Genomic DNA, 1153433 nt, shown 5'->3' on the forward strand with positions numbered 1-1153433 from the left:
TGGTTATTGAACAGAAGCAAATAGTTTTACATATTGGAGAATGTTTTAACTGTTGGAGTATCTCCAGATATTTTACTGAAGATATAGATAGTATATGTCATTCAGGTGCTGTCAGAGGAACAGAATTGTCCTCTTCTGGGAATGTATTGTTGACATATATCTGTCACTGGATGCCATCTGGTCCATCACAAAACAAACCATAATGCACTTCAGATACGTCTATTCATAGTTATTCCTAAGAACATAGCTGCTGACAGAATGGGACAATATGCAGGAGGAAAGGAACCCTTTGAATGCACAGATTACTCAAGGATACTTGAGTATCATCCTACTTCTCCAAAGGTAGTGTCCTATAGCTTTGTGAGTTAAATTACCCTAAAACACAATTTGTTTAATATTTGGAGCAAAGTGACAACAAAAGCTGTGTCTTCAAAGTGTCTTCTGACTTTGGAGATGTTTTATTTCAGCTATAAAACTAGAGAAGAACTTGTGAAAAGATATCAGGAGTCTCCCCTGACTGCAGTCCCCATGTTAGGACCAGCAACATTTATGGTCATTGTACCCTGTGAAATTAAGGAGCTGCTTTTTCAAATCGTTTTCAAAGGCTAATCATGATCCAAAGGGAATGGGTAGGGTATGGATGGGTCCTTCCCACCCTAGGCCACAGTGGTGACTGTGCATACTGATAACATTGTGATGACTTGGCAAAGAAAGTGTTGATGAAACTGTTTTCCATGAGAAAAATACCCTTTATTTGAAACTCAGAAGCTTAGAAAAATCATATTTATTTTGGCTTACAAATAATTTTAGATATTAAAAGGGGGAATATAATTTTCTGGCAATTAAAATGTATACAGTAATGAACAAAACATAAATAAAACAAGTTGTTTTGGCATAAGAAACCATTTTGACTGAAGTTGAGGTACTCTCAGTATTTTTTTCTGTAACAATTTCATAAGTTTTTATTTCCAGTCTGAATTAAGAAAAAAAATATAACAACTCTCTTTGAACAGAATTTGTTCCGCATTCAACTCTACTCAATTAAGATTTGAAAGTTCAGATTGCCTTTTTCTGCTTTGATCACAAATGTGTCTCCTGACAGCTAAAGAGACATCGGGACACCACAGAAGATGACCAGTTTTGGAGGACTGTTATTTGCATGACTGGAAGCCAGAATTCACCCAATCATTTTGAGCATGGAGTAACCTGGTCTAGTGGAAGGTGTCCCTGTTCATGGCATGCACATTGGACCGAGATTACTTTAAGATCCCTTTCAACACAAACCATTGTATGATTCTATGGTATTGTAAAAAGGAACTGGCTCCCTTGGACTCTTTCTGAAGTGACCAGGGTGACAGTTCAGTGTGCTAAGATAACTGACTCTATGCCAGACAGTCATTTCAGAAAAACATTTAGGCAGACAGTCAAGCCAATCCCTTGTTCAGCAATCCTTCAAGCAGAACATTGTAAGGGAGTCGAAGTTATCTCTGTGTTTCTTGCTGAATAAGGAGGTACTAGTGAGATGCAGAAGCCAGCTTCCAAACAGGATAAGTAAAGGGTTCACAATTGTTTCAGGGTTTGGTGAGTTTTGGTGGTTTGTTTTTGTTTGTTTTTTTTTTTTGTGCATTTTTGTCTTTATTTTTTACTTAATTTGTTAGGCTGTTATCAAAAATGATGGTTTCAGCTTTCACAGGGCAGTGAACTAGCTACAGTACTTCTAAAACAGAAAAAACCCCCAGAGATAGACCCAGAAAAACAACATTGCTAATGGGTGATGTGACACAACTAGAGGTCATGTGTCATAGCAACTAACACATCACCAATACAACTGACTGTTTTGTTTATTAGCCTCATCGTAATAGGTCTATCATTATTTCTTCCACTGCTAAGTATCTACATTATGATTTTTTGACAGTATCTAGAATTGGACTTTGTGACTCAATTAGTTCTTTCTAGCTTTCTACATTCATTATATAGCAGTAGCATTATAAATAATATATATATATATAATCCCCCAATTAAGATAATTAGTATTTTGTAGTAGATACATCTCAGCAAATGTATAAAATCACATTGTCTTCCCTGTATTTTATATGAAATTATGTATATATAAGAGATATATGGTTATAATATATCCAGATGTACTCTATTTTCATTTCATCCATTTTTGCATGTGCAATTCAGAAGCCTTCTTAATGTACTTTCTAAGAGAATTTTTGTTGTACTTTCTTTTCAGTGGCTTTGTTCATACCCTGTTCATTTCTAATGATAGCTTTAGACATAATTTTTTATACTTAAGTAGATATGGAAAATTACAATATCAGATCAATATCTGGAACCCACAATATGTGTACACCCACAAAAAAAAATAGATTAAAAAGATTAGAGAGAGAGAAAGAGCTGAAGAAAACAGATCTTTTGCCACATTTCTACTCTGTGAAATCCATAAAGTTCATGAAATAAGATATTCTGAGATAGACTCTAACGTTAGGATGTAAAATCAGCTTTTGCTAGTGCTTATACATCCTATTTTCCTGACAAGAAATTGGGTATTTTCATGATGAGGTTTCATTATATGGTTGTGGGGCAAATAATATCAGTTCTTGCTCCTGCATTCCAGCAGCACAGCAGTCTAACAGGCATTTAATGGATATTGCTACTTCTACTTGGCAAATGAAGCCCTGTGTGATAGAATTTCAATTTTGGTAAAGAGTTATAAAAAAGTACTGAATCTCTTGCTATGAAAGAAAAAATGTTTCAAGGTGGCTAATGCTATTACTGCCAGACAGAAAATCCAGTTTCTAAACTCTGTTTATTTCGTTGTGTCTGTGTGATGCGACAGGAGAAGGTGATGACTGCAGTTAAAGAGAGACATAAGTTACAGTGCTGTTCATAAACATAGTTTGTTCGACAATAATGTCTTATCTCTCTGCTTTTTCCTTTCTTCGAAGGGCAGCTTCTTTATGAGTTTCTGATTTTCAAATTTCTTTATTCTTTAAAGTACTCACATGATGGCAGGTAGGGTCTATAATGTCATTCTGAGAAATGGAGTATTTCAGGGAGGGTTGCCTACTTCAAAGCAAGATATTCCAAAGGGATTCTCACGATATCTAAAAGTACAAGCTCAGTTGAATAATGGGTTCAAATATTTAAAATAATGTTTTTTCCACTTTATTCCAAAGAAAATTTTAGTTGGAAACCCTGTGTGCAAAAATTAAAAATGCATGGAAGTCTTCACTGAGCTTTTTCCCTCAGTTTATTTCTATTTTCATTTTTGTAGATTATTGCTATTAAAACCTCATTATGCCAATACCTTGCCAAAGCTGCTGGGTCAAACTACATCAAACTGAATCTGCTGTGTACCAATTCCTCATGCATTGCTCATTGGCACCCAGAGGTTGCTCAGTGCTGCTGTAGATGCACTTAGTGTTCAAGCAAAAAATCCCACAACCTTCAAGTCTGAGTGTCTATTAAATACCAGTGTAAATGATTTACACAGGTGATGTAATCCATTTGAGTAAACTGGTGCTTAACTCGAGAGGATTTTTTTTTATTCTTTTAGTAAAAGTAGTTTTCAGGATAATTATATTATTTAATGTGTGAATTTCCTATACAAATACCTGTTTCAACTGTTCGCCCTTAATTTTGGCTTCTTCAGTTTCTGTCAAAGATGGTATTAAAGAATTGTTTTCTTTATAATAATTAACTAAGATTATACATCACATGTTGTTTACTTTGTGTTCCAAAACATGGAATTTCTTTATAATATAAACCTCTGACATTTACTGTGTAAATTAATCATATTTCTATATACTCTATATACAATAGCAATACTTGACAGGGAAGAATTAGGACGCCCTGGTTGGTTTTGGCTTGGCCAAATCACACTCTGTCAAATGACTTTCAGACAGTATTGGGAAATGTGAACAGAAAAGAATGATTCCTAGGATGCATTTTGGATGCAGGAGGCAGTAAGTTGTTTCATGCTAGCTGGCCTCTACCCAAGGCTGGTGCTGAACACGTTCAGATCACCAGTATAGATATTCATGGCCCTGGGGCTCATGCTTGCTGATTGCTGCAGTGGTACATAGCAGAGACCTTGGGGCTGACAAGCACATGCCTTCCGCTATCTGTGTTACAATTACTCTAATTAACCTGTGCACGAAGTTAGAGGCACAACCTTGTTACGTTCTGAACACCCTGGAGAATTGTTTTGTCAGCTATTCTGGAAGGGTCCACATTTTAGGACCTGACACAGCCATGGCAAAAGCTTCCTCACTATGATCAGAATGAGCTTTACTCCACAGAAGTAAAAGAGAGAAAAATATTTAGCCCAAAACATTGAATGAACAACTAATTGTATGAATAAAACATGAACTAACACTAAAATTTCTCCTTAGCTGTTCCAACATTTCACCAAGATTCTAAAACCACCCTGTAGGTTTTGTTATTTGCTCAAGGGACAGCATGGTCTAAAGAGTTTTTTCTGGTTTCTCTTTTCTGTGAGACAACTATTACATCTATCAAGAAAAATTACTTAGAAGAGTTTGTTTCCTCTGTAGTACAAGATACTTTCCCCTCGTGATACAACTGTCCATCATTTCCTGCAAGTGGATAGCAGGAGATCACATGAGACTGGGTGACTGTGTCACTTCCACTATTTCTCTAAAATTACTTGAGTATTATTTCTACCGTGTATTTATTACATTTCATTAGAATATTTTTGCCTTAAGGTTTCAGTCATCCTTCTTTTGCTTACAGCTTTGTCAACCCAAGTGATATGTATTTTTTATGAGCTCTGTGTTATGAGAAATAATGCATAATGTATGAAGTAAAACCTTTTAGGATTTATGTTTAACTCACTACAATTTTTGCCATGCTGCCTACATATAACGTGAATAATATTAAATGTTCTTCTGTGGAGAAAATTGAAAAAAATATACACTCCCTGTTTGATAATTTGAAGGAACTTTGTCACAAAGATAAATTTAATATGATGTCAAAATTCGTGTAATTAACCCATTCATAAGTAAGTGTACAAATCCAGTTTAGCAATCTACTGCAAAGCAAAACCACTGTGCAATTATGCTGCAATTACAAGTTAATTACATAGATATAAGAGCATCTGAATTTTACTTATACTGTCTTTTTTCAAATTATAGTAATTAACATTGCAGCTTCTAGGTTTTACCTTGCATAACAATAACACACATGACCTGGTTAACTGCAGTTTTTCTGCTCTTACGTTTAGTTCTTATGAAAGTCTTACTGACAAAGCACCATTCACTGGCCAATTTGAATTGAGAATTCTTTCAAAGCAATTTGTAAACAATGCCTAGCTGGAAATAAATACATACATATACGAATATTTATTTCTGAATTTGAAGTTTGGCCATAAAGTGTTAAGATATTGTTTGGATCTTGGGTTAGGATTTCTGGTGCAGTATTACAGACTTTCCCTCCTTTTGAAGTTAAAAACTAAGGTGGTTTTCATCTTTCCTAACTTTAGATACATAAGATGGATAAATTGCATTTCTTTTCCTCATTTTCTGTAGAGGGAACAACTCAACTTGCTTAAACTGACTTGTACCTGTCTGGGGTGTTTTTCCCAATGCCTGATGATTTCTTAAGCTTGTGGGTGCCAAAGCCAGCTTTTCCCTCTGCATCTGCCTCGGTGCTCTTCTTTCTCATGGCTATCGGCACCCATGAGCCAAGCAGTCTAACAAAGGTGCACAAGAAATATATAAGTACCAGGGGTGTAAAGCAGCACAGCCTTTTCATATTCTTAGTGCATACTGTCTATATCTTAGGATTTTAAACTGGTGATGTAATAACAGAATTTGAATATTTATTACTTTACCAATAATATGAAACATTGCCCTTTATTCAAAGGGTCGTGTTTAAACTTGTTTTGAAGCATTCTTTGTTTTCAGGTCTATAGGCACAAGGAAAAGGGAAGTCCAATGTCCTGTTATCAGAAAGATGTATCCTTATGTTTCCTGTTATTATTCCACAAAATTGTTAAGTGTTGTACATAAAACAAGCCTTGTCTAGAAAGTGTTTATAGCCAAAACAGGCAGGTGCATCAAGTGAAAAACATGCGTAGGAGAGGAGTTGAAAGTGAAGTAATCCTGATTAACATATTAAGTGGTATTTTCAAAATAAGCCTTACCTAAGTTTTACCTTTATGATTACCCAAAAACAGTAAATATCCCAAAATCTTGGTTTATGCTTTGTTTTCATGGATTTTCTTTTTTATGAAACTAACTTAAGACCCCTCTGTTAAGCATCTCTTAAGCCAGACTCCAGCAGAACTCCACTATATCTCTAAACGAGGAGTGTGCAAGATGTGAGAGGTTTTTAAACTTGCATGTTGCCAGGAGCATCTGGAAGTCTAATCATGACATTTTGTACATCCTTTCATTTCATGAGTCTATTTGTTCACACCTAATCAATGATGTAATTTTAAATAATCAGATCAGGACACTTTGCCTTAGGAACAGACAGTAATTCAAAGAATTGTAGACACAGTAACATCAGCAACAAAGAACCAGTGATTTCCTATTCCTCATTATGACAAACCTCAATTTAAAGTTAGCATATTTTATCATAAAAAGGGAAATAAAAAATCCTGATATGTGAGTTTCATATCCATACATCTACTGTGCTACCAAGAAAGCAAACAAAAAAATACTATGGCAAAAACGAGAAAAGAGTAATTTTATGAAAATGGAGAAGAGAACTGTATTAGGTATTTATGTTATAGGAGCACATTCATTACTTTTTTTCAACGGCTGTGTATGCTGCTGTTTTCTCAATGCCCATCATGTTGTTAACTAACCATGAAATAATGTCATACCAGAAGCGAATGTTTGTTCTTAAACCTTTATTCACTCATATCAATAAACTCAAGAAAGAGTTTTCCGGTGGTGAAAAGTACACTAAAGAATAAATGGCTTCATGTATTAATTTTTTTCTTTCTCCTTGAGTTTCAATTTAAGAGATGTATCTTTTTCTTCTAGAGTAAGCACATGAGATCTGACTAAAAATATTTTTATTTCTCTGTTCACTGGAAATGCCAATGATTACTCCCTCATGCATTAAAAACATTTAGAATAATTATATTTATTACAGTACACACATAAGTTTGAATTCAGGTAACTAAATAGTGGGATAGCCTTTTAAATACATCAAAACTGTGCTTATGCTAGGAAGGAAAAGGGACTATTTAACTGACACAAAAAATAACTCAGTATAAATTGATCATTAATAAATTTAAGCTGGTAATTAAAAGATTATGTCTAAATTTTAGAAGGATGAGGTTCCAGAGTAGTGTCATCACTGAGTGAAATTAAATTAAGTTCAGTATATTTCTGAAAGACATCAAAAGTAGGTTGTGCTTTTGATAGTAGGAGGATGAAGTCAGTGAAGTAGAAGTTGTCCTCTTCTACATCTCAGCAAGGTCAAAAGAGAAAAACTTTTGCATAAGAAGCAAATTGCTATTATTCAGGAAATAAGCTAAATACATTTAAATCTACCAACTGAAATAAATAGACTATCGAAAGGGTAGAAAATGCTGATGGAGGAACAATAACCTGAGTAACTCAACCACACCAGGAAAGAAACAATTTAGGGAGGTTTTTGTTTCATCTTTATAATTTTTTTTCCCTCAGGTAAATTCCCTAAAATTTCTTATTTTGTTAGCATTTCATGTCTAATCTGCTTCTTAAGCATATAATACAAAACCATTAACGCTCTTCTCTTGTTTTCTTGCACACAGATTGTTTTAGAAACAGGTATATCCTCATTCAAAGACCTCTGAAGCCAAAGGATAAACCTTCATTAAGTTTTGGCAAAAACACCCTCCCTGTGAATACTGCTCTTGCAGCATGAGATGATATCTTCATTCTATCAGGGCTTGTTTTTAGGGAGCTTGCTGCAATCTGAAGTCAACCTCTCTATATATTTTTATGTCTACACATTCATCTGTGTCCTATATACTTAAACATTTGAAAGGTGTAATTAAGGAATATCACTAAGAGAGTGTCATGGTTTGAGATAGCCTCAAAATCCAATTCCCTAGCTCCATTCCCCCTCCCACATCTCAACCTAATGTGAGATGGGTTTTTCCAGACAAAGCACACCAGACTCAAAGTGGGGGAAAAGGGAATATATTACAATGACTGTACAAATAAATACCATATCACATTATACACACGATCACAACTATCTCTACCATGACATATGTATTTGCAATGGATCAGATCTCTTCTCTCCTCCAATTAAAAGTCCAGGAGGGAAAGAAGGACAGATCCCTTCCAGTCTCTGAACAGCAGGAGTATCTTCTAAGGCAGCAGGTTTCTTCTTCTCATGCATGCAGCAGCTGTGGCTGGCTTTCTGCCAGCACTCACGAGGGAGGTATCCAAGCTCCCTCGGCCCCCTTGACTCAGGTAAAGGGGTCTTCCGTGGTCTTCGTAACCCCAGACAAGGTCGTTTCACCACGTCATATCACGAAGACATGGGGGGGTCTTCGTGACGGTCTGGTATCTCCAGGAGACTCAAGCTCCTTGCAGGGTCTCTGTGCCCTGCCTTCAGGCTGCCACTGTGGTAGCAGTGCGAGGGGGGGAGAAAACCAAGGTCACCCCCCTCTGCATTCCATCTGGCCATCCCGGTCCAGCTCCAGGACGTCTTTTGAGCTTCTTAGCTCCTCTCTCTCTCTCTGGTGCTGCATGTCTAAAACTCTTCTCCTTAATAGGAGTCCATCTCCCTCTTTTCTCAGAGGGATCTCAAAGGAGTTTTGGGGGGTCTGGTATCAGTCTTACCCCCAGAACTCTGTCTCTCAGCTACTGGCTCTCTCTCTCTCCCTTTCCAGGAGTCTTCTCTGCAGTGCTGCATGTTGTTTCTGCTGCTCCTCCGGTTCAGGTTCTTATCTGTCCTGGCTCTCTGCCACCGTTTCTCTGTGCCAGCTGCTGCTCTGTGCCCATGGAGAAGACATTTCCCAGCTTAACTACAGACACTTAGTCCAGTCTTGCACTGTTCCAAGTCTCTGCAGTTCCCCCCGAGCCAGGGGCTGGGAGGCCCCAGGGGCCCCGAGGGGCTCAGAGCCCCTTCCTCGTGGCTCTACAACATGGCCACCACTCCAACCAACAACCAAAACTACAACTCATCTCTTCCGGTGAACTCGTGATATGTTGACATTTTTGCAGGAGTGCCCATTGGGTAGAACTTCAAAACTTCCGGGGGTTTCCACCCCTTGGGGTCTACCACTTTTCTTAGCCTCTGGGGGAAAAAAAAGTCCAAACCACTACATATAGTTTGTATTTCTGATACTCTTGTCTTCTTATTCAGCATAACAGGAAGGAATGAAAGTAGAAAAATGCCATTTTGTAAAATCTGTCACTGCTATAGCCATATGTATCAGATCACAGTAAATTTGCCCATCAGTGTGCATATAGTAAATTACTTATATTCATAGACCACTGTGCATTTCCTGTAAGTATTCCTGGAAAACATTTCCTAGATACAGGTTTTCAATTAATCAATCAACTTTTGTTTTTATAGCACCGTTCTGGAAAATCCACTCATGGCGCTTTCAGTAACAGAGATAAGAAAAACAAATAAACAAATCCATACTCTCCATTTACATCCAAAGCATCTATCTTCTTGACTATTTTCACTGAATATGTTTCAACTGTGAAAGTTCCAACAGCTTACCTTTAAGAAACTTTCCTCTAGGAAAGTTAATTTTGACTACAAAATTAACAAATAGGCATAGGAAACAATACAGCTATCTCAGTCACAGAAAAGGAATATGGAGTCAGCTGAACTTTTGATTTGGCTCTACAAATCATGTCTGAAGTTAATAATTTGGGAAAATTAGACAATATTTTCCAGACAATACTGCAGGCCACAGTGTGGCTGCTGAAGGGCAGCTGTGGGATTACTCAGTTACTCATAGATGTCAACAATGTGGATGTCTACAGCTCAGTTAAGCTCTTTTCAGGGTCATGAACAAAAATTATGACTCAGGTCAGCTCACCTGTTTGGGACTTGACGAATCATGACCTTCAAGTGCCTGTTTCTCTCTCTTTCAATCATTAAAGGTGTTGAACATGATTAGCTCTGCCGCAGACATCTACAGAAACCTCTCCTGTTCACTAAATGAGTTTTGGCATGAACTATAGCCTGACATCATAGTGAAACTTCAGTTTAGAAGCCAACTAGAAGACAAATCTAATAATAAACACAGCAAATTCCACCTCAGACCTGCACAAGACATGAGTGGCATGAGTTCACGTATTTAATAGTAGTGTGCAAATACCATAAGACTTTTGGAAGAAAATAATGCCATGAAATTATGAAGCAGAGGCCATATTCACCAACTTAGATAAGATTTTGTAATTTTTTTAGAAAAACTAAAATATCAATATAATTATGGTTTCCAAATATATGACTATAAGCTGGAAACATACACAAAGTCCACATAGGTGCCTAAATACATTCAAAAGCTAGTACCTCAGTAAAATGAGGCACTAAATGAATGGAATGTAAACTACATGCCAGGTTTTATCAGATGGTTTGTTGACTCCTATTCCTGCAAGTCATCCAGAGAAAATGGTATAAGCACTTTGAACACATGTTGAGAGCAGAGCTAGAGCACCTGCCAAAGCAGGTGTACAACTGGGTAGACGCAGAAATATGCAGAAGGAAAAATGAAGGAATTTCTCATATGAGCAATGCTCAAAGAGAGTAAAATTTTGGGACCTGACTTGGAGTTCAAAACCTTGCCAAACTGGAGAGGAAGACTTCTCCTGACATACAACGTGAATTTTCTCCTTCTGTTCATCTTACTGCCTCATTGGATGTTTTACAAAACTTGTTCTTGTCCTGAGCTGTGTCTAACTTCTCCTCCAAGATCTTGCCCCCAGTTTTTTTGTGTTAGCTCTGTTTTATTTTGTGAACTTCCCTTGAGGCAATTCATTTTTGGGGGGATTGATCTATCTGCCTCTCCTCCATGTGTTAGCACATTTACATGGGATAGTTCAGTAGCATCATACATGTTCAACATTTTTTTGCAGGTGAAATGGTATCTTATCCTACAGAATAAGTTTTATTCTGAATGTAATTGAAAAGTGGTTTTGTTAGTGAAAAAATCAAAGAGTTACAAGGTCGCTTATCTCTTACTGTCAGGATACACCTACGCTTTTATTTGCACATTTGCTGACAAGCTCTTTCTTGCTCTGGCAAGCTTAAAACTTACCCCTTTCATCTGTTCTCAAGGTAAATGTAAGTCCTATATGTAAACAAGGGTTGGTTGAAACAGCCCTTCTCTTACACCATGCTCTCCTGACCTGAGTTTTCTCATTTGGTAACAGTGGGATTCCAGTCATGTAACTGTACCTAAAAATTAATCATCTAGTGCTATCAGTTAAGCCACCTATGGTCTTTTAGCAATCCAGGGATTTTTCAGACGGTGAAAGGAGACTTTCTTTCTTCTTTGTGAAAAGTAACACATATCCAAGGTGGACATGTCCCTGTAATTTTTTGTTTCCCAGCTTAACTGTAGAAGACATCAATGATGTAGCAATCAGAAAGTGTTAACTCACTCTGCTGCTCACTCTCTTGCAAAACCTCAAAAACTGAAGTTCCAGCCACTCTTGCCTTAGGAGAAGAGGGCAAGCTCTTTCCTGTTCCTCTTGGAGGAGTCTTGGAGGCATCACGGAGCTTGCCAGTTCCAAATTCCTGCCTTTCTCACTTTTTCCAACACTACACAGAACATCATTTTACCTCATTTCTTTATTTGGATCAACAAGCAAGAGTCATGAAGGGCTGTTGATGGGAAAGAAGATCATAATGTGATCAAAATTCATTTTAGTTCCATCAGAGAGCCAGCAAACTCTTTGTGTGGCTACCATAAGAACTATATCATGAACTGCTATAAAGGCTAAAGTAATGATTTGACTCAGGAAAATGAAATAAAGCCTTCAGAGCTCAATAAACAAAAATTTGCTTTCAGTCACTCATATGTACATTTAGAAACCCCAAGTTACATGGAAAAACAGAGACTGTAAAGATGTCAGTATTTTTAGTATGTGTGCAGTAAATCACCAAAAAACTATATAGATTAAAGTAGACTGTAGTTACCTGTATCACAATGAAGAAATAAGCTACTTACTTTTGACCAAGCATGGTGGGTTGACCTTGGCTGCCAGGTGCCCACCAAAGTTGCTATGTCCCTCTCCTCTTCACCTGGACTGGGAAGAAAAAATATAACGAAAGGTTTGTGGTCAGCACAAGGGCAGGGAGAGATCACTCACCAATTGCCAATTGTCCAAATGGACAAAAGAGACAGGCCCTCAGGATGATTAATGTACTGCCAATCAAACCAGAGAAGGTAATGAGAATTACAACCAAAAATGAAAACACCTTCTCTGCACCCCTCCCTTCCTCCTGGGCTCAACTTCATCTACAATTTTCTGTACCTCCTCCACCCATTCAGTGGTGCAGTAGGATGGGGAGTGGAAGCTGCGGTCAGTTCATCACACACTGTCTTTGATACTCCTTCCTCCTCAGAAGCAGGACTCTTCACACTCTTCCCCTGTTGTAGTGTGGGTTTCCTCCAGCAGGAGAAAGTCCTCTATGAACTTCTCTAATGTGATGCCTTCCCATGGGCTACAGTTCTTCACTAACTGGTCCAGCGTGGGTCCCTTCCACAGGGTGCAGTATTTCAGGAACAAAAGGCTCCCATATGGGTCCCCTTCAGGGCCACAAGTCCTGCCATCAAACCTGCTTAGCGCGGCTCTTCTCTTCACTGGACCACTGGAGTGAGTGCCAGGGCAGTGCCAGGAGTCTGTTTCAGCAGCTTTCCCATGGGTTCACAGCCTCCTTTGGGCATCCCCCTGCTCTGATGTAAGGTCCTCCTGGGTCTGTAGGTGGATCTCTGCTCCACCACGGACCTCCGTGGGCTCCAGGGGGATGACCTGCCTCACCATGGCCTGCACCACGGGCTGCAGGGGAATCTCTACCCAGTGCCCGGAGCACACCCCCCGCCTCCTTCTTCACTGACCTTCATGTCTGCAGAGCTGTTCTCAAATATTCTCATTCCTCTCCTCTGCAGTTTTTTGTGCAATTTTTTACCCCATTTTTATCCTCTCCTTAAGCGTGTTATCCCACAGGTGCTACCACGATTGATGATGGGTTCAGACTTGGCCAGAAGTGGGTCTGTCTTGGAGCTGGATGTCATTTGCTCTGTCGGAAATGGGAGAAGCTTCTGACAGCTTCTCATGGAAGCCAATCCCTGTAGATCCCTAACCACCAAAACCTTGTCACAAAAACCCAATAGAGCAACTTTAAAGGTATGACAGCACTATCAAAACAGCAAAATAAATTGTCATTGCAAGTACGTTTTATTGACAGAGAGAATTTTGGGTTAATTAGCTGATTTCTCAAAGCTGTTAGCTATCCACCTTCCAGCCAGTAGGTATTGAATGTTTGGTGATCTCTGACTTCTTACAGACTTGCTCTGCCATTCAGGTTGCTAGCCACTTAGTAGTGATTGTCCTGGGAATGCCCTGACTTTCAGAACAGCAGTGTGTTTTCTACTGCTTAAGGTTGTCAATAAATTTAACACTTCTAGCATGAAAAATACATCCTTGTTCATGAGGCACAGGGAATACAAGGACATCATCAGATTACGAGTATGGGATTTAATGTGTTGGATTGCCCTAATATGCACTAGCCTCATACCTCTAGCCCTCACCTCATAGAAAGCTGTTAGTTAAATGCTCCATAATACCTTAAAGGAATTTTAATGTTTGAGGAGACCTTATTTTTACAGGAAACCAGCAACATTTGTACAGAAAGGTAGGAGAATTCAGAGCAGCAAAAGTGTTGCTTAGATGCTGAGCTTTAATTATTTGCCTTTGATGAAGCATCAGATCTTTGGCAGTTTTTCTACGTATATTGTAAATACAGCTCTAGATCTTAGAATCATGGAATCATAAGATAATTAAGGTTGGAAAAGACCTCTTAGATGGAGTTCAACCATTAACCCAGCACTATCAAATCCACCACTAAACCGTGTCCCTAAGCACCACATCTACATGTATTTTGAACACTTCCAAGGATGGTGGTTCCACCACTTCCCTGGGCAGCCTGTTTCAGTGTTTGACTACCCTTTCAAAAAAATTTTTTTCTAATAACCGATCTAAACCTCTCCTAGTTCAACCTGAGGCCATTTCCTCCTGTCCTATTGCTTGTTACATGTGAGAAGACACTGACCCGCACCTGCTAACAACCTTCTTTTGGGTAGTTGTAGAGAGCAATAATGTCCCTCCTGAGTCTGCTTTTCTCCAGAATAAACAACCCCAGTTCTCTAGCGTAATCCTTCCTTATGTGCAGGGAATGGTTTTTATATAAAAATATACCTGTGCGCACACATGCTGCTGCAAACATGCACCTTCCATTCCTCCTGTATCTTGAGGTGATAGAAATGACCATGGGAAAATTCTCCATTTCCTTTGAGAACCCAGTCCTGGTCTTCTCCAGGAGAAACTGTTCAGCCCTGAGGCTCTCACCTTCTCAGCTTAGCGTAACTTCAACCTACATGAGAGCCCTTTGCCAAAGTTGTAGACGCCTTGTCCTGCTCTTTCCCTTTTGAAATTTTGATGCCAGAAAGGAACCATGTAGCCTGGTTTCTGCTGATTGAAATCATCAAAACCAGAACTTTTAACTATTTAAGTCAATTACTGCTTATTTTTTTTTAAGTGTTCAGTGTAGCATATAAACAACAATCAAAGACTTATTAACAAATAAAATGGATTAAATAAGAAAGAGAAAGAGGAGACTAAGGAGGATAGAGAGTAAATAAAGAGAAGTATAAAGAGCTTCTCAGTGTATTGGGATTCATTACTGGCTTCTATAGGGTTGATTTAGTCATCGTCAGTCTCTTCCCATTTATCTGCTATTTGTAATCCCACAAAAAAACCCAGAGTAGTTCTATTTCCAAATCATACATGATGACTTTTGAGGAAGGAGTTTAAAATTCATTACAGGCGTAAAAACAAATCAAGCTGACAGAATGCTCAAATATACTGTGCTGCCTGGATTTATAATTGAAAAACCCTCTGCTGCATAAAATGAGTGAAATAGAGCAGATGAACCAGCAGACAAGTAGGAGACCAAAATTAAACAAATTTTTGTAAAGAAATCCCACTTACTTATCAGATACCAGGAATTCATTTTCTCTATACTTGGTCTATCTGCCAGATAATGTGAGCAAATATTGATTGGGATTGGAGGGCAGAGGGCATCCAGATTGGTTTTCTGTTATTTATTTATTATCTTTCAGGTACATGGTGGCAAGTGCCTGTATTAAGTTTTGGGAAGAAAATAAAGACTGAAAAGATGTGTCTATTATGATACATAATGCTGTGGGCTCAATTCTCCTTTAGAATGTTTTAAATCCACTGTTTGGAAAGCAGATCGCTTTTCAGATATGGATTATCTGATGCAAAGTAGATGCTTGACTTTGCCGAAGCATCACTGTAAACATCACCAGAGGTTTTTGATTGGAAAAGTATTTACTCAGACATTAAACATTAGTTATATATCCAATCATAGCACAGTTTAGCAAAAGTTATAAATACTAGCTTAGTTTTGATCATATATTTAAAGGTACATTTTTTTCTGTTTAGCAGTTATGGATTAAACATTTAGTATTGTCTTCTCTTTTAACATGACCTCTGAAACTATTGGAGTGAGTTCTTCTCCAAGCCCCAAAAACCTCCTTGAGAATAAAAATGAGATAAACAGTTGAGCTGGCCAAACTGAGTGATTATCCTTGCTATTTGTGCATGTCACAGTGGCAATGTTTAGACTTGATCGGTAGCAGGAAGCCAGACTTAGTGTTGAGGCAGTGGTAATTGTGAACCATTGTTCATTGACAAGCTGAAAATCAAGAAATGCCAAGACACTGTGACTAATGAGCCAATAGCTACAGGTTATTCCCACAGTACATGTCATCTCTTCCAGCCTTATACCCTGTTAGTAGCATGATTAAACTCATACTGCATTAGGATCAATCAGTAAAACAAAGAAAGGAAGGTGGTTTGATTTTTTTTCCATTTGTTTTCCTCTCAGAATTATTTTGCCTGGTCATTTTTCCCAGGATCAAACTAGTCTACCATTTTTATAGCATCCACTCATTTCTAGAGCAATGGAAGTCAAACGAATTTTGTGAACTTGGCAACAAATTATCAGAACAACTTTGGAAGATGGTTAAAAATATGAAAGAAATCTATTTAGAGCCTGTTTCTGAGCTCTTGGACTCGGTGAAGGAAAAGCAGTTGTGAGGAGAACGACCCATGCACAGTTATGTCCTTCTGCTGAAAGATGCTATTTCAGAAGAAAATTTGACATTAAAAATGTGGATAAGTCTTTAAGTCAAAAAGAGTTTTATTTGTCTTTTTGCAATTGATGATGCACCAAGTACTGTCAGTGGAGTCTTTTATTTGGTGGTGTTTAGCCATAAGTAGTAGCTCTAACATTTATACTTAAGTGCCAGAGATAACCATGGAGAATTTTTTCATTTGCCCTGGTCATCTTGCCAGGAGGATGACAAAAGAACACACCAGTGCTTACATTACCAAGTGGTAATCATTCAATGCTGATTATTTTAGAAACAGAAATACTAGCTACCAGTGGCCATTAGAGTCCATATTTATTTCCTTTTATGCAGTACCATATCTGTGAGGTACAGAAAAACCTCAAGCTCAACTTGGATAAACATCCAAAAGCTCATTCAGAACTAAAGAGTCTGCAAAATAAAGCAGAAATTTTATGATTTCTGGTGGGTGCCTTCCTTAAAAACTGAAGAATGAAAGTTCAATGGATCTGACAAAATAATTTGTAAACTTTGTACCTTTTTGTCCTGAAACTTGAGCAAGGTTTTCAAGGACAAAGTTTTCATGCCCATAAATCTTTGTAACAATCCAAATTTGAAAGCTTATGCAGACGCAAAATGCATCTCATGCTTCTGCACTAAATTTCTCGAAGGATATCTGCACAGTGATCAGTAGTACTAACCTCAGAGAGGACTCAAAGCTTTCTGCTATTAAAGGGTTAAATTTTGTGTTATACTGAGATAGAAATGGATGTCGAGGGGTGAAATAAAGAAGAATAAATGTTAAAATCTTGTTAAATTGGGTATTATTTTTCTCCTTGTAAAACACTTGTTTAATAATCCAGGAAAATGCATTTTTTTTCCTGTAGATTCAGTCGCACTCAACAAATCTAAGCAGAGGATGAGACCTGAGGAACTTCCACTTTGCCATTAACTGTTACTCCCTGGGTGCTTTTCCCTAGTTCATCTTTCTACCCAACTTTTCCAAATTATCTGTTTGGGAAATTACTTAATTGCCCGTCTCCCAAGAGTTCTATGAGAACTATTTAATTAGTCTGTAAGGTGTTCTTGAAACTATCCATTTCTTTAATTTTATTTATAATATGTCTGATTAACAAGTGCTTGAAGTTCAAACTCTGTTCAAAGTCATTGGAATTATGTTGGGTTTTTTTCTTTCTTACTTTATTTCCAGCAGGCTAGGAAAAAACAGAGACAGTGACTAAAGAGTTCAAACTTTGGATTTAGCACCTTTTGATATTGTCAGTGCCTGCTTCAACTCCCAAGTCAACCATTCCCTTGACTAAATGACAGAAAAGGTCTATTTCCCAGTTCCAGAGCTAGATGTTGATGACTGTAATTTCATTATATTTTCTCCATTGCTTTCAACTTATCCTTTTAATTAAAATGTAAAGGAATGACAGAACCCCCATGCTCACTCTAAGACTTCACTGAAAGTTCAACATCCCAAGTGGGACTTGAACTCACATTATCACAGAGCAAAAGTTCAAAGCACTAAAACAGGAACCATTAATGTGTCAAGCAAGTAAGCTAGCACTTACCAGGATCAATTTTCCACTTAGGCAGCCTTTGCCCAATTGCGCTAACTCCCACTGAATCTATACCCACTAATGGATCAAAGCTGAGAGGCTAGATATTCTTAAATCATTAATTCCCAAAGCTCATTAATATAATATTACAATTGCACCCACTAGCATTGCTATGAGAGGGAGTTTTAGATTTGGTTTTTCTAGTTTTTGGTGGGGGAGATTTTTGACCCAGTATGAAAGCTTGCCATCTTAATACTTCAAATTGTCTTGCAGGTTGGCTGATCATTATTTATTCAATAAATTTGCATGAGTGTTCAATGAAATGCTAAGCTACTATAGTAGTAATAAAAACAAGGAAAAGAAAGTGTGAAAAGTAGTGATGTCAGATATTCTATTTGATTACTGCTGTAACTTCTGGATGAAAAGGATCATCACAATTCAGTCATTAATTTTTCTTTCTACTCCCACCCAGATAAGCAAAATCTTCTGAACATATGAACATACAACATTATGGGTTCAACATGTTCTTTTAAAATTAGTATTAACATTAGAAATACTGGAGAAAACTCTTAGTGAATGACATGAGGACAATGAAAAAAATAACATTGGATTATCAAGATATTTAAAAACAGTAACAACTGAAGATCCTCTTCAATTTTTCTTCTCTTGCTTGCTTTTCATTGCTTGGTTTTAAGAGGTGAGCCTAACGCATATTCTCTCAGTTCATCCACTGCAGTGTTTTCAGCCTCAAAATTCCTGCATAGATGCAATTAAGTTGTAACAAAATCAACAATTCATTGAATGTACAACAACATCAGCAGCAGATTTCTAGGTGAGGACTGTAAATCCCCTTGCTGTACTGATCCTCTTGAAGCATCGATCACTAACTGAAGTGATAGACTCCCACAGTGCTGTAGTGTAGAAGCCACTGTTTTACAAGAGAATCTTTCATATTTTGATATTATCTGGTAGTTGAATTGGGAAATGAAGGTGTGCAAACAACCTATGTTGCACAGTAAATAAAGGTAATTTTGCTATTGAACAGATGTTCTTTACATGTTTGGTTAATAAAACACAGTAAATAAAGGTAATTTTGCTATTGAACAGATGTTCTTTACATGTTTGGTTAACAAAACCCAAAACCCAAAAAATTTTAGTTTTCTTTAAAAGCTTTTTTTTAGCCTTGAGACAAAAGTCCCCATTGGGTGGAAAATGGCAATTCCAGGCAGAAGTCTACATGTAAGATACATTTAGTTTTGCAATAGCTACATACTTGTAGCCTGTGAAATGGAGAAAATATCAAATTACAAAATAAAACTGGGTGCTGGCATAACATCTGTAGCAAAGCTTCTCTTTATATATTAAAATATCAGACATACATTTTTACACACTATAAACTGCATTGCATTGCCATGGAAAATAGGAAATCTTGAAAAAAACTTGTAAGAAGCTCTCTGAGCAGAATTACATTGCTTAAAGTGTCTTTGGGAATAATATGGGTTATAGAGCAAACATTAGGAAACCACACTGTTGTTACTCAGTCCTGCATGGATGTACAGGGGAGACAGTATGATTTAATTATTCACACAAGAGTTTAAAAAATCCTGATAGGTATAAGCTCGATGTTCTGTAAATGACTGACAAAATAATAGAAGCAAGGATTTGATCTGCATGCATTGCAGTTGAATATCTCTCTATGTAATAATTCATAACATTCAGAGGTTAACTAAAGAGAACGTAACATCTTTCTGTTGTCGAGATTGAGCTGATTTCTCATTATAAGCCATATTTGTAACAATCTGACAAATATAATCAGTTGTAGAGGAAGCTGATAGCAGTCTGTACATTTAGGCTACCTAATGCATTTCATTCTGAGTTATTACAGTGACTGTTTTTATCTCTGAGAAGCAGTAAGGCCATTGTCAATTAACTGTCATATCGACATTTTTTACATGATCACAGGGCGTACCTGTGTCATTTAGTGAATTGAGAATAAGAATTAACATTGCAAGGGAAACAATTAATAGTTGCTCAGTTTTTCATCCTTAATAACATTTTTGTAACCTTGTTTATTTTCCCCCTAAGTAAAATTTAATGACCACCATTCTAGTCCCTATTATTCCTTTAAATAAAAATGGCAAGATTTTTTCCCTTTTAACACAAAAGGCAACCTCTTTCAAGACATTCTCCATTTTTCTGATACTATTCATTGTTCTCTTACCTTTTGACATTTTATCAAAACTGTGTATTAAAAAATGTCAAAGGAAATTTAAATCACAAAATCCATAAAGTTCTCTGTGAAAAGTCAAAATGAGAATCTAATGGTGGCTGTGTCAATGTGTGGCATTAGTTTCTCTGCAGGAGATGCTGAATTGACAATTGACAAATATCAGAATTCTATCTAAATCCTCTCTATATGCCCTTCATTTGATGTTCATGGGTGATGAGGGATAGTACAGGCAAAATACACTCAAGATGAGTCAGAATTAAGTCTTTTTCATGTCCTCATGGATGGAAGTCAGGGTTGTGCTCTTCACATGCCAGGCAGGAACTTATAATTTCATCCTCAAGAATATTTGCTCAGTATAGGGATGGGCTGAGTGAATGGTTAATTTGAAGGAAGAAGAGCACTGAAATACCCCCGAACACATCAGTGACTTCATAGAATCATAGAGTAATTTGGGTAGGAAGGGGCGTTAAAGATCATGTAGTTTCAATCCCCCTACCATGGGCAGAGACACCTTCCACTAAACCAAGCTGTTCAAATCCCCATCCAACCTGGTCTTGAACACTTTCAAGGATAGGGCTTCCACAACTTCTCTGGGCAACCCTCCATTGGTGTGCCATGCACACAAAAGCACAGACCATCCCAAGTCATTCTGGCTAGAGCATCAAACACTGCAGAACAGGACTCTTACCTGGGTCATCATATGCATTTAATGATCAATAAATGCTCTTGATATGCACAGCAGCATTTTGGATGATCATTTTGCATCACATGGCCTTTCTGCATTTTATTAAGGAACTTCCACACAAATAATAGTTCAAGATTTTTATGAAGCAGAATCAGGTGTCAATATATGAAATAAACCAAATTTTTATGTATATTTTAAATTTTATTCCAATCTATCAGCAAGTATTTTTTTTTCCATTTTCTGGCAGCATACTAATAAAACTAGTTTGTTTCAGATAAAGAAGTCTATCACCCTCAAACTAGGGAGATTTCTTCTTTCTTTTTGTTTCAAGGAATGCCCTGGAGATAATCATCATAAAATTAAAGTCAGTACAGATGTGTCTGTGGAGCAGGGATGGTGGTAGAACCTAATTTAAAAAAATGTCAGTAGGTTTTTAGCAATAAAATATTCATTTAACATATGCAACAATGCTTAACAGTGCAATGATAGGAAGATGAGGAGACTGATATGAAAAGGGATCTCAGGTTCGTGGATGCTAGGTTGTCTAGCTTTATCGTTACTTATTGTGTATTTATATACAACTTGACCAACATCCAAAGCATCTTTTTTGTATGCAAATAGAGAGTACAACAGTCCATCTCTGAAAAGATGTATCTCTTTTATGTCAAAAATCATTATCTTAAAGTTTGAATAAGTAATTTCAGATGGAGTTTCTGAATGTCAGTTCCTCCCTTTACCACATATACCTAATAAATATAAGACAATTGTCACAGAGTATAACCAAGCAGTCTCGCAATTAAATATGTCCAATCCTTAAAAAACAGAGATTGTATCAAGATTATTCAATTTATAGTCACTGTGGAAACCTAAGAAAACAAATGTAATTTAAACCATTCAAAATATCTTAAAAAAACACATTTGTTTTATTAATTTACAACTGAACCTGAGAAAGTCAATATCAAGGGAATTCGCCACAGACTTAAATGCATACGTCTGTCACAGTTTTTTATCCTGACTATAGATTCTGCTAATGGGTCTTTTCTTATATACCCTGCTGTTAACTCTAGAGCTGTGACTGGTAGCACAGTTAGGCAAATGTCAAATTAATCTCAGCATTGTGCATTGTGATAGGAAAGCAGTTAGGGTTAAAATTAAAAATTCAGGTCTGCAAGACAGTTTGTTGAACCTATGTGTAAAAGGCAAAATTTTTTCACAGAATCACAGAATCAATTAAGTTGGAAAAGATCTCTGAGATCATCAAGTGGCCAATCTTTGACCAAACATCATCTTGTCAACTAGACCATGACATTAAGTGCCTCATCCAGTTGTTTCTTGATCAACCCCAGGGATCGTGACTCCACCACCTCCCTGAGCAGCCCATTCTAATGTTTAACAACCCTTTCTGTGAAGAAATTCTCCCTCATGTCCAACCTGAACCTGCCTTGGTTCAGCTTGAGATTATGACTTCTTGTCCTATCTCTAGTTGCCTGGGAGGAGAGGTCAAGCCCCACCTTGCTACAACCTGTTCTCAGGTAGTTACAGGGAGCGATAAGTTCAGCCCTGAGCTTCCTTTTCTCCCAACTAAATAACCTCCGCTCCTTCAGCCGCTTCTCATGGGACTTACCCTCCAGACTCTTCACTAGCTCCGTTGTCCTTCTCTGGACTCACTCCAGCACCTCAACGTCTTTCTTACAGTGAAGGGCCCAGAACTGGACACAGTACCCAAGGTGTGGCCTCACCAGTGCCAAGTACAGAGGGGACAATCACTAGTGACCAGACTGGATGTGGCACCATTCAACACCACTCTCTGGGCCCACCCATTTTATTACCCAGAGAAGATTGCACCTGTCCAAGCTATGGATTGCTGGTTTTTGCTGGAGAATGCCATGGGGGACAATAGCAAAGGCTTTGCTGAAATCAAGGTAGACTACATCCACAGACTTTCCCTCATCCACTAAGCAGGTCACCTAGTTATTAAAGGAGATCAGGTTGTCAGGTGGGACCTGCCTTTTCTAAAGCCATGCTAGCTGAGCCTGACCCCTTGGTTGTCCTTTATGTGCTGTGTGATCTCACTCAAGATGTTTTTGCCTTGACAATTATGTTAAAAAACATGATACTAAAGCTCATCTAAGACATATTTTTTCTTTGCTAGTCCCTATGATTCATTAAGACCTGAATCCTGCTGAAACATGGATGCTATATGTGACAGCCCAGCTAGAAATTTGGCTACTCAGGCAGTATATAATGAGGGAAACAAGTGGTCTTATAGTTTGTGGAGTCCACAGTGCCTAGGAGAAGTTGAATCTCATTTACCTATAGAGGTTTTCAATATAGGTGCTAAAGTCCAGATGAAATGTCTTCAGTCCTCTGCAGCAGGAAAATAATCACTGCAGGGCACCATTCATCTTACATAGTCTAGAAGTTCAGAGAGAGATGAACTCTGATCCCAAATTGTTTGTTTCTCTTCAGAGACTTTAGAAGGACCCCGATGGCTAGCTCAGATGTCAGGATCTCCACTGTAAACGCCTGATTTAGGTGAGATAACTCTTACTCCACTCTTCATAAATTTCACATCATGTAGAACTAGTTTTTTATTGCATTATTAATATAGAGTAGATAAATAAAAAATGCGTAGCAAAACTCTGGATTTCAGTGTATTTCATGTTTTTTTGTTTTGTGTTGAAAGCTTTCTGTGAGCGTAAATTGCTATAAACCAACTATGAAAAACTGTAACAACTTGAGGGAATATTTAAAATATTTACCATTTAGTTGGTAGATATGTTTCCAACAAAATTGCTTGCACATTTCTGACACAGTTGAAAGAGAAAGTAAGGATCAGTCTAGCTTTTTATTCATACCACAGTACTTCAGTACCCTCCCCAATATCTTCCTTTTCCATTTATGTAACACTTACTCATTCACAAACCACATCTGAAAATATTTCTTGTTCACTGGTTCTCTCTTGCCATTTTGCTCTTTCTTTTCAATTGCTGTAGTTTGGATCTCTAAGGTGTATATTATGACTTCAAAAAGCATTTCAAGACACAATTTGAAAAATATTCTACTGCATGGAACATAATGATAGTACTGTATAGTGTTACTGTTAATAATTAACTTTTAAGTAATTCTTAATTCCTTTCAAGAGATGGAAGGTTTTGTTTTTACTTAAGCAGAGGTAAGCAGTTTCTCTTACAGTTGTTGGATACAAGGATGATAAGGTCCACCAAAATTCTTAGCTACTGAACAAATGCATCATTTACCTTAGTCAGCTAGATGGTGTGGCAAAGTAACATTCAAAGGAAGGGAGAGCATGTGGAAACATGAAAGCTTAAGTCAATTTTTGAGATGCTTTAGGACCAAATTTAGAGATTAACACAAATATATAGATAACCTACACTAGGCATGCTCTCCTGCCTGTGTCTCTATCTTGTTCATCTGGAGATTTAAATTCCTTATAGTAGCCTTAGGCTGATTTAGGCTGACATTTGCATGCTATGTGAATGAATTCCTTGGAAGGTTTCCAAGACTGAATGGACCATACATGGTAGATAAGAGCCCCAGATGTACATGCCTGACCTGGGGCGCTCAACCCACACAGTGCATCATAGCAAGAGGCGGATGAAACAACTGAGGAATGGGGTATGTGAATATAGACAGCACTCTGAGAATTTCACTATATCGCTGCCGGAAGCGAACTGACTCACTGACTCACTGAGCACTATGTCTGCTCTCCATATACACATTGCTATTTCACGTCTTTGAAGGATTTTGGGGAAGGTCTGAGGAGCCACTGAAGCATGAAGAGAGTTTCTCACTTCTGCAAGGGACAAACCACAACTGTGCGCCATGCCAAGTGTGTTAGCTTGGCATATACTAGGATAGGAGAAAACATAGAATCTCTCAAAAGGATGCAGGAGACAACACACAGAATGTATAATGTCTTTTTTGTCCATAGATCACATATGTTAGGAGAAAATCAAGTAGTACAATTTGAGTGCAACTGAAGTAACATTATCTTATACACCACCTCACTGTTAGATTATTGCCTTCTGTCAGTATCTAAAGCACAGAACTGATATAATTTTAAGTGATCATCAGTGGTATGCCATACCTGCCTCAGCAAACGCAGTACACTGCTAGTACACAGCTTAAAAGATGCCAGCATCAGACAGTCACACAAACATGCAGACATACAGGCAAGCACGCACAGGCGTGTACATAACCTATTAGGATTGCATAACTTTATGGAATCAGAACAAGAAATGCCTGATGTGAAACATTTTAAAATTAAGAGTTTGTTGCTGATGTAAATCTGTTTCAGTGAAGAGCAGTCTATTATTTGCAATCAGAAAATGCACAGGAATCACAGTACAATGAGAGCCTTGGGGTTTTTCCTTTTTTTTTTTTATCCCCCCCCGAAAACAAGGTTTTATGTTGAATACATGGTTATAGGATGTTTGAAAGAAAAGATCTGAAATTGAAGATTTATCCTTATCTGTTGAGAAACAAAAACCACATGAAAGAACTATAACACTGGAGAATCAATTGGATTGAGCTCACAGATAGTGCTTTAAAGCCTAATAGCAGAGGACTGCAAGAGATCAACATGACAGGAAAAGCAGGAGAAAGAAATACTGTATGATTAGATAAGGGAGACAGATAAGATTGTGGTTATGGGTGATTTTACTCTGCCTAATAATTATGGAGAAACCTTTGTGATACTTGCTGATGGCACGTGGAATGACTCACATACAAATGAATATTTCCTGAAGCGATATATGAAGGACTCTGTTAACAACAATTTATTTCTAGATTTGGTGCTATTCAGTCTACAATATATTAATAAGCATATATGACCCATTTGACCTATTGTAGAAAATATAAAATACTGGATATTTCCTGCATACTATCAACAGAATTTTGGTAGATTATGAAAGATGAAGTAAGATTTTAGGAAAAAAATAAATGGGAGAGTGTGACCTCTTCCATAGTTGACCTCCATCATAGTAAAAAACCCTGGAACCAAGCATACTCCTTTAAGACATAGGATTCAAAGGAATGGCATAAAGCTAGTTGGAGAATATCTATAATTTAAATAATTCTTAAAAAACTAATAGTGAGAACAAGAAAGGAAAATGAGATACTAAAGGAAATAATAATAGTAAAAAATTCCAAGATTCAAGTTGAAATGAAAAATGAACAAGGAAGTTCCAGAAAATGTCAATATAGTGGTGAAATTTTGAAAACTTAGTACAGGAAATGAGCCAAAAACCCCCGTAAGGTTTTCATAACAGGCTGTGTACCTGCAGAGCTAACAGTGCAATAGCCTACAGCAAGTCATTTATTCGTGCCACGGTGAAGTATTTCTCGTCTATTCACTCTTTTCTCCTTTTTTATTTTCTTTTTGTAAAGCAGTGACAACTTGCATCAGCTTATGTTTCACATGAATACAAAAAAAGTTTAAATGCTTTATCTCTGGTTTAATGTTAATTTGATTATTTCTTAGATATTTGTTAGTGTAATATCTACATTATGTGAATTTTCACATTAAACTTCAATGAGCTGATAATGCTAGAGTTAAGCATTTGTCTACTGCACTTGATGCTTATTCCCCACATAAGGTTTACTTTCCATCCAGCATCCTCTCATATCATAAAACTGTTGTTTCTGTCCAAATACATAACATAACACTTCATGGGGTATGAACAGACAATTAGTAAGGGGGAACAGCTGGAATGGGAGGTTTCGTTTCAATTCCGAGACTGCATACTGTTTGGAATGTACATATTTTCTCACAAACTTCGGTGGACTGGGATGCAACACACCTTGCTTACACCTCAAATAAGACAGAAATATCTAAGGCTACCAAGAGTCAGCAAACAGAATCACAGAATCTCAGAATGGGTCTGGTTGGAAGAGACTGCACTGAGTCATCTGGTCCAACCTCTCTACTCAAAGCAGGGTTATCTTACAGCACAGGGTACAGGATTGTGTTCAGATGGTTCTAGAACATCTCCAGTGAGAGACTCCACAACCTCTCTAGGCAACCTGTTCTAGTGTGCCATCATAAAAAAGCTTTTCCTCATATTCAGCAGCCAGGACTGAAGACAGGATAAAACAGAAAATGTTTGATTCACTTAAGGATTTTTGTAAAAAGGTTTGTGTCAAGTGAGTTCAGTGGTTACTGCGTGGGTGAAACCCTAAGGGGCTTTTCTAAGGTATTGTTCTTCTGATTATTTTACTATCTGTGAATCATAAATCTATAAAAGATTTGAACACCACTAATCCCAAAAATACAACTTGAAATAAATTTTAAAATCATGACATATATATGATGCTGTAAGTAAAATCTATATAATATTGAGACTTTTTAAATTTGCTAACTCCCCTTCCTCACTGTCATAATTACAAAATTATATGAGTCAGTTTTAATGAGCAATACTAATAATTAGAGAATGTATGGCACAATGTACATTATCCTCCTATCTAGTGCAACATGGTGTACTGCTCAGTGTTTGAGTTCTGTTAGTGCCTGTGCATGCTGGAAATTGTTTCCAGAAGGTAGACTAGAAATTGGAAGAGTTTTTTCCTTACTCTTGAGATGGAGTTTTCCTATATCACCACTGTAATATTTTACAATATTTACATTGTATGTTCATATGCATGTTTACAATATGATGCTGAGTTTAATTTAAGGAATATTCTTCTTTATATAACTACTTTTATTTCTTTACAATGACCATATGTGCATATCTATTTTTTTCATGTTAGCCTGTATCTCTATATACTTTGGTTATTCTCATAGGACATAGCAACTTTCACACACTGCTTTATCTGTCTTGCTTAGTTTGTCATCTTAAACACAGATGAAGGAAGAAAAACCCCAAAACCAAACATAGGGGTGAGACAGAAAAAGGAATATATAAAACAATAAAAGTGAAAAACTAGAAGAAAATAATGAAGCCTATAGGACAATAATGTCAGCCAACAGTTGCACTAAAATAGTTTGAAACTGAAACAGTCATGTTTTAATAATATTGTGTGACACACACCAAAAGCAATTGAAATATATTCTTATTAAAGAAAAACTATGTTTATATGCAGATGAATATGCCTATAAAACTAATGAATCATGAAGACATGATGACATGTATGAACTGATGCAAAGGTTGTGCAAAACTGATTGAGACTGTGGCAAGGTGGGGGTCAGCCTCTTCTTCCGGGCAGCTAGTGATAGGGCAAGGGGAAATGGCTTTAAATTGTACCAGGGGAGATTTAAGTTGGATATTAGGAAAAATTTCTTCACTGAAAGAGTGGTTAAGCATTGGAACAGGCCCCCAGGCAAGTGATGGAGTCACCTTCCCTGGAAGTGTTCAAAAAAACAAGTGAACGTGGCACTTCACAATATGGTTTAGTTGGCATGCTAATATTAAATCAAAGGTTGGACTTGATGATCTTGCAGGTCTTTTCCAACATGAATGATTCTGTGATTATACGAAAACATATAATGTCCTTGCTTTGTATTATTTCCTTCCCTTGTTTCTCCCCATTTCTAGTTTCTGTTTTAACATTGTCTTATTCTCAGTTTTCCAACATAAAGTAATTATTCGTTGAACTTGAAAACAGTCACATATGTACTGCATCTCAGCAGGGATACTAAGGACACAGAATATTAAGCATGTTCAGGTGTTTGTAATACTGTTGAATTTTGATTGAGTGATATTTACCTCTGAAAGGAATTATTTATCATGAGTCACTGGTGCATTTTTTCTCAGTGTAGTATATTCAACGGTGCTTTGACTGATACAATTTTTTGTAATCCTTGAGATAATCCCTATGATAATCCTTGTGACAGAACACCTATTATACCTGTTAATAGAGAGAATGCTACTGACTCACCAGTGTATCTATTTTCTCTTATTCAACCTAAATGTGAGTAAAGAAAAACCTCAAAGGGTAAGTTCAAGCTTCAAAAGTCTCAGATTACTTTACATCACTAGGGAAGTGTCCTTTTGTTTTAACAATATAAGAACACAGTACCTGATTTTCCCATTAAGGTATGCATCATCCTCAATAGATCATTTTCAATATGACATACTCATTCACATACTTCTTATTTCATTTCCCTTAATTATTCATTTTTTAAAAAATTATGCTCATCAAAATCTCTCTGGGTGTAAATTATTAAGAACAATGAGTAATGGATGACTGATGTAAAACTAAACTGAAAGAGACTCAGCTGCACAATACAATATAGCCCTTGCCCAATGCCCTGCTTCTGCCCTAAGGCAAAAACTTCAATCAAGAGGTTTTCAATGTGCCCAGAAGGTCAACTGGTTTAGCCTATACTGACCTTTATAGGGAAAAAAAATTAAAAAAAGAAGAACTTTCAGGTAAAATCTTCTCAGCCATTGTGATATTAAAATTAATATATGAAATGTGAAAATTATTTCACCTATGTTTGGATTCCCAAAGTAGAAGTGTCTGCAGAGAAAGTAGGAGTCTAAGTTCCTTTTATAGTCATTGGAGTTCTGGTCCATCAACTTCAGAAAGAAGTTTCTCTCTTCATAAACTAAACATGTAATTCTCAATTTTGCTGTTTAAATGTGGGCCCCTGATGATAATCTAGGCTATTCAAGGCATCTAGAGAGGTGACAACCATGATGTTAAGCTTACAGAAGATCCTGGCTTTCTGGACTTGCAGCCGGAGGTCAGATGGGACCCCATCTCAAATGGTGTCTCAAATGGTACCATGGCCTGTGATAAGGTAACCAAATCAAGCCCCTGTTAGTAGTTCAGCTGACTCTATTGATTTCACCACTGACTAAAATGTGAAATTAGAAATTAGGGGCTTAGGAATTGCCTAAGCAAGATGAGTTCCACCTCAACATTTAAAACAAATGCAGTCACATTAGAACTTGACCTGAAGTGACTGGAAGCAATAGTCTCCATGACGTTGTCAATAAGGAAAGAGATTTTGCATGCCATGGTTGAGCCTGAGTTGGTAAACTATTTACAATTCCTTGACAAGACATTGAAGCAAACTGCCAATGAATAGATATCTTTCATGTCTCTACTTATAGCCTGTTACACCCAAATAAATGTTTGAATTTTACATTTTAAAAGTCTGTGTATTGTATCTGAAAATCTGTTTCATCTTTAAAAGATGGATATAATATTTTTCCTCTGATGAATTACTCACATCAAGTGAGTTACATTCTGTGTCTCCTACAGTTGTTGACTGGTCAGCAGCAACCTTTAGTTGTTAATATCTTTTAGAATAATTTCCAACAACATGTGTCTTCATTAATTTATTATAGTGTCCTTGGTAAAAAGTTTGAATACCAATTTTTCAAGCAATAAATGCAAATTACAAAACTAGTAAGGAGTAATGCTGATGGCCTTGACTTCGGCATTTCTGAACAGTTTCTCTTCTTGGTGACTTTCCCTTCTCTAATGAGACCATCAGATAGTCTGCCCAGAGTTCATCAAATACGCTGCACAAATCTGCTGTTTTGCTGCACTTACCATTGCAGCATTCAGTTGTTTCTATAGAGAAAAAACAATGGAAAGATTATTTTCATTCTAATATCTTATCATGTCTATAAGTAGATCATCTTCTGTACAGCCACTGGCTGATGAATGGTTTCAAGACAAAAAACAAACATACATTCTGACTTTCTGTCTTTCCAGAATCCTAAGAAAATTGCAATACTACTACTGTCTACTGTGCTCTTATCTTTTTATCACTGCCTGAAGAGATTCAAACAAGGAGAATTTATTGTCTAGTTGTGTCTCAAAAATACATCAGCAACGGAAACAGGTTCATATCCTGTCTTTTGATTTTGTTCATGAACATCTTCACAAAAACTGATGCCTACAAAGTGGCAGAGGCAGTATCCTAGATTGGCAGAGTTCAGGTACATGTAGATAGGAACTCCAATAATCATTTTATCTGTCTGTGGCCCCAAGGTAGAGCCATACTGACATCATCTGATACCTTTTTATCCCTCTTTTGAAAACTCAAGTGTCAGCAATTCCACTGCCATCCTTGGGTATTCCAATGCTCAATTATTATTTTAATTACAAAGATTTCTTTCTTGTATCTGACCTAGATCTCCTCTACTGCAGTTCAGCCCCACTGCAACTGTTGTGTCCCCAGTAGGTATATGGAAAATTTTATTATTTCTCTCTCTGTGGAGCCTTTAAATTATTTGAAGATCTTTAGCATGTCTTTTTTCTCCAAGAGGTCTAAACTCTCTAGGCAGTTTTATTTACATAGACTCAACCATGCTGACTTCTGGAGACTTTTCTCATAAGTCAAGGTTTTTATTCCTTTAATTTATTTTTCTCTTCTGGATCCTAAGTGTTTTAGAGTTTATTTGGAACAGTGTTCACAAATGTCTGTCCCAGAGCAGTGTAACCTTAAGACAGTTGACTGGAACTAAACGTTGTTTCATGCTTAACTGTAACAATTCTGCTTATGAATTTGGTCTGAAGTTAGTCTTTGATGTGTGTGTGTCTGTGTGTATGACAGAATATCATTATAATTAAAAATCTTTCTTATTCTCTGGTTCCTTTTTTTTGGTGAGCTGCTCTCTACCCAAACTCTTTCCACTCTATATTTGTGCACGTGTTGACTAAATTAAAATGCACTGGTGATGCACAGGTAGTTAAATTCAAGACCCTGAAAAAGAAGACAAATCAAAGTGATTTTCTGTAACGTGTATTTGAGAGATAAAAGAAAGTAAATGCTGTGACCAAACTGCATATGAATAATGCATGTGTCTTTATCTTTAATACACTCAAAATATTTTCCTTTTCAAAAAATGAAGGAATTTTTATACCTTTTTTTCTTATTTATCTGATTGATTTCAGTGTCATTGTAATTGTACTATGTTCTTCCAAGTTTTCCTTTGATTTTTTGTAAATATTCAACATACATTCCTAGTAATAATGTATACAGTCGATGTGATAACCAGTGGACTACAGCTCCTTTCAGTGAACATTTGTTTCTTTCTTTCCCTGATTTTTAATGCTCTTCAAGCAAAATAGATGTATAAAGTGATAGGATTTCATGGAAATATACAATAATAAAGAATCCTTTCTGTTCTCTCAGGCAAGTATGTCAGTCTTCTTTTCAAATTAATACAAATACACTTTCAAGCAGTTCTCTCTTTTTTATGTTCCTGGAAGGAGAACTTTTAAAAAACTGTTGGCAACTCTTTCAACAATATCAGAATAAAATTACTAAACTCTTAACTACACCATTCTTGAGAATTTCAGTTTTCTCTCCCTCTTGTTTGCATTTTGAACTGGGAGATAATAATTTGCATAAATTTTATGAGTTTTAGAGGTCAATGACAGTCTTCAAATTTGAGATGGCTTAAATGTCACAAATGCTAATGATAATATAGGCAATTTTTTTCTAGGCCTAATTATTCTTACCATGAATGTGTAAAGCTGGCGGTATTGCTTATTGAAAAACAGGACTTCACTGCGTGTCTCAAATCCATAGGCTTCAATACTTCAGTAGTTTGTTTCAGAGAAAATTTATGTTTTGTATCTTTATTTAGAAATTATTTTGGGGTTTTTTTCCCACTGGAAGAACGACCATTGCAACTCCAACTGTATTTTTTGTTACTTTCATAATACTATCTCTTCTTTATGAGAAGCTGAGGACTGTAGAGTTAAGTGACTAGATTTTTTTAGCCTTAGATTTGCTGAGAAAAATCCTAAGCCAAATATTCCTGTGTCAACAGGTGGAGACAAAGAATGTAATTTCTTTTGAATTTCTTTTTTATTCCTTTTCTTTTAATAGTGAGCACTGACAATACTAAAGGAGAAGTAGTTAAAATAGACCATAAATATTTGCTCTTCAGATACCACAAATGGCCAAGTAAATATGGATAAATAAAAGTCATTTGAAGGGCCTCTGGCCAACCTTTTCATGCAGGTGAATTATACATAGTATTGTGACATACTGCATGAAATCCTTTATTTGACCGTTAATGGTTGGAATGGTTCCTGGAAAATATTTTTCTTGACCTTGACTATTATAAATGTAATTTTAAAAATAGCACTTTATTGACTAACCAAAAATATTGAGAGGAATTTCAGAGCTAGCAAATATCACTTTTTCAAATAACATAGTAAAAACTGCCTTGATTAAGGGTGAAATTTGCCCCCCTTACCTCTGAAGGCAAGTGCACCACTTGAGTCCCATTTAAATCTTCCAAATAGAAGTAAAGTGGTGAACTCCACTCCAAGTACACATTTTAAATATTCTTCATTATATAAAACCTCTAGTTCTTAAAGTTTGACTTTTAAAACTATTAGCAGTGTACAGGGCAGTATGTTTTTTGTTGTGTCTAAATATTATTTTCAAGCCTATATCTCCAATGGATTTTGTTAATAAAGAAAATAATAGAGCCTCAGGAAACGGTGATGTGACTGTAATAGACTTGGTTCAGCAAAGCTTCTGCTATTAATTAAGAAACTTTCATCTGTGAAGTGCAGTATAAAAAAAATTCTTATTAACTAAGGTATGTTAGGTCAGCAATAAAGATTTCCCTTTGAACATTATATCTAATCAATCCAGAGAGAATTAACACAATTATATTTTATCAGAAACATGCAGAGGCAAGATCAACAGGGGGGATGAAGTGCAGCTTTGGTATTAATTACAAAACTGTTTTAGGAAATAATCAATCCTTTGTTAATCAGGTCAGGTATATGAAATGACAAAGAAATTATTTATCAAGCCACAAGGGTGAAAGTCATAGGCAAGGGATTATAGTGATAAGTCTCTGAATTTTAAAGCAATCATATGAGCTTTTCTTTGCATTTTAGGTTGTATTTCTAATTTGTATTCTATTCCAAATATCACTAATTAACTTAGAAGGGAAACATTAAATGCTATAAACCATAAGAGACACATGAATTAGACCATTTCATTTTTCAGTGTTCCAGTTAGACTCTGAGAACACACGATTATTATTTTTTCAGTCTTAATTTCTGAATGTATTTGAGTTGATTTGAGGAAAAGGATATTTTTACTCTCTTCAGTCGTTCTTACAATAAATCCAAATTGCATTATTGAAACAAAAGCCACCTAAAAATTTATTGTAAACCTCATAAAAAACTCCAAACCAACCAGATCATGTTTTAAAATAAATCTGAATTACAGTACTTATTCACAGTCATTTAAATAATTTGTTTTCATTTCAATTGGATTTTGATAATATCCTGAGTTCATTGACCACAATAGCCAGCAGAGAGAAAATATAATGATAAAAAAACCCGTAAGAATCAGACTGAGTACTAAACAATCCAGTTGTTTATTCTTACATAGAACACTGTCATTTCCAAATGTGACAAGTTCCTTAGACCCTACACTTCTTCCCAGAATATGATTCAAGTAAATTGTTAAATAGGAAATAAATTTTGCTTTACTAGATTTTTGGGAATAACTAAGCAGCAAATTACTACTATTCTCTGTTGTACTACATCATAATATTTACCTTCTAATTTTTCATGTTTATTAAACTTCCTAGAAAAAAAAAAGTCAGAAGCATTAGTTTTTGTCTTACTTATTTTCAGTTAGTTCTCTGAATTTTTCTTTGATATTTTTTAGTTAGTGCTTGGAGCATGCATCAAAACCTCTGCATAATAGTGATAGGTGAAGTCCAAGCATGAATTCACCTCTTTTTCTATTTGATGCCAATCTTACAACTTTGTAACTATCTACATTTTTTTAAATTTGCATGTCATTGCTATTCTCTATGAGCTGCTGCTTATTTTACTTTCTCTGACATGTAGTAGTTCAGTGACCTTTTTATTACAGTATAGCCCACAAACCACCCGTGTTGTGCTACTTACCAAACACACATATAGTGAGAGGTGTTGTTACATGGAGTTTTTGTCCCTCAAAACAAAGAACAGCATCAGGATATGTTAATGGCTGGACTCGGTGGTCTTAGAGGTCTTTTCCAACCTTAACGATTCTGTGATTATGTGGTTTTGTGGTGGCTAGAATGAACCTGTCCATTTAATCTGTTGTTCAAAATGGAAATTTATTTGACCAACCAAGCAATAATGAGGATATTGACAGATGGAGTTCCGTTGATGTAGTGGGCACAGTGTTATTTGGTTGAAGATTTGACTTGATGATCTTGAAGGTCTTTTTCAACCTCAATGATTCTATGACCCTGTGATCAAAGACCTTTTTCCTAGGAATCTTCAAATTAAAGAAATTGTCTTCACCTGTTCCTCCCAGTTTGTTCATTCTTCAGTTGTTTCATTCTGTTGTTAATGTCCATCACTGTTGGAAAAACATCTCCGAGGTTTTTAGTTTGCCAGAGATCTGTTCTAGTGAAGCTTTCAAGTACTACCTCCTGAAAAAAAAAAAAAAGAAGGTATTCTATGCATACAGTGTTTCTCTTCAGGGGGGTACGGGGAAGATACTTTTTTTTTTTTTTTTTTTTTTGGCTGATAATTGTTCATCACTGTCCTTTATTTTTTTTCCAGATGCCGCTTTCATTAGTGAAATCTCTGTCCATTTAAAAAACTTTTCCCTCTTTCACACTCTTTCCTCTGTCAGAGATCTGTTATTGTGTTGCCTGTTGCAAGCATTTGCTGGATTTCTTAAATCGATCTCCGTCAGCTGCACAATGCCAATGCGAATTGGCACCCCGACAATTTTCACAGCCAAGCCAAAATCTTAGCAGTTAAACGTGGCTTTTCTTTATGCAGATCCTCCCAGCGTCATCTCTCACTGTGTTCTGACATACTGTCCGTAGAAAGGAAGGCTGATTATGAATGCTAGAAAAACCTCTGGCTGCTATACCTGATGTTAACTGAGTACATTTCCATTATTCAAAAAAATATACCTGTTTTTTTCTCCCTCAAGACCTTCATTCACCAGAGTGTCTCTAGGCTATTTTTGTCAAGGGTTGAAAAATGGCTTAGTGTTATTTTTTTGATGCAAGTTAATACAGTGATAAGCACAGTACAGTCTCCAGGAGTAACAAATCATTAATTTACCTCAGAAAATAAGACTTCAGTGATGAATAAGCCCCATAAGGATTCTACAGTTTTAAGCAGCTTCACTGACAGTGTATATCTGAACTGGCTAAAAGAAAATTAAAACATGCTACTAAATTTGTAATTATTTTATACAGTTAATCAGCAAATAATCTTTAAAATGGAGGGTCCTCTGCAAAAGGTGTTTGATATTAGACTTTACTAAAATGGATGATGTTTATTTTAAACACACTATACCCCACAACTATAGGAGCAGAGAACTAGGAGATGTAGCTAAGTAGAGTGCAGAAGAAAGTTTTAGGCAAAATAAATCATCTTGTACTGTCATTGCAATATAGGCAATATTTTGAGTCAGGTTCCAGTTTCACATGTGTTAATAAACTGAGTAAGCCTTGTTGATGGAAATTTTCACAGTAAAATAACTTGAGTTGCTGTGATGTTTCTGGTCTGGACTTCTTCAGCCCACAACTGCTACCTCTGTCATACCAGAAACAAGACAAAGACAACCTTTCCCTATATCCTTAGTGCTGCTCCATTTTGCCTATTATGCTTAAAGCAATTTTCCCAAATCTACCAATCATCTTTTAAATCCTATCTCAGTTAAGTTACTCTTAAAAGACTATTTAACTGAGAAGACTTTGCTCAGACAAATAAGTAATTCAATATCCTGAATTCACTAAGAATCCAGAATATTACACATGCAAGACTGTGAACATGACACCCTAATGTGGAGAGAGATCCTTAGAAAACTGCCAAATCTTTTCTGTTATTTGAGATTTTTATTACCCAAACCAAATCAGTCAGGACTTGTGAAGAAAGCATTTATAGCACTGTGTAAGGAACAGCAACACATGAAGGATATCAGTGAATTTTAAAAGGGAAAACTTCTAAATGGTCAAACAGCTACTTCTTATCACAACCCCAGGTTATCTGCCAATATATGACTTTTTATAAGGGCATGTAATGATAGAACAAGGGGCAATGGCTTCAAACTGAAGGACACTAGGCTTAGATTAGATATCAGGAAGGAATTGTTTATGGTGAGGGTGGTGAGGAAACATGTTGCCAAAAGAAATAGTCCCTGGAAGTGTTAAAGGACAGGTTAGATGAGGCTTTGAGCAACCTGGACTGGTGGAAGACCCCCATGGCAGAGGATTGGAACTAGATGAGCTTTGAGGTCCCTTCTAAGCCAAACCATCCTCCAATTCTGTGATATTCACATGACACTTCTAAGAAAGAAAATTTAAACATGCCTTCCTAAAAGATGGTGATTCCTCAATTTTAATTTCAAGTTACAGTTACATTTCCGGTGGAAATGTATTCTTCCTGGATTTTTGGACCCAACTGTATGTGCCATAATGTCATTTGACTCTGGTCCTAGTTTTGGGGCCAGAGGTGAAGAAGGAGCTTTGCATCTTTGCTTCTACACTCTCTCTCTGTTCAAATTTTTCTGATGAATGAAATAAAAAAAGATACGCAAAAATAAAAGGCAATTTTATCATGCCTTGGTAGCTGGGGTAATATTAGGCTTGTGCATTGAGTAGAATAAGATTTGTTTAAATTCTATGAGCTCTAACATTTGAATTTCAAAACTGATAGTCCATGCAGATTAGGAATGTGACATTTCTATGGTATTTATAAAATAAAATGAGAAAATCAGCACTATTTATCCTGGTTGTTCTACAAGTCATGTTATTCTGGAAACATTAAGATTCTGTGTTTAAGTTATCTGGGACCATACATCTGCAGAAAAATGTTAGATTCTTATGGATTTTCATTTACACGGAACCAGTAATCGCTCCGATGTCAGGAGGGAATTGAAATTGCATGTACAGGATTATGTGCACTAATACTGCTCCTCTGCACAAGGGCTCAGTCTGAATGGTCTCCTCAGGAACTTTACCACATCTTGAAATTCAAGAATGGCAGCAAATCAAAGAATTGATGGTTCAATCAAAGAATCAATGGTTCAAGCAGTTAAAAAAGGAGTTAAACTCTGCATAAATGCTAATGTACTGCTTATACATGCCATGAATGCATTGCACATCCTCATACACAGGGAGGTAGATTTTTTCAGAGTTCCTTCTTAAAAACCAGTTTTATTTGCAAAGGCAAGGAACCTCCATGCAGAATGATGCATCTTCCCAGCAGCTTGTTTTAACGGATGAAAAGATGAATTCATCCTTCCCTTGAAAACAACAAATGGAAGGTAAGTAACTGTGTCAGTGAAGAAGAAACAGTCTGCCCAATGGGGACATTCCCTCCTGCACTGTGAATTTCCCTGATGATCAATAAAATACATAATTTAATTCGTTTGAAGATCGTCTGGAGTACGATGGCTACAGAAAACCCCTATCCTGCTTTTCTTATTCCTATTTATTTCCTATGACATGTCCAGAGGAGCAATATGCAAGATTCAAAATTAATCCTGACATTTGGGGGTTTTTTTAGCACACAATTAAAACCCACTTTAGAATATAAAACTGAAATGAAAGCCCCTAGACTAAAAGTTAGAATTTCAGTGGTGGGTTTATTAACAAAGAGTTGGTTGACAATTAATTAATTGCAGCAATAATTTTCTGCATTGGAAATCACTCACATCTTAAACAGAGGGTCTCAAAGGAACAGGAACACTGAAATATCTTGGCCATGATACAAAGAAGAAAATGTAGCCAGGCAAACTGTAATACATAACAGATTGTGTGAACCTTGTTTCATGAATGAATCAGAGCCATGACATCCTTTTGGAGATAACCTACTGGTTCTGAGATGGTGAATTTAGTCCTGTTCTTCTCAGCTTAATGTCAACCTGAAAAAAAAGCTTTGACAATTTAAAATATAACACAGAAATCACTTGTACACATGAAATATGATCCAGGGCTCACCAAGTGTAATGGAAACCTTCATTCCCATTCATGTAAAATGATTCTATGTTTAGATTGTGAAACCTTGAGATATGACTTAAAATCAGATCCCAGTCATGACAGGGGTCTTAAGCTAAGATGTCCCTTTGGTCTCTCTTGATCTGTGTCTACTCTCACCTAGTCCACGAGAACAAGAACTCCAGGCTGCAGACGTGCCACATTGATGGGATGCCTGAGCCTTTCAGAGATAGGACAGCCATACGCCATATCTTTTGCTGACTGACTTTTCTCTTTGGGTTCGCCTTGAGTTCATCACATATACACTGGTTTGGGACCCACCTCAGAATGTCTGCATTGTAGTGCAGTGCATGTCTCAGCCACGTTTATTCAGTTAAAATCTGCTTGGGGCTCTCCATGCCATCCCACATTTCCTGACATTCACAAACATCTCCGTAATGAGAGTCGCTGGGTCTTGGAGTGAAACTCAATGACTTGCAATTTACCAAAGGCATGACCTTGTAACCTAATGACCTTAAATACCGTGCAATGATTAAGTAATTATTTTTCATATTTAATTTCTCCATATTCTTCATACTATAAAATTAATGGTGTTCATAGCAACAGAGATGGAAAATTAATATAAGTGCATTATATTTAAATGACTAGTCCAGATCTTGTGCCTTTATAACAGTTAATATATAGTCAATACAGAACGAATTAGAACCCAGCACCAGCCAAAACCCTGTAAGATTATTTCCAAGTTACTCTGGAATTTACACTTTTTTACTTAATATTTACTTCACTTTTACTGTAATGTTAATTATGTAAATTAATATATTCAGAAAGCAGGGAGTCCTCCTGAAAAACAAAGATAAGATTGAGGCTGTTTACTTCTTTTCAGATGAGTTCTACAGCTTAAAAACAAGGTACCTGCACCATTTGTACAAGGGAATTCACACCTTTTTTTTTGGTGTTACACTGCAGACAATTTTATCTGAATCATTAACAGCAGAGAAAAAGAAATCTTAAGATTTGAATAATTGGGGAGGGTGGCAATGAAAAAGAAATTGAAAGGCAAATTGAAGGAAGTGTGTACAGAAGTGGACAAAAAGGATGGTGAAGCAAAATAACCTGATTTTTCATTTGGATAGCTGAGAGAGTCTGTCAAATGTTTTCACCTTCAGGGCTTTTTTTGAATTAGCACTAGTTTGACAGTTGCTGCTGTGAGGTGCCTCAGGATTAAAAGTGTGGAGAATAGAGATGTCATTCTGACTTCAAGAGAAGATGACATTCAGTAGATTTGTATTGGATTGCATCTTTATCACAGTAAAAAGTATGTCTCACTTGTTCTAGTAAGTGTCTTACTTACTTTTCATTTTCTGGACACCAAAAAATGCAGACTGACAGTCTGATTAGCTCTCATAACCTCCATTAATGATTCTTCATTCAATCACATTTTAAAGGACATTTATCCTTTAAGATTGAGGATATAAAGGACAAGGCAATAATGCTGCACCAATTATTTTCTTCTTTCAGATGTCCCTATGAAATACTGAAATTATCATGTTATTCAACCAAAATGAGAAAATATTTATCAGAGTTATCAATGAATGTAAATGTTGTCTCCCATGAGAGTTGTACCTGTAATTGAACCATTTGGAAACCAGCATGCATAGTTGTATTTTCCACGTCTGTTTAATTCACATTTATAAATAAGTCTGAGAATTCATTAAAATGGAAACAAATGTACTGGTAGATTATTTTAAGAACTACTCCTAATGTTTCATTAAAAAAAAAAAAAGCAATGTCCTCACCTGTGTTTTGGAAGGAATGAATTAACTTTCAGGGAAATATCTACATCTGAAGTCCTCCTTTTTTATAAAGAAATTATAACAACCACATAATAATAATGGTTGAAGAGATTTTGAAAAAAAAAAAGTAATTTTAATATTAGTCCAGGATACATCTGAAAGGACCAAATCACAGGATATCATGCTCAGTGTTTCCTCCATGTAAAATTTTTAATATGTTCAATATTTTGCAGCTTAAAACAGGATCATCTTAAGTTGTGAACTCATGGTATCCCAATTTTTTCTGAGCTTCTTTTTTTATTTTTTTGCATATTTAGATTTCAATGCTAGTATGCATAAAATATTAGTAAACTAGAAGACTCTTCAAATTAGGTGTTTTAATTAAGTGGCATCTAGATGCTGGGAAATAAAGAGTCTTAAAACATGATGAATATGCAGTTCAGAGGCAGAAAAACCAATAGAATTTATATCTGCTGCAGTGTTAGTCTTAAAATTTGCCCTTAATAGTGTCCTTTCTGTAAGTATAAGGAAACCAACATAGAAATCTGAGTAGATTAAATTAAAACCAGAAATAAATCCAAACCAAAACAACAATGACAAAAACAACAGACCCTCCACCCCAAAAAATTCCCCCAAAACAAAACCAAAACAATCCCCCACCCTGAACTCACCCAATTTTGTGGGAAATTTGTATTTTTTTCTTTACCCAACCTCACCGATACATTTGTTTTCACTCATGATATCTTTTACAGAAAGAAATCATATTCCCTGTTCAGGCTGTACTTAACCTGATGAAATGAGACAAGCATTTTAGTCTCCTTTGGTAAAATAATCTGCTCTTTTCCTTAAACCATTGTTTTCTTTAAATTTATTTTCTGTTTTCTACTGAAAATGTATTGCTTAATGCACTTCTGTTCCACATTCACCTTTTTCGTAATGGTCTTATGATGTTTTTCAGATATCCTATGAGGAACCAGTATCTTTTTCCCTTAATATTTCTGAGCAAGAAGCCCAGCTCGCTTGAGAAATTTTGATTACTTTTTCCCAATTATTTCAGCTCCTAAACTTCTTTACATTTCCATTCTTTTCCTCTTTTGATCTAATAATTCCTCCATGATACTTAGATTTTTTTCCTGCAGTGCTGTCCTTTGAATCATCAGCAAATTCTGTGAATTCACATTTAACCTCCGTAGTCAAATCATTAAGAAAGCTTTCATAAGACTCTTATACAGATCAGTTCTTGATACTCTTTTCTGTTTTCTGTCTCTTTGCTGTTTATCAAGTCCTTTGTTCACCTTTATTTTTTTTTACTGGTCCTATTTTTTTCCAATTTCTACAATAATCATCCATATGAGACTTTATGAGGTACATCAGTGCAGCCTCAATTAAATCTATTGAATTTTCTTTGTTAAAAAAAGTATCATCTTGCAATGGACAGATCACATTAAACATTTTGTGTTTTATTACCCAATCTATTAATTCTCTAATACAATCAAAGTATACAGTTGTCATATATTCATAAAGTCAAGGTAAAACGAAGAGTTTATTTTTCATAGCTTGGTGACAGACAATTAGACATGGCCAAAGAACTGATTTCTGTTCACTAAAAAGACAGTAGGATGTCAAATATAGCTGAAACTAGAGTAAATTCCCTCTATAGCTTTATTAGATTGGTTTAATAGTTTTATTTATATATTTTATAATCTTAATATTTCTTCATTTGCTATGTAATATTCATCTTGGAACAAAAATATTTCAAAATTATAAAACATTTTCAAAGTGTTTTATTTTATATACCATACCATACAATGTAATTTAGTCCAATCTGATCTCATTTCACATTAAAAAAAAAATTGAACTGGTTTTATCTGAATAGCGCTGAATGAGCGAAAACTATTCTGCTGGAATTTTTCCAGCCAGCTCTTTTTGTACCATCCTTAATTTCCCGTGCTGGAGTTATTACTGTAATTAATTTTAAAAATTAACTTTCTATGATAAAATTCAAGTCATGCTGTGAACATGGCAAGGTGGGGACTTGTCACTTCTGGAACTTGTACACTGTATGGAGAGGCACTACCTAGAGGTATGGTCCCAGTTGTTCATGAGCATCTCACTGACCAAGGACCATGATTTGATACATGAAAATAATCTTAAGAGAGCACAGAGCTGAGTAAAAGGATATGAATTCTGAAATGGAGAAGATCCACAAAGAAAGAACATCTTATCCATCCCCTTTACTTCTGCAAATAAAAGTTGAAGCCCATAGTTGCTCTTTTAACTGAAAATTTGCTTAATTTCTATCAGCATGTGATGGTTCATTCATACACTCCATCCCAGGAGTGTAAGACTGAGGTTAGATAAATAGGTAGAAAAAGAGTTCCTCTCTCCTTCTACTGGAAAAATGAACTCAAATCCTAGTCTCGCTGGGATGGGAAAATTCAGAAAGGGAAGAAAAAATTCCCAGTGGTAGTTATAGCTAAACCACTGACATAATGTGTTTCTGTGATTCTCAGAAGATGTGAATCAGAAAAATTTACTTCACTCGCATTATTTAGCATTTTCATTCATGTGAAAACTTGACTTCAGTGAAAATCTGATGATACATCACAACTTCACATTTTTAAATGCTTGATTTTTGTGAGGATTTTTGTGATCTTTTAAAATGTAGACTTTTATGCAACATCCTGTGAAAGCAACTTAGAAGAGATTCTGCCACTGAGACATGTTCCGTTTTGTTTTCTCCTTTTGCTGAGTTTTAGCTACATGACATGCACAGTAAGAGTACAACACTGCTTTAGCAAATGAAGAATTTAACTCCTAGTAAGTCATCATTCTTACAAATGCAGAAAATGCTTCCATGACAAAGAATATATAAGGTATTGAATAATATGCCTTTATTCTCTTCAACAGTTTTATTCTATCTTTCATCTCATATAATCACATTTTTTTTCCTGTGAGGCTTTCTCTGATTATGTGTATAGTAGTCACACAGTAAAAAAAAGAAAAAAAAGACATATCTACCCATAGACTGAATTTGAATGACAGCTGATCTTGACTGCAGAACAGTGTCATTAAATTTAGAAGGTATTTCAGGTAAGAAAGTTTGATTAATATCAAACAAAGACCATTTAATGCTACACCCTTTTCAGAATGGAGTGGCACATTCAATAATTATATGAAATGGCTTTAATTTCGAACACCTATTCCATACCACTTTCATTTCCATAAGATTGACAGGATAAGAATACTTAATGCCCAAACAAGAAAAGCTAATACTCAGAACCATCAAACTTTTTGTATTTTCTTAGTGTAACTCCATAAGTGAAACAAAAATTGTTTCCTACATTATTTCCTCCATTGTGCTCCTTTCAGTATGGAAAAGAACAAACAAAAAACCCCAACCCTATTGTTTAAAGCTGTAGATTTTCTAGTCCTACCACTGAGGTATTAATCCAAAAGATACAAAAAAAGATTTATTGAAGATGCAAAATTCCATCTAGATAGAACTATTTTAAGAAGAAATTGCTTTGTATATTTCTTTTATTCATATTTATCCAACTATCTCTTGCAGTGAGGAATAACAAATGTATATATGCATAACAAATCTCCATGTGTCAAAGAGATGTCAACACACGGAACAAAAATATTACTCTATGCTACACTGTAAATGGATATCTGAAACTGAGTATGTTATTTAGTTTTTCTCTTATTTAAAAATCCAAACTGTAGACAGCATCCCTTGAATTGACTGAGATGGCCCAGAAACATTGCCTTGTAAAACAAGAAAGCCACACATTTTGATGATTGCTAGTGCCACTTCATACTCAGAAACAAAGCCCTGTTTAAAAAGATTTAAAAAAAAAATAAATATCTTTCTATTTTTAGATTCTTCCTAAAGATTTCCAAACTCTTTGTCCAGCACTGAGGTAATTGTCACATTGCAGTAAAAGTCACTAAGGCGTTTTATGGATTTAACAATCCATGTTGATTGAGTGTCACAAAGCCATCTGGTCTGAAGGATGGATGGATGTAATACTTCTCCTGGAGTTTAGTTTCCTGTATGTAGCCCTGAGAACATCAAGATACCTCTCTGTCTTCTTGGTGATCCCTTTACTTGCTCAGAATCCTTTCCAACCTATTGGAGGTGGAGGGCAGAATAATAAATATAAAATGAAAGGAAACGGGACAAAACAGGTTAAAGGACTCTTGAGCAAGCTCTTGTGCTAGCTCAAGTGTCACAGGGCATTCCCCAGCAGAGTGTTTTGCCTGTGTACTGAACTAAGGTCTATGCCACACAAGATGATGAAGGAATGTTTTTAAACCTCTTAAAAATGAGGCAGTTCAATGAAATTTCCACACACATCAATTCCCATATTCATTCATTTTCACTTGTTAAAAGGAATAGAACTCACTTCTAACTTCCCTATTGTCTTTTCAGTTCTTTGGGGGATAAATGGGTGTCATTCATACCGTCAAGAATGAAAAAACTTGAGCTGGATTAAACTCAGTGGCTGTGACGTCAATGGATTTCCAGAATTATTTTCTAATTGCATCCTTTTGAAAAACTATCTACTTGGTGTCTGTCTGATTCAAGCTATGTGTTCTGTTAAGTATTCTTGATTGACTCAAGCTATGTGTTCTGTTAAGTATTCTTGATTGATCCCTAAAAGCAATGCAGAGCACGTACTCTGTTTTTAACTATATTATAATAAATGGGAGTAAGGTGATTATAAGCAAAATATTATTTGGAAAAAGTAATGTTGCCAACATAGAAAATTCTTTTTTTCTGCAATGAATGACCTTACGTTGGTGTCAGGTGTCTCCTTCTCGAGATAAATTTGAAGTATACTTGCTGAAGACGTACACTGTTCTGTGGTTTAGCTGTACTGTTTTTTACACACCACAGTTAGATGACGTTATTGTTGTATATATATATGAATATATATAATTAGTTGTGCCCCGGCACAACTTTGGCAATTTCCTCTTGTCCTGTCATTTTTACCTGGGAGGAGACACTTCATTACAACCTCCTTTTGGGTACTTATAGAAAGTGATAAGGTCTCCCCGAGCCTCCTTTTCTCCAGGCTAAACATCACCAGCTCCCTCAGCTGCTCCCTATCACACTTCTGCTCCAGATCCTTCCACAGCTCCATTGCCCTTCTCTTGACACACTCAGCACCTCAAAGTCTTTCTTGCAGTGAGGGGCCCAAAACTGAACACAAGATTCAAGGTGCGGCCTCACCGGTGCCACGTACAGAGGATGGTCACTGCCCTGGTCTTGTTGGCCATGCTATTGCTGATACAGAGCTGGATGCCATTGTCTTCTTGGCCACCTGGGCACACGGCTGGCTCATGTTCAGCTGCTGTCAAGGAGCACCTCCATGTCCTTTTCCACCAGGTAGCTTTTGAGCCACTCTGCCCCCAGCCTGTATCAACGTATGGAGTTGTTTTGACCCAAGGGCAGGACCCAGCACTTGGCCTTGTTGAACTTCACACAGTCGGCCTCAATTCATCAATCCAGATCCCTCTGTAGAGCCTTCCTGACTTTCAGCAGATCAACATTGCCACCCAAATCAGTGTCATCTGCAAACATACTGAAGGTGCACTTGGTCCCCTCATCCAGGTCATTGATGAAGATGTTAAACAGGATGGGCTGAAATACTGAGCCTTGAAGAACACTATTTGAGACCAGCCACCAACTGCAATCAACTCTACTCACTCTCTGGGTCTGAATGTCCAACTGGTTTTTTACCAACCAAAGAGTACACCCATCCACGCTATGGGAAGTCAGTTTCTCCAGCAAGATACTGACCAATGATGAACTCAAACCTCTCAGAAAGACAGAGCTTTTTAATATCTAGTCTCTCAAGCTACATCTTTTGTCCATTCCACTTTGGTTTAGCATCTGTCACTAATAAGTAAATTACTGAGAGAACTATACTCTTTGAGAGAGATTGTAAATCTTGAAGAAATTTTAGGGTGTCATTAGACTTCTATCACTCAGTCACATTTAACAATCCCATCTCACTCAGTATCTCTACTTTCTGTGCTCCAGGACCTTAATCACACCCATCACTCTTTGCTGCCTCTGGTTTTGTGACGTGTTTCTTGAATTTGAGGAGTCCAAAACTGAACACTCTTCCAGGTGCAACTTCATCTGCACTGGTGAGAATAATATCCACTCTCAGTCTTTTGGCAGTGCTCCTCCTACTGTATACAAATATGGACCATGCCTTATTCACAGTGAGAGTGCTCCTGACTCCCATTAAATACAGTGTCCACCCACTTGCCCAGGTCCTTTTCAGCAGAACTCCTATTAAGTCTGTCGGTTGCCAGCTGTAATAAATGGCTTTATTCTGCTCATGTGCAGGACTTTGCTCTTCTCCTTGTCAAACTCCATGAAGTTTCTGCTCACTCAACCTTACAGTTTACCAAAGACCCTGTAGACTAAGGCTGTTTTATTTGTTTTGTCAGTCACTCAATAGTGTAGTATTGACTTTGCTCATTTAATGTCTAATTTGTCATGTCTAATTTGTCTGCCTAATTTCTCTAATCCTTTTTGAACCTCTTGCTACTCGGTGCCTTCACAATCTCTTCTGGCAACAAGCTCCATCATGTTATTACTTCACTCATATTGTTTCTAGTTTCAACAAAACTCAGAAATTTTAATATTCATAACAAAGTCTAAACCCTTCTAGGGATTATGATTATTTGCAAAGTTAAAACATATATTTCAGTTTCCTCAAAATCTACTTATTTTTCTTTTTTTTTTAATATGATGTTGTATATGATCATTAACATTTGAATTCCATGGGGACATGGTTCTTCAAATATGAACTGTTCAGCTCTACTGCTTGCCTTTCTTCATTAAGTCCTTAATTCAACATAACACCTAAGCACATCCATCAGCATGTTCATTACGTTTCCTTGAATAATGATGATGTATGCACTGCTGAATTAGTGTCTAAATGGAGAAACTGCTCATTTCAGAGGAACAGAAATTGTTCAGAGGAGCCTCTACACTGTGAGGAAGAGAGGATGCTTTGTGTCACTTACCCAAGTAGTCAGGTAGTATGTTATCTCAACATGAAGTGATTCATCAGGGAAGGAAAATATAACAAGTCAGAAATCTTTCCAAAAGGAGTTTCATTCTCCATGTTCTATCACAAGTGTTTTTGTATGATAGGAGGACGTTTTCTATAAATACTCTCTAATCTGATTCTTTTTTCTTTAAGAGTACTCATAAGTTCAAATATACTAATGAACAGTTCAGGTAAAAAAAGGCATAAATCACAACAAAGAAATGAGGTGAAGGGAAAGGCAAAGATGGGAGCCAGGGGACTTTGACTTCATCATTGTTTCCTAAGGTTGTTTTTTTAAATAAACCAGCAAGGGCAAATTCTTCTCATATTTGAACCCCTAACATCCTTAGAGGGTTCTGAGACATCAGCACAGACGGAAGTGCAAGGAATGGAAATAAAACAAATACATATTGAATTGTACTTAGTATCTAAACCTGTCAGTCCAGGTCTGTTTTTACAATGATAAACCAATCATGCAAATAAAGTATCTAAAATAAAATGTGTACAAATAATTTAAGAACTGCTTTAAAAAATACTTAAATTTCCATCAATTAAGGGGGGCATGACAAATTTCTTCAACCTTGCTGTAATCAACACATGAATTTATATTGATTTTATAAATTTTCTAGAAGTATTTAAGGCTGAAAGTGTCAAAAGCACAGGGGTAAATTAAACACTACTGAAAGCCAATAGAAATATATGTGGTCACAGATTCTTAGAATAATTCAGGCTACAAGAGACTTTTGGAAGCTGTGCATTCCGACCTTCTGATCAGATCAAGGTCTTCTAGATCAAGTTGTTAAAGGCCTTATTCTTGGGGATTAAGAACCCACAAATTTTTTGGGTTCATTTTCCAGTGTTTGTCTACCCTCCTGGTGAAAAGATGTTGCCTTCTGCATTGCCCCCTTTTCCTTCTGCATGCTTCTGAGAAGGTCCTGGATACATCTTCTCTAAACCCTCCCATTAGGTGGCTGAAGAACACAATAATATCTCACTTCAATTTCCCTTTCTAGGGCTGTCCAAAAACAATTCCTTCAGTGTCTGCTTGCTTGTACATCACACACATTTGGACTACCTTCATAAGTCTGCTGCTGGACTTGCATCAGTATGTGAATATCTGTGCACAACAGAGCACGGTACTGCACACGTGCTCATGCCAATTTAGGTAAATATCAGGAATAATATAGAGAATTAAAACCACAACAAAATCTGTGACAATTTTTTTATTGGAAACAGACACGTCATAAAGCCTAATTCAAGAACCATACCAGTACAACTTCATATTTAAATACATATTTGAGTTATCAATATCCTTAATAAGTTTCTGAATGGATACCTTGATTTGTAATTTTAATTTTTAGCCACAGAAAGAGTGAGAAATTAACCTAGTGGATCTCAGCATTTATTAAATTTAAATGATTGAGTCTTTATTTGCTTTTAACCTAGGGAAACAAAAAGCAGGCAATAAAAATGAAGTAACCTGAAATATATCTGTTTTACATTTTCTTACTCCATTTTCTCCATGCAAAGTCAAAAGAGCATTAAAAAGTAATATTGTGCTGAGCTCACAAATATGCAAACGCCTCTAGATATCTTGTCTCAATAAAGTTTATAGAATGCATTCCCAAAGGTCTGACAACAAACCAGAATAAATCACAAGGCTCATAAAAAGATAATGCATGCCATTTTTTTGCTTACATAAACACAAACAAATACAGCAAGAGGCAGGAGTGACTCTGAGAGGCCTCTTCTGTTGAAACTAATTTCTCTTATCATCACATATATTTATAATAAATTATCACTATCTAAAGCAAAGAAAAAAAGATTTTTTGAAGCCCATAGACATTGGAAAAAAAAAAATCTGCATTCTTGCAAGTTCTGTGGGAAATTGCTTTCTTTTCTCAGTTCAGATTTGCTGTTGAGTATCATATCCTATGGAGACCCCACTCCACAAAAGAAAGAGAAACAAAAGTGACAGAAGAAATGCCGGATATTACAGTACGTAGAAAACCCCCAGCAAAGTCCATTGTTAATTCATAAAAAAATGAAAATACAGAGAATGATGTTACGTAGAGCACAAATATCCCAGGCAAAGGATTTTCTACATCATAAATTGGGGAAGTTGCTTTCCTCTTCTGTGAGCAGGAGCTTTATCAAAGAAATGAGAGAAGTCAGGGCATGATTCTGGTCAAAAGTGAATCCTGAAAAAAACATATATAACATTTAAGCTTAATTAACTGAGTTACAGAAGTCTGACAGGAGTTGCTAGTGTATGATTATAGTCTATCTGGCTACAGATTTATACTTTCCAGTTATAGAGATTTTTAAATAAATAACACCTAATGAGAGAGTAGAAACACAGATTTATTTACATACAAACACATATACACATGGACAGATTTATTTTGTATTTTCAACCTCGATAGCATCAACTCTGTGCTCTTGGGGCTCTCAGGTTAACATTTCAAAAATTAAAAGGCTTGGTGTGGTGGTCTGGAAAAAAATTCCCAAAAGCTAGTTTCAAAGTTCTTCTACAATTTGTTCCAATCTGAGACAGAAGTTTTCAGACAGGTACAACTCAGTATGGGGGAAGGGAATTATATTATAATTTATTATTAACACAATAAATATTATAATAAATATATATACATATATATAATAATTTTAACTATCTCTCCTATAGTGAAACAATACATATGCATGGACCGTTCCTCCTTTCCTTCAAAAATGTCCAGAAAGAAAGAAGAAGTCTTCTTTCCACTTTCAGGTCACAGCTCTTTCAAATTAATTTCTGCAGCACTTGAAAGTGTCTCTTATCTTTAAGTCAGCAGTTTCATTTTGTCGTAGCTAGAATTCTTCTTTCTTCTAAGGGGTGGGGGGGGTCTGCCCCCACTTCTCACTCCTCGGCCACCTCATCCGAGGGCATTACCGTGGGTTTTGAGGGAACACCCTTATCTCCACGTCTGCAGCACGAAGTGCAAGGGGTTAAAGTCTTTATCCCCTGCTCTTGCTCTGTGAAGGTTCGGGCCCCCCGGGGACGAGCTCTCAGGAGACTGCTTTGGGGATTTCCACCCCTCCTCCCCAGGGTCAAAGAGTTCTAAGGGTTTTTAATTTAGTCTTTACCGTAGAACTGGTTCCATCCAACTCTCTCTCTCTTTCCGTCGGACATCCCCACGTCTCTTGGTCTGGCCCATGCCATATTTGCTGCTCGTCTGCTCTGTTCCATTCCTGGATTCAGGCACACTCTGGCTCGTCCGGCTCGCTGCTGCTGCTGCCCCTTCATCCCCGCTCCAAGCTGCTGTGGGCCGCTCCTCTGCGGAGGTTTGCTCCATGGCTACCTCCACCTCAGGGTCCTAGCTGCCACTCTGGACTGTCTTGGGTCACTCCGTGGCTGTGTGCTGCAGTCATCTCTCCAAGGGTCATGGCTAATCAGCCCGGCCCGCTCCGACCACCCCTCGACTTGCGCTGGCTCCACTCCAGTGCCGTGTCTGCCTGCCGGTTGCAGCCCTCTGGCTGGCCAATCGGGCACCGCACCGCCGCCTCTCCCTGGCAGTGGAGGGGGGTGATGCGGTCTTAACTTAGCATCCTGGCCCAGCTACAGAGCCATGCCAGGACCCACCAAGTTAGGGCCAGGGAAGGAAAGAAGCCCCCGGCCCCAATGGTCAGGACCAGGGGGAAACCCCTCACCAGCCCACTCCTCTAACATGTGGCGTCTCAACTCATGGACGCCTCTAAATTCCAGCTACGCAATTAAAACTAACCTCTTCTCTTCCAGTTCTGTGAGTATGTAATTTCCACAGGGCACACCAAGTTTTTAATTGGCCCAGTATCGAAAATGCTACCCCTGGGGCAAACTATCACCAGCCCCAGGGGGGAAAAGTTTTTTCCAAACCACCACACTTGGGCAGATTCAAGCTTTCTGTAAGCCTTTTCCACGGTTAAATTGTTTGTAAACCATCATGATGGGTCAAGATCCCCTGTATGTGTCTGTGTCACTGAAGCACAAAGTAGATGCCAACAAGATGAAGGAATTCATTGCGTATAACACTAGCGGCCATAAACCATGCATTTAGTCTGAGCTCCGCAGCAAGATTCATTGAACCTCCCTTAGTTACCTGGTTTGGATGAGATGAGTAATCTCTTTTATTGAACAGAATCTATTTAAGTGGTACAGACAAGTTCTCTGACTTTTAGACATCTAAAATAAAGATAGAAGAATTCAACTTCATTGTAAGCTTGAAAAGCTTCATTGCACACTCATAGCATGAATTCCAGAAATAGTGCATATTGCAGGAAGGCACAAGTGCAAATGTAGCTGCATTAGCAATGTGAGTAATATATCAGCAATGTGAGTTACCCCATTAATAGTGTGCAATACTGAATGTAAATAAATTTACTGGTAGTGTTGCTGTGTGTGAGATATTCTAAGATTGTAAGACAAGGTTTCTAGAAAGAAGTAATATCTTCTATTAGACTAACCAATAGCATCTTGTGGGCTGAGGCACAGGGATGGAGAGATTACTTTTTACATGCTTGGCTCCTACAAAGCTTTGTACTTAATCAGTTCATATTGCATAGAGGAGTAGATGACCATAACAAGGGATTGTGGTTTTGGAGGTGCTGTAAAATTTTGGAAAGACACCAGTGTAAAAAAATGCTGGAGCAGTCTCATTTAAAATGAATTTTTGAATTTTATTTTATTTTTGCTTGAATTATCTAAACTTCTACGACAAGACGACAGGCTTAGTGGACAAGAGACAGGCTGTGGATATGGTTTACCTGAGCTGTAGTAAAGCAATTGACACCACCTCCCACAGCATTCTCCTGGAGAAATTGGCTGATTATGGCTTGAGCAAGTGTACTTTTCACTGGGTAAAATCTGGATTGGATAGTGGAGCCCAATGAATGGTGTGGAATGGAGTTAATTCCAGTTTGTGGCTGGTCTCAAGTAGTGTTATCCAGGGCTCAGTATTCGGGCCAGCCTTGTTTAACATCTTCATCAGTGACCTGAATGAGGGGATCAAGTGCACTTTCAGTATGTTTGCAGATGACACTGAGTTAGGTGGCAGTTCCTCTGCTAAAGGTCAGGAAGGTTCTACAGAGGGATCTGGACAAGTCAAATTGATGGATTGAGGCCAACTGTATGAGGTTCAACAAGACCAAGTGCTGGGTCCTGCCCTTGGGTCAAAACAATTCCATACAGTGCTACAGTCTGGGGGAAGAGTGGCTGGAAAGCCACCCAGCAGCAAAGGACCTGGGGGTGCTGGTTGACAGCACCCAGATGAGCCAGCCGTGTGCCCAGGTGGCCGAGAAGGCAATGGCATCCAGGTCTGTGTAAGCAACAGTGCAGCCAGGAAAACCAGGACAGTGACAATCCTCCTGCACTGGTGAAGCCACACCTCAAATTCTGTGTTCAGTTTTGGGCCTCTCACTAAAAGAAAGACTGAGGTGCTGGAGTGAGTGCAGAGTAGGGTAACAGAGCTGGTGAAGGGACGAGCACAAGTGTGATGGGGAGCAGCTGAGAGAGCTAGTGATCTTTAGCCTGGAGAAAAGGCGGCTCAGGAGGCATTTCATTGCCTTCTACAACTACCTGAAAGAATGTCATAGGGAGGGGTGGTTGGTCTCTTTTCCCAAATAACAACTGATAGGACAAGAGTAAGTGGCCTCAGGTTGCACCAGGGAAGACTGAGGTTGGATATTAGGGAAAGTTTCTTCATGGGAAAGTTTCTTCACGGAAAAGTTTGTCGAGCACTGAAACAGGATGTCCAGAGCAGTGATGGAGTCACCATCTATGGAAGTATTGGAAAGACATGTAAACGTGGCTCTTGGGGACATGGTTTAGTGGTGGTCTTGGTAGTGTTCAATTAACGGTTGGATTCAATGGTCTTAAGGGCCTTTTTCAACCTAAATTATCCTATTCCACAATTCTATAGAAATAACATCTTCTCCTTACATACAAATATTAACTATGAATCTTTGAAACACATAGTAATCAAAGGAATTGGCTGAGACTGCAGTGAACTCAATATTTGAGTCATCATTCAGAGTGGTTCCATGGTCATCATCCAAACATCAAACTTGTCATCCCGTTGCACTTGGATACAGAAACCAAGATATCTCTGCTTTATTTATTTTCACTTGATCCTGAAACAGAAATGTTGTGAATACAAATCTCAGGCCAACATAATAAAAAAAGCTTCTCCTAATTTTTGCACACCCTAAAAATTATATTTAACTTCAAACGTATCAAATTAAAACAAGTGTTTTTAAACTATTGTATCTCTGGTTTTGCTTTTTCTTGAGTATACATACTGCTGACACTTAATTTAAAATCTTCTCCCTTGATCTGTGTTAACAATTTCATAAATCAAATGTTTATCTTTGTTGTTTCTTATGATCTCATCTTTCATTTATATCTTGATTTGAGATTCTATACCCAAAATGGGTACCAAATAGATGGCCTATTTTGGTCCATCTGTAAAGTTACCAAGCAGTCTTACATTCACTAAGGGGATGAAAGTGGAGTAAAATTGTTGAAAAAGAGTAAAGAGAGAAAGCAAAAAAAATCCATTCCAGGAATCATTTTGTCACAGATTAATGTAGGCAACACTATCAGAACTAGTTAGACCTAGATTATATGAATGTTTTCCCCCATCACCATTTTCTATAGCTTTGCTGCTATTAAGTATGAATTTTCATGACATGAACCGTATCACTGTATTTAATACTAACTACTGTATTTGTAGTTGTATTCATCAGGTCCTGAATAGATGGAGTGAAGATTTTAGTTATTTTGGTGGGTTTTTTCCTAAGAATAAACCTCTGAGAAATAACACTATCTCCAGAATGCTTTTCAATATCTTGCAATACGGCTGGTGTGTTGTGACTCTTCCATTCACATTGTAATAACTGCTGCAAAACAAAGTAATGTCAACCTGTTTTGCAGAGTTCCTATCTAACAAGAATAAGTACTCATGGACATGCAACTTCCATTATCATCAGTAATGGAACAATTACAATGTAAATCAATGTGATGTTTCAGAGTACCAATAATTTGCATATTATATGTGAGTTTAAACTTCCTGAATATATTTAAAATTGAATTATAAAAGAAGGAAAGGACATTCTGCATGGCAAGTTGAGGTTCTTTCCATACCTGAATTACAAGCAAGAAATTACAAGCATTCAATTTTTAAGACCTTATAGTATCCTATTACGAAGCATGTCTCATACATCTGTATAAATATTGATATGACATGTGAAAGAGATGTCTACTTTTTGTCCCTTTTTAGTTCCTATCCTGCTGTACATTGGTGGCAATGAAGCTCATTGAAATCATTCCACTGATTTTGGTTTTCTGGCTTATGTTCACCAATATTATTGTCTTGGTCCTACAGCTCCTGAGATTCTCATGTGGTCCCTATCCAGTTATCAACAGGGTCCAGGAGCCTCTGTGTTGGATGCATTTAGTTTGGAGTGACTGTGGGCTGAGAGATCTATAAACGGTAAAATAAAGGTGTCTGTGTATCCTGGTCGAACTGCTTTAACTGTCCCATATAGTTGAAGCCCGTCAGCCATGCGAGTGATGATATACTGGCAAAATACGCATGTACCAAAATGACCCCTTCCCCTTATAACAATGTAAGAAACACCATCACAAAGTGCTTCTGTAGCTCCATAACATGTCTGTTTCAGGGGTTGGATCAAAATGCAGGATTTGTCGGTCAAAAATCACACTTATCGATGACAAGATTATACTCAAACCAGCTGTGTAAGTGGAGGGAGCTGAGATTAGATTTTTGCTTCTGGAAAAGAAACCAAAGTTACTAATTTGTGTTCAGCTTGTACTCTGGGGCCACTTAAAGCATTCCTGCAGTCGAAAGTCTGAATCTCTGTTTCTCACAAGATTTTAGCTCCAAAGGATGAATGTCCTCCAAAGAACACACACAGATTCCAGAGAAGAAATAGATTATTTTAAGTCATGGTCACCTCTGCTTACTGTCTCTTCCTCTTAAATACTCAAATGTGACTGTTTCTGGAGACTAAATTAACAGAAAAGGCTCACTAAAGGACACTGCAAGGCAACCCAATGCTTGCAACCTGTCTTTAGCCCCTCTATGGCAGGAACATATCCTTCAAGAGACCACAAACCAAGTAATAACAAAGATCATACAATTATAGAGGAAGAAAAGCCTTTGACTCATTTCTTCAATAACATTTTATAAGATGACACGATCAGAGTCCTCTAAATGCTGTCCCTTCATTATTCTGCTCTCAGGGTTTATCATTCCTAACCCTTCCCTAAAGGACACTCAGTCCATAGTTGATGAGGAATATGGGCAACTGCTGGGGGACAGGAACAATCTGATTATTTTCCCCAGCCTCTGTTACAATTTGCTTTCACTTTCTAGACTCATAGACATGTAGGACCATGCCTCCCACTGATGGATTACTGGCAGGTTTGATTATATAAATAGCACTCTGCAATTCAACGGAGTTGCAGGCAACAATGAAGGATTTGCTGGAGATGTATTCTTTCTTTGCAGTCCCATTTATCAATGTACAGTTTCTCACTTGCCATTTATCATCTGCTTTTCTGTGCTTCCCTCGACATCTGGAGGATTTGTAGTCTGCTAAGTGGAGCAAGGCCTTGTCTTGAATACCTTACCATCCCTATCTAGGCAACATACTCCTGATTTTTCCCCAGTTTAACTTTTCTTTGAATAAACTTGACAGATTCAATATATCCTCACTGCAAAGAATATATTGAGAGGAGTAGTAAGCAATAGATAACAAACTAAAAACTACAACCGCAGGAAAAGAATGAGACAGAGAGAAATGCACCTCTAATGCATGTATGCATTTATAATAACAAGCAGTTGTGATAATTGCATGTCTTTTAACTCAAGAGGACCATAAAATATCTTGATGGAGTATACGCATGAGTGCCAGGTGGAAAGCAGGTCTTCCGCTTTGCAAGTACTTTTAGGATTTGGAGATGTAGAATGCAAAGAAGTTCCTTGCTCTCATTAGTTACGAAAGCAGTTATGCATCCTGGCATATTTGAAAATTCTATAAGATGTCTAAATCTCACTGCCTTACAGATGTTCCAGTACTGAATATCTGGGAAACAAGGAGGAAAAAATAAAAAAATAAAATAAATTAAAAAAAAAAATTGAGGGAAAATGGCAAAACAATAAGAAAGAACCCTTTCAAAGAAATTGAGTTAATAAATCACTTAAAAATTTGTAAGCATTTTGTTTTGATAGTGACCTTTCAAAGTTTCTTTTATTTTCATTTTCAAATGTCAAAACAGGGCATTTTGACAATTTCAAACGATGATATATTTTCTTTAAAATTGAAATGTGGTATTTTTTACAACCAGTTACTTTTTGCAAATGGTGTCATTTTGAAGAAAATCATTGTTTTTAATGTTGAAGAGGGAAGACAAAAGATAAAGAATTTCTGGAAGATTATGATATTCTTTACCAGTAAAGCACATGCTTGGCCAAATACAGGCTATGTGTCCAGTTCCAGAAACCAAAAAGTCAGGGCCCTTTGTGCGTAATAAACTTTAGGGTTTTACCTGATTGCCCAAGCTAAGCAGCACCTTAAACAAGAAAGATATGACTGAACTGGGAAGTGGTCTCCCCTGTGTCCAGTACCTGGTCTAGCCAAATCCCTGACCTGGCCACTAGGTGGAGGAATGATACAGAAGAAAGTGTTTTCCCTTTATAATAGCTACCATGTGCATTGACATTTATCTGAACTACTTCAATATCTTGTCTGCAGTCAATGTACCAAAAGTTGGCAAAAGTCTGATAGGTAATCTTGAACTGCATTATCATGGAAAGGCTATCTGGCACTGCTGGCTGAAGGGTTGGGGTGAGGCTTAGGAAAGATGAGCTCATTTTGTGGTTGTTACAGACTGATATGGTATTACGGGAACATCTTGGGACAGTTTCACAGGGTATCTTGCTGTGTTACTGGTGCTGCACCTGAACTCAGCAGAGCTTTCACAGAGTCAAGTTCATGTAGCTAAACCACACTGGGGAATGAGCTGACTCCCTTCTAGGCAGTAGGGTCCTCTTGTATCACAGCTCCTTCTGTGTTTGTTTTGCATCTCCAGACTTTTTGCAATACTTGTCAAAATTTTTTAAGACATCTCATCCATCTATCATTGGAACATGTCCCTATCCTGTACCTCTATGCCCAAAACAATCTCACATATGGGAGTGTAGCAACATCAAGCTCATGGATCAGGTTTAGGTATTATTGAGTCTTTTTGCAGTCAACAAGTTTTAACTAAAACATCTACCTTGCCTATTAGCTGCTTCCTTCTTCCAATTTCCCCATAAAAGTCAAAAGTAGATAATATTTTGAGATCTCTGTCCATCACCCAACCTCTCTATTTTGAGTTTTGTAATGCTGACTGTCATAGCAGTATTCGATCTCATTGCACACCAAATTAATAAAAGCCAGGGTCCCAATGGACCATGAGGAGGAACGACATGACAGAGCAGAGTCTTAAATGGTGACACTTACGACAACTCCATCCAAACTGATAGAAATGTGATGGTTTTCCTCAGCATCCAAGATTTCCATCCACCCAAAATGAAATCCCACATCTGTCACCCTATTATCTTCTCTTCAGAGAGTCCATGTATCTTTTCAATACATGCATTATGCTAAAAATTTTATATGTATTTAAAAGTACATGCAAATTCTTTCAAAATATTCTAGTGAGACAGAAGTACTCAATTAAAAAACAGGAAAAAACTATAATAGCAACAGAAAACCCAGTAATGGTTAAGATAAAAGAATTTCTTGCTTCTACAATAACAAATTTGTCAGTTTCTTAAAGGGATTTTCTGTCGATGGACAGTGGATTAATCTCAAAGCAACTGGCAAGGTTGTCTTTGAAATATTGCCATTCATGGGTTCTGATAAGAAAATTACAAAAGACAAAGAAAATAAACAAAAATAGTTTTAGTGGAAAGCTTTCTGTGAGCTGCTTCTGTCTTTCTTAATCAACTAAGAATAGGCTGTGATTACAGTAATCATTATGCAATTAATCACTATAATTACTTTTTATTGGAATAATAGTTTATAAAGCCACTAACATATTTTCTGTTCTTGCTTGAATGGAAGACATTAAGTGCTTGTCTAGAAGTTACTAAAATTATATCTTTGCAATTTATTTTTCTTTTTGTCATCTTATTAAGATTTAGGGTTTTTTTTAATGTAAAAGTAACAGTGTAAGTTTATGCACATCCTATACACAAACAAAATTCACACAAAACAGGGATGTACTAGTTCTTCAGCAGTAATAGGATGCTATTCTTGTGTACTTATCATGTCACATGTTTCTCTATATGGTGTGCTTTCATGTAGGTAACTATCGTATGGTCACGATTATAGGTGGGTTTGAATCCATTAAAAAAAACAACACCAAAATCAACAACAACAAATTAACTATTTAAAACCATTTCTCAATGTGAAATTCCTGAACTTGTCTTTTTGTGACTTCAGGTTGAGAGTAACTCTTAGCATCTGAAGGCTGAGCTATGTGTTTGTAGCTTCTTCTAAACTTGACCAGGAAACTTGGCCCTTGCAAATACTTCTCACTTCAAGTTTCAGTATAATGAAAACAAGGAAAGATATATATGCTTCATATAGGACTACAGTTAGGAACATTTTATACATTTATCCCTATTTCTGTATCAAGGCTGTGCTGAGAGGTGTACAGGCTGAATTGGACTTGTATTTGGTGTTCCTCCTTCACATCACCTCTTCTCTCTTGGGAACTCCTCACAGTCTTGAAATACTATCTCCCACTCTTTCTGCCACACCTGCCCCTAAGCCCCATAAATCTTCCAGAAGAGTCATCCAGGAGTACTCTATCTAATCCAGCCCATTAGCCTTCCTACCTTACACTGCTCTAGTTTACAGGCCCAGGATGTTTTTACTATTTCAAAGATCTTAATAAGATCTTTCTTACACAGTCTTTGCACATCTATGAACAGGTACAATCCTTTTCTGTCTAGTTACACTGTTGTTTTATACCACCTTTATTATGAACATATCCCAGACAAATATGTGCGCACACACAGGGGACTGTTTTGCTCTATAAAATACAGCCAGAACAATATAGTAGATACATGGAATTGTGTAATTAAGCAAAAAAACTTTTTCAAGTAGGCAACCAGCAAGCAATGCATGGCTGGATACACTGATAAACGATTTAAAACGAGACCTGTCTAGACAATGTCAAGACTTCCAAAATGCTGAGGCATTTTCATAAGTAATTTTATGTTTCTTTGAAATGTTTTATGTTACTTTGAATGATGCCTGGACCCCAAACTCCTGGAACACGTGCTGTCTGACTAGGGCAGGCAAGCAAGTTGTCAGCATTAGGACTTAAACACACAAGTCCTTCTTCATGATCACAATCAGTGCACAATGAAGAACTCCAAATCTATGCCTAATCCTGGCTTGTTAACATGTATGAAGCCATGCACCTAACAGTTAATGTATTAAACTTAACATACTCCTCCACATCTACAGTTGTCTATCCCAGTACATATCTGTACAGTTATATTTCTCAATAAGTTTCAAACACTGATTCTATCCAACAATTTTCAAATGTGGAAGTAAAAGATGCAGAAAGTATTTTACACCAACACTTTCTTATAAAAGCATTAGTCTGAAATGTTGATGTAGAGCATGGATTTAGTTGCTGAGAAATTACCCAATTTAAAAATAATCTTACCCCACCCACCTTTTAGAGATGTAACAGCAGTTGCTAATTTTGTTTCCCCAGAAGGTAAAAATGCTTTTATAAAAATGCTGATTCTCTTCTGATATTGGACTCTGTTGATCTACTACTAACAGGTAAACTCAGTGAAATGGCCATTAAATAGTAATTCCTCCCCATGCTTCTGTCTTTCCAAGCACCTCTCTCAGTGGCAGCTCAGGGGAAATGCTCTTAAATAGCATTCCCTGCCAGTGTGGGATCCTGCTGGTACATTTCAAAGAAGGAGTGAACAAACATAACACAAGTTTACCTTGCAGTAGAATTTTACAGGTGATTGCTGGAGCATTTAGGCATCTAGGGGACTTCAAACTGGAGCAGAGATACTTGTGCAAACATTGACACATTCTTGCAGAACATTTTTGTTTGAACAGATTAGTATTTTCTGACCTCTCAAAAATTTATGATTGTCCTAAAGGGAGTAAAAATGCTTTGTGTAGTGTAGGGTTTTAATAGACACAACTTAACATGTCCTAATAGTAGAACTTTTCTCTGTGGATGTCCGCGACATAGTTGGTGATATAAGAACTTTGGGTGAAGACTTGTCAGTAACTTCTTTTTTCTTTTCCATTTGTTAAGAATTCTTTTCGTAGAATCATAGAATTTACTGAATTGAATTGGACTCACAGGGATCATCAAGTCCAACTCTTGGCCCTTCACAGAATCACCCTAAGAATCACACCATGTGGCTGAGAGTGTTGCCCAAACACCTCCTGAACTCTGTCAGGCTTGGTGCTGTGACCACTTCCCTGGGGAGCCTGTTCCAATGCCCAGCTACCCTCTGGATGAAGAACCTTTTCCTAATATCCAACCTAAACTTCCCCTGACACAGTTTCATGCCATTCCCTAGAGGAATCCTGACAAAAAGTTAATCTCTGGGATTTGGAGAGTGATTTTTTGTTTTGATGAGTGAAGAAAACTTCAGAAATTTCGTTTCTCATTAATCATATGTACTGTGGATTTTGAGGCTATTTTGGACCGATTGTTTGCTTTTTTCTTTTAAAATAAATACAACTTGTCTTTGTTTTTTTAATTCCAAAATAAAATAAATGTTTTTGAAATGACTACTTCTTTATCATCAGTGTTCATAAAATATTTCATGAATTCACAAAGAATTTAAGCAGCTCTAAAACTAATTTTTTTCAATAATTTTTGGCAAGACATATGAGTCAGTTTTAGCCAAGTATGATGATTAATTTCCTGCTCTAGTCTTGAAACTGTTTCCTAAGCAGTTGCAAGGACACAGAGTTCCTGGGATGTTTGATATGTAAAAACAAAATGTGTCTCCATTTTGTTTTCTGCCAATTAGGCTGACAACTTTTATAATTAGTTACATCTGTAAAGGGGCATTTTCGATAGTCCATGGTATCAGTTTCCTTAACTTATCACATACAATTTCTCCTAGGAAAAAAGTTTAGGAAATTTAGGTCAGCTTAAATTGTCACTAAGATTGTTCATGTTTTATATAGCATTATTATCTGAGTTTGACAATTTGGGGCACAAAGCTTTACATCTCCACATTACCTTTACTGATTTACCAAAAACCACATTTTTGGGTGAAGTGAGCAAAACAGCACATGCTGGTTTTACTGAAAGCAACTGATGAACTTCCTTTTGGCCACACTAGCAACAACTTTTTTGGCATAAAGTTTTAAGGGTTTATTGTGTCAGCACCGCAACACAACAACAACACAGATTTGCCCATTTGGGGTATTATCACTGCCTATCCCTGAGGCATTGCCCGCTCATCCCTCACTGCTGGGCACCTGCATCCCTACAAAGGCTCACATGGAAAATAAATGAGCTTATTCTGCAGCAATGGGAACAGTGTCCTGTTTTCAGAGCAAAGCATGGAACAGTTGTCCCCTTTGCGCCCCCTTAGAGAAGCCCTTTGTTACCCAGTGCCTCCCACTGACGGTGGAAGCTGTTGCTGGAGTGAATTTAGAGCTGAAAATCACATTTTCCATTGAAAATACAGCTGACATGCCCAGCCAGCAGGGAACTGTCACACCCGCTTCTGTCTCTGTTTTGTATTTCATCAAACCAAAGATTCACCACTCTGATGCAGTAAAATTTGGGAATTTGTCTTCCATGTGACAAAGCAAGAATGTATTTTGCCTTTGAGCCATGCAGGTGAACACCTGTTCAATTTGGGTTTTGGCTTTGAAACAATGGTGAACCTCATAATACTGTCAGTCAAAAAGTATCCAGCTCCACCCAGTTTGGCCATACACCCCAGAATTTTGTCTCAGGTTAAGCTGAAACATATTTAATTGAAATGTTTGAAGAGCTTTTGCGTTCCTTTTTTTGAGTTTGTGTTGATTGGTAACAGAATCCAGTCCCATTAAGTTTGCATGACTTCTGGTTGCCTTAAGTGAATTTTTCAAAGATTAAATAATAATACTTTTCTGATCTCAAATCTGAAATGAAAAAAAAAAAACAAACTAAACCAAACCAAGCCAAAAAACAGAAAACAAAAAAAAAGAAAAAAACACAAAACAAACAAAAAAACCAACAAACAAACCAACAAACCAAAAAAACCCCCAACAACAAGAACACCACACAAACAAAAAAATGCAAACAAAAAAACCCACACAAAAAACCCCCACAAACAAACAAACAAAAAAGGCAAAAAAACCCGAAACAACAACAACAATAAAACAAACAAACAAAAAACAATTCTGTGGTTTTGTTTTGTTTGGTTGGTTGTTTTTTTTTAAATTCGTGGCAACTTAATTAGTCCTTGCAGAGCACCAAAATAAAGCAAGTCCTTTAAAAACGATTTGGGGTATGGTTCAGTCATTATAAGCTGGTATTTAGGAACAGAAATAGCATGTCTGGAAATTACAGACACAAGTCCCTGCACACCAGCAAGATAAAAGGAAATATGAGATATTGTCTTTGGCTGCAACTTCTTACACAAATATGCACCCTGGATTTTTGAAAGTTTTCTGTAGCATTTTCTTTCTGCTCAATTGACACCTGCTGATGAAAGGGATCTCTGAGTGATGATCTCAGATTACTTCAGATCAGAACAAAACTGACAGTCTTTCAGATTAGGTTAGAGAAAATAGTTTTTCTGCCAAGCTGAGCCATGCAGAAGGATGACTTTGACAAAAAGAAATAGGGAAAATAGAAGGAAATTAGGAAGGGCTGAGCATGCCCTGCTTGCAGTGCTATAAAGTCACTAAAACCTTGAATGTACCAAAAATATTTGATATTCATGCCACCATATCAAAAGGTTTGAACTCCTTTAAGTATTAGAATTCGTCATTTTAAATTGCTTTTTTGCCAGCATGAACAATATAGATATTGAAATTTCCTCGGAAAGTGCTTATCTCATCAAGAGTAAAATTATAGTATATGAAATACTAATTATAGTATTATGAAGAAAGGTGAACTTCCCGGTGACATTTTATCTATTAGTATTAGTAGAATACTGAGACTCTCCTTTCTTAAAGCCGAAGATGCCACACATGGTGGTTTCAGTTATTTTTTCATCGAAATCTCTTATAAAAATGTACATAAAAATGATTTTTTAAAATCTTAAGAATCCACGATTCCACAGAAGCAGCTGAGTTTTGATCACACCTGAGTCTGAGTTCATCAGTATACACTAAGAAATTCTTCATGATGTCTAGCCAGTAGGATAGTATGAGACACTCATCCTAGAGCTATGGGGAATCGTGTTAACAAAAAAAATAGTATTTTATTTATTTTATTTTATTTCATTTCATTTCATTCTATTTCATGATTTAATTTCTTTTTATTTTATTTCATTTTATTTTTAAATATATTATAGAATCTGTTGGAATAAAGTAGGGAATTCTTTTTATTATTTTTTGGTGGTTTTCTCCTATTCTCAGAGAATGATCTGATTTAAATGGTGCACAAAATTATTCCAATCTTTGTTAAGATCAGGCACCACCTTCTTTGAAATGTGATTATCATTGGCTGACATCTTCATCTAAATATTTGTCTTGTTTTCTGTGTATTCAAACAAAATCAATTGATAGGAAAACTACACTATTTTTACTTGCGGAACTTTTTCTCATTTCTTTAGTGCATTTTTGTCTTTCCTCTGTGTTTGTTCTTGCAGTCTTTGTCAAAGGCTGTCAGACTGATCTCATGAAATGTCATACTGGGACTATAAAATATTAAATAACTTTGTATAAGTTTTGGATATCCTTAGATATCCAAATGAAAGCCATTTCATTATATCTCAGTTGTACACAGTTCAGTTATGATCTGCTTTAGTCAGGCTGAAAAACAACGTTTTTAAAAAGTCTTAATAAATATTTTATCTGACAAATTTATCTTCTCTTTACATTCAAATAATAGTTTCTTCAAATAGATGAGTTTACTTACTTTTTTTTTTCACATATATTTGGTGGGGTTTTTTTCTCTGTGTACAAAGGCAAGCCTCAAATATCCTGTGTTCATTGTGTTAAATTCCAGCTAGATGCCTAGCAAAGATTTATTAACTCAGTCACAGGGTTTTGCTTTAGTGGTTGAGAGCAAAAAGGCACAATCTATTCAGACACAAACACATTTGCATGAGCGTTTATCACAATGATTCCACTTGCAGTTCATTTTTGGTAAATATTTGACCACTTATTATACATGCAATGCAAACAGAAATGTGCAGACAGGAAAAACCATAATCAGCGCATTGGAAAGTCACCTATTTTTTACACCAAAATTCTTTTCTTCTGTTGCACATATTCTGACATTTTCTGATAGATTTTAGAGTCTGTCTTTTGATTACACTATTCTCCAAAATTTTACTCTGTGTTCAGTCATTCCTGGAGTTGAGTAGGTAGATATTTTGGGGTGCAGATCCCTCACTTCTGGAGTTTATTTCATTGCATATCCCATGACTGCTAGAGTTCAATTGCATCTGAACAGGAAAGCACAGAACAGAACTGTTCAATGGGGCTTTTAGTTTGGCTACTGTCAAGGGATAAAATGGCACACAGAATTGGAATAAAGAAACATTAATTGATAAGGATTTTTGTTAGTGAGTTAAACAATTTATTTTAGTGGCTATGATAGAGGTTGCTTGCCTTTATGTGTTTGTTTATTTCAAAGCCATGGCCAGTTCTGTATGAGAACACAATCAAGTAAGGAACACCTATAAAAGCTGATTTATAAGTCTTGTTCCTGCAAACCTGACAAGTTAGACTCTTACTGATTTCAGTGGGTGGGCTGTACCTGTCCCAGCTGCAAGCCTCAACCTATGGATAAATCAGATGCTGTAAATTCCTCGTCTAAGAAGGAAGAATAGGAATCATATACTGCGTGAATGAGCTGCAAGCTGCTAATCATCATTCCACTGTAGTTCATCTCCACTTTTAGCACCTATTAATAAAAAACAAAACATTAGTTTCATTGACAGGAGTGGGAGAATAAAGAGTGACGATCATGAACATATCACCTTCCCAGGGTCTGACCACACCACCATCCTCCAAATCATTACACTGGTATTATGATCATGATTAGCTCCCTCTGACTGACGGTGAAACAGGTTCTTGTGTTGCAGGAGGACCTCCTGTTAAATAGAGAAACACTTCTAATAACTCTATAAATCAAGTGTCCTAAGATAATAGTTTTTATCTACAGATCTGAAGATTTTTTATGGTAGGCAAAGTACTCAAAAATACACAGTCTTATTTCTCCAAGTAACCCGTAGCCAATAGTTAAATCCTAATAAGATATTTTCCCAGAATCCGCTTGCTGTAAAGAAATGGCTATCTCAAGCGATAAATACAGACACCGAATTCTTCACCATCTAAGCAGAGTGTTTTCAGAGAATATATGTGCTAAAAGAATGATAAATATTCTCTGTTGTTCTAATGAGTGATCACTTTGTATACATCTAAGTAAAAAAACAATAGTACTGACACTTATATTTATGCCTTTCTGCAGAAATTTGAATCTGCAGACAACTCACTAGGTGATGTTTTCATGCATCAGATAGGCCTTTATTCAGATATTGAACATATTACTATTACACAATTTGTCTTACTGTGACTTTGAATTGTGTTTGTCTGCACATATTTAAAATGAAACATGGTCAATTGATTAAGTGGAGGAGAGATTGATTTTTAGACTAAAGTGTGATGACAATTAGTGATTTGGCTTTCAAAAATTTCAACCTCAAATATTTTTGACACCCCTGATTTCATGAAATCCATACTTTCTAAGTGCAAACCCTTCAGTGGTTACAGCAGTTGTAAATATGAAGTTTTCCTCAACCATGTTTTGTTTTCCTCCATTTATCCTCTTTCTCTGCCTATCTAGATGTCTTTGGGTTGTGGTATCTCAGTGTAGAGTGCTGTGGTTTGGGAATGGTACTCCTCAATTTAGTGTTCCCATTGAAACACCTCAGACTACATGCTGCTCTCTCACTCCTCCCCTTCCCCTGTGGCAGGATGGAAACAGCAGTGAAATAAGAAAATGAACATTAAAAACAACAATACTAAAAACAGAGGGTACAAGAGAAGCAAACAATTCATACGTGATTGGCCACTATGTGGAACCCACGCCACCCAACCGCACATACCTTGGTAAACCCTAGAAAACCCTAAAGAACTCCTGTTCCCCTGAACATAGCCCAAGATAGTATTGAATAATCCCAGAGTCCTGGCCATGCCACTCCTGGATGCTGCAAAAGTTAACCGTGTCCTGACCAGAACCAGGACACAGAGATTGGAGGGATTCGTAACTACTATTCCAAAAAAGATTTCCCGTCCAAAAATCTGCCTTAGCAGTAGTTTCCCAATGAGCAAAAAGTGGTCATTTTTCTGTTTGGTTTCCATTCCTGCACAACACATGGAGCAGTTTGAAAAATAATGTTTTTGTAACTCTGCTAGTAGTCTTTGGAAAACAATTGAAAGGAAAACATAGAACTGCTGAAATACTATTTTGTATAAAAGATTATCACTAAAAGTAAAACAAGAATTGATGCTTTCAGGCATGAATATATTATCTGATCATCCTTCTTATCATTACCTCCAAGATGTCTCCTTTTTTACAATTAATATTTTTTAATAGATCAAGACATTGTGAAATTTTGCTTTTTTATTTTTTCCTTAGAGATGTTGAATCTTCTGCTTTTATCAAATACTTTTTTAAACAGACAAGTACATTAAGAAGCATCATTTTGTGAATATTATAGTAAGAATTATTTGTTCATAGCACTCCAGAAGCACATGTGAAAAGCTGTAAAAAAAAAATAAAAAAGCATGCACAGTTGTAATTTTTTTCAGTTTGTGGTAAGAAGATTCACATATATGGAAGAGAGAGCTCCCATTTAGAAGAGAGCACCTATTATCTGTCCCATATAAAACCACCATAAAAGAGAATTCCCTACTCCAAAAAGTTTAAAGAGAATAGATTTAAAAAGTATAGAGGAGAAAATAGAAGAGTTAGACAAATGGTCTTTCAAATGTTCAGATTATATTTTTTATTTTAAAATATGAATAAATGGTCAACTTTTGTAGAAATCTTTCTGTATTGTGAGGGTTGTGCAAGATGGTGTATAAACACTTTGATCCTCAGAAAACAAACATTCGGGGTATTAGGAGAACTCTTTCTCTCTGGGTCTCTGAACAGTCAGGATTCCTAAAGTAAAATAAAGGTCTCTCGGGAATTAGAAATCAGTTTGTAGTCAAGTTTCCCAAAATAAGGATTGTGTTGTCTGACTGCATTTTTCAAGGCTTCAGGGGTGTTTGTGTGCAGAACATACAAGGACATGTAGTGACAGGACAAGGGGGAATGCCTTCAAAGTGAAAGAGGTAGGTTTAGATTGCATATTAGGAAGAAAAGTTTTACTGTGCAGGTGTTGAGGCAGTGAAACAGGTTACCCAGAGAAGCTGTGCATGCCCCACCCTGGAAGTGTTCAAGGCCAGGTTAGATGGGGCTCTGAGCAACCTGGTCTAGTGGAAAGTGTCCCTACCCATGGCAGGGGCATTGTAAGGTCTGTAAAAGGTCTGTAAGGTGTTTTCCAATCCAAACCATTCTATGATTCTATGATTTTATGGACATTAAGATGTACACAGACTACATTCCTAACCTCACTGTTCCTAAAACCATCGTCCAAAGCATCCACTGGTTGTAAAAAGTGTGAAAAACAGAGAAAAGCACTGTTTTGATAGATTGCCTTTCACTGCGTAAAACCCACACAACAACGTGCATTGCACTTTGAGGACACCACCGGCTGCTTGTGCAGCTGAGTGCAGGGCTATGCTCTCTGGATATGGTTATTCACTCAGAGCTGCATTAGAAAAAAACACTTGCAAGCAGGTATACAATATGTTGGACACCTCAGCAAAACATGAGAAAAGAGAACCTGTCAGGATGATACTCAATAGAGGATTTACAAAACAGCATACCACTAACTCACAAACCAAAACAAAGTCCTGGGGTAACGTTGGACTGTGCAGAATTCAAGAAGAAAAGTATGTGATTTCTTTCAGCTTTGAATGAGCATTTTGAGTCTAATCATGCAGTCCCATTTACCTCAGTGGGAGTATTCATATGCTTATATTTAAGCATATACTAAATATCTGGTACAATTGGGACACATTTACATCTTTAAGTAGGAGAAGCAGCATGGGTGATGGAGTAAGTAATTTCTGGATCTCAGGAAAGGATATCCATAAAATTAGAAATACGAAGAACAAATGAGTAAGTGGTGTATTAGAGTGGTAAATGTTTGCCTGTAAATTGTTAGCAAACTCGAGTCATTAATATCAAGTCACATGTTTCCAAAAAGGCAGTGTGGACAGTTACTGTTAATGCATATTATAAGCATCTCTAATTATGAACAGACATAAATGCCCTCAATATTAAAAAACAAAAACCCACAAACAAACCTTCAAAATGATTACGTGGCTATGCATGTATAATTTTCTCATGCTGTTAGTAGCAATTTTCTTTGATCCCTGCTCAGCAGGTTTGTATGTGAATATCAGAGTTCAGGAATGGTGGGAGGGAGGAACAAACACAATGAGGAAGTTTCATGTGTCATTGTGTTTCTACCATGTTCCACATACACTGCTTCTCTTATGGCCCCATCCCCTGGACACACTGAAGAGGAAACACCTCCTTCTCTCTCACACTCTGAGGGAAAAAAGGTAGAGACAAAAGAATCTGTAAGGCCAAGATAGCAGGGGAACAGTGAGGTTCATATAACTAGCACAAGTCACAGAGAAACACGTACTCAAATGACTTAAGGTATCTTCCATGTGCCTCTGATCTTATTCATCCCACATTTTAAACAACTCTACTGAAAAGCCTCTGACAGCACAAGAAAGTGTATTTTAGTCCATCTTTCTGAGATGGACCAGTATTTTCAAGCTGCTTTATGATTTTTATGCTCTTGAAGCAGCAAAAGGGCTTGCTTCATCCAGATATATTTTCAAGAATTAGTTACTGCTCGAGCTTGTTTGAGCAGCTAAAGAGGAGGATTCAGTAGCTACTTTCACTAGTCAAACTCTTCCCAGTCTTCTGCCCCTAAATAAATCTTAGTTGCAAGGGTTTGAACTCACCGTCTCAAGCTGAAGTATTGAATGAACAGTCTTTACTAAGCTCAGATGTAGGCACAAAGCAGCAGATCCCACAAGGATTAAATCTCTCAGCATAGTCACATTCCTGCTGCAAAAAATTTGACCCATATTCAATTATTTGTGGGCAAACAGGGTCATGCCTACAGATAATACAAAAAACTGAGCATAAGTGAGTTTTTGTGGACACATATGCAGTTTACTGTCTGCATGTAGATTTTCAGATGTAATTTAATAAGATTTTTGTGAATATTTGGCCTATTATCTTTGAAAACTAATTTTTGATTTATGTTTGCATTGTTCAAATATGATGCTGTTAGTTCTTCCACTACATCACAGAAAATTCACTAATAAAATTTATATTCATAAGTTTTTTGTCTTAAGGAACTGGAAGGAAAAATTATATACATAGGACATTTACCTATACATAGTCACTGAAGGTCTATCTCTTCCATTTTCCCTTTTCTTGGTTTATCAGAGCACAAGCATTTCTCTGTGTGAAAGCACACTTTGGACAAGGCAACCAGGAATGATAATAACAAATGTATAGCTTTTGTGTGTACTTTATTTATCTCTGCATTCCACAAGTATTCTGTGACAAAATGTGCATGAATGTACATATGTAATTGTCTTTATTTCTTTGAAAAGTCTATGACATTTTGGAACTTACAAGCTAGTTGACATCCATGCTTAGTCACGAGCAAAAAAGTGCAGAAAGGGAAAAATATAAAAAGGAAAAAGATATCAGATAAATAATAGATTTTTTTTTCCTGGATGCTTGAGTATTAGGAATTTCTTTAATTTAAAAGCTGTGTCATTGACTGAATATGAAACACAGGCAGACATATAAAACCAAAAAAATTGCAACAAAAAGTGTTCTGGATCTATCACTTTTATGTTGCACTCATCACCGTGTTATGAGTGCCAAGTCTGCACACAGTCTCATTGAAGGCACAAATAGGTAGTGTAAGCAATATCCCATAGGAAAACCATTCTCCTCAAACCAGCATCTGAGCAAATGTAAAAAATATGCCCTTGTATTTCTGGGCAGTAATAGAAGTGCCAGAATCAATTATCTCTAAGAGCTCTTGGGCAGTAGGAACAGACATGTCTGACAAAGCAAGGGTTGCTTGCCATGCCATTAATTGAGTCTAAGATATGTAGCACAGACAACAACTCCCTCTAACTGCAGGATCCGCTTCTCCTCTGATCCTTTAAGAGGCAAGCCCATTACTAGAGATGAAGAACCAGGAATTACGTGCCCAGACTGGATATTCCATATATACAAGGCAAGTTATTTTAAAATTTTTATTTACTAACATCATGCAGAGACATGCACTTGGGATACAAGATGAAAGAGAAGTGACAGGAAATGGGGTAGAGCTGCAGCTGCTGCTGCAAAATGTGGGAGATCAGTGTGAGGAGGTCATTTTTAGGGCTGCTGTATATATCCATTGCAAGCATACTAAGCCATATATCTGTGTATTGAAGAATTCATAAGCTGCCTGCTAACATCATCTGTGGGGTACAGGGTGCCTTCAACTTCTGATGGCTTTCCTGAACACAGATCTCCATCAGTAGCTCCTCAGTGAGGAAGCCAGATATGGTACTCAAGACTGTCAAGAGTTTCTACCCTAACTCATACTTCTCAGGACTAGTTTTGGAAGGAAGGAAGGAGGGAAGGAGGAAAGGAAACAAAATTTTCCACAAGAGGTGATGTGTTTGGTGGTTTTGGTTTTGTTGTCTGAGGGTTTTTTTAAATATAAACTCCCTTATAAAAGAAGCCCTGTTATGTAACAAATTTAAACAACTGAAGGAGAAAAATGTCTATTTGCGGTTATATAAATAGACTAATGGGGTATTTTATCAAGCTTGTATCTCTTTTCCCTTCTCTTTATTTTATTAATTGACATTCAAATAAAATGAATTTTCCTTATGACTCAGAGGAATGCTCGGATCTTACAAATTAATAGCTAAGTTGTTTTGGTGTGGTATTTCAGTGATTATGAAGAGGACCATTAGTCACTGATGAACTTGCTCAAGACAGATGATACACCCTCTTGTCAATCATTTTGCCAACAGTTGAAGCAATATGGAAAAGAATCTTTCTTTGGGCACCTCAGCATAACTCTTGTACCTGATCCACCTCAGATGTGACGCAGAAATGTGCCTAAGCACCCACATCAGTGGAACTGATCTTTTAGCATCTAGGTGTTTTGCAAAACTGTGGCTTCCAAGAGGGTAGGAAAACCCTTTAATTTCTGTTGGAATCCTATGGAAATCAAAAATTGCCATCAGAATACACCTGAGGTCATATTTACACACATTGTAGATATAGAATGTTTATTATGGAAAATGTCTTCCCTGAAAGACTTGTCAAGCACTGGAGCAGGCTGTTTAGGAAGTAGTGGAGTTGCCACTCCTGGAGGTCTTCAAAAGACATGTAGACATGGAACTTGGGGGCAGCACACTTCACTCCTGCATTGACCAACTTCTTTCTCCTACACTGTAGACTTACAATACAGAGCTGAGGCAGGGAGGCACAAACTCACTGAAGAGGTGGCTAAACTGAATGGAAATAACATTATATCTAGAACAAGCAATAGTTGCATTTATTCAGATTTAATTTTTTTCACAGTTATATGTAGGCAAAAAAGGTCACCTTGAATTCACTATTTTTCTGAAACAGAAGGAGTTAATGCCAAAAGTTTCCATTTCAGGGACCAGTTTTGGCCAGCTGAAGCCGAATGGGAAGTGTGCTTCATTCCTGCTCAAGCTGCATCTTAGTCAAGGAGGAATGCAAAGCCCTAGAGCCAGAATCCCAATCATACAGGGAGGGAGTTAAGGAGGGCACAATTTTATCATGCTGGGTTATGTTATCAATGCCACTGCATATTAGAGTAAAGAAGCTGCACAGAACTAGAAAGTATTGGAAAGAGATCCAGTGAAGCTTAACATTGTTAATATTCCCCAGTTTACAGAGGTAGTGGCCAGGATAAATTTAGCTCATGACATGCTTAAATTTTCATGATGTCTCAAGTCTAAGTCATAATATCAGATTATGCAGTAGCTAAACAAAGTTTCAGATAGAAACTGGTTTTCACAGTTTTTTTTATTTTAATGCAAAAAATTATTATTTTATCTATGTCATAGCAGTTCAGATTTTTAAAAAAATTAAAACAGGAATGATTAAGTGCTGAATTTAACAACCAAATATCCTATGCATCTGAAATAACCTTCCAAGGGACCCATACTTAAACTAGCTTTAAAATTACATTAAAAATTAGAGAAACACAATGTTTTGATAAGTACTGTAGTATTCTCCTATTACTCTTATTGTTTATTTAATGGTCAGCTACACAACTGAGCCAAGGTTATGTCTTTATAGTGCCAGATGCTTTATATGTATAAGGTTGTATGCACTGCTGGATCATTCAGCATTAAATTTGAAACTGTAATTTGGTTAAACCTCAAAAAGTTTTAGTTTAGTGAGAAGATCTACAGACTCAGTGCTTAAAAAAACCTAAATCTGATTATGTAACCCCATCCTAGCATGTCAGCTGTAGCTAAAAAGCTTGTATAAATAAGATCATATCTAACATGTTATCCATCTGTGTGAAACATCTATAACCCCTTTCTGCATCTCTAATGTTTTTTCTGACTTTCCATCAGGTTTATCAGAAGATCTGATTGTCAATTATTCTTTGCTGCTGGATATTGTTTGCTTCAGAAATCTCTGAAGGGAAATGGTGACATTATGTCACATATACATTGGCCTGGATGATCCCAAAAATATTGTATTCACTGTTCAGACATTGCAGAGTCACTCTATCAAATGCTCAATTCAGTATGGCTCAAACTGGTAAAGGTGAAATGTCCAAGACTCACTAAATTCCTATCCTTTTAGAAACCAGAAACGTAAGCACATATGCAGGATCCTTTAATGCTTTTCTTTCTGAGACTAGGAGTCAAAAAAGTGTAGTATATGCTGGGCTTTTTCCATGTTAATCATATGTATTAGGCCCTTTTTTTAACAATTTTATTTCTACTGTGGCTCTTATATCTAAAACTACAATTTATGTGAAGTTTTATTTTAAAAAATGCCTTAACTCTCCTATTTTCTTTGCAAGTTAAGCACATACTGAAGTGTTTCAAGAATCTTATTGTTCTTGAGTGTCAACTCAGAGTTGAGAATGGATTTAACCTCTCTAGACATAAGATTATCTTCAGTATTAAAGGCATAGAAGGGAACTGAGACATTTAAGATATTTTGATCTTTGTATCAGAAATATTGGTTCTGGGATGGACATATAAAGATGTACAGTTTGCTAAGAGTATCATCCTCTAAAAGGAAAAAAAAAAACAAACAGAAAAACCAAACAAAAACCAAACCAAACCAAACCAAACCAACCAACCAAACATAAAAACCTAAACAAAAACGCAACAAGCAAACCACTCAAAACCCAAACAAGATCCAACAATTCTGTTTTCCAACCTGTACATGGAATTTAAAACATGTCAGATGAGTGTGAAAATCTCAATGTATTTACAGCTACTCTTTTCATAAATGTCTTTTGCATCCAGCTTAATACAATTCTACTGATGAGACTCTGGTGAAGAACTGCTTCCTAAGTTAAAAGCCCTTAGAGTTATTGAACTTAAAAAGCTATCTGAGACAGTAATATTTTAAAAAATTCTCTCACAGCATAACATTCAAAAATATACTTATATATACATCTAAAACTAATATCTTTGCAATATGTAACCTAAATCTCCCTTTTGGTCATGAACTTTTCAGTATTACCACTTAAATTACATGTACTTAGACAAAACATTTCTATTTTTCTGAAAACTGCTGTGATCGTGTTGAGATACCAAACAGCTAATGAAGTCGATGAGAGCATGCAAATGAATTCTGATTTAGCTCCTGCTATCTGTATCTGGTGTGTCCCACCACATTACCATTTCCTTGACCTACAACATTAATATGATGTGACAACTCTTAATATCAAATGAAATGACACAATGTAATATGACAACAATGTAAAATAATACACTGCTTTCAGACCGGTTTTTTTACTCTTCATTTCCAAGGGGCTCTACATAAGTTTAGATAAAACAAAGTGATGAGAAGATAGTATACCACAACTGTTCTGAATGCCTAAGAAATAATGCAGTCTGCCATCTTAACAATGTGTTTTCAGGCAGTTCAGATTAAATATTACTTTGTAAGTAAGTGTTATGTAAGCTTATTAATGCATTAGGTTGCATATAGCTCCTGTGTAGCTTGAGCACATTACATTAACTAGAAATTTAACTTGGAGGGATTTTCTTGAGTTTGAGCATATGGGTAAAGGTTGTATGACCTAGGACACTTTCTTAATTCAAAATTTCTCTATCAACAGATATCATTGCTATTAAACTTTTGACTGTCAGGTACTGAGTTATTTGTACTTTCTACCTTCTTGACAAGCTTCTCTTCTATTATTTTGTCATCACAAGGGGTCACACAAGAGGACTGGTCTCTGTCCCAGAGCTACAATACACTATCACATGACCTTCTTGGACCTCTTTTGTTGTCCCAGTTAAAATTACTAGTACAAAAATTAAGGTTATAGTGTACATAAATGAGGGCTGTTTAATATATATATACATATTTCTGTGTTCATTCCTTTTGCTCTCTAAGATATTTTGACAGACCAGACTTTCTTTCTCAAGGGATTAAGGTAGATCTCACTGAGAGCAGAAGCAGCTTTAGATTTGAGCTTATTTTACTGAATTGTCTTGGAGCAAAGACATACAGACGTGCATAGCCTTGCAATAAAGCATGAGTTTGAATAACAAATGGTTTTGAAAAACTGCATGATCTTAATTCACATAAAGATGTATCAGGTTATCCACCACACATTACAACTCTTTGTCATGAGCTTGGAAGGATATCTGGCTCTCCTCAGGACTAATGGATGCACTGAAATAAATCTCTGGGGTTTTTTTGCAATGTAAAATCTTTGTTTCCTCTTGGAAGCACAAGAGTTTTGACCTCTCCAGTAAATAGGATTAAAGTTCTTAGAACCTTGCAGGCATTTGTTAGTTATTACTCACAGCATCCTGCTATGAAGATAAGAAATTGCTGTTGCTTCATTTTATATCTTGGTAAAAACATAAAAGCACAGAAAAGCTGAGGTATTTACCATACCTTTTGTCCGTGTCTCACCTAACACCAGGGGCTCTGGACAGCAGGTACTGAAGTTATGTGATTATATTGTACTTGAGGTAAATACAGAAAAACATTCTCTTTAAAAGACCACCAAAGTAGTGAAGCACTTTTTCATCTTAAATATGACTGGTTTTATTAATATTCTTAATATTCATTGCATTGTATTATTTCTTGAAGTAAATAGGAACATATTTTATGAACTGTTAGGAAAATCTGAAGTTTAAACTTGGAAAATAAAGTTCATAAATGTGTACAATCTTGCAGTGCTTTGAGCAGTGCTTAAGCTACTAAACATTAGAAGCAGAGTTAATGTTTCTCTGCCATTGCACAGCAGCTGAAAGTGTTTAGGAAATTTATTAGGAAATTTTCAATTTTTTGTTTTCCCTGAGAGGTTACTTTGGTTTCTACAATCATTTATAAAACCCATTCTTCCACGTTGAAATTAGGCAAGCATACCCCTCACTGCTGCCTGTTAACACTGGTGCTTGATTCTGATCAGATTCCCCTCATCCGCGAGATTCTTCCTTCTTGCCATTTACTAGAACCTGAATACATCTGATCAAACTTCTGATGAGAAACATGAGATTCTGAAGATCAGATATGAAAACATATGTTCTGCTTTCATCTGGGATAGAGTTAATTTTCTTCCTAAGTAGCTGTTACAATGCTGTGGGGTTTGGATTTAGTATGAGAACAGTGTTGATTACACACTGATATTTTAGTTGTGCTAACTCTAAATTCAGTTTCCCATGCACAGCTGCACAAGAAATCAGGAGGGAGCATAGCCAGGACAACTGACCTGAACTGGTCAAAGGGGTATTCCAAACCACAGAACATCATACTCAGTATATAAACTGGAGGGAGTTGGCCAGTCGCTGCTTGGGATGGGGTAGACACCAACGAGTGGGCAGTGAGCAATGGTATTGTGCATCACTTGTCTGTCTTGGGTTTTATTGCTCTCTTTTTTTTTTTTTTTTTGTCTCCCCATTTGTTGTATTATTATGTTGTTGTTTCATTATTATATTGCAATTATTAGCGCTATTATTTTTTATTTCAATATTAAACTGTTCTTAACTGATGGATTTTACCTTTTTTTCCAATTCTTTTTCCCATCTTAGAAGGATTGGGGGTAGAGAAAGTGGCTCCATGGTACGAAGTTTCCATCTGGGATTAAACCATGACAACGTAAAAAAAAGAAATAATGCAGAAATGTCCTTTCTCTTGTGATATGGAACATCTTTTTCTCCCTGTCAGATGGCTTCACATCTGTCATAGACTATTTGATACCCCTGCATTCATCACATACTGTATCTTAGATCAAATGCCAAGCAGTTCACATCATTTCAATTCATCACAAAGCCAAATATGAGTCTTTACATTGAGATTAGGAACGGGAGGCTAACAAGCCTAACAAAATATAGTGAAGTCTTTGACACTACTACTGTTTTGTGCTCCAGGAGCAGCCAGGGGCTTCACAAGTTTCTTGGTGTGGAAAACTTTCAAAGAAAACTTTACCCGAGTACAGAAAAATCCTAGTATCTGTGGTTATGTGAGGATGCTTTTGTCTTTGCATTCATCTAGTCTTTCCTTATAGCTAGCTTATAGCTCAGGTATCTCTGGGACAAACACTAAGTTGCCTCCTAAATTCTGCTGAAATTCCATATTGATAGGATTACCTGGAGTCTCTTAATCTGCATTTTGGATAGGCGAGTCAGGTTTTACAGTTACTCACACGGTGACTGTTTTTTTAACCATTATACAGGTATTTTACACTGCTATTATTTTCTTTGAATTCAATCATCATTGGCAGGAAAAGATAAGAAATTAGCATCTGCTGCCAGGTGAGATTAGGACAGTAGTATTCTAAAGGTCAATAATGTTAATGTAAAGGGCCAGACTTTTGAAATGAGCTGGAGTGCAGCTAGTGCTCTATAATCTTAACATGAAATGACATTCCCATCTCCTTCTTTCCCACAAAGAGGATGAAGCATTTATGGATCTTTGGCCCTGTGGAGGTATTCTGTGGATTTCATTCAAGGCATTACATGACACAAAGCCAGATATTATTTGATAATAAGCAAGGGGAAAGGGAGTAGAGGGTACAATGAGCAGGGAGGGGACTTGTAGTCAATTTATTTTTTTTATTTATTGTCTAAATTTGTCTGTTTCTAAACCTCACTGTTCTGCTATTTCTAAGGAGAACATGTAGCAGAGAGAACTGTGTCTGACTTAAGGTCTTCCCATACAGTACTTTAACACTCCTTTGTCTCAGACGTGAAAATCTGCACACATATAGGTAATGTGGGTCTGGAGATGTAGCAGCTGGATTTAGCCTATTTCTCCTGATATGCTTTAAATCACCTTCAACAACAACAACAATAAAAGGGTAAAACCCCAGAACTCAACACCTGTTAGGTGTTTTCAAGTGGTCTGAAAAAATGTGAAGCATGTAAATACTACTGTTATTACCAATGTCTCATGTTTATATTTCATTGTTTGTACAACAAAATGTTCATAGGCTTTTAAAATTGCCTGTACTGGGAGCCATTCCTCTGCAAGGTCATTCTATCATCACATCTAATTTTATCCATATGAAAGTCAGTAATTGAAGGTAATTATCTACAGCCAGCGCAGAGAATGTGGCACCACCACAGGCAATCCATCCTACATATCTCAGATATCTATCTTTGAAAGGAATTAATTGCTCAGTACTTATGCCTGTATCTCTTCATTACACTCATGAGGAATTCAAATAATTTGGTTATTTTAGCTGCCCAAATTTTTTATAAGCAAAGTTAAGCAGAATAAATAACCCATGAAGCAGTTTGTCTTTCAAGGAGAGATTGAGATTCCACCTGACCTATATGAAGTCTAGTGATTATCAAAAGACCTTAGCATCCTCTGTGGAATATGTTTTGTAGAAAGCCATGTCCATTTGGGCCACTGAAGGCTATAAGCTTCAGAGGGAGCCTTGTTGAAAAAAGCCTTCAGAATCTACAAGGAGGGAGGAATGGATTCATGCATGAACACATGGATGCTAAAGGCTGTTAAAAAAGGAAACACCCAATTGATACTGGAGGCTTTGAGGGTTTAATGGTAATAAACAGGCACCTAGAAATAGTGCAGTAATTTGAACATGCCAAATTTTGAAGGTTTCTTTGATGTGTGATAGAAAGTAATGTGAATCAGCATGAAAGGCTGAATCAAACAGCGTAAGCCCCACCATAACCCGCTGGGCCCAGCATTCTTCTGGCTTGATAAAAGGTTTCGGAAGGTATTAAGTTAATTCCATGGGGGGTGGGAACATAAACACAAACAGAAGACACTGAAATGTAAACTCCAGTTTTCCCTTCCATCTTGGCTCTCTTCCTTCTCCCCAGCATGAATTTGTCACGAGGAGCTTAGCATCTTAATGCATGTTAAAAAAAAAAAAAGAACAAATAATATATGTTGGACACCTTGGAAAGTTTCTAGGGTGGAGAACTTGTTAAGGTAATATTTCATCTGCTTTAACAAACTTGGACACAAATGTTTTAAGGGGAATAATCTCCTATTTAAACACTATGCTTTTGGTCACATCAGCGTAACTCAGGTTCAGCATTCTCAGATAAAGCAAAGGTTGTAGCTCATATCTGGCAGATTGAAGCTGAGGTGGAGGGAAGTTCATCCATCCCCCCTGCACAGACCTGGCATGTTCATCCAGATCAATGCGTTCCATTGCCAAGAGGTGTCTTTTAGGGTGGTTTTTTCCAGAAGTGCAGCTTTTGTCACACAAAATGTTGAGTTGGATCAGATGCAGCTGACATTTCGCACACAAAGATGATAGCTCAAGTGGAAAGTTTTAGCTGCTGAATGCAGCTTCAGAACAGCTCAGCTTTAAAGCCTTGAGATTATATAGAGCCACTGTGTTTAGAGCCTTTAGGGAAAGAATACCAGACAAGTTGGATCACTATGAAAAATGATCACTAGGGACTACAATACATAATAAGGTATATAAATAAGTGTCACACAAAACTGCCATAGAAAAATAAAAAACAAAGCCTGCAACATTCTTCCACATAATGATTTTATGGAAACATGGCAACATTACACAAAGCTCAGAGTACAATATGAACCCCTACAGACTCTGAAATGTGGTAAGCTGTAGGGTACAGGAGCCCACAGAGCAGTAAAAGCAAAGGTTTAATGGTATTTTAAATGTTATGACTATACAGATGGAGAAATCTGGAATATAATCCTTTTCAGAATTCTTTATGCATGGCAGAATAGACAGGAACTCTGATGCTGTCCTCTAAATCCAGCTGTGATTGAACAAATGCTGGTGAGGGCAATAGTTAAGGGAAATAGTTTGCAAAGGCAGAGTTTAGGATATCATCGAGGTCTGCACCACTCTTGTTCTCAGTGCACTTCTTACTGCTCATCACATGAGAGTGACATGCACGTGCATTTAATGTGTTAAAATTTCCATTCAACATACTTGTTCTTTTACAACTGACAGATAACCAAAACTGTTCTTGTTTTAATTTACATGACCTTTTGATTAGTTTTTTTCCCCCCCATCTTTGAAAATTTGTTTTCGAACACACATATTTCAGGACTGAAGAAAGAAAATTCAAATTAATGAAAACTATTCAACAAGCAAGAAAAGGAAAACAAAACAAAAGGAAACATCTTTGAGACAACGTTTATTTTATTGCCTTGAAACAAACTTTGTCTGTCATAAGTCCTCTTATTAGCCAGCCGTTTTGTTAAATGAAATATTGATCAAGCCTGTCACACTTTCTTTGTCTGTCAGGAACAAGAGACGGTGCTGACCCTTTGCAGGAAACTGTAGTGACAAGACTGTAATTTGATAATCTCTTATTCAGGAAAGATTTCACTCTATTCCCTGATGTAAACTCAGGCTACTTAGTTTCCTTTGATTTTTTTTTTAAGACTGTGAAGCTTAGCCTTCTCAAAACTTCAGAGTTAGATAAAGAAACACAATATGGTTATTTCTTTTGCAGAATGCATTTTATAGATTTTGTCTCTCTTTAGTTGAGGTGACTGTGCTTATTGATGAGAGACTATTTATCTTTTTTCTCCAATTTCTTATCATATGAGAAGAATGCCTACAGAAAAATCCTGCCAGATTGCTTTTTTTCAGACTGGAATTATAACTTGGTAACAATTTCCTAAACCTTTCTTACTGTTGGGTCTCAAAGGGTCATAAAATCATATGATTTGGGTTGGAAGATATATTAAAGATCATCTAGTTTCAGCTAGAATTGGGTATTTCCCATCTTGGAGTGGTTGGGAAGATAAAAAAGTACCTCCCATGGGCTTTTTAGATATCCATGAGGCCCTGATTCAGGTTCCTGTTTCTTAAGAACTTTAGGATAACCAAATCGCCGACTGGTGCAGCTTTGCTACCAGCACTTGGAAATCCTTGGGAATAGAACTGTGCATCATGCGGAGTAGAAAAGTTTCTCTCTCAAATTTTTGAATAGTCAAATAACTAAGTTAGGCAATCCTCCTGTAATTATTTTGTACCATTAAATGTTCTATCCATCAGAATTTAATTGTTGTAATTAACAATAGAAGTATTCTTCCTCTTCTCTCTGTGTCACTGAAATGATCCTCTATATGCCATTACTTGGCATCGTTAACTGAATTGAAGATTGTGTGTCTTCATCTGATGAACAAGGCTGTCACCTTCCCTGGATTTTTCTTTATTTTTAGTCTGATCAAAAGTAGTAAAATATTTTTCCCCACAGCTGAACTACAGCAGTCATGCTCAGAGGTTACACTCTCCTGAACCGCTACTTCTGCAACAAACTTTAGTTGCCTCTCATATGAGCTATATTTAAACCAATTGGCTGAAAATATATTTGATGTTGAGTCATCCTATTAACATAGCCCAAAACTGAAGGGGATATTAGCCCCAAAACTGAAGAGGATATTAATTTGCTATTCCGGTGTTTGGTGTCTGACCATGAGAAAAAATTTCAAAACAGTGTAAGAGAGCATTTTACCTGAATCCTGTAACATCTTGTGGAGTGGAGGTGTAGTTTTTTACAATCCTTTGCCAATCTTGAGATGCTGTTGCTTTTCAGTAACTCATGTTGTTTAAGCTTGGAGTTCCCACCTTGTCACTAATGACTTGATTCTGTCCTCAGACAGATCTGAGACCCATTTTGCTGTATTCCAGCCTTCAGAGTTTAAGCACCAACAAGGCTAATTAGTTCCCTCCCAAAATAAGGTGAAATGTGAAATCCATTTTACTTAAAATAGGACTATGTAAAATTAGATATGTAGGTCAATCTGGGGTTCCTTCTGTATGTACTCATCAGAGAAAAGCTACTTAGAAAAACATCCTAACCTGAATATTCATGATAATGAGTATGACCAGACCATCTGGGGATGTCTCTGTTTTCCTGCTGACCATAGGCGGGACTTGAATCGTGCCTAGCTTTAAAGAGCTAAGCCTTGATGAGGAAATCACAGACTAACAGACAAATATTTCCTTATCCAATTTAAGAGACATCAAAATAGCATTTTTCACATCTGGAAAATATCTGTAGTTCCATGGCAACCTCCTCTGCCAGAACCGCGGATTGACGTCTCATCTGTCTGTCTGATGTACACCCCATTGCAGTAGTTTGTTATTGGCTCTGTAGCATCTTGAGAAGGAGTTTAAAACTTCTTTCATTCACACTGAAGTAAAGCAGGTGTAACTCAGTGAACCGAGAAATAACTCTTTGTGCAAGAGCAGAATTGGGTCTTTTTAAAAACAAGTAACTACTACAGCAGGTGTATCAGGCGCGTCATGTATACATCCTCTTAAAGAGATGAATGAACAGCTTAAGGAGAAAAGGAAAAAGCGGAAGTGTGTCACATAAGAAGTTTCTCAAGAATATTATACGCATGTTTCAGTAACTGTTGCTTTTTAATTTCCTTTTTCAGTTAGGTAAAATAATTTTTACCACTTTTGAGTTTATTGCATATTAAGAACCTTTCTTCTAAGAAGTTAACGGTCAGACTGAAACCTCCAAATATCCAGAGGATCGCTGCTTGCAGCTAGACATGGCAAGGCATGCTGAAGCTGAACTTTTTTAAGGTGATACAATGTTATGATATCCTGACCCTGGTCATCTGTTGTAGCTACCAGACTCCGCATACTAGCATTCATTCTTCCCCTGTGTCAGTGTTTTCCTTCTCCTGTACTTTAAATAAACTTCACTTGGTTTCATTTTTTGTGAAGATTTATTCCCAAATGTGGCCGCAGCCACAGAGAATAATTTTGCAACCCAAGTTTTACATATGAGACACCCCTCAATTACTGCTACTTCAGCTCTTTTTTAATATTTTTTAAATAAAAGCTCACTTTCTCCTGAGCACAGCCCAGTGCCTCAATACTATGTTTCTGAGGAGTTTTAGCAACCATGGTGGTGCAATGCTATATTTCTTTGATTATTTTTAAAGTAGTTAAAAAGGCATAGAGACCAACAAGAAGGATTTAGTGGTTACAGTTTTCAGACAAAAAGAATAAAATAAAATAAAAATGGATGGGATTAGTTCAAAACAAACTCAGTGGGTGTAGAAAAGCATAATTGCGGAAGCTTTTGTTTATATTAATGTGTCTATCTTTTTGTTGATCTGTACTATTTATCTTGCACTCAATATATGCTTCTGAAGTTCAGCTGGAGACAAATTTTTAAATAATGCAGTACTGATTCAGAATCTGGTCTGAATTTCTCCATCTGGTAGGCCAGAGTGATTTACCAAACAGGAAATGCAGAAACTTACCTGAGCCCTTTGAAACTGAGAATTGCCTCTATGATGTTGAACTAGAAATGTCCTGGAAAAGCCCTTTCTGGGAGGCTCTCTGTATCAGTTTAGTTGAAAGGGTCTGGAAACATCTGGTCATAGTATCACTTTGAAAATTAGTTCATTTATTATAAATAATAATTAAAAAAATAAAAATTTTGTGTTTTTTCATCTGTCCCGCATGTTCCTTTTAGATTTGATCTTTGACCCAAGATTGGTTCATCATTATGCCTTACATCCAATGCCTCCTTTCCCATGTGTTGCAGGGAAAGACAACCCTGCTCAATTCACATGGTTTAAATCAAATCAGTGTCAAGGAGTATGTCCATTCATTCATGACACATCAGTATGTTGCAATCGGTGTTCAGATACAGTCAGGATCAATTCATGAATAAAACAAACCACAACACTTGACACTTGTAAAATGCTAATGAACACCTACGCATTTTGAGACATCCTCCTGTAACTATTTCCCAAAAATCGCAATCACACTCACATGCATCATGCAGATACAGAGTTATAAAATCATAGAATGACAGAATTGTTTAGCTTGAAAAGACCCTTAAGATTATTAAGTCAAACCACTAACATAGCATTTCCAAGTCCACCACTAAACCATGCCCCTAAGCAACACATCTCGCTAAGTGTCTTTTAAACACCTTTACAGGTGGTGGCTCCACCAGCTTCACTGGGTTGAGTGCACACATTTTCTCTCAGGACAGGGGCCTTATAAGCACACATCCCTCTTCTCAGAGCTGTTTCTCTCTTTTCACACCCCTCCTGTTGGAGATGTGATGCCTGTGCCCCTGTGTGTACCCACACCAGTATCTGCCGTCCCTTAATTCCCACCTCTGTGCACTGAGACCCACTGGCTGTGGGTCTCTCCTTGCTGTCCCTGCTCTGCGACATAGGAAAACAACTCTTGTCCTTACCTTACCCTTATCTTTCAATTTTATATTGAGTTGTAGGCAGCATGATCTGCTTTTACAACCCATTCTTGCAGACATCTGTGCACACTATTTGACCACTGTATGTTGCAGCACAATGCATTGCCTTGGGAATCCCACTAAATACTTGGCTGGGCTGTTTTGTGGCAGTGAGTTCCACATGATCATTACTTAGTAGTTATTTACTTTTTCATCTTTTTAGGTATAACCATACTATTTAGGTATAATCAAAGAAAATATACAGCACTTTGTTAAAATTCCCTGAAATTCCCTCCAATATAACCCCCTGAGACCTCAGTTTACAGAAAATGTCTTGGTTTAACAAAAAGGGAAAAAAATCTTTAAAAAACATATTTATTTTACTATGAGAATTTCTGAATTGCTTTTTCTTTTTCTTCCTACTTGGCTATATATCTTCATTCATTTTCATCTTGTAAACACAAGAAAAGGTCCAAGCAATTTTTTTAAAGGAAAAGCTTAATAAACACCAACTGGACTCCAATTAAGCCTTATTTTGATTTTAATAAATATCCATTTTGGACATCTCTGCAAATGTCATGGACTACAATAATACTTCTGTTCTTTCTGCCTAAAATAAAATGCACTGATCTGAAAAACAGAAAAACTGTGATTGGTAGAGTCTATACTATACTTCAGTGGTCACCATCATTAGGATATCTGAGTATTTGGCAGCTAATTCATGGGCAAAGTTCTGTTCCAGATAATTTTTATGTGGAGATAGTTGCCATTAATTCAATTCTATTTATTATGTAAAGTTTTAATCGAAACAGGAAACCTCTTGATGCTGTCAGTCAAAAACTAGTTTGATTCAGTGCTGAGATTTTCTGAAAGCTTAGTCAACCAGTTCATCTCCAATGCAAGGATTTTTTTCTCTGTCTGCTCTATGACTTATGTTTAAATAGTTGGAAATTATTCCAGCAGTTGCTGAGGCACCTAGAAGGAGAATCTTTAAGGTATTGCAACCTGATATATGAATTGCTTTGATGAGAAGAGTTCCCCGACAGCCAAATGAGCAACAGATATGTTTATGGCTCATCTTGATACATGGGGGAGGTCAGGAACCAGCTGAGACTGTACATTATTTTCTTCCATTCAGCAATATATTCAATGAAAAACAGCAGTGCAATGTAGAGATGAAAAATGCACATGTCACCATAACTACACTCTTCTGTGGAAAAGTGAGGAAAAGATTCTTAGGTGCTGGAAGAGCAAGAAGATAGGATGACTAATATGATACTTACAGAAAGGTATGTGTTGCAGTGGTAAGAAAGTATTTGTGCTACAGAAAAAGTCTTCAAGACCTCAGCTGGAAATACGAACTTGAGCAGGAGCATGCACATAGTCTGGTGCACAAGTGGTCTATTTAGAATGTCTAGAAAACGTGAAACTTTTCTCAAAGCAAGAAATCAATTTATGATTGCTCTTTATAAATACACTGAATGGAAAAATATCACAGAAGAAGAAAAAAATTTAGAACCACAAGATACAATAGTCATAAGTTGCCACAATTATGGTTTAATTAACAACTATGAAGAAAACCTAAATACTAGAACAAATCTAGATCCAGACAAGTAGGGGAGAAATAACTTCTGAGTCAGTTTCAGGATGTAACTTGAATTCAGAAAAGGAATCCTGTGAAAAAGAGTGTTCAGAGAACTGGATACAGTGACCAAAGAGATTTCTCTCTCTTGTGCGTTCCTAAACTTTTCTTCCAAATTTGCACTGAATGAAAGCCAAACATTTCAGCTTCATCTCTTGCTAGCAACTATCTCTGCAGGAAGACAGTGTGGAGGACAGGTTCATGTGAGCCTCTTGTAAGTGACAACTTTCACTTGCCTTCCTTATATTTTTTGGGATGTACTGGGATCAAAAATGTATGAATTATCACAGACTCCCAGTTTCGACATGTCTTGCTGCCCATCTTTTGCATTTCCAGGCACTAGACATCAAGCAAGACATGTAAACATAAACAATGGAGTGAAGGAAAATATAAGGGAAAGACTTAAAGATATAAGTCCCGCTTTTTATCCCAGTCTTCTACAACTTTGGGGCCTTGCAAGATGTGCAGAGTAGTAGAAACTTACAGTCTCAAGCCTTCCACTTTTATTCATATACATTTTTGTATTGCACTCTTTTCTGCTGAGCTGAAGGTTACTTTCCCCACTTTCAAATGCCTTTTTTAACACTCAATTCAAGCTATTCTTCTTTTCTTCTCTGTCCTCATTCTAAGTTTAAATGCTGAAATTTATATGCAATTACTACCTAATTGCCTTTACTTGTTATAATCCTTTTTGCCACCCACTTTCCTTCATCTCTTGTTATTATTCTTGTTTGAGGCAGAGATCATGTCTTTTTCATAATTTCTGAAGAGAACCTCACAAAGATAGAACAATATATAAATAGTTATTATTGAGGATGAAAAGGTGAGGTAAAATTCTGCAAAATAATTCTGTATTTTAGAGTACACTGGGATCATCTTTCGCAGTCATCTAGAAAAACTTATCCTCTATGGAACTTTGTGGAGAAAAAGAAGAAAAACAGGCATTAGATCAGCTTCTTTCAAATACAAAGTTCCAAATTCTGCTTATTGCTATGTTTACTGCCTTCCTTCCTTGGCCACTTCATAGCATATTTACCTACCTAGATGGTTGTTTATCTAATAGAAGATCACATCAGCTCCAGGAACATTTATATGATATTTATGTATGTATTAAAAATGAAGTCTCCAAATTGTACAAGACATGTAGAAATAATTTTTGATTTGCTTATGCAGTCAGCCAGCATACTGCAAATAACATAATCACATTGAACAGCATCTCTAAGCCTCCAATAAATTCAGCTTATGGAAGAGAAAGTGTACTAATAGATTGTTTTTCTTCACAGATTCATTCAATATAGAACAAAGAAATGCACAACGAATAGAATTCCTTCTTTAGGGGCTGTGGGATTCTTCTACATATCTAGGAAATTTACTATAGGTATCCAACTTATATGAAGATGGAACTTTACTAGGAAAATTTTTTTGTAGCATCTTAGATTTTCAGTGTTTGAATTTTTATTATTGAGTAAGAATTTTATTTAACTTTTGCCTTTTTTTTCTAAAAAAAAAAAAAAAATCTACTTATACCAACATTTCTCAAATATTTAGAAAACAACTGTTTTCAGTCATGAGCCATTACAGTTATATGCTTATATGCTTTGCATGTAAATTGGTAAGTATTATCTCGCAACTCTATACTCTACTGATACTCTTTCCACTTAGGACTATTTAATGCTTCTTTTTTTTCCCTCTTTACATACATGAATAATTTCTGAAAAATCCAATTCCACAGCACTTCAAGTTTTTATCTTTTTTCTTTTCTTTTCTTTATTAGGAAAGATATTTTAATCTTACTTTGGGGTCTTCTTCTAAGCACCTCTAATGCTGCTGCATCAGTGGCACTATGGAAACAAAAGCTAAACATTTCTATGATGATCTACTCTATAATGAGCTACCAGCAGAATCAGACATAGAATTGAAAGAAATCGTATTCTTAGTTTCCCCATTTCATGTGCAATTTTTTATAAAGTATTGAGTATAACACAACTCTCGTGTTTATCAACAACAGCATCTAGTTTTAAGCAGTTATTAGAACGTAAACTTCTCCTCAAACATGTCATCTGCCACTCTGTAAAACTATGCCAGCCTCTTTGCTGACATCTCAAAAGATATGCACAAATAAATTCAACGGATGCATCACGAGTTTATTATTCCTAATTTTAGAACAAGTGTAAGGAAAAAACATGTTAGTTTTACTTTGAAAAGTGTCTCTCACTCCAAGAGGCTGAAAATTACTATTTTTCTTTTTTTAGTAGATCAGAAAGAATCACAGGGGGAGAAAGGGCACAGAGCATAACTACGGTGTTCTAAAGTTCACTCAAAATTCTCTGATAGAAATCCACTCCTATTCCTCAGCTGTTCTTAAAGAACAAAGCAAACCCAATCACTCATACTTACCATCTCAGGACCCTGATTTCTCCACTGCTACAGAATTGCTGAACTGCCACAAGTTCACAGCAAACCAAGTCAGCACTTCAAACCCTTGAAACTCACAGGTCTCTTCACAGACCAACATTTGAGAAATGTTCAATTTAATAACAGTGACTGATCATGTGCCATTATGGCATCTTATACTCCAGGAAAATGCAAATACACAAGTCCCACATGGTGGGGAAGGGAGTATGAAAGGTAGGGCTACTAAGAAATGTAACATAATTGAATGCCCTTTAAAAGACAGAACTGCTTATAACATTACTTAGGCAGTAATTTTGATTCAAATAATGTCGCTAACATTATTTAAAATCCTTTTAGATAAGAACACCCACCCCCGCACACATCTCTTCATCAACTGACACCTGTCAAGAAGAAATTGTGGGGGGAAGGACTGTTCTTTAAAAGGAATTTGAATAATGTTAATACATTGCTTAACAGTATTTGGCAGACACTTTTCTTCCTAGCAGCTCTCTTCTTTGATCCCCATGTGCTCATGTAATACCCTTGAAGAAGAACAAGGAAAATATCTAATATTCCTGTTGAAGTTAATAATTTCATTTTATTTTAAGGGAAAGAGAAGAAGTAGTAAAATCATGTTTAATTATTTAACTTTCTTGAAAAATACAACTGTATGAATAATACAATGGATTATCTATTGCAAAAATGGTGCATTTAGAATCATAGAATTATAGAATTGATTAGATTGGAAAGGATCTTTAGTATCATCAAGCACAACTATTAACCCAGCAGCGTCAGGTCTACCACTAAAGCATATCAATTCCATATCTACATGTCTTTTAAATCTTTGAGCATATTTAGGGGTTTCAGATCAACTGGAACATATAGGCAGATGTTACCTGACCTTCTACACATTGTCCTGACATGCTCCCTCTGTTGCATAAGTTACAATACACCTCCTTTGTTTTCAGTATGTTTGGTAACAGCCATACTACATTCAGCTCCTGGCTTTGTTCACAGTAGATGGTGCCAATGGAGCAGAAATGTGCCAGGTGTATGGGAATGTGTTTTAGAGAAGAATGGTTTACATTCGTGCTGCTTCCCTTTCTCATTGCCCTCTTTTATAACAATGAATATATGAGTAGCCATTTCCTATTCCATCAATCTTTGCCAGTACACTGAAGTATCAAAATTGTAATGAGTCATGCAGTCTGGGAAAGATAAAGTGAACATATACTTCTTTGACTTTATCACTGCTCTATAATTCAATTGCCTATGGTTTTTTTCATTCTCTTTGGTTTTGACCTTCCTGATCTCATAGAAATATAAGCTTCCATTGTCCAAATGCAGGTGTCCGAAGTCCTTTCAGTCAGAAAAGATAAGGAAGCTGCTATTCAGTACTCCTAAGTGACCAGAATGGTTTAGTTTAATGTTCCAATGATTACAATCCTCTGTGGTGAATAAAGATCCCTGGGCTTGAATCTATATAAGCACTTAGAGAAAGGTTGTCCCTGTCTCTTGGTAGAGAAAATGTATAAAATTCAAGGGAAATGTTTAATAAACGTTTAGAGTTTGAGTTTCAACACAGAGAAATTTTGTCATACAAAGAAGCAGCCACCACACAAGATCTAAGTGGGATCATGGCTTGTCTCCTCAACTATGTTACTCTAGGATTCCCAAAATAAAAAAGGGGAAAACAGGGCATATCTAGAAGGAGGCTGATCTTAAGGTACCCTATATTCCTGAGATTGTTGGAGTGAACAGCCCTGTTTCTCTATAGTAATTGGAAGCAGATTCTAAAGAACTCACTGTAGATATGAGTATCTGCTCTGCAGGCATTTAAAAGTTGGGTAAGATAAACTTCTCTCATGAACATCAGCAACTTCCTGGTAGCTCTCCAAGGCTATGTACTTACACCATAGGAAATGTGTACAATTCAAGAACAATTACACTGCCAATGAATCCAATCCAATTATACTCCAAAGCAGAGGTAGACAAGTGCATGAACAAATAGCTCAGAACACTGCAAATCTTTCCACAGACTTTGAATGTGAAAGAGGGATAAATGTTTAAACCAAGAACAGGCATACAGCACAGTAAGAAAATTTGAACTGCTTCATATCACTTCTCTTAAAGAGATAAAATTGATATTGTCCTTATTAATAGAAGCAAAACCCAAGGAAAAAGACTGGAAACTGCTGAAGTAGGACAACCTTTTAACAGTGGAATCAATTAAATACATGCTGTTCTCTTAAAATGCACCACTTCATTTTAAGGAGCTTAAGGTATGAATAACAAGGCCATAAAATGTTAATAACTATAATAACTGTAGCTTCTATGATATTTTTTAACTGTGTGGAACTGTAATGTATAAGTAACAATAAAAGGCACTTGCGAAAATTACTTGGGTTAGGAAAGGTTGAGAGATTTTACTGAGAAAGCTCTGCTCTTTCACCTCTTTGACCTTGAATGAATAAAAGTCCAGACAAGTGAAATGATCAGGTAGTTTTTTAAAAGCCACATCTTAGGAATAGCCATCGTATTTATTTTGTTACTGCTGTTTATATTCGTGTAATGCCTAGAGGCCTCGTCACGAACTATTGTGCTAAACACTGAAAAATACAGATTAAAATGACAGTCTCTGTCTCTGAGAGCTTGTATGTAAAGTGTAGGGCAAGAGAAAACCGCCTCATGCAAAAAGATAGGACAACACAAAAACACAAGAAAACACTTTCTTTCTCGGTCAGTCTGATAAGCAATGACCAATATCTTGAGGATTTTTTCTTTCTCAGAAGGCTCAATAGTAAAGAGCTTCATAAAGGATTGATTTACAAGAAGGTAGAGTTTGTGGAAGAGTTTAGAGGGCTCTTATCAGCCAAAGAGGCTGTCTGGTATGGACAAACCTGTCTCTTACATGTCTGGAAGAGGGTTAAAGGAGATTGCATACTGAGTTCTAGATCTGAGCCAAACCAGAATAAGAAAGGTCCCTTTGGAGGATATATGGAAAGAAAAGAGTCAAAAGAATTGGGACTCATCAGAGCCAATGAATGGTAAAAAAAATCTTTATATATGCTGCAAGGAGAATGCAGTGTGGTGTCCAAGGCAGGTTCTGAAAGCTTGAAAAATGTTTAACATTCCCCCTCTGCTCCGCCTCTGCAAGCACACGTCTGATAGGAGGGGAGAGACATCTTAGGAAGCATCATCACTGCTTCAGTCAAAGTCATAGTAAATAAAGTAGACTCATTCTGCTTTTGAGAATTACGTGTCCGACACAAGGGAGGAGCATTGACACAAGGAAAATGTTCACTCTGGATGCTCATTTCATCCAAATTTATGTGCGTACTCAGAGGGTGATGAAATGAAAACCCGACTAAGGTGAGAAGCTGGACCTTCATGTCCCCAGGTCCAACCATGAGCAAGTCTGGGCATGTATTCCCAATAGTCACATGCTTGACCACATGGAACAGCACACTTAGGCAAACTCATGAACACAAACAGCATCAATGGCGTTATTCTGTTCTCTAGCAGGAGGAAAGTACATTAGTTGGAAAAAATCTTTATGTGATTTATGTGATATTGTGGACCTGTTCAGTAAGTGAACTCAGTCTGCCTAGCAGTTGCTACTGGATCACCTGTTTGCCACTTACCCCCTCTAGTGACATACACACACAAACCTCAGTCAACTCCTAAATGCTGCTGTCTCTTCAGCAGTGGCCTAGACCCCTAATCACCCAGTAGCCAAATCATAGAATGGAATCATGGAATCATAGAATGGTTTGGGTTGGAGGGGACCTTAAAGATCATCTAGTTCCAACCCTTCTGCTATGGGACACCTTACACTAGACCAGGTTGCTCAGAGCCCATCCAATTTGGCCTTGAACACTTCCAGGGATTGGGTATCCACAGCTTCTCTGGGCAAACTGTGCCAGGTCCCATCGCATTCAGCTGTTTCAGTTCCAGTTGCACACACAACCCATCAGCTTATGACCACCCTACTTACTAGTTAGACTGGCTTGATATTTACTGGTGATGACGCACTGCCATATGCACTTGCACTTTCTCCAGTTGCTGATGTGAAAGGCACAGGGAGCTCCAAAATTACCCGATGTTTCTGATGATGCTATACCTTGTTCTGCTCAGGGATGCTGCAAATCAACACTTACATGTACCTTTGCAGAGGCAATACTAGAAAAGCAATCCATTGATGTGTTCATTCTTCTTGGCAATGAGAAAAATAAATTACCTGTTATGTCAAAATTGCACATTTTGCCTGAGAAACAATGACACAGAAGAAGGAAACTGGTTTTTGTGCTTGTCCTCAGAAGCACCAAGACTGCCTCTCCCTTCATCAAGAAGAAAAAAGGGCAGCACAGAAGAATCATCTTCCATTTAGAGAACACAAGATGAGTAGTCAAAATACTGCTTGCACCACTACTTTTGTTAAATGTTGAGTTGATGTTGTTAAATGTTGAATCTGTGAGGCACAACTTTTCAGAAGAACAGGGCAATGGTGCCCTGCCTTAACCTGGGAAAGGTGTCTTCTGGGAAGCAAAAGGAAATGAAAGATATTATTATACTTTACCAGGTGCAACAGTAAGCAATGCTGTTTCCAATGTCACCTCCAATATTTAATTACTATTAATAAATTAATTACAGTCATTAGTAATAAATTAATATTATTAATTACTATTGGGCAAAGAAGTGGTCACAGGAAAAAAGGTACATCAGCAGAGCCAGAGGTTTTCCATGACTTATATTCAGTTCATAGAACTATAGAATCACAGAATGATTTGAATTGGAAGGGACCTTAAAGGTTGTCTTGTTCCAACCCCCCTGCCATGGGCAGAAACACCTTCCTCTAGACCAAGTTGCTCAAAGCCCCATCCAACCTGGCCTTGAACACTTCCAGGGATGGGACAATCACATTTTCATCAAGTGACCTGTTCCAGTGCCTCATCACTCTCACCCTCAACTTTGTGTAGGACAGCCTCTGGGCTAGTTCTTTTAAATGATCTTTACAATCACAGAATCGTTAAGGTCGCAAAAGACCTCCAAGGTCACCAAGTCCAACCTTTGTCTGAACACCACCATGTCAACTAAAACAGAGCACCACTTGTTTTTTGAACACTTACATTTCATATGCTTTGCAGCTTAGAGCATGGGTGAAGATGACCCAGGGCTGTGCTATCTCACCACAGAACTTAACAAGTATTTACTTGTTAATTGTGGCGAACACTGGAGTAATATTTTTATGTACAGCACAGGCAGATAAAAGTCATATCTTCACCGCTTTTGTCCATGTATCTTTTTAAGATTTTTAATCTGTCACAAATGAGTGCATGCTAAATATCTAGGCAGATAGATTAGATACATGACAACTCAAAGAGAAGCAATTGCCTCCTTCTGTAAGAATTTGTCAGCATGGGAGATTGCAGGAAGTTAATTCCAAATTAATTTGTAATGGTTTAATGAAGCAATGTAAATACATATTATTAGGAAATCAATGTTTATATGATTTAGCTTACTTTAAATCACTTTACATCCACATAGTTATGCAATTTGAATAAGTTTTCCTGATTTTTGCTGTAGACATGAGGATTGAACCTTTCAGAAGTGACAGACCTCTTTGGCACCATCAGAAGCCATGATCCAAAATCTTAAGAATAGACATAGTCAGAGATGTTTGCATTGAAAATTCCAGTTTGCATGTAAGAGCAAAATCCCCAAAAGCTCTTTTTGGATGAAAAATCTAAACACATAAAAATTCCAATTTTCAACAAAGTTTTTATATAAGGTTATAGCCCCTTAAAATAAGGTGTATTTTTCTTCTTTTTATTTTGGTTCATTTTTTCATGCCAGAAATTTGTACAAAGAGAAATTTAAATTAAAAAGAAAATATGGTAATTCTTAAGCTTTTTTTAAGCCACATAATATATAAATCAGAATCAAATTCTTTAGAAGACAAAAGTGTTTCTTTTTACTGCCATTCTACCAACTCTAGCATTCTTCGGACAGCTCAAGTCAGTGGCTCTGACAATTTAGAAGAGATTTCAGCACCAATTCTGAGATCTGTATCCAGATAAATTGCATTATTCAAGCAGCCTTGCCTCTAGGCTTTTGCTTTTTATTCTGTTTCTGATGTGCTTATTGCAGAATCAAGCAAAAAGGAAACATCTCCTTCCACTGTGCTGAAATTCACATCAGGCAAAAGAAAGCCTGAAGGATACGAATCCACATCTTCCCACTCTGAGTCCAGAGCTTTACCTTTAGGAAGTGAAATTTCAAAAAATAATTTACTAAATGTACTTTTGAAATCTTTGGCTCAGATTTTGGCATCGGGTTAACAAAAGCAGGAGGGACAGCCCTTACCTCTGAAGACACCAGGGAAAACGAAACAAACAGGAAAAACTGAGCATGCAAATCTGACACTAAAGAATGATGAAAAGGAAATAAAAGAAGACTTGTTCCTCTTTATCTCCAGACAAATCTATCTATTAAGGTAGTCTTGGGTCAGTTGTGACACTTGAGACCCCACAGTGGATTAAGAAACAGATGTGTCAACAAATTAAGTTATTACAAAAGGAGGAATTCACATGTCTGAGGCAGACACTCGGAGTGCGGGTGTATCCACCTACCTGGTGACATCGGGCTCATTTCACAGCATATGGACACTCCAAAGGTGCAATGCATCTCATCACATGCATCAAAAGAAAGGTCAGATGAATCACAGCAAAGATATACCTCTCTCCAGGGACAAAAAAGGGAACCTCAGTAACCAGCTAAGGTGGCAGACACACCTCAGGTAGATACAGATGACAGAAGTCTCAGCCTTTTATCTTCAACCATGCAAAACAAATTGTTCACTACATATGAAGTATATTGTAATACTTTTTTACAATACTTTCTGTCTTCCTATAGAAAGGAACACCTGCAATTGTGGTCTGTAAAACATCTCATTAACCTCCAAGGGTAATGATTTCTTATTGAGAAGGAATTAAGTGAGTTTATACTGTGGAAATCTTACAGATGGACATTGAGTATTTCTGCTGTGGGAACAAAAATATGAAGCAGGAAATATTTCCAGTTTCTGATTAGGATGGGTTTTAGGACAGACAAAAAAAAAAAAAAAGGCTCATGCTGCAGGGTCATCTATCCAAATTTTGTTTAGCGCAGGTAAGCTGTCACTAAGTACCAACTAAAATGAAATCATTTGCCATTATGATTCAGTTCTTAGTGACCCTGTATCAAAACTACCAATGCACTGCTGATGACATTATTTGCTAACCTGGACATGCCACCATTCTCTTCTGCCCGTAAATTAAAAGATCATGCAAAAGCTTGTGTTTGCACCTTGCACTATACCATGTGGACTGAGGACATAAGTCTCTAAAAGTAGTACGTGTTAAATCTGTAGAATAAATCTGTAGATTATTCTTACAAAGGATCATATTTTGCACCCAGGAAAAGTGGAAAAATCCCATAGCTGACAACAAGCATGTCATATGTCATAATAGCATATAATGATTGGACAAAGGGGCTAAAATCAAAAGACAGTAGGTTTATATTAGATACTAGGAAGAAATTCTTCCCTGTGAGGGTGCTGTGGCACCATGGTACTGTGACCATATGTAGCTGTGACATCCCTGGAAGTGTTCAAGGCCCTGTTCGATGGGGCTCGGAGTAACCTGGTCTTGTGGAAGGTGCCCCTGTCCATAGCGGGTTGGAATTAGATGATCTTTAAGGTCCCTTCCTACTCAACCATTTTTTAATTCTACAAATGAAATTGTTGTACCTGTACAGGTCAACTGCACAGTACCTATTACTGAATTCTGCTGTAACATTGATTATTTACCCATTCTGTGTATTGAAAAACAAAACTGATAAATTGCTACATAATGCCTTTTCACAGTGACCAGAATGGATGGAGTTTCTAATCAAAAAAATTATTGTTTGAGAAATCTGAGCATATTGTCTCCTAATGTCATATACAGGCTTGATCTGTGTTATAAAGATGATACAAAGGAATGTAAGAAGCTGTTTGGTATTCCTTACATGCTAAATAACATTTTAAAAAGTATAAAACAAAATCTCAGTAACAGTGCTGGATACATGCTTGTTCTGAGAAGGTGTTTTATGCACTAGGTGGTACATTTTTAACAGACATTTAGTAGTTCCTTTTAATATTATATCCTTTTTACATTTACCGCTGGCAAAAAGTATTACAATGGGAAAGAAAAATTAAATTGAACTTTCTACCCTGTCAGTGCCTTTGGTTGTAGTCAAAAACAAGTAGAGACAAGAAGGGTGAAAAGATGTTGTTCTGACTGTGTTGGCCCTTTACCAAAATATAATTAATCAAGTTGTTAAATGGAGATGATTTTTCTGTCTGAAACATTTAATTTCACTTGGATTTATACATACACAGAGGACAATTTTATAAAAACCATCTTTAATAGCAAAAGCAATCTCTTTAATAAAACTACCTGCAATTTGTCAACTAATAGTTTATTATTGCACCTGTTGCCCTCGGATGGTATGGGTGCATTACTGCCAGGTAAACTGTATAGTTACCTCCAGTTTCAGAAAAATCTAATCAGCCATACAATCAATTTTCATAGATTTGTCTTTTAATACCAGTGAAGCACTCCTGTCTCTCAATGTTTTCTTGGGAGATATTTTTCTTTCTGGAATTACTGAGATGTATTCCTGGGACACACGGAAAGGATGTAGAGAAGAGAGAGTGACTAAAATTAACTTATTTAATTGAAAGAAAAAAAAGACAGCAACTTTGAAATGAACAAAAACAACTATGAATTAAGTTCTTCAACACTCACTCTTTCAAAGTCTTCACTTTAAGAAGAGATACATACTTTAACTTCCTCAATACAATCCTATTTTTTTTAGGGAACCTTGGTGAAATATAAGTTTTAAATTCATACAATTTCATTGTTGGTATTGCCTGCAGCATTTTGTTTGGTAATATTGACGTCCTTGACACCCTTCAGAGGACAAATTAATTCTTAAACACACTGACTCACCTCCTGGAGGAGAGTGTCTCCTTCCATCAAGAATATATTTCAGCCTTTATTTTCCAGATGACATTAAAAGGAAAAAAAAAATCTTATATCTTTTCAGTATCAAATATGTTCCAAAAAAAAGTGTTAAGTTATTGTTTATGATAAAGAGAATTTCACAGGTAGTCAAAGCTGGTGCAGGATTTGAGGCATGCCTGATAAATCATTTTACATCTTTCTCACCCATGTCCCACAGGATGGCATTCTGTTGATTAAACTTAGCTGCCTAGTATTTTATAAAATTCCATAGGATATTTCATTTGGTCTTGAGTTGCTATTCCAGAAATTACTCAGTCATATCTGCCAGCTCCATGGCAATGTTTTGGATAACCTGGCATGTCTAAAGCACCACTTCAGTATTTAGGCAATTGAATTCTTCCCCTCTTTCCAATCCAGCACTGTAACAGCATTTTTATCAACAAGAAAATTTATGAACTGAATGATGAGAAGCATAAATTCACAGAGGGTGGGAAGAAGAAACTCTAAGATGTGTTAATCTCAATATTTATATACAAGCCCTAAAGCCTGGGTCAGCTACAGTCCCTCTGTCTACCTCCAAGCTATTTCAGAGCTTGGAGCACTCCCCATGAATGTGAAAGGAACTGATGTCTTTCTAATTATTTTTAAACAGTTCATCCATGCAACATGAAACTGCATGTTGTTGCTGTGTCTTTTCTTTTGAGGAGAGGCTTGAAATTAAAAAAAAAAAAATCTTATAAGGATTTTGTACCACCATACAAGCAACTTGCAGTCATACTTTACCTGTCATAGAAAATTCACTCCCATTTTTGTCCTTATCTTATGGCTGACTGTTCATGTACAAAGATTCTGAAAGAGCCATTTGAGATTTTTCATGCACTCATTTATATGCTACGGTGCGTACAGAGATCCAGGCTTTCAAAGCATCCTCAGTGATTACCTTCCTTTAAGAACAGAGGTCGAACCAGGTAGTTTTGTTCTTATAAGTGTTATAGTACTTCCAGTATAGCAAGAGTATTATCATGTGGTTTCGACCTCAGGTAAAAATGAGGAAGATAAAATTGTCCTACTCTCCTCCTATGCGATGGGCTGTATATGGATTATATTTGTCACAAACAACATATGGACTACTCGATGGATGACCATAAGAAGTGCACTAGGTGGCATTTTGTGGCCTGAGATGGATGGGAAATCTAACCTAGCAACAATGAATTTAGCAATTCTTTCTGACTGGGGCATATTCAAGGTAGTGAATGTTTTGAATATGACCATGCATTTTTTTTCTTTTTTTCCAGATGTAAAGTGGTGAAAATCCTTTATAATTATCTTAATTGTATCTAAATTTGGACAAACTACCAAACTGTCTGTCATGATTCAGTGCTGATAGGCTTTACTCCTGTGGTAAGAGACTTCTTGGTGCTAGACAGTCAGTACAACCAAATATCCTAGTCCAGAAAGTGAAAATTTCAAACTTTTCCTTTTGTTCCACTGCATGAGACAATGCAGGACACAATAAGAAAGATTTTTTTAATCCTTGTTTGATTTTATGTGCATGTGCTCTTATTTGCATTTAATATTTCCATGGCACTTTCATTTTTAATGAGTGCCTTCTAAAATAAATCATTGAGGTTTATACATACAGTTTCTTCTGTACAAATTACTGGCCTATCCAAAGTATGTAGGTAAAATATACAACTGGAGAAGTCCTTCCTGCCTTACAAATTGTGAAATTAGAGTATATAGAGACGGTCACAGCTCTGGGCATATTCTGCAACAGCACTTTCTCAAAATGTGTTAACTCTCAGAAAAACGCATGAGAAGGACAAAGAAGATAAAATCCACAGGCAGAAACTCTTTTTATTCAACTGTAATCAACTGAGTAGAGAAAATTTAGGGAAAGAAAATGCTATATTCATATTACTTAATCATTGAAGGAAGGGCAGGATTTGGGTATCTGCATATAAGTGTTGGGTGATACGTCAGCTGTGCAGCACATCCTAGCTGGACTCCAGTCCCTCCTCTGTGTCATGTCTTTCATGCAGAGAGCATCCATATGATGGATGGGAGGCATCTTCTGCCCAGTACCCTGCTGGGAATCCCTGCAGCACAGGAAGCAGATGCAGAAGGTGCTGGGACTGGTGTTTAATGTCTATGTTCTTTCACTGAATGTGGTTGAGAAGCAGGAGACAAGGATGCTGCATTCCACACTGGTACAAGGTTATTTATCCTACAAGAACAACAGAGCAGGATGGAGCAAACAGAAAGAGAGATGGGTTGCTGCATGGACTGGAAACCACTAGGGCAAACACAGAACTAGGGGCCAAAATGACAGAAAGAACAAGAAGACTCTTAACCCAGAGCTTGTAGAGGGAAAGCGGAAAGAAAGGGGGCTCTCCATGAGAGATTGACAGAAAGGGAATATGTTTCAAACTCTTTTACATTTTCCCAAACAAGTTCTGTGGCTTCTCTTTTTTACCAAATTTGAGGATGACCTTCATATTCTTGTAAAACTTAGGTCTAGATTTGTCATGACCCTTTGGCATTTTGGGGCCCCCTGTCTAAGAAGGAGGTGTTGACAGACCCAACTTTAGGCCCTGGCTGACTCTGGGAGTCATCAAAGACACTTTCCAGACCCCTAGAGAAAATTGCCCCCTGAAGCAGGAGGCTATAAAACCACTATAAATATTTCCATTTGCCACTCCTGTTCTTCTCCCTGCCTCCCCTTCCTTTACTTATCAGCTCTTGATCTCCTTCACCTTCCCAGTGTTGCTTCTTCTGTTCCCCAAGTCAGGTTTTCCTGGGAATGAAGATATAAGCAATAAAGCTCCTATCATATTTATTCTATAGCCTATCTCATAGTCTTATACCACTCTGAGATGAGGTGAATGATTACATAAAGAGAGGGGTTATTTCAAGTGAGTCTCTGAGGAGCCACGGATATTCCTGAACCAATCTGGGGTGGTTGCTATAGAGAATCATTAACCCGTCACTATAGAATAAATAACATGAGAGTCAGGAGAAGGTCATACCATTCCTCTCTCTTTTTGTAAACTATCTCTAAAGTGTCTGTCTGGTCAATGTCATGTCTCACCTGTTCACCTACAAAGCCATTTGCATTTCTCCTTTATCTGTTTATGATGCAGTGCAGTAAATCTGCAAAGAAATGCCATCCCTGTCATGCAGCTGTAGCATTGCCCTGTACCCTCACTGCCTCCCCAGACAACTATTCTGCGTAAGAAAAGTCTTCATTACTTCTTTTCTAAGGTAATTTAAATTTAAAGAAGAATAATATTATCATCACTATTTAAATTCTTTATTACCTCCCTTTTAATACAAACAAATGGGCACTAGCTACTGAGCTAAGACAATTTCAAGAGGATATTTAGACAAGGAAAATACATATTTGCAATAAAGAAATATTTTTCTTCCATTCTTGATCACTGCAATTTCCTTTCAGATTTTCCATCCTATTGTCCTGTTTGTATTACAGCATTTTATAACTAATGTCACTGTCAAGTTGTAAAGTGCTTGCATTTAAAATTGTCTCTGCTGTCAGATGTACCTGAAACAGATGCAAACTGTTCCTCAAAAGAACTAAATAACTTGGTCTTTACCCTTTATTTACACAGGGAATTGACTTTCTCCAGCCTTTTCTGGCATAAAGCTTATTTTATCCTTTTCTTTCAAAGGTCATATTAGTATAAAACTAAAGCAGTCCCTTAGGATAAGGCAGAGCAGCAGTTCCTGCCTGTCTAAACCTAGCCACTGAACAGAAATATCAGCCCAGAAAGCTAGTGTAGTTTGGAAACCTGATATGTCTGAACAACAAAAGGCTAGATTTAATTAAAACTAGACCAAGTTTAGTGGTTCACCTGGGAAGTAAAATTTCATTGCTATTTATAAAAAAATCCAAATCATGATGTGCATTGCGTTGTGCATCTGCCTGATGTCAAATGATCTGCACTCCATGGAAGTTTCCATCTTTTTTGCCCTGCAGATAGTTGCAGATAAACACAGGGTATGGGGGGGGGGGGGTTTGAGGTCAGAGAGAGATTTGGGAATGGGCAGTGATCATTTGTGAGGAATTGAGACTATTCACAAGATTCAGTTTGAGGGAATTGTAAATGGTTGGATTCAATGATCTTAGAGGTCCCTTCCAACATTAATGAATCTGATTCTACTCTATGAATAACCATAGTCCAAAACCAGAAGAGGAAAACCTTTAAAGCTCCAAAGACCAATGATCAATACTAGTCTTTTGATTCTTTCTCTTTCAACTGGAATTTTGTTTCAGAAGTTAACCATTTCCAAATAGTGATGGTATTTGAAATGGAGGAAAAATGCTAAAATGAAAGCATAATTTTCAGTTAATTCAAATGTTTTCTACTGGCCTGAATGCTATTTTCAAAGGACATGCATATTACCTGACACGAAAGTGTGCGTTTTGGTTTGGCCCTAAAAGAATACATAGTAAGTTTATATATATATATATATATAATATGTATATATAATATTTATTTATTTACAGCTGGGTATCAAGAATAATAGTCTCTCATTTCAGGGCTATGAGTCAATGCAAATGTCCTGAGCACATGAGATGGGGGGAAGGGAGCTGGGAATCTGGTTTGACTGTGTCAGCTCTGGGAAGGCATGAGCTCTGTTCAGAACAATATCCGCTTCTAACCCCTGGATGCACAGATATCTACAGAGCCAACTTGTTGAATCCATCACAACAATACTTCCATTTATCCTTTTGATGGGGAATTGTCACTGAAATAGATGCTTTGACTAAATAGTTACGTACAGCTGGTAACTAATGCATGGTTGTCTGCAGAAGCCTGAACAAGGTTTAATGGAGCTTTATTGCTTTTCATAGAGCTCTATTGTTTTCAGCTCTATTGTCCCATATTATCTACAAAGATTATTTTAAATACTTTTGACACTTTTGTTAAAAGAAAAACACATCTGCTGGTCTTTGAGACCTGAGGATTCCTCCTTTTCTGGACTGCTGGATGTAAGGCTGCTGTTTTTCCCATTTTGGGGTCCATCCATGAACAGTTCTGAATGTGTAATCCCACAGATGGTCATTCACATACACACAAACAGGGAACCATACCTTACCAACAACTGCAGAAATAGAATCAGTGTAATGTGACATGGACTTCAGTAGTGTTGAACGTCCTATCATACGCTTTCCTCTCCAGCTGGTCAGGCTTCAAGTTTATTCCTATTTCATATTCCCCTAATTCTCCATTCCTCTTTGCCAGTTCTTTCTCTGCTTTTCTCTCTTCACAAAAAAAACCAATCTGCACCTAATTGTTTTTCTTTGTTGGCCCCAGTTGTGTCAAGTCTGAACTCAAATATTGTATTTCTAGTATAGTTAATTATGTAATCTCAGCCTTATCCAGTCTTACTGCTGCTGCTACGTGTGCACCATGTGTAGCCCTAGCAAGACTCTGCTTCCCAAAAGGTCCTACCTCTGTCTATGTATTTGGGGAGTTTGGCTGCATCTCACATAACTCCTCTTCAGACACCCATGGAATCCATCCATCCCCACAAGCTTTGGCCAACTTCCCATGCAGTAATTTGTTACATCCTATGATTTCTTGTGTATATCCAATGGCTTTTTTCTTGTTCAACATTAGGTCAGAGCTTAATCACCTGTTTTGCATACCTAACAACTTCTTGTTCCTAAGTTTTTATTGCCTACTTTTAAGGCTAGATACAAAACCTACCAGTCTCAATAGATACCTTCCATGAGCCTTGGATGAAATCTTTAATGCTACTGCCTAGCTTTGAAAGATAATTGCGAACTTTTAATACTAAAAGAGCAGAATGAGCAATTTTTTGCCACCATCTGGGGACAAATAATTTTCTCTGACCAGTAGAAGTAATCTTCCATATGAAGCGACTCTAGTAATTGGGAATCAGATACCAAGTCCATCTGCTTAATGTGTTGATTCTTTGGTATGACCATCTGGCACTCAGGTAACAGTGGATTAAAAGCATGATCTTTACAATCAAATTGATTCCCCTTGGGGTGAATTCTGCAGGGAACTGTAGTATCATTGTTTTCCCTTTGCCTGTGCTTTTGACTTTCAGATTAGAAACTCCTGATTTAAAACTGTGTAAGATATATTTGTGTTTGTTACACTTGTATTTAATTCTTAACCAGAAAACAGCAGGAAATGCTTCTTTCTGACATTCCCTACCTCTTAAAATCATTGCAAGATTGCAATGGATGATATCAAGATATAGAAGCTCTCCAGAAATAAGAACTAATGGAATTAACATTTTATATTCTCAGGTCTGATTCTTTTTTAGTTGGCATTACTGTATCTGTAATGGTTCTACATATTTAACTCATTAATTCAGACATAAGGATGCTACTTAATTAAGTTCACAGAGTAGTCCCAGAGAATCTTTAGAAAAAGGTTTGCATTCAGTAGTCCCATTTTATAAGCTGCTATTCATTACAAATCAGTTAAATTAGGGGTTTGTTTTGTGTCAGAATAGTGTTTCCAGGATCAGGATTTGACTGAGATCAGAATCTATTTCTGGTGTCCACAAGAAAAATTGTAAAATGCATTGAGTGAACACTGATATATTGATTTTATTTTTTAATCTCTTGGCATTGCTGAATTACACAGCCCTATACTTTCTAAGAGCAGTCTCCTTTCCCCTTTTGCCCTACAAATATGTTAATGTATTTTTTAATATATTAACAAGGAAGAGAAGAACCACATCATTAAAAGCAAAGTTATTCTTTCTCTGTTGTGAAATATTATGCTCTGACATTTCTGACAATTTTCTCTTTAAACAAAGTTTGCAAATGCATTTCTTTGCTTGTATATGTATCAAGTTCCATGGATTTGTAGTGATTGGAATCTTGCCATAAAAATAAAAAGCCTATAAAACAATTAGGAAGTACACAAGCTAATAATAAACACTAGATTTTTAAATGGGCTTTAATTAAATTGTTGTTAACTGATTATGTATGTTCAAAGTAACTTTTTAGAAGTCAGCTTTTTCCTAGATATAGCTGTCCATGACAGGAAAAAATAAAAAAAAGCATCAGCTTTTATTTATTATGAAGGACTAAACAGTGCAGAGGAGGAATTTTCTCTTCCTGAAGAAAAATATTAAAATACACAAAAATAAAAAGCCTCTGAGGAAAAGTCCTTTGCAGACTTCTGGTGAAACACAAGTTTAAGCAAACATTGGCAAAGATGTGGTAGGTTCTGGAGTCCTGATATTTAACACTCTAACATGGATATCTTGGTTACAGAGCAAGGGTTATCATGAGTTCAAGAAAATACAGACAGAAAGAGATCAAATTTGAGATTGAGAGCTGTATAGCTTGTCCAGACTGGGATAAATCACTCTTAGTTAGCATGTGTTTCTAAGTCTAGACAAAGTCTCTTTGGAAGATGGTAGGGGGTGAAAGAAATACTCATCTAGATGATCTTAAGTAGGAATGTCAGCTTTTGTACAGACTGCAGCAATAGAGACCAGTTGAAAAACTGAAGAAGAAAATGCTGAAAAATTAACAGCAATTGGCTTGTGGGAAGTCCGAATATTAATTAATTCTCCAGTGTAAATATTGGACATTTACAATGGTCTAAATTATCCTGAATTCAACCAGGAGAAGAAGATGGGTTATTTATCTCCTACCACACATTATATACAGGAGTACCAGCTTTACCAATGAATTATGGCAGATGGTGTAAATAAGAGCAGTGCAGTTGAACTCTGCAGACAATCTTGAATTTGAATCTATAATGAAAATTTTTTAAGAAATAAATTCAACCCAGTTTTTGCTAACTCAGCCACAGCCTACACAGAGATTTTTCTGATTAGGCACAGCTGAGCAGATGTGTTTGGATGGTAGATCACTAGGCATGGGTGTTCACAAGCCTCACATGCTTCAGCAGAATTGGGACACAGTCAGTTCCTTGCTGGTTTCGTTACTCTTACGTGAAGAGCATAATCCCAGTTATCCATGGCCCTTAAGACTTCTACAGAGCTCAATGAAGTCCTATTAGTTTAAACTGCTTTTTGTAGGAGGAGTGTGGTTTCACAATGAATCCTGAAAAAAGGTTTACTCCACAGTAAATAACTCTCCAACCTTCAAAAGCCTTTCTTAGCAGAAAGGAAGTAATAATGATGACAATATAGATGTCATAATAAGTAGATTTATATGCATATCTCAGGCTTGGTTTCTTTACTCTCCTGTGTGTTACTGGGTAGTGGGTCTAAGAATTATCAGTATGGCCAGTATGGCCTAGTAGGCTGGTATGTCGCTGCAATTACAACCTTCTCCGAGCTGTGTGTTCTCTGTCTCCCTTCACCTTCTTCATAGCCACTCTATTCTTTCCTGGGTTTCTCCCTTAGGTACACCAAACTGTCCAAACTTTGACATTTTCTGGTTCCATCTTCCTTCTCACCTTATAGTCTAGCAACTTGTGGCTCCCCACCTATCCTCCCCTGTCATACTCCTGCCCCATCTCCCAAACACACACATAATTTCAGAGTCTTTGTATTTGCCAAGAGCTGTACCAATATTGTAGCTGGCTCTGCTTTGCTGAAATTTCACCAACCCCCACCTCACTGCAGTCTACTACCACCCAAAAGGAGAGTCATCCTGGCTCAGCAACATTTTTCCTGACAAGTTATCCAACTCATTGAACTCTTAAACACTCAAAAAAAAAAGAGAAAAATCTATAAAATGAATGAGGCCTGCAGTATATATGATAGAGTAATGAACTGTCAAGATTTATCAGTGCGTCTTTACAGAGAATTGTGTAACTCATAATTTTACTATTCCCAAGGATGCCATTGTCCCAAATTCGGGCCACTGAAAACCTTATGCTGTACCACACCATGCTTTCATACAATTTCCTCTCTCAAGAGGTATGATGACTTACTTCTCCAGATCCTGTAAATCCACTCTGGCTCATTTAATTCATTAGAACATCCAAAAACTGCCTGAAACCAACACTTAAAACATGAGTGTACATTTTTAAACGCAGAACAAAAAAGCCCTGCATATTAATTCAGTTCCCCAAGGCCTCCCTTCTAGACCAATGTTCCTAAACGGAATTCATTATTTGCAAAATATTTCACAGATCTACACAGATGAACTGTTCTGGTTCACAGTTTAAGATGAATGATTATGACTTGTTTTAACTTTTAATTGAGTATATGTGTACTACTAAACTTGCACATCTTCTCATTCAATAGAGGAAAAGACGGAAAATGCTAAATATGTAAATTAAGGGCATTTTTTTAAAATCAGACCTCACTCCCTTTCAGTAAAATAACATTGAATTTTTTAATAAAGGAAAGATTACCATTTTAATGCAACTCCTAAAGGACACTACTTTTAAAAAAAGTAACAAAACAAGCCAACTCCTCTTAATAGTCCTAATAATCCTATTCATGTTCTCAGATGAAATAATAAAGGATGTTAATTTTTATCACGATGTTCATTTTGTAATCAAAATTCTCACAGAGATGCTGCCATGTTTGTGAAATGTGGGCCTCATTGTATTAAGATAAAGGAGGTTCCTATTCATGCCACAGATTGCTTGTCTTTTGAGATATATTTTGTAGTCCATTTAGTCCATTTCCATAGCATGAAAAGAATGGAGAATTATAATTAAGTGCAGTAGCGTATACAACGCTATAATCATAATTGCTAGAATTATATTCACAATTTTCCTCACATATTTTGCAGATGCATTCTCTTTTATCCACATGCCATGTAGTTCATGTTTCCATTTTGTAGAAGTTGCCATTAATTTGTTGCCGCATGTTTTATGTGTCACTATGTTTTTTCCCCCTCCTCTTTTGTGGAGGAGAACAAGGGTCCAATTCACTAGAAATGTCCTGTGGATTCTATTGTTTCTCCACTTCTCCAAGCCCTGAGGGGCACCATCCACTCTGCATCTGGTTTGTCATTTGTTCAGCCATGATTATCCATTTGAAAAGAAGCTCCACCAATTGCATGCTCAGACCATCAGTCTGGAAGTTCAAAAAGTGCAAAGTACCTCTCCCTGGGAAAAAGCAGCACAATGCATTTGAGAACAGAGATTTTATTAATTGCAAGTGGCATTTATTAGCCTCCTGTTGAAACCTGCCAGAGTGCTGTAAGTGGCATCATTTGTACCAATTTATAAAGGAAAATGGAGGTCTAGGTGGGACTGTTATTCATAGTTCATTATATAACAGGATATTTTTCTTCCCTTGCAAAAACCAGTCCATTGTGAATTACAAATGATGAGATACTCTGAAATATGTGCTTGATTGTTAGTACTTGCTGCTCACCTTCTTGAAGGAGACAGAGAGCAGCCTTCAACATCTGTGAAATGATTGAGGGAAGAAGTGTAATAGGCACAGTGAAGCACTGGATGACATTAGATGATGGTCTTGGAGGTCTTACAATCTCTATAGGTATACAATTGATTCTATGATTCTATGATTAATATCTCACACTGGCACTAGACCTGGATTAAAAGTCTGGCTCTGTCATGCATCCAAAGAACTGGAAGTTTTCCATCAGATGGCCAAGAGCTTTTGTTAGGTCACAGGGAATGAAGAGCAGAGGCTACCGAGACCTTTCTGTACTGTTTCTCTCTTCCCTCCCTCTCCTCTTCCACATAAAGTGTTCTGTGTATATTCTACAGCTTTTATTTTCCTTTTTTTTCCCTTTATATTTGCAAAATCCCTCTGCCAAGAAATGTGGAGCTGCATAGATATCCTATTGCATCCAGAATAAAATCTTCAAATATACCAATGGTTTACTATTTTGAGACTTTTTCCGTATTTACTAGTTTCAGAGTACTTGAAGCATCTTGCACAAAAAATGAGACAAGTATATCCAGTGACTGTCTTCTGTCCCAGTCTCTGCATGGCTGATGATGTAATCCCATTTTCTTAACATCTTCTTCCTATCATCTCAAAGTCCTCTAAACAAAAGAAATCAAAGGTTACACGTGCATCTTTTAATGGATACATACCAGTCTTACTTTCGCTTCCCCAAGGTATATTTTGTTCAAAGTTAGTTAGAACTTTAAAACATTGCATGTTTTCTTGCTCTGTTTTTCATTTAAACTTTTGACTAGCAGACATTTCCTTAGGTACACCTTTTATTCTCTCAAGAAATAATTTATCAAATTCAAAGCAAACTAGAGGTTTCATAGTGCTACTTTGTCCTTCAGGAATGCATTCATTTTCCATGTTTATATTCTTTATTTATAACAGTTAAATGCATAAAATATTAACACTGAAATAGGATCCTTGAGGGACAGTGAGTTGAGAGAGCAGCTTGGGATAGAGAGAGGGAAAGCATCCAAGAACAGATATTTGATTTACTTTGTTAATATAGCAGCTGAAACACAGCAAACATTTTACAAGGAGCCACCAAAGTGGTTTCATGTTGAAGTCAGCAGAGTCCGTAACAGACGATTGGTAGAGCTGGTGCTCACCAGAGCTACGTGCTTCAAACACATACCAGAAACAGAGCATGTGGTCGGGTTTCCTGGAAAAGGTCCTAGTGGGATCCTGAGGTCTGAGAGTTGCTCTTCCTGGTCATCTTGAGTCCAGCTAAGGACATGGCTCAGCAGGGTGCCCTGACCATCAAAAGCAGCATGACCAGGTGGATCAGGGAGGTGATTCTGCATCTCTACTCTGTTCTTATGGGACCCCACCTGTAGTACTGCATCCAGCTCTGGGGCCCTCAGCACAAGAAGGATGTGAACCTGTTGGAGTGAGTCTAGAGGAGGGTTACAATCATGATCAGAGGACCAGAGCACTTCTATGGGGAAAGGCCGAGACAGTCGAGCTTGTTCAGCCTGGAGAAGAGAAGGCTCCAGGAACATCTTAGAATACTTTCTAGTACCTAAAAGGGGTTACAAGAGAACTGGAGAGGGATTTTTGACGAGGGTATGTGGTGAGGAGGCAAGGGGAAATGGCTTTAATCTGAAAAAGAGTAGGTTTAGATCAGGTATTATGAAGAAATTCTTTACTGTGAGGGTGGTGGGACACTGGAACAGGTTGCTCAGAGAAGCTGTGACTGCCCCATCCCTGGACATGTTCAAGGCTGGATGGGACCCTGAAAAATCTGACCTAGTGGAAGGTGTCCCTACCTAAGGCAGGAGAGTTGGAACTAGGTGGTCTTTATGATCCCTTCCAATACAAACCATTTTATGATTCTATGATTCTATGTTTGTATTAACTGTGACTTCAAATCTCAGCATCTCTTAGGATTGTATGGTGCAAAGGGCAGCCTGTGTTGAGATATGCACTTTGAACTGATCAAAAGTAATTTGCAAACATATAAAGAGTGGAATTGGATGCTTGAGGCAGGATAGTGGCATTTCTTGTTTCCATATCATCAGTCTCAGCTTCTCAGTCTTTGGTCTTAATCCTTAAATCTATACTCTAAAGCAGGAAAACCTTTTCATGCACATTTTATAAATAAGAATATTTAAGAAAAAAAAAATAAATCTTTTTCCTGCCTAGAGCTTCAAGGAAATCAGCACAACAGCAAGCCTACATTCCTTTACTCCCAGACTTACACAAAGATCACCTCACTCCCCTCCCCTTAACAGGGGATAAACAACATAGAACTTCTGCACTGCCATCCTCATGCTCCGTTCTAAGCATTTTCTGCAATGGAAATTGCAACAAAACATCTATTATAGCAGCTTGGAATTCACCCTATCTAAAATACATTTCTGTCTGTGTTTGCCCTAAATATGAAATAGAAATTTATGTATGGCAACTTTTGGCATCACAGTGCTGTTTCTTTAAAGATTGAAGGTAAACTTTTCTGAAATTACCCAGGTGTTTTGTGCTGCCACTGTAAGTTTGTATCTAATTTGCTCTTTGTAATCACCTGCCAACTAGAAAAGTGTTTCAAGTAAGGAAAGAAGGAAGGAAGGAAGCAAGCAAGAAAGCAAGAAAGTAAGGAAGCAAGGAAGGAAGGAGGATTAGTTGAAACTTAATATGAGTGAGTACACTGAATGTTCAGAGAAAAAAAAAAATTCCAGGAGGAAAAGATGCCCAAAATTATAGTGTTTTTTCTTTATTTCCTAGAGTTTGTTTCCCCCAAGAACAGGAGTTATCTACATAGAAAAGTATGTCTGCAAGAAGCCTTATTTCTGTACAGGTTTTTGGGCATCGTTGGCTTTGCTTTTTTTTAATTCCAGAATCTGAGTGTAGCCAATCATGAGACTACACTAAATAAAAAGGTGCTTCTGCTGCATTCTGCACTTAGTCAAAACAAGGAGGAAAGAGGTTGTATTTTCTCTGTGAAAAGTTCACTTATCTATTTTTATCCCATGGTACAGGACTGTGCACAAAATAATTTCATAGTATCCAATTCATTCATGAATGTTGAGAAATTTCAAAGCTAAAACTGTAATGCTTTGGTTTTGCTGCATTGAATAACCTCTATTTTTACAAGACATCAATAAAAAAATCCACTTTTACTGGCAGAATGCGGAGAGGTTGTCTAATGCAAAGAGGTCTGACTTGGGCTTCAGAAGATAGGTATTCATTTTCCCTTTCACCTACAGGTTTGGTGTGATTTCATCTAAAATACACCAGAAGATAGCACAAAAGTAGAAATATACACAGAGTTCATAGACTCAAAACAGAATTTGTAGCTGATACGTACATGGTTCCCAACAGAATGGCAAAATACACTCTTAAATTAAAAAAATACCCTCTCCAAGGGTGTTTAAGACTTGCAGCACAACCTAGGCTCCAATAGAAAGTTTCTCATTTCATTTTTGCTCTCAGACTTCATCTGGGATTAGAAAAAAAATTGTTGTATTATTTGAAGCTGGGATTCTCACAACTGCCAGGAATTTCACTATCTGCTGGATTTACACAAGCTTTGGAAGTTTGGATATGCTCCACTGGAAAGGCTCCGCTCTTGGAAGCTTATCACTTATCTGCAAATCACTGATTATTTGGCAACATAGCGAGCAAGAGTCTTCATGAGATGTCTAATAAGTCCTACTGACTGTGGACACCCTTTCATTCCTTGTGGCACCAGTCCACAAACACAGACCAAGACACAGTCAAAACACATTTTTGAAAGTTACATGTAACTTAAAACAAGAAATTTAAAAGTTACGTGATTCTTTGAAGAGCTAAGCAGCTTCCTTGGGTGTCTGATCATTCCCTGGGCTGATGTGATGTAGCTTATCCTCCACTGAATGGAGGGCAAATCTTAACACGATACCTGAGCAAGTTCAGAGTTACATGGCAGGAAAACAACTGTTGGAAAAAGTAGTTATATAGAGATAGTGCTGAGGCAGAAGGTGGCAATGCTCAAAGTCATCACCTTGTTGATGCTGTCATAGTGCTTTCAGTTCTAGAGTCAGCCTGAGGGATTCTTCATCATACCCATAACACAGAACAAGAGCACCCTGAATTTCCACAGCTGTTGAGGTATAAAGTAGGTAATCCTCTAAGGACATGTTCATCTTTTCCTAGCCTGCTATGATCCAGACTCTTAAATCAAGTGAAATCTTCTTTTCCTCTCTCTCTATACTGATAGTCAAGCTGGAAGGAAGAGACATTTATTTACATCAAAAACAGATCAGATATAGGACAGTTTAGGGAATTCAAGTACAAAGAGCAGTGGCCCTAGAAATGAGAGACTGAGAATATAGATTGAGAAAAGGTAAAAGGAAGCAAGCGAGACTGGTATTCTGTGTGCATCACAGAGGTATAGGACCCATGAGAAAGTCATAACAACACTGTGGGACTGGGGTCAATGAGGTCAAACTGAGGTCAGATAACAAGCAGGAGACAATAAAATGAACTGGAAGAAGAAATTTTGTTGGGTGGGATTAGGACTAATGAGGACTGTGTGAAAGCAAATCTGGAGTTATTGAGGGGAAACAAGAGGATTCAAGGGGAGATATTGAAATTGAGTAACAAAAGAAGAAACTGGAAGGTTGAGAATAAGAGGGAGGAGAGAGACTCTCTGGGTTAGAAGTTTGGAAGCAGCACTAGGAAAGACTGGAACAAGATTCTTCTATTAGCAGAGTCATAACAGGTTGGAAAAAATGAACAGAAGTTCAGAACGGCTGCTATTTTTGGTTATCCAGCCAATCCGCTTATACTGGTAGTGTGGTCTGAATGGGGCATCAGCCAGTACTATCAGCCCATACTGATAGTCTGCACACCTATCAGTACTTGGTTTACTGGCATGTTACTCCTTTTCACATCCTCCAGAGATTTAACCAGTGGGAACTCGGCAATTCACATTTGCAGCATAAAGTTTTATGGGGCTTGCAAAATGTGTCCTAACCATGCCTTAAGAGAAGCTCCCCTGCTGTTGCTGTTATCTCTTATTTTAGTGACAGGAGTCTGGGAAATCATAGAATCTTAGAATATTCTGAGTTGGAAGGGACCCACAAAGAACACTGAAGTCTAATTCCTGGCCCTGCACAGGACAGCCACAAGAATCACACCATGTGCCTGAGACCATTGTTCAAATGCTTCTTGAAGACCTGAAGAGCTGCCTGCTTTTTGGTTCCTATTTCCTTTGTGTTATGTGGTACGGAGAGAGTGCAGCAACGGCCCTTAAACAAAGGAACAGTTCATTATCAGGAGGTGATAGTTAGAAATTTAAAAAGAGGAACCCATAAGTCACTAAATGCTGTTCAATGGTTTTGTGTCCACCACAAATTAAAAATCCCATGGTCACCCTTGCCAGTGGAAACAGCAGAAACTCCTCCTGTGGATGACAAGCTTTGTCAGGAACTTGCAGAAACCGAGGAGAATGTTTTCCATCTCCCGTGGGCTGTGGATTGAGAATGCTAGTTAATAACAGAGAAAGACAGAGATTCAGCTTTACATGGCATTTGTGGCACGTACCTCAATTTAAGGATTATCAAAAAAAGCCTGTGCTTTCTGTGACCTGCTAACACTGAGCTGTAGTGTTCCTCTGCATCTATATGGATATGTTCTTATTACATTCAGTAAAAGCATCATCCTTATCTACACCTAATCTAGGTGAGAAAAAGCTACACACAAGGAAAGAAAGGTTAATGAGGAAAGCAAGGAAGAAGGAATCTTACAAGGAGAAAAGGGAGCACAAGAGTTATATAGCAACAACAAGAAAAGAAATATATTTAAGACATTTTAAAAGGCAAGTTGAAGAGGAAAAAATCACCACATAAAAAAAGGTAGTAAACCCAGAACAAAATACCTATAAAATATTTTTATTTGTTAAACCATCTGGTTTACCACTCAGAAGTTCTTATAATTTCACTAGATGTTACTAAAGTTTCCAATCCTTCCTATGAATCATGTAGGTTTTAATATTGTCAAGGAATGAGATTTGGCTTTTTTATTAATTTAATTTTTGAAAATCTGATAACCTACCTGCAAAAATTCTCCCTAAAAGCATAATTATAATAAGATTATAACAGTCAGGCATGAAATAGTTAAATGCATGAGAAACCTTAAATCATCCTATTCTTTTCTCGCCCTCTGTCCTGCACTAAAATACAGCTGGAGTTCATTAATATTTTTGAAGCATTTCAAATGACAGAAAATCTCATATGGAAATAAACAAAAAAGTTTGGCTAGATAGTGTTCAGAAAAAAAAACCAGCAACAACAAAAAAACCCCTAGCAAACTAACAAAACCAAAAAAGAACACAAAGAGACCCACACGCATATAAGAATGAGAAAACAGCATTCTGTATCATTGCATTTCTGGACCAAGTGAGACCAGAAAAATACTACATTAGCAATAAATAAAGGCCTACATATATACATATTTTTATGTTTGCTTAAGGGGGCGTAAGCAACTAAAATTCTCTGGGGAGCTTGACTTTCTGTTTGTTAATACTGTTCTTTCAGTGGAGCTTGGGATGCAAAGGGGGGTTAGTATCTCTGTGTGTGATTGTGTGTGTATGTATATTGCGAGTTGTCACTACATTCATCATTATTAGGTAATGTTTAAAACCTAGTAGCTTGTTTTCTATGTAATTTAGGACATATAACCTATTTCAACAAAGGAAAATGATTCCTTTGGCAGTCCTTTATGTCAGTTTTGGTATGTGAAGACAGATGCAACAGCTCAGTCTTGTGCTGAAAAGGTACCTCCACAACCACCTTGTTCTAAACCGAACACGGAAAACTGAGGCTTGTTTCCCTCTGTTATCTGAGTGAAATGGCATCATGATCTATCAAAAATAAAAATAAAATTAAGAAAACTATATTTCCTATTTCTAGGTCCACTCCATTTTCATAATCAAAGGCAAACAACTTTGCAGGTGTAAAAGTACCAAATAGTGAAGGACTTTGTTCTCTCTGTACAATTCAATTGCCTAAGGATGTAGCTGAAAAATATTCATATACAAAGGAAGAATTACCAAAAATCACACTATATAAATTTTTGTTAGTGTCCTCTTTACTACAGATTAATCCAAATGCATATATTTAAAAGATGCAAATAACGCCTTCATATGTATACAAAAACCTCTTCCAAGGTAATATTCTGCCTTATATTTCTTTGCATGAGGTCAAAATGAGAAAACAGGGCATCCATGACAGATGTTTCTTGCAAAGAATTTTATAGTATGAAGGCACTCAGCCTCTACAGAATAGATCTGCAACCTGAACACTTGAAATACAGGGTTGGTCTTCTTTCAAAAGGTTTTTCTGATTAATGTTGACAGATCACAGTGGTGCTGATGATCAATTAGTTAATGTTTGTACAGTACTTTGGAGATGTAAAACTCTTTAAGTACTGAGCATTGCTATTATTACGAGTACACTTCAAGATCCTTAGGTAACTGTTGGGAGTACAGTAGACACGATCTTAATCTATTAATAACACTCTATAAATGCAGTTGTTCACAGACTGCCAAAACATCACTATTGTAGTATAATTCTTTTTTCTTTTCTTTTTTTTTTTTTCCAGATAGCATGGGTGTCATGAATGTTAATAACAAGGAAGTAAAATTGCTCCTGTCATCTTCTTCCCATTTTTGTACAGTATATGAAAGAATCTGTTTCCTTAAAATGACAGGAGAGAATCACATTCCCCTAAGACTCCAATCCTCTGTATAAGATCTTTAATTTGGGATTTGAGTGCCAGATAATTAGTAGTTGAGGTAGAATCCACTGCTTTGTGAGTCCCATGGCCTAATTAGTAAATCAAATTGTAAAAGGTTACTAGAAAGGGCCTTTAATCTTACCAGCATTTTACTGTTATTGCATGTGGTAGACAGAGCATCCTGTATCAGGGACAGAAAGGAAAAATTTAGTGTCATAACAGATAATCTGCTGATGTAAATTGGTATAGCTCCTTATTTACGTCAGCTCAGAACTTGGCTCCTGGCCTTACAGACACTTTATGTAGTGTCTACAAATTAGTCTCCAGTAGCCACTAAGTGTAAGTGAAAAGTTACTAGGTAAGGACGTGTGTCCACCAATTAAAAGCAAAAAAAAATTATCCAAAATCAGAAGTAACAAGCTTTCCAAACGAAGCCAGTGTAAACTCAATTAAGGTTGGGGGAAAAGAGGAAGAAAACAATTAGGGCAATAAAAGCATATTTTTGAGTTGTTCTTTTATATTTGCACAGACAGACAGGCACAATGACATCCTCACACCCTCAAATGTGTGCCAGTGCTGGTAACTTCTGACAGGGGGTTTGTCAAAGGGGTGCATTCAGACACAAGGCAGAGCTGCAGGTAAAGGTCATCAAAAGCCTGATCTAAAGCTCCTTCTGTCCAACCTACCCTGAGAAAAACCCTACACCTGGAATGGCATCAGCAGGAGCTGGAAGGACTTGCTGCTAATCTACGCTGATGCTGGAGGGAAAGTGACTGTCAGAGGTATTCAGGGTGTCATCCAGGGTCGAGAAAGCGGAGCAGTGGGGATCAGGAGAGGGATCCCTTATCAATGCTGTGTTCCAGTTGTGCAAGAGGTGGGAGGGCTGAAGACAAGCTGGTAGAGATGGTTGAGCAGCCTTTACCCAGTGCATTGCTGCATGGTCTTGGGCAACCACTGATCCTCTTTTGTGTTCCTTCTGCAAAATGAAGGTAACAACTCTGCAAAATGCTTCATGAATATGAAGTATTAGCAATACCAATTCTGTTTATGGGAATATTTGTTCCTCTTAGTGTTACAGAAGTCTGGTATTAGTCTCCAAATCTCATTTATTTTTGCTCAACACTGTCCACACAATTACCAGTTCTCATTATGAAAATAATTGCTGCCTGTATCACCGTGTTTTTGTTTGATAATACATTTCATGTTCAGAAGGGCATATTAAAATTATCTAGCCTGACCTTCCACACAATACAAGCATTATATTCTCACTGAGACATTCTTACAGCAAATCTCACAGTGGAACTATTGAAAATACCAACATATGTTCATAAGCCAGGGTGCCACTGTACCGGACACATAACAAGAGATCACCCCTTCCCCGAAGAATTTATAATTTAACTGGATCCCACAGTAGAGTGAGAGGGAAGAAATGTGCCTGTTCTTGAGATTATTAATAAAATCTGTGGAAAGCCTAGAGAATAAATCTTCTAGCTCCCACTGTATTGTTTTCCCTCCACAGCCATCCTTTTCATGATGAATGCAAGAAAGACTTCCTTTGTTATGATAATTTTCTGCCATCTCTCTTTTTTAATCAGTGTAATTTTAAAAATAATATTCAATTGATTTCCTGAGGTAAGAGTCCTCTTCCCAACAGCTGAGGTCCTTAAGAACCTCTGCATTGGTGTCACAGAATTTCTGCCTGTGCCATGGTCTGATCTTTCTTGATATTACACACCACCCATCACTGTCATCGCCAGCAAAGCATCCTTATGAAGATGGAAAGCATACCATGTTAATCTTCAGAGTCAGTTCTCAACCTGCTACACAGGGCATTAGCCTCACAGCTCCCATTAACCCCCACTGTGTTGAGTCAAGAATCAAGTGCATAAAGGATGTCAGGCATTGTAAGCTGGCAGTAATCAGATTTGCTGGTCACTTAGCCCCAGCTGCACTTAAAAATGTGTGTTTGGAATAAAAATATTGGATAGTAGCAAAGCTGAAATACTTGACAACAGGATTTGTTTTTTCAGGTCATCTAAAATATACTTTAGATGCCAATATACAACGAAAATTGCCCTAGATTGTTAATGCAGTGTTGGAATTCAAGCAGACTTTTACCAGAGCAGACATTGGTACTGTCACAGCAATTAAAGTTTTCAGTGAGGCTTTCCTGCATCTGTGGAGTTATTTATATGATTGTTTGCACTATCCTGAGGCCACAGTCTCTCTCAAGTCTCCATTGTGCTGTGTTGAATGAGTCCAAATAACCAGACGGTTCTTGCCCTGCTGAGCTTCCAGTCTGCAAAATGACATCCTTACTCCTCAGCTTGTGTCACAGTTCAAGAAGAAGTACCCTGGCTGGGGGAGAAAGACCTGAAACTACAGGAGTTGATCCATCTTTGCCCTTTCATGGAGGAATGTAACACATAACAACAGCTGGCTCTTTCCTCTTCACCCCATGCTCTTGCTGTCAAATCCCTTTTACTACCGTGGCATCTGACAACCAAACCTTTCCTTCAGCTTCACCTTGGATTTTTTTTTTTACAGAAGCACATTATTAGCAACATAAATTATGGTCTGATAGCAATGTTATTGAGCACACAGGATTAAAATCGCATGCTTTAAAATAAAAATGTCAGTCCGACAGGTGCACGTAGCCAGATCTGGGGAATACTTATAACAAATATGAGATTTCTTTTAACATAGAAGTTTGGAAGGGAAAAGTATTTGAAAATTCAGTTCAAGTTTGGTTAAGTAAGGAGTTTTTAGGTATATTTTTTCTAGATATTCCAACATTTCTTTAAAAAAATCTATGTACATTAAATTACTAATTAATGAATGTTATGACAATAAAATAGAGCACTGAACCTGAATTACAAATTAAATATATCAAATTTTCTCAAAACAAAGCAAAATATTTGGCAGAAAAATACACATGGAAAATAATATTCTTTAAGCTATCCTCTTGTCTTAGTTTTTGATTTCTTTTAATAACCAAGCTTCAGAATTGCAGTAGTTATGCAACCCTGTTTATTACTTGAGTTTCAGGGCCATTTTTCTTTAAATGATGTGGGAAAAGAGTTCCAGGGAAAGGTCACTTGAAGTTGTCCAGACAAAAATTCCCAATACCAAAACAAAATTAGGAGGTCAGGTTTGGGTTCTTCTTCATCAGCAATTCAAACCTCATGGACTTGTGTAGTACATTAAAATTTGCAAATGTAACAGATAGAGAGCAGCTATTTAGATTATTTTAGATTGGTGGAGGGGTTGAAATGAATATTTCTCATCTGGTTTTGAAAGTATTGAACATGCTATAATTAGAGCTGTGATAAAAGTGGAGGTCATCATCCCTTCCAACTGGTATGGCATCTCTTTTAGCCCCTTATTAGCTGTGAAGTTTACACAAAAAATTTGCATTGGCCAAGACTATATGGAAACTTCAAAGCTCAAATGACAGCACAGGGGAAAAAGGGATATTCTTAAATCCCTTTTTTTTAGGAATGACACCACTGACAGTTGTAGGTCAGTCTGCTTTCTAAGTTCCTCATTTTACTTCCCCAGGGCCTTAGATGGCCAAGCAGAAATCAGAAACTAGACCAACCACTTCCTAATTATTGTAAGAAAGTTTAATGCTAGTGTTTCCTCTCATTCTTGTGTTTTCTTGATAACCCAGAAAAGATGTGCGAGAGTTACTGCGTGATGAGGGCCTGACCCCAAGGAGCAGGGGTAGAAATTTCCTTTTTGTTGGTATTTTTACTTTAATTTGCACATGCACATACTGGAGTAGGTCACAAAGAGGCAATAATCTGCTTTCTGGGTTCATCCAAGGGTTCTGGCAACTCTGTGGGGTGTCACCTCTGGGTTCTCTCAGCAGCCTTTGTTAGATTATCTCTACTAAATTCTTTGCAACATTTAGTTCTCACTTAGAACGTGGCACTACTTGTCTCTTAGCTTGTACCTGAGGATCCAGCCCTGAAGTGTATTATTTTTCCCCAGATGTATCGTTTGCTGCTGGCACAAACAGGTGAGTTCCAAAGACAGGACCCCAGAACGACAGAAAATTGCAGGCAGCTATTCATTTATGTTTGAATGTTGAGCAGGCAGCTTTCTGCAGGTCACTCTCTTCTGTTATTTCAAAAAAATTTAGGGAATATCACTTTTTTGCTGAAAATTTGGTCTATTTTTTTGTATCGGAAATATATATCACACCAATATTAAAGTGGAATATCAGACCACTTGGTTTCAGCTGGGGTCCTTTAGCTTTACCATCATGAAAAAAGAATTCTTGGTAGGACAGAGGGCCCCCAAGGCTGTGCAAAACCATTCATAAACATTAGTCTTAGATGAGAACAGCAGAGAAATTCCAGACAAACATTCTGGCTAAGATCAGACCACACATGTATTTTCTGATAGTGCAAGACACTCTTTACGAGAAGCTGTGATTGCAAGATTACAGCTGGATCTTGCTGACAGCGTTTTAGGCTTTTTTTCTTCCTTCTACAATCATTGCTAAATATGAACAAAAATTTGCTCCATTGTCCATAATTTGAGGCATACGAAATGAGATTATAACACATTAAGAAAAAAAACACAATGCTGTAGGGGTTGGAGTCTCTGTTCCAATAGCATGCTGTTTATTTGCTCCATCTATAACAACCCTTCTGCTCTGACTCTGAAACATTCATCTATTTTCCCCATGTTTCTTAACATTTACACCAAAAAATTCCAATTGACCTGTCAACACCCCAGGGCCCTGAGTTATTGGTTGTCCATGTAATGGACTTTTGCAGGCATGTCAGTAAGAGCTGACTATTGAGAACTTCATGTCTGTTTCTCCCGTGCTCCAAGCTAGTGCAGGAACTGTTCAAATACGTTTACATGGGTCTGTGACTTACTAATAAGTCTCACTGTGATCACACTTGTTTTTAATAATTCAGACTACTTACTCATCAACATACATTGTGCAATTACACTCCTAAGCTAAATCCAGATTTCTGCTACCTCACATTCCACCATTGATTGGAGGGTGCCGTACTAACCCCTTAGGGGCAGGCAGAGGTTTCCTTCACAGACATATTGCTGGGACCAGCTTTCACTCCTCAGTCATTAGAGTTTTGTTACTGGAAGCAATACAAAAATAATGAAATGGTCATTGCTTCATCTTGCAGGCCTGCGGGACCACTTATACACACCATCTTGCTTGCCTGAAGCTCCTAACAAAGTACAAATCCTACGTTATATGATTTAAGGTGAAATGAGAGTGGTTTTCTGGGTATGGGCTACCCCCATGAGATTCTGTCCTTCAATAAGCCTTGTGACTGTGAATTCATAGAATCATGCAATAGAATCATAGAATCATTAAGGTTGAAAAAGACCTGAGCTTCTCCTGATACAACTGGCATTTTGGTGTTTTTTTCTGTTTTTGTTTTTTACACAGACTCATATGGATGTTGCATTACTTTTAATACAGGTTTCTGGGCAGTGACAAACAAAGGAAAATTCCACTAATACACAATTATCTTCTCTGAAAAAAATATTCAAGAGTTGAAATGCCCTCTTTTGTAAGACCTTCTTTAGAAAATTTACCTTTGTGGATATATCATAAAATGGAAAGGCAATATATTTGAGAAAGCTGAGTTTGTCTTTAGGGAAAATTAGGCAATATAAAAATTCCTCTCTGAAATGTCTCTCTTGTTGAGAAATTGAAGCTGCCATAATTAACCACTGTTTTGTTCTTGCACAGGTTTGTTTATATTTGAGAAAATGCAATAGAACAATTAAAATTTAATAATATGGTAAAAAAGATCTGAGTAATTTATTCAGAGTAAATAAAATGAATGTTGAAGATCATTTTTTTTGAGACTAGAAGAAAAATTGACTTCTAAGATTGTATAGAAATTTTGTTCTCTTGTTTGGAACAAACATTTTTATATTGGATCCCTCATCAGAGAAGAAAATACAAGTATTTTTACTTAGCAACAGAAGTACATGTAAAGTATGAACTCATTCGAAATAAGATAAACTTGAATAATATAGAAATTATGAAATAGCAAATACTGATTTTGAAATGTCTTATGCCAACTTCTCCCTAAAATTAATTTTATATATGTCTACTCTGTTATGTAGTTATACATTTCCTTATACTTTTACAATTATTTTTTTTTTGCTATTAACAGTAATGGAATCTGTACCATTAGTTTCAATACTGTGTGACCAAGACTATTATTATCATAATTTGTTAGAACAATACCTATAAACCCCAAATAAATAAATAAATCAGTCACATTGTAGCTGTGTATAAAGGCTTACAATTTAACAGCATGTTTTGATATACAGATTCTAGAAAGCCTTTTTTCCAATAGTACGTGTTTATCTTTTTCTCTGAAATAAACTGTCAAATGATACATCTTCCATTCATATAGTATTTTATATCTTATAATTGCTTACTTATACAGTCAGTAAAGAAAGTAGTGTTTATTTTCCTTCACATTTATTTTTTTAAATATAGAGGAATATTCTAGATACAAAGGAGGAGTTCTGTGTGATTTGCAGCTCAAATTAGTACATTCAGAAACGTTGCTTAATGCTATAAGTCCTGGGCTCAGGTGGTTCCTGAGCCAAAAATAGGAAAGAAAAATTTTTTGGCCATTTTTAATATCAAAGAATACCAGCAGAGTGCCTCGCTGAAAAGCACATCCTTCAGAACTTTGCCTAATTCTCTCTTCAGCATCCAACAACCCAATACTCTACATTCAAAGAATAGCCATGGGTTTGAGAGGATGTCAAGTCCAACAGAATAAAATTATTGCTACAATACTAGGGAGTACAACAGAAAAAACTACTAAACCCATAAAATGCAGAGGCAGAACCATATGTGGACCATCTGAGGTTTAATGTCTCCTGCAACCTATGGAGAATGTGATACAATATAGAACCAGGTCCTGGTTCTATAGCAGCTTTCAAACAGCATAGCAGAATACCAAGATGCCTAAAAAATAATTCAGTGCACACAGTGTTTTTGAATCGAAGGGCTCAGACTGTCTCACATACAACCTGAATGTTGCACTGCTTATTTTTGTAGGTACATATATAATAAGAACGTAGAAAACTGAAGCCCATAGCACTGTTCCAAGCTAACAATAAAAACAGTGAGTCTCTCAAATTTTAGAATTATTTTCTGTTCTTGTAACAGGCTGTAATACTCTGTGACATGCACAGCAACATGTAGAGCTTGTCCTTTCCATGGCCCATGTCTTCTCCCTTCCTGTCCCGGCACAGTCCTCTAACCTGGTATTAATCTAGAGAGAGAAAAATAATGAAAAAAAATATTTAACCTGCTCCTTGGTTCTTCGGATTGTCCAGGTGCACAATGGTTAATGTTGAATATTGTGGTGCAAGTTTTCTCTTTTTAGTCTAATAAATGAAAGCCTCAATCTTGGGTCTGCAAATTCCTCCTCAGTGTGTTACTGGGGCTGGGGAAGTGTCTGGGAAGGGTATGAAGGATAAAGATATCAGGACAAATCTCAGAGAACTTGAAGAAAACACCAAGCTGATGGAAAACCTGAAGTCTGCAAGTCTCCTCTGGTCAGTGTTGAACTAGATTTCTGTCACTGTTGCAGTAAGTGAAAGGAACCTTTGACCGTGCATTATCTGTTTATAGCAAATGACACTTATCTGGTATGAGTCTTTTTTTTGCTTTGGTTGGGGAAAACGGGTTAAAGATTCATTCTCCAGCATTAAGGCTTAAGTAGTTTGAAGAACAGATATAAAATGGAGCAAGCGAGGGAGTCTCCACTCCACAGTTCCTCTGGGTATGGTGTGAACTCAGTACAAATGGGCCAGAATACAAGTGCCATGAACCTGTGCACGCTCATAACAGAGATGTGAGGCTGACATGCCTGCTTCTGCCAGGCTGGAAGAGATGCTTTCTGTTGTTACCCAAAACAATAACTTTGAAACTTGAAAGCATAAAACTGGTCTTCAGCTTAATAAAATGAATAGTATTAAGCCCTTCTGAAGTCTCCAAAACCTTGGAGTAGCCAAGACAATAGCTGGAGTGAACTTTGTGTTTCACTGCAAAACTCATGGTTTAACCTGTGGTGTCAAATTTAATCATATAAGACATTTAGTTTCAACTGCCTGAGAATGCTAAAGTTCATTAACTAACTTACAGTTTTTTTATTAATTGCTGTAAAGTTCATAAGTAAAAAGCTCCAGTCATTTACTAAGTATACAGCGTAAATCATTTGTATCTGCAGATTGTGTCTTTTGTAAAACAAGAAGTCATGTGTGCCAGTAATAAACACTGAAAAGCCAAAAAAATCTCACTAAGAAACTAGTCCTTTTGGCAGGTTTTATTCTTCCTCATCCTTCACCACTAACTCTCGTACTGTATTCTACAAAAGTTTCTCTTTTTTTGCTCTTTGTTATCAGTGAGTAAAAATGCCTCCTACAGATGAGCAGATATATTTTTTCTCCATCTGTTGAAGCATTTTCTTTACTGTGCTCTGGAAATTTGCCAAAAGGGAACAAGATAACATTTCTGAACACAGGATGGATGGCAGACATAAATCCAATGGAAAGATGGACTACAGCAGCTGACTGATGATTTGACAAAGGCTGTTTTGTTGATTGTCACTGAACCTGAGGTTTTCTTCTTCCATTTGTGTCAGTGAGAACAAGAATAGTTCAAATCATTCACTGGAAGTGCAGGGTATTTTTTAATTACATGACTTTTGTCCTTTTTGGATTTTTGGCACTCCAATTTAATGAAGTCAGACCCTGCAATTGCAAGTGGGAATTCACTGGGGAAGTAAGAAAGTGCTACACAAGTGTCTGCCTCTACTTCCTAGCAATAGCCAATTGTATCTTCACTTTCATTGTGTTTAAACTACACAGTTAAAGAACATGTTATTGAGATAAATGGTCTTTGAAAGTTGCTCAATGTTTACTGGTTTTAGTGGCCTTTGAAAAAAACCACAGATTCAGGATATTTTGCAAGACTGAAGTTTTTAGTCATCAATTACCCTGCTTTTAAGATATGGGAATTGTGGAAGACAGATTAATGATTTCAACCTATGTAGTAATTTTTCATGGAATGTTTGGATTACCCCTTCCAAATCAAGCAGGGTCCATGTCACTAAACCCAAACTGCTGGTTGACTCTGTCACATAAAATATCCATTCTAGCAGCAAACCTTCTTTGGCCGAACCAAGGGTTTGATACATACCTCAATGTTAATTATTATGCCTTTACTTTAAAGAGCAAATACAAGTACTAGTCCAACATGATGAGATTCATTGTGTGGTGGTTGCTATGGCTGGATAATACTCTTTGATTTACTGACCTGAGGATAAATCCGTCTCCCAGTTCCTAGTGGGAGTCAATGAAAAGGCTCCCACTCTATCAAAGGTTTCTGGATTAGGTTCTTCCCATACTTTTAGAAGCAGCTCCTTCTCAGAGAAAAAGTAGAAAGAAGAAAACAAGCTCTAAAACCAGTTAAGGATGCTCTTCATTTGTTTTCTGAGGGCTGCTTTAGGCATTGTATTGAGCAAGTATATACAAACAGCCTCTCAACCTCTTGTGAATTACAATTGTTATATGCTTCCTTTGAAATAAAGACTTGGCTCTCTGCCCTAAATAAAACAAGATTTTTTTTTCTTTTTCATTCCTTTTTTTTTTCTTTTCTTTTTATGATTTTTCTATTAAATTACTAGCAGAATTTTAAGTTTAAACACTGGCTTTCTTCCCTAGGGAAAAGAGTGATATATTCATGTCTAGGGTGGTACGTCTCTGTCAGACTTTTTTCCCCCATTTATGTTATGTTTAATTAGGCCTCATTTTTTTAATAGTGTTTAGATTGGGTAAATAAATATCTCTAACCCTTACTTAGCAATTTATGAGAAGGGGGCCTTTTACTGTCCACTTGCAAGTGTTCAGTGAGGCTACGTATCATTTTGCAGTTATCTTTGCCTTCTATAGTCCTCTTATATACAACATTGAAAGGGCTTCCTAGTTTACATGTAGTATTTCAACAGAGATCATATAATTTAACAGCAGAATTACGGCATGAATACACATTATTCAAACTAGGTCTAACAATGATGATTTACCAACACAGGCTGTAAGCCTGAGTCCTCTTCTTGTGGATGTATTGAGTACAATGCACTAGCCCTTTTACAATTTGTTTATGATAACATTGCAAATGTAGTATTGCAGCCTGAAGGAGTCAGATCCTTCATTCTAGTAGCTCCCACTTCATTTCAGTAATTACAGTGAGTGCAGTGGTTTGACAAACATCAAACTGGTGACTAAAAAAGAGCTAGGACAAGTATCACAGAATCATAGAATGGCCTGGGTCAGAAAGGACCTTAGAGATAACCTAGTTCCAACCACCCTGCCATGGGCAGGGAGACCTTTCACTAAACCAAGTTGCTCAAAGCCCCATTCAACCTGACCTTGAACACTCCCAGGGGCATCCACAGTCTCTCTGGGCAACCTGTTCCAGTGCCTCACCATCCTCACAGTATCGAATTTCTTAATATCTAATCTAAACCTAACCTCTTTCAGTCTGAAACCATTCCCCTATGTCCTGTTACTACATGCTTTAAGTATCGCAGTAACATTTGCCACATCCTTCTCCCAGATATGCCATGAAGTTCCTATTCTGGACAACCCTTTGTCTCTCAGGACCATTATTGACCACATCAGTCTTGTCCTGTTGAAGACTGGTCTAGCTGAGCCCAGATGATCATCTCCACAAACCCATATTCTTGCTGAATTTAGGTGCTGCTATTCTTGTCTGTTGTAGTTGCACAGCCTTTAACATGCTTTATATTCTCACTATGAGGCTCATAATATTTTCAAATATTTCTTCCATATTTTCACAATAGGTACAGGAAAATTGTGGCAGATTTTGAAGGTACGTGTGCCCTGGGATATGTTAGGTCTCTGCATTGCTTTTAACTCATGAACTGCTACACAGTCTTCTGCTTTACCTAACTCCAGACAGAAGATTTAGTCAAATATTCTCCTTGAAAGTGTCAAACTCTACTTTATCCAAAGCAAATACTCTTCTAGTTTCCACCTTCTTCCTCTTTCTTTCTTGCTTGCTTTCCTGATTTCTTTCTTTCTCTTTGTCTCTCTCTTCCTGTCTCTCTCTCTCTCTTACTTTCTCTCTTTTAATCTCTTTCTTCTCTCTCTTTTTTTTTTTATTCAGAAGTAAAGTTCTTAATGGAGCACTGCTGGGAAAACAAACAAACAAACAAACACACACACACCCACCAAAACCACAAAACAAACCAACCAAACAAACAAAACCCAACAAAAACATGTAATAATAAAGTCACCACAAGAGTTGTTAAAAAATTGACATCCTGATTTGAGACTTTATTATGCTGCCTATAAAGAGAAACAACTTGATTTAAGGAATTTAAGTCCATGAATTAATGGACCGCAGCTAAAAGTATCATGTCCTGTGAGCCCACTCAGCTTTCATTGTGGAATTAATCTGACTTTCCTCTCACAGCAGAGAGTGGCCTTCTCACCTCTCTCGGTCTGTATTTTGCTAATTACACAGATAGCATTATTGGAGCAACATCTCCAGCAGTGTTGAATTTGAGACATCACTTGGCTAGGAGGCTGAGCAGGGCAAGACAGTCCTGCAGTGCCATGGAGATGACATCAGAAATAGACAAGAGAAAAAAAATTACAGGTGAGAAGGAAGTTTAGCTTAATCCTGCTTGAGGAGATATTTTTATTAACTTCTATGTTATTCAGAGTAAATGATTTTCTAGAAATGGTGGACTGAGAACCACACTTTGTGGCAGTATGCTAAAGAATTATCTATTAATAAGGTACTGTTATGAAACACTGCATTAGCAGAGGTCAACAGTTGGATTGAGAAATCTCTTCTTAGCTGGGTGATCCTGAACCAAGCTGAAATCAGGGAGGAATCAGGTCTAAGAAGCAGGTTTTGGTAGTCTTGTAACATAACAGAAATGCTAGATATTATCATTTGAGGTACACAAACAAATCTTCCAAGAAACTCTATTATAATCCACTGAATTAGCTACATTAGTTGTGCTTAAGATTATTTTGAGCCTTAAATATGCAAGGAACATAATGAAGTGTTAACCTAAACTCTTTAATCATACATTTTTCCCTCATCAGATATGTTCTTGCAATATATGATGTGACTCTGCCCTTTTATGGTAGTGTTCATCCACCAGAAGAAAAATATAGGCACTTGGTAAAAACATCTGTGAAAGCTTTTCAATAATTGCTTTTTCAACTTGATCAGCTGCTAATAGGTTATAGTTTCTAAATGAAATCCATGTGGGAAGTTCTTCTTCCTTAAAGGAAGTCCTTATATAGTTTCTAAAGGAAATCACTAAATTAGTTTCTGATACCCTGATGCAGTAGTGAATTTGCCAGTGTTTTGATTCCAATTTTAAACAATACATCTTGTTTCAATCGATGTATCATCCACTCATGAATTAGCTAGATACAACAGCAGAATGACCCCAGTAACTGAAAAGAAGTAAATTTAGCAAGGAAATTGTCTCTGGACTGTTCTGGGGGCAAGCGGTGTCTGATTTTCCTGCCCCCTTCCAGCTTAAATATGTCTCAGATGGGCCAGGAATAACTCACCTTGGGCAGAGCAGGAAGCAATAATATCATAAGTTAAACCTCACTACATAAAACAGAGGCAGTCTTCATTACTGAGCCAATATCCACTTATTTGAAGCAAATCAAGAGTTACAAAGGAGTGTGAAGGCTTATCTTAGTGAGAAGTTTGTAACTGAGTCCTCAATGACACAGCAGTGATAGCATTATTCTGAATTGGGATGCTGTGGCTGAAGGTAGGTTAGAAAACTGAGGTAGGGGAAAGAATTATATATCACCATACAGCATAATTACTGAATTATTAAAGGTGTTTTGTATCAAAGATTTAAAGATGGGTTGCTTTTTCAAGTCACTCTCTGTCCCAGGACTCCTGTGGTTACTCCGTTTTCCAAAGTTTGGCATTTTCCTTTCATAGGACACTTCTCCAAAAGTCAGACTTACCCTACCTTCTCTACAAGCTGTAATCACCATCAGGTCAAAGCAATTAATTCACTTCAAAGAGTTGTAGCTGCACAGACCCATATGTCTGCTTCCCATGTGATTCTGTAAGCTAATTAAACTTGACTTTATTTTGCCCTCTTACATTTTCCTCTACCTGAGGAATCAGTTCTCCAGTGCCTCCAACTCTACACCCATGTGCAACCCCTTTGAAGTCAACTTGCCACTAGGAAGTTTTCCAATATATTCAACTGAATTCTTCCATACATTTAATTCAATTGCTTTGTTTTAATTGTGTCATTTTGCATCTCCTTAAGCAGCAGGTTTTGGCACGGGTACAAGAAGTTTATGGCTGAGTAGATTTAAAGGGATGACTGTGACTCCCTTTGTAGAGGAAAGGTCTATATTTATTAATGTCATATTGAGGAGCTGGGTTTAGGGCAGAGAAAGCAGGGCAGTTCTCCAGGATCCTAGACACTGAGGTCAGCAGGCCAAGTTATATGGTAATAGAAATTTTCCAATATAGAAACAGCTTCTGCTTAGGGCAAGCATGTTTCTATTGCAGTTATTTGTATGTCTTTAAACTAAAAGATGGTAGATTGAGATTGGATATTAGGAAGAGAATGAGGGTGGTGAGGCATTGGAACATGTTTGCCCACAGAAGCTATGGATGACCCATCCCTGGCAGTGTTCAAGGCCAGGTTGGATGGGGCTCTGAGAAACCTGTTCGAGTGGAAGGTGTCCCCGCCCAGGGTAGAGGGGGTTGGAACTAGATAGTTTGAGGTCCCTTCAAACCCAAACCACTCTGTGATTCTATGAAATTTATTTAGTGTGTGTATGGTTTAGAAAGCAGGGCTAGAAAAGTGTTTTATTTCATCCTCATGACCTCCTGGTGCAGGATTGGTCCCTATACAGTATTTTTCCAGTCCTTTGTGCATTTCAGTCTTAAATGTCATAGTGAAAAGTCACAGCATGCAAGATTTCTCAGAATATGAAGTTTTCCCTCAGGTCAGTTTAACAAAAAAATCAACAATCCCAGCCTTTGTGTAACCTCCTCCCCAAATACTTTCACTCACTCTTTCTGTCCTCCAGTGGGACACCAAATACTGCTAAATCCCACACTGAAGTCAATGGGCTATTACAGACCTTCTGTAACTTTCCAGAGTCAGTACTTTGATATTTACAGATTATACATTGTCTAGAGTAGATTTGTGTTTTAAAAAATGAAGATTTGATTCATTGGTGGATATAGCAACCTGAGAAAAACATTTCAGGTAGGAAAAAAAACTTTTTTGTTTGATCTGTCACATGGCCTTTTATTTCAAGCTCTCTGAACCCTTTCTTAAAATCTCTTTCAAAACTTGAACTGAATTTTCTCAAGAAACAGCTCTTTGAACTGGAAAGTCAAAACATATTGTTTTAATGTTGAAAAAACAAAGTAAAAAAAAATATAATTTTTTAAATTTTTACTCTGCATGAAGTTAGGCTGTAGCAGAAATGCGTAAGTAAATTTGGTCATGTTCTGACCATCCTGAATCTGTGCCCTTCAGACAAAAATATTATCAGCCACTTCTGTAGGCAGCTTTTATGTTCTAATCCATTAAAAATGTTATAATCTTGAAAGACTTTGGTATTAAATTTTTAATATAAGACAGTTCCTGTAGTACTATCTATCCTATATTCAGAAATATGTGTTGCAGGAGACAGATTCAACATGTTTTTGGTTAAACCTCATTCAGTCATAGCTCTAGGATCAGTGCGTTTAGTTTTACCCTTCTTACTGTCTATTCATTCAAAGGTCTTTCTCCCTCACCTCGCTCCCCCCCATAAAACCCCCTGTATGCAGAATCATGAAGTGGTTTTCATTGGAAGGGACCATAAAGCTCATTCAGTTTCAACCCCGCTGCTGTGGGCAGAGACACCTTCCACTAGACCAGGTTACTCAAAGCCCTGTCCAACCTGGCCTTGAACACTTCCCGGAAGCCACAGCTTCTCTGGGCAATATATCCAGCTATTGTTTTCTGTAATAAAGACAGTGAGGAGTGAAATGATATTGTCTTTGTACCATGTATGAAATAGTTAACGTTTTGAAGCCAAGATCGTCATTTGAATCCCAATATACCTCCCATTTAATCCATCTGCTGAAGAGGGATGCAATATCGTCAGTCATCAGGCAGGAGGATTTTAGCTATGCCCATAAAAATATTTGCATGAGTTCCCTTAGCTAAATGTTAATTAAAACACAGGCTTTGCAAGAAGTGGCCTGGGAAATCCAGTGGTTTCTCTAGATTTCCTATGTCAAGAAAATGACTCTCCATAAATGAGGTACCTAAAAAAGTTTGCTGTGCCTTAGAGCCACAGCATAGATAGGCGGTCAGTAGACCTGATCATCATCTTATCTGTGCCACAGAGAGCTTGTCCAACATATTTTCCTTCTGCTTCAGGTTCCCTTTGCACAAAACTTCTCTGCATCTGCCTGCTTACCCAACAACACTGACTGGGAGTGAGACGTGTGCAAAGTCTTCTTGAAATCCTTGGGCAAACAATAGATAAAAATATAACAATTAGGTTTATACATACTAAAAATACCATTTTAGACAACTCCTTGTCAGAGAACTTCCTGAATAAAAATCATTCTTAACTATTTTCCTTAAGCTGATAAAAAACAAACTATTATGTACACCCCCTGTAAACCAGCAAACAAGCAAATAATCTTGAGCGAATGAATCATAGAATCATTAAGGTTGGAAAAGACCTTCAAGATCATCAAGTCAAATCTTTGACCAAATACTACCATGCCCACTAAAGCATATCACAAAGTGCCACATCTAATAATTTTTTGAACACTTTCAGGGATGGTGACTCCATCACTTTCCTGGGGAGCCAGTTCTGAAGCTTAAACACACTTACAGTGAAAAATTTTTTCTTATTTAGTGCCAGAAAGCATGCAAAAATCCAAATAATGTCTTTTAGATCTCAAAAACAATTTGAATCTGAAACATCTAACTGGTAACATTCAGTAAATATGGTCATTCTTTTTTCATGAATTTTTGTGAATTTTATTTCTTCTGTTTCTTTCTGGAAGAATCCAGAAAGAAGAAAATTTCCGTAGATATTTTCATAATAGGTTTAATTCACTTTCATTTATTGAGTTAACAAGGTGATTTCAAATAGAATGTTTTCAGGGTATGCATGTACCAGCTGGCAGTTTTCCTCCTTTATGGTGTCACATATAGACAGAATTATAGAATTCTAAATGTATATATAGAATTCTAAATATATATATAACAACACTGTAAATCTTACAGGTTGGGTATTTCCTAACCACACCATTATTTTTTTAAAAAATTGCTTTCTAAATCTTCTAGTGACTCAAAGACTGATTTAGAAAAGTGCATCCAACCTTATTAAAAATGTACTCAGTTAATTATGCCATGCATAATTTATATAACAGAATAGTGTCACCAGAGTAGATCAAGCCAAATTAGTGAAAAAGAACAGTACCAAACCTTCTGGCCTAATGAGTTTTACTCACGACAAGAACAAGTGCTAAGTCTTCCCCCTGCCTTGCCCCGTGTATGTAATTGACCATAACATGTCATGGTTAATGATTTGAACATTTAACCTCAACATGAAAAAATACAGAATACATTACTACTTTCTTTTGACAACAGTTTTTGTAATTAATATTGAAGTATTAAAATAACTGATTATAGCTTACATTGCCATAGAGCTGTTGATACAAACTGTGAGATCATTAGTTTGAGTTGCATAAGTCCCTGCATATCCAACTCTGGTTTATGACTCTTAGTATGTTTTGACTGGTCATATGTCTTTTTATATAGAGAAAAATTTCCCCTTTCCTGTTTTTAGCTAATTTGACACTTGCAGTACTTTGTTTCAGATCCCCTTGGAGTGTAAGCAGAATGTGTGTCCTGGGAGATAAAATTTTTGTCTTAGGTTTAGAAGGCTGTGAGTTGAAACCTTAAAGGGTTTTCTTTATTACATATTCTGTGTGCCTGTTTCCCTCTCACTGTAATATTGATGGCTACATTTGCTCTACATAATTATTTTTATTGCCTATAAGCAGGTTGTATCTGACTTGAATATTTCAGCTTTTTTTTTTCTGGCAAAAAACCAAAACCTATAGTAAATTAAGTTTGATTTCCATGAAGTTCTGTGTACCTTTAAAGCCTGGTATGTGTTTTGTGTGAAGTCTATAATCCTTGAACAAAATGCTTAATTAACATCTTTTGAAACATTCATAATATATTTCCATTGAATTCATGAGGCTGTGTGGGTACCAAATGCTGGCTAATTCAGAAGAATATGTTTGCTTCCACTCCCCAAAATGCTGTGTGCAACCTAGTGGATAATCCTAGATGCAGATGATGCCATTACTAGTCTTGTTATTGTTATTTACATTACAAGGATTTATATATTTTTTCCTTTTTTATATTTTTCTTCTATTATGTTTTCTTCACATTTATTCAACACAGAGGAATAAAATGTCCGCTTTACCGTTGGAGTTTTTTTGTTCAATAGGTTGGAAAAGACCTCTAGAATCATTGAGTATAACCATAAGCCTAACCTCTTAGTGGCTATCCTTGCTGTGCACACAGGTAGAAGCATTTGGAAGAGCTTTTTACAAGTTACAACCTCTGAGATGTGCTCAAACCACATTCTTCAATGTGCTCCCCCAAATGGCCTCATGTTGTGCTAGGAGAAGTTTAGACTGGAAATTAGGAAATATTTCTTCACTGGAAGAGTGGCCAGGTGTTGGAATAGACTGCCCAGGGAAGTGGTGTAATTGCCATCCCTGGAAGATGTGTAGATTTGACCCGTGGGGATATGGCTTGTTGGTCAACATTGGTTTAACCATTGGATCTTGTAGATCTTTTACAACCTTAATGATTCCATGATTCTTTGATTCTATGGTCTTGGCTCTTGACTTCCTCAGAGGTAAGAGATATCATGTGTGGTTGGGGTTCAGAGAAAAATTCCCTTTTCTTTATCACCCTTGTGCATTTTTGTGCTAAAAGGAAGAACTTGGTAGAGGGATATTAATAGAGGAAAATACTTTCTTGTTTAGAAAATATGGGTGATCAGGAAAAGCAAAGATATGAAGAGGGGAAGAGATGCTATGAAGGAGCTCTGTTTGCAAGTTAAGCTGTGTTGACTGAGTACATGGAAAGTAGGGAAAGAAGTGATTGACATGGTATGACTAAGACGAGGCCTCTTAAAGGAGTGACCAATTTCCAAATGAAACAAAAAAATAAGCCCATGTTTGGGCCTTTTTGTGAAATTTATTGTTGCAGGGCTTCCCATCCACCAGCAAGTCACAAACCCATAGAACTCTAAATCTCAGTAATTAACTCCATTTGTGAAAGGGGAAAGGAGAGGAGTAAAGTGAAAAAGAAAAAAAATCGGTGCACAAACTTATAGAAAACATTTAGGAGAGAGATAGAAACTATAGGAGACTGAAATTCAACTGATACCAAAAATCCAGGATCATGTCTAAGCTTTTTAAGCTGAATGTCTGATCTGCATTACTGTGCTCTGAGAAGGGCTTCCCTTACCTTTTGGATAAGATTTAAAACTCAGAGCCCAAGATATTGACACTGAGCTGCAAGGAAAAGTCTTTCTGTAATGGATAACTTCCAAAATACCTAACACTGACTCTGTCCTTTTGATTGGCTCCAGGATCACCCTTAGGTAAGCATTTTCAGGAGAAGGTGGAGACAAGTAGTTGTGTACATGCTTTGAACTCTCTATGAGAGAGAGAGATATGTTGCTAAGGATTAAGGCTACATGTAATAGGGTGCAAGGGCACTACTGGCAGCTATTTCCAGTATGGGTTTCTCATATTCTTACACAGGGGAAAGTTTAAAATGGCTACCTATGAAAGAAAATCTTCACAGCACATGGCTTGGGGAGGCAGTGAAGAGCCTTTAGTGAATTACACTAACCTTAATGTTTCCTTTTAGAGGGATGATTATAGGTGTTACTCTGGAAATGCTACTACACAGATACTGTAATCCATTTATTGTCTCTCACATGTAACAACACCTGTGGAATAGGGATAATCTATATTATTGCTAATGAAAACAGGGAAAAATATTCCTGTGGTGCCAAACAGCTACAGAGGAAGCAACTGACCGCTGCTCAGTGGTCACCAGGGTAACAACGTGGGGATGCTTCTTACAAGTTATTTCAACTAGTGAAAGAGAGAGAAGAAAAAAAAAGGGTTGTTATGCCAGTGTCTTTTGAAACATTTCATCAAGAGCAATGTTGGAAGCACTATGGACATCATCTTTCAATCCCAGAAGGCTCCAGCCTCACTTTATATGACAGTCTCCACCAGTGCTCAGATAATGGGATAAAGCCTTTCTCAGATTTTATCCCATTATCAAGAGGTTATTTTCCCTCTAAATTTTCTTAGCCTGCTACACATCTGTCAATGTAACATTTTCTATATATCTTAATATAATATATATAAATATCGATGTAAAATTATTATTTTATAATTATTTTTTATTTTTCAATTGTTTATTATTTAGTGGGGAACACTGCTCTGGTACTGGATTTAGACCTGAGATGCTGTGTTATACAACGTTTCAAATCTATGTTGCCTCCCTTCCCTACGTTTCCAATCTCCCAAAGGAAATATCCTGCTAATACTTGAGAAAGGCTTAGTCTGGGACCAGCTGCAGATTGTTGGTTGCTGGTTCTGAGTACAAGGCAAACAGGAGAGGATTATGCAGCTGAATGAGCAGTAGTGATAAGAGAAATTCAGGATGAAAAAATGCCTTATTCCTGGAAAGCCAGGCAACATCTGAGGCTGCAGATAGACTGTTGGTATGAGAATCTGACTGAGCAGAGAGAAACAAGTAACAATAATTTGGAAACTGCCTGCTGTCCCTAACTGCTAATACATTCTTCCATGTCAACTTGACACAGAATAATCTTTAGCTACAGTGTTCTGCATGAATATGGTACTGGTATGAGAAATATGTGGGTGTCTGAATGAGAGCAAGAGAAATAGAACCTATTTGTGCATCCCAGTGAAAGCTGGTCCGAAAAAAGCAGTGTAATGTAAGGACTGTCTGCAATTTGATCATGTGTTTTGAAGAAAAATGAACACACAGTTACAGGAGATGGGTGATGTGAGCCTTCCACCAATGATGCCCTCACCCTGCCTGCTGCTTGCTCATAAAGCCTCAGCCAAGTGCTCTGATCGCAGGAATGAGCGCTTCAAACATTCGCTGAGCATCTGCAGGATGGTGTTTGCATGTACATTTCAGCACTTTGGGGCCCAGAGCACATACTTAATATTTGGCTTGAGAGACAGAGTGCTGTTACCTTTCCTGTATTGGGGTTGACAGCTGCATCTATAAAACTGCCCAGACAACTGATCAGTGGAGTGATTTAATCATCTAGGGACACAGTCAGCAGCAGGCAGGGAAAATTCATGCAGAGGCCTTGACCAGCCCTTTAGAAAAACATATGAATCCCAGAGCCTCAAGGAAACCGCCTGAATCTGGTCCACCTCAGAAAACTCTTAAGAGCTTCCTTAACTCTCTTCCATTTTCTTGTGAGCATTGACCAACAATTCTGTTCGGATAGGGTGGCCCAGAGGGGATTTTTACTTCTTTCTCTCTCTTACACTGGGAAATATCTCATAGAATCATAGAATGGCTTGGATTGGAAGGGACCATATAGATCCTCTAGTTTCAACCCTTCTGACCACGGGCAGGGACATCTTCCACTGTATCAGGTTGTTCAAAGCCCCATGCATCTTGACCTCGAACATTTTCAAGCATGGGGCAACCACAACTTCTCTGGGCAACCTGTACCAGCGTGTCACAACTGTCTGCGTAAAGAACTTCTTCCTAACATCTAATCTAAATCTCCCGTCTTTTAGTTTAAAATTGTTTCTCTTTATCCTATCTCATCATTATATGTTCAAGTTTCTGTTATATTGCAAAGAATTGAGGAGTTTTTTGATGTTCCTGGCTTGCAGACAGCAGCTAAAACATAGGAAACCTCATCAAATGAATATCACATAAAATGAAAAAAGAAACTGGCAGAAAATCTATAGAAGTGAAGTACCAAGCCATACAGATTCAGGCAGGAATTTAGGACTTAGTCATAAGGAAAGTGAAAGGCAGAAAGGACGTTAAAATTCAGCAAAACTGGAAATTGCCATGAGCGTCATGAAACAGAGTTCACTATTATTTTGATGTGAAAATATATCTGATCTGGACAACACATTGATGTTATTCTTATTTTTTGATTGTGATGCATCTGATCTAAAGCATGTGTTACTGGTATTATAACTGTTCAGCCTGCCTGGGTGATAAGCTAGCTGGCAGCAGACAGAGCTGATAGTTGTGGTCTAAAAGGCACTTCTGTTCGCTTCATTATGTCCAGTAGTTAGCAAACAAACCCTGACTCTGAGGCAGCTGATGGTACTGTCATTATTATGGTCCTTAAGCTACATTGTAACTATCTGGAAAGCAATCCCTGTAATCTGATAAGGCTTATATTCTAGCACCTATTTTACCTTTGTCTCTCCTCAAAATGGAAACAATTGAGACCTCTCCTGCACTCTAGTTTTGTATCACTGGTGAGCACCAAACACTTTCATTATGGAGATGATAGTGCGAGAGATGCAGGGAGGGTCCCAGAGACCACCACGCCAAAACTTCATTGGTGATGACCTGTGTCCCCAGCAGGGAGCTCAGGAAGGATGCTGAGGGATCCTGCTCAGACTATAAACCAGTGCCAAAAGGCTTTGGAGAGCCCCAGTTGCCCAATGCAATAATCTTAGGAGCCATAAGCAAAACCCCAAATGCAGTATTTGAAGGCAAGTCAGCTTTTGCCTGCCTTCCCCCAAGGATGGATTCCTGGTAGCTTGTCTTTACACAGCTTTTGAAATAGAAATGCTTTGCTTCTTATAATATGAACCATATCTGTGCCCAAGCATTCAATTACTGATCTGCTCACACACAGGTTGTGTGTGATGAAACAGAGTTGAAGCAGAGAGCCTGCTTTATCTTGCCCAGCTTACTTCTATGCATTGTAATTATTTCTGTATTTATTAATGTATTTATTTATATTTTTGAAAATACCCTGATGAATAAAAAGGTACATATTTGAGTTTTCTGCTGAATCGTTCTTTCCATCTCCCTTAAGACTCCCTTTGAAGCCTGCATTTATTTTTCCCAGTATACTATTCCCATGACTTGCCCATACACCTGTCCATGGCACTCCAGGCACCCCTGCTTGTGCAGTCTGTGGTTGCCCGTGCAAGATAATCCTATGCACAACAGCAGTCCTGTAAAATTATCCCAGTCTTTCCATATTTTATATTCCTTGTCAGTTGGCTTCTGCTCATGAGTCTTCTGGCTTCATGACTGCCAAAACAGAATAGTTTCAGCTTTTGGTTGCTATCTCTTCCCATTCTCTGGTTCAAGCAGAAGTAGTTTTGGAAGGATTTGTTAAACACAACTTATCTTTTTTTCTCAAATAGGCACAACAGATAATCCATCAAACACCAGACACAGATTGTGTGACTGACTCCCACAAGCTCATGTTTGTCTATAGCCGTTTTCTTTGAAAAGAAGCACACCCACACTAAATGGCTGTTTAATTATTTACAAGAGACAATTTCATATTCTTTCCAATACCACACAGAAATTTCTCCCATTTCACCTGGCTTGTGATTTAAAAGCACAGTATAAGCAAACTTTAACTTTTTGACTTCTATGTCAAAACTATAAGACTCATGGCAAGGCTTGGTAGGATATGTCTTCAGAAATCTACAATATAGGCTTCAAGCATAAAACAGGGAATGGCATAGGGAAGGTAAAATACATTTCAAAGTATTTTAGCACATACAAAAAAAAATAAGGAAGAAAACTTAAAAATTAAAAGGAGTCAGAGAGCATGTAGTATAAGGAGGATATGCAGCCTGTGAAATACATTGCAGAAAACTAGCTTTGGGAGTGGGGATAAAGATGGGCTCCCTGGCTGGGGGCATGCCTTAACCACCTTCTGAATGAGTACTAGGATGAGACTGATCTGTGTGCATACTTTCCTTCTTTTTGGATAAAAAGCTTCTGGTTTAGGGTATAATCTTAGGCATTAGCTGCTAGAATAAAATGAGTTTTACAGTCAGAGATTTCTGATATTTTTCTCAAAGGCAGCATGTGTCTGATACTGCCAGAGAATCCATTCTGGATATAATGAGTCACTGGTCTGACCCAGAGCAGAAACTTCTTTGTACCAAAAGCGATGTATTTATGTATGATTTCATAATTATTTCTCCTGCTCACCCTGTAGATCCTGCCTTCGTTTTGACTGTGCTTGATGAGGTATGGATACAGCCAGGCTTATCCTGGCTTGTGGCTCCGCTCACCAGATAACAACATGAGGAATTCCAGCACAGGGAAAAAAAGGAGAGTAATATTTTCAGAGAAACATAGAATCACAGAATGGTTTGGGAAGGAAAGGATCTTAAAGATCATCTAGCTCCACCCACTAGATCCAATTGCTCAAGGCCTCATCTGACCTGGCCTTGAACACTTCCAGGGATGGGGCATCCACATCTTCCCTGAGCAACCTGTTCCTTACTAAACAATTTTCTCCTAACATCTAGTCTAACCTCTGTCCTCTTTTAGTTTAAAACCATTCCTCCTTGTCCTATCACTATCTTCTCTGGTAAAAGTCACTCTCAATTTTTTTTAAGCCCCCTTTAATTACTGAAAGGACACAGTGAGTCCTAACATATATGCAGAAGTATACCCAGTTAAAGACTCCTTTCAGACTAATATCCAATCTTTAGTTGTGTCTTTCACAATCTAGATTGTTTGTCACAGAAAGTAGATGACACCTGACAAGACAAACAAACAAACAAAAAACCAACCAACTAAACAAAAAAACCCAAAAAAACCCACAAAAAAACCCAAAAGCAAAGCAAGTAAAACACAAACACAACACAAAAAAATAAAAAACAAACAAACAAACCCCCCAAAAGAACAAACAAAACCACAAAAAAACCCACAATTACAGAATTACCAGCTATTCCAGCTACAGATGCCAAAATCCACTAGCAAAATAAGGTTAATCCCTGAGTTCAGAGTGACAGGTTAAATTTCAGGAAAAACAAGCCCTCCTATGTTCTTTGACTAAAAAAAAACCTGCAATGATGTTCAGAAGAAATATTGCCAGCAATATGAAGTGTATGTTCCCCGCTCTTGCTAAGTCGGTGAAGCTGCCAGGCAGACATGTACAGATTCAACTGAGCATGGAAAATGGACACTGTCATGGTGATGGCTCAGTATCTGAAAAAAGAACTTTTTCCACTTAAAAGCTAGCTGTTTCATATTGATTTCAGCAGATTTAAGGAATATATCAAAAGAATTTAGTGGAGAAGAATGAATGACTTTTGAATATATTCTATTGCTAAGTCTCAGCCAAGACACCTTGTTGCCTTATGCCATTGCTTACATCCAGAGGGCACAGGAAGTGGAAAACACTCACAGACAGTAACAACAGCTTTTACACTTGTTTTGCAACATTTTAAACTATCTCCACAAAACCGAGTTTATGAGTAACAAAGCTCACATTCTGAATCTGTCTATTGATTTCACAGTAACTCATCTCTGAAAAAATAAGGAATTTACACAAGGTAATAGACTATATTTCTGCAAATGCCCACACCTCTGCTTTATGGGAGGAAGAAAGAAATTACTAGCAAGTAATGTGTGGTAATTAATGTACCTAAAGAAAGGGGAGGTTGTGCCTCATATGCACACATGAACCAGCAGTGTGTGGAGATCAGGACATAATTTTGTTTCACAGTGTTCTAAAGCATCATGCTGTGAAAACAGTTGTTTACATATCTAAAAGTTTCAACTTAGTTTTTCTTATAGTTTCTGTAGAATTCAGTCTATTCCTGCATGTAGTGACACTTAGCTACTTGACAGAGTGATAGGTATGCTGGGAAGCTTTGATGATACTGAAGTTTGTTGGTGGCAGTGGATCAGAGGAGATGCCCGGGCCCTGTTGCCTGATGTGCCCAGAGACCATCAGGCGCACAACGTTCAGGAAATGGGTGGCTCAGGGGGTGAGCTCACTGATTTTTAAGCTGTCTTTGGCATGTATTAAAGCAGCCTGAGGACTGTTTTAAACAACTCCAATTGGGAATAAGCCAAATGCAGTAGTATTCTGGCCAAGTCTCGGCACTCCTTTCTCCAGGGCCAGACAGGATTGATGGTATATTAACAGGGTTCATTGACTGCATGCCAGTAAGCGATGTTATAACGCCAAGAAAAATCTCAGCTGGTGAGATCTGAAGACCTTCCAGGCTTTAAGCATTGCTATATGAAGTTTATCTGAAAAACAAGTCCTGAATTTGTGAGGTTCTGGATATCATTTTAAAAATGAGAAAAAGAAGGCAGAAGCAAAAGAGAGCAAAGGGAAAGCACTAGGAAAGTTCAATAACAATAAGCCCTGACACTTGGAAAAAATAGAATCACAGAATCTTAGAATCATTTATGTTGGAAAAGACCTCTAAGACCATTGAATCCAACTGCTAACCTAGCACTGCCAAGCCCACCACTAAACTATGTCCCCAAGTGCCACATCTGCGTATCTTTTAAATACCTCCAGGGAAAATGACTCAACCATTTCCCTGGGAAGTCTCTTCCAATGCCTAACAACCCTTTTGATGAAGAATTTTTTCCTAATATCCAATATAAATCTTCCCTGGCATAGCTTGGTGCTGTTTCCTCTTGTTCTATCACTTGTTACTTGGGAGAAGAGACCCACCTGGCCACAACATCCTTTTAGATAGCTGTAGAACAATATGGTCCCCCTTGAGTCTCCTTTTCTTCTGGCTAAACACCCTCAGCCCTCTCAGCTGCTCACCATCAGACTTGTGCTTCCAGATCCTTCATCACCAGGAGAGCTTGTGAAGAGCTGTGAAGCCACTTTGGAATAGCACTGGCTTGGAAAGAAGACCAGTAAGGCCATCCAAAAGCCGACCAAGACAAAAAAGAAAATATGATTGAAAAGCTGAGCCTGCTCAGGTTCTTCAGGTCCCCATAATCTCTTAGCTGCTCTGTGGGGTTATGCTTAAAACTAGATCCTCTCCTTGCTTTAGATCAACCTCAAACCAGAATATTTCAAGCCAGAAAAGTTAATGCCTTGAAGATCTCAGATTTTAAAATATTTTGGCAGAATGCAGAAAGAGATACCTGGTCACAGTGGTCAAGTTCCATCCTAAAACTGCCTTGGATTTTGCAGTATATTCATTCCTAGAGATCTCCACTCCTTGCTAGTCTCTGTTTCCTTAGTCTTTTTATCGGAAAGCTATTATGTCACCCTGCCCCTAAATCAAGAAATATCTGACTAGTAGCAACTCCAACCACATTGATGATCAGTTTGTTTGTATCTAGCCTAAATAATTATAAAAAGCAAGAAGGGAAAAGGATATTTTGTATATGCTGCGATCATATCCCATATCTACCTTCAAGTTGTTAAGCAAATTAACTGGTTTAGTCCCTTCTAATAAAATATGTTCCCTGTTCTCTCTCTATCTGTCTTGCTCTTCTTTGTACCTGTGTCTGTCTTTGGGGAAATACAAGATTTCAGCAACTAAACATCCTATTATCTATCTTTGCAGATACTCCTATTATAGGTCATAGGATACAGGTTACTAGTGTCTGAGCACTTGTACCCTTACAGTCATTGATAGTTATACAATATTCTTTGTTTTAATTTTAATATTGCCTTGATGTTTTTGCCACTTAACTAGTTCCTATAGTTTCCTTTATTCATTATTGCTTTGGCAGACTTAATTATTTGAACTTTTTTCTGCAGTTTAGTACATTTCTCATCACCACCACCAGCATCACCACTTTGGTTATTATTACTGTTGTTGTCATTATTATTTCAAAAGGCCCTTCCTCTTACCAACTTTTGATTAATTATGACAGATGGCACTTATGGGAGCTGGTGCTGAAACTCTTCCTGGTAATGCCAGCACTGAACAGAGGATGGTTATTTTAAAAATCTGCAGCATGAAAAAGTAAGGGCATGTTACATCATCTAAAGGGTTTCTTCAAGGAACAGATTTTTAAGGACTGTGCTAACTAACATTGGCAATTGGCATTAGAGGTAAACAATTTCATTTAATTCTGAATGAGAAATGTCCTTTAAGAGTACCTTCTGGTGAAGACCATCATTATAATTGGTATTATTTCATATATATTTTGGCCATTAACACACTTTTTTTCCCAACACCAGACAATATCTCAAATAGATGTCCATTCCTTTACCACATTCTCTTTGAATTATCACTTTCTTTCTCCCTGTGCTCAGTGGGAGTTAAAACAGGACCTGGTTCAGCCCTGGAGGATTTAGTAGCTTTGTGATAATTTACTGAATAGTTTCTGGGAGCTTGGTGCAAATTGAAACCTGTGCCTCTCAGGAAAGAGATATCTGAGAGGCCACTGTGTTCCTTGGGTAACGAAAGAAGTCAAGCCTCAGTTTTATGTCAGAGAATTATTCTCATTTTTTGAGGTTTCATTTTCAAGTTCTGTGCTCCACCTTTTCACTTTCTTCATGTACTTTTTGTCACTGAGTGGAACTGATTTCCAAGCTAGAAGCCAGATCTTGAGTTGGTCTGCATGGCTGACTGATGCTGTATGTTTTATTAGACTTATCCCTAATAATTTTGCACCCACATGACCCTTGAAGGAATCCTCAGGAACAGTGTGGCCAACAGGTCCTGGGAAGTGATTCTTCCCCTGTACTCTGCACTGGTGAGGCCACACCTGGAGTACCATGTCCAGTTCTGGGCCCCTCAGTTCAGGAAGGATATTGAGGTGCTGGAGCAGGTCCAGAGAAGAACAAGGCTGATGAACGGACTTGAGCACAAGCCCTGTAAGGAGAGGCTGAGGGAGCTGGGGTTGTTCAGCCTGGAGAAGAGAAGACTCGGGGAGACCTCATCACTCTCTACAACTCCCTGAAAGGAGGTTGTAGCCAGGTGGGTGTTGGTCTCTTCTCCCAGGCAGCTATCAATAAGACAAGAGGGCATGGTCTTAAGCTCTGCCAGAGGAGGTTTAGGTTAGATATTAGGAAGAAATTCTTTACAGAGAGGGTAATCAGACATTGGAATGGGCTACCCAGGAAAGTGGTGGATTCTCCATCCCTGGAGGTTTTTAAGATGAGACTGGATGTGGCACTTAGTGCCATGGTCTAGTAACCATGGTGGTGGTGGATCAAGGGTTGAACTTGATGATCTCAGAGGTCCTTTCCAACCCGGCTGATTCTATGATTCTATGATTCTATGTTTCTATGATCATAACCTATAAAATGTCCTCCTGCATGTGCCTCCTGTCCATTTTCCCTTGTAAATATACTGCTAACAGTGTTTCATTAGTCTCTCCCACAAAGATGTTCAATCATGTTTAAAACTCCAAATCATAAAGAGTCAACTTCATTGCCTGTTTTTATGATGACTCAGTCTCCCAAACTCCCACTTTGCAGATCTAAGCTCCACACATCGGTATTTTGCAGTTCTCCAGTATTTTAAACTTGTTCAGGAGCACATGTAGTCTTCTCTTCACATGTTATTCATAAATGGTCCTCCCAATGGAACTAGTCAGGAATTCTCAGTAATTAAGTGGGTACTGTTGTCCCTGAAAGCTCTTTTGGCTTGACCCATATCTGGCAGGTAATTCAATAGTCATGTTATTGTGAGACTTTATGGCACAACAGCAAAGTACCCTTCCAACACATCAATGTTATGTGACAAAGTGGTGATTTAGAATAGTTTAAAAAATATCGGTCCTAAGGTTTTATAATTTTTCGCCCTTAATCAGCATTATTCTTACATGCAGATGTCTAGATCAGTCAACTTTCTCTGGTTTCCTGGAAAAGATGAACCACTGGCAGCAAAATAGCTACTTCTCTGTCTTCCTAGAAATGCTGGTTGAAGGAGATCTTTGGAGGTCATTTGTTGAACTTCTCACCCAGACTGGGACTATCACCAACACCAGATCAAGTCAGCCATGACTTTAGGCAAATGTAGAGAACTCTGAGGATTGGGATTCCATATCCACACTGGATAACTCCTTTTTTTCACCCACTTCTTTCAAAAAATTGTAGGCTGCTATGGAATATCTCTTTTGTCTTCTCTTTGTCAGATTAAACAAACCCAGTTCTCACAAACTCTCCCCATAAATCGCTTTCCCTGGCCAGTAATAATCTTGGCAGCTCTCTGCAGCGTCCGTTCCAATTTCTCCCCTTGAATTAGGGAGGTCCTAAAGTGGACCCATTATTCCAAGTGTGGCCTCATTGGGACTAAGTAAAAGAAGATACAAAATTCTTTTATTGTGCTGTCCTAATGGAGCAGTTTTGGTGTATTCCTGATGCAAATACACTGATCCATGTTCAGTCTGCTATCCACAACGACCCCTTAGAGTTTTTTAGCACCCTCCATTCATATTGCTTGAATTGTGCCTGCTGTAGTCTGGTCACAACTCAACTATTTGATTCATTATTTGATTTTTTTGATCTACTGGAGTACGATATGGTAACTTCTGTTTTCATTGTGGAGTACAATATGATATTTTCTGTTTTCATTATGGATGTTGCTTCCCTTAGCCTTCTCCTGATTTATTTTTTTCTGATAGTTTCAGTTCTCTTCTAGACACTCCTTTATTTGTTCCTGTATGGCATTAAACAAAGCCATCAGTCTTCAGATTTAAGGATTTTCATGACTTACCACTTACTAGGAGATGGTCTCAGTTACCAGCTAAAGAAGTCCACCCTCAGAAGTTCCATGCAATACTTTCAAAAAGACATCTTGGGGCTTTTCACCCGGTGTTTTGCATGAGTGGAAAGGTTTAATTGCAAACCTCTATGTTGTATAATAACTATTTTTATGTGTATACACAAGTACACTATAAAGATATAAATATATTTAATATGACAGCAATCTCAGATAGATTGACAGTTAGCTCATATACTGTCTATGATGACTGTTGAGGATGTCAGATTGAAAACCTTGTGTAGTTCTGGGTCTCACTCCTCTGTAGCTCCTCTCTGTCCGTATCTCAGCTTGATTTCTTGTTTCATCCTGAGACAATAAGCACTGTAGTCAGAAGGTGATTTTTTTTCTGTGTGTATTTAGACACTGACTAATACAATTGAACCTGCTTCTTGAGCAGGTGTCCAGTCATTATCATCATAATAATGATAATGATAATAATAAAACTAAACAAGTGTAATTTTATCAGACACCTGAGCTTGGTTATCTGAAAATTAATTGTTCAAAATACTTAATATCTAGCTTACATTCTGTCTGGTTTTTCTTTGCCATAGGTAAGCCAGGGATAAAATACTTATCTGCTTCCCTGTAGAGTAAATATATTAAATGGTGCTTTTATATACCATAAAGACAAGTTCTTATAACTAAGAATGCAAATGAGATAGCCTTTTGCACATTAAGAGATGTAGGCCAGCCAATTCTTCCGTAACATTAAGAGACAAAACTACTTCCAACTCTTCCTGAAGCTGAGCCACAGATGTAAAAATTTGCACACTCTTTAGAGAAGTTAAAAGAAGCAAAAACAGCACAGAGTATTCCAAATTTTTATTTAGATAATTCTGATTTTTATTTAGATTCTGCAAACAAGCCAAATACAGGACATGTTGCACCAGTTTTTCCAGCTCTGTTTAACTGAATGGGGCTTACAAGACATCTGGAGAGGAACTGTTTACAAGAGCATTTAGTGACAGGAAAAGGGGGAATAGCTTTAAAGTGACAGAGGGCATGTTTAGACTGGATAATAGTAATAAATCCTTTACTGTGAGTGTGGTGAGGCACTGGCAAAATTCTCCCAGAGAAGTTGTGAGTGTACCGTCCCCGAAAGTGTTCAAGAGCAGGTTGTATGTGGCCCTGAAAATTTGGTCTAGTTGGAGGAAAGGCAGGGAGTTTGGAGCTAGATGATCTTCAAGGTCCCTTCCAACCCAAACCATTCCAAGGTTCTATAACTGGTTCTAAACATTGGTTTTCCTTCATGAAACCCAAATTGCCCATCACAGTATATATACAATACTTTCAAAGCAAGCATGCAGCCTAAAGGGGATAGAAACCTGCTAGAAATGTCAAGAAAGCTAGAAGGGGGAATGTGGGTAACTGGTATTTAGTGGAGTTTGTAATAAAATACAGCCTTAACTCTTTAAAAGTTTTTTTTACCCAAAGTTTTCTTAATTTCTTTAGACTTAACTTCAGCCTTCAAACACCTCTGTAAAGTAAATAAACACTAGAGATCATAGAATCATAGAATATGTTGAGTTGGAGGGGACCCACGAGGATCATCAAGCCCAACTCCTGACCCTGTGCAGAACATTCCAAGAATCACACCATGTGCCTGAGAGTGTTGTCCAAACACTTATTTAACTTAGACAAGCTTGGTGCTGTGACCACTTCTCTGGGAAGCCTGTTCCAGTGCCCAATCACCCTCTGAGTGAAAATCCTTTTCCTTACATCTAACCTAAACCTTTCCCAATTCAACTTTGTGTCATTTCCTTGAGTCTTGTCACTGATCATGAGAGTACTTGTTCCTCTGCTTCCCCTCACAAGGGAGTTGTAGGCTGCATGAGGCCTCTTCTCAGTCTCCTCCAGGCTGAACAGACCAAATGACCTCAGCCCCTCCTCATGAGACTTCCCCTCCAGACCCCTCACCACCACTGTGGCCCTCCTCTGGATGCTGTCTAATAGCTTAATGTCTTTTTTTATATTGTTGTGCCCAAAACAGCAAACAATATTCACGGTGAGGCTGCACCAGTGCAGAGTAGAGTAGGACAATCACCCCCCTTGACCAGCTGGCAATGCTGTGCTTAATGCACTCCAGGACATGGTTGGCTCTCCTGGCTGCCAGGGCACTGATGACTCATATTCAACTTGCCATGCAAATAATATTTTAAAAACTGCCTTAAGGAAAATTTGGTATTTCAGTATTTGTTCACATCTTGAAATGTGAGCTGAGATAAACAAACAAAAAAACTATTCTCAAGGACCAGAAAGCTCAAAAAAAAAAAAATCACAGTTTGTAAATGTGTGATTTCCTGCCACATTTCCTTACCTGCTTTCAGAAGAATATGGTTGGACTCAATGAACTTAGAGGCCTTTACCAACTTAATGATTCTATAATTCCATAGAAATCATAAATTTTTCAGTCTGGGAGTCCAACACATTCCTTTTTAAGTCACAGTCTTTAAGTAAGAACTATGTCATGTCTAATACCAATTTTTTAATTACAAAAAGCTGTATTTTTTTAAGAAGAAAATAAAAATTCCAGCTCTAAATTCTCCCCTAGCTGTAATCAATAAACTACATCTACTCGGTAGATGAGTTAACTGAGACTGTAACGATATCCTGATTTCACTTTCATTGACATAAAGTGAAAGTGACTCCATTAGAATCAATTGAGTTACATCAGCATAAGGCACATTTAAAAAATGTTGGAACTGGGCTCAGATCTTACTTGCCAATAACCACGAAGTTGCTGATAAATCAGGATTGCAATTGAGGAACCCAGTCTCACAGGTTATTACTTTAACTGTTGATCCAAGGCAGAACTCTTCAGATCTATTTCTTAATTATAGTTATGAAGTTATATGTATCCAAGCACCTGCCTCCTGTGTAAAGAAGATAATTCCTTCTCAATCACACTGTTTAAAGATCTCTTCTACTCTCTTGTTACATAAACCTATTTCACAGATTTTTTTTTTTCTTACCACAATCAAAATGTTTTTCAGTCTTAATCAGCAAGTAACATTTGGGAAAGCAGAAGCACAGTGACAGTGTTTCATACATGCCCAGGACATAAGAGGTAATGTTTCAAAGTTTTGGAAAGCTAAAAACAAGCAGTGTAAAGCATGAGAAAGCAGCTGTAACTGTCAGTTTAACATCAGTGACCATATTGTATTATTTGCTGTCATGATAGATTAGTTCAGCAGTGATATTTAAAGGTTTGAAAGGAGAAAGTTCTTATTTGGAAAGAATAGTTGTTAATTGTTCATGTTTACAAACTGCCCACTGAAACTGTGGCCATCCACAGCAGGAGTTGGGGGCAGGAGTGTTAGTGACTCCTGGGGTGGCAGAAGACATGGGGATCCACTCAGGGAGAGCAAAGCAGAGTTTCACCAGCCAGGGTTCATCCCATCAACCCCAGCTTGTCTCAGCCTGGTGATGTCTGGGCAAGACTCACAAGCCCTAAAAATAAGCTGTTGATACCCAAATTACCTATCAGGAACAAACCTTGGACTGTACCTGACCATCTGGGGTTGGTTGGACCATGCAGGGCCCAGAGTGGGACTTAGTGATCCTTGTGGATCCCTTCCAACTCAGGATATTCTATGATTCTGTGAGCAATGTCCAGTTGTTGCCTGGGATGAAGAACATGCTGAGAACAGAAAAGATCATTGCATGCCAGGGTTCAAACCTGGATGTGGTGGAACAGTTGTATGCATGCAACCATGGTGTTTGCTGCCAGTCAGGTACAGGCTTAGGATTGAGCTTGCCTAGGGGACCTTCACCACCTGCAAGGATGGTGATAGCTCATTCACAGGCTCAGCTCTGGGCCACTCCAGTGTAAGTCCTCTTAAGGTGGTGCTCACCATGGGCAGATGGTCTCGAGATAGCATCAGTGGTGTAAATACATCCCTCTCTTTGGCTGTACCTGTACACTCATCCTGTGTGGTGCTCTATCACAAATGTTAGGGCATCCCTAAAAAGGGGAAGATCTTCTTTCTGATATCGTCTCCAAAATTTGTCCTGAATGACTAATGCGAAATATATAGCATGAGGGCAAACGATGCCCAGGTGTATGCCATAAGCAGTGATTTTGTTCTTTTAAAAAATTCAATACCAATTGCCAATTCAAATCAGTGTTGACATGCTTAATGCTGCTTTATTTAAAGATTATTTATCAAATTGATATGACTATGAAGTTTTTTTTCTTAAAGAACTGATCCCATAATCCAGCCAGCCCAGAACCTGTCCAGAAGTAAACCTTCAAAGCTCATTTTTACGATTGGCAAAAAAACTTGAAGTGCACTAGGAATAATTTAGCAGAAACTGTGATAAACATGTTCCAGACAGATGAGAAATCATATGAAATATCCAGAATTGTGGAACAGAATTCTGTTTCGATAAAAACTAAATAGTGTGTTCTTCTCTGCAGTATAGTTGTTAAGTAGGCTGTTTGACATTTTTTGATGTTTTACTTCTTCCCTGCTGTAGAAAACTACATTAACTTCCTTAGAACTCCATGAAAGGCAGTAGGAACTCATCCCTAAATGGAATGTTTTCCACTCTGAAGGCAGGGTCCCAAGTCTAACTGATGCAGCTACATCGTACTTCACGGGAGCCCTTAAACTGCCTCCCGATAATCACAGGCAGATATTCTGCCATGCATCCATCTTCATCCTTCCTAAAAAGGTAGTATTCATCCACAGAAAAAAAATCATATGGAGTTTTGGAGAGCTTTAAAATACTGCATTCCACATGGAGTCTGTTATTATTCCTTCTCATCTGGCTTCAAGGTTTATATGCATTTAAAACAACCTTTGTCCTTTGCAAGGAACCTATTTTTGCTAGTAATTCATTCTGCCACACTGACCTTATTTGCTGATGGCATAATTTGTCTTGTAACCTTACATAAATACACTACATCAATAACATTTTCTCAAGGCTATTTTGCCCTGAACCACACAAGAGCAAATTGGTTATTTTTGTTTTCAACAGAGAAACAGACACCATATAACTTCCTTTGTAAGGCTCTAATGTAAAGCAGGCATGCAGACAAGGTTTGTTTTGGTTTTATTGCTATATTTAAGATGAATACAAGGTGGTAAACTAGAGCATAAATTCAGGGGTTTTTTAAATCTACATTTGAACATGACCTTTTCCATTTTCATTCACTTTGCACAGAGGAATAATTTCCAAAGCAGTGTGGGAAGGAACAATTAAAGTTAAATGCTAATTTTCAAAAATGAGACCCAGCTTGCCTTCTAGTTTCTGAATTGCCTCTGGAATACTATTCAGGCTCAGCCTCCTGGGAAAAGATGTTGGGACAAACCACTGGTGTACAAAACAAGAAGGACAATAACAATTTGTAAAATCAGACTGGTCTTTCTAAATGGTCAAGGTTTAAGATAGGAGTGTTCTCCTTCAAACTATGTTTGCTATAATTTTCTTTATTGTAGACTGTGGATTCCTACAAAGGGGCCAGATTCTGTACCCCAAGTGGCAAGAGCAGAAGACATTGGAGTCAGTCCTAGTGTTTCTGTACAGTAAGGGGAACCAGGTGATAGTTTCCTGTGTAATGTCACCAGCTTCAGTGTCTCCCTTCTTTGCTCTTGAAGTCTGCACCATAAACTACCAACTGGCAATACCACACAGCAGTTTCCACTGTAATATTCTCGTTTTAAAAGTTCCTAGCTTAGTCAGAGTTGCACAAATTTTGCATCCTCTAAGCTGAGAGCATCTATCATGCAAATCTACCATGCTCTCAGTTTGATGTGTGCTTCCATGTGTGCAACATCAGTAAGATCAAGTCATGCCTGTGATTACTGTCTGTGGCTGAGAGACCTCAGTCTCCGTAATATCTTAAGTTAAGTATACATAAGCTGTAAACTGTAGTCTTTAATAAAAGTTCAAATGATTTTTTAGCCAGAAATTGCAAGTGTGTGGTGTCCTGTAAAACAAACATTCGGTTCTGGCTTTGCAGTTTCTAATGACGGAAACTTCACCATGAAATTTAGAAAGCGATTTCACTAATCGTCTTCATTAATTTCTCTTTTTTTTTCTGTGCTAAATTTAAGTCATAGAATCATAGAATGGTTTTGGTTGGAAGGGTTCTTAAAAATCATCTTGCTATGGGCAGAAATGCCACCTACTAGACGAGATTGCTCAAAATGCCATCCAGCCTAGCGCTGAACACTTCCAGGGATGGAGCATCCACAGCTTCTCTGGGAAACCTCTGCCGGTGTCTCCTCACCTCACAATAAATAACTTTTACCTAATATGAAATCTAAACTTGTCCTCTGTCAGCTTAAAGTCATTACTGTTGAGGAATATATTCAGTGCAGATAGCTCGGGGTGCAGCTGCAGTGCCAGCTGCAGGTTGAGTTCTGGGAGGCTGGAGCCCAAGACAATAGGCCATGAACAGCCTTTGGATAACAAAGGGCATGGGTACCTGTGTCATTGACCAGGTGACCGGACATCAGAGATGGGCAGGAGCCAAAGATTTGTGATGAGGAGCGAGACTTTCAACATGCTTGAACGGTGAGGGTACAAAAGCCCAGGGGTTCCTTTGTTCAGGGTCCCTCCTCTTTGGCACCAGCTTGGGCAGTTTCTGTGTTACTATGTCATGAATAATTTGCTTTATGGAACACGACATCAGGGACTGCACTATGGGAAACCTGAGATCGACCAAGTAAGGAAACTTGGTCTGCCTGCGAGTGTGGGGTGTGCAGAGATTCAGTGGGGCACCCATCAGGTCACTGGAGCCACCCACTGTGAAGGGGCTCCAGTCTCAGCAGTGAAAGTCTCTGGCGTTGGGAATGTAACTGCCAGAGAGTCTCATGAATGGTCAGACTGGAAAGTTTTCTTAACAATTTTCCTTGTCCCATCCCTACATGCCAGTCTTCTTGGCTTTGCAATATTGGTAATGTTTTGCCTTAGTATTCTAGATTGAAAAGACTTCTGTTGAATTTCTGTTGTCCACACAGATACATAGAGACACCATCAAGTGACCCTGTAGTTTTCTCCTTGGAAAGGTGAAATACCTCCTGCTTCCCAGGACACCAGAATGCTATCCAGGTTTTAGTTACTTCCTCTGCTCCACACTCAGTTCTTTGCAGGTTTATAGCATCTCACAATGCACTGATGGCAGAAACGGACAAATTATTCCATGAATGGCTTCATTATTGTCAAATACAGATATATTATAATCTCACAACTCCTACTCACTACTCCTATTTCTATGCATTATTTCTTTTTACTACAGTGTCACCTGGGATCTCATTATTAGTTGATTATCCACCATGGTCCTAAGTACTTTCCAGCGTCACTGTTTCCCAGGTTAGCAAACCTACATCATTACTGTAGCTTGCATTCTCTCTTCCTAAATACATGGTCCTTGGCCATAACGAAATAGATACTGTTTCACTGAAACCAAACTCTCTATAAGTTTTTCATTAACTGCTTCCACCTCTCTTCTGTCACAAACAGATTTTTCTCAGCACTAATGTAATTATCCCAGTCATTCTTAAAATTTCCAAATAACATAGAACAAGAAAGTCCTCTGATGAACTGAGGGGAAACAGAGGTACTCAGATACAATTTCTTATTAGTAATGATGTTTTCTTAATTATAGGTAAAGCATTTTTTAATATAATGTGCATATTTTTTTTTGGCTTTGAAGTTTTTGTCAATCGAATTCATGAAACAGGATTTCTCATGATACAGGCTCAAATGTCTTGTAGAAATACAATACATTGCATTAACAATATGTAAACCTATCAAAATCAACATCTAAGTATAATGACAAAATCCATTTGCTGTAACACATGCCAAGTAGTTGCTTGTTTGGGGCTGTGGGTTTTTAATAACTTATTTATTAGTTCAGTTCTACATCTGCCATTCAGTCTCTTTGTTCACTGCAATATAGTATTTTTTCCTGATTTGGATTTACATCTTTCCTTTTATAAGGAAAGAGCTGTTATTAGAAGATCTGTTGCATCCCAAGTGACATTTTGCTTTGTTTTTACTTAATTTCCAAACAAATGTGTCGATTAGATAAAATCATTATCGTTTTCAAATAATTCTTACAATAACTCTGGACATATTTAACCTAGGTATGCTACTGATCCTGTGAGAAAAAGTGTTTTCTTTTACTTGTCCATTGTTTTGTCTTGGAAAAAATACCTCAAAACCTAATTGCATAAAGTAACTCTGAAAAATTAATCCTAAAATGAAAATGAAATATTGAAAGAACCGAAAAGCAAAGAAAAACAAACTATAAATTATATAAGATTTTGATATGAGTTGTTTGTATCTAGCAAAAAGTTTGTACCTATGAAAAGAGATTTTCTGCAAGAAAATAGTGATTACTTTCAGAATCCTAAATAACTGAGTATTTTATCTATATTCATACCCCATTAAGTGAATCTAAATATTTTCAATGCTAAAGTGTCAAGTAAAGAATACTTATTAGAGGATTGATCACATTTTTAATAAATCTGATAACTCTATACAATTTCACCTAGAAAAAATATTTTTAGAACATCTAGTTATGTGAGCATTTTGACCCTTTATGTCATTATGAATTCCCTGTCTAAACACTGAGACGCCCCATTCTTCCCAACAAAATCTGTTGAGGAGCCAGGAATTTTGTTTCCTAAGGGAGCAGGGACTGTTCATTAAACATCCCTGTTCTCCGCACCAGAAAAAAGTTTTGAATTTGACATATTTTTTTTTTCTAAACCTATCTTTCTCTTCAAAAACAGTACAGTGAGGTTGGAATTAATTTAACTTAAGTGTATGTAACCCCTCTAAGTATGCCTCCATCCGAGATTATTGCCCTGGCTACCGCTTACAGCCAATGGAGGTCCTTTCAGGGCACAACTCATCTGGCTGAGTTCAGATGTCTGTTTTAGGAGAGAAAAATTGCACTTTAGCAAGGTCTGATTTTCCCTCTGATGGGAAAAGCTGTCTGGGGTTACTGGTTCAAATGCAGCTATATCCACTGCACATATCTCACATTAGGCAAGGTGTTACACAGAGACCTATGGCTACACATAGTGCTATTTTTCTGGGTCTCCTAAGCTTGGGAATGTCTTTCTGGCCTATGGGAGAAAAAAGGGCAATCTTACCTATCAAAATCCACTAAGAGTTTAATTAACATAGAAAACCAGTGTTTGTTATTAATTTTCTCTGGCTGTACCTATATCATAAAAGTATTTATTGTGTGAGGGTGACCATGAGGATACTCATTATCCTTAAAATCCCTTTGTGTTACTCAGCTGTTGAAAGGAGATATAGTGCAAATAGGAATCAGCCTTAAGGTGGAAAAGTAGCCGTGGAAAACCATATCCCTGTAACAAATATGTCCTAAAGAATATTAAAAGACAATAATTGTGGTGTAAGACTGTGGAAGGTTTCTCACAGCAAAAAAATATTAGGAGTGGACAAAGTGCCTGGAAGTTAAAAGTACGCAAATTCAAAGTAGAAAGAAATAAAATATATTTAGCATGGAATTCAATTTATAATTCTAACTATAATGCTATGCCCAAATTGGATTTAAAGGGCATACTCCAGTATAATGAGAAGTCACTCAGTGAAGATATTACTAGATTGATTTCTATGGCATGTTTATGCAGATTATGGTGGGTGACCATACAACGATGTCTTCCTTATGCAAAGTCCTATTCTTGCAGAAGTCATTCACAGAATGCCCATGGTGTTCATTAGAAGCAGAATTACGGTGTTAGTCTCTATTATGCTATAACTAAATGCCTTGTAATATCTGGTTTCTCAGTCTCTGTGAGTTTTTTCCAGACCATGTATAGTTTATGGATAGATTTATCTTATATTTTTGAGCTAATTTTGTATGCTGATACCTGAAGAGGGTGTTAGAATGTGAATACATAGAAATAGCTAATATTGCTAATAATACAGAATCTGAGTTGAAGGGAAAAATAAGAGTTACTGAGCAGTATATACTGCTTATTGCAAACAGTAAACTTACAGCATTATATAAAATGCAACTAACTGCATATAATCTAAGCAAATTAAAATTCATTATTTAGTCTTCTGTCCACCTACTGAATGCACCAGTTGCTGAACTGCACACTTCTGGGATAACCTGAGACCTATATTTATAATTTAAAAAACAGTATACATTTCTGTGGGTTTTTTTGAATATTCACCACTTTGGAAGAAGAGGGAATTAGAACACATTAGCATACAACAAAGCACGTGATTGTTTCTGCCTGTCATGTTGATTGGTATTTGTCTTCAAGCCCATGGAGATGGTTTCTCTTTTTGAACAGAACAAACATGTTTTATGTTATGTTAAAAAACATCAGGTGTCCAGGGTTGTACTAAATAATCAGTTTTAAAACTGTTTGTGAGGAACAGATTTTTGAAAATAAAGCAGAGGAATTTCTACTTTCTTTACCTAAGGTGGTTTTTTGTTTGGGTTTGATTGGTTATTGTTGTTTTTGTTTAAAAATGTTTTGTGGGTTCCTTTTTTCTTTTGTTGTGTTTTTTTTTCAGTATATAGATATTTGAAATTCTACCATAAAGGTAATGTCAGGATTCTCTGAATCAGGACAGAATAACAATAAGCCCCATCCATTTTAGTGAAGGAGCTGGTTTATTTCCATGTAAACATGGAAAGTGGATTCTCTATTAGCACAGTATTCATCATACCATTTGAACAGACTTTTTCTAAGTCCTTCATTATACCATATCTTGCAAGCCTTCCTTATGGAGGCAGGGGGAGAAAAGAATGCCACCATTCTCTTTTCGTTCAATGTAATATTCGTAATGTCATTTGAACAGGCTTTCTCCAAGTTGTGCATCACTAATGTATGTTGCAAGCTTTCCTACTGATGACAAGAAAAACAGAGTATTTTTTTTTACCTTGGTTTTCAAAGTAGTAGGTGGTTGTCCTTGAAATGTAGGCTCAACTCCTCTCTTTCTTTGTTTATGGATTATTGTTCCACATGGGAGCAATTTTAACAAGTTCTGATTGGACTGTAATCCAGAGTGAATTAAACCACGACTCCTACCCTGACTTTTGTAACATTAAGAAAAGAAATAGTGAACTCAAAGTAGCCAATCTGCTGTTCAATTGACTGTGTTTTTAACAGATTAATTCCATTTTGTTCTGCCATGGGAAAAGTCACATTGAAAAGCTATTGAGTTCGCATGCTGGGAGGACTGACAGGGTTCTCTGGCAGGTGATAACTAATAGGCAATATCAACAAATAGACAAAAGGGGATTTTAAAATAAATATAAAGGATAAATCAATGCAAAACCACCTCCATAAACCCCAAGATTTTAAATATGGGTCATTCCCACTCCTGTCAGAGCATCAGAGGGTCATAGAAAGGATGGTTGGAAGGGACTGCGGAAGGCATTTCCAAGCTCAGAGGGGACCATGGCCAGCACTGGACGAATGCAGCAAGGGTTTTGTTTAGCCATAATACTTCAGGTTCAGATAAGGGCAAATATTCTGGGCTCCAGGATGGTGGCACTGTGTTCTTTACTCTGGCTAACTAAACATAAATGAAACAAACAAACAAACAAACAAACAAACCCAAAAACAACAAAAAACAAACAAAAAAAAAACACAACAAATTAAAAAAAAAAAAAAAAAAAAAAAAAAAAAAAAAAAAAACAAAGATGAAAAAACCTTGTTCATGACATTTACCAGGTTGTGCTAAGTATCGATGCATTTTTTAAAGTAGGAGAATAAAACAAGAAAAAAAATCTCCCCAATGGTGGGGGGTTGGAATGAGATGATCTTGAAGGTCAATTCCAACCCAAACCTTTCTATAATTCTAAAAAAAAAAATAAATTAAATAATCTACGTAATAGAAATTATTGTAGTTGGTGCTTCATCTGATATTTGACTCATCTGTTTTGTTATTCTCTGCATTATGCTGGTGACTGAGAAGAATTTAGCTCTTATGCAGCACTCCATTAGTAATAATTATGGGTTTTTTTGTATAATGGTTTATAAACTTTATTGCTACGTAAGAATTTTAAGTCAATGTCATCTATCTAGCTGTGAAATGATGAGGTGTATTGCAGAGAATCTTTTCCAAGTTTTTGTTAATTACTGCATAATAAGGAACTGAAATATGACATTTTAAAATATTTAAAGTGTGCTCTACAATAACCAACAGTATTTCCTTTCAGATCCCACTTATTAGAGTGCTTTCCCTAAAATAGATAAAAAGTTAAGCTCTTCTGAGATATAGCCTTGATTCAATATAACCAATAATGGGAGATCTTGGAAGTGGTTGAAAGTGTAATGGAGTGCGAAAGAGCATAAAGCAAAATAGAGTATTTCAGAGTTTATTTCAAGAGAAATTCCTTATAAAACCTTACATATATGTAGAAATGCCTGTATCTCTTTGTCTTTTCCCTCCAGTCATAAAACTGAGGCTGCACAAATTAAAATACACTTTTACAATTTTTAAAATATTTTAACAGGGAATAGCAGAGCTAATTGAAATTGAAATAATGGTGGAGTTTGCATGAATACAAACGTGTTCTGTTATTATTGATAAAAATGCCATTTTATTACTGATTGGTGGTCTGCAGGAAAAATTAATGATTTTCTTTTGAAACTCCTCATATGCCTGGTGCAGAGCGAGCCTGCAGATGTTTCACCAGCAGTTTCAAATTTCTTGCTGCATGAGTCAGGGAGAAATACTAGCTGTGTGGTACAAGTCAGCTGTGGAATAATACAGTCAAAGAACATTTTAAGAACCCCAGCTGAGGCAAAAGTGGCTATTGTGGGACCTGTGAAAGGCACTATGGCTATGTTTATTGCTACAATTAACATCTCACTTCTAAGACAATTCAGTGAGCCACAACTTGAGCAAAAAAAAATCTGCTCCTTCGGTAAGTTGCAAATCCCATGAGATCAGCATTCCATCAGCCAGGGCTGCTCTGTTAAAAAGCCCTCCAAGAAATCAGCTACAAGAAACCTGAAAGATATATTATGATGCTACATATTAATTTAACAGGTTGCTTTATAAGCTTTAAATAAACAAAGTTATCATGTTAATTAGCATTTAGGGAAAAAGTATGTTCTTTGAATCTCTGAAGTTTTGAGACTGGTTAAAATTGCCTCAGACAAAGAAAAATATTTCACATTCAAACAATAGTGAATATTGTACTAGGAGGTAATCCAGCAGTCTAGAAAGCAGAATCCCAAGGTTAACTGATTTACCTAAGTTTTATGAAACAGTCTTAAAAAGAAAAACAAAAAACCAAAAGGGTTCAATTTTTTTAAACTTGTTAGGAAATCAGAGCTACAGAGAGAACCTTGGTGGATATTTTTTAAACAGCTCTGGTCTCTGTCATTGATGGTCATCACAAATTTAAACCAATGTAGTGGTTTCTGAAAATTCCTTCAAATTCAAACATGTATAGTTAGCTGTTCATATACCCTGATAACATAAGTCTCCACTTGCTCTTCTAGATCCTTACAGATGCAGATGCACAGAATTTAAACTGAGATGTAGATGTCTAAGTTGGAGGAACTGGGGCTGCTGATCCTCCTTTGTTACCTAAGTATAATAGCAGTGTTGTTTCCTTCTCCAGTCTTACCAAGATCTGCATTTCAGAGGGTTTTGAAGTCCCAAGGTATTACAGTAATTTTGTAAGTATGTAGAATAGATAAAAATTCAATATAAGCAGTAAAGTTGTTTATAAAGTACACTGTAATCTCTAAACAATCTATATAAACTTTTGTTTGAGAGATACAAAATAATTTATTACACCTATATATTACTTATATATTATTTGTCACTTGGTGTAGCCACACAGAAACTCGTTCAAATTTTTCATTTAACTAAAGAAAAGAAAGGAGAACTCTAATAATTTTCTGCACTAATATTTAGACATTTAAAAATTAAAAAGTAGTAATTTCTTGTTTTATGCAGTTATCAGATGCTGAGAAAGGATTTACCACTGAAAGTGGTTAGTGAGCATGGTGAGAAAGGAGCATAGGAGGAGAAAGAGTGAAGGGAACTTAGAGCTCCTTGGGAGAGATACTCTCACTTGAAAGCTAACAGTTGTGAAAATCTTTTCTTGCATTGAGTAACAGTGTAATGATATCGAGAAACTGTAAGTGCAGTGCAATCTTTCTTGGATTTCTTATATGGGATATTTGGTCTCTTACTGTGATCTGTGGGCAGACAGCACTACTTCCATGCTCTTCATCCTGTGCTCTTGGGTGTCTCCTGGGATCTCTTCACTCCTTCTACAACCCCCATGAAAGTCAATTAAAAAGCAAGCCTATTGGCACCAGTCTTACCTTTATGATAAGGTGACCCACGTCCCTGCTGGAAAAACGAGCAAGGTGCTGAAAACTGAAAGATGTTGAAATTCATATCTCTGGAGAGAAGGGAGTCATCAATAACCTTCCCATTTATTTTCTTACTTAAACACTTTTTTACTCTCTAGACACAAATTAGTTGTATTATGGCATGTATCACATTTCTGCTAGGCTCTTGTTTATTTTTACTAATGATGGCTTAGGATGCACCTCTTGGTCAGGCATTCAAAACAGGCTGACAAAGGGAGCTTAAAAAGTTTCCTTCTGACCCTGCTCCTTTTCTAACCCACATTCACATGTGTGCTTTATGTGCCTTTGAGAAGTCTATAAAGGGCAGTCAGCCTCATAACCAACAGGATTCCCAGTTTCACTTCAGAGGTGCCTTTATCAGCATCTGGTTGTAACTTGATGATTACTGCCTTGGTTCATCTGTCCATCCTTCCCTCCTCTTCCCTCCCTTTCCTTTCCCTTCCCTCCTCTTCCCTTCCCTTTTTGCTATTGCATGCAAATTACATTGCAATAAAAGATGCTTATGTACTGAAATCCCTAGAGTACATACTTCAGGAAAGAGGACTGCATTAACAGAACTGCATCATAGATTACATATAATTGACAATAAAAAAAAAAGAAAAAAAGAAAAAAAAGCAAATTATTTATTTTTATTACTTCACAAATTATTAAACTGATACTTGTATATTTGTCTTCCCACAAGTGACTACACTCCTTCTAATGCTACTTTGCTCCCTAAATCAAGCAATACTCATTAAATGGGACTAGGACTGTTGTTTCTTTCTGCCTGCCTGACATGAGAACTCCAAAGAGCTTTGTCCTGTTGCCTGAAGTAAACTAAATTATTTCTACATGATTCCTAAAGGAAAGCAAATCTAGTGGAACAACTTCTCAGATTATAACATCATTTCTGTGATACAACCTGCAGGAGGCATTCCTTGAAGTGTCTGAATGACCCAGAGAGATGAGAATTAACCCATTATAACTTAGATGTACCATTGACAAGACTCCCTGACTCTATCAGCCTGCAAGCAGATTTGAAGGGTAGCGTGAAAGCATGCAAATGACTAATATATTAACAAAAAGTTAAAGGACTGTTTTTCATGCAACATTAATTCTACAAAATTATGTGTAAAGGTTCAGATTATTCTTTGCCTTGAAATTTATTGTCCTTCAGAGCAATCTGTATCACTTAAGGAACATTAGTACTATAAGACTAATCATCTTCCCTTTAACATTTTTGCCATCCCCATTTAGCACAATTCCCAGCCATGAAACAGACACCAGCCTTGTGGAAGTTAGAGGTTATATGTACAAAAATAATTTTAAAAATTACATTTTTTTTCCTTTTATTGAGCCTGGACATCAAAGAAAGGGTCACAGCTATGTTTAGGGATACAGGTAGTGGAAGCTGGTTTCTGAGAGACCGCCATGAGGATCAAGTACCATCATTTCTGTTGAGCCGGGTCTCTATTTTAGACTGCTACTTTTGAGATTGCATCTCTCCAGAAAAACTGTATCACAGAATTTAAAAGCAAAGACTTATACACAGACTACTTTAAAGCAGTTATAGCAGATCAATCTAGGACTTCATTTCAGTATTTCGAAAACATACACACTGGCAGTGTCTAAATGGCACAGCAGAATGCAGTGCTGGTAGTAGAGCAGATGCTGCTACTTCTTACCCTTCAGCTATGCTTCTTTAAATTTTATTAGAACATAATAAGCTCGACTAAAAATAAGCATTAATATGTCTGCATTAGTTAACAGCCTGGTAGGAATTCTAATTATTATTGAGTTTATCATGGAGTACTACAATATGCCCTTTCTTTAAATTTCTAGAGACCAGTTAAGCTGCAGATTGTTAGCTGTATAAATATTTGTTGATATTTAAGATGCATAATTCATTTGTTTTCCCCAAAAAGCTGTATAGCCTTTTTCGAAACACTGTTCAAATTCTGCTACTTTATTGAAATCTATGCTACTTAGCCGATTCGAGTTCTTATAATAGATGAGGAGTTGTGAATTTGGGTAGATGAAGGTACATGATTAGGGAAGACAAATAGGGTAGACAAATAGTTGTGAATTTGGAGTTTGAAAGATAACTCTGATAATATTTTTAAAAATTATTCTGGGATATTCGTTTAAGTATTGTGACTTTAATTTATATTTTTTAACCCAGCCTGTTTTAAAATATAAGACACAGAATTTGTACTAGATTAAACAATGTAAAAGTATTAGTTGCAATGCTTGCTCATTCAGGGTTTTTTTCCTCATAGGACACAGCGGAGATCCTTATATTTACGTATTTTACTATGCAGGTACTGTCATAATTCAGTGAGTTATTACTGATGAGGATTAGATCAGAAACAAATAAATCATCCAAATTTCCACCTGGTTGACAAGCCAGGCAGTCTTTTTGCCTTCTATATTTTAACACATTCCACAGAAAAAAATGTGGCCATTAGCTACTGTTGCCTTATAAGTAATATTTGAATTAAAAACCATAAACAACACAACCTCAAATCACTGTTGGCGATTTTTTTTCTCTAATACTTTTAAGAGGTTTCCTTTTTCTTTTGGCCTTGGTTCATAAACTGTACTCTGTTTATAAAGATTAATTCAAAATATCATGTATATGTTGATTTTAATTTTATTCAAGCCTTACCACCCCTTTGACTAGTGCTACTACCTTAGTCTCCTAACCATTAGATTAGCTGCTGAGTTGCAATCTTCAGTGTGATCAGAGTCACTGTGCCCATGCCAGTATTTTCTGGTTTTCTCATGATGCCCTCTGAGGATTAGCTTTCTATCTTATACCTGGAAATGTGTGATATAAAGCCTGTGGAGAGAAAAAAGTAGACCCTGCAAAAAACCCTAAAAGCTCCCCAGGATTTGATCATGTACAGCATTGATATAAACATTACTTGTCAAAAATCTGAATATTTAATGTAGAAATAATATTAGTCTAGCTCTGACTTCTTAGCTTATTTGCTGTATTATCATGCCTCTCTGATTGCTGACCTTAATGGCTCTTTCCAGTTCAAGAACTATATTTTCATGTCTTTTACATCTTGTCTGGAAAAATATCAAATCATGACTTTTTTAAAAAATATATTTTAGCATATATGTCCTTTGCAAATAGAAACCATACAAAAGAACCCAAATCTAAATGAAACATCTCCCCATAACTGAGTAGAATACTTGTTTATTAGCTCTTGGACACTATTGGGCTTTCTTCTCTTTTGAGGGAAGTTTCATTAATACTTCTTTGCTCTTTCCCTCCATATTAGCAAAATATGGACCCAAAGCCTTACTCCTTTTATGATAAATAGGAAAATTCACCAAAGACAAAAATGGAATGTGACATGAGTGGGGATGAATTACCAAAGGGAGGGAGAGAAGAAAAAATATCACCAAATATCCCTCTAATGAAACTTGTCATTTCCCAATGAAAGGAGTTGAAGGAATTTCTCGTTAAAAATTGTTTCCTCTATGCATGAACATATGAACTGTTACTTAGGAGCAAAAGCATCTCCTCTGAATCTCACTTTTTAGACTCCATGTTTAATTGCAATGTATTCAGATTCCTTACTATAAGCCACCACTTGGATGTTATTTCTCTTTATTATGCTGCTCATTCCCCCTCACTGAAATACTCGTTCACTTGACAAATGGTTACTTATGTTTTTATCACAGTGCTGAGCTCTTCCTTTTTCTCTTCCTAACTTTTTCTTGTTTGTTTTTTTCCTTCTAGTCATCTGCAAAATTCTATTTTTTTGTCTCTACTTTTCTTCCACATTTTCTTCTGGGACATAACATTTAACATAAATTTGCTTCCCACTATGATGAGATATAACATACTCAGACTTCTGCCTGTTTATCTCGACAAAATCCCACCCTGTCTCTTGATCTTATCCTATGGTTGTGGGCACTTCCAAGATCAACATGACTAGAGCAGGGTACTCCGTGTTTTGTAGAATCATAGAATGGTTTGGATTACAAGGGGCCTTTAAAGACCATCTAGTTCCAATTCCCTGACCTGTGCAGGCACACCTTCCACTAGACCAGGTTGCTCAAAGCCCCATCCAACGTGATCTTGAATACTCCCAGGGATGGGGCATCCACAGCTTCTCTGGGTAACCTGTTCCAGTGCCTCACCACCCTCACAGTAAAGAATTTCTTCCTAACATCAATTTAAATCTCTCCTCTTTTAGTTTAAAACCTTTCCCCCTTGTCCTATAACTATCTTCCCACATAAAAAGTTGCTCACCCTCTTTTTATAAACTCCCTTTAAATACTGGAAGGTGCGCTAAGGCCTCCCTGGAGCCTCCTCTTCTCCAGGCTGAACAACCCCCACTCTCTTGAACAACCCCAGCTTCCTCTCTTCCATTTCTTCAAAAAGTATCTTGATACCTCTTTAACTGACTTCTGGAGAATACTTAAAGTAACTCAGTATGTATGGCCACTAACATCAGCCCAGCCAAAGGGACTAAACTTCTCAGCTTGGTAATTTAATGCACTAGGATATTAACGATAGACATCTAAAACTAATAAAGATACTGGTCTGGACTAGCTAGTGACAATTTGACCCAAGTGATAAAGTAACATTACAAAAAAAGGAGAGAAAGAAGGGTAAAAGACAGGTCTATTTTTTGTATCTTTGAATGTTTCTAAATTTTGTGAGTTTTAATGAAAAAAAGCAATATTTTCTTCCCTAAATAATTTCAGGTGGGTTTTAGTAAAATACTGTGTGCTGGTTTATTACTATGTGGACATGATCACCTAATTATAAAGGCAAATGGAAGTTTACAACTTGAGAATCAAGTCTTCCTTTGACAGTTCTTGGTGAATAGAAATTCTACATACATATTTATGGTAAAATTTTGCTCTGAGTTCTTAATTCCCTTTCATTCTATGAGAGCCAGGATATAAAATCAACAGAGATGTTACATTACACTTTCTTACCTCTTCGCATTTTCCAGGAAAAGCACAGTAAAATTTGAGTTGACCTTGCTTTAATACTGTACAAAAGTATGTACCTGTCAAAGAAATCGCATTAATCATTTCTTTGTCTTAAATTGCAGCCTGTGTAGCATTTTTCCCTCATGCAAAACAATTGTGTGCTGTTTTGTGTAATACATAGAAAAACAAGAATTTAAGAAAAAAATTAATATTTTACAATTGTACATATGCAAATAAATGTATAAAATTCCCAGTAAGAGCCTCCAACATGCCTTCCAAAAAGATCAGCAGAACTATTTCAGCCTTATTTTTCTAATCCATGAGCAGTTTCAGAGGGGAACAAGATAATAGAGCTTCATGCTTTCTAAACACAATAGATTCTGTTTCTTTGCATATACCATTAAACTCAGTATGGTAATCCCGCTTCCAAAATTCTGTGGAAATTACACACCCTCTTCACATTGCATCATGCCACATGGGCACAGGCACTCTAGTGGCTCTAGTTTCTGGCTATCTGCTTGCATTCCTCAGTTTAGTGAGCTTCACATATCGTGCAGATCACAGAGGTAGTCCAACAGAAATACAGAACTCCTTGGTATTAACCTTGCAAAGGTAGCTGTAGTTACCGGGCCCATGGTCAAACAAATGTGATTATTTTGCTTGACAATCTCTCAAAGTCTCTTTCACGCACATCTACGAACTGCAGAGCTTAAACTGTTAAGATTAATGTAATTTGAGCCAACTGATAGAATTGTTAGGGTGTCAAAATTGGCCATGTAACTGCCTTGTTCTATTTGGACGTGTGACCAGCTAAGGAGCTCATAAAATGCAAATGTATTTTAACGGTTGTCGATCAGGTCTCAAAGTCTCTCAGAGATCCATGTTAGTGCATAAGTTACTAAAACTTGTGCCCTGTCCTTTCTTCATAAAATGGATTCCTAATAGGGTTAATAGAAATATAAGGATTGGAGTCTAGGAGAAATTAATATCCTGGAGAGAAGAATAATGCTTATCATCTAGCCTGGAAACAAGAACACAAATAAAGCCCAAGCAGTTAAAGATTTATATTTATGCATCTTCATAGTAAGCAAAATGAACCCTCAGTTAGCAGAAACGGTGATGTGGATTTGCACGCTGTTCCTCAGCCAGGAATAATTTCCACAGAATAGTGACTTTTCCTGTAGCTAACAGATGGACCTTGTAATTGAGATCTCTTCCCTCCCTGCCTCCCTTTATGGCCTGTTTTCCCTAATGAAAGTTTCTATTCTATAGAAATCCAGCTTTAATATATTTTATTTATACATAGCATGTTTACATATAGCACCTTTTGCTTAAAGTGTAGCTGCTGTTGGAGAGCAAAATATTTTTAATAAAGAAGGAAAGGAAAGAGCAACAGCATAGATTATGCAATCCCACATACCAGTGATGTCCCATCTTGAGTGTAGAGTAGAGCACTAGTCTCAGACTGAATATTCCAGAAGCAGAGATTAAGAAGAGATAAGGAACATGGGAAAATTCAACAAAAGGTAGAATTTCCACCATAGAAAAAATACCACTGGGCCATAAAATCAATCAAAACTAATACCCATTTGAATATTTAATGAGATGTCAGATTAATCAGATTAGACATCTAGTGAAAACTTGTTCTTGACGTAAGCAGAATTATGTTATCGAGAGATTGGAGACAAGAGTTGTGCTGCATTTATGGCCTACAAGAATATCCAGAAATGAAAACTAAAGCAGAAAAAGAATTTGGGAGAAAAAAAAATGACAGTATGTTTTTTAGGCTTTAAATCAGTAAAATATTATTTCATAGACTAATTTAAAATGGAAGAGATCTCTGGAGACCATTTTGTCCAATCTACTCCTCAAAGCAGGGCCAACTTAAGTCAGATTTCTTGGAGTTTTTTCCAGTTGGATTTCCACTGTATTAGAGATTGCACAACCCCTTCATGCTACTTTATCCAATGTTTTATTACCTTTCTTATAAATATTTCTCCTAATATACAATCAGAATTTCCCATGATGCAGCTTGGCCTTTGCCTTTTTTTTTTTTCTGCTCTGTATTTCTAAGAAGTGTCTGGTTCGTCCACATTATATTTTCTGATTAGACAGTTATAAACAACAGTAAATTTTCTGTTCTCCAGATTGAAGAAATCCAGCTCTTTCAGTCTCCTACAACCAGGTCCCAGCCTGTGTTATTGCATGGGATCATTCCAGCTCAGTTCTAGGGCTGTGCATTTTCTTTTTGTGAACATTATGGTGTTCCTTTGAATCCATATCTCCAGCCCTCTGAGTATCCTCTGAATGGCAGATCTGACCTCAAGCTTATTGAGTACTCCCCAAATCAACTTGATTTCATCCAAAACCTTGCCAAGGTACACTCTGTCCCACTGCCCAGACCACTAACACTGACTTTAAGCAGAATTAGCTTCAAGTCTGATTCCAGAGAAACACCAATAGCAATCAGCAGTCTGTTTGACTTCATGCTGGTGATCAAGCTCCTTAATCCTACAACACCCATTAGTATGAGGTTTACTTATTTTTCTGTTGCATTCAGTGCTGGCCAGTTCAGAAGTCTCTGAGCATGAGCATTAACCAGTGACCAGGATGATCTACAAAATTCTTCTCCGTGGGTCATATGATTTAGTTGAGGATTCAATGGACTTTGATTTCTGGAAATTTATGTTTCCTAATCATAAAACTATTAAAACAGGCAGAGTAAAATGCTAGACTAAAAAGCCAGAGTAAAAAACTCTCCTTTGCTTTTTTCAAGCTACAGGTAGTGTTTACATTTGGTTTCTTCTTGCAGAATTCTGTGAAACTTGTTTTCACCATGAAGATTCAATTCCTGAGAGTATTTTTTCTTTTCTTTTTGTTCAAAATAATACAACTGGTGTCTGTCACAATTAAATTAGTGTGATTTGCTGCTCTGTCCCTGCTTGCTAGTGTACTACTGTGCAGTTAGCTCTTGACAAATCAAAGACCAGGGTGCGAGTATTGCAAATCAGATTTGGAAAGTGTTTACTTCAGGGAAATTTTTACAGTTACTATAGTATATTACATTCTAAGTAATGATTCATTCACTGTTCTCCAATGACAAAAAATGAAGCTAAGGTGATATTTTGACATGCTACCATAAAAATACAAACACTCTAAAGAAAAATTAAAGAGCTTTATTGTTTCTTGTAAGAGGTAAAAAGATTGGTTGGCCATTTTGTCTCTCTCTAGTTGTATAACTGCAGCAAGTAGGATGCCAGCTCGAGTATTCTAGTGTCATGATGGAGTAGGTATTTCTTCCCATAGTATCTGCTGCACAATTATGTCAGGTGGGATTTTTGGTATTTGGGGATTGGTTGTGGCTTGGGTTTTTTTGCTTATTTGGGGTTTTGTTTTTTAGGGGTTTTTGTTTTTTGTTTTTTTTTTTTTTAATTATTCCAAATAAGCAGATTGTTAGTATTTGAAGTGAATTCAAATCTGCTCAGTGTCATTGGCATGAATTATTTTCCTGCCATAAAAGTTTCACTTCAGTTTCTTTTAGTAATATTTGTTGTTGTTTTTTTATTAGCAAGCCTAGGATAGCGGGAGTAGAGATTATAAGAATTCTTAGCTGGAGTGTCAAATAAAGAAGATTCTACATCGACAACAGCTTTTCCAAGCTACAGGCCAGATGGTAGCTTTGGGACTGAGAGAAGTAGCTGGAGTTGTGTCAAGGGAAATAGTTTAAAAAAATAGGAGAAAAAAGGAAGCAAGAGAGATTGCCAAGTCAAATCAGTACAAGTAACTATTTGTGCTACCTTTCTCATATCCGCATGAATAGATGTATTACTCATATAATAACGTAGCAAACAACTCAAAAGCAAGGATGAGGAACAAGGTGAAAATACTTAATATTTGGATAACCCTATACAAATATAATTTATTCCATTTAGCTGTGGGATGTTGTCAACCCATGATATTTTAATACAAATTTGGAAACTGCCCTCAAATTTGAAGGAGAGATTGAAGCTGCTACTTATCTGAACCTGTGTTTTAGGAACCACATGTATATCAAAATGCCAAGACAACACAATGCATTGAAAAGCAAGTTCTTTCTCCCTGCGGACCTGGAAACTTCATACCCTGATGTGACTGCACCAGTCTGTAACCTGCACTGTACCATCCCCACTCCGGAGCCAAGGCAGGAGCTGGTGCAATTCCAGTTTCATATTTCAGCGCCATCTTAAAAAATACTGAATGATAATAAAGTGCTGAAATGAAAATACCTTGCAGATTACAGAACTTTTCTCTTTTTCTCAGACCTGGCATTTTCAACTCCACCCATAAAAGTCAACTAGGATTTCTCAAAATGAAGTTTCTCACCCAGATGTGCAACGTTAACAATAGAGTTATAGGTTTCTTACTTTCAGCAACAGCTAACAGGAGTCAAATCATGACTGCTGTAAGTCAGCTGTTATTGTGCTATGCTATCACAAAGGAAAAAGATATATTGATCCCTTCATTTCTTACAGAAAGTGGCACAAAGTGCTGCCATATATATATATATATAACAGTATATATATATATATACAAGATTTTTACAGTCCAAGCCAGATCGATCCAAACCAGGTGTATAACAAGCATTGAAAGCAGCAAGCATTGAAAGCAAGGGGTAACCTTAGCTGAACACCATTCAAAGCTGGAATATATTGTTGCTGCCATGAATTGACCTCAAAACTAGTGACAATTATTTTTCATTCTTAAAACATGTTCTTGCTGCGGGAGATATTCCAGAACAACAAGTTTTACAATTAATGGATAGAGAGAGAAATGGAGTCTGTAGGGCTTATTGAAGGTAAATGTAGCTTTTAGGTAATTGTTTAACACTGAGGTTCTGCCTAAGGTTTATATAGCAAATTTTTATATATATGACTTGCTTTGGATGACAAGAGAGGATAAAAAATTACAGAGTAAAGGACTTGGATTCTTTTCATATATAGATGTGTCAAACCTTTAGTATTTAGACTATGTGTTTCCTCTCTATAAAACTAGAAGGGGAAATTCCATTATTAACAGAAGATTCAGCATGGCTGGCTGGAAGGGAGCCACAGAATGGATTTTCCGAGCAGAATTTTTAAATTTTTTTGAGAGACCCTAACTGCTTCCATTCTCAAAAGACAAGAACTGGTACATTTTGGGGAATTTGGAAAATAAACTGTTAGGCTCAGAAGGCAGAAAGAGAGGAAGAATTTCACAGCCAAAAAATGTAATATCGTGCCTCTCTTTTATGAAATGTACTATGGGCTGAGAAATTCCCTGTATACACTGACAAGGTGTGTTTAAACAAAGAACTACCATTCTTGAATACTGGGTTTATGATGTGCTAGAGAGGTTATGAAAGTCTTTAGAGAACATAGCCGTATATTTGCTACCCAATAACTTCAAGAAGCAGTTAATGTCTTTTGAGTAGGTATAGTAAGAATTCTCAATCAATTTATTTTATAATGGAGTTTAAGAGGTGATTTCATCATGGTCTACAAGCACTTAAGTGAGGAAAGCCATCTGATGGTAATGACTTTTTAATTTACTGGAAATTCATAATGAGTGGGTAGAAACCGATGCTAGATAAACCCAGGCTAGAAACAAGGTACATATTCTAAGTAAAGCTATTTACACATTGGAGAAGCTTTCCTGGATGTATGATGGGTTCCTCATCACCTGAAGTCTAAAAGTTGAGGCCGGATATACTTGACTGAAGTTTGTGATAGTTCAAACAGAATCCATAATTTTGATACAGGAATTAGTGAGTAAAGTTCTTTGATACGTTCTTTACATTATTCAGAAACTCTCAAGATTTCTGCACATAATACGATTGAAACAACAGTTTTGTGTAAGACAAAGTGTACCAGACAAAAGAGGTGACGTATTTCTACCCTCCTGAGCTTGCTTTCTAAAACAGGTTTTAAGACAGTTATCTGGAACACTAGAATGAAATCTGTTCTGGCAATGACTCTCCAAACTGTAACAGAGATATATGAATCTTCATAATACAGAGGATGAATGGTGGAAATAATCAACACTTTCTTCCCACTCCCACTTTAGTCCTGGACACTAGTGTAATGTCTTAGATTGCCATATTTTCCTTTTTTCCCCTCTGAAGAAAAAAATGTTGTGATTGGAAACTGTAGATTTGACAGAGAAAGTAGTGATTGAGGTTCTTGTTACAAGGCCAGGATCAGTAAATATTTTTTCTTCTTTTTTTTCCTAATCTAGCCAATCTTAAAAGAAAATTAAAATACTCATGAGGTTAGTGTTGGAAATGCTGGATGAATATACAGTCTCAGACTGAAGACTGAATCAATGATCTTAAAAATCAGAAGCTTCCCTTGATTTTATTTACAGTGTTTGGGTTAAAGAGTAGAAGAGATAGTAGGTCTTTTCTTCCTGTGGGACTATTCATCAGAATCCCATCTAACCTGTCTGTTTAAAAATACAGTACAAGTTTTTTTTTTTTAGCTCAATTGATACATTAACATTATGCCCACTTAATCCCTCCTAATTTCTCTCAGAAAGTATAGAGAGTTTAGATACTCAGCAGCACATCGAAAAAAGCCATCTTTAGGCTCACTCTCTTGATAGAGGAACAGATACATCTAACTCAGTTCTTACAGATGCTATATAAAATGTTCAAGGATTTAACCTTTTTTTAACAATCGAATGTTAATTAAGGTTATTGATTCCACCTAATGAGTTATAAACATTTTTAAGAAGGTCAGACCTGAACTGGGTTAGGAAGAAATGTATAGAACTTCTAATATTTTTATTTCATTTCTATTTAAGTATGCACCTGAAGAACATCTGATGAAATCTTATACAGCAATGAATAACAATAATGTTTTCCAGCTAAATAAATGAGTTGGATTAGACCTGACAAGTGTTCTGTGTTATTCAGTCATCATTTCACATTGTACATCCTTAGCTGAGCTGGAGAGCCTGGGCGCATTTAGCATAATTCCTGTTCTCCAAGCAGTGGCTGCAAGCAGACTGCAGGAGAAAAGGATAAACCGAACTTGCAAATTTGCTAATACTTTTCCATCTCTGACCATCTTGTGGTGAGGGGATTTTCTGAATCTCTGTAGTTTAGTTGCTATCTAGTAAACCACAAAAGATGTTTTTCCAAATGCTTCTTCAAGTACAATTTTTCTTTTTTCTTGAAGGTATTTACAGAAGAAACAAACTTTTTTGTCTTATGTAGGTTTGAATGTAAAACAGCATTTCTTAAAAATAATTGTGAACAGTCTACATGCAGAACAACAGTATGCATAAGAAGTTAAAATAAGATATATTTTTAGAAGTCACGTGTTCTAAAGGGCTGAACCAACAAGGTCATGCAAAACACAGAGAAAGAAAATCTCGCTGGGAGTTAAAGATGTGAAAGTAGTTACTGAAGAATATATATTAGAAATCTTGATATTTATCTCCTGCTTAAAAGTATATATTTTTCTGGTCCATTATGAGACCTCTCAAAAAAAAAAAGAAACCAACTGTGAAATATTAAGTCCTCTAAGTGTCTATTCATCAGAATCATTATTGAATATGACAAGAAAAATGAATTTCATTTATTTAGCTATATATTATTCGTTCATGAAGCCTAGTCATGACATGACATTATTATTAAGCACACAGTAGCATTGAGCTCCAGCTCCTTGCTGTTCTTAAATACCGCGAGAGAGTTTAACTTCAGTGACACATTCGTATATACTCAGCGTGGCAGCTGATACTGAGGAATGTCTTATGCCCACTCTGGAATAGTAGTAGAGGGAGAATTTTGGATGCAATTTTAAACATCGGCTATCTGAGCTAGTTCAACAGACTACAGTTAAAATCAAAGATGAGAAACAATGGGGTTTAGGGTGAAAAACATGTCGTATTAAAGAAGAGGTCTAAAAGAGACAGATGTCTTGTACTGTAGCACTGCTGTTCACTCTTCTTGATTGGAAAAGAAGCCTAGGGTGACTAGCTCAGATGCAGATGTCTAACTTAGGTGTGATGAATCTCTCTCTAGGGTTTATCCTGTCCCTCCTTGTTAAATGTAGAAAAAATCCTTCTTCAGTTTGAAAACTTTTGGAAATAAGTCTTGTAGGAAACCAAATATTTTTATGGTTTTAAACCATTATAAAACTTTTGTCATTTCAAGTATTTACAGTGATTAAACAATTTTGAGATGGAAGCCACACAGCTGTGTGCTTTTACACTGTTGGCCTATTCAGGTATCCTGAGCTGTTTTTCATACCTTGGATATAATGCAATTTTGTAATATTACTCTTTTCTTCTTTTCACACTTTCAATGCTTGGTTTGCTAAAAACACACAAATATTCCCAGAGACAGATGTAAAATTGCCGAGATTTTCTTAGATCACAAAAAGCTTCAGTTCAGTTTCCACTCTTCACAGGCATCCTTCTCCCTCTACTAATACTTTCAAATATCTAAAATTAAAATCTTTATGTTACCATTTCCTCTAAGTCAAAACTTGGTCTCTGGGACTAATTTTGATGCAAATATAAACCACAGATATATCTACAGGAAAATAGTACAAAAAGAAACAATAAAAATATTATTATGAACTTAAGAAATGTAGGACTTTGGATTTCATTTTGTAAATATGTAGCACATAAGATAATAAGCTTGCTTACCTTCTCTTTGCAGCATGAGTGACAAATTTCTAACTATTGTAAACTAGAAACTAGCTACCAGTAAATACATTTTATGAATGAATTGGTCTCAACTAACATTAGCAGTTCCAGTTAGTAATACACAACTGAATCATTACAGTGACCAGATACATCACCACATGCAGTTTGTCAGTCTCTCTCTTCCCATAAAATCTCTACAACATTCACAAGAAGAACTGAACTGCTGACAAGAAGCTCAAGACTTTCCGTTTAAAGCACAGATGAATCCTGGAAAGGAACACGTGATTCTTCACATTACTAAATAACAGGCTTTGAGCTGTCTTAACAGAGCTGGCTTCACGAGCATTTTACCATGTTATATGAAACTGCAAGGAGAAAACTTATTTTCACGTAAGAAACCAGCAACACGGTGAAGTTGTTTAACAGATATACTACTGTTGCTCTTCACCCTCCCAAAAATCACGCTTCTTTTGATCTCCATGTGGATGTGCGAATGCAAGTGCTTGTTTCATAGAGTTGTTCAGCCCACTTTTCTCTATAGCTTTCTTCAGAACTTATCTTCCATGAAGTGTTAGCTCAGGAAGCATCATCCTTAACCTGGCCTTTGATCAGACATAGAGGTCTCTAAATCTGGACCACTTAGAAAATTAGGTGGTGCATGGTTGTTAAAAAAGGTGATGCAATGATAGTTCAAGTGCTGAGTGTTGTTTAACACAACAGCCCTGCTGTTAAAATGGTATTTTGCAACATAATTGTAATAACTTGAAAAGAATAAATACTACTCTGAAAAATCACTAAAAACTAAAGCAACAGACCGATTTTATGCTGTCTGTATGTTTGAGGTAGGGGCTTCTTTGCAAGAGAATTGAATGACAATGTCAATTAGTCATAAAATTATATTATTTGAGGGATCGTCAGGGAAACTAGCAAAAGTTAGTCTCCTAATCTGCCTCACTCTATGGAGGATCACTTCCCTGAACTGACTGTAGTGGAAGACTTGGGGAAATTAGTCTTAAACTGCCCAAAACTTAAGTTAGCCTTTGTGAATGTGCCTCTGTGAGATATATCAAAGCAATACGTGCAAATACCTATTGTTACAGTCTTTAAACTGACTGGCCCTTCACATCACACTTAAGGTAATACATAGGCAAAATGGATGTAAATATAAATTAGTTCTGAAGTACACAGAGTTCTAATATTCCCTTTGTCAGTCAAAAAATCTGAAGAGGAATCAAAGTGTGGATGACCTGGGTCCCTAAGGTAGCTTGAATGACAATAGACAGTTGTGTGGAAGAAGGGAATTCAAGGCCAGATTTTCATTTCATCACATCTACTTTAAAGCCCTGACATCTTTCATGTTGTGCTTCTAGTTGGTCTTCCTTTTATCTGTCTCCCATGTGTGGGATTTAATAGCAAAATGGATAAGAGAAATAAGAAGCCTAAGTGAGAAGGTGCAGTAAAATCCTGTGTATGTGTGTGTGTACATATATATATATATATATATATATATATGCACATTGATTTACCAGGTAATTATTTCAACAGCCTTTTAGTTTCATTAGAGATTTTGGTACAAGCCAGAATGTCACTTATTTTTTCACAAACATTACTGAAAGGAAAATGAGAACTGACAGCTTCTGCAAGCAGGTCTGATTTATCACATATCATCTGTATCTCAAATATTGCTCAAAGCTACATTGGCCGGACTTCTGTCATAGAAGAGGTCCTTCCAGCTTACTGAAGGACAATGACCACACATTTTGTTTTGCCCTGTTCTGCTTGCAATACTATTTCTGATTTTCAATTGTACTTCTCTAATTAAAGACTCTGACTATTTAAGTGTTACACATTGCAACAGCACCTGTGAATCCTGAGTCATCTTGATGCCTTAACCCCATCCTAGATAATTAAAAATCTTTAAAACTGATGATAAATTACTTTGCAGGTGTCAAAGACAGCACAGACAGCAAAGCCAACAGGCTTCTCCAAATTAAGGATCTCTGGAAAAAAATTTCATCAAATTGTAAACTCAGCATAACGAGGAATCTCACCATACATTGAGGTAGTAGATTGATCAGCATAGTCTTATTTATTTGAAATGCAGCATCTTCAACATCCAGTTTCTTCTAACAGATTGTTTGGATTTGGGGCTTTTTGGTTGGTTTTTGGTTTGGGTTGGGGTTTTTTCTGTGCTCAGGAGGGAGAAATACAGTCTGTGTGCCATCATGAAAGGCAGGTCAATCTCTGTTCAATAAATGCTTAAAATCTGAAAAAAGATGCCTTTTTAGCACACATCATCATTGACCGGTTGTGCAAAAGTAAATATGTTGCTCTTCTTTGTCTTTTAAGCTTAGTTGTTTGTTCAATAGGGGCTTTTCAAAGTAAGGAAATAATCTCCTTTGGTTTAAGTTACATCATTGACGTGGATGTGAAAGTTTGATGTAGTTACCTTAGGATGTCCCAACCATGTGACATGTCTTGGCTCTCGGCTAGCTGATGGAATGTTTTTCTATAGGTCTCATGTTGTATCTGCCCCTTCTGTGAGTTTACTAGATACTTTAAAATCTCTCAGTGTGTTCTAAGGGTTTTTATTAAGGCAAACATAAATCAAGTTCTCCAAGTGGGATTTAGTTTCCCTATATAGCAAACGCACGTGCCTACTTGTGAGTATCTGCTTGTGAGCTATATGTCTGAGCTCCAAACACAGTTCAGTTGCCTAAATTCAGTTTTCTGGTACCACTTGACTCCCGTACCTGTATCCAGGACATTCTCAGAAGGTTTATAGCCTTCTGAAGCAGCATCTGGAAGCCAAATATAACATACTTGGATATCTCATATCTACCTATGGCTGGGCATCTGGATCCTGCCTCTGATCAATGCAGTCATGTGATTCTAAACAACTATTTAGCTCTCCCTAAAACAGACATTTAAGGTATGATATAGGGGTTTGAACAAGGGAGTGTTCTGCCATTCCGGGGGCACTGCAGGTAAATCTAGACCATTTACATGATGCTGGGAGATACAATGCAAAACCTCTGAGACACATGCCCTTTAGGAACTGACGTACTCTCTAGAATCTGAAAGTGAGGTGAATTACCCTATTATATTTCTAGTGGCAGAAGCCAGTATTCTGCAGCAACTAGGCTGAGTCTTTACTGGCCAGTCAACTGAACTCTGGAAGTCATATGTTGTTGACTTTTTGGTTTAGGAAAAATCTCTATAGAATATACATTGCCTAACTCTAAGCTGACTTCCAGTCAAAATGACATTTCCAAGCAGCCACTTGTCACAGCAAGTCATAGAATAATACAGCATCATAGAATGGTTTCGGTTGAAAGGGACCTTAAAGGTCATCTAGTTTCAGCCTCTCTTGCCATGTTTCTTTTAGCAGTGATATCATGATGTGGACTTAGCTAATCTTCTTTCCAGTCCTGCTCTGCCTTCTATTCTTGTCCATGTGGCAAAACAAAACATCTTCAGTAGTGCACTGCAAGTCCTGAGAATTCAGCGCAAAATAATCAATAAACACATTCCATAAAACAAATCCTTATGTTTCTTGAAGTCATATTCCTGCAACTATTGAAATTCATGACGAAACATGATTTTATTGCTTAGTTTTGACTCAAAACTCACTTCTACCCCTTCTCAGATTCCAGCTGGCTGTATTAGTTTGTACTTTAGGCAGTTGGTGCAAATCTCCACTTTCTCTGAAGGTCAGAGGTACTATTTTAGGATGGTAGATTTGTATTCTTTTGTGAATGATTGTCATAGATAATGGAAAATGGCAGCTGGTTTTGTTCTCAGTGGGATGTGTCTGTAAGTAATTATTAAGAAAGACTAGAACTTGGTATGGCTGATTCTCTCCTCTTTTAAAACTATAAATAAAAACTGAGAGCAATTAGGACTAAAGGGCAATCTGGATGTAATTTGTGTTCAATGCCTAACACAGCAGGACTCTAATTCAAATGGTGTTATATACCATGATATGATATTTCCACAGTTCTGTGATTCCCAGATTTGAGCAAGCCTGAAAAAGCTCAAATGCTATAAAAAGTTATTTCTAACCAAAGTGAATATCTGGAAATGTTTGAATTGCATGAATCTATTCTTTTGCGATATGCAGTGCAGGTTCCCATATACAAGGCTTTCCCAAAGCTCTGGCAAACATGTTTTTGATATATCATTATCCCAAGTAAAATTCTATCTACTATAAATCTGACCCAACTATAAAATACGGTCATAAATACAAGGTCTAAGGGACAAGAGTAATGTATTCAGAAGTTAAGTTTTTTGGAAGAAAAAAGCTTTTAGAATGGCAAGAAAAATAGAATATAAAGAGGTAGAGAACCCTCTAGCAACAGTGGAAACACTAACAATAATTATTTATCATACATAAAAAGCATTCAAAATGACATGGTAAGGCATAATAGCCCCTAGTAGTGCAGGGACTGGGTTACCCAACTTATGCAATTCAGACTAGAAACAAATGATATCTTATAATGCTCATGACATGTCAGATACTGCAAAATGCCTGAAGTTTTTTTAATTAGAAATGCAGCTGTGCCAGTTAGATGCAGCTTATAATACTTACACTTTCTAGTAGTACAACTGGAAAAAAAACCTGCAAAAAATAAGATTGTCAGTATGAAAATGTAAAACAGCTGATAATTTGTGTACATTTGTGGCCTACAATTTATCTTCAATTTAAAAGGTAGAATAAGAACCAAAACAAAACAATCCAAAACCTTACAGGCATGCTTGCATTGCTCTGCAACTGCAGAGATCACTCTCTTGAGTCGCTCAGCATTCAGATTACTTAATACTCTTCATAGCTTGTTGAGGTGATTTTTATGTAAATATATAAAGCAAACAACAACTTTTTCAAGTTGGTAGATGTGGATCTGTTATTTTGGTCCAATAATGAAACTATGTATTTATATCTTTCTTCGAACTCTTACTTTCTCACCAGAAAGGCAAAAGGCTTTCAAAAAGTAACTTGGGGGTGCTGAAATTTGTGTTTGTTGTGACTAATTTCTACAAATGCAGAAGCAGATCATTTAGCTCAGCTGTGTCAGCAAAGCTTCAGGTGTTCTAACATACAGGATGAGGTATAACCCTAACATCCCATTTTTTTTCCTTAATGCCTGCCACAGATTGCCCGAACAAAAGCACATTCTAAGAAGTCCTTAGTTTGTCTCACTCCTTTGGGCTTGTGTTTGATGTACAAATGGGCTTAAGGAGGAGAGAAGAATGAGCTATCCTCATTCAATTTAAATCTTAATTTGTTTTACTTTTGCCTTCCTTTTTTCTCCTCCATCTAAAGCTGTCATTACTCCTTGCCTTATGAAGTCTTTTTTGACTTGAGCATAGACAGTAATTCACCCTGCACCATTGTAGTGAGTCTTTTCCACCACTCACTGTTGTAACCCTTTTTACCACCTTTCTTTTTTATCTTTCACATTCCCATCTGTGTATATGCTTCATCAATCATATGGTCAAAGTGAGGCACACTTGTTTTGTGCAAGGATTGTGAGAATTTTCTGCACTTTCTAGCCAGCCTGGGAGGGAACTTTTTTATTTTGAAAGAACTTCCTTAAATTTCTTAGTACTCATTATTTATTTTATATAATCTTTCACATATTCCTACTTAAGGAAAGAAGGCTTGTGTCTGAAGCGTAGAGAAGGCAGTATCTCAGGGAAGGCAGAACTGAATTCTTTAGTCAGTTCAGGAAGTTGGATTAATATGTATTTTGAAATGTTACATCCATCTAGTCATTCATTTGAATTTAGTCACAGGAAAGACCTGAATAATATTCTACTTGGTTCAAAGATACTGATCTAGAATTCCTGAACAAGACTTCTCCAGGTTCTGTTCAAGACTTCTGCTTGAACAGGTTCCTCCAAGAGGGTTCTCTTTTTTTGGTGAGGTAATCCTGTAGAGGATTTATTAGGATTGGGTGTCATTTTAGTGTTTGAGTCTTTTATTCCTCTCATGCAGGAAATTTTGCCCCTCTCCACTGTGCCTAAGTGTCTTCAAGTGTTTAGTCCATGATGCTGCGTTACAGTCTAGAATGACTGTCCATTAACGACATCACCATGGAGGGGCTGGAGCCATCATCATAAAACAAACAAAAAACCTAAACTTTAAATTACTCTCCTTTGGACTCCTTTTGATAAGTAACACAGACATCATGTTAGACATGTTATTCTGCTTATTCAGGGAAGGGCAGCAGAGCTGGTGAAGGGTCTGGGGCACAAGTCTCATGAGGAGTGGCTGAGGGAGTTGGGTGTGTTTAGTCTGGAGAAAAGGAGGCTTAGGGGGGCTTCTCACTCTCAACAAGTACTTAAAAGGAGGTTGCAGCAAGGCGATGGTTGATTTCCCAAGTAACAAGCAATAGGACAAGAGGAATTGGATCCAAGTTGTGACAGGGGAGTTTTAGATTGGATATTAAATAAATTCCTTCACCAAAAGGATTTGTGTATCCCCAGCCAGATTTCTGCTTCCTTCAGATCTGCAAACTGAGTACTCTGACAGCTGCAATGCCTCTCCAGTTTTGTTCCGGAAAGAGATAGAGGAAAAAAAGCACATATACTTCTCTTCCTAACTAGTGACTGGATGGTGATGCTGCTTAGATCTGCCAATGGTGATGATCTCAGGCAGGGCTGGTATGCTGTCTCTAATTTAGTTTGACCATCTGCCTTTCCTCCTTCTAATTGGTGTGTGTTAAGAGAGAAAATATTCTTAAAGAGCATTTAAGACGAGGATGCTCCTGGACTCACTAAAAGCAGATTGAAATGTAATATTTGTTTTTCACTGGGCAGATCAGGCTGTATCTCAGCAACCATTTAATATTTGGCAAGATTATTCCTTTTATATAAAGCGGTTAAATGTACTAAGGTTGTTATTGGTATGAAGGATGCATTAGTAAAAGTGAGAAAAGATCTTTTTTAGCAGGTTCTGCACACTTGTAAAATATTTATGTTGTACCCTGCATATACTGCAGTTTCTTTGTAAACATTGAGCTTTATGTGTCTTTCTAATGCTTAGGAGACAAAAAGCGTATTCAAGTAGGGGTCCTGTACAGGGATTTGTGCACTCTGATCCTTCACTCCGAAACGAGAGCCTTAAGGTTGCTCCATTGACATTTCTCATCATCTCAGGGGAGACCTTGAGAAAGGTGTCTGAAGTCTAATCTGCACTACTTTTCTGACCCTAACACCATGGTTTTGTTCAGAGAGACTTAATTTTATCAAAGCCTGAAATCTCATCTGAGAGAACTTCACAACCTTGAAGAAGTCTACCTTCCGAGCCAGTTTGCAGATTGCAGGAGCAGGAGACAGCTAAATATTGTTGAAATAAAAAGAGACAATTCTTGTTTCCCCTGCATTTTCTGGGTGAGATTTGTGTTGTCTAAGTGTACTAGCTGGTAGTGCAGGCTGAACTGACCATCTAAACAACCTGCGTGAAGAGAAGAACATCTGTACAGGCCCTTGGTCTCAGAGGTACTTGTCTTTTTCTACCAGCTTCAGAGGAGAGTCTAACTAGCTTAGACTAAGCTTTAAGGAGGTGAGGTAAAGCAAAGCAACAAAAACTTACACTTTTTTTTCAACAATTTTGTTTTCTAGTGAGATTGCCATTGGATTTTCAAGCAGCACCAGAAAAATCTCTTCACTTAAGTAGATGAACCCAATTTAGTTTTTATCCATTTTGTATCATGAATGGGTTTTTTACAATGTAGATTACCAACCTTTTTTGATGAAGCAAAACTTACCCATCTGTCAGTATTTTACTGTATTATTTTCAAATGTAATTTTTCTCAATAGTGATCTTAGTTAAAATGCCTTGTAATAATAACTTCACTCTCCTAGTAAATATGATATGAAATTTCAGTAGCATATGGTATTTCTTACTGACACTGTACTTGTATTTCTTATTTACAATATTCCTCAAAGAATTATGATTTTTTTTTTTGTCTTTATCATTTTACAGGACATTGGTAATAGTATATAGATTCTGAAGATAAAGTATCATACAAGTACTGGATGAAATATTTACCTAGCAAACAGCATTACTGGTAAGTAACTTGTGTATTCTTTCTTCTCTTTTACAACATTTCACGTCAAGCAATGAAGAGGAAGGCTTATATCATTTCCAGTTAGATGTTTACTAAAATAAAAAAAATACAGTCTAATAATATGGTTTAAATATTTACAGTCCCCTTTCCTTTTACCAAATAACTTCAGTATTAGTATATTAACTTTCCTCTCTCCCTTGAGAAAAGCTTTTTCAGTTTCCCCTTTATGCCATTGTGTATCATGAGGCTTTATAGGTTGTTTTATCTACAGGTACTCCCTCATCAAAAATGTGCAAAATTCAGTTTCATAGACTTATGCGGGAGTCATAGAGTTTTAATTATTTTTTTCCTCTGTTTGTTTTTTTTTTAATATTTGGATTGTTCTGATTGTATGTACTGTAGGTGTGCTTTTGGTTTATTGTTGATGCTAAAGAGTATTTGTGGGGCAATAAACATCAGAGTAGCTTTTATTCACAGCTGCTAAATATATGTCAGATATCAAAAGTATTTGAATAGAGAGTAACGAGAAAATCACACACCATGTAAAAAATTAGTGATAAGGTCACTAGCCAGAACCATCTGAGCTCTAGTCCTGTTGCTGCCTCTGGTTTATTGTATGACCTTGAGTGAGTCATTTCTGAAGAGGAGGAACTCCCTTTCTATGAGGGGATACAGTAGTGTATGTACAGTAGCGTGTGAACTGAATTACTCTTCTTTACATAACTGGAGAGCTCATTAGGTAGCTGTTAAGAATGACTAAACTCCATTAAGCCTGATAAGATTTATTTATTCCTAAAAACTTACCAAAAGTGAAATAATATAAAATATAACTTTTAGTTTCTAATGGAGTTTCTTTAACTCTTATGTTTCCAATACTATCCTCAATTCTGATTGCTACTTTCATCCACTGGGTGTCAAATCTTCATTTGAAATGTTGTCGGGGATTTTGTATCTACAATGTGCAAAATTTTTATGGATTTAAAGTAAAGAAACCAGAGGTAAAATCACCATATTTGAGTTGCTAGGTTGTTATATAAAGATATACCTGTTCTACAGACTAATGAAACATAAAGGACATATCATTTGTTGCTAACCACAGTAGCTGAAATATTTGTCATTTTGAAATGTCAATAGTTAAAAACAAATTGGTTTTCTCTGTTATGTCTTTATCAAGAAGAAAGAAAATATCTAGGAAATATATTTGTGCTGTATTTTCACACGTTATCTGGATATGTACCAGGAGGAGGGAATAAAAATCTTTCCTTGACAAAAAGGAGGTTATTTCCACAGGTAGTGTTGTCAACTGTACAAATTCCACAGCAACCTCATCCAGTTAGACTTGCTTTGGAGTAAGGATGGACTCGACATCCCGGAGTTCCTTCCAATCTAACTTATTCCAAGGGTCTGGGAATCTGTGTAGTTAAGTGAGACATGTGACACTCATAAAACTGTTATGTTATATTATATTATATAAATGCAGTAAGGTAGTCTACTTAATCTCCAAGAGAAATTACATGACTTAATATTCAATGGATGAGAGCAACTTTAAAGATGCTGAGGGAAGATGGGGAGCCAGAAAAGCGGAAGAAGGATTTCTTTAGTAAGGTTAGGATCCAACTGCGGGAGATAATTAGGTACCTAATACCATAGATGTGCACATAATTTGTCCTGTGGTTTTAAGATTTTCTTTTAAATGCTTTTGTTTTAGAGTATGACTTGTTCTTAGAAGTCTGTGTGATCACTAACTCCTTTGATCACTGGAGGGCACAGATTTTTACATGCTGGGCAAAACTTAAGCTCACTTTGGGAATTGTGACTGATTTTACAGAGGGAACTCTGTCCAGTCTCCCTAGCAGGGTGCTATTAAACACCACAGGGGAATATGAGTGAAGAATACTGCATTTCTGTAAAAAGGGAAAATGCCGTTTTGCAGCGTGGATAAAAGTACAGCCTGAAAAATGCAAAATAAACCTTCTGCTCTGCTCGGTTTACTATTGATACAATCCTGGGACACTTTAAAAAAAAGCTATGGACCTGATGGACATAGATCTCCAAGGAGAAACAAGGATGCGTATGAGAGGTTCATGAGCAAGAATGAAAAGAAAGGTGAAAGTTTGAGATGGCTTACAGTGATGAGTTTCAAATATACAACAGGCTCTTAAAAAAAAGAACTAGTGCTTTATTCTCTTCACTATATTCATACTAAAGAGAGAAAAAAGGTAGGGAAATTAAACTGAAGATAATTCAAGGCAGGTATGAGCAGAGAGCTTAGACAGGTTGGGAAAACAAAGTGCCAGAAAGTGGCACATCCAAAGTGCTTGGATGTGTTGTGGAGGATTTTCAGAATAGGTTGAAGAATCTTCTGTCAGATATAACTAATCCTTGTTGGGATAAAGATGTGGATTAAGTCATGTCCCAGGGTCTCTCCCAGCCTTGCTTGTCTCTAATAGGCTGCCCCTGGATCCAGAGCAGAAATTACCAGATGCAAAATTGCTCTTCCTCAAGGAAACAGTTGTGTAGAAAGAGGAAGGGGAGAGGGGAAGGGGGTAAATGAGGAGGAAAAGGAAAGTGTAGGTAAACTCACCTCTGTGAGTTCTGTACATTATAGTGGACCATGAAAGCAGTCTGCACCAGGTAAAACCTGTATTGTCTATATCAGGAGTAAACAGCACCAATTTCAGCTCAGTGGAAGCTGAATCCCTGACAGGAGACTTTCATCTGTAATCATCCCAAGTTGCACTCTAAATGTGTTGAAAAACATAAAGACAGTATCTGGTTGCCCTGTTTGCTTTAAGATGTGGTTTAGATACCCTATCTAAAATCAACAGCCCCTATATTCCATATCTGATCAGACTTGACACACCTACTGAAGGTTTTGACAGCAAACCACTGCAATATTGGGGATGTGAAGGCTTCAAAACACACCACAAAATAGCTATGATGGACATACACAGAAATTCTATCACATCTGTGGGCATAATATTGCTTGGAATGTACAAGAAATTAGTACTGTGGCTGGAAATAAAATTATTATGAACTCAATAGACAATTACAAGAAATAATAGCCCTGTTTCCAAACACTGGGAATTGTAACCTTTTTAGCAAACAATCATGTTGTTTATATGCCTTACTTTTGGGTATATGAATTGGTAGATGACACACTTCTCTGTATATCTTAACCGTATAGAGATATAAATAGTTATAATAGTCCTTTTCTGTATAACTAGTAGAATCTAAAATCTTTTGAAAAGGTCTCTTTAGAACTGAACTCCAGCTTTTCATGTTTTGTACTCTTTATCTGCACTTCACCAGCTTGAATAATGCCAATTAGAGCTGCTGCTGTATAGTCACCTTTTAATTTTCTGACTCTTATGCCTTAACATACTCAGAAATTTGGGTGTTGACTGTTCTGATGGATTGTTTGAATTAAAAAAAAATCAATTTAAGATAAAAACAAGTGTTCTTTTTGTCTGCAAAAATTTCTGGCCTTCATATCTTTGATACTCATCCAGCACAGGTGCTCTACTATGTAATTACTGGAAACAGCTTGAAATAAAACACTGAAATAGGACTGGTAACCTTGAAAATATTACCACTGCATTAGGTAAAGGCAGTTGCAAGATTGAACATGTATCCTGTTCTAGTCTGTCACTGTCTGATGACCAAAACAGTTGCTATAGTAATGAAAAAGACAATAAAATTTCAAATATCCATTCAAAAACGTTTTTTTGAGTTGCAAATTATTGGAGAGTGGAGTTAGAAGTAGAGATTCCCTCTGCAGAAATCATAGGAAACCACACCTGAAAGCCTTTTGGAACTGAATTCGTTGATCAAAAATGCTTTTATCATTCCCATTTCCTCATGGGTTAAATAATAATAAATATTGAACCAAGAGAGTCCAGCTGCAGCTGGAGCATTTTCAATAAATAAAGAGTTAAATACAACCCAGAGCAGAGTTTGGGAGCTCTCTCCAGTACTTGAACACTACAAGATATTTCCTGTTTTATTGCAGAACCCAGGTCAAGGAGAAGTAATTAATCCTGCTTTTGACTGAGAAAAACTTGTAGTTTACCTCTGGAAATGTTAAAAAAGGCAGTTTTACTTCAGAAAATTTACATTCATCAGCACTGCAGTTTTTCTGACATATATGGACATTTACTGTCTGGTGATAAACGATCTTTCTCCAGTCCGGGATCACCCGTAGATGTCAACTTTTATGTGAAAATTTGTTTGGGATTTGACTCTTCACAGCTCCCTTGCAGAACCATTGCAATTGTTTAGACCTCATGAGACCCTGCCTTGAGTACTGCATGCAGTTCTGGGGTACTCAGCACACTAAGAACACTGATCTGTTGGAGCAAGTCCAGAGGAGGGCCACCAAGATGACTTGATGAAAGTCCAAGTGAGTTGGGATTGTTCAGCCTGGAAAAGAGAAGGCTTAGGGGTGACCTAACAGGGGCATTCCAGTACCTGAAGGGACCCTACAAAAAGATGGGGAGAGACTTTTTAGTAGAGCAGGTAGTGACAGGAAAAGAGAGAATGGATTCAAACTGAAAAAGGGTAAATCTAGATTTTATATTAGGAAGAAATTCTGGCACTGGCACAGTTGCCCAGAGAAGCTGTGGCTGCTCCATCCCTGGAAATGTTCAAGACCGGGTTGGATGGGGCTCTGAGCGCCCTGGTCTACTGAAAGGTGTCTCTATCCATGGCAGGGGGTTGGAACTAGATGATTCTTAAAGGTCTCTTCCAATACATGTCATTCTATGATTCTATGATTCTAAATTATGTTCAAGTAAAGAGAGCTGGCAGTATCAATGTTGTATTCGAAACTGAGCAGTAATGTGGTTTCACCTTTTTTTCAAAGAAATGTTTCTTGTACCATCTATATTTTACCAGCTCCACATTTAATCACACAAATCCAGTTCATCAAAGACTTCTAATTCAAATTGCAGAAAATAGGCTTTTATATATTTCAGTGGAAACTTTTTTGCTAAGTGATTGTGAAGCTAACTGGTTTTGGACATATGTGTGGCAATGCATTTGCCATATACAGTATGGAAAAAGTCCTGCCAGAAATGGACTGGTGAGGAAAACAGCTCAAACCCTATGGAAACAGAAGCTTTTACTGTAGTTTAAACATGTCTCAACATGTTTGTGTATTTTCTGCAGTGTCACTGTATCCCCCTCCCAAACACCCCCTGTGAAGCTATTGTCTCCCATACAAGGTGTCCTGGGAAGATGTCCCGAGGCATCCCATTGGTCCTTTGTTTAACCCTTTCCTATTGGCTGTTGACCCCTTACCTGATGGTTTCTTTTGTGTGACCCTGAACTTGTGATTGGTCCCCTTTGACCTTCCTAAAAGCCTTATAAACCCCAACCCCACAACAAACTTCCTCTTTCGTCCGTCCCTCCCAGGTGGTCTGTGTGTGCTCCTTGCGGGGTCACCGGGCCACGTGCTGGGGTGGGGGGAAGGGCATTCACCTCGCAGGTAATGGGGCTAGCAGCTTAAGGCCTGGAGGTCTCCCCCTATCCCTCAATTCGCTGTAACATATGTACTAAAAAACCCCAGCTATCGTTAGTCTGAGATGATAGGTGTATGGTATAATTCCAGAATGCTTGCTTTTTTTAAAGGTGTGTTTTAATTTGCATTTGTTCTTCTTAAAAAGCTCATTCATCTCAAAGCAATACAGCAGTTAACCAGATACCTTCCAACAGAGTCTAGGAAGTTACATGTAAGGTGAGAGTCTGTAAATTTCTTAGTTTTCATAAAAAGAATTGGTCAGGTTTTGACAGAGTTGCAAGAAATCAGAGCATTCCTTAAAGTGAAATAACACAGCTTTAGGGTGTCTGTTAAGTGTTTTTTTTCCCATTTCAACCCTGTAGAAAGAAAAAGTAACCAAAGGAGTGGTGATTGTGTTACATAGTGGTTCACATCCATGCACATGTTTAGAAGAAATTCTTTGACTGCTCAAATTCATGCAAGACTGTGCTGGTTCAAATGCTACCATTGTGTGGATCATAGCCTACAGCTTGGTAATCTGAGAAGCAGAAGATTTCATTCAATACACACTCCATCTCCCCCTGAAGATTCTCTATTCAGAATGAGAGGGAGGAAATTAAAGAAAACAAAACAGAAACATACTTCAGATTAGATCTGATCTTCCTGGGAAAAAAACATATATTCTACGGTGGGGGGATTAATACAGAAAGTCAGAAGAATGTGCAGAAACTTATGAAAGAAAATAAAGTGGATTATTGGTGCATTGTTTTCCTGCATTATTTCAGAAGTCTGTAGGTATTAGCTGAGATTTTTGATTAGTTCATAAGCAAGGATGGTTCAGTCTCACAAGACATCTGTTTCTGAAATTAAAAAGCCAACAACTGCATGATTGCGCAGTTAGCAATCTTCACTTAACAGAGATCCATGATTCAAAGAGATATGTGACTTAAAATCTTCTAGGGAGCATGAAGCAATTAATAGTTGGAACTTTTTATAGTACCTTTTATCCAAGGATCTCAAAACACTTTACTGGCTTTAATTAGGCCTCACACCACGCAATAGAATAACCTGGAATAGAGAAATGATATTTTTTTATTCTGCATACAGAGAAACATTAGACACAGAGGTTAAATGACTTGACAATGATCATGTAAAAGCAAACAGTAATGATAAGAATTAATCCCAAATCTCCTACCTTCCGGTCCCACATCCTATCCATTAGCCAAATTTCTTTCCTCTACATTAAACTCAAGGCTTTTTCTTATCTGTTCTGTAAAATGTGTGATTTTTATTACAGGATCAAAACCCAGGCAATTAGAAAGACTTGCATTCTTTCCAGAAAAAAAATAAATTGAAAATATTAGTAAAAGACTACCTTCTGCTTCCAGGTAGAGGAGAAACTCTTACTATTTACTGCCTTGAGAGCTACAAAATATATGGAAGAGCAGACTCCAGAGGTAAACGTTGTCTTTGGAGATAATGAATAAGGGTTTGTATTTCTGCCTATGAGGAAGAATAAGTTGGGTTGGGTTTTTTTTGCAGGTAGTATAAAATGCAAAGAATGATGCCTGCAGTATACTCAGGAATTCAGCATCAGAAAAAAACTAATCTTAAGGCTGTGAAGGAGGTAATCTCCTGGGGACACATAATAAGGAATCATCTCACCCAGGTATTGCCCCTGAAGCTGGGAAGTGTTGCATAAGAGACACAGGCATCTATACTCCTGCAAACTCTTAAATGCTAGAGCCCTTGGCAAGAAGCTGGGGGAAAGAAGGTCAGTGGATTAAATTAGCAGATAATTGAGATAATCCTATTGTTGTGTCTCTAATAGCAACTTGACTGAGGATATTGGATACATAATATTATTTTTTTCTGATAATTTAAGGTACCTTTTGGAAATGGAGAAAAGGGAAATAACTAGGTTAACACTAGGAGTCTGAATAAAATCTGTTTTGATTTCATATCTCAGCAACATAATTAAAAGAACCTGATTTTTTTTATTTCTAGAATTGATTACTTGTGAGATGATAAAAATGATTATTAGTAAAAGACCCTTACATAGAGAAAAAACAGGTGATTCATGAAAACTTGATTCATTTCCCTTACTAGAGACATCTCTATGCTTAGTTTTTCATCAAAGCCTGGAAGTTTGAATCCATTGATTTTCTTCCTGTAACTGACCCCTGCTAATTTCACCATGATAAGCCACACTGAACACTGGAGCTGGACAATCAGTGCAAATATTTTTTACAATTTTTTAGCACCAGGAGATCTCAAGCTCTGTGTTGAGGTATCTTGGGAAGAAATGTTCAGTCAAATAGTGACTTTAGAATAAATAATGAAACACTAGCACTGATTGAAGTATTCACCATCCAAGTGATCCTGAGAACTATTATACAGTCAGTGTATAACAATGTTACTCAGGCAAAACAAGCCAGTACATTCTCATTTCAGAGGTGACGCTGTGAATTAATTCACAAGTTTTTGTTACCAAAAGTTATTTGCCAAACATTCTTTGGTAATAAGCTAAAATAACAAAGGTATAAGTTAAAAAATTAGAAATTGCTTGCATTCCACTTAGACACAGGAAAAGATGGCTCTGAAGTGCTCTCACTGTTCACACTTCACAGAATCTGCTGAACATAGACTTGACTTTTAAATAAATAACTAGTCTTTGGAGTTCTCATCATGGATTCTAAAGAGGCAGATGCAGCCATTGCAAATGATTTTGCTCTGTGTTACATTTGTCAAAAGCTGTCAAAATGTAGTAAAAAGGTGTTTATATAGAGTAATATGCTGCTTGAACTCCTGTATGTCTCCTAGGCTGGAGATTTTAGATTGCTGATTTGTAAGAGTAAAAGAGTTCCAAATGAGTCTGTTGTTTTCTGGCTTTACTAATTTATATATCATGCACTTCTACACATCTACATGTCTGCAAATTACAGTCAACAATCAAACCTGGAAAAGAAATCAAATCAGATAGAAAAAGACCAATCTGCTTCACACTGAGCTACATTTCTGTAGTTGAACAGTAGGACTTGTGTACAAAATAATCATTATTTTACACATAATTTTGCATGTCTTTAAGCATGTATAAAATAGTTTTGTTCAAAAATGTAGTTTGTGTCAAGACAATAAAGACTAGGGAGGAGAGGAGAATTTTGGCATATGCTGAACTAACAAAGTTTACAAAAGATTTTCATACACAGATATAAATGTGTTATTCTACTATCTTTTACATTGTGTCTCTGATCCATTCATAAAGTTTGCCTGACCGTAAGAAAATAAAAAAAAAACCAAAACCAACAAACCAAATCAAGGCTTTTAATTTAATGTGACCATTTCAAAAAACAGTATATTACAGTATTTTCATATGTATCAGGAATTGCTATATTTATCTGGAAAGAATATAAGACAGCTACATCTTACCAGTGAGCAGATACATGCTGGTTAGTCTGGTTGTTGACTAAATGAATGTTTTAGTCAATATAATATTACAAGTTTTATTTACTCTAATTCACTGTGAATATCTATGAATATACAAGAAAACATCTAAGGAAGAAAGAAATTGCCATGAAGAGAGCTCTTACTATTATATTTGGCCAGCTGGTTTAGTTACATTCATAAGCATGCTAAATAAGGAATTAACTGGTGAGAGAAAATGATGCCTTCAACACAATATATGAACCAGTCTTCATTAGTGTAAAAGTATTAAATATGTACCAATGCTTGAAACTAGTCTTTCTTATGATTTAAGGGATGAAGTATAGAAATGAAGATTTAAAAAAAACCCTAGAAGATGAATCTGCTAACACAAGTTTTTCTCTTTTAAAATTTGGAGCACAGGGAGAAAATTATCTTTGTCTCTTGATAACCTCCAAAGGAACTACTTGATTGTCCTAATTTTTCTAAGAATCCTTGACCATGTTGCAGGGGCAGAGAGGTCTCAAAAGTCCCTGAACAGCAAATTGCTGGAGATTAGAAGCTTATTGGGGGATGAGTCCAAAATATAAGATGAATCTGCTCTATTTTTATACCTCCAGTATAAGTATGGTATGATGGACACTCATTCTCCACTGTAGAAATTAATGCTGCCTTCCTTTTGAAACACTCACTATTATGTTCATTTACTGTTCCATTAGAAGAAATTGGCAAAGAACACATTCTCCAAAACTTTCTATTTATAAATAAATTTCAGAGGGAGAATTGTTTTCTGCCGTAAACATAGTTCAGAATTCTATAATTAGATTTGATTTGAATTTTAGGCTTCGAAATGTAAAAGATGTGGGAGAAATTAAAAATGTAGTGTATCTTCCCAAAGTGAAAAATGTTGTTGGGTTTTTTTTTCTATTCTGCTGGTTTTTACTAGAGTAAAGTTAATTTTCTTTGTAGTAGTTGATATGGGGCTAAGTTTTGAATTTGTGTTGGAAACAGTGTTGACAATACAGGTATGGTTTCATTATTGTTGAGCAGTGCTCACACAGAGTCAAGGCCTTTTCTGCTCCTATCCCACCCTGCCAGCAAGGAGGCTGGGGATACACAAGTAGTTTGCAGGGGACAGAGCTGAGAAAGCTGACCACAGCTGACTAAAGGAATATTCCTACCGTATGTTGTTATGATCAGCAATAAATTAGGGAAAGATTGGTCAAGAGGCTGCTGCCTGGGGACTGGTTGGGCATCGGTCAATTGATGGGTTTCATTTTCATCACTTGTCTTTCTTGGATTTTATTTATTTCTGTTATTTTCATCTTAATTTTCATTATAATAATAGTAGTAGTAGTAGCAGCAGTAGTAATAGTAGAAGTATTTTATTGTATTATTTCTTATTTAACTTTATTTCCATTATTAATCTGTTCTTATCTCAATGCGTGAGTTTTCTCTTTACGTTTTGAATTTTCTTCACCCTCCCTTCTACTGGAGTGGGGAGTGAGTAAGTGGCGGTAGGGTACTTAGTTGCCAGCTGGGGTTAAACCATGACAGTCTTCTTTTCTGACACCCAATGTGATTCTCAAAGGCTTCGAGATAATAACAGATTGACCAGAGTGTATTAGAAGGGATTTATACCTGTTAACAGTTTTGGGTCACAGCGTTGATTTTTCCGTTCTTGATATTACTTTGTATGATCTGTACCATGCTCTTTTTCTTGCTGCACATGTTAAAAGTTGGTGTTGGCTTTTGCACTTTGCTATGTTTTGTAGTGATTAGGGATGTTTTGCCAGGGAGATTCGTTATTAAAAGACTGACCTTGAGCTTAATCTGGTATTTGGGCTCTGAATTGTAGGTACAATCTCATGGAGAAAATTAACAATTATACCTTCTCCTTTATGAGTTTTTGTTTGTTTGTTTGTTTTTTATGGGGGAAATACAGAATGGAACCTTTGCTACCTTATTCTGCAAATGCCGCAGTAACTTCTCAGTATCTTGAACTACCTTCAGTAGTTAAAATACTTCTATTAATATTTTTTAGGAACATTGCTTTGCTTTTCTCTAACATGTGGGAGAATATGGGCAGATATCTAGAGAATTTCTTAGCTCAAATGGTCTGGAACTTCACTCCCAAAAGCTACAGGATCCTGGATGAAGTGATAGAATATTTGAAAACAGAATGCCATTGCTGTTCCAAAGAGGCACAACTTACCATAGTGTGCTCGGCCCTCTCCAGCATCTACGGACACTGCTCAATATTATGCATCACCCTCAGTTAGAAGAGAGGAAAAACAAACTAACAAACACTAGGGCTAAACCACATGCTAAATCAGTCACCCTTCTAACTAGACAAACACAATGGAATCAGAGAATGGGTAAGGCTGGAAAGGACCATGGTAGAATCATCTGGTCCAACCTCCTTGCTCAAGCAGGGCACCTGCAGCACACTGCACAAGATTGCTTCTGGATGGTTCTTGAATATCTCCTGTGAAGAAGAAGTGGAGGTTAACACATTTAATAAGACATGAAGAAGCTTTTTCTAAGAGGAAGCAGGAGAAAGAACCAGAAATGGCAGACAATTCTGCCGCAGAGCAGTCACAAGAACAGGAGGAAGAGACTGAAATCATGAATGTGACAGAAAACCCCTAATCCCTTTCCCTAAGTGAGCTGTGAGATGTGTAAAATGCTAGTTAGGGTTAATAACTGTAGGGTTTGGAGCCAAGGATGTAGGGGATCTGAAGCCTCTGTGCTATTTTTCTTTTCATCACAATTTATTATTATTATTATTATTATTATTATTATTATTATTATTATTATTACTATTCAATTATTAAACTGCTCTTATTTTAACTCAGGAGTTCTCTCCCTCTTGCCCTTTGAATTCTTTTCCCCCCATCCTATTGCAATGAGTAGTGAGCAAAAAGCTTAGTTGCAGACTGAAGTTAAACCACAAAATTCATATATAAAATAAGCCTTGAGAAAATCTGCAAATTAATCTTTACAAAGCACATCCATGTTTTATATCTTGTCTTCTATCATTGCAATAATGTGGGCCCTTTCAATTTCCCATGTAGCTAAAATACAGTACTTTGTGCGGCAATCGCATTTGAATAAATTGTTTTAAGGTGGATAGTATTTTTTTGCCATGACTCTTGGGCCTTTGACAGAGCATGATGGATAACATTGTTAGAGAGAATTTCATGATGAACAACTGCTTCAGAATTTCTGTTATTTTTTCTTATCTTTAATGGCTATGTTGCTGTTCATAGTCTAACTCCCTGTAGGGATGAGACCTGGATACACGAACTTTGTTTCATATTCCTACCTTCCTTTGAAAAAAAGTGAGTGCACATCTAGGAAATAAATTTAAGTGTGATCTGCAGACCAGAGAGTATAGGGATCAGGATCAAAAATTATATAGTAAATGAAGGCAACACAACTGAACACAAGACCCCACCTTCAAGATGGCCACTGCTCAGCTAAAATGATTTTTCTAAAAATGTGAAGTTCCTAAAATTCAATACAGTCTTCCAGCTTAGACTGTTCTATTTCACTGCCATCATCAAAGCAAATTTTGGAAAGTTCTGATGTCTTGCAAACTCTTGATGAATGTTCAGTTAAATCTGTCCTTGTGGAATCATTAACATATAATGATTGTGAATGATTGTTGTGAAGAGGCATCACTTCTAGTATCAATTTAAGTTTTCATACACTCACACCGTAAAGCAGGAAGGAGCAAGCAGTTATTTAGAGGATTTATATGTACATTTCCATACTTGCAAAATAACGAGATTCAAGTTGATTTTAATTTTGAATCCCAAAATCCAAACTTTTGTTAAGCCAAACCTGCAAATATAATTATGTTGCCATTTTCAACTGAAGGACTTGAAATCCTAGTTCCAGAGAGGGCTCTCTTGTCCCTTCAATGTAAGGAAAAATCTTGGGTAGTAGATCATGTACAAGTGACAGAAGTGGTGGGCTGAAAGCAATTCCATTGTAGGAAATTAGAGTTAATAAGGCTTAAAACTCCTCTGTCCTCTACAGAAGCTGGACTGGACAGTTAAGGAGCCACTAATGCACCTGTGCCTACTGTACCTCTGCTTCACATTTCTACAATGAATATCAATGAAATAGAAATATGATGGGATGATAATTTCCTGAGAATTGGAACTGTATGACCCCAAAGCTTGATGAACTTCAGAGTTTGCTACCAAACCTGTGATATCCATGTACAGTGATAGTTCCAAGTTCCCATCAGTCTTATTCATTTCCTATTTTCTTGAGCACGAGAGAAAGATACCCTGGGGTCTGAAACTGCTATTTCCAGGAAAACATACCACACCAGTTAGGGCAAGAACAGGTATGGCAAGAACAGCCTTCCAGTACCTAAAAGAGGCATACAAGGAAGGCTGGAGAGGGACTTCTGGCAAGGGCAAGCAGTGATAGCACAAGAGGGAATGACTTTAAGCTTAAAGAAGGTAGATTTAGACTAGGAAGAAATTCTTTACTGTGAGAGTGCTGAGACGCTGGCAGAGATTGTCAGAGAAGTTGGGGGTGTCCTATCCCTGAAACTGTTCAAGGCCATGCTGGATTGGGCTTTGAGAACCCTGGTCTGGTGGAAGATTCCCACGGCAAGGGGGTTGGAACTAGATGAGCTTTAAGGTCCCTTCCAACTCAAACAATCTGTGATTCTATGAGCATTGTCAAACACAATGCGGTAAATAATTCCTACAGATATACAGCACAGAAATCCACTAGCAATAAATTCAGCCTAAAATATCATTTCTAGTGCAGTCTGTGTGAACACCAGGTCCAGAAGGTAAAGCAGCCCTTTACAGTGTGACTGTATGATACAGCATTGTCCCCTTTGTCATGTGTTCACTGAACATATAGGCCCATTTAGCTCTACTGAAACACTGTTTATTCATTCCTTTGAAGCTTCAGTAGCAGATTCATCTCTAACACATGTTTGAAAAGTACAAAGCATTGTTGATAGAAGTAAAAGCATGATTAAAGAGGTAGTGCAGTAACTGTCAGTCACATTTTTTAAAGTCATTATCCTGTTGCAGACCTCTGTGTAAGAGGCCTGTCTCCTTACCAAAATATAGATAGTTATAATTATATGAGAAAACAAAAAAGGAGTTGTTTCATCTTTGACTCTAACTTGTGTGTGTGCATGTGTACACGTGTGAACACCTGTTTGTCTGTCTCTGAGATAACTTTTTTCCTTCCTCAAAATGTATTAAAAATGCAGGTCTCTAAACCAACCAAACCATTCCTAGACATGAAACAAATTTTACCAAAAACATCCCATTAAATCAGAATGATGTGACCATTTGTTATATATTTTGGGTATTCCAGATCATGGATGCAATAAGGAAAAAATTTTTGAAATCTCAAGAACTCAAGAAAATATTTCTTAAATAATAGTAAGAATGAAAAAAAATGTGGAAAGGCTATTCAGTGTGAGTATTGCCTTGAAATGTCACCCTCTGTCTTAGGAAGGGGTAAGGGTAGAAACTTAACTACATTGTCTGCAAAACTGCACACAAAACCTTATCTATTTAAACAAACACTGTTAACAAGAAAACTCTATTTTACTACCTTTTGTTTTTGTTCAAACTGTCTCAGATTCTGCCAAAAGTAGAGCAGAAAGGCTGCTTTGCTCTCTCTGTAGAAGAACACATGTCTAGAATACTGAATTTACCCATCTGCATTTCTCTGAGAGGACTGCAGAGGGGAAGAAGGCATATTTTACATAAAAATCTCCTACAAATTTCAGAACTCCACAAAGAGTAGCTCAAAATGACAACACTCTATAAAAGTCTTATAGTCATTTGCTATAAAAGTTAGAGCCACTTGCAGGGCAAAATGAAAGGAGAACTTCACACTTACCCTGGCTAATAACATTTTGACAGGAAACTTCCTTTCTCAACAGCACAGATGTGAATTATTTGAACCACAAAATCATGAATCACAGAACTGATGTTGTTGTTGATGATGTTATTCTGAGGAACCTGTGGAGATGGCATAATCCAGCCCACTTTCTCAAAGCAAGGATGGCCAGAGCAGGTCATCCGGGGACTGTGTCCAGTTCTGGTTTGAATATATCCAAGTTTGTACACCCCACAACTTCTCTGTTTCAATGTTTAACCATTGTCATAATAAAAATAGTGGTTTCTAGTGTTTAAATGGAATTATGTGTACTTCAGCCTCATCCAGGTCATTAATAAAGATGTTGAATGACCCTGGTGCCAGTATCAACATCTGGAACACACCAGTAGTGACTGGTCTCCAACTAGACTTTGCGCCTCTGATTTCAACCCTCTGAGCCTGGCCATTCAGCCAGTTTTTGATCCTTCTCAGTGTCCACTTACCTACACTATGCTTCATTAGCTTTTCCATGAGGTTTTTAATGGGATATAATGCCAAAAAATTTATTAAAATTAAGAGAACCAGCAACCACCATTCTCATCCATTGAGCCCATCATGACATTATGAAAAAATATTAGTCCTGTAAAGTAGGATTTCACTTTCATAAGTTAGTGTAGACTACCCCCAATCTCCTTATCCTGGAAATGGAAGCCAATCATCTCAGGTGTTTCTCCCTACAGAGTTGATTCCCTGTGTAATCCAGTGCCTCCTCACTGGAAGTCAACAGTATAAATTTTATGACCTAGCATATGAATACATGATTTGGTGTGCAAAATCCTGAAAGCCAATACAGATGCTTAAATACTAGTTTCTTGCTTTGGAGGCACTGTATCCAGCATCCAAGAGAATGCAGGATCTATAAAAAGAATTAAAAAACTGGTAATTAGCGTGATCATAGAGAAGTGGAGATAATGAAACAAGTTGTGTTTCCCAGTTTGAAACCGAGATGACTTCAGTTGGGGTACATCAAATGAATGATTCAGAATGTAAATCAAAGAATTTTTATTTTCCCTTTTTTTTTAAAAAAAAAGAAAATCGTATCAATATTTAGTTAATTTGGATTGAGTTTAAAAAACTTTGTGATTCATGAGACGATTTAATTTATCAAGATCTTTGTGAAGGATTGGACGTAATACCACATAGTAAACCATCACTTAAAGCAGTGAAGATGAGTTTAGTGTCAGTACTAAGGTGGGTAAGGAACAGGCTGCTGGCGTAGTTATAAGAGGTGTATTGGAGAAAGAGCTGTAGGTTGAGAGGAAAGATATTAAAGGAGCAGGTAGTTAAGGGGTTTTCATTTCATGAATAAATTGATTGCAAGACCAGTCATCAGGCAGAATATCATACAGGGTAAATTGGATCATTTTGAGGATGGAAAAAAAGGAAGACAGAGGACATTTAATAGTAAAAATTGAGATTCAGACCTTTAGGAACTTGGAACATAAAGTCCAGTTTAAACTGGATGTTATTATCTGGAATTGGTAAGGAGAGTTATGTTTCTACCAGTCAATGACAGAATACCCTTCAGCAATTTGTGCAATACTACTGTGAAAAATACCAAACGTGATTCTATAGCCACACTAAGGAAAGTACTAACACCACCATCATTTGAAAATATTCACACATTTGCATCAGGTATTCCTCTTCTAGAATATTGTGCCTAGTTCTCAGTTAGGAAATTCATATTTAATAATTTTCAATGCAAATTGGAACTGATGAAGAAATGGCTGAGCAAACAATATATGGAACTGAAAAAACATTAGTTAGATTCATTTGATCTACCAAAATGAAAGCTGACAGAGGGCGTGTTTTCTACCTACAAATATGTAAAAAGTACCAGAGAAAGATAAGAGAATATATTAATATCCTTTGCTTATGAAGAAACTTAGACTAAACTTTAGGAAAAAGATAGCTCTTAGAAGAGCGTCCAAACAGAGTAGGAAACCAAAATACTTAACTCAGTCTTCAATGGCACACTCTCTTCCCACACCTCCCAGTGGATGAACCACACATTTTATAAAAGGATAGAGAGGAAGACCCTTGGAAATACAAACCTGTCAGCCCCACCTCTGTGCCTTGGAAGATAGTGGAACAGATCCTCCTAGAAGTTCTGTTAAGGCACATTCAGAACAGGGGGGTGATTTGAGACAGCAAATGTGGCTTCGCCAAGGACAAGTCTGGCCTGACCCACATAGTGGCATTCTAGAATGGAGTGACTATATCAGTGGACAAGGAATGAGTTGTGGCTGTCATCTACCTGTACTTCTGTGAGGCCTTTGAAAAGGTCCCCCACAACATCCTTCTCTCTAAATTGGAGAGAGGGATTTGATGAAAGGACTGTTCGGTGAATGAGGGGTTGGTTGGATGATCACATCCAGACGGTTGTGGTCAATGGCTCAATGTCCAGATGGATGTCAGTGAAAATGATGTCCCTCACAGGTCTGTACTGGGACCACAAATGTTTAATATCTCCATCAGTTTGCAGATGACATGCAGCCAAGCTGTGTGGCTGACACACCTGAAGGATGTGATGTCATCCACAAGGACATCCACGAGCTTGAGAAGTGGGCCTATGGGAACCTTATGAGGTTTAACAAGGACAAGTGCAAGGTTTTGAACCTGAGTCAGGGCAACTCCAGTATCAATACATGCTGTGAGATGAAAAGCTGGACAATGTGTACTTAGAGCCCAAAAAGCCTGGGCTGCAGCAAAAGAAGTGTAGCCAGATCAAAGGGCTCCACTTTCATGAGGCCCCACCTGGAGTACTACATCCAGTTCTGGGAAAGGAAAGACATGCACTTGTTGGAGCAGATCCAGAGGAGGGCCACAAAAATGATCAGAAGGCTTGAAAGCCTCTACTGTAAAGACAAACTGAGAGAGTTGGGTTTATTCAGCCCAGAGAACAGAGCACTCTGAAAGAGACCTTATTGCAACCTTTCAGTACTTAGAGAAGGTTTATGAGAAAGATGGGGACACACTTTTTAGCAAGGTCTGGTGTGATAGGACAAGGAGTAATGGTTAAACTATAGGAGGGTTGGTTTAGCCTAAATATAAGGAAGAAGCTTTCGCAATGAAAGTGGAGAGTCACTGGAACTGTTTTCCCAGAGAGGTGGTAGATGCCGCATCCTCAGAAACATTCCAGATCAGGATGGACTGGAGTCTGAGGAACCTGGTCTACTGGAAGGCGTTCCATCTTATTGTAGGAGGGGTTGGACTAGATGACCTTTAAATGACCCTTCCAAAGATACCATTCTATGATTCTATGATACCATGAACTGTTTTATCTAAGAAGTTTGAGCAATTTACAATAATAATTGTACAGCAGCTTGATAGGGCAGGGAAAAAAAAAAAAAGAAATTGATAATCCAGTCCCATCTCTTATACTTTTGAGAACAATTGATCAAATATCTCACTGAAGATAATGTTACTTTTAGCAGTTCCTTGAAGATTTTGGTACCCTTCTTGTAAGATGTCCTGTCAGTTTATTTGAAGAATATAGCATAAATGGCCCATTCACTAAACTCACAAGATAATTCTTGTGAGATAAATATATTTACAAAGATTTTATTAGTAAGGTCATCAATGCTCCTTTACCGTCTGCATGGCCTCTTCTAGTTTTGAGCTCTGGTTATGATTTTGGGATTCACCAGAAGGATGGTTGGTGCTGTTGACTCCCCAGGGCTCTGGGCTCCCCTTTCTACCCGTGATACATTGCAATACAGCTCATGTCCTAACAGATAGAGGAAAGAGAGGAGTTGGAGAAAAGAACTGGGAGAAGGTTATAATATTTTTTCATTAAAATGACAGGTCTGTATCTCTGAACACAGATAAGAAAAGTCCTAACTGTCTTATATCTGCATGGAAAGAGATCATTCCGTAAGAGTTTACTGGTGTGTATCAGTGGACAGTCACTCAGGTAGCAAAGCTCTGTTAGATCACTCCATTAATCTCTTTGATAATGCAGTATTGTTCCCTAATGTACTTTTATTCACTTTTTGTTCAGTCTACTTTTAAATGTCAAGAAATAGGGCTTATATTATTCCCCTTTGGAGAGGACTCTACAGATTAATAGGTCTCACTCTCTTTCTTCATCTTCTTTTCCCACTTCTCCTTTCAACAGTCAGGCATTATTTTCCATTTCTCAGCTTTATCCAATAACTCACAGCCATATCCAGTATTACACTAAATTAATTCTTACTTTTTTTTTTAAACCAAAACCTTTCAAATAACTTCAGGCAGTTATCATTTTCCTCTCCACATCTCTAGGCATGTTGCTATTTTCTTAAAAACAGTGAATAGAATGGGAATGGAAAGGAGACATTTAATGACTATAGATCTCTGGTATTGGATTGGTTTTTTTAGGTTACTACATGTAAACAGGTGTTGTAAACAAGACATGGCTTATGCAAAAAATGAGAATAGAGATAATGAATTGCTTACAAAGGTGATTTATACTGTAACAGTATGAAAAATTGCATTTTGCACATTTTCTGCATAAAATTTGCACACATTCCAAAGAAACCAGCTAATATCTCTTAGCAATTTTGTCCTGACTTAAACGGCACACACTGCCTCAAACAAAGACTTCCTGAACTTTTACCCCTCTTCTTACTACCTGGTAATCATGGCATTTAAATTGCTTTGCTTCACAATCTACTGTTGCCACAAATTTCTTATTCCCCAGAACGAAATAAAAATCATTCAGTCTTAGCACATAAAATTCAAAATTAAGTAAGTAGAGAAAACAAGCTACTACAATTTTGCCTACAATGCAAGCAGTTTCTAAACACTCTGCAGGCACATTGCAGTAGATCCTAACCTGCTTTTCTTTCAAATGCAGAATGGGATGTATCATTGAAACCAATTGGAGAGTATTCCTTTTGCTTGCTTGGTGAGGGTGAATTTATAACATAATATATAATCTGATAAAAATACAATACCTACTGCTGCCTTTTGCAACTACTCTCTACTTTTTTTCTACAGAAATCCCTGCTAACATTCAGGGCCTCAGGTATTATAAACCATTAATAGGAAAGCCACATTATAGTCTTTTTTTTTTAAGGAAATATAGGGTTCTTGGCTTCTTGTCTTAACTGTCTTCTGTGGAAAGATGACCAGAAGCGCCAAAAGAGTAGAACCAGTGTCTGCCTATATATACATCTATAAACAAATATAGATGTGTATGTGCTTGTGCATGCATATGTATACATATATATAAGGTAATATAATATGCAATTTTAAAGTCTGATTCTGTTGATTCTGTATAGGCCAAATCAGTCTCCTCATTAAATCAATTTCAAAGGGAAATGAATATATTTAAAGAGTGAGACATGTCTAGCATTTCTCCTGATGAGCTAAATCCATTTTAAGTATACTAAAGTCATCAGAGTTACTGTGGGGAGACAGTCATCTGGGTGTTTGCACAGGATTATGAATGTACAGGTCATTTGTTAAGTATTGTTCTGACTAATTACGCTCACTACTTTTCACTTGCAAATGCTGGAATACTAAGCTGTGCTCCAGCTCTCAGAGATAACACTGACACTGGCTTGGACTCAGTTTTTGTGGATATATGTGCAGTAAGAGTAAAGCTCTGTGAGAAAAATGGCTATTTAGGAACTGAAACAAGCTTTGAACACTAGATTTTGAGTAGTGTATATACCAGGAGCAAGATTACCTTATCCCACCACATTCTTATTTAAGTTTGTAGGGAAGAAAGAGTCTTTTGTCCTTTACATGCCTCTACTTTATAGAATCATTGAATCATATAATGTTTTATGTTGGAAGAGACCCTAAAGATCACTTAGTGTCAACACCCTCTGCCATCAGCAGGGGACATCTTCCACTAGACCAGGCTTTCCTAAGCCCCATCCAACCTGTTCTTGAACACTTCCAGGGATGGGTCATCCGCAGCTTGTCTACACAACTGGTTGCTGTGTCTCACTACCCACAGAGTGAAGAATTTCTTCCTAATATCCAATCTAAACTTAACCTCTTTTAGTTTAAAATCGTTAACCCTTGTCCTATCACTACGTGCCTTGCTCAAAAGTCCCTCTCTAGCTCTCTTGTAGCCTCTTTAGATACTGGAAGGTGCTATAAGGTCTTTCCAGAGTCTTCTCTTCACCAGGCTGAATAACCCCGTCTCAGTCTTTCCTCATAGGAGATGTGTTTCATGCCTCTAACAATCTCTTTACTTCTCTTTACGTACAGACCCACAAAATTTGAAGACATTACATTGTACAGAAACCATATCATCATGCTTGCATTTTGGTGGAGGATGAGTGATAGTCTTAGTTTGTCAGCTGTTACATGCGAGGCAGCTTATTAAAATGGATGTGAGATCTACTAATGTTTGCACTTTAATAAAAGTTGCTGGAAAAAAACTAGTTTGGTCCCAGATACCTGGTCTTGGTATCTTTTTTTTCCTGTAAAATTGCATTCACCCTGAGAAAACTGGGTGAATTCACAGCATCCTGAAACAGGGATAACACAGTGGCCATGACTGAGACATCCTTTATAGAAATCTTGGTACCATTTAGGAGCAAGGTGGCCTAGCATATGAAGGGAGGATTCAGTGTTCAGCATAAGTAGTACTTTGTCCACTATTGCAGAAAATCCGAAATGGTGTCTGCCTGACTCACATATTAAGATTAAAGTTTCAAGGTCAGAGATACGGCCAAGAGAGCAAGCAAAGCATAATGTAAATATTTTTTATCTAGATTAGTGGATGTGACTCCTATGTTTAAGCAGAAGTTTGAATGGTTTGTATTAGGAGAAAAAAAAACAACCAAACAAACCCAAAGTGAAGACAATTTAGTCAATTGCTGTTTGTATTTTTGTGCAGCTTAAAAGTGTTTCACTGTGTTTACTTAGAAGAATAAGTTTTCTTGTATGCCCATATTTGTATTTCCCGCTACCCCCAGTCTCACCAGGCTAATTCCAAACCCAGTGATAAGTCTAGAGAGGAAGAAATAGATACCAAGTCTTAAGTTTCAGTGAAATCTAGTGACTGGGTATAGAAAGGAAACTTTAAAAAGGTCCTTATCAAAGAAAAGCTCTGAGATGACTTTGGTGAATGTCTGTTACATGTGCAGTGTGGACACCCATCTACAAACATATCTGAACTAGCCACAGCACTTTCCTCCTGCCCCAGCAGCATGGAAGGGGAAGGGAGTTTTGATCATAGTGAGAAGACACAAAGTGAGGAACTGAAACTCTGTATTCTGCAATACTTCTCTGAAAGTATAAGGAAGGTAGCTGAGGGGTTGGCATATTGAGAGTTTATGGGCACACATTCATAGCAATACATGTTTCATTAGACTCATTGTTCACAGAGAAACTTGTGTAAATCATCCCACGGGAGTCAGCACACAAGAAGAGCCCAAAATCTGTGGTGGCCAGGACCTGATTCTCACAAAGGAAAAAAAAAAAAGATTGTTCCGAGGTATTAAGCTGGGGAATGTAGTTAACGGTTTCCTGAGATAGAATAATGAAAAGAAATGTCAGCTATTGAGGTTTATAGGAAGTGATGCAAGGGAACTATCTTGTATTGAACTCTGTTTTATTTCAAGCAAGTCAAAAGCTTTCTCTGATGTTGTTTCCCACTGTATTTTCTTTTGGAGGCTAAGGAAATATAGGATGGATGAACAGATTGTAAGATGAGGAAAAAATTGGTTGGATCACTAGAGTTAAAAAATGGAGATCAATGGCTCACCATGCAGCTGGCTGACAGCAATGACTAGAGCCTCCCACAGTTCAGTACTAGGACCCATACTGTTCAACATCTTCATCAAAGACCTTGACAACAATGTACCTTCAACAAATTTGCTGGTGACTATAAAATTGAAGAGAGGGTTACAACAAATGTCAGAGCTTCCAGTCAGAGTGGCCTTACATCACTTAAGGGGTAATGCAACAAAAGTATTATTAGATTCAGCAAGAAAAAGAGGAAAGTTCTACATATATGGCAGAATAATCCTAAGCATCAGGACAGGATGGCAAGAGTCTGACAGAGTAGTAGCCCTACTGAAAAGAGTTTGGTGATTGCAGTGGTCTCCAAGGTGGAATATGAGCCACTGAATGTGTTTTCATCAGAAACTCTATATTCTGCGTACTGAAATGCATGACCAGCAGATCAAAGCAAGCTATCATTCTCTTCCCAGCACTGGTGAGATTCCACATTGATGGAATGTGGAGAGCGGTTGTAAAGTTCAGCAGAGGCCAAGGGCATATGGCTGGTCCACAGGTAGCAATACCCAGGCTTCTTTGGTCCAGAAAATAGAGGCAAAAAGGTGAATCTAATACTAGCCAAGAACTACGTGGAGGGGAGTTTCAGAGACCCAGACTCTTCTTGAAAGATGGCAAAACAAAGTAAAATGAAATCACAGCCACTCATTGTGGCTTACGAGGTTCAGATCAGATATTAGTTTGAAAAAAAAAAGTCACCGGGAAGGTAGTACATAATTGGGTAACATAAGTTACCCACAGAGGCTGTGGACTGTCCATTCTTGGAGGACTTCAAGAATCTACTAGACAAAGTCACAGGGTGTGTCGCACCTAGTGATGGGGACACTGGCACTGTTTCAAGCAGGAATGTGAACTCAGAAGTCTCCTTCAGATATCCTTTCTATGAATCTGTTGGTCTATGAATCTGGGGTCATGTTTCTCCAGTGAATACAGTGATTCTCAGTGGAAAAATTGCTTTTAAACTGGAATTTTTCTGCTGTGAAATTAGATCTTTTACATTTTTAATGCATATAAATTATGTCATATCTTTGAGTGAGGAAACGAAGGCGAACCACAAAGCTTGGTTAAATATTTGGAAATCCTACCTGCAAATACACTGGAACATAAACTACCTCAGCTAAGGCGCAAATTGGAAACAAGGAAATGACAGGGTCTTAATTAAGGAGAGAGTAGAACAGTATTTGGAGAATAGCCTCATAAGTTCGTAAAAGAAAAAAAAGTGCACCAAAGTGCACCTCTGACCTGTTCAGATTTCTTGAAAAAGTTAATAAAACAGTATATAAAGGTGACTCAGTGGACATAACTTACTTTGATACGTCTTCATAAGGAATTCTCAGAGAGAATAAATCTTCACAGGGTAGGGAGCATAGTCTTTTAGTGAATTAAAAATCACTTAAGTCAAATAAAACGTAATGAATGGTTGTGAAGGATTCTTCTGTCTCAGTCACCCTGGGTCACTTTCATAAGTCCAGGTGATGTGAGGAATGGAATAAGACTGAGAGAAAAATATTAGCATATGACACTAGGCTATCTTGATATGAAGAGAATAATATGGTACCCTTAAAAATATAAATGCATTAACACTCATCACCTATACTGCAGTAGCCTCTAGCAGCCTTTACTGTTGTTACCTTGCTGAGTTAGACTCTATGCAATATAATGTAAATACAGTGTTTTCTCCAAGGAGTTGTCTCCCAAAGGAGACAGTAGGTGAAACTCAGCAATAGCAAACATGGTCAACATTTGTTGAGATGAAAATAGAATGCCAAGACAGTTTTAATATAATTAACTTTGAACTTGTCTTCAATTCTGCATTCTCCTGTGTTTTCATTTTGTCTGTTCTTGTCCCTTCTGTTTTCTCCTTCTTTGGGAGGTCAGCATCTGCAGATTTCCCCCAGAGCTGCTCTCTTCCTTGGCTTAATTTTCAAGGTGCAGGCAGTTCAATTGACTTAAATGCATAAGTCCTGTCTGTTTTGTTGTCAGGCATCACTCCTGACAATCAAGTAGTTCTTTCTTCTGTGATCTTTTGCTTCTTTATATCTGTCATCCCAAACACAAAGACCTAAGTCACACTGAGCTTTCCTTTGCCTTCATCTTTTCAGCCTTAGATACAGCTTAATAACCTACCTGGTTCTACAGTTGTTGGCTTCCTGTAGAAGTAGCCATTTGCAAAGGAATTTTACAATTTATTTACTGCTCTTTCTTGTTTAAGGTAGTTGCAAGACACATTCTCTGCATTTCTGCTTCTTGCATCTCTCTTCCTATCCTTTATCTTTATCCTTTCCCCTGTTTAGAGGTTCAGCTGAACTTTAGATAACTCTTAATGCAAATGAAATAGGAATCAAATCTTCCTGTAGAGGTTAACTACTTTGAAAAGTCAATGGAAGCTAACATATACCTCTGAAAACTTCCATTTGCACTAGGCATCTCCCTCATTTCATTTTTGAAGAGTTTTCTATTTGTGTACTGAAGGTACACTGCTGTGAAAATCTTGCTGTAAATTCGTACCTGCACAAGCATGATAAAGGCAAGGGAAAATCTGTCTGTGTTTACCTGAAGCTTTTGACTTTGCCAGTGACAGTACACACAGCTCTTTCGATGGGGAAACTGTCCTTCCAGAAAGACTAAAGATGAAAATTTGAACTCCCAAGACCTCAGTGCAAATCCATGGCAGAAAAATGCCCATGTTGCACTACTAGACGCTTACCTCAATACATAATTAACACGAAAAAATTGCACTAAATTGTCCCAGCTTTAGAGCATCTGATTTACAGAGAACAAAAGGAACTTATGCACTTGCCCTTAAATGTAGCATGCAAATGGTAAATTTAAACCATCCACTAAGTAAACAGGGTAATTTAGACCATCTCCTATGTAAGGTTAAGTAAAGAGGCAAGCAAACAGAAGGTCAAATTTATTGATTAAAAAATGCTTTATGGAACTTCTATCAGGATGAATTTATTTGAGTGTTCCTTCTTCCCTTTGATTTTTTTTTTCTGATCAGAATTTTAAACATCAGTAAAAATATAACTTAAAATGTAGGCACAGTTTAGACTAGGTGAACCCAGTTGATTTTCAGAAGCAAATTTTATTTCTCATGATGAGTCTAATTACCGGTATAGATGTTGATCCGTTTTGCTGAAAAAAAATAAAATTCTCTTTGGCTGATAGATATTTATAATGCTAGCAAGGACAGGGTGGTTCTAGGTAATACTGTAAATTGGTTGTGGATGTTTTTTTTCCATATAATGTTATCTTCCCCTAATTTTTCCTTAAAAAATTAAAATACAAAGGAAGCATAGATGGCATATATCTCAACTAAAGAACATTCAGGCTGGAGCTCCTCACTTTGTCACATGAATAATCTTATCAATATTTCAACATTCACAGGCTGAAGAGGAAAATTTTTATTTTACTTGTAGTACAGTTGCAACAAATCAGGAAGTTAAAAGGGTTTTTTATTTGTTCACAATCAAGGAAATTTGCTGAAAAAAATGAACAACCCTTTGTAGCAAGGTACTGCTGGCTGACACCTCTTTTCCGTGTAGGATGATAGAGCTGTTTTGCATGAGGCTCCCTGACTGACATTTGAGTGGGTGCAATATTAAAAAAGCTGTGCTTTTACCTTATAGGTTGCAGTGTTGTGACAGACATTGGATGTCTTCACCTTAGAAAGTATCTGGGAAGAGAGGTAGCTTGTTATGCCTCTGGCCTGAAATTCAGGCCAAGATCCAATTCTGCTCTTCAGCACAGCATTCTCATCACTTTCAGCTTAGATCTTCCATGGAATTTGGCCGCTTAATTTTAATTTTCATTCATAAGTCCTAGTAGAAACATTTTTTTTAAGATTCCTAGGTCTACTAATTGTTTTAATACCTATAAACTTGGCTACTGGCTCTGATAAGATGATTTGGAGTGCCCATAATATCGTCTGAAGTGAAATTCTGGAATTCAGTGAAGTTTATTAGCTACTTTGAGTTATTCTGTAATGAGTCTTACATCCATTTGTTTGTTTAAATGTCTGAAGTTTAGGCAGTACACCTTCCTTCAGTCACTGCAAATTGAAAGCACCAAGTTTTCCAGTGATTCAGACACACAAACAAGAAACTTCTAGTAGCAGTCATTAGTGTCACTGTCATTGATGTCAGTAGTAGTAGTAGGGCGATATCAAGAAAAAGAGGTGTTTCTCATATTTTTCATTATGGCTTAGTGAATTCATTTGCAAAATATATCTCATATCCTTCCAGTCCAAAAGGGAGCATTAATTTTAGGTAAGTTAGAGATAAAACTGAGTTTAGACTGATGTGAGAAAAGAGGAACACCTTCTATCTCTGCTGTTTAAGCTGTACAACAGTGCAATCAGAAATGTAATAGGTCAAAAAAAGAAGTCAAGATGAAGCACAGCTTTGCATCCCAAAGATACGAAATACTTACCTGGGAAATGTCAGTCCTGAGGTTTTGTATCTACTCTCAGAATAGTTTGCTTGTTTTACTTTCAGGAGTCACTGGATGAAATGTAGAATTTGTATATTTAGCATGTTGCTAAAAACATCCTTACCACAATCCAGAAACTAAAAATGCCCTTGCCTCGAGCTGTATCTCTCTCATATCTGTATGGCTCACAATCAGCTACAAAACCTTTTTTTAGGCATAATGGAACATAGTAACTGGAGCCTGAAATCTCTAAGCCCCTCATCTGCCTGAAGGCCTGAATTCAACTTTTCAAGATGGAGCGTGACCTTCATTCTCAATAGATCTTCATCTTTACGCAGTATCTTTACATAGCAGTGCAATTGTTCACCACAATATTCACTGCAGAGCAAACACAGAAGAAAATATACCGCGTACACTGAAAGGAGCCTGCCCATTTTATGGAATAGAGCACAAACAAGGTGAACAGAGCTCAAATCAATAAGGACATAACACCCACTGTTGTCACAATTTAAACAGCCACAGGACAATCTGTTTTAAATTAGCACATGACAGATTTTATAGTAAGCCTAAAATGCAGTGACTGACTCGTGGAAACAAGCTCAATCCAGCTTTAAGACAACCCAGGCTTCAGGGTAGCAGTGGCACCATGAAGCCTACTGTGAGTAACCATCAGAGTTATCTTGTGCAGATTTCCCAGTCCGTGTTGTCACGCTGTGTCTGGAAGGGAATTCAGAAAGACAGTTCTAGCCTTTCTCAGCTAGTCAAGATCTAGCCTTTCCGGGTTGCACTGCACATGAAAAACTAGGGACTCTCCCAGAAATCCTGTAACCAACTCAATCGAGAGAAAAGTGCAATCAGAAAACCTTTCCACCAGGTGGCAGGTAGTGTCATATGCTGGGATGATCTCAACATCAGGCATTGCTATTTTTAACTCTCACATTTTCAACTTGCACAAGATTTTTGTTGTGGTTTTAAACTATGATATATGCATTCAAACTGAAAATGGCTTCTAGGAGGAGGTAGGGACCCAAACCTGGTGATCTTCAAGACAACTAATTTGTGGACAACGTAAGAAACTTATGGTTATGAAGGCATAAAGACCACTAGTTTAGTACTTGGTTGAAAAGTTCCTTTAATTTCCCCTGTTTAACTTTTGTGTCCTATTCCTGAATTCTAGTCAGTGGAGAGTCTGGTTATTATATGACAGCAAGAGAGTGGCTATAAGATCATGAGGATAGCATTGATGGTACTTATGGACTGGAAATGGATGTTCTTTGACAGTAGCTTGGCATTACTCTGTAAAGTGTGTGTATAAGAAATTAAAAGAGATTATAAATGACTGAATTGCAATTGGCGTATGAGTAAGGGTTTTGGCAACAGCAGGAGGGTGATGGGATAAAGATAACTTTTGGCAGCACTCCAGAGAAAGCTCTATGCATGGAAACAGGCTGAAAAGCTGTGAGAGGAAAAAAATAACCTCTGAGTCAAGGGCAAATCTTGGAATTTCTATTCCTGAAAACAAAGTAAAGATGACAATCACAGAGCTAGAGACATGGGACAGCAATAACTCTTTATCCATATTGTGTCTTCAGGCTTTGAAGGATTCAGGAGGAAAAAGTTATGGTGTAGCCAAGAACTGAGACAGGCAGATGAATGGGAAACTGAAGGATAGGAGAGTTAAGTCAAGGAAGACATAGAAAAGGTTGTCATCTAAGAAAAAGTGATGGCCTATATAAGCCATCTGTGGCCAGAAGCCTGTAAAATACTCAAAAAAAATGTCAGGATATATTATGTGGAGCCTTTTCAATAGTTCATTTAAATACAAAACTTAAATCTTAATGTTTCAAATTTTTGTGAAAGCATAATTATAACAGAAATCTCAAAGTCATTACATGTAATAGTCACCAAAATTCAGTTTGACACTTTTTTTTTTTTTTTTTTCATCTTTTGCAGTTGGGCAAAAGGTTGTAATTGGGCCAAGACATTCCTTGCTGTAACCAGGTTCGCTTGGCAGGCTTGTAGGCAGAGGGTCTTTGTAATGGTCTCGGACAATTATGCTCTCTTATTTTAAGCAGAATCAAAGAATTCTTATCTTCAAAAAGGTTTTTTGCAATGATTTAATCTTTACAAACACCCATAAAGAGAGAAACTGAGTCAGAGACTGATCAGAGGTTAGAAATGTATTTGTGTTGCACAGTGAGTTGAAGTTTGTAGTTCTCAGTGTCTTGGTCTGACGTCAGTAGATAACACTTTGCTCGTGACATAAAAAGGCTCTAAGGATATGGAAATCCACGTCAGTAGCTGGTTTGGAGCTACAGGAGTACCTGCTTTCAAAATTCATCTAAGGTCTTTCATGAGGGCTGATGATAATAACTATGTGTATACCAATAAACCGTAAAGGAGAAACAGGTACTGGATTTCATTTGTCCTATGGTACAACAGTTTGACTGGGATCTAAGTACACTGTTGTTCCCCAAATTGTTTCTGGGCATAGTTCAGGATTTATTATGCAACTGGGATCACAAGCAGCTTAGATATAGCTATTCTCCTCACAAACATGTTCTCTTATGCGTCAGTTGGCATCTGAAACAAGGATCACTCTTGGATATATATATATAGATGACTTCTGACGTGCGACTGGGGCAGTGCATATATCTCCACAGCTCGCTTTTTTTTTTTTCTGGCAATGACCATTAGGGTTCAGTCAACACAAGGAGAGTAACAGAACAGCTTTTCTCTGTCCTTGAAAGTACTTAGTTTCATCAGGACTTACAGTTGTGTAATTATGTGCATCTATACCTTTACCGAACAAATCTTCCTGCTTCCCTTAAGTCTCACCCTAGAACAGCCACCCATCTTGTTCTCCAGAGATTCTTCACCCATCTCCATCACCAGGACCACAATAAGAGGCAGCTCCCTGGACAACATGATTCAGTATCCTTTTACTCTAAAAAAGTCATGAACATACTCATTTGTTCCTATTCGTCCAGCTGTGGTCTGCTGGTCCTTGTTTTCTTTTTCTATAACAAGAAACACATCCATGGCCCTAGAGTGTACTGAAATTTTTTTATTTTTTTTTACTGTGAAGTGACCCATCTTCACTTCACCATCAACTACAACAAAACAAAACAAAACAAACCCAAAACTAAAACAAAAAAAAACACTAAACAAAGAAGTTGTAGTCTGGCATATTCCTTTAAGGCATTGCTGAAGAGTAGGAAAAAACTTGCAAAATTTTCCCCACCACAGAAATACCCTCCATAAACTAATTTAAAATAGAGCTGCCAGAAGTTCCTGTACAGGCTTTGTCTACACTTTCAGCTTCTCCATTCTGTCTTTAGCCCAGCCTTGTCATCCTTGGTAGTTCTGGTTTCTCCTCTGTCACCTGGAGCAATCAGTCTGTGTTCTGCTGCCTCGCAGATTCAGCAGCAGGCTTCAAATCTCTGTTTATGCCTCAGTTCTCTCTCTCCTGCTCCTCCTCACTTATTTATGATTGAAGCGTCTGATTGTATTGTTTACAGTAAGTCTGTAAAATGCTTGTGGAAACATTTTCCTGGACAGAATATCTGAACCAAATAATTGCATTTTAAGTACCTCTCAGATTCCTTGTGGGAGATGGAAATTAGCATAAATACGCAATTTACCTCATCTTCTTATTTCCTTACCTTTGTAATTTTAGACAGGAAAAAAAGAAGTCAAGTTTTGTCTGACTGCAAAACCAGAGGTCACACACCTCTGAATATTAACCATGTTTTTGCAGGGAACATTTCTATAGCATTTGACAAGACATTCAAACCTGGTGCCCAAAGTTCATCAGTAAATGGGACTATGATGATTTTCTACCTCAGAGGACTAAGCCTAAAGCACTGAGATGAGTAGCAGTATCTCTAAGTTAAGCCTTCTTAGTAGTAGAAACTGAGTAGCTAATAAAGATGAGCCTCCTGGAAAACACAGCCAAAGAGAGAGAACAATAGGAAGGGGAGAAATACTGTATTATTGTTGTCAGTAATAAGGCAGGCTATGAATTTACTCTCAAATATAAGAGTGAACCCCCTCATACACATCATTTTACACTCAAAATATAAGACAGAAATATTTACAAAGGGTCATTTAGTCCAGAGGAAAGTATCTACAGGGAAACAAAAGAGGAGGGAAAATGTCAGAAGGAAAATGGCAAGTGATGAGTGTGGGTCAGTCAAATGAGGAGAAAGGACAGAAATGTTACTCCAAGACATTATGAGTAGCACAGCCTGTGAAAGCATTTCTGTGGGTATAATGATTCTTTGTGAGAAGCAGGACAAGAGATCCTAATACTCTGAATCTTACTGGCAGGTGCAATACCCTGTTAGGGAGGGAATCCAGCATAAGTTGTCCATCAAATTTACTGTATCTGTGTGAGATTAAATTCTGCAAGGAAATGAAGGGGAATGCTAAGAGTGGGTGTTTGAAAATGTATCGCTGAGCATGTAAAAGGCAGGTTCAATATCTGTGAACACTATTTTGTTAATCTGTTAAAGTGACATTGGCATGTCAGTACATTAAAGCAGGGGCAGAGAAAGCACATTTTTTATCTTTGTCTTTTTAAAAATTCAGTGGTCCTGGCACTGTCATTCCTTCCTTCAAATAAAAGCCCTCCTCGACTCATTTACTGTTCCTCGTGCAGTGCATGTGGCAGAGAGAGTAGCTGGCCCTCACAAACTATGATGTCAGCCTTTCCAAAAATCCCTGTTGAGCTGATGGTCAGAGTCTGATTCTTTTGTTTTCAAAAAAACTGTCAAGTGCAGCTGAGCCATTTCCTCTATAAAAATGAGTTATCTTCCAAAACATCTCCCTTTTGACATTATTCTCATATATAAAGTTAGATTTATTTATAAATGAGTTTGTGTGGTGTATATTCTACCTCAACTGTCTGTATTATTTCTGGGTGCAGTTATTAATGCAGAACATAAAAAAGCAAAGGTTTATTTTCAAATCACAGAGAGTTTTTTCAGGAAAAACACATAAACCTGTTATTTTAAATTTAGCCATTTCTTATAAAGAAGTCATATTTCTAATATATCTGTTATCATTACTGAAATAAAAAAGATTTAAGTATTACTTATAATTTCTGGAGGTTGGGTTTACATTTGAAATATGAATATTCAGTGTCTTCTACTTGGTTAGTAATAAAAATAGCATAATTATAAGTAAATACTTTCTCCATTGTGGCCAGGAAGCACAGTAAAAAAAAACCACTAATATTACTAAAAGTGATTGCTGATTTGAACTGCTGATTTGAATATAACTTGGTACTGAAACCCAAGAAAAATCTTTCAAAATACTGAAAGACCTTTCTTTTTAATGTAAAAAATAATAATCTGATAATACCAGGCTTTATTCAAGTCTCCTCACTGTGGTTACCGAAATGAGTTGCTATTAAAAATAAATAAAAAAAAGCACACCAAATATACAACTATACCTGTGTGTCAAACCAGTGTCTTTGCAGCTAGCCATCACACATGGAAAAATAAATACAACCCTCTCCCAATCTCAAAAAGTACTGAAACAGTAAAAATACAATGGTATCATATATCATTGACTACTGTATACAGTAGCATAATCCACATGTAATTAATTACCATGATCCCTCCATATGCACCAACCACAAACTAGAGATTGAGATGGAGGAAGGTGACTTTAATCTCATTCCTTTTTGAGGGTACAGCTCTGTTGCTATCCTAAAAGCCTTCCAAGACTGAGGAAAAGAACAAAAATACAGTGCTGGGGGTTGATAATTCGCATTTTGTTCCATGTTATTAGTCAAAAAGGTAGAAAAACGGGAATTTGAGTACTTCCATGAGTCCTCTAAACTGAAGACTATGCTAGCAACATTTCTTATTGTCATGAGATAACCTGGGCAACCAAATTTTTGAGCACACTTTTCTTAATCTTTTTTTTTTCCCAGTCATAATGAAGAATTTCTTTCATACAGATTCTTTTATATTATATCAATGCCCACTTATCATCACTCTGTAACAAGTTCTTCTGTGCCAAAAGAAGTCATTCTGTAGGAATTTTGTCTGAGTGATTTGCATACCTATTTGTCATTGTAGAACTGAGGCCTAAAATAACAAATAGAAATGAATGAATGACTGGAAGAGACATTAAAAATATTATGTGATACTTGCTGTACTTACAGTTATGTGAAAATAATCTTGCACACCTGCTAGTCATTTTCTACAAGTATCATCATGGAAAGATCCTAAATTTCTACAAACACCTGAATCAATAAAACTTCATACATCAAATGGTTGAATATTTTGATCTTATCATCAGTGTTGGTGAAGAAATGCAGGTTCCAGAAGTGAAGAGAGCTGACAAATAATGAGTTGGAGTAATAGTCCTAAGTCATCTGCCCAAAATCTTACCTCAAAGCACAAGATCAAATAACCTTATAGCATATGGTACCCTATGATACCTTTCCACAGCTGTCAACAGGTCCTGTTTTTGCAGACTGGGCTTTTAGCTCCAGTCACTTTTGAGTGTACTTGCCATGAGGACATCTGTCACTCTGAAATCCCACTGATACCTCAGTGGTGACAAAATACTAGGTTGGTGTTAATCATGAGGCAAAGGCAGCAACTGATGAGAAAGGGGAGGCAACATTAATTGTATGCATAGATAGCCTGTTGAATACAAATGGGTGCAAAACCATTCTTAAATTCTCTTCCATTTGTTGTATGCAGTAAAAAAATTTCCCAGTCCATCTACCCATAACGATCAGACCAAAATACCTCTCTTCTGTAGTGCATTCAGTGCCTTTTGTAAGTCTTTCCACACAGTGGGTTTAAGATGGACTCATGTCACGCTTTGGTGTTGTATTATTCTGCACAAATATTTCAATAAAATAAAAGCTGACAGTAATAGAAATTCTAGTAGTCACTGACAAGCACCTGCAACACATCAAAAGGAGATAAAACATAAAATCAGCATGCACCTCAAATGCTTAGGAAGATATGCAAATGTCAGAGAAGCTACAATCAGAGCCATTGCAAAATCACAAGCAGCAGGATGAAAGGACGGGGTTTGTAATCTAGTCATCATGCAATCATTTTCTTCCTGCTGCATAGCTTTTTAATTACAAATCTATCAATTATGATGCTTGAAAAGCCCTACCTCCTACTCAATGAACATTTCACAGTCCTAATGCCACTCTTATCTCCTAGAGGTATAATCTTTGTTGCAGTTTGCAAGTTTAATACCACTCACCTTTTTTGGTGTCCTGATAGGACAAGGGGGAATTGGTAGAACAAAGGGTAATGTCTTCAAACAGAAAGAGGGTAGGTTTAGATTAGATATTAGGAATAACATTTTTTGTGAGGGTGGTGAGGCACTGGAACAGGTTGCCCAGAGAAGCTGTGGCTGACCCATCCCTGGAAATGTTCAAGGCCAGGTTGGATGGGGCTTTGAGCAACTGGTCTAGTGTAAGTCTAAGAGGAGCTGGAACTAGATGATCTGTAAGGTCCCTTAAACCCAAACCATTCTATGGTTCTATGATATGCAATGGGAGTTTTCTCAATACAGGACTTTGACCTGTATCTACTATTTGCACTCCCTATGAGACTTATCTATATATTTAATCTAGTTTCATAATCTCTCTGGGAGAATTCTTAAGACTGGAGAGATTAATGGCAACCTCACTGTTTTAGTTCCCAGCCTGAAGTATGGAGATGGCACACGAGGGTATTGTAAAAAGAAATTTGGGCTACACATGAACCTTAATTAACAGACGCAGAGCTACGGTGCAGAGATTGCTGCATTTAGTCATAAGTGAAAATGTTCCTGTATATGTTGCACAGCTCATAAAGTGCCTTGGGGTTTGGGAGGCAAAAGTTTGCATAAATCAATGTATTTTTATTGTGTAATACAGCCAAAATTACATACTCAAGGTCTGGAATGAGGGAAAAATTGTGTACGGTCTTTCCTTAATTCTCTTATTAAGACAGTGCTCCTTTGCTGGTAACATCGCATTTATGGGATGCTTTGAAAAAGTAGATCACTATTTTATTACCCTGTGTCAAGAACTCCATTATTGCTTGAGCATCCTCAGATTCAGCAAGCAGATGTGCACTTCCCATGAGCTGAGCACAGAGGTTTGACAGATTATGGTAAACATTCACTCAGTATGTGCATGGGAATCGTTCTGATAGATGGATGAAGAAAATGGGTAATGCTTATTCAAAAGGGACAGGAAATAGCAATTCTGCAAAGCACTGTAGAGACTCTTTGATTGTTCCTCCAGCAAGCATACAGTTTACAGTGGGATTTTACTAATGATTCTCTGTCTAATTACTGTCTGCGGTGAAATAATGTTTTATTTGTAACACTGAGGTCAGGAAGAATTCTCTATTTGTACAATGCTTTTGAGTGAACTTCATATTAAAGAGTAAAAGGAAATACTCTAAATTTCTAAGTAACTCAGAATCAAGCACTTGGCATTCAAGGATTTCCAGCCTAACAGTTTTTCCCTTGACTTGAATTTACCTATTCTCTAGAATGGACTTACAAAAGGGCTTATTGACTATGTCATGGACTTTTTCCCATTTTAAATTACTTTGACTTGGCCAACCAACATTAGATCGTGATGAGATATAGTAAATGTAAGTTCTCCCACTTCCTCTGTGATGCCCTCCACAGTCTGTGTTTGTGCATGTGTGTTTTCGTGTGTAAAACTGTAGTTTCTTCTTCACATACACAACACCCTTTTCCTTAGCTGTCCTCTGCTTTTGACATATTGCTGGTACAACTCCAAGGAGGCTTGTTTTCTTGTTTTACATTTAAGTAGGATTTTCAGCCAAAGATTTCACGACACACATAAGGTGTGTAAGAGCATAGTGCGTCATTTCTTAAATAACAAATAAACCAAGGTGAAACACACTAAAGTAGTTCCACAAGAAAATATATTAAGTCAGAGTAGAAGATGGGAATAAGAGAGCGTGTTTCCTCTCCTAATAATTAGGAATAGAAGAAATGTCATTTCTAACAGGGGAAGATTGATTCAAATCCTTTGAATTTTATCATTGTAGGCTTGGGAGTGAAAAGGCTAATTATCTTCCCATATTAATAAAAAAGTGGTATCTGAAGTCTACTCTTTCCTTGTCATGTGCTACCACTATATGTTCATTTAATAACTTTTAAAGTAATTGGAAGCTCTTTCTCATACTTCAGTCAGATCAGACGCTTACTTTCAATGAGAGGATTTACAATTAATGTCTAGTGTGGATAAAGTGGGACATCCAAAATTGTTCCTTCTTATTGCAAGTCATTTGCTATTTTAATCTTTTGATTCAAGGGTGCTGCGGAATGCAGGCTGGTCCTTAAAAAGCACTCTTAACTTAGAATTTCTTAATCCATTTCTACTGTGGGAAGGATTTGCCTGAAACTATATGAAGCTCTCCCAAAGAAAAACTAACATGACCCTTTCTTTCACTCTTCATTTTGTTTTTCTCTAAAGTAGGCAAATAATTTTTGTGTTTAGGTCTTGTTTTTTAGCTTTTTTTTTCCTTTGTAAACTATTTTTCATAAAATGGAAAAAAGGCTGAACACTGTACCTTGCTATATACCTGACCAAAGCACACAACATTTAGGTTGTATGACATATCCAGTGATGAAGAAAGGTCTCTTTAAGGACAATGTGCAACTGTGTGATAGGATGTCAAACGTCACTTGCTCTCACAATTACTAGCCAGCTTAATGACTAAACCAGAATTTAAATCAATCCCAAAAAAGTTTCCTGATAAGAAACATCATTTTAGGATGTTTTCCCACTCTAAATCTTGTTAATGGATCCTTACTATTTTAAGTTGACCGGATACTGAATTGTCAACCTACTCATCAGGTAAAAGTCAAAACAAAAGTAGGTCTTTTTGCATGACCACAGTAAGGTCTCATTTAGTTTCTTCAAATGGCTTTGGACAACAGCCATGCTCAAGAATTTCTCTTCCCTCTGGGGTAAATTGGTCTCCAGTCAGAAAATGTAGAATTGAACTGCTTTGTTCTTTTTTATATGTAAATCTATACTTGGAAAATCATCCACTAATATTAGTCTGTTTGGGCTGACATGATCTCTGTGCCAAAAGTTACATTTTGGCTTCCTCTTATCCATCAGAAAACTGATATATACATATATATATATATATGTATACATATGTATGCATTTCTGTTTAAAATATGTATGTGTATGTTTAACTCAATGTTGATTATTTTTCTCTAGAATATAGAGATTCCCACCACACAGAATTCATGTACAAAATACTTTAAAATGGGTATTTCATTAATAGCTATGGAATCTCATCACATCAGCATTAAAACACTCCATTGTTTATAGCTCTGAGTCACTTAGTGTCCATGTAATCAACAATCTTTTTAAGCTTTGCTTCCTGTTAAATATAACTAATTAACTTCTCCAAATACAGAAATTTTGGGTTATAGCAATTATAGGTGGACTTGGATTTGACACAAATGTGCTTCTATAAACCCTGGAAAATCTGTTACAACCAAGTGAAAAGTCCTTTGTTCTTTGGTAGCATACAATAAACACAAACTCTCTCCTTACTGCCTCAAACCTTTGTGGTCTATCTTCAGAACTTTAGAAATGTTTTAGTCACCATGACTCTCTGTATCTCATTGTTATAACAAATATTTCTATGAAATCAAGTTTTTATAATTTAATTATTTATACCAAAATAATCAGAGATTTCTATCGATATCTCCTCTGAAGAGCTTAAAAAACCGAAGTAAACATAAATAGAAGAAAAACAAAACACCTAAAGGTTTGCTGAACTGAATTTGATTCATTATCAGTAGGATTTATGCCCTTTTGAAAAAAGAAATTTTCACTCTGAGAGTTCATATCAAATGATCATGGTGTTTCCTAGCTGTTTACCCAATCTATAATCATTCTTTATCCCATCACCCAAAAACTCATCACTGGAAAAACATGCCTGGTTTGTTGGGGTTTTTTAAATGCTATTCTCAATTGCATTTTTCCTTCTAACAGTTAGCTTTCTTGAGAGATTTGGTGAAAAACTAAAGGTTGAAGAGGTGACTGGTGCCATTGCAGAAAACTATTGAATATTTTCAGTCACATGAAAAATAGCACTGAGAATAGAGTTTGATTAGGCTGGGTAGTTGTGTTGGGTTTTTCATTTAATGTGTTTTGGTTTGCTTATTAGTCTCAAACAGATCATTTGTAGCATTCTTTGGCAAAACATACTGTTTTAAAGACAGAATACTGAGAATAATGTTTCCAATGAAATCTGAGCTAAACTGATAACCACATTTCAGATATAATTACAAACTGATATCTCAGCTGCACATCTTCTGAAAACTGACAAATCTTTTTAATTTCATGAAATCCAGGTCATTTTATGAAAATATACCCTGAATGTAGAATTTTAGATAGATTTGACACGAAGCCAGAAAAAACAAAGGCTTTGATAAGCTTTTTTATTTTCTATTCCAAAACTCAAACAAAACAAAGGGAAAGGATCACCCACCCATGCAGATTAAAACCCTATAAAATATTCAGTTTACTCCTGAAAACAGAAATTTCTGAGCTGCCTAAAACCAACCCCCCGGAAATGATTGATTCCATGTAATGAAAGGAAATAGTGAGATAAAATTATCAACCCTAAGAAAATCTATACTATACATTTAAGGCAGCATTTTATAACTTTAGTGTTTTTTGTCAGGTACTGTACAATGTCTTCTTTACCACAAGCAGAAAACTACACAATTTCTATTGAATAAATTCACTGATAGGGGTAGTCAGCACCTGCAGGATACAGATTTCTTGATTTCAGTATTTAAATTATATAAAAATTTACTCTAGACTCGCAGAGCCTCATCCTGTCACTCGAAACTCAAGGGAGATGCTACCACACATCACAGAATGACTGAGGTTGAAAGGGACCACTAGAGGCTGTTTCGTCCGGTCCATGAAATGAAACATACTTTAGGTTTTCTAACACTCTTTCAGGAATACAAAAGAGTATTTCTGTTGAGTTCCATACACAGACTGAATAATCTTCAAAGAACTCCATTTGGGTTTATTAACTTTTTTAGCTTCCTGCTTTTACCCTGTAACCCACAGTGTCTGCCACAAAGAATTACAATATTTACATATGCTGCATGGAATTTTGCCCTGTCAATCTGAAGTAGGGTTACCTGATCCTGTTGTAATAAAAGAAAGGATAGCACACTGAAATCGAGTCTTGACCCAGGTTTTTGCTGCAGATAATTGACTCCATTTTTTTTCTTTGAGCAGCAGCCATAGCACATCACAGGAGAGGAGACAAGGAGAGAAAAGCAAATAACACATTTTGCTTCAACATTTTAGAGCTCCTTGTACATTTTTAACATGACAGTTCATGTATATATACTGTAATCAGAGGTGACTGGCCCATGGATAGCAACAGTATATTGCATCCTATGTATTCCAGATATGTGAGACACGGAGAGAGATTCATTGATTGAGTCTCTGTATTTTAAGTGTTACTATATTTACTAGATAACAAATTAAAGATTTGTTAGAGAGCAGGCTAAGTAGCTGTCTGTGAACCATGTATTTATTATGCATGGCACTTTCAGAGTCATTAGAAGTTGAAAAGAAAGAATCACTAGGATGTGAAGAGGAATTCAGCTTGGAGCTGCTTGAGGACCACAGTGATGTGACTAAGTAACAGCCAGTGCTAATAATAGACCCCAGGTTACAATCCTGGTGCTTAAATATGAAGGTTTCAGAGATATTTGCAAACACTAGTAGTATTATACAAATGGACAGAACAGGGCACAGAGAGTCTTAACAAAGTTTCCATCAGTATCTTCTACATCAGTGCTATTGGAATCATCAGAGAAAAGAGTAAATCTGATTTCTGTTCCTTTTACTCACCTGCTAGATAGTGCTGTCTAGAACTTCCTGAATGGAATGTAATGGTGTCTAGATGCAAAACTGTAGATCCTTTCATTTCCTTCACTTTCCATGTTGATATAACAGGGAGTCTCATTTCTTGTCTTGAGAAATTTTGGGGTCCTGCTCACATTGGTGGTGCTCAGCTCCAAAGATGGCAGCTGGCTACAAGCATACAATGATGCTGCTGTAAATGTTAGGGAGAAGTAGAAAAGGATATTGTGAGTCCAAAAGACACAGTTTTAGCTAAAAGGTAATTAGTGCCTCTGGAGCAGTGCCAGAATACTGAAGAAAAAGCCAAGAAAGAGCACAGGTTGATCTCCTTTCTTAAAACATAAACAATTCAAGCAAAACAATAGATCACAGTGAGTAGGTGAACACAGTAGTCTAGCTTGTTTTTCCTAAGCAGAAGCCACCAAGTATCTGATTTAGTGGAGCATTTGAAGGTTAGATCATCTGGTATTATCATTTACTGAAAGTTTTATATGAACAAATCTTAATGCTGGCTTTTTTCTTCTCATAAGTGAAGTTACTGTATTTAGAAGGAGCCAGATCAAATGTTAGGACTTGTGTTGTTACCTTAGAAGGAATAACAAATATAAGAAAAATGAGAAAATGATGGTTCCTTTCATTGTTCTCTGAGCCACACACATCCTAATTTAAAAAATCCTCATTGCATGCCAAATTAAGAATGCTTCAATTCTAAGAATGAAGGTCCCTCCTTCCCAGCATCCTGGCTCTGAAAGTGGCCAGGAGCAGATGCCTGGGGAAAGGTATAGGAAGAAAGTAAGCTGATACTCTTTCTAGGACACTGCCAGGCTCCAGCTCTTCATGGGAGATTTTATTTCACTCTGGATGACTTTGTCGGATCTGGAAGCTAAAATTGCCAATTCAAGTGTAAAATTGAGATTTTAAAGACAAGTCTAGCTCTGGAATCTCAGTAGAGGCCTCTGCAGCACTGTTGCTCCAGTAAAAGCAACCCATTTCTATTGAAATCAATTTGTTTTATGCATGACTGACTGAGGACAGAATATGCCCTTGTGAAATTTCCCCTCAATATATAAAGGCAGGTGTTTTCCCAGAAAAACAACTTCTTTGAGTTCTCTGGGATCATAGAATCATTTAGGTTGGAAAAGACCTCTAAGATCATCAAGTCCAACCGTTAACCAAGCCCACCACTAAACCATGCCACATCTAACCACCTTTTAAATGGGAGCCAACATCCAGGGATGGTGACTCCCCCACTTTCTTGGGCAGCCTTTTCCAATATTTCTGATTTAAGCCAGGATGCAACTGGCATTTTTGGCCACCTGGGTACACCACTGGCGCATGTTCAGCAGCTGTCAGCCAGCACTCCAGGTCCTTTCCCACAAGGCAGCTCTCCAGCCACTCTGCCCCAAGCCTGTAGCTCTGCATGAGATTGTTGTGACCCAAGTGCAGACCTGGCTCTTTGCCTTGTTGACCCTCATAAAATTGGCCTCAACCCATTTATCCAGCCCCTCTAGATTTCTCTGTAGAGCCTTCCTACCCTTCAGCAGATCAACACTTCTACCCAACTTGGTGTCATCTGCGAACTGACTGAGGGTGACCTTGTTTTCCTCATCCAGATCACTGATAAAGACACTAAATAACACTGGACCAAATACTGAGCCCTGGGGAATGCCATTAGGGACCAGCTGTTACCCGGTTTTAACTCCATTTACCACTACTCTCAGGACTCAACCAGCCAGCCAGTTTTTTTACCCAGCCAAAACACCTATTCAAGCCCCGAGCAGTCTCCAGCTTCTCCAGGAGAATGCTGTGGGAAATGGTGTCAGGCTCTTTACTAAAGTCCAGGCAGACAACATCCATAGCCTTTCCTTCATCTGCTTTGCGATTTAACCCCAGGCAGCCACCAAGTCCCACACAGCTACTCTCTCATTCCCCCACCAGCAGGATCAGGGAAGGAATCAGAAAGGTAAAAGCCAGAAAACTTGTAGGTTGAGATAAAGACAGTTTAATTTGGAAAGCAAAAGCTGTGCAGACAAGCAGAGCAAAACAAGGAATTCATTCACTGCTTCCCATGGGCAGGTATGTGTTCACCCATTTCCAGGACAGCAGGGTGCCATGGCCTCCATGGGCTGCAGGGGGACTGCTTTCTCCTTCTGTGTTGCTGATGTAGTTATAGAAACAGTTTTCATTGACTTTTACAGCAGTTAGGCTTTGGCCATTCTAAATTTCTCCCTGCACAGCATCACGACATCCTTATAGTCCTCCTGAGTTGCCTGTCTGTCTCTCACACTCCCTGATATTCCTCAACCTACTCATTTCCTCCCTGAGCTCTGTCACCAACTGTGGGAGTTCCTCTACCTGGGCACACTTCCCACAGGTGTTCCCAGTGCTGCCTCAGTACTGGCACAAGCACAGGGCACACCTGGCACCAGGATGGCAGCATGTTCCCCACTGGAGCTCACTCTGGGCAGTTGCCTCAGTCGTGGTGGGTGAAGAGTTCAGTCAGGCCATGGCTTTCTGCCAAGTGGATACCACCAGTCCCTGGTCAGGCTGGCAGAGCTTCAGCACCCTTCCTGCAAGAACTGCCATACCAAGTGCTGTTCCAAAGGTTATTTGTCCACCCTGGTCACTAGTGCTGTACAGAGGCTTCTTTTATCAGTGTGGGGTGTTTGGCTGCTGTTGCTACTGTCAGCTATTGCTGTGCAAGCTGTGGGCTCCAGTTTGAGAAACACCCCCAAGCCCTGCGCTGGAGCACTTCACTGCCACCCAGGCCGGGCCCACATCTACTCACCTCAGATCCTGTTATTGGTTTAATCTTTTCCGGAACACCATTATATTAAAAACCTTTTTAGTCGCACCTATGGTATTAATATTATCTGTCATCTACAAATATCTTGCTTTCATTACAAGTGATAAAATGCATAGTATTTTCTAGTATGCATATATTGCATTTAATTCAAGGTACTAAGGATATTTTTATAATAAAGCTTAAATGAAAGAATTACTTCACTCATCAATGAAATGTGCTTTTAGAGGTGAAACACAACAGCTGTTTAACATCACAAAGCAATATCATTGAATAATTTAGTTCACAAATTTGAGAAGAAAGGAATATTAATTCAAGGGAAACTCCAGATGGAACTTGGGAAGGCAGATTGTCTTTCCAAGACGGTGTTACAATTTTAACAAAAAAAAGAAAACAGTGTTTCCTGCAATACTTTTACTTTCATAATCTTCTGTAAAATGTTAGATAGCAACAAGACTTTGCTCATTACAAAACATATCACTATAACTCTGCCATTATAAGGCTAGGCATAATTGTCCCTTTTTAATAATACTCATAAGAGTGCCATGATTTATATCAGAAGACATAGGGATATAAGATTAAATACATTTGATCAGATCATTAATCTATTTAAGGCATTTTTTTTGTGCAGCAATGGTTAGTATCAAATGTTTTCATAGCTAATACTAACATTAAAAATATCGGCAGTATGTAATCTCCAAACATGGAATAAATTGTTAACCAGATTTAATCCTAATTCCCAATTAGTTACTGATTTAAATTTAGTGTATATCTGTTTTCTAGGTTATATCTCTCTGAAGTCAATATTTTTATAAACAGCCAAATATCCCTGGAGTTTGAATGTTTGTGGCCATCAAACATATTACACATATTTTTTTTTATATTACTGATGACTTTGTAGATATGTGCAAAAGATGAGAACTTCAGTAGGCAATTTCCTTGGATGCAGAATATGATCCTAGTAGGACATGTTTCAGTTTGATAAGCCTAAAATGAACTTTTACTGTGTCTAAAATTTGAATGGAAACATGCTCTGGAAAATCTGATGGTATATTAGGTCATCAATTAACGAGATCAGTTTTAGAGCGCTAAGAGCTTCAGCTGGTCATATCCAATTTTGCTGTTCTGACAGGAAACTACATCTTTTTAATTCCCAAACTTTCAGTAAGGAAGTCCATCACCAGAAAGTTATTTAAATAGAAGTCTTAAAAACCTTGAGGCATAGAAAATTGTTGTGCATTATGGATACTTACAAGAGATGACAGTAGCAAAAGAGCTTTAAATCAGACAGAAAAGGACAGTTTTAGAAAAATGACATGCAAAGTTTAGGGGACCAGAGTCCCCCATAAAGTAGGGACCAAAATAATGCCCAGAAAATTTTAAAGAACTTTATGTATATCTGGAAAAGGAAAAGGAAGAAGAGAGGGAAAGAAGTTCATAGTCCAGGAAAGAAGAAAGGAAAATGGAAGTGTAAGCTGTACACTCAAGAATGTGTTACAGAAATTCTTGTTGAATTTTTTGAATCCTGACTTTTGAAAGTGGTTCTTACATAAATGCACTTGAAATCTTTTTTGTTATGCAGTGTTGTACCTCGTTACAATGAATTGTTTAGATTCTCTGAGTTCCTTCTCTTCTCCCTTCTTTAAAATTGTTAGAAGGTGTGTGGGGCTTTTGGGTCATTCCACTTCAACCTGTTATTTATGCAGTCTGGAATTTCTGAGGGACTTTGTAAGATCAGGGTCTTACTCCCTGAAATATCCAAGGTCATAATAAAACATGCTTTAGGGAGAAAGGTCCTTCAGTAAATTATATAAGTAAATTTAAATTTTGAGGACAGCTAACATACAATGTTAAGTGCTAATATGATCACTTTTTTTCTGCTACATTAGCAGAGAGGGTAATTTCTGACACAAATTGGTTTGACATGATACAACAATACCTGAAATGTGCTTCATGCCCCAAAGAGCTTACAGTCCAGGGTAAACAGCTACCAGTGAATACAACAGCTGGGGAAGCAGAAGGTAGTAGGGAAATTATAATCAGTGAGATAAGCTGATGAGTCAGAGCTCATCAGCTCATAATCCAAAATATAAGATGCTATCTAACACTGTCACGACGAGACAATTCCTCATGTAGGCTCTGCATTGTGCCTAAAGTCTCGCAAATATGGACAATTGTGAGCTGTGGGAATTTTCATCTACTCCTATTGTTGAGTGAAATTTTAGTCATCAAAGGAAAAGCAAAAAAAAAATAAATATGCTAAATGTTATCCCAGATGACAGAAGGGGTATGAGGAACCTATGGTAGCTATAGCCCTGACCATTTTATCTCTAAAGGACTGCAATTATCACTTGGCTTTGCCATCATAACAGAGCATGGCACACTGTTACCAAGAGGCGATCTGATGCAATCAGCACTCTTTTAAAGTTTCTGAGAGCTGTTCCCAGACAGATCACATCAGTTGCTTCTGGACTACTGCTAACGAGTTCTAAAATGTGAAAAATATCTGTATCCCAGTAGAGGTGCTATGGCTACATGGATATCACTAAGAAAGATCAAAGCAAACTCATTTCCATAAGGGAACCTAAAGCAGCTGCCAAGGAGGTGTCTCCTGCAACATCAACTCTTACACCGCCAAATACATATATCATAGAATCATAGAATGGTTTGGGTTGGAAGTAACCTTAAAGATCATCTAGTTCCAACCCCCTGCCATGGGCAGGGACACCGATACACCCAGTAATTGATACAGGCAAAGCTGTGAAAGGGGGCCCAGAGGTACTGCTCAGGAGAGTGCTGAAATGTCAGAGGTCATGAGATGTCACTGGTAATAGCCCAATTGCCCCACCATTTTTGTGATATGATAATTGCATGAACCTGAACTGAAGTTGCCTAGAAATACAGTATCTTACAGAAATACACAAAATTTTTAGTCTGTAAACTTGTCTGTAAGGAATTATTGGCTACAGTAAAAAAATTTCAAAAGGTTTTGTTTTTCCAAATTGAATTTGCTGCCATCTAAGTCAGCTATTGACTATGAAAATGTGCTTCAGAAGTGAAAAGGATGCATCATACTCTATGTAAACACAAAATATTTTCAAAGGATTTAAAAAAAAGGATTGTGAGCATACTTACACAAAGAAGAAACAGAAGAGTCAATATTGCAGTTTGTTGATTGGCCTCTGAAAAATTGGATTATGGATGGAACAAAAACACTTAGAAACTGTTACAAGAGACTGAGTTAATTTTTCAAGAAAAAGAGGTAACGCAGTTCAGAAGAAAGCATATGGAGATTATTGATGATAATAGAATAAAGGTGGATTAGAATCCATAATGCTGAGAGTTGGAAAATCATGGAAAATGTAGAGGAAAACAAGAACAGCACATGAAGGAAATGCTGAGGACCAGCAAAAACTAAGACAATGTCAGGTGTATTGGAAAATGGAATGAGCTGCAATAGATTCTGCCACTTTTCAGAAGTTTCAAGCACCATCATTGTATTTGGCTGTGGATAGCACAGTGCTAAGGAAGTTCCCTGTAAGGAGGTGAAGAGAGATGTGACAAAATTTGAATCAACTACCAGAAATTAAATGAGACATTTAAAACTTTTAAGATGGATGTTAATGAAGAAGCCATGCTGTTGATAGAAGCATTCTGGAAATTTCAGTTAAAGAACTACAGATATTGGAAGGTAAAATAAACTAAATGTGAGTGAATATATGTGTCTTAGCTGTATGTGCAAATAAAAATAGAAAAGATGCAATTCGTAATAGCACTAGTACAGAGAAAAATCATTTTGGGTTGAAAGTGCATCCTACTCATGTTCGTAATAAAACCCTTGTTGAAGATGAGAATTGAGAAAAGTTTTAAAAGGTGTATTACTGGGAATAGATAGTCTGTTAGCATGATAGGCTATTAGCATGATAAACATACCTATAGGAGTCTAATCTTCATGCTGTGGAGACTTGTCCTTATATAAAAGTGAGAGTTAAAAGAGGAGATACATGGGCTTCTTTGCAGTAGGAATTGCAGGACAAGGCTGAGAAGATGCACCTGTGACTGTGCTTCACTAAAAGAATTAGATGAATATTAAAAATATTACTACTGTATCTGATGCATTATGTTTAGGAGGACTCTTGGTTGGTGCTCTCAGTAAAAAAGATTTCATGTCTGTGTAAATTTGACAATCTCTATGGGACATATGCTCTACCCAAAATGACATTTGGGTTTTCTGAGGTTCTCAAGGTATTTTTCTTTATGAAACTTCATCTTCTGAAAGATTGCACTTTATCACCAAGGGCTACAAAGTGATTTGATATGAGTTGGACACAAGAACAGAAAGCATAAGCAACATATCTTCATATATTTATGGTCACCACTTCTGTGACAGCATTATAGACAAAGTGAGAACACATATTCCTTGAAATACTGAACATTATAATAGACATTCACAGATAAACTGAATGCTTTTTGTCACCAGTCTAGTGAGTATTCACTGCACTGGATACCATCTCAGATTTTAACAAAAGCCCAAAATTAAAGATACATCAGCCATGAGGTACTGACATGGCACCAAACTAAGCTGCCTATGAATACCTCCAAAGATAATCTCTTCAACATGCAAGCATTGGTCTGTTTTCTTTGTTACAGAAAGTTGCAAAACCTGTATGACAATACCAACAAATAAAAAAGAAGTCGTTGACCTCATTTTATGGGAGTAAGGATGCTCTCAAGGCTTGCTGAAGAGGCTGGAAATATAGGCTGTGTTATGCTTAAGATCCTGACAGAGCAAGAGAAAGTGGTTATGAGGAGAAAAAGTATCTTAAATTTGCTTACAGGAGAAAAAAATTATTCTCAACTGTCCAAGGCAGTTGAACCCAGAAGATCCCACAGCAAAGCAAAAGACTGAAGTTTAGTTCTGCTGGATGTGATGTACTTCACAAAGTAACACCTACCAGTAAGACAGCAGGCACTGTTTTATGCAGTGTGACCTGTAGGTCATGTTCTGTTGGAGCCGTTGTGTTACTGCATGGCTTCATCCTCTCACTGTGTCAATTCTGCAGCAGGTTAGAAGTTGTTGGAGATCTGCAGTAGTACCACTCACTGTGCATTGAGATAGAAATAGTTAGGATCTAGAAACCCTGTTTTGAACTGACTTAGCTATTTGGTGAGATGCTGGAGGAGAGAGACTGGATGAAACCACGTTTTATTGCTTTCTAACTAAAATGTCAAAGGAATGGGACTTTCAGAGCGTGACTCAAAGTAGTTCCCAAATAGAGTTCCCAATTCCTCTGCTCCATGAAGTCAGCTTTCTCCTGCAGGGAAGCAGCTGGGTGGGGATGTGGTGACCAGGAACAAAGTGTCATCTTCTGGCAGTCTTGACTGTCTGTGACGAAGCTTGGTGCCTCACACATGGGCTTCTAAATACTGACAGCCCGTGACCTGACACCTCCCATTTCTAATGTGATGTGTCAAAACAGCTATCAGCACAGTAACTATCCAAACAGATGATGCTGAGAACTCTACATGAACCAGGAAGAAAAACAGACCAAAGAATGGGGAAGCAAAATCTGCCTGTGGTGCTCACCTCTTGTACCCCTTGCTCATTCTCTCTTTAGCTACACTGAAGCAGTGCTGAGACACAGCTATCAGCAAGAGTGACTCCTGTACAGATTTTCCAACATTACATTAAGGTAGGAACTGTCAGATATGGCACAACTCATGGCCACACATAGACAGCACTGCACAAAACTAGATCATCTTTTCTTCGTAAGTCATAGAGATTGACTTTCCCTATTTCTCTGATTCATTTTCCATCTGTATATCCTGGTTTTCAGTCAGTTTTATCATGCATGGTCCATCACTATTTTAATTAACTCCATTCATTACCGTAATCAGATGAGACTTATATTTTGGACCCAAAGGAAAATTAAGCTTGTTCACCTACCACATTTATCTTAGAAGTAAACTATCCATCTAGTTTTTTAAGGATTGTGTGATTAGAAAAAAAATACCATTTCAACCAGTAAGGTATAAAAAAGTCGCTAGACTGTAGACCTCAAGGCAGTAAATCAAACCCACAAACCTCAAGGAATCTGATATATCCTCTTGATTCAAAAGACTAATTTAAGGATTGGTGCTTCTTTACTACCCCAGGAGTAACTGTTTTCCTGGGATTTTGCTGAAAACATTACAAAGATAATGGGGAAACTGTAAAGTGCATTTCTCAGTGTTGCCATATGTAATCCTTCAAGTTCTCCTGTTAGGAGTTTGTTCATCCACTACAAGTCCTTCCCACCCATATAGGAAAAGGAAGAATCACATACAAAATGTATAAATAAAACAGAAAACAAACAAACAAAAATAAACCCAACCCACACCCAAAACTTTTTCTGTTACAAATCTAGAAGTCTCCCATCATGACTGAATCAGTTCCTGTTGTCATTTTCACATACCCAACAAGAAGTCTGTGGTTAGGGAGGATAATTGGATCAGTTTCCCCAAAAGAGATTTCAGTGAAAACAAGCAGATGGCTAACTCTTACATAAGCAGAAAGAAGATTATTACTGTTTGATCCTTTGTATATGATCCTTCCCTTTCCTTCTTCCACCATTTCTCAGCTCAACTTCTATTTGAGCCCTACATTTTGTGCAATGCCTGAAATTGGACTCAGCTTCAGTAAGGCCATGTCTTTCTGAATGAAGCATCTGGTATGTTGAAATCAATTGAAATGCTCTTGAATATATGAGATGTTGAGATATTATCCAAATGCTCTAGAGTTCACATAGCATCATAACTACAATGAAATACAAAACGGATCTGACAATTCACATCTGACATTTAGTTTGGGACGTCTTAGTGTCCATCTTTCAAAAGAATGTAGAACAGCAACATATCATCTCAATTTTAGATTCTTGTAAACGTATCAAGCTGGACACTCAAAATAGCCTTTTTTTTTCCAATGTTTTGGCCAGTGTTTTATATTCTTTATGCAGCTTAGTGCAGCTGCAGTAAAAGAGGTCTAATACGTTGGCTTGTCTGAATAGGACTTGGTTATATAAAACCACAGATATTCTGCTAGCAAAGGGTTTCTTGATTGCATGAAGAATAGGGTGGCCAAAGAACAGAATGTTTAAATAATAGGTACCAAGAAATTACTCAAATGCAATGATGAATATACTAGAACTTTTATGTGTGAGGAGGGAGTAATGTTGAGCCTGTTCTCTTTTAAGAGCTGTGATATCATGGCAAAAGTATTTAGACCAAAATGAAAAACGTTTTGAAAAACTTCATAATAGATTTGTGTTGTTGGACCAGACAGAAATGAGAGGAGATATCTTTATATCGTGCTAATTCCTCTTTTAAAAGCTGCAGAAATTTTGTCATTGATCTTAGTGGAATGGAATATGACGGGGTGAAAAAGAAAGTTGTAGGCTGCTTTTAAGGAGGTATTGTTTTACAGGAGCAGTGAATAAACAAGATATCCATTATAAGGATTTGAAGTCAGTTTTTATTGTCTAGGAACAGCCAAGAATCTTAGTGTTTAAAAGGAGCTCTTTACTGACTGAGCTTTCCTCCTTCCTGCTTGACTGCTTATCTCCATACAAGAGCCAGAACAAGACTCAGGCAATACTAAATCACATTTGGAATCCTTGATTCAAAGTTTTTAATGGGTTGAGACAGTAGTGCATAGGTCTTTTTCTGGCTTTTCTGGTACAGGAAATATCTTTCCCTGTACTTGTAGAGGAAGGATTTTGATCTGCCTCTTACACAAAAATAAAAAATAAAAACAAATGAACAAAATAAAACCTATAGTATATATATATACAAATAGTCACAAGTTTATCAAACTTGAAAATTGAAAACTTCAGGGACAAATTCAATATCACATGTGAAATAGAATGCATCTATTGTATGAGTATGTCCTAGTTTACAGCCTGGAGCTTTACCTTCTTTGAAGTTTCCTGGCATGATGTCTCTATATTTCAAAGTTAGGACCTAGCGTATCCTTTTATTTCATACATAGATATTTCCCTTGCAGATGTCTGGGGTGTGACTCTGCTTTAAAATAAATATACTTGTGGTGCTGCTTGAAAGTGTCTGTGTACACATTAGAGGCTTCATTCAGTTCCCCATGTAGAGATCTCACACTGTATGTGATGTTGTTTAGGGTCTCACTGGGCTTCCACCTGCTACTCCAGCAGACAGAACTCTTCCACAAGGTCTGTGTCATGTCCAGTACTTGGTTTACATTTTAGCTGCCCCAGGACAATTTAAATGGCACAAGAAAGCATGAGCAACCTAATTAAGTTCTACCTCTCCAGTGACTACTGTGAACTTAAGTTCCCAGTAAAACAGTAACAGTTTACAGTCAAGCATCCTAATCTGTACTGAATTTTAGTCCTGAAGTTGGAAGAGATTAATTCCCTGCTTTGTCTCTAAAACTGTGCTTGCAGGAGAGATCTGAATTCAAAGAGAGCACACACAAGCCCAAACATTGTAACTCTGGCTAACAAACATTGTCAGGATACCACTATAGGATAACTGAAAGTTGACAAACTCTACTTGACTCTTTGCTCTTCAGTTAACTGTGGTGATCACAGGCTCATGCCTGAATGAAGAGAGTCATTATGGAGTCAGAAGTTGAAGGCATGGGGTAGTTTTCAAGTAAAATTTATCCAGCCTTTTTAGTAATAAATGTATTATTTTCCATTATGTTTTAAGAGATAAACACAACTTTTACCCTGCTAAAGCTTAAATCTTTGGTTTTCTTTCATGAATTGGAAATCTTCTGGCAAGTTATAAAGCAGCTGGTGAATGTGGTTTTGGTTACAGAACTAAATGGGGTTGTTTAAGGATAGGTGTACATGCCAGGAGCCATTGTTTTACCTTGGAAAGGGTTTTGTGTCAGTAGAAGCTTAAAATATTCCCTGTCTACCCAGTGAGGCATGTCATCCCCTCAGCTGTGGCAAAACCACTGTGGGGCTGCTCTAAGTGGGAACAGAACTATGCTTCTCATTTAGTGGCAAACAAAAAATTTGCTTTTCAGTGGTTTGTTTTCCAAAAGGGGGATCATTTATCCATCCCAATTATCCTCACAGCTGGTGATGTATGGGAGAGAAGTGCTTTACCATAGTACAGAAACTCAGAGGTGTAGCACAGCTGGGATGGAGCAAGGCTATAATTTCTTGGCCATAAAGCATGTTATATGATGAAGCTGTGACTTAATGTTGAAGTTGCATGACATATTGCCACTGGAACCACAAATAGATTAAGATATTTCCATACCCTCACACCCTTACAGCTTCTGCCTCATCCCTTCATCACTGCTTATCCACCTCCCTCCAATGCTGCTTCTGCTGGCACAACAGCAGCAGGGGAGCAGGACTTGCTGATTCTGGCTCTATCAAAATCTGGCTGCACAAAGCAATAAACACACCAAAAGGAGATACAAGTGGACCTTTTCTACTCATGCTGGAAAAAATCCATCACATCCCTCACAAGACCCAGGTTAAAAGTAAACTTCCTCTATCCAGGATGGTTTACCGAAAAAGTTTCCAGCCAAGTTATGCTGTTTGTTAGAATGACCATATGGGATCAAACCACCTGTCCCTTTAGCCCTGTATCCTGTCTCTGGCAAGAGACAGTAGACAACAGCTCGGTAACCTCCTGCTCAAAAAAAATAGTGCTCATTTGCCCTAGCAGTACTTTAAGCACAGCTGTGGGAATGGCAAAACATAATTTATAAGTGGAAAAAAGATAATGCAGAAAGAGACAGGGCAAAACCACCAATCTCTTTATCACACCTTTAACTATTTGGCAAATTAGGACATTCCTAACTCACAGAAAAGAGTTGTGTAAACCGTCTACTATTGCTAGTATTTATTTCAGGTTAATTTTTATATATAAAAATATTTTATTTATAATAATATATCTGGAATTATGAAAATTAAAGGCATCCACGTCTTTCTCTTCAGCTAGACTAGAGCCTAGACACTAAATCATACTTTCCTACAGAAATTCTAGCCAAAATTCCTTGAGGTTTTTAGCCAAATCAGCTTCCCTACCTGAAAAATTCTTAAAATCCTTTATATGTGGGAACTGTATCATTTTTTGAGACAATTACAAACAATTTTCTTGAAAAATCTAACACTTTTCATCAACCTTGACTTTGAAAGCCTCTTGTTTGTGCATGTAGAGCAGAAGTTGCAGAAAAACAGAGGCAGGAAAGGTTAGGAATACAGTTTTGAAGGTAACAACTTCTCAAGTTCATGGGTCAAAGAAGAAGCCAGAGCAATGTAAATGCTATTAAATCTTCTGTACTGCAAGCAGTCTCCTAAATATGTATATATACATACAGAGTCTGGCTGCAACCCGGATGTATTATCATTCATTATTCGCCCATTGGGGACCATTGGGATAGTCTCAGAGAAAAGAAGAACAAGAATTGTAATAAGACTTTCTGACTATGATGCCAGGAGAACAGTACAAGCCTTGCTGAAAGTGCAAATAACAATTAGCTCTTCAGTCTCCAGGGAGACAGGGGGTAAAACTGATGGAACATTTGAGAAATGCTTCCCGAAGAGATAAAATCATTCAAAAACCTTAAAGAAATTTGCAAGAGCGAGATATTTCTGTGGCTGGTTCCATTTTTAGAAATTAAGAGGAAAGGTTACATTCAGATCCCGGGATGTACACTTAATTTATTTAAGCCAATAGCATTACTTTCTTAAAGGCAGCACTATTTAAGGTCAAAATTTTGACTCCTTGGTTTTGTTTCTCAGTTCTTTCACAGACCTTCTCTGTAAGGGAACAAGCAAGGGGAGATAAAAATATAAAAAAGAAAATATTTTTTCAGCTTTGAAAATTGAGGTCTTGTCATTGAAAAGTCAGTAAGTTCATGAAAAATAAATATTTCTAATGTGGTTTGTCAAAAACATGTAATACTCTCATTCAACTCCAGCAATTACCATCTACTGAGAAAGCCTGTAAATGCTGTGCTCTGATACACCTGGGGTGTGCTTCCATTTCTGCCATTGCATGAAGATCTGTGTAAAAAGTAACACCATTTTCTTTGCCACAATGAGAATGTGTTCCACATACTACAAGAAGTTAGAGGGAAAGGGGTCCTGTTGTCTCCCCAAGGCAAAAGTTCAGAGTATAGTATTCATTTCCTATTGCAGTAAATAAATTCATGGCAATGAAAATTACCACTATGGAAAATTAAAAAGGAATGCACTTAAATTAAAAGGGAACTCACTTAAGCTCAAAAAATCATTACAGTAAATAACAGAAATCACTGAAATACACATTATTAAGAACAGGTATGAATATAGATAAGCAGACATCACTAACTGATACAACAAAATCATGTAAAAATGTTGTAGTTTTTCTTCTGGTAATAGATACTGAAAACCAGAGTAACAAGGCTCTCACGCTTTGTTTAACATGAATAATGCAACTATTTCCTACGTATTCAGGAATATGCATTTGTACAATAAACAGCATAATTACCAATGAGACACATTAAGAGTTAAGGTTCTGAAATGTAAAGCAGCACAGGGACAGCACCTGTTACTGAACTAAGCTAACATTTTCTTTCATAGCTTTTCACCATCACGTGTTTGAAACATTGCTGTTTTCACTTGCTTTTTCCTATGTTTGGCATTTGCCTTATATGCTTATAGATGTAGATTTGAACAGATTGGTAGGAATAAGAGGATGATATGGTCTGCACTTGGTGTTTTCTTCCAGGCTAAGGATTTTTTATCAGCAGCATGAATTTTGAAATTTAACTTTGTGAGCTGAGCTTCAGTATCTTTTTGCCAGCACATTAACCAACACTTTACATAGTGTGTTTTGTTATGAGATTTGAAAAATTAAAGCCATGATTGGGAAGAGATGGGAAGAAAGGAAAGGGCAGAAGAACAAAGAATGATCTAGATAAATTCACCTACACCCAGGGAAAAATTAAAAAGTAATAAAAAAAGGATATAAAGGATATTTACTTATCATATAAATAAAAAATTGCCTGCAAAATCTATTTTATTTACCTGATGCTTTTGTTCAGTAAAAAATCCCAGTAGCATAGCTCAGCTAATGCAATTATCTCCTGCTGTAAATAACAAGAACCCCCCTGTTATTCCAATCTTGCTGTGTTGGCCAGTGTTGACTCTTTAAATACTGAGTTCAGTTTGTCAGGTGTTTCGTAGAAACCAACACCTCTTAAGTACTTAGCCGTGTGTGTCAAGATTCAGTCGAGAATTGATTTCCTTACAGCTATGTTATAAAATCCATCAAATAAGTTTTTCTGGGAGAAATGTTGACAGGGCCTTAACTAGATAGTGCTATTGAATGCCAATATAATTAGCTGGGCAGATGACACAAATTATGCAGACTGCAATTCATTTCTGGCACTACTCATTTTATCAGACCTTACTAATTTTGCACTTGTCCCTTTTGTCTTGTCAACTGAAGACTAATATTGTAGATACCTGGATTTACACAGCTGATAAGTCTGATTGCCAGGAGTTGATATGAAGTCCGTTCAGAAAAAAGTCCCATTGCCACAGTAATTGCTACTTTTGACATGTGATAAGACAAGGGGGAATGGCTTTAAGCTGAAGGAGGGGAGATTTAGATTAGGTATGGTGAAAAGATTCTTTCCTGTGAGAGTGGTGAGACACTGTCACAAGTTGGCCAGAGAAACTGGTTGCCCCATCTCTGGAAGTGTTGAAGGCCAAGTTGGATGGGGCTTTGAGCAACCTGGTCCAGTGGAAGGTGTCCCTATTCATGGCAGGGATGTTGGAACTAGATGATCTTTAAGGTTCCTTACAGTCCAGACCATTCTATGTTTATATGAAATTCTCTTAATATTTCTTTTCCTTATCAGTGTTTTAAAAGTCCTACTAATTTTTAAGGAACTAGAATGACAAATTCTGTAGATTATTAATATCCACTGGGGTTTTCTGGATACTTTTTCCTCTTACAAGTGACTCCAATATAATAATAATGAATACTGTTACAGCCAGCCAAATTCCCTTCCAGATTCAGAGAAATTTAAGTAGATGTTTAAAAATTAAGGTGTTAATGGTGGGTTATTCAACATGAAGAAAATAGATGAACCTGAAAGTAGTGAATGTGATATCTACTGAAATAGAGAAGTTACTCATACATCAAGGGAAATACAGATGTTAATGTAAGAAATCTAGTATCTCCTGAATTATTGTGATGTCTTAATTCAATAATTCTATAAATAATTGCTTCTACATCCTAAATTATTATTTCTGAGACACAAAGAGGAAAAGTATTTTGTAGCTTCAGAAACTTTTTCACACAGAGGGTGGTTGGGCACTGGAAGAGGCTCACCAGGGAACTGGTCACAGCACCAAGTCTGTCTGAGTTCAAGAAGCATTTAGACAATACTCTCAGGCACATGCTGTGATTCTTGGGGAGGGTACTGTGCAGGGCCAGGAGTCGGACTCGACGATCGTCATGGGTCCCTTCAAACTAAGCATATGCTATGATTCTTTGATTCTAAGGATGACTGGAATATAGCAAAGAATAAAAATAGCTTCCCCAGGAATATTTTTTGCTATCATAAAAGTGGTGGGCTTTTTTCCTACAACTGGGAAAAAATTTTAGGAAGCAAACACATATGCTACCATGAAAAGAAAAAAAAAATGGCTTCAATAGAGACACGGGAGAGTTGATTTATCTGACTTACTGAAATAGTGAACTGAAGCAATATTCATTCTATTTAATCTTGCAACCTTTCCTGTTTAATTTCTTCAACAGCCAAATCTTTGACTTTTTTCTATTTTCTGTGGTTATCTGCAACTGCCTGGGAATGCGGTAAAGGCACACAATATGATTTTGGTTTCTCTCTGTGTGTTCCGCAAATCCTGTACACACAAGGGTTTGCTTACAAAATGTAACTACATTGTATATGTGAGCTACATCAAACCACTTTGCAAAGCAAAACAATTCCATTTTCAGTTATTTGAACCATCATGTTCTGTTAACCCCTCTGAAAAGACAGTATGGATTATAAAACAGGACATTAACTTTCTTATAGAAAGTTAAGCTTCTCTACAGAAATCTTTCTTGAAGTATGTAATCTTTATTAAATTCCTTTGACCAACTTAAAATTGCAAAGAAAGGACCTCAGTCATTAAATATTTCATGTAAAGGGGATTATTCCATTTCTTTGTCTTAAAGTCTTCTGTCTTAATTTTGTCTTAAACTCTTCTAAAGACTTCTATCCATTCTAGTCCTATTAAATTTTGAGGGACTCTTTTCTTATGTGACAGAATGAGCTGTATAGACAGTTAGCTGCTCATCATGCAAATTTCCTTCTGTGGAAATGTTGCTCAGTAGGACACCACCAAAGTGGTTTCATTAATTTCACACCACTCCCCAAAAAGCCTCATATTAGTAAGGTTCAACAAGTACTTCCCGTTCTCCTCTCTTCACGGTTGATCACATCTGAATTTGCATCATCAGACATTGTCTTTCTATTATCTACACAGGAGTGAGGCACCAAACTTCAGAGTTAATGAATCCTGATTAACTTTATCTTCATTGGTTTGGAAGGAAATGTCTAATAATGGGATTTTTTTCCCTCTATATGCAACTAGTATTACTGGGTAGAAGACAGTTACCTGATCTTCTGATGAACATTTGTAGATCCTAAGTTCTGAATAAAATCCAAAGAATGATGATGTTATGTTCATTATGTTTTCCAGTGAAATATTTTTACAGTAAATAAACAGTTCTCAGTAAATTCTTCCAGACACCTGAATTTCTTTTATATTTTTCAAGAAAGCACTGTGAAGTTCAAAACTTTTGACTGTATCTTGTCTAAATGGATTAGGCATGACTCTTTTTGACCAGTAAACATCACTTGAATTAGCAGTGGGGGTTATGAAATAAACTGCTTATTTATTAAAAAGGGGCGTTTGTAAGGAGAGCAAAAGTTGTGCGGGAAGATTAAATCCAAGAATATCGTCTGATATTCTTGGATTTAGCAGATGAAGCTATTCCCATCTCGAAGCTGAATCTCTTGATAGTTCATCTAGACAATACCTATCCTCCTAGGAAGACTTTAACTGCATTTACAGCCCACTGAATCCAGTATAGATGCTCTGAGTGGTTAAAAAAATGAATGGAGAAGGGACTGAACTAGTGTTCATGGTAAGGGGTTGGAACTAGGTGATCAATCTTTAAGGTCTCCCCAACCCAAACCATTTTATGATTCCATGATCCTGAATTTGCCTCCTTCATGTCCCAAGGTGATTTTCCATTTAGAAAAAAAAACAACAAACAAAACCAAACAAACAAAAATCCAAATACTAAATATCTTCTTACAATATAGATCATCCTTTAGCTATAGAAAGTGTGGCTCTTATCTGCAGAAATTTTAAGCAGAGGTAAATGCATAGTGTGGGTCAGTAACACGTACATTCAATTAGTTAAGAGCTTGTGAAGACCAGAAAACTTATTTTGGTTTAACTAAATTAATTTGAAACTAAGCTAGCTAGTGCAGTCCAGATGCAATTTTTTATCCCTTACTTGAATTGCTTTGGTAAAGGTAAGCAAAAGCCTCAACTATGAAAAGCAAATGATAATGGTAGTTAATTCAATTGACATGCATCTACTTTAGAAGCTTGTGCTGCCTATACCACAATCATCCGAAAAAAAAAGTAAAAAAGAAAAAAGGTAGACATGACATGGTCTACCATGTCAGGTAGACCATGACACTGGGAAAACATTGCTGTTTACCCAGTTTTCTCTTATCCCTTTCCCTTTATGTTGTCTATTAGTGGTGTGATTCGTGGAGTTTGCTGGTGAAAGGAACAGTTAGATCACAGGCTGTGGACTTGCAGCTCCACAGCTGCATTACCATGGCTTAACAAATTATCCCTGACTGTGAGCCACTGGCACAGTTGTGGCGCATACTCATGGCCCACCCTAAAAGTGATGTAATGCACTGAAGCTTAAACTTCACTGAAAGAGTTTTAAGCTAAGTCCTGTTACCTTGCAGATGGGACAGATTAGGAGTAAGCATGTGGGCAGTTACCATCCAAAAATATATCTCATCCAAGAGACGGTAACCTATTCAGTTCCCATAACTCCTCCATGTTCCAAAGCCATAAATCTTGCCTCCTTTATAACATCAGCCATAAAATCTCAACGAGTAGCTCTTGTATTGGATCCACAGTAATCCATCTGGAGCAGAAAGCACCAGCTTAGCTGCAGGGCTGAGCTCGGTGTCACCACATATCACACGCTAATGAGCTAATTCAAAATATTGAAGTGCCTGCAAGTTAAGGGGGAGTTTTAGTCTGGCTTTTCAGGAAATGTAAGAAGTAGTCACACTGCATGTCAGCTTCTCCTTCCTTCAGTCTGCTTTCTAGGAGTCTCCAAAGAGGAGGGCTTAACTGAGACAAGTTTGGTACAGGTATAAAGGATTAACTTTATGTTTTCATAAGATTCATGCAAATAAACAGCTATGTAATGGAGTGCTGCCTCAAAAATCCCCCTGCTGAGAGGAAGACTGTGCTTTTAGGTCAACCCCATATTAGAAACTAGAAAATCCACTTGGGAGAATGAGTCAAAAATTATCTGATAAGGTGATTTTGCACCCTAAGACTTTGCATCTTATTACTTCAGTGAATATATGGAATCTTATCTCATGCTTGAGATAGCATAACAATATGAGTGAAACTTCTGTAATAGTTAGACTTTCACAGTATCTTTCTTCAATTTAGACTCTTTAATAACTAGCATGATCACAGGTATCACATTGTGGCTTAGTGTGTTTGCTGGCTCCCCCTGACTTAACTTACATGATACAGTGGCATCTACAGCAGAGAGTGAGTGGGAAAGCTACACTTAATCCATTTTGGGAGTCACAAAGCAGAGTCTGAAATCACTTGGAGCATAGTCTTGATGTATGAGATAAAACAGAATTTCCAAATTTTTGGGCAAAATTTTTGATACAAGAGATGATGCAGCCCGAGCTACAGCCCTGCTGCACTATGGCCCTGCCTATGCCTGGCTGCTAAAGTTGGATGAGTTGTTCCCCAGTTAGAGTGCCATGTCTTTTCCAACTTTACAATGCTCCATTTCCAGGGTGCTGCCTGGTAATGAATTTGTCATTCACCACAGATGCTGGAAACATCCCCCAGTAGAACAACCAGTCTCAACAATTACAGGCTACTCCATGAAACATGAGTAGGCAGTACAGATTTTGGCTAGATTGCATACTAAAAAAAAATCTGTGTAATGTTCTTACAGGAGCATTAATTTTTTCCTTCAATGAAATACATATGTGTTTCCATCCCTGGAAGTTTTCAAGGACAGGTTGGACGGGGTTCTGAGAAACCTGGTCTGGTAGAAGGTGTCACTGCCCAAGGCAGGGGGCATGGAACGAAATGATCTTTTGGGTCACTTCCAACACAAACCATTCTATGATACATGTATTAATTTCAAAGGATTGATGCATTGGAATTCTGTATCTTATCTTTTATTTTGAATAATTGAAATATTCTTATTTGTATTGTTTAATATTTTAATATTATGAACTAGGACTACAAGTGTCACTGCATGTGACCCCTGAAGGGGTATGATGACTCTGATAAAGAAGTTCTGAGCAGTTGCTTGTTCCTTACCTCTTTGTTTGCACTATTTTCAGATGCAGGGTTAAAATATGGCAGTTTGGAAGGGAAAAACATGACTTTGAGAAGAACTGTTTGTACGGATAGGACCATAAGGTCAGCTGGAAACTGCTGCAAGGAGCCTTCAAAATTCAAGTTACTTTAAGTAGGTGGTTCTTACTGTATATGTTAACCTCAAGGGGCAATTGTTGTGGAATACAACTGAAATCAGTAGCCTATAATAAGAAAAATACATTTAGCAAACTGTGTATCTGAGAAATGAATGGGGCTCTATATGACCTTCAGGCATCCTCCATGTGAGTGGACAGAAGGTAAAACACCCAAGTGCACACATAGATGTATTAGCATAGATTTAGTCCAAGTCTGTAAAACTTAGGAAAAAATAACTTTAATGTATTACTTGCTCCTGTCTCCAAAATGTACCAATTGTCCGATCTACTAAAGGAGTGGAAGGAAACTGCCTTCTGTAACTGGTGGTGTTTGACATGTTGCTATTTAAAACCCATTTAAGCACTTTTCCAAACGCCAAGGAAGAGTCCACTAGGCATCATTAGAATGAACAAATCCTTGTACGGTTGATGGTGTCAAGTCTCGTGTGCCACATCTGCTTCCAGGCCTATGGTAGTGATTTTTAGATTGATTTAGAGAGGTCCCTTTTGTAATAAGTTTTTTCATTCAGTATTCACAGAGGGGTGGCAGCTGCTGCTGGCTTTCATAGAATGAAGGACAACTCTTGTATTTAGATGGCGGTGTTAGCAGATGAGAGGTTTCTAGCTTTCTTGAGATTTGCTGCCAATCTGGGTCTTGTCTATCAGAAAGTATTTTTACTACTCCTTTTCCTCCTGCTTTCCAAATAGTCGTATCACAGCACAGTACATAAAATACCATCAAATGGGGTGAACAACTTCACTTATACTGAATTTTCAGTGAACTGGATACAGTTTTGATGATCTAAGTGTGCAGATCACTGTTGTCAGTGGCCACTTGCATCTGCATCTTTCTTTGATATTTATAATAAATGTATAGCCAGTACAAAAACTGCTTCAACAAAGGAGAAATTGAGATAAGTGGAGTCACATTTCTTCAAGAGTTCAGGAATATTTGAATTTCAGAGGGCACAGATTTTTTGTCCCAAACGCTGTAACAGCAAGAACACTACATGTCCCTGAGGTTACCTTGGTCTGGTCAGAAGATAATTTGAACAAAAGACAACATACCTGCAAAAAACATCAATTTTATTACATCAAAAAGCAAATATTGCAGATGTCTGGTAACCTAGGGGAATCCACCTTACAGCTGCAGTTCCTGCAGTCTTTGAGGGTTTCCTCCACTTTCTGCTCAGCAGTGTAGGCTACTGTCCACAGAGGGATCTCCCATTTCATCCATTTAGTTTTCCACTAAAAGCAGATTCATAAAACCTACTTACACTCTTTTTCCATTAGAGGCCAGACTTGGTACATAAGTCATACCAGTATCCATGCTAAAAAAATGCCCACTGCAGAGGGGTTGGAACAAATCCCTGGAAGCGTTCAAGGCAAGGTTGGTGGGGTTTTGAGCAACCTCATGTAGCAGAAGGTGTTCCTGCCCAAGGTAGGGTGATTGAACTAGAAGATCTTTAAAGTCCCTTCAACCCAAACCATTCTGTGATTCTAGCAGCTGTGCTGGATAAGCATTGGAAGTGTGGGGATCTTGAAATCAGGTCTTTGCATCTTGTGGAATTAAACCTTCAGCAAGAACAGGTCAGACTCCGACTGCTAGGTCCTGCAAGCAAATAGATGGGTAAGGAAGGAATTTGAAGCAGTGAAAATGGGTAGCCTGTGGGCAGGTGATGGACAATTAAAGCAGGTCAGGACATATAAAAACATATTTCCATTCAGTCTGAGGTTTCCCCATTTATCACACAGATCACATCCGTAATAATGAGGGCTTATTGAATCTATTTTCAATGTGCCTTTTGGAAGGTGGATTTACAGAGTAAACTTTTTCTGAACCTTACAAGGAAGAGGTAGTGGGCATGCAGCAACAGAGAGGAAAAGAGCTCTGAAATTAGTTGCTGTCATGTCCTCAGGAAACTCTCATGTAAGAGCTGCTTCATAACCTGGCACTCTAATGAAGCTCTTAGGTAGAAAGTGAAGGGCTTTTAATGTGTTTTATAGCTGCACATGCTCATTTCCAACAAAAATAAACTTTTTAAGACTTTTTGCCTAAGATCACAGCATACAGAGATGACTCGTGGCTTGAGTGTGCATTTACCTATTCCTCTGCCTTTTTAATTGTAGAACAAGTCTGTGCAGGCACTGAGGGGAAAGAATGATCTTCATATTCTTCATTACTCAGTTGTAGCTTCACCTCCCGTGAGTTATGACTCATTTTCTCACTTCTGGGACATCTCTCATATAAACTGATCATACAATAATTCACCAGAGGGGTGAAAAATTAACTTGTCTTCTTAATACACAAGTTAAGAAAATAGGCTAATATTTCAATTCCCAAGAAGAAACCGATGTAATAGGAGCAGGTAGGTCATACTCCTGAGTGTAACCTAAGTGAAAATATGCCTCAACTAGGTTGAGGGACTGATGATAGAAAACTAGGGTGTTTGCCGCATGCTCCTGAGTTGCCTTAATATTTATTTTTTACCCTGTTTTATTTCTTCCTTCCTTTTTTCACTGTACTTTTAGAAGTTATTTGGCTGTGGCAGCACTGTAAACTGAAGCCTCTTTCCAAGTATGTGTGTATGGAAAATGTAGTTGTTTGGCACTGAAAAGGTCCCACAAGAGACATTGTTTCTGCAGTGGAGACAGGTGCTCCATATTCCTTTTATTTTTCCTTTCTGTAATGTCTTGCATCATTCACCATGGGAGGGAGATATTCAATTGACCTGCTGTTGGTTTAGGATGACAAATTAATTTCATGTCAGCCTCCAAACAGCCTGTTAACAGGAATCACCTGGGACTACCTCAGCCAGCATGGAAAAGAAATTTAACTCTTGACTGACAGGTAAAAGTTTCTGAATCACGTTGCTGAGCCATCCAAGCCTCGTGGCTCCGTGCTCCACATTGTCAGGGAGTATGTCTGGTGACAGAACTCAGCTCTACCAAAACTTTAGATTAGCTTCTGAGTTGATATTTTCCACAAAGGGGAAATTCAAGAATGAGGCTTTATTGTGAATGCATACAGCCTTGTCTCTTCCTATTTATTATACGCTCTCCCTGGCGTGATTACATACAGTGACAAAAGTCTTGCTGCTTCACACCAAGGATTGCTGTGACAGAGGAGCACCACTCACCGGCACAAATCCATTAAGTTTTCATTAGACCCTCTTGCCCTCTTTTTCATCTTTCTTGTCACCTCCCTTCTCTGTTGTCTTTTATATTCTCACTTACTCCTATCTGGTAACGCTTCATTGCTCTCAAGCCGCTGCAAGTACCTCACTTCACCTTTGTCTTGGCAATCAGTTTGTTGCCCATTTCAAACTGCTTTTACAGGCCATGACCACTGAAGGTTATGGTCTGTCATGTCAAACCCTAACTGTTGGGCTGGCTTGAAAGGTAGCTGAACATAATAGTGAGCTGATGTTGGAAGAAGTTTGTGCTTTTGTTAACATGTGTAGAAAGTACAGGTGAAAGTAACCTTATTACTAACAAAACTGTTGCCCTGATTTTTTTTAATATATGTGCAGGAATTCTTATAAAAAATAAATTATCATAGGATCATGGAATGGTTTGAATTGGAACAGACCTTCAAGGTCATCTAGTTCTAACCCTCCTGCCATGGGCAGGGACACCTTCCACTAGACCAGGTTGCTCAGAGACCATCCAACTGCTCTTGAACATTTCTAGGGATTGGGTATCCACAGCTTCTTTGGGCAACTTGTTCCAGTGCCCCACCACCAAACAATTATATAACAATTTTTATACCAAAAAATACAGACTCTTCCTATTGTCATTTAAAAATATCAGTAATATGATTGCCCCCATAATGTAGAGTCCTGGGAGGTCCCAAAGACCCTTATATGGATTCTGACCACATTGTGCTGTACAGATATAACAAAAGACATTGTGGCTGAGAACGGTACAAAGCCATATGTCCAATCCTCATTGTTCTGTAGTTTATTGTAAGCTAATCACAGCTATTGGATGGTGTGTGCAGTGCCCACTCACCTCCTGGGTAGACCACAACAGCTGTTTGTCAATGCACAGCAATAATAAACTGTCGCAGAGACACAACCAGGAGGAAAACCTCATTCAGCTCACACTGCAAGGGAAATGTAGGTCAGTGGAATATCATTGCTGAAATTGGAATAAATCTGGGACACCGAGGCTAATAAAACTCTTCCTCTACAAGTACTAACGGCATCATTAGTGACCACGAGTTGTCATGCCAGTGTCTCCTGCCTTTGTACTGAGAAGTTGCCTTTCACGACTGGAAGGACACAGTTCAATACTGGGTTACATCACTTGGTCCATTTCCAATTTATTTACCAAATTACAGCCTTCTTCAACCCTCTGGCTGTATTCCATGCATATGCTGCCCGGACCTGAGCCTTCTTAGCTATGTGTTATCTAACAGGATCACAGCCCTGCTAGGAATGACCTATATTTGGCTTGTTCTCCAGCATTTAATTTTGAGCAGTAAAAGCTAATTTTCTTTTGTGCTGAAAGAACATATGGGTTCATTGTGAGGGAGAAGAATTGTTTGAGTGCTCTATTGAAGTTGGATATTTTTAGGTGTGTGTAAGATCAAAGCTCTGATATCTTTCAGTGCAGTAATACATGTACCAATATGTAACAGCAAAAGAATCTTTTTCCAAGTCTCCATTCAGAGTATTTTCATTACATTATGAAGCTGCCTTTGACATTTTTGTGCCATATACAGCTCTTTAATGCAGCATTAGCTGATGTGAAGTGTGCCAAGCCCATTTAAGCACAGAATGTGTAGATATGGAATGAAACAAGTTTTATCAAGAGACAGCAAACTTCAAAGTTTCCAGAGGCTGAACTTAGATAAACCTTATTATAACATGATAACTGTTGAAATAGAGTTCAGACTTTTCCAAGCAGTTTTTGGTAAAACTCATTTCTCAAAATTCTGCAATACTGGTTAATGGTATTTCACACATTAATTTGTTCTGTCTGCTTCAAGTCTTGGCTTCAAGTCAAAAGAAATGCATCCAAGCTGTCAAGTTTACATCTAGGCTTTGCCAGAGTGTGAAGTTGTTTATATCTGGAGTTCTGGAGCCAGCTGACATCTAGACACTTAGGAAAATTAATTCAAATTAATTGGAGGTGTGAACTTAGAGCATCTCAGTTCGAGTATCTTAAAACCCCATGTGGAAACTCTTATTCAGATGTAAAGTGTCCTCAGTTCTGAATATAATCTTCCTCTGAGATGAGCTATATCTAAATTCACAACTAATATCTAGTATCATCTTTTAAAGCAGAAACTGTTGACAAGGAAATTTCACAGGTGCACCAAATAAGTGATAAACAAACTACTTCAGATTTAGGACTGGTTTGGTTGTCATAAAATCATAAAAAACATCTCAATCTTTATCCAATCAAGGAGTTTTCAGCTACTACAAGAGAGATAAAGTAAAGGTCATGTTTTATGATTCATTAACGGTCATACTTTTAATCTGAAATTATTTGAAATAGCAGAGCTCTGTTTTGTGTCTAATAAATCTGAAATTTATTGGTTTTCAGTAAGGAGTTTGGAGTTTTTACATCTAAATTGCTAAAAGACCCAAATCATAATAAACAAATAATACTGCCATTCTTTCAGTGTGGTGTTATTTCTTTCATATCATAGTCTACCAGCCTGACTACTTTATCACCAATTCCTTTGTTTCCTCATGTCTTAAACACCTGAAGTGGATCTTTTTGTGTACTTTTTTTTGAACATTTACACTGTACATTTGATGTTAAACATACGCTTTTAGCCTGGAGTCTCAGCATTGTCCTTGGGTTGGAGTCTTGGGGATGTTTTTATGGTGAAGATTTCCTGCCTAGTACAGCAATATTCAATGATTTCTTGGGGAAAAGGGAGGAAAGCAGTTTTCCACCTTTATTTTTCCTTATTTTCCTTTTTCTCTTTTCCTTATTGCATATTTCTCTGTCCCATTCAGAGCATTCCTCCTGTCACTCACATAAAGAAACAAACATACATTGAATTAATAAGAAAAAGGGTACCTTAGACCAGTATCTCTTCTTGGATTAGCAGATCTCTTGAGTGCAGTCCTGGGACTGTCTGGCTGGAGAGAGACTGTAGTTTAGCAACATATTTATTTGATGTTGTGTGTATTTTGAACTCTTAAACATTACAGGTATTCATACCTTCTCCATGAAAGTCCATACTTTACAGAGTTCTATATCATTCCTCCATCTCAGTGAAAGCCAATGCTGGTTTCTCTTCCAGCACTGTAGATGTGGTGCTTTGGGTCATGGTTTAGTAGTCGACCTGGCAGTGTTATGTTAGTGGTTGAAATCAATGATCTTGGAAGTCTTTTCCAACCTTAATGATTCTATGATATGACTTTATGATCCACCTTCCAGCTGATGACCAAAGTACACCAGCTCTCTTCACAAGTAACTACAGTGAGACCTGTCTGCTGAGTAGCAAACATAGCACCCACGTGTACAAACAGATCTAGAGGAAATCCTGGAAACTACAGGTTGATAAGTCTGACCACTGACCCTAGTAAGATGATGTAAAAAACAGTAAAATCAGTGAGCATACAGATAAGCATTACCTGTTGGAAAAGGATGAGCTTAACTTTTGTAAAGGGAAATTCTCTTCCTACATGCAGTTTTACCATGAAGTTTTAAGCACTTCAGTAAAAAAAGGATGGGATGGTCATAATGTATTCAGATTTGAAAAGAAAAATATAAAAAATACCTTTGGTAAGACTTTATGTCAAATATTATTTAAGAAAGTAAGTTGCTATGGGAATGGAGAAAAGAATTTCTGAAAGGTAACAAAAGGATAAGTAAAAAAGGGTTATTAGTTGCTTTTCAGAATGAAGAATAGTCAGCACTGGGATACCCCAGGACTGGTGTAAGCATCACTTTTATTTGATATTGTCATCAATGCCCTCGAGGAAGCAAAGAACAGTGAAACCTTTATGATTAGAAATTATATTAAGATCTATCGGGTTGTCAAATGATGCAGCTTTATAGCCTAACAAAACTGAGCAAAGGGGCTGAAAGCCCATGAGTTCCTATGTAAAAAACATGAGTTCCTATGTGTAAAAAAATATAAGGCAATGAATTAATCTAGAGAAAATACTCTGAAGCACAGAAGCATGATGCTGAACTCAGAAAAGGCAGTTGCAAGAAAGATATATTGGAATCACTATGGAAGTTTTCCTGAAATAATAATGACAACAAGTCATGGCTAGGCTTCGCGAACGAAGATTTGGGAAGGGCTCTACCCACGTTTGTTACAAGCGCGCTGGTGGCTAAAAAGGCCAATACAAGACAGGCATGTCCGGTTGCAAAAGGCACAGCAGAAAGACTCCTTAGGTGGAATATTCTGCAAGGCACGGTTCTTTCTGCGTTGTGTTTTCTCCTTGAGAGTGATCCTGTGTGCTTTCTCAAAGGCATCAGCAGCGTTATAGATGGTGTGTCTCCAGGCCTCTTGACTGGAGGCCAGAGTAGACCAGTTATGTTGATCAATATGGCCAAGGCTGAGATGTTGTTTCAGGGAGTCCTTTTATCTTCTCTTCTGGGCTCCTCTGATGCAGCAGCCAGTGGCAAGTTCACCATAAAGCAAGATCTTGGGGAGGCGGTGGTCCTTCATCCTTGAGATGTGCCCTGCCCAGCGCAGCTGTGTTCTCAGCAACATGGCCTCTATACTTGTGATTGCTGCTTGTTCTAGAACAGATGTGTTAATCACATAATCTGACCAGTGGATGTTTAGGATGGTAAGGAGGCAGCATTGATGGAAGCGTTCTAGTTTTCACCTGCTGTATGGCCTTGAGGGTTTCTCCTAAAGTGGGGGCAGTATCCAATTCATACTTCACTGGTTGTTGTGTGATGGACTGAATAGCTGAGTCTTGGACTACATGGTTGGTACTGAATGTCAACAAGTAATGAAACCTGAAAAACTCAATGCCATTTCTGTGTTATCAGGAAGAGGACAGAAGAGAAGGCACAGGGCATTATTTCCCTGCTTTACAAAACTGGTGTACACCTACACTGTGGATACTACGTGCAGATGTCTTTTTTCTGCGTCAAGAAGGGTGTAGTGGATGTGGGGGGCATCCTTTAGAAAAGGGCAACTAAAATGTTCTGGGGATCAAGTAACTGCTTGAAGACAGAAGACAGTAAATGAATTTAAAAGCGCTGCCATGTAACAATGCAGGAACTAGGGGAACACTTAACCAGAGGATGAAGAAGATGGGTTTAACACAGGTAAAATCCCTTCTTGAGCCCTTGGGCAGGAAATTACAACCACTTTCCTCATTAGTGGCTGTGGAGGCAGGATCAAAAAAGAACTTGACAAATTAACATGAAGTCTGTGAACAGATATTAAGAGGAATAAGCATAAATATATCTTTTCTAGCACAGCCATTGCAGATGCCTGAGGAATGTAGGGGAAATGAACTGCCATGAGTGGTCTGTGTGCTCTCTCTATTCAGCATCACCTGTCACTCTTCAAGTTTCCTCATCAAAGGCATTTTAAAAAATTATGTCATCAGAATACCAAAAGCAGTAAGTATTATATGCCTATAGAGTACATACTTGTACAAGAGAAGATTGCTGGCTCCTCATCTCTACCAGCACATAACCCGTCTAGATACCTTTTGAAGTCCACTACCTATGCACCTCTCAGGCAAGTTAAGGACATCTTACTGGAGATCAGCAAGTGTGAACAATAACAAATAACACTCTGCCACTGCCTGCTTCTTCCTACCCCAGAAAGCCTCCAATGTTGTCTTCCTTTCTGTATCCTCCTCAGCAGGTGATTACTCTTCCCTCACTGTCCTCTACCATTATTAAGATAGCAGGAGGCAAAATATAACAAAAAATGTGTTTTAAAAACCCTTAGAAAACAACAAAAGCTCTGACAGATTTTGGAAGCACAACTTCCCTGAAAAAAATTGTCCTTTTCCATTATCTTCCATTTTCCATGTGCCTCCTGTTTCCATTCTTTATTATAACTTCCATCAAACTGACCAGTACAATTTTATTCATCTGTGGTTTCCAATACCTCCTCTAAAAACAAACAAACAAACAAATTCTTTTTTCTTTTTCTTTTTTTTTTCACATTGTCATCCCATTTTTGTACCGGGCACTCTGTTTTAGGCAAAAAAAAACCCGAAAAAAACAAAAACCATAAAATTACTCAACATAATGAATAGTTTAACAGTTTCATATTTGAGTTCTTCTGGAATTCTTGGGTGAATACCATCTGGTCCTGGAGATGCAATACTGTTAATTTTAGTGATTCACTCTAAAATTTTATACTGGTAGTCTAATTTGAAGCAGATATTCGAATTCACCTCTTTTTAGGGAAAGTTTCTGGTGTGACAATCTCCCTAAACACATCAACAATGATCATGGAGAAGATTTCTTTTTTTCTATAGTCCTATCTCCTCTGTATGATCTTTTTCCTTCTTGATCATCTCAGCTCTAAAAACTCTCTGACAGATTCCCTTAATCTGTTACTGGGGGAAAAAGTTTTCATTTTCATGGTTTTACCAATGCATTCTTGATTTTTTCCCCCCTTTGGCCTACTGTACTATACTTTTATATTTAACTAGTTCTTTTCTGTTTCCCTTTTCAGAAGGTTTCATTTTCTGAGGATTATCTTTTTAGTTCAAATAGGGGTTTTCACCTTAGTTGTTTTACACATCATCTTTGAGGGGTTGGCCGTTTTCTTTTTTTTTTTCTTAATCTTTCTTTTCTTTTTGATGGGTTAGCCCTTTCACAACAGTCTCTACAATTCACCCCCAACCATGATGTGAAAGGACAAAAAATCCCACATCCAAAATAGTGTCTGCGGTTTGACACAGATACATATAAAAAGCTCCCAATTTCAAACAGAACTCATGGGCTGTACAGAAATTGCCTGCTGAGATTTTAAAGTGATTCCTATACTTGCCTTACTATGGAAATCATCTTCTTCCGACGACCAAAATTAAACAGCAATAAGTTCCCTTTTTAGTTGTTTAGATATTTGATGGAGGTGCTGTTTCTATAAATACACACTGCAATTGCTTAAAATTGATTCCATTGTTTATTTAACAACTCTAATTTTCACTGAGTGCAGAGCTTAAAATGCTAGCACATGTCGTGTTCACCTAGGACAGTTTTAAGAAAAACTTGATCTGCTAGATTTGCTTCCTTTTTAGTTTAGCTTTCCTCGTGTAGGTTGAAACCTGCCCTTGAACGTGTGTATGGCTCCCATTAATATCAATGGGAACCATGTGTGTGCACTGAAGGACTAAATACTAAATTTACCCCCTAAGCACTTCCCCCATAATGACTGAGTGTCCTATTACAAAGTCGTTCTTTAACTACCATTTTTAGCACAAGCTTTTTCTTCTAATATATTCTAACTGATGCTACAACCAATTCTTTGAAATAAGTGTCATTGCAGAGTAATTGAAAATATCATTAGTATTTACTTGTGCTTTCCACAGTAAAACTGCTTCACTTACTTTTTCTCATAGCATTTTTTGGACTACAATGGTGTAGCTGGTGAACATTTCCCAATTTTGTATTTTAATAGTTGCCTACAGCTAGTGCTCCAGAAGTATGGTAGAATACATAATTTTACGTTGCCTGTAACTTTTTCCTGACTGAACTTGGTTTTACCTCTTTGTGTTTTACAGAGCTCCACCACAGCCACATCTGTGTTTTCATTCTGAATTGGATTCCTTCACAATCATAGACACTGCTTGCAATTAAACGCATAGAACCTGCTGCTTTAATTGAGTTCAGTCCAATTTGTCACTTCAAACTTCAGAAAATCGTATGTAAGGAAAGATTTACTTGCCAATTTGATTCAGCTAAAGTTGATGGAAAACCTTTTGATCACTCAGCCATTAAACACATTTCAAGATTGTGCCAAGCTAATTGCTTGAGCTGGCTGAAGTTTATTTGTATTTAAAACAATCTAAGTTTATATTTTCCAGGGCTGTGCAAACCATTGTCTTTCCATGCGCTTGTGTTTCCTTACTTAAGAATTTCAGGAGTCTGATTCTACTCTTAGACACCCAAGATCAAGAAAAATTTTGTTCTTTTTGGGAAGACAAGGGGGAAAATGGTGCAGTAGTGGGTGCCAACCCAAATTTGTACATCCGTCTGTTAACTGGTGCAATCAGAAATTGACAGAGCCACAGCAATGTTTATTCATTACAAAGCACCTGCTTCTGGTTGTGACAATAAATCTGAGGGTGTTTCAGCAGCTGAAGTGTTGACATGCCCTTTGGGATCCTGCTGGACCAGGGTGGAAGCATCTACTGGGAGCACAGCTGTAAATTGCCATTAACGAGGCCTCCAGCTTTAGGGAGTCATGGTCAGCAATGTTTATGCCTTGCTTCTAAGAAATATAGTGGGGGTTTTAATCCCTTAATTCCTGGATAAATCAGTAACAGGAAATGGAAATTGGTTTTGCTTTGGTCTCAGTGCTTGAAGGAAAAGCCTATGTTAAATTAAAAATGCAGGGCACAAAGGCTTCATCTTTAAGACATCATTGCAGGTCATGAAATGCCATCTTAGGGATATTTTGTTAAACAGTATAAAACATATTTATGTTGTCAGGCCAACTCCTCGAAAGATAGTCACAAAATAAAACTTTAATACTTAAACTGTGTCGATCTTACAAACAGATTGGAGCTCTGGGTGTTATAGAAATGCATATGATAATCCTCTGAGATATGGAGGTGTGAAATGAGTATGCAAGATATGGAGGTGGAGGGGACAGTCATTACTGTTCCTCATATTTCCATTAGATATATTTCTCAAAATAAGGACTAGAAACTACCATCACATTGTAAGGATGGGGATCTAGTCTGCTTCTTGTCTGGTAGTGGGATACAAGTCTTAAAGGAATTATAACAATTAAACTCTCACCAGATTCCCTTAGAGTCAGTTATTCCATTGGAAAAACCGATCTGCGCATTCAGAAATTGAGGGATGGATCAGTCTAGTGACATATGAAATACAGATTCTGTTCTCTTCTTGTGTGGTTTTTAGCTGATCAATGAATTTCTTTGTCATAGAGCCCTTTTATTTGAAGAAAGGAAATACACTGATTCATTACCTTGGAGGTTAGTTCATCAGGTATCAACAGATCATGGACAGTTTCTCAGGTATTTGATATTTCAGGTAACAATATTGCATAAGGTGATTCAGATTGCACTTTTCACCTCAAAATTCACTTCCCTTGTAAAATTGACAGTGATGACAAAGATTAGAACTCTGATGTTCAAGAGGAGATATGGTCTCGGCCTGCTTCACTTGAAAAGCTGTTTGCTCGCTAGTACAAATAGCCCATCTCATTGTCTTGTTGGTTCACAGCTGCTGTGAAAGCGTACTGATAGACACGTCAGATCTCAATAATTCAGCAACTGAACTGGTAATCCTCTCTCTGACCCTTAAAAATTCAACATAAAGATATCATGTAAAAAGAAAAATAATTCTTGACAATGACATTTCTGTGATTCTCTTCTCCTTCCTTGATGAAGTATGAAGGCGTTTCATTAGAATTGCAAGTAGTCACCCTTTGGCATGAATATTCTCCAGAGCAATGCTTTCTCTTCAGGGATCAGTGTTGTGGAACAGGCTGAGAGGAGCAGCACAGAAACACCCATTTAGTCAGTTCCTTACATTTGTCAGAAAATTGCAGTAGTTTCTAGATTGGACCTGCATACCCAAAGGTCTATGTAGACATCTCCTCTAATTTGTTTTTGTGGATGTAAAAGCACAACTAAAACAAGAATTAATTTTATATATTGTTTCAGGCTGTCATTTACACTGTGTTGTCAGTAATGTTCTCTTTATATTGTTTTAGATTACTGTATTTATATTTATAGTCTTGATTTCCTGGGCATGATCTCTTAGGATACACTTGACCTAGAGCATACCACTTAGAAGTGAGGTTTTGAGCATTTAACTGCTATCACATAGGTTGTCTAAATTACCATAAGCAGAATAAAAAGACCACGTGTGAGCTCCAAAGGCAATTGTGTTTTGAACCCAGGGAAGCATTTGGTAAAGTGTTCTTAACAATCTTTGCATTTTAACTAAATAAGCAAATGTTTACTAGGCACAAGAGAAGGAAAATAAAAATCTGGCTGCATCCCAGATTAGCAGCCAGCTCAAACTGATGAAGACAAAATAAAAATATCTTTGTTTGGAAGACTTATAATAAACAGCCTCTCATAGTATTTTTGCATTCCTCTGAATATTTCAGAGTCTCAAAACTGTCCTTGTCAGGATTTCTCAATGTCCTCTTTGGGTTTTCTCTATTCATCTTTCTTTTCTGTTACCCTTTATATAAAATCAACATTGACAGACTAGCAAAAAATTTCTTTCACTACACTACCGGTGCATTTACATGCATCTACATGCCATGACTAGCGTCATTTTCCTTTAGAATTTCCTTGGTGCAGCTCTGTTCTTAGCCACCTCAGTAAGCCTGTTTAGGTGGAAGAGTTGGTATCTCACCTAATCAGAGCACATCTAGATAGTTCAGTGGTTAAAATGTTGGTCTGTGTGCACAATATCTCACTCTTACAATTGTAAGTATACCTTGCGCTTTAGGAAGGTTATAACAAGAAGGTTGAGAAAAATGGTAGTTTGATAGGACAAGAGGGAATTACTTTAAACTGAAAGAGAGTAGGGTTAGAATAGACAGGATGAAATTCATTAGGATGCAATTCTTTCCTGTGAGGATGATGAGGCACTGGCACAGGATGGCCGGAGACATTGTGGTTGTCCGTCGCAAATGAGTGTTTTAAGGTCATTTAAAGAATCACAGTGCAGCCTAGGTGAGGGGGGGATTAGGGAGGGATGTACCACCACACTGCCCCATGCCTGAAAGTGTTCAAGGTCAGGTTGGATGGCACTTTGAGCCCCCTAGTTTAGTGGAAGATGTCCCTGTCCATGGTAGGTGGTTTGGAACTAGATGATTTTTAAGGTCCCTTCCAACCCAAAGCATTCTATGATTCTATGATAAAATATCAGCTGAGCAATATGGAGTTGAAGTGCTTAGCAAGATGAGTTTACCGGCACATCAGCTGAGGAACACCTCCTGTAGGGTCCCCTGTCTATAAGCAGAAAGACCTTCACATGGAAGACCTTGCTAGAGGAGCAGGCATTGACTTTGGAGTGTGGCTTGATCATCTTCTCCAGCAGTAAATGTGTCTCAAAACTAAGTGAGGTGAGTCTGTAGCTGCATAGGCCCTACATGACTCCACAGGAGCACATCCCTCACTGTATTTTATTTTTATGAGGTATTACAGGTTTATATTTTGTCTGTGTTTGTATACTAGGAGATATTTCATTGTATATTGAAGTGGAAGGAAGAGTTTTTTGTTTTGTATTATCGTGTTTTTATCCATGTTATGGGCCTCTACAGCAGGGTGTTATCTCCTACAATTCGACAGACACTTTTCTATATAAAGAAAAATAAAATACAGGATGAGAAAGCCAGACTAGGGATCTGATATGTCTGCTAAATTCTCAAAAAAAGTGATCTAATTCTTTATATGTGCATGTGTGTTTGCATAATTGCACACAGGAGTGGTCGTGGCTGCTTTAGAGTAAGGCTTTTAGAATGTCTTTTTGCTTTCATGTTTAAGAAGCAAAAATTAAAAATGGTCAGCTGAACCAATAACTGAGCCTACACTGGTACAGTTTCCTAGTTCCTGGTCTCCTTAGAGAATGAGGGTAGCTTTCATAGGAGCTTTCCTACCACTGATAGAAATTCCATGACCACATCTGTCAGCATTCATATCAATAAAAGTTTTTGTGGAGTCTGTACCTCAGACAGCCTTCAGTGCATCCCATATACCCCTGGGTGGATGGCAAGGACTTAAATGCAAGCTCTGAATACTTCCCTTCTTACAGCTCCTTCTTTCTGTTGGAAAAGCAGTTTTAGTGGCTTCTAGGTAAGTTTTTCTTAGAGATTCTATGACACAGACAGCTGTAACACTAGAAAAAGATGTCAAGATAACAGTCTTCCAAGATAAAACCTGTCACTAATCCTAAAGGTAGGTTCAAGGACAAGAAAAATCCTGATTTCCTCACACTGCTTCCTTAGCAGCACTAATCTACAGTAGAACAGATAGTCTGTGTTCTCCATAGTCCATACAATCTTGTGTGCTGAAAATTCACTGTATACTAAAACTATACTAGAGATGAAAGTTCCAACAGTACAGGAGATATAGAGGGGGGAAAAAAGTAAAGTTAGCAGTAACATCACGTGTTTTGTTTTCCTGGGTTTACGTTGTTTCGTGACATTCACATTTTGGTTCCATTAGGTTTTATATATACATATATTAATTTATATGTCTATGCAAATTAATTTGATGTTTATATATATGTCATGTGGAGTCATGAAAGGCCTAATTCCACAGCACAATTAAAGTTGCAAAGTTATTTCATGATCCATCAAGAATAACAGGAATAGGGTTAAAGACACCAAGTTAAACCTGTGACTTTCTTGTAGACATCCTGAAATGCCTGTTAATCTTGTCTGTTAATTCACATTTTAACATTTCTGTATTGAAGTGTTTCTGAAATATCATAATTTACATTTTCTATGTAGCTTTCTCACTGGGGAGGTTGAAGGCGTGTATCTGCTTCCCAAATTATTCTTTTTCATAAGAAGGCCATGGGCAGTCAGAGTTTATAATAGGAGTTGTATAATGGGAGTTATGAGTGCAAAAAATCACCACTAAACAAATGAGATCCTTGGAAAAAAAACCCCACAGAAACAAAAAAAAAAAAAATCCCAAACAACAAAGAAACAAAAGCCATTAGTCTCATTAATTTCAAAGCATTCCTGAAATAGCTGACAGTAGCAAAGGGACCAGCACTGATGAAGTATTGCCCTGATAAGAAGCCTAAAAGGCATGTTGCAGAGAGACATGGAAAATTAATTTATGACTTTCTTCTTTGCAGTAAGTGTGAAGCTGCACTCTTTGCACCTGTGGCTAATTACTGTAGCCCTAAATTGAGGTTACAAAGGAGGAATAAGGAAAAATATGCCCAAGAGGAGAGTCAGGACTGCAGAAAAGAGAGGATGAATGGTTGGATGGATGAGTAGATAGATAGACAGAGAGATACACTGCCTGAATGACAGATCTAGGAGAAGACATGGATGGAAATCCTGGCCCTCATGAAGTTTATTGTGTTTAAATGGAAAGGTTTTGATAGCAGTGAGGCTACAGGGGTGGGTTCCGTGGGAAAACACCAGAAGCTCCCATTTCAGCTAGCTCCGAGATGGACTCGCTGCTTTTCAAAGCTGAGCAAATAAGCAATGTTAGTGGTACCTCTGAGATAACATATGGAAGAAAGGGTTAAAAATGCTATTCGGTATCTGGGGGGTGGGGGGAGGGGTCTGTGGAATGTGAGAGAAACAACTCTGCAGACACTAAGGTCAGTGGAGAAGGAGGGGGAGGAGTTGCTCCAGGCACTGGACCTGAGATGCCCCTGCAGTCTGTGGTGAAGACCATGGAAAAGCAGCTGTGCCCTCGAAGCCCATGGATGTCCATGTGGAGCAGAGATCAACCTGCACCCCCTGGAGGGCCCACGGTGGAGAAGGCTCCTGGCAGGAACTGTTTTCCATGGAGAGGAGCCCAGCAGGATCAGGTTTTCTGACAGGATCTTTGACCCATGAAGGACCAACCCACGTTGGAGATGTCTGTTCCTAAAGGACTGCACCCTATGAAAAAAAAAAAGCACTCTGGAACAGTCCTTGAAGCCCATGGGAAGAACCCACATTGGAGAGGTTCATGAAGAACTGATTGTGTTCTCTGGGAGGGACACCATGCTGTAGCAGGGGAATAGCATGAGGAAGAAGGAGCAGCAGAGATGAAGTGTTATGGGCTGACGGCAACTCCCATCTACCCTCCTGCACTACTCAGGGAGGAAGAGATGGAAAAGTCAGGAGGGAAGTTGAGCCTGTGAAGAAGAGAGGAGTGGATAGATGGTGTTTTTAGATTTGTTTTATTTCTTACAATTCTACTTTGTTATTAATTAGCAAGAAATTAAATTAGTTTCCCTAAGGCAAGTCTGTTTTGCCTGTGAAGTTACATGGCAAGTGGTATCCCTGTCTGTACCTTGACCTGTGAGTTTTTATTCTATTTTCTTGTCTTAGTGAGGAAGAGTGAGAGGGCATCTGAATGGGCTCACGTGGTAAACCAAGGTTGATCCACAACAAAATGTCAGTTAAAACCTTACCATTTGGTTCCCAGAGATCTAGTCTTGGTGGACAGTGAAGAAACAATCTGACAGATAAATTGTCTGTTTGAGTTAAATCATTGGATTTAACTTCCTACCAGGTAGGTAGGAAGCCCCAACCTCCCTGTCCCTCTGAAGAGAACCTCCATGGAGACAGGTCTGCACACGCCCTTAGACTTTGTTTCCCACATAAGCAAAGTGATCACAGAGGATGTCTACACTGCTACACATCAAGACAACATTCTACAAGCAGATTTGCAGCTCTGGAAGGGTTATTGCTTCCTACCTTACCTGGACGTTGGGTATGTTTGAAGACTTTTTGAGAAGTTCCTGCCTTGCAGCAGGTGTCATGGATAGAGCCAAGGCTGAGAGTGCTCCAGAAGGGCTGTACAATTTCATAAAATTCGAGTTTCACTGAGGGATCATTTAGCCCATAACCAGCACTAGATGACTACTGAGGGAAAAGCAAAAGGACAAGGCAAACACAGAGCTATCTTTCCTCCAGCTACCAATGATCTGCAGCTTAGGAAATACCAGAGTAAGTTTCCGTATGTCTAGCAATCTTCAAGGTTCCCTTTATAGTCAACAGAAATAATTAGGCTTTTCTAAGGCCTAATTATCTCACCATAATGCAGCTATTTGAAATCAGTCAAATTAATCATTCCCTAGGAGGACTTATTTCTTTCCTGTGACTGTAAGGAGGGGAAGGTGAAAACGGGCTTGCATGCAGACATCAACCCTGCAGATGAGTGAATGGAGGTGAGATGACTCCCACAGCTGTAGGTGTGCAGGCAGCAGGGTGGAGGTAAAACCTCTTGGAAACTAAAATGTTCAAGTCAGAGCAGAACTTGCAGTATGCAGATTTCTGAGGGCCTCCCTACACAGCTGCAAATCATCAAGGAATATATTATAGCCATCCTTGCCCTAAGCATGTCAGAGAAAAACTGGTAAAAATAAGTATGTATTGTGTATGGAAAATATATAAAATATCCCTTTCTGTAAAGTAGGTAGAGAATGAATAGCAAATTGGCAGAGTACCCAGTAAGGAGTACACAACTGTGCTGCTCCTTGAACTTGCAGGGGGGCATGACAGGGCTCTATGTTTTATAATTCATCTGAGACTTCATCTGCAGTCATGACAGAGATCAGACATCTTCAAACTCTGCTGTTCCATTAGTAGTTTCTCTGATCAGCACTAGTTTCCCTGCAGTCCCTTCCTCCCTTTCTCTGTGTATTTCATGTGAATTAAAGAGTAAAATTTCCTCTTCCTTACCTCTGAGCTGAGGGGGTCTCACTTTCCCAACCAAAGGATGCACAGTATGGGGGTATGCTCTGTTGATCTTCTCCTTTTGAATGGCTTTTGAAAGCTGATGATGTGATTTGAGCAGATTTTCGCTCTAGGACCTTTCAGGGTCTGCTGTCTGGTGAGTTTTGTATTTGGGTGATTTAAAAACAAATATTTGGAGACAGGTGGCTTGCTGCAGAAAAGATGTTGATATAAAGGAGGAAAAAGAACAATAATTTTAAAGTTTGCTTTCTCTGGCTAATTCACCCAATTATAAGCTGATGACTGTTTGCTTGGTTCAGAAAATGGGTCAATGAAAGGTTTCTTACAGGCACAAAGAAAAACTTGCATTTACTTTAGATAAAGAAAAACAAGCAAAAGAAAAAGTATTTACCCACTGTTCTGCCAGCATATTCTCAACAGAGGGAAGTCCAGAAGGATCAGCATTGTTTCCTTCAGAAATCTCACTTGTAAAATAAGCTCTTGAAGTTTGAAACTAGTTTGGAAAATGCCTAGAACTCTGGATTCCCAACCCATGTATGAACTTTTAGATGATTGCAATGTGGGAATAATATTATAACAAATCAAGTATCTTCATTCTTGTTGGACAGCATAAGTGGGGTTCAATTTAATGAAGCTAGACTTTTGTTTGCCTTCAGTTTTGACTGGTAAAGCAAGACTAACTTGATTAGTCCAGAGGGAAATGCCACATCAGAGTGTGTCAATAGGACAAGTGGTTTTGAGTTGAATGCTTGTTCATATTTTCTTGGCTTAATTTAAACCTAAAAAATTCAAGGCAGTAAGAAAAAAATGAAAAAATCTAAAGAATATTTCTCGAGCGTGATTTAAAAAGCTTGGCTTGTTTTCAAGTGAATGCAAGAAAACAATCATTTAAGCCAAGACAGGAGCTGAACAGAGAAGGGATCAAATGTGAAGAGGCTGAGAAACAATGTGCTCCCCTCACCATGATTTCAGCTTCCACCTTTGCTCCCCACTGTGCCAACTCCCATTCCAGAGTTTCGTAGGTCACTCACAAGTCTGTCTCAAATCTGTTCACCTCTATAAAAGTCATGTGTACAGAATTAAACACTTGTAGTTCATTAAAGCACACCAAGGTGAAGACAACTGTAATTGTACATAATTAACTTCTTTTTCCCAGTTCCTTAATAGTTGAGATTATGGATGTGGCTTCCATAGTTTGCAGTAATGAGGCCTGAACTCTCACTTTCTTTAAAAAAATAAGGTATAATAAGGCAGCTGCTAGATGGTGCGTAAAAAAATCCAAACCTTTTAGATGTCTGTGTCTGTGCAGAAAATTCCACCTTGCAGTGGAGGTGGGAGGATTTCTTCTCCACAACTATGCAAGCTAGACCCAAGTAGACCTGAGCTGATCATGATGCAGCATCACAGAAATGGGTAGTTCAAGCAGGTGAATTTACTTAAAATTACTGAAAATCTACTGCATACACCTCAATGCATCAAGAAGTCATAACAAAATCCCATAGCTACTATGAAAAAAGAAGTAAGAAGAGGAACTTCTTTTAAAGGTATTATCCTACTGTTGCATCATTGTTTCAGGGTCCATCTAGACTAGATCTGTTGAGATAGTGCAAAGCACAGAAATTTTTATTGCCTCTAAGTGTAGGCACACTCTACATCAGTATGCCTGATGTAATTCAACCACCACTATCACAAGGTACCTGCTTCAGAGCAATAGGAGCTGTGGGAGATGTTCCTCTGAGCTCAGTGACTGGCCAATTTAGATAGCTTGGCCTCTTCCTGATCCTTCTCAAGGTCTTTTTAGTCTAAACAAGACAGTTAAACATATCATTTGCCATTTATTACTTCAAATATTCATAAGAAATTGAATATTAAAGACATATCTACCACAGAATTCAAGCCTGACTAAACCTCTTGTTGTATGCCTGTGAAAGCCAAGGTAAGAGCACCAGGCAGAGCTGTGGTGTGTTTTGTGCAAATTCCTTTTGTGACTAGAAGAAATGGACTTCCTGTCTTCTGAGGAGCTGATGGGGCAGCTGCAGTTGTGTCCTTCCCTAATGAGATCATCTTGTGGTATCCATCTAGGAGATCTCTCTGACCAAATGAGTTCATTTAAGTGCTACTAAAATCATAACATACTTTGCTATGTCGTTGGTGGGTTTCCAACACACAGGGGTCTTTTGGCCAGCACAGAATCTAAACCACAACATAGTCTGGAATCTGGGCATAGGAAGTTATGTAAAACTTGAGCAACCCTAAGGCTACTATAATTTATGCTAGGAAACAAATGAATTGCTGGAATACAAATGTTGCATAAAGCCTAATTTGCCAAGGAAGCTATACCAAATGCCATGATGAAATCAGGATGGAATCAAGGTCTCGCTGTTGAAATTATCTCTCTGGCTTTATTGCAACATTTTCTATGTGATTCTATTCATCTACTGTGTTTTCTTATTATCACTCTTTTAGTGCTCTCATATTATCTAGCTGATTAAGAAGTACTTTGCCTTCACCGTAAAACCAGCACTCACATGCCCAATAGCTTTTTCATTGCAATAATAAGAAAAAGGATAGTTGGAAAAAATATATGAAATAATATCACTTTTTTTTCCCCTGCTGAGCAGGAGACTGTTTAAGTGAGTGGAATGATATTCTCGAGATTAGGAAACGTAGGTTCTCAACAGTGGAGAAGGGGTTGGATGCATACTAGAGTGGGCATATAAAATGAAAACAATTAATCCTGAATGCTGAGTCTAACAACAACAGAAATCCAAAAATATTCCACTTTAAAAGTCGTCTTCTGTAATCATATTATAGAATTCTCTGTAAGATTTCAAAACCTTTTCAAAGCAATTCTGCAAATGAAGTTCCATAGAATGCTGGTAGGGAAGATCTTACAGGCAGCTATTTTGTTTCAGCACATAATTATATGTAGTTCATCTAAATATTTTGTTTAATTGTTTACATTCTTAACATATTGCAGTGTGTGCATTCTGTTCCAGTGCTTTCCCATTTGCTCTTCAAATAGGGCAGAAAATGTCATGTCTGAGTTCCTCTTGTAGATATAATCCTTTTATACATGATAACTTGATTCCCTTGGCTTAGAACACCTCAAATAACAAACTGTGTGCATTCTTCAGAGAACACATAGACCTCCACATGCAGAGTATATCAGATTAAATTGCTTTGAAATAATCCTCTAATTTTTCCTGAGCAATGACAGATTTTTATTTAAAAAAAAAATCAACAAAACAAACCAAAACTGTTCCCAGGAAACATTTTGATAAGAGCTTTAAGTTGATTACTTTTTATATCCTGTGTCCTGTTTGGCTGATAAGCTCCCAATCTCTATCCTTTCACATTGTTTTTATCTTCCTACACTGAACCCATCTACTCAATGTCATCTTTCAGTTGCCAGCATGAAGGTGGTGGTGGAGGGGGAGCAGAGAAAAAACATAAGGGTGGCACAGTCCAGCACCAAGTCAGAGATTAGGGGTCAGTCTACCCACACAGATAACTGCTACACTCTCAGGAATTAAATTTGTTAATCTTTGGAGTGCTGTTCATCTTTCATTAATCATATAAGCTATAACAGTGCCTTTGATCTAAATGCAGTGTAGCCAGGAACCTGCTGCTTCTTTTGGCTCTGATCTATGAGTCTGAGTTGTCAGGAGGAATGCTGTCCTCCCTTCTCTTAAGCCTGTCTCCTAACATTATCCTACTCTATTTGCAAAGAAGTAGGATGGTTTCATGGCTAAGTCATAGTGCTGGAGTTTCAGCAGTCTGGATTTGGTGCACAGCCCTTGGCAAATGCTGTCTGCCACTATCAGCAGGAAGGTGATTCTATTGACTGACAGATGTCTATTCTGTGCTGATTTCTGATGGACAGTAACTGAAGTGCTTTGTTTGGTAAGGTCAGCTCCATCAACCTGACTCTGACAAAAGCATGGTCTTCCCCAAAGAAGATAGAGTCCTGTCCTGGGTTACACCAATCCCAAAATGCTTTGATTCACAGAGTGACCTGATTAATTGGTGTTAGAGGTCACTGAGACATTTAGAAGAACCACACTGTATGACTAAGTTCTTAATTTCAGCAAGCTGGTTCTTTTTCTAACAAAAGATAGAGGGGATGGGGAGGGGTGGGAAGGGGGTGGAGCAGAAAGATGGTGATTGACTATCAGGTTTTACTATTTAATCTTTTGTAGATTAGTCCATCATCTAGCATGGGTTCCTTGGAACACAATTGGAATTGTTTTTGTAAATGTATTATTTGGAAGCACTGTGAAATTAAATCACAGGATGTCAAATAGCACTGGCACTCTGAAATACAGTCAGTACACTGTTATGAATTGGGTGTGGATTATCGACACAGAAATGCAGTTAAATTGGATAGCAAGTAAAAATCCCTGCAGGTAGTATTTTGGTAGAGCTTCACTGGCTTCTGAGGGACTCAAAACTTCTCTCAGGGGATCATTCACCTGGCTCCCCAGGCAAGCAGTCACAGCACCAAGCCTATCAGAGTTCAAGAAGCATTGGGACAATGCTCTCAGCTACATGATGTAATTCTGGGGGCTATGCTGTACTGGCCAGCAACTGGACTCAATGATCTTTGTGGGTTCCTTCCAACAGAGGATATTGTATGATTCTATAATTCTATAATTCTATGATTCTAGCCCCATCACTGATTCTGCTTTTTTGAAATGTGCAGTTCACAATATATACAGCAGGGTGATAGGGTCAAGAAGATGGAGTGACAGAGCAGGAAGAAAAAATAGAATAAAAATTAGAGGAAGAGGAAAAGTAGTACAGAGATATGTGACAGAGCACCACATGAACTGAGCCAGTGTCTTTCAACACAAATGCTGAGATGGAAAATGACCTGAGACTGACTCATCAAGTTCTGACACCCATAGGACCCTCCACTCCTGCTTGTGCACTGTCTGCCACCTTCATAAACTTGTCTCCTGTTCCACAAGAGGCAAACTCCCCAGTGTGAGAAAGGGTTTGCTACATGAGTATACCTTTAGAACAAATTTATTGAGTAAGTTTTCACCACCTCACTCTGAAGCAAAGATGAACTGTGAGATGTTATTTGCACTTGGCTAACTGAGAAGCAGAGACTCCATAATTTGCCCAGACTCACACAATTAGCAAAGATCTATTTTCAAAACTGTTCCCTTAACAGTGAGCTATTCTTATAAAAGATTTTCTCTGCAATCTTTCCTGTATAGGTAAAAGTGCCATTCATCTAGGAAGACTGAATCTTGATATTTAATTCCATATTTTGAACTATTTACTTTAAAGAGTCACTTCTTCGATCATATTCAACAACTATAATAAATAGATGTCCTTGTAAGAACACTGGTTAATGGAAAATATATATATATGTTCAGTCTCTTACATTTTCAAGTAATATAATCAATATTAATTGTTGTGCTGTAAAGTAGGATTTATTCTTCACTGTGAATGGAATGGAATATGAGTTTCACTAAATCTTCTCTAATTCAGTACAATACAACAAAAGCCAAGTTAAACTGCAGCTTTGAGAATTTCTACAGATGATATAAATGGAATATATAAGAACTCAGTAAAAAAAAAGTCATGTTTCAAAAGTGTCAAAACATAATTCAACATGTTTAGAGTGTCCTTGTAGAATGACAGATAAAGAGAAAATATAATCAATTGATTCATGAGACAGAATTGAGACCATCAAGTTTCCTCTTGGCTCTGATGCTGCTTTCTCTGAGTGACTCCTGGCCCAACCATTTAGTTTCCCCATGATCCAGTTTCCCAGTCATAAAACATGGAACAGTTGTGTGCCCAGCTGTTGCAAAGATCATTTCTACAAAATCCTTGGATAAACGCAGATGCATAAAAGTCCTGTAAGGTTGGCAGTGAGCTTTTTGCAGTTTGCCTGAATCAAGGAGAGACAAGATGATATGAAGAACAGAGGTGTTAAACATCCTTCCTGAGGGCTGATTCTGTTCTGCTTTGTATGTTTATGGCACCTTCAAATACGGAAGAATCTAAGGGATAGATTTGGTGGTTTTTTTAAATATCTGAAGTATATTCTTTAGTTGGGAAAAAAATTTCCAAACGTTCATATCCACTGACTTAGTATTTCTTTTACTGAATCAACAACCTAAAACAATTTGTATTTGGGATATGCTTATTTCTCACCTCTGTTTTCCTTAGGTTACTGTATCACAGTCTAAGATTTTCTCATGTAATCATTCATTATGAAATTATTGATCTTTTATGAGATAAAGGTAATGCCCAAGATGGGAAACTAACAGTTGCTATAATAAAGAAATGTGAAAGGACAAAGAAAGGGAGAGAGATGAATAAAGAGAACGAGAAGAAAGGCACAAAGAGAAAGATGAATCGATAAGTTGTGATTTTGAAGGTGAAAATGCTTTTGAAAATTGGGGTAATTGATAAGGTACATTTGCTATTTAATTAGATAATGATTTACTCTTGGTCTTTATACAAGCCTTTCATTGGCAACAGGGAATGACTGACTGTCAGCATCAGCATGATTAGTGTCAATGCTATGTCACCCTGGTTCACAGAATGGCACTAGAGAATTATTATTCACACTTCCCTAACAAATAGTTTAAAATTGCTGACAAAAGATAATAAGTTCCATGAGCCAGTGAAATGTATTAAATTCCATCACCATTTCCGTTTTGGAAGGACAGAATCCTGAATAAAATAATGAAAACTGTGACTGGGAAAAATATCTCATAGAATCATGGAATCATAGAATGGTTTCGGTTGGAAAGGACCTTAAAGATCATCTCATTCCAATCTCCTCCTTGCCTTGGGCAGGGACACCTTGCACTAGACCAGGCCGCTCAAAGCCCTATCCAACCTGGCTTTGAGTACTCAAGTATGAACGTTTTGGAATTGTCCATCAATCTAGGTTGAGATCTGAATTATCCACAAATCAGGGCAATGCATCTGAATATACTAATCTATTCCTTATATTTACAAAATCTTATTAATCTCTCATGGGTATTTATATATGCAAGAGAAAAAAATAAAATATTTTTAGTTTTGTAGCATAGTAGGTATATTTTTATTATAATTTTTGTTTTGAAATGAACAATGGCCTTTTTTTTTTGTTTCTGAATTTTCCATTTACCCTTTTTGCATACCACTTAGGCAGCTATGATGTAATTTTCAACTTCACAAAGAGATAGAGACGAGTAGTCTCTTAATGGACATGACAGACAGCAATGCTTAAATCTCTTCCTGCAGCAACCTCCTTGTTAGACAGTGGGAAATTCACTCAATCTCTCTCTCAGTATATTATAATATGTTAGGTGATCAGAGGTGAAGCCTAGGCGATTACATTCAGAAAATATTCAGATGCCTAATACCTACCTTACACTGAAAGTTAGTGCTGACATCCCTTTGAGCCATCTAGAACTCAAATCAAATAACAAGTTGTTGACGCTGCACAGAGGAGAGTGGTACAGGGAAACCTGGCTTGGAAAACTTCATGGAATCTGAAGTTTCTCTGACTGTTTCAACACTGTGCCTCACCCACAGTAATGTCTTTTTATACATATAGTACAGCCAAGATTGCATCCATGTGACTCATAGAACCAGAACAGAAACTGAAACTGAGGGCTACTCACTCCCACAAGGTGTTCATGTCCCTGAGTCACATGCTTAACCCCTGGCCATCCAAAACTTCATTTCATAGAATCATGTAGAGCCATGGAACCAGAATTCCTCAGCTGGAAGGGACACACAAGGATCATTGAGTCTAGCTCGTGGACCTGCACAGGACAACTACAGGAATCCACCATGCGATTTTTTCCTACCTGTTGGTGTACCTTCTGGACTGAGATATAGCACAGCCCAATCTGTACTCAGGGCACCCTACAGATCTATGAACTGTGTTTCAATAAGCTGGGAAAGTCATTTAACCCAAATTTCCCACTTGCTGAACCAGGCTGAAATTGGACATCTTCCTTGTTATCCACTTATCCACAGCCAAAGAAATAACTGAGGTGTTAAAGTGTTGGAAACAGTTTTGGAACCAAATCTCAGTCTCATAATTGGCCCAGGCCCGCAGTGACATGTTCAAGAGGCAGGAGTTGAAATCTTCCATCAGACTTTATTTTCAGCTCATGCAAGCCTCTTCTGGCCCAAAACTGTGCATTTTATTATTATGAGCTCAATTACACCTGGCATTGTTTAAGATTTTTTTCCCTGTAAGACTTTTAAGATAGATAGAAACTTTGAAAAACCCATAGCCAAAAAATAGCACAATCAGTTGTTAATTCTTCTTTAAGAACTTGCATTATTAGTGGTACTTGGCACTTAATGCTTCTTCTTATGCTGTTTATTTTTTTACTTCAGTAAAAGTAGTCATTGAGCTAAAGTACTGAATGAAGCATAAAACCAGAGGAATTCTGGTGGAAAACAAGAGTGTATGCAATGGGGGATAAAAACAGAGTCAAAAGTTGGTCCTTCCATATGTTGGATACACTTGAGAATAGTTGTTCGAAGAAGAATGAGTCACTTCCATTAAGTCTACAGACAATGGAGCTAGAGAAGTGCCTGACTAAATACGATGACGTGGCAAGCTATGTTGTGTGGAGACTGAGTAAACACAAAACCAAAGCAAAGTTCTGGGAAGTCATCTTAGAAAAATCCAGTGATCAAGAAAACAATTATCAGGAATGAAATATTGACATTACATGACTCTTGAAAGCTGGATGAGAAAGGGAGATAGGAGATATGTTCCTCATGTTATCAAACATATTAAAAGGGATTACCATTGTGAACTACAGCTGAATACAGACTTGTCCTCTAACATAACTGTGCAGACTTGTGGAAGTTAAACTGAAATGGCAGCAGGTTTATTACTTGAATGAGTAAAGAGTTTTCATGATACTACCCTTAAAAGAGCATATTAAAATTGGAGTGTGAACCATTGTAAAATGCTTTTCATTGCTTACCCCTAGCAAAACAAATGCAGCTTTGTTTTCTTGATTGATAAGTGATTTTTGATGAGAAGAAAAGTATCTCAGGCTGACAGAACTGAGACATTCTTGCATCAATATTCATCTGGCAGAAGGTGAAGGCAGGCTGAGAAGGAAGTGTAAGGGCAGTAGCAATTCTTTTGAAGCACAGTCTGTAAAATTATTATAAAGAATAATGCTTCTTATGACAGAAAGTGATGGCCTCTTGGGAGTGTGGCCCTATTTTATCCTCACATGTTAACATAGATTTAGCCCCATGTGAGATGCTAGACTTCTTCTGCTGATTTTATAATAAGTCAAAATCTGTCTCTCTCCTGCCTGATATTCTGAGAATATTTTTATAGAAGTTAAACATTCTGAGAAAAAAGTATGTGTTTAGGTAACTCAGGATATGGCCATGAGTTTGAAAATTGAATTATTTTGAAATATTGACATGCAACAGATAATAATTGAAACATTAATATATTTACATGGAGTTGTGATGTTTAATGTTGTTACAGTTTTTGGTAAGCAGTACTGATACTGGGGACTGCATTTCCAAAACAACTAGTTATTTTGACTACTTAGTCAAAAATAATTAATAAATGCCTCAATATTTTATCAGGGCCAAAGAAGAGTTCTGAAAATTTTTCTCTTCAGATATCCTGTGAATGTTGAACCATCTAAATTCATCAGTGTTTTGAAAATGTAATCTCACATAATGCAAGTCATAGTTTGAAATTCCCACTTTTTATCACTCATTGAGTTGCATCCTTTGTAAGAGAGTCAGGGTATAGCAAGGATAAAGCTAATCTCTTCCACATTCCTCATACATTTTGAGATAGAATGAAACTTAAATCAGCTGTTGGTTCATTGAACCATAGGAAGACGCTCAGCCTTGGGGGATTTTTTTTCTCCTGACTGTAGTCATGTGAAATTTAAGTATCTTATCTAGTCAGAGGAGATAGGGAGAGAAATGTAACTCCATAGGACAATATCTCAGGTTGGATGGAGAGGTTGCCTGTATGTAGTTATCTCTCTCCATTAGCCAGTTTGGATTAGATTATTTCTCTGATAAGTATTTCTAAAGACTTTGGATCTGTTACCTTGAGATGCTGCTGGGGAAGTATCATAAACTACCGGGCATAAGATTTGTCTCACCTAACTTTAGATAACTAGAGTGTGGGTACCTGTATGTAAGCTGGTTAACTGGATCTCTCCAGAGTGAGTCAAGAAAATCGAGATAAAATCCGTCTAATTTATTTTAAAAGTTTGTTTTAAGATGAAGTGATTCTGCTTCTGGAGGTGTATGTCCTCTACATGAAGTCAGAGAAGTTCAAAGGAAGCCCAAGTTGGTTAACTCAGATGAAGATATCCACACGTTGCAGAAGTTTGTGTTTGGCCAAATATTCCTCCTCTGTAACCGTATCTATATCCTTTGGATAACAGTTTGCAATAGCTTCCCTACCTTTAAATGCAGAATTTAAATAACTTGCAAACTGTATTTTTTTGGTAGAGCAATAAAGCTGTTATCCCTTGTGTAAATGCTTTATCATGTAATTTTAAATTCATGCCATTTGCTCAATAGATTGTAATATATCCTAGTACTGTCATTACAACCTGTGTCCATATTGAAGTACATGTAAGTACACAATACCCAACACACAGGCCTAGCTGTGGTTTAACATACAAACGATGTGGATTCTGCATGTCTCTGATTTGTAAAATGCAAAGTAATTAGGGCATTATTTAGCAATGAGAAATATTCTGAACACCTGTAACTGATGTCTCACAGAGATTTCTTCACTGCTTTCATGCCAATTTGACTGAAGAAATAGAGTCATGGTATTTCTTGTACATGGCACCAGAGCAGAACAAGGAAACATTGGATGGCATCTTAATTCAAAATTGGTTTTTTTTCTGTTGCTGTCACAAGCTCCCGAGGTAAATCAAATGTCCAGAACATTTATATGAAAACATCTCTAGTTGTTCTGCTTGACAAAGGGACCATGTAAACCAGGGCACTTGCTATCACCAGCGTAACAACAGTGGAAAACCACAAGAACGCTTCTTAGATGAGCTGTTTTCAGTGTAGTCTATAGAAATCCACTTTAGGGTGAAGTTCTGCCTTTACAAAAGTGATGCAACAATTGCTGAGGTCAACAGGGCCAAGTCTTCACCTTCTTTATCTCTTTCCCTGTCTCGGCAAGTGGAGGACCATAAATGAATGTGTTAATTAATGTTTGCTTAGGGCTTTGGAGAGGCAGTATACCTCCGAAGTGCTTACTTACAGCAGCAAACATCAGAGCTGGGGTCCTCACTCCTCAACTCGGGAAGCACAGCTGCTCTTCCTTCTCATCCATCAACTGTAGTCTTTCCACCATCCTCTGGGTCATCTGAGTTGTTCAGCAGTGGTACTTCCATCTAATAAAGTTCATTCTTCTGTGGCAGATATTAATCAAAATCCTCCTGCCACCTTTATTTCAAACTCCAGATATGTTTTAATCCGTTTTTTTTCTTATGCTGTAGTGGGAGGGAGGGATAATATTAAAGGGAAAATGCAAACTACATGGAAAAAGGGCACAAGCAAATAAAACTCTGTGATATTGGGTAATAATTATGGTAGTAAAATGAATTTCTAAATGAACTTTAATTTTAAATATTAGACTTGGGCATTAATATATGCCTCTGCAGCCATGCTCCTGAACCCTGAGCACAAGGCTGTTTGCAGAGGTGCTCAGGAAGTCCTTAGCTGGAGCAACGCTAGTGAAAGCTGCACAGTGTTCCTGCATTTCCCCCAGCACCTCCATCTCTTCTGATACCGCATAGACCCTCATCAGGTATTTGAGTGAAGAGTGCTGGGGATGGAGATGACACAGTAAAACAGAAAGGAGAGAGAGAGTATGCCAAGCTCAAGGGAGTATATAAATATATTATAAAGCTCTGAAACTCTCAATAATTAATCCTGAGTGAAGTCTCTCTCATTTTATATCTTTCTTTTTTTTTTTCCTTTTTTAACTGTGGAAAGAACAACAAAACAAAGGCTTAGGAGTTCCCTCCCCCCACTAAACTCAGTTGCTAAAGAAAACAGGGTTTGTTTTAACCCTTGACATACATACAGTTACCTGCTATTTGCTTGCATATCATAGACTAATAAAATAGTTTGGGTTTCAGGGGGCCTCAAAGATCATCTAGTTCCAACTTCACCACCATGGGCAGGGACACATTCCACTAGACCAAGTTACTCAAAGCCCCATTCAACCTGGCCTTGAAAAATTCCGGGGATGGGGCAGCCATAGCTTTTCTGGGCAACCTGTTCCAGTGCCTCACCACCCTCACAATAAAAAATTTCTTACTAATATCCAATCTGAACCTTCACTCTTTCAGTTTAAAGCCATTGCCCCTTGTCCTATCACTCCCTGTCCTTATAAAAAGTCCCTTTCCACCTCTATTTAGATCCTCAGCTTCTCCTTTGCAGCTTTTCTTAATCCAGAACAGGAGACCAACTCGGCTCCTAATTTTTGTTTTCCCTCACAGCGTGCTGTACAGGTTTTAATCAGAATTTCTGGAGCAGTCCCAAACACCACTTGCTCGGCTTTGTTTCCCCATGCACTTCAACGTCCTGCAGTGGCTTTTGCTTTCAGTCACACATGCAGCGGATGATGTCTGCTTCAGCCTTTTTTGCTACTGAACTGCCTGGGTTGTCTTATTTTCTGTTCTCTGTCTTGAGCTTTGTCCTCTTCATTTAACTGCAAGGTGATAAGACTGCAAGACATATCTTAATGTAGATGCTCCCAAGGCAGATCCAGACAAGCCGAAGGGGTTATGTGACACTGGGAAGTTTGTCAGCCATGATGCAGCAGCAAGATAGTGGCATTCAGTGTCTATGGGCTGGCCTGTCTTCTATTTTGCGGGTCCGTGCTGTCTAATAGGAGATGCAGACTTGGGTATTTAGTTAGTCTTGTAGAAATTTGTCTCTCGCTGAAATATAGCAACCCCTTCCTAGGAACTGCCTCTGAATTTTCCTTCAGTGTTGTTTCTCAATAGCATGTTTTCACACATGTGAGTCTGCAGAAAAAGTTGCTGATAGTTTAATTAAAAGAACAGATAAAGAAGCAGCTCTGTGAACTGTAAGTGCTTCCTCCTGAAAATAAGCTCCTCTTAACATTGGTCATGTTTACCTTTTTCTTTACACTAGAAAAATGCCCTGAATTGGGTTCCTCTTATGTTCAGCAATGAGAATAAAATGCAACCCTTGACCTGAAAAAAACAAAGATTTTTGCAGGATGAATAACTAAAAGGCAAAAGAGGCCGAAATGAGCAGAAAGTGGAATGTTTTCAAATGTCATGTTAGATTAAAAATGCTTATACCTCTCATTCTTGATCAGTCTTTGTTGAATATGCCTTTATTTTGTTTGTCCAGGGTAAACTCTATTGTGTGTACTTGGATGATTCAGGGTTTGGAGGGAAGGCTGAAGTCCGTGAAGTTATTTTAAGACACAGATTCGTGACAGTTAATGGAAAAGGATAACTAGGCTTTGGTTATTACTCAGTTCTGTTCTCGAGATGGCCCTATGGTATGGTTGTGTCAACGTTACATTTGCTAAGTAAAAGCCATTACAGCTGAAGTGGTTTAAACTCAATAATACCAAAATAAATTTTTAAAATAACAAAACAAAACAAAAACCCCAAACCAGATTAAAATAACATAAATAAAATTAAATGGAGAAAGAATAAACAAAATGAAACAAATATAAAATATAAAATAAAATAATAAAATACATACAGAATAGCCTATTACAAGACTCAGAGCAGGAGGTAGCACTCTTCTCTTACATCTCAAATTAACCTCTATCACTATCATCATAGCAATATCCAGTATCCTGTTAGTGATACTGAAATAAATACTTTTTTATTTTACTCGCATTACATGAATTTATACATAAAACTTTTTAATAACTGAAGATTTTCTTCCTTTTAGTGATATTAACACTTAGTATAATCATTACTTTTATTGTCAGACAGTGGAAAAGTTAAGAATAAGCTGATGCACTGGTTCATTCAAAACTAATCATAGCATAATGGTATTTATTATTACCTGAGATTTTACCATAGTTGATTTTTCTGAAAGATCCTATAGTGTAATGATCCTGGGGTTTATTTGGTTTACACCTTTGCACACACCTTCCCAACCATAAAACATGTCTAATGACTCTTAGAGACCTTTTGTGAAGTACTTCAGTACTTATTCGTGAGAAGCACTAATAAAAAAGAGGTAATAGGAAAAGAGCACAGGGCTTCAACGTAAAGAATTTCAGAGGAAAACCAAAAAATATTGCCATTGATCATCTTTACAACAAATCTTTCAGGAAATATATGCAGTGTGAAAGAAAGTTAAATCACTGAGTTGAAAATTCAACCTTATTAAATATGTTTATGTTGGTCTGAGGGTATTGGGGGGTTTCTCACAGTAATAGTATGGTCAGCCCTGTAAAGCATCCAGCATTGGTCAAAAAGTCTTTTTTAAACCATGTAATGATGCAACTAATGTTGCAAGTAGCACCTTGACGCCACTAATTATTCGGGACAGAAAAACAGAACTGTCATAAGTCAGAGGGAGAGCCAGAGTAATGTGTAATCCTTGCTTTTACCAAACTCTTTAGGGATTAGCGATTGTCATTACAGTTCTGTCTTGTTCAACTGAGTACCTTGACTGTGCTGAATAAATAAAAAAATAATTAAGAAGACCAAGCATCTAAAACATGAAGGAGAGCAGAAACAGCGAAGAAAGAAAAGGAGAGACTGTCTTGTTGTTCAGTCACATTTATCGCCTCATGAGAATTGTGAGTTTTTAGGGTTTTCCTATATGCCATCTAAAGTGAAAATGTTTGATTCGGATCACCAAAGGATGACTTTTCTAGTCCTGTGTATTCAGTCTAGTGAATGAGCGAAATCAATGCAGGCATGTTTGTCAAATTACATTTGTACCTAACAATAGAGAAAGCTCACCATGTTTGAGAGAGAGCAAAGGATGTAGACTCCAAAACAGGATGGGAATAGGAAGAATTATGTTCTGTTCTGCTTCATATCAAGCCTTTAGCACTGCACGATCTGAATGCTTTCTAGATGAGTATTAAGCACTATGACTAACAATTGTCACATCAAGATCTGTTCTCCCTGACACTTCTTCCATCACCACCACTCCCCTTGAAAAGTGGGAACACTTGATGTGCAGGAGATAGTTTAATTTTGGTAGGTTTGTGGAGAGGGTTTTGTGTCTCTATTTTTTTTTTTTTGCACAGACAGCTTTTTGTTTAGGTTAGAGTATGCAGTGGAGTCATATTGGACACAGATTAAAAGATCTGCAGTAGACCTGCAAAAGTTTGTTAAACTTTCATACATTCATCAGATCCTAAAATTAAAAGGTTTCTCTGTGGACTTTTAGAGGGGACAGATTTTGAGTCTGATCCAGGATTCTATGGGATGGTGCTAACTACAGACTGAGCCACAGAAGTGTTATAATCCTGAAAATCCCATTGACAATGTTGTGCAAGGAATCTGGGGACACTCCAAGGATGTGTCGAACCTAGAGATTCATACTCAGCCCTAAAGTGCCTCCAAGTAAGGAGGAGTTTTGCTGCAGCAGGAACAGAGTGAGGATTTCACAATAGCATAGATATTGATTCTGTTATACTCTGTTCTCCACAGATGACAGTGCTGATTCTGATTTGAACTGCATTGGCACTCATGTATTTGTTTCTCATTTCAACATTCAGATAACTGGGAGCAGGACCAGGACATCTGGGTTTCAGATTTATTCTGAAATGTAGTTGATGGGATTTGTGCTGTTGGTTTTTAAAAAAGAACAAAATATATTCAGTCAGTCTGTAAAATAGAAAATTATCGATTACAGTGATTTTTAACCTTATTTTATTTCTGAATCATTAAATCTCCAGTTGGAGATATTCCCCTCTAAGACATATCACCTCCATTTCACTTTTTTCTCTCAGTTTTCTTTTGCAGGTCTGTGAGAACTTGCCCCACTTAGAACTCATCCCATTGTTTTTGGCAGACTAGCGATGAAAATCCTTGAACTGTCTAAACTAAGAGTTGTATGGGCCATTCACTTAAAAGTTGGATTCAATGATCCTTGAGGATCCCTTCCAACTCAGGAATAATCTGTGAAATTTGTGAACTTTGTATAGAGATTTCACAAGCAAGAGATTCATTGTAATGATTCTACTGAAAATGCTGTTTTATTTTTGTGGGGTTTGTTGTTGTGTTTTTTGTTTTTTTTTTAATTTGTACCTCCAAAAGTGATGTCATGAAGACCTGAGCTTTGAGCTATGTATAGAATTAAATTTGAAAATATGACCCCAGTACAGCCTTTTAATTACTTGTTGGTATTTTCAGGAGAGCAATTAATGATTTTAGAATATTCAGAGTTTTAGAATATTCCAAATACTGCAGGTATTTGGATCAGTTTTAAGGAGGAGGATGCAGCTTCCCCTCTCTCTTTCCAGGACTGTCAGGAAGGTTTGGGATGAGTAAGTCAGAAAGAATAGGTGACAGTACTTGCACAGAAAAAGAGGCATGAGTTGGAGACAGCCAGGATCCCAGGATATATCCTATGGTTTTGGTCCTGCAACTCCTTCCAGGGTATGTGACTTAGCTCATTATTACTTATACAGGGTTTAAAATTGTTACAGTGAAGAATGGAAAGTTAATTGACACACTGAATGACGAAGGCTCAAACTGAAATTGTGGAGGGAAGCGGGATATACAGTGAGCTGCTGCAATATCAGTGGGCTGGCAGATAGTAGGCTAGAGAAGCACACAATTATTTCTCATTGGGCATTTTGGTTGGAGGGTGAAAGGTAGCTACACCATCTGGCAGCTTTTTGTGATTTAGTCCCAGCTGGTTCTTCTAGCGAGGGCTCCCAAAGAGACTAGAAAGCTGGCCCTGCTCACTTGAAACTGTTGTGAGTTGGCTCATATGCTCAAAGTCAAAAGAGACTCTGTTCAAAAAGCAAAATTTTGGAGGCTAACACAGAAAATTTTAATAACTTTCAGGATAAATCTCTGGGCTTTGGCAGTTTAGCTCATCAGTCCTGGAGTTCCTGAGATTGCTATTCTTCCTGCCCTGGAAAAGCTTAAGTACATGGTTACTGCTGTGCACTGAATGTCTACAGTGCCCCACATGTCTGTCTTTGCAGAACTGAAATCTTACACTATAATATCTTTAATAGAGGTGCCAAAAGTTCAAATGAGATCATTTATTTATATGTTTATATTGACAGAACACTGAAAAAAATACATTGTAGATCATCACCCTGATATTAGCGCAGTTGGTTAGAACATGGTGCTAATAATGCCAAGGTTGTGGGTTTGATCCCTGTACAGGCCATTCACTTAAGAGCTGTACTTGATGATCCTTGTAGGTCCCTTCCAACTCAGAATATTCTGTGATACTGTGATATTTTTCCACTATTTCTTTTGTTATGTTGTCCCTGTCCATGTCAGGGGCGTTGGAACTAGGTGATCTTTAAGATGTCTTCCAACCCAAATTATTGTATGATGTTAGGATTCTATGATTATTCTTTATGTAGAATTTTTCTATCCATGGCTGTGTCAAATTCTTGTCTTATCAATGTGTTATATCAATCCTTTGAAAAAGTAGTAACCAAGTTTCATTGCCTGTGTGGTTAACACTCAACCAGCATCTTTCCAGTTCATCCCCTGTCACTTCCACTTCACTTTTGGTCCCCCTTAGCTCTGTCCAAGCTGCTACTGATAAAGCAATCATCATTGCTGCTGGGTATTGACTATCCCCTTTTTCTCCCTCCTCTTTTCACCCTTATAATCATGTGCAGGATCCAGTTGCTTTGCACTGATTTCAAGCACATTGTTCCTGAGCCCACATAACCCTTCCTGGCAGCACCTCACTTCAGCTCATGTTATTCCATGCGTGCTGTCTCCTGCATCCAGTTTCACTCTCATCTCAGAGCAAGCTTCAAGCATTGCATCTCCCCCTCCTCTTTCATTTGTCTGCTTTTAGGCTCGCTGCTCCTCAGAAGCAATCAGCCTCCCTCTTAGCAATCCTCCCTCAGACACTGTTGAAGTGGTAATAACTCACTAGTGCAAAAGGTGAATATATTATAATATATATTATCTGGTAGCTATTATAAATTTCATAATATATATAATTTGTAAGTATATATTTATATATTATATATATCATAAATTGAAAATTAAAAAATACTAAGAACAACATTGTAATTAAATTAAACCTGTGGTCTCTCTTACCCTTTCCTTTCCCTTTTCTCCAAGAACCACTGAGACCTACTGCTGCATGGTGAGGCAGAACTCTGCATTAGAGAAATACAGATGTGTGTGGGGGCAGAGAGAAGCAGTATTGCAGGGGGACAACTGGAAACACAGCATGAAGCCCTAAGATTGGGAACCCGGAAGCTAAAAAAGTGTCCTTAAAAAATCTGAAAAAAATTCCATGTGCCATTTCACTTAAAGCACCCATATTCCTGCTGAATAAGAGTCATTGCTTGTCCATCTGTTTGCTTTTTTTTAATTAGTTAGACTGACAAGAAGCTGCCTGCCACATTTTTTTGTTGAATTCATTCTATTTAGCATGGGTTGGCTGCAAAGCAACTCCATGTTTCAGTCAGATGAAGAGACCTGGCAGATGGGACATCTTTCAAGGTCATTTTTGCATGTGTCTGTGGGTATATGTGGCCAGAATAACCTTCACTGTGTCACATTTATTTAAACACTTTTTTTCCCACCTTTGGCTATAATATATTGAAAATACTACAAATTAAAAATATTCTGCAAATATAAACTCATTTTCATAGCCTTGACATCTTTTAAATATGTCATCAGTTTATTTTGCTAGCAATAAAACTATAAAATGTGATAATTTATGGAAGCAGCAGTGTCAGCGTATGAAATTAAAGAATATGTGGTGAATGGAATCAACAAGAGAACCAAGCAGTAGCAAACACCCCAATTTTTATAATTTGCAACCCTGTCAGGCTTTGCCCTAAGGCTCTAACACAGCAGCTGTAGCTATTCAGTAATGCTGAGAATGGCCAGTCTGCCCAGAGGCTTTTGTCTTAGATTCCCCTATATTGGTAAATTTCTTCCTTTATATAAAATGTTTGTTCCACTTTACCTAGTTTTATGTCCTTGGTGTTGAACATGGGATACTTTACCATTGTGATTGAGAAATTCCTTCCCCTTCCTCCTTTAGTGACTGTCCAGACTTCTTTAAATTACACATGATCCTTTCAGGCAAGTGGCAGAAGAATCCTTTAGATACCTACAAGATACTTGAATGTGGTGGTGTACATATGTACACATCTACTCACTGTACCATCACATGTCTGTACATCCATGTTTTATAAAAAGGAATAAAGATAATAATTACTTGTAAAATATATAGCAGGTGCTGAAGCAAAACACCTTTTCCATTCAGAGCCAACTGTGAAAGAATGCAAACCTCATTCAGTTTATGTGGCTGAGCAGAAAGCTGATAGGTCATCATTTTTTGAACTGCAGATGTAGGTAAAAGTTACAAAGATAAAGATTATATCACCTTGAGTCTCTGAGAGGGAGTCCGGTTGCAGTTGACCTGGAAATCCCAGGGCAATTCTGTGTGTCCACTGAAAGGTCAAAATCTTTTGTGCTGTTTTCACCTTGTAAAATAATACAGTACTTGATTTTAATGTGGTCGGTTATGGCTGAAAGAAAAAAAAAAACATTAGCATATTTTTTAATTCTTAAAAGTGTTTTCAGTGGATCTTCTCAAAGCCTGTTTGCAGTATTTGAAACTCCTATATGAGGCTCTATATACACAACATCAGTCCTTTTTTTGCTATGCTGTTCTTAAAGGATACCTATCACTGTTAAATCTGGTTTTAACAAATCAAAACAAGGAAACAAAAATATAATCAAATTAATTACTGAGGATTAACTAAAGTAGATAAGGATTTTTTTGCATAATATACCTATTACACCATATCAAAATAATTTATTTATCCTTAGAAAGTTGTATAATCTTTGGTCTGAGCATTTTCATTCTATCCAACAAGAAAAAAGAATCACAGACTACTACTCAGTAAAACTTAGTTTTGTCACAATGGGTTAGTGGAGTAATGGATTATTTTATGATTACCAATAGTCAGATACAGGTAAAAAAAAAAGATCTGTGTAGGAGAGATATCATTTTAGGACATATAAGTAAAAAAATTAAATTATATTAGTGTACACATATATATTTATACACATGTACCTACAGATATACATATATAAGATAAATATTTATTTTTATTTTTATCTTCCAAACAAATAGTGGGGGAAAAAATACACATTTACACCTGAAATATTTCTGATAACAGCTATACTGTTCAAAGAAAATTTTAGCTACATTTACATTAAGTCAAGGACTTTTGAGCTTCTCACGTCATCCCACCAGTGAGGAGGCTGCAGGGGCACAAGCAGCTGGGAGGAGACTTGTCTGGGGCAGATGACCCCAACTAGCCAAAGCGATAAGAGGAAACATTTCTTCTCAGAAAGAGTTGTCAAGCATTGGAACAGGTTGCCCAGGGAAGTGGTGGAGTCACCATTCCTGGGGAGATTTAAAATATGTGTAGATGTGGCACTTGGGCACATGGTTTAGTGGTGGACTTGACAGTGCTGGGTAAACAGTTGGACTCAATGCTCTGAAAGGTCCTTTTTAACCTAAATGATTATGTGATTCTAAAACTGGAGTTGTTTTGAGTACCTCAGCCCATAGGAGTAATGGTAATATAAAGTCCGACATAATCTTTTTGCTTTCTAAAGTTCATTCTGTATAGCTTGAGATGGGCTTTCTTCAAGACTACAAAAACAAGGTGAGTGTAGCTGATAATTAACATATTTCTAATCACCACTTTTTATAGACTAAAGATGAAAATGGTATTATTTGAAAATGTGTTATCTGCTATGGTAAACATTTTCAAGATGTACTAATCCCTGTCAATGTTAAATGGATGATGATTTAAAAAAGTCAGCATCACATCAACACATCAGGCTGTTTTTTGAATAGAAGTGTTTTTGTAGTGTGGGCTAAATCTTTAAGGATAAACCTCTCTGTATTCAAGTAAAAGAGAAAGAATAGGAACTGTAATTTTTAATGATGCAAAATAGTTGTGAAGGAGTATCAGGATGATCCTCTGCTCTTACTTTCCAACAAGAGAATGTGACTACGTGGGGCAGTCATCCATCGTGTGACAGTGGGAGGGTTGAGCATCTCCTCCCTGAGCCTGTGTGACATGGGAGAACTCCAGCCAAGGCACTGGGACAGGCAACTGCCACTGCACAGAGACAGCAAAAGTGGGAATGGAAAGAGGCACAACTTCCTTGGCTTTTGCCCAGTGCAGAAGTCTCTCACCCATTGCAGGAGAACACAGATCAGGGCCAGCTGTTTTCTTGGATTATTAGCTGGATGTATCTGGAGCTCTGGGGTCAAGGACTTGGAGGAAATCCACAGTCTAGTGCTGGGGGAATGGATTGGCTGCCAGAGTTTTGGTAGCAGCAAGGACATCCTCCGTACCTCCCTGCTACATCATTCAGTGATACAGTTGTCCACAGGGAGCCTCATGTTCTGGTAGATCACTCCTTTGGTTTTGTGCTATCCTGTAGCACAGAACTTACTCAGTAATTTCTGTGTCAATTCTACAACCTCTGCTTTCATGTGCTTTGCTTTTCAAATGGGTGCACTGTAGCTTAAGCTTTAGTTAAATAGTTTAACTGATGAAGAGCTACCATGAAATCTAGATACACTCTTTGAGGAGCTAATGACACTAATGGTTTAACTTGAATTTATCTAGTTGCCAATTCCAAACACTGGCTAGTACACTTTTTTGGTTTTATTTCTTCTAAATAAGGTCTCTACAACTACCTGAAAGGAGGTTCTAGTGAGGTGGGGGTCAGTTTCTTCTTCCAAGTAAAAAGTGATAGGAAAGAGGAAACATCCTTAAGTTGTTCAGCTGGAGGTTTAAATTGGATATTAGGGAAAATTTCTTCACTAAAAGGTTTGTCAAGCACTGGAAAAAATCTACCCAGGGAAATGGTAGAGTCATCATCCCTGGAGGTCATTTAAACGTGTATATGTGGTACCTGGGGACATGTCTTAGCTTGGTAGTGCTGGGTTAATGATTGGGCTGGATGATCTTAAAGGTCTTTTTCAAACTAAATGTTTATATGATGCTAAGAAATTAAAGATCAAATTACAATCAGAAAACTCTTCCTTCTCAGTGCCTGTAACCCATGACCAAGTCAGTTCTCTGTCATCTACCAGTATACTAAACAGACTGGCAAATTCTGATTTCCCCTTAAAGCCATACTTCCCTACCCTCCAACATCTTTCTTAATTAATATCTTTTTTGGAAATGTGATTGCTGGAAATAGTCCAGGCAAAAAACCTCACTAGTCCTATCAACTTGATGCTTAAACACTCAAAGATTTTATTTCCATTCTTTATTATAGCAGTTTGTGTTTTTTACTCTTTTTTTTCAAGTTGGTTATTCACAAAAAAGCTTTAGATCTTACTTCAGCATAGCATCTCCATGCCTTTTATATATGGTCTGTACCTCTGGTTCCTAGATGGAGGAACTTGTGTTTGTCTGAATTAAAATGCACTTTTTATTAAATTAATAACTCTTAAAAAATACTTACCAGGGTCAGGGTTTCTGAGATCCTCCCTTTCCCCTAGTCTGTTGATTTTTATCCATAATGAAACTGAGTGGGAGATGAGTTCTAATGTTTTTTAGTAACTGCTTAAATTCATTTCACTGTGTTTAAACAAACGCTAGACTTCATTTCCTCTCCCAAAGATGATGTAATCAGCCTGTCGAGTCCACGACTTGCTTTGATGGTAGATAGCCTTGATTATTATTAATGCAAATGGTTTAATATCCCTCCGAGCCACAACCAACCTGCATGAAAAGAAACGTTCCCTGGCTATAATGTAAAGAAAGCAAACTGAACTGGCTTCCTCATTGTTAATTTGGAAAAAAAGAAAAAACATCACAAAAAGACTTGCAACCGACCACAAATTTCTCATTTGTACCCCAAGCACAGTCTGAAAGTTGCATTTCTTTTTCTTTTATAAAAGCATAAATGTGATCTCTTAAAACTCCACTCAAACTTCCTTTGAAACATATTTATCTTTTGAGAAAGGCTTTTTTTCATAATGAAAATATTATCCAGAGGAAACACAGTTACATGCATTCAACAAATTTACAAGGTGATATTGTTAACATAGATTTTACTACCACAGGTCTTGCCAAAGGCCATACTTTTTCTCCCTGATTATGTGATTTTCTCTTTGTTTGTTCAGCACACTCCAGTCCATTCTTCCTCCTAGTCTCTCTACAGCCCACTTCTTATGCTGTTGGGCTGCTGTGGGAGCTCCCATTTGAGGCAATATAAAGCCTGTCACAAGCCCTGTGCTCAGTACTTTCCTGCTCTATGGAGTGACCGTCAATACTGGCACCTGAGTCTAGAGGGATGTCAGTTTTTCTTTTTCCTCCTCAGTGCATATAGTTTCTGCACAGTTACTATGTTCAGAATAAAATCCCATCTTTTCTCATTCTGTCCTTACTCTCAGGAACAGAGGAATGCTCTTAGGATGATATACAAGAGTTCCCAGACCAGGATAGACACTGTGGCTGGTCATCATTTACAGTCTTCCACCTATTGTGTGGTAGAAGATTTCACCAGCACATGCAGAATTTTTTTCTGGGGAGTGCTTGGTGAATGTAGATGCTGTGGTGGATCCCAGTAGGACATGTAAGTACTGTATAGTGGGGTTAAGGACTTGCTGGCTTTAGAGAATCACACCCATAGAAGACCACTTCACAGGTTTGGAGTAGAGAGGTTGGTGCACCACTGGTGTGAACAAGACAATAAGTCTGTATTGTTTGGCTGACACGAAACAGAGAGAGATCTACGGTTTTTCTGCTAACTTGGTATGGGGTCTGTTACCTTACCAGATTCTAATTGCCTAATCGTGACTCCTGCTTGGGGACTGCTTCCATGCAAACCAAACAGATGAACTGCTTTGGTATCAGGAGGTGACTACCTCTTTTTTCCCTATAGAGTATTTTTTGCAGACTCTTGTAATTTATTTTTCAGTTCTCACTATTTTTCACGTCTCACTATTTTTCTCTTCCCTTCCTCATACATTCTGCTTCATGTCTGTCTTTGGAAAGAGCCTCCTCAATACATCACATACAGTATCCAGCACCTCCACAAAAACAAATGGAAGGCTAAGTGCTAAAAGGGAGAGGATGTATACAAAATGAGCTCAACATATTTCTATATTAAAATTAAAGGTATTAAAATATTTCTGTGTGGTGGGGGGAAACAGTTTTCCCCCTGAAGTTATAAAATGATAAAAACCCAGGGGGTGGTGACCCTTGAGGTTTTTACCCTGTGAGTGCTTCTGCAAAATATAAACATATCACAAGCAGAACGGAAGAGAAGGTGGTTGTAGTTGTTGTTGAAGAAGTAGCCATGTTGTAGAGCCACGAGGAGAGGGCAGGAGCCCCCCTGGTGGGCTCTACCCCCCCCCAGCCCCCGACTGGGGGCTGCAGGGACTTGGAACAGTGTTAGACTGGGCTAAGTGCCTGTAGTTAGAAAGCTGAGGGAGTTTTCTCCACCTTGAGTGGGCAGCAGGAGCAGTAGCAGAGACAGCAGTGAACGGAGGCTATGGCTGAAAGCCAACAGATAAGAACTGAATTGGAGAAGGAGCAGCAAACAGCATGCAGCCAAGGAAGACACAGAGCTGTCTGAGAGAGCCGAGAGAGAGCCAGCAGCAGAGAGAGAGAGAACTAGCTCAGACAGAGAAAAAGTTGGGGTAAGAACTGAACCAAAAGACCCCAAACTCCTCTGAGACCTCCGATAGAGAGGAGGATGATGGACTCTTACTTGAAAGAGCCTTAGAGTGCTACAGCACTGCAGAAAAGAGCTGAAAAACTCAAAAGGAATGTGGAGGGGGTGACCTTGCCCCCCTCCCCACTACTTGAGACAGAGCACAGGAGCTCTGCAAAGGGGCTTGAAACCCCTGAAGATACGGACCGTCACGAAGACGCCTGAGCTTCGTTGATATGACTGTGGTGAGACGACCTTGTGTGGGTGAACGTAGCCCACGGAAGATAAGCCCCTCGCTTGGAGACGAGTGGCCGAGAGGGCTTGGATACCCCCTCGTGTGTACTGGCAGAGATCCAGCTACAGCTGCTGCATGGAAGAGAGAAGAAGAGATGCCTGCTGCCTTAGAGACTGCTGCACTGAAAGTAGAGAAGATCTTTTCCTTCTTCCCTCCTGGACTTTTATTTGGAGGGGAGAAGAGATTTGATCCATTGTAAATACTTTTATGTCATGGTAGAGATAGCTAAGATCATATATAATGTACTGTAGTATTTATTTTGTACAGTCGTTGTAATATATATTCCCTTCCCCCCATTTTTGAGTCTCGTGTGGTGTCTGGAAAACCCACCTCACATTGGGTTGAGATGTGGGAGGGGGTTTGGACTAGGGAATTAGATTTTGGAACTCTCAAACCACGACACCAACACCAACATTCCATATCATGTACAGCAGCTTGAGAATTAGAAGAAAACTGGCTTTACTTACAGACTTCTGGGGAACAGCAGCTTCTCAAGGCCATAAATGCCTTATTGTCATCAACATGGTTTCTCCTGCTCTCAGTGTTTCTCTGAATTGTATAAATAAGGATCTATGCTGAGAAAGGTTGTATATCTTCAGTAGTCATTGACTCGTGTTGAACTAAAAGCCCTTGGGTCCTTGTAGGATCCAATTACTCACTGATCATTAAACTGATTACAACTGCTTCTTCTTAGAATTGGTGATTTTTCTTGTAGTACTGACCTTCCAGACAAGAAGAAATAAAAGTAACAACAATGAACAAACATCAAAAAAACCCAAACCAGAGAAAAATAAGGACAATTAATTGCAATGGAAAGAAATATTGAACTAGATTTCCTTCCTATGAGTCCTCATTATTCATAATTTAAATATCTGAATAGGAGTACATATACAATGGATAATAGGAAGTCAAAAGATGAGAACTGTTGTGGCACTTTTTCACTGAACAAGTCAGAAGTTTAGGTACTGTTCAGTAGACGCTGAATTCAACGCTATACATAGAAGACACACTTTCCCATATAAGACAATAAGACACAAACCTCTAAAACCTGATCTGTAACTATATATGTACATATTTGTATTCAGGGATATTATCAAGAAGTCATTCCCCTTTTTCTGCTGAATATAGTAGCAGGGTGTAGTCCATGGTAGGACCTAGCTATATGGTTTTGAGGTGAAAAATGTTTTCACCTTTCAGTATTTGCTCTGAAGCTTTGATGGGGAAAGAATTGGGAAAGAGGACTCTGTGGTTTTGAAAACTTCTTGTCTGAGATGGACTCAGGTCAGAGGGCCTTGACTTGCATTAGATATAACAGACTGGAATCTGGACTTGAACTCCCAGAATCAACTGAAAATTTCTCAAAGCCTTATCCAGGCTTATCATCCATGACTAGGAAATCTCTGTTTCCAGTCTAAGTCATGTCAACTCCTAATATTTTTTCCATTAATAAAGTTAGTTTGAAACTATAAAAATCATATTCTGTTCCATGGGATTGCTCCACCCATTGTCTCTTCATCATTGACCTGCTATAAATTTTTATATTTTAGAAAAGTTCACTTCTATTCTCTCCTTTCTAGTTCCACCTCATTTCTACTCTGTGTAGTAGCTAAATATCCTTTTCTTTCTCTTTTTCACACATTTTGAACATTTGCCATTGATTAGCATTTCTTTGTCCTTCGTCAAGTTCCCACGGAAACCTTTGCAAAACCTCCCATAAAAGTCACAAAGAGCCAACACAGCACTTTAATCATCACTTTCCCAAGTTATTCAGAAGCTGTTTCCTCACAGATCAGTCCCTCTACCTCTTTAATTGTTTGAGTCGATCCCTCTGAAGTGCCTCAAGCTCTTTCTGATTATGAGGTGTTTCCACTGAACACCTTTCCAGATGTTGGGTCACTGGCACTAGACACAAAGAAGAGGTTGTAACCACCTTGCATAGAAACATGGTGGTGATCCTTTTTATGCACTCTGGTATAAAGTTCAACAGGGTTTTTAGGGATAGGGGTTTTTTTATTTTTTTTTCCTGTTATGTATCAATTGTAAGTTTATGTTTAATTTATAGGCTAGAAATGAGCAAATGACTCAAGCACATTTTCAGCAGATATAACCTGCCATCTAAGGTGGTGATATTTCATTTCGATATTAGTTGTTTCCCTTCAAATTGTCACTTGAGTTGCTGTTTTAGAACCTCAGGTTGCCCTCAGCTCTCTGTTCATCATTTTGAGAACCTGGCTGAAGCCTTTCACAGAGTGAAGATCTCCACTTCCTGCCCCATGGTGGTGCTTGTATCTGCTTGTGTGGTATTTCATAAATGTTTGACCTATTATTTGACCTAGGTGACTAGTACAGATCACATCTGAAATAAATACTTCATAAATTTTAAGGCCAGAAGGGAACATTATGCTCATCTAATCTGACATTCTACAAGCAAAAGGCGATGGGGTTTGACAGGTAGCCCCCATCTTCTGTTTTAGTTGAAACATATATTTTAGAAAGTCTTTTATCAGAGATTTGCAGTGATAGGAAGTCTGCCTTATTTCTAGATAAGTTATCCCGATGACTAATTACCTTAACTGTACCCCCCCAAAAAATTAAAATTAAAAAATTATGCAGAGTCAATTAATCCAGCTTTAGAGTGTGGTCATTAGATCTTCTTGTTACTTGATTTATTAGCTTGCTATAATAAATCTCTTACCCATATAAGCAACTGCACTTACAAAGAAAATTACAAACTCAGAGGCTTAGATATATTGTTTACAGATGTTTGTTAAGGAATAAAAAGAAGATTTAAGCTGAGGAAAAAAGATAAATACTAACTTGTTGATCTGTTTGCAGAAAATGCATTTTCCCCATAAGACTATTAAAAAGATTGGATAAATTGTTCATCATAAATAATTGGAGAAGGCTGACTAATGGTCCAAATTGCCTTTGGCATTTCTGTCTTCCCCCTCCTTTTGGAAGATATTACTTCAAATTTTGGGGGGCTGTTTTTGGTGTTTTGTTGTTTTTGGTTTTTTGTTTGTTTGTTTTCCCCCAGATTCAATGATGACTTTCAAGTGAAAGTGTTTTTGTCCTGAAAAGAAATTGTGAAAGAGAAAAAGAAAACAAGTGCTAATTTCTGTTCACAGAAACTAACAACTTCAGTGATAAGCAAATTGGAATAGAAAGTAATTAATAAGTACAGCCTGGGTCTGGTTTTCCATCACTGTAGAATGTAATTAAAATGGAACTTCCATAGATATCACTCTGGAGTAATCAAAGTGTTCCATTTGTTATCGTACCCTTTTCTGACTGATTCCAGAGCTGTGGGATCTAGCTTCAAGACAACTCTTTATTTACTAAAGCAAGCTGCCCAAGCAGTGGTCATTTCAGTTCAAATGCAGACTACACAAAAATTATCAGTTACCTTGAGATGGATTGTCAGGGTAGGTCTCTTCTGCAATAAATGGGGGTGAGTGTGTGTGATGCGTTTCCTCACAGTATAAAGTTTCATATTTAATTCTAACTCTATAGAGCCCCTCGTATTTTGGCAAAAAGCAGAATGGTCAGCCTCCAATCTCCATGCCAGCACCCCATGGTGCTAGCAAAAAGCAAATGATTGCTCAAAGACCAGAAAAGTGATGTTGATCCAACTTTGTGATTCCTTTGTGCAGGAGGGAGGATTGCTTTGGATTCTCATTTGTGTTAGCTCAAACACATGCCTTACAGCCTTGTGTGAAAACATAAATATATGCTCCACTAGTCAGAATGGCTAATTAGTGATAAGCCTCCATCCATTTGGGCACTGGGTAAAGAGGGCAAGAGTGAGCAGCCTCTCCTCAAGAGCCCAGAGCAGCACTTAAAATAGCAGAATACAAACCCATCAGGAACTCAGGGACAGGATGAGGATTTCTGGAGAGGCTGGAGGTACAGAAGCTCACAAGATCAAGATCATTTACAGAACATAAAGACTCAGTTCTGGTGCTATAACAAGATTAGGTGTCTGTAGTTTAGATACACCTGCAATGAGTCATTAGCAATCCTCAGATAAAGCAGTGTTAATTTGATCCCATCACATTTTCCACCTTTCACCAGACCGTGCAATTAGCCAAGGATGAAGCACATGGAAAGAATCTTTGATGAAAGTGTGATGAAAATTCTTAATGGGTGGGATTTAAACCAAATGGATTATAAGCCGTTATTAACAGCTCACCTGTAAATCCTGATAATTTTTCTTTCTATGAGTTTCTAGTGTAATATTTGCACATCCTGATTATAAATTTTAAGAAAATAGCATATAACTGTGGTTAAAATGCAGCATTAAAGCAGTTAAACAGCCTCCTTATTAGCATCAGAACTATAGTCAAAACACATTATACTTGGCTAATAAATTTATTCTTTATGTAATGGAAATGCCATCAAAGCATAGTTAATCTGAATTGAATTAGATTATAATTGGAGCTCTTGTGCACAAGGAATGACAATGATTCTTTATTGTTGCAAACTGACAATGCAGCATTTGTTACTACCTCCTCACCACTCTTCTAGGTGGCAGCTGTAATATTCGTGTGAGCATCTCATAAGTTCTGCATATAATATTGCTGTGTGTCTGAGCATGGAGCTCAGCAGTAAGACAGAGGAAAATGGATTGCTCTGAATGCAATTCGTCACACTTTCAACCCATTCATTTAGAGGTTAAATGTATTTGAGAAACAGTCTTGTGCATAAGCATACTCCCACCTTTCAAAGCATGCACTCATCTTTAAAAAGGATAGAAATCAGGATGCTGGGAGCTATCAACCTGTCAGCCTCACCTCTATGCCTGGGAGGATCACAGAAGAGACCTTCCTACAAGCTCTGCTAAGGACACGTGGTGGACAGGGAGGTGATTCAAGACACTCAGTGTGGCTTCACCCAGGGAAAGTCCTGCCTGACCTACCTAGTGGCCTTCTACAATGGAGAAACTACATCACTGGACAAAGGAAGAGCTATGGATGTCACCCTATCTGGACTTCTGTAAAGTCTTTGACGTGGTCTGCCACAACATCCTTCTCTCAAAATTGGAGAGAGAAGGACTTGATGGGTGGATAAGGAATTGGCCAAATAATCACATCCAGAGAGTATTGGTCAATGTCTCAATGTCCAGGTGGATATCAGTGACAAGTGATGTCCGTCAGGGGTCTGTACCGGGACCAGTACTGTTTCATATCTCCATCAATGACAAAGACAGTGGCATCCAATACACCCTCAGCAAGTTTGCAGACAACACAAAGCTGAGTGGTGTGGTTCACACTCCAAAAGAACAGGATACCATCCACAGAGACCTAGACAAGCTCAAGAAGCAGGCCTATGGAGCGTCATGATGTTCAATAAGGCCAAGGGCAAAACCCTGCACCTGGGTAAGGGCAACTCTTATCAATAGAAGCTGAGGGATGGCTGGATTGAGAGCAGCCCTGCCGAGAAGGACTTGGGGGTGCTGGTGAAGAAAAAGCTGGACATGAGCCGGATCCCACTGTCTATATCATTGATGGAGATATTAAACAGTCAATGTGAATTGCAGCCCACAAAGTCAATGGTATCCTGGGCTGCATCAAAAGATGCATGATCAGCAGGTCAAGGGAGGTGATTTTTTTTCCCCTTTACTCTGGTAAGACCCCACTTGGACTACTACGTCCAGCTCTGGGGTCTCCAATATATCAGGACATGGACCTGCTGGAGCAAGTCCAGAGGAGACCACAAAGGTGCTCAGAGGGCTGGAGCACCTTTGGTATGGAGACAGGCTGAGAGAGTTGGGAGAAGTCTCTGGGGAGATCCTATCACAGTTTTTAGTACCTAAAGGGGTCATATAAGAAAGGTAGGGACAAACATTTTAGCAAGGTCTGTTGCAATAGGAGAAGGTGTATTAGTTTTGATCTAAAAGAGAGTAGATTTACAATAGATATAAGGAAGAAATTTTTTACTAAGTGGGTGGTGAAGCACTATCACAGGTTACACAGAGAGGTGGTAGATGTCCCATCCTTGGAAATGTTCAATATCGGGCTGGATGAGGCAACTTGATCTAGTTGAAGTTTTCCCTGTTCACTGTAGAGGGTTTCACTATTGTACCCCAGGGTTTAACCATACACATCCAACTTACTGACTGCTCACCCAATGAGCTGAACCAATTTCCCCAAGACTTTATGTGGGCAACTTACCTCTCTAGTGAACACCACATGATAAAAGAACGAACATGTCAGGGAGTTCTGTGTCTTTCCATCATCTGCAGGACATCAGAAAGTATCCACAAATGGTAATGTGCACAGGTCCTCTCTTACACTGCCACACTGGTAGATTCACTGCAGAGAGGGGTTGCAGTGAGGGCAGGATGTGCAGTGCTCTGCTAACAGCGATTTTTTTTTGCCTAAGAGCGTGTGTATGGTGAGGACAGAGATGTGTGTGTGCCATCAGCCACAAGGTCTGAGGTCCTATGTGGACTCTTGTCCCTGCTATAGGAGGAGAACTGTTGGCAGCAGCAAGAGGAAATCCAAAGTTAAAAGCAAGGGGTAGATGTCCCCAGTCAGGAAACAAGTAGCCTTACCACAATGTCATTTACGCACATCATCAAGGAAACAATGTTAGAATCATTCTAGCAAAAAGTATGTCTACTGACACTTGTGTCACTAATATAACTCTACTGTGGGTGTAAGGCCTGGGAAAAGAGAAGAGGGAAGATGCAAGGAGTGATTATCTTTTACTTCCTTTTTTTTTCCCCTCTTGTTTTCCTATTCTAAACCAAAACAAATGAGCAAAATACATGTCACCCACTCATAAAAGTGATCAGTGCTGTAAACAAAGAGAAAGTAGGGTATTAATAAAGTAAAACTGAGCTGAGAGTAAAGGGAACATTCCCTATAAGTCTGTCTGATTTGTGTCATCTATCCCAAATTTACAATGTGGCAATTTCTTGTTGCTTATAAACCATTAAAATTTGCAGCACAGTAAGCAGCTAATGTAATTTTGCCTGCAAGTGGTATAATATCTTGGATCCACAGGGAGATCAGCATACTCATGTCTTATCATTGCCTTCTGTGGTAGGTAAAAATGCCCAGTGCTACTGGGCTTAGGCCCAGTGTGAGTTAGTTGAAGTTCCTTACTGGCAACCTGGGGCTCAGTTCCACTTATCTGCAAGTTCTCATTCAGCTTGAATCATCACAGTATCAGAGCATCTTCCAAAAAAACACATTAAGCAATCAGATTAGTACTCAGCACATCTAGTTTTATCTCTCGTCTCTTTGTCTTCCTAACAGTAGCACAGGGCAAAGAGGACTTTACACAGAGAGATGACATTGCTACCAAAAACCAGAATACATCCCAAGCCAGCCTGGACAAATGCTATTAATGCTTCAAAGTCAAACACTGAAAAACATAGAAAATTCATAATGAAGATTGTCTGTGAAATGTTTATTGTCTCTTTTATTTAGTATTCATTAAATACACAGGTTTTGTTTTTAGGGGATTTTTTTTTTTTACTCCTTATTTCATGCAGTACCATAGATGGAGAGTTCTTAGATGTTTTTATCTTTTATTTTATTTTTTAGATGTATATATATAATTATAGGAAACATATTCTACATGTATACATCATTTCCACCTTTTTGCAGCTTATTGACTACAAGCAAAGAATTTAATTTACCTATGTTCTTTTTGAGGTGTTCAGCAATTTTTCCTGTTGCCCTTGAGGACAGTTAATTAACTGATATTTATATCTTTCTGAAAGGAAAGGGAGAGGTGTTAGCTCCCATTTTCCCTTCCTGGGCTGGTGTTTCAAATCATAATGACATATAATATGGTTCAGATTCACCCTCTCTACCTTTGCTAGTCCTTTTTTGCTCTTACCGTCACCAATCCCAGCCCCACCAGATCCCTCTTTCAGTTTTCTCCTTTACTTTAATTTTTGCATATCAGCATTACAGCTTTGATGGTGTCATGGCGTCAAGATCAACATAGTACCTGACTCTAACCCAAGGTAACTGGTGATAACCATTAAAACAGAAAGTCTGGCTTTACCCTGTAGACCTGTTTTTGCAACACTTAGTCAATTTTTCCCATGTCATGTTGAAAACCTACAGAGGAACAAAAACGGGGCAATGACAGAGAAAGTAAGATTAAAACAAGGGTCAAATCTTCCTTTTTCTGCTAAGAGCAAAAACAGTTACATTGACTTGAGCTGAAGCAGAATGGATCTATGGAAAACTGTATCATGCAAATCCTACCTCCAGCTTGCTCATGTATCCACAAGCTGCACAGCTGCCAAAAGCAAGAGGATGGCTCAAAAAACTCACAAAAGCAAGTCCTCCACATGTCACACTCGCAGCAGTTTTCCTGCATTTGCATCTCTGGCTACAGGCCTTTCAACTACTCAGCTTGAAAGCCTGTGCTGACAGAGATAACTTAAATGTTCCCAAAAACCTTTAAAGCTCAATTAGATCTGTAAAATATATTTCAAATCCTTCCTGTTGCAAAGAGCTGGAGTGAAAGAGTCTTAAAACCTGGGTGGTCACCCTGAAGCATGTGAGTAGAAAGGTGTGTTGGTAAGGAGACAGACAGAACTTCATTTATCTCCTCAGAGATAAATTTACCTTTGCCTGGTTTCTGGTCCTGTTGAACACTAACAGAGACAAAACTCAGACGCTGGAGAGTTAGACATTGTTTCCAGGAATGGCTGGGCACTAGTTTGGTCTTAGCCAAAACCATAAACAGTGCTTGTGCCTGGAAGAAGCTTTAGCAGGAAGCTTCATCTTGGTAATGCTCCTGCCCCTGGGACCTTCTGCAGCTCAGAGACCACCCATCCAAAGCACACTTCTGACAGAATATGTTTAACCTCCTGTGGGATATGGGTCGGACAGAACTGGTCAAATGATAGCAGCCCTGCACCTGCAGCCACGTGGGTTTGCACCGAAAAGGATGTTGAGATGGAGTCGTGTAGTGAGCATCAGCAAAACAAGTCTTATACTTTGATAAACTAGTGAGGGTCAGAAGGTTTGGGAAACCTCAAGCCTGTCTGTGGTCTTCATTTCTCAGTGTCTCCATTTAACCATCCACACACTACTACTGTCTGTCTTGTCTAATTTAGAGTGTAAATTCTTCAGAGCAGGGACTATCTCTCACTGTGTGCTTGCATGGTGAGGCCCTGATCCTGACTGGCAGCTCCAAGTACACTACAAATCCATTTTAATATATCCCCGAATTGAAAATTCTATGTCTCTGAGCCTTAGGGAATGTGGGACTGTATTCAGGGAAAGCAGAAGCTCTGAAAAAATACTGAAAGGTCATTGCAGACAGTGTACTAAATTTGAACTGTGAATGTGGAGCTGATGGCTAAGAGACAAAGCTAATTTTTCTCTTGGTCAAATGCAAGCAAGTCGAACAGGACAGTGGAGGCATCACTAACCATGTATTAGGATACTGGGGGGAGCCAGGGCTGACATGTGCCTCCATTTCTCATGTCTATCCTTCCAAAAAGTTGTGTAGAGAATAGAAAGGATGTAGAAAGAGACCAAAAAACATTTAAAGGCTGGAAACCTCAACAAACTTCAGTTACTTGAATGAGGCATCCAAGTGAGAGTCATATTTGCCCTAGAATAGTTAAATAGATACTGGAGACAGACACCTTCAGGAGATATTCACATTTGAAGTTAGTTAAAATGCCTTATGGAGGAGCATCCACTGATTAAAGAGGGATGCTCAGGCAAGTGGGTACAAGTAGTTGCCTGAGTTTGGTACCGTCAATCTTCCCACCCCAAGAAAGAATAATTTTGACACTGAGTGTATTTAGCTTGTGCAAAAAGGGTTAAGAGGAGACTTGCTGACCCTGTAAGTACCTACACAGGAAGACAGTTTTCAATGGAACAGGGTTCTTTCATCCCTCAGACAAAGGTATAACAAGATTCACTGACTGGAAGTCAAAGCCAGACAGATTCAAACTAAAGATAAGGTAGAACAATTTACAATGGAGGTGTTATATTTTCCGTGACTTGAAGGCTCTAAATCAAGATGTGGTGTCTCTCTAAAAGATATATTGTAGCTTAGCCATTAGTCATGAAGTTACAGAAATTGCTAGGTGATATGTAGGTTACATTAGATGGTCATAAAAGCACTGTCTAGTGATAAAATGCACTAATCTAAATAATGATATTAAATATTCCATCGTAACAAATTGATGTTGCATATACTGTACCATCTCAGTGTTACTCAGTTAAAATTGCCCACTCTTTTATTGTCTGATGGAAGTGGACAAAGTACATGGCTTCATCAGCACCACAAACAACAGACATATATTCATCCCTCCCTACAGACTGTTTATAGCCTAATCCATCATCTCCAAAAATCATCGGGTCTCAAGGTAAAGGCTGTAATATTGTTCATATATATATATGTACATATATACGTACATACATACATCAGGGGTGTCTTATGGAGTTTTTTAAGAAGCACGTTTAGGCTCCTGAGAATGATTTTTCAGAACTGAAGTCCCTCTGCTCTGGAGGAATTGCTTGTTTCCTGGAGATGTTGTAATTCTTCTGGACTGCACTCTCCACTCTTGATGGAGTGTACGAGGGCAAATAACTTACACATGGAAAGACTAAAGTGAGGAACATGGTTTCCTGAGCTTTTTTTAGTTGATATAGCTAAAGGAATTATAGGAATTACTGGACATATTTCCCCCTCCTACTGCTGCACAATCAATAGTTGTAGATGGTTTTCATTGTCCAGTGTCATGGTTTAACCCCAGTCAGCGACTCAGCCCCACCCAGCCACTCTCTCACTTTCCCCTGTGGGACCGGGGAAAGAATTAGAAGGGTAAAAGTGAGAAAACTCAAAGTTGAGATAAAGGCAGTTTAATAGGGAAAGCAAAAGCTGTGCACACATGCAAAACAAACCAAGGAATTCATTCCCCACTTCCCATGGGCAGGGAGGTCTTCAGCCATCTCCAGAACAGCAGGGTGTCATTACATTGACGTTGACTTCGGAAGACAAACGCCATCATTCCAAATGTCCCCTCTTCTTTCTTCTTCCCCCACCTCCATACACTGAGCATGATGCCATATGGTCTTGAATATCACTTGGGTCAGTAGGGGTCAGCTATCCTGGCTGTGTCTGCTCCCAGCTCCTGGTGCAGCTCAGGCCTCCTTGATGGTGTGGTGGGTGAGGAGCAGAAAAGGCCTTGGCTCTGTGTGAGCACTGCTCAGCAACAACTAAACCATCCCTGTGTTATCAACACTGTTTCCAGCACAAATCCAAAACACAGTCCCCTACCAGCTACCTTGAAAAAAATTAACTCCATTCCAGCCAAAACCAGCACACCCAGGTAGTTGCAAGTAAATCTGAAATGTCCACTGGATTTAAGACAAGGTGGTGTTTGCTCTAAAGAGTACCTGTTCTGGGTGAATGGCATGGTGAGCTGCTCAGCGTTGAGGCTGTCAAAGTACATTTGTCTGTGATATGGCGGACTAAACTTCGTTTTGCTATGCATGCAGGACAGCTGTCAATCATACAAGCCTGAAAGGTGTTCAAGGTGTTCAGATAGGAGAAAGCCACAGCCAGCTATGAAATGAGAACAGTGCTTCAAGTGCCAGGATACTCTGAATATTCATTACTGTAGTTTTGGATTTGGTTTTGTTTTTTAAGAAAATGATGAATTTGAGGAAAATTGAGCAAATAATTGCTGTCTGTGACAGCTGCAATTAATGTGCTAATAAGGGAAGGTTTCTGAAGCTCTTATTTTCCAGTAACTAAGAAATTTCAGATACTTACCCCACTGCTGCACGTTGTCAGTGATCATTCTGTAGGAAAAACAAATACTCTGAAAATGAAAACTAAACTACAAAGAAAAGTTTCCTGGCAAACCTATTATTATTCCAGAATGACATTAGGTAGACAGGATGTTCTTGTGGCTATTTCATTAACCTGAAGACCAGGAGACATGGGCTTCATCACAGCTTCTTAAACATATCCTCCCGACTTGGTGAGTCAACTCAACCTCTTGTTGCACTCAGTTCCTGTGAATAGCACTTGTTTTCCACTACCTTGTTTTGTCATCTCTGTAGTCTAATTTCAGTTGTGCGGCCCCTCATTGCTATGACGCTGTATATTACACAGCCCTTGAGATGGTTCAGTCTCAGATGTTGCACATCACATTAATGAAAAATTATAGGAAAGGACTCTACCAGCCATGCAAATGGAAACTTAAACTCTGCATCTAGCAGAAAATGTACTTGTTTTTACACTCCTGGGGGAAAAAAAAGCTTCTCTCCATGGAGAGAGTGAAAACAATTGGTAGTCACCATAATTTTCATCTCTAGATCACTGAAGTACTTTGTGAAGGCTGATAAGTACCATTAACCCCATTTTACAGATGGGTGGAAAACAGCATCATGGAGCTGCAAAGTGAGTTGCTCAAGGCCATAGAGGAACTCAGCAGAAGTTATGCAAATAGAAACCAGGTCTCCTGATGCCAAACCCTATTCCTTGTCCCACACAGCTTCTACACAGGAGACCTGACCTAATTCCAACATCCATGAAAGTGGCATCTTCCTTTGCAACAAGCCTAAGCATGTATATGGAATGGATGAATAAGCCTGCTTCTCCAGTGCTCACCATTCTTGTGCAATAATTGCTCTGCAGACGTTTTTGTGAGCTTGATGAATGTTTTATTTACATGGAAATGTCTCAGCTAACACTCACAGTAAACACAAGGTGGTAGTCAAAACGTTAGTACATCTATTATCACACAGAGTGGGCTGAAAGATATACCCATGTCCGCTGTGAGCAGCCTTATTCTATTAGCGCTGCAGTGCTTTACTATCCGTATGGAAGACAAGCCATTCACTTTCACATGATGGTGACTGTGATTTAAGGGCTCCCACTCCCTGAGGCTGCTTATTTCTCCTATATATATTTGAAATATCTGAAACCATTTTAAAATGATGTTTGCAATCAGGACTCTAAGGAGGATGCCCATTTGTAGAGCCAGTGCATAGTAAATTAGGTATCTGGGGTTTGCAGTGGTTTGGAGGTGTTGCGAGTACCCAGCACATGAGTCCTTGATGCAGGCTTTGTCTGCTAGAGACACATTACGATCATCACAATGGTGGGCAGGGAGCTGAGAGGTTGTTTCTAGTCGTGGCTTTGCTGCCATGTCTGCATGAGTCATGTACAGCTGGATCCACCCTGATTGACTTCAGGTGTTTCACTGAGCAAACTGATTTCACAGTCTCAGGGCTCTTCTGTAGTTGATGGATCCATAAGATCTCCATCTCCCATTGTAACTGCCAGTCTATACTGACCGACAATAAAATCCGTTTACACTCATAGTTAGTCTGTTCCTTACAGCTAATTGATTTGGTGCAATTCCAGTTTATAACAACTGCAGAGCATTAGATTACAAGGTCTCCCTCATTACATGTAAGGATCATCAATGACAAGGTTTCACCAACTGAATACTCACAAACTCAGGTCACTGGGACTATATTTTTGGGGGATTTCCTCTGTGTTTTGCATATGTAAAATGAGTATAATGACATTATACCTTATTCAGTGGAGACCAGCAACACAGAGGAACTGAAGCCTTCGTTACTGATATATTTGTTCTACCCCAGATATCATAGCCTGATTCACATGAACAGTATTTCTGTAGGATAACGGTGAGGCCAATAGTAGCTTATTTAATGATGACAAATACCACATGCTTCAGATGACCAAAGGACACTCAAAGTGTTTAGGATTAAAGGCATAGTGGTTTCCTGCATTGAAAAATTCTAGCAAGAAAAGCTATGGATGCACAGAAAGCTGCTACCAAAATACAAGTCTACGATGGATGGAAAGTGCTATGGAAATACTACATAAAATATTATCATTTGTTATTACAGCCGCAGTGTAATGTGGCCATTTTCTATAGCTGAACATGCCATCTTTTTTTAAATTCTTTTGCCTCATATAGTTGAGGAAACTATAGCTGATCTGCTCACTGTGAATCTGTGTCTGCGTATGTACATGCAGAAGTACAGGTACTGATTTGCAGGAAAGAATGCAATGGAAGCCTTTTATAATGTAGGAAATAAAGGGAGAGGTTGTTTTGTCAGCAGTTTGAAGTCCTCTGGAATTTGGCTATTCAAGTCAACTTGTAAACATATTCTCCAAGGCAAAAAAACCCTAAAACTATTCCCAAATAAAATATTACCTTGTCTTTTGATAGCCTAGGGTAGAGATAAGACATGGGGATGCTCTAACATCATTTTGAAAAATTAGCTGTTAATGAGAAATCATGTATATGACTCATTTCTAGTCTGTCTGATTTTTATTTGTGGATTATTTTTTCATTAATACCTATCTGTTTCAGTCATTCTTATTTTAACATTGTTAACAATCTTAACAATATTTCAGAAAATATCGTCCTTTGAAAAATGCAAATGCTTAAGAATATTTTAGTATCTTAATAGTGCAATATTTGAGTAATATAATTTATCTCATTATGGAAATGTATGGCCCCAGACTTTGCTTACCAGTTATAAATGTGTTTGATATAGATGCACTTAAATTCGTCAGAGGCAGGAGATTGTATACATAAAGGGACAAAGGGGAGATGAAAAGGAAACCACTGGGTCAATCTTCTGAACATTTTAAATGGTTATACACTATTGTAAACTGTACGGGGAATAAGCCACTGGAACTGGGAATCTTAATACATAATTAGAATTATGTCTTAATTGGCTTAGCAGAGGTTTGCTAGGCTAATTGATGTGACTGGAATATTGATGTAAAAAGGTATGGCTTGTTCAGAGAGGACAGTGGAAAAGAGAGAGCACATGGTTTATAGATGAAGGACATCATTGGCTCTGAAAGACTGAATTCAGTGTGAGACAGACTTGCTGAAACCATCTTGGTGAAATAGAAAGGAAGCCAACAGAGTGGTGGGAGGGGCTAGTCTAAATGACCATCAAATAGGCCAGTGATCAGTATAGTATGGCCAGTCTTCGCGAACGAAGATTTGGGAAAGGTCTTTACCCTTCGAGCCCGCGCAGTGGATTTTTTAGGTGAGACACAGTGTGCGCTGAACTGAGCCCACCCTTTAATCCTGAGGTTCAACTGCCGGGGCCAAGCGAGCTTGGACAGTGGCAGCGAGGTCCTCAGGACGTAGGTTTGTTTGGAGTGACCTTCTCTTAGATGGATGGCCTTACAGGGCTGACGAGCTCCATCTGCCCGGAGCGCTACCCTGACCGGGAATCGAACCCGGGCCACGGTGGTGAGAGCGCCGCATCCCAACCACTAGACCACCAGGGGGCTCTGTGATATGAATGCAGTGAATAGCTACCAGAATACTTCACACCCCAGGGGTTGTTGTCAGTGGGGCACATTGACACCAAACATCAGTCAGGACAGAAACACAGCAAGAATGGCAAATTCCTGGGTTTCTTTGGGAGCTACCTTTCTCACATCAATCACCCCAAATTTTGGATATAAAAGTCTTTGTAGGTACTCTTCTGATCAATAGATATGAATTGATTGAGAAAATAAAGTAGGAAGACAGAAGAAGGTGAATACTCTGATTCCTTTGAAATTAACAGAGAGAGAAACTCTCTGAAAATAAAAAGCAAAAAGGACTTAAGAAAAGACACGTTGATAAATTCAACTAATTGGTAGAGAAGATCTCTTGGGAACCAAATCTAGGGGGAAAGAGTTCCAAAAAGCTGACTGAGGCAGCCTCGAGGCTCAAATTATCATGTGGGAGATGTAGGAAGGTTAATAAGAGCTTATCTGATGCATTAGCCTCTCCATTCTATGAAATTTAGGAAACAATGAGAAAGATAGTGGAAGGTAGGTCAAGTCAGTGGAAAATAATATAAGTACAAGCACATAGAGACAAAGAAAGGACAAAATGTTACGCAAAAGATTTACAGCAATACAAAAGCATACTGGGTAGGTGCAGTAGTAATAATAAGAAGAGGAAGGAAAGACTGTGAAGAAGTAACCCAGCAAAACATATTTATTTTTAACTTGAGTCAGTTAATTTGTTCACCATGCGATCCTGCAAACTGTTATACTGGCACAAATGAGCAGTAATGCAAGAGAAAAAGAGATGGCAAAGGGAAAGGAGGAGGGGACTGGTAGCTGCCTAAAGCAGTTCTGTCACTAAAAGAAGTGTAAGTGCAGGACCATTACTCAACAGACAAAGAAAGAAGATAACTCATGATGGGGCTGAAGCATTAAATGCCTTTTTGCTTTAGTCTTCTCTAGAAAGATTAACTGCGATTGGATGACTAATAAAATTAATACCAGGGTTGAAAGAGTGAGAAACCAATAGTGAAATAAGAAAGGTATGGTAAGAAATTATTTGGACCAATTAGATGGTTTCAAATCAGCAGAGTCTGAAGTAGTTCCTCATATAATATTTAAGAAATTAAGTGTTTTGGTAAGAGTTATCTTCGATAATTCTTGGACCATGATAAAGTCCCAGTGCCAACCCTCTTCCTTGACTTCAATAAGGCTCTGAGACATCAGTCTTTTAATAAATCTGGGCTTTAGACGACGCTACAATAGAAGTGGATATGCTAGAAGAATTTCCTGATAGTGAAAAGAAGTTCCACATGAAGGCTGGCAGTGGTCAGTTCTTGGTCTGTTCAATATTTCACTGAAGACTGAGAGGATGGAATAAACTCCATTTCTTAGTACCGTAGATTACACCTAACAAGGAGATCTTGCAAACATGTATAAACAGTGCTATGTTTGAAGAATTAAAATAATTTTATTAGATATTTCTGCCTATCTATGTCTGAATAACATAGCCATTTTGTATCTTGTCTTGCCACTATATACTACAGTGAAAAATCCCCATCATGGTAATGGGTAACCAGACAGATGTGCATCTTAGGTGCAGGTATTACTCCTGATTAACTCATTAGCAGATGTAACATGACCAGTTTTGCACTCCACACATTTGTATGAGAAGCAAAAAACGTCCAATGAAAGGAAACGAAAATTATTAGAGACCAGAAAAAATGTGTCCATGGAAGGAAGGTTGAAGGTTTGAGGTTTGAGGCACACTGAGTTTATTAAAACTCTGCTGCAAAGAAGATGTGAATATGTACTGTAAATGATCACCATAAGCAACACAAGAAAATACCCAGATGAAAATGTCTAGTTTAATAAAACATTCAAAAGCTAAGTGTAGATAAACAATGGGAATTTTCCCTGAAGAGGCAAAATATGTTTCTAAGAACAGGCCAAGAAAGGATCTGTGGGAAATGGCATAAATTCAGCTCAGACAAGGAATTAATTAGATGGAATCTCAAAGTCTCTTCCACTCTAGTACTCTGTCACTCCATAATTTTTATCATCTGAGTTTAGAAAAATTTTCAACCCAATATATGGAGTTCAAAAGAATTATGAAAAGTTGCACCCTACAGACGGTGGGATTAAGTGCACCCTCAGCATGTGTGAAGACAACACCAAGCTGAGTGGTTATGGTTGACAAACCTGAAGGATGGAATGCCATGCAGAGGGACCTGGAAAAGTTCAAGACATGGGCCCATGTAACCTCATGAGGTTCAACAAAGTGCAAGATCCTGCACCTAGTTGAGGGGAATCCACTGTATCAAGAGAGGCTGAGGAATGAAGGGACTGAGAGCAGCATTTCCAAGAAGGACTTGGGGGAGCTGGTGGATGAAAAGCTGGACATGAGCTGGTAATGTGCACTTGCAGCCCACAAAGCCAACCACATCCTGGGCTTCAGCAAAAGAAGCATCACCAGCAGGTCAAGGGAGGTGATTTTCCCCCTCTGCTCTGGTGAGACCCCATCTGTAGTGTTGCATCCAGCTCTGGCATTCCCAACATAAGAATGATGTGGATCTGCTGGAGTGAGTCCAGAGGAGGACACAAAGGTGCTCAGAGGGCTGGAGCACTTCTGCTATGGAGACAGGCTGAGAGAGTTGGGGTTGTATAGCCTGGAGAAAAGAAGGCTCTGGGGAGACCTAACTGCATCTTCCAGGACTTAGAGTGGACTTAAGAAGGATGGGTACAAACATTTTAAAGGAGTGTCTCAGTTTGAAACAATTTGGAGGGGCAGAGACCTCAGACAGAAGTCTCCTCCCTTGGATTCAATACCCCTGGTTTATTCAAGAGAGAGAGAGAGAGAGATCAAATGCACCTGGATGTAAGTGAAAAAATAACTTTTCACCAAGAATAATCTAGTAACAATACTGATAAAACTGGGTTAAACCAACTGATGAGAAACTTCCCAAGCCCTGCCCACAAGACCAAACTGAAATGGCAGCCAGCCTCCCCTACTCGAAGAAAATACATGTGGCCACAGGACAGAGAAAAGATGGCCACCTTCCATGTGGTTCACCTCCTCAAATCTGGCAGGAATGGTTGGAGAATCAGTGCTGGCAGATAGCCGGGATCAGATACCGGCAGATGCTTGCATGGTGCTGGAGTGAGGCTGCAGTGCTGGTAGAGGTAGTTGGAGCAGGGCTGCAGACCCCCCAGGAGACTGGAGGGACCTGCAAGACACTCGCTGGATCCAGCGATGAGACTTGGTTGTTGCAATTCCGATGTTCAAGATGCTCAAAGTGGTTGTTTTAGTCCTGTCGAAGTGGTGGTCCCACTCCAGATCTATGGAGGTGGTGGTGGTGGAAGCCCTGGGTGATCAGGAAAGCCCCAAAACTCAGAGTTATATATGCTCAGGTTCAGGTGGGAATGCCTCCAGCACTTCCCCCAGGGGAGGGGAGTTTTACACTGGATGATGCAATACTGTGAGTCACAAGATACTTCAGGAGTCTTAGACACCTTCTAAGATGTTGCAGCTGTCTCTTGCACCAGTGCAGCTGAGTCCATTATGGTGCATTATGGCTCATCAACAAGAGATGGTATCACAGCTGAGTCACCTGTGTAAGGAATAAGAAACTACCCCATGTAGGATTTGCCTGTTTCCTTAACTTGTTTAACACTCAGCTTGTAGACTGAGGTGTGGGATGTGCACCTGGCCTGGGTGTCCACTCTGCGCGTTTTTAACGAAGCACACAGGTGATTGAGCCATGAGCACCAATAGTTCAGTCTCTTAAAACACCTGGGTGGTCACTGCAGGTAGTTTTGAGTCATTAATCACTAGCAGTTCAGTCTCCTTAAAGAAGGCAAAACATCAGGAAGTCAAAAAGGCATATTTAGAGGAAAGAGAAAAAGTGGATACCAGAATTTTTGTGTAACTCAGGACACAGGGCCTTTAGCAATAGGATAAGGGGTTGTGGTTTTAATATAAAGGAAAGTTGATTTAGGGTAGCTATAAGGCCGAAATTTTTTACAAAGAGCGTAGTGAAGCACTGGCACAGTGGGGCTCCATTTGTCCCATCCCTGTAAATAAGCATTCTATATTATGCTGTATTTTCCCTTGTTCATGTCCAAGCCCTTTACAAAAGAGACAAGTATTACTGTATTGCTGGGTATGGACAGAACAGAGTACTCTACCAAACAAGTAAAACTGGATTAAAGAAATATGGATCAAAATGTAAGTCCCTTAAATCTTCAAATACTTGAATCCACCACTGCTTCTGCCAGGAAAGAATCTCAGAATAATTGCTTGTTGGTGTTATCTCAGAGAGGAAAGGTCCATCTAACACATCCTGAGTCTACAAAACTTCCTAAGAAGTGGAATGTGTTTTCTGGTACATGCTGCTTTCAGGAGGATCCCTGAATAGTGCCCAAACCATCCTTCATAAGATACTTGGCAAACATCATCCCAAACCTGACAAGAAGCCAAACATGAAGATTATTTTTTATTATAATTTTTTTTACAAAATACTATGCTCTGATGATTTGAGCCAAATGACTTGATCTGTTTTTTGATGATAAAGTTTGCCTATCTCTGTAAGTAGCAGTATAGGTAGGGATTCTGGGAGAGGGGAGGGAGTGATTGTAAAGGTGAATACCTTTGCATTGCACAACAGCCAAGCTTGGTTGAAATCCACAATCATTGAGCTAGGTAGTGCAGGACTCACCTGGCCAGTGCATTATGGCATGGAGTCCTTTTTGTCAGCTATTCACAGCACGTTAACAGGCAGGCATCTGTAGCGCTACCTATCACAAGATAAGTGGTGTAAATTCCACCTTCCTCAACTCAACCTGGCTTACCAAAACCAATGCAAATGGCATTGCTGAAAAATGGCATTGCCTCTCTCTGTCTATACACAATCCAGTTGTTCAATTTGAAAAAGCCAAAGCTTTTTCAAGCAGAATATTTACACCTGCAAGACTAACTGCTGAGGCTCTGTTTACAGTCAATGGAAAAGGATAAACTGTTGAAAGTGAGGGGACACTTCTTTGAAGACAAGTACAGCTGGAAAGGTCATTTCCTCCTGTGTATAGCTGCGATATCTTTGTATATTTGTGTGTGCATGGGTGATGTCTCTTACCATAAGGAGAAGGAGCAAGTGGTAGATGTCTATGAATATATCTATCTTCAATAGAAGACTGGGAACAGAAAGACCTGGCAATCTGCAAAACAATCCATCTTCAGGTAATTTCTAACCCAGTTTTATCAAAAGTCTTCCACAAAGCAAAGAATCTTGAGTCTGAGTTAATTTGCACATATCTGAGACAAGTATGACCCTCTAAACAATAACACTATTGGTCCTTTTCAAAGCTCTGTTTTTGACATAGCTGTTACAGAAGCAGAGTAACACGCTGGTCCTGTGAGACTGCTGCAAATCCCAGAAGTTGGCAGCTTTCACAGCACATTGTAAGGCTTCTGTTGGTTTTTTTTTCTGAAGTTTTGGTCTATGATTAATTGGTTTAATTTTTCTTAGTAAAGTTCAATTTCTGCTTTACAGGCACCATTAGTATTTGAATGTCTGCTTCTGTAGTGATGGATGCCAGGTAGAGCTGGGTGGCTTTGGAAATGGTTTTCCTATCCCTACAAAACTCTTCAGTTTAAAAGAAACAAAAACAAATTTGAACTGAAGTCAAACTGAGCTCTCTTAAGAAGAGCAGGGAAAGAACATGTATGTGCTGTGCCATTAGTAATTACTTGGTTCAGGACATCAGAATCCTCCTGGCTCTCCCTAAGGCATGTCTCTTTCCCTCACCTTCAGGTGCCCAAGCTCTTTGGGCAAATAAATGCATGTTTATTCGAGCAAGGACTTCAGTGTGCAGATTTCTTGCATCCCAAATTATGTTTTAACCATGGGACTAAAGAGCTTGCCTCTTTTCTGGCTGAATGAACATTTCATTATTTATACAGCTGCAAGAGGATCTTACTGGTCATCCAGCAGCCAGGTCTTTTGGGGTGAGTGACTTTCGGCTTCACAACCACTTAGCTGCAGCCAGAAAGCCTTTTTCTGACAAAAGTTTAGGCTGAAGTTGATGTGGTTTTCTGTTACTGGCATCAGTTTTGACAAACCAGTATTTTCCACATGACAGAAAAGACACAAGACAGAAAAGGAGATTTCATTAAAAATTGCAGGCCAACAGTTGCGCTAGGCAGCGGGTCCCATACAAATCCATAGCCACCATGGTTTTGATTGTCAAGGTGTTATAATGTGGATTATCTAGAAGTATGATGAACATACACAAAGCTCCCAATAGCCAACTCTAGCTGTCCTGAGGCACTTGAGAATTGCTGGCCTAGAAAAACCTGAAGTAGATTGTATGTGGTAAGCCCCTGATTTGGCCCAGCCAGCTCTATGAGCTAAATCCTGTTCACAGAAGAGGAGAGCATTTACTCCTTAGCTAAGTGGTTTGAGATTATCACATCTCATAAATGTTTAGAATGCTCAAGTGGCAAGATGGCTGTGTGAAAATATGTTTTAAGCATATTATTGTGCTCCAGTGAAAAAATGTAAAATGCAGGATGGCAAAAATTTCAAGAGGATTTTTTAGAAAGAAGAACTAAGGACTGCTATTCACACCACTGCTAAATTCTTGTTTCTGTCCAAAACCACATGATCTGAACTGCGGTGGCGTTGTTCATTATTTATCTATTTATTTACTTGTCATGGGATTCTCAAAGCTTTTATTTTCACAAAATGATGACTTAACACAGTTGACTGCAAAGTTTTGATTGCAGAGTCTTTGCATTGCATTAGCACCTAGAGACATCAGTTGAGATCAGGACCGTATGTGCATACATGGCTATAGTGACAGAAAATGCTTGTCTGATGAACTAATGATTTATTTCAGCCAAAATTGCAAGAACATGTTTTGATACTCCTTTTTAAGGTGAGGAAACAGCTCGCTCAAGATCACATAGAAAACTGTCACAATAGACAGAAACCAAATCAAGGTTTCTGTTGCTAATTTAGGAGTATATTAGTTTTTCCATTTCTGATTCATCAATGAGCAGAAGAACAGATAGAAAAGTAGACACGGAATAACTGTTTCTTTCCCCTTTCCCTTTCCCTCCCCTTCTCCTTCCCTTTCCCCTTCCCCTTCCCTTTACCCTTCCCTTCCCCTTCCCTTTACCCTTCCCTTCCCCTTCCCTTTTCTCCCCTTCCCTCTGACTTTAAAAACAATGTCATTTTCTTTGCAGTTCCTTTTTTCACTTTTCCTTTTTTTCACTGGCAAAGCTACACATGAGAAATGAAGAAAAGATACATACAAAATATTTGTGGCTTATTAAAATGATCTGAGATGGTCTCAAGGCTATATTTTCTCAGGACATAATAAGAGGGAAAAAGTAGCAGCCACTTAATTTGATTAAAAATAATTAGACTCATAAGTGTAAACATGTTTCATATCATGAGGTGTAGGAAGATCTAAGCACTGTGGTTTAAAATACCAATAGCTGTGCAAATTACAGAGTCTTTCATGGGGTTCATTGAGTCCTTAATCATACAAACCCCCAGTGCTTTAAGAGCCATTTAGTCTGGGAAAACAAAGCTGAGTTTGAAGGACAGAGATTTCCCTTGTAAACATCCCTAAACTCTCCTTACCTCATAAAGAGGCCACCAAAGCAAATCAGGAAATAGAAACTGGGGGAGAGGGTCATGCCCAACAAATTAAAGGAATTTTAAGGTGTCTTAATATGCAACAAATCCAGGGAAATTCAGCTGAGACCTTGGTTTTTAGAACAAGTCGTGCAACTCCAGGCAAGGAAAGAGTCAAGGAATAAAAGTTTTGCTGAATTTTGATTTCACTGAGAGGCAGAATTTCATATTATGTCTCTTGAGGTTTATTACCTTTTCATCCAAGTTGCATGTCCCTTGGGTGCATTCTGCAGCAGGGAGCTCTCATCTGCTTCAAGGAGAAGAAGGGCCTAACAGAATAAGTTTGATCAAGAGGATGGATCTGAACTTGAGAAGAGATGGTGCAGGAGCAAACTGAGTTATAGGAGAAAACTAGATATGGCCTGTATCAATGCAGGAAAAACCTTGAGGAAAGAAAGGAACTGAGCCATGGGACGTGGCAGGATCCGAGGATGGGCAGCTGAGAACATGCAAGGCAAATGTGAGGATACAAGGGCTCACAAAATGGGCATCAGGAGCAGAAACTTTAACATTCAGAAGTCGAAATTTTAAGTTTCAGAAGTCTAGTGAGCCTGCAAATGACATCTGCGTTCTTTTTTGCTTTCTGCCCCTCTCCCCATGCAGCGATGGTGTCTCAAGTGATAGTATCTACTGCCTGTAAGAGGGATGGGTCAAGGATCCAATAAGTCAGGACATAGCTATCCCAAGAGATTCTCCATGGTTTGCACCTTTATTCCCAATCCTGCTTCATGACAAAGCCACACCTTTACTGAAGACCCAGTTGAGTACACAGTGGCCAGTCAAAAAAATATCCCAAGACCCATCACAGACTTGACCTAGGATCTTGAGAAGTCTCCTAACCTCTTCACACCTCTATTGACACACTTAAAAATTAAGGAACAGTAGTATTTGTCTCTCTGATGAGGTGATGTCATGAAGAAGAATTCATGAATAGATATCAAATCTCCTGAGATCCTGAGAGTACAAGCTTGGTGACAGTCTAGTTTTCACTCAGGGTTCCTGAAGCCTTATGCAGTTTCTCTGTCTGTCCATCTGCTTATCAGTCCCCTAACTAAAACCTGAAATCATTGTTGAATTAGTCATGTCGAACAAGAACTAGATATCTCCAAGAAAATACAATGAGATACTGATAAGTTTGATGAAAATCAATGAGAAAATAGGAGGAAAAGACTGAAATTGATACCCTCCAAATTTGGGAGCAGCTTGGAAAATTTGTGATGAGTCTCTTTCTGCGTGGTCTGACCCTGCACAATCAGCCTGTACGTGCTGACCATCAGTTATCACGTACATTTTGGAACCAGTCACAGCATGAGGTGCCTTTTGCCAGCTAGTAATTGCTAGAGTTAGAAGAGAGCCTGGAGGCATGCAGGGTACGAAGTAGAAATGATTATCTACAGGATATCTGCAGGCTTTAGAGGTGGGAACTGAGATCATAGGGGGGAAAAGAAAAAAAAAAACGAAAAATAATGGGGCTTCTGAGGTGGAGGGGGAATATAGATAGAGTAGAACAGAAACTCCTAGGTTTGCAGGCTTTGTTAGCTCTCCACTTGCAGAAATACTTGTTAATTGTTATTGGAACATCTGTTTACTATTTTAGATGTCTGATTTCAAGAGTTTACCAAATGAGAGGAAACAAAACAGAAATATGAAACAATTTCAAAAGCTTGTATTTAACTCAAAAGACCAAAGTACAGGAATAAAATCAGCTTCATCTTTGATACTGACATTCAACAGACAACCTTAAAACCTTGTCCTAGAATAAATCAGAAAAACTGAATAGCTGCTAGAGATTTTTCAAGGAATGAAACCATTGTAGCCATGAGATCAGGTACTGCTCCTGCTTTGACAAGGGAAGATTTGGGATGTCAAACATTCTGCATGCTGCAATGCGTATCATGTGCTCAAGTGATGTTCAGTCAGTAAGGAAAGGTATTTGTCAGCAGCTTTATAACTCTGTACCTTCCTCACCACAGTGACAAAAAAAGACCATCACTGATGTTGTCTTGAACTAACTCTACATGTTCACTATATAAGATGTGTTTGTTATGAAAAAAGATGAAGATAGATGGTGGTGGTGACTGGATGGCAAGGATTGGTTTTCATGATCATAAATGGTGTTTTATGTCCAAGACCACAATTGGAAAAGAATTTCTCTGTGTGTGTGGTCTCATTAACAATTTTAATCATTATTATTAAAATGTATAATTATGTTCTTAAGGTGTATAATTGTCATATGCCAGATCTGGCAGAGAGGGGATAACAAGTCAGAACTACCAAACCAACTGAGCTACTAGGAAGTGTGGTATGATGGTCAGATATCACAGATTAAATAGAATTTGGATAATCTAAATGTTTATGAAAAACTGAGTCTCCTATGCTTTCTTCACACATCTCTGTTCTGTGTTCAAATGCGGGTGTAATTCCAAGATAGATTTATCTTTTGTACATCTCTGAGTAAAGAGGAAGAGGAGGGAGAGAGACAGTGGTACAAATGCTGTCTGTTCATCCTTGGTTTCACTTTGGCACTGTAAGGAAAACATCCTCTAAAATATGCACTTTGCTCTTGTCTAACCTAACGTCATATCATTGACTGCACTCCTGCAGTGCATATAAGTTTATTTCTGGGACAAAGGCCACCACTAGTATCAGGAATTTTCTTTTTGTTTTGTTGGTGGTTTTTATTTTTGTTTTCCTTAATAAATGGAATCAACCAACTTACTGCCTATGTCACAAGGTGGGTGTAGGTGTAATTTATTTTACATTGTCAAATGGACAGACTAGCAGATTAAGATTAACCTGCTAGCAGGTGACCTGCTTGTTTTCCATTAAATTGCCTCATGCACATCATTTCCAGTTACTAGAGTCAGGTAATAGGACAGAAGTGGGATTGGAAACAATGACTCTACTACGTATGCAAAGGGGAAAAGGAAAGTTTTATGATTCAAATTCAATAGGAATAGGTGAAATATTTTTATGTCTTTAATGATTCAACATGTTCGAGACACAAGAAATGTGCAAAGTTTTGGTAAAATGGAAAAGAAGAGAAACTAGAATTTAACCTGCAAGAGTAGTACGGTGTTCTGTTTCAAAGTAAGAATTGCTACTGCACAGTTTTGTCCTAAATCTTTTAGAGTATCGTAGAATGGTTTGAATGGAAGGGAACTTCAAAGATTACCTAGTTCCAATGCCCCTGCCATGGGCAGGGATACCTTCCAGTAGACTAGGTTTCTGTAAGCCCATCCCACCTGACCTTGAACACTTCCAGGGATGGGGCATCCACAACTTCTCTGGGCAACCTGTTCCAGTGCCTCATCACCCTCACAGGGAAGAATTTCTTCCTAATATCCAATCTAAACCTACACTCAGTTTAAAGCCATTGTCCCTTGTCCTATCACTACACGCCCTGCCCAAAACTCCCTCTCCAGCACTCTTGTAGCCCTTTTAGGTATTGAAAGGTGCTCTAAGGTCTCCCTGGAGCCTTTGTTTGTCCAAACTGAACAACTCCAACTCTCTCAGCCTGTCTCCATAGCAGAGGTTCTCCAGCCCTCTGAGCATCTTTGTGGCCTCCTCTGAACTTGCTCCCTCAAGTCCATGTCCTTCCTATGCTAGAGACCCCACAGTTTAACACAGTATTCCAGGTGAAGTCTCATGAGAGAAGAGGTAGATAACATTGTCCTCTTTAGCCAACCACTAAACCTTTTTTTGTGTGTGTGTGTGTTTTTCCTTGTGTTTTTTTCCTTGTTTTTTGGGGTTTTTTTTGGTAGTGTGAGACAGACTCTGTGCATTCATAAGAGGCACCTTGCCTCTAGTGCTACAGATGCTTCTTCCTATCAAATTCACAGACACTCCTATATCTTAAATGCTTTTCATACTTATATTTGCCTGATTCTAAGACTATTTCTACTATCAACTTCTTGTACTTTTTCATTCAAATTCTTCCAGGCTCTTACAATCAAGGAAATTTATATGAGAATGTTACCAAAAGACCAGAGCCCTTCAGAGAGGTCCTCTGTCAAGAATTTCTCCTCTTCAAACCTTTCAGCATCCTCTATACATTCTGGAAAACACTAACTTCCAAAATACCTTATATCCTGGTCAAGAACAGGCTCTACCTTCCAGATCATTACTCAATTAAGATCTACACAAGCCCTCTATTTGCATGAGCAAGTGCAAGGGCAGCTTTTTGCACAGATTTTTCCATTCAGCCTTGCCAAGCAATTCAGCACTGCCATGCCCCGGAGGGATCTACGTAGGAACTTTTGTGTCATCAGGTCTTCCACATCTAAAAGCATTTCCATGCAGAAAAAGGCTGAGGTGTACTATCGGAGTAGTTTGGAGGATTTTCCTCTCACAGAGCTTATTCTTTCGAAGAGACAGCTTCCAGGACTATCATTCTAAGAAATTTTCAACATAGTAAATTTCAGTTAAAAAGAAAATGGGGAAAAGCAGTAAATCAGATACAAATGCAATCCAAAGAGGCAAATTGGAAATTAGATTGTTTAAAATTGACCAGTGAGTTTATCTTGAAATCCCGTGTGTATAGAATGCATGCGTGTACGTATATGTGTGCATTTGTATACATGTGTGTGTATACCTATGCAAAAATATATAGAAATTCTCAGGAGTTTATACAGGATTTTTATATTTTCTATCAAGGCTAGTTTTACCTTTGTATACTTAAGCTGAGTGTTTTAAGTTCATGATTCCAAGACACTCTCAGAAGTATCCGCATACGAACTTGAGCCAAGTCCTAGGGGAGACCTGCATGGCATTTGCACACCCTGTTGACATTTAGAACAAAAGTCAAGCCCTGAAAAAATAACAAAATTATGGGTTAGCTCTCTTTCTGGTGCCTGCATAAATCAGCAAGACTGTCATCCTTGTCATTTAACAGTATGGCTGCATCAGTGTAGAAATTCATATTAACAGCAGTGACCCAGTAGTCACTGAACCTTGAGAATGAGAAAAAGGTTTCACAATGGGCTGCAGTGACTTTTCTTTAGAAATCTTAGCAGAGATGCTGCAGATACCATGTATTATGGAGTTTTCAACCAGAAATCAGCGGTGATGGAAAGAAAGAAAAATTGCTGGACTGTTCTTCTGTGTAGGAACACATATTTACCCTTAATATTACTAGTGGCCCAAAATGTTTCTTGAATTTCTAGATCTCTGCTAGATGAAGAATACAGTCTTCTAATCATCTTATCTCTGATATATTACTTAACAAGTATATTCCTGATTTTACTGGCCAAAGAGAGCTTGACCAAAGCCATCTGCTTGTTAATAGTATTTCCTTCCTTCTGGAATTCTCTCACTAAATTCAATGTGGAAGATCTGGCAAGTTTTGAAAGTATTCTAGCTTAGATAGGGGAGCCTGAGATTTTCAGCATCCTTGTTTTGAAAAGGTACTTCTGAAAAAGCTTGGGTCCAGCCTCTTTAGTCATGCAAATTATGTTATAGTCACACTTGGCATCTACCCGACACAGATCTCAAGGTCGTTTTACGAATCACTGCTATCCTCAGTTTACAAAGAAGTTAAGAAGACTTGAGTGCCCAGTAGCAGTTGTCCAGATTACTGGTCTGAAGAGTCATACTCTGAACTACCATGTCCCTGCAATGTTAAAAACTATATAGTCTGGAACAAAACTAAACAAATCTATCTTGATTCAATCTGAATACTACTGTGGTAGGTCTAAAGAAAAAATAAAGTAGAAATATAAACGCAAGCTACTGATCCTATGGTTAGAATGTCAGTAAGGACACCTTAATGCTACATATAGAGAAAGTGTATATATAGTATTAAGGAGATGAGTGTATTTTATCTTCTGTCAAAATATAAAGCTGTCTGAGTGTAATAATAACTCTCAACTGCATCTGGACTGCTTATAAATCTTCACAAACATTTTTACAGAGCAAAGCACAAGACACTGATGAATTAAGAAAAAAATGATGGAAAAGCCCTGTCCTGAGCAGGGACACTTGTGGAGAGACCCTTACACTTACTACTATGAAAAGCCACAATCCACAAGAATGGTGAAGTCATATTTAACTCCATGATATTTCTTGTAGTTTGAGGTCTGATAGAGCTTTATAAAGCTGTTGGTCAAATGTTGCCATTCTTCTGAAAACACTCTTATACTAGGAAAACATTTTGCATTTAATATTTTAGCAGAATTAGCCTTATTTCTAGCACAGGATAGCCTCAAACTGTGAAAGGTTCAGAAAATGTTTATTATTTAACTTTTCTGGATGAGGAAACCTGAGGTTAAGCAGTACCTTGTCTAAGGGCTGAAACTTCACTGTGACACCCTCTGTTTAGACCCCTCTGAGCACTGTGGGGAAGAAAAAGGCCACTGAGGCTAGAACACCACTCTGACTGTTCATTAATATATACAGACCAGAATAGTTTTTACTTGTCTTTAAACTTACACTATCTTATTTTGTATTACACTTCTACGAAAACATATTGTATCTCTTTGGATTTGTTTTTTTTTTTGTTTTGTTTTGTTTGTTTGATTTTTTTTGTTTGGGGTTTTTTGTTTGTTAGTTTTGGTTTGGGTTTTTTTATTTGTTTATTGTATTTTATATTATTTTCAACTTAGGGAAGAAATAGCATCTTTGGAAACAAAATTGAAGTTGGTGTTTCCTCCCTCATCAGCCTCATGTCCTTGTTCTTTCCCCAGCATTATGATGGACTGGTTGCAGCCTTGCCAAACCACTCTGTCCTCAGCCAAATGTGACAATCCCTGGGAAACTCTTGGTCCACATCTTGCTTTGCCTCAGGTCTCTACCTCCATCACTGTCCTTGCTCAGGTTCACCCTACTGCAGGCAGTTGCTCTAATGAGAGGGAAGAATATTTTCTTTTTCGTTCCCTTTGCACAGGAAATCACCATCAAAGAGTATTCCCTTTCTGATTTTATTTATATGTCTGATTTTTTTTCCTCATGAAAGGAGAGTAATAATGACAGAGAATGCTTGAAAAATAGGATGGAAACAATTTTAAAAGTCAGTTAGAGAGATTCAAATGTTAATATCATATCCAGTACATTACCCTACCTGCAAGGGCATTTATTGCCAGATTACTGCATACAGTTGGAGATAATCAAGAATATTAGACACAGATCAAATGCTACTGGAAATAAAGCATCTGTAGTGCAATCAGTATGTTCACTCATTTAGTTATCTTTCCTTGCTTGAAGTAAGAAAATCAGAATTTCCTTATCAGAAAAAAGGACAGAAGAAAATCTTTTATTTCCTGTTCATTTGGACAGCAGTTCTTTTAATATAATCTTAAAACATTCTGTCTACATTTTTCTCTTTATTTTTTCTTTTTCCCTTGTTTTCCCTTTTCCTTTCACGTTTTCTTATTTTTCCTGTCCCTTATCTTTTTCCTTTTTCCCTTCCATCCTTTTATCTTCTTTTTCTTCTTTTTACCTTCTTCTTTCTTTTTCTTTTTTTTTTTAATATGAATGCAAAAACACATATGGAGTGTAATTGATTTGATACAAAACCAGAGATCTAGTTTTTATACTTCCAAAGAGATTTAAATCTCAAAGGTATGAATGGCCACTACAGATTAACCTCAGTTCTGTAATTTCTTTGGCTTTCACTACATGGAATAGATTTAGTAATTACTTTCCAATGGGAGCTAATAACCCATATTTTCTGTTTTACACAACTGTCATTATGCAATTTCTTGAAATTCAGGTGTAAAGCATTTAACTGGAGGGACAGTGCTTAGACAGATCACCACGTTCTTCCCTAATTTTTCCAATTAGATTTGATAACTTTTGTACAACAAGTCCTGTCCGTGTCATAGACCTTTAGGAGGAATTCTGCCTTGATGTCTAGGAATATCTTGATATACCATGGGTCTGTCCCTCTCAACTGTCTTTTCCCATGATCATAACAAGATCTGTCCTACCAGTTTAACCCTCTAATCCCTGTAGAAATGCTAGTGTGAACATAGCCTAGGATGCCTTGGTCTGACCTCAGCTGGATCACCTTTCCTATGTCTGTCAGGCTGTCATTTTGTTTTTCATTACATGACTTTCTTGATACTTGTACTTGAGTGAAGAAGGGCACTTCAAATACTGGTCTTTTGATCTACAGGTACCTGAGCAACACAGTACAGTGTAGCAGGCAAGAGCAGGTTCACAGACTGAAACTGTTTATTCTGAAGACATGACATTCACATGATAAATTATTTGGTGTGCTGCTTTGAGCTAGCTCTGCTCTAATCCCATAGAGTAAATGCTTATTATTGTCTGGAACATGTCAAGTGAGTTTCTGAAACCCATATTCCCCTTCACTTCTTTCTGAAAGTGGTCCAGTGTGCTCCAAGACAACTCCAAGATGCATATCCAATCACAGTAAGCAGAGACTTACAGATTGGGGTGCTCAATAGCACCCTTCTTACACAAAATATAATGCCAATGGAGATAAATAGATGGGGGATACAAAAATTTGGTTTGTTTTCAATTTCTTTTTATTTATATCTTCATTTGGCTGCTTATTTAACAATTTCACGTATTTTAATATCTGGAGATGATGCAAGAGCTAAGTAGGGAAGACAGTTTACAGACAGATTCCTCTTCTCTCCACTAATTTATTCAGTCCCTCACATTCCCTTGACCTGTGATCTTGCACAAGCTCCAAAACAAACTTGATCAGTGCATGGTTATATGGACACCATGTTATATCAAACAATCCCAAAGTACTCCTTGACTAGTGCTGCAGAGTGTTGGAGTTGGGGAGGCTGTGTGTGTCTGTGCAAAGCTGTGAGTGATCAGAAAGTTGATTCTTCTTTTAAGTGTTATATGTCCAGGCTGTGATATTCTGTATCCTTTCAAAATGTGTCAGCTTAAACAATCTCTGCAGCACACATCCCTTTCCTCTTGTCCTGTTTTTTCCCTGTGCTGGAAGAGCTGCTCTCTTCCACCTCCCGGTCAGCACCGAGATTTTTATATAAATGAAAGTTACTGAAATGATTTGTGGCCACTTCATTATCACTGCTGTGCCAGATGATAGGGGTTGGAGCATTTTTACTATCTACAGAAATATTGTGAGATAGAGGGAGGCAGGCAACAGTCTGAGCTGCCTCCAGCAGAGGGAAGTGGTACACACAGGCTTCCCAGCGTGCTCCATCCTGCCGCTGTGCAAAGCAGCCAGCAAAAATGTCAGGTCTAGTGTTCGAAGAGCTGAAATTTCCCCCCCACCAATACAAACACCTAATTTAATCCCCTTTGGTTCCCTGTTGCATTGATTTTACCCTCGATTTCCCCCAGACCAAGAAATACAGTGTCTTCCACCAGGCTCTCACGTACACACCAACCCCCCCTGCCCCCACCCCCCAATAACGCTTATGTAAGATGCTGGATTTTAAAACGCAAAGTGCTGGAAAACAGAGGTGTAGCCAGGGCTCCAAACACAGTTTTGGTTTTAAGTGTAAGGTTTTAATATTACACTCTAGAGGCTACTTTAAATGCAGGCTGCCTTTTCCCTGAAACTCATCAGGAGGTATGGCAGAAGGACGTCTTGGGCTCATACAGGTGGTCCCAATGCTGCCTGCCAGTGAGTCTATGTGCAGATGCACACTCATATCCCTGCACACTAACACACAGTTGAAGGCTACCCAGACACACAGTTGTGGTTTTTTTTCCTCTCTCCTTTTGCTTGTCACACTCATATTTATCTGTTACAGGGTCCCTTTCAGGTGTAGACAAACACACACATAGCCCTAGACAAGCTGAACAAGAATGCACTCACATTTCACATGGAAGAAATCCTTCGACCACTTCTCCTTAACAGTTATACACTTCAAAAATATATCTGACTGTTCCCTCATCTTCTCTGCTTTTGGAAAGAGCAGAAGCCTGCTGGAGATTAATTCATGGGGAAGAAAATGTCCTTTACCCACACTTCCTTGAACTATCTTAATGCTGTTTGCAAAGCAACCAGATGACTTTGTCTCATCCTCACCTCATCTAGAGCTGCAGGGAGGCAAGTTTTACCTCCAGCTTTCAACCTTTTGATGACAGGATTTTCCTCACTGAGATACAGTAGGTGGGTAACAAGAAGATTCTATTAAAGTGAAATGAAAAAAGTAGCAAAAGGACTGTCAGCTGAGCAAAACAGAAACATATAGTAGATATCCATCCTTCCCTGTATTCCTTCCTGCTCGCTATGAGTAAAAAGAAGGGGAAAAAAAGCTGGTGAAGGGGGAGAAAAGAGCAACAAGAGAGCAATAGCAGCAGCGACAACGTCTTGATTTTATATGTAGGAAATTAATTGTTGCTGCTAAAGACACAGCTGCTTTAATGAAGAGGCTGCTGCAATATCATCGCAACAACTAGCAACCCACATGTTAGATTACAACAGGTTGAGCCAGTGCATGCTCCCCTGTGCCACACACAGAAAAAAAATAAATCAAATGTCTATACCCGAGGCTCCTTCATTTCCCACGCAGAGTTCTCCTTTAATGCAGGCTTTTCACGGTACCTTTCTTTGCCAAGAAGGGGCTGACAATGGCTTATTTACCTACTTACCTGTCCTTGAGCTATGTGGCTTTTCTTTGAATAAATTAAACTGGCTGTTTCAAGTGATGCTTTTAGCCTCTTGAATCTGGATCTAATTCTCAGAAGAGTTTTTGCTTAAAACCTGTTTTTCAAGTTTTCAACCAAGTATCGTCTGTCTGCAAGATGCAGTTCTCTGAAAGGACCTTGGTGACTATGGGTAAGGAAAAATATCCTGTCTGGCTGCCTTGCCTGCTTTAGATTTCCTTTATACTTATGATAGACTAAAAGAGCATGAGGACTTGCTAAAACAAGGAAACCTGTCTTTTTCTGTTAAGTTGCTTTGCTTGTTTGCTGTTTGTGACTCTGGGACCAGATTTTCAGCTTCTGAGAGTTTCTTTAAATACACTGCTGGGAGATATGTTTATTTTTTAATGCTGTAATAGCATTTTTAATATTACAGAGTGGATACACACATTAACTTTGCTTTGTGTGACTGATTCTGTCTTCCAGGAAATGCTGATAAATACTTGAAAAACTCTCATAGTTAGGAAGTTTGATTTTAGTCTCTAAAGCAGAGCGAAATCTCAATTTCAGTGTTTGGCGATGTGGGTGTTTGTCATATATTTCCTAGGATCTCAGCAGGATCAATTTCAGAGGCCAAATGCTCATTTGTGTGAGCTGACTTATCTCTGAGGCAAGGAATTCTATGGTTCATCAGAAGAGCTGACTGTTGTTATGGACATGGGGTGATTTTTTTTTTTCCCTCGGGTGCCTAGGAGCAGAAATAAAAAATGAACCAGTGAGACATAGAAATATTATCCGAAGAAGATTTCTTTTCTTTTTAATACACTGTAGAAAGTTTCTAAGATGTTTTCCCAAGCACATTAAAACATACCATATACTAAATCTGGCATGCTGCTGGAGTGAACTGTTGTTTCTCTGTAGTTCAGTGTTGTTTGGTTTTTTTCTATGCATTATCACTGTATTCAAGCCTATCGTGTTTTTTACATATACATATACATTTGGAGGGGGCAGAGAGGAAACCTCAAGGATCATAGAGAGCAAAAAAAAATAGAGGTCCCTTTTCATTGCTGGAGTTGTCATCAGGACCAGGGTGCCATACATGCCATCAGAGCTCTCAGTGACGCTCAGGACAGAAATAAAGAGAAATATCCAATTTCAGTCCCTTCAGAAATATTTACTAGTTACTGTTGTGAGTTGCTAGAACTCATCGTATACCATACTGGGCTCTTCAGCACAATTCACTGTCAAGTAGTCCCAGACGAGAGATCTGCATGTTTCAATCTGAATAAAATCAGGATAATTCTGTTGCAGGCAAGAGGCCGTCCTAAATCTGGCCAGAGGCATCTGAAATCAGAATTTGGACCTAAATAGAGTAATTGTTATTAAATTATTATTATTATTATCTGCTCTGCTATTATCTCTGTAAACAAAATACCACATACCATGACGAAACTGCTGCTTTTACCTCTCTTTGTAATGCTCCAAATCCTGTAATCTAATTGTTACACATCCCTGCTCAAAAGAAAGGCTCAAATATTAGCTTAAGGTTGTAATAGTAATTAGCACTGCAGAAGATTAAGCTATCTGTGTAGATCACAGGGTTTGCTTACCACATACTTTATCAGTAGGTTAGCTTGGGTGCCTTGTCATCTGACACTGGGAATCCTGAATTCAACTGATTTTTAAGGTGTCTGTCCATCCTGCATGTTTTGCTTTATGTTTTGTGCAGTGGTTGAACGTGCATCAAACACAGAAAGGCATGTAGGGGGTGAGGGAGCAGGGGAATGGGGAAAACCAAGTGTTCTGGCAGTGGAATGGTACTAAATAATGCCAAAACATACTTGAAAGAGGAGTGGCAGTGGGATCTGTTTAACTGATGGTAGGACCTAGACAGAAGTAGGTTTTCATTCTCCGTTGACAGACCAAGGGTAGTAATTCACGTCTGAACATGGTGTCTGCCAGCTGAATGCAGAGATGAGCAGAGCAACTCTGCTGCCATGTACACTAGGGAAATTCCAGCACCAGAGATTTGGAGACTGGATGCTCTGGTTTCAATACTGTGGCAAATTTCTGCATGCCTTTACTAAGAACGTTTTAAATTGAAGTTTTGAAATGTAGTCCAGTTTGTCTTCTGGTGCCTCTGTTTATCGGCTATGGAGAGGGAATAATAAGACTCATTCCATAGGTTGTTTTCTGCTCATGTCCTCTTTTTCTGCTCTTTCCTTAACTGTAATCATTTCAAACAAGGTATAGAATTATAAGGACCTTTACTTTTAACAGTGGTTGTTCTTAAGCTCTGAAGACAAAAGAGAAAGGAAGTCTTCACTGGAGAAGCTGTCCAACCCTGCCCTTCACACAGGAGGAACAACCAAGTCACTCCATTAGCAATTTAAATTGCAAATCCCTTCGCCACAAAATAATACCCTCCATCTTTCCTTTTCTTCTCCACTTCAATAACACCATTTTCTCTTTGACCTCAGCCCTTGGCATGTCTTATTTTCCATTTTTTGTCTATCCCTGCACACACATATTCTCCGTACAAAGTTCTCCTCTCTTCTGCTGGCTGGCCAGTTTGCATTGTGTGAAGATCCAAGAAGTCACTAACAGGTAGCTGAGCCGGCCAGTTTGCATGTACTGACTGGCCAGCTGGCAGCCTGAGCCAAGCAATTAACTAACGAGCTTACACCGCCGCCTTTCACTCAGATGAGCTGTGCTTTGCCTTGTCTCCTACTCCACTGATTTTCATAATACACGTAGGATATTAATACATTTTAAGCTTTTACCCCTCTAGAGAATGGGGTGAAATTAGCCACCAGGTCCAGATTATATTGCTGGGTGCAGGATTGACAGATGGGGAGCCAGATGGACAGACAGCATTCCTATAAAAGCCTTATTTCCTTAGGAAAATAGGCCGTTGGGTCTACGCACTACTAGTATAGGGTTTTCGGGGGGAGAATTATAACCCTCATTAACAGATGTCATGTGTCAGACACTTCTGCAGAGAGATGTAGAGGAAGAGTTAGTGAAGTACCTTATTTTGCCTCAAAGGTGTGAGTTTAAGTCCTGTTCTGTCTCAGGTAGATTCACAGAGGACTGGCATAGCTACTCATTCAAAAGGGAAGGGGAAAGGAAAGCAGATTTCTCATCAGCTCCTTTAGTCCTTTGTGTATTGTCATTTAAAGACATTCATGGGGCTTTTCTTAATCCAAATCAATAGGCTCACAATAGGCTCACAAAAGCTCTTCCGATGGTTCTCTTTACCCAGTCCAATAGGATAAATAAATAGCATATTAAAATTGTAGTCCCTCACCCTGCAAATGATTTGAACCCATTCTCTGACCCACATGCACTCTGAAAGTGGCAAGATCAGGCATGACCAAGTCTAACAGGCAACATAGTCTGTATCTGGGGATTTCAAATAAGAAAAAAGACCAATTTTAAATGTACTGTTGACTGAATCCTAAACCCCACCACTTAACATCACTTTCTAGAGCTGTATTCACTATATGTGAAAATGCTACAGCAAAAATTCACAGAATTACAGAATAGTTTGGATTGGAACAGACCTTAAAGATCATCTAGTTTAAAACCTCTGCAACTGTTCTCTGGCATTTAGTACTAGCAGTGTGCACTAGCAGTTCAAGTTTTGATCTGTTTGGTCCCTGTTAGACTCATGGTTGAATAACAGTCTATAGGATCAACCACGTACTTTATTTAGCCTCTTAGACACGGATGGCAATTTTTATAGCACCTTTCCTTGGTAGTCTGGCCCCTGTGAGCTACCATGCGAGGTGGGGTATGTAAAGAAAGTGAAAGGTGAAATGCCTTAACTGGGAGGATTATCATGTGCAGTGTTGAAATCAGAACAAAATCTGGCTCCAGGGGTTATTGGATTCCCCCCAGGAAAATGGGTAGGAGCTCTTGGTTGAATCCAATTTCCTGCTTGAAGAACTGTTACTCAGTAAGCATGCTTTGAATCGTCCTCACTGCTGTGTTTACCTGAAGTCTGGATGCTGGGTTCTGGACCCCAGTGTAGGGCAGTCTTGGAATAGAAAGAATAAAAGGTTTCAGGAAGTAATGTCAATCACTGCATTTTGGAAAGAAATTGTGTTACTCGCAATTTTATTTAAATTTTTGAACAGCTATTGAAAGCATCTCATGCTTTTGATGCTGTTCATAAAGTCATCATAGCCAAGGGTATCCAGTACAATAAAATAAGCACAGATGTGCTGAAGCTTTCTAGAACAACTTTCACTCCCCATTTGCCAGTAATACTATGCACCTTCAGTATTACAAGCTTTGTAATCAACTCCTTTTCTTTCACCGCCAAAGCTCCTCTTAAAAAAATACCAGGTCCAATCTTCAAAAATATTTGCTGACTTCTGAGGCATGTTCTCATGCCTCTAAGTTTGAAGTTACTGTAGAAAATTTATTTATGTAGGATGGCAATCCAAACAATCTTATTTTTCCTGAAAGTATGTAAAGGTAGTATCAAAATTTCATTGGAGCTCTGTCCAAGGAAAAAGAAGTTTCTTGCTTATGAAATTCTGTTATAAATAAATTTTACATCTGGTCCCACAAATGTACATGATTGTTTCTTTGTGACTGCTTTCAATGAATAAAGGCAAGAGATGTGAGTAGAAATGTGCAGGATTCGATCTGTTGCTTTTTGGGTTGTTTTTTTTTTCCTATGGCATTTCAATGATAAAAGACCAATTTCTGCCCGTGTTTAACCTCCAACAATCCTACTGATTTTCTTGTTCATTCCAGATTGTAATGAATGACTTCACACACTCAAGTCCTTTTATTCTTTCTCTTCCAGATTGAGTGTCTCAGCCCAGACAATGGGCCCCTGCCTCCAGGAGTGTGCGACTCAAATAAATCCACTGACCTTAGCAGCCCTGCTTCATTGCGACTGAGAGCCAAAGCTGGTCTCTGATACACAAACTTTAATGGAGCATAAGGCAGGGAAGAACATACAAGTAAGCACCATTTTTAACTCCTTAGCATAGCTTGTGTTTGTATCAGCCCTGACTCATGGTTTATACACATAGAGTATGTATTAAATATCACTGTACTTGCACTATGTGTATCTATTTGAGATAATTATGGCTATTGTAGTGCTGGTGGGACTTGCAGTCTTCAATGCATTTATCCTCACAACATCTGATAAAAGGAGGAAGTATTTTTATCTATATATTATCCAGGGGAAACTGAAGCCTGGATCATTTTTTGCTACACCAGGGAACTGAATCTGGATTTTCCAAGTTGAAAGCTAGCACTCAGACTGTTGGTCTGCCTTGATATAAGCAGTACAAATAGGCACAGAGAATATTGCTTCTTGTAAACTGGGTATACTGAACTACTTGCTTGTGATACAGCAGACATGATAAATTGCTTACTGTTAAATAAAGTGTTAGGGAATTGTCATGTAGCTACGGAGAGACTACGCTGTTATTAATGATGCACAAGGCATATATTTCAGCTTATTCTTCCATATCCATATTGACTATGAAGTGCAAACAATAACACAAACTAGATTTTGCCAGTAAACTAACACAATTTATCTGGAGGACAGAGCAGAAAGCGGGAGCAGAGCTCAATTACTCCCTGTTCGTGTTGCGGTGTCGTGTCGGCTGACGGAGGCAGCCCAGACAGGGGGTAGAGGGAATGTTAGTGCTACTTACTGTTCTGGTGAGGATTCACTGAGACAGGCTCTGGGTTGAGTCCTAAAAGATTAACAAGTGTTGAAAATGTGTCTCAGAACCAGTACTGAGATCTGCTGTGCCAATACCACGAGATCACCTTCTCCCTCTGTTATCACACAATAACGTGGTTACTTTGCCATCTTAGAAGTCAATGTTTGGTTCAACGCATGGAAAGGAGATGCCTGAAGTGAAGGTATTGGTGAAGTGAGGGCTTTATTCTTCCGGCTTAGAGGCTGTTCTGTAAAGGAGAAAGAAGATGTCTCCAGATCTGTTCTTTTAGTAAGACCAGGACTATCTGTGAGTGAAATAACTGTCTTTTCATTTCCCAAGAGCATCTAGCATGTGAACAGGACTATTCATATGAATTTTGCTATTGCATAAGTGTGAATCTAGAGTGAGTCACAAAGTTAGTCGAGATAGGTGGCCTTTATTGGAGAACTAAATACCATACATGTGTCTAAACCAGAAGATTCCATCAGGAAAAAAGTTGTCTTCATGATGAGGTTATGACTTGAAAATGTGTGCAGATTGGCCTTCCAAGTTTTATTTGATTTGAAATATTATTTGATAGGCTCCGGTATTTCATTGCAATTTAACGGCAATTCCTATTCACACAGCTAATCTAAACAGGTTCTTATATGTACCTATTACCTTGGTAGCCAGGTTTCTATATCAAACCCTGAACATTTCATTATTATTAAAAATATAAAAGTCATCTATTCCATCCATTTTATACAGTGAGGTGAACAAAATTGGATGTGAAGTCACAGTGCAGTAATAGAGTAATTATTTTTGGAGGTTCTTCTAATATACTTATGGTCAATTCTACTGAAGATGTATTATATTAAAGTTGTTCATGGCTGTTTTATCATGTGCTGTGAATTGAGAAATATTCTATCCTATCCCATGGATTAAAAAAACCCCATGCTTTAAATTTTAAGAGAGGAAAAGTTGTCTATGAAAAGGTGTGGGCATAACTGAGCAATTTATACTATTCTTGACACTGTCTGCACTTTCTTGATGAAGATCTTTCTCCTTCTTAAGACATCAGTGGAATTTCTGGAGACAAAAGAGTCCTCATTGCACTTCATTAGAATGAATGAACCAGTATCTCATCTGAAGTTAACCACATATGTTTATATACAGTGTGTTTACACGATGCCAGAGCACTTATTTGAAGAATAAGTGTCTTCCATGAAAGTGGCCTCCTGAAATGTTTTCCTTAGTTTAAAAAAAAAAAAAAAAATAGGGACACGTTTACAGAGTTGAAATATAAACAATGCACAGGGAAAAAGAAAATAACAGGCTTAGGGAAAGGAGAATAGAGACCTATAGTCTTACAGAACCTTGCACTTAATTGCCTATAAATAATTTTCTTGTGCATATTAAACACAACAGAGCATGGTCTCTGATGGTGCTATAAGCCTGGATGTCAGCTGCCGAGCTCAGCTGCCATTTGTAAATCATATTAACCATGCTCTTGATTTGTCTGTGCTTAACTGTACATAGTTTTGTTTTATTGGCACTGTACCGTAAGCATATTCTACACTATGCAAATATAAGAACTGAGAAGCATATGGGCCGAATCCTGCAACACTCACTCAGGCAAATGTCCAATTCACTTGATGGGAACTTTTCTTGAGTAAGCAGTAGGAGCAGACTCTCATCTCCATCGATACCTTGGCTGGTTTCTCAGGTATGACAACAGACATTGTTCCTTCACAAGCAAGGAAAGGAAGGGTATAAGACCCAGTACTGTGGGTAGATGCTGAGTTCTGTTCTCCTTAAGTCCTAAGATCCACTGAGATGCTACAAAAGCCACTGTCCATACAGAATGACCTTCTCCAGCCTTTAGCATCCTGCTAAAAATAATAAAGATAATGAAAGGAAAGACCCTTACAAAAATAAAGAACCTCCAGGATGAGAGGAAATGGCCTCAAGTCGTGCCAGGAGAGGTTTAGATTAGGTATTAGGAAAAACTTCTCCCTGACAGGATGGTCAGGTATTGAAACAGGCTGCCCAGGGTGGAATGACCATCCCTGAAAATGTTCAAAAGACATGTGGATGTGGCACTCGGGGACATGGCTTAGTGGTGGGCTTGGCAGTGCCGTGTTTATGGTTGATCTTTTCCAACCTTAATGATTCTATGATTCAATATATGACAACACTTCTCCGTCCCCAATCTGGAGTTAATCTCATGATACCGGTAATGGAGACATCTCTCTGAGTCAATGCAGACAGATTTAGCTACAGCCATCCATGCAGTGAGGAGTAAGAGGAGGGAAATCCTGCTTTTTATAAAGAGTACCTGATTTCTGCTCCACCACCCCGCTCAAGAGCTTTGTCAGAGACGTAACTCAGACTGAGAACTTCAGGATTCAGCTCTGCATCCAGCTCTGGTTCAGCCCTGCCATCTGTCTTACAGAAATGGGTTTCCACCCCACAACTGTGTTAAGTGGCTAAAAGCTCTGTCCCATACCCTGATCTCTGTGTATTACATGGCAACAATTACAAGCAACACGGTGTGGACTTCAGGTCCAAGCCCTACAAAAGTTCACACAGATGTTTTTCTTAAATGACTCTAATTCTGTCTACACTGCTCCTCACAGCCTTATGTGTATCAGAGAAACTGGATTTCTTTGATCTAGCTACCATGGGAACCAGTGTAGCACTGATGCTGTAGCACAGATTTCAGCATGATCCCAACAGGCACCCTGGTTATACGCTTGGGGCTGCTAAAGTGTGTTGAACACTGGGCTGCATGTTTTCAGTGCTAATGTCATCCCTAATAGCTAGACTAACATTAGCAGCGGTACCCATATCTTTCTTTCTCCTGCAGTCATTTCTTTTCAGCTGTGCCTGATTAGAAATTTATGCTGCAGCCCTTACTCATGTTCTTCATCCTCATCCTCATGCACCTTTAAACCAAAATGACTAATTCAAATGGAAGCTTAGAGGTCGATCACTCTGGACCTAGTTTTGCAAACCCGTTTTTATATGGCTTTTCCCCTTGTAGTAAAAAAAAAAATAAAATTCTCATCAGGAAATGTTGGCAAAAAAGGTTTAATTACAGAAATCATTTTACTCCCTATGGAGAAAGCATGAAGAATGGCATATTTTCACATTTGAATTGCACATTCATCAAGAAAAGAGTGATTTCCCCTTAAGAATGTTCTGGAGGAGTAGAAAAGAGCATTGAACCCTGGGGTGTGTATTATTTTATAGTCTCTGAAAGGCAAATGGTTTCACTTCCATTGATTAAAATATATGAATTTTTCCCTCTGGATTATTCTCCTAGAAGTAGAAAAAAAAAATAAAATCTTTAGTAGTGTCTGTCAAGTATTGCAGCCCCTCTTAGCAAAGGGCTCATCAAACCAACTCCTGCTGAACTTGGTCAGCGACAAACCTTTGACCACACCATGTTGCTACTTTTTTTGCTTGGTGAACAGGGACTTTACAAAAGGTGTTTTCATTGTTTTGTTGGAGCAAATGTCAACATGGAAACACAGTCTGGCATCAGGACCATTAAGTGCTAATTTGAGCGGCAGTTCCAGGACTTGATGTCCTTGCTCTCCTGGTGCACAAGGTCTAACAGGCTCATGCATTAGTCTTGTCATTCACCTTCTTGTTTCACAGATGTAGCTTCTTTACAAACTCTGCAAAAGCACTGCTTAGGAGAGACTTTGACTTAATAATGGCTGTTCACAAGGAGCAAAGGGCAAAGTTGCAGGGGTGCAGGACACAGGCACAACATGGCAGGCTGCTGAACATTGACATTTTGAATGTACATCTTCATAAAATATGCTCCAAATTGGTATGCAGCACACTTCTGTGACCACAGGAATTCATTGTGAATTGAAGCAGGAGGGGGATTTTCCAAAGCAAAGTCACTTTTTCCCATTAAATTACTATTGGGTTTTTTTCCAGGAGCGTCATTATCTAGTTCAGTTAACAGAGAAAGACCAATTAGACAAACAGTGCTGACCTGTTAAACTTGAATTTACCAGCCAGAATTCAAACAAACAGCATTCTGCTCCCCACTTGGGTTTACTGATTTTCTCTTAATAATGTCACTGGAGTTTAAAAAAATAAAGAAATAAATGGCTGGAGAAAATGGGTGGATTGAACGAAAGTGTTGCAAACAGTAAAGGAAAGTAATGCAAACAGTAAGAGCACTAAGAACAAGAAAAAGTTCTATGTAATTGGAAGAGAAGATGTTCCATTTCCTTTCTAAAATCAAATGCAAACTGCTCATGTGACTGATTTAGTATTGAACAAGAGAGGAAAAATTGCTTCTTGGCATTTAAATGGAAATGTTTCTTGTTCCGAAATCTTGGAAGCTTGCATACTGTATGCTTTTTGAAAGGCTTATACAATTACCATTGAATTTGGATGAGATCTATTACTAACAATATATATATTTTTCTCAGTTAAACTTTTTCCTTCCAGAGACCTAAATTACCTTTGTCTAGAGTCTAAAATCCTGATGTGGAATATATTCCAGAGGTAATAAAGCCAATGCAAATATATTTCATTTTTAATATGTATGACTGAAAAAATAGTGAACAGCAGCAGCTATTTTACTAAGCAGACCTTTATGTGGAGGACTCTGCTGTTTCAAGATGATGTTCTGATTTGCTGTGTGCCTTTTTAGTCTGATTTCTGGGTTTGGAATAAAACATATGTCTTACATCTTGCTTTCCAGAAAGGCTGGAAATTTTGGGACAGGAGAAAAAGGCAGAACATAGACTTGCACCTGGCTGATTTAAAGATATGCCATCAAGAGGATAATTCCCATGTAGCTCAAAGCACTGCATGAAGTACTGCAGTCCATTATGTTCAGCACTCTTCTTACAATGCAGTTGTAGGGCTGAATCCAGTATCACTCCAAGATTTGTGATGCCAACACAAGCCACGCAGAGACCGTTGCTGAAAAGTTTTGTAAGAATAAATTTTGAGGACTGACTTGAAAGAGAAAAATGTGATTATTTGGTGAATGAGAAAATGATAGACTGAGTGTAAATTGCAATGGGTGATGTATCCTGGTAGGGACAAGTTATCGAGGTCTTGCCCAAGGTCAGGCAGTGAAGCAGTAGCAGGGCCTGACACTTAGCAACATCACAACCCTTTCCTGCTTCAGATGGGGTTGAATAGCAGCATCAAATAGCCCTAATTTCCTGTCACTACTGTTTAAAAACAAAACAAAACAAATAAAACCAAAACAAACCCCTCACAAATATTTAGAAGGCAGAAACTGGCAGGACTGATCTTCCCCCTAAAGAACAATTAACCTCAAATTACGCAACTGAAATATTGCAGGCCTTCTTCCTGAGAATTTGATTTTAATTCTCAAACAACACAATTGCATAAAAAAAAGTTAAGCTATAATAGTAATAATAATAACTGATAATGATAATAATGGCATCTCCTGACATCACTGTGGATAATGATCCCTGACCCCAAAAGCAATATATTACGCAAGTTGCCTAATTTGGGATAAGGGGCAAGGGAGGAACAGAGGTTTCCCGCTCCTCATATACATGTGCTGAAACTGGAGACCACCTGACTACAAGAAGAGAGGGAGGTTCACCAGGGCCGGGACATGAAGGCACCACCTGAGTCAGCTCTCCTTCCTATTCTTGTGCCCACCCGGATCCCCATCCCATCCACGTGCTGAAGTCAATGCCATTCCAAGTCATCCCCATGCCTATTCCATGCCCAAACCCAACCCATGCCTGTCATATGCCCAAGAACATTCTCTCTCCTACCTATTACCTTCTAATTCTTATGTCCACACTCAGTCCATCTCATCACCAAGCCTATACATCTGTACCTGTCAATGTCATGCCCATTCCCTCCTCATACCCCTGTCCATCCGGTCTCCATGCCATGCCTATGTCCATTACCCCACCATGCCCAGGTCGTACGCATCTCTTCCCCATGCCCATGTTATATCCACATGTATTCTGTGCCCATCTGCTCTGCATGCCCAACTCCCCTTCATGCTCATGCCATGCCTGTGCCCTGCTCCTTCCAATGTCCATGCCATGTCCATGTCTGTGTCCTCCTCTGATCCATGCCTATGCCAGGACTGTGTCACGCCCATCTCAGTGCCTATTCCTATCTCATGCCGATGCATACATCTTCCTGATGCCCATGCCATGTCCATGTCTATGTACACCCCTGACCCATGCCTATTCCATGATCACTTCATGCTCATGTCCATGTCTATATTTTCCTCTGCCCCTTGTTTATGACACACCCATGATATGCTCGTGCCATGCCCATGCCCGTATCCCACTCCTCTGCATGTCTATGCCACACCAATGTCTATGTGATCTCCGGCTCCATGCCTATGCCACGTCCATGCCCATTCTCATCTCCTCCCCATGTCCATGCCACCCCATACCCGTTCCCACCCAATGCCCCTTTCCACGTATCCGCACGCCGTGTCCGAGCAGTTCCCACGCCGCCGGGGTGGGCAGCCGCCAGCCGCATGTGCGCCTGTCATTCCAGTCGGGAGCGCCGGCTCCTGCCTCCCATTCATGTAACCTGTGTGTGTCTCTCTTTCTCTCTGTGTGTAACAGCGAGAGGGAGAGAGCGAGCGAGGCACGGAGAGGAGGAGGAGGAGGGGGGGAAGCTTTAAATAAAGCCTTTGGATTGCAGCTGCTTATTTTGGGCAGTCCTACCAGGACGATTCCTGCCAGGAAAGAAGCTGGACCAGTCGTTGTTTTGTTTGGGTTTGTTTTTTTGGGTTTTTGTTTTTGGTTTTTTTTAATTTATTTTGATTTTGATTTTTGGGGGTGGCAGAGGTGTATCTCCGATCTGCCTGCGGAGATGAGCTCCGGTGCCTGCCTGTAGTTTCCACTTTTGGATCGCTGGACACAGAAGTGGCATTTCGGTGGGGGGAAGCTGCAGACATGGTAAGCTTCGCTTTTTCCTGTGAAAAGTGTATTTATGACATCGGTTCCCTCCAGTTTTCCCTTCCCCCTTTCCTCTTCCCACTAAACAGCCGTGCACACGGATTGAGGCTGGGGAGAAGCTCCTTGAATCCTTGGTTTTCCCTCCCCAGCATCCATCCATGCCTGCTGCCCAGCTCCCTTCCCTCCCTCGCACAGTTTGCAGCAATTCGGGGAGGCAAAGATGCTGCGGGTGGCTCCGGGCTGGAGGGAAGGGGGGGGGGCGGGGAGGCGGATCAGGCACCCCCAGACTGCCAAAACCTTGCTTCAGGGTATGTTTGGAGTGGATTCTCCCATCCAACCTTCCCCCTCCCCGACCCTTCCCTCTGCACCCCGAGCGGTGCGGCTGTGCTGGAGGAAGGCAGCAGTGCAGATTGGGAGGCACGGGAGCAAGGATGCAGCTTTAAGATCAATCGATGTTATTTATGTAATAGTAAAAGCGGGGAGGAGAGGGGGGAGAAAAAAAAATTAAAAAAAGTGCCTTGATATTTCTCAGCTCACAAGGTACCTTTCACTCTGCCTGAAACCCCCATGCCCATGTCCTGCTGCAGGGTGGTGCGTAGTGGGAGTGTGTGTGTATGTTTACATTTGGATCTGTGCTAGAGTCAGGAATGGGGATGGGGTCTCCCATTTTCCAAGGAAAGGTGGGTTTACCTCCAACAAAAAACAGAAAAAAAGAAATGCGCTTGACTGCAAGTTGAGTGACAAGTCTGTTTCTTAGGCATTAAATGTTAAAGACTTGCTTCCAGCCATGCCCTGCTAGATTTAAAAGCTCCCCCAAATAGTGTGATGTTGGGGAAAAGATGCTGGAGTGACTGGGAGAAATGCAGTGGTTCAGACTCCCGCTTCTATTCTCAGCAGTTTGCATTCTCAAATACAAATTTTGGCTTTTGAACATAAAACCAGGATGCTACCAAAGGGCATTTATTTCTTGGGAGTTGTTTTGATTAAAAATCTAGATCTTTTCTTACTATAAAATATCTGAGCTCTTTTACATGTAAATAGGTAGTAGTTAAGGAATGCCAAATCTTTAAAAAAATAATAATTAACCCCCCCAAACTCTTAAAGTATTTGCAAGGCAGTATGTATTTACTTTCTTACTATGACCACGCTTAGAAATTCACAGCGGTTACAACCATGTAAGCACATGATTTGAGAAAAAAACCCAAAACAACCCCCCAGAAAAGCCCAAATAAAACCAAAAAACATATTTACGCCACAGTCTTGTTTTACGGGATACACAGTTCGATATACATTTTTTCATACAGCCAAAACAGAGATGAATAAATGTTTATTGAATAGACAGACAAAACCTTTTTGCATCTTGAATGTATTTGCTCATGACTTTTCCTGGAAAGTTCAATTATTTTTGATTTAAAAATGATAATTAAAAAAAGCAAAACAACACAACTTTGAATCTAGCTAAAAATTAATCTCTCCACCTCCACCCCATTTTCCTCCTTTTTGCAGTGAAGTCTCACCTTGAATTTATAGCTGCCTTTTTTTTTTTTTTTCCCCCTGAAAAAGGTCCTAGGTGACGGGAGGGCCATAAAATGAGAAAATGAGAGCAAAGCTTTGAAGTTGGAACTTGTCTGTATGCTTTATATTGGTAAACTTCTGCTGTAGCCTTGCAAGTTGTTAGAGTGCTGCTCCCTGCTCTGGGGCGCCGAGTTGGGCAGGAAAACTTGGCAGCTCCCAGCCTATCCCAATCCCATTTCTTTCTGCTTCGCTGACCCTAATAAAATTGCCTACTAGAAGGGTAGCCCCTCCCCTCCTATGGAAAGTGCTCTGCTCCCAACATGTTCACCATATGTGCCTGCAAAACCAAAGGCTTAATGTATACACCTATACTATGCCAGCAGCCTGCATATGCCACCCTCACTCTGGGTCTGCTAAGAGCTGAGGATCAGCCATTGGGAACCCCAGCCTCTCCCCTGATAGCTGGGGGAGGCTGGGGCTGAGCCAGTGATTTGTATTTAATTTATTTCATTGGCCTTTTCAGAGCCAGGCACCTCCCACTTAGTGCCTCAGCCTGTAGTACTTTTATAGGCTTGGGTGGAAAAAACAAGGAGTATATGTGTTCGTGTGTATATATTCAGTATTGGGGGGGCATAGAGGGAGGAAGACGCATCTCTTGCACTGTTTTGCAGTGAAACAAGACTTCACAGCAGCTTGATTGGCTCTGCCTGTGTTATAAGGCCGTAGGAATTTGCTGGTTTGTGGTCATCGTGAGCTGCCCTTCCCTGTGAAATTCCCAGCTCCCAGACTCTGCCACGCTGCTGGATCACTCCTTGCTGGAGTGGGCTGGTTTGTGGACAGCCAGATTCTCTGCTGCCATGATCCGTTGAGAATGTGATCCCCCAAGCCAGTGCATGGGCAAGGAAAATTAGGGTCTGTGCTGGTTTGCAGCAGGTCTGGGGTTAGGGAGGGGACTCTGAGGTCGCAGTGTGTGGCCAGGCTTTTCCCGGGCACGTGAAAATGTAACCTGTGTTGTTCTTCTCTTGAGAGCGGGGTCATTGCTCTGCACCACCCTGGGAAGGGGCTCTGCACAAACGACTGGGGCAGGGGAGGAGGGGAGGTGCCTTTGCAGACAACCTGTTTCAGGTTTTTTCCCCTTTTCCCCTCAAAACAAAACAAAACAAAACAAACAAACAACAAAACCCACCAAGACTGGGAATTACTACCACTGCACTGAGAAGCAATATATCCCTGCAGGGACTCTGCCTCTGTGCCTCACCTTCCCTTCCTGTCCATACGTGCATGCATGCGTACACATCTTCACACGGGGAGATTTTCAATGTATCTGTCATTTATGTGTGTGATCTGGAGAAGAAATGTCATGTTTTGGTGGAGAAAGATGGCCATTAGTGTGGAAAGAGGTCCTCAGGCTGCTCTTTGGCAGGAAAAGGGGGAAAAGGCAAAAGAAGATGCGTAAGTTAACTTCGTAGTTTCCTGTTCTTATTAGCAAGGGGTCTCGGTTTAAAAAAGGCTTTTGTGGGGAGAATTTGCCTCCTCTGATTTTAAAGGATAGGGAAAAATTGTGGAGAGATGAAAGTAAAACTGCTTGTCTGGTTTTGGTTGGCGGAGGAGATAGCCCCTCTCCCTCCCTTCCAATTTATTTTACTACATGAATGGAAAAAGAGAGACATTTCTCTGATTTTCGTGGGTCTGGGGAAGCAGTGAGATTTGGGCTGACAAGACACTGCATTTTTTAAGTCCTTGTAGCTTAATTATTTGACTCATTTAAATTAGATGCTTTCCTATCATTTTGGTGAGCAGATAGTACACAGGCAAGGGAAAATGCTGTTCTCTTTTGTTTTACAAAGTGAGAATTTTTTTGCTTTTATTTTATTTAATTGATTTCCTGGATTGTATAATAACTAAATGGTATTTCTTTCTCTCTACAACATGTACACTATTCCAATTAAGAGCCTACTCTGATTATTTTTAACCTGGTAGTTTACCATTTCTCTGCTTAGGAGAACAAATAGTTGAGTTCTTGCACTTTAAAATAGCTGTGATGCTTAAGCAAAACTACCTTTTCCCTGGGAAAGTCGTTTCCAGTTCTGTCGAGTTCCCACTTCAATGGTTCATTTTCTGACAGAATCACATCTTTGCAAGAAGCAGAACTATGATCTTACGTAACTTGATGTTTCCAGATCAAAAGTTACAAATATTGCAGTAATACCAGGATGAGAGAGATTTGACAGGAGGAATGTTGCGTGGCATATTTATTATTAGGATTTCAAATCAAGGAGGTTTTAAAAATTTATGGACGGGAAAAGTAGAATTAAAAAATATGAATAAACAAAAACTACTTTGATATATTCTTTAACATCACTTTTTCCTTTTATCTTACCTCTGTAGGCAGTTGAGACTATTTTTTCTTTTTTTAAAGCAAACCCTTCAATGTTTAAGAAATGTGTAATTGTAATTTCAAGAAGTGAAGTATCTTGAAACTTGATCTTTCTCTGATTTCATTCAAAGAAATGAAACCGTAAATCAATGTCAATTCAGATTTAAAGACTGGCTGTTACCTTCCCTGTTACAAGGTCTATCAGCATAGCTTATTGTAACTAAAAGCTAAAATACTCTATTTCTGCTTTGAACTGACAGGTTGGCATTGCTAGGCACTTTGACAAAGTAACTTGCACCACTTGCCAGCAAATTGGGTATTCATGGATCCTTGACCAATATGTTTCAGAGAAAAAAGTCTTGTAATTTTTTTTTTTTAAGTATAAGTACATGTATGCATTTCCTCTTTGCTGTAGAATAAAAGGAAAAAGAATAATTGAGAAATTTATATCCTAACTATATCGGTATAACCTGAGAAGTGCTGTAGTGTGGCTATAGGACTTATATTTTTAGTCAGGAATAAATATATGATTTGCATTCCTCTGTGCTATTTCGCCATCACTGCACTGATATTCATATAATTTACTTAGAAATATATACTTTTTTTGCCAGCTGTTCTACATCACTCTCCCTGAAACATCCTTAAAGACACAGTTGAAATATGAATAGGAGGGCACATTTCCTTGCCTGTGTGCATTTATAAACACTCTTTGTGGAAAGTTCTAATTTCTTGGAAAGTTTGAGCCTTACTCACAAACATCCTTTTGCCTTTATACCACATTGCTGAGAACAAAACTGTTTGTGCTGAAGGGGGATTCAAACTTTATCATAGGTTGTCCTGCTGGGTATCAGCAGAGGTGATCTTTTGAATGTGAAGATGTCCATGAAAGCAGACATAGAATTCTCTGTTCTTCTAGTGTGTTGGCAGAAGGAGGGAAAAGCATTATGAAATAGAAGGGCTGGCAGATAAGTTTCCTATTCCAAATTAGAGTTGCTCTCTAGGATTTGACACATCCTTGTTCTTATTTTAAGTGGGAGAAAGAGGGAAGAAAAAACGAAGAATTGCTGATGGTCGATTTAAGTGAAGGAGCTCACTGAACTGCATTTATCAGTCCATTTAAATGGGGATGATTCAATTAGATTTCACAGATATCTCTGCATGCTTTAGTGAAGTAGTATTTGCTACTGTCTAGAATAACCACTGCAGTCAAGAATGTTGCTTCACTACCACAATCACCGCTAAGGCACTGGTGGCAGATGTGCTACTCAGGCAGTAACAGCAAATGTGAAAACAGGAGATGTCTCGTTGCCCACTGATTTAGGTTTTGGGTGATTATTCAATGCAGTTTTCTCTTCAAACACTGAGTAGAAGGTGTAGCACTTGCCTGCACATGTGTTTGCACACACAGCCTTCAAAGTATTCTGGAGATTGTTTAGTTAAAGAGTCAAAAGTTAGAAAACAGAATATTAAATCCTAATTTACTGTTTTAATCCAACCCTGCATTATGTATGCAATAATGGCTCACTGACTTTGTTGCCTCCTTCTCAAACTCCATTAAGTGTAATGAAAATGTTAGAGTTGCTTAAAAAATCCAGCCTAGGCCTGTTCCTTCTGGGGAATATGGAGTCCATTCATAAAATCAATCTTCTTCATCAAGAGTTGGACCCAACGAACCTTGTGGGTACCTTTTGACTCAGGATATTCTATGCTTCTATGATACCATGCTGTATGGAGGATAAGAGAAGTCAGGATTCAATTCCTGGGCAGGAGTGTCATCAAATACTATCTATCTACATAAAATCAAAGTTATGGAGGTCAGCAATTCATAAACCATGTCTTCCAGTAGGTCACCTGGACTTAAATGCCCCAATCTTATAAATGAACCAAACTCCCAAATTTTATAATGGAAAGTTTTCAATATTCTGCTAAGTCCTTTTGAAATGCCTCTGTGCATTTGGATGCTGAAAACCATTTCATCCTCACCTCTGTAACATAAAGAAGAATAGGAAGGGAGAGTTTGGTTAGTCAAAAAGCCTTTAGAAATAGCTGCCCGAAGTGATTGGAAAAACTGATGGAGCATGAGAGACACTGGAATTTGCTTTCTGCCTGTTGATACAAACAGTGTTAGGTGGTTGGGCTGTGGGCAGCACAGGTCCCATCAGTCAGGAACAAACAAATACTGCTATTTCTCAAAAATTACCCTTTGCGCAGGCGGGCTTAAGGTGTGATCAGGTTTTTGACATTGGCACAGATTTTTGCGCTAGAAAGCAGAGAACAATCTCAAGAGCCAGCCTGCCGATGCACTCCTGCAGACAGAGCCATGATTGGGGGTTACTTACAGTTCTTCCTTACTGTGCTAAAACAATGCAGAGTTCACACGGCCTTTAATTGCTGTTGTGGATGTTTGACGTGTCAGCAGATCAGACCGAGCTGTCAAGATGATCATACAGATCTGACACAGTTACGAAATGTTGGGTTGAAGAAACTTGCCCAGCATTGCCCACAGTTCTGGGGCATCATTTGGCTGCCTTAATCTGAAACACATTTGACCTCATTCCTCGGTCCTCTGCTTAGTCACTACAAACCTTCCAGCTCTGCTACGGGTGAGATAGGGATCATAAACTTCCTCTTCTATTCCTCATCCTCACTGCTTCATCTCCAGGCTGGCTTGGATAAAACATTGTGTTGTGAATAATGACTTTCGTTATTCAGGACACTTAATTAAGGCAACTTTCATGGAGGTTTTTACTTAAATTCTGGGTCTCCAATATGTACATTTGAATCTTATTATTTGTCTCTTAGTCTGGTCTTTGTTGAATTTTTTTTTTTTTTAAGTCTTGCAAGAGCTAGTAGCTTTGTGGCATTGCCACATTTTAGTATCTGTATGTGCCTATGGCTTAAATTAATAGATCATCATCTCTTGATTTGAGTACTCTGCTCCTCTAAATAGATCCTTTAGTCCATCCTGCTCAGTCTGCTCCTCTCCTCATCTCCTGCCTCTTCCAGCTCTATTCTGCAATCCCATTTTCACCCCTCTAGCCCCTGCTCTTCAGGTCTGTCACCCCAACATCATTCAGCTCCTCTCAGCTTGGGATCATGCTGAGCACCAGAGACCATCTCCAACTGCAGTTGTGATACTTGGATGCAAACCTGGCACATCCTATAGCACCAAGTATCTTGTTTAGTCACACACAGGCAGAAATGTAAGCGATGAAAACTGGTAAATATGTACAAATTAACCCAGGAGCATGTAGCAACAGTTCTTTTATCAAAGATGTCTAAACTTGGCTTAATTCATACACATGCACACAAAATTCATTAGAAGAAAAACAGTTCTCTCCCAGGCAAATTTCAAGTCCTTCCTCTATAGTCCTAAAAATCCCAGAGGAGGTTCTAGAGAGAAGGCTAAAGCCTTTTTCTTTTTTTTTAACGTGAGTAAAACAACATATTTTTCCCTAGCCTTGTTCTCAGAATCTGCTGAACTGTTTTGACTGAAATTTTCCAAAAAAATTCAGCCTGAGGCAGACAGCTGGCATGGAAATTTTCAGGCCAAACAATTTGCTTAGTATAGTTATAAGAAACTGTGAATGCTGTTTTATTATTAAAGTTGCCTTGCTCTTCTCATAATTGACAGCACTACCAACTTTACCTTTCCCTAATAAACAGAGAACTGGAAATTGTGTTACAAACTAATTTCGTATTCGTGCATTTTATAGATATTTTTATACATTGGAAATTTATTATAAAACTGACACATGCATTTCAGCATATGTTAGCAGATGATGAAATCTCAAGCTTCCTGGAAACCAAAGTGAATACAAGTAATGAGAATCCCACCAAGTCACATCAAAGTGATACAACATTGCAGGATTTGTAAAATGGGATTAAACCCAAACAAATCTCAGGAGACCTTGAACTGCCAGAGCAATCACACAAATTCCCATATATCCCACCTTTGGGTTCATGGTCCTGCTGACAGAAGAATTCTGATTTAGTATAACAACATTCTATCGTAACAGCAACTGTTATTGTAAATCACAACTAAAAAAACAAGGGGGAAAAAAAAAGGAAAACCTAAAAACTGAAAGAACAGATAATTGCATTTTGATATGATCAGCTTTTTTTCTTTTGTTAACATCATTACAGGTGACCTCTCAGGCTGTAGTTTCACATCAGAGCTGACCTCAGGACCCATTGGCATAAAAGGAGAGGGGTCCTGCTCTATCTCTCTCCTCCCATCCCAATGTCCTCTCTCCTCAGCTCCTGTCCTTTCTCTCCTTCAGAATATGTCTGATGATTTATGCCCTTTTGACAAGGGTAGGACAGGGGGTAATGAGTTTAAGCTAAAAGAGGGCAGGTTTAGATTCGATGTTAGGAAGAAATTCTTTACTGGGAAGGTGGTGAGGCACTGGCACAAGTTGCCCAGAGAGTTGCCCATTGTTTGATGCCGGGTTGGATGGGACTTTGAACAACCTGATCTAGTGGAGGGTGTTCCTGTCCATAGCAGGGGGATTGGGACTAGATGATATTGAAGGTCTGTTCAAACCCATTCTATCATTCTATGATTCTATAAATTAATTAATCAATGCAGGAAGAAACAAGCTCCATCTTTTGCTTGGTTTTTTGTTTGTTTGTTTTGGGGTTTTGTTGTTGTTTTGTTTGTTTGTTTTCTGAGTTAGTGACTTGCACCAGTGTGGTGGAAGCATGTACCAAGGAGAAGGGAGTAAGAAAGGGGTATAAAGAGCTTTTTGGAGGTGATGAGTTTTTAGGCTAGTCCCATGACTCAAGAGCTTTGTTTTTTTTGATTGCCAACTGTTTACAGGATTTTTATTGTACTGATATAAAGCCTCATTTTATTATTAAAATACAGAGTGCACTTTTTCATTAGTCTTCTATCTTCAGGACAGTCTTTTGAACCATCCTGCTCAGTAGGCACTGAAGCAGTTGTCCTCTAACAATTTGCTGGATTCTCTTTGAAACCAGTGTACAGTTGTGATAGCCACAACAAAACCTTTCAAAATTTAAAATCATTCAAAGAGTGAATAAGCCTTCCTGTTTTTCTGCTTTAAACTCTCAATTTGGTAATTTCATTAGATGACTACTGCTTTGTGGGTTATACAGCAGGATCTAATAGAGGTCTATTCCTCCTAGTTTTTGTTTTTATTTTTCTATTCCAAGCTTAAAGTCCTCACCCTACTTCATCTATTCTTCAAAAGTCTTTCTGTATTTCCTGATAATCTCTGCAGACTTTTTCTCTGCCTTTGTTAATTCTACTCTATATTTGGTAGATGGGTAGACCCAAAATGGATGCATCATTAAAACAGAAATGTATCGTTAGCTTATACATCATCCCATATTCTACTGATATTTAGTCTGGAGAAAAGGAGGCTCAGGCACCTTATCACTCTCTACAACTACCTGAAAGAAGGGTGTACCCTGGTGGGGGTTTGTCTCCTTTCTCAAGCTGGAAGTGACAAGACGGAAAGAAATGACCTCAACTGGCACCAGGGGAAGTTTAGATTGGATATTAGGAAAAATTTCTTCACTGAAAGAGTAATCAGACATTGGAACAGGCTGCCAAGGAAGCGGTGGAATCACCATGCCTGAAAGCGTTCAAAAAGTGGTAGATGTGGTGCTTGGGGACATTGTTTAGGAGTGGACCTGGCAGTGTTAGATTAATGACTGGACTCTATGATCTTACAGGTCTTTTCCAAACTGAATGATTTTATTATTTTTCTCCTTTTGTTGTCTATTCTTTCCCTAACATATCCCAAGATTTTCCCTGCACTGCACATTTGACTGGCATGAACAGAGAGCAAGTATATGTGAGTGCATCCTGTGGAGGTTCCTCAGCCACCTTCATGTGTGGCACCAGTTAATTTGGAGTCCACATTGTGTATGTATTGTTAGAATTGTTTCTCCTTTTATGCATTATGCTGCTTTTATTGATACTGAATTTCATCTGATGTTTTCATAACCCAGCTTGTTAGTCAGTACTGTGAGAGTAGGTTGTTGGAGGCTTCATGAGAGAATCAGAAAGCCCAGCAATGAAACAGGCTCTCATTTTGACTTTTATTCTTGTCTTGGGGATAATCTGAGCAAAAATATAACCAACAAAATAACCTTAATACAAAGTAAGAACAACCAGCCTGCCTGTCTTGTGACATCTGACAGTGAAGTTGTCTGTGGCTCAAATGATTTTGCTTCTCATCAGCTTCGCATCTAACAGAGTCTTTTTTCTTATACATCTTTCTACTGATTGTTTGCTCTTCCCCCAAACAGCAAAGTACACCCTTCGCTTCATCCACACTGGAGCACCAGAGTCCTGAACCAAGGGAGAACCTAATGGTCGTCTTCTCACAGACTGACATGTTTCCCCTGTATCTCCATCTCCTTTCTATCCCAAAATCCATCTTGTGTTCATGATGCCCCACAAAGACACATGGGATTTAAAAACTTTTAGTACTCACTTGTTTTTGCTTCTATCTAACAAGAAAGTGTGAGCAGACACAGCCACCTGCCTGTGACTTAGAGCCCTGTTTGTTGACGAGCTTTTGGGTCTGCCTATACAGCGGTTTCTTTAGGACTTGGTTTTTATGGCTTATAATTGCTAGAGCTGTTCATAATAATATTTGGGATTTTAGAGATGCACAAATGACTCATATAGAAGCTACAAACTATTGCTCACAGCCCTGCATATCTCACATATGTTTGTGGCTCTTTGTGCCGAACAGTGCTGATCATGGGCTCTGGGGAGCAGCGTTATTGTACACCTGCATCACTCTGTTTTGTATTATTTTATACCTTTTGCATAATTAATGTTTAGTTGAATTTTATGTATTTATTTATTTTGGCTGATGTCTTCTCCAGAGATTATCAGACAGCAAACATCTAGTTGAGGACATGGTAACAGGGAAGAAGGGGATATCAGAAGTTGATAGTAGGGAAGAAAAGTGGGTCTTTTGGGGGGTGAGAAAATAAGGGAATACCAGAAACAGAGCTGGATTCCTTCAGCCAGTGCTCTGTTGTGCTCTGTGCACTGAAGACTGATTCTTTTTTTCCTTTGTTTTTGGGATTTTTTCCCTCCTCCCTTTCAGAGCATGGAAGGCTAAAAATTCTATAAAATCTCTTCTGTGCATGAAATATATACATCAATAAAATCAGGATGCCTAGCCCTGGCAAAGCTACCCAATCAAATGCGTGTGTGTGAGTGGGCATATATTCTTCATATGTGAATATTCCTGTTTGTTTCTCTCTCCTTCCCTCTGTTCAAATGAAAACACCTGGAGTTAATTTTAAACAAAATGTATGGTAGCTCACCTTGCATCATGTTTCCTTGAATACTTCATTAGAGCCTTTTTTTAAAATGTGCACTGTTTTATCAGACCGAGTATTTGGAAGTGGACATTCCCAGTGACAAAGATGTTTTCAGATAACAAAAGCCAGTCCCATCCAATCTTGTTTGAATCCCCAAAGCTCCACAACTCTTTAACCTAAACCAGGGCCAGATCCAAGGATCATTACTGTTAACTCAAAGGCTCCTGTTGGTTTTAATGGGCTCTGGATCAGGCTTTTTCACTCCTGCTGTGTAACAGTGCTGGCTCCCCCAGTGCAGAAACACAAAATGGCCATGAAAATTGAAGGCTGCTTTGGAAATGGATGTCATTTCCACTGCTGGACTAATTGAGCGTGCAAGGCTGGGAGTAGGGTAGGTTTGAGGTTTTCTTGATGTTTCCAAGTAAGTCAAAGTTCCTATAATGAAAACATGCAGAGTGGTATTTTGTAACTATTTTTATATCTACATCAGACTTGATGTTAGTGGCTTTGAATTATTTAACGTTTTTCTTCCTCAGCTGTCATCTCCAGTGAGCTCCCATTGCAGGGCTGCAGGAGTTGTGTAAGGAACAATGCAGGAGCCTGGCACTGGCTGCTGGTGATGGGGGGAGTTTGCCTGGTTTTGTTTTGTTTCATGTCTTTAATCCTATTTTATCCTTTCTTTTGCTGGTGAGAGGGACATCAGGCCAAGCTATTAAATCATACTGACCGGCGTGGGCTGAAAATGAAGTACATGCCAGCTAAGACACAAATAGGGAGTTTTCTGCTTAAACCACTGAGAACTAATGTCTGTCACATAGGAAGAGCCAACTATTTAACATTCAGTCTATTCAAAAAACATTATTATGTCCCAATGGTAATTTAAAACCACATCTGTTAGAACCATATGTGGGGAAAGTATGCCTTTTTTTTTAGCCTTTTTTTTTTAAGTCCCAAGTTACCCAGTTTATAGGGTTATCTTCAATGTGGGCCTCTTTTAAAATTTCAGACTGACAGCCATGAAATGCATGGAAGAAAAGAATTAAATGAATTGAACTCATCTTTTCCCCTTTGTAATTAATGTGCAGGCTTTTAGTGGATATCTGCTAGTACACATCCAGCTTTGAAAGGAAACCTATAGACTGGGATCATTCCTCATGCCTCTGTTGTCTATAACCTGATATTTGTTTTTTCGTCTGAGTTATTGGCTATTTCACAGGGTTTTTTTCCTTGCTGTAATTCTAGCTTTGCATTAACAATCCATATGACCTTTGAAAATAATTCTTTTGGGTAGTCAGAGCATCTCATTTTTACTTTGGGTAATTGCCATTGGATTATTCTGTCCTTAGAAACAGAAGATATAGTTTTGTTTTCAAAGCATCCCATCATTATTATGTGACCAGTACTAACTGGCATAAACTTGAGATTCTTGAACCTTAACAGCTAATAGCATATCTGACACGGCTAGTGAAGGTTGGCTCCACAGAACCCTCAGGTGAAAATATCTACTACAGGTCCCTCATGATGTGGTGGGAAAAGGGCTCTGTGTCACCCGTAAATTGAGTGAAACATACTTTGCCATGTCTTTGTGTACCTATTAATCCCAGCTAAAAGCAAGCACCTGAGTGAATTGGTTTGACAGATAGTAATTGGCGGCAAACACACTTAAAGCACAGAAGTCAAAGGAGCTCCTTATTCCCTCATCCTGTCACCTGCTTCTTCTTCTGCCTGAGAAGAGTCTTCAATAAAACCTGGACAAAACTGAATTCTCAAGTGACTGGCAAGCACTGACTCTTTCTGTGCTTGGTGAGACAACGCACTGTGTTGTGGCAGGGAACATTTCCATAATGCTGCCCCACTTCTCTGAAGTCCAGTTTAGGATGGTGATAGCAGGAAGAGCTGGGCTTCAGTTATGGTGGACAAGCTGGAACACCAAATACTGGTGTTCAGTCTGTGATCCCGTGTGGTTAACTAAAATCGTGCATATTACGTGATGAATTTAGAGCACTCTCAGACCTAAAGCTGACCACTCCAAATATCCCCCCACAATATACAACAAATTACTGCTCTGATGAGCCTTTCATATAAGTGCCAAAGTTTAGTCTTGTGTAGAGTCCCACTTCCTCGTGTAGTGGATTTTCCCATTAAGTGCATTCACATCATCAGACTTTCTACTGTTTCTCCATCAGAAATAGACCAAGTAACTCAGAGAAAATAATCAGAAAATAAATAAATTAGCATGCAAGTTGTATTCATAAAACCACCATTCATGAACTACATGTCTTTCCAATGGCATTTACAGCATAGCATAATGTGCATCCCCCTCCAGCTGTGTTTTAAGCACTAAGCAATGAATTTCTTAGCTAAATAGGATGTTAGTGATCCCAAAGTACAGAGCACCTGATGACCCAAGAGTTAAATATGCAGCTGTAAATAGCATGCTTACTTTGATGGGAAGCATTGTATTGTAATTTTAGCACTAATTAAAGTTTGGTTGTAGGCATGAAATATCACAGTCTTTCAGGAACATGTGTAAATCTCCAAAATTAATCTGGTTTTTGTTGTCTGAATGTTTTGGCAGAGTTGTGTCATTGCATATGAAGTTTTACGAGTAGCAATATAATAAAGACGGGTTTGCATGTCAATGAGCAGCATTTCTTGATTCATTTTTGTTAATCAAGTGCTGAAGTTAAATAGGAATGCGTTAATTTGTTCTTGGTTTAAAATGAAAATCCACTGAGTCCTGTAGTGAGTTTGATGTTCAAAAGGTTTTGTGGGGTTGATTGCTTCCAGATAAGTGGGAAAGGAGCTACGCTGAAAAAAACCACTGCAATTTGCATGATGTGCATGGAAAATGTGGGGGGAAAATGAAGAAAGCTAAAAGAGAAACAACACACTTCTGTTTTTGGCACAGCGTACTTCATATTCCTACTCCCTGTCCTTGTGTGATCCCTTAGCACTTGATAGATGAGAAAGATAATTGTTGATCATTTCATGAAGCTCTGCCAGTAACACATACCAAATATAATTAAACCTCCAATTTTATGTTTTTAAATACTTCTTTTCACCAAGTATAGCAACTAATCGCTTTCTGTCAGAGCAAGAGGAGGTAAGGTGTTTTGGGTTCTATTTTCTAGCCCCACTTAGTGCGAAATGTGGGGGTTTTAATTTTCAAAACAATTCCTCACTTCTGCTAGATCGCTTCACCTTTGAGGTCCCCTGAGAGTCATTCTGGAACTCCAGGAAAATTGCCACAACTGATGTTTTTGCTTCTTAGTCTTCTTTGCATGGTCGAGTTGGACCAGCTCCAGTAATTCCTTGTCTCACTAGGTAAATCACTGCAAGATTCTTGCAGCTGGGACAACGAACAAGGGAAGCTTAATGTCATTCATCTCTGATTTTAACCCTACGCCTCTGGTGTAGATTTCAGGTTAATTTCTTGGAAGAAGTCTTTTTAAAATGTGTGTTGTCAAGCTGATTCATTCCATCCAATGTTATTATTTTCTTGTCTATAATACAGACAATAAATTTGATTGTGATCAACTTTGGTGCAGTCATGATCCTGCTCAAAATGAGGACATTTATACCCTTTAATAAGTGAGAATATCCAAGAAAGTATCATTTTGGAATGACAACTCTAGACCTGACAAATCACCTTTAAGGAAAAACAAGGGGAAATGACAGATTGATATTGAAAGTTAACACCTGACAGACATTTTCAGCACAGCCTGTCTATGGCAGTCAGTCTCTGACTGTCCAGAGCCCAATTCCACCGGGACATGCAGCATAATGCACTTTGCTCTCTCCTTGAGCATGAGGGCATGCTCCATTAGCTGACACTTGTTTTTACAGCCTACATGCTAGACAGCTTGGGCGGAAGCTGAACAACTCCCAGTCTTGCAGATCGTGTCCAACAGGGCAAGTTAGATGATTGTCTCTTCTGTTACTGTTTCTTGGTCATTGTAGAGATGTTAATTAAAGGACATGCTTCCCAGTTCTGGTTCCTCCTTTTCCTGGGTGAACCTTAAATATGAAACACAAAGATAAAACAATTTCAAATGTCCTGATGTAGTTACATTGACTGGTTATTAAGGAGACACTTTGACCATAGTAAGTAGTTTAAAGGAAGGGACATGGGGACTTCTGATAGGTTTGCAGATCTCTTTTGTGACCCAGGAGAACTCATTGTATTTTTGTCTCAATTTATCTGTCCATAGAAAATGTTTTCTAATAACTTCCTAGTTATTTCCTCTTTGCCAAACCATTTTGGTATCCTGGCAGCTCTGTCTCTGATTCTCCCTTCCTTTAATATATCACTACTGTGTCCTGGCAACACTCGTTTTAAGATACAGAAATACAGTCAGTTCATCATTCTTCACTCAACATTGTTGAATGGGAATCACATTTGCAATCAAACTGTGAAGTAGAAAGCTAGTTGACCTGTCTTTTGGGACATTTGGTTTTATTAGGTTCCTACATGTGTTTACTTTGATTCCTTCAATGCTATCCTAGAAGACGATTCCAGGCAGATTGTAAAAATGTCAGTTTCTTCAAACACATGCACAAAATCCTTTCTAAATTTGTCAGATCTTCTCAATTACAATTCCAGTGTTCTGTATGAGGCAGAATTGCTACTTCCATGTTGAAAAGCTTATCTATTTAGCTCTCAGAAGCTCACAGGATCCAGCACTGTCCATAACTGGCTGTGTTCAGTATAGATGTATTTCCAAAACTACATTGTCTCAAATATCAGACTTCTTATTATTGAGCTGAATTCTGAATTACACCAAAAGAGCTGAATCCTGGGTCATTCTGGCAATAAGTATATATATTTCCTTCTGCAGATCCCATATGCATCAGAGATGGATAATTTCAGAGCATGCACTTGACCTGTGCTTCAATTGACCGTGGATAGACCTTTTCTTGTCTGGAGAGTGTCTTGTCCTTACTCTGCCTGGAGTCCCGCATTCATCTCTGGGGTCTTCAGCACAGGAAAGGCATGGACGTGCTAGAGCAGGTCCAGAGGAGGGACACAAAAATTATCAGAGGGCTGGTGTACCTCTCCTGTGAAGACAGGTTGAGAGAGATGGTGTTGTTCAGCCTGGAGAAGACAAGGCTCTGGGGAGACCTTATTGCAGTCTTTCTGTCTCCTGTTGCGACAGGGCAAGGGCTAATGGTTTTAAACTAAAAGAGAGTAGATTTAGACTAGATATAAGTAAGAAATTTTTTACCCCCTTTCCTGAAGGTGGAGAAACACTGACATAGGTTGCCCAGAAAGGTCATGGACACCCTATCCCTGGAAACATTCAAGGTCAGGCTGGAAGGGGGTCTGAACAAGCTGTTGCACTTCAAGATGTCCCTGCTCGTTGCAGGGGAGTTGGTCTAGATGAGCTTTAAAGGTCCTTTCCAATCCAAAGCATTCTATGATTCTATGCTTCTATGACTCTGTCTTCTAGGAAAGGGGGTAAAAAAAACATTAAGAAGGGAAAAAATAAGCAAACTAGACCTGGATGCAAAATCCATGTTACTGCTCTTGGTGACTGAATTTTCTCATTCCAAGCATAGTCTTAAGAGGAATAATGTTTCAAAACTATCTCAGATCCAACATTAGCAGAGTGTTAGATGACAACTCCAACCCCATTAAATCAGCTTAGATATAGTCTCCTCATAGAGAGGAAGTTGTTATGTGTTAACAATATAGTTAACTTTCTTCCTTGTTTTATCAGCAATGACTCAGTGTTTTCTACCCATGAAAATGGGTGAAAACAGAAAATGCCAAAGTAGACTAGCTGGAATACAAAATAGCTGGATTTATGAAAGAAATCAAGTTCCTTTGTTGCCTTAATTTATCCTCACTGGTTTTACAAAAGAAACATGTGAAGGACAAAGTCAAAACATACAGTTATCTCAACTGCTTGGCCAAGTACCACTTATGTCCAGGCTGCTTTCTGCCTTTCTGAATGAAGGTGTTGGGAGCAGTATGTGACTGGGAGGTGGAGAAAGCCTCCCGAAGTCTAAAAGTTTACTTTAACTTCTGATTGGTTGGAACAGCTGATGTATTAAAGCCACACAAAACAGATAACTTATAAAAAGGCCATGTGGGATGACTCAGATTCATTCATATGAAAAGAAAATCAGATCTTCAAACTGAAATAGATAGAAACATAGGAAAAGGAGGATCCCTAAACAAACTGATAAAGCCTAAATATTTTCAAACCTTGTTCATAACAATTACTGTTAGTTTAGACATCCTTTTGGGATCCAGAGAAGAAAAAAAGAGTAGGAAAATATTTTCTAGAACAGTTAATGCAAGAAATCTCCCTCTTTTCTTACAAGGCACAGGTGAAGAAATGATAAAGACAGATAACAAAACTCCCTGAGACAAATATGCCAATTTTGGTTTTAGTATTTGTCCACTTAAAATAACCTATCCAAAGCAGATGCTGCTTTTCTCTTTAATAAAGGACAGTGCAGGAGCTCTAAATGGTGACTTACCTTGTGGTCTCCAAATAGGTGCTTACTAATAGAAATTAAGGTAACCACCTCAGCCCAATTGATATGAAATCCGTTTTCTCCTCTCCTATTAACTTAGGGTGAACACAGTGAGGAAAGTTTCCTTACCAAAACCCATTGTGCTAAGAGTCAGAAAACCATGTGGGTTAGGTCCCTTTCTTCTTCAGATCTCCTTGGCAGGAATCTGCATTGGCCAAGGCTCAGGGAATTCTAGCTAATAAATTATTATTTTGGAAGGACTGCTTACCCTGTAGCCATACTAATTAGGTTCTTACCAGCAAATCAGGTCAGTTTATATTCTTGACTTAAATGTAGGACAGACATATGGGACCATGTATTGTAGGGTGTTTTTTTATTTGCAAAATTAGACAGAGTCATAGTTTTCTCAAATTTTAGGGTTTTTTCAATATTTCTTTGGTGCAACACTGGAATACCAGTAGCTCCTTGTCATTTCTTGTTATTGACTCTTCATCTTGATGGTCCTAATTAGAAACACTTTATGACTGATAGGACAGCTAACACCTAGGTAGGAAAGTATCAGAATGACCCAGATGTCCTTGGTATATATTCTTCATACCCACTACTCTTTGAAAAAGTTCCATATGATTATTAATAACTCCAAGGCATATTATTTCCCACTTGAGAAACAGTGACTGAAAGTCAGAGATAAAGACAGAGGCACTGCCAAATTTTGCAGGAGGATATTAAATATATTTCAAAAAAGAAAAAAGTCCACAAAAATGTTTTACAGTAAAGGGTGTAGTTTTTAGAATCACCACAGTATCCAGTATTGCCAAGGACTTATGATGACAGGAAAGCTGCTTTAGTAATCAAACTATGTAAAAAGAAAACTGGGAGGTTAAAAACCCCTTTGTGAGATGAGTAAGTATATAACGGTTTCAGTATTCCTGTTACTTGTCTGTAGTTATCTGCAGGTGTCAACTGACTCAATAACCCAAACACACTAATTCAAAATGGTTTTTATTCTTCGTAAAGTATATTGGATGCAGCAACACAGATTAACTAATCCGTATCTGTGTAAGAACTATTTCTGTCTAAAGTTTTATTCATAAAGGGAATTGTTCAGGTACAGCATCTCTCTCCATAAGTTATTATTTATATTTTTACTTTCTTATGTGTCTTTCCAATTAACTTTTTACAAGATTATGAGACTCCATTTCCTAGATTTATGTTCCTGCCCATGTTTATCGGTGACCTGGGATAAAAAATATGGCCATTGGCAATAATTTGCAGGTGATCTAAAAGTGGGGGAGTTAGCAATGAAAGAGTAGAAGATAGTGACAAAGATTTATGTGTCTTGGTAAGCTGTGTACAGACAAGCGATGTAATTTTTAGTGTAAGGAAACATAAAGTCTTACATTAAAGAAAAGTGTAAGTGCAAGTTAAGGACTGATGGGATCATTCTGACTACTTAAGAGAGGCAACAAAAATTCAGTGGCAGAGAGGCCCACTGGATATATGCAGCAAAGAGGCATCAGTAAGAAATGTCAGGAAGCTGACTCTAGGCAAAGAGACCTGAAACAAAATGGGTATTATTTGCTATGAAGGGAACAATCTGAGGAGAAGTATAACAATTCTCTAGATGAGGAATATATTTTGCTTTGTTGTACATTTTAGTAAATACTTTTGTTCAAGATGGATTTACCTACATCCTGCACTCTGTGTCTCATGAAAGATCTTCCTAGTGGTCCCTCTTGTCAGTATAACTTCTGAATACACAATATACACCTATTTTGATATTCAGCACCTCATTCTTGCGATCTCCCACGTGGATAGAGGTGATCTTTGCCCTTTGCATGTTTTAGAAATAGTGACAACTACACTTCCTGAGCAGAGCTTTGATTTCCAAACCATTCAGGGTGTTTTTGTTGGTTTTGCTCTTTTTTTTTTTTTTTGGCTTGTCATGGGCTTGCTCAGAGGTACTCTCCTGTCCTAAATCTGAATAAAAGGACACTGAACATGTAAGAAAGCAGGTTTTCTCATAATCATCTGGACTGATTGCCATTCTTCATGTTTTGCACTAATCTGCATATGTACAAAATGAATGTAAATCACTTATAATGCGATAGCAGTTTGCATGCTTGTATACCCCATATGTGACGAGAGAGAGAATGTGAAGCAGCAGAGATTCAAGTGTCTGCTACTGTGTCTAGATTGAACTGGAATTTATGAATAGATACAGAAGTGAAATAAATCTTCTAAAAATGGTCAACTCTGGAAACAGAAAATGGTTTTTTTCTGATTTTGAGGGGTTTGGAGTGGAGACAGCATGGATATGAATATATAGCATTTATTTAATCTCAAATTTGTTATTGTCTCTTGCTCATCTGGAGAGATCTCAGTACAAGCAGTTGGGTCCCATTCTGCACCAGATTTTCTTTTTTTGCATTTTCAAGTTCTCTCTTAGTTTTCTGGTTTAGCCCAGCTGCAATACTGCCTCCCCATCACACAGAATTGTGTTTTGTTTTAAGAAGAACACAATAACAAATTCATTGATCTTATTATCAAGCAAAGAAAAAAAGTAAGGAAAAAGGAAAACTATGTTCTCTCCTTTCTTTAGTGTTACTGAAATGGAAACTGAAACTCTGATCTGCCCTTAATATCAGTCTATATTGCCTATGTATGTGCCTCTTAGTGGGACTGTATGACTACATTGAAGTTGAGACATAAGCTCTTGGGAATGCCTGTGAATGAACATGTGGACAGATCTGGAGGCAGAGGTGGGTGCTGGCTTCTTAAAACTACTGTACCTTGATTCAATCTATATGTTCCCCCAAATTGCAACCAAAATAAGACAACTTCAAACCAAAATAATTTGATCCACCAAAGAGTTTCACTAACTTGGACATTTTAAAACAGCTGCAAACCTGATTAATATGGCCTCTGGATGGAAAAAAAAACACAGCATAGCTTGGATTTTAAGGTACTTAAAAGATTATATAGTCCTAGCTCCCTGACTTGAGCAGGGACACCTTCCACTAGCCAGGTTGCTCAAAGCCCCATTCACAGCCTGGTCTTGGATACTTCCAGGGATGTGGCAACCACAACTACTTAGGGCAACCTGTGTCAGTGCCTCACCACTCTCACAGTAAATAATTTCTTCCTAATAGCTAAACTGAACTTAGTTTGAAGCCATTCCCCCTTGTCCTATCATTCCATGCCCTTGTCAATAAGTCCCTCTCCAACTCTCTTGTAAGTAAATTATACAAAAGTTTCCTCCCTTTCTAAGGGATTTTCAAAAATTTGGACCCAAAATACCTAATATATTGATTTTAGAAACACCCTATTTTTTTTAAAACAGTGCCACTGGCAATTTAAAATGGGGATGGTTAAGCTGAAAAGCAATTGTTTCTCCGTGATACCTTTAGCCATATTTTTCATTGCTTTTATCTTTGTCAATTTCTGTTGTCCCAAGAATTGATTCTTCCACATGAAATTCAGCCTATCCTCCATGTGTAAAATTTCCCATGAGTAAAAATAATAGTAAAGGTTATTACACAACTTATTACCCAAGGCTGAGATAGTTATTCTGACTGTCTATTTTTATTTAATGCTATATGTGTTTTTATCCTTACCCATGGGATGGGTTTTCATTCCCATTAGTCCAGATATAGGCTAGTGTGACTACACTGACATCACTGGAATGATATGCTCACTATCAGTGGTATTATTGAGTGGTGGATCCCTATGCCCTGGAAAATTAGTTTTGATCCATACACTTGTTCATGTTAAACAATGCAATATAGTGTCTCGCACAGTGGTTTATGAATGTGCTATAGCAAATGAGAAACAGGCTTCAGATTATAGGTGCTCTTTTCATTTCTTCAAGGTGATTGAAAAGAGAGTTTCATTGAGCACGTTATCAAGTCGCTGACCATCCCTGTTCTCTGCCGTCTCTGTCCCCTGTTTGTAGGCAGATTTGTGAGAAACAGAAGTGTGCCACAATTTCTTTGCAGAGTGGCTCTGCCTCATGGAGACTGAAGGTCATTTAGTGGACCTGGCATTTATGTTTGGTTAAAGGGAGTCCTTTGATTAGCTCAATATTTGTACTGTAATGACCATAAGGGTTAAGGTAAGAAATGTTTTGCTATATGTAGTAGGTCTGTAGGACCTACTTACACAGGAAAAATAATTTTATCTATCAAGCTGTTGCGTGTTGACTGCAGGCAGCAGCTAACCCCCATCCAGCTGCTCGTTCACTCTGTCATGATGGGATGGGGAAGACAATTCTAAGGGTAAAAGGGGGAAAATGTGTGGGTTGAGATAAAGACAGTTTAATAGAGAAAGGAAAAGTTGTGCACTCAAGCAAAACAACTCAAGAAATTCATCCACCACTTCCCATAGGCAGGCAGGTGTTCAACCACCTCCAGGATAGCAGGTCTCCATCACGTGTAATGGTAACTTGGGAAAACAAATGCCATCACTCCAAACACCCCCCTTTCTTTTTCTCCCAGCTTTTATTTCTAAGCACATCATCATATGGTCTTGAATATGCCTTAGATCAGTTGGGGTCAGCTGTCCTAACTGTCCTCTCACAACTATTTGTGCACTCTCAGCATCCTCACTGGTTGCATGGGGTGAAGAGTAGACAAGTCTTTTACTCTCTCTAAGCACTGCTGAGCAATAACTAAACACTGTTTTTATCACAAATTTGAAATGAACTGCTATGAAGAAAACTGGCTCTATCTCAACCAAAACCAGTATACAAACCCAGAGATGAAATGAGCAGAGAAGGGAATGGAGGCTGGTGGAGGCTGTCTAAAAACCTGGATCTCAAGTGGTTTGAACCATGATATCTTCCATGCTTCTGAAAACTTCACTGGCTTCAGAAGAGTTATCTGATTTAAGTCCAGATAACAAATACTGTTGCTATCTTGAATAGTGTGTTTGTTGGGATATTCAGTAGATATTTGCTAGTTCAAGGAATAGAACAGCACAGTCCTGCAGCCCATGATGTTGTAAAGTTACTAAACCACTTTATCACCATAGAAATAGGAACTGAATTCTGCTATTACAATTCATTAAGTCCAGGGGTGACACTGAAATTTGCAGGGTTTCACCCAGTTCACGAAGAGTAGAATATATCCAAAAATATTTTTCATATTCAGCTCACTTCCAAAATCTCTCCAATACAATGTTGAATCCGCAGAGAAAAGTGCTGGGGCTCGTACCCTTCTTAAAGAGCATTGCACATCAGAGAACTGCAAGAAAGAGCCATTGATGCAGAATGTGCAATATATGTGTGTTTGAGTCACATCAACAGTGGAAGGTCACATTTAATTTTCTCCCAGAAGAGCACCCTCTGAGCTGACACACAAAGATAAAGATGCTACTCATTATAGCAGTTGTGATTTTTCTACCCAAATAGCTTGTGTGGGAAGATCAGCCTCCAGTCTCTTGAGTACAAACCAATCTATACGGCAGCCCCTCAGCTTGCTGAGCCAGCAGAGCAGCTCCTGTTTGCTGCCTAATTTCAGATAAGAGTTAAACATAAATAATAATAATACCAAAAAGTCTGATTATCTCGCAGAAAGGTTTAAGTGCTGCATATAATCTTTGGGGGGAAAAAATAACTATAAGAAGACAAAGAGGAAAAAAAACCACAACAAATAAAACTCCAAACTGAGTATTTAATTCCCTGGTACTAATGTATCCAGAATTTAGTCCTCTTTACATCTAAATTAAAGATATAAAATGCAAACCAGGGCATTTTGAAAATATATAGGATGACATTGTCTTTTTAGTTGTATTTTACATTTCTAGCTCCGAGACAGATTCTGGAGTGGCAAATACCAAAGTGGCAGATCCTAGACTATGTTCTGAAAGAAATTATATATTTTTATACCAGTTAGGGATCTCATCTCATTAGAAATCTCCTGATTCTCCTAAATGAGTCGTACAATTGTCTCATGATTTGCTATCAGGACTTCCCCAGTGTCTGCTCATTCAGGGCGCTTTCCCTTTGTCTGCAGGCTTGGCAATACATAATTACCTATCAGATTCCCAGCACGAATTCTGGAAGGGTTAAAAGGGTTTTGAAATATAGGTGGGGAGAAGAGGGAATAATTAATATGGGATTATTGAGAAAAAGAAAGAGAGCAGATAGGGAAAATGAGGCAACGGAACCAAAGAAAAGAGGGCGGGAGAGATGCTTCCATAAAGAGGAAACAAATAAGGAGAACTCCAGGATGGGAATAATATTTCCTTTATTGGCAGCAGAATCTGGGGGAGAAGAGGTAAGAAGATGGAGAGTAAAAGAGGAGAAGAAGAGACAGATTCCTGGAGGCAGTGAGGAAAACACTCAGCATACAGAGAAGGTGACAGAAAGACAGTTGAGGAGAATGATAGGGATCCAAAATCAGTGGGGAGAGACTGAAGATTGCACCTGTAAGAAAGCTGGTGTATTCTTGCTTCTGTTCCTTTTCAAATTGAAATACTTTTTCTGTTTGTTTTATTTTTAAATGTTTCTTTTCAAGATGCAGTTTTATTTGACTCATATGTATGCTATACTCATGATAGTAATCATTTGCTTTACATTTGCACATTTACTATGGGTAGTTCTGTGTCTACTTTCTTTTCCTATTTACACATATGAAAAACAGGTTTTAAAATTATAAATTCAATAGATTTGCACTTAGGAAACTTCAGGAAATGAAAACACTATAACGTAGAATAATTCTAGTTTAAGCTGTTCCCTGACATCCTATTGTCTAGAATTGACAATCATGGTCAGGGCATGTGTGATTAAAGAAGAACCAGTGAAGTCTGGAAAATAAAGAAAAAACAAAGGAAGAAATATTTAATTTGTGTGTGTGTGCGTATCTGTGAATATCCACATTAATGGGGAGATGAGAGTTTTTTCAAACCAGGATGTTTCTCAAAGTTTTTCTAGCTCTTTAAAACACAAGAACTAGGGAGGAGAATGTTAGTTCAAGAGATAAGAAGCCTGGAAAGTGAAAAGGATCAAATCAAAACCATCTTCAGTTTATTTTTGGAGATCATGGAGAGAAGAGATGCTTATCGAAAAAACAGAGTATTAGTAATCAGGGAAAAAGCAGTAAAAAAATTTTTATAGTTCTTTATTTTCCAAGTTAGAGCAAATGTATGTTGTATTCCCCTTGCAAAAGAGCAGTTGAAAGGTATTTTCTCCATTTTAATAGTTTCTGGTAGTAATTCCTTGACTCTTTAAACATGCTTTTTCATTGTGATTAATATCCTGCTGTTGTTTACTTATGGTCCATATTGGGTAAATGGATAAAGGTATTCAACCTTGAAATCAGTGTGCAAACATAGCCTTAAGTAGGTGTTTTGAAGTTCCAATTTGCCCTTTTTTTATTATTTTCCTGATAGAACTTTCCTGAAAGGTCAAGGGACGGTACTAGTAGTGTCATGTGTTTATGCTCTGTAAATAAATTTTGCTTCTGCTTTTTAACCAGAAAGCAAATAGAGGAACCCAAAGCATAAAGAATGGGTCTATCAATTGGCTTACTTATTAACAGTTATAATATGTCATTTCTGTGAAACAAAGGAAGGAAAGTAATCCTTATTGGAACATGCTGCCCAGAGAATATCTGAAGGCCCTGCCTGTTGCTCCTGACTAGCTCTCTTCACAGATTTCCCATGGGGAATGATGCTGAAAGTGCAGGGGGAGATACTGGGGCAGGGGGGCAATACTCATCGGTGTCACCAGCCTACGTGAAAGAAAAATGTATCATCTGCATGTCTGTAGGGTACGGATGGGATTTAACTGTGTCTGTTCTGTGTGCACTTCATGTTTATCATAAATCCTAATGCTTTGCTTCATCACTGAGCTCTTCTAAACCCAGAGACACTTACCTGTGTTTGTCTCACTGTTGCTCTTTTTTTCATCTTTTTTTTTCCAAGCTTTGTATCCACACATGGGGGAAGGACACCAATAACTTATTTCTCATCTTTCTCCCTCTATATGTTAAAATGAAGGCTGAGGAAAGAACTTGAAAAAAAGGAGAAAATGAATATATTACTCAGTTAAAGCTATGGTGAAATCAAATCACACACACATGTGTGATTCATTCAGACGTATTTTTGCTCTGTCTGCATGCTCCTGTTTTCTCATTTATAGGAAGAAAGATTATTTGCTGTTGTCCCCAATATTTTTTGAACAATAAGACTATAAGTATTGCTTTCCCTCATTACCTAGTGTACCATCTATAAGGCCTTTTTTTGATTAATTTTGATAAAACAAAAAAGCAACTCAGAATGCCCTTTTTCAGGGATGAGAATAGTTTTTTCAAATGTTGTACCATGCACTTATCATGTGTTTTTGCACGAGAGGACAGAATGCACACCGTTATACCCTCCACTCTTTAAAAAACAATAAAATAATAGTGAGATAATAATACAAAATAATTAACAAAAGAAAAATAAACAACAAAATAATAATAAAAAAATGCAATAAAATATATATATAAAAAAAAGTTTACTGGCTCAACCATTGACTTCAGACTTTGAGCAACCCAGTAGTCTGACTGTCTTCTACAGGCCATCTTCGCCGCCACGATGTAAAATAAAGTACTTGCCTAAAGAATTTGGGGCCACCAGAGAAAAAGTACCATGTGAACCTGTCATATTGTGAAGCAGGGGAATAATCATGAATGGCAAAAATCAGCTGGGAAAACAAATACCTTCATAGCTAAACCAGCAAAAAGAATAGCAGATCTTTGACACCAGTGATTTGGTGCCTCTTTCATGTTGAGTGATGAAAGTTTATAAAGATACAATGAAACATAAAAGCCCCATGGCTTCTTTTGTTTGGAGAACAATGACTTTTGGATGCAATTAAAGGCAGAGACCTGGAAATTGTGTACTGAGTTATCGTGGGATGGACTTTTGTGTCTTTTTGTGTCTCCTTCTGCTATTCTTTACAAATATTGTAGAAGTTCCCTTTTCATTTTTGTTTTCAAGTAATCATTAAAAATTGCTATTATTAATTCCCTTCTAATCACATATATTACAAGGCAAAGCCTGAAAAAAGATTGAAACATGATATAAAATGTGCTAATTTGATAATGAGCAGCAATGCAAAGTATGCCTTCTGTGCATTTTTCTTATATAATTCTTCTTGATCCCTTGGAATATCACATGCCAAATGAAGCAGCTGAGTTAATTTTAATTTCCTGTCTCCTTTTCTTGTAATATTTTTCTTTTTTTTTATATTCTCAGAAATTTTAACTGTGACTGGTTTTGATTCTGTGACAGTAAATGTTTCCTAGTGTCAGGTGTGGATCAGAACAGCAGTAGTGGCTGCATGCACTGTCCAGCTCATCACAAGAAATTTTGGGCCCTGGAGCTTTCAGTGATGTTTGAGCAAATCATGTAGACTATGTACCCCAGGAGGCAACATTTCCACTTTATTCAACTTCACAAGTACAAGATGAAGGTGGCTGTCAAATGGGGTACTGAAATTCAGCATCTCCAGCAAATCACCTCTGTATGGCTTAGAAGCAGATAATACTGTGTCCTGCTTTTTCTGTCACTATCTGGCTTCCGGCAATCTGTCAGCACTATCCACACTTGGGCAAAATTTGGAGCCTATAGAATAACTAAAATTCTTTAATAACCAGCTGCAATAAAGTGTAAGTGGAGGGAATCTCAAAAAAAGATTTTCTCCACTGCATCGAAGGCTCTATGTTCCTTTCCAGGTTACTTGAATCCCTAGAAATGACTGGCATGGAAAAATCTCAAAAAATGCAAATGGTCTCAAGGTGCTATCTTGTGGAGAGATCTTGAAATAAAAGTTATCAAAAATATGGTGGATATAAGGCTTAGCGTGGCAATTATTTCTGTCTCAGTAATGTGAGAGCTACTTGATTGTTGTACAAATATCACCTGATACCTCCAGTCTCTGATCACTTGTCCCTAAGTATACAGTGGCATCTTCTATCATCTTCTATCTACTTCTACCATTGCTTGGGATTATGGCCTTAAATTCAGTGGAAAAGCATGTCACTTAGACTACACTCTTCATCTCATCATCCTGCAAAACAAAGTACATAAAGTCTTACAGATGGTGGCAGGCCTGTGAATGCTCCACTATAGTTCCCTGTGGTCTTATTTGCTCATAATTAATACATTATTGGGAACTCATCAGTGAATACATAGGATTTTTTTTTAGGATTTTCTTTCTTGGGAAAAATACTTGAGATCATGTAAGACTACACAAAATTTAGAATTGTTCAGGAAGCTGATATGTTCTTCACTGTTAGAATTACAATTTGTTATTGCATATCATGGGAAGTATGACACTGTGATTCTCCATCCAAGAACAGGCCTCAAAATCATTGTCAAGGCATTGCAGGTTTTGGAAAGATCAAATCAGCTGCACAGAACTCAGGCATGTGAACTTATGGATGTTTTATTCAAGCCTGTCAATGGGTTCCTTTAAAAGTTCTCAAGCTTTCTCTGTGACGGTAATCTTTCTAATACATTCACTGTAAGTAACAAATGGCAATTAAAAGAAGGGCTAAGATGGAGCAGGATTCATGGTGTGGTCTGAGGAGGTGGCAGTGAAGAGTGGGAAGTACTATCTTTTGTTCCCGATTGCATTTCTTAGTTGTGTAGCAAAGCAACTGTAATGAAAAGTCTTGCAAAACAGCCTTGGCATCAAATTTAATGATTGAGTTTCTTTTCCAAGGAATGAAACTCCAGGACATCACTAAACCACTGAATACGCATAAAAGTCAACGCAAAAAAAAGTATCATAGCAATGTTATTTTGTAGAGCTGCTTCCATTTGGTGATGTATGTGAGCCATATTTCCTCCCTAAATGTCGAATAACTTGCTAAAATCCGGGCCTCAGCAAAGAGTGAAACCAAAGCTCCCTCTGCCCTCGGGAGTCCCAAGATTTTACTTATCCAGAACCTTGATCTACAAGTACTTCCCAAGGAGCAGCAAAACTTGATGAGTCAAGTGCAAACATTGAATAAGCAATCAGAATGTGACCCCAGTGCAAAGTGGACAATAACTTTTGCCTGTTACCAAACCAAAGTTTACAGCACTGACACCTCTAGTAACTCTGGCCTCTGCTAAGCAAGTACTGTGTTTGTAACCTACTTGTAACTTACTTGTAACCAACAAACTTCGGTTACAACCCATCCAATCATTTCAATTTCATATTCTTGTACATCTTGCAGTTTCTCTTATTACCCTTTTCACACAGAAAGAAGACTAATGGCAGGGCCTGAAGACGCAAGAGCCAGCATCAGTGTAGTATATATGCTCTTGACGATAAGGAGGATGACAACAAAAATGTTTCATCTTCATAAATTATTCCCGTTAAAATTGGTGTGAAAAGTATCCTAACTTGTTTCAAAATCAAATATAAAACAAAATTATTTGTGTAGGGTAGAAAGGAAAGCATTAAAATATATTCTGGAGAATCTATCCCTCCATGGTTATTCAGAAGGTGGAAACAAAGGAAAAACATGGGTATGATCTAGCCCACTTTTCACCTAACACTTTATTCTTTGCCCAAGAAAGAATAAATTCACAGATTATAATTCTGGCTAGTCTGACCTTCTTCTCCATACTTTTTTCCTTTGTTCATCTACTTGTTTCTTTTCCAAAGATTGATCTTAAATGCTGAAATATTTTAGCCTGTGTCTAGATTGTCCTGTATTTCAGCAGACACAGCTTTTCTCTCTGCCTTTTAGCCCTTAGGTCTCCTAAATTGCCCTATCTAAAATGTTTCTGCAAAGCTTTCTGAAAATTAGAGGGTCATGCAAGTAGGAAGGGACCTCAAGACATCTTCAGCCCAAGCTCCTGCTCACAGTTGGGTCAACACTGAATTGAGAACAGACTACTTAGGGCTTTCTCCAGTTGGGTCTTCAAAATCTCAAAGGATGTACGTCCTTTTTGGCCTTAAATATCTCATACTGGATTTTTTTCCCTTCTATCCAGATGGATCCTTCCCTGTCATGCACCACAACTTGCCTCTGTCTTCTTAATAACTTGCTCAGAAGTGCTGTAAGGCAACTATGAAGTCCCTGCTGAGCATCCGGGCTGAACAAACCCAGCTCTCTCAGCCTTTCCTTGTACATCATGTGCTCCAACCTCCTGATCACCTTGGTGGCCTATGTTGGACTCCCTGAAGTTTGTCAACAGCCTTCTTTTGTTGGGGGCCCAGCTGGATGCAGTATTCCAGATGTGGCTGGATGAAAGCCCAGTAATGGGAGAAAAGTACTTGTCTCGGAAATATTCCTTTTTCCCTTAGTCCAATCATATGGTTTTTTCCCTGGCTTCAAATCTGATTGATTTTTTTTTGTTAATTGTTTTTTCTTAAGAAAGTAACCCCCAAAACAATGTAGTAGACATTTGTCCTATGCTGCATGTTTGCTGCTATTCACTTTATTTGCTTTTTACATTAATTTTCTCTGATTTCTCTTGCCACTGTTTTTCTTCCCTTTTGTATTTTGCCTTTTCTTCCACTGTTTGTCAGATATTTTCTTCTGGGTTTTGTTGTTTTGTTCTTCTTAATATTATCATTATTATCATAATGATGTCTCTAAGCCTTTCTGTGTCGACCTTTGTACCTCTAAAATAGCCAGCTTTGGAGTAGTTGTAGGAACTGTTAAGCATGAACCGTCCTCTGCCTTCCAACAATCTTGTTTATTTCTGAGTATTTAACCTCTAAGATTAAATACTCTCAGTATCCTTCAACAAGCAGCAGCCAATTCACAACATTCTCAATATGTTAATAATATAATATAAATACTCAGTTGTATTTTCCTTTTCACATTCCTGGATCTCAAATGGTATCTTGTGGAAGGAGTTTCATGTGGAGCTGACTATGGAAAATGTCAAGTTTCTTGACGAAAGCAGGAGGCAGTCCAGTTGAGAAGAGAGAATTCCAGCTTTCTACTCAGCAGAAGGCTTGGGAATTGCAGTTCCTATGCAGATGTGGGATTTGAAGTACTGTGATTTCTCCCCACCAAAACACTGCCAAAGCAGGCAGGAAAGTAATTAGGCCTAGCATGCTTTAATTACTTTTTCCATTTTTTGTTGTTTTGTTGTTTGTTTTTTTTTTAACTTCAGAGGTGCTGGCAACCAGTGTAATAAAAGCAAGTATCTTTTCAGCAAGAGATCTTCTTCCATGTGTTCCCTCATGGTATACAGATGAGAAGGTAACCATATACTTGTTGGCATACTGCTTGTTATTTTGTTCTTAGCTAAATTAAACATGTAAAATATTTCCAAAGTTTAGATTAATGTGATTGTGGTAATGGTCTCAGGGTCAGAAGACTATCTCAGTAAGCAACAAGATTCTTCTATCTCCTATCATCTTTATAGATACATTTTTAGAATTGCAGCTTCTTAGTGAAAAGGACATCTGCAGATAAAAGATGTTTTTCATAGTAAAACTGAGTTTTGACCTGTCTTTTCCATGATTTGTTTGATCTCCAGAAGCTTAGCTCAACAGGAGTCAGTGGGAACACACTGGGGAGCAAAATGGCAAAACTCAAAGCTGAGTTTTGACTTATGTTTTCCAAACTTTGTATATCAGCTCTGAGGGAAGGAGGCTGAAGACACTTGCAGTGGCTACTTTCTGGTGATGAAATCGTGGTTGACATCTATTACTATAATACCGAATCTAAGATTGTTAATTGCCTTTTGGGTTCAGTGAAGGACACAGCCTGGAAGAAGTCTGTTTACCCATTTGTTATTCTATCACCATATGTTCTCAAATTCTCTGTCCCTTTGCTTTCCCATTTGGAAAACAACGATAAAGAACATGCCAATTCTTGAGATCTGCAGCTGAAAATCTTTGAATATTGGTTTGATTTTGCCTATCACATCCTACTGCCAAGGAAATGATCTAAGTAGAGAGGCAGCACCTTTGCATATGCTCTGAGCATGCTTTGCTTGAAAAGATTCCCAATTACTGGTAGTTAATCCCTCTGCCATTTTGTCTGGTCTACCACCATCTTGTCTCACAAAAGGTAACATTAGGAAACAGTACACTGAAGAGAAATGTCAACAGGGAAAGAAAAGAAGGTTAATTAACGAGTTGGAGAAGTGAGTGGATGTTTTTGTTGCTTTTTCTCTTTCAAAGTAGGACACTTGTTGAGCTGTGAAGCTTAACAACAAGCAAACCGGGAAAAAACCCCACCCCTGTTCCTTTGTTCTGGTTCTTTCAGTATTCAGCTTGAAATTCGAGTGCCTGCTGGAAAGAAGCACTTCACTCTGTTGTTCCATATTTCTTTGTGCCCCTGTTTGTCATCACTAGGGAAAGAGAGAATAAAGACTGAAAGAAAGGATGAAGAGCAATTGGAGATCACAGGGATGAAACCTTGAGACTGCACCTGCAAAACCAGACTGTGAACACTGGTTTTATCTTCCTCACCAGTCTGGGATAACAAAACACATATGGAGTAAGGTTATGTGCCTGCAAACCCTTTGATTAATTTTCTAGTGTTTCCTAGCCTGAAAATTGGTTCTTCCTCTTCCTTCCTCATGTTTGCAGCACCTTTGGTTCTAGGTGACCAAAATTGCTGCCAACATGCCTATATTTTACTTTTTTACCTGTCAAGAACTTGCCTGATGTATCCTTAAGAGAGGAGGTTGGCAGAGATTACAACGAAATTAAGAGAGCAAAGTGAAAGAAATTCGTGAAGACATGTTCTACAAAAAAGTCTTGCAAAGTCTTTTATTGATAGCAAGGGCAATAAACACCTTGAGGCTCAGGCATATGTGAGAACAGGGGCTGTGCATTCATTTCTCCCAGGCCCTTTTCCTCTCCACCTGTTCAGCCTCTCGCATACACATTTTCAATTTTTCCTGTGGCTGCAGGAGGATAACAGACTCTTGAATTTTCAGGATCTGAACACAGTGCTTGTTTCTTGCAGCAGCCATAGAAATTCTTTTTCACATCCATTATATCTTATTAGGGAAAGAGGCTCAGTCATTACTAGTATTAATGCCACAACAAAAGCATTTGGGAACCTGTGAAGTAGAGAAATACAAGATCCCCACAAAAGGCAGGTCAATGTCATCACGAATTGTTGCTTTTTAAAGGGTTTTAAAGTGGTTTTTTTTTTTATGGAGCAGAGCTAAATACTAATAATTGGAACTTCCCTGGGCAGCCTGTTCCAATATATTAGTATTTAGCTCTGCTTCATAAACAAAACAAAACAAAACAAAACAAAACAAAACAAAACAAGAAACAGTTTAGCTGCATTCTTTGAAGATACTCTGTGTCAGACTCCTGTTGGTATGCAGTTTATAGTAGAGATGAGCTGTACATTGAAAGCCCGTGGACTAAGAATATTAAGGAGAGCTCTCTAAGAATTAAAGGTCTTCCTGTCTTTCCCCATCAGTTTTACATTACTGAAATTTCACTGTTTTCAGTGAAACTGTTCATGATTTATGTCACTTGAGGAAAGGATGAGGCCAGTAATTTCTAGTTCTGTGCAAAGGTAAAGGTTCCAATGAAGTGTCCTGAATAGTAAAATAAGGTATAGATAGGTACCTGTGGGAAGATAATATATAGGCAGATACCGTTATGCTTCCTTATAATTAATAAAAGCTTGATACTACTGGTAAAATATTCAAATATCCATTTCCCTCTGAGAAAAGCTTGGTTAAGAGAAATGATCCCTCTTAGCTCCTTGGTCAGATCATCTGATGGCCCCTGAAGTTCTTGTGATAAGGGCATGATTCAGAGAGACACTAGCCTGTGCTTTTCAGCTGTAATTTCAGCAGAATTCTAAGGAGCTCAACTGCTTTTTTGGCTGGAGCAAGATAGATCAAACCATCAGGTGATGGATTCTGCTAAATCTAAATGTTCAGTATTGCATAAGATTTTGAGGAGATTAAAAAAAAAGAAGATATTGCTGCAGCTCAGTTTGAAACTGGATGTAGCCTTGCATTTGGCAGAGTTAATTTCTAGTTTTCTTTAGTGTTAACAAGATGACAGAAAATCTTGCTGACTGTGTCCCATGTAGCCCAGTCTTAAACCATAGACATAAGTGGCAGCCAAGATACCAATAAAAGATGTTTAGTGGGATGGTGTGAGTGAAGGAACTATAATAGTCTCAGGCTTGCTGATATCTGTATACGACCTAGACAGTATGTTGTACTGAATCAAAAAATTCCAGAGACTTGAAAATGGCTTGAAACTTAAATTTTATTAAGGTATTATTTCTATCTTAAAGATGAGGCATATAGACTAATTGTTTTGTCCAGCAGGGAGGAACACAACATAGGTGCCCACCTCCATATTCCTGTACTATAATTGTAAAGACACTACATATGTTGCAATTAGATTAGATGATGTGCAAAATAGACACCTTTACAATGTTCTTCAGCTGTGTTACCTTCTTTATGCTGCCATACCAAAACTACATTTATTGGGGAAAAAAAAAAAAAGATGCACTGACACAGTCTAAATATTCAAATTAAATCATGAGTTGCTGTCATGTGGAAACAAAAAACTAATGATACAGTGAAAGGCTACATTTCAATAACTCTGACTTTCATCTACATTTTCCCCATTTGAAAGTCAATGGGAACTGTGTGGCTAAGTGCTATGTGACTCTGAAAAACACAAAGGCAGCCTACCTCCTCCTTGGCAGCCACAGCTCTGTCCTCCCGCAGAGGGATCACCTATGTGATTTGCATCTGATTTTCTTGCTAACCTGCAAGAGAAGTGGTGCCAAGCAGGAGGAGATGCATCAATGGGATCTGAATATTTAGCAGCTCAAGAAGGAGGAGTAATTGATTCCTGTTTCGGGCATGCTGCTGTAGCTCCTCTTTGAATAGTCAGGAGGGAAATGGAGTTGAGTTGCACTAATATATTCATCAGCTGGTGGCTTCTCCAGAGGAGACTTTCAACCCAGTAAATATCTTAGAATCATGCAATTCTTGAGGTTGGAAAAGTCCAACCATTAACCCAGTACTGCCAATCCCACCACTACACCATGTCTCATCCAGACATCTTTTAAGTATCTCCAGGGATGGTGACTCCACCACTTCTCTGGGTAGCCAATTCCCATGCTTGACAATCCTTTTGGTGAAGAAATTTTTCCTAATAATTATAATCTAGTTCTGAGAAGTTTCAGGCCAACCCTTCACATATGGAAATCTATTTTTTCTGTCTATATTAAGTTGACCAAAAGTACACCACGACAGTGGGACAATGTTGTCTAAAAGTAGATGGTTAAATAGTAACATGGCTGCTTGCATGCATTTCTAGTGCCTATAGTTGGCTTTGTGCCATCAGAATTCCTTCATTTCTGTAAGGCATGAAGAAGAAGATGATCAAATATTCAAAGTATAGATAAACAAACTAATACCAGAATTTGGTTCTACTCTCTGCAATATCATTTTCAGTAATGTCAAGTTGGTTCCTTGAAGGTCCACTCTCAATTTGCTTATTTTTTTATTCATTAAAGGAAAATAAGTTTCTGACTGTGCACACTTTGCCCTGATTTCTTTAGTACCATTTGATTAAGAAAAAAAGCGAAAGTGTATAATGTTTTTTTCAGTTCTTTTGAAAGGTTTGTATAGCAAGGGAGAAATACATTAAATCTCTGCTGTTACAGGGAAGTCGAACCAGCTACAGACTTTCCCAATCACTAGAGTCCATTGCCAAGGACCTCATTCTAGTCTTACAGTCTATCTGGTTGCACCAGCAGTAAATAGAAAAATAAAAAATACCAAGATTTGTGAAATGCGTAAATGAAAAACAAAAAATCTAGGTTTAGGATTCTTTCATCAAAAATGAGGTTCACATGATCCCATGCTGTTCTTACATGAGTGATGTGGCACTCAAGGACTTGATTTACTGGTGGACTTGCAGTGCTGGCTTAATGGCTTGACTCGATGATCTTAGAAATCTTTTCCAACCCAATTGACTCTATGATTCTGTTTCTCTTTTTGTCGGTGCCCTTGCTACCATTTCTCAGTCAAATAACAGTCCCAAACGTTTTTTGGGACCTGCAGTTAACATGACTCTCTGGATAACCTAAGCCAATGGGGCTCAGGAACAGCTTACCACTTGCAAGACAGAGGAGTGGAATCTCAGGAGAGAGCTCTGAAACTCAGTTTCTCTCAGGAGAGAAACTCTGACTTCAGCTGGGGTCTGGTCCTTTCTAGACACACCAATAATTAATTACAAGACCCAGCTCCATGAAAAACTGGGTTTATATCAGTTTCTGTTGAAATCTGACCTTAATGCTGCAGTGGACCTGGTGGCAGAATACAAGCCATCGGGTTTCTGTTAATGCTGCAGTTTTAACTTCTGTGAAGCACAAACATCTGAATACTTCCCAGTGTTTTGAGTGATGAGGAGTTAATTTTTGGTAAATGTATTGTGATCACGGGAGTTACGCAGATGGGAAACCTTATGATTCATTATGTAGGGCCCTCTGACACAGAAAACCATTCTGCCCCCTCCATTTGGCTAATTCAGCATCATTACAATTTTAAAATCAACATGCATGTATAAAAAACTTGAATGACATTCAGGACTGTTATGGACCTTCAGTTTAGCAGTTAAGGAACTATTAGCAATGTGGATTTAGTAATTTGCGTTGTTTGTGGTTAGTGTTGGTTTTGTTGGGGTTTCTTCTATGTTTTAATTCAGCAGTTGTAAAACCAACAAGTGTTTAGCCATCAAAAAGGGAATTTGAGGTTCCTGCTTGAAAATCTAACACAGTGGATTCAGGTTTTACTGACTGATTAAGCTCAGCTGCTGGAGGAGGCTGGATTATCATGTCACAAGGCTGCCTCTTCTAAGGCTCCTTGTAGGGCCACAAAAGATTAAAAGAAAGATGAGGAGAGGGCAATTTCACTGCACTTAAACCAGTCTACTTTATTCATTATTCAAGTGTCTGTGTTGTCAGTGAAATTTCCAAGTAGTGATTTCCTGGGGAAAAAAAAATCATTCTTTTTAGACTTTCTATCTTATTTTTCATTTTAATATTCTATCATTATTTCCCTTGATTTTAAAGCATAAATACAGGCTTCTTTACTTCTTTGGGAATGAAGTGCACCTTAGTCTGAAACAGTCCTTTAGTGCATTTACAAATAATCAGATTTATCCTTAATGCTTCTACTATTGGAAGTGTCCCTGTCCATGGCAGGGAGGCTGGAACTAGGCAATCTTTAAGGTCTCTTCCAACCCAAACTATTCCATGATTCTGATTCTATTACTTTTACTTTATCACTGAAGCTCTTTGCTGGTGAATAAAGGATGTTAAGCAAGCAAGGAAGCTTGCCTTGTGGAGCAGGGAACCTGTCTTCTGAGCCAAGGAGAGAGTCTCCAGAGCAGCAAGGACAATGTAAATTGCAGCCTTGCGATCTGGGTGAGCACAGGTTGGTGGCCTTTGTGGCAAGTAATCCATTATTAATTAAAGTGGTATTGTCAATGAGGGTGCTGTGCTGCACTCAGACCCTGCCATGAGACAGGAAATTACCCAGCACCAATGAGAAAGATTGGGGGGGGGTTGGTTCCCTTGTGCAAACATGGGGTTCTGTAAAATTTGTCATTGCATGAATGCCACTCACATAAGGTTTTGGCAGCAAAGGGCAGGCTTTGCCTTTTGGCAGTGTCTTCAGAACACCAGAGAATTCATCTTTCTGATTATTACACAATCAAAATGTCCTCCTGAGGGAAGCAGGCAGTGAGAAAAGGCTGGCTTCCCTCATCACCCTTTTCTTTGATGAATTTCTTTCCACTTTGAAAGACATCACCTTTGGGTGAAATGACCAGTGAAAGCATAGAAATATACTTCCATGCTCAGCCCTCACTACAGTCCAGCAGCTCACCTGTGCATTTAATTAAATTGAATTTCAACTTAAACTTTAGAAGCAAAAAGAAATTGTTGAAAGAAAAGCAACAGGAACACCACCAATTCGGAAATCTTTGATTTTCTGCAGGCTTTATACAAAGAAAAGGTGAGGGTTGTTGCCTGCTCTGTGGACTTGAGGTCCATGGAGGTGGAGATGCTCATGGCAGGCTTCAGAGGGGAGGCTCCCCACGAGCCCCGATGCCTCCACGTCCTCTGTACAGAGGGAAAACTGGGAGAGCAGAAATCCCTGCACAGCTGGACATTGCAAACTCATAGCATTTGCAAAGTAGGTGATCTCCCATCCTGCTCAAATTCAGTAGTAAAACACACATCACTGCTGAAATCTCAAGAAAAGATGGTGAGAAATCAATCGAATGGGAAAGCACATCTGGAGGTCTGTAAGGATTGGAGATTTCCTGAAAGCCTCAATTGGGTTGTTGAACCCACTTCAGAAAGGATACAAAAGCACATGATTAACTATAAATGTGTGCTGAAATCCCACAGATATCTTTAGGGCTTTAAATTTGCCCTAACATCGAGAGATTTCCTTTGAAATCAGTATGACCATTCCTTTTTTGCCAAATCAGGACTCAGTAAGTATAAAGCTGCAAGCATAAGTGTGCAAGTATAAAGCTGCAAGGGCAAACACCACTATTTGCACTTTCCTATCAGAATTCAGACATTTAAGGGAGAATATTTACTAAGGAAAACCAAAATTTCAAGTAGACTCTAAAGTGCTTTGTAGACTTGCCTTGATTTAGGTTGCTCATGCTTTTTCTGGTTCTGAAAATCTCAGGAAGCACATGGTGGTACTTGCACTCCTCCTGTCCTCCTCCTCAGGCTGCAGGTCTAATGAGGGATGTTTTATTTGTTTCCCTCACTTTTCTTATTATATACAACCTACCATAGTACAAAAGGTAATTTTGGCTATGGTAATGTCTTATTTAACATTTGATTATGGGAAGCACTTTGTTCCATTAGGAATATTCCCATCTTTCCATTGACAACCACAGGGTCTTATCACCAATCTCTTTAGGCAGTCCAGAAACCATGTATCTGAAGAGTGAAGTATTTACCTTAAACATATATGTCTACCTTCAACCTGTGATCTCCACAGAGGTTCTCTGAAACTCATGAGATGGCTTCCAGACTATGAAATGAAGGGGGGGAAATATTGCGGAGGGTTTTTCTTTTATTTTATTCTCATTTTATTTATATGTGATATGTGCTACATACTCTATATGACATATTATATGCTATATATTATATTCTGAACATGCATGCAGTTAGGCAGATTCCAGCTGCTTTTGAAGGAGCACAGCCTACTAAAATTTACTGCAAGCAAGACTTTTTAAAATCTAACTTTAAAAACGTTAATTTACACATTTACTTTCTTTAGTTTTGACTGAACTTGGAAAAGAAAGATGTAAGAAATAAAAAATCAATTAAAGAACAGTTTCTTTGTGCTTTATAGTCAACTTATTTTTCAGATTTTTAGAACTGAGAAATCTGGCCTTCCTATATTCCAGGCAAAGACTGCTTAAATAACATCTGTGGATGTTTTCAGGGGAACGTTTGTTCTTTTTCTATTTGAATAATTTATTAATATTAGTAAATATGTCAAAAAAAGGTTTATTGAAACTGAAAGGTTCCATTTAGCAGCCCTTCAGAGCAGAGTAGAACTATACAGTACAGACTGTGTCTAACAGCGTCTTCTCTTTTCTCTTTTCCATTTCACAGGGTACCCTGTTACAGGAAATTGAAATGAAATTTTGTTATGTATAATTTCTTTCAGTGTAGGCATGTTGTAAGATGCAAGCAGAAATACGTTCTTTGCTATCTTATTCTCCAGATCTTGTTTACAAGATGGAAACAAAATAATTAGATGATGAGTCTATCCGTAACCTTTGACGGGAGAAACTAGAAAAGGTATAAAACCTTTCAGCAATTCTATGGTTTGGAAAAAAAATAATCACACACAAACAAGGCTAAAGCCAGAAAGACTGCAGCCAGAAATGCTGCAGACCAAATCTTCATTGAGCTCATCTTCATAAAACTTGAGATTGAATACAATTCCCTGAGAAGCTCTGGAGACAAGGGCAAAGCAATTCAGCAGCGGAACATACATTTTTAGAAGCTTATTACAGCCCTGGCCATTCTGACCTCTGCAATGGTCTTGCTGTTGCTTTAGAATAGCGGAGGTTTCTTTTTAATTTTTCCTGCTTCACATAGTTCTTTACGCGACATGCTCTCTCCCTCTGTTCTAGATCATCCTGTTCAAAGCATTTTCTTTGCCCTGCAGGAATTGTGGGGCTATGAAGGAAAAAACTTGCCAAAACCAAGTACGGCCACTTTCACAGGTCAGTTAAGTGGGTGCTGTCAGCTCACACAGTGCAGGCAAGTCCACACACTTCTTCTGAGGACACAGAAATACTTTGCAGCTATTATTTCTCATAGATGTTTTCCAGATACCAGAGCCTCCAAGATGAGATCCTTCGCACACAGGTAATGGAAGCCGTTTGCTGTCCTCAACATTTTGTGACCTAAGAGAGAAAAGCGGCACAAGGGTTAAGTAACATGAGAGAGGCTCTACTGGACATCAGTGGCAGAGCATGAAATAAAACCTGCATCTCAAAGCACTGGCTGCTCAGCAGCTTCCCTGCTGCATCTGGTGATGGTCACTGCAAGGGGGGGACGATAATGCTCATGGGACTAGCTCAGCTCTTCCCAAAACTTGCAGCTACACGTTGTGGTCTGAGACTTGGCACAACCACTCTGCCTGCTTGACTTATCTTTACTACTTAAGGAATAAGAATCTAACAGTAGGTGCAAGTGTCGGGGAGGCTTGAACCTTTTGTTTAGTTTAGTTAGACTGTAAAGTAGCCTGCATACTTTGGAGTACTATAGCTGAGGCTTCGAAAGGTGCCTGTGGCAATTAGTTATCCAGATGCCATTGAAAGTCAATGAAAACTGGGTGAAATCCTGAGTATGGGTGAGCAGCCAAATGCTACAGTATGGTCATAAGCTTTTCCTCAGTCTAGCACAGTGATCAGTTCAAAATGGCAGCCAAAAAGAGGCTTCAGACAGTGAATAGCAATTGAGATAACCATAACAAATACAAAAGCAAGCACCTTGGTCTAACTGATGTGTAGCACACATTAGCAGGGTAATGCAGTCCTGAAAGCTATGGGTTAACACTACACTGGAGCACAGGAATTTCCAGCATTTTTTTTTCCATTCGTTGCTTTTGTGTCAGTAAAGGGAAAAAGAAGGTCCAAGGGGGGCAGATAAGAACTTAGCTTGTGCTTCATCTTCTCCCTTCTAGGGATCATGAACCAAATCAAAGCAGAACAATTAGTTCCTATCACTTTCCTCTTTTCTCCTGGATGCAAAATTTGCCTTCCATTCAGATGATCCTGTTCCAAGCCAGGTTGGATGGGGCAATATGTTCTAGTGGGGGGGTGCAGGTTGAAACTGGGCTAACTTGTGCATTTTCCAAGTGTATAAAACATAGTTCTTCCTGTTCTGTTTATTCAGGGAGCACTTAGGAAAAACTCAGATGGGTTTAAGATGAAGAGGGACTACAAGAGATCTTATTTCTCCCTTCTCCTTGCACATATGAACCACAGCAGGGGAGAGATGCTTCAGTGCTCTATAAACACCTTGCTTTTGTCTTGCACTGTTCCTGTGAGGAGTTGCAACATGCCTTGTAAAAGCAACACTGCTGGAATTGTGCTGTGAAAGAACAAGAGAAAACAGAAACACAACCCCAAGCTTTAACTACACATGTCTGACAGCAGCTTATTAAACTCAGAGCAGTCATCAGAAAAGTGAGAGCAAGCACGGGGATGAAAAAAAAAGGTTGTTTCTCACAGCATGAAGGAAAAATGTTTTCTACCAAGGCAGGAAAAACAGTTTCTGAGTTGGGGGAGGTTCTTTTTTATGCAGTTTGGGATGTCAGTTGTTAATGTGGTCTCTACAACTTAAATCTCCATCAAGCTCATCAGCCCAAATATTTGCACATGCTAATTTGTTCAACTGAGGCCCCTTGATCTGTCATATTCCTGTGAATTGGGCTTTCTGTTGGCTCATTCTTTGGGACAGCTTGCCTCCTTTTGGATTTGTTATTAAAAGATAATATTGACTTAGTTTCCTTTACACTGAGCAACAGCCTTTTCTCCTAAAGCCTGCCTTGGATTGTGCCTGGGTGCATGCGTGCATATCTGTATATAAGACAAGCTGCTCTCAAAGACGCATTTCCTCCTGCTCTTAATGACAAGAGTAATTAACATTTTCCCAGGACTACTCAGTGTCCTGTGTCCCACTGGCATGTCCTGTCTGCCAAGACTTCAGCTTAGATTGGAGAGTCTACATGAACTTTGGGACCTCAATTTGCTTGCATTTCATCCTCCTCCCACCAGGTTCTGCTGGATGCCAATGAGGGTAACAGGACCCTCAGTGCTAAACCTCATTGCACCACAGACTCTCAGCCATTTAAATCCTGTGAACCCCCCTGAATCCAGCAACCCTCTGCATGCAAGGGTCTGCCTCTGTATCCAGCTTATTAAAACCACAACTCTGAGGAATGCTTTGCCTACCTCTCCCTGATTGCACTCAGCTGTCGTTCTGAAAATCCCTCACTGACCACCAAAATTGCTGCTAGCTGGTAGCTGCCCTTTCCCAGATCCAATGCAGGAGTGTTGCTGCTCTGAATTCCTTGCACATGGGTATGTGCAAGGGCAGCACTCCGAGAACTGAGTAGCATGAGTTTTCTCTGCCCTTCTCCCCATGATCTGCCTGCCCAGGGCTGGGCACTCAGGGAAGGTCATGCCTTAGATGAGAAGCAGCAGTGTCTGCTGCTGCACGTCCTCAGCTCCCAACCTCCCAGGCCTTGAAGACTGTAAATCTTAAGACTGATGAGTAATGACTTTTCTTTATTTTTTCCATTTCTATCCTTGTGCTGGTGCACTTAACATTTGTATGTACTCTATCTCAGAGATTTCTTTGCGATGTGGTGGAAAGCATTGTAGAGGAAAGAATCAGGATTGCCTCTCCCTCTGGAGCTGTGATGATGGATGGCAAGCCCTCCTTCTGTATAAAATACAAGCATGCACAGCATACTCCTTTCTACTAGTCCCTGTTGTTGCTGCCTTGTGCTTGGCAATGGGACCAGCTGAAACCAGGTGGGGCAAACAGGGATTTTTGAGGGATGTTAAGTTTGAGGGATGATAAGAAGCTTTGTTTTGAATTTCCGTGATCTGTTGTCATGTTTAATACTTTTTTTAAATTTAATTTCAACTACTTTGAGCCAAATTAATTTCAATTCTATTTCTTATTCCCTCCTGCTTATATATGGGAAAATGTACTGAAATACTCATCTAAACAATAGTACATAAAACTCTTTTTCAGAAATAATGTAGGTATGAAGAGGTAGGATTTTTTTTCTTTTTTTTTTTTTCCTATTAGCTTCTGGGACACTGAGAAAAGCACTTAGTTCATTTAGAGAGTGATCTCAGCATCCACAAAACCACACAGAGAACTTCAGTTGTCTCATAGGCTCACCTCTCCCTTCACACCCTCCCTTCTTTTCCTGGGGAAACCAGTATTGTCCATTGATTTAAAAGACAATTCAAAGGAATTTCACAATTTTATTCACTTACCAAAGAAATGTGATGAAGTTCACACTCCCTTCTCCTCTAAAGCACAAATCCTGAAATTGAGTTGTTTGGTTTGTGTAGGAGTGAATTTCATTAACCAAAACAGCATAGAAATTCCTTAATAAAAGTCAGACCTATCCACTTCAGCTATAAACCACTAATTCAGACAGAGAGCTCAGAGAGATTCTATTTACTTCTTTTCCTGGGGTACTGCAATATGTTTCCCACTTTGTAGAGATCATGCTCATTCTTCAGCTTTTTTCCCTTACTCTCAGACTCCGACAGAAAACCAGCCCACAAAAAAAGAGTACAATCCCTGTGCTTCATTGGATGTAGAAAACAAATAACGTGTCTCCTGCACTCATTACTTATACTTGCTGTGTGTTTTAGCCTACCTCCTATAAAAAGACAAAACTAATTTATAATCATGTTGTTTGTTGGGAGTGTTTGTTCACATCTGTCTGTCGGCAAGTTTTATAAATCAATTAGCCCCAGACAGACACACTCTGTAGCTTTCTGTGTTCCCACAGATGTCACTTACTCATGAGCAGAAATAACAGTAGCCTTCACTGCCTCCTAATTTGGGTGCACAGGAAAAACAATTGTGTCTTCTGCACATGTGTATCAAATGTGTTCCAGTTACTGGGCAACCAACAAAAAAACTATTCTGGAAAGCCAAGCACCTGAGTACAATACTGTACAGATTTGCATATATGTGCATATGTAAGCCTGAAGAGATATATGTGGAGTTATTTTAGTATTAAAGAGTAAGGACTTTGGGATTTTCTTAAAATAACTGAGTTAGTTTACTACCAGTTTTGCAAATGTGAACTTTGGGGTAAGGTGGAAGAAATTAAAGCTGAGTCTGAGATGGGGAGGGAGTTTGGGAAGCTGCAGTGGTATGCTGCAGTCAGAGGGATTTATGGGGAGTGTTGAAGTGGCAGGTAAAGTTTACAAGCACTGCACAGGAGATAATTGCACTCAGCTGGTGCTTTACCAGCCTACTAACTCCTCTAGTTTGCTTGAAGACTCGTAGCAATATATTCTGTTTTGCTCAGTACATATGGTCTCAAATTCTCATAGGAAAAAACCCTTAATACAATATCCTGAATTGGAAGAGACCCACAAGGATCATTGAATCCAGCTCCTGGTGCTGCACAGGACAACCCCAAGAATCACACCATGTGCCTGAGTGCATTGTCCAAATGCTTTAGAACTCTGTCAGGCTTGGTACTGTGAGCACTTCCCTGGAGAGCCTGTTCCAGCTACTCGCAGGGCGAAGAAATTTCCTAACATCTAACCTAAACTTGCTCCAACACAGTTCCATGAGGAGTGATCTCTCTTTGGTCGCAAAGCGCTTGCTTTGAAAAGCTTAGGCTTGTCAGTCCTTCAGCTTCATCTTCTCCTGGACGCAATAAAACAGGGGTGGACAAGGTTTGGGCAGAGATCTGTGTCCGTGCTAAGCATAGAAGGAAGATGATTGGATTAAAACACTGTTTTTCTTGACCGTGGATAAGTGTGTGGTTTGAGGGAATGGCAAAGAGTGGGATATGTGATGAAAAGGATGGAGAGAAGGTGAGATACCGCTGAGAGGAGGAATGGAGAAGTGTGGCAGAGGGGGAGAAAGAGGGACACTGGGGGACATGAAGAGAGGAGAGGCTGGCCACCAATAGGTGTGCACCTTCATCTTCTGCAACTCTTGCCCCTAGGCAGGTTTATAGAAGAGGAGATGGGTGCAATGGTGTGTGAGCACAGGTAAAGATCACCAGACCAGGCAATACAATCAGACTGTGAACCTTGGGCAACTACCACACGTTGTGTGATGGAATAAAACAGATGTAGTGGTCATTCCTGTCCAGTCTTTTCTCTGGTTTACTAAACCTTCTATTTCTTCACCTTGATTTTGCTTTATTTCCTATAGAACAGTGGAGGGCTTAGTCTTTAATACCTTCCAGTAATAAAACTGTTTTAATTAGCATTAGTTTGGAATGACAAGACTACAAGTAATTAAGTTACACTGGGATCTAGTTAGAACGAAATTGATACCAGGGGATAGCATAAACATAAATCAGCATTTAAATAAACTGAAATCAGATTGCTGTAATTAAAAGAAAAATCCATTGGCATTAAGATGTAAAAGTAACAAATACAGATTTAATAAACATAGTGAAGGAGAGGGAAAGAGCCTGGAAAAATGTAAATTGTCCCTCCCCACATATCCATTGTCAAAAAAAATGGAAAAGGAGATAAGAGATCATAGTTTGGTTAGTATTAAGGAAATACAATCATTGGGATGGGAGAGAAGTTGGAGAAGATTATGAGTGTCTGTACAGAATGCCATTAACATTAACCCGACGCATTGCAAGTGAGTTCTAGTTATAAAAGTAATTACTGGCTACCGAACCCATCTGGAATCTGCAATCAAAGGACAAAGAGAGAGGAACGAGTTGAGGAGAAAGTGATTACTTCTCTGAAGTAAAGACTGGCATGTGCAGTCAGGAGCCAGCAGCAGGCTGATGCATTTTTTTCATGCTACGGAAAGAGCAAGCCAGCCAGCATATGCCTACCAACTCCTCCTGTTTTCTTTAGGTTGCTTACTATTATAGGACATGACATCTTTGTATGATTAAAAATTATTCATTAGCCTTTTGGATTAGAGGAATCATGGAATCATGTATCTTCTTTAAATGTTATGGCAATTAAGATATACTAGATGAAGTGCCTTATTTGTTTGTTTGTTTGCAAGACAATAATCTCAAGGAATATAAAGGATTTGGAAAACTGATGTAGGAAGAAAGATTAAGAGAATTCTGTGTGAAGTGATTCCAGTTCTGTTGGGCCCTCTCAGGTAAGAAAACCCTACCAGAGCTGGGAGTACTCACCAAAAGCGCTTGGGCAGGTTATGGTGACAGTCATAACATAGTAAATATTGCTTTATGTTCTGGGTCCTTAGATTTTCTACAGACAGGTCTTACCTTTGACAGCAGGGTCATCCAATATGAAGTTGTAAAGGCCAGTGTGGATCAATGCAGACAGGGAATAGAAGCACAACATTGTTTATGTACTACGCAACAGAAAGTGTCAGGCAAGCTTTATAGGCAGAGCAAAGATGTGGCTGTGTTTAGAGCTTGCTGACTAATGTGAAAGTTTGCTCAAGACTGAGCTTGCTATCTGGTGTATTTTTAGTCTGTGCAGATGGCCTGCACACAATGTGGAAACTCAACCCATCCCTCTCACTTCAAACTTTTTGGTCATACCTGGTGGATATGAAAACAGGTTGAGAAAGTTGAGATTGTTCAGCATGAAGAGAAAGCTCCAGGGAGGCCTTAGAACCCCTTCCAGCATCTAAAGGGGCTGCAAGAGGACTGGAGAAGGACTTCTGGACAAGGGTATGGAGTGACAGGACGAGGGGAAAAGGCTTCAAATTGACAGAGGGCGGGATGATATTAGATATTAGGAAGATATTCTTCCCTGTGAGAATGATGAGGCACCAAAACAGGTTGTCCAGAGAAGTTGTGGCTGCCACATCCCTGAAAGTGTTCAAGGCCAGGAAAGTATCTCTATCCATGGCAGGGATGTTGGAACTAGATGGTTCTCTTTCAACCATATCATTCTATGATTTGATGTTATAGGAAGTCTACGTCTCATAGGACTGATGTATTTGGGAACCTTGAGATCTACCACACCTGTGCTGATGTGTAGATATGTCGAGTAAGTCTAATATCTACTGTATGTGTTAGACTTACTGTTAACATGTGAGTGGGTTATCCAAGGTACATAAAGAATGATAGGGGCATCTCATCTTAGTTATGTATGTAGTGCATCCAGCAGAGAGTTGACCTGCACTTGTGGAGAAGACATTCAGTTGGGATTTCAAAATATTTTATAGTCATAGAATGGCTTGAGTAAAAAAGGACCTGTGGAGGTGTTTTTATCCGACAATTTTTTCTAGCTAGACCTTTTTTCCCAGTCACAATAATGAATATTTTGAACATCAAATAAATGTCTTTGAATTACATATCTTAATAATCCAATTGGTTAGAAAGAGAAAGCATCTGCCTCTAAATTTTTGAGATTAGAGTGAAGACATTTATTTTAAGAAGTTGTAAAAGCATGAGTGCATTCTCCTATTCTGGTCCAATATTGACTTCATTCATTTATTATATTTAAAACAGTATAAAGTTTGGGAAGCAGGTGCAATTTCTGACTCGATCTAAGAACCTGAAGCAGAGTTTGTGTCACTTAAGTAACATGGTTACACATATGTCAAGTATCATGGCTCAGTGATGGTAAGATGGAGTGAGAAAGACATCTGATTTTTAAAATTGAGGACAGAGAAGACAAGAGTAAATAAACTCTTTGACAGTGGCACACTGACATTTCCTTTTGCTTACTCAAATATAAAAAATGTGGAAATTAGTGGATTTTTATGAAAGTGAATAATGCTCATCCCATTCTAATTACTGGGAGTTTTGCCATTAACTTAATGGGACTGAGGTTCCAGTTCCTGTGTTTAATAATCAGAAATATATTTTCATTGAGTAGTAACGGGGCAATATCACACCACATATTAGATGTTACTTGCATACATCAAATCTGTTCCTTTCACAATGATTGCATTACTTGGCCTAGGATAATTAGCATTAATAATAGTGTTGCCATTTGCAGGGAAAGAATCAGGATTAACCAAATAAATTAATAGAATAACTTTTTGACATAAGTCAAGCAGGCACTATTCAACCTTACTTGACCAGAAATTCACCTCCCCAGACGTAATGAGTGCTTTTAATACAGACTTGCCACTATAATATCAGAGCAGCAGGGCTAAATTGCTCTCTGCAGGTCAGTGGATTTTTCTAGACATGCTTGTGCCCCTGGATAGAAGGGCGCAGAGGAATAGTTTGATGAGGGTCTTCCACTTGTTCTTAAAATGACAACCCATGGAGCCATGAGCTGGAAAATGTTAAGTGGGATGGGGAACTGACTGATCATACCCTGGTTATGGTGACCGTGATCTCGCACCTGCACAACCCTGCCAGGAGCCTGTTTTACGGACACTGCCAGCTATGAGTGTATAATTGTACCCTCTGTAGTGTCTTCACCTTATGGGTGAAACTCAGCAACTGGTTTGACAGTCATGCTGCCTCATTACATGAGAAATCTGGGGACAGAAGGAGAAATTCTGCTGCCAAGTGAGAATGCAGGGAGAACTTTCCTGGGTCAGCTGTAACCGCCAAATGTAACATGAGACCAGGATGACTACATGAATATTGTGCTTTCACCTGGAATACTGCATCCAGGTGTGGAGTCCTCAGCACAGGAAGGGCATAGATCTGTTGGAGCAGGTCCAGAGGAGGCCACAGAGATGATCAGAGGATTGGAGCACCTGTTTTATGAAGACAGGTTGAGAGAGTTGGGGTTGTTCAGCCTGAAGAAGAGAAGACTCCAGGGAGACCTTATAGCACCTTCCAGTATCTAAAGCTGCAGAAGAGTTGGAAAGGTACTTTTGACAAGGGCATGTAGGGATAGAACAAGGAGTTATGGCTTCAAACTGATGCAGGGTAGATTTAGATTAATACTGGAAAGAAATTATTTACTGTGAGGGTGGTGAATACTGGCACAGGTTGCCAAGAAAAAGTGTGGAGCCCCATCCTTGGAAGTGTTAAGGTCAAGTTGGATGCAGCTCTAAGCAATCTCTTTTAGTAGGTGGCATCCCTGCCCATGGTAGAGTGGTTGGAACTGGATGATCTTTAATGTCCCTTCCAACCTAAACCATTTCTTATTTATTTTATGGAATAGTCTTCATCAGAAGGACCAAAAATGACAGAGAACAGGTCTTCATTTTCTTTCTTCACCTTCTGTTCCTTACTCACTCCATGTGAAACAAGAGATAACTCTTGTACATACCTCACAACATCCCTCTTCCCCTTATACAAATGCTTTGTTAAACCAACCATTGTTTTCTTGGGGAATTTCACAGAATAATGTCTTGCAACGAAAAAGTTGCAAAATGGACTGAATTATCTTTGCTGTGTTTTTCTAGCAGGGAAAAAAAAAATCACATGAAAGCTTTCTGCTAGGCCACTCCTGCACAAGACAGGCATTCGATGCAGCACTGCCATCTTGTCTGGACAAAGCTGCTATCTTCCTCTTCGTGTTGGGAGTTAGTAGCACAATTTTATCACTGTTTAGATGAAGAAATTCAAGGGAAGAAGTAAGAAACTAAATTTCATAGCAGAAGTTTCTAGAAAGCTGGGGACCCAGTTGCTTGCTAATACTGCTTTTTCACAGTATCAACTTCCCATTCTCCATGTTTCTCTTGCTGTTCATTTTTTAAAAATTTATATCTTGAGTCTATCAAAAATATAGAACACAGCTACCTTCTGAAATCAGTTACACTGACAAAGTGTCAGCAATCCTGGAATAGTGTTTTCATCCCCTGCTGTGCCAAAGAACAGAGTATGCCTAAATACAGTGGAAGATCCTGAAGTACACCCTGATGCATAGCAAGGACTTGTTACATGGAAAAGAAAATTTTTTGCTAAAATTGAGACTTGCTCATCTGAGAGCACCCTGCCTTATAATACATGAATCTAGAAGTTGTCTGCCAGTCCTAATTTTGGAGTAATACTGAAAGTAGGCAAGTGATCTTTTGTGTCACTAGAGCACAAAACATAATTCTAAGCAGCATGGAAATAGGGATCGAAATATCTCTGTGGAGTACTGGTTTATCTTGGTATATACATAAAATATTGCAAAGGAACGTGATCATTAGACTTCAGGGTCAGATGAAGTTTCTGGGCAAACTTTGGATATAGACCTAAAATGAGTGCAATGCAAGAATCTAGTCTGAAGAGCAGATAGGAATGACACCAGCAACAGACATACAGTAGAGTCAATTGGCACTTGGATAAAACTGGAGAACAGTAGATGGGATTTGCTATGTCAGATAAAAGCAACATGTCTGTGCTTTTGCAGAACCTTCCATTTGCTTTCTTCTTACTTGAACTTCTTTAGTAAGGTGGGCACACCTTTCCCACTCCCCATGCTCCAGTCTCAGCCTGCAAAATGATTGCCCCATCCAGGTCTAGTGAAATAAGCAATGTTGTCTTGTTACATCACATCCCATGTTTTCAGATAATTCTCTGTGTGTAGCAGGAAGAACAAGGGGTCCTCAAAATATCCCCTCTGTCTCGCAGATATGTTGTGAATGACAGCATTACAAAAATATGTGATTGTTGATGTCAACAAGGCAATGTGATGATTGCTGAGTGGGAGGTTTTTCTTCATTGTGTTGGCTATTCTGGGCTTTGCCATTGTTGCATGACCTTGATGAACTCACTTCACTTCAGCATGAATCAGCTGGTCAATATATAACATGGGGCTAACCATACTTAAAAACCTTTTTAAGTTTCCTGACGTTCATGCAGGACAAGTGCAATAGGCAAGCTGGATACTACTTAGCTGTGGTCTTATGGTTTCTTATCTCAGGATGCTGTATGGATGAAGCATGCTATAGCTCCTGTTTGCCTCCATTGCCTGTTTTAAATGAAGCTGGCACTGTGGTCTAGCCTCTGGAATCTTCCAGAGGATGGCAGAGCCGTCTCTGTTGTCACAGGGTTTTGCTGGAGGGTTACCATGGCTTTTGGACAAGGAAAATAGTAAGGACACACCATTCTTTCTCCTTCCTGCTATCTTTCCCACTATGTGAGTTTAAGCACAGGGCATAATTTTTTCCTGCATCTTGCAGATGTATGAGAAGTCAGTGTCTCATTAGAAAATGACCAAGCACACAGGAAAACAGGTTCAGTCTATGCTGTAGAGAGAGCACATGCCAGGGAGAGAGGGAAAAAGAGACTCCTACACCTTTTGGAAAACCAGATTAAGATTGCACGGAAATGTTGAGCTGTTCATGGAAACAGTCTGATTTAGGGGGAGGAGGAAGGGGAGAAGAGATTGTGGAAGGGATGGAGGGCAGGAATGAGCAAGAATTAAGAAATGATGTGTCAGAAAAGCCATTTCAGTTAAACCACAGAATTCTTTTGCCAGGTTGGAAAAATATGAAACCTAACCTTGCTCTGTTCTCGTAAATCTCTGGCTGTGGAGGCTATGATGGAGGATGAAGTGTTGTGTGGTGCTGGCTCAGAGTTGAATCAGTTTCTCCATGTGGAGCTTTATGTCCTGCTATGTGAAACTGAAAGATTATTTCTTTCAGATTTCAAGTTTTTTGGCGTCTTCTCTTGGAGTTATTTACGAAATCCAGTGCTACCTCCATGTCCCTGAGCTAGTCCCACCGTCAGGTGGATCTGGCTCTTCGCCCAGCTCTCAAGAAGTAAATCTCCCCAGTCAGACCTGCTGACGAGCTCTCGGTTTCTTTTTTGCGTGTTATTGTTTGCTTGTTGATCTGTGCCATGGGACAGAGCACAATTAAATGAAGAAAAATGAAAATGTGGTGCTACGCCAGACAGTTTTGCTGCTGTCTTGCTGATTATGAAAGATGAGTGTGTTTCTGGGCAAACAGACAAGAATGGATAATGCTGTGTCCTTGATATACTCCACCTCAGGCAGTTTCTTTGAAGATCGGTCCTTCCTCAGGACCTGTGGGAAGAATGGCAGCATTGATGTAACCAGGAGCTGCCCTTGTCCCTGGGCTTGTTTCCTGTAGAGCTTGCCACAACATAAAGTTTGTGATGGTTTGGTATTCCTAGACAGGCATTATTTTGAGATACGTTATTTTGTAGTGATAGGACAAGGGACAATGTCTTTAGACAGAAAGAAGGTAAGTTTAGATTAGATATTAGGAAGAAATTCTTCACTGTGAGGATGGTGAGTAATTGGCATAGGTTCCGCAGGGAAATTGTGTCTGCCCCATCCCTGGAAGTGTTCAAGGTCGGGTGGGGCCCTGAGCAACCTGGTATAGTGGAAGGTGTCCCTACATATGGCAAGAGGGTTGGAATGGGATGATCTTTAAGGTCCTTTCTAACCCAAACCATTCTGTAGTTCTATGATATCTTTGTATAGGATGTAAATCTAGGCTGTACTGAAAAAGCCTGCTGTTACTTCGCATGTGAATTTTCTGTTATAAGCCAGCCCATCTTCTACTTCTTGTTCCCTCAGCAAAAACACAAGATCTTACACAACATCTCAGTACTATTATTACCCATTACTATTTGCTCATTGGCTCAAAATTTATTCCAACACCTTTCCTTCTTCAAGGCCTCTATTTACTTCCTCTCTCCTCCTCACTTCTATTTCTATCCCTACACCTGCCCTCTAGTATTACCACATCATCAATTAAGAGGATCTACTAGCACCTTTTATTTCCCTAACACTGCCACTAGTACACCTTCTGAGAGAACTTCATTCAGCAGCTCTCTTCCTCTGGAAGTTTACTCTTCTGGGTCCTTGGTCTTCCACAGCCACGACACCCTTAATTCTCCATTCTGAGCCGATCACCCATGCACCCATAGAACCGTACACCCATGTCCTGACCTCCTGCTTGCCTGGGTTTATTGTCCCTGCTGCCCTGGAACAAATATCACTTACTTTTCACCTTGTCATTGACACCCATCGTCTTCTGGATGGTTCGTTAGGGAAGATGACCACAAGATAACTGGTGTTTAGTGGAGCTATCCCTGACTAACTCATTGCAATGTCCTCCTGACTTCAAGGTATAGGACTCTCACAGTGAAGCCAGGCTCTGGCAGATCTACCATCACAGAAATATTTGATGCAATGCCTAGCACCTTATTATGACAAGGGAGACTTTTTACAGACCAGACTGGAAGAATTTTTTGGCCACTATGTTATCTCATGTGAGTTGACTGTGGCCTCTGACCGCCCATTGACAAAGTGCCAAACAGCACACTTGTGGACTAGGTGCCTCGTGCAAAGATCTTGGACATAGAGTACTATTAGATTTAGAACTGGATCTTCTGGATACCACAGTAGAATCTCCAATTTGTTATCCAGGAGATCATGTTCTTTCTACCCTTGAAATGCATGAATTCCTTTGCTGCAGTGGTTCAAAAACATAAGGTACAATAGGGTTATTGCTTCTGCTGCTTCTTCAATACCTGTACTGTTTTATTAATTTTAAAATAATGCCTGGATGCTGAGCTTTCCTTCTAGAAGCCTAAATTATTTAACCCAGATAATTATTTAACTCACAACTCATTTCCTGTGTTGAGATGGAGAACTGAGGATGCTCATATGATAGTAAAGGGAGCCTGCATTAAGCTGGTAGTAAATTTGGAATAGAACCTTTGATAAGTGTCTGAGAACAGTCTCAATCCAAAAACTATCTTTACTGTCCTTGCAACCCAGAAAAGCCCAGCTCCAGCAGCAAACTACAGCCTGCATATAATTGTCAGCCCAAGGAGTGATCAGCCAGATGTCTTTTATGCTTTTGCTGTTGATTCCTGTGCTGATTTGGGGTCTCACCAGATTAAAGGCCTATCCTTGTCCTCCTCCCTGAATTTTTACTTGAAATTTTCATAGAAGTAGATTGTTTACCAAGACTTGGAATAGACTGCTCATTTTTCTTCTTTCTCCATATTGTACTTTTTGATTAATTTTGCTTCTAGACCTTGCTGTTTCATTGCACCCTACCTCCTGAAAGGCATTTTGTACTAGAAATCTCTATAGAAATGAGCATATCCTAAAATATGTTAGAGAAGAACTTATAAATTCCATTTTTAGCTAGGATTTAGTCTGAAATGAAGAAAACACTGGTGGAAGTCCAAGTGTAGAACAACTTTCTAGTGTGGACTGACAGCAAAACTTGCGAGATGTAGTTGGCCATCAGCGGGATGCAGTACCTGTTGGGCCTGAGTCTGCTGGAAATACATGCAGAACAGTCAGTTTTCTTTTTTTTGCAAGAAAGAAGAGAGATGGATTTCCTCAGCCCTGGGGGAATTAAATGCCCAGTTGGATTGACTGGATAACGTGGAGTGAACAGGGTCAAAACAACGACTTCAGATTTCAAATGATGGGTTTGTCTGCACTGCCATGAACAAATTCCTCATTGTATTCACCACAAACAGGCTTTTCTTCCCATATCAGTCTGCAAGGGCTTTTTGTTCCAAGGGTTTTTTTCACTACCATAGAACAAACATATTTATTGTCAACACTACAAAAAAAATACCACTTTCCTTATGTCTGAGTTCCCATGTGTCTCTCTCACACTATTCCAGGGCATTAATAGACTGTAGGATCTTGTTCCAGGTCCTTATCGGGTTTTCATTTCAGTAGTCCTTTTTGAGACTACTCCTATACAGCAACTTACTCATGTATCTGTCTGACCTTCTGCACCAAAAGCCACTCTGTCTTTTAAGCACTGAAATAGATTTCCCTTCTTTCATCAACCTGGCAGGCAAAGCCCCAGAATTTACCTCTAGCCCCACCACTGTGGAGTTTATATCAACATTGCCAGAAATGGATGTCAAGGCAATGGTTTTCTAGGTCTCAGCAGTGATATTATCAGACCATTAAGCTGAGGAAGCTGTATCTCTATACCTGCGTATTTTGACACCTCCGAGGTACTTTGCACTCTCTCTTGCAGCAGACAGCTTCTTCTTTGTAGCACTGGTTCCACATTTGCTTTTTAAGATGTGTAAAGTTTATCTCCTTCTCCTGTGCATGTATTTCGTATTTTCGGGTTGGTTTTTTTCCTCTTGAAGTCAATTTTTCAGTTGGTATAAATGAAGGCAGTGAACTGCAGTGAAATTTATGGGAGCTGGCTCCACAGTCCCTGTTTGGAGAGCTGTTAACCATTTGCTATTCTTGGGAAGCAATTAAGTATTCCAGGTAGTATGCAATTGCATAACACTTAGAGCAAACCATGCATTTAACAAGAGTGGGTTCATAGTAATGGGTGAACTTTAATAAGATTAAGAAAAAACATTTCTTCACGTGTCTGGGCATTTTAATTACTGTTTGTAGGTAGGTGAGAATATTGTCCCTGTGTCTGAGACACTGCATGGAACTGATTTCCTGTGTGTCTCTAGCTTAACCACTTCAGTCTATCATACACAGACAGGCTAAAAGAGTAGGGATTGTTCAGCCTGGAGAAAAGAATGCTCCAGGGAGACCTTATAGCACATTCCAGTATATAAAGAGGTTGCAAGAGAGCTGAAGAGGGTGTTTGACAAGGGCATGGAGTGACAGGACAAGGAAAAATGGCTTTAAGCTTACAGAGAGCAGGTTTAGATTAGATATTAAGTAGAAATCCTTTACTGGGTAGATGGTAAGGCGCTGGCACAGGTTGCCCAGAGAAGCTGTGGATGCCCCATCCCTGGAAGTGTTCAAGACCAGTTTGGGTGGGGTCATGGGTAACCTGGTCCAGTGGAAAGTGTCCCTGCCCATGGCAGGGTGGTTGGAACCAGATGATCTTTAATGTCCGTTCCAACCCAAAACCTTCTATGATTCCTTGATATGTCTAATATATATTGAGTTTAATATATTTTTCCAAATGGGTTCATTTTTTAGAGTTAAGGTGACCCATATAAAAGAACTTTTAATGGAGCTATGTGGTTAGGTGTTTAGTTTTGTTTTGTTGTTTTGTTTTTTTTCTTTCATAGCTTAAGCAAGAATGTGTTAATTCTTGCTCACAAATCAGGAAGTCATTTAAAATTATTTAAACTTGACACACTGGTATGAGGTCAGACAGCCACGTTTAAGTTGTGTGTCACGATTTTTTCTTTTAGCTGATAGTATGGTTTAGGATCTGGATGCCTTGAGTAGCAATAATCTGAATTGCTTACTGCTGAGGCATCAAAGAAATCACAACATACAAGAGAGGGATGTAGAGTAGCTGCTGCGCATATGGACTTTGACCTCAATTTTACAAATCAAGAAGGACATGAAACTGTCCTCTCTAGTAGACAATGTAGAGTCATCAATGTACAGCTTGTGTCTTTGTGGGCTTTTGCAGAGTGAGGAGCTGGAGGGTTCTCCGTTAGCTGTATCACAGAACTGCTGGCACATAGTGAGAAGGTGTCTTCTTTCACCTCCTGCTGGATGAATGTAAATCCCTCATCACTAGAGCCATGAGTCATTTTTGTCATGCCAAGAGTGTTCCTGGATATATGATGTCAGATCTCACAGATGACTCTGCTGTTTGATCTCAGCAGGTACATGGTCGATTAGAGAACACTGACTCCTTACTTAGGCAAGCAGCACTCATCATCTGATGATCAAAAGCAGGAGAACTGCTCAATCACCAAGTTAAATTCCAGAGAGCCGCAGAATTATTACAGAGAGATGTCTTACCGCAATCCAGCATTTTCTTTACTGATGCAATTCTGTGATGAAAATATTGCAGCACATATCAGGATCATAGAATCATTAGTGTTGGAAAAGATTGCACAGCATGGCTGGCCTTCGTGAACAAAGATTTGGGAAGGGCTTTACCCACGTTTGTTACAAGCGCGCTGGTGGCTAAAAAGGCCAATACAAGACAGGCACGTCCGGTTGCAAAAGGCACAGCAGAAGGACTCCTTAGGTGGTATATTCTTGCAAATGTGGGTAAGGCCTTTGAGCCTGCACAATGGGGCGTGGAAAAGATTGAGTCCAACTATTAAACCAGCACTGCCAATTCCACCACTAAACCACATCCCTAAGCACCACATCATCATGCTTTTTTGAAACACTTTCAGGGATGGTGTTTCCACCACTTCCCTGTGCAGCCTTGACCAGTCTTTCAGTGAAATTTTTTTTTCCTAACATCCAATCTCTCTCCAATTTTGATAATTTTGTAGTTCCATTACTCTTTATGTTATAAGCCATCTCTACTTGCAGCTGCAAGGATGCAAGGAAGGATCATGCTCATCACCAGTAGTTGAAAAACACAACTAAGCCAGCTGCTGAGCTGTTTACTTTAGCAATTATTCTTCTTCTCTGCCTGTGCTTAAACTTTATGGGATTGCAATACTTCATACACCCTAAAGCCAGTCACTTTCTTTTTAATGTCACTAAATGTTTAAAAACATGTTGATTGAATTTACGAATTGCTGTATTTCCTAACCATGGAACTGTATTCTTTTAAATCAGGCAGAATTTGCTTATATGAGATCAGTTACAACTGCTACAATTCTAGCATATGACTTCTGGGACACAAATAATTATTTAAAACCAGCATATTTTCTTGTGGATCCAGTTGCTGTAGAGGTTAGAACAGTCTGTGATTTTTTTAAACATATGCCTATTCATTGTGACATTCGGATCTGACAGCTGAAGGCAGCATTTTCCAACCACCCCCTACTCTGAATTTATGAGCTACTCAACCAGGCTGCTGCTTGAACACCTGAGAGGGTGGTCTCACAGCTTTCTTTAGCATTTTAATGTGGCCCAAGTGCAGCAGAGAATATCTGAAATAGAATCCAAACCCTTGGAAACTGAGAGAGTGTGAGGGTCTCTCTGTATTGATCTCCAGTATGAGATGTGGTCTGGCTCTCAGATGGCTTTTGGAAGTGTTTTGAATGTCACTGTTGTGATGTTAATGGAAAATTCCCTAAAAGAGCATCTGTTATAGCCACTTCATAGTACACTTAAAATTTCTGTGAGAAATTTCTGGACTCGTAAAAAACAATTCTGTGTAAAAAGTGCATTTTTGCCAGTCCATGGGGAAAATCTTTAAGATAAATTTTACTCCTCGCTGAATGCTGCAGCAGTCCAGATGTTTTTTCTCAGACAGATGTTGCTTTGCCCAATACCAGTCATCGTCACTCCTGAGCTACTACTCTGTGTGTACACAATGTCTGTAGCTGGAGCCGAAAAAGCTGCAAGTCAAAGATTTTTTTCTCTCACTTTTTGTCATTTATGCCTCCTACACAATTCAAATAAGCAAATGGCTTCCTATTTAAGAAGCCAGTAGTTAAATGATGAAATTTGTTTAAAAACTTCTGGAGGACAGAAGTCTTAGACAATAAACACTCCTTCTTTCATTTTATCAGGCTTCTGAGTTCCACAGCATAACTACACACTGTGCAGCATAACAATGCTCTCATGTTTAAACCCAAGACACACATGCACACAAATCCCTTCCCTTTGGGTCAATATGCCACCTGGCTTCATTTGCTGTTTGCGAACTCTGGTATTGAAAGGGATCATGAAAACACCCAGACTGTGTCTCAGTCACAGTCTCCCTCAGCTGCCTCCAGCAAGTTGAAAAACCTCTGTGTATTTAGTATTTCCTAATGGGAAAGCTTACCTATACTGTTGCATTTCCCTTAAAATTTCTAGTTTTCACATCTTTTTGGCATAAAAAATTCTTCATTTTATATGTGAGGATTGGGCACACATACTTTTGTTTCTGTTCTCTATTTATTTCTTAATTTCTCTGATGTTCTTTTGCTTTTGCCTTGTGAGTAGCCACAGGGCCATTTAAATTCCCAGGCATTTTTTACAAGTTTAAGTCCATCCTTGTGTACATGAGGAGTAGTTCTGCAAAGGACCACTAATATCCTGGTCCAATTTGCCCTCTTAAGCGGTTAGTTTTTTCCGTAGATTCTAGTCCACAAAGGATCAAAGATGGGCATTTCACTGGGTACCTTGTGTTATACAGGATGAATCTGGATCTACGCACTTTAGTCAAAGTGATTTTTTGAAATTAATATGGTGTAATGCTTAAATGTAATGGCTTGTGACATACACGCAGTCACACAAATGATCTCACAATTTCTTCTGTCTTTATCTGTGACTGCCACAGTAATTTTTAAACTGTGTTTTCAAACCCTGCTTTTGAAAGTGTAGGCAGATATCAGCTTGCATCAGTGAAAAGAGCAGTGCCTGAATCAGTGCCAGGCAAAACATATACTGAGTAGCCACGCTTGGATAACAAAGACTGTTTCTCTGAGGATAAAACTGAAGGGACTGAAAATACTATCAAGAAGCTGCCAGACTCCCATCCAGTCAATACATGACTTGTAGGTGTCCTTGAAGGGGTATAAAATTTTCATACAAAAAAAGTTAGAGGAATGGTTTACAAATGTAGTGTGCCAGCTGCTATAAGGAAATAAATTAGAGAGAACTTACCAATGTACAGTTCCATGCCAAGAAAGTCTCCACACCTGTCTCGTACTTCTCAGATTAAAGATGCAGAGCAATGTTGACTTGTTGTCATGAAGGAGATCAATCCTCAAGAACAGAAAACTTTCCCTCTAAGAAATATTTAAAAGAATGTTATGTTTCCAGCCCAGTTTACATTGTCACGTAATAGGAACAGGAGTACTGTTTGGAAAATATGAGAAATGTAAATATTTCCTTTTACTTATTAGACTAATGCATATGTAGAGCTTTAATTACTAAATCTAGTTAACAGAGAATATTTTCTGTAGCCCTACATTAAAAAAAAAAATCCTTGAGGAACATTTATATACCAATGGCATATATCTCTTCAGTTTCTAATTCCGTTATTCACCAGTTTTCCAGTCCTTAGACTGACAACTTCTTTATTATTAGGGTGTTTTAGTCCTCTTTTAAATAGTGTATTAGAAATATTCCATAGAATATTTCTGTAAATAATAATTGTGAAAATTGTATTCTGTAGAAAAAAAGTATCTATTGATATAAAGAAGCCATAAAAACAGAATGGCAGAGTCTTTATTATCTCACTCCAATGTTTTTGAGTCCTCTTTCACAATATGCTTGTTTTTAACTATGGCTCAAAGTCTCTAAGTACTTGAGTTAATAAATGGTTCCTTTCTTCAGTTCATCTTTGAATATGCAAGTGTGTTTCCAAGTGAAGTCTAAGTGAAGGGTTAGCTGTCATACAAAAAGGAAAAAAAAATGGATTTGGTCTTTCATAGAATACACCCAGTGTTGTTTTGAAATGAAAGATTAACATCTTGATAAAAAAATTAAATATATTAGGAGGATGAAAATAGTTGTTGTGTAGTGATACTTTAGGCAAGGACTTGACTTGTTGTGTAAAAAACTGATCAAAACAGAAAATGACAACTAAACCTCAAGATTGTGTATAATGCATTAAAAAGTGAAAGACTAAAAAGAAACAGTATCAAATGCATAGATTTTTGTAAACCCTAAATTCCCAGAAATTTAAGAAGAATAGAAGTCCATTAGGAACCAGTAATATCCACTTCAGCTCCAGGAAACCTTCTAATAACAAATTTCCAGGAATGGGCAGCTCAAGCATTTACTTGTTTAAATCTTCCTAGTAGCCCCTGGTGCCTCAAATATTTCAAATCTTCTAACACTCCATTGAGCAGGGAAGACTGCCCGATTCCCTCTTGGAAGCCAATAGATTATCATTCTCTTAACCATTAACATTAATTAATCCAGGCAATAAAACACTGCAAGCATCTTAGTGGACCAGCTATCTCCTGGCAGGCAACTACTAATTTCCACTGAACCAGTATGGCTTGATTCCAAGTTTAAGCCACAAATTCTTGTCTTTTGTAAACATTAAGTATCATTCATCATATTAGTGAAGCAGCCTTTTCCATGAACAAATACAAAAGCACATATATTCAAAGCGGGTTTCGGAATTCTGTTTTGAAGACAGACCATTGGGGCTGTGATTTCCAGCAAGCTGTTTAACAGTTTTTTAAGTGTTTTTCTTTGAGCAGCTTCAGATCAAGTATTTTCTCATTAAGGAACGATTGGGCACATTTTTAGTCACCTTTTTAATTGTTTTCAAGTTCTCTTACAGATCCTCAATGTCTTGTACCTTTTCAAGAACTAGAGCAGTTCACAGCCAAAAAGGGAATATTGCATCAGCTGTAAATATGATGCAGAGCTGGTATTCATTTAGGGAAGACATAGACCTGTTGGAGTGGGTCCAGAGGAGGGTCACAAAAATTATCAGAGGGCTGGAGCACCTCTCCTATGAAAAAAGGCTGAGAGAGTTGGGGTTGTTCAGCCTGTAGAAGAGAAGGCTTTGAGGGGACCTTGTTCCAGCCTTTCAATATTTAAAGGGAGCTTATAAGAAGGATGGGGACAGACTTTTTAAGAAGCCCTGTAGCAATAGGACAAAGGGTAATGTTTTTTAACTAGAAGATCATAGATTCAGACTATATTTAAGGAACATTTTTACAATAAGGGTGGAGAAACATTGGCAAGGTGTTGGATGGTGGTGGTGGCTGCCCTATTCCTGGAAACATTCAAGACTTGGTTGAACAGGGCTCTGAGCAATCTGGTCTAGTGGAAGGTGTCAGACTAGGTGAGCTTTACAGTTCCCTTCTAACTCAAACCATTCTGTGATTCCTACAGACCTCAGCCTCTGGGACTCTGTTTGCCCATATGAGCTACTTCATTGAAGTTAAGAGGTAGTAAACATTGATGTCAAACATTATCTCCTTTCTTCATACAAGTAACAGCTTAGGTGGGAATTATTTCCATAATGCTGGGCATGTAAAAGCGTACCTCTGCAAGTTATTGTTGATTACACCATCTTTTACTTTTGTTCTGTTCTTGTCCTACAATTTATGATGTTGGCCACATCCCAGTGAATGTCCCTTTCTTTATCTCTCAGGCATTAATGACCAAGGCACTGCACTTCCTCTTGAAGTCTAATTTGGTTTTTGTTTTTTCTCCCATGTTGATTAAATCAAAGGATGCACTCAAAGGTATTACTTCATATAACTTTTAGTGTTGAGGAATTTTCCTCTAAGCTCTCTTTTCCTTCAGATAGAGTTGAACATTTGCACACACCCTCTCACGATGTTCCCTTGCCTATATGACCTAAAATATTCTCCAAAATTATTTTAAAGTGCTGGATCAAAACTCTGCCATGGGCCATATCAGCAGTTTTACAGTGGGAACAATCATAGGTTAGTGGTCATACTTTTGGCGCTCTAGTTTATCCAGACTAACTCTTTCTGATAACCAAATCTACAAAGCTACTTTCTCAATACAGTTTTGCTGACTTAGATAAAACCCTCTGGGTTCAGTGAGCACTTTTTGTACCAGAATTGTGTTCAGTGACTGCATGTCAATATGTGTGTCACCTTTGGCCTTTTAAGTCAGAAATAGATCTTCATCTTGCAATGGTTTTCTTCTCTCTTGAACTAATAAAAGATTGCAGCCAGCAGATGCACTGTCAGAATAGAAGATTTCCTCTGGAACAATTGTAAACTGTTTTCTTGTTTATTCTAGGTACTTATAGCTCATCATTTAGAAAATAAGTAAGATTACTTTGTTTTTTACATAAAGGAGGGTAGTAAAAGTCACTTTCATGGATACCAAAGGTTAAAAAATAAGAAAGTAGTTAAATGAGCTTTCACTGCCATATGAGCTTCATTTCTCTCTAGAGTTTCCCAGACCTCTGCATTTCTCATTCAGGTGCTTCATGAAAGTGCTTACAATTCACAGAGAATCTGTGATTGTCTGTCTTGTCCAAGCATGAGGGAAATTAACAGATCAGGGGATCGTCACCAGATTGCTGGAGTGCTGAAAAGCACAGGATCCTGATCAATCTTTGCCATGTTATTTCCTCCTTAAAAGTTCCCTAGGAGATTAGGGAAGCTCCTCACTAACAGACACAGCTAGTGTTGATCTGCAACTACTGAAGCTCTTGCTCCAAGCCTGGCATTAGATGCTGATCACACAGAAAGACCTACAGATGCATGTTGTGTTTTGGTAACCTGTGTAGGGAGGATAGTCCTGATTACCAGTCTTTTGGGATCATAGAATCATTAAGGTTGAAAAAGACCTGTGAGATCATCAAGTCCAACATTTTACCAAATACCACCATACCCACAAAACTGTTTTACAAAGTGCCATGTCTTCTCTTTTTTTGAATACTTCCAGGGAGGATGACTTCACCACTTCCCTGGGGAACTTATTCCAAGCCTTAATCACTCTTGCAATGAAGAAATTTTTCCTAATATCCAATCCAAACCTCCCCTACCACCACTTGAGGCCGTTTCCCCTTGTCCTATCACTAGTTACCTCAGAGAGGAGACTGAACCCCACATGGCTACAACCTCCTTTCAGGTAGTTGTAGAGATTGATAAAGTCTTTCCTGAGCCTACTTTTCTCCAGACTAAGCATCCTCAGCTCCCTCAGCCTCATAAGACTTATGCTCCAGACCCTTCACCAGCTTTAATGCCCTTCTCTGGACAAACACTGTTGAGATCAGAAAAATGGAAGTTGGACAATATGCTTCTCCTAGCTAATCTGCATTTCAGCTAATTTGCATTTTTTATTTACCATTCTGTTCCTGATATTTTGCTATTTCAGCATTTCAAAGTCCACTGTGCAGCCTGCTTTTCCTCCTTTTTCCCCCCAGTTTGAGCAATAAAGCGCGGTGGGGGAAACCTGCTTTGAAGACACTGTATTCTGTAGGTGATTAAACAACTTTAATGTGCACTGCATCTTCCCTGATCGCTTTTTACTTGTCACAACTTGTAAATTTATCACTACTACCTGTAACTAAGGAGAGTCATCAAAGGCAAACAAATTACACATTGTTTTCTGCACCAGACAGGTTTCAAGTTTCCTGAGGGCTCTGAGCGTTTGTTTGTTCCCCAGAAAGAATTAGATAGTTAATTCCCCAGCATTTCTTGCTTGTCTTTTACATCAGCTTCTTTGATAAATCATTTGGGACATCACATAATCAAGTGTTGCCATAAAACATTTATACAGATCTATAAAGTAGATTACATTGTGTGGGAAATCATTAACCTCCTCTGCTTGAATTGTGCTTTTTGTATTAAAAAGATGCAGATAAGCATGGGTACAGAACAGTAGCTTTCATATGTATCCTCTGGCTCAAGAGTTAAACCCACTCAACAGCATCATCAGAGACAACATCTGGAAAGAAACACCTGGTGATTCCAAATTCCCTCTTGGTTTTCTGGTGGTGCAGGGGGTTTAATCTCATTTTTCTCTGCCAAGCCTTTGTCTTTTATCTGTGACTGTGGCAGAATGGTTCTAAATAATTAAAAAATTGTGCATTGCTGTTTGGCAACTACTTTAATATTCCCAGGACATCCTGCATTGGCATAGTTGGGCATATACTGAAAAATTTTTTGCTTTACAGTAGATGTTAACGCTCATCTCACAGATGAGAATATTAAGACTATAACCAAGAAGTAAATTAAACACTGTCTGGGAACAGTCCTAGGCACTACAATACAATAATTTCTCCTGTTGCACTGTTAAAAGCATCTGTGACACGGTGTTTGCCTGTGTCAACTGATGCTCTCCCAAGTAGTTATTGAGTCTGTATCAGGAACTAGGAAAAAAAAAAAAAAACAAAGATCCTTCCCACCAGTCTCTTTTTATGCATCTGTGTTGTTTTGGAAACTAAGACAGGTTACTGGCTTAGACACTCACTGCTCTGTGCCAGTTGGCCTCAGAGCTTGTGAATGTTTTTTGTGTATTTGAATTACCTCTGTAGGTGAAGTCGAATTTAGCGCAGCCTCTGTGAGAACAGCATCCTTGGGACCAGTCCTCACGAGTGCGATAAGCAGAGCTCAGGTATCACCCCTCTCCATCAGCACAGACAGGGCAACACCTTGGGCACACCTTCCCAACCTCATAGCAGAGGTTAGCACTGAGCAAGGGAACAAGAGGTTAGATTCAACCCTATTTTACACCTGGTTTACATCATTGTTTCTGGTGGAATGCCCTGCAATCTGTTCCATCTAATTTATTTGATCATTAATGTCTTCATCCTTTGGTTTTGCACTGCTATTGATAACTGTAACAATTTCTCGATCTACCAATGCAGAGTCTTGACTGATGGAAAATGACAGTTGCGTGGGTGTTATAAATGTCTAGTGCTCACTTGCAAACAATCCTTCCAACATAACATGAAGTTTGCTCCGAACACAGACATGCCCTCTATGCCTCAAAACTGTGACTTCAGTAAATCAAATAACAGCAAAATAAAATCAGTTACACAGAAAAATCAATCAACCATCAAAACCACAAATCAAAGCAAGAGCAAAAATGGAAAACTCTCCCTTCTAAAACCTAAGAATTATTACAAAAGAGAAAAGCCATAGCAGCACCAAGAAGTCACAGAACTTTTCTATTGCTCTTGGTTACTAATGAAATATTATAAGGTTTTGTTCTTTTTCAGATGTTGTGATGATGTAGAGTGGTATATGTCTTAAAGAAAGACAGATTATTGCTATGTTGAATCAAACCATTGATATTTATGTTCTTCATGAATAATTTCATGTACTCATTTGAAAACTTTACAAACTTTCACACCCTGTGGAAAAAAACAGCTGGTTCCCTCATTTAATAGAAGGGAACGGGGAGAAAGACTATGTGCCTTGCTCTTTGTCTCAAGATTAAGTGGAAGAGACTGTCTCCCAGTTCTGCATGCAGAAAGGCACTGGTTGAGCTTCTTGACAGACGGCATAATAACAGTCTAACCCAGCACCCCTTTTGATCTCAGATCTGCATGGAAATACTGGCCCGTAGAAAGTGAAACATGGCTTTGTTTATATAATAAAATATTTCACAGGTATGACATATGGGTAAGTGCAGAGCAAGGCTGACAATTTATATCCACATGTGGAATATAAAGATAGGATTGTACATTCATAACTGCAAACAACTGTTGCTGGAATTGTGTTTTCCAGTAGATTGGTTGTTTATTCCTATTCCCATGCAACTTGCATTGGAAAAACGTTATTCTGTCTCCTGAAGGTTCTTTTGTAGACAGTCCCTATGCAGCACCTAACACAGAAAACTCTCTATCACACAAGAGATTTCTAAATACCGTTTTTCCATAGTTGCTTTAATAGAGATCTGAAATTCAAATAAAAAAACTGTCTATTTGTTACCTGAATTATCAATTTTCATTATAAACAAATAAAAAGACATAAGTCAGTAGTTCCTTCACAAATAATTTTGGGCTCCTGTTGACAAAATGTCATTGGCACTATCATCTGCTCCTCAGGATCATATGGCTTTTGTGGAACTGGGAAATGATTAATCTGAACATTCACTTCACTTTTACTCGTATTTTCATTTTTTAAAAAGTAGGATTTTTTACGTCTGTTTTTTTTGATTTAATGATTATGACATGAAGTAGACCAGGTGGGAGTACTAAACATTTCCAAGAGATGGTTTCAGAAGTAGAGTTGTTGCTATCTTAGAGGAAATCCTGTCTTGCAAGAGGAAGAATCAGATTCTCTTCTGTTCTAATTTCTGGCTTATAACTGTGGCAATTATGCTTGAAGTTCAGTTGTTCTAGATTGCCCTTTTAGCCAGTGCACAGAAGCATCTTTATCTATTAGTGAGTTATTTCCATTCCACAAAAGGATTATGCTTTTAATTTAGCAGCTCAGTTAAGTGTTCAAAATCAGAGTGAGAAGATCTGTCCCCCAGAATCCTCCAATGCTAAGCTTTGGCTCAATGTTGAGTTATTCATTTTGGTAAATCATGTAGAACCACCAGAAAAGGCCTTTAAATGTGCAGAAGGCCTCTGGAAAGTGTTAACCATTCCTGGGATGAAAGAGTTCCACAGCTTGTGAATTTACTGTGATTTTCCTCTCAGCTAATGTAGACTCAGCTAATGCTGAAACATTTTCCAAGGATGAAAGAGAATGTTTGAGTACCAACATATCATAGAATTATTTAGGTTGGAAAAGACCAATAAAGTCATGAAATCCAACCATTAATCCAGCACTGTTGAGTCCACCACTAAACCATGCACTTCAAATATATCTTCTCTGGTGAGTCATAAAGCATTTGGGGACTTCCTACCTGCAAGCTGCTCTGTCGTTTCCAGTAGGATGCTAGCACTACTCTGTTCCTGGGATTTCTCAATGCAAATTCATCCCTTCATGCTTGACTAGAATAGGCTATTCCTCATTCTGCCAAAGTACCAGTTTTCCCAGTAATGGTGCTTTCATTGTTATATCCCTTTTATACGCAGGTATTTGCTGTTCAGGGAGTAAAGGAAGGAGTAGATGAAAACCCATAAAGCCACCATATATCCAGTCTTTCAAGGGTCATTATATTGTCCGCAAGGCATAATGCTCTTGCCATTTTCAGTTTGTCTCTAGTGTGCTGAGTTGTCATCAGGGTAAATAGCTACCTTTCTTCATAAATGAGTAGTGGCTTTGTATCAGACTCAGTCCAACCACAGACCAGTAAAGCTCTAAATAGCACTGGAACAAAACAGCTGCACAAATGTGAGAAGTTCATGTGATTTCTTCTGGTTAGGATTCACTTTCATGTTGTTTAGACATCCTTAAACACAAACAAGGAAGGTCTATTATTTGGTCAGACCGGACTCTCAGACATCTCATTATTGTGACTTTCAACAGCACAGTTGTGTTTTCAGGCTTTGAGAGGTGCAGTAGCTCTTCATTATTACCAAGACAGGAGCAGGAAAAAGAAATGGATGCTCATTTCATTAATGGCTGTTGAGAGACAAATCTCCCTTTCTTTGTTGTGCCTGATCAAAGACAAATCCAGAAAGATGCCTCACATCCCAACATGCGATCAGTGTGTGATTTCAGATATTTTGGCTGAACCCCATTTTTTATGAATCTATGTATCAGGGTTCTCATTGGAAATAGTGAAGAGGGAAGGCACCTGGCACTTTAATGAGCCTGAGAAGTCTACAGTCACAAACACCACCAATGTTTCCCAATTACTGCCTTAATTTTGTAAGCAATCATGTATAAATCCCATCCTCACAGACAAAATCTCTCTTTTCCACTCTTTCCTTTTTCTCCATTCCTAATTCACCCTTGCAGATGAGATTGGGGTCTTTGGGAATAGAATCTCATTTGAATTCTGAAACTAACTTTTAAGACTAACTCAGTACATCTAGTGAGACAACATCTGATCTATCCAATCTCTAATCGATTTAACAGGGGTAAGGGCATGGGCAGGCAGGACTTAGGATTTTCCTTCTTATTTCCACAGAGCCCTTCTGGGTATTTCACAGAGCTGCTAAAGTTCACGTTCCAGGACAAAGTAAAATGTCTTTGAGGCATCGAGTAGCACACATTTAATGAAGATAGAAAGCCAATCACTTAACATCAGATGAGGAACAGCAATTTCCTTCAGTCTGGCACTTTGTGTATTGAACAAAATTGCATGAGAGCTTTGAGCACTAGGAGAGCTGTCAAGCGGCCGTTTGTCTGGGAGCTGGAGCAGTCCCCTTGGAAACAGCTTAAACCTTTTAAATGAAAGCATTACAAAATGTACATCTGTGTGTAATATATTGGCCATAGCCTCAACTGTCAAGGGCCAGGCTATGCAATGTTGATATATATTTTTGCCTGATAGTCATTTTCATGCTTTCACATGTAAACACAACCTCCTTTAAGATTGCAGGGTACTTGGCTGCTCAATAAGCAAGCATCATAAAAAAAGCTTTGCCCTTAAAACTGATTCAGCTGGGTTATCTGACCATAACGTTTAACTCAAAAATTTTGATACTTCCTGGACCTCTCTATTGCAAATACGTTGAGATTTCTTGTTAGATAAGGCAAAATGAGAAATTTGACAGTCACCACATTATGGAGAGAATTACAGATTTTAGAGGGGACATATTAATAAACATACTGTTGCCATATGTCATCACCTGTATAAAACGTTAATCCAAATTCAGAAGTTTTTTATTATATCAGTCATTTGTGAATGTGAACTTTGAGGAAACGTGTTGTTTGTTTTATTTCTTTTTATATTTTTTTATAAAGCAATGTATTTACTCATTGTGTTTTTTCCTGTGAAAATGGCTAACAAAAAAGCCAGATAAAAGAATACATGGATGGCACATAATTTAAAATATATTCCCCAGGAATATACTTGGTCTTGTGTTCTCACACTGCTGAAAATATGGGGCAGCTCTTCTGAAATCAGATGAGTTTTAACAAGTAAAACTGCTTTAAGTGAGAGGAAAATCAAGCCTGTTTTTTTCTAGTCCTCTCTGTCTCTCAATCTGAGATTTCCTTGATTCTCTCCCTTCATCTTCTCCTCCAAAGCCTGCTTGCAACTTGTACTCCTAGCAGCCACTTTCTTTAATGAAAAGTAATGCTGAGCACTGAGCAGATTCCACTTCAGCTTTGACAGTGGGAAGTGGATTTAAAGTATCTGACAGAGCTGTGAACTACAACTGATTGGGCATTTTGGCAGTTTAAAAGTATTGCCTTTTTTTTTTTTTTTTTTTTTTTGCCTTTGGCATCTCACTTTTTTTCCTCCTCACTACTCCATGTATTACTTTTAGTCCCCACAGGGTGCCTTATCCTCGGTCTTGTCACCAGCTTGCTCCGGGAGTATTCGGCAACAGATATTCTTGGTCTTCAGCACTAAGACCCTTGCCATGCCCTACTCAGAATCCATTCCATCAAGCAAGTATTTGGCCTAAATCTGTGCAACAAGATCACGAGATCAATTTCAACCTTCACCATATGATTTAGTTAGTATGGTGGTATTTGGTCAAAGGTTGGACTTGCTGATCTTGAAGGTCTTTTCCAACCTTAATGGTTCTATGATTCTATTAACAAATGAGAAAACTATCTGAGAAGCATCGCAGTAAAGAGTGTACAGTGGAGACCTCATCTTCTGTTGATTTATTTTGAACTCAAGGTGAAATGAAAAAAAGGAAAAAGGAGCTTCTTGGAGAAAATCCCATTCTCTCTCTCTTCTCCCAGAATAACCATAGGAAATGCGTGTAGGAAGATGACATTTGTAATCTTCATCATGACATTTTGATTCCTCTTGTGGCTAAAGATCCAATCCTTCTCTCATTCTCCATCAAGGCCTTCCTATTGTTTTTTTTCTATGATCACAGGAAATTTGGAAATTTGAATTTGGGAGAAAACACAGTGAGAATTGATCCAATAGTTCACAGAAGGACAGGAGAAGTGTACTGCTGTTTTCCAAGAAGTTTTGTGATGAGAAATGGGATTGTGGTTGATGTTTTGACAATATTATTCATTCCATAACAGTGATCCATTGAAATCAAAATAAATCCACAGCAGCAAAATAAAAAAGCATAAAACAGGCCTATTGTAAGCAAGTGTGAGAGAAAACAGTAGTTATATGACAACTGGGTAGATTTTAGAAGTTGAAAATTGGGAAAGGCTCCAGCTCATGATTTAAAAGACAGCTACTGCAAGCAGTGGGAGTTTACAGATCAGCAGAACAAGCTATCAATTTTCAATAAAATATTAGGAGTAGTTTAATGCAATTAACCTCCTGGGAAGTGTGGTGGGCCAAGTTCAGAGGTGCACTTGAAACAAAGTCCTGGCTCCAAGCCACTTCTAGAGAGTATGGTTATTTGTTGAGTAGAAAGGACCTGCATCTTGTTTTCATTCCTCTTATCCCTCAATTCCTCCTCCAGCCTTTAATCTTCCTAGAATCATAGAATAGTATGGGTTGGAAGGGCCCTTAAAGATCATCTGGTTCCAATCCCCCTGCCATGGGAAGGGACACATACCACTAGACCAGGTTGTTCAAAGCCCCATCCAACCTGGTCTTGAACACTTCCACACATGGGGCATCCACAGCTTCTCTGGGATATGATCTTCACTTACACTGCTTTCTTTGACCACTTGATTTAGCCTGCCGCAGGGATATACCCCACATTCTGAATAGTGTTCAGGCTGACAGTTACTGTGACATCATGACTTTCTTTTCCTATGGAAAGAAAGGGGACAATACAATGCCATCAGGAGTAAAAATAAAAAATTGCTCTAGAACAGCAATAAAGTACAGGGTTTAGAGACTGAGCTGCTTGTTTCTAACTTTAGCCATCTACAGATTCATTATCTTGCTGGCTGTGGATGTTTCAAACAACTTCATGGAGAAACATCCTTTGAAAACTATTAATCACAGAATCTTCCTCTGACTGAAGAAGTCCCTGAGTCACAACATATGAGGGTCTGGGAGAATATTCAGCAGACATAGCTTTCAATATGCTTGCTTGTTCTTGCACTGTTTTCCTAGAAGTCCACGTTGATCACTTGAGTTGATGAGTCATTGGTCCAACCCAGGACAGTCATTCCTACAGGAATCATCTGGACATCTTGTATCATTAATAGAGTGAAAGAAAAACATTTTCTAGAGATGGTTCTCAATGCTCAAGTATAGAAGCAGCCCAGTGACTAACAGAGCTGGAACATCCATCTCTGAGAAAGTTATGTCTATTCCTGTTGTGAAAAAGAGGTGTTAAGTGAAGGACCTCTTCAGATGCTGGATGCTGGTAGGTCACAAAGGACTAGAGTAAAAAGGTTGAGGGATGAGTTTCTGAGAGCTGTGATCATTTCACCTGTAGATTGTAAAGCTCTTTTAACATCAAGAGTTTTCCAGGGGTGCAAGTTTCGAAGTAAGTGGTTGGATTCCTTTAGATCCTGCCAAAATAAAATGGGAGAAAAAAATGTAATAGAAGGTGGTATAAGATAAAGCATGTGAATATTATTAGAAAATACACCATTTCTGTATTATTTGCATTGTATCACGTGACAATAACATTACCTTGCAGGAATGACAAGCCTCATTCGGAGTTAGACCTTACTTTAAGACATTTAAGACTCTGAAAGAGACTCAAGAGAAAGTGAAATTGCTATGGTGAGCCAACTGAGGTTACAAAGGAAGTCAGTGGCAGAGCTGGGAAAATGTCTTCTGACTCCCAGGCCACTGCTTATGGCAGGAGATCACTTAGCTATCAAAAAAGACCGTGATCTTTTCTTTCCGTGCAGGACCATTTATTACTGAACAGCTGTTGTCAGTCCATTTAGTGTATTTGAAAAAATTCTGAAGAAAGTAAATATCTATTCTTCCCTTAGAAATGGTTTTAGAGTTTTCTGGATATGACTAGTTTAACTTTCTATATTTTTCCTTTTCTAATTTCACCCCATCACATTTAATACTCCACCTTCAGCAACCCTAAAAAATTCCTACATGAACTACTGTTCAGTAATCTAATAAGACAGTAAAGTGTGCCTTGACATCCTAACCAAGACAGTAAATATTTAATATAATGCACTCTATGAGAAGCAAAGTACAATTAAATGAAAAGTCAGATAAAATGAGCTTAAATGTAATAAATACCAATTACCATTCAGTGCCGAGAAGTTGTATGTATATTTATTTCCTCTCAGCACTACTGGCACCCTGTATTTTGTGGGTTTGAAATGGCAACAGACACCCACTTGCAAGCCTACTTCATAGTGTCTGTTAAAATAATTATTGATATTATTGGTTTATTGTTTGGCATCCCAATTTTTTTTTCAGTTAGCTGCAAAAGTCTGTGTTGCTGGGTTAATTATTTCTTATTTTTTTTCTTCCTTTTTGGTTCACGTGGAAAAAAAAAACATAGAAAAGTTGTAATAAATATTGAAAAATTACTCATTTTTTTAAAATATATTTGGAAAATAAAATGCAGATTTGATCCAAAACTATTTTTAGCCTGCAAGGTGAAAACATTCAAAAAGAAGCAAAAAACTGTCCTTACACTTTCATTTCCACCTTGAATAAGATATGGTGTTCTTTATTTATTGTTCCATACTTTTATGTTCTCACCAGATGCTGTGCTCCATCCAGAACCACCTATGCTTTGCCACTTCCTTTTAGGAAAATAGATAATTTTCTATCAACTCATCATCTAAAAGCTGAGACACCATTGTTTGGAAGAGGAATTTTCTTGCTAGCATATGGAGAAACCATGGTAGTTAAGATCCAAATTAATCCAAATTAAGGGTGGTTTCAAAGCTTCCTGGAACCACTCATAAAGATTACTGCAGGCCTCTAATCTTTAGTCTTCAAGAATTTTCTCTAATCTTGACTATTCAAGAACAACTATATTTAGAGTTTGTACTTAAAAGAAAAATATTGTCTACAGATACGTACATTTTTTAACAAGAATCTACAAATACTGAGCACATCCTGCTATCTAATAAAAGAGTGCAAGTAGAATCATAGAATTGCAGAATGGTTTGGGTTGAAAGGGACCTTAAAGATCATCTTATTCCAACTCCCCTGCCCTGGGCAGGGACACCTGCTATCCAACTGTGTGCAACCTGGCCTTGAACACTTCCAGGAACGGGAAAATACATTAAGTACACTAGTTAGTTTAATTATTCTAGTTTAAAAGCACTAACACATTTACATCTTTTATGTTTTATTCTGAAACATTCATTTGAAAACTGTCAGCTTCTTCTGTCAGAAATTTAATTCATATTGCGTTTTTCTGTGGGATGATATAGAATCATAGAATCTTTAAGGTTGGAAAATATCTCCAACATCACGAAGTTCAACCTTTGACCAAACACCTCTGTGCCCATTAAACTGTTTTGAAAAGTGTCACATCTACTCAGTTTTTGAATGCTTCCAGGGACGGTGACTCCTCCACTTCCCTGAGGAGTCTGTTCCTGATATCTCATGTACCATGCTGGTGATGGGAGTTTCTATCACACAAGACCACACACACTCCCTTATGCATATTCTTTCCATGTATCCAGCCTGATTCTTAGTCCTAGGGGACATCACAGCCTTTATTCTAGTCTCCAGTGAAGTTAGATCCTTGAGAAAAAGCCAAACTTTGGAAAAACTTGTCCCTTTAATAAAATTTTCATAAGGCAGACTGAGTGGTCTGAATACAAGCCAGCAGTGTGCCCAGGTAGCCAAGAAGGCCAATGTCATCCTGGCTTGGATCAGCAATAGTGTGGCCAGCAGGACCAGGCAGTGATTTTCCCTCCATGCTCAGCACTGGTGAGGCTTCACCTCAAATCCTGTGTCTGGTTTTGTGCTCCTCACAATAAGAAAGGCATTGAGATGCTGGAGTGTGTCCAGAGAAGGGTAACAGAGCTAGGGAAGGAGATGGAACACGTCTGATGAAGAAAGCCAGAGGTAGCTGGGGGTGTTTAGCCTGGAGGAAAGGAGGCTCAGGGGGGATCTTATCACTCTCTATAACTAGGTAGAGGAGATTATAGTGAAGTGGGTGTCAGTCTCTTCTCCCAGTTAGCAAGTGACAGGACAAGAGGAGATGACCTCAAGCTGTGCCAGGGGAGGTTTAGATTAGATATTAGGAAAAAATACTTCACAGAATATCTACATTCTGTGGAGTCACCTTCCCTGGAAGTGTTCAAAAAACATGTGGCTGTGGCACTTGGGACAAGGTTTTATGGTGAACATGGCAGTGGTGCTGGGTTGATGCTTGGACTTGATGACCTTAAAAGTCTTTTCCAACCTTAATGATTCTGTGATTCTATTCTATGACTGCCCACACCACCCAAAAGCAGATTCTGGGATTTGCTCTCACACAGAATATTTTGAACTATTAAGGTAGTTTACTACAGAGTGATCACTTCCATTAATAAAATCATTGTTCCTAAGATACTATCAGTAATTCTACTGTTAATTAATTCGAGGAGATTTGCTGACCTGCATTTGGATGCTGTTGTCTGTCATTAAAGCTGCTTTGCAGTTATAATTAAATACACAAAATGGACATCACTACTTTCACTTGGTTGTGTATCTTTCATTTTGAAGGTCACTCTAGCATAGACTCATACAGTGGTTTATATCAGGGATTTTTTTCAAACATTACAAGATGTCTCATAGTCAAACAGGTTACTTCCAACGTTTCTGAATGAGAGATGCTTTAAAAGAATAATTTTCCCCTGATTATCGCTGGGTAAATACTTCCTCTTGAAATGATGCACTCATTGATAGATATTCAACCTCTTGCACTGCAGACTGGTGCAGTGATTTGGAGCATAATAAACAGCTACTTTGAGGAGGTATGCACAGGAATGGAGTTTAGTTTGCATCCATGTTGAAACTGCAAAGGCAGCTATACAATAAAGATTATCATTGAAATCAATAGCAACGTGGTGGACGAGGAGGGAATAAACCCACTGAATTGCTACTGCATAGTCATTTTAGCACCACATATTAATAAGTTATTTGTGGCTATTACCAGAACATCTACGAAAACATTTCAAGTGTTAAAAAGATATGCAGCTTATATTGTAAATATAAAATTTTGAGATTAGTGAGAAAGAGGATCCCACTGGCTTGTAGTTACTTTATACATTGTATTTGACTCATTCTAAAAAGTAAGGGAAATAGCAATGGATAACAGAAGACCCATGTCTAAAAATGGGGAAAAAATGAGTTTAATATGCCATTCCAATTAATTCCCTGGAGGATTAGACAGAAGAATGTAATTAAGGTTTCGGATCTTTATGGAATGTTCCATGTTGTTAAACAAACAATAAAATTCATGGCTATTCCTATAATAAAACTTAAAGAGGTTTCTCTTGTTGAAATAAACTTAATGTACGTTATCATTTGGGGGAAAGTGTCTTCATATTTGGTAGGTTTGATAGGATTCAGGGACTATGTCGTGGCAGTGCTTGAGAAACCAGGTTATAATCAGAATTTAACTTTCAGTTCTTCAGTTTGTAATAGATTAATGAAGTTGAAAATTTGTGGAACTGTGGGCTGCTGCAGTTGTAGTTGTGGTAAACTATCTGATCTTTTCATAATGAAGTGATGCAAGAAACACTTGGAGACTCTTTTGTGTACCATTGAGAGAAATATGTCCTACAGAAGTTTTCAAGGTAGCAAATATGTGAGAGGGGTGGTTTATTTTTTTGTGTTGCTTTGTTTCCATTTTTTTTATATTACCGCTATACACTGAAATCATGAATAGGTTTATGTGTTTGTAATATCACTGAGATACAATTTGATAATGAATAGCAGAAAATGGAATACTTCAGATTACATTAACACAGGATGAAAGACATCTGTTGCAGACCTTGAAATGAAAGAAAGTATAAATTCCTTAGATCGGTTACTAAAAAATTGGATAAAGGATATAGCACTTGTGTGCTACTTTAACTGCCTAGACTCTTTTTACTGCTGGGTAAAACTCACAGTTAAACATGGATCATCACAAATGATCCTAATTTACATAGATGAAAAAATTTATGATGTGGAAAAAAGTGAACTAAATCTAAAGAAGGTCTTATGCTTTTACATTTGTCATGGTTTGAGGTGGCTGGGTTTTTGGTAGCATGGGGGGTTACATAGGGTGGCTTCAGTTAGAAGCTGCTAGAAGTCTCCCCCCCAGTGAAACCAATGACAGCTGGCTATAGGAGGGACTTCCTGCTCCTGGCTAAGGGGGAGCCAATAATCACGCCTCTGTGATAACATATTTAAGGACAGGCTGTTGCACAGAAGAATCTCTTGAGCCACGGCAGAGCTGACCGAAGCTTCCAGCCAGCCCTGCCGCCTCCCCTGCCATGGGGGGGAAGGGAAGGCGGCGGCATCCCAGCCCAGGCCTCTCGGCACCTAGCCCAGAGCAGGCACCGGCGGCCCCTGTGAAGGGGAGGCCAGGGCCGGGGCTGGGGCCAGAGCCGGGGCATGGGGCCCTGTGAAGAGCGGCCCTGCAGCCCCCGGGCCCACCCTGCGAGCAGCCTGTGCTGCAGCCTGTCCTGCCTGAGGAGCCACACAGCACCGACAGTGCCAAAGCCCCCAAGGTGAACTGTGAGGGCTGTGGGGGAGCGCCCTGCGGTCTAGGCCAGGACGACAGAGTGGCCCCTGCCAGCAGGCACTGCCCTCCCTTCCCCCCCGGCCGAGTCGAGCTGGGCCAGGGCTGGAGCAGCCCACTGCAGTCCAGCCAAGCCCATGCTGGAGCAGATGGATGCATGGAAGAAGGCCATTACCCCCTGTGGAAGGCCCAGGATGGAGCGGAGTCCTTCAAGAGACTTGTGGCCTGTGGAGAGGAAAATCCATGCTGGAGTACGTTATTCCCGGGTAGGACTCATGGCCCTGTGGGGGATCTACATCAGTATAGCTCACCCTATGAAGGACTGCATCCTAGGAAGGATGGAGAAGTGACTCTCGGGACAGTAGATATGGAAGAACTACTGCCTGAGGGATGGACCCATGTTGGAGAGGTCTGTGAAGGACTGTTACTTGTGGGAGGGACCCCACTGAGCAGGGGAAGGACTCAGAGTTATGCCCCTCCCTGTAACCCGTGGTGAGGACCATGGTGGAACAGGCTGTCCCCCTGTAGCCCATGGAAGAGTGACCTACGGGACAGCAGTCTTGGAAGACCTGTTACTCAAGGGTGTGGACTTGTCTCCCTGGCCCTCTGCAGGGGGGGGAGGGAGAACACGGAAGGAAGAAGGGATGGGTGGAAAGTGTGTTTAAGACTGTTTTATTTCTCACTTTTTAGATCTTATCCTGTTAGTAATAAATTTTAGTATTAACCCCACATTGAGTTTGTTTTGCCTGTGTGACCTCTCCCAACTCAGAGTGACTTTAGTAGGTGCCTAGAATCCAGCCAAGGTCAACCCATGACAACATTTTAGTAGTTAGAAAAAAATGAAAGAGTAAATCATGAAACCAGTCAAAGAAGATGTCTGCAGTTGTCTGCGACTGTTTACATATTTACAGCCAGGTCTACTGAACTCTCCCCATGTCCATTGAAACAAATATTTCCAGAGTGTAACCTGAACATGTCCATTTTTAAATTCCTTTGACTGTAGAAGACCTTATACTGGTTCAGGAGTGAATGAATTGTCTATACTGTAGATACCAAAAGTTAGGGTTGCATTTTTCTTACTGGACAACATACAAGGATAAGGATATCGGCAAATTTGCACATGACACTGAGTTGGGGAGGAGTGTCGATCAGCTGGAAGGCAGGAGGGCTCTGCAGAGGGACCTGGACAGACTGAAGAGTTCGGCTGATTCCAATGAGATGAGGTTCGACAAGGCCAAGTGCCAGGTCCTGCACTTTGGCCACAACAACCCCATGCAGCGCTACAGGCTGGGCACAGAGTGGCTGGAGAGCAGCCAGACAGAAAGGGACCTGGGAGTTTGGATTGACAGGAAGCTGAACAGGAGCCAGCAGTGTGCCCAGGTGGCCAAGAAGGCCAATGGCATCCTGACCTGTATCAGGAACAGTGCGGCCAACAGGTCCAGGGCAGTGATTCTTCCCCAGTACTCAGCACTGGTGAGGCCACACCTGGTCCAGTTCTGGTCCCCTCAGTTCAGGAAGGATAGTGAGGTGCTGAAGCAGGTCCAGAGAAGAGCAACAAGGCTGGTGAAGGAACTTGAGCACAAGTCCTATGAGGAAAAGCTGAGGGAGCCGTGGTTGTTTAGCCTGGAGAAGGGGAGACTCAGGGGAGACCTCATCACTCTCTACAACTACCTGAAAGGAGGTTGTAGCCAGGTGGGGGTCGGTCTCTTCTCCCAGGCAGCTATCAGCAACACAAGAGGGCATGGTCTTAAACTGTGCCAGGGGAGGTTTAGGTTAGATATTAGGAAGAAATTCTTTACAGAGGGAGTAATCAGACATTGGAATGGACTGCCCAGGGAAGTGGTGGATTCTCCATCCCTGGAGGTTTTTAAGATGAGACTGGATGTAGCACTTAGTACCATAGTCTAAGTAACCATGATGGTAGTGGATCAAGGGTTGGACTTGATGATCTCAGAAGTCCCTTCCAACCCAGCTGATTCTATGATTCTATGATAAGAGAGAGCTACAGGGCTGCCTTTTGGTACCTGCAGAGTCAATCACAATGATAAAAAAGTGTCCCAGCAGTGACCAAGAATGTAGCACACAGTAGAATCAGGGCAAGACAGACATAAAAGGATAAAATGAGTGAAATACTCTGATCAAATCTTATCCAAATCTTAATAAGGATCTTCCAACTTTTACCTCAAAATAACAAACTATATTTAATTACCAGAAAATAGTGCAAGGAGAATGGGACATGTCATAAATATGTGATTCAAGTAACAGGATGAGATTTGACCTAGAAAAATATAGGCTAATAAATCTTAGAGGGAAATAATCTAAAGCACAGTTATTAAGTCAGACAAAGATACCTGGAAAACAGAAATGTCAAAGGAGACCTTGGGGGTTTAGCAGACAGCAAATGATATATGCATGCTGGAATGCTAGAGGATGACAAAAAGGGATGTTGTGATTTCAGTCTGTACGTGCAGAGTCATCATTCCTTTGTCCATAGGGAGGTGAGTTTCTTGCTATACAGCAGTGATGAGATTGCACCTTGAATATAGTGATGGATGTTGACAAATTGAAGGGAATTCTGAGAACAGCAGCAAAAATCATTAAGGGGCTGAACAACCTGACTTGGTAGGAAACAGAAAGTCCTACTCTCAGAGGATAAAGGGAAAAGATTTTTTCTGTTATCCCAAGGTGATAAAGACAGGCATGATGGGATTATGTTAAACAAAAGAAAATTTGATCTGCAAAGCAGGAAGAAGTTCCTGCTGCAGTGTGACTTAAAGAATTTTCTCAAGTATACGGTGGAAGACATTTATGTTAATAAAAGGGGATGTCAGCAGCAAAAGTTAATCAGAACTTAATTTGTTCTGGCATTTGTACAAATACCTTTTTAAATTAAAATTAAATTAAATGAAATACAATAACCTGTGTTTTCAGATTGTGCATTTCATGCATCTGATGACCTGAGGCATCCCGTGAGTGTCACTGCTTTATTGCTGGCTGTATAACATATACAATAATGACCTTGCGCAAAGTTATTTTTCTGAACTTTTCTGGGGAATCAACATTATCACCTCATGATTTTCTGCCACCTTCTATTGGTGGTTTAACATAGAGGGTTTGGAATTGACTACAGGCTTTTAGCTGATGGGCAACATGTACACGTTTATCTATATTCAGCAGAATAAATTAATATTTATACTTTCATTGCACAGGCTTTTTTACTTTTACCCTGTTATATTTTTGTTAATGCAATAGTGATACAGTCTTTCAAAAAAAAATGAGTTTTAATACACAAAACACTTTGTGAATACCGGAACTCGTAATGTAGGCCAGGTTGAATGGGGCATTGAGCAACCTGGTCTAGTGGAAGGTTCCCAGCCCATGATAGGAGGGTTGGAACCAGATGATCCTTGTGGTCCCTTCCAACCCAAAGCATTCTGGGATTTAATGACTTCTTGAGACATCAAGATAAAAGTAGAAAAGGCTGATTTAGACTGCTTTCTTGTATGGAAAACACAGTAAGAAAAATATTCAACATACCTAAATTGGATATAACAAGAAGGTGGTTGTGAACAAGCTTCTCAGTGTTTACTGAACAAAACAGCTTCAATGTTAAAAATTGGAAGGAAGCAGTGAACTATTTGCATTGAAAAGAAATCATCATATCTGTGCCTTGCACTGAGCTCAAATGCTTTTCTAATGTATAATATATTTCTAATTGTGTAGGGATTTACAATATACAGTACTTACAGATTACTTGCTGAGAGGTTTCACTAAAAAACATAATTTAGTCAATTAACAACAGAAAATTCTAAATCACTGAATCACTTTTAAACCTTCTTGAGTAGGATAGTTCATTGGATGCTCCATAGAAGAGAGGAAATTGCAGTGGCAAGGGTATGGATTAGTAAACCTTTTCTAGCCATAATTTCAATTATCTTGTGATGAGACTTTTTCACCACATTTTTTTTACATTAGACTCCCTTCACAACTCGAGTGTATGGCAAATAATACAGGAATCTCATTTCTTTCGCTACTTAGCTTTGAAAAATTAATGGCAATTAACTTAAAATTAGTTGACAGGAAATAGAACCTTAATGCTATTAGAACCTTAAACTATGAAAGATTAATTTACTTTTTTATCTCATAATCTGTTAATCTGCTTTAATATTTGTGGATAACGATAGTTATTATTTTCTTGTTATTTTCGCTGCCTCCCTCCTTTCCCTTGTCAACTGAATCTCTTTCTTAAAGAATAAATAAACTCATTTGTGTAGGCATTTCTCAAATGTGTGTTTGACAGGATCATGCCATGCCATAAATTTTGGGTGTGAGCATCTCTGAGGAATTTCTTTAGCCCACTGCCTTAGGCAAGGGTGGAATCAGATGTGATCTGGAAGGAAGGCTGGAATCAGATGTGATCTGGAAGGAGAGGAGGCAAAGGATGAGGATCTGCTCCATGATTGCTCTGCAGTCACACAAACAATAACTAGGGCCCACTGCATGGGGCACTAAAAATGCTCTAAAATGTTTGCCGGCCTCCTACAATTTTGTAGTAAATCTGCTTTTTTATGAAGAGATCTCATAGTGAAAGGACTTTGAGTCAAGCTCATCAAGTTCTTCATGTAAATCTGGTCTGTAGTTTTCAGTGTACTGTCCCTATTATTTATTGGAGGATTTGCTGTAAAAAGGTGTTTCTCACATTCATTAGCTTATATTTTAACTGAAAATCTTTTACTTATCCTAATAGAGAACGAGAGTCTGCTCATAGAATGTGCAAAGGGGCTCTGCAGTCAAGCTGACTGGGACAAATTTAGTGGACTTCTTTCATTAGCTGCTAAGGTCATTGACTTCTGTGGCACTGCACCAACACAATTCAAAGCAGAATTTGTTCCAGTAAAGTTGGACTTGATCTCCTGTTGCAGTTGTTCTGTCTTTAAACCATTTAGTAGTGTGAAGTGAGTGTCAAAGTTTTCCTGGTGTGATTGGTTGTAATTTAAGATTCTTTGTGCATTTACTTTCTGGTTCATAAATTACTTTTCAAGGAATGCAACAAAGGAAAGGCTCTTTGATTTCATTCATTTGATCATTGCTTGATTCCATGTCATGTTAATTTCTAAAGGAATGTGCTCACATGTTCTAAATGTCTGAAAGTGTTTAACTTAAAAACATTTCCCCCATTTTATAATTTGAAAGATATTTTGTACTCAGTGATCTTGGAATTCTTTTCCAACCTAAATGGTTCTATAAATTTACATCTTGGATTGCTAAGCTTCCTCTGGATGCTGGTTAGATTTAACTCAGAAGTTACATTTCATATGTAAGGCAAACACCATCAGGTGGAATACAGGAGCAACATGGCTTTTCAAAGTTTTGGCCCAGTTTATTTAATTTTAGGTAATTCTATCTGAACTAATCTCCCATGGTTTATTCTAAAAAAGTGGGAGATAATTCTTTAATCCAGAAAAGGCAGTTTATGGAGTTGGTGAGTACTTCTGACAAGAAGAAGGGTAGTTTGGTGCTCTGGTCTCCTGTCTCCCAGGGCATATCTCTGCCCCATGGCTCTTCACGGTAGAACTCTAGGAATGCCAGCACCTTCTATACTCATATTCAAATACTATATGGGATTTTCTAACATTAATTGAAAAACTAATTAATAGACTTTTTCCGACATATGAATTCATCTGAATTCTCTTTTCTAGTCACTGCTGAAGAACTATAAGGCTTTGAAATACACCTAGTAGTCTAAAAAAAATCTAGTAACTGTAAGTTCAAAACACTTTGTTGTTATCAAGTGCCAGAACACCAGTGCTGTATGTTATATTCAGATACAAACAGATTGAATTCTTGTAGCTGAACTGTACCGCGTGGTTCAGTCAACCCTAGCTGAAGAGGTAGACCAGTTCCTTTTTTGTTGTTGTCATTTCAACATTAACCTCCAGGAGGTTTTTCTTTATTGCTGGCCTATTCTCCAGATGACTGTTTTCAAGTGGAAGGGGAGGTAAATCTGACAAAGAAGCAATAATTCGTAGAGAAAATGACAGCGATAAAGTAAGTGGTGAAAAGATTTCCCCGGCAGAAATGTGCAGCCTAGCTCACCTGCTGGAAGTTCATTGTCTTCACTGTGCCTCCTCCAGACTTGATTTTGGCACAATGCATTTTCTTAAGCATAAGAACACTTTGCTGTTTCAGAGCTCTCACTTACTGGTAACATTGACACAAATCTCAACAATTGTTATATGAATCAAATCATAATAACTTATTACCCAAGTGCTGTAGTATGAATGTGCTTCCTGGTGAATTGCATTGTGTATTCCTTGTTTGCATGAGCTGATCTTTTGGCAAAGTTACAGAAAAATGAGCACTTCCGTAACAAGGACCAAGGACTTAAAACCCCTTGTTTTTCCCTGTCAGGCCATTCATTCTAAGAGGTAAAGGACCGTAATTCTTCCATGAAACCAAGTAACAACCTTTTAATAAGCATCATTAAGTCTTTAGATTGAAATAAGAGGATATCTACCCTTTTATCCCATATTATATTGCCCAAATTCCTCTTTGCTGTCCTTGCTGTGGTTAGATGAAAGCCCCCTGTTTTCATATCGATCACTAAAAGCACTTTCCCCTCATACCAGTTCATTGCATCACTTCTAAATGCAGTTCATCTGATCCCTTTGACTGCTGCTCATTCAAGGCTACAAAAACTGTAGTTTCAGACAGGTCTTGGAACCAAATGATCATGTTTCTTACCTCATTCCAGTGGATAACATTAGGATCTTTGTTTAGGTGGGATTCAGAATAAAAATAAAGATCACTCTGCTTTCCCATGCATGCCCACACATGTGCACACCTCTCTATATAAACACCACTCTTTCTCCACAAGGGTTATTTGAAGCCAGAACAGTAGACATCTGTGTATGTTTGTGCTTATTTCTTTTCAGTAACACACTTTCCAAATGCTAGATTCTGGGGGAGTATAACTCCTCTGAAATGTTACCCTATGTTGAATCTAAGCTCTGCAGAGCTGTGGATAGAGTCGTTCTCAGAGTTCTTCTTTTTCACTGGCAAAAAAAAAGTTGCTCTTTGACAAGGAAGTTATTCAGGCAACTAAGTTATTGGCTTAGGGGTTATGAAGGATCTACTTGTAAACAGCTCTTAGTTTAATTGTCACTGTTTCCCTTCAGCTGGTTGCATGTGGCTGTAGATCTTTCTGCTTACAATTTTTGTATGCACGGAATTTTACAAGCATGAAACTCAATGGAGTGCTTCCATGTCTGTCTTCTCTTCGTCTCTTTTATCCCTGCCAGATCTGCACAAAAAAAATCCATATTCTAGCTTGAAGGAAAACCATCCACAATGATAAGAACCAACTTCGCATGGCAGATAGATTGGAAAATCAGACTAAGATTTTAGAGGATTGTTCCTATGCTAAAGTGAAATGACAGGCATAGGTTCACATAGCAGGCTGGATTTTATGAATGCACATCAGCAGGGTATCTGCTGTGTTCAAAGGAGTCTTCAAGCTGCAAAGTGAAAAAACCCAAACACACAGAAAAATTGGTTTTTAAATAATATGACCTTTCCATAGTCCAGGTCTTGTTAGTCTTAGGCAGTGATAGTCCCGATCTTGTTTACATTAATGTTCCCCACTTTAATGTTCTCCATCTTAATTTTATGATGACACAGGCAGCAGTTTCTCTTTTTTGCTCCTTGTGGACAAGTGAATTTTTGTATGTCTGATACCTGGGATTACATTGTCAGTAAATGAGAACACTAACTCCTGGCCAGACTTCACTCTCCCTTTCCTTCCCATAAGATTTAATTGATCAGTTTCATCATACGCAGCTTAACCTTATGCAAGAGCATGAAATAGCATATGGTTTTCATCCTGGAAAGATAATTAACCCCCAGGAGATTTCAAAATGGGAAGAAAAAAAGTATAGTGGGGTTGTTTTTGGAAAGGACAAGAAAAGGAGGAAGCAGGGAAATGATGTCACCTCTGGTAGCTTTTTGAACTTTGAGCCCTGAAATCTCAGTTTTGATGAATGCACTCAATCCACTCATTATGTGAAAACTGAAGCAGGTCTCAGGGCCTCCTGATCATGAAATCAATGCCCTAGGGCATCAGTGTGCACAGTGCTTTCCACACCAGCAAGCCCAGTCGCTTATTCAGCAAAGAACTCTCATTCTTGGCCTGATCACAGAAGCACCATCTCTCCTAAACAATATTTGCATTTATAGAGATGATGTTGTTCCTGGTTTCCTTCCTTCCTCTAGGGAGACTAGCTCCATGGTATTCCATTGGACCTTCCACATATATTGTTTCAGTTGGTCTCCTCTTCCCCACTGGCAAGTTATAAACTAATTTTTACATTTGTTCCCTCTATGCTTTTCTTTCTGTGACATTGCATCGATGCTGCACTGGCTGATGTATGGTAGGAGAAGGGCTGTTACATTTGTACATCAAATCCTATATCCGTAGTTTGCCCTACACAGTCAAAACATATTTGTAGGCTTTACATCTGATAAAGGTCATCTTCTGAAATGCAGAGGTGCGGAAGAATCTTCCTGAGTCTGAAGACAGATTAGCTGCAATGATCTTTGCTATGGTTCATTTCTTTTGTAGAAGGAAGAGGCTTCACATATTCTGGACAGGTTCACCATTGCTCAGTAAGAATTGTGGATCATGTTGATATGTTGTAGGTGCAGCATGGGAAATTCTGAGCAGGAGCTGGGGCAGGTACTGGAAAATTTTCAGGGAAGAGGATTTAACAAAATGAAATAATAGTGTGACGTGAAGTCCTGAATGCTTCCTCCTCAGTCTACCACCAGCTTGAGGAAGGAAAGTTGCAGGAAAAAAATATGGTTTTTGACAAGTTCAGATGGGAGACAGAACACCAGGTATGGCACTTGCCTACTAGAGGTAGAATGACATGAAATATGAAGTTGTCAAGCAGAGGGCAGAACTTATCCAAATCTGACAAGTCTAACATACTGAGCTCAACAATCTTGTCTCCCTCCTCCCCAGTCCCATCAGCCTGGGTTACAACTCAAATGTTTATGTAGCACTGAACCATCAACAACCACTCTCCCATAAGACGGTCTTCGCCAAATGCTGTGGAGTGGCGGATGCTGTGGTCCTGGAGATCTGTGCAGAAATGAGACCTATTCCGTAGCACATCTTCTCTTTGAGCTACCACTTCATTAGGCATTGTGTATTCTCATTGCTCCCACTTATTCTCACTGGCTGTCCTGCTTTGAGACCTGGAAGGGACAATTTTTTGATACATCTGTCCTCTTGCTATCAAAAAGTCACAGAGACAAAGTGCTAGATGCAGTCCTAAAGCAGGTGATTGCCCTTAGATCTCTTTGCAAGAGCATTCCATATCCTTTTGTCAGATTTATTCCATGTGAGAGACTAACCACTTTTGAATCAGTGAATCCTGGCAAATGCTTCAAGCACCTGCCTTGCTTCTGGCTGAATGCTGAGCAGTGCTACGGTTGGGCTGTTGCAGAGTGTCTTTCAGGCTCTGAAATCTAGGATCTGTTGAGATGGTTCTCCTGCAGCTCCATAGGATGCTCCTTTTGTCACCAACCATCTGCCAGTTCCTTTGGCTATGCAGGTATAAAGCATGCATGCCAGCCTGACATAGTGTCAGCTCTGAAAATTCCCCAGTACTGTGTGCAAACAAAATGCTCCGTTCCAAGTATGGAGGAAATATTCTATCATTCTGAGAAAAAAGTCCCCAATCCCCTTGGGGAGAAAGAAAAAGCAAATCTCCTTCTTATCAAGATCAAAAGGTGATAAAAGGAGGGGGGAAATATCATTATGATGGGATCAACAAACTATATGGAGGGGGTTTGATAACATCAAAATTTGTGTGTTATCAAGTGCAGCCATGGTAGCAATACGGGATCAATTAGAAATTGTGTTGGTAAGATGGATTTGACCCAAATGGTCCTTTCAGAGTCCCATGAAATACTACTAAAGTATTACTTTTGAGCTCTTCCTTCCATTAAATGAGTCACAGAACCACTTATAGCAACTCAAGTAAAAGTAGGTGAAAGCCACCATTGAAAGAAACACTGTGCTTCTGTTACTTATAATGTGTGATCAATACCGCAGTAAAATTATCGGTGTTTTACTTTCTCCATCCTGATGCAGTGGTATTGTTCTGTTTCACTGCTTCTGGACTAACCATGGTGAAAAATATGACCCAGTGTGCCTGGAATCATACATGGTATTTTGCAATATGGGGGTCAAACAGTTCCCATTTTGCAGACAAGTTCATTTAACTACAGGGAATTCTGTAGGTACAATATTAAACAATGGCCACTGGTTACTTTTTCACAGGCTTTGTGAGTATACAAAAAAAATTGGCATCAAGGGCTCTTAAAGTCCTCTTGGCATAGTGAAACAGATGGAAACAGGGGTCAATTATGAGTATTTTGGCTTTTGCGTGAGTACATGAAAGAGCCAGCAACAGAAACCTGGGAATCCACTTGTGTGACTTCATCTTATGGACTCAGAACTACAGAATATCACAGAGGCTGGAAGGGACCTTGGAGATCATCTAGTCCAACACACACTGCTCAAAGACAGGTCAGGTACAAGAACCCAGGATTGTATCCAGTCAGATTGCCACGGCTGGAGACTCCACAGCCTCTTGGTCAACCTGTCCCAGTGTTCAACCCCCCTCCCCCAGTCCAGAAAGTTTACGGGACTCATGCGTTTCTGTTCCTCTGTTGTTGGTTCTTTTATAAAGAAGATGTGTATGTGTAGAATAGTAACATTTAGTCAGTAGACCAAAAAACCCTCTTTGCAAGGCAAAGGCATCCTTAGTCAGGGACGTATTCATAAATAATTGAGCCTTCTTAGATGAAGCAGTGCAACCCTTGACCTGAGTATTATTTATCTTATTTAATAAAGGATGTTCTGGGGCTACATTGAGGATCAAGAAGAGTTTTGTTAATGCTGAAGGACGGTACTGGTATTGTAGCCAATTAATGTGCCTGTTCCTACTGATGATAAATGGGTCTGTCGTCTGATAGTCTGGCATTGTGCCTCCAGCCTTACATAACCATTTGTGGATACACCCAAGGGTTTCGATAGTTAACATTTCAGCTTTTACAGGTCATCAGAATTTTTCAAGAAAGATAGATTTGGTAAATAGTACTCTGCAGCAGAAAACTGGAGCTGAAAAGTAAACAGTGTTCAGGGGATGATAAGGTCTGCAAAAATGGGCCAAAACTTGTCTGAGGAGGAATCTTTTTGTTTCTAATTCAACTAAAGTTCAGGGATAGGAGAAAATAAAAGTGGGAGAAAAGAAAATGCATCAAAGGAATGCTAGTGAATCCAACCTGGCTTAGCCTTCATGGGTTAACAGCTCATTTGAAACTGCTGTTTTCAGTGGCTCTGAAATTGCAGGAAGTGGTCTGAAGCTGAGAGGGAATAATGACTCCAGGAGACATAATTTCTAGGGAGGAACTGAGGTCCTGCAGTTCTACTTTGGAGGAAACACAAGCCACAGAATGAATTCCCTAGCAGTTTCAAGGTTAGCAGAGAAGCTGATGGCTGGAAGAGAGAAATCTGAGGAGGGAAGGAGAAAATGTGAAACAATCTCCGTGTGTCTGTGTGTGCACAGAGTTGAGCCACATGGCCAACGCCTTTTGTCCTTTAGCCAAGAATCTGAGCTAAAAACCTCTTTTGCAAGGTCCTTGCAAGATGCACCACAGCTCTCTCCCACTCAGAGTAATTCACGTTCATTAATAATTTCATGTTAATTTAACATGAAATGTTGGGATCTGGGTTTTGAAATTTTTTAATGAATACTGTCCTCAGATAGATAATGGACAGGCAGAAGAGGGAGGTAGATAGGAAGAAACTCTGCTCACCTTGACGTTATCATTGACCAAATGATAAGACAGCGATGGCCATGCACAGCTTGCACCACTCTCATTGCTATTTCTGATGGTTTTCTATCAATAGACTCACATCTGAAAATTATGAACAAAGAGAAAAGCACACCATTACAAATTGATCCCATTGAATCGGCAGAGGCCCAAAAGTTAGCTGTAGCCTAAATTTAATCAGCGAGTCTCCCTGGAGTCAGTGAAGAGAGGCACCTTCAGAGGGCAATTCAGAGAAGGAATCTGACTGCAAGGGCAGCATTAACCTATATGGCTGTTCTCCCTTTGCCAAGAGTCAATGGGATCAATTCATAGCTGAGTGGAGAAGACTTATACTGGCTAAAAAGCAGTCCCAGTATCAATAAAACTACCACAGTGTGTTCTCTGTATCACAAAACTGCCATATGTCTCCACTTATGGGGATTGGGCATGGGGACTATGGAGGGAATTGATTTCCTGGGCAGGTTAATATAACAAAAAGCAAACCGCTCTGCAGCCCTAAATCTCCCTAAAGCCCACAGTCTCAGTCCTCCTGTGCTGTGCTCTGTGCTATGCTTCATTATGGAGTCTTTAAACACCTCAGCTAAAGACAGAGAAAGTAATTTAAAAAGAAAACACAACTTTGGCTCCTTTAGTTGGATTTTTAGAGAAGTAAGGTTCCTCCTGGGTTAAACTTATTAGAGTCTCCTAATTTTGTTTATATTTTATTACAAAGTCCAAGTGCTATTGAGTAGACACCCAAAATTAATGCCCAACTCTAGAATATTTAAAACCCAAGATAAATTAAGGTATTTAGAATTGTGAGTTTTAAATATTAGACCATTTTTGTTCCCTTTATTTTTCATTCCAAACCAGAACTCCTATTTCCAATTTAGTAACAAAATCTGATGGTCTTGCTCTTATTTTTAATAATAATCTAACTTACAGTACTCTAGGAACTGCAACTTCAAGAAGAAAACATAAATGAATGTGTATAGTATAAAAAACACTTTTATTTAATACCCTGGAGGCTTGAGCACTTTGTTTGGGTTTTTTTATCATCAAGAGGTATCCAATAACAATTTTCTTTATTTTAATTATGTCTGGAATATACTGCTTATTGTAAACAAAACATGTAGTTATTTAACATGCAGATTTCAGCTCAGGGATTTGAATCGGTTTAGTGAGCTAGGACACGTTTTATATTTCCATTAATTTGCTCATAGAAGTTTGTCAGGACTCCCCAGATACCTTTGAATAATCTCAACTTTTCTCTGTGTTCTGATTTTCCTTTTCCTTATTGAAATTGTATTATAAATACATTTATGGAGCTCTAGGTGGAGAAAAGATATACTGTTTCTGATAGTTGTTTCACTGCTGTAAATCAACATTGTGCCACTTACATCAGCTGAATGTTTATCCCAGCTGAATGTCTCCTCCTTCACTTCTAATATTAACTCAGTTAAAAATAAGAGTTTTATATTTAAACCTCTTTTTCCTGATGTGACAGTAGGTGGGCCAACTTGTAACATGATCAACATTTACAGCATTATCTCTACTGGAATCCATTTGTGTCAGCTCCTAACAATCAAAACATAACAGCTCTTTGGGATTCCCATTGCTTTAATTTTTACAAAATGGCAATATTAATTAAAGAATAAAAAAATGTGAGCCCTGATGCAGCATGCATGCATGTGCATAAATAGCATACAATACAAAAATATTGGGATCTTGTTATGCAACCCATTCCCTGAAGCAGTACTTGTGGAAAGGGGTGATGTGCTGGCATTATACATGGGGAGTAGCAATAGTGAGGTGGGGGATCACAGAGTCCTGTTGTCAATGTATAACTTGTGATTTAGTGTACAATTTAGTTTTAAAATAAACTTAGAGACATTTGGGATGCACAGAGCCATTTGAGATGCCCAAAGTTATTTAAGAGACTGGCAGAGAAGATGCAGGATTTGCAGGAAATCCATGTCTTTCTGGACAGTTGATGAAGGACAATCAGAATAACTAGGGCATCTCTAGTGACACTGGACAGTTTTATGTGGACAGCTGAGCTGGACTGCATCTTACATCTGCAGTCACAAATTTTCAAGCTATTTTTTGATAACACTTAGGGGCATGCTAATTGTGACCTATCAGAAACTGCTGGCCTTTAGCAAGATCATACACTAGCTCATTTTTACTGCTGTGCCACATATTATACCAGTGAGTGTTGTCACTAAACTGAGTGACATTGCCCAATATGTTTCACAGTAAACTTATATATAGATTTAAGTGCCTCTAAAATTTAGAGTTGTCTTCAAGTCCCCATTAAATATAGAGCTGCTAAAAAAGAAATACTCAGGACATTACTAAGTTAAAATGTCTAAACAATATGCATTATGGGACAGATAGTAATTTTGTTGATGCATGTTGAAACAATTGCACTTATCCAGGTGTCAGACACAGGAGCATACCTCCTAAATTTCTTCAAAAAGACCAATATAAGTCTGTAAAAGCTACAACGTTTTAGTGTTATCTTTAAAAAAGTAAATATACTTTATTATAAGCATTAAGCATGAAATACAGTAAAAAAGGGGAAAAACTGTAGTTAGGAGGTTTGTCTCATGAAAAACATATTTTCTCTTTCTCCAGGTTTAAATATGTGTACATACTAACTTAGGTCCAGTTTCATTCCATTCAGCTTGAAACACCTCACATTCAGTGTACTCCCTATCCAGCACTTGAGACCAAATCTGATGTGTGAAGACACCAATGGATGGTGGCATGTCCTGTGTATATTGGGTAGGAACGAGTCTGGAACATGCTATAACTCTGTTCCTAAGGAAGGCAGCATGGGCATCGCTGTCCTGTATTTATGAAGGTAGATATCCACTTGTCCATATCAATACAGATATAAAGACAGGTACCAGTTACTGTTTGATGTGATGGTAGCCTGGCTTCTGATGTAGGTACTTTGGTAGGTAAAGGGAATCTGGGTCTTGGAACTTACAAGGGATCCTTCATGTACAGTCCTGACAGCTGCAATGCAAACAACCTTTACAAATCCATGCCAGTCTTATCTGACACTCAACACCTGGCTCCTTTTCTGTAGTGAGAATGGCTGGACCATTGCAGTGGCGCACTGATTTTTATGGATGGTGAACAAAAAAAGGGGATTGAGAAGAGACCACACGAGTTATTCTGACACATGACTTGAGTGCTTTCTATTCTTAGACAGATGAGGATCTGAAATATGTAAGTACACTATCATTGTTTTTTTAGATTTATTTGTAAAGATGAGAGAAAGAAGTAAAACACCTAATCTATCATGAGTGTGGTATTTAGACACTTATAATTCTCTTTTGATGTGTGTTTATAATTAAGTGGAGTTGATAAATCAAGCTTTTCCTCGTGATAATTTAAGCATCGTTATTTATCTCCATCCTTGTTTTTTGTTAAAGAAATGAAAAAAGCAAAAACCATGAAATTATATTTGTAGTGTAATTTTAAATTTATTGTCTAATAAATAGGGATCACTTGGAAAATCCATTTTTTTTATGTATTGTTAACAAGAGGTTTAACCAAAGTGATTGAATCAAGATGAGAAATGGTCCCAGGTTCCTGAAACTTAAATAAATGATATTGTCAGTGTTAATGTGCTGGTCTGGAAGTTCATTTGAAGTATAAGAAATAACCTAAATATAATTTCATGGCAGCTCATATACTACCTAGCATAATTTATTCCTTACTACAGAACATCCATTCTCTGTATTTTACCAGCATTTCCAACTCACCACATACCTACCAACACTCAGCTTTTTACTCTTGCACACTCCCAGTACTAGTAAAGATAATGGTTCTTTTTTTGCACAACAAATAAAATGTATGTTGACTTTCAACTTTATCTTGAATGCCACCAACACTTTTGCTGAATGAGAGTAACCGCCACTGATTTTACAATATCATGTGGGTCTAGTACTTCTGACTCATCTAATGATGCTGCATAAGATCTCTTTTAAAAGTGTATTGTCCTCCATAAAACAATATTTGTGTGTAACAATTAATAAATAGAACTTGTCAGCTGCAGAATGCTGTACCCCTGTTTTACAAATGAGTGTCCACACCAAATTATTTCAAAGAGAATAAAAGAAAACCAATAGAAATTTGAAATGCTCTTATAGTGCTACATGCACCAAGACTTTAAATAGTCATGGATAAAGATTTAGAAACACGATTGAGTTTGTTTCTACAACTTGTAGAGACTGTACAGGAACACTGTACTTCAAAGTACAGAAACAAATCAACAATATCTGTAGTGGCTTGACTTGTAAGGATGGGGCTAAGAGTCCTATGACATTTCTGATTTTGAAATCCATCACAGGAGAATGTCTTTACTCAAATAGAGTTCAAAGTATAGCTTTATGTTTCAAGAATGTACTGATTCTCCTTTTGTTTTGAGCAACAAGCACATGCTTGTTTTCTTCCCTCATTCCAGGCTAAAAACATGTTTCAGATTATTGTGTTTATATAGTAATGAAACTAGCCTGAATTCTTGCTGCTTTGGGCAAGTTCTTGAAAATACACATTGTACCAGTGACAGGCAGATTGTTCTTCATATCTCTTTATTAAAATAAATACATTTAAAGGAATATTTAGATTTCTAACTGTAGCTGACTGATTTGGTAGAGATTGGTATAACAACAGTGTCATTATATCAAGGCTCTTTTTCTTTTGGAGATTCCTAGAGGTATTGCAATAAAAGAAACTATAGCCTAGGCTTCCTCACTGTGTTAGAGGGAGAAAACAAGGTTTTTCAGAAAAACTGAAAAGCATGGTGAGGCAATAATAGAGCACTCAGATTTCCTTTCAGAAAAGAAAATAAGTGAAAAACTACTGGAAAATGAAAGCATTGGACATTTTCTCAGATGTGCAGATATGCAAAGGATGCTGATACTGCCATGAAGTATCTGCATATCTCCAGATATAATATCATAATTTGTATCATAATTTGTTCAGTATCTATCAAAATATCTTATTCATGGAAGAAAAAGCCCTCGTAAGTATCAGGACTTTCTTAAAAAGAAGAATTATAATTCAATTGCCACAAACTGTACTTTTTAAGAGACCTATCAACGTAACCTAGACTTTTTGACAGCTATGGAAACAAGCCAAGATTATATTAAAAAGTGGTATTGTGCTGGAGGTAACCATTCCCTGTCAGATGTATTGCATATACCCTGCTGTGTGCATGGATATTTATGGATATATCTATAAAACATATCAAGTCAAGGAAGAAAAAAACTTAAATGAAAGTGTGATAGTGTCTGTTTGTCCATGGCTAAAAGATACAACATTAATGCATTGTGCTGGCAAAGGAAAGTGAAGGACATAAATGAAGGGTTATTCCCATAGTGATTCAGTAGTTCAAGGGTATTTGTCAGGACTACGTATCTGCTGGAAAAGAGTGGATGGGGGATTCATTCATCTTAGTTCCCTATGGTTACTATTTGCTAGTAAACCACATCCACTGATACCTGTATGGAGAACCTTGGCAACTGGGGAGAATTTGAGTTATTTAACCATGCATCTCTCTACATATCACTGGGATGGGGATTTACATTTGAAACTGGAATTAGTTTATAACCTGGCAGACATACACAAGAGTAATAAATGGATCTTATCAGTATGTCTGGTCAGTTTTGAGTTCCTGCAGAAACGTTGACACTTAAGGATCTCCTCTGAGGTACTCAAATATCAGTGTGATTAGCCTGGCAGACAGACTTCTGCATTGGGGAAGCAAGGTCGGTGCTCCTGGGACAATAGGAGATATAAAGATTCAATAATAATACCTTATTATTCTATCAGATGATGTCTGCAGAACACTCTAAAATCATTATGTGAAGGACAAAGGATGCTATATATACAGAGGGGTAAAGGCTGACATTTCTACAGTGCATTTAATTAAAGAATTCCATGTAAGTCTGGCCTTTGGAAGAAAAATAATCTTTGGTTGCTCACTGAGCACAGTGAGCTTCCATAATAAACACCAGGTAATCACTGTAAGGCATCTACAGAATCAAGGCTATTGTTTTGCTGGTGCCATGTCCTCAAAGATCCTGAGGTTCAAAGACCTGTTACTACAAGTAGGGGGTTGATAAAGACAAGAAACAGGTGGTGTAGTTGAACAATTTTATTAATGCTGAGTCTCAAGATGTTGGAGCTCTTGACATAGCTGAATTTTGGCGACCAAATAGAATATGTTCATATCTTCCCTGAGCCAATTCATGGGAGGTGTTGTGGTGTCTCTTGTTAAGGGGTGGTCAAATGTGCACTAATTAGCATGGCTTTTATTTGTTTCTACTAAGACATTGACATTTTATTCTGACACTTACATTTTATTCTGACACTTATGGCAGTGCTTCAACATGTTCAAACTGCAAATTAGCACACTACAAAATAAAGCCACTTATTGCTCCAAGTTCATCCCTATTTTTATGGAAAAGGGACACAGAAGATGATCAGAAATTATCATCAGACCATGCCCTTAGTTCACGCATTGTATCCCACATGGTTTGTTCTCTCTTTGATAATATTTCTCTGCTGTTAAAAATTAAGGGTGTTGGTATAGCCTAATGTGGATAACACAGGGTTGAGATGGGTAAAGTAATCTTACATTTACTCTTTATTTGCAAGGGTTTGATAGATTATATCAACCTATCCTGCCCTTTTATACAATGAAATTAATGAGATTGCCCAACACTCATAAAGGACATTGAGATAAATAGAAGAAATTAACTCTTAGCAGTTGTATGGTTTAATTATATTTTCCTTTTCTCTTAATGATATGTTCTTTCCAGAAAATGGGCCCAGGATGAGCATAGGGGATATGCTCAGACCCTTGCAGCCTCCACTGCAGAAATTAACTTCCAACACCCTATCCTTTAGTTGAAAACATAGGCATAGAATGACAGAAAACTGGCAAATAAAGCTGATTCTGGTTTTAGAGATGGGACAAGAAAAAAAGATATTTTCTTATGTGCACAGTAATTTTTACCTCAGACAACTCAGTTGGGAGAACTACAGTATGTGAAGTGAGGCATGGAGCTCTCCTAGAAATCACAAACATCTTTAGAGATGGAATATTTATAACGTAATTTAAAGACTACTACTGTGGTAGCTTCAGATTTGAAGTCACTAATCAGTGACGTCAGTTTATGAGAGAATAAATTGTATAGTGGGTGTAAAGTGGTTAAAAAAAGAAAAATGCCAAACAAATTTTTTAAAAATTTATCACATGAAGATAATCAGATGTTTGAACAGGTTGACCAGGAAAGTTGGATAATCTCAATCCTTGGTAACTTTCAAATAGAAGGGCAAGTTCTTGAGCCACCTAATCTAAGCACCTGCTTTTGAGAGAGCGGTTTGACTACAGGGCTCCAGAGGTGCTGGTCAAACCTGAATTATTTTCGGATTTTAGGAGAGGAGGCCATCAAAGATGAAAAATTCAAAGAAAAATCTGGAAATATCATCTTTGCCATGATCCAAAGGCATCTCTATAGCTATAGATGTCTTAGTGGGGCAGGGAGGTTTTCTGTTTATCTACTTTAAAGAGGGAAGAACAAGGTCATCTTCTCTGACAGCTCTTGGAAACAGTGTGAGGAGAGGTCAGCTGAATTTGCTACCACTCGTATTTAGCTTCAGCTAAACATTAGCTGAAGTTCCCTTTCTCCAAGTCATCACTTTTATAGTGGAGATTTAGCACTGCCTTTTTTGCACTAGATATCCCCATGTAAAGCCTGGCTGGAGGCTTTCCCATCCTTGCAGGTTCCCTTCATATGTGATGTCATTGCACTGTACGTGAACAATGAAGTGAACTGTTATCAGCCACTCCCTGCTAAGGAGGAGATTATTCATTCTGAGTCCTTGACTCAGGTTGCTCATAACAGCAATATCACAGACACCATAGACAAACCCAAACTGCCTGAAGGGTCAAGATATGGGCCAAATGACTTCTTCAGTTCTTGAGTTTTCCTCCTAAAGTGTGCTGTGATTTGCTTCAACATGAAGTGAGACTGCCAGCCAGCAGGTAGGTTATACAGACAACTCTCACAATAGCCTTTGGGATTCTCCTACCATCTGCTCCCCACTTTCTCATCTCCACTCAATCCCATCCCCTTATCCTTTCTTGCTTTTCCTACTTGCGATTTGAGGGGAGGAAGCACATTTTTTCTGCTTGTCTCCTTGTTTCTGCACTACAAGAAGGTAGGACTGTAGGTAGGAAATCACCAGTGTGCATATCGGGAGTGACGTTTTTGAGGAGGGCTCCACAATATCTATTATATCTACCTTAGCCTCATAGGTAACTCTGCACTGAGCCAGAATAGCAATTTCAGGCTTTTTAACCCTCACAACAGTAGGATTCCTACTGTGTGTTCTTCTCAGTTTTTGCTGCAATTGGATCTAGGTAGTGAAACTGGTCTTCTCTTGGCTGCTGCTCTGTTGCATTCTGAGCTGTCCTTCCTGTGTCTGGATCTGTGCCATTTTTGGTCGCTTCAGCTGCTGTGGCTGTGTGAGATGTTACTTGAAAGGTTTTCTCCTGTTTCTCCTAACCCACACTTGCTGCATGAGTCCCAGTTCACCATATTTTAGTAAAACATTCACAAACAGGGGGTGAAGGGTGTTTGCAGCAAAAGATTGTCTGAGCAACAATCTTCTGTTGTGTCAACTTCCACTGCACTTTGGTGGCCTTCAGCTCATAGGAGTGATTTGAAGTTTCGTACCATTAGAAGTAGTTAAGGAGGTTTTCACAGGGAAGAGGTTCACTGTGGAGCTTGCAAAACAGATCTTCTAAGTAGTATTCTGAGTACTCTTTTTAAGCTCCTGTGTGGTTAGATAGCACAATCCTCAGTGTATCAGCAGGAAAAGCTATTACGTATTTTAAATTGGTCCTTAAAAATGCACCCAGCCCTGTACAAACACATTTATCCTTTGCATATAATATGGATGCAAGATCTTTCCACCTGCCTCTTATCCTCCTATTGTAGATAGGGCAGGAGGGAAAGATGCCTTCTGCCATGAGAAGGTGAATTCTGAATTTGGTACATGATCTGCAGGACAGAAACAGTTAATTCCTCTGAATACATTCTTTTCAGTAGGGATGGCTTTTGAAAACAAAGTTTAATGAAATCCATTGTCCTTTTCATAAGATGTTGGAAGGAAATCTTGTTCAATAGCACTTGTCAATCAATCCTGCTACTTTAGTTTTTTCCCCCCTTTTCTGCGCTTTTTTTTTTTTAATTGGCATCTGTCTGGAAGGACACAAACAAATTACAAGCTGGTATTTTAACTGGGATATCATAGAATATTCTCTTTGAATTCTTAAATTTCTCTGCTGATAAAGATAAATAAATTGCAAAATCTATATTAATAGGGCCAAGGGGCAAAAGCTTGATAAAAGCTTCAAAATGCATATGCAAAAATGATTCTTGAGTATGTTGAGAGGATGCTTTTTGAAATCATATTTACCCTATTATTATTAAGTTTTCAAAATAGAGGCAAGATACTGCAAACTCTAAAATTATCAGACAATTAATTTGCCTTTTCTCTTCAAGAAGTCAAACTCAAAATAAGCAGATATTTACCCTTTCAACATTGGATGTTCCCTTTCCATTAAATAGTTATGATATTTCTAACAATTTCCAATGTTTTAGTAGAAATGTTTTAGTTATAAGCCAAGTACTTTTCAAAAATCAGGCTTAGAACATTGTCTTAGAACATATTGTCTGTAGCAGTATTTCCTAGTGTCTTTGCCATTTATTTCCATGTCACTGTAGAGTGAAATGTTAAGCTATTTTACATTTGCTGGTGTTCCTTTAATCAGTTGCACTGCACTTGCAGTTTAGTTATCTGGGAACTCTCATATATCATGCTCCATCCTTGGAAGCGTTCAAGGCCATGTGAAAAGAGCTTTGAGCAACACAGTCTAGTGGAATGTTTCCCTGCCCACGGTAGGGTCTTTGGGACTAGGTTTAAGGTCCCTTCCAACCCAAACCCTTCTGTCATTCTATGAGTTATCATTGTCAGTTAACCTCACGCCACTTCATACCTGTTTTCATTCCTGCTGTTTCAAACCATTGGTACACAACTTAAACAGGACTTCATGAAGAATCCAGCTTAAATACATCATGCAGGCTGTGTAACAATAGGTGAAAGTATATGTATTATGTGTAGGGCCAAAGGATTGCTAAGCACCTTTAGTAGAAGAATTATTATGTACAAGGGAACAAATTTCTTTCCAGCCAGTGCAACGGTATCTTTGATGGTGGCATTTTCTATCAATAGTCATATGAGGTAGAAGGATTCATTTTAAATTCAAACATTGCAGCCCACCAGATTAATAAACTATATTTGTGAAATAATAACTCCCTGAATGTGTTTTTTAGCTCAGGAGATTGGACACTGATATTGAACAGATGTCTTTTTTCAGGATCTCGTGGTGATATATGGCACACTATTTGCTGTGATATTGACGTACATGGAGCCAGACTGACGGATGGGTTCGGCATACATAAAGCCCACGAGTTTCTACTCCAATGTGTAGTTCTATAAGAGAGCATGGAGGGATATTTTGCTGGGAGATTCTTAAGTTCTTAGATTCGTGTCTCTCTTCTCTTTGTTCATGAGTGGAAATGTGAGTGAATGTGCAGTCTTCAGAAGGTCTTTAAAAATAAACAAAAATCAAGAACAGAGAAAGGCTTAAAATTTTCATCAGGTTTAAGCATCAGCAAGGACAGTTAACTAGGTATTATGAGTCTCTGTTTTGCTCAAGGGGCTCAAGAAGGTAGAAATTTTCACAGGAAAAAATGTGGCTTGAACCAAATTTTGTGATAAAATATCTTAAAAAAAATGGTTTCAGAGAGAAAACTAGAACACCTTTTTTTCCCCTGTCTCTCCCATGTTCAACTTTCTGACACCAAGATGGAATCGAGCGTGTGCACACTGTGTGTTCACAGTGCCCCTAACAATTTCTACTGATTTTTAGACTTTGTTGTAAAACAAATGGACTATTCTCTCGTGCTTCGAGCAGGAAAAATCTAGGCAAGACCAAGGTTAGTGCATCTTGACTGAGGCCTTCTCTGTCCTCCATATAGGTGCAGTGCTTCCATTGTACTACTGTAAAGGAAGCCATGCATCTCTTCCCAGTGGGAATAATTGGCTACTAGCCTAAGTATGCCTTATGCCACTGCTGCTGTTCTTCCCCTGTTGTAAGGAAAATAAGTTGCATAGAATTATGACACTTTTAAATGAGTTTAATTGAAAATTGAGTGCCATAAAAGTATAGCCATATGGTTAACTAGCTGCCCTCAGAATTGACCAAGGTATGTAGGTAAAGAAATGTGGTCTTGGGTTTTGAAAGCCTGAAACAATGGTTCTGCACAATGCGGGAAGGCAATGATGGTAAGATACAGCCCTGTCATCTCATCAGGGAGCTTCAGGTCCACATCCATTTTATAATAATTTAAAGCCACAGCTGTCTAATTGATTTAGAAAAAAAAAAAATACTAGGTCTTTCAGCATTCAGGATGAATATTTGGGCTACATTGAACACCATGATCTCTAGAGGTCTCCTAGCAGACCTCCAAGAGACCAAGATGCTTTTAGCAAGACAACCTTTATTTTACCATGGAAATACATATAGCCATGTGCCTATTCAGCTGTTGTTAAGTAGAGCACTACATAACTATGTCTAAAGGACAAAGTGACATTGGGATTTGATTGGTTGCAAAACATCACAAATGTGAATCTGAATTAGTAATTAATTGTATCAGACCACTGCCTGGCCAGGCCTGTAAGCAGGTGTGGTTTTATTTCATCAAGCTTCATACGTTAGTGTTGCTGACAGGCAGGGGACAAAGTGAAAGGCACCAGATCCCCAGCACTGTTGGTCACCAAAAAATGATAAAGGCAGACCTGAGAGAGCTGAATTTATTAAAAAAAAATAAAAATTACATTTTAGCAGGGGGGACAGCACAAAAAAGGTTAAGAGTGAAGGCAGTGAGCATACAAAAGAGAAGGAAACAGCAAGGAGGGCAAGACCAGTGCTAAAATGAGAGAGACAGTGAGGAGATGGTAGGACCTGTGGCAGCCTGGTTGTGGGGGCTGAACTAAAAGAGCAGCTGAATTTCTTCCCACATTCGGAAGCTACTTTTCAATAAATAAATTCAATAAATAAATATTTACAACCAAATTTGCCCTAAAGGTTCAGTAGATTATCTACAAATATAAGCTCATATCTAGTGTCTCTGAGATTCCTTAAAAAGTTGGTTTAGTTTGGTTTTCCTGCGTCATTATGAAACCTCTGTCCTCAAACCTGAACATTAAAGGATTTTGAATCATTGTGTTCACTGGGTTAGGGCACAAGGCATATATCTGCAAGAGTGCTCCACTTTTCCTTCATCTGCAAAACCCTTGGTTACAAAACAAGCACCAATTATTTTGCTGGATATATTGCAGAGAAGGAATTTAGCTTTAAAAAGACGAGCAAAATTAAAGTTACAGCTCTGGGAAGAATGCCAATCTTTAGTATTATTAATAATTCCATTGTTTTTAATTCACTTATAATTACCTAAGTTGATTTTTCTTTATTGCTAATTAACAAATATTTAATTGCTTTAGCAATTCACTAATGTTCTTGATGACAAAATATTTAAAAGAGGATGCACTGTAGAGAATGGCTTTAAGGGGTTTCGAAGGGTTTTTTTTTCACATTGCAGTTACTCAGTGCCAACCAGCATTTATGATCTAAAAAAATCCATTGTTTTTAGAGAAGCTGTGTCTTGAAAAATAACTAAAGGTTAATTATTGTATCTGTCCCAACTATAATAAGTCATAAGCAATATATTAAACTTAAAAGCCTGTATAAAAACCCCCACAACTCCAAGTGACCCAGACAATTAGATCAGCAACCTAATCTAATGGTTTCATAATTTCAAAGATTTTTGAGGTCACAGAAACCATTAGCTCCTCCACCTTGACCTCCTGTTTAATGGAGGTGATGGAATTTCATTCATTCCCAGTTGGAGCCTAACAACTTCTGTGGACAACTCTTATCATGGGAGATGCACTGAGCACACTAAGAGACTGAGATCCCACCATGCCTATTGCAACTGTGCTGTAAGTGGTTAAGTGCATTCATTGTTAAGCATCTGTACTTTTTGCTTGCTGTGAATTTGTTTAACTTTACCTTTTGATCCTTGTTTTGCACCTTTCAATACTAAATAGAGCGTGCTCCGATGTCTGCCTCATCCTCATGGATTTATTTGTGGAGCCAAAGAAGTTTTTCTCTTCATGTCTTTCCTAGTACTTCTACTTTGCATTTCATTTACCTGGGGCAGGGTAAGTTAGTTGATCAGTTCCTCTATTGATTTCAGTCAACTTCTTATTTCTAGCACACTGTCTGGCAAATTCTGAGGACTTAATTTTTTGAAACATTTTTCTTTATTCTAACATGGGAAAACCATTTTAGTTTCTCCCAACACTGCTCTTTTCTTTACTAAAAGCTGCAATTTAATTTTGAATTCCTGGACAATATCTTTATAAAGTTAAAATGAGACCCTTCATTGCGACACAGTCACAAACAAAAGCCTGTCAGTTAAAAAAATATATTTATTGGTCACCTGCTTTGCTCCTACAACTGCTGATAACAAGCAGATGGGAAGGAGCTTACTTTAGCCAACTTTTACCTTCAGCCCAACTGTTTCTCATTATTGTGTAGCTACTGATCCTATGTGAAAAGAATTCTTTTCTGGTATTTCTATGTTAGAACCACAAGAGCCATGATTTAATAGACGTGCTTATAGCACATTATACTTTACAGGAGTCTTTTCAAAGATTTCAAAGCCACATCTTGACAGTTTCATTTTTTTTAAGAGATGCCTTTAATAACCATTTCTTGCTGACTGAAGAAATGAGGGAGGAAAGTGTAACTTCAAAGTGTTGGCAAAATGATATGAATTATGCAAATGTGGTTGTAAAGTTGTTTCCAGTTACAGTAGTAGTAACTCAAGACTGATAGCTGGTTTACTCTTTCACAAGGGTTTCTAATTTAAAACACTATCTTTTGGAATTGTTCCTCACTACATTGTTACTCTAGAACAAACCAGTTCATTCAACTGTATTTTCTAAAAATATTGGGAGCAAAACAAGAAACAATTCAAAAAAATAATAATAAGTATACTAAGTAGGTAAGATACTTCATGCTCTTTCAGTAAAGTGCTGAAAGACATAATTAACACAAATGGAATTAAAGAGATTTATAAAAATTGAAATCTGAACATTAGGACCAATGTATCTTCCAATACAGAATTGAAAAATCCAACAGTAACTTTTACATACATGTTGCTATATGATGTTTTTGCCTGCTATGCATTATGGTAAAGTGAAAGAAAGTAATGAAAGATATTAATATTTAAGTAACCATACATTATTAATGGTATTTTAAGTGGCTTTAATTAAGACCCTTACATACCTTTTCCCATCCCTTCTCTATGTTTCTGATCAAACTAATCATGTAACCTTACTGTACCATTGACCTTTCACCAGATGCATAATTATTATTAATTATTATTCTCACTGCTGGCACCAGGACCACTAAACTTTTCTCTTCAGTGCTGCTTTCAGAATTGCAAAAGGTTGAACTAATGCAGATAAACCTAGGGACCCCTGTAGGTTTTTTCTTTTATTCGCCTTTTTCTCCTTTAGGTATTAATTTTTTTCCCACTTGTACATTTTCTTGCTGTTGATCTTTCCTTCTTCTTGTCTTCCAACAGCATGGGTAGATTTATAACACTGGGAAGGAAATATTTTTAGTGATGAGGACACTAAGGACCAAGCACAGATTATCTGCAGTGGTTGTGGAGTTTCCATCATTCTGAGAGCAAGTTAAACAAACATCTGTCAGGCCTGACCTCCCTGTAGTTAAGCCTACCTTGGGGCAAGGGGATGGACTAGATGACCCCTAGACATCTTTTATGGCCCTAGGTTTCTACAAGGGGAATAAAACAGGTTGGGCTCACCACCCATTCATTGCATGACCTGGTCTGTCCTGTGCTCACATACCTTGCAATGCTGTAGAAGTCTAGGGAGCATCCTGACCTTGCCTAAAATACAGCTCATACCTGACTGTAGATATGTGCTGTAGCACATATAACACAGTACTGTATGCTTGTAGATGTGGTGCTTAAGGACATGGTTTGGTGGTGAACTTGGCAGTTCTGGGTTAATGGCTGGTCACGATGATCTTAGAGGCCTTTTCAAACTTAAATTATTCTATGATTCTATGACTTCTCCCCTGATTCCTGTGAGTATATATTGTCAGAAAAAGGACCAAATGATGATTTTAAGTGATCTTCTGAGATCACTTTTCAGCATGCTTATTTTTCCTCTTGGTCATCTGCAGTAGAATTTATAAAGAGAAGTGGTTTGCTGGCATTCAAAGTGGTAGGATGCAAATAGAAACAGAAATCTCTTTGCACTGTTGTAAAGACTTTAAAAGGTGAGTTCCCACTAATTTTGAATGATGTGCAGAAAAGGACTATATGCTCTAGCAAGGCCTATTTGTTAGTCTTTTTGGGCTAGTAAATACTTGGTGTATTCAAAACAGTCCCCTTTCTTTCTCCAAAAGCAACACCTGATCCTGTTGCATGACCTGAGAATTTGTGTGTTTCTCATCTTTACACACTCTGTGATTGGTCATAGCCCTGACAAGTAATGGAAATAAAATCACCAGGTTCACTGTTGCAAGGTTACTTTTCCCTTACTCTCCCCTTTCGCTGCTTCCATCCTCTGTCCTGTAAGAAACTTTGATGAAGAGACTGAAGGGGTAAAGCTCAACTCCCCATCCCTGGTCTCTCACGACAGAGACAGGTGTTGCATTATGCAGGAGAAGTGTGTTCTTCAGTAATATTATCCTGGGAATTATCTTAGAGAGATTGACCTGTGAATAATAGCCAAGCCTCAGGGTTAGCCCCACAGTAATTATCTGCTAGACATTTTCACTAACCGTATCCCTTCAGGTCAGGAGGCAAACATGAGGACTCACATCCATACTTCACGGCAAATTATTATTCAATTACAGTAACTTTTCAGCCTCACCAAATCTAAATTGAATTGTCCTTCCTTTTGGATATTTATTTGTATGAAAAATTTCAGGGAATTTAAAATGCAAGATGCATAAGCAGCTCAGAGAGTATGCAGAGTCTGTGACTGTAATTAAATACTTTAAAAGTTTTGTATACAAGCATTTTTGGAGGTATCTGTGCTTCACCGAAAAAGGCTGTGTCTTCATAGCAACTTGAGTTATTTAGTGTCAGGCATTTTTGAGCAAGCCATTTCATTAAAAAGAAGTCACCCAGTATAAGCATCTTCTTGCACAGAGAGGATATATTAGGAGAACAAGATAGTCATGGAGCAGCAACTCGTGAGTTGTATTAGCTTGGCTCTATCCTAAGATGCACTCCCTGGCTGGGGTTCATCCCAGTCAGAGGGAGACAGCAGTAGAAGATTCTTTCCATCAACAATCACAGGAGATGCATGTGGCTAGCTCACGTGAAGCTGTACGCGATATCCAAAGTTTAATGAGATAAATCCTACCCATGTATGCATGGAGGAGTTCACAATAAGTGTCTCCTTGTACATCTCTGACCTACACTCTATTTAAATGGACATAATCCACTTCAAATCATAACTTGCAGGTATCTTTCTTAATCTGACTTATTGCAGGAATGCCTTAGACCACAGAGAGGGAATTAATTTGAAAATGCACTTGACTTGTTGTTAGTTATTGCTATTCTGTGTTTGATTTTGATTTTGCATGCAGCTTAGCCAGCATAGGGAAAAATCAATAAAATCTGTTTCAGTTTTGTTTATACTCTGCTTCTCCCTCTGGCTGCCCAGGTAGTGGTGGTTAAATATGAGGGTCTATTCCAGGACATGTATGGCTAAAAACAGGAGGGTTTAATTTGATTTTTTTTTTTTTCATCCTGGGTTTTATAAAGGTTTTGTTTTGAGATAGTATGAAAGAGGTTTCTTAACAAAATATAAGTTTATTTTGGAAAGGAAGATGACAGAAACTTAGCCAGGATTAGGTACATCTGATCAAATGAAAATATTCACAGCTGAGACAGTCATCACAGACTGTTTTTTGAGTCAGTGGAGAGAAACAAGCACATTCACGGTGAAAGATTTTGATTTCAAAAGGCACACCTAAAATAAAAACACATAATATGTGTCTAAAATTTTCTGCTTCTCCCTGGGGATTAAAAAGGAGCCTACATGTTTGGATAGACACTGGAGACAACTAAAATTATATGATTTTCCTTCCTGTATGCATGGGATCTCTATCAGTCATGCTGGAATTGCTCCATTGCACAGGAAAGACACCATTCCCTGAGTGAGAAAACAGGGCTAGAGATTAGTCTGTTAAAGACTCAGCTACATGGTAAAATTGCCTTCTGTAGAAACCTATTTCCACTCAGCTACATGGTAATGATCCCATTCTTGCTGGTAGCTTGGCTGCCTTGTGTTCTTGCCTGCAAAGGTGAAAAGCTTCAACAAGGGGGAAAGAGAGCATCCTTTAAATTGGTTCTGAGATCACTCAATAGGGAAGAGGTAAGGTCCTGTGTTAGCAGAAACTCTTTCTCACCTCTGCTTGCAGAGGAAGTTTGGAATGTAAATCTATATCCTTTGTGAAAGTTGAAGTCGATATATTTCTGCATAAAAGAGCAGGGAACAGTGCAATGTACCATTGTCCATGTCTTTGAAGAAAAAAGAGAGAGTTACCAAAGGGTTATAGATACTCAGGCTGAGGAGGGCTGGCCAACATATGAACCTCAAGTTGAGATCAGCCAAGTCATTTCAGTTTTTCAGCCATGAATGTGGGCAGAGCCAAAGGGACCTACTCTCTGTAGTGACATCCTCTGCTCTCTTTCTAGAGAGAACTGTGACTCTGTAAATTTTATGCACAATCTCAGCAGGTAGCAAAGAAAAAACAGAAATACATTTTTAGTATACTTTCAGACATGACACAGGGGTCCTCTCTGCAGTGGAAAATCCGTAAGAGAGGTTGCAGAGAGTAAAGCTTGAAAATGACTGTGCAGAGGAAGTGTTAAAAGGCAACTCTTACTGTAAGTTCATCCTTTCTCTGCCAGATAGAACAAATCCATGTGAACTTTAATTCCTTGCTGATGATATGTCCCAATCTTATAGTTAATGGTTGTACAAACATATAATATTTCGGATTTGTTTGTTTGTTGTATATTGTGGTGTGACATCCGTATATTTTAAGAGTTCTCTCCCCCAGAGAATAAAAACTGGAAACTAGAAAAACATTAATAAAATATTTCAGTGGCTTGGTAGAAACTGTTGGTTTAAGCCTGTTGGCCTAAAGAAATAAAAATGCAAAGGAACCAACGAAAACTCCAACCTCCACAAAGGAAAACATGATATAGCTGTCCAAGTAAAATGTTTCCTTGATCCCATTCCTTTTTTTTTTCCTGTTCAGTTTTGCAGCTGCTTTGTTAGTGAAAAGAAAAACAGTAAACAGGCTCACTCAAGTCAGTCCAGGCTATAGTTTCTCCTTTTTGAGTTTTAGGGATTCAGATTGTGACTCAAAAAGGGAAACAAAGACAGATTCTTGCAAAACTCCTTTAGTAGGATAAACCAATGGCTGTAGTATACGTTACTCATAATGATAGCATGTTGTATTTTAATCTTGCAGTGAAATATGTCATTACTTTATTTTAGACTTGAGGCAAAGTTTATCCTCATGATGAACTGGTTAGAGTGACTGCATGCATGAGGTCCTCTGTATGGGAATGTTGCCCTGAAAATATATAGGGAAAACTGGAAAATCAAAAGACGATGTCAGCAATGACAAAAAGCCAGCAGAACAAGAGTCAATAAAGTGTTGGCTAGGGAGTAAAATTTGATTATTAAATTCAATTAAGTAATGTAAGACTATAACTTTTTACATATGGATAAGGAAAATGCTTGCTGCAGCAGTGTTGAAGTAGTAATAATACTAATTCCCATATGAAATTTTGTATTCTACTGAAGCATAAATATTTTCTCCTAATAATAATAATTTTAAAAGCAGCCATCAGACACATATCCTGGCTAGATTTTTGTGAAGTGAGGTGATTTAATCAAATACCTATTGAAGTGATGTGAAATTGAGCTGAGCTTTTGAATCAGCATTTAACATTATGATTTAAAAGACAATTAAAAAAAGTTTTGGTTTTCAAGGAAAAAGTGAGTAGAACTATTTAAAATATTAGCCTTTAGGTATTTTAATTGTTTCTTTGTATTTCTGTGCCTCAATTAGAAAAACATAAAAATCAATTCTGATTATTTCAGCAAGGAAAAAAGTAAACAAAAGGTTAAACCTTACAAAGCAGTACATGAAAGCTAAGAAGGGAGGAAGAAGATGATAGCTCAGAGGTTAAAAAAGGCATCACTGTAAGCTTCACTGGTTAAAAAAAATGAATTTTTGTTATTCTTTTTCTATGATATCAGACAAGGTTATAGTAATCCTCACAGAAGGTACATGATCTATAAGTATTTAATATATTCATGAAAGTTGTTCAGGGTATTGGCAGAATTCAGAGCCTGGAGTAGGGAGTCCATGTGAGTGTTGCTGATCCAGAGCCCCCACTGATTTACAAATCCAGTATGCAGAAATATGTGCAAACCAGCACCTGTGCCAGGCAACTGCACTATGTATATCAACACATGTCAAAACCAGCCTCTCATTAGCTCCCACCTCGGGCTGTGTTGGATACACAAGGAAATGCATGTCCAAAAGTTGGACATGACTTATAAGAAAACAGGTGAACAACCCTGATGCTGTCACTGCCACATCTGGCAGCAACTTTATTCTGCCTGACACGTCTTGTGGCTGGATTCAAACTCCTTTTGCCCTCTGCATCAGAGTGAAGGCAACTACTCTGCCCCACCATGCCATTACAGCCAACTTTGCAGCAAAATAAGATAAGATTGCCTAGATTTATCAACTAATGGACTGGCATCTGTTTCTGTTTCTCTGCTGGCAACCTTTTTAACTTTGCTGTTCATAGGAGGGATGGCACTCTACATGCAGAGGGCAGGACCTCGGGTTGAGCATCAGGAGATGGAGGAACTGCTTTTCTTGATCAGGTTTCTCAAATCCCATGACTTCTTTGGCACCCAGCAGTCCCTGATTACTCAAAGGCTCTGAAAAGTTAAATATTTGACCTTACCCTGATGTCTAAATTACTATTTAATTGCTTTATTTGTAAGCCAAGAAGCTGTATACCTCTTCCATGTTCTCAATGAGTAGCTAATTAGAGATGTGAGGTTTTCTAGCCAGAAGTATATCGAAATGACTGTGCTGAGATCCATAACTGTGATACAAGTAAACTGTGCTTCTTTCATTGATACTAAGAGTGGTGAAACTGATGCAAACCAGCTGGGCCTGGTCTTACAGTTTATTTAACAGTAAACTGTCTAAAAATATTGATTTGCACTGTCTGTGCTTCTGCTCTCTGCCTCTGACCCGTGGCCTCCTCTTGTGTAAACACATATTCTTTGGTTCGTGAGAGACATAATGATGGTCTGATTCCATAAGCTGAAGTCAGGTTTGTTTAAAAAGCCTCTCCGAGGACACTTCACCCACTGATGGTCCTTATAAATCTGACACTAATAACAACATTGTGACCTGCATGGCAATGTGGTAGTACTAACCCAAAAAAGCACAGGTTCAAACAACATAAAGATCATTTTAACACATTAGTATTTATAAACCAAGAGATTTTAAAGTTTAAGTTGCAATGTAGAAAAGCTTCTTCAGTGCCATGGACCTGCAGTGGAAGGGACTGGTTCAGTACAGAGGATCAACCAGCACTTATCTTGGCCGAGTTGTGTCTCTTGCAGTGGTATTTGTGTACCAAAGAGGAAAGGATGTTGTTTGAATTTTGAGGGGCCTGTTCCTCTTCACCTAAAAAAAGTTAGGAAACCTGACTGCTCCAGTGGAGTGACTGTCCCTTTAGTGCCTAGGATCGAGTCCTGCCAAGAGACACAGAGAAGGACAGGATAACTGAGTGCCATATGTATGTCCTGGGGTACAGATATTTGGGAATATTTAGGAAATATTTATTTGCTACAAAGATGAATCTAGGTCTTGGTGAGACATTGTGCCATGGACTGAGGTTAGAACTGGGGCCTCCTATTGCTGCTGGTGGTAGGAAGCGAGGAGGAAGATCCTCAGTCACAGAAGTGCAACTTCCGTGCTCAGATGAACCTTTTCTAGCTAATTCTGTCAAAAACTTCCTTTCCCTTTTGTTTCTAGTAAAAAAGTGGAACTTGCTTTTATTGGACAAGGCCAGATGGCCGTTACAGAATGGATGAGGACTAGACTGTGGTAGGATCATCTCTTGCCCTTCAGCCTGGTGTCTCTGTAGAAGGGATGTAAATCATTTCAGTCCCACTAGCTTTACATTTTGAGCTAGACCGTGCATACATTTCAGTACTCACAGAAATAATCAGTCCCTCCAGATCTTAATGAAGGACTGTATATCAACCTCCTGCTGGAGCTGGTTTACAAAGGCTGCATGTCTCCTTCTACCTGTGAACCTGAATGTGCAGGAGGTTGTCAGAGGCACTCCACACTTTCTTGATCAAAGGCACATAGAGCCTAACATGTTGAGTAGGAGTTACTGCACAAACTCAGGCACTTGAAAGAGATTCATCTTAAGACAGACCAGATCCATTTCATATGTTGGAATAGGTTGCCCAGGCAAGTGGTCGAATCCCTGGAAGTCATCCCTGGAAGTGTTCAAAATACATGCGAATGTGACACTTGGGGATATGGCTTTGTGGTGAACATGGCAGTGCTGGGTTAACAGCTGGACTCAATGATCTTTTCCAACCTCGGCCATTCTGTGATTCTATTTCCCCTCCATGCCCTGATCTAATAAATTGCCTTCTGTAGAAACCTATTTCCACTGAGTTGAAAGAAAAGCCAAGTGAGACTAGCATATACAGAGAGGCCTAACATAACTTGATCAGCTGCCTATTCAAGAAACCAATATGAGTATATATTGTATTCAAAACTTTTTTAATGTCATGTGTTTGAATTTTAATGCTCAAAACCTTTGTATCTTTCTGAAAAGATTAGCTGGATTAAAAGATAAGTGAAAGAAATATGTAAAATTTCTGGCATTGAAGAAAGTTGGAGGGAAACGTCCACTGAGCCACATTTTTGGGTATTAGGAAAGCAGTGAAATTCTGCAGCTCTGGATGCAAATATACAGCTGGTTTCAAATGTGAATTTTAAACCGACCAGTAAAAAACAGAGCTAACATCCTTGTACCCTGCTACAGAGACGCTGAGATCCTTGTCACTTATTAAAGTTTTATTTTGTTCCCCCACGAACAAGACAATTAATTATTTAGAAAACCAATCGATCAAGGGTTAGATGTACTAATCAAACACATTTCAACTGCTAAGTATTGCTCACTTAAGACATTGATCAGCTGTAGGATGCTCTGTAGACCATTTAGATGAGTATTTTCTGACAATGTGCTTTAAACCCCCTTGAGGTCAAATCTTTGACACCGTCTGGTGGACCATGTGGAAGTTTGAATGCCAGACTGTCTGACAGACTGTAATTATTTTCTGTCCTGATGCCCTTTCTGCAGTCATTAGGGGATCAAATTTCTGAGAAAGCCAGAAAAGTTCCTTGTACTGCAAGCAGCTAATGGCCTGAAAATGAGCCTCTTTTGTTATGTTGATGATTTGCCACTGGATGTTGTTTGAAGCCCAGAATCGATTATTTAAGGCTAACTCCACTGGTATCATGTATTCTTGGTCTTGTGCAGCTCTTTGCTTTCTTGCCATTTCCCTTAGGCTGAAAGATGTGTGGTCTGTATTGAAGTGCATTTGGTGTGCTGGTGGTACCTTCAGCTGCTCTGGTAAGGAGAGATGTCGGTGGGAAGCCCCACAGGAGTGCTGATCCAGGTCTCTCCAGCAAGATGCTGAATGAGCATGAGGAAGTCAAGATTTTCTGTCTTTCAAGACAATGCCCTGCCTGTTCACAGAAATAGCTAAGAGAAATTAAGATGACATTTCCCAATAAATAATTGAAGAATGAGGCACATTGTTTGCAGTCCTAACATGACTGTGAATTTAGGCTATTGCCTAGCAAGTTGCTATACGAATTCCCCTTACGTTGACCCCTGTGGTAATTGGAATTTCAATTATTCATTTTCAATTACAAGCATAGCATGATGATCACAAATGTCATTAAGTATTAAATTACTTCTAATGATGGATGGATGGATAGAAGAATAGATAGATGCTTCTCCAGATCCTTTCTTTATTTAATGCTGGTAAAACAAGCCCATGGTTTCTACAGAAGATCTTTTTAAAATACGAAAAGAAGTGCCATTTATTTGCAGCAGACAAAGCCTCGTTAATACACATTACCTGAGCTCAGCATTAAGTTTTCATCATCTCTGTCATTAAGATGAGTGGTCCCCAGTGTGTGTGTACACAAAGGTGGGTACCTTGGCCTGCAACGAGTGGCAAGGCAGAGGGAGGCCATTTGCTTCCTGCCTTATTAGAGGTATATCCTGGTGTTCATAATTGGAATCTTAGTTTAACAGCCTGCTCGGTGCCCTTCCATCGTGCATTTGCACATAGAGTAAGCTCAGTCACACACCACATTTTATCAGCCTGGAATCGTAGAATCACAGAATGGTTTGGGTTGGAAAGGATATTAAAGATCATCTAGTTTCAACGCCCCTAACATGGGCAGGAACACCTTCTGCTGGACCAGGTTGCTCCAAGCCCAATCCAACCTGGTTTTGAACACTTTCAGGATGGGACAGCCACTCTGGACAACCTGTGACTGTGCCTCACCACTCTCACAATAAAGAATTTCTTCCTAATATCTGATCTAAATCTCTCTTCTTTTAGTTTAAAGCCGTTCCTCTTTGTCCTATCATTCCATGCCCTTAAAAGTCCCTCTCCAGCCGTTTTGTAGCCCATTTAGGTACTGGAAGGTGCTATAACATCTCCCTAGAGCATTCTCTTCACCAAGCTGAACAACCCTGTCTCAGCCTGTGTTCCTCACAGGAGTTGTGTTCCATCCTCTAATCATCTTTGTGGCCTTGTCTGGACTCTCTCCAACAGGTCTATGGAAGTCTTAGTGGGGAATTTATCAGGAAGAAGCAATGGTAGAACTACACTTGACCTGTGTTGGATGACACGCATTCACCTATGTGAAACCCTGTGAGCAATTTTTATGCCTATGAAGAAGAAAGAGGTTGAGGACAGGGTATTTAGGCCAGGTTTGGCCCTGAATTTGCTCTAGAGCTGCAGGATGTAGTAGGAGGCAGAAAAGCACAGGAGTGCTCTTACTTTGAAGCACAAGCAAAGGGGCACTTACCTCCTGCCTTAGCTACATTTCGCTGTTCTGCCTGTGGTATTCAGTCCACCCCAGCAGGAAAAATCTGTAAAAAGACTGAGCAGATGAGAGAACTCAGAACTGCCAATAGGAGAACAAGGATGCAGGTTGCAGCAGGGAAGAGTTCATGCTAGCTTTCAGGGAAATAGGGACATGAAGCACTGCCTTTTGGGGTCACTTAGGCCAGAGAGCTGTGGGAGCACTGAGGAGAGACTTGCTGAAGAAGCTAGTTTAGCTTCTGAAGAAAGCAATAGGTGTTGACAGTGCTAAGAAAGATGCACTGGCAGATTATGATCACTTACATTAGAACTAGAAATTCCTATTCTACATTTTTGGCTTTTATTTAAAGTAGAGTAGGAATCCCACCTTAGATAAATCCTGTTTCCACTCTGTTGCAATGAACTGCTGAACAATCAGGCACCCAGTCTAAATTAGTAGCCTTGAACTATTGATTTTAACATGTACATGAATGCCAAACTTCTGATCTCACATTTCTTGTGCCTACTTACCTTATTTCCAAAAATGATAATGATACAATTTATTCAAGTGCTGCTGTGATGCTTAATTATCCTATAACTGTAAGGTACTTTCAAAATTATAATGTCTGAACATAAATAATGTCTATAAACTGCTTGGTGTTCCTGACACAGTTATCTTTTATTCAAAACAGACATGAGACTAACAATATTAAAATAGCTTGCTCCCAGCTGCATAGCAGCAGACACATTCATTGTCAGAGTAAAGAGAGAACCTAGAGTTTTTTCTTAAGTATCTCTTTTTTACCAGTCCTTAGTTTCTTATTTTCCTGTGGAAATAAGATTATTCTTACCACATCTTCCTATACCAAATCTTCAATTTATGTTTGCCACTTCTACTGTTAACCCATGACCTTTGCACAGGGTTATATTTTTTCATGAACATCAACCTTTCTGCTGCCCAGGTATATTTCATTCCATTTCCACTGCCATCTTAATGTTTCCTCTCTTCCATCTTCGCCTCTTTCTCTTTTTTGCAGATATTTGCACATGTCATGACTAGGAAGCATTCTTTTGCCAGTTGCAACATGTAACCCCACTTGGCTATCAGTCCTTCAGCCTATCTTCCTCAGGATTTATTTATATAATTATGCACTGTCTCCTTTTTCATCCTGCCTTTCCAAAACTCTTTTTGCAGTGCCTGTAGCAGCGGTTGGTGAATCATCCACCACTGAGATCACGGTTTGCTTCTGCAAGGCACAGCATCTGTAGCTCTGTCCACAGAGTCATGAAACTGATTAGAATTGCAGGGTCCCAGTTGCAGGTTTGTGTTGCTGCCAGCACATCCCAGGAATTGCTACCTTGCAGGTTTTGCAGATGTGCTCTCATCTGAGCTGATAAATAATTCTTCAGGGATGTTTTTTTTTTTCCTTCCCCTTCCCATCCCCCGTTGCTCAGACCATAAAACGCTAGAATGGTCACTCCCTTCTTATGCAAAAAACTACCTTCTTCACACCTGAAAGAATCAGAGAATCACAGAATGTTTTGGATTGTGAGGGACCTTTAGAGATCATTCAGTTCAACCCCCCTGCCATGGGCAGAGACACCTTCCACTAGACCAGGTTGCTTTCTCAGTGTTCTATCCAACCTGGCCTTGAACATTTCTAGGGATGGGGTATCCACAGCTTTGCTGGGCAACCTATGTCCATGCCTCACCTTTACCTTACAGCAAAGAGTTTTGTCCTAATATCTAATCTAAATCTCTCCTCTTTTATTTTAAAACCATTCCCCTTTATCCCACCACACATGCCCTTGTCAAGTTCCTCTCCAGCTCTCTTGTAGACCACTTAAGTACTAGAAGGTGCTTCAAGGTCTCCCCAGAGTCTACTCCAGACTGAACAATCCCAAATCTCTCAGCCTGTCTTCATAGCAGAGGTGCTCCAGCCCTTGGATAGTCTTCATGGCCTCCTCTGGACTTGCTCCAACAGGTCCATGTCCTTCCTGTGCTGAGAATCCCAGAGCTGGATGCAGTACTCCAGGTTGGGTCTCATCAGAGTGGAGCAGAGGGGCAACACATACCAATATACACGCTAGGATGCATCATTGCTACAGCCCTGCTGCCACTCAGTTTCATGATTTTATTTGCAACCAAGGCTGAACTTCAATGTTATTAAACAACTTGAATCTGAGAAAGCTGGTTGCATTTTCTTCTGATGTATTACCTAATTGCTCAGTGTCTGCAAACCAGCAATCCCAGTAAAAGAAAAAAAAGTGGATTATAGTTGCACAAAGAAAATAGACTGAAAATTTCTCTACTACTAGGTCAATGGTAGCCAAAAATGCAGGGAAGCAAAATATTATATTGTATGTTTGCCAGCTATAAAAAAATATTTTAAATATTGTGCAGTGATTATATAACTTTGTATGTGTTTAGTATTAACTTCAGAGAGATGCAACGCAAGTAGCAGAAAAATTATGCAATTGCCTATAGTTAAGGAGAGACTTTCTATGTAAGAGGAAGTAGATTGAAACAGTAATTCAGACAGAAAAGACATATGATTAGTTAAACTTGTGTTGGAAAGGTTTTGTGCTCTGTACATATATTCCATTTAACCTATCAGGAACCATATTTAAAAGACAAGACAAGAAGTTACCCAATGAGAGTGTGTGGCAGCAGATTTAAGCTGAATAAATACTTAAAAAAAAAAAAAGACAAAACCATACAATATAGGAATTGCTCTCTTGATCTCATGGAGGGTGAAAAAAGCAAGTACAATTAAAATCTGAGAAAGAGGTAGTGAAAATTCAGAGATTTGTGTACAGACCATATTGTCTTATGTAAAACAGACAAAATTGTGTGATTCTACTAGAGAAGGGCTGGCCCTGATGAAGCTTGGATGAAGACAGGGGAGTTGTTAAGGTAGCAAGTGAAACGCAACAACTAAGCCAACCAAGAACCAAGCTTGATTCACATTCTGTGTGCAGAAGGTCAATTCTTACCAGATCCACATGATCCCCCCCCTGTGCACCAAACCCAGGGTGCCCTGCAGTCATCCTGTCTTATCTCTCCTCCACAGAGTTGGAGAGCAATGCAGGAAAACTTCAGAGAATTGAGAAGGAGCCCGAAACTAAGATGCAGGGAGAAAGACAGACTATGTGATTTAGAGGTTACGGAGTTCACCATCTGCTGTTCATCAAAGTGAAAATTGACAGGGGCTTGGCTTCAGTATGCAGGCACCAATGCCCAGATAAACTTTTACTTGGGGAGGTCTTTTTGGTCTTGCAAACTAAGGCATAACATAATTCATTGGCTGGAAGACAAAGTTGGACAAATTCAACCTTGAAAGAATGTGCAATTTTCTAGCAGTGAGGGTAATTAAGCATCACAACGCCTTAGAAGGAGAGGTGGCAGACTCATCGTGATTCTGGTTCTTTGAAACAAGATTAGCTATCTTTCAAAAGTTTTAATCCACCTCCTGGAAATAGCTGTTTTTCTGTTGGGAAGAGCTGGTGAGAGATCCCTCTGGCCTTACAGCCTGTGCATCTCTGAATCGTTTTGCAGATGATGAGCTGAGGCACCAAGGGTGAAACTCACCCTGCTGCAGAGTGATACAGCTACATTTGCGTACTGCCTAAATCCCTTCCTGTCCTCAAACTAAAATTGATTTTGCACTCATGGGACGCAGGAACCTTCCTCAGTACTTACCTCAGGAGATGTTCAAATCCCAAGAGTCTATCCTGTCCCTGGAGACTGTCTGAAAGGCAGATCCCAGAGGGTTATAGGTTATACCTTAGTATGCAAAATTGTTAGTAGGTCGGTTTAATAATCTTAGCGATAAACAGAACCCATTGAAACAGTGCTTTATATGATTTTTTAATACTGCTTATGAAGCTGTGACCACTGAGAGAGAAGTCACAGCCCAGGGCAGTTTGGCTCCCAAACTTAGGTACCTGGTGCATATGCAGTGCATCCTTTCACCCACCTTTTTGGTCAGGCCACATCTTATGTGGCTTTCATTCTCAAAGGCTCTGATTCATTTTGCTTAAACTTAGACGACTCCATCTAAGCTAAGCACCTTGGTCTATATTTATGCTCAGTGTTAAGGAAGAGGCCCTATTAAAAGAGAGATTGGTCACAACTATTGCAGATGTCACTTTTAAGATGTCATGAATCATACCACAGCAATGTTCCTGGTTCTCCAAAGGTAAAAGAGGGAATCTGAAGTATAAGTTTGGTGGTCTTTATTTGGTCATGCGAACCTATCGATAGTATCTCAACACTTTGGAAATTCAACTTTTACTTTATGTTTGGTTAGATAGTTATTATAGATTAACAATCATAATCAACCATGACCCACATTATTTATTCATTTTCCTGCTATGCTGCCTGCAACTAATTCCTGTCTGAAAAATGAAGCATTTGGATACTTAAGATTCTCTGCAAATACTTTGGCTTGGCTTTTAAGAAGGGTCTTAGTGACAGGTACAACTGTGCCAAAAATAAGTCTTAATCTTGTCTGTCTCTATATTTTGAGCCATTGTGTGGCATTGTTTACATCCAGTTATTTCCAGAACTTTAAAGGGAATCTGTCATTCATTGTTACCAATTAGATGCCTTTACAATATGACCTGGAAACTGTTTTCCCAACAACTTGGTGTTATTAATAACATGCATTACAGCTGGGGCGTGCCAGCAGTTCAGGAGTCACAGAGCAGCATGACACTTTAATTTGGTACCTTGATGAGATTTCTGCCTGCGAAGTTGCACAGAATATAAAAGACTCTGCCAGTACAACATTGGTGGGAGCACTTTAAGGGATTTCCAGACTGTCTTTACTTAGTTAAAAGCATTTTTGTTTAGTGATTTGAAAAAGCATATATTGCGGCTTAGAAAACTGGAAGGGACAATTCTGATCACCCTAATAATTAATAATATTATGTAAGTTTTTTGATTACTACCTAGACTTTCGTAGACCAGTCAAAACAGTTCCATCAAGACAGTAAGAACCATTATTTCTTGTGGTTAAATGCCATGTATTCCAGCACTGATGGAGTCCTCTTCATGAAGTTGTAGATTTATAGGCATGTCTTCAGCTTATCAAGTTTAGTATGTAGGGCTGAAGAGCTGCAGCAGTACCAAAGCACTGGTTTAAGTCCATCACTGGAGCAAAAGATGTTTCACATACTACTATAAGTCACTATATACAACACATCCTAAATTTGGCAGATAAATCACAGGTTTAGTCTTGCCACCCCAGACTGTCTGTTGCTCTGGTGTCAGTCCACATTAATCTGGCAGCAGTCAGTGGCTTTGCGGTGGGGAGCCCTGAGGCTGTGATCTTTACAGTGGTTATATTCTGAGACTGCATTCCCACTGTGATGAAGACTGAGTGAAGCAGAAAGCAAATCTCTGCTTCATCTAAGTGATTTGGCAACTTTCTAAAGGCTAGCCCCCCCAAAAAAAAAGTACACAAATCTCCCAACACTGCCATTTACATAATGAAATACCATTTCAATCCAGTTAATGACAAAATGAAAGAATATCTGGTCTGAACCATTTATGAAGACGCTGGGAAAAGCTGGACCTTCTCCAGATTTTTGTTTAACTATTCACCAGAGAATATAATTTAACAATGAGACTGTCTGTGTCTGCCCAAGTCTGCAAGAAACTCTGAAAGACTATGAGTGGCTCTCACTTTATTGCAATCTATGTCAAATTTGCAAACTAGTTCAGCACCAGGTTATTCCAAAAGCTTGAGGAGATAGAGGTGCCCAATTCCATACATCCATGTTATCACTACTAGATAGAGTAGCTGGAATACAGTTATGCAATGACTGTCACCTCTGAGTGTTATCTAGACATTTCTTTTAGCATTACAAGATAGCCAGGCACCCTAAGAGTTTACAAATGATGCTAAAGTGTCATTGTGTATTGGCATAGAAATTTTTGTGAAAGTTTGCAGCATATAGTACATCAGAGTTAACACAGGAAATGAGTGAACAAATGAATCAATGGGCAGATGAGTTCTTTTTCCTCTCTTTTCTGAATGAAAACAAGTACTGTAGTTATTTTCCAGCTGAGAAGTGAAATTAAATTGTCTGGGTACTTGATGACCTACTGTTTTTAGAAAGCTATTAAGATGCTGCTATCAAGTGGAGGACAGCTTTCTTGACCCTCTTTAGCTGGCTTATCTAGTGGCCACCTGATGACTTCATCACTGTGCAGAGGGAGGATCTCCAGTGGTGACCACGTTTAACAGCATCTTCCTCTAAGTGGCAATTTAGTGAGCAAGGGAACACACTGAACTGACACCTCAATCTGGTGGGGTAGACCTTAGGGAGGAAGGGAACATTCTGTGCCATTTATCTTGTCTCTAAGGAGAGCAGTGGTACAACAGCTTTCCAGTTACTCCGGCTCATAACTTTTTTGCTTGCTGTGAATTAGAAATGGGCGTGCTAAGGAGTCTATCTGGGATCAGAATAGCAAGCAAAAAGGTCCAACTCTTTCTTTTAGAGGTTCTGTAGTGAAAACATGGGTTTACATATTACTGGCTCTTCACAAAATGTCTAGCTCCTAGGTCATCATTCTTAGCTGATACTTGCAATATGATAGTGGACAAAACTTGATTTTGCTAGTGAGGTCAGTCATTAACACCAAATCCTACTCACTTTGCTTGTCGTTTTGTTAGCCTTCAGTCAAGGGAAACCCAATTGATTTTTCTATTTTTTTTGACTGAGAGAGGACCTTAGACAGTAATAACAAAGCAGATTTAGCACTCAATGCCTTTTTTTTTTTAATCACATCTTTGGTATCAACATTTTGACCCGAGCTCACTTCAAGATTCCTGTGGTCTGAGCCCCCTACATCCACATTAATCTTCTGCCGGGGTAGTGTTTTCCAATAAAGTGTTTGATCAAGGGAAAGTATCCAGGTGGGCACAGGGGCACAGACAACATCTTACCTTTTGGGTCAGCAACTCAGATACTCAGATGTCATGTGAGGTCTCTGCTCACAAAAAACCTGGTATCCAGAGATAGCTGCTTATTTGGTCACAAATGCATCACTGCCAAGGCAGCAACTATTCTGGCATCTTCCTCCACATGTTAGTCAGGCAGAGGTTAAATGTGATGCTTCAGGGGTGTTTAAGGCAAAGTCTTGTGGTTTTAGTAACTAAACAGTGAACAGGATACAGCTTTGCTCTCCTGGACATCCAACGTTTTCTGCCAGAGGTATTTTCCCTCTTCTTTCTTTTATTTTACTCTCTGGTCTTTAGCCAATGCTGTTTAAAGAGCATAAAGGTTCACCTAAAGGGGAGCAGTGACAGATAGCAATCATTCATCAAAAAAAAAAACTCTTTCAGAGACAGAGGGAAGCAGAAAAGGCAAATGGCAAAGAGACCCTCTAGGCAGATTTCTGGTTAAATACTTCTGGGGGCCCAAGTTCAGACACTTGCTCCAGGAGCAAGCAGCCCTTCTCACATCCTGGCTTTCAGTGTAACTGTTCACAAGCCACATAGGCGCCAGAATTTTGTGATCGCGGAACGGATGAACGATTGTCTTCTTCGTCCAGCTCTGAACCTTTCACTCCGGGTTTCTGAACCATTCTTTGCAAAGAGCAAAGCTGCCCATCAGACAATGTCAGCAAATGAACCAAAAGGAGAAGTGGTTTCACTCTGAAGTGAACCTATTGTGTGGGCACTTTAGAGTGTGGTGACAGCAGCTTAAGATGCTCCTTTATTTTTCCTTCTGCAGATTGTTCCTCTTAGAAAGCTAACCCTGAATCCGATTACTTTTTATGATCTGAGAAAAGGCAATGGCAACTGTTTATCTTTTTGTGTTTATATAAGTTCTCTAATCTAAATCTAACCACTCATCCATTCAAAAGCAAAAGAAACTTTTATGGTACTGTGACAAAGATCCTCTGCTTGCAAATCAGCATATCACCATTGAATTTCAGTTAATTTCACCGTTGGCTGAGTAGACTGCAAGGGATCTAGGTAGCTGAGTGATCTGGCCTTTTGGTTTAGTGGATTGTAATATACAAACTTGTAGGAAATAAAGGAATAGGTATAATTATAGGGCAGTACTCTGCGATAACATAGCTGTATATTTTACTTGAGCTCACCAAGTATATTGCTCCACAATACGAATTCTTCTTTCTTCCTTTCCCTCTTTTCTCTATTTTCGTAAAAGTCATTACAGACCAAATTTAAGGAAAGTAATAAAAATGAAGAAGAAAATTCTTTCCCTATAATTTTATAGGAATTTATCCTTTAGAGTATTCTTCAAACTTAGATGATTAACTTGCATTGACACAAGTTGCTTTCACAGTGGAAATATTCCTCAAATTCTTGGCCACAAAAGAAAATAATCAGCTTGTTGAAACCATGCCTTCTTGTTGTTGCACGAAATCTAACCACAAGTAGCTTTAATTACCCAGAAATAAAGTAGTAAGTCTTCTTAATACATGCACTCAAATGCAATTTCCAGTCCTACCTGTATCTCCATTGATGAACTGGTTGTAGGATCAGGCTTGAGAAGTCTGTGAGCTGTGTAGCTGAGTAAAAAGAAAATAATAACAATAAGAGGGGGAAAAGACTAAAAAAAATTATTAAAAAGAGTCCTGGTCCTATTTGTCATGGATCTGGTGGATTCTTTGATGTGAAGTGACACTTAACCCTGCCCAAACACTATCCCTGAATCCTCTCCTGCCTGGAAACAACAACTTTCTCTCATTTCTCCTTTACAAAAATTACCTCAAGGGGGAAAATATAACATTATAACTGAAGCCAAAGGGGAAAATTCATCCTTCCGTGCCATACAACATTCACACACATAGGTGCATTAGTGAGATTCTACTTCTAAAAATTATTAGCAATAATAGCAACAACAACAATAATGTGCAAGTGACTTGATCACATTCAGCTGAAAACTGAATAGTTTCCATGGCAGTTAATGGTGTTTTCTGTGGCTCATCATCCAAACAGTCTCAAGTTCAACATGGGAACAAGAAGAACCAGGAAAAAAAACAACAACAACAACAACAACAACAAACAACAACAACAAACAAAAAGACACAATGCTTTAAGACATTGCATACTGTGAGGATCTCAGGACTGGTCCTTCATCAACCCTGGCCACAAAACCAGAAGTCCAGCTGTAGTTGTCAATACCAGAATAATTTTCTAACAAATTTAGAAATGTGTCAGTAGTTTGAATTATTTCCTGCTACACATACTCATCTCACTGGGGTCAGTCTACAGCCCAACACTCCAACCCCACTGCAGTCTAGCAGAAATTTCACCGTGACTTAAGAGAAACCAAGATTTTTCTCTAGTCTTACTCCAGTCCTAGACTTGGCCTGGAAGTTGGCCTGTGCTGGCCACCAACATGCCACATTCAGGATGAACTTACTGAGGTCAGGATGACTATGAGCAGTTCCCAGGTATATTTTCTCCACCTAAATATAATTTTCCAACAATCTGGAGTCTGCTGTTACTATATTAGGGAAGCTCTGTTTCCTGTGTACATCTGCCTTACTATCTTCTTAAAAAAAAGATAGAGTATAGCCAAACATTTAATCAGCTTTAATTTTTTTTTTTTTAACTCCATGTTCACTCTCTTTTTCCTGGGAAGTCTTTTAAACCTTTCCTTGATAACTCCTCTCTGTTACTTCATTTACATTCAGGCCCACAATTTATAACTTTCCCCTTTCTTCTTTCTTTTGGTCAGATGTCCAAAGACCTACTCACTGTTTTTGCTGCCTTGCAAGTGCTGCCAGAGTCAAGAGAAAGAAAAGCAAAAGCAGGAAGACGAGGGCAGGAACTTGGGATCTGGGAACTTTAGATCAATTTCCCTCTCAATACTTTTCCACTACAGCTTTAAGCACATCCTTTTCTTTCTGAATACCTCTGTTTTACTGATTCAAAGCAAGGAATACCAGTGACTGCTCTATACACTGGAGTTCAGAAGCAGCTAGCTTGTCTAGGAGCAGGGAAGAAAGAAAATTAGAGATGTTTACATGCTATCACATTTGATAAGGCAAATCATACTTTTTTGCTGCTACTGAAGGATGAAATGAAATGCATTCCTGTTTTCTAATGAATAATCAGAGCCTGTTCACTTGGAGTTTCTAACTCTTGAAGCAATGGCACAGTGGATTTTTAATGACCCAGAGAGGAGGAAAATAACCAGAAATGCAGGCTGGGAGCACAGCCTTATTGTCTTTTTTATTTCAGACTCCTTAAATTCCTTTTTTTTTTTAATAATTTTAAATCTTTGTTCTCTGCTTTTCAACAGACAGTTCTGTTGTATGGTTATAAATAACTTTACAGGCTGCTTTTACTTACATACACAAACACTACATTCTGCAAAGTGTATGGCAACACCGAAATCCAGAACCATGCTTCTCCAGCTCCAAACAAAGGTGCTGCTACTTCTCAGCAGCACCAGGATTTGACCTGGGGGTCCTCTGGAGTAGGGACTACAAAAGATTAACATTTCAGTCTGCTGAGCCCACCAGTGCAGTCTTGCCTTATCTCATAAGCTCTGCCAGAGGAATGAATTACCCTAGTTCATTAGGACTCGTTTTGAATTGTGGTGAGAGGTCACCACATAAGTCACCTCCAGTCTATTTTGCGAATAATGTGGATTATGATAAAAGCCGTCTGGGAGGTTGAAGCCCAAGGATTTTGTTTTCTTTATCCTTCAAGGTGGGTAGAATACAGGGTGGGGAAACCCTGATCTGGACATTTCCTAGCACTGCATAGCAGACTATAGAAAAGTCCTTTTTGTTCTTTTTTTTTTTTTAACCCATGAATGGGTGACCTCTTGATCTCTCTGACCCCTTTATTTTTGCCATGAAAGAACCAAAACTAGCTGTGCCCCTACAAAACCTTCTTTCACTTCAGTTTTCTCATGATTAAATTCCCTGCTGTGTTTTTGTTTAAGTGCTCTGATGCTGCCCTTTGGAATTGGGCAGATGTTTGACTCTTTGCAGTGGTCCTTTTTTTTTTTTTTTAATTTGGCAATGGTCTACAGTTAAGGCATGTTCATCCACACCAGGAATTAATAAGAAATGTTTCTGCGGTGGCATTCGTGTCTTACCATCTAAAAGTACTTTGCAAGTGATACACTGGGATACAGTAATTGATAATTTGCATCAAAACATACTTTGATGCACAGAATGTTGTACATAATGAAACAAAGGCTGCCTCCATGTTGAGTAGATGACTGGGAATATATTAATTACAGTTGCATACCTCTTCAAACCTAAACATGTCAAACGTAGGTAATGGAGGGTAAGGTTGAAGGCAGATGGCTCATGATCTACTTTAATAAGTAATGTAAAAATAACTGGAAGCCAGTCATTGGGGAAAAGATGTGAAAATAATGTTGAAGAAAATGGATGTACTTCAATTATCAGTTAGTGCTGTACATGCATAATCCCACTAGCTTTTTGGGAACTGTGTTAATTCATTACTGTGTGGTCTTTAGGAGAGGAAAGGTAAACTTGGATAATGTTTAGACCTGGTGTTGGAAACACAGTTTTATCAGGATTGAACTAAATTCAGATTTTCTTTACCTGACCCTTTGTCAGGCCTCTATAGAACATGGTTATTAAAGATGAGCATTCACATTAGCAACTAATTGAGCTCAAGGCATCATTTTCCTCCTTGTTTTTCAAATAAACTAAATTTTGTCCCAAAGGAAAGATAAGCTTAAGATTTACCAGAAGTCAGTAATATACCAGCTGAGCTAATGATTGAATCTTCAAATTTTGCAATGCTGGACTTAGATTTGCTCTAAAAAGATGTATGAGTTGAATCCTGCTAGATCTGGGCAAAACTTCCTACATTCCTCACAGAAGCAAGCCAAGCCCTATGGCATCCCTCTTCTGGCTGCATTTCTGAAGTGCTCTGCATCACACTGCTGAACCTAATATCCAGGTGCAGCACCCGGCTGAATTTCAGAGTCCAGGATGTTTACTCCTCTGCCCCATCTTTCTCACTATCATGAGTAATCCAAGTCCATATAACTTTAGGTAATGCCTATTACCCCATCTACTTTCAATTCCGTGCAGTCTAATACAAACCAAATAAACCAGAAAGAAAAAACATACAATATATTAAATAGACTTCTACTGGCAATCAGCTTGCACTAAAGGCCACCCCCCATGGGGGCAGTCTGGTTTAATTATCCACTTGAAAACATGTCTAAGGTTTCCAGAACAATTTTTTCAACCTTTACTTAAAAGACAAATTCCACCAGAGGACTAATCTTGTTCTGATCCCTCAGGAGAGTACTTAGGATAGGTTTCAAAATGTAAATTTAGTCCAAATATTTTAACCAAGAAAAAGGAGATTTCATATAAAAAAAAAAAACGAAAAACAAATCCAACCAACCAAAAAAAAAAAAATCCAATCTAACCCCCCCCAAACAAACAACAAAAAACCCCAAAAAATCCAAACCCCACACAACAAAAAAAAAAAAAAAAAAAAACAAAACAAACACAACTTCTCAAGCTCCAGGCTTGGAATGTCTTGAATTCAGGCTCATCTTCCCATGAGATGCCATGAGTGGCAATATTGAGTGTGGGCAATGTGAAGCACAAGGAGGGTGCAGATCTCAGCCGACAAGGCACAGACAGTGGACAAGGCACTGCTTATACCTGGAAAATAATGTCAATGAGATGTGGATGTAGGTGACTTAAACAGATCTGTAATCTTCTTCTTCCTTCCCATACTTCTCAAGAAGAAAGATCATTGTCCTTTCCCCAGCCTTGACTTACAGAAGGCTGGATATAAGGAAGGGAGAGTGAGAGAGATTTAAAAATGTGTCAACTTTATTCTGGGGATTGCTGTGCTGAAGTAAATTATTGCCTAGCAGTGAATTATCATTTTTGTGAGATCTTAAAAACCAACAGCTGTGAAATTGACTTCTAACCGATTTTAATTGAGATGGACCAAAACTTAAAATACCAGAAATAAAAAGTCTGGATGCTGTATTGGGTCTGGCTGGGATAGAGTTACTTTTCTCCCTAGCAGCCCTCAGAGTGCTGTGCCTTGGTAGCTAGAAAGGTATTGATAACACGCCAATGCTTTGACTACTACTGAGCATCCAGGCTTCTCTCCAATATTCCCTGCTCACCAGTTGGCTGGGAGTGGGCAAAGTCCTGGAAGGGGACAGCTGATTCAGACTGACCAAAGTGATACTCCGTATCATGTGATATGAGTTGTTATGAAGAACATCATTGATCTTGAACTATGGCAGATATTTATGGTCTTGCAAAGCCTTGGAGATGACCACTAATGATGGTGGACACCACTGGGGCTTTAATAGCTGATGGGATCCCAGCAGAAGTGCTCCCTACCAGTAACTGCCCATCTAGCTTGAGATATCACTGGTCTGAGCTGTAGCTAAAGCTATACCTAAAGACTGGATATTGAATGCTCTCTTTCAAGCAGTTTTTGACTCCTTATACTTTCTATGTGTGGAAAGCAAGACTCATTTCTTTTTGGTGAGCTTTCTGATGTTTGGCTATTTGCCTCTTCCACACTCATAGTTGTTTGATCCACTTTCATGTGACAGGAACTGCTATGTCAGGCTCAGACTGTCTCGTTCCACATATTGGGTTGTGCATCATTACCTAATGCTTCTTTGGGAGTAACAGCACTATTAATATAGATTATTGTAGATTTACTTCTTTACAGGCAGAATTATTTTTAAACCCAAGACTATTAAAGGATTTTTATTAGCATCCCAAGCTCTTTTTTGGTGACAAGACTATGAATATACAACCACATTTTTTTTCTGAAATCTGTAAAATTTTAAAGCAGATAGTTAGTCTTAGCAAATGTGTTAGGACATCTGCTCTGTAGTTATTGAGTGCAAGTATGGAAAAAGAAGGATAAAAGCAGGGCAGTAAGTATAACAGGTTAATGATATAATGTAACTTCTTTAAGAAAATATATTCTAATTATTTTGTTTACTATTGTCTCTTCAGAAGACTTAGCTTTAGAAATCAGGTTTTCCTAAAATTATAAGGTTGGGTTTTTTTTTATTTTGAGTCCCTTTTTTTAACACTACCAAAAAACCCCACACCAACTCAGAAGCACGCTAAGTTGATTCTTCAGAAAGACAGCTGGATCACATTGTTCAGGAGTTAGTACGTTGAACTTAAGTTTGGATGGGATCCTCCATGGAGCTGTAGGCTTCCGTGCAATCACTTTAGGTTTGTTATTACATTCAAACTGAGTTGGCCATTCTTTCTATCAAAACAGCTCCTCCAGGGATCCAGATGGCTACTGCTACTCTCTGGGAGACACTTTCTGTTTTGGTCTCATAATCAGAACAAATGATAAGAGCATAATAGAACACAGACGGCAATTCAGAAATTATGAGCAATCTATTAATCTTTGGGGCTAATATCACAAAGTAAGGAGTGTAACACTAGTCCCAGTGTAATTGCAAACTCTCTGCATAAAGAACAATTAATGAGAAATGAACAATTTTGTGCTTCAGGAGAGATGAAATGATGGAACCTCAGGGTATATAAAAGATTTAAGCATTGTATTTGACTCTCTCATGTGACAAGTGGGAAATTATTTAGTCAAAAAACCATGATCAGTGCCTTGTACTCTGTCGTGCTGTTCTGGCAAACAGGCCTGACTTTGCCCACTTCTTGTTCTTTTTCACACCACCTCAGCATACACTGATGTCAGTGGAAAAACAACAAGGTTGTTACAACCATTGGAACTGATGCCATGAAGAAAGTTATATTTTTGCAAGTTGATGACTCAAGTTAACAATATCATTGCTGTTGTGATACAACTCACCAGGTTTAATAGGCTCCATGTCATACCAAAAGGGGTATATTTGACCTCCTTTGTGAAAGTACCTTGGAAGAAATAGGGCACAAAAATCATTGGCTGGGGAAAGTTTTTCTTTAGTGATTTTAATGCAGGTTTGTATGCAAGAACTCCTGAGATTTCATCTCTCCTCTCAATTGCTATATTTGTTCCCAGTCTATGTAACCATAGCTGGAGTTCATAGGAGCTACTTCTACTAGAACAAGGATGTGTGGGATTAATTTTTTAGCTTTGATTGTTACATAGAGTTTGGGACATCTCATGATTTTCATTGTCAACACAATGACCAAATTTGGGCCAAATTTTAGTCTTTTTTGTCTTCAGTAAAAATGCTACCTTTGATTACACATAATCAGTCTCCATTGGCCTGGAGACTCTACAGAAATAAACAATTGCATTGAGCATAATGTTTCCTTGTTAACACTTTGTTCAAGGACTGCATAAGCTTTTATGAAAAATAAAGACAATTTCCATTCATTTCCTCCTTATGTACTCTTCTAGAGAGGTCAAGCAATCTGTTTGGACATAATATTCTCTCACTTGAGATTTTTCTGATTCAAGGTGAGGAAAGATGAAAAGCTGCAAGTGCAGGTTATTTTGAATAACATTTGTTTTGTGGTGGTTGCTGCTTTTGGTCCTTTCAAAGAGATTTCTTTGGGGGGAAAAAAAAAGACAACTGAATAAAATAACCCTTAACATGCAATAAAAAGTGTTTACCTTGTTTTATTGATTGTGTTACAAATTTTGGAGAGGTACTTGTATTTCAGTACTCCACTTTCATTGCACTGGCCTTGGTTTACTATCTCAGATCTGTATATCTGTAAGTATGCATGGGAGGAATTTCATTAAAGTGTGATAAGCTAGAAGATGAGTATGAAGGAGAGAGTGAGCATTATCAGAATAAGGGGAATGTAGAAATACGTGAAATGTTTTCCAGTTTGGGAAAAATGTGTTGCTTATCATCATCCAAAAAATCTGCAGTTGCGAAGCAATCAAGGCAGTGTGCAGTTTTTTAGCTGCCTTGTAATAGCAACAGAGGTACCTCTAATATCACAGTGAGAATGCTGGTTTAGGTAAATCATAGAATCCTAGAATGGTTTGGGTTGTAAGGGACCTTAAAGATCATCTACTTTCAATCCCCTGCCATAGGCAGCGACACCTTCCACTAGACCAGGTTGCTCCAAGCCCTGTTCAGCCTGGCCTTGAACACCTCCAGGGATGGGGCATCCACTTTTCTGGGCAACCTGTGTCAGTGCCTCACCACTCTCACATTGAAGAATTTCTGCATAATATCTAATCTAAATCCACTCTAAACCCACCTTCTGTCAGTTTAAATCCATTAACCCCTGTCCTATCAGTCCATGCCCTTGTCAAAAGTCACTCTCCAAATGTCTTTTAGCCCCTCTAGGTACTGGAAGGTACTATATGGTTTCAGACATGCTGTGGCTGAGCTGTTTCACTGCTTCATCTTGATACACACATACATGCACATGACCTGGGAATTGCTACATCAAAATAAATAAAGATATTTAAAAAAAAAAGCATTGGGCAGGATTCATCTGCATGTTTAACCAGATGATTTTTAGTGTGTTGTGAATCGAATTATGAGCTAGATGGCAAAGCTCCTTTTAAATTTGATCTCTTCAATGCAAACAATGGAGTCCAGAGAGCTATTTATCTGACCCTGAGATAGACACCTGCATTTGACCAGCCAAACGGCTTTCTAGACTTCACTGACTGTGCTGATTAGGTCTCCTCTGACTGTAATTGAAGTGTAGACAGACACCTGTCTCTCCTGTAGAGATCTAATTTCAGGTGTCTGAATCTGGCCATTTACCCACCTTTTCTCTACCAGAGATGAAACAAAACCTACACACTTCAGAAGAAAAGAAAATTATTTATACTTCACAATGAATCCTGCTAGTTTTTCCTGACTACACCTGGTGGTCAGTGTCCCACTCAAGTGATGAAGAGTGTTGATTTTTAGCACTATTCTTATTGCTGGTTTATTTGAAAAATTATCTTTGCTCCTCTTAACCTTTCGTTGCTGCCTTTGCTCACATTCAGATTATCTGAGATGTACCATGCTTCTCTACAGCATCAGCAGATTTGGCAATAGGATTAGAGTACAAGCTGGGAATGGTCCAGCTATTAGCAGATAAAATATATGATCAGACTTTGATTACTGACTGTGATTGCCATAGCAAGTTGTTCTGGTGGCAGTTTTACAACAGACCTAAGTATTTTGCTTCATTTCTTCATGTTTGTATGTGTGCATTTGTGCACATATATACTTGCCAGTATCATTATCCAGGTTTTTATATGGTGGGCCGAAGAGATTGTGAATCATGCTTAGAACAATTAAGCTGTTTCTTAAAACCTTATCTCTGTCTCTGATACTTTTTACTTGCAGTCTCAAATTCTACCTACAACCCTATGTTAAGCAAAAATGTTACTGTCCATTGCTTCTGCAGTGCATCTGTTCCCTGCATCATTAATCCTAGATTTGCACAGGAAGACAGTTGACATTTTTCTTATGGTAGGATAGAGTTACTCAAAGACAAGAAACATGGAAATGATACAGACAACAGGATTTTAGAAAGCTGTTACTTTTAAACCAGAGTAGTTATTTGCATTTCTTGCTTGACAGCTGCAGTTGGGAGCTTTCTAAAGTGTGGCTGCTAATACAAACTGCATATTATTATAAAAAAAATTATTTGTTCCATACCATTTACAAGTCTGTTAACAGATTGGATGATTTTTTATATTAGGGTGGGAAGTATATGCCAGACAACACAAAAAATACCTACTGGGCTGACCTAGGCTCATTCTGATAACACCTTAGAAAGGTTTGGATTGGAAAGGACTTTAAAGATCATCCCAAATTCATTTCACTTGAACCACCTTAAAACATGATTACGGGTATCTGACTAGCTGATAAAAAGATTAGTATTGCCATGTTGGACTCATGATTTCTGTATCCATAGGTCCCCATGTCATAACACGGTTAAAAATTAGGTCATCTAATTAAATGAAACGCAGAAGGTTTTGACTAGTGCCTCTCTGCCAACCCAATACTGTGCAACAAACTTAGGGAAATGACACAGAAGACTCAATAACAGATATTGAGCTCATTTTTTTCTGGCAAGCAAAGCAGATGGATGTTCATGTAGCCAGTCTCCAAACACTTCCAAATGCAAAATGGGAGTTTGCATCCCAGAAGACACAAAAATGCTTTATCTTTTTAGCATGATTACTTGTTTTCAGCTAACTGAGCAGTTAGATGGAGACAGGAAATTTAGAAAGCTAGCTTAGAATGAGAAGTTAAGAGTCTATTTTAAGAGTTATTCCACAGAGTAAGCCCCCTACCCCAAGCATATACAGGGTTTTCTGAGTGTTATATATATTAGATAGTCATCTACTGGATATTAATGTCAACAAACGTGGTGTGTGCTAAAAAAGGGTATGGAAATGCTCACATGAGCTGCATGATGCTGTGGGTTGAAACTTGCTGTAGTCTGTGGCTGTCTGTGCTGGGTGCTATTGAGTCGTCAGCATAGCTTGCAGCAGGATTCAGGTTATTTGCATGTACACCCTAATGAAGTTGAGCCTACTAGCTCCCATTACCTCAAATGGATTATTAGTCATCAAGACCCTTCCCCTTTTAAGAATCATAACATATAAAAGTTAACCAAATGCAATGCACTCTTGGCTGTGAATACTGGTGTATAAAGCTTTTAGCTGTAACCTGATTCACATCTGCTCTCAGCACTTAAGCTGATGAAAAGTGACAAGCCTGAACCACTACCACTGACCCAGGTTCTTTCTGTCTTTTTGTTAAGTAAATGGAAAAAAAATCATACTAATTATTGATAACAATCTGTAATTTCCCAACTCTTTGCAGCATTATGCAGACCATTTTCTGTGCATTTCTAAGCACAAAGTACTGGCTTCAAGGGTCACAGTTCAGTTAGTCAACAAAAAGGACCAGGACTTGTCATAAGGATGTATGCCAGTTCAGAAAGTCATATTCATTCTCTCCTGGTAGCCCAAAAAAAAAACCAAAAATGACCCCTAACCTTCTGCTCAGGCTTGAGATGGTTATCTGTATAATTTACTAACTGATCATCGAAGAAGTTTGGGTTACTTGAAATGTGTACACAAAAAGCCTTTGAAATGCATGGATAAAAGTCTTGCAATGAAATCTATTAACACTGTTGGCAACGCATGTGCTCAGTGTTCAGAGACATGCCAGTTGGAAGTGTTGCAAAGCAGCACCATTTAAACCCCACAGTGGAGGCATAAACTCAACCATTTTTCTCTGGACTGTGAATCTGCAAGATCCCTTTTGCTTTTGCATTTCTCTTAATATTTTCTCTTGAGTTCCTCTTGATTTTGGAAACAACTCTTTTTCTCTTTTCCAAAGGGATGAGTACCCACCTCTGTGTGTTACTGTGTGCCTCCCGGTGTTCTCTGCATGTAGAAGAGACGACTCCTTTTCTGCCATTTGGGAATCATAAAACTTCCAAATATATTTTGGTGCCAGTTCCACATTCACAGGTGGAGAAGGCAGTAATTCTCTTTGCATTATGGTGTGCCGTGATGTGTGCTCCTGGGTCCACATTTCCAAGGCAAGCAGAAAGTGGTGTCACCATGTAACCTGTGGCCAAACCCATACTAATAGGCTTGGTATGAGGATATATGAGCTCAGAGTTATAACCTTGTTAACACAGTCGCACTTTTTGACCTGGAGCTGAGCTGAGTTCTGTAGACACAGCAGTGTCATATCTGCTCATAAGATATTGCCCAGACATATAAACACTATGGAAGTGAGTGACTGAAAGGCAAAAAAGAATCTTCTGTTATCCACATCCTTTTTTACCCACATATGTGCAAAAATTAAAAAAAAATATCCAAATCCTGCTACTGGAATATATCAAGGAGTGATTTCCAAAGATAATCCCTTTAACTATCCTGACACTAAAAGTGAAAAGCACAGGATGCTTCAAGGGAAACCCAAACTAATCAGCTGCCATGACTTTCACAGCTACAAAACTCAGAGGGCAAGTTTAGATTAGATATTAGGAAGAAATTGTTTACTATGAGGGTGGTGACACATTGGCATAGGTTGCCCAGAGAAGCTATGGCTGCCCCATCCCTGGAAGTGTTCCAGACCAGATTGGATGGGGCTTTGAGTAACCTAGTGTAATAGAAGTTGTCTCTGCTTACGACAAGGGGGATTGAAATTAGGTGATCTTTAGGATCCCTTCCAAACCAAACCATTCTATGATTCTATGAAATTTGTTGTCACTATTAGTTCTAATAGAGACAGAATATGCTACTGGACCTGAGTACAGGTGCAATGATTGAAAATCGAGATTGACGAAAATATTTATAAGACACTTGGGATATTTGAGGACGTACTTCTTGCTTTTCAGATGCTCAGACTTAAGGGGATGGTGGTGTTAGGAACCAGTTTCATGTAGAGTCAACAGAAGTTGACAACATTTTTAAAATACTTGATTTGAAGCTTTTTGTACTCCTGTAGCAATGAGCTCCACCAGAGATTCAAGGCTCCTTGATTCAAATGATATTTGAGATGAGTACTGGAAATTAGTCTGATGCTCTTTGCTTGTCTGCTAGGTCTTATCTTTCTAATATTCCTACTGACTAAAGATAACAGGATGGGAAGGGTAGGAAAGTTTTTTGTAGAGTCTGTGACACACCTTAGCATTCACAAGGGAGTGTTTAACTACTGCCATGTGGGTGTGCATCCAGCTCGCTGGGAGCACAGACAGCAAACAAATATGAACAAAGGTGGGGGAAAAATGACATCTTTGTAAACCCCCCTGGATGCCATAGCTGAATGACATTCTCTATGAGTTAAAGACAGAAAGGCAAATTTCCCTAATAAAGACAGTAAAGTTCTATTCTAACTAAATATACTTTGAGCAGTTGAATATACTGACAAGACATCTATTTTGATAAACCATTTTATCAGTATTTGATGGCTTCCTTCCCTAATAACCCGGTTATTTCCATTTCTTAAATACATCCCCATGCTCCAAGTGTTTTGTAACATTTTAAATAGCTGCCTCATCTCCAAGATGCTGACATCTCCCAAAGTCTCTGTGCTCTTCAGACACCTTCTTTGTCATTATATAACTGTATTGTGTATATTTACCTTCGGAAGTCATTCCTCATTAGTGAATCCTTCTGCATTCCTGTGAACAAAATGCTATGACAGTGACCACATTTAATGAGCCCCTGCAGTTTTGACATATCTTAGGCTTCTGAACCTTGTGGCTGTGAATGCAACTATAGTCCCAGAAAGCTGTGCTCCTCATGATCTTCTGTGGATTATCAGAGCAGGACTGAAAGTGGACAATGAAACATTTGACAAATATAGTCTTGGGAGAAGAGACTTCCTTCTTGCAGGAAATCTTTGAAGTTTTCCTTCCCTTACTCATTCAGATGTTAAGGATGAATGAATTCCTGCCACTGTTTGAGCCAATTATTCACTGATCCAGAAAGTAAAGATACATAATCAGTAAACTATCATACTCATAGTATATAATTTTGCACTTTAATCTTAGACGTGAAACATTTTCAGTGTAATTACAACAGGTTTATCATTCCAATTAAAAAAACCGGCAACTTTCATCATCATTAGAGGTTTCCAAATAATCCTTTTATTCCTGTCATTATTTCTTAAGCTTATTTGTTAGCATCTAATAGGAAGAGTTTTCCACTGTGATGTGCCCTGCATCCTGCAGTTCTTGGGTCTCTGTGGTACATAGTCATCTGCATGGCCAACATTGGAAAAGCTGTGAGTGGAACAGAATATCTACAGCAGAAGACACACTGCAGAAAAGGAGGTAGGGAGGAGATGTGTGCAGTGAAAACGTCTCACAAGAGATAACATTACATCAAACCTATAAATAATATAAAGAGTTTTATTTGTCTTCCTCTGTGAGTCAGTTTTTAGTGTTGCTCCACACATCTCTAAAACTCAGACTGTATATAAGTAAAGGGTCTCAAAGTACTTTATATATAAATAAGGAATATTTATATATTTAACTTTCATCTGAGAGGAAGGAGGTGATGCTAAGGTAAAATAATTAGATCAGTAAGTCAGTGGTGGAGAGTGCACAGACAAGCTCAGCATAAAACCTCACCCTCCAATACTTGAAATGTATTTTTGGACCATGTTAAGGTAGTTTGGGAGGGGGAATAAAACTCTGTCCCTTTTTATAGAAAATATGTTTGCATTTTTTCTCTGTATCTTCTGCCTATCACTGTATTGGTGGTAGGCAAAATGTTGGCTTTGTAATGGTGAATGGTCTTATGAGTTTTTGTGGTATTTGGGATTGAATTCTTTTCTCTTAGTGGGTGCACCAGACAGGAAAGAGAAGTTTTAATTTTACTCATAAAAGGAGGACAGAAAATATCCAACTTTTTACTCTCTTTAGAATAAAAGTCCTAAAAATGTGAGTTTCATGATGACTTGCCCATAGGACCTTCAAGTCAGAGATATAAAAGGCGTTGCTAAACGTACAAGGCTAGAAAGGATTTGTTCTTGTTGTTTCTATCTGCCTTTAGATAAGTCTTTAGACTCGGTCTTTGGATCAGTCATACTGGATTGCTATACATCTCCTTCTCCAAGCAACCATGTTGATTGCTCCCAAGCACTGTAGCCTGCCTGTTAATTGCTTCCTTTTGCGTCTTGTCTCTGTAAATTCTTTATGCCCTCTGGCTGAATGAGGCCCATGACTATATGACAAATGTCATTCTCCTGTAAGTGCAGAATAACTTCAGAATTATTTGGTTTTGCTGCTTTAGTACAAGACTTACACCACCATGGCAAAGAAGAATCAAGTCCATATTAAGCCCCATGGCAAGATATTGGCAAGAGCAGCAATGTCTTTGTAATATTATCTATCTTTTAAATCTAAGTCAGTAATATCTTTATTTCTCTTCAGGTACAATCATTTGGCGATTCATCCTCATACACATTTATAATTTAAACTTGCATGTATAGACCTTCATATATGATTACGACTGATTTATAAAAGCAAACAAGGTCCCATAATAACCAAGGTGCTCAGGGTATAAGCACAGTGCTGGAGATCTCACAGGAAACCTCTTCATATGAGATTGCACATAGCCCTAGAAAACAAAAATACAGATAACCTATCATTGGATGAAAATAGAGTAAAACATTTTTACAATAGTAAGTCTGATCGAAGACAAAGATTAATTTTGAATCAGGAGCATTTGAGGGTGGAAATATGATGTTATGCTCTTTTCAGACCACGGTTTCAGTGTTGATAATGCTAGCAATCCTATTGTTGGTCCAACCATATTTGGAATTCTTCAATTCTTGGAGTCAGTTAATTAGACAAAGATCTCAAAAAGGAAAAAATTCTCAGATTTTCCAGTGACAAAGAACTAGCTTGAAAGCATGTCCTAATTCTGCAATGAATTGCTAAAATCCAAGACAAAAAATTTTACCCTTTTTCTTTGTTTCTCCTCTGCCCCTTTTTAAAAAAAATTACTAATGGCACATAAAGATGCATGGCCTTAGCAAGACTGTGATGTGTAAGTAAAAGTGACATTTGTTTGGCCCAAAATTTGGGTTAGGGAATGTGTCACCCCTGTTGGATGGCAGCAACACCATGGCTGGTCTCTTCGTCTACTCCTCGTGTTTTCTCATCCTATATTCTCAGCTCTCCTATCCATTTTTTCTAAGAAGAAGATTACAGCAGATTATCATTAATGGATAACAATGAAGAAGTGTTGCCTGCTGGATTTCAAGCTGGCATGGCAGACTTGCTTCTTTGTCGGCTATTTAGCAAGTCACTTCCCTCTGTCCAATTTGGTTTCTTCACTTGTAAAATAATGGCCAGTCTTCGCGAGCGAAGATTTTTGGGAAAGGTCATTAACCCTTCCAGCCTGCGCAGTGGATTTTTTTTAGGTGAGACACAGCGTGCGCTGAACTGAGCCCACCCTTTAGTCCTGAGGTTCATCTGCCGGGGCCGAGCAAAGCTTGGACTAAAGGGTGGGCTCAGTTCAGCGCACGCTGTGTCTCACCTAAAAATCCACTGCGCAGGCTGGAAGGGTTAATGACCTTTCCCAAATCTTCGCTCGCGAAGACTGGCCATTACTTACTTGTAAAATAGCCTCCTTCCTAAAACACTTATGAGTTCCATGGATTGCTGAAAAAGGTGAATATGAAGAGTATAACTGACATGTTAGAGAGGGAGGGCAACCACTTACGCAAGGAAAAAAGAGGAAGCAGGGAGTTCTTATATATAACATAAGAAAAATAGAGGGAGTGACAATCTAGGGAAGGAAGTTGAAAGCAAAGAAAATGGACACATTTAGAAGGTAGTAGCTAAGTAACAGAGGAACCTGCTTTGGTCACCATTGAGGCTACAGAGGTTACATCCACACTGGCAATAAATAATAAAGAAATCATAGGATCATAAGTCTGGAAGGGATTCAAAAGACCCCAAGGCAGGATCAGCTATATCTCTGTCATTTCTGGTGCATGTTTCCATAATTTGTTTTGAAGACTTCCTTTGATGGAGACTTCACAACCTTCCTACACCATTTATCTCAGTGTTTGCCTTGCCCTTAGAAAGTTTCTCTTATGGAAATAGTCATGTAGGCAGAAAATTAATGTCATTTAGGACTGAAGGAATTTAAACATCCTTTCTTTTCCTTCCTTTCTTTCTTTCTTTGTTTTTCTTTCTTTCTTTTTTTCCTTCCTTCCTTCCTCCCTCCCTCCCTCCCTCTCTTCCTCTCTTTTTGGACTTTGTGAGCAGTTTACAAGAACAGAAGAGCAAGAAGGTGTTAAGGTACTTTCTACTTTTCTGATACTTATGCAAGACTGAACAGGACCCTCAAGAACAGGCATGTCCAGAGGAGACTAATTCACTCATCCTTCTCATACATCCCTTTGTTTTTCCAACTACAGAATTGTGATATTTAAAGGCATCAATACAAAACAAATGCCATCCACACCAGCATCTCATGCAGAGCAATCTCACCCACACTTACTGTGGCTTTAAAGTACTGCATGCTTCATGTTAGCAGGCTCTAACCACAAAGGACCAGTAAAAAAGCTCTTTCTGTCCGACGTGAATTAGGACGCTCAGTTAAAAATTCATAGGAAGGTTACATAAAACCATATGCTGCCTTCATTTTTCCCCTTTTGCATTAAAAATGTACAGCTGCTCTGCATTAGACATTCCATTAGCCTGCAAGTCTCACAATCTAGACTTTGTAGTTAATGATGGGGGAGGACTAAATAAGAGGGGAGAAGGGGTAGAATGAAAGTGTGAAAGTGTTTCAGGCACAGTATTCAGGGCTTCCCCCAAAAAAGACAGCATATAAGGTGGATGAAGAGTTTAGGTGTGGGAGTAGAAGGCTTGCTGAAGAGAAACTACATAAAAGAGGAGACCTGTTTTTGAAATTATTGTCTTGGTCTCAGAACCCCTGAGCAGCATCAGCAATAATTAAAATGATATAACCTGTTTCCTGTGGTCATTTGGGAAGAAAATAAAAAATCTATATTCCAAATGGAATCAGGAAATGTTTAGACTCCTCTAACAGTGTTAAGTCGCAGAGAGTTTTATGGCCACTCCGTTTTTCCTGCAAGAGACCCTTTAATTTAGTTGGAAGTCTTGAAGGGTACAGCTTTATTATTAGATAATTGACTGTGTTGGTCAGTTAATTGCCTGGGATTGAATATATGGCCACTTAATGTACTAACAAAGTGAATCATTTAGCAATAATCTTTCTATACCTTATAATGTATAGAGATGCATTCTAAAGAATCTTCTTGATGATGTTGTGTCAATAAGTGTCCTAGAAGGCTCTACAGGGAAGCTTGTAGAAATGCTGCTAGTTATAGATGTCCACAGTATGATGACAAGTTCAACAGCAGGCAAGCTAGCTACAGAATAGTCCACTTACTTTTACACACACCAGGCCTGAGTCTGTCTTTGCTCATGGGGCAGAAGCTAAGGGGAAAAAGAAGGTATGTCTCTTTTACGTTGTGAACTCATCTACGTGTATTCAGTCATTTCAGATGGCATGTGCCATCTCCATATGAAAAAAAACAAACAAACCACATCAGATAATCCAAACAGTATTTAAAATGTCCTCAGCAGACAAACAAAAGAAGCATTTTGTTCATCCTTTATGGATTATGAAGGGGATGTTTCATTTCCAACCAAGGCATATTTCAAAATTTCTTTTTTTTTAAATTTATTTCATATTATATACAAAAATGAGATACAGCACCAAAGTCTATTCTCTCCATACACAGGTGATCCTCAAAGAGACATCTTGCATTTTCTATATACGTTTATTTCTTCTTGGTCTTATCCAGTATTAAAAATCATAAACACTGCACCTTCCAGGATTGATTATAGTTCGTCGCTTACACAAGTTGAGAAAAATGAGCAAATAATTTGTGGGGGTTGAGTCACAAGTAAAATTTTAATACAAGACTTTGTGAAATGTGTGATGCAGTCACCATTACTAAGCTGCATGTTTAATTAACTGCTGCCTGAGTGCAGGTACTCAGCAACAGGAATACAGAAGCACATTAAAGTGTCTTAATTAAATTATATGCAGTATGGTCATATTTAATTGTACACAGGATGTGCTTTCTCTTTGTTTTTATTACTACATGTCTTTTGTTTCTACATCATCAAGTAAATGGAGTACTTTAGAGGTACACTTTATCCACAGGAAAATAAGGTGGGTTTTCCCATGTTTTTGGGAGGATGGATAAAATTTCATCTGGTGCTTTTTTTCCTTAAGCATGATGCAGGATGAGCATACTGATATAAGGAGAATCATAATAAGCAGCAGGAATGAATCTTCACTTCAAACCATACTATTTTTAAATTTAAACTGCATGTCATGCACCAAACACAGCTCTCTGCATTGTCTTCTTGGTCTAGGAAATAATTGGAATGGATGTAATGCTTATGAATTCATGACTTATGACCAGTCCTTTTGAAGCTTTACACAGACTGATTGGTTTCTAATAGTTTAAGCAAGTATTTTTTTTAATTATTAGTGCTGAAATATATTACTAAAATAAACACTGTGGATAAAATAAATATAAATAAAGCAGATATTTCAAAGTTTGCACTAATAATAGAGCAGAATAAAAAGAACCAATCTGGAAGGCCAAGATTTTGGTTACAACCCAGAGCAGATGTCATGGCCAGACATAATCTCTGCTCTCCCAGCGAGCACAGCTGATGTGCTGAAAAACTTCCAGCTGCAAGAGCTGTGAAAAATGGCCTGTTTCTGCAGGTTTTAAGGAAGCATCTTGACCCTTTGTCTCAGGAACACAGCTTTATGTGACTGTGAATCACCTTGAGCAAGTTGCTGTGTGCCAGAGAATGCAGCACAGCCACCCTCCCCCAGGTCAGTGCTGATGTGAATTTTGAGTAAACTGAGGTGTTGCAGTAGTGCCAAGCTTGAACTTGGCCACAGTCTTAAAATTGATCCTGATACAGCTGGATTTGGCCATGCTATTCTTAGCCAAATTTTCCCTCATGCTACAGGGAAACCTTTCCTTTTCTGCCAAAGCTTGTTGCTACCAATGGGGATATATCATAGTCTACACCTCAGCCTCATCTTTGTAGCAGCATCTTAGTCCCTTTAAAGCGACAGAAAAGATTAAAAAAAATAAATCAATCCTGTATTCATTGCAAATGTCACTTTAAATGCCGCTCAGAGGGCTTCTTAGAGTAGTCTGAGAGATATGATGTAATAACCCTTCTCTGTGCTCAGACTTGGTTTCTCTCCAACTAACCTCTCCCATGCTGAAGCTTGGCTTGACCAGTTGTGGCTTGACTGGCCTTCTTCAAAGGCAAAATAGCCCCAGCATTACAGAGCTGTAGGCTGCTGTTCACTGTGACTTCACACGCAACTATGTTATGGCTCATGGTCTAGCCAGAAATGGGGAGTACAGGGAGCGGAAAAGAGGACGGTACAGTGAGCTGTGTGTGCCTGCAGTGAAAGTGTTGGGACAGTGATGGAAGCATGTGAGGTAGTATCAGATCAACATAATTCTCAGTGCATGATATTTCGTATGCTCCTGAACTTCTCCTCGTATAGACTTTCTCAGGCTGGGGTTCTGGAGAGTAGCGCTGACCTTTTAATCTTTGCAAGCACGGAAGATGTAAAGTAATAATTATTGTAATGGGAACTTCACTCATAGAGGCATCAGTCTCTGTCATGGTCTCGAGATGTCAAAACGGGTGTGAAACCCACCATCCTTAACAAAGCTTAAAGAAATTTAACATTGTACCAATGTTTTAGAAGGGTAAATGGAACAACCCAGGTAATTACAGTCTTGTCAGATTGACATTGATCCCAGGCAAAATAATGGCATGGCTGGTGCAGCTCTCAAATAGTAAAGACATACAGGAGAATAATGTAATTAATGCCAATCAATGTAGTTTTCTACAAAAACTATATTTCTTGTCAAATAATCCTGATGTCTTTTTGATGAGATTGCAAGTTTGATATAGAAAGGTACTAGTTTTGATGCAATAGACCTAGACTTCTGTAAGACTTGACTTCTGTAAGACATATCGATTAAGAAACCAGAATGATACAAGCTCAAACCAGAACTTATTGAAATTATAAAACCTGGATGAATATTAGATGTTAAAATGTGTTTGTGAATTGGGGCTGTTTCTAGTGGGCCAAGCACATATCATTTGCTGAGCTTCAGCTGTCTGATAATTTTAGGAACAACATGGAAGAAGATGTACTCATTATTGATAAAGTTTTCAGATTTCACAGTTTGAGAGAGTGATAAATCATGAATAGGACTGATCAGTGATACAGAACAATCTGGATTGCTTGATAGCAATGAGACAAAAGTAAAGTCAAATGTGTAGGAACAAAGGCCACAGATTGATTCTATTTTCAGAGTTACTGATTCAGAGATATATTTGAGGGGTCCTGGTTTATTACTCACTGAACATTAGTGCCAAAAATATGTGACATAGGTTTTGGCAGATCTTCAGTAAAATTAACTGTAACACTTGTGATTTGTGCTGATGAGACCGTTATCAGAATATTGCATGTGACATCAACAGGGATGTTAAAAAACTGGGGATGGTTCAGGCAAAATTCCTGAGAATGATTAAGCAATTGCAAATCATGCACATAATGGAAGATTTCAGAATACCATAAATGCAGTTTGAGTTAAAGAAGCAGAAAGAGGCTTGATTAGGTCCTTAGATGTACTTCTGCAGAAAATAAACATTGCAAATGGCTCTTCAATCTGTTGAAAAGAGCTGAGAGAATCTTGATGCAGCCTGAACCTAGACAACCTCAACCTTGAAAATAGGCACCAGTTTCTCAAGGGTTGTATTCAATCCTGCAAATAACTGCGGATTTTAGAATCAAGATAGGATATCTTCTTAAGAGATAAGATCGAGTTCAAAGCCATTATGCAGAAATGAAGAATGGTGATTATGAAGGTCCTTTAAAATCCATGAATCTCTGAGTATCAGCATATAGCAATTGTGTGTATTCTTGTCAGAGTCTGTGGCAAAATTCAGATTAGCTTCATGGGTGAAAGACCCATGCTCTCTTATATATGTCTTTATATTAGCTCATTCCACTCCTCACACTGTGACCTTTTCTGTGGCCACCTTTGCAGTAGCACATCATTGCCTCCTTTTCTAGTGGGGGAAAAATTGACCTGTTCCAGAAGGCAGACCTTTGAAATATCTCATTTTCCAGAAAGACTGGGAAATATAAAGCATTAAATAAAAGCACTGTCAGATGCTTTTTGCTCTGGGTAAGAGCCTTGCCTTTGACTGCTGGAGATTAATTTTAGCCTGTGGTGGCTCTCCCTTTGGACCCTCTCTTGCTCCCTCCTTTATGGCCCAACTTCCACTGCATTTGAGCTGAACTCCCAGTCTGACTGTACCAGATAGAAAAGAAGTAGAATAAGAAGTGATCTAGAGTTGGTGTCTATTGCCCGTATTTAACAGTGTTTCTTTCACTGCCTAACAAAGACTGCTCCTCAGAGGACACAGAGATAGAAAACCCTAACTTCACATAGCAATGTTCATCCGTAATGAATTGGTTAACTATGATATGCTCCCACTAATAATGAGAGCTGTTGTGGAGAAGATTGCAGCTCATGTCATATCCCTAAGCCTTGATACATACCTGGCACTTAACAGGAAATCTTTTAACCTTGTACCTAGGGGAAAACAATCATTTGGCTATTGGGAGAGAGCTTCAGAATGAGTTACACTGAGTCTTTTTCTATAAGAGCATTCTTTGCTTCCCACCCTTGATGCTTCTCTTTCTGGGAACCTTTGCCCAAATGTATGAATCCAAGTTCAGTAATAATATGTAGCTCCCATGACATCAAGAGTTGCACACTTAATCTCCAAAGCACTTTCTGAGTATTAATTAATTGTCTCTCCTTCCTGACATGTGGTAAGGATTTGCAATCATCATCTCCTCACTTAGAGGACACAAAATGGTTGTGATTTACCAAAGGTCTCCTCAGTAACCAGTGTCAGACATAATTAATGTTGTGAGTCCCAGTTCACTGTCCTTTGTTTTGATCCTTTACTGTTTCAATGGGGTCATTCAGTAAAAAGGGTTTAGAAGGAACAAGTATCAAGGTAGTTAGCTGGTGACAAGACAGTGAAGTCAAGCTCTCTGTAGGTCTGCTATGCATTTTGTCATATCACATTATCACTGACTCTATTTGCCTGGATAGTATATCCCCCAAAACACATCTGGGCTTGTCTAAGAGATTGGTTGTTATTATGGACCAAACCCAAATCAGAGAGAGTTCTGATATTAAACAATGTGGGCAGTCACACTCGAGTTCTCCAGCCCAAACCCTGTCCCTGTATAAATTGGTGGAATAGTTGTAGCTTTTGAGTCTGAATTGACCGTTTATTAACTTGGGGAGTATTTTGGGTCTCATGTGATTTGATACCATAAGAAAACAAGGATCATGATAATAAATAAGCTGAATGATGAATAAAAGAAAGGATGTGCTTTTTTTTCCTTTTTTTTTTTTTTCTCTGCATGTGCTCTTTCAAGCCGAATTGTCCCTCTTTGGTGCCACAGTGCTTGCCCCTGTTATGACTTTGAGGCTGGATAGCAGCACTGTGCATGATAGTATCAAAGCCCAGGGACAGGTCTGGTAATTTGAGACTCATTTTCCTTCATCTGTGAACAGGAGCAGACTATTGTCGGCTTGATCCAGGGCTGTCTGTGTGCACCATGATGCCCATCAGCAGCAGGAGGGGATTCCGTGTGGATATTTCTCTTCATTTCTGGTTTGAATAACACAAGCACTTGTTCTGGGTGCTAGTTACCCTTGAAAAAAACAAAACTGCCTTTGCTAACAATGATCCCTGGGGTCCTTACTAGGTAAGAAGGTCATGACTCAAATTTCATTTTAGCCTACCTTTCTGCAGACAGGGAAGTCTGGGCAAGGGAGAGAAACATTTCTAATTCTGGTCCTTGTATCTCTTTCCTGTTGCTAGAGATAATACAGCAGATTCAATGACCTTTTTCATGAAAGAGAAGCTGAAGCTGATAGCAAGTGATGTGGGCTGATGGAGCCTGCTTGCTTGTTCCCTGCAAAGGTGGATGTGAAGAGCTGTCCCACTGCCTCTTCTACATCTCTTTATCTTTACCAAAGCTGCACAAAACTAATTTAACATCTTAGTGTTGAGCTCTTGCTAGTGTTATTACTGCTTTTATGCCTAAGGTTCAAGCTACTGTCTTTCCCATGTTGCTGCTAAATTTCCTTGGAAGCACAACCTGGTGTGTAGGGGCAAGGAGAAGTGTGGCATTATACGGCTGGTGATGAAAAGCTCATGGTGTGTCCATACATTTTCACAAGCTCTTTTTGGCCTTTGAGCTGGGGTGTTGTTCTTAAATCTGCTTGTATCCCGGGGCTTAGAAGTGGAGTAAGAGTGAAAGGAAGCAGTCAATAAAGATCTCTTCCATGGTCTGGGGGCCAAAAGGCATTTTCTAGAATAAAGGCTTGACTTTTGTGCTCAAAGATTCAGAATGTTGTTTTTTCTGGACAAGCAAGTGATCTTTATGCTTTCTTTACCTACGTCCCATGTGAGGGATGTATGATAGATGTATCTAAGCACCTGAACTTGGACTGAGATAGTCAATCCGTATCTCAGATAGCAGAGAGTGAGAAGTAAGTAATAACTTCTGGTTACGGTGATCCTGGAATGGATTTGACCTTCACATCTCCTTACAAACCCCAGACTATTATGGTTCCCTCCTGCAGTTATTCTAATGAACTGAAAAATAGTTTTAGACATACTTTTAGAGTGTTGTTGAGACATAAATACACTCTAAGTGAAGACTACATAATATTTTCCTGTTTGTGCATTAAAAATAGTAGAGCAGTAAGCTAGTGACCTAGAGGTGAAAGCCTGTGCATTCCATACTGCCAATTTATTACACATGCAAAATGTAAGCATATAACTTAATTCCAGTGCAGTTATAGAACTTCATTGTGATTCCTCTATTCTGTTTTTCAGTAATTTAGATTCCAAGCACTCCCTGTTCAGGTTGGTGATTTGCCATAGAACAGCCCTCCATGCTTCTTACTATTGCTGGAAGCTTCTTGCTCTATAATCCCCTGTGAATGGTCATTCCCACCTCTGTGTCCTAGCAGAGGTGGTGCAGTCAGTCTGCCCTGGTGGTTGGATACCTCAGAAATGTTTCTGCAGATCTGGATCACACGTATCATGACTGAGGCCAGATTCCCAGTGTTCACAGTTCTGAGTCCTTGAGCTATTCCTACAGGCATCAGTCATCACCTTTAAGGATCAGATGGAAACCAGTCCATGGCTTAGTTTTATTTGGATCAGAGGGTAAAGGAAAGCAGAAACTGAGCTGCAGTATTTCTTCCTGCCATTGTCCAGGCATGAATGCCTGTACCTGGCTACAAAGCGCACATGCAATAAGCCAAATGCTTCCTGAACACCTTGGGCTTGCAATGCACCTGACTGAACAACTTCCCAGGTAAGTCCTGTGTGTGCCTGGGGTTTGCTGCAAGAATTGGAAGTACAGCTTTTTGCAACCTGAAACCATGAAGCATATGTAAGTCTGGCATTTCCAGAGGGAAATGTTGTTTTCCATGCCTGCATCACAGAGCTGATCTGTTCAAGAAAAATGGAAATGTCTGTAATTTCCAGACCTGAGGCAGGTGACTGGGTCTCACATCTGGCTAGGACTGACACATATCAGAAATCTAGAAGAAATGTAAAAGTCCTTAAACTCTTTTTTCCAGAAGACAAAATAACTTATGTTAGACAGACTTTATCTCTAGCAGAGACAATATTTAGGAGGCTAAGGCCATTACTTTGCTCCCAATCAGCAACATGTTTTTACTGTGACCCTGAGAATAGGAGGCCATGCAGGTTTCTCTAAGCCACTGGCCTTTGCTTTTCTCCTCTCTTGGCTGACAAATTTGTCCCACTGCAGACTGGGAAACATAGACTTGGAGGTACAGTAAGTAAAACTCTACTGCAGGCTTGGGATTGAGGCAACTTTACCTTCAGAGCTTATGAAAGAGCATCACAGATGGACTTGAGGTGGGTTCACTGGACTAACTGAGAATTGGGTCACCTTGTAGGAAGGCAAGATACCAGATTTAACACACCAGTGATCTGTTTCTGTATGACAAATAGCCTCTGTTCTTGAACTACAGTAGTAGAATCAAGTCGATGCCTCTGCTAAAGAGAACAACTGAAAAAAATTATCATATCCACAACCTGTGGTTTGGTAGGTAGTTCATACCATGTCTCTGGGATAAATATTGCATTTATTTATCCAAATTCCATTGCATTTCTGACCTTTTGGAACCCTGTCTTACTTTAAAGATTGAAGGATAATAGAAGAGGAAAGAAACCAGGTCTTCCATTAATTAACTAGCTACTAGTTTCTTTTGTGTGAGTTTGCAAGGGATAAACTCTGTAATCACAGAGCCTCTTGGGCAACTTCTTGTTGTGGTTGATACAGCACCAGTGTGTGTACCTTGCGGAAAATTATGGCTCCTAGGTATTCAGATTTCAGTTTTATGTGGTCCAAACACTGTTGCTGTAAACAATATTACTTTAGTTGCTGTTAATAAAACACTCTAATGTAATCATTACTTACCTGTTTCATGTCCTCCCAGCAGCAGGTCTGGGTAGACATATCTATACAATTAGAATTAATGCAAACCACTTAAAACTTGAATGCCTAGTTTATTTTCGAATGGGAAGGTCAGCATCATTATCCTTGGTGGATTCAATTACCAAATCGTGCATAATCACAGACTGTGTTTCCTGTCTGCTAATCACAACTTGTTCTGCATACATTATGTGCAAATATAACCAAAACAAGAGATGGCATTTCCATATGTTTTGTGCCTGTAATTACTTCTTACAGGTTGTATTTAACTTTCTTAGTATAATGTAAAATCCTTTTATTGGCTTTGTTTTTAAAAAAACCACAGAAGAATAATAAAAAACAGTGGCAAGAAGAAATAGTAAAGCATCTGTATGCAATTAATCATTCTGCTTCGTTTAGACCCCACAGAATCTGTGAATGTAAGTCACAACAGTAGAACAAAGTTGTTAGAGACATCACATTTAGAAAAGCCTCTCATGGAGAACAGCATGTGTAATTAGTGGCTTTGGAATTACTTTGTTGGTTTTGGTTTAGTTTTGCTTAAGGAAGAGAAATCTGATAAACTTGTATTCAGCTTTTTTTTATTATTGACACATTCACCACTACTGTAAACAAAAATCCTAATGACAAGAACAGGGAGAACTAATACGTAATTAAAAATACAATCAGCTAATTAAATGTAAACATCCTCTAATGAGAGAAATTGCATTGTTGTATGGTGAGCTTGGTCTATAACCAGTGTGCAGTCAACAAGTGTCTTTCCCAGAGCTCAGTCACTTTTGAGTGATTCATTAAATATGTGCCTTCTCTGTGTTATATTTAGTGCTTTGATGGGTTAGAAACTGGTAATTTTTTATATTCTTGAAAATATAATTTTCCCCATGCAGCCTTTTTGGGTATGGGTGTGTATGTCCATGCACACACATGCACAGGTACACTTTGTTGAGCTTGGGACTCTGAAGTATAGAAGTTTACTTCATTTTCTGCCATAGATTTTGTTCCCCTGACATTCTCAGGGCATGTGAACACTCCATTGTTTAACACTGTGGTAATATACCATCTGGTTGGAAAATATCATATATTCATATTAGGGCACAGCAGATCACCAGTTTCTACCTTGCCACGACAGCTACTATGAAGCTGCTATCACACCTGGTTCTGTTCTTCAATGATGTGTGGAAGACCTATCACCCCACAAACAGTAGAGAAACCAGCTCCTTGTTTGACTAGCACGGAGAGGTGCTGCAGTGGTCCTCTCTGCCCAAAAAGTCCAAGTTATCTGAGAACTGCTCTGAAGCCACTCCAGAAATGAGGCTGTCTGAAAAAAAGTTCAACCCCACTAAAAGAACAAAAACTCCTCAAACAAAAAAAATAAAGAATTTTTTGCTAAAAGTACTTTAAATGTTTAAGCATTTGCATTCACTTTAGCTTTTATTAAATTCTCTCTCTGCATTTATCTAATCATTTTTTATTTATCTGTTCCTGGGATGAGGTTATGAGTATAAGCTAACAACGATTGGATCTTCTTTGGCAAGAGAATTTCACTATAGGGGCATTGAATATGTTTTAAATGTATGAATGATGGGTAGAGAGCAACAAATCACAATTAGTAGGATTAAATGAATATCAAAGATGACATTTTATAGGACTTTGCTCCTCCATGTCATCAATGTTTGAGCCATTTTGAGAGCTGAACATAGGGAAAACTTGGAAATCAATGTGGAATGGAATAGACCTGATTCTGGATTTGCTTTCTCTCAGATTTAGACCAATATAATTGGATAGAACTGGATATCTGGGGTGCCCTTTATGATTGCATTAGGGTAATTTAGATGAGAATCCAACTCATTAGCTATGGGATTTTGCAAATTGGAGAGTGGGACCATGTTTAGCAACAAGCCACAGATCATGTTCTTTTTTCATTCAAACAGGAATCATGTGGAACTCCCAGCAGGTAGTATCACTAGAGTGTCCAAAGACTTTCATTGAAACTGCTTCCAATATGTCAATAATTTTCCAAGCCTGCAGTAAGAGACCCCCTAAAGCTTTGCAGTCTAAATGACTCCTTGCCTCAAAGAGTTCCAGCGAAGAGCTTTGGCAGCTCTTGGGAGATGAATTCTAGGGTGGGATTTGTCTCCTCCAGATTCAGATGTTTCAGTGTAATTTTCTGTATGTGAGCTCCACAACTAAACTGCTGCAGTTAAAGGAGGGGCAAGATAGACAATCTTCAGGTGTGATTTCTCTGACCTGTTTTAGATGCCTACCTTGGGATGGGATAAATTCCACCCCAGAAACAGCTTTCTTTGCTCTAAAGTAAATATCAAAGGACCAGATCAGACAAGATGTACTTTGTAGACGTCTAAGGATGGGAGATATTAATCTTGTCAAAAAGCACAAAACTTGTAGTATTCTGAACGTTGCAACTAAATTGAAATGGATAATGTCATTTAAAACCTATACTTTAAAAAGGTCAGAAACCCCTTCTAAGGAGGGTGATGTAAGTTCCTGTAAGAAGTGAAATAAAAACAGAGTTCTGCTGCTCTGCTGAGTTCCACTGATCTGTGATTTTACTAGCTGGAGTAACACAGAATCATAAAATCATGGAATTAGATGATCTTTAATGTCCCTTCCAACCCAAACCATTCTATGATTCCAACACCTCTGCCATGGACAGGGACACTTTCAACTCGATCAGGTTGCTCAGTGTCCCATCCAACCTGTCCTTAAACACTTCCAGGAATGGGGCATACACAGATTCTCTGGGCAACTTGTGTCTGTGCGTCACCACCTCCACAGACAAGACTTTCATTCTAATATCTAATCTAAATCTCTCCTCTTTTAGTTTAAAACCATTCCCCTCTGTCTCATTACTCCATGCCTTTGTCAAAAGTCCTTCTCCAGGTCTCTTGGAACCCCTTTAGGTACTAGAAGGTGCTCTAAGATCTCCCTGGATACTTCTCTTCTCCGGGCTGAACACTTGCAGCTCTCTAAGCATCTTCATAGAAGATGTGCTCCAGTCCTCTGAACATCTTCATGGCCTCCTCTGGACTTACTCCAAAAGGTCCATGTCCTTCTTATGTTGGGGGCCCCAGAGCTGGACACAGGACTCTGGGTTGGGTCTCACTGGAGTGGAGTAGAAGGAGACGGTCACTTCCCTCAACTGCCAGCTATTGCTTTTGGGCACTTTTACACTGACTCCTGACGGGGCCATCTAATTCTCATCCTCGTGACTGAGGAGCTGCAGTATTAAATTCAGTGACAAACAGATGTTGCTACAGTGCCTTAAAAAGGTGAAAAATTCCCTGCAGTTACTTCATGGTGAGATCAGCAAAGCCCTCTTTCTTCTGGTGTCATCCTGCTCCCTCTGGCCCTTGGTGCTCAATGCAGTGTTGGGAATCCATCTGGTCTCACTCATCTCTCTTTCACAGTGAGGTCAGTTCTGTTTTTTTCTCGGCAGGGGGTTACTCTTGATCCTACACTGTTGTGAAAGGCAGGCAGGATGGGGCTTGCTTACAACTTAGTGTGTTTTTCCACCAGTAAGCAAACACCTAAAGAGAATGAGGTTGTTGTGGGAAGTTCAATCACGCAACTTCCCACAATGGGGTAAAAAAAGAGCAATTCAGCTGCTTTTACAAAGCATCTTGTGTATTAATTACAATTCATATTTTGGATTGTAATTAATACTGCACATATAGTTTAATTATATATAAATTCAAGTGTCAGGATACCTCTGCACATTTCAGGTACCTACCTGCTACCCTTGCCTCGGCAAGGGCACTTCTAGTTACTGACTAAATTTCACCAGCGGGTTTTCTGTTTGTGAATAGCTTAATGACACATGTCCCTCCACCACAGAAATCTCTCGTGGTGCTAAACCTCCATTTCCATATATCTCTTTACAAGCTGCATCTGTGCCCTTTCTCTTTCAATAAAGGTTTGTGCATAATTTTCTTTTAATGTGCACAATTTGGTGAAACACTGCATGTCGATAGGTAATTACAAAAAAACCTGACGAACAGATCATGCTGAAATTTCAGACTTAATTTCTCACCCTCTATCAACTTTACATCCCAGTACGATATGAATTTAAATATACTCCACCAGCCTATTGTGCTAGAGCACTATGTTGATTGGTCCTTGCTACCTAAATTAGGAAGATTGTTTCTGCATATATTTATTGGCGCTCAAGATTTACTTGTTTCTCTGACTTAAGGATCTGGGGCCCTTATGATTCATTTTAAACTACACAGAGCACAGTGGAACCATTCTAGCAAAAGGCACCAGCAACAGGGCATCTGTTCAATTCACTCATAACCTCTTTGATCACAAGCAGGAGCTAATGGCCTTAGTGCTGGTCACATACATGATAGAAACATGCAAGAGCTTGGTTTTTGAAGTATTCTGAGACATTGTGTCTTCATCAGCACAGTGTCCACAAACACTATGCTTGGATATTTGCTTCTGCTTCTCTAGGGAGGAAAGAGGCTATCCAATAGATAGGACAGACTTTTTAGTAGGACCTGCAGTGATAGGACTAGAGGTAATATTTTTAAGCTAAAAGGGTGTATATGTAGATTAGATATAAGAATTTTTTATCAAAGAGGGTAGTGAAACAGGATGCCCAGAGACGTGGTGGATGCCTCAGCCCTGGAAATGTTCAAGACCAAGTTGGATGGGGCTTTGAGCAACCTTATCTACTTGGAGTTGTCCCTGCTCATTGCAAGGTGGTTGGACTGGATGAATTTTAAAGGTCCCTTCCAATTCAAACCACTCTATGATTTTATGGAAATGCAGCAGGTTTCCTCTCAGGGCTTTTTGCTGCTGCTGTTTATTGGGATACTTTGAGTGGTTTTCTGCCTCTTTTTCCTGATTGTAAACTCCAGAGTTTAAGCTGTTTTCTTGACATACATTCCTGGGGTGGGTGGATGAGCAGAACAGAAGCATGGGTTAGTTTTGCTTCATTTGGTTTTCTACTTGTATACAACTTTCTCATTTTTGTAATTGAGCCATCTTTACTGGTTCTGCTGCTCTCACAACACTACAGGGAAGCTGTTGAGTTCCCTTAACATTAATTTGCTCATACAAGGCAAAAAAAGGGAAAAGATTCCTTTTTTTTTTTTTTTTTGTGCAAACTCTGCTGTCTTTCTGATCTGCACCAATAAGAAAACATTTGCAAATGCTCCTGTCTTGGTTGCTGAAAACTGCCTCCCCATATGTTTTCCTGATTAAGAAATTCAGTCCACCAAATGGCAGAGTTTGCTCAGCTGGAGTTGACTGTTTGGTTGGGATTAATAAGCAATTCTCCTCTTCCCATACATCTTCCTGTTTAGCATAAAAGAAAACAAATTACTTCAGGGCTTTCTTGCTTATTTGTTTTTACACAAAAAAGTATATTCTGGGAGCTTTTACAGTGTGTCTGCCTCCACACAATGCAACACAAGGCTGTCTCCATTGGCCACTGGTGCCTAACAAGGTCCATGCCTGGGCAGTGTGAGAGCCAGCTGGTTAAGCCATGAATGCTGAGAGAGAGAAAAATAACTGACTGATCTGGGTTACACAAACTCTTATGGGGATTTATTGGTAGATTTTCTTTAACAAAGACAAGAAGCGACAAATTTAGTGCTTGGATTGATTGCTCAGGTAGCTGAAAATCCTCCAAGGAGAGGACAAACACTGCCCAGGCCAAGCAAAGCCATCATTTCTCATGCTGTCTTATATGTGTGCCTGTTTCTTTTTTAACTTTTCCCATATGGTAGCTGCTTTATGGGCTACAAAATCTGTTGTTCTGATTCTATCCAGCTTTGAAAATGTTACTGAGTTTGACAAAAGGGTCACACAGGTTTCTAAAAGAGTAATAAGAGCTTAAGTTTCTAAAAGATCCAGAGCTTTTAGGTGCTGACACCTGCATTTGGACATTAAAAGATCTTATGGCTCTTGAGTGTCCCAAATCCAGACTAAACTCAACAGGCTTGGGGTACCTAACACCGATAGGCCTCCTGTCAGGTTTTGAACTTCCCAAAATTCTGTCTTTTGGGATTGCTGAACTGACTAAGTCCACCAACTGGCAATGGCACATGGTGATAGTTTTGAGAAATGATGGTTAGACGTAGATTGATGTATATTTCTGATTTTTTTCTTTCAGTACTTTAGAATAAAGTTCCTTCATTTTTCTTTATGTGTTGATCTTTTTATTTTCTGAGTAACTTTGACACATTATTACATATATGTGTGTATGTACATGTGCAAATATATAAGCCACATTTTTCCATCGGGACCTCTGTTACATTTCATGTTACAGAGGTACTCCTTAATAAGTCTTTACTTTTTCCTGTTGATGAAGTTTCTGGAAAGATCACTGCATCAAATTAAGCTTTCTGAGGTTTGCTTCTGCTCAAAGGTAGAGTTTTTCACTCCCGGATTGGAGAACAAATTATTTTTAGGCTTTTTCTCACATGTGGAAGAGCAAGGCAAGGAAATAGTGTTCTGCTGTCTAAATAATCTAGATCTGTTGTGTTTTCTTTTCTTTTCTGAACAGACTACAGGGACTTGGCTAAATGCTTGATTAAGTGTGGGCTTTGAGATGAGAACTGAGCCCTGAGTCCTCACAGCAAAAAAGATGGGTAACTTGTAAGCAGACGCTGACCTGAAAGAGATTTCTCTTCCTGACGTCCAAATACCTTTGCACTTTGAAAGATTTATTATAGGATCTGAATTTTTCAGTGGAATCCAGCCTATGGCTGTCTAACAATGTTTGATGGGGATTTAGTGTGGTAAAAGAGACAACAGCCTCTCTGTAAACCCTTGCAAAGGGTAAATTTCACTGACTGCTGAGGTGTTTTTTCCTAAATGCCACTTTAACTGGCCCAGATCATTCATGAAAGCATCTTTGGGAAACATCTGTTTCCAAATGTGCCTGTTGAATGAAATATAAGGAAGTGCTCATTTAACAGAGTAGTTTACAAAGAAATGTACTGGGTGGGGACAGAAGTTGCCATTCACGGTACCCAATCGCTGTCATACAGAGATGAGGGTGCAAGATGGACATGTGTTGCAATTCCCCTGGACCACCTCCTACCTCCCAGTAATATGCTATTCTAGGATTACTTGAACCAGAGGTGGTATCTTTGTGTTTAATAACCTTTGATGGATTTTTCAGCAGCTGTCTGCTCCTACCTTTGGCATATATTTATGCAAAAGAACAGCAACAGGGAGCAGACGTTGTGTCTCATTATACACCAGTCAGGAGAAACAGAAAATAGGTCTCAGCCTCCAAAGTTAGAAGGTTTCTAGACTTCTCCATTTCCAGTTCCCATTATAATTCTAGCATTTAAACAGCCACACTTATATTCTTTGCCAAGCAGGTGTGCAAAGCTGCCAGGTTTCATTCTTTTGACTTGAGAAACATTTATGTTTTGTTGTGTCTCTTTATCGAAGGTAGTGTTACATGGGTGTTTCCTAATATCATCTGCGTTCGGGAATCTCTGTTGTACAATCAAAGGATAATGTCCCTCTAAGAGTTACACTGGTCTTTTGAAAAGCTATGTTTCCCATTTCATCTGTCTGTAACCTGTGGCATTCTGCAGGGGGAGAAAAAGCAGCAGCAGCAGAGCCGGGTAGATTCTGATATATGGGCTATTTGGCAGACAGTGTGGATTTCATGCTGTTACCCATATGCAGAAACAAGCAGCAAAACCCTGCTGATGTTCTGGTGAATGACCTGGAACTATCTTGTGTCCTGTATCACCATATCCTTCACAAGTGAATAGTAGGAGTGTTTTCAGTAAAGTGCAATACAATCCTTAAACTAGTGCCTTGGATAACTAGATGAATTGCTGTTTCTTTTCCATTGAGGCAAACCATCTCTCTTTTGACCAGAAGCTCCCTCTGCTCCAAAGGCACTAGCAATCTTTTTTTCTCTTGGATTTTCTAATTGAGTAACAGAGATTAATTAAACTGAAGTGTGTAATAACCCAGTATGTTGCCTTTGGCACTAAAGCCACTTAAGAAATTCTTATCTCCATCTCTTTGCTTCTTCTGTAGAGTCTGTTCATACTGCTCAAACAACTCAGATAAAAAGAAAAAGAAACAACACTTTTAAATCAGCATCATTTAATACACTTATTTAAATCCCAGGCATGCAGATAGTGGTATTGGCCCAACTCAGTGAATGAAGAGTAGTGGGGATCCAGCAGGACTGAGTGCCCGGAAGTACAAAGTCTTGCACCAACTTTTCTGCCAAAGTATTGTAGGATGACAAATCTGGAACAATTATATTCAGTTTTGATTTAGTTTGGATTTTCCTACTTCAAGCCTGAACATGTGCCTAAAAGCTTATTCATTTCCTCCAAGTTTATCTCTTGGGCTAATAAAAGATAAAATCTCTTCTGACAAATGTTGCTTCTTTCAAAGGATATTTTCACTTCAGTATTTGTTTTTTTCCTCATAATAAGTAGAAAAACTTGAAGGCAACATGACTGTGAACTGTTTGAGAGTGGAGTTTTAAGAGCCAGTACTGAGCACCATTAGCACTGGATGAAGATTAATTTGTGGAATTCTAAACTGAGGATGCTTTAGAAGTGTAAGATCTTCAGTTCCTAGTGTTAGAAGAGACTAACTCGAGGCAGGCTCAAATCCTGTTTCATGGCAATGAATGTTTTGCATTATCAACCCCCTTTGGAAGCATCTCAGCTGGAGCAGCTAAACCCTGAGGCCCTATAAACAACCAGACACTTTTGCAAATCTTGGATTTCCTTTGGATCCTTCCTCATGACAGCTTTTTCCTTTCTGCTCTATTCTATACCACAGATGCATCTTCTCCCTATTTCTATTTGCCTTCAGGGTAAAGACTGTCTTTTATCTAGGTTTGTATGGTAGGCACCAATAATGCTGTTTAGAGTCTCTAGACACTACTGGAATGTGCATAAATAAAATGACAAACTACAGATTTACAGAACAAAATCATCTCAGGATTAAACAAACTGTAGAAAGAGGACATCTATCTAATCCAGCTGAAGATTTTTTTAAATCATCTGTAAAAGCATAAATAAGTGAATTTCCAAGGTCTTCTTTAGAGTACTGTTTACTTTTGTAGCTAGATTCTTCACTGTTTTTTCTTTGCAGGACTGTTTTTTCTTGCCCTGGAGTTACAGAAATAGAAATTGAAAGACCTTCATAAAACCCCCTGCATTTGTGTGTTCTGCCTAATTTGTGAATATCCTTATAGCAGTGCAGCAGGCATCTCCATGCTTTCTTTTTCTGCTGACAGTCAAGCTTAGGGGAGACTTTGCCCCTTAATACAAGTACAGCTTCATCACATACAGCTTTTAAAGATGTCCTTCACTGGATTGCTGAAGAAGTCCCAACCACCAGTCAGCTATGATAGGAGCACTGTACTAAGGTTTCAGCATTTTCTTGTGCTCTCCCTTCTCCTGCCTGTGTTCATGATCTAGAGGGTGGCATCCCTCCCCATGGTGGGTTGGTTGGAAATAGGGGATATGTAAGGTCCCTTCCAACGCAAGCCTCTCCATGATTCTATGATTTCTATGACTCGTACCTCTTGAATTATAATTTGTCAGCGGCAGGGTTCCTAGCTGAAAGGGATCTTTGTTTTTTGAAGATGTACCAGATGGAATACAGGTGTTTTAAGGTGTATCTCCTGCCTTTGTAGGAGTCCAGCAGCATCTGAGCTTTCCTCCTTGTAATGATAGTTGTGATGCAAAATTTATGAGATATCCACCACTATCTGGGGTGACAGATAGAAACCAAGCAGGATAATACATAAATGACTAAAATCCACCTGGGTGTCCAATCTGGAACCCTAAGAACATTAGTGATAAAAGTAATAGTTAATAATTGTGTCATGGGAATATTGGTAAGGTGATTTTTTTTTTTTGGTATTTTGACACAGCTTTTTGGCAGATCCACTATATGTATCATAGCACTTGCTTCCTTTCCCACACAAAGTTAGACTCTCTGGAGCAATCTTTTTTGTTTATGGTAGTGATTACACTGGGATAGGTGATTCCAGACATTTATACTTGCCCAGGGGGCAAAGGAAGTGTCCTTGTCTTCTTTGTTTGACTAAACGACTATGATTTTTTTATTAAATGGCTTACTCTGTGTGGGGTCTGACAAGAGAATGGAGCACTATGTGATGCTCTGTAAGAAGAGATGACCTGGGTGAAAATCTCAGAGGCAAATATCTCTAAGTATTGGGAGGAATTCCATGTGGGATCTGTATTTTGCATGGGGGAAGGGTAGTCTCTCCACCAATTCGAACTCAGACAAAGGACCACCAGTATTATGGCCCTCAGGCTCACAAGCAGAGGGTTTGTGGAGAAAACAAAACAAAGAAAAACGAAACCCAAGTTTTTGTTGCTGGCTTTTTTTTGTTTGTTTGTTTAGGGTTTTATTGTTTGTTTCAGGTTTTATTGTTTGTTTCTTTGGTTTAATGTGTGGGTTTTCTAAAAAACGCTTGAGAATGGACAAGGAGTGTGAAAGTACTTCGGATGAATCCAAAGTGGATCCTACCATCAGCAGCTGCATAGCAGAAGATGCAATTTCCAGCTCTGCTCTCAGCTCAGCAGCCACTTGGTGCATTGATTCAATTTGCAGTGGAAAATGATGCAATTGTTTTACTAGTTCCACAAAGATAAATGTCTGTATTTCATCAGAACAAGCACATAAATGAGCAGCAGCTCTATAATCCATTCTTCTTGATGACTGGCACTGAGCACATTTGGCTCTGAAGCTGGCAAGTCTCTCATTTGAACAGAAACAACTTTGAAAAGGAAAGTTTAATAAGCCAATGGAAACTTTCACATTCTTCTTCCTTCCCCCCCAATTCATCCTAAATCAAATACACATTTTTACTCCATTTGGTTTTCTGAAGCATGTTGCTATAGGTTAGGGATGAGCATTGTAAGCCTTCTTAGGGCCAAACACATCTGCATGAGTTGGCTTTCACATGGTCCTTTGTCGTACTGGAGTTCCAGATGTTGCCATTCCCCCTTTTCACAGTGTGGTGGGCACTTTATGTGTAAGATGTGGCTTTGGTAGCTATTTTTTTCTTTACACTTCTTATTTACCATAGGCCAGAGGGGTTTGGAAGCTGAGGTTGATTTATAAAAGTGATATGTCTAAGTACATGATATAAAGGGGGCGGGCATTAATATTTTTCATGCATCAGTACTCAGCAAGAGTTTATTCTCAGACAAGAACAGTCAGTATCTTAATTTTGCAAAGTGAGGAAACTTTCAACAGGATGAATATGGTCCAAAACCTCCATCAAGGTGAAGTTGCAACAACTCTAAGGAAATCAGAGCAAGTACTTCCCTTCTGCTTCTTCCAGAAATGTATATCTTGAAGAGGACAGCTTATCAGCACAGAGTTAGAGGATTGCAGAGTAACGAAGGAAAGAGAAGGGCAGGACAGGTCTTGTGAAAGAGAACAAGGCAAAGCTGTTGGAGGTCTGCAGTCCCTGATGCTCCCCAGACAAGTCTGCCAATTCTGCACGCTCAGCATATCTTCTTCATAATTTGTGTGTATACTGAATGACAACAGATTTTATCAAACTAGACCTGCAAGAGAAACAGAGGCTATATTTTACTTTTTTACTGCTGCCGTTTTTATTAAAGTCTTCAGACTATTGCTGACTTACTTCTCTGACACACTGTGTCTTTTGCAGAAGAAAACTAGTATTAAAATAAGCAGCAACCTCTCTGTTAGGTATGTGCATGAAGTAATTAGGGCACCACAAATGGGTTCACTGTGCTTTGAGACAGAATTAATCAAATTGTGTTGCCTGAGTTACTGATACAATGTGAAACTACAACCACGGTAGTATATTTAAAGACAGGTAGTAATGCACTGAGGTAGAATTTCTGTATAAAACAACATGATTTACACAGGAATAAAGATGGTGGTGATAGCTGAGGAAGGGAGAGCAAGGAAGGAAAAGTCACAAAGAAAGCTTCCTTAGGAAGATGCACAAGGGCAAGCTCTAAGATAACATCTCTGGACAATACCATCAGGTCTATGCAGAAACCCATGCACATGCCAGATGTCTGCTTTGTCACTAATCTTAGCAGAAAATCCAAGGAACTTTGTGAAAAATGACGCTTCCCTGGAGCTATATTTTGAAGTATTTGTCTCCCCTTGACTTCCGAATCAATCCCACATCAGCACCTAAATAGAAACACACTGACCATAATGTTCAAAGTCACTGATTTCCAGTGTGAACTCATCTCAAGACTTTTAAACGAGCTAAAGAGCAGAAGGAATTTTTGGCCTGTATGTCTTGGTATTTAGAAGCATGTATATTCAAGCTTAAGGGAAATCAAGTTCGTTTTAAAATCCAGTTCCCAGTGGGTGCACTGCTTTAGAATGCAATTTTCAAAAATTAAAAGAAAATAAGAAAAAAGGTTAAGAACTGGTCAGCTAAATTGTGTAAGCACCTTCAGAAATGTCTCTAGTGATGGAGTTTTGAGTGCTGGAATTGCTGGGGAAACTCCAGCCAGCAGCGCCTCCACCCTCATCCATCCTGTAGATAAGTAGAGGTCATTCTTCCCCAACCCTTTCACACTCGAGTCTTTCACTTGATTTTTCATTCCTTTGGGATGAAGGGCGTACTGTCATTTCCTGTCCTCTTAGATGCCATCTCGTACAGCATGGCCTGCAGGCAGCGCAATGGTGTGGGTGCCAAACACTCCAGGAGAAAAGAGCAAGTGAAATGAGGAGAGAAGATGGCATAAAGAGTAAATCTCAGTTAAGGTTAATTATTGGGACCATCATGGTAAAACCATGAGCCCTGAGACCTACTTACTAAATGACTACAGAATATTTCCTCCTTTTATAAGATGCAATGGAGGGTTTTTTACTCCAGAGATCTGGAAGAAGTACGTCTTGACCTTAACTGACAGCATCTGCATCTGTTTTGACTGTATTGATGAATAAGAAAACAGCAACGTGGTGGTGTGGAGAGCCCTGGGGAATATTTATAAGGCACATTAGTATGGCAAAGTAAAACAGCTATTGACAAGCATGAAGTTCAGAAGCTGTGATTTTGCCTGTAGCCATGACTGAAAACCCTTGTCAAGACCTATCATTACAACATAAGGAGGCAAGAACAAGGCACAATTTCCATGAAACAAACCCAGCAGTATGGGGAAGGATAGAAAAGGGCTTTGGGAACCCTAATGCTAATTCACTGGGGACATGTGCAACAGTGAAGAGAGGTTTCATGTCTGGATCCCTTCTCATGGGAGAGATTAGGAAGAAGGTCTCCTTGATTTTTGACAATCTGTCACATTTAGGAAATTTCACTTGAATTTAATAGGATGTTACTTGCTTTCTATGTTGTGACTTTTGTAGTTTATAATAAAGGTTTTTCTGGAGTATATAGAGAGTCATAATTCTCATATGGAATCTTATAAGATGCTTTAAAAAGTCCTGTAGTAAGGATTTTTTTAAATTAAAATAGTGGTTAGCAAAATTTCTAAAGAAACTGAATTACACTTCCGTAGACTTTCAATATGGGAATATTAGACTTTTAATCAAGACAAAAGCACTATATTGGTCCTCTGACTCTTTTGTCAGACATACAGCAGTCACTCATACTACTGAAAAATATTCCAGGGCACAAACCCCAAGGAAAATAATTAAGTAGGTTTTGGTTCTAGATTTGAAGGTGGGTTTTTTTTTTCCTTGAATAGGGGTTAATAGTTAATTGTTCTATTTCTGTTTCCTCTGTAAAATGAAGATGATACTCAAGCAGACCACAAGGATGTATTCTCAGCCACATTTAAATACTTCTTCAGTGATTCAGATGAAATTTTATTTTGTTGAAGCAAAAACCCCTGAGAACCACCACAGCACATTACATTGAATCTTTATTTGTGTCTTACAAAGTCTGCAAGTTAGCAAGTGAGTACATACACCTAAAACAGTCCCTCTGCTCTGCAAAATGTAGAGTGTCAATTGTTTTGGCAAGCATGACTGACTTTTAGTTGTTTAGGATAATTCCCTACTGGCTGTTTGTATATTTTCTGTGGTATTTTTTAAAGAAAGAAGATCTCCTATTATGAAGAACAAGCTTGAGCATAAGGCACTTGAATTCTGCTTTCACCACCATGTTCCCTATGTAGATCTGGCTAAATCACTTAATCATTGCATTTTCTTTGCATATTAAAAAAAATAATAATTACTGTAGTCTTTAGATACAGTGATACAATTTACACATTAGAAAATTATCAACTCCAAAGCAACAGAATTCAGGGTTATCCTTCACCTTAGGCTTGGAATTTCACTCAGACTTCTGTCTTTTCAGATTTAAGGTACCAACTGCATTTTTCAATGTGACAACCATCAGAGCACAGAGATTTTCATGCTTGTTAATAACATCTTTTCACATTAATGAAAGGAAAATTAAATTGAGACTCATTGTACCAGATAATTTTCTCATTTTGTGATCTCACTCTCTCATTTCCACCATTCATCTTCCTGTGTTTATTTAATCTCTTCTATGATCCAGACAGTACATATTGTTTGCAGAATATTTTTTTTAAATATTTACCTGTCCAAAATACCTTAATTCCATATTGCTCTTCCTGGCAGCTACTGGAGGATGAGGAATAAAAAATAACAACAAATAAATCTTAAAATTTGAAAAAAATATGAGAGAGGATGACTTTTAAAACTTCATATGAGAAAATGTTTTCTAACAAGGGAGGAAAACAGGTTAGAAAATGAAATTATTCTTACCAAATTGTAAGTTATCATAGAATTTTTATTGCTCTCTAACAAAAGATATGGTGTATTTCAGGGACAACATTGTCATTCTTATAATATGGTATGAGTCTTCTACTATACCTGCACATCTCATGTATCGACTCTACCAACCTGATGGTATAAGACAATTTTTAAGAGAATTTATCCTCCTACTCCAGAAAAGCGCTGCTGTGTACAACAGTATATTATGAAGCGCACACACCCCCCGTATAAAATGGTTTCATTAATCCTCTAGACGACAACAAGCAACCTGGTCTGCCCATTTCTCTGTAATTCTGTTTGGCAGGAATCGTATCTATTTTTACTCCATATTCAAACACTGTGCATCATGGCCATAAATTCATGTCTTTTTGAGTCAAATTCCCTTTGGCTTCAGTAGGAACTTATTGGGCCACAAGTGAGGAAGGATTAACAAAGGATTTGTCAGAGATTAGTAATAGATCAGTCCATGTTGACTAGAGGTTTTGAAAGGTTTGAGTTAGTAAGACTGAGGGAGGATGGTGGAGAGTGACATTGAGAACATGGGCAGCATGCTGTCTGAGCATATCCACAGTAGCAGATAGTATAATCTCATTTGCTACATTAACTAACACAGGAAAAGTTGCTGAGATACCCCTGAAAAGAGGAATAGGAAAACAAAAAGGTGTGACAAATGGTTTCCAGTGAAATTACAGTGATGCTTAGATACACCACTCCACAGAGGAGCACATCTCTGAGCTGTGGACTCTTATACAGACATAATGTCCCCAGAAGAGTCCTCAGCCTAAGGCTGAGAGATGGAAAGGAGTAGATGCATAAAGGTTTTCTAAAGTTCTAACAAATAGTGAGTGTGAGCTGGCGCTCTCTGTGTCATAGACTTGCGCAAGCCAAAGGACTCATATCAAGAAAGCCAGAATAGCCACACCATTGGCATCTATTTCATCACAAGGACTACAGCACTTCCCTGAGCAGTGCTCTTTTTTGAGTTGCGACATATTAGGTATTTGTGTGGTGGCAAATTTCTCATTCAATGGGAAAATATGGTATATTGGTCACTGAACTGGAACTTTTATCAAGTTTATAACTATTCTTACTGTTCTATGAGTTTAAAAAATTTTAGACTGAAGTTAACTAGCTTCTGCTTTCAGGCAGTAAATTTTGCTGTCTCTTCCTTTGATAGTTCCTCTGCTAATAGATTTATCTCACTTTGTACCATGGACATTTCTTTGTGATACAAGTTAACCCTGTAATGAAGGAACAGAATTTTGGAGTTGGCACTGAAGCAGGAACTCCTTATTTAGAACTCTTCCAGTGCTCAGTTCTTTCTTTTGATATTGAAAGAAATTTGCTGATTTAAGGGTGTCTGAGAACATGACAAAGAAGGTCTTCTTTAGTCTGTTGAGTGCAGCTCCCTCAGTAGTTCAGATGGCCATACCTGCTGCTTCCTGAGAGAGTCAATAGGTCCAGATTCTTCCAACTAACTTGTAATTAAGTTTCCACGTCTGGTATCCATTTTGGCTAAGTCTTCCAGTGCATGTAGCTAATAAGTGTATATTAGGCTAGATGCCAGTTTGGGTCCAAGTGTTTACATGTTAAGTCAAAAATACAATTCTCAAAATGTGACTATGCAAGATGCTGAAGATGGAGTTTCTTCAGTGGTGATCCAAACCTTAGTCCCATTTTTTCTTTCCTTGCTCAAGTTCTTTCAGTCGAGTTGATTTTTATTAAAGTACCTTCAGTTTAGTTAACTGCCTTGGGAACTTTCAATACAAACATGCCAAACACAGTCAGTCCTCTCTTTCATCTCGCGGTTCTGTAGATGGTGAAAGCTTGTGGGCTCTGCCCAAATGAAAATAAAGAGATTGATTTAGTGCATTTGGACACCTAGAAGAAGCTGCCTTTCCTAGAGGTGATTTACATTTGCATTTGTTTTTCATCTCAGAGCTGTGGAACATGTTTGACAGACTGTATATGAACCCCCTAAGAAATTGTTTGGTTTGGCTATTATGATGCTTAATCCTTCCCACATTATGAGTCTGTGAATTATTTACTAGAGGGTATTTGTTCAAGTTTTTTGTATTCTGTCAGGATAATGCAAGCTGACAAGTAAGCAGGGAGATGATAAATCTAGACTTGACATCTCATGGTAGGTGAAGAATGAGCTAGAACTGTTTTTGTGGAGAGGAGTAAATCTCAGTGGTAATTTTTTCAAGCATCAGACAGTGTTGTAGTCATGTGGTTGCCATGAAAAACAGTATAAAAGGGTCATGTGTCTAATAACTCCTACACTATGGCACTTCGAAAATGTACCTGTGGTTCGATGGTCTAAACATACGGGTTTCTAGAAAATGAAAAGGTTTAGGGCCTGCATTTTCTGTATTTGTTCCTAATGTCAGTGCTTAAGGGAATTCAGAAGATCCAGAGGCATGCAAGTAAGGTCTTAGGGCAAAATCCCATTGAAAAGGTATTATCAAAGTTTCATTGAACTGTATGTTCAGAATTAGTTTCTTGTAGGCTTGATAATTTTAAGAAAGTTGCTGTGAAGCTTCAGTATCTCCTTTCTTGATTACAGTAACCTCTTCCTTTACATATCATATACTTGTCTTCTCTGACTGTTCTAGAAATTTTTCTTTGGTGTTTTTTGACATCTTTCCCATTCTCCTTCGTCCACCTTTTTTGTCTTTTGACAGCTCCCTTTCACATCACGTGATGTTCAAACCTCTTGTGCTGTTCAAAGCCTCTGTCCTCCTCCCCCAAACACCTCAAATATTTGTCCTTCTCCAACTTCTCCCTGAAAACCCACTTCTGTCACTGTGCCCATAAGAAATGAATTGAGATCAGCCAGAGAGATGGCAAATAGGACCTGCTGATATTTCTGAAGTTGAAATGACTGACATGCAGAGATTTAGCTTAGATAACCCCCTGCTTTTATGACTCTGTCTTTCTCCACAAAGCTCCCTTGTATTTTATCTGCTTGAAAAAGTTATGATTCTGTTTTTCCTATGCAAACAAAAAACCTCTGAAACTGAGCCACAGGCTGATACAAATTTTTCTACTCTGGGAAAAAAACTTATTTTACCCTATCAGAATGTGTCCCTGCAAATATTCAAAGCTAAAGCATTTCAGCTCTGACTCTTAGATTCTCCTTCTGGCTGCAACACCAAATGAAGAACTTTGCTATAAATGAAAAACATATATATGTAGTAATATGCTGTAATACTTTCTTTCAGCCTCAAAAGCCACTGATTTTCTCCTTTTAGATTTCCTTTCTGTGTACCATGTCCCTAAACCACAAGGTTGCAGAACCACATTCTGGAGACTCAAGCAGCTATTGTGTTTTCACATCACCAAGAGTGGAGCTCCCATTGATGTCATGAGAGTTCCATGTAAGATTCCAGCAGAGGATGCAGAGGAGGAGAGATAAGAGGGCACCTGATAAGAGTTCACATGCCTGATAAGAGTTCTGCAGCATAGACAGGAGAGCAGCATTTTCACCTTAATTATCAGTTACCTTCTTTTGTGGCTCAGTGAAGGATGCTCTATTTATTAGAACATCACGACAGACACCTAGGAACTGCCTGAAGTCCCACAAAAAATGGCACTGATACCATATTTAAAGTATGCATCTCATCTCTGCTGTGAATTTTAAATAAAGCACTCAGCAAGCAAGGGAAGACTGAAAAACAATGATCAAACACAGTCCTTGGTGATAATCTCTAGCAAACTAGTTCAGTACTGAGCAACAAACCAGGAAGAGTCTTTGGAAAGGATTTACTTTTTTAGTACATGCCTTAAAAATAAATTGCAGTATTTCAGTTTGTATGACAGAAATGTGGAGGTTTTTTCGAAAGGCAGTGGTGATAACAATAGGCTTATTAGTACTAAAAATCGAGCTATATAATTATAATAAAACCGTTGAGTCTCATTTCTTTTATATAGACGGCAGTATGCAAATAGGGAGCCATCCGTCTTGATAGCTGCAGAAGCTATGAAATCCTTATTTGAAGAATTTCAATCCGTTTTTACTATAGCATTCAGTGCTCAAAGTTAGAAAAGAAGCTTCCCCCCTCCTCCCCTCTTCTTTCTCAATATAACAATGCATTTTAAACTGCTCCAAAATTGCAAAGCTATTTCACAGTTTCATAGAGAGAAAATGGCTTGAGGGAACCATTTGCTTTTTTATGCCTGGAACATCAAAATAAAATACCAAGTGGGGAAATGAATTCTGTTGTATAAAGGATGGGAGCAAGTCAGAAAGGGCTTTGTGGCAGAGGGTGAATTGTCTCAGGAGCCTGAGTGGGATTGCAGAGCTTAGCAAGGGACCTCAGAGGTACGCTTGGATATGTTGAGGCTGCCTGAGCATGGCAGGAGACCTTACAGGAACCCACAGCCCTTTGTTCCCTGTTCATCTAGGGACATGTCCTGCATGGGCCTCATCACAAGAGAAAGGAAGAGTATGTGGGATATTAGAGATCTCAGTGAGGTAAAAATCAGTAGATTTTTGTGGTTTCTCTGTGTCCGCTATTGTAAAATAGACGATCCTAGATAAATCCATTCACTTCTTTTGGGCTTTGTTACCCCTTAGTGACTTTTGTGAACGATGAACTCTGCTTAAAGCAACAAACAATCAGGAAATGCTAAACTTCATTTTGAACTTTAAGGGGTTCATTGTTCCAAATTAAAAAGTAGCTAATAAGCTTTTCTTTCAGTGTCTTCAATGGAAATAAGGATATGTTTAGATGTCTCAAGAATGGGGATGTTCTCAGGAAAGAGGAAATGAAATCAAAGAGGAAGTTAATTTCAGGAATAATGAAAAGTTTGATGAAGCATTCACTGGTGACCTGTTAATCATGCTTTAACCAGTGGGGAGGGCTCAGAGTTTGGCTGCATGTTGGCCAGGTTGATATTTTAACTGGAAACTGGGCTGTTCTTGTTGTTCTCTTGCTTAGCTAGAGGCTTCTTTCATGAAATTTGAATGCTGTACAGCACATGTAGTTCAACACTCTAATTTTGAGCCTCAACCTGCAGAGTGACCTTGGGCAAAGTACTTTTTCTCTCTACTTTTGCTTGCTCTTCTGCTCAGGCTGCAGGAGCCTTCTGCCTTTGAGCACTGAGGATTGTAGTCAAGGGCAATACATAACACTGAGTACCATGAACAACATGTAAGTGTCCTCTCCTGTGACAGCTGAAGAGAGTTGCTCAAAGGCTTATAGCATTTTCCTACTGATCTTCACCTCTTGATAGCCAAAGCCATCCTGGACAAGAGAAGGAAGTGTTCCCACTAAGGAGTAGAACCTTTTAACCTGCAGGGGGTTTTGCTACATTTCCAAAGATCTTGAATTGCCTTTCCTCGGGTTTATGATTTATCCTAAGGGAGAAGATTGATTTGCTTTATCATAAATTCATGGTGCTTTGGAAATGCAAGATAGAATTCTAGAGCTGAAATCTGAGTAGCAACCGAAGTGAAAGGGAATTGGGTATGTACAACCTCTAAAGTAGCTCTGAAAAGCTGTGACTGAGTTATTTCTATGTGGCTCCCCATCTAACAGGGAAAGAAATTACACTTGTACCTGACACAAATTTAGAGACATCCAGTGGGCTTGTTTTTCCTTTGAGGGCATAAGCCTGGTCTACACAGGGATGGATTTCTGGTGTAGCAGTTCCTATAAACCTGGTTTATGAAGACATATGTTTATACTGGCAAGAGATTTTGACCCTTTGGTTTAGCACTAACTCCCTGAATGCTGTTTTTCTGTGCTAGTGACAAAAGTGATTTGAAGTGTTGCAACCATATCATGGCAACAGGTCTTGGTGGTATAGATGAATAACATTAAATCATGCTCAATTTATGTATAGATATAAATGCATATTTCCATTCAAACATATTTCTGTACATTGACAACTGCTTGTACATACAGCAATATATATAAAAGTTTTTATGTATATCATTCTATATGTGTGAATACATATTCATATAAATCCATGCCAGCATGCATTAGAGAATGACATACTCAGTGTTCAGTGCCTTCCCTTGCCATTAGAACTCCCTATTAAATAGCTGTATTTTGTAAAAAAATCCAGTTAGAAATAAAAAGACTTTTCCACTCATGCATCCATAAATGTCCTTCAGATGTGCTTGAATTTAGGCCACCAGATCTTCAAAAGTGCTAGGCAGGAGTACTGTGTCCCAGAACAAAATGATTGTCACAGTTTGGTTCCCCTAAACAGAACAGACTTTCTCACACCATGTAGCGCTGGAAGACAAAGGACACATGAAAACAGAAAAATCGTAACTGTTTCCCTGTAGCAAGTGACATCCTGTCTAGAGAATTTTTTTCCTCTAAGTAAAGAAAAAAAAATAAAAAAAGACCCAACCAAACAAGTAATACATTTAAATTAAACAGATATATACTTAAGGACTTGCATAATGCAATGTTATTTAAGCTTCCTGTGAGTTATTTTTTGGAGTACAAGTGAGCAGAAAAATATCTCTGGAAGTCCATGAAACTTCTTGTTTTCTCCCAGTGAGCACTAGATCACATAAGAAAGCCCAAATTAGGTTTTGTAACTCCTCTTCTTAATGACTTATTGAGGAACCTCTCTTCAGAAACCCTGACTTAGTGCACCATTTGTCAGTACAAAAACATATCAATGCCTGAAAAGATTGAGGTAGGTAATAAAAACATGACTCTGTTTTGGATTCTCTGTGTAGAAGTATATGTTCCTAATTTTGGACTGCAAAAGTCAGAAATAATCTTTCCCACCGGTGGATTGAACCTGAATTCTGAAAAAACTTGAAAAGTAGAGTTTTGGCAGAAATGCTGTGTTTTGAGTGAGGGAAATTCTGAATTTAAACCAGAATGGACTAGGAAGAGAAACAGATAAAGTGAGACAGGTCATTTCCAAGGGGGAAGACATGAGGGAAAAAGAGGTTGAGTTTCAGGACTGTGGTATCTGATTTGATTGGAAAAAAGGGAATTGCCAAGATATAGCTCATACATATTTTACTTCAGATACATGAGGAAAAAGGGAAATAAAAGACTTGCACTGCAACACGTATCCTGGCTCCACATTGCCAGTGGGAGACTGACCTTGAAATCTGCTACTACATGATAAAGGGGGTCAATATTGATTGTTGCATTCAAGGTGACAGGATGTTTTTCAGTTTGGTATCATGATTTCGAATAGCTGCAGTTCTTCACAAGCATGTAAGAGTACCTAGTGCCAAGAAAACAGACATGATGGAGTTCAATAGAGGGTCAAAACCCATTTCTAGATACTTTTTGATTTGTTTTCTCCTTTGCGTACAGGAGTTCACATGGAGTCCTTCTAAACTACATTCAGATGCTCAAGTTTAGCTGTCTCTTAAGACTGAATTTTTACATTCACATGTATTTTACAGATATGTTTTCACTGGCTTATAGAAGACATGACTAATATTTATAATTTCATGGTCTAGTTCAGAACTGAGACTGACTAAAGACATTTTTTTACAGCTTGCTTTGGTGAAACTGGGTTTAGTAACAGCAAGTTAGAATAACAAAACTTACTGCTCTGGGATTCATCCCAAATGAGTTACCAGATAAAAATCAATGTTAGATCATTATTCAGTTAAAGAAACTAAAGAGGAATGAGAAAAAAGTGGGTCCATGTATCTACTGCATTTTAGCATTTTTTAATGTAGATTTTGCTGAATCTTCCCATTCCTTTCTTTCTCCTTCCCTTTCTGCCCTCCAAAAGAAAACACATCTAGTTTCCTTAGGAAGAGATGATGTATCAAATTTATAAAATAAACCAGAGCCAAATTTCCTGTGAGGTATGACTGGGGAAACTCTGTTGAAAACCACATACCATCACAACTTTCAAGTCTGTATCCAAAATATACACACTGAGGCAGGTGAGGATTACAGCACAAAGAAGGAATCACGGGTGGGACGTCCGTCATCAAGGCAGCAAAGGAGACTAAACCCAAGATTTCATCTATTCCTGCCTTTCCTAAACTGAGTAATGCTACTGGCCCATGTTCCTACAATGGTTCTACCTTTCTCCAAGATAGCAGTGAGCAGTACAGAAATACCCAGTTGTATTTTTTTCTTCTCAGCCTGCTCTGGTGCTTCTCCTTCCCTTCTTAAACCTCTACATCTGTAGAGGAGCAGCCTGCAGACTGTGCTTGTATCAGCAGTGCTGCCTTAAAGGCTGTCTCATCCCGCTGAGGTGAATATCAAACTTCACAAGTGGGATGTAACTGGAATACATATGAGAGCGCATCCCTGCTTGCTCTGAGCAGGTACATGCTGTTTGGTTCATTATCCATGTTAACCAGGTTGGCTTCTGCAGCTAGTCCTGCCTCTTTGAAATGTCAAATGTGCAGGAGCAGTGATGGCAACAGCCCAGGCACTTTGTCACTGTTCCTGCCTCAGTCTAGAAATCCCTTCCTAAAGAAAGCACATGCAAGTCTTATGAGGATCTCTCGGAGTCTGTGGAGATGGGAAGAAGAAAAGGAGCAGAAGGAGGAAGAGGAGGGAGACCTGTCTGAATGCTCTGAAGCAGTTCCCAGGCTGAGTTCTGGGTTGCAACCCCTGAGCTCTCTGCTCTGCTTGGCTGTTGACCTGGCTCTGGCTGAACACTTGAGTCCTTAGTGCATGGATTTTCTCCCGCTGTTCTTAATGCTCAGACCAGGCACATCAAAGGTCCATCTAGTCTCATGTCTGTCTCTGACAGTAGCCACGTGTCAGCACTTAGGGAGGTGTTTGAGAACAGGACACAAATGCTGTGGTATTTCCCAAATACTCTGCTAGTCCTTTGCCTAGTCAGATTATAAATTCTTCAGAATGGAGACAAAAATCCTACACTGTGCTTCTACAACAGGATCCTAGTCAATTTTAAGGCCAAGTAGTGTTTGTATCTTATAAAAAATGTTAATTAGTGGCCTGTGACTGAAAATTGGGATTGGGTTCTCAGCAACATGTTTGTTGCTGCTGCTTTCAGACATGATGGGAGAGTCATTTCCATGCTCTAAACAATTTACTGCTCCATCCCCATTACAGGGATTAACACAGACAGTGGTAGCAAGGACCTCCACTGAGCGACCAAAAGTGTTACAGAGGATAACCATATAACAGGAAAGTCAGTTAACAGCTAGTAGATGCTGGTGTTACCTTCCAAGGCACAGAATTATAGCCTGCCACTTGCCTTTTGTAGGTCACCTTTCACAGTGTTACAGACCCACATTAAAATGACTTGTGATTAACAATAGAGCAAGGCTTAGTGCCTCTTTATCACTCTTCAGTGAAAGGAGGGTCTTCTCTTTAATATTGTAGAAAAACCTTTGTGATTAAGATTTCAGAGTAGCTACAGAAGATTTGCATCACTGAAAAGAATTGCTCAGTTTATGTTTTGACACAATTCAGCTCACCGTTTGCATTATTCACAAACCTGACAAAGTCTATTTTTTATAAAATGTTTTTTGTTTTGTTTAGTTTTGTTTCACACACACTATAGTTAATGCTTCCTCTGGTCTGTTACCTGTCTGGGTTAACCTTTGCAGCATAAATGCTGTATTAAAACATCTGAAGAAGCAAGTATTTCTAAAATGCATTTTTAAAAGCAGGTCAGTGGTGTGGCTTCCATAGGATATACATTTTAAAAAATGTTAAGATAAAATAAATATGATCACAAAAAAGGAAGACACTGAGAAGTGAACACTTGGGAAAACTTCCCCTGGAAGTAGATGGCTTGTTTGGGATCTCTACAGCTGTGTTTATGCTGGTTAAAAAAAAGAAGGAGGGGAAAAAAAAGGCAAGGGGAGAAAAAAATGAGGGGGGGGGGAAGAGAAAAAAATGTTCTAGAGGCTTAAGTATCACCTAAAGGACAAGAATCTATAGCTTAAAGGATAAAAGCAAGAAACTCACATCCTCATTGCTACCCTCTCCAGAGCTGATTTGTTTTGTTGAGATCCAGCAGGAACAGTCAAAAACAAAACTTGGAGCACCAGAAGCCGAGCAGTGCCAGCTGTTGTCGAGTCACCTGAAACTCAGCTCCTGGCCCCTGGTAGTCCAAGAGTGTAGGTGTGTCCCGTGATACCTGAGACAAGACTTGAATTCATTTGGAGGAGTGGGAGTTTGGGGCATACTCCATCTTAGAATCATTGCATTGTTTAGGTCAGAAAAGACCTCTAAGATCATCGAGTCCAACCATTAACCCAGCACTGCCAATCCACCACTAATCCATGTCCCCAGGTGCCAGATCTGCATGTCTTTTAAATACCTCCTAGGATGGTGACTCAACCACTTCCCTGGGCAGCCTATTCCAATGCTTTACAATACTTCTGGTCAAGAAATTTTTCCTGATATTTAATCTAAACCTCCCCTGGCACAATTGGAGGCCACCTAGGCCTCTTGTCCTACCACTTTTTTGCCTAGGAGAAGAGACTAGTCCCTATCTGTCCAAAACCTCATTTCAGGCAGTTGTAGAGAGCGACAAGCTCCCCCTTAGCCTCCTTTTCTGCAAGTTAAACACCCCCAGCTCTTTCAGCTGCTTCTCATCAGACTTGTGCTCCAGACCTTTCATCAGCTCAGTTGCCCTTCTCTGGACACGCTCCAGCACCTCAATGTCTTTCCTGTAGTGAGGGGCCCAGAACTGAATGCAGGATTTAAGGTGCAGCCTCACCAGTGTTGAATATGGGGGAAAAGCCAGGTGCAAGTCATCATCCTGCATTGACTCACTGACTCAATGGAATTGTACCAACATCCGCCAAGTGTGAAAGCATCACCCAATTTAGTGCATAGCCTTCAGCAAGGGCTGCACATCATAAGACGGTTACAGCAGGCCTGAAAAAGCCAAGAAGTACTACAAACTGTTCATCTCTGAGTCACAATTTCCTCCATGCCTGGCTCTTTCCTACAGCTAAAGCAACAAATAATCCACATCTCAGGTGCCACATGTACGTACCAAGAAGTGTTGAAGGAGAGATCAGGCTGTGCTCCGGCATGTTACCCTCAGCCTGAAGCAAGTAGGAATGAAGCAGTGCAGCTGTGTAATAAGTTTGGGATTCACCTAATGTTCCAAAAAATAGAGGGCAAAAATATTGTGTCAGGCAGAGCTAAAGCAGACGTACAAACAACTGCTCTGGGGAAAAAAACCACAAATGTATGTATTTCATTAATGCCAATTAAAATGCCTCAATTCTTTTGGAGTATTTAAACATTTTGAAAAATAATATTACAAATAACCTAGAGCAAATTTATAATCTAAGATTTTCTTTGCGAGGAAAGTTTGAAATAATTTCATTTAGAAAGAATAACCAACTCGTGGAGCTGGTGATTATACATCACCATCTTTGATTGCTGCTTCTTTACTTACCAGTTATAAGGTTAAGGATCACAACTGAAACTGAACTTTTGAAGAAAATTGACCAAATTGTCAAGATTTGGGAAATCTATAAAAATTATGAAGGGTAATGATTTTTGATCTTCTAGAGAACTGAAAATTGCTTAATGGGACAAACTGAATGTTTAATCTATAAGTACATTAAAAAATTGTTTCTCCCTTACAGAGCACATTAAGATGACCTTTCTCATAGAATTCACAGTCTTGCTGCTCAGTGTTCACATGGAGTTGCTCAAGTTACCCAGATTGCTGTATGACATTTCTCCACAAATTTTAGTTTGCGAAGATCTTCAGAATCTTCTCAAAGTGAAGATACTGCAGTGATGAAAACTGTTAGTATCATTGCTTTCACAAAACTAAAATTGTATTCTTAAACTGCTTAATGGTGTTCTTTTAATTCATTGGATGTATTGCTCCTGTTCCTCAACTGAATACCAAATTAAGAATTATCTCTTTGTCTTCTTTTTTTCTGGAGTGCAGTTATTGTTTTATATCTGGGAAGAATGGAAAGAAAAGAAAAACCACAAACAGTGAAAAGCCAAATCAATTGCATAGTGTAGCATTTACAGGCTGGTCTTAGATCTTCAGATCAGTATTGGCAGTAGTTTATTTAGGAAGTACTTTCTGGACTTACTGACCTGGGGTATAAAATTTTAAAATCCTATCAGTGGACCATGTAGTAGGAATCATGAAGAAAGTGTATCCATAACAGAACTGTATGCATGTAATCTGTCTACAATCTGGAGATATTTTATTTATGTGCCTGCTCTTAAATGTCCAATTGATGAGTCTCTAGTGATCGAGATTACTGTAACTCATACCCAGCATGTAATTTATAGTGCAATCCGGTCCTGCTTGTTAAGTTCCCAGATCATGAAGGTTTCTTCCCCTTCTACCAGCTTGGCATTCAAAGCCTTGATCTGGGAAATGTTACTCCGCTGTTCTCATTACAATATTCTGTTGGCATGAACTGCCTTCTAATATGGGGGGAAAAGAAAGTCACCATTAGCAATCAAGCATATTAGCAATGGATTGGTAATGAGTTTATCCAATGTGATGGTCTTCCCTTCCTTCCATTTTGCCTAACTAAATACAAACATGAAGTGGACCCTCCAGTTATATGTAAGCAGTGGATGAAGACCATACCTTCCTTAGCCCTGGAATACACATCCAGCTCTGACCCTCCCTGAAGTGAATAATCAGTGAATCTTTTATGACTGAATGAGGAAGTGTCTTTAAAATGAACCCAAAGCCACTTGCCTTTCATGCCATTTTTCTCTTCGTCTAATATCAGACAAGTATCTCTCTAGACTTAGGAGTAACAGACGGATCTATCTGACTGCATCTTCATTTCTTCAAAGCAACCATTTACGGAAGCCTAATCAGATCTGATGACAAGATGAACTCTGGCTAATGCCCAAGTTCCCCACCTGCAGTACTGTATTGAGCTCTGGGGTCCCCAGCATAAGACAGTCATGGACCTGTTGGAGTGAGTCCAAAGAAGGCCATGAAGGTGCTCAGAGGGTTGGAACATCTCTGCTATGGAGACAGGCTGAGAGAGCTGAAGTTGTTCAGAGAAGAGAAGGCTCCAGGGAGACCTTTGAGCACCTTCCAGTACCTAAAAGGGCTACAAGAGAGATAGAGAGAGACTTTTGACGGGGGCATAGAGTGACAGGACAAGGAGTAATGGCAGTTTTAGATTAGATATTGGAAAGAAATTCTTTCCTGTGAGGGTGGTGAGGCACTGGCAGAGGTTGCCCAAAGAAGTTGTGACTGCCCCATCCCTGGAAGTGTTCAAGGCCAGGCTCGATGGGGCTTTATGCAACCTGCACATTGCAGGGGTGTTGGAACTAGATGATTCACAAGGGTACAAAAGCAAACAGTTATTTCTGTTTCTGTGTCCCTCATACACAAGAGAGGGATGAAGAAGATAATTTTCTGTAGCCTGATGAAGTCAGGTGAGTGAGGCTTCCACTCAGGGATAACAGAAAGTTGAAGAGGGCTTTCAACCACTTCAGGAAGTGGATCCAGTCATCCAGTGCAGTGACTCAAGGACCTAAGGAAGCAAAGAGGGCAGAGAACTGCATTTTGGTATGAACAAAGTCTGCACTCTGTTCTGCTACGGAGATGGCATGAGAAAATATGAACAGAAGTTGTGTTACAATTTTTTGTGAAAGCGGTTGGGTCACCTTCAGGAAAATCCTATGGAAAGGCCTCAGTCAGAGTTAAACTGAATCCTTTTCCATTTTCCTGACTGCTTTCTGAGGCTGTCGTTTTGCACTTCTGCAACATAGCCCAGGTGTTGTCACATCCATCACGCCTCTTCTTCTGCACTGTGAGTTGGCCAAAGACAGAAAAACAGTGCCAAGTAACCCTCCAGTGTAATTCCAGCCCTATAATATTAATTCGCTTGTGTAATGTGCAAAATAAACAGTCTGAATTGCTATTTACCATTTTTACATGGGTCATACAGCAGCTTCCCTCTCCCTAGAAAGCAGTCCTTGGTAAGTGGTAAGCCCTCATAATGATAAAAAAAAAGAATTCTTTTCATATGCATTGAGACTTGCATTGTGAAGAGACAGAAGAGTCAATTTGCCTTCAGTCATTTATTACCATAACTCATTGCAGAGCTCAAGTGGGTCAGCTAATGTTATCACTGAGCATTGTGATGGGTAGGAAAGTTAGTGCTGGCTTTGTGTCCCAAAGGCTTTTAGGAGACAAAAGCAAATCAGCTAAAGAAATAAAATAATATGCTGATGAAAATATCTTTTTTTAGCTGAGGGTCACTACATCTGGCAGATATTGTGGGGGCCATTTTTTTTCATGAGCAGTACAGTGAATTTTGCTTGGAGGAAGCCAAGTGAATCCAGGTCAATTTGATTACAACAAAATAAAATAGGCTTTGGGTATGCTGGAAAAAAAATTTGCCCCAGTCCCTAGTTGTAAAGGGCACAAAATTTCACAAGCTTGTGCAGGTTAAAGCCTGAAGAGCAAGGCTGCAGCCACTTCCAAGTTATTTAAATATCCCCAATTATTTAAAGTTATTTTTATCTCTGTTTCTGTGGCAGAATTCTGAAGCCATCACTGGAATCACTCAGTATTCACAGCAGTGTAAGAAGGATCCATAACCTGTCATGTTTGCAGCATGACTGGATGTAAAACACCATTGCCTGTCCAGATCAAACAAGGTCAGATTATTAAAATACAAATCAATCTGTTATTGTTTAATGTGCTGCTCCCTGTGACTTGCATACATGACTGACCAATAGAAGCACATCATATTGTGTGCAAGTCATTTTAGGTAAAGGTGGCTCATCAGCAATGAGATGGTTAAGGGGTCTGCACATTTTTCGGAGGATGGTAGAAAAAAGTAAAATGTGATTGACCTTCCTGGAAAGAATCGAAGTCAAAAATATAATGAGGTAATGAGGTATTTATTAAAAATACTCCTTCACACTTTCATAGCTCAGCTCATATGACAAATGACAGCCAGCTAATCCTCCTATGCACTTAGCAAAGCAGTTATGTAAGTGCTGTCCCCATTTAGTAGGTGGGGAAAGAAAGGCAGGAAAAAAAAAAAACAATCAATCTCATAACAACAGAGGGAATTCATGCAGGAACTGGAGTCTGCAGGAATTTCACTTTTCCCTTTACGTTACTCTTACATGTACAGGATGTTCTGTTAGTGGTGACTTCTGAGATCTGTTTTTGTCTCATTCTTTCTTCTCTGTCTTAAGTGACCTGATTTTATCTTTCTTAACATGAAGAGAGGCTCAGCAGCATCTCTTGTTTGTGTGCATACAGAGGCTTAGAGAAGCGCTTCAAATGTGGGGCATCTGTTGTTGTAACCCTTCCCTGGCCATGATGCTTCCTTCCAAAAAATGCCCAGATCCATCTGCCTGGCAAATCCATCAAAGGGGTCGGTCAGAAGGGGAAAATACAAAGTTGGGCAAACTGATCATATGTGAGCTCATCCTATATCAGGGGTTTCCTTAGAGGCTTGGAAGTTCTGTAATTTCTCAAAAATTACCTCCATAATTTCAATAAAAATCATAGTATCATTTTCTATCACATCTACGGTCAGCCTGTTTTCTCTCTTCCTCTTCATGTGATTATTTCATCCTGAAAATTTTCATGATCAAAACTCTGCTGCTCACTGCTCCTTGTAGCAAGGTGTAAACACCATGCTGGCATCTTTGAAGGGTTTAGGAGTCTTTATTCTGCAAGCGTGAGTGAGGCAGAGCAAAAGAGGTTGTTATACACTGCTGTCGTGGTGCAAATGAGGAATTCTCACCCAGGTCACATGCATTTGATTCTCCATCATAACTTTCAAAGAGGGGTTGTACCTCGTGCAGGGATTCACTTACCTGTTTGCATGTGCTTCACCACATTTTTAGATTACCCTTCACACATGGAATCATCCAGCTTGATGAAGTGTAAGCTCAAAGGAGCTTTCTAGACATAATGTGCCTTATCAACCAGCCAATTTTTGCCACATACATTCCCAAAATCCCCTTTTGCTTTATCAAGCATCTTTGGTTGTTAAACCAAAGGCGGTGGTTTAGCTTAGGAGCCTATTTGGAGAGGCATCATGTAAGGGAAAGGTGTCAGATGCACATTCCCTGCCAAAGTGCTTTTGAACTTATCTGTCCTGTGTAACTGATGGGACAGAGCTCTGGGTTGCTTCAGTTTTAAAGATAACGCTGGATCTCTTTTCCTAGAACAAGCATAGGAGGAGGTGCTTGGGAAGTTGCCATGAGTTCGACCAAGTCTAGGAGTCAAATGACTCCTAGGTAGTTGAACTTGGAGCTGGATGTGAAGAAAGTCCTGAGCAGAACCTGCCCGCCCAGCCTTCATGCAAAGCACAGGATCCTAATCTTTTCCATCCGTGTTATTTTACTGTTGAAAGACAAACGTAAAAAAGGTAGCTTGGGGTTGCATTGTCTTAATCAAGGACTTGGATGGATCTTCAAAGTCCCAAGTCTTGAAAGTACCTCTCTGCAGCTGGACCTAATGCTTGCAATGAAATTAATGTAGAACTGGTGCCCCAGTGTTGAAAATGTGGAATACCTGCCTTTCACTGTCACACAGATGTAGAACTGGTATTAGAGCAGAATTCAATGAAATTTATATAGGCATTAGGCAAATCCCTGTTTAATAGGTTACAGTTTTGAATTTACAGGCTACAAATAAGAAAAATCTTTAAGACCTGACATCTAGACCGGAGAGTTTTTCTTCTGACGTTTGCTGTGGATTGAGAGGCTTGATCCGCTCCCTGTGCTGCCAGCCAGAGAGGGCAAATGAGTTCTACACTGGCCAGATATTTTCATCCTGCCTCTGCAGTGTTTTGTTCTCCAAGGACTAATTGCTAGTGTGATCCAAGCAAGAAAAGGAAACTTTCTGCAAACACTGCTATCTCATCACGAACTAGCCTCAGGCTGAAATTGTAGCCCAGAATAGACAGAAGAGTGGTTTGGGTACCTGACACAGGCTTTCACTGCTTTATGAGATGCCACAAGGTGTTCCAAAGGATGGACATGAGATGGGCAACAAGCTGTGGGATACCCCAGGAGATCTCAAACAGGACTAGAAGCCCCTACTTAGGCAAGTGAGTAACTCTTTTGGAGTTTTGCTGTTGAACTCATCAAAGCTAAGATTTTTTTTCTCAGCATGTGAATCACATAAAAATATGGCATAAAATAAAAATATATGGCATAAAATCTGACTTTCAGATAGAAGCAAATTTATTTTAGACTCTGTAGTTTTGGAATAATTTCCTCATTATCCTCAGCCACTCTGGGAAAGGCAGGGTGGGGTCTGAGTGCATGGAGGGATGGTTTTGTGAAGCTGATGGAGGGTGTTGAGCTAACACCCCCAGTCTCCCCAGACTGCTGTCTGACACCTCATTCATCTGAAGACCTCTGAGCATATAAGGTCTGTAATAAACAAAGGGGGTCTGTCTCGTGCCTCTGGGTTTCCAGTGGCTTATTAAAGATTGGATTGTTTAATGTTATCTTTTAATGTAGAGATATTTCTGTGGATAGGGAGACTCCTGCTTCAATGTAAAAGAAAGAACAAGGCTTTCATGTTACTTGTTTAAACCATCGAGCAGTGATGTTTTGTTGTTTGACATGCCATTGCTTCTTGCTCTTTCTAACCAGTCCCATTTTTTCATTCCTTGTGGTTAATTATTGCTCTCATTCTCTTTCCGGCACATCTTCTGCTGTGTTACTGGATCCATAGGGGAAAAGTGACTGAGGGAAATAAGCACAGGACCAAGGAGCAGAGAATTAACTGTCCCCGTGGGAAGCTTGAGTTACTAGATGCCACATATGCACATTTTCATTGCTAACAGTGAAGGAAAAGTTGACAAAGAGCTCGTCACAAAGAGCAGAATACAGAGGAGCAGAAAAAAATTCAGCAAGTAATTTGTATTGCCTACCCATGACAGCCCAGTGCATGCAGTTCACATTCAATTATTACTTTTTATTATTCATTATTTGCATTACGGTAACATCCACATGTACCAGTCAGGACTGCAGCAGCATTGTGAGACATTCTACTCCAGCAAAGACTAGTAGTTTTTAGCAGTATAACTATGTCATCCAAGAATATAAATATTCTACTAAAATAACTATATACTGTTACAATCCAGAGTATTACATCACAGCAGACCTGCCTTTCATTTTTCAGCTTATTCCCCTTCACACACAGAAAAGATATGATGCAGGTGTAGACATTTTTCTGTTGTTTTGACTATAGCTGCAGCAGCTTAATGCTGTTATAGTTTCAGGCAACATCAGCCCACAGATAAATGCATGTAAGACAGACCCTGTCCCAGAAGGCATCATGCCTCAGCAGACAACAAGTGAGAAAGGAATCAGAGGCATAAAGGAGTCATTATTCTGTTTAATGGTGGCAGTGGGCAAGGTGCAGGTGTCATCCCTGAATCTGGACTGGCATTTGCCTGCTAGAGTAAGATCCAAACTATTGTTCACACTAATTCCATGCCAGTGTCAATGCAGGTCTCCTGAAGTTAATGAAAAGTGAGAGTAATACCATCTAGGCCCCACATGACTAAAGGTCTGGTTTGTTCTTTGCAGTTTTGGGGAGTAAATGTATGAGGAGCTTCTCAAAGAGTAGCTGGCTGGAACGTTAGTTTTGCAGCCTGAAGAACACTTATAGTCTGATCCACCTTGAAGAGTGTCTTGGGCATCTTCTTCCCAATCACCAAGTAAAACAGAAATAAGAAGGAATTCGGGTCCTGTTACAGTTTGATATAGTTTCTACCACATTTGACAACTTGGTTTCAACCTGTGACAAGAGATGCTCCAAATATTGTGAGACTCAATGCTCTTGCGGAATTTTCTTCAAGGCTCAGTGTGACAAATACTAAAGTAGACAACTTCTGATGACTTTTTCTTCAAGATTTTAATGCAATGACTCTGAGATAAGCTTTTGGGCAGCTCTAGAGCTTGTTGCTCTTTCAACTGGGATGGCAACTTTTTTGTAAAGCAGATTACTCAAGACTGGTAACATGGTCTTTGCAGCATGTGGCCTTTGTTAATGCTTCATATATCCACAAAGCTTTGTGCTTGAGATAAATTCCTTTATATCCATGTTCTCAGAATACTGTCTTTTAGGTTGGCACCAATGACACAGCACTTATTTGCAGTAGGTGTAGAAATATAGAAAAAGTCTGAACAAAGCAAATTATCCTATCAATTCCCAGCAAAGATGCCAGTTTGGAACACTGACCTCTAAATTTTGCTGAATTTTGGGGATGTTTTGTTCAAATACATTTATGAAAGCAGAAAATGCTGATTTATAAACTTTTGGTGGCTATGTAGAATATTTCTACGTATCTATATTTTTTAAATACAGATACTTCTGTCTGTACATAGAGATGCATCAAAGCATATCTATTATCTCATTTTGTCACTTCCTGATTGATTATGATCTCCATAGTCCTACTCAATACATTCTGTAGATTTAAGAAGCTTTCTGATCTGAACTGTAGTCTAAAGTAGAGATATAAATGTCAGAGCCAGTGGTAGCTGGTATTTGACAAATATGAGCGAGAAAATTTCTGCTATGGATTTAAAGCTGGGAAAGTAATGGGTTGAACTACTAAGGTATTGCATTGAGTTGAGCTAAATTGCTCCTCTGGTGAGACACTTGCATGTGATGTTTTAAAATATGTCAGGAATGCATGATAAAGACATGCTATTGGGTATAAGCAGTTACAGGACCAAAGAAAGGCAAATCATCGATGGGAGAACAATTGTCATGATGTCATGAAAATAAACAAATGACTGCAAAAAGAACTGGGATCATAATCTTCAGAGTGAACTGCTTGAGTACTGGAAACCTCCTGAGATGCCAATATGCTAGTGCTGCTCAGTATTATAGCTCGGGAAAGAAAAGCTTATATAGAAACATCTGATGAGCATCAGATTCATCACAAAAGTGTCCCTGGTCATGGGAAAAAGAGAGAAGTGCCGGAACAACTGCTTGTGACTAGTAGATGATCAACGGTATCCTTTATTAGCTGAACTGGAAAACTGTGGGCTAATGTGCCTGGAAATAATGTACAGTGTTCATTTAATGTAGACAGGAAACAAATCCATGTATCTATCCTGCTTCCCAGTTGGTGCTCTGTCTCTAGGCAAGATTGACCCTTTGCCTTCTTGTTTTGTCAGCAAAGTGGACAATCACTGGGCTATTCATGTCATCTGTTAGTTAAATATTAGTTTTGTACCTTAGTTTATCTGGAAATGTCTGCATTAACTAGCAGAGGATTTAGGCTCCCCATTTTAGGCGCTTTGTGTTGCTTGTAAGTAGGCATTAAAATATTCTGAAGTGTTTTATATGAATTCTCGCTGTGTTTGTTGTGATCACCTTCTGCATATGGCCATCCAACCAGGAAAAAGTTGCCTGAAATCTCCCCTTACTATGCTTTAAATTGCCTTGGTATGATGTGAGTATCTCCTAGTCTGCTTGCAAACGTCCTTGGTTGGTGTTTCTCACTGATGCTCTGATAACCATCATCGAATACTGGGCACTTTCAGGTCTATGACTATTATGAGAGCACTACTGTCAAGAAAGGAAATACTGTTTGAGTACCATTATTTGGCTATGGAAACACAACCAAGCAGCTGGACATTTGTAGAGACCCACCTACTGTTATGAAGATTACTTATATATGTATATATATATATATATATATATATAGTCTTTATCCTGGCTTCCCATTAACTTCCCTAACTGTGGGCTGTGGTGGGACCACAGGCAGTTGTTGATCTTTCTTTCCAGAGCACATGATATGACACTGTCAGCAGAACAGGACAAAACTTGTTACCCAGATCTGGATCCTTTCAAAGGATCTATATCACCAGCTCCTAGAAAAAGGGAAGGGGATGGAAAGGACTGAATATGGGCATTGCTGTATTAAGTAGAAGACAGTATCATTACAAAGTTTCATCTGTGTTTGGCGTCATCTATCGAGTCTGAACTTTGCACAACTGAGTTTTGAACTGATGTCTACTGAGTGGTGTATCTGTACTCACTAGACATAAGAACCCAAACCCTGTTTCAAGTACCAGGGTGCTAGATCAAAGAATGCCTTACTTACAATTTACTTTTAAAGTTAGTAGCAATTATGCTATCTTTCTCTTCCTTGGATAGTCTGTGCTGTACCACAGGTCAGAGCCGCTTTTCATCACATGCTAATTTAACTAAAAAGGTTTCTGCTGGATTAGGTGAGGTACAATGCACGTGGGAGGAGAGGTCATGTATCTATAAGTGCTGTGGTTAAGAAATATTTCTGGATTTCAGACTCATTTGGGGGCCACTTAATTTCCAAAATAAGCTTCTCAGAGTCTCCATACATAATCTGCACACTCTACAAGCAGACAGGGATCAGCTCTTCACTCCACAGCCTGAAACGCCTGAGGCTCTTGTCTCTGCTTATATCCATTAGAGGTAAACCAAGGCTGATTATAGGGAACACCATACTTCTGATCATGTCAATGAGCATAGCTAGCAAGTGTTCTGGGGGCAGATGCTCATCTCATTTGCATTGGTGCAAATCAAGAGTAATCGAGTTATTCCAGATTGAGAGCAGGCAAACTGCCTTAATAGGATTTTCTGTCTCAATAAAGATATTATTGAATTCAGCCAGTGACTCTGTTTTGACACTGTTTTTCTTGGTTTTTATGCTGATATACACTGTTTAGCATTGGTTCACAGCAAAGTCCACAGTGTGTGCGAAGACAAGGACACTTGAGAAGGAATTTGTTTGAGCCAGAGTTCTGAGACCACTTGTTTGCGGATAGGGTGTTCAGCAGTTGCTCCTAAAACAGACTGTTTCTAGCAAGTCACGTACCTGTCTGCTGGCTCTAATCAAACCGGGGCTCAGGGGAAACCAGTAGCCTCATGTGCTGTGGTCACTCATCAAAAAAATGGGTGGGGAGAAAAGCATCCCATGCTGCAGAATGACATTAAGCTTAGAGATAAAAGGCACTCTCTAAAAAAAAAGCCCAAAAAACAAAAAGAAAAGAAAACAAAACAAAATCAAACAAAGAAAAGGACCAGCTTGAAAAATTATTTAAAAACACAAAATGCTTCACATGACCCTTTAAGACAACAAGACAACATAAGCCTCCTTTTTATTTCCTGCCTATTTCAGCCTGTTCCTGGTCAAGAACGCCACAGCTAATAATTGTGTCAGAAAACTTTCCTGTCTGAAAATGATCTCTTCCTAATGGATAGATGATTCCATATGGTTTCATATGTCAGAGATGGAGAGAGAACATATTGGGCGACTGGCCACAGCTGGCAGTTCGTGTTAGTGCCATATGGATAAATATGCAAGCTCTCCTGCATTGTGTATTTCAAGCAAACCATTTATCTAAACAGGTGCTGACCCACTGGGAATGCTTTTTTATGGTCAAGCTTGCAGCATGCAGCGACACAAACTGCTCTGTTCACCCCTCCTATTTCTGCAGTGCAAACCCACATTTATGTATCGTTTACCTCCATTCTGTGTAACTCCATTGATGTCCATAAAAGCACACCTGGGCAGACCCTTTGTAAATGAGACCTGAATCTGGCTCACTGAACTGTGTGGATATTATAAGACCAGTCTCCTAAATCCTCTTTGGGAATCAGTCTGTGATATTCACTTCTAATATATATTACTATATCATATGCAGGGGATTAAAATCACCCCATTTATGAGGCTATATAAATAAAGAATTAGACTTTCCACCTCCTTCAGCTACTGTGCTCTGTCCCTGATTACAGCTGAAATTTTTACACTCCTTTCCTCTCCATGCTATAATTGCCTCTTTGTCTAAACATGCTTCATTTTGGAATTCCTCTCACTTACATTCCTAATATATGTGGTTCAAGGTACTTGCTGACTGATTTATGCTAGTCTTGTGTGGCTCCCTTGGAAATGGAGCAGAACACATTCCATCCACCTGCGTAATAAAACCAGCTGGTGCAGGGTGGAAGCACTCAAACTGCAGCAGAAATAAAATTCATCTAAGTTTTGACTCAGTTATCTGTCCATCCACCAACTCTTCTGATTGTCTGTGGTATTAAAATCATGCCTAGGGAGCAAACCCTTGTGAAAAAAAGTCACTAATTATGCTGTTTATTCTAGATTTCTGTGTCACGGCCAGAAACAAATACTGGGGTGAGGGAAAAGGCTTTGTCTGCATTTCTGAGCAAGTATTTTTATAAGAGTGCAGCCCTGTTAATATGGTTCTAACATCCAGAAAATTTTAATATCACATAAACCCTCTGGGCTGCTTCTAGAATCATTGAATCACAGAATGGTTTGTGTTGGAAGGGACCTTTAAAGGTCATCTAGTTCAACCCCCCTGCCATGGGCAGGGACACTTTCCACTAGATCGGGTTGGTCAGAGCCCTGTCAGCCTGACCTTGAATGTTTCCAGGAGTGGTGCATCCACCACCTATGTGGGCAACCTGTGCCAGTGTTTCACCATGCTCATTTCTTTCTATCTACTCTAAATGTACACTCTTTTAGTTTAGATCCATTGCCCCTTGTCCTATAACTACAGGTCTTACTAAACTGTCCCCATCTTTCTTATAAGCCCCCTTTAAGTACTGAAAGGTTGAAATAAGGTCTCTCCTTAGCCTCTTTCCATCTGCTTTACAAGCAATGTAAATTGTTACCTCTTTATCAGAGAAGGATACAATTCCTATGAGAGCAAATTTAGTCAGTTTGGGGTTAGACCAATCTATAGTCCAAAGCTCAGATAAGTAATTTCATTAATGAGGTTTGAGTTGGATTTTCCATTTACAGCTATACAAACCCCATGGTGGGCAAAGGGGCAGAGAGTTAGTTTGGACAGGAAATTCAGGAATTCAGAAGTGGTTGTAGGAATAAGCCTGAGAGTCACACCATGCTTTCCCCTGCTCAGCGCTTTCACATCAGTAAGAGTTCACTTGTCGTTCCTTGGGAAGTGAGAAAACAGGTAAGACTCAACCCAGCTCTTAATTCTTGTCTCCCATCATCTTCTTTGCTGTACCCACATCTGATGTGCCTGGTCTCTCACTTCAGTTCATTTGTGCTCATCTATTCCAAACAGTACTTAAGCTCTCATAGCATAACAGCAATAAGGCAGCCGAAATAGCAAGTTCTCAGCTGTGTTTGGTGCACACTGTGCCGCGGGAGATTGAAAAGAAAATCAGAAAGTACGTGATGAAGATTAATATGATTCTGAACTGCTGCGTAAAAGACTGAGTCCTCTTTGTGCCTCTTATCTGCTGTTTGAAGTACCATTACTTAAGCTTGGTGTTAGGGGGGGGATGAAAATAAAAAGTCTTTCTCAGGGGATGTGAGAAGCCATTTCAAAAGGCGATGCCTCTCCAGTAAATAAAGCACAAATGTTACAGGTCAGCACTGAAATGGTGAATGAGATGGAGTTTCACCCAAAAGAAAACTTATTCAACCAGGAGGCTTTCAAATCTCCTCGCTGAGATAAAGAAGATCAAAGTGTTTAAACACGTTGATCCACTACTAAGGAAAATTTAGTGCTGGCAACAGACAGCAGCTGCAGTATAGCTGGCGTGTCTAAACTCACAGCAGGGGACTAATTGCTCCTATGGATGTAGGTTTTCTTTACAAAACCAGGTCTGAAGGAATGTCATTGTCATTCACAGAATTATGGAGATCTATTGATAAGAAATAAAATGCCAATCTATACAGGAGGGACAGAGTGCTGGAAGCTGAGCACGGGGGATGCATGAGGATTCTTTGCTTTTATTCAACCTGTATTGTGCAGGGAAAGATCTCATCAATTTACTCAATATTATAACATTAGCTTCACACCTTCCTTGGTAATTAAATGAGGAAGAGTAGCTCAAAGTCAAACCATAATGCCATTTGTAAAACATATTGTTCTGAGAGGAAGCCTGGATAGAGGGGCTATTGCCATCAGAGAATTGCAAATTTTCCATGAAAATGGAAACATTTATATTTATATATAATATAAATATATTTTTTTAAACAAATTATTTTTATACAAATTATTAACTGGGCAGGGAGTATAGGATAATAAGTCTGGTTATAAAAAATCATTCATTGAACTATTCCTGAATTCAGTGAACTATTCCTGATACAAGCACAGCTGTAAAGATGCTTGTGACAAGTCGGGTAAAGAGGCTGTTATGGCATCTCATTAAACAGGCTCCTTCTTGCCATCCCAACACGTGACAGAGGGCATGTTCCTGTTTTATTAAGGGACTGAGTAGAAAGAAGGCCTGAAGCAAGGGTTAGTGATGAGGCTTTTCCCATGACACAGAAGTTGTTTCTATCAGAGATAGGAACTGAATGGAATTTTTGCATTTCATGGTGATTATTGAGGGATTTGAGTTCTTCTGTGTAGCTAATACCTGAGTGCCAATTTTTTATTTATTCTAGGAGAAATTAAGAAAAATACTGATCCATAGCATCTTCCTTATTAAAGTATCTTCATATGTACCCAGGAAAAAGCAATGGCAGCTCACTCACCCCAGTCTTTCCAGTTGAGAAGGAGACATTTTGACTATGTGAAGAAATTAAATAATCCTGTGCTGTCATTACAGTACAGTACAATATACCAATCTACCTCCAGCTGTTCAGCCGTCATATGCTACTTGTAGTTCTTTTGATAACAGCAAATTTCACTACATGCGTATGTATATGTTTATGTAGATACATTTTTCTGTTTTTATGTCCAGCCACATAAACAAAATGCACGCTTTGACCTTTCTTAATACCACCTCATTCTTGGGATTTTCCAGAAGTACCTAAATTATTCACCCCTGGATTCCAGAATAGGCAAAGGAGAGAGAGAAGGGCATTCAGAGGCCACAGACCTCTTCTCTCATCACAAATGAAAACTTTTTCATAACTCTACCCTTGATTTTTCCTTCGCAGTGGGGAGCCTTGTTAAATGTCAATACCCTGCCTAAATGTAGGAGGTAAATTCTTCCATGGTTTCCAGAAAGGACATCACAGCATGCCTACATTTGCTTCAACATGAGGGCCAGAAGAACAGGATACTACGCATGCAGCAACAGGGTAGATGTAGCATGTTGTGGGCTGAGGCGATAGAATACAGTTATGAATGTATTCTCTGATGGATTAAAGGGCTAATTCATTTGGGATGACCTAGACATCCAATCTGGCCTTTTTTTGCTGATTTGGAAAGGTGCAGGCCTTTCACTTGGTGCACCCAAGTGAACCACTGCCCATACCTCTTTGGACCTGTCATGTCTTGGGGTGTGATCTCATTGAACTGGAGGCAGAGGCAGTGGCAGAGGAACAATAGATGGAATAAGTTCCTACGTGATCCACCTTGAGTGTACCCCTTTCTCAACACCCTCCTCATCAGTATTATACCCCCAGGAAGTGAGGAGACAATGGTGAGGAGCACATCCTCCCAACACAGAAGCACTGAGATTTAGGAACAGTGTCCTTGCCCTCTGTCCTCTTAGTACTTTTCTCACTAATGCAACAACCAGTTGATTTACACCAGGAAATCAATTACAAATTAATGAATCGGCTCAGCAACACATTTAAGGCCCCCAAGCAGTGCAGAACTATCTAACCCTATCTACCTGTTGGTCCACTGCAGCAGCTACATAATATTTTAATGTCTAAGAAAACAGCTTTTAAAAATGTGTTAAAAGATTATTTAATGTCCATTTCATGTACCTGTAATTAGACAGTGATTATACTGGAACCTTTTGCTTTGTCATCTTCTTAATCATTGGTGTCTGGCATTTTTTATTCTACTCTTAAGAAATTTGCAAACACAGTGGAGTTTTTATGGAGAATGGCAATCTGTGGCAAGCAGGTTAAAAACACTGCAAGGAAGTCTCCATTCTCCTCAGTATTTCCAGGCCAGGGTATGTCAAAGTTCAGATGTACAAATAACTTACAAAATTACCAGATTGGATCTGTACGGTGAGATGCAGGAGTATTCACAGTCTGCAAGAAACATGGGGTCCATATAGCTTAGTCCACAATTGCCAGCCTTTATTAGGGTCGCGTTTTCCATCCTTGTACTCAATAGCTGTGCTCCTCTAAACTTCTCAATGTCAGCTTACCTGCTCAATGGCAAAAAAATAGGGCCAAAAAAATTACCCTTCATTTCAAAGGTATGGAAGGGTTATAGATCAGCATTGGATAAAAGGAAAGATTATTACTTCTATTTAACAGCTTTAACGAAAAGTGTATTGATGGTCAGATTATGTTTCATTGTTGGTCAAGGCTGTGCTGAAAGACCTGAAGCCATTACAGGACAACAATCGAGCAACAATTATAGAAACATCTGTTCTGAACTGGGAAACACACTGTGATACTTTTTCTAGGCAATACAGAAACTCTTTTACAATATACAGTTCAAATAGGCCAGGAGAAATTTTTTACTTATGAAATGAACCCAACAGAAAAAATATTTTTTTCCCAGAGATGAAGGAGTAGCTTAAAAAAATTATCCAGAAGCCAAAGAAGACTCTTTTTTTTTTTTTCCACAGTAGACTGGGAAAATATTTATTTTGGAGAAACTACTGCACAAAAGGCATATTTTTATGCTTTGAATTTTGAGATATGGATTATGAACATTTCAAAATGAATTTTACTGTAACATCCAAAGACATGTTTTACATATGGGGAAAGCTGCTTTGCCAGCCTTGATCAGATGGGTATAGAATCACAGAATCATCGAATATTTTAAGCTGGAAGGAACCTTAAAGATTCCTAGTTCCAATCCGCTCCAATGGGCAGGGATGCCACCCACTAGACCAGGTTGCTCAGAGCCCCATCTAACCTGGTTTTGAACACATCCAGGGAAGGAGAATCCCTTACTTCTCTGGGCAACCTGTTATAGTGCCTCACTAGGCTAATGTAATGTGGGTATGTTAATTTTAAACTCTGCAAGTATAGGACCAATTTCACTTTGAGACAGAAGCTGTTGCATTTTGGTACAATTTCTTCACCCACCTGAAATCTAAGTTCAATAAATCAAATTTCCACAAAAGAAGCAACTCATTTGGTGTTGCAGATTTTAGGCTGATGGAAATACCTTGTTTCTTTGTTCCAGCTGGCCAAAACTGGGTATTTTATCTTTGAGTTCTCCTGGCTTGATAAAATAAGTTATTTACCAGATTTATTATTGTGGTCAACTGCAATATTTTGAACAGTGTTATAACTGAAATGCTGCTTAGCTTTTGTCGAGGCAACATTAAAATTAATGGCTGAAGGACTGGTTATCCATTTGCACTGAGAAAACATGGCTTGAGGTGGTACCCATTGGCTGTTAACTCATGCAACTAAAAACTAGACATCTGAGTTAGTCTAGGTTAATAGCTCTTTAACTTCTATGATGTAGATGTCTAAAGGTAGTTGAGATAAATCTATGATGACTGAAGCATATGCAGGTAAATGAGACTTAAATATAGCACAATTAAAAGTAGAACATGAAAGCTAATTTTTGGTACAAAGCATATCTGGTGACCTTGTAATAAGTGAGAAGGAAGAGCTTGGTATGCAAAGGGCATGGGACTGCAATTCTTTGATGAACATTAAAATGTAATTCTGCCAAAACTCAACAGGACACATTCTACATCCTTTACTTGTGCTACCATTTCCTAGAAATGCAATTTTTCACTTGAAGTTATTAGACACTGAGAAAATGTGTCTCCACTGTGTAGCCTTTTTCCAACCTCCTCTATAAACCACTTAAAAGTCAGTCTCACCCTTCCTAAAAAAACCCCAAACAAACCCAGAAAAACATCAGAGACAAAATGACTTTAAATGGTCACAACACAACTAGAACAGACTGGGATGTGCAAAACAGTCCACTGGGAGTCGTTCTGGCTGATGAAGGTCAAAATTGCCCTCTTCCCTGGGCAGCTTGTTCTAGTGGTTAACAATTCCTTCTGTGAAGAAATTTTTGCTAATATCCAATCTAAACTTCCCCTGGAGCAACTTGATGCTGTTTCCTCTTGTCCTCCTGCTTGTTACCTGGGAGAAGAGACCAACTTGCACCTCGTTAAGACCTCCTTTCAGGTCGTTGTAGACAGCGATGGTTATAGTGGTGGTTGGGCTTCAGTGACTGCAAAGGAATATGCCGTCTTACAGAAAGTTGTCTTTTGCCTCTAAATAAACCAACAAGACCCTCTTCTGCTTTCATTTGCTGCCTTTTGGAACATGCCTATGATCTCCAAATACATCAACCATGCCTTTGTGTTCTCCATGGGGGAACAAAATAATGAGAAGTTGTCCTGTGAGCAGGGTTTCATTTGGGAGGATGATTTTTCAGCTCATTCAGCATGTGCTGTCTCTGCTTCCCACCTCTCTCCACCTAGCCACCATGTCAGACAGCAAACCCCCAGTCATCGTTTATAGCAGAGGATGATAATGGAAAAGGAGGTGGAGAGAAATGTGCTGCACAGATACAATCAGAAGCAGCAGCAACCAGTTTATGTATGCATGTATGTATTTAATCCTGGCCATAAGTGTCTCCAGCTCCTCAGACTGTCCCCATTCAGCCCTTTGAGGGAACACTTGACTTCAGGCACATACTGAAGCTCTGCTGTCCCAAGTGAGACTTAAACTTGTGCTTAATGGTAAATGTTCCTCGGTAGCCTCATCTCCTCGGATGGTAAGATTGACGGAGAGATAGACAACAGATTAGCAAAGGCATATAGTGCTTTTGGAAAACTCCATAAAAGAGTATGGCGTAATAAACACTTGAAGAAAAGCACCAAGATCAGTGTTTACAAAGCCATAGTGTTGTCTACTCTCTTATATGGATCTGAATCATGGGTCATCTACCGCCACCACCTGCGTCTCTTAGAACGCTTCCATCAACGCTGCCTCCGTACAATTCTAAACATCCACTGGTCAGATGATGTGACCAATACATCTGTTCTAGAGCAAGCAGCTATCACAAGTATCGAGGCCATGCTGATGAGAACACAGCTGCGTTGGGCAGGTCATGTCTCCAGGATGAAGGACCACCGCCTCCCTAAGATCTTGCTTTACGGTGAACTTGCCACTGGCTGCCGCATGAGAGGAGCCCCGAAGAAAAGATACAAGGACTCCCTGAAACAACTTCTCAACCTTGGCCATATTGATCACCATAACTGGTCTACTCTGGCATCAAATCGGGAGGCCTGGAGACACACCATCTATAACGCAGCTGCCTCCTTTGAGAACACACGCAGGATCACCCTCGAGGAAAAAAGGCAACGCAGAAAGAACCGTGTATTGCAGAATACACCATCTAAGGAGTCTTTCTGCTGTGCCTTTTGCAATCGGATTTGTCTGTCACGTATTGGCCTCATAAGCCACCAGCGTGCCTGCAGCAAATGTGGATAGAGCCTTCCCAAATCTTCGTTCGCGAAGCCTAGCCATGATGATGATGATGATGTGAATGGTAAATGTCTGCTAAAAGCATTATTTGGGTTTGGAAATGACTACAGAACATATGTAACTGCTTTTGCAGGACACTCTGATCAGGCCCAGAGGTGGGCACTAAAGTATTCCTGGCCAGAAATTTGTAGTCAGTACGAACATCCTTGGTGAGGGCATATCTGTGACCTTTCCTCAGCCTCCCACTGGCAGCCAGGCCATCCACTACCATTTCTTGTGCCTTTGAGGTTGGCACTAATTGCCATCTCAGGAGGGGTGTTTTCTTGCAAAGTGGCCACTGTTATCAGCAATTCAGCTGGTACCACAGTAATTCAGGGGCATCTCACCTACTGTGGGTTAATGAAGGATGGACCAAAGCAGCATGCTAGCCAGGAAAAGCTAAACTATTTCCAGCACTGAACACCGCTTAAACCTCTCAGTTGCTTTTTGAATATATGATACATTTGGAAATAATATATCTGGAAAACCCCCGAGCAAGCAAACTCCAAAGCAATCCAACCATCAAAAGTCTGGATTAAATAGCACAGGTGGCAGAGAAATTGCTCTCTCCTTGTGTGTGGTCCCTGATGCAGATGCCTTGTTTTCACAACACTTATAATGAAAGCATTTTTATTTTTGGATGCTCTTTAGGGTACAATGTAATACATCAAAATAAATCATTGTATCATATGCCTGTTAAGAATGAAAGCTGATGCACCAAATGTCAGGGTTGCTTGCTTTGATTAATCAATGAATATTGAGTTTTGCTAACAGTGTGAAGGAAAGAAACAGTAGTGAAGGAGGAAATGTTTACTTGATACAAAGATATAGATATATAGTTAAAGTTTCAATAAGATTGTGTAGATTAGTGATGATATTGTTTCAAATAAGGCAAAATCTCCACTAGATCTGTGCTTTAGTAGAGAAATTGTGTACCGTTTCCCCTCTGTATTTTCGCTTATTAAATAAATTCGATAATCATCATTGAAAAGGCATTCATTTCAATTGCTATGGAGAAAACTTCTGATCAGATAAAGCTTCAAGGCCACCCTCATTCCTATGAGACAGGAAGTATCTGTATGATAAATTAACTGTGGGTGAATGCTAAATCTTTAATGAGAAAAACCATGTTCTCTTGGATTCAACCTTTCATGTGAAATCTGTTTGGGACCTTACTGAAAAGAATGTGTTAATCAAGAGAAAAGCATAATTACTGTCTTGTCAACAGACACAAATGAGAAAGCCTGATGAAAATGAGGTTGAAATGAACTCCAAAAAAAAACACAAAAAAAAGAGGAGTTTTTCTATACTGTTTTTGGAGCTTACTTTACACTGCACAGTGATTTATGACAATTGGAATCTCACTATTTCTGCAACTAATATTACTGGATGCTTCCTATTCAGAGGAATGTTAATCATAATAATGCAAATGGAAGTATTATTGCAACTATGCCTCAGAGTTCGTATTTTATATTGAGCCAAAGGTTCAATATTCAGCATCCTTCTCAGTGGAGCATTCTCATTGTATGGATAGAAGAATGTGAACCAAAGGTAAAATAACTGAATTAATATAAACCAGAATAATATGCCTGGCATACAGCTTCCCATTTTCCCATTTTGCTGTAAGGTCCTGATTTTTCAGACTTTTTAAACCAATAATAAATTATTGTGATGCACTGCTAATTACACCTCACCAAAGTTATGTGTAGTATAAATTGCACTGGTGATGGACTTAGATTAAGTTTCTCATGCTTATTTTTAGCAAGTCAAAGGCAATTCATTTCCAACTGGGCCACATTTAAAAGTTTAAAGTGAAAAAACTGTGTAATTATTTCCTAATATGAGGATAATATTGGTGACAAACATTTATCCTGCATATCTTTTTGCACTAAATATATTAATGAGAAAGGTAGAAGCAAGAATACATATTAATTTGGTCATGTATTTAAAGATATAATGAGTATTTATAAATTTTCCTCCTGCAAATATTTTCTAAATTGTCTTCTTCATGTTATTACCTCCCTATGCTCTCCTGTAGATAATTTCTTAGCTTGTGATTAGTTTCTTTATGACTGTTGATGCTTCTGAAAATATTTGGTCTTTTTCCTTAATCATTATTTTTCTTTCCTTCTTTTTTTTTTTTGTTTGTTTTTAGTTTAATTTGGTTTGGTTTTTTTTGTTTGAGTTTTGATTGGTGAGGGGGGTGGGAGGGAAGAGGGGATAATGGCAATTTTTAAAGAAATCCTGATGACTTTTATTAAAAACCACATAAACATGAAGTTTCTAAGGATATTTCAGATCTCATTCAGAAACATAAATTAATACTTCAGAAAATAAATAACCCATGTTAATATGTCCATACTACGAATACTTTTCCAAATCCTTCTCTCTGTAGCAGAAATGTACTTTTTATTTCCATCCAAAAGAAATGTAACTACCACATTAAGACTGTTTAGGTGACAGTGGAGGAGGTTGTGCATGTGGTCAGGGTGAGACCCTACTTTTTGGGGAATGTTGGGCAGTGGCTGGAGGTTAGATGTCCACCACAAGACATTATTATCCTCTTGATAAGAAAGTAGAGAAGTCCTTAAGTGGGGAACACATTTCAGACTTTGCAGATCTGGGTTCAAATACAATACAAATACCAAGGATCAAGGAAAGCAGCCTAGGTCTTCAAAAATTTCTCAACAACAAGCTACGTGAGAAGGAGGTGCCCAAATAACTTTCAGGATCAGATCCAAGAGATACCACTATATGTCTTATTCTATATCCTGTGGTCTGGATTAAGCGGGTATGTGTTCTGAGTACCTGATTCTCACTTCTTCTGGAATCATTTGACATTATTTGGGCCCATTCTTTCAAAACGGCATTCAGGTCATGATATATGTGTATATATATATATGTATGTATGTATGTATGTATGTATGTATGTACTGACATATAAACATAGGGGTTTGCTTTGGTTTAATTTGGTGTTTGGGGGTTTTTTTGTTGTTTGTTTAAGAAGAGATGAAATCACTTTGATGGTGCATTTGATGGTTCATCCCGGAGATACACAGGCAGGCACGTCACAGTACCTTCCAGAAGACAAGTGTAAATGCAAGAGCAACTGTAGACTCTCAATTTCTAACCATGAATGTTAAAGGAGTAGAGCAGATCTTATTCTCTTATTCTCTCTGTGCTGGAACTTACTCTTCAAGGTGGGAATGATATCACTTCCCTATCTTGTCAAGCAGTTTAAAAATACATATATTGAAAATCAGGAGAGGTATAGATATTATGGTGAAGGGGAACTCAAAGTGTACCTGGCTTCTGAGAGAGGAGAATGAATAATTTGTTCTCACCTCCTCCTCCACATTTTCAGATCCCCTAGAAATGCATTCTGGTAAGCGATGGCCTCTTCTGCTTTTGTTTTCCCTCTCATTGAAGTGAACATCAGCAAGAGAGAAGACTCACAAATTAATTCAGATTGGCTTAGATAAGGACCCTGTGATGTTGATTAGAAACCATCCACAGGGTCATTAGCAAATTGAGATAATAAATGAAAATGTGTTGAATTGCGTGAGTTTTCTAGTGGGGGAACATCAGGGAGCAGTCTTGAGTCCAGTCTTCTTTAAATATCTTCATTCATTAGCAAAAGACAGGAAAAGAGTACATGTTAATTAAAATCACAAATGATCCAAGTTGGGAAGCGCTGCATAAATCAGTGAAGATAGAGAGATTAGAAACCTTAGGCAGGAAATGACAAAATGAGATGCAGTTTGAAAAATGCATGTGGAGGAGAAATAATCTATAAGAGAACACAATAAGCAGCAAGGAGGGTTCTTCAAGAAGCAGAATAATGGGAGGAAGTCAAAGGATGTGGACCATGGAGTAAAGGGCAATGAAGCAGAGCACCTATTTAAAGGTGACCTTTGCACCTTTTCAATGGACAGTTTGGATTCAAAATTAATTTACAATTGGCAAGAATGAGGGGTCAATGTAGTTTTGGACCATATATGCAGAAACAGGGTGCCAAGGAAGGACGTGGAAGCCCACCTCTATAACAGTAACCACATCCTTCAGGCTTCTATTTTTATTTTTTTTCCTGTTCTGCGAGACCTTGTGCAACAGTGTGAATGTAAAATAGAAGTATATCAAATGAGTGCCCTGGTAAAGCTGCTGGCTCTGGCAAATGTGGCTTTCAATGAAACTACACACACTCTCTTGCTGCAGTCTCTTCTCCACCTTTCCAATCCCTGTGGGACTTTGTCTACCTGAGACAAGGAAAGGAGCTAAGAGAAGGGGCTTGAGAATAACCAGCTAATGAGAGTCATAAGAGAAGAGGAGCCCCAATGCTGTTCTACACTTTCTTTGAAACTGCTGCTTGTGGTGTGACAGGTTAGTCACACATGCATCATTACTTTTAAACTGTGGCTCTTCAATGCCACAAGCAACTCAGATATGACATAATTTACTGATGTGAGTTGAAACATCAAGAAGCTTTTGTGTAAGATCTTGGTCGTTTCACTCTAACAAAGGGAGAAGATTTAAGAAAGGAGATATTTGGGATAACCACATAAATAAAACAAAAATTCATTCATCTTCTGAGGCCTGCAAAATCACAGAACAGGAAAGGAACAATTGCCATGTTAACTTGAAACCCTTAAACTACAGTAGGGAAATTAGTAAATTTCTCTTTTGGCAAAGGGATGGATGTTTGCACAGTTGGTAAAGGACAGCTATTTAATTCTGAGTGCTGTACAGAAGACCTTAGTTTATATTTGGCAGATGCATTTATTTCCATGAGATAACTAAGCATACCCTAGTATTGCTGATATGATATTACAGCAGAAACCTCATGTATATAGATTACTATTTTGTTTACCCTGTCTAACTGTGTAGCTGTTGGTTTTAATTAATTTTTATATAGGAAATAAGTTAAAAATCACTGAACAAAGCACTGATTTTTTTTATGTCTATGTATTTTTACAGGTAGACTGAGAATAACACATCTCGGTTAAAACAATATCCTACAAGAAGCATTTGATGGATTGTTCCTAGATATTTCTAAGAGGGCAAATACAAAAAGTGAGTACTAATTCCAGTACCTGGGATGCTTTAATTATATTTTGTTGTTTAAAATCAAATTATGATAGTTGTAATGTTTCTTGAGCACATTACAACTAATGTTTCTTGAGCACATTTCTCTAAGTGGAGTCATGAGGAATTTCTCTAATTTCTCTAGAACATGTCTATTACTGACCTATGTCTATTTTTATTATCTGACAATGATAATTTGCATCACAGTCCCAGTCAAGGATTCAATTTTGCTGTGCCAGGCACTCTAGAAACACAAATGTTCTCTACTTGAGGTGACTTATATCTTAGTAGAAATCAAGAAGTATGGATAGTGACAGAAAGATGGAGACCCATGAATGTAATAAGTGCTGCTCAGTATGACAGGAGATGTTAATAGCACATTTGTAGTCTAACCCTTATCAGAGCTTTTTAGAAAGGAAGGGACTAGAAGGTTATTTTATAGATTTTAGAGAGTGCAGCATGGAAGAAAATACAAAACCACTCATTTGAAAATCCAGCACATGGACTATGCATGGGTTGATTGGATACAGACAGCCTAGTTTTGATAGAAATTGGGAAGGGAAATCAATGCTATATCTGGAAAAATGGCCTTTGTATTCAGGGAATATCATCAGGGCAAATTTACATCTATGATGTGAGAGACAGGGATTCTGCAGTAATTAAGATGTTCAGTGATAAGGTCTGAGAAAGGACATTTACCCAGATGGGTAGAGAGAAAGGAAAGCCATTATTGTAAGTAGGATACACAGAACATACTTAGAATATGTGTGTAGCTTCAATATAACTGGAAAGTGGCATCTGAGAGAGGAGTATGAGTTGAAGATGATACCAAGGGTACACACGTGACAGGATGGTGGCATTGTCCACAGTGATCAAGAAGGAAGGTTGCTTGGAGATCATTGCTGGGACTCCTAAAATGGAAGGAAAACAACTCTAGGACTGTTCTAGGACTGTTCAGCACACAGGAAATGACTAGGAAACAGCAGAGAAGCAGAACCACGAATTAAAGAATCACTGAATATTTGAGGTTGGCAGGAACCACTGGAGATTGTCTAGTCACCTTTCTAATCAAAGCAGGCTTTCCTAGAGAAGATCGTTGAGGGATGATCTTTAAGGGCCTTTCACCTGGACCTCAACTTGGAAAGTCTTGACAGGAGTGATGAATAGAGAGAAAGAAATTCCTATTAATGTTAAAACTACTGGTATGGTAGGAGGAGTTCTAAAACTCAAAGCCATGAATATAAAGTAATATTTAAATTGAATTGATGAAGAATTATGTGTACTTGCAAGGTAGAATGGAAGTGATTAGTGAACACCAATGCTTTAATCACCAGCACTACACAGGTATTGGCATAAATAAGAAGAGGCAGTTCCCAAAGCATGATAACTCTGCCTGCAAGTTATATCCTATAAACCACTTGCTCCTATAAGGAATTAAATTGCTTTTTTACATAATCATAGAATCATAGAAAGAGTTGGGTTGGAAGGGACCATAAAGATCATCTAGTTTCAACCCCACTGCTGTGGGCATGAAAGTAATAGGGATGGTGTAAGCTGAAATGTTGTGTCTGTAGCAAGGGTTCAAGAAGTTGAGCCCTGAGAAACATCTCACTTGAAGATAAAGACTGCTTATCAAAGAAAAAGAAAAAGGAAAAGGAGAGGTGAAAAATTGTCAGAAAAAGAAGTGTTTTCAAAGTCAAGGTTACATGGTAAGTGGTAAGAGTATTATGAGGTGATAGCCTAAAGAAAACCGAATGGAGTGAGGAATAGGAGAGGAAATCTCTGAAATAAAACTTCCCAAATTGCTGGGAGTTGCTGCACATGACAGCCTCCCCTTATTAATAGATGGGAATTTCATGGGACATATCTAGATGGCTTTTTACTGAAGGTGAATTCTTACTTGTCAACATAACATGAAGAATTTTTTTCATTAAAAAATGCTATTCAGTTTTTCACAACTTTGATGCGTTTGATAACCTTTTTGCTGCCAGCAGATCTGAGTAGTGACAAAAGTTCAAGGAGTCAATAATAGACCCCAAATCAATTATTTGTTGTGGAACCACAGATCTTTTCCCCAGTTACGTCCAACTGGACAGTGGAGTCAGTCATGCCAGGTGTGAGGCAACCACATTTCGACCTCAAGGGCCAGTCCACAGCTGCTTCCCAGGTATGCCATGTTGGCTGGTCCAGTGCTATCTGCTGAGTATTAGAACTATAGAATGTTTTGAGTCAGAAAGGACCTTAAAGATCCTCTAGTTCCAACCCAACTGACATGGGCAGGGACACCTTCTACTAGACCAGGTGGCTCAGGGCTTCATCCAGCTTGGCCTGGAACCCTTCCATGGATGGAGGAGCCACATCTCTGGGCAACTTGTACCAGTGTCCCACCACCCTTGAAGGAAAGAAGTTCTTCCTAATATCCAATTTAAATCTGACCTCTGTCAATTTAAAGCCATTCCCCCATTTCCGTTTGTTCCATCACCTTGTCAAAAGTCCATCTCCAGCCCTCTTGTAGCCCCTTTAGGTACTGGAAGGGGCTATAAGGTCTCCCTGGAGCCTTTTCTTCTCCAGGTTGAGTAACCCCAACTTTCTCAGCTAGTCTTCAAAAGAGAGGTGCTACAGCTTTTTGATCAACTTCGTGGCCCTCTTCAATGCGCACAGAAGATGAATATGACAGTACAAATAAGGGAAGGCTGTTATTTATTGTGTCATTAAAAGGAGTAACATGCCTCAGGGTACATAGAGTATTTCTTAGGGTGCTTTTCAGACAACATCTTTGATTTGGAACAGCCAACATGGATCAGGAAACAAGATGATTTTAGGAGTTGCTGTCCACTTGCAGCTCTCAATGGAAACTGTGGCTCATTGCTGACCAAACTACTCTTACTCAGGTGATGAAAGGGAGCATTAACTAACTGGAATTTGGTTGTCCAATTTGAAAATGCTGGCTGTTGTTTCTGGCTGTCATGCAATTCTGCTGTGCACTTTTTTCTTTTCTATTTTCCTTTTAAACACCATAAGGCAACTCTTCTATATTGGGGACTTGTGCAAGCACTTTATATGAATAAGGTTTTGGTAATAAGGTTTTGTAAAAAAGTTCCCCTTTCCCAGCTAATTAGAAAGTGCTAGATAATGTGTATGTCTTTTCAAATTTTCTTTAGTCCCCTGTCTTCTTAATCTTGATCAACCTGTCACAGGAACTATGTGGTATATCTTCTTGTTTACACTACAAATCCAAGATAAGCATCTTTATCAACTGCATATTTATACAGTATCTAACAGGTCAGGCTCATGATACACTTAAAGCCTCCAGGTACTATAACTATAGAGATGTTATATAATACTATGGAGCTGCTCATTCTTCCCACAGGCATCTTGTTTCAACCCACAATACAGAGAGACATCCTTTTAAAGGTTCTGTTTATTCAATGTCATGCAGTGTTAATTAAGCATTAATTGATAATTATTTCTTATTTTCTGAGGTGCCAGATCATAATTTTTCTTGAACAACCAATGAAGTTTGGCTCAAGATGCTGGAGGAAGAATGGAATAGACTTGTGTTGGAGAGTAGTAGATGCATTATTTATTTATTTATGTATTCGTTTGCTTATTTATTTTTGCTGTCAAGTGCATCAGTTTCCATAATCCTTTCCCCTCCCATTATTTGACAGATGAGGAACTAGAAAACAATAGGAAGGTTGTAATTAGCAACTTGGCTGTGGAATGTGCAGTGGAGTAGGGGGTGGGTGTGGAAATCAGTATGAACTCAGAAGTTTATTACGAGGACTGTTTGTACATTGTCAGTCGTTTTGTCCCTGTTTAGAATTGGGAATTAATTGCAATGTATTTCTTGGACACATTAGATTTTCTTTTTCTTTTACTTTGCTGAAGAAATCTATTTTCAGACCAGGTTTTGTTCCTCCTGTTGTGACATGCAGGAAGTGTGATCTCACACCCTCCAAAGAATTGATACACAACAGCAATGTAATAACAAAGATCTCATCATTACACTGTTTGGAAAAAAGAGGTAACTTCATAGCAGTGGAACTGTCCTTAGCTGCAGATGTGATGTATCTCAGAAAAATCTTCCCCTAGGGATACTTATTGCTCATCTCCGTGTAGGTTTAACAAATACACCAAAATATCATAGCATCTTCCTGCTGAAAACTACTTGCTATTTGGAGAGCATTATTGACATAGGCTTAACCCACAGCCTGCACAGTGAAATACCATTTGCCCACACCACCCACTCCCAGGAACAGGCTGATCCATCCAGGTGCATTGTCCTCAAGCAGGCTTGAACCCCACTGTACCATGGCCAAAGCTCCTCAACGCTCCTTACTTTGAAGCTCTGACTGAGCAGCACAGCCGGCAGTGCCATGTGCCACCCCTGGGAACTGTGTGCAAGCCCTGGTTAGTCACCCACAGCCATGGTACAGAAAGCTGACTTCACTATGGGCTCCGGTGGGAACCATGCATCCAGGGATTTTCATCCCAGTTTGTTTTTCATAAAATCATAGAATCACAGAATGATTTGGGTTGGAAAGGACCTTAAAGATCATCGAGTTCCAACCCCACTGCCATGGGCAGGGACACTTTCCACTAGACCAAGTGGCTCAAAGCCCCATCTAACCTGGCCTTGAACGCTTCAGAGATGGAGGAGCCACACATTCTCTGGGCAACCTGCACCAGTGCCTCACCACCTCATAGTGAACAATTTCTTCCTAATACCTAATCTAAACCTGCCTTCTGTCACTTTGAAGACATTCCCCCTTGTCCTGACCCTCCGTGCCCTTGTCAGAAGTCCCTCTCCAATAATGCCTTTAGGTACTGGAAGATGCTTTTACTCGTTCATGTTGGCTGAAGTAAACTCATTTTTTTCATGGTAAAGCTTTCAAATGCTCTGGATATCCAAAGTTAGACTTGTTTTAGTTTACAGGTTCTAATGAGACATTGACTTATAGGGTGGGGTGACAGTGGAAAAAGGGAGCAAAGTTTGCATTGGGGCACATTAGCATAGTTTCCATTTTACTGGAGAGCATAAAATGTTTCTGCGTTAAAAATACTGAGCTTTTTCATCTCATTTTAATGCTAATTTTGCAACTGTGTCTGACTCTATCCTCAACTCTGCTCCTGGGGAAGTTTGTATTTTGTATGCTTTCTCACTGGGGTTAAGGAGCCCCTGCATATCATCAGACACAATAAACAAGAAGGTGAATAGGGGCATTCATTTCTCATGCAACAGGGTAACCCAAAACAGAAGTATGGAAAAATAAATGAAAGTGAGTTATAAGATCTGTCTTCACCTGGTACATGAAAGCACCCTTGAGTACTGCTGCTGCAAAGCTCTCCAGCATGTGTTTAGCTCCTGTGAGGAGGAGTCCTATTAAGCCCTAACATGAAGGACAGGCTTAAATATGGAAGACAATTTAAAATATACTTCAACAGGTGAGATTCTTCCCCGACTCCATTTTGTAATAACAGCATAGTGTTACCAGTGACAATTATAGACAATCATCAATTTGGTAAGGTTTATGTGCTCCTGAAGTGGAGTATTGCTAAATACAAGGTATTTGTGGGGAGGGGAAGGCGGGTGCATGCCTAAGGCATGCACTCAAACCTACAGAGCATCCAGTTCTTTGGGGAAAATAAAAATTAGGTTGGCCAACCTCATGCAGAGTTGCTGCCCTGTTTGAGGCAAACACGCAATTCACCTGCAATCCTCACTTTTTGCTGTCTGTGCCAGGGAACTGGCACTTTTAAGTGTAATTACCAAGCACTAAGGAGTAATTCTTCTGGTTGTCCCATTAAGAACAGAGCAGGAGAGGCTCCCCAAGGAGCTTCAACAGGCAAATGCAAAATATGCTGTTTACTTTTACAGGATCTTGATTCACCTGTATTAGACTGTGTGTAAAAGTAATGCAGCTGTTCTGTGCAGTGCTCAGCTATAGAATTTGTTCCAAGGACTGTTCCCAGTTAGACTCAGCCACACCCCAAAGGATGCTGGCAAAATATCCTTGCTATCCATAAAACATGTGCTCTGGAGTCATAGGTGAAGGCCTTGATGAGGTGAAAGAACTTTTTAGTACTTCTCTTACACACTTCCTTACAATGGAGACCATCCATGACCCTGATTGTCTGAGGACTGAGTTTCAAGCTGTCATTTATCTAGACAGTGTTTTTGAGTTTCTCTTTATTTTCTTAATTCTATTGGGGGGGGGGTGGGTGTTGCATTTTAATGGTGTGACATTTGCCAGGGGAAACATTTGCAGCAATAAATCTCATCAAAATCTCCACCAAAATCTCATCTATTGCTTGACATTAATTTCAATCCTTTCCACTGCAGCTGTCTCCCTGCAGGTTTCATCTTGGCGCTGGAAGACAGGGATTTGTTCATCCTGCTCCACTGCTCTCAGAGCAGCCTCTGGGTATTACATGATGGGAGGGCACAGGGGAAATTTTTGTATTTTTGTAGTTAAACGCAATGGCATAATTTCCACATTGTTCCCTTTTCTTTGATCTTCTGATCTCTTTAACCAATTCCTTACCAATTGTTGGTGATACGTTAGAACACTTACCCAACTAGCAGAAGCTCCAACAAAACTGGGAATAAATCCATTGGCAGAACTGTTTTCTCTGCTTATGTAAACAGTCTGCAGCAGCCACATCTGTTCCATTGGCTCTTAGAGAAGGGACATTGCCTCTCCCTCCCATTGCACTGGCCAACTGTGGTAAAATCAAAAAGCATGGGTGCCATGACAAAAGCAAACACATGTGCACTGACATGGTTTTCTCTTGGGGCAGAAGAACTGTGTAGCTGCAGCATTGAGTTCTCCAGGGAAGAAAGTGGGAGACCTGCTCTAGGGGTCAAAGAGCTGATGGCATCCTAAAAACCATCCTCCCAGCCATTATTCTGTTAACTTGATTTGGAAATTAAATCAATTTGCAAGCCTATGCAATGACTGTAAAACTGAACCTCTTAAAAAATTGAGATTTTCTGACAAAAGCTTGGAGCAAGCACTTAAGAGGAATATTCTGCTTTTCACCTTGATGCACTGGATTCTTCTTTATATGTAAACTGCACCTTTCACATGTTGAAAATAAAGCAGTGGAATATCCCAAAAAAAAAAAAACCAAAAAGAAAAAAGAAGGCAGCTTCTTTGTTTGTTTCCTTGCTCAGTTTTTTAAAGGCTGTACTTATCAGCCCAGGGGAAAATGGAAGGAATCAAGTGGGACACGTACTGCTTTGTGATGGCATGACTCGCTGAAGCGATAAAATGCATGACGTTTCCTGACACATGCATATTCTTAGTATCTGCTGATGAGACAGGATGAGTGGTAGTGCAAATGTTTGCTGACTTGGGGAGGGCTTCTGATACGGAAGGTATGCAGAGCTATCTTTGAAGTTTCTCATAGCCAGCCGTATTTGTAACTGAGATCAGTGTTCATTCTCCAAGGACACCTCAAACATTTTATCAAAAACCCCAGGAATGATGTCATTGGATCCCTCTTCAAGTCATAATCATCTTGGAGTGCTGACCACCCATGTGGATGTCAGGGTTGCAGGAATTCATGTGTAGGCCACAGCTCTGCAATATTTAGCAGCAGAATATGGATTTAAGAGTTGACTCTGGGCTCCAGTTTGAAAAGAGGTCTTTTGGTTTCTTGTGAGATGTTTTCCCATAGTTGTGCCAGAGGAACCATAGTGGAATTATCAATTTCATAGCTTTCTGAGGCAGTTTGGACTTTCTGGGAAGACACCTGTGTCTATTTTCCCTCTTCTTCTTTGGTCATCTCCTTTATTTTTCCAGGCTTACATCCAAACTCTATGAGTGCATTTTGAATCTTAGGTCAGTTACTCCCTGGTGAAAACAAAGGTATTTAGAAAATCATCCAGAAATCCAGATCAAATATTTTAAAAACCCACTGCCCTTCAGCTCACCAAAGCCTGGACCACTTTTGCCTCCTTTATTTTCTTTATGACCTTTACAAAAATTTTCATAAGAAAAGGTGACTGCTCTCAGACCACCAGTGCTTCTCCTATCTGTGTCTCTCTGTTAGTGGAGGATGCTAATAGCAAAAGAGAGATAATTGTGCTTTAATTTGGTTCTGCTTGTTCAGGAGGGGGCAAGGGATGCCTTTTGGTTCCCATGGCCTTCTAGATAAGTTTCCATATAATGCCAATTAAGAGCAAAATAAAGAGTATGCAAAACAGATGACAACTGCTGCTCACCAGGAATGGTTCTTTTGTGGCTAAAACAATGGGGTCTTCAATCAAGGGTGCACTTTTTGCTGCTGTAGTTTCCCTTGATTTTTTATTGCATTTTGCATAAGTTTTGCTGCTGAGTGGATCAAGCCTAGCAAAGTTTAAGATGACTGTGACAGTGGGGACCTTCCAATTGTATATATATATATGTATGTATGTATGTATACATATAAATGTGAGTGTGTCTGTACACTTACCCAAAGCAGAAAGGAAAGTCAAATTAAGTTATTTTTTCCCCTCCAAGTTATTTTTATTTTGTTTTCATTTCAAAGGGAGCTGTTGTGTATGGGGAAGGGTCAAGGGCTTTTTCTTCTCTTTTTATGCATTTTTTTTCTTTCTATTTGTTTGTCAGTTTTAAGGGTAATTATTCACCAGGGCCTTTTCAACTGTCAAATGCAACAAAAGGTAATCCGGCCTCTTCTCTGCCCTGCCCCCACACTCGCCTTTCCCTCCAACAAAAGCAGCCTTTGGTGGGGATGGTCACCATTTCATAGGGATCCTTCTGCATCCCACAAATCAGGAACACTCTTCTACTTTATATCAAGGTGACCTCTTATGAATGCTGGGAGACTCGTGATGTTGCAGCTGATGGTCTGCCCTGGGTGATGTTGCCTATGAAGAATTGAAAATTTGACAAATAGACCCTCAGAATCCTTTATTTTCCTTCAAGCAGAATTTCTAACTTACTACATGAACTGGTTATCAATTTATCTACAATGCATACCTTGGCATTAGCCATTCTCCATCTAAAGGGTGGTCCTAACCACTGGCTTAGATTTGCAGCTGCATTTGACCGGGATGAGCCCTCTGACTTCCCAAATTGTGTTTTCTTTTTTCTTCATGACTTGCAGCTCCTTGCTGTTGAGGAAGCACATAGGAGAAAGAGTCCTGCTCAATGCCAATGCATTTTGCAGACAGAATTATGCTCCTTATAAGCAGATCAATATATGCCTATCTCCAGCTTCATATAAATATTTGCTTAGACACTAAATTGATCTTGTCCTAGATTTACCATAATTTAAGTCTATGAAGCTATAATCAAGACTCCTTGATAATAAAAAGAACCCATCAGCAATTATACTCATTCACTTCACCATATTCAAGACTATTTCAGCATTTCACTGATAAACTCCTGTTTTCAATCAAATTTGCAACATGAAAATCAACACTGCACACCAGTATTAATGATGTTGGAGTGCTTCATGTGTGGCATTTTGAAGTTATATCAGTGTGGAGATAGGAGTGATTTCTTAGGGGCTTTTTTCTGATATGGAAACTAGATTTTACTAAAAGTATGCCTATGACCTTCTCTCAAAACTGTAACTGAGTATCATCTTTGTGGATTTTAATGTACTTTAATACTTCTGAAAGTTTGCAGTAGTTTTCCAAGTTTCTTGGAAACCAAAGCATCTAAGGACACTTCTGTTATATATTTCTTATTGTGATCACTTAGCATTTTGTTATGGAATTATATGGTAGTGTGAGCTATATTAGAGACCCTTTGCACTAAATGCTAGACTGCCCATTCCCAAATAGTTTTGTTCTCTATAGAAGAAATGGACAGAAAAGGGTGTCTGTTAAGGAATGTTATTTCTATTTTGCAAGTTGGGAGTGTGACCTGAGAGAGATTTTTGCTCTCACAGTGTCATAGAAGAAGCCCTTTAAAGAAACAAATTGAAGCATCCTAGGGTTCTGGTCCATGTTACAAGAAGGAAATTTTGTTTAAATATTTGGAAAAAAACGTTCACAATTAGTTTAGTCAAACCTTGGCACAGGAGGAAACTCCATCCTTGAAGATACTAAGAACTGATTTGATCAGGGCCCTGAGCCACTTGATCTAATTCCCTAATTAGATTCTACTTCAAACTTGGCCCTGCCATGAGCAGGATGTTGGACTAGAAGGTCTCCAAAGGTTCCCTCCAGCTGAAATTACTCTACATTACTCTGAACTACTCTCAGCAGATATGTATGTGTATATACATATAATAAGAACCCGAAGGAAGGTATATTTTAGTAACCAATAATGGGAACAGGTTTGTAGGTAGATGCTCGTAAGGACATTAGATGGCAGGTGTCACGGGTTATGCTTACTGGATGAAAGGACTAAAATCCCTTCACTTTCTCAGTGACTGTGTACCTGACTGTAAGACAAAGTTGTGTGTCCTAATGGTTTTTCATCATTGAAAGTACCTGTTATTTTAAATCATGGCATTTCCAAAATTAACCCATTTTTGTGGTTTAGCCCTGGTAGGCAGCTAACCCTTGCAAAACTGTTGGATCACTCCTCCCAGGTGAGATGGAGGAGTGTTGAAAGGGTAAAACTGGAAAAGTTCATGAGTTTGGATAAAGACAATTTAACAGGCAAATCAAAAGCCAGGTACACAAGCAAAGCAAAATAAGAAATCCATTCACTACTTCTGTCAGCTTGCAGATGTTTGGCCATTCCTGAAAAGGCAAGGCTCTGCCATATATAATGGTTACTTGGGAAGACAAGCATAGCACTGTGCCAGCTACTGTGAAGAAATTTATCTCTATCCTAGCCAAAAACCTTATCCATCTCCAAAACTCTATCCATCACCAAAACTTCTTCTGGGCTAGACTTGGCTTCACTATCCTTGGACGTCACTATCCTGGGGCATATCCTAGAATCAGAAACATCTGTTGTCATCCATAACTGTTAAAACCACCTGAGAGTGCTTTACAAATAGATGTGTTAAGAGATCCTCTGAGTCCCTCCTGATACCTTGTTCATCATATATGGTTGTACCGATTATTAAAAGGGACCTGCATTGGGAGTGCTGCACAACACAAACGGAAGAAAGTCAATCTTTTAATCAAGAACTACATGTGCAAATGAAAGCTCTAGGTAGGTCAGAATATTACATAAATAATGAACAAATGTATAACCAAGTCAAGAGACTGCCTCAACACTTTCATTCCCTTTAAAGATTCCTGGGGACTTTTATAACCAAGACCAATAAAGTCTAGTTTGATTCCTCATTTGAAATTCTTTCAAACTCCACTACACCCTTCTAGTCTTTGTTAATTCAGAAAAATATCTGTTCAGGACTTGCTTTTCCATTCTAAACTGGCATTAGCATCCTATATGGATGAGATGCATATTGTATACTGCAGGGTGAACCTATGCTTATCACAGTTCCATCACTGCTCTCGAGTAGTTCATATTTCCTAAGAAGCCTGGAGCATCCAAAACCATTAGCAACCCAAATGCATCGTGCTCCCCTGGAGGAAGACAAATAGAATTAGATCTATTTTACAGATAAGAAAACTGAGGTCATTTTCCAGCTGATGTCTGAAGTTAAGCACCTAACTCACTGCTTTCAGCTGTAAAATGGTCTAAGCCTACCGTTTCCGCTCTTTGCCTTCACTTTTGAGACCCAAATGTTCAACTGCTACCATCCCTCTCTCCTTCTCCCATGCCAGCTGTCACAATATTTCAGGTTTAATTGTCAGGAGAGCAGAGGCCCCTGGTAATCATCAAAACGTGGTGAATGCGCAGCACTGCCTGTGTCCATTTAATGCCTGGCTTTGCACGTAAGGTGACTTTTCTCAGGCTTGTCACCCAAATCTGCTGCAGACAAATGAGTTCTGAGCAGAAAAATAAGAACTGCAGAGGACTCTGGAAGCATTTGCCTGCTTGGTCTCCAAAAGGCCTTGCAAACTGTTTTGTTGATAATGTGAACAAATTGGTATTTAGGGCCTGGACTCTAAATCAAAGAAAATACATGAAAAAGCAGCTAATAAGTAGCACTCATTATCAGATTATCACTGGCTCCAGAGCCTGTGGGGCAGGATCATATTCTGTTTCCTTTATCAGTCCTACCAATAGCTGGAGCCAACAATGATATGTGGAGTTATCCCTTGGGATTAATTACCACCTCCTTATGGCTGATCATTAAAAACAAAAATGAAAGTCTCTGACCATGAGTTTCCATAGGAAAATCAAGTGAAATAAGTTTGATGTTAGTTTCTACACCAGCATGCTGAATGCAATCCAGAGATTCTGCCCATGGAGGAAATAATGAATTATGCCCAGCAATTAACAACTGGGGGTATCTTACTGGTGCTGTAGAGACATGTGTGTGTCACATCACATCAGCACAGCCGTCCTCCCCCGTGGGTGCCTGAACCCGCTTCCTCTCACTTGAGGGTCGGCTCCCAGCAACAGTACTGGCACCAGAGATTAGAAACTCAGCTGCACAATAGCAGTTAGAGAGCTTTATTTTTTACTGATGTTAAAAAAAAAATATACATAATAAAAGCAGTTACTTTCTGTGTTGCTCGCTTCATGATCAGCAGTTGTCAGGGTGAAAAGGTGGAAGTGACAAAGGATTGTCATCCCTTGCATGGAGGGTGGTGTCTGCTTTCTCGGACCAGCTGCATATACCTTGGGAACTAAACAAGAGGAAAAGGGATGAGTTCAGAAGTAGGGATGTAATGCATAAGAGAGCAATGCCAAGTAGTCTCTTCCAGCTAAACTATCCTGTGCTGCTTTTTTTTTTCCCATAGAATTTTTATAACCATTTTTATAGGATTTCAGTAACCCCTTTCTGATTATAAAAAACAATGAATTTCCATTTCTCAGAATACAGTTAAATAAAGAATAGATGAGCCTGGGATCACCCTGCTTATCACTACTGCAGGCAGTATTCATCTGTGCTAAAAAGCCCCTAAGTGTCTCTTTTAAACTTCTTAAAGAAAAAGGCATTTTAAATGTCTTTTTGCTCTCACCTTCAGTGAACATATAAAACATGGTGGCTAAATCAAACACAAAAGTGCAACTTGTTATTTTCTGTACATTAGGGAAGTCTAGAAAACTAGCAAGGGGCAGCTGTCTTGTGAGATTAATTCCATTTCCTACATCCCCTGGGTTTCTTCCAGATATAGCACCTCCAGAGGAGATTCATAGATCTTAATGAGGAAACCACCCTCAGGAACTTCCATTCTGTCTGCACCAATTAATGAAAGAAAATCCAGGACAAACTATCTTCTTACCTAGACACATCAGCCAGGTTGGGTGAGATGAAGCTGAACCTTATGTTGCCTAAAGGCGATGCAGGTGTGAACGCTGCCTCGGCAGTGCCATAGAAGCATTTATGTTGGAAAAGACCCTTAAGATCACTGATTCCAACTGTTCTTTGCTTTCCCCAAGACAAAGTTTACCACCTTACTCTGTGCAGCTGCACAGCCAGCACTGCAGGAATGTCGTCTCTTGGATACCATATGGAAAATCATTTAAAATTAACCTCAGGGCTTCTTGATGAGTGTTGCACATTGACCGATTGAAAAAAAACTATAAGTAAGTAATGGCTAATGGGTGTATTAATCATAGCAGAACACACAACTTGAGAACATTAAGATAAACGCCCTATTTCAAATACAAAGAAGGTGAGATCAAGGTTGACTTGTCCTTTCATGCTCCATGACTACTAGGGGTTGTCATCCAAAAACCGGAGAATTGATGCAACTCAGCATAGATTATTTTAAAAAGCAGACTAAAATCAAATAAAAAGCAGTAAAAATACCAGAATATGATGATATGAAAACCCGTGCTTTTCCAAGTGTGCTCTTTAAAAACTCGGAGGAATGAAACTTGGTTCTGAAGTCTTGTATTTCATACATTTGTATGTTCATTGCAGTGAAAATATTATCCAGAGATGTTAAACTGATTATGTTTTTTCAGCTTAATAAACTAATAAAATACTGGTAAGTTGATCTTCCCAGATGTTGAATAACTCGTGTGAGCTTGTTGAGTACTTAAAAGACCCATCAAAGTTTTGGGACCTGAGGAATTATGCAGATTACAAAAAAAAACTCCTTGGCAATTCATAGAAGTAAAATTTGCCATGCCTTATGTTTTAGTTCTCAGCAGTGCAGACATCCACATTTTGGCTGGTCACCCTGGACTTTATCTACTGTCAATAAAGGGGAAAGGCCTTCTGCAGAGCTCTTTAGCTAATGTGTTTTATATGTGTACATTAGGATAAGATGAATTGCACCTGTAAACCCTGTGTAGATAGCGATACCACAGACATTTTAATGACGATGTAAAATCTGCACCCTTTTCATTATTTGAACTGAGGTCTGATGTTATCATGTCACACAGATTTGCAGACTCTGTCATCTACCTTTGGCATGTTGATTACGCATCTTTTAACCAAAATAAATACAGGTGCATCTTTGATGTCCAATTACACTGAAGAATAAAGACTGTACTTTTGTTCTTTATCTCAGCATTGCTCTTTAACCTCACAGGAGGCTCAATACTAATAATCAGTCTGGTTCTCCATAAATTTGACGTGTCTCCTAGATAAGTTTGTGGGAGTTCAGGTCATTCTTTGCTTCCCATGAATGGGCTATGAAGAAGGTGAGATCTCATGGAGTTGAAGAATTTGAAGGGCTCACATTTTGATGGTCTGAAGAAGAACTACTGAGAACATTACAGTAAACAACTTATTTACTGAGGAGGTGGGAAAAACTTTTCCTGAGTTGTTGCCACTTACAAACTATTTTCCTCTCCACAAGATTTAAAAAGAGGCATTTCTAAATAACATAACACACCTCTTCTTCAGTTGGGAAGCTGAGATGCAGTGTGGGTAAGTAGTTTTGAGAAAGCATTTTTCGGAGTCAGTGTTGAAGCTGCAGATAATACTGAAAAAGAGCCTAACTCCCAGTAACAAATTTCATCTTTTTCTGATGACTCTTATGACCAGTCACAAAACCAACAAACATTAAGATTTCCAAAAACTGTGTTAAAAAAATAAAAATGCAACCACCTAAGCTTCTGTAATTCTTTGTAAGTAGTGAAGATTGGATGTGAATTTAAATACCTGATTTGAGTGTTAGACAGAAAGATGGATGCCAAAGTGGCTGCGATGATCTTAACTGTGTTGTGCTGCAAGTTCATATTTAAAGAGTGGGCTGAACATTGCATGCTGGTGGCCAAATGCCAGCTTAAGTATCCCTCTCTCCCACAAGTTCTGTGTGGACATGGTGGCTGGTCCTCCACATCTTGCTAAGAAGTGGTTTAGGAAGAAGATTCCTTCATGGGCTTTACTATTATATACCTTACTTCTCCTCTGTGGTGACAGAGAAAAGAATTTGTGACTGCCCCATCCCTGGAAGTGTTCAAGGCCAAGGAAGGGGTATTGAGTAACCTGTCTAGTGGAAGGTTTCCCTGTGCATGGCAGAGGAAGTAGTCCCTTCTAACCCAAACCATCCTATAGTTCTGGGACAGCAGAAAATATGGCAGGTGAGACACGATCCCACGGGCCACATCCAAACTCTGGACTCTCTTGATATAATACGCTACATCAATGTCCAGTCATAGCTTTCTTTAACATTTACATATACATATATCTATATGGAGTAGAGTCTTAAAAATAGACACACACACAAAAACCACAAACCTTTTTGGCATTTAGACAGATAAGGCCAATTTTATTGGCAAATATTTTGCTTGGCACCGATTCAGCATGTACTAATAGCTTAATAATTTTGGCAGACACACCAATGAAAAATGTTACTGAACCAGACCCAATTATGTGCATAAAATGTAAACAGTTGTGTCTGCTGGGGATAACTGCAGTATGTTGTCAAGCCATGGCTGTAAATTACATATGGTAGGTTGGTCTAAATTTGTTTTTGACAAACGACGGTCTGATGAGGTTGTTTCAGGGCCACACAAAGGATGGAAAGACATTATCAGCAGAGCACAATACCAGCATGGCTTTTGTTCCAGTTCCTGGACCAGGTTTCCAAAGTTTGGCAGCTCTGACGTAAGTTTTGAGCTGGTTTTCTGCTGTTCACTTTCAGTAGACCCTCCACAGTGTCGTCATACTTTAGTTATAATGAGTTAATTCTCGATAATTACTTCTTGTTCTCCAAATTAGACATCAGTGGATTAGCTATTTAGGTTATTTCTTAGTCTGGAAAAATTCCTGTGGCACTGGCAGAAGCTGAAGTTTTACAGCGAAGCTTTGAAAGCACAACAAAGCCCTTTCTTAGCTCTTTTATGCACCCATTTTGCTAAGCTGGATATACATATGCCGTCGAAGCTTCTATTCAGCCCCCATACATGAAAAGCAACTCTGAAACTGCCTCAAAATGCTTTCAGGAAGAATTTGAGTTAGCCTAGGCTACAATTAAAGAATGGCCATGACGAAGGTGAGGTGAGTGGGCATTGGATAAAGGGAGAAAAATAGCAAAGCTTTTCAGAACATGGCTGTGATAAGACCCCTCCAGCCCAGCACCTGGTGAAGCCATCGAGCATGCTCTCCCAACAGCTTAAATTAGAGTAACATTGCCACGCAGCAGGCTTCTGCTAAAAGCAGGCAGAGAGGGAAAAGTCTTAAGAAGAGCCTTTTCTGATCCATTCAGGTAGAAGAGTGTAAAGTAAATAATAAAGCCGAAGGGCAGTGCACAAGAGCATGACTCTGCATTCCTTTCATACCCACTTCCACATAGCTAAAGGAGAGCACAGAAAATGAACTGCTGAAGGATGCAGAGAGCTCTGCTCTGGCTTTGCTGAAAGCCAGCGTCAACAGGGAAAGGAAGTTTGAGCCATTTGGAGCATAGCCTGTCGCCAATCTCTGCCCTTATCAGACTTTTCCAGAGAGCCTATAAACATGCACACTTCAGTAAATGGCATGTTATAAATATGGGTGAGTAACAGCATCTTAGTGGAAAAGCAAACAGGCTATTATTTATCACTGCCTTTCTATGATCAGCATATTCTTGTAGAAGTAGGTAGTTATTAGGAGAGGTTATTGACAGGGCTTTGTCAAGCTTCATATAAGTAAGCTTGATTTTTAAATAACAATGGCTTATTTATTCAGTCATTCCTAAAATCACATTTTCACTGAAAATTCCCCAGCTTTGGAAGTTGATTTACTTCCTTAAATCCACAGCAACATTGCATTAATAGTTTTTTTCAGGTATCCACTGACATATACAGAGAAAACAAAGGAGAATGATTTGTATCTTTAGCTGGAAAACACATTTTTGATATTGATTTTATTAGATTTTTATTTGTATATAGTTATATATATTGTAAAATACGTCTGTAATAAGGAATTAAAATTGAATGGGAATGGTAATTATGTGGCACAGAAAATAAGGAAATGGCTCACTTTCTGTTCAGTTCAGTGATTGTGAGCCAGATGATATAAGAAAAAATAAAATTATGGGTTTGGATAAATATGGTTTAACTCTTAGAGTGTTACTGATACAGAATGAGTAATCCTGATAGGACATGATTAAACTTCAGGCAGAGATTCATTACAGAAGATAGGATCCAGACCAAAATTCTTCAAACATAGGAAGAAGTTGTTTGTTTATTGAGGTTGACTTTGGTGCAATGTTCCTCCTCCTCCATGAAATGACATATAATGACTTCCAGTGTGCTTTGCACGAACATCTTCCTCGTCTTGATGTATTTTCCCTTCTGAACTAGGCTAATGGAAAATGAAAAGTAATCATACTACGAGACTTTCCTGAGGTCACATTCTCAGTTTGTTCTTTTGTCCTGAATCTCTACTAAGTTAGTCAAAAATCAACCTCAAATGATAACTGCATTGGTCAGAACTCCCGAGTCTGATTTTCTGTGTTTGTCAGCTTGGGAAATGATGAGAACTCTTTCTTCATCCTCAGTGCTCAGTCAGTGTGTGGAGCAGGAAACTGGGCAGTTACTGCATCTGAAAACTAGGTCTCAGAGAAGTTCTTCCAAAGAGAGATGCAGAACTGCCTTGAATATTGCACCATTTGTATGCAGAGTTGGCACTCAAAGCAGGAATCACTCTCAGTGGGATTTGAATGAGGGAGAAAGACCAAGACCATTTGCCGTTACCATCCTGTCATTTAGAGTTTTGCACAGCTTTGCATCTTCCTTGTCCTCCAAAATTTATTTCTTTAATTTCTCTTTTCCTAAAAGATAATTCCTATTTTTTTTCATTTGCCCAAACTTCCTTTTCAGTAGCAACTTACTCTAAATTTAGATCTCAGTTTTCATTGGGCAGACACCTTTTCTTTCCTGGTACTTGCATATCTTTATATGGAGCTAAGGCTCATAGGTTCATGAGGAGACATTAATAACTGATTTTTAAAAGACAAGAAAACCCTCAAAATGGAGATTAGAAACCTTGAAAGAGCTGTTTTAATACCGGAATATAAATCAGATACATTTAAATTTAACACATGTAAGGAATCTATCTTCTGTTTTTGTTTTAAGTTGTTGCGTAGGACTTGCTGCTTTAATATGAAAAATGTTTATGTATATATAGATAGGTATAAAATATACAGATTAAAAGGGGGAAAATCTAGCGGAGAAAGGTATCGAAAGTAATAAGCATTCCTCCTTCCTTGACAGACAACCTAATTCATTTCTCTGGGCTGCATACATGATGCAGATATCATTATAGTATTTGCTATTTTCTGACCTATGGTGGGAGAAAACTAACTTATAAGTTGCATTGCTTTCCACCTCTACCATCACGGCAAATTCCAGTGGTTATAAACTGCTCAACTGAGCCATTTAAATGGGGAACATTGGCAAAGTCCATCAGGGATTTGCAAATACATGAGGAGTGTCTGCGCAGCGACCTGATAGCACAGTGCAAACATCAATACACTGATCCTCAGCAAGAATGATTTACAATAAGGTTGAATCCTGTCCCCTTGAAGAAGCTGATATGCTTGGCTAGACCTTCAGCCATACTGTTATCCTATACTTACTATACTGTTATTTAAACAGATCTATAAAGATTTTTCATATGAGCTGTTCACATGCTGTTGACTGACCATTGTTTGGGGGTGAGCAGGTTTACAAATAAAGAAATATTCAGAAACAGAAATTTTTACCAAATATAGGAAAAAAATTTTAATGTAAGAATGCTTATGGTTCTTGAAAGTTCATAAAAAAAAATAGACAAATCTATAGACTTTAATTCTCATCTGGAAAAGAACAAAACCACATATCCAAGGAGCTGCATGCAACCAGGTTTGTATCAGAAAGACAGAAAGCTGACTTAGGAACCAGAGATCTGCCAGTACACATCAATTACACGTCAATTCCTGACGTGTAAATTTGGGGATCTGAATCCCACCCACTAACTTGGAGATGAGGTACACTCAGAAATTTAAAGTCATTTTCTGACTTATCTATGGTTGAAATTACACTTCAGAAATATTCTTACAGCGGTATTTGGTGACCTGCTGTAGGATCTGAGGTATTCTCCAACATCCTTTCTTCCTTCTTCAGATTTTAGTAGGAACTAGAAGGTCTTTAAGAGCAATTTTACAGCACAGTTCCCTGTTGAAGTCACTGGGAACATCTACTAAAAAACCTAGCAGATATGCATTGCAATGGCACCAAAGCTTGGTTGTGCTCTGCACTGTGCAAACTTATAGTAAGATACATATCTGGCCTTGAAGGATACCTTAACATAAACAGGAAACAGCCATGAAGGCTGTAGACAGTAGCACCCCAGGGAGAAAAGCTCTGAGCTCCCTGGTAACATCCAATCCTTAAGTTTGCAGTCATTAACTTGATTAACTATTGCTCATTAAGTGGACTAACTGATTGACTGGAGAGTGAGCCTTTGACAGAGCAGGCCGATGTGCCAGATACAACGACAGTCTCCCATATTTGTGAAAAAATTTTCCCTGGGTGATATTAGCAGGAATGATGAAGCTTTCCCTAAAGAAATGGTGGGTGGCCCATTGAAGAATTTTCCTCAAATATTTCCCACCTTTATAGGGGATTTACAGCACTGACCATGCCCTTAGTTTACCCTCGTTTTTATAGGTGACCCAGTGTAGATTTTACCTCTTGTGGTTATAGGTGCTGAAGGTCTTTCCATTGTTACGCTGTCTAGAGGAGTGATTTACGACTTCTGCTCAGGGTATGTAAGTGGATGTTGTGTGGGCAAGGGCTTGGCTTTGTTGTTGAATAACCCGGTGTTTGCATTAGGAGCCTTCCTGCCAAATCAGGCATCTTCAGGGTGGGGTTACTGTGTCTGTTGTGGGCTATGCCAATCCCTGGGGGAAAAACAGATCCATCAGAGTGTCTTAATTTAGGTAGGTCTTAGAATTTGATATAATTGCCTGTGACTGTAGGGGCCTAAAGATGAAGGCATTCCCTTCTGGTACTCAGGGAGATAATGATGACCTATGAATAGTGCCGTAGCTGTTTTTTACCCATTTCTTTCTCTGTTTGCTAAAGAATAAAACAATACAATGTGAAGTTTCAGCTCTCTCATGAGCTTAACCAATTACTGTTTTCCTTCAAGCTATATAAATCCTGTGCATTCAATATTTAGTTATCTCTAGACTGTTTACACTAATTTTCATTTATACAATGCATCTAGTAACAGAGGTAGAGTGCATTTCTTTTTCTATTTCTCTTTAGAATGAAAGCCTTGAGGGAAGCCTGCAGTTTTTGATCATGCTCACTTAGATGTAAGCAAATGTTTAAGTTATGCTCTGGCAGAATGTCTGAGATTCATGTTCATGAATGATGCAGGATTTGTCCTCCTTCCTTAGCAGTTCTATTTATAGCCATGAATGTCTTTATTTTCCATGCAGTCATGAGAAAGAAGGTGAGAAGGAAGCAACCACAAGTCCTTTGTCTAGGCATAGCTAAGTTTGTTCTCATGCTTTGCTGTGTTTTATATTCTTTCATGCTGTATTTCATCCATCTATCTATAGAACAGATAAAGGTCTTTTCCCAGCACTGGGCTCCAGGGACTCAAATCTCTACTGCTCTGTGCTCCACAGGATCACATACTCTGCAGTGATGTGGCTACAGAGAGCCACCAGAGGAAAATGATGAACCTATTTCTGTATTCCCAGAATCATGGAATAGCAGAATCACAGAATGGGTAAGGTTGGAAAGGATCACAGTGCGTCATCTGGTCCAACTTCCCTGCTCAAGCAGAGTCATCCTAGAGTATATTGAATGGAACTTTGTACAGACACTCTTTAATATCTCCAGTGAGAGAGAATCCACAACAACTCTGGGTGGTCTGTTCCAGAGTGTGTGCTTGGCACCACTAAGAAGAGCCCGGATCCATATGCATTGATGCATTATATGCATTGATGAGGTCCCCTATCAGTCATCTCATCTTGAGGCTGAACAGGCCCAGTTCCTTCAGCCTTTCCTTGTAAGAGAGATGCTCCAATCCCTTAATCATTTTTGTTGCCCTCCACTGGACCTGCTCCAGGAGCAACATGTCTCTGTTGTACTGAGGAGCCCAGATTGGACACAGCAGTCAAGATGCACCTCACCAGGACTGAGTAGAGGGGCAGAATCACCTCTCTTGACCTGCTGGCAATGCTTTTCCTAATGTACCCTGGGGTACTATTGGCATTCTTGGCCATAAGGACACACTGCTGGCTCATGGACATCTTGCTGTCCACCAGGCCCCCCAGGTCCTTCTCTGCAGAGCTGCTTTCCAGCACATCAGCCGCCAGCCTGTGCTCGCTCATAGGGTTATTCTTCCTCAGGTGCAGGACACTGCATTTGCTTTTGTTGAATTTCAGAATGTTCTTCTCTACCCATCTCTCTAATCTGTCGAGGCCCTTCAGAAGGGCTACACTGCACTCTGGGACATTGGCCGCTCCTCCCACCTTTGTACCCTCAGCAAACTTGCTGTAGAGGTACCACCTTCCATTCATCCAAGTCACTGCTGAATAAGCTAAACAATTCTGGGCCTAGTATTGGACCTTGTGTTCCTTTACAGCACATCCAGTCCCCTGACCTAGCCACTGCTGCTGGTTTTGCAAGGGTGTAAATTCAAACCAGCCTCTACCAATGAACAGAAGAGATCAAGTCACACACTCTGGCTGTTTGTGTTTCTTTCCCCAACATGTTTTTTGTTTGCTTGTTTGTTTCATTTTTGCTTTTTTCCTTTCAGAGCTGATCTTTGTCCTGTTAGGCAGCAACGCGAAGCTGTGTTTGGATCAGGATGATCAACTGTGTTAAAAACTGGGATGTTGTGATAAGGTCATGTAGGGTGCTAGGAATGGACAATTCTCCAGAGAAGGATGTGCAGCCCTAAGCTACTGCAGGGTAGTAGGAAAAGAGGCAGGATTTCTTCCAAAGGGCATGTCTTTGGAGGGTGCAGTGCGTTGTGTTTCCAGCATTTCATAGCATGGTTTGGATGGGACCCTAAAAATCATCCAGTTCCAACCTTCATTTGACAGTAAAGCTTCCATTTACCTCACAAGGGAATGAAAACTATCTATGCCTGGCAGAAACTGTGAAATACAGTAGGATACTGGTAGGGAATTAGTGCCAGTGCACCTGGCTCTTTTGTCAAATAAAGTCCCTCCTTTTCCGTATTTTTTCTGTGAGTCAATATTGCTATAAATGTCTGCTCTGATGGTATATTGGACCTTAGGAGGCTGGGATCTGACAAGGAGATACCTTTAGAAAGGGTGATAAATAATGACAAAATGGGTCGTGCTCAGTTCACACATCAAGGCAGAAGAAGTTTGCCTAATAAAGGAACAACACTGCTTTGTCTTTAGGATGAGAACAGTAGGAAGTAAACTGAATATAGAGGGTGCTCTCAGGGACAAACTAGCAAGATCCAAGAAAATATGTTGATCACAGGCTTAATTAAAAACAAGTGACTCAGAAATGCAAGTTAGAGAGGAACCCAACAATTAAGTTTAATGCAACAGAACAAAAGCTTTGCAAACCCTGCAGAGTTTGTTTTGACAGGATTTTAGAATCATATAATCACAGAATGGTTTGGGTTAAAAGGAATCTTAAAGATCATCTCGTTCCAACACCCCTGCCATGGATAGGGACACCTTCCACTTCCAGACCAGGTTACTCAAAACCACATCTAGCTGGGCCTTGAGCACTTCCAGGATGCTGTCCTTTTCTCCTGCTTGATTCTGTGAAGGACCAGATATGTGCCTGGACTTTGTAAGTTGATTCGTTTTCCCGCTTCTTGGTATTTCACCGTTTCCCCTGCTTTTTGCTTTGGGAATCTGGGTTTCACTAAGGCCAGTGCTCAGATCACAGTCTGTGGCCACGGAAACAGTATCTCGGATGCAGAGATGCAGAGACCCTCAGTATCTCACAAAACTTAATGCTGCATGGCCAATTTTAGAGAATCCTCAGTGGAGATTCAGCTGCTAAAAAGATATTTTGCAGTCTCACATCTCAGAAGTTTGCTCAACTAAAAAGAAGCACACATTTTCCGAACACACTGCATTCTAACTCTTCACTTTGTTGGCTGTGTTTTAGTACTCTGCATGGTAGTTTGACATTTGAAGTCTCACAGTTATCATATTTCCAAATAGAAACTTATGGCCTGACTTACTGTTTCCCAAACTTTTGAAAGTTACCCATAACCAAGTTGGGTGGGAGTGTCAATCTGCATGAGGGTAGGAAGGCACTGCAGAGGGATCTGGACAGGCTATATAGATGGGCCAGGACCAGTGATATGAGGTTCAACAAGACCAAGTACTGGGTCCTGCACTTTGGCCACAACAACCCCATGAAGCGCTACAGGCTTGGGGCAGAGTGGTTGGAAAGTAGCCCAGAGGAAAAGGATCTGAGCGTGCTGGTCCACAGCCACCAGTAGTGTTCCCAGGTGGCCAAAAAGGCCAATGGCATTCTGGATTGTATCAGAAATAGTGTGGTCAGCAGGACCAGGGCAGCGATTGTGCCCCTGTACTTGGCACTGATGTGGTCGCACCTCGAGGTCTGTGTCCAGTTCTGGGCCCCTCAATTCAGGAAGGACACTGAGGTGCTGGAACAGGTCCAAAGAAGGGCAATGAGGCTGGTGAAGGGACTGGAGCACAAGTCTTATGAGGAACAGCTGAGGGAGCTGGGGTTGTTTAACCTGGAGAGGAGGAGGCTCAGGGGAGACCTCATCACTCTCTACCTGACAGGAGGTTTTAGCCAGGTGGGGGTTGGTCTCTTCTCCCAGACAACTAGCAACAGGACAAGAGGACATATCCTCAACCTGCACCAGGGGAGGTTCAGGTTAGATATCAGAAGGAATTTCTTCACAGAAAGAATGAATAAACATTGGAATAAACTGCCCTGGGAGGTGGTTGACTCACCGTCCCGGGAGGTGTTTAAGAAAAGACTGCATGCAGCACTTAGTGCCGTGGTCTAGTTGACAAGGTGGTGTTTGGTCAAAGGTTGGGCTTAATGATCTCAGAGGTCTTTTCCAGCCTTACTGATTCTGTGATTCATTACAATGGGCCCTGTGTTGAATTTTTTTGAGACTAATTCCTGATCCTAATCTCTTTGGATTGTTTCCCTATCTTCTTTTAATTATTATTATTATTATTATTATATATATATATATGTGTGTATATATATATATATATATATATATATATATATATATATATACACTCCTCCTTTCTTTTTATGCTGTTCTTCAAACTTGGGAAATTTCTTGTCCACTTTGTTGCTAGTTGGATATAGTTTAAACAGCCTATTACTGTGCTAGTAAGCAGAAGTTATAATGTCATTTATATAACATGCACTATTAAATATTGACAAATGCAGCTTTTGAATGTACCCATGTGCTACTGACTTGCCCAAGGTTGAACATCAGGGCAGTGGTAGAGTGCAGTATGTCACTTACCTGGGTGCTCCTGTCTCTGAAACCCTTTCGCAAAGCTCTGGCTGACAAGCCAAGTCAGGTAACAAAAGAATATATACAGGCACACAGCAAGTGCAGGGTGTGGGAAAGGATTTAAATAGTGCCTTTCTTAGGAAGCACTGATGACAGACACCTGCTATAGGGAAAGAATAGAGACAGGACTTAAGAATGACCAAGAATTTTACAAAAGACTGGTGGTGTTGATGATATTGAAATACCAAAGTTAAATACCACAGAGAAATTAGGGAAATTGCTATTTAAGATGCCGTACAGTGAGGAAGCCCGGTGAACAACATGAAGATCAGACCCTCGTTTCCCCTTCTTTCTTCTTTTCTTTTCTCAAAGGCAATACCAATGAATGCTGATTAAGAAATAATAGAGGGCAGAAGCCAAAAGGCACAGGCTTCCCAGCAAGCCTTTGAATCTTGACCACCTCTGAGATTTGTCTTACCATGTTGCAGAACTGTGAGAGTCAACAGCTGTGTTTTCCCTCCCCTCTCCTTTGTAAAAAAATAAAATACAATAAGAAAAATGAGCAAAGGGAAGAAACCATGTGGAGAGAGAAAGGGGGGAACATTACATGGGCACTAGAGACATCAAGGCTGTCTACGTCTGTGAAACAGTTCTCTAAGCCTCATGATTGTAGCTGCAGCACCATGACTGTACTCAATAGGGGTCTACTTGAGTTTCAGTTAATATAATTTTAGAAGCACTTTAAAGTTCTGAAACCCATTGGAAATAAATCTGAAATAACCCAGTGGATTTATTTTTCTTCCACCAGCTTCCACTTAAAAAATAATACACACAAACATCCTTTAACAGAAGTCTAGATCATGTTTCCATTTACATGGGTGGAATGAATGCCACATGATTCCATCACTAAATAGCATTAAAATATTCAAGAATATCAAAGAACTAGATAGTGAAAAAAGTTTATTGTTTTTATTTTTTTCTCATACATGTTTGGATTTTTTAGCTTGCTGTTTCATTGCAGTAAAATGCAATGATGAAATCAATATGAATACCAAATGAAACTGTTTATGTTCACAACCTTCCTAAAGCCGCAAAATTTAATTGCATAAACACAGGTCTAATGCAAAGGTGAATGAGCATGCTCAGTGTACTTTGTTTTTCAAATATACTCCTGAGGACATCACCAATCCTCTAATTCTTCTATTAATTTCCATGTCTTGCCATAATACCTGGTGGTAGTTCAATACAGAAGTGTGATGATACTTTGTTTTGAAGAAGGCACGCAGAGTTAGGGATTATTATATCAATTTTGCAAGACTCATGTAGCACGTGCTTATCTTTCACTTACTTCACATTAGCTGAATAAATTGCCACTCTCTACAGTTTAATCAGCTGCTATGTATCACACTATCAAGACAGAAATAAATGAAGGTGGATTAATGAAACAGTAAAGGAACATGTCCAAACGCTCAGTTGGTGATTTCTTTTTTTGCTGTTTTTCTTTCTGTCATTGAAAGAACAATGTTGTACTATTGAACTTCCACTGTAAAATACTATCGACCTTTTTTTGCCACTTTCCCTCCCCTGTGTTTGCTTTGTAAAATTAAGTAAAAATATATCAGATAGGAATTCTGGCCATTTGCATTTGTTGTCACCAGCTACATGGCTTTGGTCTCTGACTCCTCTCCCTCTCCTGGACAGCTCCCTCCCAGCCCTTTCTGATGACCAGAGACATCTCAAATATGCAATAAAACTAGTTTGATCATAAGATTAACCTTTGTTATCCTCTGTTTTTATCAGTTCAAAGGAAAACTCTCTTACATCCTTCAAATGCTCTTCAGGTCTACTCAGTAGCACTCTGTCGAGCTTGCCAAGGGATGCCTTTTATTGGCCCCGCAAATCAGTTCATGTAAGATTTCCACACCACATCTCAATTTTGTGTACACAGCATGCTTTCCACATGCAAACACCATCCATAGCAAAGTGTGGAGAGTCTGGTTGCCATCATTACTTAACTGGAAATGGCTGTGAATCTTTCCAGTAACTGGTGTGCATCTGAGGAATTATGTTTTCAATTCATGTGACAGGGGCATATACATCTGATGCTGATCCACATGAAGATGGAGTCCACAGAGTATCAGCTGGAGGATAAAACTGCCTTATTTTTTCTTGACCAAATATTCTAAAAAAATAAGTAAAGTTACCAACCAAGAGTAAATGTCTTCCCTTGCTAGGCTGAGAATAGAGTTACAACACATTTACACTCCCACAAATGAGATCAAATTTGGCCCTTCTTAATTAATCCTGGGTCATAGTGAGACTTCACAGTTCTTTACTCTGGAAAGCTTGAAATAACTTCAAAGAATATATTTTAATTGACAAGTGTATTCATTGCCAGAAAGGGGTATACCATGAAAAGGGGATTAACACCCAGCTGCTCTCTAGAGGAAATTTAAGGCACAGTTGTATTGTACATCAGATAAAATCTCCATTACTGCTCATGAATGTGGAATTTCATTGTCTCCAGCAATGCCAAGCAGTGCACATCTGCCAATTAAACGTCTCTCCATTCTGGTGTCCTTTTTGTAGTGGTAGGTCTGCTTGCCCTAACTCATTGTTACTGTTGAATTAGTGCAGTTAGAGTTGCAAATCTTCAGAGTCAGCAGAGTATTTGCTTCCTCCCTCAGGGTATTACAAAGCTGGAACAAGCTGACAGTTTCCAGATCTCCAATGAATATGGCTCACAAAAGCAAGAACACTGGGATATTTTGAAGCTTAGTGATGTTAGTCAGTGGCTCTGATTCTCCTCTCTGTCAAAGCTGCTATGAGAAGCATCTCCTGCCTTTGGTCAAGCTATCATCTCAACTGCCCTCCTGGGCTGCCTTCCAACAGTTGCGATAAGTTAAGGATTATTTAGGGGCCATTACAAACTGCTGGGGATTGCCATTTATTAAGGAATCTAGACCACACTCGATCCAAGTAACAAGCAGATGTTTGGATTGCAGAGAGATTTCTACAGCAGTTCTGTAGCTCCAGAGGTTTTTCTCACAGAAAATCGATCTCCCAAGGCTAAGGCTATGAATTCAGGCTTGATTTGGGTCAATGAAGCTTTCTAATTGTATAGAGGGTACTTCAGCATTGTGATCTGGGTAGGGATCACCACCTAATTCCATTAGAATTCTGGGTGATCGCCAAGTGGTTAGGGGCTGGGTCCACATCTCCCTGGTTTGTTCTACTGAGAAACAGAGACAGACTTTTGCAATCATTGGTTCAGATTTATCTATCTCCACTATGAATTATCCAGTACAGTAAAGCTAAGAAGTGGAAGAGAATCTGTAAGGCTAGTCCAACATAAGACTGCTCATTTTTATACAATACTATAGTGTTGTTTCTATAGCACTTTGGGTAGTTGCAGAATCACAGAATGCGTAAGGTTGGAAGGGACTTCCTGAGAGGGTCATCTAGTCCAACCTCCCTGCTCAAGCAGGGTCATCCTTGAGCACATTGCAGAGAATTGTGTCCAGACTTCTTGCATATCTCCAGTGAGGTAGAATCAATGACCTCTCTGGGCAATTTGTTCCGGTGTGCAGTTCGGGTCAGTCCAGATTCCCATTAGATGTTTAATTTTTTTTTTAATTGTTATTATTTATTTTATTTGACTTCACTAAGGGATCTGATCATTAGGAAAATACTTCACTATGTTAATCAGAAATTTTCTTTATCAAATCTTATTATGAGTTAAAGAGTAGCACTGATATCCATTCCTTTTTTTTTTTTTGTCTTGAACTTGAATCCTTCAGATTGCGGTGGATTTTTATAACCCCTTTGTTTTTTACTGCTTGCCAATCTGCATATATTTATTGCATACATTTAACAGAATGGTTCTTCTTACCTACTCTCTTTAAGAGTTACCACAAGTGTATCTACATCGATATACTTTTGGTAACCACCTAGGGATATATGACACACTTCAAGCCTGCCCTTAGCAGAGTCATGTAGAGAGAGACACACACTTCCCAGCTGTAGGAGGTAGAAATGAAACTATAAAGAGTTAGTGATGACACCAATCTATGAATGAAATAGAAGGGGTCACTCTACCTTCCCTATCTGTCCTCCCAGGAACACTTCAAATCAAATATAGAAAGTAACATCACCACTGTTACAAATGTTCGAGTTCTGTAGCTTGACTGTGATGTAGGACTGTAATACAGGGAATAAACCCCATCGCAGTTTATTTTTAAAATACTGGGGAGTAACAAAGCACCTGGAACATCTGCTGAGAACAGTGAGACCTTAGTATTCTTTTCCCTTCAACCTGAAGGGATTAAAACTCCACACTTCTCATAGCAGAAATTATCATAGAAACACAGAAAGGTTTGGGTTGGAAGGGACCTTCAAGATCATCTAGTTCCAAGCCCCCTCCCGAGGGCTGGGAACCTTCCACTAGACCAGGTTGCTCAAAGCCCCATCCAACCTGGCTTTGAACACCTCCAGGGACAGGGCAACAACTTCATACCCATCCACAAGCAAGAGTACAGGAGGTGTGACTGTCTTTGGGAGACAGGAAGATGTGGAACAATTCATGGAGGAAAAAGAATAACCGTGGCCTATGCTTTGCACTATGGAGCACATATACAGAAATGAACAGTACTTGTTTCTGATCTGCTGATAAAATTACCTCCTCTTTTACAGGTATGGAATGTAAAAGCAGAATTTTAGGCAGCCCTTTGCAAGTATTGAGCTATAGAAACATAATGAAACCATTTTAATTGTATTACTCTAAGGGTCTGGATTTACATGCCCTGCACTGAAATCACTGGGACTCAATTGAGCTGGACTAGGTCCAACATTTACTGACCTGGAAAAAGGCAAAAAACTTTTCTGTATGTATTAAGCCAACTTTCCCTTACCTCAAAGCTTCTAATACACCATGACAAGCCCTAATAGTCTCCTTCACTTGTTTCTTCTATTCCAAAAACTAATTATGGAATATGTGCACCCTCCTCCCTGCCTTAAGCTAACAGATAAAAACTAGATTTTGTTGGTGCTGCTATTTTTTTAAGACAGTAAGAAATTTTCTGTCATATTTCTGGTATAATTAAGAAGATAACAATCATTACATGAGCACCCTGCTATCACTCTTTGACATGCATTTCAGTGGCTCAGGTCATAATCTAAGGGATGTTTGAGAAATATCACATTGATGACAATCACACAGCTGGTTATCTCCGCTGCACAGTCTTTTCCAGGCTCTTCTTCAAGGTACTATGACTCACAGGGAAGTGACATAAACAGCATGGGCTGCATGGACCTTCTACTCTACACCAATCCCTTTCTCTGTTTCATGTCCAGCATCCCCAGCCAAGCGTGACAGAATGCATCTGACCCATTTATCAGCCAGCTCGCAAGTGGTTAGCAGCACCTGCCAGACTCAGACTGCTAAAGCCTTTCAGAAACAAATGCTCTGGATACACAGCTTGCAGTTCTGATGTCTGTTTCTTCCACCATGCCAGTCTCTTCCTTGATTTGGGCAACCTTTACTGCCTCTTATAGCTTTGACACCAAATTTTTCTCCTGTTTACATTTCAGATCCTGGAACACACTCCATTCTTTTAAGCTCCTATGCATGTTCAAGTCCTGTTTGCTCCTTTCATTGTTCTGGAGGCTGATTCTCTTGATCTGGGAAGGTAAACCCTATGGCCACTGTAAGAAGACCACACCCATTGAAGGTTTCTTCTTAACTTCAGTTGGTTAACCTGTGCTGTCCTCTCTCTCTGTGCCTGCCAAATGAGCAGGCTCCTTCAACCTCTGCATAACCTTAACTTCTTAGATCATATGAGAGTGTTTCCTGCTTAGATTTGAGCCCCACAGGAAGCGGGGGACCGCTCATTGTCCTGGGACCACAATGTCCTCCACGAGAGACCCATGGAACATGACCCACCTGGAAGATGTCCACAACGCAGTGGTGGACAGGTGTCTCCCTGCGGAAAGGCTTGTCTTTGGATGATCTTTCAAGCTAATCTGATCTGAAATAGCAACAGTTATCTCACTCTCTGAATCAGTCTACTTCCAACTTCAGAAGTTGCCCAATCCTCAGCTGTCAATCTGTATTTCTAGAGAGGTAAAACATATGTCTGACAGTTTCTATCTGGAGTCTACATATTAAATGAGACCTGAAAAGTAATACAGTTAAAAAGAAATGTCCAACAATACAGCTCTGTTTTATTTAAAAGACAATTAAAGAAAAAGGCTTAATAAACAAATTTAGAAGGAGCATGTGAAGTCACCACTGAAACATCCACTCTTGAGTTCCATGAAGCATCTGCATATTTGAATACACTTAACTAGGAAGGAAAAAAGCCAAGACATAAAAGGCAAGGAAGGAAAGGAGGGATTTTAGCTGTTAAGCCTACAAGATTGGGATGAAAACATTCTCTCTGGTGGATAATGCTTACTCCTCAGTGATAGAAAAGCATAAGCATCTCACAGTTGAAACAAACCTGACTGTAAGACTTAGGCTAGGTCTAGACTGGGAAACAGATCTCTGTTCAGTCCCTTGTTCTTCTGCCAGCTGAGACATCCAGTGTTTCACCACCTGTGTTTGTCCCTTAATTTTCTTCCTCTTTACCTCTGCTTCCCCAGATGCAACTGGAGCTCTGCTTTACAACACACTGTCTGTGGTCATTTCATAGATTTTTTTAATGAGAAGGCCTTTTTATTAATCACATGAACAGCTCAACAAGTAAACCTCTATAACTAATGAGTGCAAAATTCTTTAATTATTCTACCTTCCTGTTTACCTTGGTGGGATGTCCATGGCTGAGAACCACTAAATTAATAAAAACAAACAGAAACTCATAAGTAGAAAGGGCTTAGCCAGAAAACAAACTCATCCTTTTTATTCTGATGGATAGACAGGAGCATGGGTCATTGCTATGAACAGTATCGCTTCATTGCCTGTGCTTTGACCAGGGCCAGAGCATTTGACCTGCCTTGGCCACTCTTTCTATCATCTTGTGACTCACAATTAATTCACTTGATGGATGGCGCTTTACGGATGTCAAGCAAAGTCACAGCCTTGGTCTTTGAGAAGACCCTACCTCTACATCAACCATCCTGAAGATAAACAGTAGCATAAATGCTGCTGAGGTAGGTACCCTCAGTCTGATTAGGTCTCTGCTGTGTTTTTTCACAAAGAGCCCAGGCTTTGATTAATTTGTTGGCATGCACTTCCAATACTAGCTTATTCAGCTTGCATTCAAAAAATCATAGACTCACAGAATGATTTCAGTTGGAAGGAGTCTTTAAAAGATGTCTAATCCAACTTCCCTGTCATGAGCATGGGCATCTTCAACTCAATCAGACTGGTCAGAGCCCCTGGATTTTAATGTTTTCAGGGATTCAACCTGGATTTGTATGTTTTCAGGGACAGGGCATCTAACAACTCCCTGGACAATCTGTGCCAGTGTCTCACCACCCTAATTTTAAAAGACTTCTTACATATATCTAATCTGAATTGACTGTCTTTAAAACTATTACTCCTTCTCCTAGGTCAAGACCTGCTAAGTTTGTCCCTTGTGTAATATGTTATTCGTAAGTACTTTAAGACAATGCTGGGAATTCATCTTGGAGACGGGCTTTCAGAACCAGGCCATTAGAGTGCTCTGAGCAATCATGCTCTGCTTTTCTTTCCTCCGAGTGACTCCAAGGGAAAGCTTTCGTTTGTTTGGTTTTTCTTGATTTTCTTCTGAGAAGTTTCTTATACTTGTGTCTGACCAGTGTTGGCTAAAAGGCCAGTTCTCTAAATGTGGCAGGATTAAAGTGCTCTGTCTCCTGGTGAATTCCATGTGCTTATGGGCTTCAAAATCAATTGTTCATAATGCACCTTATTAAGGTGAACACTTGAAGGGAGAGAGGGGAGAAGGGAGAGAGAGAAGACATCTGTTTCAGAGAGGAATGAAATCATAGCTGCAGGCAGGCATGGGAGAGACCAAGGGATGCTTTTAAAATATTAACAAAATTGCAAAACAATCCCTAGGGGAGCTTTAGGAATATTTGATTTGACAACAATGCAGTTGCAATTCATTCTTTGCCGAGAGCTGGGAGAGATATCATTCACATCCAGTAATCCCCCCCCAAATGGCATCTTTCTTTCTTAAACACCCCTTCATTATTGTTCACATTGTTTGGTGATTTGCTTCATGTGATAGCTTGAAATCAGAGATTAGAGTTGGGAGGGCAAGCTGGCAGCATTTCCTCTCTGGCTGGTGTTGCCTTCACTTCTAGACAACCTGTTTTTAATGATATCTGCTCCATCAATGGATTTCTAATGAAAGATCAGTTCCATTTAATTTGTTTTTTTCTCTTAAATTAAAAAAAAAAAAAGGGAGGAAAGAAAATTAAATTGAATGCTGAGAAAAGTAACAATGCTCAACAATCTTGTGAGAAAGGGGAAGGAGCAGGATTTTCCTTAAAAAAACAATCCCAAGGTCCCACTTATTGTTACATTCAAGCCTGCCAGCTTTGAGACTACCAACACTCAGCTCTTCCAAGGTCTCTGCAATACATGTAAGGCAATGCTAGGGTGGGTTAAAGAACTGATGTCAGGGCTTGGGTAATTAACTTACAATCAAAATAAAAAGAAAATTTTCTTTTACAAAAGAATCTGAAACTACTGTAAATATGGAGGTACCTGTTTCCTTACAGCTTGGCCAGCTACAGTTTTGGCTCTGCTTATGATAGTAAATTAAACAATACCAAGGAGTTATTGTTTATATTATTGAATAGCAGCTAAACAACAATTAATTAATGTTCCTGGCAAGGTTTTGACCTGTGCAAACAATTTCTGAGCACAGTTAAAGTATCAGCATAGGCCAGGAACCAGTCCCAAAATGCAGAAGACTACACCACCCTGTTTTGGATACCAAGAAGGTTTTTTATATAGATGAAGGCTTCTCTGTGCCAGTTGGCCTCAGTACCAGGGAATAGTCCCAGACTGTTATTTACTGTAATAAAATATTTAATTTACTAGTGTAGATATCTCCTTTGTGTCTTGTATTTAAGCTGAGCTGAGTTCCTAGATTAGATTGGTGAAAAATCTGGTTGAGGACCAATACATTATTAGCATTCCTGTTTAGCAATAAATGTAACCGTCAAAGCCATTTACAAATTTGTTGCTGTTTGCTTGTTTGCTTGAGGTTTGGGGTTGTTTTTTTTTTAAAAGAAAAAATGTTTAAATACATTTATTTCAAAATTTACAAATTACTGAGACCATCTCTTATGTCTTAGTGAAATGATTTAATTTGAGCCTTAGCCTGTATAAAACCATGGACCAACAGGAAAGCTGCTGTAGTTCTCATACAAGTTTATAGTAAACACAGGGCAGAAAGAGGATGGGAGGTGTCAGCTGAGAAAGGGACACAGAAAGGCATATTAATAATATTGACATAATTAATGCACTGCCTAAGCATTCTCCTGGAGTGTTTCTCCTTCTGCAGTCCCATTGGAGAAAGTGTTGGACTGAGAGTTGGGGTCTCAGCCGCTGTCTCTGCCCCTTTCCCATCACATTTACTTTATTTTGAAAATTCTGGAGCCAGATACGTGATCTACACTTTCTGTCCTCCTTCTCCCATGAAACAGCTGCCCTCTCTGACTCAGATATGCTAATTTGAGCTGAAAAGCATGAAGTAAGAAAGCCACAGGCATGTTTGCCTTAGGCCAGGATCTTGACGGTGTCTGTCTGTGATCCTAACGCCCCTTCCCTCTACATTTATGCCGAGCCCTCATGCTGAGAGCAGTTCTGCAGAGCAGCATAAAATCAAGGACTTAAAATATGCTCAAGCCCAGCTGCTCCACTGCCCTTGTCACAGCACAGACAGCGTAATGGAAGGTGGAAGAAGGCTCATGCTTCCATCCTTGTGCCAACCCAGCCTATGCAGGGTTAATAAATTGATTTATAATGCTGGGCTTTATGCTAATGAGGCTCCAGGATAGGCACATTTATTTATTGCTGCTGCCCTTAGAGGATCATTAAGAAAGGGTGATGTGGAAAACCAGCCTGGAAGAGAAATACTCCATGTCACAACAAGTCAAACCAGATCACCTCTGTCACACCCTTGGGCTCTGTTTTCGGCACCAATGACACCATGTGCTTTCAGAGCTGCAGCTGGCAGGTCCTCAGCAGGGCAAGATGACCACTTGGTGCAAATTCTTGCTCCTGATTTACCATCTGAGGAAGTGCTAAAGCAGTCATTGATTAATTTTAGAGTTGGCTGGGGAGCAGAGCATAGTCTCTAGACCATGGGCTCCCACTATGACTGGTGCCTTTTCAACATCACTTCTGCATGTGACTTATGCATGTTCCTCCCCAGCTCTTCCTCAGAGGCAACTACTTAAGAAACAATCCTCTCCAAATCTAGGCCATGGAGACCTCTGCTTGTTTCCATTCAGCGTATAATTACACAGAGAATGTTGTTTGACTCATTGGCTCTGCTCCAAGCCGATGAACAGACAGTAAACCATGCCAGGGTAAGAGATAAAACACATGTGCATAAGAGGTCCACTTACAGCTCTTTGCTTTGATTCTGCACTCATCCCCCCTTACACACATTCTTGCCCAAATTGCAATTTGCAGCCTAACACAAGCTCAGCTCAGTGAGAAAGCTCAGCTATGGGCTTCTCCTCCACATTCCTGGACAAGCAGAGGTTTGATGGAGGTAAAAAGGCACTTATGATCCTCCAGTCTGGCTAAAATCTTCACACCCTCTCCATCCAGATGTTACAACATCTGGGGATGCAGAGCAGACAGGAGTTATGGTGCAATCCTGAAAAGTACAGCAAGATGGCACAGGCTTGGGACCTACTAAACACAACGTTATTGTCTTTCATAAATCCTCCCTCAGGCCATAGCTTTGGCCAGCAGCAGATTCTGCCTGCCCTGCACCCCATCCCACCATGCAGCAGTGAACCAGATTGGACCCCGGTCTGCAAAAAAACACTTTTGATTCATTTTTGATTCTGCAATCATTTCATACCAGATGTTTGTATAATCTCAAGGAAGGAGATACTTTAAGTTTTTTGTCTGTGCAAACATTTCTCTCACTTGGGAGACTATGACGTGCACAAGACCTAGGGTGCCCAGGACCACCCCAAAGAAGTAACAAGAAAAGAAACCAAAATTCAGAGTTTTTCATCTCAGGGAAAAGAGGAAAAACATATTTGAGAGAGGAAGGTCACAGAGATGGGAGGAAAAAAAATCTCTTTATTAGATTTCTCCCCTGACTAAAGTTGAGTCAACTGACCTGCAGATTTGGCTTTTTATAAGATTGCTATCACCATCACGTTCTAGTTGAAAGTGTCCCTGCCCATGGCAGGGGGGTTGGAACTAGATAATCTTTAAGGTCCCTTCCAACCCAAACCATTCAATGATTCTATGATATCTTAAGTGTTTTGACATTATTGCTTGACAGAGGAAATAATTGAATGCTCTTCAGTTTATGTGCCAGCATTGTCCCAGTACATTTGGGACAGAGCAGCTGAAGATACGGAGCCCACCCTCAGGTGAGAGTAAAAGCCAAGAAGCATGAATCACTCTCTGCATTTTCCTAAGAGCAAACCAGGTTGTTAAAAGAATCATATATTTCACCTCCTTTCACTTTTAATTACTGTTTGCAAGGTGCATCTCCCAGCAGCAGGACCTTGTGTCCATGACTGCATTGAAAGGCAAGGGTCACATTTACATATCCACACCCTTCAAGAAAACTGCAAAGGCATCCCAGCTATTGGTGTCAGCAGGACTGGAATATTCCCATCTGCACTAAGGGCCACTGAGTGAGCTGCAAGAGCCTGGTGTGTGTTCCCTACCTTTAGCATCATTGTGGGTGTTTGCCTGCATGCAGCCTGCTGTGCCTATCAAGGATGGGGAGAGGCATTTTCTCTCTCATTACCATTCCCATTAATACAGTTGTATTTTGTGAGATGTTTGTTTACATGAGCCTTCTTGGTTCTCTCCTCTCAGGGGAGCCATTAATTTATCTGCTTTGCTTTCCATCAATGAGAGTTGACAGAGGGAGTTATGGGTTAACTGCTCTGTTTAGAGCAAGTGGCAGGTGCTGGTATCACTCAAACTAAATGAAAATATAAATATATTTTTACCTACCCAAGAAATCAGCTTAAATGCACAGACCCCAGTGTTTAGGTTCAACCTCTTAGTAAACTTAATGACCCAACGTGGCACTGAACATGTTTAGTGACAGCTTGAGGGCTGGACTGCCCCAGACCCCAGCTACATATAATTATAGAATGAAAATTTCAAAAATGCCTTAATTGCAAAAGGCGAAATGCTTATAATGCCAGAAAGGAGCCTAATTTTGGAGAAAAACCTGCCCCATCAGGGGCCCCTTGAGGGTCCTCAGGGGCAAATCAGAGGCTCCCAAGGTCACAGGTTACATCTGAAAAAATTGTCAATGTGCTTTCTTACATTTTTCTTTGTAGTTTCATTTTGGCTCACTCTGGGAAGGAGATTTCCAAAAGACTCCAATTTCTTAATTTCATTCCTTTTCATCCTCAGCACTGACATTTTTGAAGGCTGAAATATGATGCAGTGCAGCCCACACCATAAATGTGAACGTTAAAAGCTTTTGTACAGGGAGCTGAGCTTATGAAGCCCTATTTTACTCCCCAAGTGAAATGAATGGAAAATACTTCCATATAATTTAAAGGACTTTGGATCAGATGCACAGTTCACAGAAGCCATGCTGGTGTAAAACCCAGTGCCAGTCAGGAGATGACACAACTGGTCAGAAATATAGGAGAAAAATAGTGATTCATGGAGTATCTTAAAACATAGCTTATAGACAGCATGATTTAAAAAGCAAAAAGCTACAAAGCGGTAAGAAAGATCTGATTTTTTTTTTAACATTCATTTATCCTACACGGGATACCAATAATTGCTACTGAAATAAAAGGGAAGGAAAAAAAAAGAAAGAAAAGGGAAGAAGGAGGAAGAAAAGGGAAGAAAAAGAAGGAAGAAAAGGGAAGAAGAAGAAGATGCTGACTGCATTTGATTGGTTTGCTTACAACAGTTTTCAACTTTTCTTAAAAGCAATGTGGTAAAGACATGGCAGAGAGAATAAAGTCTTAACAGAAATTGCAATTAAAGGCAGAGAAACTTCATCTGTAATTTAGAAGGAATAGATGAGGTGTGGACATGGTTCAGGGGTTTTCAGCAAGGCAGCTTCCATGAAGCAGCATCAGCTCTCTTGACAAGAAATGGAGTGATACTATCTCTCAGAGTCACAAAATGTACACCTGCCCATGTGTGATAGGGGCAAGAGCTGGTAAAGTTGTAGCAGAAGGGCTACTAGAAACCTCCAGTTCTACTGCTTGAAAACTGATTAGAAATACAGATTTTTAGATCAGGCAAGTTATTGCAACCTTAAGTGGAAACACCTCCTTCTTCCAGCTTAGATGATAGAAAAGAGTATCCCAATCTATTTTCCTTTTCACCCCAGGGTACTGCCCTCTTGCCTGAGCCTTGCATCTAATTGTGAAACCAGACCGATATTAATCTAGTTCAAATAAAGTTGGGGAGACTAAAAAAATTAAAAAATAAGGATTTTGCAGATAAGGGCTCTTTTTCTTTTAGTTTACAGACGATTTCCCTGATCTGCTTATGGTGTGATTTTATGAACAGCTGCATCAGTTTCCCCAGGGAGGCAGGAAGCAGCAGGGTGGCTGAGCCCTAGCAGGAGGGAACATCTCAAGCAGGGTTTGTCATCAGAAACATTGAAACGTGGAACTGTTCCTCTACCGAGGCTGACATTTTCAAACCCAGGAGCCTGAACTTTGGTGAAAACAAACTTATGTTTAAAGGATTCTTGGCAATTGGATTTCCTGCAGATTTCTGCATCCAACAGATGCAAGCATTGATCCAGTTTCACTCGGGCAACGATAAGTACAATGAGACATTTGGCTTCAGAAGCTCACGACAGAGGATGTTGCTGTCTCCTCTGTCTCCATCTGTACTGCTTCCTTTACAGACATAATTGCTAATAAATTAACATTTGTATAATACTTTGAAAATCATGAACTTAAATATAGGTTTTTATTAGCTCATATCCTGGCAAAATATTTCTTTCATACAAATTACTTTTTGTAATTGAATTATCCTTTGTGACTTTTAAAACTTACAAGTGGTTGGACCTCTGCTATTCATCATTCTTCTCTGCCAGGTAGGAAGGAAATTGGGTCAAGAATTTATTGCAAGAAAGCAGATAAGCATTTTACTTTAGGGTTCTTTTATGTCCATGATTCCAGCGAGCCTAATAATCTTTGCAAATCATTAGCATGTCTTGGCCCAGGATCCATCCTGAAAGTGTATGATCTCACCTCATAAGTTTCTTGTTAGACTCCTAGACTCTCTCAGACATCTTCTTAGTACTGATATGTCTCATAAATTATTTATTGAAATGACATGCTTAAAAGCATCAAAAAAGACCTTTTACTTGGCTGTGAAACAGCTAAGAATGGTTATATCTGTTTTTCATAAAACGGGCCCAAAAGGTTAAATGCCTTGTCCAGGATCACACAATAAATTAGTGGTACAGCAGGGCATAACAGAAACTAGTGCTGTTTCCCAGACTCTTGCACCTCAGAAGTAGACATAACTATCTCTTCATCTCAGTATTTATTGGATGGTCCAAAATGAAGATGGTTTACTTGCAATCTGAAACCCATGGCCTTCATCTCTTAAATTCTTTTGTCTTTTGAGCTGGGTGGAGATGCTGAACTTGGTGCTTTGGGTTTGGGTGGGGTTTTTTTCATTTTCCAGAAAACACACTTTCCAGAGATAGGCAGTCACCTATGACTTCAAATGAAACATTCATAAGTCAGAGATACCCACTGAATAAGACTCCTTGTGTTTTTCCAAATGTGCTCTAATGAGTCTCAGTCAAATGATGGAACCTGTTAATAAGTTTTGCATGTGAAAGATTGTGTTTGTTGCATCTATTTGAAACAAATAGTAATAATTAACATTTATACAGCACTTTCTGCTTTTTAAGCACTGCACAAACACTAATTACTCTTGGTTTAGTGTAAGCTAATGTAATCCCACTCTGCTTTACAATCTATTTGCGTCTTTTGTTGACTGAGAGCTAGTTCAATTACTTCTAATCTTTGGTCTAGCTAGTCATTAAAGGTATGACTAAGAAGAGCCTTTTACATCTTCAATTGCCTTTTCCCCTCCCCAGCTCCTTCATTTGCTTTTTCCTTTTCTTCCCAATGTCTTTTTGCTGAATATTCTTAAAGCTGGATTCCTTAGCATGGTAGCAAAGCTTTTGTTCAGCAAAACAGTGAGCCTTTCCACTCATTTTGTTAAATGATATAAAAACGTAGTCTTATAAGAATGATTTAATAAGTCATTCTGTTTTGCCACAGGAAGTCACGTACAAGATGTTTTCCTATGGCAAACCAAAAGATTTATCACTTAGTCACTAAATTAGTGACTAAGTAATACCAACAGTGCAGACTTTATTTTCCAGTTTGGACTTGGATAAACAACTTAGTCTCTTACCTAGCATTTTATCTACCGAAATATATGAAAAGTATTTGGCTTTCAGAAATACTGGCACAAAATCCAAGAACTCTAGTAAACAGGCTTCTGATGTCCAAACAGGAGCTGGGATTTGTGTAGTCTCTGCCACTGACTTCTTGCATTATTTGATCAGGTCACTTCCCTGTTCTGCCTGTAACATGGGGGAGATGCAAATGTACCTCTTCGAATGGCTAAATCAGTAAGAAATCACAAACGTGCAACAACACAAATGAATAACTTCACTGTGTGGTGAATACAACCAAATTTAGACTCTTAGTCCTGAATCAGTCAGCCTAGGGGTCCCCTTGGAATCCATAAGGAGAAGGAGTCATTTCCAGATAAAAATAATTTATCCATGACTGTAATAATTGTCTAAATTAATTTTTATATGAATTTTGCCCTAGAAATTACTATTTTTTCTTCATTGATTGTAGAAGGAATCAATTGTGAGCAGTTTGGCTGTAGATATTTGAAGGACTGATATCCACAGTTAGGTGAGACAAATTTGACTTATCACCCTGACTGATCATCCTATCATGTAGGAAGCATAAAAACAGAATACAAATTTTACCTTCTGAGTTTTTACCATGTGCTAAAAATGAAAAGTAAATAAAAATAAACCCTGCTATTTTTCTGATACCTTTGGTCAAGTAGAAAAGCAGTAATTTGCAACAATAGGATAAATGTAATGTTATATATTTTCCTCTGAGCTACAGTATCAGTTATTATAACCTTAGTATGCTACTTCCTTAATGTACCTTGCAGTTGAGCAGCATTTGTGTATCTGTAAGAGCGTATTAATTTCTGGTTTGGAAGGTCATAGAATCATAGAATCATTGAAGGGTTTGGATTGGAAGGGGCATTCAAGATCATCTAATGGGCAGGGACACTTTCCACTGAACTAGGTTGCTCAAAGCCCCACCCAACCTGGCCTTGAACACTTCCACAGATAGGATATCCATAGTTTCTCTGGGCAACCTGTGCCAGTGCTTCACCATTCTCACGGCAAAGAATTTCTTTCTAATATCTAATCTAACCCTGCCCTCTGTCAGTCTGAAGGCATTCCCCCTTGTCCTATCACTACTTATCCTTGTCAAAAGCCCCTCCCCTTGTGACCCCTTTAGATACTGGAATGAGCTCTAAGGTCTCTCCCTTTGTTTCAGAACAAAAGCAACATTTTCTATTTCTAATTTACTATTTTCATCTCTCTATTTTTCCTCCATAGGCATTTTACCTAAGAAAAATACCCTTCCTACTGCATAAGCTTGATGTGTCATTGAAAGTTAAGCTCTGGACACGGTAGGGGTTACACTGATTCATCAATCCTTAGCATCTCTCAGTGCACTCTGATTATCTTACATAGAAGTCCTAAAATAAATCAATTCATGGGCCTTTGCAGTCTTTTTTCAGATAACTCCTGTTTTAATAACCTCAGTTTGAAGTTTGACCCTTTGGGGGATTTTATCAGAACGAGAAAACAGGTTGGTTTCTCTCCCTGATGAACGAAAGCCAGGACAGATTACGCAGTACTACAACATCTGCGACAAGAGCAGGGACAATTTTTAACATGATACTGTAGTAAGACAAGAACAGGTTGGCCTTGTGACTAATCCTGCAGGAGTTTTGTGTGTTAGTTACTTGAATCAAAGGAACTGAATAAGATAGTTGACTTTGCCTGCAGAAGAAGGATGGTAATACTTTTTTCCCTACACTGTGTGTCCTGCTTGGTTAGGTGAGAGCTTCCCTCTGCTGCAGGAAGTTTTCCATCATGCTGTTCTGCAGAGTGTCTATATAAATAGTGTTAAGAAATAGGCAGATACAAAATAAATCTGTCCCTAGAAATGCTTTTTGAGCATAGCTGAGTGTATTCCTCCGAATTCAGTTGAGTCTATGACATCCCCTGCCATTCGATAGCAGTAGTGAAAGCCAATGCAAGCATAAACTATTATTCTATTGTTTTCACAGCCAAGCCAGCGAAAAGGGGGGGGTGGAATTCAGATCTTGCAAGTTTCACGTTACAGATCTCCTTCAATTCAAGCTGTCACCCTGCACGCTGCTCAGACCCCAGGCTGCATCCGAAGGCTGTAGAACAGGAGATGCTCTGAACTCTGTTTCACACAGGTGGTGCGCACCAACGTGATAGTTTTACTGAGGGATACAGAAACATGGCAAGCTTTACTCTTTGAACTTTTATCTACCAACAGGTTTCTCTCTGTTTGCCTGCAGCTGATTGCATCAGTGTTTTTAGAGGCAGGATTAGAGCCTGTGGTGGTGGCCACAGGGAGAAAAGGCAGACATACTTTCTTTCCTAAAAGAGCCTCCATTCGCTTCTCTTCAGTGGGACCAGAAATAGTGCGTAATAGTAAAAAATAAGTTACATCTGAGAGTGGGTTTGAGTTCAAAGGTTTCTTTCTTATGGAAAAGGCTGAGGGCTTATCAATATCCCCGCAAAAGACAAGACTGTAAACAGCAACTTTAAAGGAGACAAGTAATAAAGATGGATAGTTTCCTTGTTCAGTATATGACAAGAAAAGCAGGAATACAGAGATAGTGTATCTACATGTGGCAGTTCACTTACCTAGTTGTGGAATAAAGAGGTTGAATGGCACAAGGTGTGTATGGTAATTGTCTTGGGATTCTTGCCACATTTTCATATGGGTCACCATTCTATTACAAAGGTTTCCTGTAAGCTGCAACAGAACACTGAGAATCAGACACAAAGCTTACCCAAGAGTGGGTACAAAGCTTAGCACCCTGAGCAAGCCCTTTACCAACCTTTTCTTACTGTCTAGGAGATGAGACACTGGCACTGGTTGCCAAGGGAAATTGTAGGTGCCCTGACCCTGGAAGTGTTCAAGGTCGGGTTGGAAAGGGCTTCGAGCAATGTGGTCTAGTGGAAGGTGTCCCTGCTCATTGCAGGGGGTTGAAACTAGAGGATCTTTAATGTCCCTTCCAACACAAAGACACCTTCTTTGTTGTCATAATATCCATTCTACAGTTCTATGACTAGAGATTATCAAATATGTTGCTTTACCAAAAAAAAAAAAAAAAAAAGTCTGTTTTTCTTTTCTGGAAGAAAAAGAAAAGATTCTCCCAAGCAAATTAAGGAAACCTGTGCCAAGGGCTTTCACCTAGGATGCTTGAGACATTCAAAACTACATCCTGTCTGATTCAGATTAAGGACTTAAAATTTAACCCTCTGTATCCCAGATAAGAGCCCAAATTAGCAGATGGTGCATGATAGAGGAAGTATGGGAATTCTTTCAGTGACTACCTGCATTCTGTGTTACCAGTTCTTTCTCACTCTGAGATTTACTGATAAACAGGCTGATTTCACAGAGGTTTTGGATGTTTGGCACATCATACACATAGTGTATGACATAGTCTGACATAGGAAAAACTTCCAGGTTGAACCTGAAACAGCCTACATGGTCAGGACTGTCTCTTCTGGCATTTATTATTTAAATACCTTTATGCATTATCTATTAAATTGAGGTTCTGAAGAAAATCCACTTCATCCAAGAATGGCTAATAGACTCATAATGAAAATTTCAATATAAAACTAAGATTGTTTCAAAAGTAATTTCCATTTTAGGGGAAGATAGAGTAGGGTTCTGATGATTGTAGCTGCAAACTGCTTATATTAGTCAAAAACTATTCCAAAGCTTTGTTAATTTCTGGCTCCAGAATCTTCCCCTAGTACAGGTTAAAGGCTCCAGCCCATGAAAGAAGACTTAGGGCCTTGCAAACCAAAAATAATTGAGATAATTGCATTCCAGCCTCTTTCACGCTTTTCCACCATACTTCAAAGTTCAACCACTGTTTCAAAATTTCCTGGACCTCCAGCTCCTTGCAGTTTTAGATTTATTCACAAAAAGGTCACAAACCACATCTTTTGGACAGGACATTACCAAGTGCCTAGCAAGCAGAAGAAAGGCTTAGTGGTTAAGACCAGAAAAGGGAGGTTTGGTTACTTTCTTTGAGCACTGAGTTGAAGCCAAGTAGTATTAATTCAACTGTTCCTTTTCCTCTCTTGTGCCTGCTTGTTTCCAAAGCCTTTGCCAAAAATGTGAGAGGATGTTGTACCCATAGCTTAATTTATTTCCTACAAAGACCTTGTGGGATTTGAACCTCTGTTATAAATCTGAAGCTTAAAGTTTAATAAAAACCACAGAAGTCCTTTATGTTATTTAGAGGAACTTCCCAGAAACATGGTAAATGGCACCACACTGTTTAAGTCACGGTTATGTATTTATTAAAATCAGATAATTGCTGACTCTGATCACTGAGCAATACAAACTTGATTTGAATCAGACCTGAGTACATGCCTAAGCATTTGCTGAATGCATCATAACATTCACCCCTACATTTATGCCAGCTTTGTGCTTTAGACCAGGTGTGGAATGGGAGGCAATATCACAGATAATTCTGGACAAATGAAAATTATCAAATAAGACTTCCCAGGTTCAACATTTTGTGTAAAGAAGGCCAGGTTTTGTCAAGGTCAGGCTGGATGTGGTTCTGAGCAACATGAACTAGTGGGAGGTGTCCCTGCCTATGGCAGAGGGCTTGGAACTAGATGATCTTTAAGGTCCCTTCTAACACAAGACTTTCTGTGACTCCATGAAGTTAGAATATGGAGCCTCAAACAAGGCACTTACATCCTCATAGAAGTGTGGTGGGACTGTTGCAGCGGACTGCACTCTTTCAAATAAGGTGTAAAACACCAGGTGATGACCTAACTTGGTGTAGGATATTCATAACCACAGACACAAAGTCATTTAATCATCTGAACTGACAACATCTTTGGTTGCAGCTTAGAATCCTAAGTTTAATTTCCCAAATAACATTGATGGTCTGGCCCCAATATCTGTTGCTACCTTCAAGGTTATTATACAGCAAGGTGAAAATCTGTTTCTCTTTTGACTCTGAGTGGGGTTTTCATCATTCACCATGGGATTTCACTGGTCAGACACAACTGCAATTGTACATGCTCCACAGTTCTTCTGACTGAAGGACACTATCCAAACATGAAAGAGAATCGTGTTAATAATACCTGAGGTTCATGCTGCTCTTCTCCAACAAAGATTTCAGATGCACATTGGCCAAGATTTTTTTAATTAAGTATTCTACTGTGCTTATGTGACTTGGTTCTCAAAAAAACCCAGGGCTCAGTATCAGACTCAGCCTGGGAGATCAAGAGTTTACTCTCAGTTGTGTTGCTGTCTTCTTGTACCACCTTAAGCAATTCATTTTGACTTCACATGGCTCATATCTTCCTCTATAAAGTGAAGGAAACAATACTTGCTCACTACTTACCAGCATTAGGTATTAGTTAATGTTTTGATTTGTGGAGCTCAAAGCAGGGAAAATAAAACTCAGCTGCCTCTCAGTATTCTATAGCTTCGCTCATTCTACAAAGGGCAGCAGCAATAAAAAATACAGAAAAATATTGCCCTAAGCAATGAAATGAGAAAATCTAGTTTAAGAAGGCAAAAAGCAGGCCCTAACAAGGAAGATGATGCTATTTTTGCATAGGGAGTCTTGCAGAGGAAAACAGATGCCTATGGGAAGTCACTTTGCTTCTTCCAGGACAAAGGTGGAGGTGGAATCAACCCACCAGAATTCATGCTCACGTTTTCATGGAGTCAAGATATTTCACTCTTCCAGTTTTCTCATCACCTTGTTACCGTAACTATACGGGAAACACATAAAGCTATCTCTTCTATATAAACCCTCACATTTTGACAGAAAATTGGATGATATGACATGCTGCCTTCCAGAACAGGTGCTGTCTATCACCTTGCTGCTAATCTCTGTGATTAGTGACCTGCAATGTAAGTCAGCTATAAAAGACCACCTGTCCTTTTTGCTGTAAGCACATCCTAGCATATCGCTTTGTGGTGTCACACTCTCTTGTCTGGTTTTTGATTGATGCAAGTTTGTCTTTTGAGCAGTGACTCAGAAAATAAATCATCCCCCTTGCCATTCATTGAGTGCGATTCTGCAGCACAAAGACGGTGTGGTTAATCAAAGCTCCAAAGAGCAACAAAAAGCAACAGAACTGAGAATAAGGAGGATAGATATAAAGGATAAAACATCATAAAAAGGATTATTTGGGAGCCAACCAAAGGAAAAGCAGAACACAAAGAGCTGCAAATAAGCACTGCATTTGCTGCACTACCGCACCAGAACTAGAAAGCTGATTTTTTTGTTCCACTCCTTGACATATATGCAAGGATGTGAGAAGAGTCCCACATCTCTGAAAAATATAACTTTTTCAAGTAGTCTGATTTTATATGTCTTTACATGTGAGTAACCCTTTCTGGGGTCAGTGGGATTTTTCTGAGTAGAATAAGTAAAGCTTATTTCTGTTGTGAACTGCACCCCAGATCAGCTTGTGGTCCTGCTGGGATTGCATCCACAGAGGGCTAACAAAAATAAGAATGGCTATTGCCATTAACTGGCCTTAAAAAAATTTTTTTTAAAAAAAATGGAAAAAAGATGAAATTGGCAGACAGCAGGAATGATGAAAGAATCAAAAAGAGACAGAAACACTGCGTTATAGGACAAGAAAACCCTTTCCAAATAGAAATGGTTCAGAGTAGGAGGGTTTTGTGCTTCTATGGAGGGAAAAGGAGCACAGGGATCGAAAGGAACATTATTAGAAGCCTTGGGTTTTTTTACATCCAGTCCAGCAAGTTTATGGAAGCTTTTAAAATTATGAGGAGCAATCATGAGCTAAAGACGGAAAGAAACTGGTGGTTGAGTATGTAACTGAGACGAGTGTGATTCTTTGTATTCGCCGTGGGCCAGAGAAGTCAGGAAAAATGTGAGGTGTTGATGGCACAGATGAAATTGTAGCAGAAGTGAAATCTAGACACAAGAAGTAGCAGATAAAATAATAATCTATCACAGAAACATTATGAGGCAAATTCCCTGACAACACAACTCTACTGAACGTAAGGTATCTAAACCATCTGGGAATTGGGCCATAAAACTCAGATGACAAGAACTGCATGTCCATGGAGAAGTACTGGAAATTTACTTAAGTCAGTTAAATGCAACAGTTCCTTCTTTAAAAAAAAATAATAAAAAAAACCCCACTTCACTATGTTTTTGGGAGGTGACCTTTCTAGTTGGAAAATCAAACCAAGTGGTGAGGGAGAGAGAAATAAAAAGTTGAGAAGAGCTAAATTTGTAAAGATATGAATGAATTGGGAATAGAAACACTGTTACAGAGGAATGTACATGTGGATGGTGCAAATTTACAGGGCTATTTTTGATGAACTGTAGGAGGAATTTCAGGTTTTCAGCACCTTTCTTTACAAAAAGAAAACTCTTCATCTGGTGGGAATTCAGTCAATTTCCTCATGGTTTTTTGTCATTTCCTAAGTTGCAAGGTTACTAATGGTAATTACAGACCCTGTTTGTACCTTGTGGCTCTAACTGTGCAGAAAGGTTATCTTGGCACACGTGCCTCTCCCGGTAGAGGGGTTTTAAATGACTAGCCCTCAGTAGGAATTGCTACAATGCTCGGAAACAGATAGAAGCCACCTCTCCTCATTTCTTTCTTATAGAGTAACTGCTTCTTGCTCACATTTTGCTATCTCCATCCCCCATGACAATAAACCACAATTTTAGTGTTCATTATAACAGCTGTTACTACAGGGATGTTGTGAAGGAGCTTGTTTTAAGGTGTTTTATTCAAAAGTATAACAAACCTGGTCCTTCTCAGGATTTCACACAAAAAAAGATGCTATAAAGCAGACAAATTGACTCAATAACAAGTGCAAAAAAGTCACAATTTTTCAAGCCAAAAAGGGCTTTTTTTTTTTTAAGAGAAGAAGACAGTGCACTGAAAAGCAATCAGATGCTCTATTTCTTTTAGCTCTCTCCACTGTGAAAGCACCAATATGTTTGATTCAATGCAAAAAAATATATACTGATATTTGGTAGATCTCTTGTATGCTACTACTGGTCCTTAGCATAACACAATTTCCTTCACTATGGCTTCTACATTCAGGCCTTACTTTTTGTATATTTGGCCTACAAAACATTTAACATGTGTCAGTTTAGGCTGGTGAGTAATCCCATTTACATTCACTCTGTTGAATTTACATGACTGATTTTAAGTCAGTGAGTTCAGCGAGTTTAAAAACATATTAAATAAAAAACATATTAAAAATATATTAAAACATAATCCAAGTGGTGCTCAAATCTCTGGGAATGATTTAAGTAAAGCTCAGTTATAAGACACTCCTTTTCCCCTCATCCTCCCATCAGTGTTTGATAATTTCTATGCGTTTTGCTGACAAATAGAAAGTGTGAACTTGGTCTGCCACCATCAGTGGAATAAACTGTAAGAGAATGAAGTGGATTTTTTTTTAATATATAGTAGTGTCTTCGTTTCCAGGAAAGAATCCCACAGGAACTGTACAAGGTGTTGGAATTGGGGTCTATCATTGCAAAGTTCATTTTGGAGATTAAAAGGACTAAAACCCAGTTAGCAGTTTTAGCAAAATCAGAATTGCAGAAATAGGAGTGTGTCATGGTTTATCCCCATGAGAGTTCCAAGAGTGTAATCCTCCTTTGCTTTGCCCAGCTGCAGGTGTATCTCACAACCTTCCTGCAGCTCTTGTTCCTTCCCATAATCTCTCTTCAACTCCAGTATTTGTTTACTTTTGCTTGTGTCAGACACTTTGGCAAGTAAGGAATTGCTAATAAAATGTTGTCTTCAGGCTTCAGCATTACAGTTATGATTTGTAGGTTTTCAGAAGACTCTGTGCCAAGAGTCTTCTATCCTTCAAACACCCATATTTTGAAACCCACAAATGCCACATTACACCACATCCCTTTAAGCCAACCTGCAAAGCTCACAGCACATCCATCCTCAGCTACTGCATCACAGCTGTATGAGGGCAGGTGTAGATTAGATATTAGAAAGAAATTCTTTACTGTGAGGGTGATGAGGCACTGCCACAGATTGTTTAGAGAAGCTGTGGCTGCCCCATCCCTGGAAGTGTTCAAGGCCAGGTTGACTGGGACTTGGAGCAACCTGGTCTAGTGGAAGGTGTCCCTGCCCGTGTCAGGGGGGGCTGGAGCTAGATGATCTTGAAGGGTCCTTCCAACCGGAACCCTGCTAGGATTCTACGATCCTCTGGAATCCGGGACAACATCTGTACCAAGGCTGGGATCTGAATCATGGAGGAGTAAGATTTCATTAGTACATTCAGGGTTTAGACTTTCAAGAGAGAAACGACACCAGAATGTGATTCAGTCCTTGCCATACATTTCCATATGTATTTCCTATGAAAAAGACCAATAACTGATAGGTTCTTTCTTAACCTCTTCCTTTATGTTTTTAAATGCTGCTGGTAAAGAAAATTTCCTGAGGTGGCATTTAGAGACTTGACTTCTGTTCCTTAGCAGTCAGGAGGACTCAGTTTCTTAGAAGCTCAGCCCGTAATTACAGATTTTCAATGTTTGGTTTGTGGGTTTTATCATTTTTTTTCCTCATAAACCAGTTTAGATATTAAAAAACATATTTTACTATCTTGATGCAAGTCATTGACTTTTTTTCTGTTGCATTTAATAAATTTGAAGTGAAAGTACCATTTATTAATTATTTTGAAAAATGTACTTTTAACATGTTTTATTTCTGTTATCTGTTTTCTCTGTGTGCAGATATGTATGCTTGCATAACATTACATATATACATTAGTTTTCCAACAGGCATAAATTCCAGGCCATGTTGTTACATGAAGCAGAGCACTATCACTTATTTACTCTTTCTCAGCTCTGCTTAAGTTCTAATATATTTCCAGCTGAGTAAAGATGAGCCCTCTGAATAGGAAGACATTTTTGTCCAATTTCCATCCGTATCTCAGCCCTTCATTCTTCTTTTCTCCCTCCCCCTTCCCACTTGCCTTCTTACACTGTCTCAGTCTTTTGTTCATCCTTTGTAACCTCACAATCTGACAAAACACTTTTAAAACCGCAGGACAGCATTTTTCCAAAGTCTTCTGGATGCCCAAATAGAGACATTTCAACATTACCTGATTTCCAAGAGATTAGGTGACTGATGAATACATGCCTCCCGGAGGTGTCTGAATCACTTCCCATGGAAAAAAGACACAGAATATCACAATCAGTTTCAAATTCCCAAGTGCATTCCCAGTTCAGACAGATGCAGGTTGCTGCGTGTATGTGTCCTGTTAGCGGTGGCAATTATTAAATGAGTCACATATAATTGAGACTTTCTTTTTATTGGTAATTGTTCTAAGAGGGTTTTCCTGCGATCCATTGAGTAACATCTCTTTTCTTCAGTGCAAGAATGTATAAAGAAGGCAAATTAGCCATCAAGTGCCCAAAGGCATGAATTTCTTTTATTCTCTCTTTCAGGTTATTCCAATCTGACCACCACACAGACGTCATTTTTTTAATGTTGAATACTCAGATAAGGGTGCCATGGATGTAAAAGAGAGGAAACCGTATCGATCTCTGACTCGGCGCCGCGACACTGAGCGTCGCTACACGAGCTCTTCGGCTGAGAGTGAGGACAGCAAGGTACCCCAGAAGTCCTACAGCTCCAGCGAGACCCTGAAGGCTTATGATCAAGATTCCAGGTTGACCTACAGCAATCGGGTCAAAGACATGGTGCACCAGGAGGCCGACGAATTCTGCCGAGCAGGTGGGTACTTTTCAGAAGGTGGATCTGTAAGCAGTGTGAGTGAATCAACTGAGAGCTGGGGCTGGGTGGGAGGATACCTTTGAAGGACTCTGAGGCTGAAAGGAAGATAGATTCAGAGAGAGCAACAAGGATCATCTTCATTATATTCCACAGACATTGTGTGCAGACCAGTGTCCTTAAGTGGCATATCCATACCCCATGTTCATTAGCATTTACTAAGACACATTTTCTGTGTCTTAGTCTTTTTGTCTCCAACAGCACTTTGCCACTTCCTACCATGAGACTAGAACCCCCGTGCATGTGCTGTACAGTACTGACATGGTGTGGAAAGCTCTTGCCTGCTCAGGAGGACTTTCACTATGCCGTGTGCCTGCTCTGTTATGAAGGAAGTCAACAAGAAAGCTGAGGCAGAAGACAGTGAGAGGAGAGTGCCACGGCCCACAACGTCCATCTGGTCTACAGCAAAACCCAAGAATCCTGAAAGAAGGAAGGCAACTGAGCTCCAGATGGGATGAACCACCCTTGGCATTGTACATGGCCTGCAGGCTTTAGATTTGACTTGGGAACATGCTCCAATATTAGAGGAGTAAGGAACCACTTTTAGGACTTACAGGAGCCCATTAAGTGCATCTGGGTCACAGTGTCTGTGAAGATGTGGAGTTTCAAGGGTCACCATGGGCATCACAGTCCTAATAGAGATTTCAGACATTCACTTTTTCATTGCTACTCCAAAGTCAGTGTAGTTACATTTTCACCACTGCTGTTGCCTATGTACAGTAGATTTCTGACCCCTGCTGTGTCTTGTCTTCATTTTTCTGTAGAGGCACAAGTGTTGTAGTTCAGAAGCCAAGCAGGACTTTACATAAATTATTTTCAGAAGTCTATCAAGAAAAGCACAAAATGGCAAAGTGAGTCAAATAGAGTAGGCAGCATTCTAAAAAATTAACATAAACTAGCCAACCCAGAGTGCTCTGAACACATCCTCTGCAATTTGGAGGAGCTTATTCCCCAAAGGGAATGTGTATAATTGCACTCTTTTAACTTGGGGGGTGCTTAATTTTACTCCTCAAACATCATGCACTGTGGTTTTCGTGAAAGACACATCTTTAAGGCATGTAAAAGCAAAATGACTCTCAGAGGTATCTTTGTGTACATGACTTTGGTATTTGTATTTCAGGATAGCTGCGAAAGGCAATAATCAACAGAAGGGCCAATAGGTGTTGTAAATAGTACTGTGACATCATAAAAGCACTTTCCCTCTTAGCAACACTGAAGTACTTCATCCTCTCTAAGGAATCTGCAATGTTATAAAGAAAAGGAAACTTTAAGTCATTGAGTTTGCTCACTTCATACAATATATTCACCATGCAGGATAGATGTGAATTAGTCCAGGTCAGCGGTTTTCAACTTGAGGGTCTATGAGGCCATGCAGGTCCACAAACTTCTCCTAAGAAGCCCACAAAAGGTTACTTTTCTTGAAAAGGGAGTATAAATTTGCTATACACAAATTCATACAAATTCATAGGAAAATTTTGGATTATACTGAGAAATAGTAACAATGACTGGTCGAAGTGACTGAAATTAATTGAGAAGTTAAGATTAACCATGTCTGGGCATCAGTTCTACTTCTGACATAACAGTCATAGATTATTTCAAGCTTTTTCCTAGTTTATCCTGAGACTCTCTAAACTGGCCTGACGTTTAACAATAAACCCAGACTTTCTGTGCCACATTTTCCACTGGCAATAAGCCATGAATGGACCTCACTTTGTGATGCTGCTTGGCCTCCTGCCAACTGAAACCAAGCCGCCTTAGCCTGCTCGACATCAACAAGGCAAAGTGAGTTTCTCTCATGTGTTGGTTTGGAAGGCAGAGGAGGGAAACATTTCAAATAGACCAAATAAATTCAGTAAATAAACAAGTCAGCATTTAAATGATTTTAGCTAGAGTGAGTGCCAGCAAATGTGCAAGTCAGCACAGGAGAAAATAGACCAGATCTGAATTAAAAAGCCTCAGATATTTATTATCTTCCCTTTATTGACTTGAGTTCTTCCAGCTTAAAAGGCAACAGTGAGCATAGAGTATGAAAATCAATGCATCTGCTGCTGTTTATTGCAAATAAATTTGATTTTCAGTTAATTGTAGCAGTCGTTTTTCATAATTTATGAGCTGCTGTTACTGGATAGCATCAGTCATGCTGCACGTTGATGTGCCTGATGATGCTGTGTGGCTTGTTTCAGGGAAAGGTAGAACTCACAGTCAGTGACTCAAACACAAGCAAAACCAAAAGATGTTTTCCAATCCTCTAAAAAGGATGGCTTAAAAATTATTCCGGCCTTGCACATACATCAAAACTGGAAGAGAAGAGCAAGATCTCCATGGAGATACTGCTTCCTTGTGTTTACAACTTAGGTCAAGTTATTTGCTACCTCATTCCATGAACTCATAGAGGACACTCTCACAAACCACTTTGCAATCAAGTTAAATGGATTACTTTGCCACAAGTGCCACATGTTTGCATGGTGTTTCCCAAGCAAAGCCCAAGGGTTGGACAGAGGTGTGAGCCCTAAGCCACCTTTTCTGTCCACTCTATCTGAAAGCTTTATTCTAGTTTGGTCTATTAAAAAGGTGTGAAGTTCATGAATGCTTTATGAACTTTGAGTGTTCTCAGCTGCAGATCTGTGACCAGCTGAACCAGAGTTACTTCCTCCTGCCATCAAACAGTTCCTTCTCTGAGCTTTACATGAAAATGTTGTCCAGTCTCATTATTTACCTTGCGTTCAAGTCTGCTCTTTGTTCACTGAGAGCTGCAAAGTCAGCTGAATGAAAAAATGTAGTAAAATAGCATCTAGTTTAGGCCAGCTGTCTTCTGACACGTTTGCTCTAATACAAGAGACCTTCCCTAAGCAGTAGGGTTCAAGGACAAGCCCAGGGTGTTTCCACATGTGCAAAACCATACTCAGGAAAAGTAGAAATCTGATTATTTCTGTTGGATACACATTTTCCACTATATGCTATTTAACATCAACAAATGGAAATGTGAGGAGAACCCCATGATTGTAGGGTCTTGAGAAAGGAGAAAATGATAATTCAATTTTGGAGACAACATTGAGATGCAGACTCGATGAATTGATTTCAGTAATGAGTAGATATGAACTTCAGTGTTTACAGGTAAGTTTGTACCTGAACTTTTCTGGGGATTGTTCTTTCAGATTTATCTTGTTGAAATATGTCTGAGCTGGAAACACCGCTCAGTTCCTTCATCCATCCAAAGCATAGCGTAACAGAAGCAGGGGTGCATTGAGCTGTATAAATGCACTGTGCAGCTAAAGGCACTCATGGGCAGCCAAAATCTTTTCAAGACATTCAGGGTTGAAAAATAAATGCATGCATTAATAAATAAATGTGGATTAAAATTGCTCTCCCCAGCCTCCTTGTGCAACTTTCCAAACAAAGTGTGCTAATATTTGAAGCCTCATTCACATTAATTCAGTCTGATTTTGAAGCTCTGCAGGTAACTAGTCATGAAGTCAAGAGTCACTTTTCAAGTTGTATTTTTAGTCAGCTAAACAATTGCATCTATTTGCAGCCACATAACCTCTGCTGTGACTGTATCAGAATGAATAGCTAAACTGAGTCGAGGTGTGAGTGGTCAGCAAGGGGAAAGTGAAATCGCCAGAGGAAATTTAAATCCCCAGTATGTAATTCCAGGGATTTCAATGAGCAGAACTTACTCAAATTGCCTATTGTAGTGAAGTTGCCAAGTGTATGGTAGGACTTTTGATCATTGCGCACCTCATTTTGCTTTTCTCCCAAGAAGATTACTTTTTGCCTCTCCTAAAGAGTTCCACCATCTACATCCATCTTTGCTTTCAAATTTGATGATTTCATTTAGCATGCCCTGAGTTTTTGTCAGGTTCTGGAAGCAGGAATCCAGCTGCTTTTTTGGTCTTGACATATGAAAAGGAGGTTGTTATGAGGCAGGGGCCAGTCTCTTCTCCCAAGTAACAGGCAATAGGACAACAGGAAATGGCCTCCAGTGACATCAGGGGAGATTGAGATTGGATATTAGGAAAAATTTCTTCACTTAGAGGGTGGTCAGGGATTGCAACAGGCTGCCTACAGAAGTGGTAGAATCATTGTCTCTGGAAATGCTAAATAAAAGTGTAGATGTGGTGCTTAGAGACTGGTCTAGTGGTAGACTTGGAAGTGCTGGGTAATGGTTGGACTTGATGATCTTAAAACATCTTTTCTAACCTTAATGACTGTATGATTCTACAGTCACTTGGTCTCAGACTAAACAAGACCACAGAAGCGGGGACTCTGGTGTGATGTCAGGACTTGCGAGCTGCTCTGCCCCACATGAAGACAGAGGATGAACATTTCTGCTATTGGCTTGTGCTAGATGGAACTCTAATAAAGAATAACCAAACCTATGTGTTTTCTCACAGGAGCCAACTTCTCTTTGCGAGAACTGGGTCTTGAAGATGTGACACCCACACATGGAACTTTGTACCGGACTGATATCGGGCTGCCTCACTGTGGCTACTCCATCAGTGCCGGATCGGATGCCGACACAGAGGCAGACGTGGTCATGTCGCCCGAGCACCCAGTGAGGCTCTGGGGACGCAACACCAAGTCTGGACGCAGCTCCTGCTTGTCGAGTCGGGCCAACTCCAACCTCACCCTCACCGATACAGAGCATGAGAATACTGAAACTGGTAAGTGGTGACAGCAAATGCGGTGTCAGCCTTGAGCTCTACCAGGAAGGACTCTTCTTACCACTCCACCCTAATCTTCCTTAGGTTTTGTATTGGGGTTTTTTTTATCAGGCTCGATAAAGACACTCTTAACAACTCCATGTCATGACCTTTTGTACTGACCTACGAAGTGTTTGTTAATGAACTGATGGAGAAGCTCCTACTTATTTATCACAGTGACAGAGATCATTAAGTATCTGTAATACTCTCCCTGCTTTTTGCAGCAACCAAAAAGCATTTAAATCTCCCCTCCCCTGGCTAATGCTACTCTTATCTTTGCTACAGATTTTTGGGGCAGATAATTTCCTTCTTTTCCTTGCTGGTTCCTTGACAGGAGCCATTTCATTTATGTAAATGGACTGACTGCTCTCTGAAGGAAAACAATGGCAAAATATTTTTAGAAGCGTTTTTCTTTATGCGAAATAGAAGCTGAAGGTCACTGATTTTTTTTATCTCTGTAACTTTGTGTCCCCAGTTGCAGGGATTCCTGCATGCGTTTTGTAGGTCTGTGAACATTTTGGTCAGCACTTCTGCCAAGCAGTGTAGGAAGCAGAGAGGATTTTGATTCAATTGCAGCTTGACCCAGGAGTTCATCCAGCCCTATATGCCTTTACACCTTTAATTCAATTATAGTACAGTCTGCTTCTTAATATAGCTGCTGCATACAAGTCATCAGGCGCTTGAGCTCAGCACAGAAAGCTGACGTGAAATGACTGTATCTCTTGTTCTTTTCATGCTTTTTGCCACAGTATTATAGTGACAAATGATGATAAGTTTTCCTCTGGAAGCCATGACACGGTGAGACATATACCACCCACATGATTTTATGTTTAACTCCAACAAAATTACAGTAGAAGCTTATTAAGTTTCTGCTCAGAGATAATGATGTATTAGGCAGAGTTCAAAGATAAATGGCCTTCTGTTTAAAGAATGTACAGAGGAATCTTTTTAAATTATCTTTACCATATTTTTTAAGTTTTTTAGTGTAACATCTTACAGGCAGACACACAGTGCTAGGTTATATTGTCTTCCTTCTGATGCTTGTGTTTTGATGAAAAATCAGAGGGATCATCAAGGTCAATTAGAGTTTTGCATACTCACTAGAAAACAGCCAAAAGCTTGAACTTCCATCCCATTCTACTCTATCGAAAGCTCTCTCTTGTGCTTTCCATGGTAGTGTGTGAGCAGCTGTGTTCCATACATTTTTCTTTCTATGCCTACTCAGAAAACCAAAATACAGAATTTTAGTTTTGAGGTTTGGGTTTTTTTGGTCTTAAGAGAGAAGAATTGCATTATCTGCTGGAGTCTTTTTCACTGGTTTCTATAATGCTATCTCTACATTTGCAAATGCAATTTTGTACCTACAGATCACTTACAAAAGAAATTCTATTAGAAACAACATATTAGCCTTTGCTTGGCTTGCCTTCGAAAGGCCTTTCTGAAAGCAACCCCAGAGGCAGTAATACTCATGTAAGGAAAGAGACAACCTTGAACCTCTTCCCTTAAATTTAGTGACACACTAACCTGTCATTGAACCATCATTTCATAGCAATTAGAAAAAGGGAAATAAGGAAGGTGGAGAACATACAGTGCTGTACAAATGTAGAATTAGTTTCTTTGGGCCCTAGACATTTGCAGTCTTAGATGTTGGGTGTTTTGAATGAGAAAGACTATATCATACCCAAAAGTACAAAATCTGTTTAGCACAAATAAAATCTAGATCACTAGGGTATCCAGTATACAATTGTATTGTTAATATTGACGAAAAAGAGACAATTCAAAGTGTGCTGGTGGTGAGCTTCATCTGATGCTTAGAGTTCCCTAGGAATATGTCATGGACATGAGCCAAGTTCAGGTCAGAAAAACCTGTCCAGAACATATTTCAATATAAGTATTGCAGTTGAATGGGTAGTATAAAACATCCCCAAACAAAGGTTGCAACGGAGGAAGAACAGAAGGATTAAAGAAAAGTCTTAACTGTACACAAAATTTGAGTGTGCTAATTGCTTAGCACAGATAAAGGTGTGAGAACCCTTTATGCACAAAACCCTCACAGCCTGAGACTTGCTGTTGGAGCAAATGAAGCCTGAGATCCTCTCAGAAGCTTTGTCTGGTAAACACAAAGGTTACTCTGTGTTTCCTTCCTCTGCACATTAGCAATGTTACTCTGGGCTGCTAGCTATCACACAGGCTATTTTGAGAAAACCCAGATCTATAGGAAAAATGTTTGCAAGAAGACATGAAATTTTGTTAATGGGAATGTAAAATAACATAATGCTATGACTCAGTTTACAGTATACCTTTATGAGTCAATATTAATTGTTGACAGTATTGATAGAAGTTATAGCCTTTAGCTGAAGTCAATATGGACTTTATGAATGTGCCATCAATAGAAGATTTTATGGGGCCCATTAAACTAACTTTTCCAATGAAGGTCAACATCAGCAATTTTTATGCTGTTCGTTATTTATCCAAAATAAATAATCAGAATTTACTTCTGATGTTTGTAAATCCAAAGTTGTCAAAGGACAATTCTACCAAGACATTTGTTGTGTTCTTAGAAAAGGGGAGATCTGCCTCCCTTGAAGAACCAGTTTGTTTTTATTTCAGAAATTGTGATGTCTTGAAAGAACAGCTACGCTGCTCAGAATGTGCAGTCACGATCCACCTCTCTGTCTTTAAGGAAACCTATGAGGTGCTTTGGTTCCATGGCATATTGCAGACCATAAATCCCTTGCACAAACAGCTGGCATAGAAAGTCATGTGTAGCTTTATCTAAGGTTTTCACAAAATTCAAGAACGGTTCGGTTTGGAAGCAGCCTTAAAGATCATCTAGTTCCAACCCCTTGCCATGAGCAGGGACATCTTCCACTAGAAGGCTGAATGTTGCCAGGAGTCTGAATTCTTTTTTTAGATTAAGAGTTTGTTTTCACTGAAGAGTTGCGTTATAACTCTGGCATTACCCTGAGCTCAGATCCTGCACACCTAATCAGCCACAACAGTTTCCCCTCCAGTGGGCAGTGCATTTCGCTCAACCTGGATAGTCATTTTGCAGAGTGAGGGAACAGAGGGTACAGCTCAAATTGCTGCACCTTGTCGGAGGATAATACAATAATTCTGTGCTGCTGATGTAGCAGGCACTTTATATAGCTCAAGGGTTTTTCTGCAGCATGACCATCTAAGCTGAGCTGTAACTGTGAACTCCCATTAACAGTTCAGACCCAAGCACAAAGTGCAGTTTGGTTCCTGGAAGTCTAGCAATGATGTTAGGAGAACCTCTTTCCTATACTATTTTGCACTATTTCTCAGTAAGACTGATTCAAGGAAAAGTTCCTGAAGTGGCCATTTGGATTGAAGCCTGGACTTTACTGGCACTACCTTAGGTAACCCTGAACAGGCTTTGTACCGAGCCAGCAATTATTTACTATAGAGAAGAGCACAATGAAGAATGAAGTAATAGTTTTCCAGAAATTGACTTGTTTTGCATAAATTTAGTCACATACTAGGAAAAAAACCCAACTTCAAATCACAAGAATACCATCATAAAAATACAGTACCACAGGATAATTTATATTGGAAGGCATTGCTGAAGGTCTCTGGTCCATCTCCTGCTTTAAAGCAGGGTTAACTTTGAGGTCAGATTGGGTCACTCAGGGCCTTGTTCAGTTACACTTTTAGTATTGACCAGGATGGAGAGGCCACAACCTTTATATCCTGGTTCTGGTGCTGACCACACTTGTTGTGAACAAATCTTCTCCTAAGAGCTAGTAGGGATTTCCACTGCCACAACTCATGTCCATTGCTCCCACTAAGCATCTCCCAGAACAGTTTGACTCCATCTTCTGAACATCACCCATACATAAAATAGTTAAAAGGCAGCAGCTAGGCCTCCCTTTAGAGATGTCTTCTACTAGCTGAACAAAGCCACCTGGATCCTCCTCTCTTCATAAACAGTTTGTAGGCAGTTAGGCACCAGAGGAGATAGAGGAGTCTGAGGAACTCCAGTGCTGAAAGTTTTTAAGTGTAAACTAGACAATAGTCTAGTTTACGAGTTTACTGGTTGAGAATGATCTAGATTAGATGCTGGTTCGGAGTGGCTTTCCATGCTGGCCTCTGAAATCTCCCTCTTTCTCCAGTTTCAGTGTCTGTAGCATTGCTGTACTTTCTTTGACTTTGAGGTGATGTAGGACTGCTCAGGCAGGGCTTTGAGCACTTTAGGCTTTTGTACTGCCTAGGACACTCCTAAGAGATGTGGAGATGGACAGTGTTTGTGTGTAAGCATCCATGAAATGGACTGTGAATATTTCTTCTGGGTCTATACTGGAGATCTTAACCCAGATCCACCCAAAGTGTTAGGAATCATGCTGGTAATCCCTGAAGAGAAAATATAGATAATCCAATATAAAATCCCTTCCCCACAAAAAAAAAAAAAAAAGAAAAGAGAAAAAAAAACCGCAAACAAACACCAACAACCAAAAAACTAAACCACTTTTTCCTCTGTCTTCAGTGTGAAAATGAGCTTACTGTTTTATTCAGCACAATCACTGCAAGGTTACTTTAGACTAGAGTCAACCGCAATTATAAAATTTGTCTTTCTGAAAGTGGAGTCACAGCTCTTTCTTTTAAATTAAAAAAAAAAAAATACAGTTTACCTTTCAACTGTTCTAAAGAAGCTGTGTCAAACTAAGGATTCGCTTTAGTTGTACTCTGAGCTCAGTGTTAACATCCACCAAGGCACATAGTTGGTTAAATATGAGAAAGAATAGGAGAGAGGGGAAGCAGTTTTCTTCATTAGCAGGAAAAGTCAGCAGTGATTAATGCTGTGCAGAGTGGAGCTGATGTTTCTGTCTGTCATCATCTCCTCTTGGGAAGAATATGGGCAGTATCAAGCAGCCAGAAGGGTCTCACAGGCAGGATGATCAACATCAGATGGCTCAAGACAGTTCAACTGATCAAGATGCTCAACTGTGATCTGTCATGTAAAGAAATTCTTGCAGCAGAAGTCTTGCTGCAGTGTGACTTCAGTATACTGAGAGATTAGTAGACACAAACTAAAATTCCACATCTAAGCACCCTTGGAGCCAAAATTCAGAATGTAGGACTTTTGCTGTCAAATTGCACTGTGGGACTTCTTCCATCTTCACAACCCAAAACCATGTAGGAAACATCATCCTGCAGAAACTTTTGCCTGCCTTCCATGTTGGCGAAAGGGTTGAAAATGGCACTACTGAACTCAAATCACCCGTTTAACAATTAACTGAATGCAGGTTTGATCACCCCAACATTTCCACCACGCAGGTGTTGATCACCTCTGTTTAGGAAGGGGAGTTTAATCTCAGGGTTCATTTATCTTTAGCTCCATGTCTGAAAGCACCAATCAGTGACAAAAGTGATATAGTGACTATAGTAATACAGACACTTACTGGTGACAAGATTAAGAGCACTAATTCATTTTGGACCCACACCCTACAAAGAGGAATAATTTTCTCTTCCATCGCATTCCCATAATTGTTTGTTGCCAAGCTGGATGGGGCTCTGAGCAATCTGGTCTAGTGGAATGTGTCCCTGACCAAGGCAGGGGAATTGGAAGTCGATGATCTTTAAGGTTTCTTCCAACCCAAAACATTCTATGAATTTTTCATTTAGTCACTACTATTCTGGGTTGTATTTAAATGAACTTTAAAACTGTCAAGCAAACAAACAGCCCAATATCCAAACCTGCTCTCCAAACCTTACTAACTTGACTAGAAAAGTAGAGAATATGTTACGGTTAACCTTTGGTTTCTCATCAAATATATTACCTTTCTGGAAAATTCTCATAAACTTTTGTAAAACTGAAGCACAGTCGCAACCAGGAGCTTTAAAGCTCATGTGATAGCTCTGCCTGCTCTGCTATCACAAACTCAACTCTTAGCTATTTTAATTGACGTAGTACAAGATTTACAGAGCATTTCTTGCGGTAACCACCACTCTCTCTGCTTCTCCACTGCTTAAGCCATTACTACTGCTGGAAAGAGTGCTTAAGAAACTGCACAGGGTTTGAGGACTCAATAGAACTGAATGTTTATAGAACATATTACAAATACAGGGGTGTATTAAAGCAGGAAATAATTAAAGACAAGTGTTTCAAACAGGGAACACCAAAGAAATTATATGATTTTATTTTTCCTGGGTAGATAAGAAATCTAACCAATGCTTTAATTTGTTCAGTGGTGATTGATACAGAGTTCACCCCAGTCTTTGAAGGCTTCTGTTACCATTCAACACAGGTATATCAGGTCTTAGGTGCATGGTGCTAACTATCTGCTTTTGCAAAACAGTATGCCCAAGTCATATAAGTCCCAGCACTCTTGGTTAAATACACCACAACATGCTATTTGCTGCTAGGTTTCTGACATCCATTCTGTCTTCTTATTAAACCAAAAAGCTGTCCACATGGTCCAGAATTTCATCAGCTTTTTCCAAATATTTTCTCTTTAGAGCTGTTTTACAACAGCTAAGAGCTTTGGGCAAACAGTAATTATTTCTGTGTGTTTTCCTTGTTCCCTTTGGTTGTTGAGAGCTCATCTCCTAATGGTGTCTATATTTGCTACGTTGCCTTGCAAGGTTCTCCTAAATAGCTCTGATCCTTTGCAGTGGAAGGATTTTTACTCAGTCTTCTTAACATTCACCTTCCTATTTCCCAAATCATGTTGACCCAAATCATTTGCCCAAAGTACAGTTCATTATATCAGCACAATTAGCAGTGCCACAATTACTGTATATTCTCAGCATTACAAATTATTTGTTGATACCCCAGTTGATAATCCATGGTGACTGTTCTTTTTATTACCATGTTTTGCGAGTAATTTCCTTTCAGGCTTCATATACTCTATTGTTAATATTGTTACCGTGGTTGCAACATCATCTCTTTTTTTTCTCATTTGAATTAAGCAGTGCATTATAAAGTACTTCCAGTAAATGAGTGTGTGCTTCAGACATGCTTCTTCTCCAAACCGTGTAGGCAAAAATGTGATACTCAGACTCCAGAGTATTCAGAAAGGAGATTTAAAAACAAAACAAAACAAAACAAAGCAAACAAACAAACAAAACTACAACCCAAAATTTTTCACAATAAATAATGATAAAAAATGTGCTATGAGCTGTACATTAATAAGTTTCCCTCATGGCTTTTAGTAGGGGAAGACAAGAATAGATTAGAATTACCCAGTTAAGATCAGGCATCTGCTGGCTATCATCTTTGACTTCTCTACTATCAGTTGTAACCTTATTAATTATCAATAAATAATATATTAATAATTTTAACAAGATGTCTCAACCTGAAATAAAAATTTGCGAGAACCCTGACCACTAAAGATCCATCACCGATTCAGAAGTCAGTGAAGAACTACGAAAGACAGTAGCACACTCAGAAGGTAATTTTCACTAATACCCTTCCTTGTTTCAGCTTCTCAAAACTCTTACACTGCTCCTTTCCAGGTAGGATTTGCAAAAAATTCCCCATTTTAATGGCACATGGGGATTGCTTGGATATTGCAATTTGCTGAAGCCATCTTATAGAGATATTCAGAGACTTGGTGATCACTTGATATGTGAAGGCCAGGGGAAGGAATGTGCCTTCAGGCTCTCAAACCATAAAGACATTAATGTTCCTATGTAGAATATTGGTCCTAAAAAGGAGACCTTTAACTGTATTACCATCAAATACTACATTCTCCACTGAAAAATGGCTCCCTTGAAGGCTGTTACATCTTCCTTGCTTGTGATCCAACTTTCTAACCACTGACATTCTTGATGATGGATTCCTCATATTTTCTGTCCTCTTGTCTTTTTTTGTCCTTTTTTAGATATTAGCCCTGAGATGCTTCTTGAAAGTGAATAGGTGAGTCACCACCTTACTTCTTCATAAGAGTCTCAGGAAAAGTTTTACCTCAATAGGGCGGTAAATGGATGGTGTTTAGGACAACAAACCTTTAATCTCTCTCCACATTCAACCAACTCCCTGCCCACTGGGTATAAAACAGCCTTTCAAATGAGGATGTCACTGTCTGTCAGGAAGAATTCAACCCATTTGAGAGCAGATGGTCCCTTTGGTCACACCACAGAGAGAGCCAGCGGCATCTTTGCTCCCCATTTAAGAAGTGAAGGCACCCAGTAGTAATCTGAGTTTAATACTTCAATTGCTACATTAGTGATCAGTGTCTTGATTTTGTTCCACAGTAAAAGAATTCCAACTGATTTCCAGGGCTAATTTATCTCATTTCTGGCCTCTTTGTCTCTACAGGAAAAGAAGTCTTTCCATTTTCTTGTTTTATTATTTTTATTCCCATAAGGTATGTCCCATAGAGAATGTATTTTCTGTATTACTGTAATCTGCATCTGAAAGGATGCTGACATTAAAGCCTTTCTCAGCATTATTCTGCTGTAATGAACTGCAGTTCAGTATAGGTTAGTGTGTAGGTTTCACATCATTATTATTGTGATGATGGTGAAAAAAGGCACAAACTCTAGAAACTCATTAATAGCCTGGATATAACAGTGGAGATGGCATGTAGAAACAACACTAACAGGTAAGAATTTACTGTTCTTTTCAATTACACCATTAATTTTTGTCCTTTCCTTCACCACTTTAAACTGTCTTGTCATGGAGATCTTTTCTTAAGGAAAATAATTGCATTTATTTATATTGCGGACAAGCTGACAAGGATGCTGGAAGCAAATCTGTGCCCTCCATATTCTCATGTCTGTATTTCTGAATTCCCATTTGGACAACTGGATCTGCTTCTGAATCCAGCACACAGAGTATTACTCCACATCTGGTTCAGTCTCCTCCCATGTCCCTTGAGGTATCTGGCTTTGCTTCTTTCAGTGAAGATGTGTCTTTATCCGTAAGCAGAACAAAGTGAGAGGAAGGAGCACATTATTTTTGTTTTACCCATGCCCAGAGGTGCACACTGAGCTCCAAATAAAGGAAAGCATAGCTTCTGCCATGAGAATTTGTTCATTAAAATCTCATTGCTTTATTTCTCAGAGGATTTTGATTAACTTTTAGCAACTTTATTCAATCAAGGGCAGTGATTGAAAATGCATTACTGCCCTAATTCTACAAAGTTTTCAGTGTTTCTTTGGATTGTCCCTAAAAACTTTAATTGTATGCTCTAGGGCAGGTTGTTGTTTTCTTTTTTCCATCCCAGTACAGATCATATTGAATCATGTATATAAAAAGAAAACAATAATTCCTAATTTTTTACACAAGCTAATAGTGACAGGACAATGGGGAACAGTTTTAAAATAACAGACAGGAGATTTAGATTAGATGCTATGAAGAAATTCTTTACTGTGAGAGTGATGAGACAGGTTGCCCAGAGGAGTTGTGGCTGCCTTATCCCTGGAAGTGTTCAAGGCCAGGTTGGATGGGGTTCTGAGCAACTTGGTCTGGTGGAAAGTGTCCCTGTCCATGGAAGTGGGGCTGCAACTAGATGATCTTGAAGGTTCCTTTCAATCCAAATAATTCTGTGATTCTATGATTACATCTGGAGGGACAACTGGTTTAAGAGACTGCTGCTCTGAGTACCCACTCCCATGCCCTTGCCGGGGTTCTCCATCCCCATAGTCATCATAATTCAACTGTTCATGTTGTCCAGCTCTGATTTATCCCCCAAAAGCATATGATTTAAAGCCTTTCCTCAAGGCTGCCAGCACACAAAACTGATTTCAGAGCTGCTGCTCTGCTCCTGTCCCACATAGAGATGAGTTCAACCCAAGATACAGCAGCAGAAATCCCACCCAACAGAAAATCTCCCTCATCTGGATAAAATAAGGGCCAGTGACTGAGGGTGGTGTAACAAAAACACCTGGGAGCTATTTAAGCCAGCTTTGCCAGCGAGGAAGAAGCATTGCCAAGCTCTCTTGGAAATGCACCCCTGTTCCAGCTCCCCAGTGACAACGAGCACTGTCTTTGTTCACACCAAATCATTTTCTATTGAAGACTTATTTTCTTCTCCAATCTCCAACATGTTCAAGCACTTTTATTACCCTTACTTTGGGAGGAGGAAGGTAAAATTATGACCAAATTCCAGTTTCCATTTAAATGCGGTTTTGATGCGTATTTCAAATAAATGCAAAACAACAAAAAAATTCAGAAAAAGCTAGTAATCATCTACTGAATAAGAAATCTGTTGTTCACCATTTTCTCTTCATAAAAAAATGTAAAAATGTAGGAATCTGAATAAATGCATGCTGAGCTATATAATTGCTGAAATAAATATGTATAGATATAAGATACTTTTTGATTTAGCATAAAGAAGCAGCAAATTATGCCAATCAGTGAGAATCAACCAGTTTTAAAAGAAAATAACTGAAAAGCCGACACGTGAAACAAGATTAAAACTGATTATTTAAATCCAGATTCTCTGTTTCCTGGTTTAAACTATGATTACAATTTAAATCAAGCCACTCTGCCACAAATAGTTTAGGCACAATGATTTCTCTCACTTATGTAATGTGCAGATTTTATAGCTGAGAGAGCATCTTGTTGCTTGTAAAGAACATGCATGTACTGAGTCTTAACCTCCAGCCACGTTCTTAGTTTGGTTCTAGTTTGGTTCACATGCTTAAGGAGGCAAATGGTAATCCTCATCTGAAAGAATGGGAATGTGGAAGCCAACAAAAAAAATTCAAGATGCTTTTTTCTTTTGGGAGTTTTTTGCTTTTTTATTAGGATGGAAATTAAGGTGAGATTCACCTGCAAACTCAGAGCCAGGCTTGGATGCTGATTCCCCAGTAATGCAGAGGCTGGAAAAGCAGCCATAGCCCAAAATTATAGAGTATGAAGGGAAATGCCTCCCTGTCTCTTCTTTGGATAATTACATTCCACTTAACAAAATTCCCTTTGCTCCTGTAGTTGGACAGGGTGTTTCTCCTCCATTAAATTGCTCTGGTTTGCTGCTGTGCTCTACCAAGCAGCTGTTAATGTTCCACCCCAGAGGTATCTGCAGTTCAGTGATGGGTGAAATGATTAAGGCTCACGAGGCACTTGATCATTGGAAATGAAAGGTGCTACATAAACATACCCCATTAGTTTTGTTAGTGCTCAACAAAGCAAACTTTACCTGTCGCTGGTTCTACTCCTTCCTGGCATTTAGTACAAGGTGTTCCCTCTGAAACATGTGCAATTTGCTGGATGCATTCTTCAGCTGTCCTTAAAGAAGCCTGTTTCTCAGACTGATGATTTGCCCCATCATATGTTGGAGGACTGCTATCAAATGAGTGCTATGTTTGTAGAAGTTTGAAGGAGTGTTAATCCTGGGCCACTTCTCAAGAAAAGGCACGTAATGACCTTAGGTATTGTAGGCACTTGCTCACGGTATCAGGAGAGTAGAAAACTTGGCATGGGATCAGTCTATAAAGAAGAATAGGGAAAGGTCTTCGAGGAATGCCCTCTGATGGAGAGGTAGAGAAGTATGCTAGAAGTTTGATTGATAAAGAGAGTTTGTTTGGTAAAGATTGACTTAAACATTTATGCAAACAGAATAAAAATGCATGTATTCGTAAATTATATGTCTAAACCAGGCTTATGACACACAGCACCAGAGGAAATGTGCTCCCCTTGTCCCCTCCCAAATCACAGTGTCCCTCAACCCCATCTGAATATTTTTGGCTGTTGACTGACTGGTTCCATTCTGTCTGCATAAGACCCCTTCCATTGGTATGCCGACTGCTCTCAAATCAGGACTCAGTTTGCCTTCTTTGGTCATTTTCCTTATGTGAATGGAGTTGTGAATGGAGAAAGCAGAAAGCAGAAATCAATTCACAAGAACTCCATTGGTCCTAAGGCTGAATGTTAAAACTACTGTGTTAATTGTTGGATTGTTAGATACTGAATTTCTGGGGTTAAAAGGGTAGATATTGAGGTTGTAAGTACATGGAACTCAGTACAATGCTTCTCAACATTTCAGTGGCTATCTAGTGGAAAACAAGAACAGAAGGGTTCAGACTAACTTCTCTCTGTAAGCTCCATGACTATGGAAAAGATACTTCCCAAAGGAATATTTCAGAAGGGATTAGTGCTTTTTCCAAGGGAGATATTTTACCACCTTAGACCAGTAGGTTTTTTTGAAGACTTTTAGAAAGAGCCACTCTGAAGCAAATGGAGCCCCCAATCATTTTTATCTCAGTCATTGGCACCAGAGTTTTGCATTCTCTGTATCAGATTACAATTGATCTCACATGAGCACAAAAAGTGAGTGAAGATATTCAGGAAGGGTTCCCAAAGATACCCTAGACCCTACCATCTATTATTGTCCCTGAGCAGTACTACGATAGATTCGTGTCTCCGTAGACAATGATGAACTGAGTCCTTAACCTTCTTTTAATTCTTCTGGAGTTTCTCACTGTAAGCAATGTTTTCCAAACCTTTAACACTCTCATGAGCCATGTAATGTTTATCAATGTCCTCCCTGAATTGGATATGGTTAATTCATTCTTGGCTTTGTCTAAAGTTCTTGCCAATATATTTGCATCCTTCAAGAGAAGAATGTCCAGACTAGGTTAGAGATGGGGAGAGGTCAATATCCCTTTTCCCCAGCAGACACAGAGAGCAGATAGATTCTGCAGAGGAATCACTCAGATGCTTTCCTGGAGAAACTACTAAAAAAATCTCTCCCAGAACTGCTTCCCAGATTGATGTCTTATCAATGGTGACATGTAAGGGTTGAGAGGATAGGAGGGACAGATAGTCCATGAGGTTCTTTTGAGCTACAGCCAGACTCAAAGGAGAAAAAGGAAGATTGGTGAATTTCTGGAAGAGCTTATTTCCTCCTTGGACTTAAACAGGGTGTTGAAATCCATTCAACAGACTCTGTAAAGCCTTTGAATTCTAAGAAGAAGACATAGATCTACAGCCTCATTATTGCTTATTCGGCTGTAAAACAGGGCTGTAAGGAAGGAGGGAGACAATAGGGTTTGCTTCCTTCCTGTTTATACCAGCTCTTCTCCAACTGGAAATGTGCTAATATGGCTGTTATGAAACAATTATTTCAGCATTTGCTTCTTTTGGCTCAAATATCTGTCTGATCTTTCTGATTCCATGTAGACAGTTACTTTGAAATGAATAATTCCAAATAAATTTCTAGGAATAATTATATTGGTACGTTTTCAAGTCTAGATAAGCCTATGAATAGGATTCCAGACTAGGATGAAAAAAAAAAAAAAAAAGAGATTCTTTACTTGCACGTTTTTGAAAATAGGTAGACGTATCTTCACTTGCAAAAATACTATCTGAAAACTGGTTAGTGATTCTGGTTTCTAATATTTTTAAGTAAGAGTGTTAGGAATTACAGGGAATTCAGAAGGTCACTACCAGGGAGTATTTTGAAAATGTCACTGTGCTAGGAAAGTTGACATGGTAAGACCAGGAATTAGGAGTTTTTGAGATTCTGTGTAGCCCTGCAGGGAGTTAGGAAGCAGTCAGTAATTCTCTTTATCATGACATGCCACAAAATCTGTGAAATGCCACTCAAAACCATTGAGATCCCAATCCACTTGGGCAAGAGAGAGAAGAACAGAAGAGGCTTTGTCCATCTGTTGAAGGCATGACCTTGCCCTGGGGTAATTTTTCCTGTAATGATTGTATGAAAGGTTTGCAAGGTGGGTTATTGCAGTATCTGTTCTACACAGCTTCAGGGGAAAAAAAATCTGTTGCATGACTCAGACTCATTCGGCATTTACTTCTCAGCATTTACTGTTTCTTCGACTCAGATTTTGCATTCAGCAACCTCACTCCATTTCCTCCCTCCCTTTCTTCACCTTTATTTCTTCCTGATGAGCAATTCAAATGGCAAACTGTTCCTCTCCTTCATTCCCATCAGTGACTTCATTCAAAGTCCTGCCCATGTTCTTATTTTCTTGGCAGAGCTATATTCAGTGAATGCATTTGTTTCTTTAGCTAGAGAACAAAAATATCTGCAAGCAAACTCATTTCCCTTCCAAACGACTTAGGAAAGTAGTGCTGGGAAGGGGAGCAAAGTGCTTTGTCAAGTGTTAGAGGAACAAGAGAGACATCTTCTCCCCCCTGAAATCCCTCTTTTATTATTATTGGGAAGACTCTGTTAGTCTCTCACTTCCTTGGGGACTAGAAACATCTTGAAAAGATCTTTCATGCAGGCAGATAACAAATTCACTGCAGAGCTGCATCAGAAAGGGAAAAATTACTTGCTATAATGATGTTTATCACAATCCTTCCTCCTTTCCCAATACTACAAAGGAAGCTATCTCTCATATAAAGGCCAAGTCTTTTGTCTTTTTTTTTTTTTCCTGGCAAACTACCCATTGTGCAAATTCAGTGAATGTAAGCTAGGCTGATGGAAGTTTTACAGAAAATGTGGGTGGAAGGAGATGACAATGTGGGCTGATATGATTTGCTTGAGATGGACCTGGTCTGATAATACACAACATGGAAAACGCCACGTTGCTTCCTCTTAATAAATTGGCATGAGGGCTGTTCCTGTGTCAGAGAAACATCAGTTAAGCCTGGACCAGATGTTGGGAACTCACACTCCCACTGGACTGAACTCATCAGCAGAGTCCACTTGGCTTTTCATCACACCAGGACAGGAAAACACAGCTATGTGGCACTGTGAGTCGCTGCTTTGAAGGAGACTTTGATTTCATCTGCTCTGCATGGATGCTAAAAATCTCACAGTACTTTAATGGAAAGGGTGACCTAGGCTTTTGTGCTAAGGTGTCTTTCTCATGAGTAAAGTATAGTTAGCACTGAACCAACTGGCTACCATCCTCAACAATACAGGCATCCACATTCTAGAGTAATAACTCCCTGTTGATAAAAGTTAAGAGAAGTAAACATAATGAAACTGCTGTAAAATGGCAATGTACAAGTCTGCAAAGTGATGACGTGCAAGTCTGCAAAGTGTGTGTGTGCATGGGAAGCTGCAAGTCCAGGTGGTTCCTTGGGATGAATTTTCATCCCTGTTAATTATATCTGCTTGTTATTGCATGCTGTATCATTGGAAGGGCTGGGACTAGACCCCATGACTCTAACACCCAGTCCCAGTCTACGACCCATTTTGAGAGTCTGCTCAAAATGCTACTGAGATCGTCAGGGAATAGGAATTGATCTGGCACTACTGACTCCAGCCCTCTGAAGCACTCAAGATATGATGGTATACACCTCTAGCATGGTCAGTCCACTGAGTTTGTGGGACTAAAAAAAAGTTTCTGGCTTTAATAGATGGTACTATTTATTAAATTCAGGGGGAAAGTATCCGTATATCAGTTGTTTTTTTCACAAAGGCAAAAAGAAAATGTACGCCAAAGTGGCTATTAATTGCTTAAGGCCCAAGTAAATGACAGCCTTAAAGCAGGTGTCCACCTAGTAATATTTCACTTAATGTCTCATTATATGATGATTTAAGTGTCAAGATCAGTCAAGTTCAAGATACAGAAGACCTTGTCAACACAGTGAGAACGAAATGTAATTTTCCTGGAGATGTGCTCAAAAACAATAAAATGATTTAGAGTCATAGAATACTTTAGGTTGGAAAAGCTCTCTAAAACCATCAAGTCCAACCATTAACCCAACACTGCCAAGCCCACCACTAAACCATGGGCCCAAGTGCCACATCTACATGTCTTTCAAAATCACTCCAGGGACTGTGACTTCACCACTTCCCTGCACAGCCTGTTCCAGTGCCTGACAAACCTGTTGGTTAAGAAACTTTTTCTAATATCCAACCTAAACCTCCCTTGGTGACACTTGAGGCCATTTCCTGTTGTCCTGTTTCTTGTTACCTGGGAGAAGAGACTGACTCCCACCTTTCTACAACCTCCTTTCTGGTAGTTGAAGAGAGTGATATGTGATGTATATACATATGAAAAAAAAGTCTACAGAGAGCAAATTGCTGGAGGATTATGATTCAGTCTTCAGTATCCTCCTGTTGCAATTTCTTAATGAACATCTGTAAGAAGTTGTAAAGAAAAAGCAGGTATCCAACTGAGGAACCAACCCAAAGAGATCAACTTTTCCATTTTTAAGAGAGCTCCCTTTTTCAAGAGAAAGATGTTTCTGGTAGAAATGTACATAAATATATGACTTTTTAATAAGGGCATGTAGCTCATTACCCTCTGCAAATTAACCATATCTAATCATATATTTCCTAAAAAATAAAATAGCACATTGCATCTGTTAGTCTTCATTTAAATACAAACCAAGTATGCATGAGTACTGTAGTATAAACTGTTCCATCTGTTTCCATGAATGTATAGTCATGCTGGTCAGCCCCACACACACAACAGAAGGGACTTTCACTCTCAGCATCTGTCTTCACTGAAGAACTGTATTTCAACTGGAAGTAGTCAAGCTAGAGTAAGAGCAGCACTATAACTCAAATTCTGGTGCCCATGATACCATGGTCATCGTATGTGTATGGCTTTAGAAAAAATGGGGGAAAGTCTTGATTTTTAGCATTTCCGTAGAATTGATCTTCACCCTAAAGTCTTGAAATTATAAAAGAAATATCTGTCCTTTCTGGGTATACAGAGGGAACTGTGGGAAGGTGTTGGATGACAGGTATTACTTGAGAGGCACAAAATGGTCAATGTCAGCAGTTGGTCTGTAATGCTGCTCTGAGTTTCATCCTATATGTACTTCTGAGCAGGTCACTTCAAATTTATTGCATTGCCATGTTTGAATCAAGTGGTTTGGTATGTGACCAGGAGGAGATTTACAAGCAACTGAAGCTGCAGTGCAGGTTAGTGTCATGGGAAAGACAAGTTTGTATTTTTAGAAAACGTGGATTTGCCATTTAGCCTGTGACAAGGTCACCAGCATTCTCACTTTCTCCTGCTCTTTCCCTCTGGCCTGCACATCTCAAACACTCGCACTCACATCAGTGCAGAATCATAACAGGCAATGGCTCTCCAAGATTCAGTTTCTGCTAATGGATCACAACCAGTCCAATATATCCAATTCCTCTACAGGAATGGTCTCTACATGGAGACCATTTTGTCTGTACTGGGGACTGTGCTGGCACAACCTCAGCACTGAAAAAAGCCAACCTTCTTCCTCATGTAGTTACTCACCACTATCGTAGTTTCACCTGAATTCCCCTTATTGCTCGTCAGGCTTCAGGATTTGTCTCCTAGCAAAACAACTTGCTTTTTGGGGTTTACAAAAACCAGAAATCTGCTTGAGGGGTGAGCAGTTGCACTCTGTGCCCACGACATGACTCTGATGTCACCAGAGCAGATGAGATTGTGCCATTTTGTGTGTGTGTGCATGTGCGCGTGCGTGTGTGTTTTGGCCCAGTACCCAGAGGTGTCCCAAGTTCGGCTGTATTAAGCACAGCAGATACATCCAGAGTTTCTGGATACTTCTCTGAGATAATATTTTACCCTCCAAAATCACAGCTCTTTTGTGGATAAATTAGATCACCCCTCTTTGCTGCAGTTGTGGACTTCTTTTACACTTTCAGTAACATGGCTGTGGGAGTTGTCATATTTATGACACTTCTGGGCAAACAGGGTCCTTCCTCTCATGGCTTGGGCTTGGTTTGCTGACAGTACATCAGAGCAGTCAGAGAAATGTCAACTTCATAAAACACAGCCAAATTCCTGATTTCTGTCCAGGGAGATGTCTTCAGTCATTGTAAGACTAAAAAAATCACGTTTTGAAACAGCAGTAATGGTAAGTGCATCTTGGGGACTGGTGACCGTCTTTGGCGAGTGGGGGCTGATGAAGAAAGGTGCTCTGGAGAAAGATCTGTCCCAGCTGGCTACCGGTGCCAGCATTGTCATTTTAATTAGCTGTGTGTATATATACACTTGTATAATATACACTGTACCTCTTTATCAGCAGGATGGGTTCACTAAATATATGTCAGCTGAAATTGCTTTAGAAGGAACCTCAGCACTCAGCTTCCCACCTGTTTCTCTATGACAGCTGCCCAGACTCTGCAAAACACATCAGATGAAAGGCACCGTAGAGCTACAGCACGATACTATTATTACATCTAACAGATGAGCAATCAGATCTGAACTGACCGGGGACTGAGCATACGAGGCAAGAGGAGAATCCTTTGGGGAGACCATTACCATGAAAGTAATACAATTCAGTATTTGTACCAGTGACTCTGAAATTCAACAGCAGTCAACCTAGTACTAGCATCCTTTTATATATCATCTTTCATTTCTTAGCAAACAGCAATATCCTATAACAACATTAGGACAGGAAAAGGAGGGAAGCTGCACAGCAACCAAACAACAGGAGCAGAAAAAGCAAAGTCTTGGGGAATTTGTAGGAGTTCTGAAAAACAAAGTACAGGGACAGACTTGTGTCCCTGAGGTGAATTTTAAGCAAAGGGCAAGAAACAGAGACCACCAGTTAGATGGCTGGGGGAAACAGCATTCAGGTAGAGGTCACAGCCCTGCTGATACCATAAGCCCACAATGTTGTTTTCGTTCTTGGGACCCAGCGAGCTAAAAGATAGTCTAACAACACGCATGGAACAAATCCAAGTGGTTGAACTATGTGAATATCTGTGCAGTGAGCATTTGTTTCATCTTCAGGAGAAATGGGGAACAAAAACAACAAAAAAAGGAAAGAACAAAACCTGCTTTGACCGTTAAAGACAGCTTTAGGGGAAAGACAGTGTACAAATAAATTAAAACAGCTTCCCAAGGGTTTGCAAAGCTTTGACTTGGTAGTGGAAAGACATTGAAGTTCTCTTTTAAAATTTATGTTACTCTATAAGGTTATCTTTTTAAAATGCACAAAGAGCAGCAGGCTATCAATGAGCCTTATGTTGCAATGCACTGATTTCCTGGACGAGCTCAATATCAATAGCTCAAAATCTGTGAATAAACCAATAAACATGGATAGTCGCTGACCTTAAGTGTAACCTTCACATTGCCTCCATGGCGAACAGGGAAAGCAAGCATTGAAAACGATAATGAAAGCTCTTGTTTTAGCTCATGTTAATATGTACAGACAGCAAACCCTTCCTGATAGATTTTCATTTCATGAGTAAATTGCATGAGACTCGTAAGATCACCTGGCGAAATGCTGGTTTTGAGAGCCAAGTGTCTCACACCTTAATAACCCTTTAGTATGATGGAGGTATGCCATGAATAAAAGTGTTTAAAGGCAGTAAACTTCACATTAGGAGACTCAAATTCTCCTCTTGCTTCAGTCATTTCTTGTTCCAAATTGTTCAGATCTCTTTTTCTCTCCAGACTTTCATTTTCTTCGGAGCAATACTGACTCTAACACTATTTTTCTTTCCCCTCTTCTCCCACCCATAATCTGATGAACATGTTCAAGAAAGAAGCATTTAAACAAACTATTGCAAGAAAACTGGCAATTTGGATGGCTACAGCACAGGGAAGCATGGGGTTACTACAAAGTTACTATCTGAGTTTCATCTCTTACAGGAAGGGTTGGAGGAGGAGGGCAGGGAAAGGATATAACTGCAGACTCTAAATATACCAGCCACGTAAACACCAAGAAGGCAGCAGAGGTCTTTAAGCTAAAACATGATGTTGGCAAAAGAACAGATGACTACAAATATTTCAAAAATAAATTTAGACAGGAAACTAGAAATTTTCTAACTGTTTAGAGGATGAGTTCTGGAATTCCTTCCCTTTCAGATTAGACAAGAAAAAACTAGGTTTTAGACAGTGGTGAGAATGCTTTCATGGGATGATGCCTCTTATATTTGAGGGATAGATTTGGTGACCTTAAACATCCCTCTTAATCCCATGTTCCTCTTTCATTTCTGTGTCATCCAGTGCCTACAGTGTCCTGAATAACATGTCAGGGAGAGTTGTGTCAGACAGGTCATTTCTTCACACCAGCAGCCCCTGTTTCAATATACTACCAGTTCACAAGGCTGAGAGCCGCAGCAGTGGTAGTAGATCAAAGACAAGCCATATTTGAAGGTTTGCTTCCCATGCAGGAGAGCACAGGGCTCTTTTAATTGCAAACTATAGCAGACAGAAAGAATATCTCTGCATTCAGCACAGGAATACAGGAATAAGGGAAATTTGAAAGTAGCTTGAAATTAATCTACCCAAGTACTGTTACCCTTTTGGTATTTTTGCCTCACTGCAAATTCAAGCCATTCAATGAAAGTCAGAGCCCTGCTGGGCAAAGCACTGCTCATTTCACATTAAAGAACAATCCTTGTCCTAAAGGAATTGCAAGGCTTGCCAGAGAAAGAGGTTATTGTCCCCACCTCGCAAATAGGCAAATGCAACAGGGGCTTCATTAGGGCTTTATATTTCTACAAATGGCCTCAGCTTGGGCCCTTACGGGCTTGATCTTACTTTCATCTCCTCTGAAAATAAGAGCAATCAATTATGCAGTCTGACACCAAAACTGCTATTTCGTTTTTTTCAGTAAACACATTGCTGTTCTGCTTCTTACACCTTTCAACTCTTGGACCCAAACTACCACCATTGATGTGTGTTTCTTCTTGTGTTTGGTGGCTGTCAAAGCCAGTTTCAACATACTCTATGACTGAGGCAAGTAAAGGATTCCAACACGCCTCCATGAAGCAGAGCTGCCTGGCCAGTTGGTTAGAGCATGGTGCCTATAACACCAAGCTTATGGGTTTGATCCCCATATGGGCCGTTCTCTTAAGAGTTGAACTCAATGATCCTTGTGGGCCCCTTCCAACTCAGGATATTCTGTGATTCTGTGAACTACCTGAAAGGAGGCTGTAGCCAGGTGGGGGTTGGTCTCTTCTCCCAGGTAGCAAGCAATAGGACAAGGAAATGGAATCAACTTGTGCCACGGGAGGTTTAGATTGGATATCAGGAAAAAATGCTTCCCCAAAAGGGTTGTTAAGCATTGGAATAGGCTGCCCAGGGAAGTGGTGGAGTCACTGTCCCTGAAAGTGTTTAAAAGACATATAGACATGGCACTTAGAGACATGGTTTAGTGGCGGGCTTGGCGGTGGTGGGTTAATGGTTGGACTCAATGACTTAGATATCTTTTCCAACCTTCGTGATTCTGTGATTCTATGTAATTTAAGAACTGAGACAAAAACATGGCTCTCAGTTTTCCTATCTAATAAGCCTTTAATTTGAACACTTACTTTTCCATGTTTTTTCTCTAATATTTCCAGCTCTCCAGTCTCTATATTTTTGCCCTATCCCTTCATCCTTGATGCTTCCTGCTTAACAGAATTATCATCACCCCTGACAACCATTTTGTTCAGCAGTGATGGCTTAGTATTTGTGCCTTGCATTTGCCCTCAGAACTTTTGACATGGGATAAAAGAGCAAAGCAATTGAAACATAATATTCTGCTACATGATGATAATTTTCCTTCACTGGTAAAGATTAGGAAATGGCATTATTGTAAAGACCCAATTACCTTTTTTATGAGCATTGTATATTTGGAAAGTAATAAAACAGAGTTATAAAACTCAGATGATTAGGAATCTCAGAGATGCTCTGCATTTTAAGAGGTGGGTGTGGAATATTTTTTTAATTGCATCTGAGCACAGCCCAACCAATGATTAGTTACTTTCAAAGCAATAAACATTACCTGGGAGGCAATAAAAGGAAATGCAAGAAAGTCGTTTGATGGATGACTCCTGGAAGACATAAGGCAAAAGAAGAGAATGTGGTTTAGTGATTAGAATAACAACCGAGCAGCCAGAACTCCTGCCATCTCATCCAAGCTGTGAAGCTGACTTACTAAATGCTCTGGAGTTCAACATTTCATTTTATTCAGTGTTAAATTTGGTCTAACAATACCCAAAGTATTGATGTGAATCTAAATATACAAGTGTTTGTCAAAGTTTGGAAAGTTAGGATGAAAGGAGTCATTATAAATACAAAGTATGAGTGGCTGAAAGTCTGACTCTGTAAATGCTAGCACAAGTGAAAATGGACTAAAGGAAGCTCCTGTCATAGATAGGTCAGAGATCGGTTGCTTGTTTTCATCAGGGAAAGCACAGATATCTTTAATTTCAGTTCTTGGAGAATTTAATGAAGTCTCATCTCATTGTCAGTGATTTCCATGGTGCCAGCTTTGACCCTACAACCTAAATCTGCTTAATGCAATCCCATGCCCTCCATACCCTACAAATACCAATTTCTTCTCTGCTAAAATGATCAGTCAATGTGCAGGCAGAACCAGAGAGCAGAAAGTACAAAAGAGGGATGTGCACAAGTTCCTAAAACAGAGCACCCTTGCAAAGCATCCTAGAAAGATGAAATCAGAACAAAAAACCACCCATGATTCATGACAGTCGAGAAATTGCACCACAGTGGTTTTCAGGTTCCAGTTAGAACAATCAAAAAGAAAAACTCACGAAAGAAAAAAAAAAATCTGATGTTTTTCCATTCTTTTGAAAATTATTCTGTTTACTTTATCCTTCAAGGCTGAGACAATGTGACACAGCAGTTGTTACTCCATCAGTCGTCTCCGTTCCTAGAACTGTTGGAAGCCCTGAGAAGAAAAATAAGAAAATGAGTATTTAGACATGTTAATTGAGTGATAAAGATAAATCTATTGAGAAATTCACAAGAGAGCAAGAGGTAGAAGCAGCCAGAGACAAGTCCACTCCTTATGTTGGGTTCTCATGTTCTTGTCAAAATTCAAGTTGGCTTTTGCCAACACAACTAGAAAAATGTGGCCTCTGGCTGCCCTTTTTGAGCACATGGAGGCTGTTTAAAAGTACAGAACTGAGTTGCTGAGTCCCATCAAGAATACATATCCAAAATTATATGTATGTCTTATCATTCACTGGAAACAAAAAAAAAGGGCTCTAAGGCACTGGTTACTTTTTCATCCATACAAGTCCCTGAGCAAACCTGGAAACAAAGCTATTTTTAGGGTCTTTGGAACTGATTGTTCTCATTTTCTCTACCACAGCCAGGTTTTGGGTGCATATCAGCCTTCATAAACATTATTCTTACTTTGCATAACTCATTTCGCTGATACCAGAACTCAGCACACAAAAAACACAAGCTGCTTCACGCAGACTTTTTTTGCCCCAAGTTCCAGGCTCTGATCTTCAGGGACAAACACTGTCCATAAACTAATTAGATCATTTCCTTCCACTGATATGAGCAACCTGCCAGAAAATGAGATTGCATGCATACTTGAGTTTCTGGTTGTTCTGGTTTTGTGCCAAAACATTTATTTTCCTTAATTGCAAAGAATTTTGACCAGGTTTATGCCAGAATTGTGCAGTCTCTTTGTATGTAGCTATTGGTGACCGTATATACTTTGGGATCTAATACTTGTACAACAGTAGAGGGGAGAAAGATCTGCTTAAGGACCCTAAGATGTTGTTTGAGATCATCTGGGTTTGTCCTTTTACTGTCATCATTTTTTATAAGTATTCACACCACGTAAAGCACTTCAACAGTTTTTATGCAAAACACAGAAAACATCCTGAAGCTGCCCCTCCTTCTGCAGTAAAGCCGAGGACCACTGCTCACCTCTTCTCTGCTTCAGTTAAGTGTCTGTAGTTAGATGGCATGAATCTGGAACTAAACCCTGTTGATCTCATTGGGATATAGGCAAGAGCTTAAAATTAGGCATAGCTGAAGCCCTCTGCAAGATCAGGACCTCAAAGCATAATTCTAAAAGATGCCAAAAACCTTTATGGTTCATTTAATCATCAAGAGCGTAGGATATTCAGCATTTTGCCAAGCTGGCCTTTCCAGCTGTGTTATATTGGTTTTGATTGCTTTCAGTTTGCTCATGTTCATGCCCCATTCAATTTGATTTGAATGAAAACCAAGCCTGCAAAGGGACTCTGCTGAGAGCTCCATAACCTACCCAGTTCCGCCTGGAAATGTGGAAAAATAGTATTTCAGCTTCATTTTTAAAGGATAGAATTGCAGTAGTTCCTATTGAAGCACTGGTTTTGCATGGGGGGCATTGATGACAGAAAACTCAAAGGGAAAAGAAGTACAGAAGATCAGGGAAAAGTAATTTGAATAAAGATTATGAGAAACTTAGGAGCAGACTGGAGGGGAGAGAAGAAAGCGTATAGTCTGATGGTTTGCTCATCATAGTCAACGATAAAAATCTTGTTGACTTTAATAGCACATGATCAGGCTTTCCATGTGTAAAGTTAATATTGAATAGGAAGCAGTCTAATTTCTGAAGGATGCTTCTGGTGCTACCAGCTGATACCCAAGGAAACCATATAGGAACAAACTTTTCATTACCTTGAACTTTAACTAGCTGTATATTGGTAAAAATCAGGTTCGGAGTTGGTATAAAAAGTTCCATTTGATATAGGAGCATTCTTGCACAATTTTAACTCACTTTGCACCAATATAAATGATTTCTCCTGTTGCAAAGAAGCAGAGAATCAAGTCTGAACCTCTTTTATTTTAACTCAACAGTTCTTGGGATACCTCATGCCCTGCCACATTAGCTGAGAATCTGGGCCCAGGAGCACAGATTAAGGGAGAGAAAAGGAAGGATTCGTAAACTCAAACTTGTTTTGCAGACCTAGAGTGGTGTGGAAGGAAAAATCATGTATCAGATTTCCAGTCATTCAGCTTCCATGAGGTTAAAATACCTTTTTTTGAAATAAGATGAAAACATCCCATTTGAATTATTTGCCTCCATAGTCATAGACACTGTGACTTAGTCCAGATTCTGTCTGCATTCTTAAACCTCTGAGCAATTGTTGGCAAGCCACGTCCGAGTGCTGGGATTGCAACTAAACGTTTTCACAAACATCTGCTAGGTCTGCCTGATAATCACCTTTTATTGTTTTTTTTGGTGTGCATGAGGTTTTTAGAGTCAGAAATCTATTTGAAAAGCTTCAGAACAATAGGATTCAAGCCATGGCACTGTCTATAGAAGCTGGTATCTCTCATTGCTTAATTGCAAGGAGAATTTGAGTCTTGGACACCATCCCGGTTCATAATGTCATTAAGTTGATAGGGGAGCTGTAAACTAGGCTTATTATATCCACATTCTGGGATCCTCTGCCTCTGATATTCCTAGAGACAACTCAGGAACAAAAAATGCTGGATATTTCTTGTGTTCGCCAGTAAAGTCCAGTTGACAACAGTTGAAGTAAGTTAAGTGAGAATCATAGAATCGTTGAATCAGTTGGGTTGGAAGGGACCTTCGAGATCATCAAGTCCAACCCTTGATCCACTACCACTGCAGTTGCTAGACCATGGCATTAAGTGCCACATCCAGTCTTATCTTAAAAACCTCCAGGGACGGAGAATCCACCACCTCCCTGGGCAGCCCATTCCAATGCCTGATTACCCTCTCTGTAAAGAAATTCTTTCTAATATCCAACCTAAACCTCCTCTGGTACAGCTTAAGACCATGCCCTCTTGTGTTACTGATAGTTGCCTGGGAGAAGAGACCAACCTGGCTACAGCCTCCTTTCAGGGAGTTGTAGAGAGTGATGAGGTCCCTGAGCCTCCTCTTCTCCAGGCTAAACAACTCCAGCTCCCTCAGCCTCTCCTCATAGGACTTGTGCTGAAATCCCTTCACCAGCCTTGTACATGACATTTCCCTATGTTGTTTCAGTGTTTCTCTATTTCTTTTCCACTGAACACATATTGTTCTTGACTTTTTATTCTAATCTTGAGTACTGACTATTCTAGATAATTTATCCAGCTCCAGAAGTAGCTGCACAGGTAACGATTTGTCTCTTAGACACTCCTATGTCACTTTAAAGAGGCTCTTTCAGAGCATTCAATCATATGTGAAGGGATTTAATGACCCTGTCTTCAACCTGCTCAGACTCCAACATGAGTCAGTAAATGACAAGGAATGAAAAAATTTTCTTCTGCAAAAGATGTAAAAGATTGTTGGATTCATGCAGTTAATGCAAATAATTTTCCTGTGTCCGCATGAATGTTATTCCACTGAGCAACCATAAACAGAAGAGAGGTTATTACCAGTATGTGGCATAGGGTCTGTCTACTCTCAGGATTATAGAGCAATAATGGTTATTATGGACAAGGCTATGAATTTTTATATACACATATATTATTGGGCAAATACTCAAAATCCTTCAAAAAACTTCAATATTTCTAACTCATCAGAGGTTCTTCCCTCATCATTTAGAGTTTTCTGGACTGTTAATTTTAATTTTCTCTTTCATTTTGTTTAAATTGTTCATTATCTCATTGCCAGAATAAGTTGAAGCTTGTTGAAAGCACTCACTATGAAGTTGTCTAACATCGAATCATAGAATCATAGAATCCAATCAGGTTGGAAAAGGCCTCTGAGATCATCAAGTCCAACCCTTGATCCAACACCATCATGGTTACTAGGCCATGGCACTCAGTGCCACATCCAGTCTCATCTTAAAAACCTCCAGGGACGGAGAATCCACCACCTCCCTGGGCAGCCCATTCCAATGTCTGATTACTCTCTCTGTAAAAAATTTCTTCCTAATATCCAACCTAAACCTCCCCTGGCACAGCTTAAGATCGTGCCCTCTTGTCTTACTGCTGGTTGCCTGGGAGAAGATACCAACCCCCACTTGGCTACAACCTCCTGTCAGGGAGTTGTAGAGAGTGATGAGGTCTCCTCTGAGCCCCCTCTTCTCCAGACTAAACAACTCCAGCTCCCTCAGCCTCTCCTCATAGGACTTGTGCTTGAGTACCTTCACCAGCCTTGTTGCTCTTCTCTGGACCTGCTCCAGCACCTCAATATCCTTCCTGAGCTGAGAGGCCCAGAACTGGACCCATCTGAAGCTTTGAAAAGTTTAAGGCACTTCTAAAACTATTAAGAATTACATTTGCTAAGTTATTTGACATGACCAAGAAACTCACAGCCCTCCTCATCCAAATGCCATTGTGAGGATGATGAAGCCATAGAGGAAAAAATAGCTTCAGGTTTGTAATGGTTTCACAGAGTTAGGAAATGATGTGCATCAAATGTCCTAGCATTTGCATAACCCTATATAACCTGACAGATAAGAACAATGAAGTAGAATTTATTTATGGTCTTTTTTCATTATTACAGGTGAAAGTGATTTTCCTATGTCATCGAAAATGGATTTCTTTTTTTTGTATTACAAATCTTGCCTCATCTAGAGCATATTGAGAATTCATCATATTAGCATATGTAAACTGATAAGTTTGCTAGACATTTTTCAGTTGTGCTGAAGCAAGGCCCAGGCAAGAACTGAAGCTGGCTTCATGCCCCAAGACAAAAAAAGAAAAGAAGTATTATTTTAAGTCAAAAAATGTCAGTTACAGCAAGATCAGTGTTTTCTGCTGAGCAGATTTAGATTGTGTCTGAAGAAGAGCAGAAGCACACCATTCCCAGACCTCTGCTCATGTTGCAGAGCTGAGTCACCTCTGAAAATTCATGCTCACACATATCCAAACCTCCTTCATTGCCTCAAGATATACTTTGCTCCACCTCCAATTTCCAGTTTCCCCATCCTATGTTAAACCTTGCTGCCCTTCAGGTAGGGAAATCCTACATTGCTGTCCCAGCTTCAAAATCCTTTCATGTACTTCCAGAAGACTGCAAGGTGCTTCTAGTTTTATCCCTGTTATTCCTCATTAACCCATTGTTCAATATCTTGAACAATACCTTCCTGAGCAATATCTTTCCTTTTCTCTAGGTACTAGGAGGAATTTAGCTCCCTTTTTGCCCTTTTCCAGGCAGTGAGGGGATTTATTTCTAACAAGGTCACGAAAGACATATCAGGAATTCTCAGTTGTTTCCTTGCTTTGCTCCTGAGTTACAGCATGACCCTGTAAAAATCACTTGCTTCCAGATCTAGATGCACTAAAGCTACACACTGTGGATGAGGGGCTGTAGAGCTGCTCCCGCCTGACGTGACCAATGTGGAATTAGAAAAAGGAGAGGAGCAAAGCAAAAGCAACTCTTAAACTTCTCTTTTTGCAGCAAACCTCTCCCTGTGCATCTCTCCGGGGTTGGTACAAGATGCCACATCTGAACAACAGCAAAATGCTTTAAAATATATTTTCCATGCAAATTGATGTGGCTGTTAGTGGCCCCTGCACAGGGAGATTTCCCTGTCTCACTCTTTGATCAATAACTTTTAGGGGGAAAAAAGGGGCAAAATGCAATTCAGAGGAGAGAAAATAAATAGTTTTCTCTGTGCCCACACACAGCAAGGTAGGTGGCTGGGTGAGGGGTGTGCAAGGCAGGTCCTCATGGCAAACTGTGGCAGAGGGATTGAGGGAGGACAATGGAGGGACTGAATATGGGCTTTGGTGTTTTGTCTGACAACCAACCCAAAGCACAGAGTTGGTGGTAATTACCATGTCTTAGAGGTAAACACGTGGCTGTACCAGCAGCCACACAACAGCTCCCTTTCCCATCAGTTTGTTTTCTCATTTCATCCTATCAAGAGTTCATTTGGAGATTAGGGTGCCAAATAGATTTTTCTCCCCGTTGCTCTGGGTGCAGACTGGGTTCACATTCCACTTACCTCTCTTTCAGACTTGCCATATTTCTCCTTTCTCCCCCTGCGCTAGATATAATTTGTTGTTGTTGTTGTGTTGCAAACCAGTAGTTGAGGTTTTTTGGCAGGGCTGGTTTGGTTAAGGCAGGAGAAGGTAACTTGGGTAGAGAAAGGCTTTCCAGGTCAGCCTAAAGACAGCAGCAGATGGGAGAATGACAGGAGACCCCGTGTGCATATCAGCACCAAACTGCTTCATTTGGGCAGCTCACACTCAAAAGGCTTTGAGGTAATTTGGTGGTGTCCACCTCCTGGTTGGCAATAGGGGAATGTCAATAGCTTTTGACTGGGGAATAGACTAAAAGGCAAGGAAACAACTGAAAATCAAGGATTGTAATATTGTCATGAACTAATTTTCAATGTGTGGCAAATACAGAATATTGTCTCTGGACATGCATCCATGCATGCAGTTCTCATAAGAATACCATGGACAAACTGTTGCCCCCTACAGGTTTGCTTCGTATTTCCTCTCATTTATTCATGATGGGTCTTTTCAGCCTTGAATCTGTGCCTATGCATCATAGATTCCATCTCTTCTGTTTCCTGGGATTTATGGCAGGGAGGAGGAGTAGGTGAAGACAGTAAGTCAGTATTAATAGGACAGATAAGTAGATGCACGAATAAGGAGACATCATGCAAAATTATGGGCTTTTTATGCCCATAATGAAGTCTGTTGGTCCATGGTGTATCAAAGAGGACATCCCTTTGCAAAGGCTTTCTGCAAACACACAGGGAAGCTGGCAATGAGTGTTAGTAGCCAAGAAAGTCAATGGGTTGCATCAAAAGCACCATAGGGAGGGGATTCTCCCCCTCTACTCTGCTGTTGTGAGACTTCACCAGGAGTACTGCATCCAGCTCTGGGGTTCTCAGCATGGGAAAAATATGAACCTGTTGGAGCGAGCCCAGAGGAGGCCACAAAGATGATCATGGGGCTGGAGCACCTTTCCTGTGAGGAAAGGATGAGAGAGCTGGGGTTGCTCATCCTGGGGAAGACCTTAGAGCCCCGTTCAGTGCCTAAAGGGGGTAAAAGAGAGCTGGAGAGGAACTCTTGGGAATGGCATGCAGTGATGGAACAAGGGGGAATAGCTTTGAAATGACAGAGGGGAGGTTTAGATTAGATATTAGGAAGAAATTCTTTCCTGAGAGGGATGTGAGGCACAGGTTACCCAGAGAAGCTGTGGAAGTCCCATCCCTGGAAGTGTTCAAGGCCAAGTTGGATGGGGTTTGCAGCAACATGGTCTAGTGGAAGGTGCCCCTGCCCATGGACGGGGGGTTGGAACTGGATGATCTCTAAGCTCCCTTCCAACCCAAAGCATTCTGTGATTTTGCCATTTACTTCACAGTTGTCCCTTGCTGCAGCCTTTTAGCATCAATGTGCCTCTATGAAAATATGGACAGAGAGAGCAACACAGATCACATCTCACATTGTTCAGGCCAATCAGTGTTGGAATGGCTCTGCTATGGAAGGAGAACTGGTACATCAACAGACTTCTAAAATTTCACACAAAAAAATAAAAGTCAACATATTTAGGTCTTTTTTTTCTTTTTCTTTTTTACACAGACATCAACTAGTTAGTGGTTGTTAATTAAGAAATGATCCCAGCTAAAGCTGCTGCTGCCACTCTAATGAATCATTCATTAACAGGCCATTTCAGTGGGGCTGTTATTTCCAAGCACTGTATTTAGCTGTTTGAAACAATCTTCATATACTTAAGGGAGATGAAGCAGTTAGGACTTGGTCATTACCTGATGGTTAATGATGCAGAGCTCTGTGAGCTGGGCTGGGAAGCTGTGGTTGTGCTCTTAGTTTTTTTTCAGATCTGGATGGTTCCAAGGCAGTGTTAGGGGATTTGTGGGGTTACTATGGTGATTGGTGCCCGATAAAACCACAGATGGATGATGGACACGTGTTGCAAACACAGATATATAGACCTTGCTTCTTTCTATACTTTTAATATTCAAAAGATTTTGATATCAATAGACTATCAATTAGGGTGAAATTACCTCTTGTGCTGCTTCCCCCAGATTAACAGCCCTTGAAATGTAAATAGCTGAATGCTTTTCATTGCACAGTTACCCTGAAACAATATTGGGGTTTTTTCACTCTACCTTGTTAGGGGTTCAGAAATGGCAACACACTACTTTGATTACAAATTTGTTGGACCTTCCATACGTTTTTGCCTTTGCTCTTTTGCTTGAGGTTTTGTTTTCTTGTTAGAAATCAGAGGCTGGATGCAGAGATGCTGGATCAAGGTTTTCAGCCTGTGGGATAGAATGATCCTCTCCACTCTCATTGCAGGGAAAGGGTGTATCATTTTCTACCCTAACCGTGGTGATGCAACCCTAAATACCAGTTGTTAATTTCCTTACACATTAATTCCACTTCAAACGTGAATTCCCATTTCAGCTCATGTGGGAAGCTTTACCATGGATGCATCATTTTCACGTACAAAAAAAGTTTGTTTCAGAATGTTATAGTAAACAGATTATAAGTGTATGGATAGATGCATATGGATAGCCCACCTGTAGTCTGTAAATAATTCAAATGTTAATAGTCATGTTTGGCACTTCAGTGATGGCTTTTCCTTCAGTAACACCTCAAGCCCCTTAGCAATTATCAGGATCCTGCTGTGCTGAGTCTGATACACTCAGAAAGGGCAATCCACAGCCCAGAGTTTGGTCTCTAGTTGCACAATCCAGGCTTCCAAGAAAGTGTCATTACACAAACAAAAAAGTAGCGAGATTCTTTTATTCCTGTTCATCACATCAATTAGCCATGATCCACTTCTGCTCATTAACAGGCTTGCATTCAGTACATTGCTGGGCTGACAGAGAAATGCTTAATGTCTAGTGCCACAGAGGTAAAGTTCCAAAAATTCCCATGTAATTAAAAATGTTGTGGCAAACAGGGATGTTGCTTTTCCTGATGCTCCAGCTCACAGTAGTTCTGGGAACAGGGAAGATCAGTCTAGGTCATACAGTGTTAAAGATCCAGGAAGGTCACCTCAGCCTAGCTGCTGTTTTTAGGGTGGGCATTTTAGTTTGTCTTTAGCCATTGATCTAATTAAGCATCTTGTTAAAATGTAGTATCTATGCTTATCTGGCCAAGAGGAAAGAATACACAGTCTTAAAATGAAAACCCAGGACAAACGAAATTTTTTCCTTGTTCTTCTGGAAAGAGATGGGATTGTTCAGATTGGAGAAGAAAACGCTCCAGAGAGACCTTAGAATGCCTTCCAGTACTTCCAATAATTCCTGTCTTTTTACACAGACAGAATAGTGACTGGAAAGGAGGATGGGGCTTGGAGCAACCTCACCTAGTGCAAGGTGTCCCTGTCTATGGCTGTAGGCTTGGACCTAGGTGGTTTTTGAATGTCTCTTCAACCCAAACCATTCTGTTATTCTGCCATTAACTCCATGGTTGTCCCTTGCGGAAGCCTTTTAGCAGCACTGCACCTTGGTTCCCTGTTTGCTTTGCAAGGTCGGTGTGTGGTCGCTTGCCTGCTGCAGGAGGTGCTGCAGAAGCACAATTGTCCTGACAAAACTCATCAGATACCACAGGGATAAGTTCTTAGAGATCCTTCTATGCTAGAGCTTTTCCTTCCCTTTCTGTCAAGTCTAACATGAAGGTGAAAGAGCCACTGCTGTCCTTCCCTGTATTTTCTTTGTTTACTCATCAGCCTTTGAAGGTCTTTGAAAAACACTGCTGGAATGTGCTCTCCTTTGTCTGGTGTGTGTGTGGCTCGGGAGCTCTTCTCATCTTATGTGTCTTTATTCCAAGAGGCTGGATTTCCAGGGCTGTATTCTGGGATTTCTAACTAAAACATGCAGGTCTCTGAAGAACATTTTACAGCGTTTTCTAGCCTTGTGAAGCACACACAGAGGCACTCTCCCTTGTTAGCACCATTGTTACTGCTGAATAAAATCTTCGTGTTTATATTTATATAATATATATATTTATATATATATCTATATAATTCTCTTGTCAACTTCACCCTGTAACACCACAGCCTTTCTCTACATCAGTGAATTATTTATACCTTGTTGTGGGGTGTGGGGTTTTTTTCATGCTGGACTGCACCGTGGCATTTTCTTAACTCATGAGTGGTTTGCCACTCAAAAAGAAGACTTAAAAGCATAGCACGGTTACAAAGAGAGGATCAAAGTCTTATCCCAGCATCCTGGTTGGTTTGCCCCTTTCAAAACACTTGAAAAAAGAGACAATATGCTGTCTGTGATTTGATCTTACCTACTCTGGGGCTTTGTGTACTTTTCTTGTTCACATATCATATTTCAATGATGCCAGCCAAGCATTTTATTTATAAAGCTATTCATTCACCTTTCTTTAAAAGGTGCATTTTAATAGGTGCCAACATCAGACCAGCTGAGCCCAGGCAATGCTGGTGATGCCAACAAGTGCAGAAACAAATAAAAAATAGGTCTTGGTTTAAATATATATTAAATATATAAATATTTATTATCTATTTAATGTATTTATATATTAATGTGTATATAGATGATATATTAATGTATAATACAATATGTATAGATTTAATACATAAATATATTAAATCTTGAAGTTTTGCATGAATATTAAAAGTTTTTTCATCGACCTCAGAGAACCAGTTTAGGGTCTTTGGGTCACTACATCTTTTCTCTATTTCCTCATGCAAAACATGGAGCAGGTTTGGCACAGAGAACTTACTTTTCTTAACAGTGTGCAGTCTTTTACAAACCATATGCTGCTAACTTTTCTAAGTTGGAATTAATTTATATTCCACTTAGGAATATTTATTACACTTCCTAAATTACCTCAGAATCTATAGATCAGTGCTCATGTATATATATATACATACATACATATGAATACAGATAGATAGATAGACACAGTTGAGAATACCTCACAGTGAAAAGGTTGCAGGAAGTTGCAAAGGAGGGTGGAAAACATACAGACAGTGACATAAAATACATCCACCTCGTTTTTAGACCAGGAAAATCGAAACAAGGAGCATTTCCCACCAATTTCTGTTCTGTGCTGGTATTTTGAGCCACCTTCTGTGGAGGGTTCCTTGTTGTCTTTTGCCTCCTCTCTCCCATCCTATTGGCCTTCGCATCCTTACCAGCCAAAATTCAGGGTTCACCACCTGTGCACTGAACAAGGAATCAAGTACTCAGGAGTGCAGTGCTGTGAGCCTATGGCTTTGTCTTTGTTTCTACAGATTCCTGATCAAGAGGATATTTCCATTCTGATTTCCATTTAAATGGAAATCTGCTCTGCCAACATCAAAATTAGGCTTTAAATGGATGTTTGTCATTCAGGGTTGACTGTTGCAACAGCCCTAGAGAAAACTGGGTGAAAAGCCAGAAATCATCACTTAGTAGCTAGGCATTTAATAACTCTATCCTAACCCAACAACCCATCCTGCAGTTGAACCCTCTGTTAGAGGTAGTATTTCCCAAATTTTGTGAACAATATACTCTGAGTAGTCACTATGTAGCAGAGAATTTTAACTCAAGATAGAGAAATCTTGGTGAAATTCCCATTTAAGGGTGGAAATGGGAAAAAAGTGACCTCTAAGATATCAGGTCCAACTACTAACCCAACACCTCCAAGTCCAGCACTAAATCATGTCCCCAGGTGCCACATGCCTTTTAAATACCTCCAGGGCTGGTCACGCCACCACTTCTCTGGGCAGCCTGTTCCGATGCTTTACGACACTTTCCATGAAGAAATTTCTCCCAATCTCCAATCTAAACCTCCCCTGCCACAGCTTGATGATAATTCCACTTGCCCTATCATGTCTTACTTGTGAGAACAAACTGACCACCACCTGGCTACAACCTCCTTTCAGGTAGTTGTAGAGAGTGAGAAGTGAGAAGGTCCTCCCTGAGCCTCCTTTTCTCCAGGCTAAACACCCACAGCTCTCTCAGCCACTCAAGACTTGTGCTCCAGGCCCTTCCCCCCCTCCATTGTCCTTCTCTAAAAATATCCCAGCACTTCAATCTCCTTCTTGTAGTGAAGGGCCCAAACCTGAACACAGGATTTGAGGTGCAGTCTCACCAGTGCCGAGTACAGGGGGAGTACCAAGCACAGTAGGACAGGTGGTCACATCCTTCTGTGATGCTGGTCTGTGGGGCTATAAGAACAGTTTGTGGAAAATCTGGTTTTATGTCTTTGCAAAACAATTTGGCCACTCTAAAGAAAAGGCACATTTCATCACTTTTGTTCCATGCTTTGTTTCCAAGAGTCATTGCCAGCTGACCAGAGGAAGGTGACAAGAACTACAGGGGTCATTTGTCTCCCTCCTCCCCAGACAGCATGTGTGGCATCTTAAGGAGCTCAGCTGTTGGCTCTGGGGAGGAAAAACTGCAGGCTCATTCTACAGAAAAAAACTTCTTGAAGCATTACAGAAAAATAGATAAAAATAGTCCCATAAACCATGCAGGAAAAACAAATACTTCTCTCAGTCTTCACTATATGATGTAACTCATCCTACAATGCACTTTCCTGGCAGGCCAGATTATATTGTGTAGTAGATGGAGCTTTATGTTAAATTATGCACTGCAAAGGAAGAAGATCAGAACACTAAAGACAGCAGTAGGCATTATTGAATTTACTTTATTGCCTATTGTATAGATTGGAAATAACTTAGAAGCTCATAACTCCTCAAAGAGAGGAAATTTTGCCACCCACAGGTTGAAAATTCTGGTGAGAATCTTGCTTTCATTTCACAAACAAATGGTTAAAATGTCTGTTGTCTGCAATGCCAAAGACCACAATTCAGAGATCTTAAATAGCCTGTAAAAAATAATGAAATTCTCTTTGTAATAATGACACTTGAACAAAATGAGAATAAGATTTCTTCTTTCTCTTTACATTTTGATTTCTGGGCTTGCCAACCATGTATTTTCTGGCTTTCTTCTGTAAACCAATAAAAAAACCCTAAAAAGTCAGGCAACTGAGGGAAATGCCAAAGTGCTAAGAAATCTTTGCCTAGACCAAGATTTTCAGCACGACTGTGAAGTTTACAGTGCTGTCTCATCTCATGCATAGGGAGCTGTCTTGGAGCAGGAAGAGAGTGACAGGGACACATAGGAGAGATGCATTAGCTGCCAAAAATGACTCTTCTGTGTTACAGCTGGTAAATATCAACATGTTGCCACTTATAAGGTGCTCAGCAGAAGCAGAGAAATTATTCCTTTAATACTGCACCGTTAGGAAAATTATGGGAGAGGAAGGGAGAAAGTTTGTCTGACTGCTCTAAATAAATGAGCTAAAGCCAATGTTGGATATAAAGTACTGAATAAGTTCAAAAAGGTCTAATTCCCTTAGTAGGAAAAAACCCATACTTGTGTGTATACACGAAAGCATGTGCTTTTTTTAAAGTGTCTGACTGGAAAAGGTATATATTGTTTTACATCAGGTGGAGGTTTGGCTCCATGGCTAAGATCACACATGCCCAGCTCTGGTCCATGACAGATCCCCTGAATCCCAACTGGTCTTTCCAATGGTATTTCGTATTTGAAATTGCCAGTTTCTCGGCAATACTGAAGCCAAACTGACCAGTATCATTATCTTGTTCTTACATACCAGGGTCCAGTCCTGCTTCTTACTGATGCCAGGAGACTCAGAGCAGGACCCTGCTTGGGGATGTTGTGCTTCTGTTGTGCAGCTTACACCGCCAGGGCCTCACACAATATTTATATTTACAGCTAAAGACAGATACACAATTGTGCCTTGACATATACATGCAAACCTTTCTGTTTCTGTTAGTTTTGAAGCTCACTGTTTGGATCATGTTCTATTATTACAAAAAGTTAAATCTTGCAGACAAGGTATTTACTCCATCCTTGACAGTTTGCATTAGTGCTTCAGGCACCACAAGTAGCTCGTAGCTGAAGGGATTGCAAACTTGAAGAGAAGACAACCCAACTGCCAAACACAGATTTAAACTGCTGATGCTTTGTTTGTTATGATCAGATAACTATTTGCCTTTGACTTTGTGAGGATTTTGTGAACAATGAAGAGAAGCAAATTGCATGAGTGGGCTAGCTGATTTGGTACATTCTCAGCTTCATCATTACTAGTCTATCTGTTTGTTGCATGACATTTTACTCCTTGGCCAATATCAAACCAAGGATGTGGAGAGAGGATAGAGGATAATTCAACTTAGTTCTTATAGTTTTCAGGAACTTTTCTATCTACTACTTGTTTGTGGGGTTTTGCCTAGGAAAAGGCACTACTTTTCCCACGCTTTCAAGGTGAAATATATCAAAGAATTATAGACTCACAGAATTTTTTGGGTTGGAAGGGACCTTCGAAATCATCTAGTTCCAGCCCCCCTGCTATGGGCAGGGATGCCACTCACTAGACCACATTGCTCAAAGCCCCATCCAACCTGAACTTAAACAATTCCAGGGATGGGGAATCCAGAGCTTATCTGGGCAACCTGTACCAGTGCCTCACCATCCTCGCAGTAAAAGATTTCTTCCTAATATCTAATCTAAACCTACCTTCTATCATGTTAAAGCCATTTCCCTTGTCCTGTCACTATATGCCTTTCTAAAAAGTCCATCTCCATCTTTCTTGTAGGACCCCTTCAGGTACTGAAATATTGATCACATCCATGTGATTCTTCACCCAGGCTGCAGTGCACAGGCATAACCAAGTGCCTGGTAATGATGAGCTGTGCATTAAGCCAGAACATAAAAACAAAACAACAAAAACCCCACTAGAAATTCCACTCTACAGCAGAGTCTTAGAGGCTCATGCTGCTTTTGCCATTTAATTTGCCACAGGATAATTAGAGCCTCCTGCGACGAATTTCACTTTGCAGAGAGGGAGATGGAGACCCTTCAGCATAGTCTCCCTCTGTGCATAAGGCATTCCTCTTCTGTGACTCTTTTTTTGCCAGCATGGGGTGCAGGGGCTGGCAATTGACCACAGCGGATTGAGAGAGCACTTTTACTCAAGAATATAACAGTGTTTATGCCTTTTATTTTTCCGAGTGAGATAAGCTTATTACTTTTGTTAGTACATTAGAAAAAGACAATAAATAGATTTGAAGTGGTTGGAGAAGGGAGAGTTTGTATTGTTTGTGGCCCTGTAAGATTTCATACTTATTGTAGTAAAGGCTCATTTTCTCCCATGGATTTCTATAGGTTCTTGAAATTACCCCTTTAATTTTTCTGCGGGCTCATAACACCTCTCTGGAGTGGAAATAAATGTATTTTCTTGTTTTGTAACACGTTACAAAGATTGTTCTTTTTCCCTTGGGAATTTGGCTCTTTACTCTGGTGAATGGCAGATTTTATTTTTAAAAAAATCATATTTCTCTGTTACAATGAAGGACATACATATACCTGATCACCTAGACATGCACATAGACACGGATCAGAAAAATGCCATCAGATTCTACACCTCTGCATATAGAAATAATTCTTTGCAATAAGGGTTAATTTTTTTAACCTTCTTTGTGTTGGGCACAAGCAAGAAATTGATAAAAAGAAATCTGTGCATGCAATATACTGAACTATCCTTGCTCTTAGCTTGTGGTTATTTTAGTCTTTCCAATACTATTTAAAATATTACATCAAACACTCCATTCACTTCTGTTTACTTAATGAACTGACTAACATTATTATTTTCAAAGAAAGCCCTTACATTTCATGAGTCCTGCAGCTCTCTTCTCTGGTACTGTTATACAATTTATATTGGACTTGATTTTCCCGTATATTTATCCCCGTCTCATGTTTGCACTTACACTACAAAATTTAAATTACATTATTCAATCTCGCAGCCACCCTACATCTCACCTGGTATATTACAATAAGCTAATCCTTCCTAGTGAGTCTCAATTTCTCTATGGATGCAAATTAAAACTAGTTAAAAAGAAATGCATTTAAATCCCCAAAGATGTGTGTACATGCTGACTGCATTCTTGTGTCAGATAAACCTCGGATTTTTCTGTAACTTCCAATAAGTCTCGAATATACTGCACATATAAAGTGGAATAATCTGTGTGTGTCTGTATTGGAGGTACAGCAATACAGAAAGTGTTACACAGTTTTTAAGTCAATGACAATAATGGATTAAACCCAATTTTTATATTAAATCTGAAGATTAGCTTTCTCTGTAAAACTCGGAACAGATATCTTATGACTTCTCAAACCCATGTTTTGGTCTAGTCATGGCATTTCCAAATTCTGGCTCTAGTCAGATATCAATAAAATATTCAGGACCCTTGACTCCTCACAGACAAACTCAGTGGAGAAACCTGCACTATAGTAGACGCTGGAAAAGGAGCTTTTCTTTCAAATATTTCTCCTAAAGCAACTTTCTGTGTGCTGGAGGGAGAAACAATTCCAGGCTGAGTAATGCAAAAGAGACAGCCTGTGGATCTGATGTGATTCTAGGAGACAAGAGAACAAAACACTTTTAGAATCAGAAAATCATTAAGGTTGGAAAAGACCTCTAAGATCATCAAGTCAAACCATTAACCCAGCACTACGAAGCCCACCACTAAACCATGTCCCTAACTGCCACATCTACATGTCTTTTAAATACATCCAGGCATGCCTACCCACTTCCATGGCCTGTTCCAGTGCTTGATCACCTTGTACCTCAGATGTATGGAGCAGGGAGACATTCATATTCCTGGTCACCTATGTGAGGGATTCAAACAAAATCCCTAGCAGTGCAGCTCAGCCTGTATAAGCTGCTAACAGGAGAAAGAAAAAATCATGACAAGACTCAGCTGGCAATGTAGCAGGCATGGCAAGGAGGTACAAAGGTGTGGGTAGGCTCTTGGTGAGCCACTCATGGCTTCAGGTCTTCTCTGGGGTGGCCAAGTTGACTCTGCCAGAAGAGCACAAGAAGCCCAGATGTGGGCCAGTTGACATCAGTATAGATATATATACATGCACCCCCTCGGAGTGTAACAGAGAGACAGGCCAGTCAGAGTGGGGTATCAGCTGGAATAGATCATGGAATCATACAATGGTTTGTGTTGGAAGGGACCTCAAAGACCATCCAGTTCCAATCTCCCTGCTATGACACCTTCCACTAGACCAGGTTGCTCAAAGCCTCATCCAACCTGGCCTTGAATACTTTCAGGGATGGGGCAGCCACAACTTCTCTGGGTAATCTCTTTCAGTGCCTCATCAGCCTAGTAAAGAATTTTTTCTGAATATCTAATCTAACTAACTCTACCTTCTGTCAGTTTAAAGCCATTTCCCCTTGTCAAAACATACCCTTGCTAAAAGTCCCTTTCTGGCTTACTTGCTACAGGTTTTCACTTTCTCGATATAGATTTGCTCAGAAGTCCAGACATCACAATTTTTGGATCCTGCCCCTGAACCCCAAAGTAGGAGCTGCACGTTGTCCACATCTCTGCCAAGCTCATGTAACATGGTCACCCACCCAGCCATCCAAATACCAGTGTTTAACATCTCTGTCTCACCTGCTTATCCTGCACATCATGTTTTATTTTTATATCTAGAATTTACAGTTTCACCCTGCAGCACCCACTAAAGTGCACAAAAACATAAGAAGGAATCACGTTCACTGCAGCAGTACTAACTCCAGCAAATGGAGATGACAACTGCCTTTCCTCCTTCTGGCTGTCCATCTCCTGTGAGGGAAAGAAAAGGCAGCCCCTAAAAAGAGACTGAAAAAGAAAGTCACATGAACCAACACAAATAGTAGCATCTTACACAAAGAACAGACTCAATTACCGGGGCAAGGGACCTGGTGGGAGTGGCATACCCTCCATGCTGTGCTGCCAATTACAACAGAACTTGACTGCATTGTGATGGAAAAGACACCATTTTTTTCCCTTCCTTATAGCTACTTTGGTAATAGGCAATTTATCTTCATAGTAGTGGGAAAGAAAATACTCTAGTGGAAGTGGTGTATAGCAATTGACTGTGAAGTAGGTAGAAAGAAATGCAGAGAAGAAACCTTTCCTGGGGCCACCATCACTCTTGTGCACCACAAAATACTTCCTTAAAAATTAAAAGGGGGGGGCTTTTTTATCTTCCTTTATATTTGCCCAGGGTCTAATTCTACTGCCTGGGCCATCTAGCAAAGAAATTCATATGGCTGAATTTCATCCACAAATTTTGCGCCTCCCTTTGCAGCGCCATGGCAGCACCTCCAAACCCAGTAGCACCCAGTAGGCCACTCCCATCTGCTTTGATCTTCTGCTCTTCTGGTGATTTCTATGTGCTGTTTTGCTCTGCAATGGGATCCTGAGGTATATTCTGGCCTTAGAGAGTATTTTCACTATTTGACCTGCCTAATCAGAACCAGTTTTCAAACTCCATTTTCATTAACTTGGAAAAAAAAAGAGTAGTTTCAGACAAAGCTGATGGTAAACAGATGCTATATTCAGTCAATATAGGTACTCTTGGTTCTCTAGGTACTCAAACACAGGGATGAGACTGAAAAGAACAAAACCTTCCCAGCACTTGTTTTAATGAGTAGGCTTTCTTGCATTTGATCATCTGTTTTCTCAGAGGAAAATGTTAAGAAGGCTTGTCGTTAGCCAGAGGCAATTCCCTACCCAATATAACACAGACGTGGAGGAGTGAACTGCTGATGCTCCATGTCACACACAGCCCACTCCCTCCCTGTCCTCAACTACTGTTACAGCTGCAGCCAGGCCACTGGATGTACAGCCTGGAATCATACCATCAAAATAATTGAGAAACAATAACTGCTGTAGCTAAGCAAACCAAGGCAGCTTGCAGAGACTGTCAATCTCCACACTTACAAGCTGCAATCTATTTTCACCACCGTAGGCTGCCAGGTTAATTAAATGGGACTCCTTGTGGTGACAGGAAGGAAGTCAAGCAGCAAGTGTTTGTAGAAATAGACTTTAAAGTGAACAGCATATGAGAAAGGGAAGAAATTTCCTGGGAACACATGTTTTTGTACATTTCTTGGGAGACGTGTTATGCCTTGGCTGCTGCAAAGGGGACCGTCCCTTCCTAAGTGATGTCCTAGTTAGCCCTGGTGCAGTAACACCTCTATTCCTCACTTCTAGGGATGCTGGGATGAATCCTCGGCTCAAAGTGTTTTGTCATCAGTGCTACTCCCTGGCAAAAAGCCTGGTCCAGAGAGCTACTGAACACCTCCAGTTTCCATATTTTTCAGGATAAGCCCTGAAAGTCCTCACTTGTTTTTCTTTTTTTCTTTCTTTTTTTTTTTTTTACAGCAAGTGAGCTAAGGGTCCGGAGTTTCATTCTCTTTTATGACTCATAAAACTCATTCTCCCTTTAATATAGAAGCAGCAGCATCCTTCTTTGTGCCTGGAAAAAACGCACAATTACCACAGTTAAGACAGCCATATAACATCTGACCACTTTATTTTTCACATTACGGTGAGAACACTGCAGGATTTTCCTAGACTTGACAGCAGGACAAGAAAAATAACCATTTTCAGGAGTTCCCATTTCCTTATCCAGTATCTCCTCACCTTGACTCCTTTAGGAACTCAGAGCTCTAAAGTCTCAAAGTCATGTAAGTAGTTGTCTATTATTATTAATCACATCAATTTTGTTAACTGCTTAGTTCAGTGCAACTGTTAACACTTATCCAGCTTGTGTCATCCATTGATGATATTCTCTCCAAATTAAGGTACATCAATCCTTCCTTGAGTGATTTTCATACCAGGCTCCTGTGGTTAGAAAAAGGGGATGAATACAAGGTTATATACATATATATTTCAATTCACATCACCTGTTTTGTTTATTTAACCTGCAGAGCTATGTAAAAGGGCTGTAGATTACCTGTGGCATCACTAAAGTTGCCCAGTAAGTTCATAATGGTGATAGGGAAAAGGGCCACCTAGATTGTCAGAAGTGAGGTTAAGCTGCAGGACATAAACCTACTGGCTGAATTGAGTGGATCAGTGTGAATGACCCTAAACCACTTCTGTTCTTCTTCAATACAGAGTAGTTCTGGTGGACTTGGTATTGCCTGGACAGACTGTTTTGCACCATAGAGCTGAACCTAACTTAATAAATCATGATTCCCACAATATCCTTTAATGGTCACTTGTCCATTCAGTAAACAAATTCTGATTTGCCACATCTTAAAAGATCATCTTGATTCTTATCATTTTTTAGGTGGATTCCTTTTATTCTCCCATAAATTCCATCTCTGACTTCCCTAGAACAATTTCTTTTCTATATTCTTATTATTTAGACTATTTGTCTGGGTATGAATATCCACTCTTTTCATTTATGTGCAGAACCAATTTTATTACTAAACAGACAACAAACAAAATCAATCCTTTCTTCTCATATGCAAAAATAAAGAATTAAATGGAAAAGGATGGCTTCTCTATAGGTTTCTGAGAAATCTTACTCAATTTAGAACAGAAAAATACCCAATTCTCTGTCATGTTTTGTGTGAGTTCAGAGTTATTCCTGTGAAACCCTTTGGCATAATTCCTGTTCACCCATTTTACACTTTCCATAAGATCTGTAAGACGGTTTATGCGCAAGAAAGAAAACCTTGGCTGTTTTTAATGCTTCATTCCTTTCAAAATAAGTATAGAGCTCAGCAAAAATGGCTATCAGACCCCAAGTATCAATGACCATTCTTTATGCTAATCTTTCCATTTCCTGCTATTACCAGTTCCAGGGTCAGCAGCAAAAAAAAATAATCCTGAACTATTGTAAAATCATCTGTCATTTTATTTTCTCCCCTAACTCTCTTAAAGAATGTCTGCAATGAATTACCTCCATGTCTGAAATGAATTACTACTCCATCCCACACAAACACACCATCATTACCTGCCCCAAGCAAGGTCTGGAACTATATTGCTCTTGTATGTTAAACAATAGTCAAGCAATGGTGAGATGCAATTGATTATGTGAAACGTTAGAAAGCCTTAGTAAATCAGCTTCTCTGAAGTCATCTGGGCTTTAAGTTAGCTGGTTTTTGTTTAAAAGGTTATTACTCTTTTTCTTTCTTTCTTTCTTTCTTTCTTTCTTTCTTTCATTCTTTCTTTCTTTCTTTCTTTCTTTCTTTCCTACTCTTTCTCTCTTTTCTTCTCTGCTCTCTTTTACATTTTACTTTCATTTTTCTGTTGCTTTTTCTTTTGTTTTCTTTTAATTTCTTGTTTCCTTTTACTTCTTCTTTCCTCCCTCCTCCCTCCCTCCCTCCCTTCCTTCCTTCCTTCCTTCCTTCCTTCCCTTCTTCCTCCCCTCCTTCCTCCCTTCCTTCTCCCTCGCTTCTTTCCTCCCTTTCATTATTCCGTTCCTTTTTTTTACATTGAAAATTATCTTGATGCTAACACTGCAGAAAGAAAATTGTCCAAATTTTTGAGAACCATGCCCTGTCATTCCCAAGACCTTACTGCCTCACCAAATCCTGACTCTCACTACAGACAGGGATAAACTTTTTGTCTTGAAGCCAGATTGGCGCCTTGCTCTCATCTCTTTTACTGGAAAGAGTTGCTTCATTCTTCAGATGCCTAGAAACGTTCATCTCATTTTCAGTCTCAAATTATTCATAGCATTTTATACTAGTTCAGTTGCTTTTATCTCTTGCCAGTGTTTACCTGCTTGAAATATTATATTTTGTATGTTCCTGTCTGCATTTGTTTTCCTATAACAGGCAAGACAAGTCACCTTAGTAGGTAGTTCTCTTCCTTTGTTTGTTTGTTTGTTTGTTTAAGAGTGCTCTATTATAATTTAATTTTATTTCTTTAGGAGCAAATTTACCTAAATCAGAAGAAGCCACCCATCACCGCTTGTCATTCAAGTAATGCCACACTGATAAAAGTGTTATCTAGAGGTAGTGCTCCCCACTACATTGCAATTAAAATTCCCCTAAACTACTAATTGCAATTAGAACACTACTTTCATATAACAACGGGCAGCCTATTAAGTGTTAAAATGGAGTTTGGGAGGAAGACAAACCAGCTCATCTCTTCAATTCTTAGCACAAAGGTGACCAAAGGTTATGCTGAGGTTTATGTCCCATTTCAAACCAACCTTCCATCTGACCAGATTTCTAGCACCATTATACGAGCCATAAACAACATCCATACATTTTCATTTTTTAATCAAAACCCATGTATAACAATGTCAGAGCAACAAGATCCCACAGGCATAGTGTCTGCAGCCTTTATAAAGATCACAGTGAAAATGGGGTTACAGTGAGATTTACTTTTAATGCTGTGATGCCCAGGCACTTTGTTTCTCACTGTTTTGACCCTTCTTTTCATTTCTCTGCTCAGGTATTGCTTCTATTTAAAGGTATTGAGTTAGTTTGAGGAGAAAATTTGCTGGATCAGAGTATAAATGAGAGCAATCTCTCCTAGAGCTGCTGTATAATGCAGATAAATCATGCCAAGAAGAGGTGAAGGCTGAACTGTGCTGGTGTTACCCTCACTCTGGTATTAGGCAAGAAATGCATGGAAATAAAAGATGAATGCATAGCAGGGCCACAGTTTGTACTGCAGCACCTTTTTGATGGCACAAATGAGAAAGTCAGTGGAGTTGCTGCATTGTATCAGTATAATGGGGGTCAGGATCCAGAGTAGCAGCACTGTATCTATTATTGGGAAATAACAGATACACACAAAGGAATAATCAGGTAGTGCTTTGCCCCACAGATTTCTTACTAGGTTTTGTGCATATTGGGATCAAAGGGCAAAACCTCCTTTTCAAGTGGTGTGCTGGGAAATGCATTGGGTTAGAGATTTGGGACTGATGTGCACTGAGATGTCTAAGACAGATTTCAAAAGCTTGTATGACGAGCACTGCAGGCATGGGGAATAAAAAGATTTGTAGTGTAGTCCCACACATTCTAGTCCAGATCAAAAAATTGCTTGCAGAGGTTGTTGTTTGCATCATCTGTTACTTACCAGCTGAAAAGTAAATAGTTGGAGATCCTGCCTCAAACACACATCCATAATCATTTTGAATACTTAAAAATTTTTCGTAGGGTTTGTCCTCAGCCCACACCTGCAAGGAAAGGAAGTCATAGAATCATAGGATCACAAAGTAGTTTGGGTTGGAAGGAACCTTCAAGATCATCTGGTTCCAACCCCCTGCCATGGGCAGAAACACCGTCCACTACACCAAGTTGCTCAAAGCCCCATCCAACCTGGCCTTGAACACTTCCAGAGATGGGGCATCCAGAGCTTATCTGAGCAACCTGTTCTAGTGCCTCATCACCCTCATAGTAAAGAATTTCTCCCTAATATCTGACATAAACTTACAATCCTTCAGTTTAAAGTCATTCCCCCTTCTCCTATCACTAGTCATCATCACCTCCATATCTAAAACATACTGTTCAGTGAGACAAGAAGATTTGCCAAGATTTTGAACAGAAAAGGGTGAAAATTCACTGCTTTTGGGGCATTGCTTGAAGAACAAATACAAAGGACCCCTGAAACATCCCAAGACAGCAACTATACAGCATCCATCCACTGATCTATTTTATGCAAAGGAGGCAATGGCACTGGCAGTATAGAAAACAGAAAATGTTTCTATTAAAATGGAGAAGCTCTTTGCTGAGTTTATCTTCTTTGCTGTGTGCATAAAGGAGTTGAGAGCTGGTGGAGGATAGGATGAGACTGATTGGGAGTGGTAGGAATGATGCACAGATCTTTTCCATAATTAACCAGGAACAATAATTATGCCTTCAAAGCAAAAGCCTGAAACAAAGGCTGAGTGGTGCAGGAGTTGTGCAGGAGTTTATTGTTTTAGGTATCTTCACTGGTGTATTTCTAAGCCAGGGGAAAGCCTTTTATACGGCTGTGGATGAGCCCTCACTTTATAACTGAACTTTAGATTTCATCAGTGATTTATCAGTGATAAATCGAGTGTCTCACAAGAAGTTCTGTTAAACCACTAAGCACTAGGAATTGCATCAGATCAGCAAACACGAACAAGAAGCAGAGTCTGTCCGCAGAGCGGTGAATTACTTGGCAAGGGCTCAATCGCTTGGGGTGATTCCAGTGTTTATAACAGCAGAAGAGCAGTGATGCTTCTGGCTTCCAGTCTGCATTCCCCATATGATGCTTAGCACCTTACTCTTTCTGATCAGACTCTGACACTGCTTCAGTGCCCTTCACCCAGCCACAAAACCTGCCTTCATTATTTACTGTTCACAAGAGGAAAACAATTCTCCGTAAAAGAGCCAGTGGGAAGTGGGAATTTTTATGGCTGATTGCAGAATTTTATTTTTTTTTTTGCTCTTTATCATCCCTGTGTATTGTCACATCTTCACATCACTGCAGAGCCTGTTTGTCTCTCTGTTTACTTTAGGTATATTAATTCTTCACTGAATAAAGGTGCATTCACCAAGGGGCAAGTCACAAACCAGCTTCCTTGGCTGGCGTTTATGGTGAATTGGCTCCTATCCAAAACATCCGTCCTGGCCCATTTACAGCATTGTGTGGCTGGCAATCAGATGCTCTGCAGGGCCCTTAATGCTGTTGGCCATGGCTTTCAGCAGCTCTCATCTCAATAATGCAGCAGAGCAGCGAGTCAAGAGGCCACCGACACGGTTTGTGCCTATCATGAGGTTTTTTGGAGGATGTGGGCACACAGTCAAACCTCACTGAATTGGTACACTTTGATGAGTTACGGCTGTGCAGCTGGGGCAGCGTGTACTTAGCTCACTATCTGCAAAAGAGAGGAATTTAGCATACGGAAAGAATAGCAAAGCAGTATTTTTCCATCTCTCAATTAGGAATGTGCCTCAGGACAGGAGCAGATTTACCAGGGATTTGGATATCACTAGTGCATTTCTGTGCCTCTCAGCGTCAGCCAGTGTGTAATGCACTTCTACATCCTACGACATTGCCCCCCTCAGATGCATGGGACCTACACCCACCCTTTTGAGGTTCAACAGCATGCTATTAGGCCTCCATAATTCAGCTGCAGTTGTCTGTGTGTCCTTTCCTAGAGAGTCCTACAATCATTGCAGATTCATTCCCCAAAGTAGTAATATTTTCTTTATGTCATTAGGGCTGCTGTCTCTCACAGGGATTCTTGTCCTCATTCCCTCCCGCAAACTTCTGATGGATGCTTAAGAAGGGAAACAGGATGGTTAGAGGAAGGCTCTGAGAAGGAAAAAGAAGGGTTTGCACTTACCAAAAAGCAAAATTTGGGGAAAAAAAATGGAGGAATATCTCAGAGAAGGCAATCGCAAAGCTTCTTTCAAGCTCAGCAAACCACTTACTGGAGAAAAAGGCTGCAGTTATTCCAACAGCAGTTCCACAGATACTGAGTTTGGGGCATCCTCACTAAATCTACTTAAGAGTACACTAAGGTAGTGGTAGTTCCAATTGTTTTGTACAACAGTACCCTCAGAGTTGTCTGCTGCTTCTGACTTAATCAATAAAGGCCATTAGAAGCTCACTTTTCTGCTAATACTACCATGAGTACATCTTGTTGGGAGGGTTTTTTTATGACATTAAAAGACACAGTGCATTGATTTCTCCTGAGAGATACAGCTTAGGGTTTTTGTCATCCCATCACATAACACAATTTCCTTGCTACATTTCTAACTGCTGGGACTCAATATTCACAGTCAATGAAACACCTTACTAAGTTTAAAAAAAAGATTTAAAGAGAAGTGAAAACAAATATTTTTAAAATATTTATATAGATACAGATACAGCTGGTATGAGGATGTCTAGTCACCACATATCTATACATATGCATATATATATGTTTATTGATAATGAAAATACCACCATTTTTCGATTATTGTTCTTTAAAGAAAGTGGGTCCTAAATGTTCTCCTGAAAAGCATCTATCAGAGATTCCTGAAGTGAAGTTCTCTGACTGACTATATATTGCATGCAGTAGAGCATGTTACATTCAAAACCTTTGTCCTTTCATAGCAAGCTGGACAGCATTTCTGAGAGGATGAGTGTAGACCTCAGGACTTAAATGAACTTTTCCAAAGAGGCTCTGGGATCTGGACTTGAGCTGGCAGGTTCTTAATTTCTGTCTACCTACTGTGGGATTGACAAACTTGTCCACAAATCAATACAATATCCTTAGGCCATGCCAAACTGATTTAATTCAAAATCATAGAACGACAGAGTGGTTGAGGTTGGGAGGGACCTTTGTAGATCATCTGGTGCAAGCCCCCTGCTCAAGCTGGACCACCTAGAGCCAGTTGCCCAGGACTCTGATCAGATGACTTTTGAATATCTCCAAGGATGGAGACTCCACAAACTCTTTGGGCAACAGCAGTTGCCAGCACTTCATTAATCTCCCAGTAAAAAAAAATTTTCTTTCCTAACAGCTTCCACAGCCTATTGTCAGTCTTCTGAGCCCTGCAGCACCTCATGCATTTAAAAACAGCAACATAGTTGAATTTGAATGCCAGAGAAGACCATGAAAAAAAAGCATTGTGTTAAAGATGCTCAGGTCACTTAAAGAAGGATTCGTCTCCGGCAACTTTAGTTGGCAGAACAAAGCCATTAGTTCCAAGCTGGTCCTCTAGGCAGTCCTGATATTCAGCAGAAAGAGACCAGTATCTCTAGAGCATGAGGAACCCCACCAAAACAAGTGCCTAAGGGAACAACTTGCACTTCAGAGGTGCTAGAGTATTTATAGTCTCATCATTACAGACAGTGCCTTGCTGCTGACACAAGACTGCTAAAATCAAGAGCACTGGATGCCTCTCTCAGCACAGAGGGGCTCATTCTCTGACTGCTACTGGAAATGGAACTGATGTTGGTCACAGAAAGGGAAAGTACTAACTCAGGCTTAGGGGACTAGGGGGCTGAGCATCTTCTGCTTTCTTCTTTAAAAAAGAAACTAGGATCTCTGAATGATTGGCCAATGAACCTTATACAGTTTGATAAAATGGAAACTAACGTCATAACAGTATTAGATTACAAAGAAGCCAAATGTACATGAAGCCATATGTACATGAGGGAGCAGATGTAAACAAACTTGTCCTCTCTGCTCTTCTGGCCCAGGCTACTTTGAACGTCATACAACAGTGGATAAATAGACAGTTGATTGTATTTAAAATAAAGGTCTTCAAAATAAGGGGTTTGTACTTCAAATAAAGGTCTTTAACATAAGAGATTAAGGGAAAGATGTATGAATGGACTATATTTAATACACCCTTTACTGATTTGGAAAAGCAGTGAAGAGAGAAGAGGCAAGACTGGCAGATAACATGTAAGCATTGACAGGGCTAGAAGAGTCTAAGGAGGAAGTCCAGAGCCACCTCCCAATGCAGAGGAGCAACTGAACCGTTGTCTGGGAAAACACAGATGAGAAAAATCAGAGGTGAGAATACAGAGGTTGGAGGGTCTAGCACATTGATAGATTCTGGAGGGTTTTAGGGGAGAACTGGTTGGTCGCTGTGAACAGCAGTTCAGGGAAATCATGCACTCAGTGCAGAACTGTGTTTATGAAAATTGCTAGAATACTAAAACTGGATTTTAAGAATAATATCACAAATGGCTTGATGTCACATGGCCATGGTGGCAGGAGCTTGGTAGGAATGCAGTTACTGGTTCAGGGCATTTCAAGTCAGACCTTCAGAAATTAGATTTCAGTGCCAAAGTCACTGTAGTTTTTAAATAAAATAGAGAATAATAATAAAAAAGAATAAAACAGATCCAAACAAACAACTCATTTTATTATTAAAGAAATAAATATTTCGGAGCAGAAGAAGTCTCACACAGCCAGAAAATGTTAGAAAGAATGTAAAGGTGAAAGAGACAGGAACAGTCATTTTAAAGAAAAGGTGAATAAAGAAGTGTTTCATGGAAGTACATTACATCCTGAGTACTACAGAGACAGTAAATTGGCAGTCTTATTTACTCCCACTCATAAAATCAAAACAAGAACCATCCAGTGCAACTGAAGGGCAGTAAGTTTCCGGGAGATAAAAGGTATACTTCTAAAGACAATTTAATCTGTAAAATTCACTGCAACACAGTACTGTTAAGCTAAAACTTAATCAGATTTGAAAAGGGAACAGGTATTTATAAGAATAGCAAATATAACCAGGGTTAGGTTAGACAGGAGCTAATAGAAATACTTCAGACAAAGCAAAAAAGCTTCATTTTCTGCCAGAGGTTAGGATGAGCCTTCCTCTAGGGGAAGGTTTTTCCATAATTGGTCATGAAAGGTTTCTTATATTTTCTTGTGATGTACCAAAATGTGTAGTATTAGTCACTGTTGGAGAAAGAATACTGGATTATATGGACATTGATCTGACCCAGCATGGCAATTTTTATGGTCTTGTGAGCAAAATCCAATGGATTTGCAAGGAAACCTTACAGAATAACAGCTTCAGTTTGACTTTTTCTTACCACTACAGAGGCCATAAGAAGAGCAACTAAATTCCTGGCAATTACGTGTTTCTGCAGGCAGGCATGGTAGCAGTGCAGGTATCTAATGCTTTTATGCCATTTGCTAAGGATTATACAGCAGTAATCTTTCCCATTAACACTTTGTCTCGTTCTGTGTTGAAGATCCCATAATCTTCTCCCTCCCTCCCCTTTTTCAAAATATACTGAAACAAAAAATAAATACTGAGTGCATGGACTAAAACTTGATAATGGAGATTAATTATTGAAGTAAGACCTACTGTTTATTAATCTCTTACAACTTTTCAAATCAGCCTATCCTCACAGAATTATACCAATTGTGGGTTTTTTTCAAAAGAAAGAAAATTTTTCTTTTCTCTTTCTTTCTTTCTTTCTTTTTTTCTTTCTTTCTTTCTCTTTCTTCCTTACTCTTTCTTTCTTTCTTCCTTCCTTCTTTTCTTGCTTTTCTTTATTTTCTTTCTTTTTTACTGTTCTTTCTTTCTTTTCTTTTCTTCTTTGTTTTCCTCTTGTTACTGATTATCTGCTCTAAGGTAATGCATGTCTCTATCACTTCCAACTCCCAACCTTGCACTGCTGGTCAGTGACCATCTGTAGTTTTTGTGGGGTGTGAGATAAGATACTTACTAATCCATTTTCATTCCGTCTCAGGGAGAGACACTTGTTTGACAGAACAGCATTTCTGAATGCATCCTCACAAAAAGCAATAGTCAGCAGGTTTTAATTTTTTCCTCAAAATTCAAAACTGAGTTCTGTGCTCTATTCTTGGCACAAGGGCAATCAAGCAGTTTTGTGAAAATTCCTTTAAGGATGGTATATGCTTGCCTTTTGTTAACCAAGCAGTGGCTACCACCTTTCAGAACAAGGTTGCCTATCAACAGTTATGATGGTTCAGATCCAATTTAATTTTAAACATGTGAGCATCAAGGAATAAGTAAGGAAACTTTGCCTGGAAAGCTGCAGGGATGAAGGAAGATGGATTTGGCCCCAGACACAGTCTTGGGAGACAGGCTGACACAATGGGGTCAAACCATGACCACTGTAAACCCAGTGACATTAAACAGGAAATTCATGTGAACTGGAGCTTGCACTCTCTTTTACTTTCCACGTAAGCACAGTCACAATGTGTCTGTAGTGAAACTTGGTAGAGATTCTTTGAAATTATAAGTACTGAAGGTGAAGTTAATCCAGCCAATATATTGCTTGCAGCATTTCATTTTTTCTAAGTACCAGCTTTCCTTTTACAGGATCTCATAAAAACAAAACAATATGTTGCTCTCTTATGGATAACCTGTGAGCAGCAGTTGGTGAAGTAGTCCCAGTGTCCAGAGCTACACTATATCTTTGATGTCTGGTTCTGCAGCACAAATACTTCAGCAGAGCAAGACATAATGAAAGTTTAAGAGCTTGTTAAGGAACTGACTATTACAGAGAACCATGCTCATTTTTGACTCTATTAGAAACACAAGAAAAATAATTTGTCACTTTCCTGTGACTAGAAGGATCTCAGGGGGAATTTCAGATAAGACATCAACATTGTCAGTGATTACTCAGCCTTTTTTCATTAGTTTATAAAGCCCTGAATAAGAAACCGGTTTATACTGGTGTTCCAATCCTCTAAATGCACCTTTACAAGACCCAGCTGTGGAAAAGACATTTATTTCCACTTTAGAGATGAGGCCAGTGAATCAGGGGTAACGGGTGAGTTGCACAAGTTCACGCTAAAGGGGGTTTGGCACACTGTGGATGACAGTGTAACAATACCAATAATAATTCTAGTAAATAGAACTCCTAGGTTCCCCTTCTGGGCCATAGCATGGAGATTTCTCCTATTCTTCCTTAGCTGGCTCCATTTGGTTTCTGTCTTATTTTCCTAAACTGAGCATAATGTAGGTGAAAAAAAAAAAAAATCTTCTTTCCTTGGGATCTAAAAGCTTTTCAGAAATATACAGCTACTGTATGATGTTCCTATCTGACTGATATTTAATACATTTTTTCTGCTGTAATTGAGCACACAGTCATGCTGGAGGATAAACTGCAGTGATGACATTGCAACAGTTTGAGTGTTTTCTCCATTATGTGTCTTTACAACAGAGATAACCTTTTGCTTATTGAAATATAATTGCATAGGGAGATAGTTGTTTTAAAACAGAATTAACAATACTAGCTGAACATTTTACAGGAGCTTTCCATAACAACCTGATTTTATGTCAGCTTCTCCAGAGCACAGCATCATTTATACTATAAAATTAATTGAAAATCAAAAACCGAACAACTGATCTTTACTTTTCTTATAGCACATTCTTGGAATTATCTGCAGTATAGAAACTCCATTTCAATACCAGTGATTTCTTTGTCAGCAATTACCTCATAGCAATATTAGGATTCTCTTATACTCCCCTCACTCCATATATTGATAGAGGTATATAGAGGTATTGATATAGCTGTGATAACTGTGTATCAATAGATATTCAGAATGATCATAATATAGGCAGGATGTGCCACTGCAATTATTTATTTGCAAATCTTCAACCAATCCTTTCCCCAACATTATATTAAATTATTGAAATATTAATATATTATTATTACATTGAAACACCACTGTAAACTGTTTTAATCTTCTACATTGGAGAGCAGATCATGGCCCTCCATGTTCCTCTACTCCGAGTCAGTTTTCATTCTAATACTTCTAAGTTTCTGCAAAAGTGTATTCAGAGTTGGACATGAAGCACTTCTGATCACTGAGGCTGCCCTCAAGGGTAAACCTGTGTGCTATACTGACAGCAAATCTGCAAGCCATGGGTCCAGCCACAGACTCCTTTCGTGTGTGCAGGGTGCTGGCATGAGTGCTGACTTTGATCTGCCAGTGGTGAAGTGCAGGACAGACATGTGTTTGACTTGAGTACACATGAGGAACCTCCCCATGGAGTGTAATGATGGGATCAGAGCGACATGGTCCGAGAGAATGTCACAGCCTTGTGGGGAAGAGAATGGCTGCCTGCACTCTCTTGCCTTGTGGAGTTCAGCTATGACTGGTAGCTACACAGGCCAGAGCTGTTGGCTGTACCATGGCACGACTGAGTCCTAACAGCACCCATAAGGTCCACTTTTGAGTTCCCAAAAAGATGAGGTCCTCGTGTCTGACCTTCTGAAAACCTTCTCTTCCTTACATGGAGAGACCCTTTCCTTTCCAGCATGAGCTCTCTGTCATCATTTACTCCAGGCGTTTCTCTGGCCATGCCCCCAGTCAAGGTCCCAGGCAGCATTCTCCTCATGAACTACTCTCCTGCACTATGTCCTGTCACCTTTGCTCTTGGTGATGCTGCCAGCCCCAGCCTACCAGGCCAGCAGCAATTTCTCCTCTTCCTCTGGAGAGGAGCTTTAGCAGAGATCTTTCTTCTGACAGCAGCAATGCTGCTTACGAGTTCCCTTCAGTAGAAAAGATCCTAAGTGACAGGATAAAAGCTCCTGACTTGGAGCTGACCTATTTCAGTAATGCAGGGAATTTCCCTGTCCCACAGAGAGCATCTCTGCTGCAGCCAGCAGAGACCAGTGAACCAGAAATTCTTTACTATGAGGGTGATGATGCACTGGCACAGGTTGCCCAGAGAAGCTCTGGATCCCTGGAAGTGTTAAAGGCCAGGTTGGATGGGGCTTTGAGCAACTTGGTGTAGTGGAAGGTGTCCCTTTAAAGTCCCTTACAACCCAAACCATTTTATGATTCTATGATGCAGAAACAGGGCCCAGGGAGAGCTCTGCCATGGTTTGGCAAAGCCTCTTTTGTTGCCAAAACAGTACAGCTTGCCCTTCAGGCTAGTCATGTGAGCTGTCAGCAACCACGAGTAAGAGGTTTCTTACATGGCCACTGCTCATTCTGGTCACCAAGGGTATTTGACAAGGATAGGTCCCAATCCTTTGGAGTGCTGGTTTCCTCTCCCAGTCCATCATTATTCAGGTTTGGAGATTAGCTGTCAGTAAGCTGTTGTGGGAGTTTGTTTTCCTTTGAGTCAGGCATCACTAATCAGACCTAGCACTTCCTCCCAGGCTTTATTAAACAGAAATCTCTAATCCAGAAAACATTTCCAATATGAAGACTAATTAAGTGTCATAATGTCAGCCGGGGTAAATAAAGCACAAAGGGAAAGAAATAAGCTCTGGGAGTGGAATGTGCTTTATTGAACACACATCTGCTACTCCAACCCATGGCTGTCACTCAAGAAGACATCATCCAGTAAATCTGATCAAAAAAATCCCCACTGAACTGATAAAACAGAGCAACTCTTCAGATGGCTTAGCTGTTGCTTGAAAACCAGCTTGCAAGCCTGTGGACTGACACTAGTGCTGGAAGGCAGTGAGGATTCGAAGCTCTAAGATACAGTATCCTCTGGACTTCAGAAGAATCAAGATCAGGTCCTGAGAGCTCTCTCCCACTCTCTTGTTTTCCCTTGCTAAGGAAAAGAAGTCTCTTCAGGTGTATTTTTTCACTTTTTAAAAGAACTACAAAAAATTCAGGCAAAGTGAGTGATTTCCATGCCAGGTATGGCTGTATCATTTCAGTCACTGCAGAGCAGGAGTTTTAAAACTCTGCCAATACAGATGTTGACTTGCAGTCAAATATCCTGTTTATTACATTTCATTTTCTTTTGGTTACCTGTTTGGTATTAAAAAGAAAAGAAAAAAATCCAAACAATTTTCCAGAAGTAAATAGCTTGAGAAATGGTATTTAGTCATTCTTAGTTAAAGAAACTACAGATATATGAATCTTCAATCTGGCTTTTTCTGCCTTTCCTCATCTTAAAAATATCTTATGCGGTACTATAAATAATGAGCAGAAGGGAAAATGATGCTTCATGCAGGAGGGGAAATGCAGCACTGGTTGTCCTCAATCATGTTCAAACACAAATCTGGAGACTGAATGAATGTTCCTCCATGCATTTCCAGGCTTGAACAGGACAGACTGAGTCCGCGAGGATTTGTGTTTCAGACCTTGGTGTCAGTATGCATTACTGTGGGCTTTGAAAGATGCTCTTAAAATGTTTTTAAATAATCAAACGGAACAACCCTTTCCAGCGTGATAATCTGTGCTGTTACTGCCGCAACTCTGGCAGCAGGGAAAGAAGGAAGAGAGCAGGGCTCTCTTCCTGCTGTGCCCCAGAAATCCATTGCCACAGTAAGCAACTAACATCAGGTTTGATCTTTCACAGTATTAAAAAGGTAGATGACAATGTAACATCTACACGTGCTTTGGATGTGCAGTGCCTGCACTTTTTGCATCCAAACAAGAGGGACAACTGCTTTCAAAGTCAGTGGTCAAAACAAATGGCATTAAGGTACTGTGTAGGATTTCTCTGTGCATGGATGATGCGGTGGAAAGGGTCCCTGACACAGCTCAGTAGCTAAGGAATGAGGTCAGGCTTTGTTTAAGCAACACAGGAAGAAGGGTTCATTTTTTTCCTGTAATGAACATGAAGTGTTAGGCATGTGGCACTAGATTCTGCTGCTGTTGTGCAAAAGACACAGCCCTCGGAAAAAAAAATCACAAAGATGTAGCACGAGGTATGATTTAAACTTTAATAAACTCTTCAGAAATCTCCATTTTTGCCTGACTGCCTTTCAGTGATTGCATTTAAACTAATGTTCTAGGGCCCTTTTATGTAAAAAAGCCTTATTCCTAGGATGGCTTTTGCAAAATTCATGGCTGGTACTATTCCATGACCTTATGACATGACAGTAACATTTATTTGTATCAGTTTGGCACCATGCAAGTAGATCACATGATTATGATGAAGTTAAAATGAATTTTGCCTTTCTTTAAATGGTAATGGAACAGTTACCAACCGATTAGGGAAAACATTAGTAAGTACCATTTTAATTGATTTGAATGCATGTGTGTTTTGTATTGGTTGAGGGCATTTTTAAACAAATAGCACTGTGATTGTGAGCCTTAATTAGATAATAAATTAATAGATAAATGGATTAGAAAGTTCAGTATGGCTTTCACAATTGCTGCTAGTGGCATAAAAATGAGGTGCTTGGTACTAGCAATGCTAATAAATGGCCTAAGAAATACACTTGGAAAGAATGATGATGTGGCAGCAGATTGACATGCAAGGACCATGGTCTTTCCTTTGCCCACACCTATTTTGGAAAACAAACGTGCTCCTGTGCTTTCTTAGGAAAGATAACAGTGGTGCAGATCTGGAAGGGTAAACGTGTCAGTTCCCTCAGTGCACCTCAAAGCCTGAAGATTTAATGTGGGATTCATGAAAAATTCACTAAGCACACAGGACGTATTCTCAGGGTTAGGCTGCATGGGGATCAGCTCAGATATCTGACAAGGAAAAAGGCTCAGTATGTGCAGAATACATTCAGTTATGGGAAAATCGCTTAACAGGGAGGGAAGTCTGCATCGGTTGGGCTGGATATGGAGTGCACAAGAATCGTTAGGATCTTTCTGAAAAAGAGCAGTTTGGTGAATGTTGTGCTGCTTATTCAATCCCATGAAGCAGTAAATCAAGCCATATGGGTCTTGGTGCTGTTCAAAGATGTAATGACAGTAACTCAGACACAGAGTGCTGCAGGTTGGAAAGTGATGCAAATAATCACTGGCATGAGTTCAACCTGAGCGTCAAATACCTGAAATTAAAAAGTTGGAAGAGCAGTTTGGTATGGATTGAATGTTATGCAGCTTGCCTGAAGACACAAGGTAACTTGGATTTGTTATTTTTGGGTTAATTGCCCCTCAGATATAACTACCTACTTCAGGGGTGGCATTAGCCTGCAACACAGGGTCACCATATTTAGAGCAAATTCGCAGAAAGGGTTTGAAGCCTGAATTGTGTTAAGCTTGACTTTTTACGCAGATATTTTCAAGGTGAAATGAACTTCTTCAGCAATCAGACTGGTCTTTGATAGAAATTAAGTGTGGTGACAGAAATATTATTTTGTTATACATTTCAGGAGCATTTGGACAAATGCTTGCTTTTATGGTAGTATTTAAGTGTTTGGTGTAGAGTATTCTGTTGCTTTTGCTAATGAGAATAACAGTTCCATCTCACTAAAGGCCAGCTTGATAAAAAGTGAATAGTGTTCTACCCCCTCAGCTACATCACCAAATAGTCTTCTTATCAGTCTACCTAGAGTATAAAACTACATAAAAAAAATACTGCAATTACTGTACAGCATATTGCATGGTCTATAGACCTTATCACTTGAGTAATTTAAAGTCTATCAGAGTAAAGTACATGATAATTTATGAGGACAGTGTCACAGCTGATCTTAGGTAGGAAAAGGTAAACAAGATGCAAATGATCTTTTCACCTCCAGTTTTCAATGCTGGAGACATTTGTCATCTGTTAGGTTCTTTAGCAAGTTTCTAATTAGTATCTTTTTCAAGTCTCTTTCCTGCTCAAAGGGCTCCCATCCAAAGAAATTCTAAAGAGGTTTAGAGATAGTAAATACATTACACGGGGATGTTGCATAAGCCCATGTAACCTCTGTTCTTTGCCAAACATGCATGTCTGTTGTAAATCTTAAAGCTGTGCAGCCATGTAGGGTAGTGCTGAGGCCAACCACTTAAACCACAGTAAAAGAGTCCATGACTAAACTGCCTCTGATTGGCTTGGTGCACAGGCAAACAAGCCCAGGTCTTATTGCCAAGACTACATCACTTTATTTATTGACATGTTTATCCTGAGACTCTTAGAACAAGGAGGAGAGTTCTCAGCCTTAGGACCCACTAGCAAAACCAGTCTGTTTGGGAAGTGAGGTTTAAGATAGGCTAAGAAGGAAAGAGAGCAGAGTTAGCAGGAGGAATGCAGCTGCTATAACACAATCAGGATCTGGAAAAACATGGAAATCCCAGAATCATAGAATGGATTGGGTTGGAAGGGACTTTTAAAGCTCATCTAGTCCAAACTCCCTTGCAATGAGCAGTAAATCTTCAATTTTATCAGGTTGCTCAGAGCACCATCTGACCTAATGTTGAACATTTCCAGGAATGGGGCATCCACCACCTCTCTAGGCAACCTGTGCCAGTGTTTCACCACCCTCATTGTAAAAACTTTCCATGTTCTGGTTTTGGATTTTATTTAATTTCTTTCTGCTTCAAGTAGCTAGGACGGCCATTCCTCTAGGATGACTCTCCAGCATTGTACTTATGTTCCTATCTTGTGCCTTCACTTCTGAGAGTGTTGAACTGCTACCAAACAAGGAGGCTGTGGCTTGCCTTCTTCAGGCTGCCTGCAAACTTTTAAATAGAGCAATTGAGTTGGAAGAAAGTAGATTTGTCAAAAAGGAGAAAAGCTGAGGAAAACTTTGATCAAAGGGTGGTCTCCAGAATCAAAATGACAGTAAGCTCCATGGGCTTTCTGAAAGGCTACAGTAACAACACTGGAGTTCTTGTGAATAAACTGCTAGCACTGTTCCACATATAGCAATGGTTCTTGTGACTTCTATTGGCATTTATCTCTAGTTGTGCAAGTATGTTGCCTTGAAATGCCATAAAGACTGTTGGGATAGGCATTGTTCTCCTGCTGTATTTCAGGCCTAAGTTCTCCTGCAGGCTGTGTAAGTCAGCATGTATATAGCCACACATTGAGCTTATGAGTGCCACACATGGTCACAAGCTGAAATTTCTCAGAAATTGTCTTCACATACTCTGCACTTCCTTCCTCCTCTCTGTCCCTGATTCCATAAGGATGAGTTGGAGCAATTTCCTGTTCTTGTAAAATCTCACCTTTTTTCCTACATACCTTGCTATTTCTACCACCAAAATTCATCTCCTGGGGGAATGCACTCTGCATTCAGCTGGTGAAACATTTACTTTTGTTTAGCAGATTTTTGTTTGGTGGGAATCCCTGCATTGTACTTACCCGTTTCAAACACTATGGAAAGAAAATGTTTCACTTCTGCAAAGGAATATTTGTTTGGCCTTGCAGATAGTTTAATGCATGCTGGTGTTCAAAATCTAATAAAAAGAAAAAAATAAAAGAGGGAAGGGAAGGGGAAACAAATGAACAAACAAACAAAAACAAACAAAAAACCCCTTATTGTTATTTAAATCCCTGTTGATGCTTTGCAGTTTAATATTCTTTCTACAAGAGATTGACTCAGGACCCCAAATCAACCTGATTGTACAATACACATATTAAAATATACATTTGGGTCAGAGAAGTCTGTGTTCGGTTTGAAACACAGGACAGAGCACTGAAGCAGAATAATCACTGTTCACCCTGTAGGTCTTTTCCATTCCTAATGCCTCCGACTCTGTGAACCATCAACTAAGTATTCATGTTTGGGCCGTTCATACAGTTGTTGCTCTTTCAAACCTTCCCTCTTTGCTGCAGGGATCAACAACATTGTCCAACTCACTGATCTTAAAACACGTTTTGTGCTTCAGGACTTGGCTTACACTTAAGTTCACATATTCCCCACCGTGCCAATAGAGCAGTGTCCCTGGCACTGCCGTTTCTCTAGATGAACCCAGTCCTTCAATGGACCACCAGTATGTGTTCTGATAGGTTTCCTTGAAGATTAAAACATCATGTTCTGTGACATAATTGAATTGGAAAACCCTGAGTGTTGAGAATAAATTGGTTTGAGATATTTAAATTGATCCTCTCATATTTGGAGACTTGATCTAAACTTTGGATGCATTAGGTGTATGTATTCACCTCCCTGTGAACTGTTTGGTTTAATTGTTTCATTATGACAAAAAAGAAGACACCATCAAAAAAGTCTATAAGAGAAACATCAGAAGTGACTGTTCCCTTCAAGCAAGTTTTTCACTCCATATTTATAATCAAAAAGCCAAACAATTGTTTAAGAAAGCAATTGTTAAACTTGTGCCTAAACTTGTGCCTAAACCTGGACAAGCGCTTACCTTCTCAGCCCTTTTTATCCATCTCTGTTACAGTGTTTACTGGGAATCTGCACTCACTGAACCACAACTATTTAAATATTTTCCTGCAAACATCCCATTCCCTCACTTAACCCTAATAGCAGACCTCACCTATTCTGCAAATAAACACAGATCTCAGTTCTCTAAGGGAACCTTTACACCTAATGTAATCATTTACCATGTGGACATTTGGCTCAGGTTGGAATACACTGGGTTTCATAAAAGAAGCTGGATGGGCTTTCTCTGTGCACCAAATGCAGGTCTGGGGACTGGTACTCAGACACCATCTTAGTCTTCTGGGTCCCATGGAGAGGTGATAATTTCTGGTCATCCTCCCTAGGCACAGGCTTTCAGATGGGGATAAGGACAAGGTTCAAAGTTCTACCACGCTGTTACGTCTCCCATCATGCTGCGTTCCCATACAATTGTCTCAGTCACCTAACCAAACCTCCTGGGAACCACAGGGATGCAGTATAGGCAAACAGCTCCCTCCCCCCCCCCCCCCCCCCCCCGAAGAGTCCTGGGAATGTGGGTGTCCTGCTGTGCATATCTCACATTGCGTTCTTCCAGAAGGGTTAGAGGCTGTATTATTTTGATAAATTAGGCAATGCAGGGTGATGGCATGGGCTTTTTCGAGTTGAGATGTGGCTAGAAAGGGGAAAGATAAACTTGTAGCTCTTACGGATTAACTTCTGGTTTCTAAGAATAACATAGATAAGGCAGTCTCAATTAGATGGAGCTTAAAATCACATATAACGAATCTGAGACAGAAGAGATTGTTATATCTGAAAGAGAAGTCGCCACTGTTCTTTAGATAAGCTCCCAGATTTTCAGATGCGAAAAAATAAATACTGCGGAAATAGGGTTTTCCCTACTTAACCTTCCCAGCCAAATCCAAATTGCCTACAATGAAAAAAAGAGGGCAGTCCAAACACAAAGATAGTTTCACCACAAATCATTCTACATATTCTCATATGTGTGTTTCTTTAAAAAACTAAGTTAACAAGTTACCCTTCTCCACACATTTGGGACAGCTTCAGAGTGGTATTTTGTTTCCTCTCTTTTTTAACAAAACTAAAGGTTCAACCAAAAATTTGCAAGTAAGACAATCACACAAACAGGCAGAGATGTCTCACCCCAAACAGTCTGCACAAAAATCATGTCTGTTTTTTATCTGTCATGGAAGTAGTTTATTTTTATAAATGCTAGAATTCACCCACAGAAACAAAGCAGGGCAGCATTTCATCATGACTCTGTTTCCTCAAAGGTATTTCCTACAAGGTGTTGGATTCACTTTCCATATGATAAACAGCCAACGCTGTGTAATTACCAGTGAGCAGGTACCAGTTCTGAAGGTCATGCTGACAGCCAGCATGTCCCTCGCACAGCTGCTTCTGTTTAACGTCCCTAATAAAGAGTGGGAGACATTTGATTTTGATCAAGGTTTTAAGAAACACCGTATCTACAGAGGCCGGACATTTTCTTTCTCACTTCATCAGGAAACTTTTCAAGATGGAAATGCAGGACTGAGCAGTTTATCACAGAGATGACCTAATTTTGGCAAGCCTTGGAGAGGTCACAGGCTTCCCACTGCCATTACAGGAAAGTCTTTTATCCTCAAATACAGCAGAAGTGAGTTAGTATACATCTTCTGGGCTATATTTTGAGTCAGTTGTAGATTTTTTTATTCTTTTCATAGTTCTTGCTGCAAGTTTAAGACAAAAGCGTATATGTTTGTGGAGAGATAGCTCATTTCTTTCCCCTTTTTTTTTTAACTTAAACTGCTTCTTTATAAAGGTCACTCAAGTCCAGAGTAAAAGAGGATTAATTACTAACAGCCATAATTTAGAGACAAATTACCCTCTTGATATTTTGGCTGTCCAGGATACACCATGTAAAAGCCATCTATCTGAGAGAATGACACAGGTGATTGTAACCTACAGTTGTGTTGAGCATTGGTCTGCTTCATCTCCCCTGAAGAATGATGTGGAGTTTAATATATTCATAAGAAAGGGTATAAAAATAATGCTATACTTCTATGCAACTTTTCTCATCCAAAGAAGCCAGGTTGTTTTTCTCTAAATCAGGCTGGTCAGAGAGGTATTCCGCAGGCATGCACATTGATTTCAGTGGAGTTGTTCACAGAATAAATGTACCTCTTCATGAACACAGCCAACAGAATCTGGGATACTGTGGTTTCCAACCACCTCTTCCCTGGGTCTCATTAAATAATGCCTTATACTCTTAGTAATTTGATTAAAATCAATAAGAATGGTCCATGTGGAAAATGACCTTTGGTAATCAGCTCTGTCAATGTGTGATACACATTTTTCACATGGCAAGCAGAGCTCAGATGCTCACACTTGTGAGTGCTGGATTTCAAACTAAGGATTGCAGACATCCACCTCCCTCCCAAGTCCGTATCCAGCAAAGTATGTAGGCACATGTTGAAGGACCAAGCCTGTACTTCTTGAGAGACCTGAGAAGCCTAAGCTTATATGCATCATGTCAGAGTACCTCTGGGTTTTCTGATGGCTCTAGTCTGCGCTGGCAGGTCCAGTCCAATCCTAGAGAGCCAAGGACTGCTTTTTAAGCTCAGAGACACACTGTGGGAAGGTAGGAAGCATCCCATCCATATCCTCACAGCTTTTTCATTTCCAGAGCTGACCTGTCTGAAGCCAGCTGTGTGTTTCCACCTCCTTCTGAGAGTCTCACAGACAATTTCTAAACCTACTCCATCAATCTTACATTGTAACTACACATTTCTGTCATGTGGCTTACAAATACATATGGATTTCCTATAGTAGATTTTTCTACCTACAAGTCTTTTCATAAAGACCATATGTTTTTTTAACACCATTATCAGATAATATCTCTCTTCAGAGATCAATTGTAAATGCACTCATTCCACTTTATTATCAAGCTACTGCTTGATTTCTGGTATGCTCAGACTCTGACACAACCTTAGATGCTCACTGTACTATTACTCTACTCTCCTGAGACTCCACCTGCCCTGGGCCACTCAAAAAGCATGAGGACCTGTTGGAGTGGGTCCAGAGGAGGCCAGGAAGATGCTCAGAGGACTGGATCACTTCTGCTGTGAAGACAGGCTGAGAGAGTTGGGATTGTTCAGCCCGGAGAAGAGAAGGTTCTGGGGAGGCCTTAGGGCACCATCCAGTACCTAAAGGGGCTACAAGAGAGCTGGAGAGGGACTTTTGACAAGGGCATGGAGTGACAGGACAAGGGGTAATGGCTTCAAACTGACAGAGGACAGATTCAGATAAGATATTAGGATGAAATTCCTCACTGTGAGGGCGGTGAGGCACTGGCACACGTTGTCCAGAGAAGTTGTGGATGCCTGGAAGTGCTCAAGGCCAAGCTGGGTGGGACTCTGAACAACCTGGTTTAGTGGAAGGTCCCCCTGCCCATGGCAGGAGAGTTGGAATTAGATGATCTTTAAGGTCCCTTCCAACCCAAACAACTCTATAATTCCATGATTCTATTGCCAAGTTGCAGTCTTTAAAAAAAAAAAAAAAATAGCTGAGAGAGTTCATATGAGTTTTTTATAAAAAGGGAAAATAATGGGGAAAAGTTGTCAGAAAGGAAGAGTTTGGGTACACAAAGCACCTGGCTAGACATTAATCAATGTGGTGTCTTCTTTAACACTTTCCATGCTTTCATTTGGGAATAACACACAATTCTGCTTGCCATTGCAAGACAGTTAATTAGCATCCATAGACTTATAAATAGGATTTTACCGAGTAGCCGATAAGCTGGTACTATTAGTGTTCATTTCACTCTGGTTCTAGTCCCTTTTGAGATGAAGGCAGGTTTTATTAAAACAGACCTTTCACAAAACACACCAATTCATTGCAGATTTCTATTAAACACCAGGGTGTGAGGGGTAGATTGGTTTAATTTACTTTCTTTTCAATCTCAATACCTCTTTTGCTAATAATACTAAAGTTTCTTAAGCAAATGGGATGATCAAGTGGATAGAGCCCTGTGGCAGGAATCAAGGGAAGTGTTGTGCCCTTATTTGATTCACTGGAAGATTTTGGCCTGGTAGCTTTACTGTTCATCTGTTTTTCTCCTCTTAAGAAGCAAACTTGCTTCTGTCAATCAGTTTGTCAGAAAAATTGTTCAGCTGGACAAATCTGGAAATTGAGTTTGGATTTTGAGTTTCTTCTAGTGATTCCTAAGGCCTTGGTGAACAGGTGGCAGCAGAAGATGCTGTTATTCAGAAACTGTTCTAGTCAGTTCTAGAGATTTGCATAATGCAACAGGAATTTGCAAAAAACTCAGGCTCAAGGGCATGTGCTTATCACTTACCAGGGATCTGAAGGGAGAAATTCCTGCCTACACAGCAATGTGCAATTTGCTAGCTGTATCATTGCTGTATGGATTTTAGCACTGGCCATAGTGAAAGACACTGCTGAATTAATGAACAAATGAGATCGGGAAAATGTAATGGTTTGAAAAGCACTGCTCCAAAAACTCTAGTGCCAGTTCCATCAGTCCACGGTCTAACACCCACCTTGTAACCAATGAGAAGGATAAAATAGGAAGTGCAAAGGAGATATTCATTAATTCATCTCTTGGCTGGCTCCACAGCATCACAGCAACAGCAAGTAAGAAAGAAGAATGGAATACATCACAAAACCTTTCCTGTTCCTCCAACTGACCTTTGCGCACAACAAAAGCAGACCTTGAATTCTGTTTATTTTACAAAAATCAGCAAGAATTTTCACAATGACCAAGCAAGTTTGAAATTATTTTAAATATACCTGTTTCTTGAGGAACCACAAAAGTTAATGACTTCAAGAGTTGTTTTCACAGTTAGGGAAAATCCGTGTTTGTTTGAGCTTTAAATTAGCATTTGCGTACAATCAGACACAACTGCTTTCTCTGCATAAAATGTTAGCCCTTCCATTTTCCACCTAGCATTAACAAAAACAGCAGATATGCCTGTTGCTGTGGAGATTTTGAGCAGCAGTCCAATCTCTGTTCTTCTACCTGACCTAGCTCACAAGTTACAGCAGCTGAAGTTTCTTCCCTATGACACATTTTCTGAACATATGTATGTTTTATTGAGTAAACCAGATGGAAAATCATTTGCACAGCTATGCTTTCCCATTGTGGGTCCAATGGCCAAGTTCATCACCATTATTTCACCAGCTCCTTTTCTCTATATCTTATTTTGCAGTCTCATACAAAACTCTCCCATCTATTTGTCTCTTCCCCATATCCTGTAGGATTTCCTAGCATCTCCTGGCTGTCTTCCCCACTCTGTTCACAGCAGATTTAACTTCTAGTCTGCTTTTCCTGTTTTCAGGCTTCAGTTCCCCATTTGTTCCAAGTAGTCCAAATGGCCTTTGCTCCTGTTGCCTATGTTTATTTGCTCACATGGATGGTATCAGTGATATGATACAGCAAAGCTCAAAAATTAAATTTATGTTAAAAGTATATATTTGTCATAAATGGATACATTCAGATTCCTGACCTTCTCTTGTTATCTGTCCTGCTTGAGACTGTGTTAGATTTTCTTATATTTTAAATAAGAGGTTTATTCCATGTAATTCACATCAGGTTTTCACATCTTTTTACTATTGGATGTGAATGTTCCCCACCAAAACTAGGATGATGTAGAGAAATCCATTTGGTGCTTTACTACCAGAAGAGCTTTAAATGATTATAAGTGTCACCAATACAGTTATAAAACCTATGTTGTAGTAGAAAGCTGTTTCTCAAAATGAGCCAGCAAACATCTGTATGTCATTTGAGACCTTGAAATATCAGCCTAGTGGCATCTTTTTGCAGGTGTGATAATCTGACAAGTTAGTCAAGAAAACACAGGCACAGGTAGTATCTTTTATTAGAAGTGATATACTTGGAAAAAGTAGACAAGCTTTCTTCAAATCTGAAACAGAAAGAGCAGACTTCCCAGCTAAGTGCAAGTTTAAAGAAATTGCTGAGACTTTATAACAGAGCTTGTATGAGTGTATATATTTTTGCAGGGTAAATGGCACAGAATAATGGCTATCAAATCCTTTTCTCCCTGTTTGTGTGTGTGCATGTGTGTGTGTGTGAGTGAAAGAACTTCTAATGTTCACACCAGAATGACTACTCTGATTATGAAGTAGCTTTATTGCTCCCTGATTCCAGAGACTCTTTCATTGACTGGAAGACCAGAATACTCAAATAGCACCAGGTGCTGGTTAAGCCACCTTCAGGGACACGCATAATGAAATCACAAGCATCTAACAAAAAGGAAATGTCACGCCTTTTCACATTTATCCTTGCATCAGCTTCAGCATATAAGAAATTGTAAAGGGGAAAGAAAAGAAAGAAAGAAAAACCATAAGGCAGCACAGTTATTGTGGACCAGCAGACAGATCCAACCAGAACTGCTTTTGAAATAGCCTTAGATAAGGAATGCCTTCAGGAACCTTCAGACACAGCACCTGTCAGCAGCACCTTTACCTATCCATGGCTAGAATTCAATTGTAAATGAGTTTCACTGTAGCTTCTGTACACACTGAGCCTATGACAGGAAGCAATGAGCTTTTGTTTTTCTTAAAGCATCTCCAAATGTATGTTGGTTTCCCATGGGCGCGTGGTGGGTTAGTTTATGCCCAAAGGCACAGGGATAGACAATAGCTTTTTTCAGGCAAGAACACTAAAAATACAACTCATTCTTTCTGTACAAAGTCTGTGTGCAGATGACTTCTGATAGTTTAAAATATATTTGGAAATAACTCATGTTTATTATTATGTCAGTTAACAATTTCAAGTATTGCCTCTTAGATATAACTTTGTTTGATTATATAAAGAAACATACCAAAATCCACTTACTGTCTTCACCACAAGATCTGGGTTCTCTGCACCTTTGAAAAAATCAAGCTCCAACAAAACCCAAAAAACCTGATGTGCTCTCTGTCAGGGCCAAAACACTTGATGATTTCAGCATTTCATTTTAAGGAAGGAAAGGTGAATTTTGGTTCTTTACTCCGAGGACTAAGGTCTGCAAATTGTGGCTTTTATGCATACTCAATCACACGTAACTTAGGAGTCTAAGAAACCTGAAGAAATTTGGGACATTTGGTCCCAAATACTTTGAGAGAAATCCAGTCTATATGGAAAAGCCATCCAAATTCTGCTTTTTGTACTTTGTATGTGGAGGTTGAAGTGGAAGGACATAGATGGCCTTGAAGATAAGCAGAGTCAATCATAGGGAATCCCTTCCCACCCTGAAGGCATAAGAAGCTTGGGTGTCTCACATCTGTGTTGCGACATGAATCCCTTTAAGTTCTCCAGGGGAAATAATAGGAAGTGTTTGAGTGCCAGTCTTTGAGGCCATCTTCTGATGATGGGTGTGTGATTATAACACTGATGTGTTCTGAAATAATTTAGGAATTGGAGCCTTTCCTCAAGAAGTGGGAAACCTTGATTCTAGGCTCCACTCAATTTGGGTGGTATTAGCTACTTTTAAGCCTTTTGAGGATTTAAGGGGGCTCTTTATCTCATCAAGGTTGGGTAACAGAGGTGTTTCTCTCTCTGTATATATAGATAACTCTTTTTAATGTTAAAAAATCAGGGAACCAGCAGGTTAAGTAGCAAGACACTTAAGCATGGAAACCTATGCAACTGGACAGCTCCTAGAAGTGATCAAGTTTGCTGACCTTTCGGGACTTCAGAAATCTCCCCAGAATCACTTGCATTGATTTTGCTTTCTCCTTTGATTTTTAACACTTTATGAACTGAAGGCAACTGATCATATATAAAATAAAAAGGTCATACATTTTGAACATCTTTTTCCACTTCTAGATTTTTCAAGGATTTATTTTTCATGCTTGTTTTTTTTGGGGGGGTTGGGTTTTTTTCAACGAAAAGCGTCACTTGAAAAATTTTCCAGGAGAAAAAAGAGCCTCTTCTCTGTGCATGTAAGTGCTGCTCAATCAAAATTTAAAAGAGTATGAGGAAAACATAGCTCATATGAGTGTGCGTGCAGATACACAAAAGGTAAAAATTAGGACAAAACTGAAGCCAGAGTTGCTCATTAAAGTGTGGTGGAACTGCTGTAATGTCTGCAGAAGTGCTTCAAGGACTGTATAGTCAGAGCTTCTCCACTTGTAGGCATTTGGCCGACACATATGTGTACTGATGAAAGGCAGCTGGGTCTGCATGGTGCTTGCAGATCAGGGTCTTTAGTTCAAAAAGAATCATAAGAAAGAAAATAGCTGTATAAACTATTGAGTAGTGTACAGAAGGTCAAGCCTGTCAAAGAGGTGAGGCAGGTAATCATCAAATTTAGAGATAAAAGAGACCACTACGTTCCTGAGTCTGCTCACTAGCCTACTCAAGAGTGTTCAGTGCAGTATAACAGAAGCACATCTAAGAGTGGGCGTAGTTGGACCTCCAGAACCCTGGAACAGGCTGCCCAGACTAATTGATCAGGAATTTAAAATTAAACTTGTTATAGAAGGGACTTCTATGCTACAGTGAATAACTTCCTTAGAGATGGACAAGATAACCACTAAGGGCTTTTTGTCACCCAAAACATTTGGATTCTCTTCTCCCATTAGCATTTTACCATGATAAAAACTATTACATCTAAAAAAGAAAAGCAGGGGATATTTCATCACTAGCATGCAAAGCTACCTGTTACATGTTAGTTCTGGGGCAAACACCTGAGAAAAATAATTACCAATGAGTTGGAATACACATAGCACATACTGTTTCAACAGTCAGGAAAAAATAAGGTCTATTAGCCATCTTGCTTCCTTGCATAGCTTTGGTTACTATGCAGTATTAGAAAGAGTTTCCCCTTATACCATTGGGTGTAATTAACTGTTTTATGAGAGCACTGCGTTGCTGGAATCAGCTAGTGGTGGGGAAGGGATAGTAAGTCAGGTGTACCAGCAGTGTGTTCTATTCTGGCAAAACCTGTATCACACTTTCAAATGGGTTAAGGTGCCATATTTCCAATCACTGAATTATTTTCTTATATGGCTCTCATCTTTTTAAAAGAGTTTTTTTTCTTGAAGATAACCAATTCCTTTAACCGTCACTCAAAAAAACCAGACAAAGGCTGGGAGAAATGAGAGACAAAGAGACTGTTCAGTGAATGACACCAGGTATACTTTTTCCCTGTATTTAGCTCTGCTGCTTATAGCCCACCCTTCTCTGAACTACTGGGATTTTTAAACATTTTTTCATAAACAATTCTCATGTGCCTGCAATGTGTCTTGAATTATCGTTACCCTCCCTCTATCCAGAAAATCTCTCTTATTTGGGATCAATCTTTCTATAGTGACTTGAAAAAAATTCATATTTTTTCACTGAGCAGGGAACTGAACAAAAGTCAAAGTAAAAATTCTTTACTTGCAAGGTAGAAGTCAGTAAAGCAATGATTAAAGTACTAAGATTGCAGCTTTAAAGATATTAATCAAGGCTTTGGAGAAAAAAAGTTTTGCTATGGCACTGCAAGTTGTTCTGTTGCCTGCAGAGAAACATAGAGTAATTTTGGAGGAAAAAAGATGATTCCCATTTTTTTTGAGACTGAAAGTGTCATTCAATAACCTGAAAAATTGTCTCTATCCATTTCTTTCTTCTTGTGCACGGCTGTTGGTCTTTACTTTCTAATGTTGTTCTAAGCCTGAAACAAATGTAAAGCAAATCACAATTTTTGGTCCAACACCAACTTTTCTGGCTCAGTATTGCCATATTCCTGCATTGCCTTCTTGGGCAATTCCACGAAATGGCAATTTTTCCCAGGAGGGAAGAGCATCACCTACACCTACTGTATTTTGGCTGTCTCAGCAAGAATTCAGGAAGGTTTCTGGGAAAACAAAGCTGAAGAGCAGGTTTATAAGGGGAAAGTTTGGATTAGAGCAATGAGGGATGCACATCTTCTTTGCATCTTTTTCAGTAAGTGTGTGCTCTCTACTCTGACCTCCCTGGAAATGCAACACTTGTCTTGCCTGCAAAGGGACACTCTCAGCCTCTCACTGCCTACAGAACATTGAGCACAGCTCTCCTCCACAATAATTACAGCTACTCGAGCACAGACTTCCCTACTCTTACATCTTGCATTGCAAGAACACCTAATGACCAAACACAAGATCAAAGTCCTGCAGTTTTGCCTGCTTTACATGCACACAAGGCGAAGTAGTCCATGCCTTGAAGAGTCTGCAGAATAAATAGACAAAACTGACTGAAAATACTGGAAGATGCAGGATGGGTCTTGTTTTTAATGAGCTGTGCCAGTCATAGTGTATGTGCAAGATTCAAATGCACATGGGGCAGGAGGTGGATGACAAATGAGAGTCCAGGGCATAAGGATCAGATCAGACAGGTCTGAAGAGTTCTTACCCAGGTTACACAGTGGGCCTCTCTCAGAGTAAGCCAGAAAGGAATTACACCCACTGTCAGCATGGGTGCCTAGATCCAGCCGGAGGTGAGCTGCAGGCTGGCACAGGGCAGCACAGCGCTGTGCGGCCCCTCTAGCGCAGCACCGGGCTCTGCTGCTTGTGTCTAGAGCACGTGAACTGAGTCTCAGTAGCATTTTGGTGCAGCCATTCTGCTTCTGCTTCCACAGGAGCCTCACGCTTTCTACTGTCTTCAAGTCCAGAGCCCCAGGGCTAGCTCACAGACAGTGAGATGGAAAATAACCTTTCTTCTTAATCAGATCCCTTTAGAAGCTGATCTATGAAGTGTTTTTTAGTACTAAATTGCCTTGATCTCTTTTCTCAGCTGAAGAAAGAAAATGATCTTCTGAACTGTGACTCTTAGATGTTGCACAGAGGCTGTTTGCTTTGTTTGAAATCATGCATTGGAAAAAAAGGTCCTCCCAAAATTAAGGGAGTTTGACTAGGATATAAAAATAACAGTTACTGGCAAACAACTCCCATACAATTTTAAGTATGCAAGCATCCAACCCTCATGGGGATAAAGGCTGAGATCAGGAGGAAACTGCCCTAGTAAGTGTAAGAGGCTGAACAAGTTCATTAATTTTATGCAGCATAGAAATCCAGAGTCAACAGTAATTTTAACAATAATAAAAGCAGATGCAATCTTTGTATCAAGGCAACGTTCTTTTCACTCCAAATTTCCTCACAAGAGCACTTATGGATAGGCAGGTAGAGTTCTTACTGCAGTATATCTTTCCTCCCCCTTTGTCATACTCCAGAGATCTGCAGTCATATGTTTTCCTTGGAAAGTACTTACCCAGGCAGACTATGTTTCTCCCGAAGAGAAGCATAAAATAATATTTCTTCAGAGTTCTTCTGTGAATCCTTTATCTTCAGCTGCCTGTGTGTTCAGTCTCCATTTCCATTGCTACACAGCACCTTTGTCTATGAGCTTGGAAGGGAAGTGCTAAGTCTGCACATATGATGGGGCAATTATGGATTAGCTATTACAGAGCAAACCAAAATATCACTGAAAAAAACATCTCAGTGAGATTACCTTACCTTCAGGCAAGTTCTAGACATTAAACCCAAGGTTCATGCCACTTTCACTTATGCACAAGTAAAGATCACCCAAGGCTCCCTGTATAGTCAGTGAAGACAAATGAGACACTCCAACTCAAACTGGAGACAGAAAAAGTCTCCTCTGGAAGATAAAGCTGTATTTTCCCTGACTGCAGGCAGACCCTACTGTGACTATGCTGAACAGTGACATATTACCCTTCTGTTTCCCAAACAATTCCTGGATTTCTCTTAACAGCTGCAACCTTCATTCCTTTCAAGAGATGCTCATTTGTGGTTATCTAGTTAACAGGTGGAAAAACACATTTTATTCCTTAATAGCATAGTTACTCGTCAGGTACCGTTTTACATACAAGGTGTGCTAGAACCCATCACCAGTGGCCAGGCCAGTCACAGAGTGTGTCGCTGATCATGAGGTAAACTTGTTGATTTTGTGGTGCTTTGGCTGTAGGATGAATTAGTTTTGCTCCCTGGTAGGTGGGCTCTAACGTCATGCAATTTTGGTTGGTTTCTAGCACTGTATGGTTTTGTCTCCTCTGGCATTACTTAAAAGTTAATTTTAGAAAATCACTGCCAACCACCAAAAGAGATATTTGTGTAAATTTTATTTGCTGGAGGAGGTGAAAAAACCTTGCAGTGGCCCACGTTTAATAATTCTTCCCTGCGGGGGTAACAGGAGCATGACAAGGTTCTTTGCCTTGAACAAGACTATCAGGAAAAGTTTTGCAAGGCTATTGTAAACCTTTTGGTTAACATTAAGCTTAGAGAAAGCAATTTCTGTAAAGCCTACAGTTTGGTGTTCAAATACAGGGAAATGGACCTTTTAGGAGATTTGCATGTAATCATTTGCAGATAACCCCATACTTTATGTTGGGTGTTTTGGATCAGATAGAGCATTAGAGTCAGATTGAGAGAGGCCACTTCATGGGCAGCTCATCAGACTGCCTACTAATTACATTATTCTTTTACAAGTTGGATTTGAGTAAAGCTGCAGAAGCTTTTGTAATGCTGATCCACAATTAGGGGCTTGCATTTTTCTTAGAACTTTAGATGATGTGAATTACTTGCATAAATATTTCACAAGGCATGATATAAATATTCTGTGGTGATTAGGATTGTTTATACTGTCTCTATCAGGAGAAAGCCTTTCTTTCTTGATCCTTATTTCTTTGATTTTGAAAGAGATACAAGAAATCTCCCACATACTTGGAAATTACATTACCTGTTTGTGCTTTTAAATAACAGCACGATTTCAGCCTTGGAGATGGATGTTGTAGAAAATCGTGTAGCTAATTTACACAATCTGTTTCTACTGTTGTGCCTACAAATGAGCAAGCTGAGTATCCGGCTCGGGCAATTGCCCGTGTAATTTTCTGAAAATCTGCCGTATTATTTTCTTCTGTTGGCAAAAAATTATAAGTGCGGCTGTGCTGCTCCAGAGCACCCCAAGCCCCTGAGGAACTGCATTTCAGAAGGGAACAATTTCCTCCCTGCTCCTCTCCATCTTGCTCAATGGATAATTGTTTTCTGCTGTTTTGGGTCAGGTTAGTAACCTCAGGAGCTGGGGGAAAGGAGATCTGAGGTCTGCGTTGTTTCTTGTCCCTTTCTACCTTCTGCTTCATTTGGGAATAATTGGATAAGGCCCAAATGCTCAGTCCATAATCTGTGCTGGGACAGAGGCAGATAACAGGCATTCAGCCAATGTGCTTTTATATATCCCAGCATCGCATCATTCCTTACAGAGCTGCTGCCGTTCTAGATGTTTTCCGCCCAAAGCAGGGCCTGCTCAAGGTCTGCCCTTGACAGAATGTTCACGAGTCCCTGCAAACAGTGACTTTGTGAACTGCCTTGATAGGAAATGCACTGTCCTAGCAAATGGAGAAAGAAAAACATTGCCTAACTTCACAGCATAGGGGAGGAAAAAAACACATTGTGGAATCACTCACAAGGCAGGTGAAGTCCATGTAACATGTGTTCTTCATAGTACACTTCAGCCCAGGTGAATTTATTCAGTCCTTCTTAACCTCACATGGCCCTTTTTTCCCCAGTATGCCAGTTTTCATACAGGGCATATGATTATTTCTCATTTTCAAAGCACAACTACTCGTTTCTTAATTTTGGTGACGTGGCAGCTGCCCAGGTTTTTCCTGTTAAGATGATATTCATTTGTCCCCTTTGTTTCATTCATTTTTCCCTCTGGCTTTATAACTATAAATCAAAACCACAAAATTAAATTAAATAAAATAAACATAAGTGCAGGTGGAAATTCAAGACATAAATAACTAAGAGTAGTTTTCTAAGACTGCTTTTTTAATCAATTCTAAACACAAGATATATATTCCCTGTTGAACTAAGAATGTTGTGACCACCTATTGTTAAAGAGCAGCAATAAATCTGTGCAACAATTCCTTACTCCTATGATTCACTGACACGTTTTTCCAGACAACTAGTTCAGCTTGCTTTTTTTCCAGGGGTGTGTATTTTGCTGTCCACTGGAAAGGCTTGATATGCTGCCATGAGCAAGGTATGAATGCTCTTTGTCCCTTAGGAAAATTCCTTCTTTCTCCACCTCTGAGGGAGTGGATGCTAAACCAGTGTTCTAGCATATGACAACCAGGGCTCATCTTCATTTACACTCCCCTTCACCTTGAAAAGAAAAATGGCAGATATTCTCCAACTCCCCTCCTCAATCCAGCAGGATCTCTGATGCCCTGAAATACTAGCGGAGCAAATTACCGCCTTTTATATTCTGCAGGGAACCAAACACTGCTGTGCAGGCAGGGCACTGCCCTTTCCACCTCATCCCGTGTGTCAGCAATCCACAGATGTCCTGGTGCCCACTGTGCTTGCCACTTTGCAAATACAGCTCTCACACAAGATCTCAGCTCTACAGGACTGCTTCATGTTTGTGGGGTTTTAAGCAGTCAGATATGGTATGAGATGAAACTGCCTGAGTTTTAGACTAATTTATTAATTTATTTCTTTTATCAGACAGAGGTACTTAGGCATTGTTTAGGCAGGTCATGGTTTTCTCCAGCACAAGGCTTGCTACAGTTTTAATATTGATCAATAAGATTTTGTTTCGATGTCAATAAAAATCACTCAAAACTCCTGTGCAAAGTGAGGGGAAGACATAAAAAAACCTTCATTTGTTTACACTCTCTTTCCTTTGACAGGATAATACACCCAGCCAGCATACTACAGAATACATTCTGCTGCCATTTACACAGCCTTCACGTGAACCCACAGCGCACAGCCATGTTTTAAAGGCCAGAGCTGTATTGAGATGTCTTTTGTTTGTAATGGTGCTTACCAACATTGGTGCAACAGCACCATCCTAGAAACTTTCCTATTTTGAGGTAGTACAAAGGCTAGGCATTGTCAGTGATATGACAATGCGAAAGTTCTTATGTGAGAACTACTGCAGTTGTTGAACTGAGGAAATCACAGTGACAGCACTTCTGCCCACACCCGTCGTTCCTTTCTGGTGGGAATTTTGCTAATTTAAAATATTTTGAATGTCACAAACAGGCTTTTAGACTATTTCAGTGGCTAGAGATATAGTATGCAAGAAATGACAGAATTTTGAGTCAAATTATTTCACATCTCTGTGCTTCAGTTTCCTTATCTTTCAAAAGTGTAAGTCTGCTTCCTAGAAAATCTAATTCATAGAATCATAGAATGATTTGGGTTGGAAGGGACTTTAAAGAACATCTAGTTTCAATGCCCCACAGGGTGACCTTCCACTAGACCAGGTTGCTCAAAGCCCCATCCAACCTCGCCTCGACTGTGTCCAGGGATGGGGCAGTCACAGCTTCTCTGAGAAACCAGTGCCAATGCCTCACCACCCACACAGCAAAGAATTTCTTCCCAGTGTCCAATCTAAATTGCTCCTCCTTTAGTTTAAGACTGTTCCCTCTTGTCCTATCACTATCTGCTTGTGTAAAAAGTCGTTGTCCCTCTTTTCTAAAAGTCTCCCTTAAGGACTGGAAGGCTGCTAGAAGGTCTCTGCAGAGCCTTCTCCCTGCTTAACAGCCAAAACTCTCTCAGTCGGTCTTCATAGGAGAAGTGTTCCAGCCCTCTGACCATTGTAGAAGCCAATCTGACAACAGATCCCAACAGATCTGAAACAGTATTTCAAAGTTTACATACCCATTGCTTGCAAAGCTCTTAAAGGTTCTTGAATGAAGCTTGATAGAAGTTATTAGGGGAAAAAAGCTGATATTACTGATTTATTGATTGCAGATAATACCATTCTGTGTATATTGAATGCTATTAAATCCTGTTGCTTTGTCATTTCAGTTCTGTGAAAAGTCAGCGTTTGTATATCTACTCTTTTTCACCTCTTTGGGGACAAATTATAAACATATGAGTATAATCCACTGAATATAGTCCATGAAACAATTTACTTTAAAAGTATCTCCTTGAATGTTCTGTATTTCTGGCAGCTCTTCTATTCACACTAGCATGAATACACCTGTTTTAAATCAGCTCTTGATCTCTGAAGGCCAAATCCTGTGAGAGACAGAGTAATTCTAGCAATTCTGAAATATTACAGCCAAATGTGCAGTATAAAATGAAGGCATGTTTACTGTTTGTCTTACTTTCCCCTAACTGTTTAGGGTCTGCTCTGGTTGTCTCTTCCCTATATTTAAAGCAGATACCTGAATATTGTATAATTCCTTGGTTAAGCTGGGAAACAGATTCTTTGTACTAACCTATTTCTAAAGTTTGTGTTTCCTAAGTACTTTCATAAATTACAGAGACTGCACCGTACCTTCCCCTGATCTTTTTTTTAATTTTAGTCTGAAGTACTGGCACATAGATAAAATAGAAGGTTCTGTTCTGTTTTCCTCTAAATATGTGCAAGCAACATACAGTCATACAGTGACATACAATGTCTATTATTCCTGCCTCAAGTCCAAAGAACACAGTTTTGACTGTTCACTGCAAGCAGATATATAAGATTGTTACAAATTGATGCCAAGGGGCCCATACTTGGAATCTGTTTTGTTTTTCTTTGAGTTAGCTTCCAAACTGCAAGACTCTGCATAATGAATGTGTTATCTAGTCCTTCTGTTTTTTATTTTTGAAGGAGAAACAGCACATACTGCAAAGAAACTTTTTCTACTTGCTCAGGTTCCATAGCAACACAGTGTTGCTTCGAATTTATTTTGTACTAATCAATTAGAAATTTTACTCTGGCAGCTGGAATGAAAGTTTACAGGCCAAATCCTGCTTGTTTTACTTGGGCCTGCAGTTGCAGTAAATCCAATGAAATTCTTGTCTGAGAAGGATACAAACTTGTAGCTTTCATCTCTCTCTCAGTTTAATTTTTGTGAAAAGGTCAGATTTAATTCTTGGTTTTCTGCCCAAGTATGAAAAAAAGGAGGCAATTCTCTTAAAGGATCCACAACTTAACACATGCTTACAAACAGAGTTGTTGAATTGTTAAAAAGGGAGGTATCCTTTGCTTCCCTTCCATTTTCATTGGTTGTTGTCAGCAGAGCTGATTAGCGCCCATCTTTCACCCGGCAGCTGGTAAAATCTCCTGTTGTATCCACCCCATCGTTTGTGGCAAAAGGGAATCTTCCAGGGAGCACAGTGGTATGCACCAGTGCTCTTCAGAGCAGCGCAGCCCTCAGTAACGTGGTTAGTATGCACAGTTCCTAGGGAACCTTCCCTTGTAAAGGTCAGCTCATTCCCTGCTGGAAGTGCATGTAATGACCGTGAAAACCCACGAGATCTTCTCGTGTGCACTCTGCAGTGGTGCAGTTGGTTAAAATCCAAAGCTGTAATTGAAGAGGTTTTGGTTATGTTTTTATTCATATTTATTTTTCTTTTATCATTGCCAAAACTGTAATACTGGGAAACTGGGAAAGCTCATACCAAAAAAACCCCAACAACCTGCAACCATGTGGAAATGGCAGAAACTTTCTGATGTGGATTGACAAAAGCTGACATTTGGCTTTTAGGGTTACAATTCCAAATTCAGCTCATTCTGCTCCTGCTCTTTATGTTCGAACTAGAGAATTCATGTACAGTTATGCCAAGCATGCTGCCTGAACAAAACACAGGGAGAGCATTGGGCCTCTACTGTAATTTACCACACTTTTTTTTTTTTTTTTTTGTCGGGTAGTGACACCATGAACTTCCTTTTAATGCATTTTTACTGATCTTTGCATAAATGAGTCAGAGGACTGAAACAATTTTTTAAATCTAGTTTGTTTTTCTTAATGGCTAGAAAAATGTGCTTCCTCTTAACAAAGTACACTGAAAAACTGTATGGAAGGCACTGATTTAACACTTTCTTTCTATTTCACTCATCATCACACTAGAATTCAGCCTCTGACTACACAGGATTAGAAATACATGTCGCCCCGTTTTGTAATGAAAGCATAGCAAATCAAAGTCCTGATTTAAACTTTGTTACATGTCAGGGCTCATCAAATCTCTATTGCAACAAAGAGGATGACGCAGAGCAGACTTTGCTCTTTCAAGAGCAGATCAGAGTTAGAGCTGGATCTCAGTTTGCATGTCAGGGACTGTAACAGGGAAAGCAGTGCTCATCCAATTGCACGTGCTCCCTTTTTTCCCTGTCTCTCTCCAGTTTTTACCAGTAGTTAGCACAATGGGAAGATTACAGCCTTGGCACCATAAAAAGGGTCAGGGAGTGTGAAGTGGGCTGCAGATTCCCTAAAAGCTGCATTCCTAAAGCAGGAACTTCTCTGTCTGGAGACTTGTCAGAAGGAAGGAGATCCAGACGACTCCACTGTTGATCATAACAAAACACACAGGGCTCACAATTTCAGTCCTTGGTCTGCATACTGCACATGAGGCAGTGTAGGCTCTCCACCAAGTCTGGCTTTTCTCCTTTGGGTGACAAGTCTCTTCAAGCACATATAGGTATAGTCCTATATTCTCCCTGGTTCTCAGGCTTTGCCTCTGATGCCAAAATTTCTTCTCTGATTATAATTAGCAATTTATAAGATCAGCATATGTCAAGGAGGTGACATCCAAGGGCTTACGATGAGAAAAAATGATGACCGAGGTAGAACCAGAAGCAGAACCAGCTTTGGGGGATTTAAATGTTAAACCCACTTCATTGTTTTGGGTTTGTGTCCTTCTCTAAAGTGTTCATGTTATGTTTAGTAAGAAATATTGTACAACTATGTAGTGTGCCATGTTATGTTAAAAATGTTTTTTTTTAGAAACAGATTTTTTGTTTAAGTTTGCTGGTTTTCTTCTGCTGACCGTTCTTTTATTTTGACGGATTTTGCATGATAACATTTCAGTATTTGGGAAAATGTGGGAGATTAATCATTATGACTTTCAGCAAGGGGAAAAGCCCATGTTTAAATGCATTGTCCTGTATTATATGTCTGTGTTCATATTCCCCCTGTTTTTATTGATGTACCGCACATATCTGACCTCCACGTTTGCCTGATGGATTTTTCACCAGTTTGGTGAAAAACTGCCTTCCCAGTTTTGTTTAAAATTCTGATTGGAATAAGACCCTGATAACCATTAATTGCTTACAGTATGCTTTTCCAATTGGATGTACTTAACCGACATGTACCTGATTGAATTTCCTTGCAGTCAGTAGTTCTTCTTCAGTCAGGCACAGCTCTATGTAAAGTATAATCTTAGAACCTGATTTGCTGTGTTTTTCATCATTTAATCAATCAAATGACGCCGCTCTGAGCTATGCTTCTGCCCTGTATCAGTGTGGTGGTTTGCTAATGTGCTTCTACACTACACAGCAATACACAGACCTGTCCTCCACCTCCTGCCTGTATGATGGAGGTCTTAGGCTGTTTGCTTTATAAGCTCGATAAAAGAATGGTTAAACCAATCCCTAAAAGGACCCTACACTTTTCACATGGAATCTGAAATAATTTACCTCGTTGGGCGAGGGTTTCCCTTTAGTACGATGCAGCCCGGCTTCAACACCTGGCCTCACTGACAGGGAGAGCCCACGTCATGGCACAAAGTATCTCACACACCAGGGGCTCTCTGCAACTCCAAAACCTTAAAAAAACCCAAGCAAACCAAAACAATAACAACAACAAAACAAACAAACAAACGGAAACCAAAACAAAAAACTAAACAAACCAAACCAAACCAAACCAACCAACCAACCAACCAAAAACCCCTGATGGATACAACTTTTAAAGTGTGGATAGGAGTTTTAAGCTCCAGCCCGGGGGGCAGCAGGTGATGTGGTCAGGTACGTGCAGTCGGCCGCCCCTCAGGCAGGGCTGCCCCGCTGGGGCAGGCGGCGGGGGGACGAGGGGGGTCGGGGTGGGGGGCGGCCTTCCCTCGTGCCCCGGCTCGACTTTTATTGTCTCTCTGTCTGTGTTTTGCCGTGTTTTTTTGTTCATTTTATTTCTTTCTGTGTTTCTCCCCCCCCTCCCCTTCTCTGTGTGTGTGTGTGTGTCTGTGGCCCGCAGGTCCTCCCCTGCCCTGTTCGTCCGCCTCCTCCACCCCCCGCTCGCAGTCCCCCTCCCCTCTCCCCTCGCCGCCGGCCAATGAGGGCCCGGGGCGGTCGCTGGGCGACGGCGCGGCCCGGGCGGCCGCGGGCTCGGACTCTGAGGAAGAGTTCGTCCCTCAGTCATTCTTAGTTCAAAGTGGCTCTGGAAACCTCTGTGTCGCCGCCAACGGTGAGTGACTCTCTCTCTCTCTCTCGTTCTCTCTGCCTACTTTTTCGTGCCTGTCTTGACGGCCGTGCGCGGGGATGTAGGTTGGTTGTGGGAGAGGGTGTGCTCTCTGGGTTGGTTTGTTTCGGGGGGCCTGTTTAAAAATAAATAATTTGGGGGGGGGGGGGGGGGGCTGAAAATCGCCTCGTAAAGGTTGAAAAATGCAGCACTGGGGGGGAGGTCCGTGCTGCTGCGTGGGTGTTGCTGGGTGTTGCGAAGAGGGACGCGCCACCCCATGTGGTACCTGGGCAGCACTCAGAAACTTTGCCTGAGTTGAAGGTTGGACCCCTGTCCCTTTTGATGGTGTGAAATTTTGGGGTTGTTTGCCTTTTTTGTTTTATTAACTCCTGCCCGAAAGACTCGCCAAAGAGCCCCCCTTCTCAGTGAGGGCGGCAAGGTGCAGCCTAGGGGCTGAGGGAACCTGTCAAGAACCTGTCACCCAAGGGCTGCGTGGATGGGAAAGGGAATGGCAAAAATGCAGAGTTCCCTTGGAAGTTGTGACAGTGTTATCAGCACCGTGTACGGATGGTGGCCTCTTCAGAGGCCAGTGGAAGGTGTCTCTGTTCGGTCTCTCTCAGAGGCGCTGAGGGATGCCCTCGGGGTAAGTATTTGAGGCAGCAGCACAACCCCATCCTATTGGGATGCTCTGAGACTCCCCGGTGGGGTGCTGAAGGTGCTCAGCCCTGCCGAATGGTCCATGCTGCTTAAACAAATTACAAGGAGAGGAGTGAGATTCACAGCTCTCTGCTGCAAAGACAATGAGTCGTAAATGGAGAGGTAACGCTCATTGGCAAAGAAATGTGAAATTTCATCAAGGGTAGTGTAACCTGACAAAGTGCAGATTACAGCAGTGGAATAGCAGTGGCCACTCAGGCTGCTGCCATCCGGCTGGAGTGATAATTGCTCAAAGGTCTGATTTATGATGAAGGCGAAGGCATTCAAAGATATCTTGAAAGAGAGAAAGAAAGGTGAGAGAGAGGTTTACTGCAGCTGGCAACAGCTTAACTGCATTTATGTTAAGCTTCTAAGAAGGTTTCCTAGTATGCTGTTATCTCCAAGTAAGGAGAGAAAGTTTGACATTTAATTTGTCCGCCCCCCCCTTCCCTTTCCCAGCTTCCCTCTTCTTTTGTTGCATTTGTTATGGTAAAAACAAACTTTCCCTTCAGAGTTTTTCAAAGGAGAAGGTTATCTCCTCTGAATTGTCATCCTGAGGAGAGTAGGGGGAAATACAGTGTCGTATTCATTCAGGAAACTGATTAAAATTCATATCCTCAGTTCAGCTTCCCCCCTCCCCTCCCACCCTATAACATAGACATGCATCTGACTCCTCGCAGTCGCAGTACATGGAAATGTGAAATCATGTAGATGACCCTCTTGTTGGAAATAAAGCCAAACTCACATTCCACGTCGTGTTTTCCACATCTTAATGTATGTACTTCCTCTTTGTTCATGTACAAAATACATATGTACACATACATGCACATCCTCCAGGTAAAAAGAGGGAAGAAAGAGAAAGCAAGTGAGATTAAAGACTTTAATCTCTTCTTTTACTAATTAGCTGAAGAACAGAAAAAGCATTGTTCAGAGGCCACAGTGGGTTGATGACATTATTGTATTATTGATGTGCTGGTGAGTTAGTTAGACTTCAGGCTTTTCAGCTGCCTGCTTATTTATCCTCTTTTTTTTTTCTCAGTGCTTTCTGCATTGGCTTGTAGACACACTACATTCCCTGAGGCTTTCTTTGTGTGTAGGATTCAGCAAGTTGCTTATAAATATGTCCCACACAAAGACAGGGCATCTGGGGTCTCATTTGCCTGCTTATTCTAGTTGTTCTGTAATCAGAAGTGCAGGTAATGCCAGCACTGTGGTGACCTGTTAGGATCAGCTCAGCTAAACTCTGCTGACAAGAGGAAAACAAAGGTGACTTATTTTGCCACCTAACAAACGATAATCTGAGAGTTCACGTGAATAAGAAGCACAGACCATACAAGCCCATCATGTCTAAAACCTAGAGACTCTTCTGACCTCTGTAAATGGAATTAATTGCTTTAGTTCCTTAACGTTCTGTTTCTATGAGGCTTAGTCAGCTTAAAGTTTAAATGACAAAGGCAGGTCTTTATGTTCCTTAAATGGTGAAAATTAGTAAAAGCTTATTTTGGTTAGGACTAAGTTTAATACAGTTAGAGTACTCATTCTTGGAAAATAGTAGCTGTCTCAACAGCAGGACAGCCTGAGAATGCTGTCCAAAGGATTTGTGTTGCACTTTTTAATTGATTGTGGCTAGGTTTTCCTTCCACAGCTGTGTAAACTCACCCTTAGAGAAGTCCATCCAAAGTAAGTAACACCCAGGGAGCAGCACTGCTGTTACAAATCCCCATGTAAATTGCAAATATAATGCACACAGAACTTAAGAAACGTGCTACTTTTTGAAGATACAGTAGGCTATTCTTTATCTAAGTTTTTTTCATTCCAGGAAGGTAATATTGTCCATGATATTATTTTTAAACTTCCACAAAAATATCCAACTAAACTTTCAAATGAAGGCTGGAACCAACTAATATGTATATAAATATGTGGGCATCTTTTAGGGCTTTTAGTTTTGTATTAGGTGCATTACAAGCCATTGTTTGGTTTTCTTCTAATAATTTAGAACATTTAAAGCCCCAATTTTTATCGTACTTATAATATCAGCAGGTAATTTTAAGGAAAAATAGACTTTTCAGTCTTGAACCTTTTCATTTTTATATATGTTAAGTCTAGAAGACTCTTTACCTAAAATTACCCAAATTAACTAGGATGTGAATGTCTCTGTTTCATAGACTCCTAGAATGCTTTGGATTAGAAGGCACCTTAAAGATCATCTAGTTCCAACCCCGTGCCATGGGCAGGGACACCTTTCACTAGACCAGCTCAAAGCTCCATCCAACCTGGCCTTGAACAGTTCCAGGAATGAGGCAGCCCACAGCTTCTCTGGGCAACCTGTGCCCGTGTTTCATCATTCTCACATACAGGGAATTTCTTCCTTGTATGAAATCTAAATCCATCCTCTTTTATTTAAAAACCATTGTTTTAAATTTGACCATTTTATTTAAAAACCATTTAACCCCCCTTGTCCTATAACTACAGGCCCTTGTAAAAAGTCTGTCTCTGTCTTCCTTATAATCCCCCTTTAAGTATAGAAAGGTCACACAGAGCCTTCCTTTCAGCAAACTAAACAGCCCCAATTCTCTAAAACATCTCAGGGTGTTTCAGTTCAGAAACCTTAACATTGCCTGACTCGAGGATTTCAGCACTATTTGAAAAGTAGGGTGTCTTGGGGTATCTCAGTGGACAGTTAAGGAACACTAATTAGTTTTTTAGGTTTCTTATATATACTGGTGTGTAGGTATATATGTTTATGACTCAAGAGAAGCCAGAACTGTCTGAAGGCATTCAGTCTTTAATCTGGTTGTTTTAAGAAACTAACAAGTGCTATGTTGGGTCAGAACTTGTAGTCTCTGGCAGTGGTATGGGAGGAGAAGCACGAGCCAGTGGGGCTGTAGGGAGAATACTGGCCGGGTGGGAAAGGTTGAGCACTAGCCAAGGAGAGGCTGTAGAATCTGGTGATTAGCTTGTCAGTGGCAACTTTCTTCCATTTGAACCAGTAAATAACATGAAAAATAAATTAAAAGAAACCAATCAAGTGTCTTTAGGGAAGGGTGTGTAAGAAGAGCACATCAGACAGCACATTGTTGTCCACTTACCTTAGCATCCACAGCTGGGGACTGGGGACATTAGCAGGTACATCTCTGCCCAACACAGCTATGAGGTATGGAAATGGCTGTTGTGCAGAGTGACAAAGAACAGATTTTGAAACATATACGAAATCTGTGGAAAGCTGACATCCAAATTCCTTTGAGAACACTAACTGTGTTACCTCATAGTCAAAGCTCAAGTGTGTTACTTCTTCCATCTCTTCCATCAGTGAGCAGGCACTCCATGTGAAGTATGTTTACGACATATTGTAGAGTCTGGTGTGTTTCTCTAAGTTACTTCTACCAGGCAGACAGGAAGGCTGGATGTAGTCATTTGAAACAGCCTCTGCAGATGAGAGCCACAAAATCCCAAATCACCTCTGGTTTGGGGCATTTTAGGATTGTCAAACACAATTTCTGAGACCAGGACATGGATTTTATTTAATTCTAGCAGAAGTAAGGAAATACCAGAAAGTTGTAAGAGTATCTAAATCTGACTCTCTGGTCCTAGAAATTACTTTACTTTGGTGACACTGGAGCTAACATCTACCGAAGTCTCTGTAGGAAGAATCTAATGTCTAACATCTAATGTTTGGAGTTTTATCGCTCACTTCTGAATATATCTACATCTTTGGCTTCTTCCTCAAATACATCCCTATTACAAAAACTCTTGTTGCTCCCCACTGATTAACCAGTTTTGCACCTTTTCTACTACTAAGGGCATTTACTCAAAGAAGCAGCAGTGGAGGGTCATGTTGCCAGTCACCCAAAGTGACATTGCTGCTGGAGAGAGAGGGGGTGGGGAGGGAGGTATGATTCCCAGTATTATTACATTTTGAATTCCAAGAGGAGAGTTCAATGCTGTGTGAAGCATTGTCGATGTAGCCCTTACCTTGGCATGGATTGCGTTGTCAGTGGACAAGGAGGGAAAACTGTGTTGAGCATGTACATAAATATTCTAGGGTTAGATCCTAGAAGGCGAGTGCAATTTCTGTATGATCCGTGATTTCAGTGGAAAATAGGCTAAATCAGGATCAGTTTGCCCCCAGAAGCCAAAAAACCCCACAACTTCTGCATAGTGGGATCTGCATGAATGAGCCACACTTGACCAACAAAATCCATGGTCAGGGAGTTAATGAAGATTCTGGTAGTGCTTTTGCCACTTTTTCTTGTTTGGAGTACTGGACAATTTGAAGCAGTAGTAAGTTCTCCTAAGGTCTTCTTTTTCATTTCTAACTAAATTTGACCAATCCAGACCTCCTGATTTGTAACCTATTTTCTGTTTAGGTGTTCGTTTGTTTGGTTTTTTTTAATCTTTAAAATGCAGCCTTGAGCTGTTGAAGACAATCACTGTTTGTAATTTACCTCCCTTTCCTATCCTTCAGAAAGAACTTTTCAATTTTTTATTACACGATTTCACCCAGATTTATGAAGATAAATCCTTCATAAAAAGGCTGCTGAGGACTCCTATAGCCTTATCTGGTTTTTGTCAAATAGTTTAATTTTATATAAATTGTGCATTTCTGGCACTTTACAGTGAGTAACTGACCAGATCATCTACCAGTGCTGATGCTGTGGCTGGATTTCTTCAGGATCTGGAAGGAAGTCATGTTCCAGAAAGATGGGTTACTTTCTGTTGAACGTTTTTAATCTATCTATGTGTGTGCTCAGTGTTTATTTCTTTAGTATCCTTGATGTGTTTGGTGCTGCAGAGTCTGCCACACAGAGACTGCTATTTTCAGACTCATTCAGCAACCCAGTGTGACCAGCTGAAAGGATGAATGTAACACAGCCTGTTTTGCATCAGGCATCACCCCTCTGATCTTCAGGTCCGACTTCAGACACAGGAGTTGTCCTGTAGGAACAGTGGTTAGGTGTTTAATGCACTGGGATGGAAGATCCAGTCACAGAGAAATCAAATTGCAGCAGGGAGCCCAAAAGACACTGAATGTTAAAGTATTTCAAAGAAAGAATGGTATCATGTAAGGCATTTTAGAAGTGAAGAATTTTCAGGGATCTGATTGAGGAATGCAAAAGAACCTTTGATAATGTAATCTAAATAATTGATATTTTTTCATCTATTAATTAATGATAAATTCCAGTTAAATCAATTTTCTTTTATGAAAGGCTTCTATTTTTCTTTCCAGAAAGGGTTGTGGACAGAGAATCTATTCCCTTGCTGTGTTTTGTCCTTGCACAGTGCTTTCTGTTGCTTCTTTTTTTGCTGCTCAAGCAAGTGTGTTAAGTAAGAATAGCAATTAATCTCTGCATCCTTTATCAGAGATTTGCAGAGTCCATTAGCATCAGTGTTACTCATAATGGTAATTCATAATTACAGAAGGGAAACAGGAATCGAAAGATATAGCCAATCAATTTACAACTGTCTTTTAAAAAATTCAAAATATGTTTTCTATTATTGTGTGCCTTATTAAAACTTTTTTTTTAAAATCATGCCCCCCCCCAGCAACATTTCAGAAATTTAGGAAAAAAGGTTTAAAAGATGTTTAATTTAGTAATAGTTTTAAAAATATTCTTTAATAAAAGAATTTTTTTTTAACACTAGTGATGATTAGGTAAGGTGCTTGGAAAAAAGTATTTTGAAAACCAGTTTCACATAATTTTTAAATGAGTTTATCTTCTAATTTGGGAGCGTGTTCAAAATTCAGCCTGAGAAACTGTGACCTAAATTCCTCCCTTTTAATTTTAGTCAAAAAGCTAAACATGAGACTTATTAATCATAAGCTTTCAATTTAGTTAGACATTTCAAGCCATCAGTGTTTGAATAATCCTGAGGAGATTCCTCTTTTTCCACTCGTTGTGAAAAGAGCTATGGCTTGCCATGGGTCCACAGAAGTCTGAGAAGTTAGTGTGGAGCCTCAATCTGGTCATTTTATCTTGACACAGTTGTCATCTACTTGAACTCACTGAAACCATCCAAAAATTCATTGACATATTTGAAAATTGATTTCAAATTCCTCAAATCATTCCTCCAAATTTATCTCTGATGCAAAGATGACAACAAGGTTCAGGTTTTGGGTTTCCAAGCATCAGCCACTACCTCTCAGACCCTGAAGATCAAGTAAGAAGCTGTAAAGTGGCAGCTGTGAGGAGGATCAGATCATGAATTATTCCTGCTCTTACTCAATGAGCAGTGGAGCCGTCCTGTTGAGTTTTTGTTTCTCTTGTTTCACTCTTGCTACTAAGAGGAAAGATCAGAAAGATGTCACTGTGTGAGCTGCAGATCTTTCAGAGGACATGAGGCTCTAGAGGTACCCACTTACCTTGCTGTCACTTAAGCTCTTACCCCATGAATTCGCTTTGCATTCTGAGAATATTTATTTAACCTGGCAGTCGTTTGGCTTCAGGATGAGCCAAAGGTGAGAAGCAAATAATTTGCTATAGGACTAGATTCTTATCGCTGGTATCGGTGGGAGGCATTTGGATTAGATTCCTAGCATAACGAGGGTCAAATCCTGACCCAGCTAAAATCCTTTGGGCTCAAACAGAGAGACATTTGGTCAGGAGAGGATAATATGAATATACAGAGAGTCAGGTCAGGGGCTTTTTGGTTTTTTTTTTTTTTGCAAAGAAAAAATATCTTGAAGAGAACAAAGCAAAGTTATGATTGTCACAATCAGTGAAAGGCAGCAATGAAACAAGTCACCTTTCCAGGCCGGTAGGGAACACACTGAATCAGTTAAAGCAGATTTATAGCTTTTTAACTGTGATAAAACTGTATCAGTGTGTATATGAATTTACATAGGAGTAGGTTTTTTTTTTTTTCTTTCTTTTAATGCAAGCCACATTGGAAAGAGTGCACAAAGGAGCCCCACTCTAAGGAAAGACAACTGGAACAAATTATATGCATTCAGACTTGTTAAACGGAATTGGCAGCAGAAATATTCCTGGTAACCTGAGCATTACAGCAGCATTGGTATAGTTAAGGTTATGTCAGCATTTCCATTAGTTCCCCCCCCCCTTTCAGAGGTTTATATCTGCAGGAAAAATTCACTGTGGGTTGAAACTTGACAAGCTGTGCGAGGTCTCATCTGAGATGGATTTTTTTACCTTTTTACAAAATTGGGGAGAAAAAACTGTTTGAAGAGTCAAGCTACAAGAGCACAAACAAAAATAGCAGCATTCTGGCTTTGATCCTTTTCAATGTTAAAAAAAAACCCATTTATTTCTTTATAGTGTAACTATCAAATGTTCAACAAAATCTTGCTCTGAAGAAGGAATTAATCATTACACTATTAGAGGAAATGAAACATTAATTTATGGCCCATTAGATGCTTTCTCACTGCAGGACTGCCAGTGTTTTGGTCTACCTCAGGTTATACTGAGAGATTTGTGACTAACATGAAACAAAGCCCCCAAAGGAGCAGATTCTGTTCGGAAAAAATGCTTCTGGGCAGCTTTATAAGAACAAAACATTGAAGGCAGAGTTGTCCGGAGATTGGAGTGAGTACTAGGAATTCAGCCTTCTGTTTTCTGCCACAGGCTTCTCAGATATAAAACTTAACCTCCGTTTTCTCCATTGTAAATGAATGATATAGCAAGCCTTTGGCTTCACTATCCTTCTCAGCTATTTCCTCATCTGTAGGATATTACTGGAGCTAGCCATGGTTTACACTGTGATGAACAAGTAGACAAAAAGGGACCCATGGCTCCATACTTGCAGACATCAGGTTTCAGAGAGTAAGCTAATCTTTTTTCTAAATCTTTTCAAATTTCTAGGTGCACAGCATTGAACTTGTTATTTTTGGGTATATATCATCTCAGAGCTGATGCCTGTATGGCTAAGGGTCTGTGTATGTTCCCAGTTCCTGCAGGGCTGTTTGCCTTCTACACTTTGAAAAGTCATAGCTGATGTTCATCAGAACTTTTTCCGTTCAGCAGATAAAAGCTGCTATGGAAGTGCAAAGTATTATAAAATACAGGAAGGCAGTCTGAAGCTCATATACTCATGGCCATGTTGTGTTATTACTGTGAAATGGATCTCTCAGTTGGGAATGAGCTCAAACTTTGGGAAGGCTTGTTCCATTAGCTGTTTGCAAGCCATATGTCTCCATTTTAAAATGAGGACCTGGGGGCTTTGAACTTTATTTATAAGCTGAAATTTGCTGGTCAGGGAGTGAACCAGTGATTAATTCATAATGGAGAAGATGCCAGAAGTCTCACTCTGACCTGTGTGTTCTTTTCAAATTAAACATCCAGTAACTGCGTAGCCTCAGAAGATGTATCCCCCCCTCTTCTTCCTCCATCGTTTCTGTGCTTTGCATTATTCACTCTGTTTATTGTAACACACTATTAATCTCAACCACAGCTTTCAAACCGTTATGTGACCCCAACAAATTCTTCAACTGAAGCAGTGATAGCTTTAGGTGTTCTGCGTGGAAGGTTTTGAGGCTCTGAGTAGAAGGGAAAGGATTGGGTTAAAAATGTTTGAGGCAGTAATTCAGAGGAAAAAGTGTTTTCTGTGGATACAGCACGAGTTTTCTGAAAAATGATATTTGGAGTATGACAAGGGGATCGTGAAGCTTCTTGCTGTGTGTATGAACCACAGTGTTTCCTTTGAAGTTACTTCCCATGTGCACCTGGGTGCAAAGCAGTAGGGTGTTTTGTTCAAGGGAGGGCAATCCTTAACCGTGTGTCTAACAGCAGGATGAAGCCCTTAGTGCCCATGCTTGGTAGTAAAGCTGGTGTGAAAGACAGTTATGGCACAGAAGAAACCTTTGATTTGGAGAGCTTTATATGAAAGACTGTCAACTGGGTTAAGCCTTAGAGGACTACAAGCCCCAGTATACAGATCCCACATAAGAATTCATTTTTCTGGCACTTTGGAGAACAACAGAATTTGAAGGAAGGGTTGAAAGTTTTGTTTGGTTTTAAGTTCTGCCCTGTGAATTGAGACAAAAACCCCCAAAAGAGATGGAATAGCTGGTGTAGTGTTTTAACAGCATGGTGGGCATTAGCTCAAAACCTACAACTACAAGGTCAATATTTTGTAGTAAGTAGTCCCTGGAAGTGGGAGTCAGAAAACTGGTGACTGGTCACCGTTGACTTTGGCCAAGTGACCTAAATGCTAGTGCTTGACTCTTACATGAATAAAATGAGGGCTAATTGTCATTGTTTGCTGCTTAGAAGCTTTGGAGATTTTCAGATTCTAGATTGAAAATGAAAAATATCGTTGTGCTCCCACTCCATTCAACTGATAAATCCAGTGTTGCAGAGCTTACTGCTGGCTCTTAACATGTGCTTGTCTCTGTAGGTAAGGGATGGCGATGCTGCAGAGTTTAGGGAGCCTTTTTGTAACGTGTCTTCAAAGTCTGCCCTCACTTTTAACAGGGAAGATTTAGTAGATCTTTTTTACCTTTCCATGTAATAATTAGGTCTGTTAATGGAAATGTGGTAGTTAAAGCATTTTCCATGTAAAGCAAAGGAAGTGTAGCAAAAAGACAAAATGGTTCAAATCATAAGGCTGTGTGACAGAAGCTGATAAAATTCAGACATCTAGTATATCGCATTTCTGTTTACAAGAGGTCAGCTGATATTGACGTGTCAAAGTAGCATGAAAATATACAGCCATTCACTAAAGACAACAATGGTGGGGCAAAAGACCAGTGGCTCCAGGTCACTTCATAGGATCATAGAATCATTAAGGTTGGAAAACACCTGTGAGATCATTGAGTCCAGCCATTAACGCAGCATCACTGTGTTCACCACTAAGCCAGGTCCCCAGGTACCACATCCACATACGTTCTGAAAGCTTCCAGGGATGGCGATTCTGGAAAATCTCTGCCAAATGGTAAAGACCTTATATCCTAATCTACTACTTGTACTTTTACTACTAGGACACAAATGCATTTGGAAAAGAATTGCTAATGGAATGGTGGTTGATACATTTCTTCCTGGCTCACCTGCCATTTAAAATTCTAAAGCAAATGAAGCTACTGAAACCCAAATCTTCCCCTTTCGTTCATCAAGGGTCTCAAACATCAAGTAGTCTTATCGGTAAAAGCAGTCAATATAAGAAGGCCAGACTGACCCTCCTAAATATTTGCCTAATTAATTGCTTCCTAATATTTCCTATCCTTTCACTTTTTAGGACATCAACATTACTCAGAAATTAACCCCACAAAGTGTAGCAAGTGTGCTTGGGGTGCCTTTCAGAGTAACATAAAAATTACTACTCTTAAAATATATTCATCCTTTCTGGAGGATCTGAGCCTTTTTCTGTTGTGTTAAATTTCTCTAGGTTTTCAGGGTATTTCTAGATGTCCTGCCAATTTAGTCTCTTAATCGTGGTGTGTTTCATTTTCTTTCAGCCTAAATAAGACCTCTATTGTAGAGACAAAAATTGGCCTCTCAGAATTATTGAGGTTAAGCAGGTTATAATTTCAGCATTTTGGACACCTCAGGGCATCAGGCATTCAGTAAGTACAACGTGCTGCAAATAGGAAAAAGCATTCTGAAACCATAAGTGATCGTATTTCTTTCAGCATTTGAGGGGGAAGGGGTGTTGTGGTGACCAGGCCAGCAAGATGAGAGCCTGTGTCATCACACACACTATTCAAAATCAGCCAGCCATGACAGCTCAGGAATTGGACTCTAGGTTCTCCCACATGAGGGGAGAATTGAGCTTTGTAACCTGCTTCAGAAAAATTAAAGTAGCAACACATGCCTCATTAGCATGACAGCTATGGGAGTGGGCTTGGGATATAATAAAGTGCTGCAGGACCTTGAAGTGCTTCAGCAGGAAAGCTGGCAAGTGTAAAATCAATGCTTTTGATACATTAGGTGGTAATGGAAGAAGCACAGCACAGAAGTGGTATGATCGGATGATTTAGTTATAGCTATAAATCTAGTGGCAGTATCGTGGCAACGTGATAGGACACAGCATTTCATAAGGAGCACGGCATAAAGATTCATGCATTAGTCAAGTCTGGGGTTGAAGCACATGTAGTTGGGAGTTGCATTACTGATATAAATGACAGAGTGGTTCATCCTGGCAAACACACTGAATAAAACAGGGGCACTTTGTAGTAAATAAGCACTTTAGACAGAGGTGCCAATGTTTACGTTCTGTTTAGATATTTCTGGTGTAAAATTATTCTGGTGAGATGAAAATCAGCATGGATTACTCCAGGTCAAAACTAATACTTTCACACTGACCTCTTCCTTGCCTTACCCTGCCTGGCCAAATGTCGAGATTTTTGAAGAATTCTCCAGAATCCCATATCAGCAGTAAAACTACTACCACTTGATGGTTTCTTGTGCTATGTTTTAATGTAAAACATCTCTTTTCTTGCTGCTCAGTTTACATAAATCCTGCCCAAATCACCTTAAAAAACTTCTCTCCCTGAAACTGAATGGCTACATGAAACTGTCACAGGGATCTACATTCTCCCTCAAGCCATATAGACCCTCATTTAGGCATCTTGTTTTAAAATCAGTCTTCCTCTTAAATTACCATCGTTTTTGCTGCCCTTCGTTGTATTACAGTCAGTTTTCCTACATTTCTCTAATAGTGAGGGATAACTGAGGCTGGTGTAGCTTCATATATGCAATGAGTACCCTAAGACAGGTCAGGTAAACCAGAAGGGAGTGACATTGTTTCCTGCCATTAACATATGCTTGATTAGGAAAAATATCATTAGGACTAGTACAGAGGAGTAGCATGTCAGAGGAGATGAAGCGGATTTGAGTGTTTTTGTAGAATGAGTTACAGGAACTATTACTGTTGCTGCCTGTAACTTTTCTGATACACCAATGAAACTTGAAACAAGAGGTCATCTCAAAGGGTAATAGCTTCCAGCCAAAATGTGCTTCAATCTACCAGACCACCCATCCTTTCTTTATCAATGATGTCAAAATAATAGCAGTACTTGACACTTTTACACAGATGGGTAAAATCTATTTTGTCACCAGTAGATATTTCCAGAAACCTAACCCATGTAACTGTATATTGTGCCTTTCCCGTGTATATCTCTAAACAATTAGGAAATAGTGGGTCTCCTGGTACCTCCTTGAATCAGATAAATGTGATTATCTCCATTTTACAGAGGTCACAATTGACTAGCTCGAGGTCACCCAGGCATTCTGCAATACCATCATGGCGGGATTCATCTCCCTGTTCTCTTTCTGTAACAACCAGTACACTATGTTTTCTCCCAAAAGTGACACAGAGACACGTAAAACAATTGGAATGAGAAATAAATGATTTTCAAACATAGTTGTGGAATTTGTAAAGGCACCTTAACTACCTGTTTGAAAATTGTGTTCCAGTTTTTAGTCACGTGAATTTTTAAACAGGGAATTTAGACTTCTGCTGTATATTGTGGTAGCTTCAATTTAAAACAGTTTGCATTGTCTTCCATTTCTTCATAAAAAACTCTCGAGCAGTTTATATCAATGTCAGTTCATGCCAGAAGTTCCTCGAGTCCGTCTTGGGATAAAACACAAAAAGTTCTCCTCCGACTGAACTGTGTGTTGGTTGCTGTCACATGGAAAGCTGACTAAAGCCCTTTAATTTATGAAACAATAGGTAGTCCTCAAGAGTTTGCCTAAATATTTTACTGCATGTCACTTTTTGTTGGAAACCAGAACCCATATTTGCTGTGCCATCCATTAAGTAGAACCTCTTCAAATTACTTCTGCGTCTAAATGGGAGTTTGTATGTGCTAACTTTTGTCTGAGAGTTTCAAACACATCTCAGGGCTCTTGCATCTTTTTCACTATTTGTCTTCATCTTGACTTAGCATAATATTTATGTGCAGAATTTAAAAGAGGTCTGAAGGCTTTAATTTATTTTTTTTTTCCAAGTTGTTCTTTGCAGGGTACTGGAAGTGGATAATATTTAAGGTTCTTTCGAAGAATATGGGTAACTTTCATTTGCTGAGATGCTGAGAGAGTAGGATGTAGCATTGTAGCATGCTACAGTGATAAATTAGTGTGCATAAGAGGTAATGATAATGTTTGAAGTTTTACGAAATTGATTTCCCTGGAAGAGTTTCAGCACAGTAGCCATGGAAAGCTTATTTCATATAAACCAAGAAACTGAAGGAAAGGATCTCTAGAGATTGGCATAAGTGACTTGCGTGGCAGAAGGATAATCCCTGAACACACCTGTGCAGTAGAAACACAACGTGTGGATTAGTTTTGTACTTAATCTGTCACTCTGGCATTCCCCCTGTGAACTGCCCGAGTGGTTTCTGCTCCCCAGCTCAAGTGTCAGTGCAGCTTCAACAGCAGCCACGTGAGCGCCGGTGGGTTTTGATAGCGAACAATGCGTGTTTGTTTGTTCATTTTGAGTCTGGTGTCTGAGCTGGAATGTTAATGGTGTGAAAAATGAGAAGAGGAAAGAGAAAATAATAACCTGAGCACGGAAACGCAGGAATCAATACAATTTCTCAAACTTTGCCTTCACATCTCCTGCCTTTCTCACAAGCATTGTCCCTTATCCCAGTAAAGTGGAATTCTGCTGTTAGTGTTATTCTGCTACGGAGTGGAGCATAAGGGGAGTCTAAAGTGCCTAGTCCTGCTCTTACAATCCCTCCAGCTTGCCTTTGCACTTGCTAAACCACAGCTTCTCTTGTAATACAAGTTTCCTCGTGTCTTCCATTTTGCACTGTGAGAATCCAAAGTCTTGCACTGGGTAACTGCATGTCCGTAAAAAATGAATTTTGTAATTTTAGGAAGATTCTTCTTGACTTTTATAGTGCTCGATACAAAAGGTGGGAAGTGAGAAACAGAGAAATACTGATAAGGATCTATCTGTGATTTCTGCCACTGCTGTGTATTTTGAAGGAAGTGGCACACTTGGATGAAGTTATTTGTTGCAAAGGCCAAACTTCTGGCAGGAAAAAAGAGCACTAAATTCCGACCTGCGAACAGTAAAGAGAGGAGGAAGAAAAGTGTAGAAAAAGACCTAAAAGCACAGAAGAAAGCTTTGTTTCAGATATATTTGAGTTTCAGATTGGCCTGGTGTCCTTCCTGCGGTGTTGGGAGTGCTGTAAATTGGAAGCGCTCAGGATGGAAACAGGTCTGAAGCGCTGACTTGTGAGCCCAAACAGAGCTGTGCTTACTGCTGCAGTGGTTTATTCAGCTTGCTGGATGGGAGCCAAAGGAACTGACCGCCCTGTGAGCTGAAACCAGTGCCAGCCAGCCAAAGAATAACATTACTTTGACTGAAATGGCAACTGTTTGTTTGTTCTTCTAGCAAAAAGAGGGGGGGAAAGCAGCTTTTAGTGCTGGTGGTGACAGAAAAGGTTAAAAATCGAAAAGAAAAAAAAATAAGATTACTGTGAATGAGAATGAAAGGTTAGAGGCGATTTTTTTTCCTTGATTACACTTCTCTGGTTGCTTGTTCTTCACTGGTTTGTAATTAAAAGAAAAGCTTGCTCTTCATTAGTTTGAACATACAGGTTTTTTTTTCCTTCTTCTGCTAAAATATGGTAATCTTTTCTATATGATGAGTTACCCTTACTGGTAGTGGTTATAATGTACCAAAGCTGCTATGCTGTGACAGTGTAGGCTCTGTAATGGCAACGTGGTATTTGTGGAGGCTACAAGTGATAGTTTTCCATGTGTGAACAGCAGAATGCTTCCTGGAGTAAATCAGCAGCTGAATGGGACTTAGGGGTCAATTTCAATGACTTTGGCAGATGTTTAAGGTGAGCAAAATATGCAAGCTTGGTTATTTTCAGGTCTCTTTATTAAGTGCCTCATGGAAAGGCTGACTTTTCTCCTGCTGAAGTTGTGAGCTGTCCCATTGTGAGTGTGGGTTGGTTCCCTGCTTGCTCTCAGTCTGTGGTGTACAGCAGCTCCTTACATGCTGTACCACAGAATCGTTTGGGTGCCGACACTGCCTCAGCTGGAGAACTTATTGCTTGATGCTGCCATTTCACACTTACTGTTTGACTTGACTTGACTTCTTTATTTATTCTGAGGGCTTCCATACCATTGGGATCTAGTAGCTGGCTTAATGGCATGCGAGAGGCACTGACAGAGAGCTGGTGGAGTTGTGCAGCAGGCGTGCCAGCATGGAGAGCCTGTGACTGTAGCTGGTCTAAAGGTCAGGCTGGCACCACCCAACAACCCCAGCCGGAGCCAAGTTACTGTCTGCTCCCTGTTTGTGCCACACTCATCCTCAGGGAGTACCCACCTTGCCTTTTTCTGGTTGCCATGCAACTGTCAAAACTGCTTGTTTTCCCTCCAGCTTGTTAATGCTTCTGGTAAAACAAACAGTACTAGTTAAGAGGTATTACTGGTGATATTAGCAGCACTTTTTTTCTGAATGTGTCAGGGCAAATCCTGAATTTGTTTTTGCTACCCCTAGAGATTAACCATTAACTTCAGTCGAACTAAAAGAAGAGTAAAATAAAGTCTCTAGTGCTCTTTATTTTATTTAAACAGGATTGAACATAGCACAGCTACAGAGATACAAACCAAAGAGGAATAAAATCCAAAAGAGTTTAATAAAATAAATTTAATAATAATATAAATAACTAAAATATTCAAATATTAAAATTAATTGAATTTTTAAACGTCAGAAATTTTTGAGAAGTCAAGTCAATCACATGTGTTTTGGGGATCCACCTCTTTTTTGAGAAAGTTTACCCAACTCTTGTGTTGGATGGCCAAGGTAAGGGACAAGAGCTGGTGAGGGCAGGTCAGTTGCTCATTATTTGATCGAAGCACGCAAAGAAGAACATGGAAGATGGTATTTTTCATTTCCATTTTCCAGATACTGTTGGAGAAGAACAGCTGGTGATGCAGACTTTCTGAAAGTTGGTGGTGGTTTCAGAAATGAGAGGTGCAATAGAGAAGCATGAAAGGAATCTGGGTTATCCTCTGTTTTCTTTTTGTCTGTAACTGCCCTGGAAGATCTCATCTTCCCTTTGTGTTCCAGGACTATCAGCTGGGTACAGTCTAACTTGTTTGGTCCTTCCAGCCTCCCCATACTGTCCACTTTTCTTCTGTCTCCCAGTGGGAGTTTGGGCGTGCTACCACCAAGTGTACACTCCAGTGTTAAATCCAAGTCACAGGTTGGCTATTGGGAGGTGATGTGATTTGCCAGCTGCACACTCCTGGCAAATATGGACGGGCTCCTGCAATACCATGAGCACCACTTCACACTCCATTAAGAGTTAAGACATATTTCTGTGCGGTGATGAACTCCAGCACAGCTCAGATTTACTCCAGGTGAGCGGAAGGACAAAGATTTGACCTGTTGAGTTTATACTGCTCCTTTTTAGTGGTGTGCCAGAAGGAGAAATTCCTCCTTGCACCAGATGTGCTCTGCTTTAGAATTGCCATTCTGGATATTTAGCTGGGAGGCAAGATGACAGGGTAAGTGCTAGCATTGCTAATACCTCAAACAAACGTTTTTCTGATTAATTAAAATAAATTGGCATAACAAGAAACACAGTGTGCATCCTCAAAAGTGCAAAGTTGTTTTCTAATGCAGCTTCCTGTTAGAGCAAGTACTTTAATTATCTCTGTTTGTGCTCAAAAGCAAATGTGGATTTTTTTTTCTTAGAAATCAGCATTGCTTGATTCCCATTGCTTAAAAGGCATCAGTCTGAAAGGCACTTGTCCTTAATCACGAAATGTGTTTTCCCCTATGCACACAGGCTGTTCCCTTCAGTCTCCCTTGGGAGGGTCCTAAGCACAACTCTAGGTAAAGAACTTTAATCTGTGTTTGTACAGAATCACTCTCTTGGTTTGCATTATTTTATTATTTAAACATAATAAGCTTCAGTAGTTCATGAACAGCACATTGAAAGACAAAGAGTGGTGATAATAGAAAAAGCTGCAGGTTTTCCTCATTCAATATAGAGCCTAAAAAAAGAATGAAAGGACTCACTGGACTTGTCAATCAAAAAATAGTCCCATCGCTATCAGTAGGAATGGGAAAAGTCATATTCTTGTAGCAGTTACTGGCCAATTCCTTACACAAAATAAGACATTAATACACAAATGTATTTCTCATTATTTCTAGATCTCAGATCAAGATGAAAATCGATTTTCTAATTGCTTTTTTGTGTGCAGAGTGTTAGCAAATTGCTAAATGCCATCTCCTTCGTCATAAGCAGCACTGTTAATGTGTTTTTTGAGTTACACCAGGCTGTCCTAATAAACTAGTCATGTATTGTCTTATTTGATGCTATCAGGTATTGGATTGGATCCATCCCTGAATGGGAACCCTTGCAGGAATTCTTGCAGATCTTGCTTGAATTGGTGCTGGTACTTACTGAACAATCAATTTTTGTCAGCAGTCATGCTGAACCAGTGCTGTGGCACTGTATCAGGTGCTCTCTGTAACTGAGACACAAAACCAAAATCTTGACCGCTTCTTTATGGTTCCTTAAAGATCTCTTGGCATCTTTGTAGTGCACGGGTATTGACTGTCCTAGTTACATTCTAATGTCAGTAATTCTACTCCACCCCTCCAGATTTTCCCTGTCTCTGCTCTGTTGAAGTAGTCTCTTTTATTATTTTTTTCCCCGATTTGCATTCAAAACTTTTGGTGTGCTGTTCAGTGGAGTGAAGAACAGTGGATTGGGTTACCCAGGAGATGAGACTGGGAAACCAGGTGGTCCTTTTTTGTCTTGCAGTGCTGTATCACAGTCTTAGGCAGCTGAGATGTATTTCGCTGCAGAGGCACTCAAGTGCGGGTGATGTGTCTCCAGTGTCTCTTTACCTGCTGCATAACAGGGTGGGGAGGAGCAGTTAATTAAATTGTCACAAAACACTCTAATACGATCGTCTCTAACCAAATCCAAAGCAGTGTTGTCTTAATGGTTGAAAAGCACTTGGCCACTATGTGCCAGTCACTGCCTTCCACATAGCCTCAAAAATTTGTCCCACTGCAGCCTTTAAAGTCGGCAGATTTTCAGTAGAAGTTAGTATTTATGCTGTATATTGAGAGAACAAATGCCAGGATAGGAAAGTTTCTGCTGTATAGAATAAAATCTTTTTAATGCTCTTGATTATGCATCCCAGCTGTCCTTATTTTGCAAGTCCAATAATTTGAGTTTTTGTAAAAATGTTTGTTTATTGGTTTTTTCCTTCTCCCTGCCTCATACACACACCAGGAATTCTTTTTGTGTCATAGCTCAGCTTTTATTTCCAGCAAAATAAAAGAAAACAAACCACATCTAATTGGCTCTTTGTTCTCAATTTTTTGACAAGTGACAAACACTGAGATCAGATTGTAGTGCATATCCTGCAGCGGTCATATGGAGCCTGAGTTAGGGAATCACGAATTCTTCATAATAGACTTCCACTTAGCATCTCACTTCCTGTGTTTGGGGTATTTCTGTTTATATGTGCTGTGCCCCAAATGCTTCCTCTCACAGTTAAAGGGGTAATCTAAAGCCTCCCAACATTATGTGGAAAATAGCATTCAGCATTTAGACTTAGCTCCTATTTTGTGAATTTTTTTTTTTTTGCTGTATTTCATAGCTTTTGAGGCATGAAGAATTTGAACCTTGTTGCTAGGATATTATGAGGGTTTGAGTAATACTTCTAAGGCTGAACTCAGCCCAGAACTCTGACCAGGATGGCCTGCTGTTGTCTGATGAGACCTGTGTCTGACTACATCATTTTTCCAGTGCTTGCTGTTCTAGAGTACTCAAGTTTATGTCAAAAGTGGAATTCCTGTTATCTTCATTAAGAATGGACAAGACTCAAAGTTTGGGTAATCAGAGGACGACATTTCCCTCAGTGAGTTAGGGCAGAGTTATTGCTATAAATTGCCTCTGTCCAGCCATACCTTGTAAAAGTCAATGGACATTTTGCTGCTGGGGACAACATTGCATCTGATAGACCATGTAATTAAGAAGTTAGGCATTACGTTCTGTTCATTCTCCTTTGCAGGACAATATGCCCCGGTTATGTTGTTAAAGCACTGAAAGCTCCAGTGGAATCAGAGCTGAAATTCTCAGGGTTTTAGTTAAAGTCCTGCCCCACCATGTTATCTACTTTATTATTTATTTATCCTTAACATAAATAGTCTTCATCAGCAAAACATGTTTGTACTAAGATGGCATGATTTTCTCCTTTTAATTTACAAATCCCCAATTTTCTGCCAGTGGGCAGTTTATATAACGATGTGAATGAACAAGAGTGGATCATGTGAATTTAATTTAGAGGTCCTTCGCCCTCCACCTCCAGAACTGGAGCCAGCACCAGCTATTCCATAAAAAACCGTGATGATTATTTTCAATAATCATTTATCTGCCTGTTTAATTCTCTCTTTCTCTCTTCCTACTCTATGTCTGTAAGCAGCGTGGATTCTCTGAAGACTGAATGGTACTTCCTGGGCACAGCCAACACTGGCTTTGCCCAGCACATTCACTTGCATTATCTATTTGTTTAAATGAGTACCAGGGAAAGAGAGAGGAGGGTGGCATTTCTTTTTTTTTTTTCAGTTTTTAGCAAACATTATGCTCAAATTTTAGACTGCAGCTCATCTCCGGGGAGTTTTCTCAACCTGTACATTTGCTGCTTGAAGCCTCATACTTGAGTGCCAGAAAACCCAGAAAAGACCCAGAGGCCAACTTTTCTTTTAAGGGAAAGCTGGTGGGGCATGTGTGAGGTTCCCCCCCACCCCTTTACCTACTCTGTCCTCTCTAAACTGTGCAGAGACTGTAAACCTTCATTTGCCAAAGAAATAGCAGGCATGGCCTGCTGCTATGTGGTTGGCAAGTGGTAAGCAAAAAATTTTCCTGGGTTGTTGAATATTAACATTTAATTTTTAGTGTTCAGAACGTTATTCTTTTCTTTTTAGTAAGATTTAGTGTAGAGGCAACAGTCCTGTATTCAAACAGCTGCCATTAGTTACAGTGTGAGTCAAGGAGGGAGGAGGTTTCTGCCCAGTTCATTGTGGCTGTAGAGGAATGGAAATCTCAGGAAGACTGAGTGGCATGGTGAGGATGCCGGTACCAGACAAATGCTGTCCTCATAGTGCCTTTAATTCTTCAGCTTAGTCCCCAGAAAAGAAAATCTGAAGACCTCCTTGGACACCAAGAGTGACAGTTAGTGCTTATGTTCTTATTCACTGTCATCCATTGAACATCAAGAGGAATATGGTCATTGAAATTGGGATAGCTATCAGACTGGCCAGGGTGTCTCCATTAGCAGAGCTCTTTTCATCTTTGTAGATCAGTGTTTATATGATCTGTCTGTGTCCTTTGCTTTAACGCTTGGAGGTCAGATTGGGCTGTTGAGGCTGGTTGGCTGTGTTTAAGCTGGCATTGCTCCAGCCTTAGCAGTAAGTCCGTATCAGTAATCACTGGGAGATTTGATTATCAGGGATTTATCAATACTCACACGGTGGCCTTGTATGAGTTGTCCTGTTGCTTTTAAAGGACACTAGAGGACAAGGTGAGATTTATTTACACACATAAAAATGCAGGAAGATGCCCAGGGGATTTATAAAGAGTGCCTAGCAGGCAAGCAGCCTTACTCTCCTGACACTTAAAGAGAGGTACCTCGCTGCTACAGGCACTTTTATACGTTTACTAAAGGTATGCTTTTCAGAAGTGCCCAAGTGATGTATGAGCCTAAGTCACTGTAACTTTTGGGAACACTTAAACTCTAAAATGCATGGAGCACTTTTGAAAATGAAACCTCAGTTGGGCCTAAGGCTTTCTAGAAAATGCATCTCTGATGCTTTCAAAGGTATTGACCTCATCGTTTCTCTCTTGCACTTTCACACACCTAAATATCCTTGTGGACTCAGCCCTGCACCCGTTAAACCCAATATTTTACCACTGTGACAATAAGTAGCTTTAACACTTCGTACTCACAAACTACAAGGCACTGCTTTACAGCAAATGAAGACTGAGGAGCTGTGTCCCTACAAGTGTACTTTATGTCACAAATCACAGTCCTAGGGGAGCTGATCGTTTTGAGCTGTTTCTGTCCGTTCTGTAACACTGACCGTGTGCCTTTGAGAGGGAGGATTGACATACAGGAGAGATCTGCTTTAAGCTATCATAGTGATGAAGTGAAATGTAAAATTACATTAGATGTTTGTTTAAGAAGCAGCAGATGAGGCCCTGCAGATTCTTAAATCCTCCTTGCTACACTGTAAAATGAAACCATAACCATTTGTTATTCTTCTACTGGTGACAAGGAAGCCAAGGCAGGAAGGGATGATGTTTTAATGATGCTTTCCAACTTTTTTAAGGGTTTGAATGTGTTGCTTTTTTGGTTCTATCCAAGGTTCTGGTCATAATATGAAACTGCCTTTTTTCTTCTCTTGAAAATTTGAAGTATTTCTGGTATTGCACCAATGAGATTTTAAAGGCATTTTAGCCCTCCTTTACAGATTTTGCATGAATTTTTCAAGGCATTTGAGGTAATGTGGTGAGAGCTTAATTTAAAGTCACTCAAAGTGGCAAGGGAATTAGCAAATGAGTTTGGAAACAGGACCTCCAATCTATGAAACCCTTAACTGATGTGCTGAGCTAGTGGGCCTTCCATATTTGAAGGAATATCCCTATTTACGTAGCTTACATTGCAAAATATAAATTAGGGCTCTAAAGGATTTAAATGGTTTAAATACAGGTTTGCTTTTCTCCCAGTGATTGCAGTATAGTTTTTTATAGACTTGGAAATGGAGGCTTCTCAGTAAAACAGAATGCCATGAAGGGCCTTTGTTTTCTCAGTGTTGTGACTAAAAATGGTACATTTTGCTCTATGTTAAAAACAAACAAACAAACAAACAAAAAACCAAAAAACCCCCACCAAAACTAGCATTTTCTGGGTTGAGAACTTTGGACACCAATGCTAATAATTTGTGCCAAGCAAAAATCTATTGCTGTTCGAATTCCTTGCATAACTGTATTCATGCAAATGTTCCTCATAGGCCAGCATGAAGTGGTGTATTATAAACCATTATAACACAGTCATCCTTTTTTCTGAGTTTCAAATCATTAACATAGGTCCAACAGTGTAGAGGACCAATTTCCATGATAAAGGAAGTCCTCTCCCATTTAATCACTTACCACCAAATGAACCATTTAATGCCACATTCAGACATATTGTTTGAGGATTTCCCAAGGCTCCCCTTGATCCACTTACACTCCCTTATCTGCCTTTTGTCTCTTGTTAACCTGCTTGCTTTTTATACGGGGAGGGGGGAAAGGAAAAATCAAATCAATAGCTAGAAGTCTGCAGCTGTTAAATTAAACCATTTTCCCCCTTCAAAAGTTGCTTAAGATTTCTTGGAGCTTCTTCTTAGCAGCATCTAATCACTGTAGTTTAACAGATTCTGTAAGTACTTACCTTGCTTGATTGTTGCTTCTTTGTCCAGTCTAGTTCAACTTTAAAGGACAGCTGAATTTATTCTAGATGAATAGCTTGTGCAGTGGGAGGAGCCATGTTGGGGTGGTCTTGACTTATTTGCAGCCTTAAAAGCTTCTAAACCAAGAGCAAAACATAGTTCTAAGTTCACAGGAGAGTGAAGGTGCAAGGCTTCTGTATTTATATACTGAGGACCAGTCCCTCTAACCTTTGCTTTGAGTAAAGCATGTGTGGTACCATTTGGGAGTATATGGATAAGTAAATTCTATTCCACAGGGTAAAAAGCTGTGGAATACGCTTCAGAAGCTGTATGGAAACTGCCAACACTTTGAATAATGATTCCACATTAAAACAAGTTCAGAGATGTGGTAACAGCATTGTTTAAGCCAGGAAATTTAGCATTTGACTCCAGCTGTATTTAGGTTGGTTCTGGCTGTGCCTAAATAGTGTTGTCTGTATTCAGAGAGCCACAGTTGCCATGAGGATGTTCGTGCAGCATGCTGCAGTGCTTCCAGTCTGGTTATGTCTGTACCTGGAACTGAAACTTTCCTGGGCAGTGAGTCTGGGTGTCGAGGAACAACATGCATCCATGTAAGGAAATCTGCTATCCTAAAAAACGGGCTGGCTCTGTTTGCATGGGCCATTGGGCCTGGCTCCTGGACTCTTGATATCTCTTGAGCCAGGTGTGGCCAAAACAGTGGCAGAAAATGCTGGTGATGTCCTCCAGCCCACTAACAGGAGCAATGTGCCAGGGGTGTGCAGAACCAGACAGCATATTTGGTTAACATTGGACTGGGGGATGAGTTTCTAATGTGTGCTTCTTTCAGTGTTATTAAAAGAATAGGAAATGCTTTTATGAATGCACAAGAGAGCGAGAGTTTTGTTTTCCCTACTGTGTATTAATTGTATATAAGGTAGGAATGGTACAGCAAAGAATAAACGTTCACAAAAGAAAGATGAAATAGAACAATTGGTCCCTTCAGCTCCCATTGCAGGATTTCTTCCTGCAGTCCAGTTCTATATACTTTGTAGTCTTTTGTTTTTAATGTTCAAAGCAATGAAGTTTCCCTTAAACATAATGTGGCATGAGATAACACTGAAAACACATCCAAGGATGCAGAAAAACGACAGTCCATGCTTATAAACTAATGCATAAAATAATATTGATTTAAACACTGTGCTCCCTAGGACAGCCTCATTTCCTAAGGGTCTCAAGAGGAGAGCAATCATACAGTATAATCTTGTTAATTTAATATACATCAGTGCAATGCAAACAATAAATACAGAACATTCAGACTAGAAATTGCAGTAACTATATTAAGCAATCACAATTTCAGTTCATTATACACTGACAAGCTTCTTAAGATAAAGATATACTATTTTCTTTAACTCAAACAATATGTCACATTTTTAGTAATAATAATATTTAGCAATCACATGGCATGATTCATCCTCAAAGTACTTTAAAAATAAGAATGTTTTAATCCCAAAGACGTGTGTAGGTAAATATTATTAACCTATTGCACAGATGGAAAGATTTATATGGGTTAAATAGCTTTTGTTGGACTACAAGGATAGTCACAGTCAGTGATGAGATGAGGACTCATGCTGCTCTGTTTTATGTTTAGACCTTTTTCATCTGGTAAATTACTGGAGGAATCTCTGGAGCCATTCAGCCCCTTTTATGATATGTCCCCAAACCCAATACATTTCTGAAGTTCTCCTCATTCTTCACTATTGTTTGGGGTTTTTTTCAGCTGAGTAGGCCTGTATATCTTCCTTTTTATGCAAGTATGTCTTCCTGGAAGGCCAGTTATTTCTTGACTTTGCATTAAAGTAGCTGTTTAGATAAGAGAAGAGATAATTCCCCTGATTAGTATTTTTGGATTTGTTTTTCTTATAACCTTGTAAGAAAATCTAGCCAGATCCTTGTCTCTCTCTTTCTCTTTCTCTCTCTCCCCTGCGTGTCTTGAGATACAAATTCAGGATTAACATTTCTCTTCATCTTTCCTTTATCAAATGTTTATTCAAGCAAGGGAAACAAAGAGGCATGATCGTAAGCTCCAGGACACCTACTGAACCTTAGACCTACTCCTGCAGACTTGCAGAAATGATTATGTGGGAGCTTATTCTTTATCTGGAGCTCTCACTGAGTGAATTTTACTTTCTTAATAGCCACACATCCAGTTTTCAGACACTGCCTAGAATAAAAATGTAGTAAAAGTGGCTGCTGCTTGGTATTCCCAGGAATCCTTTTAACAAAAGGATTAGTCCAAATGCTATAATGGATTTACATGGTAAGAAGGTGGATTGCTCAAGGACCAAAGTTTTCTAAAATTCAAGCAGAGCTGGTGTTGGTCTTGCAGTTTTGAAATCATTATGGGAAAAAGAAGGTTGCATTTAAGACCAGCTAGGATACATTTCAGGATTGCTTATCTGTATTTACTGTGTATATATGGAGTAAGCAGTTAATGAGGAGTGTGAAAACAACATTTCAGGTCAAGAAGTGCTATTAAAAATGCTTCATTATTATGCTTTATGTCTTTTTTCTATTTTGTACCTGAAAGTCCTGTTCCATCATTGTTTTTTTACACAGAACAGCCTGATTTTCAGAACTGATCAGCATCCCAGTTTCTCAGAAATTTCAGCATGAGTTGGCTTGTCCTGTATTTCAGTATGGGAGACCCAGCCCATGAGAGGCTCAGTCATATAATTAAACTGGTGTTGTATGTGTGTTTGTAGTATTGTGCCACTGAAATTTAATAAAGATAATAAATATTTCCTTCAGTCAAAAGCAAACTGGACAGGTAGCACTCACGAAAAAATGTTTTGATGGCATTAAGAGAGTTACCTATATCAAAAATATGAAATAGGGATGGTGATTTAGTTTGATGGCTGCAGAGCTTTGAAATCCTGCTTGAGATACACTATGCAGCAAGGCTTTTGCTCTCTGTTCATTCTTGTTTTGGCATTGAGAGCTGCTGGGGACAATTATAGAAATATTACCTCTAACCTGTGGAACTGGACATTTATATATGGGTTGAAAGACAGCAGAATTAGAGGACTGTGAAATACTGAATTTAGGAGTGGTTGTTAGCAGGTAATAGGATAGAGGAACCTTGTGTCTGGCATATGATAGAAAGATGGTACATAAGGTAAAGTTGATGAAATACAGCTGAGGAATAAGACTGTGATTTACAGCAATATCTATACTATTATTTGAAGTGTTCCCTTCAAAACAAGTTATTTATCTTCCAAAAGTGTGGGAATCTGGTAAGGCAGATGTCAGAGCTGATGGTTGCCTGCGGTTACACGTACACAGCTTTCATGAACTCTTCGGTGCCTGTGACCAAATGCACCATTTGGGTTTTCCAATGTATGCTACTTCTCTTTACTCATGTTCATTTTCTGTTTTCTTCTAATCTTCTTTTTTTTGGTCTCCTTAACCTACAGAGAATTCCATTTGCCTATTCAGAACTCTGAGGCTGATACTATTTATTGTTGGCTCTTCATTAACTCCTTCCATTGTATTTCTTTTGCTTACTTTTCAAGCCTCAAAGTATTGTTCAGACCTTTGTCCTTTGCCTTGTTCCCTTTAAGCCTTCCACTCTGCCAGCAATGCCAGCTGCAGTGCCACCTTCCCTGCAGGCCCTCCCATCCTTGTGATGGCTTCATGGTACCTGCCCAGGTTTGCCTTGTTTAATAACTCACCTCTCACATCCTTGCTGAAAAAACATTCCAACCATCTGTCCCCCTTGTCCATTAAACACCAAGTGTACGGGTTGGAATTTGATGTTTGGGTCTCTCCACAGTCTGCAGAAGGAGCCTAGGGAATTGGATGAGCCTAGAGGGCTAGTCTGTGAGTAATCACAGACTGAGGAATCATTTGACTATATTAGTATCACCATGGCTGTTCCCTGCCTTTTTGATTAGTGATTCTAACTTCTACTAAAAATTTAACTAGAAGTCCTATGGGATCTGAGCTTTGATTTTTTGTGACTTGCAGTAACACGTGAGGAAGTCCAGCCTGGGTGCCTTCTCAGTGCTTTGCATGCAAGGGGAAACAGGAGCTCACCCAAGAATATCCCATTGTCATAGCCTTTACACTTGAGGAGCTGCTGTAACCACTCTGTGCTTGAGACACCGGGAGGGTATAGCCCAGTATCACCAGTATGGCTGAGACACCGGGAGGGTATAGCCCAGTATCACCAGTATGGCTGAGACACTGGGAGGGTATAGCCCAGTATCACCAGTATGGCTGAGCCTCTTGTTTGCTGCACCAGTAGTTTTGTGGCCCTTTTCAGCGCAGTAGTATCTGAGCACTTCACTGCATGGATATGTTTATCTTCCCATTAGCTGGCTGGGACAGGACAGTGCTGGCAATAGGACTGCTGCCAGTGTGGGCTCTGAGATGTGTAATGAGCATCCGTGATTCCCTCCAGCAGGGAGTGGTTTTATGAATACGCAGTGTGGATCTAACTCATGTCTGAATTATACCAGTGCAAGTATGCTGAAGTTAACAGATTTATTCTAGACTAACATTAAGTGCACCACAGATCAGATTCTCTTTCATACAGAATTCATTATACCATCAAATTCTCCTCTGGTCAGACCCCATAATAACTATGCAAGTTGCTGTGCAATGTGGTGCAGTATGTGAAATAACTTCTCAGAGAAAATTGCTATGGTAACATACAATTAGTCTGTGCATTGACACTGAATAGCAAAAGGATGTTGAAACAAAATCCGAACCATTCAGGAAGGGAGACACTTTACAACACTGAGAAATACCTTGCAGCAACACTTGTCAAATTCCTTTTCAGCTGTAGTTTCCCCTGTGTGTGCATGCTGTACAACTAGTTTTTCATAAGAAAAACTGTTGCACAAAAGTGTCTTTCAGTGGATGCTAAAAATAATTCTGTCATTGTCAACAGAGACCTGGAGTGCTGAATCAAAAGTAGATTAAAATACTTAGTACCATAGAGATAATTTCCTACATTTTGAAATTGCTGATATACGTAGCAGTCCTCATTATTGAAACTTTTTGAACCTTTATACATTCTCAAACACTTTTTCTTAGTTTAGATGGAAATCTAAATTTTCTTTTCAGTTATTCATGTGCAAACAGCTACTTCCCACAGAGACAGGAGTAGGATTTCAGGGTTTGGGAGCAGCTTCTGTGCTATGATATAGGTGCCTCAGCACCATCATCAGCTAGTGGAAGAAAAGGTAAAAAAGATCAAGAGGGAAGGAATGGCATCTCAAGGCTTTTCTGCAGACTCTGTTCTGTCATGGGAAGCCTCAGTAAAATAATTAACCAAATTCCAATCAGAGAGATTTCTGTAGACTCAGTAAAATTAATACATTGTCTTGACATCAGTTTAGCTTCAGCTGTTTTACTGGTGATGGTACCTGAGGTTCAAACAAGTCACGTTACTTCCCATTGTCCAGATTATGTCAGCTGGTTTATAAAGTTAAACTTGCAAACTGGGCATAGTTGATGGGAAACTATAAAACGCAGTGTTACTTTCTACTGGAACACTGTTGCAAGTATTCCAAAGTAGCAGTTTTAAGCAATCTATGAAACGGTTTCCAAGAGAACAGAAACATGTGGAATAGCATAGGACAGTATATCTTAATTTTCTTAACTATACACTTCTGTTTTCTACATCAAAGTCAGCATCTGACTTTGGTGAAAAGTAAAATACTTCCACTTGTACTAGTGATACAAAGTCATGACATATCCATGCTCTCATTCTGTAAAGGTTCTTGCATTTTCTCAGACTAGGAGTCTTCATAGAAAGAAGTGATAATTACACTTGTCATCCTCTCACTTGGCTGCAGCTGCAAAGATATAATACAGTAGCAGGCTCATGTTTAAAATGGCATTGACTCAACTGTAATTCTCAAAGGTCACCATCATTAAAATCTAGGGCATGAGTTTTACACATGTCACTAAGATCATGCAGATGAAGAAAATAATCTACAGGGAAAGAGATTTTAGGAGCCTGTAATTCTCCTAGCTTTCAAAGCACTGATTATATACAGCCTAAGCTTGTGGGGTCTGCAGAAAATAGAAATATATGAAAAAGAAAGCAAAAAATTATGTATGAGGTCAGTCAAGGCAAATAGCACTTGTCTTGTAAGGTCAAGACTGCCCTCGGACTTCTCAAGACTGCCCCAAGACTGTCTGGACTTTTCCATGTTTTCCTTCATCTAACAGGAGAATATTGAGCACTATTATTCACACAATAATGACTTCCACATAACAGGGTAACAACAGGCAGATGTAGTTGCTGAGCATCTCTTCATCATATTTGTAAAGTCATGGCAGTCAAGCAAAGTCCTCAGTGACTAGAAAAAGGGAAATACCACACCCTTTTTTAAAAAGGGTAAAAATAGGACCCTGGGAACCAGTCAGATAGTTCTGTATCTGATAGTTCTGTATCTGATAAAGATCATTGATCAGAATCTCTTGGAACCTGTGTCAAGGCATACAGGTGACAGGGAGGTGATTAGAGACAGCCAGCATAGCTTCACAAAGGGCAAATTTCACCTGACTCATCTGGTGTCCTTCTATGATGCAGAAACAGTGTTTGGTGGATAAGGGAAGAGCAACTGATATAATATATCTTGACTTCTTTAAGTCCTTGGATGTGGTCCCACACGTTGTCTCTGTTATTCAGTTGGAGAGATGTGGGTTTGATGTTGTGGTGAACTGACCTTGGCTGGCTATCATGTGCCCACCAAGCTACTCTGTCACTCCCCTCCTTGGCAGGACAGAGGGAGAAAACATAATGAAAAGTTCATGGATCAAGATAAGGACAAGGAGATCACTCAGCATTTACTGTCTCAGGCAACACAGACTTAACTTGGAGAAATTAAATTCATTGCCAGTGTAACAGAGTAGGGTAAAGAGAAACATAAACAAATGTAAAACCACATTCTGTGATTGCACTGAAAAAAAAAAAATGCTTGAATGTGTGTTTATCCAGGCAGTGATATTCTCTCCACACCAGGCTGAGGCCAAAATTATGCACTTCTCTAAGTGTACAAAGGATTCAGCACACTTTGGCATCTTGGAGTTACAGTCGTTTGTTTCCTTGGCATATATTGATTCCTGTGCTTGTATTGACTATCTGGTCTCTTTCTTGTCATTTCATATATATTCTGTGCAATATCCAGATAAGCTTTTGTAGTGTCACCCCACCTCTGTCCCTCCAAATCCTTCAATATGCCACCAGCACTTCTAATACTGCCTGGTTTCTGTTGGGCTACAGGATGAGTATCCACTGAATCAGTTCCTTTAAATCCATCCTGGACTATTCATTGTAGTGTCCTTGTTTTTCATGGGATTTTTGATTGCATATTCATCTGCATTATAACTGAATGAGAAAGTATAAAGTTTTCAAATTTTAATAGATTAATAGCAGCTATTCTGTGGGAAAGTGTGCACTGTAACTCTCTGTGCAAAGAATATAGAGCTGGGAATTAAGAAGTATTTTGTCATTGATTACAAAATGGCAAGGGTGGCACAGAATGATCTGTGCATACCTAGAGAGGGGATGTGAAGAGGAGGGGGATGAAAACCAAAAAAGGTAGTGGTAATTGCTATAATAGCCTGTAAATGATGAAGGAGGTAATTCAACAAACAGCCAGGGAATTTTCTTTAAGATCCATCTCTCAGTTTGATGTCACAACAAGCAGATCAGACAAAAGTCCCAGACTGGTGGATGAAATACAATCTTTTATGAGTAGAGGGAGGGGTTCAGAAGTACCTGATAGAAATTTTGCCTCTGATTTAATTATGATCAAATTTGGGCATAATATGTTACCATGGCAATTGTCTCCTAATTACTGAATTCTCACAGGGATAGTACAAATGAAAAACAAACAAAAAATCAGCAGAAATGTTTGATCTTTTCTATCACAACTGCAAATGACTGGGTCCAATGTAGCAGTGATTGGGAGATATTCTATGACCCATAGCATATGAGTTTCATTTAGATGATCCTCATGGTCCTGGCAGCAAAACTGGAGAGTCTCTAAGGGGAAAAGAGGAGACAGATAAGAAGAGCATGACTAAGAATGTAATCATTTATGATTTAGTGAACTAGATTCTGATCTAACTAATTCCTTGGCTTCAGTGGAATTTAGGTTGGATTTACATTGATGTAAACAGGATCGTATCTGATCCAGATCTGGATCACTGAACCTTATATAGCCACAAAAATATATCTGGCATTTCCTGTAATGTGAGGTATATTATGCCACTGTAGTATTTGCTAAATCAAATCACTTGAAGCTTAGCCTGTTTTGGAAGGGCGGTTAATAAGGAAAGAGGATTTTTTTTAATGTCGTGTTTGATGTCTTTCTTTCAAGGATAACTTCCAACCACCATCAGATTGCTTTTTCATTCTAATTTAAATCATTAGATTCAGAGGAGGACAAGGTAATCCATCCTGAAGAAAAAAGTAATCAATGCAAGTAGGTGTAATTAGTAGTACTTTCCTCTGGTAAGTCAATGGTGTAGAAAGGACTGAAAAACCACTGCAGACTACATTCGTTCTTCCTAATGTATTATGACTCCCTCACAGCTTTTATAATGAAGTTGTTTAGATCTCCTCTAGGACTGATATGTCTTTTTTTCTGGTTAAACAGACTGACAAGCTCTAATATGCCATGAATAATTATATCTGTCAAGAAAGATCCAGACACACAGACTCATGTGGGCAACAGGAGTTTTAATTTTCTTATTTGTTGAAAACCAAAATAAGCCTTTGATGAAATGCTTACTTCACACTTCGTGTTTTTACTGAGTTTATTAAATATATTTATAGATGTAAATCCTTGGGGATATTCTATCTAAACCTGAACTTGCTTCCAGTCCTGGGAGGGTAGGTACAAAGATTTGTGTGCTGTATATGTTGTTGATTACTCCTTTGCATTCATTCTGATTTGCCAAGAGCGTACTCTTTTCTTGACAAATTTAGTAACATAAATTAGAAAAAGGAAATAGTGTACCAAAAGATGAGAACATGACTACTCCATGTGTTTAAGTTTCTCCACCAGTCAGGTTATTTGTTTCACAAACCTGAGCTAGTGGGAATGCACATAACGTAAATCAGCATTTGAAATGAAAAATAAAATACCAAACCTGACAATTCTTTTTGGAGTGCATCTTTTCTGGATGTTGGTGTAGAAGCAGATGTTTGACCAATAATATCTTACACAGTTTAGTGCAGATTTTGCCTGATGGCTTTACATACTCTTACTGGTTTAGAATACTTTGTGTGGGACGCCTGGCAGTTTCCACCCACTTCATTTTCCTCCCCCTCTACATCTTGCTGGAATCCTCCTTCCAGCGTTACCTTAGCTTGTCCAGCCTAGAGTATTGCCTCTATTACTTGTATCAGAACAGTCTCTGGGCAGGTCTTCGGAAGTGCCCAGTATCATGCGCTTAGGGAAAAGCGTAAGAACGTGGTGTGTACCTGTATAGAGTAGCCTTTACAGCTGCAAGAAAAAAAGAAAAAGAAACAACCATAAGGAAAGTGCCTCCTGGGGATTTTTCCATATAAAGAGGCACAATTCTCCTTCTTGCCACTGATCAAAGGTCTCTGTGGCTCAAACTGTGTTTGTTAGAGCTGTGAGGAATCACACTGGCATAACTCTGACCCTGGATCAGAACTGAAACACAGTTGCTTCTGGTGCTGAGGTCTGAGCAGTAGATACGAGCCTGGCATCATCCCCCATCACCAGACGCCAGCTGTTGTGGTGCTGACCCCTCGGTAGCATCTCTCTTGCCCAGGTGAGTGCGTTTGGCACCAGTCAGGGCAGGGAGGCTGTACACTTGCACAGCACCACTTAGAGCACTGTATGTTTCTGAATCAGAAATGTGCAGCATGTGGAAGCTTATGAAAGGCTGTTCAGATCACTGTTGAGCTGGAGTCTTTGCTAATTTTCCTGCAGAAAATCACTCTGTTCCTTTCGTTGTGCCAGATGCTGAGTTTCTGGAGAGCCTTTCACAGCTTGAACAGCTGCCTTCATCTGCACATGAGCTCTTTGAGCCACAACACTGTTCCATGTCAACCAGTGCCTTCCTTTTGCTTCTGTACCTGTTCATTTGGCATGCTTTGTAAGCAGAAACCCTTTTGGAGTCAGAAAGAGTATTTATCAGTAACTCTAAGCCAGCTAAGAGTTAGAAATACTATCGATACTTGTGCATGGATCTCTACTTGATTTGCCAGAGACAGTGGTCTCTGACAAAGGATGCTTGTAGTGACAGCCACAGTCAGCTTCTGGAGAGGATGAATCAAAGTTTCTTGATTTATATGGATATAAGTGTTATTAATCTGCCAGCCTCCAATTCTGAGTGGCTGATTACTAGTGGTGTGATACAGACTTTTAATAAATGAAAATTCTCAGAATTCATTGACTCCCACTGGATGGGAAGTGTAGAGGTACTAATAACTTTGGTGACTTTACTATGCATATAGAGGATACATCCCCTCCATGCAGTTTTGATGACTCTCGGTGTGTCATCCACAGTTTTGACACCTTTCATCATTATGAGGAGGCCATTTGACTGGACAAGTCCCTCATCATAATCTGTACGCTGTCTTTCTGCAGAGGATCTTATAAAGATCCGAAGTCTTTTAGAGGGAGAAAAAAAAGAAAGTTCTTTTTGCAGGGAAGGACATTTAGATGATGTGTCCCATTACTAGAGCTGTCATGCTGATTCCTAAATAAAGTGGAGCTTCCCTCAAGACAGAAAGGTGATCATCACCACTCTCTTTTTGTCCCCATGAATCGTAGAATTGCAGGGTGGTTTGGGTTGGAAGAGACCTTAAAGATCCTCTAGCTCCAACATTCCTGTCATGGGCAGGTAACAGAGCTGATTGCTAGCGACTCCTCGCTCACAGCTTCTCAGAGAGGGTTTCAGTGGCACGATCCCCCTTCAGTAGGAGGAAAGAGCCACTAAGTTTCTTCTCTGGAGTCCAGGAGTGAAAAGTGGTTTATTTGAAACTCCCACGGGCTTTTAAGGCCTCTCGGGGAGGGCTTAGAAGGAGGAACATGATTGGGCCAAGGTCCAGGGGAAAGGGAGTGGCTTGAGGGTTTTGCTAACCCTCAAGCTAATGGGGGATACAGGAGGACCAGAGTCCAATGTCAAGCCAGGGACTGAGGAGAAGCAGATGAGACAACCAATAATGCTTGTGCAGGGGCGGGGACCGGTTCGAGGAGGGGAGACAACATGGTGCTGCATGGGGGGGGCTGCGTGGGTAGGGGAATTACGTAGTCCAGGGGAAAACTGTAAAATAAAAATGTGAATAGTCGGTGTTTTTCCACTCCGCTCGATCCCAGGGAGCTGCCGATGTGATGGACCCGCTTCTAAAGTCGTTCTTTCCAGGATTCGTAGTCTGCATTCCCTCACAGGCAGGGACACCTTCCATTAGACCAGAATTGCTCATGAACTCTACAAGCTAATATCTTGAATTCTTCAAGATGGAGATAGCATTTTACGTAAAGACAACCACAGATATTGTCTGCATACGTGTGACTAAACAAAAGCAATAATTCTGGCAGGTTTATTAAAGATTGTTTTGCAACTCATGATACAATCTGTATTTGTCCTCATGATGCAATCACCTTCATTTTTAACTGTATTTCTTAAGAAAATAGGGCCTGTCTGATTGTATTGCCTGTCTGACTCCCTGCCCATGTATTTTTAAGCTGGTTTGGCCAGTTTTGGGTGCTTCATGGGAAGCAGAGGTCTCAAAGATACCAAATTCCTAAAAGTTTTGTGGAAATTGGATAAGAAGAATTACACTGATGCCCATTCTTTTTGTCAGGCAGGGCAGCCAAAATATGTGTGATACCAACCAGCTATCAAAAAGCCACCATTATTATGTTTACTGTTTTGGAAATAACTAATCAAAAAATACCTCCAGAAAGCTGGGTTACTGACATCCTTTTGGTCAGGTATTCTCTGTAGTTCTGTGCTTTCTCTCCTCCCTGCATTTGAAGGACCCTTGACTTTTGCAGAAAGCTATCTCTTGGCCAGCCTTCCTGCCCTGCCACAGCAGCAGCATGTTGTGTTTGGATCGACATTTACAGGGGGACGACACAACTGCTGGTCCACGCTGCCCATCGTGCCTCACATGAGGGAATAAAAGCTTATTCAGGGTGAATCCTCGGTTTCAGCAGATATATCTGTCTAAAAGACAATGATCCCTTAATTCACGCAATTTGTGTCCTTCAAGAATGGAACTAAAATGTGCTACAGATCTTGAAGAATTCCCGTTACTGCCACCCAAACCATTTCCTTTTGCAAGCCTGAAACATTTGAGCTCAGTCACCCCATTTTAGTTGCCACCACAGAACTCCACGTGCATTACTGTTCTCTTTTTTTTTCTTTTGGTGTTCATCTGTCCCACAACAAAGCTTTTACCAAATCTTGCAGATCTCACATACACATATTCTATTCCTAGCTGGAAGCAGGATTGAGAAATGAAATACATACAGTTGTGTGTGCTTAGTCACAAATCTTTGTGCTCAACTTTGTTTTCATTATTTCAGAGTTCACTATTTTAATGTACAAATTGAGCACTATTCCTTTCATCATTTCATTACCTTTAATTATAGTCATAATCATCTGAATATGGAGTCCTGTTATCAGATGCTCTTAACTAATTAATGCTGTAAATTACTTGGAAAATCTAGGGTGAAATTTGCTATGCAATAAAAATTATTATTTATGTTTCTGGCTCCCAGTGTATACCAGATAGATTATTTTAAAAGCATCGTGCCCCAAATGCAGAGGATATTACTTTACTCCTCCACTAGACACTGTTCAATTACACAGAAGCTTTGGGGGGTTGTAACTGACAATTTTACTACCATGAATTTAAAGAAATGGAGAGTGTGATTTCCCTGCTGCCTAGCTTTTTTCTGTGAGGTCAGGCCATCTCTTGGCCCAGAAGATCCCAATGGAGTAGGGTCTCTGGGTTCACTTCAGGGAGCAATCTGGTGTTTTGCCTATGAATCTTTCAGTAGATACAGACTGGACTGGGTAAGGAGAGAGACACAGGAAAATTTGAGCATCTGCATCCAAACCCCCTGGTTTATATGGCTTATAAACTCTGGTTTTTAGGATGGTTTGGCAGGGCTTGTGGAGTTCAGACTTGACTGATGGGGGAAGGTCAGGGATGGTCCAGAAGAAAGTTGATAGTTTAGAAGAAAAGCTATAGAAGAGATGAAGACAAGCTGGTCCTTCTGTGAGTGATCCTTCTTGAAGGCTAACCTTTCCCTGCCTTACTCTTGTTTTTCTTCTCTGGCTTCATTTGTAGTATTTCTGGCTTTTTTTCTGGCTGCAGTTGCGTGTTCCTCACTGACTGCGTCCCCAAACCCTGCTCAGTTGTTTTTCTCCAGTGAGGCATCAAATGCTGATTAATCTCAATGTATCCCCATCATCTAAAACTTTCTTTAGGAGCCAGATACTGCCCACACTGTGCACAAAACCGCCACTGACATCAAGAGTTACGTTGTGGATCAAGGCGAGTATTGACAATACAGGAGTTTTACTGCAGATCAAGGGCAGTGGAGAAACTCTCTGTGGGAGTTCCTGCACGTTTCTTTCCAAATGGTTACACTGGCAGGGAGGTAGGCTGCTACAGTCATAACAGCAGGCACAGATCTGTCCCTGTCATGGTTTGATCACTGGAACTGAAGAATAAAGAAAGTCCTGCCTGGTTTCCACTATTAAAGTTACCCTGAAGTATTAAGGTATTTTTTTCAGAAATTGAGTTGTAAAATTCCAGCCTTACTAAAGTCTTTCAGAGTTTCTCAGCTGTTTTCAGTGAAGTCAGGGCTTCATCCTTCATGCTGTCCAGTGATGAATTAAATGATTTTGTCCTGTAGTTTGGATATCAGTTTGGTAAAAATGTGAAAGGCCTTAGGAACCCCTAGGATAAAAGTGATCAATCCAAAGTTCTATGCATAAAAAAAATCAGTGGAATTTAAGCCTGAAAGTTAAAAATATCCAGTCATTATTAATTTAAATCATGTTTTAAGTAATTTTACTTCTACTTCAGAAATGTATTTTTGAAAGAAATTCCCTCATAGTAGGCTAAATAGCATGTGTTCTGTTAGCATTCCCAAAGCCCTGCAGCCAGTTATTCATCCCACTGTTTAATTTACAGCCTGTGGTTTATGATGGGTCCATTCCAGACTGTACATCATTTGTCTAGAGGGTAGAGGAGGCTCTGAGACTATGAAGGGAACCAAAATAAACCCTCTTTATCACATGTAATACTTGAGTTACAGAATAAAATATATCTTTATGATCATCTCTTTAATTAAACCAAAAAAATTTGTCACCCTCATGGAGTTGTGCCGTTTGGTGCCTGTGGCAGACAATAAACTAGCTTTAACAGGATTGTCCTTAAAAAAAACAGGCAGTATTTTAATACAGCTGCATTCTAAACTCAATTTGTTCTGTTTAAAAGGAGATAGAAGGGGTATAAATTTTATAGCAAATGTTTCCAGTATGAAGCCGGTGTAAATTGTTTTGCTCAGAGAATAACTACCAATGTTTGAAACAAAGTTTCATATATAGTTGAAATGTATATTTTCAGGATACTTGAAGGTTATAAAAAATCCACTTTCTACACCGAACAGTTGTTCTAGTTCTCTGACAATACTCATATGAAATTATTGTTTATTATTTTGATCACAGTGAAGCCCTTGATAATATATATAGATATGTGCATGTGTGCACCGTCTTCATAAGCCACTGATCTTCGTTTCTAAATCACACTGTGCTCACGTTTGTTGAACAATATCATAAGAAAATTATTACTTTATTTTGACATTTTTTCTAGGAAGCTCTCTTAAACTACTTCAGAGAATGTCAAGAGCACTTACAGAAAGTAATGAAAAGAACTTCAGAAAACTCATCTTTTGCAATAATCTGAGCTTTAAAGTCTCATGTTTTGTGCCGAAGTGTTATCTGAGTGCACTGTCACTCTCCTGAACTGCCACATGCGAAGGGAATCTTCAGCTAATATTGGACTTGCATTAGTGCTAGGACTGTGTGCTTCCAAAGTACATTGTTAAACAACCTAAGCACCTGGCTTCAGGGATATGCACTAATAGCGCTATTTTGGGGCTTTATTTTAAAACTTTCATGGTGAATTTTTCAAGGTGACAGGTGTCACTGAGTGGCATAAATGGGAGCTGATACCTTAGTTCTTTTAGGGTGTCTGAAAATATCGCCTTTGGCATGTATAGAGGTACCAGTAATCCAGTGGCAGTTTCACACATGGGCAGTTTGTGGGCCTTTGTCGTTGAAGTATGACTTGCAGAAATAGATATGCCTCTCTCAAACCTTTTCTGTCTTGTGCATTTAACAGTAACTGCTGTATAGCCTGGTACACTGGTTTTTCTCTGTTTCTCCTGCACTGAAGAAAACCACAATAATAAAGAATAATTCTGATACTTTTCTTTTTTGCAGAACAGCTAGGGCAGCCTTTTCATTCTACCAGAAGCCTTTTTATTTATTAATTTTAAAATAGCCTATTTTTCAAGATGAAAGGTGAAGGGCAGCAGTCATCCCTTTAATGTATGATACCAATAAAGGCAATAGCTCCTGATAGGGAAACAAAACAGTTAAGAGCAGGAATTAAGAAAAGATCAAAATCTTTTGACTATGTTATGTTTTTTCTCTGTCTGTAGCACAGTATACATTTGTATACATTTGTCTAGCTGTAACAAGGCCATATATACAGAGAGATATACAAAGCTACATTCAGAATAATAAGGTAAAAAATTAACATCAGAGCATGTATAAATGTCTTTATGATCTATTAATATTTAGGTGTAGTGTATTTATAGTTTTGTTGATATGTATTACATGCTACAGGTTTATAACATAAAATGTAGAAGAAAAAAAAAGAAAGTGACAAATGAGACTCATCATGAATATTTTCCCTCAGACATGTGCTTCCAAAGGAACTGTACTAATTAGTACTGAGAATTTTAGGGGTGGAGGCATTATGGATAGACAGACATACACACAGGATAAGCTACACTGCCATTCCATCATGGTACTCTTGTGAATAAAGCGCAGCATTGCTGAGGGATATCTTGACAGATTCATAGTTTTGATTTTCTTTTAGTAGCCTCTTCAAGTGTTAATAAAAATATAAAAGTTTTATGTCTGTTGCAGAATTATTTGGAGTGCAGCCGTCTGCCATTGTGCTTCTAAGAATGTCAAATAGAACCTGAAGGGAAAGGTCATGGAGCTCAGCTCTCACAAATCAGATTTCTGTGCCAAAGGGAATAAGGTTTTCCACCTGTGCAGGGAGATTTTACACTCAACTGCACCCATGGTTTTCACCAAAGGAAATCAGTCAGCTTTGTATACGCGGTGGATGGGGCGGGGGATGTAGGTATTAATCACTGTGACAGACATCATGTCAGTCACAGCTGTCAGATAGACTTGTCACCAGTTTATATTGTGCTTTGGAGGTGTTTAACAGAAATGGCTTTGTTAAAACTTTAAAGGCAGAAAAAAATTAAAGAGAGGATGAGGGCAAGGAGTGGGTAACAAAGGAAAAACTGGAGAACTAGTTCTGTACTGTGCAGTGCCTCTGTTTGATGGCACCTGGGGGACAGCATGCAGAGAAGTTGATCAAAAGTCATGACAAAAGTCTCTGTTTGCCAGCAAAGACTTGAATTAGTTTATTTCAGTTGCTGCCGACTTGAAATTTCCCCATTTCTGTCTCTACAGTAAATAATTAAAATCATTAGTGCTTGTTGCTGTTGTGCTGCACCACATCATGTCACATTCCATAAGCACTTTGCTGTGAAATAATTGAATTGTGTTTTTCCAGAGACTTACTCATCACAAGCCTGGGTCATGTATAAACAGAAAAGAAAGGGACAAAACCCCACCTCAGATGTCTGTGCCCTGTAACTCCCTAGTGGCTCTGGGAATTACATGTCCCTTGGAGGTCGGAATCCAGACCCAAAGCTTACAAGTTAACATTCAATACAGCAAATTTTTAAAATATTTTTACAGGATATTAATCTTTCACCCTGACCACTAAGAGCACATACCTGGTCCTGACACATGGTTGAACTGCATGGAACTTGTGTGATTCACATTTGCAAAAGGATGGGCTCTGGATTGTCATGGCTAATAATACTGTAAAAAATATATAAACCAGACTATTTCCTCAACTGCTATAAATAGTCAGCTTTGCTGATGGAGCTGGGGATCTGTCAGTCCTGTCTGTTTGTGTACAGCTAAGTCACAACAGTGCTGCAGTTTGGACAAGATTTTTGAAGGGTGTAAGCAAAATAGAGACTATTTGTTCCTTTTATTTTTAGGGTGAAACAGACAAAGATCAGGTCTATATTTCAAAGCTTTTTCTAATAAAAGTATATGAAAAAAAAAAGCCAACAATATCTGACAGAGCTGTGCTGGCAAAATCCTGAGTTTATTTGCTATTACAGCAGCCAAAGGCACCTTTTGCTGATGTACTTTAGTTTCAGGAACTGCTTTACACAAACAATTCAGAAATTTCCCTGTATTACTTTGTAGCTGATCATATCTGTTTTGGACAAGGCTGAATTGTGTGGTTTTCTGTTCCAGATATATATATATTTGTCTCCATGTGTTACTGTATGAAAGAATCACAAAACAGACACAGGAGAGAGTGTACGCAGGGAAACCAGGTAAACTCTCTCTGTACCAGAGAGTTCCTTGGGGCCTCAAATCAATAAACTGCAGACATCAGAGAAGTGCACCACATTTCTTTCAAGAAGGATAATCTCAGGTGTAATAACAGCTGTGTTTTTTAAATGTGCAGGGGGAGGAGTGGGGAGAGAATCAGAGTTTTTTGCTTTTCTCCAGACCTTTTATGCATAAGGGATAGCACCCAGCTGCTTTTGCTGAGTCTGTGCAAGTTGGACACTTCTGAAAGGAGACTTATAATCATCCAAGTGGCATAGACATTGGCTAAACTACAGCTACTGGGTGACAACAAATGAGTTTTAGGGTCTATATAGCCTACATTTCAATATAGAAAATATGGGGAATTGAATGCATCTTTTGACACTCCAAAAGAGGCACACAGTTTCAGAACTACTGACTTCCTACATGTCAGTAGGAATTTCCCTTATTTAGAAAAGAGAGAGATTCAGGCTCACAGTTCTTTAGGAAGTAGGTTGAAGTTTTAGACACACATGTTTAGAAACATTCGATGAATGATTTGTAGCAACTTGAAATCAGAACTCAGGTGTGCCATTCATTCCTCAAGCCAATGGATTTTCCTGCCTCACATTAAGGTGCTGTGCCCTGTTAAGATATAGTGGAGGTGGGTTATCCTCAGTCATTTAGCTGGAAGGGAGCTTACAGAAGCCACCAGGGCTGTCAGAATGGCACAACAAAGTCATTTGAGCATCCTCCTGAAAATTAAGAGAGTTGCAATTATGGGTTTCCAAACATGTGAACCCAGACCTTAGGGGCTGAGAGCACAATGTGGATGACTGCAGTATTTCACCAGAGTGGCAAGGCTCACAGTCAGTTTTTATGTTTGGGGCATTTCTGACAGGGAAGGAGCTCTAATGAATCACTGTCTATTTGTTTGTTTATATGCCTAGACCAGAAAGGCCAGCAGTTTAACAGCTTGAGCCTTGAAAGGGTACCATTGCCTCCAGTGTGTAGCATCAGGATAGTTAAAGGTGTTCATTTTCAGTAAGCCCACCAGAAAATTCAGTGTCTCCAGGGCTGCAGGAAAGTTTGCTTAATTGGGCACTGTAAAGTCTACTTTCCCATGTTTCCCGTTTTAGAACTTAAATGTGTTATTTAAATTTACCCTCTGCCAGATACTCTGGGTTTTTTTTCTGCTTTCCTCTGTGTTTAAGACAATGATTCATCATAAATTGTCAGAGTCTAAACAGTAATACTGTGCCTTGATTTTATCAGGCTGTGATTCCCTTTTATTAAGTAACGAACACCATGGGTTAAAAGTCTGCATATCATCCTCTGATGGTGACCTGGACCCTTTTAAAAGCATTACTTGTAGGACATTCAATTCAGTCAGATGCATACTGATGAAAAAACAACCATCCAGAGCTCTCGTTGACTATGTACAGGCAAAGCTTGACAGCCCAGCATCAAACAAAAATTGATTTCAACCCCAAAAGTCAATATCTTGCTTTTGCAAAGGCACTTTGGCACTTGAGAGGAAAGTTTGCATGTAATGTACACATTTGATGAACAAAATATGGAGGAGATGCCTTGTTTGGACTTGACTTGGTGCACCTGTGGTTTTCTATAAGCAGTAAAGCCAATGAAGTGTTGATCTGTGCAGCTAGAGGGGAGCTTCAACTCATTTTACATGTGCACATGTAGCATCCAAGTGAGCCTGATTTTTTACATAATTAATCTAAACTAATGAAGTTTCTTAAGTACAGGTATGACCTGGTAATGTTTCAGAATGAAATATCAGTAGTTTATAAAGCCGAGACTTGTCAGTCAGTAACGAGACACCATTTTATCTGCTTCCTGATTTTGAGGTCTTCCATTTCCACTTGCTGCTTGTTACAGTCTGTGAGATGAGGAATGATTGCATTTTTTACATATTGTATGCTGCTGGAAGTCAAGTTTATATTTCGATAGTTATGGAGTCTTTTTGCACTGGTTCTGGTATGTGTAGCTTTATTCTAGCAATGTCTAAAATAACTATAGATAGTGTCTTCAGACATTCACAGGGACACAGAGTAGTGTTGTCATGAAAATTCATTACACGTTTTACGTTCTACAACTTTTGGTGCTCACTTATTGTAGCACTTATTATTGCTCATCTGAATGTTTGAGTCGCACATTTAGATGAACAAAGCTCTTTACATCTATATGGGCAGTGTTCTTCTATTAAATAGTTTCCAATGCTAGTGGGATTTTTCTGAATGAAAGACTGCACCAACTTTGCAATACAGGTGTGCATAGGAGGTTTTTCTCAGGCTTTAATCATCCATAGTAGGTTGCATGTTTATGCATACAGCATTATAAAGTACTGATGAGATACAAGGCTGTGAAGATTGGGATTCAAAGAGTTCAACTTCAAGAAGACTGAACCAGAATACTCTCTAGAACCAGGACATACACACTGATGATTCTAACTGTGTGAACTGAGGACTGTGCTTTTCTCTGGTGAGAGTCCTTAATCAAACAGCAGCTCCCTAGTATTCTATTACTTAAATAGAGTGTAAAACATCAAGGTAGTTTTCCCGTTGTCGTTTTGTTACTTAATGGAGATTTTACTTCAGTTCTGTTTTCCTTTTATGTTTCAGTGTCATTTCGGGACTTAGCATTTTGAAAACCAGTGGCACAAGATGTTGCTACAGAAAAAGAGGTGCAAACCTCTTGATGGTAGGAGAAGCTGGTATTAAGTCAAATTCAGTGGATAGACTTCTTAAGGGGAGATTCAGTCACTCAAGTTGTAACACTGATTCTAGTTTTTAAGTGTTAGTGAGAGAAAACAGTCATCTCTGCTCAGATAAATCATCTGCCTACTGAGTGGCCTGTTTCACTCCATCTCTATCACCATCCTGCGCAATAGCTTCCTCATTGGAGTACCCAACTGTCCTGTGGAGACAGAGACTGTTGTCAGACATTCCTTGGAGGAGGAAATTCTCCACAGTTTGCAGAATATCAGTAACAGCGCTGAGATGGACCTCCTTGGTACAACAGAGGTGCCGCTTTTGCACATTGCTTCGGCTCAGTCTGGATGTTGCACGTTCAGCTGGATTCTCTGCAAACAGGAGAAAAGCTGGGTCTGCAGTTGGTCCTGGCTGGCACCAGAAGCCACTAAGGTACCCTCCAAGCAGACAGCGCCTCCCATTTTTTCCATTATCCACTCATATTTTTCCATTATCTACCAAATTAGGGGTTAAATAGTCTGCTTGCTTTTCGTTTTTCAGATGCCATCAATGGCTTGTCATGTGTCAGATAGGGAACCTGTTTTTGGCAAGCAGTCTCACAACAGCAGACTACCTGTGCTGCCTACAAAGGTGCTGGATAAGACCCGGTTCAGTCTTTCATAGTCCCCCTGACCTTAGGTGGCTCATCAGATTAATGAGTGAAGCTCCCCAGCTTCCATACCCAGTGGCACCCAACGGGACAGGGTGATTTCAGCTGGCTGGTGGTGTGAGTGCTGTGAGTGTACATCTACAGCAGATTGAACTATGGTCCTGGATGGTCCTGGCTCTTAGCTGCTCTGTCAGTTGAATGCACAGTACATTATTTTAAAAAGATTGTGTCCTTTGCAAGGGGTGGCAGGATGGGGGGTGGGAGGGCAGGGGATTTTTTTGTGTGTGGGTACAAGCACAATTGCCCAAAGTCATACTACCAAGTTAGTCATCACAGCTACTGTGGAGCTTGAGTTCAGGGGAGCACTGAGTGATTCATCCCACCTGGCACTATATACAGTGAGTAAAGAGAAATATTTCCTGTACCTAATCCAGACACCAGTCAGGCATCAGGCTGTCTGAATATGAGCAGACATACAAATGACAAATGTGTGGAGGAACAGGAGAAGCTGGGAAAAAAATGAGAATGTATTTTTCACTCAGAGGTTAGCACATTTACCCTGAACACAATCCCAAAACCTAATGAATCAGAAAGCGTAATTGTTACATAGACTAATTTCAAAACAGAGCTACTCATTAAAGATTAAGGGAGAGAAAAGGAACATGAGGTTCAGACCTTTTATTGAAATTTTGCCATATTAGCTCCTCCTTGGTAATTTTTTATGGTTCACATTTATTCAGTTCTTCATTCACAGGATTCTGTCAAGGCTCTCTAATGTGCACCAAGTACAAGCTTCATTAACTGTGTTATCTTTCAGCTGAGCTTTATCTGTGGTTACCAAGCCAGTGTTAATCAATGACATTTTAATGTTAAAAAACAAGGAAAAAACCCACAAAAAACCCCAAAACAAACAAACAACCAACAACAACAAAACAAACAAAACCAACCAACCAACCAAACAAAAAAGGCAACTTGATTTCTTTTGGTGTTTTTTTGCATTCGGATTTCCAAAGTTTCATTACATTTGAATACAGACATATTTTATATTAGACACACTTTGGATACCCATTAGAGAAAATGAGGCTTATGGGGCATTCATTAAGTTCTGGGCTATTTAGACTTTCACAGTTGCCAGCCTATCTTCTAGAAATGTTGAACTTTATCTCTGGGATGCTCTTTCATTGGCACCTGGTGTCTAAGACTGGGAGGGCTCCTTTGCTATGGACAGTTCTCTTTTGCTGTCCCTTCAAGGCAAAAATCATCCTTAAACTGTGTTGCTTGACTCTAAGAACTATCAGAAATTTGTATGGGTGGGATAGAGGTGTTTTACAAAGTGTTTGTTTTATTCCTTGGTATTTTGTTATTTTAGCTGATCCTTCTGAATAACATATGTCAGGTTTTTCATTGGAACAACAAGTAGAGAGTGGATGATAAAGTCTGTGTCTTTTTAGAAAGCAAAGAGGAAAATGCCTAGAATGAAAATGTTGAAAATTAACTCTTTTGGAGTAAGCCAAGATAACTTAAAAATAGTCACAGTTAGCCATCTTATACTTGGTTAAGAAAGATCTTGGGGGGTCTTGTACAATCTGTGCAGTGGCCACGATGTCCTGCTCCTCTGTCAAGTCTTCTGAATTCATGTGGTGCTGTTTTCCCAATAAGGCTTTCTGGTAGATGTAGAAAACTTTATCAGGCTTCCCCTGTGTCCTGCCTACAGGGTGGGATCTGTAAAAATTCAATCTGCCTAAGAAGATATAAATATACAGGGTTCATATATAATATACAGCAGGATGATCAGAGCATCTTCCCAGTATATAAGATCCATGCACAGACATAGTGTAAAAGAGCCATTGCAGCCAGCATTAAGGTTCTTCTTCCTGTGGGGAAATATAACCACACAGTTTATATCACTCAAACATTGTGGATCTAGTTAATAATCTCAGAATCATAGAATCACAGGTTTGGGTTGGAAGGAACCTTGAAGATCATCCAGTCTTTACCCTCCTGCCATGGTCAGGGACACCTTTCATTAGACCACATTGCTCGAAGCCCCATCCAACTTGACCTTGAACACTTCCAGGAATGGGACATCCACAGCTTCTCCAAGCATGTTCAAATAAGGAGACAGTTGAAATTTTAGGAAATCAAGAAAGAATTTGTTTTGTGGGCTTCCATTATCCTTTGCAAATCCCTTAGGATGTTTGGTGACCACAGAGAGTAAGAACCTTAATAGGTCTTTTTGCATCAAAAAAAATTCTTCACAGCTGCAGTAATTTTCTGTAGGAAGATTTCATAACTTGTACTTTTGTCTACACTTTATTTCTAATGTCCCTTAGCTTGAGAAGAAGACAATAAAAAAGGGATTGTAAGGCTAATTCTAGTCTAGTCTACATTCTAGTCTAATACATCTTGACTAATTCTAGTCAAGATATATTAAATGCAGTAATACTCAGACATGACATAAGTGTTAAGAATTTGTATATGAAAGAAATTAAAAACATTCTGGAAGGAAAAGCTACCTAAATGTCAGAAAAAAAGAAATACAAGCTATAAAATCCTGTGAAAAATCACATAGACTGAAGTAAGATACATGTGCTGTCTTTACTTAGCAAAGAAATCACAGAGGATATGCAAATAGGGAATGAAAATGGCACATTTTTACTTGATTCGAAAGCATTATCCATAATAGCATCTGCAATGTGTCTGCAATAATAGGGTGTAAATTGGAATTTACATAGCAGATCTTTGAAAGCAGGCTCTGACTCACAATGTGAAAATGGTGTCTCTAGTAAGCAAAGTCATCCAATGGCAGAAGAACTTCGCAGAGCATCTCTTGCATATTCCAGGATCTACCCATTTACCCCCTTTCTTGATTGCACAGAGTATTCATCTCAGGCGTGTAATGACAACTTGAATGGCTGGTCTTGGAAACCTCTGGTATGTTGCTCCTGAAAAGACAAGTCATTTTCTCTGGGCTGAATTATGTTCTTTTGAATGGTGATAGACTGACAGCCCTAAAGGCTGGAAACCCTCTATTTATGTTCATCTCCCTCAACCTGGATTTAATAAACTGTTCCTGTCTTGATTCCTGTCTGTTAAGTGGGAAAAGGGTCACTAATTTAACTGAGTCAGCAGAAGGATTCTTCCACTGTTCTTTTTATTACCTCCATGGCTTCAATTAAACACCAGTCCCCAGTAGTATCCAGTCCAAGGATGACTGGGCATCTTGATTCACATGGTGCTGCAGAGCTGAGATCAGATCTGGTTTAGTTCTGATATTTCTTGTCTATACTCATTACTCTTCCCTTTAATTTGCTGGCTGATGTGCAAAATTTGTCAGAGCTAGTGTTAATTCAGAGTCCAGGATGGCATTATTAGTTTTGGTTGAGCTTTGCTAAGTCAGACTTTTGAATATTTCTTTAGATTCCCATGAAGAATCTGTCTGTCCAAATATAAATGACCAGTATAGACATCTTTTTTTGAGCCTGTTGTTTTCTGATAATACTGACATAAAATAGAGAAAACAGCACTTTTAAGGTATTTGTCTGACCTTTCTCAGGGTATAGGGTAAAATGGATTTAGACCCTAAAACCACTCAGTTCTCCCTATGGAATATATACTGCTGGTACCATGTCTAACCTGACAAAGGCAGAGGTAAATACATGTTAAATCAGAAAAATGGCACCTTTGTAATTAACACCTGTTTTTTTGCTAGACCACCGCAAGCACCCCTGAGGTTCTGGTGTCATCAGCCATAGTTAATAATGAGGTAGTCTGAATCAACACAGGTTGAGGAGGGAAAGGATGGCTGTGTCTCACAAATCTCCATATTTTATCTAATGTGTCTAACTATCTGAGAAGGTACAGAGATACTGAGAATGCTCTTTATGTTCCTCTCCCGAATCCAAGTCCTAATCCAAATTTCAAAAGTATCGTTAAATGTTTGATACCATTCATTGTAATTTATGGCTGCATACAGTTAACTCAGTTCTGAGGGCTTTAATTAGAGAGTAAATGCATGTTAATTTTTCATGATACAGAGGTCTGTCTGGTAAGTATTAGATTGATAGGATAGACATGCTTTTAAGGTAAGGCGTCACATAGGTATTGTGTATTACAGAATCACAGGGTCACAGAATGGGTAGAGTTGGAAGGGACCGCAGTGCATCATCTGGTCCAACCTTCCTTCTCCAGCAGGGTCATACTGGAGCACATGGCACAGAATTGCATCTAGAATATCTCCAGTGAGGGAGACTCCACAACCTCTCTGGGCATTATGTCCTAGTACGCGGTATTAATGACTTTTGAGCATAAACCTACTGAAATCAGAGAGGTATATGTTTCCTGTATCCCATATGCAGTGTGGTGAACTGTCAATCTCCCTCCAGTTCCATCAAATAGTTTAGTTTTTCTTCATTTCCAGAAAACATGAAAAAAATCTTTTATGGTTAGTAAAAAAAAAAAAAGTAAAAATACAAATGTACTCAGCACTAGATTGGTCTTTCCTAAGTATTAGCCTTCCTCAATCTATGTGCCCCAGTCTCCTGGCTAAGAAATATTTCGAGTTTTACTCAAAGTAGCTGTATCTGATCTTTACGTCTTTCTTCACCATGTTGTTTCATTTTTCCTGACACCTTAGTTTTTATACCACATGCATTTTTAACTCAGTTTGAGTACCTCTCTAACAATACAGACTATTGGATTTTGTTAAATTGTATAACCCTGACATGCTTTTATGGCTTTCCCTAAACTCAGTCTGTGATTAAATATATTCTCAGTCTTCTTGTTGACTTAACTGTTGAAAGTTCTCAGGCAAAACAGGCAGAACAGACTTCTCTGGGAGCTGTATATCCATCATAAAATGGCTCTAATGTGTTATCTATCCAGACTGGTTGTATTTTTCATGCTTTATCACAAATCAGTGTCAGATAGATTGCAGTTTGCAACCTGCAGTTGTTCATTGGAGTTAACTTGGCTGTCAGGACAGCCTATCTGCAGTGCTTTAAACTTTCATAGGGCCCCCTGGTGGTCTAGTGATTAGGATGCAGCACTCTCACCACTGCGGCCCGGGTTTGATTCCCAGTCAGGGGACTTCCCCGGGCAGATGGAGCTTGTCAGCCCTGTAAGGCCATCCATCTAAGAGAAGGTCACTCTAAACAAACCTACGTCCTGAGGACCTCGCTGCCACTGTCCAAGCTCGCTCGGCCCCGGCAGCTGAACCTCAGGATTAAAGGGTGGGCTCAGTTCAGCACACACTGTGTCTCACCTAAAAAATCCACTGCGCAGGCTCGAAGGGTAAAGACCTTTCCCAAATCTTTGTTCGCGAAGACTGGCCATGAAACTTTCATAACTTTTGTGCATGAACTATTTTTCTAGCTGGCTGACGGATCAATGCTGTGTCATTAAAACATATGGAACAAGGCTGTGTTACCCTTTTGAGTTTGATTTAGGATATATGGCATCCCAGCCTTCGTACTTTTTAGAAGTGCCTGCACATAAATGAATGCAGTATGGAACCACTCAAATCATGAACCTTAAAAGTATTTTACTTATATTTTAGATCATCCTCCAAATCTTCAAAATCATTCAAGACTTAGAACTCCACCACCTCCAATATCACATGCTCACACTCCAAATCAGCATCATGCAGCCTCTATCAATTCCCTAAACAGAGGGAACTTCACTCCACGCAGCAACCCCAGCCCAGCTCCTACGGACCACTCTCTTTCTGGAGAACAACCAGCCACTACTCAAGAGCCAGCCCATGCTCAGGACAACTGGTTACTTAACAGTAACATCCCACTGGAGACAAGGTAGGTCACTTTCTTTAGTACTTAAAATGTTCTGACTGTGTGTGCTAAGGATGTTATGGAAAATACACACATCTGTAGAGCTAGCCTTCTAGTTTGTGAACTGGTGTTTGACTTATGTATTTTGAGTTGTATTTATTATTCCTTGTGTCTTTTTATTTGGACTAGGAGAAGAGGAAATTGCTCTTCTTTCATAAACTAAAATATTGTCTTTAACAGCTGTTCATAAGGTTATTTTCCTCATTTAAAATTGGAATCAGGATCATAGATTAAAATGTTCTTTGTTTTCTTTCTTTTATTTTCCTTTAATGTCTTTTCTTCCTATGTGGTAGGATAAATCAATATCCTATTTAAAAACCTGAAATCAGTCAGTATATTGAAAAGATTTAGCTTTCTAGCTGTGCCTCGTCAAGCAGGTACTTTTACAGTACATCATCCAGGAAAAGTTGACCTTGTTTTACCTAATGAGGAGAGGTCAGCTGCTGCGTTTTATTGTCTTACAATATTGCTTCAGCAAGCAAGAAACACTGGATAGCAGGGCATCAGTCAGTTAATGGTGCTTCTATTTGGCTCTTAAGTTCTGTTCCACCTAAGCAGCACATGAAGGGTGTGATAAGGGTGCAGAGTTGTTCTAGTTCATAGCTTTGTTCAGGTTCTCTGTAGGTTCTGGAAAAAAGAGTTCCCATACTACCTCAACCTCATTCCTTCCATCTGGAAGTGCTGTCGCACTTGTATTCTCTTGAGGTTTTGCTTCACCATTTCCTTTGCTACTGAGAAGCCAGTGGAGATGCTGCAGTCGTGGTGCCTTTTTCTATCTGGAGAGGTCTTCCAAGCCTAAAACCTGGTGCATTTACTCAACTGTCTTTTTTCCTTTATTTGTCTAACCTTCTCAAACCAACAAGATTTTAGACAGCAAAAAACATACAGTAACTGAAAACTGAGACAGGGGCCAAATTTGTCCCATTGCTATCTGTGGAAATGTCATTGAGAGCAGCAAAAGCTGTGTCTGTATCCTGGGACAAATTGTACCCAGTTTTGCCAACTTCTGCTAAAAGAATGTTTTTAAAAATGAACACTTCTCAATCTTTTTGAGAATGAGCTATGTCTGCTGGCCCTCTGAAACTTCAAAACAGACCTCAATATCACATTTTATGGCATTTAAAGATAATTAATTTCTCTGCGACTTCTTGATTAAGAATACTCAACTAAGAACTGGATCCAAAAGATTAAGACAAAACTATAAGCAAGTAATGCAAGTGTGATTTGACAACAGTTTCAGTAATTATATTATGTTACTAATTCTCAAGCATATATACCCAAGCAGAGTTTTATGTGTTATTTCTTCTTAAAATTGTATTTTAAAAACCTTAGGTACCACTCCTGGAGCCCTTCTGGGATAATGCTCCTTAATTATGGTAGAAACCCTGTGCCTTTTTCTAAACTGGGTTGTAAATTCTTTGTAGAAGAGATAATACTGGTTTAGTAGTGCAAAGACATCCTCACATCTGACTGCAATGTCTCAGCACCCACCACATTACAACTGAGAAGGAATGTCCTTGCTGCTGGATCAGTGGAGAAATGTCAGAAATAAAAACTCTTTGCTATAAACATGATATGTCTATTTGTCCAATTCTGGTGGCAATCAGAGTGCTAGAGAGACAACTCTACCACATCTTATGGAGGAGTTTACAGACAGAACAATTATCTGGCTAGTCCTAGACTGTCCCTGTTAAATTGTAAATTAGTACATCCTTAAGGGCTGTCCTCATTTATTCTCTGTGAAATCATTGTGGGTGAAATTTATTCAAGATCTGAAGCAGACTGCTCTTTTTGAAGGTTGGATTGGTCCCCTTATTGCTGTCAGACTAGAAGTGCACTTTCTGCATCATTTAATGGTTTCACTTGCATCACAGATCAGTGACATTTGTACTTGATCCTCAATCTAACCATTTTATTAATTTGGTAGAAAACAGGTTATTTCAAGACTGATGTTGAGGCTTTCAACAAGTTGCTTGAAATGGCATAATTTTGCCCAGTGTTCCTTTAGACAACAAGTATTTTGGAAAATAATGTGTAATTTTATGCCAAATAGCAAATTATCATGACTGACTGTTTCTTCACTTATGCAGCATTAAGAAAATAAAATGTGTTATTATGGTGTCATAAAGCGAGGAGGCTGTGCTGCATAGATGAACAGTAAATCTGTGACTAATCTCCTCCACTCTGACAGTCTACTCTTCTGACATGCAGAGGTCTTCCATTTCTCTCAATGGGAATTCTGTAGGCATAAAAGACCAAGCTTCAGAGCTGGTTAGCGGACTCAGATGTCCAATTCCACCTCTTCCATGAAGCTGATCTGCCCCACTACAAAGATTTTTAGAACCAAAAAAAAAAAGACCATCACCTAAGAGAATAAAATACTTAGTATGTAAAAATATAAATCCTGGCCCAGAGACATTAATCCAAGAATTAAGGCTTTTGAAGTTAGGAGATTATACTAATCTCATGTCAAAAAATGGAATTGTATTTCTGTTGAATATCCGTTGGTTTTTTTTAATTCCATATTGGTCAACAGAGAGAGAGAAAACAGCTGAAGAAAAAGCTGCATCTTTTAAACAGGGATTGTCACAGGCTGTGAAACTTGCCTGCACTTACAGACTTTAAGCAGCCCAGAGTTTGAAGAGACTTGATTTTGACTGCCATGGACTTCAGGCAGTATTCAGAACTGGGAATTTCGAATGTTTTGTCACTGCCTGGAAATTTCCATACTGTAATGCAAAGGCAAGCAGAGATGTGTAGCACAAGTATTCAACTGACAGGATAAGCATATCTGAGATTTTATATGTTTCAAGAGGAAGAGCCCCTCCTCTTCTCTCCCTCCTTTTCATTAGTTTCCCTTTACTCCCTTTTCTCTGTTTCTCCTTTATCCTCTTTCTTTTCCTGTCTGCTCCCTTTTTTGTTGCTTTAAAAGCCATGTATTATCAAGGTTGTGATGAGAAGATCTTTGCTCAGCAGTCACTCCTGACAGGTAAGTCAGTTCCCCCCATATTTATTCCTCAGTCTTCTTTTTCCTGTGGCCTCCTTTCTGTTCCTTTACCTTTGACCATGTGGGAACAAATAAATGCCAACTAGGTGAACGTTTAGTTGACAAACCAACAGTTTTCAGGAGACTTCCATTCCCAGGAAATTTCTTGTGGTAATATGTAAGGTCAGATTTCTGCCACCACAACTCCTAATGAGAAAGGAGAGTGTTTTGTAACTAGCCAGCGATTCACAGGTGATCTCCAAGGGAGCAGACCCTGTCCAGCCTTCAGTGAGGAGGACAGTCATGCATCAGTCACCTTGGTGACCCAGCGACCTCTCTGTTACAGATGCAGACATTATGAGATTATATAACCCTCCCCTCTTCTGTTTTATTGACAATCCACAACTGAAATTCATGGAACCAATTTGACATGGATTTTAACTACTGATGAACTTTTATTGATTGGTGTGTTGCTAGAAGCCTTGCCTCTTACTCATTAAATGCTCAGTGCATGCACATATGTTGCTTCTTTTTGCATTGAACTCAACATCCAGCCTTTCCTGCATTCCCAGGGAATGTGAGGAAGCCGCGAACACTTGGGGATGGATGGATGTCTCAAGTGCTATGGCACACAGCTCATGCATGTTGATCCACTTTACTCCAAAGCTATGAATAGGAGTCACTTCACTTTTATTTAGATAAAGGAGTAGATCTGTACTGTCAAAGCAGCCTGGAGGCCTCCAAAAGCAGGGAGTTGAGCTAAATGAGTGCTGGCATTAAGCAGCAGGAAGAGGAGGGATTAGAAATGAAAATTAAAGTTCAGGACATTTTAGAAGAGACAGTATCAAGGTTTGTATAATGTGACAGGACTGGTTTCTCATGGTTTAGCATGTTATCCTGAGTCCAGTTTCTCTGACAGAGGAATTCTTGTTTATGTCAGTTACATCCTCTAAGCTCTTAATTCTGTGTAAGTGATAAAGTGTCACAATGCTATTACGTTTGGTTTGTTGTTTTTTTTTTCTAGTTTTGGCCAGGAGGTTTATTCACATTCAGGTTTAGATTCAGTTTTGATGCTAAAAGCAGACATGGGCAAAATCAGGACTGTTTTTTTTTAAAAAAAACATGGGAAGAATGTTCTTTTGCCAGGTCCTGAGAAACAAGCCTGAAGGTGAGAAAGACACAGTCTGTTCCCAGCTGTGCCTCTGACTTAATTCTTTATGTTCTACTATTCTCCTCAAAAAGTACAAAACAGTTCACCATTTATAGGTTAAAATGTGATTCATGCTGGGGAGGACAGATGCTGCAAAGTGCCGCTATTGTGTGCAAGGTCAATCCCAGGCATTTTCATGTGCAGGCGTGAAATAAGCAAGGTATCTTGCTTATTGCCTGTTTATAGCCAGATTATAGCCAATACTCTCGTATTGGAATTTGGGTTACAGCTTAACCTGTTTCTAGCTTCTGTCTGCTTGTCACTGAGAGACTTTCCTTGGAATACTCATATTGAGCAAAACTTGCATTTTGAGACTTCTAAATAGGAAGTTATTGCTCCACAAAGGAAAAACAAATTAATCAAATTGGTAACTAAAATGTTCTTAAAATCCAAAACTGAAACTAAAGCAAAGGAGTGGTAGATTTTTGCTAGAAATCCATAAGAATGTTAGATGCAAGTGTGCTACCAAAGTATTGGCCCAAGTGGGATATAGATACTGTGCTGTACCTTTTCAGAGTAACAGTAATATAGATGGAAGAGTATAACCAGATTACAGCTGTGCTGGATTGAAATCTACTCCTTTGAATCCAGCAGTTCCGAAGGTTTCACATGTTACTGGCAATAAATAATGTGAAATGAGCAAAAACATCAACTTTTTTTTATACATGCACATGGGCGTGTGTGCTTATATGTGTGTATATGCATATATATAGTGTATATATAAAGAAGGGAACATTCTTAAAAGCTATATATGTATATGTGTAGCCTCTTATACATATAAATATATGGTCCATCATTCTAATTCCATTCACAACTGCACTATAACCATTGTGGTTTATAAAATCACACCTCATATATGCATGACTCACTGGCTTCATTCATGTTTCCATATGTATGTAGAAACATAGCAAAGCAGACATTCCTAGAGACATTGCAGGACAACCTCATTGAGATGGACATTCTCACCTCCTCCCGACATGACGGTGCTTACAATGATGGGTATGTGACACTTACGTGGTCTTCCTGTTTACTGTACAGTCATTATGATCCTTGCATGAAAGCATTTGGTCATATCAGTGATGTTTAAAGGCAACACCACTGCTGCCCTCTTCCAAGATGGCTTTGAAAAAATGAAGTTCTGGGGCTTGGAGCATTGTGTCCTGTACATATTAATGGCAGACTCATTAATATGCTGGTGAACCACAGCATGCCATTTGCTTTTTCTTCCCTTGTTGTTTTGAAAGTCATTTCGTTAGTAAGAAGTACCTACAGCAATTTCAAGTCCCATATTAACTAAGATTAATTTAATTTTCATAAAAATCTTAAACCATTTTGTGCAGGCAGCCTGATACTTCATTATTAAACTGATGTCTTCCACATACCTTATCTGACAAGTGTCTGCTAGTGGTTTATGTAAGCCAAGCCTTTGAGTTTGACTTACCCACCCATTCTGGCATCTTCACTTAACTTTTGATCACTTGACTTTTAAGTTATAATCAGCTTTTAACTTGATACTTAGTGCCAAAACTGTTGAACCTTGTGTTGGCAGTGTCTAATTTGCTAGCCATTGTTTACAGATCTTTTTGGTGTACTTGAACACTGCAGGTACCTCTTTGCTCAGAACAGATACATTTCTGTCTAAATAAATACTTTTCAAAACACAGGATAGTATCTGACTTATTGTAAAAATCAATGGTTTTATGTAGAGCATTAGTAAAAATAAAGGATCTTTCTCTAATGCTCAGCAGTCATGCTTAGAGTAACAATAAAACCATGGCTGTAGTACTACAAACATCTATTTTGGAGAATTATGTTTTGCTTTTTACTGCACAAACTAGTGGCTTTTCTGCATGGTGATGTTTCTGTATGTGACATTTCCCGCTGTGACTGCACAAGTGACTTCATGGGGAAAACAGAGTCACATCTTCATCTGGTGTTAGCCACTGGCTTGACTGACTCTCAAGGGTCCATGCTGATTGCATTTGCTCTGGCTGCAAATCTGGCCCCATAAACCATGGCAGAATGTGCAAAGTGCATTGAGGCTGTTTTTCAGTCCTCACAAGCTGCATTTTTGTTTTACATCAGCATGGTGATAGATGAGTCAGATCCGTTTCCCAGGTTTCATTCCCAGAATTTGAATGCCTTGTACATCACGATGTCCCACCAAAATCAGGTTTTTCATTTAGGATTCCTATGGACAGAACTCCCACTGGGACGTATCATTTCGGGAACTCATGAACTTCAGTGTGTTCTTTTTGTGCTGACTTTCATGAGTCTCGCATGAGGTGCTCATAGGCTGGCGCTCAGGCTGCATTTGTCATAATGGGCAAAATATGGTACCTCCCAATGTCACTGGACAGGAAATACTGTTGTCTTTGACAGTAATTCACACTTTTTTAAAGGTAGGCATCAAACTAAGGTGCTCTGTACTGCTTTCTGGAAGCAGGTGCCTCTCCCCACTAGCAATATACAGGACTCTGATGCTTTTAGCCATGCCATTGTCCAATACTTAAATTTACTGTGTGGGGACAGTGTGAATATTCCCCTCTGTGACAATTTGGGTGCTCTGGAATGGCTTAAGCTCTCTTTCCCCATCTCCGTTCACCAATGCCACACAAAAAACGCTCTCATGCAGTGATCAGTGAATAGATAAATGCCCCCCTCTTTAATCTGACCTGCACTCCTCTTCAGCCTCTGTAGGGCATTTCTGTGGGAGTGTTAGCAGGCTCCCAGTTCTGCCCGTGCCACCAGTCTGTCGTAGCTGTGCTTGGGATATTCATCTCACTCTAATGCCAGCTCTTCCACAGAGGGGACTCCTGCCCTTGAAGAGTTCTCTGTGGCATTGTTGGCACTGTGATTTTTTGTTTGGTTTTGTTTTCCTTTACTCTGTGTGACTTGCCTTTGATTTTTATTCTTCTCTTTTGTGCATGCCGTTCATGTCCGTAGCCAGCATTTTGTGAAGCTGCTTTCCTCGTCCTGGCAGTAGTCGCCATTCTCCCACCCCACGTCTCCCTTGGCATCGATTTGTCTGAGGAGTCACTTGCTGTTGGTCTTTCTTCCCTCAGGCACTTCCTGTTCAAACCTGGAGGCACTTCTCCCCTTTTTTGTACAACATCGCCGGGATATCCCCTGACGTCCAGCACTGTGTACTCACCTCCCCCTAGGCCCCTTCCCAGAAGTACCTTTTCTAGGCCTGCCTTTAACCTGAAGAAACCCTATAAGTACTGTAACTGGAAATGTGCTGCTCTGAGTGCTATTGTCATCTCAGTCACGCTGGTGATCCTGCTGGCCTATTTCATAGGTAAGCTCGTTTCTGTTTGTTTTTCTTCTTTTTATTTCATTTCTCTACAAACCTTCCATAGTGCTAATGTTTGGGAAGCAAAGGGTCTAGACTGTGGTACAGAGTGGTAGGGAAATAAGGCCTCTGTTGACTTAATTGTGGTTGCAGTGTTATGCAGTGTTATGGTAGGAAGCTTAACATATGTCATAGAGCCAGAAGAGCTTAGTAAAACGTGAGTCATATGTTGTGCTCCCTTCAATGTCATGGACTGTTTACATCCTGCAGAGGAAAGTGTACCTGGAGTGAGACAAACCCGCCAGGTTTTCTCTAAGCAGCCCATTAAAACAGACGGTGAAGTCTGTGTCCCAGTCACATCCACGTCCATGGGAGTTGACCTTGATGGGACAGGGTCAGAACCAAGATTCTGATCCACAAAAATGTGTTTTAATTCTATCATTTGGTGACACATCCATTTTAGTGACATTTAAGCAATTATATTGAAGTTCACAGGATGACCAAGAGGATGAAGAAGGACTGGGTTTACATTGTGGTTCAACAGAGGCTGTTTAGAATAGGGGAAGCAGGTGAAATTTGCTTCTCAGGTGGAGAAGCAGTGGATTTTTCTTGCACTGTGCATGATCTGAACTTCTTTTGTTTGTGAGGTTTGTCAGTGTTCATTGAAAAACAGTATTCTTTCTGTATGTTGCAAAAGTAGTTGAACTACTAGAAGTGAGAATTGTATTTTTAAGCCCGTAAAGTTGTAGTGTTAGCATTACTTTTTCTTCAGTCAGATGTGATATTTGTGTTATAAATGTCTTACAAAAGTCCATTCCTAGACTTCTATGTTAAACTGTCAGTGGTGCAAGCTCTAGTTGTCAGAAGCTTTTAGATATGATCATGGGTAAAAAAGCCCGTTTCTCATGGCACAAATGAGTCTTTTTGATTTCACTGTGACTTCCTGTACACTAATGATCTATAAAAGGTTGTGGTTAGAGTTACAAATCTTAGTCTGGATTGAAAGATTTTTGCTTTTATTTCACGTGAGTATAATTAGCACTACCACAAAGGATTGCTTTTACTGCGTTCCTTTTATGTACACTTCTTTAATGACTGATACTTTTCCACTTCTGCCTTACTCATATTCTGGTCACTTTTATGTCTCCTGTAAGAGGAGCAGGAATGATTAATTAACCAACATTAAATCAGCAGCAGTTTGATGAAATATGCAGTCAGTTTTCATCATTTGCTATGTACATTTGGACTCGCCTTTCTCATTTGTCTGGTATTCTCCTTATGCCCTGAACATGGTTCCTTTGGACATTATCTCAGTGTGTCAGAGGAGAATCATTATAACTCAGCATAGAGGTGCCTGTAAATTCTGAAGGAGGATGTGTGTGTTATTTGATAGATTGAGAGGAGTTGGGTTTGCCACTCGTTATTCTTGAACTCAGCTCTCTTTTTCAGTGTTCTCAAAAGATCACGCTCCTGCTTAAAATCACAGTTAGTGTTGTTAAAAGGTAGGTCCACTGAGCGCCCTCCCATCCTTTTTTTGTCTCCATTCAGATGAATTCTGTGGCATTCACTAGACTCCATGGATGGCTGGCAAGGTGCCAGAAATGTTTATCAGGTTGAACCGCTGTAATTATGGGTCATAATTACTAATTTCTAAAGGAACTATCAATTATTAAAAATCAAATTCAGTGGTTCAGTTCAGCATAAACATATTTAGCAAAGATTGTCTCTACCAGACCCAGTGTTCTAATCAACAAGCAAAAAGACAGATATTTAATTAGATTTTGATGAAAAATTGTGTTTAATTTCAAGTATAATCAATTATTAATTACTGTAATGAGTGACTCTGGCGGGGTTTACTAATTAACTCATTTAAAAATTATGAATAACCTTTTCATTTGTAATTATTTTTTACATCCTGTCAAGTTGCAGATGAGATTTGTATCACCTAACCCAAAAGAAAAAAAATTAATCAGGGAGTCAAAATGTTTGTACTTTCACTAAGTTAAGCTGAGACATTTTGCATTCTGATATAAACTGTGCAGTTCTTAAGAGGACCTTGTTTATTCTTTTAAATAGCCTGATCTGTTTAGAAAACAAATTGCTCTTTTTCTCCAATTTTATGTTTTTCCCCCCCTATATTTGCATAGTTGCATTTTCTTACAGATGCTATTTCTCATTTAAGCAGTATCTTGCTCTCTTTGATGTCATGGGGACAATCTGAATGGTAAGATATAACTTAATCATGAATATAAGGTCTAATCTATATAACAGCTCATGAGTGTTTGGAACTTTAATACTTTCTGTCTGCTCTTGTTAGTTAAAACAACCACAGAAATTATCTTTTTAATGACCATTTTCATCCTCCAGAGCAAACTAAGGTCATTGGAAAGGCTCCCATTTAAGTGAATGGGCTTTGGATCAAGCCCCATGGCAGCGGCTTGGCATGTAATCTAATTATTTGTACACTGATTGGTTAATGGTAATCCTTCAGAATAGTATCTAGGCCTTAAGAATGTTCCTCACAGCATCAGACACATCACCATCCTCTGTTTAAATATTAGAATATTGCACTAATATTAGAATATGAGAATATTAGAATATTGCATTAAAATAATAGCACATTGCAGGCCTTACCTTCCTGCAGAAGTGTGTGGAGCTACAAATATCAAGAGATACATGAGAGACTCTGCTGTGGGCAGTACTTTTTGTGTGACAGATGCTCAGACACAACTGTGATGGGCAACTGTCTGGGGCAGGCAGAGCCATATGGAAACAAGAAGGCATTGTGTCCTTTCTGAAGTTCTTTGCTAAAGCCAGTTCAGTTTTGAAATTCATCTGGAGCACTTACTAAATCATTTGTTTGAGGCTAAAAGGTAGAGTTTCTACTATTTTATGTAAGTCTTTATGTTATTTAGCAGTCTGAGGTGCATTTATCTCACTGAGCTGTTTCAAAGAAGAGGAGAGGAGGCATTAGTAGACGTCCATGACAGCTGAATGTCTGGTGTCATGTGTCCACACTGTGATCAAGCTGAAGGTTTTACAGGGCTGAGTGAGTCACTGGTCTAGAGAGATAATGACAAACAAAATATAACAGGGTTTTAAACATCAGAAGCTGGTTTTTATTTTAATTAAACAGCTTTTGATTGACTTGTTGCCACCTTTTCAAATATTCAGACACCACAGTGAGGTGGTGGCAACAATGCCTGTCAGTGTTTTGTGCACACATGGCTTATGCAAATCTCGGCAGAAGCTTGTCTTGTGGTGTGAGAGCACTGAAGAGAAAAACGGGGGTAGATCAGGGCTGTAACATTAAAATGATGGAACCATTGAAATCAAAAACCTCTTTGAGCAGCTTGTAACTGCCCTGCTATTCTAGGAGGTCATGAAGAGACATCACTTTAAAATTAAATCCCGTTTTAGGACTGTCCATTCAATAGACACCTAAAAAAGGAAAATTTTCATGGCTGTTGCTGGGATGTGACAGGGTTCATATACCATTAAGCTCTACCTTGGAGGGCTAATTTCTAGCAAGATTATAGCAGAGCTAATACCGTGAGGTATGTTGCTATCCAAATACTTTTCCAGCAGTTTCTGTATCTGGTAGATGCCAGACCTGCTAGCAGAGCATTGTGAAGAGTCTCTGACATTGCTGTACTGTTTGGGAGGAAGATTTCTGAGTTTAGAAACAGAAAAGACCTGTTTACTTGTCCAGATCTCCATGCCCAGCAGCTGTTTGGCTAGATCCATGGAACAGTTTCTAAATGAATTAGTGATGGAGAATAGTTTCTGCCTGCTTAAACAGGAGGTATTATCCTCTGCCTGATGTATACTCCAGACTAGATGGAAGTACAATTTGACGTAGTTAGGCACTTGCAATTTTCCTGTACTTAAGCATGTGCTGCGGTCGCATTGCATGAACAGCAAGAAAGATGGGCATTTGATTTAGATTAAAGTTAGGGCTGGAAAACATATTATGAAGCCAAAACAGTCATTCCTTTTTATTGGAGACAGAGCTCTCTACTTTTCAGTTCTGTGTTCATTTGAACTCTGTACAGATGCAGCTTCACTTAAAGAACAGTGTTTCTTGCTGCAGGCAAAAGGCTTTGACAGTAAAAGTGTGTTAGGACTATGATGTGTTTATAAAGTGTCTTTTGTTTTATTGTCTAAGAATCACCCTGAAAGCTAATTTTAGCTCAGTTTGTCCATGATTCTTTGATGCTATGGAGAAAACACAATTTAAAGCAGCTCTCCAAAGCTCTTAACAATCTAACTAGTTAGCTGTGATGTATAGTATACTAATTACCATGGTGTTTACATGCCACTAGAGATCCATAGGAAAAGTTAATTATTAAACCTGATCCATATCTATAGATCCTACATTTATACCTTCATATTAAGATTTTTATTCATATTAAAATATAAACCAATTTATTACCCTGCCAACAAGCTTCTTTCACTTTCTGCTTTAATATTTCTTTCCTGATCCCAGATTAAGTTCTATTTTGCTACTCTTGATGTTTGTTCTTTTGATTTACAAGGATTGTAAATGAAAATTTTTGAATGTTTTCTATTTCTGTCTTGTCTTAGATAAAAGGCAGAAATGGAAACTAAGCAATCTGTTCTAGCATCTAACAAAGCCTTTATGTTAACAGGAGCTTTGTGGACCTTTCTTGGTTCTTTCACATTTTCACAAAATCACTGTGATAAGCTCATGTAGTAACTGTGGGTCTCATTTACTTAATTTTATCCTTAATCTATAAAAATGCCAGATCCAGTCTGAAAGATGCTGTAGTATTATCAATAATATATTTTCTGTACTATAGAAGTTTGTGAAACATAACCATTTCAGGACATTGGTTGAAAGGGACAGAGCACTACCATTTTTATCATTTATAGTAGAACTTGAATATATGGGGTTTATTAAACCCCACATTTTTATTAAAACTGGCTCTTTTTGTACAAAATGCAGACATAATTAGTGCCACTCCATCACTGAGTGGTACAGCTTAAATGACATCTGGCTCTTCCTTTCATACACCATGGCATTTGAGAAATACGGGCCATATTCTTCTTGTGCACATGCTCCTCTTAAACTGTAGCGACTCCATTTCCTTTAGCACTGGTTCCAACGCATTCAGAGTCAGTGGCATTGCACCCAGTGCCTGCAACAGGAGCTGGAATAACCCTGGAAAAGTCTGCATATATTTTTGTATATTCTTGGTTCTGGAGATTGACCTGACTAAAGACAGAATATAAATCTGTATATATGTTGATCCTTCAATCCTTGAATGATCATTTTTGTTGTTGAGCTCCAAATTTTTCCACTGTAAATTATCTCAGGAAGGCTAAGACATGAAAATAGTCTCAACCTCATGGAGAGATGCCATCAACCTGATGTGTGATCAAGCTTCTTTGTGATCATTCAAAAGTGCATAGAGTTGCAGAAATCTTTTTCCATCTTTTGTTCTGTAGCAGAGAGATGGGAAGATCACAGAGCTCTGTGTTAGCCTTAGTCACACTTCGCTATAGTAGAGAACCAGTGAGGGCAGCTGCTGTGTGTAAAGCCTACAAGAGGCTGGTGAGTAGCAGTGAGCTCAGGAAAGCTACCTGTGGGAATCTGGCAAAAGAGACTTTACTGGGCCAGATCCATAATGAAATAGTGAATCACTGAAACGCTTCAGCTCCATCACTTTACTAAAATTCCCCCATCTCCCTCTCCACATGCATGCACACACAGAAGGTAACCATCAGAGGAATGAGGAAGACACAAAATGAAATTAATGGCTTTAAACTGAAAGAGACTAGGTTTAGATTAGATACTGGGAAGAAATTCTTCACTGTGAGAGTGGCGAGGCACTGGCACAGGTTGCCCAGAGAAGGGGAGGCTGCCGCATCTCTGGGAAGTATTCAAGGCCAGGTTGGATGGGGCTTGGGGCAGTCTGGTTTACTGGAAGGTGCCCTTGCCCATGGGTTGGAACTAGATGACCTTTAAGGTCCTTTAAGGTCCCTTCCAACCCAAACCATTCAAGGATTCTATGAAAATTAAAACCATGATGGCATATATTCAGTCTTATATTTCCCCCTGTTTTGTTGTCTTTTGTTCCAGCTTTAAGTGCATGGTGGTATGAATTATAACTCAGATCTTTTATTTTTCCTCACCTGCAAAGTCAGCAAGAGCTCTTTGATTATTAGGGAATTGGGTGCATCTTTTTTTTGCTTTGAATTTTCCATTGTATGTTTGGATAGCAGCTACTGTTGGCTTTATAATTTAGAGTAAAGGAAGTACAAGTGATTTATCCGCATCTTTAAAAAAAGGTGATAAAGGTACAAGATCCCACTATAAAGCTATTCTTGTGAAGATCGGTTCATTCAGGTGGGTGTTAAAACCTCGCCATAGAAACTCCATTAAAGAACATTCACTGTTTCAATCTAAAATCTGTAACCTGACATTAAAAGTGTTGTGATTGGAGAAATACACCATGATGTAGATGCTATTGAAAGAATCACAGAATTATTTTGATTGGAAAAAACCTCTAAGATCATTGTGTCCAACCTTTGATGGATCGTGACCATGTCAACTAAACTATAGCACGAAGTGCCGCATCCAGTTTCTTGAACGCCTCCAGGGATGGTGACTCCACCACGTCCCTGAGCAGTCTATTCCAGTGCTTAACAACCCTTTCCATGAAGAAATTCTTCCTAATGTCCCACCTGAACTTCTCCTGGCACAGCTTGAGGCCGTGTCCTCTTGTCCTGTCATGAGTTGCCTGGGGGAAGAGGCTGACCCCCACCGTGCTACAATGTCCTTTCAGATAGTTGCAGAGAGTGATAAGGTCTCCCCTGAGCCTCCTTTTCTCCAGGGTAGACAAACTCAGCTCCCTCAATTGCTCCTCATAGGCATATTAATATTGGGAAGTATTAAAATGTAGGTATTCCATTTGATGACAATGTGTTCTGAACTTGGCGGCAAAATTCCTGCTTTGCAAAGTGGTTAGTACTTCTTCAAAGTCAAGAGTTATAAAGATCCTGGTCAAGTCTGCATCTTTTCTCAACTAATTAAGTGTTTATTGGAGACAGGAAGAATTATGAGGATTCCCATAATTTTCATTTTAAATTCTTTTCTCAATTTTCAGTGTTAAAATCCGTAAGCACTCTCACGTCATGTAGGCTGACCTCTTCAGACATTGAAGGCTAGCAAACACCAACCACTTTACCATCTTTACACAGTAAGCCGCATACCTACTTCAGTTTTTTCCCAACTTATATGTATAAGGATCTCATTAGCTCTTTTTGGCTATAAAAATTACATTAAAATATTGTTATACAGCATTCTTGTACTTCTTAAGTAATTTTCACTCTCTGCTTTTCAGTTGCCAATGTCCCATTTCACAGTCACAATTTGCTGTCCATTATCTGAAGCATGTAAGGTGACCTTTGACACTTTTTGTTTGAATCATTCAAATTTAGAAACTGCCCAGCTCTTCTATTTATCTGTTCTGTCCTCATCATTGTATTTGTCACTTGAATAGTGTTTGAGTCATCTACATGTTTAGTGATCCATGATTTTATATTTGCTTATGTAACACTGATGTAAACATTGAATAATTTCAGGTTGACTGTCAGTTGTTGAATTTCACAAGAAATTGTAACATATGATGGTTATTCACCAGCAATGATAATACTAAGGTCTTTCAGTTAGTTTTAAAATACATGTATAAATTGCTCTTTACCATTGGAAAGTGCTTGTTTCTTAAGTCAAATGAAATTAAATCAAATGTCTTACTAACCTGTAATCTTGTAAAAAAATTAGTGGCTGTTTTTCAAGATCTGTTTTTCAGAAAAGCAATACTGTTGGCCTGAGCTACCACATTCATGTTCTTTATTCTGTATCAGTTTAATTCTGTGTTATATTTTCCATTATTTTGTCTGTAATAGAGGTCAGACTGCCCAATCCAAGTGACTTGCATCCTCTTCTTTTCCCTTCTTAAATATTTGTACAGCATCAACCCTGGTAGCTGGTTCAGTATTAATCAGTGAGTCAGATTCCTCTTCTGCTGTATCATTTACAGGGTAAAAGTTAAATGAGGCTGCAGATTTAAAAATGTTTGTCCTTGAATAGATGTAGTTTAATATAATTCCTAGTTATTAATAGACTGGAAAAAAACTTATTTCCTGTGAATTAATTACATTATCGTAGTTATTTTAAATAACTAAAAAATTCTTACTGAACACTTCAACCTTTATTATAACATAATTAACAATTTCCCCATCTCCATCAAGTAAATAGCTATATCGTTGGTCAGTTTGCTAGGTTTCAGTACACTTAAAAAAGTGTTCTATTGTTCTTTTTTTAATTCCAAGCCATTTATTTTTTCTTCATGTCCTCAGCTTCTTTTCACCTCTCTGCATGGTTTTAGATTTATATAGATTACTCTTTGTTTCCCTATTGTTCTGGGCTTTTATATATCACTTTTTTTATTTCTGCTTATTGTTTTATTTTGACACTGAATGAAGAGGTCCTTTTGTCAAAGTCTGATCCTCTTTCATCATTGCGGGATCATTAGAAGAATGCCTTCCATTTAGAAGTAGTCCAGCAATATGACTGATTCTTTAACTAGTCGAAAGCAGGTTGAGGCTGTATATCCAGAGGGCTCATCTGATCTGGGAGTCTCTATCAGTGTGCCATGAAACCACACATTAGTTAGCCCTTTAGATGCCTGATCCTTTTGTAAAATTGAGAATCTTTAATACAAAGAGAGATTAATTTAATTCCATCTGTTTTTATTAAATGGTAAGATACAGGCTCTCAGCCCATAAGCTTTTATCAGTTGCTTTTAGTGAGGTTTTATAGCTGCTATAAGCCCCCAGAAAAGAAAATAACAGCAGGCTGACTCCAGAAGTGCTGGCCTTGCCTTTATGACAGTGGCACAGATGTGGTGCTGTAATCTTTATTTCACAGCTTTGATTGACCTTTGCACACAGATACTGAAAAAGAATCAATTTTACGGATCTTAATATCTCATGGAAGGAGTTCTCCTCTAGTCCATGTTTTTATTTCATACTAATTAGTGTGAAGGAACATAATTTAATTACAGTTAAGTGGAGACAGAGAATTGTTTGCCATAATGGGGGGTTTTTTCAGTGTTTTTAAATACCATACATTTTTGTGGGTAACTAGTCATAGAGTAATCTCAATTAGGGATGTCACTGACAGTGAAAAATATTCCTCAGTTATAGTTTAGTGTTTCTCTCCCATCCTTTTCTAGCATAAATTAGAAGATGGCTTCAAAGCCTACTTTGCAGCCAGGTCATACATTTCTGTTGGGTATGTGAAGTGATACATTTTTCAGAGGTTTTTACCTGTAGTTAAAGTTGAGCTATGTGGTAGATATACATCTTTATAGGGTGAAGTGTTGTTGTTAAGTATACTGCCCAGATAACATACTAGGTGACCTGTAAAATAATGAACAAAAGGTCCAATCTACTCTTTCCCACTCTGTTAAGATTTCAAACAACTTCTTATGCTGAAACTTAAAATCTCCAAAAGGACCACTTACACACCTCCCCTTGAGATACTGGAGTCTGATGCACAATGGATAGTTAGAGGTTGTTGAATCTTTGTCTTTCAATGAAAACCTATAAACATCATCACCAGCTTTTCCTATCTTCCTCTCTATTTGATTTTATCATACTGTAACTTCCAAGCCTGTCCTTATTGCAATCAGAGGCTTTTGCCTAGAAAGATGATGAGAACAGCATATGTTGGATGTTTTCAAATATGATAGCACATGACACAGCAGCAGCATCACACCTTGCTTGCCTAGTACAACTGTAGCATCACGTCGTTATGCAAAGAGACTCTTTAAAAAGCAAAGCAGAACCAGGCAGTTAGCAGAGATGATGGCTATGCTTACCCTAAGTATTTCAAAAGACAATCTAATTGGACTATCAGTGGAGCAGAATCTCTTTTAATTATGGCAGAAATTGTAATGAAATCAGGAATCAAAAGGGCTTCCTGAGTCTTTTGGTTAAAAAAAAAAAAAATCCTACAATCTAAGCATAATGATATTCCAAACAGTATTAATCCAGGTGGTCAGTAACAGTTTATTTATATAGTGTACCTTCCCCAGTCAGACTGCATCATGGGCAACTCCAGTTTGGGAAACATGTATGTGAGACCATTCTGGGCATCCAGCTGGTCCAGAATGGGTACATTTTTATACTGTTAACCTCTTATGAATGGTCAGACCCAAACTTGTCTACTGAGAGTGATCTCTGGTCCTTGCTAGCTGAACACAGTGCACAGGAATTCAAAAGGTGTTGGCTGACCAGAACCAGAGTCATGGTAGAGTCCCTTCTGTGTCATTGAGCAAGCACTTTGATACACTTGTATTTAATGATGAAACAAAATTATCATGCCTAAGTTACCACTAGTGAACATTTTGAACCTCTCACTACAAAGAAGACATTGAGGTGCTGGAGCATCTCCAGAGAAGGGCAATGGAGCTGGTGAAGGATGGAGCACAAGTCTGATGAGGAGCAGCTGAGGTAGCTGGGGGGTATTTAGCCTGGAGAAAAGGGGGTTTAGGGGGACCTTATGACTCTCTAAAACAGCCTGAAAGGAGGCTGTGGAGACGTGTGTCAATCTCTTCTCCCAGGTAACAAGTGACAGGCCCAGAGGAAAAGTCCTCTTGTGCTAGGAGAGGTTTAGACTGGGTATTAGGAAAAGTTTCTTCACTGGAAGGGTTGTCAAGCACTGGAACATGCTTCCCAGGGAAGTGGTGGAATCACCTTGCCTGGAAGTATTCAAAAGGCATGTGGATGTGACAGCTGGGGACATTGTTTAGTGTTGAATATGGTGGTGCTGGGTTAGTGGTTTGACTTCATGCCCTTAGAGGTCTTTTCTAACTTTAACAATTCTTTGATTCTGTAACCTAAAAAGACTTGTAAGTGTTGTAAGAGTAGGGGTCTGTATCCCTGCTGCTAGTGTGGTCACTCACTTAGGCAAAATTTTGCCATTGGATCCACTGTAATTTTCTATTCGTATTGCAGAAGTGCTGAGGGAATGGAGAATTGTGACACCTCTTTTTTATTAGAGAGAAAAAGCAATGGTGTGTGCTTTATCACATCCCTGATCCTCCCAGAGCTGGCTACCACAAAACTAGAAAATCTGAGTTCACACATGCTCAGTAGAGATCTGTTTAGAGTGCAGTAGCAAAATTGTCTGCACCAAGTGTATTCCTTCCCTTTCCAACCCCCTCCTACTGCTACCAACCAGGCTGCACATATGGCATCCCTAGAAAGCAATTGAACGTGCTACAATGCTGGAGTTGCCAGGGTTGAGTGGCAATTTCTGTGCAATTGTTCTGCTCAGCATTGGGCCAGTGGAAAAAAAATAGCCTGTGATGAGGGAATTAAAGGCTATTACAGAGCACATATGCATACAGGGTTTAATGCAGAATCACACAAGCAATCTCAATTCTCTTCTTTGCTCACTTTTGAGTGCTTGACTTGTCGAACTTTGAGTTTTTTTAGGAAATTCTTTTTTTAGGTATAATTAAAGATGCCTGTAGGTCTTTTTAGGAGAACGCTGTGGGTTGCATTTGCTAGCGCTTGCCTTAATCTATGTGCTGAATTTAGTTCTAAGTCTAAGGGAACAAATCATCAGGTTATGTTAAGTTTTGTTATTGAGAGAGCTTTTCACACGGATCTGAACCATTCACTTAGATTTATAGCATCTGAAAGTATTGTGCTGGATTTTGCTCATGGTCTCTGGACAGAAAAAAATTCTTGTGTTGTTAATTGTGCTGCGTCACCCGCTTTATCAGCTTTCTCAGACTGTATTCATTTGCCAAGATTTTGTACAGGAAAAAAAAAAGGATTTTTTTCCCCCTCTCCAATTGTTGGAACAATCTGTTTTTCTAGTATATGTAAAGAAAAAATAGAAAATAAATTTAAACATCCTAAGCCTAGTTTAAACATATCTGTGCTTTTGCCATCCAAAGCAACTAAAACAATTGAGATGCTCCTGAACACATATGTAGATTAAATTTTTTCATGTCTCTTCAAATAGTCACAAAGCTGATAGGATTCTGCTTTAGAGCTCAGTTTTGACAATGCTGATGAGCACTCTGGCCCAGATCTACAAAATGTGTAAATTTGTACTGAATTTGAAGTACCTCCATTATGCTTTTGAAGTCACTAAATTTGCTCATGCTAAGTAAAGCTCAAGTTAAACCTGTACTTTGGACATCCAGGGATTCTGAGAATGTAATTTTGTTAATTTTTCTTGCATCAACTAGCACAACCCAACTGGGGCTCCAGTGCTATGAGAATGTGCAAAGATGACTAATAACACTAATGCAGTTTTCAGGATTTTCAGTATTTTTTTTTAGGATTAAAACACAAGCAGTGTTCTCAAAGACATTTACTTGCCTTACTATAATAAAATCATGTTTGTGTTCAGAAGGATAGATGAGCAGGCAGCCGTCCGAGAGATCAGCTCACACATCAGATTTTACTGCATATTTAGATCTGAATGCTTTAATTGGAATATTTTTTTAAACTCCGATCCCACCTCTGTTGTGCTGGGGTGTTATGAGAAGACAGATATTCATGACTTTTGCACAGCAAACTATGTTTCTTAGACTTTAGGCAAACTATTATATTAATTTTGGAAGGCAGGTTTTCTGACCGTTATCAGATTAAGATAAGGAGGAAGGAAGCATGTGAGAGCTGGTTGATTTGCCTATATAAATTACACCCTTTTTAATTAGCACCTCACAGTTTATATGTGTGTAATGAAAGGGCATTTGTAAAATATACTGTCCACACAAGGCTAGCCCAGAATTTTAGTAAACGTGAAGCAGGATAGAAGGCCCTCTGGTAGAGCTGCCTGTCCTTATTTCTCTAATTGAAGTGAGTACCTCAATGGGAAAACCATTATTTCTAATATTATATGCACAAATTAAAGTTTCATTTAGAGGTATAGTGGGACCATCTTATAATTGACTTTGATCTTGAAGAAATATCTCAGTAATATTTATGGTAATGCAGTCTCTGCCAGAAAGGGTTTCTAGAAGGGAAAATATTATTTTACTGAGAAAGGCCTGAGCATGTGTAACACCAAATTTACTAGAGCTGTGAGGTCTAAAATAAGTTTCTTTGGTGCAGTAAGCTACCTAATAACAGCCAAGTGTTGCTGAGGTCCATCTTTCGGCTTCCTATTCTATTTCAAATTGGTGTAGATGGCGAAGGAAACTACCGATGGTATTTAAGCAGACAGCTCCTTGGATAAGCCCTACCATGTTTATGTCTATTTTTTTTCTATAGGTTGACACTTTAAAAAATCCCCTTTAAAATAAACATAAAAATATTTAAATATCCCCATTTAAAATTGCATTTTCCCTTTCCCAGAAGAAATTACAAGCTACTGTAGCACTGGAGGGGCTGGTGATCATCTATTAGCTGTTTGAATGGACAGGCAATCAGTTCAAAGTCTTTGATCCCCAGGGGTAATTAGGAAGACTGAATAGAAAGTGCTGACTCTTTGCATTGAACAAACATTGAGCTTAACTGCTTTATTTTATAGTATCTTTCTAGTCACTTCCTTGAAAGTTTCAAAGAAATGTGATGCTTCAGCTGGAAGCCTTTTTTCTTCCCTATTAAGAGCAATTGGGAACCAAATTAAAATATGAAGTGTTCTCCTAAGAAGAAGCTAATACTGTTTGGTAGACCATCTGCTTCTATCTTGGAAATCATTGATACAGCTCTTCAGTCAGGAGGGGTCAAAGAATAACTAGTTAGTGTTAAATCAAAGCAAGTAACTGTGTTTGTAGCCAGGACTTCGGGTGATTAGCACAGTGCTGTGTTTTCCCAAGGGGCAGTTCCCTCTCTGCTAGCAAAATTTTAAGAGCTGGGAATCTCTCCATCATTGGTATTCCTCCTTTGCACACGGTGATTTTGATTGATGGAAGGAGGAGACATGAATTATCTCTGAAAGAGTTGCATCTGGTACTTGCTTGAGCTCGGAAGGTGGAGGAAGAGTCGGGCAGCAGGCATGATCCCAGGTACATGGGTGTATCCTGTAGCATTTGTCTGTACTGAGCTGGCTGTGAAAGCACCTGCCTCTTACTTTAGGACATTTGAGGTCCTAAAAAAATGCACAAACAAACACAACACAGCTTTTGCTCTGTTTTATCATCAAAGTCCTTCCTCCTAACCCCTTCACCCAAGATGGGTGGATATAAATTGTCCAGTTTTCAGGATGAAGCAATTGCAGCCCAGCCCAGCAAAGTGTCTTCAAATCCGGTCTGTGAAGGAGGCTTGTAAACCTTTTTTCTCATTGAAGGTGGATCACTGAGCAGTCAGGAAGGGAGGCAGATGGGGAATTTACAATAGTGAACATTACCGTAAGTATCCCTCCTGGTGGCTTTTTTATTCTTCTTAACTATTGTTCTTGTATCAAATAAATCAACAGGCCAGGAAGCAGAGCCAGAGGATGTCCCAGCCACAGGCTGAGTGTCATCACTTAAACAACATGCAGTCCAGCCGCTTTTTGGGCTCCGTTTCTCTGTGACCTGTTAATTTTACATTTCTAACTGTACAGCAGGCCTAATCCATCTGGGCTGTGGAGAGCACTGTGTGCAGGATTCTCTGTTCCCACATGGCTGCAGTCCCATCCTGGTGTGCAAGCTCACATTCCTTTGAGTAGAGGATGATTTCTGAAGTTAGGTTTTCTATTCCTTGAGTGAGAGTTTTAAGCCACGGAAGGAAAGCATTTATTTATAGGAAATAATTTCAGACACTAGAAACAACACAGAGCACTGTACAGAGTTTTTGTTTGTAAAGTAACTGCCAAAGTCCATGCAAGAACTGGCCTTGCAGGAATCCCTCTCTCCTTACCCCACTGTGCCTGGCTGAGTGCCCCGGGTATGTACGTATAAATGATGTGAATTCATGATACTACGAACCACTGAGATCCCTGGATCTCAGTTCCAGATCTGTGAACCCGTTAGGTATTTGAGTATTAAATCACTGCAGCACTCAAAGCGTCCCATGCTTGCTGCTTTTGCCCTCTTCCCAAACCAATAGGGCCATAGAGCCCTTCAATCCTCAACTCTCATTGTGTTGGCATGTTCTACCATGCTGGGACACGGAAGTCTTGTCCAGCACGTGGAACAGCAGTGTAAGAGAAAAACAGTTTATTTTTTTTAATGTTCGTTTTATTGTTTCCATTCTCTTTAGTCTTGCGTGCCTCTTCTGTGATTTGTTGAAAATTGACAAACCAGTGATTCTTTCATGCTGAAAGGCTCCTTTTCATAACATTGAATGTTGCAAAAATATGATTATTTCTGCAACAGTCAATTCTACCACTTCTACAGAAATCATATGATTTTAGTGTACAGAGAGACAGTTATCCAGATAATTATAGTCGAGTTTCTTCCAGAGACAGGAGTGAAAGCAATACATTTACTTGAGTCAAAATTAGCCCTGAGTAATTCAGTGGTGGAATTCAGCTTTTTTTCAATTAGGAGAAAAAGCAAAGCTCAGGTATCATTTTAGAGGCATCATTTTAGAGAGTGTGTTATTTGAAGTCTGACTGCCAAACATGAAGGTTAAAGAGGAATATATAACCACCGTGTATCTTATACTTGTTTCCACACAAAGAAGGGAGAGCAAAGAAACAAGCTGTATAAATGTCTTCTCCATCACTGAGCTCCAGCTGTTTTTCCTATTCCAAATCTGTTTTACTCTTTTGTTTAGATTTCCTTTGCTCTTTCCGAACTGTCTCTCATTCTGTATTTCTTACCATCCTCCCCTTTCTTTCTTGTTTTTACTCTTCATTATGGTATCAGTTTCTCTCAGCTGTTCCTTCTCACACTTTTCCCATTTTTTCCTTTCCCCCATGCTGCACTCAGGGGCTTTGGAAAGCCATTCTCCGTCCTAGGAGTGGTGTTTTGTCTTGTGTTGGCTTTGGCTTTGTTATCACCAGTGCAGTGAGGTGCTTATAGAAACCAGTAGAGTAGTGGAGCCAAGCTTTTCCAGACAGAGCCCAGTACCAGTACAGCTGAGCTGCGGAGGGTGGAGGGGCTGTGCAGAGAAGCTTGGCTTTTCCAAAACGTGTTTGCTCCCCCATGTTATTTAAGCAAATATTCTGACATCCTTACACAAATGTGGATTCAAAACCTGGAGTATTCTTAGTGCAAAGAAACTGGATAAGTTTTTCAAATGAGAAGCCCAGAAGACTTTCTGTCTTGCCTCCATGCCCTTTATCCTCTGTGCTTGCTGTAAATCCAGACTCACAGTAGTGATCATTAACTTGTTTCATTGAGCTTCCATTCTGAAAAACTCCTTATTCTTTTTTCAGGGCAAGATAGTTGTTAGCTGGGAAACAGTCATTATTTTATTCATTCCTTAGATTATGTAGGAGCTCTGCTGGAGTGAGGAATTGGCAGGCCAGCAGTGGTACCTGCAGGACTTAGCTCTGAGAGGACAGAGGAGAAGGCAGCAGAGCCTGTGAGCCGCTGTGAGAATGCTTTTAACAAACACTGTTGAAGCAGCTGGTGGCTTCAGCTGTAACCTTAATTTCAAGCATCGTAATTGATTGGTTTGGTTATTTATTACACTTAGCTTGCAGCTTTGGGCAAAGCAACAAGCTAATAAAGGGCCAGGAGTTTGTTTTTCAATTTTTTTGCTGACTGGTGTGGTTTCTGGGGGTCTCATATGCTTCAGTAAGCATGCCTTGTCTTTTCTTCTGCCTGTGATCTATCACAATCATCTACCTCTCTCTGCTAGCCCCTTCACTCCATCAGCCTCTCCCAAGAGATGTCCATTTTGTTGACCATGTGAATTATTATCTTTGTTTGTCCTTTTTCATCCTAAATGCTGTACCACTTCCTTTGTTCTCTGATCTGCTGAGTAAGTTGTTTTGACTTTAGTGTTTTGCTGTCTCATAAGCAAGTGGCAATAATACAAAGATACCCAAAAGCCTGGGTTTTTTCAAAACATACTTGGAAAGAATGTTCCTCTTTATCTGGCTTAATAGCATCAGCTTATGCTGATGATGGCCTCCACAAGTAGCTATGGAGTAGGAATAATGCAATATAGAAAGACATAATGTGTTAAAAGGAAAATATTCATGATCCTGAATATTTGGTTCCACCAATATGAACTTTGATTTATTTGGATGGTTAAATAGGTCAGCTGATGCTAAACTGTTTGCAAATTTTCTTTGTTAAAGTGAATCTGGGTCCAGCAAATTAACAACCATATCACATTGTCGTGGTTGAAATGCTGAACTCAGTGAAGTAATCAAACTCTGAAGGGACTGGAATTTGGCGTCCTTGTTTTCCACCAAGAAGGCAGCCAGAGGTGACATAGGACTGAGGATAAGGTGGTTTATTCTGCAACAGAAAATTCTGATACCTGTTCAGCACATTTCAGGGCACTTTTTGCTTGCAATTAGCTACGGTGGAAAGGTTGTGCAAGTCAAAGCTTTAATGTCAAAACATAAGCATAATGGACCAGAGGCCCCAGATGCCTTTATATCATCTAAGTTGTTGGTGCTGAAACACCCCAGAGAGGATGCAGGGTTTACCGTAAGTATTGTTTCCATTCCAAGAGAAGGCAGACAAAAGAGTTATATTCTCCATGGGAAATAAAGCCAAAGCTTCCATAAAGAGCCTGTCATGGGGCTTCCTAGGCAGTGAAAGCTACATGATATTTTACAAAAGGGTACACTTTAATGATTGTTAATTGCAGAGTGCCCTTTTAATACATGGGAAGTCTTCAATATCTGAATATCTGCTTGAGCATCATGTTGGGGAGGGAGAGGAAGAAGGACATGAGGTCTTTTACAAGGGCATTTACTCCCTGTCAGCCACATCTTATGTCTAGCTGAGCAGAGGGAGGAAAAAAAAGCCAGAGAAAATGTCCACAGTGGGTTCCATTGACCTGGAGACTGAGACCATCAGGAATCTCGAACTATTTTTACAGCTTCACTTTGCTTTTAGGAACATTAACACTTTGAAGTATATGACTGTGCCTCTAATCCATGATTCTAGGGCTTTTACCTGATTATGGTCCATTCTTTTTTTTTCCACAAGAAAGAACTGTGCATCAATTTAGCACAGAACAAGGTTGTTTTGTGTCTCTCCTAAAACCTTTAAACAACTGTGTGCATCAACAGTTTTACACATCCCATTGAGATGTAAAGACACAAAACATCCAGTGGTGTTACTACTTATCACAAATATGGCATTGAGATGGAGCAAGAGAAGAAATTAATCTTCGCCAGCTTGCCAATCAGACACTACTGATATTTGGAAGATAGTAATGAAATCACTTAATCAGGTGATTTGATGATAACATACCTGCTACCCGTGTGTGTTACCAAAGTAAGTCAGACTCTTTTTTCTTGTTTCAGGTTGGCTTTTGTGGTTATTGCCTACATGTAGCAGAAATTGCGTGATGTCTTTCTACCTTATAGGTGGGAATATTTATGGGCTTTTATTTTGTGCTTAGAAACAGCAAATCAGAAATCCTGAATAGAGCACTAGCTCTGAGCTTTTGCACTCCATGTTCTGCATTTTTATTAAACCACTTGGTAATCAAGATTCTATTCAAAAAATTCTCTGTTTCTCAGATTTCTGCACTTTTGTGTGCATGGTGGTCATAGAAATCTTTCTCGTGGATCATCATTGGAGACCTTCTTACAACCTTTCAGTACTTAAAAGGGAAAGATGTAGAGAGGCTTTTTACTGACATCTGTAGTGACAGGACAAGGGGCATTAGTTTTAAATTAAAAGAGAATAGATTTAGATTAGATATAAGGAATTTTTTATTATAAGGGTGGTGAAACACTGGAACAAGTTGCCCAGAGAAGCTGTGGCTGCCCTGTCCCTGGAAGTGTTAAAGGCCACGTTGGATGGGGCTTTGAGCAATCTGGTCTAGTGGAAGGTGTCCCTGTTGTGGCAGAGGGGGTTGGAACTAGATCTAGGTCCCTTCTAAGCCAAACCATTCTGTGATTCTTTGATTCTGTGATCTATATGATGATGGGAACAATGTATGCAAGAAGCTTTTGCTTTAGACAAAATCTAAGACAAAAGGTAACATTAATATGAGCCTTTTGACTCTGTGTGACAATACAGTATCTGTGTTACAGATAAATCTGTCGTATTTTCTAAATTGGGACACTGTAAGACACTTTTCAAACATTTAGGATTGAATGATGACATGGAATGGTCGATTCACTTGCTCAATTGGATGGATAACATGCAGAAAAGCTGTAGCACTTCCAGGCTACCAGTTCTGTCGTTACACTGAAGCAAGATGTTCCCTTCTAACACATTTCCTCTCATGAATTTTAAATGCATTTTAATGCCTGGAAGAAATGTTCATAGTTTTTTCTCTGCACCCAAAACAATGTTGAGTTTTTCACCTTCATTTGCTTGCAGTAAGTAATGATCTACAACAACAAATTCCTCCTAAGGAGAGGAGAAGCAACAACGTCCTTTTGGGGAAACAGTGGCCTTGCAATGTGTTCCTAAAAGTCTGTGTGGCACTTGGACTGTGACGTCCAAAGGACAGGGCAAGTCAAATGGTGTTGTGAAAAAAGCAAACATCTGGTTCAGTTCCTGCCCGAACCAGTGATGCCCGGTATAAGCTCATGCAGGTCATAGTAACATGAAGACATCTGATAGATGGAGCTGGATTAAGCACTTAGAGCCAGCAGAAGCATCTGGCCTGCTTGATATCTGGGATTGCCTGAGTTTAGAGGAGTGAACAGTACAGTTTTTGTTCTGCTTGGAACTACAACCATCCATATGGTTAAACATGGGAACTTGCATGCTTATAGCATCTAAGCCCCTGAGCTCTCTAACAGCTCTGCAGCACCTGAGTTACACTCTGGTCCTTGGAGAGGTCCAGCCTGGACGGAGTTCTCAGGCAGCAGCCAGTACTGAGCTTAGAACAAAAACTGCTGACAGAAAGGTGCATGAAATGCCTGCTGGAGCTTCTGAACCTGTGAACATAAAGTAAGTGAATTAACACACAATTTTATTTTAATGCCTAAACAAGTTAACTAAGTTAGTCCTTTAATCTGCTGTAGTTCTTCTTTTCCTTTCTGTGTAGTTGAAAAAAGCAGATTCCTACCTGATGAGGTTTTATGAGGTTAATAGCTATGAAGTGCCCAGGCACTCCGATGATGAAAAAATTATGCAAGCATAGGAATGCCAAATGCCTGATGCAAATTCCCTGCTCCTGGTCTGATATCCTCTCTTCCCTTGCACAGTTTCTCTGCCAAGTAAATACACTCCTTTCAGATGAAAGTACTCGTACCTCTGTCTAAAGTGTCCTGGTTGAATTACCAGTTGTGTTGCTAGCATTCCTTCTTAGTATATATATACCTGATAACAATGAGTTTTGAAGAGGTCCTCAGGAGACCTTCCTTGCTGTTTGAGAGTTTTAGGAGAGTATTTCCTTTCTTAATGGTTAAGACTGTTATCAAACCCAGTCCCCACTTACATGGTGAAAGGAGAGTTTTAGTTGTGCAAAGACAACCTTAGTTATGTTGGTAAACGATAGGTGACCTAATTGGGACTGAAGTGGAAAAAATCACATATTTTGCTAAATTGCCTAAGCACGCTGTTTTGGAAGAACTGCTCGGATTACTTTTCAGTCCTCTTGAAAAGATTGTCCTGATGCACAGATTTAAATAAACTAACCACTTGTCCCTAACAGTGGTTGCCGAGCTCAGGTATATTTTCGTGAATTAAAAGAGAACCATAAGCCATGGAAATGCTCTGTTTCTTTACTGGTTTTGTTTATGTTAAATGCCTGTGATGTTAGTGTCACTGTAAAGTTTCCTGGAGAAGTAGCGTAAAATATCAAGGCTTTCCCTTAAAAAAGAAATGTCATTCCAAATGTAGCAAATATTGGATCATTTATCTGTGTAGAGCCTGAAGCTAAGCTGGATACTGATTGAGTGTGAAATGTTTATGTTGGGGATGGAAGAACTGATATGGGAAGCCACATCCTTTGCTTTATATTTGCAAGGGGCAAATATTAGTTGCATAGGCATATGATTTCCATACTCCTGATACACGTGTTTGCTTTTTAAGTAGTCTGTCTTCTTCCTTAACTTCACTTGTCTTTATGGAATGCCTTGAAATAGATTCACGTGTGCACTGGATGACTTTGCATGGCCCAGAAGCCTACAGAGAGCTTTGCCCTGATATCACACAAATCTAAATGGTGATGCTTGTTTTCAGATCTCAAGGATTGATCTTTGATCTGAACAGAGGAAGCTGAGTTGTACCAAGGAATGTTCAGACATAGTCACTCGCATTTGTGATGCAGAGCACAAAGGCATGTGTGCAAGATGGATCTTAAATTACCTTAGTTTTTACTTGGTCTTAACAGGAAAAACTGTCAGAGATGTCTGTAAGAACTTCTGTGTCTAATTGATGGGTAAAAAAAAAAGAACCTAAATGATACACTGTGAATATAGCAAAACAAATCATAGTGCAGTTTCCTGGTATTTATTGGTAAGTTGAGAAATAATACTCCTTGTGTTTCTCTGTTTACCACATTGCCACCCCAGCCTTGGGAGCTTTCTGAAACACTGTGCCTGGTTATGCTCTCATGCAGACCATGAGTCAGGAGTGGATATGCTGGAAGAACCAGGGTGGATTGCTACAGGTGATCTAAAATGAGTTTAAGGGGGTGGAAAGACCTAGGGAGCTTGTATGGTAGAAGCAGCAGGGGCTGTCCAATTACATTAATCCCATTCTTGTCCTAAAGCAATGACCACTAATAAGACAGTGGAGTGAGAATTTAGAATGTGCCCCTGTAGTTCTGAAACTCTCCCAAACAGAAAAAGATGACTTTTCTCATTGCTCACCACAGCCATGCACCTGTTTGGCCTAAACTGGCACCTGCAGCCGATGGAAGGGCAGATGTATGAAATCACGGAAGACACAGCCAGCAGTTGGCCAGTGCCAACGGACGTCTCCTTATATCCTTCGGGGGGCACAGGGTTAGAGTTACCTGACAGGAAAGGCAAAGGAACCAGTGAAGGTATGGTTGGTGTGTGTTCATGTTGTGAGTCTTCTGTCTGCCTCTAAACTCCAGCCATCCAATCTCATGTTCCATTACCCTCAATGCTGCCATCAGCAGGTGCTTTTCCAGTCTTACATGTCTAGAACTAGTAATCGTTGGTCTTGTTTCCACGTTTCTAAGTTTTGTACCCTTCTGATGTCCACTAATGCAATAAAACTGTGTGAAACCCTCCCCACACATTCAAGGCATTGTCAAGGTGAAGCCATCTGTACCTTATCTCACAGGATACAGAAGGCCATCATGAAAACCCTGCCTCGAGGGGCTGTTTTCATGGGAAAACATTGTCTCTTGAAAATTAAATGATTCCTGGAGTAGTGGATTAAGCTTTCTCTGCAGCAGTACAAAAACATTTCAGTTTGCCTATTTGCTGCCACTGAGTAGCAAATGTTTTGAGGACCAAAATATTTATTGAGAACTTCTACACTGTGAGTTTTGGCACTCCAGAGGTGGACATCTCTTTGCAAAAGTAGCCAAATAAAAGGCCTAGTTTCCACAACGAATTACGATGTTGACATAAATTAGCAGCAGCTGGTGGGTCCTAAATTCAGCAGCACCTCATCCAGCAGCTTTACATCTTAGTGTGCTTTTTTTAGAGGCAGCAGTGCCAAAAGTACCTGTAAGCTCTGCAAAGTTTTATCCCTCCCTAGACTTTGCCAGAGAAATGAGAAATTCTAATTTTCTGAAAGCCTTTTTGTTTGTGTATCAAGCTCCTCTATTCAAAGTTAATGGATTTCAGTAAAAGTGAAGTCATTGGCTGGTTTTTTTTAGTTATTTTGGTGGAAGAAGTTTTGAGGACACATAAGACGTATGCTACTGTTCTGGCAACTCAAAAGTTTCCAGAGCGTTCCCTAGGCTTTGGCTGAGAGCCTGTGTTTACATCTAAAATTTGAATTAATTGTAGTATTTTTTTCTGTAAGTACTTATCTGTATTTATTAGTTCAAATAAAGGCCAGAATTATGTGTATTCCTTAAAACAGTGTATTTACTGGTAACTGATGGCTGCCATCAAGTTGCTAAAAGGAAAAATCAGCTAAGCAGGTTATTCTCAGCAAACCTTACTAGACAGTGCAGCAAGCTGCAGACAGCCCTGCTGTTGTATTCAAAAATACTTCATGACAGATCTTTTTTTTTTCCCCTCTAACTTGCCATATGTTTCATTTTGAATCATCTAGCTTTGATCTGTCCATTTCCTTTTAAAAGTCAAAACGAAAATAAATGGATGTATCCAAAAGTGCCATCCAAGTGAAAGACCTCCACTTGATTTTATTTTCAGGCAGGTTTGCAGTAACATGAGTAGAAGTTTTGGTTGCTGCTCTGTTGAAAGAGAATACTGGGAAATAGCCTAGTTACGTCAATAGAAAAGCCCTCAAATTAGTACTTCATACAGATATTAGGAAATCTGTAGGCTTGAGGAAAATATCTTGTGTTGACTAGAAAACACATCAGGACAACATCTTTGTTGCAGCAGTGACGCTGTCCAGCCTTAAAATGCAGCTCTCTCCTCATTAGGTGGCTATGTAACTAATTCTGGACTAGCAGTGTTGCATGGCTTCTATTCTAAACCATAATGTATGTGATTGAAATTTATTTTTAAAAAAATTGAAATGTATTTGAAAGTCTTCTGGATCAGAATGAAATAGGCTGCAATGTGTTAGAGCATCCTTAGAGCTGATCTGAATGAATCATTACCAATGTCTTGCCAATTCTCAGTAACAGTCATTCTTTCTCATCTGTGTCTGTGCTCTAGCACAGCATTTACCTGTGTTTAAGCTCAACCCTGTTTACCAAAGCACTTAACCACATGCTTACATTTAAGCATGTAACTAACTGTGATTGAAGTCAGAGAAATGTGTGTTCTTAAGTGTTTTGATGGGTCAGGGTACCTTCCTGTCAAAAATACAGATTCAGCAAGGTCTGAAATGAAATAGTTCATTTTGATATCCAAAGAAATTAGGAACAGTTGCTACGGCAACTAAAAAGTTCAAGGTAATGTGTAGAAAAAGCGAAGTAATTGACAGCTCAATTAAGAATTCAGACCTGAAGTTAATTTTAAGGAGTCAGATATTCTGATTAAAAGCCGATTTCTGATTAGAAGCCGAAATGGCTTTTTTATTGTACTTTATGAAGTATCCAGTCCACAGAGCCTGATCTTACTGTAGGCTAAAACTGATGAAATAGGGATGGATTTTAGGGACTGAGTTCAGACTGGTGAAGAAAGCCACTCTTTTGACATCAACTGGTGGCAACACGATACAACAGGATATCAGCTTCTCAGGCATACAACTGTCCACCAAGAGGAGACATAAACTTTGTAACTGTGTGTACAAAAAATTATTTCTGTAAGACTGCCTTTTGCAATCACAGAAGCATTTTTATTTACATGAGCAAGCACTGCTCTCTGTACAGAATACATCCTGTGTTCATTTTGTCCAGCCTCTCGCTTGCATAGCAACATCTGTCATATTAAATTCTCACCTTCACTTATTCACTCTGATGTATAGTCTTTATTAATGAACATTCAGGGGGCATATAAAATACTTCAAGTTTTCATCTGAATTTCTGAAAGTCTATAAAACATGTCAGTAGTAATCAGAAAAACTATATACTTCATTTGAGCCAAAACATGTGATGTCTTTAGCTCTTTAATAGAATCCTCTACCTTTTCCTCTTACAATAATGCGATAAGAAACTTTGCATGAAGACATGGGAACTGTTTCCTTTAATCCTGACAGTGTGAAAAGTAATTTTTAGTATGCCAAATAAATACTATCAGTCCAATTGATAAGGTAATTCCCTTCAGAATCAAGCTGATTTTCATTGTGCAATTGTAGTCTATCAGCACAGAATGATTCATAAGGAATGCCCATTTACCTAAGCTGCTTCTGATTATCTCCATTAGTATACACTTCAACTAAAAAAGAGTAAAAGGTCAGCAGATTTCCCCCCATATTTATTGGAAAGTGATGAGCAAAGATAAATGAGGATCTCGTAAAATTAACAGTAGCTTTTTTTTTCTGTGCACATGTATACAGCCTTTGCATATACACCTTTTGTGCTGGTATGCATAAAACTTTTGCCACAAGATAGCAGAGAGTGCTATCTTGAATAGCATAATGAAATATGCCATCAAGTCCTGCTCCAGCAATGTATTTAAGCAGTTGCTGACTTTAAATCAGTGGTTAGTATTATTGGAACCACAAGTTCTGCTAAGTTTTATTAAGTAAACAAAACAAATTAAAACAACACCATCCTTAATAGTTAATATGCATGTAACTTCTATATTGATTTTCAGAGACAGCTAACAATTTACATCTGTTTCTCCTGGAAAGTTTATGTTGAGATGGTATGTGGAGAACTTTAATGAAATATTGCAATTAATATTGTATAACATTAAATGAAATATTGTCATTTGAAACACTAAAATGACATGTTCTATCAATCACCTTTTTCAACATGGCAAGTAAATTCTGAGACTGTTTCATGTGAATTCATGATAGATGGGAAAACCTATTTTTGTTTCCCATTTCTCAAATATAGACTCTGGAAGAAAAAAATTCACAATTTGATTTTCCTGCAAAAGACTGTAACTACCTGGAAATTTCTTTCTCATTTTGTTAGACCTGTTTGATCTGTGAAACACAGAGTAGTGTGCTGTAATGGCATGGAGATGAGAAAACAAATTTATTTGAATTTCCAAAATTCATAATTAGTTCTTGGTGACCTATTGCTCTCCTTACTAAAGCTGAAATCTTTCAGGTGATGCTACTGCATACTTTTCAACTAGAAGTGTCCTTAATAAAGGCTGTTTGCTAAGCAGTTGCCTTCTTCATTGTCCTTATGCCCTGCAGCTAAAGCTGTGGCCACTGGCTATGGCGCAGTCTAAAAAGGCATCGTTCTGGCATTTGATTTTTCATTCTGCCCCGTGTTCCCTGGTCTTCCTTTGGGTCCAGATTTTTCAAAGCAGCCACCTGTTTGGAAAGCTGTGAGTCTATGAATTTCTAACCTGGAATTTCTCAGGTGTGTTTTTTAGGTGTGCCAAGCTCCCTGCTGACTCCCTTGGACATTACAGCACGTACTGATTCCATTTGAATACCTAGGCTCTCCAACCTGGTGGTCAGTTTGAGAAACAGATGCCTTCATTTGTCTTCTGAAAGAAAACGGATAATCATAGCACACTTTGCAGATTATATTGAAACCCAATTAAAACCTTTCATGTAACAGACATTACTCAAGTGCAGGGTACAATTTCCTTTGTTTTTCTCAGTCCTTTTTTTTATTTACCTTTTTATGCACTGTTCAACAAGCTTCAAATACTGTTACCACTGTCAAGAATTAATTTAATAGAGGAACATTTTCCTTTCCCCACTCAGGCATCATTCATGCTGCTGTTCTCCACACCACCATTCCACTCTGTGACACGTCTATCTCACACTTACTGCACTTCTTTTTTGTAATTTAATGGTGACTTCTCTGTTCCTGAAGTTATATTTATTTAGGATATAATGTCAGATGATTTATTCTTATCTTTGGAATGTAATTGCGCACTCTCTGATGTTACAATTTAAACAAAAGGCCATTTTTCTCCAGGTTGCTCTTCCCATGTTCATGTTTTCAAACAAAACAGTTACTGAAGCCAGAAATAACCCTGCCAGTTTTCCTCCCATAATCGTATGGATTGGCTAGACAAAGTTCTCAGAAGATTTCAGGACACTAATAGACTGTTTCTCAAGATCAGTGTCAGAGATACCAGTATGATTGGATTACTTTCAGGATATAAGACTAATGCAAGAATTTTGTTCCTGTGTTTTGGCAGGAAAGCCCAGTAGTTTCTTTCCAGACGACAGTTTTATAGACTCCGGAGAGATTGATGTAGGCAGACGAGCCACACAGAAGATCCCTCCTGGTATTTTTTGGAGATCTCAGGTGTTCATCGACCACCCAGTGCATCTGAAATTCAATGTGTCTTTAGGAAAGGCTGCTCTGGTTGGCATCTATGGCAGAAAAGGACTCCCACCATCACACACACAGGTAACGGGATCTTATTTCAATTAAGTAATAATTGTCTGAAATTGTACATTTGTATGGTGTATGGTTTTATTTCGTCTGTTTCTTTCTAGAATTCGTTGCATGCTTGCAAGATGTCAAAGATCCTTTATTCAGAGAAAGAGAATCAAGTGACAGTGGCACAATTTAAATGCATTAATCTGGTGGGCTGTAGGCAGAGGCAAAGCAGGCAGTTGCCTAAGGCAGCAAGCTTCTAGAGGAGGAGAAGGGTGTTCTGGTGCTGGTAGTCACTGAGGGTTACCAGGTGGATGCTCCAAGTAGCATGGGATACCACCTTCTTCATCCAGTGCTTTGCACAAAGGCAGCCACACTCAAACTGCATCTGAAAGAATTTCCTCATAAGCAGTTTCATGTATCTCAGGTCTGTCTCTCTTTCAGCCACTGCCTTTCCCCTCTCATGGTAAGAGCAGCAAGGTTGGTAAGTCTCAGGGGAGCAAAGTTCACTTTTGTCTTTGATGCTGAAACTCCTGGAGCCTACCGTTCACATTATGTATGTTGACTGTCAGCTTAGACTGACATTGGTCAAGGCCAAGTAATTAGTGTATAAGCAAAGAAAATCAACTTTACAGAAAGCCACCAACTCAGGCAGAAATCAAGATACAGTTATTATTCTATGGGACTGAAATGAAAGCAGATGGTTTTCTTAACACACCTTGACAAAAAACCACATCAAGAAATCACTTTCTGGGAAAAGCTATGAAGAACTATTCCCTTAAGTAAGGATTTTATATATTATTTTCTCTACTTTCCATTTCAGTTTCTAAGCTGCTCTTAACCAGATTGATTAATACATTAAGGCATAACACATTGGCAGTGCAAAGTATCTTTCTCCCACTTGCATCAGCAAGTTATCAAAGAATTAGCAGGTTTATGTTAATGTCTTACCCTTGCCCTCCACTATTAGCTAAAAATATTTGAGATTTATAGAAATACCCTGTCTTTCTTTTTGAACAAACAAATATGTTTATTACAATCTCTTTGGGTAATACGGTATTTTCTTCACATTAGCACACCTCCAACGTATTTATGTCGAAGAGGTGTCATAAATCTACACTTTCTCTGCCTACTTTTCTGCAGAATTAAAATATTTCGGTAGGATCAGCACGTCATAAATTCAGTGCCACAGTAATGCTGTTATTACCCATTTTTAATCAGTCTCTTTTCACGGAGAGATTCAAACATTTATAACTTAAAAACTGCTGTGTTATTTGAATAAAACCTCAAGTCACAATCACATAATACTAACTGTAGATCAGAAGTCTGTGTTGATTTTATTTGTTTATTATCATCAATCTTAAATTTTGTTATGGAACAGGAGTTATTACATGAACAGTTTCAGTTGTTCTAATAACAAATGTAAAACTTAACACCTAACCCTCAGGTTTATTGAACTTAAAATCTTCACATATAGCAGGGCACATGAAGCTGTGTCAAGGAGGGATTAGACTGGATTTTGGGAAAAGGTTCTTCACCCAGAGGGTGGTTGGGCACTGGAACAGGCTCTCCAGGTAAGTGATCACAGCACCAAACCTGACAGAGTTCAAGAAGTCTTTGGCCAATGTTCTCAGGCACATGGTGTATTCTTGGTGCTGCCCTGTGCAGGGCCAGGAGTTGGACCCAATGATCACTGTGGGTCCCTTCCAACTCAGGATATTCTATGATTCACTATACCCAACCACAGAAACGTTTTAAGAAATTAGCGAGCCTGCACCAACTTCACCATCACTGCTGGTCTTTCTGCAACATGATTTTTGCTGGGACATTCTCAGTGATTTCTCAGTGTCAGGACCTTTTCCATTTAAATCAGCCTGGCTGCGTATCAGTTGAAGCCTCAGCTAAAAATGAAGTGTTGAATGTGAGATGTGGCCCATGTTTGTCAATATTACCTGCTGGAAAAGGCAATATACTTGCTCAGAATCACTTGCTCCTATTTGTGTAACCACTCATTGAGAGCTGCCAAGTATATAGAAAAATTCATCATCTAGACCAAAAATGACCAGACAGGCATTTTTCTTCAAACAATAAAAACCATGGTACACTAATAGAAACAGATCACAAAACACACCCTGTTCTGAAGAAATAATTTTATGAAGCTCCAGATTATTGAATCAATATTGATGTATTACTTGTTAATATTTAATTTAGTTTGTTAATTGTAATTTTTCCTATATTAATTATTTTATAAACCTGCTGTTAATTAAAGCATTGTTTTCCTTCTATATAGTTTTATATGATGTTTAATCTCACCACAGTTTATTAATCAAAGTAGTCATTAATAGGTAACCTGCGTTCTCTGTTGAAATATTAAACTTGTCTCTCATATTTAATACATATTACACAAAGCTCTTCTTTTCTTTTGCATAATCCAGAGTATCTGCTGCACCTCATAAATCTAACCAATGAGTTACATATTTCAAAATTTTTCAAGGAATTTCATAAACAAAACTTTGCAAAATGTGTGCTTAGAGCAGTGTACGGTACAGAGTAGTACAGTCTCCACTAGAAGAATTTAATAAAGGGTCAATTATTTTTTCCCAAGCCTATTTGATGGCAGTAGTAAAGCTCCAGCTGATTATCAGGGGTTTTTTTCAGTGTTACATAATAAGATATTTCTTCTATTTAGATAATTCTTCTGTTTTATGAGCCTTAACATAGTTTATGCTGTTTCAGGATCTTTGAATTGATCCTAAAGCTGTAAAGCCTTGGAATATATTCCTGAATTTCATAAAATATTTGTGGCTGTTTGACCCTGGATGAATGTCAGGTGCCCACCAGAGCTACTCTATCACTCCCCTCCACAATTGGACAGGGGAGAGAAAAATACCATGAAAAGCTCATGAGTTGAGATAAGGAGAGGGAGACATCACTCACCAGTTACCATCACAGGCAAAACAGACTTGACTTGGGGAATTTATTTAAATTTATTACGAAGCAAAATCAGAGTAGGATAATTGAGAAGTAAAAAAGATCTTAAAAACACCTTCCCTCCACCCCTCCCTTCTTCCCACGTTTAACTTTATTCCCGGTTCTCTACCTCCTCCCACCCAGCAGCACAGGGAAATGGGGAATGAGGGTTACAGCAGTATTTTTTTTTTTCCTTCCTAGATATGTTATCACAGAGGTCACAATTGCTACCATGGGCTCACACTTAACCATTGGCAGGTCTGTCTTGGAGCTAAGTGGAATTGCCTCTGCCTCGGAGAGAAAAGGGGAAGCTTCTAGCAGCTTTTCAAAGAAGCCACCCTTGTAGCCCCCTCGCTACCAAAATCTGGCCATGCAAACCTAATACAATGTTTGAAGTCATATTTATCCATGCTAAAATAACAAACCTCTTCCAAATTCTCTTTGGGAAACTTTCTCTGGCTGTGGTGATTGTGTTCTCTTTGAGGTTGCCAGCAACTATTATCACTAATAAGTAGGAAGAAAAAGCAAGGTCCAGCTTTCTTTAGTCTTAGAAATAGATCATGCAGAAGCCCAAAAGAGTTCTCTGTTAACTAAAGCTATTTCTTCTCATTTTTCTCAACAAATCATAATAAAAGTTACACAGTTTTGTTATGGTGTATTAGATTTAATCTTCCTAGATCAAATCCTTTTGTAAAACTCAGTTTAACCTAGGCCAAATTTTAATAAATCATAAATTTTAGGGATTGGCCATCACAGCTTGTGGAGAGCATTTTTCCATTTGTACAGTTTGAATTGATTAACATGGTGTTTTATCTGTGATTTCCATGCTGGCAGTAACTAATTGCCTATTAAAAATCTTTGAATGTATTAAAATGCAATAAAGCACAATCCATTTGTGGCTCAATTAATATTTACAACTAGTAACTAGTAACTTGGCAAAGTCACTAACATCTGCAGCAGCATCTTGCAAATATTTATAAAAATAAACTTTTGTGTTTGGCAGGAAGCCCAAGTAAGCATAACACAGATTGGTCTGGAACAACAGCAGCTCACCGTACCCGAGTACCTTGAAATTGTTTTCCTTTCACTAAGCTTTAAGTATCTACATTTAGTATATAGCACAAAATGGATGCTTGTAAGCACAATCCACAGGACATTTCTTAGATGTCCACTTTAGGATGAGGCAGGTTGCATCCTGAAAGTGTCTCTTTCTTTGCCTGCAATCCAGTGGTTCTAGAAAATTAATTCAGGCTGCCATGGAGATGTCAGCACTTGGTGAGGTGAACTTTACCTATGGTTTCTGCCGTTACCTATTAAAAGTCTGGTCAAGCTGTTCCGTGAGGCTCCAAAATGAAAATGGCAATAAGTAGGTTTTTCTCTTACTGGTTTTAACTTCTTCAGTTCACCTGGCCAATGTGTTCCTTAGTCAAACTCAGCTCCGTTGAGATGTTCCCAGCACCCAAATACCACTATGATGTCCTGTGTCACTCTCCTGCTCAGCTGTGTCAGTCATGCTCCCACTAAAATCTGACAAGGCAATAGCTCATGCTCAGAGTGGCTACAAGTACCTGGCTCACAAAGTGTAATTCAAACCAACCTCTCACCACTATCCTCTTAAATAATTCTATTATTTTCGTAGGATCATAGAATCATAGAATATCCTGAGTTGGAAGGGACCCATCAGGATCATCAAGTCCAGCACTTGATTCTGCACAGGGACAGCTCCAAGAGTCACATCATGTGCCTGAGAGCATTGTCCAAATGCTTCTTGAACTCTGGCAGGCTTGGTGCTTTGACCACTTCCCTGGAGAGCCTGTTCCAGTGCTAAACCACACTCTGGGTGGAAAACCTTTTCCTGATATCTTATCTGAACCTCCCCTGGGTCACCTTCATGCTGTTTCATTGAGTCCTGCATTGGCCATGGGAATGAAGAGATCTGTACCATCCCCTCCTCTTCTCCTCGTGATGATATTGAAGACCACCGTGAGGTCTCCTCTCAGTCTCCTCTTCTCCAGGCTGAACAGACCAAGTGACCTCAGCCACTCGTCATATGCGAGCTATGTCAAAATAGCTTATTTCTCAAAATGTTTTTGGAAATAAAACACTTTTTTTCTGACTTAGTAACTTAACCTTTTTAACTTCACAACTTTAACTTTTTTAAACTTCTTACTTTTCCTGCATAGGAAACAACATGTCATCAAGTCCTTATCTTGGTTGAGTTTGAAGACCATACCAGACGATTTAATGATATAACAAGCACCCAAATTTTGCTTCAATAAAGCGAAAAGGGATAAGCAGCCTAAATATTGTTGCTGCACTCAGCGAACACTCAGCAGCCATTCAGTGCAGCAACATTTACTGGTTCAGAAAGAAGTGGTGTTGTTTCTTTCTGCCTGTTTTCCTTCCTCCTGACAAAAATTACAACCTTAGTTGACCATCTGGATGAGAGAGGTAAAATCAAGTGAAGTCAGGGAATAGAAAAGCTGAGTATTGCCTCAACTACTGGATTTTCCTTGCGAGGTGTCCTGATCATCTAAACACATGATAAAAGTCAGATTAGATAAGATTCATTTAACATTTGTGATGTCTGCTAGGCTTGTCTGCCTCATCCCATTAATATAATACCAGACAAACTGCAAATATTGCAGAAAATCAGTGGGAAGTTATTTAAATAGGGAACTAAAGGTAGTTTTAGTACTAGTAGCAAAAGCAAAGCAATTGTGCAGCTGAAGTTACCCTGACAAAAAAGAAATGTGTCCTTTTGAGGAAAATTCCAAGAGCCACTCCTTAAATGGGACTTTTCTACATCATTTGTCTCTTTTACATCTTCATTTTTCCTGATCTTTTAACCACTTTTGCTATTGCAATAAGAAAAAACCCTCGTTGGCTAAGCAAAATACTTCTGCAAAACTTCTACCAGAATTTACTTTAAAATACTTCTTATTTTTTCCTCTATGACCCATAGGAATTCTGGCGAACAACCCGGTTAGGCTAGGTATATTTTTCTGTCTTATTTTATATTAGGCAAGGCACAAAGAAGACAACAAATAAGCTTCTTAGTATCATACAGTGCAATTAAGGCATGGTCTCATGTTTCCCTACCTGTATTTCTACAAAATGAGAACACCTCTGTAGGGCCAATATGCCCTACGTCACATTTTAAATAAAGATGATTTCTTGATTCATGTAATTACAGAAAAAATACATTCATATACTAGCTATTTCCAAAATGGTTACTTGCGGAGAGTCCAGGAACATACTCGAGTTACTAGGGAAAATCCTGTTTATGATGCTTCTGTAGACCCAGAATAAGTGACTAAGTTTGAGGAAGCCTGATACACACAGAAACATCACTCCTTCTTGTGTTTCAGTTTGACTTTGTCGAGCTCCTCGATGGAAGACGTCTACTGACACAGGAGGCAAGGAGCTTGGAAGGACCTCAGCGGCAACACAGAGCTTTTGTGCCCTTATCCAGCCACGAGACGGGATTTATCCAGTATTTAGATTCAGGAATATGGCATTTAGCCTTCTACAATGATGGCAAGGAATCGGAAGTGGTTTCTTTTCTTACTACTGCTATTGGTAAGGATTTCCTCTATTATTCCTAAATATGCCTTGAGGCCAGGTATTAATGCACATACTCAAATTGCATGATGGCTTTATGTGGTTTTGGAGAGAATGCTTGAAGGGGATTGTATTAAGCAACAAGCTAAATGCTCTTAGGCCCTAAATGTTGTGTAAGTATTTTGTAGGCCTCTTAAGTAACTATAACCATAATGAGATCCTACCCAGTGCCAAAAATGGTCTGCAAGCTGGAAAATCCCTGTTTTATTTTCTTACTTTGATCTTCCTTTTATTTAGTTCGTTTTTGTTGGTTTTGTTTGTTTGATTTTTTGTTTGTTTCATTGGGTTTTTTGTCTTTCTGGAGCAGAGTTGTAGGAATAATTGAAGAACAGGCAGCAGCACCATGCCACCGTTTTGTGTGACAGTCTTGCTCTTGAACACAGAATTACTCAAGCTGGAGTTCAGGCAGAGTGCTGGGGTTAAAACACTAATGAAAAGCACTGCAAGGCTTGGTAGGAGCAACCACAAAAACAGAATCTCTGTTTCTCCCTGCTAACAGAATGAAGCTGAGATTGCTTAAAAAGAACAAATTAACTAAAGAGGTCTCTTGAATTCTTTGCAGTAAAATGCCCTGCCAGTTCAGCACACAAGCACGGATTTGTTGTCATCCAAGGAGGAAAGAATACTGCCAGTGAGTGCCTGTCAGCACACTGAGTATTCTTCTTCCATCCTGTAAATATCAGAATCTGTTTCTGATTCAATAATACTTAATTTTAAATTTAATTGACCTGTTGAAACTGTTCATATAACTCAATTCATTTGGTCGTAATTTAAAGATTACTCCATAAAACTAGCACTCAGCTTTCTTCTAGCCACAGTGATTGTTTAATGGAGTTTTTTCTTTGTGGAAAAAAGCAGACTCATTCCAAAACTGCCATTAATTCCTCTCCCCAAAGAGGCATTGGTGTTGAGTCTCAGCTGTCTGCAGTAGTTACCTAAGAGCTATGGGCTGTAATTTGTCTTTGCAGGTTAATTAAAAGTTTAGGTCTTATTAAAACAAAGTCATTAAGATCCCAGTATTCCATTTTAGCACTGGAGTTTATCTAATGCAGAAGTGGAAACTGCTATAATACTTTGTGTTAAATTTAAAACTTGGAAATGCAATGTTTAGTCCTGTTCACAGTTGAGCAACACCAGAAATAGTTGTATGTTAGCTTGTGAAATTGAGGTGTTACTCTATAGAATGTGGATTTACTTTCATTTAGTTTACTTTAGCAGTTTGATTTTTTTACTAACACCAACCACCGAACCTTCAGGTATTCTTCTGAAGGCAGCTTTTTTTCCTTGTCTAAGAATTTCTTCAGTTCAAAATTTCCCATCAGAAAAAAAATCAGTAAGGCTCTCAAAGCAGAAAACACTTTTAAAGCACAGTTACTACTTGTGTTCAAACTGATGCTTATGAGTTCTAGCCACACTTTTCTCTTGGCCTCATTGCACTAAAGTAGGGGGGGGGGGGAAAGAAAAAAAGAAAAAAACATTCTTAATTTGCCTTTGAACAGCATGAGAATAGTGTGGGTGAGAAGCATGTCAGATGTCTTTAAGGCAATCCTATTTTTGTTTGTTTATTCTCTGCTATACCTTCATGACCACATGATAAGGAGAACAGTCCATGATACAGACTCCATGATATATTTTATATATCCCCTGCTGACCTTCAATCATTCTGTATTTCAGTACAAGGAAGTTTTTTTTTGTTATATAAGAGAGAGCATTGGTTGGGGATCACTTTACCCACTGGCAGCTGTATATCAACACAAAGCTATAGTGTAGAAAAAACTGTTTAGGTACAAGCTATGCATTTTGAAACTCACTTAAGTAAAAATTTTAGGTAGGAAGATGTGATTTGTTAGCTGAAATTTGTCCAGAAAAGTGCAGCATTTGTATAAATACGGTAAAAGAAAGAGTAATAGCCTTAACAGGTTGGGACCTTTCTTCTTAGTTTAGATTTCAACAGCTTGTTTAAAAAAAAAATCTAGTCAGTGTTTTGTGTAAATATACTGTAATGCTTCAGAACCTTTCTAGTGTATTCATGAGGTCTGGCAAGACATGATTGCTAAATCGTAAGTATATAGATACTGTGGCACTGTAGTGTTATCATTTTTTTCTTCACCCCCAGAGTAAAGAGGATAAAGCAACATGACAGTTCTTATGAACCAATGTGTAAAGTTGCAACACCAAACAAATAAATCAAGTTACACATGATGGAGCCTTAGATCTATCTGTGTGGGGTGAGGAACCTTCAGAAAAGTTGTGTTGACTGTCAGAGGCAAGCTACCATTTAATTTGATTTCTGTGGCAAGAGCACCTAGAAAAATCTCCCTTTATTATTTCACTGACATAGGGCTTACAGTAAGAGTGAGTTTGAAAAGTATAGCTGTGATGCAGAAAGAGCTGGGATCTGGTGATGTGAGAAGAGGACCAGCAGTCTGAAACTCCTGAATTGTGATTGATGTGCTAATTCTGCCCTTGCCTAGGCTCATGCTTCAGCTGCTCACTGTACAAAACTGAGGAAACTGAAATTTCGCAGCAGATGCTGTGAGGGTGATGGAACTGCTGGGAAAATGCATGAAACATTAATTAATAATCATAGATAATAGTAGAAAGCGCAAAATTGAAATTGGTTATCATAATGATAAGCTCATAAAGCCAAACTGTGCAGTCATTCCTTCGGGCAAACATCCCGTGTGTGAGGACTCACCTAAATAAATGACCGTAGCTTTTACTTGAGCAGTAAACATGTTGGATGTAAAGGGTGTTGATTTTCTGACTCTATCTGCTATGTTCCAACAGACTGAAGTTTTCAGTGCCACTAAAATCATCACAGGCTCTGTATGACATTGTCAGCTGCAATTACTGTGCAGTCCTTTTCTGGAATGATTTGGCCTCCATTATTCCAGTGAAAGCTGGAGAAAAATTGGAAAAAAGCATCTGTATTCCCAGTTTGATAGCACACAATTAATTTCATAAATTGTGAGGCTGTCCATCACACAGCTTCGAAATCCAATATAGCTGTAACTAAATCCACTCAGGAACATTAGCACAGATTTTGAGGGCAGGAGAGTCTGTTTTCTAAAAGGGTGTGGAATCGTCTCACGAAAGAGTTAGGTGGTGTCAAAATATGTGCCTGTTACATGCCACTGAATGTAAACCTGGGGAGAATAGAGCCTCCTAATGCCTGTCAGAGCATATACTTTTGCATAATATAGACAATTCAGGTGGAGGGAAAAAGATTATTCTGGGAAAGTTTTCAGCTTTTAATAGCATTTTTATATCCCATTCTTTTGAATTAGAGTGCAAGAAATTATAAAGGAATGGACAATCAAGGTCTCTCAATAACAAATTAACCTTTTTGAAAATGACATTGGTGGCACTTTCTGAAATTTCTAATAGGAACACTTCTTTGAGAAGCACCTTGTGGGTTCACCTCTGCCTGATAGTGGTAATTTATTCAGAGCAATCTTGTCTAAGTGGAGCAAAATAGTAGGCTGAGGAATCAGCTGGAATCAGCACATCTGAGACAGAGATTTTGGCCAAAAATCTGCTTGGTAGAAGCAAGAAACATCTGAAAGCCTGAAAACAGCATCTATGGAGTCAGAGAGAAAGTGTCTTCCAGCAGCTGTTACTGCTGAGTTCAGGCAAGCTTGGCTGTGCAGGGCCACTGAGAAATCAAAAGGAAAAGCAAAGTCAGCTGTCTGTGAGAGGAGAGCATCACTGCTTACCAGCATGTCACCCAGCAAGCAACAGGAAACACATGTAGAATGCCTGTGACAGGATGCAAGGTTTTATCTCACTTCTATCATCTGCAAGAGACAGTGTTTAAGAAAAGGACTGTTCCCCCTGCCCCCTCTACTATCCGTAAAAAGACCTACTTACAGTAGTAGTAGTTTCCTCCGTCAAAGTGCAAGATGAGCTCCCTTATTGTTTGTAAGGGATTGCCAGCGCATACAGCACTTGGCAATATACATCAAAAGGCAAGTGCCCTTCCTGCAATAGCTAAAAATGTAGCCCACCCCCATGCAGTCCCTAGGACAGCAGTTCACTCAAGAAGGAACACTTCACAGTAGGACTGAGCTTAGAGAGGAGAAGTTGGAGGTCACAGAGACAAACATGGGACTGGGAACCCTCCTTGTGTGAGAGGTGATAAGGATGACTCTTCCTTAGCGCATTGTGAAAATGCCTTTGTGTTTAGCTTGTTCTTAGCAAAGGGGAAAGGAAGAGCCTGAGTAACTCTTTATTTGCTTCCCTTACTTTTGCTACCTATGTGTAGGCTAACTTAAACAAACTCTAGCAACTTCCACTTTAGAGAGATGCAGAAGTGTGATCCACTTAGAGTCTCAAAGCTATTCACATTATTTACACTTGCTTTGCTAATGTCTGGAAAAGTCTAAATTGTTTTCATGTAAATACTGAGGAGTCAGGATACTGTGCAGAGTAACATGGGGTGTGATCTGTTCTGGCTTGCACTTTTCTTTTAGCTCCTTAATGCCTCAGTTACTCAACTTCAAAGTCCTCCATGTGCTATTAGATCTTCAAGATTCTGAATGAGGAAAAGTGGTTTTAATGGCCCAGCTATCCTTTTCCGAACTTCTTAGGCTAAAGAGGCTGAAAGTTCAGCAAGTATTTTGCTGAATCAGAACTCTTTAACTGTTAATGAAACTCCACTTGCTCCATGGAAGTGCTCAGTTCTCCCCTACTGCATGAGTATGGTCATCTTAGCCCTTCCCATGTTTCAGAGAGGGACTACAGAGCACTTCCACCTTGTGGTAACACTCTATGGATAATTAGTTAGTAACCCATTTCTTCTCACACTGGCAACTCTTTTTTTGCTCTGCACAGAAAAAGAAACACAGCAGCGTATGAGAACTGTGCCAGGAAAGAAAATTACTTAATTTTTGATGTTATTGGTCTCTCTCCTGCAAAATAACAGCAGAGCTTTGCATGCTCTGCAAATAGTTTTTTGTCTTCAGCTCTGTGTGTCCCACTACAAGCCTTTACTTGACAGGCACTCTCTCAGATGGTCACTGCTTTTTTTGATTACCTTCTTGTTGCTGCCACCCATTTTTTGATGCTTTATCTCCCACTTTCAGCTCTTACCTAGCTTTTCTGAATGTGGCAAAGCTTGTAGGTCTCAGTCAGGTAATATTTAGAAAAGATACAGTCACTCAATTCAGGTAGAAAGCAAAAGGGGCATTTATGAGTCCCTGCCAGGCTGTGTTAGTTTTTTTTTTCCTTATGTATTTGATCTCATGAATGACATTCAGTTGACAGGTCTACTTGATTGAAAACTTAACGCTTATCCACAGAGTAGGCTGAGGTTATGCTGCAGCACTGCAAAGTGTCTTCCACTAAACATCCAGCTGGTCACAGAAGTGAAGTCCTCTGTGAGAATAGAATTAGTCCATGCAGAAGGGTAACAGGAAAGCAGGAGGTTGCCCTCTCCATCCTAGCTAAATCCAGTTCAGTCTGATAGATAGGGTATCAAAAGGAGAGACAGAAACGTGAGGTCAACTCCCTCTGCCTGAGCTTTGTGAGCTGCAAGAATTCCCCTCTCAAAGCAGGTGCAATAGTGTGCCTGCTGAAATTTCACTTTTTCATCCAACCCATGTATAAATCCAGTTTGTTCTCTTTGTTAGGCATAATAAAAAGCAAACATGAGCTGAGCCTGGATCTGGAAATGGAAGGAGGGCTGTGTTGAGGTTAAACTTTTCACATTAGTTTGTACTCCCCATACCTAGAGTTTTTTTGTTTGCTGTTCTCAATAACACTGATGATGTTTTTGGATAGTGATACAGCCCTTAAAACGTCAGCACCTGGAAGTCAACAACAGCTTTATCAGTGTCCCCTTAATCTTTTCACATTTTTCCCCCAAACTGATAAACAGTCTCATTTCCCAGTGAAGTGAGCCAAGGGGGGTGAGCATGTTCCAATGTTGGAGTTTATCTTCCTGTCTGCCTTTTCAGACAGCTCCAAACAGATCAAGAATTCCTTCTGGTTCTTAAATCCCTTTCAGCTTCAGTCAGTAGTGTATTGATGTACAATGTATGTGATTCCATGGCACACCGCTCCCTAAATGTTAACTGCAGCTTTCTACCTGCTGCTGCTAGATCTGCAGCACTTCCAAGAATCATGAAGTTAGGCTAGTTGTTTCAAATCTAGATAGTATTTGTTATGACCTTTTTTTCTCTCTGCAAATGTCTGAAACAATTCTTACATAATAATCCTGCTTCCCAAGCCATAATGGTAGGCAAAATTATTAATTCAGAATTTTTCCATTGAAGATGTAAGGCATCTATACTAAAGAGGAAATTAAGGACACGTCTCAAAGATAATTAGATAATAAGAAGCCTGTAAAGGTCAGATGCTTGGCTGTGACACCTTCCCAGCTGCTCTTTCTGTATAGAGGGTATCTCTTCATTGATGCTCTGCAAGTAAAAACTAGCAGTAGAAAATTATAATGTGTAAAACTAGGTTAGTTTTAAAGCAGAGATGTAATAATTTATTTAATGTTAGATTTGAACTTTTTATTTTGTTATTTTGATTTCTGTATGTACACTCCTCTTTCAATAGATCTTATGATTACAAGTGATTATTTCAGTGGGAAAAATAGGCAAGTGGACAGATATTTTCATTTATGTTGCTATACAAAAGAGATTAAGCTATGCTTGTTAAGACTGCTTGGATGCCAATAAGTATTCATCTCAGTAGAAGTTAGATGTCTGAACGTCTTTAATGTTCCAGATTTTGTCTGGTTTTGATCATCTTTAAAGTGATAGAAAAATGAAGGTAGATTTGTCTTTTTGAAAAGCATTGCCTGTACTTACATGGAATGGTAGCATTGAACTTGCATGTCTGTGTGCTGTTTGCAGGCAGGCACGTTCTCTTGATCTGAAGAGCTTGTACAAAAGGTTTATTCATTGGGGTAATTACTTTAGTTTTAGGGTCAAGAAAAGGTTTATTTAATACTGAAGTTAAAGCCGTTTTCTTTCATTCTGTTATTTCTGTCCCTGTGTTTTTCTGTTCACTTTTTTTCAGAACAGCAGAATTCTGCCTTAATAACATGGCATGTAAGTGCTGTCTGAGGGGTTCTGGAGAAATGTGTAAAACCATGCATATGGTTTTCGTTTTTACACTTTTGTATATAGCACTTTCCACACAGCCCAGACTATGGGCTAATGTAAGCACAGCTTGTTTTATTCCTGTGTCGTATTACCGAGCTGCTAGAGGAGCTCTGTGCACACTTTTCTTTCCATGAATGCTCCCCTGCTAAAGCACAGAAATAACGTTGGGGGAGTTACTTGTCCGCTTTGGCAAACAAAAGAAGAACTCTTTCTGTACTAGAACAACAGACTTTTTAAAGCCTTAATTTTCCAAAGGCTGTATTAAAGTGTACATACATGCAAGCAAGACCACAAAAAGGAGAGAAGCCAACAACATCAGCACCTCAGGAGTCACTAGAGCAATCTCTCATTTTGCACGGGGGCAAAGTAGGATGAGAAGGACATAGTCTGTACAGTAACTCCTGGCATATGTTGACTTTTTAAATGATAGCAGCTGGTCTGTGTATTAGATGTGTGACTGCTTTCTTTTTCTAAGTGCTACAGCAGTCTCAGAAAAAGTTTCATAAATTATGTTAAACTGATTTCTGGACAGCTTGCTGGAGGCTCTGAGACAGAACGTGATTTGACCAAATTTGTGCAGTGAGGCAGAAACAGCCATAAGTTCTGCTTTTTCAGTGGCCTTGATCAAAGTCCACTGCATTGGCCTGAGTGCAGGCATCTAGCGGCACCTGAGATGCTCCAGGGAACTGAGGGCATCTCTACAGGGAGGCATCTCTACCTAAAACCTAGAGGAGATTCAGGCCCTTCCATTGCAGTGGCTGCAGACCAGGCATTGTACTTGAGAGCATGTCCCTAGCACCAGGCATTTACCTAACTGAACCTCAGATTCAGTCATTCCAGCCAGTGCATTCTTAGCAGGCTGGATGTATTAACGGAAGACTTTGTGTAAAATGAAATTTAATCTTTAATACACACAAAATTATAACATTGCCAAGGTTTCATGGCACTTATTTGACCAACTGAGATCACATTTGAGGTCCTCTGTGTGTGTATGCAAGAATGGTTTGCTTTTTTCCTCCTGGAATACACCAACTTAAAACATCATTTAAAATGAAACTCAAGGCCAGCTTTAGCCTTGCCCTGAGCTATGAGAGCAGAAGTTGTAATGTACTGAACGTGAAGTAACTTCCCTCTTGGTAGTGCAGCTCCAGAAGTTGAACCCTGAAGGCTGCATAATTGTTGTTTCCTGTATTAGTTTGTAACAATTTATGAGAGTGGGAAGGAACAAAAAAAAAAAAAAATTCTTTGCAATCCCTTGGGCAAATTGGGCATATGAGAGTTTCATTTACTGGAGTGAAATTCAAGTCTAAAAATATTCCAACTGCAAAAAAAGGAAATCTAGGAAGAAAATAACTGTACTCAAGGTATCTTTTTAGATTTCCGCAGCCTTGTCATTGGTATGTTACAAGTATGGATTAAACTGGTGCAGCCTCACCTTGAATATTGTGTGCAGTTTTGGGCACCACAGTATAAGAAAGATATTAAGTTGTTAGAGAGCATCCAAAGGAGGGCAGTAGAGATGGTGAAGGGCCTTGAGGGGGAGCTGTATGAGGAGTGACTGAGGTCACTTGGTCTGTTCAGCCTGGAGAAGAGGAGACTGAAGGGAGACCTCATTGCAGTCTACAACTTCCTTGTAAGGGGAAGAGGAGGGGCAGGCACTGATCTCTTCTTTGTGGTGACCAGTGACAGGACCCAAGGGAATGGCCTGAAGTTGTGTCAGGGGAGGTTTAGGTTGGATATTAGAAAAAGGTTCATGACCTAGAGGATGGTTGGGCAGTGGAACAGGCTCCCCAAGGAAGTGATCAGAGCACCAAGCCTGACAGAGTTCAAGAAGCATTTGGACAATACTCTCAGACACATGATATGACTCTTCAGGATGGTGCTGTGCAGGGACAGGAGTTGGACTCGATGATCCTTGTGGGTCCCTTCCAACTCAGCATATTCTGTGATTCTGTGAAGTCTTATTGTGCTTCGAAGCTGCATTGTAGAAGGAAGAAGAAGGCAACTTCACTCCAGCAGCTACTCTTTGTTTAAAATCATTCACTGATTTTTTCCCCAGCTAACTTCTAACCTATGATCACATTTCCAGTGATTTAGAACAGAGGTTTTTTCAGATGGTCAATTCTATTTCAAGACCCTTTCATGCTTTTAGCATTGCTCACATTGTAAGGGAGGAAAACAGTGTTCCCTGTATAACGCTATGAACAGCAGAAATACATTAGCAGGATTTTCTAGAAGTTGATGAAGTCAAAGGAGATTTTACCATTAAGTTAAATGGTCATATACATAGACCAGTGCCCAAGTGCTTTTGAAATCCCATTACACCTTATGTTTTCAACCATGTGAGAACTTCAGATTATAAAGCATTCTGCAATGGAAAGATTTCTTCTTAATAAGGAAGCAGTAAGAGAAAGGAATGAATCAGTGAGATAAATATAAAGCTCTCTCTCAAAGGGCAACCCAAATTCAGACCAAATGTGGCAAAGGCTTCTGAAATGATCAAGCTTGTTCTCTTCTTTATTTATTTTATTTATTCCCACTTGGTCCCTTTTTCTGTAGAACAAAAGTTCAAAAATAAGACACAAAAAAGCTGATTTTATAGTATTCCCAGCTAGACCTGGAGTCGAATGCGCTTGAAATAGTGTAAGAAAGACTGATGTGATTGTGGTGAGAGCCATTTGAGTAGCTGGGTAGACATTTTAAACCAGGCCTAAAAGCAGTAGTACAGACAACTCAAGCAAAAATGTACTTACATGATGTACTGTCAAATTTGGCAAAATCAGCAGCTCTTGATTTCAATAAGCAACCCAACTGTTCCTGAGCACCAAACCTTTTGTGGTTCACCATCACCTTGTAAAATGATACAGCCTTTAGAGTTGCTGCTGGCCAGGGCAGGTGTTTGTTGTCAGTACAATGATGGAGATGGGGGGGGAGATATCTGCAGTTGCAAATTGCTTTTTTAAAAAGTTCTTACAGAAAAAGAGGAGGAGGGATAACGTGGAGGTGGATACTGTGATTACTGTCCTTCTCTCTGACTTTCCAGATTCAGGAGCAATTTAAGGAGTTGTTTAAAGGACTCCTGCCTTTTGCCCTTTTCTTAATTTAGCATCCTTATACCTGCATGTGAAGATTAGAGTTCCACTGGGATATGAGAGCAAAACAGGGTTGTATGCATGGATCTTTAATTAAAACAGACCTCTCAGCCTTAGGAAAAAGAAAAAAAAAAAATCAAAATCTGGCACAACATCAGGTGGCATTAGCAGTATCAGCATCACACTAGGTGCCCTACAGAAGAGGAAACTGTGAAAGAGCACTCAAAAATAATGACTGAGTTTCCATGATGCTGTCAAGACTTTCACATCCCAGGATGCCAGGTGTGGATTACTTGAGCTAGAAATATAAAAGCTGTATAAAACACAAATGAAGCAGAAAAATTGAAATCTCAGCAGGTGATGATGTACTATAAGAAGGAATCAGTCCTTTAAAGCTTCATCTGGGGAAGGAAGAGGAGGAGCAAGAGAATACCAGACCCAGCTTTTCCACATTTCCTTTGTTTCCAGGGCATTTTCTTTACCTTACTTGGTTTTTTACTTTTTTTTACTCTTTTTTTTGGCTCATAATGTCAAATCTGATGTTTCAAGACATCTGAAACCTGTTTTATCCCCTCTCACCTCCATATCTGCCTTGGCATTGTTATCACAGTTACAAGGGCAGGTGACAGTTCTCTAGGCTTAGAATCCAACCTCTCCTGCAGTGAAATTCAATTGAGTAGCATCATTTCTTTGAAAAATAAACAAGACTGCAAGCTCTGCAACTGGGAAGTAAATTAAATGTGTTCACAGAGCTTCAGAATCTTCTTTGCCTTTCATGTTATACTGCCTGACTTCCTATTAAAATTATTGCTAGTGTAGTCAGGGCAGTGACAGGGAGCATTTTTGTGAAAGAGAGATGTTATTGCAATGAGCTTGTAGGTGGCAGCTTTATCCTGGACATGAAGATCTAGGGAAAAGCATATGTGACTTGCTAAGGTTGTTCTAGTGCAGCAGTTAAGAATAAGGTGAAATAATGTGGTGTCCCTTCACTCTCCCAAGCTATGTACTTCATTGTACGGTGAGAGGCATGTTGTGCACCCCCTCATGGCCCTTTTGCATTGATCTGGCTGACACAGAGGATTTCAGGGTTAGATATGAACCATAGAATCTACATACTTGCTTGCCTGCTCCATGTGGCCTCCCTCTCCCCCTCCCTCCCTCCCTCCCTCCCTCCCAGCAAAGGATTTTCTTTATCCAGGGGAACATGACTAGGCAGAAAATAGGTCAGTGGACAGTTAGGAACAATTTATTTCTCCGTTACAGTAAATATTTGTATTTATTTGATACTGTAAACAATTCTCCTCTAATTATTCGTTTTACCTCCTTTTTTTAGAGACAGTATATAGACAGTCAGCGTTTATAAGGAAAGGGTAAAACCTTTTATCGCACCAGTCAGTATGTTTGCAATATCTCCCTGGGCTGGTACATCAATAGATGTGGCAATTTATTCTAGGTTGAGTAGCTCCATATATCTTCTGACCAGCATTGAGCAAAAGATTCTGAGGCCCTTTCTTGTGTAGAGGTGAAGTAAACTACTAGGTGAAGGGGCCGGACAGGATACTTAAAAAACTGTGCTCTTTTCTTTGCATCTCACTTCTAATATGGAATATTTTCATTGGTACAAAATTTTTATTTTCTTTGAGCCTTCATTCCAGAAACTGAGATTAGCGTTGATTCATTAAGGTCCAGTTGTCCTACTGTGGTGCTATTCCTATGTGTTTCTGACACCAAACACTGTCAGTTCCAGAATAACTCTTTGAGGTTATCAAATTAAACAGTTACATTTGAATTCATACAGCCACACGGCACTGAATGGCATTTAATCAGTTCTTAGAAAGCAGTCCTGGTGCTTATTAAGTCCCAGAAAGCTACTGCCTTCAGTTGCCAGCTAGATAACTATTTTTTCTTTGCCAATAGATAGTTGTCTCTAAATGCCTAGGGAATGATGATGCTTGGTGGCAAGTGTAGGCTCTAAAATATTTATCTTTAACACACAATTGTGTTACTGCAGCCTCTAATAGGATTTGGTGTCAGGCAAACATCTGCCTTGGCCCCTGGCCTAAAGATAGAGAAACAAGCTATTAAGTTGAATGTTGCATAGTAAATAAATAAGGCAGAAATGCTGTTAAAGTAGCTATACCACTGACCAGCAAACATGGTGAGTATATAAAAAAGAAGTCTATCAAGAGTCTAGCAATTTGTCTACTTCCTTAATATGTTTATTGTGTTGCATCTGGATAAAGGTAATTCATGTTGGTAATTGTAAGCCAGGCTGACAGATCTTTATAGAGTTCACCACAGTAGAATTGGCTTTCACAGGGCTTTTTGTCAGCAGCAAAGTGGTCCCCTGAGCAGACCATTAGCCTGGGAGCTTTGTTGCTGTCATGAGTCAGTTTATAATATGAAGCAGACAGTGTATTTGTCCATGCCTCAGATTAACAGCCTAAAAAAATTGGGAATGGTAACAATTAGCAATTTCATATTGAACTCGGTGATATCCTTAAATGAAAGATAGTGTAGTGTGAAGTCTTATTGTGGGTATGGGCAGGATCATGCCAGTTTATGGCTTCTCTCAGTTTAAGGGGTGATTACGGTGGGAAAACTAGCAATGAAATAAACGTTTCAGCCAAGTTTCCCTCAAAATCTACCAGCTATGAGATTACTTGTATTGAAAAACATCCCCTGAGATAAATGGCAAAAATCCCAAAGTATCCTCAGCAGCTGTAAGTCAACATGGTGCATGAAATAAAGTTGGTTTGCTCCAACCCATCATCTGTTTCTTTCTCTGCCTTGATGATTAAAGCTCATAAGCAGAAAGGATGTTAAAGAGTACTTCAGAAAAAGAGTTTTGCTCTTGGAGAAGTCTAGACTTTCACACTTAATGAATGTTTTCCATCTCTCATTTTTATAAATCTAGAAACACTTTTGTACATCCTCCTTTTCCTGAGTGAGGTAGGCTGACCTAGGGTAGGGAGTACCTGCCATGTGAGAGAGGGTATTTCTGTACCATTCTCCAAAATGAGACAGTGTGGATCTGAAGACCAAGTGTCTCATTATGTCATTCAGACCTTTTCTCAGTTGTTTACAACATTTTTTTGAGGAAATAATGGAGGACCACAAATATAATCAGAGGGCTAGCGCGCCTCTCCTGTGGAGAACGGCTGAGGGAGTTGGGATTGTTTAGCCTGGACACGAGAAGGTTCCAGGGAGACCTTAGAGCACTTTCCAGTATCTAAAGGGGCTAAAAGAGAGAAACTTTTGACAAAGGCATGGAGTCATAGGACAAGGGGGAATGGCTTTAAACTGATAATGGGCAGGTTTAGATTAGATATTAGAAAGAAATTCCTCACTGTGAGGGTGGCGAGGCACTGGCACAGGTTGCCCAGAAAAGTTGTGGATGGATGACCCATCCCTGGAGGTCTTCACGGACAGGTTGGATGGGGCTCTGAGCAACGTAGTCTGCTGGCAGGGGGGTTGGAACTGGATGGTGTTTATGGTCTCTTCCAACCCAAACTATTCTATGATTCTGTGATTCTATGAAATGAATTGTTTTTTCTGTTGCTAATTGGATTGTGAAGCTGGCAGAACACTTACTTCTGTACGCAAGCTTCTCCATTCCCTATTAGAAGCCCCACCGCCTCTGCAGATCTGTCCCCAGTGTCAGTTGTTTGCTTTAAAGACTTTCACTCCTACAGCCATTGCTGATTGAAAGGTGTCATGGAAACTGTGTTTTCAATGCTCTCTTTGGACACGACAACAAGACCATACGAAGGCATCATGCATCCTCCATTGGCTGACCCTCCAGTTATTAATCTGTGCCCCTACCGGCTGGTGTCCATCAGATCTCTTGAGAGATTTGGAACCCAAGAGAAAACTGTGGGAATCAGACTGAAAACAGAGAACATATATATAGCTTTCTAAAAAAGAATTGTCCGTGGTCTCACAGTGAACTTTAACAATTAAATAAAACGAAACAAAACATTGTCATTCCCATGGCACTATTCATAAAACACCATATGGAATTTTGTACATATTGGAAAATATCCTTATAATTATGTGAACAGCTTACAGAATAAGCTGTATAAAGGAGACTAGAACCCAGCCACAACTGCAGTGACCTGTTTTTATTTATTGATTGATAGTTTGTCACCTCTTTAGCAATGTTGAATGTAAGCATACTAAAAAGACAGGCAGTTGCTTTGTGCCACCAACTTAGAGTCTCCCTAGATGTTAAAGTTTAGTCTCTTCTATCATCTAAGCCCCACTTCATAATAATTTTTTTAAGTCCTAGCTTCTGAAAATTTATCTGTTTGCTACTTTGTTCTTTCTAGTATTCTCCCATCATGACTCCCTAATTTCTGGTGCCAGGTCACTCACCTCCACCTGTTTAGTTGGAAATGTAGGTATCGGAGCAGTGTGCATGGATATGTTTAAGTGTATACATGCCAGAAGGGACAGAAAACTGACTCAGGTGCCAAAGTGGCACAGCCTGTAACCACTGAAAGACAATCAGTCCTGGGATGAAAACAGAGGTTTTTATGAGATATCTTAAGTGAGCATGACTTGCTAATGACTGCGACCTTCAAAGTAAAAAGAAATTCCAGTTTCTGATTGTGCCTAAGAAAATAAATAGGAGCATGCTTAGTGTTGCACACACAACTCTTAGACTTGGTGCTCTAAAGCCTCAGTCTCAGCCTTGTTTGTGCTCATCAGCTCTGGAGTTCCTGAGAAAAAAAGTAGGTTCATTTAACACTTCCTTTAAGGAAATACTTTGGAGCTGTTTGGGAACAGATTTGAGACAAAGATGCACTGCATGAATCTTCATCGCTTTTCAGAATTCATTCTCAGTAGTGAAGAACTTTGGGAGTGTGAGATCGTAATTGCCTGAGTCGCACCAGGCAAGTTTGTATCCTTAACTGCTAAAAAACAGCAAGTGGCAAAGGGGAGAAGAGTTTCTTTTCACTTCATCTCCTCTCTATCAAGCAGGTTATTCCAGGGCAAAGAGAAGTAGTAAAATAAGAACGTGTTAGAAATGTTACTTTTGGCTATGTTAGAAAAACAAGGTGCATCAGAGAAATCAGTGAAATAGGATGAAAGGATTTTTAAGGGCTTGCTCTATTATTAATAGTGTAGGGTATTCAGGCCACAGTTAAGAGCTACTGAGGTGCTTCAGTTAAAGAAGGTGCAATGGATTTCATCCACCTGTTTTGTAGTTCCTTTTGAGTTAGTCACTATCTAGTATCAAGCAGTTTGGCCACACTTGCAAAGAAGAGTCTGGGAAATCAAATATTGAGGAGATAGTGATAAATTAAGTGATATGTGTGCATATCACCGCCATTTGCAAAGAAAAATGGCAGATCTGCAGATGAACACAAAATAGATGTGAATATTTTTTTGACCTGCATTAGTGTTGGTCACTGTCGATGGGATCTGACCAGTTACAGGTGTCTTTTGCTGAACTAGTCAGAGGAGGAAAGGATGCACCACCAGAGTAAAGACAATTAAATGGATTCACCCTGAGATTCAGGAAAAGTTGGTTACCTAAGCATAGGTAAGCTCTGCTTCTGTGGTCCCTCTGAACTTCTAAATCTCTTTATACATAGCCAGTATAGTGGACAGTTTAATCTATAGTGAACATCTAATCGGTATACAGCATCTTGCCCATCTTGCCCTAAGTATCACAGACACACCAGCCGAACCCTGCTGTAATGTAAAATATTGTTTCCAGTAACAAAGATTACCATTTATTTGATCTGCTGCATTGTCACACTTTAGAACAGTTGCTGTGTCTGATGTTACATTGCTTTTTAGATGATTTTTAGATGTTTCTTTGTTTTTTATTATTTTGCATAAATATTATTTATTATATTACATTAATATACCAAGAAAGCAATATAGATATTTTACTTCTTTTCAAGGACTCAATTTAGTCCTTTAAAGCAAAGCTTGGAAAAAAGTTTTTTTTAGTTTTTAGTTTTTTAATATACTGAAGTTGTTGTCATAACACTGGGAGTCTGTCCTGCATCAAGCTGACATAGGTATTCCCTATGACTTCAAAGGTTGTGTGTGTGTTACATCTACACAGTGTTGCTACAGCTGGCAGACCCCAACCCAATATGGCAGTGTAATGATGAGGTGCCATGGGACAGCTACATACTGCATTGATGCTGAATAGCATGGCCCTTCTCCTCTTCCTGGTTTTCAGGCAGTAGAAAAAAAAATTCACTAGGTTTTTTTCTCTGCTGCATTCATTTTTTTTACCACCTTTTGAGCTTAACCAACTCACTGAAGAGTCTGACAAGTGCCAGAACCAGCACAAGAAGAGGGAGCTTAGAGTTGTTCCTAGGATGAGAGGATTAGAGGAAAAGGACTGACCTTTTCAGCAACAGGAGCAGTTCAGTCTCCTTACCCGTCTCATTATCTTGTTTCACAATACTCACACTGTTCTTCATATGTGTAAGTATGTGTATGTGCACAAATAACTTCTTTTTCCTAAATTTCTGCATATATTTATTGAAGACAAGAAAACATAAACATTTTTTAAAAAGCATAGAGGAAAAAAAGGCATAAAGTAAATTTATTTTTATTTTCAGCAGTGACATTAAACCATCACGAAGTTCTGAAGGTTGTATACACATGGGCTAATATCAGCTTTTCATTTACAGGATAGATTTCTGTTTATACTTGCTATGCAGTGAGAGATAGCATTTCCAAATATCAGTATAAATGCACAAGGCCTGAGTCATTATTTCTTTATTCTAGGAAGCATGGCTGTTCTTTGATTGGAATAAAGATGACAGCTCAAGCCTGAAGTGTTGACTACGTGCTGTGACTGTTTTTCTATACACCATCAAGTGAATATCTGCTTAACTATAGAGCTTAAGTGTTAGAAAACTGACAGCACTTCCTTGTACCTTCCTTGCTGCATGGAGCTGTCTGATGCTTTAAACTGGTTTTATTATTTAAAATTACTGTTACCCTTCATGAATGATTAAATTACACCACATCCTTTAAAATGTCCTTCAGAAACCTCTGCTCTTTGGAGAACACCCATCCAGAAACAGGCTTCCTTTCATTTGTGATTAGAAACTGATCTGCACATCACTGCTGCTGCTGGTTCTCTTCATTTGCACTGATTGGGAGTTTACAAATATCTTTGCTACCAGGAGGCCTCGTGAAGTACGTGTGTGAAAGTGCAGTCATTATTCACAGGGCAGAGATTTTCACCCCACTCTATAGTAGATGTACCACCAGTGCCCCTCCTGTATAACCAAATCCCATTCTCATCTGATATGCATCTTCCTTGGAGAAAATGTGAAATAGCAGTGTGGAATGAACCATGGTGTTACGACAACTTTCAAAGCCCCACTCACATTTACTCAGTCTTCACTCACAGTTTAGTCAAGAAAATAACATTATTTTCATTCTCTTTTTGATGTGTTTACCAGCCTGTATTGTTCTTTTATGAAAAATATGTTTTAGCCCCAGTATTGTGAACTGTCCTCAGAAGTGCCAGGTATCATTTTATTTACCTGTTAACTTTCCTTGAAAAATGAATAGCTAGTGTTTTTGTCAGAGTCAGGGAATTTAAGATGACAACTAGGAACAGAGGAAAGTGTGAAATAGTCCCATTCCTGTTCCACCAAGATACAATATTATGCCCAGAACTGTGACCTGTTAAATATATAGTATAAATTATGTATTATATAATTTATAATGTATTATATTCTATATAATATTGCAGAACAAACAAGAAGAAATTGGTTAGAAATATTCCTTGAACAGGCAGACAGGATGAATCAAGGGTCTGTGTTCAGTAAATTCATAGGGGAACATTTCTATTATAGCTCAGCTCTGTTTGGCACAAATAAATGCCCCAAGGTCACTTACCCAGGTCAACAAAATTGGACCAAAGGTATGTATTCTGACATGAGAATGGTGTGTATTGGTTCACTCCAATAAATTCAAAGAGGAAAAATCATTGTAAAAGTACGCAGGAAGAAAAGACATTTAGAAGTTTTCGGGTACTGAGTGAGAACAAAGCTTAGTGGACAGCTCATATTTAATCATAAGATTTCCAGTTGAACCCTCTATTGCTGTAAATGGATGAGCATTGTTTAGCTGAGCTCAGACTAATGCTTTCGGCTCCAAGTGCAGCAATGGCTTTGAAATTTCAGCTGTCCTGCCATTGAGAGCCCTCCCAAACTCAGAGGTGTTTTCTTGCCTAAAGAAGTACCTGAATTCTCTTTTGTTTTCCAGAATCAGTGGATAACTGTCCCAGTAACTGTTATGGGAATGGAGACTGCGTGTCTGGGACTTGCCATTGCTTCCTTGGCTTTCTGGGCCCTGACTGCGGCAGAGGTGGGAATTTATACTTGATAAACTGTTTCCCTTTCCCCTTCATTAACATTTCCTTGTGGAAATTATATTCATGCCTGTGCCTTTTCAAAGAGCTCCTCACCCAGTTTGAGGATGCTGCAGTAGGATGGGAATAGGTTGGATCTCCGGATTTGTTTGCTACAAATATGTTTGCTACAATTTCAGCTGAGGGAGCAGCTGAGGGAGCTGGAGGTTGTTTAGCCTGGAGAAAAAGAGACACGGCAGAGACCTTGTCACTCTCTACAACTAAAAGAAAGGTGTAGCCAGGTGGGGGTCAGCCTCTTCTCCAAAGTAATAAGGACAAGAGGAAATGTCTTCCAGTCATTCCAGTGGAGGTCTAGGTTGGATATTAGGAAAATTTCTTCACTGAAAGGCTTTTCAGGTATCGGAATAGACTGCTCAGGGAAGTGGTAGAATCACTATCTCTGAAAGTGTTCAGAAGACGTGTAGATGTGGCTCTTAGGGACATTGTTTAGTGATGGACTGGCAGTGCTGGTTTAAAAGTTGGACTCAATGATCTTGGAGGGCTTGTCCAACCTAAACTATTCTATTATTCTATACTTGTCATGAGTGCTGTGCCCTTAGCAACAACACCACCCCTTAGGCTGCTTATGGATAGACAAAATGTCACATCAGGTATTTTCTCTCTTGAAGTGACTTTAGAAAACATGACTTATAAATCTGTCATTATTGTTTGTTAGCAGAGCACTCTTGTCATGGTGTGGCACGACACTGTAATGATACTTTCTTTTAAGAGACCGATTATACAAAAAGTAAGTAAGTACCTTGCAAGTTTGCCTGAGCCTGGCTGTGGGAAATGGGGCAGGGTTGGAGTAAGGCTAGGAGTGGAGTAATGGCAGGAAGAACCGGATACTCTGGCCAAAAGTGAAAAGACTGGGAGGAGGGAAGGAGGCTTACCCCAGTACACAATATAATACATATCGCTGCTCAAGTGATAAGTATTTTTAATAAATGGCTTCAGAAGGATTTTCTATGACCTGAATTTTTTAAGTTACTTAAGCATTTAAAAAACAAATTGAAGTACTTTTAGTAAGAACACATTTCAGGCCAAGAAATCAAAACCTTGCTTGTGGGAAATGCCAGAATACTGTACATCAACCTTTTCAAGGCCTTTTTTGGCTTAAACAGTCCAACAGATTAAGTACAGATTTATAAATTTGGGGAGGGAGGTAGTGTAAAAAGTTAGTGCCCACACAAGGAGCTTGCTAAGACAGCAGGTCAAAACTTCACCCCAGCTCACTGCTGCTTCAGAAAGCAGGCTGGCTCCTTCCCAAGAGAGAAAGCTAAACTCTGTCCAACCCCAGTTCTCTCCCTCTCCAGCTGAGCTAGGGTCGTGTCCCTGCAGCCCAGCCAGGAGACAGAGATAAGGAGCCGCACACCCTCGGGGCAGGCGGGAGCTCCCGGCTGGGGCGGGGTGGGCCAGGCTGAACCCTGCGGTGTTTCAGAGTTCGCAGCCCAGTAAGATGGATGTGGCAATCTGCATCCCCGAGAGCCGTTCTGTCAAACTTCTTGCTGACTCAGGTTACACTTGGTTTGCATTTCCTTACACTTGGTTTGCATTTCCAAGCTCCTTTTCAAATCCTTAGAGCTGGAAACAAAAGGAGGTTTTTTCCATGTCCCACAGCCTATTCCAACTCACACATCCTAACTTCAAGTAGGGGCAGAAGTTCAGGGCTTGTTCCCCCCGAACCTCCCTGTAGAGGCTGTGGAGGAGAAGTTCCTTCACTGTGAGTCAGAATACTTAAACTTTTGTTCTGAATCCACTTTCAGAGGAGTTTACCTCCCCTGGTGGATTATATCCTGAGCTTTCTCAGGCTCTTCAATGGAGCCATGTGAGTCTCTCCCATTTCACTACAGCACTTTGGCTGATAGCAACACCTGTTATTCAACTCTGTCTTTTCGCTAAGAATCATCTGGGTTCAGATCACAGATTACTTTCTGCCTTTAGGAAGAGACATTAGTACCTGGAGTGTCAAAATAATATTTGTGTATGCATTTCCACGCAGTAGGCTTGTTAAATGGATCATGTTGCCATGAGTGTGAGATCCAAGGACCCCAGCATTGGCTTCCTGTTGGTTTAGAGGGGCATCTAGGATGCTGCTTTTGAGCTACAAATCTCTCAAAGGCAGCATGTGTAAGGCTGCTACAGTATTCGTCTGCAACCATTTATCAGACCCTGTGTGAAGCAGTAATCCTTAAATAAGCAGGTCCCTGCCCACGTGAAGATTTCTAGGTCATGGATTTCCTGTCTGTTCCTTTGTTTCAGTTCAGCCTTGTAATTTACCATCCAAAGGAATGGGAAATTCTGGAACAGGAAGCCTTTCTATTTTTAGTAATAGTTAATAATTAATGTATTATTTACCAATTATTTTAAACAAAGTAAATGAGAGCAAGTCACCAGAGGTGTATTTCATGGGCCTTTTAAAGGTCTTCTTGGACATGGGAGATGGTGGTTTCAAGTTCTGTGTAAAGTAAACAAACAAAGAATCTTACTCTCTGATGCTACACTTTACAAGAAACAGGGTGTGTATTTGGGTTGTTGCTATCATTACCACACTAGAGAATTACTATAATTTTACCATCTTAAACACTGTTTGTTGGAATCTGAATGATCAAATAATAATTATACATATTTATATATGGAAGAGAGTTGCACAAGTAACAGTGGAAAAAATCAGAAATCTCTTTTTTCTTTATTCATTATTGCATACTACAGAGGAGGTCTTGTTCTTGCCATTGCCTTGACATTTGCAGCATTTGCAGCAGCACTTTCTAGGTTATGCCTAAGGTGTTCTCCACAGAAGGCTCTGTAGAGTGCCGGTCTCGTTGCAGATGGCCAGTAATTTATCTGATCTGGTACTGTGATCAGCTGTCTTGTCAGAAAACCTGTAAGTCTTTCTCAGCAACCTCTCACTGGTTAAAGGCAATCATTCTTTCTTCTTGTTGAAAAGAGCTGCAAACTATCCCCTGCCACTGCCTTGAAAGAACAAGGTCCATTACTGAGCACTGAAATTTGAGATGGGGAGGCAGAAGATTTCATCAGCTTAGCTGAAAAGTGAAATTACAGAGTGAGTTTGCTGTGAACCATGTACACAACACAATGTATCTTAAACAATTTATGTCTCATATAGGTAGATACCTGCTTGCAAATGATGCACTTGCAGTGCACCACTGCAATGTGCTTCCTCTGAAGTGATCAGGGAACTGTTATTACTCCCCGGTAATAACAGTTGCCAAATTCCTTTCTTTTCTAAACCTCATTTATCTTGGTCAGGCAAATAAAGTTCACTGCATATCAAACTAGCTTAACAAAGCTGGCAATGCTTTGTATTTTATTGAAGCTGCTTTAGTTCTGTAACACTCAAACTGACTTGACTATAAAGACGCATGGAAACAACTCAGGATGTGCATTGTGAGATTATCGTATAAAAGATGGCAAGAGAAGGAGAGGAAAGTTTCCCTTAACCATGTTAATACCTCTTCCCACACCTAACCAGAGCCAGGAACAAAGCAAAATAGAAATACTGTATTCATCACGTGCCTAATGCAGTTGAATTAAGCAGCAGACTGGAATATTCATTTCACATTTGTCCTGCATAAAATTGTTCATAAATTGCCTTTCAGAGAGGCAGATGAGAAGCCCAGCTGCTCCCACCTGAGGCTGATGTGCAACAGTGAACAAGAGAAGTCAATGTTCAATATATGTCCTTGCAGCTGAGTTTCAGCAAAATGAAATGGAAGAGAACAGGGCTTAAGCAAGAAGTTTCAAGGGATAGGAACAGGGAAAGACTGTTCCTTCTGAGGGACTGAAGTCAGCATCTTCCTTGGAAAAATCAGAGCAGAGAACAAAAGGAGCATAAGGTGGCAGGTGTGGAAAATGGAAAAGGGAGAAGGTATCATCTGAGAGAAGCTGGAGAAAGCTTGGAGAGCGGTGCTTATCAAAGCTGTGTTCGTGGAGGCTGGGGTCTGGTCCTTAATGCACTCTCCTTCCTTGGGGAGCCTTCTCTGTATCCTTCAGTTCATCCCATCCCACTCTGCCTGGCATTTTCCAAATTTAGCTCTGAAAACACTTAATCCTGGGTTCCATCATGCCACAGCTTGAGCTTGTCACCTTCTTCTCTTTATCACAGGGAAGAAAGCCTGTATCTGGTTGGCCTTGAGAGTCAGCTGACTTTGCTGGAAACAAGGGCAATTAAAAATCCTCTATAAATTGATACAGAGGATAGATTTGTAGAGCTTTTATTACAGGGAACTTGGAAAGAGTAGAGGCCAATTTTTCATTGTGGCTGATGTTGAATGGAGTCCAGAGAGGTGATAACAAAAAAAGGGGGGTGGAGCTTCGATCAGAATCATAGAATTGTTAAGGTTGGAAAAGACCTCTAAAACTCTATCATCGAGTTCAGCTATTAACCCAGCATTGCCAAGTCCTCCACTAAACCATGTCCCCAAATGCCACATCTGCATGTCTTTTAAATTCCAGCAGGGATGGTGACTGAGTCGCTTCCCTGGGCAGCATGTTCCAGTGCTTGACAAGCCTTTCAGGGAAGAAAGTTGATAGTTGATGGTACGATATGAGCTATATCAGGGAAATAGTCTCAGTGTGGCATTCTGGGCTCTGAGCACAACAACTGAAACCCATAAAGTGTGCTACTAAGGTCTGCAGCAGAGACGGTGTCAAGGAAAGTGCGAAGTCTGGCAGAAGGTCAGGAATAGCAATAAACAATCTAAAGTAAGTGATGCTGCTGAAAGAAGACACCAGTACACTGAAAAATCAGAATACAAGAAAATGCTGAGTTTAGTTAGTGAAAAAAGGTATCAGAGACACAAAGTGAGGAGATGTTCTAACTCAAGAGCACTGTTACAAGAGAATAGAGTCAACAGCTGTGTGTCATCCATGTAAAAAAATTGGTTTTGGCAAAGAAAAGAAGAACATACCCCAATGAAGACTGTATATGAAGACTGTAAATCACGTGCTGGACTCTTGTGCTCTTTTTTGAAGTGAGAGCCTTGTACAGTTTTGTTTTAATGTGGTTTTTGTTGTGTGTCCCCAGCATCCTGCCCAGTGCTGTGCAGTGGAAATGGGCAGTACATGAAGGGAAGGTGCTTGTGCCATAGTGGCTGGAAGGGAGCAGAGTGCGATGTCCCAACGAACCAGTGCATTGATGTCTCCTGCAATAACCATGGCACGTGCATCATGGGGACCTGTATCTGCAACCCAGGATACAAAGGCGAGAGCTGTGAAGAAGGTATTTGCAAGATACATTCAATTAGCCCTTTGCTTTGATTGTTGTTCTGTAATTGCATGGATGGAGGCAATTCAGAATCGGACTGGCACTTAAACAGAACAGTAATAGGCACCTTAGAGATACAATAGATGGAAGCAACATAAAAATGATATGTTGTCATAACTCGTCGTTAGCTATCGTATTTGTTCAATAATTGGATGAAAAGCCATCAAATGTTTCAGATAGACACATCTAGTTGAAAGACCAGAACATTTAATCATATGTTCAAATGTTCTTATTAAAGCATCGATCCCATTTACACATCTAAACGTATAATTATTTTACCGTGCTTTCTTCTCTGCTTGCTATGCCAAGCAATTTCAGTTGCTTACATACACAAAATGGTGGCGTGTGAGAGGAAGTCCGAGATTCTTGTCAGCTTTAAAAGCTTAGAAATACTCAGGACTTGAATTAAATTCTGCTTCAAAATCTGATATTATTTTAATGGCTCTTCCATAGCTTTTTTTCTCACATTAGCCCTCAAACATTTTTCATTTACATTTGGATTTATGGCTCAGAAATACGGTACCTTTTAGTACTTATCTTTAATCTCTTTGTGTAGGAACTCACCTGCCAACATAAACCTTTATCTTCCTGAGCCTGTGACTGCTTCTTATTGCTAAATGAAAAAGTGGACAGTATTGTAAGTGTATAAATCATTCAGGGAGTTATAAAAATACATCCAAAAGTGCCTTATTTAAAGAATAATGTACAACACTTTCGAAAACTATTCTCAAAATTCTATGCAGGTGACTTGATAAATAAGTGTGCTTAAATTATGCTTCTACAAGTACATGTGTAAGGCCTCTTCACCAGCTGAGAGATTTAAAACATTATTTGACACATGTTTAAGAGTAACAATGGCTTGAATGAATTTATGGTTGTTTTTATTATGAGGGATAAAGATTTATCTGAAATGACTTTATTTTACGGACAGTGAAAATAGGCTGGATTGGATTCAGATATTCAAATGACATCTAATCTGGCAATTCTTTTGAAGTGTTAAACATATTGGTGTGGGACATGGCTTCAGTGTCAGTAAATGTTAGAGACGAAGACAGTATCAGCTCTTATAACAATAAGACATCTCTTGAGGAAGCTTCATTTTGGCTTAAAGCACAATTCAGTGAAGCTGTGGGGCATGCAAAACCCAAAGATGGTGACTACTGAAGTAGCTTTAAAGCTTCTATGTAGACTTCTTATTTACTAGATCGTATCTTTACTGGATAAACAGAAATGAAAAGATCCTGATTTTGCCTCCAGCCAGAAGTGTTTAATGTGTGTAAATCAGAGTGAGAAGTGAGATTTGCCCTTTTTCTAACAGGAACCTTTTTTTTCCCTGGTCTCATTTAAAGCAGAAAAGCCAGACACTACTGAGTTATTCTATGTTATCACTGTAGCGGGGGACAGTGTCAGTCCCAGTAGGTCAAAACTTGAAAAAGGAGGAAGAACAAAGAGAACATGGGTTTTCTTATGGGCTGTTTAGTATTTTTCCAAGCATGCATGCTTTTGATATTCAAGGCATAATTTGTATTGTATTGTGAGGGAGGAAGTAACTCAGAAATATGCCATGTGGGAAATCTTGAGGACATATATATATATATATATATATATATATATTTAGATCTAGTAAAAAAGTTGATTTATACTATTTTTTAAATTGCTTTTACTCTTTAATTTCTCTTCTAAGAAGGACCATCTGGTATTGATTACTCTTTATTATTTCTTACTAGCTTCACGGCTTGGTCCATGTTTATAGTGGGTTTTCATTCCAGGGTTTCTTCTGTCTTTTCTTTTTTCCCCATAGAAGTTCAGCAATGTTTATAAAACATCAGCCAACAATCTTACGCGAGTTTTTCTTTTTTCCTTCCTTTTTTTATTGGCCCATATTTTATAAGGCATGGGCTAAGTCAGCGAGACATTACAAGGAGGGGAGCAAATTTAAGCAGTGAAAAATGAGAAGTTACTCTTTGGGCACCGAATAAGCCTAATAACTTGTGTGACCAATGAAGCATGAAGCATATTGGGGAAAAGTGTAGAAGAGGCACTAACCTTGCTTGCTGCATGATTTATCTCCCTGGCAAAGATTCTGCACAAGGCTGCACTATAAACGGGGCATTTTTCAACCAGGAATTTTACCATCTGGGACATTTTCTAACCAACAACACAGACATATGCTTTTTTTTTTCTTTTTCCAGGTATACTAGGTTTTGTCAGCTCTGCCCTCCTGCCCAGCTCCCCACCTCTACTTCTCCTAGAGCTGAGCAGCTAAATTTGTCAAGCACAACTCCCTAAAAATATACCATTGTACTCCAAATCCACTAAGCAATTGATTAAGAAGAAAGCAGAGGCCCGTAATCCTGTCCCAGGGCCCTTCCGATGGTGCCGAAAGCCTAAAGAGATACAGCTAGTGAGGCTGAGATTAAAGTAGCCATTGTGTGTGACATTTTCTGAAAGGGCTCATTTCAACATGAAAAATGGCCTTGGGATTATGATAAATGGGGGGTTCTGACATGCACATTCCCCTCCTATAATCGTCTGTGTTAGAGCTGAGATAGCAGATTGTCTGCCTCCTGTGATGGAGGCCCCTGTAAAACTCACCTTTTTCCCAGCTGACCTTCAGAGGGGATGATTAATTGCCTGGAGGTAGCCTCTTGTCAGTTAGCCTGTGAACTTTGTTCCCTGTGTTCAAACCATCTGCTGAGGATGGCCAAGGCTGCTAGTCCATCCCTTAGTCCTTTTCATACTTATTACTGCTGAGAAAGAACAGGGCCAGGGCTTCAAGGGTTTCATGCTAAAATTGGCACCATAGCTCCCAGCTCGCTAACAGTGAAGGAGATTTATAGACTCATCCTTTCCAGCCTCTTACAATTTTCGAGGATTGTTCGAGCTATGAGCAGAGCTCTAGGAACTAAACAAAAAAGAAAATTCTCTCCCATGCCTTGGGATAGTAATAACTAAGCCATTACTTGTCAGATTGAGAAGGGTTTGAGAATTCAGGGAACTATCAGAGCAGCTGTTGTGTTTCCTTTTAAGGTTTCTGTTCTGTGAACAGGTCAGTGGAATTCTTATTAGCTTTCACAGGGGGCAAAAAACTGAACCACAAGCCTGCTGTGTGTACGGTGGCCGTGTTCTGCTCTGCTGTATCAGAGCCAGGAGTTGGACAGCTTTCCCTATGCTGCTTAGCCAGACTGACACTTGTCACTAATCCCCAGGGCACTGCCACACACCGTTACAAGAGATGGGAAGAATTTCTCTAGGCTGTCCTATCAGCTTTTATATATAAATAGACAGTCACCTCCTCCAGTTGTTTTTTTTTTTTTTTTTGGAAGGGTGTCTAGTGCATTAAAAATTTCCTATTGCTGGGTGAAATTCCCCTGTGGGCAGAGGAGCTGACAGTTACCTAAAAAACACATAACTCAGGAATCAAGCAAGAGTACATTTGGTCTTTTGGTGTATATTGCTATATACCTAACTGGATAGTCTCCTATCTTGTTAGGAAAGTGACTCTTTGGGGAGGAAAGTAAACTCCAAACATTTAAAAAAGAGTATTAATTGATCAAAACTAAAACCAGGAGAACACCAATATAAAAAAATACATGATTTTGTTTTAATCTTTACTCCAGAAAACTGTCTAAGGATATATTTAACGTGAAATTTATGTAAGTCTCTGTGAAACCTGTATAGATTTAAGCGTATTCTTCAATTTAAGCATGTATTTTACTGAATAAGAATGTCAGCTTCTGCTGAATCTTTACGCAAAATTCTCTCTCAGAAAACTAGGACTCAGCTTTGAATTCATTAGTAATAGTAATTTAGGTTACTCTAACAGAATAAATGGAAGCACAATATCTGTACAAGAGAATACTATTCTTATTCTGTTCTTAATTGATATTAGCCTGTTCTTGCCAGAAGGATCATTTATTAGTGCAGACCTGGATAAAATAATAGATTTCATCATTAATTTTTCTCTGTTTTTCACTTAAGTGTTTTAGGTCTCACTGCCTTTTAGGGACACTGACTTCTTGGATGAAGCATCTGTTTAGTGCCCAGTAGGGCTTTTTGGTTGGAACCTTGAGATATTATATAAGTACATTTGTGTAGATGGCAGTCTGATGGCTTTTTTTCTGAAATTCCCATTTGCTCTTGCTGTCTGCTTCCTCTTCCTCCTCACATATAGTGGACTGCATGGATCCTACCTGCTCAGGACGGGGTGTGTGCGTGCGAGGAGAATGTCACTGCTCTGTTGGCTGGGGAGGAACAAATTGTGAGACCCCAAGAGCCACTTGTCTGGATCAGTGCTCTGGTCATGGGACCTTCCTCCCGGATACTGGACTCTGCAGCTGCGATCCCAACTGGACTGGACATGATTGCTCAATTGGTAATGTCAGCAGTGACTTACTGTTGGTTTTTATTTTGGTTAAACTGTAAAATCTTCTTGCTCTTAGAGCTGCAAAAAAAGTGCTACAAATGTGTTCTAGTGAAGCACATGCAGGACATGACTGGAAGCAGAAATTCCATAGCTCAACTACATAAATAATTCTGTTTCCATTGCTGAGCATAGAGTAATACAATAAATAACCGCATTAAAGCCATCTAGGCTTGCTATTGTTCATCATATGGCTGTGAATGTAATTGATGGTCTACATATAACTGCTTGTTCTGATGTTAGTTCTTGGTGAATCCCAGTAGCCACCAAAGGGTCTGTTTTGATTTTTAGGAGATGACTAAATAATCTTTAGGTGACTGTAAACAAGAAGGAAGAGGTGGCAATCTGTCATTCTCCTTTCCTTTCTGAATTCAAAGCCCATGCTTTTCTAGGCTCAGCTAGAGGAGGATGAGTGCCACATGAAGTTCATATTAAAATACTATCCCCTATCAAGTAAAAAATAAGTTTACTGATTAAAAGTATTTAATAGTACAAGCACCTACCAAGAAGACACATTTTATGGGCAGTTTTGTGTAGAGGTTTGGAATCTGCAACTTCATTCCTCTGCTGAATGGGCATCTTGCTCAAGATCTCCATCAGGTATGTGAACTGAAGGTTAAAGAAAATCTATTCAGGAACCTTTTCTTCCAAATGCAAGTAGCGTTTAGAGAAACACTAAGAAATGCTAGTCAGAACCCATGGAACATTAGTCCTTTGGCTTTTGTCCTGTATTTTACGCTCACAAACAAGAGACTGCAGCAATAACAGCTTCTATACCTTACACAGATGGAGTGGAACTAGGCCAAAAATCCAGGGCAGCTCAGTATAAGCAATGAAAAGAAGTTTTCAGCAAAGCAGCCTCAAAAAAAAAAAGCTATTAGGAGAGTGGATATAGTAGAAAAATTATGTAAACAACATTTTCACTGAGAAATCACTATCATGAGTAAAGACATTCAGGTTAGCTGCTTGCAAGTAGTTTAAGAGAGTAACTTCCAAGGATGGGGCAAACTGAATAAACTGGTGCTAAGAAAAAAAAAAAAAGATCTTTTTGACAATCATCATTTAGGTTAGATGTTAGAAGCTTGTCATAAAATAAAATTGACTGGACTGAGGAATAAGCAAAAGGAGCCTAGGGCTGAAACTAGGTTGATCAAAACTTTTGCAGAGGTAGGTACAGAAGCTATCATGCATTGAAAGGAGGATAAATTTAGTGCCAGGCTTTTCCTTTCCCCGTATTAACATCTTCAATTCCTTACTCTGTGGGTTTATTTATAAGGCCACCATAAGGGGAAAGGTAGTCGTGTACTTCTAGTGATTTTGTAGCATAGTTCATAATTGAGTCATTATTCTGAATGTGTATGGAGGTTTGGGGATTGCAGGGATGGATTTGGAAAAATGTTTATTTCTACACACAAACAGAATTCACTTTCCCTTTGTTAACCTGCAGGGTCATGTACAGATGATTTATAAGCATTCCTTATACTGCTTTTATAAATCCATCTAGTGCAAACTTTCTTTGGCAGCATGAGGTTATTTGAGACAAACTTGACCATCATTCCAAGACCTTTTTCCTTACCAAGGTGCTTGTAACATTGAAGTTATTGTGCCTCACAGCTAAAATCACAGCTAAGGTGATTTGTAAATTTCCATTTCAAACCCAGACCTTTCCACTGAATTGATGACTTGATTTGAAAGACAGATTTACTTGCAGCATATGTGGTACTCTTCTTGAATGATTAAAATAGAGTGAGCAGGCATGCTACTACATGTAGCAACACATTGCCCAACCCAGTGGGGTGGAGGTTTTGTAGAAGGGACTAAAGGGGTCAGATTTCATTATTGTATGAAACAGGACCAAACAGAGCAGAAGAATTATTAAGGGAAAGAACTAAGGACTTGCATAAATCACCCTCAGCTCAGCAAAGCCATTAGGACTGTGTTCAGTCCCAATGAAATCTATAGGACTGTGCTGACGTGTGCCAAGGACAGCCACTTTCATAAACTACATGGAGAGGCAGACTTTGCAAACAGCACAATCATCTGAAAACCAAGAATATGAAGAGGCGCAGTGGATTTTCCAGCTCTTAACACCTTGAAGTCAAGACTAGTACCTCTCTGCAGTGCTGTATGCTGTATTCATTTAGAATTTTCGGGCAGTATGGAAGCAGTAGGTGAAAGTCTGTGGATTGTCATATGTAGAAAGAAACACTAGACTTTCTTTGAACCTTAGACTCCATCTTTCAGCTAAGTAGGTATATTTCACCTGCTCTTAGTGGTAATCTTAGAGAAACACAGATTTCTGCGTAAAACTCTCAATTTTCACAAAATAATAATATTACAGAGATTTCTGTTTCGTGTTTATATTATCTTTTTTCATTCCACTTAGCCTGTGTCCTCATAGACAAGCTGTATAATTCAGTCTCTTTTGAGAGATTCCTACTCTGAACTGCATTGTAGGAAGAAATAATTATATGTTTGGGGTTTTTTTTTGCTTTACATGTCTACCCACTGCCAATATATCTTGAGATAGGGCTGCTGCCATACTATCTCAGATTTTTCAGTCTGGAAAAATGCTTCTTAAACATACTTCACCCTTTCATGCAAGGGACAGTTTTGTAGGATTCCTCCTCCCTCAGTATGCACTACTTTTATGATAGATTCCCAAATATAAAAAAAAAGGTCTCTTAGAGAAACATGCAGAGATAAGCCTGGAGATAACTTGTACTGAGCAGCAAAAGAGACATTTTGAATTCTCCATGGGGGAATTCAATCCCCTCCCTTTTGCATCTTAGTACTGTTGCACAAGCAAATACAAAAAAGGTCTTTATAACCCAGTTCAGCTAATAAGTCCAAGGCAATGCTTAGTACAAGAAAGGTAATTAAGGAAACACTGACCCTGGTTTCTCCAGGGTCTGCCATCACAGATCCTCAGTATCCCAGGCTTTTGGTGGGCTATCTCACTTCACCTCTTAATGAGCCCTAGCTGGCAACTAATTAAGCCATTATGGGGCAGCTCTCTTAACCTCTTATTGTCTGAGTGTAGTGGGAAGAAGGAAGTGGCCTGTGCTGCAATGTGAAACAGAACTCAGTAGGTGGTATACTTTCACTCTTGACCTATTTAAACTGGACCAAGTATTTGTAGCTAATTAAGAGGCAACACACCACTTACCGTAAGACACATTTGCTGACTGCAGTGAATGAATAGGTGAGTCATGTCATCTGCATTGGGGGAATGCACCGTTTACCAGAGGGATCTCAGTGATGCATCAGTACAATCCCAGGCCCATCAAAACAGTATTATGCTTGGATGCAAAATCATTATTAAAGGAATTAAGTTAGCTGATGTTGTCCTTCACTCTCCTCAAATTTAAATCAGTGATTCTCAAACTGTTCTCTGTTTGGTAGTTGACATCCTGGCACGCATGATATACACTAGAAGCATTGCAAAGTTGAATATATGAAGCAGCAATAGAAATTATGTTCTCTGTGTAATAAGTACTGACTCTTTCTGGGCAGTTGACAGTGGTTGTAGATTGACCTGCATGCAGATAAGGATTCCTTCTGCATCGCTTATTCGTAATGACTCACTTTATGCATGGTTGACATCCAGGCTCTACCTCAGACCCTTAAAAGTACCCTGGAGAAGAGCAGTAGAAGGAATAGTACTTTGTATATGGTGGTCCTAAATTGTCAGGGAGGGGAGACATGAAATCCTGGGCTGTACATTTAATGATACAAGTTAGAAACTGGAAGCTGAGACGCAGTAAAGAGGTAGGAGGTTATGTTTTACTTTACACTTTGAAAAGAGTGAGAGAGAATGCCTGACCATAGACTGAGGCTGAACTTGAATGATCATATCTCAAGAAATCTAGTAGTTTGACCCTATTCATAGCTCCTCTCATCTCAAAACTTCACATGTTTTTTTGAGGATATGGCATTTGACTTTATGACTGCCCTTTTTTCCCCACTGTGGCAGGGAAGAAATGCTGCTTCTCAGTGACTTGTTGCCAAACTTTGTTATTAAGGTCTATGATCACAAAGATATTTCAGCATTTAAATTTACCTTAAGCAAATGCAGATTATTGAGCTGTACTACAGTGTTGCGGACAACTTATCAACTTCTGAGACATCCTACCATCTAGAGCTGTCTATTGCAAAAGTACCTTAGTTTCCTAAAATTCTGTGGCACTTAAACAGGTGTCTCCTCAATCTGAGAATGCATTGGATGTGCTCTCTCACTTCTTGAGAGAGCATCCTACCTACCAGGTCAATGCAGACGCTACAAGCAGTTAGCTCAAACAAAATAGTGAACTGGCTGGACCAATCCAGTTTGGCAAGGGCAACAGAGCTGGGGAAGGATCTGGAGCACAAGTCTGATGAGGAGCAACTGAGGGAGCTGTAGGTGTTCAGCCTAAAGAAAAGAAAGCTCAGGGTTGACCTTATTGCTCTCTACAACTACCTGAGAAGAGGTTGTAGCCATGTGGGAGTTGCTCTCTTCAGTTTGTCTGGGGGGAGATTTAGGTTGGTAATTAGGAAAAATTTCTTCACTGAAAGGGTTGTCAAACATTGGAAGAAGCTGCCCAGGGAAGTGGTGGAGTCACCATCCCTGGAGGGATTTAAAAGACGTGTATGTGGCACCTGGGTACATGGCTTATTGGTGGGCTTGGCAGTGCTGTGTTAATGGTTTTAGAGGTCTTTTTCAACCTAAATCAGACTATGATTCTATGATTCTTTGATAGGGGTTTCATGCCCTGAACCTTAATGCTAGGTGGGCATTACTCTAAAGCACAGAGTGCCCGTCATCTGGGACAGAAACAGCATTTCAGACCATTCATCTCCTCAGGATTTCCAGCACTGCAGTGCTCATTGTGGCCACACTTATTCTAGCTACAAATGTTATAAATGTCTTTAGTGCACAGGAAAAAAGAAATATTTTCAATTCATGCCTAGTTCCATGCTATCCTCTTCTGCTCTTAGGCTTCCCATGACATTACCAATTTAGTGGGATAGTTTTCCTCAAGAAGAGAAATCTTTGCAGAGGTCAATTCAGATCTTAGTTAAGTTGAAATCCTTAAAAGGGAGCTTAACTGATTTCTCATTGATTCAGCTGCTTTCTTATTTGGCTATTTCGTATTACTTTAGAGCAGTCTGGGTTCAGCTTTTGAGATATCCTTCATTCTGCCAAATAACTGTAGAAGGCTCAGCAGACATCCTGATCACAGATTCCTTAGGAGAGAGGCAATTACAGAACTGTGGCATTTAATGTAAACAGTAGGAATCTCCATCTTAGCCTGTGTGATCGGTTAGACAGGTTTGGAGGGGCTTCAGATTGCAATGGAGTGATCACAATACTGGCAGATATGCCTAGATAAACCTGGCCTCTAAGCACAGTAGGAATACTGTGTGGGTAGCCACAGGACTAGCAGAAGACTGGGCATTTACCCACCAGTTGTAAAATAGTGACTATGACTTTACTGTTTTCAATAGTTTGAGAAGCTGGATTTAAAATAAAACTAGTGTGGTGTGTGTATCCATGTCTCTGGTTGCAGGGAAGCCATATTCTTATAAATTACTGTACAGCACATTGAAATCAATGGAAAAGCTCCTGTTTGCTTTGCAGGAGTATGGATCAATTTAAGATCATTTGCAAACAATGATTAGATTTAAGATCCTGTATCAGTTAATAATAGTGATTGAATTTTTAGTATCACTTTAGTTGTATAAATTAACAATGGTGAAAGTCTTTCAGAGAGCACCCCACCACAGAGTTGTACAGTTCATTGAAACAGGTATTTCTTCTCTATTCTAATTATTAGACAAAGAGATCATGAAGAATGAACTTTTAAAGAGTTAAGCTAAAGCAAATATACCTTTAGCTTCCAATGTCTTCTTTTCATCAGGAGTTGTGCAGGAGACTCTTGCATAAATGCACTTGCAGGCACACAGAGACACAGTTCTCGTATGTCCTACCAGACAATGTCATATCCCATTGGTCAAACAGCACCAGGGTTAACGCAACATGTGTGATATAATTTGATTTCCTTGGGCTTATTGGTGTCAACCTTTGAAAACAAAATCTGGTGTTAAATTCATGTCATGCCCAAGGCCACCAAGATAAAAATTCATCCTTAGAAAATGTTCATATAATTCCTTCTTTAAAAAATTATTTTCTTCGGGGATAAAAATGTCTCTGTAAAAGATGGATATTACATCAGCTCTCATGTGATACAGGCTTGTACCATACTACAGACTAGAGCCCTTTTTGATTCCTAAGAATTTGATGATTTGTCTTTTTCTTAGCTTTAAAGCATGTGAGGAAGAACAAGAGAAATAAACCTCAGGATGCAACACCAGAAATTGATAAACATCTGTATATTTTAGATCTTAATTGCGAAAAAGTTATCGGGCACAGCTCTGTAATCAAAGGCCACCTTGAATGATCTTCCTTCAGCTTGTGACTTGTTTGTCTCACTACCCTTGCAGAGTAGTGAGAAACATTAGTTTGGGGCAATTGAAATTTTGGTAGCACAGCATCTTCAGAGCTAGTCTTCAGAAGATACCATCAAAATCTGCTCTGGCTCCATACCTAAATTGCAGACTCATCCCAAAAGCCTTAATTTGGTCTTCTAATGGTCGTTAAAGGCCAGGAAATATTTTGTACCAGCAGGAATTTTATCCTCAGCCTTGCTGAAACATAACATTCTGATTTGTGAACTTGTGATCTTCCTCATTTTATTTGTGTCGAGAGAAGTCACTTTTCTCTCTAAGGGAATAAAGTATGTGCTTCCCAGTGGCATTACACAAGACTCTCACTGGCTCTGCCTGGGAGATATCTGCTTTGTGGATTGTGAATGAATTAGTGAATCCAGAGAACCAACAGTGTTAACAAGAACTATCATTGTACAAAGCATGAATTTTTTTAGTTGGGATTGTGAGTACAGATTTTAGCCTACCCATTGCCAAGATGAACTTATGCTTTAAAGCCTTCTAAGCTTTTTATTAAAAACGCAATAAAAGACTAAAATCAGCCCAAACCTTTGAAATAAAAGTATTCAGGAAGACTTTCATTTGAATACCCTTTTACTCCCTTTCCTTTTGTTTATTAAAAATGTGTATAAGAAGACCCTGGTGTGGTGGAAAAAAAAAGTAATAGCTGAAATGGGCTGTAGTTATTTTTGTGGAAAGTCCAATTCTTCAAAAGTCCAAATATCTTTGTGTTCAGCACATGAAAGACATACTAAAGGGAGGGAGAAAACTCCCACTAAGATAGAAATACAACTTATCTTTCAAGTATGGGTTCCTACTTAAAATCTGATAGCTGAGAAATTGTTTTAGGGTATTTCCCTAGCCAACTGAAGATCCATCAAACTTCTGTCAGTTCTAGGATGTATTTAGGATCTTGCTTCTTACCACTTCTCTGTTTGCAGCAGTCCATGCAGTCTTGATCAGTTACAATGGCTAAGGGAAGATTGAAGGACCTGAAGACTTGCATTCTAGCTGTCATTTCAAACTTGGCCAAAACTAGTGGAAGCAATGATATCATCAGTCTGGCTCTGACCATTAGATCACAAAGCATTTGGTCTGATTAGCTCATGTCTCTGGCTGAGAATAGTGTGTGTCCAGTGGTGTAACAAGCAGTCCCTGATTCTCACTGACCTTGGTCATTCTGTGATGAGTAGAGCTTGTCTCTCATATCAGCAGTAATCAATGCAAATTTATGGACCCCCACAAAGGACAGTGGGTAGACTATTCCATGCCCTATTTGTTTTCAACAACAATTAGGGCTAATTCCCAGCATACCAGTTTTAGTTCAACATTCTTCCCTATCTCCAAATGTGACCTCAGGAGTCACACTATGAGCTCAAAAGTTCTTTTTGTTTGTATTAATTATGCTTTGTGGTATGGACTTTTCTGGCTGAAAACGCTAGTGATGTACTGGACTAAGGAGGGTTCATGTTAACATGGTTAATTTGAAGAATTTCACAGCACCACAAGAAGATGTTAAGTTCCATGTTTAAAACAGGCTACTGTAAAAATAGCATGTTTTGAGGATGACAATTAGCACATTTACTTGTATCACTGAGAACTTACCACTTGTATCGCTGAGTCTCAGATAACCAGATTTTGGCTTTTTCTCTGACTTTGCCTTTGAAAGGAGAAGCCTTAGAGTCCTTACACTTTCTAGACTTACATCATGCCAACATGGGGGCTGGTCATAGCTTAGTCCCTTTTCTACAATAGAATGTCTGTTAGGACAGTTACTGTAACAGTCTGTTACTGCTTTTTAAAAAAAGTACTAAGTCACTTCTTTGACACAGTAAGTGTAATCCCGCTGTCACTGAGCACAAAACTACTGTCCTGCAAGCATGATGTGAAATGGCTCTTCAGGTTCTTTTGGAGATAAAACCAGTTGATCGAGCCAGCTGAGAACCTGAAATGTTATAATCACTGCGTGGAATAGGTCATGCTCATAAAACCATAGGAATCAGCATGTATTTCTGCAGGCTTAGAGTTGCTCTGTGGCAGTAATGCATCTTTTGAACTGAAGATAAATGTCATTCAGTACATTTAGCCAATCCCTCTGTAACCAACTCACAAAAGACTGTGTAGACATCCTCTTAATTTGTGAGTCTAGACCTCTGCTTCTGACAATTCCCACTTTTAACCAGAATACTGCTGCAGTGTCAGCAGGGTGGATATTTGTGTGCAGTCTCTGCCTATGATCTATCTTGATAATGCTCAAGACTATCGTCTCATACCTCACTCGTTTGGCTCAGCAAGGATTGTCATAGGTTCCATGTCACGGCTTCTCCGCTGCCATTCAGTCAATTCCATGCTGTTGTTGGTGGATAGCTCCTGTGACTATTTCCTTACACTCCAACCCATCTGGAGCTCATCATGATCAGAGTTTCTTCAAAGGTTTACTGGATGTTTTCAGCTTCATCAAATCACATTTGAGACACTGAAATAGGTTGCCCAGAGAAGCTGTGGATGCCCCATCCCTGAAAGTGTTCGAGACCAGCTTGGATGAGGTTTTGAGCAGCTTGGTCTAGTGGAAGGTGTCCCTGCCCATGGCGGGGGGAGTGTAATGTCTGACGTTAAATAATAAGGAAAATAATCTGGGGGTAGGTAAAACGGAATAACATCAAAACTAAGCAGGAAAAAACCAATGTAAGACCAGTGATTGTCATATAGTGTATCAGTGTCTACTGAAGGCTGGAAATCCAGGATTAAATAAGCTGTCTGAAGTGGATGCACTGGAATTAGTATAGTCTTTCTGCCCCCTTCCAGGTTGCAAGATGTTCATACTCTAAAAACTATCATCACAATTTGCACTAATGAGCACCTTTCTAATGATCTTGAGAGATGAAAGTTCGAAAATGCTTTGGAGAGAGCTCTGCTGCTTTTCTGTTAAAGTGATCCTTTCAGACCAGTGTTGAGGCATATGGACAGCACAGCAGACACAAACCTTTTGGAACAGCTGCTGCTGCATCCAATTTGTGTGGATAGACAGACATCTAACTTCTGAATATGTCAGCCCTGCATGTTTCATACATGTTCTGTCCCCTTTTGAAGAAAATGAGTAATTAAAATTTCTAAGTTCTTTGGTGAAATCCTATCTGAAGAAAAAACAAACAACGTTGGGACTGTATGAGCTCTGAATAAGGGAATCCCAAGCAAATCTAGCTTATGATCACTTCAGCACACACATTTGTAAATGCTCTGTTGAATTGATTTTAGAAAAAAACCAAACTGTACAGAATTGGAAAAGAAATTAGTTCTTTTTAATAACAGTAAGCATGAGTAAAAGGCTTTTCTGCTGTCGAATTATCTCTTCCTTGTGGAAACAGGGAGGAAATTAAAATTAGTCCAGAGAAGAAGCCTTGTTAGGATTAGGAATTCTAACATAGGAATTGTTTCTTCTCTGGGAAGCTTTACCTCACATCCCAGAAAGCATAGAGATTCAATTAAGCATCAAAGAGAAAAATATAGTCCTGCACTTTGGGATATTTATTTTATTCAACAAATCTCAGCTCCAAGACTGAAGCATGACAATACTTGGCATTTCATGTCCTGCTATTCAACAGCAAGAGACAGTTTAAAATAAAGTTCATAATAATAAATAAATGGAAGATTGACACAAGTACAAAAGTAAATCACATCCATAGAGAAGATGCTTTAAATACAATGTGATGGTCAATCCCTAGTATTTAAGGAAAGGATGAAAATAGAGTATGAATACTGCAGAAACTAGAAGCTGATAAAAGGCACCAGACCAGTTTAATGGAATTTCATCCCACAGCTACAGCTTTGCAAACAGGAACTGGAAGACTTTTATGCGAATATGAAGCAAGCTGAAATTGCACTTAGAAGTGAGATTTTTTTTTAGAAGATATACCAACTGTACATTGTGCACCTGGACAGATCGGGTAAGAGCTGTGTTCCGTTAGCACAGGGCTAGCTAGGGACTGCTCCTGTTCTTACTGTTACTATTTCTAGCAAGAATTTCCAAGAGTCCCATTGGACTCAGTGCTGTAAGCTTACAGTCTGAGGCTCAGTCTTGGAGGCCAGGCATACAATAGTATATTACTATACCAAACTCATTCATTACTCATTTCAGAGATGGAAGGTGGGTTCTAGGGCAGTTATGGACATATCTCCTGGATCTGCTCGGCACCTGGTGAGGAGGTACTTTGTGGACACTTCATCTCCAAGTTTGGCAGCTCAGAGCAGCCCAGGTTCCTGATCTGAATCTCCAGAGAGAGATGATACCTAGAACAGGATTTGCAGAAGCCTTTCAGTTAAGCACAAAGCTGTTTATGCAAGCAAAGAACTAAATACCAGGAGAAGAATGGGGGAAAAAGGTAAAGTGGGGTTATCTTTTGATTAGTTGAGGACCAGAGATGGATGCTTTCATTTATTAGGGATCTTCACCAACCTTCTCCAAAGTTTTCCCTTCTGCGCATGTATTGAAGACCTGTACTCAGTCCTCCTTCTGCAGACCTGGCAAGAATCAGCATTCAGGCCAACTCAAGTGTCCTGGTTAGGGTCGCTCTTTAACACAGGATATGCATTCCCCAGTGCAGGCACTCCAGGATGCTCCTCAGGGCTTTGTGTTCAGGAGGTGAAAATTCAGGTGTCCAAAGTCACATTTCAAAACCGTTGCTGAAGGTCAGGGTGCTTCCTGATTAGGAATGATACAAAGCTGATGGATTCATTTTCAATCTCTAGAGAGCATCCTTTAATTTCGATCTCCTTGTCCATGGAAAGAAAATAAATAGCTGTTACCTTTCAGATATATTCAGTTTGCTGAGCTGAGTAAAATACATTGAGACCCTTGAGTGGAGTGGAGAGTCATCTCAGTACCAGAAGTTTAATTACACTCATAAAAGCACAGGTTTTACATTTATTGACATAAATAATAGTTACTATTTCTACATTAGTAATATTTACATAATTGATGTATATTTTAAAAAGAGATAAATTATTTGTATAAAGGCATTAAATTATGCAGATTTTGCTTTTAGGACATGATCTCTGAAAGTAAAAACACATGCCCTTCAATCAATGACGTGGACACAACTTGCACAACCTGGCTGCTAATGAACTGGGATGGTTTTTGGAGAATTTCATGCTACAGATTTGTTAGTGGCAAGGACAGAAAATCCAGACATCTCCTTTCAGATTTTCCCTTGCTCCCTAGTTTGATCCTTTCCTTATTACACAGGTAAAAAGAATGGTTTTAAAAGCTAATGTTCTTTATGTCTTCTTCAGTAACTGCAAAAGAGTTCATGTCACTACAGAGTTATCAAATCACAGGAATGAGAGTTTCATAACACTGCAAAATGTGTTTCATCATGAAGAATGTATTTAGCACTTCACTGTTATCTAAATCATGCTGATCATGCACCTTCTGGGTTTTTTTAATCCATATCTTTATATTTGTTGCTTTTCCCAGATATTCCCCATAACTTGCCTTCTAAAGCAGGTTGTGAAAACAAGGCTTAGCTCCTTACCAAACTCAGCCTTTTAGCTCTGTGCAATGCCTCTCTTCTGTGCATCTTTTCTGGAAAAATCTGTCTGAGGCTGGAAATGGCCTCAAATGAGCCAACTCAAAATGGGAAAATCCCAGTTAAGACAGATTTTTAATTATTAAATTTTCTATTAATATATTGAAGGTCAGTGGAACCGACCCATTTTTCAGGAAGCTCTGAGCAATTTCACCTGATCTTATATTTTAGCACTAAATCCATATTTATTAAAGGATTTAACAGGCAGGTCAGAAGCAGCTAAGTCTCTGATTCTGCATCACATGAACGCTACAGAAAAATTTTCATCTGCATTGCTCTTCTCTAAGCTGGAAAGCTTTAGACTGTTGTCAAGCCAGTTTGAGGATTTGTAGGGGAATAGGGGTAAACATGTAAAAATGGATTTGCTATAAATGAAGCACAAATTAACATCATTATCCCTCTCCCAAACCCATTCTTTAATGTAATGTGAAAATAATATGAAATTCTGGATGATGCCATTTCCTGTGTTGAAAGCTCATGTGTCTGTTCCGTCATTAAAAAGGGCCATGAACAAAGCACTACACTGGTGGTTAGTGTTTGATAGGTTTCTTTCCCACTTTTCTTCTGAAATATCAAAGGCAACATAGCAGACTTTTTATTCTTAATGGGACAGATTTGGGTCAGTTTTTAGCAGGATATGCAAAAGGAAAAAAAGTATCAGCTGCAAGTTTTTTATTTGTATGAGTAATTGCTTTAGTATTCTTACTTCTGAAGTGCTGTTAATGGACTGTGACCTCATTACACCTGGCAAAGTGCAAACGCAGAACAAAAAGGATAATCTTGGCCTCAGCTGAGATTCTTAAGCTTTAAGTGAACAACAACAGAGACATGCAGATGGAGACAGAATAAAATTACAGTACAATATTTGTCAACACACTGTGGAGAAGTTAAGGCACATCAGCAGCCACTGTCAAGATTTTGGGTAGGATTCAAGGATTTTTACGATAGCCTTGAGTAATTCTGAGGCAGCCTTTACAGACCAGAGAGAAATCTCTCCTCCAGTCATGAAGAGATAATGAGAAAAAAAAGCCATTTGTCAAAAAACTAGCCAGCAGGCAGTTGAATCTAGGCTCATAGAATCATGGAATCATAGAATCACAGAATGGTTTGAGTTGGAAGGGACCTTGAAGTCTCCTAGGTCCAAATCCCCCTGCCATGGGCAGGGCCACATTCCTCTACACCAGGTTGCTCAAAGCCCCAGTCATGGGCTGGTTGCTGGTGGGGATGAGCAGTGATGGAATAGATCAGGTCCTGAAACTGAAAATAAATCATTTCTGTTTTGATTATTTGCATGAAAAATAATCAGAATCCTTTTGGGAATGGCCTTATCCTTTTCACCTTAGACCCCTGACAAACTACCCAAAACTCAATAGAGCCTTCAGCACAGTCTGCTCCAGAAGTTCTCCATGAAAGAGATTTCAAATGAATCATCCTCTGGAACTACCTGTCTTTCCTCCTTGACGCGCAGAAGGCAACTAGGCTCAGTTCAGTTCTTTGGGTAAGACTGCCATAACATGAGGCGAGATTCAGAGAATGCAGGACAGTAACATGGCAAACTCCTAGATGGTAGCGTTGAAATGATCTTGATTCCTTAGATAAAACTCTGCATCCATGAATCAATTAACATCCATCAGTGCTCTCTGGTAAGCGCAAGTGTCAGGAAGCAAAATACATTAAGCCTCATATTTACTCTTAGAATTGGGCACCAGATTTACTCAGAGGATCCCCTTCCTTCATGGGACTACAGACAGCTTTGAGAGCTACATTGCAAGATGAAGTAAAACACAGTGCTCCTCTAGGAAAGGATAAGGAGTGGCTAAGCTGTTCATACAAACAGTGAAAGAGATTAAAGATGAAAGGAAATATTTAGTCACCTTTTAGGAACAGCTGGTGTGAAAATATTTAACAGGCAGGTCTTTTATGCACAAACAATGTTCTAACTAACCTTAAATAGGCAGGAGCAATATGGTGCAGCTGGCCAGTCTGTAAATGCTGTATTAGGAGAATTAAAAGCTTTCCTTCTCATTTGCTCATGCAGCTCAGATGGTAGCTAATCATGTCCTCTAATTTTAAAAGCAGAATTGGGAAATGTATCAAAAAATGCAGCTTGTAATAAGAACAGAGGTGACAAATTCTGTCCCTGGGACTGAATGACAAAGAAACGATTCACCTGCCCTTTTCTGTAAAACAGCCTTAGCTGTCTTATTCTTCCCAAAAAGACATGTATTTAAGTGGAAGCTTAATCTGAAATCCATTTTGATCATTTCTTTGAGCGTCACCACAAAAGTAAAAGCTACTCTGACTATTTAATCACCCATTAGAAACCTGTGAGCATTTAAGAGGGCTATGTTATAAAGAGCCAGGGCGTACAGCAGGATGAGTGTTGTAAGGCTATTTAAATTGTATGGTACCTATCTATCTTTAAACTGGCAGCTAAATGGAAGATTTAGATTTGAGAGTTCCTGGCTCCTGGTTCCCTGTCAGAAGTAATTAAACTACATTTTAGGGAGGCTGTCGTAAGTAGTTTGCTTCACAACTGTTTTTCACAGCTGAGAGTCTTTATTGCAGCTCTTGGGGCCTGGGAATCCAAACCACCTTATCTATCCATTATATGTGAATTATACATATATAACCTGGAGTCTGCACTCTCTTGTGTGCATGGGTGGTGGTTTGGGTGGGATCTCAGCTGGGTGGGAGATTAAACCCAAAATGCTCCCAGCATTCCTGTTCTGGGTTAGCCTAAGATCTGTTTGTTTTACATCATGCAGTGCATATCCCTGGCCTGCATGTGCAAGACTGTTCCTTGGCAGCATGTTGTCTGAAAAATATTTCAGTCAAGATGTAAATGTCCCAAAGGGGTTTCTATCCCTTTGCATAGGAATGACTACACAGAGACTCCACTTTTCAGGAAGTAATTTTTTTCTCTCCTCATAATTTTTGAATGTACTCCATTATTCTAGTTTCACACCTTCAAATTACTCCAAGAAGGCTTCTGACTGTCACTCCAGATAGTTTCCTTTTATCTCTGTTTTTTTTTTTCTTTCATCACCAATCTGTGGATATCTGACCTACTATGAGCTGCCTTTCCATCTTACCCACAGGACACAGGACTGCCTATCAGGACATCAAGGAGGTCTTGTACCTGTCTCAGAGTTCACATATACCTGTGGATCCATCACTTTACTTCCTTATGCCTTGTTTACTTTATCTACAAGGTGCTGCCCCTGAGTCAGGGAAACCCTTGGTATTCATACAGGCTGATGAAGGGATTGAGAGCAACCCTGAGGAGAAGGGCTTGGGGGTGCAGCTGGGTGAATAGCTGGACATGAGCTGACAATATGTGCTCACAGCCCAGAAAGACAAACATATCCTGGGCTGCATCAGAAACAGTGTGACCAGCAGGTCAAGGGCGAGGATTCTCCCCCTCTGCTATTGTGAGACCTAACCTGTAGTGCTGCATCCAGATCTGGGATACCCAACATAAGAAGGATGTGGACCTGTTGGAGCGAGTCCAGAGGAGGCCACAAAGATAATCAGAGGGCTGAGGTAGTTCTGCTATGGAGACAGGCTGAGAGAGTTGGGGTTGTTCAGCATGGAGAATGGAAGACTCTAGGGAGACCTTGTTGTGGCCTTTTTAGTACTTTAAGGCAGCTTATAAGAAAGACGGGGACAGACTTTTCATAGAACCTAGTAATAAGACAAGAGGTAATTGTTGAAACTAAAAGAAGGTAGATTTACATTAGATATGTGGGAGAATGTTTTTACAAAGAGGGTGGCAAAACACTGTCACAGGTTGCCCAGAGAGGTGATGAATGCTCCATCCCTGGAAACATTCAAGGTCAGGTTGGCTGGGGTTCTGAGCTACCTGGTCTAGTGGAAAGCGTCGCTGATTATGGAAATAGATGATCTTTAAAGGTCCCTTCCAACTCAAACTGTTCTATGATCCTATAAAATAACATTTTAACATCCATCTCAGCCAGACTTATTAACATTCTCAAACCAAAGATAAACTATTAATTAAATAATAACAAAGTCCTTAAGATGTTCACATGGACTTTGGAGTCACAAGATGCCAAGTCCTCCAGAATGCCCATTTGCCTGACCATCACTGGAGATACTTGTCTTCTGGAATTTCAGAGCTTCACAGTCAGCAGTAGAGGAGGTTATTCACAGTGCACATTGCTGGGCTCGAGGGTATCAGTGGTATTGCCATTTCAGAGATGGGACCCTGTGGGTCAAAGCTAGGGAACAGGGTGTAACGAAGGTGTGAAGTGGCCGAGCTGACATCCCCTGGATTGCTTGGTAAACTGGAAGCAAGAAAAATTACATGAGATCAAAGTTCAACACTTACAAATAAAAAATATAAACCAATAACCAAAGAAGGGATTACAGCCCAAGACTAGAGTAGCCCTATGGTGAAAGAGTGCTGGGAAGCACTAGAGACTACAGCAATATTTTTTGGAGTTTGGGTTTAAATACCAGTGCTCTTAGACTTTCTTAAGGTATTTCTTCACAGCTTGCTGAAATTTTAGCAGCATAAATGAAACTTTCCATTTTTTCTCTGCTGTTTCCTTTATCCTCCCCCAGACTTTGTTCATCAAGTCAGCCAAGGGGAGACAATTTTTTTTTTTTAATGCAGCTTTATTGCTATATTAACCAACTTGCAGGTCCTATGTGTTCATGTACCATCCTAATCGACCCATGCTCAGTTGCAGTGCTGTCTGGCAGTTGAGGAAAAGATTAGAAAACACACACGTCTGGGCTCCAGCCCTTTAGCAAGTCAATAATTGCCCATTCCTTATCTTCCTAACGAGTACTGTAGTATGATATTACCTCCCTCACATCTAGGAGCTGTGAAAATCTATGTCTTGATGCCAGATGCAGAGTAAAATGTTCTGACAGCAACTCAAGAGTCCTTCCTCAGTCATGCCTTTAGTGTTTGATAGTGTAATTTCTACTTCCTTCAAATAAAACTTGCATTAGATTCTTTTACATCTCAGCAGCAAGTGGTATGTGCACATACTGTGTTTAAGTACCTAAGATACCCAAATGCTTTTTCCAGGTTGACTCTAAGTGATACAGACAAGTTCCTGAGTGCCTTAAGGCCCTTTGAACTCCAAAGTTCTTTCACTACAGACTTAAATATATAGAACTAAATGTTTGAGAGTGTTTGGAGAAATCCATGACACTGCAGCAAAAGGAGTTCAACTGAAAACTGTTCAGCAACCCTGAGCTGTATAGGAGGTAGGAGCTAGGTATTGTTTTCATGTCACATTTGGAAAATCAGGTGTTTTCTAGACATTCAAAGTATTACTATCGTTACTATCATAGTTACAGCTGTCCAAAGAACTCTCTGATCCTTGGAGACTGAAGGCCATTTCAGTGTAAGGGGCTGAAGACCTTGCAGCTCTCTGCTAGGGTGCAAAACTTTCCTCCTGGAGTTTACTGGGATGTTTCAGTCCTGTATCAGGAGGATATCAAAAGTCCCTGAACAGCCCAAGTGTCCTGTAAATGGTTATACTAATTAGCAAAAGACTAAAGGCAACTTAAGTAGGACTGAATTTCAGTCAGGTGTGATATTAATGCAGGCTGAGTAGCTTTGAATATTTTATGTGCAGCCAGTGACGCAGAGTAAATGTCTTGTATAATACCAGTCACCTCTCCACCACAAGCCTGGAGGTCCAAATCTTCAGTTAATACGCTCAGAGACACAAAGAGAGGCACTGGAAATGGGCTGGTGTGTGAGATACTCATTCTGGGGGTGCACAGTCAGGGAACAGAGAGAAAATGTGCTCTGCAGAGTACCACGGTACCCCTTTGTGCTTCCAACCGAGTCCTGCTCAGCATTTCTTCTGTTCACATCTTCTCTCTGTGGCCCCAAGAGGAACTGTGTCCCTACCCTGTGAATTCTACAAAATGGCTCAGTCAAGCAGAAGGCTTGAGGCCAAAACATTTGGAAATTTAGAAGTACTGGGCCGAAGCCAGAGAGAAGGAAGAAGACTTCGTAGGCTGAAATACTGTGAATTGCCTCTCTTACAACTGAGGAGAGGAGAGTGTAGTCAGGGTTTATTAGAGATCGAAAGTAGTAGTCGGTTGATGAGTTTGGAGAAGAGATAAATTCATTTCATTTCATCTGCAGTACAACACTGCATCAGTATTTGGGTTTTCTTTTTTCCCTTGAAATCAGTCCTATGGAGTAATGGTGGCAATGGACACTTTAACACCTGACTTGTGAGTGCCTCTTCTCCACCAAGTCTCTTTTTCTCCAGGCAAATACAGTGTAGGTGAAAACACAAAGTCTCCCAAATTCATGCCAAGACTATGCCAGGTTTTAGACAAAAGTCTAGTGCTAGGCAAAAACATCATGCATGTCCTTATGCCCACTAGGGCTCACAAAGGGTGGGAAGGCCAGAACCCCTGAAAAGGCAAGGTCCTTTTTGGAGGTGAGTACCAAAATATCCAGCTATGACTCTGTGCTTTCATTAGCTCTGATAAACATGGGAACAAGCACCATCGTATCAATTCCAATGCAGCTGGCTGACCAAAAAGGCATGGTGGTACCTCTGAATGCCTGGGAGGGGATTTTTAATGGGGTGGTAAGAGAATAGGGACATAGCAGATGTGCAGACTCAGTAGAAATAGAAATATTCTATATTAATTTTGAAGAGAGAAGAAGGATTTTAATGAATCCCATCCCAGAACTGTGGGTTAACAAGCCATAAACAGACTTTGCCAGCACTTAACTTTAGGATCAGTATTTTATCAGTACATTGTTTCAACACTTATCCAAATTTTAATTAAATGTGACTTTTGTTCTGCTTATTGGAAGAGCCTTCCCCTTTGGATTTGGGGATCACAAAAGCTCAAGGAGTGCAAGAGAATTAGAAAACAAATAGGAGGATCAATCACAGCAGACCCCTGCAAGCCATGTCCATCTCGTTTTTGTAATATACTTATTAGATTCTTATTGTCAGGAAGGATTAGTGTTATGAGCTCCAGGAATTCCTTTCATTGCCCCATAAGGCGAGGTAGTGAAGTGTGTCTGCTTTTCTTAACAATAACAGTCTGGATTTTCCCCCTCTCCCTTCTCTCCACCCATATCCCCTCCTCTCTCTTCTTTCCTCTCCCACAGAGATTTGTGCAGCGGACTGCGGAGGACATGGCATTTGTGTCGGAGGCACCTGCCGCTGTGAGGAGGGATGGATGGGCACAGCCTGTGATCAGCGAGCGTGTCACCCACGCTGCAATGAGCACGGGACATGCCGGGATGGCAAGTGTGAATGCAGCCCGGGCTGGAACGGAGAGCACTGCACTATTGGTAGGGAGAAAGAAAAACCGACTCCTTTTAAAAGAATAATTGATGATCAGGGAGGAGAGAAGACGCATGCTTAATTGAATATGTGTGACTTAGTGTAGCATGAGCACCTTTGTTCTTGAATTTCAAGTTCTGACATCATACATTTTCATGTGGGAACAAGGCAAAATGTCCTTTCATTTGTTGATGGCATAGCTATATATATTTTTTATTATCAGACAAGATGTACACCTATGTGGTGTTTGACAAGCCTTTAAATGTCAGCTAGAAGCTTTTAAAAACACCCCACTTTATCTCTCTTGAGAGGTCTTTCTGTGGCTTCCAAGACTCCTCTCTACTATGGTCACAGCATTTTTAGAAACATGCATCTGATTTTAAGTTTTCTTTCTTTTTATTTGCTCCATTATTTGCACTGTCACTTTGCTTGCCAGTATAAAAGAAGAAACTGCAGTCACATGATTTCTGGCTGGTATTTAACTCTGTCTTGCTTATCCCTTGTCTGCTATGCTACCTTTCTAACCATTTCACTCGCCTCTCGCTTTGGTTCTGTATTTCTCATGTACCTGGCATTATTCATGAGCTGTCAGTGTCATGTCTATTATTATTATTATTAATAAGATGCCACCAATATGCCTAAATCATGCAAAGAAGTTCAGTTCTCACATTAAGCAATTTGCAGCATCATTAATGAACTGCCTCAGCTTCACCTTTCTCCTTCATCTCACTTAAATACTTAATGCATTTTCCCTTCTTCCTTTTTTCTGACTGTTATGCATTCAGCCACTTCAGTCCCCATTCTGTAGTCATGCTATAAAATCAGTAACATTAAACTCCCCAGATACCTTTCATTACACGTTAATAGAAAACTAAATTAATGAATCCAGTTCTGTTCTCAATAATACCTGTGTGGACCTGAAAAAATTCAGTTGAATTTAGAAGAATTGTTCCAGAGTGAGAATTCTCCTCCAGTCATTTTATTTTAATCAGTTTCTTTTAAAGACAAGAAAATTTACCTCTATATTGCTTTCATTATGCCAAGATAGCTGAAAATCACACTACATCAAGACTAACCACTAGCAATACCTGGGCAAATGTCATTGTAGTTATTGTGTGGATTTTCAGCTTAGTTATGTGTAGACATCACTTACTTTGCTTGAACACCAGGTGCGTTTACACACGCAAAGACAGACAGGAAATGAAGCCTGATCACAATATTTTAATTTCAGCATTAGGGTAATTGTACAAACCATATCCGTGGCTCAATTCTACTTATCATTTATTTATGCTAATGTCACTCTATCACATTATGGTCTCCACATGTACCCCCCTAATCAAAAATATCTAGCTTTTAAAACTTCCTCTGTCTCATTAGTCATCATATTCTGCATTCTTTTCTATGTCCCTAGCAGCTTTCATTTCTTTTTGTGAGAAAGGGATTTAAAAACCCCCTTTCTTAAATTGCTTTAAAATTAAGAGAGAAGTCCTGTGTTAATTGAAATCTTGAGTTTCTATAATGTTATTTTATAGCCTTTTATTCAAGCAAGTTGATTTGGAAAGCAACACATGATTCATGAAAGGGTTTTAAAATAAAAAAAATAAGTTCAGCGAAAGGCCCCAAATCCAGGGGACAATTTTATATGAAAGTTATTTATGCAGAAAAAAAAGTCTGATTCATACCCTCAGTGCCATTTTATCAGTTCTGCTGCAAAACCAAAATGCCATTAGTTTGGTATATGGTATTCCTCCACATAGCTGATGTGCTCAGACTGTTTTCCAACAACAAGCTTTTATCTTTCATTTATTTTCAATAAATAAATTAAATTTATTTGTAGTGTTCCTCACTCTAAGTATAAAGAATCCATGTTATCATGGGAAAGGTCAGCACTGCAATGCAGTCAGCATTGAGATTTTACTGGTGCACACTATCATTTCGTGTGCTACTACCTTCCTATTGCAGCACTGCCTTGGTTTAGGAATCATTCTTTGATACTTAGAGTGCTGGAGCAATTCTGTTCCTTTTCACTTTCCCCCCTCCTCATCTTCTTGCGTGGTGATTTAGCAACAAATTTGTACATAGTCTCCTGCCTCTGAAGCTGTAAACACTATTTCCTCCAGAATATTTCACTGATGAATGTGTAGAATGTAAAGGAGATTTGGCAAAGTCATAAATATCCAAGAAAATTGAATAGCTTTAGCAGGAGTAATAAGCTAGTTATATTGGCACAGATGAAAGGACATTGACTTGGAATTACATTAAGTGTGTGGAAAGCATTCCCCTTGTCCTTGTGTATTTTCCCTGCATGGCAACTTGTTCTGTTGATAATAATTCCGTATATGTCTATGTCATGGCCTGGTTTGCTTTAGCACTGACAAGCATAAAACCCCATTGCTGAAGTGATGCTTTACCAATATTGCCATGTGTGCAGGTAACATGGTAGAAATGGATGATACAAATAAGGGACACTTCTTCTGTTTCCTGTCAAGCATGTGTGAGAGTAAGAAATCCTTCTGTTTTGTAGGTCATAGGAGGCTCTTTCTTATGGTGTACAAGGAACTCTGATCCCAGTGGATTAATTTTATTTGCTCCTACGAAGAGTCATGTCACCAAATGTACTAGCTTGATTGCTCACATTCGGAGATTTCATTAGAGGAACCCCAGTTAACTCCCAAGTAGGAAACTGATGCAGAAGCTTGCATTCATCATCCCAATTCAGCGAACTTAGTGCAGGAGAGTAGAGCACAAACTTGATTATCTAACTGCAGGAATCCTGAAACCCAATAGAAGGGTTTGGTTGATTTCTTAAAGGAACAAAACACACCATGACAACAGCCTCAATGCCAGACTCCTGTGACGGGCTCTCCAGCATATTCCAAATTCATCCACAGTTAGGAACATTGCAGGTTTTTTCTATTCTGGCCCAAACCACATCCAAGGAGCATGGTGAGTTTTAGGAGCATTGAGTTTAAAGGTGAAATAAACTCTCTTACTGTGGGCTCTGAAAGGCCAAATTATAGCTCAGCTCTGTGGTAGGCTGCTCTAAGGGTTTGATTCACAGAAAGCAGCACAGAAAATTTCATGGGTTTAATAAAGAATCACAGAATCACAGAATGGTTGGATCTGGAAGGGACCTTAAAGATCATCTAGTTTCAACACTCCTGCCATGGACAGGGAACATTCCACTAGGCAAGGTTGCTCAGATGGGGCATCCACAGTTTCTGTGGGCAACCTGCGCCAATGTGTCACCACGCTTATATTAAAAAATTTCTTCCTAATACCCAATCTGAACCTACCCTCCTTCAGCTTAAGGCCATTCCTCCTTGTCCTATGACTAATGTTCTTGTGAAAAGTCCCTCTCCAGCCTTCTTGTAAACCCCCTTTAGAACTTTAGAAAATTCCCAGGGCAGTAACAGCCTGGCCCCAAATTTGATAGAGTTGAGGATATTGCCTGGCTAGTGCCTCAGGTGCTGTGCATCTGTGGTGGTTTGAAACTCCCAAGAATCTCATTTCTAAGTTCAAGCCCCCCCTCCCACAGTTTGCCCCTGTGAGAGGGTTTAGTGATGGTATGGACTTGATATCTTTTTCACCCCGTGTGGAGAGTTTTCAGACAAAACACAACCATTTGTTATTGGGGGAAGGGGAAAATATTTACAAAGGTTTATTTACACCCACATATATATTTACATTACATTAAATTTCTCCCCTTCTTCAATAAAAGTCCAAGAAGAAAAGAGAAAAGTCTTTCTGTCACTTCTCAGGCCACAGTTCCTTCATTTCAGTTTTTTGTGGCACTGGTTAGTGTCCTTCATTTTCCTGAGGCAGCAGATTTAAGTATGGCAGTCAGGATTTTTATTCTTACTTTGTGGAAATTTCAACCCCGAGCCCGAGCCTTCGGGGATTTCCTTGTAGATCTTCACTCCTCTTGGGTTAGAACATTGAAGGCAGCTTTCAGTTCAGTCTTACCAACGCTCTTTTGCTCTGTCTCAGCTCGACAGCTTGATAGAAACAGCAACAGCAGCAGCAGAGGGCACAGCCACCTCCTCTGCATTCCATCCTGGCTCAGCTCTCAGGACAACTTTGGGTTTTCAGCTCCTTTCTCCCTCTCTCTAGCTGCTGCTGCATTTCGGGACTCCCTAAGGGTTTGGAAGTCCACCCCTCCTCTTCAGAGAGTCTCTGGTTTTTGGGAAAATAATACAGTCTTACCTTAAACCAGCTCTGTTGAGTTTTCCTCCGTTTTGTTGCCAGCTCTCCCTCCTGCAGGAACATCTCTGCGTCTTTCAGCTGGCTTCACGTTATCTCGTTGCTGCTGGCTATCTTTTGGCTTTTAGCCATCGCTGCCTCTGTTCAGGGCTGCTCCGCTGCCACTTTCAGTGCCTTCTGCTGCTGCTGACAGTAAGGAAACTTTTCCAGCTCTGGATTATGGGACCCAGTCCAACTTTGACACTATACCGAGTCTCCGGTAACCTCGGCTGGGGGCCCTTGGCACCCAGAGGGGCTCACTGGCCCCCTGCCTCCTCGTGGCTCAGATCATGGCTACCCACCTTCTAAACTATCTTCACCATCTTCTCTTCCGTTTCTGTGGGCATGTAATTTCCGTAGGGCGCACGTGGACTATTGATTGGTCCAGTATTATCAGTGGGGCAAACCATCACTACCTCAGAGAAAAGGTTTTTCAAACCACCACAGCATCCCACCTTGGAGATGTAAGGGGAGAATTCACTCTGCCTACATGGGCATTGCGCTGAGGTGGTCTCTAGTATGTGAATCTCTTTGTATGACATTTTACTCCCAGCAGCTCTTAATTTTATGATTCATATAGGGTTATTTAGAAAAATTATGGCAGAGAGGGTTTCCCTGTGTGGTGGAGTTGGGATGTTCACCATTCTTGAACAACCTGGACACAAGAACAAAGCTATCCCTGGAAGTTCAGTTGCTTCAGCTGAATACCTCAGGGTCTCTCTCCAAACAGTCAACAGCCTACCAGCAGGATTTCAAAGCACCTCAGTACCTAATTCCCACTGATCTCCACAAAAGCTACATGCTTAACTCCTTTAGAAAATCTGGTCCTGTCACGCACGGGTGATGTATGCAATAACAGTGCCCAGACAGACAGGCAGACAGCCTGTCCCACACAGGCTTCTGCTTATGGCACCGTCAGCCTAGGTTTTGTTTTACTTAGTGAAACTCTTATTTTTGAGAAATCTGCCCCTTTAAAGTTCGCCTTTCATCATCCTTCTTGCATAAATAATCACACATGTTCTGAATAGCTGGGGTCGTAATCAGTGCCTCTCCCTTTCGGCTGGAGCAGCTGGAATCCAGACAAGGCACAGGTGGATCCTGATCTCTTCTCCTCAGCTTTCTAACGCATCAATTGTGCTGTTTGAATAAAGCAACTCAGTCCATGCATGGTCCAAGATAAAAATAAGCTCGCCAGTGTCTGGGGAAGGTTCTCACTACCTTGTAGATGTGGTGCTTAGGTACTTTAGTGGTGGACCTGGCATCTTCAGGTTAATGGTTGCACTCAATGATCTTAGAGGTCTTTTCCAACTTTAATTATTCTGTGATTCTACCCTCAGCCCAACAGAGCAGATAGTCAGCACTCAGGCATATGCACAGCAGAAGTTGAGCTGTGTTTGACCCTCTGGCACCCACCCTGCCTTTACTCTGGTTTGGATGGGTACCTTTGGGCAAGAGAATACCATGATTATAGCAGTCAGTGGAAAATATGTGCTTTCCGCTTTGTTCTGACATGATCTTGCATCAAACTGAAGGTAATCTGTCCTGAAGTAGTTTGGCAGCATATTTGACAGTAAATATTAAGCCCAGATGAACTTTAAAGACAGTCTTTTCTCCTGCCCCTGTTACATAAACTTCTTGTGCCATTCAGCAGTGGATGTCTGCTTTCTCCTCTCCTTCACATTTGTGTGATTTCAGTTGAATTCCAGTGATTTCACTGAGGCTCTGTCCACTTCACACCATGGGAAACATAAAGGGAAAAAGAATATTTGGAAAATGAAGAAGAGTGTGCTGGGGAGGAAGTCCTTCTCAAGGACCTGCCTGCAGCATCACTTGCTTCTCTCTTCCTTTCCTCCCTCTCTGTGAGCCAAGGGAAACGCTCATGTTATCCTTCCCAATGCATTCAGACAAAGCAAACCAAGTTAACTCAGGCTAACTTGGTGAAAAGAGAGGGCTTTCACACTGAAAAATGCTCACATGGCTCCTCCTGTAGCAGATCTGAAGTGGCTTCCAGGAGGAATATGGTGACCTGTAGCTGAGTGTGGTGCTGCCTTTAGGTGCAGGGGACATCTTACAAAACTAGCTTTTTTTCTGAGCTCCTACATGAATCCTCAGCATGTCCCCCATGCCCACAGGGTTTCCAAAAAAGTGTTGGTGGGGAACAAGATGATGCTTTAATGCCAGAAGTATAACATGGGAATGAGCCTATATGGGTTTAAAAAAGAAAGATTCCTACTACCATGGAATACTTCCATAGAAAGCCCCATTATTTTTCAAATTACAAGAAAACATTGACACATAACTGACACATGGTTGGTACTGGCAGCTACCTCCACTGCCATCAGCTGCACAATTCACAGGTTGAGCTGCTGTGGACATCAAAATCCAAGAGACACACTCCTAGGCTTTAGCCATCACCCAAGCAGATGGTGAGCTGTGCTTTCTGCATCACTCCCACTACACCAGGGGGATTAATTCACCTCCTTGCCAAGTCTCATAACTGCCCCATAATAGGTTAGCTCTGATCCTCCCATCCCTCCCTGCTTATGGACAATAGTTCTTCAATGGATCCATTAGATTCACAGGATGGAAATTCCTGGAAGGGCTATGACCTCCCAGGTGGGCAGCCTGCCTGAACGAACCTGAAACAAAAAGCTCTTTAAAAGGTACCAGGACACAACTGAGAGGTTGCAGGGAGCAGGCAAGAGAACAAGGGAAATTAAGTTTAAGTAGGTATTGAAAGAGAGAAATGCAAGACTCAGAGCCTCTTTTCTTCTTAATAAAGACCAGCTGGTATTAGGACAGAGAGTGCCGCCTGCTGGCATGCACCAGGACTCTCTAAGGTAGGGCTTCCGCTTATGTCTTTGCCACCAACTTTCTGTTTGATGCCAGAAAATCAATTAGAAGGTGGTTTTCCAAATTAATGTTCCATGGGAATTGGGCACATGACTGCTCCCATGACATCTATAACTTTCTTTTTTACTTTTTTTTTAGCCCTTCTTGGAATGAGTATATTAATACTTGCCTATCTGATAGAGCTGCCATGAGGTTAATTTAATATTTGTAATGTAATTTGATCTGGGGCTAGACGATGCTGTATAAATGCAACGTATTACCATTACAAAGATCCAGGGAAAAGCCTCTCCCAGTCTGATAACGTCACAGAACTGTGCCACTTTGTGTGGAAAAATATAAGACAATCAGGTGAGGTGGAGCACATTCAAATGACTCTGCCTTTCCTGATAAAAACCAAAGCAGTCAGAAAAATGGAGGTAGACTTGCAAATGAGCAGAGCATTCTGATATATATACATATACACCTATATATATATTTATATAAAAACACATCTATGTATATATATATAACTTTCCTGTTTCTCTTCCTGATTTTAATGAACAAAGATGACTGGATGCCTAAACACAGCCTTTTCAAGCCTTTTGACTGAGGAGCACTGTGCTCCACCGTTCTTCCTTTTTTTTTTCTCCTCATAATCAAGGTTTTTCTTTTCATATCACAGCAAACTCTGCCTTTCTAGCACCTGCACAGTCTCATAGTAAGCTGCAATGCACTTATTCAATCCTACCTTAAATGTCCTGTCTTTTATCTCCCAAGCTCACTATCTGGATAAGGTAGTGAAAGGTATGCTCTTCCTTCCTATTTTTCCTATTGTCTTTGTGTTTCTTTTTAAAAAAATGCACTGTGAACATGATGTGTTGAGGTTGCATCTCTTCCTCATTATCACCAAAGTGCTCCCTAATGTCTGGAAGGGTGAATTTTCCAGTCATTTAGGTAGGAAATACCTCTGTAAGTGCTGTGACCCTGTGTTAACATCGTATCAGTGTTCCTACCCATTCCCTTGTCCCTGCCCTCCCCTCCAAATCATCTCTCGTTTTCACCCTTCCTACTCAGGTAAGACAAGTCAGTAGGAAGCAAAAGTGTCTGTGAATGCAGCAGGAGCCCGTATAGTGATGTGTTTTAATTAAATGTCTATGGTCCATTTTGTAACACAGGTGAGTGCACTTTCTGTGTGGATTTCTCACGTTTTTGATCCATGACTTCCAAGTCTTACGTGGGAACTTAAACTAATGATATATTGTTGTTTTGGTTTTTTTCCTGAAAAAAGGCCTCTGGTTGCATAAATCTGAAATTAATAATGTTACATTAATGTACAGTACAACAAAATCCAACCTTAGGCTCCTATTTGTAAGTGTAAAGCAAGTCTAGGGCCCAGGTCTTTCTTCAAAAAAGAAGTAAAGGAACTGAACTGTTAAAGAACAGAGATCATCTGCTGTCTTAAAAAAAATGCAGTTCTTTATTAATCAGAACAATGAGCTAAATTAATTTAGGAATTTTTAATAGAAATAGGCATTTCCAAAATGCACTTAGCTTTTGAAAAATATTGAAATGGCATGCATATGGTTAAATACAACAATCTGACAATAAACATGATTGAATTGGACACAAGTATCTTTCTACACGACTGATTTGACACTAAGAGCAACACAGTGCTGACACCACGCAGCATCATATGTTTGCTGGTTAAACAAACTAAAAAAATTAGGTTGAACAAATCCATTTTTTCTGTAGTATTACCCTCCTTTTCAGGTTTTGAACAATCAGATATAGCAGCTGTGAGAGCCTGATGATGAAGAACAGATATGCCTAAATACTGGCCCAGTGAACAGTTAAAATGAAGTCTCTACCTTATAGAGCTTGTGTGGTGTGACAAGAAACATGGTTGCCCTACTGACTTCACTTCTCGGGATGAATTTACAATTTAATGTTTCTCTATTTTTTTCCATTAAGGCTTAAAAGCAGGTTCAGGTACAATTACAAACAGGGAAAATCTTTGAACAGACAAATATTTATGATGAGGAAATATCCACAGTTTTAAGGCTTCCATCTTCAGTGTAATGCAGCGGCTGGTAGCTGTCCTTGGACCTCTGTTTATAGATCAGTGAATTGTTCAGTGGTAGTTAGTTTTCTCTAATTGCTTTAGCACCAGTAAAATATCCTCAACTTTATTCATATTAGGAGGAAAAAGTACATCTTCTGTCTTCGATCGAGCAAAGAGGGTCACTTGTTGTGCCCTTATGAAGTAATAGGTGGCGTTCTCAGAGGAAGATGAGGATCACCACTAGGGAGTGCAATTAGAACCTCCTGTTAATATTTCACATCTCAGTGTTTTGCATTTCAGAACCCCAGGACTCCTCCTTTTCATCTCAACCTGTATTGGAGAAGGTTGCATCAAAAGGTAGCAGATAAGCATTGAGGGGATAAAAAGATGAGAAGTCAACCTGCAGAGCCTGGACAAGAACCTTCAGTACAATTTGCCCATTCAGTGACTCAGTTTTTTAACTGAGTCTTCTATAGCTGTCATATTCCCTCTGGGAATATCCCCCTTTTTGACTCACCTTTATGCCCAAGAATAAAGACGAATTATATTTAGTGAGTATTTCGGTAGGTAACAGGTTAAGCAACATACTAAGAATAAAAGATTGTCTCTTGCCATGCATGGCTTCTTTTGGAAAGATTAGCAATAGCTGAAACATTAAAAGTACATGTTTTTTTACTTGGCTAACTGCATGGTGTGCATTTTTCAAAACTAAATTACTCATGCCCTTTTGGCTTTCTTAATTATTAACATCTTTCTGGTTGAAATCCCTTCCCAGTAATCCTCTGTTGTCAAGGGTGAGCCTGATTTACTGCTGAATCTTTCCTAGAGCTTTACAATAAACCAGAAAGTCAGAAAAGATGCAGAATTGTTTCTAAATTGGAGGGCAAATTTCAATAGCAAACATCAGCATAATTAAACCAAGAACTCTAACAAGACTCAGAGTGGAGTCTTCTAAACTAAGGCCTAATTAACACTGCTAATGCTTAAAATGAAAAGAGATGCCTATTATTTTAATAATAATTCAAAGAGATGCTGATTTTAGAGAGAGCTTCTTCATCCAGAATATCATTGGATCTGATGGTACATCAACAAAATTAATTTCTGTTGCTGAATATCAATTCTTACTCTTCAAAAATTAATATTAACCACATTAACACTGTAGTGAGGCATATAAACAGCTAGTCTGAAATGTAAAGTTGCTGAACAACATTTGAATTCAGAGCTGGCTGCAAGGTAACTTCTTTGGGCTGCTCCTGAAGCTTGAGAGCAAGTTAGAACCCAAGGTCTGACCACAGTCAGTTCCCTCATTTGTACAATTAAAAACTGTAGGAGCTCTGGCAAGTAACTTTGTAACCTTCCTATTACAGAATGGATCTGATCAAGGATTTCTGGATTCCCACCATCACAAAATATCATTGTGATAGTTTCAGAGTTGCATGGGTCTGGGGACACTTTGCCAAATTTCTCATCATTTGCAGGGATCAACTGATGCTTTGCTCCTCACCCTCAGTCCTACAGAAGCTTCTGCAGAGGTCTCTTGTTATTGTTCTCTCAAGCTCCAGGTGCTTGCATCCTCACATGTTGCATTCAGCCATGTCCTACTCGTCTCAGAGTTCAACTGCTGTCTGTGGGACTTGCCAGGACATCCATCAGTGCTTTCCTACTGATAATAAATAGTATTATCTTCTAAGTCCAATTTCAAGTGGCAGTGAGGTTTGTCTTGAAGAAAAATCCTACTGAACGTTGTTTATAACTGGACTAATTAGAGAAGGCTTTAACTGTAGAGATCATTAAGAGCAGATTATTTTACCAACAATCTTAAAAATGGCAGGATAACTTCTGCTGACAGTCTCCTTTGACTCTGATACCCTTTTCTTGTCTAGTTCAAAATTAGCCCACTTTTTATATTGCTTCCCTGGTCTGTTCTGTCTCTTGCATGGCAGACCTGACATCAGTGTGACTGCCCTCCAGAATCATCATCTTTCAGCAGCAATTTCATGTGCTTAAGTTGGAAACTCATATAAAGGGTTTCTTCCCCCTTTTCCCCAAAAAACCTATTCATATGTTTAATTCTCTTAGTCACTCAAGTACAGCTAACACCACAGACAGGAATAATGGATCATTAATGACTTCTAGCTATGAGAAATCAGAGCTGCAAGATTATGGTTGTGTAAATCTGTGAGGATTAAGCCATCCTGCTGTGTTGATATTCAGAAGCACTTTGGAAACAAGATGATCTTTTTGCTTTATTCCCCAGCATGGGGGAAAGGAGAGGATGTTTATTTGTATCGTCCTTTCGTCAAGCACTTTAAAGTGCAATGTTTGTGGAATGAAGAATATTGTACCTTCTTGTCCCTGTAGTGTAAGTGATGGTCAAGTCTTTATGCGGTGAACCAGTCTAGAAATGGTATTACTTACAGGTCCATTCTCCTGGATATATTGGTTTACACATCTGTGTTGTCTTCTAACTTTCCGAAGGTCCAAGTCCTCTGTCAGCTGCTGTTCCTTTTTTTTTTCTATTAATGGTTTACTTTCTCGTTACTTCTTAAAACTGTCTACTCTCCTACTAAACCATGCCACTGGAGAGGTTCAATTTAGTCCTCACAGCACTGATAGTTTAAGGAACCTTGTAATGTAATGGTTAACATCTGAAAACTTTTATGTTCCTGTACCTGTGATGAACCATTTGTGTCATTAGGAAACAGTTCTTTCTGGCTCCTTGAAAGAGCTTTATCTCATTAGGAACCAGAGGTGACTGTCTCTTTAGCAGGAAGAGACAAACTTACTTGCTACACTTGAAAGATGCCAAGAGAGTAGAGTATGAAATTACAGGTGGGAGTTATCCTACTTTAGGTATCTACAGCATAAATGTTGATGTCTCATCTAGTCACCCTGGATTGCCTTAATAGTCAAGAAAAGGAATAGATACTTTTGGAAGGCATAATCTCATGAGATACTCACTCTCTTCTATCTCTCCTCTCCTGATTGATGCTTTTCCTCTTTTTGCTTTCTGAAATGCTTGGTTTACTTTCTCTGGGTCCAGGTCAAGAAGATTCAGAGGAAAACCTGAAAGTCCATTCAAATACTCTCAAACACATTTAATGTAGACAATGAATTGCACGCACAATTCAAAGACACAGAACTGAAAGGGGTCTCCTCAGTTAGAGTCCAGTCTTCTGTTAGCAAGGGCAACGACATTGTGTAAAACTTTATATAAATAATTTACCGAGCTCTATGGATAAATAAGTTAATCTTCTTCTCCTTAACACTCTACAGCAAGGCTACTCTAGAACTTCGTTCCTTTGATCCTGGTAAATGATTTTTTTTCTTTCTAATTTCCAGCTAGAAATTATTCATACTTGGTTTATGTCCAAGACACTGTTCTTATACCAGCATTATTCTCTTTACCTTAAAAAGCTGCTTTCCCTTCTCAATTTTTATCTGTTTCATGAAGTTGTGGAAAACGATCATAGTCTTTTCAGGTTTTGCTGTGCTCTTCTCATTTCCTCAGATGCAGAAGGTGCCTCATTCAAACTATGTCACCCGTTTTCTGCCACTCCAGATTCCCTTTCTCCTGAACCTGGGAGAACAGAGCACATGCAGTTCCATATAAGCTCCTAGTTTTACAGTTTTTCCTTATACTTGCTGGACACTCCTCACATAAAGCATTTGAAGATCATGGTGTCTTCAACTTCTCATCATTCAACTTGTTTTCATTCTCAATGCACTCCTGTCCAGGTCCACATTACAGCACTTTTGCAAGGAGTTTTCTGCCCAGTCTCTGCAACTGTAGGATAGAAAAGAACTTTTTAGGGTGGGTTATAAAGAGTCCAAGCAGTGAAAACATGAGATGTGCTCAGTGGTGATGCACCAGCCAAGCTCTAATGGAGGCATACAGTATACACATAACATGTGCAGTGAGATTTATTCACAGGTTTTTCATCTTGACAAATTTAAGCCATGGAACAGGTTACCCAGAGAAGTTGTGGCTGCCCCATCTCTGGAAATATTCAAGGACAGGCTGGATGGGGCTTTGAGCAACCTGGCCTCCTGGAAGGTGTCCCTGCCCATGGCAGAGAGGTTGGAACTAGATGACCGTTAAAGTCCATTCCAACCCAAACTGTTCCATGATTCTGTGATCCTCTGATTTATAGAGAGAGGGGGGAAAAGTCCTATCTCTACCACCAGGATGGTCCCATCCAGACTGAATTTATTTACTCCAAAATGGGATTACCTACCTAGCTAAGTAATTTTAGGAGGTTCTTTAATACAAGTCTTCCTCTGTCATTCTCCAAAACAGCTGAATGCTTTCAGTTTGTACTGAAAGTAGGTAAAGGGAACAAACACATAAATTAGCTCTACCATGGAAAAAACCAGATTAAATCATTAAAAGTTTGGCACTGTTGTAAGTAACTGAAGGCTGGATAATTGGAAAATTTCAAGTAGCCTTGCCTATAAACAGCTCTTATGTAGTATATAAGTACTAGTATAGTGTATAAATACAAAAATGCACACACAGCAGCATGCTCACACATACACACACGTTATGTGCCCCATCCCAGAATACACATTTTAAAAGACTGAAATGCTGAAAAGTATGTTTGTAAATGAAAAATTTATTTAAGATCCTTTTAAAGGACTTTTCCCTACCACCTTTGTTCCTTTTTCCACTTAGTCCCTGAAAATCTGCCATTTGTTAGAAAACCAGTCCTAAAATATATTTTTTCTTCTGCTTACTGAATAAAGTTCTGTGAACTAAAAAAAGTTCACTGAGAAACAGTTTTTTATTTTAAAGGCATTTCTGAACCCCATTTCCCCAGTGCAGGACACACGATGACATGGGGTACCCTACGTGCTGTCTCACCACTTCATTGGGCAGACCCTCATGCATCATGTGATCAACCAGATGTTGAGAAAACGCACACCTCTTCATCCCGTGGTAACCCTTTAGGACGGGGTACGTGTGTGTCATTCACACAGGTTCACAAACCTATCTTACAAAGTTGGGGGCCTGAAAAAGCTCAAACTATGTGGCAGGATTGCTTAACACACATATAAATAGAGAGAGCATTAAAACAGAACTCGGGAAGACTGAATTGTGTTCCTGGTATAATCAGTCCTGCTGAGTGACCTTGACAGTCACTTCAATCCCTTGTACTTCAGTTTCCTGAGCTGTTAAATGTCTCTCACATTTCAAACGGCTTCTTGGTAAAGATTTTTGAGCTCTGCAGATAAAAAGCCCCCAGAAGTGTATAAGCTAAGCAACCTCCCTCACACCACTTTCCTGGAAATTACTCTGCTTGTTTTCTTGAAGGGGTGTGGTGTAGGGGTAAGTATGGAAATCTCAGGAGGAGGTCATCAGATGAGAAAATCAAACCCCAGTAAGCAGACTGGGAGTTTGGTGTTCATTCTCCCTAACTAATTTTTATCACCTATAAAAGAAATGCCTGCCTCTATGCTGGGGTCTCTGTAGTCACTGGGGAGAAATGGGTTCTTCCAGAGCACGTTTCAGCTCATCACCATGAGCATCCAACTCATTGCCATGGGACAGTCTGTTTTTCTGCCTACTACAGAGAGTTGATGGTATCTCTGTTATAGATTAGTTCTAACTGGATGAGATGAATCCCACCCAAAATTACTACAGTAAAGAAACTGTCTCTTCCAGATATTTCCTGCATTCCCTTTCCAGCTGGCTTTGAATGCTTAGCAGTCTGAGAACTCAGTATGACTGAAAGCCAGCTGCTTTATCCCACTGGGTTTTGAGAATTTGAACCCAAATGAATTTAGATAACCCCAAATCTTGGTCTTATGTAGCAAATGTTTTGAGAGACTCAGAGAGCAAAGTACTACCTTGCTTTTACAACCAATGAAACAGGAAAATCTCAGTGCCTCTTCTAAACTTACAATTCCCTCAGTCCAATGAGTTGAGGCTATGCTGTGAGGACCTCCTGGGAGAGCCAGAAGCAGCAGCCCATTGAGTGGTCACCATAGCCTGATACCAAACTGGGTTTGTTCCAGGTGGGAAGACAACAAAGTGGGAATGGAGAAATAAACTGAAGGCGAAGGGAAAAAACTGTTTAATTATCCCCTTTCCAGGCTCTGTTCCTTTGTCTTTCCAGTGCATTTGAACGTATGGCTGTTTTCCTTGCAGAGGGATGCCCTGGCTTGTGTAATGGCAATGGCAGATGCACTCTGGACATGAACGGCTGGCACTGTGTCTGCCAGCTGGGCTGGAGAGGAGCAGGCTGTGACACTTCCATGGAGACGGCATGCGGTGATGGGAAAGACAACGATGGAGGTAGGACATGAGCACATGTGATATGTCAGGCTTTGCAGAGCCTATAAACCTCTCACAGTGAACAGTCAGCTGGGCTTGATTCTGCAGGGCAGATTGTTTTTTGACAGCTGGTAGAAAACAGACAGCGAAGTCTGCCAGGCTGACTCAGCCAGAGTGGATTGGAATTCAAATTAAATAGGTTTGGACTTGGAGTGCCAGGACTGAAGAGGGACGTTTGTTTATCCTCAGATAAAGTCCATATACCAGAGAGCAGACAGAGGCTGTGCACCTGTCTTATCTCTGCACCCCAGCCTAGTGGCTCAGCAGTGACACAATGGGACCACCTCAGACAGTGAACATTCCTAACTGTTCAAACTTTGCCCTCACTGCCTGAGGTTTAATTAAGGCTCTCTGGTAGGTCACTACTGACTTGGGGAAACAGGGATGCTTAGGTGACTGATCCCCATGCCCACAAGCCGTCCAATCCCTCTCAAACCATGTTTTATTGATTACTCTTCCATATGTAATGATGTCAGGCATGTGAATAATAGCTCTGTGTAATGCAAACTTAATATTCAGAGTTATCTCATTACAAAGGAAACCGTGGTGCAGTGTGAAGGTTTGAATTAGAGAGCAGGAGATGAGATATTAAATTTAAGGCATAAGGGAGACTGCATAATTTGTTTTGTTGTCACTCAGCAAAAGGCTTTGTAAACCACAAGTCTGGGCCAGGACCCAGACTGTGAAGAGGAGACTGCATTTTGCAAGCCTCTGTTTTATCATAGTCACAAGAACAGTACAGTTAAAAAAAAAATGGAAAAATAGCCAAGGCAAGACCATGATTATCTGCTTCACAGCAACTGGGATTCTGATTGAATATTTAAAATACTTCTGCACATCTGGCACGGCAAATGGACCAAATTATCCCTTTAGAAAATATGGAAAGAATTGGAGAACCGTGCAAAGGGTACACACTATAAAAAGAAGATGGCTTTTTAGCTCATATGGAACTGAATATCACTGTACTCATCTTTCCTATTTACAGCTGACACAGAGCAGCAATAAAATGCATTGCATCAGATGTGTAAAAATATGGTAAATAGACCCAAGTATAATCCCAGTTTCCACAGGAAAAAAATAACCAACAAAAACCCTGTGAAGTTTTTAGAAAGAGAGAGAGGGAAAGAGTAATCCAGCCTAACATACAATTTAGACCACAACTGTATGATATCAAAAAGAGTATGACCAGACCTTGAGCAGGTTGGTGGACCACCATCTCCTCATCTCCTGGTTCAAGGGCTAACCTTGTTACCTGGGTTACTCTCACCTTGAAATGAGCTGCCTTGCTACCCTGCAGGACAGCAGATATAGACAGGAGAGACAAAAGGCATTGACATGTTTACAAGTTCGTGCACATCAGCTGCTAACTTGCATTTGGTGAACTTGTGTGGAGCAATGGTGTACACAGAGAACAGAGCAACTGATAGGTTGTAACTTATTGCCTTGTGACAGCTTATTCATGTGTCAGAGCCCACAAATGAGTGTTGACTTTATTCTTGGCACACTCCTTAAAAAAAAGCAGGTACATGGTGCACATTACAGATTACAGATAAACCATCATACACTATGCTTTTGATTTGCCTGTGTTACTGCTAAGGACTCTCCTCAGCTGGGAAGTGGAACACTGGAATACATTTACCTTATTGGCTTGATTTTTATACATTTTTATGAATCATTTGTATTTGTGAGCTCAAATCTAGAATTTCAACCTCTGAGATGTGGGGGCTTGAGCAGTTGTGAGGCACTTCTGTTTTGAAGCCTTAGTCCTTAGTTTGGCAGAGAGATTCAAATATAGTTACACATGGACTGATAAAGAAAAGCTGATTCTCTGCCTGTTTGCTAGGTTTTATGCTGATTTCTATGGTAAGACAGTTTGGAGATCTTTGTAGAACATCATAGCATAATTTAGGTTGGAAGGAATCTCCAGCAGTCATCAGTTCAACCTCCTGTTCAAGGCAGTACTGATTACATCAGGTTGCTCATGGCAAATCTTGAACACCTCCAAGGATAGAGATTCCAACTCTCTGGACAACCTACTCCAATATATGACCATCCTTATAGTAAATGTTTTTCTCCTAATACCTAATCATAATTTTCTGTGTTCCAACTTAATATTTGTTGCCTTTTGTCCAACACCATCTGAGACATCCCAGAGTGCCCCAGATGGCTTCTGGCTTCCCCTTTACAACAGCTTGGTTCTCTGTTAGAGCATACATATGTTTTATGTGTGACACCTCCCTTTGAATCTCTCAGATAGCCAAAGGCAACTCAAATGACACTAGGCAGATGTGTTTAGAAGCAGAACTGAGTCCATATTTGTTGCACCCACTTTGTCACCACAGATATTATACCTTGGGAAGCTGCTGTGCTTTGAAGAACACTGAAGAGATGTATGCCGGAAGCCTCTTCAAAAAACATGTAGTATGTGGATGAGCACTATGGTTTATCCTCTTTTGGGATTGCAATCACTGGAGTGATGCATGCTCAGGGCAGGAGAAAAGTGGTTTATTTTGATTCACTGGAAAGGATCTCAGGATTATTGCGTAATTCATCTTCATATGCACATGAATGTTGTCAATGAAGGTAGAAGTCCTTTCATGAAGCTTTAGAAGTCAAACATCTGAGCTAGTCATGGTGGATACCATCAGTGGAGAGAAAGAGATTCAGGGCATCATCTCTCTGAGCTATTTCAGATATCACCTCATAAGTGCCTACTTTGGTTGGTGACCACTGCTCTTCATGTCACTTACTACTCAGAGCAGCATCTCTTGAATTCTAGACATGCTACAGGGGGTTCACTATGCTTGAGCTCACGGGAAGCTGATTCCTACACTGTGGTATCCAGTGTCTGCTAATCAAAATCCCTGCAGCCGGAAATTCCTCAGGATAATAGGAGTCAGAATCTTTTTCATCAGCTCCCAGTCTAATCATACCCTGAGGGAGACGGGTACTAAATTACAGGGTGTGTTTGCCTCTTAAATCTGAAGGCTGTTCAGATAAACAATAACAAGCTGAGCAGGAATCACTTGGAGAGAGACTTGGTGAAATGTAATCTCTGTTCAGGTTAAAAAAAAGTTCTCTTGGAGAGCAGTACACTCTCCACATACAAGTGTCATTTGTCCAAGCTTGCATTTAGGTTTCACACCCAGGCCCACTTTGTTTACACTTTAGAACACAAAGCCCATCAACTTGAAAGAAGCTGTATCAAGTAACTGAGAGCAGATGATCATCCAGTACCAGTTAAGGAAAAACTATGCAATGACAGAGCTGTAACAATCTGTGTAAAAGGCCAGGATTTTGTGCATTTGACCTAAGAGGCCACCTGTATTACAACAAATGGAAGGTGTTTGCTTAAAACAAGATGAGAAAAGTGGCTCTTGCCTCTCTTCAAAAGAAAATAACCTCTCTAGCTCATGGCTGCAAACACTCACTGCCTAAGAGTAGTCCTGTCTCACCCCACGCTGAGTGTTCTGTCATGTGCTCGAAGAAAAAGAAGTTTGAAAGTTTAAAAGATCAAGGAAATTATCTTCTGTGACAAGTCCTAGAAGTGGAGTTACTTGTGGCAAACCTTGAGAAGAGGCTGACATTCCATAGGCTAAACATGGGCTCTGTTGCATTGGTAGACTTCTCTGTTAGGAACAGAGTAACAGGAAAAATGGAGGGGAAGAGAAAAGCATATTCTTCACTAATCTCATGAATATGCTGTTGAGCAGCAAAACTGTGTTATCCACCTTTGTTCTGGGGAAATCACCTAACTGTTGAGAGCCAGAGTTGTCCAGTTCTCCATTTCAATGTCTGGATACATCACATTGTTGTGAAACCATGAGAGAACTACAGATATTGAACTAAATTACTCTTTGGGTCTAAAAGTTCAAGTAACTTCACTTGTAGGCCTTTATTATTGTTTGGGGCTTTTCCAGAGTAGCCAAGTCTTTCAGGTAGGGTAAAGCTTGCTGATTCTTCAGGAATTGGAACTGACCCATCCTTCATTTGCTGCTTTGAACAATTCCAGTTCCTGAACAGCTGGTAAACTCTGCCAGGGGTGAATCTACTTTACTTGTGAAAGGCAAGAGTCTTTCTCAGATGAAAAATATGTCTGAAATGTAAATGTTCGTAATATTATCTATCCATTCATATTCATTAGAGGTTGCTGTTCAGTTGTCTGCTGTTCTCTGCTGCCTCTTCCCAATTTCAACAGTTCCAAAGGCTTGTGTTAGTAATTACTGCAGGATAACTTAGATAGATACATAAATACTGTTCCCAGTCAAATAATGCTGCCCTCTCCTAGCATATATTGCATACCATTACGTAAAAGTACAGAAACTTCATTTTTTTACATGTCACCTGGTCAATGATCTTCCTTTGGGAGTGAGGAAAATAAACCATTTTTCTGCAACAACTGTAGTAACAAAGCTTCTGCCCCTCAGTTTATGTCTCATTTAGGCTAGCACAAACAGAGGGTTCCAAGGTACCCATGGCCCCATTTTGCCTTTGCAACTTCAGTCTGTGCTCCACCAGATGCTACCCAAAAGCTAGCAGGTGGAGCAATCCATGTTTTTCCTTCTCTCTATCCTCCTGGGCCAGAACAACTAAAGGTTGCCTTAGTCTTTCAATCCTGGAGCAGTGAGCAGGTCAGAGCCACCAAGCCTCTGCACACAGGATTTTTGCCTTTTCTTGCATCCCTGAGCATTAGTTATTGCTGCCACCAGGAACCAACTCTCACTTTAGGGACAATTTAATTCAGGAATGGCTTCTCTGAGGCAAATCAGTGCTGTTTGTTCAACTGTACCATAGCCCATTGGTGCAACTCCCCAGAGTAATGCTTTGTGTCTTGCTTGTTGCAGTCAAGGATCAGGTAGTGCTTGTAGTAAGGTGGAGACTTACATAATGCTTTGGAACAGCAGCATTTTGAATTCTTTGGCAAGAGAACTTTTGGCACGGCACACTGGCCTTCTTAACACCCATGTGTTCACCGTCTGTCCACCACATGCCAAATAGTGTATTAGAGAGCTGGCAGGAGTCTGCACTGATCTTTGCCAGTACACAGGGTTACACATGAAGGTAGCTTCAGGGTTGTAAAGGGAATTATAAAGAATCCAGGAGAGCCCCAAAACGCAAACCTGTGTCTTTGGAAATTCTTGAGCTGCAGTTGAGGTGATGGGATGCTTTTATTTTCTTTTTCTTTTTCTTTTTGCACACTGTTAGAACCTTTACTTCGTGCTGCAAGGCTTTTATAGCATGAGAAGATTGTCTCGGCATGGTGTGTGAGCTGTCTACGTCCTCAAAGCTATAAAAAATCATGCATTAATGTGCTGGCTACACTTATGGAGCAAAGTGTTGAGATCTGAACGCACCTGGGAAAACAGCCATCATAAATTAGTATTTACCATCACAAATAGATTTAGTCAAACAACAGGGTCATCTGGGAGAAACCATAAAGCACTGCTAAAAAGATGAGAAAGTCTCCTGTACCTGAAAGTCTAGCTAGCTTGGATAATTTGTTATAAATCATCCAGCTTCTCTTCCTTTGTTTCATGATGACTGTTAATCAACCTTTCCTCAAATAAGAAAAAATGACCAGTTCATATTTTTTTGGGTTTCAGCTCTTTTCTGATCCTGTGTTGGATGGTAACACTTGGGTGTCACCTGTTGCTGGTTGTCAGCAGCAGGGCTGGCAGGAGGGCAGTGTGAACCCAGGCATTACAGCATCCAGGAGCAGGTGTTGCTGGTGCCATTGCAGAGGGTGATGTATTGTGAACTGGGGGTCTAGCAGTGCCTTGTCTTGACACCTTGGGAAAGTTCCTGGAACTTTTGACTAGTTCTTAGTAAGATGCCTTTTATTAACAGATTCAGAAAGAAACTATGAAAGTGCTCTCTGTGTCAAAAAAACCCTACCATTGTCTGCTGAAGTAAGGGAACTTATGCACGGGAAGGAGGCACTGCTGGTCCGTAAGATGTAACAAAAGGTGACATGAACCAGCTTCAGTAAAAACAGGCTTGGACATACATTTCACAAAGCATTTCTGCAGCTGAACAGGTGCTTAAACTGTGTTTGGGCACCAATGTTTAAAGCAGAAGTAAAGGAAAGCTCTACCAGACCTGCTTTAGCATCTGAGGCAAACTCTTACAACCTCTGTGGGACAGAAAGTCCCCTTAAAATCCTAAGGTTTTGCCCCAAGTGTGCTCAACATGCATAGCATATATGGTCGCTTTCCTCATGACCAGGATTTGAGAATCATGCCTATATCTTCAGTTGTCTGAGACCACTTCCCAAGCTGTGCTCAGATGGTTGCTTAAATTGGCTTGGATTCAGTCAGAATATATTAGGGTGAATTTTTCAGCAGTAGCTTAACACTTGCAGCACTTGCCAGGAAAGCGAGAGACCTTGGTGACAAGGATATCTCAGCTGCTGAGGGTGTGAAACCACTGTTGCCACAAAAAAAAAAAATTGCTAAGATTTGAGTCCGTTTTGCTCAGATGAATCACTTTTGAGATATCACTTTTGAGAGGTGCTTTGGCTCTTGAAGGAGGCGGTTTTAGGTACACTACTGCATGACCATTGATCAGGTTAATCAACTTGTACTTACTCCCTTGTCTGAATGCTAGTCATAAAATCATAGAATATCCTGAGTTGGAAGGGAGTCACAAAGATCACCAAAGTCTAACTTCTGGCCCTGCACAGGACAGCCCCAAGAATCGCACCATGTGCCTGAGAGCATTGTCCAAACGCTTCTTGTACTCTGGCAGACTTGTGCTCTGACCGCTTCCCTGGGGAGCTTATTCGGTGCCCAACCACCCTCTGAGTGCAGAACCTTTTCCTAATATCTAACCTAAACCTCCCCTGACACAACTTCAGACAATTCCCTTGTGTCCTGTCACTGGTCACCACAGAGAAGAGATGAACGCCTGCCCTTCTGCTTCCCCTTGTGAGGAAGTTGTAGACTGCAATGAGGTCTCCCCTCAGTCTCCTCTTCTCCAGGCTGAACAGACCAAGTGACCTCAGCCACATCTCATATGACTTTCCATCTAGATCCTCACATTCTTTGTGGCCCTCCATTGGACTCTGTCTAATAGCTTTATATCGTTTTTTATATTGCAATGACCAAAACTGCACACAATATTCAAGGTGAGGCCATACCAGTGCAGAGCAGAGCAGGAAAATCACCTCCCTCGACTGGCTGGCCATGCTGTGCCTGACGCACCTCAGGATGCAGTTAATCTCTCCTAAGCTAGGAAGGGCCCTGACATGCCTTGCTCAGCTTCATGAAATTGCTTCAAATCCTTGATTGCTTGTTTTCTTTGCTGGCTATGCAATTTCTAAGTCCCTTGGTTAAAAATCTGCCTGGAGAAAGGAAGAAACCCATGAAGCCAGCTACATCAACTGTACTCTCCAGAGCAATGATGACTTCGGGGATGCTGTGAACTTGTAGACTCTAAACACATTATTATAGCTCTGGTTTATGCCCAACTAATGGTGATTATCATGTGATTTCTGTCATTTCCTCCTTCCACTTCCCTTCATTTTCTATTTAGATGGTTTTTTTAAAAGAGAATGTAGCTCTGGATTAGGATAAACATTTTGCAGAGTATTTCTGCAGTGACTAGCCCTGCAGAGCTCAGCTTCTGCACAAGAGCCCAAGGAATTCTGTAACTCAAATACATGATTACTATTTCATATGACTATATTATTTCAAACTTCCAAACATATGCTGAACACTTAGAGAAAGATGTGAGGGCAAATTCTTTCCCAGGCAGCCAGCAGTCTAATATAGACAGGATACAAACAGTGAGAAGCTTATTCAGGTGAAATCAAAACAGAGCAGGTGGGATAGAAAGAGAAGAGAACATGAATAGCTAACATGGTGACAGAGGACTGGCAGTCACATTGCCATTGTTCATTATGGTTGGGTTTTGCCCCCTTTGATTCCCTACAGGGGACCCTAAAGCTACAACTCTTGTTGAATATAGTGCTTTTTCTCTGCAAAGCACTGTAATAAAACCTATTTATTCCCCAAATCCAATTCAAGTAAATTGAGTGTTGGTCCTCAACTCAGGGCAGAACAAGATTACTCCTGTAAATCTTCATCAGCATAAACATTCACGTGAACAATGATTTGTGTTTATGCAAAAGTACCAAGCCATTCCTTTAGTCTGTGTTTCACCAGAGCTTAGACTAGAACTGGAAGGTTAAAACCTGATTTGCTCAAGGGCAAGACTAACACCTTGTTATCTTTACCTTTGAGCATCTACATTTGAAACCCTTCCTGTCCAAACTCTCCCAGTAATTCATCCAAAAGCATCACAGGACAAGACAGTGTCCCCACAAAAAGTGATAGTGTTGACTGATGAATGGCACAGAAAGGGAAGGGAAACATAAGAACTGGATGAGGTGAGAGGCACAATTATTTGTATAATCAGTGCATTTTATGCTTTTGTTGGCAGTGGAAATGCTCCTGAGAGAAGATGGGGTTTGATTCTTACTTTTACTTTCTACTTTTGCTTTGCCTAGTACAGTTTCTCATAGCTGCTCTTCCCACTGCAGTCAGTGGCAAAAAGTGTCATGGTCTTTGGCAGGAACAATCCTTCAGTTTGTCACATATGCTCTCCCAGATTTACCCTAATCAGGCTCTTTAAGTTCAGCTCCTTCTGACTGCCTGTCTGACTGGGGCTCCCGATGTGCATCACGGTCTACAGAATGCTCTCTGTGTATAAACAGGCCCATTCCTACCCATGGCCTGCCTGTTGCAGCCTGGCACCTGACACGCAGCACCTGTCAGAGTCTGCTTAAACACATAATAACACCTCTGGCTGCAGGTTATTTGCATTCTGTTGTTCATGTTAACATGACAGATTTTTGTTGCAGCATTCATAACTGTGGAAACGCTCAATTATTCAGTCTCAGCCAGCTAAGATACTGCCCATAAAATCAGCCAACACAATTGTGGGGCCATGAAAAGTCACAGCTAATTTGAAATTTTGTTAGCTCTCGGCTGATCTTGTTTACTGCAGAAGCTGTGTCTCAAAATCAGGCCTTTGCTTCTGTACAAAACTCTGATCCTTGACCCCTTATTGGTGCCACATGGGGTTAGGTGAGGAACCTGGAAGCTAGACTGCACAGGACTCAAAGGAGGAATGAGACTGCTGTAGGATTTGTGAGCACTTTGCATCCAGCAAGTGCAGCAAAAACCCAAGGAATGCAGGAACAATATCCCTGTTGCTGCTGAAGAGTATTTTGTGGGATAGTAGTGGTTGTGAACATGAGAATAAGCTTTTGTTCTGGGGAGGGAATAGTTTAGAAGTAAGCTAGAAGATATGCCTCTCCTAATAAGCAGCAATGTTCAACAAGCACGTAGTTTTTCCTATCAGTTAGTGGCTAGTTGTGTGCCTTAGGATTGTAATCCATTTCTAGCATCCAGGGAAGCCAGGGAGCCTGGACAGGAAGGCTGACAGGCAAGGAAGACAGTCACAGAACCTCTTTAGTTAATCAACACCTTCCCAGTCCCGCATGCTCAGGTGGTAAGCAGCATGTCCCATGTAACCAGTGACTCTAATGGTGTTTACCATTCCAGCCTTATTTGTGTCATAACACACCTGGAAAAGGTTCAGTTTATATGTTGGATTTTTGAGTACAAAATTACTTTTGACTTGGATCCTGCAACTCCTTTTGTGGCAAATACCAGAAATAGGGCTCCTCCAGCCAACTTGAAGGTCCAGGTAGGCAAGACAAAATACTGTGTCCTCCACACTGACACCAGTAGCTCCAGATTTTAAAAATTTTGCGTTGGTTTGGTTGGATGTATTTTTTTGCATACTATGTAAACCTGATAAAAGATACGATTTTTAGGAACTGATGGGTCACAAGCAGTGTTTGAAAGCCAAGTAAATTTAGCTCATCTTAAATTTGGCATCTAGGTAACTATTTGTGGAAGGCAGTTATGGTATTGAGTATCTCGTGAAATTCCTGAGTAGGGTTAGCATTTCCATCTGCTGTCATTATCTAATGTAGTTGTTCCAGTAGTTATAGTGAGAGTGTTTAAAGTCAGTTAATATCAGGTGTTTTCCAGCTGGTATTATGCAAAGGTCATACTTTTTAGGCCAAGGTCCTGCTTCAAGAAGGCATAGATAACTTTAGAGTTCAGCCCCTCCAAGAAGCAATACTTCTGTGGAGGACAAGCTGAACATACATTGCAGATACAAACCTTTAATGAGAATTGTGGTTATTTCATTGGCTTGCGCTGACACTTCAGAGTGCTTTGGGACTGGAACAGATGTTTTGTGAACAGAAAATAAAAAGACAGTCTTGGCTCCCTGGGAGTTTACAGTCTAAGGTAGTGTTTTAAAGAGCTCACTAATGGGATTGGTGGATTTGTAATCTTTAAAACGAGTCAGAGCATCTTTCTAAAAACAGTATTGCAACTCTACCACAAGACACGAGCTAGATGAGTCATCCCAAAGTAAAACTCACTGACTAGTGATATACAGAGTGCAGATTATCTGATAAAAGTAGACTTGGTCCCCTAAAATTTTATATTAGCTGAATAAATTGGAATTGGTTTATCCTCAGTGGCAGAAAAGGAAGGTTTTCTGCATGAGCCCATTCTCCTTCTTGTCCCTTTCTGAAGTGAATGAGACAGGGCTCACAAGATGACCTCCAGAGGTGCCATCCAGACTGATTTATTCTGTGATTACATGAGTCTTAGTGAAAGATGCAAACCATTGAACACATTATTTACCAGATGTGACAATGTCTTGCCAATGGCACCCTTTTCACAACAACAGTGGTTTGATTCACCCCGTGGTAACTCTGAGATTGCAAAAGGTGCAAAGGAAGTCTGACAGAAGGGTTTTGTTTTGTTTTATTTTTGACAGGACTGCCAGAACTACAGGTATATGTATACAGGATGCATAAAAATGTCTAAGATGTAAAAACTCCTATGCATGGAAATAAGGAACACAAGAAATGTCTTAAAATCTGGCTCAGTGACAGAACTCTGAATTAATATGTTAATTGGAAGGCATCCATGATTGAAGCTGTTTCGGAAGGGATCCCTTGGAACTGGTTGTTGTATTCAACCCTACTCAGCATTTTCATTATTGTTTTAGAATGTAGTTTAAATCTCTCCTGGTAAAATCTTCAGGTCACCTAAAGCTCAATATGGTGGTAAATAATATACCCAGATCATTTTGGTGTAGGGATCTGACTCACATCGCTACAAGGTCACAGTCAAACAAAACGTGTCTTAATGCAGCAAAATGCAAGATAGCCCTGGGAACAAAGAAAGGATGTTATATAGGTGAATTGGGAGACTCTTGAGAAGCAATGACTCAGAATGGGATTTCAAGGTCACTAAAGATGATTGTTTCAACATGAGTTCTCAGTGCAAGGCTGTTGCAAAAACTCTACTGTGAACCTTAAAAGTATAAAAACCCAAAAGTTGGGAAGTGGTCTCTTTTCTGTGCCCAATATTGCTGCCGTAGTGCTGTGTCCAGTGTTGGTGTCCACACATAACAATAGATGTGAAATTACTGTAAAGAAATCAAAGGGTGTTTTACACCAAAAAAGTCCAGTGGCTGGGAAATAAACCTTACAGTTGGAAGTTTCATCTTCCTCAGCTGTTCAAACAAAAGGTTTGGATTGGATTGTTGCTCTGTGTGAAGGTACTTGCACATGGAAAAGATATTGGAGCATACAGAGCAGAAGGAAATATTGATAACCTTATGGACAAAGGCAAAACAAGACACAGTCATGGGATATTGGAGTTAGACAAATCCAACCTTGCAATGAGATGCAGTTTCCTAGCAGCAATTAAGCATTTTGAATAGCTTACTGGAGGAGGTGGTGGACTCACTGTAATCAGCTGTCTTTGATATATGAGATATCTTTCTAAAACACAGGCTTTAATCCAGTTCTGGGTGGGAAAAAAATTAACAGCCTGGAGGTATAAGAGGTCAGATAAGTTGATCATAGTAGCCTCTTTGACCCTAAAGCATATGAATTACCATAATCTCTCTACACAGGACTTGAAGCTTTTCATGGAGTTAATTAAGCAACACATTTGTTCTCTGGACTGAAGTGCCATGGTCATATTATAGGTATATGTAAATAAGGGAGTTGCCACTTTTTAAAACCAAGAGCTGTATAAATGTGTCCATAACTAAGAACTTACAGTGCAGCCTACCTGTACTCTGGGAGCTGCTGAAGTTACAAATCTACGTGGGGATCATGGGTCTCTTTGGCTTTGCTGCTGCAAAAATTGGAATGCAAAAGCCATTAATCCCATGTTCACCTCCTTCTGTTACCTCTCTGAAAAATCTGCAGTGAGTTTTAAGGAAAACAAAACTTTATGCTTTTTAAATTTTATAAGTGTTTTGTATTATGACTTCATATTGTTCTGTGAGATCATACCTTGCTATATATTCCTTTGCTGCTGGTGCTGGCTTCTCACATTTGTTGTTGGATTGGACAATTAAAGCCTGAGTTTTATTTTGTTCTTATTTTATTTTTGCTTAATCCGTGCAGGTCCCTGGACACCTTGCTCTTCATGGGTAGGGAGCTTCTTGCAAAAGTCACTTTATCCTCACTTTTCTGATAGATCCAGTGAGACATCTTAGGGCATGAGAAGTCATAGCTGTGTACAATGCCATTATATGACAACACCTTACAATTTACTGTAGAACACCACTTGGATGATTTGTGAACCATACAGTAAAAAAAGCAAGAAAACTGTATTCAGATGGAGATATCACTATTTATGATCTGATTTGTAGCTTAACTCTTGCTGTTCTGCATGACTCAGACAAAAATAACCGTTACATTTCCTAAGCTAAAGAAATGCTTTTTCCTGAAACTGTTGTTGGTATTAGAGGGGGCTGAGTAGGTAAATACCATTTCAGCTCTTGAGGACGTTGATAAATTTAGGATATAGGATGTCAGTGACAAATGCCTCTGGTGTAGTTATCCCCAACTTATTCCACACATTAGTTGAAAGGCTTACCTGCAGATGAATGCTCATCATTCCCACCTATTCAAAACATTGTCTTTTGCATCTGTTCTTCAAACATTTATCTACAGTTTCCTGCAAAACATTTCCTTGCTGTCCTGCAGCTTCAGGTCCCAAAACGCATTTCTGACGCGTGGAAGAAAGACAATGCAATGAAGTATGGTACAACTGGTTTGCCACCCTCTCAGCCAAGCGTCTGTAGCCTTAGAAAACACTATTAATGTGTGGGAGGAAAAGACATTTTATCTTGCTTAACACTATAGTTCATATAGTAACAGTGTTGTTTTGTTGCTTCTTTTCTGTTTCTTTTTTTTTTTTTAGGTAGTTAGCTGTAGATAAGCATATTACATCTAAGCAGGTCTATATTCTGTGAATGGTCTCTCAAACTCCATCTGAGACTTGACTTTCCAGAATCCTACTGATCTAGTCATCTGCAGCAAGTAATTTCTTTAATGGGCAAATAAACCCTGATTAGTTCTTTTTCATTATCCCTAGTGATCAAGAGAAAAGGCCAATGGGTGAGCTGAAATTTTTTTTCTAGCAATTTTGCAAGGACTTATAAAGATGTAAAGATATCAGAACAGATAGAGGTAAGGATAACAGATGGGATTTCCCAAAGCACTTTGCTGGTCTAACACTGCTCCCATTATCATTAATGGCAGGTGCAGAGCACTTGTGAAAATGACTCACTGTGTGTGTGGGCTCATCTGCATGGAGTAGATACTCATTGTGCTTTGACCTACTGGTAGACAGGAAGTGCTGGGAATCCTGACCGGGCTCGTTGTTCAGTTTTCTGTGTATGGGTAACTACATCAAATGATGTCTTACAGCACTAAAATCTTCCAAGAGTGGAACAGGTATAACTCAACAGAATCAAAGTCCATGATGTGTAAGCCATTGTAGGTACTAGCACAATAACAGATCAGGTCCCATCCTATTTATATTACAGTAAATACAAAGTAATACCAATAACACTGGAGAAACGACTTCTAGTTCATACTGGGTTTCATAGGTGAAACTGGGACAAAACTGAAGCTCACAAATAGTAACAGTGACAAACTGTCTTGTTTTAATTTACTGCTTCTTTGAAATAAACAATACATTATCCTGAAAACTTCAAATCTCCTTCAGGAGGAAACTACCTCTCAGGACAGTATTGCTCTCCTGGTATGTTCATCCCTTGCCTCTATGCTGAAATAGTTAGTAGATGCTAGCTGTAAAGGTGGTTTCTCTGATATATGGAGCTCCCAGGAATACACAGAGACCAACCACTCATTTCACATAGGTCTGTAAACAGCCATCACATGGTAATAATTTTCATTCACTGTCAAACTGTCTTACTTGAACTGATGAGTTGAAAGTGAAGGGCTCCATATCCCATTACCCCAGAACAAAAACATCCAGTTCCCTTATCAGATTTAAAGATCTGTCTCTACTACATGCTAACAACTTTTATTGCTAAATGTGATGCTTCATCAAACCTCTTTTGAGCTTTTTTTGTATTTCCTTTCCTGTCACTGTTTTTTCCTGAACTGTCTGCAATGAGCAGTGACATCTCAAAATGAATGGAGGGATGTTGCTATGGTGGTGGGAGGGGAAGTGGTACTGTCTGTGTGTTTGATGGCTTGACAGATATGCAAACCCTCATTTTACTAGCGTACTCTCGGCAAGCTTTTTCATGTGTGTCCAGTGCTGTTATTGTTGTTATTATTAATTTAGTGGTGCTAAAAGTACAAGATTTATATCCTGAGAGTTTGAGTCATCTGTTACTCTGTGTCTATGTGGAATCAATGTGACAAAGGTCAAAAGAGATCAAACCCTCCCAGCAAAATCTTCTTTACTTTCTATTCTGTTTTACTGGGTTGTGTGTACTGATCTCTCTGCAGCCATGGTAGATACAGTGACTTTATTCACTATTTAGTCCTGCTGAAAGCAAACCCGATAGCTTTGGTATGATGCAATGTGTCTATGATTTGCCCAGGGAACAGGAGCAGTGTACAAAAGTCATACGTATATTGGCAGAAGAAAACAAAACAACCTTTTGGGGCTCTAGAGTTATCACAGTGACTGAGATGTGGAATGGCACATCCTAGAATTAGCCTAAAATATGCTTTTTTAGGGTATAATCTGTGAGTTTTCATATATTACATATTACTGCATATTTATGTTACATATTAATATATATTTTATGTTCTGTATTTTCACTTTCGGTGAATATGCCTTACTCTTTGTAGGTGAAAATCTGCATTTCTCTTTTGTCTGTGTTGGAGAGAGTTTTTGCACCCTGAAGTCTATAGCACTCCACATTACCATTGCTCTAAAATCTTTCTTACCCTTTTTTCAGATGGCCTGGTGGATTGCATGGACCCAGATTGCTGCTTACAGCCGCTGTGCCATGTCAATGCGCTTTGCCTGGGCTCCCCAGACCCCCTGGATATCATTCAGGAGACACAAGCCCCCATCTCCCAGCAGAGCTTGCATTCCTTCTATGATCGAATCAAGTTCCTGATTGGCAAGGACAGCACTCACGTCATCCCAGGAGACAATCCTTTTGAAGGCGGGTAAGTGAATTTTGGGCTTGATTCAGTAAGTGGTAAAGCGTAAGCCACTTGGTCATTTTAAGACATGGAATGGCAGCAAGACGTAAAACATGGAAATTGTTTAAGTGAAGTAGATATCTGAAGAATTTTGTGGCTGATGTAGTTCGGCTGACTGTCTCCTCATCTACAATTTCCTGCCAGCCAGTAAGACAAGATGCTTCTATCCCAACCCATATGGGCAGTTGCATCTTTCTTGTGTTTTCTTATTTCAAGGAGTGAAAGGCATCCCTTCAGCAGGGCTATTCTTGTTCAAATGACTGACATTGACCACAAGCATCTCCTAAACAGCAGTGACAGATCTTCTTCCACTGACAGAGCCAAAGGGAAGGAATTTGCAATTGGTATTTGCAATTTATTGTGTGACTATTAGAGACCTCAAAAGAACTGAGGAAAATCACAACACCTAGGGAGGGCTATTAGAATGATTTGCAATATAAAGAATCAGATTGAATACAGATTGATTTTAACACCAATACATTTTTTACCATCACAATGATCATCAAAAAACAGGAACTGGGAAAGAAAACTTTGAAAGGTCACTTCTGTGACTGCATCTCAACAATTTAAGTACATTCCTAGCTGTCAGGGTCAGTCATCCCTTGAAATCATGTGCTTATAGCAGGGCACCTGGGATGTGAGATTCTTAGATCAGTGTCTGCCCTGAGTATTGCCTTTCAGAAGTAGTGACCTTGATCCCAGAGATAGCTCTCAACACTTAAGTTTGGACTCTGTTGAATTTCACCCAGTCATGAACTGCTTACTTTCAGCTTTCCCACACACAGCAGGTAATAGGTTGGAACTGAAAATATACAACCCTCATGTTTGTATGGGTATTTATTTCAGCACTTTCAGGCCACTCAGACCCTTCCTTCTACATCCAACCTTTTGTGAAGGGACATTGACAGCATCCCTTTGGTACCACCACCTCCCATATATGGCCTTTTTTGGTACTCTACAGGCTGATCTCAGACATGAAGCACACCACTATCAGGGAATTGGCTGATGTGATAGTTTCCCTGATATTTCTTGCTTCCAAGGCCTTTAAGGTCCAAGAAAGCTGACAACAGTGATTCAGACTATAAACAAACACTCATTGTGTTTCAAACTGTTGTCCTTCATCAACATTCTGAAGATCCCAGGTACTGGATACTGAACAGTCCAGACTCTGGACTAAATGTTAGCACAGTGAATTCTCTGCTGTCAGTTGTTGTGATTTGTTGCTGTAAAATCAGGCTTCAGAATATAAAATACATATGCTTATAGTTTCATTTTTCTGGTATATCTAGAGCTGCAATTCCTCATCATTTCCACAGAGGACTCTGGTATCAGGTCCATATGTATCCATTCTGATAGGTAGAGAGTTTTGGTAGACACATGTCTGTGTTTAATGAACTTTCCATACAACTAATAAACTATAGAAATATTCGTACATATGCGATAAAAAAAAAAAACAAACAAAAAACTGCAGCTTCTCTTTGAAGGCTGCTTACATTCAACAGCACACAGAGATGGGGGAAAATAGTGGGAATTTCTAATTTGTTTGTGAGAGTGCTAGCAGAGGACCAACAGAAAGACTGTGTCATTTAGGGTCACATAAACTCCTACAGGAGTTACATGCGTTTGAGATTCAAAAAGAGCACCTGCTATCAGAAATGTTTATCTGGTATGTGAGGGAATGCAATGATTCAGATCAATAGGAATGGTTTTAATGATTACATTTTATTAAATGCAGTGGAACTAATTAATGGGGCTCCTTGTTGCATTTAAGTTAACACAAAGGATTATACAGAGTTAGCGATTTATGAGGTTGCCATTCTCAAATTAGCAGCATTGGATGTGTGCTACTAAATATGGTCTACAGATATGTCACCTCAAGCTGCAATTGTATTGCATCTCTCAAGTTAAGTATCTTCATTCACAAGTGTGATTGCAAGTAACAGTGAAGGACCTCAACAGAAAGCATATTTTCCCCTGGAACACCACAAAGTCCAGGCTTATCAGAGTTGTTAAAAATGCCATTACTCTTTTGGGGTCTTAAAAGACATTGTGTGTTCCTGTTAGTTCTTAAAAGATCCTATAGATCTGGATAAACTCGACCACTGCAAGGGTTTTCTGCTTATTTGGCTTCTCTTTGTAATTTCAACTGCCTATTTCACTACCTAGAAAGCTGGACCTTTGAACAGCTGCCTCTTAATCACCCTGGAAGTGAGGATGCTTCAGCAGTGGTCAGTGACTGATACATGGAGGAGCATGGACTGGGACCATCTGGGACCCAATTAGTCTGGGCAAACAGGACTGCCTATATCTGCATGTGTGGATATGCCCTTTCTTCAGTAGTATTCTTGCTGTTGAATCTCCTCTGGTTGCTTTTACAACAGACAGGTGATAATATCCCTGTTATCCATGAAACTGCTCAGTGTCTCCATGAAGATCACAGCAGCAGCTGGGGGCAAGATGAACTGTTCTTGTCTCTCCTTCCAGCTGCTGGCTTAGAAGTTTGTCTGACAGAAGAGAGCTGTTCTTATGAAGGGCTCCAGCATCCTGCCTTAGGACAACCCTCTCCCATTGCTGCTGTGGTGATTCATGAAGCCATCTCCTTCTTGGTGTAGATCAGGACTGTAGATTGCTGGGCATGGAACGTCGTATGTCTTTCTGTCCCAACGCTGTCATCTTCATGGGGTAGGGTTGGAGTTGGGTCCATGCCACTTGCTGTGAGCAGTCCTCCATGAGCAGGCACCACAGAAGGGACATGGATCTCTGTATCCTGTGTGTTTAGTATCCTGCATAGGCACCTGTGGCACAGGCACACTCATCATTCAGGTCAGGAATTACGGTCCACTCCTGCGGGCTTTACTAGGTCATGGCTGGCTGATTATCACCCTGGGGGAACCTTGGCACATTTGCATCCCTGTAGAGCCTGTGTAGAAGCAGCAGCAGTGTGAAGAAAGTGACTGAATATCTCTGCAATATATTTCCTGGGCTTCAAAATGCAGCTTAGCCACTCTTCAGAGAGAACAGCAGTGCAGATCACCTAATGGATACAAATAAATGAATGTCTCATGACAGCTAGCCTTTGAGTGAATTTATTATTGAATTACACTCCAGCTTTTTAAGAACAAGCTGAGCTGACAAGCTCTCTCACCACTTCAAAGGAAAAAGAAAGACAATGATAAATTACCCTGATGGATAAAGGTAAAGACCTTGTCTCTTCCCAAATACCAGCAATTATATATTATTCATGTTTGGGAAGAAAAAATAATCATTGCCTATATTGAAATGAGTGTTTATGATGATAAAGCAAGTAGCTAAATTAAATTCTGAATGCACAGAATGTCTTTTCACATCATTTTGATGAACAGATAACAAGTACTCTTCCACTACTTGATCATTCTTGTATTGATTTTGAAACCACTTACTCTTGCTGTTTGCTTTGTTGTTTTTAAGGCATTCTTAGTTGTCCATCACCATAAGGAGCAACACAAGATGCAGTGGTGTCAAGTTGTTGACTTTAAAGTAGGACATCTGATATATTTATTCTCTTCTGAGGGACAGTGTCAGAAAATGGCGAGAATAGGCTAAAGTCCTGATCCACAGAATCTGTTATGCTAAGTGTTGGCACAGGCTAAAGTACCTAAGACAACCATGTGCAGAATTGGCAGTTTTGTAAAGAAAATCTGAAATGAAATCAGGTGATTTTTAAGTAAGTATGTTTTATATCCCTTCTTTTTTGGGACAGGTTGTGTATATCTACTTGCTGACAGCAGTATTAACCTGTACTGATTACTTGGGCAGCTAGAAATAACCATCTGAGTTATAATGAAACATCATAGAGCAGCATCTGATATCAGCTGCAGGAATAGTCCCTGATTGCCCTCAGGTCAGTAGTCTACCTACAAAAAGTAGTTCGTTTACCTGGTTTAAAATTCTGATTAGAATTGACTTTTCACAATTTTTTCCACTACTGAGTGACAAGGTGTCTGTAAACATGTCACTCCTCCTTCTTGTGTCCCCTCTGTGTGCGAGGCAGTACAACCTACCTTACTGATCCAGGTGGGGAGGATTACACAGCACTGTTAGAAGCTCAGAGAGACAGGTATGCTATAAATGCCTGTGTGCACTATTTTACTATAAATAAATAAATGTATGGAGGTTTTTTGACAGAGTTAAACTGCATCTATCCCAAACCCCATCAAACCAAAATGCCGAGCATTGATCATGGCCAAAGAACAGCTAAGAAAATAGGGGAGGATTGAAATGCTTTTTCAAAATGTTTTGGTAGCCCATCTGGCTCAGTTCTAAGTGTTTTGGAAGAATATTGCTATGTTATCTTAGTGTCCTTAAAGGAGTTTGCCCAGAGAAGCTACGGCTGCCGCATTGCTGGAAGTGTTCAAGGCCAGGCTGGATGGGGCTTTGAGCAGCCTTGTCAAGTAGAAGGTGTCCTGCCCATGGTAGGGGGGTTGGAACTACATGATCTGTAAGACCCCTTCCAACCCTAGCTGTTCTATGATTCTATGAAGACATTCAAAGCACCTTCTCTTTTCCTTTCTCACATTTCTTCCCACACCTTGAGGACTGTGGGTTCACCCCAGCAGATCTTTCTGAGGTTCCTTGCCAGGGAAACCAAAGTGTTCTGTCTTTTCTGTATTTTTTTCTCAAGAGAAGTATAACTTTGATACAGTGGCATAAGAAACACTTCTTTTCTAGTTGAAGACAAAGTTAAAAGTCAAAAACCCCAAACTTACCAGATATGGCTTTATCCTGATGATTTCTCCTGAGTTGACTAGTCCAGCCCATGGCTCTGGCCCTACTCCAGCCAGATGCAGCTCCCTTGGGTGTCAGGAAATGCTTTGGGTCAGATGCACCCACTGAGCACAGGCATGCAGAGGCAATGAAGGAGCTTGTGGAGCTCAGCAGCTCCATGGGTTAGGACAGTTTGGAATTCCGCATCTGTTTAAGACTGTGTCATAGATATTAGGCAGAATCCAGCATTCCTGAGGGTGAGTACTTGTAGCACAGCATGGTACCTACACTGATGAAAGCAGGGTCACATTTTTCCATATTTTAAACCAAACCAACACAGCACATCTTCAAACCCTCTCCTTCCCAGCATTATTGTCTTCCAAAGGCATCATTCTGCTTTTGTTGTTTTCTGTTTAAACAACCTACTTATTAGCTACAGATCAAAGCTTTATGACATATAGAATAACAAGGAATTGTAAAATACTTACTGATTTTTATTTTGGTAATTATTCCTTTTAAGAGGAAAGCATACTTTTAAAACTTACCTTTTCAGTGTACAGGGCATATATATTTTCTTTCCAATGTTTTTCTTTTTCTTTTGATTTAAATTATATAGTGTGGCATTATTTCATCTTAAAGGGATTTTGAGTAGAGCATAGCATTATTTCTATACATTAATGCAATATGTGCAGCTACTTACTTGAACTTTGTGGAATTTGTACCCACAGGACTTAACGAAAGCAAAATTCCTATCCATATTTATGTTTTTTTCTATAGTGTAGATAGTGTAATCATGATGTAGTTATATTCCTCTTTCACAAGTGGCATAGGAGGAAGTTGATTGGACTCGATAATCTAATAGGTCTTTTCCAACCCTAATGATTCAATGACTCTGTAAGTCCTGTATACAGTCATTAGAGAGACTTGGGTGCAGTTTTTAACAAATATTTTAAAAACATTGGATATTTATTACCAAGCACAAACTCCTGAGTAGGATCTTCCTAGTGTGATTTGGGCATGCTTCCAGGGTCTGGCAAGACAGCTGATAGAGATGCTGCACCATCCTGTACCTGGAATTAAAAGGTCTCAAGTGATACACGTCCCCCAAGGAGCTCTTGGAGTATGCAGAAGCCAAATTTCAAGCCTTCAAAGCTTTCAGGCTTTGAAAAAAAACCTTGTAATGAGCTAAGTACCTCCTGGATTACAGAGGTGCTGACATGCACTTTTGGATTTAGGAGTGTAAACTGTGCTGTAGGTGCTGATGTATTCTCTTGAATCTGCATATAGATACTTGATTAATATTTATTCAGTATTCAAAGTACTTTCCTGTGAAAAAAGAGCAGCCCTATCAGGAAGAGTCTGTCCTTAAAGTGTGAGATTTATTTCCTAAATTGGTTAAAACCCACTACATAAGAAAGCAGTTTTAAAATCACAAACATAAAATCTTATATATTTTATTGAATAATTTTTTCCTAAATCTTTTGGATCATTACAAAGCTATCAGACATGTTATATGTAGTTAAAGAACTTTCAGAGCTCATTTTATACTTAACCTGGAAATAATGTCTTTTTCCTTTTCTTCTGCTCAGTTTTGCTTTCATGATGCCTCAGATTCAGTGGAAAGAAGTGCTTTTATTCTTGTTCTTCTACAGAGCTGAATATGTGGCCATAGCTTACCAAATAAATACCAGATGTAAAATACTGTAATAATACAGAACTGGTAAGTTCTGCAGACATTACTTGGCATGAATACATTATTCATCTCTGAAAGTTATTGCAGCATAAAGTTTTTACCTCTCACAGAAATAATGGTTATAGGATCATTTCTGAAAAATTATGAAATGAGCATACTTCAGTATTAGGTGGAAAAATTATCTTGCACCTTACATACTACTGGACACTTGACTTGGATTGAACAGACATAAAAAAGTATGAATGTGATTCTGTTTCTTTGATATCTTATGCAAAACAAGAGAGTGTTTCTTTGGTTGTACTGAAGAAAGGGAGAGAATCATCAACTTTTAAAGCATTAGTCAACGACATTGGGAATAAAAGGATTCTTCACTGAAACTCTGCAGTAAAGCACAGCCCAACTTTATTATGTGCTGCGTTTCCTATAAAACTCTGTTCTAAAATACTTTCATTTAAATAGTATAGTTGGAGCCAGTTTTATTATTTCCCAGACATCATCAGTGTCTTTTCCTCGGCTGAGTAGCCTTCCCGTATCCCTTATCCTCCCACCTCCCCTTTACAGCTCAGCTGAAAAATCTTGGGATGTAAAAATAGCGAGTCAATGAGGCATAGAGGTAGACACAAGATGCTTTGGCTGGTAGGAGTGGGATGTCTTTCCAGCACTGGCCAGCTTGTTTGGCAGATCAAAGAGGAAGACTGTGCTTTTATAAAGAGAAAACGGACATACATCAAGAAGGTGAATAAGGTTCAATTCTTGGGAGAAGTTTTCAAAGCAATAAGGGCCTGAGCCTTTCAAGAAAGGAGCCAACAGGGAATTCTTTTGAGAGTGATGATCATTCCATCGTGGGTTTTCGAGAAGTGGTCCTCATGCAATAAAGATACCTTCTTTTCCTTATGGAGGAGCTACAATCAGCAGTCACTAATATTGCTGAAAAAAAGATTATGACCAAGGTGATATTTAAGAACTATCAGTTTATAAGTCTTTGTGGAGCAGTGGAGAGCCTGAGAAACTGGACAACAGATGGTCACAAAACCAAGCCCTTGCATGGATACTAAAAATAGCAGATGAAAAGGGCCCACTGGTTTGATACTGTCAAGTTAGACCAGGTCTAAAGAGCAACAAGAATAGAATCTGCATCTAGAGGTGTTATTATATTGATTAATAAGCACTTTGCTTTTTAACTTCAAATACCAACTTCACTAGACACATTTATAAAAGTATCCAAGCGTTATGCAGTGTTTTCCCTGTCCTTTAGCAATTTAAGTAATGGGTTTCCATTGGGGCTTTTCATTCACTCAGCTTTACTGTATGTATTGTGGAATATCTAAAAGGCTGTAGAAGGCTTCTTGGGAAAGATTAACAGCTGAGGACCATGTTCACATAATCATCCTCATCTCTTGATCCTTCAGTGATGGGACCTTATAAATAGGTTCACTGAGTAAGTTAAACCAACAGACCAGGTACTTTTTCTTGCTGCAAACAATTTAGAACTGACTATATTTTACTGAGCCTATTCAGAGCTCTTCTAAACTTTGCTCCGCATGACACATTCTCTTTCTCCAGGGTCCTTGTTCCATCAGCTCCTCACAAAGCTGAGTGGCAGGATCTGACGTAAACCAGTCTGTCAGTGCCACTTTAGCAAGTCCCCATCTGGGATATGGTCAAACATTAGTCCCTTTGTCAGATTGACATGGGCATTCTGGTGCTTCCCTTACTGTGAACTCCTCAGATTAGCCTAATTCAGATATACAATGGTTTGGGGTGAAAGGGATTTTTAAAGGCTGTCCTCCAACGCCATTGCCATGAGCAGGGACATTTTCAACTGGATTAGGTTACTTAAAGCCCCATCCAGCCTGACCTTGAATATTTCCAGGGATGGGGCAGCCAGCACCTCTCCACACAGCCTTTGCTAGTGTTTTAACACCCTTATCGTAAACTACTTCTTCCTTGAATTTAGTCCGAATCTACCCTCTTTCAGTTTAAAACCATTACCCCATGTCCTAATGCACCAGGCCCTACTAAAGCCAGCAGGATTTGTATCCCAGCTGCCCAACATGTGCCAAACCCTTTCAGAAACTCACTTGTGCTATCTGTGGTAGTGTGGGGGTCTTTCTGGATAACTACTCTTTTAATTTTCGTTTTCTATATAAGTGTGCTTTTTTTTTCCTTTTTTAACAAGGAAACCTTCAGCAGGATCATTTGCATTCTTTTTCCTAACCTTAATTCCTTAATTCAGATGACAGCTAAGAACAGTACATAGGTTTCAAGTTTAAGCTTTTCCTAGAACTAAACTGAACCAAAAGAGCCAGACAGGGATTGCCTTCAATTCAAGGGAAGACTGTCAGGAGGTTTTTCTCCACTGTTAAGAGGCAAATGGGCAAGGCTGTTTTTACAGACAGCTTTTGAGGGAAATACTGCCACGAGCAATGAACTTAAACGTCTGCATGTTCTGATCTTTCCTTTTCTTCTTTTGTCCTTCATCTGCCAGCTCAGGCATTTTCTCTGTGTCCATGTGTTTGATCACGATGCCCTTAGCTTTTACCTTGGCATTATACCAGGTTTTCTATCTATCCTGGTACTAGACTGCCCTGAGGTTGTTTAACATGAGACAGGTGCATTCAACTCAAAATGAACAAGATACATTTTGCTTCGTCCTCTTATTCTCAAGCAAAATGGCCACAGCAGCTAAAGCCAGGAGATTGTACCAAATGACTGTACTTATAGGCACTTATCAGCCTAAGCATATCACAGATGAGGTTCCATGAGAATGTAAAATCCCTACACAAGGGATTATCAGACTATTACGGTTATTCTTCTTATATCTCTATAATGATGTCTAAAATCTTTGGGAGAAAAAAACTCTCCAGGTAAATTAGATAAGATAGAGAACAGCTCTTTTATTGAAGGCCTTCTGGCCACAGAGTACAAAAGGTGCACGCCCCCACATACAGAATTCTTACACTTTTTTATCTTTACTAATTATCATATCTAATAGGGACAGCCAATCCTAAAACCCCTTTTGCCCTGGTACCCTGCCCCACTGGGGTCCCTCCAATGGTCTTGGGCCTTCTATCTTGTTTTGTCTACCATCTCTCTTGTTATTTCGGTCCAGGTGCACATCACAACAGAATCCAACGGAATGTTCTTGCTGAATATCTGTTGCCTTGAAAAGGTGGTTAAAAGACAGTTAAACCAAAGCTTCAGGAATGTGACACACAAACAGTAAGAAAGTAGCAGTCTAAAGTGAAGGAAAACTACATTAAAAGCTACAAAAAGCTAAAAATCCTAAAAACTCAAAGGCGTCAATAAGCAGAGGACTGTTGTTTTGCAGGTGAAGTACAGAGACATGCAGACTAGACGACATGACCAGTGTCACACAGAAAGGCTGGAGCAGAGGAAGAAATGAAACTGAGATTATCTAATTTCATTAATAACATTCTTCCCAATGAACTATAACTTTCTAGATTTTTGTTCTATGGTGCTCTGTTGAAGTTTTATCCAGAGCAGAAAGATAAATCCTGTATATGTGTGTGTGTATTTATATATACCAATAAAATATGGAAGTGGTAAGGTCAAAGAGATTTATAGTGTCAAATTGAAATACATATTATTAATAACTTGGCTGAGAATGGCTAAGCAGTCATGAAGACCATTTCCACACATCTGAAACCTTTAAAGGAGAAGGCACAATGAGTTATGTTGGAAATATTTTGAGAAGCAGCAGAAATTCATCAGGGTGAGATTTCCCATGGCACCTATCCTCAGTCAAGGAAAGAATATACATTTCTTGCAGAAAAAGTGGGGATTAGAATGCATGGAATTTTCCTAGTGAAAAATGCCTAGCAGAAGCAGTATTTTTCTCTTTTTTCCTAATGCCAAGCACAGTGTCAGCAGAAAACGTCTTTGAGTAAGGAGTATTGGAAGGACCAATGTCTAAGTTGTGAAACACTGGATCAGAGTTAGTATTAAAGACAAATCTTTAATGTGCTGCCACAATGTGAGATGGCTTCTGTGGAATTTACTTTTCTGGCTTCTGTTCTAAGGGTAGTTTTGTCTGCTTGAATTTTCTTGACAGCTTGTCAAACTTTATTTGTATCTGAGCAATGGGAACGTAAAGGCATCAGTGCACCCCTGTCCGTTTTGCCACTGTGGCCCAGATCTTACCAGAAAGATTTAATTTAATTTTCTTGGAAATAAAGAATGACTTCACAAAGCAACAGTGTAAAATGGTCTGATATGCCATCTGGCATCCTAGAGAGCATTTTGACAATGATTTGGTCTTTCAGGCAAACTTTTATGGACAAATTAAAAAAAAAAAGGAAAAATGTAATTAAAGAAGAGGAAAAATTGAGACTGATTTTCCTTGTAAAACACGAATCCATACAGCCTCATGTAACAGTAGTGAAGGAAACAAAACAAAACAAAAACAAAGAAATAAACAAAACCAAAAACAAACAAAAAAACAGAGGCAATACATGAAATCTGTTAATAATTTAATGGAACGATGAAGCTCTGGCTACAAGAAATCCAGTTTTGTTCAACTGCAGAAAACACTCTGAGCTAGCATTCCTGGACTGATGGAATAAATCTCTTCTATTAACATGAGAGATAATTTTATGTAAATGTATTGAGAGACCTTCTAGCAGAGCTGAGCATCTTAGCAGTACCACTTAACTTCTTTGTAGTGTAATTGCATTTAGACCAAGGTCTTCTGAAGGAAATGGCTGACTAAATTAGCATTAACCAGGTTCCTGGGGGGCTTGGGCATTGTGGATACTCGATCTTGCCTCCAGAAAGGACATATTGACACTAGAGGAGCCAGCTGCTTCCAACAGTCTGTATGAACTGTTTTATCCAAGTGGGGTAAATTTTGACACCCAGGAAGAGAAGATTTGAGACTAATCAGGGATGGTCTGAGCTTGAGTTTTCCTCCAGTTTCCGTCCCTCTCACTTTTAAATGAATTCAAACTCGTGCATGTTGCTCCAGCTTCTTTTTATCACTGTGGTTTGGGAATGATGTCCCCTTTGTGGGAACATCTTTTCTTATAGCATGGAAATAAAGCTACTCTTATAGTCCTCGGGAGGGTGGTGGATGCAGCTGGGCTTGCTGACGAGCTGCTTCTCTGAGAAGAGACAGTGTCCAAGTTAGTGAGCACGAAGGTGTGCTGGCAGAGCTGGAGCTACAATGAGAACTGAGCTGCCAAGAAGAGAGGAAGTTCCTTGTTTGTCCACATTGTCCTGGTACTTGTTGTAGAAATAGTTGTCAGTGATATGTAACAGACCAGTTGTGTCTAGGCCAATGTGCATGCCTTACGTAGAAGTTTGCAACTGCTTGGATGTGTTTTCTGTAGGGCAGCTGGAGAGACACCTGCAATCTGTATTTTTTCCTTTACTTCCTTTAAACTCTTGGAACCAAAAACAAGAGATGGAAGTGTTCTTGCATTCATAGAAATGTGTGATATTGTCTCTCAATTATTTTAAAACATTTGTGGTCCCTGTGTTGAATATGTTGAATATTCAGAATACTGAGTCAGTCATGCTCAGGTCTTAGTATTCAAGAAACTGCATTCAAATCTGCAATGATTCTTTGTCTTTCACAAAATATGCAGCCATTTCATGAGAAAATGAGACAAGGCTGTTTCAAACCCTTCCTCTGCTCTCTCTAAAGGATGGAAAAGGAGACAGCAGGGTGGAGGCAATCATGGAAAAATCTGGGAAGAGAAGGCCTAGCTTCTGCTCTTGAGTCAGAGGTGTGCTCAGTCACATTCACTTTTTGCTGAAATTGAACTATGGTTGGTAACCTGCTGACTTCATTGGGGTTATTCCAAGTGTTGACATTTTTCCAAGCATATTCAATGGCATTGTGATCCTTTGAGTTATGCTCTACCTGTGTGTTAGATAGTGATGTGCATAATACTGTACTGGAATATTATTTTCCATTTGTTGTATATGGGAAAAGCTGAGTTAGAGCTCTTCAATAGGAGAAGCAATAGCAGTATTAAGGATATTATTCTCCCCATTAGCCCCATCCCTGGAAGTGTTCAAGGCCAGGCTGGATGGGGCTCTGAGCAACCCAGTCTAGTGAAAGGTGTCCCTGCCCATGGCAGGGGGGTTGGAACTAGATGGTGTATAAGGTCGCTTCCAACCCAGACCATTCAAAGATTCTAGGACTCTATGATTACTAGCTCCAAACTTTGTCCAAGTCCTTGCCTACATGACTCCTAACAAGTCAGTGATGATATATCAATGATAGAAAAATCATTTCCAATATCTCATTTTCCTGCGGCCTATTTCAAAATTATGTGTTAATCCGGTCACATTTTAGATTGCAGACACATTTTGGTAACCCTTCAGTCATTTTTGTTAATATCGGAGCTCTCCATTTAGATCAGTGGGAATTTTATTGAGGACTCCCTGGCAAATGATCTGCTTTCTGAACTGTGGAATGCACAAATTGTGCAGCCTTTATTGAATAGAAATTATACTTTATCTCTTTGCATTATACAATCTCAGATTTTTAGGCAACCTGTAGGAAAATGATCCCTAAATGATCCAAGTTTATGAAATCGTCTTTACAAAACATTGCAGATATCATCCTTTGCCTCAGTGAACCAGTAAAGCACCATTGCTCTGTTGAAGTGCAGCTGGGATGATTTACTGTAACTGAGATCTGGTCCTGCACCTGGAGGAACACTGGCTTTCAATCTCTGCTCTCCAGCAGGATGGCAGTTAGGAAAATCATTCACTGGGTCACGTTAGCACACTGACACCACAATTTGCTGTTGCTGCTCAGAAAAATAGTTACCTTCAGCCAAAAATTGGGTTCAGACAGCCTCACAGACATGTGCTGCTTTGTCTTTGTGGGAAGCTCCTAAAGTAGTAGTATAGTAATGACTTAAGAGGTCTGGAAACAGGCTTTGGAATAAGAACCTAGAAAATTTGTCTTTGGCGTTACTGCATGTTTTCTGACTGACCTTGGACAACTGAAAATCATTCTGTGCTTTATTTCCCTCTCTCTGTAAAAATATGAGTCTTGCAATATTAATCAGTGTTTGTAAGGATCCTTGAAGTCCTTAGATAAAAGAGCACATTACAGAGCATAGAGTAATTAGAATAGATGTATCCTATAAAACAGTGCAATCTGCCAAACTGGGGAAGAAGAAGAGGAGAAGAAAAAGCCTATCCTGTTAGAGTGCTCAGCTCCTCAAGCAGTTTGTTAAGAAGGTATCTGAACCGGGCAAATTATCTGTCGCGATTTTCCCAAATGGAGAAGAAATGAGCTGCCAAGCCTTGGTCAAGGGCTTCTGTGGCTCTTGTGCCTTAAATATGTCCATGCACCGCTCGGTAGGTGCCTGTTCTCTTTGATTTTAAAATGCGCATTGCATTAGGGCAATATTGTTAAGACACTATTGGATATTAGGAAAAGGTTCTTCACTCAGAGAGTGGTTGGGCACTGGAGCAGGCTTCCATGGGAATTGGTCATGGCATCAAGCCTGACAGAGTTCAAGAAGTGTTTGGATAACACTCTCAGGAACATGGTGTGGTTTTGGGGCTGTCCTGTGCAGGGCCAGGAATTGGGCTTGATGACCTTTGTTGGTCCCTTTCAACTCAGGATATTCTATGATTCTGTGAAATTCCAGTGTGATATTGTGAATCCTACAAAAGTTTATAGCTAATGAAGGATATGCTGCAGCAGTTGCTTTTGTAGAGTAGGATAATTGTAAACCTTACCTTAGGTATTGATGTTTTTACGTAACTCCTGAGAAAGCCTTCAAGAGCAGCATCTCACCATCAAAACACACAGCATAGCTTCCAGCTATCCAGGATATAAAGGCCTGGACTTGCTAATGCATTAGAATTCCCAGACACAGAAATAGAGGAAAAACCTACATTTGTCAAAAATACTTACTATTTCTTATTATTTTTCTCCTTTTTGCAGACATGCATGTGTGATTCGAGGCCAAGTTATGACGGCAGATGGAACCCCTCTAGTCGGAGTGAACATCAGCTTTGTCAACAATCCTCACCTTGGGTACACAATCAGCAGACAAGATGGCAGGTAGGATGTCTGTATAGGATTTACAGTATTCAAGCAGTAGTAACAGCATTATTACCATGAACATTAAAAAGAAACACCTTCCAAGAGCACCTTTATTTTTGATGCATTTTTAAGATGCTGATACGTTATCGTTGGTTGTTATGGGGCTGGTGGCCAGTCACCAGTGCTATTCCTCAGGGTTCAGTTCCAGAACCAGTCCTGTTCAATGTATTTATCTACAATATGGGCAGGAGTTGAATGCCCTATTAGCAAGTTTGCAGATGGTGCCAAACTGTGAGGTGCTGTTGACTCTCTTGAGGGACAGGAGACCTTGCAGCGGGATCTAGATTGGAGCATTGGGCTATGATGAATGGGATAAAATTTAAAAAACCAAAATGCTGGATTTTCTGCCCCCAGAATAGAGTAACACCAGGCACAAGTATAAATTGGAAGAGAAGTGGCTGGAGAGCATCCTTGCAGATAGGGTCTGGGGATGCTGGCCAGCAGCAGCTGAATAGGAGCCAGCAGTGTGTCCTAGCAGCCAAGAGGGCAAACTCCATCCTGTGGTGCTTGCGTGACCAGCCAGTCAAAGAGGTGATTGTCCCACTGTACTCGGTGTTGGTACGGTGTGCAGTTGTGGGCCCCACAATTTAAGAAATATGTTCAGGTCCCTGAATGTGTCCAGAGGAGGGCAAGAAAGCTGGTGGTAGAGATGGAAGGAATGTCCTGTGTGAGGAGCGTCTGAGGACTCTGGGTTTGTCTAGTTGGAGAAAAGGAGGTTGAGGGGTGACCTCATTGCTTCCTACAGCTTCCCAAGGAGGGAATGTGGAGAGGGAGGTGCTGAGATCATCTCTGTGATCCAGTGACAGGATGTGTGGGAATGGTTCGAAACTGCACCAGGGGAAGTTTAAACTGAATATGAGGAAACATTACTGAGAGGGTGCTCAAAGACTGGAACAGGAGAATAGGAGTCCTGTTCAAGAAACTTCCCTGTCTGACCATCCCGGAGCCACTCTGGCAGTCATTCTCACAGCACCTGAGCTGGGACCAAAGCCCCTTCACAGCTACACACCCCACACTCACACAGTCAGACTAGGTTTCCTTACTGGCTCGACCCCAGGCTTCAAACAGCAGAGTCTCAGACATCTCAATCCTTAAAAGAATTTAATCTTGGTGCAATAGCTAAATAACAGCTTGGGTTGGTGCCTCCAAGGAGGGACCCCAAACAAAGGAACCCCTGGGCTTTTTTCCCCTCACAGTCTAAGGACAGGAAAGTCTGGAGTCTTCAGTTCCTGCTGCGTCACTGAGTGTCCTGTCACCTGACTGGGCCACAATCCTCATGCCATTTTGTTATGCAAAGGGTCAGCAGTTCATGACCCTTTGTTTCGGTTCCCACTCCCCAGAGTTCAGTGTGCAACTCGAACTGCACCTGCACCCCAAGCCACCTGCACTGAATGTACTCCTCAAAATTCCTAGAGAGGTGATCGATTCCCCAAGCCTGACAGTGTTTAAGAGTAATTTGGACAATGCCCTTAATAATATGGTTAATTTGATCAGCTCTGAATTGGTCAGGCAGTTGGACTTGATGATCCTTGTAGTTCCTGAACAACTGAATATTCTATTCTATTCTATTCTATTCTATTCTATTCTATTCTATTCCATTGCTATTCCATTGCTATTCTATTCTATTATTATTGTTTATTATTTGTTAGTATTAACTTTGTGATATCACCTAGAATCCTTAGCCAAGAATTGGGCAGTGGAGTGCCTATGCATATAAAGAAAAGACGTCTCATGCTCCCAAGAGCTCTGTTCATGCTAATTCATGTTGAAATGATTAGGAAGAAGTCATTAAGATTATGGTTGTGTTAGAGGCAAAATCTGAGCAATCATGCTCAACCAAAACAAAAGCATTGTAAATTTGGAATGTCTTTCATCTTATCTTTTGTTTGTCAATCCTAATTGGCTCCCTTTCTTTTAAGAACAAAAACGTAACATAAGGGGTTTCAGCCGCACATACTTTATGTACCACTAACCAATAGCACTTGGGAGAGGATTTATAAATTTTAGCATGTCTCCAACCCACAACTTTCATTGAAGGTTTGACTTGGCCTGAGAAGCTGATAGAATTATAATGAACATGTGGTAGCAACTTGTGCTTAACGCTGTCCCGTTCACACTCAAGGGCCTTTGCACCCATTGTAACACTGATGGTGACTGGGAGGCTTACTGAGTGATACTCCAGCTCTTAGATGACGTGGCAATAAAATGTGGATAATAAAAAGGCATTCCAGAAAAACTAGGGGTCTTGCTTAGAAAAGGATGCCTCTGGAGCTGGTGTCTTTTTATTGCCCCATAGCTTAGGCATTACTGCCTAAGAAAAAAGTTGAACATTTATGCTATGAGTATCTCCATCATCCTTATTGAACCTATTTTGCATGAAAGTGGGATCCAAACCACATTTTCATGATCAGCTTGCTGTCTACAGACCAGCACAAAATCTGTGTCCATTAGAACAGATAAATGTGCCTGAAAAATTCCTGGACAACAATGCCTGTCATAACCTTTTTTCTATCTGTTTCCTTGTACATATACAAGGTCCAGCTACTGTGTATAATCTCACATTTAGCTTAGAAGTACTTTGAGGAAGGGACCATCTCTTTACTTTGCAATTGGGCTGTACCTAGCACCTCTACTGCACCTCTAGTCAGCAAACATACCAGTAAGCTAAACAGGGACAGAGTATGGAGGTGAGTGCTGTTATCCAGGCTGCAGGCAAGTAACTATTTTGTTCTTGGGTGGTGAAAGGCAAACACCCCACACACATACTGCTATATACCTACTTCTTCTGGCATTTCAAACTAGGGATGCTCCTTACATACCATGTTCTTCCCAAGGTCTAGCTGAACAGGGGACCCAGGGCATAAAGCAATGCAGCTGGAGCATCAGTATGCTCCACCAGGCTTCAGTGGACTCTTGGTTCCTTGGGGCTGGTTGCCAACCTCCAGAAGTTAAATTAGTTTCAAGAAGCTCAGCCTGCAGTTTGCTGACTCAGCCCCCAACAGATACTCAGCTCCAAGTGATAAAAGTGACAGAGATCAGGTGTCTCAGAGCAGGGAATCTGTGACCAAGTGGGATTCATCCTAAAGCTGTGGTTTCTGTCAGCAGCTGGTGGGGGTCAGCGTAACCCCACACTGTGTGGTGTCAGCTCTTCTGATTTCACTTTCTTCGCCTTCCTCTCAAATCAGTCTGCTTCTACAGAAGCTTCATGCACGTGTGGTGCACAGCCAACATCCAACAAATTGCCCAGTTGCAGTACTCAGTGTCTGGAATAATAAAAATACCTTCCAACCTGGCTGAGAGATACACGCAGGTATTTTCTTAAATGAACAGTACACAGCACTGCATCTGTGTACTCTGGAGGTAATAAATGGACAAGTGAAAGTCACTTTTCCATGAATAGACGAGTTAAAGAACACCAAAATCATGGACTCATGGAATGGTTTGTGTCGGAAGGGACCTTAAAGGTCATCTAGTTCCAACCCCCCTACCATGAGCACCTTCCACTAGACCGGGTTGCTCAAAGCCCCATCAGATCTGTCCTTGACTCCAGTGAATTATTCAGTAGTCTGTAAATTACCTTGAACTATTTAAGACCATTCAGACTAAAATTTATCAGGGCAGAAAATGTTGTCAGACATCCCTTATTTCTAATCCTAGCCTCACTGCTGATTTGGTGGGTAGCATTAGATGCATCTCTTGACCTTCCCAGGCCAGCAACCCAAATTGTGAAAGGGAGTTAACATTTGCTTGCCTTCCTTACTGATTGTTACAGTATTCATTAAATACTATTTGTAATGCACTTTCAAAATCATGTAAAGAATTATTGCTATTCCAGTCTCTATTATCTTTTTTTATGTTTTGAGTAATTTTTCAATAGAGCATGACTTCGGCTTTTTCACAGTGCAGTTTTCATGGGATTGAGTCACTTTGTTTTAAGAAGTTGATGCTCTTAGGCAAGAAGTAGGTTCTCCTGACCTACAGTAGCAGGCTGCATGTATTCCTGGTCCAGTGCAGTGCACAGTCATACAGGGTCATCTGGACCATCTTCTGTGTCATTCTGTTTTGAAGAATAAATGGGAGCACACATGCAAGCAGTTACCTTGTTCCAGGGGTCATGAGATAACTGCATAAAACTCAATAGCTTTATTATTTGACATATTCACCATAGGAATATCTATTCGTGAAAATGTGCACTGAGTTGCCTGAAATTGATTTAGTAAATCAGTTTACTGATAGCAGAGTAATAACTGGGGGTTTAAAGTAAGGGAATTTAAAGATACAATTGCATCAGTTTAGCTAGATTGGTTCCTAAGCTGATTTTGTTGCTCCAGGTTTGGTTTGTTTGGTTTTGTTGGTTTTGGGGGGGTTTTTTGGCATGGCCAAGTTTCAAAATGAGTAAGTAAAATTTTGGTTTTAGAAGTACAGTGAACTGAATTTTTCACCCCTGTAAGTGGGTTCACTGTATTCCAGGGCTCTCCTCTTACATCCTATTTAAGTCACATTACTTAATCTGAGCAAAACTTTTATAATTTCAAGGCTTGCATTTGTTTTTAGCCTAATTGTTGGGACAGAGATTTTGTTCATGTAACAAGGCACAAATAAAAAAATGACAAGTCTCAAACTACTCTGTTGTATGCACTTCTCTGTAAAGCAAAGTTAATAGACAAATCAAAGTATCAGAACTGGATTATAAACCACATTTTTAAATAAAGCTTTATATTTGATTAAACTGGTAGTTTATAGAGGCTGCAAGTCCTCAGTGTCCCTGAGTTGTAGGAACAGTGTTAGTAAAACAACAAGAAAGTCTCCAGACTTTTTCTTTCAAGTTCATTTTCATTTACATTCATTTTCTTTCACATTCAGCAGCTTTGGCCTTTGTTCTCAGAAATACCAAATACATGAACTTTCAGAGCAAAGAGATGGGAAAGGGTTATACTTTTCTGCAGAGTTCTTATTTTTTGAGCCTGCTTTGTGGATAAATAGATAATTTCATCCTTCAGCCTGTCTCTCCAGAGTTTTTAAAGAAAAACAACAATACAACTGTACAACAAGTATGATTTTTTCAGAGTGATAAAGAATACATCAGAGATCAGCAGCAGAAACAGAAATAAAAGTATCTCTTTTCTTCAATCCCAAAATGTTTTCCCCCTTTTTTAAATTTAATTTCACTAAGGGAAACTGGAAAGAAGGTGTTTTCAGTTTGGGTTTTTCTGTTTGGTTTTGGGTTTACATTTTGTTCAATTCATCAAGGTAACTTGAAAGCTGCACCTTGAGACTCTGGGAAAACCAGGTCATGAGCAACACTGACTGCTAAAAAATACTGCATGGCTCTGTTTTCACAGCTGCTGGAGTCTGACAAGGAGGTACTTTCCCTTCTGCATCCTGTTTTGGGGATGCAGCAGAGGCCAGGATGTTTCCCTGCAGCAAGTTCCCATCCATGTCCCAGACTCAGTGAAGCCAAAGAAGTGAAATGGAGGTGTTTGCAAATAAAGCCTCTTCCAACTTGCCTAAAAACTTATTGAGCATCATTTGTAATGTTTATTTCTTCCCTCCTGTTGCCCTGTTCAGTGCCTGGATCCATGCAGAGCAAGCGTCTTCTTCCCAGCTGAAGGACTTGCCAAATGCTAATTGACTGTTAAAAACATTCACATCAGAGTACAAGTGTTGCTCAGCTTTGCTGGCAGGGACCAACAAGTTACTCATCAGGCTGCTGCAAGCCAAGCTCTGTAGGTCTGGGAAGCTGATGCCCCAACCCAAGTGGTATAATAAACATGGCTATAGCTTTTTAAAATGCTTTCCACTTCCTCTCATGGACTCAGTTTGACATTCTTCCATGAAAAACCTTCTTTCCATAGTTATATTTGCTAAATGAGACCTCACTCCATTAGTCATAAACCAGAAAGGGTTCTCCAAAGCCATTTCTTGCCAAAGACTTGTGTTTAGAAGTAGTTCATACCCATTGTTGCTCCTCTGGTATTTTTGCAGCTGATGTGAAAGCCTCACAATTAATTTTAAAAAATAATTTCAAAACCATTTTTCATCTTGTTTCTTACCCTGTATTTACAAGGTGCATCAAGTCTGCCTTTGGGCAATCAGATCCCAGTTCTCATGCAGAGAAGCACATAAGCTCACAGCTCTTTAAGCACACGAGGAATTCTTCTGAAGCCAGTGAGCTTGTTCACGTGTGTAAACTCTGAGTGAGACTGTCATACAGCAGCGCCAAGCGTGGAAAGTGAGAAGCAGGGATGAGAAAACTTCCTTTGCCTGAAGCACACATTTGGCATTGCAACTGAAGAGATACTGAGAAAAACACAAAGAAGCAAACCCAAGAGGTCTTCAATTTGTGTTGAAATCCCTTCTTTTCTCACTTAACACCTCTTTTTTTGCATCTATACATAGTAGATACACCCTGTGGTACTTGATAAAATCTCCATTTCAGACAAGATGTGGAGTTTAAATACAAAACTAAGAAAAACCCCAGAACCTTATCCCAACATCTTTACATCCAGAGGATGAATATTTTCCTTATCAAGGTAACATCTTTTCACACAGCTCTGGGGGGCTGTCTGTTAGCCTGACAGTGTTATCCAACACTAACAGAGGCAGAAAAGCCACTTGGCTGGAGGTGGCTTAGGGTGAAGTCACAGACCACAGGCAGTGATTCATCTGCTCTGATCTTAATGATTAAGAGTCAAAAAAGATGATGTGCTGAGTCCTGTGGTACACAAACAGCCTGCACAGCATGCATTCCTAGTACACCAGGCTCAGTCCATGACTGGGCTCTACATGTTTCCTGGGTTGCATTAGGCACTAGTCAGGTTAGCAGTGATGCCAAGACAGTTTTTATGCAGATATGTCAGAGAAACCGCTTTCCAAATAGTATATTTCATCATGTGAATTGATCCAATCTGACTGTGTTTGGATAATAAATACTTTTTTTAAAAAAAAGAAAAGAATATGTATGGTCAAATAGTACTAGAAAAGCAACAACAAAAATATAAATATTTGTTTCAAAAAAGGTGTGGGTATGTTTTTAATATACAGGAGGACAAAATGCAAAGAAGCTGAGCTTGTACTCCTGCCTCTGCCACTTGCTGTTACTCACCTAACACCTATTTGGGCTGTAGGTTTTAGGCTCATAAAATGTGACTGATGATATTTCTTGCAGTTATTTTTCGGGGGGTCCTTGCTAGGGAGTTGTTACCAACAGAGGGCGTGGTGCTTGCATTAACTTTGTATTCCATCTCTTAAAAACAGCTTTGATCTTGTTACCATTGGTGGAATCTCCATTATCCTGCACTTTGAACGGGCTCCCTTCATCACCCAGGAACACACGCTGTGGCTGCCGTGGGATCGTTTCTTTGTGATGGAAACCATAGTCATGAGGCACGAAGAGAATGAGATCCCAAGCTGTGACCTCAGTAACTTTGCCCGGCCCAACCCTGTGGTTTCTCCGTCTCCGCTGACAGCTTTTGCAACTTCCTGCTCAGAGAAAGGTCCTATTGTTCCTGAAATCCAGGTATGAACTGTATAAACCAAGGAGACAATAAAGCATAGAGTTATAGAATCGTAGAATGATTTGGGTTGGAAGGGATCTTAAAGATCCCTTTCCAACCTCCCTGCCATGAGCAGGAACACGTTTCACTAGACTAAGTTGATCCAAGCCCCATCCATCCCAGCCTAGAATGTTTCCAGGGATGGGGCAGCCACAGCTTCTCTGTGCAACCTGTGCCAGTGCCTCACCACCCTTTTCTGTGCTTCTTTTGGCAGCTTTGAGCAACACAAATGCAACTATTCATCTGCTTTCCTAAACAGAAGCATTCTCTGTTTGTTACACCATTTTTCAGACATTTGCCAGTAGCACTTGCTCCCAAGCACTCACTTCACCAAAAGATTTCTTTTCCCTTATCCCTGAGAGATGAAAGCAAAGCACTTGTGGCTGACAGCACATGAGCTGGGACCCTTGTGTAACCCACAACAAACCCTTGGTCAGCCCTTTGGCATTCAATATGCCCGGTCCCAGGCTGATGGACTGCTCCTGCTCTAATGCCTTTCTTCTGTTCAGGAGCAAATTCCACCCACGGGGCACTGTGGACCTCAGTGGTGGAGTGTTGGAGTGAACTTTCTCATGGTTGGAAGTCATATCCCTCACTCTACAAAGCTACTGAGACGTAGTCAGCACATGGTTGGCAAAGGGCCAGCCTGCAGAGCACCTCAGTTTTATTGCCCTTTATGATATTTGGAATAGATGAGCAAAGCAAAAGGATTACCTTTAATTACTCATCCCCATTTTCCTACTTTTTAAGGAAGTGTAGGTCAGATAAAGTGGTGTAGTAATCTGCTTTAAGGTATTTTGCTAAATGGAAAGTTGGGTTTTAAACCGACTAGTCCAAAGAACCAAATTATTGATTTTCCTTAAAAACACTTACTCTGTTGAAATATCTGGATGTACCAGCATTCAAGCTTTACTTTCTTGGAAGTGTTGTTCCCTGGATTTTAGAGTTCAGCATGTCCTGGGTATTCCTTTTAGTGACAAATAATCATCTGCCAACAATAAAAAGTATAAGGACGAATTGTGTGCTTCTTGGGTGACTCCATTGGAGTTACAGTACCATTAATGAGAAAAGAAGTAATTTTATATCTTCTAATTTTAATAAACCAGGTTCTGAACCCAGCAACAAATAAAGGTAGTGGTCTCTTTACCTTTCCCTCTGGACCAAATCTTATGATTCTTCCTCACACTAATTTCCAATTACAGTCACTGCGTTTGTCCCAGCATAATTACTAATTAAGTCCCAGATCTTTTAAAGTCCACCATAGTGCAGATTCTTGGTTCAGTTTTCACATCTCTTTTTTCTAAACCAGCAAACACTGTGAAAGGTAATGTTCAGTGCTGCCTAGGAAAGAAAAAAATATCTGATACAGTGCAACTATGATCATAACCTCACTCATTATTTGGTAGGATACTTGTCAGATTGTGTTAATTGTATCTATTGAACTAAAAAAGTTCTAAAACTCCTCTTTAATAAAAGCGCATGTTTCTCTCTAGTGTGAGAGCAGCCAGTGATGTAGTTCATAAGCAATGGTTTGATACAGTTTCTTGACTGTAAATCCTAGAATCATAGAATGGTTTGGATTGGAAGGGACCTTTGAAAGGCAATCTAGTCCAACCTCCTTGCCATGGCCACAAACAACTCCCACCAGATCAGGCTGCTCAGAGCCCTGTCCAACCTGATTTTGAATGTTTACAGGGATGGGGCATCTACCACCTCTCTGGGCAACCTGTGCCAGTGTTTTACCACCCTCATCATAAATGTTTAGTGCCATTTTAAATGTCCTCCTGATATCCTGCTTGGCCTCCAACTGCCACTCCAGAATGATCCCCCTAGCAGTGTCCTGCATTGTATCTGCCAAATCCTTGTGAATGTCAAATCACTTAGACGTCTCAAATAGCACTAGACACCTGTAGTTATGGAATCTAATACCTAAGAAGGATTCATTATGACACCTAATTAAGGAGTTCACATGCAGTCATTGGGAGAGGTGCTAGATGTCTGAGCTTCCATTAAAGCTGACAGAAATTTAATCAGTACTATCAGTGGAGCCTACAGATCAGTTAAGACTTCTGGCCCTCACTGATGATAATAGTTAGATTCCACTGACTATAACTGATGTTTATATGCCTACCTCACATGAGCATATTTATAAGTTGATGTCTGGATTTAGATGCCTTAAACTGGAATTGAATCCCACTCATAAGTTTACGTGGCAACATCAACCTTCCAAAGAGTCTATCTCTGCTGTTTGCTGTGGGGAGACCTAAAAGAGCACTTCAGAAGAGATGCCGAACTTAGGTTCCTAAGTTGAGATAAGATGAATCCCATACATGATGAACAGTACTTTTCCCATGTGCCAAATGATTGAGCTAAAACCTGTAAACCAGTATTCCACATCAAATATCGATAGCTGAAGGTTAATGGAGTTTGTGGTGCAGGAGTTTACAAGAGAATCTGATTTGTGACAGAGTCCTGACTGTACTTCAGTTCAGAAATGGACTACTTTTCATTTCTATACTGGATGTACATACAATAAAAAATAACCTAGCTGTCAGTTCCTGCAGCTGCATTTTATAATACACAGTTCTCAGTAGGGAAATGTTAAATTTAAAAGGTGTGAGCACAAAGCTGGGAGGAGGTGACAAGCAGATAGCAGGGCTGGGAAAGAGATTTTTGACAAGTGGGTAGATAAAACCCTCATAAGCTCCAACAAATAAATGCAGTGCTCTCTACCTGGATGCGTTCAAGAGACCAAATAATGCATTTTTAATGTTTGATTCAGGTGCCTATAGACAGATTTGGGGCCATTAAGGATGCCCTGAAGTGTCCCTTCAGGCTTCCAGCTGTAGCTTCAGAAAGGTGGAGATTTCAAGAAGGTCCATGTCAGAGCTGTCATGCCTTTGCAGAAGTTTTGGATACCATAGAACAGCTCAAAAGTACTAGATGTCTATGTTAAGGCCCCTGAATCAGACCCTAAATGCTTTTCTTTCTCAAAATTCCCTCTGAGCATCTTATTAAAAAAAAAAAGACATTGACTGTTCCTTGCTGCCTGCTGGCAGAGTGAAGAGTAGCTGTTAGAGTAGTGTTAACCAAGCACACAGAAACTAGATTTCCTACATTGTCTCATGCAAAGAGTAGAATTGCTACTAACACAAGAATAGATCAACACCACAGAGCAAAGGGAACATGGCAGTGAAAATTGCTACATTGTGTAAATGCCTGGTAAGCCTGAAGCAGCAGCTCTTCTGCCTACCCAGCCTGGTGGCTGGACCCCTTTAATAGAGCAGATTATATTGGTTAGGCTGGGATAAACTCTTAAGAATCTTTCTCAAGGCCCACAGACACAGCATATGAATGTATCTGGGCCAAACAGCAATTGTCAAATAGAAATAAGGGCACAATTCAGCTCTTGTTACTTTTAGTGCATTCAGAGTATTTTAAAGCTTTTTTTTCCCCTCTTCTCCCACTGATGTCCTACTGGATTATACTCTCCCCTACTAATACTGTGCTTTGTTGCTAGTTTATCTCTACTTACAAACTACAAATGTTTTTTTGGATCAACTGAATTTCTGTTTGAACCCTTTCTTCAAGCAGACACCTTTAAACACAGCCCCTTGTGCTGCTCAGTGGCTCAGTAGCGTTGGGCTGACCCTTTCTTTGGAATGGTAGACAGCAGAGATAGATCATCACAGAGAGAAATAATTATTTCTGACAGGGATCTGAACCAGACTTTCCAAATAGTACCTCTGTGACAATTATTTCTGCCTGGTTTTTTCCTGGTGGGATTACATATGAAGATAGATTTGATACAAGGGACCCACCTTTACAGCGGTTTGGCTCAGCTCAGTTCTGGCTGAGCCTAGTCCCAGTCCAGCTTGTTGCTGATCTCATAAAATATATTTTAAAAATCCTGTGTTTTCCCAGTTCTGTCATATTTCAGCCTCTTAAGCACTGAGATATGTAAATTTAAATGGCTACATTAGAGAAAGTAAATATTTATGAGCACAGTGGAATGGGGCTTTAACTGCTGGATGTGTCCATTTGTCAAGTGCTGCAACTCTCAGAACCTGTTAGTTATCACTTGAAAAAGTGTTGGGGCTTTGGATAATAGCTCAGAAGAGGTGTTTTCAGGGTGCAGATTACAAGATTTGTCATTATTGGTAACACTAACCAGAAAACCTGTAAGAGATGAGCAACTTATCACGCCAGGGATCTTTGCTGCTTCCACATAGGAGGATCTGGATATAGGAGTGACATAACTTGGAAGACACGAGGATCATAGAATCTCCTGAGTTGGAAGTGACCCTCAAGAATCACTGAGTCCAACTTCTGGCCCTTCACAGGACAATCCCAAGAATCACACCATGATCCCTTTCTAATGGGTGGATCTCGTGACCCACCTGCCTTCAAGCTTCCACATCCCTTATATTCAGAAAGCTGACTATTGCTAGGGAAGCATTTTCCCAGCATTTAGGGTTCAGCACACTGGCACAGGAGAGGACAGTGCCAGCTTTGACCTTCTAATGCATCCCATTAGCAGACCAAGTTTCTAGCTCACTGCTAAGCTTCTACGTTCATGTTTCAATCTTCACTGAAGGTTGCTGACTTGTGCTGAAAATGTGCACACTGGGTGCTTACCTCCGAGTGAAATTTTCTTGAAAGAGACAATTTTTTTCTCCTAAGATTTTTTTTTTTATCAGTATTTGCATGGGAGCATCAGCACTGTGTCAGGGATGTATTTGGTATCAGTTTCTAGAAAATTTCTGAGCATTTCTCCAGCTAAAAAAAGAAAAAAAAAAAGAAGAGGAAATTTTAAGATCTGGTGATACTTTAGCAGTTATATTATCTGCAAATCCCATCTTTACTGTTACTTCTCTGTTCTCAAAGCAGACCAGGGGCAGAAAAAAATTTCCCTAATGTTTCTCAAGTCTTTTCTTAAATGAGATAACTGTCCTAGTCAGCCAGAAATGCCCACACTCATGGCTGGAGGAGAAAATGAAGCAACTCACTTAGAATACAGATGAATTTGGAAAAGAAAGAGAAGGAGGACTGCAAGGGAAGGGAAAGGAGTTGTAAGTGATAGGTCAGGCTGAAAGCTTCATCACACAGGTAAGAAGCAAGTACCAGAGTAAGTAGGAACAACCGTGAGATCAGAAAATAAGGACTAGGACACGGGAAAAAAAAAAGGCTTGAGGTAAATAGTAGCTCAGGCAGAAAGGGGTCAAAGGTGAGGTAGGCAAGGAGCAGTTTCAAAGGAGAGATGGGTAAGTCAGAGGAGGGAGAGTGGAAACAGGATTCACTAATGTCATGGAGAGAATTGCAGGTTATGATCAGGGCCAGGAAACATCCTTAAGGATACAGGCCAAGTAGGGCTTGATATTTTATTAGGAAAAATAAGTCAGGAGACAAAAATTAGCAGCCACAAAAGCCTACCATGATAAAATACAGAAAATGGAAGCTAAACTGATGGGCTGGAATAATCTCCGACACCAAGCTCCTTTCACTGTGTGTCCTGGAACTCCTTTTAAGAGTCCCATTGTAAGCCCTGACCTAATGTGATACTTTGGTTTCCTCTTCTCCCATGTAATAGAGATGGAGAAAGAGGGAGGCATTCCTTGGCTTCCACAAATAACCCAATAAGTTACATATATGATTTCATACTCGATGCCTACTAGTAACATGTCTGCCAGAGCTTTTATATTGGTGTGTTTGATAAATTACAGCTTCACTGCTTTTTCCTGTCTGCTCGCTGCTGATCTGACACCTCATGGATTGCTTTTCCACAGGCTCTACAAGAGGAGATTAACGTTTCCGGTAGTAAAATAAAAGTGAGTTACTTGAGCAGTCGCACAGCTGGCTACAAATCAGTCCTGCGGATCAGCATGACCCACCCCACCATCCCCTTCAACCTCATGAAAGTCCACCTCATGGTGGCCGTCGAGGGACGCCTCTTCAGAAAGTGGTTTGCAGCAGCTCCAGACCTGTCCTATTATTTCATCTGGGATAAGACAGACGTTTACAGCCAGAAGGTGTATGGGCTCTCAGAAGCCTTCGGTAAGTGACCCCAGGGTTTGTGTCTCTTTTTAAAAGCAGCTAAGTGGCAAGGCACAGACCTGTAGTAGATCAGAATGGTCTGACTGCGAACACATGAAATAGTCCCTGCTGATTTGCTGCTACTTCCTTGGGGAGGATTTGGCCCAGCTGTTCAAACAGCACACATTCCCCAATAGATAAGTCACAGAATCACTGAATGCTTTGGGTTGAAAGGGACAGCCATGGGCAGGGATGCCACCCATTAGATCAGGTTGCCCAGGGCACCATCCAGCTTGGCCTTGAACACTTTCAAGGACAGGGTATGAATACTTATCTGTTCTCTGGCTCATGGCCCAGCACGTACATCCTGAGCTGCTACCATCAAATTCATACAGAAGGAATGAACTGGGACTACAGACGTTTGGCTGCCTCTCACATATAGCCAAAAACTGTCAGCACTGCTTTGAATGGAATTCCAAGAACCGAGCCCTGATTGCAACTCCTCCTTTTGCCTGACCTTCAGGATTGCTCTAATCTTATTTTCCCCTTTGTAACCCACTCAAGAATGCCATCCCAAACTGACTGTTTAGTGAGCAGAGGTAATGCGGTTCTGTAGTGATTGCTTCCCATCTCATCAACACCAAGTGATTCAGTTACAGGTCCTCAACAGAGTCTAGACTAGACCTTCCAGGCTGCCAGGAAATGGTGTTAGCAAAATGGGAGACATCCCAGATCAGCAAATACAGCTCCTGTTGACAAAAGGATGGTTACTGATGCCTCATAGCTCAACTGAAGATAAGTTCCTTTAGAGGAGCTGTAGGATGCCTGTTTTTCCACAAGGAAGAATGAGTGCCTTCCTCCTCTCACTCAGGCTCAACTGCCTTGAGCAGACTGGATGATACAAGCTGCTGAGCCTTACCCATCTTGGAGTCCACTCTGAGAAATGTGTCCTCATAGCATATCCTGAAAGACTATGCTTACATGCTCTTTAAGATGCTAGATCAGCAGTGGGTCCTGGAGTGCTTCATGAAGCAGCTCTGCAGCCCCAGAGCACTCAAGCAGGTCTCAGGACATCAGCAGTCATGCTTTCAATGATTCGCATTTCTAGAACAGTGGAAAATATTGAGCCTTCATAACCTTACTTATATCTTCCTCTGATACAGTCTGATTCTGCAAAAGGCTATGTTTGATGGGGAATCCTGAGTTCTCTCAGTGCTCAGCACTTTTCAAAGAGGCTAGGAAATTTGTAAGATCAGATCTTTATTTCTTTCTAGTAAAAAAAAAAAAGATCTATGTAATTGCTTTTCATTTGTGTGGAACTTGCAGTTCTGCTCTGCTTCAGCTATAAAGATTAAAGAAAAGCAGACCAATGAAACTGGTCCTGCTTCTTCTGAGAAAATCATAAAGGAGTCATTATTCTGTCAAAAACATCATTTTCCTTCTACTGACATAATTTTACTCAAGCAACTCCAGCACGTTCAGTGGAGTTTCTCCTGAACGGCTCTGATTAGGCATCCCAGCAAGCAAAGTTTTGACATTAACAGTGACCACAAGTCACCCTGGTCTGAGACTGTTGCCTCTGAGGGACTTGCTGCCCCATGCATCAATCGTGCAAGTCCTTACTTTCCAAGAAAGATCATGATTTTTAGCAAGTTCCTGACATGCAGTCTTTGACCAGTGAAAGTAGGTAGAAGTAAAATTCTCCCATGTGGGAGTCCAGCAGTGGTTTACACGCTCCAATCAAAGAATATCCTGAGTTGGAAGGGACCCCCAGGGATCATCAAGTCCCAATCCTAATATCCATTGTTTTAAAATATGTCTTTAAAACAGTGCCTTTTAAATTTTTAGCACATTTGCCCAGCATTTACAACTGCATTGACCTTTTTAAATGCAGAATGGACTTTTTAAAGATAAAAAATATTAGGACTGTGCATTATCATGATGACATGTTTTCAATTAAATTAGCAGTCACCTGTAGAAATGCTCCTACCCCTGCTCAGTTGAGACTCTGTGTGTCCTGGCACTGCATTTCTGGGTTGCTCATCTGGGGGGGCCTTTTCTTTCTCTCTTGTTCACAGTTTCAGTAGGTTATGAGTATGAATCCTGTCCAGACTTGATTCTGTGGGAGAAGAGGACAGCTGTGCTCCAGGGTTATGAAATTGATGCTTCCAAACTTGGAGGATGGTCCCTGGACAAACACCATGCCCTCAACATACAAAGTGGTAGGTTGTCAGTGGCACATAGCAGGAATAATGCAGCATTACAAGACCTGGTTTCTTTTTTTCACTAAGAATACAAGAAAAGGAATTAAAAGAAACCTGACCAACACATGTGCTCTCTCATGTGTTTTACTAACAAATTATTTCTAGTAACCTACATTTAGAAGTGATTTGGTATAAAAAATGTAAAAGAAGGTGGCCATCATGAATTAGTTGAAGGTTGGCCTGTCTAACTTTGTGATGTTGCAAAACAAGGGTATTAACAAAGAAAATATTCCTAAAATAACAAAGGGGAGCCTATTCAGATTGGACCTGTCACTGAGCATTAATCCACCCAGACGCGTCCTCCAGTGTGCTGGTGTACTTGCAAAATGAGAGGCTTCATGGGTCATAAGGGAGAATGGAAAGTTCCAGAGTCCTTGAAGACTGCTGAGGACTGCAGCAGGGAGACCTAAAAGCTGATCAGAACATATTAAAAGGCGGAAGCACTGTGTCCCTCTGGATAATAGCAGTGGTATGGGAGCAAACGTCTAATTCAGCCCACATCACTGCTGAGAGCACTGCACTTAGAGGGAACATAAGCAGAGCTCTTCTAAAACTTTGCAGATGAAACATGGCTCTAGAGAATGTCCCATGGTCTTCCTGTCCCTTATCTCTCCATGAGCTATGTAATTTCTTTTTTTTGCCTGGTAGACAGCAAATTACAGGGCAAGGAGGCGCAGAAAGGGCAGGTAAAAGTTCATGAGATGCTGAAAAGTGTATTTCATTCAAAGGTAAAGACGATCATGTTCTCCCTACACATTTTTCTTCTGCAGGAAATTTAATGGGTCTAAAAAAAAATACTTAATTCAGATAAGGGGCTCCTCATTTCAAACCATCACAAAACAATACTATGAAAGATGATAAAGTCCTTGCTACTTGACAAATTCTCCAGTTGGCATCCAGCATTGTCAGTTTGTGCTGCTTTTGGTCTCAGTTTCCCTGTCTCTCTTTAATCTCCTTATTACTGTTTTCTCTCTCTAGGCATCTTGCACAAAGGAAATGGGGAAAACCAGTTCATTTCCCAGCAGCCGCCTGTAATTGGAAGCATTATGGGCAACGGCCGCAGACGTAGCATTTCTTGTCCAAGCTGCAATGGTCTGGCAGATGGGAACAAACTCCTGGCTCCCGTTGCCCTAACATGTGGGTCTGATGGAAGCCTTTATGTTGGAGATTTCAACTACATCCGAAGGATCTTTCCCTCTGGCAATGTCACCAACATACTGGAGCTGAGGTACACTGTGCTGAATGTGGCTGTTAGAATTATGCTCTTAAGTTCTGCGAAAATCTTATGTACCCAAAAGAAAAATGAGCAAAACTCTTGGGAAAAAAAAAGCAAACAACCCAGCAAAACAGAGAAAAAGCTGTCCAGATTTGCCTCTTCTGCAACTCTGCTGACTTTGATTTACACCAGAGAAACACAGGCCTAACAAGTTCTTACAGAACTGAATCACACCCCAAAAGTATTGACACATTTCTGTGCTGCTAAATCAAGCTGTGCTGATCTCTGCCTTTTCCTGTAGTCAGAAACCAGTGGGAATTCTGGAAGTTAACAAGCAGCCTCTGAGATAATCTAAACTTAGGACACAGCACTGATGATCATATGTAGTTTAGTCAAGACTGATAACCATTCATAATTGAGACAAGATGATCACTCTAGGCAGTCACAGACTGGGATTTTCAAGTTGGTTTTGAGGTGACAAATGTATCAGCCCCCTTCAGTTCCCAACTGAACAGCAGTGTCAGGCTGAACATATAGATGGAGCATCTGAAAGTGAAGAGCTTCCTTTTAACCCCAAATAACAAAGCAAAAAAAATGTGTTAGAAGAAATAGAGAGGAATGGGGAGGAACATTCATTAAAAACAAGGAAGCAGAGGGAAAAGTATGGATTTGTTACACATTCTGAGAAAATGAAATAAATTGTGACTGAACCACATTTCAAATTGACCTCACTGGGGATATTTTTCCTATCCAGAATTTCCACAATAAATACAATTATCCACTTCAACTCAATGGGGCCTGCTTCTGGGCTCTGTGTGGCCAGACAAGATACAGTTACTGTCAAGTTTTCAATCTGCTAATAATGACTTCACTACAGGAAAGTCAGGTAGAGCTAAAGGAGTCTTTCTGAATGAATCTTCTCTGTGACAGGCCTGAACTCAGGTCCTGAGAAGTCAGTATGAAGTTAGCATGGTAGGAAGGTTCAACATTCCCATTTACCGTTCAAGATCTGGTCTGAAAATGCGAATCTTCCGCAAAGTAAGACCCTCCCTCCTCTACTCAGATTTAATATCCCTACTGAGGACAAACATAAGACTTCATTTCTGCAAGGACTGCAGCAAAATTCACGCAAGACCCCACTAATCCCTCCTTTACAAATATACCATAATTATTAAACCTTGCTGAAGGTCTTTATTTGGCACATAGAACCATCATTGTAGATCATGTTGTATGGAAAAAAAAAAGCCCAGCCAGCCACCACACGTCTGGAGCTTACAGAAAACTACCTTGGTACACACACCTCAGAGGACTGGGGTACCTTTTGAGTAAACAAGCAGGAACCTTATTCTTGCTATTCTGTTTCCTGATACATGAGAACATAATATCTCTCATGTTTGTAAGGTGGGAAGCTGGAATAAACCTTCAGACCTGGTCCTCGTTAAAGAATGTAATATTATTCCAGTGCCAGAAAATTATTTTAATGACCAAAGGTGAGATTTCCAGAAGAGTCTAGGTAAACCCAGATCCCATTGCAACTGAGTGGGATTAATATTTCAGTCCCAGAAGTACAGTTTTAAACCCCAATCCCTGTTTCATTGTCAGTGGAAATACCAGACCCCTCAGAGGTTTTGCAGAGTATTTTCTCATTGGAAAAGAGAAAATTGGAAGCCTTGACAGAGTGGCCTTGCTGGCTGTTGTGTAGAGCCACAGAGTTAAATTTACTCCAGAGTTAAATCTGCTGGAACGATTGCTGCTTCATCTGTGCAAACACTTAGGTTACTGGATCTAATAAACATTTCTTCACTCTGGTGTGCTATAAAGTAAGTGGGTTCAGATGTCGGCTGGCTAAAAGCTGTGGAGGAAAGCCATTGCATTTGGACTAAATGGAGTTTGCTTGTGTCTTCTCAGATCAGCATCTCCTCTGAGATTAACATCCTCACTATTTGGCTCTGGGGTTTGTTTGGGAGGGTGGTTTTTGAGTGTAGTGTTCTGGAAAGCAAATGCACTGTGGGTTGTAGATAGCTGCAGCTGGGTATGTAACTTAGATGTATGAAAAATGTCCAGCTCAGCATAATTTCAGTCCTCTGGGCAGGAGTTCACGAGGTTATGGCAATGAACTGCCACCCATAACTGTGCAACTCTTAAGTTACCTTTGTAAATCACAAGGTGTTTCTTTCACTGAGAGTGAAAAAAACTGTAAAGATATCTGCATCTACATCTGTTTAGTTCAGTGCTGCACTCAATGATAAAATCTGCCTGGTCCTATCTCTTACGTAAGTGAATAACTCCAAGCAGGTGAGATCACACTTCCTTTGTGATATGCAGCAGTACATGAGTGAGCTCACTGCCAAGTAATATCCAATATAAAATACATCAGTGTCATTCCAGCTAAGTCTTTATTTATTATTGCATTGTATGATACAGTTACTGTCAAGTTTTCAATCTGCTAATAATGCATCGAACCAAGCTGCTAACACCTCATTCTTTCTTCTATTCCCTGCTTTCCTGTCTTCTGTCAGAAATAAAGATTTCAGACATAGGTAAGCCAACCAGTGGAGAATTCTTATGCTGCTCCCTGTCTTGTTGCATGTTGTTACACAGTGAGCCACAAGTGCCATTTCCAGATGATTCAATAGCAAATGAAGCTGGCATGATTAAAACTGGCATAGGCAATCAGTCATCAGAACTGGGAGCCATTAATCACAATGCTGAGCTGTGCAGGCTTCTGCATGAGCTGTTATAGCTGGAGACAGGGGAAGTACAGGCAGGAGAAGCAGGGTAACAAGAGGAGGAGGGGGGAAGGAAAAACGGGTGGGAATTAACCAAGAAAGTACAATGGGAACAGCATCAGGATACAGGTCACTGGAATAGCTAGGATGCAAAAATAATTCTCATACAGTGAAAATTCTTCCTTTTGAGTTTGGGGCGTTTCATGGGCATAATGAAGATCCATATGTCCCCCAGCACCACCCACTGGGGGAAGTAAGTTTTAGTAACTTTTTCAGTCTGAGCTCTTCATAGAGAGCTTTGGCACGTGAAAGTCTGTCAGGCTCAGATAGGAGGTAGTGCAACTCAGAACCTTAGCCAGGAAATGTAATAAAAAAGAGTAATGACAAGAAAACAAGTTGAAAGAAAGACTCCTAAATTGGAGCTTTGTCACTAAGAATATTTGTCACTTGGGTTCACTGGAGTTTCAGTGGGTTTGATCCAATCAGTTTCATTCCGGAAAATGTCAGCTTCCTGTCACTGCCTGTGTTTACAACGACTTCTCTGACTCTGACAGGTTTCCCATCCTTCTCCCTGGTTGCTTTTCTAAATTAGAAGCTTAGACTGTGGAGCTGGGATTTTTTTTGCGTGTGTGTGTTTAGTTTTCTTTTGTATTTGGGATTGGGGATTTTTCTTGCTACATGCTTTTCATGTACTGCTTCTTTGACTTCATAGAGGCTATGCAAAACCAGAAATGTTCCTTTTATCTGCATGCCTGGAAATGAAATGGAGTAGAAACTGGGTTTTTGTCTTATTGCCAGAACAATAATGAAGGGCTGAGCTTCACGGCATAATGGACTGGCCCAAAGCATCTATTAGCAGGGCTGGGAGGTTGGTACTCAAGACCTTTTCACTGACTGTCTTCATCAGGCTGAGTTCCAGCCCCCAGCTCCTCTTTCACATCATTTGAAGGCAATAGAAAAACTCATTTCTCTTTGGAACAGCCAGGTTATATCCTTAATGCCCAAGAAGTACACAGCCACTAAAGTGCACCTGCTTTGTCTGTGAAGGGCAGCATCTGAATACCTGTTTTGAGAAGAGGTTTTATATATGAAAGCAGTAACTCAGGGAAGAAATATGGATGGTCACAAATGCTGTAGATGCCATCAGAGCCTTACAAATTTGGTAGGGCTTCAGCATTTAGGCAGTTCCTAAAAACTGAGAGATTAAGTGAAAGAAATCCAAGACACGCCTGCTCCAATGCAGGCCAAAGGGGAATCAGGGAGGGAGGAGGTGAGGAGATCCGGATCAAATACTCCCATCTGTTACTACATTAAGGGAGCCACCTATCTGAGTTAGTGTCTATTCTGTGTCATTTGCCATAATATTTCTTGTTAGAAAGCCTCTTCATTCCTGAGCCACAGGGAAATGAGTGGGTGTAGTCTCAGCTAAAGCTCAAGTGCTCTGAACTGGAAGGTCCTAAACTTAACACCGATGAAGGTCAACAGTGCAAAGGGTGAGATCCACAGGACTGAGTCTTAGTGTTTTGGAAAAGCTGAAATTCATATGCAAAAGCTTCCTCAGTGCAGGGGAAAGGGAAAGCCAAAAAGCATTACTAAATAATGATACCTACTCTGCAGGAACGTGGAGGGCAGTGAGGCATTTCTGTCTTGAAAATATGCAAAAAGTGGCCACACTTAAATTTATTCTTCCTTTCTTGTTTCCATTCATACCTTAGAGACACAAATCTACAATTAGTGGCAAAGAGAGAGATCCCAGAAAACTGCCCTAGGATCAGATCAAAAGTGTTTTGCGGTCATTGGCTTGGCTTATGGCACTGTTATAAAGTTTTATTATCCAGTGTGTGACACTAGAAGAGCTTTGGGCATCACACACAAACTGCAAACACTAAAAGGCCAAGTGTAAATTCAGCTCACTGCGCTGTGTGGCCTCCTTATTAATCTACTGAATGTCACCCAGGGAAAAAAGACCAGTACCTCACACAAGCTACAATAAAATCCTCTGGTTTTAAGCTGCAGGGTGCTTAGCATGGAGCCATGGAAACAGCCCCACTGAACAAAAGCCGGTTGGCTGCAGGAATTTGGTGGTTCTTTAGTCACCAGCAAATGCATGTGGCCAGCAACGCTCACAGGGGAAGTGGGTAGCTGGCACAGAAAATGTTAGAGTTGGTTTCATGTCTTTAAAGAGGGACATCAGATTTAAAGAAGCCCCAGGGGTTTATTCAGATCAGTGGTTTATGGGTAAATAATTTTGGTGTGTGACTGCTCTTGTCTGTTGACCACAGTGGGAGCCAGAGCTGTACTGTTACCAATAATAAAAGTTGTCCTTGGAGAAGGTGGTAGATGCTTTTGTATTTGAGAAACTAAGATGCAGTTCATCTTGTAAAATAAATGTTGAAAATAGTTAGGCAAGTCTTACCCAAAAAGATTATATTTCTCTCCACTGCCTGTAAAGAGAGTTAAGGCAGCCAGCTCTGATACCATCTGATACTAGGCATCCACCTTGTAACCATCTGGTGATATGAATACCCTGGCATTTTTGAGAAGCCAATGAAAAGGTGCAGTTTGCTGTGCTGACGTACTGTAAGGAACTGGCTGAAACCAGGGACCCTGTCCCTTTTCTCACTGGCTTCCCACTCTGGAGCAGGAGGTTCCTTCCTCAGACTCCTCCAAAACATGGGCTCTGGGCCCAAAGAGATAATATCAGCCTTTGCTCAAAGCCTGTGCATCTATCATAGTACAGCTGAAGCAATCCATGTGTCACATCTCTGCATGTTCACCCAACTTTTTATCCCTTTCCTTCCCCATGTGTCTGTATAAGGAATCATGTAAAGCACAAGCACTTTAAAATGGAGTTTGAGTTCCTTGGTGTACCTGCAGAGTTCCCCAAATGGTACTGGCACGATCCTGTCCAGACAATGAGAATGAAAATGTAAGGGGGCAAGACAGATGTGTGGGAGAGCCTATATGCAACCCCGAACAACAGGGATCACTGTGGACTTGGAAGCTTTCCCTATAATTTGCCAGCACATCACTGTATCACGAGCATTCAGGAAAGCAATATCACCTCCATTTCACTTTGGCATGCAGAACTTCTGCCTATGAAACTGTCCTCATTCCCAGTGACTACACCATCGTGCCCACAAATACCCACTAAAGTGTCTGTTCTTGGCTGGGGACCAGCCCACCCCATCCCTGAAACTTCAGGTTGTTGCTTCCGGGGCTTAAAATATCAATGCAATGCTCAGGCTTTCTTCTAAAAAAAGTGTAATAGCTAAAGGAACACTCTGAATGGGATATCAGCTCTTCCCCCACAGTCCTTTTCTAGTAATAGAGTCAATATGAAGGATAAATATTCTAAGACTACAAATACTGTAACTGATTATGTTTGCTGAATAGTAAAAAGTCCTGTCTTTTGTTTTGGGCCGTTGTCTAGCTGAGCAATGAGAGAGGATGAAAGTCTTCTCTGCTTCACCCCAGGCAGATTTATTTCAGTTGTTGTTCAGTTCAGTCCAATTTACCACTTAGATTTGCCTATTGATTGTGACTTTAAATAAAAAACAAAGGCCCAGTGTTCCTGGCTGCAGTGCTCATGCATTATCACAGATGAAGGGAAGCAGTCTGGGAGTTTTTACATGACTAACATGTTTATTTAACATCTCTCATCCTGAAAGATCTGAAAGTGATAAAGAAAAGATTCAGTGTGTAACACTGTGCAATTCATGCAAGGGCAGACACCTTCCCCATATAGCATTGAAAACTGTTGGCAGAGGCTAGTGGAGTAAATTCCAGCTTGACTATTATCAACAGTTTGTTTTAGTGTCTATTCTGCACAGGAGCTGGGAATAGGAAAGAGTTTTAAGATCTTTCTTTTTTACAGAAGGTTGTAATCAATAATAAAATGCACCAGAGTGAGGCGGTGAAATCAAAAATAAATCACAATGATAGTGGTGGGAGAGGGGAGCAGGAACTTCCATTTCTGCCCACATTTTTCTTCTTCTTTGAGGAAGTCAAAATTTGCCTTTGCCCATCTGCTGATAGCCTAGTGTAAGACTCAGGGAAAGGTTTCTGTGCTTGACAGGCAAAGATGCTAAAGGATTACAGTGTGCCATCAAAACTGTCCTCCTCTTGTCCACCTGTCATGCAAAATACAGATTATGAACAGCTCAAAAGCTGACTTTCAGCTGGGCTTTGTTAGGACAGTCAGCAGAAAATGTAAGGCCCTGATCAAAATGGATGATGGATTCCCACAGGGAATTTCTTCCACCGGGGTTGAAACCACTTGCTTAGTGTGAGTGACATGCAGGTAAATGAAATAATACCCTCCCAGCCTGCTGTCATTGGGAAGGAATACAGATGGTGACTGAACTGTCAGGCTGGAGCTGTCTCGAAGGCCAGAGCATTTTATTTAGCAAGAATCAGTGTCATTTGCGGAGATGAAATCTATTCAGACTTTGGTAAGATAAATCACAAGGGTTATTCAAGAATAAATCAGAAAGGTGCTTTGCCGTCTCCCCCCATAAAGTATTAAGTAATTTGAATGAAGATCTAACTTACTGCTTTTTTAAGCCAAGCATAATTCACTAGTTTTTACATGTCTGAAGAATGGTTTATTTTCCTAACATAAAGGTTGAAAGACAAAAGAATTTTTTTATTCTGAGGAATAGAGTCAACTGTGATTGACACTCAAGTCTCTAACCATCTTCTCCTGGAACAGTTCCACTAAGTGCAAAATAGTGAACTATGGTCTAGATTTTTTTTATGAATTCTTGGGACTTGATGAGTTTGGACAGCTTGGAAGTGTTCTGGAGAATAGTAGTGTGGTGGGGGGAAACAGTTTTCCCCCCTGAAGTTATAAAATGGTAAAACCCCAGGGGGTGGTGACCCTTGAAGTTTTGAGGCTCTCAAACCATGACAAGTAGACACTTTCATACTTGTTCTAATTATTACTTAGCCTTTCCTTAAAAGGAAGGAGACCTATGCAGCAGGGGTTACAAGTCTAATCCGTTGGTTTCAGGCTTAGAAGAGATACAGTTCGGTACACACTAGTAGTAAACACTTAATAAAGGAAGTTAATAGCTTAAGTATCTATATTAAACTATAGGTAAAATTCTTGCAAGACAGTTTTTTAAGTTATGTCTAAACTCATCTGTTTGTTTTTTTCTGGCCAGTCCCATTGGATGCTTTCCATAAAGTGGATTTTAGTCTATTAATTTCTTCTGTCTTGAGCTCATTTAGTGTTGCATTTGTGGAGCTAAAAACATTATCATTCTGTCTGCTCACGCTGTTTCCTCAGCCACCCTTTTTTTTATGTCCAAGGAAGCAGTGAGTGAATGGGGTTTAACAGGGGACCAATGTTAGGGTTCCTCAGCCTAATCCCGGTTCATGCATTACTTGGGAAAAATGTGCCACTCAGGGAATTATTTTGTTTCTCTCATCATTGAGGGCCAACTGAATTCAATGGTAGGATTCCCTTAATCTTTGCCAGGGCAGTACAGCACTTCAGAATCTTTTCTGGAGTCAGCAAGAGCACCAAATGAGCCTTGATGAAGTGATCTTGCAGGATGTGTCTTCAGGTGCTTTATACAGGGAGAGTGCTTTTAGGGTTTGCATTAGGATCTTTGTTGGGAGGGCAGATTTTTTTTTTTATTATTATTTGTTCTATTTCCCTAGTGTTCATTTCCCTTCACTTTCTGGCACTGCACTAACACCGGTTTCAGGACTATAGCTATAACAAGTAAATTAAGCAAACACAGTCACTGGGACTCAACCTTTGGTAGTTCCTGGCCTGATTTTGGCTCAGGTCAGAGAGCCCTTTCCTTTGGTTGCTTCCCTCCATGCTAGAGAGCACTCCCGACACAGCGATCAGGATCCTGTGCTTTAACACACCCTGTTCTAACATTATCCGATACAGCACTCCTTCACTTTCCCAGTGTTTCTCTACCCTGTGTGTTTTTACTCTCTAAAGTGCTTGCATTGCCTGTTGTCTCAAGGAAACAAATAATCCAAAAAATTAATAATGTCATACCCTTGTTTTTCAGCCACAGCCCAGCTCATAAGTATTACTTGACCACAGATCCAATCACCGGCTCCATCTACCTCTCCGACACCAACAGCCGACGTATCTATAAAATCAAGTCAACCACATCAGTGAAAGACATTGTGAAGAATTCAGAGGTTTTGGCTGGAACTGGGGATCAGTGCCTCCCATTCGATGATACCCGCTGCGGAGATGGAGGCAAAGGCACTGATGCCACCCTTACAAATCCCAGGGGTGAGACTGCTTCTTCTTCACAGGCTTTTTTAAAGGGATCTTCTTGAAAGCAGGTTGTTTAGTCACACTGGAGACTGCTCTCCTTTCCAGTCCAGAAAATACTCTCAGACTTTGCAAGCTTTCCCCACAAACACATCCTAAGGGCTTGCTTCTGGAAATAATTATGTCTCACCCTCAGCCAGTCCTGTCTTGGTTCTTCATATTGATGTGGCTGGGAGGAGTGCCAAACCAGAGGGATGTAGTGATGGGCACATGCCCATAGGGCAATAGAATAAATTCATCCATCTCTTTTATAGCCATTTAGCCACTACTCCTCCTTACCAACAGCACTTGGTCCATCCCAACCTGGACTGGATTCACTAACATCCAGTTCACTGAGGCTTTCTTGGCATTAAAAAAAAAAGTTTTATAACCACTGACATAGATATATATATAAAATGGCAGCAAAACCAACATACAGCTCAGAGATACGTAAACTGAGGTTTAGACATTTATGTTATATGTCATGGCATCCAGCTTAAATCCTATAGGGGTGGATACTAATTTTGATATGGTAATGGTCCAATTCATCGTAACTTCACCTGGTTCAAACATACTGAAATGAGATAAAAGCACAGTCAAATCTGAATGAAAGCATCACACAGCCTTCATGACTGTGAAATAAATTGTTCAAAACAGGTTTAGCCAAACATATGCACTCCTGTGTGTAGCCAAGACTTCAGTCTGGCAGTCTCAAGGTAACAAGCTCTGCAGATGGAGGATGTCGCTCCTCCCAGCTGTCCACAGCTCCTTGGAAAAAAAACACTCAGGAGGTATAGAGATGAGGTGGAAGGTACTGTTGTTGCACACACTTTCAACAGTGTTTATGTAGAGGGATAAGAAGGATGCCCATGCAGGAATGTTGTTTCAGATATGGCATTTTTGCCTGTTATATGTCTTCTTTTGCCCAGCTGTTAAGAGTGTGAGGAGTTATTTATAGGTTCTTGGCTTTGACATCAGTGTGCTGCAGGTTTTCTTTTCCATTGCGTCAGGGGGTGGTAGTCCCCTCCTTCCTCGCCACGGCAATGTCCAAGCTTATCCCAACCTCTTTGTAAAGCAATCTGCCAGCAAAACCTGGGGGTCGTTTAACAAATGTCCGTGCCCACAGCAGGGGGTTTGGACTAGATGGCCTTTAATGGCCTCTTCAAACCCAAACCATTCTATGATTCTATGGTAAGTTATTTCATTAAGAGCAGACAAGATGAAGTCAGCTGAGTTGTTGTTTCTTTTCTTGGCTAGACTATGGAGAAAGGCAAAGACAGTTGGGGTTGTTCAGTCTGGAGAAGGCTCTGGGGAGACCTTAGAGACCCTTCCAGTGCCTAAAGGGGCTCCAAGAGAGCTAGAGAGGGATTTTTGATAAAGGCATAGAGTGATAGGGCAAGGGGGAATAGCTGCAAACTGAAGGGCATGTTTATATTATATATAAAGAAGTAATTCTTTACTGTGAGGGTGGTAAAGCACTGGCACAGGTTGCTCAGAGGAGCTGTGGATGCCCCATCCCTGGAAGTTGTTCAAGGCCAGGATGGGGCTTTGAGCAACCTGGCCTAGTAGAAAGGTGTCCCTGCCCATGGCAGGGGTTGGGAACTAGATGATCTTTAAGGTGCCCTCCAACCCAAACCATTCAATGATTCCGTAGTTCTTAGGAACTTATTTCTCATGACACAGAGATGACGTTGTTACTGAATCCAAGAAACCCAAACTGATTTAGTGACCTTTTGTGTCAGGTCTAGTTGTGATTTTTTTAATTTTTTTTTTAGTTACATGTTGGCTATCTGTTTCCTGGCAGGATGCAGAAAAATATACCTTGGGAAACCTGTTTTCTTTGCCAAAAGGCATCAAAAGCCAAACTTCTACCCTTGTAATGTTCAAAGAACCTGTCATGGTTTCCAAGCACTCCAGAATCCCATGAGTTGACCATTATATTGGGCTAAAGTATTGCCAGAAGCACAGGTATAGAAAGGGAACAACTACTTGTGGTCAGGTGGCAGTATAGAAATGGTCTCACTGAAATGAGAAGGCTGAGTGAAAAAAAAAGTGACTTGGGCAGAGAGATTCAGGCAGTCCAGCAGATGAGTCATGAGATCAGGGAATCCAGAAATCTGTAATCCAGCTTACTGCACCATTTTGAAGTTCAACCAGTACCAAAAAAAAGTAACCCACAACTTTTGTTGGACTTCTTTTCTCTCTTGTACAAGATAAGAAGAATATTATTAATTTCCCTCCGTGGGTGGATATTGCAAGGTTTAGATGACTTACGTTTCTGCTTTGCTATAGCAAACAGAGTTCAAAGCTTTCAGCACTGAAATCCTTCTTGTTGGCAATCAAAGCACTCAGGAGGCTCTTCTCCCACCTCAATCTTATAACAGCAAGATTCTCAAATAGTTCATGCATTCATTCTTCACAGCTTCAAAATTCCACAAAACAGAAGTAAATGGAAGGTAAAAGAGGAAATTACGCAAAACAGAATGACAACGAGAAAATAATAATCCAGAAAGCCCACACTGCCATTGGAAAGTTCCTAAACAGTGTTCCCTGATCTGATTCTAACCCGAGTTTGCGAAGTCTGCTGAGGCAATCGCTGTGACAGACGTGACTCACTCCCCATTCACCTCAATAAACGATGAGCAGTGTAAACTCGTGCTGACAATGTAACGTCACCATCGTGTATAGTTTCACGGTGTTCATCCTAGCAGGAAAAACTAGAAATGCTCTTCCTTCATATGATCGTATTTCATAATAGTTCAAAATAAAAATGATTTATTGTAAAAGTAACCAGTGCTCTCAGGCGACCCTCTGCTTCCCTGTCTTGGCAGGCAAATAAACACTCATAAGAAAATGGTCAGAGGAAATTCAGAAACAATTCTGTAGCTGTGGGAGATATCAGGTGGCCAGGGAAGGACTTAGAAAGTTCAGTTCTTCAAGAATTCTCAAGCTTTTCACAAGACTCTACTTTTTAAGGCTAGAGCTGTTTTTTTCTCTGAACATAATTGCTTCATGCAAAGTAGGATTTCTGTATTTTAAGGACAACTTTTCACTTTTTCAAAAATTATAAGGAATCAAAGTCTTGCCTTTCATGATGTTTTAATTAGCTGATATTTGCAGCTTGCTGGAAAAGACTGAGGGAATACCCTCCTGCCAGATGAAAAACTGCAATTCATGAGAATCAGTCATGAGTTGTCAACATATACTTTTGAATATACTTTTAGCCTCTTGGACCAGCCAAACCTCTGGTCTAAGCAGATTTTTTGGCTCTCTTGTCAATGGAAAGAAACTAGTACTCTGAAGGTGGTTTGTTCTATGCCAATGCATGTATTCAAGTGGTATGAACCACATTCTGGGAATACAGGTCTCCTCCTGGATCTGATAACCTGAAGAATGAGGTCTCCACTGCAGCAAACATTGTTCAGAATGGTTCTCTACTTTCTGAGCAGCAACCTTTTCCCCATAGTTTTGATCATTTCTTCCAGTTCTCACCTCAACTCCCCTGAGTTCAGAGTGGATAATTTCTTAGAATCATTAAATGGTTTGGGTTGGAAGGAACCTTCAAAGATTATCTAGTTCCAACCCCCCTGACATGGGCAGGGACACCTTCTAATAGGCCAACTTGCTCAAAACTCTGTCCAACATGGCCTTGAACACTTTCAGGGATGGGGCAGCCACAGCTTCTCTGGGCAAGCTGTTCCAGTGCCTCACCACCATGACCACCATGACAGGGAAAAATTTCTTCCTGATCTATAATCTAAATCCACCCTGGTTTAGTTCAAAACCATTATTCCTTATCCTGTCAATACATTTCTTTGAAGTACCTTCTGGATAGAGGTTCTTGTCTCACTTCACTGAAGGAGAGAGAACTCCCTTTAGATGATCAGCTTAGAAAAGACATTACGAGAGATAAAACCCTCCAAGAATTTCACACTTCACCTATCTTTGGCTTCTCTATTAAAGGTAGGCTACACAAACATAGGACAGGTAGATCCATGGATGAAATAGGGGTGGCAGTGGTTTGGTCAGGGTATTTATCACAGCTATTAGGACCCAGTCTGATATTTCCAATTCATTTGCCACAGTGCACAGCAAAGCTTTTGGATGCTAATGAATTTCAATATATCCTTGCAAATTAAAGTGTTACCACTTCCTAATTATAATCTGCTAATAATGATCCTCTTCTACAAGCAATCTAAAGAAAAATTAAAACTTCAGCTTGTCAAAGCATTTCTTTTCATCTGAGTACCCACCAGTGGTTCTTCTCGCGAAAATGTTGTGCCAGAGAAATTACCATGGAGCCTGCAATTAAGAGAAATTGCAGTGACAAGACTGACAAAATAGGAAGAAGGCTTCAGAAGGGATGTGGGGAGGGAGAGGGCATCTCATTCATTTAGCACCATAACACCAATGCAAAATGAAGTAATTAATTTGGGGACAGATTGCTTCCTTCACTGTGTCCTGCTGAATGTGTAAACAAAATCTCAGTTGTTTGCTAAGTGTTCGAGAGTTTGACAGAGTTAAATGAAAAAACTCAACCCTCCAGAATCTGTTAACATTTTCATTATCAGATAATAATAGAAGGACCATTTCAGGGAAGACCAGAGGCTGAGGGAAGAAAATATATTGTCTCTTACTGTGGCCAAAAAGTCACACAGGGAAGTGTGTGAATGGTCTCACATGAGTGGTCAGTGATAGAGGGGTCTTTCTCTGCTGTCACTCCAGATGCTAGTCATCAACATCTAAGGGACTTTCTGAAGAGATTGCACTTGGACTTATGCTTAGATGCCACCATGAATTTGCTTAGAAACCTCACTAAAAACCTAATTTTGTTCTTCCAGGCACCCTGTGCTAATAATTTCCACAGTTTCTTTAACGAGGTCATGAAAAAGGGTGGTTCTTTTGAGGCCAGATCACTGTTAACTGTTCTTCTCCCTGTGCCTTTCCTAATCTTTGCCTGTAGTTCCCTCCTTGACCAGTGCAGAGCACAAAGCTGATCTTTGCAGAAAACTTTTTGTGGGAATTCCTGTGAGCTCTTTTTCAGATTGCCACTGCATATGGGTAGTTAGGCTTTCTCCTTCCCCTGTGAATTCCTCTGTGTTTATTGACATTGATTTTCATCTACCATTTTATGACTCGGTCATTCAGCATCCAGTCAGACAAGAAAGCTTTAAATTTAGATTTCTTTAAGCACCTTTTTTTTAGTTAAAAGGTTTTTTTTCCCCTTCTGTTTTTCCTAACTAGAGCTAGATGCACAATGTAATCACTTCTAGCAGTTTGTATTCTAGGACAAACTCACCATGTACCAGTAGCTATTTGAAGCATAACATTGTGGTGTCACCTCTTCACGCTACAAGGTCCTGACATTTCAAGCAAATGTCATCATGTCACAACTTTCTATCATCGCAACTCACTGGTGTGATGCAAATGGGGCTACAAGCCCTTGTTTCTTAAGAGATCTCTGTTTATCCAAGAGGAGCCAGCATGATTTCATAATGTATGTATTTCATATCTCAGAACCTAAAGTTCTGCAACGCTACCTGGGTAGTGGCAGCAGATGTTTCCTCTCAGAAGCTGTGAGGTTGAGCTTTGAGCTATATGCTGAAAATCTTTAATTCCCTTGTGTTCCTATGGAAACATGAGAGGGGCCTTCTGCCAAAGCATGCCAAGGCCTTTGGCTTAACAAGTGTAACATGTGTATTACCCATTTCTGTGCCCATTTGCAGGAGCCAGCTCTCAGCACTGGAATTGTGCCATTATCAGAAAGGAAACACAGAAAGGTCCAATCTAACCTCTACAATCTGCTGCAAAGAAACCACGAGATGCTTCTCTTCCTCTTCACAGAAGTCATCCGTCCAAAGACTTGTCTGTGGGAGAGCAGGGCTCCTCTCTGTAATTAATTTTGATTCCAAGACAATCAGCTTAAGTTAGGAAGGAATTGGAGTAGATGCCATGGGAGGAGCATGTGCAAATAGGAATTTGGGGCTTTGGCAAACTGGAAACTCTGCTTCCCTGGAGAACATCTCAGGAAATGTGAGGCAATTGAGATTGCTTAACCTCCATGAAAGAGGGATAAACAGAAAAGTGCTCTGTGATAAGAACACATACATGCCATTGCCCTGGAGCAGGGTGATAAGTGGTAACTTTGCTATCCCACTTTAACTTACTCAGGTGTGTAAGCTCTTTGTCTAAGCTGGAATGCAAAATGAGGTTGTGCTCTATCAAGTGATCAGAGCTGGCTCAAGAACCAAAGTGTGTCCAAGTTATTATTGCTGTAACTGGGTAATCAGATCAGCCATCAAACCCCGGCATTGCACACACTGAGCGACTGTCAGCATACACTGCTGATAAGTCCAATCCAATACATATGGAACTAGGTAAGAGAGAAAATTCTGCCTATTTAAAATCACATTATCCAGCCTGCCACCCTTCACTGGCTTTTGGCTTGTCACACAAACTAATGGACAGACACCCTAAAAAATACTTGTTGTGAACCAAGGAATGGGTAAGAGACTCTCGTGTTTGATAAAAGCCAGTTAAGATCAACTAAACCCTTTATCATGCCTCTTCCGAAAAAGCACATCTACCATATTGCTTAAAGAGCTCAGTTGTGTTCCTAGTTGTCAAGCAAGTACCAGCAAACATGAAAGAACTTGCCCTTACGCTGGCAAAATAATTAGAGGATCAGTAACCTTCAACAGCAGATGCCAGCAACAGGTGACATGTGCCAGTATCCTGGATGACTCATTGGACAGGGCACCAGCCAGGGCACAGTGCTGACACATCTCATGGTAGGTGAAGACAGCTTCCAGAAAACCATGGATGCCAGTGAGATATTGATGCTTGTACTGTCAGATCCCTCTGCAAGCACTTGACAAAGTGCTAAGATACAACTGATGTATTTTTATTGTATAGTGAGAACAAGTGGGCACCACTACTGTGACTTCTCCCATAACACTTATCAAATCACAGAGTGGTTGGGTTGGAAGGGACTGTACAGATCATCTAGTTCCAATCCCCCTGACATGGGCAGGAACACCTTCCTGGTTGCTCAGAGCCCCGTCCAACCTGTACTTGAATACTTCCAGGGATGGGGCAGCCACAATTTCTTTGGGAAACCTTTGCCAGTGCCTCACCACCCTCAGTAAATTTATATGTGCAGCTGTTACCTTCTGCTCCTCTTTGAGACTCTTGTTTCATGGTCCTGCAAAGATCAGTCCTATCTTGCCATGAGTTAAACATAGGTATTAGAGTGTAAGACTAGAAGCCATCTTTTAGGTCATTCAGTCCTGTCATCCATTATCTCAGCAATCCTGCTGTATAATCCCCTCTAAAATTAATGAACTTCATCTTGAATGCAGCAAGTAATTTTTTTTCTCACTGCCCTAGATGCTATTCTGAAACCGCACTGCTCTGATGGTCAGCTATCCAGTCCAGGTCAAAATGATGCCCTTCAAACAGGTAGATGTTACAAAGAAGTAACAAAATGCTGGTTTTACCTCCTGGCAATAACAAACGGCTCCCATTCAGCTCAGTGACCTGAAACATCAGTTCCCGGACTCCTAATTGACTTTGAAGTAACAGGTTGCAACCATGTCTGAATCCCTTCCTTTTCCTCAGCCCAATGGAGAAGTTCTGTCTCTCAAGCAATCACGTAGGTCTGAGGTTTTCCTTCCAGGCCAGATTATCTTCTGTGGATTTCCATATAACCAAATATGATATGTTTTTCCACATATTACCTATCCCCATTGCTTCCAGCCCATGCAATAGTTACAGCACTGGCTGAAGGCCATGCTTTTAATTGCCAAAGCAATCAGAGGATTAGTCCCTGCTCTATGAAAATCTAGAATTTTTGATCTGTAAACTGCTGCATCTGTAGTTCATAGCAGAGCTCACAGTGCATGGAGACTGAGGGTAAATGTTTCAAACAAGGGGATCTGGCTGTAAAACAGCATTTTGCAGAAACACAAGATCTGATCACTCCTCAAACATTCTAAAAGCTTTCTATCTGAAACAGATTTTCCATCATTTCTGTCACTATGATAACAGCCAAAAAAACAGTCTAGTGAGGATTCAGCTCACTAATTTAGTCTGCCTACAAAATAAATGTTTCCTTTGGAGATATTTGCTGTAGTCTCCTTTTATAGTCAATGGGGAGGAAAAGGTATTTCTAGCAGGATTCATATAATCTCCTGGGGATATGTGCTTTAGGGAGATATGAATTGCACTCTCGAAGTAGATTTTTCTCTCCACCGATTGGAAAAGCTCCAAATACTTGCTTAGATGCATAGTGCAGATGTCTGTTTTTGCCAAGTGATTGTTACCCTGAGTGAAAGAAACCAAACAGGAAGATCCTAATATTTGTGTATTCCAAGTAGAATTCTCCCTTGCATAGAAAAGGATGTTACAGGCTTCTACATTAATTTTCTGTTCCTTTACAGTCTTTTAGTGTCTTTAAGACACTCAAACATTATGCTGAGTGGCATTCTGCCACTGTAGGGTAGGTGAGATGGATGACTCTATTAGTGTCTATGGAGTTATTTTAATTTATACTAGCATAAAGAAGAGGTGAACAAAGCCTTTAACTTCTTATTCCTGCCTTAGTCATGAACTTTCTCTGTGACCTTGTGAGAATTGCTTTATCTGTTACTTTCGTGATATGTAAAATTAGGATGATCACACTCACAGACTGGCATGAGATCTAATTAGTAAGTGTAAAGCACTATGAAATCCTCTGATGGAAGATGCAGAGGATAGCTAGCCCAGAATAAAGAGGATTAAAGGAGGTTGTGCTACGATAACAAATACATGAGAAATGATGCTTAGGGGGAGGTGAAATGGCACATATCTGCAGGTGAGGAAATGAGAATCAGCAGCCGGTAACTGCTGTCAGCAGACCTCAAATCCACTGACAGGAATATGTCTACAGAGGAGGTCTGGACAATGAATGAATCACTAGCAGAGTTCAAAAGAGGTGAAACACTGTAGATTAGTAGGGTTATCTTAGGGAAAATCCTTCCTCATTTATCCATCTGGAATTTGATTGACCTGATGGATATTTCACAGCCTTTGTCATCATCAGTTTTGAAAGATTCACCAGTGTAACGTTTTTATGTGCATGGCTTAGCATTCATACCATAAGCAATAAAACCAGGTTTCTGAAAATGCAAGACACACAGTTATTAGAAAAGCTTTTCCTTTCAGCAGTTCACTGAATACCATGCCCTTTTCCAGAAGCGAGCAGGGATTTCTGAATTGCCTCACATGCCATTTGGAAGTGCCTTCTATGGAATGGTGCCAATTCAAAGCTCTTGATAACCAGGACTCCCACATACCCAACTCTCATCTCATCCCTTTTAATGAAATAAATTGCTCCCAAGCAAACCAGCAGTTTCTTTCATGAGCATCAAACCACACACCATCTTCTATTCATCTCATGTCAGGTTGCCATCTGACTGTCTTGCTTTGTTCCTCCCCAGGCATCACTGTGGACAAGTTTGGGCTGATTTACTTTGTAGATGGCACTATGATCAGGCGGATTGATCAGAATGGAATCATCTCAACTGTGTTGGGTTCCAATGACTTGACGTCTGCTCGGCCTCTCAGTTGTGACTCTGTTATGGACATTTCTCAGGTAAGACAGTGTTTTGGTTGTGTTTCTATAGAATAGAAGCTTATGCCTTTACCCTGTCTGCACAGCTGTGTGCCTCCCCAGGTCAAAGAGTTAAGGGCTCAAGAATTCCATTTCTACATATTTTATGATATAAGAAGGACTGAATCAAAAAGATCCTTTAAAGATGCAGGAAACTCCTGACTGACCTAATTCATAGATTTCTGGTAAGTGAGATTTTAAAGATGTCCCAAGCACAGAAGACACTTCTTTCAGAGCTCCCAGTCAGTGGGAAGACAGAGATTCCCAGAAAGACAGGATTTTTTTAGGCTCATTTATCAAGAAATGAGTTGCTTTAAACTAAAAAGACCCAGCAGCCATTTCAGTAGGACTATTTGCCATGCTCTGGCATCTTAGCTAACCACAGGTTTTTTTTCTTTTTCCCTCATCCTAATTTGGCCCAGCATAATTTTAGACCTGAATCAAATTAACATCTAGGAAATACTGATTGGAGGCCTTGATGCCAAAATTAGCAACAGCAGGAAAACAAGAATCTTGAATTGCATCAGATTGCAAATTGGTTGCAGCTACCAGCATCCTGGGCTTTTAAGTCCTGCTGCTTAAAGGTGGAGAGAAAAAAAAAAGAGAGAAAAAGAAATCTCAGTGTGATGATTGCTTTACTTCTGGATGGAACAGAAGAGAAGTCTGTTACAGCCCAGCACTCGATTTTGTGGGGCCTTGGCCAACTTGTCAAATTGTGCCAGTTCAGGGGCAGTGTCCTTTGAAACCTTTGTGCCACTTGTTGTTTGCCTGGCTGCAGGAATGTTGTCCTCTCCTATGAAAATATAGGTCATAGCTGGTGGGCTAAGAACTGTTATTCAGCCACAATAGATGTCAATGGGGTTTCCTTTTTGTAACTACCTAGATAATTTCTGTGCTCCCATATGGAATCTGTTTGTCTTGGTTTTCCCTCTAATTTGACAAATCATTCTTGCTTCTTTGCAACTGGTTCCCACTGTCTGCAATTTATGAACAAGATGAAATTATGAGTTTAAAAGCTGTTGTGCCTTCTATAGAAGCAAATTTGGATGGTTAAATGCCACACTGTAGTATGTTTTTCATCTTATGAGCATCGTTTCTTCTTTATGTGAATGTTAGGGGCAGTTACCACAAGACCATTGTGGAATCAGGCTTTAAAAATTATTTAATTTCAGGCTGCGTAGCTTCTGTGTATACAAATGTCATGTTTAAACACTTCTGAGATGAACGTGTGTCAGCTGAAGACTCTTTTTTTCCCTTCAGAAAATCAAGGAGCTATTTTTAGATTAATCTGTACTGGGATGGGCAGATTACCTACCACTCCTGTTCTGGAGAAACACACTGAAGACAAGTTTAATTAAAAAATAAAAACGAGGTTGGGAAGCAGCTTTTCATCATTTACAGTGGCTAGAAGGGTGTTTTCTGTCAGGTCTCTGAGGCTCCCTGGGACATGAGGACATGAAATATTTAGCTGCCACTGTTGACAAGGAATGGTTTTTAAGAAATTGAAAATTCCCTTGTCAGTTCAGAATAAACTCAGCTCTTGATGCTAACTCAGAACTGCAGAGCTTAAAGACCACTGGAAGGGATGGAGGCATGAATTATTAAAGAGAAAACCACAGGCTATAATGTTTTACTACAAGAAGGGTTAAAATAGGCCAGGAGCTGAGAAAAAGGAAGGAGATTTTGCAAACAGAGAACCAGAGTAGACAGAGTTCTGCACACTGTTTAGTCATGAAAATAAGCTTCACGTATCCAGGCAATAGAAGGGACAATGAACTAAATACCTTGCATCTGATCTCTTAAAAAAAAAATGTTGAAAAGGGATTTAAACATGAAGAAAAGCATCAAAATTAAAGCACGACTGTAGCAGAAGTGTTCAACTACAGGCTTTAAAAAATAGGAATTTCCTGTGTTCCTCCAGATCTTACCTGGTCTCTTCTTGTTCATGGTTTTAAATAAAATCACAGTGAGAGATGGTTTGCTGGACTGCAGCCTGCTGGCATCTACTCCTCCTCCTTCCAGTAAGGTTGCAAAATACTCCCCTAAATATAGTCACATCAGATAAATGAGAAGAAGCAGCAACTGAGATGGATGGTGGGAGAAGAAGGTTCAAAACAAAGAAACAATCCTGGAACTGGTTGGTTCCCATGAGCACAACATTGACCTTTTTTTTCCTTGTATAAACCTAAAGTAAAATAAAATAATCAAAAAAAATGCATAACAGAATTCTTTATTAAAAAAAATTACCCTAAATTCTGTTGGTAAACATTTCTTAGGTTTGGCAACTAAAAGAGTAGACTCACTTGAAAAGACAGTGTATTTTCAGAAGCAGAGCTAGAAGTAAAGACCTTCTAGTGCTCACTTGTGGTGCTGCTAGTCCTGTTTCAGTTCATTTGTGTATATGGATTATCAGTGTAGAACTGTGATGTGTCACTCTTGAACCTATTCTTCCATTATGCTAAAACAAAATGTGAAAATTACCATGAAGGCACAAGTATTTTTCTCCATGAATTGAAATTGCCTGAATTTCTGTGAATTGCTACTTTTCATTTTTGCAGCATAAAGCAGAAAATCGGTGGTTATAACTTAGACATACACACATGCTGTCACAGCCACCAGTTTTGTGTCTATTCCTCCATGTCATTTATCCAGAGGAGCTCAGCCACTTGTGTGGAAAAACCTTTAGTAAAAAAATCATTACTTTGTGTGTCTGATTTTATAGCACTTCACACAGCAGAATTTCTGGTCCCAGGTCTCTGCTATCATGTCCAGGTTCCATCAATTCAAAAAGCATGGGAGAAGGGAAATCACAGAATGGTTTGCCTCTGTCCATCACCCTGCTCCCACCACTGCTCCAATGCAGCGTGTGGGTTTCCCCATGTGTCTACTTCATATGACCAGGAGCTAAGCCTGCTCTCTCAGTCCAGGTTGTCCTCTATGGCCACCCTATCAAGGAGTAATAATTAGTTGTATTTCCTTTTACCCATTTTCCCTTTAATCCATGTTGAAAGATCCTCATTGTGATTCATTTATAGCAGTCACACAGTGGAAAAATGTGTTGCTATAAAAATTCCCTTGTGTTGTTTTCCCATTAAGGTTCGTCTAGAATGGCCCACGGATCTGGCAGTCAATCCCATGGATAATTCACTCTACGTCCTCGACAATAACGTTGTGCTACAGATCTCTGAGAACCACCAAGTGCGCATCGTGGCGGGGAGGCCCATGCATTGCCAGGTGCCAGGCATGGATCACTTTCTCCTCAGCAAGGTAGCAATCCATGCCACGCTGGAGTCTGCCACCGCCCTGGCTGTCTCCCATAACGGAGTCCTGTACATTGCTGAGACCGACGAGAAGAAGATCAACCGCATCAGGCAGGTCACCACCAATGGAGAGATTTCCCTCGTGGCCGGTGCCCCAAGCAGCTGTGACTGCAAGAACGACGCTAACTGTGACTGCTTCTCGGGGGACGATGGCTATGCCAAGGATGCCAAACTCAACGCGCCATCCTCCCTGGCGGTGTGTGCAGATGGGGAGCTGTATGTCGCTGATCTTGGAAATATCAGAATCCGCTTTATTCGGAAAAACAAGCCATTCCTCAACACACAAAATCTATATGAGTTATCCTCGCCCATAGACCAGGAACTCTACTTGTTTGACACCAGTGGGAAGCACCTTTATACCCAGAGCCTTACCACTGGAGATTATCTTTACAATTTTACTTATTCTGGAGATGGAGATATAACCCTGATCACTGACAATAATGGAAATTTAGTCAATATCCGAAGAGATTCCACAGGGATGCCCCTCTGGCTGGTGGTGCCCGATGGCCAAGTCTACTGGGTGACAATTGGTACCAACAGTGCACTCAAGAGTGTAACAACACAGGGGCATGAAGTGGCCATGATGACTTACCACGGCAACTCCGGTCTCCTTGCCACTAAAAGCAATGAAAATGGTTGGACAACATTTTATGAGTAAGTATATTATGAATATTGGGCTGCTGACTTCATTCTGTGCTCTCTGAACCATGCAAGGCTGGTAAAATTTGATTCCCTGATCAGAATTATTGTCCAAATAAAATGCCAGAACAGAGAATATTAGATTTCACACAAAAAACAGTAGATGCTGGTAGTTATGTGTATTAGAGCTTGAATAAGCTCCCTCTACCAAGTCAGGAGTCAGACAGAGTTTCTGCTTAGTTTTTCTAAGTGATTTGGACACCCAGTTCTTAACTGTCAGGATTTAGGTTGCATGTCAGAGAATTTTTCTTGGCTTTGAAAGCCAAGTTCCATTAGATCCTCTTTTTCACAGCTTTTTACCTACTTCCTATGCTGCAGTGTCTTTTTTGTACTTGTTTGAAATGTCTGATGTAGAATGACAACTGGCAGTGACTAATGTCAGCTTACTCTGGAAACAATTCTGTAATTAATGGGTTACTCAATTCCGATTGTTGTAATTTTCCTCATTAAGCTTTAAAAGTAGTCTTGGAACTGTTCAAGACCATCCCTGCTCCAAAGAGTGTTTTGAGCAGAGAGGAGACAGGAGGCATTGAAAAACCTGGAGATGGCAGCAACTTGAAGATTTGTACTTCTTTTCTCTACTACTGTTAGCAATTCCCTGCTTATAAATACTGTGAAGACAACACATTTCTGGTATCAAATAAGAAAAAATAGACAACTGAATGAAGGGAGTCCAGAAAGATGATCTGCAAATGAATGCGGCTGTTGAGAACCCTTTTCCCTCCCTCTTCCTTAGTTCCATTTTTATTTACAAGTCTAGCCTCTTCGAAATGCTCCTTAAGTGCATAATTTCCCATATGGTTTGAATGGTTACATGGAAGCGTTCAGCTACCATAATAATAGACCCATTCTAGGAATCCAATTTGGCTAGAATAGACAGTTCTCAAGATTACAAAGAAAAAAGTTGTTAAAGAAAGAGATTTAGGGAAGGAAAGCTGACTGAACCCATGTATCCATGTGTTGATATGCAGTTGCTTTGGTTCTTTCTTTAAAATGTTCCAGGCCCAGTTTCAAATTTCTTTGCTTAATACTCACTGTTACTGATTCTGCCTTGAAAAGAACTGATGGAAACTCTGTGATGATTCTTTTGAAATGTTGTTTGCATTCCATCAATGTTCTCCTTGCAATTACTATAGCAATATTCCTCAGTGAATCCAAGTTAATATCCTTCCATCTCTTACATTGGATTTGCTTGAGGGAGGCTTTAGGAAGGAAAAAGAGTGTGTTTTTCTCCATAGGAGTGGAAGCCAGCGATATTGTCAGGACTATTGCGCTAAAACAAGGAGATATTTTCTTTTTGCAAAGAACCCAATAGTTCCCATGCTTGAAAACAGATGTAGCCTCAAACAGTGAAGCAAACTAAACATTACAGCTAATAATGGTCAGATTTATACCTCAAACATAATCTTTTATTTTAAAGCGCGACTGAAAATATAAAGGAAATAAGACAGAAGCTCAAATCCAGCTTACTCTGTGGATATATTTACAACAGTGATCCATTATTACATGCTGTCCAACAAAATAGAGCATTTGTGAAAGTCATCATTCTGGTCATTTTATGCACTTTAGAAGAGTCATAAGAAAGCTTTTTAGAGCTAAATGGAAGGCAGTATTCTCCAGTGGTTGGCCTATGGAAATCTTGACTAGAGCAAGTCAGCACTACATGATAGCACAGCATCACTGAAAGTAGAATTGGGAATGTGCCTTCAGAGATACCTCATCCAATCCTGTGATCAGTTATCTCTATTCAACTGTTCCTGACAGCTTCTGATGCAACTTTAAAAAAATATGGGGTAAAAGCCTATATCTGAATTAGTTACCTCAGCCTCCCTTTATAGGCAGGGAAGAGAAACAGGCACTTTCGAGGTGAGTTTCTTATGAGTTATGTCAGGTGCCTGCTTTAGGATGAGATGAGACAAGTTGTATTCTGAAAGTTTCTCTCTGCAAAGGCAGTACAGAATGATGAGTTTAGATACAGATGTTTACATTTCAGATATCTACAGTTTGGTCAAATGGATCCTATCAAAGTCATCTGAGTTATTTATAAAAATTGTTAGTCATAACAATATATTTATCTATTTTATTGTTACTGTTAGAAAGCTTTTCTTTGTATGCTGAGACTAAATCTTCCTTGGCTGAATTGGAGACTATCCCTCTTCATGCTGTCTTATCCCACCCCACCGCATCCCATCCTATCCTATCCTATCCTATCCTATCCTATCCTATCCTATCCACTAAGGACTTGGAAAGCAAATCAGTAAATTAGCAGGGATTGATTCTGTCCCAGTTTTGCATGTGTAACCTGGGAAAAAAAATAAAATTAGAAAATTAGTAAATAAAGGTGAGATATTTAGATTGCTTGATGAAGTAGGTTTCATTTAAACAAAATATGTCTAATTCCAAGGGTACACATGTAACTGGGCTAAGCATTGACTCTCAGGAGCTCTAGTGAGCAAGGCATCAAGTCATTCAGTATGATCCTTAGCATAATTCCACAGCAAATCTGTCTAACTTGTTGGTTTCATGGACAAATCAACATAATACATTTACTCATTGCACTCTACTGTAGTGGGTAGTAGGAAGATGATGTGACTAATAGTGTCAGTTCCGATGTTTGCAATTTATGAAGGATGGTGAAAATTGAAGTCGGGGCAGAAAAGCTCTACAAAAATGCATTCATGGGGAGAACTAAAAAGACTTGATCTATTTATCTCAACATGAAGGAGACTGTCTAGATCACAGCATGTCAGCCAAAACTATCGCCTACAGAGGGACTCTCAACCTAGCAGAGAAAGGCCTGAGAAGAGTAAGAGAAAGCAAAGCTAGAGACATTGAAGTTGACAAGAAGGTGTGGTTTTGTAAGGCTGAGATGACCTAACTGGTAGAGTGGCCAACCATGAAAGCGGTACATTCTCCATTTCTTGGTATCTCAGAGCAGGACTCTAATGCCTTCCTTAAAATATATTCTCACCAGACAGAAGATTTGTGTGACTCAAACACACGCTACAGGGATGAGTGCAGGCATGGCAGGATGAAATCTAAGTTCCTTGATAACCAAGAAGCTTAAGAAGATGGTGTAAACCAAATCAACATTCACTACCTTCAGGTTATTGGTTTCTCTATCAGAATATCAGGGGAAAGTTAAGTGATTTAGTTACCAAGAATAACTGGAAGGTGCTCTGAGTATTTTTCAGTCCTGGCTGAAGGTGAAGTTCATATTTCTGTTTTGCTCATGGACAGAGAAATAAAGGTATCAAATCTGACTTGGAGAAAAAGCTTCATGTTTCTGAGTGCACATAATAGTTGTTTATGGGCCAGGGCAAGCTGGACACCACTGTTTAAAAAGTTAAGAGTAAAGTAAATCCAGCTGGCAAGTTTACACTGCACTAGTGGCCCGAAGAAGAACATCCTTACAAGATTTACCTTTACCTGACTGTCTACAGAGGTGCAAAACCAAACATCCAACATGAAAGAGCAATGGTGATGTGAGAGTGGCATCACTATATGTGTCCATCATAGAATCATAATATCATAGAATAGTTTGCATTGGAAGGGACCTTAAAGAACATCTAGTTCCAACCAGCATAGCCAGCATCTCTGGTTCTCTTCCAGTTGCTGTTCTTACCAGGGCATTTCTTAGCCTTTATCATAAGGCTGCAAAGAGCATATGGGCACATTGGTGTAACTATGGAGAGGAGAGAAGGAGGCAGGATACATTGATGCAGTACTGGAGGTCTGTCTCCAGGGCACACCAGGGAACCCAGGTTCTCCAAGACTGTGGGCTGGCACACAGTCTCTTCATTTCTGTGGAGAAAGGAATGAAACTGGTGCTGTCTTCAGGCAGTGGCAGAGTTGCTCATAGGACTTACAGCTCTTCCTTTCACTCATCTACACCCAAGCCTGCTCTAACAATGCTGTTTTGTCAGGTTTAGCTCTGAGTAAGGTGTGCAGTTTCCCCTTTCATTTGAGAGTGAAACTTAGCTCCCTGCAGTAATTAGCCTGTCCCCAAGGCCTATCTACAACCACTTTGAGGATTTTAGCATTATATAGGCCTTCCCTGCCTCTGCAGAGAGCTTGACATTAGCTGTCAGTTAATGCAATGCAGCCCAGCTTGGCCGGTAACTGAATTAAAGACTTGCCTTCTCATTGAACTGGTGACAGCGATAATCAGCAGCAAAGGAAGTTGATCTGGAAACTCAGCCAGGGAAATGACTTCTTGTTCAGCTCCTCCAGTCAAAGACAAAGGATGCTGTATGACTACTTGCTGCTTTGTTGTTGCTGCTTTTCAACTTGACCTGAAAAAAATTGCTACCAGCCTTTACAAAGTTTCTTAGCAGTTGCTGTTTGTCTGCTTCAGAATCCGGAAAGTCTTATTAATGGATTTGTTTAAATCAAGAATATGGCAATTATCTTGATTAGTTCACTGAGATGTTATCACTGTACATTAATTCAATTTCCCTCTAAGCTGAAGTCAAACCTTCTATGCATTATTTAACCCAGATGAGGCTCTTTTGCTTAGATCCTTTGTGTGCCCGATTAGTTTTGAAGGTCGCCTCCTCCCATACAGACTGAAGTACTTACACACAGCTCCAGCCAAGCCCAAGAAATTCAAAACCTTTTCATGGACTCCCCAAGAAGTGGCTCACAGCTGCCTGAAGGGCAAAGATCTCATAGAGCCAGGTCTTCTGATGGGTGGTAAGGGGAGCTTTGACCCGTAACGTTGGATGCTGTTTTACAGAGAACCAAACTCTGCCAAACCTCACACATTGTAATGGATGGAAAGTAGAAGCTAGCTGGACTGAGCATGCAGGAGGACCTTGAATGGCTTCCCAGTGAACCCCAGGGCTCAACAGAAGTCCCACCCCAGCACCAGCAGCATTTGGTTCCCAAGCCAATGCCCTGGTCTGTGTGACTGTGGTACCAGAACTGGGCAACATGGTCAGCATCTACCATGGTGAGACACAGACTCAGTCTGCTTTGCAGTTGGTGTAAAGGCTTTGAGGTTTTTTCCTCTCCTAGGCAAAACCAGAGTTAAATAATGCGTATTGCCCTTAGAGGAGCAGCCACCTCTTGACTCAGAGAATAAGCTGCCTTCCTGCATTAATAACATCCCTTTATCACTTGGTGATTTATCAGGTCATACACTGAGTTTTACAGAATTTGGTGGTATCCTTGGTTTAGAGTAGTTCAAGTGAAGCTCTCATTCTACTCCTGCAGCAGACTGGAGTATGAGAAACATCTTGGCTTTTGCCCTCCCTCCTCTTTTAGCAAGATTTCTTTGTTCCACTTGCTCCACAGTTTCTACATGATAAATTATGAAATTCTCATCATTGTTCCTCAGATGAAGCTACAGTGAAACTCTGCTAAGTGCCATGATAAAATAGCCCTTTTCCAGTGCTCTCACTAAATTGTGAGGTCATATTTTGAGCCATTGGCCTACCCTGAAATGAATGCTTGGTGGTAGAGTTTAGTTGAGAACCAAGGGAATTATGAGAATCATAAGAGCTACAGAGAGATCTTCATCTTCTTGTTTGGGCAGTCAGAAAATTCAGCAGACTGTGACCACAACCTGGCCTTGGGTCATTAGGGAGAGGACTTGCCTTCATGCATATTTGAGTACTATCGTTTTGTCTGTTATAGATTTATTTTTAATGTTCTGTTTAATGTTGTTTGAAAAACTGAGATGAGGCAAAGTTGTTCAGAGGCATCGGGTGCACGTCAGTATAATCACATGCAAAATATAGTTTGCAAGGTCCGTTTAGATACTTTGGCACTAAGTGCAAAATTATTATTGTGATTTTTTTCTGATCTATTTGAGTGGTAGTTTTAAAAGGTTGATGAAATGTGAAAAAGCTAAAATGAGAAAACTCAGAAACTCAGGCAAGGAATTGATTTCTGAATAGATGATACTTAGGATGCTCTTTAATTCCCAAGGCCCAGATCTCTACACAATGGTAATGTGATAAATGAAAGCTCTGAATGTTTACAAGCCAACAATTAGGCCTCATAAGCACCAAATACCATTTTAATTCTGTGCATTGAACCTTAGCTAAATACATTTCCAATTGGGAATGGATGGCAACGGCTTCCTTTGCTGGCCTAATAATTGTCGCTGTAAGTGCTGAGGCTTTGCAGCAGGTTTGAAAGGGAGGCAGCAGCTGTGTTAGCAGGTGATGGATTCATTGCTCCAAGTGGCTGCTGTGTGCGCTCCTGTGCTTCAGTATTTCCTTAATGCTGGGGCTTTCAGAGCATTTGGAGAACACAGAAATCTTAGGCTGTGATGAAAACTGGCCGACCCTTAAATCCCGATGCTGCAGAAACAGACTAGGCAGCTTAGCTGCAAAATGAGGTGACTAGGGGAGATTTATGTTACTGCAAATACCGGGGCACACCTGCAGCTACCTAAGAGCCAGTCGCTTGGCTGGCTCTTAGGTAGCTTCCTCTCCAAGCTGAGATGTGCCCTGTAAGTGCCTTTATGGGGCTGAAAGCAGAGGTGGAAGGAGCTGACTCATTTAACTCGTTAAGCATATTATCTGTTTGGGATGTGCAAGTCTTCAAATCCCTGGGAGACTGTGGGTTTGTGATAGATGATATCAGGTATATGTTGTGTGAGCTAAAGCAGGGGAAAAGGGAAAAATGCTCCAGTCCTGAGCAAAACAGAAAAGAGGAACTGCTTGCCAAGAGGAAAACGCTGTGTGTATACATGCTAACTGGCTTCCTACACCTCCTTTTGCATTGTCACCACAGTGCTAAAAGAAGTTTTTGTCCGGCCCACGATCATTTTACACTTCATCTGCCACAATTAAAAATAATAATAAAAATGGGAGCATTCTAATTGTGCTACCTTCTCACCTTTCACCCTTTGTAAGGCAGGACCTCCTTGCAGCTGCAAAATCTGTGAGCTGTCACCCCCCAAAGACAGTGTTTGGCAGGTCCCTGCCTGGCTGCTGGGCAGAGAGAGGTGCAGCAGCTCCTGCACGTGCAGAAAACACAGATGGTCCTGGTTCCTTCTGGTGGACATTAATAGGGTGACTAAGGAGGTGCCAAAAGTCTGATGTACATGTGCAGACATCTTAAACCAATTCCAGCAGACCATTCCAGACTGTTCTGGCCCAAAAGGAGCCTTGCTTCTCAGGATCCAAAGTCCCAAATGGAAATGCTTTCTCTTGATGAAGTTCTTGATGAAGTACAAGTTCTTGTGAATTTTGTACAGCTGTAAAAATGTAACCATGTAAATTACGTGTATTGTACTTAGTCATTTTGAATTTACCAGAAAAATGTGTCCACAAAGGTCTAAGCGCCATCACACTTTCATGCTCTTTTTTCATGCTGTTTTAACCTAATTTGAACAAGCAGAGGTTACTGGCAGATTTCTCTAGTTGCATATTTGCAGATATTACATATTTGCCCAGCAGAGGTGGAGGACCATTTGTGAGAGTGCTGGGAGCTTGAGGTCCAGGAATATTAAAAGAAAGTCACTACTTAAATAGTATATAAAATAATATTAATTTTACATTACATATTATTATATAAAAAGACATGACATGCCTTTTAATAAGGACATACAATGATAGGATAAGGGAAAATGGCTTTAAACTAAACAAGAGTAGGTTTAGATTAGATAATAGGAAGAAATTCTTTACTGTGAGGGTGGTGAGGCACTGGAACAGGTTGCCCAGAGAAGCTGTGGCTGCCCCATTCCTGGAAGTGTTCAAGGCCAGGTTGGATGGAGCTTTGGGCAACCTGGTCTAGTGGAAGGTGTCCCTGCCCACGGCATGAGAGATGAAACGAGGTGATCTTTAAGGTCCTTTCCAAACAAACCATTCTGTGATTCAGTGTTTCGATGAATAGAGTTAAAGCATCTGAGTGTCTGCTGCTGCTTGGGGCTGTTAAACTGAGTATCTACAGGGTTTTGAGACTTTCTTTAAAGCTCATAAGTAGGGCTTGCATGGAGTATAAGTTTTGTGCTGACTCTCAGCATTTTGCTGAGTGTCACTCAGTTAAGATAAAACCTATGACTCAGAGGACATTAACTCAGCACTTTTCACATGAACAAGCCCTCTGCCTGCATCCTGGCTTTTGCTTTCCTTATTTCCCTAACCTGCAGACCCACTTCTTTGCACACCTGTATTACACCAAACTCACCTCTTAGGCTTCAGACTGGTTTATATATAGGACTATTGATGTTGTGGTAGAAGGAATTTGGGATGTTACACAACACACCTTCAGTGATAACAATGTTTTCTCTACTCAAGGGAGACACCAAATCATCTCCCATGTGTCCTGTCTCAGCAGATGGGGTAAAGATGTCACTTGCGATGTTTTCTGTTTAAGATTCACATGCTGTTTTAGGAGGAGATGGGCAGATGACTGGAGACAGTACAAGCAAAACCCATAAGTCTCAGTGCAAACAGGGCAGCCACAAACCTGGAGTAAACTAGTACTGGGAGCACTTTAGTTCTGGCTCTTTCAAGGAGATGCAGTTCAGATCCAGGCTGTGTGCTGCTAGTTGCTTGGAAAAGCTTTAACTGGTCTCTGCCAAACTCCTGCAATGCAGTCCTGATTTCATCCCTTTCTTGTTTGTTTCTTTTTTTCTTCTTCTTTCTTTTCCATTTCACAAGTGGATGATTGATTGCCAGGATCTGGCAAGGCTGTTCCCCATGCTTGGATAATCCCATGATTGATAGGCTGACACTGTGGAGGGCCAAATGCTTTCTTCTACCTTGCTACATCTCCTTCTGCCAATGGGCAAGAAAAGCCTCATGTGATGATGTCTCCAAGCCTGAGGGCTGGAGAGACTTGCAGTGAGGTCACCCACTTAGTCACTATACACTAAATATTAAACTTGGACAAAAATCACTTTTTCAACTAGCCCTTCCTCACACTAAATCACTGTCAAATGCGAAGTTACCAGCACTGTGCCCAAATCTGGGAAAATGAGAATGGAAGACAAGAAATATTTCTTTTCCTGTGTAGTGTGGAGCCAGTCCAATGACTGCTCAATGGGTTGCAGCTTGAGAGTATTTTGTGATTCCCTTTCCTTTCCTTTCCGAACCTTTCCGAACCTTTCCGAACCTTTCCTTTCCTGTTTTTCTCTTCTCTTCTCTTCTCTTCTCTTCTCTTCTCTTCTCTTCTCTTCTCTTCTCTTCTCTTCTCTTCTCTTCTCTTCTCTTCTCTTCTCTTCTCTTCTCTTCTCTCTTCTCTTCTCTTCTCTTCTCTTCTCTTCTCTTCTCTTCTCTTCTCTTCTCTTCTCTTCTCTTCTCTTCTCTTCTCTTCTCTTCTCTTCTCTTCTTTTTGTTTGGTTTGAGGGTTTTGTTATTAGATGGGATCTATTTTCTTATTCCCCAGCTCAGAGTAATCCTAAAGAGAAGCATCAGGAGCTCCTCAACCATTTGCTCCCTCTGAGGTCTGATGATCTGAATCCAGATCCCCTCTAACACATTTCCTCCCCTATTCTTAAAAGTGTTGGGCAGTGGGGTTTCCAGCGCTCCATCTCTTCCTCTCCTTGGAGCAACAATGGGCCTTGAAAATATTCTAGAGCTTCTAACCTGAATTTTCCTTGTTTCCATTCAAACTGATTACTTTTTGTCACATCCTCAATAGACATGACGAGCAATTAATTATAATCTGCTTCAGAATATCCACTGTCAGGGTGGTATTTTCCCATTTTCTTGTCTTCCCTTTTCTAAATGAACTCTTTTATTTTGGCTTTGCCTCTTAGATCATGTTTTCTAAACTTGTTATCCTTAATGTATCCTTTATATTACTTTGTCATTCTGAGGAATGGTGCCCTTCACTGGACACTGTGATCCATCAAAGGCTCACCACTGCATAGGGCAGGAACACATGTCCTCTCTGCTCACCCAGCATTCATTTTGCATCCCCAAGTGATATGTTTTCATAACATCATCTTCTTGTATATCATATAAATCATTCTTAAAAGAGGGGCAGGACTTGAAAAAAGTCCAACATTTATCACTGACTGATTTGCTGGAATTTTCCTATTGTTTCTCCCTGACTAAATATCCCTTCCCTGAAGGTCCATCTTATCAGAACTTTCAACAGCCCTCCAGAGATAAGCCAGTAGAGCTTCCTACTACCCTCAATTTCAGACTACAATAGCCTTGCTGCAAAGGTCCCTTGCCAACTCTCTGGCCCTAGCTCAGTCTGTAACCCACAGGCACCTGTTTTGTAATGCCACAAATGAGAGGCAGGATGGTGTTTGCTCTGTCAACTCAGGAGGACTCTAGACACAAGTGTCTGCTTATCTTTTTATCGAAAAATAACTCCCCCAGCTTGTTAACTGCTGTGGGACCTGCATGTATGGAGCTTATTTCATCTGGGTCTTGGTACATGGGTGTCCACATCACAGAAACCTTCCCAGATGGCACTTATGTTGATTCCTCATTGGAAAAGCCAAGGACACGGTAGGGGTGAAAACTGGTCTGCTTTTTTACGCTTTTAAATCAGTCCTTCCAGATGGTCCTAGTAAAGTAAAAGGTAGGCACTGGGGTTTCAGCTGTGCTTGAGGCTCTACACCATGTTCACAAAGGACAGTTCTCTTACCTGATGTGACCAATCTGGCAGGCCCTTGATGCTATCTTAACATTTAGCTTTTAAATAAGATAGGAAGAAAAAGTAAAAAAAATAAATTGCTGAAAAGCTCAGGGCACAGCCAGACAAAATAGTTGATGGCCTTCAGAAACTCATAGTTCTGCTAGACAGGATTCACAAGCCAGTGTGTTTTCCTAAGTCACCGTATAGTGGAAGAGCAATAAAGTTACTCACGTAAACAAGAAGCATGGTTCAGGTGAGAAGAATTGGAAAAATATTGTTAAAATGCAGGCTAATACATATTTAGTCACTTTCTGTTCATTTTCTTCATCTAAAAGCTGTGATTTTCTTCTCATGAAGCCAGAAAAAGTCAGGACAGCCTGACAGAGTGACAATGTATTTTTCTCTGGGAGAAATCTGGATGAAGACTTGAAGACTTGGTCTCTGCTTTATAGGATGATTCCTGCCTCCCACCTCTCTGTTGATGCTGTTGACTTCACTCCACCCTCTCTTTCAGGTACGACAGCTTTGGCCGCCTGACCAACGTGACCTTCCCTACTGGCCAAGTGAGCAGCTTCCGCAGCGATACCGACAGCTCTGTGCACGTCCAGGTGGAAACCTCCAGCAAGGATGATGTCACGATAACAACCAATTTGTCAGCATCAGGAGCCTTCTATACCCTGCTCCAAGGTGAGTTGGGCCACTGTCCCTCTCTTGACCAAGCTGCACAAAATCAGGAAACAGGCATCGTCTTGATAATCCCAGCACCAAAAATCACCTGCATCCCCAGTGCCCGAGAGCTCCCCACATGCTGGTACAGACACACACTCACAGCTACTTAGCCACATTCCCAAGCACAGCGTTTGCTCTGCAGCTGTTTTTCTGCACTCCCAGCCGGTCCCCTTGCCGTGCAGTCTCATGCAGTACAATCCTCCATCATCATTACCATTATTGTTGTAATAAAAAGGGTTGCATAAATCAAACCACACTTCCAGCCATCCCCTTTGCTTCAGTCTCTTAATGGCTTCTAACTTAACAGTTACTCTCCTCCTGGAACAAGCTTCCAGCTGGTTGCTGAAGATCTGATTCTTTGTTCAGTGGCTGTTCAAACGTCCACAAAGAAGCATCCAAAAAAATTACCATTCCTGTGCCCAGTAGGTCTGCATTAGAACTAAAGGGCTGGTGTGGAGAGACACAAGGGAAAAAAGAGAAGTGGACAGCCACTGTCCACTGGTGGGACCAGTTTGTGGCTGTGGGAAATGAGCACAGTTCTGTCTCTGGTGAGAAGGTGAGAAGCAGAGGACTGATTAGGTGGAGGAAAGGTGATGAAGTGGGAAAGAAGAGAGGAATAAATATCAGGGGATCACTGTGCTGGAATACTGGTAGGGGCAGAACCTGTACTGCACAAACAATGCCAACCTGGATCTCCGGGTTCTGAAGGCTGAAGCCTCCTTAGGATCAGGATGAGCTATCACCACTGTTCCCTGGAGCTTGGGGAAAGGAAAGGAACTTTCAGATTCTGCTTTCTTCACTCTCCAGATTTCATTTAGTCTGTCCCTGATGACAATGGGCTGTTAAACATCTTTTCACCTTGTAAGGAACAACCTGCTCCAAGTGAGACAAGCATGTTCCGGAGTGACATTTGTTCCCACATCTCTGGGACACACATTTCCCTCCCCCACCCTATAACACCAAGCTTTCCTAAAAGAAAGTGCCTGTTATGCCTGAGCACTGATTTTTCTCCTTCTGCAGAGGGCAACTGAGAGGGTGCCAGCCCCCTCAAGCTGTCCTCATTATTCCTGTAGGGACACACAATGACTTTCTTATTCTTTACTTGAGCTTGCAAGGCAGATCCAACCTACCCCACCCCATCCCATTCACTCACATTAAGACACGTGGCAAGTACACAGACGTGAGGTTGGTATCAGCTCGAGAGCCTAATTAAGCAATAGAGCCCACTGTTGGGTGCCCTTCAGTGAGAAAATTGACTGTGATGTGATTTACACCCTCAGCACTGAAGGCACAGTTGCATAATGCTGCCACAGTCAATTCTCTCATTGTCCTGCCCTCTGGCACAGGAACATTCTGGTCATTAGGACATGCAGAATTACAAACAGCTTAACCATCTTCAGAAGTATAAAATTATTAAACTGTTTGTATCTGAAGAAATTCATCTTAAAACGAAGATCTGGATAATGTTGCAGACGAGGTGACTTGGTGAGCCAAATTCTTGGTGAACCTTTCAGAAAACCTGGATCACGCTGTGAACAGGTAAGGTCTGACAAGACATTTTCAGAAGGTTACAAATTCCTGTAGGATGGATTTATGAGCTTCTGCAACAGGCACATCAGCACCCTGGTGGGATTTTGTCTTCTGGACTAATGACAAAGTGAGCATTTGTGCAATGCCAAAGTAGGGCAGTAGTGCCCTAGAGCCAAAGCAGCCTAAAATACAGCATCCAATGGCTCATGGATTTCATGTAGCCCTTGAGAAATGCCTTCCAAAGCCAGGGAAGAGTCTTCTCTTGGGAAAATGTTGAAAGCAGAGGATTTACATTCCCACACAGTACTGGTGACAATAACCCTTCTGTGGTGCTTATGTAACACAAAGGGAACATCACATGTCTGATAAATTTCTTGTAAACCTTCAAGCTTTCCCCTGCTTCCTGGTGAAGGATAAAGAAGGGAGGAATATATTAGCTATGCAGGGATATTTCACTGATTTGATTTGAAATGCATCTCCTAACACTTTATCGCCAAACCAAGCATCTAGGAAAAGTGTGACAGCCATCTGACTGTGGCCCTACTCTCCATTTGCAGACTAAAGCATGGAGTGGGGTTTATCTGGCTGGAGGCTATGTCAAAGACCATCAACTTACATACTCATTGGTAGAGCTAAAATACTTGGATCTGCATTGTGGATCACTGCTGTATGTTTGTGGCAAAATCTTGCGCCCCCGCATTTTCACACTGTCACTACTGTGTACGGAAAGTTGAGTGGTGGTTCTGCTGAGGTCACTGTGGCAGGACTCCAGCTGGCTACAACCAGAACAGGATGAGACCCACATAAAAAAAGACCAATTGGTGTCAGGTTTCCGTCCCTAATTATACCAAACTGTGCTCTTTCCTGATCTACTTCATCCGGTCGAGAGATGATAATTTCTCTGTGATCTTTTTTCCTTGTGAGCTACAGCAGAGCAATCAGTGAACTTGCCTCAGAATGGAAAAACATTTTGTGTGCATTTTTAATGGGTGTTTTTATTCACAAGTAGGAATTTATGGCACCCTGGAAGACAGAAACAGTAATATTTTCCAGCTTTTGAGGAGCTTCAGATAAGGCAGTCTTTGTATACGATTTTAAAGCCATTCTGCATTGAGCAAGTCTCATGCTTTCTTACCCTTCATGAGCTCCTCTCTGCAGAGAGAAATGCCAGCTGGAGATTCAAAGGATGGGCTTTCAACCTGCCTGATTCCTGAAGGATGTAAAAGAGAGATTGTTCTTCTGTTCCACATCTGAACTCCCAAATACTGGCCTCAGAATCCACTGATTTTTCAAGACCTAGTTGAGGCCAGATGTATGGAGACATGTGGGAGCTTAATGCCTCTGCTTTCTCTCCAAACATGAGGACTTCAGTTGCCTCCTGAAAGCTTTCCCAAGGGAAAGAGTTTGGCTGTTGTTTGGGGAACTGGTTAGCATTAACTCACTGTGCAATTTCCTGTCAATTGTGAGACAGTGAATAAGCTGAGGAAAGTAGATGGCCCCACTTTTTCATATATTGTTGTGAAATTGGGATCTTCAGGATATAAAAGCATGGAAGGTTTTCAGTCAGACTGATTTAAAACAAATATCTCACCACCCAGAGTTTTAGCCTAGAGGAAGAGGTTTGAACCCACAACCTTTGATAAGGTATTACACAGTTTTTTGACTGTTGCCTTTTTTAACCTGTGTGAAACTTTCTGTAAGAATTTGAGGTGCAGAAACCTCATCAGAATGAAAAAGGGATTGCCCATATTTACTTTCACTGATGAAACCAATGTTTTGCTCAGTGTGAGTGGGACAGGTGAGTAGCAGAGTGTATTTGGTTTACAATCATCGGAAATGCTGATGCAGCCTGATGGAGGGAACGAATGAAAAGCTGGAGCTGGATCATCAAATATGAGCAAAGATGTCTTTTCTGTCTTCAGACCAAGTCCGAAACAGCTACTACATCGGTGCTGATGGCTCTCTCAGACTGATGCTTGCCAATGGCATGGAGGTGGCCCTGCAAACCGAGCCACATCTGCTGGCTGGCACCGTCAACCCCACAGTGGGCAAGAGGAATGTCACCCTCCCCATCGACAATGGACTCAATCTTGTGGAGTGGAGGCAGAGGAAGGAGCAAGCAAGAGGGCAGGTCACGGTCTTTGGACGTCGACTGAGGGTAAGTGAGAATCATGAGCAGTTTTGGCCTCCACTTCCCATCCCATCAGTCCCCACTCTCATGGCAAAAAGGGACAGGGCTGATTTGTATAGTCTGCATTAGGGATGAAGCTGCAGGACAGAAAACTGGCTGTTCATCCTCAGTGACACAACCTTTATGACTGGAATATATCCTTATATCTCCTTATGTGCTGATGTTCCCTTAGCCATCATAGGTGGTACTGCTGATCTCCCTACAAGACCTCTGCATCACCAGGAATGCGTGACCTCCCATCAGCCACTGCAGGTTTAACATTGTCTCAGGCTGTTTAAGCAAGCAAAGGACAGTCATAACTATACCTCACCAATTAGTATAGGTGTTTTCTACCTGTGCTGCTGGCAGTAATAGAACAGAGCACTGAGAGCTTTCTAGGTATAGCAGGACTGGCTGAGAGAGTTGGGGTTCTTCAGCCTGGACAAGTGAAGGCTCCAGAGAGACCTTAGAGCACTTTCCATTACTTAAAGGGGCTCAAAAATGCTAGAGAGGGACTTATGACAAGGTTATGGAGTGATAGGACAAAGGGGAATGGCTTCAAACTGAAAAAGGGAGAGTTTAGATTAGGAATTAGAAAGAAATTCTTAACTGTGAGAGTAGTGAGGCACTGGCATAGGCTGCCCAGAGATGATGTGGATCCCCCATCCCTGGAATTGTTCAAGGCCAGGTTAGATGGGGCTTGGAGCACCCTGGGCTAATGAAAGATACCCCTGCCCATGGCAAGGGGGTTAGGACTAGATGATCTTTAAGATCCCCTTCAACCCAAACCATTGAGTGATTCTATGATGACTGTTCATTGGGCAACCTCAGAAAAATCTCTAGATTCCTGAAATTTGCTAATCTGTTGAAGCTGTTGAAGAGCTGGGCTCACAAGGCATTGCACCACAATTGCCATTGTTTCCTGAAGTGTTACAAGCAGCTCCAGCCTGACAGTACTCTCTCCTCCGTGAGTTCCTGGACCTTTCTGTGCTTGACACTGATATGTTTTGAAAACATTGTTCCACACAATGCACCTCATACTTGTCAGGGCTGTTTAAAGATCTTGCCCAATAAGCCTGTAATTCATGTGCTAACTGCTGGCAAGGCTGGGAACTTGTAATAGCAAGTCCTGTGCACTCACCCTGTACCTTGCTAGTCTCAGAGTCACGGGCTGATGAGCTGTTCCCAGGAACCTGCTCAGCACCTGGCAAATTCAGACCCTCTGAGAAAAACGCTTAGTGCCCTTTAATGCCACCACAGCAAAAGGACTGCAGCTATTTAATCACACTTAAACTTTGCAGTAAATATCAATGTTCTGGTTTCAGGATATATGTTTCCCAGTCCTTGCTCTTCACCTCTCCTTATTCCCTGCTGCCTGACCCCTGCCACCTTGGTGTGATTTCTCCCATCTCTCCTTGCTCACACTTGTCAAGTATTTCTCTTCACCCTCCCCATCCCAGCCTCTGTTCTTTTTCCCCTGTGTTGATAGCCTCTTATTTTTGTTACCAGGAGAAAAACTGCAAAGAGTAGTGAAAACTGAAGCTGCTTCTTCAGTGCAAACTGCTGTATATCTGCAGATCAGTTGTCATCACCCTTTTTGTTTGGTTTGTCTTGGGGTTTTTATTTTATTTTAATAACCAACAAAATTATTAGATGGGTCTTTTTCTGAAAGGAGAGAGCCTCCTGAAATTTGCAGCTGTGTGACAGCTATTTGGTGTTCAAAGCAGTTTCCACTCATTTAGCCACAGCTCAGCTGCCCATCAGTTTTATCTTCCAAAATTTTTGCAGTAGGTTCAAACACAGAATGTGTGTTTGTTTTATATTGTACTACAGTTGGAAAAACACTTGCAAAATGAATTTTCAGGCTTGTTACTTGTATCTCTATAAATCTGCCAGAACTTATTCACATTTTGAGCCTATCAGGGCCCTTCTAGTGAAGCAGAAGTGCATCTTATGTGGTTGAAGGACTCAGTTATGGCTCTGTTCAGGGGTTCAAAGTAGCTGAAGGTGTACAAGATGTTTAAAGCTTCCTGTCTGTACCTGCATGGCAGCATCTGCACCCCTAATACAAAAACCTGCAAGGTGCTAATTGCCTCCCTGGGGATTGCATGACATTTATCATATTCTCTGTGTCATGTTCTCCTCTGCCTTCACAGCAATAATTACTGCTTTCCCTGGCAAGGGAGAAACTTAGGGAAGTTAAGTTCAATATGTTTTTGTTCATTTTGAGAAATGTTATAATTTTCGGCTGTATGTGACTAAATTAATACTTTCCCTCTCCCCTCACCCTACTGCTCACGTGAGACAGAAGCAAAGACATGGTGCTCCATGGGGAAAGAACATCCCAAAGAGGCTGCAGCATCATTCTATGAAGCCTTTGAAGTGAGGAAAACAGGATCTGGACACTGTAAAAGAGTAATCCTTTCTGCTGCCATCACATGGATCCATATGATCCATATGAGTTGTGCCTCTTCCTCCCATGGTTGGGGACTGACAGCCTGTCACCATGAGCTCGACTAACTCCCAGCACAAGGAGGCCAGTTCCACAGCTGCCTCCTTGACCCTTCCTAGGAAATAATACAATACACATGTTTCTTTATTACAGGTGTAAGGCACAGGGTAGGGGCTTCTGCATGAATGAAGGGAAAGAGGCCAGCCCTCATGACTTTTTTCCGGTCTCAGCAATGCTGACCTGGCTCTGCACTTGACCAGGCAGCTGTAAAACAGCATAAATATGTTAAAGCAGCCAGTTTCCCTTCTCCTGTCCCACGCACCCCATGGAAAGTTGTGATGCTTTATCCACCCAGCCAGCAGTGAATATTTCTGCAAATTGGCTGGCTATGAATTCCAACCGTCACTGGCCAGCAGCAACACAGACTCCATCTGCAGTGTGAGTATTAGGTAAACTGTGCTTCAAGGAACAGGGCTCCTTCCCTTTTTTTTTTTTATTAAATAAACTTGAGTTTTTCAATAAAGAAGGATGTAAAATAATCTCTTGACAGTGGAGCAAATAGAACAGCCAAAAGAGGCAGAGCTGCTGGCTCAGCTCTTTTATTTATTTAACCATTAACTATTTATTTAGTAACTCCTGTCATAAGTCACTTTGTTTTTCCTAAGATGTTAGCAGCAGGTTAGTGGTGGCATCAAGAGCTAGCATCCCAGAGAATCCGCAGAACCCCTGTGATCAGAGAGGGATATGGTGCTAACCAGTCCTGGTGTGTTGACTAATGAAGATGGTCCAGCATGATCTACACAATTTCTGCAAGACGTTTAGTCTGGATATGGCCACCCCAATGGTTTTAGCAATTCACTGGGGAAATTTCTTTGTAGACAGCCATTTATCACAGGGATGTTGTTGGCTCCTGGAGTTCTCATTGCAGAAGTATTTTTTGCCCTCCTCCATTGAAGATTGCCAAGGTGTTTTCACAAGAATTCTCCCCTTTTTGTGCTCTTGTGCTCCCAGGGAGATCAATACATGTTATTTAATTATCATTTAAGCTAAAGGAGTGCCATAGGAAGCATTGTAGAATCAGAGGTGGTGGTGTGTTTATGCTCTTTCTTTTCCAGAGTAAGCTAAGAGATTTATAAATGTACTGTGCAACATATGAGTTTGGGGTTAAATTTAGTCTCTCACACATTTTAGATGGGATGTCAAATCCACTGTGAACTGTGGATTTAAATTTACCCTGTCTTGATTCGGTGCTGATCACAAGCCTTGTCAAAGTCTAAGGGGCAAAACCTTTTTGCAGGAGATTTTCAGACTCTGATGCAGGATAAGGTCTCCGAGATGGCACCTTATTTAGCTGCTCACCATAAAACACGGTTATCGGACTGAAGCCTGCAACCCTGTCAGTTCTGCAGAAAGTTCACTTCTATACAAGGCATGCCCTTGAACAAGGATTAGAAAGATTTAGGCCCTGTTCAGAGGCTACTGGCAGGGTAGGGTTCACTTTGCCCATCACATTGATGGGTGACTGGCACTGCAGCACGTCTCCAACATAAGAGACATTACAGCAAGAGATATCAGGAGAAAAGAAATCATTAAAAAAAAAGTTTCATGGAAAGGGTGACTGGTTCCAACTAGTCCCACAGACATTGCTTGCCAGAGCATGTGGAGGGTGGAACAACTTAGGACATCAATAATGGGATACAGAGACTTTAACTGAGCTTAAGAGCTATCCAGGGACCTTCTATTTGGTCCTTCCAGCCCAGTGAATGGCACTGCTGCTAACATATGGCTCAGGAAGGCCTCCTTCAGCCTGGATTACTGTCCTAGCCCTGGAAAAGCTCTTTCCAGCTTTCTTGGTGAAGATCAGGAGCAGAAGAAGCTGCAGCTGCCAGGCTGGAGCTCTCTGTGAATAGATGGGAGGCAGAGATGCTATTCCTTCCTGCTTTGCTTTTCTTTTTTTGCAAGAAATTGCCACTCCTATGTCTCTATAAATAGCAGCAAGCACCTATGAGATATCAAATTGCTCTTAGTTACACATGTACCTCTGTACTTAGAATTTTAGTACCTTTTTATTTATTTTCCAGCTTCCCTGTTACAGTGGACTGTTGGCTGATTTCTCCTCTCTACCATTACACATTTACATTCTATTTCACACATATTTAATTAGAGCATTGTCTACATTTCCACAATGTTTCTTTCCTCAAGTCATACCCACCTATTAGCATTGTTATTCATAAGTTGAAAATCATTATTGCACTTGCCTTCTCTTTTACATCATCCTCACACATCATGGCACCAATTCCTTCTTCCCCAGCTCCTGAGATAACTTCTTTTGAATGCTGATATTATGGTGTCTCTAGGCTTCTGCATAGACATCTCCCCATGCAACACGAAGACACTGCAGTGATCCAGCCTTTCCCTCTCCTGTTCTACCAGGGCTGAGGAACCTCTTCCTTGTTGGTTTGACCCCATCCTTCCTCTCACTGTTTAGCTCTCAAATACTCCCACATCCCCAAAAAAACAGTAGGAATTCAATCATACATCATAAAGCAATGGCCAAAATCAAAGCTGGAGCAGGGCTGAGAACAGTGCTCAGGTCATAGAATTATAGAATCATACATAGATGGTTCAGGTTGAAAAAGACCTCTGAGATTGTCAAGTCTCAAAGGTCATCAAATCCAACCAAAATGAGCACCACCACCATGTTCACCGCTAGACCGTGTTCTCAATGCCATATCCAGATGTTTTTTGAACACTTCCAATCAGGAGTATCAGCTTTACCCAAAGCATTATAGAGTAGTGTTTTTAGCCTGGTCTGAAGACCTCATAGCAAACAGCAAATTCTGGTTTATTGACTGCAGCTGAAGGGCTACAAAGGGCACTGAAGACTTAAGTCAGCTCTTTGGAGTTTGAAATTCATCCAAGAAGAATCTGCACCTTTTTAGAAAAGAGAGGTTCACCAGCTGAAAGAGGTTTAGAAGTGGTAAGATGGAGAAAGCTATCTTCACTGGCAAGCTCATACTGGGAATGTTGCTTTTCATGCTTGCTCAGTACTTTGCTGCTGTTGTGATGTGGCTTTGTAAGTCTCCTTGCACACGTGGCTAAACATGAGTTGTGTTGTCAGCTCCTTTTTGTATTGCTGTGCACCGCAATCCATGAACCAAAATATATTCCTGCTCCTACCTTTGAAGTCGATACCTTTGATCTTTGGAAATGCAGAGGCACTGGAGGTATGAGGAGTATAATTATGCCACTCTGAATAACCCCAGGACAATGAAGTTAAAACTCCAGTTCTTATGGGAAAGTTGCTTCTCTGTGCAAAATCTACAGTGGTCAAGGCCCCTGTATTTCACAAAATCACGGAATATGCTGAGTTGGAAGGGACCCGCAAGGGTAACTGAGTCCAATTCCTGGCCCTGCACAGGACCATCCCCAAGAGTCACACCATGTGTCTGAGAGTATCATCCAAACGCTTCTTGAACTCGATGTCAGGCTTGATGTTGTGACCATTTCCCTGGGGAGCCTGTTCCAGCACCCAAACACCCTCTGGGTTTAGAACCTTTCCTAATATCCAACCTAAACCTCCCCTGACACAACTTCAGGCCATCCCCTTGGGTCCTATCACCGGTCACCACAGATCAGTGCCTGACCCTCTGCTTCCCCTCATGAAGAAGTTGTAGACTGCAATGAGATCTCCCCTCAATCTCCTCTTCTCCAGGCTGAACAGACCAAGTGACCTCAGCCACTCCTCATACGCCTTCCCCTCAAGGCACTTCAACATCTTCACTGCCCTCCTTTGGTTGCTCTCCAATAGCTTAATATTTTTCTTATCTTGTGACACCCAAAACTGCACACAATATTCAAGGTGAGGCCACACCAGTGCAGAGCAGAGCAGGACAGTCCTCTCCCTTGACCAGTTGGGGATGCTTTGCCTGATGCCCCCCAGGACATGGTTGGCCCTCCTGACTGCCAGGGCACTGCTGACTCCTATTCAACTTGCCGTAGACCAGGACACCCAGGTCCCTTTCCCAGCACTACTTTCCAACATCTCATTCCCCAGTCTGTACGAACATCCAGGGTTGCTCCATCCCAGGTGTAGAATCCAGCACTTTTCCCCAGTGAACTTTATATGGTTGGTGACTGCGCAGTCCTCTAAATTGTCAAGGTCTCTTTGCAGGGCCTCCCTGCCTTTGAGGGAGTCAACAGCTTCTTCCAGTTTTGTATTGTCTGCAAACTTGCATTAAGGAAACTTCTTGTAATAGGAGTCTCCTATTACAACTACTATTCCTGTTAACAGAGGAGGTCTTGATGTGGGATATGGGTGGTGTTGTTTTAGGATGCCATGCTACCCCACAAGAATCTTCTCCCACTTCATCAGTTGTCTTACCTTCTAGTTCCAGAGCCTCTTTCCTGTTGTAGAAGGTACCAGTCCTACCTGTCAAATTTCGAGGAGGAGGAACCTTTCTCCTGTTATGTTCAGTGACCCACTTCCAGCCCTCATGTTTAACAAACCCTTGACCAAACCCTTGACTAACACTCCATTGACTAATTACCCTACAGGGTTCTGAGTCTGTCTGCTTCTCCACTACAGTGGAGATTTGAGAGTCCCGAGATTCTTGAGACTGTAGCATCTCTGAAAATAATTGATCTCTCTCTTGCTCATTTGCCTGAATACTATGAAGCCTGTTCACTTCTTCTTGTAGCTCCTTCACCTGGTGACACAGCTCATTTCATCTCAGGGGAAAGGCTTAACTTCCAATGCCTGCAGTAAACTCAGAGAAAAACTCTGTTTTCCACTATGTTGATGCAACATCCATCTCTTTTCTATGTGTTGGTTTTTGATATGTGTGAAAGCAAAAGACACTATATCCTAGGATTGATAAGCAGAGTACCTTGCAAATATTCCTTGCAACAAATTGTCATTCTATGTTCTGTAGGTTACGTCTGCTGTCGCAGTCTTAAACGTAGATTTGGGCAGTATTCATTCACTGTGGTAGTGTTTCAAAAGTACCATTCTTCTGCCTCTTTCTTCACTGAAGTCACAGAAGCAATGTTAGGACAACCCTTTGCTTTAAAAATTGCCTCTTATCCAGAGGCAGTGAACTGCTGGATACTCTCCAGTGTGGTGTAAAGAGGCATTTGGTGAAACAAGGCTGGTCTTTCTAACTTAAACTGTTTCCAGCTTCCTAATTCTCCATCTCTTTCCTGTAGGTTCACAACAGAAACCTGCTGTCCCTCGACTTTGATCGTGTGACAAGGACAGAGAAAATCTATGATGACCACCGCAAGTTCACGCTCCGCATCCTCTACGACCAGGCAGGGAGGCCCAGTCTCTGGTCACCAAGCAGCAGACTGAATGGGGTCAATGTCACCTATTCCCCAGGAGGACACATTGCGGGGATTCAGAGGGGCACAATGTCAGAAAGGATGGAGTATGACCAGTCTGGCAGAATTACATCCAGGATCTTTGCTGATGGCAAATCATGGAGCTACACTTACTTGGAGAAGGTAAGAATCCTCTTACCACTCAAGAGACAGTGCCTTTGAAGCACTTGGACTTTAGTCCTTTGACATCAGTTCAGCTGCACTCCTTCACATCTTTTTTAAGCACAATTTTCATTTGTTGAGTTAACTGCAATATAAAATATATGCAGATAATGTCATCAGAATGAATAGTAGAAATTTTCACTGGGGTTTTCCATGTGAAAACAACCCATACAGTCTGACATCCTGCGTTCTTCATGCGGGCTGTTCCTGCTTTATAGGAAATACATGTAATTAAAAAGTGCAAGGCATAAATCCAGCCACGCTGTTGTAGCACACTTTGCAGTGTATCCTGCAGTCTTCATTCTGGAGATTCGTGTGGGACTTAATTTTTCTGGGTATTACCATTAATTGTTACACTGCCCAGTGACCTATAGATCTATATGCTATATACCTGGGACTGGAATTTTTTATTCCTGATTTTTTTATAGCATCCATCTCTAAAACAGTTTAAGAAAACTGTAGTACCATATCTTTTAAAAAAGGAAAAGGTATTGACTTACTCCTTGTATTATGTAACCTATGTGGATTTTTTGTTATATTCAAAAAAATCCCAGAACAAATAAGCATGCACATAGAAGTTGTGAGTAAGAGAATAACAGAGGATAAGGTGACACAACGAATTAATTCAGCATTGGAAGGTGTTGGGGGATACTTTTTCAAGCATGTTTAAGTAGGTCTACCGATTTTATTTATTTAGTCTGTAAAAGTTATTGGCACGGGGAATTTGGGTAGAGACAGTCAGCTACAGGGTATTGATTTGAACTACTGAGCGTTCTGAACTTAGACCTTCCTCACTGCATTGACTGCTTCTTTCTCTGACCCACTCCTGCTTGGGGATACTTGCTGTGCTCTGCAGCTGCTTGCCTCTCACTGTTTAATTCTGTGGGTGCAAAGATTTGTCTCAATTGCCCTGCTCTTTGGATTGAAGAATCTTACAGGTTTTGTGAGAGTATAATTTTGCTCAAAACCTGGGAATATAATCTGTACTTTCCTTCTTCCCATCCAGTCCATGGTGCTGCTCCTTCACAGCCAGAGACAGTACATCTTTGAGTTTGACAAGAATGACCGGTTGTCATCGGTGACCATGCCCAATGTTGCACGTCAGACTTTAGAAACCATTCGTTCCATTGGCTACTACAGGAACATTTACCGACCACCAGAAGGCAACGCCTCGGTTATTCAGGATTTCACAGAGGATGAGCAGCTCCTCCACACTTTGTACTTGGGCACAGGGAGACGTGTCATCTACAAGTACGGAAAATTGTCCAAGTTAGCTGAGATGCTCTATGACACCACAAAGATCAGTTTCACTTACGATGAAACTGCTGGCATGCTGAAGACCATCAACTTGCAGAATGAAGGGTTCACCTGTACGATCAGGTACAGACAAATAGGGCCCCTCATTGATCGACAGATTTTCCGCTTCACTGAGGAAGGCATGGTGAATGCACGTTTTGACTACAATTATGACAACAGCTTTCGGGTGACTAGCATGCAAGCAGTCATCAACGAGACACCTTTACCTATTGATCTCTACAGGTATGATGACGTGTCAGGCAAAACTGAGCAATTTGGTAAATTTGGAGTAATTTACTACGATATCAATCAGATTATCACCACTGCTGTCATGACTCATACTAAACATTTTGATGCCTATGGCAGAATGAAGGAGGTCCAGTATGAGATATTCCGGTCTCTCATGTACTGGATGACTGTGCAGTACGACAACATGGGAAGAGTGGTTAAGAAAGAGCTGAAGGTTGGCCCTTATGCAAACACAACTAGGTACTCATATGAATATGATGCTGATGGCCAGTTGCAGACAGTGTCTATCAATGACAAACCACTCTGGCGTTACAGCTATGACCTAAATGGAAACCTCCATTTGTTGAGTCCGGGGAATAGTGCCCGCCTTACACCGCTCAGGTATGACCTCAGGGATAGGATTACTAGACTGGGGGATGTGCAGTACAAAATGGATGAAGATGGCTTCCTGAAGCAAAGGGGCAATGATATTTTTGAGTATAATTCAGCTGGCCTGCTCATCAAAGCCTACAATAAAGTTAGTGGGTGGAGTGTGAAGTACCGCTATGATGGCCTAGGGAGGAGAGTCTCCAGCAAAACCAGCCATGGTCATCACTTGCAGTTCTTCTACGCAGATCTGACCAACCCAACCAAGGTCACCCATCTATACAACCACTCAAGTTCTGAGATCACCTCCCTTTACTATGACCTCCAAGGCCACCTCTTTGCAATGGAGCTCAGCAGCGGTGATGAATTCTACATAGCCTGCGATAACATTGGCACTCCTTTGGCTGTTTTCAGCGGGACTGGCTTAATGATCAAGCAGATACTGTACACAGCATATGGGGAGATCTATATGGACACCAATCCCAACTTCCAGATCATCATTGGCTACCACGGAGGACTGTATGACCCCCTCACAAAGCTTATCCACATGGGACGGAGAGACTATGATGTGCTAGCGGGTCGGTGGACAAGTCCAGACCATGATATGTGGAAGCATCTGAGTAGCAATAATATAATGCCTTTCAACCTGTATATGTTCAAAAACAACAACCCCATTAGCAACTCTCAGGATGTCAAATGTTACATGACAGGTAAGACATTTAAATTACTTAACATTTTCTCAACCTTACCATCAGTGAATAGGTGTCATGGTTTAACCCCAGAAGGAGCTAAGCCTCACACAACTGCTCAATCACTCCCCCCAGGTGGGATGAGGGAGAGAACTGAAAAAGTGAGAAAACTCGTGGGCTGAGATAAAGACAGTTGAACAGGAAAAGCAAAAGCTACTTGTGCAAGCAAAGCAAAACAAGGAATTCCTTCACCACTTCCCATGGGCAGGCAGATGTTCAGCCGTCCCAAGGACAAAGGGCTCCATCACACAATAAGGGTGACTTGGTAAGACAAACACCATCACTCTGAATGTCCTCTCCTTCTATCTGCTTCTCCCAGTCTTACATCATGCTGAGCATGATGACACATGGTGGTCTGGGATGTCCCTTGAGTCAGTTGGGATCCGCTGTCCCAACTGTGTTCCCTCCCAGCCTCCTTGTGCACCCCCAGCCTCCTTGCTGGAGGGGTGGGGTGAGGAGCAGAAAAGGCCTTTAGTCTGTGTAAGCACTGCTCAGTAATAATGAAACCATCCCTGTGTTATCAACACCACTTCCAGCACAAATCCAAAACACAGACCCATAGTAGCTACTATAAAGAAATTTATCCTAGTCAAAACCAGTGCAATACGTATGTCCTCTCTCAGTGTCCTGATCAGGAGGTTTTCCAATCTTTAATAAAATGGACATAAGTTTTAGTTTGCAGTTTACCCCTATGTCCAGGGTATGTTTAATTCATTAGCATAGATGGAAATTGTAATTCCCAAACCTTTTTCCTTTTCTCATCTTTGGTGTTTGTTCATTTTATTTTGCTTCCAGATTTTCATCCCAGATATCCCAAGTTTAGCTATCAATTAATGTCCTGATGACCTTTCTCTTTGTAGAGGGGCAGCTCTGTTTACATAGTTTTGCCTAGAGATTTATTTGCAACTAAACAAATGACATACAGATTTGTTCTAGCAGAATGGCAAAGTAACTTAAACCTTTCATTACAGTCAGCCATTTCAGAGTGGCTACATGACTACAACACTGCTAACTATGTAGTTCAAAGTTAATCTGCCTTACAGAATTAACAGATTCTACAAAAAAAAGCAGATGCTTTAGGCTTAAAGGCCAGATTTTGGGGCACACCTACCCAACAGCTTGACATAATCTCTGAACTGCTTCCCCTGGGACTTTGTAAAATGGCAGTAATATGAGCTCTATGTATGTTTGGGTCATTCTGTATGTTAAATTTCCCTCCTATATTCATAGAATCATAGAATCATTTATGTTGGAAAAGACCTTCGAGATCATCAAATTGAACCATTAACCCAGCACTACCAAGTCTACCACTAAACCATGTACCCAAGTGCCACATCTACACATCTTTTAAATCCGTCTTGGCATGGTGGCTCCACCACTGCCCTAGGCAGCCTCTTCCAGTGCTTGACAATCCTTTATGTGAAGAAATTTTCCCCAACATCCAATCTAAACCTCCCCTGGCACAACTTGAGGCCATTTTCTCTTGTCCTTTTCTTGTTACCTGGGAGAAGAGACCGATCCCCACCTCACTGCAACCTTCCTTCATCAGACTTGGGCTCCAGACCCTTCCCCAGCTCCGTTGCCCTTCTCGGGACATGCTCCAGCACCTCAATGTCTTTCTTGTCATGAAGGACCCAAAAGTGAACACAGGATCAGAAGTGTGGCCTTACCAGTTACTTAAGTTCATGGGGACAGTCACTGCCCTCGTCCTGCTGGACACATTATTTCTGATACAGCCAGGATGTCATTGGCCTTCTTGGACACCTGGACAGACTTTCATCTCATCTGCCATCGCCTACCTGTACTGATAGCAAGCTGAATGACCTCACTAGCCTTCCATCCCTCTAGCACTGGTGTGCTGCCCCCAGGATTATCTCTAGTCCTTTCCCCCTTCAAATCCAGTTTCATACTAGTTTCATACTGTGTGCAACACTGGTAGCAATTTTTAAGAGAACTGTTTTGGTGGGACTCTTTTCTAGATACTTCCCTTTGAAAAACCCAGTGCCACTATCACAAACCAAATGTGCATACTTCTTGAGGTAGAATCAATTTTTAAATGCTCCTGCTGCATCTATCACAACTTTTCCATATTCAACAATAACTGCATTCCCCTGAGTTATGAAATTGACTTAATGGCAAATAAATATTGCAAAGTAAAAATCCCGGGTTCTATTCTGCTTGTTTTTCTAGCCATTAGGATTCATTTTTTCAGGTTCTTCTGCAATAAACATAAGGATTATATTGTGGGTTTTTTAATGAAAAACTGTTTTCTCCAGAGCTGAGAAGATGATGCCACAAGGGAAGTAAAATATGTCAAAAGATACAGGCTAAGAACCTGTGTGTTGGCCTCACTCTGATAATTAAGGCTAGCAGCGAATACCTCAAGATAACTTTTCCTATCAGAAAATGCTCATTTGTCAAAACTGAATTTGTTTATGGGAGAAGGTTGAGTTGAGAAATTTCTCAGCAAAAATGTTGTAAACAGCTCTCAAGATTGTCTAAATGACAAATTCCAAAACAGCCTAAAAGAAGAATTCCTTTTGGGTTTTCAACCTTTTCAAGTTAAGTGAAAACTAATGACTGAAAACTGGAAAAGAAAAATTAAGGAGTCAAAACTAAAATGGAAGTTAATTTGAAATTGTTGAACTGATATAGTTTTTGAACTGTTGCTTTGTGGCATAATAACAGAATTTTGTTTTCCTGCTCAAATTTTTTTTTTAGCCCTGTCTTAGAACAAGTGCATAGCTTCCCACATAGCTCTGACAATAAAATCAAGATGTCCAAATCTGATACACTAATATTTTATATGCACCAAATAACTTTTTCCAAGGTCTTATAAGTTCTGGTTTTTAGTTTTTCAAGAATATAGAGCCCAAATACATATTTTAAGTTTCTCCTCTCCCAGTGCATGGAAGAAGCAGGCCATGCTATGGGCTGAGTGCTGTGACACAAAGCTTCTACCCCAGCATTTCTTTCTACTCAAGCTTTCAGTCACCTTGTGGGCAGGACCCATGATGAGAGTGCCCTTGTCATCACAACCAAATCTGCCCAGATTTTGGCACTTTCTGTCCCTCCACATTCCCACCCTGGGATCTACTGTCCTTAGAGAAGATCAGTGCCCAGGATGTGGGTGACTAACACGTGCTTTTGTTTGCACTGATGAGGTCTCTGAGCTTGTGGATACAAATTGGAGGCATGCGGAGGGGAGAGCGGGAGAAGCAGGTATTTGTGTTTTGAGAGGCCCATTGTTAAACATGAATATTTTAGTGATTGTACACTTCATGGTGCAGAGCTTTGCTGCCAGCTTCAGCAATCTTGATGGATTGCTCTGACATTTCCATTACATGTGTCTACATTAAGCACCCTTTTTCTTTGCCCTCAAATGAATTTACTTTGAAATGTGTTGGCAGGGTTACTGTAGCTGAAAAAAACCCATGTGATGTGAAATGTACTTTTCTGTCAAAAAAGTTGTCACTGCCTCTTGGCAAATTAGTATTTTCCCCTCTGTTTTCGCAGCTCCACACCTTCCTCCTATGATTTTGGCGGGGCTTTTTTTTTTTGTGTTCTGGGTATTCCAACACCTCTTCCCAAAAAGAACAAACTCCTGTTTGCAAATGTGTTGAAAGTCAGCTTTCTGAGAAGTATCAAAAAAAACCCTGTCTTGGATATTTCCAGACATGTTACATATTTTTCAGCAGTTCAGCATCCATGCTCTGTATTATTTTTCACATTTTTGAAGTGCTTGGGAAATGGTTCCTGCTCCAATGCTGACCTTCATGGTTTTACTTTGTTCTCCTGACCACCTGGTCCACAATATGTACATCAAAGGTCTTCATTTGAGATGAGAAGAATTTGGAAGCAGGCTGGCTTAGTGCTAAGCAACAAAATAATTAAATGAGCCTTTTCATTTCTTTCCTCCCCCCCAACCTCTCTGTTTCAAAGACACTCCAAAAACAATCTGTACATTGAGTGAACAGAAGTGTTTTTATTACAGAAATCCTCCCCCTTCCACATGGATTGTCGCAAGGGCTTTTTGGACATCTGCCCAATCGCAACATTTTAGCCTGTAGGAAAACAAGCAACAGATAGTGTGTTTGTTTGGCTCCTGATTCTCCAGTCATCTGGAAGTGCCTTATTTGCCACTAGCATCCATAATTTCTTTTCCAACCGGTTCTTCAAAACATTCATTTAGGCTCATGGGAATAGAGAAAAAAATATTCAGAGATGCATATTTGATTATTTAAATTGATTCCTTCTTCAGATTGTTTCAACAATGCTTATTGAGTTTAGCAAAATGAAAATCAAGCCCCTTGCACTGCCAGCTTGAAGCAGAGCAATCACCAACACAATTCCAGTTACATCCAAACACCTATGACTCCTGGGAGCTGATATTAGTTAAACTTTACCTTCAAACCTTTGTTTTTCCTGCAATTGCTATTTGTGTGCCAAATGTACATCGTATTGCTCAGGGACTGTAGCAGGTGTGTCCTCTGGAGTTCAGTGAAGGCAAACAAGGTGAGATCATGAAACACTCTGAAGTTAAAGGGGAAGTGAAGCTGATCCCAAGCAGATCTGGGAGTTACTCAACCTCATCATTATTTCTTCCAATGGATTAACTTTCAGCTGCTATTCCTAATAGCTGTGCACTCAAAAATCAAGGAAGACTTTGTAATCTACTGGCAACTAAATGCAGGAATGGTGTCCCAAATGGCTTTTCCATCATGTACCCTTTAGTGCCAGTGGTCCCTCTTTTCACAAGACAATAGTTTACCACTAGCAGCCAGCAGTTTTCTCACCATCCATGGACTTCTTTTAAGAGGTTTCTAAAAAGTACCCAAGCAAAGTAGTCTTGTATCTGTACCCTTATTTTCACTATAATTTACCTTGCAGGCTGACTGTAAATGTCACTGTAAGAGATGACATGTGACTTTACACTGGTTTAATACTCAAACTACACTTTCTTTTGAAAAATGCCAGGAAACTCAGGACTGAGGTGGAAATGCCATGGAAAAAGCAAAAGACATGTCCAGAGCCTCTTGCATGAGCACCTGCTAAATGCCTGTGCTGTCCATCCAGGATGTCCTGCTATTCTGGCTCACACAGCTCTAAATTTAGTCTTCAGCCTGCAGGCCCTTTGAGAGTCCTCAGTGAGAGAAGTATTGTGAGTGAGGAGTTCAGAACTTACTTTAGGACTTGATAACATTTCCCATTCAGATGGAGCATCTCAGCCTCCAAATGTATTGCTAGTCCTGCACTTCTCCTGCATACCTTTGAGCAGTGCCTGATTCTTGCTCATGAAGGGCAGATGTGGACTTGGCTTTGATTTGGGCCATTTGCTCACTGCCAGTGCTTCTGTTTCAGAGCTGGGAAAGTGCAGAATTTGGCTCTGGTTGGAGGTGAAAAGCCCAGCTTTTGGCACACAGCTCTTTCAAGGACCATTAATATTTGTGCTCTTCACACAAAGTAAACACTCATCGTTTTGGCCAGCCTGCTACAGTGCCAGCCACCATGGGGTTCTCCTCTGGGCCTTCTCCTGGGCAATCCTGCTTGAGAGATCAGATAATCTTATTTATGCTTCTCTTCCCTTCCAGATGTCAACAGTTGGCTGCTCACCTTCGGGTTCCAGCTACACAACGTCATCCCCGGCTACCCCAAGCCAGACGTGGATGCAATGGAGCCGTCCTATGAGCTAATCCACACACAGATGAAAACCCAAGAATGGGACAATAGCAAGGTGATCCATGCAAATCCATACTGTATCTCATGCCCTTATCAGCAGACTATTCACTTACAATCTTTATTGAAAAACCTCTATCAGTGTGTTGTCCCAGATACACTGGGAGATTAAGAGCAAGTCAGACCCCATTCCAGTATTGAAATCTATCTGAATAATCACATCTTAAGTTCACTACTGCCATGGTGCTTTTTCCTGTATTTTCTGGTCGTTGCTCAATGAAATAGTTACTGTTTCTTTCTCCCACAGAGGCCATGTTGCCACATATTGCAGGCTAAATTCAAGGCCTTTGCACCAAGGATTCTTTGAAATTAAAAAAAAAAAAAATTTAAAAAAGGGCACATCTTGATGCAGAATCAGTTTTCACAGACTTTTTTTCTAGAAATTTATTCAGTCTGGCTTAAAATGTCCTAAACAAGAAGCCCCAGTACTTCCCTAGGAAACTATTCTGCATTGCAGGGACTCTCACCAGAAAGAAGTTTTAGATGATATTGAACTTTCATTTTACCTGACTGCGTTTATCCCAAGTAACCATGTCCTGCTTTTAAAAACAGCCCTGCATTCCAAGCCATTTTGGTAGATGATGGCAGGAAATTCAATGCTAAAATTGGCACGAAAAAAGCTTTTGCACCCAATCATTTCCCCATCTTCCTGTTGGGAATTACTCAGCTGAAAGATGGAGGCAACACTGTTAAAGGTTAGAACACTGAGTCAGGATTTGAGAGCCCTGGGTTAACTCTCAACCCTACTTCTTATCAGTGTATGACCTTGAAAAAGTCATTTACCTCTCAGGATACTCTTTCATCTTCTAGACTGATTGTATTCTGGGGTTGCTTTCATCTGTTTAGTCTGAATCCTCTTTAGTCTGAACTCCTGCTTGATATTGCTGTGTGTTCTAACTTTGCAAGAGCAATGAGGCCCCAACGTGCTTGGGGAGATCAGGACACGTTCTTAACATTTCTGCTAATAAAATGATAGGCAATGGAATTGATTCCATCTGCGCTCCTAGCCTCTTTTATCTGTGACTTCACTGAAATCTTGGTGTCCTGCAGCAGATTCTTAAGGTCCTGTACACATCTTAAACCAGAAGGTCACACCTCCTTGACAACAAAAGGTATCACGCAGAGGTGCGAACAAGATACTGTGGATTGAGAAAAGTCATGTGTCAGTCCATCCTTGGTACTCAGCCTGAAAGTTGTGGTGAAGACAAGTTAAAATGTACCAGCTTGAACTTCAGCAAGAGATTTATTTTAAGTATTACTTAATAGTAGAGGGGGGACCAAAAGAACTCTGCCTTTTTGCTACTGGGACTGAGTTGATGCTTGAAAACTATTACACTGCAGCAACTCAGTTGTGTTTTTGAGCTCAAAGACTCCTTTTTTCTTTCTTATTTCTTTTGATTAAACAATAAAATGCTAATAGAGATTATTCTGTAATGAGAGAGAGCCTCAGGATTTTTCCTCCTCTCTGATGTGACACAGTATCCTCAGGCAAAGCCGTACAGGAGAAGGCAAACAGGGAAGGCTTGTTCAGAGACTGCACAGAAGATTGTCTCGGAAATATTATGTGCAGTAGGTAATAACCCACACAGAACCACCACAGAAATTAGTAGTAGTAGTAGTAGTAGTAGTAGTAGTAGTAGTAGTAGTGTTATTATATTATTATTTTATCATTAGTTCATTATCATGATTTGACTTATTGAATAGCCAAGTAATGAGAGACAGCTTGAGATGAAGACTAACCCTTGCTCATACAGGCAGACGAGCTGGAAATAAAACCAAGGAGACCCTCCTTTCCATCCAACCATTTTAGAGGAATCTGCCTGAATGAGCAATAAGAAGAAAAGAAAATCTCCATGTCCCTGCCAGGTTTTTAAAGCCAGAAGTTGCAGTGAGGACTGTGCAGGGACCTGCTCGTTAAAAGAGGGCTTTATGCAGCCATCGTGCTTCCAGATGAGTCACTTTACACTGAAATGTTGAAAGTGGAATTTAACCATTGCAGGCTGTTTTATGTTCTTCCCCTGTGTTATGACAGCAACAAAACATGAGCATTTTATTTCTGTCTACAGTTGCAGGATCATGCTGTGATAGCAAGTGGCTCTTAAATGCAATAGAGTAGGATTCCCTTCCTTTCTGTCACACCCAGCATATTGTAGGCACATATTTGCGTAAAACAAATTCATTCACATATGATACCTGAACACATGATCCATTTTCTCCTATGCCTATCCATGCATCCAACACTGATGTTTCCCATAAAGTTCTGTTCACTTGCAACCCTTTCCAGCCAAACCGGCTTCCAGACACAATCCAGCCCTCCTTCCTACTGTTTGTATATTTTCATGAAGCATGTGGAAGAAAATACAAACTTTGGAAAATTTCACATCACAAATGACAGAATTAAACATAGGTCAATGGAAGCACACAAAGCATTTTCAGATGATAAAAATGGTCAAACTGGAGCCTCTGGAGTAAGCCCCAGCTCTTTTGTCATTTAAAAGTAGCCTGGACAAGGCATTGATCATTGAATCATATACCACAACTTTCTCATTGCCATGTCTTCTGATCCCTGTTTCTCTGGATCACATACCTCCTTGTGATAGACCAAAGCATATTTGAGCTACTTTACCGGCTTTGCTGATCAAAGCTATGGCCCTGCAGATTGAATCAGTTCTTTTATCAGAGAGGAATGACTAACGAGCACAACAGCAAAGGAACTAGCTCCCCATCAATGGCTGCTTCGTCTCTCTTCAGAGTGCATAACCAGAACGCCCTGGCATCTCCTTCCAAAACATTTTTGGTACTTGCCTTGCAGATCTGGAAGATGGGAGAGATAGTTCTGACTTTGAGCATCCACCACCTCAAAAACAGCCAACATGTCATAAACCTTGCACTAACCCCCTGCAGCTCCGAGTGACATTTAAAATCCAATACTCTGTTGTGCAGCACTTCCCCCTCCCCTCCTCCCTATGACCGTGAGGCTGTCACTAAGTTGCTTGTTGAACAAGTTCAGTGTTATTGGCCACCAGGGGACTCTGGGTGACCTCTGGCATACTGTGGAACTGCTGCACCTGAATCCAGTTTCTCTTCTAGGTTTTTTTTTTTTTGTTGTTTTTTTTTTCGTTGTTTTTTTTTTCACTTTTGTCTTGTTGAACTGTCAGGTAATTGTTGGAGCCAGAACAGCTCTATTTCCAGGGAGTGTTTTGGAGTCAGCACTTTTATCATTATCTACATCATATTAATAAAAACCCTTCTCTCCATCCCATGAGCACTGACTTCAGGAAGGGTCCTGTTTTCTGCGATGCCTGTTACAGGCTGTGCTGGAAGGAGTAGTTTTTGGCATTCCTTATGGAGTAACATTTTGGAGGCAAGGGCTGCTCTGAGGTGCTCAGCCAGGGAGTGAGCTATAGTGCTGTGCTTTCTGGCAGAGCTTCTTTCAAGGACAATCTGTTTGAGGAACTGGCTCTGCCAGTGTTCATCATTCAGGGAAGGCATCCTCACACTGCGGGTGCTTTGGCCTGGGCTTGGACCGTCACGCTATCTGCACGTCTGTCCATCAGCCCCTTGTTATGTTTTGCAGATATAGTGGCCAGTTTTCAAAGGATCTAATGCAGGGAAGGAAGTTGAACTCTCAAAGACATTAAGCTCTTGAGGCTTTCGGAAAATAGATGAGCCATATGAAAACAGATGAGCAAGAGAAGGAGGCAAATCCCTTATTTCTCCACAAATGAAATCTACTTGATGAACTCAACCTCATTATCCCCCTGCAGCTGTCTACACTGGTGGGGTGGAGAAGGGACCTCTCCTCTAAGCCCATGAGTTGGCACTTGTGTTTCACACATTGCCAACCAATCATCATCTCGAGCAGTGCCTTGCTGGGCAGTCGCTCACCTCCACTGCCTCACTGGTGTTGGTGCTTGGCAGGTTGCTGAGCAGGCACGTTGCCTCTCAGCCAACCCTCGTGCAGTGCAACCATGCCAGCGGTCAATACCTGCCAGGTTGCTGAGGTTGATGGGCTCCTTCTGCACCTACACCATCTGGGAGCTGGTGAGATACATCCAAATGGGGACTTGTCTCCAGGTAATGGTCAGGTGGAACATAGGGAGGAGGCTGATTACTGAAAAATGGCTTTGTTAACAGACAGCTAGGTGGTAAATAAAAAGGGGGGGTTGTAAAAAAGAGAGAGAGCTTTTACACAGGCAAATAGTGATAGGACGGGGGGAACATTTTTAAACAAAAAGGGGAGACATGTAGATTAGATGATAGGAAGAAAATCTATTTCCAGAGAATAGTGAGGCAGAGGTTGCTCAGAGAAGCTGTGGATGCCCCATTCCTGGAAGTGTTCAAGGGCAGGTTGGATGGGGATATGAGCAACCTGGTCTAGTTGGTGGCATCCCTGCCCGTGGTGGCAAGGGTTAGAACTAGATGATCTTTAAGATCTCTTCCAACACAAGCGTTTCTATGATTCTGTGATAAATAGGAAGGAGTTAATGATGAATAATATTTCAGGGAAGTCATAACTTCCAAGCCTTTTGGAAGAAGAGCCTTTCTGTGTTATAAGCCATATGGTTGTAAGAGAAACACCTATCTGTGTATAATGGCACAAGGATAGAAAGAAACTTGGAAACATGTTCACGTATTTCACATCTTGGATCCTGGATGGGAAATTAAAGCTTTCAGTCTCACACTGGAAGGCAGTATTTAAAAACAACAGATGATAGGATCTGGCGATGGTATTTCAAATCCTCAAGAGGTGCCGGTAAAATGCAGGAGGCTATTCAGAGATCTCTGTATTGTGCTGCTCTCTTGAGCTTTGTGCAGCAGAGAACAAATGATGAAGGTCGTTCTCTTCTCTCCAAAGGGTTGTTACTAGATAAAGTGAAATGTCACCTAAGGACATCTGATTAAAAAACACTGTGAGAAAAAATAAACTCAGCGTTTGTCACTCACATCAAGCAACAAATATTGAAATAAAATAACAATGAATTCCCTTCTTTCTTCTGCAAAACTGGTTTTATAGATATCTTGGCTTACAGTTGCTAACAGCAGCAGCATTTTTTAGAGAATAGCACATGCCACTGCAGCTTTGGATGGAAAATTTCTGTTTCTTTTCCTTGCCAGTTCATTGAAATGAGTTATAAGATTAAACAGAAATGGTAATTTCAAAGTCAGGGATCCTGCCCGTTTGAACTACATATAATCTATTTGCCTCTACCTCCTTTATATTCACAGCAGAGTATACAAACTGACTGTGCTCTGGTTTGTTTGAATTTGTTGGATGGGGTTTTTTTTCTGTTGGATGTGTTTGCTTTTCCTTTTAAAAAAGTGCTGTTCCCAAATACACTCCTTTATCAAAGAAGTGCACTCAAAAAGTCATTTCAAAGTCATCCTGGGCTTGTTTTCAAGTTAACAGAGATGTGTTTAGTTATAGGAATAGTTGATAGTTAATTTTGAGCAACCTGGTCTAGTGGAAGGTGTCTCTGCCTGTGGCAGAGAGTTTGGAACTAGGTGATCTTTAAGGTCCCTTCCAGCCTGAATTATTCTGTGATTCTAAGTGACTGTGATGTTCAGCATTACAGCTTTGCACATCTCATCTCCCACTTCCCTACTTGAAAAAAAGATGGGGAAAACCCAGAAGCAACCAGTGCCCAGTAGAAAACCCTTTAGTTGTGATTTTGTTCTTGACTAAGACACATAAAGGTAGGTGTCTGCCTGTGAATTTGCTATCCAGTGGTGTCCAGACCCACTGCTTTGTTGGGGCAATCTAATTTGGAGGCACTCACAGAGGATCTATACCTAATAATTTGCTCAGATTTGAAAAGGTGCAGGAGTTCCTGCAGCTCATTAGGAATAAGGTGATGAAGACAAACTAGAATGAGAAAGGAGGACATTTCTGATGGAATTATTCACCCATGCCCAGTACTGTCTGACCTCCCCGAGCTCCCTTCTCCAAGGTGATAATCAGTAGATGGTGCAATTAATTCCAGGGATTCTTTATCACTCAACTGCTGGTAAACAAGGTGATGTATATATAGATGGTGATACATAAATGATCACAGGACATAGCAATGTAGCACAGAAGACCTGATTTACATCCTTGAGTGAACGCTGATTCAGTGTAAGTATTGGGAAGTGCCTTTTCCCATCACTTGTAAATGTTACTGAGGCAATTTGGAAGAGCGATGTGATATATAGTGGTAGTGGGACCACCTAGAGTCAACCCATATGAGATACACCCGAGAAGAATAACCCTCCATTAAAACCTCTTTGAAGAGGAAAGAGCTAACGACCAAGGCTGTGCAATGTGCACTTATTTAGAACAGTAAGTGTTTCATGAAGCCTAGAAACCTAATTGCTCCATGTCCATCATCTGTGACATCTACATTAATTACGTCCATTTTTTGCATAATTAGAGCACTTGTGGAATTGGCAGGAAAGCTGGGCTCGGCTCCCTATCAGTCTGTTAATTATATTGCTCTCTAGGCGGTGTGTGAGATGCCCTACAGGCAGGATGGGGAGAACCAGAAAGAGCTCCTCCTCCATAGGAGGCTGGTTCCTGCTCCAGCTGCTTTGCTGTCAGCCGAAAGGGGAAAAGGAGAAGATACACCAGCCTGCTCAGCACTTTGAATAAAAATCAGTTCAGGGTAATTTAATGTTTTACAACCCAAAATGTGCTCTTGAAGTTGTGTACCTCTATTCTCTTATAGTTTTCTCTTTTATCAGTCAAAACTGCTCATAACCTGTAAGCGAGTTACAATGGTAAATCCTTTATTTTTTTAATACTTTAAGACTCTTCTCTGGAAACGGCCACCATAGAAATAAGGGTTTATTTCACTTCCCTTACCATGTTACAAGTCTGAAATGCCTGCATCACCTGAATTGTCTTCTTGCACCCAGGGAAGGATGTCAGCCTTTTGCTTGTGGACAGTTTAAGGCAATATCCATCATGGATGTTAAATTTCCTCAGAATAATTGGAGTGCAGCAAACTTTCTTTGTATCCTATTTTTAATCCTGGGTGTCATTACATTATTGAATTGAGCCTTTGGCAATGCCAGGGGAGTTTTGTCATAGCATCCTCTTGCTTTTGTGAAATCAGAGCAAATAATTGTTCATGAACAGGAGTCTGTAAGAAGCCTGTGCTGCCATGAATTGATGAGAGTATTTCCAAAGACATTTTGCAGTAACGATGAGCTGCTGACTCGTGTGCTTGCTTCATTATATGCTAACAGCAAAAGTGACTTTGTATGTACCTGACTGCAAATGATCCAGGCTGTTGTCTCTCAGCAGTTTTGCTTCAGTATAAGCCAAACCTTGAGCATCGGGTATGGCTGGCCTTAGCTCAGGGAGCCTGGCACATTGTAGGGGTCTGCAGGAAATAGGACTTGGATTCAGTGCCTTCCTTGAGTTTTGAACAACCTAATTTGGCCAGGCTGAAATGGGATATAGAGTGGTTATGGCCACCTGGGGGGTCATACAGGTCATACAGGGCTTTTGGAGGCAGCACAAGGAGGTGCAAAGTGAAGTTAAAATAGAAAGAACTTTTACAAATACTTCCACACTTCACAGAAAATCTGAAATCATTTGGTAAAGCATCACGGGCACAAGATGAGTTGTTTCTTATATGCAGAAGAAGAACACTGAGATACAACCTAATTAGTGTCCCAATGCGACCCTCACACCACTGAGACAAAAAAATCCTTTTCTGCCTCTTCATCCTTCAGAGATTAATACAGTTCAGTTTATAGAAACAATGTACATTAGGGGAAATAACTTGACAATGCATCTCTTCCTCAAAAAACAATTAAAATTAGGAAAAAATGTGATAAGGGAAAAAAAATTATGGAGCTCCTCATTACATGTTTCCAGGATGCTCTGCTGGTCTCTAGCATCCTAATGATGCCTTTGGGTCACAAGGCTCTCTTTCTAATATGTCTTTCTCTTCTTTCTCTCCTTGCTCAGTCAATTTTGGGGGTCCAGTGTGAAGTGCAGAAGCAGCTGAAGGCCTTTGTCACTCTCGAGCGCTTCGAACGGATCTACAGCTCCAGCATCGCTGGGTGCCAGCATATCAAGAAGAACAAGAACTTTGCTTCTGGAGGCTCCATCTTCGGCAAGGGCGTCAAGTTTGCCATGAAGGATGGGCGAGTGGCCACCGACATTATCAGCGTGGCCAACGAGGACGGGCGGAGGATCGCGGCCATCCTGAACAACGCCCATTACCTGGAGAACTTGCACTTCACCATCGACGGGGTGGACACACACTATTTCATTAAGCAGGGGCCATCGGAGGGTGACCTGTCCATCCTGGGCCTCAGCGGCGGGCGGAGGACCCTGGAGAACGGCGTGAATGTGACAGTGTCCCAGATCAACACAGTGCTGAGTGGGAGGACTAGACGTTACACAGACATCCAGCTCCAGTACGGTGCACTGTGTCTAAACACTCGTTACGGGACCACCTTGGATGAGGAGAAGGCACGTGTCCTGGAGCTGGCCCGACAGCGCGCTGTCACCCAAGCTTGGTCCCGGGAACAGCAGAGACTGCGGGATGGGGAGGAGGGTATTCGATCATGGACAGAAGGGGAGAGGCAACAAGTGCTAAACACGGGCCGGGTACAGGGCTACGATGGCTATTTTGTGATCTCAGTGGAGCAGTACCCCGAACTCTCAGACAGCGCCAACAACATCCACTTCATGAGACAGAGTGAAATGGGCAGAAGGTGACAGAGAGGGTCAATGCGGTGACTTCTTGCCAAAGACAGCTACTCTTTTGTGGCCACTTACCTGACTGTGTTGTACTCAATACTTTTTCTAAACTGAACGGGGGGGGGGGGAGGAAAATAGAAAGAAAAGGAATAATACAGTTGCACTGTAACTCATGCAACATACTTTTTTCCCTCTTTAATTTGGCCTTCACGTGTTTTTTGCAATGAACAGAAGGTATATTTTGCCGTAGTGTGATCACAGTGAAATTTACTGTCTCTTGTCCTTTTTTGGTTTTGTTTTGTTTTCGTTTTTCCCCCTCTTTTGTGAGGAATTTGAAGTGGGGAGTCGTCAACGTACGTACGTCCTTAGGTGTAAGTGCGAAATGGGTGTCTATGCTAACTCGTGTCATCCTAACCCTTTCTGGTTTGGGCAGGGACAGAGAGCCTTCCACCCAAAACATGGGGAGTCCACAGCATGCCAGAGAGCTCTTCCTGGAAAGAAAGGAGATGGAAGACAACGCTGATTCTGACACTCTGAAAGTGACCGTCCGAATCATGTGCCTCAAAAGAGACCTTACCAGTAGTTTTCATGTTTCAGTTGGGACATAAAGTGTTTCCTTGGGGGCTCCTACTGAGCAGAAGTAGATTATAGAGGCAAAGGAGCTGATTATATTACTTTGCAAGATGATTCTCTTCCTTCCTGAACTGGAATAAAAAAAGAAAAAAACCAGTCTTTTTTCATTATGAGAGTAGATACTTTTGGGGGTTTTTTGTGTGTGCACAAATCCTGGTTTTAGTTAAATAACCTAGCAAAAGCCAAGAAAAGGGACTCCTGCTCTATTGAGAAAAGCTAAAATAAATCCTCTCTCTCATACGTAGAGCCGTTCTATAGGTGGATTTAATGCACCCATGTTGTACATTTGCTAATGGCATAACTTCATTAAATGTATAGTGTTTCAGTACATGAGGCTACGTGTTTAACAGTCCACTGTGCTGTATCTGATAAAACCAGTTAATTTTTAAGAAGCTGATTTGAATTTAAAAGTAGTTATAGTATCCCAGTGACATACCACTGAAAATTAGAGCCAAACCCTGCTTTTCCTGATTCTGGAGCTTGTATTTATTGGCTGGGAAATGCAGTTTTGAGTAGCATGCTGGCAAGTCGTTTATGACTATGGCAGATAAATGTCTCCCGGGGACTTTGGCAGCAGGGATTTTAAAATGCTTAATAAGTAGCAACAGCTTGTGCGTGGTGGGACAAGAAGGAGAATATTGGAATCAGCTCTCTCACTGTTTCTTACACGAGCTCGAATTAAATGGAGAGCACAGTTGACTGTTAGCAGTGACGAAGGGGGAGATTGAGTGGAAATGCCCACTGCAGAGGGGACCAAGTGCTTTAATGAGAAACTGCTGACAAAGTCACTCGGCATGCTAATGTAATTTGTATTCACATAACCTCTGTGCTCTGGTATTTGCAAGAGTCCTTGAAATTCAAGGGAGCAAGGAGATGAGCTCAGCATCCTCTTCCCTGCCTGAAACAGTCCTGTGATAGCAAGGGCTGTTCCTGCAGTCAGAGATGTTACCCCACCTCTCAATGGAGCTCTGGCTGGAGGTGGCCAACCCTGGTCCCAAATAGATGTCTTATCACACTGACACCAGCACGTATCCCGATTCTAAGAGCTCTCACTGTGTTTCTTTGGGAACAGCTCAGTCCTGGTTTTTTATTCCATCCACTTTGGTTTTTGCTTCCCAGTTCTTCAGAGAGATAACCCAAGATGTGCAAATCCATGCCAAGGCTGTTTCCTGACTTGGAGCCCTACAATGCACCTGTGTCCTCGGAGCCAGCTCTTCTGCACTCATGCCACCAGCACTGCCATCCTCCAGCACAGACTGATACTTGTTTGCAGGGTCTCACCCCCCAGACAAAGCGGGGGTGTTATGTTGGGCATGCGGTCCTCGAGCAGCGAAACATTGGCAGCCCCAGTGCTATCACGGTTTCCCCGTAGATGCCAGCTGCCAGCTCCGTCTGCCTTGCCTGTCTGTTCCAGGGTGCTTGCCAGAAGGAAGGTGATGGGATGGAAATTCCCCTAACAGACTGTTCCTCCTCCAGTTCCCAATCCCTAATGCCTTTGGCTGTGTGGCCATAACCACCGGTGTGGTTTTGATTTTCTGGTGGTCTCTCCTGCTTGCAGTGAGGGTGATGATGCTGGTGCTGTGTCCCAGTGCTGTACTCTGAACCACCCCTTGCAGCACACAACCTTTATTACTTTGGCAGGAGTCAACCACAGGCAGCTGGAAAGGGTATCCAGTTCTGGCAGAGTCAGCTCAGAGAAGATGCGTTGGCCAGACCAGCTCTAGGCTTTGGCAAGGGAGCAGTTGCTTTAGGCTGCCGCCTGCCAGGAATGGTTAAAAGGCCATGGCATTACCACCTGTATTGCCAGCATCAAGCTCTTGGGAAGCCTCGATTGCCCCGAGGATGTGCTGGTGGGGATTAGGGGAAATGTTAGACAAACCAGCAGTAGCCACCTACTCAAAGGAGGCAGCACCCTCTTCACAATGCTACCCAGCTCCCTGCTTCCCCATCCCCAAGTCACATCAGGGACAAATCCCTCTTAGAACCTCAAACTTGTGATGGCTGTGAACATCTAAAACAGCATGAATGGAGGAAAAAACATCTGCAGGAAGCTGGGTCGAAAGGTATAAATCCCTGGTGAATACCTGCAGTGCAGAGAGGACTCAATGTGCCTCCCACTTACACTGCCCCACTCCGAGCGGCTCCGAAGAGAACTGGTGCTTCTGTATCCATCCCCATCCATATGTTACAATGCTAAGAGGAGTAGTGCAAGAGTAAATGGGCCATGTTTCCATGGAGCCAAGAAAAGGGATTCAAGTGTGAAACATTCCTACTGGAACCCTGCCAGCCTGAGATGGCACCTCTACAGCCTTACAGAGACTCTTCAGGTTATTACATGAGCTAATGACTTTGAGGAGTTCACCCATGTTTCAAGAGTCTTACAGTCCTGCCGTGCACACTCAGCATGCCTGGACCCAGGAGCCATCCTGCTCTGCACCATGGCAAAGGCAAACCCTTCGAGTTGCATTTCTCAGCATCCTCAAGCAGCGGTGGGATGCAACTGCGCCTGTCTGCCTGCCAGGTCCACGAGGATCTTCTCCCGGGCCTGCACATGGCGTGGGAACTATGGACATTAGGTCAAAAAGGGGAAAAAAGTATATATGTAAAAGTATATATATGTATATGTTGCTCCTCTCTATCAAAACAAAAAACTTAAAAGGGATGGCTGTCTAGTGTTTGGGACAAACCTGACCAAAGACAGCTACTACATTCCTAAATCCTCAGCCTCTGTGAAAGCTTTCAACTTCACCTAGATGGCAAAACAAGAACATTTTCAGTCCTGAAGCCCTAAATTTACCCCTCCATTAGTGAAAAATGCTTTTTCTACAGTATCTCAAGTGCATTCCCACGGAATGGGTTGAGAACAAAGAGTTGTGCCCTCATCAAGGGACTGCACTCCACTATCCACAAGCATTTTCATTCTACTGATGGCACCATAGCCACTTCCCAGCTCTTGTGTTGCCCCTTCTGCCTCCGCTACGGGCCATGCTGTGTGTGCCTGACCCTTCTTGCTTTGCTTATAGGAAGGGGTGCAGCAATTCATTGCTTTGGTAGGACTGGGAGGTCCTGGGTGCAAATCCCACAGCACTAACCCCCATCTCATAGAATCATAGAATGGTTTGGGATGGAAGGTACCTTAAAGATCATCTCATTCCAATCCTCCTGCCATGATCAGGGATACCTTCCATGAGATCGGGGTTGGTCAGAGGTCCATCGAACCTGGTCTTGAACACTTCCACGGATGGGGCAGCCATAACTTCTCTGGGCAACCTGTCCAGTACCTCGCCACCCTCACAGTAAAGAATTTCTTCCTAATATCTAATATAAATCTGCTTTCTGTCAATTTGAAGCCATTCTTCTTTGTCCTGTCACTCCATGCCCTTGTCCAAAGTCTCTCTCCAGCTCTCTTAGAGCCCCTTTAGGCACTGCAAGGGTCTCTAAGGTCTCCCCAGAGCATTTTCCAGGCTGAACACCCCAACTCTCTCAGCCTGTCTCTATAGCAGAGGTGCTGCAGCCTTCTTAGCATCTTTGTGACCTCATCTGGACTCTCTCCATTAGGTTCATGTCTTTCTTGTGTCAGAGACCCCAGAGCTGGACACAGCACTTCAGGTGAGGTCTCACAAGAGCAGAGGGGCAGAATCCACTCCTTTGAGCTGCTGCTCATGCTGCTGGTGATGCAGCCCAGGACATAATTGGCTTTCTGGGCTATCAGTGCACATTGCTGGATCATGTTGAGCTTCTCACCCACCAACACCCCCAAGGCTACACTTGATCCATTCTCTGCCCAGTCTGTATCTGTGCTTGGGATTGGCCCGACCCAGATACAGGAACTTGCTGTTGGCCTTGTTGAACTTCATGAGGTCCGCACAGGCCAACCACACAGGTCAAGGTCCCTCTGGATGGCATCCCTTCCCTCCAGCATGTCCACCATTGCTCTAGATACTCTTTCAAAGGCCAGTTGCATGCCAGGCCATCTCCAAGGGATAAGGTCGCTGCGGTCTCACATGCTTTGAGGCTTGATTTTGAGAAGTCGTTTTTATCTTGACTCCCAAAACGAGGAGTGATTCCTCACCAAAAGGAATTTCCTTTCAAAATGCAAAAATACAAAGGTGTAGCTTAAATTACTTTGGACTCTGGACTTGTCTCTAGTCCAAAGGGTGGTGAGACGGATTGTGACCAAATCTCACAGCTCAGAGGAGAAAGTCTAGTGGTCTGGAGCAGGGGTTGCATCTCCCAGTGAGAATGGCAAGGACTAACAGCTCAAGCCTTCAGTAGCTGATGCTGGTACCAAAACATGCTCCATTTGAAGGGACAACAGTGATGGGGCCTACTTGATGTGGCATCCAGGCAGGAGCAGCGCCATGAGGACTCCTTCAGCTGCTTCAGGAGCAGCTGAAAAACATCCTGTGTGCTCAGCCCAAGGGGAGAGAAGCAAGACTAATTTGGCATCACGAGAAATGCCACAATGTTTATTTCCACTGAGATCTTTATTTTATTTTTTTCCCCTTTCAACTGAAGATTGGCGCTTGGAAAAATCATTAAGCAGCGGTGACCAGAGGGAATCATGCAGCTCATCATATCTTTGTCATCACAGCTATTGATCAGAGCCACAATGAAAATGTGCCAACAATTCTAAACAACACCAGGTGAGAGCCGATGAAACCAAAGGTCGTTAAGAGCCCCAATGCTTGATTCGGGCTTAGAAGGCACAGATGACTGGGAGCAGTCCCTGAGACACCATTTGGCTGTAACTTAGAAACAGCGAGGGATTTCTGTAATATATCTGTGATTGCTTTGTTGAGCGTAGGGATCGGCATGAGATTCTGCTCAGTCTATTATACAGACAGTGTAACCAGAATAAATCAAAATTGTTTAAAAAAAATCTAATAAAGTACTTTTTCAGCTGTGACTTGTAAGTGTCACCGTGATGGATGGCACCACAATCCATTATGCAAAGACAAGGCTCTTAACATGAAATTTTAGAATTCAATTTTACGATTTACAGAGAGGGCCCCCCTCATATTTACGGCACAGCAGTCTGTTTTGATTCAGTCTCTGCGTAATTGAAACCAGGGCCAGGGATCATGGTTAGTCCTCCGGCCGCTTTTTAAAAGGGGAGGAGAAATAACCACCTATAACATTAATAATGGAGCTAAAGAGATTGCTTTGCTTGTTAAATCTCACTCACTTTGTCTCCTCGCGCTGGTGGCACTGACAAATGTGGGGAATACGGACACGGTGCCTCCCTGCCAGGGATGTGTTTGATGGGATAAAATCTGGCTGCCATGTGAGCAGCAGCATCCTCCATCCCATAGTGAGCCTGACTTGGGGCATTTTTGCTCCTGTTGTTGCAGTTCTCCAGAGGATAGAAGTTTTTCAGCACCTCTTTTTATTATAATCACTCATTTTATTATGATCACTAAATAGTCCCCTGTTACACCAAAGAATTTTCATGAGTTTTGTAAAAAAAAAAAACCCCACAGCTTGCTTGTGTTTGCTTTTTGTTGTTGTTTTTCATCTCTAGGGTATATTTAAATAAAATTACTTGCGACTGTAGAGCAAACTTCAAACAGACACCATGGGAACACACAGGGCCCTGTCCAGCACCCCCCATCTCACTCCTGGATGAAGGGCCATTGCATGTCCTGGGGGGGCCATTTCCTGTGGCAGTTTTCCATCCTCTGCCACTCCCACCAAAAACAATCTGGCCCACCCAAGGGAAACCTTTTGTGTTTCTTTTCTACTTTCCTTTAATTACCATAAAACTTTGTGTTCCTGACCAAGTATTACATGGTTCAGCTGTTAACTCTGATCCCAAAGGTCAGTGCTTTCTGGGGAGCATAGAAAACCACAAATGAAAATCAACTAAAAATATATATACATATATATATTATTTTTTTCTCCTTAGAGCTGGAAACTGTTCAAGCAAACAATAAAACTTTCCAAAAAGAAAATTAAAATGTTTGGACAGTTCACAGATGCTATTAAAATAACCAATCAAAAAATCACACTTTTCTATTAAAAAGAAAAATGTTTATTTTGTGAGAGGACTTCTAATGCAGCTCCAGCCAAGAAGAGGACTTTGTATCAAAGCTGCATCTGTAAGCCCAGCACTGAAGACTCTTGTCATTACCCTGTGTAATAATTTTCCTGAAGTCTGGAACTAATTTTTTGAGAAATTTTTTTTCTCAACACTTTGTGTTTCTAATACTGTATTCTTGACTGTGTAAATACAACCAGGCTGTAAATAAGTGCAGATGTAGATACCTTCTAGAAAAAAAAAAAAAAGCAGACAGAAGTGACCATGTGTAGCCTTCGGTGACAAATAAAACAATATTTTGTGTTTAAGTACTGCTTTCTTTTTTTTTTTTTTCTGTGAAAATGTTCAATTTCTTCACCTCAGCTGTTTGGTCCTTACATGGGAGATGGACCTGGTAAAGGAGTTGACCAAAGTGCCCACCCATTCCTCAAATTTACACTCAAAGGTGCATGGCCCACCTGTAGATGGGATACAAGATTGCAAGTGTCCCCAGGGCTTTGCTGATCCAGGCAGTAATACTAGGGATTCCGAGCATCCCTGAGACACCAGGGAAGCTCTCATTCTAGCAGAAAGGTAAGCAAACTGGGAAACTACATCATGGACTCCAAAAAATGTTTAAAAAAATAAAGATATCATTAGATTTAGTGATATGTCCTGTAGAAACCTGTGCATCTGATCCTCATTCATGCAGAGGGAGAAGAAAAATTTCTGCAGCACGTGCCACAGTAACCCAGGGAAACCCTGGTGTGATCCTTAATACCACCTGGTCTAGCCCCACTGGTGGCTTATTCTGATGCTTCAGGAAAAGATCGAGAATAACTTCAGAAAACGTGGCTAGATGTGTGTTGAGGGAAATATTCTTGCTGGTCCTTGGGGACAACCTAATGGAAAGATGAAGCATAGCACTGGGTGGCAATCACTGGAGGAGGAGCAGGGAGTGCCTCCATTGCCATCCAGGTTGACTGCCTGAGCATGGCTCTGCTCTCCAAAACCAGGTGAATTGGGTCTTTCAGAACAAAAGGTGGAGTCCAGCATTGCTGGGTGGAATTCCCCTCCTCTGGAGATAGGTGGCTGTGATAGGGGAAATAAACAGCACCTCTCTTTTTCCTTTGACACCAGACAGAGCCACAGGGACCAGTTCAGACCTCTTTGCATGCATGTCATGTTAGGTGAGAGGCGTCCAACTGCTGGTGGATATTAGTGTGTGCGAGATTTCCCTAAGGTTTCTACCTGGCTTTGGCCATTCCTGGTGGGATGCCATTCTCTCCACCAACAACATGTGTTTTCTTTCAGGGCTGTGTTCCTCAGTCTTCAGTTTCCAGCCACCAGACTTGTTGCAGCTCCTGAACCCTCCTGCAAAGCAAATGTCCCCTTGGCACCAATCAAGTCCCCTCTTTGCTGTCCCTTTGCTACACCAAGCAGGGTAGACTCCTTCAGCCTCATAGCACAAAGTCTGCTTTCTAGTTGCTGGGTATTTTTAGTTTCTCCATCCTCTGACATGCTTAGCCACCTTTCCTTCAGCAGGAGAGTTTCACTTACCTTATGCATAAGGCCGGATCTTGATCCCATACTCGTCAGAGATTTTTGTCTCCAAGGAAGGCGTTGCCCCCTTCTTTCTAGCCCTGGAAAGTGCCCATTGAGATAATTACATGGCCAGCTTGATATTTTCCCCTGAGCTTCTGGTTTCCCATGGGGCTGATCTGAAGCCTTTCCTCCAAGACAGATGCATTAGTTTGCATCGCGTTGTTACTCACATGCATTTTCCTGGGCTGTGCTTAGCCAGGGAATTCAGATCAGCCTGCGACAGTGACCTGCCCTCCCCAGTACGTACCGTCCATCACTCGCCGCGCCACCTGCAGTTTATCATCAGAAAAGACCCTGACTTAAATCACTGATAATGATATTGAAATGCATTGGACCAAGGACTAATCCCTGAGGGTAGCCAAGGAAACGGCAACATTTTAAGTTGTCGGCGAACCAGGTTTGGCTCTGCCTCATGTGGTTGTGCCAGATAAGACCAATGTTTTAATCAAAATATCGTAGGTAGTAAATCAAGTGCTTTCAGGAGAACTGCCCTGCCATGTCAGTCCAATAGGCCAGAGCAGACTTATCACACTATGTTTTTAATAGGGGCCGTAGCCAGAGGCCTCTGGCTTATCTTTCACAACACTACAAGGAGACTCTCCTTGCTTTTAAGACGAAAGCACAGAAAAAATTGTCCTCTTCTGCATTCTCCATAGGAAGCCTCAGCCATGGACCACATCTCACATATAGTTGGAAAGTACTAAAAACAAAGAATGGTGATTACATTTGGATGGGAGAAATAGACATGGGTAGAACAGGTGGCTCATCCCCACAGAAGTGCTCCAGCCTCATGATTCTTCCCAGAGCCAAAATTTTGCCAGTGGCTGGCACAGCACATCACACAGTTCACCTGAAATATTGGTCCCTCTAGGACTTTTTAGGTCAGTTGTGTCTTGAGATGGTGTATGTCCCCACGCAGTGCTGCAATGCAACAATGTGGGCAGGTAAGTACCAGCTGCAGCAACCCCCCATCCCTCCACTGCACAGCATGGAGGTGGAAATGCTGCACCTCCAGGCTACAGAAAGCCCAAGGTTGCAACCTAATGTTCCCAGTGCCTTTTGGCTCTCCTCTGCAAAGGTGTAGGTTGGAGATATAGAAAAGTTGAGTTGCTGCTGAGAGCAGGGACAGAGACTCTTCTTCAGAGATTGACCTGCTTTAAAACATTTTCTGGTTGTTAGTGTGTCTCTTTGACGTAACTGAGCTCAGTTTTTTGTGGAATCATGACAGTTCTGGTTTGAACCAGTTGTTTCTATGTGGTGATCATTTGCAGAGAATTTTCCAGGGCAAGATGAGCTCCTTTGAATGCAGCCTGCTAAAATAATGACAGTCAGGGCAAGGGAATTGCATGGATTCTTGTGAGTCGGATGTTTAAAAATTATTTCTTCGTTTCTGTCTAGAAAACTGCTCCAACTACCAACCCACTACATAAACCACGAGCCCTAACACCTCCTTGTCCTCCAGCATACTGTTTGTAAAAACACAAGCCTTTCTAAGTCCTGCCAGCATATCCTTGTCAAGATTTACTTGGTGAACAATGGGAAGGAATATAGGAACAGATTAAGCACCGTGTCTTTGCAGTTTACAACCCAGCATGCTTAGGCTTAAAACCAGCTCATCTCCCACTCTCTGAATTAAATGAAATAGACCCACAGGCAAAACATGGCTCTAAGTTTGGACTTTGATCTGCTACATTATTCCGTCTGCTTGAGCGTCTCCAATTCCACCTCTTGAGACACAGAGTGGAGTTTTTTAAACCAAAGCTCAGAAAATATTTTTTTACCCCAGGGTTTTCCAGGCAGAAATCATCAGGCAGATCATTAGAGCAAACTTGTTCAGCAAAGCCAGTCCCACAAGTGAAATGCTACAAGCCAGTGGGACCACAAGATAGCTTTGATTTCTGCCTCCAAGAGCAGGAGATAAGAGGGATCCATTAACTCTTTGCTATGCTGTTATTTTCCATCCAGAAGATCCTCGTGTATTCTAGGAGTTTTACACAACCAGACCTCATCATAGAATCACAGAATCATTTAGGTTGGAAAAGATCTCTAAGATCATTGAGTCCAACCGTTAACCTAGCACTGCCAAGCCCACTACTAAACCACCTTCCCAAGGCCCACATCTACACATCTTTTAAATCCCTCCAGGGATGGTGACTTCACCACTTCTCTGGGCAGCTGGTTCCAATGCCTGACAACCCTTTTGATGTTGAACTGCCTTGCAGCAGTGACAGTTTTGGGCCATTGCAGGAGTGCTGTTCATACTCTTCAGGCTCTGGAGGTGGCTCAGGAAAAGGAGCTATCAGCCAGCCAACAGTAGCAAGGGGGTCAGTTCCAGAAACAAGGCAGATAAGGAGGAACAAGAAGAAAAATCCAGTGTTGCACTGGACATGTGTGGAATTTCAACCAACTTCCTCCTGGACCCACCAGAATCATTCAGGATGGTGGAGGAGCTGGTGGATGAACGTCTCCATATCTGTCAAAAATTCCCAGGATTAGTTGCATCTGCTAGGGAAGCTGGCCATCGGGGTAGGGTGTGCCTTAGGATGTCAGAGTTCCTGTGAGGCTGATGCTGTCTACCCCCTGCTCGTGCCTCTGAAACCTTCCCATGAGCACACCTTCCACCAGCGAGGAATTCCAACCTCCACATGAAGCTGGAGCGCATCTGCAAGAGGGAGCGACTGGTGGAGGACATGTTGTGCTTCTTCCACCACCCTAAGGAGGAGCTGAGGAAAAATCGGTGTTCCAGACTACTGCACGTCTCCTCTGCACCAGTCCCTACCTAGACATGGAGAAAACACCCGCTAGTTCCAGATATTGTTAAAAGCAGCCTGGGTGGGTTTGCCTCACAGCAGGAGATACTGGAATAAAAAAATCAGTAAGGGTCAGTCAGGAGCTCCCCTTTCTATACCTAAAAATCTTCTGCATTTATATTGCCAGTATACAGCAAACCTTTACAATAGTAAAGGGGCAAGTCCCAAGGGTGCAACTATCCCAAGGATCTCACGGATTTTCCACTGAGACCTTCAGGGCCCAACAGGTGGGTGACACCAAGGAAAAGAAAGATTTTTTCACCAGTGTAAATACAACTCCTAGAGTTTCATGTCAGCTGATGGATCTCAGCTGACAGATTTCAGCATGCCTGAGTTTTGGTCCAGGAGCCTAAAATGACAGCTGTAAGAGGTTAGACTGTTCTGTCTGTCATCTTGGACATATCCTGCACTAGACCTAGGGTCCTCTTCTGTTCATTCTTACCTCTTCTGTACATTCTTGCTTGGGTCAGCTCTGCTTTGGGGCAGAGAGCTGGGGCAAGAGGATATCGTGCAGGGGCATTGCCTGCCTCTGCTCCACACCCTCAAACTCCCTCCCCAGTGCTTGCAGGCCTCTGCACGTCACACTAGAAAAAGCCACCTCCAGCATTTGATAAGGCAGCACCAAGGAAGGTCTCCTGCATCATGCCCATGGCTTTGGGAAGTTCAGGGTTTAACACCTACACAGCATGCAGGACACCTAGGTGTGCTGCTCACAGCCCACTACTGAAAGGGAGCTGTATAGTCACGCGGAAATAAATGTGTATATAGAAATACATGCATATTTTCAAAGGGAGTAGCCTTCAGATTGACTTTCAGGTATTTATAAGCATTTAAGAGACTCTTCTATCCCTTCCTGCTCTCCCCCCACTCTCACGGAGACACAAACCCCCATCGCTACTCTCCTCCCTGCAGGTGTACTTTGAGTAAGCAAAGCACCGTGTGATTGCTTGGTGCCCTACATCCCCAGGTCTTGTCATCTGGCAGCTTTTCTAAACACGGCTTTCTTCCTCTCAGCAATTCTGTGGGGACCTTGAGAAATGTCTGCAGCAAACATGCCCTGGCACTTCAAAGTTGGAGGGCTGACGACTCTTAGTAGAAATGCACTTTTCTACTTGTCTTCTTTTTTTTTTTTTCTATATTCCCCTCACATGTCTAACAACGCCATCTGTGCTGGCACAAGCTCTGTCTCTGGCCATGAACCTGGGCAAGGGAGTGATCCAGGTCCAAGGATGTTTTTAAAATTTTCTATGATCAAGCAGGGAAAGGCAGAGTCCTCTACGAACACCCTTGGAAAGGCATAAAAAGGAGTCCTGTTTTCACATTCTGCAACATAAAACTACTTAGACATGGCCAAATTCTTCCTCCTAAATTTAGTTTTCTAGCTGAAACATGTAGATGAAGAACCCACTGCCACACATTCCTCTACAACCAATAGGGAACAAGTTATTGAGGTCTTAGGTGTGTGGGACCAACATCCTCAGTTAAGTGGATGAATTGGCTCTATAGTAAAATAAAGTCAGCTGAACTTGATGGAGAAAAACCAACACAACCTTTTGAACTCAGGTTTTTCCTCTTCATCTTTTATTTTCTCTTCCTGGAATAAGAAATTAAATGCTCCCCATCATCCCAGCAAGAAACACGCTGTGAGGAAATTGGTTCATAAACCAGCCAACAGGATGAACTGCAAAGCCAAAAATGTCTTTCATAAAGGTCCCCCTTCAGGAATGGTCCGAAGTACCTGTTTCAGCTGGGACTGCAATGAGCATCAGAGCCCCACTTGTACTTGCTCAGACACTTTTGTCACACTTGTCTTTATCTGTGTCTTTTCTCCAGCTCTGGCTGCTGCCTCCCCTTCATCCCAGTGTCTGTGACCTTCCAGTGCCCCACGAACATTCATTTTACACCCGTCTGTGAATTTCTCAAGGACAGCAGCCCACAAAGCAGCGTGCCAACCCCTCATTTAGAATTACTTATTTCTTTTCTTTCCTTACAAGACCTTCTTCCATGTGTTTTCAGACCTCATTCCTATTTGTTTTCCTTCTTTTCATGGTCTCCAGTGGATTTACACCTTTCCAGACACACAGCAGACTGGAGTCCAGCTGTGATATCAGTGGACTGGTCAGGCTACATGGCCTTACAGTCACAATCAGTACTTGAATTAACCACAGCAGCTGCACCCAAAACACCCTGGGAAAGGCTGGCTTGCAGCACAGCCAGCATTGGTTGTAGACAGCTACTGTGCAAGTTGCCATTCAAATCCCTGAACTGATGGAATGTTAATGGTTGGTAATTTCTAAGGTTTATAGTAGAAGAAAGAGGTGACCTCCCATGTCTACACTGATGAGCTGAATTTGAACCTCCTGGTTGCAGTCCTTTCCTGGTACTGTTGCTGCTCTGAAAAAAGTGGAGGAGAAAGGAGGTCAGGTAGAATTAGGAGAATTTGGACTGTTTTTTGGCCAAACAATCATAAAAAGCTCACTCCAAACCTTCAGTTTTGTACAGAATGATTTGGGCATGTTTTAAAAAGTTTTCTTTTGCCACAAGTCAATCTTTGTAACCAAAAGGTTACAAAGAATAGAATGAGGACTTCTTTAAATATCACTTAAATATGTAAAAACACTCACTTTCAACAATCTATGAAGGAAAAAAGTTGCATTTTGATATTCCCAAAGTTTTCCTGTAAATACCTAATGAATCTATTCAAATGTAACTGAAATTCACAAATCATTTTGGTTGCCTTACTTGTCACTTTGACAAGCGTGTTCCTTCTCCAAACACCATGGTTGCTATCTGTCTGCTTCAGCCTCTTAGCTGCAGGAGGAGGTTGGCAGAGTGCACCAGTTCTTGTGGGTCCACCTTTGGGACCAGCCCAGCTCTGCTCCTGACCTTGGCTCACCACCATGTGCAGAGGGACTTGCTGAGGTATTTCTGATTGCCCAGTCTGGCTCAGTGTCTGAGCTCTCTGTGTGCAATGACACTTTTTAGGAGCACAGAACAAGTGCTGAGCACAGGTGAACTTCACTTCAGTCCAAACCTAATGGTTTACCTGGATGTTTTCCACTGTCTCATTTCCTTGGCACTCTTTGGATGCTCCACACCATGCCCAAACTACCAACAGTGGATGTGCTTGTGCTAAGACATGGACAACCACCCACACCACCACAACCAGGTTGTGGCAAGACCCACTGGAGAGACAGTTTACCGCTGTGCAGCATCCAGCCACAGCCAGGGCCCTCAGCCCCTGCTGCAATACCATAGACCACAGGAATTGCCCCACCTCAGCTGGGGATCTCTCTCAAGCAGCAGACTCTATACACATCCCTTGTGGGGACATAAAAACACCCCCCAACATTTATTGCCAATGTTTGTTAGGGACATAAAACAGGAGGTTTTTGAGCAATAAAAAAAAAATCACCTCTCATACCATCTTCTCTTAAAAGAAAATCTTGAAGTGTTTATCAGTCTAACTTTTGATATTTGCTATGCCAATGGATCATATTGTCCTGATAATAAAAAAGAATAAAATCAAAATATATGAAGGCTGTGGATAAATCTCCTTTTTTGAAAATAATTTAAATGCAAAAAATAACATAGCCAAAGCCTGCAGAAAATGTCCAGTACTCCAGTTACTGGAGAGAAATTCTACATAGCCTGTACATTTTTTTAAAAATATGAGTTTATTTTGACATGATCCCTGCATTTTCAGCTGTCAGAAAGGAGAAAAAAAATGCTTCCCAAGGCCATTCAAGATAAGCCATAGTTTCCTATCTCCTTTGACTGAAAATACCAATGAAACTTCTTCCAGTTATTCCCCATCTTCCTCTGGTTTCTTCTTATTAGTCTTATCATTTTAGTGCCTCCTTTGATATATAATCCCTTTACGTTATGCAATGATAAATCAAAATAAAGTGCACCACTGAGTTATTTTATTGTTATTAAAAGGTCAGCAGTATGAGAGTCGCATCCTATCACATATCCTAGAGAATTCATGGGAGGTTCATTAAAAAAAAAAAGGAGACACTGTGCTTCTTGAATATGTTTAAAAGCTACAACATCCCTTCAGCTGAGCTCTGTCACGGATCTTGCAACACAGCATGGTCCAGACTGCAAAGGCTGCAAGAAACACAACCCTGTCCTTTGAAGGGGACTGCAAATGTCATCCCTGGCTGATGGGAACATTGAATTAGTAATGAGGTCTGCTCGTCTAGGAGATGCTGTCTCTCCAAGACCTTCCAAGTGATCAGGGTCCATTATGCACAACAAGAGTCTCCATCATCCCCACCACAGCTCCCTGCTGCCCTGTCCCACTGCTTTTATAGCCAGGGGATGCTGGGGATTCATCAGGGAAGGTTGTTTTAGAGACAGTAAAACATTCTTCAGAAGCCTTATCACCCCCTCTCTCACATGGCAGTGACATCTGAAACAAGCATTTTTTTAGCTTTTATTAAGGACCTGTCAATAAGCTCTTCCTGAAAGTGTTCTAAAAATACATCACCATGCCTTTTCCCATCACTTGCATGAATGCAACAGCTTGATTCTGCAAGAGCTTACTTGGTTAGCATATGCCCAGGAGAATATTCTCTGGAGTATCAGATTTTTTCCTTCTCTGTATTTCAGGAGCACTAATCCGGGTGCTACCAGGTCAGGGCAGAATGTGTCCAGAAGCAGCTGAAAACAAAAAAAGGGAAGGTAAGAAAATGCAGCACTACATTTTAAGTAGCTTCCTATTCCTTCCTCACCTTCTAGCTCCTTTTCAGAAAACCAACATGAACTGGGGACTGTGCAAGAGGCAACACAGAAGGAAACATGGAGAAAGTGTGGTTCCTGACTCCCTAAGAAAAAAAAGGACATCAAACACTCTCTCATTGTGGGGATCGGCAAAAAAAGGGTTGGATCTCCCCCCTGCATTTGGAACTTGCTCATCTTGGGAAAAAAAAAAAAAAAAAAAAAAAAACAAAGAAGAATGGAGTTGCTCATGAATGTACATTTTCAACTTTTTATCCAGCTCAGTTCATTCACCAAGGTCATTAACAAAATATTTTTGCTCTCAGTTTGGATGGGAAACACCAGGCAAACACACTTAACAGAATTGGCTGCTAAAGGCAGTAACAGGCAAGTCAAAATCCCCAAACCCCTGAGTGCACTAGAGAAAATGGCACAGGCTCAGATGTCCAGCCCTATCAATTTGGGCAGCAAGAGGTAATCCACCACCTTTGCTCCTTCAGGCAGTGCTCTACCTGATTTCTGGAGCAAACCAGCTACCAGCTGTGTGCACATCCAGCAGATATCTTGCCTCCAGAAATTGCCCAATTTTCAATGACTTTGTGTCATTCTTCTGCCCTCTGCCACCAGACGTGGTGCACAGAGCTTTGGGAGTTCAGTTTTGCTGCAGAAAGGTCCATGCTGGCCTCCGAAGGGCTGGGATGTCATGTGAAAGCAAAGGAAGCAAAGGAAGAAGAAATTAACAAGGAGGTGGCACATGCCTTGTCCCCACTGGTCATGTATTAGCAAAGCACATGGGCTGTTTGCACAACACAAACATATCACATAGTGTTTGCTCAAAATTGGCTTGGGTGAGCTATTAACACTTCATTAATACGTGATGAAAGGCAAATTTAGAGAGCTCCCCAAAGTGACTGAGAGCTCCAAGGGGCCCGCAAATGAAATGATAATGTAATGTAAATAAGGCTGTGGAATACAAAGATTGGGAATTAGTGTGTGGTCTAATAAAAGCAGTTAGATATTACCAGAAATGCATTCCCCACCTTCCCTCCACCTTCCCCAGTTTCACACAAAGGTAATAGTGCAAGATTATGAATTGCAAGAACAAAATTTTCCATCTCCAGGAAAAAAAAAAAGAGCTAAAATAGAGCAAATACAGGGTTTATATGGATACATCAAATTCTCCCACTTTTGTCTTTAGTGGTCTTTTTCCTTTTTCTCCCTCCCCCCTCCCCTCTGGGCTATTTCTGTAAGGAAAAGTGGGTGGAGAAAACACACTGGTATGCAGGAGACATAGTCCTGGCATTTCAAAAATTAGATTTGATATCTTTCTTTAGACTCTTTTGAAACAGCATCAGTCCTTTTCTCACTAAATATTTCACACCTGTGCCACCTGAAATCCCAAGAGGAGTGCCCATGTTGCTTATTAACTCACTCAGACAAGAATTAGCTTGGGTGATATTGTCTGACTTTGGCCAATGACACCAAACACATTTTAGGCAGATAGTGGATAGTGAGGATGGAAGTCCATTAACATTAATATCTTTCTAACCATTAAAGAGGCCATTAATGCTTGTGCTTATTTTTAGTATATTCAAAACATACTGAATTAATCCACTCTCAGTCCCATAAATGCATCTCTGCCCATTTTTAGGCATTTATTTTGCATTAGGATCTTGTTCCACCTTGAGGTCACTGTGCCACCAGCTATCCAAGAGAACAGATAGATTTTCACACAGACTTGAACCCAAGGCTTTCACTGATCCTTTTCAGAGCTGTCATATACAGTAGAAGTAGCCTCTTCTCCAACAGAAGTGATCATCCTGGAGGAGGTGTCCATTCTTCTACCATTAGGCTCCTGAAGTATTGCAATCCATCCCACTGATTGCAATACTCTCCTGTTATAGTCAATCCAGTGCAATAGGGCCATGATCCATCTCATCCTAAAACAGATGGCTACATTAGGGCAGATGTTTCACACCCTAGAACTCTCTTCTCTGGCTATGAAGGGAGGTGAAGCCGAGCTCAGATGGTGTTTGCCGTTGGCTGCCACGAGTCTCACCCTCACTGACAACTCCTTGGCCATGTGCACTCTATTCCCCCCAAGTGAATAGGCTGGTGCCACAGCCTCACAGAAGATGCCTGCATGGAAGGAAAAGCTTGAATTATTCTTCAGCAGCAAATCTATGCCCTAAAAATAATTTCTAGCAAGTAGCTGGGAGAGATTTTCTTAGAGGCTCTGTGAAGAGCCAAAGAAGCATGGAGAGTTATGTGTCTTTTGGGGGAAAAGAAATTCCTGGCTTTCCAAGGGGATATTAATGACTAGCAGATGGTTAAGAGACTAGAAAAAACAGATAGTTCAAGAATGCCATAAAATAGGACTCCTACATCAGTCTACCCGTTGAATTAAAACATTAGGTATCTCTCTTTTTGTGAATGGAATTCACCAGCACTGATCTGTTCAGGCCAAGACAAGCAGGTTTATATCCCTGCCCCAATCAAATCTCTGGCTTCTCCTCATGTGAGTCTTTACTAGTCAGGTCAGTGGGCCCATTTCTCCCACCACCACACTCCTGTAGGTGATTTTTCACATAAATGCAATGTGAAGTATGTTTTTCATCACTTCTGACCCTTTACACTCTCATTCCACATCCCTCTGCGTGTTGGTTAACGTGAGAATGGTAGATACTGCTTGCTTCCAAGCCTGGGATGAAAGTCTGGGGATATTTTCATCTTTCCATGAGCCTGTTTGATTAGCCTTATTGTTGCTATTGGCACATGGATCAACAGTTATCAATAGCCAAATGCACAGCATTTGCCACGGGTTCTCTGGGTGGTGAGTCCTGACAACAACAACAGCCTGCTACTTATTAAGTCAAATGCATTCAGTTTTATGTCAATTGACAGATATGTGGTTATTTGGCACAAAACCAGAAATTGAATTCCCACGGATGCACACTTGTGCTGAAATATATGTTATTCAAAAATCTGGTTACCTTCACATAAATGCAAATGTCTACTTCTTTCGTGATGAACAGCAGCTCTTCACATCCTCGCCTGAATTAAATTCATTTATTTCCTACTCTCTGAGGGAAAAAAAAGAGAAAAAGCAAAGGTCCAGAATCACGTCCAAAGCTTAGCAAGGCCAATTGCTGACTAGAGAACATCTGTCCTGTACCCATGTAAACCCCACCAGGGAAGTGCAGTCTTCCAAAGTTTTGGAAAGGAGGACAGCAGCACTGCTGGATCTCTGCCTGGAAGCGGTCCATGCTGTACACATGGCTTGGACACAGAGAGCCAAGCAGAGGCTCATGTTTTCATCCATTTTCTGTGCACACACTGCAGGGTTTATAAATCTCCACTTTACATCCAGAATATTCCTGGAAAACAGATTGCTTCTGACAAGGGTTTCTTTTTTATTATTTTAGTTTTTAAATATAGATTTTTTTTTTAATACAACATACCTCCATTGTGCTATATATTTCAGATGACAAACTTCCCAGCTGGTAATTTCCAATCATTTATAACACTGTCGTGAGAGTCCATATTTTTATATCATACCATATATCTGAAATACATTGGAAAATATAAAATTATATGAAACTGATAATAAATACATCTCAGTAGACAGACACACGCATGAGAAAACTTTCTGATTTTTCTTCTCTGCCATATTATGTCTTTATCTATTCTCCACGTATCATTCTCTGAGGCTTTTGCTGAGATTTACCACTAGGAAGTCAGCAAAAGTGAACAGACTCTGCTGAACAGGATCTGTTTCATTGCAGAAGTTGTTCTGTCTTTGGCTCAGAAAATCTCAGGCTTTCTTCATGTAGTAAGTCATAAAAAAACCCAAACCAATGTTCATTATGTGACACTGTCCATGAAAGAGCAATATACCCAACCTACTCTGGTTAGAGGCGCAGCAGGTGACAGCAGTATTGGACAATACAGCACAAGGCAGTATTGGAGCACCTCTGACAGCTAGGGTGAATTAACCATGCCCTTGCAGACAAGACTTGTAACCCACTGCTGTAACCTGCTGCCAAGGTTATGCATCTTCTGAAGGCAATCTTGCTCTGTAGAACTGGCACCATTAGATGGTCATATCTACCAGAACTGGCTGAACAGCAAGCCTTGCACATACTTTGAGGTATGTGCTTACAGAAAGGAAAGGAAGAAGCATCTTGCTGAGAGTTGTTTATAGCATTCATAGGTGCCAATCAAGTAGCATCCCTCTCTCCCATGATCCCCTAGACCCTCACTGACAATAAGGAACACATCCTCAAGGTAAGAGAAGTCTTAATATTCTCACAGTAAACTGAAACACTGAGAGATCAAATAACTGGACCAAGGTAATATAGAAAATATGTGTCAGAGCATGTCAACTGAACAGCAAGTTCTTGCAGTTTTACACATTGACTACAAAACCTTCTCCCCCCGTAAAATAAGAGTGGGTCAGTGAGATATTAGAACCCCTCCTGAACTAAGTCCCAGGATCTCACTGCATCTCCAGTTTAAAGGGGCACTTGCCCATAGCAGAGATGGTTTGGATATAGAAAGGAATGGCTCCATCTACCAGACATACACCAAAGCGATTGTTTCAGCGTGTTGTCCACTTTGTGAACTGCCCACAGTCAAGTATTGGCAACAAATGAGCATCACAGAAATGGCACCCCAGCAGTTGGACTCAATAGTAACTATAAAACTAATCAGGACACTGCCAATCACGTGGGAATCATCCTCCAGTGCAAGGGGTTCCACAGACCAAGTTTTTATCTTAATTGTGTTGTTCTCATTGGAAAAGGCACCAGGACAGCTGGAAACAAACCCTGTGTGACCCATCACAGAGTCAAGCAGCTGCTCAGGACCAGTGGTATTACATTCTCAGCATCATACACTGGTGTCACCGTAAGGTACCCACTACTGCCCAACATCCAGCCATTGTTTCTTCCACCTGCTGCCACCACACCCATGAAAATGTCTTAGCTGTGTTTCTTTTCCCCCACATTTTTCTCTTCTTTTTTTTCCTGAATGCTGCAAAGCATTCACAGCAGGCATCACCAGTCTCTGCTTGGGACGGGAAATACTTCCAGATGCTCTTGGAAGCACCTTTGATTCATAGCATGCTTCTTGTTACAGTTATACAGGGAAAAAAAGCACCTCCCTTCCATGAGTGTTTTTGTGGGACGGAAAAACTACTCAGATTCCAGGGCACAGAGAAAATCTACCACAGCTTCATTGTTTTCTTGAATTTTACCCTTTTCCAGCTGCTCAAATTCCTCTTCTGTCAGTTGTCACTGCCTCTTCCTGTCCTGTTGTTATGGGGGAAAAAAATAACATTTAAGTATGAAGCCCCAAAGGGACACTGTTGTATGTGGCTTTTTTTAATTCCACTCTAAAGGACCCAAAACAGAAAGTGGGAGGTTTTATAATCATATATTATGCACTTAATGACAAACACTTTCTACAAAGAGAAAGCGGCAGCAAGATCTTCCAGTCACTGGAAGGTTTTAGGGGTCTTCATGTGAGCAACCTGACAGATGTCAAAAGAACCACAGCACAGCCTTTAGATGCATGAGGACCACAGCAAGTCAGGTGCCCAGAACTAGAAATAATCCAAACAAGTTCAGGAAATTATGGCTACAGTTCTAGTGATTTATTTGACTTGACTCAGAAGAGGCCTTTGAATTGCATAAAAATAATTTCTTGTTACGAAGGAGAGATTCTAGGGATGCAGAAGCCATTTTGGGTGTTTTTTCTAAAGCAGCCAAATTTTGCTCCCATTTTATGGAGTTGGCTTAGGGCTTAGGGAGGGTTTCCAGCAGCCGCTGATTCTGGGCAGCTGCAGGGGCAGGAGGTGCCATTAGGCACCACAGTGTGCCTGGGGCACAACACCCCATTAGAAGCATGTGGCCACATCAAGGAATACAGGGCCAGGTTTTTCCTCTAAATTGCTGTCTAATTTATAGGTCAAACCCTTCTGCACAGCAATCCAAGATAACTTGGGAAAGGACTTGGTTACTTAGGTGGTTTCCCCCCTTTTTTGGTACAGTAGATACCACACAAGTCAGGACCTGCACTGGAAGATGCCGTTGGCACCTCCAGGATTAACCACAGTAGTCTGGATCAGCTGAGCTCCTGCAGCTCACAGTGTGCCAGTGGCACAGGAACAGGTGGCATGAACTGTTTAAGGAGCAGCAGCCTCAGAGCAGAGAGATTCAGAGCAAACTGTAAGATTCTTAATGCTCAGCCTGTGACGTGGGGATTTTTCTCCAGCTCCTGTCTCTGCAGTAACACTGTCAAGTGGGCATGATGGAGATGTTTGGGCAAAAATAATAGCTTCCTAACCTTGGAGCAGAATTAAACACACTATAAAGATATGGGTAGAAGGTTTTACACCCGCATGCACATAAAAGCAAATACTGTTTATGAATTCCAAGCCAGTCTACAAGGCTGGAGATGGCAGGGTCACAACTGCTTCCATGAAAACCCAGCACTGTAGCTGCTCCTTGCCAGGAAAAAGGCCTCCACATACCATTTCTACTTAATGCATTAACCCATGAAGTTCACCCACTGTCTTTCCCTGAATAAGTGTGTCATGAGCACCCATGGGAGTTTGGAGATTGGCTCATCACAACTTTCCATACAGCTTAGACTCAAATCATTTGGGATTTTTCAAAAAATTGCCACCATGAATCATGTGTTTTTACTGTAATGAAGCTAAGAATGAAATTATGTTCCTAAAAGACATGCAAAACTAAAGCAGACATTATGGTTGTGAGAGTATATTAATATCACATAAACCAAATATGTGAATATAAAATAAAAAATATAAAATTATTATTGTTTGGTAATTAGCACACAGAGAAAAAATCTGGTCTAAGAGAAGTGCAGATGATCATCGAGTCCCTGGAGCATATCCTCATATTCATTAAGGCAACTTAATGAATTTGATTGAATTTATTCTATGTAACAGAAAAAAAAATGGGCCAGTGAATATTTTTAAGCATATGTGCATGTGTATGTGCATGTGCATTTTAGATGGCTTGATAAATCCACAGCTATCTGGATTTGGAAGTAATCTTACCCTGTCTGTAACCAATATGCTGGAAAAATTACTTTATGGGGAGCAAGAATAATTCTTCTTAGCCATAAATCAAAGCTTTTCAGGAGGGAAAGATGCATCTTGGAATTTTTCTGATTCCTCTTACCAGAAAGACTTACACGCATGGCCACAATAAAAGACATTTTCAAATGAAAACTGAAAATAGTTTCAGAAAATAAGACAGCAGAAAGCACATGGGGCTTGGTTTGATGCAAAGGAAATATAGGCTGAAGGAGAATATTACCAGCTGTGATTCATCCGATGCAAGAGACTTCGCTTTCAAAAATAAAGCGGCACGGCGGAAGGGTCAAAATTGTATCTGGGATTTAGGATTATGTTATCTGCTGTTCTGCAACATGGTGGCAGAGAGAAAAGTCTTGCTGATACTGCTGATAGCAGGAATTGGAGACTGAGGATTAAGCAGTGGCACAGATAGCAACCAGCTTTCTTCTGTTAGCCTTTCATAGATTGAAAAAAACAGAAAAGGGTGCCTGCCCACGTGAAGCAGACATAAGCTCTATGCCCTGTTGATGAGGCACTGGGCAGGAGGCAGATAACTTCCAAAAAAGTTGCATTATTATTTAAACCTGGGGTGAAGGAATGTCTGAGGGGTTCTAAGAGGGGTGTGGTTTGCAGGAAAGTTTCCAAAGCCCAGGCAACACATCTGAAGAGGGGAGTAAAGCCCTGCCCCAACTCTCTCAGAAGAGGACCCTCTCAAATCAAGGGCACTCCTCAGCAGGTCTTGTTGTGAGCCAAGTCTTGCAGTTGTGTTGCAGATATGGTTGCGATGGACAGACTTCTGGCTGTTGGTATTACCTCCTCCAACTCACTTCTGCCCTCCTTCTGGGACAGTGGAGCTGATCAGCATCTGTGTGCCCAGCCAAGGGCTGCTGATAGACCAGAGTCTCTTCGCACAGCCAAATGGGTGGTATCTTCTCCAGTTTAGGAGCTGGCCCTCACATGACTCAAACATCTCCGTGCATGCAGTGCAATCTCAATTACACACCAGAGCCCTCAGATATAAATCATGTCCCTCTGAGGATCCACAGGCTTGAAATCTGCTGTGAATCAGACTGTTTTCCAGGCGCTTTTCCATGGAGAAGAGGGTGTGCAGAGGAAAGACTTCACTCCACGGTTTGGCACCATTCAGCCCAAACAGCTCTCTCAGACTCAGAAGATATGCAGACCAGACAAGCAATGGAAGGAATTTTGCAAGGAAACAATATTCAAAAATTCCAAATTCACTTAGCCATGCACAACCAATAAAGAAAGTCCTGGAACCCAGCAGTACAAGAAGCAAGTGTTACCATGCTTTGAGTGTGATGGGTTGGACCCCCAGAGGTTCCTTCCAACCTCAGTTACTCTGTGAATGAGGGTTATGACAATGCTTTGAATTTTCTAAGGCTCCTTTCACCTATAAACCAGCCTCACACTTCTTTCCAAATGCTAAGCTACACCACACCCCATCAAGACCATTTTTGTGCATTTTAACAACTGCAGAAAGAGTTTAAGGCTCTGCTGGGTTGAAAAAACAGATCCAAAGCTCACAAATGACTGACACAGACCCAGAAGAGGAGTTCAGCTCTTGCAACACCCAACTTCATGCCATAACCTTGCTCATTAAACACTGCTCCCTCCCCAGCTGCAATCCCAGGCGTGACTGTGCACTGCGGGCGCATGTGCTTCTCACTCACTAAGCTCTGCTCTTCCCACAGCCAGACGAAAAATCCCAGCCAGACTCCGTGATGGGAGACAGATGCAGAGCCACTCCCAACATCCTGCTCTGCCTCACGCGCTGTCTACCACATCAGCACCTAAACTGGTTCCAGCATCATCCTCTCTGCTGATGAGGTGCAAAGCAGATGAAACGCAGCCAAATCTCAGTGTGCCAGCTGGAAGAGGTGAGTTTTGGTGTACAGCAACAGACTCGGCTCAAACAGGCGCCATCAGTCAGATCTAATGCCAGAAGTTAAAATACCTCTTTACAACACAGGAATCATTTGGGCCTTGAATTTATCCTCGGTGCTGCATAACATTACCCACTAACTTTACAGAAGTAGATAGGAATGTCCAGGTTGATCAAGACATTGTTTGAACAGATGCCAACACATCCCAGAATAACCGGGTAAGAAAGCCAATGTCCATTCACCCTGTTTGCTGCGTTCCAGGTCTAAATTCATCCCATTTCTTCTGCTGCGCCAGGGCCAACGTGTGTTCTGGCCAAAAAAAATTATGAGATCGGGTCATGCATTCAAAAAGTGAAGTGTAAGAAAGAAGGCTAGGGGTTCTTCTTCCAAGGAAAGGCAACAGGAGGTACGTTAGGACCTGTGTGAGTTGGAGCACAGGCATGGCACTGGCTCTGGATTAGTGGTGGGATCGCACAGAGGCAGTCTGTAAAGGTCTGCTCCAAGAAAGGAACATCGCATGAAGAGAGTAGATAGGAAACAGGGGTGGGAGACAGCAGGGAACCTGAGAGGCAGATTTTGACTGCTTGCAATGGGGCTGCAATGCAGAAGATGGGCTGGGCCTGGGCCAGGGCTCTCTACAACCTTCAGTCCCTGAGGTAATTGTGGTTGACAATCTCCCCAGCTAAGCTGTGTGACAGGGTACATTAGATTAATGGTTGGACTCAATGATCTTAGGGATTTTTTTCCAACTGTAAGGATGCTATGATTCCAAGTCACAGAATTTTCTAATTCCTCTGGCACTGAACTGCATCAGGAGGAAGTTGAGTGGCAGAAGACACCATGGGCCAGCAGGGGCCAGAAGTGGTGTGCTCAGAGTTGAGATGGCACTCTGCAGGTCCAGCCATTGGGCACAGGACCTTAAGGAAGTGCATCTCTTATGTTGAGATCATCCGACAGGAATTTACAGGCAGAAAGTGCAGCAGCTGCACCGGACCAGACAACTGGATGAAATTGGATGAGGTTTTCCAAAAGGAGGTGGAGAGCAGAGTAGAGCACACAGGATGTGATTTCAGTTCTGTTCATAAGGAGTTGGCCACTTGTGTGGAGGCTGAATTTCTGTTCCTACCCACTCCCATGCTGTCATGTGTCTTCTCCAAACTATTCAGCGTACATCATCTGCTCAAATATTAGCTCCTTCAGCTGCTGAGCCATTGGATCCAGCTGTGCTGTGAAAGCATGTATGCCTTCCAAAATGGGGCTTGGCTGACCAAGACCGTGTCGAGGCAGAAAGGGATTTACAATTAGTTAAGTGCTCATGTCCATTCTCGCGTGCTCAGGAATAGAACGATGGTGTAAGTGACTTTGGAGCACTGCACTGAGAGCCAGCATGTGTCTGTACTGTTTATTCTGTACCATCCTCACAGCCTGTCACCCAGTGCTGCACCAAAAACCATAAAGTGGTACCTCTGCCTTAGCTGGATATCAATGCAGAACAAAACAAATACCCACATGACTACTTATTTATTGTGTTATCTGAATTTCTGAACATCTCTCCCCTCCCCCAGGCAATAATGCAGGGCACAAATTATCTACCATCCACTGACAGATATTGATCCATGATGCTATCAACAAACCAGAACGACACATACATCTTATTCAATGTGCAGACATTCACCCATGATAGCACTGGCAGCCAGAAGACCCAGATAAATTTTGTGAATAACATAGTACTCTAAATAAGACATCAAGACTCTTTCTATACATCCCTAAACCGAATTACTGAGGAACAAGGTATTTTCTCTGTAAATTACTTGCTGTTCTAATTCATGGATAAAGAAAAAAAAGAAATTTGCTGTTTGAGAGCAATAATAGACCAATTCTTCCCTCTGAGATATCCCCAGATAGAGTACTCCAGAGCATCAGGAGAGCGGTTCTGCTGCTAAGCAACAGGCAGATGCCCAGACAGCTGATGATTTTACCAAATAGATGAGTGCCAAAGATAAAATATGGGCAAAAACAGCAGTAGATTTCTTCTCCCCACTTTTTTTTCCACCCCCAACAGCTTCATTCAGATTTGACAGTCAGCAGGTGTTGTTTCAGATTTTCATCCACGTCTCCAGGCGAATGGAAACATGCATTCATTCATCCAATGCATTCATTCTCGTGCCACTAGCACCTAGACCTAAGGAGAACTTCTTCACTTGCCAGGAATGAGATGTGTTGCTGTACGCCAAGGTCCAAAATTAGAGGGCAGTCTTAACAGCTTGCTTGGAGCTGCCATGCACCAAAGAAGCATCTAAGTCTTCATGTCGGGTTAGATTTTATTTCCCTTGGCAGCTGATTTTTTCTACATGCAGACACAGTCTTGTCTGTGAAGGCAAAATGAACTGTGGCGGGATGGGAACAAAACAAGTTGGCTGTGAGTGTGCACTCACACATGCCTCTGCATGACTTGTTTGCAGCCAGCTCTCAGGCCAAGGAAGAGGGCTTTAATCCAGGAGATAAAGCATGGCCATAATCTACACAAGTCCATATGCACACGAGTTGCATGAATGAATTTTCTAATAGTAGCTTCAATATGGGACTTTTCCTCTCCTAGTGCAGGAGAAGTGCAACTTTTGCTGAGCACACTACAAAATCAACATTCACCTAGAGCTAAATCACAGAAAACTCACGCTCCATGAATATAAAATGTCCACGAGGAGTTTAAAACATTCCTTGAGTATAAAATCAGGTGTGGGGCTAAGTATTCAGAGCTTCTTTGAGTACTTTTGGAAAATGACTCTTTCCAGAGTCCTTTAGGAAGCAAGGAGATAGCTGTTTGTGTAATTCAAAGAAGAGCCCATTCTTGGGAAAACCAGTTCCAATAAATGGGTGATCCAGGGGTTTAAACTGAATCTGATTCCTTCATGACAGCTCAAGCCACATCTCCTCTGCTGCTTGTCTTGAAGACTCGTTTTGTAATGCAAGAGAGCTCCATTTTTCTGAGGTCAGTAAACATCTTTAATCAACTTCAGAATCCACTTAAAACACAAAAAAACGGCTTTTCTCTGGTTTTCTTCAAGTTAGACAAATTTCCTTTGGTATTATGACTTAAACAAATGCTCAAGTACTGTGTAAAATAAATGCTAAACAGGATTCTGATGTGTCAGATATGTTACTGTTGGACAACATGGACATGATGGAAAAGGTGGAGACTTTCTAAGGGCCTCAACCAGAATTGCTACTGAAATATCAAAGCAGGCAATGTAATCGCATGCTGTTTTTCAGTGTTGTGCAATACCCAGCACAAGGTTGGTTCATTGACTCTCATAACTTGAGGAGAAAGAAATACATCACAGATTTTTGGTCATGTGACCTTAATTTGTATGAGGTGAGAGTTCATTATCACACATAAAAGAAAACATCTTATCAAGACGTTGAAAGCATTTTGTCCTGATCTCGGAGCTTCTACACTCCATAACGAAACATAAAACTGTACATTTATTATCCACCTGTAAAAAATTAAAGAGCACAATGCAACCACCAAACACCTCCAGAACCAGGACAAAAACTGCCCCCCAACTTTGCCTCCTCATCTTTTGCTAAAGAAAAAAGCATCAGCTCTTCAACATTAAGGCATTGGAATAATACTCCCATCTCTGACTGTGATAACTCGCATAAAAAGCCTGAAGAAACAGTCAATGTAATTTAGGCATACCTGAAGTCACAGACGATAGCAAGGAGATTTGAATTTTGTAACTTAGATAATGTGAGAGGAAGGTCTTCTGTATGACTCAAGTTTCAGATCTCAAACAACTCAAATCTATAGCGAGTTTCCAGCCTGACAGCACAGGTCTGGAAGAAGTGCCACTTGCTGGTGAAATTTCTGTTGAATTCTCTTTCTTCAAAGTTATTAACATGAATGAACAACAGTCCATAAGGCTACTCAGACAGATTGTTGATATCTTTTCTTTCAGCAGCAATTTTTTCTGTCTCTGAAAGAAATCCCCACTGCTCAAGACTTCTGACTAGGAAAAGTTCCTCTACAGTATGTGGGATATTTTCTTCCTATTAAGTCTCTGTTTCACCGACCCCAAAATACTACTGAGATTTTCTAACTGGGATTTGCAAAACTTGTTCGTAAACAGGCTCTGGATCCTCTCCTCCTGTTTAACTGCTTAGCTCCTGCAGTCTTATTATTTTTTTATTTTCCTGGAGGTAAGTTTGATGTAATCTCTGCCAAGCTTTCATAGCTTTTCAGAAAGTGGTACCAAATGCCTTGAGACTCCCAAAAACTCCTTTGCAAGCTCACACCATTGCAGAGTCTATCCTTCAGAAATAAGTGGGGCACGGTAAAATCTAATTCTGGGACTCAGTAACATCTAATTCGTAAAAGTTCGCTGTCCTGAACAGGACTTTTGCCCGAATGAGGGACTTGATGCGATGCAATAAATGGTCAAAGTCAGCCTGGAAAAATGCCCCTCCGTTTCTGAATCTGTAATTCCACATGCTTACCAAACCCACCACCACCTCGCCACACAGAGGACCGGAGGGTGCCAAGTAATCATATCTACTGCTGAACCACAGGGAAACAGAAAGACAACAAAGAGCAAGTAAAGGACTCAAACACCCATGTTCTTCATGTGGCATAGGAAATCGTTCATTTACCAGGGCAGAAAACTTCCCCATCTGCAATGCTGCAGAAAAGAAAGCAACAGAGAGGGTGTTGAGTTGCAAGGGGAACAGTGTGTAAATCAGGGGCAAGAAGAGGTTTTGCTTTGAAAAGGAGTGGCTACATCTCACCTAGAGACCCGTATATGTGATCTGTGACCTTGTCTCGGATACTCTGCAGTTACCCCGAGGAACAAAGCTTTGGAGAATGACAGAAACCATTTGGAAATTCCTGGGTATTGGTATGAGGGAAAGTAAAGGAAATGGAAGTTTATTTTTATTGCAAGAGGCAGTGGGGAGGCAGTGATCTAATTGCCAACTTCGGAAATTATCAAAAGGCTTGAAATTCCTCCTAGAAAACTGCTGCACGCTGGGAAAACATGGCAACGTAGAAGTGTGCTTTCACTGGAAGGATAATAAACATATGGACCATATTACTGAGGAGATCTAAGAATAAAAAAAAAAAAAGGTATGAAAGAGATCAAGAGGGAATGGGTGAAAAAAACCCAGTCATGGTGGGAGACCAGCAGTTGTCCCTTTCTCCCTTCCCCAAGGACAAGTTGCACAGCCACACATAAACATTTTGCTCAGCTTTTCAAAAGCATTTCAGAGCTTTTCTGCCAGCTTGAATTTTAAGCATGATTTGCAACAGTACTTGCCCCACCCGCATCTAAGGAAAGAAAATCTCTTGCCAGTGGATTTTGTGCCTAGTGCCAGATGAAAAGAGTGGCTCTTTGCAGGCTGAGGCTGAAGCTGTCCAGAAGAAGATAGGAAGATCAGGTTAGATCCTGCTGGCTCTGACTTAGCATTGAAAATTTGGCTCAAGAGATGAAAGGGTAGTCAACTCTTTAGATGTTTGCTTCACAGAGGAGAGCACCATCCAACACAACACACAGGATTGCAGACAGCTCTGCAGGGAACCTAGCTATCAAGAAAAGCTTATTCTGGATCAGGACACCTGGGAATTTGGAGAGCAGGGGACAGATGAAAAGAAAAGTAGCCAGTGGAGAAACATCTTCCTAGGAGCCTGGATTGACAGTGGAGTCTGGCATGGAGCTTCTGGGACCCTCCACTATGTAACTTAACTCAAGCAGGATCCCCTGGGAGAAGAACTTGGACCAGTATCATGGGATGCACACAAAGTGCATCTCTCCAGCAGCAGCAGCAGTGCCTGCTGCAGGGCACCGAGCCCGTGCTGCTGCCGCTTGGCTCACCTCCAGAAACCGGCTGGCCAATTCAGAGCCTGCTGACATGGGAATAAGAAACTAATGAGGCCTTAACTCCTGTATGACTGCAGGCCAGGGTTTGGCTCAGAGCATATCTTGGAGCCTGGCCAGGCTACGCAGGAAATCACCGCCCACGTTCAGAGGAGGAGGAGGAGGAGGGTAGCAGGGACCACGTGGCACGGTGAGACTGCTCTGTGTAATGGTGGAGGAGCCTCCATCACCAGCTTCAGACGTAGGGTATCGGCATCACCCCCTTGAGCATCTTTTCACTGTGCCGTTGTTAAAACTGCAAGCCCATTAAGTGACATTTCATATGTTTTCTCTGCATTTCTCTCCATTTTTGTCAATTTACAGCGTGGCAATGAAGTAGCAGCAATTTTGGTTTTGAAAGAGGCAAAGGAAAAGAGTTTCTATAGAGAGACCAGAAAAGCCCCACTTTCACACAGAAAGCAGAGCAAAAGGCCTGATTTTGCTCATGAAGCAGCTCTTGGCTTTTTCTGCTGAGTGCAAAGAAAGAGCTGGTGTGGTGTGACTGTTATGTGCTGTATCTTTACCATCAATCACATTTTAATGAGAGTAAATTGAAATTCCAGGCACACATTAATAATGAATGGATAAATTAACTCCGAGGAACCATCTCATCATGCTTTCTTTCACTGGGCTGTGATGTCTAAAGGCTAACATCACATTTTGTTACTTTCTGGACACTTATAGGGAAAACTTCGAACTAAAATATTTGCTGCAAGGCCCAAATCTGCAAAGGGACTTATGTACCTGCATTTCAGCTTGAATGGAATTTTGGAAGTCACAAAATACAGTGGCTCACAAAAACCACATCTACTTGCCCAGGTATTTCAGCATTCACAGGCACCAGAGTGATTGGAACAAGCTGCCCAGGGCAGTGATGGAGTCACCATCCCTGGAGGTATTTAAAAGATGTGTTGATGTGGCACTTAGAGACATGGTTTAATGGTGGTCTTGGCAGTGCTGGGTTAATGATTGGACTCTATCATCATAGAATCTTTTCCAATCTAAACAATTCCATGATTCTATGACTGCCATAAATGTTCCTTCAATGCCTCTATTTTCATCAGCAATTTTCACAAAAGACACATTTTTCCCCCTTAGGTCATGCTGCTCAGATTGTAGCTATTAGTATTTGCAATACCATCCCAAAACTGGGTTTTCTTTGCCTAAAACCTCAGAAAGGCCTGTTATGGCCAAGGTGGGGAGGGAAGTCCCAATCCAGATCCCAGAACAGATGCTCTGACACCTTTGCACAATAGACACATGTCTGTAGTGTTCACTTGGATAGCAAGAAAGCTTGATTTTCAAAGAAAGCAATGCAGGGGTTCTAATACCTCCTTTCTGTTGGGAATGATGCCAGGCTTCAGGGAGTCAGAAAAGACGTTAGGAGTTTGTTGTCACGATAGCATCAAAAATCCCCTAAAACTTATCAGCTGTATTTCCTGGAAGTGCAAACTGTCATTAACATGACTTTAAATTCCAATTTATCAAACCTTGGCTTCTCACTCTGGAGATTCCCAGCTCATTTCCCACCATGGCAGCCAAAAAAGTGGCTGCTATAGGGGATAAAATCAGTCTGTCTGGATCTGCAAGTATCACAGCATAGGATGTTTACTCCATTTGGCCATCCATGGATTTTAGAAATATATTCCTCCGTAAAGCTCAGAACATATTTCCTGTTTGATTTAAATGTGCCGTTTTCCTGTGCAGAGTTATTAAGGTCTGTTACACAGAAAAAAAGAAAAAAAGATTACATAAAATCTTGGAGATGGATGACTTTGGTGGACTTGGGTCATTCTTTAGTTCCTAAAAAACTGCTTGGCCAAGGCAACCAAAAAGCATCTGCTACACCCAAGTAGTTTACTTGAATTCACCACTCCTTTCTCCCCAAGTCTGTTGACAATGTCAAGAAATTATTTGGGGCCAAGGCAGGAGTAGGTTCTGACCTCTCTCACATCAGCACTGCATCTCCATGTCTCCACCAGACACCACTGCAGTTCAGCTCCTCTCCTGGCATAAGACCTCACGTCATCATGACATGATTTCTTCCTGCTTTATTGCAGAGGAGTGTTTTATAGAGGGGTCTCTGCCCTTTGCCGTTGCTCCTTGCTGAGGTGCTCCCTGGAGCCAAGGTCCTACCCCCTGTACCCTCACCCTCTCTCCTCTCGGCAGGATACCATGCAGGACACCCCCCTTCCCTCCAGATGTATTTCTGATTATACAAGCCTCTGTACCCACACTTCCACTCCTTAGAGCAGCTCCAAAAGCAGAGACACCTAACACTCAATTTCTTACATCATGCTGCCTACTCTCTTCAACAACCCCCAATTTTATGGGCAAAACCTTCCTTATGCTGGTTCAGAAATGTTGGTCAGAAACAGCTCTTTCCTCCAACTCACAGCACAGCTAGAACAAGAAGAGACGAGACTGCTTCTTCATCTTATTTTCCCTTTATCAAAAGCTTACCTTTTGGGTCCCGTCACCCCCATCCTAATATCCTCAATCCCCGCCGTGTTTGTTTTTCTCAGCAGCCTGTCGACATGCCTCTTGAACTTATTTATAGTCTTATTTATAGCACGGTTTCAGCCACCTCACTAGTTAATTTATCCCATATGTTTATTCTCCTTTGTGTGAAACAGGGCTTCGCAAGCTCTCCTTTATCTCTGTGGCCTTTTATTTTCAGATGGTGGCCCCAGCTGCCTGGCCCCTCACATGAGACCTGTTTTTTTGCTCCAGCAAACAAAAGAGCAGCTCAGAAAGAGTCCAGGGTGATGAGAGACACGCCAGCTCTGCGTCAGCCCTAACAAAGGTGGATACCCAGGAGAAGGTTGGCACATCCTCCACAAGCTGCACAGCCAGTTTGGCATCCCGATGGGTTGGAAGTGGACTAGGTTCACCTGTATCCAGAGGGGTAGAGACTGGGAAGTAGCTCTCACTGGGGATGTATCCTTTGATTTTCCTTCACTGAATCCCCAGCACTGTTTGAAAACCCTGTTCTTAATTTTTTTCATCCTCTGTTGTCTCATCCCCGGGGCTGCTGTGATCCAGCCTCCTAACATGCTTTGAAGCCACCACTTATTTCTGGTGTCCCACAGCTGATCAGTGCCCCCAGCACACTTTTTCCCACCCCAAATCATGGGGAGAGCTTCCCAAAAGCAGCCAGGTTTGGCTGGCATTTCCTACAGTTGCAGCTCCAAGTGCCTGAACTTCCATGTCCATTCAAGGTGAAACATAAGCAAACTCCAGGCATCACCACTCAAATTACTAGCAGCAAATCATGCAATAAGTTGGGTCGCTATTTTAAGGAAGAAATTTTCTACAACGAGGGTGGTAAAACACTGGCACAGGTTGCCTAGAGAGGTGGTGGATTCCATCCTTTAAGTGTTCAAGGCCAGGTTGGATGGGGCTTTGAGCAACCTGATCTAGTTGAAGATGTCCCAGTTCATTGCACAGGGGTTGGGCTATACGACCTTTAAATGTCCTTTCCTACCCAAACCATTCTATGCTTCGCCCAGCTCCTCATTTCATTTAATTTGCCAACAGAGATGATTGCTAAACCTCTCGCATTTATTCATCACAGCTGGGGGTCAATGGCTGCGTGGCAGGTGTAATTTGCACACAGGGCCCCATAAAAAGGCCACTGTGGTGCCACATCTGTCCTTTCCACCTTGTCTGCAAGCTCAGCTGCAGCCAGGCAGAGCTCTGCTCTGCAGATCAGCCCCTGACGTGCCATAAATGTGTTGAATAATGGCTTTCCTGTGGGACCATCAGTTATTGCAGCCAGTGGTGAGAGCCCAAGGGGCAACACCAGAGACACAACAGGTCCGTGTTCAGCATCAGGACAGCTTTAGAGGCAAGCAAGCTAATAACAGTAGATCTCTCCTTAATGACTTTCTTTCCTAGCAGCTTATTCCAGCCCTCTGCACGGGGCACTTTGGTTTTCCTCCTCCTGACTTGCAAGGAATATGTTGGTGAAACTCCCTGGTGTTTGCATTCTTCATGCCCTAAAACCATCTTCTTGTAAACCCCACATCTCACAGCCAAACTCTCTTCCCCTGACTGCTCCAGCAGCTGCTCTCTCTTTTTGTACTGTGATAGCTTTTGATGCTTTCAATGGACAACTGTGAAACACCCTGTGCTTTTCCAGCCTCATAACATCCCTTCCCCCTTGGGAAGGGATTGCAGAGACCTTCAGAGCACACTGTGAGCAATACCCTGTTTCTCTTGTTTTCCAAAGAGAAGTGTTTTCAGTAGTGAACTCTCTAATCTGGTGTTTCTTACGTAAAATGAATCCACAAACAACACCCCTCCACCCACAAAAAAAAAAAAAAAAAGACCACCAGTAAGCATCAAAACAGGCCCATGTTCCCCCTGCTTTCTTCTTTGCTCCTTTTTTTTCAGGTCAGCTTTAGACAGGAAAAAACTCAGGCTGACAGTGATATCTCTAAGGCAATTCAAGGGTCTCCCCTAGGAAGCAGCAGGAGTCTCATTATTTTATATTCTCCCAGACAGAATACTAAATTTGAGGAAAACCTGCCACAGCCATAGCAATAAGAAAGGAAACTTCCCAAATTGCTCTCCAGAGCCCTTGGATTCCTGTTTCATTACCTTGGTGTAAGCAGTCCCAGGTGTCTTTTTTTAATCCCTGTTGATCAACAAGAGCAAGGCTTGGCATGTCGATGGCCAAAGGCTCATTCAATATTATGAGCAAGCTTTAATATGAGTATGGGGAAGGCAAAAATGCACTCTGGAAATTCACTTTTCTGTTGTAAAATGTGCTGGATTTTAATGATTTCTGTGTACCAGGAACCTCGGATTAGCTTTAAAGCATTTAGCTGTAATTTTGTTGGGTTGTGGTTTTTTGGGTTTTTTTTCACTGTGAAACAACAAAAAAAGCACCACAACCCTGCAGGCTTTAAGTCAGAATGTAGACAAGATTGCAGAGTCTCGTTTCTCTGGAAAAATGCTGTGCCGGCAAGGGTAGAAGAGAACATTCAGATACAAAGAGGGGGGAGGAAAAAATCAGATCCAAATATATCTGCAGATAAATATTTTACGCTCTTTCTGAGTAGCTGGGTGGGATCAGGCAAGCACATGAGAGCCCTGCGCTGTGCGAGGCTGCCACCTCCTGGGGTGGGCAGCCCTGATGCCAGGACATTCACCAGAGATTGGGTTTGATTTGATATTTTAACCCAGAAATGATCGCCTCACATGGAACATGAATTGATATCTCTGTCTACAGCTTTTATGGAGAGCGGAGAGGTTTTCTAAGAAATGGGTTTGGAGTTTAACGCACAGGTGTAGAGGGAAGAGGGTAGATGTGCCTGTTATCACTTGAAGAAGTGATGCGGGGATCAGGGAATGCTGCATTTCACCAGGAAACCTACACATCTTCCCATTTATAGCAGCTGTTGCTCTTTTATCGTGACAGTGTTTTCTCCCATCATGGCTCCACCAGCCCATAATCAGTGACATCTGCTCTGTCCCTTCTATCAGAGCCGCTCAATGGCACCACGGAGGTGGATATTGAGAGTACAGCAGATTTTGCTGTGTGAGCAATTGTCTACAGGAGGGGAGAGACGAGAGGTGATGCCCCACTATCTGCCATGACTATGTAGCTCATGGTGCTCTGACTCTATCTACGTGGGTCAGAATACTTCTGTGTTGGAGTAGGAGGTTGGTTGCAGCTATAGTCTGGGAGCTATTGCCATGGTCTTAAGTGAGGGAGAAACTTTGGGTCTGGGGATCTGAGGACGGTGGCATTATCCTTGGCAGAGGGCAGGCTGGATGCCAATATGTTTTAGAAGCATAAAGGTTTAGTGCACAAACAGAATCCTGCTGCTCTGCACATGTAGACAGATATTAAAGGAGAGTGGAGGCAACCCAAGTTCAAGACCAGAAGAGGACTGTTCAGTCAACTAGACTCCCTCCCATATGTCACACACTGGAGGCGACAAAAGCCAATGTTAGGAGGTCAAAAGCAATCAGATCCCTCAATGCAAAGGATAGAAAAATTCATAGGCCCCAAGTGTCCTAATCAAGTGGGGAAATGCTGGAGTTGCTCACTTGTAGGCTGCTGCCAGACTCATGCACAGGCAGAACCTGAATGGGATGCTGCAAGGAGTCAACCTGGAAGCGATAGCATGAAATGCCCCCCCACATCCTGCAGGTAAGTTTCTGCCTCCTTCCAAGGAGTTTTACTTACCAGGAGCAGACCCCCATAATCACTCTGAAACTGCTAGCAGCTCTCTGGTTTCAGAGAGAAGAATTAAAAACAAATTAGAGGTAATGATCTCTTAAATTGCTTCTGAATCCACTCTGTGGCTGAGAGTTTTGGTGGATTTGGATAATCAAATCAAGCAGGGCCCTGGGCATGCAGAAGGGTGATATGGAGTTTAAGAATATTTTCAAGCTTTCAACTGAATATTAGATGTGATGCAACTGCCCTTTCTCATTGAAAACAGTAGTAAGAAACTCACTCAAGGCCAAAGCCAAGAACTTGACTCATCCTGAAGAAAGCATTTTCCCCCGTATGAACTATGTCAGCAGAACATTATTGACTTCTGTTGTTAGCTACTTCTTCTGTTCATCTAGAATAGTTATATACAGTTATTCTTCTATTATTAGTTACTCCAGACTTAAATGGTTGCAGAGGATCTGCAGAAAGAGAGACAGGCCAAAAGGAGCTAAGGGGCTCTTCAGAACTGGCTATCCTTTTCTGCACAGTAGAGCTATACTGGTTGTCAAGGCTTACAAGAACAAGTATAGGACTTCGGACAGATTTTCAGAGGGGTTAAATGCACTGCATACTGTAATACCATGGATGGGGTACCCAGGAATAGGGCTGTGTTTGGCTGTTCAGAGGTACATCAGCATGGGCACCCTGCACCAAAATGCCACAAGTTCAATTCTGAATGTCAAAGACAAGGTGGTGGGGCACGTCTTGCTGTTAACAGATGGCTAAAGCTTATCTGTATAAATTCATTTACTAATCAAAATCAACAGTTTATGTGTTTTGGAAGGTGGAAACAGCAGAAGTCAGTATTTAGAAGCAGGACAGGATGAACCCTAAGCCATTTAGCACAAACTTGTTTGCAATGTCCTACTAATCCCCTCCTATCCTGTCTTCATTACCCTCATGTACACTGCACCTGTGCAACTGATAACGCAGCAGTGTTTGGGAAGCGGATTTCAGACAGCCCCCCTTCCCCACTGAGGGACCCCATCCAGAAATGTTTTAAAGCAGGTTTTGTATCTCACTGGAAGTTTTTTTCCTTAAACTTTTAGGGAAATAAAGCAAGCCAACCCCCTGGGAAATGTGGTCTTTGCCAACATCTCCAGCGGTCACCTCTGCATTGTGTCTGGAATTTCCCACTCTCAGCCAAGCCCTGTCCTCGTGCCCAGGAGTCACCTTCATCAACTTTTCCAGGTCATCCCTGATAGCAGCTCTTCTGGACTCTTCTGTGAGTAGATTAACCCTCATCAAAATCATATCACAAACGAGCTAGGACAGGGCTGGGATCAGAGAAGGGATGTTTCATGTCTTCAGGTTTCTTACAGAGGTTCCCCACTGCCTGTCACTGTTTAGAGGCCTTTGAACAATGCCCTTAATAGCATGCTATAACTTGGTCAGTCTGAAGTGGTCAGACAGACAGGCTTACATGATCCTTATAGGTCCCTTCCAACTGAAATATTCTATTCTATGTCACCATGTAGCACTCAGGGATGCCTGGAGAATACAGTTCCAAGGTTGCACCCATAAATGCCTTTTGCAGCCCATGGCCACCTTGAACCTAACCTTGCCACAGACCTGTTAAATTCAGACATATGTTTCTGTGCAGGATAAGACCTGCGGGTGAGCCCAGGGCTAGTAAAGGGGAACAATGAGCCTCGCTTTGCTGGTCCCATTTGCCCAGCTGGGGTGGGAACGAAGATTCCTAAGTTTCTTATATGAAAAGGAGGGCTGCAGCCTCCTGTTACAATCTCACCAGTTTCCTTCTTTCAATAACAAAAACAACTGTGATTTTCAGGCTTGCCTTTAATGGAGAATTAGTAATGGTCAAAAAATTTTGTTTCTTCCTTTGCATAGGAAACAATCTGGGAAAACCCCGCTTGACTTAAGCCCTTCCAAACTGCCTTATCCAGCATTCAGAACAGATTTAAAGTACCTTGTTATAACAAAGAAGAGCAATATGATTTGGTTATCAGACTAGTTGCCTTCTAGAGACACTTCAAAGCATTGTTGAGCCAAATGCTGCACCAGACCTTGCTTCAGAGAGGTGTGACTCAATTCCTGCTGCAGCCCACAAAGTTTGGGTTGCCATCCCAAGGAAAATGCATGTCACGCTGATTTAGCAATGACAGAGTAAAGAATAAAAGATTACCTCTATGACTTAATCTTCCTACTTCCTATTTTCCTCTGTTAAAACTGATCTTTCCAGTGGAACTGGAGCACCAGGGCTCTGTGCTCCCCACCAGCTGGGCAGAGGTTTTGCGCAGCCAGTCCTCTGGCAGGAATATGGCATTTTCCCTGTGCAGGCCAGGATTAATATAAAGTGGTTAACTTAACTAGCAACATATGTCTGCCTCTTTTTTCCCACTGCCATTTAATCTCTCTTATCCACTGACCATGCAAGCCTCCTGTAATCACTGCAGAGTAATTATGTGATTATTCCAGCCTTCTAAATTACAGCTGCAGCTTGGACCCCAGCAATTGCAGGTGATGCAGCAAGGCTGACTTTCTCAACTGTTAGTTAATTACAATTAGACAGAATCAAAAAAAAACCAACCCCCAAAAAAGAATCACACAATAATAAAAATGAACCACACAATACTAAAATGAACTACACAATAATAAAAAGCAACCTACACAATAATAATAATAAAACAACCTGCCAGAAAATGCAACTTCTGCTGAGAATTTTCACCCCAGTCTTTGTCATCATAAGGAAGATTAGAGTGGGAGCCATTAATAAGATAGCAACTTATGTTAATTTATCAGCACCTAAGCCCAAGAGCCTTAATAAAACTAGCTAAAAGTAAATTTATGATAAATAAAGGCAATTACGTTGTTGCTGTTATTACAACAACATAAGCTGGCCTTTCAAATGCTGTTATGCTGGGTATTATTGTCAAACTGGCTTAGACAAGGAGAAGGAGGATGGGGTATGCAGCTGGAGTTCTCACAGAAGGCTGAATGCAATGTCAGATGGAGTCTGCAGGTCCTCACCAGACCCTCTTCTGCAATGCCTGCACACACAGCAAACCACAAGGTTTAAAAAATAATGAAACTGACTTTTCAGTACTTAGAGTGAGTCTAAATAAAGAGGATGACTGACTTTTTACATGGGCAGATAGTGATAGAACAAGAGAGAATAGTTTAAACTAAAAGAGGAAAAAAATAGTTTAGATGTTAAGAAGAAATTCTTTACTGATGAGGCACTGGCACAGGTTGCCCAGAGAAGCTGTGGGTACTCCATCCCTGGAAGTGTTCAAGGCCAGGCTGGATGGGGCTCTGAGCAACTTGGTCTACTGTAAGGTGTCCCTGCCCATGGCAGTGGGGCTGGAACCAGATGATCTTTAAGATCCCTTCCAACCCAAACCACTCTATGATTCTATGAAATAAGGCTTTTACAAAGGAGGGGATGAATTGTAACAAGATCAACCTGCAGTCCCTCTCCTTGCCTTTATGACTCTTTCCTGAGTGTGACTTTCCTCCAGAGTCAGTCTTTCCAATGCCACTGAGCTGGGGCTGAGATCTCCCTTCAAGGTAGGGATGGAAACACATATTTCAAGGCACCAGAAAGTACAGAAGGAGAAGAATATCCCCCAAAAGTCACAGGCTCTTTTTTCTTATCCTTTTTTTCATAGCATTTAGAATCTCTGATGAGAATTCCCAAAGTGTAATTGGCTTTACAACTGGTGAAAAAATGGTAAAATGTTAGAAATCTGCAAAGGGGTTTTTTTATTTTTTATTGTTTCACTAATTATGGCTTGAGTGAGAAATATCCATGAACATTCTTTCTAAATCAGGCAAGTTTCAGCCAACTTCAGCTGAAGTGCCCTGAGCTTCCCCTCCCCTGAACACTGACATCCCCAGTCTGGGGAAAAGGATTAGGACACAAAGCTGAATGAATGAATGAATGAATGAAAAAAAAGGGGAGTGAAGATATCTTCCCCAAGGAGCACATTAGGAGGCTACAGGTGAGCTCCATCAGAAGTGGAAAATATTCTAATTTCATGATGATCTAAAATCCACTGAAATCAGCAGAAAAACCCCTGAGGACCACAGACCACTTGAGTCTCATGCAGAACCACACACTACTGCACCTGGGTTGAGCTGTGCCCACAGCGGATGTAAATCCTCCTGGGTGTAAATCCTCATCACCTGCAAGATTTAATCCAGCATTTCTCTCTGGTCTCTACTTTCTTCCTTTCCATTCAAGCTCATCACTCTGTGCTGCAGTATGACTGAATGCAGGGTCCTCCATTACACTTAAATTTATCTACCAGGGCATTCCACACTGTCCAGTCACTCCTCGGTTCTTTTAGGGCTCACAAAGGGACAACAAACTGCAAGTGTGACCCAATCTGTAATTGATGGCATTGGCAAATTCAGAGCCATACTGGGGACTGAATTACTGTAAGAGGCCATTTTAAGAAAGGAATGTGTCAAATGCTTTATAGTGGTAATGAGCAGAGCCCTGTAGAATAGCAAACATGTCTATATGTACAAATACCCATAGGTCGCTTAGATTTTCCCCACAGTGACTCAGAGAGACAATGTTATGTTTCTGCAATGTGACATCATAGGGCAATAAAAATAAAACAAAAGGGAGCTAAAAAACCCAAAACTGGTGATGAATTACAAAGTAAACTGGTTTTCCAGCAAACCAATAAAGGGAGAAGAATATCCTCCATTTCCAGAGGGAAGATGGAGAATGGCAAAGATGCACTTTACAACCCATTCTGCCGGTAGAGATGAGGGGTCTGCTGACATTCATTTTACACATTCCCTTCTCTTCCCTCAAAAGAAAATCGAGCAAACCACTATGATTTAAGAAATGATAGCCTGACAGACTTGCGCTGCAGGCAACCTTCATCAAAGATTAGCCTCTTGGCTGCACTGCAGAGTAGTCAGTTTTCATTCTGGTTTAGAAGATCCTTATTTTATCACTTGGTTGATTATGATCAGAATATTTCATCTATTTTCACAAAAACCTTCTGTAAAATGCCCTATTCCAGTGAAAATAGCAAGAATTTCCCAGTTATATTTGGGAAATAGTCATTAAAGTTCAGAAGCACTTTGCTATTGGCATCACTTTTTAAAAGAGATTAGAATTGATTTTGCTAAACCATACTTGAAAAAAATAAGAAAGGAAAAGCTTCAGCTATTCTTCTAATGTGGCTTTGTTTGCTCTGTACTAATTTGTAAAGTGTTTATGTCTGAATTCATGTTAAGGACAAGCAACTGCAGCAGTTAATAATTTCATGTATTACATTTGGGCTATGGAGTTCGAGGACCTGAGGAAACAGAGGAACATCAAAGTGATCCAACCAGCCAAAGACAACATGAATCACTGGTACAAGTGGTAATGAAAAGCAAGTCCTCTGGTTTGCCAAGAGTTCTGTGAGCCACTGGCAGTTCCTCCACCGGAGGTTACAGCCAAACAAAGTCCTACATATTCATGAGATGACCAAGTGGTTCAAAAATGCTTCTGGCCTTGTAACAGGATGAGAAGGGAGGACAAAACTACCAAACACCTCTAATGAATTACCTACACCAGGGAACTAAACATTCTCAGGACAATTGCCAAGCCCTGCTTGTATTTACAGTCTGGGATGCTGCCATGTCCCTCTTAGAGCTGTGACACAGCCGTGGTTGTATTCATCAAAGCTGTGAGTAACCCAGCTTCTGCTCTGCCTCAGTTCAAATCCCTGTGCCTCAATGGCTATTCTAGACACTTGTTTATTTGATGTTTTGTAGATGGAGCTAATCTCATTTTTCTGATTTCACCTGGTGAAAAAATGCCTTATCAAGAATCCAGAATCCCCTCAAGAGGGATGACCTTGTTGTGGTCTCTGCTGTAAAGACAACACTGTGAGAGAAATGTTTGCTGAAGCAGAGTCCAGGCTCTGGGTTCCTTCTCTTGTTGGGAGCTCCCTCAATGCAGGGCTACAGACTAATCCACATTTTTGCTTGGGCCATATGACATATGCCCCCATATCTCATGGAATAAGCTCAGTGAGATGTGCTGAGACCGCTAACCCTGGGACAGTAGATGATGATAGCCATGAATCCAAATGCAAACTGCTGGAAGAGGAATCAAATGTGAGTCTCCCTCCTTCTGGACAGGTGCCCTAAGCACCACATGGTGGAGGTAGGGATCCTCTACTCCTCCAGCCCTTCTCAGTGTGGAGCATAACAGCACAAGCCGGATATACGAGGTCTGCATCATCACTCAGACACAGCTCACACTCATGACCCATAATACTGGAGAGCTTTAGGCCAGGGACTGATTTGGGGTGTTAGGGGAGGTTAAGCACTAAAAAATAAGTTTGTGAAGAACACAGCTACCTGCAGAAAGAGAAGCAGCTAAGCAGGACAAGGGAGGCTCTCCATTTTGGATCCAATTGCCTGCAAGGCAGTTATGTCCTTCAGTGAACATAGCCCATGGTACTTTAAGCACCTCCATAAAATACCACCTCCACCTAAGTGACTTCTCTAATCAGGCCCAAGCACTGCAGCCCTTGTCCTAAGGGCAGGGCCAAGGATGCTGCTGGAGGCTCCATTCTCTTTTTGTGCTCAGCTCACACTGTCCTGTTTAAAAGATTAATGAGACATATATTCTCAATCAAGAATCTATTTCAGAAGCTCTTACTACTAATCAGCTGTACAGTTCAGTTAGTAGCATCATCTGCCTTTATTTTGGTTGGGAGTTTCAACAAAACATTTTATGGATATTTATTTCCCAGAGTAGCATTTGCACATTGACGGACTGAATATTGATGGTGCTCAAGTCAGATAACCAATGCAAATCTAATGGTGTATGGAGTGTGCTAAACTGCCCAACAGTAATTTGGAGTAGAAAGGCACATAGATAAGGATACTCAGGCTTTTTCCTTGAATGATGTGTGTGGTTTTGCATTTGGAGAACACATGCACCTTGCTTAGAGGTGCATAATGAGGAGGTGAATAACACCTGAACATCTTACCACCTACGGCTGTAGATAACTAAAGATCCACAGATCTGAGATCACTCAGCTGAGCATAAGAGGACCTCTCCCACTTTACAAGATATTACCCTATTTCAAGAATTCATAATTTGTGTCTTCTGGGTCTCATCTTGTCCATACCATTCCCCCATGTTATGTCTGGCTCCAACACGAATCCTTGGGAAATTTTCTCATTGGCAAATTTACTCACCACGCAGCTCAGCATCAAGCCATGGCAGCAAGATGTGCAAGGTGACACCATTGGGAAGAATATTTCTGTCCTCTGATTGTAAAGGTAAGCTAAAACAACCAGTAACACTTCCACTTGAGATACCCAAAACTGGATTACGTGACTAGCAAACAGAAGACATGGACCCAGAGGCCACATCCTAGGTCTGTCACCTGCCTGCTATGCTCAAAAGGAAAGTTTTTGGCCACTGTTTTGATAGCAGAACAATCAAGACACCAACTAAGGGTTCCATCAGGAAGGCAGTCTGATGCTGAAATGCAGCAGAAAAGTCAAGTTATAGTTAAAACATTTATCTGACTCCAGAAGCCTCACGGCTCCTTTTTGGGCATCTCTGGGCAGTATCACCTTCTTTCTTGTTCTGGAAATCAACATCCTTATAACACAACTCCCTGTTTTTCCGCAGTAAACTAGCTCATATTCCAATTTGTATTACAGCACTTGGGAAAAAACACCCCACATTCAGCTCCACTTTAACTGTTTTAACAGCACTCAGTAGGTCTTTCAGGAGCTCCCATAAGCACTGTGTGTGCTGGCTGATCTTCTAAGAGGCCCATCCATCTCTGTCCCACTGCTCATTCTTTTACAGCTCTGCAATGTTCTCATTTTTTTTCTTTACTTTTAGGGCTATTTCAACAAGTTTCATAACCCTATTCCTCTTACTCAGAATAGCTTGCAAGAGCACTCTGATGCTTCCACAAATCTTCCTCAGGAGTGTGTATCTCCCTAATCCTCTGTGTTACCAACGTGTACACCAGCTGCAGGGTCTTTAACCCCCGAGTCCTTCTCACCAGATTTTGGGATCCACCCTGCAGACACATATCTTCGCTGACATCCTTCATTAGATTTTCCTGCATGGCTTTGACCAGAGAGGAACTCAAATTCATCAGCAAACAAATTGTTTGAAGTCTTGTCTATTGAACCAGCAGATTGGTTTAGCTTTTAATTATTGCTGGGATCCGACATTTGACAAATATCTGACTAACACCAGTGATGATGGGTTTGGTGATAGTTTTTTCATTAATGCAATCATAGGGTAGGATGAGCAAGATAAAGCTAAGAAATAGTCATTCTTGCACCATACATGTGTTCCAAGGCTTCAAGAAGTCCTGATTTATCAGCATAAGTTTTTGTTTCTCTGCAGTTTTCAGCAGATTTCACATATTTCAATATTTTCTCTGTGTCTACTTTGCATTTTTTGACCAGAATAGTTCTTTCTGTACTCTTCTTTAGACTCTTCACTTACCCTTCCTGTATTTTTCTGAAGCATTTCAAAGAATACAGCACCTCTGAAGCCAATGATAGCTTGCCATGAATTACCACAACGCTTCTGTTGGAACTGGGAAGTATCGGTTACGTGTGTGATTCCCCGGCCAGTGCACAGTCACAACCATAATGGCTTCCAGTGATGTTTCACACTCTGCTGCAGCTTCTGTAAATTTATTCCACATTGGTTTTGAAACTGGATAATTCTTTTTAGTCAGACATGCATGTATTATACTGTTCCCTAGTATCGTTTTCAAGTACAGCCTCATCAAATACTCTCAGGAGTATATCTCGTATCAATAGCTGTTTGCTTGTTTTGTTCTCTGCTTCAAATCCTACAACTGACATTGGAACTGCAACCTCTCAATTACAGGAGAAATATCAGTCATTCCCTTTACTGCTGTGGATATAAGGTATCCAGAGTCAGGTTTTTGCCACAATGTTTAAATGAATACATAAAATTTCTCATCTGAAGCCCCAGTACCAGACACACCTGCACAGCTAAATTCCAGTTCTGTGAGTCCAAATACATAAGAATTTTTCACCGAATTCACATAATAAATGCCTTGTCAGGGCAGACCAAGGGTCTACTTAGACGATACCCTTTTGAACTCCAAACTTTTTACAACAGAGAGTTTTGTGGCAAGCACTTCACCACTTCACTCCTTGCTGTACAAAGAACTAGAGTCTTGTATGTGTTGGGATAGTGGTTCCTTTTAATTTCATTTTAAACAGTAGAATACTTCCCACATTTCAATATAATGATTCTTGCATTGTAAACCACCATTAGCTATTCCCTGCTTAGCTTCTCCTTGTCACTCATGACTGCTGTCTCCTCGGTTGTTCATACAGAAACCATGGATATCTTTCATTATCCTTGCTGTTCTCCTCCTTTCTGCCTTTCCCACTTCTAATAAATCAGTTTTGAAACAAGGGAAGTAGGACTGCACAGGTCTTTCCAAGGGTTTTGCATGGCAGCACAGTATCTTCTGGTTTGATCTGTACTGTCTTTCTAACAGTTCCTAAGATGCAATTTGGGGTTTTTTGACAGCTCTTGTGCATTGAGGTGGTGTTTTCTCTAGAAATTTTTACTCCCAACTCAGTTGTGAGAGGTGACAGTCAGCTTTGTATATGTAGAATTAGGACTGTCTTTTCAGAGTGCATCACTTTGCAATCTCACACTTTTGCAATGATTTTGTGCCACGCGAATCAGAGAGACCTCCTTGAGACATATGTGAGACACTATACAAGAGGAGCTGGCAAAACTTCTCTGCTCTCCAGACATGAGGTATGCAATGAAAACCCTTTCCTGGTAACACTGATGTTCAGGGGGATCTCTCACCACTGGGGTCTGGAGGAAGAGGCTGACACTCCACAGTAGTCCCATGTTTTTTCTTTGAGAAATCCTGTTCTGTGAGATTATGCTCTGAAAGGTAAAGTCTTGGCAGCTGCAAAGAGAGATCTACCCACGACATCACTGAATGTCTCCTGCTGTTTGTGTCTTCTGCACCTTTCCTTCTTTTGCAGCCACTGCTGTTTTTATTTTAGTCCTTTCTCTAATGCCCCTTTTTCTCCTTGCCATAACCTACACTTACTTCCTGATGCTTTCGATCACCTTGTTGCTCAGTTTTTAGCCTTTGACTGCAGCAGGAAATTTGAACAAAATTTTAAATTCCAGATATTCATTAATTTATTTTTTAAACATTCCATTGAAATATCAAATAAATAGATCTGTAGTTTTACTTACCTTATTCAAACCAACCTTTTTTAATTTCTAATAAACAATATATCCTTTATCATTATATACTACATAAAATTTTTGGTGATGCTATTAAATTCTTTACTTCCCAATAGCAACAAATACACTCCACACATACAATAGTGCTGCATTCTAAAATGCTTGCATATGTTTTATCTTTATAAATACTAATAAAATAGGTAGGGAAATAATAGATTTTAAAAAGCATCAATATTGCTGACTTGCAAAAAAAAAAAAAAGGTTACAGCTTCTCATATTGTCCTGCAGATGAAAAAGAAAATCTTCATCATTCAGGAGGAAAGCTTAAGGAAAAAGACATTGTTATATACATTCAGTATAATTCAGAATAACAAAGCACTGTGAAGTACCAGCAGTAAAGTCTAAAAATTGTGGAAATCATTACCATTAATATTGTACAATTTGATATATATTGACATCACTGGGAATATTTATTAGTAAAAGGTATAAATCCAGTAACAATAATATCATACTTACTCTAAAAATGTCCAAGTTTTATTCTGAAGGCTGTATTTCACATAAAGTGTATTTTCTTCATTTCCCCAATTTTTAAGGTTTTCTACCTTAGACCCCAGAAGGAAAGAAAAAAAGCAGTTTGAGGAGAAACTGCAAAAGCCAGGTTTTTTACAACCTTTCCCATCTCTATTGGCAATACAGTGCAGCATTGGGACATCAGGCCAGGCTCCTCAGCTTGTTGAATCCTGGCTTTCCAAGGACAATTTCACTTATGAAGGTTTTGTTGTTTTTATGCCTAGAATAGCATTTTGGCTTTACTCACCCTGAGTTTGCTTTGGTTTTAGCCAAAGACAGACTAGCTGTGCCAGAAACACGTAGAGGAGAGAGTGATCTAGTCTTAAAAACCCACAAACCTCTTCTCAGCCAAGCTAGATCATAAGTATCCTGATGAACTACTTGAAGGCATCTCATGTAGCTTCCACCAGCACAGCATAGAGACACCTGTTGAGCACAGAGGCAAATCGAGAAGAGCCAACATGTGCAGGCAGCATTTCAAGACGAGCGAGGCAACGCTTTGCAGTAACATCACCTGCAGTTTGGCACTGGTTTCACGCTGCCCAGCAGCGGTCTGCAGGGGTGAAGTACGTATCTCCACTATGGAGAGGTCTGTGGCTGCCTTCACTCAGACCACCCAGCCACCAGTAGACAGCAGAGACTTACTGACCCAAAATGGTGGCCAACAGATGAGGCCCTTCTTAATACTGTACAAAATATTACTCATCTATCCATGCAGCTTCCTTAATGCAATAAAAAGATATTTAAAGCAGTTTTACACAGCAGTTAATTTATCATCTTGAGCCAACTGTGCAAAGTTTCATGGCAAGTCAGCAAATTCAACCTTATTTAAAGTAATTCCTCAGAATAATTTACCAAGTCAACTGATTTTTGACTGTGCGTCCTTTAAACCTCCATCATTTTTTTATTAACACATCTTAAGCTAAATATATAATTAATGACAGATAAAACTATGGCTCTTTGTAACAGGTTTATTGCAAATCAAATTAAAATGTCATACATACTTTCAAAAAAAGGACTTGAAAACCTTTTCATTATCTTTATGATTTCTTAAAACCCATTTAATAAGAGTTCCCTCCACTCTCCAAGGTGTAATGTCATTACTTGATGTTCTTCTCTCAAGATCAATTACCCTTCAGAATAATATGCTGTAGTCAACAAAAGGTTTTGGGCTCAGAAGAGGAGCAATGGGGTGGAATTCACCAGTCTGTTATACATCCAGTCACATATAATGGTCTTTTTGGCCTTCAAATCTACAAATGTAAAATTACCCCTTCTCTTTCCCTCCCTTCTCCAAATCAGTAGTAAAAGGATGGCAATCCACATGAGCTGAATCGTGTACTTTAATTACTAGTCTTATGTTTACATAGGCACCAAGTAGTTCAAAGTTGAATGTGCAGTAATTAAAGTATTTCCAGATGTGTTCAGTGATCCTACTCTGTTTTTACAGCCTCCAGCTGCCATATAATTTCCTTCAGTCGCTGTATTGCACACGAAAGTTAACAATTTTATTTCGAATTGTGTTTTTGAACAAGAAATATTCCTGGATGTCAGAGATGGTGTGACCAGCATCTTGATAATGAAATCTCTGATCCAGCAAAACACTTCAAGATGATCCCAACTTTCAATATTTGACTCACTCCCTACTGACTGAAATCTCTGAAAACCCAACAAACAGATCAGAGAATTCCTCAGATAATGTGAACCACATTGTAGAATTATAAATGAGGGGGAAAGGCTTTTCCACTAAAATCTGCTAAAGAAAATGTTCTAATTTTCCTTTTAAAATTGTGCTGGTTTCTCCTTTTGTCCCTAGCAGGCTATATAATACGATTATTTATCATAGTTGTGTTTTACATTGCTGAGTGAATACCAAGGACCCTTGAGTTCCAAACCTACGTTGCAGATGAAACAGAAATAACAGCATTATCAACACACAAGTAGAAACTTCTTAGCACTGGGGGGGGGAGGGGTGAAAAGTGAAAATCTAATCTCCACCCTGGCAATGCCTGAGTGCTCCTGCCCATCTCAGCAGGAAAATTACCAATGGAGCAAGCACCAAAGATGATAGAAGAGGTTTGTCATGCAGAGGGATGTGCTGCAAGCAAGGGAGCACAGCTGTAAAATTGTTAGGATGAATAAATTTGTGCACAAGGCAAAAAAACCCATCCTACAAACTCCAAAAAGCTTAGCAGCAGCTAACAACCTGACAAACCTTCTTCTTTTCCTGATTGGTTTTGATAGGCCCTAATTAAAATGCTATCTGGCAACTTTCTGTGAAATCAGAAGAGCTTAAGAGAGTCATCTCTCATGTTTTCAGGCTCTGAGCCATTCCCCTCCACACAAACCAACCCCACCCACTCAGGAGATTAAATATAACAGTCCAGACAAGATGAAATGCAGTGTTCCTACAGTTTCATTTGATTTATTAAAAGCAGAGAAGCAACCAAGTGGGAGGATATGCTGGTTTTGGCTGGGGTAGAGTTAATTTTCTTCATAGTAGCTGGTATGGGGCTGTGTTTTCGATTTGTGCTGGAAAAAGCATTGATAAGACAGGGATGTTTTCCTTGCTGCTGAGCAATGCTTACACAGAGTCAGGGCCTCTACTGCTTCTCACTCCACCCAATTAGCAAGGAGGCTGTGGATGCACAAGGAGCTGGGAGGGGACACAGCCAGGACAGCTGACCCCAACTGACCCAAGTGATATCCCAGTCCATATGGTGTCATGCTCAGCATGTAAAGCCAGGGGAAGAAGGAGGAATGGGGGGACATTTGGAGTGATGGTGTTTGTCTTCCCAGGTCACCGTTATGTGGGATGGCTGAACACCTGCCTCCCCATGGGAAGTGGTGAATGAATTCTTTGTTTTGCTCTGTTTGCAAGCATGGCTTTTGCTTTCCCTATTAAACTGTCTTTATCTCAACCCACGAGTTTTCTCACTTTTACCCTTCCAATTTTCTCCCCCATCCCACCTGGGGGGAGTGAGCGAGCATCTGTGCGGGGCTGAGTTGCTGGCTGGGCGAAACCATGACAGAGGGAAAAAGGTCAAAGGTTCTGGAGCCTTGTGAAAAGCTAAAAGCATCACTCTTGATTTCCAACATTACTTTCCAATTGCTGCTGAGTGTTTTCAAGAAGACATTAAGGTACATGAGGGGGCTGGAGTGATAGAGGAAGCCTGGGTCACCTAAGGATGCTGATGAGTGGAGGGAAAAGAAAAGATGACTTTTCGATTGCCAAGTCAGCATCTGTGAGAGACTGAATTGTTAAGAGTTAATGACTCAACAATCAGACATTTACAAAAGCAGCAGGTGCTTTGCTGAGGCCAGGTCTGCAACTCCAAATTAAAGGGAAGGAGGAGAGTTTTTTGTGTATGGCGGCAAAACCTCTGACCTGAATAAGACAGAGCGGGTGCACACCCATCACCAGAAGACGACCCTGACCAACAAACCTTTGTTTAGCAACAAGCTGGGTTTTGAGCCAGATAAGGCAAAAGGCCAATAAGAAGCAGATTCTGCGAGGTGGGGTAATGCTTTTCATCTTGCCAGTGTCCTCCCTTACACAGCTGGCTCAGGTATAATACTCCTCCCCGCCCCAGGAAGGTATCAGGACATTTACACGCAAACCTGAAAGTATTCATTCCCTTCTGATGGGGCATGCCTGGCTCAGCTACAAAGGTGTGAGAAACAGCTGTTATGCCTTAGAAGGTGTCATAAACCGTCAAAGATCCCCCAAAATGCCCCCAGACTCATTTCTCCCCCAGACTCATTTCTGGGGCCTTCCACCAGAGGACTGTGCATGGTTCACAGTGCTATATGAGTCAGTGTAAAACTCCAGCCCCAGGGGATGTACTTGGGTGTTCCCACCTGCACCCAAATGTATATTAACTCATTCGATTTTGGGTTTTGTGGGTTTCCCACATGCCCAATGGATCAAGACTGTGGCCATCACTTTGACCAATGGACATCTGAATTGCAACAATCAAGTCTTGTCTCTGGATCCATGGGTGGTGATATCTTTTCTCTCTGCTATCTACTCTTTCTTTCTTTTCCTTATGTATTTTCTTAAGTGATATTTTCATACTTTTATATTGCTATATTTCTATAGATAATAACCAAAACAGCTACATACCAAGAAACAGTTAAGACAGGCACTGTTCATGTTGATGGTCATGTTAATCAAGTAGGTAAAGAGAACGTAAAACTTGGGGTCTTTAATGCAGATCTGTGTCCCCTTGTGGACCACCAGGACATGGGTCTGCAGGTCCCCATGGCGACGGCCAGGCCTTTGTGATGGGGGTCCACACTGTGCCCAAGTGCCATTGCGGAATCCTATGGCAACCATGGGGGTCCTTGACGCTTGCCTCTGCTGAACTCCATGAGGTCCCTGGCAGCCCATTTCTCCAGACTGGCCAAGTCCCTCCCTTGCTACTTGTCACCTGCACAGCCACCCTCAGAGCACAGCCATATTCCCCATGAGGCACCCACCTCCCTGTCACATGGGCACCTGTCCCCACTCAGTAATATTGCCAAGGTTGAATGATCCCAATGCTGAGTTGGACACCACCTGAGCAGGTGCTAATTCCCAAACATAAAGGATGGCTGTTGGCCCAAGCTACACTTTACTCTCATGCTGTGTTTGGCTACCAGTCTGTCATCTCTCTCCTCAGCAATGGTCAGCCAGATGCTCTTTCCATGAGTCAGAGAGAGCTGTGGCCTTGCCTTGAAAGGAGAATGGAAAAGCAACCTGAGTACAGGGAACCCAGGCAACTCACTGTCAGCAAGACAGAGCACTCACAGGAGATCTTGGCTACTGATGATCCTGCTCTGCGTGATGTTATGAGTGACTTCAGGAAGGTCACCAGAAGACACAAAAATGATATCCTGCAAAAAAAAATGTTCATTAATACCCTAATAACTTTTTTGGTCTGGATTTGAGTTGGTCCTCCTGGCTCTGGGTCCTGGTCGGATGCTCCAGCAGACCTTTCATCTCAGTCTACCCTCCAGACATAGCACTCTGCATTTAGCCTCCACACCTTCCCTCTGGCTCCCACCCCACTAAGCCTATCTGCTCTTGGTTTCACTCTTTAGAGGACACAATGATCAGCAAGTGAAAGAAAAACCCCAAACGTTTGGCATGGGAATTTTTTTGATCATGTCATGTCACTTTTAGAAAGCACTAGAGACCTACAATCTTCACTAACTGAAGTCTTTTGAGGATGCTGTGCCCCTGAGCCAGACCTTCTTGGCACTTTAGAGGTCAATCAGCATCTGTGTCTTCAGATCAGCTTGCTTGCATGTGACAAACTTATCTTCAGAGCCCTAAATCCTCCCAAAGCTTGTCACAGGTTCATTTTCTCCATGTATTCCATCAGGAAGCACATCCCTTCCTCCCATGTGGAGTAGGGGAACAAAATGTCCTCAAATTTATGATGGTGATCCCACATTCAACAAAATAAGAAAAATAACTTTAGGGTACATTAGCTCTTACTAGGCAATGTTTTTGCAAGAGCAAAATCTTGTGATGGGGGACAACACAATACTGCCCATCATATCATCAAACAACAAAACTGAACCTCCTTTGAAACATGGTTAAACTGATTTCTCAAAATAATGAGGTTCTTCACCATATGGAAACCATTTTAATTCAAGAGAGAGCTCTTTTACCAAATGTGTTCTTATGGTTGTTAAACTGGACTCACAGGCACATGGGCATACTTTTCCTATAAATTTCATTTTGACTCATCCTTATACATGCCTACAAAAAGATTCCAGTCAGTATTATGCTCATTCATGAGGGCATCACACAGAGATCATCTTCACTTTCTTGGGAACAATGCAAAATAAAACCTTTGTCCTTTGTAACTTGGTATATGAACATAAAGCAAAGGATGAATTAGATGGGCTAAACTCATAGACCTATCCAGCTGCAAAGAGTAATAGTTCCTGATGTCCTGATTCACAGCCCAAGGAAGATAATTTTCTGCTGTATCGCTCAGCTGATGCCAGGGCCATACATGGTTATATACATGGTTACATACATAATTTCATGGTTATATTCATAATTTTTGGCATATGGCAGACTCTTTCTTTAATCAAGGCATTGACAGGCTGACATTACTGCAATCTTGCAGTGAATGTTGTATAAGTATAAAATCAACAGATAATAAAATGGAGACTCTACTCCCATACCGAATTTATAAATGGAAAATACAAAGCTGTGTGTAAGTCAACATAAAAAATGGAGTCCATAACTTGACACATGTACATTCAGATTGGTCACATGAATATGTTTCTAAGAGATGTGCTACAAACTCAAGCAAAAATTATGAACTTGACACAGACGTTCATGGCTGATGTGCTTTGTGCTTTGTTATGCAGAAGGTGGGACTATGTAATCATAGCCGTGTCTTTAAAATCTATAAATACAGAGCTCCCCTTGTGATTAAATCATCATACACCTCCAAGAGGAAAGGGAGTTATTGTCTCCCCTTTATGGAGAGGCAAATTAGGCACAGCTTTACGCCAGTCATAATTATCTTCTCCACCTATGGGTTCATAATGGTTCACTGTGTGGAAAAACTCTGCTGTGCGAGTAATTTGCGAAAACGACCATGACTCATTTTTAACCTATCCCCATGACAAAATAGCCCAAAATGTGTAGTTGTAGACATGCCCTTTCAGATATCAGCAGGAAGGCTCCAGAGAAGGGGATGGAAAGACAGATGCAGTCCCAGCGTGTTTCTAGGGGGCTGGAGAAAGTAAGAGGGTGGTTCTGCCTGTGAACCCTCCACTGTGCTCTGAAGGATGTAGGAGACGGGCTCTCCCTTCGGTCGGAAAGGTATGGGGAGGGCAGGTGGTTCCTGGGCTACAGGCCTGGCAGGCCTTCAGCCCAAGGCATGCTGAGAGGAATGGTCTGAACATAAGGAGCTGCCTCTCATCACCAGTATGAATTGCAAAGGGATTTTGTATTTCACACAGCCACTTCTAAAGAGGGGAATGCTTGCTATATAATTTGGATTTCATATGCCAGGCCTCTGCAAAGACTCTGGATTCTCATCAGAAATGCCTCATAGAAAGAAAGCCTGCAGGGAAGGGCTATTTTACTTGCTTTTGAATTTTAATAGCAGACTATTTTGTACTGTTTCCAGGCGCCTTGAAAGCATCTGGATTCTCTAGAGAAAAAGATCCCCAGGAGACTTGTTCCACTTGTTTTTTGTGCAATGCTCTGTATGGGGATGGTGGTCTATAAAAGTCGACATGTTCTAGACCAAAAATCACTATAACTGGGTTTCACTTTACCCATGTTAAATGACATTGGTGACTGTAGTCCATTTATTGTGGAACAGGCACGATGATCAGTGTGCTATGACAAAAAGAAGAGTAAAGAGTTGGTATGGGACAAGAGGTCTTGGGATATTTGGAACAGAGGCCTTGAGTTTCTGTGTTAGATTTGTGATGGAGAGGACTTTGGGCAGGAAGAGATCTAGGGGATTACACTACAAAGGGCTCTGGGCAGGAGATATCGGCCATTCCCTAACCCTCCTGACCTAGAAAGTCTCAAATGGGAACCCATCTAGGGGCAAGAAAAAAAACCCTGAGAACCCTGCTCTTACCTCCTTTTGCTGTGGGAAGTATGCTCAGCCTCCAGAGTGGATCTCTCCTTTCTTCTGTGGAGGATCTCAGCATTGTTGCTGGAGGATCTGATTTAGAAGGAACCCAGAGATTGGTTTAATCTCTAATGTTGGTGTCTACATGCAGGTGTCTACATTAGCCACATGTATGAGTTTCTGCTGAAGTACATGAAGAGCTAGTGAGGGCACTTGTGGAGCTGGGAGAGCAACTGAGCCTTGCAGATGCTTCCATACAGGTTGAACTGCTTCCTGTTCTCTATGGGATGTATTGACTTGAAGCTCTGTTTAACTGCCCACACATATGTGGTCAGTGCATTTGAAATGTTCTGGTGTCCTACCGGGTCTCCAGTTGCTAGTCCAGGAGTGTGTAAGTGTCTCACAGATTCTGTGGTGGACTTACGATCCTTCTTTCAGATTTCCCAGGTACCCCATAGCCTCTTTACTGCACTAAGTGCACCTATGCAATGCAATGAGCCTTAGACCTCCACTGACTGAGCAGATCATGTAATAATGGGCATCTAGTCTAGGCCAGTCCCCCGGGCTTCCTCCATCATCAATGCAGGGAGTGCTGACATGTTCACCCCATCACTCAGTCACACCACTTTCTGCACTGCATCTTCTCCAGCACGGCCACACAGCATCCTCTCCCCTACAGCCCATGGTGGCCTCTACCCAGCCTTCAAGCAGTCTGTCCTTGTCACCCATCAGACCCAAATGAGTGACCTGTCCCAGGGACTTCTCTCAGTGTGTGCTGCTGAATGACAGCTCTCGTGTCAGAATGTGACCCCAGGGAGTCAGACAGCTGCTGAGTCTGTGAAGTTACCTTTACCTTTTTTCTACCGACACCTGAAAAGCAGCAAAAGGCATCAGTCCTTGTATGATCAAGAGTACAAACAGGGAATATTAACAGTAATATTGTAGACAAATTCTGCTCTACAACACTGATACTCAGGAACTACAGTGAGCTGGCTTAGCAAAGGGCAAACCTGAGCCTTTAACAACTGCAAAGCTTTTTGGTCTCCACTAAACGGCCTTATCTAATTAATCCTCATCTCCCCCATGGAAGATGGGGGGAAAATTACGGACCAGGAAATAAAACCACAAAAAGGTTAAGTATAATGTCTCAATCCACCTGGAAAATTATAATCAAATTCAGGACTAGACCTCTGGACCACTTGACTCCAGGCCAGTTCCTAATCCAACCTCAGCCTTTTGCCTGGTGCTGCAGGAAAAAACGCACTGCTTCTGGGCTTAAGTGAGTTTTGCTGCTAGCTAGAGGACAGCAGCCTCCAGGGTTGTCTAAGCACCTTTTGCCAAAACTGAATTGTAGAGTGCCTTATGCAGTTTTGCTTGATTTACTTTGTTCCTTTGATGTGCAAGGATTTAGTGACATGCTTAGCAATACGGTAGCATGAGACACATTGCATAAAATCAAATCACTGCTGGGGCAGATGCTTCCAGATTTAAAAGCTCGATTGGTACCACGGACACGTAGCTGCCTAACTGCAGGCTGTTTCTCCCAAGGGTCAGCCTTGGGGGAACTTGGGGGAACGTGGGGGCTTTTCAGGACCCCTTTTAGTCCCAAAACTGCAGTAACACGGATTAGAAGTCATCCTTTCAACCTCAAGGTGAATGTTTTAGGTCAGCAGTAGCTGATCTATAACATTCAGGCTGTACCAGTGTCTCTGAAGGACTGCTTTCAACTCTGATTCAGCAGCAAGTGCCACCCTTCTCCCCTCCCTTCACCACTCTGACAGCTGTGGACATGGCCAGGATGACCTAGATACTTGTCACCTCCAGGCTGGATTTTACCTTGATTCACAGTTTTTAAAATAGGACATGAAACAGATGGACAGATCCTAGCTTGTTCACATAGGAACTGCCTCATGCTCTGGGACATGTCAAGTGCTGTTCAAGGTCCTCTGCTGGTAATGGGCCAGCTCTCAAACACAGCCAGGCTCTCCCTGTTACCCATCAGTCACCCACCTGAGCCCAGGGACAGAGCAGCTCCCAAATCTGTGGATGACGCTTGTGACATCAGGGAAAAAGTGTAATCAGTGACTTCAGTGAGAATGAGGTATCTGCACGGTTGCTTATGAATATTACGTCTACAGCTGCAAGAGCTTAAATATCTTTCTCAGATTGCCTGTGCTATCCTTTCCTCTCCTCTCCTCTCCCCTCCCCTCCCCTCTCCCTTCCCCTTTTCCCTCCCCTCCCCTCTCCTCCTCTCCCCTCGCCCCATCATCAGTAACTAGTCTAAGTGACTCATCTAAGCTTTCTCTTCATGGCCAACTGAGAGACAGAAGATTCTTTGGTTGCCTCCTAACTCCTATTTTAAATAGTCTTCTTGGGAAGAGCAGAACCATTTCAGGGAGTTATGACTTGACTGTTTTGTCATATGGAGATCCTATACTGCCAGCTTAGTTTGACTGCCTAATATTTAGATGGTTACAATGAACTGGGAAGCATCATTCCCTAAAATCCTCCATTTCCACCATGGGAACAATAAGAGCACGACACGAAAGAAACAATATCCTCTTCTCTCCTTCCTCCAGCTGTAGGATGGAGACTGAGTGATCAGAAATTAAAATGCTAGCTGTTTTAGTTTTTCCATCATGATGCACTGCAACAGCCCCTTAGGGCTGTGATCCTGCACGGTTCTAGTCAGTAGGAGCAGAGGGCCAAGGACCAATTATGAAAGGCTACCAGTATCTGCAGGTTATCACTGCCTTTGAGATTAAAAATTATACTGCAGGTAAAACAAAGGCAACAACCACAACCTCTATAGGAAAAAACAGGTAAGCTTCTCCTAGTCACTGACAAGAAGCTTGAAATGCATTTTCTAGTTTTGCAATATCTGAAAGATTCAAATGGTCTTGGTATCAACCCTGCTCTTGTTTTGACAAGAACAAAATCCTGGACCATACCCAAGAGCTGCAGGCATTGAAGATTGCTGTTGGGGATGCAGGTTTGAGAATTTTGTAATGAAAATCCTCCTTGTGAAATATTGTCCCAGAATCTCCTATGAAACTCCAAATAAATCACATAGAATGTCTCCTAAAGCATCCTGGCCTCTCCTAAAAACATAGATCATACCCTCCCCACAGAATACCTTTGTACAGATCAGAGACCTGCTTCAGTTAATCATCAGACAAGGTCCAAGTGTTCGTGCAGTGCTCTCTGCCAGACCACAGCCTGAATCAGCCTCCTTCATAGCATCCCAGGTACAGAAATTGCCTATTTGATAGACTCATGTGTCAAAAATCCATGACTTCTCCTTCTTCTTATATGGTAAAGGTATTCCTGATAACAATATCATTTATAATTGAATAATTATTTTTAAAAAATCCCACATTTCACCCTTTAGCTAATTATCTCAATTATCTGACCTATATTCCACTGAGAAGTAATTATTGTATGTGCTAAAATCCATCCATCTATCCATGCATTTATTCATCCTGTCTAAAGTATTTATACTCATATTTAGGTGCAAGTTCCCAGTTATCATAGAAATCCTCCCCTCAGGAACCACCTATCCCTTGGGAGCTCAGCTCTGTGTCTGCTGCCTGTACCTGTAGCGTCCCTGTTGCACTAAATAAGGTGGATTTGGAGAGCACAAGCCAAGTTTAAAACAAAAGGCATTGAGTAAGTGTGAGAGAAAAAATCTTAAAAATAAGATGGGGATGCTGGAGGTGATAAAGCAGGAAAACACACACAACAAGTAGCTCCACACAAAAAGTTGAAGTTTTGACTTAAATATCGTATTTGTATATAAACTGTCAGATAAATAAGTAGGTAAAGAGTTATTAAGGGCTATTGTTAACAGGATGTTTTGGGGCACCCAGCCGTGAACTGCCTGGTACAGTAGTGGTACCTGCCTCGGCTTCAGAGCAGTCTTTGGTGTGTTGTTATGAGACCTCTACTGTCATCTAGTGACAAAAGTGAAGAAGTAGCCGAGAAAAAAAGGAAAATCGAGATGAAAGAAATGTCCACACAGGTTGTGATGGGAGAAGCAGAAAACTGTGCATTTTGAACATCTGGAGCTCACTATCAGCAGTGAGGTCTCACCTGTACATTCAGAGCAAGCTGAGATGTTTTTAAGATGTCCCCTCCATCATTGCAGATTGCTCTAACTCCTCAAGGATTGCCTACAGCCAACATGGCTCAAATGGGCACATCTATCCACAGAGTCTTTGCCATCCAAGACTGCCATCACAAGCACTGTGGGCATGTACATAGGCTATTTTAGATGTCTCCTTCAGGATGGGGCATTTTCCTCCCTAGAGGAGCTTATTTGTCCCCAACAGCTATGAAGGGAGTGAGTACAACATCTCTGATGTAGACACCTCCATAGCAGCACTCTGGAGTTAAGCAAGAAGACTGCTGTCCCTCAACTGGAAGGTGACACTCACCTGGAGAACAGGTCAGAATTTCTCCTGAAACCTTGTTGTTCCTATTCCCATTTTTGTTGATTTTGCAGGGAAAAAGCTCAAACTGGCCACCCCACAGAGCAGCTGACCATGAGGTGGTCTCTTTCTTCATATGTAGGAATGAGCTTCTCCAGCCTTTTGGGAAAATGTCCTGTATGGGGACATGTCCCCTATAGGGACTTGCTGGAAGCAGGAAAGAGCATCATTGGCAGCTGGGAGAGGTTGAAAGCAGGAGAAACTACCTGGAGTGAAATGAGGCACGAGGAAAACAAGAGCTGATGATGCATACACATAGAAGGAGACATGAGAAGGTCAGAGTTCAAATCTCATGTGTGACCTTGACCTTTTGTGTGATTTAGGACAAGTTGTTTCACCAGTGTAGCTTAGTAGAACAACAGGATACTGGCTTCCCATGAGAACTCTCAAAGGCATTAAAGTTTGGTGGTATAGAACACCACAGTGATGCTGGGCACAGTAGCCTGCAGACATCCAATTTGAAAAAAAAAAAATTGTGTTTCACCAACAAAGGGCTGGTTTCCTCTCTCCCCTTTTAAAATATTAGGGATGTACAGTGCTTAGAAAATCTTATTTTTTCTCTTGTCAGCAGGGCTAAAGTAACTGAATCTGAAATTTGCCTTAGTTTGCCTTTCCCTCACAATATTCTCCAGCTGTGTTGCAAAAGTGGGTATGAAATGCAACCAATGCTGTCCTGCTCTGCTGGTAACAAGCCCACAGTTCCTTCTGTATCTCTGTGAATCACTCCATTAGGTTCACAGACCTGCCAAAGGATATTTCAGAGATTTCCTTTGAAGTCTTGAAAATAAAATATAAAGCACCATCAATCATGCCTCATGACAGCTTCTTTGTCCATGAACTATTTCCATTTATTAGAAACCATCTATTTAAATGCCACAGTGCATGGGAGAGGGATAGGTATTTAAAAAAAAAAAAAAGGCACTTTCTTATCCTAATGTCAAAACAAAGTCTTTTTTTCTTTGTTTTCCTGTTAGAGTCACATATTTGAGCCACAGCCATGCCTTGAACAAGGCAGGAGCATTATGGATGCTCAACAAGGTCCCAGCTTCTAGGGCACCACACTAAGGGCAAAGACCCAGCTATCACAGTGGGTAGCTTTTCACTCACACGATCAGCAAGCAAAGCTCAACAACAAGCCCTGAAATGATTGAGAAATGCCATTCTGAGCCAGATGAGGTCCCACTGTGAGCTCAGAAAGGATAAGCTCATGCTGGGAGCTTAAACCTCAGGGGGTCGGAAGAACATGAAGCTCCTTGAGACTGGACAATGCTGGAGACTACACTGAGCTTCAGCAGAGACACAGGTTCATGCATCCAAACAAATTACTTGTGCTACCCCATAAAGTAGCAGAAAATCAGCTGCCATCTATATATTTACAGGCAAAGTGGGATATTTCTGAGCAGGATTAAGGGCTTTTAGGCTGTACTACTGGTAAAAGCAAGATGAGGGTGAGGTCAGGGCCGAGGTCTCAGCTTGCCCTATTCTTTACAGTCCTCCACAGCAAGGAGGCACAACATCTCTTCGCTAAGAAGGTGTTTTCTTACAGTCAAAGGGATGCTGAAAGAGTAGGCAATGCACATCACCTTGGAAAGTGTTGCAGGGCCTCCCAGCCTAAAATGTTCGATATGTGCATGGAGAAGTGGAAAGACATAGTACACGGCAAACAAAGGCAACATTTCACAGCAGCATGTGGTACAGGCAGCTCACCTCAGGTAAATATGCCATGGATGAATAATAAAAGCACTCCATTCACTTGAAGCAGAGGCTGTCATGGAAACCCTGGCAGTGAGAGGCATCATTTAGGGGATTTGATTAGAAGTGATGGAAGAAAAGTCATAGTTTCCTGGGAAGCATCAGGATTCAGAGATTAAACACAACAAGCAGGGTTGAAGCCTGGGCTCATGAACTTTTCAGCAGGTTGTGCCCATTTAGCCCAGGATGTACTTGCAGTTTAACAGTGCCTTCAGTCTTGCAAACTGGAGTCGATTTTCCTCTTAGACCTGTTGAAAGGGTATAAGCCCTGCAGGACAATAAACATCTCTGTATGTTAGTACTTAGGCTACCGTGGGGGAGACTCTTTGTAATCATGAAAAGGTAGTTGTTGCATATATATCCACCATGAGGTTTTGCAGTAGAGCCAAATTTCTTTTTCTTCCTTTTGGCAGAAGAAAAAGAGGCGGAAGAACTCTATGTGCTCTCCCTCCAAAATGCGATCCAGAAGGTCATGGCCAGTGATGCACCCTCTCCAGACCAGCATCTCTCAGTGCTGAAGGCTCAGGGAAACTCTATGCTTTCCATTTGATCTGAATTAACACTAACTACCTTTTTCCAAAGCTAGATTTATCCTCTCCTCACTGAAAGATCGCTAATCAGGATGCTCATTTTGCTCTGCTCATTTTGCTCGTGGATGTGCAAGCACCCTCCTCCTGGCACTCATCGATGAGGTTTATGTCTTAATTGGCATCCCCCAAGTCACTCCAGCATGAGGGCAGACAACCCGATAAATGTAAGAAACTGCCCTTCCTCTGGTGCTTTTTCCACCGTGCTTCCCCTTCCAGGCAGCCTGAGCTGTTTTATCACTTTCTCCAAAGGAAAATGCTGCTGAGTCCCCAAACCTCACAGCAGCAGGGCACTGTAGATAAGGCAGGGAAAATATTTTACTCGCAAGGAAACTGTGCTCATCTCGCACTAACATCCTCGTCCTCTGGAATCCAAGGCAATAATTACAGCAATTTGTAGATAATTATTTGTTAATTAAAAACAGGCTTGCTGGGTACAGTTACCAATTTCCTCCACTGGCTGCATAGGGCTGTGCAAGGAGACACCGGGGGATTGTTGGTTCTATAAAATCATTTGTTTGTTCAGTTCAGAAAAAAAGCCCCCAGTGGGTCATCTCCCACCTCTCCCCATATCCTGGCAGGTCTGATTCATTCCTCTAAGACATCCCCAAAGAGATCCATGCCTGGCTTTCCCGTGTGATTTCCAAAGAAGGTGTCTGCTGCATTCCCCTACTGCAGCCTGTTTCCTCAGCTAATTTAATGACCCTGTGCTCACACAGGCTCATTTCCAGCCACATTTAAATGAGTAGCTCCTAAAGAAGGAGTTGTGACTCCAAGCTGAGGTCATGAGCCTGAAAGAAGCTCACCTCCATCCCAGGTTTATATGAGCAGTAGTAAACAGTGTGGAGATGGAGTTACAGCTGAGAACAAACTCAAGCTGCTGGTTTAAACAGTGCTGTTGGGGCAATTACTCTGCCCTTGACTGGGCAGCCTGGGGTTCATGGTATCTTCCAAGACATAGTTTTTAGGCCAGCTGTGACAAGAAGCAATGGCAGGATTTCAGATGTCCCCCACTAAATACTGCATCCACAAGGAGTGTGTCTTGGGATGATGGCTCTCGTGAATATGAGGATTTTCAATCTTCTGAGTCCTCTGTCTCTGTTTCTCCTATGGAGCACACCTTCTCCTGGGACCACCACATCCACCAGCCTGCCCCAGGGTCCCCCACAGAACCATTCCAGAACCAGGAGGAATTATTTAGCCCTGGAAGCAGGAAAATCACATCACTCCTGATCTACTGCTGGATGAAGCGAGCTCTGGGCAGTCACTTCAGATGTCCCTTCTCCTGTGGCACTGAGGAAACAGCTCATGGAGATCTGAGAGCTGGCTCTGTGGGTTGTACACAAAAATAGTACCAGTAGCACCAGCATAAACCATCATGGAAAGGTAAGTCCATGGGGAAATATGATGAGAAGAGAAAGTGAGCAGCCTCCTTGTCCCGGTTGTAGCAGAACAGCTTGGACACATGGTGACAAGGATGGGACCAAGGAATAACATGGCCATTTTGTCATCATGTGCCCAGAAGCAGATTGTTCCCACCCCCCTTGGCAAAACAGTGGCATCAATGAGAACAAACTAGTGATAATGGGGAGGGGAAACAAATTAGGCTGTCAATATCTTCTTCACGGAAATAATCTCAAGGTCGTTAGTCACACAGGGCTGGCTTCGCCCCTTTAATTTTCTCCTGTACATGGGCTTTCGTGTTTCTCTCATCACCTTAGTGGCCAAGTACCTGCACCATGTGCAGAGGAATCACAATTAAGCAAAGTGGCTGGATGTCATGATATATGGGACTATGTCTCTGCTTCAGCGGCGCAGAAAGCTAATGAAGAGCCGGGATTAAACATCAGGTTAATTAGTACCTTTAATTAGCTCTCAGTTATTAAATCCTTTCAGACCCTTAGATAAATTGCTCGAAGTACAAAACATTCCTTAGAAATGCTATTATTTACTCCTCTCTCCAGGTAGGTGCAGGGCTGGAAAGCTCTAGCTTTCCTCCTGCTGCTTAATGCAGGAGTAGAGGCCATCCAAGCCTCAATGGCCCAGCATCAGTCTCTGAGACTACCCTTAAATTTGCAAGTCTGCCAATTTGCAAATTCACAGTTCTTTTGATGGGGGACAAGGCAGTACCCTGCCAATGTGGGCAACAGTAGGAGGAAAGGGAATAATGTTGGGGAAAAAAAGCAGTGAGTAACAGCTCCTCTTAACTCTGAGAGACCCAAACAGATTCAGAGGTTTGCTGCGGACTTAGTCACCCAGCAGCATGTTCCTTTCCATGCCAAGTTCCTCTGTGGCTGCAGCAGACAACCGTGGCAGACTTGCAGGAAAAAGAGCAGGAACTTCTCACAGAGGCTTTGGAGCATTGCCAGTCACCATGCCAGTTAGACTAAAGGACAGGAAAAGCTACTCTAGGCTCCTGTTAGGAGAATCTCCCATGTTCACCTGCCTGAATAATTTTCCTGTGATTTCCACCCCAACATCCCATGCTAACCCACCACAGAGAGCTACTAAGACCTATGGGGTCAGCTGACCTTCAGAGAGCCCATAGCAGCACTGCCAGAGGCTGTTTTGGTAGACGATTTATTCATGGCAGAGGAATCCAGTTTCTGAGATCACCTTGGAGACCTACCCAAAGCATTTGTCACCTGGAAAACGCGGGGCTCTGAAAAACCAACAAGCTCAGGCTCTGAATAGCCTGGAAAACTTATTCCTATGAAGTCAAATCTGTATGCCATTCTCATCATAGTACATTGGGAAACTGATGTTTGGGTCTAAGGAAGGGGGTTTCAGCATTTTTAGCATAAAGCCTTTTCTTCCCTAGTTATTAACAGCTGTATTGGTGGTCAAGGAATTCAGGTTCTCCTGGTGCTAGAGACCTAAATCCACAGGCTGGGAATTAACAGGGCCAAAGGGCTACTTTGGCTTAAGGGAATTTGCTTAGGAAAAATATAATAGTACAGGATTAAGCTGAGGGATATTCCTCATTGCACCAGGAAAGATATCACCAAACAATGACTTACCCAGTACTTGTTTGTAATTCTAATAACCATAAATTATTAGAAAGCAGAAAGCAAAGGCTGGGATAAGATGCTGTTACTCAGCAAACCCAAATTCTGAGAACAAGAATGCAGCTTTCTGGGAGATAACGTCTCTCTTTTTCCATCTGTGCAGTTTCAAAGGAAAGGTATTTAATCCTTCTAAAAATAAGTATGAATGTATTTGCTTCTACAGTCTACAAAATATGTCCGTATCAAAGCAATGTGGAGACATTTGGGAATGAAGTAGCTAATTTGATACTCACAAGAAACCATGACCATAGCCGAGGGCTGACCTTTCAGCAGCTGATGATAGTTCTAAAATGACTTCTCATCACTGAAAGCCCAATCTAACATCAGTTAAAATAATTAAAAGCTATCACTGGATTCTGCCAATATTGGATTAGACCATATGAAACCTGCTCGAATGCTGGGAACCCAAGGAAATTATCATGGTAAATCTAAATTCTAGTGAAACATTACAGGCTTTAAAACATTTCTCTGCAGCCCCATTAAGAACGGGTTTCTTCTTAGCTCATGAATAATTCACTTTTTTTCTTCTGATAGACGACAAGTACCACCACAATGAAGCCTAAGCCCAGCACAAAGACCACTGTTCCAGCCAAATTTGTGCTCACAGCAGATCCAGAGCATGTTTCTGCTGGAAGAGCAGTCCAGACTGTAACGGCCTGGGCATAGAGATTGCTTCCCCCAAAAAACATTTCTTCCTGTTTCTTGCTGTCCCCATAGAGCTAAGAAGCAGTTCTCATCAACACTTTTTTATCTCCCCATTTTCAGTCACTTACCCTGGGTCATGGTGATGGGCACTGGCAGGCTGACATGATCCACCTGGCATGCGTAGATATCCTCTTGCTTAGGCAGGACATTCAAAATGACCAGGATCTGGAAAGACTAATCTCCCTTCAGGAGCCGATCCTCCTACACAACTTTGTCCATCTCCTCCTGCTCATTTTTGAACCACTTGATCATTGTTTCAGAAGGATAAAACCTTGTTGCAGAACAAACAGCTAGCTGGGATAGCCCCACAGCTCTGTTTCCATGGGAGAAATTTTCACTTTGTGTTTAACTGAAAAAGAGAGAGATGAAGAGTTCTGGCCAATTCTCCTCAGGAATCGTTCCTAGCAACAAGACCTATGGATATCATACAGATTTCTCCTTCAAACCATTTGTCAATGCATCCTTTGTTCCAGATGCACTGCCTTCAACATGACCTCACATTACACATCTCCCAGCCACATTCACCTTTAATCCTCTTTCTTTCTTCCCTCAGTGAAGCACCATCTCAGAAGATGAACTGTACTTCTATCAGAAACATCTGTTAGGGACATTTCACATCACCTAAACCCAGCTAGGAGTATAGAAGAACCATTATTTCTCACCATCCTTTAAACCTCCCTCCCTGCAGACACCCTGACAACCGGTGTCCTGTTTCCCTGCTAAGACTGATCTGATCCACAGAGAGCACCAGTGCTCTCTGGAGAGCTTTTAGAAGGGCTCTGCTCTGCACTGAAAGAAACAAACTCTACATTCAGACACTTCCATGTCTTTGCCAACGCCAGAAACATCTCCAAAACACACAGTTTACATACAGAGAAGGAACAGTGTTATGAGTTAGCTCCAGCTCTGCATGGACCCATATGGACCTACTCAAACAACCTGAGATCTGGGATCATCCCTGGGGTTTATGGTACTGATGTTGCCAAACTGCTGGCCAGTGAAGACAGCATTCAGCAGTGAAAAGAGGATGGGCAGCTATAGGAAATGAGACCTACAACCATGAGATTATGCCATGAGATATGCGGTGAAGGGATTTCCATGAGCTATGTCATGAGACCTGTGGCTAAGGGATTCCCGTGGGCATGATGGCTGAGGAGGTGGTAGGTTATCAGGTGGAGGCTGCACAACACTCATCGCTGCTATCAGTCAGGTGAAAGAGAGACTAATGCTACAGTGTCAGGGTTCTGTTCCATCCTTGCACAAGACTCACAGCCTTTGTAATCTCTCTCTTTGTTACTGTTGATATCCCTTATTTAAATTTAAAATGGCTGCCCCACCACCACTTACTATGGCAGTAACAGAAGATTTATCTCACCTCCACTTCTCCCAAAAGTATAAACTGGCATTGGAAATCCTCCATGGTGGAGGATCAGTTCTATATTCTTAACGCAACATCAGCTCTGTTGAGTACAAATCGGTGTTTCCTGGAGAGCTCTGGGAACACAGAGCCCTATCCATCTCCCTGCCATCTTAAAAAAACATGCTGGAGACTGTATCTCCCAGCACATGAACACTGTCCTGCAGTCCAGGAGCCTGGAAGAACTCAGAACAAAGTGAATAAGTTTCAACAGCATTGGCCCCAAGAATGGGAAATGGGAGGAAATGGGGAAATGCTCAGGAAAAGGGAGCATGGAGCAGACCAGGGTGTATGGAGCAGCAGCTGATGTACAGCTGAGCTCCTAGGGCATAAAGCCCATCTGAGAGACTGTCAGCTTTGCACTCTGCTAGTGCTTCATTGTCATTTTCTTTTGGGGATTGATGGACCAGACTCTTGCCCTCTCCAGGGATACCATTTGGACTTTAGAAAAAAGGATATTCAGCTGGATGGGAAAAGTTCAAATCCAGACCAAAAAAATCTGAGGCCAGACTTTCCTGTGTTATGCCCTTCCCTTCAAATACTCATAAGCTGGCCCTGGAGCAGATGGATCTGAGGGAAAGGACCTTATCCCTTTCCTGGTGTCTTTAGACACTGTCATTGGTGTTACCCTCAGTTCTTCCCTAAATTAATTGTTTATCTTGCCTGGAGAGGGTTTTACGAGTCAAATAACACCAGAAAAAAGTATTCTGGACAGTAAGACAGAACACGAGGCAAAACCTACAGCTGAGAACAGTAATAAATGCACCATCTGTGGCCAGGCACAGAGAACACATAACATGCGCTGAACAGTCATTACATACAAGCTTAATTCTCACATTAAGCCAGGAGTTTCCTGAACGATAGAGCCCTAATTTCCTACCAGTTTACATCCTGTATCTCTGCCTGACACTGCAGTACCAGCTCCTTCCTGCACTGTGATTCTTTAAGAAACCACATCACAGCAGCGTACCAACACACAGCAAAGCTCAATGCTGGCCCTTACAGGAGGGGATGGTGATTCACATTCAAACTAATTTTGCTTACTCAGGTGTACCAAGATATGAATATCCCTGTGTTTCCATCCAGCACTGAGGCAGCAACCTGTGTGTGTCCAGGCAGTCTGCATGATTCCATGCAGTGGCACAGAGGACAGAGTTGCCCTTGTTGGCTGAGGATGTGCTTCTATCCCTCCCTCTACCTACCCTCCCTGCACCCCTCCCTGAGGCCTCCTATCCTTCCTCTCAATGTCTTTCTCATCCACCTGATTATGTCCATGCCCCTGCTCTGCAGCTCTAATTCCTCAGGATGGCCTTTCAAGGCACTTGGAGCTCAGGTCAAGACTGAGAGCCATGGGTGGGGACACCGGCTTACTAGGAGCAAAGGTAGAGGTGAAGGAAGGTCCTGGCAAGCAGCACAAGGGTCTTTGAGGACAAGACTTTAATGCACAGATAAAAAGCATCACAGGGAAAAGTCAAAACCAAACATCTACAAAGCTTTCCTCTCTCTTTCCCATGAGCCCAGCTCGTTTCTTTTAAATGAAGTCTCTGGCTAGGAATTCTTTCCTTATCTGAGACATTGCAGCGAAGCAGGGATTCATCTTCCTATAAGCAGTGTCACAACCAAAGCTGCCTCCCAGCACCTCCTGGCCCTGGGGCATCTCATTGCTGCTGTCTCTTGTTTAACCCACAGTGCTCCAAAGATCGGTGCACAGGAATGAGGCAACTTCTGACCACAAGCACAGCAGAAATATTCAGCTGCTGCCTTCCATGAGACTATGTTTCTTCAAGCCTCATCCAACCTGGCTTTGGACACTTCCAGGGATGGGGAAGTTGTGCCAGTGTCTCACCACTCTTAGAGGGAAGAATTTCTTCCTTATGTGCAATCTAAATCTACATTCTTACATTTTAAAGCCATTTTCCCTCATCTTGGTATTAGTATGGGACTCTCTGCCTTTCTTATAAACCCCCTTTAACTATGGAAGGGCTGCAATAACGTGTCCCTGGAGCCTCTTCTTCTCCATGGTGAACAATCCCAACTCTCTCAGCCTGTATCCACAGCAGAGGTGCTCCAGCCCTCTGAGGCTCTTTATGGCCCTTCTCTAGACTCGCTCAAACAGGTCCATGTCTCTCACGCAGCTCTTTAAGTGGGGTCTCACCAGAGCAGAGCAGAGGGGCAGAATCACCTCCCTCGACCTGTGGGCCATGCTGCTTTTGATGCAATCCAGGTTACAGTTGGCTTTCCGGGCTGGAAGTGCACATTACCACATCACGTTCAGATTTTAGCCCACCGGTATTCCTAAGTCATTCTCTGGAGGGCTGGAGATACTCGCCCTGGCGACTGCTCCTCACGTGCTACTCAGGGGACCTGCATAGGCAGAGGGGCATAAGCCTGAAAAAGGGACAGGAGGAAGATCTGATTCCTCAGCGAGGTTTGCAGAGCAGTGCCGAACCCTGCCTCCTTCGTCAGGACAAGCACGGAAGGCTCACGCTGCCTGAGAGGAGCCCGGGAGGGGAAGAGAGCAGCTCATGGGCTAGACCGCGCTGCCGCCGAGGAGGTCCCAGAGAGCAGTAGGACCCCTCATCCCCGCCACGGAGATCCCTTGTCTCCCAACACGGGATCCCTCCTGCGGCCAGCACAGAACCTCGGCCCCCCCGTGACTCCCTTGGCGCCGAGATCCCAAGCCAGGAACTACATTTCCCAGAGGCGCTTGCGCCCGGGCGGAGGAAGAGGCGGACTGGGTGGGCTCTCCAGTTCTGATTGGCTCCCTGGGGGCAGTCCGAGCGGCCATTGGGTCGGCGGGGCGGTCACGTGAGACGGTGGGCGGGGCACCGGCTCACGTGGGCCCGTGCGGGTGCGGGAGCGGGATCGGGAGCGGGCTCAGGCTCAGGCCGAGGGTCCGGGGGGAGCGGGCCCGCCAGGCCTCGCCATGCTGGGGGCCCGGACCCAGGGCGGGTGGCGAGCCCTCCGGCGCTGCGCCTCCCTGCCGCGGGCGGTGCGGCTGCGTGTACGCGAAGCGCTGGGGGCGCGGGAGGCGGCGGACGCGGTCAGAGTGCAGGTGTGTGTCCCGGTGTGCCTGGAAATGTCCCGGTCCAGAGCCTGAGCGGAGGGGAGAGGGCCCGTAGTGGTGCCTCAGGGAGGAAGAGCTGGGAGCTCTGCAGGGCGTTTTGCTGAGCTCCCGGATCACCTTCGCGGTGTGCGGGGCCTCGCTGTGCGATCTTTCGGTTTGTGTACTTAGTTTGCTGTTGTCAAAGCTCTGAAGTTACTTGGTAGGGACAGGGAAAGGTGGTGTCTGTGATAGGTTGTACCGAAAAGTGCTCTCTACAGTATTGGCTTTATCGCCTGTTCCGTTTGGGAGAGCAAACCATTGTACTGTTGTTTTCAAAGTTTTTTTCCTGTGTCTTGTACCGCATCTTTGTACCACATACCTGTAGGTTTATAGCAATGTAAGTAGAATCATCGATAGCTTTCACTGCTGTTCGTGTCTGGCTCCTGTTGTGAACCAAGGTAGACTGGGATAAATGGACCTTTTAGCAATGGAGCTCTTTCCCTTGACATAGGGTTGTGTGTTCCCCAGATTTCTGGTATTCCCAACTGGCAGAGCAGTGGTTGCACACACACCTGTTTTGGTGCAAGGCCTGTGGCCAGACCTGTGTAGTTGTTAGTATTTCTGAATGAATCTGAAGAGGACTGGGGTACTTGGTAACAGTTTTAAACAAAACTAAGAGAGTAGATTTAGATTTATGAGAAAGAAGATCCATACCTTGAGGGTGATGAGGCACTGGCACAGATTGCCCAGAGAATATGTGGATGCCCCATCCCTGGAAATGTCCAAGGCCAGGTTGGATGGGGCTTGGAGCAACACGGTCTCATGGAGGGTGTCCCTGCTCATGACAGGGGGCTTGGAACTAGATGATCTTTAGGGTCTCTTTCAACCCAAGCCTTTCTGTGATTCTGCTGACCCCAAAACCCGTTTGTAGCACACTGGTATTTCTACACACGCATAGATGAAGTTTAATAGGGTAGGAAGTAGCTCGTCCAGTGTAGGTTCTTTGCAGCTGTAGTTTTATGAATAATGCAAGCTGGAATAAATTGATGCTAAAATTGGCAATACTGCCTTTCCCCCACCTTCCCTGTCCCTCCAGGGCCTTGCTTCTTTTTTGCTCTTCCCCTGTGCTGGCGAAATGTGGAGGTTTTTTGTATTAAACTGGGTTAGGGAACTGGTCTGGCTTAAATCCAACCTCATTATGGCCAGGTTGTTGGAATGTGCAGTCCAGTCTGAGTCAGGATTGTCACTTTTACTGCATGTTGATTCTGGTAAGGTATGAAGTGGTCAAAACTTTTGTGCCACAGCCTCTGCTGCTCCAATGCAAGCCTGTGGGTATGTTCTTATTTCCTATTGCAGGTTGCAAGACTCCTCTTCTTACTTAACAAAACCCAGAACAGCTTGATGAGGTAGGGAAAAAAAGCTCTTGAGAATGTTTCTCTGTTCAAGGGTTTTGTGTGTTTTGTTAAGGAGCACTTATGAGGAAGGAAACTAAGAAAAACATCTGCCATTATACATTAAACATGCATCAACTGTAATGAACATGGTGTGTTCTGGGGATTTACTGGAATACAGAGGATAAGCACAAGAGCTTCAGGCATGTTGTTGTATGGAATACCTTTTAAACACCTGTTGCTTTAGCCATACAAATATAGCCCAGGTGATCTTGTTGCTGGCATTCGTTCTTCTTTTGGGTGGAACACTGCAGAGGTGGTTTACCCTGTCTGAATCACTAGGTTCATGGCTTTAAAATCTTCATAGTTCTTATATACCATATGCCTTATATGTCCTCTACCTGTTCTACAAGCCTGTGTAATGCTTTGCCTGTATTAGTAGTCATGTTGTAGTGTTAAGAACGCTTTATTTCTGGTGCTGTTTAGTTCTTGAAGTTTGCTCTGTCTAGACAACAGAAGTAGATGGATTCACATTGGTTTAAAGTCATTGGGACTACCTGGGACCTTCCAGATAAGCAAAAGACAAAACTGGTTGGAAAAGAGGCAGTTTGGTTGTTTAATCAGCACTGTTTTCAGTTGTTCTCTACAGTACTGCTATAAGATGAGCCGCAAGGTCCCCAGCAGGTAGTTGTGCTTTTAAGGGCAGCTTTGTCTCAACCCTTGCAAGTTGGGGAGCAACTAGGGGAGTTATTTTGGATGCTCTTACTATTGCTTGGTGCCCTAGTACTGACTTAGTGTTTCCCTTAAAAAGAAATTAAAATTTATCTCTCATTAAAAAACTCAGATTAAGACATTAGCCTGAGATGTACATGGCTAGTTCTACTGTTTTGCTGTTACAGAGAACTTTTGTATTATTATTTTAATTCTTTCAGTGAAACTGGACAAGATGCTTCTAAATTTTTTCTTAATTTTTTTTTCATGGGGACAGTGTAGCAGTCTTGATTTTGAGACGTAGGGAGAAACATCCAAGGCGTTAATTTTTATTTTTGTTTTGCATTCTGTAGTCTTTCATATGAATCTATTGGCTGCATCACTGTTTTAGCAGTCCAGCAGTTTAGGACATGTAAACAACTAGTGAATATATTTCAGTTGGAACTTTTCTACAGGTGATACAGCAACAAAATGTGATAATAAAATGCATCAAAACAGTCTTGAATGTGTTATCATGAAGAAGTGTGCATTACCAGTCTCTCCTTTTTCAGTAAGAAGTGTTTGGAAGGGACACCACTAATAAGAATATGTACTTCACTAAAATGCTCTTCATCTCCAGAATGCCTTCTTGCTTTCTGTATTCTCAGCTCCCCAAAGATGTAGGTGCATCTTAGTTATTCCTTTCCATGCTCAGGAGGGTGTCTCTGCCTAAGGATTTTTTTCTCTCTGACTTTTTTTTACCCTTTTTTAGTTATTTTTTTTGTCCCAAAAGAGACACTGATTTCAATAAGAAGCTAAAATAGGCTTGAAGTGGCATGTCCGACTTAGATGGAAGAAGAGTGTGACTACACTGTGTCCATGCCAAGAAATAACAAATCTCTTTTATCTCTAGGGCTGGGTCCGTTCTGTCCGATCCCAGAAGGAAGTTTTGTTCCTGCATATAAACGATGGAAGTTCTCTGGAACACCTCCAGGTGGTTGCTAATCCCAGCCTGGAAAATAGGTTGGTCCATTTGAAATAACTGGAGAAATACATTTTGAGCGGTGCTTGGAAGGGTGTGCTCGGGCCTCCTTTCCTGTGCCCAGGACTCGCCACCAGTGGCACCTGACCACAGGAAAGGCACTGCTGCAGTCTGGGGTCTCTGGATGTATTTTTAGAATGGAGAGTGTCATACTACTCTGTCTCCTCTTAGCTGAGGCCTTGTGGTTCAGTTGATTAATCCTGTGAGATTAATTTGGGCCTAATTTTCTTAATAATGTAGACATTCTTGACTGCTGTTGGAATTGCTTGGAAATCACACAAGGTAATCGGGGATAACTGTCCCCTGAGTTTTGGAGGGTGCTGTTGATCTTCCTATAATAACTTTTCAAGGCAGGCTTGGTAGGCATGCTCCCTGGATAGGCATGTCTGATCTAGTATAATAAAATAATACACTTGTTTTACAGCTTAATTTTGTTTATAACTCTCAGTTGTTCACTGGACTAGGGTTGGGAGTTTTGGGAAGATCCAGGAACCTTCTGTGTGTAACTTAATATATTAAAGATTTTTTTAAAATTTTTCTTCTGTAGGCCTGGTTTATCTCCACCAAGAGCCCCTTCAGTTAAAAGCCTGCCTCTTTTCCCCTTACTTGTACAACACTCCTACCTTGTCCTAAATTGTTTTATATTGTTGTGAATCTATTCACATTCCCAGCTATGCATTTAATAATTTTTCATTTCATCAGGTAAGCTGTATGGCTACAGCATCCCTTGTGATCTCAAGTGATCCAGCTAAATTAACAGGAATCTCTCTTCTGAATGTAGTTGACTTTCTGTCAGCACTTAGTTAAGCTGTTGTTTTCTCTCCACTTCTTAGAGTCCTGACTTTTGGAAGTGCAGTGGAAGTGCAAGGGAAGCTGGTCAAAAGTCCTCATAGGAAGCAAAACATGGAGCTGCAAGCCGAAACCATCCGTGTGGTGGGACCTTGTGATATTTGGGTATGTTGCTGCAGCAGGAGTGGTAGGACTGCTGGAAATCAATTTTTAAAGGTCCAAGCATCCAGTAAAGCATGCTTCAAACTGTATTTTCTGTAAGTCTGAGTCATCCTGCAGGCTTTGGTTTGTCAGTGGTGTCTATAGAGTACATCAAAGGAGGAACATGGGACCACCATGAGAACTCTTCTCTGGGGCACAGCTGTTTCTTTGTGGAAATGGGTGCACATGCTGGCACCTAAGAGTTTGCATTTGTCCCACCCTGAAGCACTTACCTGTACCAGGTGGTGTACCTGGTAAGTCTGGCCGGGATATGAATTGGAGAAACGGTGGGACTGGCACGATGCTCCACGTTGTGCAAGTGGAAGAACTGCATCTACCACAGGCACAGGTTGCTGTTGCAGCAGTGAGGTGAACAGCTGGGTTTCAGAGGGGCTCAACATCCAAAAGTGGAACATTTCAGAGTGCTCATACCTCCTCCTGTGTTCATGGCTCTTGCTCTGCCGTAAGCATTATAAAATCCACAAAATAACCAGAAAAGGTAGGCAAAAGCATCAAGTTCTTCTCTGCTCTGTAATGATGATTGAGTTTTAGTAGGCAGAGATGCCATTCCCTGAATAGCAATAGAACTGTATTGACTCCCAAGTTCTTATCCTCTTATTTTTGTTTCCTTGTTGTTTTCAGTCGTTTCCCCTGAAAATGAAGGAGAGGCACCCACTGGAGTATGTCCGACAGTTCCCTCACCTGCGATGCAGGAACAACACACTGGGCTCCCTCTTGAGAATCCGCAGCGAAGCCACTGCAGCCATCCACTCCTTCTTCCAGGTAGTCCCTTCTGTACTGAGCCTTCTGTGTAAAATGCTCCCCCAGGTTGGCTTCACAGGTGCAGGTTAGGAGGGAAGGAGCATGACATCTTGACTACAGGGTATGGATTTTGGACATGGTGGTTTTCTTTCCAGGCCTGAACCTGGCTGGGCCTTGGTTGTTGCTTATGATCAGGTTAGTACATCTGTGACCTTGTCAGTGTCTTTTCACCCATTTCCTGTTATTTTATCCCTTTTCCTAAGTTACAGTGTAATTGCCTGCAACTGTGTGGTCTGTGGAACACAAGATGATATGGAGTTGTTTAACCCATCTTCAGCGGAGACCTTACGGTCCTTGGACAGAAGCCTCCTTCCACATGGAAAAATCTGTGATAAGAGAACACAGACAAACTGACTCAGAGCTTTTTTTTATTCTCAGTTCTTTCTATTTCTGCAATACAAGTCTGTGTGAGTGCTCTTAGCTGAGATTAGGAGACTCCTGTTTTATGCATTTCAAACTGATGAGTGGGAGCCATGCGAGTTTTCTGAATGTGTTACCCTTAAACTGAGGGCATGGTACAGGCTTTGTGCAGACAGGGCAGGCAGTGAATTAACTCTGATGCCAGATGTCACAACAGAGACCATGTGATTCCTTGTGTGAGTAAATAAAGGTAGCAAGTCCTTTAGCACACCTGAGCCATTCATTGAAATAAACATTAATTGTTCATTGAAATAAACGTTTTAGTTTAGATAAGCTGTCTTTAGTTTGAGGAGAATCATATTCAGAGCATTCTGGTTACAAAATTCACAAGTAGTAATTAGTGTGGGCCGAGGAACAGGGTAGAATTGTTGAAATTGAATTTCTGGTCCCAAGTGCGCTGGTCTTTGTCACCTGCAGTGGCAAAGAAGGCTTGCTTGCTCTAGGAGTTATCTGTTTGGAATGGCATGGTATTTGGACAACTTTTGTGGGGTTTGGTTTGCTTTGATTTTTTTAAAAGCCTAATAGAAGTCTCATGTCAGGTAAAGCTGCTGGTTTCAGGATTGTGCCTGCTGCTAAGGCAGGAGCCAACTCTTGGGAATCAGTCTATGCTAGTGTCGAGCCACTAGATGGCAATGCCTACAACGGTTTGTGCTTCCAAACCTGGACACAGAAGGCAGCTGAGGTACAGAAAACGTCTTACTCGAGCTTTGTTTTTCCAAATCAACTCCTGCTCAGGCTCTGGCATACCTTCCTGTTTAAAATGCTCACGAGCAGACCTGTTTTAAAAATTAGAATCAAAAATTATCATCAGTTTAGCAGCGGCAGCTTCATTAAAATTATTTCTGAAAGGATAAGGAATATTTGGTCCCAGACTGGATATTTTGAAAATGCTTATGTCAGAACTCTCCTAGCACCAGAAATGTTTGTGTTTGCTTCATTCTGGTAGAAGGAATGGAAGGAAGTCTTCTAAAATTGTCACCTGCATCATCCCAAGAATATTGCAATTTCCAACTTGTCAATATCAGAATATACCATAGCTAGAAAGTACAATTGGAGTATTTTCACTTTGCAAAGCTGTAAGGAGCTTAATGGTGGAAGAAAATAAGTGGACCGTTTTGAATACACACTCAAGACTCTCTCTAACTTTAAAAACTTCTTTTTTTTTTTAGCCTATTCTTTTCCAGGAATGAATGTCTAATGTCAGGTGCCTTTGGTTTGGATGTTGAAAGCTAAAATGTCATCTTTAAATCTTCTGAATACTGTGGTCCATGTGGCATAGGAAAGCTGTTCCTAGGCACAGTAAAATAGTTGCAATGTGAATGGCAACTTCCACTTTGCACATTGATGTCCAGGTTTGTCAGAGCCAATAACGTGGCCTGAGGTATTTTAGAAGCTTTTGTAAGGGGAACTGTCCAAGAGGTTTTATGTGATTCTCTCAGATCTGTGCGGTTTGCATTCCTTTCCAAGGCATGTAGGGGGTCTTCTGTGTGAAATGTGCTTCTTTACAGCAACTGCTACCACTGTATGAGGAATTTAGGCAATTTTCCAAAATCTCATGTAGAGTCGGGAGGCCACGTGACCAGCAGGTCTCTGAATATGCAGGGAACTGTCAGAGACCTGGATTTTGTATTGATAGACTGGACCTTGGTAGACCTTCTCCAAGTAAAACAAGTAGTTCTGGCCCCAAAACTTCCTTCTGTACAGTAACTGTATCTCAGTGAGGTGCTCCTGCCAGGCACTTGGCAAGCCAAAGTCATTGCACCTGTAACCAAAGTAGCCTAGAGGTGACTGCAGGGACTTTGCTCCCACTTGGTTATTGTACTTCCACAAAATGCATTGCATGTCCATACGAACTCTTTGGTCCAAATTAATTGTAGTTTGATTCTCAGAGTGGGCAGAAAATACTGCTCCAGTCTTCCCAGCCTTTTAACTAGCTGGTGATAAGGACCAGGACCTCTCATTGACTGGTTGATTTGTATTATTCCGTTAAAACTGTGAAGATAAGCTTTTAGAAACATTTGTTTTCTTAACTATTTTTACGAGTATTTTGTGTAAATAGACAGTGGGTTCTGTTACATCGTTGCCTGTATCATGGTAATGCTGGCACACCCTGATATTAAAGGGGTTCCCTTTGTGCTAGATATTGCAGCGATGCAAGAGAAAACAAATCCTTTGTTCACAGCTGAAAATAGATAGTTCCAAGTTCTTTTTGCTTGGACACAGATAGGTCTGATTTCAGTATTCCATCAGTGACCTCCATGGTAAGACTAAGTTAGAAAGGTGATGGTTAATAGAGTTCAGTTCCTAGTTTTGCCTCTATGCAAAATGCACATAGTGCATGTGCTTGTCTGATGTCTGCTTGATATATCTATCCACTGAATATTGGGTTGCAGCTGTTTTCAAAGCCTGTGGCCGCACTGCAGAGAAATCTAGAGAATAGGAGCTCCTTCTTTGTTCAGCCTTTCTGGTTTCGGAGGCTTCTGCTGTATCTATGAACGTGAATGTATAATTCTGTAGGTACCTAGAACATAACCAAGCCAGGGTATACTCTGTCTCTTAAAATTAGTTTGACTTCAGTATCTCAGATGCAAGGTGGGACTGACATTTCAATGGTGGTTGGGTGTTTTTAAGGTGTCTCTCCCACCCAGTGTTTAATTTTTGTCATCCAACACACTTGATCACTTCTCTTAGTGGAGTGTCTTCTGCCTAACCACTGTCTTCCAAAAAACTGGAAGAAACCAAGTGTTGATGGCATAGGGGTGAATTTGATTGAAACTGCCCAAAAATATAAAAATGCTGGGGGAGGTGATAAGAAAGGGGAATGGTGTGGAGATGGGCTATTGCAAAAGAACCATAGTAATGACACAACTCTCGTTTGGTTATGGAACCTGGAGGAAAATGCACAGGTAGTAAACATTGATTTGAAAATCACGCTAGCATTTAGTTAGTCATCTGTCCATGTAAGGCAGAAGCTGCCTCAAAGACTACATGTATTGTCCTGGTTGGGGGCTAAGTTATGATGTGTGCTGGCTGATGTCATCCTTGAGGTTGACGTTTGATGCCGCGGTCCGAAAGGGGGTTTGGGGCCGTGGCACAGCACTGGTTCAGGAGCCAAGGTAGGGTGCAGGTAGAATGCTTTATTGAAGCGTGCACGCTTCAATTTTTTTGAATAATTGATATATAATCAATAATTTGATAATTTTTTATCAGCTCAGGAGGGGAAAGGGCCAGAACATGGGGCGTAGCATGAGACAGACAAGCGGGGGGACAAACCAGGATAGGGACACAGGCAAAAGGGGGGAATGCGTAGGAGGAACCGGGGAAGGAAAGGGCGAATGGGGGCTGTCTCCTCTCTGCAGCTTCTCCGGCCAATCAGCAGGGAAGCAGGGAAGTGAACAAGCCTGGATGTGCCTGGGAGATATGAACTCTGGGGAAACGTACAATGTGTATATACATGATAACTGTAAAGTCTAAATCATACAGTCCTTTCAATCTCTGTACATATTTTTCCACTTCTGAAATCGTTCCCATTCTGATTCTTGGTCCTCGACAGTTTGATATCTTTAGCTAGTTAACTTTAGTGTTCTGTCTCTTCCAGGATAATGGCTATGTGCATATTCATACTCCCATAATTACATCCAATGACTGTGAAGGTGCTGGGGAACTCTTTCAAATTGAGGTAAGTTGAGTTGCATAAAGTTTGTGGGTTTTTTTGGTTTTTTGTTGTTTATTTTTGGTTGCAAATCAATTCTTGAGTTCTTGAAGGTTAGAGGTAATGTTTATCTTTACAAATCCTTTCCTTTTATGTACTTCTGTGATTATTTTTTTTAATATAGCAATCCTTAGCTTCAACTGATAATTTAGACAGAGTTAAACAGATGCTTTTTTTATTTTATTGCTGTTTTGTGCCTTAATCAGTACCTTTTCTATTGATGAGGTTTTTCTATCCCTGGTGCTGTGAAAAAGTTTACAAAGAACAACACAGGGAGGTGGGACAAATTAGTAAACAGAATCATGTGCTCATAAGAGCCCAAGAAATGGAATGAGTCAGTCAGGACAGACATACTACAGTCAAATAGTTCTTAGCTTTGGAACAAAGAATATAATCCACCATGAGATAATCCTTAAAAAAAGTCAACAATACCTAAAACTCCTTTTCACCTGTGTATATACAGGTTCCTCCCTACAAGCTACTCCTGTTCCATGTCAGAATTCTCTCCCAGTGTTGTCAAGCCGCCCCATCCACCAAAGTTTTTGCAATCTATCATTATATGAAGCGTGCCACATTATGGATCAGAAACTCCGATGAAACTGAAACACAGCCATAACCACTAAGATCTTCCCCACAGATTTCTCATGATTCCTAACCCCCCACATCCATGAATCATAAGGAATTCCATCTGCCTTTTATACTTCTATATTTGAAATTCACTCAGTCTCAAACAATGGCATCCATTGCCACTTATGTTTATTGGCTCCAACTTTGCTGGTGAATCATCTGTAAGCAAAAGAAAAATTGTTGAGGTAGCAGTTGCTTGCTGCGGGATCCTGTCTTCCACTCTCTGCACAGCCTCATGACAAAAAGCTTCTGTCTACTGGTTCTTCAGGATCTTAAGGTCTAACCTGTGCTACTGGTGATTCCCTTCCAGACCAGTACATGTGGCTCAGCTTTTTGCTTGCTGGGACAATAGAGTTGATTAGCTAAACTAAATTGTTCCTCTTTAACTGAGATCCCTTGATGCTACCAAAGGTTCATTCCAGGCTGTTGCATGCAAATTGAGATGTGAAAACAAGTGACACTTAATGATGAAAACATTATGCAGTTTGCAGCTGTACCGTGTATTATGTCTTTGGTACAAATTGTATCCACTTGAAAGCTGTAGAGGATGCAGGACTACAGTGTAGGTGGCTGGTAGTAACAGAAGCCCTGATGCAAATGTTGAATGAGGTGCTAAATTGTAAGTCTGAAACTTGTATAAACTCGATCTTATCTAAATGCATGGTTCAAGGCAAATATTCTGCTCTCTCTCCAGTGGTATTGCTGAGGTGCAAATAATACTTGCAGTAATGTAGCTACAGCTGTGCTTGAAAGGTGTGGAACAAGTGCCAAGTCAGATCCCATTAAATGGCTTGTGCCACAAAGGAAGAGCTTCAGAAACCCACATGCTGCTGGGAAGAGGGAAATTCTCCCTGATTTCCTGTTTCTTCTTTGGGTACCGCTTCATTGTCTGTCCTGATTTAGGACTCGGTTTTGTTTCTGCCCAGCGCTGTGCAGAATTGGTCTTGGCTAGTGGAGATCCAAAACCACCTCCTATCCTGCTGGGACTACTTCACTCCACTGGAGCAGTGACACTGGTTTTTGACAGAGAAAACATGGGGAAGATTAAGATTGGACTGTACATGTGAGGCTGTCAGACACAAAGAAAGGGTGACAGAAGGGTGTCAGACATAATAATAAGGGTGTGGTATTTGCAGCAAAGCCCAGAATCTTTATATGCTTTTAACCAACTGTCTGCTGTATTTGGTCACTTTTTAAACTAGCCTTTAATTCACTGCTTGCACAGGCAAAGGAAGAAATTAAATTCCTGTTCCTCATATTTGAGCAGAAAATAAAAATGATGGTGATGGGAATCAACCTGGAAATTAGATTCTTCAATTCAAAAAATATTTAAATCCCGTTCCTTAAGTTTTAAGACCTATCTTCTAGTCATGACCAGAACATAAATTGGTGTCCTTTTGCTCCTGAATCTGTAGTAGTTACAATACACCTGCTCGGGGTTGGGTTTTTTTCTGCCTTTTGAGTTTGTTTTTTTTTTAGCTCCTTGGGGCAGTGTTGTATAAAACTGATGATTTGATCAGTTTAGCTGACCTGCTGCAGGTGGAATAAGTTGAAAACTTTAGTTGAGTAGCCTTTAGGACCCAAGTAGAGACTGCTTTTACACCCGCTGTGAACCATTGCGTTCAAATAGCTGTCTTCTCTGATTGGCACAATCTTAGTCCTCTGACTAATGTCTGATGGTTGCTCAGGCCTGTGCATTCTTTGGAAATGAAGGAAAGTGAAGAGAGTAGGAATGTGTTTTTACATGTGACTTGAAGAGATGGGGAAAAATGTATCTTGAGCTAGAAAGAAAAGGCTTTTTGAAATATGGTCTTTGATTTCTGGACCTCTTAATCCTGTAGGATTTGTGTTTGTTTATATGTTCAGCTTCCTCATTATCTTTGTTTGGTTTTGAGTATGCTGATTAGTCTGTAGCTTTGGCTGGGAGGTTCTTATACTAAGACTTGGGAGGGGGGTGGAATCCATTCCCTCTCTACTTGGCAAATCAGTTCAACTAAATATTTTTAAAATGAAGTACCATAATGATGAAAAGAGGGCAGTAAGCAGAGGACATTTTAGAAAAATAAATATATCCCAAGATGATAACAACTGCAGAGAAATCTTCTGCAGCTGAGAGTTTCTACACATGAAAAATGTAGGTTTGAGGAGAAACTGTTAGGAGTTTCTCCTAACAGAGAGAGCTAGGCAGACCCTTACCCACATGGAGAACATCAGCAGCACCAGCTTGTGGATTTCTGCACTGTTGACAATGTCTGCCTTTGGTAAAGCCTGTAGAGGAGGAAGCATCTTGTTTGTGCTGCCTTCTTTAAAGTAAGTTTATTGAAAACACTAGGAGAGCTTTGAATATTGAAAGCTGGGTTTTAGTATAATCCAAAGCAGGACAAGGTAATTCTTGAAATAGGGAAAACACAGATCAGTAGGGTGAGACAGCCCTTATTTTATTTTAATTTAATCTGAGAATAGTTTCTCTGTACCAGCAGTTTCAGCACCTCAGCACAGATTCTTTTCTTGCTTTTATCCTTTTTTTTTTTCTTCCAAAGTCTGAAATTCTTAGCAGCTTTGTATGTTGCAAGAAACTTTACCTAGTCCCCTTCTGGGGCTGTGTCCGAGGAAATCTGCCTTTCTTTTGTCCTTGTGACCCAGATGCATGTCTTTTCCCTGCTATTTTCAGTAGCCTCCCACTCTGTCTACAGTGTTTAAGGCTTTCTGGGTCTCTTGCTCTCTCCTTTCCACTTTGCTCATTGGAAAATTTTCTTTGTATGGCCGTCCTCAGCTGCTGGGGAGAAGTTGGAGGCTTCTCTATGCTCTGTAAGAGTCTGTCTGGCCCAGGACACTCCAGCTGGTATGATGAGGGTCTTGACAGCCACTTTCCCTGTTGCCCAGCTTCAGCCTTTTAAGAGAACTCAGCATGCGGTGCTTTACAAAGCACAAGAGCTGTGTTGGCATTCACGGCACTTTAAAGTAGATCTCACATGTGGGTTTTGTTGCCTGTGGCCTTATTCCTTCCTGGGGACCTTGCTCTACGTGTAAGGAGTGCTTCACTCTACCTTTTGGCTTCAGCAGAGGTAATATATGCTCTGTATGAGGCTTGTCTCTTCCCGCACATACCCGATTGCACCTGGTTAAGTCTGAACTGGATGATTGCACCTTGACTGAACCCGGAGTCTGGATCAGGCCATTTTGTTATCTGAAAGGATACTTAACTGTAAACCTGAAGAACCATCCAGGTATAGTTCTTTAAAATGCATCTGGAGATTGTATGATGTTTAGCTTTGGGGTTTTTTTTCACAGGAGCAAGTGTCAAAGTTTCTAGATTCCTGAAGGTTCAAGGTCATGGCTGTGCCCACTGTGGCACCGGAAATGTTTGCCTGCTGCTGAAGATGCAGAAACTTATTCCTACCATCCCATTGGTACTACTAAAAGATAGCCTGGTCAGCACCACAGAAGGCTGGCATCTGCTGGGGAGAATCACAGTTAAATGCAACACCACTGGTGTCTGTCAGGTGTTTTCCCTTTTAGAAATGTGTCACAGTCTGTGAGGCAGCCAGTCCCTGGGAGACTGGGGCTTCAGAGACTGTGCTCAGCAGGGATCAGGGTAGCCTGGAACTGAGCTGAGGGAGGGCTTGCTTTTTCATTTTCTAGCTTTCCCGTTTTTTGCTCGTTTCTATCTGGTTAACTCTCTGCTTGTAATTCCAGAGGGGATTCTGTCTCAGGCTGGTTCTGTCTCAGCAAAACTAGCTGCTATTGCTCAGTGCAAGTCCAGCTGATCAACATTAGGACTAGAATTGTAAGGAGGACTTCTTGGAAGTTAGGAATTGTCTAAGGGTTAGAGGTTGTCTAAGAAGGGAAATCCAATCATGTTTATAATGGAGTGTCACAGAGGGCAAATCTGGATTAAAGATGTGGTGCTGTAAAGCTTCAGCAGCGTGGTGGTGTAGGCCTGGGCTAGAGCTACAGCAGTGATTTCTCTGAGCTTTTAGAGTCTTCTCTTTATGCATTTGATCCCTTTATGCATTTGACTTGCACAGAGTGAAAGACAGAATCAAACCGTTTGTACTCTACTGAAGCTAATTGCCTCAAGTAGAAGTTAATACAAGACTGACATCAAAGGGAATAATTTTAAATTATATCATTAGACATTTGAGGAGATGGAGAACAAAACAGGTACTAAATCCAGTTGTTCTTGTATTTAGAATGAGAATAAAAAGCCTTTGAAGTTGATGTCAAATACTAATATGCTTGTAGTGCATTTATTCTGAGACACCAAGGTGTTTCATACAAGAATTCCCCCTCCCTCTTTCCCCATTGTAATTTGGGTAGTTTTTGACTAGGGAATGGAGAGAACTTAAAAGCATACTCATAATTCCCCTCCTAATCTGTTATCAAGTCAGTATTTTGGGGTTAGGAAGAGGGAGAAAAGTCCATCTAGTTGAAATAAAGGCACCACAAAAGTTGTTTTATTTTGCTAGTAATGGACATGAAAACCAATCTTACCCAGTGTTAACAGTGAAGGCATAGTGTCACCTACTATTTATTATTTGTCTTGTTCCAGTGGCTGTGGTTGTATATAATAAAGAAACCATCTTGATCTAAAAGGCTGAGCATGAATCTGAGGCACTTGCACTTGAAAACATTGGCCTGTGCTTGAATGTGTAAAGTGGAGGAACCACCTCCAGTGAATTAGTTGATATTTGTACACGTGAAACATACAACTGCTAATTATGGAATATCCCCTTGCTGAAGAAGTCCCTTCTGAACAAAAAGAGAGGCATTTAATTTTTCCTGCATAGCAAGTGGATTGACTTTTGCAGCTCACAACACTGAGTATTGAGTATTGTGTCTCAAAAGGAGGGAGAGAAAGTGGGCAGCTCTGGAGAGGCGAGGTGATCGAATGGTGATGGGAGAGTAAAATTTTATCTAAATATTGCTGTATTCACTCTTCGCCTTCTGTCAGGAGCCATCCAGGTGCTGTTCACAATGCAGACATGCATCGTGGGATCTCTCAGTGGCCTCTAAAACTGGCTGCAGGTTTTCAGAAGTCCAGTTGAGCTGTAGACTGTTTCATTCCTTCTCCTGTCACTTACTGTGTGCCTATTTTCTCTATGTCTCTCTGAGATTACATCTGATTTGGAGAATGAAAAATGACACAGAGTCGTTATAAATAAACCGAGCCCCAGCTTCTGGAGACAGTTGTATCCAGTTTGTGGATTTGGGAGGAAGCATTGAGATTTCATGGCTGCTTTCTTCTGTTCTTTGCATGCTTCCAGTCTCTCGGTGTTTAGAAGTTGCATCCTACAGTATTAGGTAGGATTTTTCACTGGTGAAACAAGGCATATAGCTGAACTAAGCTTGCAGTGAGAAACTGGAGTGGTACATGACTGTTCTCTTTAGTCTTCTGACCGTGGTTCTGGGGCTGCAGTATGTGGATGTTTGTATGTTTATTAATATCCTTATTGTTTTTGAGCAAATACTCTGGGTTTATTTGATGAAAACAATAGGGACCTCCTTCTGCATCCTTGGGGTTGGTGTTTGGTTTTTTTTAGAACTGCAAAAGCCTCTGAAACAAAGGAAGCAGTCCTGGGGTTACAGCCACAGATTGTCATATCTTCATTGATCTCTGTGGAACAAGGCAAACTCACTCATTTTTTTAGTGTGATGCTGTGAAGAGATAAAACTGCCTTGTGATCTGAGGTCTTTGGCAGTCACTGTTTTATCTTTGCAATGAGCAGCAGAGCTTTTTGAGAACAAAAGCAACACCTTCCAACTCATTGAGAAAAATGACAGGTTGTAGAATATCAAAGGCTGGCAAACAAGTCTGAGCCCAAGCACCTCTCTGTGACAGAGCAAGGTGGGGAGTGGGGTGGCTGGAGGCAGTGACATACTTAGCTGAGCTAGCATAACTCCTAGGAACTACACTTTAAAAAGTGGGTATTTCAAACTTATTTCAGAAGAAAGTCTTTGTTTGGAAGTAAATGTAGATCAGCCAAACCCCAGATTAGCTTTGAAGTTCCGTTCTGTTTTTGCCCTGAACCTTTGGCTACTCCAAAGCGTAGGGATGACATTGAAATATAGATGTTGAAACAAAATCTCATTTATCTTCATATTTCTTTGAAAGTCACAGAATTGTGACCTCTAGAAATCATCTAATCCATCTCACTGTGCTCAAACAGGGTCAGCTGGAGCAAGATGCCTAGGACACTGTGCTACTGAGTTTTTTATATCTCCCCAGATGGAGACTTCACAGCCTCTCCGGGCAACCTGTTCTAGTGCTTGATCATCCTCAATAAATAAAAAAGGTTATTCTTGATTTCAGATTAATTTTTGTGTGTCTTTTTTAAAATCTGTGCCCATTGCCTCTTGTCCTCTCAGTGAGGACAGCTGAGACGAGTCTGGTACATTCCCTTCTGTAAGTATTTATACAAATATATAAATTAAGCCTTCTCTTCTCCATGCTGGACAGTCCCAGCTTTCTCAGCCTCTCCTAATACGAAAGATGCTCCAGTCCATTAATCATTTTTGTGTCCTTTGCTGGACATATCACTCCAGTATGTCCATGTCTTGTACAGGGGAAACAAAGGCTTTACCCAGTGATCTCGTTAAGTCACCAATGCTGTGCAGGAGGGGAGGGAACCCCTCCTTGACCTGCTGGCAGTGTTAACACAGCCCTGAAGCTGTGACTTTCCTTGCCATGAGACCTCCTTGCTGTCTTATGCCAGGGAAATGGTGAAGCACAGCCCTTTTGTGCAAGTGACATGTAAATTGCTCGACACTGAGATCTTCTGATTTTAATTTTGTGTCTGTAAATTAAAGAACAAAATACTTTTACTTAAATGGGACTCTTTTTTGGGGAGTTTTTCATAATGAAACACTAAACTTGCTAAATTTTCCATTATCTGTAGATTTTTATCCTTTAAATATCTGATGACCTGAAAAAATATTCAAAAGCTACAATGAAACATAGTTTATTTTTCAGCGCCTCTATAATGTGTAAGCTATGAAGTTTCCAACTCTGTATTGTTTTAGTTCGGATTTTTTTTTGAAGACTGAATAACAAGTCCTAAGAGGATATTGCATTCCATTTTTTTTTATTAGTGTTTGTCTTTTTCCAATGGAAACAAATTCATTTGCCCATGAAAAGAAAGTAACACTGATTTTAAAAGTTTTTGCTAAAAGTCAGTGTGACTGACACAGAAAACACTTCTTCGCTTTCTCATCAGGCTTGTAATTGAATTTTGAAGGCAATGCTCTATGAAGCTTCAAACTCCAAATGATATTCTTCCCTTCCTCCTCCATGTTAACCTTGGTAGGAAAGTGAAAATCAATGCTTTGAAAAAAAGGGAAAATAAGCTGGGAGCTGAGCTTTTTATTTGAACACTAATAGTTTGACTTCTTGCTCATTTTTTGGCTTACAGGCATCAAGTGAGGTAAGAGAATCTGCGGAAAAGACCCATTTCTTCAATGTGCCTGCCTTCCTGACGGTTTCTGGCCAGCTCCATTTGGAAGTGATGGCAGGGTGAGCAAAATGACAAGTTTTTGTCTTGATCTCTGGGATTTTCCCAGTTGGTGGTTTTGCCCTGTTGGTATCCATTAGATATCTGTCATGTATGTGCCAGAAATGAATTGAGTGACAGTGGCTGAATGATGGTGTGAGAGGCCAGCCCAGGCAGGGGAAAATTAAATGGCTTTTTAATTCTGAGCTATGAACCATTTTTGAATACTAGGAGTCTCTTTCTGCTTGCCATGCTTGGGAACATTGGATGGAGATGTAATCTTCATGGGAATGACTGTAGGATTATTGCTAGTCACTGCTAGACACCTTAAGGGTCTTTTTGTTATTGCTTATGTCTGGCATGTCTCAGCAAGAAAATCTTTTTCATTTTAGCTATAACATCCTTTTCTGTTTTCTCCTTTTCCCCCCCCCAAGCTTCCTATTTATGTCTTCTTCAGTCTTTCTGTTGTGTTTCTTCCTTCTATTGTCATTTCTTTTGTGTCATGGTTTTCACACTTGATACTTTATCATAAAATAAAATGAGAACAGTTTGGCTTGGAAGGGACCTTTAAAGATCATCTGTTCCAAGCCCCCTGCAATGAGCGGGGTTGTCTTCAACTTGATCAGCTTGCTCAAAGCTCCATCCAACCTGCCCTTGAATGTTTCCAGACATGGCATGTACCTCCTCTCTGGGTAACCTGTTCCAGTGCTTCACCACCTTCATCGTAAAAAAACTCATTCCTTAAATTTAATTTTTTTTCATTCTAGCTACTAAAGTGATCACAGTAAAATAACTAACACTGACTTTGATTAATAAATTACCCTTAAGATTTAATGTTTCACTAAGATTGTTAAGGGTGAAAGTGTCAGTCTGTCAGTTCCCTTTGATTAAGAGGGTTGGTCTTCCCCTACACTGCATTTTCCCAATAAATTAACTACATGAGTACATTGAACAGCGGGAGTGAAATCAGCACAGTCCCCTATATGAAGGCACATTTTTCTGAGCACTTGCAGTGCGGGTTCTCCTCAGACATGGTACTTCAGCCAAATCACTGCTTACCAGCTGAGTGGCTGATAAAGCCTATCAGAGATCAGATCTCAGTCAGGTAGCACTGCAGTTGTTTGCCACGTGCCAAGGGGGTTCCTCATGCACTTGTATTTACTTCAAAATCACTTTTAAAGTGATTTGTTACTGTCCAGTGGAAATCTGAAGGTGGGAGGGATAAAATCCTAGCTTTAGAAAATGTGACCTTGAAAGATCTGCCTTTTCACATGGATGTTCTGTATTTCTAATAGTCTTAGTATTTGCTGTTCTTGCCTCGTATCCAGTGTTGAGAACTAATGGGGTTTATTATCTAGTCACTGTTGCACAGTTTAATTGGCTGCTGGTAAATAGCTGAAGTGAAATTGCTCAAAGGGCAAGTTTTGTTTATAAATCAAAACGTGTGAACTTCTTCAGAAAGCTCTTTTCTACTCAGCTTGTTCTTTCCGAGAGACGCTGTCTCTTCTCAGACCACCTCAGTGTCTGTGATATGCTGAATACTCAAGCTAAAGGTTCTCAAAGGACAGGATATTTCCTGTGCTCCGTCTGCTGTGACAAAAGCACAGGTCACTTGACAGCCAACGACTTATGTGTCATCTCAGACATTAGCTGGGGAAAGTTAATAATGAAGAGATTTATTTAACTGTAAGGGGGGTGGAGTTTTTGTATCCCTGGAAGAAGATGGGATGATGTGCATTTGTATGTGTTAGACTTAATTGACTGTCCTGCGCTGTGACCTATATTGAAAGATGTAATTCCACAAATCAAATAAGTCCAAAGAAAGAATATAGATTCTAATGATTAACTTGAAATACAATCTCGCTCTCCCTTTAAATAGTACACAGCCTGCTCTGTGATGGAGCAGAAAGCTGAACTGGGCAGATGAAAGACCTGTGTGGTAAATATTTTTTCCACTGCTATCACTCAGATGCACCTTGTTCTTTAAGGATGGATAAATAAAAAATCAATGCTCTTCAGTATGCAGTACTTCATGGTCCTATTTTACAGTAGTGTGTTGTTCTTATGGGCATTTTAAATGGGTCCAGGGCCATCTAAATTTAGATAAGCTATCTTTATTCATAATTGACATAACTGTTCTGGGAACCTGCTCCTTTTAGTTTTTATTTAAGTACACTGAGTGTTTGAGGCCTACAGCTCAAGTGATATTAAATCCCTTCAGTCTTCAAAAATAGATGAAGCTCTTCTAGATGCAAAAGCACCATAGTGAATACATCATTAACTCTCTAGATGCTGTGAGACCCCCTAGAGCACAGAATTCTAGAATGGTTTGGGTTGGAAGGGACCTTAAAGATCCAACTTCTCTGCCATGAGCAGGGATACTTTCACTAGTTCAGGTTTCTCAAAGCCCCATCCAATCTGGCCTTGAACACTTCCAGGAATGGGGAATCAACAACTTTTCTGGGCAACCTGTTGCAGTGCCTCACCACCCTCACAGTAAAGAATTTCTTCCCAATATCTAATTTAAACCTACCCTCTTTCAGTTTAAAGCCATTCCTCCTTGTTCCATCACTTCATGCTCTTGTCAAAAGTCCCTCTCCAGCTATCTTTTAGCCCCTTCAGGTACTGGAAGGGGCTCTGAGTTCTCCCCAGAGCCTTTTCTTCTCAGGCTGAAGAACCCCAACTCTCTCAGCCTGTGTCTATTGCAGAGGTGCTCCAGCCCTCTGAGCATCTTTGTGGCTTACTTTGGACTCACTGCAACAGGTCTGTGTCCTCTTACGTTGGGGGGGCCCAGAAGTGGATGCAGGTGAGGTCTCACGAGGACAGAGTAGAGGGGCGAGATGCTGTGAAACCCTCAGGATGCTGTGAAGATTTTATCTCTGGTTGGGTTTTACTCTGTGAATGGGACTCCTATGTGGTTAAAAAATGTAAATGCATGATAGTAACCAGAGCTGCTTGGCAAATGAAGGTGTGATGATGCTTTCAGAGTAGTAAAATGTGGGAGTCTTCTCCCCCAAAACAGAAGTATTCTGATCTTCCCAATAAACAAAGCAGGCAAAACAGTAAAGATTTATCTGTTTTGGATTTGATTCCTTGAAATTCATCCTTTGCTTTAGCCAGGTTAAATTCATCATGCCCAGAGAAGGATCTATTCTTCAAAAATTCCTTTTGTCTTAAATAAAATGTTGACTTGTTGCAGTCTTAAGGCTCTCAAGATCACCTGGTCCCTGAGAATTCGTGGGAGGAGACCAAGATGGAAATGCTGGGGAGAGCCTTCCCCATCCAGTCTTGGCCCAAATCCTTTTGTGACTTTTTGTAGGACATGGGGAGCACAGAGACAGATCCTGCAGAAAGTCTGTTGGAAACCAGAGGTGGAGCAGGTAGGTATGAGAGGCAACTAGGAATTTGTCCATGGGGGCTGTATGTAGTAGGGAACAGAAGGTCAAGTAGACAGTCATGTCTCTTCGAGGTTAGCTTTTAGATTTACAGAGCTCATGAGCAACCTCCAAGCTGCGGTTGGAAAAGACTGGGAAGGGGAGATATGGAAAAGACTGACCAAATGTGTCTGGAATCACATTTTCCATGTCCTTGCAGACTACAGGGTGAGTGCCCATGCCTGCATGTTGTCCAGGGCTCAGGGCTCCATTTCACGGTGGGGCTTTTTGGGGTGTTATTCCTGATGACAGGAGAGAACACGGAGCCATTTATAGTTTGTGAGGTTTTTTTTTTTTTGAGGAAAGTGGGGAGAGAGATGTTCCTGCGTTTATTGACTGTCTGCTGTGCTTGTTATTGAAGGCAAGGTCAGAGAAGTTCATCTCGTCTTTCAGTGTGACACGAACAGCCTAGTTGGCACAACTTCTCATTTCATTGTGCTTCATCTTTGCGGTGACGGCATCTAGGTTGTCTGCTCAGGGTGTCTGAATCATTGTCAGCTGCTGTAAATCTATGGGCTTTTTAAGGTCTCCAGAAAAGTCTTTATTCAGTGATACAGCTCTCCGCTTTAGTCTCCTCAGTCGCAAATGAGTCAGTAACCAATGTGTGTGGTAAAAGTCTGTAGGATTGTGTGTGTCCTGATATCTGGTTTTAAATGTCATTGGTTTGCTGTGAAGTCTGTGTGGTATTTCTTTGCCCCCCTCGATCCTCCAGTGAGGATAAAGGCCCTTTGGGGGACCTGAACTGGACTGGAGGGTCTGTGACAGCTGAAGATGACTCAGAGGCATACTGGAGACAGCCAAAGCCAATTGTTGTCAAGAAGTACAGCTCACTGGCTATAGTTATCTTTTTGTTCTTGTTTTGTTTCTCCTTTCACCCATCTGCACTTCCCACAAGCTGTACCTGCTCCTCTCCTTTCAGCCCCTCTTGCTTATGCTGTTTACATCAGTGTTTTTTCCTTGTGCAACTTTTCATCCCAGGCACTGTCTGTTCTGCCTTTTGCATCATGAGCTTAAATAAAATTTCTTTTCCTAGAAGCTCTGGAAACTATCCTCTCCTTAAATTGCAGAATAAGTTATCTCCACGTTCCTTGCCCTCCCTAGCTCTGTTTCTTTTCCCTTTTAAGGCCTTCACTAGGTTTCTGCTCTCTCGTTCATCTCACGTTCTCTTGAAGTTCCCTGCAAATGGGAGGGGCAAGCTAATAGCAGCCTGCTAGGACCTGCAAGGAGATTATCAAGAAGACAAGCCCACTCTTTGCAATGATGAACAACAGGAGGATGAGAGACAATGGGGATAAACTGAAATGAGAAGTTCTGAGTGGATATAGGTGGGGAAAAAAAATCATGAAGAAATCTGTCAAGCATTGGAAAAGATTGCTGAGAGAAACTCTGTACTGTTCATCAGAGACACAGCTAGATGGAGCTTTGAGCAGCTTGGTCTGGCCTTCTTGCTGACCCTGCTTTGGGGTCCAGCAGACTGGACCAATGACCTCCTGAGTTATTTTCTCCTTCTAAGTTTTTTCTTGGCTTCATTCTCATTTTCATCTCCACCTATCTCGTGCATAAGACCACCTTGATGATTTCTCTCTCTAGTTCAGTTTCAGTTCAACATCCCCAGGAGCTGTATTTTTCTACTAACAAAATCTCAGCCTTTCATGCTGATTTCTTCCTGTTAATGCCTAGCTATCAAACTTGGTTTAGTTGCGACATAATTAATCCCCCTCTCCTCAAGCAAATTCCCTTGATTTCTAAATCATCATGTATTTTGCTGCTGTTCTGCCAAATCCACATATTCTCTGCAGTCCTGCAACTGGTTTTGCTGGTTGCAGAGAGGCTCTAAAAAAAAAATCACAATCACTCAGGCCATTTTTGCTGGGTCTCCTTGAGTTTGTGGAGAGCTGAACTCGGTGAATTTTCTTTTGATTGCAAAAGGTACGTAAGTCCCACTGATTTCACTTGTAATACGTCAGTACTTTAGTGCATTTCAAAGCATGGAGGAGATGGAGAATGAAAGAGAGAGTGCTGTCATTTTCGGTTGGTGTTCAAGAAAACACTGCAGAGCTCAAAAGCGATGGGTTTGAGGCTGCCTTCCATAAAAGAGGCTTCATTTTCAGCAGTCTGGCAAACACAGTTTTAAAATTTGATTCCAAAATGACTTGCTAATGATGAAACAGATTGCATTGTCTTTAAGCAAATATTTGCTCTACATTGTACAATTTTAAACACTTCTGAATGCAGCTGCAGGAATGATGTCCAGTTGTATAACATTCCTGTTGCTAAGAAGCAACAAAAATAAGTGTAATTATTTATCTTGGATGTCTGAAAAAAATCTCTGACATTTCTTGCACAACATTTGTTTGAGTCTGACTCATAATGCAGACTCTTATAATTAGCGCACTAACTTCCATTAATTAGGCTGACACTTAATTGGATCTATAAAAAGCAAGTGTGACATGTCTGGTTTTAATCAATTACCGCGTGCTTCAGTCTGGTTCATGACTGCTGCAGTGATTGTTAATGACTTCGTATTACTGGGAGGCCAAATACATGAACTTTGTAGGTACAACAGTGAGTCTAGGGTTGCTTGGCTGGTTGGAGCTTTACAGTCTGCATGGATATGCTGTTGGTCCTTTTTTCCCCTCCACTTTTTTTGGAAGGGAAGCAGGTAATTGACTTGCAAGAAGCACGGTGAGCATGTGCTGACAGTATCTGCAGGTCAGACATGTGCTGGGATCCACATATGGAGGGGCTGAATACAATCCCAGCAGTCTTGGACTATGTGTTCTTCATTTTATCTGCTGGCTGTAAAAATGAAATGCAGGTAGCAACAGAAGAACAGGTTGTATACTCGTCTGGTGAAAGATGTCATCAGCTGAGATTTTTGGTCCTCCTTTTACAAGGAAGCTAAGCAAAAGCATCATATTTCTGTCTTGAATCCAGTGCTCAGTCCCTTTTCCTTCTCTGAATATCTTGTCATCCCTATTCCAAGCAGTAGTAGGTACTGTAGGAACTGTGTCAGAAGAGCCCAGCATCCACGTTTGTGTAGGGCCTTGCAGCTCAGCTTCATCCGTGTGCCCAGACACCACCACGAGAGCTGCAAGGGCTTAAGAAGCTGTGGCTTTGTGAGTTACAATAGGGCTGTTATAACCCTCTGCCCGCATGTTCCCGTGCTGTAGTAGCCACATTCATGGTTGCTTCTGCAAACTTGTTTTACTTTGTAACTGAGGCGAGCAAGAAGCTTCGGGTGGCCTCTCACTGCAGCTCAGCTGACCATCAGTGGCTCCTGGCTCTGTAGCAAACTTGATGGCTTACAAGAGCATGAACGTGCCTTGTGTCCAGGCTGCAGCTCCTGCTACTCAGGGAGCCTCTATGCCCTGAGAAGTGGCTTTAGGATGAGATGTGAAATTAGACAACTTCATCCCTATTTGCTCCCACAGCTTTCCTTAAAATAGATGCACAAATCTATTAGTGCGTGCCCTAAAATTCTCCAATTTGCTGTCGTCGTGCTGCGGTAGAATAAGGCTAGATCTATTTAATACAGATTTAAGAAATTTTTTTGTGCAGTTACTTACTTTGTTTAGTTACTGTAGAATTGTAGGCCTTGGAGGTTTTAAGTAGTTACACCCAAACTTTGGAATGTGACCTAAACCGTGACTCTTTTTGTACATTAATGCACCCACCAATGCATTTTCTTGTTGTGATTCTTTTTTGCAGAGTTCATAAAATCCATGTTCATCTGAAAAACAAAAATTAAAGAAAATATATTTTTCATGGGTGTTAAAAAGCAGTTTTCAGAGAACATGGGGGTTTTCCACTTTGAAAGGAAAAAGATTTAACCCAATTGTTTCCCCCCCTGCCATGTTGGTAATGTATTTTTATGGCTTAGAGTAGGAGTCACAGGGATGATTAAGTTTTGAAGAACGTCTTTTCTCTCTGTTTTATTTAAATCTTTGAAACATTTTATGTACCTCTTTGTAGAATATCTCTGTTAGCTAGAGCATAGGAAATGGTTATTTGAATAAATGTTCAACTACTTTGGTGGCTTTCATCAACCCAGCTTGAGTTTTCATTGCTAATCAGTCATTTTATTGACTTAATTAGAAATAATAATATCAACACTAGGACAAAACAAGACTCCACTGAGAATAAAGTAAAACAGTGTTGCATAAGAGGGTGGAGGACCCAGGCTGATGTGGTCTTTGAGCCTGGAGCAGACAACTTGTATGTCTCTGAGTAACACTTATGTCCTTTGTCTCGATTTTCCCCTATTCTCCTGCCATCTGTAGGCTAGCTCTGCTCTGGGGTTTAATAAACAAAATTCTGGGTGCTTTGCCAGATAATTAGGGTATATGGGTCATGTTGTTGTTAATTACTCAAGTGTGCCTGGATCATTTTCAAGCAGAGGTGGATTACCTAGGGAGGATTTTTGTCCCATCTTCTGTATTTTGCTACTGGAAGTGGTGCAGAGGCTATGACAAGGGGAGAGGTGGTCCTGGACTGTGGCAGAAGAGTGCTGTGCACATGCAGCCTCTCAGGCATTGTGGGTCCCTGCCCTTTGGAGATTGCAGCGAGGGAAACTGCTGCATTGCTTCAGTCTGACTGGTTGGGGGGGAAGTTGGCACTTCCCAGTCTCTGTCTGGGAACTTAGACAGCTTTTTTTTTTTAATTTATGTATCTATTTTTGGATGCTTACAAAAGGAAGTACAGTCCCATCTTTTGAAACCTTAGCACTCAGCACACCAGCTCTGCTGCCCAGGCCTAATTCTCACATACTGCTACAAAAGGCCTTGTCAAAATGCAGCTTTTCTCACCTCCATTTCCCCAGACGGCAGACAGAAATGGCATGTCCTATGAGGAGTTTTTAAAACTTCTTTTTTAGAAGTTTCAGTTCAGTTCAGTTTCTGCTACCTTTTCAACAGAAACAAATTCACTTTCATTGGGCAGAATCCAAACCACCAAACAATAGAAAAGGGAGTATTATTTTTCCATTGAGGTTAAAAAACAGGTATTTCTGTCCAACTCTGATGGTCTGGGGTTTATTTTAACACAGTCTACCCAGCTCTAGGTAGATATTCTGTACAGTATTCTGCCTCTTCTCCAAACTGCTGGGCACCTGTACCTCTCTAGCATCATTAGGAGCTCTGGGTTTCCAGCTCCTCCAAAAACTAGACCCTGGAGACATTGGATTGGTGTGTTTGAATGGCTGTCTGTGTGTGTGTGTGTGGTTTTTTGCAGTGGGCCAGAACATCTTTCAACATATAAATTTCAGCATCCCTGAACAATCCCAGTCGTGCTTGGGTCAAGCACTGCAGCCAACCAGTGTCTCCTGGCAGCTGAGCAAAGTCATCTGCTTATTTCAACGGAGGAGGCAGGTCCTCCATGCTCAGAATTAATATGGTCATGCTGGAACAGAGTGGAATTAAATCAGATGGCTCACTTTATTAACTTCTTCCCTTCCTAAGGGAAAGGACAGTGGGTTGACAAAGCTAAACTCCTTGGCTTTAGGGTCACCTTGCTGTTCTTTCCTCCTCCGCTGACATCATCTGTTGTTTTGTCCTTGGGTTAGAATTATTTCTAGATTTTCTTGCAACCTGGATTTTAGCGTGTGTATGGCCGGGAGAGGTTGGTGGATCATGGTGTAGGGGAATATACAAGGGTCACATGCTGTGTTCATTTAGCATGGCCAGAGATGGGATTTTGCACAAGTCACTGTTCAGCTTAACTCTTCACTGCAGACCTTGTCAGAGTAATCACTATTATTTGTGTATATGCAGACACCTGTAGTACTTTGGGGTAACAGCAAGGGCACCACTCTCACCCCAAGTGAATTGTTCCCCCCTGCCATGTTGGTAATGTATTTCTATGGCTTACTCTAGGAGTCACTGTGATGATTAAGTTTTGAAAAACATCTTTGCTCCCTGTGTGTACTGGTGTGGTTTAGTGCTTAGCCCTGAGTCACAGCAACCAGCTTCTGCCTCCAGCTGTGTCACTGCTGTGGTGTTGTGACCTCGGCATGAGCTGTAAGCTGACTGTGCAGGGATTGCATCTTCTTGATTAATTGCCTTGTTCAGAGTTATATCCCCTTGGTTCGACAGCACAAATAAGTCTTTATTACCTCGGTAGCAGTGTGGAGTCCTGGCTCAGAAAAGGAGCACAATCCATTCCTGGCTTGGGAACCGTCGACACAATTAATTCTATTTGCATTGCAGCATAAAAATTGCCAGTAAGGCAGAGACTGTGAGGCCTACAAACATTGCAGGAGTTTAATTAAAAGAACGATTTGAAGCAGCTTTGGGCATGGATACTTATTACTTCTCTATTGGTTTCTATCACTGCCTCTATAATGAATTGTCAACGAACTCAAATGAAATGAGCTTTCATTGTGCGTGGCAGAAAGCTCCCAAAGGGAGAGAGGTGGCTACTTCAGAAGACTGTTTCAGTAGCATGTGAAATAAAGGTGGAAAGGGGAAGTTTCTCCCTTCCTGGGTGTCCATAGGGTGGAGAACACAAGAACAGTCTGTGCAAAAATGAGCCTCCACCGAGTGACCGTCCGTGTGAAGGACGGCTGTGCTCCAACAATGCTGCCAGGTGCTGCTTCAGTGTCCAAAGGCACTCCTGTGAGCCTGTAGTGGAAAGTGGCTGAGCCCTTTGCTGGGCTGGGATGAGCAAGCTCATGGGTTTTGCAGGACGGGCCCTGGCTTTTGCCACATTTCAGTGTGCTAGAGGGAGTGCCATGGGTATTCTCTTGGCCTCCACATTAAGCTCTCAGATTTTCCCAGAGAACTGGACAGAGCAAAATACAGTTACAGAAAGGGAGCAATTAATTAAGCGGCTCTATGCCTTCTTCTGGTGTCAACCCCGGCAGCGCCTGTGAGCTGCATCAATGCACTTGAGCTTGCTGTCCAGAGCTCTGATCTGGGTAAAGCTGACTGCAAAGGGACTCTTTTCAAAGCTTCTCTTGTATTCTTTGGTAGCACATACAAGGACAGTGTTACTGCTCTGCTGTAATGGCTAAGAGAAAAGGCTTAACAGATTATTAGGCTTTTTTTTCTTCTCCTGTGTGCTTTTGTTGGAGATGAGGAATTAGCACTACTGATTTTTTTTTTTAAAGACTCTTTGGTGCCCTCAACCCTAACTGACCTAGGCACTTTTGGAGACCTAGCCAGAATTTTTAAGTTATTTTTAAATGCTGGAAGTCTTGCAGAGGTCTGGGAATGTTAAATGATTAATTATTTGCATCGTAGAGCATAGGACTTGCAGCCCTGGACTGAGGCTCCATTGTGCTAGGTGCTGAATGCACACAGAAAAAAATTACTGGTTTTGCCCTCAGTACCATGAAATTGGAGCAGAGTCAGCTCCCATCCCTCTTTTCTAACATATTTATATGTTCTCAGTGTGATACAGCAGTATATCAAATCACAGATATGTTTTTTATAGCAGATGAAGTACAAATAAAGGCTGGATTTGTGTAGCAAGCATTTGCGTAGTATCTTGAATGGCAGAGCACAGTAAACAGCATATAAATGCCTGGATGGAAATAATTGTTCACGCATGGAGTTGATAACAGGGACTATATATTTTTAGCTGTGTTTCTCTGTTATGTCCAGGCCTCTGGTCAGTGCTACATTGTTGTTACCAGATGACTTGCATTTACTGCGCTCCTTTGATCGTTTTGCCAGCATGTCATCTGGCTGGTTTCCCTTTGCCAGGGTCCCAGGATTGTGGTGAAGTTCTCACAGTTACTTGTATCTGTCTTTTTCCTTTACAATTAGCCTGGGAAATGAATGATTCCTCCCCTTCCTGCATGTTTTTTTATGGGGGGGGGGGAGCTGAGTTTTGTTTTTTCCCTTCTTCCAAGGGGCAGGCAGGCAAACTCAGCCCCACACCACTGATGTGAGGTTCTACAGGCTATCACAAAGCCCTTACTCTTACTGTTGTTGAGCAGTCTGGAATAGTCCATAGAGTTGCAGTGCTAATGGTTCATTTTGTAAACATAGGTGGTTCTCAGTTTACAGGTTAGAGAAAATCCATTCCAACAGGGTGCCTAGAGCTGAGAAAAGACAGAAGTTGGTTCCTGTGGGAACAGGGACAGTTGTTCTGCACTTCCCCTCCCCAAAAGCTCTGTCTCAGGCATAGAGAGGCTTTATTCTTGCGGTACAAAACTGATCTGTGACTGTGAAGTATTTGACCACAGTTGACACCTTGGAGCAATGTGAGGGGTAATTTTTATTTTTGATTGCTTTTAGGTATCATGCAGTTGGCAGCCCCCTTGGAAAATAAGTAAGTAGTCATCATGCTTGGGCTGCTGTTCAGTAGGAAATAAGTACAGTTCAAAGTACTCTTAGTAGCCTGCTTTGCTGGAGACTGTCATCTGTCATGGTAACCTACAGTGACTGAATGTCAGTGCCTGTGCCTGGACAGCCGCAGAGAAGAGTGTCTCTTGCTGAAACCAGACTGTTGCTCTGTGGGACAGGATCTCCTGCTAGCCAGCTAGTGTCACACTTTAGTTTTAAGTGTTACTTGGAGGACTTCATGTCAGTGAGAGATTAGAAACCTGCACATCAAACTGAGCAGACCTGAATGGGTACTTCAGCAATTGCAGGCATTTCAAAATATTTTTGTCTTGTGTCTGATCCTGGCCCAACCACAAACTGAACTTGTGACTAAATTCATGTATTTAGGGAAAATTCTATCTTTAACTGAAGAGCCTAAAATTGAAATATTTTAGCAAAAGCCTGAAACATGGGGACAGATAGAACAAGAACCTGCATCTCCTGTTTTCCACGGCAGGCCAGCCTCCACAACCTGCCAAGCAAAAGTTTTTGACCAGTTCTGCCTTAAACACAAAACAATTTTGACAGCATGACTCATTCTTTCATATTTGTTGTTTGTACTGCTATAGCAGTTGAGGCTCTTAAGCTTTGGATCCAAGACCTTGTTGTGCCAGGTGCAGTAGGAGCAGGGGAAAAAAACAAACCAAAATGGCCTTGTTGAGGAAGAACATGTGTTTCTGTATAACCCAAGACAACAGGTGGCTGCAGATGAGGGATCACAAGGAACCTATGATATAATACTGACTTGTGCATTGAGTAACAGTCTTGGTACATCAATTATCTAAACATTGATGAGGTTTTATAGGCGCTATAGCAAAGGGCAGTTTGAAGGAGGATGATCGAGAGACAGCAGAAGTTTCACAGTAACATCGTAGCAAGCAAGAAAGGCAGCAGAGCGAAGAGGCATGTTGAAAATGATGCTTGAGGAAAGATGTTTGCTGCAAAATCTGGTTAAAGTCATAGATGCTGTGGTCATGTATGAGAGAGTACAGGTACAGGGACAAAGTAGAGACAGAAAGTGTGTTTTTTGGAGGGGGGAAAGCAGAGCCATGGGGAAGAGAAACCTGCAGGCAGGCTGCATATTGAGTCTTGACCTGAAACTTTCTTCTGGTGTGTTTACTACTAGCAACTCAAGGAAAAAGAAAGTACTCTTTCTTTGGATCATAACCTTTAACCAACATGTGACATGAGGAAACAGATGAGTGAAGCAGAATGTGTGTGTTCCTTTATTTGCAGCGCAGATGTCTCCATAAGGGGCAAAGGAAAAATGCTGCTTTTTGTAGTGTTGTTTATTTAAACTTCAGTTTAACAAAATTAGCCTGTTCAGAATCTTCAGTGAACATCCTCTTTAAGTTGAAAGCTTGCAGAGCAAAATGCAAGTCAAATGCCAACCCCAGCTATTAGCACGCATCCTTTCATGAGCGTCAAACTGTGCTTAATCTCTACTGCTTGGGTTCTTTTTCTCTTACATGCTGCCTACAGCTGAAAATAACATCAAGTTAAAGATGTACTAAAGATAGCAGCTGCCCAGTTCATGGTTTTTCTGAAGCAGCTCACTCTCTTCCCCAATCATGGTTTACTTCCCATGCAGCAAGAGGGGAAACACTGCTGTCATGGCATCTGCTTAGGAAGCTCTTGCTGGCTTGAGGATGTCCAGGAGCCCAAGTGTTCATAGCCCGTGGTGTAAAAGGTATTGCTTGTAGTGCAGCTTCCCACATAAAACTAAAACTTTTAAGGGTGTGTTGGTGTTGGATAGGAAGGTTTCTTTCAAGGGAAGTAGAAACACAGCATGACGTGACTGCAGAACAAGAGAGGATGTGTTTAAATAGACTCTCCAGAAGGTGGCTGGAGAATTGCATTGGTTGCTCTAGCACCAAGCAATATCCCAGATGTGTTCTCTGTAGTAGAGACCCTTTAGCTGAGCCATTTTTAGGTGTGTGGACGATGCCCAGTTGATTATCTCGAAGGCTCTTTCAGCAATAAACTTCGGTCTTGCCACTAGAGGGGGACTGCAAGCCATACACTCAGCATCCATCCTGCTGGGCTTCACCAGCCACCCCTTCGTGTTTGCACCAGCCCAGCAACTCCAACTGCAGGGCACTTTCTGCTCTGTTGTGCTCTGGGGTCTCGCAGCACCCGTGAAGGTCAGACATTGCAGCTAAAGAAACAAGAAAGGATGCGATCAAGGAGAGCCTGACTGGTGTGATGACTGGGTGCTTCTCCAGTTATCTGGCTCCGCAGAATGTTGTTTTTTCTTCCCTCACAGTTGCAAAAAGTGTCCTGAGCACAACTTGTGTACAGTGAAGGCTGAATACTGTGTGTGCAACCTCCCTGAGTCATGAAGAGGTGTGAATAAGTCTTCTCCATGTCTGGATAAAGGAACATAACAGTGACATATTCAGCAGTGCCATTAAACGGGTCAAAGATGAAATAGAAACATCATTGTTTCTAGATCCTGAGATAAAAGTGAGGGCTTTAGGTGTAACAGACTCACTTGTGTGCTGAACCTGACCTACCTGTTTATTGTCACCTTGCAGGGCTTTTACCCACGTGTTCACCTTTGGTCCGACGTTCCGAGCGGAAAACTCACAGAGTCGCCGGCACCTGGCAGAGTTCTACATGGTGGAGGCTGAGCTATCCTTCACTGAAAGCCTACAGGACATCATGCAGGTGGGCACTCCAAATGTCTGTGCAGGACCAGTACCAGAGCTTCTTCCTCCTCCTTGAGATGGGCTCCCTACCCTCAACTGAGGTCACAGCTCCTCTCACCCTGTGTGAACCAAGTAGAGGTTGCACAGGGGTTTCCCAAGGATTGGGATTTGCTCAGCAGAGATGAGGCCACAGAGGGGATTTGGAAGGGAAGATACAGGTGCACACAGCCCTCATCTGAAGCTGCACAGTTGCTGTATTGCCAGGAAGTGTATAAATGTGCTTGACTGGGCTAATGAAAGTGGCACTCTCCCTTTCAAAACCTTCAACACCTCTCCAGTGAATGAACAGTATTTGTACAGTGTGTCCCTTGATGTGGTCTGTAAAGGCCTCCTTGAAATCTGCATTGAAATCTGAAGTAGAAACAACAGTTTTTGGCATACACTGTTCACTGTGGCTTTAGCAGAAGACTGGAGGAAATCCTTAGTCAGTTGACTTTTGATTTTTCGGGATTGACCTCTCGATTGCAGTTTAACCACATGATGGATGCTAATGCATTTTACTAGTCTCAATGTAAGCCAGCTTATGTCCAGTAGGAGTTATGAGTAAACATCCTCACAAACTCTGGTTTATCAGGTAAGCTCCCTGGAAAGCTATTGGAGAAACAGCCTTATAAAGAAAAATACCTGAGACACTGGCTACAGATTTATAAAATAACATCCAGGTGGTCATTTCTTCAGCCTGGATCGTACACATCGCTGAGTCACTATGGCCAGACAGCAGAGCTGACATGCTCTGTGTGCTGCTTCTACATCCGGGATGTCTGGATGGCACTGGACTGTGTGGACCGACCACTGGGAATCTGTGCTCCATCATTAGTAGCATCCTGCTCTTTCTTTGCTCTCTCCTTTTCTCCAGAACAACTTTGTGTATTCTTAGAACATAGCATATGTATATGTTCTCACCTTACTTCCTGAGTCCTGTTCCTCTAGGCAATCAGGAGCTAATTGAAATCTTCACTGCTTTTATCTAGCATAATAAGCAGGGTCTTCTGTTAAGTGGTGTTTGAGCTCTTGAACACAGCATCAACACATCCTGTGCAAGAACCGTAATTGCTTGTCTTTTGAAGTATAGACAACCAGTTCAGACAGTTCAGAGAATTAGGGCTGAGAATTGTTCTGGAATGTGTAGGGCTTTTATTTGTAGGGAAAGGAGGAACTTCCCCCCTTGTCTTGGCTTTTGTTGTTGCTAAGTATCTTGTGAAGTCTCATCTTGTGCTCTCTTCACATCTTCCCTCTGTCTTAAAGTCTTTGACAAGCTTCTCTCCCTATAACAGAAAGTCTCCTAGCAGCCTTCATTTTTCATTCCTCATAGTGAGTCTAGATTGCAACAGCCTTAATTTTGGGGTGTTCTTATTTGCAGAAGTGGAGTTCCCATTTTGTTTATTTTTAAATCATTGGGCAATCACTCTTTAAAAAAAACAGAAAAACACCAACAAAAAAACCTCCCAGCTGCTCTAAAACCGAAATCAGGTTTCTTTCCTGGTGCAGCTGACCTAAATTCAGTGTTCTCTTGTGTATCTGCCCATTGGGCAGTTTGTCTGTTTGTTGTCATCTGCAAGTTCTTTGTTCGGTGCAAAACGCCCAGTTGAAAGCCTCAGGGGCTCTTGGCCATGGTTACCATCTGAACTTTGTCCTCACATAAAGAGCTGAATTGTTTAAGATTTATTTTTGAAATTGATATTCAACATTTGGACTAAGTGCCTCTAATAGTAACTAGTATGCTGGGAATGCTCAGCTTCTTCAGGGACATGTTGAAGTATTTGCTTGTACACCATTAAAGAGTCTTGCTATAAAGATGTAGATGTTTACCATTCACTGATGAGACCTTGAGGTCTTTCAGCCAAAGCTCCAAAAAAAAACATAGCTTTCCTTATGAAATAAAAGGAAAAAAGAAGATTTAATAACCAAGTTAAATGTATTTAGGAACAAAGGGCCTGAAATCTTAGAGCAGTGGCCTTTTTTCCCCACTGTAATTGCACAGAGCAGTGCTCAGTTATTCCTAAATTAGTAGCATAGTTCTTGCAAAGTCTCTTATGTGTTAATCATGCAATATAAATTTCTGTTCTCTGCCAAAATGTGTTTTAGTGCTACAAAGAAGCTTCAACTCTCACAATACTGGTTTCATAATACTTTCTGTGGAAAGTCCCATGTGCTTAGTGCAGTACTTTATGCTGCATGGCTGGATAATAGTATTTCTGCTTTATTGTACAGGGTACCTAAGGGTTCCTATGTAAGGTTTCCTATCTAAGGAAAGACCTCTGTAGCCTCTTTCCACAAGTGAAGTGAAGAAGTTGGGTCAGGTTACTCCAAGGCACTTTTCTCCTCCAAACTGGATGAGAAGGAGTTAGAAGAAGGTCAGGTAGACAGTGGAAGAGGTTCAATTGTGGAATTGTCTGGACTTCCAGACATGGCCATCTAGAGTCATCTCACCTCCAGTACCTGTATTGGAGGTCCAAGGTCTCCGGTTTCATTTGTCCTCTGAGATGCCAGTTGTCAATCTCTCCCTCTCTCTTGAGTGCCGTGTTATGTAGCTGTATCTGTAGACTGTTATCTTCTGTTTTTCATTCCGCTGTCTTGGCAGTGCAGTAGATTTAAAGGATCCCACTTCACTCCTGACACTAATGGGGTCTCAAAGAGGCCATTTGATACAGTCATTATTGAATTTCATAAAACACGCATACAAAACTATGCTAAAAAAGACATTATTTAGGCTGTAAAATTAAGAAATGCCAGAAGGCATTTTCCTGATGGCATTTTTGGGAGTTTATGCATAGCGTTAGTCTTCCTTAACAAGATCACATCCTAGCACCACTGTCTCTTTAAGGGATGAAGAATATATCTCTTTCAGATGGAGAATACAATTTAACACTCAGTATTTGAGCTCCGTCCTGAGGGCAGAAGTATTGTCTTCCACTGGTTATGTACTTCATCAAAATTAATTTGCTGTCATTACAGCCTAGTGACATGGAGCATTATTACCTCCATTTATAGAAGGGAGTTCAGGCATGAAATGAAATCAGTGGGACTGATTTTGGGTGTCAGCTTCAGAGAGTTTGGATCTGAAACATGTATGTGATTTGATTTCCAGAATAGTTTGCACTCAGCATTCTTTCTGTCTTCAGTGCTAAGGCTGAGGCACTTGGGCAAATCTGACTGCAGTCTCAAGAGAACAGACACTGGTAATCACGTGGTTTACTCCAAGTGTCTTGCTCAGCACTCTTTAGGGACATTGGGGTATCTGCAGGACTGTAGGTTCCTTCTCTGAAGTGGCATCCAGCTGCCATAGCTGAGGCTTGCTGTATCCCCTAACTTATATCAGCATTCAAGCTTCAATGGCCAGTGAAGCAGGGGTCCTACAGACAAGTCTCCTTCCTTGCATAAAAACAGCATCTCTCTAGAGTGGGTCCTGAACTGTTGGTTGTGTAGCTGAGAGGAGATTTTATGACCAAGATCAGATGAGAATCCTCCCCTCTCTGTGTGTATATAGGGGCACACATGTACGGTGTGTGTGTCCAAGCATGAGAGCAAGAAATAATGCTCCACTGGTGTCTCATATGTAAATAACCTGTGATCTACACTGCATCCACATGCATGCCTCAGGTAAATACATAAATAAAAATCCTACTGGCAGGTCATGCGATTTTTCTGAAAGTGTCTTATGTAACAGGGATGATGATTTGAACTCTTCTTGGAGTGCACAGCACCTCCAGTTGCTGCTGCTGACATTTACTGCTGTTTTATTGATGATTTCCTGTTTCAACCCTGATCATAATTTTATTTGGGAAAGGATAAGTTGCAGTATCAAAAGATCCAAGTTAAAATTAAGCAATACCCTTGGGAGCTGCTCCTAATTAAAATTGAACAGTTAACCATTGAGTAACACAGCAGCATTGGAGAAGGCCAAGGTTGATACTGCTGAACTTTGAAAGGTGAAAATAAAGAGAGAAAAACTGTAGTGTTGAGGGAGGGGGGAAAGCTTTAACCTCTGTCCTTCTTGTCTGCCCTCCTACCAGCAGTTTCCACACTGCCATTATGAAGCAACCAAATTAATGGGCTTTTGGGACATCAGAAGTCCCACTGCTGAGATAAGCTACTTGCTGTGATTCCAATGCCTTTTTCCCTGTATAAGTCTCCTATCAAACATGTTTCTTTCAGGATATGTTCAAACCAATCACTCCACCTGTATCTCCAGCTCACATTTTCCCTCAATTCAGCAAGCCAGTGGTTACAGTTCTCCACTCATTTCTCCTATTGCCCACTTTCTAGTCCTTCATTGTACTATCTGCTTAAAGACATAAATTCTCAGTTTGAGATTTTTTTTTTCCTTTTCTTTTTCCCCCCTCTACTGTTTGTGTCTAGTACACGTTTGGCATAAATAAGAGCAGTGACGAGGCCAGTGTATGACCCACGTGTCTGGTTTGTTTTGCCAGGATAAAACCTCAGTCTCAAACCTGGAAATATTTCCCCGATTGTTTTTCCCATACCACCCACATCTTTTTTCCACAAGAGGAAGCTGCTCATGTTGAATGCTGTGGGAACCTAATTGTTACTTTATCGCACAGTGAGGAAAAAAAGTGCTAATTAAACAACATGCTTTTCTGAAACCAGATGATACTTTCATTTTCTAGAAAGAGGAAGCTTAATGTAAAATCCCTTCGTCTCTGCCTGGTGAAACCAGATGAATTGCCAAGAAGTTTTCTGATTTCATTTGCATAAGCCTTGTTCTAGTTACTTTGAAGAAAGTTCAAAGCTGACTGTTTGGTTATTTGCCACTCAGCAGCAGGAATGCTGGCTTTTCATTTCCTCTATGTTTGAGTACCAGGAGGGGTGAAACTGTTAATCTGCATATGATAATGCCGTTCCTTTATTTGCATCTTCCCTTTTTAGAAAGAAGGCCCAGGTTGATGCAAGAGTGTTGAGTCTGAGTTGGCTCCAGAGGAGTCAAAATGGACTGCTTTACCAGCTTTGCTAGGCTAGTGGGATGCAGAGGTTATTCAGCACAGAGTAGTGTTCCAGCAGCTTGGGACAGGTGACAGATGTTCATCCAAACATAAGAGTTTGAACAATGTGCCTGAAATCTCATCTCATACAGGCTATGTAAGTAGCACAGCTGCTTCATTTCTGTGCCTTGTGTTCCTCTTACACCATAGGATCTGGTTCCTTGTAAGGGCTTGTAAGGCAGAGACCTGCTGCTGCTGCTTCTAATCTGCTGACTGAATGTCAGGTTTGTGTTTTCACAGTTAGTCTTCCCTGGGCCTTGTGTCTAGGGACTGCTGCTCACCTAAGTGTCATTGGTGGATACTTTGCTTCTTCCAACCCTGCAATTAATGAAGTGGTTGTTATGCTCACAAAAAAAAAAAAAAAAAAAAGAATGTGCCAGAATTTTCAGAGATACTTTTTATTATGAAAAACCTAGTCCCATACCAGGCTGAGGTGACGTGCAGCCCAGCTGCATTGTTCTGTTCTTACCAACGAGGGTAGAATAGGAGGGTGATTTTGAAGAAGGATTGGGGCCATCATCAGTTGATACCACAGGTTGTACCACTACCTGCTTTGTGCAGGTGTGAGACTATGAGGAGTCATGAGAACACTTAATCTGCACAATAGCAAGTGTCCTGAATGGACTGCTTTGCTTAACCGAAAGAGAAAATTACAACAGGTTGATGAAAATGGCATCGCATGTGGGGGCTTTTAATGGCATTTTAATTTCTTAATGAGTGAAGCCTGTTTTACTGGATAACTATATCCAAATTGGATGATAATGTAATTTAGTTAATCCACATTAGTTCAGGGAAATGGAATCACATCTTTTTAGTTTCTCAAACATCCCTGCACTGATGTGTCCTCTGCTTTAGCTCTCTACTCATCTCTGTGTATCTTCACTTTGCTTTTACTCTGCAGAATCTCTCTAGCTGGGATCCATTTGGTGGGCTGGCTCTACACACTACAGGTTTATTCTCCTTTCCTTTAGTTCTGCTTTTTCTAACAACGAAGCAGAAACCCAGAATGACTCATTACAGGACAGATACCTCACTAAGAATTCATCTGAGACCAGTCTCCACAAATGGTTGTAATATGTGTCTGTCTGACCAGGGTTGCTGCTTGAATATTTCAACTGTGCTGTTTTTCACTGGAGATACCTGACTGAAGATACTGAGGCCATCAGCAGACACTGAAGTCCTAAACCCATAGTAGAAATAAAGGTTCCAGTCCTCTTCAACTACGAAGCAAGCCTGCTAATTAGGAGCATTAGCAAGCTGGTACTCTCTTATGCAGTCTAACCATGCAGAAGGACAGAAGCTCCTTCTGTACCGTTTGGCTGATGTGTACCGTGTTTCATTTGTAGTCTGGGACACCTAAGCAGTGTTCATTTTTCATCCATTTCTCTTTTTTCTATTAGGTTATGGAAGATCTTTTCAAGACAGTAACAAGCACTGTGCTCTCCAGATGTCCTCATGATGTTGAACTTTTTCATAAATATGTAGCTCCTGCACAGAAGGTAATACATGTGACAGGAAAGAGCTGCAATCCTGTTGTGCATTTTGGGGCTTCTTGGCTATAGGGAGGCTGATTTTTTATTATTCTTTTTTTTACTGTGTTGTCCTGTGTTAAGAAATTGAAGAGTTAAATGTCAGCCTGAGCTTAAGTGATTGTTCAGGCCAGCAGAGAGAGGATATGGTGGAAGTGTAGCTGTCACATCATCTGGCAGCCTCTGAATCATCAGCTTCAATAATCGGGTACTCTTTTAGCACTGAATGACCGGGAGTGGATTTTGACCCATATCTAGATCAGAATGCAGTCCCGCAAATTCAAATATAGAGGAAAATCACTTTTCTGAGTTTCCTCCGGGCCCCTGAACCGTTAAGAGTATCTTTATATGTTTATGTTTTTCTTTTTTTGACCAAGGACAGGTTGGAACAAATACTGAAGAACAAATTTGTGACGTAAGTACTATTTCAAAATGATCTGGAAGAGGGCTTTTGGGGAAAGAGTTCCTATTTTGTATATGTTCTTTCACAACTCAGTATCTTCTGGGTTAGCATAATATCTCCAAAGGAGCATGAATTGCAGTTCCCTTTTACTGTTTGTCATTACCCTTTCATCTCTGCATGAGACTGACATCTGAATCTGCTGACCTTTGGCTCTTGCTCCCCTGGATGAGATCCTCTTTCTATAACTGTATCCTCCTTCCAGCATGTACTTGCACAGTGGTTTGCTCACTATCTTGGTTGGTTTTGGCCTTGGTGCTCTTCTTTTAATCACATCTCCACTCCAGTGGCTCCCTTTTTATAGAAGTATTTTATGATATTTAAAAATTCCAACTTTTTTTTTCTATTCCCAGTTGGTTGTGCAACTCCTATTTCTATTCCCAGTTCTATGTGTGCTAAAGAATTGAAGGGTTTGGGTTTCCCTCACTGACCCTCAGGAATACCTCCTTCCTTACTCTTCCCTATGTCTTCAAATAGTGGAGCTCTCCATTTGTCCCACAGAACACTATAGGTCTGCTCAGCCCAGCACTGGTTGTCCTATTAAGCAGCTACAGCCACACTTGGGCAATAGGATCGTGATAGATCCTCCCTGTGTCTCTGTCTGCAAGAGCACCGTGGAAGACCTCAGAGAAGTTACCGTTTCCCCATTTCAGTCCTCTCTTTGGACCTAACTGATATTCCTGAGAGGACAGAGTTGCCACTCAGCTTCTCCCATGGTCCAAGGAAAAAGAGAGAGAGTCAGAACATCTCTTTCTCCCTTTCCCTCTCTCTCTTCATCAGCTGCTGGCAGATCTGGGGCATTCCTGGCTTACACACATCAGTTACATGTGTTGAACCTGTGCCAGTGATATACCTCATTTGGACTGTGGCCTGACATAACCCAAACACATGGAGCAATATATTCCTTCTTGAGGTATTTCCTCCAGAAGCCTTCCCTGTGTTAGTGAAACCTTGTAGCTGCGTGTCAAGAGCTCATGCTCCTTAGAGAATTTTGTTTATAATTGGATTTAGCCAATGATACAGAAACATGAAATTATAGTGATCAGGTTATTCTTTCTGTTATATAGTGTATAGTTCTGTTATATAGTTCTGTTGTATAGTATCAGGTTATTCCTCTGTCCATGACATTTTGCTTGGTATGTGGAAAACTTGTCAGCCAAGGTCTTTTCCACTGAGTCTTGATTTCCAGTTATCAAACCTGGCGCAATCATTCACTGCAATTTTTCTGTTTGCATTGCCATGATGCTGTTCTTTTGTGCTGGTGGAAATCAGTGGAGAATCTGCTCCCAAGTCTGACAGTCTCCCAAGTCTACAGAGCAGTAGAGAAACATTGCTGCAAATAATTCTCATGGTTTTTGCAAAGCAAAGTGGAAACATTTGAGCGACAAGAGCTTTGCACCCTGGGCTGTTATTTTTGCCTAACACACCCTGAGCTAGAGCTATGTTGTTGTAGCTATGCTGATGGGAGCACATTGTTTTCTTTAAAAAAAATCCACAAATTTCTATGAAGCAATTCTCTGCAGAGCTCACTTTTGACTGACATGCAACATTGCAATAATGCAGAAGTGTTGAGAGCTTAGCACTTCCTGCCCAACATGTAGCTGAAGCACAGGAAAACATAGGGTTCTTGCCATATAAAATGCTTTTTGGTTTCTGTCCAAAGAAGCATTGCTGGGAAGTCTGACATTACACACAAGTTGGCATGGTGGTGGGGAAGTGCCTCCTTATTTTTCCCAGCATGGCACTTGTCCAGAAAACTTTGTTATTCCTTTCATAGTTATCTTAAAGACTTTTTTTTTTCTCCTCTTGCAGAATTTCATACAGTGAAGCAGTGGAAATTTTGAAGCAAGCTTCTCAAACTTTCACTTTCAAGCCAGAGGTAGGTTGTTGCCAGGTGGCTTGTCCCTGTGCCTGTTCATGTGCACAGCCTGAACTCTATAGAATCTCCTTTCTTTCTGATACCACAAGAGCTGTTACTTGGCACAGATTATCTGCCTTCTGGGGTGTTTGTGGGTTATCACCCAGGTGAAACTTTTGGCCTTTGGGGTTGAAATGGGAGCAATATAAGGAGTGAGATCTGTAGCAGAACAACACGTAACGCTTTCAGGGAAGGAAGTGATGACTGTGCTGTTGAAGGACCAAGGCTTCAGCAAAGGCACTTCTCTTTCCTGTGTGTGAGTAGTGCTGGGAGTGTTGCAGATTCAGTAGCAATCATCTAAGAAGAGTTGCTGCAATAGTCCTCAAATAAAGGAAATATAATAAGGTAGCACCAAAAGTTCTGACAACAATTAATAAGCCAATACTATGTCAAAATACCATGTAATCTAGATGTATGTAAAGGGAATCCCTTTTCTTTCCAAAGCATAGATGTTGACTGGGAAAAAAAATAACATGCTAGTCTTTCTAACACTGTCAGATTATAGTTTTCTAAAAATCATATTTTGCACAATTTCAAACACACACACAGTATGGGACAGCATTTGTGGTGGTGCTCGCCTCATGTGTGTACTCTTTAATTGTTATCTCATTCTGATGCCTTAAGGAAAATAATCCTCTGGCCGAAGCCACCTTTTTAGCCAGTTGGGTAACTGTTTCATCTGTGCATACCAGTGGGTGTAGAACCTCAGATCTCATATCTGTACTACCTTGATCTGAGACAGCGAACTTGGGATATTTTCAGATGAATAGAATCTGTGGGAGGTCTGTTCCAGTCTTCCCCTTCTACTCCCCCAATATTCTTTGCACGTCCTATAAATGCACTTGAGGTCTCAAGTCAAAAGCCACAAAATTTATAACATCAGTGGAAGAAAGGAAAAGTGAGGGGCGTTGCAAATGTCTGAGGTTTCTGATAACAAAGAATTTAATAGGATGCTGGGTTTTCTTAAGTGAGACTTAATGTAACATGTAACACAGCAGGAAAGAGAGGATCAACCCAGAAAAGCTGCTTTCTATATACCAAAGGTAATACTGAAATAAGGCCAGTTTGCGGGGTCAAATAATCTGACTTTGGATAGGTGCCTATTTCTCTTTAGATATATGGAGTGTGGTTTGGGTGTTGATTTTGGGGGTTGGTTGATTGGTTTTGTTTATTTGTGTGGTGGGGTGTTTTTTGGGAGCTGATTTTGTGGAGTTTTTTGCTTGTTTGTTTGGGATTTTTTTCTGATTTGATACCAGATGCTTGGGTTTGATCTAGCCTTGCTCTGTAAAGTTAAATCATGTTATTTTCCATGCTTTGCTGTGCCTTAAACCTTGTGAAACTGTCTTCTTAGCAGACTTTCCCAGTGGCCTGTATGAAAAGCTGCTTTGCTTGGTTTCATGTTATTCAAAGCTCCACGTCTTCTACACAGGGATTTTGCTGGGTCTCTTGCCATGGGCAAGATACTCGAAGGCAGGTTCCCAGGTCCCCTTTGCTGTCTTTGCAGTGGGGCTGTGACCTCCAAACAGAACATGAAAAGTACCTAGTGAAGCACTGTGGTGAGATTCCTGTGTTTGTGATTAACTACCCATATGACCTCAAGCCTTTCTACATGCGGGACAATGAAGATGGACCTCAACATACAGTGAGTCCATGGGTCACACTTCCACTGCTTTTTTGGCTAGGCATATGTCTTGGCCTGCTGATAGATAGACTGATGAAAATAATCATCTGCTGGGCCTCTGTGCAAGAAGTCTAAGAAAAGACATGACAATCCTGTCTGGTTCTTTTCCTGTTGTAGAAGAAATCCCCAAAGCAGGAACAACAGGAGGGAGAAGATTCAGGAGATGAGATAGTGTTAAGTTTTAGCTTAATTCCCTTAAGACAAGTTTGCCATAGTTTATTTCTTTTCCTGGTAAACTTCTGTACTATTAGGTGAAATGCCTAGAATTGCATGGCTTGAAGCAGTCTGTGATTCTCTTGTCATCCAAATGTAGCATCCATGTAATGCTCAAATAGCACATGGGCACAGGAAGTAAGCTCTTTATCAACAAGCCTCATGCTCTGAAGGTGTGATTTCCCAGTTGAACTGAGACAACTGAAGCATTGCTTCTGCTACAAAGAGCAGCTACCCTACCATGTACCACTTTCACTTCAGTGGCTTTAGTTCTAGAACCACTTCAGCTCTGGGATAAGAAAAGTAACCCTAGAAGACAAAACAGAGAAGACAGGCTGCTCAAACCTAAGAGCCTAAGTGGTATCACTTGGATCCTAATAGTTGGATCCAATACATGAGTGGCACTGATACCATATCCACTAGAGCTGGCCCAAGGAATGGGGGTAGATAAGGCTGAACACAAGCTACAGCATCAGAGCAGGGAATCAGGGCTTCAGGAAACTTGCCCACGTGTCTTTGCTGTCTTGTGAGCTGCTGTTGGGTTCTTTATAACCCTGCACAGGTTGTGACTAGAGTAACTTAGTGAGATTCAGTTCAAACCACTTGCTGTAGATGTTCTCAGTGTGGAACATCACTGCTGTTGTTTAGGTTTTCTGTAGATTTACTGAAGTTTATCCTTGCAAAATTTCCTCCCAGCCTTCTGTCAACAAGAGACTTTTCAAGTATGTGCAAATACTTACCTAAGTGTCACAGACTCTGGAAGAATTACAGTAGGGTTTTACAACCAACCATCAGCATCAACTGTACTTCTGCCAGTCACTGTGTGGCTATGGGTCATGACTTCAACTAGTTTTCTTTCTTTTAAGGTTGCAGCTGTTGATCTCCTCGTACCAGGAATAGGGGAGTTGTGTGGAGGCAGCTTGAGAGAAGAGCGACTGCCCTTCCTTGAATCACGCTTACAGAGGTATGGAAAACCTGCAGGTGCCAGGTGACTAGCCTGCTCAGGAGAGTGTTTGAGCAGCCCACAGCAGTTGGCAAGACAGAGGAGTAGAAGGTCAACCAATAGTATTTAAAAGCCTATTTTTGTCTTTGTGATATCTATTTTTACGAGTAGATGATTGCAAACTGGTGAAGAAGTTCTTATGCTTCTGTTGGAGGTATGCAAATGGCCTCTCTGTTTTAGCTCATCAGAGAAGAAGAGTTTACTTTATGCTAGGAGGCCAGGGCAGCTGAATGCCTCAGCTCTGCTGGGACTATCTGGTACAGGATCTGATGAGAGGCACTTCATCCTTGAGCCTTTTCTTCACAGTTTTTGTGGCTGAGAGTGAATTGTGAAGGTGGAAGTTGTCGTGTAGACAGAACTTAGATACATTTGTCATCACGCTGTATAACTGAGGAACTGCAGTTTTGGTTGGAAACTTTGCTAGCTGTGATGCAGCTGGCCTTGGTGACTGGCGTCATTTCAGAGAATATGGTTTCCACTTTGGTGGAAAGCTTCACTGGAAGTGCTTGAGACCTAGCTGTGTCATATGGACTTTTTCACCACTGCCAAAGATCACGTGACTGAGTAATTTTAGGCTAAATTCCATGTCAGAATATCAAAGCTGCTGTTTAGTTAACAATAATCGACATTATAGATGGGATAATTCTCCATAGATAAGTACTGTCTGATTGTTCAAAGGAACCTTTTGTAGAATCACAGAAAGATTTGGGTTGGAAGGGAGCTTAAAGACCATCTAGTTCCAACTTCCAACCCACCTGCCATGGCCAGGGACACCTTCCACTAGATCAGGTTGTGCAAAGTCTCATCCAACACTTGAACATTTCTACTTGCCCAGTCATAACTTGTGCAAAGCAATTTTGGGGGAGGATTAATCCCAGGGTAATACTATTTGCACACTGGGAATTAATTTGTTGCTGAAATCAGCCACATGCTCACACGGATATATCTGGTGAGTGAAGAAAAGCAATATCCATTTCAACATAATGAATCCAAAAGGCACAAGGCAATTAAAATCACCAGAAGATTGATTCTCCATTTTTAGTGTAGGATGATGATATTCCCTGTGCTTCCTGCTACTCTCCCTGTGAGCTCTCTGAAGCAGGCATGCTTCAGCTGATGTAAAGAACAATGTTGCCTGCTGTAGTTTTTCACTCGAAATTTTTTGCAAGTAAGATCTAGAGTCCACAGTCCTCAAGTTGTGGGGCTGGAGGAGGGTCCATATGGAGTTCGAAGCCAGAGTTTCTTGTTTATCAGGAAAGTCATAGAAAGTATTTCAAGCTACAAATGGGGTGTGACTTCAGTGACCTTAGAGCACAGCTCTGCATTGAAGAAGGCCTGGAAAAATCACACCTCCTTTCACATGCTTTTCTCAATTTTGAGTCCTCAGGATCTGATTTTGCTGAGCCAAATACTTTGTTTAGGCTTTTAAATTCTGTTTCCTGCAGACCCAGCATAACCTTAGAGATAACGAAGAGGATTCTTGTCTCCTTATACATGCTTCATACAATAGCTCTCCAAGGCCAAGTCAGGGACAGCTGCAGTGCACTGAAGATGGGAGAAGTGGTCTCTCTTTAACTGCTGAATTTTCTGTTCATGTTCAGAGAAACAGAAAAAAAGCCTAAAACTTTGCTCAGTTTATGCCAGGGCAGGAAAAGGAGAGAAGTTATACAAGTGGTGATGAGAAAAAGACATTACAGAAGTTGGCATACATTAATAAAGCTACAGGAGTTCAGTGGTTTTGTGCACTATGAAATGGGAGCCACATAGGGAAGACATTTTGACTCACCCATAAATGAGGTTGGCTGCATGTCATTGTAAATTTAATATTCAGGCCCATAAACTCCAAACATTCACAAGCAGAGTTTACCGACATGCTTAAAGTTACAAATACGTACAAGTCTTTGCGTGAAGGTGGGATCAATCCTGTATGTTGACAAAACAAACTTGGCATTTTATGAAGCATGTTGGGAATCTGTTCAAGATTGTCTACCAGTTACCAGAACTGGCGGCCACTGATCATGTCTTCCCTTTATTTCCCTTCATTTCCTGCCTTTCCTTTTTGGACTGGGTGTAGTCACACACTCTCCGTTTTCTTGTAGCATTCTCTTCCAGGCTTGTGCAGATCAACTCTGTTCCTTTTACTTACAAGGAAATTTTTTGTTTGTTTCACAGATTAGGACTCACAGATGCCTACCAATGGTAAGATGCTATCTTGCTCTGCAAGCTATATTTCTTCTTTTGAGACTCTTTAAACAACTATTTATCTTTTTTTTTTTTTTTATTCTGTTCTTGAGGGAACATTTTTTGGCCCAGTTGCCCTGCCATCACTGCCAGTCTAGATGGAACAGACAGTTCATTTAAACAAAGTTTAATGCTGCTTAGTTTATCCTTCCCATTTGTCCACTCACAGCACAGGTCATTCCTTTCAGGATTGCATGAAATGCATTCATTTACAATCCATAATAATTTTTGATATTAAATCTTTAGGCTGTGTTGGAAGTTGAATAGGTTCTGACCACCATGCGTGAGTTAAACAGGTTACAGAACCACAAGCAATTTGTGACCTTTAACAACCTTATGAATTGCAACCCTTTGCAATTGACAGGACAATTGGGTCGAAAAATCTTCCCTAACAAAGTGGTTAAAGCAATTAAAACTGTCTTCCTAAGGAGACAGATCAACCTTTGAATTATCAGCTTAACCTCTTAAAACGACAGGAGGTTCTTAGTGTTCTTCTTGACAAGCATTTCTTGGTATGTACTTTGTCATAGCTACTGAGAGAGTGCTAGTGCAAAGAATTTTAAATTTAGAAGAGTATATTCAAATATTCTGCAATATTTGGATTGATCATTAAGGAGGCTGTCTTGAAAAAAGAGTAAGTGTAGGATTCCTCACTCTCCACTTCCCACAATATGAAATCACTTAGGAATAGCACAGTATATGGCAGATCTTTACATCATCCATTTGCAAACAGGGTGAATTAAATGTCTTCCTTTGTTATTTGTATTTATGGGCCAGAATACACCATATCCCTTCATGTGAGGGAAGGATTATCCTTAACAAGGGTATAAGTTGTGTGGTTAGATGCTGAAATACAGCCTGAGGAAGTCTGATGTTCAACAGCAGAGCCTTCCAGCACTACTAAGATAGTGCAACCCTGCCTCATGCTTCCCTCAAGAGAAGATTAAGACATGGCCTGTTCCCTATGTGCATTTTCATGTGATAGTAGCAATCACATTCTGGAAACTCTTCCTCCTGTAATCTTGTTTTGGAGACTCTTTCCTCCTTTATTCACTCTACTCCATCACAGATAATGTAACATCCCAGAGAAGATTAAAGCTATTGTTACCACCTGCCATAGCAGGGTCTAGTGTCCTAGAAAGGTGCAGGATAGGAGTAATTCTGGATGCTTCTGGACTGCAGTCCAAAATCTGCCAGAAAACTGGTAGGTGGTTTGCCAGCATCCATCTTTTCAGTGGAGGTGGCAGGAGAGACTGAAATTAATCTCTTCCAATTTAGTGATTGAATTGAGTTTCCAAAGCTGGCTCGCAAACTCCTTGAAGAATAGTTGAGTCATTCCTTTTTAAATATAATATTTGCTGACTTCAGAATGTGATCCCTTTTGAAGCCCCTTAACCATTGATGTATCTGATTCTACCTGTTTTCTTCTCCCACTAAACATGAGGATATTGTGGAATCTGACTGTTTCTAGGACAGCTTCAGGAGTGCCTTGCTTGTGGGAAAATCGTAGGGCAAAGAGGCAACTGGTGATCTGAAATGCTGCTCTGCTTCTTGCCATTCCTACCTTTTAGAAAACTTTCTCAAAAAAGTAGATCAAGTGACATGGTCAAACGCCTCTGAATCTTGTTCAGTACACTACACCTTTCCTGTTGTGCAGGTTTCTTTCCAAAAAGAGTATGAGTTGGAGAAGTATTTGGCTTGATTCTGCAGTTATTTTATCTTATTTTCACACTTCTTCCTTTGACCTGTAGATGGAAAAGAGCTCAGTGCTGTAGATGATGATCTTGGCTAAACTGAGAGGTCTGCGTAAGTGAGGTGGGAAAGCCGAGTGATCAGTTTACTCTGGAAAGTCACTTGCTTTCTCTGTGACCAGGGAGTATTAAGCATATTCCTTGCAAATAGGATCAGGTCCCCTGTTTACAGCCTCCAAGTGCCAGCTTAAAAGTAACACAGTGGGTACTTTGTAATAATGAACAATCACTACCATCAGCTAGAACAGCATTTCAGACAGTCTTCCTGCATGTAAGGCACCCATTTCCTTACTCTGATCATCATGATGCACATCAGTGGAGAAGATTGTCTCATACTTTACAGTCCAGGTGCCTTTCTGATCATCTAGTGTGACACTGGTGAAAGTACACAGTGGCAGAGCAGGTGGTGTCTGCCAGATGTTACTGTGTTGTCTTGGCCCTGCTTCTGCTCTGGATGAAGAAGACTGAGCTGTGTTGGGCTCTTTAATTTCTAATTTTCTTTGAAGCTTGAATGTTGGATAGGTCTTGATAGGTCTTATATGGCAGCATAGAAAGGAGAGGTTGGACTTAGGGAACAGCACCACTGGTAAGCCACTTGCAGCCCATGGCCAGTGACAGCATTCATATCATCCTTTAAACCTCCTTCAGAGCTCAGTGAAAACAGGTTTCCCATCACTGTCCTTGGCAGTTGCCTGGTCCTATCACTCTTGCTCTGGCGAGAGACTGGAGCCCTGTGCTGAGCCAGATAGAAGCAGGAAGAAAGTCAGTACTAAAGCCAGTCAGAATGTGCCCAAATCTCACTCATGTCCATGAGACTGTTTTAAATTGGTGTCCCTGAATAGTTTTTTTTTGTGAATCCACAAGAAGCTGTAGCAGAGTAGAAGCTCCCTGAAAGCTAAGACAGTGTTTGACCCAACATCAGAACCTGGTGATGCTTTGCATGTTTATTTCCTGAAACATTCAGTAAAATGATCTTTCAAGTATCATTTCACTAGTAGTTTTTCATTACCCTTTTTTTTTACTTGTTTCCTCCAGTAGAATATTCACTTTCATGAACTGTTCAAGAACTTTGTTCTTTCGGTCTTACTTTTTTCAAACTGGCCACAGAGGCTTCAGTTTAACAAGGGTGTTGCATAAAGGATCAAGATTATATTTGTTTGGAAAGGAGACTGAAAAGAACACATTCTGCTTATAAATGGTCACTGGGAGAGCACCATTCTTCATACTGCTTTTCCATGCAACACAGGAGTTCATGATGATGATAAAAGGATATAGATCTTTAAAAGGATGAAAGGAAACACTTTTCTAACGTGGCACATACATAACAAGCTCCTGGAATTCATCGCTGGGGGATGTTGTTGCAGCACATACTTTAGTAAGATTCAAATCACTGAAGAGCTACCAGTCCTCAGGTCCAGAACATGAACTTAGGGGCTAGCTGAGGTCACAGAAGCTTATTTTCCCTGTGGAATAATGTTGCACAGTCCCTCAGTTACCAATGGAGGGCTCAGCTCTCTTAAGTGTGAGTTACTAGCAAAAACAGCTAGACTAGTTCGTGACTATTTTTGAGGTGAGAAACATCCAATGTCTGGAGACTATTGAAAGAAGGAAAACCTCAGGGAGCATTTTTCAGTCTCAAGGGATTTTTCTATTCATCTGCGGGCAGTTACTTTTTCTTTCATCTGTGAAGAATGGAAAATTTCCCAATTCCTCTGATTCTTCTAAGCACAGTCATCAGAAAGGATTCACAGTCTTGATCCTCAGTACGTTTAATTCAATAGATTTTTCCATTAACTTTGATGGGTTTTGTTTCGCTCCTTTTGCCAAAATGGCTTCTTAAAGTGCTTTGAGATCTACAGATCAAAGTCCTGGATAAGTAAGGGTAGAATTTATTATTATTGTTCATCTGGAAGAAGCTGAGTTATTTCTTCTTCTTACAATGACTTTATAAACTCTATTGCCAGCAAATGGGGAGAGAAGATGCTCGGCTTAGTCTAAACTGCCTTTGCAAGGCTGAAATGTGCTTATAGACATCATCAGAAATCCCTGTGCTGGTACTTATATTCCTAGTTACAGCTAAAGTCATGACAAGCTGGTTTGCAAGTTCTGCTCAGAACTGCTGAGCTGGGTCACAGTGATCTGCCACAGCCAGCACCCATATACCTCACATTTATGAGATCTTTCCTAATTCATGAGTCACCACCCGCAGCATCAGGTCTGCCTATCAGGTGCCTTGCAAACTCTTGTAAAGCTGTGAAGCAGAGCTCCCCAGGGGCAGTTCCCAGGGTATTAGCAGAAACACAAGTTCTTATTAATGCAGTCTGTATGAAGGGGATAGAAATGAAGACCACCATGCAGTTGCAGTCTGCATGTTCACAGCCTAAGCATAATCCTCATTATAAGGTATGGAGTGGATACAGCTGAGCCTTAGTGAGCCAAGCTAACTAAGCAGCAGCACAGAGAGAAGGCACATGGGTCCCAGTGATCAGAGAACATTCTTGAGTTCAACTTGAAGTATAAGCACAACTGCACTTTGTGTGTCAGTGCTACTAGGAGGAAGTAAGATGTGCTTCTATTTTTACTATTTGGGCAGTGGAGGGAAGGGAAAAACTCGGGGGGGGGGAACCTTAAGATTGAGTGTAATAAATGGTTTCTTAAATTTTAACTACTGTTAATGAACTGCAAGGAAAAATAATATGTCATGGTATAAAAGACATACTGTCAAGCTGAGTGCCAGAGCATTCTTGCAGCTGTACAGTTTGTGGGAGAGTGCTTTTATTTTGCAAGTAAAGGTGATCATTGGCATTACTTTGGCTTCACTCTGTTAAAATACAGTCTTCAAGACAAGAAAATTCTGATGTCCAAACAAGTACACTCAAATATATATAATGCATATTTTTATATATATATAAATATATATACACACAAATATAATATTTCTTTGCAGTTCATTAACAGCAGTTAAAATTTGAGAAGCTGTTTATTGCAATCAATCCAATCTTAATTTTCTTCACAGTGTTTTCCCCCCCTCTATTCCACTGCCTAAGTAGAAAAACATATATATGCATTTATATTTAAGTGCACTTGATTTTTTTTTAAACCGGGATGATAAAATATTCATACACCAAGATTAGAAGCATGTAATGCATCTAGAGTCACTCAATCCCTTAGTAGTGCATTCATATAAAGAAGAATGCCTTTGTGCCCTCAGCAAGCTCAGAAGCAGCCCCATAAATCAATAGAACCACTGAGATGTTTTTCACTCCTATTAAAATAAAACCGTTGGTGACAATTTGTAGCTGTAAATACAGTATCACATCAGCTACAGTCCAGCTGGGAAATAGGGGACTCTAAAGAAGAACCATCATAATCTTGTTGACACCCATATATTTGGGATATCTGTCTTCTGTGCACAACAGGTGCTGTTCTCCAAAACAAAATACCTTTTTCCAGATCTCATTTTTAGAGAACATATATTCAAGTTTTTTTGCTGGCTTACTATGGAAATAAATGACTCAGTCTATAAGAGTGATTGGGGAAAAAGTAGCAAAAAGCCATCTTAATTACCTTAAAAGAAAAAAAGTCTGAAGGAATGCTGAGTAGACAGCAAGACCTACTTTGGCTTCTGAAGAAATTACTGAAAATGAAATTACTTAGGCTATTGAAAAGCAAACAGAAAATGAAAGAACTTGTTTTAGGGCAGATTTCAACACCAGCATGGTGAAGGCTAAACAAACCCAAGAAGGCAGCTTCCTCTCCAGCAGTGGAAGTGCTTTGTGATTCTGTAGGAACCTGGGTTTGTGTCTGTGCTAGGAATATTTTAGGTACTAAAATTTACAAATGTGCTTTCCATATGAGCAGAGCTATGATGTTCAAGCTGTTCTTCATACCCAAATAAGTTCTTGCTCCTAAACAAAACATAGCAAAGCATAGCTATTCTGGGTTAAATGGGTTTGCACCTGGGGTTTCTGCAAATACAATTCTGCCTCTTCACACCCCTGACCAACACCGCCTGTGTTGGCAGAAATCGAAGTGGTCAGGGTCAAAGGGAAGTAATTTAGATGGAAAGCAAAACCCTAGATAAAAGGCTCTCTTTAATTATGTCAGCATAACTGTGCTGCAAATGTAACCGTCTGTTTAAATTACAGGTATCTAGACCTCCGAAAATTCGGCTCAGTTCCTCATGGAGGCTTCGGAATGGGGTTTGAACGCTACCTGCAGTACATCTTGGGAGTTGACAATATCAAAGATGTTATTCCTTTCCCCAGGTTCTCTCACTCCTGTCTCCTGTAGCTCAGCAGTTGACTCACATGGAGAAAACTGCTGGTGTGACTATCCGTATATAACATACTAGGATATGACTGAGTGTGTTTTAGTGTGAAATCAAGATAATTTTTATATCAGTGAAACTCTTGGTAAATTTCATACTAGCCTATTGAAAATAATATATGTCCTGGTGAGATTATGGACGCACACTGGCAGTTAATTTGATAGTAGCTCATGTCTTCAGTGCACTTCAGGAGTATTAGTAAGTCCCACTTAACTAAAGGGTTAAGATTCTCATGAGACTAGTACAGGCCATGGAGGTACTAAATAAGCATTGTTGGGAGGTAGCTGGGGTTATGTGAAATATTAATAAGGAGGTGTGACCTAAAAATATTGTCATGGCAGCGATGCATTTGTTGTTACAAGATGGCTACTGTAAAGCATGATTTTCCCCACTCTGAATTAAAAGCAAATGTTGCTTATCTTGGAAAAATCAACCAAGCCTACTAAGGAACAATGTCACTTTGGTACTGCTGGAGCAAGTCAGGTGAATGCTTGATTTTCTGAATCATCAATAAAGATGTACTGGGTTGTTTTGTAACTCTGTGGTTTCTTCTTCTGTTATAAAACTGTAGCTCTCAGCACCAGAGTGTTTCCTTCAATGTCTTCAGTAGAGGTTTCCTCTTCTGTATACCCAGATTTGTTGCACAACTTCTGCAGAAGATATCTGTCTTCTGTCTCCAAGAGAGCACACATTCATAGCAGAAAGAAATGTTCAGTTAGATCAGAGTTCATTCATCCATCTTTCCAGAGCCAACTTGCAGTTTATTGGTGGGGTTTTTTTTGTTGCTTTGCTTTTGTATTGTTATTGAAAAAATTTCTCATGTGCTCATCGGACCAAACAATTTTGTCTATATTGCAAAATAACCAACATATGCTCCCAAGAATTGCATATGTATTAAATAATTGCTTATCACTATAGGATCTGAACTCCTTAGCAGTCTTTAATGGGTTTATGCTCTCAGCTTCTCTGCCAGGTAAAGAAATATTCATTTCTGTTTTGAAGACAGGACTATGGGAAGACCAAGTGACTTGCCTAAGGCAACTGGAAAACAGTGATTTATTTGAGACTTGAACAGAGGGTTCTTCTTCCCTTCCAAATTATCACAATCCAGCAAATGGTCATTTGCATGGTGCTTACTACTCTGGAAACCGGGGCCTCTGGTGGTCTAGTGGTTAGAGTGCCTGACTCTCACCTCTGCGACCTGGGTTCGATTCCCGGCCCCCTGGGCAGGTGGAGCTCGTCAGCCTTGGTAGGCAATCCACCTAAGAGAAGGTCACTCTAAACAAACCTACATCCTGGGGGCCTCACTGCCACTGTCCAAGCTTTGCTCGGCCCCGGCAGATGAAAACTAGGGTGGGCAGTTCAGCGTGTGTCTCACCTAAAAAATCCACTGCGCAGGCTGGAAGGGTTAATGACCTTTCCCAAAAATCTTCGCTCGCGAAGACTGGCCATTATTATATTATTTATTTACTACTCTGGAAACCACTATGGCTGGAATATAAACAATATATGTTTAAAGAGAAAAAGCAAGGTAGCAGCCTTACTACTGATGAACCCTTTGTAAATTGGCACACGCAATGTGAAGTGGCTGCATAACAACCCCGAAGACTTCTTTTCCAAGTAGATGAAAGAGACTGAGAAATAGTAATCCACTTGCATTGCAGTGGTAATACTGCAGTCACAGTTCTTTCTGGTGAGGCTGTATAATACTGCACCTGCAATATCTAAAAATACCTATTTATGTCATGTGGCACCTGCCATGTTTCAGTGTGCTCCGTGGCCGGATCATGCAAACAGCATCACCGCAAGGTCATTACTTTGGGGGGTTTCTTGCGTGCACTGAGACATCTGCATATCAAGACTTTTTCATGTCTCCTTCATCCGCTTGATTAGGCAGGTGTTAATTGTGCGTTTGCTGGTTTGCATTTCCCAGTACAGCCTCGAGTGGTAAGTCTGGTTCCATGAAACAGTTCAAGCACCTGCCTTCCCTTTGAAACCACTGAGAAGTTCCCACATCCCACACCCAAGTATCTTCCTGCATTTGGACCATCTCTCCTTTTGGTATGTTGTCTTAACTGTTATTGCTGGCCTTGGTTTGAAATTACTTCTCTCAGCAGAAAGATGTGGAAAGAGTACAGCTGCCAAACAGCCCCATTCATAGCCTGTTCCTAAATAATTTGGAATGAGCAGGTGTCCTCATTGAGATCCTTAGTCACTGGTTCTGTCACAGTTGCTGTAAATGAGAGTGCTTGAACTGGAAACCCATCTGCTGAGAACAGATTGGGGGCATGGCAAAACCATCTCCTGTCCACTCTGCTGTCATCCCTGCAGCAGCGCTGGACTGCCTCTGTTGGTTTTGGCATCAGCAGGAGATTGTTGATCCCACTGTGAGATGCCAGATCTGATGGGCAAGGTGGGGCTAAACAGTGACAGGTGGAAAACAAGATGTAGAGAAGACGACAATGAAAGGAGCCAAAAAGTTGTAAGTTAACATAGCATGAGTCACAGGTTACAGGGAATGATGCAGAACTGCTTCAAACAGGTGTGCAGAGTGGCTGTCAGGGTGACAGCCTGCAAGAAAAAAGAACTGGTCTGACCTACCCTTTGTTCTTTGCCCTGTTAAGAGTTTGTTGCAGGACTGAAGGTAAAGGTTGAACCTTTGATTTGTAGATAGGTAAATGAAGGTAAGAAAGAAATAACAAGGATGCACTGTGAGTAGTTTTTTGTGTGTTTCCAATGAGGCGTCCAAGAGGAGCAGTCTCCCCAGTCTTCTACACGTACTTCTGATTCATTGAAAGGTGCTTGGTGAGCTGGTCATCCAGTGGGCAGGGTTGAGCTAAGGGGACACTGCCCTTAGGTCTGAAAGCTCATTGAGAAAACTACCCCTAGTAATTTGGCAGATGAAGCATAAGGTGAGCACGGTTGTCTCAGGAGAGCTAGCCAGATGGCTCAGAAGGGTAAGAAAAGGTTGTCCAATCTTGGCAACATCATTCAACCTGTGCTGGTTTTCTTAGTGGTGGGAAAGAGGAGAGGCTGAGGCCTGTGTATGTGATGATACTGCTCAGGGTTAATACAGAGATTGGCGTTCTTGTGAGAAGCTTGATTTATGGGTACCCAGCAAGGGTGGGAGCTGCTCTTTCCCTCCAGGCTGGCATTGTTCACTTTGTGCTATGTATATATAACATGGGCTGGTATTGTCAAGGAATGCGACATGTTTTCTTTGGGATTTCCATGTGGAATGTCATGTATTTCCTTTGAATCTCCTCTCCTAGAATGAAACGGAAGTTAATCTGGAGGACAGGGAGTTTGTTCCTCCTGGACATGTGGGCAGGGAAATGCACCAAGAATTTCTTAATTTCAGCAGTTTTCCTTGCAACATCTTCTCTCTGCCTGCACCATGACAGTGGCTGAAGGCAGATAAAAACTCTGACACTTCTTCAAATAAAAAGCTGTTATTCTTTGCACACAGGAACCATCTCTTAGCCTGACCATGCAGTGCAGTAGCTTACCCTGGGGTGTTTTTAGTACAGTAAGCAGTCAGCCCTCAAGCCCAGGTGACCAGCACTGTCTCTGCTAGCACCATTTTGGTAAGTATTTCTTGACATTTCAGTTCCTCAGCAGACTGTACTTGCCTCTTTTCAAGTTTGTCCTCACTTTGAGCTTCAGAGGAAAGAATGAGTGTCATTGATTAATGCGTTGGTAGCTTTGCAACATTAGAACAGAGTGATGGGAGATAAAAGAGCAATGCCATAAACTTTGCATAACCAAATGCCAGCCTCTCAGAAGAGTGTTTAGAGGAAAACGTTTGTTTTTTTGATTTCAAGAATATCAGATAATCCCTTCACTTAATTTTTTTACACGCGGGATCAAAGTATCCCAAAGTGCTCTATTTTTAATTGAAAAAATAATACCTTCAGAACTAACATCATGTCTCAGTCTTCTCATTTTTAAATCCACAGGAGAGCAAATGCACACTCTGAAGCTATGAGTAGAGACTGCTGTTCTCTCCGTTATGATTTATGTTGTGATACTGTGGCAGTGTTCAGTGGACTGTTTTACTAGCTTCTGTACGAGCAGAGACAAAAAGACACATCGCTGGGCCAAGTGTTTAAAAGTCAGCAGACCAGCACAGGTATTTTAGCTGAATTACCTGCATCCAGGCCCCCAGACCTGCGGGAAAAGCAGCAAGGTGCCCGGCTCAGCAGTCCTCTCTCCAGTTTATTTGGTAGTAGTTGTAATTTATAAAGCATCACTTGTTTGAGGGAAAGCCAAGACTTTGATGGGAAATGTAACATACAGTTTTGCTTGCTGGACTAATATTGATTGTTTTGGAAATAGCTTATAGATGTGTTTTTCTTTAGGGGGTGAAGGGGACTAATTTGCCAAGAAACACTTTGGTCATTGTTTCCATTAAATGTGTTTCTATTATATGTGGCTTTGCTGTTGCTGAAACCAATAACAGCTATTATTACGGTTGTTTTAGCCTTTGCCTTACACTTAGGGAGAAATGGGAGATGGGTCCAAAGGAGAAATAAGAAAGACTTTGTATAAAGATTGACAAAGTTCTAATTTCCTCAGATCTAACCAAAGCTGCCAAAGTCACAAAAATGGTGGTCTCGGGGGTGAATTGATTGTTTTGTCTTACTGTTTGTTGCAGACCCATGACCTTCAGAAGGGTTGTAAAGTTTTATTTTATGATCCTGCTGATAAAGACACGTATGTAATTTACTATACGAGTTCTTACAGACTTGGCTAACAACAAGTTTGACCCGGAGTTCAAAGAAATTATGGCTCCCATTGTTTTATTGCTGCTGTGAAATGTATTATTTCTGTCCTACAGCTGTGTCACAGTGTCTGCTGCACAAGGTGTATGGAAAAGATGCTGTAAAGGGAGAGCTTTCACGTAAAGGGCAAGAGAGGGACACGACTGTGTGGCCATTTAAAAGTCATATACCAGCTCCATCAGAAATTGTAGGCTCTATTGTGGATGACATATGGATGAAATTACTTCAGAATCCACGTTGCTCTTATTGCTGATGCTATTTTACTGCGGGAAATTGAGGCACAGAGCAACTAATCTGCTTGCCCAAGGTTGTGGAAGATGTATGGCAGAAGCATGGAACTGACCCAAATCAACCAAATCCCTGCTCGGCGCCTGCCCACGGGACTTCCCTTTGTTTGCCTTTGGGTACGCTGGCACACCAGAAGCAAGGCAGGATGTTTGCAACTGATCTGGTTTCAAATGCATTTTTGGCATTTCTAAGATCCTAGACTGTGCTTCAGTGATTTTTATCTATCCCTGTATGTCCCGGGGCCTTTCAGAGATAGCAATCCTGCTGTTTATTTTTATTACTCTTACAATTTACTTTTTTTTCTGAATAATTTGAGACAGCCAACAGAGGATTTAATTTTCTTTGCAAAGCTTGATCTTGCTTCTTGTTCTTCACTGATAGCTGTATATCTTACTGTCTTCAGCAGGTTAATGTACTGATACTTGTGCTGAAAAAATGGAGTTCAGAGTTTTCAGAAGTCACCAAGCACACAGGTTGCTGGTAAAAAAATATGCAAACTGCTCAGGAAAAAATCAGTGTGGTCTGGGAGGTGGCCTTGATAAATCATGTAAACACTTAAATTTCTGTATGGAACTATTCTCTACTATCAGCTAGGGCTTCCAAAAGAGGCTAGATTTCCAGTCAAAGTGGAAAGCAATTATATTTCATTGACACGATGGTTTTTAATAATACTTCTATGGTGTCTTTACCTTCACAGTGATTTTTGAACAATAATTCTAATAATATCTAATAATACCTTTGGTGGTCCTTTGAAGATGCTGGGCTCTAAGTGGTCAGTACTGTGATTAAGCTGTGTGAAGCAGGCATACGATCCATATTTTTCTGAGACATAGGTCTCCCCATTTTCTGCTTGTCCCTCAGCTTTGCTGCTTCTCTCTTGATGAATGCATGGCCACAGGCTGCATGTCCAAGCAGGAGAGAGCTAGACACCCACCACATACAACTCAAAGGCTTACTGACCTCTCAGTGGTAGTGCTGCCCGGGCTGTTAACACAGCTGGGATGCTCCAGGTGAGTGACAGAGGAAGGTACTTGCCAGAGGCTATGCAGGGAAGCAAGAGTCAGCGTCAGAGTTCATTTTCCAGGCTCCCCTACCTTGAGAACAGGTTAGTTCCATTTCTGCACAAAGTTACAGAAACTCACTGCTCAACTGGTAGCCAGTTTGCAGCTCCATGAGATCCAGCTGTGAGCACTTACCCACTGCAGAGATGCTGTCATCACTGTAACTGATGAGGTCTCCTTTTGGCAGGCCGGAGTCACACAATGGCATCTCCATGAAGCTCTCGAAATGACCTCTGCAGTTGTTTAGTATAAATAAATCACGACGTGCTTTCAGGCTTGCTCAACATTGTGTACATGGTGTTATAGCTGCCAACACAGGGCTCTGCACAGCAGCTGAAATGCTAGAAAGGGTGTGCTTTAGGTGCTTCTCTGTAGACATGCATGGGTGGTGCTTTTCCATATCACCCTACACATCTGAACTTTGCCACCTGCAAAACCCAAATAACCATACAAGTAAAATCTGAGGGCCTGGTTTATCCAGTGGCTTCAAACAGTCTTTCAAATTCCATTATTACTAATGACATTAATAAATTATTAGCATTTATGGTGAATTAGGAAGCATACAGTTCAAGTATTTAGCAAATTTCACGAGCCTATTTGTTAATAAACTTGATGGATGACTTGCCAGGTAGGATTGTATTGCCATGTCCTTGGAGTACGTGTTAAAACATGGTGGTTTTAGCACTGTGTTACTCCAGTCCTTGATTGAGATCCAGTACCATCTGTAACAGTGCTGCTATGGATAAAAGGAAGAAAGTTTGTGCTCTTCCCTCTGAGACAGAACATTATGAAGTGTTCATTTCCCAGATCATTAGAAACTCAAAATAGCCATCTGGCCAAACCCAGAGATACATATGCCTGCAACTACAGCTTAACAGCATTCAGCTGAGAGGGTGGCTGCTCTGTAGCATTTGAGACTGGGAACTATAGAGTATCTTTTGCTCTGATCTCAGGGAAGTCTCTTTACACTTCAGACTTTTAGGAGGTGTCTATCTAAAATGCAATTGATGTCTCAACCAGGAATATAATACACTCTAAATGGGCTAAAATGCTTTGAAACCACAAGGGCGTATCACCTCCACGTGCTGCTCTGGTGATTATTTTCACTGTTAAAAAGGTGCCATATTTCAGCCTCCATTTGCCTGGCCTCAGCATCTGTCAGAAGGATATCAGCGTGTCTAAACTCTCAGCGTTTCAGCGGCATTGCAAAAGGCCACACGCTTTTGAATTTGCAAAATTTGACCTAAGGTATGATGGGAACAGGCTTTCACATGCTTCTTCCATGACTTAACACTGGTAGTGGCTGGGGGGTCTGAAAATAAGGTCTTTATGCTGCTGACTTTGTCACATTTACCAGGTGCCACTCTCTCACCTACAGGTTACCTCTAGTAGAGCTGTAAGTCAGCTACAAACACAGCATTTTGTGTATTCCTTACTCTCACATGGTGGTGTATAGCAGAAAATAAAACCTGGGGGAGTTCATTTTCATCAGCCGTTCACTCCTGCTCATGGTCTCAGCCCCCCTATTTGTACAGTTAGAATAATAAGTTCATATGTTTAAAAGCTCACGTGCATCATGGGTCTGTGCTCCAGCAGTTTTCACTCTAAGCTGTGCATGGTCTTCAATTGTAAACAAACATAGAGATACATACTCCAAGTAATTTACACTTTGTAGAAGAGGCCTGGACATAATACAACAGCAATGACTTCCTTCTTCTAATAGAATTTTTAGTTCATTATATTGACTGTACAGGGCAAGCTCATATCCTGGAGGGGTGTCACTGGAAGGAGGAGTAGGGGGAAAGCATCTGTTTTTATTCTGGCTTCTGTTTTGACCAGCAAATATAATGGCACATGACCGTTGAGCCGACAGTAATCCAGTTACAAAAGTCTTCAGAGTTACTGCACCAACCAAATTAAACTTGATTACATCCAATTATGCTGAAAAGCCAGACAACAGCTCTTAGCTTGGGGTGAAGTAACTTCTTGCAGTCGCATGTGGGGAGGCCTTGCAGGGTGTCAGGAGGATAATTGCTCATTTGCTCTACCACAGAGCACCATCTGCTCTTGAAGTAATGCCTAAGGATGTGAGAGGATACCAGGGTCGGGTAAACAGGCAGGGGAGCCCGGTGAAGATTTTCCCCCGCTTGTTTTATTATCATTTGTTTTATGGTTGCTTGCCCTGGGCTCAGCTGCGGTCAAAGCCCCATTGTGCCAGATAGGGTCCGTAGAGGGAGTCCTTCCCATACCGAGCCACTGGTCTCATCTGGGAAAAAACAAGGATGAAGTGGCCTTTATGCTTATATCAGAATAGTGTCTGTGTCTGGAGCATTGCCTGGTGCACTGTCCACCAAGCAGTTCTATAATGGTTTTCTGTCTTGAGGAGGTGAGAAAAAAATGGGAAAACTCCCAGTTTCTTTCACTTCTGTGGTAGAAATAGCATAAGGGGGGGAGGGGTAAAGGTAGCTGCCAGAAATGTATCTGGATCCAGGCAGGAGAGTTTGCATAAGGAACTCATCCATCCTAGAAGGAATTACCAAGCAGTAAGAAGTCCTACCTGGGCCCAAAACTGAGAAATACATCAGTAGCATTCTGTCCTAGCTCAGCTCCAGGCAGTTACTTCTGTCTAATTTGCTCAAAGAGGTAAGACTGGGCTTCAGTGTGGACTGAATAGGAAAACACATTTAATTATCTTCAAGTGTGAGGACTGGAAGTGTCCTCCAGCTGCATGCACAGATACTGTCCAGGCACCCCAGGCCCCTCCCCATGCTGCCCAATGGTCTGCATCCATTCTTGATGGGATGTGCTGGTTTTTACCAGAATGTCCAACAGGGAGAGGACGAAGTAGGCTTTCCAAATAGATTGCTTTCCCATCATCACCACTAGCAACTGGCCCATCAAGTCCAAGGGATGGTATGTGCCTTTAACACTGCTGACCCGCAAGTCATCTCTTCCCTTCTCTCTCTTTTAAGTCTCTATTAAGGCATCAGAGCTCTGATGCCCCATCTTTGCCAGAACACTGTAGTGAGGATGCTTCAAACTGTCTCATTATCTGATGAAAGCATCCTGTGCTACTATTCCCTCTGCTCATGGAAAGCACACAGTGCTGCTGGAACTGCTGTCTATCACATGAAGTAAAGGACTGTCTTGTGGTTTGGCTTCAATTGTGGTCATTCTGGGGGGCTTGCCGTGTTTTTCTGTGGAGGGTTGAAAACTTGACAAGATTTGAGTTCTTGAAAGAGGTGATTTTTTTTTTAACCTTGAAAATCCTTGGTGAAATAAAAAAGCTTGCTTCCATCTCTCTCTGCTGCAGGAACTGTTGCATGAAGATAAAGTCAGGTCCTATTGTTGTGGAGCTGGATCTCAGGAGACCAAGTATTCAGTCAGAATTAAAAGCAGGCAAGAAGCACCAAGGAGCGCAGATTTTTTAGCCTTTCCCCTCACCCCCTAGCCTGTTTCGATTTATTTTAACCTCAGTATAGGGCATTTCCAAGGGATTAGTGCCTGGCTGGGGTAAGTAGCCCAAAGCATTTCAGCCAGCTGGTCCCTAATCCACAGGAAATGCCCTGTGTCTCCATCCATCCCCTGCTTGCACCAGCGACCGGGAGCGAGGAGAGGAATTGCTCTGCCTGCAGCTTTCCCTTCTGCCAGCAGATGGCACAGCTCATATAAATAAATTTGGAGCAGGCAGGAAAAGCGGTGGGCATTGTGGTTTCTTTCTTAGAAGTTCTGATCTTTCATAGATTTCGGTTTCATACATGAACGAGAAACCACACTGAAGGTTAAAAATCCTGGAGGTTTCTGCAGGAGAAAGTGTCACTTTTTCATGCACTCCAGCACATTAAACACACAGTAGAAGGGCTTTTTCTTAGAAAAATGTTTCTCAGCCTTACCCTTGTTCAAGGAATACAATTGCTCATATGGCATCTCTTAATTTCTCCCTTACTTTGCCTGCTAGTTCTACTGTTCCCCTTTCAGTTGTTCCTCCTGGCAGAGATGGATTCTCTATGGCTTCGCATAGCTCCCTCAGTGGGTTTTTCCAACGTAGGGATGTGGTTTTCACACAGTTTTCCGCCAAGGCTGCTGGCTGTTAGCTCAGACTCCGGAGATTTACGTAGTCAACTGGGGCCAGCCTGAGTTCATTCTCCTCTGCCGGTTGGAGGAACAGCTTGAAGTTGGTAAAACTGTTACGAACGTGCAAGCGCTGCCAAATCAGAGCCGTGCTTAAGTCATCCTTAACTCCTAGGGGCATTGAGGGTGGTATTTGTGTGTATCTTCCAGGCCAAATGCTTTAAGGAGGGCCAGCATTATAAGGCGTTGTAATGTGACATGCATTGGATCACATGTAATCTGGCAGCCTGATGCCAGAATTAACTCACTGTTCCTGCTCTGCATATGGCCACAGTGGAATTGGGGAGGCACGTTCACGTGCAGCATCTTTGTTTCAAGCATTTTTCTGCACAGAGCTTATATTAAGGTTGGACTCGATGATCTTGGATGTTTTTTCCAACTTCTATGACTCTATGATTCTGTGTCACATTTGAGATGGCAGCATATTTAAATGTGCAAAACATGCTACCCATTTGCCATCCAAAAGTCCCAGCAATCTGAGATACATGTGTCAGGCTTCACCAAAGGAATAAAAGAAGAATTCACAGGGGTACTTCACGTTTTGGACGCTGTTCAGATACATGTTGAGATATAACCAAGTCAGTAAATGTGATCCAGAATAGGGGATGAGTGGAGAGAAAGGATAGCACAGCAAGGGAGCAGGGTAATAAACCAAGGCCTGTCACAGAATATGTAGAATATTTCATTCCAATTCACACAATGATAATTATGGAGCATTTCTTCAAACATCCATCACCCAAATGAAGTGTTTCAACTCTATGTGGTGGAAGTTGTTAACATAAAAATGCAGACAGGGTTCTCTGCAACTGGTATTCAAACTGATACCACTTTGCATTGGTGTCAGTATGAGTGAATTCCTAACCTGTGAATCATTAACATACACCATGGAATAGTTTTGCACGATACCTGTGTATTAATCATAATTGTCTGCTCTCGATGGAGTCTTTCTGAATCCCCAGTGACTCACTGGCCTCCCTGAAATCACTGTGTGTTTTGGGAAGATCTCTCAAGTGCAGGTCACCAGGACACAGTTTTCCCTGTGAATGCGCAAAGTTCCTCTAACCCAGGGGATTTTGCAGGTGGGACTCTTGCTCTCATGCAGTGTAAATTGATACAGCTCCAGTGCACTGAATAGTAGGCAATGCTGGCTGAGGCCAGCACAGAACTGGTCTCTCCATCCTCCCCTGCTCTCAGCTCCATCACACACACTGCATTGGCAGAGATAGGTGAGCTGATCTGACCACAGCCTCTCTGTGCAGAGATTGCCCAGCACTGGAATAGGATCAAATCCTTCCTTTGGGTAATGAGAAGGTAGAAAAATCTTCCTTTTTAAGTCTTTGCATTTCACTGTCAGAAAAACAAAGCTGTTGAGAAAATACATTCCTAACAAATGACTGACTTGTTCTTTAAGGGGTTATTCCCCTGCTTTATGCATTCTCAAAGATGATAAACAACATATGGCTTAACCATGCTGTCCCCATCTTGAAAAGAGGTGTCGTTCCTACCTCCCAGAGGCGCTGTGAGTTGCAATTACTGTTCTGAAGTGATGCAAGATCCTTGCTGGAGCGGCGTTATATAAAGGTTGTTGTTGTTTGACATAGAGTAGAGCATCCAGCCAGCGTGGAGTTGTTATTGCACCAGCCACGGCACAAACATGTAAGGAGGGACCGTCCCTGCCCACAGAGGTTGGACAGGCAGGGAAGCTGAGGCAGGGATGACTGAATGTGCCCAAGCAGGTTTGGGGCAGAGCTCCTGTATGGAGACAGGTCTTAGAAATCCATCCCCAGCAAACAACCCTGGGTTGTGTTTTCCACATGAGCATGGCTAAGAGGACTCAGCTTTTATGGGTACCATGCCCAAGTTTTTACTTTAAAGAATGCAGTGAAAGGAGGTTTAGAGCATAACCCAACTCGCAGGTCTGTAGAGGGACGCTTTATTGCTGCCTGAGCGGGGGAGAGGATCAGACTTTGAAATGTACAGTGTTTCTAGATCTGAAAGATGATAGTGAATCTCAGCCAGGGTATAATATGCCGTAATACAAAACCTGGCTTGTCTGCATGAGTCAAATCCCCTTTCAGTGGCCACTGCTCCATTACTTCAAAATCAATAATAAAATACTAAGCTTTTATTGATTCCCCTCGGGTTGTGTTGGTTTTGTTGGTTTGTTTGTTTAATTTTTTAAATTTTATTTTTCTTTTCTCCAAGAGGGTTTTTGGCATCACTAGTGTTTGGCTGTTTCTTGCTCAACCTCTTTGTTTTCCTATGGCACCTTCATCTCAGGCACAAGCCCCTGAGCGCAGCAGGGATAAAGCCAGCCTCACCTTTCCGAGGTGAGAAGGAGCTTCTCCATCAAGAGAGAGGAAAGGTCCTGGGATAATGAAACCTTAGAGTGGAGGGGTTTAGGGGGGGAGTGTACTTTTTTATTAAGGCAACGCTGCGCTGCTGGAGATCACCTGCTGCAGTATGGATAAGATGGATAAAGTTTCTCTTCAGGCACCTGTATCAGTGCGGGGGGAACAGGGACGAGCGGCAGCCCCTCGAGAGCGGCGCGGGGCTGGGCAGCCCCTCTCCCCGCGGGGTTTGTGTCTTTAACAGGGCTGGCGGGGCGCCGGGCGGGCGGAGGCGTGGTGAGCCGGGAAGGAGCCAGTTTCCTGCTTCCCCGCTCGCAGCCGAGCGGCCGCGGCGGCAGGGGGAGGCGCTCGCCGCCCCCCCCATCCATCCCTCCCTCCACCCACCCATCCATCCATCCGCTCACCCACCAACCCACTCCCGCCCGCCCGCCCGCCCTTCCTCCATGGGCCGGCGCGGCCGGCGCTGAGCGCCAGGAGGCAGCGCCCGGCAGCGCCCGGCAGCGCCCGGCTGCCGCGATGAGCGGCGGGGAGGTGGTGTGCTCGGGCTGGCTCCGAAAGTCACCGCCGGAGAAGAAGTTGCGGAGATACGTAAGTCTCAGCCCACCCCATCTCATCCCTGCCCTGGCCCTGGGAAAGCCGGGATCTGTCCCCTCCGCCTCCATCCCTGCTCCCCCGCCGCCAGCCCGGGTGCACCTGCCGCCGCCTCTCCCGGCGCCGCGGAGGCTCGGCAGGGCGGGGGTGCCTCTTGCCCGGGCGCGGCACGGTTGGTCGTGACTCCCCGCCGCTCGGGGAAGGAGGGTGGGAGCATTTCTGAGCCCCCCGGCTTGTCCTCTGTCCCGCGGTGGTGGGGTGGGAGGTGACGGCCGCGGCCGGAGCGGGCACGCTATGCTGGGGCCGTTCTGGCTGCGCCCCGCGGTGGCCGGGCTCACCCGGGACCTGCGACGGTCACACCCTCGCCTTTGAAGTCGTGTGTTTTAGGGAAGGCTGGAAATACCTTGGTCCCAAGGAGTAAAGGTACTAACGCATCTTGGATCGCCCCCAACATCCCTGTAATAGTCACTCTCCGCCATCCCGCGCACGGTTCCTATTAATCATTGAACGTCCGAACCCTTTGAAGGCAGCACCAGTAGCCCTTGTGTCGTTAGCGGCTGAGATCAAACACTTCAAAGAAGTTGTAAAAAGAGGGTCCAAATGCCAGCTCTGTCACATTCCCCACTCATTGAAAGAAATAACTGTTCTTTGGGCCCTCCACCTGATGGTCCCGCCATGCGCCACGAACATTAGAGCTCAGAAACACACTGCCATCCTATGACTCGGCAACATTGCTCCCTGGGATGAAGCTGGGGTCCCACTCACTGATGCCAGTGACTAGCCTCTGCCAGCTTGAGTTGACTGGAACATAGCCTCTGGGAGAGAGCTGGATGCTCTCCCTTCTTGGGGGGATGCCAGCCGGGTCATCCTTTGGTCCCCTTGCTTTTGCCTCTATGCATTTCGGGAATGGCAGGCAGAACAAGTGCGACTGGTGTCTCCCCAGTGCCTGGTATTGATTGATGGAAGCATCACTGCCTACCCTTGAGAGGGAGATGGATGTCTGTAGTCCCATACTGCAGGCTAGAGCAGGACTGGAGGGGTGTCTGATTTGTGGTGTGGTGCTATTAGCCTTGTCCAAAATGGGTTCAGCCCTGTAGACATCAGTCATACCACATCCCTTTGCATTAGACTGTGTGTCCAGTCACTCTGGGCAGTCCTTTCCTTGTGCCCTCTTTCCCTTTGAGGAAGTATCATGTTGGAACTGCTAGGAAATCCAGTTCTTTTGCTCCTTGTCCCCCAAAATGTACTGAGACAAAGGTAAACCTGGGTGTTCATATGGGAAATATCAACCCCTAATGAATATAGGCAGGCTTTGTGGGAGATGGACAGAATGACTTTGTGCATGCTGAACTATGGAGAATGCTTTTAGCTTAATGGAGCAAAGCACCTTCCTCCTGCAGAAATCAACTAATTGCTGATCCTGAGTCACCAGTGGCCTTAACTCATCAAACATCATTAGCTCCCCAGCATCTGCCCCATGAAAGGGCGCTCACATTGCCATCTGAATATCCACCTTGTGCTCTGGCATTCCAGCAAGAGCTGAATAAATCTGCTAAATGCTCTACATGGAGGGTGTGACACGCCGACGGTTAATGCTAATTACTGATGTGCATAAGAGTGCTTTTCATCCAGATACATCCCAAAGTGCTTTGCAAGCCACCTATGTTTTCAGAATGTCCTCATTCCCCCAAGAGGAAATGCGGCCGTGCTGAGATGTGCCCGGCCATCCCACGCAGCCTCCGCGGGGCAGGAAGCGATGCTTGGCAGATGTCACTCTGGGGGATCTCTGTGCTGGAGCGGTCTCAGTGCTGTGGTCAGTGGGACTTCCCTTCCAGTCACACCAGTTGCGCCAGCTTCCTGCATCAAAGGCTGGATTTGAAAATGCTGGCCTTAGCTTGGGCTGTGTCTCACTTGGTGGTGCCCCTGCCTTTACTTTTTAATGCACTATTATTGAGATTATTATGTTTATATAGCTTCAGTATGCATCCAGGGTGTTGGTGTGTTGATCAAGTTCTCTTCGATAGTGGTTCAGAGCAGCTTGCTGTTACAGAGCCTAAGGGTGATGGCTTTACTCCTGTAAAGTCTGCCTTCATCAACAACAAACCCACATAGTTGGACTTTGGTTTCCATGCACAAAAGGCGAGTTTTCAGCCACTGTGGTGTTATGCTTGCTTTTGTACGTCCTCAAAGGAAAGGCGCTGAATCGCTGGCTTTGCCACTTTCCTTATACCTTCAGTTTATATTCTGCTTTGAGACCTCAAAGGAGAAATCTCAGGCTGCAGGATGCTGCTAATCGGGTTTGAAGTTCCTGCTCTGGCTGTATTGACACAGGGTAGATGATAGATTTATTTTTTCTTTGACAAATGCATTTCAAATGTACGTGTCTGCACATGGGTGTGTTGCTAACGCTGTCCTTGAAGTGCTGTGCTTTTATAAGCCTGGTTTTGTTTTGCTTTTATTTTTCAAGGAGATCTTTGGCAAGAGAGGAAAGTGCTAAATTTTCTCTCTAACTTCTATCCAGAGTGATCGGGGAAGGGGACTCTTCTCCACACCTGATCCTTGCAGCGTTAATCTGCATTTACAGCAATACCTGCTCTGTTTCACTTCAGAGGATTGTGTTTATGTGAGATTGTGGGATATTTTATGTAGGACCTCTTTGTACAATGCTCGGGGAAATACTGGTGGTATTAGTTTCTGTTCTGTTGGGGGACATTCAGATGATCAAATGATGACTGCTTAAAGGTCGAGACAAAGTGTAACTTTTTTCTGCCTTGTAACTGCAGACAGGGGTTCATGTAGACCCTAGGCAGTTTGGCTGCAAGTGCTACTGTAGTATTGCTAATAAAAGCTAAGCAAGCAACTGAAGGTCAAAAGTAACAGAGGTACCAAAATACCTCCTTCCACCTCTGTTCTTCTTGGGACTCCAAGCTCCATCATCCACTTGCTTGATTCCTTTTTTTCAGACAAACACTTTCGTACATTCATAGAGTGGTTTGGGTTGAAAGGGATGTTTAAAGCTCATCTAGCCCAACCTCCCTGCAATGAGCAGGGACATTTTCAATTAGACTAGGTTGCTCAGAGGCCCATCTAGCCTGGCCTTAAATGTTTCCAGGGATGGGGCATCCACCATCTCTTTGGGCAACCTGTGCCAGTGTTTCACCACTCTCGCTGTAAAAAAAGTTCTTCCTTATATCTAGTCTGACTCCACCCTCTTTCAGTTTTAAAAGCATTGCCCCGTGTCCTGTTGCTACAGACTCTGTTAAAAAGTCTGTCCCTACCTTTTGCCCTTATGATTTTCATGCATGGAAGGCTCTTCTTGTATGCACCCGCAAAGCACAGAACTGTCTTTTAATTTTCCTCCTGGCTCCTTCTTAAAACACCAATGAAAAAAGAAAAAACCCTCAATCCCTGAACAAAACCCTTGACTTTAGTTGTGTGACCGATGAGCCGAGACCAGTGCATGTTGTGCCGGTCCTGTACTGACTCACTGTCTCCTGGTCCTCTCCCGCTGGACGTGCCTGTCTGTTTTCTCCTCTGTTAGACGTGGGTTTAGAGTGGTGTTTTGTGTCTGTCCGCTGCCCAGCATGATGGGGTTCGGGGGTGGACTGTCTGGCAGACAGGCAATGTGAAAAATAACTGCTGTCGTAGAGCAGCTCAGCTCCCTATCGTTAGATCAGTGCGCTCTGCCTGCTCATTTATGTACCATGAAGTCAGAGTATTTTCTGTCTGGCTGAGATGTATGTCTGCAGTTCTGACTAAAACAAAAGCTTCTCATCGTGTACTGGTTTTACAATGCTTTAATGCTTTGGGTGTTTTTTTTTTTCCCCTGTCTGGTTTAACCGGGGGGAGTTTAGCTTTGTGCATCAGTGGTCGTTTTTACATCAAGCAGAAGAAGTTTAATCAAGGTCATTGGAAGAGCTGCTCCTCTTCAATGGGGTGAGCAAGAAGAGGTTAAGTGGGGTATAATGGGCTAATTTACTGATCACAGTCCTATTCCTAGGGTAACTCCCTGATGATGGGCTTCTTTTGGTTCTTCATATCCCACCTGAAATGCATAGCAAGGATATCCTCCTTAAATGAGAATGTGGGATGTGGACTAAGTAGGACCACTGGCGCAGAGATGTTATAGGCTGCTCAAATGGTGGAGGTGCCAGGTGGAGTTTGACATGGTGCCAGTTGGGGTGAAATTTTATAGGAGGGGGAAGAAAGAACATCCCTTTATTGTGCAACAAAATACAAAAGATGGATATTGTGCAAAATTATCTCTTTTTTTTCCCCTCTTCTCTCTAAGGACTTTTAATGGGTCGTTCTCATGTTCAGCTGTGCCATGCCTAATTCAGGATGCTCCCCTCTACCAAAAATAGGAAATGGTTACAGAGACTCCAGAGAAAAGCACCAAAAAAAATGAGCAGAAACCTAGGAAACATAGAAAGACTGAAGGAAATGAGATTGTTTAGGGATGAGAGGGCTGAGAAGAGAAGTAGCAGTCACTGAGTATGTCTAAGGTATCTGTGAAGGGGAAGGGAGTAAACTGCTCCGCATGGCCAATGGTAGGAGGCCAAGAAGTGCTGAGCTTGAACTGCAGCAAGGGAAACAAGTGTTAGGAAAAACTTCCTAACCTCTGATTGCCAGAGAAGTGAAGCAGTGGAACAGATGTTTGGGATGGGCTTGGAGTCTCCATCGTGGCAGTTTTGAAGCACAGGTTGTCCAAACTCTTCAGAGAGCTGATCCTGTTTTGAGGCAGTGGAATAAATTTGACAAATTCTCCAAAAGTTCCTTCCAGTGCTAGTTTAGGTGAATTTATGGATTTTGAGCCTGGATCCAGGGAGGGATAGCAGGGAGGCTTAAGGGCACAAATTATGTCACCTGGGTCTACTGATGGGACTCAGGAAAGTCCTATGACAAGTTCTTTTTAGAAAGTTTTGACAGCACTGAACTTCATGACTTCACACTTACTCCAGCTGTGAAGCTGCCTGCTCCTCCCATGTAATCTCCTGGCTTGATTTAGATGTTTTAGCTGTTGTCATCAGCCAGATGATTCAGAGAAGGGATGAACACTTGCTCCACCAGAGAAGGTTTTGCAGGTCAAGGGGTGCATTTTGCTTGCAAGGGCAGTGCCTGCCAGCACTCCTGCCACACCAGCTCTCTTGTGCAATGCTGCACAAAGGTCCCTCTCTGTAACTTGTTTCTCTGCTGCATCATTGCTGATGAGTCAAAACACACGACCTCTTCCCTTTAACCTTCTCTTGGGGTCATTTTACTTGAGTGTGTGGCCGTATTCCTTTGCCCACTTAACATTTTCTGGAAATAGTCAGACGGCGATGTATTGCCATTGTAATACCCGTGATCTAATAACATGCAGATACTTGAAGGATGGTTATGGGGATGATGTGATGGAGTCAAACTCTTCTTGGTTGTAGCAGATGACAAACCACAACCCAGCTTTGGAGGTTCACTGCGTCTTACAGAAGCCAAGGGTCATGGTATAGAGGAGCAAGTTCCCACAGAGGCTGCAGTCTTTGGGGGTTTTCAAGACTTGGCTAGAAAAAATTCCAGCTGGCCTGGAACCTCAAATACAAGGCTAGGCTAGAGACCTCCTGAGGTGCCTTCAGCCCAGTGTTTCTTATACCTCTGTGACAAAGCCCAGCCTCCCAGAAGCTATTGGGCTGCATTAGCCCAGCTCCCTGTGAAGGTGGGTAGTCCTTGTTTTGTTTGCTGCCAACACAAGCAGCCTGGGAGAAGTGCTGTGCTAGGGCAGCTCTTCAACTGCTGAAACTCAAAGTAGTTTGGTCAGGGCTAACCCGAGGTGCATTGCATCGATCGAGGTGGACATGCCCATAGAGGTAAGGAGTATGTGTGTTGTGTGGGGAGTGAAACCAGTGTATTTTCCTGATACTTTGGCTTTGCTGAGACAGCTTGAGTGAATCTCCAGCTATCTGTCATGACTTCAGAGCAGGGTGATGGTCCTGGCACTCCACAGTGAATGTAAAAGATTGATGGTGGCAAAGCACAGGCTGAACTTAAGACAAGCAATACTTAGGGAAAGTGTATGAGGAAGCTGGCTTCGTTTCTCTTTGAAAGCAGGAGTGATATTGAAACCATTTTTTTTTCTCTTTTTCTTTTAGCAAGTATCAGATGCAAGACATGATGTAATAGTGTTTACCAGACTGAAGCACATAAATTATAGTAGTGACTCAAAGGCAGAAGAAATATTATTTATTTGGATTACAGTAGCAGCTGAGGTGACTGGGACTGGGGATGAATGTTCTGGGTGTTTGGGGAGACCACATCTGCCCTGAAGGGTCTGGTCAGACGGGGAAACCAAGGCATGCGACAAGTCAGTGATTTGGCTCACTTGTGTTCAGGGTCATTCCCAAGCCGGGAACTTGACTGTATGGTTTCTACCTGATACAGAGGTTTCTGAGCTGCTTGCAGGCTACTGGGGATGTGTGAAGCTATGGTGAGGGATTGCAACTGGTCCGGAGAAGTACATAATATTTCTAGCGGGGATTTAGATGATGAGGGTGCCAAGGTCACCTGGCGGCTCTCTGAGAGGAATTGATCCAAAAGATCTGGAAATTACTGCTTTTAATATAAATGACCCTTTCTTTCAGTACTCCTTTAAGTCTTTAAAGTCTCACTTCCGTCTCATAGTACTTAGGTGGATCTTGCATCACCTAACAGTGGTGACAAAACATATCTATCCCTGTTGTAGGAGGTATGAGAAATAAGGAAGAGAGATTTGATTTACTTCAGAGAGCAGATATAGAGCTGGAAGATGGTTTGCTGCAGTTCTGCACAGCCTCTCCACCTCTCAGCCTTTCTCCTTGAAATAGACCCATCCTGCCAAAGATTTGGGTAAAAAGAGTTTAAGCCCAGGATCAACAGTATGCAAATGCTTATTATCCCACACCATCCTTAGGCTGGGTAATTTTATGGAATTTTAATGGCAGCACACGGAGGCATATCGTTTGGTCAAGAGGCATTGTGTTAATGCACTGTTGTGATTTCTTCATCCAGAGCTGTGAGCAGGAAGCCTGACCCTGTCATTGGGCTGTAGAGATCCTGGCTCATGCCACCAGCTGGGGCACCTGGCTCTAGAGAGGCTCTCAAAGTTGCTGAGCATCCAGAAAGTCTTCTGGAACATCCTGAATCTATTCTATGGATCACTGAGCAGCACCTACAGCAGCATTCCTCATGCAGATAATTAAGCTAAGGGGAGACCTGACCTCCAAAGTTTCAGTTGGTATCTCCACAGTTTAGCAATAGTTACCGTAATTCTGTTTAAATAATAAAAATAGGTTGAGAAAGGAAAAATCCTCATTCTTGTACATCAGGTGGTCTCTGTGCCTTATCTCTGGTCCTTCCCCAGTATGTAGTGATGCCACCTTGAGAGGAGCTGAGGAGAGAAAGGCTGGGTTGGTTTTTTGTTTGTCTTTTCCAGTCTCTCACCCCAGCTAAGAAGACAAAGGGGTTAGAAGTGACTTGTTTACACTCTTGCAAACCACTGTCTTAATATCCCACCATGACTTGATGCTTTTACGCAAAAGCTTTCAGAGTTGCTGGTCTGGAAATGCTGGTCCCTCTTGCAGAGGGACAGGTCAGCTTGCTCCTCCTTAGGCTTTTTCTGTCAGAATCTGGAGAATTTGGATCAGCACTTGAACACCTTGCTGCCAAGTAAAACCAGCGTTGTGGTTATCATGTGATTATCATGGGTTAAACCAGCAGCAAATTGGCACTGAATGTGGGAGACTGTATGGGTGGAGCCGTGCAGAGCATGGCTGGTGACTGGTCATTAATGGGGTTCTGCAGGACTCAATATTAGGGCCACTGCTCTTCAACATCTTCATAAATGACTTGGATGCAGGACTCGAAGGGAAACTAAGTAAGTTTGTTGATGATTCTAAATTGAGGAGCTGTTGACTCCCCCAAGGGCAGGGACGCCCTGCAGAGAGACCTGGACAAATTAGAGGACTGGGCAATCACCAACCAGATGAAGTTCAACAAGGGAAAGTGCTGGATTCTTCACCTGGGATGGGCTAACCATGGGTGTTCGTACAGACTGGGGAATGAGATGCTGGAAAGCAGTGCTGGGTGTCCTGGTCTGTGGCAAGTTGAATATGAGTCAGCAGTGCCCCGGCAGCCAGGAGGGCCAACCGTGTCCTGGGGGGCATCAGGCAAAGCATCGCCAGCTGGTCAGGGGAGGGGATTGTCCTGCTCTGCTTTGCACTGGGGAAGTCTCACCTTGAATATTGTGTGCAGTTTTGGGCACCACAATAAAAGAAAGATATTAAGCTATTAGAGAGCATCCAAAGGAGGGCAACAAGGATGGTGAAGGGCCTTGAGGGGAAGCCGTATGAGGAGTGGCTGAGGTCAGTTCAGCCTGGAGAAGAGGAGACTGAGGGGAGACCTCATCATAGTTACAACTTCCTCGAGAGGGGAAGAGGAAGGGCAGACACTGATCTCTTCTCTTTGGTGAGCAATGACAGGACCTGAGAGAATGAAGCTGTATCAGGGAAGGTTTAAGTTAGATATAAGGAAAAGGTTTTCATCTCTTTTTTTTGGTAGTTGGACACTGGAACAGGCTCCCAGGCAAGTGGTCACAGCACTGACAGAGTTCAAGAAGTGTTTGGACAATGCTCTCAGGTACGTGGTGTACAAAGAGGAATTCCTCAAGGTCAGCATGGAAGCCTGCACAGTGCCATCGTACAATATGTCATTGATCACACCTAGCCATACAATGACTTAAATACATGCTGTGTTTAAATAGAGAATTAAAAAAAATAATATTAAAAAAGTAAAAATCAGCTTTGGTCAAAAAAATTTCTCCTAGTTGTCTTTAGCCTGCAAGCTGTACCTTTAAAGGACAGGAGGAAAATCTGAGTGCTGGAAGCATATGTTTCTTGCTGTGTAAGATAGCCAGTGGTGCCTGTTTCTCCAACGAATCTGGACTAAGTCCAGCAACCTGGGTGGGTGATTTCATCTCTGGATTTGTCTTTTCATATTTGGTTCCTATTTTCTTCTGAGCTCTTGCGCAGTTTTCCTGGAGAAGGTTACGATTTGGGAAATCTTGCATCAGTCTGGTTGTCTGCATTACACTAATACCTAGAAATGAACTTCTCCATCCAAATGTGAATATTCTCACACCAAAACGATGTGTGTTCAGGATAAGAAGGTCATTCTTGGGCCAGAAATGGGACATTTTTATTTATAGTTTAAATCTGGCTTTGAGGCAGGACCAGTTGAGAACAGCTCTTAGACATTTCTGAATTAAGTGTTCAGGGTGCCTCTTCTTTTCTGTTGCTTGAAAAGCTTTTCTATCTCTACCTACTCCAGACTCTTTCATATGGCCTCTGAATCTTTAAATCCTGTATGTTTGGTCTCTCTGTTGACAGAAATAATAATCTATTGATAGAAATGAGAATCTATTGACAGAAATATCTTCTGGTTGGTTTTTTATTATTTCTTTTGCTTTTTAATGCCTTTTGGACTGGTCCAAACTATTTCCATCATATCTCCTGGATATGATGGAAATATGATCATCATATCTCCTGGATATGATGCTGTCCTAATAGGATCTTGGTACTTGTTATGCATCTTATTCCATTTAAACCTGGTGTTTTCCAAAGGCATTTGCTTTGGAAGGCATTTAGACATCTCTTTGGTGGAGTTCCAGCTCCTGCATCCATATGGTAAGATGGAAATAACATTTTGAGTCAAAGATTTCTGGTCCTCTGCATTTCATAGATTTTCAGTGATTAAGTTTTGCTGATGATCCCAGCTGCTGCCTTTCCCATTCAGGTTCCTCACTGACCTTCAGAACATCCCCATGGACTTTGGTGTGACTGCCAGAGGTTGCAAGCTGACTTGCTAAACCAACTTCCTGGCCACTTAACATAATACCCAAACAGGGATTATGCCTTTTTTCCAAAACTGACTAGTAAATGTTCCTTTCTCTCCTCTCCTCTGGTGACACTGAGGTGTCTTGTAAATTTTCAGCTTCAAAGAGCCGTGTTTTGTGTACACTGTAGGTCTTGTACTGTGTGCTGCTGTTGAACAGGGTGATGGTTATGTTTATCTGCCTTTTTTTATCTCATAGTAATGTCAGTAATGATGCTAAATGGGGTTATTAGTCATTGCTACCAATCTGTTCTTCAGATCTTCATCCACATGCTTATTTAAGGATCTTTTGGATTTCTTTTGTTTATTTGTAGAGGGGAATATGTGGTTTTACTGCTCCCTCAAAGCTCTTCACTTGAAACAGTGCCCATGGAAAAGGAAAGGTTGGCTAATTTTGGTCCACCTTCGTTGCCCTTCCATTTAAAAGTCCCCTTTACCACCCCTGTAGAGGCCACCTCAGCAACTCCAGATCTCCTTTCTTCTTGTGCTGCTTTCACACAGGTGCTCTGTTTGAGAGTCATTCAGCACAGGAAGGGTCAAACACAGTAAGTCATAGAATCATAGAATCACAGAATGGTTTGGGTTGGAAGAGACCAACCCCTCTGCCCTGGGCAGGAACACCTTCCATGGGACCAGATTGCTTAAAGAGACATCCAACCTGACCTTGAACACTTCCAGGGATGGGGCATCCACAGCTTCTCTGGGCAACCTGCTCCAATGCCTCACCACCCTCACAGTAAAGAATTTCTTTTTAACATCTAATCTAAATATCTCCTCTTTTAGTTTAAAACCATTCCCCTTGTCCTGTCACTATCTGCCTGTGTAATAAGTTGCTCTTCTGTAAGCTCCCTTTAAGTACTGGAAGGCTGCAATGAGGTCTCCCCAGCGCCTTTTCTTCTTCGTGTCCCTTCCATAAATGCCCCTCTGTAAATGCCCCTTCTGACTTACTGCCAGCATAAAACAGCCGCTCTGCTTCCATGCCATCAACACCGCACACAGCTCCTTTGATTCTGAGTCACTGTGTTGTTCCTAAATAGCTCCCTCCAGATAGGAAGCTCCCAGGAAAACCTCATTTTCTTTGACCCAAGAAGAATCGATGACTTGAGGCTTGTGTTCTGCCCCCCTCTCGCCTTCCCTGCCTGTCTCGCCCACTGTCCACCACATGTAATGTCAAACTGGAGTTTCCAGTGGAGCTGTGGGAAATAGAAGGGCTCATTGTTTTGGGGGTCAGGGCACAGGGCTGGGGTGGCAAGAGAGAGGGGAGCAGAGTTGGCGGCTGAGCCCTGCTGCTACCTCCAGCGTGGCCTTATGTTATCCGTAGTGGCAGCCGGGCACACAGTGAGCACTCTGTAATCGTGGCTTCTTAAAGCCCTTGAGGGAGGGGAATAAATAATGTAAATGAAAGGAATAAAAAGAAGAAATGCAGAAGATACAGGATATAGGGAATGACAGGGAGTGTTTTGTGTACGTATGGGCTCCTTCTGGTAGTGCTAAGCAGGAGGAGATGCTGAGAAATTATGTTGATTGGTCCCTGCTCAAGGCTTGAAATTGGGGATTGAGGTTTGAACTAAGCCCTGACTGTGCAGGTCCCTCTCTGAGCCCTCTGTGTGCATGGAGTGAGTCAGGACAGGGAACAAGGAGTTTTCCTGCCAGCAATCAGGACTTTATGCTGCAGCAAAGTGTGGGTGGGTGGACCCCTGACACCAGGGGGTGTCTTTGGAGAAGGGTGATGAAAGTGATTAGGAGTCTGAGAAAGCTTTACACAACAGGCCTGCAGTGAAGGACGGCCACCTTTCAAAGAAAGTGAATGAGAAAGTGTCCTGATAAAAGTCCACAGGGCTGCAGTCCACACAGTGGAGGGTTAGCGTTTTAGCTTGGCTTCTGGGACTTCTTATGTGAGCGCCCCAGGGTCCTTCTTCCAGGAGGTGGCTCAAAGTGTTTGGCACATCACCAAAGAGAGAGGCGTCCCAACCTATAACCTGAATCCACCCTTGGAGAGGCGAGATTTGCACTCAGAAGAGGTGATCAGGTGTGTCTGATCCCTCAGCATCAAACGCAGACAAGGAGCTGCTCACAGATGTTAAAGCCCATAAGATCTTTTTGTTTCTTCATCCTTCAGCAAGTTCTGACTCTGCTGTTGATGTGTGATGGGGGAGAAACATGCCTTCTCCTACCAACTCTGAATTTGCACCTTTAAAGTAGATGAGACATGAATAATGCAAATATCTGCAATTTTAGAAGTTGATACCATGAAGAAAACACTGGGAAGGAAAAAAAATGGTATTTTGAGGTTTAAACCAGTCAAATATTTGAGAGCGGGTCTTTCCAAGGGATGGGGCTCCCTCCACATGGGGCATCCTTTGATCTGAGACTAGCTAGATTCAGCACCATATCCATAGAGTTGCTCCCAGAGCCGTTTTCAGCTATTGCTTTACATTCCCTTCAAAGTCAACCCAAGGGAGGGCCTGAAGGGATCAGGCCATTGTCTCAAACACTTGCAAAACACATTGGCTGAGGCTTTGACTGGGAATCAATCAATACAGTCCTTTTAGCATCAAATCAGTACAGCCAGCTGGCATGCAGGTGGGCTGATGTATCATATGCTGTCACGGGGACGTGTTTCGAGGAGCAAGGTTTCAAGGCAGAGTCATGTCTCGAGAAGAAGGTTGTCCACAGGTTTTTGTTTTGTTTCTTTTTGTTTAATACTGAAGGCACTTCGCATGCAGCAGAAGGCAGGGAGTCTTACGGATTGGTGTCATGGATGTTGCTTCACAAAATACTCTATGCTCAGTAGTGTTAGATGTTCACAATGCAGTTAACAATGAGTATTTGTCTTGGGGCAGATGGAAACGGCCTCATGTGTTGGTCTAGGCTGGAGCTGCAAAAAGGATGTAAAGCAAATCCTGTCTTATGCAATGCATAGGATGTTTATGAGGCTTTTTGTATGAGTTTTCAGTTAACTAGGGTGTTTGATGAAAATGTTCAGTTGGTGATTTTTCTCTGTTCATCCTGCTTCTTGGAAGAGTCTGCCATGACCAACTCAGTGCTGTTAGGTGTTGTTGTTAAGGCCGTTGGGGTGAAGCGTGGACCTGCTGCTCTGACACACTCGGAATTTCAGATAGAATTGAGTTGTTGAATATCACTTGGGGATGAGAAGCTTCAAGATTTGCATTTGTAATTAAGAAGAGCTTTTAAAGCCTGTTCTTTGCATTTCTTTGTACCTGAAGCCTTGCACTAACCAACCGTAGCTCGTGTTGTGGAGGAAGGTGAGAAGCCAGAATGACGTGTTTAGGGTTTACATGTTCCTCTCTGCTGTGTGCATTACTGCTGAATCAGCTGTAATTTAGGCAAGGTTTAACCTTACTTTTTCAGTGTGGAAGGACCTGGTCAAAACTGTCCTTGAATTTCTTTCCTTCAAAGCATGGGCGACTTTTGACTTTATGTATATATATATATATTAAAAAAACCCTGAAAACCAACAAAATACCAGTTTGCTGGAAAACCAGACAGCAGAGCATGATCAGAAACATGGCTGTGGTGCTCTCCAAGTTATATCTCAGACATCCATTCCCAGTCGGTGTCTATGACTGGATATTATATCTGCTTCTTCCATTGTGCCACCTTTATCCCTTTTGTCCCCAGAGTCCAGTGGGATGGGCTGGGCTTGGGTTCATTTTCTTTCTCCCAAGCTTTGGTCCTTGCACTTTCAACTCTCAGTAGTACTCCTCCACCTACCCTGAATATTCCAGGGTCTTGGCATTATAGTACTGAGGAGAGTTGTAAACACAAATTATTTTGGCTTTACACATCCCAACAGAGCAAAGAGTTGGCGGAAGGTGTTGGACACTCAGTGGATTTCCAACCTTTCCGCCCTTGTGCTGCCAGGTTACTTGCTGGACTCTTGGATCTTCACTGGCCCTGCTACATAAATAGGAAATTACAGTGTACAGAGATTAAGTGAATTTTTCAGGGCCTGCAACAAGTCCATCGCAGAGCTGGGAACCAGACACCAACATCCTTCAGTCTCATCTTCATCTTCCCATTTCTAGGCTGCATCCCAAAAGTCTTGTGTTGAGAAAGTCCAAGTTTTCTGAGCCAGATTTGCCTTGCACGTGCCTTGCCTTGAAGTTTTCAGATGAGGTTAGGAGTGAATTCAGTCAGTTTAAAAACTCAGTCCAGCTACCAGACAGGAAAACCGGATGAGTGGAAAGTCAGTCAGACATGGGAAAGGAGGGAGAAAAGGTGAGCGGGTGTTGTGGGCAGGGCGGGACATTGGTGCCAGAATTGGTGGATTTATTCTCTTTCGGGAGTAAACACGTGGCAGGGCACATGCATGTGTTGGTGGGTGAACTCGGTTGGGTAATAAGAATAAATTTTGGTCAGGTTTTCAGAGGCTGGAACTAAAACATGGTATAATAGTGATGTGTATAATTTTGTACGGTGAGACAGTAATTTACTGTGCTGTTTTGGCCATTAACGCAACAGCTAGAGGCTGTTAAGATAATTTAGTGAAGGTTTGTGGTTATAAATACATTTCCATCATGACTAAGGATTCTAATAGAAATTAACTTCAGCCAAGGGTGTTTTAGTATTTTATTTTTTTTATTGCATACTCCCTAGTGTTTCTGTTTTGACTTATTAATCTTAAGGAATAAGCTGAGGAATGGCTATTAAACATTTTTTAATGTAGAAAATAGGAATTGTAAAAGCAAAAAAAAGAGTACTGGATGTTGCAATTAATTTAGCCTGATCCAGTTGTTCAGCGGGGGGACTCTGGGGTGTCCTATGCTTGGCTGCTGATTCTAGAGACATGTTGGGTAATGTGCAAGGCTATTGTAATGTAATTCTTTGTCGTATACATGTTTTTCACTTGGAGTGTTTTGGGTAAAAGGGAAAATAGTCTTCTCAATCCTTATCTTGTGTGAAGCCAAGTTGTTGTGCAGAATTAAAATCTGATTTTTGAAATTTAAACACAGCTGCATCCAAATGTCAAAGTGCCCACATATCAGCTCAGGACCTCAAAAAAACCCAGGACCTTACCCATGGATTTCTAGTCCTGTCCCGCATCCATACAAAGATCTCCCTTCCACCACTGAGAACAGGCAGTATGAGCGATCTGATCTGCTGTGGGAATGCCTCAACTCTCCTACTCTGCCGTCTTAATCTGAATAATAACAACAAAAAGTCTAAAGGCTTAGTTTGGAATTGGATAACTCCAAAAATAGTCTCTCCCTGAAGATATCTCCTACTTCCTGCTGGGCTGGAAAAGCTGTGCTGACAGCCTATGCACTTGGATATTTAGGCATCTTCTGGAGCCTAAAGCATGAAGGAATGCAAAATAATAGAGGGATCAGTCAAACTTGTTAAATTTCAGATTAGCATTTGGTTTGTGCCTCAGAAAGTGTTCTCCCCCATGCTCCTCCTACACAGAAAGGCACTTGAGCCAAAACCCAATGTTTACAAATATTTTTGAGATCTTCCAGGTGCTGGAGCTCAAAAGTTTTTGAGATCTTCCAGGCTAGACCCTCTTTCTCTAAATAATAGATCTTGGCTTGAATGCTTCTGGAAAGTGTGGACCCCAAACAGAGCTGTGTTGGCTCCAGCTCTATCTTCGTGTAATCAGAAGTGGGGGAACATGATGTATGAAAAAAATCCTCTAAAACAACGAACTTCTGTTATTTTGTTATGTTGAAAGGTCTCAGACAGTCTCAGGGAATAGCTGGTGAGTCTTAGGAGTTTGTCATCAGGAGCTTTATCTCCAGTTGTCTTCAGGACAATGGGCTGAGCATAGAGGTGGCAGGCTCGGAGGATTTTTCTCCACAGCTCTGCAAGCTGCATGTTTTGGTACCCTCATCTTCCCGTTTAATCTTAGTCTTCCTTTCTCCTTTTCATGTAATTTGTAATGTTTAGGGGGTTGTCAGCAGGAACCCACTTTTCCCAGCATGTGACTTGTATTTTGATCGCTGAGAACCTGGTTTTATGGCCCTGAGTAGAACCATCTCTGTAAGTCCATCTTAAGATGAGTAGGGATGAGCACAGAAAGGCTGACATGGCCATTCTCATGTGCAAAGCATCCCAGAAACTCACTCTGAACCTCTGCCTCGACACAGCCATGCTGTGAGGAGAAAATCCCATTCCAAGCAGGACTCTAAAAAACCATGGCTAAAGTATAAAACAACAGTATTACTAACCTGACTCAACTTGGGGTGAGCCTGGGCTTAGGAAGCTGGAAAAATCTACATTTCCAATGTTTTTTATTAGGAATTTTAGTGTAAAACTCTTTCCCCCATACTCCTGCATATAAGGTTTCCACAGAGATTACTGGGACGATGCAGGCAGCTGGAATTTTATCCCCAACCACACCAGCACCAGCTCTAAAACCCATGTCGGGAACAGAAGTTTAGAAACACAGTCTCAACCTTTCCCAGCTTGTTTTTCCCATCTGTTTTTAACAGCATGTTCTTGCCACTTGGACCTTTCTGGGCTCGATCTTGTGATCCCTGATGTAGTATGACATTTCCAGTTTATTAGGAATGCTTTTGTTTATTTGCTGGGTGGTTTTTTTTTTTCTTTCTTTCTTTAATTTTTTTCCTTTTCCCTAGGTTGTGTGGAGGCTTTCTGCCTTAGCTGCCAATACAAATGTCCCCTTCGTGCTGGGAGGTGCCACCCACACCCGTCCTCTCTGAAATCAGGACAGTTATCTCAGCAGTTTCAAGTACTTTGAGTGGTTTGGGGACTGTTATTAAACAAAAAGGAAGGCTGATTATATTTTTCTGTCCCTTCCTATCATTTTATAATGAAAAGCTAGGTCCTAGAGCACTGAAGTAAATGAGTTTTTAAAAGTCAGTCACTGTTTTTAAACTTAAGGAAGACCAGAAAGAGGGGGGGTCAGGACTGGAGTTTGCTGGTGGCATTTTCAGTTTACCCAGCCTGTCTCTGCTTTTCTTAGCAGATTGAGTTTATTGCCTGTTGCATGCAAGTGTGAGTTTGCTTCTAAACTGAAAATGGCTCAACCAGCCTTCATGTTGCTCTGTCTTTCCATTTTGCATAGAATTCACCACACTTTCCTCCAGTGCTGGGCAAATATCATCAACAGATGAGTATGAGTGGTAGGGCATGCTGCTCTCCATAACCTACATGTCCTTCTCTAAAACCTCCTTTGTTGTCCTTGAAATAAATTAAATGGTGACTTTCTGAGACCTTTTTCCAGTTCCTAGTTGACATAAATTCCACTGTAAAACTTCAGAAATGGTTAATAGCTGCCAGGAGGGTAAATCTAGCAAGTGCCACATGGCTGCAATGAGCTGGGAGTAGAGATGAGGCTGATTTGTTTTGGGTCAGTTCAGACTGCACCTCAGCAAAGCTTCAGGTCCAAATCTTTAATTTCTGTGACCTGTGAATTGATCCTTTGATCAAGTAAAGGTGATGCTGAACTCCTGCACCTGTGGCCCTGTACAAACAAAACCTACAGTCACAGTCTTGTGTGGGAAATCTTGTTCTTTGCCATGAGCATCAGAATTTGGGTCTATAACCATAAGGATTTGCAACCAAAAATTATTTACATAGCCAAAACTACCCAAAAAAGCTCAGAAAGTCCTGGGGAACTCAGAACTGCTATGTCTGCTTTTTGATTCTTTAAACATTGGCCTTCCCAGGAAAGCAGAGATGCCTCCAGAGACCCCACAGCTCTGATTGCTTCCAACCAAACAGCAGGGCATGTTTCTGTCCAATGAATCTGGTTTCTGCATCAGCTTTCCCATTGACCAGCCTTTATGTTGTTCTGTATTTTCATTCTGCATAGAAACTCCAGCACTTAGCTCCAGTGCTGGAATATCATCAACAGATGAGTGTTGATGTCAGAGCAATACTTCATAGTATCGTAGAATCACAGAATGGTTTGGGTTGGAAAGAACATTAAAGACTGTCTGGTTCCAACCTCCACTGCACCAGGTTACTCAGAGCCCTATACAACCTGGCCTTGAACGCTTGCTCTAAGGCAAAATGAGCTTCTTAATATCTTACCCCAAATGAACTGGAGACCATAACCACTCCTGGAGATTGTCTGGGACATGCCTTGGGCAGCATCTGCCCAAGGATCTTCCCAAAGACCTCACCTCCTCCCGTGCAGATTAAGATTTGCTGGTACCCAGCATTAAACAAAACTGAGGTGAACCTCATCTTCCTGTTGCAATTATGAGGTTTGTTTAATGGCAGACACCATAAAAATAAAAGGAAGCAGCTGTAAGTAGGACTGATTGCATGTGCAGATGCTTTGGAGCAGAGTCAGGGGGACAATCTGCATGTGGCAACTGGTCCTCAACTGTATGCCTTGTCCAGGACTGAGGGATACAGAGGATGAAACACCAGGCAGTACCAGTCCGCTTGGATGGATTCATCTGACTTGTTGCGGTACGCTGAATTAGCCTTTATGGGTTTATTTTTAACAGTGGGGAAGGCATTGTCTGCTGGAAATAAAAATGATCAGTGTGTGCTTGGGGTCCTCATCTGGCTCGAAATGGCTCCATGGTGGATATGTGTCACAGAGCCTTTGACCATCACTCTTTGCAAGCACTTGGGGAGGGAGCTGTGAGGGGATAAGGATGGGGCGGATGCTGCTGAGCCTGAGTGGAATTCAGCCTTCTGGGGGCCTTTGCCCTGGGGATGCAGTGGTTTCATGCCCGCTCAGGACCCTCTTTCAGCTTCTGTCTCCCTGTTTCCCTAGGGGAAGTGGCTGCTCATTTTTTCTTCACTTGTTAGACTTGCTATGGGTTTTCCCTGCTGGCAGATTCTGAACAAGGTTTTCAATATTCATAGACGTAACTACATCATGAAAAAGGGGCCATTAGTTCCTCCAGTTTGATCTCAGATCATTAACTCCACGCTACTGCTTTCCTTTACCATCTTTTATTCTCCTTGTCCTTCCTAAGTGTTGTTTGTTTTTTATCCTTCTGTGTATCCTTTCAGCAATAGTGCTAGCATATTTATTAGTATTAATTGGCATATGTGCAACAAATGTCATGCAAGGATCACAGAAGCCGTTGCCTTGGAGAAGTCGGTGTATTTATCCCACATGGGGAATCAGAGGCACCAAAGAAACCAGATGGGCATCAGCTGCAGGCACGCTCCAACAGAGCTGCCCATGATTTCTTCCTAAAAGGCAGTTTGGACCTTGCAATCATTGGCACATGCTTGCTTTGAACTACTTCAACTGTGCCCTGGAAACCAGGTGCTACCCAGGTCTTTATGCCAGCAAACCTGCCACCTTTCCTGCCACCTTCAATCCTGCAACCCTTCCTATTATGCTATCCAACACCCTCCCCCCGCCCGCCTGCTGTGGGCTGGAGCAGTGCTGCAAAGCGAAGAAGAAAAAATAATAGTAATAATAGGAGAGACCTGTTCCGGAGATGATAATGATAATAATTTTCTCGAAGTGTCATTTCAGAGCTGCCTATCTAGGTTTAAAACAAGGCAGGCAGAAGGACCAAAGCTGGGGCTTTATGCGGAGTTGGAGGGTAAAAGTAAAGATAAGAGGACAAAAAGGAAGGATGAAGTCCCACTTTATTACGTTTTTACCCCTCTGAGCTGCCTCTCAGTCTTGACGGGGGACAATAGGCACTTGTTCCCAGTAAATGTCCCCTAGTCAACAGCCTGTGCTGTGGAGGGGACTGGGAAGGGGCTCCCGGGAGTTTGACCATGGCCCTGAGCCTCCGGGACTCGGCTCAGCCTGGCCACCCGCCTGCGTCCCGCTGCGCCAGGGGAGTTTATTTTTCCAGTGCTCCTACTCAGAAACATTTGGCAAAAGGAAAAATTGTGGAGGAGGTTTAGCTCAAGTGAGCACAAAAACATGTGTCCTTGTAGTATATTGCTTGCTGAGTGGTGGTTCAGGGGTTTTTTTCTTTCTTTTTTTTTAAGCGTAACTGAGAGCTTGGGAATCATGTGAGGAGGGTGGGGGTGATGCCTTTCAGATGGACTTAGGGCTATGTAAATACAAGAAGGAAAATCTTTTCTGTGTGGTGCAAGTTCTCATCCTACTTTGGATGAATGAGTGTGAAAGTGGCAAAGTCTTAGGAAGCCTTTCAAATCCTCATCTAAAACCTCTGTCTTAAGCTACTGTGACCCCCAGAAGCCCCTGCATGAAGAAATGGACTACAGTATCACACCAAGTCCTCTTTTCTTGCTCCATGACCTGGTCACTGTAGGGGAAAAAGGGACAAGGTGTAAAAAAAGTTGGCTCCTGGACTTTAAAACTGGGGAGCAAAGAGCTGCCCCCCTCCCCTTATCCCCAGTTTATTCTTGCACACGGGCTTCTCTCTCCTGCTCTCCAAAAGTGAAACATTGCTTCATCCAAAGATGAGATGCTGAGCAAACAAATCACGGGTCAAAGTCTCCCCCTCCTTCCCCTGCCACATTCCCATCTGCACATTTTTGTGCGCCATCCCCGCTGCCTTTTCCCATGCCCTTTTGGGGGGGGCAGGGTGGGTATGCTGGCTCTCAGCACAGCGAATGCAGATGTGAGCTGCCTTTGGTGGGCAAAAGGGAAGGGAGTTGTTTGGGGAACAGTTTGGAAGTCTGGGCAGATGGTTTCCACTCTGCGCCGTGAAGTGAGATCAGCAGAATTTTTCTTGAAGGGAAAACGATGCAGCACCATTTTGAGAAGGTAGTTGCTGGTGATGAAGTCCAAATCAAATCTGCACTAAACCCTTTCTTGAGTTTGGGCAGGTGCAACTGGGTGAGAAATAAATCCCCTCTTACCCCATGGGGATGTGGAAAAGGAGCGATGCACGTGGATTTGTCTACCCTAGGATGGTGCATTCCAAGGAGGAGCTGTGAAGCTTGGCTGGTAGCAAGATTGGGGATGTAAAAACGTATTAGATGAAACCCCCGAGCACGCTGAGACAGCTGCTAGAAAGGAGGACTGTAAGGCAAAGAGGAACCACAGAATTTTAGCAATTTTGGAGAAAACCTGAATGTTATGAGTGCACTGTTGTGGGGCAGAGGATTAGCAGAGTGGAAGGTGGTTGCATTTTGGCTTTCTTTTTTTCCATATAACATGGAGACCATTCACTGATCAAACCACCTTGTAAAGTTTAAACTCATACCATCCAGGAGTCTGGAGGGCTCCTGCTTATGTCTCCAGAAGGTGTGGTTCCTGAGTGAAGTGAGCCTGAGGGTACTGCTCCGGAAGGTGGAGAGGTAGTGATGCAGAACCATTATTGCATCTGCTAGTCCCTGACATCTGTACCGCCTTGGCCAAAAAATCCGTGACCCAGAAAAAGACGGAGACCAGGGTTTGCAAGCTGGCGTATTCCACTGAGTTTCAAGAACCTGCTGTAGCCAGATGAATTCTCCTTGGGCTCTTTCTGTAGACAGTTATTTTGTTTTCTGGCCTGGAGCTGATACAAAAACACTAAATGAGAATTTAGTAGTGAACTGATTCGATCACAGGACAGGCATGCAACTCACATCTCTGTCTGGGAGGCTCTGTACACGAGACTGCTGTGATACCCACTCGTGGGAGAGTTTGGCTTCTATGTGCAGAAGCCATGCCTGGGATGGGACATCCCATGAGCTGGTTTCTAGCTGCTCCATCTGATTGTCCTGGGAACTTCGCTGTTTCTCTTTTTCCCGCTGTGGGACTGACCTGAGGTCGTTGGTTACCCTGGGGTAAAAGACAGTGGTCCTGCGTGAATCCATGGTCCACAGGAGTCCAGGAGAGAGGCCAGTGGGGGTACTGGAGAGAAGACCAGCTTACCTCTTTCTCATTCAGTTTGGGAAGCTGTGGTTTTGTCTATTAGGGAATAATTTTGCTTTAGCATGTGCTTCTCCCCCCATCTGTGTTCTGCAGGATGGGAGAGGTTGCCTGCAGAACATATCATGTTTAATCTCAGACTCTACTGAATCCTGAACGCAGCAGCCATGATATTCCATAAAATAGTACAGGACTGAGATGTGAAAGGATCTGGTTGGGTGCTCTGACCTTCTTGCAGACTCTGCACCTGTGTAAAGTGTTAATGCAGTTCCTGCAATGAAGAGTTTTGGATTTGTCACCTCCAGATGGTAGACCTCTGCACTGGTCTGCTGAGCCCAAGGATACATGGCCAAGAGGGATAAGTCTTTTAAAAGCTAATTAGTTGGTTTTGTAGTGTGATTATCTTTTTGTTTTCACCCTCTCCTTCATTTTTGAAGGTGCTGTGAAGTACCATCTGTGAAGGACTTTCCAAGAAATCATCATTAGATGTCTAATATGGTCCTTGGGGGGTTTTGTGTAAGTGTTGTTGGGGAAACTCCATCTCCTAGAGTAAAAATCCCATCTGGGGTAAGAGGGACTAATTTGAACATTACCATGGAGATCTAACAGGACATGGTCCAGCCTGGTCTCAAGTGGCTGCAAGATGCCATCTTGGAGTATAGTGATTTTCAAATGATTCTCTTAAGGATGGGTGGCAAATCCACCAGAAGATGGGCATCTGACTCCTTTGTGCTCATCATGCAGGAACAACAGTTTATCTCTGGCAGGTCCCTGCCAGTGAGGTCCTTATCGACTACTCATACCTTGGCTCAGCCATACCTTCTGTTCTGGGCCTCCAGAGACTGTGTATCCCATAGAACTGCTGGGATTTTCTATCTTACAAAGTCTGGAAGCTGGGCATGTTTTATGTCAAATGCTAATGGTGTAAAATCTTGAACAGAGCTGTCAACACAAGCTGCTGGACTATCTCAGCAGAGGAGGAGAAAGGGACTTTGACTTCTCATATCCCTACCTTTCCACTTCTGAGTTTTCCTGCATGGCTCAGTCAAACCAGTCCTTTCCCCAAGAGCACACATCATAGAAATCTGACAATTTGCCTTCTTCCTGCAGTTTTTGTTGCTTCATCGGATTCAAAGTGTTGACTCATCACTATTTCTTCACGTGATTCCCTTGAAATAACTTCCCCCAGGCAGGTGGCATGAGGACTGGACAGCCTCATTGGCACAACTTCTCTTTGAGAAGCTGCTGTAGTGGCTGGTTCCTCTGAGGTGATTCTGCTTTGTAAAAGATTTTTAACTTTTCCTAAAACCATATAGGGGAAAATCTTCTTCAACAGGATTTTAACCTAAAAGAGGACAGCTCTTTTGAGTGACTTAGAGTCACAGCTGACAGCCTTGTGTGCTGCATATCATCTGGGTCTCAAAAGCATTTCTGAAATCTTGAATGAAAAGTTGCTTCTCTTGAAACATCCTTCCTCCCTCCCATTGTATACAGTGTCAGCAGAAACCCTGACACTGAACACGAGCTCATGCACCACCTCTTGTGATATTGTCAAAACCTTTCTAATTTAGACTTCTCTTGCCTTTTAGGGTTCCTTTTTTGGAACAAACCCAAGGTTTTCCTGCAAGAGCCCAGGGCAGTCATCTAGAGGAACAGGGAGAAGTGATGCTGATGTTGGTCTTTGGGCTGACCCTGCAGCCCATTACTTGTAGCATTCTGAGCACTCCATCCCCTTTCTGAATGCTTCCACACACCCCGGGTGCCAGCTAGCATCACTGTCTAAGAATGAGAAGTAATTTAGTTCCTAAGCAACCTCTCGCCTGGCCTCTTGCTAAAGAGTGACTTAGCGTTTTCCAAAAGAAAAAAGAGACTGTGGATAAGGATGTGTCAAGGCAGGTTCTTCTAATGTGCTTAACGCTCCAAATGCTGGTTTAATGAGTGTCCACCAAGTGTTGTCCAGCTGGGTCACTGCCAATGGGGTCAGCGTGCTGTGGAAAGCCGTGTTCAATCTTTTTGGGGCAAGCTTGAAGAAGGATTAAAATCTGTAGCTGTTAGGAGTGTTCTAGGATTGTAAGGACTGGCTTTTTCCTTATTTCTTCTCACTGCTTTCATTTTCCTCTGACCTGAAGATATAAGCTTGAAGAAGGATTAAAATCTGTAGCTGTTAGGAGTGTTCCTAGGATTGTAAGGACTGGCTTTTTCCTTATTTCTTCTCACTGCTTTCATTTTCCTCTGACCTGAAGATATTTTGCTATTTGCCACCAGTTTTATTGCATTGTTCCTCCCATCCCTTCAAAAACCCAGTAAAGTCAACAGATGTAATTTTGTGGCATGTTTCCTCTGTGGTCATTGTGGAGTTTATTTCAAGTTCAGCAATGCCTGAAAAATGAAGGAATAGGTCACATCCCTGTCCTAGCCATCTCTGTCTGTCTGAGGTATATTTCTGTCACCTCCATTAGAGTTAGTTATACCTCAGTAAATCAAGATCTTTACCGTATTTATCCTTTTCATATCCGAGTAAGGCAAAGCTTCAGATAAATCATGATTTTCCCAGGTTATTATTGTGGAGAAGCCAGAGCCAAAGCATCAGGCTCAATTTGTACCTTCTGAGTGTATGTCTTTCACAAGGGACATGCTGACTCCTGACCTGCTGTTTTCATTCAGTTCCTCCCAAACCTGACCCATCAAGGGTCTGAACTCCTCCATTGAGCTGGGAGGTTGGAGGTTGGGAGTGTGTTGTGTTTGGAGATGCAACTGCAGGGAAGGGACAAGCAGCTTGAAAGGAAAATGGAGGAAATGAGATGGAGGGGATCATCCACTAGAGCCTAGAATCAGTGAGCCTGCAGGAACTTCTGGCACTCACCTCATTCAACCCCCTTTCCCACAGCAGGGTCAGCAAGTGCAGATTGCTTAGTATTTTGAGTATCTCCAGAGGTGGAGAGTCCACAGCTTCTTTGGGCAGCCTGCACCAGTGTTTGACCATCCTCACAGTTAAAAAAAAAAAGTTTATCCTTATGTTGAAGTGGTATTTCCTCTATTTTTAATTTGTACCCATTGCCTCTTGTCCTGCCATTGGGCACAGCTGAGAAAAGTTTGTCTTGGTCATCTTTAATTCCTCCCCATCAGTATTGATCAGATCCCCCTGAGCCGCCTTCTCTCCAGGCTGAGTGGTCCCTGCTCTCTCAGCCTCTCAAATGTCAGATGCTCAAGTCCCTTCATCACTTTTGTGGCTCTTTTGTTAAACTCTCTCCAGTACATCCATGCCTCTCTCCTACTGGAGAGCCCAGACTGGACCCAGCATCTAGTGCTGAACAGGGAGGAAGGGTCCCCTCCTTGGACCTGCTGGCAACACTCAACCTAAAACAGCCCACAGGGCTTGAGACTTTCTTTACTGTGAGAGCAACTTGCTGGCTTGTGGTCAACTTGGTCTCCACTAGGACCACCCAGTCTGGCAGATAAAGCTGCTCTGCAGACAGTCATGCCCAAGTGAGACCCACGTCCCTGTCCAGTTATCTAGCACATGCTTCACTAGTTTGTATACCTTATGGGAGATAATTTGAAAGAAGGCATTACTAACATCCCATTAAGAAGCACCCTCTGCTCTGACCGAGCCAGTCATCTCCATGTAGAGGTTTTTCACACTGGTCAAGGGTGATTTGGGGGTCTTATTGCTGAAGTGAGCAGGGTCAGAGGGGATTGTGGAAGGTGGAGGTGACTTAGTGATAACTGCAGCAGATATTTCAATTTTCTTGGAGCATTTCAGCTGCGATAATGTAATTAAATTAAATGCTCTAGCAACATCCAGCAGCAGGGGAGGTGTTGCTGGGCAGGCACAGGGCTTCTTTGTGGAGCTCAGCAACACACAGGGGTTTGTCATTCAGGATTTGCCCCTGTGGCTGCCCCTGTAATGGGTGTGCTGACGCCAGCCCATCTGTCTTGATCCACTCACATCCCTGTCTGCCAGAAAAACGGGTCTCCTCTCTCCATGCTGCTGTACGTAAAGCCACATCTCCCCTCTGTCTTCTGTGCAACTTAGTTGATAAGTGCAACATGCAACTTAGTTGATATGCAATGAGGAGCAATTTATATTTTTTTCTTTATTTTCCCCTACTTGCATCACTTTTGCAGAGCTCAAAGAAATACAAATAAGAGTAACAGCTTGGTACACTCATAAAGCCAACAGCCAAGAGGGGCTTTGCCTGAGGAGCAGTTCTGCCAAGTAAAGTAATGCTTCCTAACACAGCTGATTGAAGCCAAAGATGGCACAAGTGTGGTGAGCAAGAAGCTCACCAGCTCTTGAGGATCAGGCTGAAGCCAGGAAGAGCCAATAGCAGATTTGGGAGTAGGACCCAAGCATGACCCAATGGTTGTGGATGACCCCTTTGTTCAGCAACTTGTCTATATATTCTAGGAAAGAAACACTATTAATTTTTTTTCCCCTTTATTAAAAAATAAAGTCAAATGCTCTGGCAGAGAGTCAGCATGCAAGGAATGGGCAGGCACACTGCCTCATTTGTTGGAATGGCCAACAGATTAAATTAAGGTTTAAAAAAAATTAAAAATTAGAGAGGGAGAGAGAGAACAAGTGTTTTCTATGAGCAGAGTTCATTCACAAGTCACTCATTTCTCTTGCTCTTCAGGGAGTGATATGAGACAATTAGCTAATTGGTTTGGGGAGGTAACCTGTCAGTGACTCAAAGAGGAAAAGTCTCCTGTGCAATTTGACATAAAGAATATATTTTCAGCCCATGGTGACAGCTGCAAGCACCCCCCATTAAAATCAGGATGTAATGGCTGTAATAACGGCAAACTTGGAATCCATCACAGCGAGGGAAAAGCAATGAAAAACCTGATAACATGCACTAAATTGCAGCCGGAGCTAATATGTTATGTTGTCAGGTTTAAAATATTTCTAAATTATCTTATCATTAGCACTGCGTAAGCACCCTAAGCCTTTCTGAGGTTGAAGTCTGTCCCCAATTACCTTTGCAATCCCTTTAGTTCAGTGGCTCATCTACCTTCAGAGCTGTGTAGCTGCGTGTCTTTGTGATGGAGCTGATGATTGTGTGTGAAGTTGGGAGGACTTGAAATCTGGGATTTTAGCCCAAGCTTTCGGAAAGAGGGTCTGGTTGATCAATGTGCTAAAAGGTTGCAGATTTTCCACATTTTTCTCTAAGTTCTCAGGACCTGTTCTCGGAGTCAAAGGGATGGCTTCTTGTGTTGGGTGACATTTGAAGTAGGACCTGGGCTGAGATCGTTGAAATATCCCCATCAACCCGCTGCCCTTAATTTTGTGTGTTTTGGCAAAAGCAATAGGCTGGGGGGAAGCAATGAGAAGGAAAAAGTTTATCTAAGACGACAGTGTTGCCCTCAGAGCCACGCCAGCACATCCCCTCAGCCGCTAATCTCACTGATTTAGCAAAACCCAAAGTACTGAAGCGAGCATGTTACAAAGAGACAGCAGTCATGAGATAGTAAGATGAAGAAAAGCAGGAAGTCTCTTTCAGCCCAAGTGATGTAATTTTATCACAAACAAGACTTTATTCATGTGAATGTTTCAAAGAAAAAAAAATTTAAAAAAATAAATGCAAGTAGGGCAACTACAGCTTTTAGCTGCCAATGGTTGGAAGCAGGAGCAGGTCCCAAGCTAGTGCTTGGTTTTCTTTATGGAGGTGATTGGTCCTTTCTGAATATCAGATATCTAAAAATTATTTTTATTATTATCATCATCATTAAACTTTTGAAAACTTTGGCTAGCAAAGCAAGACTCCATCTCTTCCCACAGTCCTACCATTCACCATTATTTCTGTGTGCTGTACTCCGTGTTCACGTGAGCCTGGTACAATACTTGTGCAGGAGGAATGGCTTTGCTGATGTTCATGGATCTGAGTTTCTCTACTGACAATGACAAGGGTCAGCCCTGGGGATGTGTTTAACAGAAACTGGAGATACAGTGAATAAGCACATCACGTCTTGGAGGCTTCTGGCCACCAGGCACAACTGAAGACATCCTCCCCATCCCTGCCCTGCAAATCCCTCTAGGAAAGTACACTGCTGGGTCCCCTGCATGAATGGGCAGGGGTTGTTGGGGGATCCAGAAGCACTGTGTCAGTTCAACACCTGTTTGGCTTGATGAGTTTAGGCCAACAGTGTTTACATGATGAATTAGGAAGGGTGATATTTTTCGTCTTGGTGGTGTGTCTGATGGTTTCGCTGCAGCACAAACAGGAGATGGCTGCTATTTTAGTCACTGCTACACAAGAGCTTCTTGTAAAGGTCATAAAATTAAAATAAACTTTGATGGACTGACCCATCATTAGTGGTAAAACCACCTATGCACCACTCAGGCATGTCCCACAGTAAGGCAACAGGATGTGTAGGCATGATTTACTCAAAAAAAAAAAAAAAAAAAAGACATTTTTCAAATCCTTTTTTATTTCTAAAACATCTAGTTTACTTCCTTTTTCCTGAAGTATCAAACATTGCTGAAGTGTATGGACAGATTGTGTTTTCCCACTCTACCTCTCCGAGTCCCTGATTTTCATCCCTAAAGATTACAAGAGAGAAAGGGTGGCAGAGCTGCGCCGTGCTGGATCCCACAGGGACTGGATTCGTGTCGAGAGGGAAATAGGGGCAAATGAAATAATTATGATCACATCAAGCAATTAAAAGGGGGTTTTTTTATCAGCATCCAAAAGAGCTTATTGCTCAGCCACCACTTTATCTCTTCACACAAGCAGTGCTGGAAGCTGTGATTTGAATACCAAAAGGGTGAAACTGATTTAGCTAATGACCTCATGCAGCGTGTAGGGTTAAAGTTCCCAAATCCCTAAATTGCAGCAGCACAGGAAAAACTCCTTCCTGAGCACTGAATTTCTTTGGGGATGGTTTTCTCTATTCCAAATACTGTACTCCAGAGCACTCCAGTAACTCGTCATGTGTCGTATAAGAAGAGGAATCAAAGGTCTTGCCAAAGAGCTCTCAAATCCTCTTCGTGTAGCCTAGAGACATTTCAGGCTGCAAAGGGCTCATTTTCTTCAAAGTTTCGGCTGCAAACCTTGAAGCCAGGTGCCTTGTCCAGGGCCTGGAGGAGAGGTTTGTCTTGATGAGCTGTTCATCAGGATTTATGCATTAAGCCAGGTGAAGGGCTGAGACCTCAATTATATTAACAGACTGAGGTGGGAATTTTTTGATAAATCATTTTTTGGGGTCAGAAAAATATAAAATTATTAAAAAAATTACAGAGACGCTTTGCTTTTCCTTACTCAAGAGGAAAATTCAGGGGAAGGGGGGAATAAAAACTCCTTTCTGGCCAGACCTGGGCCAAGATGTGCCAGGTATGGAGAACTGCCTGTAGGGATCCCGCCCAACTTTATTGGTCACTGTTGTTAGTAGAGGACCCTACCTGAGGGTGGGATGGAGGTTTTTTACATTTGTCTTTGGCTGTTCCCCTGGGGCTGGCTGTAGTCTGCTCTGAGGGCACTGACATTGGTCCAGGCTCTTTGCTGGGAGGTGTTTACTGAATTCTCCGCATCAGGAGGTTTCTATACATACTTTGCTCTGGGCTCACTGCAAACATCCTGCCGGGAAGAGGAAACATTTCCTCTGCCCCAGGATAACCTGCCTTCCTATAGAAAGAGAATTGATGTTTCCGGATGGAGCATATGGATGTGGAAGACGAGCCTGCACGTGCTCCTGCTGTGCCCCAAGGGCCAGCTCTACCATTGGCCAAAGTCAGTGGGATAGCTTCACATGTTGAATGGCATTTGGACTAGGAGTTGTATGAGGATGCTCCCTGGAGTAGTTTTCCAGGTGCCGGAGGGAACTCAGGTCATTTAATTCCTCCCATGCAGCAGCTGTGAATGCAATGGAAGTCCACGTTGGCATGCAGGACTTGGAATTGGACATAGAGTGAAAGCTGCTGATGCCTAAAAACAAATACAGGGAAAACGGAAAGAAAGAAATGAGGCAGAGAGGAAGACTCCAGGAAATTAGGTGATTTTTTGGTTATTTTGTGCTCTTTTTTTTTTTAATAAAACATCCAAGAAAAGATTTCCTGTGGCATGAAATTGACAACACAGGAGGGGAAGCTCTTCCTAAAAATAACTAAGAGCTGTCTGGCATCACTAGACAGCTCCTCTGCAGGGACCCTCAAGTTTGGTAGGGAGATGGATCAGCCAGTTCCCACGGGTATGTCCACTGCAGCCCTCTCCTTTTCATTGGATAGCAATGTGTTGAAACAAAGCAGAACTGACTCTTCCTCTTCTCTCCTTTCCCCCAGCTTTTTTTTTCCCCTGTGCCAAAAATATCTGAAGTCTATCATGAGAGGCGATGGGGATGCAGGAAGGGAGGCATTCGCAAAAAAGAAGGGCTGGGAGAAATCCAGGGTCACTTGCACATGCCAGGCACGAGGCTAGAAGTAAAGAGGATGAGAAGGGATGTCTGAGGGTGTTTATCTGAGAGCAGAATGTGACTCCACAGGTGCCACTGCTGTGAATCTGCGTTAGCGGTAGGGCAGCACCTTGGGGAATGAAACCAATAGGTGAAATAGTGTCGTAATTGGGATTTTGATGGTGTCGATTCATATCTTGGGCAAGTGGGAGTATGTGGCAGTGCCTGGCTACCTGCTTGTCTTATTCCTGCTGCTATCCATCAATAGAAAGTGGACCAAGTGAGATCTGGGTGCAGAAGGTCAAGAGTTGAATTTTTCTTGCTGTCTCTCCCTGCCATGCCGGGTGCTCATCAAAAAGGGCACTTCTTATAACCAGCCTCTTCATGTCCTCAGAGAGCTGGCAGAAGAAAAACACAAAAGGCAAAATGACAGCAGGCAAAGAGCTAAGGATGATTCCCAGCTTCAGCTGGTTAAGTAGACATTTTTTGCAAAGGAAAAAAAATAGTAATGGTGATAACAATTTTTCCCTTAAGTTTCAAAAATACTCAGAACAAAGGAGAAAAAGAGGAAGAGAAGAAAATTACTTGTTACTCCTTCCTGCTGGGATTGCCTGGCACCAGCACCAGAGAGGTCACCTCATGTTAATAAATCACTGACAGCTTTCTAGGGGCATAGCTCCATTGCTACAGTTCAGCCCCATCTCTGAAGACCCCAGGTTGAGTTTCCAAAATGTCACTTTTTGTAACAACTTTTGTTGCCGTCTCCTGGTTCGGTACAGAGATGTACCAAACCTTTGGGTTGTTCTGGCTCAACACAGCAGCCAAACAGGCTCTCAGAGGAAGCCAATGCTTTTATGGAGGAGGAGATTATCCACTTTTTAATTATATTAGAATATAGACAAAAAAGCTTTGGGAGCATTGTTATCTGATCCATTTCTCTGCGTCAGCTACAGCTGCAGTCAGGGGGCTCTTAAGCCCTGTGTGCTTTGCATGTCCTCTGCTGCCTGGATTAGGGGAATGCTGTTCCCAGAATAAAGCAAGTTCAGTGGTTTAGGGATTTCTACACCTTTCCCTGGGACATGTGATACCAACCACACTTTGGGGAGGCTGGAGGACCTTTGGCCATGACTCTAGCTAGCAGATCCGCCAGGTGGTCCTTGGCAACACATGCTGAGCGTTTGGTGTTCAGCATCCCCAAGCCAAAACCTCCCAGATCTGAGCAGGTTTTCAGATCTTCCTCTGAAAGACCAAGGGGATTTACCCAGTTGGCAGATGGGAGATTGTTGCTGTCGAGCCCTAGCTTTCTTGTATTCTGCACTTATGAGCGAGTCAAGTTGCAGGGAAGTTATGGCAGCTGAATGAATGCCAGGGGGCTGCAGCTTTCAATGGCCGTGGTGGTTCTCGCAACCTGCCTTTGATGGAGATGTAAATCTGGGAGAGGTTAAAAACAGTGGAGTTTGTCTGGATGTTAACCTGAGTGTCCAAGATGAGAATCCAGTCCTAAATCTGTATTTCTGCTGCAGGAGTGGCTTGGGCCAGGCTGAAGCAGGTTTGGCTGTTGAAATCACACCTTATTCCATATAAAAACTGTGTCTTCTTCCTGCTGCTTTGACCCTTCCATGAGGGCACTGCTGTCCTGTTGCTCCTCCCCTTCCCAATCCCAGGATCCAGAGCTCCCTGGGAGCAGCCTCATCCTTCCAGCTGCACTTAACGCTTCTTTAGTTAAATGATTCCTTTCTTGAAAAATTAAAAAAATCAATTTCCTTGAATTTTTCCAAATTGCATAAAATACTTGAATGTGTGAGAGACCAGGATACACAGGGACTGGTTGCTGGACTTGACCTGAGCTAAGCCCAGAAGAGTCTTATTCTGAAAAAAGCCATCAGTTCTTGCCCACGTGTGACATCTTGGACAAGCTTTTCACCCGACCCCCATCAACAAATTTGCGAGCATTTTATTCATCCTGTGAGGCTGTACATAGGAAATACAAACAGATCCTTCCTAGGGTGTGGTTCTTATATGCTCTTCTATAACCTTGAATGGTTCCTGGATGCTCTACATGGTGCCTCATGATGAATTAATGATTGTAGTTGTTGGTATTTTCATGTTCTTTCCCAAATATACCTCAGGACTCCCTGGAGGAGCTTCCCAGCTGCTGTAAGAACCTGCCTGGGGAGCACACAGGGGTTCTGAGACGTGTGAGTGGGGGCAGACAGCTTTGTACAACCACAGTGATGCTGCAAGAGGTGATAGAGTGTGAACAGGGCAATTTTGGCAAGAAGTGTGTTTGAAATGGGGTTTGTTGCATGTCGCAAACACTGGGCATATGTCTTACTTTGTAGTCCCTAATGGGGATTAGTGTTCCATCCTAGAACCACTCTGCATTTCTGTGAACCTACAGATGAGAAAATCTCTTCCACCAGGATGTAAGAATTGCCCCTAAAGCCAGGAACATGGGTTCCTGGTGCTGCTTGTGGCTACTGGGCCAAGCACAAAGCCATCTTTATGCCCCACAGCACCCCAAAACACATCAGGTTTTACAGCCAATGCAATCTGAGGTTGTTCCAGCCAGAGATGGCGTTCAGGGTTTCATTCTAAACCAGCAGCACTGGATTGATGCAGTGATGTTCAGCTTTCCTTCTGCTTCTTGGAAAGGCATTGGGAATCCAAAGGAGTAGTTAAATCATGGGAGCAATTTACTGTGGGCCTTTTCCACACAGCTCTGAGATGGCTGATGGTAAATACAAGAATATCAATACTGCAGAGCAACCACAGGTTTGGCAATCAGTGACAGAGCAAGTGCAAGGCATTTTAATGCCGTGGAAGAGAGGAGGGAGGGATGTCAGAAGCCAGAGACCTGCCATTTGCAGGTAGCAACATGCTAATGAGCGACATGTCAGAGCCTCATTAACTCCTGAGGCAAATGCACAGTGTTCAGAGGGTTTCAAAGCTCTGTGCCATCATGGAGGGGGGTGACATCTCTGCAGAGCTTCAAGGAGCACAAGTGCCCCCCGGCTGCACAACAGCTCACTGGTGCTCTTCCAAGAGCACTGTGTGAATATCAAAAAGCTGGGGTAAAGGGTTTTAATCTCACTTGGAACATCCACTTTCACTCCTTGATGAATCTTAAGAGAGGGAGCAGTGGCTCCTTGCCTGCCACGAGCAGATGTGCTTGGCTGTCTTCAGCCCCTTCCCACAAGCTGGGTCTTGTACCAGCTCTTTTCCCCCAGCATTATCCATTCTTCACATCCAGCACTGTGCAGACAGCCCTGGCCTGGAATAATTCAAGACTCTCTTGCCCTAATAGAGGCAGAGGTCAAACCTACATGACTCATGCAGAAACTCGTCCCTTTGGGGCAATTTGTAATAAATCCCTGTGATTTCCAGGTGCTTTTTTTTCTCGATGCAGCTTTCCCTTGTCTTTCTGTAGCTGGGTAGAACAGCTGAAATAGGGAATTGTTTCAGGTGGATGCAGCTTCACACAACTGGCTGGCACATTGACGTCCATCAGCCCATCGGAAACAGGCACAGGAGTGTGCCAGGCAGATGTCAGCAAGTGTGAGTTGCTGCTTCTGACAGAAGACAATACAGGATGAGGCATTAAGATATCCCTTGTTCCTGAGCTTGAGCAGGTGCCCCAGGGCTCTGGCTGGCCAGTGTGAACCCAGGCCCGCTGATACTGCATTTGGGCTGATTTACCTTTCGCCCTTCCTGCCCCATCATCCTCTTGGCATCTCCAGCATGATAATAAATGCAGACGCGTTAAATTAAAACAGCTGTAGATTTGCTAAGAAGCTGAATTCAGGTGTTTTGCAGGGAAAGTACTGCCCATGTACAAGGCTGGGTTTGCAGGCTTGCTGCTTGGAAGGATGGAGACATTGGGTTTGCAGCGTAATCTCCAGGAGCCCCTTGGGAAGGCCAATATCCCACCCTGAGATCCTTTCTGAGGTGGGACATGAAGATAAGCGAAACCTGTTTAGTTCTTACAGGCAGGATTTAACTACCTTAAATTATTCTAAGTGGATGAGGAAGCGTCCTATGATCTCCAAGCCAAGCAGGTCACCTTTAATTTCCTTTTCCTTCCATCAGTAATGCTGGTGGATGGGTGTTTGATTTATTAAGCGCTGAATAATAGGGCTTTCATGTGCATTGCTGTCAGAGAGATAAATAGGCCCCTTTGAAGGCAAGTTTCAGGGAGGTGGCCGTGACTTTTTTAATATATATATATACATAAAGCAATGCAGACCACCCCCTCCTTGGACATCCGCGATCTTTCAGGCTGTACATGGCTCTCCCCCCATCCGCCTTGGGCCTGTAACGTGCTCAGAGTGATGATCCCCAACGTGCCCTGCTGGGAGGATGATTAATGCCTGCAAAGTGCTTTGAGAACATCAGATTAGTAGGACAGAGCCTCATTATTATATTAGCAATCACCAGTTCCTTGGCCTTTTTCACTCTCAGCGCACTTAGTGCTGCATCTAAAAGCGAAATGCTGTTTACAAGCAAACCTTGGAGCGTTTGGATACTTTAGGGAGAGCTTTTTGTATTGTTCACAGGTTTATTTTTAATGATGCACCTGTGGTCCAGACTCCTCTGAGGTCCCCACAAACCGCTGCCCTGCTTTTCATGCAAACACTGTGCAGATTAAAAATAAAGGCCATTGGGTACTCACTGTTATAACTATAGAAACCAAATATTTGGTTCAACTATAAAAGGCAGGAGTGTTTATGACTACAAGGCAAAAAGGCATTTCCAGCCAAAATGGAATGTATTTTAGTTCTGCAGACTATTTATAGATAGGCAACCACTCTAAATTTGAATCTTCCCTTCCGTAAGCAATTTTTTTGTGCCTACTGGGATATATCCTCGTCTGGGGTTTAGCAATGTCACTACAGGGAGTCAAAACAGTTTGGAGTCACCCTATGTGATATAATTACTTGGTTTAGGGGGTTTCTATGAGAGTTCTGTGAAGCTGGAGGAGAAGTTAGCTTGAAAGATGAATAAATATTTCCTTTGACTGTGAATTAAATATTTTGATTTGGAGCTATTGTTTTAACCCTTGCAGTTTGAAAGTGTTACTTTGAACTGAAAAATCCAAACATAGTTATGAAACGCTAAAATGGATTGCTTTAGGAGCTTGGAGAGGAATTTAAAGAATGTTTTCTTCGAGTAAACAATTTTGCAGAATTGATATGGAATAGCCAATTTCTTGCCATGTCTGTCCTAAGGTTTCGACTAAAACTCAGCCCTGATCCCTGTGCTTTAGATTTTAAGCTGATGGTGATAGAAGAGAAAAACAGGGTGTAGGTGGGGAAATGTGCTCACTGATCAGCCTGAACACCTGCTGGGAGCAGGGCTGTTTGGTTTTAGGTACCACTTGCCCTTGCAATGGTGGGCTGTAAATTTCACCAACGTCTAGAAATCTCCTTGTTGGCATCCACAGAGAGAAAACCCAATGTAAGGGTTGTGTGTGCTTCTCTGAATCCCATCGTGACACAACAGAGGCTAAGGAGACCTATAGAGCTGTAGGATGAGGGAGCTTGAGTAAATAATACCTGGAGATACCCCCGGTTAGCAATCGTGGTGGGTTAGTGCCTTCGCTTCATTCCTGCTCATCCTGCTCTGTGAAACTCCCTCAGTGATTTCCCTCTTGTCCATAATGTTTACACCCTTCAAATATTTGCAGACAGTTGAGTTGCCAAGCCCCTGCTAAGCTGCCATTAAGCCAAGCTAAACACATTAGCTCAGAAAGTCAGTCTCTCTGACTCCATAAAAATAGTTTGCTTTGTTCTTCTCTGATTTTCCTCCAGTTTACTGATATTTTCCTGGGAACATGGCACCTGAACCTGATGGTGATACAGGAGGTGCTGTGTTTGCAGAAAACCAAATGATGGATACAAGATCCAGGTGCTTGTGACACATGAAGCCATAAGTGCTGCTTTGTTTCATGGGGTCTAGATGCTTCCTGGCCTTGTTTGACTAAGTGCAGAGTGGAGGTGGCCCCATGGCCCCTTGGCTGAACCAAGGGATTAGCTAATTGAGTCCAACCTTTAGCCCAGCTCCACCCTGTTCACCACTAATATAGGACCACTCTCTGTGGAGGTCAGAGGGTGCCTGTCTGATGGTCGTTCCTTGGGCTCCTCCCTCCTATCTTCTCCTTAGTGAAGCTGTCTGAAACTGTACCTTGCCATTCTCAAACCCCTCTGAAGACCTGCAGCAACAAAGGGATCTTCAGAGCTTCTCTCCCAATTCACTTATGTGTGGGGTGCTTTCTGCAGTAGAAAGAAAACCCTACTATACCTTATCTCTAGGCATAATCCTACAGTTTTTTAAAGCCCAACCTAGTCCTGCTGCCACCTCCCCAATCTTCATTCTTCCGTGCTCCTGCTGTTACAATCTCTCACTTGATCATGGTGGCTTAAGCAAGGAGACATCCTTGGCTTGGTGTCTTGACTTTCTCCTGCATCCCTGGATGCTAATAGTGGTCATCAGGAGCACCTTGGCTACACGGAGCCCACCCTTGCTATGAAGGAGACCTGGTCTCCAGTGTTTGTTCAGGGTGGAAAACCCAGCAGGGTCCTCATTTCTCGTCCTTGCTGGTGGGACGGTGAGGAGGCCACGTGTATACAGCTCAGGGATCCACAATGGGCTACACTCCTATTTACTCAGCTGCAGAAATCACTTGAGCTTGCAAAGGGCATCCATAGAGTCAACACAAACCATGTGCAGCAGGCTGCTGCAGCATGATGGGGCAGCACTGGGCTGGACTGGGAGTGCAGGGATGCATGGTGGGTTTAGGAAGTACCCAGAAAAAGGAAAGCCTGGGCTCCCCTGTGCATCAGGAGGTAATGTAATAAGGAATGCCTCGAACATTTGCAGAGTGCAGGGTTATATACATATCCTTGGAAAAACACGCAGCCAAGGAATCTGAGGTATTTCAATCCAGTGTAGACTTCCCATCTTTCCCAAACCCAGCAGCCTGTGCATGGTGGAACAGGAAAGCCATGTACCAGATGCATTCTCCAGCATAGCCAGAGAGGTCCCATATTTTAGTAATGCTGCTTTAAAAAGACAAATGCCTCCAAAGGGGTTTGCAAATGAGGTCCTGTGCAGGAATACAGTGACTCTTACCACTTGTAGATGCAGTCCCTGATCACGCCCATGCCCATGCCTTGGTCCCCCGCTTACTGCTGTGATCCAGGAAAAACTGCATTGAAATACAGAGAGTTATAGTGGTGGGAGAGACATGCAAGTGGGATCAGATAAGCAGGAAAATTCGAATGAAGAAATGCTGAGATGGAGGTGCAGCACTCCAAAGCGGAGGGGAAAACATCTTTCAACTTACTGTTTACCCACCTGAGCCATCAGACCACCAAGCTTAGTCTGCCTTGCCAAAGAATTTGGGGACAAGGGCTCCCTGTGAGAACTGGATCTGTTTTTCCCTGGCACCCTATGGCAGGCCAGTCCTTGAAGCCTCTGAGCAAATCACTCAGAGAAACTCCCTGCTCCCTTTGGAAAGCATCTGTGGTAGTCCCCAATCCCAGGTCACTTGAGAGGCACCTCCAAAGGCCCAGCAGGTCAGGTCCTTCAGGAAGGTTGGCCACAAAGAACATTTCCTTCTGGCCTGCCTGGTCCAGACACTGTGTTCCTGTTCCAGGATGGATTCCAGATGTGAGTTAGTACTAATACATCTCAAATCCCAGCTGCCGAGTCCTCCACCCCCATCCCAGTCCCTCTTGTAGAGGGATGATTAACACATCCTGCAATAAAACTCATCAGTTACCGCTCTTTCCACCCCTCTTTGCTGCAGGTTCAGGTTCCCACGCGCTGTTTTCTACCTCTTGGTTTGCAGAACTGGTGCAGGCAGAAAAATTATTCCCCACCCATCATATAACTCCATTTTCCACCCCCAAAGTATTTTTGCAGATAGCAGTTCAGTCATTTTTTGTAACATCCTTCTGAGATCGGGTCTTTATTTGACACTTGGAAAACAGCGGCACAACAGGGTAAAACCCCATTCTCCAAGGGTTTTTGACAGATTAATGGCAGCTGCAGCATCGAATCTCACAAACTCCTACCTCCCAATCTTGCGTTCAGCTTTCTGCTGCAGTTTATTCTGTTCAGTCCCATTCTGTGTATTTTAGCTCAGCTAACACCCAGGATATGTGAGCTTTATGAAACTAAAAATAATCAGGGATTAATGTATATCTCCAAGGTCTCCCTCTGGATCTTTTCCTAAGGGGTGAAATTCGGGACACTTTTTAGGTGTCCTCATGAACCTTTCTTTGCTTACCCCTTTAGTATCAAAGTTATTTGGCGGCTCAGTTGCTTGAGATAAAGAGCATCACATGAGAATGAGCCACAAAAATGCATTTGAGCTTTAAAACACTCCCTAGCAGGAAGCTAGTATGATAGTCAGGTCAATGAGCAGGGCACAGGATGCAGCTCCCAACCCCACAAGGTTTGAATGCACCTTGTGGCATCTTTTTGTCATTGCTGCACTTTCCAGGTGCTTTCTCGATGATGGAGCAAATGGAGCTTTTGTACCCTCTCTAATAACCTGAGAGTCCTGTAGAGTCTGAGCACTTTGCAGGCCACCTTTCTGGGATGAGAGCAGCTTTATCTTTGTGACACTAATGGAAAAACAAGACCTAATGACAGCTAATCCTGCTCGTTTCACTTACAGGACTACTTTTGGTGCTGAGTGGTGTTTGTGCTGTCAGTTTGACTTATCTAGTTTTGCCCAGCAGTGCCCTGCTCCCCCCACATCCCATACATGTTAGTTTTGAATCAGGGATTTCTGTGGAGCAAATCTAGTGATTCCCTTGCTGGAGAAACCTGGGAGCAGAGAATGGGGGATGTCTGAGCATCAGTCTGGACATGTTTGACTGGAGAATGTCCAGGATGCACTTTTACTGCCTCATGAGCCCTGTGAATCCCACCATGTGCGGATGGGTTTGTTCACCACCCTTCATCATGTTTTCCGTTTGCATTGTTAGAGGAGGCAACGTGGGGAGAAATGAAGGTTTCTTCCCCAAACCCACAGGTTCAGGAAGGGATGAGTGCTGTGTAGGAAGGAGGACCAGGAAGTCTTGTTTCTCTGGCTGTGTCCATGCGGTGTATGGGCTGAATGTTTCCTTTGTGGTTTGGTCTGTAAAGGCTTGTGTCTAGCCCTTTGCTCTCGTGCCAGGGAGTCCCAGCCCTTCCATCCTGGAGCTGTCTTCGCTAAGACAAAGGACGTCAGTCTGTGCACAACTTCCCCATCTCTACCATTCTGACTGTTTTGTGTTGGAGTGGAGCATGTTTAAGTGGGTCAACAAAGAGGTCATTTTTCCCAGTGCAAAGTACCCTAATAAATTAACCAGTGAGAATTTTAATAATACATGAAAGGAGAGAGGTTTGCTGCTTTTGGAAAGACTTTTCAGCTACTGATGGGGTCAATAGCTGGGTCAGTGGCCATTGGGATTCCAGTGGAGGGAGAGGTGATGGGCGTCATCCTCCACTGATGACCATATCCATGCTGTCAGGCCAAGACAGACCTACCCATTTCAATCCACTGATATAAATGTTGCCATGTAGCCATGTTTCAACATACATTAACAGGCAGATGGAGGAGCTGCTGTGCACTGGTGGTGATATGGAATCAGTGCCCACCCTCCTGTCCACTCCTCTGAAGCCTGAAGAGCATGGGCTTCAAGCTGAACTTCCAGATGGAATTCCGAAACAATGAGACTTGTGTGATCAGTCAGGGGGAGCAGTAGACTACCTCAGTTGTGTGTGTCTGCAGCCACTTTTAATGGAATAATTTAAATTTAAGGGAAAAAGGCTAATCCACAGAAATCACACTAAACAGTCCTGTTGATCCAGTAGCTTCTTGGCTATTGTAAAGTGTTTTTCAGCACCTCAGCCAATTTATTTCCCTTTGGCTTCTTTGATTTTAAAGAAGTCTTTAAAGAAGGCAATCTGTTACCATGATCCCAGGTTATTTTTCTGCCCTGTTCGGCCAAATTTGTGGGCATTCTTCAGGTCAAAGTCACAGTATTTGATGTCCTGACTGTGCTGTTGGTCAAGCAGGAAATAGGAATGACCAGAAACCCTGTAGCATCCCAAATATACTACTGCAAGGGTTTCTACAGGCTGTAATTTTTAGAAGACAATATTGACATGAATATTCATTAGAAGTAGGCTATCTTTGAGTGGGCCATCTTCTCATCCGTTTGATCTCCTCATCTGTGTTGACTAAACCAGACTACTGTTGATCAAGTGACCCATTACGTGTTTGAGTTCCCAAAGCCAAATAGATTATTTGAGCTCTGAAATATCTTTGCCAGGCTTTGTTTGCTGGCAGAAGACAAAGGCTGGGGCAGACACGTGGTTAATAAAGTGCCTCAGCACTCTGTTGGCTGCTCTTCCTGAAGGCCATGAAAGACTCTGCCAATACACAGTCATATGCTACTGCAACATCCATTAGACCCTAGTCATCTGTCTTTGAGGTGCTACCATTTCGGGAAGGTCTTTCTTTCTGCAAGGAAACCAAGGGCTTTACTTGCTCTCTTCGAGATTCTGTGTGGATGGTCTCTGGAGACTGCATCTCCTAAAGCCTTCTGCCACAACTGAAACTCTCAATGGCCATTTCCCCTTGATTTTTGGAAGGGTTTCCTTCACTGAAGAACGTTAGAGAGATTTCAAAGTCTGGTATTTGAGGAAAAGTTGAGCAGAGCAGTATGCAAAGTTCCTGCAAGGAAGCTTGCGGAGGTCCAGGAAGCAGCAGTCTTCCTGTCTTTCCACCAAAGCATGGACAAAGAAGACAACATCTTTCTAGATATGGGGTAAAAGAGATTAGGTTACTTCTAATATAAGGGAGTTATTTCAAATCTAGAAGGTAGAAGAAATGTACAGAAGAGACCCCCAGGCAGCAATAGGTCGATGCCCAGCATCAATCTTGGCCCAGTGGTGTAGCCCCCTGGTCTCTTAAAGGCAGCTATAGCCTAGTGAGGGCAGTCCACACAGCCCCAAGAACATGGCAAGTGAATTGAAACCTGACAGGTCCCAGAAAGACGTCACCCACAAATGTGGCTCTTCTTTGTGCCATTTTTCGGGGATTAATACTAGGTCTCAGCATTTCCCTAAGTGGAGCAAATCCAATGGCTCCTGCGGGGAGAAGCTGCCGGTGGCACAAAGGGTAATTAAATGGTAAATGTTGAAGACAAATTCATCAGACAGGGCAGTCTGGATCACTTGGCAAGCAGAGCACATTAGAAAAAAAATACATTAGAAGACAGCCCAATGCAAAATTGAACATCAAAGGAGAAGAAATTGAGATTGTTCCTACGGAAAGGGGCAGTGAATCACCAAATGCAGGGTTTTCTGGGCTTGGTGGAAAGAAACTGCACGAGCAGCTTCTGATGTGAGTTGAGGCTGCGTCAGAAACAGCTACAGTGACCTTTCATGTCTAAATGAAGGGGTATGAGGTGTATTTATTTTTCCTTATGTACAACAGCAGCAAAATATATTAGAGTACCTGGATACTAATTTCAATGCCAAAGAGGGAGAAAGGAAACATGAATGTTTTGCAGAAAGGGTATTTGTCACGGAAATGCTTAGACTGGAAGCTGATTAGTTTTTTGGAAGAGCACACCCTTGTGTGGTGCAGATTTGGGGTTGTCCCCCTGCATACCCTGAGTACTCTGCTGCCCTGAAGTCCATGAGCCAAACTGCCTGAGCAGGGTGCCTGTCAGGAGAGCAGTGGTCAGGGCTGTGAGCTCCACACGGCTGATGCAGAGCCTCGGACAGTGTCTGGGTGTTCATGTGCCTTCTGTGAGAGTCTCCTGGAAACCAGTAAATCTCTCAGCAGGTTTCAGAGGGGCCTGACACAAGGATGAGATAATTAGGTTTCTACGAGTTTCATCTAAAAGGGTGAGCTGGAAGAGGAGAGAAATCCTCTTTTAACTAAGGAAAGGCTTTCACATGAGCTTACACATTATGAAGCATCAGGGAATCTACTCATCAGGGTGCCCTTTTAAGCTGTAGGAATGAACCCCAGGTCCTAAAATCAACTAAACCATGAGAAACCAGCGGACTGTTGAGTGTCATTGGTGCTGCTCTCCACGGAGCTGTCTTTTTCGTAGCAGCTTTTGGCTCCATTTCTCACTTTTACCCACATTTAATGTGTTTAGCCTCACAGCCTCCTGACTCTCTGTCTTGCCAAAATAGAAACACCCATGTTTCCTGGAGCAAAGCCAGGGCATCATGTTAAGCTGTGGTGGTTGGGCTTTGCCACGAGGGTTGTTGTGGACAGTGCTGCCTCCCTTGCCCTTTCCAAGTATGGCACATTTGAACATCCGTAGAGAGTCAATCCCAAGTCCTTCTAGTGTTGAATGTTGTACAGTGGTCAGTAAACCAGCATCTAGGGAAGACTCTCTCCTCCTCCTAATATTTTCCCTGTTGTAGACAGTTTCATTGCGGACCTCCATCATCACACATGTTGGCACTCAGTGACCTTGGGGGGGATTTTGTTTCTGTGACTTTGTTCAGTCTCCAAATGGGGCCAGCTAAACTGGAATCCTCCTGAGCATTCTTCAGCAAGGTCATTCCTGTGTTGCCTGAGGAAAGTCCACTTTTGTGTGCCCAGAGCCTGGCTCCTGTTACCTTCCTGTATCTCTGTCATTCTTGTATTAGGCAAGAGTGAGTAGGTCATCTGCACCACCCTCTCCCTGCCACTGAGAGTTTCCTCAGCATCTCTCCTATCCTGACGCTTTTCCAGACTGAGGAGTCCTGTCTCACTTATTAGTTCCTTGCAGAGAAGCCATTATAGACCTTTCATCTTCCTTGTTGCTGTCTTTGTGCCAGCAATGTGATGCTGGCTTTGGCCTTGTCACCCAGCCAGCTACCATGAGGAGGTGCAAAGGGTTGTCTAGCAGACTGTGAGTTCAATGTGAACCAGATAAGGCCCATTTCTCCCCCTGCAGAGGTTAGTCGAGCTGGAGATGGTTACAGATGATGAGACAGCTCATTAAAGTGGCTAAAAATTAACAAGCCTTGGAGCTTTTCTAAAATTAGGAACCATGCCTGGAAAGACAAGCCAATCCCAAATATCCTGCTACTAGCCAGAGTCCTTTAGATCACCAGAGAAACATCCTTACTATCGTCTTCAGCCCCACAGTATCTCCAGCTTGTCATAGCAAACCAAATGGGATGGTGATTTTTGCTGTGCGTAGATTCTATTTAGCTCAGAAGATGTTCAATATCACTTTTTAAGGGACTTTTTTCTGCAGCCTTTAAGCAAAGGAAGTGACATGTCAAGGGAAGGGGAAAGCATTCTGACGTACCTCTCATTCCTGATATCCAATTCTATGTCCATCTGTATTTCTATCTTTCTTCACCTGAGAGATTGAGGGCAGAGTACTTTAATTACAGGATTCAACTGCTAGAGCTGACATGGGTGCCTGTCTCCAAATGATTAAAACTAAGCCTTAAATTGGCTTTTTGAGATTCTTTTCTTTGTTCAAAAGTGCTGCTTTAAATCAGCTTTTCTTTGAAACACAAGCAGTGTTCAGGGTTTGGAAAGGGCTTATTGGTAGGGAATAAAGCAGTCCCTTCCCCATCTCCCTCTAGGGTACCATGGATGCTCATGGATGTGGGACAAAAGAAACCCCAAAATGCAATGCCCTACCTGGAAAATATCTCTCAACCAAGCCCAAGCCTGGTGAAAGTAAACCTTATTCTCTCTTGAACATCTTCGTGGATGTCACAGAGGGCTGGCAAAAGGTGACACAGAGTTGGAGAACAGCCACAACCTCCAGGAGGAGGCAGAGGGGAGATGAGCAGTAGTGTTGTTTTTCCAGTGAAACCCATCACTGGACACTCATTGGGTGAAGCATCCCAGCAATGAGTTTTGTGTGGGCAGAGACTGGTGTATGTTTGCCAAGGAAGTCTGGGGAACTGTGGCTCCTGCCAACATGGTGTGGGTGTTTTTGGGGCAGATCCATGTTGATAGAATCATACAATCATATAATGGTTTGGGTTGGAAGGGACCTTAAAGATCATCTTGTTCTAACCCCTCTGCCACAGGCACGGAAACCTTCCGCTAGACCAGGTTGTCAAAGCCTTGAACACTTCCAGGGATGGGATACCCACAGCTTCTCTGGGCAGTGAGGGTAGCAGCTCGAGGTAGCCCAAAGCTAGGGGCAAGGGAGAGGAAATTGCTGACACTGCTGTGGAATTTATTTTGCTCTTGCCCAGACCAGAAAGCTAGAAAAACTCAGTTATCAAAATGCTGTGCTCCAAGTCATTTATTTATGCTGCGTTCCCATGTCCAGCCCTGCTTGTGTAATGACCGGGAAAGCTCTTATCAGAGACTGATACCAGAGTCTCAGGAGGGAAAAAAAATCTCCAAGCAGTTTGCTTTTGCTTCCAGAAACCCAAAGCTGAAAAAGCAAAATAAACTCTGCTCTTGCTGGTGGTGTGCTCGCATGGCATGGGCTGACTTGGTCAGCTCTTGGTCACCTCCACAGGGTTGAGTGTAGTCTGTGGTGGCAGCTGGGTTTTGCAAACAGACTTGAAGAGCATCGATCTCAATATGCATCATGTAAAATATATATAACTGTAATATTGTAATATATGATATATATGATAAATAAAGTATCACATCACGGGCTGCTGGGGCGTCCTGTTTGATTGTTGCAGCCCCATGTCCTGTCAGCCTTCGAAGAGGACACAAGGTACAAGCCAGCCCCCACGGTGCTGTACTGGCAATGGAGATGTTGGGGGACAAGGAGTGTGCAGCTTTGTGCTCAGTTCATCACTCGTGTGGCAGAACCACATGCTTGTGCTCAGTGAGGCAATACAGCAGTGCCATCACTCTGTCGCTTGCACCAGTGTCGAGTCAGGATACATCCAAGGCAGATACAGAGGATAGGAATTGCCCTTCAGACCAGTATTTCTGAAAACAAAGCACCTCAAGGCCAAGAATGAAAATTCTTTTAGTGGCACTCCTTTTCTGGATTAGACCCAGACTAAATAGTCAACTAGAGATTTGCTGCAATCCTATCAAGACCCCAGGGCCATTGCCTGCAATGTTGCTTTTATAGGATGTGATCCTTTTCTTGTGCTGTTTTTCTTGGGCTGGCTGATGGGGGCTTAGGGCAGAGGTAATGATGGTGTCATCTCACCCTTTTTCTGGGTTTCCTGCGGATCCCCAGGGAGGCACCAGCTCTGTCTATCCCCACGCAGGTACACCCACCCATCTGCCTATACCTCCTTTGGCTGCTGCTCCAGTATCCCACAAAGGATGTGCCACAGCAGGGCTGTGGGAGAGTTTTCAGCTAGGAACAACAGAGCGGAATACAGAACACGGATGAATAGGAGGAAATAATTCCAGATAACAAAGTCCATGCGCAGCAGCAGGGATGCGTTCGAGGCTCCGCGCATGGACCATTTACAGCTAACCCTGAGGCAAGAGCTGGGCTCCAGGCCGGTCCTGTGAACCCCTTGTTTTCCCAGCATCTTATCACTTGCAAAAGCACCACGCAGCTTTCAGTAGAAGGAATGATCCAGAAAAGGTTGCTCTACTCAACGAGAGTTGAAAAATGCCAGTGCTGCCCTTTCTCATGCTAAATGCTGCAGATGGATGTGCAATGAGTGGCTGCGCTGGTCAAGGCAGAGCCATCTTGAAATTAAGGCCAACTCTGGAGGTAAATCACATCACTCCTGGTCTTGTCCAGGCAGGTTCTGAATATCTCCAAGGCTGAATATCACCCCATCTGGATTTTTTTTTGTCCTACCTCTCGCTTTGAAGCCTTTTTCTTGCATTTAGTGAAACTTTCCCATTGCCTCTCACACTATCCCCATGCTTCTCCCAGTAGAGTTTGGCTCCATCCTTTCTACACCCTCCAGACAGGAGCACTCCTGGCCCTCCCCAGGGTTTCCCCTGTGTACCTCTTTCTCAGAGAGTCACAGCTTGTCTGGTGATGTAAGTACAACCTCACTATTTGGTATTTTGTTTTTCCCATCCTTAATCAGGCGCTCCTAAGTCCCATCAGAAATGCTATCAGTGCCCTCGCGTCCCAGAGAGAAATCTTTATTTCCCTAAGATTGATCATGCAGCACATAGCTACTGAAATCTTTCCAACCAGAGAGCTCCCATAAAATAAATATAAAGGGAAATGTTTTCCACATTGTGTCACTGCTGTGTCGCCCATTGCGTTCGCAGAGGGTGGAGGTGGGGAGCAGGTCCTCCAGCTCACACCAGTATACCTTTAGCTCCAATCCATCCCAAACCCTTCCTTCCCTGGTAAGCAAACATCTCTGGTGGCAGGAGCTGTTTTTGAAGCTTGTAGGTTTTTAAATGGTCTTGCAAGTAGGTTTTAGTCTGTGTTTGTGCCTCACCGCCTTAAAACCCCATCTCACCCAGCCGTGAGTGATGCTCGGTGCAGGACGTGCTGCCCTTGGGTGGATTTCACACGTAGCGATTCAACGTGTGCTCTGAAGCCTAATTACACCTCCAACACTGGGAAAAAAAATACCAGGAGGGGAGGTCAGTTTGACAGCCCGAGATACACACTGGGTTGGGGTTTTTTTTCTTTGTATCACCTTCCCTCAATCCCTCAACAAGGAAGAGCTTCTTTGTACCCCGACAAGGTTTCCTGTGCCCTGCAGGGTCTTGCCATTGCAGCGCGACGTTATTAACGCTGCCAATCAAGCCTCCCCCAAAGCGATGCTGCTAATGAACTCGCTGTGAACGTGGCCACAGCAGGCACGTGATTAGCAGGGAACAGTCTCCATTCCTTTGAACGGTGCGAGGAGTGGGGTTGGGACCTCTCTGTTCCCAGCACCGTGTGGAAAGGTGCTGTGAGCGGGGAGTGGGCAAGGAGAAGGTGCTTAGAGAACGTCGTGGGGGATCTGAAAGGGCAGGAGTGGGTCTCAGGGAGCTCCTGCTTGTTTTTGGGCTTGGGGACATAGAGGCTATGTGACAGCAATCAGCCAGCAGAACTGTTACCTGAGCAGACATAGGAGGCTTCCTTGCTGCTTACAAATCTACTTGCAAGTCGCATTTCCTTTGAGTTAGCGCTAAGACAGGGAGGGGAGAGGTGTTCTTGCATGAATAATAAAACCAACATCCTTCTGTCCATCAGATGAGATAAAAAGCCCCCAAGGACACAGAGGAAGACAACATTATTATACAGGTCACCAATAGGTTACTCTACAATCCTCCTGTGTGGGGCTTCACTCGCTGATGCTGGTAGCACCAGCCACAGTAGGGGATCATGTTCCTTCTACAGGACTGCGGGGATGGGTTTGCTAGGGCAGGATCAGCTCCAGTGCTGGGTAACACAGTCCAACAACTACTGTCAGTGCAATTGTTGCACATGCCAAAAACGGTAACACCACTGAATGGCCCAAGCCACCCCAAAACATACTCTCAGCATACCCCCATTATTTCTGTCTCCCTTTCCCAGGGGTGATCTTACCAGGATATCTAAAGTGGTAGCAGACTGGAGAGGGCATCAGGGGGACACAGCGACTGGGAAGAACAATGAGACCTTTCCGGGCACTGCAGTCCTTCTCACATGCTCCTGAAGCGTAAACTCCTCTCTGCCACACCAGATGTGCCAGGAGCCAGAGGGCGAACGTACTCGATGGGGTGCAAGACCACTCTGCACTGCAGAGTGAAAACTGGGGGGTTGTTGGCTGGGACAGACTCTTGGCTTTCTGTGGAGATGGTGGCATCCCCGCCAGCAGCTGGTGGCCACAGGGCCGCAGGAGCTGTCCTGCACCACCTAGAGCTTCTCTGGCTCTGAGCAAATCCGGGACACAAGCACCTGCTCGCCCTGCCGTGGGGTTTCCTCCTTGAATCGCTCAGTCTGTGGCTTCATCCCGGTGTGAGAAATTTGTCTGATGTCATGGCTAGGTCGCTGATCCTGCCTGCCAGCCTGGATTAGACCCTGTGATTTGTGTCAGATCAGATTTTGGAAGGTTTATTTCACACTGGTGGTGTGCAGTGCTGGTGGGCATGAAGTTGATGTCGGGGAGAAAAGGAACAGGGCAGAGAGATTTCCTGGGAAATATATATTTCTCTTCTCCTTACATATGCTATAAGGGTGTTTTGGTAAAATTATTAATATTTTACATTTGAGAGATCTGAAATATAGGAGTTTATCCTAATTGTAAGAACATCCCTTTCAACTCAAAGCTAACAGTCTCTGACTGTTTCCAACCCCTCACTTCAGAGCTAAAATAATACTGGGTGGACCACTCCTATAGGCCCCACCAAGAGCCATCTCTCCATATTGTCACTATTTGATTCCTTCTTAGGATTGTGGCACTTGGCAAGCTCCTCGGGGATGGATACCTGGCTTTACTAACATTGAAATTACAATTTTCCTCACGTCCTTTTTTTTGGAAACAACATGTAGGCTGGATATCTGCAATCACTTTGCAGAGAACAGGGAATCAGAAGGGAAGATGCTGTCCAAATGTCCTCTCACTATAATCATAGTTAATAAAGCCTCTGTCTGGCCTGTCCTGAATTGCATTTGGGTACTTGGAGGCCCCAGATTCTCTGCCCTGAGGCCACCAGCTTTGTCACAGCATTGTGTCATCAGGACAGCCACAGGGGACATGAGGGACCTCATTCATGGAGTGGTAGGAAGATAGTATGGTGGGGGTAGGAAGATGGTATGGTATGCTATGGTGTGGTATGGTGTGTGGTGTGGTGTGGTATGGTATGCTATGGTATGGTATGATGTGGTGGTATCTCAGTTGCTCAAGAGCAGCCACCTCCTCACACAGCAGAAGGGACAGGAAGGGTCCCAACCACTGCCTGAGCCCCCCAGAGCATCCCTGCCAAGCACACTCAGCCAATGAACCAGAAGCACAACTTCATCTCTGCCAACCCAACTCTCCATAAAACAACCAGCTCCAAGTAGCATCCAGCTGGAAAGGAGTCAGTTTTGTAAACTTTAACTTGCCACAGCACTGTTGAGGTGGAAAGCAATCAAGCAGGAGTTACAGTTCTCAGTACCCAAGGAGGATTCACATTGCAATGGGAGCATGATGGATGGGCATAGGCATTTTTTTTAACAAAAAAGAAATACTTGCCAAGTGTCAAAATATTTCTCAGTGATACTAAGGGCCTTTGGCAGCTGTAATTGAACTGTGAAGGAACCTGATGCAGGCAAAGGACCACACAGCTGGAAGTTTGTGCTGCAAAGGCACCAACTCTTTTATGGCTCTTAAGCTGTTGGCCACTCTGCATTGTAAAGCTGTTAAACAAATACAGCCCTTGGCTCACACCAGTGTTGGTGAGGCACACTGCTTTGGCAGGAGTGAACTGATGGCCACAGGGGCTGCAGAAGAGCTATGAAGAAATAGAAGTAAGGAGAGAAGGAAAATTCAAGTGGAAGAGGAAATGCATGTTGGTCATCACAGCCCCATGCCGGGAGATGATGATCTTGGAAAGAGCGTATGCATTCACATGGAGTTGCATCCTCCTCTGGTTTGGCATTGTCTGAGATTGCTGTGCACATATGGATCACATACACCTTACTGCTGTCATAGGTGGTGATCAGTAGACCCTTAAATCACCCTCTTGCAGGAAGGTGATATGCTAGGGAAGCCTAAATGTGGAAGATTTGGATGGTATTTATAGCTTTTAATGGGTAAATAGGCAAGCTGAGCCCTGTTCCTAATGAAGACATAGCAAATCCACAGGGAAGAAATAAAATATGCTTGCTGAGCTCCATGTTCAAAAATTCAAAGAAATGGGGAAAATCTCTATAAAAATAAGGAGGTTCCTGGCTATTTCTTTATTGTTTACTTCTAGTGATCAGTGCTTATCCCTCTGGCTCAGAAGCTGATCTTAGGAGGCAGGAATGGCTGGCCTTGCTGCAGGGAAGTGTGGTGGGAGATGCCTCCAGCTGTGCTGCCTGCAGCCACCTGTCCAGGACAGGCACTCCAGAGGCTGCTGCCATGAGCTGTTTCTGGGTCAGAAGCTGTTTTAGAACACCAGCGACTCTTTATCATCAGGAGGGCACCTTGCAGAGGTGGACTGGGTGGTCATCCCAGGCTGATGGGGTGCTGCCCTGTCCAGTAGTCGCAATCCTCCAATGATACTCCAGCTCCTGAAGCTTCCCAAGAAATTTTGTGCTGGCAAGACCCGTTCTTTCTCAACCAACCTATGTTAGAACTTATTCAATACCACCAGACTGTGGGTGTTATACTATTTTCTCTGCCAAATGTTGACTGTGTGGGGCTTTTCATTGCTACCAGACAGACCAAAGAGAATTGGAGAACTTGTGACTCTCACATTAGTGATTAAAAGAGAAGCTGTGGTAGCATCATTTGCCTTGCTTGCAGCATTTCCTCCTGTTTTTCCATGAGACCTCTAAATTCTGGAGTCTGGTTTCTGTACTTTATGGATTTTTTAATGCAGTGTCTCAGCCATGAAGGGATGCTGTAAGATTGCATTCCAAATGGTTGGAAAGCAACGAGCTAAGCAGCTGGAACTGGTATTGGATGTGTCTTCATTCAGGTGATGGTTCATGTGGTTGCGCAACTGCATCTTCTTTCACTGATGTATGTCGATGTCTTAGCCCTGCTAAGTGGCTGCAAAGAAATAACTCAGTGCTAACAGGAAGAAGGTAATGGGACATTTTCCACCTAGAACTAGAAAAAAAATGTTCATGAGTTTGTTTTCCAAGGATTTGGGTGAACCATTTTGAGGAGATAGACTAGCAAATTATTGCTGCTGCCTGGTGAAATTGGTTTTTTCCCTCCCTGATGGACACAGCTCCGCTGTGTGTCTATTTTTTCATCTAAAAACAGACATTTTGATGAGAAGTGGGTGACTGTCTCCTAGATTAAACTAAAATCTGCCAGCCTTGCACGTCCTCCTGCTAAGCAATTTGCTGCTTCGCTGCCTTTAGAAGATTGCACTGAAGTTGCTTTCCTGGCACCAGGACCTGGTTTGAGAATTAGTGCAAAACTAATTTGGTTACAAATCTAAAAGACACCACCAAAAGCTATTTTTAAGCCTTTGAGAAGGATGGTGTGAATCAGACTGTTCAGGGGAAACGTTGCAGGCATTTCTTACCCTTATTACAGCCAAAAATTCTCCAAAATTGTGGGATCCTGGTGCAGCCGGCTGGCTGAGTTCTAGCACGTGTCCCTCACCAATATGCAAAGCCTCACAGGGCTGTGGTCAGCACCCAGGGAGCATCATGGAGGACCCAGCACACCACTCGCCCTGCTGCCTCTCTTGGGTATTAAAGATGTTTGTGGCTTTTGGTTCTTCTTAGGGACATCATGTGCTTCCTCATCACCCAACCTCTTATAATCATATGAATTCCAAAACTGCTTACATATATAAAAATATAAATGAGGCAAATCTCATTACAAAAAAAAAAAAAGGTCCACAACCAGGGTGGGATGGTGGAGATCACATTGGCATGCTTTGGCATCCTTTGGTTAAAACCAAGGTGTGTGTCAGGTAATGCAGGAGCACTGGTAATAATCCACATCGCCCCAATCATCCACATGCACCTCTCAAACCTTCACTGCCTTCAAAGACATCCTGAACAAACTGTTTTTAGGACCATGCTTAGATGTAGTCCTTTCCTTCCATAGGCCCTGGGACCTGAGGCCTCTGCAAGGCAGCAGACCTCTTGCAGTGGAGAGCAGCTCAAGGTGGTCCCTTAACCCATGCGTCCCTCACATAGGTGCCATGATCCTCATGCGGAGGACACCCCAGAAAAACCCACTGTCCATCCCATAGGATGGGGAGTTACACCACACAGTTTTCCATGTAATTTAAGTTTTCGCATTTAGCATATTATCATTGTGGTTATTCCCCCTCCTGTGGGCTCCCAGCTGCATTTGGCATAGGGAGAGCAGTAGGGCTGCAGCTCTCAGGGCCAGGGCTGATGGCTGACATTTGCTTCAAACTCCGTAGCCCTCTGAGACCATTCCATGAGTGGTTTGGCCAGGGGCTGCCGTCAGCAGTGCTTGGAAGAATCAATGATAACCTTTTTCTTTGCTAAGGAGTTACCTACGTGCCAGGGAGGCAAGGATGCCGAAAAACAAACGAAGCTTGGATGCTCCATGGGCCTCCCTGGCATTATTCCTGATATTTAAAAAAACAAACCAGTTCCCTATTGATTTTACTAGTCTTTCTGTCCTGGCATTTAAACAGAGATGGGATTGGCATGGTTGGTATCTGCAGACACATGCTATGATACTCTCAGGAGTTTCTTTGAAGGTCGGAACACCAAGGGTGCTATGTCCAAAGTGCTTGAACAACTCCAAGCTGCTGAAAGGCATTTTGGCACTGCTATGGCTGGTAATGCCACTCCACAGATTATTTCACATCAAGGAGAGAAGGGTGTTTGGGTCCTGGGAGCATGGCTGGGCTGTAGGGTAGGAGCAAGGTTGCTCTGAGCCTCAAGACTCTGAGCCTTTTTGGGGTCATCTTATGCTACAATACTGTTTCAGTATTTAATTCTCCTGGATAACCAGTGGGATTTTAGTGTTGAAATGAAGAACTGAGCTGAGTCTATGCACCTCTTGCAGGGATGTCCTGAGCAGCATCCCGAAGCATCCCATGATGGAGAAGTGTCGTGTCCCTCTGTGTCACCCTGCGCCTAGTAGTGGTTTTTTGCTCTCACAGATTCAGTGATGGGATTCATGCTTCCTCTTTTCTTGGTTTCAGGCATGGAAGAAACGCTGGTTTGTCCTGCGCAGTGGTCGGATGAGTGGCGACCCCGATGTCCTGGAGTACTACAAAAATGACCACTCCAAGAAACCTTTGCGTGTGATCAACCTCAATTTCTGCGAGCAAGTGGATGCGGGCCTGACCTTCAACAAGAAGGAACTGCAAGACAGCTACATCTTTGACATCAAGACAAGTGACAGGACCTTCTACCTGGTGGCTGAGACTGAGGACGACATGAACAAATGGGTTCGCAGCATCTGTCAGATCTGTGGCTTCAACCAGTCCGAGGAGAACACAGGTACCATGAGAGCCATGTCCATGGCCAAGAGCATCTTCTGGCCTGTCCTCCTAATGGTGCCCAACTCCTCTTTCAGATCAGACCTGTGGGAGGGGAGTTCAGCCTGCCACAAGGCTGGCAGGGCTGGAGTGGGAAATGGATGGGCATGTGGGAAACTTCCTTGAAGCTTGCCTACCTTTGACATCTGAAGCAGAGCTGGCTTTGCTCCTGTGAGCTACCTAAGTAATTTTTACCCCCCATAACTGCAGACCATGGAGTCTCTTACAAGAAGTTGGTAGGGCTTGGAGACTTTTTTAGCTGCAGCCTTTGTCCCCATGTGTCACTGAAATGCCATTGAGAGTGGTGGGGGGCAGCAGTGAAAAATACTCCTCATTCAGAGGTTTCAATCCCTTGGTGAAGTGGAGGGAGAAGCTTTATGGTAACCATTTTCCTCCCCACTGCAGTTTTCTCCACTGCTGACAGGCTTCATGTGAAGGACAGACACATACCCCACACCTACATCCCTGTCTCTTCCTGGAACCCTCTGGGAAAGTGCCCTCTGGGAGGGGGAAAGAAAACCCCACATAGTTTTGTGCAGTTGTGGGACCTGTTCTACCGGTTATGCTTCAGCATCCAAACTCGATTGTGCTTTGGCAAGCCCGCTGCATTAAGCAATGGTGAGCTTCCTCTGCTTTCCCAGTACCATGAGGTCACATATAAATCCTGAGGGAGATGGGATGAGGAGTTGAGCCTGGTGTGCAGTACTGCAGTCACCTGCCAGTCCCGTTATACCTGGTAGCACCTCTGGGCATCTTTGCTTCATCTCGTCCGTGATCCAGTCTCATCCAAAGGGGCTCCAGTCCCATGGTCTATCTGCATGAAACTCCCTATAATAACATCCAGCTTGAATCTGTTTTGGTCCCTTGTGGAGCAGCTGCCATCCGCGGGAGCTGAAACCCTGCCAAGAGCTTGTCAGGCAGGACAGCAAACAAAGCATCACAGCAGCACGGATGCGATCTTCACTGGCTGACGCATGAAACAGGATGTCACCTTGGCAATGGGTGTACAAGTGGTAGAAAGGATCCTTGATAACGTCGCCAGCCCGGTCTTTTAGGGAAAGGTCAGGCTAAATAAATTACATACCGTTCCAATATCAGCAGCGCAGCCCTCAAGGTTCAGCAAAATTGTTCAAGCCCCCTTTTTAGGAGCTGTTTTGTTGCAGGATTTTCCATTTTGCGTGAGTTCAGCTGGGGGAACTGTTTTTCTTCTCATTTAGTAAAACGAGCTTTTAGCCCAGCGGCAGCAGGATCGATACAGGACTTCAGTGAAATATAAATCTGTGCAGCAAAAGGAAAAACAATCTCCTGCTTGCAAGTACATCTGTCCCAAAGGGCACACAGGGATCATCAGGCTGCAGAGATCTGAGCACTATTCCCTACAGGATCATCGAGTGACATCAGCAAAAGAGGAACAAAAATCCCTATTTGTAACAAAATCACAGCTCGTTAATGCTTCAGGGAAAGTACCCACTTGAAACAGTACCCAGCTGCCAAAGCGTGATTTTCTGAGTAAGCCAGGAAAAAGCCTACAGGGGTGAATGCAGCAGATGTGTCCAGATGCTGCAGCAAAGAGGGATCATGAATTATTCAGAGTTTGTGCTTCGCTTTGGCTGTTGCACGGGTGACCCCATGCTCACCTTTCCTTCACCATCCCTGCTAAGTAATGGCAAATAAATCATCAGTTTCCCAAAGTAGATAATGTTCATTTGAAGGACCCATGGCCCAAGGCTGGCTGGAGAAGTTGAGGGATCATTGGAGTGGGATGGGTGTTGGGAGTCTTGTCCATCTTGGCATGTATGAGCCCATCACCCGCTCTTCATGACGGGTCAGCCAGAGAGAGAAATAAAACAGCTGTAGCAATGTTTGTAACTGCTGTGTTCTCTCTTCATCACATCCTTGAAGTCTTGGGTTTATGGGTAGGAGAGGATCAGAAGTTTGCATGAGATTAAGACAGTTCCTGGGTAGAAATAGATCTTGGGATACTTGGCATTTTGTTCTTCGACCTTCATCCCTTCATCCTCAAGCTTCTCTGTGCCTTGTGGCCTCTGCCTTGGAGAATGAATGAGTCGGTAATTGGAGGAACCAAAAAGGGGAGGAAAAGGTAACCATCATGGGCAGGAATAGCTCCATGCTAATTGTAGCAATTAATTAACTAAACATCCCTCTCCCAGCAGACAGTCAGCATGGCAGAACGAGATCAGAAACTGCTGGGGAAGTCACTGTGCACATTTTTCTGGTTGTACTTGTTCCTGGGCGTGTGACTGCTTTATACTGGCCCAAAAGCCTTGCTGGATCTGGCTACACAGCCAGGCTGTTCCCAGCTGGATTGTATTCACATCCCAGCCGGGTAAATTCTCCATCACCGGCAAACACATTTACTACAGCTGCCATCACATGCGCAATTACCTCCTCCTCAGAAGGATATCCCGCATCAGCTGAGTCCCAGCCACTGATCACTAGTTTGATTTTAACGCAGTGGTGATGGGGGACAAACTCATTAGCTTTTGGGGCAGTTTGGGTAAAAGCGTGTTTCACCAGCTCCCTGTAATGGTAGGGAAAAGACAGGTTTTCAGTTGCTTTTTAGCACAATTTAGTAAGCAAATGGACAACCTGGATGCAGCTGCATGCAGTGATACAAACTAGCTGCAAACCCTCTGCACCAGTGTGGGACCATGTTTGGGTGCTGCCCATGCTCCCAAAAGGCAAAGTGATTAAAAGGCTGAACACCCTTTGATGCTTCTTTCTGTTTGCAGCTTGATGGGAGAGTGTAAATATTCTGTTGCTTGGTTTTCATGTTAGTCCTTCATATCCTGTCTAGACTGGGGGACTCTCAGGATTAAGAAATAGACTGGACTTTAGGGCGGTTTAATGTCATGCTATGGTTCACTGCTGGCTTTGCTGATCGCCGGCTGCGTTACACATCTGGTTTGGCGGAAGGAAGCTCGTTTCAGCCTCAGAGGCCTAAATGTCAGTGAAGTGGTGGGTCCTGCAGGCTGTCCCAAGGAGCAGCCCCAGTGGCTTTGTTCCCTGCCCCAACCTGAAAATAATTGCAGATTACATCTGCCAGGAGAAGGGAAATTAAATTGATTCTGAAGTGTTTACCCAGACTGTGGCAAAGCTCTTTGTTGCTGTTAACACCTATTTACTTTGAGAGCTAATTACTATTTTTGAACAAGCGGAGCCTCACAGGATCCTGGCTCCTCTGTGTGTCTGAGAAAGTCGATGGTGCTCAGGGAAAGTTTCTCCTGTCTCAGTGCTGCTTTTACACTGCAGTTTGCACTGCTGCCACCTTGATTATTCAAATACAATGTGGGGGAGACCTGCTGGAGACCCTGAGCCACAGGCTACATGAGAAAGGCAGGCGTGTGGGTATTTCAAACCATCTGCATTTTCCCTGCCCTAGTGGGCAGACAGCCAGGACTCAGCTGTGAACTGTATTTTCTCATATGCTTTGTTTGTTGAAGTTAAAAAAAATACCAAATCCCACTAAACATATCTCATGTGCCATTAACCCTTTCCAGAGCTGATGCTTCAGCCAAAACTCCTCCTTGTCCCATCCCCAACATGACAGAGACACAGCTACGGAAGCCTGTAATTTCATTTCTTGTGAACCAGTAAGTGACTCTGCAGTGAGATGTCCTTGCAGAAGTCCTGTGCACAGATTAGTTATTTTGGAGGAGTCAATAACTTTATTAACTTTATGCCAATTTACTGTGCCACCCTCAGCACCTCCGTGGAGCTCCTCTTCCATCTCCTCCATGAAGAAAGGGCTCTTTCAGGGGCTTGGATTCGTGGGTGCTGAGCAAACACTCACAAGAGTTTAAAAGTTTATTCATGCACTGCATTAATGCCCCTGTGCTAGAGGTTTAACCCAGGCATGGAACCGGGGAAGGGAATATTTGTGGGTAAGTAGGTGTCCTTGCTCTGAGCTGAAAGCACTCGGAGAGGGTGAGGAAAGCGTGGGAAAAGGATGGCACTGGGCTCCTGCCCTGATGGGTTGTGTCTGGCAGCAGTGGCCTCTCCCACCCCGGGCAGGCATGTTGTCTTCTTTTTTTTTTTTTTTTTCCATCTAAGACTTAATTTCTTTTATTTCTCTCTGCTTTCTGCAAGGGAGCTGCTCCAGGGCTGTTCTGGGCTCTGGCTCACTCCTTGTGCCATCTCCAAGGCTCAGCATTGGTATTTTGCATTGTGACTGGGATCAATCCCCAACAATCCTAAGGCTTTTACTGTCTCGCTGAACGCAAGTCAGGGCTGAGCATTAAAGTTTAATGGAGATCTGAGTGTCTCTCCTTCCTCTTTCAACTCAGACGTGCTCATTCTAGCAGAGTTTAGTGGATTGACCTCTGGGTACCAGTCACTTTCTGCTCACATTGATGAGATATATGCCTCACATGCATGGTCTCCCCTGTGGATCTCTTTGTCTTGATGCTGCCCCAGACCCTCCACCAGTTGCCCCCTTCCAGCCAATGGGAGCAAATTTATTGCTTTAGTACCCATTTGACTTGCTTTGGCTGGGGGTCCCATATGAGTTGCTGGCTGGTTTCTCCCCAGCCTGCTGCCTGCAAGTCTGTCTTGTGAGCCCATTTGGCTGCCCTTGCTCCCTTCTCACTTCTCTCCCAAAAACAAGTTTATCCCAGCATCAGTCCGGTGATGCCTCCAGCCCCATCGGTTCCGTGCAGCCGGGATTGCCTGCGTGTTTGCCCAGCAAAGGGAGCTCAGGGTGGACTGGAGAAGAAAACAACACTGAAGACTTGTTGGGAGAACAGGAGCTGTTCCGAACTGAATGAAGAGGCTACAGGCAGCAAGACTAGAGTAAAAACAGGTTTGAACATCGTATACCACCCACCTCTCCCAAACACGCCTGAATCACCAGTGTTCCCCATCCCTGCATGCAAGAGCAGGGCACCAGGAAGCCCAGGCAAGGTGACAACTCCTGCATTCCTGCCACCCTTTCCTCTCCCATGGCCAGGCAGAACTGAAGCATAGGGGAAACACTATTGACTGCCACAACACCAGGTACTTCCTTGCTATTGTGTGCAGCACACGCCTCCTTCCTTCCCTGCTTGTGCTCTGGAGGAGGTACAAGCCCAGCGTCCTGCCAGGGAGCGTGCAGAGGCTGATGAATGTCAGATGATTAATAGGGCCAAGGAGGGATATGTGGGGGTGTCCTTGCGTCCATAACAGCACCCAGGCCCTTATGCGCTTTGTTTCGGTGTCTTCAGGCAGCACTGCTCCGTAAGGGCAACTAAGCAGGCAGCCCCTTGTGGAGCCAAGCTGGGCCAGGACTTCACATAATCATAGAATGGTTTGTATTGGAGGGGACCTTAAAGATCATCTAGTTCCACCTACCTGCCATGGGCAAGGACACTTCCATTAGACCAGCTTGCTCAAAGCCCTGTCCAGCCTGGCCTTGAACACTCCCAGGGATGGGGCAACCACAGCTTCTCTGGGTAACCTGTGTCAGTGTCTCACCACTCTCACAGGAAAGAATTACTTCCTGATACCTAACTTAAACCTGCCCTCTGTTAGTTTAAAGACATTCCTCCTTGTCCTACTCAACTCTTCAGCTTCTTCTGTTGACATAAGTCAATAGATCTTGACTCCATCTTTAAGCTCTGGTAGGGGTTATACTTCATATCAGCTCACTTTTAGACCAGTCTGTCCCCCAGGAGACAGTACAACATTTCACAACAAGCAATGAGCAAGATTATGGTTGAGTTGCACTTGACTCATGGGATGGATGGGTCATATCTGGTTGGATTCTCTTCATGTATCCCACCTTCCCATGTCTTGTTCACCTGCATAAAGATCTAATGTTCCTGGCCCCATTCGGGACTTGCAGACAGCCTGTGTTGGGACAGAAGTGTGGAGTCCTTGAGCCCTTTACTCTCACCCAGTGTCCCACCATACATATAGGTGTAGCCTTTTCCTCAGTGTTCCCGTCAATGCTTTCTGGCACTTCCTCTTTTAAAACACCTTATGTCATGTCTAGACCTACTGCTTGCCCACCTAAGGGCATTTGGATCAACTTCCCCTCATCCTTTTCTACTGTGTTCTGAGTGTTCCTAACAAGGGAAACGGCCTCAGATTCACTGTGGGAGGACAAATGCAGATGTAACATCTCAGCCCTAGGCTTCACTGATCTTTGCTGGAATGGATGGGGGAGACCTGGTGACTCCAAATCACTTTGCACCAGGCTCATGGTTGAACTTCAGGTGCGTACAAACACCTTCTTACCCAAGTCCCAGTTCATCCTGCCACTTTAAATTTGTTCCAAACTTCCCTGACCCTGGCTTTCCTGCTCCACAAACAGCAAGTTATTTTAAGATCTGACACTGTTCAGCTTTTATTTCAGTGTAAACAATACCGGAGATGGAGTGGTATTGGCACAAAGGAGCAGCTTGAGAGCAGTTAAGTGCCTGCTGCCTTTTTCCCTCTTTTTTTTCCCTCACTCCCTTTGGAGATGAGCTAGTTCAGGTACTGATGAGTCGACTGAAGAGCAGAGCACCACTAACAACTTGGAATTTACTTCCTAGAAGACAGAAACAGGGAGAGATCCTTGTTGAGCTCTGCCAGCTGGTCAGGGTCTCCTTGCTGCGATTCCCTTGGTAGTTTGGAGAGGCAACTGATGCCACTGAGACATGTGTGGGTGGTTATAATCTGTCCACTTTTAGGGAGAAGGTCTAAAATGAGGCAAATCATTTGCACCCTGAAAGTACCCGTTTCTTTCTTTTCGCTCTCCAGGAAACTCGGACTGATGAGTTTACATGTCCGCTTTCTAGACTCCAAAAACTCTGCTGAGACAAATCCCACCTATCTCAGGATTGCTGTCAAGACCTTTGAAATATCTGGATCTTCAAATCGTGTCATTTGTCATCATTTCATTTACACCAGATGAGGATCAACCCCTACTATTCTGCCATACCTTATTCTTCTTGCTGTACTCTGCTCTCCATCATACTGTGTTACCAGAAACATTGCAGGATCAGAGTCAATGCTGCAGTGCTCTGATGGTCATTGTTCTAAATGCCAGCATCAGGTTTCCTGCCCATATAGGTGCCAAGAAAAGGACTGAGGCAAGGGTGCAGAGGATTTTAGCAAGTGAAAAGGTCTTAAGGTATCTACATGATTAGAAAGCCAAGCTTCTGGCTTCAGGGTATCTGACATAATCAAATCTCAGAGGTTTTCAATGCTAGGATCAAGATTTTCTTCACAGTTTGGGTTTTGGAAATTTAGGAATTTTTAGGATTTGCTTATTTAGATGTTTTTATTGTGACTGTGGACATTTTGAAGAGGTGAGACTGAAAAAAAGCCAGAAGATATGTCAGCCTTGTGTTTGCAAACCCATGACTCTGCCATCCCAGAGAGTCCATTGGGAGATAAGTGTTAGTTGAGCCTCCTTTGACCATACCCAGCATTGATGGGAACTGGCAGAGAATATGGCTGTTCATGGGAGCACCAGGTTTATAGGCAAAAAATGCTCTTATCTCACTGCAAATAATAAAACCATCAAACAGCAAAAAGAAAAATTTATGCTCAGCTTTCAAAAAGGACAACCAGCCAAATACGCCAGTTCTTTTTGACTGTTTCCCAGCTGGCTCCCAGCACAAGGGTGTCCAACTGGCCTCTTCTGAAGATAAATATGGAGCTGGAGGACTGGGGCCTTTGGGGAAAATCCTGCCCTTTCCTGGCCAAAGTCCCACTGGGTTAGCTGAGCTGGGGCTGGGATTTGAGCTGGGAGAGGAGGAAGAAATGTGAAGTTCAAGAGGTTTGAGGTTTTTTTAGAGCTAAAAGCACTGCCCAGCCTTTCCAGCACAGGTTTCCTAGCAGAGATTGACAAGCTGCATTCACGTCTCAGCCCTGGCCAGAGCTGTCTCCTGGCCAGGTACCCAGAATCAGAAACACATTTAAAATAATTCTTTGTTTTATAATTGGCTTTTATCGCTATGAGCCCTGTGCGTGTCAGGTCGGCTCTGTTAGTTTAATGGGCGCGGAGGAATTTTTAGGGTGACTTACTGACCGTGGAAAAATGAGCATGGCAGATGGTATCAGCATTGCATCAAAAAGCAAAACCATGCAAAGCCCTCGGAAACAAAAACAGCTGATGGGCTTGGAGCAAAGTGACCGGCGAAGCGGCACTGTCTGAGCAGAACTGAGGGAAGGAGGGAGAGTTAAGGGAGGCATTTTTGGGTGTCAGCCAGCTGGGAGGAATACATTTGTATTTCCCAGAGGGGTCTTGGGACTGTTGTAGCCCGTGTGCCCCAGTCATGCTGCTTTGGGATTCATGGAGCTGCCATGAATCTGTGACTACAGAGCTGCTTGGGCATCAGGACAGGACATGGATCTGTGGGTGATGACCAACACATAGGAACCAGGCTGGGAAATGCAATGCACAGAGGACCCCAAAATGGGTGTGTGAGCAAGTTTTGAAGGACAAGAGAAAAAATCACTGTGACCTTTGTGATTGATAATCTTCTGGCAGTTTTTCACATCATAGCTCTTCCCCCCCCCTCCAAGTCAACATATTTCCCCATTTCTTCCCTCCATATATTTCACATTGTTCCCTCCAAAGCTTTGATGGGGACCATGGTTTTGTACACCCTGCGCGCTGCTTTGTAAAACCTGATAAAAGCCAGGACAGATTTAGGCTCTCATTTCCTGGACCCCAATGCCTGTTTGTTTGCTGGTTTGTATTGCTTTATATTTCCAATTAAAACCAAGCCTGAGCAAAGGGAAAGATTTCTAAAGCCTTTAAAGCCTCCAAGTGAAGGCACATGGATCAGGAAGGAGACATGAAGCTGTCGATTACTGTGAACTTTCCATGACACCACTCAGGGTTTGTTTCCAGACTGATTTTTATTTATGAATGCAGTAGCATTTATTACTGATTTTATCTATAAAGATAACAATCCTTCCCTAGGTGGTTTCTATGCCTCAGTTATAATTACTGCCTGCTCCTCAAACATACTTTTGAGTTATTTATTGTGGTACGATATCAGAGCTGTAATGTTGGCAATTACTTAGGACCGAGGGGTTACACCTGGTCTGTGGATGCCCCATGAGTGCCCTTTCCGTGTCCCAGCTCCCTCCATGAAGGCTGAGAACATCTTTCGGGGTCCATCCTAGTGTAGATGTAGCCAAGAACCCTCTCTTCTGGTATGCAAGGTGCTGCACAAGCACTGAGCATAAAGGCAGCCTCTGCTTGAAGGGATTCATCACTGAGGCACAGAACAGATATGTTGGTGCATCTTTTCTCCTGTCTGTAGCCATTCGCTACCAGAGGCAGCTCAGTAATGGTACCTGTTCCCTCCAAGATGGGAATGGTCCTTAAAGGGACACTTGGCCGCAGCTTCTGCAAAACCTGTTTAAAAATGAGACTGTGCACGAAAAATGAGATGTTATTTATCTCTCCTGTTCCCCCCTTGCTCAGTCTGCTGCTTCTCTGTGTGATTCAGACCTAGAAGGGAGTTACAGTTTCCTCCAGGCATCCCAGAAGCAACTTTGCTGTTGGTCCATGCTTATGATCACTTTAAGCCACAGAGGATGAAGCAAATACTTAGGGCTGCGTGGAAAAAAAAGACCAACTCCCACAAAAAAATAACAAAAGCAACCAACTTGAGTCTCCATCTTTGGAGATACTCAAAACCTGACTGGACACAGTCCTAACCTGCTGTAGCTGCCCGTGCTGTGAGCAGAGGATCGGACTAGACCATCTCCAGAGGTCCTTTCCAAACCAAATATTCTGTGATTCTGTGATTTTTATGATCTTGCACTGCAGGGAAATACCAGGCTTCAGAGTATAGTGAGAGCTGAGATACCTCAGCAATCCCAGCAGATAAAAACGGAGTTGTTCTCTGTTAACATCACCAGGGAGGTGGGAGGGCAGAACACAAGATGAGACATTGCCTCATCTGAGTCCATATCACAGCATACCCCTTGGCTCTGGGTCAGACCAGCCTCATGTTTTCTTACCCTTTTTGCTCTGTCTGATGTCCCTCATAGTCTTCCAGCTGCTCTGTGGTGGGTGGTGAAGCTCTGGCACATCTCAGCCCTTACTGGGGGTATAGCTTCCTTTCGTACTTACTGGGTTGTTGTCACATGCCGAGGAATGTGTCTGACTCGTTTGCACCTTTGATTGATTGCCACCCTTTATATCTGTTTATTAGGATGGAAAATAACATTTCACCTCAAAAATTCCGTCATGTGTTCTTTCAGCTCCACATGACCTAATCCCATCCCAGCCAACACAGCTGCTCATTGCCCAGTTTTGGTATGATTACCTTCCATCATTTCACTGCCAAATACATAAACTGCCCCTGTTCTTGTATGCTGTGGCTTTTGAAAGTAAGCTGGAGTAGAGGGACTCATTGCATTAGCTTTTTTTTTTTCATAGCTGACAGTGAATCCTCTTTTTGAAGTGTTGGGCAGGTGTCTAGGCACTCACAAATACTTCATCACCTGTAAAAGTGTAGTGAATGGCTGTTATGCTGCCTGTGGCACCATCCTCACCTTTATCTCATGGCTGATCACCTGCGCTGCCAAGCACCACCTTGTTTGACATTGCTGTCTGTGTAAACCATTCCCTCAAGCCTGCATATGCTTTTGCATAGACTAAACCTTGATATAAAGCCTTTACGATGGTAATTATTTTTGCTGGTTTGCCATAACAGTTCATATTGCTCTCCAATGAGTCATGATGAAGTCTTTCAAATACCCACTTGAAATCCATAAATTCTGTGATGAATCTTTTCTGCTGCTTGATGGTTGCTTTGATGATTAGTGTTAGGGTCAAAACCTGGTCAATACATGGTCTTCCAGGTGAAAATAAAAACGGAGCTTATAAAAAAGAAGGAGAGTGACTTTTTACGTGGGCAGATAGTGAGAGGACAAGGGGAAGAGTTTTAAACTAAAAGAGGAGAGATTTAGATTAGGTGTTAATAGAAAATTCTTTACTGTGAGGGTGATGAGGCACTGGCACAGGTTGCCCATAGAAATTTGTGGATGCCCCTTTCCTGGGAGTGTTCAAGGCCAGGTTGGATGGGGCTTTGAGCAACTTCCTTTAGTGTAAAGTGTCCCTGCCCACAGTGAGTGGATGGAACTACGTGATTTTTAAGCTCCCTTCCAACCCAAGCCATTCTATGATGCTATGAAAATGCTGCCTTCCTTTCTTGAGATTTGTCTGGAAAAAATTCCTGATAGAGCTGAAGACTTTGTTTTTCCAGGAGAGCTCTGTGGTGCCTCTTAAGTCTAACATTTTTATTTTGTTTCAGTATCTCAATCCCAGTTTCCTGACTTACATGGATTTTTCTCATCCCCATGACACTAAGAAAAGGGCTGGATTTGTGATTTTCACTTGAAGCTCATTCGTGCTTTTATGGCTTTATTACAGGTTTTAAATAACATCATATCCCTTCTTTGGCATCAACATAATGCCTTCCGAGCATCTGAGATCCTGCTGGCTGTTCTGTGATGCTCCAGAAACTCACTTCCATAATTTCTGTTACCTTTAAGAAGAACTGAGTACAGACTTGCAAATGCTTTGAGTTTCTTTGGCATGGTGCTGGAAGGACCTGTCCTCTGCCTGCCACTAATATTTTTATGGAGATAAATCCATGTTGTCCTAGTCCTGGACAAACAGTGCTTCTTGTACACTGACATATGTCAGTAATAAGAACACATGCTAATGTCTGCTGTCTCCTGGTGCCGTTTGAAGAGAAGGCCAACCTGTGTTCACAGAGCTGTATGACACAGAGTCGATTGTTTTACAGATAAAGTGGCTTAAAAAATTAAAACTGCCATGACTGCAAGAATGCCCTCAGTTATATTAGATAAGTTAAAATATTTGCTTTAATAAGGTTTATAAATGATGAAGTGACGCACAAATGAGTTTTCCCTGTGGGTGCATTGCTGCATGAGTGATCCCTCAGCTGAAGTTCTCAGCTGTCTCCAGAGCAGTTGGTGTTGGAAAGCTGGAGGAAGCTGGCTTCTGGTCTGGTCTGGTCCCAGTAATCCCTGCATTCCTGTGGTTGTAGCCAAAATCCATTATATCCTGGCTTATTCCTCCCAGCATCTGTGGAGAGAAATGGGTCTAATGTACTGTGTATTGGTCACCAAACCACTTTTCATCCCATAGATGAAAGATGATGATGATGGTGATGAGATGGGCACCAAGTATTGGATCTCACCCAGATCTGTCCCAGCAGCCAAATACACTAAGTTCAGACATGAGTCATCTAGGTAATTAAAATAAAAAATAAAATAAATCCCATTCCTGTGAGGAAGTAAGAGTGCTAAGAAGGGGCTTGTATGGAGTCTGAGCAATCTGGGGAAATGCTGCCCTTGCAGCAAGCGGAGCAGGTGATGAGCCCAAAACAAACTCCATTTCAGAGGTGGTGAAAATTCAGCTTCTTCGTTTTCACTCTCTCTGTAATTCATTTTCGTACACTTTCAGCGGCAATTTTGATTCACACCTTTTCATTCTGAATTTGAATGAATTTCAGAAAAGATCAAGAATTGCACTTTTACATCTAAAAAGCACATGATTACAATCTTCAGTCGAAGAGGGGCAATCCAACCCCATAAAACGATCTACTCTGATGAGAATGAATTGAAATACCTTGACCTTCTCCCCTTTTACTTAAAATTCACTTTTACCCTCTAAAGGTTTCTTGTAATTTCTGGCTTCGAGCAATCCCTTGGCAAGCTCCTATTTTGATTAAATTGCATTTTCCAGCTGGAGGATGTCAGAACGTTTTCAGCTGGCCCTAAGCCAAGCACAGAGCATGGGCAATGCACTGGGCAAGAAGATGCAGATTTTGATCTGGGTGCTGGTACCATCTGAGGTGTGTGCAAAGATGGGTGCAGCTGCAAGGGTGGTGATGTAATCTGATGCTTCTGGGGTTTAAGGATGGGCTCACTGCACTTTGTGAGCTGGTTTGAGAAAGGAAGAGGAGGGTGAGGAAATGCTGAATAAGCCCATGGAATGGTTCCCAACCCCTGAGCAAGCATCAGGGCAGAGACGGTTTGCTCTGGTCTTCAGATGCCAGAGGATATTTTGCTCCTGAGTCAGGGGATGAATGCCAAAATCCAAAAGTATTACCCTGAAGGAGATTGTGATAAATCTGCCTTACTTATGTCTCCTGAGGACCAAGCTCTACATTACGCTCCACTGCACCACTAAACCCAGCTCTGCTGCTGCTGTGTGTTAAAAATAACCACAAAACCAGCCCATGCTTTAGTGCACAAAGTTCAAACAGCAACATCCATACGGGGAGTTTGCTCCACTTCTCAGTGCAGAAATATCCAGCAGGGAGAGACTTGCTTGTGCATGACCAGATGTGGCAGGGAGATGGAGGGTGTCCAGGTGGAAACACTCATGCACAGAGAAAAGAAAAACAAGAGCACAAAATGGAGCTCAACTGGTGGTGACCAAAGTCTATGAGGATGTTAAATCCAGCAGGATTCAGGACTCCATCCCAGTCTGCATTTCCTTTGACCACCCTCAGCTCTTTCTTGGGATTGACCCAATGGGATACAAGCCATGATGAATGGGGAATGTGGGGGCAGGGACAGGACTGGAGCTGACCCTAACCCGAAAGCACTTGTGGGAGAAGCTGCCAGCCCCGCATTTCTGAATGCAGATACCACCCTAAAGTATTGCACTGCTTTCAACTCACACCAGTTCTTGCCTTTGGCACAAGCCATGCTCCCTAGTCCCTGCCAAACCAGTACAGATGTTTTAACACCCACTGGAGCCCAGATAATTACAAACAGAATTGAAAGACTGGTCGGAGTTGTTTTCTTTTCATTGCCTGAACTCTCAGCCATTCTCAAGCAAGATGCCTCCCACTTTCTGACGTTGCTTTCAAAGACATTTTTGTGGGACACGTTACTAATACTAGTTTTATTATTAGGGGAATGCCGAGAAGCCCCAACCAGGATGAAGATCACACCATACCCGCTGACCGCAGAGTGAAACAAGTGCGGAGAGGATTTTCATGGGAAATTAGAGCTAGTTTCTAACTAGTAGCTTTCCAGCCATGGCATTGCAAAGCTCAGCTTGTTTTCAAATGGGTTTGGGGAGTGTTTTGAATGGGATAGAACCATGTGATCAGCTGGTAGGCTCAGGTCAGAGAATGCTGCATGTCCTTCTTATTGTAGATCCTCATGGGAAACGGGGCCCATCATGGAGAGCTTGTGAGCAGAGCATCTGAGATGAAGGAAGGAGCAGCATTTCCTGTTTTAACAGAGGGAAGCCAGCAGCAAACACTTCCTTCCTGATCTGTTCTTGTACAACCCTAAGATATAGGAATGTGGCCTGTGATCAGGAGCTCTGTTCCCTCAGGCCAGTTGCAAACAGCCAGGTTTGAACTTAACAGATGAGAACTGATTCAGCATGAATGAAACCAGTTGTCATATGCATCTCCCCTGGGGGCACTTACAAAGCATCTGTGGGGAGGAGGACCAAGAAAGCCTCCTCAAGCTTCACTCTACATGAACCACGTCCTCATCTCTTTTCCATGAGGATGCTTTGAGGTCCTTCTGGACATGCAGGTTCATTTTGTCCTTGCAGTTGTTATCACAGGTGTTAACTGCTTGGCTGGAAACTGACGGGCACAAGCTGGTGGGCTCAAGCTGTCTTCATGGCTCTTCCCTCAATTCCTGCTGCAAAATTCCTCGTCCGCCATGCCTAGCCATGAAAATTTCCATCCAACATTATTCCAGTTCGTTTCTGGTTGCTGTGGAGACCAATTTAAATGAAACTCTAGTATTTTGAAAGAGAATATGAGTCTAAGTCATTTGCGATGCAAGGTCCCATGCTAATAGCATTAGCATATTATTTGATTATGGCAATGTGTAGGGAATAAATTCCAAGTCCTTTTGCCATCATTGCATCTTAAAAGAAGAGGAAGAGAAAAACCTCTGGGCTTTAGCTGATAATGAAGACCTTTACTGCATGTGAACTCCTGATTTCTGAATGCATAAGCTTTGGGGGTCACAGGCATTTTTAACCTCATGGCAATGAGAGTAGCTTGCTGGAAGGACCTTTTCTTTCTCTGCTTCCACTGAGCACTGTTGATAGACTGTCTAATAAGCAGGACTTGAGTTTTTAATGATGGCCAGAGAGATCCAGGATGGCTTTTTGAGCTGTTTACGTCTTTGCTGGAGTGTTGGTGTGGAAGAGCCCAGCAAAAGAGCAGCTGTGCAAGGCAGAGGTTTTTGCTTCTTGCATTTTGTCCTCTAACATCTCAAGAATGGCATCGCCTTCAGTATTTCTTCAGATGATTCCAGTATGTGGACAGAGTATGCCCATAACCCTGAATGGAAAAAAAAAACCAAACAAAAAAACACACAGAAAACCATTGCAGAGAGACTTCTTTTGAGAGAAGATGCTGCAGAGATGGAAAAGGGAGAGCTGAAGTTTCGACAGGAAGAAAAAAAAAGCCAAACTATTTCATTTTTTCTATCACCATCCCTAAGGGCATGTTTTGTGGGGTTGAACTGACCCTTGCTCACACTGACCCCTGGGTCACTTTGTCGCGGGTTCAGGGACACAGTATTGCAGCCAAGAGGGTTAATGACTTCTTTTGTCTCCTCTTTGGACTTTTGCAGTCGATGTGGCTGATACTGCCCTGTCTGAGCATGATGGGCCCCCCCTGAAGCCATGTGAGAAATTTGGAGCTCTACTGCAACCCAGTGTCCCCATCTTTGCACCTACCCGTGCACAGCACCCACCTCCCTTTTCTTGTAACTCATCAGCTAAAATACCACCCATGGAGCAAAAAATAACATTAATCCTGTATAGAGGACAGAAAAACGGGGCCAAACTCCTGCAGTTAGGTCCCATGCATAAGTGCAGATGCACCCATGAAGAAGGAGACTCTGAGAGGAGAAATTTGGGGATCCTCTTTCTTTCCCCATTGCTACCTTGCTGAGCGATGGTGAAGCAGACCTGTACCAATGCTGCTGTTTTATTGACTCCCCGACAAACTGGGACTTGTAATGTTTCTTCCCCCAAGGTAAGGTAAGATCGAAATAAATTACTTCTGTAAAGAGCTGGGAATGGCAGTTCTTCTATAATACAAAGTGCAAATATTTGTGCCTCTTGTGCGCTCCTCTGAATAGAAATGGTACTAAATCATGCATAAGTAAAATAGGTTCACATTTTCTCCTAGTGAAAGTTTTCCTCTGCTCTCCTGGAACACTAAAGACTCCTGTTGTCATAAAAAGGGCTATAAAATTTAAAGCGAGCCGTTAAGAAGCCCTGGCTGGGATTAGGCTGGGGTTCATTATTTCTCCTTCTCCATCCCTGCTAAGTGAGGCGTGCACACATGTTTGCTCAGGCAAGGGAAGGTACCCACATACTGCTCGCAGAGAATGATAAGAGGATGAGGGGAAATTTGTTCAGGACCTAAAAGCATGTTTTTCCTGGGCTAGGAGAAGTCAGTGATGCACCAGCTTCTGGGCTTTGCCCCCGCTTTTTGATGGCATGTTGGACCGTGGCACTTGGATGAGACTGTTTTGTCTTGATGTCCAAGGGAAAACCATGTTAGGAGATGCCAAAATCATTAATTATCATCGTCATCATGATAAATAGTAATAACCGATTGTAATAACCAGTAATAATATCCAATAGATCCTTTAAAACAGGATGCCAGAGCTTCATATCACACAGTAAGAAAGCTGGTTTGATCCCAGGACATCATGAGTCTGTCTGACTTTTTCCTATGGGAAAAAAAACTTCTTTTTAATCTATCTAAATATGAAAAACACCATATATATAATATATTATATGATAAATGTGTCATCTCTTTCTATAGCTCTTAGCTTTCAACAGCTTCAGCCCTGTCCTGCAGCGCTGGGCTCCACAGACTGCTTGTACCTCCAGACAGATTTGCTAAGGATTCCCCTGGCATCTGCTGGAATCATATATGCCACCCACAGGCAGAAAGCAGCTATTTCTGCACATCCCCATTGCCTTGTTTTTTGCCACCTTATGCTTAACCTGATAAAGGCAAGAATACCTGCCTTGAGACCACTTTGTGTTTTATACAGTTACACCATATCATCTTTGCCCTTTCCCTTTGTTCCAGCCCTTTTTTTTCCCACTTAATCCCTCAACAAATTGGTTTTGCAATATCAGAAATGATGATTCATGAAGCAGAGAGTTGGAGATGAGGTTAGTTCTGTGCAGCAAATGAAGGCCAGCCCAGCCCACACTGCCACCCAGGGATTGTCCTTCATCCTCAGCTGTAGGTCGTTGTCCCACTCCAGGACTCTGATAAGGGTGTCCCAGGTAGGGTGCTCAAGGGCACGTGTAAGCCAGGTTTGCAAGCATCATGTTCGTCTGCTTTTATCTCCAGCACTGAAGCCCTTATAACAAAAATAAATAGGTGCACACCAGGTATCCCCATCTGGCCAAATGGTAGACTTCCAAATACTGACACGAATGTTGAGCTCCACAATCGAGTGGCAGATTTGCTCTTCAAAGGGTAACCACCATGTCCAGGGCATGTTGATATGAAAGAAAGATGGGTCACCGACACCAGGGGATATTTCCCAGGGCAGGGGTGGAATTTTGGGCTCAGCCTCATCTCACTGAATGAAGCAAGCCTGTGTTCTCCAAGGAGAAGCATTGCATTGTTTCTATTGCAGTCTCTCTCCCTTCTGCCCCTTTGTCCTTCAAAGAATTGATTACTGTTAAAATAACTGAGATATATAATGCTCTGAGGTCAGGACTTGGTTCCTTTTCCTCTTCTCACTCTCCAGCACTGTGATTTTTTTCCCTTGGTTCCCATGCTTCTCCAAGGCAAATGCTCCTACTTCGCCACTATTTTTCAGTTCTTTCATACAAACACAAGCACAGCACTGACACTAATGGAGAAAGACGATGCTATTTATTGTAATCTTTGTCTCACTGTCTCTCCCATAACTCTTTCTTGGGTAATTCTCCCTGTTCTGTGTCAAATGCTTAAATAATTGGGGGATCACACTGTTCTCCTTAGAGAAAACCTAAAGGAACCAGTGCAGCTAAGTATCATGTAGATGACTGAAATTGGGTAAGAGAAGCCCTCTGTGCAGCAGATCTTGTCTGTAAAGTGGAGATGCTTCTCCTTTCTCTTGGCCACTCTCTCCTGATCAGTTTCTCAAACTGATCTCAAATGGAAATTAGCATCAGAAACTGGTAGGGAAAAGCTCAAAAGCCCTGTGTCACTGTTGTCCCTACCCTTCAGCTCCTCTGCAGTGGAGGATGCAGCTGTGCCCTGTCATCTCTTCTGGGGAGCTCCACTCCCCTGCTTGGCACCCAAAATTCAGACGGTGATAAGTATTAGGGTGCCTGTGTCCTTGCACACAGCTCCCCATCCTGGTGGAAACTGGAGAGGGGAAATTATCGTAATCAGATGTTGTATCCCACTAACCTGCTGGAGAAAAACTTAGTGACCTGCAAGGACATCCTCAGAATGACAGCAGCTTTTCCAGATGCCATCCAACTTGGAGGTGATAGGGAAAGCTTAGTAAATAAACCTTCCTCTGGTGCCATGCTCATCCTCATGGCATCCCAAGGCCTCTTGGCAGCACTGTGGCACGTTGACTCATGCATTGGACATGTTGTTTGTTCTCTCTCTGCCAGGAGAAGCATGTGGAAGGCTTGTTTTGGTAGGGTCATTTGTCTTGTTTTAATTATTTCTTTTGTATTTGTGCTCAAGGAGTGAGCTTGCAGCAAAAGCAGATGTGCAGGCAGATTCCCATGGAGAAAGTTTCCCCTTTTTTTTTGCTAATAAATGGTGGAGGTGCTTCAAAGAGTGAGGAAGATGATGATGCATGAGCACAATCTACCCTGCGCCATCCTAAGGATTATTTCTAGTAGATTTCTACGATTCCCTCCTGAAAGAAAGTTCCATTGGCCACAAGCTTAAACTGGCACAAAGTCAGCGACGCGATCCAAGGCATTCCGTGGCCTTGTTTGCCAGGGCAGATCTGAGGAGCCCTTATCTGTGGAGCCCTTGGACCAGTCCTTGCCAGCTTGGTTTTGGCATCATAGGGAATTTTGTGCCACTCAGAAATGCCAAGCAAGCCTGGCACCTTTTTTGCGAACACTGACAGGAATTTAGCTACACCCAAAAATCAACACCTTCCCAGGGGTATCATTTCAAGATATAGGAAGTTGTAGTCCCAGCCTGTGCCTTCAGGTGGGGAAAGCTGACATTGCAGCTCTGGTGAAAAAGGGTATTCTGAGCAATAAGTTCCAAAGGAGGCTGAGTTATTATTGCACTCAGATAAGCCCAGGAACACTGTGTGAAGCTATGCACACACACCAATAGTCAAGTGCTCTGAGCAAGGGAATTCAGACTTGTCAACAAGGAGGGAAATACCACTTTGAGGGATTGAGAACATTCATAAAAAATTCCTGGCTCCCAGCCTAGCCCATCCCATTGCTGGCCGTGCTCTCAGTTATGGAATTTTGCTTTGGGGATGTATTTCAAAGGGAGGTTTACCACTTTGCTGCAATAAACAGACAAAAAGGTGCATCTTAACCTTGACTAGTGAGTGCTGAGCCTTCAGCCGGTCGAAACCCACCTGGCACCATGGAGGTTTGCAGGGCTGTGCTCGCTTGACCCTACCAAGCCTCTGGCTCACTTTCTTGCAGGGACCAGTGCAACAGCTGTAGCCTGAGCCCAGCAAGATGCACATGTAGAAATCGTGCTGCTGACATTGAATTTTAACTTGTGGGTGTCCAACACTGCATTTTCCAGACCATGGGAGTCGAATTCCCCAAACTCGGAGGAGAACTGGCCAGGAAACTTGGGGTTAAGATGACACTTCCCACATGGCCCCACTACATAATTTTAACTCTGGCCCCCAGGGAATGGCAGTAGGAACTGCGCAGGATCTTATCCCTCTTTGGCTGTACTTGATACATTCCTTCAACATAAACTCAAGATATCAACATAAAGCCAAGGTATTAGAAGGCTTGTCTACACTGCTAAATGAAGGAGATTCATGAGTTTATCCATGGTCCTGAGATGGATGGCCATGAAGGATGGAGAAGCATCTTTCTTTTTGGCTTTTCGACAGATAGAGTTGAGTACCTTTGGTCATGATGCAGGTGGGACGGATGCCTGGAGGCATCCACATGGAACTTATTCACTAAGTACCCTGCATGGATGTGGGAAAGGAGTGTTGGTCCTCATCTCTTGGGAGCTGGGCACTGCAGCATGGCAAGTTGAAATGGCTTTGGGATCTCTGGCTCATATTCAGTCTGCATGCCTTACCTTCATGGGGACCTTTCAGCGTTTCAAGCCAATGTGATGTCCTAACCTTTCCCTTAGCATGTACTAGTCTTCAAATACTATTTTTCCGCCTCCATTTCCTTTCTTGCCTCCTTTTCTGTCCCCTATCAGGACCCGTTGTCAGCGTGTGACCTGGGCACATGACCTGTCGTTTATTCTAGTGCAAAAAAAGCCCACAACATAAAAAATCCAGAGCAATCTTGGCAGTCTCCTTCCATAGGATTTATCTTCTCAGCCCTCACAATACCCTCCCAGCCCCGCAAAGCAATCCATCTCTCACCTACTATTACAGAGTTCATCTCACAGACCTAATGGAGTACATGAGTCCTGAATTGGCTCCTGCTAATGCTCTCAGTGGCCAGGTCGCTGCGGGAAGCGAGCTGGGAATTCATTTTGAAAATCAATGCAGATGCCAATAGAGCTGCTCTCCCCAGGGAAGCTACATGCTTTTACTAGGCATTGCCTCCTGCCCCCCTTCATTCCCCATTTTCATTTATGTGGTCAGAGTAACCATGGAGTAATTCATCCTGATTTCAATGAGTGCATCTTCTGCACTGCACTTTCCAGTTTCCCCAAATCAGACTGATTTTTGGGAAAAGATTAGGATCTCCTGGCAGTGCAGGATTCACAGAACTCCCCAAAGTGTTGTGATTTGAAGTTGTTGTTCCCTGGAGTGATGCTGGGGACTGTCTCCTTTGTGCAACCCCATTTCTCCCCTTAGGCTGTGTTAGCACAAATAAATCAGTGTAATTTCTAATTCTTGGATGTATTTTGCCCTGTCATGACATTTTGATGCAATGGCAAATGCAAAGCCTGCAGAGATAGTGTGGATGTTGGAGGGACACTGACCTAGTGCAGTTCATATTGTCCCCAGAGGTGAACTTCACACTGGGTTGGAGACATAACACTAATCTGTCATCCTCACACCATCCTCAAGGAGTCTTGGCCAAAGCACAATGTCACAGGCAATTCCTGGCTGTGATTTGGGAGGTAGCAAGATGAGGGGTTCCTGAGAGGCACTTTAGGTGCAGCCCCTGTTTTTGATGGCATTGTGGGTTTGGGCTCTCTTGTTCTGGTTGACCACAAAGCACTTGATTTGGAACTTTGATTTGGGATTTTCATAGCTCTCAAGACTCCTTTTCCAATGGGAATCATTCTGCACTGCTATTGGATAAATATTTAATAAGAATGAGGGTCAAGGCACTGTTTTGTCCAAGGACACTGGGATGGCCATTTACTCCCTTGAAAAGCACCAAGGGATCTTTAATGCCCATGTGAAGAAGACAGGAATCAGAGTTTTAAGCTGTCATCCCCCACCATTAATGTCAATGTTAAATATTGATCCTTTCTGTGTTTAGCACAAACCAAACAACAGAGTCAAGCTCTTTGGCTTCTATTAATGTACTTTTTCTGCATCGGGTGAAGTTTGAAGTAACACCAGGGAAAAAATGTAGCAGCAGCCAATGAGCAGCAGACAGATTGATTTTGTATCTTGACACGACTCAGAAGTTGGTAAAAAAATCACTCTGTGTGGAGCATCTCGTTGTCTGAACCATGACAGCCATTTCTCTGCAGCGTAAGAGAATCAGGCTCAGAATTTCTGGTGCGATCTGGAATTTGAGGGAAGGAACGGAAAGAAAGAGATTGGAACCCTGTAAAACCCCCTTCATCCCTGCGTTGGAGCATGGGTGTCTGAAGTCAAATTTGAAGAGCGGGTGGTCATGCTGGGGAGCAATCGAAAATCAGTGGTGGCCAGAGATCAGGTGGATTTCCACTTTTTGTTAGGAGTTGGTTTTTTTCTGGGTTTTACATCAGCACCAAATAAATGTAAATCACAACTATTATAAAGTGTGCCTTCAGTGAACCACAGTGAGTGGTTTTCACATGCCAGGAGTGCATGCATGGTCTTCTGTGTGGTCTTCTGCAGGCAGAGATGGATCAGCTTTCCCAAAATATTCTGCAGCTTGTGGTTTTTCTGTGATTTTGGGTTTTGGTTTTGGTTTGTTTGTGTTGGGGTTTTTTTTGTAATGGGAATTTACAACTTGGCTGTAAGAATTCATCTGTGGTTCGAACTCATGAAGAACAGTTATGAGAGGACTAGAGTAGCCAGGTGATTATTCCTGACCTCTGGGATATTCTCCATTGAAAAGAATTTAATATTTTAAAGTCTGTTTCTCCTTAAGCAGGAGGAGCAGGCACTAGGAGTCATGCATTGGGTGTGCATCCAATTTTATTAGCATAAAACAGCAGGACATCTCTTGAGGCCACAAAATTAGTAGAGAATTGGGAAACATGAGAATGTTTTTTCATCTCCGCTGCCATTATGTCCATCCAGATTCCCACCCTGTACCTCAGTTTACCCAACTCTAAAGGGATGGCAGTGATGCCCTTACATAGAGGGATGGGAGTGACTTAAATCACATCTCACTGCACTGTGAAAGCTCCTCTCCTTTTTTTAAATCAGGTTTTAACAACCCACCGATCTCTCCATGAAAGAGGCTGACATCCCACAGGCATCCCTGCAAACCACTAAGCATGTGATGAAATAGGATAAAATGATGAAATATGATTCTATGATAAAATATTATAAATATGTATTTCCATACATGGTACCTATAGTTGCATGTGCTCCAAGTAGAAGAGGTGAGAGCATCACTTGGAGTCATAAGCAAACCCCGCTGCCCTCCATAAATGACAGAACATTTAAGTAAGGAAAGTCCTGGAAACACAGGTTGCCGGGTAGCTCCATCTGCCACTCACGTGTGTGTTTTTTCCCTGCACAGACACCCTGAGGAGCATTGCCTCCATGAACCATGCACCACGGTCGTCCCCGGCAGAGCTCAGCAGTGCCAGCCACCACTTGCTGCGAGAGCGCAAGTCCTCAGCGCCGTCCCACTCCAGCCAGCCCACCCTGTTCACCTTCGACTCACCTGCCAGCCACCTCCAGAGCACCCTGTCTGCCAGTGCCCCCCAGGACTACCTTTTCCTCCACCAGTGCATGAGCAGAAAGTCAGAAAATGCAAGGTATTTTAGCCCACCTGGGAGCAAACCTCAGGGACAGCTGAGGGAGGGCTGGGTATCAGTGGCTCAACCTACCTCCATTCTTGGAGGTCTGCAAAACCCAACTGGAGAAAGCCCTGAGCAATGGTCTCATCTCATCGTGGTTGGGAGGAGGAGGTCACAAGCTCCCAGCTTTCCTGGCTTTCTGGGTTGTGTTAAAAACTGTCTGGATGGCCGGACTCAGAGGATGGTGATCAGTGGCATGAAATCTAGGTGGAGGCCAGTCATTAGAAGTGTACTCAAGGGGTCAATACTGGGTCCAGTTCAAAGGGCCATGGAGTTGCTGAAACAACTGGAGCATCTCTCCTAAGAGGAAAGGCTGAGAGAGCTGGAACTGTTCAGCTAGTAGAAGAGAAGGCTCAGGGGGATCTCCCCTGCAGATAAGGTGCAAAGAGGATGGAGCCAGGTTCTTGTTAATGATGCTCTGTGCCAGGACCAGAGGCCATGGGCACAAACTTAAGCACAGGAGGGCTCCTCTGAACATCAGGAAACACTTTCACTATAAGCGACCAAACAGTAGCACAGGTTGTCCAGTGAGGTTTAGCAGTCTCCATTCTTGGAGATACTCCAGAGCTGTCTGGGCGCAGTCCTAGACAACCAGCTCTAGGTCACCCTGCTTGAGCAGGGGGTTAGACCAGATGATTTCTACAGATCCCTTCCAACCTCAACCACTTTGTGATCCTGCAGGCAGGGCCCTAATTCCTGCCTTTAATCAGAAAAACAACAAACAAAGGGATGGGCAGGGTTTCCACCACTTTGCCAGTCACCCCTTCCAGAGCTCACTGGGCTTCGTGGCAGCTTGGCAGTGCACGGTGTGGTATTTCTGAGCGAGCGACAGCTCTCCGCCTCCAGACCCAGCCGGTTGCCTTAAATAGCGAGGAGTTTTTTTGACGTGAAGAGTTTTGGCTCGCAGGAGCAGCGAGGAGGGAGGGAGGGGAGAGACAGTCAGAACCCAGCTGGCGTGGACTGAGAGCAGAGCCCGGGCTGCAGCCTCCACTGGGCTTTCCTGCTGCAGCTGACTTTCCCTACTTGAAAAACAACAAGAGAAAAAGGCTCAGAAAAATTAACTTCAGATGGAGTTAATAGAACAGTGTTTAAAAAAACGGCCCTCTGATGCTCCAGCTGTGAGGATACCTAAAAGCCACCCTCTGAGAACCCAAATGTGGCTGGGACACAGAGGAGAAGGAAGCAAGCACCAATGCTTTGGTGAGCAGAAACAAACTGGCCGGTGGCAGCTTCTGCAACTGGGCCAGAAATAATCATCTGATCAATGCCCAGTGCATGGGGCCAGGCTGCAGAACTGCTGGGAATCCCTCCCCTCTCAGCTCTGGAGCTCTTACTTTACTCATCCATAAAATGAGGGTAATAGTAGCTAATTGGCAGGCAATACTGAATAATTAACACATGATGTTTCAAGTCCTTGACTGAAAGGACCCTGCCAGAACCGAGACCTTTCTGGGTGTACTGAGCTCCAAAGGTGGTGGGAGCTCAGTATTTGTCTTATCACAACATCACTTGTTTTTTTCCCCAAATAAGCCCTATTTCTGAGCGCCATCTCGTGCTGGCTCCATGAAAGAGTCCCTATTGTCCCTGCAGAGCACGAACCCTGTCGAAGCAGGGGTTGCAACCAGCATCTCCCAGATTTTCCCATAGGTCCGGCACTTTCCCAGTGATTTGCCACAACTGGAAACTCTCCCATAACCCTTTCAGGTTTTCTCACCACAAAGACTGATACAGGGCAGGAGCCTCTTCCATGGGGGAATGTTTATGTGGGGCTGGGTGAGCCCTTTCTGGGTGGGAGCATGTGGCCCCTAAAAGCCTGACCCGTGCATGGTTATACCTTTGCAGGCAAAAAAACCCAATCAAGGTTACCTTTCACACCCTTGCAGTGTATATGCATTAGGTCTTCATGTAAGTCAGTAAGGTGACAAAGAGGAGAAGCAGAGTTTGCTGCACCCCAGGACCTGCTCTCCCCCCATCTCAACCCCTTTGTCCCCTTCCTCTGCAGGAGTGCCAGCTTCTCACAAGCCACACGGTCTGCCTTCTTCATGCGGAGCGACACAGCGGTCCAGAAGCTCTCTCAGGGCAATGGGCACTGCATGAACGGGGTTGGTGGACAGCTCCATGGCTTTTACAGCCTGCCAAAACCCAGCCGGCACAACTCGGAGTTCAGGGACAGTGCGCACGATCTCCCACGCACCTTTGGCTCCTACACCCACCCCAAGTCAAGCCTCACCAGCTCTGAAACGGATAATGAGGAGGTCTACACCTACAAGACTCCCAACAACACCCTATGCAAGGAGTTTGGGGAGCTCTCCACGGACTCCTATGACATCCCTGCCACCCCACTCTCCATCTACCAGATCCCCAGGACATTTACACTGGACAAGAACCACAATGCTCTGGCTGTGGCCGCCAGCGACTCACCCTCTGCACCACCCCCGCGGCCCCCAAAACCTGGGCAGACGGAGCCACGGTGGGGCAGCCCACCCCAGCGGCTCCAGCCCAGTGAAAATCTAGGTCTGGCCCCCATGGCAGCCACCATTCCACGGAGAAACACGCTGCCTGCAGTGGAGAACAGCAGATTGCACCGAGGTAAATTTTGGGGGTGGGGAGCTGAGGGTGGCTTTGTCCTGTCTACCAGACTTGGGCAGATCAGTCCCATGGGGTTGTGGTAGGACTGGACTGCTGTTGGCATCAACCAGGGGGTGGACACAAAGAAGCTCTCCCCAGTCAGGATCTGACCCTGTTTTTTGTATTCAGCAGGCAGGGAGAGGCATCCACAGAGTTCTGCCCACCAGAGCTACCCAGATGACTGTTGGCTATGTTGTAACTTGAACCAAAACCCCAAACCCGCTTGCTTATGAAGCCCTTCACCAGATTTTTGTGATTTCAGCTATTTTTAGTTTGCCTTCAGTTCATAACCAGGTTTATCAAAACATACTTCAGCCTGGAGCTGCCTTGGTTTTGCTCACCAAAGTGGGTGAGCAAAACCTTGGGTTTGCACAGGTTGCACATTACCTTGGTTTTGCACATCTCCAAGACCCGATGTCCCCAGCGCAGTAGAGATGCTGTTCCCATTGGCCATGAGTAGGCCATGGATGAACATGCCCACTTGTACCTAGAATGACAAAATTGCAAACTTAGAAAAGGTGGTTGAAGAGAAAATACACTGTAAATTTTACACAGAGCTCTATGAAATGCCTCTTCCATCTCCTCCTACCTAATTGCCAACATTTAGGCTGAGATGAGACCCATGCTCAGCAGTAGGCAGACTTATCTAAGAGCTTAGCATTCATCCTCACCCCATCCTTCCCTTACTGGAGGCTCCCAGCCCCTACATCTGCTGAGCAAACTCTAACAGAGCTCTCCCTTAAACCAGTTTTGTCACCGTGATGTACCTTATCTGACATCTTTACCCCTGGGATTTTGCAGTACTTTGACAGAACCGGGTTAGGTCCACACAGCATGTGCAGTTGTGGTGATGCATCAGAGAGATGCTAATTGGGAAGGAGCATAGCAGAGAGTCTGTGACAGACTAAAGACCATGTCTTCTCATCAGCATCTGAATCAACAAAACAGATATTGTCCTCACAGTGCCTTGTTTTCAGGGACCCCTTTTTATTGGCAGTTGTGGTGGGACACGTTGTGCATTTGTGGTTGCATTGCAGCTTCTTCTTGTGAGACGTACGAGTACCCCCAGCACGGGGGCGGCAGTGCCGTGCAGTCGGTCGAGTCCATGAACGATGGGTACAACTCCTACCTGGTGAGTGGGACTTGGTGTTGGCCACCACACTGTAGGCACCTACTTGCATCTTATAGATTCAGAAACAAGTTGGTTCCAGGATGGACCTCACAGTGCAGGCCTGCAGAGCTAAGTCAAGAAGGGTTTTATTAATTATTTCAGTTAAAATCATGGTGGCCTGCAGGGAACAGATGGAGTGACAGATGGACCTAACCCAGCACCGCAGGCAGAGCTTTGCTTCCACACGGTGTATCTTCCTGGAGCTTTGGCCCAAAAAAAAAGTGCCTAGGAGTTTGACTTCTTCCTTAAAGCCTTGGATGCTTCTGAGTTAAATTTTGACACATTGCCAGAACAGCCTCTTTTGTGCACTTTCTAAGATTTCCTGAGCTGGAAATTACATTAAAGCAGCCTTTCATATTGCATTTTAGTCATGATCAGAGCCCAGGCAAGAAAGGCTTTCCAGGTTAAGCATGTTTCTGCAGCTCACTCTGATCATGAGAAGATGCTCAAGTCTGGGCAATGAAGACCTTTCTCAAAACTTAGGATGTTGCAATGTCTTGGAAACAGAGAAGGTAGACCCTCTCAATGCAAACTGATGGCCAAGGTGGGGACAGACTATCCCTTCCCTCTGTGCTTAGGTTTTAGAGCAGTTCCCCCCTCAGATGTGTATTCATTTATGAAGAGATGAAGGGTTTATAGTGGGGTGGGGTTGAGCAGAGTCTGATACTTACAGCACATCCTCCCACTTGTCCCCCAGCAAGCCAAGGCAGCAGTGGCTCGCTCCCACAGTACTGACTCCGAGGACAACTACGTCCCCATGAACCCTGGTTCCTCACCCCTAATCCATGCTGAGAAAGCCAACGACAATGCCCAAAACCTCTACATCCCCATGAGCCCTGGGCCGCATCACTTTGACCTGGTGGGGTTGTCCTCAGCCACCCTTCCTGTGCATAAAGGAGGAGCTATGGTGCAGTGTCACAGACGACTGAGTGAAATCCAGCCCCCACCAGTCAACCGCAACCTCAAACCCGACCGGAAAGGTAGGAATGGTTGTGGGAAAATCTTTACAGGAATCCTTTTATTCGTCTCATACCTCAGACTTCATCTGTCGTCTTGTGCACAGTTCTGGGTGGGGTGCATTTTGCTACTACCAGCACAGTCAGACCTTCAGATCTCTCCCATCCCCTTCATCTTTCAGGAGCCTTATAGTACAAATGCAACTTTCATGGTGCTTGAACAGCCCATCTCAAGACCTTACAGGCCTTTACAGGAAATATATGTCACAGACAGGATCTCACCCCGTTTGCCTGCACCCCTCCCTGTGCTCCACCCCAAAATCTCAGTGTTATGTTCAGATGACTCAGATTTTTTCTGCTGTTTCCTACTGGTTGGATCTAGGCAGTTCTTCCTTCAGGGCTTTCCCAGTATCCTCCAATTCCCTCCCAGTCCCTTGCCTGACAGGTCACCAAGGAGATCCTAAGGAGGAGGGCTTTCATCGTTAGGGTGTCCACACCTAACCCCATCAACACTCTGACCAAGGGCTGGGGCTGGAGCATAGCACTCTTCTCTTCCACCTAATGAACCATCCGTGATGAGAAGAGTTTTCATGTTCCCCTGCAGATGCCCTTTCCCATTCCCTATCGGAAAACACTCCAGACGAAGGTAGCTCAGGGTCAGCAGCATCTGGTCTTGTCCCCATCTCACAGATTTTCACAGATCGCTGATGAATGGGTTTATACTCTGGTGTTTGGGCATTTTTAGCAGATCCTCATTTCCTGGGAGGCATACTCCCCTTTTGGGACCACCCATCCATTTTAGGGCTGTGGGTCAGAGGGAGAAATTCACTGTTTTCTCTCCTGGCGTAAATGAGTGCAGGGATTTTGGCTGGAGATATTTGTCATCAGCAAGAGGGCTGGTTGGCTGATTAGCAGAATGGGAAGTAATCAACCATTTTTTGGGGACCCTCTCATGCCAGTCATGGATGCTGAATTCTAGGAACATGCTGCCTCTGAATAAAGGCTTTTCTCTCCCCCAGCAAAGCCATCACCATTGAACCTGAGGAACAACACTGTCATCGATGAGCTTCCCTTCAAATCGCCAGTCACAAAATCCTGGTCCAGGCCAATGTGAGTAATGGTTGGGGGATGAATTCTTGCTCTGATTCAACAGCAGCTGTCTGGTCTTGCTCTCACTGGTGTCCGCGTGTAGCCAATCTGTCACCTCTGTCATAGGTTCCCCACATCACAGCTGGTGGCAGAAAGATAAAATTATTTAGGTTGGGATTTCACATGAAAGCCCAGCATGTGGCTGAGAAGTTAATTAAGATCCCTTGAAGACATTTCCTGTTTCTGGGATCTGACGACTTCTGGAGAGCTATGGCTCTCACATTGGACCTGTGGTCCACCACAACTCATGACCCAGCTGAGCTAGACCAACTCAGCCACACTGGAGGTGTGGGGCATGATTTCACATCCAGCTATCCCCCCAAAAACCCCACTGTAGTCTCAAAACATACGGTGACACTCTTGGGGTCTGACCAAGACGTGCTTTGATTGCCTTGAAAACAAAGCCTAGCCCAAAGGAAGTCTGCAAAATTAAACCAAAGCTCTTCAGAGCTGTGTCTGCCGGCCAAAAATAACAGGATTCGCACAATTTCAGCTCTGCTGCTAATTCACGGTCTGATGTTGTCCAGTGAAAGGCAGAAGCAAAGCTTGGCTGCTATGACTTCTCTAATAAATTGGATTGTGTGGAGACTGACTGCAGGGCATGAGCGCTGTGTGCTGAAATCACTGCACTGGGAAGCGGCGAGCAGGGTTTGATTGACAAGACGTCCGACCCTGGAGAAGCTAATGGATTTTTCCCTTATCAGCTAATCATATGACCTTGCTTTACTGAAAGGCAACGAATAGCTTTTTAAGACACACGTTTTAATGCCAGACACTGATTTAATTATTTTGTTTGGTATAATTAGATTTGGCCAATTGAAAGCAAGACAATTCCTTGGAGGATTTGTTTTCCAGCAAAAAATTTGGATAGGGCCCTGTACAGTAAACAAATCCTGTAGCTGTGGTAAGGCTGGAGGTGAGAGGCTTCACCAAGGCTGGCTCTGCATCCTCCACAACTAAATGTTTCCTGTGAGATAAAAGAGTTCATGGAGCCTGGTTTGTGTAGGTGATAGCAGGAGAGTTACAGGTACATAGCAAGCAAAAAATTGTAGAAAGAAAAGAAATGGGAAGACCAAACCCAGTGATTTCCAACTCATGGAAAGGATGGGTTGGAGAACCTCAATTCCACCAGCTCTTCTTCATGCCCAGTCCCCAGACTGGAGCATGGTAATGTTTGTAGGCATCAAAAGCTGCCCTCCTTGGCAATGAACAAGCAGCCTCTGCCACCATGGATAACACATCGACCCTTGTCCTTACAGCCAGACGTTCAACGCGGGCTCTCTGCAGTACTGTCGCCCTGTCTCCTCCCAGAGCATCACCAGCACTGACTCGGGAGACAGCGAGGAGAACTATGTGGCGATGGTAAGGGCCCCACAGCTAAGACAGATGGTCCTGGCAGGACATACACATTCCGCAGCTCTGCAAACGCATTCCTAGCTCATGACATGGAAGTGCTCAGATAGGACTGTGTGATGTCCATCCTGACATACATCCCTGCATGCACAAAACAGTGTGCTTCCTTCTGAAAATGACATGTCCCATTGGAGTTTTAAATGTATATGAGAGCAGAAACATATATCACCTACTTTACCAGGAATTAAGAGGGGATAAAAATGTATAAGAACTGTCAGGGTGTATCTTCCTAATTGAAGTTGATTTTTTTCAATTTTTTTTCCTCCTAATATCGACTGACATCATATTTGTGTGGAGGGCAGGGGCTATCAGAGCAGCAACAGGGAGCGGCACTGCTTACAGGGAGGGGATTTTGTCTCTCTTGGTGGAGCTGCTGATTTAAGCATATTTTGGAGGTTATGTAACTCATGGGGTAGAGGAAATCAATGCTCTGTGTAGCATGGTTGTGATTAGCGAAGATCTCAGAGCTGGCCTGGCCTCACTGAGGTGTGGTTCCTGGGACATGCTAAAGCCCACATCTGTTATCAGGCATGTGAATAAAATCAGCACAAAGGCAGAAGAACTGCTCCAATACATGAAATCAAGAACATGAGCTTGAAATATTTGTTAGCACAACATACAACATATGTAGTCCCCCACCAGTTCTACACACCCTGGTCCCAGAGACGGGTGACCAAATATCCAGGCTTTTTATTAATAAAGTGCCACCAAGGCGCTTTGCTGCCAGATTTGTGTTAATTCCCTTTTTTCTTTATTCCCATTTTAATCCTCATTATCTCTCCTGTCTCTTCCCTGCATTAGCAAAATCCCATTTCTGCTTCTCCTGTTCCTAGTGGTACCAACAGCCCAGCGCCTAAAAAGAGTTCAGGGAGTGTGGATTACTTGGCCCTGGACTTCCAACCAAGCTCACCAGGGCCACACAGAAAGGTATGGGGGATTTTATAAACTTCTTATTAAAAGTGATGCATTTTTAAGGAGTTCTATGCATATTGACAGTAGCATGGTCCAAAGTCCTGGACCATGGTCTCAAGAGTCTCTCACAATCAGAGAGCTGGAGCACCTCTGCTGTGGAGACAGGCTGAGAGAGGTGGAATTGTTCAGCCTGGGTAAAAAAAAAGGCTCCAGGGATACCTTAGAGCTCATTCCAGTACCTAAAGGGGCTGCAGGAGAGCTGGAGAGGGACTTTTGAGAAAGGCATGGAGTAATAGGACAAGGGGGAATGGCTCCAAACTGATAGAAGGCAGATTTAGATTAGATATTAGGCAGAAATTTTTTACTGTGGTGAGGCACTGGCACAAGATGCCCTGAGAAGCTGTGGATGGCCCATCCCTGAAAGTGTGCAAGGCCGGGTTGGATGGGGCTTTGAGCAACCTGGTCTATTGGAAGGTGCCCCTGCCCATGGCATGGTTGATACTAGATGATCTTTAAGGTCCCTTCCAACCCAAACCATTCTATAATCCACTGCTGTATTTATTCTAGGTCAGACTCAGTGTCTCTTGCATGTCTGTAGCCCTGCTGGAAGTGTCACCATAAGCATGGATGTGCAGGGGTTCAGGGTTGCTGATGAGACCAGAAATTCAGCTGGAGATTGTATTCAAAAGCTGTCAGGAGGTATCCCCAAGAAGTACCAGAAGTTTTTTTTCCTCCTTCAGAGCAACACATCCTCCAAAATTAGACTTGGGTTTTCCACCTGAAAGTATCTGAAATAACCTTATTCAGAAAATGCTGGGAACCTGTCTGCTGCCAGTCAGGTGCTTTCAAAGGGTGTCATTTGGGCAGGAAAAGTACAAACTGTTTTCAAAAAAAAACCCTGACCTTTAAAAGTTAAATAATGTTGAGCTGATTAAGCCATTGCCTGGTGAGGAAGAGCTGTGGGGAGAAGATGGGTCAGGAATGGGATAGTTCTGTCAAGTGTCATATGGAAATGTGGAAAGGGAAGCTCCTAAAGACACAGATGTTGGTGACTTTTCTCCAGGTTCATACACAGGGGAAACAAACACCACCTTAAAGCAAATCATAGGAAAACAGGGCAATGAAGTATCTCAGGACATCCACATATCCAAAGGAAGCTATGTCTCCTGAGGTGATAAACGAGACCTAAAAGTCTTGTGAAGGTTTCACATTATCTGGTCCAGTTGCAAGCAGATGGAGGTCCTCTGAAATGCTTGTAGAGGCAGAAAAAGCTCCAGGACCCCAAAAACTATGGTAAAAAATATCTCCTTTTTCCTTAACATGTCTCCTGGGTGAACCTGCAAACATATCTGTTGTTTTGAGAGTGAAAATGGGTTAGCGCCATAGGTGGGTAGAATCAGCAATGCTAAAAGGGATGGAGCTGGGATTTTTATGTGTATCTGTAAGAGTTCTTGAGTTCTTTACAAAAAAATGAGCAAAACGTAAGGCTGAATTTGCAATATCAGCAGTTAGAGAACAAAATTGCAACCAAACATCTATGTCCCAGAGTTTGTGGGAAGGTAAAGACCCAGGTGCTGTTTCTGCCCTTCCATTGCACCACAGTCTCATGCCAGCAAGAGGCAGAGCAGGTGAAATCTTTCATCCAAGACTCTTTGGGAGGTTAGAGGGAGGGTGATGAGCTATGGAGTCTGCAAGAAAGCAGGAATGGTGCTGGTGGACTTGTGGCACCCTCAGTGCTGCTGCAGGAAGGATCAAGGGGGACAAGCAGGCAGCTGATGAGTGACCCTGTTTCTCCTCCCCACAGCCCTCCACCTCGTCGGTCGCCTCAGATGAGAAGGTTGATTACGTGCAAGTGGACAAGGAGAAGACACAGGCGCTGCAGAGCACCATGCAAGAGTGGACTGATGTGCGGCAGTCCTCGGAGCCTGCCAAGAGCGTGAAGCAGTAGTGCCTGCAGCAGGCATCAAAACAGGCCAATGTCCTGTCGGTTTTCCCCAGCTCCACTTGGGCTGGATTTCTAAGACTTGTCTGTGGAGGGAAGGGGGTCTCATTATTTTTTTTTCTCTTAAAACGAAACAAAACTTAATTTCAGGGGAAGACTTGGCGGATACTGTTTGCCAGTGATAAAGACCAACTATGTTCGGTGGCTAGTTTT

The 1153433-nt window shown here is 40.4% G+C and overlaps 3 protein-coding genes and 3 long non-coding RNA genes across 19 annotated transcripts in view; 3 read left to right on the forward strand and 3 right to left on the reverse strand.

The window, feature by feature from the left end:
- The first annotated feature begins 182080 nt into the window (after positions 1 to 182080).
- On the forward strand, positions 182081 to 932163 carry TENM4 (teneurin transmembrane protein 4). Of its 13 annotated transcripts, XM_039384003.1 has the most exons (36): positions 242742 to 242758; positions 253454 to 253593; positions 324883 to 325042; positions 424349 to 424491; positions 529891 to 529986; positions 580895 to 581183; positions 585635 to 585904; positions 666605 to 666814; positions 716559 to 716811; positions 721944 to 722042; positions 724109 to 724344; positions 746248 to 746418; positions 751274 to 751488; positions 757800 to 758010; positions 776522 to 776623; positions 781714 to 781908; positions 786128 to 786328; positions 805580 to 805765; positions 813609 to 813635; positions 821045 to 821191; positions 836576 to 836792; positions 851204 to 851323; positions 858623 to 858884; positions 864708 to 864975; positions 867033 to 867176; positions 868197 to 868446; positions 870954 to 870974; positions 877202 to 877434; positions 886935 to 887089; positions 890204 to 891081; positions 902198 to 902370; positions 905865 to 906100; positions 913773 to 914069; positions 915115 to 916729; positions 922360 to 922502; positions 930462 to 932163. In XM_039384003.1, exons 6-36 carry the CDS (start codon positions 580961 to 580963, stop codon positions 931218 to 931220), a joined length of 8517 nt encoding a protein of 2838 aa, XP_039239937.1. In that variant the 5' UTR covers positions 242742 to 242758; positions 253454 to 253593; positions 324883 to 325042; positions 424349 to 424491; positions 529891 to 529986; positions 580895 to 580960; the 3' UTR covers positions 931221 to 932163. The 13 variants fall into 13 exon arrangements, with proteins under 13 accessions (XP_039239939.1, XP_039239937.1, XP_039239935.1 ...); XM_039384005.1 differs by lacking the exons at positions 242742 to 242758; positions 253454 to 253593; positions 424349 to 424491 and adding an exon at positions 182081 to 182146; XM_039384001.1 differs by lacking the exons at positions 242742 to 242758; positions 253454 to 253593; positions 324883 to 325042 and adding an exon at positions 332353 to 332691.
- LOC113987284 lies at positions 402065 to 404196 on the reverse strand. Its single transcript, XR_003540448.2, has 3 exons — positions 403303 to 404196; positions 403059 to 403218; positions 402065 to 402642 (listed from the first exon to the last, which is right to left on the reverse strand). It is a non-coding gene; the product is annotated as an uncharacterized LOC113987284 (long non-coding RNA).
- LOC113998671 lies at positions 581528 to 582624 on the reverse strand. The gene is made up of 3 exons (XR_003544537.2): positions 582530 to 582624; positions 581795 to 582064; positions 581528 to 581660 (listed from the first exon to the last, which is right to left on the reverse strand). It is a non-coding gene; the product is annotated as an uncharacterized LOC113998671 (long non-coding RNA).
- LOC120323749 lies at positions 663211 to 666230 on the reverse strand. Its single transcript, XR_005564558.1, has 2 exons — positions 666055 to 666230; positions 663211 to 663943 (listed from the first exon to the last, which is right to left on the reverse strand). It is a non-coding gene; the product is annotated as an uncharacterized LOC120323749 (long non-coding RNA).
- Positions 932164 to 1001420: 69257 nt separating the features above from the next.
- Positions 1001421 to 1053939, forward strand: NARS2 (asparaginyl-tRNA synthetase 2, mitochondrial). 2 transcript variants are annotated; one of them, XM_027741623.2, is made up of 14 exons: positions 1001421 to 1001626; positions 1004612 to 1004721; positions 1005574 to 1005694; positions 1006373 to 1006513; positions 1010571 to 1010651; positions 1018724 to 1018824; positions 1033103 to 1033235; positions 1039677 to 1039775; positions 1040177 to 1040220; positions 1042078 to 1042144; positions 1043688 to 1043825; positions 1044944 to 1045041; positions 1047253 to 1047279; positions 1053221 to 1053939. In XM_027741623.2, the coding sequence occupies exons 1-14, from the start codon at positions 1001498 to 1001500 to the stop codon at positions 1053363 to 1053365; spliced, it is 1434 nt and encodes a 477-aa protein (XP_027597424.2). In that variant the 5' UTR covers positions 1001421 to 1001497; the 3' UTR covers positions 1053366 to 1053939. The 2 variants fall into 2 exon arrangements, with proteins under 2 accessions (XP_027597424.2, XP_027597425.2); XM_027741624.2 differs by having other exon boundaries at positions 1001428 to 1001626; positions 1040183 to 1040220.
- Positions 1053940 to 1066381: 12442 nt separating this feature from the next.
- GAB2 (GRB2 associated binding protein 2) overlaps positions 1066382 to 1153433 on the forward strand; it is a 92665-nt gene continuing 5613 nt past the window's right edge. The window contains exons 1-10 of the mRNA XM_027741626.2: positions 1066382 to 1066605; positions 1119354 to 1119654; positions 1142767 to 1143007; positions 1145052 to 1145638; positions 1146715 to 1146809; positions 1147546 to 1147828; positions 1148824 to 1148914; positions 1150213 to 1150315; positions 1151168 to 1151293; positions 1153083 to 1153433. The exon at positions 1153083 to 1153433 is cut by the window's right edge and continues 5613 nt beyond it. Coding sequence (XP_027597427.1) covers positions 1066534 to 1066605; positions 1119354 to 1119654; positions 1142767 to 1143007; positions 1145052 to 1145638; positions 1146715 to 1146809; positions 1147546 to 1147828; positions 1148824 to 1148914; positions 1150213 to 1150315; positions 1151168 to 1151293; positions 1153083 to 1153226 — 2043 coding nt within the window. The 5' untranslated portion in view covers positions 1066382 to 1066533 and the 3' untranslated portion in view covers positions 1153227 to 1153433. The remainder of the gene's footprint in view (positions 1066606 to 1119353; positions 1119655 to 1142766; positions 1143008 to 1145051; positions 1145639 to 1146714; positions 1146810 to 1147545; positions 1147829 to 1148823; positions 1148915 to 1150212; positions 1150316 to 1151167; positions 1151294 to 1153082) is intronic.

Source organism: Pipra filicauda, unplaced genomic scaffold (genome assembly GCF_003945595.2).
Source record: "Pipra filicauda isolate LSUMZ 115617 unplaced genomic scaffold, ASM394559v2 scaffold335_size1511353_pilon, whole genome shotgun sequence".
Lineage (NCBI taxonomy): Eukaryota > Metazoa > Chordata > Aves > Passeriformes > Pipridae > Pipra > Pipra filicauda.

What these genes read in the sequence shown, in the direction of transcription:
- TENM4 (XM_039384005.1), top strand. Translation starts at nt 580,961, where the DNA reads ATGGATGTAAAAGAGAGGAAACCGTATCGATCTCTGACTCGGCGCCGC. An exon ending in AACATCCCACTGGAGACAAG is followed by an intron (nt 716,812 to 721,943) that starts GTAGGTCACTTT and finishes ATATGTATGTAG; the next exon opens with AAACATAGCAAAGCAGACAT. An exon ending in CACCCTTACAAATCCCAGGG is followed by an intron (nt 877,435 to 886,934) that starts GTGAGACTGCTT and finishes GTTCCTCCCCAG; the next exon opens with GCATCACTGTGGACAAGTTT.
- NARS2 (XM_027741623.2), top strand. Translation starts at nt 1,001,498, where the DNA reads ATGCTGGGGGCCCGGACCCAGGGCGGGTGGCGAGCCCTCCGGCGCTGC. An exon ending in CATTTGGAAGTGATGGCAGG is followed by an intron (nt 1,018,825 to 1,033,102) that starts GTGAGCAAAATG and finishes GTCACCTTGCAG; the next exon opens with GGCTTTTACCCACGTGTTCA. An exon ending in CTTTCACTTTCAAGCCAGAG is followed by an intron (nt 1,042,145 to 1,043,687) that starts GTAGGTTGTTGC and finishes CTGTCTTTGCAG; the next exon opens with TGGGGCTGTGACCTCCAAAC.